Below are 1,046,413 nucleotides of genomic sequence, written 5' to 3'. Positions count from 1 at the left end.
TCCACAAACAATTAGGATGTTACCTTCTACGAGAAAAAGAAACTTAAGACGCAACGAAAAGCCGCAACTACTACACGGGCCAGGTGCCGACGCTTCACAGCGCTCCCCGTCTCCCTCACGGAGCGCTCCCGGCGGCACGCGGGGCCGCGGCACCACAACCGCCTCAGCGCGCCCGCCGCGGGGCAGGGCAGGGCAGGGGAGACCCCTCGCCGCCCGGCACCACACGCATGCGCGGGCCGCCGCCCGCCCCGGCGGGGGGGCGGGCGGCCCCGCGCCGCAGCCAATCGCGCGCGCTGCTGGAGGGCGAGGCACCGCCCCCGGTTGCCACGGCGGCGCTCGGGCTTCGCCGCAAGGAGCCGCTCCTCGCGCCGCCGCCGCTGCCATGAGCTCGGTGCTGGACGCGCTCTGGGAGGACAGAGATGTCCGCTTCGACATCTCCCCGCAGTGAGTGGCGTTGCAGCCCTGCCCCTGCCTTCCCGCTGCGGCCGGGCTCTCCGGGGCGGGGCGTCGTTACCGCGGTGTCGGGGGAGGGCGGGCGCTGCCGCGATTAGCGGCGGGGTGCGTGCGGGCAGCGCGCCCCGCTGTGGCGGCGGAAGCTGTCACGTGACGGCGCGCGGGGCCGGGGCCGGGGCCGGGGCCGGGGCCGGGGCCGGGGCGGGGCGAGGGGAGGTGGCGGTTTTCCTGGCGGGGCGGGGCGGGGACAGGCGGCCGTTGGGGACAGTTGTGGTGCGCGGGGTCCTGTCACCGTTTAGAAATTAGGAGAAAAAAAAAAAAAACCCAAACCCACTCGTTGACCCTCAGACACGCTAGTTGCGGTAAATCTGGAAACGTGAGCTCGTATCTTGGATAGTTAAGCAGTTCTGTCTAATTTCCTTACAGAATTGTAACGTAGGTAGAGCTTACTTTGATATATTTTTGGTTTAATTCTAAAGGTCACATTCTTGCTACCTCCCATCTAATGTCTTTTTCTGGTGCTGTTATAGTGATGCATTATCGAGTCTATTCTTAGTGGCTTCGTAGTGCTTTCCAGTAGTATTGTCCCCTTCCTGATAATGCATCTTGTTGGTCATGCCTACGCACCCTGAAGTGTGGTGGTCGCTCTACAGGATACAATTAAAATATAACAAAACTTGACACTAGGGCTGTTACCATGTAGTTGAGTGGTGAGATCAGTTAAATTGAGAAAAACATGAAAGACTGGAAAATTTATCAGAGCATTTCATATGTGAATATACATCTGATAGCTCCTTTGCTCACATCTATTCTTTCTTAAGCCTGGCTCCGTTCCTTAATCAAAAGTATGGCAAGAGGGAAGGGACTTGCTCTGTTAAAGACTATGTGACTGCAACTTTTTTGCTTTTCCCTCTTTCACATGCTTTCTTCCTATTTTGGAGTATAGTTTGCTGATCACACTTACTGCATAATTATTTATGTACTGTTATATTTTAAAAATTAAGAGTATTAACATTTTTCATACACTAGATTTAGTAGATTGCAGTTTCATGTATATAATGTTGCTTTTTATGTGTTTGCATGTGTGGATTTTCTGTATTATGATGCACTAAGCAAGGAAAGGAGAAAGCAAAGGAAGTGGGGAAATGTAAATGACTTTCCTTTTGGAAAACAAAAGTGATCCATCTTTCACTGTGTCCTTTTTTTTCTTTCTTTCTTTTAGGCAAATGAAAATGAGAGCTGGAGAGGTCCTTATAGACTGCTTAGATTCTGTTGAAGATACCAAAGGAAACAATGGAGACAGAGGTAACCGTTTACTCAAGGAACTTGTAACCTTCCTAGTATTTAGCTTGTTTGCGAAGGCCCAGTCTGTTTTCCATTGAACCCAGCATCAATGGTTCACTGGAGAACATGGACTGTGCCTATTTCACAGATCTTTCTCCTCTGGGAATATTTTCAGGTAGTATAGCTTGTTGAAACTTTTAACGAGGTGATAGTTTTGGCTCAGAATTTGTTTAGAATGAAAACTCTTGTAAGAGAAATCCACTTATAAACATCATGATGCTCCTTTGTTGTAAGCCTGTTTAATGCTTATATAGACCTTTCACCATATAGAAGTTTGCAAGTTTGCTTGCAAGGAGTTATTTCCATTTTAAAACATGAAAGGATTTCTCTTTACAAGCTTTATGATGTTCTTCAGTTGTTTGAGCCTTTACTTTAAAATGAAGCAATAACTGTATGCATACTCTGTAAGTGCATGAACTTGCCAGCTTGCTGAGATGACACCTCCTTGTGTTGGCTCTGCTGCTGCGCTGGGTATAGAACAGAAGAGATTTGCACTTGACATATAGAGGTGAGGATATTCATGAGGACAGCTATGCTAGTTAACTCACTGCGTTCCCCTTCTCGTCCCCCAGAGCTATGCTGCACTGACTCTGTCTCTGCATTTTTACCATAGGTGGGTGGATGTGAAATCAATAACTGTTTTTGATTCGTTTTGGAGGAACGCTGATATATACCAGAGGCTGTTCCGTTTGTTTCTTCTGACTGGACTTGCTCACCTAGGTTAAAAAGGGAAAAAAAAAAAGTATGTAGTGATTGTTCTGCCAGGGTGTCCTGTGTTTTTCTTCCCAGCAAGGGGAAGAAGTATTCTGGAGTTTCAAAACTGGAGTTAAATGTGCATGTTATTTACATATTTACATTACATACATCATATTAAGTGGTCCGTTTAATTTGATGGCAGTTACTCAGATTACAATTATTTGTACCCTTTATTTCTAGGTAGACTCCTTGTGACAAATTTGCGCATTATTTGGCACTCATTGTCATTGCCTAGAGTCAATCTCTGTAAGTATTGTCTCCTCTTAAGTGGACTTTAAATTTTGTTTCCTTTGTGGTGGCATGCTGTACTTTCACAATAGTACAGATTATAGTACAGATTACTGAAGTATAGATCTGCTGCTTCTGAAATGAACTGTTACTAATCAATTTATCGGTAATATAGGAACTGTTTTAATAATTCATAGAAAACTATTAGTGTTTAATGTTGATTTTCCAAAAGAGAAGTTGAAGAGTACTTCACACATGTTTTTTTATTTAGTCTATGTGGAATTCATTCTTTTTTCTAGAAGGAACCAAAAGTTTGAGTTTTTTCAGTCCTTGGCATACTTGTCTCTTGTTCCACCTGTTTATTCATGTTCTGTACTGTTCTACAGTTTTTATTCCCCATGAGTACCTGCCCTTCCAAATTTACTATTGTGAGCTCTGAATAAGCTTCTAATTTTAAACTATATGAGTAGCCAGCCTGTTTGCTCATATTTAATTTAATTTGCTGAAGCAGGGCCAAGATGCACTTATTCAGCAACAAAATTATTTCCAATGCTCAGTTCCCAATGGCCAGTCAACACTGGCAATCTATATACTGTTCATAACCTATGTAAACTTACACAACCTGACTGTGTGCTCTTTTGCATTTGTTCTCTATCTCATGCACACACACACAAGCGTGCCCGCACATCTCCTACTTTTATATATGTATTTATAAAATAAAAAAGTTGATTGTTTTTGTACATAACATTTAAGAACAGACCTTTCTAGAACAGTTCACAAAGAAACTTATAAAGTTGTTCAGCCCTACAGAAGACCTAGGGGAATTTAACGTATAGCTTTTAGAGTTTTAAAGTACTGGGCTTTCTCTAGCTTTCAAGGCAATGTATTATTTCTTACACTCAGGAAATAAATAGAAAAATAAGCATTTTATTGGATGCTGGTTTTGGCTATTGCCATTTCTGTTAGTTCTAGATAATGCCTCATAAGCAACCTATAAAGTAAGTCTTTTTTTCTGGTATTTTGTATGTATTAATGGAAATCTGTAAAGACTGTAATGTAATCCGTGAAGACTGAATATTCTTATCCGTGTAACTACTACCAGATCTGAGCTTTTGGACATGCAAAATCTCCCCAAAGCAGATTCTCATTCTTAATTGATATTTTGGAACCTGGCTAGCTACTGTTGGTATCAGTAACAGAATTGTCATGGATGTTCACATGGAGCCCAGCACCATTTTAGTGGGCTGGTTTGTCTTATGAAGAATGGCTGGGATTGGTTCCCTGTTTTTATTTTGTATTAGAGCACTGCTGTGGAAGAAGCAAAATGAAATTTATAACTCTCTTTTTTTTTCTCCTTTTTGTTTCTTCTTCACTTATACTTTCCATTTTGCTGCTTTTTGTCTTTGTCATTTCCTTAGCTATTTTTCTCCTATAAAGCATTATTATCAGTGTAGAAAAATTTATTTCTAAGGGTAAAATTTAAGGGCAAGATCCTGATGAAATAGACCTTCTTGGAGATGAATGGTGATAGGTTGGAAGGCAACAGTCAAAGGTTGCAACGAGGGAAATCCTGATTAGATGTTAAGAGAAAAAAGTTCACAAGGAGGGCAGTCAAACAGTGGAACAGGCTGCCCAGAGAGGCTGTAGAATCTGCTCCCTTGAAATATTCAAAACTTGACTGGATACCACCCTGAGCAGCCTGGCTGAATTAGCCCTGCTTTGAGCAGGGCATTGGACCAGAGGACCTCCAGAGGTCCCTACAGCTTAAATTTGTCTCATTTTATGACAAGGGCTCAGACCACTAACTGTAACGAGGAATTCTCACAAAGAATTTTTGAAGAGCTCTTTCACAGGAGCTTTGGTGTACTCCAGAATAGCATGCTGTGCTCTGAAAGTCTGAGTATCTTTTTTTTTTTCTTGCTATCAAAACTGTTCTTTTTTTTTCTCCCCTAACTTTTAGCTGTTGGTTACAACTGCATTATAAATATAACTACAAGAACTGCCAACTCAGTAAGTTTCAAAAATACTTTTTAAAATAGTGAATTAAGCTGTAATTTATTATTTACACTTATTGTACCGTATAAATAATCTCAAAGTTTACTTCCAAGAACAGTAATAGAGTAATTTTAGTTTATTTTTAAAAGTTGGGAGAGTTTTAAATTTCTAAAGAAGTGGGGGTTTAGCCAGTTTCCTAGGGCAGTGAGACTCATATAGTCCCGCTGTCTGTTTGGTGAGCCTTTTCTCCTCTAGGTAACTCATGTGTGTCTGTCTCATTGCATCTAAATGTAACAAAGGGCTAGAGAGACACTGAGTTTGTGCGAGAAAGCTGCCAAATACATAGCCTGAGTTACGTGGAGCGGTGAAAATATTTGATTGGCTAGATAGCGGCAAAGAGGTAGCATGGTTGTGGAGGTTCCCTGGGCAGCCATGTGGTGGCACGTGTACTGCCTGGCTGCTCAGCACGCTTACCATCCTAGTCTAGCACAGCACAGGGTCTCTTGTTCCCCTGGCACATCAAATGGAGGTAGGTAAGGGGCATGATGTAGAGCCAGGGTATTTGGGGAGATGGAGTAGAAGGATAACGCCGCTGGACGGCAAGAGGCAAAGCCAAAAATACTGTATTTCAGTCATGACATGCAAATGTGTAAGAGCCAGGCTTCAGTAGTTCTACTACTGATGAAACTGCTCGTTCCTCCTAAAAAAAAAAAAAAAAAAAAAAACAGAGTGAAATTCTTTTTCAGGTGAAGGCAGCAGTAGATCAGTAGTAGAATCAAGAGTACCTCTTCAGTTATTATACTTGGAACAAGATTTTGAATAATAATGTCAAGATTACTATTCCCTGTACAGTCAAGCTACTGTCTTGTCAAAATGTAACATTTGAATTTTTCCTTACAGAAATTACGAGGACAGACAGAAGCTCTGTATATATTGACTAAGTGTAACAATACACGGTTTGAGTTCATATTTACCAATGTTGTTCCTGGGAGTCCCAGGCTCTTCACTTCAGTTATTGCTGTGCACAGGTACCAGACTTAAAATAGTGTTTCACTGAATTTTGTAAATGAACAATCAAATATATAAGCAGAATGTGGAATTAATACAACTGATGGACCCAGTATATAACTGCCCATATTTAACATCCACAAAAGCTTCTCAGTAGAGAAGAAGACAATCTCTAGAAAGAGGAGAGAAAATGCTAACAAATTTTATTACATAACTATATGCAATAAAAAATCATGTAGGTTAACACTGGTCTTGGATTAAATCGTTCACTGTGTGTGAATAAACTGCGTGACTAAATCAAAGTACTAAAGAATTAATTTCAGTGTGTATTTTCTGTATATCTGTAATTTCTGTCTGTAATCATTTTCTGTAGTTGTGGAGCATGTGATAGAAATATGAAGGGTTAAATTGTGGTCAAAACTCCCATTGACTTCAAAACAGTGGACATTTCACATCTAAAGATGTGTGAAGTCTGTGTCATCTGGATGAATGTGTGCATAATACATTTATGTTTCAATTCAAGAACTCTGGAATACTGACCTACATGTATTAGGTGTTTGTGACTTAAGCTGCAGTGAAAAATAAATAATTCTTGATGTCCATGCTGTGTGTAACATGGGACCTAGAAGATTTATGCTTTGCAATAGAGGCTGGGAGATGACAAATTTTAAGGAAAAGAAAGAAATAGCATACATGTGAACAGTACAGAAGATAAAACTGATGTCAGAAAACATTTTTACAAGTAATGTGAGTAAAGAAAACTGAAATGCAATGGTTTGCATTGATGAAATTTTAATAGTGCTCTCGTATTTTTGTAGAACATGGTAAAAAGAAAAGTTGGAAATACACATTTCGTATTGGTGCTAAAACATAAACGCTAAAAAAGAGAAAACACTGAAATGGTAACTTATATTTTCATTTTTTATAGAGCTTATGAAACTTCTAAAATGTATCGTGATCTGAAGCTTAGAAGTGCATTGATTCAAAACAAGCAACTGAGATTATTACCACAAGAACAAATATATGATAAAATCAATGGAGTTTGGAATTTATCAAGTGACCAGGTATAGTGAAAAATGAGACTACGTTCACTTCGGCAAAGCTAAAGTGTTTCAGCTTTCGTGTTTCCTAGCAACTATGCTATTACAGTTCTGTAACCTCAGAGGAATTATCCTTGATTCAGTTCATCAGCTGGTTGCATGTATGTGCAAATTTCTGTATGTGCTACTCAGTACAAGGTTGTCTTCTTGGCATCCTGGAGTCTACATGACTCAGCTTACGTACTAGATATTCAGCTCCTGTTAAGAAGATATATTTATGAGTCTAAATCTGTGTCATCCTGAAAGTGATTCATACTGTTCCAAAGTGCTCTGCTGAATACTTGTATGTTTACTTGCAGCTTTGACTGTAAGGCTATATTGTCTTTGATTACTGGAAACTGAAAATATTGGAATAGGAATTTATGTGTTGGAAAAAGTGGGAAAAGGGGTCAAGGAGCAAATAGAAATTATTTTAGTTATTCGTATTTCCCAGAGCCGTGAAACAAAATAGGAACTGTTATTTCTGTCCGGGCAATTTTAGTCCAGAATGGAAACAGGATCCAAGCTAAAAAGTTCTTTCCTTTACATTCCCTTGGCACACATCTCCACAATTACCCAAGTTTAACCCGCATGCCATTATGCTTACACTATATACTAATTCTAGATCTGTACAGTTAAGAGCACTCTCAGAAGTTTCGTATACTCCCATTAGGTTTGCTGTGCTGTGGTTTGATCCTGCTTTACTGCAGTAATAGGAACTCCCAAGTGTTTTCACCACTCAGGTGCCGTATCCTTTAAAGATGTGATCCTGCTTCCTTGAAATGGGTAGTAACATTTCCACTGGTTTCTGTGGGAAAGAATCAGGCCTTTATTGGATTAAATATGAAGCTATATCATGTTGGTGTTCAAATGAATATGAATAGTCATTGTGTTTGGAAAGAGGGCTGTATAATTCAATGCAGTTCTAACATAGTTTTTCTTTAATAGGGAAATTTGGGGACATTTTTTATTACTAATGTGAGGATAGTGTGGCATGCAAATATGAACGATAGCTTCAATGTCAGCATACCATATCTACAAATAGTAAGTATCTCAAAACATGCCTTTTCAAAATGAAATATTCTGTAACATGGGGTGAGTTCTCGTCTTCAGCTGATGCTCCCAACTCACACCAAAATTAATATTTTCGTGTCCTGAATTCCTGGAAGAATTTGGTCTTACAGCATCAAGCACGGCATGGTTTTTTTTCTGTCTGGATTAATTGGATGCTGTAATTTTTATGTCCAGATTAATTCATTGGCAGGTCCACGTGTTGAAGAATGGGCTGTATTTCTAAATTCCACAATATTTTCCATGATGCTGCATGCCAGCTGCATACCCTGAGTTTTATGCTCTGTGATCAAGATGTTCAGAAACGAATTGTTATCAATTCTGATGAAACACTTTCCCTGAGGTTTCAGGGATTCAGATTTGTAATGGTAAATGGCAGGGAATGCTGGAGTCCAAGCATCCAGAGCGAGAAATGATAATTAGTGCTGTGTACCAAAAAAAAAAAAAAGTATATCAAGCAATTCCAAGACAGTTTTTAATAACACTTTTTACCTCTTTACCATTAGCGGTCAATAAAAATACGAGACTCAAAGTTTGGCTTGGCAATGGTGATAGAGAGTTCTCAGCAGGTAAGATGCTTTAATAGCCTTTTTTAGTTGGTTTCATTTTATATATATAGTTTTATAATTCTGAAATGTTAGGGTGCTACTTCTAAACTACCTACAGTGTTCCTTTTCAGTGGTCTTTTGAACATAACTTAAAAAAAATCCTCGGCACTGCTTAAAATATCAGTATGTTAAGGTCAATATGGCTATCACGAGTTACAGTTTCTCTGAGCAGAGCAGCAATAGGCCTGCACCACTTAAAAGAAAGCAAATTAACTGTTAAAAACAGTATCTTCTAATAGATTATCTTTGGGATCTAGTTACTTCTGTATTTATGGAAAACACTTTCAAAAATCTTTTGCATTTGTATATCTGTTTTTCTGTAAGAGACAAAATATTTTTCCTCAGAAAATAATCAGAATAATAAATATAATCAGAAGCACTTTTAATGGTAATTTTTTTAATAGTTAACTTTATTTCCTGTAAAATGGGATACCAGTTCAAAGCTTATTTAACTTACGGAGAAACATTGCCACTGTTTTTATTTCACCTATGGTTTAAATGTCAGACTGAAAATACAGAAAGATATAAAAAAAAATACAACTAATATTTTATATCAGCAAACTGAAATTTGCTATCATTAAACTGCAAATCCCCATCAAAGAGAATAAGTTGTTTATAAATATTCCCATCGAAGAGAATAAGTTGTTTATAAATATTTGTCTTTTTTCTTTTATTATATAGAGTGGGGGATATGTACTTGGTTTTAAAATAGACCCCGTGGAGAAACTACAGGAGGCAGTGAAAGAAATTAATTCACTTCACAGAGTTTATTCAGCTAACCCTATTTTTGGAGTGGATTATGAAATGGAAGAAAAGGTAGTCCATTCATTTATCTGACATTATATATAATATTGCACTACCGCCACTTGTAAAAATACATTAAACATGTATTAAGTATATACATTTATTTAATTCAGTGTTTTAATTTGCAGCCTCAACCTCTTGAAGACCTAACAGTGGAACAGGTTGAAGATGATGTGGAAATAGAAGCTGATGAACAGACAGATGCTTTTGTGGTAAGCTTCTCCACAGAAAAAAAGTAATAATTCTTACTTAGTTATTCAAATGTAAAAAACTTACAGATCTAAGTCTACTAAAGATAAGCAACAACAGAACTGTTTGTGTTTGAAGTGCAGCTGCATGTCATTTAATCAATATCCTTGACTACTACAGGAATTTATTCTGTTTATGGGATTTTCATTACCCTCTTTAGAACAAATTTTTATTCTAAATAATTAGTAGTATCTATATATGATAGTAGTTGTATGTAGGTCCTCAACTCATTAAGATCAGGAATAGTTTGAAAACAAGCAGTATAATTTAATGAAATACGTTACATTTAAAAACAAGTCTTCCTCCTTTTGGAGCAGACTAATAAGTGGTGGTGTCTGCAGGCTCGACAGTCATCTCAGACATAACCTTGAAAGATTTTTAGAATGGCAGCAATAATTTTAAGTCTCTCCTGACAACCTGTGCACTACTGCCAATACTAGTATAGTTTAGAAAACTGTATTAGTTCTCATCTCTCAGTATTTCAGGAAAATATACTTTTAAATGCAGTAGACTCCCTATGAGCTTGATCAGCTACGTTCTAAGAATTTCCAAAGCTTCTGCACAATCCAGTAAGACCTGATCAATCGCGTGATGTGCAGGGACTGCACAAATAGAAGGTTTTCATATGCTAGTCTGACAATTCCCAACTGATGTGATTTCATAACTCGTCTCTGGAGTTAGCACCAATATTATTTCCACCCTCTTTTATTTTGCTATCATCTGTCCATTTAGATAAGCATTTATCTCTCCTTCCTCTCTTCCCTCTTCTTTCTTTCTTTTTTTTTTCCTCTGAGTTTTATTTCTCTCTTCAGCATAGTTGAAAATCTTTTCCTTAAAGGTAGATTTTGTTTGTGTTCTCGATGCGTGTATCACCTGGATTAAATAACTGCTCTGCATACTCTAAAATAAAAACTGGAAGCTGTAATTGATTAGAAGGGGGTTGCCACAGGAAACATATCATGCAAGACCTAATGACTGGCTCGACTTCAATATTCCGTGATAGTTTGAAGACTGTGATGCTGTTCTGTGAAGTCATACATAGCTTGAGATCCAGCTGCCCAGGGAAATGCTTACTTCTCTGCCCTTCGCCAGGCCACAGGGGCAGTTGAAACAAGATCAGGCTTTTTCTGGTAAATATGATGATCTAGAACTGGTGCTGGCTCAGAGACTTCCAGAACTGCAGATATTTTCAGAGATCTTGCTTCCCAAAGAGTCTGAGTTCATTTACCCCCAGAACGAGGATGGAAAAGATTGTATTGCTTTTGTACATCACTGCCTGAGAGTAGAAAAACTGAAAATTGTTCAGTTAGTCCATGATCGTTTCTTAGACTGGTTATAATGTTAATTGAATTTTGAGATTGCTTACATCTTAATGAGTGCTTCCAAAGTCACACTTTTTGAAACTGAGTAATAAGTGCTGCTCCACATGAGGTAGAAAATACTAGGATGCTACCAGCTTACCTTCATGTCAACGTTGTATTCCGTATAAAGTATATCTCAGTGTAACAAATGTAATATAAACATTTTAACATTTTAAAAGCTTTATTTAATATGATGGAAAATCCAGGGATTTAGTATTACTTAGTGAAGAATAATTTAATCACCAGATCCTTTTTGTATATTATTTCAACCTGGAAATTACTTTGATCTTGTTTATCAATGAAAAATTAAAGCAAATGAACTGGTTTGTTAAAGAAAACTTACCAGATACAATTTTTACCCCAATAAGTTATTAGCAGATTTGTTTTTAAATGATGATTTTTTTTCTCAAGATTGTGAGGTTTTTTTGTTTTTTCAGGCTTACTTTGCTGATGGTAACAAGGTAAGAACAACTTTTTTTGTGTTGTCAAATTTATGTTGTTAAAAAATGGATAATTAAATTAATACAAAACCTTTTCTGTTTTATTTTCTCTCTTATATCATGTGCATTCAAAAAAAGCAACATGATCGAGAGCCTGTGTTTTCAGAAGAACTAGGATTAGCAATAGAGAAACTAAAAGATGGATTCACACTCCAGGGACTCTGGGAAGTAATCAGCTGATTTAGATTTTTATGTTACTTGTTGCCTAACCAATGAAAGACTCACCGTTCTTACTGATTTTGTCAGCTCTCTAGAAGATAATTGGAAAAAATACAAGGGTAACAGAGAAAGAACACACCAAAGTTAAAGAATAGGCAAATATTATACAATGTATAGTCAGGATATGTCATAAAAGAAATATTACTGAAAATTTCTATATGTGTAAAAGGTTTTTGTTTATTATAGTTTCTGTTAAAGTATTCATTTATTTTCATTTACTTATATAAAGCAGTGTACTCTCCTATAATGATTATATCTAAATAACTATTTCCATAATTTGTTTCATATTGTGCAACAGATCGATATAACACAGAGAAGACTTTGTATCTAGGCATCCTAGTTGTATCACTGTAGCAGTACTGTAGTACTTAAAACTTTTTGACAAAATGCTGTACTGTTCCAAATATTAGTTTGCATATCTCATGACTTTATGAAGTGTTTATCACATAACATTCTAGGTACTTAATTTTAATCTAGACATCCCTGTGCAGTTTTTTCTTTTCTATTTTTTTGGGAAGAGCACTTTTTTCTAATCCTCCCTTTAAAAAAAAAACACACACACAAATAGCTTTTACGTCTGACTCATTAGACCTTTATGAAGTTATGTGTTAGAGAGAAATGAGTCATTTATTGTTTAAAGGAAGATGCAGCTGTTACGTTTTCTAGTGGGATAAGACCTCTGCACTATTTTCTATAAGTGGAAAAAGTCAAATGAGCTGTCCTTTCAGCTGTTGTTTTAGCAGCTGACTGTTCTAGTAAAGTAATTGTGGTGTGGATATCACTATTTGTAGGAAAACTTTTCAAAGTATATGTTTTAATGAAATCTACCTATATTGAAAAGGTTTCAACAAACTTTCAGGAAAACTTTAGTAATGTTATACCTCGTTGGAGATGCTGCTTTCAAAGAGTTGGGTTTTGATTTTGCTTGATTTTGATTTTGCAAAGGAACGTTTTACCATATGGATCAAGAGCATTTTCTGCATGGGCAAAATACAGTCCTTCATCAAGGCACTTTAAACAGCTTCAAATTTATTTTGTTTCCATATTACCATTTTTAATGAAAATTTAAATGTTGCCAGTCTAAATTGTGAAACCTTCAACATGTGCATAATTTTTTCTAAATCCATGTACTTTTTAAACTACGTACTGTTAGATTTTTAGAGGCTTTTTTTAGTTTAAATTCAGATGTCTTTAGTTTTGTTAAATAAAGTGTTCATTAAATAATGATCATATGGTAGTTTATGTCTTTTGTTCTCTATCTCTTTCATTTACTGTTTTCACTTTAGTTTAACAGCAGTTAACACCACCTCTAATACCGTGGAATTAAAAAGGATTGATAATATCTACAGATTATCTGAAATGAAGAATAATTGTTTTTAATGGAGGAAAATGAGGACTTTATTTAAATTATTTTTGAAAGGAGAACTTTATCGGAACAATTTATATTTTATATTTAAACAGTGGATTTTTAGTTTCCGAATAAATATAACAGATTGTATATTAAGAAGAAGAGATCACAATGAAATTCAAAGTCTTACCAGTATCTGAAGAAATCACTGATGTGATATGGGTATGTTTAAGAAAAAAATCTTATTGCGCAGATAATTGATGCGATGTTTTGGATTTTTCCTAATATCTCTGTGACTGATACCTTATTAAAATCTGTAACTATGAGAAATATTGGCAACTTCTGTGAAACAGCGAACAGTCATTGCAACTGACAATTCGTAATATTTCTACTTCAGAATATTCTGGAACGTGTATTTCCAATCTTGTTTATAGCTATCTCACTGAGGATCAGATTCTGCTGTCCTCACTCATGTGAAGTAATTTCTTACCCTGCGAGTAAGCTCATTGATTCAGCATGGACAATGATGGCAAAACCAGGCCATAGTGACTAAAAGCAACAGTTGCTTCTTTCAGTCTTTGACAGCTGCGAGAGCAACTCTTTTTTCCACACCATCCACCCTAAATTCCGACCTGTAAGAGTAGGTACCTATATTTAGCTAGCAAGATTAAATTGCAAAGGCTTCAGGCTGGGCGAAGCACATTGATCTGCCTTTTTTACAGACAGACCTTTGTGCAGACAACAGCTAAAGCTTTCCACTTCCTCGCACTTTCCAAGATATTAGCAAAATGGATTCGCAGAGGGAACTCACTGAAGAACTCAGACTTTACCAATCCACCCTTCTTCAGGATGGCCTCAAGGAACTCCTGGAAGAGAAAAAGTTTATAGATTGCTCCCTGAAAGCTGGTGACAGAAGCCTGCCTTGCCACAGATTGATTCTGTCAGCCTGTAGCCCTTATTTTCGTGAGTATTTCTTAACTGAGCAAAATGAAGAGAAAAAGAAGGAAGTAGTTCTAGATAACGTTGACCCGGATGTCCTGGATATGATAGTCAAATACCTTTATTCTGCAAGTATAGATCTTAACGATTCTAACGTGCAAGATATTTTTGCTTTGGCCAGTCGCTTTCAGATCCCTTCTGTATTCACTGTATGTGTCTCCTATCTTCAGAAGAGGCTAGCTGTTGGAAACTGTCTGGCCATCCTTCGATTAGGTCTCCTGCTTGATTGTCCAAGACTTGCATTTTCTGCCCGTGATTTTGTCTCAGATCATTTTGTGCAGATTTGCAAAGAAGAGGACTTCATGCAGCTTGCCCCCCATGAACTTATCTCAGTTATTACACCTGACAGCTTAAATGTAGAGAAGGAAGAACTGGTATTTGAAGCAGTAATGAGATGGGTCCGGACAGACAAAGAGAATAGAGTAAAGAGCCTGGGAGAAGTTTTTGACTGCATTCGTTTTCGTCTTATGCCAGAAAAATATTTCAAAGATCATGTTGAGAAGGATGATATAATTAAAAGCAACTCAGATCTTCAGAAAAAAATAAAGATCATTAAGGATGCTTTTGCTGGAAAACTGCCTGACTCTAGCAAAAGCACAGAAAAGTCAAACAAAGGAGAAGTAAATGGTGATGTAGGAGATGAAGATTTACTCCCTGGGTACCTAAATGACCTTCCCAGGCATGGCATGTTTGTCAAAGACCTAATTCTTCTTGTTAATGACACTGCTGCAGTAGCTTATGATCCTCTTGAAAATGAATGCTACCTAGCAGCCCTGGCAGAACAGATTCCCAGAAATCATTCCAGCATAGTCACCAAACAAAATCAAGTCTACATTGTTGGAGGACTGTATGTGGAAGAGGAGAACAAGGATCAGCCTTTCCAGTCGTACTTCTTCCAGGTATAAGCTTTGTCGTTATTTGTGCAATAGTAGGTGCTATAAAAGTTACTGAAAAGTATTTTCAGTCTATGCCAAACACAGTTCAGTGCAAACTAATTGTTTTCAGTCGCATGACTTTTCTTTAAACGTGCAGTCCTCTCAATTTTCACCTATGCCAGTGTAGTCCATGCAATAGGATTTCTCTCACATTAATTTTTAGTACCTAATTAAGGTGTACTGTAGGAAGTGAATTATCTAGTCTCTGTCTACAGTCTATGGAAAGAAGTACCTCTAGAGAGTTATTCCTGTCTCAGAAAGATAAATTGAAACCAGGGTACTTGCCTCTTCTCTTTCAAGATCCAAGCCGAGGGTGAGATCTTAGAAAAGATTGATTAGAGTATTTTATCAAGGCACTGGCTTTCAGAGTTTGAGGCCCAGATTTTTATTGGTAAAGATGTGCAAGTGTAAGCCTAGTAAGATTTTTGTAATCTATTTCATGAATTTCCCTTAAGATCAGTGAAAGTTGACTGCTTAACTGCTTTACATACCTAACAGGTTTTGAATCTGAAGTATTTTCATGACAATAGTAATGTCTATTTTTTAAATGTCATTTTTTTCACTAAAATTCCCTAAGTCCTTCTGTTATATTTACATTTGAAAACCTAACGATGCTCTAAAACATATTTTTTATATATATGGATATAGATACACACGCACACATATAGAAGGCTGTTTTCTTGGCAAACTCAATGTCAATAGACTAAATAAGATGTTTCAACTGAGTGTAATTGTATATCTTTATAAATCTGTATACATATAAACCTTATTAATACAACTGTAACTTCCACAACACATTTGAGAAAATTAGCAAAAATACAATTTGGTGAAATTACTACCATAATATAATTATGTTGTGGTGTTTTTAGTAGCTGGCTACATGCTGTATTCTTGGGTACTATCTCATGATGAATTCTTGCAACATGCCCCTGGCTAAGTCCTATCTTTAGGCACATTGGCCTAAAAAGAGTAAAAGTACGTCCTTTGTGAAGTAAAACAGAGTGATAAGCTGATACAGAGTTTTAAAGCCTTCAGATATTTAAAACTGCAAATATTAAGTATTTATAGAGCTATGGCTCAGTGTTATAGAGCTATGTTCAGATGCAATAAAAGAGTTGGTTTGAGAAATTTGGTATATGTATGAGAGGGAAGTATCAGTTTGCTAGAGAGGGACTAGCATTGTTTCATTTCCTTAGTTAGGTGTAAAACACGAATCACGGAAGTGCAAAAGTTGTTACAGAAATATTCTTCCAGTGGAAATGCAGAACTGAATAATCCAAATCCTAGGCCTTCTAGAATTCTAAATTCTAGAAGGGGGCCTCTGAAAAAATAAACCTCAAGATTGATACTAGACATACTATGATACTATTGATACTCTGACATTTTCATAATCCTGCTTTATATGTCTAAGCCCATTTCCCAAAATCTTGCTCTCCAGCTTGTCCCTTCTCAAATCTTGCTCACTGCTGCTACTGCACATAGTAAAACACTTAGTTTCTGCGTTACCTGTGTCGCTAATGTTTCTGCTGAAATATGAATGTGGTGCCATGCAGATTTTCACTTATTTAATCTCCCTTTCTGTACCTTTGCTGCACCTGTTTACCATTTTATTTGGTAGCTAGCAACCCAGGACAAAACACGGCTACCACTGACTCAGAAACGTGTGACTAATTGTTTATTGCCCTATCAGAAGTAGAGATGTATCAGGCCATCTCCAAGACTGATTCGCAAAATGTGCTGTGATCTGTGTACATCTGTGTCCTTGTAACCCCACCTAGATTTAGTTACCGAAACAATCTGTGTCCAAGAACTAAATTCCATTGTTGCAATGAAAGTTGTTATGCAGTAGGAGCGGTCTATGAAATCTGGGAGATGTATTTTACCATAGAGACGTTGACTGTGAAACATACTTCTGGAAAAAGGTCATCACTGAGCTAAACTCAGATCTGATTACTTTGACTGAACTTTCACTTTCACACGCTTACATCCATGCAAACTCACATCTCCTCCTCACTTCCTATGTGTTGTCAAGCAAATCTATATGAAATAAAAGAGGGAAAAAGTTCTTTTTAAATGTTAGGGAGCATTTAGGTTCAATTGTAAGTTCTCAGATCAAAGCAAAACCTATGTTCTATGGATTTTTTTTTGTTGTTCTGCTGCTTTTTCTTAGGAGTTTTCAGCATACTGAGTCTGAATTGAGAATCTTGGGACGTCATCATTAGGGAAGACATCAGTATTATGGTCAATGGAAATGTACTGGCTGCCTTGTTTGTTTAGGAATGAAGTCTTTACTCAGTGTACCTCCAGAGATCTCAGGAGCTTTTGAAGGTCTCTTGACACGTCTCTTTTGCTCTAGATGTTGTGGAAGAAATATCTGTGGCATTTGTGCTTCTTGATCATTAAGAGGAAAGGTCTGAGGATGTCTAGCATCTCTCATGATACCAGATAGCATAACTTGCTGAATTTATAGGTGTGGAATGGCAGAGGCTTCTGCTCCCTTCAGGAAGGATAAGAACTAATCTTTACAACACATGATGGAAAACAGCAAGAGTCGGAGAGTGTTAAACAAGGGAAAAGAGTTTAAAAAGGAGATCAAAGAAGCAGACTCTATGAAGGGGAACAAATGCAGAGAGATGCATGGCATCAACTCTGTTGGGTCTCAGCACCACGAAGCATGGATGGAGAGAAGTTGTCAGTCCCTACCTGCACTAATGGAGGAGTAGGTAGTTCAGGCAAGCAGATGAGGAGCTGTTGAGACCCTGAGTGCATCTAGACTTATTTTGTGGAGCAGTTTTCATTGTGCGGGTTTTTACTATTTGCCTTTCCTAATACTTTCTGTTCTGATGCCTTTCAGCTGGATAACATTGCTGGTGAGTGGGTTGCCCTTCCTCCACTGCCGTCAGCCAGGTGTCTCTTTGGGCTAGGAGAATCAGACAACAAAATCTATGTGATCGCAGGCAAGGACCTTCGCACTGAGGAGTCTCTAGATTCAGTACTGTGCTATGATCCTGTGTATGTTTAAAATTTAATTATGTCCACCAACGACATGTAAAAAAATCCATTGTTAGTTGAAAGAGCTAACATTGTGGTCTTCCTCTTCCAGGGCAATAAAATGGGGTGAGATCAAAAAGCTACCCATCAAAATATATGGCCATGCTACTATCTCAAATAATGGATTGATATATTGTCTTGGAGGAAAAACTGACGACAAGTGAGTCTCTCAAGTCTTTTCATGACAATTTACAACATTGGTTGGTTGGTCCTTTACAGATTATGTGGCCTCACACTCAGAATTCAGCGTTTCTCTTTTTTACATCTGTGGGTTAAGGTTGCCAGAGATTTGGCAAAGGGCAACACGTTATGATAAATAGGACATCTTTTTTATGACATGGTAAAATTTGCATATACATTGTAATCTCAACCAGTTAGTTTAATTACCTAATTTATTTCCAAGGCAAATTGTTACTTACATTGCACGCACGCACACGCACGCACGCACACAGAGTTAGCTATGAGGGTCTTCATTAAAAGTATTATCTCCTACCAGATAGAAATGCTTAAGTGCCATGGAATTACTGTGTCAGTTCTTTCATTTTTGTGACCTGTGATATCCATTATACCTTAATGGGTATAACATTAAGAAAAATTAAAGTTTTCACTAATTGATTATGGTGGTAATTTTTCTAGCAAGTGAATGCTTTAAGTCAAGAGTTGTGACAAAGGATTCCAGTGGTTATAAATCTGCAGGAGTGCAGATGAGCTTTGTACAAGTTCTTTGCTTTCATTAGAATGAGTTCAAGGAGACTAAGAGTCAATGTAGAGCAGTATTATTTTGAAAAATGATATGAAGCATCCTCTGAGTATTACCTACCATACAGTTAGATAAGCTAGAGTTTGAAGGAGTTTCCATGTTTCGACTTCTAGTATGCCTTCAACTTCACTCTGGTACTGTTCTGCAATGCAAGTGACACTTCTAGGCCAAGCTCTTCATTTACAGTATATATACAGTATATATATCCCTACAGTATATATGTATCCAGGGTCTAAAAAATCCTAAGTCTGTCTTCCTACACTCATGTCGAACTAGGCTAAAGATACAAAAACTTATATCTTGGTGTTTGGAGGAGTTACTATTCAACATATATTTTTTTTTCTTCTGGAAGAACATTGCTCCCCCTTACATTCCTCTGAAAAGTTCCCTAGAAATGATCACAGGTTTTCTTTTTCCTCCCCAGGAAATGTACTAATAGAGTATTTGTGTACAATTCCAAGAAAGGAGACTGGAGAGATCTGGCTCCAATGAAAGTGGCTCGCTCAATGTTTGGAACAGCTATCCATAAGGGCAAGATTGTGATTGCAGGTGGCGTCACTGAAGAGGGCCTCACTGCATCTGTTGAAGCTTTTGATCTGACCACTAATAAGTAAGTGCAATGTTCAAGCTGTTTTTAAGCAAGTATTTTACCATCTAGACTTTTAGGATCACTGAGATAGAGTCACAAAGGTGTTTAGGTGCCTATGCTCTCATTAAGAATGTTGGTCTACATACACCTCTTTAGGAACAGCAGCAGTTTAAAGAACCCCTGTCTCCAGAGATTTTTCCTGCCCCAACACTCCTTTTTTTATGCTAGCATAGCTCTTTCTAGAGTTCATTTAACTAAAATAACACACTTTGGTCTTTTTCCTCCCCCCCCCCCCTCATTTGTTTGTTGGTTTTCAGTCTGATTAGTTTTCCAATTTATTTGGCCACACAGCCACATAAATGAGTGTGCTGGCATAACGGGGGAGAAGTGGGAGAAACGGGCAAGGGCTGCTTAATCTAGTTTAAACAGTGCTGGCACTAAAAGCAAAACCACAGCATAAGAAATTAGGTGCCTGGATGGGACTAGCTGAATATGCTTTGGGTACCTGGCTTCATAGTGTCTTGCTGCTCACTCATTTACTTCTTCGTGGCAAGTACGATTTACCACTAGTTAGTGAAAGGCAGATAATTCTGCTTATGAACATGAAAGCTTCAGGAAGACTTTGTTTTAAGTACCTGCTCTGAACTACTGTTCAGAAGTAATGACGACAGACAAAAGCTGGAACCAGTTCACTTACTTGGTCCAAATACTTTCTAATGTTCCTCATGGCTAGAGCCTTTTGCAGCCAGCATCCCCTAAATGACTTGATTTTCTCACAGGGTATACCATCAGTATCTTTATGTCTCACTTCTTACTCCAGTTTTCCTTTCTGCTGCTTATCTTTCCTCCCAACTTATTTGCAAACTCCTCATGGTATAAATCCGTCACATGAAGACTTGTATTCACACACCAAGTCCCTGTGGGGACAGAGAAACAGAAAGTCACTGCTGATAAATCTCAGGATTTTTTTTCCTTCTACTAAACTGTTTCACTCAAATGGTCCTTGGCACCTGCATTTATGTCAACCAGAGCTGTATTTTAGTGCATTCAGTTTCAAGTATTTCTCATGTGTTTGACCAAGTTGTTTTTTTAAAACTTCAGGTGGGAGATTATGCCTGAATTTCCCCAAGAGAGAAGTTCCATCAGTTTAGTCACCTTAGGTGGATCTTTATATGCTATTGGAGGCTTTGCAATGATTCAGCTTGAATCTAAAGAATTTGCACCCAGTGAAGTCACCGACATATGGAAGTAAGTTTAACTTTGATTATACTTTCTTAGTGGAAAGCAATTAGAGCGTTAGGTTTTTAAATGTGGGACAGTAAAATCCATATTATGTTTAATTTTCAAAATGAACCGTAGCACAGGTTGTAAAGCACTCGTTGATAAACAGAAATGTCAGAAAGTAACAAATAAACATGAGATTTGGACCTAATGAACATTTCCCCCTACTAGTAGATTGAACAGCATGAGTCATGATCTTCTCATTTTTTACTATATAGCAAGGGTATATCCTAAGAGAGTAAGATGCCATAATTACTGGCAGGTTTAGCCTTGTGAAGTGTACCATACACCCATTTTCTGTTTTGTGATCTTCTAATGTAGGAAAGGCTATATACACAGACAGGTTTGCACACATTCATGTGTATTAATAGCCAAAAACTGTCCTGAGCGAATCAGATACCCATATATCAGATTTCTATCTAACTCATGATAGCAGTGCTGAAACATCGTGCCTATATTGTGATTCTTCACTGGCTGAGGAAAATTTAGATTTAACTGGCAGAAAGATAGAAAGGATTCCCAAAAGCACATTGTATTTAAGAACTTTCAGGAATTCAGAAGGGATACTGAAGGAGGAGGACACTGTTCTAGGAACAGTAGAAGCATGATGCAGGCCAGTAATGAGCTATATAGGGACAAAGCAACAGACAACTCACAGGAGCAAGAACATCTTCCTGTTCTGCTCTGGAGGACAATAACGTTCTTCTGTGGCACCACTCTGCTCGTGGTTGCTACAGGCCTTTGCAACGTGTGGATTATCCTCCTTTTCATATTTGTGTGAGGGAAGTGTCAAACTCAAATTTTAAGAAGCGGTGTTCTGACCTTATCTTGTTAAATGCAGGTATGATGATGAGAAGAAGGAATGGAGCGGCATACTGAAAGAGATCCGATATGCTACTGGAGCCTCCTGCCTAGCTACACGATTAAACCTATTCAAGCTCTCAAAATTGTAAATAAAATGCTGGAAAATATGATATGGTGAGGGAGTTTTGATAGACACTTCTGGTTTCGTTGCATGAAAATGTTCCCAAATTGTACAGAGTTTTGTAGCAGTACGCTAGTTAAGTTGTCACTCTATCCAAGTCTTAAGATATTTACTAACTAATCAACAACAATTGAATTTTTGCTGAAGTTTAAAAACCTGAAGAATTCTGATCAACATTGTTAAGAATAAACAAAGATTTCAGAGAGAACTTGTTTTTCACTCTGGGGAATTACCAATGAAATTGGAGTTCCTTACACCCAGGCGATCCAGGATAGTGGTGGCTTAGTCCCCAAACAATTTAAGATGCTCAAGACTTAATCAATCGTGAACTACCTACTAATTGTATTTACCTTAACTTTGTTCTAACTGGCTGTTTGTACAGCCTGATTCCCCCCTTCAGCAATGTATGTAAATCCTGCATTCTTCAGCCATATCTTGAAAATGTTTTCATTAGAGCCTTATAAAAATAATGAATTTGACATTGAATTGCATATTGAAAACAGAGGTATATTTGAACCTCATGGCTGAACTCATGGCTCAGCCTTGAGTGAAGAGAGAGAAATATACAAGGCTAGTAGCTCTGGAGATTCACCTGCTGTGTTTCGGCTTCTGGTAACAAGGGTTTTCCTTTTTTTATGCTTTTGCATTTATTTCTAAAGCAAATTACTGAACAGAAATTTTTCTCGGAGCCCTGAGGCCATTAACAAAGCATTCATGAAAAGCCTTAGCATAACGGATCATCAGCAAATACCCGTGGCAAAGAGGACTTTTCCACCTAATAAAAAACTGATGCATTTTGATGTTAAAGCTTTTAAATAGTAACAATTAAACATTGTTTTTAAAACTATAAGAATATCACTTGATGGTGTCATTTTTAGTGATCAGCAGCTTGTTGTCGCTATCATAGTGCCAGGATACAGACTTCTTAGTAGAGCCTTTGCCAAAAATGTAACAGAGCCTTCAATTTTTTTAAAGTACAGCACATCCACCATTTTTATAGAGTACCTCTTTAAAGGATTTCTCCATTGAATAAAGAGGAGGACATCATAAGTCTAAGGCAATATAATTACACCTGACACATAAGGAAAACCAGAAAAGAAACCACTGCTGGCTGAACAGCAACTGCAGCTATAGACAGACCACCTGCATTGCCTTCCCAGGAGAGAGAGGTAAGCCTATGCCAAAGGCACAGCCATCATAGCTCATTTCAGTATGTTACTGTATGCGGGTACTTACTCTCTGGGGCTTCTTTACTATTTCCCCCCTTCATATACACACCACCAACTCCTCATCTGCTCTTAGCATCTTTTCATTGGCTCCAGTTAAATTACTGGTGCAGATTACTGGCGATCTGCACGAATACTTACTGATTTAATTTAGCAAGAAAATGACTGCAAAGTAATAAAAGTAGCACATTTTATTAAAATGCTTTTACATATTGCTTTTTCAAGATAGATGCACTTTCTGAATCCACGCAGCACGTTTTAATCATCTTTCCAGTTGTGAATATTCAAAACTTCATCCATACATATTTTAGACATATCTGGCTCGGCACAAAGTGATTGCTTGACCCCTGAAAAGCAGCTCAATCACACAACCATCCATCACTGATCACTTCAACTGCAGCCACTGCTACCTTCCTTATGCTCCACAGTTGCTACTTCAAGCCCATCTGTACAGAAGCAGGATCATGCAAGAGACAATTCTGACCTCTAGACCATGTTCTGAGATCCTACGTGCACGATTGTCTTCTTCATTTTACCCAAAATATAATGAGCTTTTTATGTGCTGTGCCTCCACTGCCATCTCCTCAAAGCACTCTTCTACAACTGACAACCCTCTTGCAGCCCATGTCAATTTGATCAGAAGCATCATCACCATAAGATGATAACCATCTGCCACAGCTTCTTCATAGTCATCCAACAAATGTGAGGACTGCCTTGGTAGGAAAATACCCTGCAACTTCTGTTAGTTCTGTCGGTTTTTTTCTGGCTTCTCACCAGTGAGTTGATTCAGATTCAGTCAATAGAAAATATTTTCTATTACTGGCTAGCTAAAAAAAAAAAATCAATCAAAACAAGCGACAGCCAAGTGCATGATGATCAATTCAGAGATATAGTCACTTACCTCTGCCAAGTTTCAAGGCAGATGGCATTTCAAGGAATGCTTACTGCTTCTATTAAAATGGCAAAAAAAACCATATAGGCATTATGCGTGTGAAAGAGATAGGCACAGCTAGTGGTCATCATGAGGTAATAGAAACTGTAGTCACAACATGACTGCTTCTGAAAATGAGCCAATTTACCACAGTATACTCTATAATGAACATTCTCCTGGCTGTTCCACTTCTTCCTTCTACATCCCTTTATCTTAAGCTTCCTGATACAAACCTTGGCTCAGTGTCATCACAGGAAGCCCTGCAACTGGGAGACAGTTTTGAGATATGAGGAAAAAAACCTGCTATGTTTCACCCCCAGTAACCAAGGTAGTATTTATCACTCTCAGACTTGTCTTGATTCTTGGTTTCAATTTTCAGCCTAATTTTGCTCTTCAGTACACCGTCCTATTTATAGAACAGGCATGTCAGATCTTTTACTTCTATTAACAACAGGCTAGTCCAACGCATACTGCTGCACTAGCAAGTTTCATGAAGTATCAGCCCCTAGTGAGCACATATGTCTGACATCAGGATTATTTCTTCCTTGTCTTATTTAATACCCTTCAATTATATCAATCTTTCCCTAGTTGTGTTCTTTTCAAGTTGCATTTAACGGGAGTACAGGGTGTTTCAAGAGTCAGGGTGGCTGCCAGACCTCTGGGACTAATCTACCTTTTGGGTATGCAGAGATGTTCCTGAAAGCTCCAGCTGTTTTCTTTTGCATATGCCACATCACAGGGTAGGGAAAGCAAGCAGCTGGAGGCTCCTTACCACCCCCCCCATTATAATCACCCACACTATATTGGTTGTGGAAGATGGCAACAGAATGGCTGCAGTAACAGTTCTATTCTTAGTAAACCTCCATTTCAGTTTCTTGGTTTCACAGTACAGAGATGATGTGCTTTGCCCCTATTGCTCGTTTTGTCACGTGCTGAAGGGCAGATAATTTCCAGTATATCTGCTGCCTTCTCTCCCATAGTTATAGTATTTCAAACTTTTTGTTTGGATAGGTGTATATCTGGTCAAGTCTCCATGTTGTTTATTTAAGAGATAATAATGTCATTTTATGGAAGCATTGTCACAGACTCACGTACTTAAACTACAGCTTCCAGATAACGAGAGATTTTAAGCATCCTTATTACATTTTTATGGCGCGTTGTGACCTGCCCTTTGCAATCCCTAACAAACTTAGGATTATATATCTTAATATCTGCTGTCCCTTGGCAAGCCTTGGTCCAGCTGACTCACAAATAAAGAGATTTTGGAAAATATGTATTTCAGGGTTACAAGAAGTTTAACTGATTACATGTCTTCAGCATCACTGTGTTTCATATAGATGCTTTTTCAGATATTCCAGCTGTGCATCTTTTGTTGATAAAACCATAGAATTCCATTCAAAATGAGGAATCTGCAAGACAAAGTCATACAAACTTAATGTTATTGTTGTCTGATATAAGGCCCACAACATTTTACAGCTGAGAAAGGGCTCTCTGATACCTATCATTCTCCACTTTTAAGATATTTTATCATCTGTGTCCCTTCTAAAAGCTAGACTTACTCTAATACTGAAAAGATTAGCTTCTCTCCCTGATCATTTTTTTCATTTAAATATGGTCAGTTGGCTTCCAAAAAGCTGTAATAGTTGCAGAGATGCAAAGCAGATACCCATGCAACACAAGCTGTGACAACCCCATTACACCCTCTCCACCTGAGGTACTTTGAAACCCAAATTGAGAGAAAAATCCCAGGTCACTATAGCCTTGTCATGTTAATCAGGGTACCAAAGTGGAAATCGTGTATCAGTAGCATACCATTTCCTGTCAGGGGATATGAGGAAGGATGTTTATCCTGTTGAAAAAACAAACTTAGGCCTACAGAAGAATTCTAATTAAAACTACAGTAGGTGACACAGTAACTACATATATAGGAGATTACTACTTTATTGTGCCTCCATTACCTGGCATATCTACACTGGAGGGTGGGAAATAACTCTGGCCATTACGTGTCTTCCCTGTCACAGTAGTATCACTTTAGCAGACAGACAGCATCCATCTCGCAGCTGCCATAAATGGCTCTGTAGCAGTCAATGTAAATGTATATGTACCATTTTTTCCAGCGTAGAAACCGTTCAGTGAATTGAACTGAAATTCCTGCTTCTCCGTTTCTCCTTTACTCAGGCTATGTGGAGGTTGCTAGTATGCTACAATAAGGTAAGTCTAAGATATCTGACTTCAATTTTGCTGTAGCTGCCTTTAGTGAAGGTGCAAGTGAAGGTACAAAAATTGCTCTTGCCCAGTAGTTGCTTTTAACTACTAGAAGAAAACTATCTTTAAGAAGCTGTTGCAAGTGTATAAATTTGCACTGTCTACACAAGTCCCTAAGGACACAATACATTGGTGACTCCTCACCTGAATTACCCGGTACCCCAACATTTCCAGGTGTCGTTTTTTCACTGCAGATTCTCCTTTCATGTGACATGAATCCTTGCTAAAAGCTTTTGGATCAAGAAATTCCAAGGCAATTCTGCAAACAACAAAACTCTGTTTTACTTTCAGGTTTTCCCTGAACATCAAAAAATGGTATTTCTATCTCAGTATTGGTAGTTGCAGTCAGACTATTAGTAGATAAACCTCACAATTCACAGAAAAAGAAAAATTAAACCACCCACTGAAACTAGATAAGGTATTTCCCCCTCACAATTATCTAGAGATGCTTGAACTTCACATGGTTTAGAAAACCACTTCCTTCTTGTTTTTGTGTATGGTTCAAACAGCAAAACCAGCCTAACTGGCATTTTCAAGGCATACATTTGAAAAGGTGGGAGGAAAATGGTATTCCCGTCTCATGAAACAGAGATTTCAAGAAGGCCTGTCTGCACTAGGGAGGCTAAACCTCATAAAGGCTTTGGAAAAAGAAACAGAAAAATAAGTAGCCTACAGGTTGCAACAATGACTTAGGATACAAGCATCGACAACCTGGTCTATATTGGAAAGAGCTAACATATACTAACCTCTGCGCGCCTGGTGGTAGAGACTTTCTTCCTGCATCCTTGAAGTCATGTCTCAAATGTACTCCCTCCAAATCACCCAGAGGTATATTCTCAGCCGTATAGGAAAGAGGCCTTTTATTTTTATCCAGAATGCATTCAAGATCTGTGAGAAAACATAACACTCCAGTATGCTGATAAAAAAGAAAATGAATATGATCTGTATAGTATTTAATTTTATAAAAAAAAAAAGTAATAATGAAATTAGAGATACCCAACATTTTTTGTTGTATTATGCAGAACTTTAAAATACTGTATTTTATACAAATTGCCAAAATTTCTTATTTGTGATACCCTGTGGCATTGTAATCTGCATCCTCAGAGGCATTCTAACCTTAGCGGTAATGGTACCAGAAGTATCTGTAACAATCCTTAGAAGGTTAACTGCTCACCTATTTCATAGTAGTATGGTGTGAGAACAGACATTCTTGCGTAATGGCTTCCTCCTAAGATCTCTGCCAGCATTCTGTGAACATGCTGTCGCAGTGAATTTATTCTTCTACTGCCTACAGAGAGTAAATAAAGAGTTCATATATCAACACTTCCACAGCTGAAGTTCTGAAATAGAAATTTGTGACATTTTTGACAGCCAGCCTACTAGATTAAAGCTTTTCCACAGATAGCGATGTTATTCGATCACAAATCGAGAGACCATGCGATCATCTTTGGGATGGAAAGTGGCAGATGCCCACTAAGCACAAATTGCGAGGTATTTAAGGTGTTAGGAAAGGACAGAAGAGGAAAGGAGAGCAAATTTTGCTCAGCTACACTCACATAAATCCCGACTTTCCATCCCAGGATTTTTTCCCATTCACATATCACAAAAAACACTATTTTCAGGTTTCACCTGTTGGATTTTGTTTGCTTGTAAACATGCTTAGATTGTTAAATGCGTATTTAGTTATTGTGCATTAGTTATTACAGGCATACCACAATATCTGCCACTTCTTTATCTGCTGCAGACTGTTTCATACATTGCTCTGCAAACCATCTTCAGTCTCATAGATCAAGTGGCTGAGTCTGATGGAGAGCAAAGCAGTTCTCCCCCGTAAGAATTAACGGAGGAGATGCTGGGCTCACGGCAGCCGGATTTTCTGAATAGGTCACTGTTCTGAAAGATCTCTGCTACTTCACCCGTGAGGCTGAACACTTGACCATTAGCCTATTTCTCTGTCCGTCAGCCTTTGATGGATCTTGATTCTTCTGAGGAAGATGACAACGAGTTCAAAAGAACACAACAAGAATGTTCACACTGAGAGATTTAAGTCAAGCATTCAGTCTCATAAATGAAGTAGGGATCAAAGTGACCTATTCTGAAAACACCGCACCTCATCCAGTTGACAGTTCTGATAATCCTGTTCCTGCCTCTCCATTCTCCATGCCATACATACTGTCCTTGTGTATTTAAATTGCGAGTATTTCTTATGTAGAAATATCCTGCCCTTAACATTAATTCTCATGGGAAAAATTGCTTTACTCTCTGTCATATTACAGTGTAGAGTTGCACTTTTCAGGAACACATCCTTGATGGATAGTGGCATATGTCCTCCTGAGCTGCTACTGTGCACTAGTCTGAGTATTACAGCCTGAGCACAAATGAAGTGCCTAGCAGACTGCTGTAACAAGACTACTACTGGTAATGAGGGCAGCTTTTCCTCTCCTGAGTTACTTACCTTTGAACAAGACATGCTGGCAATAGCGTTCATGAAACCAAGGGATGTGAAACTCTGGGCATTCCAGACAGACTGCTCTGTTCAATTTCATGAGGCACGAGCGGACCTTCTGTTTTGAGGTATCAGACAGGACTGAGTTAAACAAAATAAGAAGGTGTGAGCTGAAATGTGGAAAACCCAATACACTGGACAACATTGCTACCTCTGAATTCTTTACTAGACTAGACTAGAATTCTTTTATAGCCATCTCTATACTATGGTATTTATAAAGTTTATGCTGCAGAATCTTAAAAAGAATCTCAAAATCCCTTAGGGAAAAGAGAGAAATGCCAGTTTTGCTCAATGTTAAGAACCAACAGAAAGACAGAAGAAAGCAGCAATTTAAACTGTCTTCTATCATTTATCTGGCAACAGTGCGTTGATAGCAAACAACATACAGGTGGAGAGGAAGGCAACCAAAATTTGAAAGGAACACTCAGTCGCCTGCTTATAGAGAAAGGAGACTGGTGGGACTCATCTGTTGCAGACAAGAATCCCCCATTATTTCTTGAGCTTTGGTCTGTGACTTTTTCTGGTAATATTACTACAGCCAGGTAATTTTATTTCCAATAATAACTGAAGAGTTTTTAAATAGAATGCAGTAAATTGACTATAATATTAATTTTGAATGGGCTTCTCTCATCTGAAAACAACATCTGTAACATATGTTAGTATTTTTAAAACAAAGCATAAGTTTTTGTCTATTGCTTCTCTTTTAGCACTCAAATAATGACCAGATTATACAGAGGGGTCTTCCCAGGAGATTATTTATTTAAAGAGTAATTCTACTTCTCAAGTCACATATATGTCCACAACTTCATTTTTATGCTAAGTACTACATAATTAAATCCATCAGAGAGCTAGATACCTACCTTGAAGCTGAGCATCCAGTTTACTTAGGAAAGATACATTAAATATCATCTTTATCAGAAATGAAGGAAAATAACCAGCCACTGCCAAAGCATGACCAAGCAGCACCAAGTGGTGAGTTTCAAAACAACCTTAAAAAACCAAACACAAGTACATATTAACAAATGATGTGAACTTGAAAGGACTTGCAATGCTCCCCCCATTCCCCACAACTCATCCAAGTTTCTTTCTTAATATACTAAATGAACATAGAGAACTTTGGTTTATAGTGTAAAACTACAGCCAGATGGAGGAGCACCTTTGCACAACTGCACCAAGGTGTAAGGTAACCCTTCCCAGTTCTTGCAGGAGGAAATGAGTTAGTCTTTTAAAAAAAAAAAAAAAAAAAAGACAACCCCACAATATTTCAGTAGCAAGTAAATTTTCACACAGTTCTCTGAGGCTGTATCGTCAGCCAAAACAATTTTGAATCTCTGTACATTTTCCTCCACTACCTCAACATTTCTTTGTGATCGACCATAAAACGCTGTTCCCAAATGATAATTCCCTGGGGAACACTGCAACAATTATTTCCAATGACAGCATATCAATTAATCCGAATTTTCACTTTCTTTATATTACAGTTCAAGATACCTTGCTAGTCCCCTATCAACAGCAATTTTAGAGGATGAAATGAAGTTTGAAAACCCAAGAGAAACACACTGAATCTTGCAGAACAGTAGTGGTAACATACAAATGCATTTTTTTCCTTGGCTTAAAAAAAGTGCCATTCTACTCCCATTTTTGTCAGTACAAATGATATCTTTCAGTGTTTATTTGGTGTCACCGTACCACTGGCTAATGCACTTACTCAAGTTAGAGCTAAGAGGCTGGATGCAATTCTCAAAGAACTCTTCATTGGCAGGAGGGTCATAGTTCAGAATAGAGAAAAGGTAGAGAATAAAATATATTTCAAAGGGATGGATCTGCAAAAAGAGACACCCTAAATTAAGCCACTGCAAAATATTCTAATATTACTTTACAATAGAAAGGGTGTTATAAGTCACTCAAAACTGGGAGACTTAAGACTAGATGAGCTAATTTTAATATTCGTTTTATTTCTCAGCTTTTCCTGGACAAAAATATTTTTAAAGAATGCACAAATCATTAAAACTGCAGACACTGCCAAAAATTAAAATGCTTGATGCAGAAGATCCAAGTGTTACTGTATACTTAGATTTTAACAAGCTCTTAACAAGCTTTCCCATCAAGGGCTCTCAAGGAAACTAAATTGTCATAGGCTACAATAGAAGGTCTTCTATATAAATAGCAGATTAAAATGAAGGAAAAAGTATAAAGAAAATACAGTAATTTTGACCACAGAGACAAACTGGTGGGAGATCCCCATAAGAACAGGTGCTGTAAAAACATATACCATGTGATGTGACTTTTGTAAAAAAAACAAAAAATGATTTAAGCATGGCCAAATATAAAGCTGAATGCCAAGGATTATGGTCGACCTTCTAACACTGAGTGACTGAATAATAAAATAAGAAAGGAAAATTAAAAAGAAGAAAGTCAGTAAGTGCAAAATAACGTATACGGAAGAAAAACTGCCTTGAGTGTACCCAGACAGTGATGAACTCCAAATTAGCTACACTGAAGAAAACTTTTAGAAACACTGTGAATTGTTCTCTGAAATAGATTAATTTAAAGCTCAGAAGAAATCCCTAGCATTTAGTGTGTGTTTTTCTTTATTAGGAAAGCAACAGAGAATAGAAAAAGAACTATCCTCGTACCATGCTGTCTTTCCCTTAAACACATATAGCTGTGGAGAGGGCAAACACATCTCTTCATATAAACTGATACCCAGTGAAATTTTCAGACCACAGATTAAGGAACAGAACAAAACCCTTTAAACAAACCATTATTACTTTGTAAAAAAATCACTGCCACTGCATTCTGTTTTGTAAAGGCTTAAAAAAATCAATCTCAAAAAAAAAAAAACCACAGAGGACAGATCCATTAGCAGCTATACTATTAAACAGGATTATCCAGAGGCAACATTTAGTCCAGAAAATCTCAGCACTACTGGGAAGCTGTTCCAAGGAAAGGATCTCAATACCTGTACTTCATTTGTCCTTGCTACCAACTTGTTCTTACCTTTGTCAAAGCCAGGATTCTGAACTGGAATGACTTTTGCTCCAATATAGGAGGACCACTATAAGCTGCGTCCTTCATGGAAAAGTAGGAGGCAGCTACAATGATTTAGACGTTATTCTACTTCTAAAACTGCAGCCAAACCCAAATCTATATTTTAAACAATACTTTCATTCTATTAATACAAAACTGCTACACATAAAACTATTACAAGTGAGCTGAAAAGGTGACTTATGTATACTATCTACAAAAATAACGTTCTACATTTCAGCAAAATCCTCTCTCTCACTTAAAACGGTGGGTTCAAGACAATAAAACCCTCTACTTAAAAGCATTAAAGTCAATGGACTTCTGGGGCTTGAATGCTATTCCATTTGCTACCAACCTGGCCTTTTATTGAATAACTTATACAGTAGATCGAAAGAAAAACTGTAATACCTTGTCTATATTTTGAACAGTCACAGAAGCTATTCTGTCAAGTAACGAAGCAGAGCAGCAGTTTGTTTTTATGAGAAAAAAGGAAAACTGTAACACATTTGCCCATGTTATTTGGTCTATCAAGCGCTGACATGTAGCCATAGTTTCCTCACTGAGGACTTCTTCAAACCATTCTCCATTCACATATGTAAGTTCTTCCAACAGAAGATCTAAGTTGTCAGCTTTCTGAAGCCTCTGAAATCCATAGTCATTTACTTTCTGTAGAAGCTTAGCACATAGCTCTGAAGTGTTTTTTTGCCAGTGTAACTGGTCATAATGATTCCATTTGACAAGAGCTGTAGCAATGCAATTCAAATGAGGGAGCCTGCACTGAGGCAGAACTGCAGTTGCTTTGTTTATAATGATTTCCTCCTCTTGAAAGGAAGGAAGCATGGCCAGAACACGAATTATTGCAGCAATGTCAGCAGGTATGACACTAGATTTTAAAAAACTGGAAGAGACAGAAATAAAAGCAGAACATCAGTACTGACCAAGTGCAAACGTTCACAAAAAGCATATAAATGATGCACATGAAAATTCTATTTGAAAAGTTAAAGCTGCACATCATCCCAAACATGTAAGATGTAGAAAATTAATGACATAGTAGAAGTTCACACAGATGCTGTCTACCAGCTTTTGTTATTCTGAGATTATTTTTTTTCCTTCTAATCAATTCAAATTTGAAAAGGTAAGATGACAGGCAGCATCTTAGTCAGCTGGTGAGGCTTCAAGTGCTACTGATGAAACACAGAAGTCCTTAATGAGGGCAGATACTGAATCTTTGGGTTTCTAGGACCCGGATAATTTCAGCGATTAGCAAATGAACTTTTTCTCTGCAGGAGACCTGGATGCTGCCTCAGGAACACAAAGGCATCGTCAACAAAAAAAGATGTCCAGCCAGAGGACTGCACTCCTACAGAGCGGTGGAGCGGTGGAAGCAGTCGTGGCAGATCTCTTCTCCTGTGACTCCTGAGATGGCTTCCTCTCTATGTGGCAACTGTGCAACCGGAGGCCTAACCTGAAAGTTCTTCAGTCAAAAGGAGAGTACTTCTGCTCTGTACTTTCAGTTGTTCTGACCTCAGCATCCTTACTGCACATTTATCATCACTTGTTCCTTCAAACATCAAAGTCGTTAACACCTATCCTCCCTATAAAGTAACGATCAAAATTACCTGTTGAATGTCATTATATTGCAATGGGAAATGAATCTATTTGAAAAGATACCACATTTATTAGCTGATACTACTAGGTCTACAGCCAAGACCACAACCATGTCCTATTCTCTGGTTTATGTTTAATAGAATCAAACTGTTTTAACAGTTTGTTACTTCTTCGTATTTTATGAAAGCAAAACAATACAATTTAACACCTCTGCTTGTTATTTAAAATATTAAGCAGAAAAGCGTTTAAAACTTACACTAAACGGGCAATTACTTTTCCAAGAAGACATGCTTACCCAAGTAGCAACTTTTTTAGCTTGTCAAACAGCTCCAGATCGTGGCAATGCAGCAATACCAAGTACTGTGTTAACTTTACCAACTGTAATATGCTACAGTTATCCAAATGTTTGTGCAGAATAGAAGCCATTCTGAATACAAACAGAGAAAGATGATGCTATTATACTAATGTGGAAGACATTACAAAGCGCAATACCTCACAGGAAGAAGAGGTATGCCACAGTGCATGGTACCTAAGTGGAGGGCTGCATACACCCTGGGCCCCTCTCCATCCCAGTCATTTTGATGGTATTCTGCGTAGACACAGCAGCCTCTCTCTGCTTTGTGAATTGCAGGATTAAAGCCTTCATCACAGCAAAACAGCTGCTCCACTCTAATAATTTCTGATGCAGATTTTACAATTTGTTAAATTTAGATCATCAGAATGACTGAAGCAAGACCTGCAATGCAATACACTAGAACAGTATCACCACCTTCAGCACAACTGCACTCACTTATAAGGTAACAGTAGTGCTGCTATGGCTATGTTGGTCTAAAGCTGCAAGTCAGGGCTAGATTTATAGGAAGAGGTAATATTTTCTCTTAGACCTTCTTCAACCAGTGAGGTTCAAGGAGAAAAAGCATGAATTCACGCGATCTTCCCATGAACACTACACTGCTCCTTTTTTTCCAAGGATCTGTTTGGCTCATACAACTACATTCAATCTGGAGTAGTTGCTCACAAACTGCAGTTAATCCTACTGCAGCTGTGACATATCTGATGACAGTCTTCCAGGCCCAAAACCTCAACTGCTTTTCCCTTCATTGCGTCAAAGATATTACCTCTCCCTATAAACCGTGCTCAGTTAACAATTGCAGGAAATCTGGCCCCAATTCTTACTTAAAGGTGCAATTCTTAATAGTTTAAAATAGGGCATGATAGCTTCGGAAGAAACAATTCACAATAATAATAGGATCTGCTAGATAGGACACATTCTCTGCAACTTACTACATTCTCATTTGTCTCATTAGTTAACAACGATTTCAGTGAAATGTTAGAGGCTGTGTTTACTCAAATAGGATCACATATTTGTAAATAAGCTAAGAACTATACTATACTATCCTGGCGAGATAGAATTGCCTTTCTGTGACAATTCCTGAATTGCCCCAAATACTTTTGGTCAGATGTGATAGTCTAAAGTCTGTAATAGCTAATTATATATAAAGCGTCTGCATTTGTCTATGAGAAACAGAACTACCTACCCCTCCACCACCAATTTATTGGATATTATATAGTTTTCCATAGTAAATGGAAGTAGTTTTCCTAGAGAATACAATTTTCTACTAGTATCAAAAAAATTACTTTCGGAGTAGATGAGAATTTCTACATTTCATTTTCTGCATCGTCTTTAGTATTACCAATACTTGATGACTGCTAAATCCTTCTGCCATGGCCACTGCAGTAACTAGCAACCTAAAGAGGAAAAGAAAAGATACGTTTTCGAAAGAAAAACTGTCAAAAATTTGCAGCAAACATTGTAGCAATTATATTTGTCTAGAAAAGGAGGAAAAGTACCAACATAACTACTTAAGGAAATTTGGGAAAACGGAGTCCCCCAAACTAGAGACCTTTGTTCTGTGTACCCTTCTTCTGAACAACAATTTGTATGGGACAGATAAGAAGATGAAAATGCGTAAGATCAGTACACGTTGCTCTGATGCTAAAAAACAGTGAATCAAACACTTCTGCAGGTAGACAAAAGCAGGGAAGATACTCTTAAGACACTGAACAATTCACCATCAATCAACAGGCTACATGTAACAGAATCACAGATGAGCTGAACTGGTTCTGGGAAAAATAAGGCTAATGACTTCTGCCTCACATTTACTTTTACTAAAAAAAAAAAAAAAAAAAAAAAAAAAGGAAAAGCTTATGGAACTATTTAAGGCAAAACCAATACAGGCTTGCATAACTGAATGTGCCAGTATATTCACATCTCTAACAGGGAGCTAATGCTTATGCAGAAAAGTCTGAAAATATGACTAATCATAACTACTACAGTCAATTCAGCCTAAAACTGCAGACTGCCCCCCAAAATAGTTTTGAAAGGCCCATGACTGATACCATCCCAGAAGAGTATTTTCTATATGGTACAAGGAAAAACATGCGGAGTTAGAGCTGCAGCTCAGTACTATCTATGCTCTAGTTGCTTACTGAATGCTGAAGGGTTCTCTGTAAGAGCAGGTATAAATCATAAATAAAATAAAAATGTTACTAAATTTACCTTTCTCTTACCTTGGGTCCTGCCATAGGCCCAAGGGTAAAAAACAATTTTGTAAAAGTTTCGGGATCGTTATAATCATCTATAGATTCAGACAGCAGCTGTTTAGCAACCAAGCGGAATTCAGCACTGTCAAAACCAAGCTGCTCATACAGTCCAAAAATAAGATTAATATTGTGTATATCAAGACGGCAGGCACTTTTAAGGAAAATCTTGTTGCATTTTTCCAGCAATGGATGATATGCCAGTTTAACGTTTTGAAGAAACAGTGTTATTCTTTTGGCATAGTTGAAGTAGACTTCATCCTCTTCCTCCAAGAGCTGTTCAGCCTTCTGTAGTAATCGATCTCGAAAACTCTGTGAGATAACATCAGATATGCTGATCATCAAAACTGACAAGATCCTAAAAAAAGAGAAGGTTTCACACTTACACATTGAACATTTTAAGCATTAGGTTTTAGATTTCTTAAATAAACTAGCCAAAGCAGGAATATTAGTCAGGGTGTTGCCGACTTCCGTCTTAAGAGGAATTTTAAGCCCGATGTAGAAAATACAGCTGAACAAAAAGCATTTGTCCTGCTGAAGCCAAAAGTCTGCTTTCAGTGAACTTCTAAAGCAATAAGGATTTTGCTACTATTACTTACAAAGTTTTATGTGATGAAAGTGGTTGCCTGAGGCAAGTCCCTGATTCAAATTTGTGAAAAGGTCTTTCATGTGCAGTGGAAACTAAAACTAAAGAAAACTTGGAACAATTCTCAAGAGACCAAAAGGAGAGACGAATCACCATCATTCTTGAAGAAAACTTCCTTTCCTAAGGGGCCAATGGGGAATAACTGAGGACCAGAAGGGCAGTCAGTTCTGCAAAGAAATGCAGTCCCATTTAACGACTATTTCATAAGCAGGTTCCTCAGACATACAGAAAAGATTGTTGGGACTGACGGTGCCGTTTAAAGCAGAAAAGGACAGCAGCCTATGCTATAATGGCCCAGGGAGAATAGAGGCAAGAAAAAAAAAAGCTTGGAACTTTTGCACTGGGGCCTGGTTTTAAGTAATTTTGTATGAGGGCAACACATTAAACATTAGCAAGAGCACTGATAAATTCAATTTGATAAAAGAAATGCTTTGAAGATAAATAAAAATAACATTTCTTTGAGATTGTTTACTGCTATTCACAGTAGTAAACTAAATCCAGCTCAGGGCAGGGAAACTATCAATCTCATGGAAGAAAGACAACTGGTAGATCAGTAGCACCTAAATTCTCAGAAAAGCCCATGTAAAATTTAGAATCAGGACAAAGTAGTATCTGATGTTTTTCCCACTGTAAGTATAACATTACCTTTAAATACGTTCTTAAATTGATTATACAGAAGTTCTTCCCAAAATAAGTGGGAAAACGCATTCACCTGAGCGAACTTGTCCTTGAAAATCAGTACCCTTATACAAATCACCTCTCTCCCACAAACCCCAAACTGAAGAGCAGCAACCTTCAGTTGAGAAAAGGCAAAATGTTTAGTGAGCACAGCCCAGTAATTATGACACGTTGCTTCTCCACTTACCTTATATCCTGTATAGAATCCAGTTTCATGTCCACAATATGAGCTATTCTGCCAATTAGGGGACTAAAATTCATGTGCTGCTTGTATAAACACAGTGCAAATTTAGACAGAGCTGGCAGACTAAGTCTGTTAAGGTATCAAATAAAGACAGATAGAATGTTTACCTTTTAATTTTAGTGAACAACTAAAGGTAAAAATCTAATACAACAAATATATAACAGATAAGATTATATTCGAATTACAAAAAACAGAAACAAAGTATCAAAGCATTTCCTATTTGGTCACACGTCAGTGATACTTTATGGACTTTGCCAAAATAAACTGTAATCTACAAAGCCATACTTAAAACACCTAGGAATTTTATACCAAAGCATATTGTGTGTACAGAACTTTCCAAAAAGCAGAAGTTCTTTGGTTTAGCCAGATCACTGTAAGGATGTCTATAATGATCGTCTTCTCGAGTAGTAAATTGTGAAATAGCTAAAAAGAATGTGAGCATTTTATTATGTGAATGTAATTTTGTGTTCAGACTAGATTGAATTTATTTACTTGTCAAGATGCCTCAGCTGTTAAGCTGGGAAAGGCAATTCTGCGATACTGGTGACAAAACTGATACTAGCACCTGATGTCAAGCAGAGATTACAGAGATTACAATATCAAAAGCAAAAAAAGTGTACAACGGGAAAAGGCTGAGGTTTTAATATATATATTTTTTTACTAAAATTAACATGAGTCAGGGGTTCTAATTACCATTTAGGAGTAGGACGCCAAGCACTACCAAGCACTAAGATAAAATCGTAAATGTTAGAACTTCCAACTTATTTTAAACACATACATCTATACAGATAATGTATTTCAAATCCTTAAAGCGTCAGTCCTCCATTGTTGCACTATCCAAACATCTTCTTGAATATCTGTGCCCTAAATGCCATGAATACTCAAAGCATTTATCTTAAAAAAAAAAAAAAAACCTTCTAAAACCCTTCAGAAATACAACTGACATTTAAAATACTAACGAAATTTTTAAAACCTCTGGTAAATGCTCTTTGAGAACACTTGTGCAGCCTCATGTAAAGCAAACTAAACTTGCAATTTATACCTTTCAAAAAAGGATAGCAGCACAGTACTTGCCTTTCTAATCTTTTCCACGCTTCTGTCACCAGCACTTCTGCTAGAGAATCATGGTCTTCAACATCCAGCCTTCAGAACAGTCAAAGACATAACAGTTTAAAAGTTTGCCTCTGAAGTTATAAAGAAATCGTGTAAGAGATAAATGTTCTCCTATTATATATCATACTGTTCTACATTTCTATTGCTCCCTCCGTCCAAACACATGTACCTAAGAACAGATTATAATCTGTTCTTGTATTAATAATCTAATCCCCACTGAGACTGCAAAACATTAATTCTGTTTTGTGTTTTGTATCTGGAAAACCGAGGCACAGGAAGTTAGGCAAGTTGTCTGTGTCACAGTCAGAGTACTGAAGCTCAGAGAGGACAATCTGCTTATGGTCTGAATTTTGACTACAAAATGATCCTCTGGTTTTTATCAGATACAAAACGTATAGTTATAAGAGGACAGCATGTTAGCAGGGGAGTTAGGCCTGTAACATTTTCAGTGAAAAGTTTTCCAATCTTAGAAATGCATCAGCAGTAAAGTTGTTAGCAGAAAACATATTTATGAAATATTGTACTGAATAAGAGGTTTTAAATGGTGTATTTTTGAAGTATTTTGTTGGATCGACTTTCGATACATGACATGGAATTCAACATAATCCTGCTTACCTCAGAACACTGTATAGGGTGTTCACCACGACCTCATTTTCCATACGTTCTACCTTGTTTTCTGCCAAAATGCGAAGAGTAAGAAACTGCGAGTGATTTCTTATATAGTTGCTTGTCCTTAAAGGAAGGGGCCTCTTCTTTTGTAATTGCCACAGCACGTTCAGTGCACTTCCCACATGTTTTTCAGAAAGTCTGGCCTTGTTCCTTCCAATGAGACTGAACACTTCGTCTTCATGGGTGCAGCTATTTATCTGGCTCAGAAGCAGGTCATTGCTCAGAGTTCGAGCTTGGCAATGTCTTAGCGTAAATAAGCAAACCTGCCTCAAACAAAGCATTTTGTTATGCCTACCAGCTGTCTTTAAGGTGTCCAGACAGATTCTTCTCTCACTTTTCACAGTAAACTATGTTGTTACAAACAATAAAGTCGGGCATCTGAAAAACAGAAGCTCTTTTTTCTTGCATCCTGTATAGTCACGGTATTAAGAAGAATTTGGTTCTAATGTACCTGTAATGAGATTGAATGAAGGCAGTTTAATACAGTCATAACTATTAGCTAAAAATCAGTGTCTCTACTTTTTAATCCTCTGAGTCAGCGTAAGCTTGAAAAGAACCTAAAACTTTAATTCTTCTTAGAGATGCTCCTAACAATGAAAACTTAAATGCTCAGGTGCACTGAGAAAACTTAGTCCGTTCAGCGAGTTTTCAAATTTAGAAATCTTCCTTTAAAAGGAGTATGTGCTGTCAAGCTAATACTCAGAAGACAAAGCTGAGGCAGGCAGTTCATGACTAAATCGGGCAAGGCGCTCTCTTTTTCACAACCTGGGCTCTGGCAACTGCCAGGAAATACAACTGCTGGCTGTAAAAGGAAGTGATCCAGCAAGAGCTCCTGAGCTGACATCCCTGGGCTACTGTGGCCTTACGTGGGGGGTACAGTCCATAACGATGGCAACTGTTCCCCGTCTATAAGCCTCTTCTAGAACTTCCTTTCCTCTCTGTTTTTGTTAGTACGTGGTCTATGTCCTGTAAACACATGAATATTTCAGTACATGCCTTCTAGTCAGGAAGGCTGGCCATCTCTGTAGTATCGGTTGTCGATCAGTCACAACACCTCAGCCGAAATCACCCACAGTGCAAAAGAAAAGCAATCTCATTCCCCAAATGGTAGCGGAAGTCTTATCTATTGAAATTAGGTAAGCACTAATTTGTTTCCTTAATATATCCTCCGGTGTGCGTACAATGCTAACAACTATGGATTCTACAACTTACAGAATGGGTTCCAAGCTGCAGCAAACAAAACCGCTAGTGGTAAATGTCATGGTACACCAAAAAAATCCCACCAAATTCCCTCATCTTAGAGGTCATGAAAAAAGTTAGAACTTTTGCTTTAGGGGATATAATCACTAAAAACAAAAATGATCAATATACCTTATTCCCATCAGCAGACTTGAATGTTCTTCAACTGTACGCGTGATTCCATCTCCATAACATACGAAGACGAGGCCAGCAGCATACAGCAGGTCTACTAAGAAAAAGCCTTCTCAGCTGAGCAGTTTACGTAACGCATTAAACTCATTCCACAAGACTGGATTCAAATGCATTTGTTTTTAATTACCTAGTTTAAAGAGATAAAAGATTACATTTTCCCTCTAATGCCATGATAGTGAAGGACAGCTTGAAAAACAGCACAACTTTTTTTAACTTACTGCATGACCATTTCTGGAGTCTGAGTTGCAAATGAACAGATTTTTTTCTTATCCTGTTTTAGAGAACAACTAAGGAAGCATCAGATAAATACCTTTAAAAGAATTCTGACACATGTAAACCTGCTTTTAAGATTTCATGTGCTGTAATATAGAACATTAAAGCAAAGGCTTTTTATCACAGTATTTTTGCGCTGTTGAATGTTCCTCTATTTTTATATGTCCATTTGATGGTAGGAAAACTACAATATTCATTGATGTTTACTCCCCACAGCAAGCTAGGCTGCTAAAAGTCAGGATGAAGGTAGATACTGGAAGAGAATATAAAAATTCACACTCTCACACCTTCCTGTAAGCTGAGGTAACATGTCCATTGCCTTTTTCATGCTGCATAGTCCTCATATCCCTCTTCCTCATGACTGGGAACTGGGATGTCTATGTAAAATGACCTGTAGGATGTTTCCAAATGTTTCTCTTTCTGGAAGGTATTTAGAAGATCCAAATCATTTATCACAAACTTTTACGAGATTGTAAGCTGTAATTAATTCTAATACTATCACTTAAAAAGCAAGACAATAGGAAATAGCATTTGTTTTTAAACTTAGAAATACACAGATTAAGAAGAGTAAATCTATGCATCTATTCAGAGAACTACGTCTAAAGTGTTCTATAGCCCATGCAAAACACATACCAAAAGGACAAGAAACTTTTAAAAATTATTTCATAACAGATGAAGCGTCAGAAGCATTTTCTGGGTCGTCTTACAAACGGCAGCGAGCCAGCAAATCCTCCACGAAGGAGCAAGTCCGTGAGGCGCACTGGGGCGGCGCTCCTGGGGACTGTGCCCCAGCTGCGGGGTCCTCCTTGGTCCTGCGGAGGCGGCAGGAGACTGCCGAGGGGGCCCGCGCCTGGGACTGGCAGGGAAAGGCTGCCTCGGCTTTCTGAGCAGCCTGTGCACCCCATGAACTGCTATGAGAGAGCAAGAGGCCTTCTCTTAAACCCCTCTAAGTGAATGTTACTGAAACAGCAAAGTCCACTATTTTTATATAACATATAGAGAGAGAGAGAGAGAGAGAGAGAGAGAGATTCTAAGGAAACAAAGGAATCAATGTTGTTTGTGCAACTTTTAAGAATTCCCTACACCCTCGCAATATAATTTGAGAAGTCCCTAACTTACATTTCCACAAGACCCCTGCTTCATTCACGCCACAGATGGATACTGCTCGCTTGAAAGAACAGCGTCATTTAATGTCCATATTTGACGTCTCTGCGCTGCTATATACTGCATGTATACCCCTAGACAGAGCACTTCCCATGAGCTGTCAGGGAATGTAAGGAGAAAGGAAAAGTCCAGCAAGTTAGACCTTCCAAAGGAAATAAAGACAAATGATAACAGCTTACATGGTCATACTAATTAAAATTAACAAAGAAAACCACATTTTACATATTCTGAGGCAAGAAAAGTCATCTTTCTAGAAAAAACACAAAGGGACTTAAGTTCAAGAACAGTGAAGTTCAAGAGTTTGACTTCACCGTACTGGAATATTTATTTTATTTGTACACTTTTCTATGCTTTGCCAAAAAAAATGTTAAAAATGTGTAAGCTCTGGAACACAAATCTAACATGTTATAACATGTATATACTGTATACATAATAGCTCCAGAACATCTTTCTGGACCTTTTCTCACCACCATTAATAACAACTAAGAATGTTTAACAACCGTGATGCAGTCATTCCATTACCAACTGATATAATACAGTCACAATGTCATATTCATCATGCTTATTTATTCCTCCAGCTTTCTGTAACGTTTTCTCCGACTGTTATCACTCTATCTGAAATCACAACCAACATTATTACCACGACCAACTTTTTATTGGATTGACTAGCTATTTTGCAGTTGTCTATCCAAAGTTTAGTTTTGGCATTTTATCTGGTTTTGATCATCGGTACATCTCACTCATCTATTGTACACTTAAGAAAACTAAAAAATAGCTCCTTTTTTACTTATTATAGAGGTGTAGCGTTTTAGAAAACCTGTACGCAAAATCTGTCACTAGAACAGCTTCTGTATGCTTCTGCTGGTAAATCCAGACTGCCTTAGTTACAAAGTCTATACAGGCATGGGAGTAACTGGGAAAGACCTAAACCCTGACAGATGAGCAAAGTGGTGGCACTTACCTTTTTTAAAGAATCTCAGGCCTTGTTCCAACTCACATAAGACCTCAAGGAATGTGACTTCCCACTTTTAGAGGAAAACTATGCTACATTTGTTTGAAGGAGACTTCTGTAAGTAGTGTGGATCTTTCACTTACCACAAGATGATCGAGTTTTTCCTGTTGTCTTGTCAAACACATTTGGGAGAAATCTGGAATTCAATTAATAATGCCTAAAACAAATAAAAATGTTAGTTAAAACTACCTCAAATAAGTCCGATCTACAGGGGAAGAAAACAAGATTTATCTAAGCATTTTGTGATGAAGCACGTGTGATTTATTAAATAAAACTCTGGCCACCAACAGCGTCTGGGTTTCAGAACTCCCAGCGGCCAGTCCCTCAGCACTTTGTTTTTATGCAGAGATTTGCAAGGAGCAAACCTGCCTGCCTGCTTCCTCGAAGGTTATTTGGCTTGTCAGCAGCTGGGCTCCCCCAGTCTCCTGTTATGCAGGGCTGCTCACCCCCGGTACGCACTGCTCTGAATTTAAAACTTTAAGAGTAGGCATGGACTCCCAGGTAAGTCTGACTTAATTTTTCAGGTGTTCACACCTTAATGCCATATCAGAAACTTTAAGGTCCCTATTTCTGAAATGAATTCAAATTACCTTCGCACGGTAATACACGCTCACAGGATAAAATTGTCAGGAACCTTCTCGTATCCCCCTTGCTCTAAATTCCCCTTGCAGCTCTAGGCTGCCCCTCGCTGGGTGTCTCTCGCAGTAACCCCTCCGCTCCCAGGCCTTCCCCGTTCAGACCGCTCGCTGAGCCGTACGGCGGCCCAGAACCACTCGCAAACGCACCTGGCAGGAAAATACTCGCTTACCTAGAGAGGGGCGGCGGGGCCGGGCGCCCGCTGCAGCCCCTTCCTCCGGCGGCGGCCGGCAGCCCCCGGGGCGGCGGGACGGGACGGGACGGGACGGCCGGTGCGGCGGCGGCGGCGGCGGCGGCGGCGGCGGGCGGCTCCAGCAGGCCGCGCGGGAGGGGGTGGAGCGGCGCTGACGAGCCGGGGGAGGCGGGCGGCCCCCTCCCCCAACCGCTTCGGCTCCCTCCGAGCGGCCTCCGCCGCCTCCGCGCCGCCGGCCCGGGCAGGGCTCAACTGCGGCCGGCCATCCCTCTCCCTCCCTTCCTTCCTCCCGGGTCCCCCGGGCCGGGGCCCCGCTCGCCGCCGCCCCCGCTGGCGGCCCGCCGCGCCGCCCCCAGGGTCGCCCCCTCCCGCCCTTTCCTTCCACTGACGCAGTCTGTGCCGCACCACCTAACATGGCGGCGAGGCGCTGAGGAGCGCGGGGAGACGCGGGCCGCGAGCGGGGTGAGTGCGGCGCCGCGGGCCGGAGCCGCCATGTGGCCGAGCGCGGGCCGCGGCCCAGGCGGCGGCGCGGCCGCCGGGGGCTCGGCGTGGCGTTGGGAGTCGCGGCGCCGCGGGGCCCGAGCCTCGCCGCCGAGGGGGGTGGGCGGCGCGGCGCGGCGCGGCCGGCCGGCCGCGGGCCCTGGCCCTGGCCCTGGCCCGGCCGCGGCCCGCGCTGCCCGCCCGCGCACACGCCCCCTCGCAGGCCCCGGCCGGGAGGGGGCCGCGGCGCCCGAGGGGTGAGGGCGGCCCGCGGGAGGAGAAGCAGCGGGCGGGGGCGGGAGCCGGGCGGCGGGGTCGGCGAGGCCGGGGCCTGGGCGCCGCGCGGTACCGAGCGCCCCGCCGGCGGCCCGGCCGCTGCCCGGCCCGGCGCGGCGCCGCTCGGTGTCTGCTCGGGAGTTTGAATGGAGCCTCTCCGCTCCGCCAGCAGGCGAGGCGGCCGGGCTGCCTGCTGGCCACATGTTCTCCTCCCCGCTGCAGGCCTCTCGCAGGGAAGTGGCGCTTAGAGGAGCAATCATGGCTGGCAGCAGGGTCCCCTGCGGCTCTGCCGAGGGTTTCCGAAGGCCCTTCGGGGGTTTTTACGAGTAAGGAGTTTCAGGCTCGTTTTGTTTGCAGCCGCGACCACGCTAAAAGCGCTGAGTGTTTCCGGTTATACTTTGAGTTGTTGGGACACCTTGAAGCAAGGAACCTTAGGAAGAAAAGAAATAAGGTTTGTTGAAACAGCATGGCTAAAATTTCTGTTGGAGCACTAAATGGAGCGCTAAGCGTTGCCTTACAGCTCGTTCAGATTGAGAAAGATGTCCTCCAGAAATGGTTGGAAAGAACAGGAGTTTAAACAACTCAGCCGCTCTTGTTAAAATTTGCCTAGGTTTTGGCTAGTTAAGTTCATTATATTCTAATTATCCTCTGATACCTGTTTTAAGACAAACTTGAGACCTTTTCTTTTGCTTTTGGTGTCTTTTGTTAAGTTGTATTTGAACTTCTGAGAAATAATATTTATTTTTCAGATATTTCTTCCACACTACCTGCAGAAGAACACTACTACCTGTTCTTTGTTCAGGGATAAGTTTTTTTTTTTTTTCGCTTTACCTTTTAATTCGTTTTGTTTCACTATTCCCATTTGTTCATGCGCTGGGGTCCTGCATCATGACTCAAGTTTGTGGGTGCTACCACAATAAAAACATTAGGAAAATGTGAAAACTGCACATACCTTATGAAGCATTAGCTTGTCTTAGTCTGAAGAGTGTGTAACTAGCTTCACTTATCCGGGGTTTTTATTTTTTAAGATTTGAAAAATGTCTAGTAGTTTCCCCTACATGAAGTGGAGATGAAGGAGGACATAGGAAAGAATAGTAACGTCAGTAATCCTCTGAGAACAGCCTTTGGGACAATATTGCTTAGTAAGGCTTCCCATTTTTCCAGTCCTCTTTTATGGAACTGAAAAATTGTTTTGAAGTTAGCTAGATAACATCAAGCTGTTGTCAAAGAAGATTTTTCCCCTAACGATCTCAGAAAATATTCTGCAGATTATGAAGGCAATCAGAGTGAAGAGGATGGAGGATGTTCATCTGCTGCTGTGTGATGTCTCTATCACCAGATCACTCCTCCATGCCACCTGCACTTAGGACCAGTCTTCCACTTGGGAGCACAGAGTTAGTGCCAGGGAACAAAACTGGCCATCTTTTAAAATGGAGTGAGGGTTAGATAGGAAACTAGATTGATCCTAGGAAGGGATCGAGAGATAAAGTAATAGTCAAAGGAGGAGCACACAAGAATAACAGATGATAGAACAAGCTTTTTTGGTTATGGCTTGCAAATAGGGGTTAGCGTTGAAAACAGTATTTCCTACTGTTAAGTGGTCTTGCCTCATTCTAAACTTTAAGCAAGGCATTCCTCTTCTGGAGTTTATTTTGAGGATCCTGTAACAGTAGAAAAATTTACTTTCTGCATTAGTTAGACATCTGAAAATTCATAGCTCAACAAAGCTTTTCACTTGCTATTGACAAGAACTGTTTAGGTATTTTGTCATCTTTCTCATTCAAGGCCTCTGTACGAGGAAAATAAAACAAGGAACATGGTCTGGTGGGCAGACTGCCTTCTCAGCTGAATATTCTTGTTCTCCCAGCTGAGATATTATAACAGCGTGTTTCCAATTTTTGTATACCTTGGTACAAGAAGACTCAGTTCATGTTAATCATTGTGAAAATTCACACTGGAAGTGATGTAAATGAACTTTGCAGTGCAGTGGTATAGGAATACCTGCTGCATATTTAGTTAGGACCTAGCTGACAGTGGTATTTTTTTAAATCTCTCTAAAAGAATAGCAGACTCTTTGCTTACATGCATGGAAGACAATGGTTGATGTTGTCAGGTGTCTCTTCACTTGACTGGGGGAAAGTGGAGGGAATGCTATGTCAGCAGACCAAAAAGACTTTTAGAAGACCTTCAGCATTATTTTGGAGAAGAAGGTCTGGTGGAAAGTGGTGTTAATCACTTTGTTTTTTCTGCAAAAATGTTGAAAGTTGTTGGGTTTCTTTTAATCTCATTGGAGGGGACAGCCAAGTTTGAAAACCTATAAAATTCCCTTGGTGATGATGAGTAGAAAGTCTTATTGCATAAGTACGATAGACCTGTGTAGAACGTAAATGTTTTTTTTAGGGGGGAAAAAAAAAGTTTAAGTCCACATGATTGCAAAGAAAGCATCCTAAACCTGAAATGTGTTCATATGTATTACCATACTCCTAAACCAGCTGACATCAAAATCCTATGCCGATAATTCAATAAAATCAAAACGAACTAACTTTCTTGGTTGTCATTGCCACTATTTCAAGTTCTTTGATAGTGAAACCGGGGGGAAGAGATGCTGGTATTTAGGAAAATGATGGAGCTTGAGGATAGGCTGGTTGGATTACTGTTGTTCACATCTTTGGTGTCATCCTATCATTTAGCAACCATAAATTCATTTCCAGTGGAGTGAGCGTTTAGCATTCTTGGTCTACGGTTCCGCTGTCGCTTTAACCCGATATGTGCTGCTGCCAAAATATTTTCTTGCAGGGGAGGTGGAGAGGGTAGTTTTCATGCAGATCAATGATCTGTATGGGTTTTAACATGTGGACGTATGAGCACTCTCTTCAGGTAGCAGCCCACGTTTATTTTGGCTTCAAGTGATTGTGGAGCCACAGCCTTAGTCAGCTTGGTGGGTGTTGATGACTATCAGCTCATCTCCAATGTGTGACACGTGCTGGTATTGCAGTTAATCTGTATCTGAGCGCCTCCTAATTCATGTCAGTCAAAAGCAGCTAGGTTATGTTAAGCAGTTTTAACATTAGATGCTTGGTAGCACAGGTAATTTTAATGGGAAGAAGTCCTCTAGGCATACTTTTAAGCATATCAACAAATAATGAGCGATAACCTCTGGCAGAGAGATGCTTGTAAGCAGCTTGTGACAGTTATCTTTTTTCATCGGCACAGTTCAGTTTGAAAGGCGACAGCTGTCTGCAGCCTGGCCAGGAGCTGGCCAACTTTATCCTACAAATAACTGAACAAAATAATGATGCTGGCACAGGTGTGAAGAGATGTGAACCCTGACTGACACAGCTGGTGATGCATTGGTTATAGATGCAGCTGTTCTGGCAGAGCTATATATTTTTAGTGTCTGTTTTATTTATGAAAGTGGAATTGTATTGTAGACGCAAAGTTCAGTGTAGTGTGGATTTTGGTTTGTTGACAAACAAGCCTTTTCTTTTAGGTATACTAAAGTAGTTTTGTTGCATTGTTTCTACTTAGACTTAGTCAGGGGCTCCTCTAGGGGATGGATGAGAATGATGAATGGCTTGAACGTTTCATGATACTACTTGGGTTGCAATATCATCCTTTCTCTCAGGGTTTTGGAAGGAAGAAGTGAGTTAACTCCCCACTGTTGCCTTTCTGGATAGCGCATTTGTGTGTGCCTGTATTGTGGGAATCTTTTGGGTTGACGTTTGGCTGGTAAGTTAACGATATGAACATTAGTTTAGTAACCTGATGTGTGTGCAGTTTTTTTGTTTTGTTTTTTAATAATCGCTGTTTGTATGGGATTAAGCAAGGTAATAGTTGAAAAGGTATATGGGTAGGGAGAAATAGTTGGAGTAAGTTAGACAGGACTCATTGACAGGGTTTGTTTTTGGAGAATGGGACAGGAAAAATACAGGAGAAGACGAAAATGTAGTGTAGGACAACTTAAAAAACAAAATGTAGCTGACTTTGAAATCAAAGATGCACAATGAACTACGAAAGGGAAAAAAGTACTGACTGCAAAAAGTACTTAAGTGTATTGAAGGAGAAATGCTCACTAACTTACAGATCGTTAGGATAAATGTCATTGATGTTTTAGCCTGGTTTACTAAGGAATTAATAAAGCTTATCCACTCTCTTTATTCTGTCAGCGCTCTCCTGCAAGAACACCTAGCTTTGTCTCTCCACCTCTTTCCAGTAAGTTTTGATTCTGTCTTCCAAAAGGTTTCAAGGTTGAGATGTTCCTAGATTATTTAGAAAAGTCAGTATCTGCATAGAGAAGGGACAGCTATTAGTGTTCTCCCTGAAGGAGGTATTTGCGACATCTGCTCAAGAGTTACGTATGTTATTTGGCCCGATGATTGTCCAGTCAGGATTTTCATACTGAACAATTGACACAGGTGTCATTTAGAACCAAATGCAGCCAGTATTTAGGGAATATTATTGGAGGATTTAGGGAAGGTGCAGGGGACACTGGAGGAAATGGAGGAGGTCATATTGGTACATAGATCTGAATTTATTACGTGAGTGGAATAAGGACTCGGAGCATGTGCTAGGCTTCATTTGTTCTACTCTTTGTGAGACACGTTGATAAACTTACCGAAATGAGCAAAAGTTGGTGAGAATGAGAGTCCAGGTAGAATTCTCTCTCTCTTCCTTCCCTCTTCCACCCTTTTCTTTACAAAACCAAGTCAAAATTGACTGAGGTAGGTATATTGACATTTATTTCATGACTTAGCTTTAATCATTATCGATATTTGCAATTAAAATTGTATCACATGTTAAGATAGCATGTATTTATTTTGGCTAAAATCACGTATATATATATGTTCATGCCTTCCTCTTCTGTCTTTCAAGTGAATTGCCCATAAAGCAGAAATTGAATATTCCTCACTTAAGTACATCAGCCAAACGTCTAAAGTTCAGATACAACTGAAGAGTCATCTACTATAGGTCCTTGGATGCCTTAGTTCAGCTAAATTGACTTGCAATTTTATCATCAAAGCAATATTTATTTTTTTTTTTATCACCAAACAATATTTATTGTAGCATTTGTTCTAAGAGGTTTTCCAGAAAAATAAACTTTCTGGTTTTTTTCTCTCTCTCCATGTGACTGTATTCTGCTATGGATGGTGCATGAGTTAGGTGGGTGTCCTTCAGGCTGGTTTCAGTTCTGAAAGAAGTCTGTCCACTCCCACCTATCCCATCTCCTTCTTGCCTCACCTGTGCTGCCTCCTTCCTTGTGCTGGGCCAAGAGTTTGTGCGGTGGTGTCATGAACTGGTTAGTGTTCTGCTAACCTGAGAACAGCAAAATTTTCAGCTACGTGAGTTTTCCCTGCTTGTTTCCCTCTGGGGCTACAGAACTTGTTGCCTCTGATGGGACAGAGAAGGGAGTTCAGAGACAGGAGCAAGCAGGCCAAGGTAGGGCTGCTGTTTTTGACGAAGGCTCCGGCTTGTGTGAATTAAGGTATTCATAACATGGCTAAGAGGATATCTACTGAGGTTCTGGATGTTTGCAAAGTCTAGTCAGGCTGAATTGCATGAATGATAAAACTACTGACTGATGTTTCATTTAAATCAGTCCTGCATTGTTCTTGCAATTTTCACTGTACAGTCTTGGCAAAATGTTCAGAGTGACACTGTGCACAGGGAGGAAAGAGAATATAGACTAACATGATTACGTTACAGTCTTTTGATTTCTTATAACCTCTACAGTCTTTATTTGTCATAACCTTCTTATAAGAGACAGATGGCAACAATAGGGTTTTTCTAGGCTGTTCTGTGGCACAGCTACTAGTTCAGTTCTGGAAAAGATTATGTATGCAGTGTGTCTAAAATAGAGATTTTAATAGCGTTTTCTGGCAACAAAATATAATTAGAACTGAAAATTTGTAGGTTACATCCCAAATGCTGGAAAAAGTGCTCCAGTCTTAAAGATCCTTCTGCCATCATCATGTTTTTTTCCTCTCTGAAGTAATTCAGAGAGGTTGGGGCATCAGAAGAGGAAAAGAACGTCGTAGCTGTGCATGATGTTGGAAGGCTGGAGTCGCAAATGACATGAAGGGAAGTTACTACCTACTAAAAATAAGGGGTTTCATACACTGAAAGATCTGGCAAAGGTTACATTAGGGTTCTCAACTAATCAATGGCATGAAAGGAAAAGAAACAACACAAAGCTGAAACCATGTCACTTAGCAATAACGGTGGAAGAGCTACATCTTTATTTTTTAACGTGGAATGGTCTGGATCCTAATTAGAGCAGCTCCTCATACTACAGTGACAGGAATCCTGGAGACACGTTGCTAAGAAATGGAATGCTTAGGCCTGGATATCAAGTTGTATCCACAATCAGTTATTTTCGCTCTTTGACCATTCCTTTTTAATCTCTATGGCAAAAATTGTGATATTCCTGAAAGTACCCCTACTTGACTTACATAATTATTGCAAATAACTTGATGAAAAGTTGTTAATGTTTTATTGCTTATTTCTTTACATTCAGGTTTCAGACTATAGTTTACAAAATCAGGAGTAGCCTGCCGCTTACATGGTTCGGAAGTCTATCCCATAACCTCAGTTCTGTACTTACTACCGGGGAATTTTGGTGTTCCCCATCTGAGTGATTGGTGATACTGGACTGCAGACAGCCCTGGTCAGAGCTGCCTTGTTGTGTGTGCTGTGGCAGTTGCTTATATGAACAGCTTGAGTTTAGCAGGGAAGAAAACCTCCTGTTTAAGTAGCGAAGGACACACATTTATCATATACAGAATTTTCCTTTGGTTTGCATCTAGTGTTCTTAATATGTCTGTCGGCTTTTCAGAGCTGTCTAATACTCGCAATTTGTGCCCAGTCATGCTTTGTATGACTTCAACAGATTATTCCTTGCACTGAGTTCTTATTTCCCAATGAGAGCTGCTTTTTATGTTTAAGAATTGTCTGTCAGTGTGGGTGCTCTTAATTTGCAGCCCCAGCTAGGCGTAGGGTACAGTTGCGTGACCGTCAGGTCTGGCCCACACCAGTGCTGCTGTCAGCCTCCTTGCTCCAGCCCTACCTGCGTGGTTTTGCTTCCACCCCCAGTGCCCCACTGCCTGTTGCTCATCTGACTGTGTGGTGAGCTGCTGCAGATAGCTAAGGGAACGACAGGCTGTTGGGATGTTTTTGTGAGCCTGCCTGCAGTGATAGCAGGTGAATGCGTGTGTCAGCAAGGGTGGGGAGTGCAGGGCAAGTCCAAGTCTGCAGCAAGGCTGCCACAGAACTGACAAACTCATCTCCCGCAGCTGGAGAAGGTACTGTCCCAGGCTGTTCGTTTTTTGTACTTCTAGATATTAGAAGCAGTGTGTCCGCTCTTGAGCAGGTGTAGTTCATGGACCGGCTTTATTAATGGAAATTAAGTCTAGCAAAAGCTGACTTTGGTTGTGCACTGCAGCAGCTGACGTACTCCTGGGGAGAACAGGCCAGCTCTGAGGCTGGTAAACTTGACCAGAGAGATGAGGTGGCATGTGGAGGCTACAAGCTCCTCAGCTGCTGACACTGAACTTAAGAGATCTCAAATTAGTCTGTTTAAATAGTTCAAAGGCAGTTGTAATAAGGTGTTTGAAAGCACTCTCTGGTCCCAAAGCTGATTCTTGTTTCTGTGATTCTTATTTTGTCTTGAAGAAACAAGAATTCTAGGAACAAATGACTTAAAGTGGTTATCTATACCATCTGGATAGCCGAAAGGCCTATTCCCTATACCTTGCAGTATCTTTTCTTTTCGTATTTCTTCATTTGAAGTATAACACTGAAGCTTGAAGTTAAAACTTTTGCGGCAAGCAGTAAAAATAAAATCACTCCTTTGGGTCCACAGAACATGAAATTGACTTAAAATACTTCGGGCTTTCAGTCTTTCAAAAATATATATATATTTTTTGCTGTCTGTTTTCTTACCTACCTTTTCTGCAGTTTTTTTTGTCTTTATAAAATCTTCCTGTTTGACTTGAGCACAGTTTCACTACACAAAAGGAAGAACTCAGTCTTCTTTTTATTATTTACAGTATTTAAACTTTGGAAGCCATGGGAGTAAAGGTCCAGAGGCCTCGTTGCTTTTTTGACATAGCCATCAACAATGTACCTGGTAAGAAAATTAAAATATGTACTCAGTAACGTGGTACTCATATGAAATATATAAGAATAATGCAAATACCAGTCAACTTCATAGCAAATGTGGCTTTTCTTCTAGCTGGAAGAGTGGTCTTTGAGTTGTTTTCGGATGTGTGTCCAAAGACATGTGAGAATTTTCGCTGCCTTTGCACAGGTTTGTAGTTTTTTTTAATTTTATTTATAGTTTTTAGTATAATACCATGTTAGCTAGTTCGACAGCTATGTTATTTTTCCTGACGTTTTCTGACATATAAAAACAAGCACGTGAAGCCTTGGTTCTTGGCGTCTGTAGAGATTTGGCAGATTTCTCATATGCATCTGATGCAGAATCAAAGCAATTGTAGCTTTGGCTTAAGCTGTTGCGGGGAGCGTATACTAATCAACTTCAAATACTGACACAATAAGCTGATTTTCTGTTACTAGAAATTACTACTTACATTATGTAACATCATCCAATCCTGAAATAAGAGATCAAGCACGCAAACTTCCATTTTAGTCTTACGATATTTTGAGGTATTTCAAAGGTATTGCTAGTATGCATGAGTATCTTTGCTTTCTACCTAACTATCATTTTAATTTTTCTTTGTAGATGGAGACTGGTGACTTCCACCTCTAGTGAAATTCAAATTAATTCTTGAACAAAATATTTAAAAGTTTCTATCCCAGAAATATTTCCAAATAGTAATGTCTTCCTCTGGACTTCCTGCTCTTATTGAAAATGCTGATAACTTACCAAAAATGAATTAATAAAAGTATTATCACAATAATAATTTTGTGTAAGCATAAGCCCCTATTTTCTGTCTTAAGCATTTCCTTCTTCCTTTCCCGTCAGTTCTGTTCCCTTTCAGGTCCAGGCCTCATAGCTGCTAATATTGAATTGCTCGGCAGTACTAATCTGATCTGGATCAGGTGTGACTGCATGATTACAGTTATGTCAAGTTAGCCAGAACACTGTGTGGCATTCATGCTGCCTACAGGAAAGGAAGAGTTATTGGATTTGGAATTGGTTTCCTTGCACAAAATCGGTGTGCCAAAACTTGTTGACAAATTTGAACCCTAAAGTGATTCTCTTTTTTCTTTCTTTTTTCTGTTTTTTAATGGGTTTTAGTTTGGAATGATGCAAGCATGGTGTTCTTCACCTGTCAAATGCCCAAAAGTCAGATTTGTTGTATAAAGGTCTTATTTCCCTGCTACTGCAGGGAATTTTGTACTTGAAGTCTTTGGATAGCATTTCAAGTCAGAAGTAAGTGTAACTAAGTCCGTAGTTTGTTGTTCACATTTAAAATCAAGTTCAGATTAACTATTTCACTGTTTCAATGCATTTAAGAATAATGAGGAAACTATGTGGTTAAAGTGTTTATGACAGCAAATTAATTCAAAATTTGATTTTATTTCTGTATTTTCATACTCATTTTTTGTCAGTTCTGAAAAGGATATACAGTTGTCTTAAAACATGAGTCACCACCTCTTTTTTCCCCTGCTATATGTGTGTTAGGCATACACCAACCTAGTGGAACAGACGTAGCTACATATTTATCAAAGGTTCTGTCAGAAGCGTTTTTATAGCTAGTCAGATGCTTTTGGAAGCACCAATCTGCTATAGATAATTTCAGAGGCAACTGCCCTTGACAGAAGCTGTCAGTTTTGCAGCTCAGAATGAGACTGTGGGAAGTCACAGCTGAACCGTGTGCCAGCACTGAGAGGAAAAGCTCCTTCTCCTTCCAACAGAGTCTCACTGCTTACCTTACTGTCACCTTGCAGTTGGCTCTGCTGTTTGCAGCGTCCCACCTCGAGTCACTTCTCTTGCGAACTCAGTAGAGAGCAGGAGCTCCAGAACTGGTGCAAGGCAGAAGAGTGGCGGGAACAGTCAGGGAAAGGCAGGGGAGCAAGATTCCTTCTTTGTACTCTTCTCTTAGTTACAGCCTTTTATACTACCTTCACCATGAGATGTTGTAACTGAAGATCCGACTGTTCTTCACCTGCTTCAGGGCAAAGCCAGTTATCTTAAACCTACACTGACTTTAATTTAGGTGAATCTACCCAGAAGAGGCCTGGAAGGATTCTGTGAAAGCACTTTGAGTTACGTGATTAGTAATGTCCTCCCAGCAGTAATAGTAAGATATTGCACCCTTAGCTGTTTAAGCCTCTTCAGATAGGTGTCATTCTATCTATTTGAGTTCTTAATTTATCTCTTCTTGAATGAATTGTAGCTATGCTGGGGGGGGGGGGGGGAAGATGATTCCCATGTTGTATGCTTATGTCAGTAAGGAGTTCCTCTGATATAACTGCAGAGGTAGAAGCTGGTTTCTGCTCTGTTTCCTTAAAAGTAATACAAACAAGAAACTGACAGCTGTGTGCCTACCTTTCAAGTTGATTTTTTTGGAACTCGGTAGGTAATTTTGATCAAACCCTTAGGCAGTATTTTTTAATAGTGGAGATTCTACAGGTCTAGAGAGTCACTTCTTTTTTGTTTTCCTTCCTCTCCTTTAGGTGAAAAGGGTACAGGAAAATCCACCCAAAAGCCATTGCATTACAAAAGTTGTCTGTTTCACAGGGTAGTGAAAGATTTCATGATCCAAGGAGGCGACTTCAGTGAAGGTACGATGTGAATCTTTAAAGAAAAATAATGCTTACATGATAGAACATTGCAGAAGTCCTGCTTAGCATCCTTTACTTGCATGAATTATTCCGTAACTTAACTTTTTCTTTCTTTTTCTGAGTAAGAACCTTAGATGAAAACACTTAAAATGTATACATATATATGTACATATGTGCATATATTTCTGCTCTGTTACCTTAGTGGTCAGAATATATTTCTATTGAAAGTTTTATATGTGGTGGTAAAATATTATGTCTACTGCTGGGAAATAAAGAGAAGTTGTAACTGCCGCTTTTCCCCTTTCAAGGAAATGGCAGGGGAGGAGAATCCATTTATGGAGGCTTTTTTGAAGGTAAGAGCTTTACGAGTCCACTCTTTCAGTGTTACTATACGCAATCACATTTACATTATGTAGTCTCAGTTCTGTAAATATCAACTCCATTGTCTTTGTTAGGATTTTGTTTGGTCTTAGAATCTTCTGTTGCTTTTCACATGAGGCTGTTTTAATGTGGGGGAGGTTGATTTTTTTTTTGTCTTTTTAAGATGTGAACCTTTTTAATTAATAAAAAATTAAACAAAAATCAAACTCATTCATGTTTAGGAGCTTTACCAGACTTACATTTTTATAACTGTTTCTAAACATGGTATCTGATTCTGAATGGACCGTTTTGGCTTGAGCAGATAGCCAAAAGGTGGGGCTTGCCTTTTCTTTCAGTCAGGAGGAGAAAGTCATGATGGTGTCTGATTTTCTTGCAAGTTGTCTTTATTTGCTTTATTCTCTTTCCTGAACTCAAGAGGACTTAAGTATTAAGAGGCCATCTGTTTTGTCACAGTCCTGGTTTTCTTTTAGTTCTCTTTAAGTTCTTCTTTCTTCAGCCTGTTTCCCAGCCTGTATTTGTCCAGAATGTACTGGAGCATCTCTCTGTTTCAGGGAACAGTTTCATATCGCACCTAACCCCATCTGATGGCTAGCTGCCACCTAAGGGTTGGTTGTAATCCTCCTCCCTGCTTGCCGTTTTTCTTTTGACATTGGTGCTTGTCTGAGCTTGCAGCAAGTAATCAAAAGAATTACTAACTATTTCGGTCAGGTTAGGCTGCAGTTTTATATCAGACCTTGAGTTGAATCAACACTTTGCAACTGCCAAAAGATGGAGGTCTTACCTTGCACTGACTGTGCAAGCTGCAAGCTGATTCATCATGCTAAAATGCCAGACAACTTGTACAGCAAAAACGTATTTATTTCCATGTCAGTGAGTCGCTCCGATGCAACACGTAGTGAGACGAGTATCAGAACCAATGCAAGTGGAGCTGGGGGAGATGGAAGAAGTAGCAAAACTTTTACCTTCTGGCAGTTGTAAGCTGTTTATTCAACACAGCCGTAGCATAAGACAGAATCCATAGGGGTTTTTTTGCTGATGAGACTCCCTTAACCAGCTCATCACAGAGTTAGATGACACCTAATGCCATGCAAGAGAGCAAGTGTACAGGTGACGGTGGAGAGCGAGCGGTACTGTCCCTTTCACTGCCAGAGACACAGTGTGATATGAGACCACAGCCTTACAGACAGTGTACTTTTCCTGTGTTGATTGTTTCTCCTGCCACATATCTAGGTGATAATGAGTAAACTTTCTCCACCTGGACAGTTTAGATGGCCCAACAGTCTTTTATGCTGTAAATGGGAAGAAGGGGCATAGGATGCTGTTACCTGCTGTAACAGGCATAGGATGCTGTTAAGTGAAGAATGATGGTTACTTTTCACAGTTTCATTGGGATTTAACCTGAACTATTGCAATGATGTGGTCATCAAAAATAAGATTCGTTCAAGTTAAACTTATTTTCTTAATGGCTACCTTAATTAAACTCACCTGTGTAGCTGATAGACAAACAGAAGTTGTATGGGATTGCCATCAAACTGGATCTCCATGTTTATGAAAGAATAACAGAATAGCCTCAAAATGAGGGGGATTCCTTAATGCTTAATGCACAATAATAAACTTTTTCTGCTTTTAAGAGACAATGATCTGCATGTGCAGAATAAAAATAGCAACAACTTAAAATTATCAGATCTCTTAACACTGGTAGGAAAGAAATCTCTTGAGCAAGAAGTTTCCATTTTTAGTTTTTCTCAGGCTATAAATCATTAACTCATATTTTGCCTTCTTAAATTGCACTATTTATAATAAAAGGTGTAACGTATTTTAAAAATTAAATTAAAATTATTAAATTAAAAACTGTTATTTTGAATCTAATTTTAATGCTCTTTTTACTGAAGTGACTAGGATGAGTTTACTTAATTATAGCATTCAGCTAAGCATATATGGTGTTTTTAAAGTAATTGAAAACACTTTTTTTAGATGAAAGCTTTGCTGTAAAGCACAACAAAGAATTTCTCCTTTCAATGGCCAACCGAGGGAAAGATACAAATGGTTCACAGTTCTTTATGTAAGTATTGGACTGTTAAGAAATGTATGTGTGGCTTGCAGTTTGTAAACTGTAAAGGTGGCCCTTTTAAATATTGAAGAGTGACTCCTAAGCAAACCCAAAGCTGAGGGTTTTTTCACAAAGTACCAGGGAAGTAGCCGTTTTCCCAATGAATGTTTTTATCATGTTTTTGTTTCGTGCTTATTGTCTGCACAAAAGAGCTTTTGTTAGTTTTTGGTAGCTGTGTTCTAACTTGGGGCGATAATGCAAATCTGTTAGATCCCTGCAGAACTTGAACACATTCTTTTAATGTGTGTTGTCTAAAGGGAGGGAAACAGCCCTGGGGTTTCTCTAGCTCAAAGTAGTAGAGAAATTTTCTGTCGCAAAATAACTTTCAAAAGCAGTATGGTTAATAGTTATATGTAAAGTCTAAATTCTTAAAATATTTCTGCACTAGACCCCTGTCAAATGTAATCTATCTACAGGAAATGTTCTTGAAATTCACCAGTCTTACATGTTTCATGACCTTAATTACCATGATCAGTTGTATATGTTGCTTACCATTAGACCATTATTTTGGGATTTCTGACAGATAATTAGTGTATTTATCTCAGCTTTTGACTTCTGTTGTGGCTGACATCTGTGCGCCCCAGTAATCCTAGTGCAGCGGGAGCTGTGAACTGTTTGATTGTCTATAGATACAAAGTCATTTACTCTTGATGACAGATATTTTGTACATGGGTATTTTTTCCTTCTTTACTTTCTGAAAATTTTCTAGCGTGTAGAAGGTTGTTTGCAGTTTCCTTCCTCTGAGACAGTTGCCTTAATTTTTATATCTGTTCCTGGAAGTGTTTCTGTAATTTAGTAAATAGAGTACTTATATCCTGTATCGAAATGCTGTCTGAAAATTTATTAATGCATCTGTACTTTTGTTCAATTTATGTAAAGTATGTTAGTCACAGTAAGAAACTGAATAAGTAGTTCAATGTATAAAGCATTAAATAACTGCATGCAAACTTAAAATAGTGTAAAGATACGGCTTTTGTCTGGTTTTATTAGTTCACTCAGTTTTCACCTTTATACATCTATATGGCAAACTTCAAATGCTGACTGTTTTCCACTAAAACTGACTTTGTTTTCCTCTTTCAATTACTTCGTTTGGCAACAAAAGAACAACTAAACCTACACCTCACTTAGATGGGTAAATATCTTTATCTTCTTCATATATATTTGTTTGGGAACTGCTTTGAAAAAAAATTAGTACTAAGAATTCTTACTTCTGTTTAAATTCTTCAGACATCATGTCGTTTTTGGACAAGTCATCTCAGGTCAAGAAGTTGTGAGAGAAATAGAAAACCAGAAAACAGATGCATCTAGTAAACCATATGCTGAAGTACGCATACTGAGTTGTGGAGAGTTAGTTCCAAAATCCAAAGGTAAAGTTGAACTGTACATTTAAATAAATACAAACTGTGAAGTAACTTTGCTCATTTGCTTCTGTGTTGGTTACCTGTAAAAATAAATAGAAATATACTTGTGATGGATGGACAGTCAGTGAAGAAGTGAGCAACATTGCAGTACAGTTTAATTTCTAAAAAACTTAAAAGGTGCTGATGGGAGAGACGAGACTTATGAAAGAAACATCACGTACTTTCTTCAGAGCTTCTCCTGGCTTGTTTTTTCTTACCCTAGCTCAGCTTACTGTAGTATGAAGCTGACAAGTACTTTTTCCATAGAAAATAGTGCTGTGTTAAGTATACTGATGTCAGTCTGACTTCCTTTGATAACTGCTGCTTTTGTTGTAGGTTTTGAACTTACCTCAAGTTTGTTTCAGGTAAATCTTCAGAACAGGCAGAGTAGAAAGCTTGGAACTGCCATTTAGCAGATAACCTTTTTAAGTTACCATAAACTGTGTTCATAAACAGGGATATGACAGAAACTGCCTTTGTTTTTAGAAAGGATGCCCTACTCTGTTCTTTCAGAGCTGAACATGGTATTGGAGAGTGGATCCTGCTGCTCTTAGAAAATAAAGCTCACCGCTAAGATGCTGCTGTGTCGCTCTGGAGAATATCTCAGTTGAGGAGATCCAGGGTGCATGTTTGGTAGGAACTCTTGACAGGGAGCATTGTGCTTTTTCATTCTTAGCACCTTCTCACGATATGGACTGTTAAGGGTTGCTCTAGGGGTGCTGAAGCACAAAGCAAGAATAATTTTGTTTCTTTGGCTTAAGGAAAATATAAGCATTCCAACTTGAACTTCTTGGGTTTTTGCTTTCCTTTTCAATGCGGTTCGTTCTTCATCTGTTGTGATGTCTAGGAGAATGGCTTTGAAGTCTGAAGTGATCTTTTCCATCCCTAAACATTTGGAACAGAGTTATCTTATGAATGATGGCTTCAGAAAAGCTCTACAACTTCCTGGATTAACTCATAAGTCATTCTACATGTTAGGATGTAACTTTAACTGTTCAAGACTTAGGAAGTGTGTCTGTTAGAAAATGTATGATGTGATAGATAAGAAAATAGATACGAAAATAAACTAAAACAATATACATATGATATGGGTGAAACTAATAGGTTAAACATCCACTCTGTTTATGTGTCTTTCTTGGTTTGCCCTGCTCCCTGTTCTAGAAGGCTGGAAATTGACTAAGTTAAGGTTTTAGTCGGAATTGAACTGTCTGGTGGCTTAAAGCCCTTAGGCAGGGCTTTAAAGTAGTCATCATTAAAAGAGTGAAAAAAAAATAGATACAAATGTCATTTTCCTTTAACTTTTCCTGAAAGAGGACAGACTTCTGGAGAGATCTGACTGTCTGGTCCTACCCGTTTGTCTGTGTCCTTGTACCTCTTTGCCTCAGTACTGCTAGGAGCCTGGAGACTGCTTCCTGGCTGCGGAGGGAGATTGCTGCCAGGGCGATGGGGAAGGCCATTCCCCAAAAAGAGTATGCCTTTACTTCAAGGCACTACCAGTATTTTCCTTAATGTTTTTTTCCAGTGCTTAATCACCTTGCTATTCAAAGTGCTGGATCTTTTTTTTTCCTATTTCTTGTGTGTTATGCTTCAGCTATTTGCCATGGGTTCTTACAATGCCTTTCGTTGTTTAAGGACCTACTGCTTCTTACAGTGAAAATTACACATAGTGATCAGGTCCTCATAGATAGATATCAATTTAGGAACACTGTCAAAATTAACTCTTGTTGACAGGACGAAGTTGTTAGGATGAGGAGGGCTGTATCACAAGTGCCTCTGGAAACAGCTGTCTCTGCAGACAAGTGACTTGCATGCAGCTACAAACAGCAGAGGGAAAGAGCTCTCTCTGGCTTTACTTTGTACAGTTTGGCTGAAGCCAAAACACACAGTTTCTACCTAATGGCTGGTTTGCTAAAACTTGGCATTTGTGGAACAGAGAAGTCTGAAATGACTGTTCAGAGCAATGAGTTGGTGTAAAGGGGGGCTGATAACGATGTATAACAATGGTCAGGAAAAAATGAACACTCTAGGGGCTGAATGAGCAAGAAAAGAGGAAAGGAAGGAGACAAATTAAAAGTGCAGACAAGACGTGACTTATCAGAATAACTGCTTTCTAGGACTGACTTTATTCTGTGGGTATTTTATGCCTTCTAGTTATGTAACTTTGTACTCTTGTGTCCGCACACTTCATTCTTTGTACTGATTTATATATATTTTAAAAATAGAAATCATATTGGTAGGATGACCCAATTTACAAAATTGTTCTTTAACGAATTATGGAGGCAGCTATAATCTGTTTAATTTGCTGAAAGCAAATGCTTGTACCAGCAGGGATTCCATAGGGACATCTGCAACATCAATGAAAATCATGAATCGAGCCTAGCAATGCTCTCTGCAGAATCCCCTAGAAATATCCTTTTCACGAGAAATCTTCATTAAAGACTATTGTTAAGAACTGGTAGACAGAAAAAATTTCTTTTCTCCCTGTTATCAGTATGAAATTTTTAATCAACGTCTTACATTCTTAAAAACATCTCACGTAAACCTTTGATTAACCAAAGTCACGATCTCAAAAAATGAAACGTGATTAGTCTGACTAGACCCCTTCTGCAAAACTTTGTCAATTCCTATCAAATAAACTCCCATTTGTCATTATGAAAATGAATATTGTTAGTTGCTCCATAGTTTGTCCTGAGAATATTAGCTTGATTGTTCCATAATGATCTTTCTAAATACTGACATTAGCTTTTTTTTTTTATACAGCTTTCTGATATTTCTCTAGAATTTTAAGATTTTCTAAAAATAACACCCCTTGGCCACAGAGAAGGATATTTCTCCTTTATAATTTAAGCTTCCTTCAGTTTTCATTAACTCATTTTCCCACTTTAAAGAATAATAAAAATAAATAAATGAAGGAAAGAAGAAACAAAGGGAGGAAAAAAAAGACAAACATCCTACTTTCCTAGGAAAACATCCTGTCGAATACACGAGTTAGTCCAACACGAGTTATTGGATTTGCTGCAAGGTAACTGAGAGTGTCCTTGCTGTGACTTGCAGGATGAGATCATCTCTTTGGCTGTTGTGCCTCAGCTAGGCCCAACTGCTTTCTGGCCAGGTGCTTTCTTCACTTCAAGTCCAGTAGTCTGATATCGCAGGACCAACGTAAGCGTTGCTGTGTTCCATAACAAGCTGAGATGTGGAGAGTGTTTGGCTGTGTCATGCAGCGTGGTCAGGTAATTTATGAAGTCTGGCAAATACTATAGGTCACAGTGAGTGGAGTGGGAAGCAGGGCCTTTATTTCAGATATGTTCATAGGTTGAAACCCGATACTGAAGATAACAAAGTGGAACAGTTTGACTGCAAATAGAAGTCTCTCTCCTTCTCACCGACCTTCATACTACAGGATCGGTTTTGTTTGTTGATGTCATCTGTAATTGGCTGGAACCAGATTGGTTTTGTATTTAAAATAGCATTTGTTTCTGGACAGAGACAGTTAGAGGTTGCCAGAGAGTATATCTGAAACCTTTTGCAAAATACTGTTTGCTGTGTGAACAATTCAGATACTTTTTTGGTCATACCTCCCCACTGCCCCACCATGCGTGTGTGCGTACATGAGCGTGCACATGCACACTTCACTTCCCAAATACATCTGCCACTGAGGTTGCTGTCCATATGTTACGAATTGCGTCCTATCTGTTCAGGTAGTTACTTACTAACTTACCTTCACTTCTGTTTATTACTACTTCATTATGAAATAGTGACTATAATATACTTAAGTATTTAACAGCTTTAAAGCTGTTAAAATGATGGGATAAAACTGTGTTGCAGGTAGCCTTTGATATGCTTAAAACAGATGCAGAAGGGAAAAATTAATGAAATAACTGCGTTTGCCTTATTCGGACATTTCTGAAATTGAACTTGGGGCCATCTTCCTTTGGTTAAAGGCGTATGGGAAGCAATATAATATGCATTTTTGAATGGGTCAAAACCAAAAGTGGATAAGTAGTTGAACAGATAAACATATGAAAGTGTCTTGGAACTTGGATATTAGTTCACTTGTTTACTACTTTTTGTGGTGGTGGTATTTAGAGCTCAGGTATGATTCTTCTTTTTGTTTACTACCAGCCCTTTATGGCACTGGGTTCCTTTGATTGAAATTCCCGTGGGAACTGTTTGGTGTTCTGTTCTAAATGCGTACTTGTTACATTCAAACAATGTGTATACATTTAAACAATGTAAAACTGATAAAAATTTAATATTTTATTTACTAAATAAGGATGTTGAGCAACAGCTTGAGAAAACAGAGCAAGTATCCTGGTCTGGACCAACAGGGGAAGTAAACAGTATTGTAAAAGAGTCCGGTTTTCTGAAAATATTTTGCAAGAATCTCTTTTTTTTAAAAAAAAAAAAAAATCTGATAAGAACTTCAGCTGATTTCAATTAGTAGTCTAGTATAAAACAAATTAGCTGTCATAAATGGCTAAGACAACTTCCTAGTTTATATCGCAACCAGAAATTACCAGGAGACTAATCTGTGAAGTACAGAGATCGTGCTTCAGTTGTTTTAAGGCTTTCATTAATGCGCATCAGATGAGGCTTGTGAATAAATACATAGAAGACATTACCAAAAAAAGTCAGTGTAGAAGTCATGGAGGTATAACTTGTGTCTGTGGTGCTAATCTGAACAGTTGCTGCAGTTTAGTGCAATGTGCTTAAATTCCAGCCACTGTACCAATGTGGTAATTCAGGAACATTAGAAGGAGAAAAAACTACGAACAGCACAGCCACCAAAAAGGAGGCCAAGATGCCAGACTTGCTGGTTGCGGGAGAGATTTTTCTGCATCTTATATCTAATCGAGGATTGCCTGGATTAAGCCTCAGCCAGCTTGCTGTCGTCCAAATCTTGTATCTTAGCCAAGTCTTAGCAAGTGCTCTGCATCAGTGAAGAAGAAATCTGTCTTTTGCCACGAGATATCACTGCTCCAGAAGCTTGACGTGCGTTTTGAATGGGAGACCTGACAGAATAGAAGGGTATTGGACTGCCACAAAAGAGATGTTGGTTTAGTTAGATAGTCTAATGCTACCACCTAATATTTTGCTGAGGATAACAGTACAGCTTCAGCTGTTACATGGATATTGTCATGAAAACGTTGGAAGCAACAGTGCTGAAGGCTGCTGTTGGATCTAGAAAAATCAACATGAACACATTGCAGTCCACAGCTAGAAGACACTCTGGGTGAGGTGTGCATCTTATTCTGAACACTGCTCAGAAGTAATTTAGATGAGAAGATGGACTGATAGGAGTAAAATTTGACAACTTTATTTGAGAGGCCTCACTGCTGTATATTCAATACCCTTATGCAGAAAAAGAGTAAGCTAATATTAAGAGATGGTGCTATGAATGAGAGCTTAACTATTGCTTATCTGAGAAGAGCTGACTTTCTCTTCTCCATTAGGAATGCCTAAATGTCTCTATCTGCAGCTGGTATGAAATACTTTTATACTTGACTATGCTGCCCAAGAGCACGCCCAGTTACGTCCAATTTACAAGAGACACTCTGAAGTTCCCACAACACATCTATCATCTAGCATACAGAAGCTGACTGAAACTCAACCAGCAGTATGTTGCGATTTGCCAGCTATGGATCTGTCCTCACCAATTTTATCATTCTAGTCCAAATGAGAATTTCTTTCTTGTGATAAGTTAAAAGTTAGCAGGAATTACTAGCCCATTGTTACAAATAATGCATCCCTAAGTGAGAATGTAGATTTATTTTCCTCTCTGACCAGCTTAGTAATGCGTTTTATGCAAGTTTTATTGCTTTTGATCGTCCTTGGAAAACTGCTACCTCCCATCCATGCAGTTTTGCAAAAATGAAATCAAGTTGGGGTTGAATTTGGGAATTTCCATATTGAGCTGTTCAGATGATTAGTTATAGTTATCTACTGCTGACTCTGCCCAAAATCTGTCAGCTTTCTCATGTCTGCTAGGCATTCGGAGAACCTAACATTGATAATTCCAGAAATTTGATACGCTATTCCATGAAATAGCAGCTTATGTTTTCATAATGGCACTTTCCAGATCTTGTCATTATAGAAATGTTCCCTCTGCCTCAAGCTCTCTAAATGAATTTCACACTTTTTTTTTTTCCTTCAGAGCTCTATAGTCTGTTTGTATAGAATTAAGAGGCTCCGTTTTCCAAATAACTGCATACTAAGAGTTGAATAGTGGTTAATTTAGATTCTTCTTGATATTTGGTACTGTTGCCACTTCAAAGACTTTTTTTTTTTTTTCCTGGATACCTGTAAGTATGGCGTATATAATCAGACACAGCTAGCAGGAAATTTGGAAGTGGAATTTTTCTTCACTTTCATGTGTACAAAATTGAGGCTCTTCATAAGTAAAAAGCTGGTTAATAACCTGTAATTCTTTCAAATTTTTGAAGTCTTTTTCTTCTGACACTTGAGTTCTTGTAACACCCAAGAAGACATACTTTCCTTCTCTCGAACAAGGACAATTAAACATGATCTAATGGTAAAAATACATTAAGATAACTTTTCTTTTTTAAAAAGTTGTTGTAATTACTTGGCTTAATAATTATTTTATAACAACCTCTGATACACAATAGCTAGTACAAATTACGTCATCTTTTTGGAGACAGGTCTATGGTGGCCAACAAAGGAAGTGCTTGGCTGGAATAAACAGTTGAATTTCTCTGATCAGTAATTCAAAAGGAAAAAACTTCAGCCATTTGGGGAGAAAACTTCTTTATTTTCTGCTATGTGAAAACATCATGTCTGATGCATCTAAATAGTTTTCAGATGCAGATAGGTTGCCCTGTGTTGATGCAAGTTATGATCCTATATTTCTCTTCTTATTCTTATCTGTTTTGTGCAGATGAGTGGGGTTTTTTTGTTGTTGGTTTTTTCCCTCCCAACCCTCAAATTGATGGTATGTTGATGTAGGTCAGACAAAATCTATGTAAAGCATGAATTCTGATAGCCCAAGCTACTGAAAGCTATGTAAAACAGGCTAATATTTTCAGCCTGTTTTCATATGTGAATTCTTCTGCAAAGATTCATTTGCAGTTTTAAAATTCATTTTTGTCTCTGAACTGAAGCATGTTCCAAGGTCTCAACAGATATTCTTCTAAAATGTGGATTTTCTGTGGCAAGAAAACGAGCTGTTTTGACACCATTTATTTTTGTATATTTTTCTTCTGTTTAGTGGTCAAGGTTCAGTTTCTTGTTTCTGCAACTGTATTATGTTGTGCAGTGAATGATGGAGTGTCTTTGCAATTTGCAGTGAGGAAAGTAAAACGATATTTGATGTTAATTAAAAAAGGTGATTTTGATAAGACTAAGTCTGAAAACAACTGATGCTGCTGACCTCTTCCTTTTGGATTTCTGGAAAGAGATTATAATTTTCTGGACAACAGTATGAATAGTATGACTATCTTAATGCATTTGGAAATACTTACACTATTCAACCAATTTACCTGAAGTGCCTAACTCAAAGGCTAGGCTCCCTTTAATCAAATTCTAGTGCATTTTTTATAGTATCCTGTTTTTCAGATAAGTTTGACTCTGGACTAGTACTTGCATCATTTGTTAGTATTTTAAGTAGGTCTCAGATCAGTTAAGGGGACGGGAAGGAAAGGTAAGTGTACTTGCTGCTGTGCTACTGTCAGATTGCCAGTAAATTGCTGATTTGAAGCTCCAACAGACACACAAGAAATGATAAAATATTTGGTTATGGAATAGCCTGCTCTTTGGCGGGGTTCCTTTTTAATACCAGATGGTTAGTAAGTGGTTTGTATCTTTTTTTTTTTTTTTTTTTTTTTGGTAGAAAAACATGATGAGCTGGAGGATTAGGGCTGTTCTCTGAGCATGGTTTCACTAAGCAGGATGTTTGGTTATCTGTGAATCTTCCCTTACCTCTTGTGCTAACTTAAACGGGTAATCCAGTTAGCCTGTGTCAGGCATTTTTCTCTTTCAAGAAAAACTTTCTCCTTTGGAGTTTGAATAGATTTTATATGGTGTCAGATTAAAGCTGGAGCTAAAGAATTTTTCTTTATAAACAATACATTTTAAATATATTTTAAATATTCTATATATATGCTTTATGTTATATAAAGCATCATCTGAAAACATACACAGTTGTATGAGTTCTAGCCAGTACAGATTTGGTGCTCAAGATCATATTTGTAAATATGATATGTTTGAAATCTCTTTATTTATTCTTTATTTTATTTGGGAGAAATGTTTTCCCCCAGATTTCAGTTTTTTTCATAAATAAGCTCAGGAAGATACTAGATAAGTTGTTTGTTCTGAGATTTATTAGAGCTGTTTGTTACCAAAACATGTGTGTCTGTTATTCTGATTTAAAGCTAAGAAAGAAGAAAGGAAAAGACATAAGTCGTCGTCTTCATCCAGTGATTCGGAAAGTTCAAGCGATTCAGAATCTTCTTCTGATTCATCATCGGATTCTGAGAGTGCTTCTGAAGAGAAATCTAAGAAAAGAAAAAAGAAACACAAGAAAAATTCCAAAAAACATAAGAAAGAAAAGAAAAAGAGAAAGAAAAGCAAGAAAAGGTCAATCTTGAGAATTTTCTTTTTATTTTAAAAGGGACTTGGGAAACATTCTTTGTTTTTGTTGCCTGCGCGCCATAATGGTATCACTTTTTTGTCCTGTATCTAACTTGTGAAGTGGGTATTTCAAAGTTTGGGAGACGGCCAGTTTCCATGTAGTAGCTTGAAATCTTTCGGTTTGATGGTAAATTACAGTATACTTATACTGTATGCATAGCTGCTGCCACTTGTGAAGAAATGGACTGAGACTTTCATGTATTGGACTTGAAAAGTTGCAGGAGGACTTAGTTTGGCATGGCTGTTGACTGGTTGTTTCATGCAATTCACTTCCGTATTCAATCCAAATTCAAATCATGTGCAGTGGGACTCCCGAGAATGTAGCATGCAGGAGTAAAACATAAATTATGTACAAATAAACATACTTAAGACGAGTAAAGTTCTGTCTGATATGCCGAAAGTCTTGCAGCTTCACTGGAAGATAATAAAATTTGTAAGGCACTCTTGCTTCTGAAAATGTTATTTTCAGTCTTAACAGTTTTCTTCACATTCAGTGTGAGACAAAGCTGTGGAAGTGCAAGTCGTATATTTCCAAGCCAGCACTGCGATGTAAAAAAAAATACTCATTTAGGGCAATGCTGTTGACCAAATCTACATCCTAAGCATTATTTCTGTGGGACCAAGCCCCCTTCACACAAGATTATTGTTTATACCAGCTATTTGGAATTATAATAGTTTGTAGACAGTTATATATGCAAATGTTCAACCTGAGCTTGACTTTCCTGATACCTTTTTTAAGCTGTATCTGAATTTAGAGTAAATGCATGTTTGGAATTCATAGATTGAAAATATTGGTCAGAAATGTACTGCACTTACGTGATTTTTGGGGCAAGGATAACATAGGGAAAAAAGTAGCATCTGAAACAGTTCTGTCTCTTCTCTAGTTTTCTTGTTTCTTTATTATTGTTACAAAAGAAAAATACTAGTATTACCTGTAGATTTCATCCTTCTGAATATGTACACTTTCAGTATAATTTCTTTTTTTGACCGTTGTATATTGAGTCAACGTAATTTCTGATTGAAAAATCTTTCTTCACCCAGATAACTGATTTTAAATGTGAATATTTCTTTTGTACAAAAATAAAGCTCATCCAGTGAAAGTGAAGATGAAAACCCTGAAGCACAGCCATTATCTACTGTCCGTCCTGAAGAAATTCCTCCTGTACCTGAAAACCGGTTCCTGATGCGGAAGAGTCCTCCTAAAGTAGATGAGAAAGAAAAAGAAAGGAAAAGCAGAGAGAAGGAAAGAGAAAGGTAACGTATACATATTTGAATCTAACTACATGCTGGTGTTGGTATGGTCACATTTTTTTTTTTTTTTTTTTTTAAATATAAGAGAATAGAGTGCACCAATAGTTCTTTCCCTATTGAATACTGGCACATTGTGAGCACTGCTGGAAGAAAACTGGATTTTTCAGTTTAAATCATAACTGTGTTCTTTGTTCTAGAACAAAGGCTTAATGTTTGGAAGTTGTTTTAGTGAATGAAAAATAACTGATTCGGAAAAGAAATGTGAATAAAATACATTGATATTTAATTTAGAATTTATTAGAGCTGTCCTATCTGAATCTGCAACTTTTTTCAAAATGAAAAAATCTGAAAATCTTATGAAATATTTTCTTTTCACAAAATATGAAGTTGTCATTAGAAATGTTGGAGGAAGGGGAAAATTCTAATTGAGATTTATCAGATTTCATCACATGTGCATGTCTAACAGATTTAACCTAAATGTAGGTAAGAACAAGTTTGCCTAGTGTGCATATTACGAAGATTTCATTTGAATTAAACTTTAAAGGGAAAGAATGGTAAGAAGAAAATTGGGGAGCTAATTTATAGATGCAGTTTTCATTGGCAGTTACTGGAGAGATGGTTGCTTCTGGAAGCTACTTAAAAGGATATCGATAGTCCTATGTCAGTTCATTACCGTAGGTGAAAGTTTTAAGTGGAAAGCTAGCCTTGTCTAGTAATTACTGATGTGCCCATATGAAATGTCATGGGTGCCATGACATTCACTTTCTGCTGTCCTGTATACCTGTAGTTAATCTATTCTAGCTGTTGGTTTAAAAAAAAAAAAAAAAAAAAAAAAAGAACTCAGATGGAACAATTGTAACATTTCTTTGTAACATTTCTGCCATGTAGGATTTCATGGTTGTTCATTACTGTAGCTGATTCTGCCTGTACTAGAAGAGTTGAAATGTGGTTAAATTACTATTGCACTTCACCTCTTGGCTTTCTACTATCTTATAGTAACAGTATCTTAATCTGACCGTGCAGGTAAACCTGAGCTGCTCTCATGAGACGAGTTGAAGTGAACTGATAGTCGGTCGGGGTGGCTTTGTATTGTCACTGCCTGTGCACTACAGTGCTTCTCCCAGCTGTGAGGGGGTATTCACTTTTCATGCCTGTGAATGAAACCTCACACAGGCCATGAATCCATTGGAAGATAATTTCTCCCATACCTCTGTAGAAGTTCTTCAGTCATTTTTTTTTAAAGCATAGAAGTTAACCGCTTTCTTGAAGAACTGAATTGTAGTCCATGTAAGTTTATGATGTGTTATTTTGTCCTGGCACGTGTGGTTATCAGGTTCCAAAATGTAAAGTTGCTACCAAAAAATTTGAAGAAAGACGACGCTCTTTTTTTTGGTCTCAAAGAAACTTTTCACAGTTCTATCAAGGCCACATACAAAAGCAAAAAGTGTAATTGTTGCCGTCTGCACTTGTAATAACGAAAGCAAATCTCTATTTTCATTCATTTTTATTTAACTTATGAAGAATATTTAAAATTAAATGAGTTTTTATCTTCTTTTTCCTTCCTTGCAGTTTTTAAGATAATATTATAAGCAATATCACTTTATTCTTTTGTTTTTCAGTAATCTATCAAATTCCCAGTCAACGTACCAGAGAAGACTGTTAGTGACCAGATCTGGAAGGAAAATAAAAGGAAGAGGACCAAGGGTAAATGTTCACAGTCTCTTCCCCAAGCAAAACAATCAAACCCACATGGTGGCACACTTTTACTACGTTTTCATTAAGATGGTCAATTCAAAAAAAAAAAAAAAAGCCAAAAGAGAGCAGGATTTATTATGCATCATAATTGATTTGAGGGCTGAAGCTCCAAGGAAGACAACAGGGAAAATTTTTTTCTCCTGTTTTCCAGAGTTACTGTGACCAAAGCATAATATCCAATTATGTTCAAGCTTTTAAAAGAAAGTCATGTAAGTTTTGCATACTGAGTTTATTTGAAGATTCAAAAGCACGAGAACAGAACGGAATATTTTATTAAATTGTAAATGTTACTGGAAAAATCATGGAAAAGTAACGCTTAGACATCAGAAAGAGTATAAGGATGTGAGAAAACTTCTTCAATATCGATTAGATAAATAATTCTAGTCTTATTTTTAGGACAGTAGTTGTAAAGAATTCCCTTCTTGGAACCTTATGTCTGCATGCCCTTGTACTTTTCTTTGAATGAGTCAGTCTGTATATACAAATACAAAATTCCATACTGGAAGCAGCAAATGGTGGTTTGTGTGTGTGTATGAGTATTCAGGGAAAAAAAAAAATTTATTCTTCAGGAGAACCAGTTTGTAGAAGAGTTCCGGTCTATTAGAAGAGAAAAACAAAAAGGAGTCGCTTTTGAGAGTCGCAGTTTTAAAAATTACAAATAGCCTAAGCAAAAAGAATTCTTAAAACAGCTGTTTGGTATTTTAGGCTGTATAAATTTTGACATAACAGATGTCAGCAGTCAGAAACTCGGAGTAGGAATCGCTTACAGCATCATTCGAAAGAACAGAATTAAAGGGCAGTTATTAAATTAATCATGAGAAAGTAGAGGTGGTGATTAATTTCCTTAACAGTTTAAATCACGATGGAAACTTGCTCTGTTTGTGAATCTGCGGCCAAGAGCAGGGAGGCTTGAAACATCAGTTCTCAAGAATCCTCAATTCGGGTTAGGGAGATTGAGTAAAGCCATTTTACAGATATTTCAGAGCACTAAAATGACTGTAAAAACAGACCACCAAAACTTTGTGAGAGCATTATGTTGCCTAGAATCAGTGTAAATGCAGATCGGCCAATTTATGTTATTTTTATTTGTTACTTAAGTAGAAATACGTACCCATCACCAGTTTGTTCAGAATAATACTTAAGATGAAATGAGTTACTAAGTATAGTCTTCGTATTTTGTTGGTTCTGAAGCTTTGGGATATGTGCTGCAATGTTGAGTATGAAGGTAGCTAAGAAGCGTTTTCGTCCTTGTGTGGTTTAAAGTTCTGAATTTTAGTCCAGGCTGTCTTGCTTCCTGTTGAAAAGAACAAGAGACAACCTTCGTAGAATTGTGTGTGGCTGTTGTGTTCATATAATGATAAACTTGTTACTGCTATATTGTGTAGTTCATATTTGCAATACAGTTATTTTTTGGTTGTGGCTGAATTGTCCAAGCTGAGGGTTAGGGGCACAGCAATCCCTGCGTACCTTGGGCTGCAACGTAGTGCTGCAGTTTTCTCCCTCACAGGAGACAAAACACTTCGCCTCCCACCAGGCTTTGTTCCTGCATACTTAAAATTGCCTCAGCTCTGACTAGAAACCTATTATGAAGTCCTTCAAAAGTAAACTTACTAATTACATTGTTATTGTCTAACTTTCCTATATTCTGCGTTAGTGTAACAGCTTCCAGGAATTTATCGTGCAGCTACAAGAATGATTCTTGTTTATTGTGAGAACACGGTCCAGCTACCACCCGTTCCTGGTGGCAGCCTTTCACTTACCTGTGCAACTGAAGTGGGAGCACGCTCCTTTACTTCTGGAGAACGTGTTGAGGAGGAGGTGACCTAGGGCACTTGCTGACCTGTTCCTGGTGTCCTTACTGGGTAAATTAAGCACACCCCTAGATGAGGAATACCTTGCTTTCTAGTTATCTTGAAATTACTTCTAACTGAAGTTTACCCAGTTGACATAAAATGCAAATGAAAATGTACAAAGCAAACGTGCAATGACAAATCTTTGTGAAAGACATAGGTGGTGAAGAAATGAAAGAAAAATTATATGCTTCCTCTAATTTGCACTAAGATTAACTTGAAAATGTTCCTATTCCTTTTTTTTTCCAGCTTACTTGCTGAAGTCTTTGTTGTCAGTGGCTGTTAGAGATTCCCATTTTTCAGTAAATCTACCCTTCATACTTTATGATAAAGGTTCTCTCTAACGGATAAAAGCCTTTTGCTTCTGTTGCCAAATTCTCTTCTGAAGTCTAGAAGGTCCAGACAGATTTAACATACTTTAAAATTACTTGTATTTCGTCCTTATTCAGAGATCACCTGACCTAATCCTGTAATTAATATAGACTTTTTTTTCCACTTCCTTCAGCATTCAAAGATCTCTTTGTTGAATTAGGTATATGTCTTGTATTTAACTGTCTGTTACATTGTATCAGATGGGAAACAGCTTTCCTCCTTCCCCTGCCTAATAACTGCCTTGCAGCCCTGCAAGCAGCTGAGCCCGTCTTGCGCTTCACTGCTGCCCTGGTCTAGCTTCTTCTGGTGATGCGTTCTCGGGCAAAAAAAAAAAGGGGGGGGGGTCTAGTGAGCACCTGAATCAATGTAGTGTCAGCAGCAGGAATGTGTGGAAGTCCTCTTTTTGACAGGGATGAGCTGTTAGATTTGTTCTTCTGATCTTGTGAAGTTACGTGCTATGCGTTTTTTGTATCAAGTGGTTTTAGTAGCAGAAGCATCATCTCTAGCCTTTGAATTTTTAATAATAACCTTTAAAGAAAAATGTGAAGTATTGTTTTGGTGTTGCTTGTCAAAACTAAGAATTTTCATTGCCAGAAAAGTGAGTTGCATTTGCCCCAATTACAAATGACAGGAGAAGACTTACTAGCTCTGAGTACAGCAATTCTGAAATAAAGTCACTTTAAAAATCAGTTACTTGATCAGACATTTGGTATCCCTTCTTTAACTAAATGTCAAATATAGTTTAACTCAGTAAATTAATAAATTGTCGATGTAAACTTGGTGTATAAATCTCAAGTGTCATGGTAGGTGCAGTGCAGAATCAACCACCAGGGATAAAAATCTTGCTTAGCTTTCATAGCATGTGAAATTCAAAGTTACGGCCAATCTTTTCTTTTCCTTTCAAGCGTTACCGGACACCTTCCAGATCCAGGTCAAGAGATCGATTCAGACGCAGTGAAACTCCTCCACATTGGAGGCAAGAAATGCAGAGAGCTCAAAGAATGAGAGTATCCAGTGGAGAAAGATGGATAAAAGGGGACAAGTAAGATTGTTTCTTTTCAGAATATATGCATTGAAATTTTTGGATGTTAAAGTAACACCCATTGTCTCAGATATTCTATTGTAGTAGTTCTCAAGAAAATGTGACTGACTTGAGTACCCCGTTGCCTTATAACTGTTTCAGTTTTTAATTATGCTCATTTGTGGTTACCATAGATTTAAAGTTATTAATGTTAGAGATCTTAATGTGACTGAAGTTTCAGTTGTGAAGCTCTTTCACTTCTGACTTCCTTTTGCAGAGTGGAAGGATTCAAAATATTTAAAAACTATACTTTTCTCTCTCCAAGGAGTGAAATAAATGAAAACAAGAAAGATAATCAAAAAAGCCCAGGAAGAGGAAAGGAGAGAAAAGTATCAGACCACAGACAAGTTTCTGAAAGCCCAAGCAGAAGAGGGGAAAAGGAGAAGAAAAAAGATCACAAATCAAGCAGTAAAGACAGGGAGACAAGAAGGAATTCAGAAAAAGACGACAAGCATAACAAAAGCAAGGCCAAGAAAAGAGCTAAATCCAGAAGCCGTAGCAAAAGCCGAGAGAAATCAAAAAGTAAAGAAAGAGACTCTAGGCACAGTAGACATGATGAAAAGAGAGCAAGATCAAGAAGCAAAGAGAGGAACCACGAGAAAGGCAGAGAAAAAGAAAGGCGTTATGATTCTAGAGGGAGAGATAAAGAAAGAAGTAGGAGCAAGGAAAGAAGTAGAAGAGCAGGTTCAAGAAGTAATGAAAAAGATCGTAGTAAGAGCAGAGACAGGGAGAAACATAAGTCAAGAAGCAAAGAGCGTGAGCATGTTCGAGGAAAGCATAGTTCCAGCAGTAGAACAAGGGAACGAAGCAAAAGCAGGGACAGGGGTAGGAGAGGAAGATCTAGAAGTAGAGATAGAGATCGCAGTAGAAGTAAAGAACATTCAAGGAACAGAGATAGAGACAGAGAAAGAAGAAAAGGAAGATCAAGAAGCAGAGAAAGGAGAGGTACACCGGACAGATACAGAGGAAGAGAAAGCAGGAGGAGGAGAGAATCGAGGAGTTCAGAGAGAGAGGAAAGTCAAAGCAGAAACAGGGAGAGGTATTCAAACAGAGAAAGCAGAAGCTCGTATAAGAGGAACGATACTGAAAGCCAAAGGAAGAGGCGTTCAAAGAGCCGTGAAAGTAGCAGTCCTGAATCCAGTAAAGATAAGAAGTCTAGCAGAGATCAGGATAGAAGTCCAGACTCAAAAAAGAGACCAAGTAGCAAAGAGAGAGAATCAAAAAAATCATATTCCCGCAGGAGCAAAGAAAAGGAGAAGTCCAGGTCCTCAGCAGAAAAAGAAATAAACCAAAAATCAAAGAGTCAGGAAAGAGATCAAGTCCATAGTAAGGATAAAAAGTCTGATCATGAAACAAGTCCTGGAACAGATGACGACAGACATGGATGAGTTTGTGGACTTAATGTTTCCATTGTCTCAAAGTTTTAGAGACATTTTGGGGAACGCTTTTTTTAAGATGTGGACTTCAGTTTGGTCTTTTGATAATCTAAAACCTGGATCATTTGTACTGCTAAAGTTTTAATAAACTTGAAATGAAAAACAAATTCTGTGTGTAATACAGTGTGCTATATTTTAAATATTTCATTGTTTTATGTATCCTTCTGGTGTGTTGGAAGGTAGGAAGGTAACTTCTACGCTGCATTTATTTTCTACCTGATGAACTTAGAATTTTGTGCAAACAATGGCTGCCTGCAGAGAGGCTTGTTTCATGTGTGAGGGAGAAAGCCGCAAATATGCTACATGTCTCTCTCAAGCTAGTAGAATTCTACAAGGTGTCTTATCACTACCATGTTGCTATATTCATATTCTAGTATGTAGAAAGCCTAAGGAAATGAATGATTTTTGGAGGAAGATTGAATTGTTTTGGAATCCAAGGGAGTTAATTTAAGTAAATCTTCACTGTTTGCACTTTTGTCACTGTCAACAGTAGAATCCATTCATGCACTAAGGCAGTTGTCTATGTTTGGCAATTATTTCTTTGTCCTAAATAGTTTTGTAGAAAGCAGCTTTTATGAAGTGCTCATCTTGTGGTGTAAATTTTTCTGTAACCTCCTTTTTTCTGCTCCCTGCTCTCATATTTGTCTATTGTGGAAAATTCAGCTTGGATGCTTCAGACTACGTTGCCTCACTGCCATTGCTAGTTAATGGATGGACAGGGATGAGACATTACCAGAATTCACAGTTAGGTGTCTGCACCCCTTTCTGAGAGACAGCGCGCACTGAACAGCGTAAGGAACAGGAAATCTCTTCTATTTTTGCTGCTGCTTAGCTGTCTTGGAGAGAACTGTTGCTGCTTTCCAGTACTGGGTATTTTGGGTATTTGAAGCAGGATGTCAAGTAATGTTTTGAGACAGGGCCTTAAATTACTTATTATTGCTAAAAGTTAGCTTTCCTTCCAGAGTCGCCTTAATCTCAAGACTGTCCCATGAGTTCCTGCTCATCCTCTGCTGCATGCGTCTTCCTCAAACAAATTCCCTCCTTTTTTTTATCCTTTCATCTCACACCTCTGGGACACAAATCTGTGTTTCTTAGCACCACACTTGTGTATAAAACAGGAGGAAGTTGGCTTGTGTTGCTCTGGTAGTGCCTGCGTATATGCTGTTTCCAGCGAGCAGCTAGTCGGTGGTAACATACCTAGTGGGCTGAGAGAAGAAGGATAGATTGGCGTGAGCCTTGACACTTCATTCAGTATTTGGAATTCAGTATCCCTTAATAAAAGTAGGTTGACAGCTGACAAATCTTGAAATTCGTAAAGAAAAGTGGCAGGCATTAATGTAAAGCTGTGGCAAAGCATAAGAGTGTTTTAGTAGATCTTTTTGGTTTTGTTTGTAAATCTCTATTAGTTTTATGACATAATTTGTTCTTATGGCCTTGGTCGACTTTTGTGCTATATAATCACTTTTATTAGCGCTTATCTACAGAACAGTAGCAGTGTTGAAACTTGATATTGGGATCCTGACAGCTGTTATTCTAAAGAAAAATATGTAGGATTGTGAGCAAGAGGAGCAACCCTTTTAAGGGAAGAATACTAAAAGCACAAAGTTATTTTTTTAGCAGAATAGTTTGTAGAACTGCTTTGGCTATTCGTTTCCCGTCCCCCCCCCCCCAGTGTTTTAGTATGTGTTTTGCATTACAGTGGCCGTTTTATGCAGAATGTGTAAGACGTTTCACAAGCCCCCATGGATGGGTGACACAGCTGTTACTTAAGAGGAGTTAGAGGAGTAGATGAAAGAACTCTAGTGGATCTATTCTGCGTGAAGCCACTCTGAACTCAGTATGACTTTGGAGAAGGTCTAGTCGTATTTTGGGAGTCTGTAATAAGAAAAAGCTTAAGAGGTTAGGCAGAAAGAATTGTATGACTGCTTGGACAAAGGCTTCCTTTAGTGCGTGTATAATTTAGTGCTTCGGAGTCTCCTTTAAAAACTGCCCATTTGCATTATTCTTTCATTTTTTTTAATAGAGCAGCCACAAAAAACCCGAACTGTGTTCATTGCTTAAGTGTGTTTGCATGACTGGGAATATTCTTGCTAACACCACTGAAATTTGTATAAGCACAGAAAAACCTCAACAAAGTAATAATTATCTTGACTCCTGCAGTAGAATTCAGAGGGGAGAAAATGCAAGCGTTCAGCAATAAGACAATCCATAGGAAATAACTTACAGAATTTAAAAAGGTTTCGATCAAAGACTTGAGCGTATTTATTAACAATCTCAAAATGGAGATTGTATCCAATTGTAGTTGGCATACAGCTGTGGGAAAGACTTGAATTCAAAAGATGCATTTTTTTTATACCTTCCCTATGGATTGTCTTCCTTGTTACAGTGAAAAAAATTATTTGTACACATTAAATGAGCTCTACTTCTTTCATAGCAGTTTAAAATTCATTTGATTAAATGGCACAAAACTCAATCTTTTGTTGTATTTCATGTATTTTGTAAGAAGTTGGTCCCTTCAGTCGCACTAATCTGATGAGTGTATGCTTGCCTGTTCTGTATTTGATGGGGAAATGGCTTTAGTGCTGATCACTTTTCTTTGTTTAAATTGAAACACAGCAGCTGTAATCTTTTAAGAGGGAGGATGTGCCAGATTCTCTTTTTGTGTTAACAAATTGGAAATTGAGAATGCCAATGGGAATTCAGCAGGACTTGAAGCTCAGTCCCTCAAATGGCAAGATGTCCCTGAGCACCAGCATCCTCTTGCCGCTGCGCGAGGCGGTGACAGTCGCTCTTGCTAGGTTTGGGGCAGCTTCTTCCCTCCCTCCCTCCCTCGCTGCGCAGCTGAGCTGTCCCAGCGCTGGCCTCGCGCGGACCACCTTGGGTTGTGGGCAGAGCGCACCTGAGCACCATCCTCGGCAGCTGTCGCAGAGGCTATTGGCCTTGGTGTAGAGAGTTGAACTGTAAGTGCGTTTGAAAGCAGTACTTAAGTGTACCGGGGTGATGAAAACAACACTCAGCCTTTCCGTGTGACTGGGGAAAGCAGTTGTACATTGAATGGACAGCTTTTTCTGTCAGTACCCATGGCTGTACACTAGAGTTCTGTGAACCTGAAGACTCGAGATAAATGAGGGCAGGGACTACTGCACAGGTACTTTTTAAGAATACCTTTAAGTGCATGTTCATACATAAAATAATTTCCAAAGGTTAGCCATGCTTTCTTTGTCATTATATTCACAGTAGCAATTAACACTACTTGCACCATGCAGCCTATACGCATGTAGAATGCTGAAGAATTTAATATTGGTAGTAGCTTTTGCAAACTGTAGCAGAAAAAGACCGTGTTTGATGTTGAATTTTCTGGGTACTGCCATCACCTGAGAAACACAGATTCTCTGTGAGGGCAGGTGCATATATATATATATTATATATACATATATATGTGCATATATACACACACACACACACATACACATATATATATATAAGGTTGTGCAAAAACTATTGCCTGTAAAAGATGTGTTGCTATCTGCTAATTCATTGGCTGACACAGCCATACAATGTTTCATTTGAGAAGGGGGTGGGGGGGAGGCTATGGCTAAACTTTACCCCTTTGTTCTCTCCAGTTGTCAAAATCCTGAAATTTCTCACTTGCTATTGAAATCTGACACCATAGACTTCTTTTGGGGCGATCTTTGTCAGATGCCTTCAAAAATTTGCAGTTATCCCCTGAACAATGTATAATTTGTAATAGTACCACTCTGGCAAAGATTTTAGCTTAATATAAACTAAAGGAAGCAGTCCATTAGGCTTCTGTTCTGGAGTTTGCTAATTTATTGATGATTTATTGAAGGGAATACAGTATTTTTGGACACACTTTCTGGGGCAAAGTAGTGCTTGTTGCTTGTCTGATTGGCAAAAATGTGTATTCCTGCTTTCTGAGACTTTCCTTACTTTAGAAAACCCCAGCATAAACATGCTATGCTTTATCACAGACTCATCCCTGTTTTCTCTCTGTCTAATACTTGAAGAATGGCTTTATTTAAAAAGACACTAGTTATTTTTCTTCATCAGCCATGAATTAATGCTTACTGTCAACTCACCCAGAGGGATACTAGTGCCAAAAGTTAATCTTCGTGTTTCTAGAGTCACTGGGATACAAGCTTAAAGCGGTTACATACACTCGCTCTTTTGCTGAAAAGAGTAATTTTCATAATGCAGTATTCCACTAAATTACTCAAGAAAATGCATATCACAAAGTCTGCAGCTCTGCATTCTGCAGAATTTTAATTCAGTACAATTCTGCAATTTCCTGGCAAGGAAACTCAAGCTTTTCATTTTGTTGCATATGTACTTTTAGTGTAATTCCTATTTCTTACCCTTGAACAAGTCACATCATTAAGAACAGTGTACTAACAAAACTTGTGTTCCATAATAAAAGCATAAAGTACTACACATATTTTTTTAAAAAGCTATGACACCAAAAAAGTTTTCTGATCTTAGTATGAAATTTCATAGAAGGAATAGCTGTGACAAAATATAATTAAGTGCTGAGTTTGGATAGTGAAACTACATAGAGGTAAAGCGAGGTTTGGTTGAAAGAGCTACCCTGCAGTATTCTTTATCATAATGTCATTGCTCATATGAAACTAGCAAGACTGTTAACGTCGGCAAGTTCAGAAGGCAGATCTTAAACTGCTAACTATGCTTGACTGTAGCTCATTGGTTTTAAGTGTTTTTACTCCTTAAAGCACTAACGCTAACACACTGAACACAAGCTAAATAAACTGTGAACTAATGCAATAGCATCACTGTCTTTGAATTGAAATTTTGCAACAAGCAGAGCACGTTTATAAGGAAACTTGCTATTTTGGCAGGCAGTTAACCATTTCTACATACCCTGTACATAGCCCTATAAATGTATATGGGAAATACTCAGTGTGTTGATTTAGCCATAACTGTTAACTCTTATTTTTGGTACTGTAAATGAGTGGTTGGAAGGATTAGAAAAAATTTAGGCCTCATTAATTTATTGATCAGTTGTAAGAGGAACTAGCTGATAACTGGTTTCCTTCAATAGCTAAGAAAATTGTGGTTAATTATAAAAGTAGTGCTGTTTGTATTAAGAAAGTAGAATTTAGTGAAGCATTTGGAAAAATCTCAGTCTTCTGGACAGTTTGTAACCTGTAGTTCTCAACTGGGAGAGTTTAAGTTCTTAATATGAAATGTGCAATTTATGTATTAAAATACTTTTCAGAAATAAATGTTTTTTTCATATTTGTTAGTGTATTCCATACGTCTGCTATGTGTGCTTCCTGCAGTATTACTTAGCATTTTCTGTATGTAATTAAGAGTAATGTTCACTTCTGCTAGCTCATATGGTGCAAGTGCAAATGTGCTGCTGATTCAAATCTTCAGCCTCTTAAAGTGCTAGTAACAAGCTTGTACAGATTTCTAAAATGTGATGATTTGATGTCAGGGCATCACCTCTAATTAAACCAAGATTTATAAATTTTTATTGAAGTCATGGATAAAGTCAGATTTTTATTTCCATGCTACATTGGATGGCAGGGTTGAATTGTAGAAGGAATTACAGCTTTCTACACTAGGTACAGATTGACAGACAAGTGACAGGAGCTCTTCATTCAGTGCAGTGTATATAGAAATGCAGCTCTAATGAAGCTGTTAAACAGTGCTAAAGGACACTTTTAAAACTTATTTTATTAGTTTCCAACTTTGATCTTGTACTTGCACACACAAATACAACAGCCTGCTGTTTTTGCCCAAAGCCAAAATAGTTTTCACCAGCTACTTACAGAATTGTTCCCTACTTGATGACAAAAGTAATGGTAGGACAGTTTACAGTCAATTTGGAACTGAATACAAGGGCAAGTTTTGACCAAGGTCACCTAGACCAGCATCCTAGCTTGGCTGGACTGCAGCAGGATGTGGGGGAGAAAGCAGGAAAGTGCCAAGGCACTGCTCCTTTCTTGCAAACTCTCCTACCACTTGGCCTAGAAAGTTTGAGTGCTAGGTAGGTACAGGCTTGCTGCACACTATAAACGGCTAGCTCCTAAAGCCCGTGTTGCAACTTTCTCGAGGTTGTAGTACTGTCTTCCATAGCATTCTCCATTGCAGAAGTTTAAAAAAAAAAAAAAAAAAAAAAGGAAGAAAAACTGTCAAGAATAAGCAGCACAATTAGCATTCATGATCTTACTGTTGTGGACAGCTGTTTTTAACGAGCTTATTCAATTTTATTTGCTTAGTAATGTATTTTGAAGCCAGATCAAGTTTTAATCAAGCATTCAGACCCAGAGATACTGAATATTAAGGACTATAGTACAGATGACAGCATACATGTTTTCAGTTTACCTTTGGTTGTCACCTCCTGGCTTCCTAGAAAGTGAGTTTACTGCTTTGTTCCATAATAAAGCTAGAGTAATTAGAGGTGCAAGTGCTTATTGCAAAGCAGTTGCAAGCTATGGCTATAGTTAACAGCCTTTGCTTCCTGAGCTGAAATGGAGCACAGGCATGTTCTAGTGAACATTGCACCTTATGCATTCCAGAGTTGGCTTCAGCTATTAAGCCCTGAGGTATTGCAAGCTCCTACAGGTTGTAAGGTGACAGATGATGCTTCTGGTCATGTCAGTTGTATTTCTGAAGAAGAAAGAAGCAGAGCTTAAGTCTTACTGTATGATCTGTATGATTAATAATGACTACAATGAATAGTACACACTGATGGGTTGCAACTGAAATCGGTGCAAAGACCCATCCTACAACAGTAATAGGGCATTAAGCTTTACCAATGTCTAATTTTTCCCTTCTTCACCATGTCACTAGTTGTCAGACTTATATTTTCTAGGTGTTGGAAGCCTCAAATCTTTGATCCGTCTCTGGTCTGCTCTGTAACTACAGTCCACTTCTTCTAGGGCATGTTGTTGCTGCTGCACCACTTCCCCGGTGAAACAGGTTTTCCTGATATTCAGCCTGACTCTCTCAAGTCAGTTTGTTGTCCTTGCTGTATCACCTAACAGTGCTGAGAAGAGGGTGACTCTACTGTGTTTGTAACTATCCTTAAAGTAGCTGTAGGCTGTTATTAGATCACCCCTTAGCCTCCTCTTTGCCAGACTGAACAAGCCCAGCTTTCTCAACTTCATTTCTGAGCCTGTTCAATAGCTTTCACCTGCTTCTGCTTGTACTAAGAGCTGCCCTCTTGGTCTCTTCTGTTGTCTTATTCTTCCTTCATCAATATATGATAAACATAAAACTGATTCTAGTCTTCTGTATTCTTATTCTTGCATGAAGTTTTCCATTCTTGCCTTTCGTGTAGAACAACTGTAAAGAACAATGAAATGTTACTGAAATACCTGGTCACTGGAAGTTCCAGAACCTCTAGTATTTCTTCATGTTCTAAAAAACTGTTTGTTTTCTCCTTATCTAGTTTTATTAGGGATCACTAGCTAGGGTTAGTCACTTAAAGCAAACACACAAAGCACGTGCATCTTTGGATTCAGTAGCCTAAACTTTTAAAACAGCATGAAACACTACGGGTCACTTCTTTATTCCACTGACTGCTGAATTTAGCCAGTGTGTTTACAAATTACACAGGATTCCTACTTCACTCTAGGTATACTGTAAGGAAGAACTGTTTCTGGCACAGGTTTGATATTTTTGTAGATGTTGAAGTTTAAAAGGGTATAACCCCATGGAAGCTGGCTGTAGAATCCAAATGCAGGCATATGTAATCTAGAAAATAGGCTGGTTTTGAAGCTGAGTAGAAAAAGAAACTGCACACCACCTTGCTTCTTGCTGCTGTGGAAGTAGACTGAAATCCATTTAACTCACCAATTGCATGAGAGTGAACATGTGTAAAAATGCACTAGGGGATGCATCTGGAGCATTATCAAGCATTATCCATTATTTCAGCATGACTCTTGCCTTAGTCAATGCTTCTTCACAAAGCTCCAGCTTCTGCTATCAAAAGCCTTTACTAAAAGTTTCCATTCTTTCTGCTTGCTGAAAGAAAGCTTAAAGTAGCAAAAGGAGTACTGGCCCAGAGAGAAGGCAAATACTTTTTTTTTTTTTTTAAAGTAGAGGAATGGCAATTAAATAACTTAAAGAATTGTCTCCAAATAAATTTTTCATTAGTGAACAAAAAAAACCCACACATTTCCAAACAAGTCAATTACTCCACAATAATTACAGAGATCTCCATGGCTTTTAGCTGATAATGCAGTGGTGTTAAATTCACTTTGGATCCAAACTGGAATATTTTGAAACAATTCCCTCATTCTCACTTACTGTGCTTCGGTTCACATTGCAAATTGGTGTCTCAATGCACAAACGAGACCGTCTCAGATGAAACTTAAACAGGGGAATGTGCTCCAGCCATTCGGCAGGAAGAACATGAACACTGTTACATTGCCCATCTTTTCTTCCGCGCTCTAATTTTTGTATTTGTGTGAATACCCCCTGTTCATGCAGTTGTCTGTTGAGCCTAAACTAACTTTTCACAAATAACCAGCTTGTATTTCATGAAACATATAGTCAATTCCCTGGCATCTTTCTCAAGTGGGCTTCAAGTTACTTTTACAAGATATATTCAACATAGGTCTCTTCATATTGACTCTTCCCATAATATTAAAAAGGTGGAGGTTTTTTGGTGGGGTATTCTTTTTTTGTTATAAGACACATGCAAACTATTTCTGGCTTTCTTTTTTGAATAGTCTCAGTGTTATTTCCTCATTTTGTTTTTCAAGCAGTAGTACAGCTACAACAAGGTATCTGATGCTTGGCAATTTTCTACACTGAATTAGAGAGGTAAAGGAGGAATAAAACTCAGACAGGAAGCCCACATCCACATCCTGATCCTTCCTTGGATATTTGGGCAGGAGAAAAAAAGTTACAGGCAGCTCTTGTCAAAGACTCAGTTACTTACTGTCCTTATCTTTCAAATTCTTGTTCCTTACAATAAGGCAGCTTCTTTCTGAGCATCATAGTCCAAGTCTGCTTGTTTCTCCCGCTGTTTTCTTGCCTGCTTTTCAGCCTGGTGAAGAAAAGGGAATAGCTAAGGTTGATATTTCTTTCACAGCATAGCTATCCATTAAAACAAGAGAGAGGATAAGCTTACAGGAGCTCTGGGGTGACGTTAATCAGTTTATACTTGGCAAAACCTTTCTTCTTTTCAAAATTAATTGAATACTTTAGTGGACCTCAGTGTTAGCTGCTGCTGCTCCTCTCTGGGGAAGGGGATACAAGAGGGCAGCAGTAATTCACACTGACACAGGACAGGGTGTGGTTTGTCATTGCAAGCCAGCCTGGACCTGCACACCACTGCTCAAGAGGAAAGGCTTTGGATTAGCGGCTCCCCAACAGGGATCACAGAATCACAGAACGCCAGAGGTTGGAAGGGACCGCCGGAGATCATCTAGTGCAACCCCCAACACATTTCAGTAGTGGGGTCACGAGCACAAAGGAAGCTCAAGTGCACAAAGGGGATGTGAATCCCAGAGTGCAGTCTCTTGAAGTCACGCGTGGAAAGTACTGATCTCTCCCCTGTCAGCCCTTTCAGGTAATCCTCCGCGACCGACACGGTCTCCAAGAGACTTCTGTTCCACTGCTCTGAGAGGAGGCTGGTCCCCCACCATCTCAGCATCTGAGGTGCACGCAGGTCAAACAAACAGACGAGCAAAAAGCAACAACAAAAAGCTCCCCCCTCTCTCTTTCTCTCGGCCAGGATCTCGTCCCGTTGCTTTAGATGCGTATTTCTTTCTACGGGGGCTGACACGACACAGCACAGCACTTCTATTTACCATTTGCTGGACCTGAATTTTCTGGACTTCCATATTTTCATCACGACGTCTTTGTTTCTTGGCTTTTTCCTTTTCCAGGTAGACGCGATCTGCTTCCATTAACTCGTGAAGGTCTTTCTTACCCTCTGCTTTTTCCTCCTTCTCCCTTTCCGCTTTCATCTTCATCTGTATTTTACAAAATTCACAAAGTTAACCAAGTAGCTAGCCAGCCAAGTTGGAAGTCATGTCTTTCAGCAAAAGCACCCCCGCTTCAGAGCGGTGATGAGCACGGTCAGTGTGGCTGGCCAGTGTCCAAGCCCAGGGTTTTCAGCAGAGCTGCCAGATATGTGCCCAACATGCGGCGGAAGAGGGACAGAGGACCCCCAGGAAAGATGGCAGATGACCTGATGAAGCATGCTGATGGATGACACCAGACCCACCACCTGTGATCTGGGCCAGGCTCCCTGTTTGGAATAGGCAGTGCTAAGTATGCAAAAACGTTCACACGGATTACCAATGATTATAGAGCCTTCCGCCTCTAATCTCTGGAGAGAGTATCATCACATGTACTACTTGTACATTGCTGAAGCAATTAATCCTAAACCTATATATGGTAAATATGAGAGGTGGCTGCTTAGTGAGAACTTGCATGCGTATCTCACTAAAGATTTATATGCTGAAATAACATAGTGTTTCTCAAAAAGATATTCAGAAGAACAAGTATACAACAGAAGAAGGAATAAGAACAGGCTAGGTTTCTTACCACAGAGGCTCTGTATTCAGAAACAGATTCAATGTTAGCCCTAGTTTTTGCTTCAGTTTCTTTGTTTTTCTTTTGGTATTCTTCTTCTATATCTGCAGCTCCTTTAGCAATACGATCGCTTTCCATCTCAAACGCCTCCTCCATCTGCGTGGTTAGTTGTTTAACAGCTTTGTCCTGATGTTCCTGCATTAGTCTGCAGGAGAACATGAGCTATTATAACATACCAGGATATCCACCTACCTCTGGCATTGCTACTACCAAACCCAACAGTCCTATTTTCACTTTTCTCTTGCCACACAGGCCCACCTATGCATCCAATTCCTTGACCTCCTTTTGTTCCTCTTGCTGGAGAACAGTTTTGTTTTGTTTTGTTGGGCGGGGGGGGGGGGGTGCGGGTGGGGGAGGTTATCTAATTTGGTTGCTAACGTGGCAAATGAGTGCTCACTATCTTTTGTCCAGCCAGCCCTCTGTTGCAATAATGAGCTGGATCACTCAGGTAGGAGTCCACCTAGCATCTTGCCATCAGGAAGAAAGTGTTCAGAATACTTGGCCAGAAATAGGTAGAGAAAGGAGCTGTTGGATTGGCTCAGCAATACCATATGTTAAATAAGTCCATCACATTTCCTTACTAAGGTAAGGAAATTAATATAGGTGCCTAGTTATAAAATCAGGTATGTACTTTTTCTTGCTGTCTTAGGGAATCAAAGGCCAGACAAACACTGATGAAGAAATTTACATTTCTGCAGATTTAGGCAGCCTGAAGAGTAGAGAGATTGCCTCCCTGCAAAGCACCAAGTACTACTGAAGCTGAGAAAAAATTCCGTATAGGCATTTCTTCTGAACTTTACCTTTTTTTCCAAAGTTTTAATTACAGAAAGACTCAGTTGTATCACAGAGTTTTGATTTTGCTGATGTAAGAATTCTGAGCAACACATTTGTCACAGCACTTAGTTATAACATTTGCATCTGAGATTTAAAACTCAAGCACTGGACTCACCTACAAGTCTCTGCATCTTTTTCTCTTCTTAGATCAGCCATCATTTCTTTTCCTTTAATGTAAGCTCTAATCTGATCATCTTCGTCCTCTTCCTTTTGTTCCTCTTCAGCTTTAATTATTTTCTGTTCAGCAACATGCTCCTGTTTAAACATAAAGATACTTTTACTTTTATACAGGATGAGATTTTGGAAATCCGAAATGCAAAATAAAAATCTAGCAGAGACCTCAGGCCTTGTCTGTTATAATCAGTTCTTTGGTTGTACCAGTGGATGAGGAGGTGCAGAAGACAAGCCTGGATGAGAGTTCTCATGATGAAATTGCCACAAACTACTGTAAGCATAAAATTAATATACACTTGCAGCCATGTTGTTGTAGCCCGAGGGCTCCAAAGGACACAAAAAATTAGACTCTGTAGAACCACAAAAGTATAAGCCACAAGTGTTTTGGAATCACCTAACAAGGCAGGTATGAGTATATATTGCTTTTATCACAGATAGAAGGCTGAAGGCAAATGGAGTAAAATGTATATAATTACAGCCAGAAGATATACAGGGAAGAGGAAAATTGAGCAGGGTATCACTGGAAATTTTCTCCTCTTATTCTTTCACATTCCTTCACTTCATTCAGAGGCCCTTCACTTTGGCCTCCCTGTTCAAGCACTCATTAAGGGGAAACAGTAGCTGTGGTAAGTACGTCTCCCAGACGTCACTGATCCTAAAGGGAAGACATATTAAAAAGACACGGCAGCCAAAAGCAAAACCAGCATTGAACTCCCTGCTTTCCTGTTACTTACATGATGCAGCCTCCGACGTTCAAGTTTTTCCACCTGTTCCTTCTCCTTTCCTCTCTGAATTTCCAGTTGGTACAACCGGGTCAATCTCTGAATTTCTTCTCCTTCTCTTTTGTCTTCTAGCTTGGCTAGTTCTGCCTGATGCTTGTGCTCCTTTATTCTGAAACAGAGAAAGGAGTTGAAGAAATGGGCTAGGGACCCCGTAAAGTAGTGAAAGGGCAAGGATTCTGCATGTCTAAAGGTACCCTAGCACCAACAAATGGGTACTTTGAAGAGGAGGTGGGTAGACTGTGGGTAGCGGTCCAAAATAGCATCCTGGTTTTTAAAGGTAGTCCCACATCCTCTGGCCAAAGTTCAACTCTAGCACAAAGGAGAAGTACTTAGGATTCTGCTGGCTAAGTCTATACTAGCAAAAGCAAACAAGACCAGCAAATGAACTTGAACTCTATGTCGCACTTGATTAGCCTATTTAGTTGTTAGCCCGCTCCCTGCACCACTTTGGCCTTTGCCAGCTAGCACTCTCCCAAACAGTGCCAAGGCACCAGGTAGGACATGAAAAGGGCCGTCAGCCCACGCTAGCTGGCTGCGCGAACGATGCTGGGATGGGCAGCGGGAAGAGGAAAGAGTTTTGCCTTACAGACACAAGCCACTCGCTCTCAAGGCCAGAACACAGATCCTCGTGTTTAAGGCGCTAGCCCAGACGCAGCCACTGAAAGCACGAGGCTTCTCCGACGCTGCAGCAGAGCCTTCCTGAGGGGCCGGGGTGGGAGCAGAGGTTAGCGGTTTCAAGCCTCATCGCAGAGAGGAGAGGATCAAAACCAGTCTTAAGGCGGCAGTAACTCCTGCAGGCGGGCACCGTCCCCTCCCGTCTCCCACGGGGAGGTCGCGGTTCGGTTTTCCGGCTCCCCCCCGGAGCAGGCTGCCCCCGACCCAGCCCTCGCAGGCCCCGGCCGAGACCTGCTCTCTCCGGCATGCGGCCAATTACGTCACCCCGTAATCCGGGCGGAAACAACGGCTCGTCGGGGCGGTGCGCCCCGAACCCGCGAGGCCGCCCCCCGGCGCTGCGAGGGAGTACTAAGAGCAGTTTGGGGGGGTGGGGGGGTGGCAGGTTGGCGAGCGGCTCGCTGCGTTACTCACTGCGCCAGCTGCGCCTGGGCAACGGCCCGGCGGGCCGCGTCGCGGCCACGCTCCCGCTCCCGCTCCCCCTCCTCGTCGTCGCCGCCCCCGCGGCGGCGGGCGCTGTCTCGGCGCTCGCGGTCCATCCTCCGCCTCCCGCCGCCGGGGAGCGGGATTACTACCGGGAGAGAGGCGGAAGCGTCTCCTGCGCCTTAGCGGCGGCCCGGCGGCGCCGGCTGACCCGCCCTCGCCTACCACGCCCGGTGCCGGTGTCGCGGCAGCTCTCGGCTCCTGCTGGGCGTTTCCAAAGGCGGAGCGAAAGCAGCAGCGGGCCCGGCCACCAGAGCCCCCGGCCACCAGGCACCGCCCCAGCTCCTCCCGCCAAACAGCGGGCGGGCAGGAAGGGGGGGGGGGGGGGCGGCCCGGCCGTTACAGGCGGCCACGGCGCCCCGCCCCGCCCCGCCCTACCCGTGTGGAGAGCCGCCGCCGCCAGCAGCAGCGGGCTGTCCTGCCCCTGGAGCGCGCGCGTTTCCTTACAACAAGTCCGTACCTGGCGAGAGGCCGTAGCTCTTCCCCTGCCTCGTTCCTCCGTCTCTGCTCCTCTTTCTGCTCCGACCTCAGCTGTAAGTTTTTCTTCGCCGTGGTTTGCGTCTGCGGCGCTCAAGCAGCTGGTGTCGCGCTCCGGCTTCGCCCGGCTCTGCGGGGGACTGTGTCCCTCGCACGAACCTAGGCCTGCCTGCTGCCGGGATTGTTGGAAGCCCTTTTGCCTTTGATGGATTGCCTGACCTCGAAAGAGAGCCCCTTCGGGCTGTTTTCCCAGAGGAAGGCCCTTGGCTTTGATGGGAGCTGAATGACTAGGTTAGTTCTTCTCTTTGCCCGGTCCAAAAGAGCGTCCTAGAGGAGTTGATTATTGCGCTTGGGAAAGGAGTAAATCTATCTCACAGCTGGCTGTTTAAAACTATAGGGAAACGGAACGAAGCCTGCTTAGTTCACAGGCTGCAGGAGGCTGCAACCATGCAAATAGGGATGCACTTGCAGCGACCTCGCCTCTGTTGTTGGCACGACTTTGCCCAAGGGACTGTGCTTCTGTCCAAGCCTGCTGCTGTCAGAAGCCAGGCTCAGGCTGCCTGAAGCATGGGCTCAGAAACTTGAAGGCACAGAAGAGACCTATTTTCCAAACTAAAGTATCATCAAACATCTTTTTATGAAACCCTTCTCATTTTTTAGAACTTGTATCATTTTCCGGTTTGGCCCAGAAAGACAGACAGCTCTGGCAGCCGGAACAGAAGGCGGGGTGCAATAAAGCTCAGCTTTAAGTTTTTTGGACTTTGCTTCCAGTAGACCCCAGAATACAGGGGTATCCTTTTTAGACCCCAGGATATTTGCTGAATAAATCAATATATGAATCAGTATACGAAATTCTAACTCTGTCCAAGGCAGGAACGTGATGGGGAAATTTCAGCAAAGAAACTAAGCTTAAGGAGTGAGATGCGTGTGTGCTTTTGGTGTTGGAGAGTAAGCCCAGAAGGAGTTCCATGCTGGCTGCAGAATCTGAGAAACAGATTCTGATCTGGATCTATTTGCCACAGACTGAACAGTTGCTAATCTTTCAGAAAGAATAGTCCAACTATACTGTCTCTTGTTGCCATGCTATTTTTGTAGTAGTTAATCGCAGCTATATTTGGGCCTATTTTTCTAGTAGGTGACACCTTTTATTGGTTGTGATCAAATTACATTTATCTTTGCATGTAATACCATTTGATTATACAGTATGTGATGTTTGTTTTACAGAGGTAGTTGCAAAACTCTATAAGAAAGAACTTCAGGACCATAACTAGTCTAACTTTTGCAGGTATTCAGCTGGGCTTTCTTCTGTAGATTCTGTAAAGTTTCTTCACTGGGAATACCTAATTGGAAATAGGCTAGTGAAAGAAATGACTGACATACGTAGAAAATAATGGACATTCTCTCCTGATAACAAAATAGCATTCTACAGGCTTAAGGATATAGGGGAAAGGTAAGACCAAAAGGGTTTTGAAGTGGACTAGCATTATTTGGGTGCAGCTAGTGTAGAAAAGAATTCCATGCTGATCCTTCACTGGGAATTTGGGTCATGTTCATATGTTGTAGACTTGAAAAGTCTAGGGCACCTTTTCAGTGAATTTTGGGAATAATAAATAATAAAAACTTAAGAGCAACAGTGAAAAGTTGGATGGAATATGTTACACAGAGGTCAATTACATATCCTGCAGTTCTGTCTCCAGTTTAACAAACTAACTATCAAAAAATACAGATTGGTGATTTTTGAGACTGTAGTCAGCTCTCTGGCATTTTTTTCAAATAGGCTTCCAGTTTCATAGTGTATGTTCAATTTGGATCCCTTACAGTTTTAACTCTTCCCATAAGATTCAAAAAGATATTGAATCTATTGTTTTTGCCACATGAAAACTACTTTGGGCTTTGCTTGTTGGATAGTCTCAATGTTATTTCATGTTTTTACTTCCTGAGTTGTAGTACAGATACAACAAGGTAACTGAGTCCCAGCAATATCTTGTGCTTGATAACTAGGTCCTCTTCCTCTGGGAAGTGACCCATGCACAAGTCCTGTTCCTTCTTTGGATGCTTTGAGAAGAGGATAAAGATTATGTGTAGTCTTGGACTCTGATTCAATTACTTGCTTTGCATAGTTCTGAAATTCTTGCTCCTTAAAAAGTGCAATAACTTCTCTCTGAGCATCATAGTCCAAGTCTGCTTGTTTCTCCCGCTGTTTTCTTGCCTGCTTTTCAGCCTGGTGAAGAAAAGGGAATAGCTAAGGTTGATATTTCTTTCACAGCATAGCTATCCATTAAAACAGGGAGAGGATAAGCTTACAGGAGCTCTGGGGTGACGTTAATCAGTTTATACTTGGCAAAACCTTTCTTCTTTTCAAAATTAATTGAATACTTTAGTGGACCTCAGTGTTAGCTGCTGCTGCTGCTGCTCCTCTCTGGGGAAGGGGATACAAGAGGGCAGCAGTAATTCACACTGACACAGGACAGGGTGTGGTTTGTCATTGCAAGCCAGCCTGGACCTGCACACCACTGCTCAAGAGGAAAGGCTTTGGATTAGCGGCTCCCCAACAGGGATCACAGAATCACAGAACGCCAGAGGTTGGAAGGGACCGCCGGAGATCATCTAGTGCAACCCCCAACACATTTCAGTAGTGGGGTCACGAGCACAAAGGAAGCTCAAGTGCACAAAGGGGATGTGAATCCCAGAGTGCAGTCTCTTGAAGTCACGCGTGGAAAGTACTGATCTCTCCCCTGTCAGCCCTTTCAGGTAATCCTCCGCGACCGACACGGTCTCCAAGAGACTTCTGTTCCACTGCTCTGAGAGGAGGCTGGTCCCCCACCATCTCAGCATCTGAGGTGCACGCAGGTCAAACAAACAGACGAGCAAAAAGCAACAACAAAAAGCTCCCCCCTCTCTCTTTCTCTTGGCCAGGATCTCGTCCCGTTGCTTTAGATGCGTATTTCTTTCTACGGGGGCTGACACGACACAGCACAGCGCTTCTATTTACCATTTGCTGGACCTGAATTTTCTGGACTTCCATATTTTCATCACGACGTCTTTGTTTCTTGGCTTTTTCCTTTTCCAGGTAGACGCGATCTGCTTCCATTAACTCGTGAAGGTCTTTCTTACCCTCTGCTTTTTCCTCCTTCTCCCTTTCCGCTTTCATCTTCATCTGTATTTTACAAAATTCACAAAGTTAACCAAGTAGCTAGCCAGCCAAGTTGGAAGTCATGTCTTTCAGCAAAAGCACCCCCGCTTCAGAGCGGTGATGAGCACGGTCAGTGTGGCTGGCCAGTGTCCAAGCCCAGGGTTTTCAGCAGAGCTGCCAGATATGTGCCCAACATGCGGCGGAAGAGGGACAGAGGACCCCCAGGAAAGATGGCAGATGACCTGATGAAGCATGCTGATGGATGACACCAGACCCACCACCTGTGATCTGGGCCAGGCTCCCTGTTTGGAATAGGCAGTGCTAAGTATGCAAAAACGTTCACACGGATTACCAATGATTATAGAGCCTTCCGCCTCTAATCTCCGGAGAGAGTATCATCACATGTACTACTTGTACATTGCTGAAGCAATTAATCCTAAACCTATATACGGTAAATATGAGAGGTGGCTGCTTAGTGAGAACACGTGTCCCTCTCCATGAAAACTAAAAAGAAGATACTAAAAACTGTTATGTCTCTTAAAGATATTCAGAAGTAGTTTGACTATATCATAATATATTCTTGCCCTCCTTCTACAAGTTTCTTACCACAGTGGCTCTATGTTCAGCAATAGATTCAATGTCAGCCTTTTTTTTTTCTTCTTTGTCTTTGCGTTCTTTTTCTTGTTTAGCTTCTTGTTTTACAATGTCTTTAGCAATACGATCATCTTCCATCTTAAATGCCTCACTCATCTGTGCAGCAAGTCGGTTAACAATGATATCCTGATGTTCCTGCATTAGCCTACAGGAGAACATTAACTGTCATAACACACCAGGGTACCCACCCGGCCTACCTGAGGTTTTTCTGCTACGAAAACAAGTAATGCTTCTTCCACTCTTCTCTCCTCTCGTTGCAGAAGGCCACCCACCCAACTCCTTGACCTCCTTGCATTCCTCCTGTTCTATTCTTTAAAAATATCTGATTTGGTAAATAATTGTTATCTATTTTTTGTGAAGCTAGCTTTCTGTTGCAATAATAAGCTGGATCACTCAGGGAGGAGTCCACTTAGCATCTTGCCATCAGGAGGCACTGTTGGGAGTACTTGATGAGAAGAGGTAAGAGAAAGAAGCTGTTATATTAGCTCAGTGGTATCTTTATGCTGTACTCTCCCTGTTAAATAAATAGTCCATATTTCCTTACTAATACCCTAATGTAATTAATAAAGGTGCATAATTAAGAAGTCACATACATTCTTTTTCTTGATCTGCCTCAGGGAAATATAGCTCATGCTCCAAAACTGCTTTCCAGCTGGACTTTAATTGTCTTCAGTTGCTGAGGGGGTGGAGCTTTTGCAGGCCCTATGGAAAATCACTACTCACAACACACTGGTGTACAGCTTTGCACTTCTGCAATTCTTTGTACTTTGAAGAATGGAGAGCTTCCCCCCTTCCCCCAGTTGTTATTATTGAAGCTAAGAAAGAAATGTCTTTTCTCCTGAATTCCCTGCCTTGTCTATCAGCAGAATTTATTTGCAGGATAACTGTGGTGTGTGTTGCATCATCAGTCTGAAAGAACTGAATATGACTACAGTATAATTTTAAATTATGATCTAGCTTTGTACCTACCTTTGCATTTCAGTTTCTTTTTCATTTCTCAGCTTGGCTATAATTTGCTTTGCTTTAAAATGAGCTCTAATCCGATCATCTTCTTCCTCTTGTTTTTGCTCCTCTACTGCTTTGATTATTTTCTGGTCAGCTACATGTTCCTGCATAGGCAAAATGGTCCTGATATATTTATAACGGATGAAGTTTAGTACATCTGGGCCTTGGGTATCACCTTAAAGGAATCACTCCCTATTCTATCTCTTCATCTTTCTTTCAAAGAAAGAAGATAAGGGATTCTCAGTCCCTCCCCTTACTTCTGCTTCCCTATTCAAGCATCCACGAAGGGGATATAGTAGGTCTGAGAAAAGAGAAGGGGAACTGAGCAGTGAACACAGGCACTTCCTCAACATGTTAAACTCATTGATAGGCAGAGGGATAAATGAAGTATGAGCACTGAGGAACAATCCCTGTTCAAACATGAGAGGAATGGTAGATTCAGAGTGAGGACACCAAGGATTCCTCTTTCATCCTTTGTACACACTGGGTAGGAATGAATGGAAATGGAGAGGAGGGTCAGCGAGATATATATCCTTCCCCGTAGTGCAGGGAAGCAGAAAATGGGGTATAGTGCTGCAATGCTTACACAGTGCAGTGGGGATTATTCCTCACTTCCATTCACTCACAAGCAGGAGAGGGGGAGTTGAGAGGAATGGGAGTATGCAGTCCCCACCAACACACACAGCTGTGTTGTTCCTGGCCCACCTCATCCAAACCTTTCCCAGTCTAAGAGCTCAGCCCAAATACTAGCTGAAGAGGGCTGTTCTAGAGTTTTATGTGAAAGATACCATCTTTCACGTTCTGGTCAAAACCGTTGTGAGGCATTGCTGCTTCAGCTTTAGCAAGGTGCCTTTGGAGGTGAAGAGAGAGAGGGCAGCAGGTCTTGATTTATCAAGACCTGCTAACATCTTGATCAATGAAGACCCTAAACATTGCTGAACATAAAGGGAAGACAAGTTAAAAAGACACCATCATGTTCAACACAGGTTATTCCTTCTTCCAAACAAAAGAAAATGGGCTCAAAATAGAGCCTAAATCCAGTTGTCAAGTCACGGAGGATACTCCTTGATGTCTACAGCAGACTTTTCCATCATAGGCCAGTCAAAGGTCAGGCATCAGTACATTACCACTTCAGACAAGAGAAGGGGCCTCACTCCAGGAGGCCTTCCTCAGAAGCAGGGAGGAAAGAGATGGCCTGCAACTGCCAAGGTACAGATATGAGCTCATGTTAGAGAGGCAGTCAGCAAGCCTCCCTTTGCCCTTAGGCCCATTTATTTAGGTGTATCAAGGCAACTTTCACTCCCCGCAGCCAAAGCAAAACCAGCATTGAACTCTTTGCTTTCCTGTTACTTACATGATGCAGCCTCCGTCGTTCAAGTTTTTCCGCCTGTTCCTTCTCCTTTCCTCTCTGAATTTCCAGTTGGTACAACCGGGTCAATCTCTGAATTTCTTCTCCTTCTCTTTTGTCTTCTAGCTTGGCTAGTTCTGCCTGATGCTTGTGCTCCTTTATTCTGAAACAGAGAAAGGAGTTGAAGAAATGGGCTAGGGACCCCGTAAAGTAGTGAAAGGGCAAGGATTCTGCATGTCTAAAGGTACCCTAGCACCAACAAATGGGTACTTTGAAGAGGAGGTGGGTAGACTGTGGGTAGCGGTCCAAAATAGCATCCTGGTTTTTAAAGGTAGTCCCACATCCTCTGGCCAGAACCCACCTACACAGTATGCAGTCAGATTGCAGTCTACTGGCAACGTGTTACTTTTTATCTGGATGACCCATTATCACCACTCCATTCATGACATTCTGACTTATCTCTGCAGCAATGTAAGCAACTAAGATTTCCACGGGTAAGTCCCACGGATGCCTATGTTTTTCCTCCTGCACATGCAGGCCAGAGCTTAAACTGGTAGTGTTCTGTACTAAGTTCTACAGGGATTTATACATTGGACCTGGAATACGTGAGACCAAACTCCAAGCCCTTCCTCTGCATCAAGGAATTTGACTTCATCTATCAAAACTCCTGGGCCAGTCCTGTGAACACCCTCTATGAGGTTTCTGGAAAAGCTGAGAGAAAGAGGTGGCAGAAATGCATTCTCTTGGCATGTGGTTATGGCCAAATGGAAAATCTGGTTTAACCTCTTCCTATTCTGGAAAAAAAAAGGAGTTAAAATGAATTTTCAGTAACTATTTCTGAATAGTGAGTTGACTAAAAATTAATATTGCCTGCTGGAGGCCATTTTACGTACAGCCTGTTGGCAACTACAAGGCACTGCATATCACAGCTTTTCTCTTTTGTGCAAGATCTTTTTTAGAACTCTAGATCTTTCTTCTAAAACATTGCATTTGTGGACTAAACAATTAATAGGTTCATCTAAAAGCTTTACAGAATATATTTACGAGAAGAGAGTATAAATAAAGAATAAAATAAGATTGGTATTGATTAATTTTTTCTTACTGCTCCAGCTGATCTCTGCAAAGTGCCTTTCGTTTCATATAACGTTCGTTATATGAACGTTCGTCCTTTTCCTGCTCTCTGAGAATAGCTTTTTTACATTCATGTTCCATTTCTTCTTCCTTCTTTTTATTAACATCTCGCTTTAACTTTTTAAATTCAACTTGAGCATCTCTTTCTTTTAGGACCTTAGTAAGTAGAAGCGCACTCTACAAGAGAACATTTCAAGTAATTTGCGTGTTCAGAAGTGTTTAAAGAAATTCAGTAAAATTTAAAATTAAGAACAGTAAGTTGTCAACAAACATGTAACCCTTTCACTCTTTCATTCTTATAGTATTGGTAGGTTCTTGCTTGATCGATAGCCTCTTTCCGTTTTGCTGCTTGGAACTGTGCTTCTTCCAAATCAGTTAACCTTCTCTCTTCCTCTTCCCTTTCTGCACATAGCTTTTTGGCTTTAAGTTTCCTTTGTGCCAGGCCCTACAACGCAGATATTTGAGTTTTTTGAATATCATGCTTAAAAAACTTAGATTTAAAATGTATGAACTATTCTGAAAATGATATACTCAATGATTTTTTTTTTTAATTTGAATTTTAGGTTTAGTTAAACAAACTATTTAAAAGGTGTTTAGTTAAAGTACTTACTAAGCACCAAAATTTAAACAAAGGATGTACTGCTAGAAGTATTGCCATGCGTGTTTTTGCATGTATGAAAATGACTGCCCTAGTTCACAAATGTATCTTGTACTTACCATAATGGTATTGGGCCAGTCTTTTATGGCTGCCTTGGAGCGTAAGTGCATTTCTTTCCGTTCTTTTCTCTCAGCAAGGATACGTGCTGCTTCTCTAGTTGTGCTGCCAAGATTGTCTTGAATCCTTTCCCATTCCGCTTTTGGCAATACAATAACCTGATGAAGATCTACGTCACTTGGAAGAAAATATCCATCTAGAACATTATTTTCTGCCAAACCATTTAATGCTATGCATAAGGAAGAAAAGATATTGAGGTTACTTGATGTCAGAGAATCCTAAGTTTAAACCTGTATGAAGATGTTCCTGTATAGCAATGATACTAAGTTATAACAGTTACTTCCCCCATCCCAGTACCCTACAGCCAAGACAGAGTATCTACATCTGCACACCAAACACGGTCCAGAGTATGTACTTGGGCTGTGCCACAGCATTACCTGGGTGATTTAAATGTTTGCACGTCCCCTTAACTGTTTGTATGTAGTAGGTAGGTTGTGATAGCTAACACTTTTGAGACAGTGTTTGGCATGATTCTGAGGAGCATTCCCAAAAGGGAAAAGGGAATATTGGTGAAGCCATTCTGCTGGGGGCGGAGGGGGCAGCTGTGTCTTACCAGCCTTGGCTTGTGCTCCTCATATTTACTAGAATATATGATTATGATTGTGTGTGTGTGCACGCACACGTGTGTGCATGGAGTGCAAGTTTTCTAGGTGATTAAGTTTTGTGAAATATCCTTCAAATTGATCATCAGTGCTTTCAAAAGAAATGGAATTTTGAACAAAAGGCATTATCTTTGAAATTCTCCTTGTTCAACTGATTTGCAGCAGACTAACACATCTAAAACATAAGGAGGCTTTGACTTACAGTGATACTTATGCTAATATCAAAATCTTTTTAAGATGCAGTTATTAATCAATTTGTCTTATTTGGACTGGGCCTGATCTTCTGCCTCTTTGCAAGATAAAGGTAGCCTTGCCAAAAGTAAACGTGCGTGGCAGCAACCCGTATATTGTTACAGTTGTGTTCCTTGTAGATGCCGAACGATCAGACACCTCCCTCTTTTCTAACTTCTAGGTGTTTCATGGTAGTGTAACTCCACTGATTTCAGGTTAGCTCTTTCTAGTTAAATTTCAAGGAGAAACAGGCATTGCAATTCTTGTCTACAAATGGGTGATCAGGAGGGAGATTTGAGAGGGAGCGCCTTTCCAGGTTTTACTCCCCATTCAGCTGCCCGGTTTTTGTTCAGTGGGTTTACACTTGCTGCCGCTTTTCCAGGGGAGCCCCCTGGACACGGGGAAAGGGGACGCCCTCAAAGCGCCCGGGCACGTTGCGTCCCCGCTCTGAAGCCGGGAGCCCGAGGCCAGCCGCCGCGGCCCCGCGCAGGCCGCCCCCCGCCCGCCCCGGGGAGGCCGGTGCTCCACGGGCCTCAGCCACGCCGCCCCCCGCCCGCCCGCCCGGGGAGCCCCACTCACGGGCGAGCTCCCGCCGCCGCCCGGGCTTCGCCGCCGCCATGGCCCCGAGCCGCCGCGCCGTGTGTACGCGCCGTTGCCGGGCAACGGGACGGGGTGGGGCGGGGTCACGTGACGCCCCGGCCAAGAGGCAGCGGCGGGCAGCGCCTGCGCGGAGGGAAGCCGGAAGCGAAGGGCCGTTGAGGTGGGTTGGGCCGCAGGCCGGCGCGGCCGTTGGGCGGTAGCGGCCGGTGCGCTCTGCCCGTCGGCAGCGCTCCCCTTCCGCCGGCCTTTCGGTCCGCAGCGGTCCTAGTCGTCCCCGCCTGCCCCTCGGTCGTCCCCGCCGTCGCCGGCGGCCGCCGCGGGGGGCCGTTTTGCTGTCCCCTCCAGGTTGGGACGTTGGGCTCGCGGCGGGCGCGTTGCTGCCCGGTGCCTGGGGGGCAGTGGGGGGGGGCCCGGGCGGAGGGAGGGCCGTGCTCGAGGCGGTGGCAGCACGCGTGCTTGAGGAGAACGGCGTTAAACACCGGAGGGGGTGTCTCCTGCCCCGAAGGGTTTCCCTAGCCCGGAAATGGGTTGTAGGTGCCGCGCTTGCAGAAGCGCAGGAGACCAGCCGATTTTTTTCCAGATCCAACAATGGCAGTTTGTTGTTGACTTTTCCTTTGATTCGATGCGTCCCTTGTTTAAAAAAAAAAAAAAAGCCTTCTGCTATTCAGAAGTATTTGCTTCTCCATGTATCCCTGAAGGTTTTCTGCATCCAAATAGCTCTTAAGTTGTTTGACAGGCTTGATTCTCAGGCCAGCTGGGAATCCTAGTTCTGTTGCACTGGGCAAGTGATGATGGAGAAATTGAGAATCGTTGGCCAAACTGATAGTGGATGGGGAAGGAAAGACTGATTCTGTGTCAGTAAATATTAATAACTATGCAGTGTGTATCTAGATACATCTAGACTGTCTATTTTAAACAGAGCTAGAGTTAGAACTTTGACCTTTACAGAAAGGTTTTTTTTTAGCTTCAGCACAACTTTCCCACAGCTGTAGTAGCCATAAATAGTTTCCTGTGTTTAGATTTTGTCCTAACTCCTTATTTTCTTGCAGAGCTTTTCTCTTCTGAGCACAAAGATCAGGATAGGAATTCAGTACTTTTGCTTACATAAATATTTCTCCTTTTTGTTTGTGTTTTGAAAACTCTTCTGACAGCCATGAAATTTCTGTTGGTTTTTGATTTTGACCATACGATCATAGATGAAAACAGTGATACCTGGATTGTGAAATGTGCTCCTGAGAAAAAGCTTCCTAATGAATTAAGAAACTGCTACCGACCAGGACACTGGACAGAATATATGGGCAAAGTCTTTGCCTACTTGGGAGACAATGGCGTCAAAGAAGATGAGATGAAAAGAACTATGACAACAATTCCATTCACTGTGGGAATGGTAGATCTTCTAGGCTTTATTGGCAAGAACAAAGAGTTCTTTGACTGCATAATTATTTCAGATTCTAATACAGTATTTATTGACTGGATTTTAAAAGCTGCTGACTTTCATAAGGTATTTGATGAAGTGTTTACAAACCCTGCAGCATTCACCAGTACTGGCTATCTTACTGTACAGAATTTTCACACTCACCGTTGTGCAAAGTGCCCTAAAAACCTTTGTAAAAGGAAAGCCTTAAAAGAATTTCTAGATAAACAATTGGAGCAAGGAATAAGTTATACACAAATTGTGTATATAGGTGATGGTGGGAATGATCTATGTCCAGTAACTTTTTTGAAGAAGGATGATACTGCTATGCCCAGGCAGGGATATACTTTAGAGAAAAAGATTTCTCAACTCTCCCAAGATCTCAGTCCTATAGAGTGCTCTGTTCTGGTTTGGTCGTCTGGTGTAGAGATAATGTCTTACTTGAAACTGCTTTTAAAGGGATAATTCAAATGATGAAACAAACATCATTACATAATGCAGAACATAACTGCATGCACATAAAAATATTGTAAAGTTGGGATGTTATTATCTGGACCAGTGGATTTTTTCAATGCAGTATAAAAGTGTTTATGTTCAATTTTGACAATAGAGGGAAAATGATGTTGAAATGGCTTTCTAACATGGTACACGTTCCAATATAGATGGAGAAGGGTGGTTGCAAAGGGAATTGACCATAATTCATAATATTTTTTATTATTATTTTCCAAGCCTTTATCAACTGCATAGCTGACTTCTGTTCACATGCTTACAGGAAGAGTTAGGAGTAGCGCACAAAAGAATGAAATTCTTTCCTTGTAAAACGTTAGGTGCCAGGAACAAGGTTCTGGAACTGTCAACTTTGTATACCTCTTTAATCAGGATGAATGTTTAATGTGTGCTTGTAATCTTTTTTGATCTGAAGATGTGTTTATATTTTAATATACTAAGTATTTTCCCAAACAGAATTAATTTTTAATAGTTTATATTAAAGTCAATGAAAGCTAGTGCAACAGACTAAAGCAAAATGGATGATTTGTGTAATGTATTCTGCTGACCTGTGTGTCTTCAGGTCCCTGTGCTTGTGAGGACTTGGAGACAGTGAACATAAATGTAGGTGTCAGCCTCAGAAATCCTTGGATAACGCCTTCACTTACGTTGTCAGTCTGACCTCTTCTACTCTTGAGGACAGTAAGAACTTTGCTCTTCTGTCTGAAGAAAAGGCACTCTCTCATTCTCCTGACTTTCACTGTAACAGTGTGCTCTTGCCATTCCGTGTAGAGCTAGAACTGGTTAGATCTTCCCTGTAAATATCTGGGAGTCAGCCAGTTTCTTCCTGCTGAGCTTGTGCTGTAGCACAGGCCAACAGAATGGGGGATTTGCATGCCTTTTTACATTACTTTCACCTTTTCGTTGTTACCAGTATGAGAGTATAGTCTTCCCTCACAGGCTAGGAGGGAACATCTCTGTCCGTTTGAAGTTTTTAACAGATTTTTCTTCTGTCTTTAAAGGAATTTGATGTGAATGTGGACTCTTTGCTTTACCACTTGCAGTGAGATAAGCCCCAAGATTTGGGTAGTGCATACAGAGTTACTAAAAATGTCTCATTAAAGTTAAATAATATATTTTCATCCCAAATTGTTGCCTTCTTATAGTCCCAGGAAAGATCCAAAATGATGATGTAGTCTTCTATTGATTTGATGTGTTGTGGGTTTACTGCCTTAATAGCTGAGAAATTAGTCCAACTTTTGCAGCACTTATGGTTACAGAAGCCTTGAGATGGAGCTGCCTGTGACTGCTGTAGCTGTCTTCCTGTGCATCTTCTGTGCAGTGATGTTCTGCTTTTCATCATAGGCATTTGATGTTGTCGCTACCTTCTTTGACTCAGCTGAATATTTTTAGGGGTGATCTCCCCTATTTTGAGGCTGATGCTATATGAATGAAGATTTCTTTTAAATACTTCCATGTGAATGGTTCAGTTTTCAGCCCTGTTCTTAACTTATTGTAGAAGATCGCTTGGGTAGCCTATTATTTAAGATATCCAAACTAATATAGTTGACTTTTTGGGTACATTGCTTTAATGATGGATATTTGATAGTGGTCTGAGGTCTTTATATTAGCACTCCTACCCTATTGTCTTCTGCAAGTGCCCAAAGATAGCATCTGAAGAATGGATTGGATCTCTAGTTGTGACAGTTTAAAGTTATTTTATTTGCAGGTAATACAAAAAGTGGTAGTGGCAGTCGCGTAGTATGCCATTTTGTGTAGTTGTATGTGTGTGCATGGTTTTTGTTTTGTTTTGTCTTTTAATCTCCTCCATTCCAGATGTGCTGCTTAATGTTCCAGATACTGTGCCGGGGTCTTCTATCCTTTTCAGAACTTAATTTTGGGGCAGCTTGCTTTCGATTCGTCCACAGATCTCAGCTACTGCTTACTTGAAAACAAGCAAACAGAAAAAAGCTACTATATCAATAATTATTCAGCATTTTATTCCACTTAGATTAGGTTCACTAATGCTGTTTTACCCTTAAAAACCCTACCCTGTAGTTTGGTGAATTACTGAATCATTGAGTAAGAAATTATCTTCACTCTGTTCACTCTCAAAGAGGGCAAGTTCTTGTGTTTTGAACGAACTACTGAAGCAGGAGTTGAGACTAGATTAAGCAAAGTAAACTATTTGAAAGCGGTTATGGTCCAATCACTTTAAGCAGAGGGTGGAGCTGATGCTATTTGATGGGGGCAATGTGCATGTTGGAGACCAGAGAAATTTGTTTCATTCCAGTAAGTAAGCCGTTATGTAGCTGATACGAGGTTTGGGGGTTTTATTGTCTCCAAATAAAAGTAAGATTACTTCTCTAGGGGTTTTCATTACCACCCCACTTACCAAGCTTTTCACATTTGGGTGTGAGGAAAGGGAGAGGAGTATCTCCAACTTGCAGTGTTAAAAAGGTAAGGCAGCCAAAAGAGAAAGGAGGAAGATGGAGCAGATCCTTGAAGGGGTGCGTGTTCTGCACATTGCTTATTTCCAAGCTTGCTAGGGGTTTGAAATAACGCGCTCTGTGGGAGAGTGATGGTCAAAGGACTGAGGAGGTATGATGACTTAGGTAACGATATTATGGAAATAAATTAATCATGGGAGGAAGTGCATATGTGAAATTTTCCATACGGTAACAGAGCAAAGTGTCTATCGCATGCCAGCTATGACAGAGAGTACTTAGTCTTAATACTGTACCCTGACCTTACATGCTAGTAGGACAGTGAAGAGCTGGGAGAAACTTCTGCCTGACCATAGGAAGCTGATGAAATGGAAAGTGGAAAACATCAGCAGCAAAACAAGGTTGTTGGCATGGGGATGTATAAACAGATTTGGGGCCATATAAGGGAATGCTGCGGAGTAATGTAGCTGTGGGACAGCCCCTGGTCAGAGACAGCAGGCTGGGCTACTGCTAATTCCTGGACTGCACCACAAGACTGATTTTCTTGGCTAATAGCACAACACACTGAGAGTGGTTGAAAAACGTAAGGCAAAGGTGTGTGAAGGATTTGTTGTCTTTGATTGAAGCAGTCTGTTGAGGTCTCATGCTACCACATATAAAGGGCAAAGGAAAGCTTGAGTCCTGTTGCACAGTCTGCATGTGAGGAAGGATGACAGAGGGATATGTCCATAAACACCTTCTTCTGGTTCAGATTCCCACCTTAATTCATGCTTTTTGTGGAGGAAGTACCACTAGTAATTAAAAAATATGTATATATTATATATATATATTAATGTTGATGTGTGTAGAGCTCATAATTCTTTCTTTTGGATTTTGCTGTCACTTAGCTAATAGTAACAGGTAACCACCTTGTTTTGTTAAGTGAAACTATTCCCAGGCCTTTCAGCCCCTGGAGAACTCTGTCAGGGCAGGCAAAGTGGATGAGATGGGGCTGATGTGAAGGATCCAAAACCTGCTGCTGATGACAGAGGGAGCCAAGGCCCTTCAGAAGAGAGCATAGCCACTGTAGCCTCAGAGTACACTATATTTCGAATACATTTAGAGATCTCCATAACAGAAAACGTTTGGCCAGCAAAGAAGAATAAGACTTGTGAACCAGCAAATCTCATTTTCAGCAGGAGTAACTGTTGTATGCATTTCCTTGTGAATAATGTGCTTATGTTTGCAGTCTGTTTGTCAGTAGGGTTTGTGACAATCATTTGAGCCTTGGCAGGCTCAGATGATTGAGGAAGCTGTGGCCGTCCCCTCCCAAAGCCTGTCGTTGGGTAGAGGGGAGGGGGTCCCTTCAGCGAAACCCTGGACCTCGCTGCCCTTTCCGGCGTTGCGCTTCGCGGCGCCCGGGAGAGCGGGCGGCCGCGGGCCCCCTCCCGGGACACGAGGCTGCTTCAGGTCGCCGCTGGCGGCTGTGGAAGGCGCTCTTGCTTTGTTGCGCGGCCGAGTGCCGCCGAGCTGGTGACGCTCCCCGAGCATCTGCTCCCGTCCCTAGTGCGGCCGGCAGCAGAGGGGCCGTCTGCCGCCACCGCAGTAAGCCCTTTCCCCGGGGGCTGGGGAGCAGCAGCGACTGAGGCGAGAGGCTCCCTGCGCCGGGGCGAGCCGCGCCGCCGGGGCTCGGTGACCTTGAGGAGGGGGCGCGGGCTGGAGGCGGCCGGCCCCGGGGAGGGGCTGCCCCGCCATCCGCCCGCGGCAGCGGCTCTTCCAAAGATGGTCAAGGGGCCGCCGGCGCCCCCCCACCGCCGCAGCCGCGGGCCGGGCAGCGCCTGCCGCCGCGCTGCGCCGGAGCGGCGAGCACCGCGCGGGGCCGGGGGGCTGCGCGGCCGCGGCTGCGGCGGGGGAGGGGGCTCGGGCCGCCGCCTGCAGCTGCTCCGCTCCCCGGGGACGGGCGTGGGGGCGGACAAAGCCGCTAACGGAGCCTTGCTGAAAAGCGCACGCGGTTGTGCTTAGCGAGCAGGAAATCCCTCGGCCGGCGGCGTGGAGCCGAGAGCCTCGGCGGGGTTTCGCTGGCGGCTGGAGCCTTGGGCAGAGAGCGAGCGTTTTGTGCGGGCGCGGACCGCCTGCTTTTGTTTGGCGCTCGCAGTGATGGCACTGACCGGGCAGGAGGACTACGTCTACATTTACAATGATTTTTCTCACCCGGGGGATTTGCTGGAGGCGTTCCGCACGTTTTACCTGGACGGCTTATTTACGGACATCACTCTTCAGTGCGCTTCTGGGGTCATCTTCCATTGTCACCGAGCTGTGTTAGCAGCTTGCAGCAATTATTTTAAAGCGATGTTCACAGCCGACATGAAAGAGAAATCTAAAAAGCAGATCAGACTCCCCGGGCTCAGCCACATCATACTGGAAGCCCTGGTGAATTATGCATACACAGCACAGATCCAAATAACAAAGAGAAACGTTCAGAGCCTGCTCCAGGCTGCAGACCTCCTCCAGTTCGTGTCGGTGAAGAAAGCCTGCGAGCAGTTTCTGGTTAGGCACCTAGACACGGACAACTGCATAGGGATGCACTCCTTCGCCGAGTACCACAGTTGCTCGGAGCTGGAAAAGGAGTCGCGGCGGATATTGTTGTGGCAGTTCGAGGACGTGTGGAAGCAGGAAGAATTTCTGGACATCGGCAAGGAGAAGCTCTTCTTTATTCTCTCTAGGGAGAACCTCAACGTTTGGCAAGAGAAGACAGCCATCGAAGCTGTCGTTAAGTGGGTTGCACACAACGTGGAAGAAAGAATTGAATGCATCTATGAGCTGCTGAGCTGCGTCAAAATAGACTTAGATAGCATGTATTTAAGGTCAGCTTTAAGCCTACAAAAAAAATGCCGACTAAATGATAATAAGATCAGGTCACTCGTATACAATGCACTAAACCCCAGCCCCAAAGGCGTTTCCAAAAGACCCACAGCAGTCATGTATGTGATTGGAGGATATTACTGGCATCCCTTATCAGAAGTGCACGTGTGGGATCCTTTAACCAACGCTTGGGTGCAGGGAACAGACATGCCAGATCACACCAGAGAGAGCTACGGGGTCACTAACTTGGGCCCCAACGTTTATGTGACGGGAGGTTATAGAACTGAGAGCATCGAAGCCCTCGACACCGTGTGGATTTATAACAGCGAACGAGATGAGTGGACAGAAGGCTGCCCCATGCTTGATGCAAGATACTATCACTGCGCAGTTTCTTTGGGTGGCTGCGTCTACGCGTTGGGTGGCTACAGAAAGGGAGCTCCGGTACAAGAAGCCGAGTTCTATGATCCTTTAAAAAAGAAATGGGTTCCTATTGCAAACATGATCAAAGGTACGTAAGCTTTTATATAGCTGCTGCCCCCACGTCTGTGCTCTTGCTGATGCCACTTACAAATGCCACAGATGCGTTTCAGGTATGATCCAAGTTCTACTGAACTCAATGGGAATCTTCCCATTAATTTTGGTGGGCTTTGGGTCACCAAAGCCAAGCTACTCAAACCTCCTCACTAGCCAAACTACTGCAAACATCCAGACCCTGCACCGGGGGCTGAGCGCTGTGTCACAGATGCTGGTGGTCACGTGCAAGTAGTGGTCTCAGTTTAATTTTGTCCCCTTCTAGGAGCAAAATTTCGGTGTGAATTAGAAAGAAAATAGAAAAATCTCTGGGACTGGTGTCCATCCAGTAGACCTTCAAAGACCAAGCTCCAGTAAAAGGATTGTGTCATTTTAATATCGTATATAGTCTAATGATTTAAGTTCCTAATGGAGGGTAAAATTCTTTGCTTGAAGCAGGAATATCTGACAGAAACTTCAGATTATTGAGGTTTTCAGTGCAGTTATTTACAAACGTGCCTTCTTCACTTAAAGCTTTTTGCAAGTAATAGTCTCATATGTCATTGTATCACCTGTTCAGGATCCTAAGTTTTATCTTTAGTGTGAAGGTAATGGAAAGTACCCATACCTGGTTTTTAGCAGCCAAATTAGTGATTTACTACAAATGTACAAATTTGGATCACCGCCCTATTGAAGTGTATTGTTTCATTATAAAATTTATAAACAAGTATACATTTTATCATATAACTTGTATAACTTATATTATTATTGATAATTAGTTATACAATATTTTATAAAACTATACTGCAAGTTGATACTTTCACACGTGAATGAGAGATTCTGAGGTGTCTGTAATAGGAAAACATTTTTATCATACTCATACATCGGTTTCTTCAATATTCATATGTTTTCCACAAACTTTACTATTATTCTAATTTAAAAACTAGAAATGCTACACTAATACTCTGAGCAGGGTTATGCATTCTGTGCAGGTGTTATGCTGCATTTTGTATGTGAAGCTTTTTCTCAGAAGCTTAAAAAATACAGTATTTTCTTCCTGATTTTTGTCCATTTTATTTTGCAAACCCCTTGTTTAGTTTTCTTTCATTTTCTTGGAGATAAAGTTAACATGGCTCCATTCTGTTTGTTTCCTTGCTTGTAAAATACCATCATTAATTATATCACGAGCAAGACTAAAACTATCACAAAAGATAGTCTGAGACACTGAATAATCTCACCTCCCATTGACTTTTCCCTTGCTAAATAAGTGATGAATTTAAAAGATTTATTTAATTTAGTAAAATACTGAAAGTAATTCCCTATTCCAAAACCTATGTGACTAACATTGCCTGAAATTTTGTGTGGCCATCTTATATGCACTACAGTGTGCCAGCTAATACATTTTTATTTAATTTCTTTTAACTTATACTGATAAGGTATCCTGACAAGGTATCCTGACAGTTTGTTTAATTGCATATTCATTTACATGCTTGAACACATCTTTTCATCCTCAAATACTGACTAGCAAGTAATTTGAAATGGGATTCTTGGTGGAAGTGGCAGGGAGTATTTTGTGGAGCCTGAAGGTGTGTTGTGACTTTAATACTGTATACAGGAGTCGGAAATGCCACCGCCTGTGTCCTGCATGAAATCATCTATGTAACTGGAGGTCACTACGGGTACAGGGGAAGCTGCACCTATGATAAAATCCAGAGATACCATTCAGGTAGCAATGAATGGAGTATAGTCGCCACAAGTCCGCACCCAGGTAAACAATGATTTCTCTCGTGAGTGTAGAGCTTGACTGGTTTGCTTCTAGCCTGGAATCTTTAAGCCCTCTTACCGTGTTTCTGGCATTTTTCTATTAAAAGGAGCAATGCCTGTAGGGGCACAAGAGGTCCAGAATTGATGTTTGACCCTGTGGGATCATCCCCATTTCCAGGCTTTGAGAGGGGAAGGGAAGAGCTCTCCTCAAACATCTGTTCTATAGAAACCACTATATAAACGTTGTCGTAAGGAAGGGCTGCTTTCTATTAAGTAACATACTAAACTAATTTTTCATAAAATCTGTCTATTCATAGGCATTTGGCAAAGATCGTTATATGGATTTTCATGGAGTTTTCTCTACTTTCTGCCTTTTGTAACAATAAGTTTTTAAGGGGATTCTCACTAAATAGTGGTGATCATGTTTGTCTTCTATAATGCCTCGGTCTCGCGTAGACCAAGTGTAGCAGAAGTTCCTGAGGCCTTTCCTAAACTCGGTGCAGAAGCCCAGTTGACCTCAGTGGGCACTTAAACCAAGACCCCAGTGTTTGTCATGTAGCTGCAGTTCTACACAGTGTTTCTTGTTTAAGTTAACATTCTCATTCTAAGCTGAACTATATTCCTTTCTTCCTGAAGAATATGGATTGTGTTCAATTACATTACAAAACAAGATCTATTTTGTGGGTGGACAGACCACGATCACGGACTGCTATGACCCAGAGCAAAATGAATGGAAGCAGATGGCTCACATGATGGAGAGAAGGATGGAGTGTGGCGCGGTGGTTTTGAATGGATGCATCTATGTAACGGGAGGATATTCCTATTCAAAAGGAACATACCTACAGAGTATTGAGAAATACAACCCTGAACTTAATAAATGGGAAGCAGTAGGTAATCTCCCCAGTCCTATGCGTTCACATGGCTGTGTCTGTGTGTACAATGTCTAAACAAATTTAGTTTTCATATTGCTGTTACAGAAAACAGCAGATGCAGTATTCCCAGTAGTACTGCTTACCTCATCAATGAGATGTCTACCATAATCCCTTAGGTCATATTCATTGAAAACTATGTATAACCTATCTTTATTTTAAATGATTCATAGATGATTCACAGGTCCATATTCATATTGATTTAATGATTAATGGATTCATAGATTCCTAGATTCAAAGATAAATGCAGTAACAATGTTTCCGTATATTTTCAGTCCAAACATTCTCTGTCGTAAAAATTTTCAAATGATTCTCTTATAGTGTTTTTTGTAGCCATAGAGGAATGACTGTGAAAAACATAATTTATTTTCATTAATACCTGAGTGGAACTATAGTCTGGTGCTAAGGTGAGTAAAACCAAACAAAATACACTGTATTTCTGTGGACGACTGGGTTTAAGGTGAAATCTCTGATGCTCTGAAGATAGCTATAGAAATTGTTCATTGTCACAGGATAAGCGTGTGGTACATACACAGCAGTATCACTTTGAGGACTGGATTACCACATCCAGAAGCATTGGGCAATTATCCTCTAAATCTAATTATTCCTCTAATATGCCTTAAGATGCGGAAATGAGAGGAGTACATGGGGGAAGAAATGACACATGGTAGCCCAGCAGCACAAAGAGAAAGTATGCGTTAGTTTTCCAGAAGCCGAGCAATGCTCTGCAGTAAAGAACCATTAGAGAACATGTCATTTTCACACCGAAAGGGCCTTTGGGAGATGAAAAAAGAAGTCTCTGCATTGCTTTGTAATGGGCTCTTGGCTGATTCGTAGGTACCGTTGACCCTTTTCTGAGAAAAGCCTTACTATGCTAGCTATTTTTGCAGTCATATTTAAGATGTGTGTCTTCATGGAATGGAAGGAGTGAAGGAGAGAGATTGGAATATTCCTAAAATATTCCCCAATGTACAAACGTCTCTGTTTATTTTATTTAATATCATTCTCTCTTTTCCAAAAGTGCTAAATTGTGACTTGGAACAAAGGCAGCAACAAAAAACTTGTCAGAACATTATGCATGTAGCAATTTAATGCTAATTGGTCCACTGGATTTATTTATTATTTCTTTAAAAATGTGGTATGAGATCTTCAAATTCTATCTAGCGAACAGCTTGATGTGGGCAGAAGGATCATCATTTTGTCAGCTCTTTACTGCAGGCAGACTCCCAGTGTAGCATGCCGGTGTCAGCCCTGGCAGAAAGCAGAATCCATATGTCATGTTTAAATACAGGGTATTTTGCATCTGCCGTCACCAGCCTTCTTACCAGCCTATTTTGTATCCTGCAACGTGTCAGGTAGTAACACCTGTGCATTTGGTTGACTGTGAATCATTATTTCTTAGGATTTGTTGTGTCCTCATACCTTGTATAGCTGCTGTAACGTGTGGCTTGTTATTGGCCTGGTTCCCTAAGGGAGTAAGACACAACTGTGTTGTCTTTCTGTGCATGCGTCAGCTCCCCTCCAAGTTTTGAATCTCATTTGTTTTCAGCTGTGTTTCACGAGGCGGGGTAGGTCTTAAAGATAAGAATTTTTTCAGGTTTTATGGAAACTGGTAGCAGGACAGAGGGGGGAGAGAGAGACTGAAATTAGTGTCCTCTGAACATCGAGCAGAGGCTGGGATTGCTGCAGCGTTGCAGGGAGGAAAGAATGATAAGGTAGAAAATGTATCTGTAGGCTGCTGGAACAACTGCTGAGATGTCTTGGGGATGGCCTTATACAGCCGTTTGTATAAAGACACTGTTGTGTCACACAGTTAACTGCAATATGAAGAAACAGTTTCACTTTGTAAAAACAAAGAAACTTCATTCCTTAGTGAAAGAACATTCCTCCCTGCTCCTTTAGATCTAGTGTCATACAATGGGAAGCACCTGCTAATTGATTTCCTGCGGAGCTGTCAGAGACCTACCGCTGTAGTTCAGAGAAATACTCACCTAAACAGGCAAACGGGTTGCATGGAATGTAAAAAATAGCAAAATCTTCCTGGTTATTTAGGAGGTAGCTTTGGGGAGCATTCGTGCCGGTGCCTTTGCTGGGTTAGGTGCCTGCTGCCCCCTTCCCTTGCTCCTGCTCCTGTGCTGGGGCAGTACGGCTGTTCCGTAGGCCACGCTCAGAACAGCATCACAGAAGTCATCCAAATAAAGAAATAAGATGTGGGAGCAGAGAGGTTGTTTTAACCCCGACCAGTTCCTCAATCCAGCTTATAAAATGACACCAGAAACAACTGTCAGACGTTCGTGTGAGAGGGAGAGACAACCCAGGGCTGGGATAGGGCACTGTGGGAACTTTTTACACCAGCACTGCCACCAAAAAGGAATGTTTTGACTGTATTGGGTTTGTCAGATGTGTTTTAGGAGCTTTCCAACCTGGTAAGCCCTGAGTTTATAATATTTCTTTCTCTTAATTGTAAGCATTTTGAATATCTTCTTTGTTCTTTCACATTTTTATACTATTTCTCATTTGCATTTGACTACTGGTAGCAGGTTGCGCTCAACTCTGAGCTTTGCTGTGAAATTCTACAGTGTATATATAGTTCTTGTTTTCATGTTTTTGTGTATCACCTTTATGTGTCAGAAGCTCACGTGTGCATGGGTTCAGAGTTTTGCGTAGTAAACAGGCCCACTGAAAGCTATTTAAGGATCAGAGGGGATTTGTTTAAAGACTGTAAAATGTAAAGAGGTTGGAAGAGCTGAACCGTGAAGTTGTGAAGTTGTTTGAAATGTGTGGGCCAGGCAGGTTAGCAAAAAAAAAAAAAAAAAAAAAAAGTGAATTTGTTTCTCTTGGAACTCTCCACAGCAGAGAATTTTTAAAGTCAGATGGAGATGATAAGGGCTACATCACAATATTATGAAGGTGATCTATGCATTGAACAGATTCACAGGGAACTCAAAGCATGTACTTAATTCCTCAGTGCAAAATGTGTAGCAATACAGCTTCATATTTAAAGAAAAACACATGATCATAGAAGCAGCTGTTTGTGGCTAGACCTAAGGTTTGTTTAGCCCAATATCCTGTCACTGACAGTAGTAGGTAGGTGGAAGAATGTAAGCACAAGGCAAGCACTAACATAACCTCCCAGTTTCCGCTCATCTGCTGTTCAGAGACTTTCTAAACTAGATACATATCTTTGAGTAAAGACGGCAGCGTTTCAGGCTCAGAGCACAGGCCTGGGAGAGCAGAGTTCGGTTTCTTGCTCTGGTCACTGTGTAGGCAAGTGTTTAGCTTTCCTCAGCATCAGCCTACCTGTGAAGTGAACAAAAGCCTTTAGTTCTCAGATGCTGGGAGAATACGCGCTAACCTTGCATATACTGACATCAATCAGAATTCTGCCTGCAGCTTCAGTGGAAATCAAATTTTTTTAGGTATTTTTAAAATGCTTTGGAATAAATGGGATGTAAAAGCTCAAAGAGTTCCTGTTACATTTTAACTGGTGCTATTTTTTACAATAACATATAATGCCCTTATGAATTACTTCACGTTTTTAACACATCACGAGCAAGTTTGTAGCAATCGGACTGTTGAGCACAGCCAATAATATGAATTCAGTGAGATGAATGAGTATTTTGGCTCCCATTAAATAATTTGTGCATCCTACTTCAGGTAAAGTGTTCAGGATATTTTTTAGCCATTTTTGTGGTACATTTTCAATATTAACAGTTGAATGTGAATACTAAATGATGTGGCAATTGTGTGCTGTTGTATCTGTTTTATGGTAGAAGTTGTTTTACTGTTTCATTTGTGAACTAGAAAGAGAATGAGATAATATAGAAGTTGAATCAATTGTTAAGGCAGTACTACTATTTATTAATTTATTAAAATTAAATTATAATTTTATTCCTCATATCCACGTTTGTAGCACTATGGATGTCTAAAACACTTTAGTAAATATAAATGTATTTAAGTAAATGTTTACACTGTTTAATAAATGTAAATATGACCTAAACTAGCATCAATGTACAAATATTAACTTTTAAATGACCTTTTTTTTCTGTTGAGCTGAAAGAATAGTGCAAAAACCTACACAGCCAAAAGAGGCGTTTTGGGAGAGACGTCATTTCCTCCCTCCGCAGGAGCGAGTAAGGCGCACCGACACAACGGCTCCTCCCGGCGCTGGTTTTGGCGTCTCAGACGCCCTGCTGCACAGGATAAAGGCTAAAGCGTTTCTCCAGCTCCCATTTTTGGTACCCAAATCTCTCTCTGAAATGACTGCAGACGGAGAAGTTCCCACTGCCAGTGCTGGAGAGCTCCTCTGTTCGCAGGGCCGCCCAAAGCTGGACACCGGAGGGGGCAGCGGCGTCGCGCCGGCCCGGCCGCCGCGGCCCTGGGACAGCCGCGCAACGGCCGCCGCGCAACGGCCGCCGCGCCGGGGGCGGGGCGGGGCCTGGGGCCGCCCCTGCCCCCGCCCCGGACGGCGGCGCCCACGTGAGGGGCGGGCGGCGGCCGCGGGGGCTGCTGGGCGGCGCGGCGCCCACTGCGGCCTTTAAAGCGGAGGGGCCGGAGCGCCGCGCCGGAGCCGGAGCGCGCGCGGGTGCTTGTGCCGGGGCCGCCGCAGGTTCGTGCTCGGCGCGGGGACCCTGTCCTTCCCCTGCCCTCGCTCGGCCCGCGGCGGGGCCCTGCCGGCTTCCGCCGGGCCGGGCCGAGGGGGCCCGCGCCGCCGCACGTGGGGCGGCGCTCGGCGGGGCCGCCGGGCCTCCGCGGGCCGCGGCGTGCCCGGGGTGGGCGGCCGCGGGCGGCGGGCCCCGGGGAGCCGGCCCGGCCCGGCGCGGGGGGCGGCAGCGGGCGCCTCCCGCCGGCCTCCTGCGCCATGCCGGAGCCGGCGCCGTGGAGCGGCGCAGGCCGCGTGGGTGCCGGGGAGCGGGTGCCGGGCGCCGGCGCGGTGCGCTCGGCCGTTCGGCGCTCGGGAGACCGGTGGTGCTGCCGCTGTAGCAGAGGCCGGAGCGGCAGCCCTGGCGCGTTGCCCGGCCTCGCCGCCCCGCGGAGCGGCAGGCCCGGCCCGGCCCGGCCCGGCCCAGCGGCCTCGTGTCGCTCCCCGCTGCTGCACCGCGACTGAAACCTGTTGCCCCGGTAGCCGCATCCAGAAGACTAGCTTGTGCCACATGACTAAGGCAAAGAGTGTGAAGTGGGCATGTGCAGCAAGAGTAGAGTTCCTCCTAAGTTGGAAGGGTTTCTGTAACTGGACAGATTAGCGGTTGATCGGTGCCTGCGCTGCAGTCCACGTGGGGAAGCTTGAGCCTGCCTTGGTCGCAGGACAGCTTGCCTGCAGTATGTTTTGTTACTTGCATTTAACAGGGTGCTTTTAGAGAGACTTTTCCAAGCATAAGGCTTAATCTGAAGGGCTTGTCCTAGTGAGTCTTGTCTTCCTTTAAATACCTGCTCGGTCTTCCTTTCCCCCCGCCCCTGAAAATACTGCCGAAGAAATGGGCTTCGGTTCCCATTTCAACAGGGGAGTTAGAGAGTCACATGGAAAGATTGGGAGCCTGGGGCACTGTGAGGGCTGGGGAAGTGCAAGAAAGGTTATGAAAAGCTGGAGGACTTTGGATGGCAGAAGCTGGGTGAAGACTATACTGAAAAGTGTGTGCTCTTCCAGTTTTCTTCATGGTGCTATTATCTTAGCACTTCTTGATGGCCCCTCAAGTATTCAGGGGTAAAAAGAAGTGAAGCGTCCTTGTCCTGCATGTATCAGACCAGTGTGTTTTTTGGGGAGGTAAAGGAGACCCAGGTTACCCTACACAGGTTAAGGGAGGGTTCCTTCTAAATGCAAAAAACCAAAGCAAAACAAACAGCTTTACTAATTGATTCTCTTGCAACTATATTGATTACCTCAGAAATTTTGCCTCTGCGTAATCTTTACCTCATTAACTGCAGTAGAACTGTTGGTGATTTTGCAGCATGCAGCTGAAAGGTCCCACATTTAATTTAATAAGAACTTGCATTAAGGGACAACAAGGTCTCCAGTAAGTCCACGCACTGTTCTGGAACAGTGAACGCATACAGCCCAGTTCTCAGAGGCTTAACTTCACTGTCTTTCGCACTGCAGAAGGGTACAAAGCTGCTGCCTCCACTCAAGTCTCAAGTGTGCTCGAGACCGTTGGCTGACCGAGCGGAAGCTGGTAAGGGAAGAATCTCGTGTTTGGCTCAAGCTGTGTTTCGGCATGCGCCAGCAGACTGTCTCTGTGCTAAGGTTCTAGAACATACTGTTAATGCATTTTTCTTAAAACAAGATAAATTCCTAAAGTACAAATGATTTTTTTAATCAAAATAGGCAAGAGATGGCACAAGTTTTCATAACTCTTAGTAACTTTAAAATGATAATTTAGCTAGGTAATGAAAAGCACCTGTGAGAAAATGGTTTCCTTAGAGCATGTTGCCTAGTACTTAAAAAAATCTAACACATCTGGAGAAGAGATTTTTGCAATGTGAGTTCAGTCACCAAATTAAGGTTCAAGAATACAAAGATTCATATGGCTGCCATTCTGTACTCTTTTTTTTTTTTCCCCCCTCCTGAGGATATGGTTTAATGTTAAATCTAACTCAGCATAATTGCTTGCTGTCACAGAAGAGTATTCCTGTTTTTGTTCTCTTTTCCTCTCTGCCCTCACAACCCCATCACGTGCATTTCTGCAAGCTAAATGAAGGTAGTGGTAAACTTATCTAATGGAACTTTTCTCCACTTTCTTCAGTGGGTTAGCTTTCTGTTGGATCAGGTGTTATGGTAGCACACAATTAATGCTCAATTAGAGACAAATTAGTTAATCCAATGGAAAAAGCTGAGACTATTCCTTAGACTGCCACTGATTTACACCAGATTAAAAATAATGTAAAATTGAATGCTAGTTTCTCAGGAAGTCAGGTTTTGGGGACAGTGTCACAGGGGAGTGCTAAGATAGTGCTAGCACCTGAATGTGGCGGTGAACTAATTAAGTCTTCCTTAGTCAGAGTAATTAGTGTGAGGCATCTCTAAAGTAACTGCAACTGTTAGTCTGCATATCAAGGTCTGAATTTTTGTAAAGCACTTTATACACTCTGATCACAGGTGTCAACTAACATTTGCTAAAATCATGCTTTTGAGGGTGTTGCAGTGTTTATGTACAGGGAGAAGTCAATAGTGGAGAACAGGATGCCACCTTTTTTTTTTTTCTTAAGGTTGTAAGTGCCCAGATACAAAAATTACAAGCAAGTGAAGGGATAGAGCAGCCTTTGAGATCAGGAAGAAGGGAAAACTGGAATATTCCAGGACTGCAGCAAGCTGAGCAAACAATGATTGGTGGATTAAACTACTGAAATAAGGAGATAAAGTAAGATGACTGTCAAGCAAGTGTTCTGATGGAGAACATGATTTCCTGGGACAAGGGAATCTTAGGGGAGCGTTCCCTATGTCTGTTTTGTCATCTTTGTCTTCTGAAAGATGTTGCTGCCCTATGGGTGGCAGAACAGAATATGCATGGCTAAGATCTCCCAATCAGGCATGAGTGCAAACCCATCTTCACCAGTAGCCTTAATGTTTGCTCATCTGTGAAACTGGCTCAACTGATGGCCATGAATCTACTTAATTTTCTGCAGCTGTAGTTACCAAATGCAATAGTGTCGAAAGAGAGAAAGTGGAAATCTGTGCTTTATAGTTCAATGCTGAATTCAAACTGATTTATGTCAGCTTTATAAAGCTGTATTTTTCTCAAGGACTACACTACTCTATCCTTATCTTAAGAGCAACGAGATGGGCGTTTTTTTTTGGTCCCCATTAACTTATTGGCAAGTAGCTGCTTTCTTACCAACTTTCTAGTGTATGGACTAACTGTATCTGGTGTACTGCGGCTATAAGCTGAATGCCAGCCTAAGGGAAGTTACTTTCAAATTTAAGGCATCTTACCTCCTTCTCCATACATGCTTAAGTCAGTATTCCTCTCGAACTGCACCAAAGACAAGTTTGTAAACGGGAGAACTGGAAGTCTTGAGGATTTACTCATAAATGCCGATATTTTTATTTCTTCTTTTAAGTAAGTTCTCTAAACTTTCAGACCAGGATTAGTCAAGAGGTAGAAACTTCAGGAAGGTTTCTAATCATGTTTATTAGGTGTATAACACAATTTTTGATATTTGTGTTCTGCCTAGTGATGAGAAATTGGATATATGGTAAAGAATAAAGAATAAGTGTTGCTGGCTGTTGTTGGCTCTTGATTTGTTGCTAGTAAGTACCTATTGAGGATCTGTGCCTAGATGGTTAAATAACAAATGATGCTGTAAAGGATGGATTTGTCTACCTATCTTGAATGTAGAATGCCAAATGCTGGCATACCAACTCACATCTTGGGTGTTTTGCTTGTCTCTTAGTTGTTCCACAGCTTCCATTTAAAGTTCTGAAGTCATGTTTAAAATTGACTCAGAAACACATAACATGTGGCTATAGAACTTGCTGGTTATCTTGCTTAGCTGAGGCTGCAGTAAAATTGCAATACTGTATGAATGCAAGTCTGAAGAAGTTAGAGCAAATGCGCCAAGTACTGAATACTAAATTCTCTTTAGCACAGCTGGTGAAAATGGCTGAAAATGGAGATGGTGAAAACATGTCTATCTTGGAAAGCAAAATCTGTCAGCAAATTGAGGTATGTTCATTTTATTGTTTGGCATCTGGACTTGGATATAGTTTTGGAGAAATTAATTGGTAGGGACTTAGCTAACTTGAAGGTAACTTTATAGTGAGTTAAATCTTCAGTTCTTCTAAAATTGCCTATCACAGGTCTATGACAGGTATTTAATACATTAAGATATTTCGTAATTATAGTGTGAGTTGGAAAGCTGCTCTTGTCTAGAGTTGCCTGTAAGACTACTACTTAAAAACAAAAAAAGTTTAACTTGCTAACGTTTTAGGTATTAGTTACTTGATAGGCTGGCAAGTGAATGCATCATTAAACAATGTATAGCCATATTCACTGGGGTTGTTCCATGTATGCAAACAGGAAGATTCATTGTAGTATTTTTGTGTCTTAAATTTGGAAAAATGCTGCTCCGGAATCTGTGCTGTTCAAAGTATTAGCACATTGCAGAACTTGCTCTTACGATTTACCGCTTTGTAATTTATTGCTACAAAATGCAACTGAACTTCTGTGCCTACTTTAAATCGACTATCTCTCACTCAAGAGGCTTGGAGGGTTACCCTATGGTGGAAAAACTGAACATGCCACTTAACATCTAGAATAAAGTCTCCTTAACGAAGGACAAAAATACAACTTTACCCGATATCACCAGTGTATGGGGCTATAGTCATTATTTATGAAATAACAACAGAGATTGGAGGAAAAACGGTTGAGAAGACTAGCTTTGTGCTAATGTGAGCCTCAGGTAAACTACAGGGAGAAGTACTGCTGTAAAACTTGCACTGACTCTTTATAAAGCACAATGCTATTGGTGGAAAGACTTCAACTTACCCTGTGGATTAAAGGATTTGACCCTAGTTAGATTACTGCTAATAAACAAAAGAATAGTCTGATGAACTTGTCTCTTGCATGAAATGAAATAACTTGTCGTCTGCGTGACGTTCTGTTCTTCCCGTGCTGGACATAATCAAAATGAGAACACAATGAATAAAAACTGTTTTTTACCTCAAAGTAGGTTTTTGGGTGAGACCTAGAATTCTAGCCTAAATAGATGGCTTTTCAGGGTGCCAAATACTGTGTTCTTGCCTATACGTTCCTTAAATAAGGACCACAATCTGAATCTGTTAGTGATGAATTTGATTTGTGTGACTCTGTGGAGCTCAATCCAGTTGATGAATAATTACGTTAGCAGAGTAAGTGTCATGCCTCTTCTAGACAAAGTTGCAATCTAGCTTTACCTTATTACAGCCCCCCTCTCTCAACAGCTTATTTGTTGCAGCTAACTTCTGGAAAAGTGTCAAAATAAGGCAGGAAGTAATAATTTCAGAATTTCCAGTTGTTATCAGCATCATGAATTTTGATGTCTGCATCTACTGCAGTAAACCGTCAAATGAAAAAGCTTTTAAGACTGAACTCTCCAAGATGAGATGTTTTTCTTTTTTTTCTTTTTATTTTTTTCTCTGCAGTACTATTTTGGTGATCACAATCTCCCAAGAGACAAGTTCCTAAAAGAACAGATCAAACTGGATGATGGCTGGGTGCCTTTAGAAATTATGATCAAGTTCAACAGGTAAAACAAAATACAGCTAAGCTGGATGGAAGGTAACATCCAGCTACTTACTGCTGTTCTGGGCCAAACATCCCAGGTCTGCATGTACAACTCCTACTGCTGTCTTAACATGTGACTTGGGCTTTGCCCGTGTGGTTGACATAACCTGTATCTGCTTACTCAATAGGTTAAGTCGCCTTTCAAAAGATTTTGATGTTATAGTAGAAGCATTAAAAAAATCAAAGACTGGCCTAATGGAAATAAATGAAGACAAAACTAAAATCAGAAGATCTCCAAACAAACCCCTTCCTGAATTAAACGACCAGTATAAAACTGCAATTAAAAACAGATCTGTATATGTTGTAAGTAAACTTCTTCCTTTGCTTTGTGCTGTTCTGCAAGACTCAAAATTTGAAAGCCACCTAGCAAAAGCTTGAATTAACTTATACTAGATAGTCAGGTTTTTAAGTTGTACTTGTCAGTCGCTGTATTACATTAGCAATAAGTACTCCTGTTGAAGTCTCAGTTTGTTGCATGTAATTGAAGTTTATTGTTGCCTTGCAGAAAGGCTTTCCAGTAGATGCAACTCTTGATGATATCAAAGAATGGCTTGAGGATAAAGGTCCAGTTGAAAACATTCAAATGAGGAGAACTCTGCAGAAAACATTTAAGGTAGTTTTTGTGGTGAACAGTTGGAAGTGGGGCAGGGGTACCTTCTAGAGAACGTTCCGTATTTGTAACTTCAATACTTAATGTCTCTGATCATTTAACAGGGATCAATATTTGCAGTTTTTGATAGTGTTGAATCTGCTAAGAAGTTCACAGAGATCCCAAACCAAAAGTACAAGGACACAGAGCTGATAGTGCTTTTCAAGTAAGTTCCCTTAACTGATGTGTGAACTAATAATGCTCAAGTGTGGATTTAGACCTGAGAAGTACAAGTTTCTACACTGTTGTACAGGTATCTACAGCTGTAGCTTGAGACTGGCATCTCAACTTCTAAAGTGACTCTCAACTGTTTATTGACTGCAGCAGTCTTCTAAAGTAATTATAATGGAATACGGTAGTAGCTAGCGTTAACCTATTTTGTTCTGTTGAAGGGAGGAGTATTGTACAAAGAAGAATGAAGAAAGGAAACAAAACAAAGTAGAGGCTAAAGCAAGAGCTAAACAGTAAGCTATTATCAATGGAAGTGTGTGGATTTATCACCTGACTACACCTGAACCAACTCTGAACTCATCTTACGTTTTTTACAGGGAAAAAGAAGAAAAACAGAAACAAGCAGCAGATGCTGAAATGGTATGGATTTTTTTTTTAATATCTCTACACCTGAAAACTATCCAGTTAATCTTTCATAGGTTTTCAGTCCCCAAGTAATTAATGGAAACATACTGCTGCAGCTACATTTGTAGACCTAAGACTTGTGGGATATTCAGAGCTTCAAATTCTAGTTTAGAGCACTTTCTACTAAGGAACTTCCATTACAACTGAACTGTGGTGTAGGACTTCATTTGTCGTGGTTATATTTTATTTGCAAGAGGCTCCTTTTGTTGAAAGGATTATATCTGGAATTTATTAGGTATATTACCTATTCAGAAGTGATCCTAAATGCATCAAAGGGATGATCACTCTTCTGTGGTATTTCCAGGGTTCACAAAGGATTAGTTGTACTATATAGGTTTTTAGCCTGAGGTGTCAGCCTTCAAAAAGCTGTTTGGTAAAACTGCAAGAGTGTAACTATCTTATGGGAAAGGAGTGCTAAGTTCCACATAAATGTACTGCAATAAAAATTTAAAAAAGGAGGAAAGCATGCAAAACTCGAACATGAGCATAAATAAGGTATGTAGTAAGAATACTTGACTTACTGACAGTGCTAGGGGGATCCATTTCAGTTACTTATTTATCTCTAGAATGTTTTTGGTTTGAGGGAAAATTTGAATAGTCAAGCGTGACTTTCTTTTAGCAAACATTTTTTTGTTTTAATCTTATTTAGAAGTCTCTGGAAGAAAAGACAGGATGTCTTTTGAAGTTTTTTGGTGATCTTGATGATCAGACGTGCAGAGAAGATCTCCATGCAGTATTTTCTGATCATGGAGAAATCAAATGGATACACTTTGTCAGAGGTGCAAAGGAGGTCAGTAGATTCTTGGACAAACAGTTTCAAATTGTAATAACATTTTAACTCTGATTAATGTAAGGAATTCATTCTTTGACTTGTGGAATTGCTCAATATTTAGGGAATGAATTTATTCACTTAAATTCTTTCAGAAGCACAGTTCCAATCTTCTCAGTTGATAAGATCAAAACAGAGACACTTTGTTAGGACTGTCTGAGGCTTTTGTTCCGGCCTTGACAGAGTAATGAACTGCTTGTCAGAGTAATGAACGTGCTGAGGTACCCAACAGGATATGTTGTCCATCATTCTAGCTGAATGTTCTTGCAATAAGACTCAAATGTGAATGACTCTCTTCTTTTTAAGGGTATTATCCTATTTAAGGATATTGCAAAAGAAGCTCTGGAAAAAGCCAAAGAAGCACATAATGGAAACTTGCAACTTCGGAACAAGGATGTTACATGGGAAGTGCTAGAAGGAGATGCAGAGAAAGAAGCTCTAAAAAAAATATTGGAAGATCAGCAAGAATTGCTAAAACAGAAAACAAAAGGTCCTTTTATTAGTTTAAACATTTAGGAGCCTACTAGTAGCACCATGTGAAAATAATTATCTTAAATAGTGAATGCATAATGATGACTGACTGCAAAGCTTTCTCTTAAGCTTGCCACGTAAGAAGTGAATGACAAAGTTCCTGACATCTTATGTCTCAACAGGACGCAAACTTAAAGGGAAAGGAAGAGGCGGGAAGATACCTCAAGGTGCACACAAAGGGAAAGTACAGTTTCAGGGCAAGAAAACAAAATTTGAGAATGATGAAGGTGGTGAAGATGATACTAAAACAGGTAAGTCATTTTGTGCACTGGATGCATAATTTTTATGTGGGGCTACTATGCTGGCCTGTCTCAGCTGTTTCTTTCAGGTGTTTCAAGGTTGGCCATGTAGTATTTCTGTACTCTTGTCAGTAAGGGAACTTTAAGGATTTTCTGCTTTGATTCCTTCTAGAAGCTGAAACTCCCCCAAAAAGCATGTTAATTACTAGATAATTGTGGCAGTACTACAGGACTGTTCAAAGTATTTTGTGTTGAAGACTGTAGTTAGTTGTTGGCAACACTACACAGCTGTGCAAACCTGGTATCTCTTGAATAGTGCTGCTTTTTGTTGTTTTGATAATATGAGAAGACTGATAGTTCTGGATACGGGTACTTGGCTTGGAAGATGCAAAAACTAAGCTTCTGTTCATTAGATACAGCATCTGCTTAAACAGAACCCAGTCCTACTCGAACCTACTGCTGTTAGATGGTATTCTTTTTATCTTCCCTTATTATCTCTTTCTTCCCTGTATAACCTCACAGGAAGAATACTCTTCAGAGCTGGTATTTTGGACCATTTAGAAGCTTTAAGTAATCATCTATCATAGCAGTAGCTGTGGATAAACTAGAACGCATCCTTGGGCTACACTTTAAAAACAGTGTCAGTATTTCAGTAGGCTTATTACTCTATGGAAGACTCCAGGTAATACTGAAAGGCTTCCCTTTGCTATAAATAACTCCATCTTCAATCTTGCAGAACCAGCAAGTCCCAAGAAGAGACCCCTAGAGGAAACTGAAAAAGAAGAACCTGCACCAAAACAGCTGAAAACAGAAAACGGAGACGGAGAGCAGTAATACTAAAATAAAAATCATTGTTTTTATTAGTCCATTTTAAATAGGTTTTAAAGCCATGCCTCAGTTCAAGAGCTTCTCAACAGAAAATCTAATGAAATCCACTTCAATGTCAACCTACAATGAGAGGAAAGCTTTATTTTGTTGGATTACAGCTTTTTTGGTTAAGAAGCATGCTTACTCTAACATGCCACTCTGAACATTTTTTTTATTTATAGTTTTGTTTATACTGTCAGTCCTCAATTTCTCTGGCACCTCATTCTACTGTAAAAGGTTCCATCCTTGAATTGCCTTTGTAATCTCAAAGTTGTATTCACTAGCAGCTGTCAATAAATTGAGAACTTAAACTGTTCACATAGTATAAAGTTGTAACTGTTAAGTGGCAAAGCTTGAATGACAGACTTCCATCACTAAGTGTAAGTCACAAAAGGAGTACAGCTGAACAATGAACTCCTGGCCTACGCTATTTTAACATAACAAATTGAACTTTCAACTCTTGATCAGCCTGCCCCAGGATTCTCAGTATGTATTTCATGGTAACAAGGTAAAGTGTTTGGGTCTTCTAGAATTATTTTCAGCACCTAAACCCAAGCTCTAAAGTTTTTATACTCTTGCACCTTGGCCTCCCTCCTATAGGGAGACAGAAGCGTACAGCTTCCTCCTGCCCTCTTTAGGAGGGCCTCTCTGAATTTTACCAGCTTTTGCTATCTGCAGTATGCTGAACAGAATGTTGAAGTTGTCCTACTGCTGTAACATCCTAGCTCCTCTGAACTCCTGGTGTGCTTATCCCTTTACTCGAAGTTTCAGTTGCAGACAGGATTAAGGAGATAACTATTAAAGGGCGAGTCAGAGCTACTTTTAGCTTTCTTTACACCTGGTGCAGTGCTGGCTTTCATCTTGTTTGGCACACAGCTTTGGCTTGCGTTAAAATCGGTCATCTTCCCCACCCTCCTGCCCCACCACTAAATGCAGTAACGATAATGAAACTGAATGCCTTCATAGTGATGCCTCTCAACTGCTGTCAGTATTCACTGCCCAGTACCCTTGACCCTACAACTTAAGCATTATTCAGTAGAACTCACTTACCTGTCTAATACAGGATGGAGCTTTTTCTCAGTCTGATTAGGTGTTACACTTACCGATCTCTTCTTGTGAAACTTGTACGATGCTGGTAGGTCATATCTAAGTTCTGTGAACAGTACAAAGAATATCTGTTATGTTATAATGATTAATAGGCAACTAAGTTGCACCTTGCACCCATGTTCTTCTATGCTTTCTATCCCCAGCCTCAAAGAGCCCTGGCTGGATAACTGTTTTGACCTCTGGACTAGGTTGACTGGACACTTCATCTCAGCCATCCGCTTACTGTCTGTGCTTAGTTTAAGAAATACACTAGCATCTCAGTCACTTACGCAGCTTTCATGTCTTAAGTGTATGACTGTATAAAGCACCCAACTGGTGATATTTAAAGATCAGGCAGAATCGTTGGTTATCAAATCCAATTACTCTTATTCCCCTGAGCTTTGTTTTAACAGTGCTTCCTGTAATTATTATTTTTTGTTTTTTAAACCTTGCTACCTGCTAGGACAAAGACACCCACCTACTTCATTTTCTGTTTTAACCCACAATTAAGTTTACCTCTGGATGTCTAGCTAGTAGTGTGTTCCAGAGATTAGCAACTAAAAAAAATTTTTAATTACAAGTTGATCTTACCTGCTATAACTTCCATCTTCACTTTCCATTCATCTGCTTTCTTTTGAATGTGCTAGGGTATTAAACAGATGCAGTTATGCTTCAAAGCTGGTTTCTACACTGTCTTATAAACATCTGTACCCCTTACTAGTTTAAGACTCCTACACTTGGAAAACAAAGTTAAAACATTGTATTGCATTCCTGTGGTCTCATGTGCATCACAGTAAACGTTCTTTGACATTGGTATTTAGCCAAAGCAAGTTTCATACCCAGTAAAGACATGCACAAACCAGTGACGCTATGGGCTACCTGATTCAAAACCAGCTATGTAATTGGTTAGCACCCCCACTCTGCTAAAATTAAGGACTTACTTGCCGTGTTGATGTTTTGTGAAGGGAATATACAGCTGTTTTTGCCATGTGCAAAGCCGTTTTCAGAAAAACCATATCCATCCCTAAAAGAGCATTCAAATTATTGCAGTTGTTAAATGGTAACTTTAAATAGCCACTGGTTAAAGATATACTTTATGCTACAGTGTCCTTGCCTTTTGTAAAATGGACAAAAAAATTTGTTTCGAGCAACTGGCTATCATTGAGCTTCTTATCCTAGACCTCTGAGAAATAGCACTGAATACATGAAGGTATGGAAAGTAATTCTGTGACTTCCATAATTGCTTTAGTAAAAGAGCAAATGAATGATAAGGAAATGGAATAGCTAGTATGGTTTACTTGAAACCACTTATTAGCTACAATGCTGAAGCGATTAATCTCTGCTTATGAAATTGATTCCAGATCAGCAAAACTCTTGTGGGTCCCATACTGTAATAGAGAAGGGAGATGTTTCATTAAATGTTTTTCCTTTCATATTTCACTCTTAGTCATTTCTAACTAATTTTTACAATTACCAACCTTTATTGTGCTTGGTACCAAAAGGAGGGTTCATAATAACTGTGTCAAAAGTATCCGACGTGGCATCAGACAAAGAGCAAACATTGCACTGAACCGCGTTGATGTTTGGGAGCTCAAATTCTTCAACGTTTCTATTAAATATTTTCAGGGCATCTGCATCTATGTCAAACCCCACACACAATCTGTAAAACAAACCCAAAAGCTACACATTAGTGTTTTTTTTTCTTTTTTGCATAAGAGTATGTTTATTTTCAAAATATGATTTAAATGCAGCCTCTTTTAAATTCTGCAGTAAAGTCCTGAGAGGGATCTGTGTGCACAACTTGTTTGCGCACTAGGAAATACAACAGGCATGCACTATAGAAATTCAGTGCTGATAAAATAAAAGTGTGAGCAGCTCTGATGCCTTTTTCAAATATCTGTTTAAAATTTTATGAAAGAAACTTCAGGTGTTAATTTAGTGCTTCAGGGAAAACCAAACATTTTGACATCCAAATTCAGTACAATTATCTATCTCTTCCACTATTTGACTGGTTATTGACTGTCTAAATGTTAACTAAACAACCGGGTTGTGTACCAAATTAGATACCCAAAATTAGTTTAGTTCAGCATTGCTATGTTCTAATCTTATTTTCCATTCTCCTCTATACTAGAAGTGATTAGAGTCTAGTATAAAATACTTACCCTGCTCCTAACATTGCGCTTCCAATGCTAAGCATGCCACAACCACATCCTAAGTCTGCAACTATTTTGTTTTCAATATCATCAAAAGTATTGTGAATTGTATAAAGCATACATGCTGGAAAAAAAAACAGATCAGTAATATCAAATATACATCTGGTTATGTGATAAAAGTTACTTTCTTCTGCATTCAGAAAACTCTGAACTTTAGGTTTTTTGTCATGCAAAATTAAAATGATTTCTCACTGCCTGTGCTCATCCTTTTCACTTATACATTAAAACAAGTCAAAATATTTTTGAAAAGCAGTAAGACTCTAGGTCTTTTTGGGGGGGAGATTTTACATAGAGCTGTGAATATTGACTTTATGGAAAAATATGCCTCAAATTCTGGTTGATAAAAACAACAGACATGCCATCAGAAATACAGACTTAAGAAATTGGAAAAATCAGAATTAAGGTACAGAAGAGTGTCTGTATATACACACTACTTATGTTCTTATTTCATGCCACATAAAAAACAGTTCAGCTTCCTCATTTACAGATCAACAAGTGTTTCTATCACAGAGTAACTCCGAATTCAACTTACTCGGTTTTGGATTGCGTATCAACAGTACGCTTTTAATGAAAAAAGTTAATACATCATTAACAACGGAACACATTCCCGCTGGATACAATTTCTGAACGACTGTTAGTGTAACAGCTTCAAATGAGATAACACAGTAGAAAAAAAAATATGTAAGTGCATTTTTTTAAAAAGCGCTTATGCAGAACTAGTAAAAGACAAATTACGTCAGTGCTATAGTTAACCTCTACCTGCAATATGAGGTCTTGTCGGATACTGCTCCAGGAGTAATTTTGGACTTTCAAAAGTATCAACTTGTTGAAGACAGCTTTCCAGTTCTTTAAGCTTTAATTTCTTCATGTTTATTTATAGATCAGCTGAGAAAAATAACTCGCGGTCAGCTGTTATGCTCTAACACACCTGAAACGTTATCTTGAGCAACTGATTTATACTTAAAATCCCGTTTCGTTTCTCGGCAGCTCCCCGGGTGTTTCCACGCGGGGCCTGCAGGAGGCAGCGGACGGCGGGGGGCCGGGCTGCGGCGGCACCGCGGGCGCTGCCCGCCCCTCACGCACCGCCCCCGCCGCCGGCCCCGGCCCCGGCCCCGGCCCCGTCCGGCTGCCCCTGCCGCCGAGAGATGGGGCCTGGCGGGAGGCCTGCGGCGGGCCCAGCCCCGGCCGCTCGCCCGCCGGGCCCTCCCCGCGGCCGTGGCCGCCGCCGCGCTCAGCGGCCCATGGCCCCGCACCGCTCCCCGCTTCGGGCCGCCGCCACTCACCGCGGCCCAGCCTGACGCCGCCGCGCACTTCCGCCCCGCCCCGCGCGGCGGCTGCGCTGCCGGCCCGGCCCGGCCCGCCTGACGCGACGCCTCGGCGCAGGCCGCGCAGCCGCAGCTCGGCCCCGACCCGGCCCTCGGCCGGCGGCTGCGCACCTGCCGGGGTTAAACACAACTAATCCCCTGCCCCCTTTTTTAATCCCCTTTTAAGAAACGTTCGCTTTGGCTGTCGTATGCTACGAAAAGGATAAAGCTTCTTGCAAGGGTTAAGAGCTAGCGCTTGGGACAGCGCGCGCTTCGCGAAGCTCCTGCTTCCCAGCTTTGTCTCCCAGCTTAGTGTCAAATTGTTTGACGGTCCCGCTAGGAAGAGGAAAAAAATCAAACTGATTTCCACCTGGACAGTCATTTGAAGAAAAGTAACAGATTAACTGACTTTTCTCATTTTTATCCCCAGAATTGTGGCGGGAGAGGCACTGAGCTCCCTGCCCCGCCCTCTGCGCCCTCAGGGCACCGGGCGCCGCGGCGCGTCGTTGATTTGTCAGGCCAAAAATCGGTCTATGAACATGAATTAGGGCTTCTGCAATTAAATAGCGCTTTGCTGTTGGCTGCAACGGGCAGCCTGGGCGGCCGCCTTGTCCCCAGCCCCGCCGCGAACAGCTTTGGAGAGAGAGGGGTGTCTTGTTTTCAATTACCGCGGCTCCCGTGCTGTCAGTTTAATATTTTTAAATCTCTGTAGGTAGATTTTCCGCAGTGTAATAGAAAACTTTATGTTCTGCAGGCTGTTAAGGGGCGCCCCCACGGGAGCGGACACCCGTGTCCCGCTTCCCCCGGCGGCGGCCGTTACCGCAGAAGATGGCGCCGCCAGCCCGCGTTACCGGCCTCGCGGCAACCGCCCGGGCTGAGCGCGCTGCCCCACGGCCACGCGCGGGGCTGCGCTCCGAGGCAGGGCGCACCCCACGGCTCCTTGCCGCCCGCCCCTCCGCCCACGTTTCAGCTCTGTGCCCGGCTGGGCCGCCCCAGCTGCGGCGCCGGCGGGGGCAGGCGGCGACATTTTGTGGGGCGGCGGCGCGGGGGCAGCGCACCTGCGCGCTGGCAGGGCGGGCAGAGGAAGAGGAGGGGTAATGCCAGGGGAGGGGAGAGGCAGAGGCAGTGTCAGGAGGAGGAGGAGGGAGCGGGCGGCTGGCGGCGGGCAGGGTGCCGGTTCCCCGGCTATCGCGAGAGGGAGGCGCCGCGGGGGGAGCCCCAGAGCCGGGAGTCCGGCCCAGCCGTAGCGGCTCCTCAGTTTCCCATCATGGCGGGGGCCGGCGCCAGCGGCCGGGACAAGCGGGCGACGGCGGCGCGGCTGAAGGCGGCGCTGGGCAGCGAGAGCGGCGCGGCGGCGGCGGCGGGCGAGCTGCGGGCGCTGCTGGAGCGGGTGCTGGCGCCGGCGGCGGGCCCGGGCGGCGGCGGCGGCGAGGCGGCGGCCGAGGCGCTGGAGTGGTGCCGCTGCCTGCTGTCGGGCGGCGAGCCGTGGGACAGCTTCGTGCAAGCCGTGCGGGCCTACGACCCGGCCACGCTGTGCGGCCTGGTGTGGACGGCCAACTTCGTGGCCTACCGGTGCCGGACGTGCGGCATCTCGCCCTGCATGAGCCTGTGCGCCGAGTGCTTCCACCAGGGCGAGCACGCCGGGCACGACTACAACATGTTCCGGAGCCAGGCGGGGGGCGCCTGCGACTGCGGCGACAGCAACGTCATGCGGGAGGCCGGGTGAGCGCCGCGCCGCGCCGGGCCGGGCCGGGCGGCCTGTGTGGGGCGGGCGGGGCGGGCACCTGCCGCCCCCGGGGGCAGCGGCCCCGCCGCTGGCGGCGTGTGCAGGGCGCCGCGTCCGCCCGCTGCCTTCCGCGGAGCCGGGGGGAAGGCGGAGGGCAGCAGGCGGCACCTGCTTCCGCCGAGGCGGCCTGGCCGGCCGGCGGGGCTGCGGGCAGGCGCCGCCCTTCACCTTGGCCCGAGCTGGGGTCAGCCTTTCCTCCGGAGCCGCCAGCCCTGCCGGGGGGCTCCTGCAAAGTGGCTTTCGCCTTTGTTGGTGCTGCATGTGCTTTTTTTAGGACGCTTACGCAGCTCTCGTTGCCCTTGCCGGTCTTGCTCAGAGTGCCAGCGCGCAGGGAAGTTGGTACCGGGGCGTGCTCGGGAGGCAGCGCGTCCTCTGCGTTGGCCCCGCGCGGCTAACCGAGGAGCGTGTCAAAATAGTTCTCAACTTCGTGTGAGCAAACGCGCTGAAGTGAACAGATGGAGTGGGAGGGAGCTATTTTTGTGGTTTCCCCCCCTCTGCAATTCATCATGCCTTCTGTTTGCAGCTTTAAATCAAGGAATTCCATGACTCTTGGGCAGCTGACCCGAGGCCGGGTTTCAGGAAAGTCAGAGGGCCTTCGTACTCTGTAAGCCTGCAGGTCTACTGGAGACAAGTCTTAAATATGTGGTTAGAGGAACGTGGTGCTTTATTATACCCTTGGGTTCCCTTGTGAAAGCAAGGATCTGTCAACTCATTGTTGGGTAGAGGTGAAACCTAGCCGGTCAACTTTGAATTCCAGAGCTCGATGTCTTTGTGGAGTTCACCATGCTGCTGTTCGTTCAGCAGAGAGCTAAAGACTTCTCCAGGTGATGATTTGATGCGTTTGAGTCAAGCTTCTCTTCTGACTTGCTTTCCAGAATGTTCTCTACCCTCATCCCCTCCAGCTCGGTACGGCGGTGGTGCGTGTCTCCAAAGAGTCATCTCATCTTTTCCCTGAAAATACTTAGCTGGGTCAGCTAGCAAAAAATTTGAGGACTATATGGAAATGCTAAAATGTTCTCCTTGGTGCTTTTCATATTTTTAACACTTCTAATCTTCAGTTCTGCTTTACTCGCTCTGCATCTTAGATTTCTTCTGTTTTTGCATTTCTACTTAGAGATTTCACTAATTCTGCTTTTTCCTGTTGCTGTTTAGAGGTTATCTTCTTGACTCTGAGTCTTTGTGTCTGTAATCTCCGTTCTCCTGCTCTAAGCCTTGACCTGGCTTTGTTCTTTGTTTCTTGTTATATTTCCCCTCCCCCCTTTGTTTCTCTTGCTACCTGCCTGCCATTTCTTCCTTCTTCCTTCTTGGTGGAATCTTGTTTGTAGGCTCCCTCCAACGGAAGAAATTATTTTTCTTCCTTTCTCTTTCGTTGGTCTTCAGTGGTTTTAGGTCTTCTACTCCCGAAGAAGTCAACGATTCCATCTTCGTCAGTCCTTGTTCAACGCTTGGTGTTTCTGCTTTCCTCAGCGTTATTGCAGTAACGGTTCCCCTTGATCTTGAGACCTAACAAAAAAATCTTAATGTCACTTCTTCCTGTGCTCTATGTGGGATAGATTTAGGGCTCCTCTTAGTGGTAGGATTTTAATAGAGCACATACAGATTGAACTACTTCAAATAAATGTTTTTTTAAATGACTTCTGATACTGCTCTCATCCCAGAGTTTGTAGCGTTCATAAGCTTTAAATAGGAAATCACAACTTTTTTTTTTCTTTTTGAGGAAGCTGGTTTAATAAGAAATTAAGTTGCTGTTAAATTCACAGTGTAAACAGATAGAAACCCTGAGGGGATCTCCCTCATTTCTCTGTTATATTTACCCTAATTATTACTTTTAATAGCGTAAGTGAAGAGTGAACTGTCTGTGAGTGTGAGTTAGGTCCCTTCAGAAGGTTTAAACGTTCCAGATGAAGAATTCCATAGTATCAGTTCAGCAACGACGCTCTTAAGGTAAACAGTTGATTTTTCTAGTTTTCCTGGAGGTACAGGAAGACAATACATGGCAGCAATATTGGAAGCCTACTCTTTACATAAGGTTGCTCTACTCTTTACATAAGGTTGCTCCTGCTTAAATAAAGAATAGGTGTTAAACCAGTGCAATTAAGTGAGCTAGAACTTTTGTTTGTCGTTTAAGACCAACTGCGTTAAGTTTAAACCAGTGTAAAAACACTAACGCACACGGTTTTGCCTGTTGACTTGAATTACTTCAATGCAGCATGCTTAGATAAACTGATTTAACTTTATGTACACAAATCAATTACACAGTTACAAAGGTAATACTTTACATGTTAAAGTTGAGAGGTCTTTATGTAGATTCAGGAAACAGCAGTGTGTCTAGCCTGATATAACCCTGGCCACCACAGCCTAGGCTTCTATAAATAGCAGAGGAATCAAATGTGGAACCTACTTACGAACTTTTATCTACCATCTGCCTCCTCAGATACAATTTTGAATAGATACTGTATATGAAGGTTATAATAAGAACAGTTTGTTTCTCTTGGTTCCTGTTATGTGATCTCTGTGTTCTGAATTTTTTCATTTGGTGCACCTTGAAAAATAGGTCTAGTGAAGTCTTAGCTACCTGATCTACTGTAAAGAAAATCTGTCCAGCTTGCCATACAGAATATCTTTTCATTTTCTTTAGGATGCCTAATGTAAACCTAAATATGGTTTGGTATAAGAGGGGCGGGTGTTAATCTTTCAGTAATAGTTACAAAAAAAGCAGCTTATAGTTTTATCTGATACCTTTATCTAAGGAAGCCAGAATATAGCATAATAGATGCATGCTCATTTGTTTTAGGTACCTTGCATAATTCTCAGTTGTTTTAGAAAACGTTGGATCCTTACACCTCTTAAACCTTTTGATTCTCGTGCAAGTTTCAGTGTTTTTGGTGCTTACCTTAATAAGCAGTAGGTGAGTTGGTCTGACTTACTAGAATGTAATTTTGATTGAGAAAATACCTAAGTTTGTAATTTTTAATCATGTAGATGCTTGATAAAGGATTAAAAGCTACTAGTTATGGCAAGGTTTCTTAGTCTTTAAGATCCAGTGGCAAGTCTCCAGGTGAAAATAGTTTGTAGTTTTTTCCCCTTATGGCGTCTAACCATGGGCAAATAAAATTTTGCAGCTCCGTCAGAGATAATTGACAATGTTTTGAAGAAGACAGAATCTTCAGTTCTAAAGCATTTATAATAGACATACGCTCATAGTTCAGCAGATGAGCTCAGCTGTTGAAATAAGTTGCAGTTGAACAGGGGAAATTGAAGCTGGAATAATTTTTGGAAGGTTTTTTTTAATGAAACTTTGTGGTTTATGAAATCACCCTGAAGAAAGTAGTATGTCATGTCGTTATAATAAGAGAATAACTATCTAGTAATCTGTTACTGATGAGTCCGGTCTTGCTTCTGTGACTGTCTTGTTCTGATTCCCCTTTAAGTCTGTAGACAGTAGCCTGGTATACCAGATACCCTGTACGCTTTGGCTGTTTCATTCCCTCCGTGTCCTGTTTCTAAGTCAACACACAGCCAGGCATACTTATATTTGTTAAATTAATCATGTGGGAAGCAGATGTTTTAGTGCTGCATTACAATAAAAAGAGAGTAATATCTCCATCAGGAGTTACATATCCTGAAAGACAAAAAGTCAGGTTAAGAATTTCATTAAACAGGCTTTTGCACTGATGTTTGCTGTGTATTTGATGGTTGTTATGGCAGCCATTGACCTAGAGCATTGCCTTCTGTTATGACTTGTGTAAAAGGTTCTAAGAAATTATCTGTTTCTAGTTGCAGCAGTGGGCCGTTTCTTCGTCAGTAAGCATGTGTGAAGCCAAAAAACCTGTGGTCATGAAAAAGGTGACTGTAACAGATTGACGTTGTAGGCTATGTGTTCAAAAGCACCTTCAGGTACCTACCTACCTCTAGGTTTTCTGCAGTCCTGTCTCTAATGATCCATACTTGCTTTTCCATTCAGCTCTGCTGTGTTAGAGTGTACAACAGTAAGTTTTGTGGAGGTCCTGTGTGATCTGCACATTAGATCAGACTTCCCTCTCTTTTTTTGTTATGTCTCTTTTGGGGCTTACGTATCTTTTGGGTCTACTGTGATCCCCTGTGAAAAGGGTGGAGTGGCCATAGTATTTTCTTTGCTTCCTTTTGAGACTGTAGAGCATGAGAAGTGTATTCGTCAGTTTCTAGCCTGCTAATTTTCTTCTAGTTTAGTTTACTTAGAATTGCTTTTGCGTTTTCTGTGCATTAAAATGTTTGCACCTAGGTGGTGTTACTGAATAGTTAGTTTTCTGTAAATTTAATCATAGCCTTGGACAGTAGGTAGTTCGTATTGATGACTATTGCTACTTTGTGCCCATATTCTTCTTCTGACTTTGATTCCTTATTTTATCGCTCTGTAGAGACACTTCCTAATAGAAGCCCATTTCAAAATAAATGACCTTGCTGTGTTATTTGTAAGCTATGGAAGAATATTTGTTACCTTCTTTTCCTGAATAAGAGTAAAGGACCTTTTTCCTATTCCAGATTTGAGAGAACTTTCAAAAACAGACAATGAAAAGAAGCAAGCTTTCTGACTTGCTCTTGAGAAAGCTATAATGGTGATATGAGATATATTTTGACCCGGTTCAACAGGCAGGATCTCTTATATCATCCTATGCTGCAGCAGTTGTGATCCACTTGAGATCAGAGAAGGTAGAACTGTCTGAGGCTGAGTACTGGGACCTACAGATAATCGCTCTTTTACTGGCATTAACTATATTACGTGTTTTATGGACTGGAAATCACCAGTGAATCAGCCATTTAATGTCCATTACATGACGCTGCTTCAAGATTGTCTCTTTCGATGCGACTCCATCCCTTTGATTCTTCTTTAACAGTAGGCAACGTTTCAGTTCTGCAGGAGCTACAGTTTCGGCTTGATGATGCAGCCTCACAGGGCAAAAAAGTGCTCTTTTGGACCTTTCTCCAAAAAGGTGCTGATCATGGATGCTTCAGGAACACCCTGGGACCCTATGCATTGCAAGGAACTAAGCCTCTGAGCTTTGTGAAACTACAAAAAAAGGTCCTTACGTTCAGGATTGTTAGCATTCTTTAGGAGCTGTATTAACTCTGTACAGCTTCTCTGGTTTTGAAGTTCTTCAGGCTACCGAAGACTTCTGGGTGAGGGAGAAGTCTGTGAGGAGAAGTCTGAGCTACACTGCCTGTTAAGCTGGCCTGGGAGTCTGAAGAAACCTCTGGTTCTGTCCTTCTGTGGTGGGTGCTAAACAAATAAACTCCACTGCGTAATCTTCCACTTACGAGGTTCAGGAATTCGTGTTGGGATTCACACTAACTGCAACGTTTCCAAGAACTACAGTTACCATGCAGTAAATAAGTGGTTCCCTCTGCCTTCCTTCCCCACCGCCCCCAGGTGTGAAGGTCAGTGTTGGGTCTTACTGCTTAGGATTCTACAGTAGCGTTCAGTAGTTTTTGCAGAGCTTCCTTGGAAAGTGAGAAAGCTTTGAGATTACTGTGGTGATTACCTCCACCTTGACATACAGCCGGCTCACAAACCTGCCAGTTCTGGGTTTCCTTAAGAATGGCTCTAATTGGGACTACCTCAGCCTCTAAATTGGTTGCTGCGGTGTTTTCAAAGTGGTTTACAGCCAAGTGATAATTTTGGATTATTGCTTTTATAGCTGTGGCTTGACTGGCAGCTGTGTTCTTTATACATGCTTCAGTAATAGCATGCAGTGGTTTCAAAGGTGTCGATAAGGGTCTGAAGTGGCGATCACGTTTTTGGCCTCAAGTGTATCAATATACTTAACTTTAAATGTTTATAAGCTTGAACTCTTGCTGTGTTAGCCATTATACAGATTTAGAATGATAATTCCCTTCTCAAAGCCTTTGCTGATAGGGACAGTCTGGTTTGAAGAACAGAACAGTAATCTAAAGATTGAGCTCACAAGATGTTACTGTTTTGTACCTTACCTTTTCTGAAACTGATTTATTTCTTGTGTGACTTATATATATCCTTGGTAATATACCTTGATATATATTCAGTTTTAAGAAGCACTGGTGTTCTGGAAGTCTAGGAAAACAGTCTTGTTTAGATTTGAGCTAACCAGTATTGATTTTCATACAGCATTTAATCTCTCTGGCATGAAACTCATGGATACTTACTTTTCCAAGAATACTGCCAATTATATATATATGTATATATTATATGCTCTGTTTGGTGGAGGCCTGGCCAAAGCATAATCTTCAGTTCAAGTTGACAGTTTTTGTTATAATCCAGTCAGCTTATTAAAATCCTCAAAATAAAGTTTGTTTTCACATTGGTCTCGCACTACCCAGTTGCTTAGAACTTTGTCAGACTGTAAGTGTTCAGGCAGAAGTGTTACATGCTGAAGGTTTGACTTGCTTAAATTTTCTTGGGATACTTTAGGTGTTCCCTTAGCCAGAAAAATAATTTTTAAATCTATTCGGGAAACTCTTCTTTTTCTTCTTCTGAATAAGAGATGTAGTGCCCTTTTGCTTTAAGGTAGGTAGTTGGGTAGATGGGATTCTGAAAACGACTGGGCAAGGAGACTTGCATCTGAACTCATTGTTTGGGAAGGAAGTGAGGGGCCAAGCACAGATGGATCTGATGAGGGATTGGGACCATGTGGCCCATTTGCTGATCAGCTCATCTCTCAGACCTGCTTTTGAAGGCAGCTGGGAATTTTGCTTTGAGAGTGCTACAGAAAGGGAGGAACTCTTGAAACTCTGAGGTGAACGCTAACTGCTCTGAGGTTCTAAAAATTATGAAACTTAGCATCCAAAACTAGAATATGTGTTGTATCTTAATCTCTAACCTCAGTTCCATATCTGAAAAAAATACAGATATCTGTAGTCTCAAAAGCATGTCTTGAAAAATTTTCGAACTCTTAATAATTTTCTCATGATGTTTTTTTAAGTGACCTTCATGAAATTTGTTTTCAAGGGTTGAATTTGAAGATTATTCTCTTTGCTGCCTTCTTTATCACAATGAAGTGCTGAATTTAACTGCTTGTTTAATGAGCACAGTTAATTTTTTCAATTGAAAAAGCCACAGTTCCTGTTGAAAATATGGTTCAAGACAGTATTCATACTTGCAAATGCATGAATTATGATTATGTCTGTAATGTTAATGTTGCCATTAACAAAGTAACAGACAGCCAGGGCTTTGCTTTGCAATCATTGTGATATTCTCTTTGGTGTCACTTTTTCAAACGAATATTAGACTTGTAAGTTTGCTAGCTGTGTTTCTGTTATTATATAATTGCATTTAAAATAGTATGTTAGTTGAGACTTGCATCAAACTACATAGATGTAAGCTGCACTTAATTACGACCCTGCAACTGCACTTATATCCTAGAGCATCCACCCTTTTTAGAGAATACGTTGCTGCAGAAAGACCTACTGATTTGAGTTACTTGACTTTCTGTCAAAATGCTCAAATTCAGCTACTTCTGCGGGGCGGGTGACTTGAATGTTAAAGGATAAAGGAGGTATTTAACATAGGCTTGGCAAAGTCCTTTTCTGCTCATTCTCAGAGTATTTCTAAGGTCTTACCTCTTCTTCTCAGTCGAGCAACTCAGATTTGTTACACAGACCAGCTCCAGCTTCTTTAACTGATAGTCCTGTCCCATCTTTTCTACTTTCTTCCTGTCCTGAGATACTGACTGACCTCCCCAGTGTCTCGTACGTGTTCAGTGTTTGATTAAGAACTGTGATTTTTTTATTCAGCTTGGATTCAACCTCTGATGTGGCTTGTCCAATAAGAATGAAGTTGTACGTTGCGTTTTGCTCAGAGTTTGTACTAGATTGCAAAACAGGGTTTTTTCAGAGCCTGAGCTTTTATCATCACAAAGTGCAAGAAGTTGCATTGATAATTTGCAAAAGATAAATGTGAAGTTTCAAATGATAATTGCGTGTATATCGTTACTCTAAGATATCCATAAAATAATTTGAGAAGTATTTCAAGTGTTTTCTCCATGATATTTTTTTCCACTGTATGAAACTGTGAGGGAGCACATACCTCTCTTTTTAGCTATTGTTGCCGTAGCACCATCCAGAAACATTGCACCGTACTGCCCTTGTTGAAGAGGAATCAAAAACAATTCTTCACTTACTTTTGACATATTTTGTATAAAAGCGTTCCTTTTGTATATGCTTTATGGGAAAAAAGGAAGTCTTATTCTTTATGGCTGCATAAAATGATGGAAGCTGTACTAGCTGGTTGTCTCAAGTTGAATAACTTGTAGAGAATTTTCATGCATTTTGAGAAGCAGTTTCTCTATTTTTAATCTATCTTTAAACAACATATTTGTAAAAGAAAAAAAAGATTTTTCACTTTGCTAGGTTTTTTGGGCCTTGTAACTGTTGAAATGGTGATTAAAAAGGGATGGGCGAGATATTTTGCAAGGATATACGTGTACATGCACTGTTGTACAGTTCATAGCAGTATCAAATGAAACCTCTGATGAATATGTACTAATATTTTCACTTTAAACAAGTGGACCATGTTGATCACACTTACTTTTTGAGAGCTTTGATTTTTTTTTTTTTTTAAGTCCTTCCATCTCTCTCTTCCCCTTGCCTCCCCCCTCCCGCCCCCAAAGGTATTATAATTCTATTTTTCAGTGGCAAGGGATTTATTTCGGATTATCACAAAGACTGTGAATTCTTTATTCTCCTAGCAGTCAACAATTTTAGACATACGACCCTTTGTGGTTTTGAATTAGCCAGTATAAAATAAGATTTATTTGTGCTTTTTTTTTTTCTTTCACTTTGAACCATTAATGGAAAAGCTAGCTGCTATCCCTTTCCTTTATTAGAAATCTGACTTTCTGAATCCTTGTTTTCCTTTGGTCTTTTTGGATATGTGCAATCTAGTTATGCAATGCTGGGCAGTGCTTTGTTATCCTACAATTAAAACTGCCAAATTTACTGTTTCTTACTGATTGTGCCTACTTATAAACTAATGAAACTCATTGCAAGTTTGTGTGATTTACCAGGTGTTTAATTGGTTTCTATCTGAGAACTAATGGACATAACAGAAACACTCTTGTGCAGAGCTTCCTTGCTGTTTGTCTCACTGGAGAGCGTGCTGCACTGTTTAGAGAGCTTCTGGTGACTTGCATGCCTCTCCTGCTCCTATTCTGCAAGAATCAGAGTAGCCTTTAGGAATCTAACCTGTGATTTCTAGCCTCCTAACCTGGCTAAAAAGCTTTGTCATGAAGGCTTAATGTATGGAACGGTGTCCTTTAAAGTTATGCTTGGGTTTTCTTTTTTGGGAAGCCGTCAACTCTTCTCCCACGTTTTATTGTCCTTCTCTGCTATGTCTCTGCTTTGGAGCTTCCTTGATTAGAAGGGTGAGCCTGACATCTCTCCAGTCAGTTCTGCTTCTTGTCAATATCCCTAATAGCAGAAATGCAAATACTTGGTTTTGTCACTGATCTGCTCTGTTACTCACAGCTTTCTTGAAGAGCAGTAGCAGCAGAGCAGTCGTTCCTCAGACCTTGAAGTCAGTAACGTATTGATCCGTTGTTGGACGTCTATTTTGCAGGCGAAATGAAGGAATGTAACTATTGACATTTAATTATTGGGAGGGGGAAAAACCCAAAGCCGTAGTTTTCAGGCAAATAGTTGGTTTATTTCTCTGCATTTCTTCAGTGTTAACATCATGCTTGTTGTTGGTTAATGAAAGTGGATTTACAAGGTTACAATGTATCAAAGTCCTTTTGCTTCAAGATAAGCTGTTAATCCTGATATCAAAGGTGTATTTTGCTCTGAATTGAGAGTTGTTTTAATAAGTGACCTGCAAAAGTGGGAAAACCCCTTTAAACACTCTATCAGCATATAAAGGATAAAAACTGAGTTCGCAAGGACTGTGAGAGACAGTTGTAGCACTCAAAAATATTTTGCGTTTCTCAATCTATTTTATAGAAACTGTACATAACCATTTTATTTGCTCTTTAGTTTTGCAGTAGGGACAAAATCCGTAGTCTTTTGACTATGGATTCCTAGTCTTGTGTGTGGATTCTTAGTCTCTTAGCAGTTGTTTGACTGCTTTATGAAACATTACATGACGTTGTCAGTCATGCAATAAACAATATGAAATTTAAATGCACGCAACATCTTCAATTAAAAAAAAGTCAATTTCAGTATGACTTATTAGGAATTGAAAAATCAGATAAACATTTGCTTTCTTTCTTTAGGATTTGAGTTTCAGTAGCTTTCATCTGGGTCCTTTCCCTTAGAAGAGTAATTATTGCCTACGTTTTTGTCCCCAGAAGTTTGTATCAAGAGTCAGGTGCTCATCCTGCAAAATATTGTACCACATGGGTAAAAACAGAGTGCCTTCTTTTGACAGCTTGATAATCTAATTTAAAACAAAGGACTCTTTAAACATGGGAAGGAGGGAGTGAAATAGTGAGGGAAAAGTAAGGCTAAAAATAGCCCCTGTGTGTATACGTATGAACTTATGTCAAGTTTCTGGAATGCGACTGAAACTTGAGACATTGTGGGATGTAGCGTAAGGAGGGCTGCACGACTGTTCAGAAGCTATAAAGGTGTGGCCTGGCTGGTGAAGGGCTGAAGGCACTCATCCGCTGCTGTAATAACTAGGGAAGTTTAAAAATTCATCTTTGAAGTGGAGAAGTTGGCTTCACAATGAGCACTGCATCTACCTGATCTGCTGGATGCAGGAAAATAGACTGTGTCCTTCTGCATCTTTGGGACTTTGTTCTGTGTGTTTTGCTCCCCATCAGACGAACAGGGAAAGGGCCGATGACAAGATGATTCAGGGATTTCAGTGTGATTTCCAAGGAGGCAGGTCAGCCACAGTGTGAGTAGATTTAAGTTGGCCCTGTGAAATTCCGTTCTATTTTTTTGAAGAGTAAATAGCTTTCTGCTAGCTTAGCTTCTTGAGCTGGTTTAACATAGGATGAGTTGGGTGCCAGCGCTGGAACGCAGAAGACGACAGAAGACCGGATTGTGGCAGGACTGACCTAGATCAGCTTAAGCATTTGTGGAACTGTTGTCTAAAACCACACTAATTAGCAGGACAAGTCAGGGGGGTATTTTACCTGAAGCCAGTTTTAAATACGTTTTGGAAATTCACAGTGGAACTATTAAAGCCTGAAATAGTAGGGTAGTATGGAGTGAATCCGGAAAGTCTAAAGTGGAGGTTTCTCATAAAAGATAATGCACTTGTATTGATAATATATGGCGTTCCTTACTCTTCTGTAACTGTCAGTGTTCAAGACATCTTAAATGTAAGATATCAATGCAACATAAGAAATTTCAGGAATCATAGTAGAAGTCACGTGGATAAGGTTGCTTGTGAAACCCTTATTTTTATTTAATTGCAAGTTACTGTTGTTCTCTCCTTTTGCTGAAATTAGCTGTATATTTTTGTGAAAAAGCAATTCCAAAGGTAGGAAACTGCATAGGAAACGTAAACCGTAGTATATGTTTGAGTTGGAGATAGGCATAAGGAAAAAAGGTGATGCGTTTGTAGACCTGTATTTCGGAACTCCCAGGTTAGCCCTTCAGTAAGATAGGGCTAGCATATCTCTAGTTAATGTATTGGCATCCTCTCTGAAATACTCCTCTTATACTTCATTAAGCTTTAAGAATAGTAAAAATATTGTACAGTTTCATGTGTAAGCACAAGAAATATGAAACAATAAACATTGTAGGTAAACAGGCTTGTTCGAAAAAGCCTTTTTGCGATATTGAAAAGTATGTAATAGAACTAGAGAAGGAGATGACGTATTAGTTAACCAGTCGGTCTTCCTCTCCATAGTTTAACTTCTGTATATATTTTTTATTTTTCTATTTCTTTAGATGTAGATTATAAAGGAGGAATGTTTTTCATCCTATCTAATTTATAACTGCCTTTCATAATCCCCTATTAGACACTTTTTACTTTTGCCTGCTCTAAGTGCTGGAGTTCCCAGGCTGAATTATTAGAATAGATGTGGAAATTTCCCTCTCTTATGGTCTGTGAAAACCCTATTTTGATCATCTTTGGAGCATTTTGAAATGTATGTATATTTGTTCGGATGGACACTTGTGTAACTAAGGTAAGAAAGTTCTTTTAGAAATACGAGGAACTGATTATGGGGAAGCCTTGTCTGCTGTTTGTCCAGTGGCTGTATAAGCCATTGGTGAAATCTGTTACAGGTGTCTCCTTCTGCCAGAATAAGTAGTTTCAACTCTTTTCTGCCTTGTCACAGCTTGGGGTTTTGGCTCTTCTTTACTTTAAACAGCTGTTTTTAATTCTGAAGGTCCTCCAATTCATTATCTAGTAGTTTGATCAGTATCTGTAGAAGAATTGTGTAGCACTGTGAAAAGGCGGTAGAGCTGTGCGTAGAACAGAGAATCCGTTATTTCAGGGTTGTGCAGGGAACGTAAAGTGGCAAGATTGGTTTTCTAGAATTTAGGATAAAAGACAGTCTCATAAGTCAGTATTATAAAGCTGAGTTGAGTAAGGTTTCTTCAGCCTGTTTGCTAAATAATAACATTCTGAGCAGTGGCTTCCTGGAACATTTTGAATTAGGTTAATTCTTGCCCTTGAAATTCAAGATGACCAATTGCTTCTCCAGTAGCAGGTCATGCCAGTAGGGGCTTATTCTGGGATCCTCACCGTGTGCAGGTTTCCAGCTGTTAGTTAAGCTATGGATCTTGTATTGATTTTAGGACAGTACTTTTTTATACCACCACCTTTGAACTATAAATATGGAATAAAAAAATATGCGATGTGGCTCATCTTGTAAAACGTTTAACCAATCTGATAGCATTCCACGATGGGGTGACTGGCTGGGTGAGGCAGTGGGTGTTGTCTACCTCGACTTCAGTAAGGCTTTTGACCCTGTCTCCCATAACATCCTCATAGGCAAGCTCAGGAGGTGCCAGCTAGATGAGTGGACAGTGAGGTGGACTGAGAACTGGCTGGATGGCAGAGCTCCGAGGGTTGTGATCAATGGCATAAACTCTAGTTGGAGTCTGTAGCTAGTGGTGTCCCCCAGGGGTCAATACAGGGTCCAGTATTGTTCGACTTACTCATCAGTGACCTGGAGGAAGGGACAGAGTGCCCCCTCAGCAAGTCTGCTGATGATACGAAACTGGGAGGAGTGGCTGATACCCCAGAGGGCCGTGCTGCCATTCAGAGGGACCTGGACAGGCTGGAGAGCTGGGCGGAGAGGAACCTCCTGAGTTCAACAAAGGCAAGGGCAGGGTCCTGCACCTGGGGAAGAATAACCCCATGCACCAGGACGGGCTGGGGGCTGACCTGCTGGAAAGCAGCTCTGCAGAAAAGGACCTGGAAGTCCTGGTGGACAAGTAGTTGACCATGAGATAGCAGTGTGCGCTTGTGGCCAAGAAGGCCAATGGTATCCTGGGCTTCATTAGGAAGAGCATTGCCAGGAGGTCGAGGGAGGCGATCCTTCCCCCCTACACATCCCTGGTGAGGCCTCACCTGGAGTATTGTGCCCAGTGCTGGGCTCTCCAATACGAGAGAGAGAGAGAGAGAGTTACTGCAGCAAGTCCAGCGGAGGGCCACTAAGATGATGAAGGGACTGGAGCATCTCTCCTCTGAAGAAAGGGTGAGGGAGCTGGGCCTGTTTCGCCTGGAGAAGAGAAGACCTTGGCAGGGGGGAGGGTCTGATGAATGTGCATAAGTATCTGAAAGGAGGGTGTCATAGAGGATGGGGCCAGACTCTTCTCCGTGGTGCCTGCGATAAAACGAGAGGCAACGGGTACAAACGGAAACACAGGCAGTTCTGTCTGAACGTGAGGAAAAACTTCTTTGCTGTGAGGGTGACTGAGCACTGGAACAGGTTGCCCAGAGAGGTTGTGGAGTCTCCTTCCCTGGAGATATTCAAAAGCTGGCAGGACACAGTCCTGTGCAATGTGGTCTAGGTGACCGGTTGGATTGGATGATCTCCAGAGGTCCCTTCCAACCTCGGCCGTTCTGTGATTCTGTGATGATAATATTCCATTTTGTAAGTCAATGGTGCTTTCTTGGGAATCTCCTGAGAAGACCTGATTCGTATCCCTCAGCTACAGGGTATAATAGATTTGTAATAACTAATCCATAGACTAATTCACAAGTGGTTCCCTGGAATAGGCTTCTCGGGGAACAGAACTTTTTATTTTCTGTGCAAACCTTATACTTAGAAGAAGTTGGGATTCAAAACTGCTTTACAAGTGAGGTTAATATATTTTCTTGTGTTACAGGGGTCCCTTTAGCTTGAGATAGTAACCAGTGAAAATGAGCCTTTTGGCTGAATGCAAAATATTGAGAGGAGACCAGTAAAATATTTTAAAACCCCCTGTATAGTAATTCTTTCCTAATGTATCTTTAAGTCTTTCTTCTTGTTACTTTTGATCTCATGTTATAAAGGCAGTGGTGGAAGGGAAACTAAATACTTTAAAATAGTAGAAGAGGTACTATATTGCAGCACAGGAAAGCCAGATGTGTGATTTATGGCAGTTTGGGTTTCTGTATGCAGATGAGTCAAAAGTGAATGCTTTTTTTTAATTCCCTTTTGTGCGTTAAATAACAGGAAGTTGACAAACTTCACTGAATTCTTTTCTCTCAGGCACTTTTTTCCCCCAGAGGTGGATAGGCTGTATACACAAACTGCGCATCATCGGGCCAGTACCAGCCTTGTCTACCTTTTCTTCATAAAAAGTGTCTTCTGTATGTATTAACGGAGAAGTTCTTAGTCTTTAATCTTGTGAAGATGCTACCTGTGTTTTGAAAACAATGGACTGGTGGAGATGCTGTTTTAATCACTGAACTTTCATACTCTTAGGGGTTTTTTGATCCTAAATTCTTGCTTTGTGAGCTGTATTTTTCTTTTATTTCCTTCTTCTGTTGAAGGTGATACTTTAATGATCCTCAAGGAAGAAAGGCTTACACTGTAGAAAATAATAGGTTTCTTCTGGAAGATGTGGTATAGCAAATACAGTGATGGCATGAATAAATTTAGCAGATAGTTTTCATACTCAACAAAGGCATCTGTCAGAGATATTGAATCCACTTCTGAATCTTTATGTTGAAAAATTAATAGTTAATGGTAAAATATAGTGACTCTTCTCAGAAAAATATAGTGACTCTTTCTTTATTCCTTGTTAGCTTCTTTTTTTGACAAGGCTAAATAAGTCTTTGATGTTAATAAATGCCCTTTCTAAAAATAAGTTGGGAGCAGGAAAGAATTCAGTGGCTCTTGAGTCAGGCTCATGTTAAGTCAGTAGGAAATCCTTCTGTCTGCTCCAGTGAGGTTTGGCTCAGGCTCATGCCATTGTGTACTAGCCAAGCCTTAACTACTGTCATACATGAGTTCTCTGGAGAATAAATATTTTCTTTTATTTTTAAGCGAAATCCTTCACACCATTTTTGCAGGATGTTTCTATTATCCTTTTATAAGTGAATTTTGGTTGCTATATGTTTGAAATAGATACTGATCCTGCAAACTCACGCTTGTGGAAGTTGTTTTCGCTAGTGTCAGAAGACTTAATTTTCTGAATAAGGGCTTGACGAATCAGGCCCACCTCTTGACTATTTCGCAGAAGAGAAAAAAAAACTGTTTTAGGTGGATATTTCCAATTGAATTTTTTAGAAATTGGGAGGTACATCTTACGGAAGAGAAATACTGTGTTCTTCTCATTGTTTTCTGGAAGATGCTTCTCACCTGTATGGAAAGAAATTGTGACGTTAGGCTTAAGGTTGGGAAGGGAAAACATTGTCAAGTTTATAATTTACTGGACTGAGAAGCAAGATGGATTTGAACATAGTAATTGAAATTTCAGAATACCATCAGCACGCTACCTTTAATGTAAAAGTATATATTCTATATTCTTTTAAAAATGAAAAAGGTAATATTTTTCTTAGTATATGTTAGCTCTGTTGAACTGTGCTTGGCTAATGTTTTTTTGTCTGTTTTGTAGGTTTTGTAAAAGACACCGGATTAAGTCAAATTCAAATGTTCCATGTGTCCCGAAAGACTTGTTGATGATGTCGGAATTAGTTCTTCCACAGTTCATCTTTAGTCTTATTCAGCACTTAAGAGAGGGATATAATGAGCCTGGTATGTTTAAAATTTGCATGTCTCTAACATATCTTACCACGCTGCTATCATTTGCTATCCAGTCTCTGAAGACACTGTACGTGAATATAGACGTGCTATCTGTAGTTTGAATGTATATAGTATGAACCTTGTGCATCTTTTCCTAACCAAGTTACTGTCTGACTGGAATATTTGATAACGTTCTCTGCCAAAATGCTTCTTAAGGTGAAGTGTGTTTTAAGGTTATCTAATACAGTGTTGAGCTCTTCCAGAAAATGAAATGAGAATTAATTGAAAACTTGTCCATGTAAATTTTAGAGCTTTTGTAAATTAATTTCTGCCTTGTGAAGCTCTTGGCCAAAGTATATTACATTTACACTGAAACTTCTTGTTATGTGTCTTTCAGCTCTTGATCTGCCGTCAGAGAAGGACCTTCATAAAATCCTCCAGGTTTTGGAGCCTCATGTTTCCTTTCTAGAAGACTTGACCAAAATGGGAGGAGCAATGCGATCAGTTCTTACCCAGGTTTTGACTAGCCAACAGTTCTACAAAGATCTTAGCTCTGGTATGTTTGTGTTATTTCTAGTAATTAAATGTTGACATTATGAAGACTTTAAGGGCAATGTTTATTAGTTCAGTAACTCAAAACCTAGAAAAATACATGTTTTTAAGGATACTTTTTGTTGTTGATTGACAGGGGGGAATTGGCCTTCAAGAGCTGCTAGGAAAATTCCTTACTAAGACCTATGGAACAGAGATCTTCTGTCTTGCGTCCCAGATAACTTTATAAAGATACATCATTTCAATAAGAAGTTTTACAATAGATCCATTCTCTTTAAAGTTAAGTGAACATGGCAGCCTAGTGCTGAAATAAGATGTATTAAGCTTATTCAAAGGGAACCTGTCTAATTCATTTTAGGATCTGGTCTCACACAGGTTGCTGGAGGATTCCTTCTGAATGGCAAAACTCTGTAGTCTGTTCTGCATGCACTTTTGTGCAAAGCTTTTTTTTTTTTTTTTTTTTTTTGGGGTAAAAGCAAACAAAAAGCCCCTCTGAAGCAGGTATTTGTTCCATTCTCTACCAAGTCGCAATGAATCGAAAAGTGTTGGGTAGTCACAATTACAAAAAACTGATATAAATTAACTCTGTCTTGTTTTCTTGTGATTATAAGCCATCGTTGTTGAGTCTCTTGCATACTTCCTGTGCATAGGTGTGGAACAAATAGTTCTGTCTCGGCACCAGTTAGTTGAAGAGGCAATCTCTAAGACAGCGATATTTATTTGAAAGGAGAAATGCTTAGGAATGCTGCTGCAGGGGACGGTTGTCTTTACCCTGTTTCCGTCCTGTTTGTCTTCCCTGAAAGTTTTCAGATCCATGTTTAGTAACAGTTGAATGGGAGAAGTTTGGCTTCTCTTTTCCTGTGCATGATGAATTTCCTAAGATAAAAGAGTGGGGATGGAATGGAAAAGAAGGCATCTTTATTTGAATTTTTGGAATGCAGAGTATGCTTCTCTGAGTAGGTATGGTTTCTGGGTAGCAAAAGCAAAAAAGGGCATTCTAGAGCAAAAGTTTCACTTCTAACTTTGTGAAAGGTGCACAGCTGAAAGAATGATGTCGTCATCTTCCCATTTTCTTTTGTCTTCCTTAAATACCTGCAACAATCTTCTAAACAATCTTCTAAAGTTTATCTTTTCCTTATGGGAGATTTTTTTTTCCACAGTCCATTTCTTTGAAAATTTTATTTCCAAAGTATGCAGTGTGACTTTCAGTCAGCAGACAGTTGAAGTGAAGAGATCTTTAGAGATAGTCTTGGCTAATTGCAGCTACCAAACCTTGATCTTTAAAAGGGAACATTGCAAAAAAAAAAAAAAAAAAAAGATTTCCTTTTTTTTTTCTTCCTTGGAAATTTACATTTCTGTTGCTTAAAATTTAAGCTTTTTGAGTTTAACCTATTTATTGATTAATTTAATTACAGATTTTTTTTCCCCCACTGTTTTGAAGTTTCAAAACAACTCCCATTTTGCTGTAGTATGGTAGCAGTGCTGGTAAAATAGAAATGAGGTGCATCACATAGAAATGAAGAAAAACATATGTTGATTCAGAGGGAAAAAATTAAAAAGGTTTCTGGTCTTTTGGATTTCAGTTCTTCAGCTGAACAATTTTTTAGCTTGTACTTATAACTGTATAGCTTATCAAAACATTGTGGACCATTTTTAGATTGCTTAATCCTATACAATAAATTTTGAAAGAGTCTTAATACATAGAGCCTTTTGTGTAGAATGTTAAGTACACGAACCAGGTAGCTGTTGTTATACTTTAATGCTGTTTTAAATATGTATTCAAGGTGTTGGAGAGAATGCTTGTGCAAAGAAAAGTCATGAAAAGTACCTCATAGCTTTGAAAGGCTCCGGACTGGCATTTCCTGAGGATAAACTTGCATGTGGTATGCAGGAACAAGGAGCTGGAACTAGCACATTAGCAGTTCAAGGTTTGTGTAGAAAAATATTTTAAGAAAAGACTTGATTATTTCTATTTTTTTAGATAAATGCATCTCCCTTTATTTATTTATTTTAGTCTAACCACAGTGAATTTTGTTGAATTACTTCTTATTTAGTCCACCACCAAATTACAGGATTTATTTTAATTCTATCAGCAAAGTTAACCATACTCTCTTTTTGTTGCTAAAATACTGTGTATTGTTATCCAGTCATAGGCTTAGTGGAATTTGAGTAGGCAAGATGTAATTGCTCGTAGTGGAATTTTGTCACTGCAACTTAGTTAAGCCACCTGTTACTACAATAGTGCTGTGGATTTTTTTGATCTCCGAAGGCTGTCACAGTTTTTTGCTATCTCTGAAAGGCTGTGTCTCCATTAACTCAGTACTGTAAAGTTCTACAGTGGAACGTACTTCTAAATCTCAAATTTTATATTCTTGGAAATCTTATTCCAACTTCTCAGTCCAGTGCTGTGTATCTTTTTCTTTAAGAAAGTTAATGCAGTATTTCGTTTCATACTGGTTCATTAAATCTCATAAAATATTCTCTTTTCAGTATAAGTCTTATGAAAGGAATCTCTAAATTTTTTTATTTCAAAAGGTTTAGCAGGTGCTACAGCAACATCAGGACAAGGGAATTCTTCAGATGAGGTGAGACTGTTTTTAAAGAATGTAATGAACTGCAACAGAATATTAAATGGAGAGAATGCTTGCAGCCAAATACTGAAAACCTTTGCTCTTCTGTTTACCAAATATTCTCTTCATTTTGATAATTAAAAATAATGGAGTTTTAAAGGAACAGATCTCGTGCCTTTGATTTCCTAAGGACCTCTTGAAAAATCCTTATTTTTGCTAATGCTTTTTCAGTTCAGCTTATATAACCAGTGCGGAAGAAACTTGTGTAGGTAGTTCAAAAGTCACTATCAAGTAAGTTGGTCTTGATTACAGCAAGCTTAAAGCATGTGATGCCTGAGAATGGTGTTAGCCGTTTTGGGCACTTGAGAATCCAGTTGAACTGGTGATAGCAGCAGTGAGAATTTCTCTGTAGATAATTTCCCATGTGTAGACTTGACCTTATTTACCAAGCATATTGAGTGGGAGTAAAAAGGAGAGAATCTACTTCTAGAATAAGCTATAATAAACAAATGGAATTTAATGAGGAAAGTTAAATGCTGGTAGAGTTACTTTTATCAATTTATTCTCATTTCATTGCAATATTATTTAACAACTTAATTTAAACTAGTAAGCCTTAGTAGCCATTCAAATTGACTCTTAGATGTATGGTAGGGTAGTATAACCAACTTTAAATAACAGAAAATGTAATCTTGCATAGGACTTTTGTATTGAATTCTATGTGAACAAGTATTGAAATAAAAACAGTTATTGTTTGTGTATGTGTAGAACAAGTTGTATCACGTGTTTGCCTCTGTCACCAGCACAACAGCATCTGTTATGCTCTCAGCAGTGCTATTTATAATTTGGCATTTTTCAAAGTATTGCTTGGTTTTTTTTCACCATCACTTGACAAAAAAAACCCCAAAACATAAAAACCCATAAAAAATTGCTAGCAGTGTTACTGTTAAGGCCCATAAATGGAGAAAGGAATTTAAATTCATCTTAATAACCTTAAGTATTATTTTAATTAAACTTAAAATGACTCAGAGTGCTTATTTGTGATTTGCCCCTAGAAGAGATGGGGAAAGGGGAGTAAACTGAAGCTGTTAAGAGTTTGAAGAGAGATCAGATAGGGGTGACGTTTCTTTTGGTAAAGATGTCCGAGGTGGAGTTAGAGGTAGAGATGTACTTCAGGGAGATTTTTTTTTCCTTTTTTTAACCAAGATAAGTTTCATGGACAAGGTATTCTTAAGAGTGACTTAGGAGGCAGCACTTGTCCTGTAGCTTATCAGTTAGGGATCTCTGTTTCTAGAGAGATTTTTCTTTCTGATCTCCAGGATATAATCATAAATAGCCATAGAGTACATGTAGGTATTTTATTCTAAATTGAAATTCTGCATATGCTCATATACTTGGGATCAATTTTAAGGTATTAGTTACATTATTCAGATACGTTGTAACAAAAAAAGAGACCCATCCTGTTTTGAAATCCTTTTTCAGAAAACTTTTAAAGAATAAGGAGGTAACATGGCAGATAAAGCAATAAGTACTTAAAACCTAGATGCTTTTTAGTATGTAGTTGCATATCCAAATTTTCCTTTCATGTCTTTGATCAAATCAGATTGATACAATATGGGATGCAGTTAAAAATAATGTCAACAGTTTCTTAATCTTCTTTAGGAAATCGAAAAAGCAAAGAATAGCAGTGTCTTTTGTAAATGTGGCACTGGAATTCCACATTGGTATATCTCAGTTATCAGTGACTCAAAAGATTTTTTTTCTATTGTTTTTTAATCTTAGTCTGCTTGGCTAATGTGAGTTGCTGAAAAGAAAGTGCAGTCTCTTCATTGAAAAGCCAAAAAAACCTGGGCAAGTGGAAGGCTGAAATGCTGTTAGAGAAATGAGGAGAAGTCCCACTGTTTTTTGACTTCTCCCCCACCCCTTTCCCACTAAGCAACAGAGTACTTTTATAGCCTTTGTTATGCCTTATTATGCTCTCTTATAGGGAGAGTAAAACTTGTAAGTAATATGGCTAGAGTACACTCTTAACAGGATTTTCTTCCTCTGGTGTTTAGGATGAATCTAGGAAGGCTAGTGTTCTTTTTTAATAGGTGATTCTTAAAAGTAGCTTTAAAGGTAAAGGTTGTTTTCACAGATGAAAGCGCTTTACCTAGGCTGGAAGTTAAATGCTACTTCTGGAGGGAACTGAAAAGCTTGTCTGGCATAGTTCGATATTTAGCTTCACTTCTACAGTATTAGATGGTTCTAAGCAAAAAAAAAAAAAAAAAAAAAAAAAAAAGAATCTGAGGAGTGGATATATCCTGAGATGCATTTTTTCCCCCTGAAACAGTATGAACTCATTTATTCTTTACTTCTCAAAAGTTTCATCTTCCATCCTGTAACATTTTAGAGAGAACTAACTATTAGTTTCCTGTATGAGTTCTTTCCCCTCATGTCTTCCTTTGAGCAAGAGGCAAAAAAGGGCAGCTCTAAGTCTGTCCTATTTAAGAAATTACTGTGTTCCAGGGAACCAAATAAAACCCAGTCCACGAGTACTTTGACCACATCGAAAGATAGTTTTTTGTACTGGATGTCTCAATTTGACAGTCCTTGTAGTTTAATGAGCACTCAAATGCCTTATTACTTAGTTATATAAAGTTTTTGACTCTGGTTGCTCTTTAATGTAATAGTACAAAAATCAGACCACTCTATCTGTAGAATAGTATTGAATTTTTTATAAAATTTGATATCTGAGTTTAGGACAAAAGTGGCTCACCTTAGTCACATTAAATATTCTGTTATGTAAGGTAAATGAGGTGGCTCTCTGCTGTTATTTAGGTGTATTTACAGAGCGTTATCAAATGGGTAAAAACAAGATATTCCACATTTGCTTAGTCATACCTTTATTCTTAATCCCTTGGCTTGGGGGATGCAGTATGACCTATCACTTGCTATCTCATGGCTGTTAAAACTTCTGCGCTTGACGTTAAGGTTCAATCCTAACTTACTGCAGCGCTAGAAACCCAATATCTAACACCACTGAGTAAAAACATCTTTCGAGAAAGCTTTTCTTGTCTAGTCGTTCATAGCTTTCCTTCCTTTTAGTGAAATCACTTCAAAGGTTGCAATTAAGACTGCTATATGGTTAAAATTTTCTCCTGTTGTAGAAGGGGACATGAATGTTGTTTGTCAGAGCAAACACATTCCTCGTAGTTTGTAGCTTTCTAGTTAAGTGCCACTCTGGCAACTCTTTGGCTTCACGGAGGTCACTGAATAGGTCTTGAGACCTCTAGCTGCCACCTCTCTAGCAACAGGAGTTTAGATTCTTTTTCTTCAGGAGACCTAGGCTGCAGACTCCTGCAGTTCATCCTGCTCTCTCAGGAGATCTGATTTTTTTGTTCTGGAGTATTCTGTCTGCTGGAGGGGGGGTGAGCAATGATGACGTCCTGAGAACTGACTGGATCCTGGTTAAAGTACAGGAGCAGCATGTGTTCGCAAAGACCGCAGGAGACCTAGCAGTTCATGTGCAGGTCCATCTCAAAAGTGAGTGACAAAATTTACATGTCAAGACACTGGTAAGATGAAGGAAGTTTTGACCTTTCATTAACATAATACTTTTGGTCAGTCCTTAGATAAAATAGGAATAATCTTTCTCCCTAAGGAAGGACAGTCATTTTTTGAGTTTCAGATCCTTAATCATTCCTCTTGAAGTTTGGAACTAAAGTACAGGAGAAGGATATTGATTACTTCCTTATTTTTAACTGTAGGTATCTACATTATCTCTCGCTTTATTAGGTCCTGTAGGAGTTGTTCTTTATTTCACCCTTTCATTACGAGTGACATTGTTAGTAAAGATACATGCAACATTTAATACAGTCCTAATGTCACTTTCTTTTCTAATACCCAGTTTTGGCTTTTGTGAAGTGTTGGTGATGACATTTTTAACTTGCAATGCGTTTTAGAAGCTTTACTTTCTTGTTTGTAGAGTTCCTTGAGAGCTTCAGATGACAATTGCCTGTATAAAGTGTTTACGTTATTTTTAAAGGGAACTTTTTGTTAGAACTGGCCTCTTAAAGCTGTGAAAATATTACTTTATTCTTGAATTGAAACTTTTCTGCTACACTGATTAGAAAATGTTTAGCCAAGTGTCTGTGTTGCCCCCTTGATTGTTAGGCAATGAATTGGCAGACTTAAATATTTCTTTTTTTAGGACACAAAAAATCCCACAGATAAATACAGTGAAACCTTGGATGTGCAACATCTAGAAATTTTGTAGTGATAAACATTTTTCTAGAAATCAGTTTGGGAAATCAGAGCCGCTAACTGACAAAATTAATTAAATAGATGAAGATATCTGAATTTGCAGATGATAATGGTGCCTGTAGGGAAAAGGTAGCACTTTCAAAACCGTGTTTTTATAATGAATTGCACCAAGTCCGTGGTTCCTGTAAACAGCTTAAGTATTTTCTGGTAAGAGAGCATATTCAGAGACCTTATATTTTAGCTTGATAGTTGAACCAGAATTTTGAGCGCATACAATCTCTTAGCAATAAAATTCTAAATATACGATTATCAATTTTTTAAACTCTTCCCCTACCCCAGGAGGACCAGGATGGTAGCCAAGGTGTGGGCAAGCGCAAGAGGGTGAAACTAAGCAGCACCACCAAAGGTATTTATAAAGCACTGATCTCAGTTTATCCTATTTGCTTTATGTCTATCTTAAGAAGTATCTAGGAATATTCCTTAATTTCCCAAGCACTGTGGTGCTGCATGTGACACAGGTATTAAACATAGCAAAGTCTATGAAAAATAGCAAGTGAAATTGCGCTAACTGGCAGCTCTCATTTCACATGGGAGTTAGTACCACTGCCTGGTTCTTTCTTTGATTGGTAATTTTGTCACCTTCGTGTTGCAAGTCAGCCTCTAGCAAATCTTGCCGTTTTCACTGTGGCAGGCAAGGTGGCAGTAAAGCTTGGCAACCAGCTTTTTGACCTATTTGTTCCTGATAATTTTTTTTCATTGTGTCATTGTATAATGTGGTTATGTTCTCAGCCAGGCAAGAATGCATCTCTCGGATTCTGGCTGGTCTTTTCCACACTGTTCTTCTAGTGACCATTTATAAAAAAGATACTTGGATGAAGTCTCCTTTGAAACCACTCCATTATTTTCCTAGATTAAAACTAATCTTCTCTGCAATTTCTAGGCCAACACAATCAGCTCTCACACTGAGGTTAATGCAAGTTTTAATTGAGGAGTGACCATAGGCTAATGATGTGGTAGCCTGATCCTGTGCTTTTCCTTGATGTGCTTCTGTGCTAGAAAGGTGTTTAGTATTATTTAAGCTTCTGCTATTAAATAAAAAAAAACGTTAAAAATAAAGTCAGTATGAGGAGACTGACTTAGGAAGCACAAAGAAACTGCAAGCTTTGAGAAAGGAACGTTTGGGTATAAAACAGTGGTGAAAGCTGGAATAACACTTCTGGAAAGGCTTTGAAGTGAAGGTTTGGGACTTCAATTTGAATGCAGAAGCACATGAAGTCAGTAAAAAGGTATGAAGGTGTTGTGAGGAGTATGGGAAAGGAGGATTGATTATTTTGCATATGTCAGTTGGAAGGAGAGAGAGACTGAGAAGTTGGAAAAGTAGAGAACTAATGTTTTGGCAACCCTGTTGTTCAGAGGTGATCTTACAAACGGTGTACAAAAGTCGGTGAAGGGCCTGAAGATAGCGGTACTTTGGCTTCTTACATCCAAAAACAAGTATCTGTGTAGCGAGGGAAACTCGGAATGAACCAGAGTTGTAATAGAGAATAGTAACGCTGTGGAAGAGATGAAAGAGAAATGGAGACTTATTTTCATCTAAAGAAAGCTCTCTTTCTTCAATTTTAGAGAGCGTCAGCATGCTCAAAAGATAAGTTAGAGAGAGCTAATGCAAGAAAAAAATGCAGTTTTTCTGATGCACGATTACAGATTATGCAAAGTGTGGAGGGAGGAAGCACAGGATTAGAAGCTGCCAGGTCTGAAAACCCATATCAGCAATGGCGTTTCAGGAAAAATGATTCTTGAATTCAACCTTTCATTTCCCCCCAGGACTGTAGTCTTCCCCCTCTGAGGCATCCCAACATGGACTGTGCTCATGATGTTGATAGCTCCTAATAGCTCCTGGTTTCAGCCCCAGAGGAGGGAGTCTGCCAGTGGGGGAAGGGTAAGTATCTGTTTTTATTAAATATTGAATAGTTTTCTGAAGTTTTCAGTATTCATATTTTATGTCCAATAGGGTATAAAATAAGAGTATGAAAAGAAAATTTTAGAAAACTGAGTATTGAATAAAAACAGATTTACCTTTTCCGTATAAGCAGACTCCCTGTCCCATCCTAGGTGTTAAGTGGTACTATGCTCACAGGGGGCTACTTACACGCTGGGGATATTTTGGAATGCTAGGACTAGTAGTCCAGGAAGATGTTTAAAACAGGCTATGGGATCTTTTGTAGTGATGGGAAGAAAATACAAGATTTCTTTAAAGAACTGGCAGTTTTTATGCTGAGGCATTGTTGATATGGATATGGGACTGAGTATTGAGAGATTTTTTTTATTGTTACTCTGTTTTAAAACCTGCATCCTGCATGCATCTAGAATACCTGAAGTCTAAGGCAATTTCGAACCCACAGGCACTATATTATTTGTTAACAGAAATTTAAAATGGCACGATACTTTTCACAAGAGTGGGAGCAATTAGCCCTAGTGTATTTGACAAATTTTCCAAGTTGGGTAAGAGCATTCTGCCTACTTAAATTCTCTAGCAGGTGTAACTGGATCTGTATTCTTCTGTCCCTGCTTGAAACTGCTATATAAAGAAGTTATTACACACTGTTCAACTGTGATAATCCATGTCAGAGAAAGCTGCACTCCAGTGACAGATAAGGTGTGCGTTACTTGTCTTCATGCCTGGTATTCACACTAAGGGGCCTTTGGAATGTCCCTAAACCTGTGCTGTCTGTTCTGTGGACAGAGGACTTCAGTCTGCATGGCTACCAAGCTCTCGTGGGCAGTATATTCGCAAACGTAATCTCTTAGCAGGAGTCGAGGAAGAGACAAAAGATCATCGTGTTTGCTGTAGTAGATGCTGTATAACTTATTACAAAATATTTTAGAATTAGAACATCTTTCATGATTTGGTGAAGATAATCTTTTTATTTCAACACTTGTAGAATATATTGAATAAAATACATTTTTTTTCTTTGTTGGGTTGCTAGAGCCTCTTCTTGAGATCCTTAAAATCTAAATTATTCTCTTTCTTATGATATTTAGCAATTCCTGAGATATTTTGGAATAATTGGTCACTTGACAGTGGAACCGTGGCCCCTGGTAATGGTGGAAAATGAAGGTGATTCCTGCTTCACCAGGAGACACAAAGCCATCCAGTGCAGTCCCTAAAGCTATCATACCTCAGCAAAGAAGAGTCTTCAGGGCCGGGTGTCCAGATTCAGCATTCCTGAATCTGTGCCAATGGGAGCACTTCATACCTTAGCACTGTGCCTTCCCTTCACCATTCCTTAATATATTGTTTTGAGCGTTGGGGTGTATCCTCAGGTCTAGCTGGTTTCTACAGGTGAAGGAGCGTTATTATTTTCCATAGTCCTTATATATTGTAGGAGTGAACGAGGCCTGCTGTAGTTTTCAATCAAAAGTCATAAACCTTTTGAAGGACAATGATAAAGAGGCTATGCTTTTTTTTATAGCTTTTAAGTGGAGCTAACGTAATTTATGCTCCAGCAAGTCATAACTTCATGAACAGTTTAATCTAGCATAAGTCAGTGTTTGTGCAGCTTTGCAGTGACCTGGGTTAGTGTGCTGATCTGGTTGAAAACTTGGCTGACAAGATGGAAAGGAGGCTCCGTTCCTGACTAGATTCCCCACATGGAGGTACAAATGGTTCTGCCAGCATGAATGAACGGGCAGAGTGAGTGACCAAGGGAAGGATGGGACTATCTCTTCTGATACCAGCAGGAAATAGCCTGATATCTGATCATGAGATTATGATGATTTTTACATTTAAAAAAAAAAAAAATTGTAGGCACAGGAAGGAGATGTTTTTATCAGTCATTGACCTGAGATCTGTATATACCTTGAAAAATTAGTGCATCTGTTGCTTTAAAAGTAAAAACAGCTCTCACATAATTTTTTCTATTCAGCTTGTTTAGAGTTTTGCGACCAGAACGTAAATACTGTTAGGTGATAAAACTCATCGCTTACCATAAATTGTACTTTGCTGTTTTGCTATTTGCACTTTTTGCTAAATAATGGTGTACATTATTAATAGTTTCCCTCGGTTAAATGACTGTGTATATATTGTGTAAATTGTGTTTTATTAAAATCAAGGGAGATATTACAGTAAGGTGATGTGGTTCAATGCTAGTGATGAAGATGGGGTTCTGTGTGGTAGAATTGTACAGAAAATTCCTGTTGACTTGTTTGGGGCATCCTTTTTTATTAACAACCCTGACACTGTGCGGTGTTGTCCATGCTAAGTTTTCTCTGTGTGTTTGAAAAAATACTGTTATTTGTAGAATGCACTGAGGTGTTCCTAAATTTTTGCTACTGAGTTTTATATAAAATATTGCACTATGTTATCATTAATGTTATTATTTAAAGTAATTATGACATTCCACGTCCCCTCCTCCAACTTTTTATACAGATCAATCTATCATGGATGTTTTGAAGCATAAATGTTTTCTAGAAGAATTATTATTTTGGACAATAAAATATGAATTTCCACAAAAGATGGTGACTTTCTTACTCAACATGCTGCCAGATCAAGATTATAAGGTACTTGGCTTACTTCATTGAAACTTCAAAATCTTTCTTTATTCACATATTTAGTGTATATTATGCCTTATGTGAGGCCACATATGTTTATATCTGAATAATCAGTAAAATAATCCAGATCTCTTGCTCTTGTTTTGAGTGTTTCTTTAGAAAGCCTTGAAGTGTACAAAAGATTACAAGTGAGATGCAGAAAAAACAAGATTGATGTTTCGGGGGCAGCAGTATTACTTTTTGAATGTTTTATTTTCTTCCCTTTTGGCTCTTGGTGCATATTTGGGTGTGTTGGATTTTTTTGCTTTGTTTTCCTTTGTAAATTTGATTTTTATCAGTTAAAACATGTGCATCAACACTAAGTAATTCCATAGTGTGATTTGACTGGTAAATTATTGCGATGACTTCATTCCTGCTGCAGCTGTTCCTAGCATGCAATGGTTTCACCATGTAGGCCATTACACTGTGCATTTTCTGGCTACAGCTATGGCCTAGATGATTTTGGCAGCCTTCCAGCTGCCTACTTACAGAGTTTTGCGCTTGTCCGTACTAAATGTCTATTGGCCTCGAGTCATGGAGACTGGATGTCATCTTCCTGTTTTAAATCTTGGTGTGCAGCCAGGTTTGGTTGTTTGCTCCACATGTTCTGGGACCTTGCATACATAGCAATCAGGCTTAACGTTTTGCTCTGATCACATGTCATTCCTTTGAGCTGTGCTAATGTCTTGGACCTTCTCATTCCCTGCTGGGAGGCAAAGATCAAGAAACCTGGAAGTCCAGACATGGAGATTTCTTCAAAATTTTGTGTTTATAATGAGGCAGCCCTGGATTTGTGCTAACTTAACGGTGCAGTGTCAAAGCAAAGGATATGAAGATGTCTTGCAAGAAAATGAATAATAAAATATGGGTCTTCAGCAATACTCTGTCCATGTCAAGGCAAGTTGGACAACAGCGTTTTGGTTTGAGATACCGGAATAGATTCATCTTGGTCTCAGGCTAATACATGAGGAAACATGAAGATGTCTTCACTGATGATCCCTTGCTACGAAGCTAGAATTCTTTTCAGTATTTGAGATCCACATGGACGTCCAGTTCTCTGGCTCCGTTGTCAGTTAAACTCCTGCTTCTGAAGTACTAGCAGCACGGCAGAGGAATCCGGTAAGCGTTGCTGTATTTGCCTTTATACTATAGCACGTAATAGCAACAACTTGTAATGATCTTGGGATCTTTTTCCTTTAGCTACAAGTCACAGTCTCAGGTGGCTTCCTTCACTGTGTTCACAGTCTTCCTTCAGCGTGTGCTCAGAATGGAGACCATGGTGTACTTGGTTTCTGTGCTGGCAGCCTTCTTTACCTGGAAGCAGTCATCTTTTACCCACTGTACTGTATGTTCAAACTGAAACGAATGATTATTTAAACGTTCCTTTGGTTTGTTAGCAAGTCCTATTATGGTTGATTAAACAGTCAATTCAAGTCCTGCTATAAACTTTGTTAGCACAAATCCTAGGCATCTGTAATCTTTTAAAAACTGGTTTTAGTTTTAATCGCTGTGATCTTCCAAAAGGTGCTTTGCGGCAGGAAGCAAGCCCAGGGTAAGAAATGTATCACGCAGCAATACTAGGAAGGCAGCAACATTTTCTTCGCACTTATGTTTTATTGCAACACTGCACAAACGATGCATTTTAAACGTGTCTACAAGGAACGTGGCGAACTTACAAGGAGTGCCTCTGCCTTTTGCAAGTGCAGAGAGAGGAGGTACAGTTTGGGATAAATAGGAGAAATGTTTTATTGTTCAAGCTGCCACTGAGCCTTTATGAAGCCTTTATGCTGTTTAGTCACACTGATCAGTAGGAATGCCTGTAGAGATGTGTATTCCATGTGATCTTTCTGCTGCTTTATCCCACCCTATTGACACTGCACATACTATCTTTTCACTTTTTCCTTCCACTGCTGGTGTGCCAGCTTGTCTGATTCTTGATGAGCTGATTGTACTCACTAAACTGGCAGAATCTCTTTGCTAGGTTAGTTTTCTGATGAGGTGAGTGACCTAACCAGACAGTTGGGCACAGAGCTGGCTGACTGTGCAGTGCTTTGAGATTGCTGAAATCTCTGGCCTCTAGCATAAACATAGTGCAGCAGACCCTCAATCTACCGTGCCCTGGTGGATGGAGTCAGTGAGCCACCAGCACTCTGTTGCACAGATTTCTGTGAAAATGGGAAAAAAACTCTCCTGGCATTGGGAAGAGACATTAAGAAAGCTGGGCAAAACCACTGAAAGAGTTAGCTCAGCGCCCCCCTCCATCTCTGCATGTGAAAGAGACGTGACAACAAACAGTACTGTCTTTGCCTTCCAGGGTCTGTGCCTGAGGCAGCCCTTCAAGCACTCTGTCATACCAAAAGCTTCGAAGACATACAAGTGAAGACAAAGAAAGCAGAGAAACTTACTGGAGCCTCCAAGAAATTAGATATTTTGTTGCGGACGAGTTTCCTGCAAGAAAAAGAACAAAAGACTGGAGAAGTAGAGCTTCCATGTGACCAAGGAGAAGGCGAAGAAGGGAGATTGGCTGTAACTAGAAAACTGGTGGAAAGATATAAATCATTCAAGAGCAGAGACATGCTATGATCTGGAAAAATGGAACTTAACAGAGAAATGCAAAAGCATCTCATAGAGATAATGAATCAACAAACATAATTATCAGAAGTGCTGTGTATCTTCAGTGACCTCCCGTAGTGAAGGCTGAGACAATGATTAGAGCAATAGGACTTCACTAACCCCTGGATATGCTGTTCTACTACAAATTCTGTAGAACAGTTTTTCTTTTGGATACTTTATTTTAGTACAACTTTCACCTGATACTCTTGTCCCAAAAGAAGGGCTCTTTTTAACCTGGTGTGCAGTGAGCTAAAAAACATAAAGTGGAGATACTTGCTTAATTCGCATCTGCGCAGAAATGGGTGCTCTACGGACAAGGGGCTTTGGTGGGTAGGGGGCTTTCCTGCTCGTGGGTGGGTTTTTTACTGTGCTAATTAGGATAGTTTACCTGTAGTTCAAGTAGTTCTCTTTGGTTGATCAACCAGTTTTTGTTCTCCTCTTTGGGCTTATTTTGGTACTCCCTTATCTGGCTGACTTTTGGTGTCATCTTGTTCTTTCCTCCAGGGCTATATTTTGTTAACTATCTGTGAAGGACTGAGTAATGCCCTATTCTCCTTTTTTGCATACTTCCAACAATGCAACTATCTTTTTCCTTGCACTGAAAACACAAACACGAGAGAGGCAAATTCCTCTCTAACTCAAACATGGAGTTGGTGTCAGGCTCCTGCAGGTTCTGAGATTGTTAAGTGGCCACCGAGAGGAAAGGCCAGATGAAAGAAGTGACTTTGTTTTGTAGTAGGATAGAAATTTAGCAATCACACAGGATCTTAGACAATAAGTCCGTGAAGGTCATGGAAATGGAAAAGATCTTTGGAAAAGGTCATGGAAAAGATCTTTCTGGAAGCCACTTTTTGTAAATGACTGGAGGCTGAGCAAGTATTTGGAAAGACATGTTGTATCGTATCTGTATTCTTGCTCCATTCAATATTTTCTTATATATTAGCTGTAGTTTAGCACAGTATTTCAGCACTTACATTTCTGGAATTGAGTTTCATTTCCTCTTTTTCTGGAATTGAGTTTCATTTCCTCTCCTCAAAATTGGAGAGGGTTGTATTTACCTTATGAATGAATGTTTCTGAATGGGTAAACCTGTATGCCTTTTCTTTGTTTAATTATATTTACAGAACCTCTGTCACTGCTGTATGTTGACAGTAAATCTATGTTACTTTCAGAAATTCATTGTGATACATGAGTGAGACACAAAAAGATTTGATTTGTGCAGATTTAAGGGAAAAAATTTCAGAAATTGTCTTTGGGGAGAGACCATGTTTTCACAATCAACTTTGATCAGAGTGCTTTGTAAAATAAATAAAACAGTACCTAAATTGTAGAAGCTAACAATGTTGTTTAAACGTAATATGATGTGAAGAGATAATGTTCTGGAAGATGAAAACTGAGAAATTATTTTGTCAAACTGCATGCTGTATTTTAGTGTTACTGGAGTGTAGTACTGGCATATGTTTTAAAATAATACTAGTAGCATTAATGTACTAATTTCTTAAAATATCAAATACATCATTTGTTTCTGAAGCTTAACACTAATAGTGTAAATGTTTTGGTGTTTATTCTACATGTCATTGCCGATGATTGCTGTTGTATCAAGGTTTAATTAAGATGAAATTATATGATAGGCTGTTCTGGCTTGAAATGCCAGAATAATATTATAATAACTCAAAGTTAAGCAGTATATTGTGCATACAGTCTTACCAAAGAGGCCATAGCTGAAAATAGTTACCGTTATGCTAGGTGCTGTACACAGAAGATTTTTTTTAATTATCATACAGGTTTCTATCATCTTGGATTAGCCATAGCAGGGTAACTTAAACAATATTGTACTGTTTCCTACAGTGACCCTTCTTCACCGCTTCCCCTCCCCTCCCCGATCTATTTTTGCACATGGACAACTTGCTTAATATTTTTGAGGATATTTGCTGGAACAAGTCATATTTGTGCCCAACCACAGCATTATGGCATCATGATACTTTAGGGAATATTTTCTAAATAAAAACAACATAGTAGTGCCATAATAAAAATATGGGAATGCAGAGTCTGAGGTGTTTGGTAAAATGAAGTAGTGATTTGTATACAGCCCAGTGAAAACATGTATGCCTTTAAAGGTAGTTTTAAAATTTCTATTTTTGTACTTGAAGTCTGATACTTGCCGAAGGACTAGAGAGTGGATTTTGGACATTGAGCTGAAAATTCTTTCATCACTACAACAGCTTGTATTATCTGTTCTTATTAAGCCAAGCAAGTCCAGATGGTGATAATTCAGAACTTAAAGTACTAAATGGGAAAGAAATTGAAAGCTGACGTATATGCACGCGTGTTTATACGCAGTGCAGAAGGTTGGCTTACATTGCAATTTAAGGCTAAAATGGTGCGGCCCAAGAAATTGTACCAAGACTGATATGCTTTGATATATTTAATTACTGATCTGGTTTAAAAACAAAACAATACCAAAAAAACACAGTTGCATGATGGAAAAACAAAGTTCAGATTTATTTAGGAGAAAGCACTAAAATACTCTGAGGAAAGCCCCTGTTAAACGGGAATGGGTTGCTATGATAGCAGATGAAATTCAGTGTTGACATGTCATCCTAGCCAGCTGAATAAAAAACTGACTCAGTGGGTGGATGATTGCAAGTGATGAAGTTACATCAGCTTTATCAGCCGCCAGTGATAGTGTGTTGTTTTGGGACATTGTATTGTTTTAGGATTCAGTATATTTAGGATAAAGTAGTACTAGAACTTTGCTACATTCACAAGTATGCTGTGACGTTATGTTCTTTGTTTTAATGTTTCTGGTTGTTCTACTGGGAAATGTTTAGAATGAGAAGACTGGATTTTGAGATAAGGAAATAAAATTTGAGGAATGAGTTAATTCCCTCTATAGAAGGGTCGTTGGATATGGACTGCTTCTAGAAACTGGACATGGGGTAGTTAGACTATCAATTTTGATTTGTCCTGGCAACTGATATTTCTAGGATATACTGATTGTACTTTTGTAAAGGAATACTTAATCATGAAAGAAAACTACAATTTTTTGTGGCGCTTGTTTTAATATTAAAATTTCTTTTTAATTTGCAGATTGCTTTTACCAAAACTTTTGTTCAGCATTATGCTTTTATTATGAAAACACTGAAGAAAAGCCATGAATCAGATACTATGTCTAATAGAATTGTGCATATCAGTGTTCAGTTGTTCAGCAACGAAGAGCTTGCACGCCAAGTAACAGAAGAATGTCAGCTGCTGGATATTATGGTCACTGTTCTATTATATATGATGGAAAGTTGCCTTATTAAAAGCGAATTGCAAGGTAAGTTGATTTTTTTTTTTTTTTTTTCTTTGTTTGTTTCTGAGGTTAATACATAAACGGTTAATCTCTCTTTGTTAAATTTAGTCTTTTTTTTCCCAGAAGTGCACAGGTTATAGCAATATATGGTAGAGGCTGAGGCTCATCATTTTCTGGAAATGTAAAAGATAATTCTCAAGAGTCAGACTGATGTTTTCTCCTGTGGTTTATAGGGTTTTTTCTTTTGTAGTAATATTTTATATAGTTAAGAGTACTTAGTATTGTTGCGCAGACGCTCTCTTTGTTGGGTAAAGTGTGTATATGCTATTTGTGAAGCTCATCTGAATAAGAACTTATATATGTAAATTGAGATTTGTATTAATTCAAACAATATTTTCAAAGTATTTCGTCATTATTTTAATTTGTCTCACTTGTAATTGCTTTAATAAAACTTAATTTAATTAAGGAAGACTGATTTATTCCTTTGTAAATGTAATCATTTGGTCAAGCTCTTGGATGACAGAGTGGTGATTTGAATTTAAAGTAGTTTACACTGTGTAACTCCTAGTGAAGTGGGCAGTCTTGTTTCTGCCCTCCTTGTTTTACCTGTGCTTACTGAAGTTGGTGGCACAACAGATTTTGCTGACTTTTGTTTTTGATGCTTTCATATTCTTAAACTGCAGACCTCTCAGCCCTCTTTATCCTAGTTTGAGTTTGAAGATGCTCTTTCTGGATAGCTTGACAGCTGCTAAATAAGTACTGTCAACTTCTTCATGGAACTGAAATTTTTCTGCTCTGAAGTATGCTTCTTCTATGACCCCACTGTATCTATAGCCTAATATAGAGTAACTGTAGTGAAATGGAAGATGCTCAGCCCCCTAGCTACAAAGTATGTGCTCGTTCCGCCACGCTTCAACATGAAGAAATTTTTTGTTGTGCTGCATAGATTGCTTTAAAGGAGTCAAAGAAAAATGTTGTGTTCTGGCTTGATCCAGTGCACTGTTGCATCTTTTTTCCTTAATAGTTTGTATGTTAAGTTACTTTTGCTAAACTAACGCCATATGGGTGGAATTTCATTTAAAATTATTTTAAAGCATCTACAGAACTTTACTAGCTGGTAAAGAGAGGATGGTGCTAACATGATGGTAAGACTCTGTAATGGACCAGAATTTGCAGCCAAATAGAAAAAGGCTATGACTAGGCATTCTCTGAAGAAACTTTATGGTAATTTAATTTTTAAGCTGGAAGTAGTAAGTTAAATAGCTTCAACAGATCTGTGATAGGTTTGCAAGAGACCGTTTATCCCTAGAGCAGCGATACCATGGCATGAAGTTACCTGTTTCCTTTCCCTAGCACTAGTGATATGTCTTGTCCTGGAATCTATGTGGTGCTTCTTAGCATTTTTCACATTTCTTCCTTGTTGCTTTGTATATATGGGTTTAGGCATAATGTAAATTGACATAGAAAAATTTCAATAAAATCCTTTTTTTCTCGTTGCCTTCTTCTGCCATTCTGCAGATTTGCCTCTTGTGTTTTCTTTAGTTCAAGGCACCTCTTACGGTACTGGAAGTAGTAGTGAGAACTCACGTCTGTTAGAAGTTTATGCCGGTGAGATAAATTTTGAAAAAGAATTCTGTTTGTGCTGCTAGTGCAAACAGGTAGCTCATTTAGTAGCTGAAGGAGACAAAATTTGTTAATCCAGCCAGTGGATGGCTGGATAAAATGTGCTGGAGAGAAGCAACCAGAACGTGTAGCAGGAATTACATCTACTAAGACGCACCTGGTTTGCGTTGCTAACAAATGTTAATTGTCTTTTGGACAGCTGATATCTGTTAAAAGTATACAGTTCATGAAGGGTATATGTGGAAGCTAAATGAATATGGACAAATTCTGTTTCTGTAACAAAGAGTTGACCTAGGAACTGTGTTGACATCAACTCAAAAGTGTTACTAGTTCACCTTATCTTTCTCTCACGTGTAGTGTGAAAGGATGAGGAGAAATATGGGTGCAGATAATAAAAATGGATCCCTAGAAAGATTTATGTCCCCCTGGATCTTAGGGATTTTTTTCTTCTCTATCAGCACTTTCCTCCTGCTGAACTTCTCATGAGAGAAGTATTTGTACCCCCAGGAGAAATGTTTTGATGATGGCTCATTCTTTTTAAAAAAAAAAAAAAAAAAGCAAAAACAAAAAAACCCAACACTTTCTTCCTTTGACTGACCTTACATAACCCTCACTTGTAGAGATCTCTGAAGATGAGTTGCCACTGCCAAGTTTAAAAAAAAAAAAAAATGCCGGATGTTTATGATCTGTACTGGGGCAGGGAATCAGCGACATGTAGTTGTTGGTTCTTTGCTAAATACTTTCATGGGTTCAGGCAGAGCCAGTGGAGGTTTTATCCAGTTCTTGCATAGGCTGTGTGAGCACGTGGGAACCAGGCAACACCAGCCCTAGTTTTCTTTCTTCCCAGAGGCACCAGATACCAGGTGAGTGGTTTAAGAGTATTAGATCAGTTGCAGCAGAGATGCTGGAGAGGCTGTGCAGAGCGCTCTCGGCTTCCTGCGGCTTCTAGCGCTCCAGTCGAATAGATAGGAGTCGGCTGAAGAGTTTGAGTTCTGTATTACCTTATTGTAACAAGAAAGTTTCTATTTACAGTTGTGTGAGACTCAGGCAGCATGTTTTCAGGATGAGGTCTGATTCAGTTTTCTGAGTGTGCCTTGTTCTTGAGAAGTAAAACTTGTCCAGATCAAAATGTTATGCAACTTCACATTCAAAAAGCTCTGTTGAAATAACAGACAAGACAGTACTTTTTCTTTGTACCAATCAACCAACACAAATAAACTCGAAGGAAAAAGAAAAAAGTATTTTCTTAAGCAGTTAAAGGGGAGAAAAAAAGCTGCTTGCTTACATACCCAGGTAGATGCACTCCAGGTACGCTTGTGCCACAGTTTGGAATCTCTTAATACCAGTGTCTTTTTGCTCTGGCCATGCAATGCTGTTTGTTTTTTGTCATGATGCTTTCACCTGCAAAAAGGGTAACTGCAAGGCTCCTTTGTGCATTTAAACTGGAAAAGAGCCATCCCCAAGGCTGATCATCAGATCCATAGTTTTATTTCTTCCTGTTGATTTGAGTCAGAACAGCAGCTGAGAGATGGGTGCTGGAAGTTATTTCCCACAGATACCAATCCAGGACCAGTCCTGTTTCCCTGCCCTTTTTCCTAGGGGTCGTTCACATAAAAATCAAATTAAGACCTTTTTTTAACAGGTATCGAGGATGTCCTTTTGTGAATCAGGGGGAGAGGCCTTTTCCCCCCCACTACGATTTCTTCCCTTCTCCATTTGGGAAGCTTCTCCTGTCCTAGGCTCCGGAAGACGGAGTGAACCCTCTGCGTCCCTCTGTTGGAACTTTGGGGGGGTAGCCGCAGCTCAAAGGGCGCTGCTCTTCCCAGACTGTGATCTTGTTCAAAGTGTGCGTGTCTTCTGCTAGAGCGGGATCTGCCTTGGTGACTACAACATGAGGAAACAAACCAGGGTGCCACCAAGTAAATAACCTTTCCCGCAGTTTCTTGTGTCTGTTGTCACAAGGTTATGATGCACCCTAATTCTTTGTTTTTGCATGATCTTAGAACTTTATTTAACAATTAGAACAAGGGAAAAATTGCATTACTTTCTTTTTCTTCAATCCAGATGAAGAAAATAGTTTACATGTTGTGGTGAATTGTGGGGAAGCACTACTGAAGAATAATACTTACTGGCCCCTGGTTAGTGATTTTATAAATATACTCTCACACCAAAGCGTGGCAAAGAAATTTTTGGAAGATCATGGTCTTTTGGTAACATGGATGAATTTTGTATCGTTCTTTCAAGGTATGTGACTTTTATAGTTAGTACTAATACAAGGATCTTGAGACAGCTTAATGTTCACAGTAGCGAAAGTGTTTCACCACTGTATACAATATTTATTTCATTAGTATTCTCATAAGCACAGATTCCCGGAAGGGACCGGTATATTCTAGAAAACAAATTTGAAAATGATCTAATGGATCTTTGTCTTGTGTAGACCAGGTGAAGAGCAATTGCATAATAGTTGCATGAGATTTCATGGTGCCAAAATTCTCAAGTTATACTGATAACACAGATCATAACTTGTGCTAGAGCTGTTTTATTGGCAAAGCTCTAAATTCAATCTAAATTTAAATTAATGTGATGAATTTATTCTAAGTGTTGCTGTGAGGAAACTTTTTTTTTTTAAAAAAACTTACTACGAACTTCTCAATACTGGAAAATGTCTGCCTAGCAAGAGAAAACACCTAGTAAGATGTTTTCTGTCCAAAAGTTCTCACTAACTGAGGTTCAAAGTAAAAGGGCTGTAGTCCGTGTTAACGTCACCTGAAAAAAGTGGATTGCGATTACTAGCCGAATTATCATTCTTTTCTGATCTGTTCAAATTCTGATGCTTGTCCCTGTATTTCATCTGCTATGCTGCAGCTGGATAAGATGCATTTAATCACACCCTCTGTGTTTTTGGGTTTTTTGGATAGATCTATGTGTATACATATATATATATACATATATATATATATACACTACATTTCAGGTAGCCTTAGTATAAATATTTGGTTGTATAACTCTGCTTAAATCTTTGAAGGTATGAATTTAAATAAACGAGAATTAAATGAGCATGTGGAGTTTGAATCGCAGACATACTATGCTGCCTTTGCTGCTGAGCTGGAAGCCTGTGCCCAGCCAATGTGGGGTCTTCTGTCACACTGCAAAGTTAGGGTAAGTAATATTTATCTGTCATTTTTCATGTTTTCAAGAACAAGCAAGAAGAAATCCTTTAATGTTCACTTGTGTAGGCACAAGAATGTTCAAAAATGGTTCAAATTATGGATTAGTTTTTTCTTATGTTTTTTTTTCTCTGACTGTTTTAGGTAAGGTATACTGTATAAGCATTATTTTATTTTATTGAAAATAAAATTATTTGAATGGTGATGCATTTCTTAAAGGTTATTCTTAAAGGATATTTATAAAGGTGTAGGGTACTGGTTAGTAGTTTAACTTCAGATTTGCGCTCAGGAAGATTTAAATCAAGCTGAGAAGAGTTTCTGAAGAGTTGACTTTTGCCAAGTTGGTCAGTGGAAGCCTACAGATGTATGGTAACTTACTCAGAGTTCTTAAATCTGAAAGGTCAGGCTGTTTTGTCTTGAGACCTGTTTCTTGCTGTCTTTGCCTACCAAATATATGATATTATGATCAGTTACTGTTCTGAGGATGATGAATATAGAGTTTATGCTCCTACTTAATTATCCTCTCTGGAATCGAGACTAGAAGGTTGGGATGTGCACAGACTGTGTATACAGATACAGTTCTCATCTGATGAGAAAGTACTTGATCAACGTGTGTGAGCTGTTCTGCCTTTGTTCTGTGAGAAAGGAGAAAAATAAGTCCTTCCTGACGTGGTTATAGTATTGATTGTGCAAATACTGATTGATTGCAAATAGACAGTTCATTATAAAGGGGAATGTAGTAATTGCACGTTTGTTCTGGTTTACTAACAGCACGAGGTGAAATGTCATAGCGTGGGTTATGACCTCTGTCTCTCTCCTAACTCCAGCAAAAAGTTGTTACTGTTTACTAGACAGTAAACTATAATAAATTACAGTAAAATTGGACTCTTCCAGCTTATAGGAATACTTAACACATGAGAAAAACTTTTATTATGAGTTTATAGTAATTTGTTACGAAAATAAGCGGATGTGAAGAGGTTCCAGCTCCTGTCCCAAATTAGAAGGAAAGCCGGCAGAGTTTGGCCAGCGCAGGTTGCGATGGTGGAGCAGCCGGATGGGAACGCGGCTGTTGGATATCCAATGAGAAAAGGTGCCTGACCGAGCCAGTCAGCACTTGCACAGCTTCTGGCTAGCTCAACTGCTGGCTAGTTGTCTTTCGCGTGAGAAGTGTGCCATAGACATCCTACGAGTTTGAGAGAGGTCTGGAGCTGTTGTGTTTAGGGGGGAGGGAAGATTCAAGGGCAAGTCCCTAAGAAACCCAACTTGGTAAGTGCCGCTGATCCCAGAGCAGTTTGGTCTCTCCCACCTCCCACTTTCCATTTGTGTGCGCTACTGCTGCGCTCCTGGAGGGGGACAAACATCCCTAGCCTTGAAATACATGAAATATATTTTAGTATTAAGAAATTATTATACCTAGCATAATTATGATAAGGGTTGTTAAGATTTATTTACTACTGTGTTACCATTGTATTTCACGTGCATTGAGTTAAACTCTAAAGTAACCTTTCAGTAGATAAAAACTTAATAGGGTATAAGCCACTCCTTTTCAGTTGCTTGGAAGGACATCTTTTCTGCTTTGATTTCTAATTTTCTGGTTAAAATAAATGGATTAATTAAAGTAAATGCTAAAATGGAACTGAGGGGGCTTTATTCTCACCATTGAAATGATCAGCTTTTAGGGTAACGATGGAACCATACTAATACCTATTCGTTTCCATATTATGAAGGCATAAAATACACAGTACTGTAGAAATAACCATATTTATTCATAACAGAGCAACAATGGCACTTACTTAAAACTGTTTTGGCCTGTGTAATACAGCTGGGTTTGTTTTGGTTTTGTTTTGGTTTTTAACTGCAGGAGACACAAGAATACACACGAAATGTTGTCAGATACTGCCTTGAAGCGCTTCAGGACTGGTTTGATGCTATCAACTTTGTAGATGAGGTATGTATCCTTAATGAATTTAAGTAAAGCGTTGTGAAAGTCTGGTTAAAATTCAAAGGTGATATACTGTTTTTTTTCCTCACTAAATTAAAATATCATACTGTGTACTGATTTAAAAAGAAAGGATTGCTTTGCTGACATTACAAAGTTTGTAACTAATATTCACAATGTTATTTCCTACAATCCTATATCTCTGTAGTCCAACAGTTTAGATTTGCTGTGAGAGTCTTAAAAGCAGTGCCATTGCCGTACTTTCATCTAGCTGAGTGAAAAGCGGAAGCAATGACAAGGCAGAATAGTAGTGATATAGTAGTGGGGAGGCAGCTTTGGTGCCTTAGCAAAGGATACTGTCTGGATCCAGTTTGAGTGTCATTAACTACTAGGCGCTCAGTAAGAGATTAACTGTAGCAGTCTGAATGAGGGAAGTTTATGAAGCATTGGTGGGGAGGAATTAAGCAATATTAGGTTAGTGGAAAGTAAGTCCATCAAATGAGGATGTGCAAGCTACTGCTCTTGGTGACAAAGGCATTCATAGGTTTGGTTTTTTATATGTGTTATTAAAATATCTACATTTTACTTTCAGCCAGCTCCGAACCAAGTTACTTTTCATTTGCCACTGCATCGTTACTTTGCTATGTTTTTAAGTAAGGTAAGGAGACGCTTATAGTTGCGCAGAAGATAGAAATTGCCTGTTGAGTGTGATTGTTCAATAAAACTTATGTTTCCTTTTTCTTTTTTTTTTTTTTTTTCTTCCTTAGGCTGTCAAATGCCAAGAACTAGATCTGGATACTATCTTGCCAGATCAGGAGATGCTGATGAAACTAATGATCCACCCACTTCAAATTCAGGTATGGGCAAGCTTCTTTGACGCAGATACACAGATGTACAACAAAAAATATTACTGTCTCATGCTCTTCTCTTTATCAGCAGTCATTTAAATATATTTCAGAGTAGGTCACCATGGGGGATATGTTTTTAATTGTAGAATATAAAAATAAGCAATATATTATAATAAATAGAATAAACTTAATTTTTTCTTATTCTCAGAATTAAATATGTGACATTAGTTAAGAATGTAACTCTGAGAAGTATAATAATATTCATCATAGCACTTTCAAACAGGATAGCTAAATTTGAATACAGGGGTTTCGTTCAGGGAATTGCTATTATTGGAGTGCAAACAGAGACTAAATATCAATCTGAAAACTTGAAATCTTAAATTGAGAATGATTTCAAGAGTGGATGCACCCTGCAGTGTTTTTTATTTTTAAGTTTGTACTTATTTGCATATAAATGACAGTGAATGGTATTTATAATCATTGCTTTAATACCTGACTTATTTCTAAGCTGAAAAAAGGTCAAAAGAAGCCATTATTTTAGCCACTGATGACTTCATGTTTGGAATACTTTTCAAGATTTAAAAAAAAAAAAAAAAAAAAAAAGGTGGAGCACTTCATTGGCTTTGATCGCTTTCGTTGTCTGAAAGACTTTCTCAAAAAAAAGTCACAAAGTTTTGTTATTAGATCATTCGGCATCATCTTTTTTATATTATGTCTTATATGCAGATACATTTCTGCCTCAAGAAATGCCACTTATTGGTACCAGGTGATTTTTTTTGAAGTATCTGGTTGTATTTTGAGAATTGGCTTGCATCCTGCACTCCTATTTTAGAGACTGAGGAGAATATATGTGTATGTCTGTATATATGTGTATACATATACATAAAGAGTGATACAGAGTGATATACTGATGATCTGTTAACACTGACCTGAACAGCTTAATGTCTCTGATAAGTCTGCAAACTTTTTTTTTTTTTTAAACTGGACAGGCAAGCCTTTCTGAAATTCACAGCAACATGTGGGTGAGGAATGGCCTACAAATTAAAGGACAGGCAATGACTTACGTGCAGTCTCATTTTTGTAATTCCATGATTGATCCTGACATTTACCTGCTACAAGTAAGTTATGTTTTCTGAGAACCCAAGCCAAAGTTTATTTAAAAAAAAGAAATCCTAGTGAATAAAATGAATTTATTCTCTTTCCACAGGTCTGTGCCTCTAGGCTTGACCCAGATTATTTTATTTCATCAGTTTTTGAAAGGTAAGATTAAAAGATGAATGCTCTTGTTCAATATTTTGCCAGCCATTGACTAACTTACACTATGGGAGAGACAAGGTGCTTATAAGATAGACATTTTCAGTGCTACAATTCTGCCTAGCTAAAGCTAATACTTAGCTTGGCTGTAGAGCCCTGGGGTATCTCACATTTGTCATTTCATTCAGGATTAGCTTTTGATTTAGTTAATACTTCAGATGTCTGTTTTCTGAGCATTTTCAGCTTTTAAAGTAGTGTACATTCTCATATGCAAGAATTCAGGCTATGTGAGCATGAAGAAGTGGACAAACAGAGCTGCAGTAGTGAGAATCACAAAAGGAATGCTTGCTTTCCCAGATGGAATGAATCTGTCCCGGTATATATCAGGGTATGAAAGTAGGTTAATTGGTATTAGTTTTTATATGTTCAGAAATGCCAGGTGTTTACAGGTGGAGTAAATATGACTACGGCACATTCCACAGGTAGTGGAAATAATAAAAACAAAAATACAGCTTTAAAAATAAAAGAATTTTCTATATATGTTTGCATATTACTGCATTATATGCACTTTATTTTGTATAACGTTAGGGCTGATCTGCATGGTATCCTGAGTTTATCAGTGCATTTACCATTACTGTTATAAGAAGAATGGTGTTTCTGACTTTCCTCTCTGTTACGCAGATTTAAGGTGGTAGATCTATTAACAATGGCATCACAGCATCAGAATACAGTTCTTGATTCAGAGCATGAAAGATCCATGTTGGAAGGAGCCTTAACGTTTTTAGTCCTTTTGTTAAGTCTTCGCTTGCATTTAGGTAAGAATCACAGCTTTAGGGATATTTGTATCTAAGTAATATGGCTTTTAATTTATTTTCACGTTTCCAAATTTTTAGTAGCTATCATAAAGCTGAATAGGTAAAATTAGTAACTTAAAGCATCTAACGCTTGGTTTCATCTTCACTGAATTTTTAATCCCTTATGAATTTGAAATGGATAGAATACATACAAATGGAGAAAAATGGCTTTAATGGAAGTAAGTGACTGAACTGTGTATGTGATCACCAAATGCCACATTAGGATTCAGTATCCTTTTTCAGGAAGACAAGCAGTTTTTAGTTTATGCATCTCTTTATGACTGAGCTTGTCTTTCATAACTTTTGCCCTTTTTATTGCTGTGCTTTTTATGGCCTAATATAATTAAATTTAATGCAGACACTAGTATTAACTTGCTTTAAGGGCAAATTGTATGATGAGTGTGGATTTTTTTTTTTTAATCGTGTTATTTTATTTTTATTGTTCTAGGAATGACAGACGACGAGATCCTCAGAGCAGAGATGGTAGCCCAACTCTGTATGAATGATAGGACTCACAGTTCATTGTTGGATCTCATATCCTTGGAATATATTAACTAGCGTACATGAACGAAAACGACAGGTACCTGGATAGTGGTGGGTTTTTGGAGCTTAGACATCATGTTGGTATATACTGATAATCGGCAAAAGCATTTCTCCTACTTAGTTCTTCCTTACAAAATGTGCAGTGCTTTGTAATATTTTTTTTTTATCGATACAGAAGAAAGAACTTTTTTTAAATTTTTATTCTTTTTTAAATACTGCAAAATGCACTTCAGGTCTGAGGTGGAAAGTCTGTTTTGCAGTAGGATTGTAGAAAATCTAGCCAAGTGCCACCTTTATCTGGGTTTGAGCCTTTGGTTATTGTTTATTTTATGTCAGTATAAAAAGAAGCCACTTCTGCTATATTGGCTTTTGCTTTTGGTATCAAAAGCTGAAAATGCAAATAATAGCAATGCTGAAAGCAGTTTTGAAATGAGAGTGAAATGTATCCATTTTAGTCGAAAAGTATCTTACCGGAAGAGTAGCAAACTTTAGGAAATCTTTCTGTACAGTGCTATGATTCATGTCCCTAAACCGTTCCATACAAATACCCAAGTTTTACTGGTATCAAAGTACTAGGCTCTGTAGGCAAATTAAACAGCTTGTGGTGATTGTCTGAAAGAGTTTCCAATCTAGTGACAGGCATTTGGGAAAAATACTAGCAATTTATAAAGGTTTAAAAGGAGGAGAAGACAGTTACCCATATGCAATAAAAATTATTAGTATGAGACACAGTATGAGACACTCATTTGTTTAGGATGTTGTTTATGAGGTTTATCTTTTGTCTTTGCTTGTTTATATTTTCAAAACTTGTTTCCATTTACGTTCTTTTCACCTGTCCTGTTTGCTGTATTCTCAGTATTTTAAATTCATATTCTTGAATTGTTCTTGTGCTATTAGACCCAATTTTCCCCGAGCTTTTTCTCAGTATAAGGTTTTAGGGCTTGTAGCTCAGAACAGATGGTTTTCTTCATGTTTTATTGAATGCTTAAAACAAAGACTACCTGTCTGTCTGAATTCACCTGTTTTTCTGCTTTGTAGGATTTGATGACCTATTTCTCTTCCTTTATTTCATTCCTGTACCCTTTAACCCTTTAAGAGCCTTGTGATTTGTGAGGAAGTTTGAGAGGTTTTTTTTTCCCCCTCTGCTACTAATTTACTATTTAAAACAAAATAAAGTTATATGCCTAATGCTTGGAAGTCAAAATAAGTGATTGCTTGTCACTTTATATAAGACGACCTCTTTTACCACTTGTAAGAAAACCTCTGCTGTATGGTAAGTGATTGCTTAATTGTCAGTGGGCTGATTAAGTATCAGTCTCAAAAAATGAGAAATAGTCAGTCCAAGACTGAGAATTATTTAGTACATGTATGGATCCTCAGCCATCTACTTACTTTTTCTGCACTTAACCATAAATGCAAAATATTTTTGTTGTTATTTAAAAAGCTGACGTGATAGTAAATGGAGGCAAACACAAATATATACGCCACAGGTAGTGGTTTTGATTTCTCATTTAATACTTACCTCTTGAGGAAGCATGTAGTAATTGGCTTGTTTTTAGAGTTTAATGTCCTGTCTAGGAGGCTTTGGTTCACTTCAGTAGTAGTTGATGCTCCAGTGCAGCTGGGGGATGCAGACCTCTTGTGGTTAAAACAGAGCATTGCCGAAATGTCGTTTCTGAAATACATAAGTGAAAATGTCAGACAGAAGTGAAATGCTGTGTTCTGCAGTTAACTTCATTTTCCTTAACACAAACATTACATTCCAGAAAACCCAAATCCTAAAAGTGGTATTATTCCAGGAAGCTTAAGCTTTGAATCAGTGTTGTCAGCAGTTGCTGATTTTAAAGCTCCTGTTTTTGAACCTGGAGGTTCCATGCAGCAAGGAATGTATACACCGAAAGGTATGGTACTCCGTGTCTTGTTAGAAACTTGCTTAACCAGTTAGAAAAAAAAAATCCTGTGTTTGACTTTTTTGTTATTGTCTATTGCTTATGTTTCTTAAGAGCATTGCTAAAGACTCTTCATGGTTTTATGTAAATAAATTTTGATCTAGAATTAAAATGAGCCTCCACTATTAATCAGGCCTGTTTAGAAGGCAAGGGGAAGATGGAGAACTGAAGGATCCTGTTATTTGCATTTTACCGTTCTTCATACTTCATCATGCCTATTAAAAAAAAAAAAAAAAAACTGGTTTACGTTCAATAGAGTTTAAAACTGTCTATACCAGTGAGGTGTCAGTTACAAAGATTTATTTTCTTTGAATTTGTTCGCTTTTTGGTTACTACACATATCATGATACATAACTCTTCCTTTCGTATTGCTTAAATTTGTTAATGATCTGTAACCGCTTTCCCAGTCAATAGTGAGGGTCCAGACCTAAGCTGTGTGGTTATGGAATATTATTCTATAATTAAATACAATGTATAGAGTGTAAAAATGACAAATTTCTTCCCCGACCAGCTTGCTGTCTAAATTAAACTCAACACAGTGTTGGTCTGTCAAAGGAGAGGAGGAGTTCAGCAGCCAGTGCTCCACTGCTGCTTTCCTGTCGCTGAGCCGAGATAAGTCTCGGAGCAACCTGAAATGCTCCACGTGCCTGGCTGTGCTTCAGCTCATAGCAAAGCTGAGGATAGATGATAACTCTTTCCTACCTCTGAGATGACTTGTAAACTGGCAGCCTTGGGGTCTGACAGTTTTTAAACCATTTGACTTGTAGGCGATGCTCTTCTGTGTTGTGATGGGAGATCGATGAGTGAGTAAAACTCTCACTCTGATACAAATTCACAACCAGTGAAGTAATTTTGTGAAATCGGTGTTTAGGGAACTGAAAACGTTCTGGTTTCTTGATGTGTAATTTGGCAGTTAACACCTATGTATTTAAAACAGTGTTCTTCTAGTGTTCTGTAAATCGTGTTTCCTTACGTCTGGTTTCTGGAGCTTGTAACATGCTGGTCCCTTTCAGAACACAATGTAAGAAAACAAGGGAAAATACAAGATGGATTATGATATTTTTAATTACCATAGCACTTGTATTTGGGAACACCAATGGTGGGTTGTAGTATTTACAGTATTTTAAAAGATAGATTATGTTAGCTGTAGAATATGTCATTCACCTTAAAAAAAGATTTTTAAAGTATCACATCTCCTATAGCAATGAATACTGAAGTTATTGATAAGACTTATGTGAAATCCCCTCTTTAAGTAATACAAAATTGAAAGAGCTCCTGCAAGAGTAAAAGGCAGCATAGCTGGCTTTTGTGTACTCTAGCTTTTTAAAAGCTTATAATCTTTATAAGGCTATGTAGGTCCTCAGAAAGAATGATGGTACTCTGGCTGCTTTTTAGAGTTCCAGTCTATGGCCTGTCACAGTTTTTAAGCAAGCCATGTTGAAATCCGTTCCACTTAATCCCTCCCTTCCCTTCAGTTACAGAGAAAAATCTAGTTTATGATATGCAGAAGTGCCACATTTGGCTTCCGTTAACCACTGTTTAAAAAAACAAACAAAAAAAAACCCAAAAAGATATAGTTCAATTCCTAGTATTTACTCTACGGCTCCCTCGTTTAGTCCTTTTTCCTCATTATGTACTATTAGCCAAACCGAGATTGGTCTCTACTGGAGGCTGCACAAGTAAACTCTCTGTTGTCCAGAAAAAGTAGGATTTTTGGAAGCAGGCTGCGCTTCTAAGCGCTAAAAGGCAGTGAGCCCTAACAGCTTGTGAGGACGTCTGCAGAACTGTTAACGTTACTAGAAGGAAACAGGAGTATAGACCACTTTTGCCTGTGGGAAATTAGTCTCAGTGGTGTGATGAAGCCTCCTACTGTGGCCTGTGAAAACTTTGAAGAATATTTTAAACATTCTAAAATTATTATTATTTTTTTCTTGTTATTTTAATGTCATCACTGAATCTTACGTTCATACTACTTTGTTACTGGAGCTAAATACTTCAACTTACTAAGTGAAAAACTTTATTTGCCTTTAGGTTGGAAACTTTTAGTTTTGTTTTTTTAGTGCTGCATAAGCAGAACAAAAACCATGTGGTATTTAAAGGGATATGTTAGTTAATATTCTGTTTAAACTTTTCTATTCGTGGTTGCTCTTTAAAGCTGCTATAGACATTACGTTAAAGCTACTAAATTAAACAGAGACAACTAAGATTTTAATGCGGAAATAATGTGCAAATATTAGGTATAAAACAAAGGCACGTTTGCAAATGACTGATCACAAATGTTGTTCGATAAGAAACAGGTATTTTTTAGACCAAACCAAAAATTGCGTTTTTATCATCTGATTGACTGAACTTAAACATCACCTGTTTCCTCACCAATCTGCAGTCTTTACTTCCTATTTTCAAGAGTGCCTGTGCTTTCCAAGTGAAAAATAATTACCACGTTTCCTTAAAGATACTTAAAAGTTTAAAAAGAGCAAAATAAGAGGAATATGGAAAAGGTGGCTTGGGGGCTATTTGCATATACTTGAAATGGGAGAAATGTATTTACTTAGATTTTTAAAATAGTGTGGAACTCTTCTTTTAAAACTTTTTTCTCTCTTTGCATGTGTTTCAGTTGTCTCTTTATCAGGAATATGCGTTATTTCACATTGTAAACTATTATCTAACACGAAAGAAAACTGTAAGACACTAAAAGCTGCTTAGTGAAAGAGATTTATTGCCTTTAATAGATCAATATTAATAAAACAAAGTATTATTATTAAAAAGTAGTAAAAGTTATTGTACTTTGCTGCAAAATATAATTATCTAGTAGCAAATTGCATAATTAAAGCTAATTAAGAAGAGAATCTGAAATAAATTGTAAAGTCTATGTGACTTCTTTTAAATAACAGCTGAAGTTTGGGATAAGGAATTTGACCCCGTCATGGTAATACTTCGAACAGTTTACCGCAGAGACGTGCAGTCTGCGATGGACAGATACACTGCCTTGTAAGTTGGATCCTTTTCAGAAATATAACAGCATACTGTTGCTTGTTGCCCAACAGATTATTTTGTATATATGTTTTCACTGGCTGAGAATGTTAATCATGTTATTGATGTTTTCAGGCCCCAAATTTGTCCTTTAATAAATAGCAGAGAAAGTTACTGACATTGTCAGGATTCTGGTGAACTTGGTCTGTTTCTCTTCCACAAATATTTAAAAATATGTCCAGAGGGTCACAGACAAAGCAGTGAATGTCACCATGGATCAGATAGTTAACTGAAGGTTTGAGTTTAAAAGTCATTTACATATTGCTTAGCAAAAATAGCCTTGTCTTTTTTTTCTTTTTTTTTATATTTATATAAATGAAGCACAGTATTACAATATTCTGTGCACTGAAATTTTATTGAAGACAGTGCAGAAGTGATTTAAAAACTCTGATTTTAAATACAGGAAGAAAACATGTGGCACACTTTTTAAAGTTCCAAGAAGCAAGAGGGTTTGATCTTAATTCTTTCTCTTCTTACCCTTAAAAACCCTTGTCCTTATTTCAACTCATTTTATTTAGTCCTCTTTACTTACTTAATACTCTGGGAATAAAAAGTAAATTACAAAAAAATAAAATAAACTTAGCGAAATAATCCTCTGCCCCTTGCCCCTTTGCTTGTTCTGTTAAGCCTGAGAGTCATCATAAACAGATGCTGTGACTTTGAGCCAGGTAGCATGCTGTTAAATATTTGCACTGTCTAATGCTCTGGATTCCAGCTGATTATTAGAAATATGGGTCTACAGTGAAATTAATTTTTAGCTTCATAGATATGGTGGTGCTAGTAGTTGCAACTATAGCTAATGATGTCTGGGGTTCCCAGTGTTGGATCTTTTTCGCTGCCTATAATCCAGGCCTCCAGCTGTGAATTTTCTCTGGTGGATGTCTGACTAACCTGGAGATTTTGGTGAAGTGAGAAGTTCTCAGTGCACTTTATGTGCCTCTTAAAGTGAAAAAGGAATTCTTAAATTCATTGCAGTAATCAACAATTTAGTAGGTATCTAGGATATTTAAATCAGTGGTGGCTGCAGAAAAAAATGACTGGATATGGTTTGTATATACATTCCAGTTTTTGAAATGTTGTTTAATATAAATTAAGTGGCTTAGAAATGGTCATCAATTGTAAATTTTGTCTGAAGAAAAAGAATGCAGGATAGTTACCTATAACAGTGACAATTATCCACATTGTTGTGATATTTAGCGTCTGATTTGTTTTAACAGTTTAAAGCAAAGTGGTAAATTCCCTGGGAACCCATGGCCTCCTTACAAGAAGAGAACACCACTACATCCAAGTTATAAAGGTCTCATAAAGCTTTTACACTGCAAAACCTTGCACATTGTGCTGTTCACACTTCTTTACAAGGTACAGTCATAATTCTCATTAATAAGGCCAATACTTTACTTCCGCTTAATCATGACTCTTTTTACAGATTTGCAGTATACCTGTTCAAGTTTATGTAATATTCTTGTTTTTGTTCTTATGGTGAATTACTTTGGGTTAGATTTTCTTTTTTGCTAGTTAAACTGAAGACAACTTAACAACATCAAAAAAATTTGAGGGGGTAAATTTTCCTGTTTTTATTATTTCACGTTCTTTTCATAAATTGATTTTATGAATTCAGAGATATGTAGAATTTCATGTTTATTTTATAAGCCTCTGATGATATTTTCCTATGATTATGTAATTTGTACACATGCCAAGTCAGGTCCCCCAGCAAGTGAGCAGTCCTACTGTGCTTTGAGGAGCACCATGGGAATCATCAGGACTGCTACCCGAGTTGTTGTTCCCTGACGTTGCGGGGAGCGTGGAGTTGTTCCCTGACGTTGCGGGGAGCGTGCTAACGTGGGCGATGTTCCTTTGGCTCCCACGGCAGATTTGTAAAGCATCAGCAGCAGTTTGAAATGTATGCAGCCCTGGGGGCTTTAGCTCTTAAATGGCAAACATGTGCAATTGGTTCTAATGTCACTTCTGGGATATGTTCTGGCTTTTGATAATGTTGTAGCACTTGTTTTTCGGCACTAATTGATGCCTTTAAATCATTTGTGGTTTTGTCTTTGATAGTTGGCTGCCCCCTTTTAGAGAGAAATGCATCCCTTTTGCTGAGTATATTCATCAGAAAATGGGACTCTCAGTTGGTCTTTGTGCTTGGAAAGTGCTTTTGTTCAAAGCAAGAGGCTGCAAAGGCAGTTGAGGGACTATAAAACATGGTTTGGTTGAGGCACATTAGCGCCTTTTGCTGGGCAGATGTTCCTTTTATGCTCCTTCCAGCGCTCTCTGCTCCCCCATAGCTCTCCAGCTTTTGTTGAATAGAAAGTCTCTCTCGTTAAAGAGAGTAATAACTACGTGGCTTTTACAGAGGACCGTGCTTATTCCTATGGAGTTGTTTTAACTGATTATTTTTTTTCTCTAAGTATCATATAAATAACTTGTCAGTATATCATTAGAATGGATGCAGACTTAAGATTTTTTCTGAATTCATTCAATAGATTTTACCTTTATGACAGATTTTTTTTCTCAAAAGCTTTCTATTGCTTACAAATGTACAACTTCAATAAGCAATAGGTTTTGCTGTGTAATAAGTGCAATTTCAGAAGTGTACTTTACAAGTGTAAATTAGAAATACTTGACAAAGTATTTTTTTTGCTACTATTTTTCCTTATCCATAATGGAATGGACCATGTTATGGAGATTTGATGTGCAGAGACTGTTGAACGAAGCCATACCATTTGGGAGCTTGGTGTCAGATATCTCTTAGTTGCTTATCTTGCCTAAATCTAACCAGTAGCTGATGATTTTCATGCTGGGTGAGTGTTCTGGCATGTTTTTCCAAGAATGAAGCAAGAACAAAATCCATTCCTTTTCCTCGTGCTTTAAAACGTTCTTTTATCAAGATTCTGAATCTACGTTTAGCCAAACTGCAGACGCCGCACTCTGGATGTGCTCAGTGGGTTATTATTTCATTCTGTTAAGGAATGAAGTGTCAAGACCCTCAGCCCCAGAGGGCGCGTGCCCCTCTCCAGAGCTGCCTCTCACTTGGCCTGGAGTGGCAGTACCTCGCTGCCCTCAGAGCCGCCCAGGGATCTCCGTCGTCGTCGTGGTGGGTGCTGCGCACTCAGCCGCGCGCTGCCCCGGGCCCCCGGCTGAGCCGCCTGCCTGCCGCCGGGTGGGCGGGAAGGAGCCTGAGCGCTGGTAGCGGGTAGCAGCGGCGGGGGACAGCGTTCCTGGGGAAAGCCCTCGGCAGGCGCCTCTTGGGAGGGCTGCCCGGGGCTGCCTGCTGAGGAAAAGCAGCGCAGTGGTTTGGGATGATTCAGGTGATGAAGTAGGATTTTAACATGGAACAAAAATGGAGAATGTAGAGAAGGAATGCATCAACTTTTACCATCGTGCTCATATTTTTTATTTTTCTTATTCCACTAAGGAGCTTCATGAACCTAAATCTTGAGAATCCTAAAATTTTCCAGGACACTGTTTTAGCTGGACTGTTCAATACATTTCTGCCAGGTTTATGGAAGGTAGAAATTATGTAGTGATTGATTCCGTGCATTGGTTTAAATGATCCGCTTTGTGTATTTGTGAAATTTTGCCAATTTACAACAGCCTTTGTGTCTCTTGACCTTTGGGGCTGCATAAAGAAGAGCAATAAAATACATCTGAATATTTTTAACGATGTTACCCAATATGACTTTTGTTTCTAACTGGTCAACTGCACATCATTTTCACACTAGTATAATACTGAGTGTCCTTTCCTTTTTCTTTCTTTCTTTTTCTTTTTTTTTTTAATGAACTCTAATCTGAGATTTGGTTTAGTCTGATTAGATCAGCTGTTCAAACATAATTTAGAAAAGTTGTTGTAAAATGGTATTTGTTTGAAGAACTCTCTCTCTCCGATGTTTCTGATGGGTGTACCTACTTACTAAATTTGGCCCATTCAGAACCAACCTTTATTTAAAACTTTGCTATGATACGTTCTGAATTTCTTTAGTAGCCTGTTGGTAATGAAATTTTAAATGTATTTTCTTGTCTGCTTTTGTTGGAATTTGCAAGTTCTCATGATTTTCTTCCCTTTGAATCGGAACATCCTCAAGAGGAAAGCTGTCCCGTTTCTTTCGTTTCGGCAGCGCCGCTTCTCCTTCTTGGAGTGTTAAAGTTGTATTAAAAGCAAGATGCGGGCATGCGTGTGCGCATAGATAGGCAAACACATACACACTGGATTCAAAAGAATTTTTGGCCTCTTTCTATTTGAGAAGCTTTTTGTTTGGATACTCTTATGTGTAATTTTTGAAGCCTTTTGAATGTCTTTTTAAGTGAGGCTTGTCTTCCTTGGACGTATGACTAAGATCCTCTTCACATTGGTATTGACTGGATTTACCAATCCCTCTTACCAATCTCCTGCAGGCACGAGGAATTTCTGAAGCATTTATTTATTGCTTATAATTTCAAAAACAATATTATATGAAGGTGATTATGAATTGATTTCACGTTAACCCTTCCGGTGTTCCCAGGGGTGGCCCGGGGACTCGATGGGCTCTGTATGGCGACTGATCACATGAAACAGGAGGGGAGGCTAGTTGCAGTTCTTTACTTGTAGCTGGTGGTAGCGGTAACTGAGCAGGTTTACCTGGCACTTTGATGTTAAAATAAACCATAGCTTGAATTAGTGATAATTTTAAGATACAAGTTTGTTTGGCTGGAAAGAGACAGTAAAATTAAATCTTGCTTTTGCCACGATGCTCACAGATTAGTTTTTATAAACCTCAAAATTATTTTCTTTAAAAAAAAAAAAACAAATGAAGTGAGGAGTCTGAAGGGTAACATCAAGAGCAGGGCGCTGTTTTTATGTATTATGTATATTGAAGTCTTAATGGTCTGAGTGGAGTAATGATTTCCTGTCATTTAAATGCAGTGCTCCTATTGATACAGCACATCCAAAATGACTTGTCCTATTTTGCAGTAGTATTCTATTACTGTTATGTTTGTGTTACTACTCTTACTTTTCTTGACTTCCTTGCAACTTTCTTTTTAAATCCTATAACATAATACCCAATCAGGTATTCTGCTTGGTTGATCCTTTAAGCCATAACACAAGAGTGATGTTAAAAATACCTGTGTGATTTTTTCAGGGTAAATGTTACAGCAAGTTGAATAGGCAGTTCACCACTCTTTAAAACCATTTTCTATCTGTCTCTTCACAAATGTGGTAAGACTTTGAAGGCTTTACTGTACAACAAAAAGAAAACTTTATTTTAAGTTCTGAAATTGGAGCTCAGCATCGCTAGAAAATACTAGGGCAGCAAGTGTTGGTATGGTGTTCTGCCTGCTCAGTCTCTTCTGTATACCGGTACTCGTGATACATCTCATGGGATGGCTCTTGAGAAAATATTTTCCTAATATTAAAAAAATTGAAGGCAGAAATTGCATATGTAGGTTGAGAATGCATACCTCTCCTGAAGTGGCTAACCTGAAAAGTCATACTCAGAGACAAAAATATTTCTACTACTTTCTTTCACTTTCAGTTTAGGTTAGAGATGTCCTCCAGGTTTTTGGCACTTTTTTTTTTCATTAGGGATTGCAAGAGTATCAAAGATAAAAGACTTTCTAAGCTGTGAATGTCCATTCCTCTGCCTAGATATTAATGGATCATCAGAATTTGTCAGAACATGTCCTTTGCATGGTTTTGTATTTGATTGAGCTGGGGCTGGAAAATTCTCCAGAACAGGAGTCAGATGAAGAGGTAAGACTAAATACCATTTTTTCATTAAAATATGGGAGTATTGTTTAATGGTGCAACATTCTCTTAAAGTAAAAAATAGTTGTTTATTAAAACAACAATTTTTACCATAGGAATTGGAACAAAACACCTTTTTTATTTGTTTAAGCAGGGATCAGCTGAGCAATAAATATTAGAAAGCTGCATACAGTTGTGAAAAAGAATTTGACATCTTACCATGTTTGCAACGGTGTCTTTTAGAATTGAGGTTTCAGTATCTTTGAGCTGACAATATAGATCATGCTGTTCTGTAAGTTAGTGCTTGAAAGTGGTTGTTGCCAAGAAATGAACTGAATCTAAAACTTGCTTAAGTTACTAGATTTTCAGCTGAAATCATTATCACAAAACATTTTACTGCTAAAATTCTGTGTTTTCTAAAACATGAGATGTGAATTAGCCAAAATTTTAACTGTCCTTTCAATGAGAATTTGAATATAAAGAACCCTTAGTTTCCTTATTCCGGTTTCCTTTATGGTATATACCTTTCATAATAGTTCCTGATGTTTAACGTTCCTTATATGTCTAAGGATCTGCTGTGTTTTTTTTCCAGGGATGATTTTGTGTGTATTCTGGCTGTTCTGTTGTATTAAGCTTAGTTTGTACGTCTTTGTATTACCCTGAGTAATTTCTTTTGCTCTTGTTAGATAGCGCTGATTGGGTGTATTTGTTTGCTTATATTCAATCTGAATGTGTATTGTTATTTGTTTGTTTGCATTGTAGTCCTCAAGACAGATATCAGTCATTATCATAACTTTTAAGAGCTATATCATCTTCAGTGAGGTGCACACTTTTCAGCAGGTTGTTCGTGTATCATGAAGAGGGAATGGTCTCTCTACAATTATAAAAGCAACATAAATTGTTGTAACATATAAAGGGCTATATACTAATTTGTTTATTCTAGGAATCTGCAGGTGGACAAGAGCGTTGCCATGACAGTTGGTTTCCAGGTAGTAACTTGGTTTCTAACATGCGTCACTTTATTAACTATGTCCGAGTAAGAGTACCGGAGACTGCTCCGGAAGTGAAGAGAGAGCCGCCTGCAAGTACCAGTTCGGATGGTTTAACTTCTTCACAAGTAAGCGTATACACATACCAGTCTTCTCCCTAGAGTGAAGTTATTGCTTTATTGCTTATTTTGTTTTTGTTTGGGAGGTTTTTTTACTGTTTTTTTATGATTTTTTTAAATGGATTTCTTAAAATAACTTTTCTTTAGTTAATCTTTCCAAAGAATATAGATAGCAGGAATAGAAGTTATTTCAAATCATAGCACCTTCCAAATGACATATTTAATGCATTCTTTTTTTGTCCTCAATCTACCAGAATTCAAGGCGGAAGAGCCTTCAGAGAGAGGTAGATTTGTGTGCAGTTTGTTTTCCTAAGCAATTAACTTGCAACATGGCTTTAATTGTTCTCACCTTAACATTCAGTGAAATCGCCTAATTTTTCTGAGTTTCTTTCTACCTTATTTTGCAAGGGCTTATGCTTTTTTCCTTTTCTTGATTTTAATCTTAGCTGATAGATTTTGAAGCAATGAAATACCTTTACATGTTTAATATGTACAGTTTTAAATAAATGCTATTTATCAAATATAAAATATCTTTGTTAGCTTACTGCTTGAGCTCTGTATTGAGGCCTGCTCTGTCTTGCCAAGGTATTACTAACATTTAACAATGTAGAGTAGTCTAGCTTTCTCAAATCTAGGTAAGTTTAACCTTATGTTGCAAGTGCATTTGAAATGATTAATGGCAAAGTAGATCTGTTTTTGTGAAAACAAAATTAATTTGTACACGGTGGGATCCTGAAAGATTTATAGCCATTAGAAAAGATACTTTGTCAAGATTGCTTTTGTATACAGCGCTTCAGATTATTTTATACTAGGATGTAGATGTAAAGAAAGCTGCTGTAGTGAAGTACAGTGGATATTTCTTTTGCATGTTAACACTAGAAAAATAGATTAAAACATAAAGTAGGTAGGTGAGATGTCAGAATCCTGTTTTATATTTAATCTCTCAAGTATTTGGCACCTCTTGGCTGCCCAGCCTCCTCAAAAGTAGGAATTGAGATGTTAACAAGTTCTGAATTTCATGTTCAAGATGTTCAGGAACCATCTCTGCTGTGGGTTCAGGATATGCCTGTTCCGATGTATGCTTAGTCTGGGACTGAAAACAAGGAGAGTGCAGTACAGAAGCATCCAAGTGGGCTCTATAATCGGTGTAACTGCCCTCGTGTGGCCATGTGCCCCGAACAGTAAGCTCTGCTTGCGAACATGGCTATGTGGCTTCTGGATCTCAGCTGATAAATCCACGCAGGATGGACAATGCCCATGGAGACATGTGGGCTCACCTGTACGGTGGCTCATGAGTTAATGTTGTGCAGCAGTGCTTGGGAGTGTCTTATTAAAGACATTTAAAATGGCCTGGAGATGCTAAAATTATGAATATTGCAGAAAAAAATGACAAAATATTGCTTGGAGAACAGGATCATAAGTTTAGAGCAAAACTAGGTATTTGTTGTTATTTTGGTATAACACTATTTTAATTTTGTGCTATTTATGTAGCTGTGTTTAACAAATCTATATACAAGTATGGTATGCAGGGTTAGTGTTTGGGTACACCAAATTTCCTTACATTTTTGGAAAGGAAAAGGAAATCTTATTGTTTCAGCTTTTTCCTCCTAGTTTAAAAATATTGTCTATATTTTTGTGCACTTTGTTTATGCTTGTATTTTTGTTAATTAAAATGTATTTATTATAAATGTAACCGTTGTATTTTTTTTCCCAAGAACTCGGGGACAGCTCAAGTGTTCAGTTTGGTTGCAGAACGTAGGAAGAAATTTCAGGAGATCATCAATCGGAACAGCAGTGAAGCAAATCAGGTGGTTCGGCCCAAAACATCAATGAAATGGTCAGCGCCTGGTGCAACACCACAGCTAACTACAGCCATTCTAGAGGTCAAAGAAAGTATATTGTCCTTGCTAATTAAATTACATCACAAACTCTCAGGAAAACAAAACTCTTACTATCCGCCATGGTTAGATGATGTGGATGTTTTAATCCACCCGGAAATTCCAAGATACTCTCACGGTGATGGAATGACGGCAGTAGAAAGAATTTTATTGAAAGCTGCCATACAGAGCAGACTGAATAAACGTATAATTGAAGAGATATGCAGAAAGGTGACACCTCCTGTACCACCAAAAAAGATTAGTTCTGCAGAGAAGAAAACTTTGGATAAAGAAGAAAGGTAAGTTTAAAAAAAAAAAAAATCAGGGGGGTGGTACAAGGGGGTGTGTTTGCATCTACCAATTGATCCGTCTCTAGTCTTGGCACAAATTATTAAAAAAAAAAAAAAAAAAAACCTTTTAATTCTGTAATACTGGTCTTTACCCATTTTGTATACATATGATGTAAATGGGTGGTAAGGAAGTGTCTGCACCTTGCTATTATAAATCTTTAAATTAGGAAATTTAAAGAAATTAGGAAATCCACCCACAGTGAGGTGGATTGAGAACTGGCTGGATGGCCGAGCTCAGAGGGTTGTGGTGAATGGCGCAGAGTCAAGTTGGAGGCCTGTGGCTAGTGGTGTCCCCCAGGGGTCAGTCCTGGGCCCAGTCTTGTTCAATGTATTCATTGATGACCTGGAGGAAGGGACAGAGTGCACCCTCAGCAAGTTGGCTGATGATACTAAACTGGGGGGAGAGGCTAACACACCAGAAGACTGTGCTGCCATTCAGAGGGACCTGGACAGGCTGGAGAGCTGGGCCGAGAGGAACCTCATGAAGTTCAACAAAGGCAAGTGCAAGGTCCTGCACCTAGGCAGGAATAATCCCATGCACCAGTACAGGCTGGGGGTTGACCTGTTGGAAAGTAGCTCTGCCGAGAAGGACCTGGGAGTGCTGGTGGACAACAAGTTAAACATGAGCCAGCAGTGTGCCCTTGTGGCCAAGAAGGCCAATGGTCTCCTGGGGTGCATTAGGCAGAGTGTTGCCAGCAGGTCGAGGGAGGTGATCCTGCCCTTCTACTCAGCCCTGGTGAGGCCTCACCTGGAGTACTGTGTCCAGTGCTGGGCTCCCCAGTCCAAGAGAGACATGGCACTCCTGGAGAGAGTCCAGCGGAGGGCTACCAAGATGATTAGAGGGCTGGAGCATCTCTCCTAGGAAGAAAGACTGCAAGAGCTGGGCCTGTTCAGCCTGGAGAAGAGAAGATTGAGAGGGGATCTCATCAACGTGTACAAGTATCTGAAGGGGGAGTGTCAAGAGGATGAGGCCAGCCTCTTCTCCGTGGTGCCCAGCAACAGGACAAGAGGCAATGGGCAGAAACTGAACCACAGGCAGTTCCATCTGAACCTGAGAAAAAACTTCTTCACTGTGAGGGTGACAGAGCATTGGAACAGGTTGCCCAGAGAGGTGGTGGAGTCTCCTTCGCTGGAGATATTCAAAACCCGTCTGGATGGGATCCTGGGCAATATGCTCTAGGTGACCCTGCTTGAACAGGGAGGTTGGACTAGATGATCTCCAGAGGTCCCTTCCAACCTAAACGATTCTGTGATTCTGTGAAATTTTGAAATTATTTTATGTTATATACATGATCATCCTTAATGTTGCCACATATCCCTTTCTAATTTCTTGGCCTTTTTTATACCTGTATTTGATTTATCTTAGGACAGTAATTCTCAGGTTGTGCAAGCCCATGGACTTGCAGGTTGTATACATTCAGGGCTGCAAGGTAAAGAACTTTTAAAACAGAGACTTCTTAAATACCTAGAACAAGCGATGCAATTTTATTTCCCTCTTTTTTTCCCCTCAACCTAGAAGCCCTTGTACTTCTGTATGGGAGGAGTAAGAAGAGAAATTGTGCGTTTGGTAAACAAAACTTTGAAGCTGCTCAGTATTCGATCTGTATTGAGTTTGCTTTTCAGCATTTTTTTTTTCATATCACTTCACATTGGAATTTTTGTTTAGAACATACTGGCACATAACAGAACTTGTTTCCCCTTTTCTGTTCTGATGGGAAGAATTACTAGGCCATAGCAAAGGTAAAACTAGATATTAAGAATGTTACATGGAAAAACACTGAACTATTGTCACAGTTACAATTCGTATATACAAAGGTGCAGAATTAAGATTAATTCTTAAGACAACTTTTGGGGCTTAACTGTGCAACCTGAAAGTAAGTTAGAATTTTTTTTTTGAATTTGTATAGTGTATATATTCATATATATATACACTGTGGGTTTTTTTAGGTTTATTATATGTGAGTTGGTAACGCTGTCGTTTTCGCTTGTCCAACACATTCCATTTTAAAAGCTTGTTTCCAATTCCTTATAATTTTGTTTGTTTTTTAATTATTATTGTTACTTTCTTATAGCGTAGCCTGAAAACTTGCATGCCAGATGTCTGTCTTGTGCTGAAATTTTGGGGGAAAAAATCTCAGTTTTGAGATGGGAAATAGTGCAGCCTGCGAGCTGTCGGAGTGCTAGCACTAGTCAAACCGAAAGCTGAGAGGCGGCTTCTACTGTGCGCTCAGCAAGCGCGGTGGTGGCATGCGAGCAGCAGTCTGAATCAGACACCTAGATGATGGCTACGAGAGCTGAGAAGTAGAGGTGAAAACTAGGACTATTAGGGGCGAAGAACTGAAGACTGGGACTGGGAGGAGAAACGGTGGGAGAGAGGTACTAGTGGGCGAAGGGAGGGTACCAGCTCTGAATAGCTGAGGTGGGAAAACCAAAGCTGGCGAGTCGGGGATGGTAGAGACAACTGTGAGGTCGTCAGGCAGCCATATTAGGAGATGGGTGGGAGATGGAGGAAGCAATTTTCCATGGAAATCTCAGTGGGGGAGGTGGTGTGAGAGGTGATAGGAGTGGGAAGGTGTGGAGCAGGATTGCAAATACCTGAGGGCATGGAGAGAGGCAGGAGCTTGGGGCAGGGGGATGCAGCAGAACCAGGCTGGAGTGGGGCACTCGCGTGAGGCTGGTAACTTGGCTAGCGCGTAAGTCTGGAAGTGAGGGGATTAGGAATTGCAGTGCCGGGAGACGGTGCCTAGGGTTTGCAGGCCGGGGCGTGGAGACTGGGGTGGCCAGACAAGAGACAGTGAAAAGGCTGAAGAGGTGTCGGTAGGGTAGGACGCGTGCTGGGATGCGCAAGCATGCGCTGGTGGGCTCGCTTGTCTGTGCGGTAGTTTAGGGTATTTGTTGTTTATATAACTAGACTATTTTTATGGTTCTAGAAATTCTGGGAAAAACATATTGCAATATGATTCAGTTGATTTATGGGTTACTTTTATTTATACATGTTTGTATATTTGTATTTGAATTTTAAAAATCCTTGAAGGATTTAAATACAGTAGTGGGCCTTAACTTTAATATCTGCAAATTCTAGAGAGTTAAGGAACTTGGAAAGACTATTTTAATATGACTGAAACTCTTCGAAGCTGGACTGGTTCATAGAAATCGGTCTCTGAGAAAAGTAGCGTCTGCTCAAGTGAAGAAGGGGGACGATTTGTCACATTGTCAGATTTTTCATTAAATTCTCTCTGCTGCGTCCAAAAGCTACAGTAGATTAAAGCAAAAATGAAAGCTTTAATGCCGAATATGTATTTCTTTTACAATAATGTAAACCAAACTAGATATAATGTTTTTATAATTAGCTACTTTAAAAACTGCAGTTAATTCTTCCTTGCAGTGTTCTGTTAATGGTTTTATTTTTAACATCTCTTGTAACAGTTCAGTAAATGGGGCAAAGTAATCAAGGTTTAGTATGTAAAATTCCCGTTCAGAAAATGCTGATTTGAACCGCTGCTTCTGAAAAAACATAACCACGCGTTGAAGATGCGCTCTTTAGCGTGCAGCTCGGTAGTGCTAGGAGACTTATTTCCAGGAGAAGCAAGGGAATCAGTGAATCGTGTAACGTTTCATGTAGAAAAGGGAAAGGTCATTCCCTTCCCCCAAACGAATCTGACGTTTGAGTGGGTCTGTTCTGGGCGCTTCTCTTCTCGACTGAGTTCGGTGGCTAGCATAAGGATGAAAGTGAAATGTTTCCAGTTCTTTGTTGTTGCAAGGGACTATTTCCTTCTCCTCAAATGCAGAAGGACATTGGGGACCCAATGCGTTTAGCAATAGACAGTGGGATAACTGAAGCGACCAGTCTCGTAACTGACGTTGTTCTTGTAGTCAGGCTGTCCTTATTTTTTTCATTTTTGATTTTTTCAAGCGCAGTTTTGTGTTAACGCCGATGGAGCAGGCTGTGAGCCTTCGTGCTGAGCTGCTTGGTTACTCGGCCGTCTAGTGACAAACTTGGCGTGACGGCCGCGATGGGCTGTCACCGTAGAAACCAAGGCCCAGAAGCAGTGGTGAGCCAGAGCTGCCTGCAGTGTCCGAGTCCTGAGGGCTAGCATGGAAAATTACTGAGCTGTACTGAATCTGTCAGAGTTTGTTTATGTCCTCTTATTAGAGGCCTCTATTTACAGTCACTGTGCTTTTAGCAAAGGCAGATATTGAGAAACTCCCCGGGAGGAGTAAATAAAAACAGATCTAATGAAAGCCCTGATATGGTTCCTAAAATAGTGAGTCTTAGGATTGTGGTACGCAGAAGTTATTTTGAGAAACGATGGCTGTACAGTGTGACAGATAAGTGGGCACTGATCTGTGGGTTTCTAAGGTGCCTTTAAGAAAGCCAGTCTGAAGCTTTGCGGTAGGAACAGGCCTGAGCTGGGCCGCTGCGCCCTGGGACGGGGTATCCAGGCAGTGCTGCAGGCTGGGGGGGTCTCCCCCCTGCAGCGTAAGCAGGTGCCAAGTGATGTTTTTAAATCCCTTGTCAGTTATCTTAATCACCTCTAACTGGGTAGGAAAAAGAAAGAAATAACTGGTTGTTAATGGTGATGAGCAGAGTTTGTAGCAGCTTCCCCAGCTGGCCTGGGAAGTGCTCTGTGGCCTCCTGACGCTCACTGCTACGCGTCCCATGTGCTCCACAGCTGCGGTGTCCGTTTTGGGCTTGTTTTTCCCACTCCTCATGGCCTCTCCCATCTCCTCCATCTGTAAACTCATGTCGCAGTAAAGATCCCTTCCTGGTTTTGGTGCTCAGGAAGAGGAAAATTTGGTAACAAACGTGCTGCAGGCGATAGAAGAATATTGATGGCTGTAAAAAATGCAAATATGGAGGAGAGGAATAAGGATTATACTGAAATAACTGTACGTAAATGATGCATCAAACCTTATTCTGAGAAAGAGATAAATGTTTTCATAAGAACGGTAAGCAACCTAAATGAAAGAACATGAAAGGTTGAAGTAGGATATGAAGTTGGAAATTAGAAGGTAACAGAAATATGGTTTAATGGTCATCTTAACTAGGGCACAGCTTTGAACACTTAATGCCACAATCAGGAAAAACAAAAAAGGAAAAATGTTGGGATATCACTTTTTTAATACGACAGACTGCAAAGACATTAGAGCAAATAATATAGCTAAAAGAACTTGTATGAGTTAAAGTACCTTTGAGGAGGATGGCCAAAGAGCTTCGGTGCAGGTGGAAGTGGGAGCTGGATACGTGTCTTTGCAGACTTGGGTAGAAAGCTGGGTGATGTTGGTCTTAGAGTTGAATGTATGGGGAGTTGTGTCGTCATGGAGAAGAACAATTCCTCAGGTGGAGGTGGGAGGGAAAATAGTGGAAGAGCTTAGGTATTTTTTTGATGTGCTAGCTGTTTGTTTCCTCCACTGCTTTTTCACTGAGCCATCAACAGATGTTGCTACTTTGAAATTCACATTTGCAAGTAATAATTGTAGAAATGTAGCTGATCATATAACCTTGGACAGCTCACTAATACAGTTTCAATGGCAGGATGACCAAAAATGGGTCTGCAGCTCATGTTCTTGATTTACAAATGAGAGGTTATGTTAAACAAAGAGGAAAAAGTCAACTCGGTTGGAGGGAGCCTAGGGACTTCAGTATGGAAGCAATCTGAAACGTCTTTAAGTCTGTTAAAACTGTTGGTGGCCGGTATCTGAGGTGGAGGTAGGGGAAAAGAAACTGGCATGAAGAGCCTTAGCTGGAAAACGAAGTATTCATAATTATGTTTCCTTTAGCATCAGGCTTGATAGTAAAAGTGTGAAGTAGGCCTTTTTTTATTATTATGGACTTGTAAATGTTGATTGTTCGCATGAATGTTGCTTGTTCACAAGAGTAGTTGTTTTTATATAAAGATGGGCATTTCATTCTGCTTTTCTTCCTTTATGAAGTAGAAAGACAACTTGAAAGAACAAAGTCTTGGTTTTATTTATGATGTTAGGTAGTAATCTGCTAAGGATCCTTTGGATTTTTGGACAGGATTTTGTTCCTTCCTTTCAGACTTAAAACAACAAAAAAAACCCTCTGCTCAGTAAATATTACTTCTAGAGTAGTAGCTTCCTTTTTTAGTCTTGGAAAGGAATGATTTATTTAGAGAAAGCTTGAATTTTGAATGAGATTGTTTAAAATGATGACTGTAATCCTCCATTATAGTAGTCTCCTCTCTTTTTTTTTTCTCCCTCCCTCTTATTTCACACAGACGACAGAAGGCTAGAGAAAGGCAACAGAAATTGCTAGCTGAATTTGCTTCAAGGCAAAAAAGTTTCATGGAAACCGCCATGGATGTTGGTAAGTTGCTTGTTCGTTGTTTTTTTTGGTTTTAGTATCTCGTTAGTATTTTTTTAAATCAAATAGTTAAACAAATGAAATTATTACTACCATATCCACTTGTGCACTTGATGCTGCATAAGAGGCTTAAAATTGTGTTTTCTAGGACAGATTAATACTGGATAGGTAAGGGTTAAGGAAGAGGTTGAACAATCTTGAAAATACGTGAAAGGGAACACATCTGAAGCACATAAGTCTACTCTTATTTTTTCTTAATAGCAAGTGAAGAAAGTGGTTACATTTGTGTGATATGCTAAAATATTTTCCCTTTAATATAATAATTTCCAAAGTTAGTCTGATTTTTTAAAGATTAAATTTTCTTAAACTGTGTTAGTAAATCTTAACACTATTCCTTTGTAGAGAAAATCTCAAATTTTAATACGGTAAAGGTTTTTCCTTTTAAAATTATGTATAGAATTGAGGAAAGCATAATTTTTAGATCACCTCAGTCACTACAAGTGATAATGCTATATTCTATGTCAATTATCTATTTTAAATACATTCTTTACAGCAGAATCAGTTCTCATATTTATGTTTTTCTTAAGGATAAGTTCTTTCAGGTTTTGTTGTGTAGAAACCCCTAATCTTGATTAGCTTGTTTAAATAAGAGGCAGAAACTTATTTTCTTTTTCTGGATTGTTTAATTGAACACTAGCACTTCTGAAAGCAGGAACTTTTTTTTTTTTCCTCTCAATCAATCAAATAGTCTGACTTGTGGTTTTAATCTGATTTTAAGCAGGGCGCGAGTTAGAAATACTTTGACTCTTCTTGTTACTGAAGAAAGCCTGTTTGTCGAAGTTGTATTCATTTCATTTCCGTGAATGGGGTGCTGAGAAGATTTAGTCACTAGTATTTATGAAGGTCTTGGATATGGCAAACAGAAAAAGTGCTTTAACAAGTAACGACTGTGTATATGGTGTTGTGTTTGGAGGATGTGCAGGACATAACACAAAGATCACATGTTAAGATGAGTTTGAGTAATGCTTATTAAATGGATAGCTATTTCTTTTTAATCTGTTTGCTGGAGTAAGGAAGAGGGAGAAAAAGACATGCAGTCATGTTATTAAAATGAAGTCACATTGCACAGAATCATGGCTAAAGTTGATTGGGAAACTTGATTCTGCAGTTACCTATATTTTGAATGCTTGATATTGCAACTTTTGAAGTTGATGTGTTTGTATATAAATGTGGCTCTACGCATGTATGTATAAACACACAGATGTTAGATTTTCATAAGCTATGTTTAAGATAATTACTTTTCTGGATGGAGGGCCGTGGTGAAATCAATACACTGCAGAGCATTTCTTTGTGTGGAGGATTGGGAACACTTAGCTTTTGTTTTAACTACATATGTCAACTATTAAAAATAACCTTTAATTTCTGTACAGTCAAAACCTGGGCCTTTGTGCTTATGCTTGTGCATAAGTCAATATGCTGGGCACACAATGCTTAAAAATACTTGTCTGTTTCTTTTTTTGTATTTAAGCAGTGAATAACTTTAAGTGTTTCTCTTAATAAAATGTAGGGGTGGTTGTTAATTACACCACATCAGGCAGAGCAGTAGATAGAATCAGTTTAAGAGACTACATTTTAACATAGTTGCATGAAGACGTTTCTTGGCAGCCACTTAATAGAGTTAGGTATTTTGCATTCTTTTTATAGTTTTGTTGTCTCTGAAGTACTCAATTTGATTTTTTTTGGAAATGCCTCTTGATAACTATGAAATAAATTTCTTGCATTTCTTTCCTATGGTGTGATTCTCAGCAGAACCTCATTTTGTCCTTGAAGCAAATGCTCCTTAGCTAGGTTAAAAAAAGTGCACAATTTGAAAGCAAGGTGACATACATTTCCTAACACTCAATCTTCTGCAACCAGACAGAAAAATAAATTAGGTACTGATCTCTTGAGAATATATCTGCTGGTTCAGGGCAAAAGATATTAGTATGCTAATAGTTGCTTTGATGCTGGGGGACCACTGTGACACATAATGAGTATGGCAGAAAGAACGTTGACGACGGTCAGAGATTGTAAACTGTGCTTATTGTGTTTGGACGCTTTTACGCAGCCCTTTGGGTTTGGGATTTTTGCCAGGTGGGGAAGAAGGGGAGCAAATCATGCCCTTAAACTCTGGAGAATTCAAATTGAAATAAAATTCAGGCAGCAAGGCATTCTGTAGTAACACAATGTGTTAGATGATGGCACATTGATCAGTATTTGCTAGGAGGATGCAAAGGCAGATTTTGTAACTTTGGGTCTCTCATCTATATTGTTGCAAAACCAAACCAAGAGATAAATAATTAACTTTAAAATATATATGTATATATATATAAAAAATAGTGTTTGGTACTACCCTGAATACCTGTTTAAATGTTTTCACGTTCCTTCAGTGATTTTTAACTGTGTTCTAATTAATGAGGTTCATATTATCCATACTTCTGAAATAATCTGCAAAGAGAACGTGCTGTAGGTAGCTAGAAAATCAGAGGGATTACAGTATCAGACAAATCTTATAAGAGAAATTTGGTGAATTGATATCAATACCATTTATCATTGTCTTGTATTTCCCATTTGCTTCTTGACGTCATTAGGACAAGTTTCTGTGGAATCAGTTAGGTTAAACCTTTGGAGAATCAGGGCCCAGGACAGTTTGGCTGGATCATGTCGCTAGGGAGAGAGAGTCTGTTGCTCCACAGAGGCAAAACTGAGGAAGGACAAGAAGAAGGGCAAGAATAACAAAAATGAGAAGGTCACAATTTGCATAGCTTTCTCTAATCTCCCTTTTCCACACTGCTGCTGATATATTTTTACCCCGTTCTGCTGCCAAAATCTACCCTTTCAAACTAACCGTAGCCCGAGTCTCATCTTCCAAAAAACTAAAAATCTTTTAGTTCTATTAACTTCTAAATGCACCTCCTCTACTGATCTTTTTTTTTTCCTCCTGAAGTCCAACAAGATATGCTTTTTCTTTATGTAATATTTAGTTTAATTAGTGTCCCAGTTTGTTTACAAAACTGTTTTGTTAATATTACTGCAAAGTGAAGACAGAATGATGCACTTGGGCAGCAAAAAAGGAGAGGAGGAGAGGGACAAGGAAAATGTACCTTTGAGGTAAAACTGTGTAATTCGGTTTAATTCTGAGAGAGTTGAGGCCAGTAATCAAGGTTTGTCACAGTCCATCTAAAAAGAAGTGGTGGTTTTGTTGTTGTTGTTGTTCATTTCAGGGAGGTTTTCGTCTGTTTACTTCTTCGCAGCTTTAAATCCTTGCCTGTTTCTCTTGCCCATACAATTTGTATAAGTTGACTTTGTTTTCTTTAACTACTTCCTGGGAAAATTGTTTGATTAGAGAGTGGTCTTTGGTGCTAGAGATTTAGTTCCCTTGAAAGTTTATTATTTGACAAAGTAGCCTAGCACCAAATCTAAACATTTGTGAAGGAAGCATGCGTTTGGCCCATGGGGTTTGAAATTAAATCAGCCTGATCTTTATGTGCCTGTTTCATATAGGAGATTGAAGTATAGATAGGACATACTGGATTGGATTGAAATACCTTTTAAATATTAAGATCTATGTTTTTTTTTCCCCTGAGGTTTAAAATAAACCATAAAGAGATAGTGTGCTTGAAGAGAGACACATGTATTAGAAGTAAAATGCCATATGCTTACAAATGTTGAATGTGGAGGCTTCCCCCTTGGAAAACTATAAGACAGTTGAACATGAAAATACACTGGAAAAAATGCAGCGAAGGAAGAAAGTAATTTTCCCGGGAATACAAAGCACATGCACTGATCTGTTTGGTGTATGCATGTCCTAATCTAACTGAGCAAAGAGGAGCCTAAGTAAATCAAATCCATATATTTTTTTTCTTCAGCAATTTTAATTTGCAAATGTTAACACATTCTGTTAAGAAGGATATTTCCCTTTTCTAATCATAAAGTTTTGTATAGAAGAGAGTAAGAGCGATGAGTGGATGTTATTTCATAAATAAAACGTTAACTGATATTGAGGACTTCTGTTACACTGTTCAAAACCAGGCTGCCATACTACGTTGTCTTACTTCGTCTCTTAGAAAAAGCGTTGAATGGGTGCATGTTTCATGTTTTACTGAGAATATTTTAGAAAAAGATAAATAAGACCGGAATAGTCATTCTAGTCATAGTCATTCTCATGTCGTGTACTTCTGATGCACAGATGCCTGTGAGTATAAATTATTGACATGACAATGAGATGGTGTCAAAGATGTTTAATGTGAAAAACAACGGTTGTGTTTACTACCTCTCTCCTGCTTTACAATTGTTGCTAGCTTTTCTGGCTGTTTGGAGTTTTACAATAAAAATGTTCGCCGTTGATGCGTTTTGCTTTTTCATTCACTGTTCATCTGACTGCCACTAGATGGTGATAAATGTGTGTACAATATTAGCAACTGTAGGTCAGTGAAGATTGTAGTTCATTTTCATATGACCCTCAATAAATGACTGAGAAATCAATACTTACTAAAACAGTATAGTTTTGATTTTGCCCTATGAGTGAGAGCATTGTATTGAGTTTTCATAGCAAAGAAAGATGCTGCTTTGCATTCGACATGCCTGTCCTTTAATGAGCTTGCAATGGACTCTCAGAAGAGAGCACTCCTGAAAGCAGTCCTGTGTCATGCCCTGTGCCTTGGCCTATTTAGTCAAAGAGATAAAGGCCATGGTTGAAACTGGGGAGGACGTATTTTCCTTCAGAAAACTCATCTTCTAGGAAAGAATTGAAACAAAACACCCTTATTGCAGATCGAAAGGTTAATTATTTGTGTTTGTAAGGAGTTAGGAGAGGATCATAAGGTGGTAAGGTGCTTTTCTTTCAAGCCAATAAAGAATTCTTAAGTTTATTCTAGATGTCTTCTCTTTAGCGGAGCTGAGAGCCTCTCAAGTAGGTTTTAACACAGCCTATATGATGTTTCATGTAGTCATCTTTAATAGTCGTAGAAACAGATTGCAGAAGTGATTCTAAACATGCACTGTGCTTTTCTCTCTCTCTGCATGAAACTTCACTTGAATTCAGCTTCATAAATTGGTAACATCTCATAAAATTACTAAGAAAAAAGATTTCGTTGTTATCGTCAAATAAAATCTACAGGGAAGTATTCTTTTAGAAGTTAATTCATGTAAAATTTATTAAGAACTTGACATATTGTTTGGAAACCAAAATAATTTCTTTGACTTCTAGGAGAAACTGATCAACTCCATACCCTTCGAAAATCCCTGTGTCTCACAAACGTTGAGCCTACAACCAGTAGGGAACTTCAGTAGATAACTTAAGAGCCTAAATACATGGAAGCTCATCCCTAACCTTGAGTGTATCTATCTGTGCACCTGAAAACAATAACAGGGAACATTGGAAAAACCCAATCTCTGATGTTTCTTTTATTCAGTAAAATTTAAATTATACAGTAAATTTTAAATAGCGTAGCAGCAGGTTACTTTTTTTAATACACCGTAAAACTTTAAAGATTTTCCAGGTTTCATTTAAAGAATATTTTGTTTTTACTTGTACGTTTCCTTAAACTGCATTTGTCTTGGAAAATGGCTGCATTACATATTACTTGTTGATAAGACATAACTCACTGTTTTGTTAAAACTGTACATATTTGAATGTAGTGGAGGGGCATATGTGTGATACAGAAGGGCAAGAGAGAGAACTGTCAAACCTATTTTAAAAAGCAAGTTATATACTTCTAGGTTAATATAACTGTACAACTAGCCCTGTTATATAACTGTTATATAATATAACTGTTGGGAAAATATACTGTTCATTCTTATGCAACTTACAGAAATGTCACGTAAAGGCATCTCCATTATTGAGATGGTTCATTTTCTTGGAGCTCACTTGACATATTTACACTTTACTTGCCTAATTTGGTAATTAAACTGATGTCCAGCTCCACTGATCGGTCTTGATAACACCACTTAGCTCATTCTCCTTGACTCAGTATTTGTAAAGTTCTTTTCTGGGGTCTCCAGATTTACTCTGACAATAACTGGGGAGAAAACGTTAGTTATGGGTAGCTCTGGTTTTAGAGATTCATCTCTATGAATTCAGTGTTTCAATACAGAATCTCATAAAGCAGAAGTTAGACCTCAGTTTTATAGACGCCTTATACAGATTGTTTAATACAAAAAACCTCACATTTCATTCTATGTAATTATTTAATTGATTTTAAGTGATAGTCTTAAATATGGGAAAACTTGTACTTCATTGTGTTGGCGTCTTTCTGTTTGAAACAGCAGGGTTAGCTTCAAATAACTTTCTATGTTTTAATCTTAGATTAATTGATTAGAAAAACGAATTTGGAGGTTTTTCCTTCACTACCTCGATGCAGAAGTAATTGGATTTCTTTTCTTCTGTTTAATATCAGTTTTCCTATCCTTTTTCAGAATCACCAGATGCTGATATTGCCATGGAGATAGCTACATCAGAACAGCATGTTTCTGAGGCAATATACGATTGTGTTATTTGTGGACAGAGTGGTCCTTCTACTGAAGACAGACCTACAGGGCTAGTTGTACTGTTACAAGCGTCCTCAGGTACGAACGCGTGACTTGCTGGACAAGCAGCGTTTGCAGCTTCCAGCAGACCTGCATAACTATTATTTTGTCTTGTGGAGCCTGGAAAAACAATGAGAGTCCTGTTTCTTTGTGGATGGTCTTCCATGAGGGTACTGAGACGTTATAAGGGGTTGGGAAAAGGATGATCAGGGTTTGTCTTATTTCCTCCTCTCTCCTGTTTGCTTTTGTAAACCCAGCAGAATATCAGAGACCTGCAGGAAGATAGTTTTGAAAGCAAAGGAGTCTGTAAAATAGCCATGAGTATGTGGATGTGTGTCTACATGCTTTATGTACTCCCAGTACAAAAACACTGCTTTCGGTATTTAGGTTCTTTATTAATTTTTTCTACTTTTTAATATCAATGAAAACACACTAGTTAAACCAGGACGTCAAGATTTTTATGTCCTAGTTCTTCAGCATATTGTTATTCATTTCATTCCTTCATGCTTCTTTTCTATATGCAGTCTTGGGACAATGCCGCAATAGCACTGAGCCAAAGAAACTGCCAACCACTGAAGAGGAGCAAATATACCCTTGGGATACCTGTGCAGCACTGCATGATGTGAGGCTTACAACTTTACAGCGATACTTTAAAGATGTACGTATTTGATCTGAACAGAACTGCCCCTTATGAAATGAGTTGTATGGAAAGATAAATGGGATTACAATTTAGTGAATTTACTCTGCATAGAAGAGGCTTCCTAGTTTCATTTCTACATTTAGTGAAACAATTTGTCATGTTGCAATAGTTATGGATATGAAGCGTTTACATCTGATAAGCTTCTTATTTTTAAATAGTGTCTAGCTTTCCCTTGCGTATGATTTTGGCATAGGCAACTAGCATATCCACAGGCATTAATATTCATTAAATATTCATACACATTTTCTCTACAAGAGGGATTTCACAAGTCAGTGTGACCATGTGAATGAGATGTGATTCTGCTGTCTTAAGTACCACTTTCAAAACAAAAGCTTTCTTGTGGTTCGTTCCATGAACCAGATCAAGGACTTACTCTGGGTTAAATTATTTTGGCAGGAAGGGTAAGAGGAAAGAGTAGTTTTAACCCTTTTTTGAGGGTTTTCTGAGCCTGTACAAAGAAGGGTGAGTAGAGAGGAGGGGAGGGGCCAGGAGAAAACTTCACTCTCTTTCTTCTGCTGCAGCCTGAATTCTGCACAAAATTGCTAAAGTTGAATTTCACATTCATGGGAATGTTATTGTCTATTTTGGAGTTCTGTTAGCTGTTCCAAGCAGGGTTTTGCATTGCTTAATAAAACCAAAAGAAACGTGTTATAACTACTTATGTTTCATTTTGAGAGCCAATTGTTGATGCTTAACAGAACTTGGTTAGTGATTAACCTTTATTGGAAATACTATCTGTGATTATCAGTGCTGTTGTATAAAACAGTAGTGTAAGATAACACAAATCTGTTTTGAGATATCATTCTGAGAGAGTAGGTTATGTACCTCATCACCCTAAGTTTGCCCCTACAGACTGCTCTCAGCAGACATACCAGATGTTAGGCAGATCTAACCAAATATGCAGCCTTTAGAAGCTTAAATTTTGGCTTTAAAGAGAAAAATTGCTGCCATTTGTACTATGATATGGTTAGTAACTTTCTCATAATCTGTTATCCACACTAGAAAATCGAAACCTGCCGACTGTAACCAAGCGTGCTTGACTTATGTACAGTAGATTAATTTAGAGAAAATTTCATAATTGTTTGATATAGTTTTAAAAATTTGGCAATGTTTTCAGAAAAGCAACTTCCCCCTGAGGCAAATATCATCAATGTCCATGCTAAAAAGTAAAACTTTAAAAGATTTAAGCAGAAAATGATTTCTGGACAAACAGATATTTTCACTTCAAAAAGAATCTGTTGAGAAGTCTTCCTTCATTTGGCATTGATGCTGTTATACAGTGCTTCCATGAATCTGTCCTTCAATTAACTTAGGATGCTTCTGTTGTTTAATAAGGATATTTGGAAAAAAAGAAAAAAAAAGAAAAGAAAGAAGAAAAGAGCACACCCCCACCTCCACTTTGTACCTGGGGTGGTTGTAATTAATAACATATCAGTTTCTCAAGCTCAGAAGAAGTGTCAGGCTTGTGTGCCTCAGCAATATATACCTGTATTTATTTGCTAATGTTTCGCATTGTAAATGAACATTATTCCCTACTGAAGTGATTAAAAATGTTTAAATAATATGGTAGCTTTATTTTTACTTGCTTACATGCTACAAATGAAAGGAGTGCTAATGAAAAATAGGTGTTATTCAAAAAGTTGATCTTACTGGAGTGCATTTTTTCCTTTCTATGCAATAAAACTAATGACAAGCTAGTCTAAAATATACTATAATGCAGTGACCAAATGCATCCTGCTTTGAAAAATTCCCATCCTGATTTGAATACTAGTCGAATTAGCTATTTCTGCTTTCAAGTTTCCAGGTCACGATTGTGCTAAAAAAAAGTCTCTGCATGAAAGAAGTAATCCTTAAATTTCTTTTGGCATAGAAATGGAGACATCTGTTAGTGTCTTGAGTGGCTTGTTCAGCTGAGCTAAGCAATGAGAAGTCCCTTTATTTATCAGCTGTGTCCTTCACAGTGAGTGTCCTTCCTGTAACAAGAAGTACAGATTTCAGGAGGCAAGAGAATAACTTAACTTAGTTGTAAAAATTTTAAATTATCAAATGTGATCTCGCTTCTTCTACTTGAAGAAGAATAAACAACATTTCAAAAACTAAAAGCTGTATACAGGCTGGGCAAAGTGGGCCGGTTTTTTCCATAGAGAAGCCTGTCGCCCTTTCTTAGCTGAAATTTGATACGTTTGCTGTAAAGCAGAGAACAGCGTTTTTACCTATTAAAAGAAAAATCGTTGAAAGCTATTATTTTTCAGACGGGGAAGTTTGACTAAGGATTAGGAGATAAAACTCCATATACTTAGATGGATTGGACCGTTTTCAGGATCACATAGTACTCTGTAACCCATAACTTAAGACAGGCATCCTCCCTCCCAGGCCTGTAACTGGCATGTGGCTTGCTTCTGAGCCTCTTTTATTTCTCACTTCAGTAGTGATAAGGAAACTCTTTCTGCAAAGACCTTTCTGCAGAGGTACACATCCATTTATTAACGTTCCCGATGCCACCCATAGAGCCGGGCTCAGCTGCTTAAACTCCTTGCGTTGCATTCCCCAGCACAGTGGCTGGAGCCTGAACAAGTCAGTGCAGCACCAAATGTAAGATGGGCTTGTTCTTAACATTACTCTGAGTGTTACCCTAAGAAAGGGGAGAGCAGCTGGAAAAGCAAAGATTTTGGAACAGCTTGTAAAAAGCATAAATTATTGCTATCTGGGAAGGAGAAGAAATGAAGGGAGCAATCCTGTTGTCCTTTTCCTCAGGTTAATTAATCAGTAGGACATAGACGAACCTACTCGGAGAGACAGCCGTGAACTTCTTTCCCCCCTTCTGTATCTCCAGTTGCAGAGGAGAGATAAAGCATTTTTTTAGTATGGATTCTCATATTTTTATTCTTTTTCCCTTCTGTTCTGTTGATGTCTCCAGCCTTTTCTTCCTGACCCGTATCCTAGTCTCTCTCTCCACCTTTCTAAGTAAAGAATACTCACTATACAGTTATTTCGCTAAAGGTCAGGCGATCCAAGTTTCACCCGCATTCATGAGTCTGTTGTTTCCTGTTAGGTCTGCATCTCAGAAGATGCAATAGAATTTCAGTTGTCAAAATGTGACCTTAAATAAACAAATAGCCTCATTAAATACATGCAATAGTGCTTTTCTTGAATTAAGCAATTATTTTGCAGGGCTTATTCAGGTACCTTGCATAACCATGCCTTATTAACAGTGCAGTCCACTCAGTAAATTATGCAGGAACCAGCAAAAAGAAAAAAAAAACTTTTCATGTCACTAAGATCATTAATTTGAACCTGAAAGAGCGTAGACCATTACGAACGTTGAGTTGAGGTAAGGTAAATAGGAGCATGTCTTGTAGCGTACCTGGAATTTGTAATATCAGTTCATATGCCGGAAAAGACAAGCTGCTAGGGCATCCTCAGAAAAGATAACCATCAGAGTTGGTTACTCATGTTACTCTATTTTTGCATCATACATTAAGCCCACTTTAGGGCAAGCCTATGCTAATAATTGTTTTCCATTTTCAGTTGCCATATATCTTTTTCTGTACATTAAAATGTACAGTTTAATCTGTGTATGAAATTGTTTTTTGAGAAATTAAGATGTAGTAGTTAGACTGACTATAGCTAGATATTCTGCTTGCGTATTTACTAGGATTCCTTATCATAAATTTGTCACATGTAACTATTTTTTCGGTTAATTTTTTCCTGAGGAATACTAGTTGAGTAAATACTTAGTTTTGATATGTGGCCAGTAAATCCTGTCATGACACTAGCTCGATGTTTGAACAAGCCAATGTTTTCAAAACTTCCCTAGTATAAAACTTAATCCCCTAAACAATTATTTGTTTTATTTTTCCTTTATGATGTATTCCTAACGATATTGTTGAACAACTCAAAAAAACCCCAAAAAACTGTTTACATTGAATTTTAATAACAGACTAGAGTTTAATTATATTACTCTAATCTCCTTATTAAATTAACTTATTCTGGACAAAACTGAATGGAATGTATTGGAGCAGCATATTGCCATTGTACATGGGAAAGGTAAGCTTGTGTTACTGGAAAAGATGGTGCAGGTACAGCCTCCTTCATTCTGTAATACAAGAAGTTCTTTACAGAAGTATTTGCTGTAGTACTGATGTAAAATGTTACTTCAGGTGGTGGAATGTGTTAGACTGTACAGAAGCTGAATTGGAAGAAATGTCTTGTGACGCTTGCAAATGTCAAAACAAAATGAGCATTTACAGAATATGCATTTTATTGCTTCCCAATTTTATCATTATCTTAAGTGGCAAAAACTGTAGAAGTGTGACTGAAGTGATTGGCTGTTGGGTGGAAAGAATAGTATAATGGCATGCATGTAAGTCAGTATAAATATATACCTTATAAAAATAAAATCTTGCTTTATTGCCACAAAATATATATTTTTGTATTAGCTAGCAGCAAATAAAAATCTATTTTTTAATGTCAAAATGAATTGTGGTAAATATCTTAATCTTAAATAAATATACATATATAGTTTTTCTTTCTTCTTACGTTTTTTCTTTGGGGGGTGGGGGGCTGTTTGTTTTTAGAGTTCCTGTCTGCAAGCAGTGTCAATAGGCTGGGAAGGAGGTGTTTATGTACAAACATGCGGCCATACTTTACACATAGATTGTCATAAATCTTACATGGAATCTTTACGGGTAAGTAAAACTAAAGGTTTTGGTGTTTTGGAGCTGAACTGTTCTCAGTAAAATCAACGGATTTGTGCTGTTTGATTCAGTAGAAGAAAGATTGGGTGCTTCCTGTGTTTTACATGAATATACAAGATGTTTTTATTTTCCTTCCAGTACTGCAGATATTAAATCTCCCTTATTACATCTTGACCTTATTAACAGCAATACTTTGTTTTCAGTTATTCTGATATATTGGAAAAAATTTTGACTAAATTAATCCCATTCTTTAAAAATGAAATAATGCATTATTTTTCTCTGGTAAGCACATTCAGGTAAAACACGTCTTGCGCATCGCACTGGTTTCACAGATTCCTGTTTTGGTGTTCAATGTGCATTAGAAAGGACCGAGGAATTTAAGAAAAAATGATGGAGGAATTTTACTAATATAAATTTATGTGCTTGGTTATGTTGTAATATGAAAATTCAGTCATGAAAAATTAGATTATTATCTCTAGTTACCTATGATATATGTTGTTTTTATACATGAAGTTTAGAGAAATGAGTTCAGATAATCTAGCTTGTGAATCACACGTTTTTTCTCCATGGAAAATACCGTTGGGAAACTATCTATGATTTTAAAATAAAGTTCATTAATCAAGCGTCAGAAGTTGTGGGCTGGAAAGGACATCCTTATTTTCACGTTTCAGGATTACTTTATGTGGTATTTCTTTAGTTTTATTTTGTCGTAAGTTTTGTTTTGTTGCCATTGGGACAAAAACGGTGAGCAAGGCTTTGTAGTTTTAATACCAGCTTTGTGTATACCGTGGAATTTACCCCTGGAGAAACATGAAACTGTGCCGCCTTTACTGGCTCCCTTGCTGAATTGTTCTTTTGCATTTGATTGGAAAGAAACTTTTAGGGATAATTGTGTCATCTAGATAATTAAGTAAAATCTGGGCTTTCGTGGAAGACTCTTACTTTAGAGACTTTTGGAGGAGTAACGTTTTGCATCGTACAGGCCCTGAGTTCCCTTTCGTGGCGGATTCTCACTTGAGCTCCCCGTGAACCATCTTGTTGTGTTCTTGAGGGCTTGTGCGCTATTTAACTGAACTTCTAATTTGTGTTATTGGTGCCTGAAATTTAGTGCATAATAATTGCCTGTTTCCAGCGTTCTTAATAACAGAATGATTTTGTGTAGACTCATGTTTATCTTGATAAAAGCTATTTTTGTAAGGCAATCAGAGATCAACATCCAGAAGAGCACGTAAACGGTTTACCAGAGCGCCGCAGCGTCGGGGCGGGTTGCTTGAAGTTTAAGTTAGAGTCGGCGCTAACTTAGCAGTTCTCCCCTCCCCGCCGTGGGCAATGCTGAGGCAGCGCGTGAAGCTGAAGCGAGGTTGCTTGCCGGTGACAGGTCCCCCTGCTTCCCGGATAGATACTTCTGTATCCATATTTCCATCCTTCATGATAATGAAGAAATTAGCAGGGTGTTTTTGGCACGCTGCCCTCCAGTGGCTAGCTGATCAGGTTTTCCACCTGTGCCTCTTCTCATACTTCTCACGGCTGGAAAAAAATGCCTTTTGGCAAACGAGAAGACATTTTTAAGGGAGTCTTAAACTTTATAGGAATTGATAGACAGTGCAAGTGAAGTATTCAAAATATCTCATTCAGATATTTTCTAGTTTATTATCAGATAGCTATCGACAGTGAAGAATACTTGAAAAGTAGATGGCTTGTACCGTTTTTACTAAACTCTTTTACTAAAAAAGAGTGCTAAACTAAACAGGGGAGTCATTCCTGTTGTTATTTCTTTACAAGTGTTGGTTTTTAGAGATGTTTTTTCTCTATAAATCTTTAGGCCTGAAGTAATCAAAGAACAAGTTTTCATCTTCAGCAAATTTAATTTACATCTTTTTTTCCCCCCTGCCCCCCTCTCTTTTAGAATGACCAGGTCCTCCAGGGTTTTTCAGTGGACAAAGGAGAATTTACCTGTCCCCTCTGCAGGCAGTTTGCTAACAGTGTTCTTCCTTGTTATCCGGGAAACAATGTCGAAAGAAGCCTTTGGCAAAGTCATAGTAACAAGTGTATGCGAGATCTTGTACAAGAGGTGGAAGATCTTCAAGAACAGCTGGGAACTTTCCCAGTAAGCATCAGTGTAAGGCAGAAAGATCCTTGTTAATTTGCCTCTACCTTTCAGTTTTACGTTATGTTGTATTTTATGACCTTTTAGAAACGCCACAGTCTGGGAAACTTCATTTTCTCCTCTTTCTATTTGGAAGATAGCATACTATTTTTAAATTTAATCAAAATATTTGGAATGTTTACAGCTTTTATTACATTACCTATTAAAAATAAATCGAAGACAGCTATGACAAAAGTGTAATTCATCTAAATTTGTGAAGTACGTTTTCAGTTCGCTCCATAGTACTTTGCATTGAATTGAGTCACATAACATAAAACCAGTTTGTCATTTCTTTACAATGAAAAACACCAATATCCTCCTAACTAGAAGCTATTTAAAGACTGTCTGTTAAGAATACTTTAAGGTATGGATTAATTGTTTTACAGAGAGAGCTGTTTGCATCCACTCACGTGTTAAAAAGCTTTGTGAGGCGTTTCAGAATGATACAATTAATTCTCTTAAATTCTGCTAGCCTTCCAGTCTCAGTGGAGACTTTTATTCTAGAAATATTTCAAAGTAATAATACTTCTTTTTATTAGAGAATGATACTTTGTTTATTTTCATGTATTTGCGCAACGCAAATATATGCTAACATAAAGCAAGCTGAGGATTCTTGAGCTTAAGAGATGGACAAAACAGTGGAGCTTTATTATTCAGAACAGACCAGAATAACGTTTAGAATACTATAACATTTCTGTGGGGCAGAGACTATTGGCTTCTAATACACCTTTTTTCATAATCTGCAAATGTATTTTTTATAAATTTGAAAGTATTACGCTTTGTGATCAGCTGTTGCGTTTCTTCAGGTAAAATTAACTAATCTTTTTCATGTCTTTGTTCATAGTCTGAAACCAATCTCAGTAAAGAAATGGAATCTGTAATGAAAGATATAAAAAGTACTACACAGAAGAAGTATACAGATTATAGCAAGACTTCTGGATCACCTGACAATGATTTTCTATTTATGTATTCTGTAGCCAGGTGAGTATATTTTTTCTTTTTATAGTGTTTATTTTGAGTTTATCACTAACAGTATTGCTCACCAGTCTCCCATCCTCTTCAAAAAAAACCTTTTGGGCCACTTAGTTTATCAAGGTTACGTTTTCTGATTTTCATGTACATGAAAGAGAATGATTTCTCAGACATTTTTAGCATATGCAAGTGGCACAGAATCTGGAGAACATCTGGTCTACTGCTTATTTGATTTTCTTCCTTATTCAACATTCAGCAGAATGAGATCACTTCCATATTGCTGCCATATCAGTGGATTTTGAATCACAGAGCATTTTTAATCTCTCCATCAGGCATTAATTTTATTTACTTATTTGGTGATCACAGAATGACCCTATTCCGCATCAACAACCAAGGATCTCTCCTCAGATGAATAAGGCGACTTCTAAGAGCACCAAAGCTACCAGCATCTTCATTGTGATATTTGATTCCAGTTGTATTATTGTCAGTGTCGCAGACACGGTCTCCAAGGAAGGCAAATGCTCCCTCCCTCAATCTATACCACGGATTTCAAGATGCACTGAATGGTTAATCTGTTCAGGTTTCTTGTAATGCAGGGGTTTTCCCATAAGGGGAAGCTGGTCTACTCATAAGCAAATAATCTTCCAAACCCTTCACTATTAAGGCTCTCAGGGAAGGAGCTGATTGCAGAGAAGGTACAGGAGTGCAAGCAATGTCATCCAATGGTGGTTTTGACAACAGTTTCATAAACTCTAGTTGCTGAGTGTCTGTAGTTTATTTAGCCATTATATTACTTGTAGAATTCAGGTATTTAAAATAGTAAATTTGTTTAGTATATTTATTTTGAGTATATTTTATAACTTTATGATACTCTCTACATCTTATTGTGATGTCAGGTATAACTAAAATGCCATTTAAATATGGCAGGCATAACTGACAAAATAATTTTGACTGTTTTATGAATAATCTCACAGTAGAAGTGTAAGCACAGTTCTTTTTAATTACATGTAATCTTCTTCATAGGTATTTATGTATAAGATATTTTACTGCAAATCAATGAGAGTATACATTTGGCTTTAAGCTGAAGTCCTTTCTTGTAATGATATCTTCATCATATACCTTATTCTCTGTACCAGATAATTATCATTGGCTAGTTGAATCCAGACAAATGCTTGTGCCCACATAAAATGTATCTTCAATATCTGAACACATTTATGTAACAATTATACAGCAGAGAGACCAGTACTAAATATTTTAAAATAATGTTTTAGATATGTCATTGTTCCTCTAAAGTGGTATGTAGAAAATGAAATCAAGATCATAGCAAAAACAAGGCAATCCCTGAGAGGCAAGGCTAGATGTTGTGATAAAACGTGCATTTCTTCCTATCTGATACAGACAATGCTTGAAGTCTTGTGTTGTTAGGGTATAATTTTTGGGACCAGATTCTTGTCCTAGCCCAGTGTCTTTCTAATAGAGCTCTTGAAGATGCTTTTCTTTTTGTCCGTGCATGAAGGATTTCAGATTTTGGATTCAACCTTCCATATTGTTACCGTAAATCACAAGATCACTTAAGAGGGTGCTTGGTAGATCTTCTACAAAACAGTTAATTCCCGTTTTTCTTTAATTCAGCAACCTAGATTTGCAGACTTCTGCTACTTGATAATTGAGTAAGAACTACAAGTTTAAAAATCTTAAACTCTTTTTTTAAGTCATTTTGATGAACCTTAACAATTTGCATTTGTGAGCGAGCTGTTAATCTCCTGGACTGAAACATTTTTTACGTGTTTTTAGTATGTTTTGTTTAATTTTAAGTGTCCAAACAGTAGGCTACCTACGACAGCACTTTTAAATTACTTTTGAGTTACAAATTTAAATTTGCTTTCTGGAAGTTGTTCCTGTGATTTAGCCTGATGTTTTTTCCTTATTTCTATCGCCGTTCTTACTGTGGTAATGACATCTTCCTGTTCCTTACCAACCAATTACCTTTGAACATTTGTAGTCTCTTGTATTCTGACACATTTCTGTATTTTTGGTCAGACCATCCATTTACTCATTTTTTCTGGTATTTAATCTAATGTATAGATAAAGTGGTCAAGATGATAAGTAGCCCCTGTACAAATGAGCATTTCAAGGTAACCTAATGATATTTCTAATTCACTTGATAATATCAGGGGTCAATTAGTGTTAAATACCATTAATCATCTTATATTAACAAATTGTGTTCCATTTTCAATCAGAAAATGACATCCTCTGCAGTCTTCTCGAAAGATGCTAGTTTACAGCGGGTGGCAAGTTTTGAAGTGGGATTTTGCATGTTGAAATGGGAGCACTGTCGGTTAACCAGTAAGCGGTCACTTGCAGCGGCTTATCCTTTCTGGGAATGGGATATAGGAGCTTGCTCTTACTTCACTTTTGCTGCCCAGACATGTCATTGGTAGCAGAGGAAAGAAATTACAAGGAAGTTCTCCACCACCCAATGGGAGAGGTAGCCCCTGTCCCTTTTCCTAGCAGAAGAGGCATCCAGGGTCCTTGCATCCTCATTTGCGTGCACAGCTGCAACAGCAGCTTCTTAGTTACCTCCCCCTTTTCCTAGTCTCTTACCTTGTTAAATTTATACCTTTTTCCTGTGCATTCCTCCTTGTCTTTGCTGACGCAGGATTAGCACAGTGTCATTCACAAATCGTGTGTGCCTAGCTTTAATTTTAATAGCTCCACATGTAGAGTATTGACGACTGTCATTTGTGGCAGTGTCTCTTGGAGGACCGTGTCTACACTGTATAGCACTAGATCTCTTGCTTTCGTTGCCTGTGTGAACGAAGCCTTTGTTTTTGCTGTCAGCTAGGTATAGACAGATATAAAAACATTGTGTTTTTCCCTGCCAGTCTGCGTCTCAGTATCTGTTTTTTCCATGTATACGCTGTTCTTGTAAAGTGAAGTGAAAAAGATATGGTACTTAACTTTTATTCTCCTGTCGCCCCAGAACAAGGAGGTGCCTCCAAATATGTTGCCCTCCTGGAGAGGGCATTGCTGTTTTGCTTACTCCCATGCGGTTCTGGTATGAATTCTGATAAACATGCAAAACCTTTTCTTTTCAGATATGTTCATTCTTTAATGAAAGCCAATGGAAGTAGGGTGAAACAGGTCTGGTTTTGGATCGGGAATCTGTACAGCTGAGCAAAATCCATCCTTTCTCCTCATTCTTTTTTTTTTTTTGTGGGTGAGGAAGATAAAGCCAGGTGACACTTTATGTCACAAATTTTTTTGCTCCAGTGAGTAGTGCAAAGAAGAGGTATAGACTGAGGAAACAGTGGCTCCTAAATTGATTTTCTTTCTCCTCCTTCCTCCCTTTTCAGGGAGTTGAGATGGTGAAGGATACTTTGAGACCACTCTGCGTTTCACTTCTCTGTGGGATGCCCCTGTTTTTCCTTTAGCAAGGAGAGGACAAGCACTCTGCTTTTCTTCCCTTCGGCGGGGCCGGGTGGTACTGGAGGTTTTAATCAGAGCCTCCAGGCCGAAGGGAGCTTGAGTGGGGAGGTGATATGCTAGTGTCTTTCAAAAATGATTTAGAGCAGTATCCGAACATGCTCATTTTAAAGGAGAAGTGTTCCAGTTTCCAGGAGATACTTCCCACTGTTTAAGTATGTTCTGAACATGCCGTAGAGGAAAAGGCTCATGTTTATGTTTTCAAGAAAACTGAGCTATAAGCTTCTGTCTTTGAGGAGCTTGGGGCAATAAAGAAGTGGGTGAGTATGCAATGTGTGATGGAATGTGTGACCAGAAATCGCTCTCCTTACATTCCCTATAGTGAAGAGTGATACTGTGCACCAAGATGTCCTGTGCACCAAGAAGGATTTTGTCAAGCTGTCCTTGAGTTTTGTTTTGCAAAGTTGTATGTATGTCTTGGGGAAAGGGAAATTGAAAATGCTAGGTCTAAAATTGCTCATAGAAATTCAGGTAGTGTTTTTGATTAAATCTTAATTCTCTTGGTTTTAATAGAAGGTTGCCATTAACTTTGTTCAACAAATTAGTTATCGGAAGCTTTGTAGAAATAAAACACACTCGTTTCATTTATATTCCCAAGATGAACTAGCACATGCTGATCTCTACAGTTGCTGTTTTGTCCACTAATATGAAATCCCTGTCCCTGTTTCCTTGCTGGTAGATTTTTAGGAGTTCAGTGAGCACTGCAAATTGCCTGAAGAGTGGAAAATTCCCCTGTCACACAGATGCCCTTATCAGCAGCAACCAGATGGAGCTCAGAGCAGGCACATTATCAATGTTAAATTGCCTTTTTCTCTGAGTAGAGAGGATTAAAGCATTCCTTCAGAAATGGGTGGCATAAGCTGCAAACTTAGGGATAGTAATATTTTGAAATGTTACTATTTTAGAAGTATCTCAACAAACACTGCATATCAAAAACAGAGTATTCTCTCAACCCAATGGAGCTGAAATCTTTTAAAAATAATTTATTTTTAATAAAATAGTCATCCCGTAGTTTCATCTTTAATAAATATGGATGGGTGTGTACTTATCTTAGATGTAATATATGCCTAAACCTCCAGAGTAGATTTTAGTAAGCATTCAGTCTAGCACTGGTTGGTTTTTAAATAAAGAATAAAGTATGTACAAGGCCGAGCTTTGCGGTTTGGGTGAAATTAACAAAATAACATTTCAGAATCACAGATTTTTATTCCTTCCTCTTAATTAAAGGAATGTTTGTTGACTCGTTAAAACAAACTCTCAGAGAACATAATATAGAGTGTGTTTTCCAAGTCTTAGGGGTAAATGACAATACAGGACTGAAACATGCAATTCTGAAATCAAACAAAGCTATTGAGTTTGGCCTAAACAATTGGTATCTAAGGATCAGCTTACAATAATGCTAAGAAATAAAGCATCGATGGAGCATGCAGAGGTTTAGAGAAACAGCTCATGTCTCATACTAATGAGCTGCAGTAAACACCAGTGTTCGTTCAGAATTTACCTCCAAGGCTTTTATTAACTATCCTATCAATAGAGGTCAGTTCTTCCAGAATAATTTAAAATATTTTCATATTTAGTTAGTTGATGGCCTATCCGTTTGTTTAAAGCAAAACAAAATCCCTGTTATTAAAGAGCACACTTCAAAAATAGATCCGATTGATTAAAATTTAGCCGAGTTGTATGTTGTCTTTTCAGGTTTGTACATAAACTCCCTTGTTATCAAGGAGCTGTGTGTGCATACAGAAAAAGCCTCAGATTAACATTTATTTATACTTCAGTCACAACTGTAGCAGCTCTCATACAGTGCTTACTAAACGAATCATTTTAAATCACAAGTGGTAATATCATTGTAACGTGTATTTTATCCTGAGTCATATTTTGGTAGTGTCTAACACTAACGATTAGTTGACAGCATTCTTTCCTGTAGTATATGCTGAGAGTTGGTGGTGAATCTAGAAGCTTGAGTAATGCCATTCCATTCAACACTATTATATTTTTCTTGCAGAACAAACCTGGAGCTTGAGCTGGTCCATCGAGGAGGCAATTTATGTTCAGGAGGTGCAAGCACAGCTGGGAAAAGATCGTGTTTAAGTAAGTGTTGTTTTATTAAGTGCAGTAAATAATTATTAGATGATTGAGTGAAAATGCCTATTTCTTCCTAACATCTAACATTTTCTAAATAATCTCGACTTTTTTCTTTTAAGGACCTTTCCTTTGTCATAGTGCATCTTTATTTTCATTATAATTTGAGTGATCTGACATTGCTTTGTGCAAATTATTCAATAGAACTGCTCATGTACTGTGATTATAATCTGTTTAGAAAGCAAGCGTCATACTCTTTGTGTAATATTTTTAATAACATTTTTCTGAGCAAAACTATAAGTATTTTAAGGGTAAAGCAGAATTTTTATGCAAAGCTGGACTTTGTTACACCCTGGTTATTGCTAGTAATAGTAAAGAAATTTGTTTCTCAGGGTGGTAATGAAGCTCATGCTAGCTGCATATTTTTAAGCATGGGACCTCTTGATGATGCGTATCTTTAATTTGCCTAGATTTTTCTCTGGCTGGAAGGTTTTGCGACATTTGTCAGGAGAGGTTCTCAGATCTTCGTTGTTCACTACAAACCTTGAATATTTGGCAAATAAAGCACTTCTGGTTGACGGAAGGGCTATTTGTTAACATAAAATCTTTTAGTCTTTTATTGGAAAAGATGGGACTTTATTTTCCCATCTCACAGGAATTTTAGAATTTCTAAAGTGGTATAAAATATTTGGAGGAGACTATGATGAGCAACGTAGGGCAGAGATTTCATCTTAAAGTTGGAAAGCATTTCAAAATTTTGAAGTGAAAACAATTTATAATGACGTTTATTTGGAAATAAGTTACCCTTGTCTTCACATGGTTTAAATAGCCATACAAGATCTGTACAAGTTTTGATATTTTGAAGTTTCAGCTGGGGGAAGGGGGAGTGGAGGTAACCTTTAATCTGTAAGGTAGTGTTTGTATCTCATCTCTCATCTTTGAAAACCTGTAGATAAATTCCAGCTTCTCTGTACGAAATCTTTAATGATATAAGTGAAATGAAATAAATTACATCTTAGAACCCTGTGAAATGTTTGATATTATAGCAGTACCAAATTTGTTGCATCTATCTATTTAAAAGCTTCATGTGTATATGATAACTGTTTTTCTCTCAATGCTTTACCACAACTAATATCTGTAAGTGCAGGGAGATTAGACTGTCCAAAGAACGGTTGCACCACCAGATTGCTGGGCAGCTTGCTCAGGGTATAGCTGTATGGCTCCTTCGTTTCCATTTGAGCTGTATCAGTTGAAACCAAGGGGAGAACCATTTTTAAAGCTTAAAAAAAAAAGAAAAAAACCTCCACCAAGCTGATGCCTTGGTAGCTGCCTCTGTAGTTAGTGAAAAGATCAGTCAGGGTGTTTAATTGACTTCCCTCAAGTCTTGTAATGAATGGAGAATATGTTAATCATTGGAGAAACTTCTCCTTGGAGAAGTACCACACCTGAAAAGATATATGGGGAATGTATCGCCACTGGAGAATTGCATTATGCTGGATCATGACTTAAAAATGACAAGACAAGCCTACTAAGTTCTGTTTGAATTCATATATCATACTTACCTCTTTTTCCAGTACCTTTACTAGTTTACCAATAACTGTATATCTCACAGAAAGTGCACCAATGTATCTGTTCATCAGAATAAGTTACTGGAACAAGGTGAACTTATAGAAAGTTAGATATTTTTCACACTTGAGAATTATGGAAATTACCTTCTTAAAAGAAGATTTTATTGCTTTTTAAAGTAGGTGTTTACAAAATTGAAAATATTTATGAAATATATGATTCTTCAATGGTGTATGGAAGAATTTATACAAATTTTACATAGGTGCTCTCTCTCTTTTGCAAAATGAGCTTAAAGGAATTTTACTGGTTACTTAACGATTAAATGCTAGCCTCTTCAAACCTGACTGGACACAAGTTTAAATACTTTGTGTTGTGATAATGTGGGTCATCTTTTGTGATTTGTGCATTTTTGCATACTCGTGTGTGAGGACTTAGTTTGCAATTGTAAGAGTATTTCAGTATAACTCAAAATTGCGTCAATATTTTTGAAAATGTGATAACAATCCTTAATTATATTTTCACCTATAATATACTGAGTTCTGCTGGTTTACTATAGCATTCTTCTATTCCTTTCTTAGACTGTTGTGTAACTTTGTTTATTGAATGTGCTGTTTACGGAGCTGGCGCTTTTTCCTGTTGCAGTTGCATTGTTTCCGGGATTCTGCTGACCGTTTCTGATGAAAGGGTGAGGACAGCATTTCAAAGTCACGTACATGCTGTTTCACACGCTTTGGAGTAGAGTGATAGATTTCCTAATTTTGATCTGAATCAGTCATGTGGGTATTTTTAGTATCTAACTTGCACTTCAGAAAAATTTAAGAAGGCCTTGAAAGCTTTCAGACATAAGGCACTGTGTATTTGAATGTGTTGCTGCTTTAAACTGTCTGGAGACATAAACGTCATCTGTTCATTACTAGAACATTCACATGCTGTGAAAACCATATGAGCATTTTTTTTGTTTTAAGGTGAAATAACAATCCAACTAGTCATATTTAATGTTGCCATAAGATAGGCACATTTTTAATGTAAGGTAACTTAGAGGTCCTTCTAGAACAGAGCTGACAGACTCTACTTCCATTTAGTGGTAGTGTATTTAGTTTTGGACAGTAAGCTGATTATGACTAATGGCAGCAGAATTACTTTTCCTTATATAGCAGGTTTATTTTAACTAATTGATTATAGAATTAAATGAGGTGATTCTTTCATTGCCCCTTCCGTATACATTTAGATGCATTTATAGGAAAAAAAAAAAAAAAGTTGCAGTTCTTTAGGTATTTCTTCTATAATGGATTTTACCTTTCGATACTTGTGTCTTTCTTCAAGAGATTTTCTTGGTTTTGCAGTTTTGCTTAAAATATACTGACAGCCTTTTTGTTACCTTAAGCAGTAGGGACTGAATGATTTAAAAAGTCACCCATTCTCTAGAGCATGGACGCTATTTTACTGATGTCTTATTTGTACAGCTTTAAACTGTTTTTATTTTTTAAACATAGTTCTTTTCAGGTACAGCAGCATTAATCTAAACCACAAGCTCTCTTTGGTTTTTCTTATGTCTGAGAAAAAGAGGTGTCTCCCTTGTGATTAAGCACACCACTCTGTAGTAGTCTTGCAACAGCTGTAAAGTTTGGTGGTTGGATATTGCAGAAAACGGACTGTGTTGTCCCAGGTGAGCTGCTACAGCAGCAAGCGCCAGTGAAGATGGTGGGAACAAAGAGGTCAAGAGCTGTGCGAGTGGATTGCACCAGGAGGGCAGCTGCTCTGGGGAAGTCAAATTAAGAATGATTAATGTAGCTGTTAGTGTCAGCGACTGAGTCTGTGCGACAAGAATGAAGAAGAAAATTTGGCTGTAAATTTGCCATTTTAAGGTTTAAAGTTGTGTATGCTTATACAAGTAAGTGTTACTGTACAGTATGCAACGAAAAAGTGCAAATAGAGCCCTATTACCTATTTACTTAAAAACATTGAGTCCTATTTTAAGGATGACACTGAAGTTTTAGAGTCTAAGGCCTTGAAAGTCTCATGTTTCCTGATAAAAGTTATGACATTTAACAATTGTTCAGGTTTTATTTTTCTGTTCTATAAATTTTAAGAGATCTGATGTTTTACTTCGTTTTTTGTTGCTCAGTGTTTATGGAGATGCTTCAGAAGACAATATTCAGGTGGAACAACTAGTACTTCTCTGTACCATTTATGCATATTTCTCTCTTCAATATTTGTATGCATGCTTTTCTATGTGATTGTTACTCTAGTAACCTCACGATAGTGGATTAACAATTCCATAAAATTTAAACAGATTTTTATAAATGAATTTAAAACGTAGTTCCCCCCCCCCTTTAACTTTTAATGAGTGTTTCTTTCTTTTTTGGTTGCTTTCTTTTCTTTTTTTCCCCTTTTCCTCTTGTCATAAGTATAGGTATAGATTTTTTTCAGGAAGGGTTACATAGTCTGCCACCTTGTCCTCTTACTTCAGCTTCCCTGCGTAGAAGCTCCGTATCCTTGCACTCTTCTGAATTAGTGGCATCTGGCCTTTCGGCATCAGTTGCATTAGTGGGAAAAGACAGTCATTTACAAGTGGACATCAAAAAGTACTTGAGACTCATGTAAGCTGGCCTTAAATAAAGTGTCCAGCACCTTCATAACCTTCTGTGGCAGTACAAACCACCACTGTATCATCACACTGTTTTTTGTCCTCTTGTTCATTTGAAAGCTCTCTATTTTGCCTTTGTAGGTGGCTTGGTGATGTCATTCATCGTGAATATGTTTTTAGTATCACTTTAAGCAGTACTTTTACTGTTCTCTTGAGCACAGAAAATCTTACTGACGTGAAGTATTTCCTAAGCCCTTCATGCTATTATCTTTGCACATATATACTCCTTCTGTATCAGTTTTTCCAACCACGTTGGTTGGTAATGGACATCTCCGTTTTATCCTTATAGCTGATGATATTTGCAGCTAGCAAGTATGGTTGGTTCCTATGGGAAGAGAAAGCTAATTCTTTCAGGAATTGCTCAATGCAACCATGTCCTTCCTGTAATCTACTGTGACAAGTATGGTTGCAAAGATTCCTAACTAGCTTTCTGCAGTCGCTGAAGGAAACTAGAATGATAGAATGAAACTGTTTTTCAGTAATGCTTTTTCCTTTCATACAGTGGGTTTTGTCAAGGTATGTGCAGACATTTGCGTTGTCATTGATCATTCTTAGTCTATGGGGGTGTCTTTGCCTCTCCTGCTCCTTTTTAGTTAGGGGCTGGCAATCTGCAGATCTTTGGAGGCATCCGTTCATCCTAACTTTGAAAAAAGCAGCCTTTCTCAACAACAAAGGATCCCAACAGTTTCCTAAGAAGCTTGACATACCATTCATACCAGAGAATTAAAAAAAAAAAAAGAGAGAGAGAGAGAGGTTAGATACAGTCCTTAAAGGGAGAATTTCATTGCTGAAGATGATCTCTTACGCTGGCAAGTTTGGTGCAGAGGATAATTAGCTGCTGTATCAGCAATTAAGACTGAAGATTTTGTAAAGATTATTCATCTCTTAATGCCTTAAAAGCTTTTCCTAACCTTCAAAAAAAGTATTTTTTTTTTTAACTGATTCCAATCTACTGGATCAGTGATGAATGGAAAGGTGCTGTCAGCAGGTCTTTGCAGCTACTGTTGCTAAGTAGACTATAAAAGCCCTGTAAGGACAAAAACTTCCTGAATTTCCCTATTTAAGAACCAGTTCCCATCTGCTTGTATCAAGTGGTTCTTGTTATGATCTACATTCTTCTTGATAGTTCCAGCAGACTTTGAGGAAAGAAGGGTGTAATGTCTCTTGTGTGGTAAGATCTTCACACAGCAGTTGAGACAAGGATGCTTTCTATTCCGCTTGCAGTGAACTGCTGTATCACTATGCTTTGTGATCCTTTTGACACTGTAACTATGGAACGCTAATTTCTAGAATGAGAGAAGAATGGATCAAAATAGCTAAAATGAGGACTAGTCAAAATAGACTAGACCACAAGATTTTCATGACAGTGATTATGTGCTATTTACATATTCCTAAAATATAAATACAAGAAAGACTGGGAAAAAAGTCATCTGGGCTTTTGCAAGCAAAATGAGAGAGTCAGCTAACCCATTAATGTTCTTTGTCATTATTATTACTGCACATTGTAATACACTGTGTAAATGGAATTAGTTTAAAAAAAAAAAAAAATCCTGTGAAATCAACTTTGGCAATTTGGAATTTTTTTTTTTTTTATGGTCAAGAGACCATAAAGCAAATACCTTGTGGAAATGCAAGATAGCTTTGGAGAAGAGCAGATCAAGTTTACAAGTGAGATCAGCTGCATATAACTACTTGAATTGCTCATTTTCTAAGTTCAGCACAGTGTTTGATTAAATTTTGCCATTCACCTATCAAATCCTTGTCTGGTCATCTCTGAATTAGTTTTCTTTTGTCCTGTGCAAACTGTGATAGACGTGAAAGAGCTATTAAATCACCTGTAATCCTCCTGCTTTATGCACATTGGGATAGCAGAATGTTAAGTGCTTCATTGACATCTCTACAGTTTTGCAGTGGAGCAGTGCGCTACTACATTCTACAGCAATGCGCTACAGCGCAGCAGTGTGGATATATAGGCAAAATACCAATTATTCTTGTTTGTCGAGAGGAGAAGCACTGGAAGACTTCCTCTTGCAGCTTCAGTCCCAGCCCAAAGGCAGTGTCTTCTCCTTTCAGCTGCTCTTTTGAAAGTACTGATTCCAGTTCAGTTCGTTGCTCCTCTTTCACACCGGGTAACCCTGAAAGTAGAGCTCCTGTAGGAACGCTGGGAAAGAACGTACCAAGAGCCAGTAGCGCTGCATGGAATAATAGATTTATTTTGGTGATTTTTAGAAATGGAATTAGAGAAACCTACTATGAATCGAAGTTAAAACTAATGCCAAACTGGTGAATCTTGATGATGCTATTAAGCATTTTTTTTTTTTTTTAGAATATAAGCTTTATGTGTGTGCTGTGAAAGCAAAGGCCATCCGAGTTGCAGAGTTGGGACTTAGCTGCTTCAGTGTAGGTAATATTTGAGTCATATGAACATATGTTAAAAAACAAAAATGGTATTGCCCACTGCAGTGTCTAAAGTTTGGAATCCTGCCAAACCTCTGGTGGCTTGCAGGACTAAGTTGTATTCGAATTTGAGCTTTTGTTTTTACTCAATTTAACTGGATGCAGCCTGTCTCTAATAATATGAAGCTATTAGCAGAAATTGGAAGACCCAGTTAAAATTCTTTTCACCATTTATTTATCACGATTAGTTATCAATGAATCTGTAATTTTGATGTTGCTGTGTTTTTTTTTTTTTAATGAATAGGCTGCTACCGAGCTTCGGTTAACAATATTATTTTGGAGACTCTAAGCTACACCCACGTCCTGCCTTTCTTATGTATGAGGGTGTTATGCGTGAGGGAATTGCCCGTAAGATGCACTGTGAGCTGTGGAGGAGTTTGGAAAGCCTAACGGGTTACTGCCTTCCTTTTTTTCCTGCCCAAGACTAGGCTGAGCTATGGTCTGTGGTCCATTGTCATGTTCCTGTATTGCTGCTACTTGTTAAAAGCTGAATGTGTATTTTGAAGCTTCTAAATAGTGTATCAGATAAGGGGAGGAGATTCTGTTATTTTGTGTTTAGGCTCTAGAGTGCTGCATGCTCGTGGGATGCACCGTGTTTGCACTAGGGGAAAAAAATGACTAAGATCTTACAGGGGGCACTTACCGTGGAATAAACCATGAGATGAACTCAACACGCAGACTTCTTTGTGAAGACTTACTGGATGGGTCCTCACACCGTTACTGAGGTGTAAAACAAAACTGTTTGTGAAGAAGTAATCCAGTGTATATCTTCCTCTAGTCTAGTCCTTATTTTTTCCAAAACAATTAGCAATTCTGTCAAAAACGAGAGTACCAGAGTAATAGAAAAATCGCAACTTAATTTTACTAACTTTGAAGGTTACAGCTCTCAGGCAGCTTTTTGTTACTGTGTTCCCGTTAGGGGGCAATGTTATTCCTTCCTTACTCAGGGTCTAGAAACAAGCGCATGACTGTGCTGCATTGACTTAGAGAATATCTTAGTATTTTAAAATCAAATTATAAAAAGTGCTTAATGAAAGGTCAGTGTAACCACATCTTATTACCTACTTCCAAGCTTTACATTTAAGTGCTATCAACGCATTTTGTTGTAAAGCACTGAGATTGCGGTCTTCATAACACACAGAAAAGATGACTGTCTTACAAGACTGCTAAACTAAATTTTTCTGCTCAAATTCAAACAATGTTAGAATGTGTCTTGAGTCCGCAAATGTTATATAGCTGGAGATTACAAATAAATTGTCTAGTGATAGATGCTTGCCTGCTTAATTTTGTAATAAATAAAAGCACAGGAAAATAGTTATTACAGGAACAGAGGGTTAATTAATTATGCTAAGTGGTTTTTTTGCATAGTTGCCCATTTTTGTTTGATGCAACGAGCAGTTTGGAAAAGGCTGACAGTCCTTTCGGGAGCAGAGAGACAAGAGGGAAGGAATGGATAATTTCATGGCTTTCATTTAAATAAAGAAAAAATCAGTATGTTTTCAGGGTTTTGAAGTCCATCAGCAAAGCAATGTTTTGTTAGGATTCCTCCTCTTGCCAGAAGAAAAGATGACTTATTTTGTCCTCATTGACTGTTTTTGTTCAGAAAGCAGGTGACAGCAATCAATTCCAATGCCATCTACATCTCCAATTATTTTACAAACCCCAGGAGCTAATTACAGCCCTCAGGCTCTGCCAGTCAGCTGACTTCATCATGCGACTTTTTTGGCCACTGCATACCTCTGAGTAATTGTCTATTTATGGAAAATAAATTAATAGCTGCTATTTCTGCTTAAAAAAAGAGGACCTGTAAGTGAGAGCGTAGGCTGAGTGAGTAGGCTGTAGAGAGAAAGGAGAGAGACTGAGAGTGTGAAGCAAAGGGATCAATTGAGAGGAAAAAAGAGTGAAAAGAGGAGATGGCAAAATACGAAGGGGGAATGTTAAAATAGAAAGTGGGGAAAAAAGGAAAGAGTCTCTCAGAAGAATTGAACAGGGGAAGCAAATGTGACAGCAAAAAGCAAGACAGTATGATGGGAGGAAAAAAGTGAGCAAAATCATGGACAACAATATTTTAAAATATGATTTTGCTATAAATATAAGAAGGTAAAAATACATATTTTTGCCTAGACTGTAACTGTACCATAAGCACAAAAAAAATGAAGTTTGAGATTCTTATCGTACGTCCATCTCTGAAGATGCTGTGAAAATAGATTGTGCCTGCCTTCTTGGCTTGCTCAAGAGAGGAGAGAAAGACTAGATGTTATCTGTATTTGTGTTGATTGTATGATTCACTGAAAAATGAAAATGGTGCATCTTAGTATATGATACTGTAATAATTTGCATGAATAGGAAACTTAGCATCCTTGGTTCAAAAGTTCTGAAAGTATTTTGCAAATTAAATCTCTTTGACCCAAAGGACGTACAGATGATTTTGGATTGATGAGTTTCAGCAAACTTTGCCGATAGGTTATACAGATGAACTATGCCATTACGAAGACTATTGCTGCTTTAGTGTCATTGTGATGTAGTCAGAAGATCTTTTTTTCTCTCTACCAAAAGTTACCTGCAAAATAGCCTTAGAAGGGCAAAAGGAAAAACCTTTCAAGGATGAGGGGCTGAAGTGGTCCTGCTGTAGACCAGAACTTCTAGCAACTTTAGGTTAACTTTAGGTACGCTGAGCACAGATCTTCATCTACGTGAAAGAGGAGTAAAAGTTATATTTTACAAGCATATCAGTCTCCTTTTAGAACAAATGTGTAGCAAAACATGGCTTCTTGTACAGACTAGAAAGGGAAAAGGAAGTTGGCTTGGACCCTTAGCAGTATAACAGCATATGAAACAGTGTGGTTAAAAAGACCTGTAATAAATATGTGGATATGGTATTTAACCAGCATTAAAATAACTGAGATCTGTGTGTAGCTTTCTAAACAGTCTTTCTCTCTTCCAGAATTTCAGTAGAGGAAAAAAAGGTGTCATTCTTCTTGTATGCCCATATCTTCGCCCTCTTCTGTAGAAAACTTATTTCTCTTCAAAACCTTTAAAAAAAAAACGTTATTAGGTACCAGTACATTTGGAACTAGAAGACTTTGCAGAATCTTACAGCATAAATGATGGTGAGCTAATGGAAAATATACTCTATTGTATATAATAATTACCAATTTTCTTCTCCACCTTTCAGATCAGCTGTTCCACGTGTTGGCCATGCACATGCGCCTCTACAGTATTGACTCGGCGTACAATCCCTGGAGAAAACTAACCCAGCTGATGCAGGATAAAAATTCAGAGCAAGTATTTTAATTTACCAAATACCTGTTTTACCTTGTGAATGAAACATCTTTACAGAGGGATTTTGAGTAACTTTCTACCTTAATTTAAATTCTCTGTGAGGTAGCCTGCAAAACTTAACCTCTGAAAATTACATATCTATATATATTTTTAAAAAATTTCAATTAACTTTCACATAAACTATTCTTGTTTTGATCTAAAGCTTAAATACACCGCCTCGAAACTTCAGTACACGCAGATATCATAGTATTAGATAAGTGGTTTGGTGCAGATGTTCTTGGTATGGATGCTAGCAAAACTTACATCAAGATTAAATCCATAAATAATTTATTGAACACTGGTAAAAGAAGAATAGCTGTTACAGAAATGATATAAGTAGGCCTAATACATGTGAGAAATAATTCCAATTTATGCTAGAATATTTCATTGTCCTTGTATTTTTAAACATGCTATTTTCCTGAATTTGCTTTTGTAGCATTAACAGTGTACAGCTGTACAAGGATTAGCAAGGAAATGACTCATGTATCTCCGTTTTGCAAGGTCTCATCTTCCTACTTTTCTCAAGACCCTTCATTTTTCAGATTCTACCTTGACAGGGGTCATATCACTACCTTCTCTCTTGCCTAAAACCAGATGATTATTTTTTGAATTTTTTCCCCTAGTGGGTAGCTAACAGTGTAGGAAGAAAACAGTCTTTTTTTTTTTTCCTCTTGGTACCTTGAGCACATGCTTCATAGCTAAGCTCTCCTCTTTGTAGCTGGAAATCCTGTTGAAGATTCCGTCGTTCAAGTGCCAATCCAGCTACATAATCATCAGTGTGTTTCTAGGAGCCTAAGGATGAAAGGATTGAAATCTAGAATTATTTGATCTACCATGATCATAATCTGCAAATTAGGAAAAATTAGTGAAATCTTTGTGCTTGCTTCAAGTTTGAGATTTTGCCAGGTCTTTGCCATCAACACGAGATTGGAGCCAGATCTTTGCCATCAACGCGAGATTATTGCAATAATTAGATTAGATTAACAGATTAGTTTATAAATTATTAGCAGAACAAAATGTCAAGAATTTTGTAACCTGAAAACCTTCTTTATTTATCATGTGTTCAGACCTCTTCAGGAGGACATGAGCAATGCAGCTTTCAAATGCTGGTTGATGCTGTATCTTTATGTGATTCTGCCCTGACCTAGAACAAGCCAAATAACAAGCCAGTAGAACAAGCCAAATAAATTTCAAGTGTAATTGACTGAGAGTTATACTAAGCGAAATTAAGATCACATTGATGGGTTGTTGACAGTTAGAAATGGTTGTGGGACTGATGTTGCACTTCTCATTTTGGATATTTGTAAAGATCTTACTGGGTTTGGAAGCGGCTGTTAAAAAAGGTGCTCCTTTTTCTGCACGTCTTGCTAGGCGCAGCAACTTTTTCTTGCCATTGCAGACTTGATGGAATTAACCATGCATTTGTCACATTGATGTTTGATTGTTGCAAGTGAGATTTGATTAGGCTATGTTTTGGACCACTTGGAGACTAACGGAACTGCAGAATGTAACAGCCTGCTTTGCAAGAGGCATTGCATGCTGGGAATGCGTTTGAGCAGTCCTGTTTTCTACACTGGTTTTCAGCAGATTTCTTGGTAGAGCTGTAGCTGTTGATTTTGCACTATAAAAAGTCCTAAATGGTTTGGGAAGCTATACGTGAGGTACCATTTGTCATGCCATGAGATATTGTTACTGTTGAGATGGAGAGATGCAATCAAGCTGGAATTTTTTCCTTAGTAGTAAGAGGACCGAATTGCTCGTGTCTTGGGATGCTTTTCTTGCCTTAATCTGCAAGACCCCAAATTCATTAACCTTCTGACTCTGTTCTGCATCTGTTTTTTCAATTCTCTAAATTTTCAGATAGAAAACTTGCAGAGAAGGAGGAATATTCATGGACAGTTGGGGCCATAATGTTTTTTAATGTGTACAAATGGCATAAGATGGATTTCCTATAATTATATATTAGAAATTTGAAGAAATAGTTTCACTTGAAGATTGCTTTCACATGATTGGTGCGATAATTGTACACTTTTTAGAGTCAAAGAGCCTTTTGAGGAATCCAGAATAGTATATTTTTCCAGGTACAGGAGAGAACGCTCAGAGTAATGAAAAGGTGATACAGTGCTGTAAACTGAAGAAGATTAAGAGGTTGGAGGAGAAATACCACTGGAGGTTTAGGATGTGAATTGCACTCTGACATTCTGAGACTAGCCAAACAGTGTAAATCATCATCCCGAACCGTATATGAGACTCTCATTAAAGGCGGTAGAAATGAATGTCGGTGGGAGAAAAAGATCTGTATGACCTGGCTGTATTATTGTGACTCCAGACAGTGCAACACCAGCAAAGTCACAGTAGCTAAATATCTTTAAACCGAACATTGTTAATTTACTTACTTGTTGCTTGTAAACTTCACATAAAACCTCCGTTGTCAAGGAGAAGAGTATTCTTTATCCAAGATCTTTGACTTCCTTTAAAAATAAGGAAGAAACTTCTCACCAACATGCTCAATTTTTCTGTTTTGTTTTTACTTAGTATTGCAGTTGAAAGCAGTTTTCTAAAGAGATTATTGCATCATTATTTATTTTTCTTTTTTAAGCTTTGAACATTATCTACGTAACACTTGTGTCCACACGTTAGGTTTTTATCCTTATTTAATTGTCGTCACTTTATTTAAATACATTCATATTTAGAATTAAAATTACCCTGATACAGAGCTCACAATTTCTAGCTTGGTTTTCCTCAATCCATCTCTCACTATTCCACAGAATTACTCTGGTGAACCTCCCAAAGTCCCTATTCTGTCCAGCATCTTCCTCCATAACTGTACCTAGATCATTCTGCAGTTGAAAATAACTGCTAAAGATAGGAGTCGTGCAATGACTCCCAGGTAAAGTAGAAATAAGGAAATTTTGAGCAAGAAGATACCCTATCAAAAAAGACTTAAATAATGTGAATTATTTGAAGGAAGAAAAGAAAAAGGTAGAGCTAAATATGATGAACTGTGGAACTCTTGAGAATAAATAAAGTTAGTACTGGGTGTTTTACACCAGGATATAGTGGATTCTTTCTTGTATGCAAGTTTTTTTTTTTTTAGTCAAATTTAATATACACTTGGTTCCACAGGCTGTGGTTAAGCAAATTGTTCTGCTAGGGACAAATCTGGTCTCAGTGGTGGTCAAATAAACAATTATTGTAGTGTAAGTGGGGAATCATCACTTCTGGCAGGGGACAGAAAAGGAGCAGCTGGAGGCAATAGTTACTAGACCCAGATGTGACTGGAATGGAATAGAAGACACCTCTTGTTCCAAATTAAAACAGAACTTGCCATCCGTCTGCATCCTTTGCCAAAGAAGTAATTCCCAGGTAACCTCTCAGGAGGAGGATGCTGAATGCAGAGGCAGAGTTGCTAAGCTGTCATATCATCTGATAGACAGCTCTGGTATTGGCACAGAAAGCAGTGCAGCCCAGTTACCTTGGAGTGGAGGAGAGGTCAGTCCCACAGAGAAAATTAAGCATTGCATTTTTATTTTGGCATGTGTTTATATTGCATTGTATGTACTCTAGCCCCCTCCCCCCTTTTTTTTTAAATGGAAATATAAATAAAATACATTTGATTCCTTTTATATTCCTTCAGTCCCATCTGAAATTGTACTAGCTTTCTTTTTATTTGCTGCTTATGTGGCACAATCTTTTGGAAAGTCAGATTTATCAAGCTTTCACATATGCACTGGGGATTACAGGGTGGGTAATTTCCATACCCTAAACACACTTTATAAATTCAGTTTCAGTATCATAATGAAGAAGTTGCTTAGGCTCTTAACAAATGACAGAGGAGTTTTTAAGTGCTTAATGTGCTACAGTACTTGATGTAAACTGAAGCAGCTTATCTAAAACCTTGACATTTCATATAGCTTTACTTCTCCAATTCATATGGAATGAATAAATTAGACAAATAGTTCACCTGCTCCTGCATTTGAAAAATGAGCACATTTATTTGTGATGTTGCCAGTCAATCATTGTGTATGTAAGAACATTTGCTAATTTTGTCAGAATTGATATTTGACCTAACTGTTAAATCACTGTTAAATGTTATTAATTAGTGTTGATACCCTTTTGAGAAAGCTGTTCAAGTAAATGCAAACGAAAGGAGTTAATATGCATTTTTATCCTAACTTTCTTCCAAGTTAATTTTTTCCCCAAATTTGTATATGAATAAAAAAAAAAATTAAGGTGAGAAGTAATTTGAGAGGTTTGTCCATGGCTTTAAAGTCATTATATAATGAGGGTTATTTGATGTCACTATAAAAATCTGTGTCATAGATCGTGAAATAAAACTAGCCATAAATAAAAGTAGAATTAGAGAAACTTGGTGATAATAACAACCTCATTGCCTGTATCATTTTGAAAATGAGTTTTGGGAGTGGGTTAGAAATTTTTACCCCCTCCTTGTCATTTTTAGAATTTAATATACTGATTTTTAGAATACTTGTTGGCTTGCTTGCTTGTTTGTTTTTAGGAAGCGCATATATGCTTGTGTGCATGTGTGTATGTCAGTGTTTTAGAACAGTCATTTTATGGTGTGACCAATGGTAGCAGTAGGCATTATGGGAAGCATTTCTTCCGTAGCTGTTTGAGATTTGTTAACTCAAAAAGACCAAATGACTCCCAGCAGTGCCTTTTTGTAGAGATGAATCTGAGTTTTCATGAAATCAGTAACTATTTAGGAGCTGCCCTCCAAAAGTAGCATCCTATTTATGTGCCCCAGAAGACTGGATCCTCCGGAGCTATTAGAAGGCACTAAGGATCCCCTCGAGGCATCCACGGTGCACCTCACGTGGATTACCTTTTCTCGTTGCGCGGTATACAGGAAGGAGCTCAGTGTGCCTGCTGAATGTGATAGATGGCACCAAGGAGAGTTGGTGCCTTCTTACACAGGCATCAGCTAAGGTGATGAAGTAGCCAGTGCCAGCCGAGGTGGAGCAGAGGAAGAGATTGGTGCTTGTGGAAGAGAGACAGTAATTGGATCCAGCAGGAGTTCGGCAGTCCTGCTCTGAAAGGGTAGAGGTGAGGCAGAGAAGTGCTGCGATTTCTTGTCCTTCTGTTGCTTTCCTGGATCTGATTCTACTTGTACAGAAACTGGGGCATTTGCTCCAGGGCTTAAAAAACCCTCTTCATTGGGACTTGCTAGGGTCTGTGGTGTCTCGCAGTGCAGCCAAAAGGAAGAGGGTGAGACTGTTCTTTTGGGGGTTGATCTTAATAAAGATTTTTATTTTAATACAGGTATCTAACATCCTCATCAGTTATGGTTTACTTGCAAGACAGTTAAGATTGCTGGAAAAAAGCATGAAACTAACCTTGAAAATGTAGCAGGGGGATATATTTTGATTTCTCAGATGTTTCTTACAGAGAAAGGCCCAGTGAAGTGAAAAGTGGTAGAGGCCTATAGCTGTCCTGAGCAAGGGAAGTTCCCACCACAAGAGGGAATGCTATTTTCGAAGCAGTTTCTGACAGTGGAGGAAAAAAATGAAAAAGGATAAGGAACAATAGGAGAAACTTTCAGGAGAAAATTCCTTTCCAGAAGGAAAAAAAGCAATTCAAGCACATGAGAATTGGAAGGAGCTCAGAAGTGGGTGATAGATATTTTCTTTTCGACATTTGCATCTGTTTGTTACTACTCTGAGAAGCTGTTGAGGACTCTGTTTTCCATGGGAGATTCAGTTATGCTAGGGCATCACAATGTGGCTTTTGCAGTAGTAGTAATAGAGAGTATATAGAGAGTAATAGAGAGTAATATGCTAAAAACAAAAGCCTCCTTCCCTGTTACTCCCATGGCGTTCAAGAGCCAACCAACTAGCGCCTCCCCTGTGATGGCAGAAGAGATGGATGTAAGATGGGCTCAGTTTCTGAATGTCAGGTTCAGAAGTGATGTCTTTGCAGCCTGTTCCCATACTATGGGGAGTGGGAATAAGAATCCAAACAGCACTTTCTTCTGTGCATGTCCCAGAAGGGGAGAGGTGACCATGGAGGATGCATAGGGCACTGTACCACCCGCTTCTGCTTGAGGTCCCCTTCGCGCTTCCGCATCAGTTAGAGGGGAGAGCTCGTCTTGCAATTTTGTTTTTTGCAATTTTAACTCAGCTGTTGAAACTTGTAAAGTGCGTCCTACAGGATATTGTTGATATTACACCAAGCTGGAGAAATACTACCTCCTATCTGCTAACATACTCTTCTTTTAAGTGTACAACTGTGAGGTAAAGTTTTGTCATCGAATAAATCTGAATAATTTAAAAGTTTGCAGCATCTCTTCATGTGCATGTTCTCTGTCCTTCTAGCCATGTGTCTATTTGTTTTGTTTTTTGTTTTTAAAGAAATTGTGTAAGATTGCATATTCCCACCTATGATGACTGTTTGAGTCTTCCTTCCCTTACCCGAAGGAAGGAAATTCCTTTCTGAAGATCTCAGTGTTTTTCAGTAGGAGTAATCCCTCTAATATTATTGTAATTTGAGGATTCATTGCTGTAATAGCATGGTGTACTTGTGAAATGCCACACTTGGAGAAGCTAATTAAATTTCTGTGTTACTATGCAGTATATTTTGTTATTTTAGAACACAATACTGAATGTTAATTGAGTCTGTAAGTAGAAATAAGTAGTTCAGGCAGTTCTGGAAAGTTTTAAATTTTAGTAATTAGAATCGGGTACCCAAATGGTAACTTCTTCATGAGTTATTACAATCCATTAGTAACATTAAGTGATTTTAAAAACAAGACCCATGAGAGATTTGTCGAGTATTTGGCTTCTGGAAGGCTGATATCAAATGTAATACTGTTTAAAATACAATGCAAAATAAAATACGAAAATGGAAAATGGGTTTTAGTGTCAAAAGTGATTTTCTTTGGGCTTTTTTTCCAGGCTGATAAGTGAAGAATTGCCAGAAGTTCCTGTACTTTACAGAGATGTCTCATCCCTTTTGCTTATCCAGATTTTAACCATGCCTCAACCATTGCACAAGGGTATGTTACAAAAATATATATCCTTAGATGATTATTCATATGAACATGCGTTCATGATGGTTTCCAGAACAACAAATCCTAGCTTATCTACTGTGGAGTCTCAAATAATGTTTCTGCCTTATCTACAGAAAGTGGCACTGAACAGAAATTTTTGTTGCGGTTTGACAGGTTTATCTGTGTCCCCTGTCTTCTCACCTCATCGGTCAGCCTCTTCAGTGAAGATACTAGAGCAGAGCAAAAACTATTATGTCCTTTTACTGAAGGAGAAGTGCCCTTTGTTTGACCTTCATCTCTTAGCTCAGAGGGGCAGCTCAATACTTCAAGTTGAACTGAGTGCCTAAGGGTGAAAGATTGTAATTTAGTTTGAATTTAAGAGTTTAAATTGTAGTAGTCTTGTATAGTAGGAGGTAACATATAAAGACAATAACTGCTGTAATGCAGCAGCTGCAACAGAGATAGCATATAGTGAAATTTGGAATAAATATTTAATAGACATTTATGAACTATATTTTTCATTACTAAAGTCAGAAATATTTTAAAACAGATGTTATGTTATGTGATCTGGTGTGATTATCTCTAGCTACACCTTCATTTAAAAAAAAAAGGGGGGGGAAGCAAACAAACAATCTTTACAATTTCACTAACAAAGAACAGAGTATCTGCAGTGGGGTCTGTGTGGCAATTTTGATATCTATTGAGTTTTGTTAATTTTTAGATAGGTAAGTAGGGGGACCGTTATGCTTTTGGTGCATATGCCTGACTTGTAGTAAGTGTAGTAGAAACTTTTTTCCAATGAAGAGGTGTTCAGTCCTAACTACTGAATGCTCAAATACAGTTCAAGTCAGTTTGTAAGCATGTTTACTTTGTGGGTTAGATTTTTTGATTCAACGTACATGTTTATGTATTAAATATACCCAGTAAATTATTAAAACATGAAAACAGTGAGAGAATAGCCTATTTTTGGAATAGGAAAGAAACATATGTTTTTTACTGCAATGTTATAATAATTTAACTTTTATCGGGTAATCTTACTAAGAGGAGGGTAATTTAATGAGGCTAGCTTCTTCTGAAATACGTGGATAGGAGTGGTGAAGCCAAAGTGTAAACAAATCGTCTTTTTATAAGTAAGCATTTAAAAATACTGTTTATGAAAGTATACCTTTATACTAGGAAAAACAATATTCAATTAATAGTAACGTTAGAGAGAATTCTGTAAAATACTGCATGTCAGCTGCATGTTTTACTTAGTAAAAGTCTTAATTCTTTTACTTTCATTTAGTATATGTTGGAACTGAAAGGGAAAAGGCAAGTGGCAGGAAGACGACAACTGTAACTACTTCAAACCTATGAAGCATTAAATTGGAAATAAATTGCCATTCATCTTTCTACTTTTTGCTTCATCAAATTGGTTAGGCAGAATAAAAAAAGGTTTTCATAATTCTCTGTCCTGAAGTGTAGAAGTTCAGAAAAGCAGGCGATAACAAGTTTGTTGAGAACCTTGTAGTGGCTGGGGAGGAGACAAACCGGAGTGTCACCAGCCCTAATCTTGGTGCCGAGCTGAGGCATAAAACGGTAAACTGGCTTGTCTAGGGTCACGTGGCAGGTCGGTGATAGGGGTGAACAAAATCCACGTCAGACCCTGCTGCTTCCTGAACTTTCTCTGTCACTTTGGAGTGATTGCAGTTGTGGACTGGTTGGATGCTGGTATTCAGGCACAAGGGCTGATGCCTGCACGCTCTGACAGTTGATTTCTGACAGTACATTCCTTTAACATTAGACTTAATTACCCTGCAGAAGAAGTGGTGTTGCAGTATGGTGCAGAATCCCCTGGTAGTGGTATTAGAACAGTAATAATGAACAGAGGATCTGATTTCTGTGCTATTTTAGGATGGACACCATGCTCTCATGGTGCTGGTCTTGCAATGTCATTTACTGGGTGTGCTGACATTATTTAGAGGTACCAGATTTGTATAATTATAGCAAACTAAGACTGTTCAAGTATTAAATCTCCTTTTTGTTTGTACTCGAAATCCTTTCTGTTTACACAATGTTTCTTTTTAAAAAACATGAGCCCTCTGTAAGGAGGACCCAAATTTCCTCTCTTGTCCTTCAGCTGTAGCACTGGGAATTGCATTAACTACCCTATTAACTGTTGATGGGTGTTGGTATTTTTTTTTTTTTTTCAATCCAACATCAATTAAGGCAATATGAGTGCCATTAGATTCTTCAGCCTCTTCGTTTGAAGAAGAAAATTGATCTGAACCCATCACAAAGAAAGAGCGCTACAAATTAAATGTTTTATTAGAGGAAAAACTTTTGTGGTAGAGGTCAGAGCGTTTGCAAACATTAGTCGCATCAATTTATAAAAGAAGGGAATGAAGACGATAGGGTGTATCTCCTGTGTAACGTGACCAGCAAAATAATCACTGTTTTCAAGATACTAAATCAATTTGTGAATTTTTAAAATGTTTGATCGACATGAGAACATGGGCGCAGAGCTTTTGTAGGCCTCACGTGCTCAGCGTTTTGAATTTACGAAAGATTACATATAATCTGTGGAGGCATTTATGGTTTAAATCTGTGTCAGTTGTGATGCGCAGGATGGACAGTTCATGGTGATGTGAATTGGGACTGTAATAAATGAGGACTTAATTTGTAGGACCTCTGTCTCCTTTATTACAGAAGTAAGAACTAGCGTTGTGTATGAAGCAAGGCAGTGGAGAGACAGAGACGATGGCTATGCTGTTAACACAGCTTGTTCTGTCCCTGTGAAATGGTTTCTCCCTCCTCCCCGCCCTTCTGCAGCACAGTTCCTATAGGCCGAACAAGTTGTTTAATTCAAATCAGCCATTCTTTATTGTTGCCGTTCTTTGCAAGTGTTTAATTTTCTCAGTGCCTGACCTGGGACCCCTGTGGTCAGATTTGCAGAAGCAGAGAGTCCTCGTAGCAGCCAGTGATTCCACGCTTTGAGCAGAAACAATAGCGTACTGTTGCAAAGTATTTTAAAAACCGGAGTGAACCGGGGTGACCCTGTGTCTGGTAGAGGCATGGACCTAGTAGTCAGCTGGGCAGCAGTGACGGGAGAGGGTGCGCGGTGGCGCGGGCGCGAGGAGCGCCGCCCAGGAGCGGGCGTTCGCAGGGCGCCTGCACAGCGGCCCCGCGTTGCGCCAACTTGCGCTCTTATGCTGCTTTCGCGAGGCGGTGGTTCGTGAGCGGCGGGCTTGCTCCAGCACAAAAGCTGCTTTTGAGAGTTTAGCTCAGTTTCTGCGTACTGTGGGAAAATGTTTCTTCTTTGGTGCATGATACTGAAATCCAGCCCCTTTTTGCGACTCCGTTAAGGCCCAGACGCTGAAGAGTCTGACCTGGATGTTCTGATGCAACTTCTTACGGAGGTTCAATGATACGCAACAAAAATGTAGCAGGCAGCACTGAGGCAAACACTAACATTTTTCTTTCATGATTGGGTAAGGATCTTGACTAAATACAGAATGAATGTAATCAATTTAGATATATCCAGTTTCAGTGTGGAAGCTGAAATATTTATCTGTGTCCTGAGACGTCTGTATACCTTGCATGGATTATCTGAAGTTCAGGGCTGACTCGCTTTGTTCTGAAGTTTGTTTACAAGTAGCTGAGATTTAGATCAAGGAAAATATCTTTAAAGGTTATTTATACAAAGATGCCCTTTCCAATCTACTGAAAAAGGCTTGTCACTTTGCGTTTGTTTGATTTGTGAATTTTTCCTGCAGTTGTTGCCTGCCAGCGTATACCATCTCATTTAGTATTTAAATTAAAAGATATATGTTGTTAGTAATACACTTATTCTCCTTTGTATTTCTTGCCCTAATTTTAAAATAAGGCTCCAGCGGCATTTTCTGTATAAAAAATTAAGGGGGTTTAATCGTATAATAGGATGTTGTCAAGTAATTTGGGTTGTTGTTTTGTTTAAAAAAAAAAATAAAAATAAAAATAAGAATAGGACCATAAAAGCATTTCTTGATATTGTTCAAAAATAAGTATAAAAAACACTGCTTTAACCTCTATCTTGATTATAATGACCTGGTCATAATAATATAACTTTTAGACTGTCGGAATAATATCAGATTTGTCTATTTGGGTACAAACACTTAAGTCCTAGTAAAACTGCATTTAGTGCAGAATGCCATCTGCAGCAGCAGGGACAGACATCCTTGAAAACATCTCACTGGTTTGCTCCACAGCATACGACTGTGCTAGTAATATCCAGAGTCATTAAATGAGAAAGGAGGCCGCTATGAAACACACGCCGTCCGCCTCTCCGCCCTCATGCTCAGTGGAAAAAGGCGAATAAAATAGCTCTTTGCAGTAGGCAAGAATATAACTGCTTTAACATGGTGAATACCTGAAGTTGCCATTTGTTTTGCATTTTACAAATTGGAGATACCACATAATAATCAAATAATAATTGAGTCCTCTGACTAGTGGTTTTTAGTCTGTCTCTCGAGGGATGTTTTGAGATTGTGAGATGCTTGTTTTCAAAGCCTGGGCTCTCATTACACAAAACGCTGCCTCTGAGCGGCTGCTTTGATATTTTCCTAAAAAACTAGATGAAGTTTGCTTGTGCGAAAGTCGGGCTGCTTAGGGGTGGCCCAGATAGAAGACATCTCTCCTGGGTTAGCTGTGGGAGGGTGCATTTTTTGCCAATTCTGTATTCTTCAAAAACAGTGTGTAATTCAGTGTCATTTGTGGGTTGTGTACACATAAGTAAATGTAACAATTTATTTTTTAAAACGTAAGATACACTAGACAAAGTTTTTGCTGAATTAATGAGTAGTAATAAGGTGGGGATAGAGATGAGGAATTAAATTTAACAAAAATCAAATTTCTTAAAATGTAATAATTTTAGAGTGTGCCAAGATGCACCGTGTTGAGTGCTGTATAACAACCTCGGCATAATGAAATGAGAATGAGAAGATGAAATGGACTATGGTGAACTGGTGAATGTTGACCACTAATTAATTTTGCTGCTTAAGTGCAAAAAAAAAAAAAAAAAAAAGTCGTAAATTCTAAAAAGCAAATTTGATTTTTAAAAAGCATTCTGTTCCTACTGATATGAATACTTTTGATATAACCTCTGTCTTTGTAATATCACTTTAGAGAAAAATATCTTAGTCTCCACTAAGATCTACTTCTCCACACTTCCAGTTGTTAGATGAAGGCTCTTCCCTCACCCTGTCGTAATCACACGCTGTATTCCAGGACAGTTGGCAAACATAGCTTTCCTGGGGGGGCTTTTAAACGCAGGAAGGCCTAGAATTATCAAGGGAAAAATTAGAGGAGGAGGAGGGCAGCATTTGACATACACATGTCACTCTTCCCTCTTTCCAGGTCCTCCTTGACGACTTTGCTGGTCTTTTTAGGGTCTGCCTCAGAGACTCATGGCTGGAGTACTGCGAGCATGCCTCCATGCTGCCAGCCTGCAGTCCTTGGTTTAGTCCTTGGTTACGTACAGTTTGGAGCATTTTTGTTGTGCGTCTAAATCTTTAAAAACAAAACATAAAAGACACAAATGAATGTTTTAAATTATATTAATGAAGATGTTATACATGCCTATGGCATTCTGATTTTTAACTTGTATACCAGAAATGTCTAGTCAGTACAATCTTCATAGCTGTTTGTGTATACAAATATATATAGTTGGAAAGGAACAAAAGTACATGTAAAGATGAGTATTTCATCTCTAATGACCATTAATAAAGTATTTTGTGGGAAATTTGGGTGAATTGTTTTCTACAAAAGTGCCCTTCTTCAAACAATCTCATTTATATAGCTAATGTTTAGTAAGTAAAACAACAAAATATAAACTTTAAATTTCAGCAATTTACAGTATCTGAAGAGGTAAAGCCAAAAGTGTGAGGCTGTTGCAACTGATCCGTTTGGGCAACTTTGCCAGTTGTTTGTTGACAGTTTGCTGCACCAAAGTTCTTGGAGCCCTGCACGAGCTCAGGGCCCGTATAAAACAGACACTCTCCAAAAGAAGTTGCGGTTAGGTGGGAGGTTGGGGAGACAAGTGACATTCGTAGTAGACGTGTGTGCGGTCTCTCTTGTCAGCGTGCTCTTTGACTCCGTGCGATGTTTTCTGAAAAGGGGGAGCGGAGCGGAGCGGCTGCAAGCGCCCACAGAATTCTGCAGAAGCCACGGCTGCCTTCTGCGTGGAGCTTGTCCCGTGAGAGCGTGGGACTGTTAAAATTGTTGTTTCTCACTTTTTACCTGAGTCACTACTTATGCCTGCAGAAAAAATGATGGAGTTGACTGTTTTTCATTCGTGCTTTCCCAGTGTAAAACTGATCTTAGTGCTCGTACCTGCTACTGATGGAGACAGAGCTCGGTACTTGAGTTCATTTCTAGCTAGGATTGCAGATTGTAGCTTAGGCTGAAGAGGCAATTTGTACAACTCGGTGAGTGGCTGTAGTTGCATCTGTGGATCCCAGTCCCTGAGCGTTTTACAGAAAGCTTGTCCCCTGTTATTCCCCAGGAGAACTCCGAGTTGCTAAGGAAATAGAGGTTCTAGCAGAGGAAGAAGGTAGGGCCTAGAGATCTGACGGGATCAGATTTTCCTTCTGGAGAAATGTGGTGAAGAAAATTGTAACTACCTGCTGTAGTCTGGGGTGGGTGAAGTATAGCAGTGTTCATTGTCACGTTTAACGTTAGCTGCTTACAAAGGCAGTACAGAAATGTACGTTTTTAATTACATAGTTACAAGTGATCATTTAGATGTTTATTGTATGCAGTGACAGTAAAAAGTGTCAAAATCTTGTGTTTCTGTCTGCATTGATCTGTAAACGTTTGTTAAGTAAAAAAGCACTTTTTAGCTCACAAATTTAATTTCTGTAGCGGGCTATGTTGGTTTAGAGCCCTGTGGTGGTCTTTGATACTGAGTATAGGAAAGGAGAAGCAAGGAGGTCTTTTTCTCTTACCTCCTTTTCATTTCCATGTACAAAGCTCATTCAAATCCTCTAGAAGGAAAGGAGGAGTTTAACCAATTTTTATGAGGTGTTTATGTAAACTAAAATTGTTTTGTTTGACTTCCAAATTTGAACAGACCTTTTAAAAGCCTCATTTTTCTATCGATTATTTTAGGTATGTGTTATAGTCAGAACTGTGCTTGAGGAATGGTGGAGGTGGTGATGGAAATTTCTTTGATATACATAGATTTTTAAAAACAGGATTATTTGGGATGGAAAATACCCTCTAATGTAATAGGACAAAGAGGGACTTCAAAGAATCACCACATTCACCTTTTTTCCAATTTTAGGAAGTCTTATTTTGCCTCTGTTGCTAGCTTGCACCAAGAGATTTCAGAGCCTTTCTCATGCAACCTGTATGCAGGAAATAACAATCCTTTAAATATTATGGAAAATTCTTTTAAAAAAAAAAAAAGAAAGAAAGAAAAAAGAGAGAGATCTTTTAAAAGAGTATATGTTCTTAAATGACATTCTAACTCCTACACCCTAGGCCTGTATCAAATGAGGGTCAGTGATGAGGTACTCACTAAAGAATGATTTGCAGCAAGTCCTATATGACTGCATCCGTATCTGGAAGTGGAGGGATAGAAACTGAAGCATGCTATATGTCCTTCTTGCTGTGATTTCTTTGGGAGCTCAACAACTTTTCCAGGATTTGTATGAACCTGGCTTAACCCAGATGGTTTAATCATGACCAGAAGACGTGGTGGGATGGGCCTTTGCTCGCATCTGCAGCGCTCAGTTGTAGCTATCAGTAGTCAGTAGCTTAAATTGATCTAACCTTTGGAAAAAACAGAATTTTGTAATGTCACTAAGTCCATAGGAGGAAGTCCCTGCGGATCACGGTTAACATGAGCATGTGGAGCAGTAGAAGAATCGTTGTCCTGTACTTGTTCAGTTCTCTGGCTGCTGTATCGTTTCTTTTTGAAAGCCAGTAAATATATTTGAGTTGTTTTGCATGTTTTGAATTTTCATACTTCTTGCATAGAATTTGCTTTTCATTTGAGAAACATTGTTTTTTATAACTAGAGACTCTGTAATTAGTATATTTGCTAAAAATATTAAGTGTTTAAAAAATGACTTTATTTTGCAGAACACTTTACCTGCATTATAAAGGTGCTGTTCACTTTATTGTATACTCAAGCCTTGGCAGCACTTTCTGTTAAATGCAGTGCTGAAGACAGAATGACATGGAAAGAATCAGGAGCTCTGAAAAAGGTAGGTTAATTTATTAAAACATTTTGTGAAATTACGGTTATACGTTTCTAGAAGGAATGTAACATGTACTTCTGCTTTACATATAATTATATGCCTCTGCTTCACAAAAATCCTGGGTTTTTTTCTGCGTGTGCAGCTTGTTTGCAGATTTTCATACAGAACGGAGACGATGTCTCTCTAGTTTCAGTCTGAGTTAGTTGCAGTAGTATAGAGAAAATGCAGCATTCCTTGCTGTCTTATTGAAGCCCTCCATGGGCTGGTCTGATGCCATCCCTTCAGGAAAGGCAGGCAAGCTCCCTGGTGGAAGAGTACTTACTCTTTTTCTTATTTGTACGTGCTGTTCATGGCTGGCTGTACACGTTCCTCTCAAACTGTAGTCTAGAGCACTCGGGATGAAGAGGCAGAGAAGGAATTTAGGAAATTTGTAGAGTAGGCAGGTAAGTATTTCCCTATCATTTCCTTTCCTTTTGATAGCATTCACAAGTAAAGTGAAGGCGTGTTTTGCTGTGTCAGCTCAGCTGATTGAACGCCAATTCCTACTGAAAGAGGCAGTTCCCTTAGCCAGGCCACACATTCCCACCTGCTTTCCTGCACTTGGCACTGCCACTCATTTGATCCTTCAGGTAGTTTTCTGCTCCATGAATTGATTCTCCGGCAGGTCAGATTAGTGCCAGTGCAAGATTGGAAAGGATGGAAGTGTTTGGGCCAGGAAAGGAAATGAGACCAGGAATACCCATTAGCCAACAGCTGAGCATTACGTTATATTGGCTGTAATATGAAACGCATGCTGAGAAACGTGACCTGCTTTTCACATATAAATCAGATACGGCACACTGCTCTGTCACTACTCCAAGGTATTAAGGATAAATTATCTGCTGGCCTAACTGCTCCTGCCCAAGAGTTTTTTTTTTTGTTGTTATTATTATGTTTACTGGACTTGCATTAAGTGTTTGAAATCAAAGGGCAGTAGGATGAATGCTGCATTTTGTTAGTTCCCTCCCTTTCCCTCAGTATATTGTCATATTATTAAAATTTCGAGGCCGTGTACTTGAGACTGCTGTTGGCAAGGTTTTCTTTTCCATTTATCTGTCTACTTAAGTGGGTCACAACCCCACCACAAGCACAGAGAGGCTTTGTGAGAGTCCTGGGCTTGAGTTTGCCCTTGCCCAGATGTCTTGCTGGTTCCTCTCCATCCTCCTCCTCTTCCTCCTTCTGCATAATGTTCCTGCCCGGAACAGAGCTGTGTGCGAGATCTGTGAGCACCAAAAGCTGGCCAGCAGTAATCACACAACTCCCTGCTCCTCTCTCCCAGCTCCTTCTCCTCCCCTATCAGCTGCCACTTCCCCACCGCTGTCTAGAAGCAGACATGAGCTTAGAAATAGTCCTCAGATGAGTTCTTTTGCTTTGCGTGTCATAAGAGAAGCTGTTTTAAGTTTACAAATCGAATATTTTTCTTTAAAGTTTCTTGAGGCCCACATGGTTTTAAATGTATGGCTTCAGCCTGGCTTTCTCTTCTGTGCTGATAACATTGACACCTTGATCCTGGAATCGCTACACAGATCACACCTGGTTAAACTTCTCTCCCTGGATAACGCCGAGTGAATCTCCTTCAGTTTGATATTCAGACACTAACCTTGAGCCAAGAGTCTTCCCTCTGTTGATGTCAAAATATCGAGCAACGTTAAGAGTTTAATATCTCAGCAGGGCTAAGAAGTGGCTATTCTACTTCTGATTCCCAGCTTCACTCTGTTATCTCTGCAAGGTGCCTTATGGTGTCATAAGCAGCACGTTTTAAGTGCCTGTGGAGTAAACTTCCAGGAATAATGTTGACAAAAGTTTATCCTAACTGCCGATTTAGAGAGGTGTTGCCTTCTGGTCCTGCAGACTATGAGCATAAATAGCAAGTCTGCCTTCCCGGGGCTGAAAGGTGAGGATTCCGTTCAAGATAAACGATTATAATTGGTGTCAAAATACACTAAAGAAACGAATTTTTGAATTATACACATTGTTCTATACTGAAATGTTTATATATTTTATCTTACGTAGTTGCTTTGGAATTTTTTTTTTGAAGAATCCTGATGATACTGTTTTCTCTCACTGTTTATTATGTTGATATTATACTAACAGAGCTCAAAACTTGTATCCAGTAATGTTTTCCCTGAGTTTATGACTCTAAAAAATATTTATGAAAATACTGCTTTTTTATTTGTGATGGCTTTCTATAATTGTTGCCTTTAAACATAAATGCTATGGCACAGAGCTGCGTGGTTAATTATTCTTTCCACTATAGAATTTTTTCCCATCTGTAGTAAATATTGTCCTTTCCAAATACAGCTTTCCATTTTCTGATAGACTCATTTTAACTTAACAATAGATTGGCAAGTCTTTTGTAACTCATTCTGGTCGGTACATTTTAGAAAATTACTTTTTTTTAATTAGTTATATTAGAATTCACATTTTATTGGAACACAATAAAGTGATTATTCCTAACTTTAAGCGTTTTTATACTCCCACAAAAAACATCGGAAATGCAACATTATAAAAACATCTTTTAATAACAATTTAAAACATATGTAGTTGAAGATAAGTGACAATTCACGTTTCACTGCATGAGCTAAAAGCATTATTTTTCTGTAGAATTACTATTATTATTTTTATTATTTTTTACATCATCTGTCTCTAAAAGTCAAAGTTTGTGATTGTTTAAAAGGAAATGTACTTCATCATTGTTATTTTTACATAAACTTTTTCTCCTTTTTGTGACTAGTGCATTTAGAATTTCTTTCTGTCTTATTTGCAGAATACATCCAGTGGAGAAAAATCTTGGGAAGTGTTGCTGGGCCATGTAGTTAGTGAGCTGTCTAAGGGGAAGATATACGAAGAAGGAGAGACTGAAGAATTAACAGTGGTACTAGCAAATCTCTTGAGAATTTATCCAACATGTCCCCTTTCTGTCTCTCATGTATGTTTTTCAGCCTAGATTTTGTAAGGGATTTTCTCTGATCTTGCTAAAGACTGCAGTACAAGTCTGTTTTCTAGATCAAAGCACAACCCTTTGGGACAGTTTGCCTGTGCAAATCTTTCTCTTACCAGTATCATATATGGACAGTTCTGTGTTGAGAAAGTTATTTACAGAAATTTTTTATAGTTGTATTTTTTTTAATCATATGTATAAAAGAACTGTCAGAAATTTAAAAATCTGAATATTTAAGTAGAGAAGACATCTGTTTGCAAAGCAAACAGAGTTCTTTCAGATTATTACTGCAATGTACCTTTGGAATATACAGTGTTTGATGCACTGTGTTTTATAATACATTAAATAACATTTTGGTTAATGTTGGAATTTCTTACATAGGAGACAATTTATCCAGGATAGAATTTAGTAAGTGCTTTTTTCCTGTTGCAGGTGAATCCTGATTCTGTAGAGTGTTATCTGCAGCAGTTCTGCTTACCTTTCCTCAGGATCACCAGCCTTCTTCAACACCATCTTTTTGGAGGAGATTTACCCAGTTGCCAGGTACAGACTGGGAGGGGCACACTCCAATCATTCCATTTAAAAACTTGAGATCAAAAACTGGAAGGGGAGTTAAGTGTGTGGGGTTGTTTTTTTGTTTTTTTTTTTTCATGGCACGTATTTTCTCTCCTAAGGCTATCCTTAGCTGTGTTTTACAGCATTCCTCTACTCAATTGTGTCTCTTCAGTTAATTTGTTTTCAGGGCAGTTTCCCTGAAAAATGGTACCACACACTTTGAATTCAGCAAATACATGCTTGCTTTATCAGGTCATAGCTAGTTGTCTGCCTGTCTCACAAAATGCCAACGTAGGTTTTAAAACTTACCCTGCGTTTGCAGAGATGACATAATTTCCACACAGATTGGACTTCAGTCCTGAGTTTGCTTAGTGTCTATTAATATTTGGGCTTTATTCTCAGAGACACTGCATCAGCAGACAATTATGCCTAAGTTCCATGACATTTTAAGCTGATTTAAGTTGATGCTGCTGCAGTCCAGCTCACCTACCTCCTTGCATCAAAATTGGCGCGTCTGTACCATAGCTATGAGTCAGTTTGCGCAACTCAGCAGGAAGCTAAGAAGGATTTGTTTTTTTTATCTACTTATTTATTTATTTATTCAGTGCGGTTTTCTGCTATTTTGAGAGTCCAGCTTGAGATGCTTTGGAAAAACAGAAGCTTTTCTGTGTCCGCGAACGTGCTTTAACATCATTTTGCTAGGACATCTGTGGTGGTGTTATCAGAATAGATACATTTTTTAAATAAAAGATATTAAGAATTCCAAGCATAGGAATTAATCTAAAACTCTCTGGTTTCATATCTAAAAGGAAGATGAAGAATTTACAGTTCTTGCAAGCTGCCTGGGTCTCCTGCCATCTTTTCAGTCATCCCATCAGTTCACCAGTGCCTCTTGCCTCGATTGGCCAGTGCCAGCGTTTGACATGATATCACAGTGGTGCTCAGAATTGGCTTCCTTTGCAGATAGACATCCAGATCAAGTAAAGGTACGTAACAAAGTTGCTCCCTCCAAAACAGTACTAATATGGAAGCACCTATTTATTGCTTGTTTCACTGTGCACATACACTGTTGTTTAACATGAGGATCTGAAAACCTGACTTGTAAATTAAAAACAATCAGAAACGTTAGGGCATGTGGATTGGACTGCTTAAAACAGGAACAAGAACGCATAGTTTTCAATATGGTGGCTGAGGAGAGAAAATCACAATGCTATCCTTAAACAGTGGTAAGTGTATCCATATCTTCGGCACCTGAAGCCTGCTTAAGGGCACATAATAAAAAGTTAATCTTTCAAGAAAATATTTCTCATAAGTTTGCCCTGATTATTAGATGTTATTGATATTTTTGAGTATATTCAGTTGCAATACTAAATAAGATCAATAGGATAAAAGCCGTTTAATATTTCACTTATAACAGATGTTCCATCTTCTCTGAAGGTTAAAGAAAACATACACTACCACCAAGACTTGAATCAGTGCCATTCAAATTGAACTCAATTTCAGTAATCAATTAATCAATTTGAGTAAACAGTTTGAGTATCAATTGTGTAATGGAAAGATCAAGACTACTGCATTGTTTTTATGAAGATGCATTTCAATAATTGAAGTCCTCCTATCTCCTAAGTTCATTGAGTCAAAAAGGCAGGCTAGATGCATTCCTGCATCTGCAGCATAATTTGCATCTGCCTTTGCATGTTTTGCAGGTGTATATTAGGCTATTGCACATGAAAATTTGAATATTCAGGTTAATCTCAAAATACTGTTGCTGAAAATGCTAGCAACTGCATAGGCATTTGAGAGAGATGGCAGTGAAACCGATTGTGGTGTTTTCCTGATGGAAAAGGAACAGGCACAATAGCATAACTGAAAAGGAAAGCTGCCCAACTGCAGCTTTATTTTGTTTCCAAGTTAGGTTTTAAGATCTTACACCCTTAAAATATTCTAAAATTTTATGCATGGTGAGAAAGATCCCGTTTGACTCCTGTGCACACTGATTATAAAACGTCCCTGTGAAAAAAGCTAGTACTCATTTTGCATCCTTTCCAAAAGATGCGGTGTGACCCTGTCGGCAGCCTTAGGGGAAGACTCTTCCTGAGAAACAGTCAGGGTGAGGTCCTACTGCAGAGCAACTGGCTTCGCAAGCAGCCCAATCTGTGTTGTTCAGCCAGGTGCAGAGTCTGAATTTATGAAATACAGAAGAACTGAGGGATTTTAAAGTGCATGTTTTCTTTCTTATTTTCTTTTCCTAGTTCTGACTAAGTGGATGTGCAAAACTGATGTATTTTTGTTATCTTCTTTGTAGGCTTTGCTTATCCAGGAGCCTAAGTGGGACTTGCCACGCCTCCTTCAGTTGCCTGAGAATTATAATACTATTTTTCAGTATTATCACAGAAAGACTTGCACTGTTTGTACCAAGGTCCCTAAAGATCCTGCTGTTTGTCTAGTTTGTGGTACTTTTGTATGCTTGAAAGGACTATGCTGCAAACAACAGAGTTACTGTGAATGTGTACTGGTAAGAGAGAGTGAATTCCAATTCTGTAATAATCAGTTCTCAAACTGGTGGACAGTTTTTTTAACTCCATTGTTCGATTTTGATGATTTTCTTTCTAAAACATGCTTATATAATATTTAGTGCTCATTTCTGACACATGGGCCTAGCCTGGATCCCTGAGAGCAGTTTTACTAATCTTTTTTTAGCCCATGGCCTACTTTATTTGTTTGAAAAACTCCAGAAACCATTGTGAGTAATGTTGGCACGTGACTTTCATTTATAACCAAAGAAAGTTTCTCTATGTTCTAAATGTTTCTATATTAATTTTCTTCTGATTTGTTTCCTTGCTTTCTGCATACATAAGAATATGATTTTTTTTTTTCTTTTATGGATTACTTTCTGATACCCAGGGATCTACCAGTGGTCTATGGAACATACTTAGAGAAGCATCATTTTAAAGCTTTTGGCTTTAATTCAGCAGCAAATTTTTCTAATCAGCATGTGTTCAGATGCTTTCAGGAGTAATCTTTTTCGCTCCTCAGTTGGACAGCATCTAGTATAATTTTCCTGACTCTGATGAAGGTTTTCTTTAAGAGCTGTTCTCTTTCCCACCAAATATATTGAACAGTTTGTAGAAGGCTAGTTGTTGTCTACATTGCAAGTGCACAACTTTTGTAACATGCTAGAACTATGTGGGCTTCAGTACATTGTGAGGGGATTTTGTTGAGGGAGATACTTACCATGGGGACACAAAAACCAAAACCAAAGAAATTTCAGGGGGCTCTTGGACCTTTCTGAAATTGTCTGAACTCACATTTCTGTCTCTCAATGCTAATATAGTGGGGGAGACAAGGGGGGGCAAAATTTAAAATAGAATTAACAGTTAACATTTAAGGTGTTAGCTTCATGAAAACATGAAGTTACAAGAAAAGAAGAACTAAAGTCATAGTGTATTACATTTGATTTTAATCTGTGGGGTTATAGCCTCCTATTGTAATAAATCTGTATATAAAGAGCACAGTTTTAATTGCCAAAATGAGTCGATGAGTTAATACAGATCACGTCATTCATAATGAATTCATAATAATGAATGACATATTGTTTTAAGCAGGATACTAGATTTGTAAAACCGTAGACTAGATCTGTGAACATGGATAGAGAAAGCAAATGTTTAGCAATACAGTCCATTGTAGATGAGGAAATGAGAAGTTTTCTGAATACGGAGAAGTATTCTTACCATTGATGGAGAAAATTTGCTCACACCATACAGCTTGCTATCAATAACAAATAAAAAAATATTGTAGGGAATACTTTTGCTCATTTTTCTCAAGTAACTCTTTTTACTGGCTAATGGATATCTTCCCTTTTTTTTGAGCATGGAATCACTTTTGTATGCAAAAGTTAGGGCAGCACAAGACATGGGTCTCTTGTGTGTTTGGGGAATTTTGGGGCAGGTTATACTTTGTCAAACTGTTCCTTAGTAAATAACATGAGTTTGTTATTTCAAGCAAAACTAATTACAATTTTAAAAATCCCTTTTTTATAAAGTTGACGGACACTAATGGGATCTTTGTACTCTTCCATTCCTTCATCCTGTAATATTACAGCATTCTCAAAACTGTGGAGCTGGGACAGGAATATTTCTTTTGATTAATGCATCTGTAATCATCATCATACGAGGCCATCGTTTCTGCCTTTGGGGCTCTGTTTATCTGGATGCACATGGTGAAGAAGACCGAGATCTTAGGTAATGTTTTAGTTACAAGCATGTTTCAGTGTTGGTGCCCTGTGTAGATCTACTTTGTATAATACAATACACGCGGTAACAAGATAGCAAACTCTACCTTCCTCCAAGCGAAAAATCTTCATGTCGTGCAGGTTAGACTGATTTGGAGGAAATTTTTTCCTAGGCCCAAAGATGGTGCAATCAGGAACATGGAGTAAGACGTACTAGGCACCCAACAAAGTTCCCAGTATTGCCATTCCCAGTGGTGATCATTCTGAATGTTGCAGAGCCTGACATCTCCCAGATGTTGTTATTTGGCCCTTAATGGTAATGCAGTTGGTTTCCGGTGTGGGGAAGGAGAATAGCTCCCAAGCTACATGGGCCTGAATGAACAACAGATGCTTTCTGGATTCTGCTGCCCATGAGGGAGGAGGGGAAGCCCACAGTAGTTATCTTATTTAAAAACAAAACCCCCCAAACCTTCCCCAACAGTAAAAATGCACACTTCCCCTGGAAAAAAAATATATGAATATCAAGTATTATTGATACTGAAGCAGTTTTTCATTTATTTGGCATATTAACCAGTAGGTGGTTTTGTTTTTGTTTTTTGTCCTGCAGGCGTGGTAAACCTCTCTACATATGCAAGGAAAGATACAAAGTGCTTGAGCAGCAGTGGGTGTCTCATACTTTTGATCATATCAATAAAAGATGGGGGCCTCATTATAATGGCTTGTAAATCATCATCATCTTCACACGATATCATCACTGTTACCATGAATGAATGCATCTTGACTGACAATAGCTTTAAATGAATGGGAGTTTAGCTCTTCTGCTCGGGGTGGAGTGGGGTGCGGGCATAAAAGGGAAATGGAACTCTGTCAACATGTGACATTTTTGTGTAATTAGCTGCTGTTGCTACTAAAATAATGATAAAATAATTTGAAATTAAAACAAATCCTCTAAATGGTGTGAGCAATCTGATTGCACTCAGTAGTCCATTTTTCTTTTGTTTTTTAAAGCCCATTACTGTTAAGAAGCACAAGTTTTACTTACAGTTGTTTAGAGGCTCCAGGGTTAGCTGTCAAGTTTTTATTTTTCTCTGCGTGGAGTTGAGTTTTTAGCAGTTTTTGCTGAAACATTGTATATGTGTACTTCATCTACTAAATATATTGGATAAATATTCTTTGCCTTTTTTGTGTGTTGGTTTGAGATTTTTGCTTGATATGCGTTTGTAATTATACAGGAATTGTAAAGCGGTTGAGAGACTGCATGGTAGCGTTTGGTCTGAAAGTTGAATTTTAAAGAAAATTTCACTTATCATGAGAGGTCTATTGAAATATTTCAAGTGTTACTGAAAACGTATGCATTCTCAGGAATTTCATATTTTTTTTCTCCATAAATAAGTGAAATAGCTGTAAATTAGGTAGCTTATTGCTCTTAATGTTATCCCAAACACACATTCTTTTTTTTTTCTCTTCCAAAATGAGATTTTTCCATATCAATTAAACAAACTGTTAGTGATAACACATACAGAAATTGCTGTATATACAGAATTTGTATGGCACCCAATGTAGCAGATCCCAATTATAAGCATAATAAGCATAAGCCTGCCTGTCATTACAGACCAGATGTATGTTTCAGAATGACTGGATTGGAAATAGGCAGGCTATTCTACAAATGAAATGCAATTTTGTGTCTTTCAGGCGGTTCCTCTATATTATATTTGTTCAGAGTAATCACTGTTCTTTCTGCTTGGTTTCCTAAAAAGAAAAAAGAAAAAAAAAAAGCTCAATAGAGATAGCCTGGGTGAACAACCAATGCATGCGCATCCTCTCTGCAAGAATGCCAAATCAGTTTGTTTAGAGGGCTTAAAAATTCATGAGAGCAGACATGACTGGGCTAAGCCCCACACTGTGTAAGAAGGTAGGAAAGATACAGATAAAATACTGGTATGTAATATATTGCTACTAATGTTTTTCACAGGTGTTGGACATTGGCTATTTCATACAGTACTACCAAGCAGTTCCTGGTAGTTTTGATTTTCATAGCTTGTGTGTAAAATAAAATTTATATGTGTAAAATAAAAACATCTACTGATAAAACCATATAGACAATGAAAACAGGTCCCCAGTGCAAGTCATTATCTAATGAAAAGTGTATAGGGGAAATAAAATGACTGTATAGCAGTCAAGGAGGATGGACAGAAGGAAAAGTAAATCAATATGATGAGTTTTTCTGGATACACAATTCAAAAAAAATTCCACAATAATGGATGCTGGTTTTTATACGTACATATAAATATATATATATATTTCAAAGTATTACAGTACTTCCTGTAAGATTAGAATTACTCTGTTTCACCAACTAAATAGCTTTGTCTTTTCCAAAATATTACTTTTTTGATACTGTATTATAAGTTCTGCCTGTAATATTTTTGCATTGCTCATTATGAATATCAGGCCATTTTGTAAGTGTGGTTGAAGAGCAAAAAGATTCTTTACATCTCCAGCATAACATTGTTACAGGGCTCATGAACTTGAGTAATCTGTAGTTTGAAACTCCAGTGCTATATTTACAAGAGATAATGTATCCAGAGTTTGATTACTGTGTTTTATTTAAAATAGAATGTTCTCTGGTTGTGCATATGGATGTGAAGTAAAACTATTAGCCTTAACTTTAACATTTGGGTATCTCATAGTGTTTATTTTAGTGCTGGTGAATTAGTCACCAGTCCATTTGAAAACAAAAGAAAGCACTCGGTTGAAGACTGTACTTGAATATCCTTGCATGCTGCTAGACAAGAATTTTGATTTCCCCCTAACTTTTTAAATCCTACTTCATGAAGCTTACCCTGAAAAATAACAGGTCCAAACTAGAGTGGTGTGTGTGTGTATTACTCAGATGTTCTGGTGTGATATCCTGTATGAATGATCATTTAAGTACAGTACATTACTGTAGAATCTAAATCCATCTTTATAACACGCCAGAAGAGTACAAAGCTAGGAATACAGTAATCGACATTGTAAGATATGTTAATAAAAGTCTACTGTCAATCTGTGTGTCAGTGAACTTTTTTTCTGTCCACACTAATTATCCAAAATATTATTGAATTCCATCCAAATAGCCAGGGAGTTATTGATATGTTAAAAGTTAATGCATGCAAGTACTTTGCACAGAGAGCAAGTCTGATATGTTTTTTTCCTTTTGTTACTTACAAACTGTGGTGTATCTTTAATAATTTGGATTATTTTATTTTACTCAGAACTATACCATTAAAATTGTGCTTTATTTTATGCCCGCTATTACAGTGTTGCTACTCCAAACTGCTAAGATTAAAATGCTGAGTTAAGAACATGTACGTCTGGGAAAAGTATGCTTGATCTTTTCTTCTGTGAAATCTGTTTCTGGAAAAACTACCACTTTGATTTATTGAATGTATATATTTATGCATTAAATTCTGCCTTTTCATTTGGCCTTTGAGAAATTTTGTGAAACAAACTTGATCGTTACTACTTTTGTATGGTAGCTTTTTTTTTTTTTTAAGGAGTGGCCTCAAATTTGCAGTGAATGCTTTCATCACCTCTGCAATAGGAATCTTACATCAACTCACAGGATGTCACAGGACTTCCTGAGCAAATTACTACTTTCCTTTTAAAAAGAGCTTCTTTTGCTCTAACGTCAAAGAAATGTTTATTCTTTACTTCAGAATCCCATGAGATTTTGCAGAATTTGATCTTCTCATTCTCAGTTTATGCTGTATGTATAGCTGCCAGAGGAGACAGTGAGTTAGTGTGGAGATCTCAATATGATTTAGATCTCATTTCCATCTAACCCAGATTCTGCAGTCTTGCTTTTCACTTCCTTTTCTCAAAGGTGGGGGGTAATGATGAATGGAGCCTATGTGAGTGGTTAGCCTAGATAAGAATGAAATGGTGCTGTTTGCTAAGTAAGAAAACCTTAGGAATGGGCTGACCCAGTGTATGGAGGTTCACAGCTCTCAGTTATCAGCTGCTGGCTATGATGAAATGCATGTAATCTAAGGAAGTTGGCTGTGTGTGACAATTTCTCTGTTACATGGATTACTGTTGTGAGAGCCATACTTGCTTTACAGCAGTGTGCCCTTTCGGTAGGGCGCAGTACCCTGAGCACCTGCAGGGTGGTTGTTTGCCTTCAAGTGTCCATGCAACGAGAAGAGCCCCAGCTGCTATAGGTCCGGCCTTCTGAGTTACTTGGCTCTTCTGCTGTTACAATGTCCTGTCATTGCCGTTGTAATCTTGCTAGGTTGTGTACTAGCTATTAATTCCTGGAAATGAACGTGCTAAAGTAGGAAAAGCATATTCTCAATGAAGTCAAAATGCTTCATGAATTCTTACCTAGGATAAATGGCCAGTGCGTTTTAGTGATTTAAAAATCCTTTTTAATTGGCATTTCTGCTTTTAGATTTTTTATTCACTATTTGTACTTTCTCATCACTAACACTATTCAAGAGATCTAATGCTGCATGCTTCAAAGCAAAATTAGATGTTAAATAAATGATAGTTTCAAAAAGCTAATCTTATTCCCCCAAAACATGACTTCTGTGATGTTTGCTTTTGCATGGTACAGGAAAAGGCGAAAACAAATCTGTTTTGAGAAGCATTTTAAGTTTAGCTCTGAGTCCCAGTTAAAACATTTCAGAATGAGCCTTCATAAAAGTATTACTATTTGAAAAACCATTTCCTGAAATTCTGTCGCTTGATGTAGAGCAGGCTGGTCTTTCACCTTGTGAAAACTGAAGCTGATTCTATGGAAACCTCCCAGATCACTGAATGACTTACTACCCCATAAACAGCTTACTGTTCCTTTTGTATTTCATCCCTTGTATGTAACAAATGGATAGTAAACCTTTCCTACCGACTGGGTATGAAAACAAACGTTTTGAGAACTGGGGCTAAAATATTTTTTTTTCTTTGGTTATCCACCCTTATGGAGCAGGGATTCTCCGGGAGAAAACTGTTTCCCTGTAAAACTGGACTCGCTCAGGGAATTCTTTATGCTGTCCATAACGTGTGTGTATTTTAGCTAGTGGAATTGCTTGTAGCTCTTATTATCTAATACATTTCCCATTGTAGGACTGCTTTCAAACCTTATGACTGCTGAACTTTTACTCATTTTGACTGAAAATAATTACACTGAGCTTATTTGTCATGGTTGGATTTTTTTTTTTTATTTTTTTCAAGCTTTCATCAAAAAGAGCAAAATGTCTTCAGGGAATAAAACTGAAGAAACAAATCTAGCCTTCATTTTTAAAATAATTTTTCCCAATGTTGAACATCTTTAATGTCTCGATGCTTTGGCCTTAACATGTGGTAGCTGAATGTGAAAGGATTCCGTATGACAGTAGAATGGGATCGTGTACTGAAGCACTCACCGTCAAATCAGAACAGCCTGTTCTCTGGGATCCCATGCACTTACTGAGAAATACCTAAAGCAGATAACTGGCCTCTCTCTGTTTTTGAGATGTCAAGGAATAATATCCTTTGCACCCGGATCTTGAAGCTGCTAATAAAGTTTGCTGCAAAAAGTGTCATCTTCCTTCTGATTGGTTGAAAAGGTGGGGGGACTCTCAATGTAATGCAGATGCTTTTTCATGCCTTTGTTACCTTTGTACTGTATATGCAAGTATCTTATTTGTGTGGTATTCTACAACAAAAGAACCCTAAGACAAAGTTCCAGGGGCCACAGCAATTATCTAACAGTATTTGGCGAATAAGCTTGCATTCTCTCAGAATGCTTTATGCAGGGATAGCCAGGAAGACAGCTGGAAAACTAGTTGGTAGAGGCTGTGGCTGCTTGCTTGCTTGCTCTATGGTGCTAAGTTGTTTTAGGTATATTGTATATCAGAACTGCATTTTTTCGTGCTATTCCTGCAGTCCCTGAAAGTACTGTGTTCTAGGACAACCTCCCACTGCTCTCAAGGGAGTTTAGTACAAAGCTGCTGTTTTCGTCTGAGAACTCTGTAACAAGGTAATTAGAATTAGTGAAAACCACTGGGGTAATGTTATGCATAATACAAATACAGACTTGCAGGGTTTGTTTAAACTAAGGGAAATTTTGAGGGCAGGTGAAGAGACTGTTAAGTCTTGTTTCCACTTAGTCTTTTAGCTGTTTGTTTTAGCCTGTTGTTTTTGTTTCACAGTTAGGTTGCGAGCTCCTTTAGGACAAGGGACTATCTCTCATTCTGTATTGTACAGTAAGTAAATCAAAGGAGTACTGATCTCTGATGGCAGAGCAACTAGTGTCACAGCAATCCAGATGGTAAGATCTGCCATCATCTAAGGAATATAAATGTATGTATAGGACTTGAATGAGATATAGCCCTTTCATGTTTCACTTTACTTTTACGCTTTTTGCATGTTTTCCTGTTTACTGCCTCCAACCTCAAATGTCGTGCCTTCCCAGGCAGGTATTTTGGCAGTAATCAAAATCACCAGGAAGTAACATTGGTTTGCTTCCAATAACCAACTATGACTCTGGCCTTTATGATACACCTTAGATGCTTCTACATCACCTTTTTTCGTGCCAGAAGTTGCTATCACAATAAACAGATGTTCTGAGAGTCAAAGACACTTACTGCCTTTCATGAGCTGGTGCTGTGTTTGTACTGTTGATGCTTTCCAGCAGGTGCCTGTCATTCGAATAACTGTCAGAAACCTGGCTACTCTAAAATGGCTCACACTTCTACTTATCCCTGCTTGGGTTACTTGTTAGTCACATACCTGACAACAGCAAGATTTCATATTGAAAACAGCCCCTTTAATTTATACAAGGAGAAGAACATTCTGAAACAACAAAAATAGTAGTAAGAGAAATTAAATGGGCATTATTTTAGAAGCACCTATTTAACTGAATGGGACTCTAAATTCTGTGTGTAAATTGTGGACAGAAACTGAGAATCTTACTCAAATGATATATGTATAAAATTTTGATCAGTCTAAAGAAACAAAAAATCCAAAACAATCTTGAGCCAAGGTAATTTGACTCTTTTCCTCTGCATGAATATATTTCTAGGGATGATGCAATATATTTTTTCATTCAGTGCTGCACATGTGTGTTGCATCTGGTCCTCAGAAATACATGTCAAAAGACACGTTACACTGGTGAATAACAACAAGGTGGTTCCCCCGGCAACAATAACTAGAAGAAAGCTCAGCCCATTCAAGTGATTTACCATGGTAAGTGTGCGGCAGAAAAGATGGATTTGAACACTAAGGAACCAGGCAGAAAGATACTGTTTTGTCAGAAGAAATGAGGCAAATAGAGGACCGTGCATTTCTGTTACCCGGCGTTGTTGGTTAGTTGAATCATACAGAGAATGTTTATGTAGAATTTGTGTAGGGCATAAGAGAAAAATTACTGTCCTGCTATAATTTTTTACTAGTTAACATAAAATACCATTATCTAATTTTATTTTTCAATTGTGCTGCTTTTAATTTTTTGAACTAGGCATAAAATACATATGCTGTATGTGGGAAGAGGAAAGCAGAAAGAACTCTGAAAAAGGAAACAATTATTTGGATAATTGCATCTTCCAAAGCTATTAATAACATCCCGCATACTTACTTCAGCCTAGCATTTGAGGGACATAGACCATGGAGTGTGACTCAGCCATTCATCCACTACAGGTAAATTCAGAGATTTAAACATACTGATTGTATCAAGTAAGCACAAGAGGTTGAAATGGCACTCCCAATCACATTACTGCTTTGAGTGTGAACAAAGCTATGTAAAAGTTTGTTCTTAAGGATTAGTCTTGGGGGCGTCACTCTCAAACTCCACTGAAGCAACACAGGATAAGGTTATAGAATTTGAGTAACCTGACTTCTCTTGTGCAAGGGCTGTTCAGGTACTAATTGTGGTACAAATCATTTTGTAGAATCTGAGTAGATTCTTCTCTTGGCACTTGGGATCCAGAATTTATAGTGTGCAGGATCTCCTGTAAGTATTGTTCGTTGTTGGCTTTAAGTCCTCTGAGTCACCTTTCCTCTGGAGTTTAGAGCTGGGAATTAATCCAATATAATTCTAACTAACTATAATTCAGCAGTGCTATTTACATTTCAGTGGTGTCTTAACATCAGGCTTTCTGTCGCCTCATTTCTGTTTCCAGGCTTCCGTCTTAAAACTGCAATTTGTGGTTATGATTTGTAAGGGCTGGACTATGGTTATGTACCTTGTACTTTAGTCTTGGCTAAAATTGTTAGTCCACTGAGCAGCTTCTCCTGCTGTTTCCCAATACAAGTGCAATTACTCTTTAATGCTGTGCTGCTACCTACATAGTTTTGTTGCACTTGTATGGTCCTTATCTGACCCAGATACTACTCTGCAGCTGCTGGCTTCTAGTTTAAATCATCTTCGAAGATAGGCATAAAGCTCCAATACTGTTCTCACTAGAATTGATGTGAAATTTTCCATTAATTCCAGGGGCAGTAGAATCCAGTCTTAGGCTGATACTGCTAGTATTTCACTTCCTTCATTGCTGAAGAACGTTCTAAGGAAGGTTCTCTTTTCCAGTCCCCTCTGCTGTTTCTTTGCTTCCAATCTATGTCGTAAAACTGTTCAGTTCCTTTGCCCTTGCTGTCCTCTGTACTTAGGTAATGTGATAATTCTGTATTCAGGATTTTTCTTCTACCAGTGCAAAGGAGATCAAAGTTAGATGCCTCTGCTAGAGCATCCATCCTTGCATGCAAGTATGCACAGACACATTAAAGCTACGAGCTGTCGTTTCAGATATAAGCTTAAATGAAAGCCTGTAGCTGCAAAAAGAACTTGGGGTACTAGACCCCTTGGATACAGCTCCCTGTTATCTAGTCCTGGACATGTCCTGCTTTTCCTTTCAAGAGGTGAGGGAGACAGGAGGACGCTCTGGGATGGGAAGGGCTCTGGGATGAAACTATGATTTAGAAATGGGAATTCCAGACTGAAACATTTTGAATGCTCCAGGACAGAGAGCGGACTAAGAGAATCTGGGCTTGGCTCAGTAGGTTGAGCTGGGAGCTTTGTTTCCCTCGGGGACCCTGACCCGTGTTCCTATGGCCAGAATGCTGATTTGGGATGAGGGATGGGCTCTGGGACTTCTACGAGGAGCTACTAGAAAAAACAGGAACACCATTGTATCTGCACGCCTTATTTTTCCCTGCATCTTATCCTTTTGCTCTTAGAAATCTGGCAATCCTACTCTCGCGTAGAGACCCATATGAGGAAAGCAGCAGGATGGGATGTTTCCGTGTGAACCAAATAAGACATGATCTGCAGGAGAAGGCAAGCACTGACTGAGGGAAGTCTTAGTCTGAGTTCTCCTTATCATCAAAGCAGAAGACTGGTGAACTCCTGAGGTAAGCAAGGGACCATGTGAAGAACTAGTTAAGCCACAGAAAATTTTTTATAATTGTTTTCTCCAAGATGATGGCAATCTTTGAATGAGATGTGCTTGTGTTTATTTAAAAGCGAAGAAGGGAAAACCAAAATCGCACCCATGTGACTTGGAAGGACAAGATAGGCATGTGTATGAGCACCTTCCAAATTAACTCGGATACTTACAATTTGACAGAGCCAGAATTCCAAATTGCTTCAAGATTTTCATAGAAGTAGCACATTTCAGCAGTGTCCTTCAAGTTTTCAGAAATGTTTTTTCCTCTTCAAGCAAACCTGTTTTATGTTTTTACTTTAACTTTTGATTCACCAGTGTTTATGATGTGTGTAGGTTAATGCAACCGTGCATTCTGTTTATGATCACAAGTCCATCTCTGGGCGAAGAAAAATGCACACAGAGATGAGCAGCTATTTTAAAAAGTATGAAGTCCTCCTCACTTGAAAGGGCTTTCCTGTAGCGAATAATGTTTGTGCATATCCACTGAAATAAGGAGATTTTAAGATTATAGATCAGGGCAAGGCAGCACATGTCAACTTTTAGTTACTTAAGGAGTAAGCTTCTTTATGATGATATGTTTTATGATTAAAACATATTTGAGAATGTTGTTTTGTGGCCTATTTATAATTTGTTGGTCACGTGATTAAATTGACATATATTATTGACTAGTAGTCAAATATTAACAGATTCACATAAAAAAAAAAAATACTAACTACTGAGTAATGTGTACCAACTAAACACTTCAGCAGAATACATTCTGGAAAAGCTTATCAGTTAAGTATTGTACGCTACGTACGGTGTATGAAAAATTCCATACTTATTCAATTCTTGAGGCTATAGCATTTTAGAACATTTAATTTAATAATTGCTTTTCACCTTTTCATCTAACCATGGCCATGCAAGTGAGAAAATACTTAATGTTCAAATACACCCTAAAGAAAGGCTAGGAATGACTCCATCTCCCACTGAGCTTGCATCAGTGGAGCCATCGTATAATGGGTCAATCATCACTGCACATGTAATCCAGAAATATGACAACAATTATGGGTTGCTCTTTTCTACTGGAGATTTGCAAGCAAGAAAGAAAATAATTGCTGTAATTAAATGTGGCTTGTTTCAGTTTGGCTTCAGGATGAGCAATGTTCAATATGTAAATTTCCATTTAGGATAGACAACCCTTCCTATTAGGGCAAACAGTAACCTTGATATTCTGACTGCTAACAAAGGCAATAAAAAGTGAAGGTGCCAGTAAAGAACACGACTAAAAATAAACCTACTCCTTTAACGTATTAACATTACAAAAGATTATAGGGTTATGGGATCTGAAACTTATGCTTGTCAAAATGGCCAAGTTAGAATTAAAGTAACTTTTTGGGGGGGGGGGGGTAATTTTATATTTTTATTAACCTTTTCAAATTCCACATTGCGGTAATTCTGTGAATCATGGATGATTCTATTGTCAAGTTGTTATATTTACAAAGCCACTGTAATGAAAATTGCTGCATTGTGGAAAACCTTTGTCTGTTTGGAAATCCACCATGCGATATGAAGTCTGCAAGAATACAACTCATACAGCACTAGTGCAGTGCAGTTACCCATCGTGACCGTACCCTGACAGGAAACAGGTATGTTGAAAAGGTTGCAGTGTTTGGGAAAGTTACACTAGCCGACCTGCAGGGAGCTAGTGAAAAAGAGACTAGAAAACCAGCAGCAATTAGAAAAAAAGTAAGCCGGTACAGGGAAATATAAATTCACAGAGATTCAAATTAAAAGAAAAAAGGTGAAATTAAGACATTGGATGAGCTTTTGTAACAGGGATCAGGCAGGTGTAGCTTGTACCAGCAGAAGTGTGATACGCTGAGAAGGTTATGTGGTTCAAAAACCAAACTATGAGCTGTGTGAGAAATCTGGGAATTCCCAGAGCTCCTAAATTTCTTATCAAAGAATTCTTGAGAATGCTGAAGAAAAAGCTACAGCACTGTGCACATAGATGTTATTCTTGCCTGAATCTATGTATTTTTCATACAACGTGATAAAGAGCAATGATGTGAAAAGAATGTTTTTAAGTGTACTATAACTTCTGAAAACTGAGGACACGTAGGATTAAAGATGTGGATCCCTCCTGCACAAGCCTGCTGAATATTCAACAGGATAAGCTTGACCAGATGTATGATCTCTCTCTATTACTGTTTGTTATTATACTGTTTGTATAAACCAACAGGATTTTTCCAAACATAGCCAACCGGAGAAAATTATGGCTTGGGATGAAGGCTTTGTATAGTCTAAGCATATATAAATTAAGCGCAAAGCAGGAAATAGTATGAAATGGCATATTGCCCAGCAAAATTTCTGGAAACTCTCAGATCACCTCAGTTTCTAATATTGCCATGGGCTAAATTCAGAGAAAAAAGCTGAGGAACTACATTACCTACTGACTATCTGAATCAAGGTTTGGCTTCAATTACTTCTCACTAAAGATTTATCCTGAAGTAACTTACTGAATGTAGATGCTGGAAAATAATGTGTATATATAGGATTACAAAGCCCAGAATCCACTTATCAAGAGAAGAGTAAAAAAATTGCTGTACTCTTAGTCAGAATGATGGTGAGTCACTGTTTTTAAAATACTGCCTTTTAAAAATAAAAGCGCTACAGCAGTGGAGAGGGGTAGTACAGGAAGAAGTACGCGGAGAAATGTCATTGCTCCGTCTTTATAGTTTGCATCTGAAATAATTATGAGAAGATACATGGACATAAAACCCGCCTCGTAATTTAGTCTTTTTTATTATTATTTAGTTACAGACTATCTGTTAATACAGAGAAATAGAGATAAGAACTGATCTAGAGCTTTCAAATTTTATTTGAAGTGGTACTGGATGCTGTGGAGTGGGTCAAATCTTACTTAAGTTAATGAATAGTTGTTCTTTATTTGCAATAGATGCAGACCAATTAAATTTCTTCTCCTTTTGAATGACAGGAATTGTCGCCCAAAACACAGACTCTGGGGAAGACCGACCAGACCTGAATTATGTGTTTCACTGAAGTCTCACTGCCAAAATAAAGGTCTGCTCACCTCATAGATATGCTCGTGTACAAGGTAAATACAATAAAAAACTATGGAAAAAACAGAGGGCAGTCCTAATTAGCCAACAAAATGCTTATAGTGAGATTGTAATACAAAGCTGAGTGAGAAAGCACCTTTTGTGTGACGTACTGGCTTGAAAAAAAGCACTGGCATATGGAGCCAGGGAGCAGCCTCCTGTTTGTTTCTCTGAGCAGGTAAGAGTAAGGATTTCACTTTTTTTTTTTTTTTTCCTGTAAGCAAAGTTGTACCAAAGTAACATCTATTGGCATTCTTCCAAATCAGATAATCAGAAACACTCTAAAAATTGGTTAATGCCTGAAAAAAAAAAATTTGAATCCCAGAGATGGGGGCCTCCCCCCTTCCAAAGAGGGGGAATAATTTTCCATTTTATAGAATCATCTTCTTTACAAGGAAAGATTTTGCAAAATGTAGATAACGCTGCGATCTGAGTTCATGGTTCTGGACAATGCCGAATACGGAGGAATAATTAAAGCACGGAGTACGTCTCAGTGAAAGCAATTTCATACTAATTGCGCATTTATACTCTTCCCCCCCCCCCCCCCTTTGCTGAAACTATTCCTTTAAAACTCACTAAACGCTACTTTTCTTTTACGGCGTTTAACCGACCTCTTCTGAGGGACCCAGAACACTTTGTGCAGGGCATGACGCCGCGTTTCGCCATGAAGAGCAACGTTTTACCGACCTCCCCGCCTGAGGTAACGGCCCCGCCGCCGCCGCTGCTCGGCGCGGGGGGAGGGGCGGGTGGAGCCGCGCCGCAACCGCCAGGTGCCTGCAAATGGCGCCGGCTGCGGCGCTGCCCCGCCCAGCGCCGCCGGCGCTCGAAAGGCAGCGACAGAAGGCGCCGGCTGTTACCTCTGGGGAGTCTGCGCCGCCCTCCGCGCTGCCGCGGGTTGTCGCTGTCGCCGGGCGCTTGTCGTCTTGCCGCCTGCAGGCGGAGAGGTCTGCTCTCAGCCCCCGAGGAGGCGGGGGGGGCGGCGGCGCCGCGTGCCCTCGCGGCGCTGAGGGGGGCACCGCGGGCCGTGTGGGGCCTGTGCGTGTGACGCAGTACAAATTACTGCTGCCGAGGCTGTGCCGGTGCCCTGCCGTGCAGGTGCCGATTTGTTACAGGCAGCAGTTCCTGTTCTCCAAATACCATGTTTAAGCAATACCTTAAAAACAACAACAAAAAAGATTTAAAAGGGAGGAGGAGCTGCTACAAGGCAAGAAGTAAGTAGGTGTGACGCAGCTGATTCAGGCAGATCGGGACAAAGCCATTGAAGAATAACACTGTATTCACAAGTTGCCTAAATACTGGAATAAAGCTGGCTCTAGTACATCATCCTCCTGGGCAGGTACCTATGTGAATAGCTAATAAGCCATAATTTAGATAGCAAATATTATCTGGTAAATTCCTTTAAATGAATACGTGTGCCCTCTTCTCCCTCCCTGGAACATACAGATAACGCGATCACTTGTTAACAGAGAAGTTTTAGATAATTTAATCTGTAGATGGTACTGCTGAGAAATTAAGATGTTAACTCACAATATCTTAAATTAGCACTTTAAAGCAGTGCATTCACTTCTGTGTAAGTATGAAACGCGTTCTCATTTTCATATCACAAAGCTAATTTTCCACTTTATTTTCCCTCTGAAATTCAATCTGCTGTGTGAAATTCCAGTTTCACTACCTTATAAAAAACAAGGTCACTGTTTTATTGAGATGTATCTTGAAGTGATGGAGTAGGAGGCAAAGTTTGGTTCTTGTACAGAAGCTTTCATTAGCATGAGAATATCTAATAATATTGGTTCAGTGCTAATAAATCAAATGTAGTTAACTGAGGTTCTTCTGGCAAAAGCAGTGAGTGGGTTATGTCTTTATACAATATAGCCTACCTGCTGTAGCGTACCGTATGGACATGCCTTCTAGCAATACGTTGAATCCCTTTTCTTAGATCCTTTTTTTGTACACCAAAATTAAAGTCTGACTCAGTTCTTAATCTGTGATTTGCAGTTTTAAAAATAAATACTGAAATGCTGATTATCAGTAATGAATTTATTCTTCCAACATTGTTATCTTTTAATCCTCCAGTGTTTATACAAGTTGATGTACGTTACTGATGTTCTAGCACACAGCCTAAGATGAGAACAGTTCTCCCAATGTTTTTTCCAAAAATAAAAGGTGGGTTGAACTAACTGTCTTGCCTCCTCGGCTGAGTTTTTCATGTGATAGTCTAGAAGGCAAGGTGGATATAGACTGCTAAAAGCCAATGCAGTCTTTTCCGAAATTGAAGTGCAGTCAGTTGAAGTGCAGATAGGTAGGTTTGAAAACAGGAAAAAACGAACTCAGTTGCTCTCTTGTGCTGGTATTTGCAGCACACGCAGTGCTCCGTCATTAGGAACTTGTAGGAACACCAGCTGTAATAATACGATGGTGCACTTTGGAAAGCAAGGACAACTGTGTGATTCCTTCCTGAGTTATTTGCTGCTTTTTTGATGTGTGTACAGAGTGAGTGATTTAGCCAGTACCGTCCAAAGTCCTTGGTTAGAAAAAAACGTTATATCGGTATTACTGACTTTCTAACTACAGAGGAAAAGAGCTTTAGTGAGCAGCATGGTGACAGTTTGGTTGCATGAAGGGTTGCCAGGACCAATTTTGCAGTGTTTTTGCCAAATGCACTCAGTATAAAAAGTTCATTGGACAAAGACAATGATTTTTGCTGTGCTAATGCCTGGAGAGACTCACTAACAGGGGACTCTTGAGTGCAGGCTTGTCTGAGGAAGAAAAACATTCTGTATTGCAAAAACCAAAGTTACTGGCTTAACTAGCCTTCTGTCACTGAGGAAGCAGAGAAGACAATAACGAGCAAAGTGCTCACAGACTGTGCAGTACTATGAGGTTACTCAAAAATACATTGGTCTTCAGGAAAGAGTTTTGAAGTCCAGAAAATTCTGGTATAGGTTTTGCTTTTATTCTGCTTAAAAAATTGGCCAGTGATTTTTTTTTTTTTTCCTGGCCCTAATTTTAAACTACTGTCTGAACAGCATTTCCTGTGGTATATTGTGCCGCCATAGGATGTGTCTTTCGTTAGTTCATACAAATTTCCCTTTTCTTCATTCCTAGAGGTGAATTCTAATGAATTTATCTCTCTACAGGAGAGGAGAAAGTGCGATGAGAACGTATGGATCAGGAAGAGAAAAGGAGAAGGGGGAAAAAAGCATCATACAAACCCTGTGTATAACCAGCAGGTGAGCACTAAGCTTTTTACCAATCTATTCTAGAGCTGAACCTTAGTAATGTAGAAATAGAGAATGGAAAGGCACCTTTGGATTGATTGCTTCAGGGAAATTGGGAATACTCAGCACCTGCAGGAACAATCAGCACTTTTTTCAGTGGAAAGGAGCTTTCCTGGACCTTTTTTTTTTTTTTCCTTCCTGATTCCTTTTCATGAAATTCCACTGAGCTGTGCTGCATCTGGGCAGAATAAGCGAGCTGCGTTGTGCCTGGCAATCACCCAGGACAGAAGTTTAGAGTGGGCATTTTTCGTAAAGGCTCCTTCATTACAGTCTAGAATATGGAGCTGTGTTCCTCTTAGTGCTAAGAGAAGGAGTGAAACGTAATATGAACTTATTTGCCATGATGGATGGTCACCATGCAGTTTGATAAAGCCATGTAGCTCCTAAACTAGGGAAGGGAGATGAAAGAAGGGAGCTGCAGCAGGAGGATCTAAAGCACAGAAGGGTGCACAGTGATGGTGGTGGGTCACCCAAGGAGCTACGAAGAAGCAGAACTGTGCAGCTGAGGAAGGCACCTGTTCCAGTGTTTGGGGAAGGTGGAGGAATACTCTGCAGGTAGAAACGCAGAGACAGTAACCATCTAATGCACCAAGTTTGTCTCCTGATGGCTCACTTCTAGCTTATCCTGCCTTCCATGCTACTCCTTATTTCACTTCTTTGCATAGCTGTGTGCTTTCCCCTTGTTTAGGGGCTGGGCAAGGAGCGTGGGGGAAGGGCGGTTTGACCGGAGCAATGAGATGTGACCGGTGTGTATGGTACCTCAGCAAAAGGAGAACCCATAATGGCCTGTTGATGCATTGAAAAGCAGAGCCCTGGAACTGACTTGCCGCAGCAGAGAAGTGGCACATAACTTGAGAAATTACTGCTGTTTAATTCTGCAAAGTTTCTGTGAGGAATTTTATCTTCTCTGGGGAAGAGTAGTTTTGTGAATGATGCATTATGTAAGGCCATACATGCTTTCCCTTTGCCAAAGCTGGAAAGCAGGGCAGCTGCAGCTAGAAGGGCATTGCTCTGAGATAAACTTCTGACAGTGTAAGGCTGCACTTTCCCATCCGAATGCTTCACAGCAGGCAAGAGGCTGAATGTGATTCTGCTGAACACAGCTGACGCTGCCTGTGGTGATGCCCCATGAGAAAGGGGGAAGAAATCTGAGACTTTTCATTCCTTGCTGCTGCTGTATAGGGAGCAAGGCACGTAAGGGGCCTTTTGCTGGCTGGTCCTCCCTTCCTCCTCCTTTTCTCCAGCTCTCATTCAGTTGTTCCTTCCTCAAGCATTGGCAGTCCCGAGTTTGTGGGGAGGGGAGCACTGGTGATGCAAACAGCTCCTTGTCTCCTGTTTCCGCTGAGAGAACTGCACATTTGAAAACACTGGACTTTAGAATTAGCTGTAGAATTTTTCTTATGGAATAGGTGAACGTTAAGGAAACTGAACCCATCTCCTGACATAGCACGGTAGGAATTACTAAATGGAGTAGCTTTTAGCAGTAGGGTGCACATGCGATACAAATATCCTGGAATAAGGGAAGAGTTAAAGCTAGCCCATGTCCTTTTGCATCTTTCATTGCTCCTCTTGCCTACGTAGCAACTACTTTCTAGGTCGGAATAGCATGAGAAAAGTGTACAGCTGTGGAAAACAGATCTTTGTTTGCCTGCTTATCCTGATGGTGCTATGGATGCTGGCAATTAAAGTGACTGGAATCTATTCACAGTCAATTTTCTTTTCCTTTTTGCTGTGCTGATGGTATTGTATTGACTGCAGAGGGAGGTGTGATTGGCACACCAGTAAGTGTTCTCAGTTAGCCTAGGATAATGGCATAATTACTCGAATCACCCAGTTCAGGCAGCCGTTTGCCTAACTTTCTGCATATACACTGTATTTTGTTGGCTTAGCTTGGATCCTTCTCATTTTACACACACAGTTTCCATTATTCACAAGAAAATTCCCTCCACTTTAGTCTCCTGGTCACGTACTGTATACCAGTACTTCTGTAGAAAGTGTTGGGAATTGAATTCACCTACAATTCACAGAGCAACACTTGTGCTAACCCCCAGAGAAATACTTTAAAGGGATGTAATTTTCAGGGGATCTGTGCTCATGGCTGAAGTCATAAACAGCGTATTAAGCTGGGCATTTTGTTGAGAAAATTTCTGGTTATATTTAATCTGCATTGAATCCTTATCCCCACCTTGTGCGTAACGATTGAATATTTGATATTCAATGGCGAGGTCAAATCAGTAAAGCAAGTAGCACCTATATTAATAAATATAGTTTTCATGTCTTACGTTTAGCAGGGCTTTACTTGTAGAAGATAGGAACTCATTGTCCAGTTGTCCTTGTGTCTAAATGTGAGAGCCAGTCATCTGACTGCTGACTGCCTGGGATTCAAACCTGGCATTCGCTTTGTCTCCTGCCTGATCCCATTTCCCGCTCCTGCTGTTTTTTCCAGAATACTTCCTAGATCTGAATTTTGCTTGTTATACCTAGGACAGAATATTCAGTATTTACTTAATTTTTTGATTGTTGCGTTACAATTTGAGCTTCCCCTCTGAGCTTCTGAATGTGCTTTCCTCCTATTGCTAATATTGCATCTGCTTTATTTGTTGGTTTGATCATGTAATTCCACCTTAGATTCTGACACTATATATTATTCTCACTATATAAAGTGTCTCTTACTACTGTCTATCTATAATGCTACACATATTTCCACTCCTTCCTATTTTACTTTCTTTTGCTCAGTTTCATGCTTTTTCTCTCCAGTAGTTCCAATCTTGTTCACCCACAATTACTCTTTTCCTTTTTGTGTGAAGTGTTGTACAGACTCCCTAAACTCACCCAGAAGACATTATTCACCAATTCCTCTCAAATACAAACTTTGGCTGTCATACTCATCAAACGTGTGTTAGAAATGCACTTTGTCTTAAGCTGGCCTCTATTTTTGTCCTTACACTTTGAGTAGAATAGTTTTTCTGTAACACCTTACCAAGCATTAAAATAAGCCAGTTCAGGAGAGAGTTTAGGGCAAAGTATAAGAAAGAGAGGTGAGTTCCAAATGAGGGGAAGTACATACATGCAGTAAGCAAGCTGAGGTGAGGCTCTCAGTCCCCTTTTCACTGAGGAACTGCACTGTTTCCCTCGTGCAACTAATCAAACAAGACGTTCAGATATGTCCCTTTCCTTAGTGCTCCCCATCTCTTGGCTCCACATACTGCCCCTATTTTCTGGTTGTTTGAATTTCAGACTAAATGTCCAACCTCCACGTTAATGCTCACATTTGGATACTTAACATGAGTCCTGTCTCTCCCACCCCTACAATTAGGAACCTCGCATTTAGGTGGAGCAGTGTGAAGTGTCCAAATAGATAAGGTCATTTGCTAAATGCTGTCCTAATCATTAGCGTGTGCTGCATGGCACTACGTTCAGTAATAACAATGCTGCAGAACAGAATACAGAGGAATTAGAAAATTCTCTCTTGAGAGGAAAAAGTGATGTCAATTTTCCTTTCATCCTGGGAAGGTTTTTTATGTTGGTTGATACTTTCCAATTGCTGTCAGCAGTATCAAAAGACACAAAGTTATGTTAAAGAAGTTCTAGCCTTTGCCCAGAAATCTGTCGATTTCATTCCTGCTGTTCTGTGCTGTATTCCAAGTTAATTGGATGACCCAATTTCAAACCTGAAATGCTGTACAAACTTAGAAACTGTATCAGTGCAATTATGAGTCACTCGAAGGGCGCATCTACAGTCTTTGGTACAAAAAAGCTAGAGGCCAAAACACAACGTTGGAAGCGCATTAGTTGTTAATGACTGGAAGGAGGAGAGGTGACCAGCAGAATGGGAGCTTGTACAAAGGCCATATGATAAAAGCCAGGCATTTCCATTTTATTCAGATTCTACTTGTAAGAGGCTGGTATGAAGATGGTTTAAGAGACTGCTCTTCTTCCCCAGCATTGCAATAAAGCATCGTCCTGCTTCTTTCCATGTGTCATTGTCTGTCTGAAATAGATCGATTGAGCCAGAGTTCAGGGAATCTCTCTAAATTCCCTTTACAAACTAAATCAGACTCTGTACGTTTTGGGTTTCTGAATTTCATTCATCATGTGCCTGAGACCTCCTCATGTTCTTATTAATAATTGAGTCTTTACCTCTTCTAGATTTATTGCTCCAAGAGACGGTACCTTTTGCTGAGTCCAACATATGGCCAACAGGAGCTATGTCAGGTAAGGAATGCAACCTTTATTTTTTTTACCTTATTCTCTTTGCCTGCTCATCAGCTTTGGAGTGAAACTGTAATGCATACAGCCAGGTTCATGTATTTCAACAACTGTTAGCTTGGGTGGCTTGTTACTTTGAAACAGTTGGAGACATGCCAAAGATCTCAGGTGATCTGAAAGCTGTCAAGCTTTTGTTTTTTCATGTTTGTTGTTGCAGCAGCTGAGAACACAGCAAGTCCTGAAGCAAACTGGGTTAGGTAAGATTGAATTTTTAAACTTCACCTCCTATGGCACCGTAGAGAAGGCTGGAAGAAAATGCGTATGTTGTGTTGCTCTGTCTCTCTTCCTGCAGAATAGAAAAGTCCTTATTTTATTCTGCTTACCTGTCATAATTATCTCCCAGATAGGCAGCTGGTAGCTTTGAAGTGTTGCTTTGCTTACAGCTGTATTTCTTAACCTTTTTCTTTTTTTTTCTTTCTCAAGGAATGACATTAAAACTATCAGCCTAGGTGAGATAACTGGCTCCTGAGTTCATTATAAGCCCAAATACATAGTGAAAGAACCAGTGAGTTACTAATTGAGAACATGTATTTAAATATAACATTGCTACCGATCTTGCTATTGCTTTTAAGTGTACCCCTCATGCACTTGTAGCAGCACAAATGTATTTTGATGCAGGCTGGACTGTAAGCATTAATTCTATTCACTAGCATTCCCTAAGGATAGACCTACCCTTGCAGTTGTGTGCTTGTCCAGCCACTTCTCTTTCTATTTCCTGTTCAGAAACTATTTGTTAGAGAGAGAATTCCATACTTGATATGTATGATGCGTGTCATGAGGAAATACAGATCTCTGTGGCTGGTAAAATTCTTAGTTATATTTGTTAGGGAACTCTTCTCTTCAGCCTCATCTCTGAAAGAAAATACAGCATTTGATTTCTACAGGCCATACCTGTTAGCTTCCTTCAAAGGAATTACTGTCATAAATGGTACCTTAAAAGCTGCTGGTTTTGAGTTACGAGTTTATAATGTTGGTGGTTTTGCTGATGGGCAGTGCCTACAGTATTAGAAGAGAAATAAGGTTTTACAACCTTGATTCTATAAGGAAGAATGGATTTTAAAGAGTACAGCCTGCACTGCTTTCATTCTAACTGCTGTCTGAAGAATTGACTCGTGTACTTTTTCCTGCTTGGGTTCTTTCCCCCGACAAAATAAAATGGTAGCTCATTCTCCTGTCAGGATTTGTGGCTACATGAGTGTCAACCTATAGTGAAATAAAACCCAGGGATACGTGATGAAAAAAACTTTAAAAGAAAAATCACTTAACTGAGAATATTAATACTGTAGGCAACACAGGTTCCAGCTAAGGATTTGCATATGTAGGTGTTAGCTCCTTTCTTTTAAAAAGGAAGTGTTCTTGCATAGGGTCCATATGTGTATGTATGGTAAGAAGACTAGCTTTTTTTTGAGATACTGTAATAGTGGAGCTAATAACACAGTTGGCACTGTTGCGCTGTGGTCATCTTCACTCTTGCAAGACAAAACGTGGTTAGTTTTAACACATTTTTGCAGGGGTAGGCAGTCATCCATGTGTATGAAAGATTTAACTCCTGTTGGCCAGCAGATGCCTGTGTCCTTGACAAAGCTGTCTTTGCAAGATAGATATATCTATGGAATGCACAATGCCCTGTACTATATGCTGTGGTTTCCGCTCTGAAATGCTTTGACATGCAAATATATCAGTGTTTTGGGGCCTATGTGGAGGATCTTAAAGCGTCGCAATGATATCTGTACTGATCAGGCTGCCTGTATGTATCAAATTGCCCTAGTACTGAGTAAATCCTTTACTTTATCCTTGACGTACTTCCAGGTCTATCCTGGAGGCTCTGTTGAGCTTGCTGGTATGCAATTGAACCTTCTCTCTTCTGCCTTCCTGGCCTGTCCTCTTTCTTGTGTTTAGACCCAGTGTGCAGGCCTCAAATAACAATCCAGTAGCTGCAGTCCTACATATCCCTGTTCCAGATACCGTGTTTTCTGCTTCTGCCTATCAAGAGAGAGAAGTTGTTTGCAGAAAGATTCCTTAACAGGATTCAATGTCACTAATAAACAGAACACAGTAAATGCTTTAGTGAAGGCTTTATGGTGTCCTGCAGTAGGAGCGGTATGCTGCGAAGGGCAAGGGTGCCTGTTGCACTGTGGGCTGCTTGAGTCCAGCCACGAGGCTGAAACTAAATATCAATCTACACTTGAGATTCATATGGAAATGACATGTAAGATATGCAAAAACAGATGGAACTCTTAATTAAGTGTAACAAGGGAGAGGCATCTCCCTAGTGTGTAGCCTGGCTGTTTTTCATGGATAATAGAGGAAAATAAGCTGCTTTTTAGGGAAAATCTTACTGCTGTTGAAATCTGGAGCAGTAGAAAGTGTTATTTAAAGATGTCCGAAAGAATGCTGGCTCTGCTCTTTTCAATTTCCTAGGTAAGCCTAGAACTAGAAATGCAGTGCTGATTCCAAGCGCGATCTTGTCTTATGTTTGACTACTACTTGGAAAAAGAAAAATCTCATCCTAGCATCTCTTAAACATTCCCATGGGCAAGCAGTATTTTACTAAACTCTGCCAGGTGGAGAATTTCCTGATTCGGTGTTTTCTACTAGTTCTATCCTCAGCTTTAGGTACTGAGTAAATGTCAAGGGAAGAGAGTAGTTTATGGTAGTTCAATTGTGAGAATAATTTGTTCAGCTACTGTTTGGTGACCAAAACTCTTGCCAAATCTCATCTCTTCACTTCTCCTTTGCTCTGTTACTGAACACAGCATGAGCATGAAGGGTGGAAGGAGCCTGTAGTAAATGTGGGCCTGAAAGACAGACAGGACTAGAGGTTCCAGAAGCGCTAGCTTGTTCAGCATCTCTCCTGTCTTTTTTTTCTTGGATAACTATATCTGAATGTATCTAATTAGCAGTAAGTTTTAACACAAAGTAAGAATTACTATAAGCAGAGAGAATATGATAACGATGATGAACATATTTTCACTTCTCAATAACTAAAGCGTATAAAGCTTTCTCAGATGTGTTAAAGGAAGAAAACGAGCAAAGTTTTTGCTTACAGTAGTCCCTTCTCTGATTGCCTTTCAGCAAGTCTAGCAGGCAGAGATCAATCTCTAGCTGTGTTCATAGGTCTCTGTTAAGGACTGCCTCTCCACCTGCCCTAATCCGTTACTGATCCTTTTGCTTTCCAAGACAGTTTTGTTTTGTTACCTGCAGGTATGATAGTTCCTAGGTCCTGTTTTCTTCATAAGACTTTTCTGGGTCTGAACACTTCATAACTGTCCAGCCCAGTGCAACAGCATAATGTTTGTTTGTTTGTTTTTTGCAAGGGTTTTTTTGCTACTTAGATTTTCTCCCTTTCAGTGGAAACGTGAAGCCCTGATGCTTGACACCCTGTTCTCCTGCCTACTCGCACACCAAGTTTACTATGGAGTCCCCTCCCCTTACTCTTCAGAGTATCCTGACTATAACCCATGTCAGTGTGGGTTCAGTTTCAAAGGCAGAAACTTGCTTTATGCTGGCATAGTTACTCAGTGCAGGAAACAAACTGTTCTGGTAAGAAATAGCTTACTCTGGTGCGATGATTCCCAGGGAAAGGGTAGCACCTTAGTGGTAAGAGGGCCCAAGGGTCAGTCCACTGAACACCGAGACACTAGCTGGTAGAAGATAATTTGCTTTCAGATGCTCAGCAGCTTACACCGGTTTCTGCAGGATCTGCTGTCTCATCAATGCATTTGTTTTAAACCCATTTTTTTAACAGTTTCACTTTGACTAAAAAAGGAGAAATTACAGGAAAGTTCCCTGTGGCAATCATTGTGTACTTTGTAATACCTGAACTTAGAGAAGGTTAGCCCCAAAACTTGGAGGTGTAGGCTGAACAGAAGCTGTTCCCCTTCAGGTTTCTGATCTCTAGATATGTCAGCCAGGTATTGCCTATGTGACTGCTCTCCAGTTATTTCACCTCTGCCATGGGACAATCCTGTCATGTTTGTAGCACGTCCAAAACAACCTGTCACTGAGCTGTTTGTTACCAGGTTACATTTTTCCCTAAAGAAGGGGTATCAAACCTGTTCTAAAAAGGAAAAGAGAAAAAAATTTAAAAGCCCTGATTTCCAATATTGCAAGTATGTAAATATTTCTGTAACAAGCAGTTTTCCTGCAGGTGTGGGAAAGAGCTCAGAGTGTGCGCGCTAACCAGGAGGAGCAGTAACAAGTAAAGAGTTGAATAGCAGTTTTCTTATCTCCTTGTATATTTTTCACACTATATTTTAAACTTCCTGGAGGGGGCTGAGTGATAGATATGGTTAATTCCATCTCATTTGTAAGAAGACAGCAGGTTTGGTGCGCATCTTGTTGTCTACACTTGTTCTCTTGTTGTTTCTGTCAATAGTTACATGGATGATCTTTATACTTTATGTGCAGCCTGTGAAGTGGATATAAAGACCTGTCAGACTCCTTTTCTAATACGTTTTCTTGGGAGGAAACAAACGTAACATAAATGTCACCTGGAGCATGAGAAACAGTGGCAGATGGAGCATTGAATTAATGGCTCTGTTGAGAGGCAAGATGGGAAAAATCATGGAGTGAGATAAGTGTGCTAGATTTGGTAACTAATTCAAAACATTTTCTGTGATTATAAACAAGTTCAGGAAAGAGCAATATATACATGCAAGTATGGAATATTATCAGAAGCACCTATCTTTATAATGCAAAATTAGTTTGGCAAGATGCAGCCAGTGAGCCTTTCCTCTCCTTGCTTTTGTACTCTTGGAAATGAGGGAAATAAATTTTTTTAACTATTGAACGAACTTAATCAGTAAGATCTTGATAGAGAAAAGCGCACTCTGCAGTCATACTAACTTCAGAGCACCTTAAACATGTTAAAATCCTTTCAGATAGGGATGAGTTTAGTCACAGGCTGAAAATGAAATGAATCTTTAACAGCGTGAGTGTACAATAGAAAGTAACTTGACTTAGCTGAAACTCAGCCTCCGCCTTTAACAAATGGTGGGCTAAAAGCATGTATAAGTTCCTGCAGCTCAGCTGATTAGAGGAAATCTGCAGAGCTGACTTCCTTCAACTGTGAATATATTCAAAGTGTTATTTTGAAACAGAACTTAAGTGGCTCATTCATTTTCTTATGAGGAATGTCTTTGTGGTGACCTCTTCTTTGGATTTTTTTTTTTTTTTTACTCTTTCGTCATACTTAAAAAGTTTGGGCTCAATTTGTTCTCCTTTTGGAAAAGTATTTAAGAAATTATTTGCAATTACATTTATAGGGAAACCCCCCAATGATTTTAACTAAAAGATAGTTTTTCAGCTAAGTAGCTACCAGAATCTATTGCGTTCGTTCATGTAGACACAGTCTTCTAAGAAATGTAGCTCTTCCTTTTTTTGCAACAAATATTTTGAATATGCTGAAAGGCAGGGAATTTGCTTATAAAATTTATGTTGTAGGATGCTGTATGTTTTGTGGCAAGATTACTGTGACAGTGAAAAATGATTATATAATTAAACTTACTACTGTACTAAAGGTTGCACATATTGTCATCAAGCGTAGAGGAAGGACCAGTGCTAGTCAAAGAAAGAGACTTCGAGGTTAGCTACTGATTACTAAACAAGAAAGATCCCCTGCTGGTATTCTTTACCTCGGTCCAGGGAACTGAGGCAGTTTATGCTGGCAGAAGGTTTGGAGGGTTTGCAGACATCAGCTAATAATAAAACAGAGGAGACTCTCGATAGCTCATATAGGTGTGGTAAGTTTCAAACTTCTTTTCGCTAGTGGTAGTTAAGCCTCCAAGATAGTTTGGCCTCTTTACAGTTTCAGCAGTGAAGGACTATCATGGCTGACTGTAATGATGCATGTGTCATAATACACAGAATCTGTCTGGTTTAATGGCTTGACAGAAGGCATTTATGTGGCATAAGATTGCGCAATTGAGAGCTTCACTGGGTTCTGCAGCACTGCTGAGAGACAAGGTGCTTGGTTTCACACTCCTCATAGCAGCTAACTAGCTGCTGTGAAATGAACACCTTCTTTTGAGCAATCTGGAAAAGGCATTTGGAACAGAGAATTAATCTGCCTTCCTGGCTGGAAGGCGAGTGCTTTTTGTGGCAGCCTAGAAGACTGGTGACATAACATGCACAAGGATTGCCTAAGACACTGCAAATCAGAAAACTTGTTAAATCAGATGATCTCCTTTTGATTGTAAATAGTTGTAGTAAAGAACCCCCCTCCCCGTCCTTCTTCATGAATTAGGGTGAGCCCTCCCACGCGTAAAAGTCTGTATCCAGAGGCACATCTGCAAATTGATTACTCCAGCAACAGTCAAAGTGGAAAAACAGCATTGTAGCCTTCAAGGCTACAGTGTGGACAGGGGGGCTGCAATGCTACTGCTTTATCAGACCACTCTTCTGGGAACGGCTATCTTTAAGGCTTCATCTGATTTGCCTCCACATGCTGCAGTCATTGCTCCTGATTCCTGGCAAGATGTTTGGAAGCAGGAAGTCATAGGGTGTCTCTAGCTGCCAAATACTGGTGAGTGCTAATTTTCAGAGTTCCCTGGAGAATGTTGGTCAGAGTTTCTCTTTTGATTGGCAGTATCAGCTTGCTCTGTCATCTGATAGTCCTGTACTTGCTGCTGATAACATACGCGTACACAAAGTCAGGTATTGCAGCAGAGTTTCTGTTAACTCTGTTTGCATTCCACCTTGACTTGACTGAAAGAAAATAAAGAGAATATTAACCACTTGGGATGGACGAGAAGCAAATAGCTCCTCAGGGAGCAGTGACGGATGGAAGCTCTGATAACACGTGCAGGAAGCAGGAAACTGGTAGTATGATCTAAGGTACAGTGAGATTGGGAACCTTCTGGGAGTGAGAGCCAGCAATCAGCTCTGCACGGTAAAGCAGCAAGAGGGCTGCAAATGAGGTGTTTGAAACTGGCAGTAGAGTGAGACCTGCTGAAGCAGCTGGAAAGAGACCCAGCAATCAGTACTGTGTAAGAGAGCAGTGAGGGCTCAGTACATGATTTTTTTATGTGATGGGGCTCTTTTGCCTTAATTACGGTAGTCTCTCAGAGGTGCAGAGAGAAAGAATTTACTGCACATGGATGTGTTTCTAGATCTCTAAAGAGCTGTGCTATAGTTCCCTTTCTTCTGCTGAAACAGGTTCATTTCCATGTTTTTTTTTCCCCCAATAGCAAGCTCTTACAGTAACATACCGTGCCCGAGGCTTTCACCTTTCTCTTTCTTTTTGTCATCTAGTTGGTGCCTGTCTCCATGCTCATGGCCTTTCATAAAAGAGACCGTGCTATTTTTGTTTTGTTGTTTTTCCCCTAGATACCTACCTGTTCTTCATACTGTTGAAGGAAGTTGGGAAGCAAGTTGAATGAACTCAGAAGCAATATTTTTGCATGCCTGTGTTTTCATCACATTCCAGAGTGATTTTTCAACCTTACATTTTCCGCAGGTATTGAAAATCATCAGAGGAAAGATTTTCTGAAGAAAGAACTAAACATACAAATGTGTAATTTTTAGGCTATTTTCCTCATTTCCTGTGTTTAGGTTCATGTTTTTCAAATTGCTAGGACTGGTGGTATTACTGTATGTTGTCCTGGTGGGCAACAAGTTGACAATGGGCCAGCAATATGCTCTTGTGGCCCAGAAGGCCTATGGCATCCTGAGCTGCATCAGGAAGAGCACTGCCAGGAGGCTGAGGGAGGTGATCCTTCCCCTCTGCTCAGCCCTGGTGAGACCACACGTGGAGTGCTGTGTCCAGTGCTGGGCTCGCCAGTACAAGAGAGACATGGAGCTACTGGAGAGAGTCCAGTGAAGGGCCATGAAGATGATGAAGGGACTAGAGCACCTCTCATGAAGAGAGACTGAGAGAGCTGGGACTGTTCAGCCTGAAGAAGACTGAGAGGGAATCTGATCAGTGCACTGAAATATCTGAAGGAAGGGCATAAAGAGGACAGGGCCAGGCTCTTCCCAGAGGCGCCCAGTGATAGGACAAGAGGCAATGGGAGCAAACTGAAACACAGGAAGCTCTGTCTGTACATAAAGAAAAACTTCTTTACCGTGACTGGAACAGGTTGCCCAGAGAGGTTGTAGAGTCTCCATCTTTGGAGATACTCAGAAATCATTTGGACAGGGTCCTGTGCAACGTGGTCTAGGTGACCCTGCTTGAGCAGGGGAGTTGTATTAGATGATCTTTAAAGTTCTCTTCCATCCTCAACTGTTCTGTGATTCTGTGGCAGCTGCATTATCAAAGTTGGCCCTGAGTCCAGGGAACCAAACCTGTGGAAGAGGGGAAATGCGCTCAGGGCCCTGACGTTGCTAGCTTGCAAAATGATGTAATCCCTTACACTTGCGTCTTTTCTCATGTATTGGGTGTTACGCTGTGCTGTTTCTTACAGTTGATGCGCAGTTTTACATGCTGATCGTGCTTGAGTCTGAGCTTACATGCCTGTCTGCTGCAGGTCTCTCTTGTAATATTTTGGATTCCTGGACACCTTTATTGTGTCAGAGTGCAGCCCACTCAAGATAAGATTTGTTCTGGATTGGATATCTTCAGTTGCTGACAAAATCTAATTGTCCTGTCAAGGATTAATCCTGGATTTTGCAGTAGTTTCCTTTTGAATGATCATGATCTTTTATCAGGGACTTCCTTAACTCCCTAACTTGCATGATTGGCTGCTCATCTTTTGAAAATCACAATTTTTCACTATTTTTTTGTACACCCAGAGAAAAATCTGTAATCGGTTTCATTTTTACATGGAGTACAACATTCCTCCTATTTTTAGAACACTGCACTGTCCTTGCTTTCTACATCTGAATTAGCAGAAAACTGTAAACGATCAGCTGCCTCACAATCTGCTGTCATCTGATTTTCTTTCTTTTTCCTTGGCATGCAGTAGTAGAAGATAGAGAGTGAACTGTGGTTTACAGCTCCTTCTGTTTACACTCCTGTTATTTTTCCTCCTCCTTTTGTTCCTGGAGCCCAGGAGGCCAGTGAATCATTTCTGAAATTCCTTTAGGTTTGAGATCATTGAAAGAGAGAGTCATTGTTCAGAGAACAAGTTCAACAGAACGTTCCTTTCTGTAGCCTGTCCCTGTCGGAAAGCTTTTTTTTTTTCCCTAAAGCTAGGATAGACGAATTTGCGATTTTAGAAGAGCGAGTCTGTGTGCAGGCTTTTTTTCTGGCTGACCTTTCTCAGCGGTGAGAATTTTCCATGTTTTGGGAGAAGAACAGTGTTCATATTTTGTTAACATTATTTCTTAGTGTTCTTAGTTTTCCCTCTGCTTTCAGACTTATGAGAGCAGTATTTTCCCTGTGTTCTGGACTGAGCTTGACAAGGCGTCTGTAGTCTTACCTTGGAATTGCTTTGTTATAGCACTCTCAAAGATAGGATTGTATACTGAACTAGTAACTGTAACACCAGCAACATTTGTTATTATCATATGCAGCCTCCATTAAAAGGCTCAGTTAAATGAGGCACACACCTTGATCCCGTTTATGTGTCTGTATAAAGTATGGTTGTTAATTTACAAGAATATTTATAGAAAAATATAAATGTTAATCTATAGAGAGGCTTTGTCTCTGAGGTTTGACCATTTTCCAGGTAACGCCATGCTTCACAGTGAACTAACACCCTGTGAAGGGTTTAACCAAATGTGAATAATCACTAAAGTGTGTTAGTGGCAGGTGAGACTACTCATGTCAAGCCTAAGGCCGTCAGCCTCTCCAACAGGTGGTAAGCAGTAGTTTCATGGAAGGAACAGATTCTTCTTACTCTCTTTTTGGATCAAAAAGTAGTAGGTTTTGTTTTAGGGGAGAGGACAAAGAGGAAATATGCCAGTGATGTGGCTGGATTATGCCACATCCAGTAGGATTCCTTCTGTGGGGAGATATAGGCTGAAAAAGAGCTGTGAGTTTATTGGATGAGAAGAACCTTTAAAGCAGATGTAGTCTTGTTTCTTTTAACTTCTGTTTCTCTTGTGACTTTATAAACCTTGATAAACTGCATCATCTATTGTGGATGTAGTAAATAAATCCTTTGATTAGCAGTTTACTTTGACCTGGCTTGATTGAGGGATGACATCAGTATGGCTGGCGAGGTTTGAGGAATTTGTGCCCATAGGCTCTTGCAATCCGTAGGTGGTACTCAGCTAGTCTCATGCAGCCAACACCCCAAAATGTTTCTTAGAGCTTATAAAGGATAGTGAAGTTGCATAGACCAATGTAAGAGGTGATAATTCAGTATCTACGAGGAAGAGGAACTTCCACTCCTGAAGAGGAAATCTCTCTGGAAAGGTCCCGTGCAGCCCAAGGATTGCAAAGGAGTGCAAGGGTAGAGATTGCTATCCCTAATTTTACAAACTGGGAAATGAGGGGTAGTGAAAAGTGTGAGACATTTCTAGGATACTCTCAAAAATCTTCCGTCCTGATACCTGAACCTATTTCTAAACCCTACTCTCAAGATCAGGTTTCTTAAAGCTCTTGTTAGTTGCTTCCCATATGGTAACTTGCTTCAGTAACGTAAAGGTTGACCAGAGTGTTAGGTCAGCGCACCTCAGATAATATCCCATTTTTAGAATTAGTTCAGTTTTCATTAGTGAATTAACTGGTGGTATAAATATTTATGACTATCTCAGATGTCTGATTACAACAGGGAATAAATAATTCATTATTAGAAAATTACCTTTATGCAATTGATACGACAAGGACATAAATCAGATATGACAATTTCCAAAGAGCAACACAATACATTGTTTTTGCTGCAGCACCCTAAAGTGAGTATCTTCGCGGTGCAGCCCTTACTGTTCTAAGCTAGGTAACAAACCTTCCATTTTGTAAATAGTTGTGATAGGAGAAAGTTTGTTTACAGAAACATGCACATAGCACAAGTATTTTGGTAGTTGTGGCAATTTGGGGAAGCTGTATGCAATACATGATTTCTCTTTGATATTGGGAAGTCTCTCTAAGTCTGTTGGACTACCAACATTTTGCAACGGGGTATGTTTGCCTTGTCCGTTTCTTTCTGTAGTTTGTTTTGCACCTGCTGTAAGACTAACAAAAAAAAAGAAAAATTAAATTTTGATGATAGTATCTTTCAATGAGCAGCATTAAATAAAGATTTTACTACTCCGTGTGACAAACCAGTTATTAAACTTTAAACTTAAAATGCGAGGCTAGATGTCAGTGGGAGGCTTTGGGCGCCCATAATGAGGTTGAAGAACCACCCCATAACAAGGAAGACTGGAAGATTAAGGGGTGGGGATTCTTATCAGCCTCCCTTCCCACAAAAAGGGTACTTGCTACAGAGGTCAGAAGGAGGGACTAACAGAAGAAGAGCAACTGTGTTTCTCAGTAAATAGCACAAGCGTCAGGGCTGTTGCAGCAGATGTTACACTGTAATGTTCATAGAGATGCAGCTTGGGATGCCTCCGTAGGAGGCACCTTTCAGTACAGCTCTGGTCAGGCAGGTACTAGTTTGTCTGATTTGTACATGGAGAACCTGAAGCATGTAGGAATTAAGATTTCTGTGGTACGGGAAATGTTACAGTCAGTAACATCTCTGGGTTAAAAGTTTGATGCAAAGATAGTGCTGTAGATCCTGCTGCATGTTGTGTATTCAGTCTAATTTATTTAACTTTACAGTGAAAGCCATGACTGATTTCCTAGTTCACTGCCGCTCGTGGTGGCATAGGAGTATATTATCCATTCTCTATCTTCTTCAATTTGTTGAATGATATCTCACAATGTTTCAGTATTTCGCATTCTGAAAGCCTGCAGCATTGAACGCAGAGCTGTTGAACAAACTGAACAGTATGTAAAAGAAAATTTGATTGGCTGATAACGAACTACTAAAGGTTGGTTACTCTAGGTCACAGTTGTAGCCAGTTTATAGGCTGCTGTCCCTACCTGTCGTGTTTGCACTTTGTAAATTAAGTTCACGCATTCTCCTAACTTTCTTCAGGAGCACCTGCAGCAGCCCAACGGTTAAGCTGAGAAAAGAGGACAGTTTATTTTGTGCTAAGTTCTAGTGTGGAGCTTCATGGCAATTTTTTTTATTATTGTTACTAAGTTGTTCTCTCTTCGGGATGACAGCTCTTGGAGGTGTTAATCTTCCTCAGATCTCCTGAATCAGTAGGAATTGAAATGGATTAGTATTTCTCGGTGTGAAATACCTGGCAAGAGCAAAGTGGGAGAGTTTTTGCTTGTGTCCATATTGGCTTTGTATGTTGTTTCTCCTGAGTTGCTTGTACTTTTTCCGTCAGTGGGATAGCTGAGTACTTTGGTAATGTGTTTTTGTATTAGGGGAGATTAGGCCCATATGTGTATTGTGCAGATGTGCAGGTGTCTTCCCTTGCACTGTAAAGATAACGTGGATCTTTCTTATAGATAACCGTATATCAGAACTCATAACAAAGTGCATCCAGATCTACATTCCTCTTTGAAGTCACAAAGCCAGACTTCTTGTTGGACAAGTGAGTATGTGAGAGAATCACAGCACTGCAGCCATATAGTTTGCTATGCAAGTCAGGATATACAAATGCATAAGTCATGAAGATAAGAAAAAATCCATCAGTTAATATATTATACTGTGGAAAGCTATTTTCACTTTTTCTGAAGCTAGCTTCCCATCAGAATTTGCTAACACATTAATCTTTCTGCTTGCCTAAAATATTAACGTATAGTAATGTCTTATTTGGGTTCAGACCAGCAAAAAACAAAGGTTTTTTTGTTCCTCTCTGTAAATTAAAGCACTGTTAAATAATTTATACAGGTATAGCAGCTCTATGGAGTGGAGCCTATACGTATCACTATCTTTCTCTCTTTTTTATTTATTTTTACCCCAAGATCCTTAACTGTTTTCTAGTTCAGTAATTAATGGTGGACATCAGCATTGTCCTGCCACTTTTTGTCAGTCTCTTTTGTTTGGAAGACCTGGAGCAGGTTGCTTGTGGACTTGCCTTGGTCTTTGTTACTGAATTCAACTTAGTTATAGGCCCAGACGGGATAACCCGAATAATACATTTATAATTTATTAAATTTAATTCTTTAAATGTTCTTTTGATAACTGCTTCATAAAGATAACTGCTGAAGGAAGTTTAAAATTAATAGATTCTATCTCACATGCCTATTATTATTTTTGAGGCTTGTTAGAAAAGAGAAATTATGCAAATTGGTGTCACGCTAGGCTACTGCACACATGCTGGTAATGCATAACAACTAGCTTACTGATGAAAATACTTCATCTTAGGCAAGAGTCGTTGTCAGGACTAAGAGCTGTTCCTTGTATCATGGTTAAAACAGTTATTATTTTTCTTATAGATAAAAGATAGTGTCTGTTTTTATTAAAAATCCTCATTAGACTAAAACTGCTGTCAAAGTAATACTGGAGTACTCTTGTGATGAATTATGATTGATTACATTATACGATTAAGGTATATTGTGAAACAATAGGAAAATCCCTTCAGAAAATTAAACATTGTTGCTCACTCTCTGTGAATGACTAAGTGGCTTTAATTCTTCAGCTCCCGCATGTAAAAGACTTGATAAATAGATCAGGCTCAAGATCAATTAGTGTCACAGTGATCTTTAGTATTAACGAAGTGAAGCAGCTAGGCTTGAACCAGTTTATCTGTACCCGCCATGAACAGGCATCTTAAGCTAACACACACTGCATTGTCTAGTACGGGACATGGGAACCAGTATGCGGAACGCACTGTTCTGTGCGGCACTGGCAGATGCAACTGCTCCCTTTGAAGAAATTATCTTAATTCTGAAGAATTCCGATATCCTTAGCGAGAGAAAAATCCAGTATAAAATAAGGTGGTTTCAGAAAATAGGTCACTAATGTAAGTTTACAATTACTTTCTTTCCAGCTTTCTCTTAAAATTGTCTTAGATTTATTTTTCCTCAGCTGTATACAAAGCATCTCAAGCTTTTGTGATTAGACTGCAGTGAAGAGGCTGGTTTTGGTTTAAGGGTCATTTTTCTGTTCAGCCTCTGTTTTTCCACTAACACATGCATTTTGTTCACCCTATTAAATTGCTGCCAAAGGAGATGGAGAAAACCTTCTCAGGTATTGATTTTCACACATGGGGACTGTAGCTTGTAGTCACTTGATTTGCCACCTGCCGTTTAAAACTGAACGTGCTCACGGGATTATAAGCTTCGTTTTAGCACTAAATTCCTAGCCTCAGGTGAAGCTGATGTTTATTAGCTGTTAGTCATTTGTAACTGTTTTAATGTGTTTTGCTGATTGCAGATCTAGTTAGATGAGTAATAATATTTTTGCAATAGAAATGCCACTGATCAGAGCTTTCTGTTTGAGTTGTTGATTTTAACTGGTTTTCAGGTAATCTGGTCTTGGATAATCTTTTCTCCCTAATATTTTGTAGGTCTATCTGCTGCTCATATGTTTTTAATGCGGTATTAATTATATCACGGTAACTGACTAGGTACACCCTTTTATTCAACATTTGGTGATCAGAGTCGTAGAAACGGAACTGATTGATTTAACAGTGAAACAAAATGTATTGTAGTCCCTCATGAATGGTCAGAGGCTTTATTTTCAGTGGTACTGATCAACAGAAGTTCCTGTTGATTTCCATGTTTGTAGCAAGGTACTCCTTACCTCACAAGATAAGATAGCTCTGCAAACATACCTGGTTTACTATGCTCAGGAAGTGATCTTTTTGCAATAATTTGAGTCTTAGCAAAGCAATCACTCTTTCACCACTGAACACAATTTTGTGTTGGTCCCAGCTTACCTTATACGTTTTCCTAAATACACAGACCTTCCCAGAAACCTTGGCAGTGTCATTCTCCATTAGTAATATATTTTGCTAATTTTATAAAAACAAAAGAAAAAATCAGTTTTTTGCACATTTGTGAGAAGTGCAGATTTGCTTCTATTAGACATCTCTAAGAATTATGTGCTCTTTATATGCCTTGCCTTAACCGCTTGTTTTCAAATTTCTACTGCCAGCACCGATCTTGTGATATTTATGCTGAACCTTTGCGAAACAGTCTTTGAAGTTTTATGAGAAAATCCTTTCTCACAGAAGATTGTAGGAAATTTGTCAATTTGTCAAAATCTGCATCTGGCTAGAGAAGTGAAACACAAGCAGTGTGCCCTCTGAGGTGGACATGGACTGAATTTTGTCCTTTAGACATTCTGCTTGGTTGATCCCTCCGCATACTAACAGTTCCAGCTTAGCTACAGCAGATGTTGTCTTTTGGCAGGTATCAAAGGAAAGAATGATAATTGTTAATAACGGTGGAAAATTAAAAGGACGTAGATTTATAGAATTTCTTAGTTTCACTCTTCTCTTGTTTTGTAACTTTCTTAGCTTTCTAAATTATCTTTTCACTCCAGCTACATCTCAGCTTTTGTGCATATTCAATTGGAGAAGTTCAATTATGATAGACTGGAATATAGCATGTTAAATTTATGTAATCCTATGAAAATAAGTGGAACTGAATGATTTTAACAGAAAGAAATTTGTTTCATAGTGTAGTACCATTGACATCGATGAAGATTAGATTGAAGAATCAAAGCCTTGAGCAATTTTCCAAAGTGCTAATGATCATTTTTCTTAGAAAAATTGAGTTGGCTTGAGTTCATCCTGATCTTTCCAACCTTCCTACTCCACAAAATCCCAGTGATTACTTACTGTATTCTTGATTATGCAGTAGATTGGGAAGAAGCAAAGTTTAATTAAACATAAATTGCAAAGCTTCGTTCCGTGCATGTGAAGCAGCTCTCTTTAGGGCTATTGCTACATTATTTGCCAGTCCCATTCAAATAGAGACGGCTCGGAGTGAAGCAGACTGGTATGACTGTTACAGACAGCTGATCACATAAGGCTGTGGGTAAGAGAGGAAAAACCTTTGAGTGAATTTCTGGGAAGCAGCAGAAACCTGATTTTCTAGGGCGCTTACAGTATCAAAGGACCCAAGATGCCAGTAGTGTAACATGGAGTCCCTGAAGGATGAAAGTTTTATCAAGCACATTGTGGTGGTTGGGAGTAGCAAGGTAAGATGATAGGTAGTTCTGGAGCAAAACAAGTTCTTCGTGTCACTCTTAACAGTCAACAGTGCCTCCTGATCAGACACGACGCTCCAGAAAAGACTGAAAATATGCTTCCAGTAGGGAAAGCATGACATTTAGGGAGAAGCTGGTCAGGGGCATGAACAATACAGTAATGAGCGCAGTCACCGTAGGACAAAGATTAATGCTTTATTCATAGGTATGGTACAATAAGAATTGCTTCTTAAAATTGATAATGCAACAAATTAATGATGCAGTGAACGTAAGGAAAACATGCTACTGGGTTGTCTGGACAAGGCACGCACATCTTTCCTACCATGCACTTTACGGGATATTCATGGACAGTTTTCTGGTTTAGACTCATGCATTTGATCCAATAATTTGGATTAATACTATAATTTTATAAGTGCTTGTGTTTCAGAACTGATTTAGGAATGGAGGTGTAAAACAACCAACATCTGACTAAAAGTATTGAAAAATTTAAGAGCCACCATAATTGTGTTGCAAATTTCTTCTTTATTTTTGGATAAAGTCTGCAGGGAAAAGAATTGTTCAGAATATCAAAAAGAAATAATTTAAGGAACATCCTTGAACCAAAGTGAGTTTATCCAAAATGTCTTGTCTGTAGGAAAAGAGACTGAAATAAAGAGTCTTTAAATATAGCCATGCTATAAGGAGGGAAGAAGAAAGGTCTTTTCACTTGGAAAACCTAAGCAAACAGTAACAACCAATGCTTTATGAAATTATGTTTCACAAGTAGTAAAACCAGATACTCAAATACTAATGTGTAGACCTGAAAAGCATTTTTGGTAGTGCAGCGTTTCCAGACTCATAAATGCAGAGGGGAATATTTTTCTGTATTATTTGGGAATGACCTGCATTTCAGCAAGTGGGATTTTAAAATTTTTATTTCGTCTTTATTTGTCATGGAACAAGACACAATGGGTAGCTGTTACTATGCTATTGCAGATGCTCCTGAAATGTCAGCTTTCTTCTATTGATGTAGTGGGCTGCCACACATCTTCACAAGATGGATAGTAAATGCCCATTTACACATTCATGTTTGCATCATGAATTCAGGCTTTTTTTTAATGGCACAAAATATCCATCATGGAGGATTTGGGGGTATATTGTGTTACAAGGACCCTGAAATGAAAACAGCTAGCACAGCTAGGAATTAACCAAATTGCTTTCTCTCTTTATTTCTGGACCAGCATAACTGAATGAAGTAGGTGACATTTGGATTTCTTTGCCATGATGTCACTTGCTGTTTTGTGGACAGCTTTTTATTGTTAACCCCAGGATTGGGGTTAATGTTTCATGCTGCGTTGAGCTGGAAGCATAGAAACAAGCTCAACAAAGACGAGAGAAGAAAGCAAACGTTCATGACGTCTTCCTCTGAACTGCGGTCCAGAAACAATCTATTGCCACTGTTTATCACTCTCTAACCTGGCCCTGTGGCTGATTTTACAAGTCTAAATGGTTGGATTATCCAGTGCATACATAAAAATGATGCAGAGGGAGGGGAAGTGTCAAAGATATTCCTGAACTTAGAGGACTGTGTGTAGAGAGAGAAACTATGTGAAGGCAATTCGTAAGAAGTTTTAAAAGTTTATGGAGGAGTATGGGAAGGGAGAACATTTTTCCTAATTTCTTTTCCCCTCCTCCTCCCCCATATTGGACAACCCCAAAGTCTGTTTAATGGATTCTGTATTCAGGAGATACTTCTCCTGTGAACTGAATTTAGTCAGAATGTTTTCAGGGATCTGCCGTTCATCCATAGATAATAGGAACTGTGTTGCAGATTGTTCTGTTTTTTCCTTTTTGTTGGCCTAGTGAAACAATGCAATCAGTTAAAAGTATGGGGTTTTTTTTATTCACAAATTGTATAGCATCAATAACAGCTTTTGAGCATGCTTTTATCCCTCTCCTTCATCTCCTTCCCTGACTGACCTTCATCCCCCAGAGAACTGTACACATCACATTCTGCAGCCTCTTTTTCTGAGACCAAATGAGAGTGGTTTATAGGTTGATGTGCTGATATGTTCTTTTGTATGCTTTGCTTCAAGATACTGACATCCTCTTTGTTTAAACCTAGCCAGTGAGAAACAGCAGGAGGAGTCAGATTAACAGAGGAAGCTGTTCTGACTATTGATTTTCTCGTGCCTTTCAGTGGTTCATTAATTCCTCTAACAATTGCTTCTGAGGTAGCTGGCTGGTTGAGACCATCAGAAACCAGGAGAATAAAGGTGATCATGGCCGATAATGTCAACTTTGCCTTCTGAAGTCCTCTCTCTATGGGTCATTCATTTAGTATGGAAGCAATATTGAGCTCCTTACATATGTTGAATATGACATTCTAGTTCTTCTACAGTTTTATGTAGATACCAGAAGAGTATGAGCCAGCTGTTTCACAAGAGAGACAAGAGGTGGTAAGACAGACAGAGCACTGCAGAAATTAGCACTATGCAAAAATTGTTAATATGGAAACAATATGTTCAGTTTTGTTTCACTGCTGTAGACTGAAATTGCTATTATGCCCCTACCAGCTATAATTAGAATTCAGAAATGTCTAGTATTGTATACCATGGCTGTTACAAAGCAGCAGGCTGGAATGAGGCTCTTATTAATTTCAAAACATCTATAGATACCTCATTTTACAGTGAACTAGAAAAAGGATGTCTGTTAGAAGACAATAGGCAAGTCATTATTGTATAAAGGTTCAGTAGGGCAGTGCTGAAAATAGAACAGTAATTCTAAGGCTGTTTCTGGCACAGTTTTTCTTTCTAAGGGGTCCCTCTTTTCCCTGTCATTTCTTAGATAGCTGTGAAATAATGAACATGACAGAAAAAAATGTAGACTTTATTCCAAGAGTAGTGACACCATATAAAATTTGCATGCGGTTATTCTATGTAGTCTTTTTTTTTTTTTTTAATTTTTCAATGTACTATGAACTTTGTGAATATGAGTTCTACAGCAGAGAAGGATCACAGTAGATATTTCAGAATACCACATAATATTCCAGATAGCTGTTATGGCGGCTGTTTATAGCTATCGAATACAATTTGCAAGATTGTTACAAAGGGAATAATGACTTGTGGAGTATCCATAACCCATTTTTGGTTTACGTTATCTTTTTTTATCAGACAAACTTTGTAGTCTTTTTGTCTTATGGATGCTGTTAAGGGGTGATAATATGCAATTATTTATTCTCACAGAAATCTTATGGAGAAATATTTTCTTTAAATGCAGGTGAAAGTTATTTGCACGTATGCCTGAGTGTCATCTGAAATTTTAGTCTGTCATGCCTGGTCTGACTTAATTTATTCTGACTGTTAAAGGGTCTCAAAATAGGAAAATCAAGATGGTGTTACCAAGAAACCCATGAAATTTGTTTTCTTGATGGAGAATGTCTTTTTTGATGTCTGTGGGTAAAACAGAACTGTGTCAATGACTGAAGCCTGTTAATAATTTTTGGTCTTATTGTCTTTATTTTGGTTGGTTGACTTTTACAGGGTTTACTTTAAAGTTAGAATATTATCTCTCCTTTAAAAATAGTAAATTTACGCCCTTTAGCCTGAGAGCAGCTTGACCAGACCCCATCGAGTTGTCCTTACTTCTACTTTGCGTTTTGTCTCTTCTATAGTATGCAGAATAAAGTTCAATACAGTGCTAAGGGCTTGTGGATAGCATCTAGTCATTCCTCAAATAGCCTAAGTGCATGCAATCACAAATAGCTTTGTGTAAGATGTTCCTCATCCAGTGGAGTTAATTGCCAAAGTGTAATTTTTCAGCATCTGGTGTGGGCTCTTTTACTTGCTGGTTTGGAACAGACTTAACCACTGAGAAGTTTTCACCAGCTGGTGGCAGAACTCATGACGTTCTTGTAATCAGTAGGTCTCTAATAGGTTGAGGCTTCCTCTGGGGAGGGCAGTTGGAGTTCTGCAAAGTTTTTCACAGCTAGAAGCCACACTTTGTGTATCGTTCCAAAGCCCAGAGGAGACGAGGCATGACGTGGAGGGAGTGAAAGGAGAAAGTTCTTCCTAAAGAAATATTTCAACTTCAGCATTTTAGCGTTAGGGTATTCTGGGAACGAGGTTGTTGTAAAAATATTTGCATTCATATGTAACTTTTCACAGTATAAATAAATAGTAAATGGCAGTCCTTAGTTTAGGGCACTTTATTTTCTAAACCTCAGTACATCAGGGAATAGAAAAAGATAAGCACAAATTTTACACTTTACAATATTGATAATTTCTGATATTGCTCCTTTGCTTTTTTGTACCGTAAAACGTTCACATCTATCATAGGAACGCCATAATGGGTACTATATTGTGTGCAGCGGGCACCTATACTGATGGTGGATGAAGAACATTTAGATACGCATTGTTTTAGTCCAAGAAGAGATTATTTCAGTTTAAGCATAAGAGATTGGCAAATTCTGATTCCATGTAATGCGTAGACATGCCACCTCTAAATGCTAACTTGTTATCACAATGCATAAAAGTGATCATTAATTAAAATTTGTATTCACTATCCTCCTTCAGGACTCCATCTCTAACAATTTTGCTTTTGATTTTTTTTTTTTTTTGGTCAACATTATCTCCTGGTATAAGGACTTTCAATGTATTTAGAGAATTTGGAGATACCATTTTAATGATTGCTTATTAATCAGGAGAATCAGAAGCAGGAGATGGTACTGGATTTTTTGTTTTTAAGAAAAAATGTTTACCCAAAATGACTGTTCCAGAGGGACGCATCATAATAAATGTTACACTGGTGCCAAGAGTGCCATGCATCATTTTCTGGGCATTGTGTGCAGTAGGCTGATTGTTACAGTGACAGTGAAATATCAGCCCCTTTTTTGGTAAGGTTATATTGAAAGTTTGAGGTCTGGAGGGTTTTTTTCTTTCGGTACATGAACATCTATACCATTTCTGCTAAAGCTTTAAAATAGCACATCACACTATGTTCAAAATAGGTGTTTGGATTTTGTTTGCTTTTTTAACCTTAGATGCAACTGTTCCTACTAAAGTTCTCGCTCATATCTAGGCAAAAGAAAAGCAAACTCTGTTCTTAATGTTGGCTTATCAGGAACTACAACTCTGTGGCTGTTGTCTTGCATAGCTTGTGGTACAATCTGTTCACTCATTTCAGAGAGATGTTTTCACCTGAGCTACTTCTCTATCGAGGAGCTAACTATATGTGTTCAGAATTCTGTTCTGTATTCACAGCATGCTGTATTGGACAGTGCAAGTACTACAAGTAGCGAGAAACTGTCCTATTAACTTAAATTATTGACCCACAATGGATAAATGCCATTGACGCTAGCTTTTTCTCCTTCCTCCTTCCACCCCTTTCTTTTCTCTGCTTTCTTGAGCAACGCAAGAGACCCAAGCAATTTGATATATTATTTGACTCCATCTTTGGTGCAAATACAGTTTTAGCCATGGAAGGAAATAAGAGTTTTTTCTAAGTGCACCCTACGTGCCAACCATTGTTTTAGAAAGGTTATACTTCTGCTAACCTGACTTTGGCAACAAGCTATGTTTTGTGACCTCTGTTGTAACAACATGTAGACATTTTTCCATAGGATCTAAAAGAATTTTTAAAAATTCTCTCTTCTGGAAAATAACCTAACATGCAAATTAAGTTTATAAACATAATTTAATTCTGAATATTGCTGAATAGCTCTTCACTTTGTAGAAATTTAAAAGCAGGATATTTTCTTCTCTATCATGAACAGAAAATAAAGTTGTTTCTTTAGGTAGATTTAAGAGCTGCTTCTTCACTCCTTATTACTTGATCAGTTTCCCCAGTTAGGCCCACATTTGTTTTCAGCTCCAGTTCTCATGCCACATAGTTCTCATTGATGCTGGAAATGGTGTAGAGGTAAAAAAGACAGTAGCTTTTTAAAATTATTGTTGCTATTATTCCAAGCAGGTTTGCAGATGTCAGGCATACTTAGAAGGAAATGGCTGAAGCCTTGAAGCTCAGGTTTATGTTTGAAGTTGTTTGGAATAAGGCACTAGTTGACTCATCTCCAAAAACAGAGAGCCATGGTGCTCTCTTCAGTTAGTTTTGCAAGATCACTTTTTCATTCTTCTCCATCAGTTTGTTCATGAATCTCAGAATTCATGTCTTCTGTTTGAGCGTAAAGATAGCTGAAGTGGTCTACCTATGGGCAGCCACTGACTGGGCAAACAGGGTTCTTTCTTAGAGAAACCATAAACAAGTCAGCTTCCCTAATGAGGAGTTACTTAAGAAGGTTAAGTTAATCTCTTCTTAAATTTTGTTTTCCCTTTCTGTAATTCCAGTTTAGAGACAAGATCTAACTACTTGTAGGCATAGGATTTGTGATTCCACAGGACTATGAAATCCTTTTAAAAAAAAAAAAAAGTATTATCATGCTCATAATCACCAGAACTTGTGTAATTCCAAAGATGGCAAGGAGACCTCTTTGTAGGCTGCAGTGATCTATACACATCACGCTGGGGTGTTTGAGGAAACTACTCATTTAGCTGGGAGACCTCCTGAAGGTGGAGGTGCACTCAGCCAGTGTAGCTGACCGTACCACGCTGGCTTCAACTGAAATATGGAGATGGAGACTACTGGACTTGTTGAGCAACGTCTCCAGTGATTTATGCTACCCCAATGACATCTACTGCCTGCTATCAAGTCGTTCTGTGTATTATGATACCAGCCAGACCAGCCAAGTTGTACATAGCCCTGTTGTAGATATGTCATACAGGATGAGGAGCTATGTCTGCTGAATACCTGGCTGGCAGTTATCCGGGGGATGTTAGACAAAGTATCTTAGATGCATTTCATGCATCTTTTTAATGTATAAGAAAGAGGGACTAATTTTATGAGCTGTGTACAATAAATGTGCCTGTTGAAAGAGTGTGCTGTAGAGGGAGGGACAAGATTTTGTCACAACTTGTTGCAGTGGATTCAGAATGGTGCAGTATATGGGACAACATTTGAAGTGAATAGTTAATACATACAGCAAAGCAAATTAATAAAGAGAGGTGGTCCCCAGTGTTTTCTTCCACTCCTTCACTTAGTGATCTTATTTTTGTGTCTGGTTTTCATTTGTCATTCTGTCTGTATCTCTTCTCAAGTTGGAACAATACCTGATTTCTTTGTCGCAAAACTCCCTCTTTAGTAGAGAGTTACTTAGGGCTTCCCACTGCATGTGTGTTTGCTTTGTTTTCCAGGAAACCATTGTATGGATTATTTCAATATACTTCCAATATGATTGGACTAGAATCATTAGACGATCCCTCAGATACCTGGGAGATTATAGAGACTATCGGAAAAGGCACTTATGGTAAAGTCTATAAGGTTGCCAATAAGAAAGATAGCAGTCTGGCAGCAGTAAAGATTCTGGATCCTATCAGTGTAAGTAAAAGTATTTAACTTCATTGTTAATTTAAGAGTTCTGAAACAGATCTCAACTGCAGATCAAACAATTGATGGGACAGTTTCACAGAATGCATTGGTGGAAGTAAACACGATTTGATACTTTGTTTCTAGTATTGAATTTGGCAGTGGAAAGGTGCAACTGACAGTTTCATTGTCTTATATGTTATCTGAAGACAGCATTTGCCTATTTTCATTTGTAGTTCTGTATGGTTCTTCTGGCACAAATATTAGATATCTGTGCTTGGAACATGCATGTGATGAGATGGCACAGAGGCATTTCTCTGAGAGGCCTGCTATAGCAATGAAAATATTAGATGTTGTTAATCTTAAATGTTCTTATTTTAATGGAGGTACTCCATAAAAGAATGACTTTTCCTGTCACAGAAGTACTGTGAATTTTAGACTATTGTAGGATAACTTTTTAAAAGTGGATAGTACTGCTGAGCAATAGTTAAAGTAAAAATAGAAGAAGAGTACAGGCCGAAATTCTCTGAGGTAGTTGTGTGTCAGCTCCAGTTTTAGTGGAATTTAGATGTCTAACTTCCCTGAGAATCAAGGCTCTGGTTTTCAGTGAAAGATTTAATTGACAACTGAACAGATTGGATCAAGCTAGAGTTCGATCACAGTAGTTGGGCTAAAATATTACAAGTTCCTTTTCTGTCATCTACTACAGAAATTCATCTTGTTCTTCTGTTGTATAAATTCAAAGAAGGTACTAAATAATAAGATATCCTTTTTAGCAAAGTGCTATACATATCCTCATTTTTTGTAGGTACTTAAATTTTCTGATAATCTATACAGAAATAAGGGAAGATTCAGGGCTTAAGTACTTTGCTGCATTGTGGCCTCTGTTGATAATATTCATCAGTGTTCTGTAACTGACACAGGAGTACGCCGCTGCAAACTATTCAGTAGTGTTTGCTAATTTTATGGATTTTGGTGTGCCTCTATTTAATTGTTTCTGGAGTATGTTTTTCTTGCTGGGTTTACAAGACGTCGTCTTAAAGATGTTTTTGTTTTTACTTATGTCCCCTTTAAGGTTTTCTGAAATTGTTCTCCAATTAGTCCCACCTTATGACCTTAAAAGTAAGAATGAAACACAAGTTTGTATATTTACCGTTAGCTCACACATTAAAATATATGCATATTTTAAAAAAAGATGAGAAAATAATACATGTGTAAACTTCTTATTTAGACAGCTGAGCAAAATTAAGCATAACTTTTTCTAGTGGCGTATGTTATACATTAGAGGTTATACTTGAAGAACTGCTTGCTTTGCATACAGTTCCCCTTTCCTGTATGTAAAAAACCGAAAGTGGAGTGATTTGGCTTGGATTAAATCTATAATAACAAGTGAGTATTTTCAGCTGCATTAAAATAAAATAATTTAAAAGTATAAACAGTTCAAATATTGTTCTTGTTTTCTATGAGAGTTTGTTCTTGGTTTGTACAGACTTGCAGTGTTTATATATCCTGTATGTCTATGTTTTCTATTTAGGATATAGATGAAGAAATTGAAGCAGAATATAATATTTTGCAGTTTCTTCCCAATCATCCTAACGTTGTTAAATTTTATGGAATGTTTTACAAAGCAGATCAATATGTGGGAGGACAGCTCTGGCTAGTGCTCGAGGTAAAAGCATTTTGGTCATACTGCACCTTAACTGGGAAATGTAGGTGGGCCTCTGCTCTGTTTTGCCAAAACAGTCACAAATTTTCGTGATTCTCTAATTGAGGCCATTAATCAAAGGACTGATGATAGGTGATTTGTGGTCCACTACTGAAAATTACATATACGCTTAAAGCTTGTTTAACAGGAAACGCCCTTGCATTTTATTTCTATTCAGGTTACTGCTTTCTGCCTCCAAAAACGATGAACCCTTTTGATAAGAATGGCCTATCTGAAAGTAGCTTGATTTTTCATGTTAGAGAACATACAAATTAAAACGTTTCTCTAAAATTTTAGAGAAGTCAAGCACCCAATCTTTTGGGGATCCAAAAGATTATGAAGAGTAACATAGAGGACAGTTACCAAACATGCTGCCTGTTGCAAAAACAAACAAACAAAAACCCCAAAACCCAGAGTAAATGTATCAGGAAATTGTTTTATGGTAATTCAAAACTTGAAGCAGATTGCTATTGAAAACCTAGCAACAGAAGTGCCTTCTGTTAACTCTTCTTGTTTAATGGCATTCAAAATTCTTGCAGTGAAAAGTGTAATTTTGTTTGTCTTTTTGCCAGTTGAGTGACTTCCAGAGATTACTGCAAGATGAGGATTTCTTCTGGATGTTTTCTAGACTTAATTGATACAGAGCTCTGCAAAGAGTTATGGGCGGCAGCAGACCATTCAAACATTTCTCTCTGTTATAACTGCACCAGTAAAAGCTAGCATTCCCTTTTTAATTACTGATCATTTTAGAAATTTCACTCCCTGTTCTTGAATGGTGACTGGAATCAGAATAGGGGATCTCCATTTCCTTTTCCCTTTACGTCATGGAGTTCTGTCAGTGCATCTGACTTCTGTGCACTGCAGTGTTGCGTTGTTTGAATGAAAATATTTAGACATGTATCTTGTACTAAATTTCAATAATTATTTAAAAAGGAGCTTTAGCACCTTTTTGATTTTTTGTGTTTTTACTGCATGCCTGTTTTCTGACTTTGTATTGACTTTTGTGCTTGATTTCCCTTATCTTCTGTTTTTTATGGCAAATGTAACATGTTGGGCAGATAGATCACACCTGCTGTTCCGTACAACATTAATTCTGTACAGCAAAATTGCGCAGTATGCTGTGTACCAAAATTGATGAACGTACAATTTGAGAGAGTTAGATCTTTGTACAGACCTTATCAGTTAACCGAGTATGTTGATGTCAGGTGTTTTTTGGTGCGTTTTGAAGAAAGTTGAAATTAAAAATTTATGTTTTCCTTATAAGGATGAATTTACCAGGAAAAGCCAACTATTTCATGTCTTGGAATTTATGTGCAAATTTATGTGTATATAGCAGTTACTTTTTATATTATAAATTAATGACTTTTTTCAGTAAAAGGGAATATACAAAGCAGTCAGTCAGTTTGGTCCCTGAGCCTTTGATGAAATATATTCATTGGATAGGCAACTTCTAAAATCTCTAATTAAATATGTTTTTTTTTCCTTAAGGCACAATTCTGCCATGTTTACTCACTACCAACAGGACCTTACTTAGGTAACTGCTGAGATGAGGAAGGGTGGCAGAAGTAGACGCTTAAAATATTTTAATGCTGATGTGAGTTAACACATAGAGAATTTTAGAGATAAGCATTTGTATTTCTCGGACAGGTATAGCACAAACTACTCTAAAGCAGGCTTCACTACTTTTCCATCTAAACATGCACCCCTTTCTTAAGCGTTACCCCGAGACACAAAGTGGTAATGAAATTTGCGAGTTCGTTTTATCCCAAATCTTTGTTGACTGTCGACAACAGTGTCACTGCCAGCTGCAGTAGTGGTGTTTGCGGGATTTATTTATTATCAGATAAATCAGTAATTCATTTCACATATGCTACCAAACAACTGTCTATATCGTTTTCAGTCACAACCAGTTTTTTTTTTGAAGTGGTGGCCTGCTTTTTATAAATTTTATAGGGAGGGAAGTAATGGAAATAAGATTAGTACAACCTGTCTCGATAGAACTCAATTAGTGCAATGAAAGCAACAAACAAAAATCCTTGACTTAATGGTTCTTCAGCAGATGGCTAAAAGCGTGGAAAGAAAAACATGCACTTTCTCTCATCAGAAGATTAAGTTCTTCTATAAATATATTTGGTGCTCGATACTGGTCTGAAAGCTCGCACGCAGTTGAATTTTAAAAATGTCCCTACCAAAGAATTAAAAAGGAAAGTAAAATTCCTGCAGGAATCACCAGTGTTATCATTGATGAAATTTTGCTTCAGGAACTTATTTACATAAAAGATGTCTTGTGAATCATGTGATCTGGTCCTCTCCATGAACTACAACTTTTACTCTAGTAAAAGAATTTTGATGTAAGGATGTGTGGTAATGAATGAGAGGAAATATCCACATATCACAGAAGTTGCAGTGTTGGAACTGATAGGCAATTGGTAACATTTATCTATGAAGTGCAGAACTCAGAGGGTTTACAGAACTTTTAGTTTTATACCATTCTCCTGATTTATACTGTAGAATTTTATGCTTAATACTGGCAATGTAAAGGGAACTAATGTTGAAGTGCATGTCATTTCGGTGTGGCAGAAAAGTTGGTAAGGGAGCATGCTACAGAAACAGGTCTAGAAGAAAAAATTCAGTGCAAGAAAAGCAGTTAATTTTTCCATCATTTTCCTGTCAAACAATTGTAAATTTTGAAGTAAGAAGAGGACAGAGAGGGAAAGAGGGGAATTGCTGCTAGAATGGCATGGACAGTGAACTAAAGATGTGGGTGAAAACATATATGCAAAGATTTGAATTCTGCTTTTTCTCCTTCTCCTCCTTTGCGGTATGGCAGCCCATTAATGGAAAATGCTTGCAAGAAACTGCTTTTCTGGATCAGAATGTTTCCTCTCAGTTGCTGGCAGCTCATGCCATCAAGTCTGAGTATAAAGATATGACTTCTGTCTATTTTATATTGCCTGCCAGCAGGAGCACTGATGGAGTGAAAGTTTGAAATGACTGTAATTTATTGCCTCCCAGTTATCAAGCGCATCAGTCTTGTCTTTCTGGCGTTTCCTTTCCACAAAAGCAGTTTCTAAAAAAGACTGCACATATTATTGTGAAAATACTCAAATAAGTTAAATTGGAGTTACGAATCCTCCTTTAGCAACAAGATGCAGTTCTATTGTTATAATATTTTGATTTTTAGTTACCTTTTTTAAATTACATTGTATAATCTTCAGTTTCAGCTTTCCTTCCCACACTCAAACCACTGTGATTTATTATCAGCATTGCTAATCAAATGCATTCTGTGACAGGAAGGACAACATAAATAATTGCAGGTAAAAGTCTAGTTGTTCCTAGACCTGTGTTGTAGTCCTGCTTTGCACAGTAGGTGTTCACAGCTTAAACAAACATGTTCCATAACTGAGATCTTGTCTTGTTTCTTTCCCTCTCGTGCCCCCCTGCTTCACAGCTGTGCAATGGAGGTTCTGTCACAGAGCTTGTCAAAGGCCTGCTGAAGTGTGGCCAACGGTTGGATGAAGCTATAATCTCATACATCTTATGTGGTGCTCTCCTGGTAAGGATGTTCACTGGGCTTGTAACGACAGCAGAGGGTGCAATTTACTCATCTCATACATACATTTTTCCCTTTATAAAGTATGGTAATGTTCACAATATTATGTGGGCTGTTATAGCAGCAGGGGTTATATCAAGCATGTAATCCAGTGGACAGATGTTCCTATAGAGTATGTGCAGATTGTCTTCATTACATTTCCTAATAGTAGGGTAATTGTTTTTAAATAAGAGAGTAAACTTATTTTTTGTTACTGCTGGCATATAGGGCCTTCAGCATTTACACAATAACCGGATCATTCATCGGGATGTCAAAGGGAACAACATTCTCCTGACAACAGAAGGTGGAGTCAAGCTCGTTGACTTTGGTAATGATTATTTCCTGTTTGTTTTTCTGATATACGCAGTTTAGTGGAAGGCATCTGTTTACTTTCCACTGAGAGGGCAGAATGCCATAGTGAAGAGACTTTTCCAGGAGGCTACTCAGCATTAATTTAGGAGGAGAACGGGAAAAGCAACCTGATACAGCAAGAGTAAAAATTCTAACCAAAAGTCAGTTACAGACTTTTAACTTGAAAACTTAAATACAACACTTTAATAACCTAAAAATAGTTCCAGAGGTGCCATTTTGTTTACAAAGCTCTTTTGCATTTCACAAGGAATGTCAGTTTCAGGGCAGTTGTCCTTCTGATTTGAATTTAAATATTCCATCTTTTGCATATGAAAAGGAATCATTCTTGTCTCTCAAATGACTTTTACTAGCCTGGAGCACATTTATTCCCTCTGAGCAGAAGACAAAATAGCCCCCTGGGTCCAAAAACCAACATCCATTTAATTTGTGATTATTGCTGTTAGATATGGACATGGCCACTTTGGAAACATCATTAAGAAACGGGAGAGAGACAGACAGACAGACAGGCAGAAGGACTTGGCAATAGAATTGAATTCAGGTCAACTCTTTTTTCCTCTAAATATGTGCTTGGAGAAATAAGGAGATGCTGTAGTCCCTCAGATGAGTATGTAGTGGAATGAACAATTATATTAATGGTAACAGGAAAAAAGATTATTGGTAGTGTATGATTTATTAGTGAAACCATATAATGCATCAGGTAATCATTTTTGAAAATGATATTGTGTGAATAACAGTTGTTTGCTTAACAGTGCATGAAGGTAAACAAAAACATTCACAAAATGAGAGTAGCATAAAATGGCATGTCAGAAATCCTGCAGATAGTAATAGTACAAAAAGTTCCAAAAACATGAAATGTGTACAGTGCAAAACATATTTAATACTGATGATGTCACAGTAGTATAAATTTAACAAAAAAAATCTGCTGAAGATTATGAAGTAGGTTTGGAAGCAGGTGTCTCTAGTACCTTCTAGGGACAGAAATTCATTATGTTGAATGGTAGAGGAAACAATTAAAATAGTGCTGAGAGAAATGAGTGGCCTGAAGCAAAACTTGCAGTGAGTCTCTGGGCTAGTAGGACAAAAAAAATGACTTTTCATTTGAGGGAGTTTCACCAGTAGGATCTTTATTCATAACTACTCCCTTCTGGGAAGGGTTGATTTTTCTCTCCAAAGCAAAAAAAAAAAAAAAAAAAAAAAAAAAATCAGACATATGAAAGGCATTATCAGCAGCTGAAGCTCGGTTTTGGAGCTGTTGTTTTCAAGGGCAAACGTGTGTGCAGCAAATCCAGGTGCCACTTTCTCCAAATCTGAGAATTCCAACTTCTTGGTGCCCTGTGGAGGGATATCAGTGGAGGTGTCTTTTTCCATATTTAGGGTGGTTTTTTTCTGTTTTAAGCTAAAACAATAACAACTCTAGGAAATTATAACAAATATGACTACCTCCAGAAAAAAGACCTGAGCTAACTGCTTGACAGTCAGGAAATGTCAAGATGCCCACATATCTTTGTGCTACCCATCTGAAGAAGCATCATGCTGCATACTTTCATTAAGTTGCTATTTTTCCCTGCAGCCCACTGTCTTAGTCACAAAGAGGACTCTGGGAATCGGATTGAGTCACTGGGTCTGTTGTCTATAGAAACATGTGTTTCATTTGTTGCAGAAATTGGAGGATGTATAGTGAAAGATACAAGGAGTTCGGGAAGAAAAAGGTCTCAATTGCATGATACTAATTTGGAGTCTATTCTTGCTTCTGCCACGATGATGTTGGCAAGTCGCTTGTTATCAAACTTTTTAGAAGTAGCCACTGTGTACTCCTCATTTTCCTAGTATCTGGTCCGAAACATCTTGTCCTCCTTTGCAGAAGAGCAAATTGTTCTTGAACTGCAGCTGAGAACTATTATCGCTCTACTTGAAGTATGTGGAGTGCCTGAAGACTGAAAGATCTCAGATTGAGTACCCAAAAACAGTGAATGCATTTGATAATTTTAGATTAATATCTGGGGTTAATAATCCTCTCCCATTTCACAGGAATGTTAAGGAGTTTTATTGTTTGATAAGGAGGGAAGGAAACGTATCAAAAGGAAAGGAAAATAAGAATTCTAGATTTAGTATAAGATTCATTATAGTAAATAATGGCCTGGAACTCAAACTGATGGGGATAAAAAGAAATATTCCATAGCTATCCACTCATTGAGCACTATCCATTCTGTCCATGGAAAGAGGCAGAATCCTCTGGTTAAGAACAAAAAAAAAAATAGATTTCATAACTAAAGGCTGTACATATGGCTGTTGGGTCACAGGTAGCATTACACAGACATTGTTAATTGAGGTATTTCTTTACCTTTGTTGGATGACTTTGCAACTTGGCTTTTCAATGTAATACACGTTTTCCCCCTCAACTGCTCTCAGCAGCTTGGTATATTTGAATAAATGTTGGTCACGGTGTAAGTTGACCTGAAATGTCTGCAACTTATAATTCATTCATGCTCTCTTGTGCTCTCTCTCTTGCGCTCTCTCAGCTCTTTGGAATTCTGTATTGTTTTGAAGTGTCCATAGACAGCAGCGACAAATTAGGCTAGCTGAAGAGAAATCAGAGTTAAATGCACAGAGGCTTGCTGTAGGTTCCAGCCATTAACTGTTTCACAGTGGTAACCTGGAAGTGACTGAAGGGTTGCAATCACACTGAAATGAAAAATAAATACAATATTGAATCTTGGAGCAGGCAATTTGATTATTTAACTTAGAGATTATAACTGAGTCTCAATTTCTTATTTATTGGCAGCAAGCACAAATTCTGTTACATGTGTTTCTACCCATTCTTCTTTGTGGGTAATACCATAGGAGCAGACCACTGTGTGTGTGGGTTTTTTTTTTTACTTTTTTTTTTTTTTAAACAGTGTTCATGTGAAATATTTAAGTCAACATTGGTTTTGTGTCAGCTAGTTGGAATGCTCCTGAACTCTACAATTCAATTATACTTTGACCAGAAAACAGGAAAAGATGTATTGTGGAAGTTCATTTTGATTTGTTAATGTAGTTTGATTTCACTCCATTTTCTTCCTTCCTTTTTTCAGCTTAGCTTCAGTAGTCCAGCCCCAGGCAGCAAAGAACTGAAGCACAGGCTTTGTTTTAAGCATATGCTTAACTCAGTGTGAGTTTAAGCTTGTGCTTTTCTCGCTAGGGAAGGATTTAAGTGAGTGCATAAATGTTTTGTTGAAATGTAGCCTCTGCAAATACTCCAGTGATTAAGTTTGCTGCCAGCAATGTTCAGGGAGTGAATTTCATCTGGACTTCGGGCAATATTTCTGGAACAGAAGTTTTAAAGTCATATTGTCATTTGGACAGTTCCAGTTTATATTCAGGAAAACAACAGAAAGACACGTCTCTGATTTTAGGTTGCCAGTTAAGTATTTTGAATTTGAAAGACAGTCCTTCAGACTGAGAGTCATTCACAAAAAACAAGAATTCTGAAAGGAAACAGCAAGCTGTGATCTGCCTGTCACGAGCTATGATTAAAGTAAAAAATGAAATTAATCAGATAAAGAATTCAGTACAAATGATGCATCTGCTTTGGCCAGGTGTTCTGCTACTGTGCTCTCATGCTTGGGGTTTGTTTTCTAGACACTTGAAATAAACTGACTGAAATGACATAATGAATTTGAAGCCAGGTTTGGATCTGTTTTACTGTAGGTGTTTCAGCCCAGCTCACCAGCACGCGGCTGCGTAGAAACACCTCAGTGGGAACACCCTTTTGGATGGCACCTGAGGTAGGCAAACATTTTCTTAATCCTATCTGTGTTGTCTCTATGCATTGCAATGCACGCTTTGTTGCCGTTTCCACGTAGTCTGAAAAAATTATCTTTTCTTTCCCTGCTATGGCTGTATTTTTACTTCCCTCTACATCTGTGGCCCCTGCTCAGTAAGATAAACATACTGTTAGAATATACAAAATGGATTCCTTTAATAGTAGTTGTCAATATTATCTTCTCTGTAATGTTTCCACAGAAGTATAGATAATCTGTAAATAACTGAGGGTTTCCTTGAAGATTTTGTGACTTTTCCAATCAAACACTGTATTTTAGCTCTATGTAATTCTGTAGATCCATTTCTTAGGTGAAGAGTTCCAATATGGCATATTAAGGGAAGCCTTTTGCAAAATGGTCAGATATATAGTAGATCGGGGTCTACAGCTGAGACCCTGGGGTGGTGGTGGTGGAGTTCCTGAATCTGCAGTGCTGCAGCCTCCTGATATTCCACAGATACAGGGACTGATCCTCTGCCGGTCTTAAAGTTTCCGATGTTGTTCTGGTCCTGTATGATCTTACACAGCGTGAATGACACCAGAGGTTAGCATCTGTGTACATTTTATGATTTCCCTTACACATGAAAAGGTTTCTGGTCTGAGAAAATACATGCAGTTTTCCTACAGTTTGCTAATTGATATATTTTGTTGATCCATTCCTTCAGTGAGGATGGCTGTTGTGGCTTCACTGAGCATGAGAAAGGTACATTAAGGAAATGGTAGTTAATATGCTGCTTATGTGGGCTAGTAGGAGCTAAAACTTTTAACACTCTTCCTGATATACTGCTATATTGACTTAAACAACCTCCATGTTTAAAAGAAGGGTTACATTAATGAGGATATAATGTCCACCGAACTGAAATATGTGTAGAGAATAGCAATAGTAGGTATATTGCATGCAGAATGGCATCTGGTAGTAATTTTTGACTTGTCTATCTTTTGAAAATCTTAATGTATTTACAGACGTTTAGTTCTCCTTCTCCACCAGTGTTCTGTCAGACATTCAAAATGTTCTGCAGATTTTACTTCAGGGGCGTTATGTTTTGGTGTGTTTGTGGAAAAGACAAGCAGAGAAAAGACGAATTCCCATACTCTAGTTGTGCTAGACTAGAGGACTCTGCAAAACCCTGACTCAGCTATTTATTTAACGTTAATAATAGACTGTCTTGTGAACTATTTTGGCCAAAAGAAGTTGTAATAAATTAAGTTTTTCAAGGGCGCTGGGCCTCAACATTGCATAGTCCAGAGTAGTCATTTTCATGTTGATATCATGGAAGCAGTCATAGTATGAAGGTAAACATTGAAATGGAAGTAATTTTTTACTAAGAAAGAGCAATAGCTTTCAGGTTTAGTCAATCTGTTGCAATATATACTGCTCCTCCCAGATTTTTCAAAGGCCATAGGGAAAGAGCGGTAGCTAATGAAAAAAGATGAAAAAAAGAGCGAGAGAAAGCCTAACCTTTGTGGTTTAAAAAAAAATTCCCACCACTGAACGGTTGCAGGTGTCGATGTGGTAGTACACATGGCAAGGTGAAAAAGCAACTTGTGCATATTCTAGTAAAATTTCATCAGGAGTTTATTCTCAGAGAATTAAAAAGCAGTCAGTGCTGCACAATTAATTTTAATCCATGTTTTGATTATTGCTTTTTTGCTTTAGCAAGATTTATTTAAAAACAAAATGACACTGGTAACTGACTTTCTTGCTTCTGCTGTCTCATTGCTTGTTTCTGATTATTATTCTGTACTAACCAAAAGACTTGCATGTTAACATGCAATTGGTATTTGTTCTTGGTATGCGTAGTTTGATCTTGGTTTGTATTAGATAGAACTTTTGGTGTGTTTTAACCATTTTTCCTGTCCATGGTAGCCATCCACGTTTCCATGTGGCTCCAAGCTTATATTTTAGAAGTCTTTTTATTGAAAAATTAAATTATTTAGCCAGCTCCCTCCCTGTCTGTAGCCAGGCTGCTGACATCTGCTTAGCTATGGCATGCTGTCACCAATGGAAGCTCCCAGCTGGCATGCTGGGAGCATAAAAAAAATCACATGGGAGAGAAGACAGGAGAAAGAAGCTTTGTTGTAACAATTTGAGTACTGTGAAACTGTGAATTAGGTAGATGGGATGAATGCTGGGTGGTCATAGCAGGATAGAGCATGAGCCAGGACAGGCTAGAGTTATAGCTGGTTTGACTTTAGGCGGTGGTGCATGGCCTTTGTATGTTTCTAAGTAGCAAAACTTACAAGTAAGAATGTTTTCAGTGGCCGGGGACACGTGCACTAAGACTCTTGGACTAGTGTAGATTAAAAATGAAGAAAAATAATCTTCAGGGGACCTAGGAAAGTACCTTAGACCATATTTTTATATCTCCCTCTCCAGACTTAACCCTTTTCCTTCCATTTCATGAAACTTTCACAAGTTTGAGTGTACAGTTGAATAAAAGCCCTGTATGCACGGGTCCCTAAAGTTGGGGTGGAAGATGTTAGTCTTGACCCTTCCCCTTTAAGAAGCAACAGATATTTTCATAAGGTATGAATTTTAAAAATTAAAAAATAGTGAACGAAATGGGAGGGGTCTGTTTCTTTGTAAGTTGTTAAATCTAAATAGCAGTATTGCCCTCAACAGAATTGAGGCTATATTTACTTGAGTTTTCGGGAATTTGGGATAGATCTTAGAGTTTGCATCTGTTAAGCACGCACAAATCCTTCTGTATGGCAAACAATTTAAAGTATCATACAAGCATTTGTTTCTTTTAAAATATTTTATATTTCCATCTGCTCCTCTTTCTCTTCCTAAGGAAGGCTGGTTATAGCTGAGCAGAGAAATGAAACTGCTGTAACGGATCCAAAATTGATCTCATACAGTCTCACAAAGAACGGTTGATGTTTTACCATCTCCATAACAACCAGTTTACGTCACAAAGGAGACACGAGATACCTTAGTAACTACTGTGCAAGCATTATTTATGAAATCACCTTGGTTGGAGACATTCTGAAACCTTTATAAAAAGTATACTCACTTAGACAATAATGGGTATATTCTGAAATATTTTATATTTATAATTTATAAATAATTTATAAATTATAAAGCTAATATTTATATTAGCTCCATGCGCTTGCAGTTATGTTGATAACATAGATATAATCTTGTGGGGTTGCAGATGCTGCTGGATTTTTTTTCTAGCTGAAACAGCAGTTACGGAGGGCTTGTCAAACTTCTATATAGTGTGCTTAAGGAAAGAAAAAAAAAGCAGAGGAAAACATTGCAGTACCACTGTGCCTTGAGCCTAGGTCCCTGCATTAAGTGTGTTTACTTAAGAGGCTGTAATTGCCTCTGTGTTTTGAGTTCCTTCATGAAATAGGGTTTACAGATTGGGGGGGAAGGGGTGAAGTGTGTGTATTTACTGCTGAGTAATAAATCTGTGGGTCAGGAACGAAACACGTCAATTACATTAGCACTAGTAGTGTTGAAGCCATGGCAATCTCATGGAATAAAGCAAAATAGGTTTTTGTGCTTGAGAGCTCATATGTTTTCTTACTGTATCAGTTGGTTAAATAAGAGGTATGACATTTCCCTGCAAATGTTGTCTGTTGCCAGAGCAGTTTAATGGTCTCAGGGATATTTCACTTTGGTGAGTTTAAAAAGAAAAAAAAAACTGATCACTTGCAGCTGACAAAGCACAATTGCCTACTAAGTTTCGATGGATAAATGTTAATTGAGATAATTTATCATGAGAATTATTTAAAATATACGATACCTGTTACATTGGTAACATTTCTAACAATGTAATCATCCTCTGATACACTGTAGAAAGATTTTTTGAATAAAGGATGGTCATAAAAAAGGAACTGAAATCCAAATAAGAAAAATGGGAATATGGAGCCAACATTAGCCGCAAATTTGCTCTTGTGTGAATGTGTTTGAGGAGAGAGACAGAGATATGGATAGAGAGATTCTGTTTGGTCTGGATAATTCAGCATCCCCACTGCTGCTAAATGCTATGATGAAAGACTTTTTTTCTTTTTAGAGTGCATAGGACTTTTGAGAATGTTTAATTTTATTTTTGCCACCTAAATAAAATGAGTTGCATAATGTTCTGGTGGGGCACAGGAATTTGGTTGGTTTATTTCATTTGACTTTTGCACAGTTAGCAGTTTTGTTCTCCTTGCAGCAAGGGTAACAGTCTTGTGCCACATTCATTTTTCATACGCAGCGCTCTGCTTTCAGCATTGTGCTCATGCACCTCATAAGCTGCTTAGTTAGCTACGTCAGCTGAGTATACCACCGCCTTTTCTTCAAGAGCATCAACTCTTTTAACATCAAGCTCCTTCCTGCTGGTGGGTCACATGCTAATTGTGTAGCTAACTGTCTGCATCTACACTACTACAGTCTACTATATTCTATGTGCTTACAGCTATACTTTGTATGTAACTGTATGTATGTAACTGTATGTAACTGAGGCAAAATGAAAGGAAATTCACTTCTAATAATTCCAGGCAAACTTCAAAAGGTTTGATGTATTGTTTCAGCTGTATAGCTGCTGTATGTATAGCTACTCTCTGCCCAAAAAGTCCGTATGAGCACAGTACAGATGACAGCTAGTTCTCCATATTATCTGTTTTCCTTCTTTTTATATCCGCCTGTGATCTAGGTATGGGCTTGCTGAAGTTCAAAGAAAACTTTGCATTGGTTTCAAAACAAGTAGAATTATACTCTTGAATATACAACCTTCTTGTCAGGGAGTGAATCGTCTTGTATACATCTGAAGTGTTGTGTTTCTGTAAAAGTGATAAATTACCCAGAATGCCTGACCACCAATTTCTCTAAATTCCCTCCAGTTAGCGTGACTTATTTATTTCTGTGCTATCTTTGCCAAACCAATGAATCCCCCTACACTGTCCCACTGTGACCCTCAAAACAATCAATGAATGTTTTGCTGCCACTACCATCATGTTGTCTGTTTCTTTGTGTGATGTTTAAGTGTTTTCCATCATACCACAGTATGACTGGGCATGAAATCATGATGAAATTACAAGTAATACAAAAGGTGACAGCTAGTCTCCTTAGCAACCGGGGCTACTGTGTGCACATAACCAATCTGTGTAAACTACCGTGCCAAAGTGAAAGACTGTGCTTATGTGGCATTCACTGGCCAGTCTCAAGATTAGCTACATCATCACCTGAAGCTTTGGATGAACATGGTGTTTGGCAGCTCCAGCAAAGCAGGCTATGTCTTCTTTTTCCCTTGTACCAGTGTAGGAGGATTTTGTTGTGTATAAAATGGGTACAAATGTGATGACGTCTTTGCAGGAGGTAGAGAAAGGAAGTAGCATGTTCTCTGGTTTCAGATCATTTCCCCTGGGGTCTCTGCCTTCATGCCCCACTGGGCCGAACAGAAAGGCAGGAATCAGCAGTGCCTCAGAAAGTGAGATGCACTCTCAGCTCCAGGACTCTGAGAGACAAGGACAGATGTTTCCAAACAAATAAGCGTCTCTTGAGTTCCCTGTAGAGACAGGAAAATAGTGAAGATAAGTCAATGGGGTTTTCCCTTTTTCTACTTCTGTTTTAGAGGTTTTTGCTCTGCAAAGAGTTGCATTGATTTTTAAGGCAGAACTCAGGCATTCCCCAGGACTTAGCTTAAAGTGTGACTGAGAGAACTGTTTTTGCTTCTTTAGGTTTCAAGGTAGAGTGTGGTCTGCTAGCTAACATAAAAAGCAAATTGCCAGTGTGCGCCTTTCATCAAGGCAAAAGCTATAACATCAATTTCTTACTTTAAAAGTTAAAACTACCGCATTTGTGTTTCTTTAAGTAGCTAAATGGAACATTAAAATAGTAAAATTCTAATAAGTTCCACAGAAAGCTGAAAATTCTTTTCGAGCCAAAGTGATCATTAAATTCACCTACATACTGCATACTCACTGTCGGAATAGCCATTCATTTGTACATTTTCTGTGAGGCTGATCTCACTGTAGGCAAGTGAACTGTCTGAAACACACTTGGTTGAATGTTTCACTGGCTGAATTTCTGGAAACAAAAGTAATGCAGAGTAAGGGCCGCTTCAGGCTCTCGTGTTAGAATGATGGAGAATCTCATAGTGTTTAGTGCCCCTTGGTTAGAGTGCCTATATTTTTTGATAGTGTCATTTTACTAGCATATACCATTTTTACTGGAGGTATAACGGTTAGCTGTGAAGTGGGAGACATCTAAAGATAGTTTGTACCTTCCTTCTTCTTTGTTCTGTAGGTAATACACTATCTGTGAAGCTGAGAAAAGCTCAAAGACTCTTTTTAGTTGTTTTATTAGGCAACAGTGCCAGTATCCCTTCTCTTCACCATCCATCACAAATGCAAATCTCTGTGACGCCTATATTATTTTGGCATGACTTGCAAGTAAGCTCTCTAAGAATACTGAGATGTTTAGCAAGTTTTGCCATTGTATTATGGGCCTACAGTTAGAAGCAGCTGTGGTGTGCTTATAGAGGAAAAACTGGTGGTGTCTTTGAATGCAAGAGGCCACAGCTCTGTTCTGGCACTGCCACAGTTATCCAGTGTGACCTTGAGCAGGTGCTTATTTTTCTTCCCTTGAAAATGAAAATATGTTTCTCTGCCTCATAAAGTTTGAGGACAAATACCAAAGTATTTGTGAAGGACTCAGCACAATGATGAGAACCAATCAAGTTTTGAGATGATCGCTTTCAGGAGATGGGCTCTAGTCGTTTTTCAAACAAGCAGCTAAATATCTTTGATACGTTTAAAAAAAGGAAGGAGAATAATAACAGTGCATTTAATTAGTCACATATGGATAAGCTCCTTGCGACTTCTTCTGAGTCACGTCCTTGGAAGCTGACTTGCATATTTTTTAACTTTATTTATTTATTAAGAAATGTCCTTGAGGATACAGGTGATTTTGGGAGCTGTACAAATAAACAATCATCATCAAGAAACACAAACTTCCTTTTCCATCTCTGAGCAAAACTACAATAAAGGAATCATGAAGGGAACTTAAGTCAAAAACAAGTGTGGCCTCTTCAGAATGAAATATTTTAAGCATCTCTAATGGATCTGCACACTGACTTTCTTACAAGTTCTCACAGTAAATTTCAGTTCTGGTCCTTCTCTTTAAGGCATGATATAAGGAAATGAAATTATCATGTAGACCCCTGAAACAAGTGCAGTGGTTTAGAGCTCTCCGAGTTGCGTAGAATCTGACTACAGCGTAGTAAAACTGGTCTTTTCAAGAGATAGAGGGATCTCTGGGATGAGATCAAGAGTACAATAAACTTGGGAATTAAGAAATGTCTCAGAGCGTTCATTCAAGACATTCTGTTGAGGAGAAATGAGATGGGGAAATGATCCTTCTGTTAGCGATGCCTGTTCAAATCGAAGACCCCCTCCTTCCCCAAAACATCTTGTGCACTACTTGCTTTTATTTTTCCTCATTCTGTTTATTTGACGGTTGAGCACAGGGGAATTAATATGTTTTGTTTTTCTTGGATGGTTTGCAACCATGATGCTGACCACCTTCTTATGTCTTACAGCTCACTGGTGTTCCTCAGTTAATAATTGAGAAACACTGGTCCAGTTACTCTTTGAGAAGATTCTTTGACATTACAACAATAAAGGGGGAAATACCATCCTCAGTAGAGTATGAGGAGAAATCTCTTCGGCATACTAATGTGGAAATATTGAGGAGGAAGAGCTATCTCAACATTTGTTACCAACTCTGATAGAAAAATCAAGAAAGGTCTTAATTTTTCTGAACTAATTTGCTCTAGGAAAAAAACATTACTACATAGCAAAGGAATTGACTAAGAATCAACTACTACTGCAAAAAAAAAAAAAATTTAACTTACATTGCTCTGGTATCTTAACCAGCATGTTTATCACGCTTCATTTCTGTTAAAATAAATAATGAGTCCTGTGCAATGGGGCCATGACTCCTAAACTAAGAAATGGACAGGTCCTGTGGGCCCATTGGATAGAACCTCAGCCAGGGGCAGGAACACCTTTGTGAGGTGCAGCTCATGGAGAAAGTAGTAGAGAGGGTAACCTGGAATCAGGAGATTCTGCAGGAAGGGTTTTCTTACAGCAGGCTGTGAGTGGCTCTCTTTACCCCCGGCAGCTCTGCCAGCTGGGTGCTTGACTGCATGTTGGCTGGGGTGCTTGACTTGCATGTTGGCGTCTCTCCAAGGCACTGTCCCCAACTGAAGCCCTAAGATGAAACTCAATCCAATTAAAAAAGTCTCCCCTCTGGGATCAGAGATCTGGATACCCTGGCACGTGCTATCAGAAATTCTACTTGCCTTAAGTACAAATTAGTAACAATATTTAAAACAGTGAGAAAAATCATGGAGATAGATACAAGCAATGTGTATTGACCTGACAAATTTTCAGAGTATTTGTTACAATTGATGAGAATTGAGAAGAGGAGCTTGAGCTGGGATTCCAAATCATGATAGAATAAAAGACACTGACACTTAAGATTTTACTTTATCCCTTTGTGAAGACAAGGGCTAAATTTAAACTTGATTTTGAACCTCTTGTTCAGATGCAGCATTATTTCCAGCTTTTAACTAAGAGTGATTAGAATGCAAACAGTGATTTTAATTGACAGCGTGCATCAAATTTGTGGTGCCAAAGTCTTCGGACGCGCGAGGAAATACTCCCTTTAACTTTGGTTTTCTTTAGACAAGGCACAGACTGGTTTGCTTGGCTGTTTTTTGGATAAGTCTATCCTCATGAATAGTCATAGAAGTAAATAAGAACAACAACAATAAGATTCTTTGCTATTGTAGTAGGTTTCTCTAGGAGTTGCTTTCAAAAGCAGAATTTGGTAGAGTGCTGTTCTTGCTGTAGACATTTGAAACCTCCTGTGGAGCTTAGTATTTAAAAAAAAAAAAAAAAAAAGGAAGGATGGGGGGAGGTTAAAGAAAACAAGCGTTAAGAGAAGTTCTAATTTATTGTTATACTCTGTGGGATTTTTCCCAACTGAGAAGTACAGGCAATGATGAGAGTTTGAAAGCTGCTTAGGCTTTTAGTTGTGACTCACAGAAGTACTTTTGTGTCACAGTAGGATGACATGAATTGTTCATTGAGCTAATACGTTGTTTTCCCCTTTTTTATGATAGGTCATTGCTTGTGAACAGCAGTATGACTACTCTTATGATGCTCGATGTGACGTATGGTCCCTGGGAATAACAGCTATTGAACTGGGGGATGGAGACCCTCCTTTATTTGACATGCATCCTGTGAAAACCCTTTTTAAAATTCCAAGGTATGGCACTAGATGGCTCTCTTGATTCACTAGTTTGTTCGAAGGTAATCTAGCTAGAAGTAAAAGAAATATTTGGTAAACGTTTTTGCTTCAAATCCTGAGAATCTCTCTTTGGAAAATACATTAAAAAGGTGTAATGTTAAAAGGACTTTGTTCAGCCTGACTTCTGCGATAATTTGTGCTTAGGACCACTTGAAATGCTGAATAATAACGTATTTATTTTATTCTTATTTTAGAATATAAATCTCTATGTTATGTAGGTACCATCCTGCAAAAGTGCATATCTTAGCTACTATTGATACAAACGTTTGTTTCAAAAGAGGAAGAAGCCAATGTTTGAAATTGTAGAATAACATTTTTAAGAGTTATCCTCCTGGAGTCTGAAGCTTGTTTGACTGTGGAAGAAAAGCGCACAATTTTGATAGTGCTGTGCAGCAGTCTGCCAGTTTCAGTAATCTGTATTCATTATTTATTTTTTCACTAACCAAGGATGTTAAGATATGAAGATTTAGAGCTTCATACATAGAAATAAAAAAGGGGTTGAAATTCCCTCCATATATATTCATGTGGATTAACTGTGTTATTTCATGCGATCTGTTTTTGGTTTCGTTTTGTTTTCATTTCATTTTCATTGCTTATTCTCCTGAACAAGTTAAGATTAGATTGACAGGGTAAAATAGGGTTTAACAACAGAACAATTGCAATAATAAGAGAAATGTATCAGGAATTTGTCCAGCATTGATTACAGACTAGCGTATACTCGTCTCTTCCACGTTTTACTGGTAGAGAAAGAATTGCCACTGACAGATAACAGTTTAAAAGCTTCAGCAATGCAAGTATTTGACCTTTTGTTATCTGCACAGTTATCGCAGGCTTTTAAAATTTCTTCTGATTGCAATTTGCATTTCTGATTAGGTCTATTTATATGCAGATGCGATTGTGTTGGGTTCTGCGTCATAGTTATCTCCTTCTACCCAGCCTAGACGTGAACTGCCACCACTCTTTCCAAAATTATTCAGACTGAAGCAGCAGTTCATCTCGTTGCTTTTGCACAAGTGTAGAACAGGTCATGGCAATTAAGGCAGCAAGGGAGGTTTCAGATTTCTAAACCAATCCCTATAAATTTTATCAGAGCTTAAAACAGTTTGAAAAGACAGCAGTCGTGTCAATGGTACAAAATAACAGCAAGCAATAGAAAGATAAATAGAATAGGACATATGGAAGCTTTGAGTTGTGTATAGTTTATCTCCTCCTCTAATGACTGTTGCATCTCTGTATCAGGCTGTATCAAGGTGGAGTATCTATTTTGATTAAATAAATAATGGATGAGCTTACTAGATAGGATATAAAATGGTAGGAGTCTTTTAATAATTTTTAAGTTAAATGGTTTTCCTCTGCTTTGCATTTTATGACCTATAACTCTGCTGCTGCTAACTGTGCTTTCATAAATGGACTACGATGAGTGCTGGATGGCTTAAAGACCTGGGCAACGTGAGACAGATTTTCTTTCCTGTTAATGGTTTGAGATCAATCCAGAGGGAGGATAAATGTGACCAAAAGGTGCATTCCCCTCTTACAGTTGTTGGACAGTTTAGAAGTAATCTTAGTCCAGTTCCTGATGTCTGTGCTGCAATTCACGCCTTTTTAACAGTATTTTCAACAACAGCATTGAGACACTTCCCAGAGTGAAAGTGGTTCTTCCAGGCTGTGGCTGGAGTGCTCAAGCAGCCACATATAGAAGAGAAGCATTGCAGCTGACCAGTCACCGCTGTTGAATCCAATATCTTCTGAGTTTAAGGATCTCGCATCTTTATACTTTCTGTTTTTATGATAATATGCGTATCAGGCTGTAACACTCAAATACGAAGCCAGAGATGGTTTTAGGCAGTTGGTCTCCTTCAGTGGATTTCTTATCTCTGAATTTATCCTGTCCTCCACTGAGCTCATACAAATTCCAATTTTGTATAACGTCTTGTAGCAAAGAAGTCTGTTTAGCTGGATTTTATTGGCAGAACTCCCTCCTTTTACTTCTGCGTCACTCACTAGATTTATTTGATGCACCTTAGCTGCCCTATGAGAAGAGGAAGGGGACAGTCAATCCCAGTTTCCCCTTTCCACATGACATAATGTTGTTGTAAGATCCAATTAAAAAAAAAAAAAAGAAAAAGAAATGGGCCCCTGCAGCTTTTTATTTTTGCCAGCCACTGATTCTTGCTTCTCAGTTTCTTTTCCAGAACTTTCTCTGCATCGTGTATTTGATCCAAAGTTCAGCCCTGTTTTTTGACCTTGTGCGTATGGCCGCACTCTAGTTTCTGACGGAGACATACAACATGTGATTTCTTGACAACAGCTCCTCTTTCAGCTGTGGTTTCTTGTGGTTTGAGATGACACTGGTGAATCAGATTTCAGTTATTGGTAAATGTGCTAATGTACTCAATGTTCTGATACGAAGTGATACCAAAGTGTGTTGCACAATACAGTGTGACTGTGGTACCCTACAGTCAAGCTTCGTTTTACCTGGAAATGAAGAAAGCTGCTGAAAAGAATGAACAGTAAATATTGCTGAAATACTGCACATATCCAATTTCTGTGTGTTCTCCCTGGGGAATTTTTGTTGACTGGACTGATGAGACTTTAGTTTGGAGAAGAAAGGCTGACATTGCCGTTCACAGTGAATGACACTTGGACATCACTCAGGCACAGGCTTACCTGGAATTGTGTCTGTTTTCCCTTACGTGCTTGACTACTGTTGATCCATATCTTTCTATTTACACTGCTGTCTGTGTGCTAGACTGGTCTGTTCTGTGTGCTGCCTGTTTCTTTATGTTAGCAGAGAACTTTGCAGTAGTTTTCATGTTTTATTGTCAAGGAGTGAATAATCAGTTCTCATGAATGCACTGAAAATGTTGAATAGTGAAACTGTCTAAGCTAGATAGGTCTGTGCATGGGATTCTACAGAATTTTTCCTTTTGCCAGGAGGGAAATAAAGTAGTTAAATTTCTATGTCAGTTCAGTTATTTTCTTTTCTAGAGACAGCCAATAATTGTGCTATTAGCCTTTGCACTGAGTTTCAAACACTTGTTAGCAGCAAAGTGGAATGAGACTGTATATTTGTTTACTCCTAATGCTGTAGGATAGTTGTCTCCCTCTTTTGGGTAGAGTGACTGTTCTTTTGGCTCTGTTGCTGTAAGAAGTGATCCAAAGCCTATACAAGATAACAAATTAGGCCATAAAAGAGCAACAAAAATGATCATGGCGATGGAGAAACTGACTTCTGAAGAGAAAAAAAAATGGGCTAAATATGTATAGCTTAGCTATGCAGTGATTGTGGTAAAAATTATAGTAATACCAATATTTGAATAATGTAATACCAAAGAGGAGGTTAATATAATGTATTTATAGCTGGGATTATTGGAAGAAAATTTAAGAAGGGGAATAGAATGGGTTGAAAAACAGTTTATTGGAATTTTTAAAACCAGTCTGGACAAAACAGCAACATACCGATTTCTCTTGCACGGACGATAAAATGGTATGCATGTTAGGATGGATCCTTCCTGCCTGACTTTTTGACAAAATAATTCAACCTAGGATGCTAAGGCCTTAGTCTTAAATTAACTGCGTTGAGATCAGTGAATCTTCACTATGGCTTTATAGGGTTTGAGTCAACCACTGAATGAATGATTTGTGTGCTCTCAGCCACAACTTATATACCCCCAAGATCTTTGGAGGTACGTTCTGCTTAGATCTCAACTCATGTTAACGAGTGATATAAAATTAGGCATTTACTGCTTTCATGTGCAGCATTTCGTTTAAGCATGAAAAAGGGAAAAGATAACAGTAGCCAAACATCCTACACTTTTTGTGCTCTCTAAGCAAGAAGCAAATAAAGTATTAAATTCAGGTGGCACTGCTTTAGAAAATGAAATATTCAGGAAAGAACAGTTAAAATTTCAATCTTCAGGAAACTTTTTTAGTGCACTTAAATCTTTATTCCAATACTTAAGTAGGCTTCTGTTTAACTCCTCGCCTCCAAAAGCACAGACCTACATCTGAATTCTGTAACCTGAACCAGGGATGGACAAAGCCCCAGTTTGAATGGATCAGAGATCTGCAAATGTATGTGGCTGTGGATACATCATGAGACCCCAGAAATGTGTTGGTCAAGTGGCATTGCTTGGAGAGGAGACCCCTTATGCCCATCTAAATCCAAACCTACTTTGACATCTTTTCTACTTGAAATGTTCTCTAAGGAGGATGTTATTGGAAAACAGCATATCTCACATTAAAATGTTCCAGCTTCCTGTAAAATGTTCTTTCCCCCCCCATTCCAGAGATATATCTCATTGAAAGAATCTTAAAATTCATAATTTTTCCAATAATACTTCTCAGTGCAAGCTGGAATCTGCACAGAAATGACAGGAGCTTGTAGTGACAGCCCTGTGAGTTGTCAAATGAGATAAGAGGCTGATGTCTAAGGCAGCGGTTTGTATTATGGAAAATTCTGAACTGGAACTAAGATGTTTGATTTTTGCGTTCTCAGTTTTTTGCTCTGAGGTTCCTAGCTCTGTATTTTCATTACTCTTTTTCTTTGATAGTGCTCACATCTCTGTCCTTTAGCTTTGCTGTAGGAAGATTCAGATACTTCAGTCTCTGCTCAGTCCCGTCTGCTGAAAGTGTTTCATTTGATTGAGGATGTCCTTAGCAGGACATTGTAGATAACAAGGCCTCAGTCATTCTTCTCTCTCTCGCTCTCTCCCTGTCTACTCAACCTAAGCAGAAACTGTCTTGTCTGATTGCTTTGCCTTTCTAAGAAAAGAACGTGACTTGTGCTTTCTTATTTGTACAGTTCTTTTCCCCCCATCCTGTGCAGGGTAAGGATGTTATTGCAAGGATTCTAGCAAAAGGCCAGTAAATGCTTCTGCTAAAGGAACAGCATTACTTGAAAGACTGTAAACAGATGTATTATTCCCTGTCCTCCACTTTTAATGTGTCTTAAGCTGTAACTACTAGCTGTCTAGAGTACAAAAAGGGTGACCTATGTGCACTGATGAACTAACATTGTTGATCCTTGGCCAGAATCAGACACAAATACACTGTTTCTCATATCGAGATTTCGGTCTCGCTGCTACCAGATGGCTCTATATGAGCAGAACAATAAAAAGGTTTCCTTTCATTGAGTCCGACAATATAAAACGTGATTAGAGACTAAACTTCTCTCAGCAAGGTGCCCACATTTCAGAGGGTGGATGAGCATTCAGAATTTGCTGAGTGTCTCAAGCTGGGCATGAAAAATAGGGGACCCCACTGCACTCCTCTGAAAAGCTGACCAGGAATTTCACAGTAGGTGATGCTGGATGCTGAGCACTTCTGAAAATACTGCATTTTTTTTTAAGGTATCTAAGTATGAACTTCATATTTTTGATAATATGGTCTGAACTGTGGGTGATGCTTAAGCGCCTTCCAGCGGTTAATCGCTTCTCTTGCCCTACAGAGAATGTAGTGCCTGCAGCAAATATCTGATAGCCAAGATGGAGTGAAGAAGAAAATGGCAGCTGAATTTTAAGTTGGATGTTTCATTAGACACTAGCCTTCTAAGCTCTAATTTTTCGCTATATTACATAGGTTTGGAAGAGGAAAAGATACATGTTCATGGACTAATGCAAATTTTAAAAGACCTCTTTCATTCGTGAACATTTGTATGAATGTGCAGTGTCATGGAAACAATTTTAATACCACACGCATGAGTCTTAGTCTTAAAACATAAATGAAAAGGAAGCATTATTTTAGAGCAAATGTTAATGTTCTATTTTTCACATTCTACCTCATCAAAATGAATTCTTGGACCTAACTCATAAATCTCCAGAAAAGGGACCTCTAGTACCTACAGATAGAGATAAATCATACTGAGAAGACACTGAACCATGAAATGATTCTGTTATCATGTCATCTGTCTAGAATATATTTTCAAATCTCCAACAGAAGGGTCTAAATTATGAAGGGAAGGTGGCCTAGCAAAGTTGGTAATTTGGGAGTTGGTACTTTTAACCTCTTCCATCTGCTGCCACAACTTAGGTGTGTCTGTTTTGGCTAAATATTACAAAGTGAAATATTGTCAAATGCTGACTACCATAAGCTTTTTAAAATAAAATAAGCCCATAAATTCTTCAAACTATGTTATCTCGTGACAAGTGTTACATCATGTCAGCACTATTTCTTAAGTTAGCAGTGATTTGTAATTTTGAAATAAAAAGTGATGGCTGTGATAAGTAGTGTGGAAAAAGAGATGAATATTGTACTTTGTAGTCTGAAAAGTGGTGGTTTGTAAACCAGTGTAACACAGAGGATTCAGACCAAGTTGTGTACGTTCTGTGTTTCAGGATCTCTCTCTTCACTTTCTGTTCATAGGAAGGTGGTAAATGAAGAGCAGTTTTCTAGGTTACACTGATGGCTGACAGTAAAGGACCCTGAACCAAATTCCCCTCTCATAAACATATCAATCATGTTTTAGTCTTCTGAGGCTTCTTCTGAAGAAGGTATCTCTTTTAAAAATGATTGCTGATAAGAAATGGGTATTTAATTTTTTATCCACAAAAATAAAAAATAATTATGCTTCATTAATTCATATTAAATAGCCAGGAGTAGGATGAAGTTGAGCTGGTGAGTACCCATCGGATGGTGTAGTGCTTCATCTACATACTGTGTCGGGACCTGAAGTTCTTGGGAGTGTCTATTAGCTTGAGTTAAGTGATGGTGGACTGCTTCAGGAGCTGACTTGGCTCTAGCAGAACCAACTCTGGTATCTTCACTTCCTACCCCAACACCACTTCATCTTCCAGGTAATTCGCAGATAGGCAATCTAAATATCTTTATACTATCCATAGAAACGTTCACTTCGTCATTAATGTTGATAATGCTCTCTGAGGAGGTTCTGTAAGACTGCCCACTTGTCATTTTTAAGGTATGGCAATGTGAACAGACAGAATAGAGCTGTTTACTTTTAATAGAAAAGTGTGACTGTGGGTCTGCCATGTGAGTTGGAGGTGCCAAAGTATTTGTGCCTTTCCTTTGTCTTGTTGGATATGATGTGAAGCACCTGGTGTACTACAGGTAGTTTCTTCCATTTGAACAGGTGAAAGCAGTTTAGGGGACGCTAGTCTTTGGGGTTAATGTTATATTAACATTTTCTAGCATAGCCTTTCATATTGCAGGTGGCTCTACCAACCTTTTTTGTAATTTTGCCATCTGCATTAATACTGATATATCACGTAGTCTCACTTAGACTCCTGCTGCATGGAGCGGTAAAGAAATACTACAACTGTGAGTTATGGGACAATAAACCTTAGAGTTGATTGCTTTTGTAGCAATAGAATTGTAGTTATTTAAAATGAATTGTTTGAAATAATTAAAGAAACCTGCTTAATACTGCCTTATGATGGATAATTTGGCAGCAGGTGTAAAAGTTTCAGAGCACATTGTATGTATCCTAATAGGCATGTGAAATGCAGTTAAAGCAGTGTTACTAAATTACTTTAAAAGACCAGATTCTGCCTGTGGGTTTAGGTAGAGCATTGTAATTTCAATAAAAGCTGTGTATATGCGTCCGAGGAATAATTTTTTCCTTTATACATTATTTTGTTCTTTGATACATTGAATTTTCATTTGCTTGTTGTATTTTTGCAGCAAATCCCAAATTTTAAGAATGTGGGGTGATATGTCACTCCTAAGAGTACTGTAGAAATAGCTAATGAGTAGAAATACAACATCCTCATGGTCCTTCTTGATTGTTATATGAATAGCAAAGGGTTTCAAGAATAGAGGGTCTTGCTATAGGTATAAAAGAATACAGATCTGAGATGGAGGATTGGGGGAAACCCCTACAAGTTCTTCATTGGGTTACAGACTCCTTATATAACCTTGGACAAGTCAAACATGACTAGATTTTCAGAATTATTTAGATGTTTTGATGTGCTGCTAGGGAGCTAGTGGAATTTTCCAAGAACGCTTACTTACGTATTTCACTTCCTTTGAAACTCTTTTGATTGCTGCTCTGTGTTTGATTGTTCAGAAAAGTTCAGGATCAATGATTTCAAAGAAGGTGAGCCGCTGAGGTATTTCTGAAAATCTCAGTAAATGCTTGTGTTCAACTATATTTTCTTTACTGCATCATTTTATGGGTTCTTGGGAGAACTTTTCTAAAGCTTAAAAGCCCTTCCTTGGTACATCCTTGGTAGACAGAAGATCTGGTGTGAGGTTAAAACATTTTTAACTCTGTAGGCAACCCCAGTGACCTTCTATGTTCCATCACAAGGAGATAAGGAATGTGAAAATTTTGCTGCAAGGGGGTTCCTGGCTCTAGTGAATGGTGTGCTACCAGGTGTTTTCCACAGTGATGCAATTCTAAATTCCCATTTCGTTAATCTGTAAGACAAGGAGTGAAGTGGGTGAGTGTCCTGGCCTTTTGTGTAATCTGAAAAAGCATGTATTCAATGGAAGAATAATTTTGTGCTATGAGGACAAGATATTTTGATGTTGCTGTTCTCACATTGCATCACAGTTTACAGCATTCCCAAAACACGCCGTGTCAGGGACTCTGCCGTTACAAAGATATATAGGAAATTATTCCTTACCAAGCCATATCAAACAGCTGTATGAAATGGTAAAAGTCAAATACATCCTAGGGTTTAAATATCAGACTTAAATAGATGTACACCAGGGTTGAACTGGGTAATGAGTTGCTGGTGGTAGAGTTATCTTCGTTACACCATCTGTGTCTTAAAAGCGAAAAGAGCTGTTTGTGTCTCAGCCCATATCAAATATATTTATGGCTAATTGCTCTTTTAAGTCTGGCAGTGGATCTAAAAATGGAAGTGTATGCAGTTAGCAGCCATATCGTAGCAAAATAGTGTCTGTTTCCCATGCCTTATACCATTATACTTTATGTCATTTTAATATATTTGAAAAAGTGGTAAAATGGTATAAACACTTTTTGTATAGTACGTGAGGCAGTAGAGAATCAGCCCTAAAACTAAATCTTGCCGTTTCCCTCCTGTTTCCTTACTTCAGTTATCACATCAGCAGTTACACAGTTGTATGTAAGTTTTCTCATGGATTTTGTTTCTCTATTCCTTTTCCTAAATTACATACGAATAGATTTTGATTTTGCAGATGTATTCTTTGTTCAGCTGTATTCACAGCCTAATTTCAGCAAGTAATTCATGCTCCATGGCTTGCTCCTGAGTAGTCTGTTGTAAGCATTTAGTATTTCAGCTATTAGGATAGACTTTGGCTGCTTAGTATTTTGCTGCTTCTTGATTGTTTAAGATTCCCCCCTCCAAATGGGTTTCTAGCAAATACATGCAATTACAAAAACAAGAGTATTGTTTTATATACGTATTTTGCAATGTATATTTAAAACAGACTGTTTGAGCAGACATTCCTGACAGTATATTTGCTGCCAGAACATTCATAGGGATTACTTACAGAAGAGATAAACTGTATGCCGCTTAAATGAATTGACGGAGAAACTCAAATAAGTAATCATGAAAATAAGCATGCCCAGCTATCAGCCATTTTCTGGACAAACAGAAAAAAGAAATCACCTCCGGTATTCTGTTTTGTTCTCTGTGCTGCACTTTCACCTTCTCAGAACTCTAGGTAGAAGCTGAGATGCCTGACAGATGTTTTTAGTAACTCCATTTGCAGTTCATTTCATGCATTAAATGCACATAAACTATTGTAGTCAACCAATTTCTAAAGTAAATTATTACTTTTCAAAATCCATTGCATAAGTAACAGCAGACTGCTAAGACACAGTAAGTGCTATTTTCTTTTGCTCTAGTGGAAAATTTCACGCGGACAAGGTCAAGCCCTGCAGTCAGAGAGCAGTCAAGTGATGAAAGGCACATCCAGCACAAGGAGAAGTGGTGGATGGACATCTACTAACCGTTGTTTCCTTCAAGACAGATGAGGATTTGAGATGTGGCTTGGTTAGATTTATGGCATTGAGCTGAGAGCAAAATCTTGCTTTTATAAACTAAAAGTTATATTGCTTTTACTGTGTTTTCAGAACTGTCCACCTTTTCATGAGAATTCACGTGGAACTGCAGTAGTTAACAGCGTTGTCCATAGTTGTTCTCAGGCAGTAAAATACTCTGAGGGCAACAGAGTAGTCATTACCTATAGTAATTACTGATTTTAGATTCTTGCTGTGGTGCCTGGTAAACTAGAGGTTGTAAAGGAGAAGATGCAGCATGGCTGATTGTTGTTGTTGTTGTGCAGGGAAATACTTGTGCTCTGCATTTAAAATGAGTTTGAAGGCAGGGTGGGAAAATCAGTCAGTTACAAATAGTTAACAGCCAATTTTCCACGATTCGGCTCACAGAACAGCTTCCTTCCCGGTAGATAATTCACATGTAATATTGCTTTGCAGTAAGATATTTGCTGTTCAGATATTTTTATATGAATGATTAATATACTTTGTTATGGAAATAGATTCCTAGGATAAAAATAATTGAGATAATCTAGGAGTCAGATTGCTCAGTAAAGAACTAGGTAGCTACATTTTCAATGTATAAATCTACATCATTACCAGAGGTTGCTGAGAGACTGCTGATGCCTTATTGGATAAGGTTTAGATAGATTATTTGCAGCACTGAACAATTTACTGAGAACAGAAAATGGGCTTCCACTATGGTCTAGAAATGAAACATCACAATTATTTGAGATACTCTGTAGCCTTGGAAACAATTGGGAGCAGTGACATCAGCAACAATTATGTGTAATTTTTATCTTTAGTTTATCACCAAGGTAACCAGAGCAGGTTTCCCTGCTTGAAATTTTAAGAATGTCTTGGTTCAGTTTAAAGTGAGCATACATGAAGCAGACGTTTAGAGTCTGCTAAAATTGCACTCTGTTTCCCTTTTAAAATGCTCCATCAGGATTTAAATTGTGTAAACACATCCCTTTTTTTTTCTCCCTGAAACAGCTGCAAGCAAATGAAGCCCTAGTTATTGTGTTAAATTCTCTGAATGCTTGAAAGAAGGAAGACGTCGGATTCTGTTTGCCGGCCACAAATACCAAGTAGTGCCTTGACGTTTTTTTTCCATTGTTTAAAAAAACTAAACCCCAAGCAACTGTCCGTAGAGGCTGCAAATTGCACTACAGTGCTTTGTGGGGGACTCACCCACGGTTGAGGACAGATAGTGTTCCCACATGTAACTTCCTTTAGGGAAGCTTTGCGATAAAGTCTTAGTTGACAAGTGCCTTGCAGACAGCGTTGTCTGAGGAGTACATTGGATCAGTGATTCCCCTAGGCTCCCTGGCCACAAGACCTCCTTAGCCGTTCTACCTTGTGGCTGCGCCAGTCGAGAATGGCCTGGCATGATATCTGTTTTCATACCTGTTCCAGAGACTTTTTGCTACATTGGGGCCTTGAAGAAGGTAATGTTTGAATTGAGGCCTTGTTGCGTAGTACAAAAACCTGTCGTCCCCTTCGTCATCGCTACGTGACAGGAAAGAGATGTGGAGTTGGAGCCATAATGCTGAGAGGGGAAATGTTCAGACCGCAAGGTCTCTCATCTGTGCATGGCTCAATTTTAGGAGGAGGCATTTTAACAGTTAATAGTGATAATCCATATCTTTCATGCATGAAGGTGTAAAAGGGGATATGCAGAGGAGTTGCTTTTTTGTTTGACTTTGAAACAAAATGTCAGGTTAAAGCCACGTTACTTGGCAACTTAGGAAAGTATGTATGGATTTGGGTTCCTAAAACTTGCAGATTTTTACCTGTGATGTCTGCTTTGTCAAACACTGGTCACTTTTTTTGTATGCACATTTACCAATAAGTTGCTGCACGCACAAAGTGCACACCTGTGTTCTGGTGAGTTATTTTGCACTCAGCGTATGATTTTGCAGGGCAATAGATGTACAGGAAGCTTTCCACGCTTGTACCTTGCATACACCACTTAAAACTTGATGTTAAGGAACATGATACAATTCTGTTCTTGTATTGAATGCAGTCCTAAAGAAGTGAAACTGTATTTTAAACTATTAGACCTGTGGATTTCCAAAACATTCTTATGTTCTTCATAGTCTGTGGCTGATATTAGGGTTCGGTAGTCCACATCACTTGTAATGCATTGAGCCAAAAGATTTTTGCCTGAAAAAAGATAATCCCCTCAGATTGCAGAGGGAATAAGACACCTCACACATTTCACGCTACCAAAGCCTTTCATGGGATGTAGTCAAAAAACAAATGCCTTTCTAAGGAAATAGAATATTGATGTTCACATTTGTAAAGGAATTAATTCACTGACTGATAGAAGCAGGAGAAAACAAAAGCCACACTTTTTAGATGCTAGTCACATTCTGACAAGAATGTAATTGTCTTTAAGATTGTAACGAATGTGCACAGGTTATTTTATTTTCATAATAAACAGTCTCTAAATGCCTATGTGCTTTGACCTCTGAAGTAATTTTCAGAAATATGCAATAACAAGTAATCACCCCGTTTGCAAACATATTTAGTGGAAAGGAGCTGTGCCTTGAAAGGTATTGATTTGCTTGCTACAGTTATCAGTTTGATTAATGTCAAAATTCTATGTAGTATATTTAATCATTACGCATGATTAGTGTAGTAATAATGCACTGGGCATATCTCCACATTTACTGTTAACAATTAGTGTCTTATATTTCTTTCACAAGTTAGAACTCATAAAAATTTTAAAGAAAAATTTATTGATGTAGACATTAGTTATAAATCTTGATAACTGCAGTATTAAGGGAGTTAATAATGAGTTCAGTGGGTTTATTTTAGGATAATGAAAGCCCTAGCACGTTTAGATTACAGTTGTGTTGCACCTTCTCTCAAGAATCCTTTCAGGAGATGCAAGTTTTTGTCACTGTGGTAGGGTCAAGAATTCTTAGATAAGACATCAAATGCTGCATTGGGAGACCAATTTTACATACAAACAAACAGAAACGTGGTCAGTGTAAATGACTACTGGATGGTAGCTTGACAAAGGTTCAGTAGTGTTGTGTGAAGAAGCAGCAGGCGGGAAATGGAGAAAAGGAAAAAAGAGAAGAAAGGAGGGGATAAATGGCTTAATACAAAGTAGATCAAATTACAGATGGCAGTAGCAGTCCATTCTGGCCTTGGAACTAGGAGTCTTTGTAAATATAGTTGCTTAAAATATCATCAGAAGCGTAGATGTTGTATCTAGGAGAGGAGTGATAGCTTTTGTTTTTGCCTGACAGCCTAGCTCTAGCACCATCTGAAACATTTCTTGAAGTTAGGACACTGCTGTCTTTTGCAGTATGACTGGAGGAGAAGAAAGTCTAACTTCTTAACCTGTGGCTGCAAAATCCATATGGTAAAGTGGAGAAATAAGACATGTCTCTGGGAGCAGGGGGAGCCCGCATGAGAGCAACTTTTGTTATGCTTTTGGGAAGGAAGTGCTTATGTTTGTTTTTTTTTTTTTTTTCCCCCTGTACAAACCTCTGCAAATGGCCTGTGGTAGCAGGGAGGGGAGCAACAGGAACTTTTCTCCTCTTGAGAAGGTTGGTATCTGTGTTTTGGTATCCAGTAGTGCGGTCGCTTGGGAAGATTGGGACAAAAATTGTTGTAACAGCTTTCATCCTTCTACCAGTTCTCTAAAAAAGAGATTTGATGTTACACATTTTAGTTTGGTTAAATTAACCAAAATGCAAGTTCTGGGTTTCTTCATTTATGGTATAGGATTATACCAGATTCCCTCATATCAGACTACTTGCGTATTAGAAACAAGTGTTGAGTAGGGAGGTTCTGAATTACAGTAAGGTAGCTTTATTGGACAAATTGATAAACCATGATCTGTTGCCAGCGTGCAAACGCATTAGACTTTTACAGGCAGCACCTGCTTGAACTGTCTGGGGAAACTGGAAAAAGCAGAAAACACCCTACCCTGCAACCAAAAACAAAAACAGAGAAGTGACTTGATGAAAGTGTAATTTTCTTCTGCGTTTAGCTACGTGTTATTTAAAATTGAGTGTTCATGTCATGTCAACATATATCTAATCTCTTCTTAGTTCCTCTTAATTCATTACTGAGTGAAAATTTAGGAAGGAAGACAGGTTTGTGTTCCATATTGTTTACTATATTTTTATTGATATAAATATATTTTCCTTCTCAAATGGCTTATTTCAAAGGTTTTATTTTTTTAATTCTTTAATTTTCATATTGGATATTCAGCTCTTGCTGAGCCTGTTATGACTTTTAAGAAAACTCCACAGATGCAGGTAGTGCCCATTTAACTCAAACATATGGTAAATGCTCTTTGTGAGAGCTCCCTTTGAAGAAAATTGAACTTCTTGATCCGTTCACTTGGGAGAATCTCAACAGAGCTGTGTCAGAACTGTGTCCTCCAGAAAAAGCAAGGAAGACGTGACTATGAATAGTTTTGTTGTTATTAGACAATAGAAAATTTCAGGCTTTCCAAAAGAATGCAAACTCTTCCCCCCCCCCCCCCCCCCCGATTTGTTGAGGAAACAGAATGCATGATTGTAGCTAGCACCTGACCTTATTTGGAACATAAATAGCCAATTTTTTCCAATGTATTAAAGGTAAAAGTGCTACAATTCAGACTTTTTTTCAGGATGTTAATATTTACTATAGAAAAAGGCATCCACAAGGCACATGGGTATTCTCAGTGCTTACTGCTATTGTATTCTATTGTTTATGTTACGGTTTTGATGTCTGCAAAATGAAATCCTTTTCCAGTTGAAGTCAGTGGCAAAAATATATTGATTTTTAGGGCACTCAGATGTCACCTGAAGTTTTGCTTCTATGGTTTGAACAACATGCTTTTCCTATAGTTGCTTCTTTATTCTAATGTATCCCTCCTGTCCATTCTTGCACTTCTAGCTAACTTGCAGTTATGCATTCCTGGATACCACAGTCTCTCATCTGTTAAACTGTCTGTTAAGAAGGTAATGCACCTTCTTAACAATCTGTTTTGTCCTCTTTTCTGTTTCCTAGATTATATCCTTGGTTATTTTCTTGTTTCATCTCCCCGGGCCAAATGTCCATGCTCTCATACCCATACTGAATAACTTATGTCAGCTCTCTTCTGTATGCTAAACATGCTTCATCACTATGCTGCTTTAACTATTTTGATCATCTCCCTTCTAACCTAGGTTTCTCACTTCTGTCCTTTTCAGTCCCTCAGAGGGTTTAGTGAAGGTGCTTGTGGGTTTTGTTTTGAGGGAATATCTTATTTTTGCCTTTTTCGATTTAGTTTTACTTGCCTTCATTGTCCTTTTTGTCTCTCATCTACACCTTTTCCTCTTCTCACTTTGTCACTCCTTTGAGATTTTTCCCATACTTGGCATCGTCTTTTCTTGCTTTTTGCTAGGATGTTGCCGCTTAACATTCAGAACACTCTCTTTTCATATGTCCGTCGTTGACCATTGCTCCTTTCAACTCTTCTTTTTTTCTAGATGTGTTAACTACTCACAAGTTCCATGATGGGAATTTCATTTTTTATTATTTCAGCTGTGTAGTTTGTTTTTTTCTGTTATTGCAACACCAATCGCTTTCTTACATTTTTTCCTCCACCCTTAGCATTTTCTGCCTTAAATCTATTTTAGCTGCCTTCATCCCTTCCCAGACTCCCTAATTCATATGAGTCAATATTTTTCCCATATTATTTTCCACTGTCTGCCCAGGTGCTTCAAGTGAGTTTTAAATTAGCTTCTTACAGGCTTATTGGGATATTATTTTATAGCTCTTTAAGTTGTTTAGTTCTACCTAAAAGAGAAGATTTATTTGAATTGCTACCCTGGGACGTTCTTTATGAGGAATAAATTCTTCGTAAGTATTGCATTATATTTACTGCTTTTCACTCCAGTTGCAATCTGGAGGGATTCCGAAGTAATACCATTCAAAAAAAAAAGCAGACAAAAATTCAAATGTTTAAAAAAAGAAGTTTATTTGAAGCAATAGGAGAGAGAAAGATTAAATTCTATTCTACGTTCAGTCATCATGCTCAGAAGGCAGATTACCTTAAAAGATCATTCCTTTTTTAAAAAATGATGTTCTTACACATCCAGTACGATGCTTTATGCTTCAGCATTTAGTGCAGTATACCTTCAGCCTATTACTTTAGAATTTTTATTATGCTACTCCTAATGGTCCAATGGAAATATGCCATCATTAACTAATGTATTACTTTTTAAAGTATTTATTTCAGAACCAGACTGGTTTGGCTGTAAGAATAATATTTGTCACTTGTTGCCACTATTCTTACAATGCTGTGCACCTAACTACAGAGAGTAAGGAAAGTCTGAGTCATAGCAAAGCATGAATAAAGAGTAATAACTTATTTCCTGTTGAAAGTACAGAGTCTAGGCACTTGTTTCTGTCAACCATAATGATTGAATTTCATGTTTCGTACCGGTTATATCAAGCCCGTATTAATAAACTTATTTTATAGGATTACTGTTGTGTTTATTTGTATTTCTGAAGAGCCTCAACTAAGAAAAGACTCTACTGTGTGAAATGGTATGATAAAAAAGTGCCTTCCTTGTTAGAAATAAGAGCTAAATTGGCCAGACAAATAAATGGAGGTGAAGAAGCAGCACAAGCAGCAAAAAGACTTTGCCCAGTATTTCATAGCAGTTTACTACAGGGCTCGTCAGAACAGAAAATGTTGTCTTCTGACTCCTCATTTAGTACCCAGTTGAAGCTGCCAGGATGAAAATGGTGCTTTTGGGTTGTATTTTTGGTCCCTGGAATCAGAGAGGCAAATAATCCTGGGTCAGGCTGGTCTTACTTCCATTTTAGCATATCCTTAATTGTTCTCACCATTTCTTGCTTCCTTCCCTTGCATTTTCCCGTTAGCTGTACCTTATTATTCTTGTATTAACTACTTGTCTGAAATATCAAAGGCCTTTTACTTACGTTACTCCTAAGAGTCGTGTCAAATTCGGTCTGCTTGGACGCAAATATGTTGCTGGCAATTTACTATCAGCAGATTATGAGTCAGGGTACTGAGATTAATGTGGTATTTGTAAACTATTGCAAAATAGTCATCAGTTCTCAAAAACAAGATGAAGGATCTCAGATTTTTGGTGCTGCTTCTCCTCTCTTGCCAGTAGTTCTGGCTGGTGGTTTCTTAGAAGTCCATCAAGATACCTTTGAGGCCTGGTGAGCCTAAGATAAACACAAACCTTATCAGGTTCTCGAAAGCAACCCAGGGGATGACTTATGTTTCATTGTGTGGACAACTTGCCTCCTTTGATGCTGGCTAGTCTGATAGTTGGGACAGTCTGACAGAATTCTGACCTTCCAAGGGCATAAAATTCCTATTTTGTATAATCTTGGCTAAAGAACACAGGAAAGAGGAGGATTCTAGTCCTCTCCACCAACATTCAGTTCATCTTTTAGCTTTCTGCATAGTGACCAAACTGTCCAAAAGCTGATGACAGGCAGTGTAAAAGAACGTTACATTTTTCTGTATTTGCAAAGTCTCTTCTGAACACTTAAAAACCACAGCTTAGGAAAATGTTGAAACAGTTTACTAAATCCCCTGAGAAGCTAAAATGTCACGGTTTTGAAATAAAATACACAGGCAGGATAATTATAAAGGAAAACACTATCCCAATAATGCTGTGTACGGATCAGAGCAACAGGAATTGTTATCAGCAGCTTTACAAGAACCTTTACTTGGTCAAGAATTGGTTGTTTGCTTTGGTGCATTGAAACATGGGTTTAGTGTGATGTTTTTGGATGAAACTTTTTTTGAACTTCAACTTGGCAGTGTTGGCTAATCAGAAGTACTACTAAATGTATTAAATGATTCCACTGGAACTGAAATGCTTTGCATGAAAGGTTTCTCTGTGGAAGGAAGCTGGGTCCAAGCTTTGTCCCTCCTCTTTATTCTTTGCTTCTCTGAAGAAGCAGAAGTGTTTCTCTGGCAAAGCAGAAACAGCCCATTGGAAGATCACAGGGACCCTTTATTACCTTGTGTGTCCAGGACAGCGTAAAGCTTGTTGGCAGTCTGCCTGTGGTACTGATGGGGCCTTACCCTGTGTATAGGGGTGTCCCAGCTAAACACAGGTCTCAGCAGGAACACAGAATTATGAGACCTAGGCAGGTTATGTGCAAGGCTCCAAATTGTCTAGTTTTTCTATTGTTAATCCTAGCATCCCTGTTAGTTTTCCTCTCACTAAGTCAATTTTAGACAGCTTTCCAAGAGTATGTCTGCTCCATTGGGCAGGATCTTCAGCCAGGTGGCCTACTTCAGGCCTCTCGCTGGCTGATGGGCATTGGGAGCTTGTAACACATACAGTGCAGGAGGACTCGCCCTTAGGAATTTATCTGCGGGATTTTCACTTTTGCATCCTAACAGATATTTTAGTTTCCAATACAACTCTACAAATATGCAGTGTGATTGCAATATTTTAATATTCTAACTGCAGAAGTGCGGTGTCTAGACAACACCATACGTATTTCAGTCAGGCACAGAGGTATTACTGTCCCATTTTAATTTCTCTGGCAGTTGACGTTCTCCTGCTTTGCAAATTCACAGAGCCGTGATTTTAATAGAAAAGCAAAATACTATGTTGCAGTAAAGATGTGAGCTGATTATAAATAAAAATCTCTACTATTACTTCCTCTATTTCAATTACTGCTGTTAATTTCAGATGCCTCCTTAACTCTTTGAAATAAATGAATAAATTAAATGACAAAGCATAATTATAATTGGATTATGCTAAATATCTCTTTGGAGCTTGACCACTGGAAAGCAGAACTGTGTGTGTGTTCACCTGCATCCAAAGATATTTGTGAAATAAAATACTTCTTTCTGTCTCAGTGAAGCCAGAAACTGAAACTGGAAACTGAAGAGTAAATGACAGAAATAAATTATGCCTTTTCGGGTACTGAAAAAGGCTAATGAAACCTTGCAGCTGCCAAATCAGACTGAAACCAGTGGCCTGTGAATTGCAATGTTCAAGGGAAAAAGTCAAAGATAACCCAGATGTTCCCAAGCAGAACAGCTTGCAATACTTTGTCACCCATTTTCTTTCAGTCTGTGTGAACTAAAAAATATATATATATAATTGAGATTATTTTTAATTTATTTTCTGAAGGTTATTATTTGACTTTCAAAATAGTTTCATGTGTTAACACATTACTTATATCCATACTCATTGCTTTAAAGGTGATTTTTAATTTTTCACGTACATATCTTTTTGAAACACAGGATTGTTCATGTGAAGGAAGTTTCTTTTGACAGCCTCTTTATATTCTTCCTGAAGTGCTTTTCTTTTGGCCATGCATAACGTGAATCTGGAAAATCAAAAGGAGATTTGTGCATAACTCTGGAACGGACTATATTTTACCATTGATTTTTGCTCATTATTATGCTGGTTGATGAAATATTCTAGGCCGGAGACTTGTGAATAAATCTTGATTAAATGTGTTTTAAAGAAGCAGTTGATGTTTTGTGCTTTTGAGGGTTTTTATTTGTTTTACAGCCAGGCCAGAATCTTGTTTTAATCTGCTAATTTACCTATTTAGTGGCAATAAAATAAATAAATAGTCATGTAAGATCACAAGCAAAATGGGGCACGTGTGGCTTTTTGTAACAGAATTCTTATGAGTTAGAGCCATCGTTTCCTTCTGGGAAAGGATGAAAATGGATGTCTCATTTGTATTTTCTGGATCAGGACCCTGTATTACCAAAAAAAAAAAAAAAACCAACCCTAAGTTTTAAAAATGCATCTTTCTTCTAGATCCTTTCAAGCAATCTCTTGCCTTACAATCTCTTCATTATATTTATCTGTTTAATATTCAGCTCAATACAGATTTATCATACGCTGTTGGATTCAGTCCCAAGTTTTGCGCCGTGTACACACTATGGAAAATGCAGAGCATCCATTCCAGTGGTGTGGGAAATGCCTGATAACTTTGTCTCTGTAATAAAAAGATACTAAAGTACTTAATCAAGAAGAATATTTCTCTTTCAGCAGTGAGGCAGTAATGGCTGTGTCCTGCTTCCTTTTAACTGATTCCGTTCCCTCGCCAGGTTTTGATCTTAGTTTAAAGCAGCATATCTTTGTTAGAATTAAGGCAGTTTCACGTTATTTGAGTGGTTATGTCTTTGATGTTTGAGTGGATAAGAACTGGAGTTGTATGCAGACAGTTTTGAACTAGATATTTACAAGAGGGACAGTAGTCCCTTCAGAGAAAGGGGAGGAGGAGTGGAGAAGGATGAAGCGTTCAGAAGTGAATCAGTTGCCAGAGAGGAGGAGCATACTTTCCCTTCCCCTCCCAGTGTGGAGGGCTTGTGGTTGTGGTTCTGGTGCAACCCTAAGGCTCATGAGGGGTGAGTAAGTGAATTAGAATTTAGGTCTGTTAGTACTCATAGCTCCTAAGAGGTGTGCTCTGAGCTTAATTGCTCAGAATGGCTAAAATTCACATAGACAAATGCTAAGCTGTGAAGTAAAAATACATGAGCTAGCTTGACGACTACATTAAGCCAGAACAGCACAAACATGCAAATGTCATGGCTCTCTTACCTTATTTCTACTGTACGTCATGGGCATTTGGCTGCATAGGAACAAATAGCACTGTTGCCTTTCAGGAGTTGGGAACATTTGTAAAGTATCTCTGTATATCACACCAGCTGTGCTTTACTGCAAGTATATGAGCCACTCTTGTCATTGTAATCTTTTGCTGGCCAGTCTATAGTACAGAAATCAAAGCATGACTGTGGCATTTTTAGATATCGAGGATCTACAAGAGTGGAGTAAGAAGGCCTGCGATTTGAGGGCCTTAGAAGACTGCAGATTTGCCTACCCAAAGTCTCCACTCAATCCAGTGTCTATCTGAATGCATGAACGCTCTCAGGTGAAAACTGTAACAGGATGCAATGGGGCATACCGGCTCCTCACTTCTGGATGTCCTGCTGTTTAGCAGAATCCACATATTTGAGTGCGGTATCTTGGGCACAATGCCTAGATAAAGGTGTTTCGGTACAGGATCTGTAACAGCTAATATGCCTAGTGGGAAACATTTAAACTAGCTCGTAGGAATTGCTGAAGATGTTTGACATCAGTGTTGCTCCTTGCAGGGACATAAATGCCTCTGGGATTGACATGTTGAATCTTTTCCTGGGATATATAGTACCCTTCTTTCTCATAGAAAAAGGATAGATTAGCTTGGCCCCCCCTCCCACCCCCCACCCCTTAGCCCACATTTGGGTAGTTAGAGCACTAAGATTTGGGATTAGTCTGTTCCCTTGCCTGAGAGAGGTATATATGACTATGCTAGACCCTAAAAAGCAGGATAAAGAGGATGCGAGGAACCTTTTCCAGCTGTGTCTCACGTGTTGTGTTTTGGTACATGTGGTCTCTGAACACGCAGTTCATGCCTTGTTGTCTGGATAGGAGTAGGAATGCTTAGCTTATATATCTGGTTAAGATTTAGGTAAGACTGGTACCCAGTGTTGTCAAGACTCGTACAATTCTGGGCCTTTTAAGAAAAGGCTGTTCGGTTGCCTTTGGAGCCCCTCAGACCTACTCAGTGGGCAGATGTTGCTTTCGACCTGGGGCTGTTTTGCCCAGATCCCACGCTTATGACATTGCTTCCAATTTTGTCATAGGTCCCATTTTCTTTCTAATCTTCTGGCCTCTTGAGGAACAGAGGCAATGTGCTGCTGTGGTTCCCAACCATGGAGGCTTCATGCAGCAACATTCAGATTTTGATGGCAGCTTTCCACTCACCTAAATGGCAACTTCAAAGGCCTGTTTCCAAATACAGGGAGGATTCATGCTAATTGCTGCCGCAGACACAAATCTACAGTTTCTGTCCTAACCTGACAGAGCTGAAGCCAGTACCCTGCTTCTCAGGGAGCAAACTTTGGTGAAATAGGTTCGTGGACGTCAGTAAAACTTCAGTAACCTTGAGTAGGAGGCAGATGAATGGGAGGCTGTTTAGGACCTGAATTTTTCAGTCAAATCAGCGGAAAGCTCTGGTTGATTTGAGTGGGCTGCAAATGGAGAAACGCTTGTTAGGAAACCCTCTGAGCCCTGCTGAGAATCCTGCGGTTAGTTTCAGGGGATTACTCAAGCTGCTGATGCTTTGCAGGGGCAGGACTTGAAACTTGTGTGAGAATTTGTCAGATATAAATTAAAGTCAAGCGTTCACCAATTTTTATGTAAGCCATATGTTTTATCTAACCTTTTGTAATGGAATCTCATTGTTACACATGGTTAACTTTCAGCTTTTTCTATGGCTGTTTCACTTAGCTTTAGGAAATAGGCATTATTGTTTGATTTCACATAAAATCTGCCCCTGTGTAAACCTAGGCAAGTGTCGACATAACTATTGTGTCTGGTTGCCTTACTTCAAGCTGCTCAAAAAATTTTCACAACATGTATTTACCTGGCTGTGATTGCCAGGACCTGTTCATGGTGACAGATGTTGGATGTTCATCTGCTATTTCCTCCATTAGAAACAACGTGCTAGGCCGATGATACGGTCTGGTCATTGGAGGCCCTATCTTGATTTATGTTTGTAAAATATATGGCTAAATTTACTGGAATAGTGTAAAAAAGTAGTTAGTGTGTTTTCAAATTTTTTAGTTTGTCAGAGAAGTGTTTTAAGATGAAAGGATTTATTTTCCCTTTGCCTATAAAAATCTATTATCTACGATCTGTAATTAGGCTCACAGCATAATGTAAAGGACAAATGGTGCTCACTGAACTGCATCATTGGCCTTATTGTGGTAAAGTAACCCGTCTGATTTTGCCAGCTGTGACTTTGGGGGCAGGGTGAATGACAGAGAACATATAAAGCTCGACAGATTAAAATCTTTCCAGCACATAACTCTACATGTATTAATCAGAATTCAGCAGCAATTCTTCCTTGCTAATGTCTTCATGTCGAAGGAGCGCTGTGCTTTTGTATGGAGTCTCTTGCACAGGCTGAATCCTGCAGTCCTTCCTGATGTGAAACTCCCTGTGAAAAACAGCATCAGTGTGACCATGGAAGGCACAGAACACCAGGGCAGGTAAACTTCTCACAAGAGCAATGCATCTATCTAAGGAAATAGAACATGTAGTTCTATGATTAATTATGAATTATAGAAAGAACTAAAGGAAAAAAGACATGAGGTTGGGAAAATAAATGGCTGATTACTCATCTTGCATCAAAGGAGGACATTTTCAAAAGACAAGCCCGGTTAAACCTGCTTTTGCAATAATTTTCGTATCTGCTTCTTTCAGTTTCCATCACTTATACTAGAAAATAAGGGTACTTTGTCCTTCAGGTTCTCATATACATGGCAAAGATGATTGAAAGTTAACACGTAGAGCTTTCTAATTTTTCAAGAGGTAACAGGAGCGTAAGTTATGTCAGCAAGCTAATAAGAGGTAGCTTTTGAGTTTTTCTGTGAATGTGTTTTAAGTACTGCAGAAGCTGCTAGAGAGGTTCATTGATGTCAGCTGGTGCAAGGATACAAAAGCGATAGAACTCCCTGTGTGGGATGTAATATACTCTGGAGTCACAAATGGCCCTAGTTAGAACTTTGAGCCAAGAGGGTGAAGCGAGTGTTGTGTTCCTCTGTGGTTTAGCATCTGCTAATATATGTAACTCGTTTTACCTTTTCTCTTCATTTAGTAGGTGTTATGAATCACAGATGTTGTAATAGATTTTTAGTTTCAAACTGCAGCAGACAGACAAAAAAAAGTTTAAATTCTGAAATACTGAGTTACACTTGCATACTTGCCTACGTTTGTAGGCCTAAAACTTGAATTTAAGTCATAATGCAGGAGTTGGCCTGTGAAAGTGCCATGGAAGCAATAATATTTTTTGCCATTACCATGAAACACAATTTGTAGTGTCTTAGGCAGAGAGCAGGTAGAAAGCTTAACTGACCCTCCTATGCCCCTGTCTGGAAACTTTTTAAGGACAAGATGGAAGAGAAGGGTGAGCCTGTTACGGGCTACCTCCTATCTGAGTGCAGAATGTGAGCTATACAGATGTTCAGGCAACTAAAAGTGAACAGCCGGTGTTAGTGGCTGCTGCTGAGCTGAGACAGATGTCTGGCTATATGATTACCCGTCCTATTCTATTTTATTTCAGTACAGTGTCAAAGAGGTTAGCCTAAAAAGGTTATCCAAGATTTACCCTTGGAGGGATTATAATAAGCTTCCAGACAACCTGGCACTCTTAATCTCAGAAGCATAGGGCGTAGAATTTATTGGGAAAGAATATGGTAGTTGCTGCTCTGCAACTGATGTTGAAAGTGTGGTGACAGTAGCAGTGATTTACTTCTGTGACTGACTTCTTCACCTCTTCTGTGGATCAGAGGTGAAGTGCACGTGTTTATCTCAGTGTCAAGGCATCAGATACTCTCTACCCTATGTGCTTGGCATCCTCTGACTCCCACTTAACGCATGCGTCTAATTACATCCTAACTTGCAAACAAAAGCAGCAGATCTAAGACATGAAGTGCAGGCGTCTTAGGTTTTCTGCACCACAGCCCTTCTCCGAGTTACCTAATCCATTGAGCAAGATGTGTCCCTTGTAGTGCAACAAGTTACAGAGCTGTATGCACCATGTTTGCCTAAGGTGGTGGTTAGTTTTAGTTTTCACCTTGCTCCCTGCGCTACCCTAAACTCACTCACTTCTTTTTGAGCCAGGTAGAAGTTGTAGTCGTACTTAAGATTGCAGAGTAAAGATGTCCTGAAAGAAGCTAGATTAGAGAGAAACAAAGCAGCTTAGTACTGTGGCACTGAGGAATACCAAAAGGCCTGACATGCTGACTTACAGGAAGAACCACAGGGCATGAGGTAAGGATGCCTAGAGTTGAGATGCTAATTGCTAGGGGGGAAAATAGTGAAGAACAAAAATCAACTCTACTGTGATAATTTCCATGTGGAAAGGACTCATCATTAAGTTTTAGGATCCAGAAGCATTGAAGAGTTGCATCCACAAGATTTAACTGAAACGACTGTGGTTTTTTATTAGTTATCGTTGGATTTTCTTTGTTGTTCAAAATGACTCTCAGAGAACTATAGTAGATAGTCTGGCCTTTACTAGACTTTAATATCTTGTCATGTTTATTTTTGACTACATGAATGCTTCTTAGCTGATTCCAGGTGTTGGATTTTCCATAGTTCTAATAATGGGAGCATATGCACCTCTTGTCTTTGTGGTTGGCTGTGAGGGTATTACTATTTCCAGGCAATCACCTGGTACAAGCTAAATGGAAGCGCATAGTGCTAACTCGAAGCAAGAGAACTGACTTTCATTACAAAAGCAGGTGAATTTACTAGTTTTTGCAGTAGTGAATGTGAAGAATGTGTGGTCCCAAACTTGACTGTATGCTTCCTCAATATTGTGATTTTTAAATCAGACCTTAGGAATTGTTTATTATCATTTCACTCCGTATCATCCTGATATGTATACTGTGCAGTGGGTCGAGTGTTAATGTTTCATCTTCTAGGGAAAATAAAGAATAAAACCATATACATGGAATAATAATACTTTGTATGTAGGTAACATCTTTCATCAAAGGACCCCAGTTTGCTTTACAGGTACTAGTGAAATAAAGGTTTGGCCAGGTTTATCAGTCTGATTTTATAGAAGAGGTTCTTGAAGCATCAATTTAGTGACTTGTCAAGTACAAAGGACTACCAAGTCTATGATTTTACCTCAAAAACACCGTACTAACACAAATTAGAAGGTACTAGGAGTAAGATAACATCTTCCATCAAAAAATATGAAAGTATCAAACTCAAGAAAACGTCTACAGAGTTGCAAGTTTCTTGGCTCGTGTGTGTACGCGCGTGCGCATGCGTCCATAATTTGTGATTTGGTACATAGCATACTCAGACAGCTCTGGAAGAATTACCCGTAGCAGTCAGTGAGAGCTTAGTAGTTTAGTAATTTATTGGGAATAATATGTTTCATGTGATTAAAAAGATGCCTTACTCCATCAGTCATTAGCTCACAAATGACTAAATATATTTTCTGAATGACATCTGCTCTGCTCTTCTGTTCTTCTGTGATGAAATCCCACCTGTTTCATAACATAACATCTGTGTGCAATATAGATATCTATCCTTATTTCTTTTTCCAGTAAGTTCTCTATGAGATTAATGTTAATAGTGCCTCCAAACAGTATGTTTTTTTTAAGCACCATTGTTACCACCATGGAAGGATTTTGAGAACGTTGCAAATAGGAAAAACAAAACTACTTATTTCATGAATAGCAACTGAGCTTTGGAAAAAGCAAATTGGTTTGTAGTGAAATTCAGAAATTCACTGGAGGTGTTTGGTAGACAGCGCTGGTATCATTCTGAAAAGAAATACACTGTACTTCGAGGCAGCACAATAAAAGCTGCTATTATCAGGACCCAGATTATCAGATGGGATGATGAGTACCATTCCTGCAAAATAAAGATACTATCCCCAGTCAGCAGTCTCTCAAAGCTGTTTGCAAAGTTCATGAATATGAGGGGTGTAGACTGATAACCATTTTCATTATAGAGAAAGAAGTTTTTAAAGTTTACCTTTCTTTGATACAGAGCTTTTTCTTGGAGGATCTCTTGAAATACTCTGCTATATTTTGTGTTCTTATGTGCAGCCACAGATTCTGTGATGCGCATGAAGACACGAACCTGGTAAATGGAAGACGGGACTGAAACATTACTGTTGCTGAAAATAACCCATAGTATTTTCTCCTAATGATAACTTTGACAAATGGTGCACATCTCAAACATTCTAGATTTCTTCACTTCATGAAGAGAATTGCACTCCTTGAATATTCTGTAACAAAAGAGAAAAGTAATAACATATTTATTTCAGAAAACACGACAACCTACGGTGAAATTAGATGACTCTGTTTGTTTTGTGTAGATACAGATGAACAAAAATGGTCTCTCTATTACAAAGACACTTTTTTTTTTTTTTTTTACTATTTTGTTTTGTTTTTTTAAGGGTGATGATTGTTTAAATGGGACTACTCTTTGAATGAATATGCATGGAAAAATTCAAGACTACTAAGCAGATCAGCATAATTTACATTGCGTTCATGCTGTTTGCCTTTTTGTTTTGTGAGATGTTTCTAAGCGGTGTCTTGCTGTGGAATGTGGCCCTGATTTAACTGAGAGTGATTCATGATACAGTGCAGACTATTAGTGAGGATTTCTGTTCTAGAATAAGTCATATGTGAATTTTTTTGCCAGTTCAGTAACCTGTAATCCTTCTCATAAAGCCCTCAAACGCAGCAAAATACAAAGCATTAAGGTTTCAAAAAAGAAAAAAAGATGTTTAATCTTAAGAAGTTAATCTATGTTTATCAAAGTTTAAGTTGAAGAAGAAACTACTGGAAGATAACAACACAATATGCAGTTCAGCAACATTTCTTGCTATATATATAGATCCACTTCAATTTGAGCCAGTTAAATTTGGCCCATTTAATATGACCTACATGCCTTGCTCTGCATGTTCCTGTGATTTAAGTGCAACAGTCAGAATGGAAAGTAATTATATGCCAGCTAACATGTAACTTCTTAGAGTTTAAAAGACAACCCTTATGGAAGACCTTCTTATTTTGTGATGTAAAAAATACTGTTTGTTAAATGTCACTTTTAAAATAACATCTAATTTTAATAGTTTACATAGCTATCAGTTTGTGATGTAGAAACTTTATCCCCTAGGTCATCCAGGCTGAAAACAGACTGAAATCCTGACTGAAAAGCCCACAGATTGTTGACAGCATGGTAGTTCTTATGAAGATATCCATACTTAACGAGAGTCACGGTCAGAGTCAATGGTCCAGGGTCAGGGGCTAAAGGAGTATAATGACTAGGTTAGTCTTCTAGTCTCAGCTGATCCTTCCTAAGTCAGGCTGAGTCGAAAGGGAAATGTTGGGAAATGCTGTGTGTGCTATACTGACCGCCAACTTCAAAGCCACTGAAATAAAAGGAGGAGGACATGAAAAGACTAGAATTGTCAGCTAAAAATTAACAGCAGCAAGAAAAACCCAACAGGCCTCTGAAGGACATAGACTGTTTGGACATTGCTTTCTGCATCGTTATTTTCTCCTCTGTGGAACCAATATCACGTTTGTTGACTATCTGCAAGAAAATTCCAGTAAATGTTAACATTTAAACCCCCCAAACTTTCTATTTTTTTAGAAATCCTCCTCCTACTTTGCTACATCCTGAAAAATGGTGCAGAGGATTCAACCATTTCATTTCACAGTGAGTTTTTTTTTGGCCTTTAAAAACAGCTTATTCAGTAAGTACCGTGTGTGACTGAAAGCCGAATTTGTTTTATGGAGTTGTTGTTTTTACAGGAGGTTTTAATTTCAGTTTTCTTTTCATAGACTCTAGACCATTCTTCATTTCTGAGACCTATACAGCACAATTTGATCTTTTAATGTAATTTGCTTCATAGCTCCTCTGAGTACCTTAGTTGATTAGCTTCTTGACTTTTGATGGAGCCAGGGCAGGTTTATTAATATACCTGATTTGCTTGATGGCTTTGCAGTGAAGTTTTGTGTCACAGGAAAAAAGTGTTAGTGGAAGTGACTGCTTGACAATTTAAAACAAGAGTTTAAAAGAAAAGAAAAAAATGTAGTTGTATTTTCCACTTTGCTAATATCTATTATGTAATATGTCCAACCAACCTATTAGTTGAGTACTGGTTGTACCAAGAGTGCAACAGATTGTCTAGATGCTATAGTCTTGCTGGATGTGGCTGTCATTGAGTTAAAGTATGTCTTTGGGTTTTTTTTTTCTTTTTCTTTTTTTACAATAATAGTCAGAGATTATAATTTAGTGGTTAGTAGCATTATATCCAAAAATCTTAAAAAAAAAAAAATTTATGAGCGATTTTTAGGGCTCATTAGGATTTCCTTGTGACCTAATATGGCCTAAACTGTGTAATACAGGAGATAATGTTGTGAAACCCCTGTGAACTTTACGCTGTTTAAATCACTAAATGCTTCGAACACCGTTCCTCAATATTGTCTTTTGAACATACGTTTGAAACCCTGAAAAAGCGCTTTTTGAATCTATCTGTTCCGTAACATAGGTACAGTTACTTGTGCAGGAGTACAATACCCCTACTTGAATCTGACTCCTTTTTAGTAGGTTGTGTATCATCTTCCTGTTTCACAAGAAGTTAAAAATAAAAAGGTTAACGCAAATTCTATCAATAGTCCAAGAAAAAGATTCTTATTTACTACCGTGGTCTTTAATCAGGCAGGAAGGTTAAGACTGTATTGGCTGTCCTACAGATGAAGACCATTAACTGTCATTACTGAAACATAGCTCAGAACCTCTTTCAGTGTAGGTAGTAGGAATAGATCCTTTTTTTAGGGAAGATGAACCCAAGAACTATTTCTCCATAATGCATTTCCTTGTTTACCCAGCAGTGTACATTATAATCTATATCAGAATCAATGGTTAATTACAGAAGTCAGTGAGTGGTGGATGAATTCCATTCTATTATATAGAAAGGTTATTCTTATGGTATTTATGCACAGTAGCCAACATTTTGGGGAATGCTATCACTGGTGGGTTATGCTCCACTCATGCTTTAGAGAGTCAGGACATCTGATAAATGTGAAGATCACATTCCTTTCTCAGAAACATTGTGCTTCTGCCTTATCATTCAGCTCTTTCTTTCTTGGTATCTTTATTTTTAGAAGCACCTGCTGAGCTTGAGAACAGTACAAAAAATTAATAATTTTCTAACATTTGTTCAGTCCTTTAATTCAGCATGCATAAAAGTCAGACTTCAGTGTTTTGTAGCTATACTTGGTTTTAATCTTGTCCTTTGGGTTTTTGATATCTTCAAATTACATATTTTTAGTCAGATTGATTTTTAATTACTTTTACTTAACTACTTCCTTTCGCCAGCAACATCTGCGGGTTCTCAAATCTTGTTTTTCGTTTATACGGCAACATATGCGAAGAAGTAAGGCGTATACTTATAGGCAGTCTCTTAACACAAAGAAATGCAACAATTGTAATAAATCTGCCAGTTTTGTAGCTACCTGTAAGAGAACACTGGAATAGAATGCTATGTGACATTGCTCTGTTCTTGTGCATGTGTTAGTAAAGTTATGGTGCTAAGGTTATGAAATATTTATATGGAGGTTTGAATTAACATTAGTGAGTTTTCCAGAGAAAAAAGTAAATAATGAAACGTTGGATCATACAACTGCAAACCTTTTAGCCGTTACTGATAATTGGCTCATTTATATGCATTAATTATGCATTTGTTGATGTCTGCCTTGTGACAGCTTAGTTATGATAAATTAAAAGCAGTAATTGTATAAATTCCATACTACCTTTTATCCATATGTTAGGACCCTGCCTGATGTTTGTCACCCGTGTGATGAGAGGTTAGCCTTAGAGTAATTTCATTATCTACCTCCTTCCTGATGGCTAACAGCATTTGCATAACAAGCTTATCTGGTTCAAGTTGTGGGCCAGAGCTGTGTATTGACAAAATACGAGCATGCAGCTTGCGCTAAGCGTACCATTGACTTGGGTTCTGTTGACACAGTAATTTAATTTGTGCCAGGATTGCCAAAGCTGGTCACTGTAGCTTTTCTTCCCTGTTTTTTTCATGCCTTGAAATGTCAGAATGCTTTTTACTGTCTTAATAGGCATTTTTATTAAAACTGTTCACTCATATATTATAGTGATTTGCAATATCTGAGCTAGAAATAACAATGCAACTTCTTACATAACTCTTTAAACTGTTAAAACAACAGTTTCAACAGTAAAGTCCATATTTTTACTATGATTTCATTGCCCCCAAAGGTATGGTTTTGCAGCAGCATGATTTAAGTCAGATGCATATTCACAAAATCCAAATGGAGAGAGGACCAAGATAGTTCTTAGCTTAGTGAATTTATCTTTCTATTCCCAGTGCTATTAGCCTTGACTTGAGATGAAGACTGCAATGTGTTGTCCTCAGAAAGATTTTCTAGAATGAGATAGGTGATCTGCGTTAGGTATTTTGCTGTAAAAATACGGAGGAAACGCAACTTCAGCCACGCTGTCTCTGGCAGAAGCCTACTTTTGTATTAGGTAGGTACTGAGATATACATGGCATATACATACTTTCAATTAGGTCAATAAAATTCCATGTATGTCTGTTTAGTACTATAAATGTCCATGAAGAACCTGGCTGCTATGCTAATAATGAGAGTGAGAATTTTCTGTTTGTTTAACTACATATTGATAGTATGCACTATTCCTCCTATAAGGCTATGTAACCGACGGCATCAGTTGCTGGAGGAGTGGCTCCTAAAAATGGTACTTTTTCCTGTGTTCATTTCTGTGTTCAAATAAAACATCAGGTTGGAAGAGATCACTCTCTTCTTTGACTGCAGATGCTTATGAAGTTAAACTTTTTTTTGATAGCTACAGCATAGATGTCATTGTCCACTCTCCTAAGATAAAAATTTGTGTCCACTACTATTTTACATATAGAGTGTTTCAGAATTCCTTCATAAAATAATAATGCGGATTATACATTAAAATGAATAAAAAACCTAGTTCACTAAAATTAGCTCATACGCCGCAAATAATTTCCTTGGCAATGTAAACCTTGATTTATCTCTAGAGGTGGTTAGAAAAGTTAATATGCTGTTGGAGCAGAAGGATACGATAACCTTTATTTACATTACATCACAAGATGGTAATTTTAATTAAAATGAGCAATGATCTCTCCAGGGACAGACATTTTCCTTTTAAATTTATTTAACCAATAATTAGTTATTATGGTTCTTTGAATTAATTAGTCTTTTTCGATATGAAAGGAATTAAAGAATTAAGAAATTCAGGAAGTAGTAAAGTCAACATTTGAAGTTACAGGATTTGTGGTCATAAACATTTATCATCATAATGTAACTTTTGTTTTAGCAATGGCAGATTGTAAATACAATGCAAATTTAATTTTCAGACTTGGTAAACTTAAATTTTTGTACTCATTTTTCAGCACAACCTTGCAAGCTGAATTTCACATTAGTGAGACTTTGCATCAGAGTGATTTAATTAATAGATCACATAGATGATATATTTTGAGTGCTTTATTTAGATTTTCTTTTTCTGAATGCAGATCAGTTTTTCACAGTCTAAACAGTTGTTCAGTGACATTCTATTCATATTACATAAAAACTGTTTTACTATTTCTGCTGCTGAGAATGTGATATGTAGTTGACAACTCATTAATTTCTCAGTGTCTGGGAAGACAAAGAGGTTTGCCAAAGTCAGAAGATACAGATTGTGATGTTACAAGTTGCCATCAAATCTGTAAGTTTTCCTGTGTTATTCATTGCTGTAGACATTGAGACTCTGTCCACAGATGAACTAGAAATAGTAACTTCTAGTGCCTGAGATAGGATCTCCATCACTTTTGAGTGTTGCACATGCTTTTATACAAGTGAGTGGGCATAATGTAATGGATACAGTTATCTTCAGCTTCCTAATAAGCAGTTGTAATAAAAAATGGCAGCTATTACAGGGGCGAGAAATTCCCATGCAAGTTTGAAGACCTGAACCTTTAAAGATGCACGCTAGATTTTAAAGATCTCATAATATCAGGAGCATCTTTCACTCAATAACGTATGCAGTCAAGTTCCTTACCGTTAGTGATGGTAAGGAAGCAGTGACTCTTCCCTTGGTTTGTGGAGTTTATTGGCTTGCTATTCCCATCTGTCTCTAAAGACCAAGCAGTACTGTGGATAGTGTAGTAAGAAGGGCGGGTATCACTGCTGGAGGGACAAGAAGTCTGTCTGTCTGGGAAGCGTTAGCAATGTTAGCAATAACAGGCTGCACAGAAGATTGTAGTCAGAGTGTGAAAGAATCATTTGATGAGACAAAGTTTCTTTACTCCGTTCTTCAAGCTCTTATTGCTATCAAGTGCCAATATTTCAGTTTCTCAGTTAGTCTCTGGATATTGCTCTCTCCCTGGGGTACTTTTTAAACAACTCAAAGCTTAGATGTTTCTGGTGCTCTTAAGAAAAGCCTTTTATAGTAGCCAGTGTTTGCCATCTCTGTGCTTTATTTGAAAGGGAATGTAAAGGCAGGAAGCTACCACCTGTTATTTCATGGTTCTAACTTCCATAATATTTGATTAGGTAAAGTCTCAACGTGGCGAAAGACTGAGAAAGTAAAGCAGAAGTGGGTAAACACGAAGGGAACGCTAACATGCAGGGAGGGAGATGACAGGAACGTGTATTTCAGCAGATGCTCTTAGGAGTTTACTTCTGCTTCCAGGAAATCTTTATGATATTGTCTCTTTCTGAATTCTCTCTCCCCTAAAATGGGAATGAGACGTTACAGATAGTCTTCATGCATTTTTCTGGAGCTGTGGGTAGGCGTGTGTTCACTCTCTGTTCCCAAAACGTACGTTTTCATTCAGAAAACGCAGAGAACATTGCAAGGAGAATCCCACTTGTGCTTTGTAGCTTAGCAACATCTCAGGGAATCTGCGTGTAGTCTTTAATGCATCGGCCTTTTCTTTTGCAATTCTAGGACTGCGCTCCCATCCAATGCAGCCTTAGAAGCTGAGTTTCTAGCCACTCTTGCGCTGTCATTTGTCTATGATCCTAAAAAAGTCAGCAATGCCATTTCTTTTTGTTTCTGACTGATACTTTCTGCCATGCTCCTTTCTCAAGATACTTAAACTGTTAGCACATATTTAAACTTAAGCTACTTCAGTTTGTGCTTCTCCACAGATTCCAATGACAAGAAGTGGAGTATGTATATGCTAGTCTTGTAGAAGTTTGTTTTTAGGGGAGAATTTATTATTTCAAGTTGAATTATTCTGATTCTCAAAGAAAGGGTTTAACATCTGTCCCAAATGGTCCAGGTTTGTTTGGAATACGTTATTGGTGATAGGAAAAGCAGAAGGATAGAGATATGATATAAGTAGTGAAAGTTGGTGTTGCAAAAAAAAAAAAAAATTCAGCCTGATACAGTCTCTTTACATTGAACTGTTGAGTAGCACTATAGTTGCTAGTAATGCCTGATTCCTGCCAGTAGTTTTTAAAGTCAGACATACTCGTAGCATAGAGAAAACAGTTTAATTCTTGTTCTGTAACTGGGAAAACTGAGGAAAAGGGCATCTTGCTTAAAGTCACCCACAGGTCAGTCCGGGTTTGGACATAGTAATGGGAAGAATGTTGTTATTGCCTGTTGACTCCTAACTAGCAGAACGAACTTGACCTCATCTGTTGAAGTGTTTGTGGATTAGTACATATGGAGATGTCGTAGCACAGCTAGACATGGGGGATCACAGCAGTGGGCATCAGGCAGTCAGTTTAATGGTGTGCCATATTTTTTCCTAACTGCCCTATGATTATGGCATAGTAAGATTCCAGTGTATCTAAGATGACATTTTTAGTGGCTGTTTTCATTTACTGGAAGATGGGAAAGAACACACTAAACACCAAAGGAGAGAAAAAATGGCTCTGTTCATAGCCTTCTTTCGAGCTATGACATAAGATACAACAGAAATATATTGTCAGCATCAGAGCATGCTTTCCTTACTTCCTGCCTTCTGTATGCTCCAGCCACCTCAGATCAGCTGCATGCTGTAGTGACAAAAGGGGAAGAGTATCTCAGGGAGGAAATTTGATATAAATGCAGAAGATGACTTTTTATAATAGAAAGCCTCAATTGTAAAAGGTTCTGAAAGCTCAGTGTGCTCTTAAATCTGCAAGGACGTGCCAGTGAAATAGAGCAGATTCATTCCTGGTGAAAAGACAGACAAACCCTGACTTCATTGTACATGAAAAAAATATATTTGGTGATTTTGAGATGCTCCCTAGACTTTTTCTGACTGAATTTCTGTTGTCTATGGCAAAATTCTCATGGATTTCAACAGGAGCAAAGTCAGACCCATACCGAGAGCTGTGATAGGTGCCACTTTATACCGTTTCGGTTGTTTGTTCTCTAGACCATGTTTATGTGGTAAAACAAGTCAGCTGTGTGTGTTCAGCTGAAGTTAGATTGGGAAAGCTGTAGAAGAGTTAAAGCTATTTGCTACATCTAATTTTACAGTTTCAGTATGCGTGAACCTATCCTGGCTTTCAAATGTGTGCTGTAAATTACGCTATGTGATGCTTGATGTTAAAAATGCAGTTGAAAGAAGATTTATTAAGAAAACAGGTGCTGGTGACATTTCAGTATTAGAGTGTTTCTCTCATTGTTGAGGGACATTAGTAATTTATGGCATTTACTACCAAAAGGCAGATCAATACAGATACAAATGTGTTCTGAACATCAGATTTTATATTATGTACATGATAATTGACTACTCTGTCATATATTCAGTGCTTCATCCTGTTATCTGATTCTAGCAGAAGGAACAGTAAAATACATGTTATTTGGATGCTGGTTTGAGGCAAGAGATGTATTTAACTTTTACATGCCCTCAGTGCCAGCCTTTGCTTTTTCCAAAGAGGCAACTATACATAGTTCTGTAGATAAGGTTGCTTGTATCCTGTGTGTCCTTCTGAATTAGGACTGAAAATAGAAATGCTGTCGGCAAAGCTACCACCGTTTTTTTGTTTGTTTTTTGCAAACAGTAGTGACCTGCAGCAGTGGCACGCCTGGGAGTGGGAGGCAGGGAAGCTTCAGGGAAGCAGACACATCTCTGGGTCACTATTACAACTGTAATTCATGAAATGCCTTTTCCCCTCCACCCTTGTGCTGCATGTTACTGACTGGTGTCTGCCACAGCTCCATGTGATACAGAGGCAGGGAAGAACAGAGTGGTGGATATTGCATGTCAACAGGATGGAACAGAGCATTTTAACCAGTTAGAAACGATCTCAGAGTTTATTTTTCCTTCCTTGATCTTTTACCAATCTCTTAAATGTGATGGCATTTGTTCAGGGTATTACTGACTTGATCAGAAAATTTCTTAGGAGCACAGTGCAGGTAAAAAAGCTGCATTTTTTTTTCCAGAAAGGATTAAGCATCTCAGAAGACGCGGACTTCGGATATAATGCGTTATCTTAGCAATGAGCAAATGCTAAAATATTCCTAAACATTCATCTTTAAAGAAAGTAAATAACTTAAGGCTTTAAAATTCATGACAAACGCACAATTTGATAAACAGTGCTGAGGAACGGAGTCTGTTGTATATGCAGATAAGAACATGCTTCATCACAGCAATGTGCCATTGTTTAGTATCTGCATAACTAGGGGCAGAGGTCCCTGAGAGCTAGGCATCATTGTTTGAACACAAAATGATGAGCAGTTCATATCTGTGCATTTCCTCTAAGAGGAGGACCGTGGACAGCAGGTAGCAAAACCAAATATACTAGAAGAGCTTAAGGAAAAAACAGTAATGTGATACCAGTCAGCATGCAAGACAGTGGTAGCTCTCTGCTTAAATATTCAACAGTTATCAAGGAGATGCTAGCTCTGATGATAGTTTTGTCTTGTCTTACTCTGTCTACCAGGAACTGAACCAGATACTCTGTATAGTTCATTGAGGACTTCTTAAAAGCAATGATGTGGTCGTTTTCTCTGCTGACTTGGCTCTCATTTTATTGTGCTACCTTTGTCCTAGAGAAACGCTCACAAAACTATAACCACTTCTGTTAGAATTTTGTTTTCTAAAAATTGTTTTTGGTACAGTTCTACTGAACCTGTTTTATAACGAAATATCTTAGCAGTAGTTAGTAAGTTCTGTAGTGTGAGAGGAACAAATATGTGCCAGCATGTCAGTCTTGCATGCTCAGTGGAAGATACATTTACAGTCCTTTTTATAATGCAAAGGGAAAGAAATACATAGCTTGAACGTGGAGGGAAGAAGTGGGAAATAAAAAAGGCTCCTTTCTTTCCTGTTACTACTGGAAAAAACAGATTCTTCTGAATCACTATCCCACACACCCCAGTTCATGAAATGTGGCGTTGCAGTGAATGAACAGAGTGCCTTTAAATGGATAGAAACAAATTTGTACTTCACATTTTATGCATTGAGGATGGATCTACATGATGAGTGATTTCTTCAGAAAAAACTTTTGAGTTTGCTTTTTTTCTTAAACAACAGGCAGAAATTCATAAAGGAAGAAAATACATTGAGAAGAAAATGAGAAATTTCTATCTCAGTATCACTGAGATAAGTTGCTCAGTTCAGAACACCTTTGTACTGGTCAAATGATTGGAAGTGATTGACCCTGCTTGAACAGGAGGGTTGGACTAGATGATCTCCAGAGGGCCCTTCCAACCTCAACCATTCTGTGATTCTGTGAAAGTTTGAGACCTAATATACCTGGCTTACGTGATCTTGCTTGTCAGAGTATGCCCTTTCTGTTTTCTAAGCAGAAGGGCAACCCCGTTGGGGTAATGCTCTTGATTTCATTAATCTTCCGCTGTGTAACAGCCTTCTGATAGAAGTAGCAGGGAAGTTACGGGGAAGAAAAAAAATCTCAGAACCTAGAGACCATCATCTGCCCTGCCTCAGGTTAAAGAGAGGGTCGAGGAAAATATGACATCAATCCTTCTGCTTTTCCCTGTGGGAGATCTCTCTAGATATCTCATTGAGGAGCTGTCTCTACTTTCAGGGCAACCTGATAACTCATTGTTTTCTGGGTTCGGGAGGAGAGGAACTCAGCCCCTCAGGAAGACCTCAAGTCCTGTTCAAAATCCTGGAAAACTCTTCTTTTTAGTGAGAAGCATATAGATGGCAGGGCAGAGCTGCAGGAGGAAGGGATGATGGGGGAGAGCACCGTGGTGGGCCTTAGAGTGGCCGAGAGGGACCAGAGCAGCAGCAGTGAGCAGTTTATGTTACCATTTGTTGAACAGATTGGAGACTTTCTCTGTCGAGCCCAGATGCTGTGGATTCTCCTAGTCTAATAGAGAGTCCGATACACAGTCATTATTTCCTCCAATTAATAACCTATACACCTTCTGTGCGTGCCGATGATAAACAGTGACTAAAGGTCTGGTTGGATGTCTGATTTTTGAAACAAAAGAGGTTCCAACAATCCATTACCGGTAAATGAAAAATTGTCAGAAAATCTAGTATTCTTAAATAGTTGAAGAAAACAAAATGTGGGAGATAAATTATAACGTACCTAAGCTATAAGAGTTGGAGTGACTTGCTTTATTTATTTTTAAAGAAAGTATTTGTGGCCAAAAGGATCATAGTGGATATGATGAAAGATAATTTCTAAAAGAAATACTACTGCTGCTCTACTTAGGTTTGGCTGCAATAATGAATTACATTAGTAATTGTTTTCTGTTTCTGAACACACAGGAGATTTAGACCACCATTGCAGTTTTTATGAAATCTATTTCTTTCCATGTATTCATTAGTAAATATTAGCTCACGAATGCTGATAAATAGCTCCCCTTTCAGTCATCTGATTTGCCGCTTGCAAAATGGCAGTTTACATTGCTGAGACATAGCAATTCCGACAATGTTATCATCCAAGTGCAAGCAGCCGGTGAATTTTTAGAGGCTGTCGCAGACGGGCCTGTGTGTATGGGAGTCTGTTTTTATCCCCTGCTAATAAATGCTTCATCTTTGCCTGTAATTGTGGCAGAATGGAAATGGTGCTTAGGAGCCTAGCTGTGAGATTGCAGCAAATGGCTGCAACCTATGTTTAATGTAGTGACACTAATGAATTCTGAGAATTAATTTTCAGCTAAGAAAGCATGATGGAAGCTACTAGAATTTCAAATTAGGTATTGGATTGACTTTCATCAAGGCCAACATGTCGAATGTTTGTTTCTTTTTCATTCTCTACTTGCTTAGCCTTCACGTTATTTTAGATACAAAAAATAAAAGACCAAATATGACCATATTTTCATCATACCTCATGTGAAATCCATCTTGTAATAGATTTTTTAGTCAATTTGATGAGTGCAGGACAATCTCACCACTTGAGTTTCTTTTTATATATTTTCCGTGGGCCAAACAATTTGGCTTAATTTGCAGGTGCACTACATTTGTTATTTTTATATATAATTACCGCATGCTTGATGTTTGGCAGTGCCTAATCTAACTGTCCAGGTTGGTCTTAAATGAGTGTTCAGATGAGCATCTGAAGATATTTTTGTTTCCTCCTTTCCTCTGAAGTAAATCATTCAGTGATGTAACTTTTTAATATCTTTTCACTTGCACAGCGCACACTTTGATTTATGTTTGCCACACTGAATACTTTCTGGTAAGTGACATTACAAGCACTGTTTTGCTACTACACTCTTCTTTTAACTATAATAGCACTGGATTTCAAAGTCATATGTTACTGCTGCTTCTTGTTTTATTTTTTTTGTTTGTTTTTGTTTTTTCCCCCGGGGCTTTATCTGTAATATATCTCCTGATTGAATATGTTGATTAGCTATGGCAGCTTTGGGCTCAGATACCCTTACTATTTATTTTTTCACACATTATTTTCCTATTTCAGGGTGCAGTAGGAAAAACTATAACAGTGCCCATGTTCATGGAGGCTTTAGCACCAATAACAGGAAGTGAATCCCCACTGAAAATTAATGAAGTCAGCTTCTGATTGGGTGAGCACGCTCTCCTGCTGCTCTGGCTGGACTCAACATTGATACTCTATATGAAATTAACTTTTTCTGAGGAACAACATAGTGTTAACACTGCTTCCAGTGGAGAAGATGATACCTTACTAAATGTCTATGGTGATACTGGCAGCCTGATACTTTTTTCACTAGCGCATGGATAGTGGTCCAAGAATTGTTGTTTTACATGTAACATTAGCTAGGAACAGGAGCATGCGTTCAGTGTGGCATTAAGAGCAGCACAGTTCAGTTGAAGTGGCCGTGTATAGAAGCAGAGTATTCCTTGGAATACTTGTCTACATAGAGAAGAAATAGGACAAAGGAATATTTATCAAAAGGAGAAACATAAAGGCTATCTTTCCAGTATCGCGTGACAGAGCTTTCCGTCCTGCGCTTCGTCTCAGCAGACCTGCTGATACACCAAAGTGGTGTTGAATGTCTAAGTGTGCACTGAGCCGAGAGACAGTTAGTCAAGTATTGTGACTAAACGGGGAGCTGGTGACTGGCCTTGAGACATAATAAGGAATAATGTATATAATTGACTGTGTCAACGCTTCTGCTCTGTTTCAGGGCAAAAAGGAGAGTATGAATCTGTATACACTTTCCTTCCCTATGGCCTGCTTTATCTATCTGCTGCTGTCTTCCTAATGTGCTAGGAACTTGCCATTTAACTGGGAGGATTAAACTAACTTTAGTGGAGGTTTACATTCCTCTATCTGTCTCTTCCCTGAAATGGAGTAGAAGCACTCACACAAGAAGTTACAGACGTGAATTTAAGAACCTGTTCCTCACCCTTGCTTAGCTGTTAGTTGCTGGCTCTCTGCTGTGTTATGGCATCTGAGTAACCATCTGAAAGGGCTCAATTCTTCAGGTACAGACGCGAACTTGGCATGATAGCAGGTAGACTCTTGAGCTTGGAACTGAGAGTTTGATCGCAGAATTGCGTAGATGCCTTGTGTGTCATTAGCTTTGGTGTCTAATGAATTCACGAAGTTGCCCGAGAACGAAGGTCGCATATGGATGAAACGATATATAAGCTTCTTTGGGAGCTGCAAAGCTGAGTAGCATGCATGGGAAGCGAACAGACAGCAGGGGATTGACAAGAGTAAGCAACAGAAGGGAATCCTCAGGCAGTCTTCAATGCCTTCTCCCTGACAGAACTTACCTATGCCCATTAAATACATGCCAGTCCCAAACAGCTTGCATTTCAGTACATAATGGAGAAGCCAGAAGAATGTTTTCCCTAAAAAGTGATCCTTCCTTTTCGTCTTGTTAGAATTTCTCAATGAATTCGGTATCCTGGACATTTGTTTTGTTTGGATGGAACATCTCTGTATAAAGCCATATCTGCTGTAACTTTTGGATCTTGTCAGCAGAGTATCTTTGGAGGCCCACTGGTCCTCCAAATTTATTTTAATATCTGCATACCGTAGGGTAAAAGATTTTCATGTTCTTAGCACTTTAGGTAAACAGGGCTCTTATGTGTGGAACTGTGTAATTTCTCATACGCATTCCATTCAAAACCTAATGTTTTTATTATCTAAAAAGTAGCTGGCATGACGTATCTTCATTTGGATTCAGTTACGTTACTGTAATATTCCAGAAGTATTCAAAAGTAACAGGAATAGTTATATGTTAACAATATAGCATACATGATACAGATTTTTAATTACTGTTAGAATGGTAAAAATCACATGAGTTATGAGCTTTTCAGAATGAAATCCCCGTTTGAGACACTTGCCATCAATCCATGTTTTTGTATACTGCACGGTTTTTTATTTTTTTTCCTCTCCCTTTCAGATAAATGGTCTCTTTCCTTTCACATGCTTTTTCCTTTTTCTCAGGAAACTTATAAATTTAACCAAGATTGGCATGGACCATAGTGTCTGTGTGGGTGTATTGACTTTTAAAATACATGGGTAACAAAACAAAAAGGGGGGAGGCTCAGAATCTGCTAAAGGCTAATGATGGATTTCTTTTCATGGGAGGGCAGGAGTGGTATTTATAGCCTTGCACTCACAGGAATGGAGATAATGCAGGTTCTGTTAGTTTAATTTTTCTGTCAGGAGGCTCCAGTTCTAATTGATAGCAAAATTCACCATAACAGTTATAAAACCAACAGCACATTTTACAGACTGTCTTTTCTGGATGTGATGTAGCAAGAAGAGGCTGGGAAAATGGTTTTCAAGAACCTAAAGTATTAAAGTTATGTCCAGAGACATTGCAGGATCATTTTAAGACCAGACTTTAGCCTTCAGTAAAGTATTTGAGGTGAGGCTGCATTTTAATTGTTGCTAAGGTGTTTGATAATTTTTGAAATCAATGAATGTGTATGATATTTTAGATACAATTTAAAGTCTGCAAATTGCTATTGATACTGCCAGCATATCAATTTCTCTAAAAGGCATTAAAGTTTTGCTGAACCTTTGGGGGAAAAAGATAATCTTTGTGTGTGATGTGTGTTCCCATGTTAAGGAAGCCCTTTATGTGTATGCATACAATAACTGTGTCACTTAATACCAGCAAATATGAAATGTAATTGTGAGGTATGCTAATATGAATGTATGTCATCAGATAAACTCATCTTGGACTGTAAAATGAAGGGAGATGTATACTGAATTGCACCTTTTCTTTTTCATGTTTTCAAATAATGTCACTATTATTTGAGCAAGATAAACAAAATAATTTAATATGAAGAGGAATTAGCACGCTGAAGAATTCTGATCCCATTGAATCGCTTTTCTGTTTGGACTATATTATTTCAGCTTTATTGTACAGAAAATAATTATACTTTAATCATGGCTTCCTCAATTTTAAATCTTGATTATACAAATTAGCATGGCACTTTATTTTATGCTAATAAATAGGATGTATCTTTTTATTCATTACTAGATCACCTGTTCCTGTCACAGACAGAACTTTGTTACCCTGCCGAGCATTTAAATCTTACTCATTTATTTCTGTTCCAGCCTGAATTATGTGGGCTTGCAGAATTTTCTGTGATTCTCATACTACCACTTATCATCACAGTATATAAGATCTAGCTGAAACATTCATTTTAAAACAGAACAAAGCTCTGTTTCAAATTGTTCTGGCTAGCATGGCATCACAGATTTCACTTGTGTTTTTCATCAGGCTATATTCTACAGTTCTTGTTCAAAATGCTCATTGGAGAATTGCTAGAAAATTTAAGTGAATGAGGTAGTGCCTGTTGGTCTTAGGTTATGTTTAATGCATATTAAGAGTACAGCAGATAGACGATGCAATGCCATTCATAGTATATATAAATATATACTATATATTTATATATAGTAACTAGTAAACTAGTTCAAATGTTAAAAAAAAAATTGAAAAATGTTGACTGTCTCAAATTCGTAAACTTTATACTAGTGTAGTTGTAGAGTGAATTCACTTAGTTAAGTATCTTGTGCCAGATTTATTGCAGTGTAAAGGAAAAGTGAATGTAGTCTCTTTGTATACTCAGGAACTGAAATTTGTGGAAAAAAGAAACCAACTGTACAATAATAACCGCACAGTAAGCCAGGTCGAATCATGCTGTAATGAAAGAACATCATTGCTATGAGACCACTCTTTCTCTGTCGTAGGTGTCTCATTAAGGATTTTGAAGAGCGTCCTTCAGTCACCCACCTTTTGGAACATCCATTTATTAAACAAGTACATGGTAAGGATATGTCTCTCCAAAAACAACTGGCTGAGCTCATCCAAGAACAGCAGCACCTAGGCTCTGTAGCCAAAGCAAGGTACTGTGCAACATATACTCTGCAGTCTTCCCTTCCTGCAGTTATCCTGGAAGCTCAATTTGCAATTTGGAATGCATAGACACTATTGCAAATGATTATATTAATGATTGATTAGCAATGTTATTAGCAGTAAGTGCTGCATGCTGTGTTAGTGCAAGGAACATGCATGCTCATTCATGTATTTTAAAGCGAATTTAATCAGCCATAACATAACCTTCTCCTTCTTTCTCCCACCGATCTCGATTTCATAAGTATCACTTTTGGCTTAATCCCAAAGATGCTAATGATTCTAGAATGTTCTGCTCTGTGGAAGTACCTTTTTACACCTACTGGCAGGACGAGAAACTTTATCATGTTTTGGTAGCAGACATTAAAAATACAACTGTGAACACTGAAGTGACTATTAAGGTTAAGAACGGAACACTTTAAAGTTTGTTACTTGATTAGATACTGTTAGTGAAGAGGCTATTCAGTACTTCATTGTTTTGTCTGCAGTTTAATAACTGCCGTTTTTCTTGCAGCTAATAATTAATTTTAAAACTGCTTAAGTTGTTCATCAGCAGCAGAAAGTATTTTTCACTTTAGAGGCTGATTGTAAATATGTCTTAGTTTGATTGTTGTCCAGAGGGTGGCAGAATTTCACTGTTTTCAAAGAGAATTGAATGCAAATGAACACACCTTTCCAAGCTCAGCAATCATTCTGTAATATAAAATCTTTCTAGTGCAAGATAAGCTCTGGCTCATTATTATAAACAAACACCTATTAATGTTGATGAAGGAAATTAAATGTCATGATTCATAAGTCATAAACATGTATATACTTGTATGCCATGAGGCTCTGTAGCTTAAATGCTAAAAGTCCCCCGTGCAATGTACAAGTTAAATATAGGAATGACTGTAAGTACAGCTTCAAGGTGATTTCTCTGATTTCTCTGGTTTTTTTTTCTTTTTTTACTGGCAAAACATTAGCAGGAATGCTTACTGCGGGTGAAGGAGCTAAATATGTCTGGGTTACACTGGAAGATTTTGCTGTATCTTGTATTCAAAGCAGATCTCTCCCATATAACACCTCACAAATCAGGCTGCCTACAGCTGTGGGTTGGATGGGGAGAAAGGTATCTGAGTTTCCCAGCAGTTGACCATTTAGAAAATCTAGACAGAGTGAAATGATCTTTGTGCTGAGAGGAGCTCTGAAATGTATTCCTTGTGGTATTCCAACAAATTCTTCTAGTATCTGTCTCCATAGTGTGGAGTGAGCAGGTATCAAGACCAAGCCTGCATTTCTTTTCTCTTTCCCTTTCCATAAACTAGCTGGGAGTCCGGTGATGGGCAGGCTGCTGCACCTGTGCTTATGCATGACTGGAACAAGGGGAAGGATTTTGCCTTCCAACACCCCCAATATGAATCAGTGCTTACCTAAAGGAGGCTAAACCTCTGCCCATCCTGTCACCACTTAACCCATCTTTCCTAACTATTCTTCACCAAGGTTGATTATTTGCAGTGTGTGTACAATACCACCAGCAGCTTGCAGTTTTGAAGAAGACTCTATTGCAATGGATTTTATCCTAATCTTATCTTCTCCTTCTAGTCCAAGTTCTGTTATTGTCCGTGATTCCCCCCAGACTTGCTTGGCCACCTAGCCCCAGGTTCCTTATCCCAGCTCCTTATCTGACTTATCAGTCTCCATTCACTGCTCATTCTCTTTGTCTGTAAGGCCTTGTTCTCCTTCTAGACCCAGTTCATGCTTTCTTCTACCTGTGGCACTCCAATAGCTTCTGTTTCCAGTCTTCTGCAATCTTCTTGCAGAACATTCTTCCAATCTTCTTCAGCAAGTCTCAGTCCATGTTGTCCTCTTTTTCATGCTGTTTATCTGTTGCTGATGTTCCTCACTAGATAAATGGCTCTGAGACCACTTATTTTTTTATCACCACTGAGTTCACCTTTCTATTTCAGTTGGTATCTGAGTCATGGACTCACCAGTCAGCCAGGCTTTGTCTTCCTTCCCAGTCCTGGTCCATGTCCATGGAACCTTTCACTTCCAGTTCTGTTATACTTTCTCTTCTGCTCTTAAAGCCTTAGTCTCACTTTGTCCCAGGCTCATTCTTTCCTGGACTCTTTGTATTGCTCTTAGTCCTCCCTCTGACTTCTTCCTCTGCCAGTGAATGATAGCAGTGGAAGCACCATTAGGCTACAGAAGAAATGATCTTCTTTTACCCTCACTTTGAAGCCCTTGGCCTGATGGCCCGTAACATTGCTATTACAGAAGGTTTTTCTGATTGTGGTGGCCTTATACTGCAGTATCCTCACTTGTTCTTTGAAGCACCAGCCCAGTTTGATCAGAGCTAAGAGCATGCTCAGTGAGGGCAAAAAATTCACCGCTGAGATCTACAGCATAGTATTCAGCATGGTTAAGCTCTGATTTTCCAAAGATATGTAACTTGATAAAATTTGGACAGACTTTAATGAGATGGCAAAGGTATGTCCCCGCAAAATATCAAGTCTATGTGCCAAACAAAGGGAATTTAGGTGTGCTGTAGGAAGGATCTCAAAATATTTCCTAAGGTAAAAATCAAAATTTTTTTTCCTGTTTTCAGGAACAGCTGAAAGGATCCAAATATCCTTCATGGAAAATAAACAGACTAAATAACTACAATTTTGAAGAATAGAAGCATTTGAAAATAATGTCTTCTCTTAAGAAGTGTTGGACCTCCTTAGTGCTAGATGCTTGGTTGTTGACCACTTCTTTTGTAAAGCCCTACATACAGTTGCTTGTTGTGACTAGCCAGCACGAAAAATGGCAGTTTTATACTTCTGGAAGTAGGAAAATTCTAAGTTTTCAGTAGGTACCTGCTACCAGCCAGTTAATACTGGGCTATAAGCATAAGATTATTACAAGAGAACCAACCACCAGGAACATCTAATTATAATTTTCCCCAGAGGTGTAAGCATAGACTCATAATAGTAAAGAGCTTGGCTTCACAGTAGGGAGAAAGTAACCCTAGGAAAAGTGGTATCAATAAAAAACCCTTAAAAACTCTCTACTGCATTTATAAAATACTTTTCAATACAGAATCTGACATGCAGAAGAACCAGGTGGTACTGTAAAGTTTATTGGCATTCATTTGTAGTGATCTGTAGAAGTCATCTGAATGTATAGTCACCGCTTCCAAGTAAATTGGCCGTTTAAAACCCATGCTGAGTAAAACCTTTATACCATCTTTGGATATATGTCCATGCTTTTTTTCTGTTTATTGGTGTGCACATGACAGGTACAATAAAATGTGCATTAATTCCCTGATGTTCAGAGATACATATCTAAAAAAAAAAAAGCTGGCTTTTTTCGTAGTATAACAACACTATAGATCAGTCATTCAGAAGATAAGTAAAGGAATATTTTCTCCCAGAGAAACTCCGTAGAACTCCCAGAGGGCAAGCTGAAAATTTCTAGACACAAGACCCGGGTGTTAACAGCACTTGTACTGTGAAGAAAGCCGGGGGGGTCACGGGTGATAGCTGTTGATCAGAAAGGTCTGGGTTTTGTCTCCTTTGAAAGTCTTCCAGCATCAGAATGCTTTGCATTTGCATCTTTTGGTTCTTTACTGACTCAGCACTTTCCTGTTCTTTATAAGATTCTCTTTCCAGTGTGAACCATCCCACTTTTGTCTATTTTGGATAATCGGTTAAGATCATTGTGCTTGAGAGCAAGCCTGCAGGATAGAAATTCAGTACTGCTGACTTAAAGATGTTACAGGACCGTGCTTGCGTATGGTTCGTATTGTTATTCTGTAATCTACTAGACAGAAACTGGGGGCAGGCAGGTTGAAGGAAAAGAGGAAGATACCAATTGGTGCTAGATTATTGATACTGGTTGCATTATTTATCTGCTAGCATTGTGAGCCGGTTAGGCTCAAGAAGGGGAAGAACTGAACCTCTCAGTTAGATCAGTGTGATCCACCTTTTCTAACCATACCTGTACCTGAGAGAAAAGCTCTGAGTAGGTAGGATATACAGTCACTTTTTCCCCATTGAGTGACGCATATGTTGAGGCTGTTTAAATGGCAGTTATTTTTGTGGCCTGGCCACACTGTATGCAAAGGTGTGATTGCAGGTTGTGAAGGCATATAACTTAGTCTAAGCTAAGCAACCGGTCATTTATCCAGCTTTAACAGAATTACTCTTGCTTTACATCAGTGAAAGTATACTCAGACTCATTTAAATTTATTCACGGCTTAACTTTCTGTTATTGTTAAGATTGTGAGGGTGCTACAGGAGAAAAAATGGACTGTACAAGTCATTGTAAGTATCTTTGTTTTTTTCTTATGTTTAAGTAATATGTGCATAATGGGCTAAGCCAGCAGCTGAACACAAGTTCCTAGCTAGTGCAGTGATAGGAAGTTCAAAGGTATATCTAAGCCACTTTTCCAACTTCCAGGTTCCCAAGCAAGTCCGAGTCAGCTTCTGGTCAGATTTATTCCTACCAGTCCCACATCCACAGAGTACACTGGCAGTTAGATCACTGGAGTGACATTTCAGACATACCCATTTATCCTAGAAGCTCTGAGTGACCTATGCTTACTTCGCAGTTTTTGGCTGTATTAGCTGCGTCGTGGCTCTGTGTGGTCTCATTTGAGTCTCTCTTAGCACAGGCTTCCTCAATTTTGTTTAGAATATCACAGAATCACAGAATGGTTGAGGTTGGAAGGGACCTCTGAAGATCATCCAGTCCAGCCCTCCCTACTCATGCAGGGTCACCTAGACCACGTGGCACAGGACTGTGTCCTGCCAGCTTTTGAATATCTCCAGGGAAGGAGACTCCACAACCTCTCTGGGCAACCTGTTCCAGTGCTCAGTCACCCTCACAGCAAAGAAGTTTTTCCTCACGTTCAGACAGAACTGCCTGTGTTTCCGTTTGTACCCGTTGCCTCTCGTTTTATCGCAGGCACCACGGAGAAGAGTCTGGCCCCATCCTCTATGACACCCTCCTTTCAGATACTTATGCACATTCATCAGACCCTCCCCCCTGCCAAGGTCTTCTCTTCTCCAGGCGAAACAGGCCCAGCTCCCTCACCCTTTCTTCAGAGGAGAGATGCTCCAGTCCCTTCATCATCTTAGTGGCCCTCCGCTGGACTTGCTGCAGTAACTCTCTCTCTCTCTCTCTTGTATTGGAGAGCCCAGCACTGGGCACAATACTCCAGGTGAGGCCTCACCAGGGATGTGTAGGGGGGAAGGATCGCCTCCCTCGACCTCCTGGCAATGCTCTTCCTAATGAAGCCCAGGATACCATTGGCCTTCTTGGCCACAAGCGCACACTGCTATCTCATGGTCAACTACTTGTCCACCAGGACTTCCAGGTCCTTTTCTGCAGAGCTGCTTTCCAGCAGGTCAGCCCCCAGCCCGTCCTGGTGCATGGGGTTATTCTTCCCCAGGTGCAGGACCCTGCCCGTGCCTTTGTTGAACTCAGGAGGTTCCTCTCCGCCCAGGTCCCTCTGAATGGCAGCACGGCCCTCTGGGGTATCAGCCACTCCTCCCAGTTTTGTATCATCAGCAAACTTGCTGAGGCTGCATTCCTTTCAGAATATTATTTATGTCCTGCAGGCAATTCGACCTACTCTGGGGGCACCTACATCAACACTGTAGGTTTATTTCAGTTGTGTTGTGACACTGCAGGGCAAAGATCTGGCCTGAAATATGTTAGTGATTTTTACCTCAAAGTTTAACGGTGCAGTTCCAAAAGTGAGCTCAGCTCATTGTCAAGTCCCCCTTTCCCCACCCCACATCTTGCTGCACTGGCTCTGGGGCTTTTCTGACCTCCTAAGTTGCTGATTGAGTTCACTAAGCCAGCGGAAAGCCAACTTGGCAAAACCAAAGGAACAAGAGGACTGTTTTTCTTCTGATTTTTAAGCATAGCTGACTCACTGTGGGGTCACTCAAGTGGTAGAGCTCATTCAAGAGAGGAGGGAAAGCCACAGAGCTGGGAGAGGAGAGCAGGATCCCTTTCTTTGGCAATGAGAGCTACATCACAGCTCAACCTTCTTATTGAAGCATATCCTGAGAGTATAATGGAAGGATGTGGAGAGCTGATCTAGTATTTCGTTGCTGCTGGAAAGGAGAGATCTTGCTTCTTCCATTTTCCCACAGTTCCGAAGAACAGGCTCATGATGCTGTTTCCATTTCAGCTCCAGTGATTGTCAACACTTCTTGAACTAGAACTTCTAAAGTGGCAGAAAAAACTAAGCCTACAGAAAAGGACCTGGTTTTCTACTGTGCTCGTGGGTGCAGGGAGGGATGCCTCAACTAATACAGCTGGAGTAGAAGAGGGAGTACCTCACAGTACCTCAGGGGAAGGGAAGGTGAGGAAGAAGCAAGGTGTCCCCTTTTGGCAGGATCATCTGAGGTAACCTCAGAAGTCACAGCCTGAAACTTCTCCTCGATTTGATTTCTTTCATTCTTTGTTTATAAACTTATTTGTGTCTAGTATAGCTAAACTTAACTTCAGCACAGTTCTTTGTACTGCAGAAATTTAATGGGCACTTAGCTGACTTTGCTGAGCTAATAAGAGCCTACTAATACACATGTTTTTTAGTATCATCGGTTTGCCAATGAAAAACATACTGTTGTCCCTCTGTCAGGAGATTACTTCCTAGAGGGCTTTATGCTCTGTTATTTCCAATAGGTGAGAAATTAATAAAAATAAGGTTTATGCTAGTAAAAAGTATGACTTTTAAAATGAAAAAGGGCATTAACAATTCCTCCTGCTTATTTTACTGAAAAAGCTGCAGTTTGAAACTTTTCCACTGGTTTTAAATTATTTCCCCTAAATTATTTTTATCAGTAGGATGCAGATATATCCATATGCAAATAGGTGATTTCAGTTTCAGGAAACCCAGCTAAGACCCCTCTCTCTCCACACTTCTAATGAGGAAAAAGCTTTTTTTTTTTTTTTTTTTTTAAACCATCTGTTGGCATCCTTTAGGGTTAAAGCCTTGAGTTTTGCCACTGACTTAAGTGAAGTTGAAATCTCAACTTCAGCACTCCATTCCTCCTTTGCTAGTTCCTTGTGATCTTGTGGGAGAAACCCTTGCAACGGGGTGCCATGTCGCAGCTACATAAGGATGAGCTCTGGGTATTATCTTCATCTCTTCTCCTTCATGAGCTTTTCATGAGCTGTCCGTTACTATGTGTTTGTTTTGTCTGGTTTCTAACAATACCAGAGCATAAATGCTAATTAGTAACAGTATACTTTTCATTAGTAGCTTTACCATAGCAACAGTTACATAAAGTTTAATTTTAAGAAGTTCTGGTGTTAAACAGCCAATTAATTCTTACAGAAGTTCCTTCCTTAATTCCTGAAAGGTAAAGAGGTTTTAAAAGGAAGAGAGCAGCATAGAACTCTGCTTTTCATTGATATCCTCCAGCAAGACTGAATTTTACTTACCCATCTCCTCTGAAGTCAAATACATCACTGCTTTTTAACACATCTGTATGGATTTGCAGCTCATCTGTGGAACCAGAGTACTCTTATTCCCTTCAATATATAGGTGCCTCTGGGCAGGAAGCATTTTTTAAAGTCAGAGAGGATGGTGTTACAGGCTCTCTGAATTTCTTTCTCTCTCTTTTTTTATTATTATTTAATTTTATCAATCCTGGACTCATACAAGGACTATGAAATGCTTTCAGATTTATAGGTATATGTGTATTTATACAAAGAGTGGTCTCAGGCATAAAAATGTTGGGAGAATGAGAAATGTATTTTGTTCCTAAAAACTTATACCTCATGTAGCATTAAAATGAGGAACTGGAAGAAAATAGGAATCTAAGTTACAGTAAGATGTGGAGAACAGAATATGCAAATATTTTTCAGTGATAAGCAGAATTATAATAATATTTATCATATTTAATAATAAGTTAGTAAAGATTGTGGCTAATTCTGTGTTCTCTAGGTAAAGAAGGGTATACAGTTAAAGTGATTAGCAATCTTGCTATACTTCCGGGATAAATTCTTCAAGGTAGAGATTCATGCAGTTGCATGTCAGTAAAATACTAAGAACGTTTAGACACCATCTGAATAAACAATAATACAAAAATATGGTGGAGAATTGGAATAATTGTGTTTTACTCCTTGTTCTCTGTTTGAATTACTGTATAACCTCTGTTTATTCCTTACCCCCATATGCCTCTGTTCCTTCGCTTATGAAATGGCTTTAATGCCTTGTTTTGATGCATTATGCCTAAAAAATAGACAGCAGTTCTCGGAGACAAAACTTTGAGTTTGCTTATTCTGTAAAGCACGTGCTATGCTATACCTTTGGTCACTGTTAGGTCACAGCCTACTAATGAGGAGAAAAATGCGTAACACCTGAAGCTCTAGCCATTTTTACGTTATTCTTTTTGTCCTACAGTCTGGAAAGACCGAGTCAAGATGCGTTATAGTGATGGGTAGTGTTAATTCTCACTTAACATTAAACATTTACTTTATTTGTGCGGATAGTAGTTTTGTTAAACAGTATTTGAGTGTGTTGGATAATCCATTAAAGGAGATTATAAGAGAGAGCTATTCACTTTCCAAATATATCTTTCGATCTTTTGAACTCATTTTTGTGGTCAGTTGCTTTTTTGATTCATGGCACAAGAGATTCCAGTGTCCAGGCTGATTGCCAGCCTGCTGAAGAAAGAAGTCATATGGGGCTTAGTCTGTTTCCTAATATTCCTAAATGTTAAATGACTCTTTGTGCTGACTGCATTGGCAAAGTGTACTGCGAAAAGTGGCCATATTCTCTGGAGTTTATTTATAAACACAGTCAAATGTTATCCCCATCTTTTTGTGCTTGTCAGGACTTAATCCAAACCTGGCAAAGCTGGCAGCTGACTCAGTGTTCAAACAGTGGAAAAAACATATGTCTGAACTTCCGAAGTCCTTTAAGGTAGGCTGTGTATTGAGTTTCATAGGTAATGTTTAAAGATGTCACGGAGCTCATCATGGAAACGTTCAAAAGGGAAACTCAAATTTGGAACCCCAGCAATCTGGCTGTTCTTCTAGCCCTCCCTTGCTTAAATTATGGTGATAAAATCTTGCATCCTTCTGGAAGACTTACGCCAAAATGTAAACATTTTATTTTATTCCATCAAAACCAAACAAAACATATATAAAATACTTTCAGTGGTTTGCGAGTAGAATTAGTGGAAAAATATCAACAATCAGTAAAGGTGAATGAAATGTATGGAAATGTTCTGTAAATTTTTTCCTTGAACATGCAACAATTAAGAAATCATTAATTTATGAACAACATTAAAATAATAAATCCCTGTATCCAGTATTGCAATCAGGATAAAATCTAAAAAAACAAAGTCACAGCAGTATGTGAGATGGAGAAGTTCAAAAGCAGTAGCAGATCTGTTTCTACCTTTGGAGTGTGGAGGAGGAGCAGAACATCAAGAAGGAAATTACACTATTAAAAGCTAAGAATTTAGAAATGACGGAGAAAAGTCTTCACGGTATGCACTCTAAAAGCGTTACCTTGGTGACAGTCTTACAAGCACCATCTTTTGAACATTTTAGCTACTGTTGTGATTGAAAACTATTGCAATGGAGGTCCAAATATAAAGTATCTAAAGACAGCTTTAGAGTATCTTTTGTAGAGTTGTTCTGGTATTAGAAGATGAAAAAGTGTTGGATGTCATTTCTAGTATAGGTATGAATTATGTTTCATTTGTAGGTCTCTGTGTGGCATTCAGCTGTTTTAGGGGCGGCTAATGTGGGTGAGCTATGCCAAATGCAGTCTATAATAGTTGTAGTATAACCGAAAGGTGTTAATAATGATCAGTTGACATCTGCCTTTATTTTTTTATCCCTGTCTATCAAATATCACAGTAGCTGAAGTTGAGCAAAACTGTGGTCTTTCATATTTCCTCATAATGACTCCTGGCCTAAAATTCTTATAATTGAGTTGATGTTTGAAAGTTAACCATGATCAAGTATCAAATGGTTTTAGTTATATGGTTCAAAGTGGCAGTTTGCCAGTTATCAGCAGCTTTGAAAAGGCCAGCTCCAGACGGGGCTTATTCTTCTCTCAGAGGTTTTCCTACAGTCAGGGTAACTTATGCTCCTCTCTATAAATAGACTTCTGCTTAGGAATCAACCAGAAAAGCTCTTCTACTAACCTCTGATTTCAGTTTTTAAAAGGATGAGAGAACTTCCAGGGTTTGGGTAAACAAGTGTGTAAACAAGTTTACTATATGAAGTAAAAAGTTATGAGTTTACTGTTGTGGGCCATCCTGGGCCAATGTGCCACTGCTGGTCACCGTTTAGAAGTTTGTTTCTGTAATGGGGAACAGACCATGTAAGACTTTATATGTTCAGGCTACCTTGTCAGATACCAGGATGAGGCTGTGGTGACTTGGCAGCTTTCCTGTTCCTGTTAGCCAGCTGGATTACAACAGCAGTCCGTCCAAGGAAGTAATTCTTACAGCCAGATATCTAGCTTCTTTGCCAGCTCACATTTAGTTTTAAAGCAATTAACTGCAAGGAACTTGATTGCATCCAGTCAGTAATTTCCTTTGGACTCAGAGATAACAGAAACAGAACCAGAAATAGTCCTCTGATTATAAAATGCTGTACACCCAGTATTTAATGTGGGCTAAGTGCAGTTCTTCTAGCCATCATCTGTATGAATATCAGGGGACTGAGTTTAACATCTGAAAAAAGGGCTCAAAGCTACTGTGGTCCCCAAAACCGTTTCTTTATCTTATTACAGTGCACATGTTTTTACTGGAAATTACAGAGATTTTATTATGGTTGCAGCGTTTATATTGTTGCGCTTAAGGTTGTGTCAGTGTTTCTATTATGATCTTGCTTTAAAATTTTACTCCAGGCTGAAACATGATATACAGGAGCAAAATATTCACCATTTCCAATAGAGAGGAAACAGGCTGTGCTGCTTTTATGAGAGTCAGTAGCACATTCTCCACTAGTTCTTCTCATTGTGTTGAATATTTTCTTCTAAATCTCAATTTGGGCGCAATGCTGTCTTCATCTAAAAATTAGTAATAATGTAAAGAAGAATGAGTACAGAAACAGTTTTTACTGTGTGAATTCCAGAAAAAAACAGTAAACATCAAATACTTAATTGCACCAAGAGGCCAAAGTAAAGGCACCCTTGTTGAAGAAGGTTAGCGGTGGAGGGGGGAGAGCTCAGGGAGGAGACTTTCCAGTGAACATAAAATACTTGGTTTACATTGCTGTATTCCTCAGGCTAGGCCTGCCAGCAAGGTGAATTTTCAGTCTAGAAGTGCATGTGGTACATTTAGATTTTCTTTCTCCAGAAGTCCACTAATGCTTCCTAAGTACTACTGTTGCTACCATGTGGGTTCAGAGCACTTGGTTCTTTTTGCCATGTTACAGGCTGCCCCACTGCTGCCTGTCTGAAACAGAACAGATGACTGCCTAAACTCTGATTCAGGCAAATGCAAAGTGCAGCATCTTCAGCTTGATAGCAGGGTCACAGGAGGGGGTAAGGTGGCAAGCTGTGAAAATATGCAGGGAAAAAGTGGAAATGAGGAACGAAAAAAATGGAATGTGTATTTCAGCACTTTGTGCGTACAGCTGTTGACAATGCACCTCCATTACTACGACTGGTGTCCAGTACAAAAAGAGATTATTTTCTTTCAAACTGTCTCCTCCCCACAAAGAAAACAAATTAATGCTGCCCTCTTCATGGCGTTCTTGTCCTGAGGGAGAAATGCACCTCTCCTCTTGCTTCTCCTCCAAAATCCAAGAAAATTCCATCCCTGCTTGCTGTTCCTGCCAGGTAAAAAGGTGGAAGGGGAGGTGCTTGGGAGAGCAAAGTCTTTCTCAGCAGACAGTGCTCATCACCAGAGTTCTGTAGTAAATCTAATATTACTCTTTAGGTTTTAGAGCATTAGGTGCCTTAACTGACTGGCCCTTTAGGCCGCTTTTGTCAGTGGAGAGACTACATCCACCAGGGAATGATTCAGATCATTACTAGAAAGGCAAATAACCTAACATCTTCAGTTTTCCTTTTGCCTAGAGTATGGACATTTTTATATGTTATCACAAAGAGAAGGGTAATTGTTGAAGGCCGGTAATTCTTCTTGCTATGCAGAAAATATACTGACAGTTATTTCCCCAGATGAGAATGTTTGCTTCTGCTTTCTAAAAAATTATTTGTGTTGAAAATATTTTAAAAATAAGAGCATATTTATGATGTAAAACTGTGAAAATAATTAAGCATTACTATCTGTATTCTTACCCACTCTGTCAACATATCTGCAGGACATAGGGTCAGCAGAAACTGATCAGGCCAGCAGGAGATTTGAAGCTAATGTGATGTTATGCTCCTAATATCCCCTTCCTAATCATGTACTTAGGAAAATGAGTTAAGCGCAAGAAAATATATATACAGAGGTATCTATGCTTTACTTATATCTGAGAAAGACTAGTTTCCTTAATTATTTATTTACAGAGGGTAAAAAACCTTTGCAATAACAGAATTGATTCATTTATCACCTAAGGAGAACAAGCAGCAGGAGTTTAACACACAATCAGATAACAGATTAGTTTACAAAGCCATTCTGCAATTAGAGATGCTTAGGTTTGAATGTGTCCTCTTCCCCCTCCTACCAGCACCTCTGGTAGATACATCCGTACTTGCAGCTTGTGGCAGTTTAATATTGTGCTTGTGATGGTTTGGTCCGGGAAGAAATAGCTTCTGCAGGTGAGTATGTTAGTTATAACGTCTAGCCATTGCTGTATTAGTACATCTCCATGAAGTAAGGCAACTATTAAAATATTTACTTCCTTTGTGGACTGATGGATGTTCCCATCTACAACAAAATTCCCCTCTGCAATTAAGTAAGAGATTGAATTCTGGTTTAAACCAGAAACAACTATTAGAAGAACAGTAGTATGTTACTCCACTTACACAGTTTCCTACTACCTGAGGTTCTGGCTGGTCAGCAAAGAATGATGGTTTTGAGTACAGTTACTGGTTAAAAAAAAAAAAAGCCTAAACAGAAATCTGAAAATGGAAAATTTAATTGAGGAAACTTTGAATAAATTCACATTATCTCCATGCTCCCCACTGGAAATAATACCCTCTGTAATAATTTTTCTTCCATTGCTTCCTCTGTGTTCCATTGCTTCTTTGCCCTTCAGTTCTTTGTATGTACAACATCAAAGAAACAACCATTACTGTTTGGGAATGCAGGATGTAAAATATAATTAGGCCTGTCAACAAAACCTGCTATGTTATCCGTATTTTATTTCCTAGCTGACAAAACAGTTTGCAGTTCAATTACAATTCAAATAAGCCATTACAGAATAGTTTTCCAGGACTCGTACCGTAGCCACAAGTAAATAAGGAGATGAACAAAAATGGACATCAGGAATGAGGATCCTTAAATGTAATGTACAATTACCAGTGAAGGGGTAGTCATAGTTGACTGTCTTCTCTTTCCTCTTTATTAGAGGCTTTCTGAGCCATAATTGTTCTTTACATGATGACATAATTGCTGTTGGATAGGAAAATGTTCTCTTTACTGAATGAAATCTGACTGGTTTGAAGTGTAGAACTGCACGAAAAGGAGAAAAAAGGAAGAATTCCAGTGCATATTTTTGAAACGGGCTTCTGTGAGTATATGAAGCTGTGGTTAGAGTAAGGGAAAAAAAAAGACCTGCTACATCTTCGTATTAACCTTCTCATTATGGATTAACGGTATTTGCTACGTGTTCCAGGAACATTCTAATGTTGCTTGACATAATATTTGTCATTGGTTCTGGATGTATGGTCATGTGATTCCTACTTTCTACATGGCAACCAATGCAGAAACAATCTGTCAGGGACTGTCACTGAGGATCTATGCTAAATGTTACCCAGCAGGATGCAGGCTGTATCTCGGTGGGTGTCCTCCTGCTATGCTTTGATTATGTTTGTTGTAAAGAAAAGCGTGGTTGTGCTTACAGCCTTCATATTTCACCCCCTCTGTGGAAGACATATTATACCCTCTTGATTTGTCCCTGTTTCTTCCTAAACAAGATATGTTGTTTAAAAACATATACACAGCATTTTCAAAGATTCTTTCAGTATAATCTGATTATAAAGGGGTTATGTGACAGTTTGTCGCTGCTGCTTATTGTGTGGCTTAAATCTCTGAGGACAAGCTAACTGAACAGCCATACCATTTAGAGTCTGATGGCAGTTGTGGTTCAAAAATGTTGTTTTGGACCAGACCTAGGGTCATCTCAGGAGACACTTTGGCATACACCAAGGTAACAGGAGGATTTTATACTACTTATTAGTTGTTCTAACCTCAATAGATGACAATAGTACGGGGGAGGGGGATTTAATTACACAGAGTGATACTTTATTAACTTATATGGATAAGGGCAGGGGAAACAGGAAGATTTTTTTTAATATACTTTTCTGCATTAGTGGGGAATATCAAGCCTAGAGGTAAATGAGCCTTGTTGGATCAGGGTTGTATATTGTGAAAGAGAAAACAGGGATATTACACTAGACAACAAGCTCACATATTGATTTTATAAAAGGATATTTCAAGCAAAACTATATATTTCAGAGGGTGTGCCTGTGTTTTCTGCATGAAAAAACACCCACTGATGTCTTCTCATTGCCTCTTACTGTTTGCCTTCTTCGAGATTTTTTTAACACTAATAAGTCTATTAACAAACTTCCAGGCATGAACGAATACATACTAGAAGACTTTACCATGTGGATGGAGCTGACAAGTACTCGCTAGATGATGACCTGGTAAATCTAGAGGTTCTAGATGAGGTACTGTGCCATCTAAGCAACAGTTTCTGGCAGTTAATGCCTCACATTTTGCCTGTTTCTGCTTTTTAGGTTTCTTTTAACAGAGCAAGAATAATTTCTTCTTGCAAAGCTCATGTCTAAGCATGGAAAAGGAACTGTCACGTGACTGATCTGCTACCATCTCTTCAATAATATTCTATACAGTGACATAAAAACAGTAGCAAAAATTCCTAGTATGTGGAAGAATTTAATTATGAGTAATGTCAGTTTAAATTATTTTGTCTATTTCCTAAAATTTGAAGTTTAATCTTGAAGATTTAGATTTAAATAATTCATAGGGTGTGATGGCATCTACAACTTCTGAATAAAAACAGTGATAAAACAATAAATACCAGTTTCATATTTCAGTATATCACCTATGTGCAGAGTATCTAAATTTTTGCTCAGAGGATCCTTAAATTGCAATCCAGCAAGAAAAAGACATGATATAAAATAGTGTAAGCTTCCTGTTTAAAAGTCTCTTACTATTACTTTAAAATTAATCCTTGAAAAATTATGGTCCTTGTTTCATGAGTCAATAAAAAATTAAACTGAAATATACAATGAAGTGCAGCAGTAATCTATATGGACGTTTTCTCTTTGGGAAGCTTACTTCTCTGGCCAGTATAACAAAATATATACTAATGTGGAAATAGGGTGTAACATTTAACTTAGTTGTACAGCATTAACAAGAATTTTGAAAAGATTTGTTTTGTTTTTTATGTCCATATTTGACAAATAATTAGTAACACTTGAAACAATTACTTCTTAATGGATGTTCTGAACATACTGACAAAAAATTTCACAATCTGGAAAAATATTGCTTAACTATCAAACTTTTTTGTAATCTTCTTAGGATACAATTATCCGTCAACTGCAGAAACGCTATGCTGACTTACAAATTTATACTTATGTTGGAGACATCTTAATAGCCTTAAACCCTTTTCAGAATCTCAGCATTTATTCTCCACAGGTAAGAGAGACTCCAAGACATGGATGGTGCTTGCCTTACATTTTGTGTTAAGACCACTGGCTGAAATGCTTAAATGATGTTGGGAGCTGAGAGCAGGAACTAAAACCTAGCCTTTACTTCTTCCTCACAAGCCTGGCTACAAGTCATATTCCTTCTTCCTCCCCTCCCCGTTTGGTCTCATAGGCTCTCATTCCTTTCTGCTTGGTGGCACAAATTCCGCAGAAGGGGTGAAGACTGCCCCAGCCACAGCTGTGCCTCTTGTATGGCATCTAGGGCTTTCTTCTGGGAAACAGAAACTCGTGCTGAGTCTATTGCTTCCTGAAGAATTGCTCTGACTATTGGGTTATTATATGTCCTCTTGCCATCAGCTGCTGCTTAAAGAAGAAAGGATTGAAACAAATGCTTTATAGATAGAGGCAGTTTAATTCCCTAGGAATAAGAAGGGAGGTGGGGCCATAAATCTTAGTCTCCCGTGGGTGCCTAATTCAGTGTTGCAGGCAGAGGGACCAGATTTCAGATTCGCTGCTATCTTTGCAGTTTCCTTTTGTCTGGCTTGGGTGTTTCTCTGTTTGAACATTCTGTGTTTGAAATCCTACTCCTTGTGATACAGTTCTCCTCACAGTCTTGTGCCTGAATATTTGAGGGGTGTTTTAAGTTTCGTAATTTGTGTTCTGGAAGTCAGGCAGTGCCAAGAATTACCACTCTTCAGCCAGATGATTCAGTTGAAATTCTGTGGTAGCACAGGCAACTGTCGAAGTTATTTCCATTGTACTTTTCTCCTTCTCGGTTCTTAATTATACAAGTAAATTGGGTATTTTGACTTTTTTTTTTTGTTTTCACTTATTTAGTTCTCCAAGCTTTATCATGGTGTGAAGCGCTCATCCAACCCCCCCCACATATTTGCCTCTGCGGATGCTGCCTACCAAAGTATGGTTACATCCAGCAAAGATCAGGTAAGAATCTGTTCACTTCTCTTAGATTTCACGTTAATCATAATGCCACTGTGCTGTGTAGATGTGGGTAATGTTCAGTGTTGCATTGTACTTGGGGAAGTTTTTTCTCTAAGCCTTTTATTCCTATATCAGAAAGAAAAACAGGGTAAAAATCCAGTCAAGTTTGGGAATTTTGAAGAGGGTAGAGTGGCAAAAAAGAGATTACAAGGCCAAATGCTATGCTAGGTTTGCATGGCATAATTTCCTGGGTGCCCTTCAAGTGCTGGCGGTTAACGCCAGCTGCAGGTATTTGCTGTTCACCCTGATAACTAGCCTGTCCTGCCCTATGTATTGTAATCGTTTGCTCCTATGTGGAATAGTGGGGTCTCAATGCCATTGCAGATTAACAGAGTTTCAACCTCTCATCTTTTGCATAAAGATCTTATCAAGCAACGGATAATCAGTTCTTCTGACTACAAGTCACGGAAAACATGAACCATTAACTCTATGATCCCTCATTTTTGTGGTAAAATATATTAAGGATAGCTATAATATAAAGTAGTGAGGACATAAATCCAATTATATAGCAGTGGTTTTAATGCCCATGGAATATAGTGCTGTAGAAGCTGGATTTCTTTTTATCGTATTCTTAAGATTGTAATTTTACTCTCTTTCTAACATGATGTGCTATATGTATACGTGGATATTGGGGGCTAATAATTATTTTATTTGTAAAGCACTCCTGACATATTTCCCCCCACATCACACAATAATTCATAGAAAACGCTTTTTAAAATCACAAAAGCAGAATAAAATAGTACCAAAACCACAATGAGAAAACCCCAAACAAAGACAACAAATAAAATGAATGTTAAAGATGAAAAGCGAAAGGGGTTCTCCTGAGTTTGCGGAATTACATTGGTCTGAGGGATGACTAGTACCTACGTAATGACTTATAAGGTCTCTGATGGAGGCTTTAAGCAAAACAAATACTCATGTAGAATAAATAACATGATAACTTGTTATCTGAGGAAAAGATCAGTTTTGACATCAGCCCTTCAGGCTAATTTGGTAAATTTTTAATACCCTTCACACCTGTTTCGGAATTAATTTGCATTGAGATCTTTATGCAGAGGCAGCTAATTACTTGCAGGCATTCAGGTATGCCTGTCAGCCTATACAGTTTATTATTTTGTGTTTCTGAAAGATTGCAGTAGCATTTTTATCTTTGTTAACTGGGCAATTTTATGTTGGTTCTTCAGGTAAAGATGGTCTCAGTGCTCCCTGTAGCCAGATCAAGAATGTTTTTATTCTGCTTGCTTTATCCATTCAGCTTTCCTTATATTTTCCTGTGAAAACCTGAAATTGGATTCCAGGCCTAGCATTTTTGCTAGAGCTAAAGTTAGCTTCTGGACAGTATGAGTTCTACAAGAACTCACAGGCTTTTTAAATTTAAACTGCTGTGCCTGACTTCTTTACTGACACAAAGATGATTAAATTAGGTATCACAAACTTGCAAATTCATCACTAGGTATCTGCTTCCAAGAAGAACAAAAATACCTAACAAGAAGCAAATGAAGGAACTGCAAATGTCATATTGCACATGTCATGTTACAGTCAATTCCCACACCTGCCATCAGGCACCACAAGTTGCCTGATGCCCAAGAATGTTGCACAGCAATATTCATCTTGGAGCACAGAGTACAGTGGTATCTATCGTACCCAGTAATTATTCCTTATACTTTATGGTGTTTCTTATAACTTATCTCTGCACCGATATGCGTTGCTGTTCTTGAGAAAGTTGCTCTTGGGAAGAAACTTCACAGTGAGGAATGGTAAACAGAAAAGATGAAATGGCTAAACGTATTGCAGGCTGGGGAGGGAGGAATGGATAACATCTCTCTGGCCAAATAGGGGTGTCAGAAATATTGTCCAGAGAACTGCTACCTCTTTCAAATCTTTTGAAAAGCTCAGTTCTGTCACCTCACTTGGAAACAAATTTTCTATATATTTACTGATTAAGGGGTGTGATCTGCCTGTTGTGCAGAAAGCAGTACTTTTTATTGTTAACTCTTGTTTTTGTATGACAGTCCCCTCCTCCCCCTCCCCCCCCCGCCACTTGCATTTGTCTCTGTAACTTACATTAAGTGTCTTAGGACCTTGTCCCTCCTTCTGCTTGAAAAAACAGAAACTTATATGTTCACCGTGTCTAAATAACTCTCAGGTGTTGCACAGAAACACGCAAATCTCTGCAGCTGCTCAGCATTAACATGTTAATTAGATGTCAGTTCATACTGTACTTTAAATAGACTAGTATTTGTACAGGTGATCTGTAGAACACCTGAAACTCAAGAAAATAAAAAATAGTGTTAGAATTCTTACTTGCTATGACCTAAAGTGTTCACAAAGCAGATATACTGCTGGCCTTCTCCTTCCATCTCCTTCATAAAGTGCAAGAGCAGAGAGGAGGATGCCAAGTCATTTGGACACTTCCAGCTAATCTGAGTCTGAAAGCAGCTTGGAGAACCTGTAAAATACCATGTGATACAGACTGCCAACTCAGGAAGAATACAGATCTCTTTTCCCAGAATCATCTTATGAACAGATGCGTACTCTTCTGAAATGCTTAGTTGCCAGCTTGCTGTGTTAACTTGAATATTAGCATCACCTACAGGATGACCTCCCTACCCAGCAGCGAGCATTACAATTGTTTTTAAAGTCAGGCTTTTGGACAGTATTTTAAGTACAGCTGTACCCTGTGTTTCATGTTAATTCATATGAAGTCATTGCAACGAGCTCAGATACGCTGTTGAATTGCATTGCATCAACTGAGCTCTGGCAGTTCTCTGAGATTCAGGTATTTGCTGCAAGCTGCATACGTGCATGGCGAAAGTTAACTTTTAGACATGGTCACTCAATTATGTGTCTTAGCCCTTAGAATTTCAGTCACTCCTTCGCACATATGCACACTGCTATCAGGCATTGCGAGACACGTTTTAGTAATCTAGGGAATAAAAGAATGATTACACTGAGCCCCTGCTGATCTTTTCTTTCAAAAGGGATTTGAGGGAATTGACCCTGGAGGTATTTTGCAGTCTTGGTACTAAGCATTAAATAACAGGTAGGAACAGTAATATCTGAAAATGTATTTATCAGCCATGTAGTGATCTGTGTGCTTACTGCTTTGTTTTGTGTGTCAGTGCATTATCATCAGCGGGGAAAGTGGTGCTGGAAAGACAGAAAGTGCCCATCTGATTGTCCAGCATTTGACCTTCTTGGGAAAGGTATTTCTAGCCAACCATGTCAAGCTATGAACCAATCCTCCCCACCCCACCCCCAAATGTTTCCACTTTATCTCATCTTTAATGCTTAAAGCTATTCCTGTGAATTGCCCCACTTGAGTCAGGGACAGAGTAATGATATATTTTAATTACTGAATCAAACATTAGAGTATGATGCTCTCCATGTCACTCAATATTTTTCAAGGAAAAATGCTAAATCCTGAACATTCAGTGCATGTAGTTATCTACCCTGTTTATGACATACCCCGTTCTTCATTTGTACGATAAAGAATGACAGATCTTGCTACAGCTCTGATCTTAGAAACTTCTATCCACACATTTAAATAAGTTGAGCTACTAGTACAAAATGGTGGGAGAATCAAGTGTGTAAGGTTAACCTAATGTTAGTAGGATCATGATGTAGTACATATGTTAGTAGGATCATGATTTTAGCTAGCTTCTTGTTTAATTTTTGATATTTTTAGCATTTTAATTAAAATATATGAAGCCTGATAGGCAGAGCTGTTGCAGAGAAGAAAGAATCCAGATTTTCATACCTGTGAGAGATTTCCCCCTTCAGAATATGGCCCTGTTGTTGTATGAGTAGGAAGCTTAACTCCAGTTAAAAGGTGTCTAAATTCCAGTTAAAACGTGTTTAACACCACATGGACCTAGTAAGGGAGGCTATGCTTCTGATGCAGCAAGTGGATTGTGGGTAAGCAGTATATTCTTTTAATGGTCCTTCTGATCTGTATCTGTTCTGTCAAGGCCAATAACCGTGCTTTGCGTGAGAAAATTCTTCAGGTGAATCCTCTGGTTGAAGCATTTGGGAATGCCTGCACTGCCATCAATGACAACTCAAGTCGCTTTGGAAAATATCTGGAAATGATGTTTACGCCCACAGGAGCTGTAATGGGGGCAAAGATTTCTGAGTATCTACTTGAAAAATCAAGGGTCATAAAACAGGCTGTGTAGGTGTATTAATCATCTGTCCTTTCACATTTATATCATGTTGGGATTTTGTTTAATTATCCAGAGCGCTTTATTTTAAATGCTTTCAATAATGTCTTGTACTAAAGCAGTAATCCTTTGTACAGTGATATGACTACCAGAATAGTCAGTCAGTTCTTTTGGAGTGGAAGCCAGTGCTGCTCCATGCTTGGGGTGGGTGAAGAGGAGGGGAATTCCCTCTGGAAAATAAGCATCCCAGCATAGAACTGTGCGCAGCTTCCAGAATCCTAAAAAGGAGACCCGGATCTTGGATCCTTGCTGCTTGTGATTGGCTGGGGTTTTTGTGTGTCACAGATGCAACACTTGCCTTTGGGCTTTCTCCACTACTGGCCCTGAATCCTACACCATTAAAACCAGTGGGAGTTTTGTTACCTACTTCAGTGAGCTTACAATAAGGACTTCTAGTTTTACCTTTGTACACAGTACCACAAGAATAAGCGTGCTTTATAACGATCCTTTTTTTTTTTTTTTCCAGGGGGGAGAAAAATTTCCATATATTTTATTATATTTATGCTGGCCTTTATCATCAGAAGAAACTTTCTGAATATAGGCTTCCTGAAAAAAAGCCTCCTAGGTAACGGTCACTCATTTGTTTTAACCGCTTGTTGTAATTAGCTATTGATCAGCTCTTGCTTTCAGTATGATGCCTTAAAATCTCTCTTAATCCTTCTCCATCCCTTAAGGATCTTTTTAAATCCTTCCAAGCAGAGAAGAGGATGGACAATAAGGAATTACATTATTTGTATTTGTTTGAGAACTTGAACTATTTAAAGAGGAGGAGGAAAAAACAAGCTTCTTGCTACGTAGATAATCTATTGTACTTTCAGATCGTGGCAATTGCTAGAAGTGCCTAATTGTGCTTTCTTACTGTAATATTTCAGTAAGAACCTAGAACATGTTTTGGGCTTGTGTTTATTTTTTTGATTGATACTTGTCCTTTGGGAGCATCTGATCTGTATTGTGGGGGCAGGGCTGGGAGTGAAATGTTGGTAACACTATGAACAAATATTAACAAAGAAGCAGCAAAAGTTAACGCAACAGAAAAAAAGACTCCCTATGAACTAGCACCAGAGTATTTAATTAAAAGATATTTGAATGTGTTTTCTTTCCACTTACTGATATAGTTGTGTTAAATTCATTGGAGGTTGTACTAGCATATCTGCTAGTATGGCACTTTATTTCTCCTACTCTATTTAGATATATTGATAATGACACTGGAAGAGTAATGCAGGATATTATTGCTAAAGATTCCTATGGAAGACAATTTGAAGCCATTCAGCATTGCTTTAGAATTATAGGATTCACTGATGAGGTAAGAGATCCAGTTACTAATCCATTATTGACCTTTCTTCTAAAAACCACCTCCACTGCTGCCTGTGCACAGATTGCTATTTGGTTTTATGAATACACATCTATGCCACAGAGTCTCTCTTATGACATGAATGATCTGTGAAAACAAAACCACACACCTGGGAGCCAGGACCAATCTGAGGTTTCAGTCTTTACTCAGGCAAGTCCATTCACAGTTCTGTAGCACACTGTTTTTTCTCTGTTAGTAGGAGCTTACTTGAATTAGTAGAACTTGGTCTCAGAACAATCTACAAGCTTTGACGCCCATTCCAACACCCACCTTTTTCCTTCACAGACTAAATTTGATCAATATATCTAACTGGATTTCTTAAAAGTGCTTTTTGTCATCTTTTACAGGAAGTGTACTCAGTGTACAGAATTCTGAGTGGGATCTTAAATACTGGAAACATTGAGTTTGCTGCCATTTCTTCACAACATCAGACAGATAAAAGTGAGGTTCCCAACCCAGAAGCCTTAGATAATGGTAAATACATTTTAATGTTGTCAGTTCTATAAATGCAATTTGACTGCGTTTGTGAGGATCTCTAACTTGTGGTGACATTAAGCAATGCTAGCAATTTCTACTGCACAATCCCAGTCATGTATCTTTTCTCCATTGTCTTTCAGCTGCTGCACTGCTAAGCATTGGGTCAGAAGAGCTTCAAGAGGCCCTAACCTCCCACTGTGTTGTAACACGAGGGGAGACTATTATCCGAACAAACACTGTGGACAAAGCAGCTGATGTGCGAGATGCCATGTCTAAAGCGCTTTATGGCCGGCTCTTCAGCTGGATCGTAAATCGTATTAATACGCTGCTGCAGCCAGATAAAAATATATGGCAAGTTACACATCACTGAATCATGTGTGTTTACTGTGCATGTATCTTTGATAGCTCATCCATTTGTATATTTTTGATTGTGCGGGGGGTGGGGGAGGCTGTGTTTATTTTGGCTAAGGCTTCAAGATGGCTTTCATGCTGTGATACTGAATTCTGTTTCCAGAACATTAACCCCAACATTTTCAAAGAATGGAATTTAGCTACTGAAGTCAATGGAAATTGGGTGCTTAAAACCCTATACAATTCATTAAAGAGATGCTTCCAATGTAATAAACATAAAATCATACCAAAGCCTGGCAAATAATTGGAGTGCACTGAAAATCTTAGTATGTTTTCACAGTCCTTCCAGGACTTCAACAATATTTAGCTCATAATAAATATAGGTCTCAGGTTATTATTGTTCTGCTACTTGAGACATTTTTGACATTTCTGAATTACAGAAACATTTTTCATAGCACCTTTTTATATTTTCGTTGCCAGGTACTGATCTGGCTGCTTTGCTCTTTTCAGGCAACTGTAGAGATTTCTAGAAATAAGAAAACCTTTTAGGCAATAGGAAAGTGGCACAGTTGGCTACAAGACTCCTCCTTCCCTGCTGGAAGACTGGAGAGGGCATAGAGGCACCATAGTAGCATATAGAACATGTAGAATAATTATTGCCAGCATAGCTTAAAGATGACAGTTCTGAGTTATACCAGAACTGTTTCATTCGTTCTTTGATAGTGCCAGTATAGCAAAAGGTGTCTTGGAATTATCGTACCTCCAACTGACATTCACTGAATACAGAAGTTGATGTTTCTGAATATAATCTGGATTCGTTTCTTTTAGGCAAAAGCCAAGGTGAGTTTAGTGGACACCGTTCCTCCTTTTGGAGCATGTCTGCATGGCACACAACGTGTTATTGTGCTCAGACAGACGAGCTATGAATGAACTTAGTCAGGTGTTGGAAGCGGAGCAGGCATGTTAGTGTAATGCTGTGCGTAGGCCCCGTGTTAATATGCCATGTTATTTCTGATCTTGGAGGTAGTGTGGAGATCTCTAGTTGACACTTCACTGCATCATGTAGCATGTCCTCATCCACGTTTGCAGTCCCGGTGGTGACTGTAGTGTAAATATACTTGAGCTAGCACATAGGCTTTCAGTAGTCTAGCTGTAGCAGCAATAGGCTTGGCAATTAATTTGCTGTCTGAATGTAGCAAAAACATACTGTAAGAGCTTGGCACCATTTGTCCACCTAGAGGAACTGACCGTGTATTTGATTTGGGATCTGCTTGCTGAAACCACTCATTTTAGCGCAATTCCAGAGAATCTGTTACTGTGTATCCATGATTCTCTTGCCTTCTTCATGGCAAAATTTGGGTAATGAAAGTGGTGGGGGGGAGGGGGAAATGTTAATGATGCTGAAAAAATGCACAAGTTGTTACGAGTCTGCACAAGCTTTTTCTCCTGTCTTTTTGCAATGGATTGAATTGATTTTGAAATCTTACTTACCATGTGTATTTTGATTTTTTCCTTGGTGTTCCCCATGATGAATATTGTTTGTATTTTCCTTGCAGCAGTGTTGAAAATGGGATGAATGTTGGGATACTAGATATTTTTGGATTTGAGAACTTCACAAGAAATTCATTTGAACAGCTGTGCATAAATATTGCTAATGAACAGATCCAGTTTTACTTCAATCAGCATATCTTTGCACTTGAGCAGGTAAGTGTATCTCTGATGACTCTGTTTGAATCAACAGTCCTGACCTGTAGAACGTGTCCAGGAACATGTTATAAACGATAAAATGTTTATGTGATACTAATGTGAGATATGGACCACATCTTCCAGTGCAGCTGTTACAGTTTTGTAAGTAATGTGATTGGGGCAGACAGAGTATTGCTGAGTGTCATAACTGTCCTAATGATGATGTTGCTCTGACTGCTTCAGTGTTAAAACTGTGCTGGTGACTTTGTAGATGGAGTATCAGAATGAGGGAATTGATGCTACTACAGTGGAGTATGAGGACAACCGCCCACTTCTAGATATGTTCCTCCAGAAACCCGTGGGTCTCCTTTCTCTACTAGATGAAGAAAGTCGATTTCCTCAGGCAACAGACTTGACTTTAGTTGGTATGACGAAACAAAAATCCTTGGGAAGAACCAATGTATTTCGAGAAGGGGGAATGACATCTTTATTTTAGTTTTGCCGGCCAAGTTACCCCGTTGAGGTCTTGTCGTTTTGTTTGGCATATTAAGTATATTTTTCATTGTGCTGCATCATTCTTCTATGCCTTACTTGTTTTCTGTTTTTATATGGCAAAAGTTATTTTACATACCTGATGTCAAGGGTTTTATTGTTTCCTCAGCATTCTAAGGAAATAACCTGTGTGGTGCCCCTGTTTGCATGGTGCATCAAGTATTTTTAACCCCATTTACTAAAGAGAAGGCTGAGACCTTGAAAAATCTTGTGTGCAGGACCACCCGGTGAGTTAGCATCAGTTTTGAGAGTAAAATTTAGATCTCCCAGGCTCCTAGGCCCATGTTTATCCAGTTAGAAAATACCGCTTCACTCCAGATTATCTCATCAGAAATAGAAAGTGTGTATTATTTCTGGTGTGCCATCTGGTGGAACATTTCCCTTCCTTCATGCATATTTTATGTATAAAAAATCTTGGTGCCAACTTTAAAACGTGCAGCATGTACCATCCTTTAAACTATTGTCCTATTTTTATTTACTAGAGATACAGTTTTTCCCTGTGATATGCAGCAGACAGTTCCAGTTCCTTCAGTGGAATATGCAGCAGGGACTCACACTGTTAGAGAAAAAAATAGCTGCCTGTTAAATCATATGATTTATATATATATATATATATATATATATATATACACACACACACACACACACACACACATATATATATATATATACACACAAGATTTTTCACTTCTGCGGGGCTGAGTTGAAACTTGAATTTAGGTCAAAGATAAAATGAATGCTATGGTTTTCGTTCCAATCCTCATTTGTGTACTAAAGCTGTGTGCCTGCCTGTGGGTCCTATAAATCAGCTAATACTGAATATTGAACTTCTACTTTCACAGGGGCACTGTCCATGCTGCAGTGTTGATCAATCTTATTACTGATGTCTTGAGAACACCAGGACTCCTCAAGATGACAGCACACTGGGAAATTTTGCCTACTCCAGATGTGCCAGATAGTCATTCATTAAAAATAAAAAATCAAAACCTAGTTCTCTTTACTTTAAATACAAGGATAATAAAGTTTGATTAAACATTAATAGAAAGAAAATCCAAAGACAAAAAACTATTGGATTCTAACAGTAGAAAAGACCCTTCTGATAATCTCATCTGACCTCCTATACAACGTGACAGAGGTTTTTTTCAACTGATTTCTGCCTCAGGCCTCCAGTTGGTTGTTCAGATAAATAAATAAAACAGCAAGTTTCACAGTATCAGCCCTAATTTCATTACAAAATCTTACAGAGCATACAAAATATCACAGGGCGTAAAAGGCCTTTTTCTTAACAAGCAGTGTTTCTTTTTCTGTCAGCTCTCTAGAGGTATGTCACAGGAAACAGAAAGCCCTTTGGATAGAAGTGTTTTTTTGGTAGAAGTCCAAAGGCAAATTAGAGATGGTCCCAACCTGAAGATGTTAACATATACTTAAAACATGATGTGCAAGGCTAAATGAATGGGGAAAGAGGATGGGGAAAATAGAAATAACAACAATCGTTTAGACAGGCCAGATATGTGCACAGCTTTGAATATACAAGGTTGAAATCTATCTACCTATACAGATAAATAAATTAAATCAGATTCATAGGAAAGTAAAAGAAGTTCCCACGCCTTTTCATTGTCTCCTATTATTTGATAATTTTCCATGCATAAAACTCTGAAAAAAGTGGGATTTGGAAGACAAGTCTTTCTGCGCTCTTTTAGAATGGACTGTTCCGTTCTGAAAGGCAGCTTGGAAGAAAGCACAGGCAGAGAAACTGGCATAGAGCTATTACCGGGCAGTTTGATAGCGTCTGAACGTCTGAGTTTGCTATTCAAGAAGCCAGAATTGCTATACACTGTCTCTAATTAGGAGGTAGATTTTACTTAATCACTGTAATTCACTTTTGTCAATGTCAATTCTCAAATATCTAGATAAATTTGAAGATAATTTACGATGCAAATACTTTTGGAGACCAAAAGGAGTAGAATTGTCATTTGGTATTCAGCACTATGCCGGAAAGGTAAGGTCATGTGATTTTTATTTAATTCAGGCAGCATTGGTATGGTCATTATCATGGTCATTCTATTCACAGTCATTGCTTTAAGTTTTTTTCCACATTTTAATAGAAAAAATTATAAAGCTTATGGAAACCTGGAATCTGTGATAAAAGTATCTGTGCAAAGTAGTCCATTTTAGAACCGATCCTTACAGCTCTTCCAAAAATTGTGTAAAAATTAACCTCCTTTTATCCTGAAAGAAATTTGACACTAGAAACACCACTAATACCTTGTTTTTTTTAAAGGAGCAACTCACTGGAGCCAGAAGAGATTACAAAATTGTAACATAGTTGGCTGTTAACATCTCCTGAATGCCACAGTAGTTCTGTCTCTGTGTGTGCACACATGTCTGTGTAAAGGAAATCAGGTTACAGTGTAGAAATGCAATGTAAAATAGTGTCTCCAATAGTACTTAAGATCCTATGGATAGCATTGGAAAGACAGGAGCAGTTTTATGCTAGCACAGATGATTTCCCATACTCTGTAGCACCATAACGTCTTTCATTTTCAGCAGTTCACATATTATTTTATATGGGGAATTGAGGTCCAGTTGTTTCACATACCATGAGTTTTTCTTGTGATTTCAGGCCCAAATCTCTGTTTGTAAACAAAATTAAAATGAAGTAGCCATTTTATATATTTATCAATAAAGTTTCAGCTCTAGCTCATTTTAAGACTCCAGAATTTTAAGATATGTTCTAGTAAATTTAGTCCAGCTTTCTGGCTTGTTAAGAGTAACTGTAAAATTTCACACAGGTTTAGTAAATTCTTTGCTAGGTGAATGGCCAAGTCATAAAAACACTGCTGGCTGGTTCGCCATTGCGGGACCACATTCAGTTTCTGCGTAAAATCAGAGACTCTGGTGGAATTAGGCAAGAGAGGAACATTGATAGTGTTAATAAAACTTGTATAAAAATTACTATGTTAAAAAAAGAAAAAAAAAGAAAAAAAGATTAAGCAAAATTAACAGATTTGTGTATGACTACAAAGAACCAGACATTAATTTCTACTAAATATGATAATAATTTAAAAAGCTGTTTTGCCTCCCGAAACTTTAGAGAATACAGAATCAAAAGTGATAAGCCCATAACAGAGAGGAAGAGGGGATCCCTAGAGGAATGTTTTGTTTTCCTGCTATCATTTTGGAAGCAGTGAGAAGTCATTTTAATGTGCCTTGTTGTGTCCTAGATATAAAACTTGCTCCTGCTTCTCCAATAGGTTTAGCTACAGATCTCAAATTTGCTGCAGACAATGAATAGATGATGACTACCTGAGAGCCATTTTGTACTTATGTAAACTGTCAACTGAAGCTTTAGTGTGGTATCTCTATATTGCATCATGCACACCAAAGTTTGATGTGATGCAGCACAATACAACATGACTCAACATAAGCCATTTAAACCAATTTGATGTGCAAGTGACATGCTATTAATGTAGATGCTGTTTATAATAGCAATTTAGCATTCTGAAGACACTGCTGTACAATTTGAACTTCTGTGCGGATAATTCACTGGCTTGTCAGAGGTAAACCAACGGGTCTACTCAGACGTCTTGACTGTTCATGCTTTAAAGAAAATGGTGGGTTTTGGGTAGCCCTTTCTGACATCGTATTTGATTCTGTTTCCCACGCTAGGTATTATATGATGCCTGTGCGTTCCTTGAGAAGAACAGAGACACTCTTCCTGCTGACATAGTGGTGGTGTTGCGAACATCAGAGAACAAACTTCTTCAGCAGCTGTTCTCTAGCCCGTTAACCAAAACAGGTATTTTTTGCACAGCTTTGCTAATGCAGCAGCCTCTTCAGCTATCTCGTCCCTTAAAACTGTTAATTATTTCTGGGCAAAACTGCATTCTTTTTCAGCTTTACTGTTGAAAGTTTCCCAGGTATTTAAAATGTTAAGTAACGATCATATTTTAGGAAACATGGATATACATTCTTCCAGTAGATCCAGGAGGCAAGATTCCTTCCTCCACTCCAGAGAAAGGGAGGTTATCTAATATTCAAGGCCAGAGCTTGTCAGAGAGGGATGAAAATATCAGAGTTTCTTGTTCTTAGTCCTTTGTTGAGATGTATTCTCTGTTGATAGATTCTTGTGTCACGCATCTTAGAGTTCGTAAATCATGTTTATCTTACTTAGATAAAGTTAGTTTAAAGGTAATACCTATCTGTTCAGATGCATCAATGCAATACGTGAAAAAGTTTTTACAAATTATAAACACAACATAACCAATCTGCTTGAATTAATTACTTCAGTTGAGTTAAAGCTTGTTGATATCGACTTACGTGAAAGTGCGTGTATCCATGGTTAAAACAGTAAGATGAAGTTTGATTACTCCATGGATAGCTGCCAGAGTACCAATAACCTGTGCAAGTGATAGTTGCACAATATATATGCCAAGAAGCCAACGTATACACACATAGAAAATGTCTGTCAATATTTCATATGTTTTCAAAGATTTTTTTTTTTTGTAATGGATAAGAAAAAGATGTAATAAAAAGGAATAATCCAAATAGGATGGATTGTATAAGGTTGCAAAGTTTATTTTGGCCTGATATGACATTTCTGTGAGTGAAGAGACTTGCAGTAATTACGTTGTGGCTACGGAGTTATTAGGGGATGAAGTTTTGCAATGAAAAGATAGCACTATTGATTTAAAATAGAAAAAATGTAACGTGATTGCTGTTTAATGTCTCCGTCTTATATTAACCAGGAAATGCATATGCTAATCTATGTTATACTGACAAAAATGTTGAAATGGGTATGAAGGATATCTTTCAAATGATACAGTCAGGCATTCAAACTGTTACGCGTACCTTGGGCTGAATTGTGCTTGAGTAATCCTTGCTGCTAGTGGCTTTACGAAAGAGGTCATCGTGTCTCTATCCAAAATATCCTGGATAGAAATAAGTGTCCATGCATTGGGTAGTGCTGTGTAGACTTACTTTATATGGGCTGCAGATTTGATTTTGTGCCCGTGCAGTGGCTCTGTCTAGGATTTCTGGATGCTCAGTAGCCCAGTCACAGTCTCTGGTTTTACCCTCAACCCTTCCTATGTAGAAAAAGAACATCTGGAGAAACCCAGATGTTTGAGCCATCTTTACATATGTGTAACTGATAGCAAACTATGTCTATTTATGTTCTACATAGGGTAGATTCTTGTTACACTGTCTCTGTTCTTCTCCTGTAATTAAAAGACTCTGGATTGCCTTCTTCTAAATTATGTTTTGGGAGGGTCCCTGAGAGGTGAGGAGACAATGAGGAATCTGCCTCTCGTTTCAGCTATGACAAGCTTAGATGGAGAAAGGTATAGTTTAAGCCAGAGTAGGATTGTTTTATGCTAAGTAGGAGAACAAAAAATCTTTGCATCTACTTCTGTTACTTGAGTCCTTCTTAAACTGGTAAAAGGGATTCTTTAGTCATGCTGGATGGGTCAGGCGGAGGGAAAAAGAAAGCTTGCATCTGGTCAAATGTCCAAGGCTGTCTCCACACCCGCCTCTACCAGTGATTTTATACTTTGGAGCTGTGGTGCTCTGTCCCAGTTGCCAGTCCCAATTATCACAGAGATTATGCTTTTAATTTATTGCTGATTTTCAAATTCCTGGTGAGGAACAAGGCAACCAAACCATGTAAATTCATCTGCTTTTGAATTGTTAGAGTTATTTTTAATGGCAGCAGCAGTGAACTGAGTGTTTTGTCTGAGATGCATTAAAAATTCAGTAAGAAGATGCTTCTTGTTGCAGTATTGGTCTGTTTCCACTTTTTCCTTGGAACTTAAATTCCTGACTTGTTTCCTGTTTGTATGAATTGGGTGGGTTCTGCCTCCCATTATAAAACATTTACCCCTCCCTGAAATACCCGCAATAATATTTTCTGTCAGGTCAGTACAGGACATCCTGTTAAAAAGTGTTATGCAGATACTCCTGTGCATAATGCTGTAAGAAAGGCATAAACAAATATCTACTTTTTATTTTTTTTTAAGTCTTTATGATTTTACTCTATTTTTCCCAGCTGTCTAATATACTTGGCACCCACATCCTGTGTTGGGGCCTCTGTGTTCTAAAATCAGATTGTTGCCAGGTTTACTTTTGGCAGCTTGCAAGATAAATGAAAGATTTGGCTGAGAACAGAAGGTGTAGCTGGCAATGCTGCTTCATTTCGGCTTAGTGAAGAAAGGTTATGCTGTTCTCTTAACTTTGTAGAAAGGCACTTGTGTAAACAAAACAATAGTGATGTGTAAATGTCCCATCACACTCTGTCCTTGCCTCTTAAGAGCTTTTACCCTCACTCAACATGGGCTTCGTTCCTACTGCAAGCCAGAAAAAATGCAGGTTAAGATTCATAATCTTGTTACAGTTTTCTTCACCTTTTTGTGGATTACTGATGGATGCAAAAGTTAATAATTTACATGGAAGCCATATTGCATCTCTCCAGGTAATCCTGACTCTAAATGAGCCTTCTGCCAGTATCTCTGGTGTTTTGTTTGAAGATGAGTGACAGCACATTCTCACATCTGCTTACAACTAGCTCTGGAATTCGCAGTGAACATGTCTTTTGCCAAGCAGCTCTCGCCAATGCATGTAATAGTCACTAGGTGGTGCTATCCCAGAAGCCAGAGTGAATTTGAAGCTAGTAACAGGCGTTTGACAATTACTGAAAATGCATTTCTTAAATACCAGTAAGAACAAAAAGATGCCTTTCCCACCCTGAGAAGATCCTCTGTTTGAAGTATATTTATATAAGTGTCATAACGTAGTCTTCCACTGTCAAAAACTGAGCAGCAGCAAGAAAATAAATATTAAAAAGACTAAATTCTTTTACTAATTTAAGATCAAGTTAATCCCTGTAATTTATCAAATGTACTTATCCCCTCTTAACAGATACTTCCATTTCACAGTAGCAGACCATGTAGTTTAAAGGGCCAGAAATTATCAGCAGGACATTAAATGCACATTTATTTTAATAGTTTATGGTTAAAAGAGTGCGCAATTACTGATACGAGACACCAGAACTGGAACCAAACATTCTGGGACTAGTTTTGTAAGGTGTAAAGCATTGTGTGCCTTCTTTCAGTGGAAGCTTAGGCACATTCAGCACATTTCAGAATCTGTTTGCACTTTCTAGGGACCTTTAACCTCAAAGCTGAATGAACATACTTTGGTTTAACCTACTGATTCTCCCAATTGCTTCCATACTTGTCATTTGTTCTACAGGCATAGCTTTTCATGATGAGAATTCTGTATATTCTAAATTTAAAACAGAATTTGCTCCAAATAAAAGAGAGAAATAGGGAATATTAAAACAAACAAACAAACCCAAGCTGCCACTACTGCAGTTGAATACGCATGTTCCCATCAGATCTAATACGTTCCTGTTTGTTTCTGTAGTTTTGGTGTATCGCTGTCACAGCTAACGCATCAGAGACAAAGGGATCGTGTGATCTAGAAAATAGAGTACCCTTGTAAAAAAAAAAAAAAAAAAAAAAAAAAAGAAGTCTTAAAAGATTTTTATAAAGGAAAGCCTTGGTACATTCACTAGTGGTATCAGTGAGGAGCTAGACTGTTTGACTCACGGTCCTGATACTCAAGAATTTTTGTAGTATCACCGTTAAATAGTGGTATGATTAGACCTCTCAGGCAAGAAACAGTGGGGCTTTTGGGAGAGTGTATCTTTTTCTTCCTCTTTTCTTCTCTGGTACCTTATGCTCCCCTGCTGACTGCACCCTGCTGGGGAAAAAGGAGGGGTGTGCTAACGGGATTTCACCTTCTGGGAAGAGCTGCAGCACAACATGCTCCTCTACTCTAGCAACACAATCTCTGCAGACTCTTTCCCTTTTAAGACTCTCAGACCCTTAGAGCACATGTCACAGCCACTCTGCTCATCCCTAGATCCTCGCTGCAGAGAGGAGGGAGAGTTGCCGCCGGAGGGGCGAAAGGGAGACTCCTCCAGCCCCCACTGCCAGAGCGAGGAAAGCTGTGCAAACATTGCTGTCCTAACTCTGAGGGTCTGTGGGAGCTGGACTTGTGCTGGACTTGGCTGTATACCATAATGCAGAGCTGAGCAATGTCATGTCTAATAAATTCAGTATGAGTTGATATTGCTCACATATTCAGAACGACATGGTGTCAGTATATCACCCATTGCAGAATGATAGGGTATCCCATTGCTAATAAATACTCCTTCTGCATGTTGCCTTGATATTTGAAAATAATCTGCTAATGAGAACTGGGGTGAAAGTTTTTGCAGCCTTCATTGGACAATTGGGATGGTGATGTTTTAACAAGGGAATTTTGTCCAAAGTGTGAGGAAAATAGATATTTTTCAAAAGGAAATTAATTATAATCAGCCTGCCTAAAGACTGTTTCCCGTCCTCAGTACTGATTTTTATTCTGTTTTCTTTGTGCTAACCCAGTGTGTTTGGGTCCTCAGCCCTACCTACAGCCCTCAGACAAAAAAGATATTATGAACAATATACAGATACTACTGGGCATAGAGTGAATCGTGACCAGTTAAAATCTGTAGGTGCTTTGCCATTGTTTTCAGTGGAACCATTATTTTATCTGCCATATTAGTTACGGTGCGCTCCTACTGAGCACGAGCACTTTCTCTCATGATAAGTATTGGCAGAATAGGTCTCTTGGCTTGGTGTATGTCATACTTAGTCACTGAAATAAAGTGTGCTTCCATTTGAGCTTAACGGATTTTTTCTTTTAATTCCACAGTTCACAAGAGAACAGGAGGCTCAAATACACCTTAGATTTTACTAATTTATCCTACAATAAAATCATTGTATTATGGTGCTTTTGTTACCTGTTTTCACTTCTAAGAGATAACTGCACACACTCTAAATCAAATGAATCGAAAACAAGCCATTGTAATTGTAATCTCTCTACTTAGTAAAGATGAATCAGAAGTTACATTTTGTAAGAATTTCAGTCAAATTATGTAAGCTAAATATTTTCTCTTAGATCATAGAGGTTTTCCTACTTCTAACTGGTCCATATGTTAGAAGCATATAAAAATTAATTGTTTTTGCTTTGCTACCAGTGAGTTGTGTGCAAGGAGAGACTTTAAACCACAGCCGTGCAACGTAGCAATTGTGAACTTTACTGGGTTGCAGATGTGGGACATCAGTAAACTAAACTAAATGTAGTTTAACTGATTTTGAGTGGTAGGGTGTTTGATTACATGTTATTTAGTTTTTCAGTTTAGCATTTTACAGTTCAGCGTTTCTTGGTCTTCACATCCTACAGTTTTGTGTCATGGGGCTAATATAGTACACAGATGCTCACAAGATTTGCTAGTAGTAGGATTCAGAGCATGCCCTAGAACAGCCTTTAAAATGGAGCTCATCTAGAAACAGAATCATCTATCAAATCGAAGTTAAGACATAACAAGTATTTGCTGTTAAGATTAACTCCCTGTAAATAGTGCCAGTGAAGCTCTGGAATTGCACATGGTAGTAAGCACAAAAGCCACAACAGCTGAGAAGGGTCAAGTTAGAATTATCATGCTTATGTTCAGCAAAGGGCGTTGCCCAAGCAAAAGTTCATTGGTTTTGATATGCGTCTTTGCAGATTAAATTGTATTGAAAATGAGCAAACAGTGTAGATTTTGTCTCCAAGCGCTTGCAAATTGAACTCCAAAAAAAAGTACAAGTGGATACATTTAAGAGCAGATCTTGATGATTTTACTGATGTGATTCATAATAGGCCATTCCTAAGAACAAATTCTGAGAATAATTTGTCTTTACCTTCTTTTCAGAAGAGAGGAGATAGCTTTTCAGTTTTCATGCTTCTAACTTAACTTCTCAGTTCTTTAATGAACATTATCTCCCACTAGTAAACAATAATTAATCTTAACACTTCATTTTATACTAATACTTTTATAATATACTGTATACTTTTCTTCCCCAGCATCATCTTCCTTCTTACTATTTAACTCTGTGTTACAATTTAACTTATTCTGACCTGACTTAGCTTGACTTACGAGAGAGCTCGTAACTGTTAACTGCCGGAACAGTGGGTTACAACACGTGTCAAAGACAGAATATGCGTGTATGGGTATTTGTATGAATGGATATTTGTTTCATTAAGTGTAGGGATACACATATAAATCAGAGTAATGTTTTGAAGTATCACAAAAATGCCTGATTTTGTGCTATTTTTGTTAAGTTACTATATGGAAGTGCTAGGAACAAACGTTCGGTTGAGAAACCTTTAAGACTTGATTAAATAAGAATGAGTAGTCAACACCATTAATGCCTACATTTTAGAAGTGAGAGGTCTAGTGCTTTCATAAAGTTCTGTAGCCATGTTTCATCCTAAGTTAAGAGTTCTAAAAGACAGCTCTTCTGTTGAAATGTAAGAGCCTTTTTTGGACACTGTTTTTATTTTGTCTAGCTTGGAATCTTGCCACTATGAGAAGATGGATAGTCATACTGAAGTCAGAGAAAACTTTACTCCATTTTATTCCATGTGCATTCAATGACGTCTTTACACCTGCATTTTTACCACTGAATTCATGGGGAATCTTGGACTGACGTCAGTAGGGTCTAGATAAGGCTCTCTGTGGCCCCACAGAAAGTTTTATGCTAATTCTTCACCTGGAATCCAGTTGTAGCTCTATATACGCAGATTTTTCTACAACTGACTTTGGTCTGCCTGTATTCGCTTGTCCAGTATGTGTTCAAGTGCATGCCTAATTTTTTGAACATGTGAAGCCAAATGGAGTGTTGCTCCGCTTAAAGGCAGATGTCCTTATAATTCGTTTTTCATCAGTAAATTCAGGGTATTATGTACAGCATGCTATGAAAATTAGTTAACATGTATTGAACACTTTAATCCTCAGAACATTTTTAGAAGTTCCATCAAGTCAATCTGTCTATCAAAATATTTTCATGTGCAGCTGACAGTTTTTAACAAAGCTAGTTGGAAAATTTTTGACAAAAGTGTTTGTAGGACTATGCAGTATCATTTTAAACAATACATTTCATGGACACATTTTATTTTTTATTTTAGCTTTTACGTTAATTGGGATATTACATGTACTATCCGGAATTTTATATTGTATTCTAATTTTTTAGTGTTATCAAAATGAAACATTTTTCAAATTCTGAATTTAAATAATGATAATTCCTGTTATGTGGTTTCTGTTTCAAGATCCTTCATTAAGAGTTACATAGGCTCTGCAGTGATCAGGCCAGCACAAGAAGGCTGTTAGTGTTAGCTGCCTGGAAGACAGACTAGAACAATAAGGTCTTTAACCCTGTCGAAACTTCTTTCATGACCACTGCTGTCCAGTTGGGATTTTTTCAGTTTGGAGCCTTAAAAGGAAAGGTGAAGTGTAGATTCTAGTAATTTCTAAACAGATTTCCCCACCCAGGTGATCCATTATTTGGTAAAGTGCCTGAAGAAACTAGCATAAGGCAGAACTATACTCGGACTAGATGATTTACAGTGTTTCCATATATCCTTTAACAGTAGGAACAGATACCCACAGAGTTGAATACATCAGCACACTGAAAAGTATGATCCTTATAATTACCGTAGTATTGCACATCATGAGCAGAGGCGTAGTGTTTCAGTAACACTGATCTTAGATTTCTCACAGCTTTAAAGGGAGTTCCATGTATGGAGCAGCTTCAGCAGCAGATCCTAAATAATGCAATATATACCATAAAATGTGTTATAACATATATCGTATGAGGAGATAGCATGCTCTGGTAATACAAACAATGGGCTGGAAATAATAGTTCATGATTTCTGCTCCTGGGTTTCCTGTTTATTCACGGTTATTTTAGACAGTTATTTTGGCCTCAGTTTAACCTCTAGGTTAACCTGAAGGTTAAACTGACTACTGTCAAGGTTAATTAGTATTTGAGGACAGTTCTTCTGAGATCTTCAGAGACAAGGTGCTAGGAGGGTGAGCTACTAGAATTCTTGTTGGTTCATGTTGGTGAAGAAGCATAGATAAAAAGTAAACCATAAGGTACCGGCATATTCTTCATAATCATATTAAAATCATTACTTTTTAAGATAAAGAATATATGATTATGGAAAATATCATTTTTTTCCTCTCAAATACCGAATATATAAAATAATGAGGTAGACCAAAACTGAGTCACTGTGTGCTAGTAACTGTAAATTCAACATGTATATGTGTATATGCTCGTAGAAGTACTGAAAAGGGCACATGTCCATACATTTTTTAAGTATTTGATGTATAGAAAATTGCATCAAAGACAAACTTTGGCATGGAGTAGTGCAGCTCAGGAGAACCAGCTGCTCTAAACCAAGAGATTGGCAAGGTCCTTTCCCCTTTCACTGCCCACTGTTGCAAACTTTCATCCTCAACTTCTTTCTCCAGATGCCTCTGGAAGAAGAAATAACCTTGTTGCGTGTCCTGAGACATTTGAATAAGGGTTTTTTTCTGGCTAATGCTGAAAATTAACTGAGAATTCCTCAGCAGTGAGGTCTTCACAGAAAATGCATTTCCACAGTCTCCTCCTAATCTCAGTTATGGGATATGGTACAGAAACCAGCGGTCTCCTGTGGCAATGGTATGTCTCCTGTTGGTGGTGAGGTACTTTGCTGACCAAGTAGGCTGCTATGTTCTGTACTATCTGCTGTTCCCCAGAGATTCTGAGGTTTGGTGCCCTATGCAAACTACATACAACAGCATCAAATCTTACAGGGCCAAACATGTGGATGAAAGTTGTTATGGCCCATAGCTGGAAGAAATGGCCAATGGTTCCTGACAATGTATAAATGATAAAAAGCTGAGCTACTTTGTTCTATAATGCTTGAGCAGAGAGACTGAAGAGACCCATTGGCTGCAGACCTGCCTAAAGAAAATGCTGAGTGTTAGGCTGCAGAAGACTTCAGCGTTGTTTAGACTGTGTCTTCTAATTACTTTTTCCAGCTAACTTCCATTCTTTCAGTTTTATCTAGCTGCAACCTCAGATAGTAAGCTCTCGGGTGTAGTTGGTGTATTCAGTTGCTATCACTCCTATCGTTAATTTAGTGTTTGGGAAGAGGTGCCCAACCTATGCCCACCTAACCGTGACCAGATAAACAGTTTGTCCAGCATGCAATCCACCCCCTCTTTGCTACTGTCTTTTCCAGGACCATGTGGCCCCTTCCTTCTTTCTCCTGTGCCTGGAAGTGTGTTTACTACACTATCAGACTATTGCATACGTACTATGTTTGCTATGTGTAAATTTGGTCTTGCCATGGGACTATGATGTTCTGAGAATCACATAATAAGGTTTGCTTGCATGTCTTATGGTCGTCTATGTGCCTGTGATGTTCCAGGAGATGTCTGCATTTCAGTGAACACACTCCCAGTCAGATAGATGATTGCGCATCTGTGACTCAACTCAGCTAAGAAGTTGGGCGTGTTGCTTAAAGCAGCCATTAATACCCAAGGCTGTATTTTAAAAGTATCTCGGGCATTGCCAATTATTAATTATATGCAGTAATCTGTTTTTTTAGTGTTTGCTAGGTAAGTGTGAAAACAAAGACTTTTTAAATTGAGAACATATGTATGTATGTATGTATACATATCTTGGAATATAGTTGACTTTTTGACCTTCATTTCATCTCAGCTGCAGTCAGGAGTGTCTTTCACTTGCATTCTAGAAGGAGGCTGCTAACCTATGTTAAAGCAATATTTAAACATAGCAATGATAATGCTTACAAGCAAAGCGTATTTGTTGTTGTAAATATCATGCTGTGTATTTGCCGGTGTGTGCCTTGCTCGTGTGGGAAGTGACCAATGAAATGTCTGCTACATGTGCAATAGGAGCATGTGCAGCACTGAATTTACATTCAGGTTCTTCTCTCCCAGTCTAGCAGCTTTCCAGTAATGGTAGGTATAATCTGTGTCCACTGTATGTTACCAGTAAGACTAAAGAAGTGTTTGGTCTAATTGAGAATCAGGATCAGAAATTGTCAATTCAGTAAGGCGTGGACTTTTCATTTCAGATAATCTGGGTCAAAAAAGTGCATCTTTTTTGCTTCTGAGGTGATTACTCGTAATTAGGTTATTCTCAGTTGGGCCTCACTGTTACGAGGTTTCCCTGGTCATCAGATTTTGTTTTGTAATGTGGATCTGATCTTGGAAATATTATTTCTCATTTTTGATTTACTCATTCTGATTAGGAAGTAAAATTTTTCTTTTTTCGGAATAATGTTGGATGCAGCAGTCTAGTGTGTATGTATTGATGGCTATATTTTATACATAGTGTTCTATAAATACATTCTTGTGTAAAATGTGTAATATATGATAAAATTGGATTCTTAGCTTTTTATTGCACAAGATTAGCTGAAATAAATGTAGTGACTCAAAAGAGTTTTGATAGTCAGTGACCAGATTCAAATTAGTACCCAATAAAAAATTACATGTGTTCATTTATAGTCGAGCTAAGAAAAGCCTAGTCTTACAGTAACAGAAGATGAAAATGCATTATGTAGATAAGCAGTCAACTTCCTTAGGCTAGATAAAATGTACTGAAAGGAAAGTCAGAGAAGAATCTGTGTATGTAAAGACATTGTCTGACTCTACCTCTTCTGGAATGCAAGTGCTTAGCTGTGATTAGAAGTAGTGTCAATGAAATATGAATGTATTGTAACGTTCCTGACCATATTATACTATATCTACATGGTATTTCCAGTAACCCCTCCATATCTGAGTCTGAGAGAAATTATAACATATATGAGGATAAGGAAAGCGCTTGTACTGTGCCCTCTGTATAATAGTAATATCCCTGGTACAGCTTGTACAGTAAGGTGACATTGTCATTAGACTCTTTCTCTGTAAGTCAGTTGGCACTTCACAAACTAAACGTTGTATCAAAGCACAATGTAATTCTTACCTGGCATGTTCTTACTTTTGGAGGGAGGAGTAGTGATCTATTGCAGACACGATCAAAATGACTATAAATACAGTACTAATATCGCTAATGTTTGCTTGATAGTACAAGATAGTACAGAACCCATCACCTAAGAGTAATGAAGTACTGACAAAACTTAGTATCAGAACCTCCAGCCAGAGAGAGTGAACTTTCCATAATCGGTGTGGAAAGTCAACAGCCGGCCAGATTCTTAAATTCCACCACATCACACAATAAAAGAGTACCAGGGCTGTAAGTTAGAAGGCAAGAGTGCTGACTCCTTTCTGAGATCGAGAGGACGCTTCCAAAAGCCAACCTGAAAAAAGACAGCCCTGTTTCTTATTTCTGTGCTGTGTAAGTACTTGAAATACTTTCAAAACCTCTCCTGCTTGGTTTTGCGTGGTAGAAAAGGTACGGTACTTTGATAGTTCTCTCTCTCTTGCCTTTCTCACCTGAGAGTTTTCTCTTTTTCGCCTGGAATGAGGCATCAATGAAGAATATGTTTGCAGAGGTGTGAGATTTCCTATACAGCTTCAAGACAAAAGGAGTTTTGCTGTGCGTTGGCACAGTGAGCTGAGCCAGTGACTACATAGACTTTTGCAGTGCTACTTTTTCTGCTGGAAGCTCTCAGAGCATTTCACAAATACTAATGACTGAAACGTCTCAAAGCATTAGTGGCATTCCTAGCTTTGTTATATAGAGAGAAAAAAGAGATGCGGTGAGCGTGACTGACTCCTCCAATGACACAAATCAATCCCAAAGACCTTAGTTCCCAGTCCTGCAGACACATAGGTAGAAGCCTAATTTTTTCAGAGGAGCAGTCCCATCGAACTGAAAAGGTCATGCATGTGAGTAAAATTAAACATGTACATTTTTGAGAGACTAATCCTTATTTTAACCATTGGCTTCTGTTTGTTCCCTCATGAACTGCTTTACCAGAAAACTCAGAAATCTGTTTTAATGGCTTTAAAATCACTTAATTTGCCCAATTTACAGAGTTGAATTTAGTATAGGTTGTATTTCATTTAGCTCTGCCTTTGTGTCACCTGTGTTTTCTCTGAGGTGTTGACCATTTAATATGTGTGAAGCTGGAATTCTAAAAGGCACGGTGTGATCTTTTAACCTTTAACCAGCTTAGCCTTTCAAGGAACCCCTTGCAGTTTTAACTGACTATGATATTATCTAAAAACATTTGTTCTTCAAATACTGATGTTCTTCACAAAGTGGAATAATATTTAATTATTTTTAGTGTATAAAGTAATAAATGACCTTGTAAATGAAAATCGAATGCAGGGACGAGTACTCCAAATGTTTGCTGACTATAGAACGAAGGCCATGCTCTGGTGAAACGTTCCTTATTTATATGGACTGATTTTCAAAGCACGTTTGTTCTATTTGTTAGTCTTAACAGTAACATGTCCACGCATTAGGTAGTTATTTTTTCTGAAAAATGAGCTCCTTGAGATGACTAACGCACTAACTTTTGTTTAAGCATCGTTTTATGCTTGATCTGGAAAAGAAAACCCTAATAAAACTTTTCAATGACTTTTACCCAGAGCTACAATGCAGTAGCTAGCAATTGCAAAGGCGTTCGTTTAGTACATGAAATAAGAACTGATAAGAATCCATACCGAAAAAGTGGTCTTATTCTTAGCTTAATCTGTGTTTTTGCAAAAGTAAAATTAGTAGTGTAGAAGAGACAGCAAATCATTGTTCACGAATGTAATTTTGCTTTCCTTGGTAGTAAATTGCAGTCATGCTAGGAAACAGTTTCCTCCTTTGACCATACTATATTCAGATAGAACGATATATACTGGGTATAGTATGTGGTAAATTCATGAGGTACTAACCATCAGATAATACAGCACTGTGGAAAGGCGTATTCATGCCCAGGTTAAGGCAGGTAGTACGGGGAGACATAGCGAGAAGCTAGCGGTTCCAGACCTTTTTAAAAAGAATACAAACAAATCAGTGCATTCTTAGGGGGCGAATGAGCACTGGCTTTACTGTATTTATTCCAAAATAATCAGACATCTTTTGCGTGTAGAAGTACATGCTAGACAAGAGATTCAGTGTTTGCGTTAGACTTCACATACAAGCTTCACATTTTAGGCAGACTGTTGCTCTGAATTGACTTAACAGTCTAATGGGCAAATATCAAACTGAAGGATCCAATAAAAAGTATGTTCGCATCAGGACCCCAGGGGAAGGCTTCTAAATAACAGTAAGAAAAACAGGAACTCTGCATTCTGAAAAAACTTGCTTCTTCCTTGAAGCAAAAAACAAGAAAGGTGACCAGAGCTGTTCTCAGATGAGAAGTGCCATGTTACTAGAATTCCTTTTCATAGGAACTGACCACTTTTTGGTCTCCTTTGGTGTGTGAAGAAGTCCTGAAAGATTTTCGATTAATAAAAAGACGTATTTATTTGCTTATTTTGCTAGATCAGAAATGATTAGTTTTAGTTTTGCTTGAGGAACTTAGGAAGGCCTCAGGGATATTAATTATGTAAGCCTTGAAAGCTAGTGCAGATGTGTGTATGGTGAACCTTAACCAACTGTATTATCCTTCTACGTTTTATTTGGTTATTGGAGTTTTGTAATTTGTCATGAAAAGAAGCAAAATCCAAGTAAATTTAAACAGTGTGATTCAAATGTGTTTCTTCTCCCAAGTCCCCTGTTTAACCCTGTGTTGTGTCACCAGTTCTCCAATGCAAGGCTTTCAAGCCTGAAGAAGACTTGAATTGCTAATCTGAAGGCTAGCCAAAAACAAACTTTCCGGGTTTTCAGTGATCTTTTAGGTGAAAAAGGCACAAATGAGCAATTTCTAACCATACAAAAATATCAAAACTACTGCTAAGAGAAAAATTAATTCACCAGCTACTTGCTCATTAAAAGCCCCATTTTAACCTTAGAGACATACACTTGTATGCCATATAGATACACACACGTATATAAAAAAAATAAATATATAAAGAGTTACAAATAACTATTTGTATATAAAATCCTTATATTTTTATATACTAGATTTTCAGAACAAGAGTTGCAGTTCTCATTAACCTAAACACTGTATCCTAAAGCATTCTCCAAAAACATGGACATACCTTGTGTTCTGCGCTGTAATTTGGACTGTCAGGTAACATACCCTGGTTTGGAAATGACGTACCAGTTTTGCAGCATTCTGTCAATCCGAATGCCAGCAGCTTAAAAGAGAAATGCTCTGAAAATGAATACAGAATGTCTGAATTGCTCCAGAAACTATCATTGCCATATTTCTGAGTGCCAGCACCCTTGACTGTTTTCAGGAGATTGGTATTTTCCTTTGTTAGGAGGGAAATAAGAGCAAAAGTTCCTTTCAGTCTTACATGGACACAGTTTGCTCTACTCCCTCAGAGCGAAGTACCAGCGAATAGGAATTCTTGGTTTTTGTTTTTCCTGTCTTGCTTCCTTACCGATTATGTAATAATATAGTTTAGCAAAACTCTGAGGACTGTTTAGAGTTACTCGCTTTCTCTAAAGCAAATAGCTAAACACTGGAGTTGATGCAAGCAAGGCACTTAGCATCTGAAAGAAGTGTTAACACTTTATTTACATTTAAATTAAAATGGACACTTATTTATGTGTTCTGGTTCTGAAAGGTGTGTGGTACATCTGCAGAGGCCTATTGTTTATTCATGCTGTAAATCCTTTGAAATGTGTTAAAATGCTTCCCACTCATTATAAAAATCCTGCCACCCATGGATTAGGGCTTTGATGTCACCAATCCTGCTTCAAAGGGTTCTTTCAATGCTATTAATCACAGTTTAGCCTCTGAAGATATAGCCAGAGAAAACATTTGGACATCTTGTGCTAGACTTGCTAAAACTTTGAAATATACAGAGTGTCTTGCATATGCACAGTCCCATATCACTTCCTCTCTCTTCTGTGAGTCTTTATTTTGAAAAGCTATTTTATGACGACTTTGGTTTTTCTGGAAATAAAGCAGAAGTTTAGGACATGTCATACTGTACCTTAAAAAAGGCACTCATGTCTTTCAAAAGCATAATATGTTTTTGACTTGAGTAGTTGAGTCAGTCTGTAGAAACCCCAAGAGACAAGAAGATCTGGGATTAAGCAGGCCTGTGTGTCAGAAGGTCAAAAAAGATACTATCTTATCATTTTAGCATCTCTTTCATTAGTTTGTGAGCTTAAGATGCTATCTAAACCCTTCAGGATCCACACAATTTCATAGAAACAAAATTATTTCTGTTGCCTTTTTTTTCCTTTAAATCTGAGTGAGTCACAGAAAAATTGATTGCTAGTGATTGAGCTGTATGTCTTTGTGCTGTCGTCGTTTTCATCAGCTCAGTAGCTAAGGTCAGTGACATGCCACCTTATCACTGGCTTTTTCCTCCCTTTTAAATCAACACTGCACTCTGTCATGCCAGTGCTGAATGCTCTGCGAGGCACAATTGGTAATGAGCTGGGTGTGGAAGCATGGTGGTGGGTGAGCCTATTTTTACCAGTGTTGTGCAAGCTGATTTCCCACCATATGGATTTTTCCCTGCTAAGCTTTTTAAATGGTTTTTGCAGTATGTGTTTCTTTGTCTTTAAACAGGTAACTTGGCACAGGCAAGAGCCAGAGTGACAGCGGCATCTAGGTCTTTGCCTCCACAGCTTAGTGCTGGGCGTATCAAGGTTAGTAGTGTTCCCTTTGAAGACAGCACTTGTTCATAAAATGTTACAGGGAGACTGTGGACATGATGCTTAGCTGATATAGCTGCATAGCGAGCCTCTTACATGAAAGAAAGTCTGGCATCATGTCAGAAAATATGTACCTTGGTTGGGAGCACTGTTTCCAGTTTTGGTGAGCATCCTATTGTGGAATCTAGGGAAGAATCAATTTATTACTGATTAATCTTTCGGCTTTTGGAGTGAAACCTCGGGTCCATTGTTATCAGTAGCAATACTCCTCTTGATTTCAGTGGGGTCAAGAATTTTCTCTGACAATTTTGGCCTAGAAAGAGATTTAATTAGGTAAAATTTGATTAATGAAAAGCAAAATACATTAACGATCTATTCCTCTTTTACTCAACCTACCAGTCAGAAACCGGAGGACATTTGTGACTGGTGGATGACCAGTAGAGAACCGCTGGGCAAAACCACTATTCTCTATGGAGTACAAAGAACAGCTGTGGAATTTCTGTGGTGAAATCCAGCAGCATTTAAGTCTGTGACATAATTGTAAATGGATGGGATAGTTTTATGGCAGTTATAGGATGTGTTGCTAACTGAGTTCACTTAATCTGGGAGGAAAATTCCTGTATCTCAAGTTGACAGCATGTACCCACCCACCCCCCCTTCACAGGTAGCCCTGTTACAGTATGACTGTGCTTAGCTGGATTTTTTTTTTCCTTCAGAGCAAATAGAAATAGTTTTTAAAAGCAACAGTGGTAATAGCAACTGTTCAGAAGTCTGGGGTTTTTTATTCCACCTTTCCATTCCCTTCTATTATTGGGGAGCTCATGTTCAAATGTAGATACAGTAATTCATACATTGCCCAGATAGCTATATCCTTCAGTGTACCTGTAAATGCAGACTTGGCTTTAAGAGTTTTATTTCCTCTCCGGTGTAAACAATTTCAGTGCTGAAGGACAGATAATAGCCTGCCTGATTTTCTTGTGTTATGCACACATGGTCTTCCACATCTAGCTATACCCAGCATAAGCTTTCTAAGCATACTTTTTATTGATACAGCTGAATGGAACAGAGCAGTTCTCTTTTTAGATCTTTAATAAACACGGTCAGTTATACTAAATAGTGCTTAAATGGTTTTTATTCACCCTTTGAATTTTTAAAGAAGGAACTAAAAGGCATGCATAAGAAGTGCTGCTGGGCAGCACTGTTTAGAAAGTGTTAAATGAAATACTTTTTAGCTGGAAAAAGGCTTTATTTTAATTAGAAATTTTATGAAATTGTAACAACTTCAGGAAAAATATTTTAAATTACTATTTTACACTTTGAAAACAAAGAATCCACAAATGTCATCAAATGGTTTGGAAGTTTGGAATTTTTTATTTCCATTTTAACTTACGAGCTTTTTTGCTTAGTAGATGTGTTAGTTTTACAGTATTTTATACTCTACTGGCAGCAGGTTTGGTCAATATGTGAAAGTAATAATTTCCAGTGACCTCATAAGATGATGTGATGTCATACATCATTCTTTTAATATTATTTCAAAACTCTTATGAGCATTTTTTTTAGCGATGGAACATTTTTTCCTTTATAGGTCAAACTGTGTTTTCCTTTTTGGTTGTAATTATATAAATGTATATGATACATCACTGCTACTAACATGTAAAAATGTGACAAACGGTTGAAATGTTCTTCATTTCAGTTTAAAAAGAGTAGCTAGTGATTTAAAATGCAGGATTATATCATGACAGTCTTATTATGTTCTGTCACTTTCTGACAAGTCCATTGTGATAAAGCCTATGTATATGTGATTATTGTCCTACTGTAAAACTGCATAGCCCCATACACAACATTATATACACAACATTATAAATTAACTAGAGACAAAACTTTGGGAAATTTTACAGCAAAATCTCCCTAGCTTCAGTGTTTATCAGAACATTTCTATTGGAAATTTCAAATATTTCTATTCAAAAAGATTTTGAAATTCATCCTGGTCCATACAGCTCTTACAGTTGAATTCACAACTCCATCTATAGAAAGAGAACTCTCATGATGTTGTTTTTAGCCTGATTTTCTGAGAAAAAGTTTATTACCTCCTCCATTTATTACCTTATATGTCTTACCATCTGTCTTTCCCCCTCAAAAAACCTTTTGAACCCAGTAAGCTGTAGCAAACCATATTTGACAGAGTGGCAGTCTCAAAGATGGTAAGAGCCTACAAGTTTGGTGAAAATAAGCAGATGTGCAAAGGAGAGGCTTAGAGTACTGTATTACCCTAAGGCAGTACCATAAGCTCACCTTTTACTGGACGATGGTGATTCCAGATCTGCCTGAGAAGTCATCAGTACTGAAACTCAAGAAAAAATTCACTTGAAGCCTGTGCTTTCCTATACAGCCAAGAATCCAGGTTAGAAGCTCAAACTGGTTGAGCAGTTGGGCTTAGTATTGTGCTCTGTTTTGTTGTCAGTTTAGTGTTCTTTGTGTTCTTTCTGTCTCTTAACACTAAATGTTACCCTTTATTCTGAACTTACTGTTGACACTCTTATTTCAGAGAGGAAAGACTATTTTCTCAACTCTCTCCTTAAGAGAGATAAGATAAAACAGAAATGCCACTTTCATACTGGGATGGGATGTTTACACAGAGGTTTGCACTAAGATGTTTCAGTTCTTTAAACTCACACCTTAATATATTGAAAACGTCTGCCATATGACCTAGGTAGCTGGATATAACTGGAGGGGGGTCTTTTTTCCCTGGCTTCAGTCAGCCAATAACGTAGTTACTCCTGGGCTCTTTTCCAGCTAGAATGGTGGCTGTATAGCGTTCTGGGGGAGGCCATAGTAAACTTCAAAGTTGTCCCTTCCTTAGTCATTATGGGCATTAGATGTGATTCTCGTTTACAGGTACACTATAACATCCTCTTAAAAGCTCTCTTCTGGATCATGGTGTGTCTGTCCAACCACTGTGTTTATCTAATGATGTACATTAGCATCTTAGAGCCATCCGGAGCCTTGTTCTTGAATCTAATTTGTCTTGATCCCTACTGAAATGCAATGCATTCCCAGACTTCTATATGGGAAAACCAGTCATTAACAAAGTCTCCCTATCCTTTTTACAAACTGTCAGTATTCAGTAACGTGGTGCTGTTTTCTGCCTAACCTCTACTAGAGGCTTAGATGTCAGCGCTCAAAAAGTCTTGCCAAGATAGTTTTGAAACATTCCCTTATCCTTCCCCATGGCATCCCTGCTGTTCTGATTAGGCCATTGATGTTTACTTGATCATATGACCTCTCAAGATGTTTGATGTTATCTATGCTGATAAGGCATTTTTCCTGGGATATATTACAGAGTTTTCTGTATCTTTAAAACTGAACTCAAACTGCATCTTTTTTCCTCATGTATTTCCTCATGTATTGAGATGTATACTAATGCCTGTATACCACTTCAGGCAAGAATACAGATTACAAAACCATATCAAAATTTTTATGGTCACCCTTATTGAAATCTCTCTGCCTTTGCACCATCTGTATGCTGAATCTTTTCTTCACAAGTTTTTTCTTTTAACTTCTTTCCCAATACAAAATCCTTTTTCTTGATGTAATAGTACTTAGTGCTTCATTTCCTTTATATTTTCCATGCAGTCTCCTAAATATCTCCTGAAGGTAAGAGACACAGTTACTTTATTGAGAATGGTAATCTTTCAGCAGTTACACAAAGTGTTCAGAAGAGTGGTCTTAAGTCAGTGAGCTTTGGAAATGGTCATATGAAGCAAAGTCCAGGAAGTGTAGCGCAGGTGCTGACAACAGCATTATCTGGTTTATACAAATGCCACCTGGTCAGAGCAGATGGTAAACTGCCACAAAGCAAGTGAATGCTAAAATGTTGTTAATGCTCCATACAAACCGGATGCTGGTTGATTTTCTTTAATTTTGTTGAGCTGTGATACAGCAACACAATCTGCTTGTGATTGGTAACCATGGTTATACTCATTCATAAATAATGGTTTCATTTTGATAAGAACAGCTGTACTGACAATATAACAAAAATATACAAGGAGCAGTATGTTTGCTGGCCATGTACACCTCTAAAAATAACTCTGTGATCTATGAAAAAAATGCTGAGAAAGTGGTATCTGAAGCTATGGCAGCTCAGCAGAATGAGACTGCTGAAATTCTCAGCATCAAAATGGTGATTTAGAGTAATTAATAGTAACCACAACAGCAGATAGGAAAAGTCAGATGTTCTGAAAGTCGTGCATTACGTACTCTGTTTGTTGCTTGTTATCTGACAATGACATTTTTTTCCGTATGTTGCCAAAATGAGACAGCTTTTTGATAATTTACTACCTGGTCATTATAAAAATGGTAACTCTTCTTATACAGAAAATAAAACCTGGTGGAATTCATTGTAGTGGTGACAAGAGGAGCGCTTTTTAGAAGTCAGCTCATGAGGTATGACATCTTGACGGCTGCTTCATTGGCCTCGTGGTGTCTTATCATGACAAAAGTGTGAAAATACCCCCAAGCTGATCAGAAGAGCCTAGTAGCCTGGGAAGATTTACTAAATGAATTCATTAAGAGGGGTATAACATGTAGGAATGCAAGATGAAGTAATATTTCTTGTTTTGAGGAGTCCGGGAAACCAAGCTACTTAGACAAGTGCTATTTATTGCTACTTGGGTCAGAGAAATGTCAGCCCTACTTCAGAATGCCAGGTGAGACTCTAGAAATTGCCTATGTGTTTATATCCTGTATCACTAGCTGCCTTACGTAACAGTTGCACTTACAGGTATATCCCCATGAGTGGCTGGAGGAAACACAGTATTAAACAGAATAACAGCTTAACATTACTGTTTCCTTGATGAAATGTTAATTGAGGCATGTAAATTTACAGAGAAAAAAGGGCATGGCGTGCAATTTTTTATGCAGGGTTACTACCTGACTTGTCTCAAAGCACATTATGAAATGAAAAAGGGACACTGCTGACCGTGACAGCCATGATATGCTCTCTTATAGCTCACAAACTTTACCCTGGCGAGTAAGTGCTAATGAAAGAAATGCTGCTGACTGGGTGGCTCAGTTTGTACTGTACATTTCCCAATGGTGCTAGGAAATCTTCAGGTATGGAAAAGACATTTGACAGATTAGGGCCTAAAGAACTGTTTCCCATAGATGCCACACTAGGCTTCATTGTCCTTTTCATGAGTTGGGGCATAAAGTGAGGGAAATGCTTTCAGGTACAGTGTGGAACTAAGGAATGGATTTCATCGTTTTTTATTTTCTTCTTTCAAAACTTTTACCAGGAGGGTTCTTTGAGTGTGTATGTCTGTTCAATCCTTGTTTACAGACAGCAAAGAAGTAATTAACGGATACAGAAGACTTATACATTTTAAATAAATTAGTGAATGAATTTCTGTTATTGCACTTTTTCATTTTTACTTTCTCTGTTAACAATATGATAATAGGCCAGTTCACTTCTAAGTCAGAAAGCAGTGTTCACATGAGGGATGCTAGCAATGGTTAAAGAAGCAGCCAACATGCATTTCCCTTGCTCACTCTCTTGTCTAAAGGTACAGAAGACATAAGAGGCCGAGCTTAGTTTAGTAAATCCAATTTAAGAGAATCTGTGAATCTTGGCAGCGTTAACCTACTAACATTTGAGAGATTCAGATCAAAAGTCTTAACAGCTGGATCTCTAAATGCAGGCCAGGCTGGCATGATACAAAAACAAGCCCAACCCAGGGCTGATTCATATCCAGATCCCTCTGCATCAGAAGCATCAGTACTCAGAGGGGCAAAGTTAGTGATTTTGAAACTTTCCTGCCAATAAGACCACTACTGAAATTTTGTAGCTTTTGAAGCTTTTAGAGCACTTACACTGATTTCAGTAGGAGCTATATGTCCTGCACCTCTTAGAAAGCTGGCCTTCCTACCTGCAATAAAGTGCTGCTAAAGTACTTACACCTGAAGGAATGATCATAATGAAAATTGAATCGAACTTTCAGATCTGGGGGTGGGGATGGTCAGTAATTTTGGTAGAATAGCTCTAACATCTGAGTTTTGTCTTCCAGGTTGACACGATGGAGGTGATGCGACACCCTGAGGAAACAACTAACATGAAGCGACAAACTATGGCTTCCTATTTTAGGGTATAAAACTTAAATTGCAAGCAAACATTTGGGTGTTTAGAACACTAGATATATCTAAAATATTTGTGGGGTAGTGGGATCAAAGAAAATAATAAGAGAATATCTTCCTTCTGTTTTGAGACCGCTGTAGACCGTAAGTTTTTCTTTCTCACCTTTCGTTTGTGTGTGCTAATACTTTCTAGTGGCAAAAGTACACTGATAACAGGATCTACAGCATAGACTCTTTCCACCTAAAATGCTGGCGGTCTAGAAATAGACCTTTTATGAAAAGAGAACTGATTTTAGGCAAATAAAATACGGCACTTACTAAGGCCTTGATACTTTCTCACAAGGTCAAGCCTACCTACTTTAGAAGACTGAGATTCATTATTTGTGATAATAAGTAAAAACAATCCATCTTTGTAAGCACTGTTATAAATCGGAGACGTCATTCCATCAGTAGTAATTCTGTGCTACGGTAATGTATATAATACATATGTGTTTAAATCGAACAGCTATGAAAAAGGCATTGAGACCGTTGGAATTGGTAGGTTATAGTCAGGACACCCTCATGCCAATCCAAAGCTGCTGTTCATTGGTTTTTTTCTTCTGGTTTTTTTCTTCTTCTAGAACAGGAAAGTTTAAGGAAGTCAGTCCTCGACCTGCAACAGTACTGTGCAGAATGGAGTAGGTGCACAGTGCTGTGCTGGCCAGTAGGGATCAAAGCTTCATGTCACGTGGGAATGCCTACTTTCTTATGAACTAGTGTAAGGAAAGGCATAGAGGCAGCTGCTGTGACTGAGTGCTTGCAAAGAGTTACACAGATGTTACCTAGGTAGGAATTGTTTAAAAAAAAAAAATTAATGCAAGAGGGAGGTGAGTCTGAAAGTACGTCATATAGCCGCAGATTACAACCATGTGATCACACCCACATCCAGTCCGCTTGGAACTGTGTGTGATTTTGAGACTGAGTGTATTTGCAACAAATACTGATCATGCAGGAAGGGGTAGTGAGGTGAGGATGAAGCAGAAATATCAATATTTAGAGAAGTCACTGGAAAAGCAGGATATGTAAGACTTAATCATACTATTTTCATTTCAGTGCAAAATGGAAGGGGATAAATTATTTTCCAAGTCCAGGGATAGAAAGGGCAGGAAAGAATGGGCCTGCGTTTCGGCAGGAAGATGCAGTTTAGATGTTAAGAACATTATGAATAGCCATGACAATATGGCACTGTGGTAGGTTGCCTAGGGAGATTGTGCAGTCTATATCCTTGGTGATTCTGAGAAACAGAGTAGACAGAGACGGGCCTGAAAGGGGACAGATACATCCAGTGCTCTCTTTGGGGAGAGAACTGAACTGATGACTTCTTGCAGCTTCTTCCCTGTGATTTTCTGTGATTGTTTGATTAACTGTAAAGCTTGTTTTCCTGCTGGGGATATTGTTTGGCCAAATGTACCTAGAGTAGTTTTTCAATTAGGACGTTTGCAATTGAAATTTTTTTAATTTGGGCCCTTCTTTACAATGGAAAAATGATGTAAGGAGAGAGGAAGGAAGAGAGGGAAGAAGTAACAACTGGAAGCATAATTTTTTTTTGACTGTTGAAAATTTAATAGATTCTAGTTGTAGGCAAACGCTTAAAAAGCATAACGTCAGTGCAGATTAAAAATTACGCAATTAAAATGTTACAAAAAAGAAGAGTTTTAGAACTCCTTGTGATATATTCAAGCATTACATGCTATTTACAAATACGCCTTTCCTGCTTAAATAGTTGTATTACGATTATTGTGTCAAATCTGTGTATCTTTTTTTCCCTCACTAGTATTCCCTCATGGATCTTTTATCCAAAATGGTTGTTGGACAGCCCCACTTTATCCGCTGCATTAAACCTAATGATGATCGAGAAGCACTGGCGTTCTCTCATAAGAGAGTTCTAGTGCAGCTAAGATACACAGGGATTCTAGAAACTGTCAAAATACGTCAACAAGGGTATTCTCATCGCATCCTCTTTGAAGAGTTTGTGAAAAGGTAAGACTGTTCTCTTCTGAAACATGGCTATCATTTTAAAATTCCTTCAATAAAATAAATTGTATGCTTAGATGCAGAAAATTCTACAGACATTGGTTATTGTACATGTATGGCCTGGTCCTGCTAATGAGAGCAGTGACTATCAGAGGTAAATGCTGCAGGCATTATCAGAGCTCTCATGAAGAAAAGTCAGTGCGAGACCAGCAGTGAGCCCTTAGTATTCAGTAGCAAGCCTGTCCTCATAATGTATGTTGATAGAGGAAACATATGGAAATGTGCATCATGGTTAGATAATATAAAGACTTGAAAGGTCAGTGAAGAATATGCATGATTAAAAATGAACTAATGCAAAAGCTTTATAAAAAAATTTTTCGGAGGGTGTTAATCTCAAGCTAGAGAACTTTAATTAGATCAGTCAATAAAGCACCAATAGCTAAGAAGAAATTTCATCAATTTTGATTTCAGAGATAGCACGTTTTAAAAAAGGATTTTAGAATATGTTTGTGAATAGGGCATCAAATTTGATTTGTTACAGACTTCAGTGTGTAGAAAAGCCGAACTGGTGAAATATAAGGCATGAATTCAAAACTGTTGTTGTGCCAACGTGATTCCCTATGCAGAGACTGTTCACATAAAAATGTTAGCCTTCCCCCCGTTTTCGGGCCCCTTTTTTCCGCACCTTTACCCTCTCTTCTCCCCTCTTTCCCCTGTGTTTCCACCCCCTTTCCCCTCATTCTCTCCCATTCCCCGCTGTTCCCAGCTGACCAGCTGGAGAGCAGCTGGAAAGAGCAGAGAAGGACCTCGGGGTCCTTAGTGGACACCGAGTTGGCCATGGCCTATTAATGCAGCCTCATGGCAAAGGTGGCCAGTGGTATCCTGGGTTGCATCAGGAAGAGCATTGCCAGCAAGTCGAAGGAGGTGATCCTTCCCCTCTACTCAGCCCTGGTGAGGCCACACTTGGGGTGCTGTGTCCAGCATTGGGCTTCCCAGTACAAGAGAGGCATGGAGCTACTAGAGCGAGTCCAGTGAAGGGTCACTAAGATGATGAAGGGACTGGGGCATGTCTCCTATGAGGAAAGACTGAGAGGGCTTATCAGTGTTTATGAATATCTGATGGGAGGGTGTGAGGAAGACAGGGCCATGCTCTTCTCAGTGGTGCCCAGCATCGGGACAAGAGACAGTAGGCGCAAACTGAAATACAGTAAATTCCATCTGAACATACAAAGACGCTTTGCTGTGAGGTTACTGTGAGGGTGACTGAGCGCTGGAACAGGTTGCCAGGGAGGTTGTGGAGTCTCCTTCCTTGGAGGTATTCGGAACCCAGCAGGACACGGTCCTGGGCAGTCTGCTCTAGGTGACTCTGCTTGAGCAGGAGAGTTGGACTGGATCATCTCCAGAGGTCCCTTCCAACCTCAACCAGCCTGTGATTCTGTGATGTTATAAATTTGATTAAAGAAATGCTACAGTCCGTACGATGCCAGTTTGTTTAGATAATCGTTAGGGCGTCTTCTAGATTGAAGATTTATTTGTCAGTCAGATCAACTACTCAGCAGTAGTAGCGAGTATTGAATGGCTACATCAGGAACTTAGCGATACCTTCTGGATTGGAGGTTGCTCATCTAGACAATACAGAGTTAATGAATTCATGGTAAGTTAACCAATCCAAAAAAAATCATTCACGTGGTGTTAGGGGGAAGGAGCTGAGCATTTTTTTGAGAAGGAAATGACAAAAGCCTTTCTAAAAACTCAGAGATTGGCTAAATTTACTTGTGGGCAAGTAAGTCATTTTGACTTAGAAGTATATCTGTGATTGCTGTATTGAGAGATGGTGAACAATAAATCATAGTTTAATCAAGTAATTATGAAAAGTCATGATTTTTTTCTTGTAATATTTGTAATGTATTAATATGCCAAATGAATATGTAATAGGAAAACACAAGAGATGTATATTCCACGAAGGAAAAGCAACTTTTTCTTTTGTCCATCCAAGCAATTTAATTTTTGGACGTGATTTCCCTCCCAACCCTTCATTTGTGTGTAACATGACTAATTGTAGTAAGGTCATACTATTTTAAAGCAGATTTAACAAAGAGATTAATTTTTTGTGATCGCTAACAATCTTCCCAACATCCTGGAGAGGCTGGAGTCAGAATTGTTAACCTTAACTTTTATCCAGTTTACACATAGGTGAACTAAGATTATCTCAATTGAAATTAGTGTAAATTGAGAGCAGATTAGGCCTCCTCTTGTCAATAGATTCTTTTCATTTAAAAGTACACTGAATTAAAGAATAACCTTGAAGCAATGGTAATAAAAGCAGTGCTGACTGAGATTTCCATCCTTGCAGATAAAGGCAAGTTGTGTTTAACATCTTGTCAGATACTCCCCAAGTTTTTAGTCCAGCCTGATATACTTACTTTGGGAAAGAAAGTAAACATTGAAAGGGAAGTGGGGGGAGATTCAGCAATTTGCCCAGCAGCATAGAGACTTCCTGGCTGAGTTCAAAACATGAATGGGAAGGAGAGGGGACCTTGTTGCTCCTTTCCTCAGCTCATACTTTATTTTAAACAACTTCTCTTCTGTTCTGCTCTTGAAAAATCATGAACAGTGTTTAAAATAGTTATCAGTGGAACAGGAAACATTTACCTTCAGCTTACACCAATGACTAGTCAAGTGTTTTTAGGCACTAAGCAGTTGAATACATAAAAACGTTTGAGAAAACAGGTCAAATGCTAAACAGATTGGCACGTCTTTGTTCATAATCAAAAAGACATTAGGCAAGTATGAACAAGAGTTTCAAAATGTCAGTAAATCTGAGCATATCAAAGATTTTCTAAGCCAGCAAATTAATTGGTATTTTGATCCTTTTGAGTAACTTAACAACAAAATGGATGAGCCAGCACTTTTTCTCCCTTGATGTTATTAAACAAATAGGTGTGCTTCTTATCTGCCTGTTCAATAATGCTGTTTTGTAAACTCTTAGCAGGAAATATGAGGACAAAACAATCAAAGGCAGGGAGCAGAGCCATTCAGGGTTTATCACGTGGGAGGTAAACAAAAGATAAAGCTCTGAGTCTTCACTGTTACTCTTCACTGTCTTCTGTTTTCATGCAAAACAGATTATTTCACAGTGTTGCAAACCTAAAAGTTAGTAAAAAAAACCAGATGGTCAGGAGAGGACTTAATTGTAGCTCATTCACACACTGTTTCTTTAACCAAGGATAAAACCATCTGTTTTTTAATACATTTTTTATGAATTTTATTTTTTTTATATATACACACATACATACACATATAGGTATGTGTATATATGTATAAACCTTCTTAAGTAGGAAAAGGTAGTCCACAGCCCCTGTAAACGCTGTTAGCCCTATCAAGTCGCAGGCACTTTGTCTCGCGCTCCCTGCATACGGTGTGCATGTTTTACCATGTTTGCTGTGAAGCAGTGTGGCCCCTTTCCTCAGAGGCTGGAATCCCAGGTTTCAGATAGAGTTTATTAATCTGATCTGGCAACCAGGTGTGCTCAGCATGTGGGGCCATGTAGTGACCGCGCACTGTACAGCAGCTAAGGGAGGTGTGCTGGCGACCTACTCTAAAAGCTCCATTAGATGGGACACTCTACGCTGTATCCAAGTGCCCAGGCCCCAGGAACCTCGCATGGTATGGTGTGGTGCGTAGGTGTGCCCTCATCTGTGACCCCAGATGTAAACATTTTTCATGTAGTCTGGCATATACTGTGTCACATGTTGAAAGATAAGAGACTTGAGAGTCTGGTGGTACTAAATGCTATCAGGATTCAGGTACCTCATCAGCACGCAGGAATGTGTTGAGAAATTTTGTACAACAAGTTTCATAAAAGGATTGTCATTTTTTCACTTTCTTTTTACTTCTTCTCTGCCAGCCTGTGTTCTGCGTTACAGTTTCGTACTGCAACAGTGGTAGATTCCCTTTTCCTATGAACACTGTGTCCTCTGCAATAGCCTGGTGATGCTATTCTGATTGTACAGTGATGGCAAAACCAATGATATTATTGCAATGGTGATCGTAACTGAGGTAGGGTCTGCTTCTTTGATCTCACAGTGCAAGTTTGCATAAGGACCCTGTTGGACAACTGAAGTTTATTCTCTAAGCCCTCAGTGTTTTAGTTCTTCCTGGCCATCTAAGGCCTCATTGACTTAATGAGTCACGTTCTGTGTTGAGTGGATCTAGGATCAAACACTGGTGAGGTACTGCAAAATTCTGGGAAACATATTACCTCATACCGTGCTTTCTTCTGATCCCCCAAATTTAGTGGTGATAGACTTGTTTATTATTCAAAACCAAGGGGATACGAAATTAAATTAGAAGTCAACAAATTGATTACAGAGGAAAGGAAATGCTTACTCTTAAAATAAAGATTCTTAATGCGTGCTTACTTTTAACATTGCGCTATACTAACAGCCCCAAGTGATTTATGGGAACAACATTTTGACATTCCCCAATACTAAAATTGTAGTGTAACCCACAGAAGTGTTTGCTACTTGTTGCAGTGGGTTTAAGATTTCACCGGATCAGTGTAATGTTCCTGTAGACTTTAAATATGAGGAACTACTGTGTCTTCCACATCTACTGTTTAGACGCTTGTCATTCATATAACACTGGTAAACAGTTGCAAGATGGAGAAGATATGAAATCTCTAGGAGTTTAAAATCTGACAGTCACTTGTGAATTGTATACAGATTAAGCCTTTCTGGGAGTATTTTTGTGATTCTATGTTTGTCTGATGATTTAAAGCATAAGTATTAGGTGTTTTTTAGAGAATTCCAAGAGTGGAATATCTTAGATGTTTTTCCATTTACATTTTTCAACTATTCTCTTGTTATCAAGTCAAATTTCATTAGCTGTATGAATTCAGCTGTACAAGTTTCTGAAAGAGTTTAAAAAAAAAAAGCAGCCAGTACAAGTTAGGAATTTCTGGAAGTTATTTAATTGCTTTTCCCATGCACAGAAGTGGAATTTTTAACTTTTCAACACTAGGGCTGAGAAGAAACACATGTCCTATTGGACTTTTAAGAATCTCCCTTCTGTAGCTGGGGATCTTCTTAGAAAGGGGTTTTGCCCTGTCACACCACCTCAAGCTTTTCACATATCATTGTCTGTTCTCCACCTCAGGCCGATATATTGATATATTTTGTGACAAATACTCCTTTTAAGGAGAAAAACGATTAATCATTACTTTGAGTTAATTGTGTAGAATTGCTACTGCCTTTAAGTCTAGAATGCAAAGGGAACTTTTGTAATAGATTTTGTATAATAGTCAGAGGTGCTGGTTAAATGCTATTTATTGAACGATTCCACAGTTCACCCTCAAGGGTGGGAAGGGAGAGAAATTGAACTGTTTGTTTACAATCAATTTATTTAATCTCAACCCACCAGCTCTGAAATGCCTTGACCATAATCAGGTAGTTAATTCATGGCATCATTCTGAATTTTTCCGTGTCTTAGCACACTTGGTTGTCTTTAAAGTTTGACCTTAACACGCTGCATTTCCTAGCTTTGCAGTCACCGATGTGGCAATGAAATCAACTTTTTAAAAATGTTGTTTTATGCCTAATTACTGGTAAGTACAGTTAATCATATTTTAATGTATATTTTGCCTGGGAATACTATTAATGTCCATGCAGTATGGTTTCTAGAACAGTATAAGTACCGTTGATTAAAAATGCATAACTCCAGAGAGGGTTTCCTCAGCGCTGAGGAATCAGTTCTGAGGAAGAATTGCTTCTCTTTTACTTAGTCATACTGCTACTGAGAATGTGATTAGTCAAGTACTTTTAGGAAACGTATAGTTGAATGTGTGTCATGTGTAGGGAATTTTCAAACTGGATGGATGACACTTAAGAACATACAATATTTTGGCATAAATAAAGCACTTACATATTTAATGTTTTTACTGCAAAAAGAATAAAACCATATAGTACTTAAAGCAGTATTACCGGTTACATGGAGATACTACAGTTTATTTATTAAGTGTGGGAATGGTTTTGGCTCTGATTACTCAGATACTCAGTAATATTAGTAAGAGTAACCATATGCATCAAAAGGAGAAAACCCTACCAGCTTTATCCCCCATTTGCATTCTCAAGTATGTCTCAAATCTCATACAAGGTTGTTTGTAAGGTCTTTATGGTTATTGTTGTATTCAAATACAGCAAAGTCGTGGTAAGATCCCATCTAGGTGGTATCTTACTTTTTAAAAAGGCACAGCATTACTTTAACCTGCAGCCATTTGAGAAAGCTGCCCGGTAGTAAGACTATTGTTCTTTCTTATCTAGGCAGTCTTTCTTTAAGTCCTATTACATTTATTTCCAAAACATGTAGAAATATTTCTTCATCTCTACTTCCAAATACTTTAAGGTGAAGTATTTTGCAATATATGTCCTTCATGAATATTTGTGTGCATTAAAACAAAATAATATAATGAGTGTCTGATTTAAATCCAGAGTGAGTTATGGTGAAACTACCAGTGTTCTTTCAGTAGTTCTAAGTACTAGTAGTACTAAGCTCATTATTCTTGCATTAAGACTTTCCATGATTATGAAACAACACATGAAGAACTATAAACTTTATTTTTAAACATTGAAATAAACATTAATAAATAAATTAACCTAGAAGAGCCCTGGAGTGTTCAGGATCACTGCATTTTCTACTGGAATCGCAAATGCAAATATGGAAATAAGAAAAGTAGAGTTGGGAAATTTCGATCTCACCTGGAAGTGTGAATGTGATTTCTAGCCTTACTTTTCTAAAACCAAGGATTTTATTTCTTCTCTTGGTGAAATGATGTAAATACAGGTCACTTTGTAATTTCTGTACAGTAGGTTTAGATTTATAAGCCGATAAATCAAAATGAACATAATTCTACTTGCATATTCTCCAAAGTTTTGGGTACATACCCAGACATTTGCCGTACCGTATACACCATATACAAGATTTGCACTTTTTGATCAGATGCATTAAGGTGAAAGATTTTACCTGCTTATAAAATATTACATATACTCCATTGCCATATAAAGATTTTTCAGTTAAGTAAAGTAATTGGATGACCCTATGTGGCACATGTTGCGTTCCGGTCCAGTAGAGGTATCCTGAGCGCATCATGTCAAACTGCTTGTGCATCTGTAGTTATGCGATTGAGTCATGGAAACAGGAACCAGATGGAAAACAGAGCATTTGCTAAAAATAAATAAATAAATAAGAATTTGAACTTCAGGGTTCTAATCTAGAGACCCTTCACTGGGCACAGTGCAAACTCCAAAGCCAGTTCTGGGGGACAAGTAATCAAAAGGAAATTGCCAATCTCGTAGTCCTTATTTCTGCTAAGTAGAGTCCCTTTTGCCCTCATATCTGACAACATAACTGAAAAGGAGCAGGGACACTTGATGCTGAGATTCTGACACCCAAGCATATTTAACCAGTTACAGGAGTCTTCTGTGCAGTGATTGGATCAGTAAACTAAGTTAGGAAAAACACAATTCAGAGGAATTTTTAATGAAATTTTGGAAGACAACGTGGTTATGTACAGAAAATGAAGTTATTCCCATGGTTTGTAAAAGTCTCTGTCGTTCTAAGTAGATTTGGGGGGGGGGGGGGTTGTTGTTTTGTTTTTTTTACAAGACAAATCTGAATTTAGTCAAAACAAGATTTGGTAAAATAGGATTTGATGAGAGAAACTAGCATTATTTTATTTACAGTTTTTTTTTCTAAGTAGCAGAAACACATGCATTCTAGATAGTGAAAGAGAGGTAATGATGGAGGGGATACTAAATTTGAAAGTTATCAAAGTTTGTCATAAACGGAACTGTAGGGTCGAGTGTGTAAATTCATAGCTCAAAATACTTTGTAGTCAGTGTTTGTCACAAATAAGAAGTCAGTTTCTCAATAGTGCATGTCACTGATAAGTTATTAAGATTAAATAGTTGTGAGATCCTCTTTAGCTATTTTATTGCATCCGTGCTGTCTAAAAACTGTTACCCTTGTAAATATCCTAGCTACAGTGTGCATTAAAAGATTCATGAACAATCAGAAAACCAATATTAGCATTCACTTGAATCCTTCCTTCCTCCTAAGAAAGGAAACAAGCTACTTAGTCATGTCATTTGCACATGCATATAACCTATCTGAACTGACTTTTGAAACAGACACCAATTTACAATGGGTGCAACATCCCTGAAGCATCTGTCAAGTATGTGTTGAAATTGCACACTATCACTAATTGTTGGGTTATGTATATTTTAAATCTGAGTTTTATTAGAGCAAATCAGAATGCTTTTTGTCTTCTAAAAGCTGTCATCATTAAGGTTAGTGGTAAAGCGGAGAGAAATCCTTTTTTTTTCTTTTAAATATGCCATGTTTCTCCATACCTGCTAAATGCTGTGACTCTCACAGCATTTGTACTTTGAAAGACTTGGCTACAAAATTTGCACTCTCATGTTACTGAGAAAACCACTGTGTTAAAAACCTTAGCTCAATAATACATTATCTCCTATTTTTATTTGGAGTAGGCAGTGTCTTCAGCTGCTGAATGAATGTCTCTGGTCTAGGACTGATTCCAGTGCTTCTGCCTTCAGACATCATTTTGTTCCCCTTTGATCTTTATTGACTATTTTAGTGGTTCTTTTTTCTTTCTTGTGACAACTGGAGCTAATCTCTAGAGATTAACTGGAGCTAATATTTGAAAATCATATTCTAGTAGAAAAAAAAAAGTACTCCACTATTTCATTCTTTGTAATTGCTTTTCCGTATTTTCTTCAGTGCAGGGTAGGATTTTTTCTTGCCTTCATGTGGCTACAGAGGAATATATTTTTGAGGCTCACTGGTCACATTCCTCTGTGTATTTTAAGGAACATCTGATCATTCTTCCCCATGTTAATGATTAAAAGAGCAGTTTGTTGAACCTGCCAATTCCTCTCAAACACAATGTAAATAGAGTTGTTCCTTTAGAAGTATAACTTAATACAGAAGACAAACGGCTCATAAATTAGAGTTGAGGTGACAGTTGCTACCACCTAGCAGTATACCTGTGATAAAATAACCTTAAATTTGTAAACTAATTGGCATATGTTCTGCTGTTACTTATTTAATACAATAGCTTGTGCATAGAGTTACTTATATACTATAAAACCACCATCTGTGAACATGCAGTGGCTTTGCAGGCAGAAATTGGTGCATTCGTTCTGAATATCTATTCAGTTCAAACATGGTTTGCATCCCTTCTTCATTAACTACTTGGACAGTAATTTTGCTTTACATAATTGTTTGGGGCTATTCTTTGCATATAAACAAGGAAACTTGGACAAAACAAAAGTTACCATTGTTTACTATGGGCCTGATTCAAAAGCCATTAAATCAGTCATAATCTTCCCAAATACTTGTTTATCCCAATCAAACAGAAAAGAAAACCACCATGCCTAATGACTTAAATACCTTATCTCAACCACAGAAATCCTGGTGAATAAAGCAAATGGTTAAATTCATAAGAGGAGTAATTCACTTGTTTTTTTCTTTACAAGAGCTGTGAGCTCTGTTTAATCATACAGACTGATAACATCCTTACAGGTAAGATAGGCAATGCCAATTATTTCAATTATGTACATACATGACCTTTTCTGGAGGTATGAAACACAGGTGGGCATTCGTGCAATCTGAGTGTTCTGCTCTCTGTAAATTAGGATTGATATGACTGTATCATTTGCATTTTGACTGTAAACTAATCTTTATTCTTCACACACAGTGACATCTTTTCAGTTTCTATTATCGTTCAGTGTCATTAATACAGACGGTGAGCTGGAAACACTGTATTGCAAACCCTGCTAGCACTGGCCTTTATGTTCACTGATTGAATATCTGCAATCTTTTTATTAGACATACTGAAAGTGGAAAGATCCCCTGAATTCCACTGATGGGGGGGGGGGTGGTCTTGTTACAAGCTCAAGAGCCCTGGGAGTTCTTAGGTGGATTTACGTTTCCCAAAGAATGTCAAGACTGCTTATATATCTTTGCGAAAACGACCAAATACCAATGACTAACATGTTGAACGATTCTAGGGGTGAAGTAGCCTTTCCTGGCATTTCTGATACGAGAAATAGCCATCAGGTCATGATGCTTTCAGTATCTTTCTCCTTCCTTGGTAATAGGTTTGACTTTTCTTCCACTTCAGAACCTGTAAGTGTCCAATACTGGGCAGCACCTGCAGAACCTGCAGGTTCAACAGAACTTGCAGACTTTTGGTAATGTATAAGTGTGCAGAAGTATGTTATGCAGCTGTGTAGATGGCATACTTATTTTACACACATCATGCAAAAGGTTTATATTTTTGCCCTCTTCTCTATTATTCTGATGTGTATCACTTTTCCTTCTTCTTCCTGTCATTCATTCCCTTGTTTTCCTGAAAAATTCAGCGCGACCTTGGGTATCTTCTAAGTAGCATTGGTTTGCAAAAGAGTTTTATGAGTAATTACACTGACTGGAGATTGCTAGAATGCAGCAGATTCTCACAGGCACTACAGTACCACTTCTCCCCTATGTCAAGTGTATCCTCACATACCATCTCAGGACAGGTTTGTCTTTCTCATTTATGAAAAGAGGACTGAGTGCAAGTGAGGATTTGACCCATGAGTTTTAGAGATGCAACTGTGATATAGAGAATAGCAGTGGAAGTACATGTTTATTGACTGGTTAACTCTCTTTGTCATTCGACTTTGCAGGTATTACTACCTTGCTTTCAGGGCACATGAGACTCCGCTTGGTAGCAGAGAAAATTGTCTTGCCATTTTGGAGAAATCTAAACTAGACAACTGTATTCTTGGGAAAACCAAGGTAGAGCGTGCTGATATCTTCTCCAGGGTAGTGCCTGCTTTTAGCAAAACAAGTCTAATACTGGTTTCCAACGTATTATATACATGGACAAAGGAGCAAGAAACTTGCTCCAGTTAGCCTCCCAGGTTATGGAGGTGCCCTCCCAAGCCAGGTGAGTTTGTTCTGCAAGAGGAAGGGTGCCTTGAGTACTTCCCCAAAGTGCACTTCCCACATGGCTGCCTCAGTAAAGACAGTACACTTGTCATTGCCTGTTGTGGTAGTTCCCTCCTAAAGTTCCTCCTGCTATTAATCATGCCATGACGGAAACGTCACACTCTGGCCCATCGTGTGAACCTGATTAATATATTGTCTATCTGTGGAGTTTCAGATGAGATCCTTCTGGCTGTTTTATCAAGACATGGTTTGTTCATGGTTTAAAATGGGGGTGGCTGACTTTAGCAAAAAGAAGATTGTGCTATATCCTGAGGTATTCTACACAATGCTCCAAAGAAAAGCAAGGAGAGTTTTCCTGCATGAGACCCATATGAAGTGTGCGTAAGGACCCACATGATTTGCCTCCTGAAGTATAATGTGGTTAGACAATATTCTGTCTAACAACAAATTCACCTCAGGATTTATCCTCCCACTGTCAAGAAAGGCTGTATTATAAAATTATTGATTACCTGAAAACATCCCCCTGATTAATTTGCTTGGCATAGGGGTAAATGTGTGGCTTATTTTACAATGGGGTGATTATAATCAGTGGAAAAATGAAATTCCACAAGCGGACTGAAACCAAATATTTGATTGACAGAACTGCTAAAATATCAGCAACTTTATTTTAGCAGTTTGCCCTAACAACAATGCCATAAAACAGGTTGAACCGAGACTAACTAAGAAGCAATATACAAGAGCTTATGCTACTACCTGCATGTAATACTGAATTTATTGTTCCATTTCAGGTTTTTCTAAAGTATTACCATATAGAGCAGTTAAATTTGTTCCTGCGGGAAGTTATAGGCAGGGTTGTAGTCATGCAAGCCTATATCAAGGGATGGCTTGGAGCAAGGAGGTACAAGAAAGTCAAAGGGAAAAGAGAAAATAGTGCTGTTGCCATACAGTCAGGTAAATGTTCACATTCCATATTTCACTGGGTATCTTGGCATTTCAAGTTGTTAAAATGCATGTACGTTATTTATTCATTTGTAATAATTTATTATGAAATCAAAATAACCAGAGGTACTTTTATCTTCTGCTAATTGGTGCAAATATTGTTGATTAACTGCTGAGGTGTCAGCTTAGTAATTGGTAGTATCTGTATTTTAATATTTTAGATGTAATGCCTATGCACAAAATGGAATTGTTGGTAGGTGTTCCTACACTAGCATGCAGCACATAGAAGAAATGCGGTAGCTCGTCCCTCTCTCCTTCCTCCCCCTTTCCTCATGTATACCAGAATTCGAGATAACATAAATCATTGGGTGGGCCCAAGAGGCTGATTATCAGTAATTTAGTGGGCTTCCTTATATTGAATTTGGGGGAGGTGTGTGAGGAGGGTAGTTCTTGCACTGCTGGTTGGTGTCCAATGATTGCGCACCTTTGCCTTTTGGATTACGACATCAGTGAGCACATGGTGACAATTAAAATTTGGACAAGTGAAACAGTGTTTGAAGTTGTGGAGCTGTGAATACTGCAGTCGCGAACCGAGAGTTCAACATGTGGGTAGGGAAGAGGTACTGGGAGTGGGGGTGGAGTGGTTATGGCAGAAGGGATGAAAGTTCCAGCACATCTCTGACTCTGTAGCACTTCCTTAAATAAATGTTATTTTCAGCACATGGTTTTGTATTTTTAGCCTGGAGAGGATATGAAGCTCGCAGGAAATACAAGGAAATAAGGAACAGAAGAACTGATGCTGCTATACATATTCAAGCAGGTAATTAAAACATTATTTCAGTTGCCAATACCTATTTTGCTGTGAATAATTTCATGTGTCAGTGTTTATAGGCAAAAGAAATATATACAGTCCAAACAAAAGTGATCGTAAACATTGCTTCTGATCATTTGGACTTCAGTATCAAATGACATCCGTGACAGGTATCAGGCTTTGGGCTACTTGTAAGTACCTCTCTGAAGGCAAAACATACTCATTAAAAGCTAGTGAGCTAATTCTTTAAGATTCTTCTGAGCACAGAGTCAATGTGATTTAAGCATGTGTAGAGCTGGTGTGACACACTGGATTTGTTTGACTAAAAACATAGATGGAAGGCAGTGGACATACATTTCTCTGTTTTTGTGTCAAGCCGTGATCTTGGGAGGTTGCCAAGTTTTCCTTTCAACGGCTTGCTGAGTTTGCCAGCTTCGGCCATTCGTCTGACTCTCTTCCAGACTCCTATGCAGCCATATCAATATGAATTTGAATAAACTTTAAAGACGTTGTTGGAGAAACAGGCCTGTAGAGCTGTGTAAGTCTCTAGTAAAGAGCACAGTACCATATGGTACAGAAATCTAAGAACCAGTGCCATGAAGTCAATGCTGGTTTCACGTGCTGCCAGTATGAAGCAGCCTCCACATTATTCAGCCTACTACACCTTCCCTGTCTGACCCCAGGTGAAAGACTTAGGCAGCAGATCAAAAATGAGTTGTAGCAAATGTTTTTACAGATGAACCAAGGTACCACCATTATCCTACCAGCTGCCTATGCTGTAATTTCATGAGCTTTGTCACACTCTGTATCATATAATGTATAGTCAAACTGGAAAAGATCTGTTCTGAATATTCTTTCACTTTATACCATTCTCAAGCCATTTCCCATAAATCCAATGTTTTTTCCTCTTTGCTACTCTGAAACTGAGCATCACTGTGACTCTCATCAGAACGCAGAATACCACTAATCTGGTTACAGAGAGGAACAGAGTACCGTTCGGATAAAATAGCAATGTATAGCTCTGTTTGCATACGGTTCTGTATAACCTTAAACTGTAGCTCTAGGATCAAATGCAGAATAGTCTATTAAACGGAGAACAGTTGTGGATAAAAATACTTTTTTTAACCGTTAAAACAAGCACTAAAGACTGCATGAGCGTGCTCTCCTCCTCTGCCCCTCCCTTGTGGTGTCATCTTCTATTGTTTTCATGATAGCACAGACTGCAGATCTTCAGACGGGGCTCTGAAGATACCATGAGGTATCATGTAGGTACCATGTTCAGCTATTTTCTGCAGTATTTGTTACATTTACAATTGGCCGTACCTGGACTATAATTTCTGACTTTTACAGTACCTTTGCAGTAGAAAGGAAAGTGAAGCAGTTGACCCTTCACTTTCCCCTTATTATCAGTTGCTTAAGATGAGAGTTCTCTTGTAGATTCACTAGCAAGCTGTGTGCAGCAGTATCGCTCTGGGAGGCTGTGGGAGACATTCTGCCGTAGAGTTGTATCCAGCCAGCTTTCCTGGGCATGTAGGAGCTGCATACACATTACTAACTCTTTAGAGAAAGCAATTGATTTTTTCTGATGTTTGCACACATGGGAGAGATTCAGAGCTGTGCTCCTTCCTGTCATCTTTGAGATACTGTTTTGAACATGGCAGAGAAGAGGCAGTGGGAGTGTTATGTGCACCCTTCAGTGTGGACGCTTCTTTCGGGCCCTTTGGAGCTAATGCTGGAGGAATGCCGAGACACACCAACACGCACACTGTGCTCTTTTGTAACCTGCCACTTCACAGTTTCAGTGATCAGACTGGCTGAATGGGCATTAGGACTATAGAGTTAAGAGTGACACAGTGTACCTTGTTTATATTAATTAGGCTGGCTGCACCTCCTACTATTGGCACTGCATTAGATGAGGTATAATAATAAGAATCCTCATCACATGTTGTCCTCAGCCTTTGTAAACTTATATCTAGGACTTTTTAATTGAAAATTATTTTTGTGCCTGTTTCCTCTTTTCTACATGCTAATCATTCTGTGTTTCAAAAAAAAAAAAAAAAGTTCATGGTTTCAAATAGTGGCCATTTTCTGGGTTTTAAAATACTCTATCAGTCTTTCTGTTGTTTACAGAAACACTGCCCAAGCGTCTAGTGACAAGGAGACAAATGCAAGCCTAAACCTCTCTCCTCCCTGCACAGTGTGTAGTTAAAGGCAGCTTTTCAATAAGAAGGAGTATGATCACCTTTGTATTTTTTTAAAAAATGATCAATTGCAGGCAGTGAGATAAATTATTTGCATTTGTCACCCAGACATTAGCAAAACCATATAATTAAAATATATGTACTTCCCTCTACTTTCCCTCCTCCTCCCCTGCCATGAAAGCAGGCCTTGAAATTTAGGAAGCATTTGGCTTACATGTTTCTACAGAGCAGCGCATATTGAAATTTGTTTTCCTTTCATCTCTTTCCCAATAAAAGCAGCCGCTCGGCTTATCCCTTTAGCTTCCTCAGAACTTCCTTTCAGAATTCCCGATCTATTACAGCACATTCACATACCAGAAACAAGATGCCTTTTCATGCTGTCAACCTTTTTCATCTGAAATGTAAATTAATTCTTGCTGGTACGCTTTGACAGAGATCAAAGTAGGGGTATTAACCTTATTGGGCCTTCTCTTCATCAGAATCAGTTCCAAAGACTGCAAGGGTAGTGTTAGGAGGCCAGTCTTCACTGTTATCTATGGCCCTCCTCCAGGCAGTCCTCTGTCTACAAGTCAGCATTTCAAAGGCGCTGATTTCTTTTGTAAATGACCTTATCATTACTTTAAACTGTGTGAAAAATGATTTGCCTGAATAATTCTTGCAGGATTATCCTGCTCATTTTAATTGTGGGGGGACTTCATTCAGATTCCAGGATATTGTTTAAGTGGTTTTGACAGCAAGTGATCATAGCCTGATATAAAGGAGGAACACAGCTCCTGATTGGAAACCCCTTGACTTGTTCAGATTGTTCATTTCTTGCAAGTCAGCCTTTGAGGTAGCTGCATTTGCATTTTAAAAATAAACAGATGCCTTTCAAATACATGAGCTGGTGGTCTGGAGATCTCTATGGGCCCAGCAATTCACTCTCCATTGATGAAATGTTGGAAGAAAAAACAAACTTACAGGGGAAAAAAACCCTCACAGAATACATGAGGACACATTTCCTAAGTGTATAATATTAAATCAGAATAAGTCATTATTGTAGATGGGGGGGAAACACCCTTGCTGGGAAACAAAGTGTTTTTGAATTTAAATTAGGTGGGGAAAAAAAGCTACCCGACTTCAGCACATCAACATTACAGGTTCTCAGATACACAGATGTTGCTACACTCATGGCTAAAATCTTCAGGGTATACAAGATGTTGCCCACTTCTTCAAGACAGTTTCCCAAACTGTGAAAATTAGAGGTCGTAAATTTTTTACTTAGAGAGGAATTTTTTACTTTACTTACATTGTGAAGAATGATTTTGTGTAAAGTATTCAAGATAGTGATACTTTGCACTTCTCTGTAAGTATTTTCTTACAATTAGGGTTTGTATATTTTTTAAGTCTACATAAAAGGAAAAAGATTTTGTTAAAATAATTTTTCAAGTTATGTTGCCAGATTCACAGCTGGTTTAAATTAGGGTATATCCACTAACTGAATCATCTAACTGAACTGTTGCAACACTGATTTACCTCACATGCAAGTCTCATTTAATAGGATAATGCATTAATTAGAATTTTAAAAAAGAGAGAAAATACAGTTATAACAGTACATTTTCTTGTTAGGCTAGCATGTATTTCCATGTGGAGTGACTCTTTTCCCCAAAGACTTAAGGGAGGACTTTAATCTGTTTATTTCATTTGTGAGCTGACATTGCCAAAATGCCAAATGAGTGGTGCATGCGATTCACTTAGATCCGAGGTGACATCACTGAATTCATTTTAATTAGGCCCACTTTAGCCATCTGGAATATACTGTGCAACTCTGGTCAGGACTCAGTTTAACTGTGCTTCCAGAGGTGAAAGGCAAATGACTAATCCATTGAGCCACCATCTCCTCCTCCAACACGTGCTCACACACTCACCATATGTCACACTGTATTGGAAAATTCTTTATCAAGAACTCAGGATTTGGGCTCTCTTTTGTAACAAAAAGTGATGGATGTATAGGAAGAAACCAGAGGAGGCATCCCTTTGTAAAGTGCTGTAACTTCTGCCCATTCAGTGTTGCTTACTATTTACATATCTCTAACATATGGCAAAATTTACTTCATAAGAGTGAAAAAGGAGGGTTTCAGGAGAACAGCTATAGTACACTATTTTACATTTATAATAAATGTAAGCTTTTAATCTAAGTGTTACCTTTGGGATCTTCAACAGCAAATATTTAATGCTGACTTCAATGGCAGACAGGGAGATATTTCTTGAAAACCCTGTATTTATCTGTGTATTTATATCAGTATATATGTGTGTGTGCGTGCATGTATTCAGCTAATACAGTTATACAGTAATACAGTTCATAGATCTATGAATTACGTGGGTAAAATGTCCCGAAAACTTCTAAGCACTTTATATCCAAAAAAGAAAATCTTTTTATTTGAATTTTCCTGGAAGTAACAAACACTAAGTAGCAAGTCTAGTTTTACTTTTTTATATTGTTGATTTTATTCCTCTTAAACAACATTGTTAGTGTAGGAACCACTGAAGAGATGTATGTGTTTCTCTTAGTTATAGCTAAGCTGACTCATTGTATTATCTTGATTTCACATTCAGTCCAAACCAAACAGTTTTGGTTGACTTGCACCATTAAAAGCCTGCTGCTCATCTGCAGGGAAGATGTTAGGGAAAGTGAGAAGGTCTTACAGTTTCAAAGTACGAGGTCCTATATTCTGTCCCCAACTCTGAGCTAGGCTCCATCCATGCAAATACTCCTACATTTTCTTTTGCTTTCCTCTCCCATTTTTGAGGAGATGGAAAGGAGAACACGGTAAATCCGTGATGGAGACTATGCTTACTGGGTTTCGTGCCCTTGATAAAATCAGCAAGGGACAAGAAGCCTTGGAAAACTTAGTCCTTTCGCCTGCTGATACTGACACAGGCTCTCAGATTCATCTGCACGTTCTTTCTCTGTGACCAAATTCCAAGACCAGAACTTGTTACTGTAGTGTGCAGTAATTAAAACTCCACATGCAAGTGGTGATATGCATCAGTGACGCCAGTCCTGACGGCAGCCTTGGTGAATCTTCTCAATAGTCACTGCTTGGTGCTTGGATAGCTCTCAGTCGTGTGCGAGAACTTGTGACATGCTTTCTGTTAACGCTCCTGCCAGAGCAAGTGGGGCAAGATTTGCTTTTCCTGCTACTAAACACACATCTCCCAAAATCCACCCTGAGTGAAGGTGAAAGAGAGGAGACATTAATGGGACCCTACTAAAGGATGCGACTCTCCATCCCTTGTACCATTCATTAGAATTAGTTTGACATTGAGCAAAGGATCATGTTCATGGGCGCCGTATCCTCTCAGATGCTGGTAGTTAAGCTGCTGAATGCTCATTTAACTAGGCAAAGTAAACAATTCGTATGCTGTTTGTAGGTAACTAAGTTTGAAAATGCTCATGCTAATACAAACTGCCATGCTATTGTGACACCTTCTCTTCAGCAAAGTATGAACTTTCATTTCCAAATTGTTACACGTTATTTTAGGTGTTATTATAGTTTTAAAATGTTTGTCTGTTTAACATGATCTTTTATGACTGAGAATGAATCATTTGCTGTTTTTAAAATACTGTTTCATCTCCTTTCTAGGTACTTCTTATATAGATCTGTGATTGTTTAGCTTTGATCTTTCTACAGCGTGCTTCACAGTTCACTCTGTCGCTATATATTTCCTGTGGGAATCAGAGGGAAAATGCCTGGACTTCTGCTATCTGCAGTTGTACAACTTTGGGTGTAATATATGTTCCTTGGTACTTAGACCTTAGAATAAAGGTCTTTAACTGAGAAACACCGCACTTCAAAATCTTTGAGGTAGATATATTGTCAGTTTGCTACCTGCTGGAGCTGACTGAAAACTCATTTTGTCTGAGAATCAGTCAGTATAAGAAGTAAAAATTCATGTCCTGAATTGTGGCACATAAAATGTTTAGCACTGAGCAACTAAGAATAATAGATCCCCTGTTGCTTTGAGTTCAGATCCTGTCATCATTAGCTATGGAAAGATCAGGATTAAAGATACTGTTGCTGTAAAGTTTGAAATATAGAATGCATAAGGTGAAAATGAGGTGACAGCTGGTAATCATTCTTCTTCAATGATGCAGTGATTGTTCATGGAGCAGTAGCAACATGAGTCTGCTAATTTCACACTCTTTGAGCCAAGTGCTTAGTGTCAAAACCAGCAGCAGTCAGTAATGCAAATTGTGGTGATGGAGCAGCTTCCCGACCTCTCAGACTGCCCCAGTAGAATTCTCTGCATATGCATTTCTGTTGAAACATTCTAGATCCAGTTAATAAATGCTGAAAAGATGCAGTTCTGCTGCATGAAGCTTTTGAAAGACATGTTTGTTTATCCTCCAACTTCAGTTATCCCATAAGTCAAAGACAAGGTAGGAAAAATACAGCCATTACCTGTCAGGTTCAAGGAGTTCTAGAAGAATGTTAGAAACCAGCTTGTGCAAAGATTAAGTTGAAGGAGAGTTGATTTTGAAAATATTGATGAAAACAGCAGATAAGAGTGAAAACTGTGTATATGAAATCAGACATAGTGGGTTATATGTACTGAATGAGGGGAAGACCAAAATGGTTTTATTTCCGTTAATAGAGATTCTAGGGGAAAAAAAAAAAAAAAAGAATCATAGTACATGTCTCACACACACTTACTCACTCACTCAAAGACAAAACATTGCTGAATGGCAAGAAATTTTTAAGGAGAAAACTGAAGTTTATATTGTTCATTTATTTCAGTGCTTCTTTATCCTTACAGTAGTGCATAGACTGATACTCAGCATGTTTCAGCTGCAGAGAGATGGCTGCTGGCCAGCTGTCTTTGCTGCCAATATCAGAGTAGGCTTCTTGTCTGGTCAGTAGGGGATAGTTAAGGATTGGAAGCCTGATCACATGAGGCAAGTGAACGTTTGCCTCGTCTCTGCCAGATAGGCAGACTTTTCCAGTCTGATTATTAAGGGTGGAAAGTTCCTCAGCCTCATGATACCTGAGCCCTGTGTTCAGTACAACACCTCAGCAGGCCCAGCTTCTGTCATGCCTTCTGTAAAGTGAATGGCTAGTTATTTTAGTGGCCTCTCATTAAAAGGCAATTTTTGCTATTTCCTGCTCTAGAAACCTCAGTAGCACTGAAACGCTTAGATTGTTATGGTGCATTGCATGCCACTGCTTGAGCTGTTAAGATGGTTTTAATTTGTTTATATTGCACAGATAAATGCAAAACCACAGATTTTTACAGAGGTTGTGGCTGAAAAGAAGGCAGTTAACTGTAAGAGAATTAAAATAGACAAAAGGGATCAGTTACAGCCCTTTTCTAAGGGAAAGAGAAGAAGTGATCAGGGTAGCTTTATTTTGTTTCCTCCATCATCTTTTTATTATGCAGAAACATGAATGAGAAGCTAAATTTAAAAAGAGTAGTTAAATGGAGCAAAAAGAAAATTAATGAATTATCCCATAATTTGGTAATAGTTGAGAAAATGCGAATTGTTTAGGGACTTTATTCCCTCATCTGTTAGGTAATGCCTACCTCTATATGGAATTCCATTTAAACACTCTGTTTCCTAAAATCACAGGCATGGGATATGGGCAAAACTTAATCTTCTAATCAACTTCTCTGTTGCCCAGTTTATTCTACCTCCTGCTTTTCCTGTGCAATCTACAACATTATCTGGGCCCACATCCTACATGAGGTTGCCCTAAACCACACTCCCATGCCTGTCCTCCGTCCCATTGATGTCACTGTAATATTTAACCCTAGATTCTGAGAACTGCAATGACAGGGCTCTCTTCCTCTTCCTCTGCGTAAGTAGTCCCCAAACTTACTCTGTGCTTTTGTATGCATTTAGTGTGCTTAAAACCTTTTCCTAGACAGTGATTTTTTTCTTCAAAGTCGTAACATTTCCTGATGCTAGCTCCAGTTTTCTGTTATGTGTTGTCTCACTGTTTAAGTTGCAGTCCTGTTAACCTCCAAACAGCTCCTCTCCCTTATTGCCGTCAGCCTTCTTGTTCAGCGGCTTCTTGAACGTTTAAACTATGGTATTGATACCGTACTTAGCTTCTTTGCCATTCAACCCTTTCTGCCCTTTCATCAAGGTTTTACTTAGAATAATGTTTGATACAAACCATAAAAGAAATTATTTTTTAAAAGTTTGTTTTTATATGTACATTGCAATACTTACTAAAGTCTTTATTCTAAATGCAGCATATATCATTATCGGTGCTTTGTGCTGGAGTTTTATTACCAATTGCTCACAAGTGCCAGGGTTTCAAACAAATTCGCATCAGATAAAAGTCTAAAAGTACTTAGTTATTTAGGTACCCAAATCCAGAGATGTTATATGGAAATAAAGGATGTAGATATCTTCAAAATGTTATTCATTGCCTTTTTATTTATCATTTCATTTCACTGCACACTTACTGTTTCATTTAGTATTTGTACTGACTGCTTCATTCTGCTCTCTTTTTTATGAATGGTATAAATTCCAATCTGTGTAGTTTTTTTTCCTAAGTATGAGAGACATTTTAACTGTTCCATTATGGTTACAGTTAATTGAAAAATAGGAGAAGACATTATGCCTTTTTCCAGTTGTCACTGAATTTTCCTCCTCCTGGTTCCCCACCCCCACAAAAAAGCAGGTAAAACATCTCATTTTGTAAAATTCTGATTAACTCAAATCATGGGAGTTGTGGCTAAATAGTGTTTTGGGAACATTTTTCTACTATGTATTTTAATACATTCTAAGCTAAATTAGGTATGTTCTCATTTCAAGGTCTCTTTTCCCTGCCTTGGCTATGCCTAGTGGTCACTGTAAGAGTGAGAATAAGATCCTGTGTGATTTCCAACTATTGCAAGCATTGCAAACGTTAGACCTGTTCCCGTGAGGTGCTATGTGCTCTTTCTCGTCACTGATTCAGTGAGAGTCGAAGGTATTAATCTCTGGACTGCAGAGCCAATTGTCAGTCTGTGTTTCAGACTCTGCAAAGTTTTACTCTGATTTATAACTGTGTTTGTTTAGCTTTCAGGGGATATATTGTTCGTAAAAACTGCACAAGATTGAAAAACAGGATTGGTTGTGTAGCAGATCCTCAGCATATGAGCAGCTGCTTTACTTCTGATTTTGACTGTGAGGAGCGCTGGTGAGTTGAATCCTATGCTGTCCATTATCTATAAGAAGTCATTTTCCACGCAGTAAGATCTGAAATGAGTAGGCATTTCATCATGATTCAACCAGCTCTTTGAGCACCTGCCATTTTTTGAGGATGAGCCCTGTAACTGGGTCAGTCCCTGCACCAGGTTAGTCATCTGAGTGTTCTTCCAGTTGGCAGAGTTAGATCTGTTTGCTGTACTGTTTTTCCTGGGTTTCTCTCCTGTTCTGGGCACTCCTGAGAAGTATCCAAAATACCCCTGACTGCAGGCAGAATTGCAGGTGCTCTGTGTTTCAGAATTGACTGCAGTGCATTTTACTAAATTCTCAAGAACAGGAAGATAACCTTTTATGTCTGTAAAGCTGCATGCAGACCAGCAGTGAGCTAGAAAAAGCTGTAAAAAGCAGACGGACAAGTCACTGACAGAAAAGCTAGAAATGCTCTAAACCTTAATAGTGGTGCCCACCTCCTTGTAGAGGAAGGATATTTTAACCTTCCTTACCAAGGGAGTCGCTCCAGCCGAATGTCCCCCTGACCTTTCCTTTGGTAGGAGAAGCAAGAGGGAACTGCTACATCTTTAGCTGTTGTCAAAGTCTGTCTCTCTAACAGTGTTCCAGAAGAGGTGGTGGAATTTGTTGGATGATTCCCTTTAGTTAACAGGTGACTAAGAGTTATGAGATCTGTCCTTCTGTGGGACGGGCAAAACAGACTTCTCAATACCTCTGGAAGTCCTTATTTCTGTGATTTTAAATGCTTTCTGTATAGCACATTAACATAGATCCTATTACATCTCTGAGTTCTCTTAGAAAATCAGTGACTGGCTTGACTGTTAACTAGATGCAATTATTTAATTGAGAAAAAAATTTCTGGAATAACTCTTAACTTCTCCAAAATGGTATTTCTCCTTTCTCTGGTTAGCATTCAGGTATGTTAATTTCCATGCTAACTTTGCTTGGTTTGGATTGAATAATGCCTCCTAAATCCGCTGGTGCATTATTATAGGATTCTGTTCAGATGCAGCCAACTGCATCCTTCCAGGTGAATAATGCTCCAGAATCTCTCATGCAGCAATCTGATTTCAGCAAGAAAAGGGTTCAGACCAGTGGACAAGGACATAAAAAAAAAAAAAAAAAGAAGAAGAAAAAATGATAGAGGCTTTTTGTATTAATACTCAGAGAAAAGAATGAGCACACTGCAGTTCACCATCACAGCTGTCTTTGGGTTGCCTCACTGCTCATTGGGACAACGAGTTTTTTATTAATTTATCTTTCCCTCCAAGTTCATGCACCTTCCCCTGTTTCTTAAATACTCAAGGGGGGAGTAGGCTGCGATCATTTTCTCATTTTAGAGCTATCGATGATGGCATGGTGATCTGTTCCTCAGTGTGCACCAGGTGTTGAAAGCAAGAGCTAATAATCTGTCTATTATCTGCCCTGTTTGGCATCCCAAATTATAATTATTTACAATGTAAACAGGCATTTTGCCTTCTTTTTGCTGTTCTAGACCTTTCATTCAGACTTATTTGGAGGCACAGAGGCTCTTTAAACTTTTCTTTCGTCCAATTGATGTGTAGTCAGGAATGGTTTCCTTCCCTTTTTGCATTAGGCTGGTTTTGGACTCCCTCGTTGCTTTCCAAATAGATGTATTTTTCTAGATCAGGAACAGTTTGCGTAATTGTACATCCCATGAGGCTCATGAACATTTTATTGGATCAGTAGCTGTGGAAGCAAATTTGGGTTCTATGGAACACAAAGGTACAGATTTTTAAAGATATTCAGGCACCAAACTTCCTTTGAAATCAATGTCTAAATGCCTTTAAATATCTAGTCTGAAGGTGCTTGTGTAAAATACATTGGCTGTTCTGCTCTGGCACACAGTCCTGATTGCTATACGCGTTAAGATAGGTAATAAAATTCAGAACCTCTTTTGTCTGGAGTTGCTAAACAGTTATCTCTGATGGCCGTTCTCAAGTTTAACCTCCAAACATATTGCAGATTATTTGCTTAATCCTATAAATTTTTCAGCAATGGCCTCAGGTTCCAGTGATTTCAGTGAGGCTTGAAAATGTTCAGCGTTTCACAGCTGATGTTCAGCATCTTAGCACTGAATGCGATAACTTAACTTCCCATAAATCAAGCCTCACTTCTACGTGTAGCGTTACTGGGCTGTTGTGTTTTAAGCATATGGCTGTTCAGTCATACAGGAAACTTGTAGGAAACAGGAAGGCTGATGAATAATTGTGCAGATGTTTAACACAGTAGCTTGTAATATGTCCTTAGAGAATGAAGCCTCACTGTGAGTTCACATTGAATTAAAGTGTAGAATAATAAAATAGTCTCTTTTCTGTTCTGTTCTTTCTGGCCATCTGTGTAGGGAATAAGTATAAAAAGTGTTCTGGAGGAGTTCTCCTTGTGTCAGCTTTGCTTGGAGCAGCATTGTTGCTGTGCCTGAAAAATGAACGTCAGATGGGGGGGATGATTGTGTTGGGTTGATCAGCAATGGTTGCAGCATCGGAGGACAATGAAGGATATCGATCCGGGAACATCTGCAGGGTCTCCCAGCATGAGACCTTCCCTAGTTATGTGGCCAATGCTATCGAGAGCTTACCACCCTGAATGGCACCTCCTGATAGCTACCCAGTCTGATGTGAATAGGCTGATAATATAGACTGCTGCCATGGAGGCGTGAGCCCCTGTTTAGGAGGCGTAAGGTCTTAAAGTTCAGGAAACTGGCATTCAGGGGTCAGCAGGAGCTCAAGAAAAGAGAAGGTGCACAAGGGGAAATGGTGGAAATCATCCTGATAGGATGCAAGGCTATGTTCTGCGGCAGGTGGAGGACCATTGAAGTAGCACGCAATCTGGTTTCACTCACACTGACGCTTGTGGGTTGACACATTAACATAATATCCCGTATATCGTTGAGAGCAGAGAATATACATTTCAGTGGCTAGTCACATGAGCACAGATCAACTCAAAAGCTGGCTTAATGTGAATTAAACGGCTCCATGTAACAATTCTTATATTGTTTACTCTGCTTTCTTTGACCTGATCTGCAGCACACCTCTTGCTAAAGTGATGTTCCACTCAGATAATCAGTAACAAAATCTTCCTTGGATTATTTTATTTAAAAGCAAAAGAAAAAAGAAAAATCATCCCGTTAGTGTGCTTTCATTCTTTGTGGATAGCTACTTGAAAGAGTAGCATCTCCACATTTTAAACTTAATTTTTTTCAGAACCTTCAGATAAATACCATCAAGTCCTGCTGATTTACTGCTTAGGCCTTCTGCAGATTGCTCCATAGTTTCCTCCTTGGGTATTTTCGGTTACTGTCAAGACTGCACTGTGATTTCATGTAGAAGAAGTCTTTTGAATATGAATTTTCTTTCTACTGTAAAAGCTGGCATAAAAGTATTCTGCTTTCCTTTAGTTGCTTCACTTACCTATTTGTAATCATAGCAGAACATTAAGGTTATTGCTTGTGATGGAGATAAGAGGTCTACAATTTCTGTGACATGCAGTGAAACACATTGGGCCTGGTTCTGCTGTCATATCTGCTTCTAATTACTGTATGGTTCATATGTTCAAGTAGTTACTCGTAAATTATGAAAGTATAAATGGAAATAAAATTTAAGCAGAATTTTTCATTGTAATCTTTTTTTCTCCTCCCCTTCCATTTGGAATTTTTCATTTCCCCATGCTGGAAGGATTAAGAAGTTGATTCTGTTCAGGAAGGAATTATTTTTGCAAAATGAACTGTATTCTTCCTAGTGGAATGTCTAAGAGTGTTCCTAACATTTTCAAAAGCACTTAAATAACAAAAGTCAAAATTCCACCAACTTAGGATGAGACTTACACTCATAATGGCCAACATCACTCTGAAAACACAGCTACTTTTTTTCAGTGCAGATTAGTCTACGCTACTAGTTTTGTGCTGCTAGTGTGACTGCTTTTGGTGATGAGGCCAGCCTGGATTCTATACATTATATAGAACTGTAGGCAGACCATACAAGTCAATGTTTATCTTTTTCTTGCTAATTCAGTGACTTATAGACAGTCCACATATGAAGACTGAGTTATTATAGCTCAATAACTGAACATTCAGCAGCAAATTCCTACTTTGCCTGACTGAAACCAGGCACATGAACCTGGATCTCCTGCATCCTTCCCAAGGTGAGTGTGCTGACTGGATCTTGTCTTCCTGTCTCGGAGGCTGCTTTCCTGCCAATGTGGAAAAGAGCGATTTTTGGAAACCTTAAGAAAAACAGTTTCTTCAAAGATATCTGAAAATACCCTGTCCCTCAAAATCAGCCTCATTAACATCAGATGCCAAGTTTGAAAACGTTAGCCACCATCACTGCTTGGCTTATATGGACTACCTACTGCTGTGCTGCCTTGCTAACTATATTGTAGTTGCTACTGTCTAATTAAGTGTCTCGTTTTCTTAGGCCAGGCGCAATACCAGCCAGATTGTCAAAAGAGCTCAGAGCCTGATTTCAAGGTGATCAACATCTACAGTTGACGTCATGTTTTCAGAAGTGTTTGTTCCCAATTTGACATCTAAAATGAGGCCAGTCATTCCATAGAGCTCGGTTTCCAAAGCTCTGTGACTCTTCCAGCCAGATTTGCAAGCGGTCTCTTCTTTAGATGTATGTGTATGTGGGAGCCAAACTGTTTTGAAAAGATATGAAGCCAAGTAATTTCGTAGATTCTGTTCAAAATGTAGTAGTTGCATTTCAGTTCCTGGTGGAATTATAGTGGTGCTTGACGCTGAAAGTTTGCTTATGAATCCCATAATCTTTTCTTTTTTTGGTATCTAAGCTACTACACTTAAATAAAACTAACGCTTTAGCATCCTTAGCTTTAGCAGTGCTTTTAATAACTTCTAGGAAAACAGAGCAGTGCGCTACTGTGAATACAGATCATAGCTTGATGGTCCACCTTCATAAAGGTTTAGAGGCTGAAAACAGGAAAACTTTGCAACAATTCTGCTTGCAGCTTACCTTGGAAAGTAGTTTAGAGATCTACAAGCATGTTCAAACTTTCTAGCGTATTCTCAGAGCACATACAGCACTATCTGTTCTTTTGGATTTAGGATTTGGGGGGGAGGGGTATGGAAGGAGTTATTCTTGGTTTTTTTCTACGCCAGGTTCTTAATTCACCATTAGCGCAGAGCTGCTCAGGGAAAATCCTCAGGATTCTTCCTAGGCTTTTTTCGGCAGCTCAGACTCATTGCGGGTTTGAGGTGCAAGGGATAGGTAATATACTTTTTGCAAGGACAGTGTTATCCAGCAATTCTATACTGCAGAATATACCTCATGTTTTGTAACAGTCATATAGCTATTACTTAGTACGTATTTATGAAGACTCTGTTACCAAGGGATGTCACTTTACACTGTACAGACTTGAGGAAAAGAGTATATTCCCCCTGCCAGGGCCACAATGACAGTCTAAGAGAAAGGATAAAGTAGAAGGCTTAGGCTCTGTTCTTTTTTTGCTGGGGACAGTTCCCCGACGGCTCAGGTCCAGCACTTTCCCTGATCTGTTCGTGGCTCATGGTAATGAATTCCCAGTTGCTGTTCAAATGTTTTTGAAAAATTGGCAGGTTCTGTTAATTTGATTTCTTGCCCCTGGAAACAGTGGCTCCCATATCTCTTCGTTGTCTTCTGCCCAAATGAAAACAAAAACCTTCTATTGAGTGTATGCTATTTCCTATTTGTCATTATATTTATGGGCACAATGAACTCCTTTAGTATGTTCTGGAGCAAAAACTCCTGTTTCATTTCAGTTCAATTAATTTACTATATCATAAAAAGAACTTAAGACTTCAGAGGCCACATTTTTCCCTGTTTTCCCCAGTGTTCATGCAGCACTAGCCGGACCCAGTAAAAGTCTCGGAAAGTTTGTCAGCAGATAGAATTTACCATACATGCTGCTGCAATTGTCCATAGGTAAAGAAAGTGAGGATCACATAATGTGATATAGGAAATCACTGACCGTGGTTGCTGCTCTGCATAGCTGATGCATTCCTGGGCAGCCCTGAAGGTGCTGTATTCTGGAATCTGTCAGGCAGAAATACGGAAATTTCTGTCACGCGTTTTTGAATGAAAGCCAGTCATCGTAAAGTGCATACTTGTGTCAGGAACAGCACGTTCGGTTGGGGGATGGGGTGTCTCGTGCCAATTGCAGTCTCGCTTAAGGTTATTCTAGCCAACAACGCAGTATCTTGAGGGATCCTGGCAGAATCAAGATCTTAATTCCAGAGGCTAATTGATGTTAGCTTCAGGTGCAGAGAAGGCAAGCTGCTGAATGTTACCTTCATACTTTAAACATTTGGACAGTGTTCCAACCCTATTGAAGTGCTGGCAAAACCATACTGAATTTTAGATTCCTTAGAGTAGATAGAGATTAGTTCAAGCTGCAGATTTAGATGCACATCCAAACCACTCCAAATTCGGATCATTTAAATTTAGATTATGATTCAGTGCATTTTGTTACTGTAGGCCATTTGCAACATACCGATCCAACAGCAGATTTTGATTTTGACATCCCCCCTCCCAGCAAGGTTTGAGGATTATTTATATTTTCTAACTCAGATTAGGTCTGTTTTCTTCAATAAGAAGGGAGAGGGGAACAAATCATCTCAGCAAGTGCTTGAGTAATTTTGGGGAAAAGTGACAAGTTATACAGATAATCCCACTAAATAAATATTTATATAAATAAATATATATGTGAGAGAAATTGCCAAAAAAATCCTTACAGGCAATACGGTACATGCACAAATGCAACGTTGATTACAGCCCTAGGTGTATTTTATACTTTCCTATACAACAAGTGTCGCAGTACAAAATGAGAATGCTTTTTTTAAAATGGATCCCTGCATTTTCTTTAAGAAAAACACCTGTTTACATTTAAATTACGGCTTAGGCAGAATATTTTCTTTCTCTTTCTTAGGGCCAAAGAATAAAGGAAAAAATAAAAAATCCCCAAACTTGACTAGCAAATCCAAACTGGAGTCACAAAATTGGAGCATTTCAGAAAAACCGAATGTTTAACTTGTCATGAATGCATCATTTTGTTCCCACACCCTGAGAGAGCTTATTGGCAGCGATGGTACCATCATTATTGTGATTAGTTTGAAACAACTGAAGTCGGCTCCTTCAAATGGGGTAATGCATTCAGACAAACTTAATTAACATAGGAGCCTAAACCCCATTGCAATATAAGACTTGAAATGCTTTATCAGCCTCTGTGGATAGGATAGAGCAAATGTATTATCTAATACATATGCATGGTAATATACAACTATCAAATTCAAAAGATAATAGTTTAAAATGTTTCAAGCCCTTCAGTAGTGTTGCTTTAATCTGAAGTATTTTTTTAAAGGTAGATTTTAAAGGTGCATTTCAAAAGGTAAAATACACATGTAGCCAGACACTTTTTTAAAGTCCAGCATTTTGTTCTGTTGTTACATGAGTCATTTCTATTTAACGTAGCTGACTGGAGCATAGGAAGTGACTAGGAAATTTAGGGCGATGTATACTGTATTTTTTTGTTACTTGGTAAAGCAATTTTTGTTCTTTATGTTTCCACTTCCCACTGTGAATGAAAGGGCTGAAATGCATTCATTAGAATAACTGTATAAAATTGAAAAAGCTGCTTAATGCCTTAAAAAGCTGTTTGCCATTTATGAAAAAGCTGTGATGTATATTATAAACGGAAATCTATAACTAAAACTCAGATTTAAGATGTTTTCATCTATAGGTCGAAATGCAAGTGCCGTTAATTACATTTTCAGAAAGGCTGTGAGAGGCTTGGAAAGTTATGATGCAGTAAGCGAGGCATGTTCTGACAAACAGAAAATCTTGGATTTAATCCCGGTCCTAGGAGCATGGACATATCAGATAATCGTTATCAACCTCATTTTTTACCTGTCAAATGAAGTTTGTAGCATCTTTTTTGGTTTTGCATGGCTAGAGAGGCTGGAGGAAATTCTGTTTCTGTGGACTTTTTTGTTGAAGAGATCCATTGACTTCAAAGGCCTGCCAACGAGGATCAGGACCTGCAGACTAGGAGTCTAGGAGTTTGTACTTCCTTGCTCTATGCTTAACCCCACATGTCTTTGGGAGAACACAAAGCCATGCGTTTCACCTCTTCCTCCTCTGTCAAGTTTTCTAAGTGTTCAGGTTTGAATTTTTCTGTGAAAACGGCTTTTCACAGCCTCTGGAGGGAAGAACGTTTCATGTAAAATCTTGTCAAATTAATTTTAATAAATGACTTCAATTTCATAGAATTCTCATAAACTCATTTTACACATGTGCACTTATCCACAAATTTTTAACGACAAATTCATTGCTCGTAGCCAGTTACTGTGTTTAATAACATGCACTTCCTTGTAAGAGGAAATGGAGCTGGTCTGTGTTTTCTCTGCATTGATCGTATGTGCATAGTTAGAAATTGGGTGCGGGGGGAAGGGGGAATCAACAGAAAAAAAGGTGTATGCCAGTAAACCTTTTATAAGAATGAAGAAATTACAATATTTAAACTACATATTTTATTTTCCTTTGCTTTTAGGCAGCAAACCAGTAACCAGTGTTCTCCTGTGGTGCCTGGTTTTCTTGACAAACAAAGAAAAAAGGTACTACTAAGTTTAGAGTCTAAAATAACATTGTATTGTAACTTCAAATTCCTGAGTCCACAGTTTTGCAACGTGTTCATGGCTGCTTGGCGTAGCCATCTGAACATGAAACCGTTAGTGATGTTTTGAAGTCTTTGAGACAAAAGCCTGCTTGCTAAGAACTTTAGTTCTGTAGAAAGACAGGGAGGTACAGTGAATAAGAGAATCAAAAGGCTGGAAATTTGCTGCTGAGAATAAATGCTAGCTGCTCCCTGAGGTGATTTGTCTGTGCACTTCACTTTCTACAGATGTTAGAGCCTCTTTTTTAGTAAGGACCTGAGGTTCTTTGGTAGCACTTTGATATCCTGCTCGAATTCAATATGTGAAATGGAGGAGTCGCTCTGTGACTTGGAGCACAGCATAGTCTTTGAAGTCTGATCCAATTTTTGCTGCTTACCATTTGATGTTGAAAGGATGAAATGGAGAAAATGTACAGTTTTTGCCAGTAACTCTGCTGAGCATATGTAAGATTAAAAAAACAAAATCCCTTGGATGATGTACTTAGAAATGTTAAGCAGATTAATACCTTCCTATAGCTTTTTTTTCTAAAGATACAAATTAACTATGAGAGAAAATCAGCATACAGTGCATGCTATGATTAACTGCATGAGGAAAGGGGATAAATAAGTTAAACGGAAAAGGTAAATAAATGTTTGTGACACAGGCACTAAGTCGGTGTTGCTGAAAGCCACAAGAATCTTGTGTAACTTTAATCTAGCATTGGATATTTCGCAGAGTTGTAGAAAACGTGCAGTTGCTCTCTGTGCGATCACAACTAAACATTATTGTGGCAGAGTGTAATCAGTACACCAGTTAGGTTTCTAAAACAATATTCTTTATTCCAGAAGGATTTGGATGAGATTCCTGCTTCTCCGTTTATTCTAAAACATCCGTTTGAAATGAATGATGCACGGTCCATTAGCCAATCCCAGTCAGTTGCAGACCGTCAGTTACCAAGTCCCTTGAGACCCCATAAGAAAGAAGGTAAGAAATATATTAAAGTGACAGAGATCTTTCGTTTACTATTTATTAGCTACTTGTTGTCAGCATGTAACTTGCTTTATACACTGATGTGCTCTTTTAAAAATCCCTTGGAAGGCAGGAAACATGTGGGAACTTTATTCCACATATTTTCAACATGAAAATATAAAAAAGCCCCTGAGTACCTAAGTACAGAGGCAGAAGTACAGAGATGTTTAGAATAAATTTTCTATTAAAAACATGATTAATAATCTTGAAATATCTTTTTAATGAAATCAAATTGGCTTTCAAGAGCTTTAGCTTTCCTTTGCCTTCCAGCCTCAAAAGTGCAAGTCAGTCATGAAGCCCTCACATTTGGCAGAATAAAGGCAACTTGTTTGTTTACACTCACAGAGATTCAGGCTGCAACACAGGAAAGACTGCAGTAACATTAAAATCTATGCAATGTTTTTTATTCTGTTTGCTGATAAGCTGTTTTTGCCATGGTCAAGTATTAGCTTAAAACAAGCAAAGCATTATGAAATAAGTTTGTTTCTTTTGCATTTTATCTGATTTATCTTTCATTATTCCAGGAAATCATTACCTATCAAAATATTTTTCTCCTTTATTGTAATTATTCTGTGCTTGAAAATCCCTGAATATAAACTTCCATACTGAATTATAAAATACCTTCCACAGCTGAAGGTGAAGTAGGCTGATAATGTGATACCTATAATTAGAGCCAAAATATGAAAGGTAATACACTAATTTCCAGGTTATTCCTGAAAATGAGATGTTTATAACTTTGTGTCATACATTACCATTTCTACTTATATATTTAATGGGACACCTCTGGTCTTGTAAGACGACAATTCTTTATCTAAATACTTGAGCCCTAATCCTGCAATTTCCGTGCTTAAACTTCACAGAGAGTTCATTTAAACAATTTACGATGTAACATTAAGAAGACAGGTATATGTAGGAGCAGATCTTTCTGTTACGGGAAATAATGCAAATTCAATGTTTTCAAACTTTTATACAGGCATAACGTGTTTTCCAGGCTAAAGACAGAACCATATGTAAACACAACAGGTTGAGAAATCCATTGTACTCTCCATTATACTCTCTTGTACGCATGTACCTTACTCTTTTAAATTAATACTTGTTAAACAATAAACCTGTCAAATGAAAATATCTTCATTGCAGCAAACCCTCTTGAGGAAGGCAGTCGGCCCAAATCTGTCATCCTTACTCTTGCTGGATGTTGCATGTTACCCTGCAACTAGTTTTCTTGAAATCAGTGACATCAGATCTGGAGTAAAGTACTTAAGAGAGGGTGAAATTGGCAGAGTTGCACGCTTAGCAAGCATGTGATTCAGGACCATTAACCAGTAGTTCAAGGAGACTTCAAAACTGTGATGTGATAGAAGAATACCAATTAAAGAAGAGATGAATGCAACAGTGACCTGAGCTATTTTAAGAAACATATAGATGTTAAAAAATAAGGATGCACACACAAAACAGTAAGAAATTTCTCAGTAAAGCATGACGATACTCAGATAGGTGATCATAGAAAGCATGCTCCGATGAGCAACTGTTAAGGAAGTAAACCTGCTGAAGAATAACAGCTTCCTTGGGTGCTTTTAAAAGCACAGCTTGCACTAAGAAATTTAGATGCTTTCACGTCCTGCTGCATCTCTCTCCTTTCTTACTGTACAAGGTGTATTTTTAAGCACAGAATTTTGTTAGACCTATTATGAAAACCGAGTGAAATAGCAAGTATCAAACTTTACCTTTGGAATAAGAACAGTGTAAAAGACATGTTTTTTATAATGTAGGACTATACTATGTAAGCTGTTATTCACAAAAAAAGCTGCCCACTAGGTGGTCCAAAGAATACAGGGACTGTTATTTTTCATAATGAAACATTACTCTGCGATGTTGTGCATTGATTTTGAATTCTCTTTAAGGTGGACCTAGTCCATCAGCCTAGTGGTATTGCTGTGGACCTAGAATGCAGAGACCAGCAGGGAGAGGAGTGTGATAGGGTTCAGCACTGATCTGTGATCCAGTTTTGGAGCAACTGATGTTTGCTGAAGGAGGGACTCTTTGCCTCCCAAAGTGGAGGACAGGCTGCTCGTTTGCCTTGAGGTCCCGGTAGGGTGGGGCTTACAGTTCTAGCCCAGTTGAGGGGGAACAGAACACAAAAGGGAGAAAATGACTGATGCGATTTTGGACACTTTTGTGAACATGTATTGGTGTATTTATAATGCAGACTGGTCAGTCACATGTTATTATCCAGCAACTTAATAGTTCAGGCTGCCTGCTCACGCTACTAGAAAGGTAAAGGAAAAACGGAGCGGGAAATTTTGCACAAAGCTCCTGCAAAGTCTGTACTCAGGTGCAGAACCGAAAGGCTCCTGTTCACGTCAGCAGGTTTTAGACTGGTTCATAAAAAGACTGAGAAGTATGGCCAGACTGCATGCACTGCGCTTAAGTGCATACATGTGCTATGGTGGCATGAACTTTACGGGACTGGCTCTACACTGCCCAGGATTTCCCGTTGGCACTGCGAGAGTGCAAGGGAAGGGCTAGTAGGAAAGCCGGGGATCGCTTCCAGTGCTTCCTGTGTGACACGCTCTGCTTGATATTCTTTACTGTTAGGATGGAGAAGAGAGTCCAGTCAGTATTAAGCATTAAGCCAGAAGTGAATCATTTTAGTTGCAAGGTAAGACTGAAGGAACCAAAATAGCGTAAACATAATCCCCAGAGGCCAAACCGTGGTATTCCCTTAGGAGAAATAGTGAAAATGTTTGAAATGATTAATGAGTGTCTCCCAGGAATTATCTAATGTAACTTTGGCTCAAAGTATATATAACTGAAATGTTCCTAGACAGAAATATGTTTTAAAAAAGGAAAGCTGATAGTATCTGTGCCTTGGCCAGAGAATGACATAGCTCTTAATGCTAACACAAGACAATTCAAAAAAGCCAAATGTAAGAGAAGAGTCTCTGAACATGAATGTCCTCTTGTAGGAGAACATGTGTAATTTATGCCCTGCACCTCACATGATAATGAAACTTAGTGAGAGGCAGAGACATTTGTCGGGGTTCTGGGATATTCTGAATTATGAAATCTGCGATGTCTTAAGCCACATTTTGAAACTGAGGTAGTGAAACTTGCACTGTAGTTATAAAAGTCAAAATTTGCAATATGGCCTTTGATTTTAGATTCCTTAATCTTTCATATTCTTAAAACTAATGGAAATTAGGGCTGAGTGTGCTTCAAGTTGGACTCCCGCTAGTCAGTGGCCTATTCTGAATATTTTCCTCGTGGTATTTATTTTTATTGTCTTGTCACTCTTTGTTTCCCCCTATTTCTTTCTGGTAAACCGAACATCATATGTGATTTGGTTGAAAGTAGCTGAGTTGGGTTTGGAAAACATATGAAGGTAATCATTGTTTGTTGTACTGTTGGAGGACAAGTATATAATGAAAGGTGTTAAGTTATTGCTTGGCAGCGAAGAAGGCAGGTGCTGTCCATCTCAGGCAGTACTGTAGACAGTATGGTAAGGGGCATTGTGGGCGTGGGAGACATTGTTCCCAAAACATTGTACACAAAAAGTTATTTAGTAGCTGTCGTCATACCGATGATGCTTATAGGTTCATCACCCTAAATAGGAAACTTAATAAGAAGTTCATTAGTTGTTAGAACTTAACTCCAGTTTTAAAGATAGTGATACAACTTTCATTCTCTCATGAGCACAGTTTTGTTGAAGCTTCATCCGTGAAGCATTTTCAGAAAATACCCCCTGCTTCATCTTGTTTGCCTGAATTGTTTTCCTGTGTATTGTACCCGTAAAGAATATGAAGAGACAAATAAGTCTGGGGAGCTGGCAGGAGTCTTTGAAATAGATAAAGTTTTTTTCCTTTGAAAGTCCTTTGCTGCTTTCCTTAATTTAAAATGAGTTGTCGAAACTCAGAATGCCTGATTTTCTCTTGGTGTATAAACACAAATCTTGATTTATTCTGATAGCAGACAGACCCACTGGAGAGAAAATATAATCTTTACTTATTGGGCATGATCAGATTCCCAAAAGCAAATAGAATTATGTTACTAGATCCTGCAAATTCTTTTTTGAAAGCACACAATTTCTCCTAAGCAGAGTCCAAAAGACGGGAGCACAAAAAGTCCTGTCACCCTTCAGTTGTTGAAATGAAGGAGACCATCTGCAGCATTTTCTAGGACATTTTATGGGCATTATAAGCCAAAACAGGTTTGGATGAATTACAATGCTGTATGTAAACAAATACTGTTCAGTTTTGCCGCCTTTTATTCAAGTAACTTTAAAAAAAATGTGAGAAGTAAACTATCTCAAGGTATGTTCTTGAACCGTGTATTTAGGTGTATGCAGTGAGAACAGCGATGTAAGTGAGAGGTGCAGTTAAGAGTAATGGAAAGATGAAAGTATAGTTTGGGTCAAAAACAAACAAGCAGACCTTCTGTAGCGCTGCTACTCGTAGGTAAGGCCTCAATCCTAAAGTTTTCCCAGATAGTTTAAAAGTGAGAAATGACTTGGCTTTAGCTAACATATTGTTAACTGCTCTGAGTAGAAAAGAACTGTCCTTTCAGTTATGTTGGCTGTTTCTGATTAGCTAGTAGAGTCCATGGTGTGGTTAACTAAAGTAGTCCTTGTCTTGACTGTGTGCTATCGTGCGCTCCCTCATGCTTGCGTAACGCACTTTAAGATCATAATCTTAGTGTGAGCAGTTGCAATAGCTAGTTGCATTTTTGCAGTAGTTTGTAAGAGGCACTGATGCAATTGTTTCAAGAGCTCTACTTTGCTGACACAGACAGTACGTTTCATAGAATTTAGCTGCATGCTTAGGATAGGTAAATGCTTTGCTGAATCAGTGTCTATGAAATCTTAAATGTGAAGAAACTGATTAAATTGGTCTTTAAGCTTTTTGCAAAGACCTTACTCAACATTGCTTACCACACTGATTTCAGATATTGTCTTTCTGAGAGGAGTATGGTAATGTTAAATTCTGGATCTAAATCTAAGCAGATTCCGCAAAAGGTAAAGGAAAATATATTTTCATGGAAAGCACTTTGAACATATTTATACTTAGAAAAATGACTTATGCAGCCAATTACAATATATTTGCATATTTTAAAAGTTGTAGCTTTTGGAAATTGTATGCAATAATATTCATTAACTTATAAACACTGATTCAGGTATTCATTCTTCAGTCTTCACAATCACAGCAAAACAGTGTACTCAAGTTATATAGATTATAAGCGCATGCACATCTTACTTGTATAGCTATGCCAGTACAGTGCTCAGAATGAATTACAAAATCTCTTTCAAGCCACAGAGAATATGCTTGGGCAATTAATCTTTGCTTTAGAGTAAAATTTTATTAGAACCAGATATTATTATCGAAAATAGTCTTTCAACTGCCTCAATCTCAGCCCTAGAGTGCAGTCTTGAATTCATGTCTTTCACTTGCAAGTCAAGAATGCTTAAATATAGGGAGCTGTCCTACTCTGCAGGGTAGATTAATATTGTAGGATAATTTTAACTCTGATCTCATTTAATTTCTGTTTATGCATTGTTTTAAAAAAGAAAACAGGTAGAGCATTAGTAGCTTGGTAGTCATCAATAACTTGGTAAAGGCACTCTTCTATCCTTTGATTTGCAGAAAGTCAATATCTCAGCATGACTTTAATAGGAATTATGGTAAGGAATAGGCAGTATCTCACATAAGATGTAGTGTCAAGATCTGTATGTCTTGTAATCAAAGATGCCACTGCACTTTCTGCAAATGAGAGATCAATCCCAGGCCTTCAGCTGTTTCTCTGTGTAACCCAGCTTCTTGTATGATTCCACCATAGCAAACCTCCTTATTTAAATGAAAAATAAAATCGCTCTTATATAGTGTGTTATGAAATGTTGCCTGGAATTTTGGCTAGATGTCATTGGCAGATGAAATGATACTGACACATGGAGGCCATTAATTTTAGAAAGCTATCATTTAGGATTTTAAGTGAAAGAATTTATAGTCTATTTAGAATTATTTTTAGTTGTTTAATCAGGAGTTTCATTTCATTTTTAAGCCCCCCCATTGAGACTCATTTTATACTGAAGGAATGTAAATCATGAAAAGCTTGACTGTAGTCAGTAGAATCACTCTAGTGAGCAGAATTGGGTCTCTTCGTTATAATAAACTGACATGAAAAATTCCCTGCATATCTGGTGTTTGGTTTGGGTTTTTTCTTGTTTTTGGGGGTGGTTCTGAGTGTGTCACAATTGGGTAGGTCATTCTTTTGCTAATAAAATGCAAATAATAGCAAGATCATGGGACACTGAACATTACAGGCAACACTGGAAGGTCCAAGGTGTCATTATATAGCATGATCTGGTAGCACTGAGGATGCTGTAGCTATGTATCAGAAGAGGCCTGTAAGATCTCCACACCGTTCTGCTCTAGCGCTCTATGTAGAACGCTATTGGGGAGGAATTACTACTATTAGTCTTGTTCCAGTTGAAGCCTCAGGCAGCAGAGTTGTGGATGTGGTACGTTGTATAATGAATTTCCCTTGAAAGGATGCTGCCACAGTAGTGGTGTTCTGCTTTTGATCCAAAATCTGCCTGGGCATAAATAGGAGAAACAGTAACTTCTTTTTCTTTTTCCCTTAAAAGATTGAGTATTGCAGGATTACTGACCTCTTTAGTCCTTGGATAAATGCTGAGCTTTGGACATGGAAAACAGAAATGACACTTCCAAATCATTCATTTTGCCTCACAAATGAATGAGTAGAAACCAGAGGAAGGAGAAATGTACCCGGATGGTTTTTTAGGATATCCCTTGAGAAAATAAGCTGAAAACAGAACTATGTCTTAAAACAGTCATTATTGTTTCTATCACTATAAGAAATGGTAAATGCCCTTCCAGAGTTATGAGGCTGCATGTTTATGCAGATGAATTTTGTTGGTCCAAGTAAGCCATTATTGTGCAGTTCATTGCATGTGGTGAGACCTGCAGGAGGCCCCAGCAGGGACCATCACCTGCTCATCCCAGGAAAATCTTGAGTTTCATCTTTCTAAATTCCAGCTGGGCAGGAGCCTGTTGGGTTCACTGGCCACTGGGTTGAGAAACACAGCACCTCTGCTTCAGTATTTCAGTCCTTTAATGCGTAGTTCCAGTGTGGATGCAGAATATCTGTCTGCAAAACATAAATGAAGTCAGTTGAACTTCTCTTAGCCTTACGTAAAATTTTCAGCTGTGACTAGCACTGACGAGGTTTAAGTTCTGAACTGGTTCACTCATAAATGCTTTTTATTGAACTTTTTGCTTCTCTGTGATGGCATGATTTGCAGACTGCATTTTGCCAAAAGTAGCAGACTAACAAATCTGGAAAAGCAGGCAGGCTCTTCTTAAGTTTTTCTTTACCTCTCCGTTTCTTAATTTTTTTTTCCCCTCCAATAGACAAAGACACAAACAGTGACAAGTGATAAATACAGGCTTTGATTTGTTAAACACGTTAGCTCCATGTTTAGCCCTAGGCTGTGAATTTCATTATAGACTGGTTTACTTGTGGATTGGTTACTGTGATTATTTCCGATGCAAAAAGATTTTACCTGCCACCACAACTGCTTAGTGTCAAAGGTGTGAGAGAGAAAATAGGATGCAAGTAACCTGCACATACAAACTGCAAAAAGTTATCCAGAGACAGCTGCTCTTGTTGCTTGCTCTGTAATGTCGGAGTTCAGCTCATACTGGTTGTGTTGCATTAACAAGAGAATGCGTATGTCTCTCATTGAAATTTTGAAAGCTAATAGTAAGTAATATGAGAATCAAATTTAATAAAGTTGAATAACAAATATGTTACAGTGCTGTACCATAAAAAGGTAGGGGTTCAGTTTCTCCCCCTTACACATAATATCACCGTATTTCTGACCCAGGCTGCAGTTTACCTGCTTTTTCTGCCTTCAGTACGGCTTTGTCTAAGCGCTCTCTTTTTGCCATTTCTTTGTTGGTAGTTAAGCTTTTTATCATGCAGTACTTCCCTATTTTGTTATTAGTGCTTGAAATTTCTCTGAGTAGTCTCCAGCAGCTTTACTTATATTATTTAGCCACAGCTACTAGTGCTCTGAAACAGCAGCATGTCTCAGATGACTGTTCCAGTCAGGCAAATAGTGTACTTCCCTTTTTTTTTTTTGCGCTTCTATTTCTAAACGTTTTTCTAAAGCTTTGAATTAGTGTAAGAAGTATGAAGATTGTATTGTGTCTTTTCTCTGTTTAGTTACTTTATCTTTTAATCATCATTAGCATTATTTTCATATTATTTTATCCAGTTTGCAATTTGTATTGTGTTTTCTGATTGTTTTCATCAAGTCTACTAAATACAGAAATTCTGTATTTCTGCCACTAATTGACTTGAGCATACTTTTTCTTAAGTATTAGCGCAAAAGACTTAAGTGGCTGATTGATGCAAAAAATAACACTATCTTATCCAAATCAGATTTATTTGAGTAAGTACGGTAAATACAGAGCTTTGAGGATGCACACAAAGTTCTCTCTTAAGAGAGAGAGTAAGAATATTTTCATAAATTCTGTTTTGCAAAGAAAGAAACGTCAGACTTTTTAAACTCTTTCCCCGCCATCAGAAAACCAACGTCTTGATTTCAAATTGCTTTGTAAGAGAAGAAAGGTTAAGACAGTTCATCACTGGCTGATAGAGCTAAAATTTCATCTGATACCTGTTCATCTGTTACCAAATTATTTCTGGTTCTTCACTGATATTTAAAAACATGAATTCACTAGACCTGAACCCTCCACAATTAAACAGTAAAAGAGCAGTTTCAAATCTTTCTTTCTAGAATACACTGTGTGTTTTCCTGACTTGTTTACATTTTACAATTCTCCATGGATACTATTAAGAGAAAACAGAGTGGGAAAAGTAGTGATGTAATTAATGTGATGGTGACAGTGTGGAACATTAAATATAGGATAGCTCGGAAAATACTTCACTTTTTTTTTTCCCCGAATAATTTTTGTATTTCAAAATCTTCAATGCTTTGCATGTGTTCAGATTTTTTCTGCATTCTAGTCTGGGTAATTATTTGAGTGCATTGTGGTTAACTACTAAAAATCATATACAGCTGATTAGAAACACCAACCATAGTATATAATTTACACGGTCAGTCAGTATGAATGAATAAACTGCTGCTGACAAATAAAGGATAAATACTCAGGACAAAATATTTGCAGAAGCATGTGTGACTATCTAGAGACCGTAAGTTAGTACTTGATAGATAGGTATTCGATTCAGTAAATCATGAACTGACTGTGAAGTATTTGAGTGAAAGAAATTACCTTAGATGAGTTATTCATTCTGAATAAGTCACTCAACTGTGCTCATGACAATGACTGTGTTCCTTTACTGTCCATCATTACTTATCTTTGTGCCTCTAATCACTAAAAGCATTTTACATTTCAGTTCTCTCAGTTTACCCCAGTTGATTTTAATAGTTCTGCTGAATATAGTAATGGCAAATACTAGCTTGTAGCAGTGATTACTAGCTCGTAGAGCTCACTTCTGGCCCCAGGAAAGGATAATCTTTCTTGAGGATCTTCCTTGCATGTGGAGAGAATTGTTGGGTGCCAGTTGTGCTCATGTGTTGGCTGACATTGGCAGTACACCAGAAAAATAAGGCCACACTCTCACCTTTCCCCAAGGGGGAATAAGAGTATCAAAATCTCAAGAAGTATTGCTATTGCTGCCAGTATTGAAAGGAGAAGCTGCTTTCCTACGTGTGCTCAGTCAGGCAACAAGCATACCTTAGTCATAACACAATGTATATGAAAGAACAATTTTATGAATTCTAATATTTCTGTTTCTCTTCCTAAAAACCATTTTTGTACTAAAAATAGATCCTGCAAGTCGAATTCTTTGCCTTTAAGATCTATCCTGCTTGGTACACATCAGAGTATTTTGTGTAGAAGCGCAGGCAAGTGTGAGAGAGAAGGCAAGAAACACAATCTTGTAATTGTTGAGTAATGCCTCTCGCTTGCCCTGTTAGTCTGGCCTTGCCACCGGGCTACATCTGAAGGGCAGAGTGCAGAGTCGGCTAACTAGCCGAAAAGCGTCAAGAATAGCAAAGGAAGACTCAGACAAATATATATATGTCCTTCCCCATCTGACTCCCTTATGCTTTGTAAGGAAACTTACAGAATACGTGCGATTTCCTAGTGTTTGGGTTGGAGAGCCGTACCAGTGCTTTATCTTCAGTTGCAGTTAGCTGTTGTCTCTATAGACTAGGAAGTATGTCCCTTTAAGCACTGCGCTATCCATGTGGGGGGCACTTTGGTTCTCCGGCTGTGTCTTTGTGAATGCAACGCTATTCTGGGGACTCCCTCTCACCAGTCTACTTATGTTTGCCTCATGCGCGCGCCCAAAAGTCACGTTCAGAGTGACGAAAGAAATAGTGCGTTGTTCCAGCCTCTTTTTGTAGTACTGGAATTTGCAAACACCAAAAATACCTTCCAGCAAAGTAGCACAGTTGCTTTTTTTGCATTCTTTTAATGCTGTTCTTTGCTGCATATTCTTAGTTATGATAAAGAGTATAACTATCAAATGAATAGCAGTAAGCTATTAGGATTTGAAAGGCTTATTTGCCAAAAAAATGTTTGCTGCAGATCTGTGAAAAACTCTGTACTAATTTGAGTGGCAGCTCCCCTAATGTCCCGAAAGGACATAGATATAAGATTCCAGTTTGGGCTCATGCCTCATATTTTACTCAGCAGGCTTAGAGATAGGTGATATCAATGCCTTTCATTCATTGTTGTCCATGTGATTCCAATTAATTTTTAGTTCATAAGGTGTTACATTGGTAGTGATATTGCTCTTGAGGCAATCTCCGTATGAGGTTCTACCCCTTGCAATGGTATTCAAAACAGCTGGTAGGGAGAGTATATAGTATTGATTATCAGTTTTCCATCTACACTGTCAAGGCTCATGCTTTTTGCCTTTTGATCATTGATTTAGGGCCCAAGAAGAATGAATTCCTCACCTTCATATCCAAAGAAGCTTAACTTCTTTAGAAAAATCAAATCCTATGTGAGTAGACAGTGTATTTTTCCATTTGCGAACTGTAGTCTATTTTGAAACTTTCACAAGTAAGACATTCACCATCACAGACAGCCACTGGCAGAGATGTCTCAGGGCATGGCAAATGAAGCAGAATTTTCATTATAATATTTCACCCTCATAAGGAACTTGTGGCCTTCAAATTATACTCCAAAGAATACATACATGTTTGTACAATACAACACAAGATAATCATGCTGCATGATGAAGAAAATCAATCTTAGCTCACCAAACTCTCCCTCCTCTTCCCACTCACTCAATAAATGTGCAAAATCAGAAGAGCGGTAAGTATCAGTCACTTTGTAGCTTGAATTTTGCAGCTTGTTTGTAGAATTGTAGTGGTTTGTGGTGTGACTTGCAAGGGTGGCAAGTCACAAGACGTTGACTCCCTCAGCTTAATTCTAACTGCTTGTTTCCAAAGAAAAAACTTACCTAAGATTTATGTACCTATGAAAGTGTGGATAAAGAAGAAATAAGGTTATGCTGGAGATGTGTATCAGTAGGGCAAAGGACAACGCCTTTGAAAGGTAAAACCCTGCAGAAGTTCATGTATAGGGGAGAGGGGAGAGACAGATGGCCCTGAGAGAAAAACAAGCCAGAAGTGTATTAGGATCACCAAAGTGGAGAAACAAAAATACCATCCGTGCAGAGAAGCAGGACAAAGAAGGAAGAAAGAGGAACATGAGGCAAAAAGTGATGGGGGGGGGAAAAAAAGAGAGAATTTAGTCACTGGTTTCAATAATGGCAGAACAGTTGGTACATTAGCAGTGAAGTATATTACTGCTTTCTTGTAGCGCTGCCTTTGTCATATGCAGTTGCTGAAGTTTTCAGAGGAAGGTTTCCTTCTAGCTTTTGAGCATTTGAAAGGAGTTTATCACTGCATTGCTGTGGGAGAGGTATGCTTCATGCTCTGTTTTGAAACAGAAGAGTTTCTTGAAGGGTAATACTTACTAAATTATTTCCTTTGCAGTAGTGCCAATATCAATGCATCAGTATTTTGCAACATTTTACATCGTTATTTGCAACAGTTATTCACTGTGCTTAGGAAGTCTGTGTCTTTGAAAGGCTGGAGCGTTAATTGGTCCAAAATCTTTGAAGATAAAGAACAGACCAGATGAAATAAGACAGAGTTTCCCTTGTGGAAGACAACCTTTCCTTCAGTCACCCTTTTTTATTTCTTATTTATGAATTTTGGAGGCTATCCAACCCCCCCCCCTCGCCCCGAAAAGACAATGTATCCATACATAATGTCACGTCAACAGAAGAGAGAAGATAAAACACCAGACTCCAAACAGCACAGTCAGTTAAGCAGTTCACTGAGTTTTAGAACAACGTTCTGAAAGTTAACTGAGACGTGAGAAGTTAAGATTACCCCCACTGGACCTCTAGAACATGTATTCTTTTATACTGTCAATGTCTACAGTCCCATCCAGTACAGCCATACAAGTGTAATGCCGTCTACCTTTTGGAAGTTATAGTTCTTCAAAATGTTGATAATCTCAACAGCATTTAAATAAATCACTCTAAAGCTGCTAATGCAAGCTGGGTCAAATTCTGCCATAATTTTCTTCAGGAATTATATGAGATGTCATTGAGAAGTTAAACACAAAAGAGTCAAGCTTAGCTTTCAGGCAGTTTTAGTTTCTGAAAATTTCTTCAGTCCTTTTCTGCAGTTTTATTTTTTTTCCTCTGTTTTCATCCATCCTCTCTTTCAAGGTTGAACCTAAACAAGATCTTAACATTTTGTAATTTAGGGGTGTTCAGAGTCAGGCCTGGATTCATTAACCTGGGAGTGTTTCTAAGCCCCAGGTTTCCAACACATTTCAAAATGTATTGGATTTTAGTAAGAATTCCGAGTCAAGTTCACACTCTTCTAAAGCTTCTTGTTGCATCTAGTTCTCTCTTCACAAAATCCTAGGATTATGCGAGGTCATCAGTACCAGAACAAAATGTGGCTATGCTTTCTGGACATGAACCTTAAAAAAAAAAAAAAAGAAACTCTTTCTACCAGAATTGATAGTTGCTTTGAAGAACCAGGGCCAGATTTACTTTTCCAGTTGGCAGACAATTCAAGATCAGTACTTGAGGTCAATCAGTGGGTTATCAAGATCTGAGCTGTTGCAAGTACAGTGCTTTTATCCCTTGTTGATGAAAGAGAAAGTGTGTCCCAGATTTGTCTCTGGTTAGTGCCTGCAGCTAATGAAGAAATAACATGAGAAGCCTTTGGAAAGAGCCATACTTTTATGTTCTTTCCTATGCCCCTGTAAATTTATTTTTAAAAAGTGGCAGACAGCTAACATGCATATTCCCTCAATATTATCAAGTAAATCCTCCCTGGAAATCTTTGTCAGCAGTAGGAAGGTCATTAGCTGCCTTTGGATTTGCAGTTCCACTGAACTGTCGTCAGAAAAATTAGCCACTCCTTCCCACATCTGTTCCCTACAGCCCTCTGAAGGTGTGCAGAGTGCTCGTACGCTTTCTCTTTGAGAGAATGTCGAAACCCAGACCAGCACACATGATTAAAGAAGTGACAAGAAGGGTAAAATTGAACCAAGAAGGCTTGAAGCATGGAAATATGAAGCATGGAAATAGAAGCATGAAGGCTTCTAGCATGGAAATACTGAATGTATGCTGAAGAGTAAAGATATGTAAATTTGATTGGACTGGCAGTATCTTCCACTAGCAAAGTAATAAATAAACGTTGCAGGACACATTTTCAATAGCGCTCAGGGTCAGCTTATTAAAGAGTTTCCAAAAGTACTTTTTGGAAACAAAATAGAAGTACAGTTTCCCAAGCACTCAGTAACTTCCTAAATGATCATTAATCCCTGGTCAGTTTTTCAAAATTTGCTTTGGAAACTTGACTACTGAGTTGGATGCTTGAAAGGTTGCTGAGTTCTTCCAAAAATTGTCACTTATACATATCTACAGGAAAGCAGAATCTAACTGTAATAAAAGTTGTATCCACCTTTGTTTGCAAGCTGACTGGAAGATCCAGGCACCAGTCAAGTTCAGTTGGTACAGGACAAATGCCTCTTGCAATCTCTGAAAAGGAATAGCAGGGGAAGGTGTTCCCATATCTACAGAGTTTTCCTACATCAGTGACTGAATCTGGGAAAAAGGAGAGGATACTGAGGAAGAGATTTCTTTCTCTTGTACTGCAGCCTTTTATCCCTTTGGCTTTTGTTCAGGTTTGTACTACCCTGCCTTAGAATGTTTCCTATCCCAGGAGAAGTGGGAACAAAGACACAGAGCTGGCTCTGCGTGCACCAAAAAGGCCTTCCATGCTGGGGATGTTCTCTGAAGAGGCCTCAGGGCAACTGTAAATTAAGCCTGTTATGCTGAACTTCATCATCCATCCTCATCCTGCACCATGAATAAGCATGGCTGGTCTGTAAATCTAGCCCATTGTATCTGGATTACATTAGTTAGACTAATGCTTCGGTTTTTGTTTGGCTTTATTCATACCAACATGAGAACATTGAGTAAGAACAGCAAATCAGAAACAAAAAACACCATTTAAAAATACTGCTCCCACAGACTGGAGCCCCAAGTGTGTTTTCTATAAACAATTAGAATAAATGTAGCTGGATTTTTGACCAGATTCTTTCCCCTGAAGGACCTTTTGAAACAAAAACAAACTGAGCAATACAAGTTTTGGTGGGATGGACCTATGCCTATTTTCATGTAAACTGATGACAAAACTCAGAGCAGGAAGGCAGCAACATGCTGGAATCTGGGGTACATTGTGTTCTGTGTGTCCCAAGCAGACTTGCCAAAAGCGATCTAGAACTGAAGCAAGGCCCCCTTTTTACTAGGACACAGGAAAAGAAGTCATCGCTAATCTAAAGCAGTTCAGCCAATAGACTTGGTCAAATCATTATCCTGATTGTGGCTGATAACTCATGTCAATGTGCAGTCCATGTCGCTGAGTCAGGAGGGCAGGACGTTTTGAGAACTGTCCTTTCTTTTGTGTAGCCCATGGAAGTAGTCCATATTCTACAGTACCCTTTACCTCCTTCACTGTGGGTTTATAGCAGCACAGAAGAGATATGGAGGTGTTTAGCTTCAGCTCTCAACTACCAGGAGCACTGACCAGCTAAAGTAGTCTGGAATAAATTATATCTCACCCAAGTGTTCAGCACGCCTCCACCGTCACACAGAGCCTACAGAGCTTAGCTGCTGCTTGTGAAGGTGCTTGCAAAGCTTTTTTTTGAGTGGGAAGATCCAAAATTATTTTCATGTCAACGTGTCATGGGATTGCAGGGAGGGAGACTGGACTTTTCCAGATCCCACTGTTGAAAATGATTGAAGGTAAGGCAAAGTTTTGCTCACGATAGCTGCATGAATTTAATTTAATGGGGTCACTGTTGTGAAACACTGTGAGGCGGTTTCTGTAGGTGCTCTGTCATTCAGTAGAGTAAGTCACCTGAAGCACAACTGAAAGTGAACTTGAGTCCTGCTGTAGAGCATTATGCTTAAGCTTCAGGAAGGGAAACTGGGTAAAAGTGATGCAGATTGTTGAGAGTATTGCTTTTCAGGCTTTTTATTTAGCCTCGTATTTGAAAGCTATTCCTTTATTTCTAAACCTTCACATTTGCATCTCTTTGATATGAAGTACTTGTGAACTAACTAGAGAACAGAGCTGTGAGTTCAGAAGCCAGGAGATCCTTGATTTATTAACGCAGTTTCACAAGCTTATTTGCAACATCTCCTCCTACTGAATATAACAAATGCAGCAGTCAGAGGCAGAGGTTCATGATGAAGGGTCCAATCCTTCAAGCTGTACTAGTGATTTTTCACGCATCTTGTTAAAGTCTGTGGCACTCATTGCCTAAATAAGACTGTACAATGTAAAAGATGCAAATACTGATCCTAAGTGACTGCTTAAAATCAGAAGTTTAAGACACAAAAAATAAATTGGGTAGAACAGTATAGGCAAATGTATGGCTGTGAATAGACTTCCCTAAGAACTATTTGGCACATTTCGTGGTTAACACAAAGATAATATAATATCTGTATGGTGAAACAGTAATGAGCAATAATTGTGATGTAAGTACACAAAGCATTTAAGGTACAATAAGTAAGTGCTTATTTCTGCATTGTCCCGTATAGTGTCATTAAGACACTTAAAAGAGAAATTCGAATTACTTGTAAGACATTCTATCACCTAGTTATTCTAAACACAACTGTGGATGAACAATTAACTATTTAGATAAGTAATACTTTCCTAATGATGCCTTTGCAAATAGCTATTTATGGGTAAGCATTTTAATTTAATTGCAGAGGAATTTCAGAGTAATATTTGTAATGCTTATTAGAGTCCTGGAAGTCTAAGGGAACTCTCGAGTCTTCTTTTTGGTGTATGTAGCTGATTACAGCCTGCGGATTTCTGTGAAACAAATGTCTTTTTACTCTAGTGCTAGACAGGGGGCATCTGAAACAGAGCCTGCTTTAATTCAGCCGAGTTTGCAGTCTCCTCACTGGAGAAACTGCCATGCACAGAACCTGGCCAGTTAGGCTGTGTCTGCAGTTAGAAGGCTTTGAAAAATGTAACCGTACTGCAGATGTATGCCAGCAAACCTCCTTGCTGGAAAGGCATCCCATCACAATAAAGCAGTTTGCCAGATGGAATGAATTGTTCTGCTCAAAAGAATAGCAATACTTCTTCTAGCTGAGGGCTTATATCAACCCAGGTGATGGTAAGAAATAAATGCATTGATAGAATTTGCTGATGCAGACTAGGCCTTAAACAAAGTTATTGTTCAGAGTGAAGGCCAAATTTCCATTTCTTTTACTCATGAAACATTCACTGCCTTTTCTGGAAGCAAGCTATGGATCTTCTGCCTGATGTGCACCAGAGGAAGCCATCGTGTGTATAGCACCATTGTACCATAGGACTGATGAACTCAGGCTCAGGTTTGCATTTAGCATGAACCCTACCAAACGTGGCCTGCTGCAATCAAATTTAAGGAGGCATTTCCTTTTCTCTAGATGAGCATTTGGATAAAAACCAGTTTTCGCTCCTGTTGGTTCTTAAGATAAAAGCAAAGTAGAAAAACAGCAGGCTGCTAGCCTGTATTCGAAGCTTAGTCAAGACAATGGAGAAGGTTCCTGGGACTTCAGTGGATTTTAAATCAAATCGGAAAAGAATGAAAATAAAAAGAGAGACTAAATGGAGTCTGCAGTGCCCAGATTCCCTGAAAATGCCTTTCTGATAATGAAGAGAGAGATTTTTTTTTTTTTTTTACTGGAATATTAGTTTTACATGGCATTTCTCAGCATATTCAGATACCGTGAGCAGGCACAGTGCACATGCTCTGAGACGTGGGATATGGTTGCAGCTGCATACTCTCCTCCCTTCAGCTCCCAATTTGGCAGGAGCCAGCCCTGTTTTTCACAGTTGTATTTTCTTAATTTCTTCTGAAAACTCTCAGGCATGCACTTAAGCAGCATAATGTAGGTAGAGATTTAACAGGCCTAGCTACAAATGTGTTGTGTATTATAGGAAGATCAGACATAAAATGACTAGGACAGGCTTTTGTTTTCAGACTTGCACGTTCATGAACACTACCCAGCTGATGTGTTCATTCAATGCTAAATTCAAATCCTTCCCATCTCATTGGAGATTCCTTGCAGTGTGAACAAAGCTGTCCATCCTGTGCATCCTCTTTGCCTATTCTTTATATTGATGTGTCCCATAAGTTTCTCCTCTCCCTAAACTGAAATATATGCCCATGCAAATCTGTCACCTATCATCTGTCAAATCATGAGCAGGATATTATAGTGTTGGGAAAAAAACGACATGAATTAAGATAACGTTATCTTCTGTAAACATGAAAACAAATCACAGTTTTTTTGATGTCTGAGGTTAAAGGTAAATTTAGAAAAAGTATAGTATTCTACTAAGGTGTTGCATCTGGAATTAATTCAATCTGTGAAAACACTCTTCTTCCAGAAATGAACTGACTTGATCCTTTTTAAATGTTTGTTCCGTAGTGGTCTTTGGATACTTCTAAACCATTTTTAGGTGCATCGGAATCTAAAGGACTGGTTTTTTATTTGTTCACTGCTTCATTTGTCTAGATTGATCAGTTTAATATCTGATTTTTCAAGATTTCCTCACAATTCTGGAATTTCAGCAATGCAGATATTTTCCTATTGCCCAAGGCAATAATGGATGTGGTGTGCAAACACTGCTTTACAGAGGGTGTCTGTCTGCTGATTTACATATTTTAAAAGTATTAAGATCAAAAGTAATGAGAATTTAATCCATATGGCATGTAAAAGATAAATAGGAATATTAATACTGTATCAAATACTAATTAAAGGAAACACCAGTCCTATTTTTAAAATCTTGCATGCAGATGAAAAAGAAGTCATTGCAAAGTTAGGATCTGATTCTCAAAAGAAATTAAGAATTAACAATTTTCAACCACAGATTCTAAATATGAGCCTGTGAGTTCGTATCGTAGGCCAAATTCTGGTCTCGGTATTTTGCAATATCACTGCAATACCACTTTCTGTCGAAACATCTGAGATCACTCTAAAATTAAAAACTTCTTACTACTGGCTTTTAAGATGGAGATGCCCCTTTATTAGCTAAGAAATTGGATACAGATGGTTTGCAACTCCCCTAAGTTTATGTGCCTATAGCAGTGCGCAGCCCTGAAATATGCTCATTCATGGGAATCCTGATGGATTTTGATCAACCCATATTTTCAACAGTGGGTGAAAAATGTCACTTTCTGCTTCATGGAAAACTTCTTCCCTGGACAGGAGTAGTCATGATTTTGCCAAGACTCTGAGCTAGTCTAGATTTCTGTAATTCACTGTTCTGGAATCCAAAGGTGAAAGTACCTTGTGATGTGCGTTACCCGCAGCGTAGCAAATACTCTCCAACTGGCTCCAGACAAACTGGAACTAGAAGCTGTAGTGTGGTGCTAGCCAGTGCTAGCACACTTCCAGCAGGCAAATTAGCCTGACAAGACATATGAGATGCCTTTAGTGTATCATGATTGCTGAGGCTGTAGACCTTAGATTCTCCCCTGAGTCTTTATCATAAATATTAAAGGGTAGTGTATACTATTAGCAGAGGAGGAGTGAGCTTGCAGTGAAAAGTTACCTTTGAAAGAGGAAAAAAATAAACAGCTTAAAACAAGTTTTGCTAGCATTGCAGGGTCTTGCAAGTGAGAGAATAAGCTGTATGGTACACTGGAGCAGGCTGAAGAAAGACTTGAGAATATCAGAAGGAATTATTTTCCTTCATTTGTGCCTAAAAGGGTGCATATACACCAAAACTGCCTTGAGACACAGTGGAGCCTGCCAGAACAGGGAGGAAAGTCTAAAATGTTATTCTTTGCTCACAGTTTTGCAAACTACTCCAACTGTTATTCTTCATGTAGGTCTGCGGTTCTTACCTCTTTCTGTGGAAACTACAGCAAGTAGTCACCACCATACAGCAAGTCTTGTACTCTGCACATTTAGAAAATGGACTCTGATCTGTGCTCTACAGTGGACTCTCTTCCCGGTTAAGGTGGTAGTGCAATTCCATAAAATAATCTGAAGACTGAATAAGCCTCCGGGGTTGCTGCTATGTTCTTCTCTGCCAGATCAGAGTGGTCAGGACAAGGTTGTTCTGTTAGTGCATCAACAAATCACAGTTCTGCAGCCTTCCATCCATTTTTATAGTGCTACTCCATTCTAGGGCAAATGGTGCAGTGGTCCGTCAAACCAGTACCAGTCTTTCCGCACATACAAGTTATCCAGGTACTGCCCTTTTAATGCAAGAGGAAATTTGATATAAGAGGGAAAGGGCAATCACTTGAGAAAAAATGTGAATGAGATTTCTGTAAAAACTTTCCAGCTGCATGTAAAGACAATTTAGCTGATCAGCCGAATGATGAGTGGGGATCTCCATCTGCTTCTTGTCCTCTTCCAGGAAATACTAGGTACATGCAGTAACTGCAGACTGTGCCCCTTCTTTACGGTCAGTGTAAGGATGATTTCACACAAGGACCACCCCTAGTCCATCTAGAGGAAGTTGAGCTTTGTCCTGGGTGAGTTGATGCTTTTTTTCCAATCATCCTTTTAAATATCTGGCTAGTGTGCATTGGCTCTGCGCTTTTTGTTGGGAACTGCCTCCCTGAGAAGGAAGGATGTGGTTACAGTCACCAAAGTTGTTCCATGGACTGCTGAGTAGCTGCAGGGCCTTGTATGCCACGCATGTTTGTTACGACTCCCTTTCCTGCAGAACAGGCCAGGTAGTGTTTGATAGTTCTGTGTATTTTGTAAAAGACCCTTTAAATAATAAAAGAGAATTTCATTTTCCAGCTGGAAAATTAAAACGTAGCAGCATTTCATTAAATCCTTCATCTAGTCTTGAAGCAATTTTGAAACGTTAACTGAAAAAAATCTATCTGCCTTGAAGCATTTTCACATCAAACATTCCATGAAAATATTTTCCTCGAACTCTTAAGTATATCCAAATATTAAACAAGGAGAGACATGGCTTTTCCAAGTGTTGGTGATGGTCTAAAGCAGCTAATGTCAAGTTCAGATTTTTTTTAAAAAACAAAGAAGTGATGCAAGCATTAGAGCTGGGCAGAGACTGTGAGGCGTCACTCTTATCATCAGCATAGACTGACACACTGCTGATGGTGATTCATGTTCTGATAGAAGTGTCATAGGCACCAAACAAGCAGAGATGGTCCCCGTCCCTAAGTATTTTGACCTTTGGGGACAAGATGCAAAGAGACAGAGGTGGATTAACTAACAGAATGAGTAGTTTTGGAGATAAATGTACAGGAGTTAGCATTCCTTCCCTAGGCATACTGTTCCCTCTGCAGCCACATCTTGATTTAGCTTTTGAAATGATTTCTAATAGCCATGGAAGAGCCTTCGTTGCCCTTGTCAGAGGTGGGGAAGGGCAGAGTGGTGACTGATTGTATTTATTCGGAACAGGGGTAATCATCTCTCCCCTTCACGATAGGAGGATTTCACAAAGAGGGAGGTTTTTTCATTCCTGTAGTTTAGGGTGTATGGTACCTGTGTAGATGTGTTTAGGTTATAGTGTTGACTCTGTCTCAACTATTAGGACCCAGCTTGGGTTAGCACTAAGGTTAGCTTAGTGCCTTCCAGGAGCTTAAAGGGCAAAAGTTTATTCTGGACGTTTATTGTGATTCTGGGCCCAAATGCTTTCTTTGCAGCCAGTCTTTTGTAGTTTTTGTCTGGATAACTCTCGTCCCTGTGCCCCGGATGAAGAAGCTCATGCACATACTTCTTAATCTCTCTTATGGGCTTGAAAGATGTCTGCTGCTTTTATTGGAGGGATCAGAGATCTGAAGCCCCCATCCCCATCATATCCAACTCAAAGTTTATGACATTTGCACAAATGACTATCTTCCAGGAAAAAAAAAAGCTTTCTGGTGAGCTTCCCCTGCCCAAAGTTGAACCCAAATGAGTAGAGCTGGGTTGAGTAGATGCTCATTCTGGACCTACACACCGCAGTTGTGGTTGTCTTTCCTCAGAGTTTCCGGCTTAGACGTGAGATGAGACGTCTCTTTTCTGTCGGTCTCCCAACAACTCCTACTCCATCCAAAGAGGCATCTCTTTGTAGCAGAAATTCCTTCTGGAAGCCTGGGTTGGGCAGCACCTGAAGTTTAGAGGTCTGTATGCTAGGCTCCTGTATTTGCTGTATATCATCTTCCTTAGGTCAGCACCCAGGAGCTGGGTCAGCTGGGTGGCTAAGGTGGCGGAGCAGAATCTGAGAATCAACTCAGGTAATACCCAGGAACAAGAACTCATTCACTGAGCTACTAGATTTGGGACAAAGGATATTCTGCCTTTATTCCCGTTTCATAGCAGGATTTCTGCTGTATGAACTTTTTTAGGGAGTTGATTTTCTTATTCCCTGTCTGCTACATTATTGTATCTTTCTCTGATACCAGTCACGAACATACCTTTTGAATCCCCTCCCTGTTGGTGGAATTCAGCTGAGCTAAGAATCTAGACATCATCTGGCAGACCATTTTGCAATGAGGGTGTCAATTACTGCAGTTTTATTCCCTCAGTACTCACAGATAATTCCTATTATTATCAACAAATCTAGGTAAAACATAAAATCATCATTATTATTTTATTCTGGATTTTATTTCATCCAGTTCAGCTTCCTGACCTAGTTCAAACTGAAGGAGGAGAATTAGCGGCAGACAGCATGAACTGCTGAAGTTGGCTGAATGTGTAAAGGTGGTCTTAGTGGGCTGTAGCGATTTCTATTAACAAAATGCAAAGGTGGCTCTTCCTAACAGGCACGCTGGTGAGGGCATGGTATTTAACACAAATTTAAAAACATATAAATGTGCATTCAAATATATAACTTTCTAGTAACATATAATTTCAGAACTATTCATATACAAATAAATTAGACCAATGAATACAGTTAACTCCTGGCTCCTGAAGCAGACTAAACAAGATGGCAAGCAAGCAAATTCAAAGATAGCAGCTTAACCGACCTATAAAATGGCCACTGAGCTGCACTGTAATGACAAGGCAGAGCTGCAAACAGTAGTGATGTCTTCTTTGGAGTGCCTGAAATTTGGAGCATCCTGCCAATAAAGATTGTGAGAATAAAGATTGTGAGAGAAGCTTCCCTTTCATGTGTGAACAGATTTGTAGTGGAATGTTAGCTTCATAAGGGTTAGAGCTGAAAACTACCAGTGAAAATCTTAACTAACAGGACAAGGCAGCCTGGCTTTCCAGAGCTCTGGCGGAGTCAACAGGACTGTGACCATTTTGGTATCTCCAGCAATTTGTTAACTTAGGGAGATGGCCACTTAGCTTATGCCTTGAGCTGATTCTATGAGCAGTGCAGCCATCCAAAAGGTGACACGTTTGCAGTAGTAATTTAATAATACATCACAGCTGAGTTCAGAGCATTCAGAGATGAGGCACTTTCATTGCTGGATGGATGTTTGGTCACCTGTGCTCAGCACACTTATAAAATCTGCACTGTAGGAGCATAAAAGCTGCTGCTAGATTTTACAGGCCATTTCCTCTCCCAATCCCTCATCCAGGGATTGATGAACTCCACAAGAGCAGGAATTACGAGAATGGAAAACATGTATCTCACAAGCCTAAGGGCTGTAAAGGCATCACCTGAAGGTGCCGTAGAACATAACTGTCCTGGAGCCCAGGGCATGCCTTATAGGCACCACCTTGCAGCTTTCTATGTGCAAAACCTTTAAAGCAACTACAGCTATTCTATTGTCATACTGTGGTTTAGAAAGCCAAGCATGTGCCCTCTGCACCAGGGGCACCTTGCAGCGAAAACGCCCCCCCCGGCAGACAGGACCAGGGAGAAGAGGTGAGGATGAGCTATGAATCATCAGTTATAAATATCCACAAAAGGATGGAAAGAAACTACCCGTGCTGCTCCAATCAAGGGGTAATGGAAGCTGCAGAGAAGCTGCTTTACAGCCCTGTGGCCTGTCTGTGTATGGAGGGCAGGTTTTATTCTCTCCTTCAGTCCTCACAGGCAAAGCCCAGCTACTTGGAATTTGCTCAGGATAAGGGTGAATTTTACCCTGAAGGAGTTAGGAAGCAGTATAGATTCAGCATATGGGACCATATGTCATTGTATTGTTTACAAATGTTTCTTTTTGAGCTTTTTCCCTCCATTGCGGACAGCTTATTTCACCACACATTGTTTAGAGAAGAAGGGAGTTTTGTATTCCCATTCCTTTCATTAAGCCACTATTAAAGCTATATCAATTTCATAATATTCTTTGGCAACATTATTTCATCCTTTGTTTCAAACATGCACACCATAAGTGTGGTTTGAGGCAAGTGCTTTGAATGTATTGTTCAGGCACTGTCAAAGTCGATGGCAGAAATGGGAATACAAGCAGAGATGATCCTAATCCATCCCTAACCCAAAATACTCTGCTTAGTTATAAGACTGTTCACAACCAAACCAAGTATTTTGCTGAGCCTTGATAGAAAGAAGCCAGCACTGATGTTTGGATGCGAGTCTAATTATAAAATTGGGAACGAGTGGATTCCGTCCTCTCTGTTCTATTCAGATCAGTATCCTCATGTGAGGTGATTAGAGCTGTTCTGTATCTCCCTCTTCTGCTGTGATTTTCTACTCCAACCCTGGAGAAGTGCACTGGTGTCCAGTGACATCTGTTCTAAATCACGCTTTGGAAAAAATGTAAATACAGAAAACTTGAGGTCAGGCCCAGATGAAGCACTGGGCTAGCTCCCAAGGCCCCCCTCCATCTGGGATTGTTTGATGTAGGGGGGCCTTCTGCAATCAGAGCCATCAGTGAGGGTGGCAAAAAGACCCTTGAGTTGGGGCTTTCCACAGCTTCATTAAGAGGCATTGTAAGTATTAAAGTCTCCTGCTGAGCTCCCTGTCTGCAGAATCTGTGGCTGGGTCAGGCCAGCCATCTCTTTTCCTTATGGCTCCTCTGAAAACAGGGTGTGGTGCGCTGGGGAGTACAGAGGCTTCATGCTGCCCAAAAGGCAGTGGAGGTGAGTCCTCCATGACCTTTAGAGTTGTGCTGGGATAGATGACTCCAACCACTCTCACGCTCCTCAGGTTTTTTATAATTGATTTTTATTTGCGTCTAATTTCAGTGGTGTCAGAGTGTCTCTGCTCCAAGCGCAGGCCTGTGTGGTGGTTCTTCTGTATCTGAATCATCTGCCAGATTTGACTCAATCAAAATTTCACTGCGCAGTGATACAGTCATGTAGGACTAGTTGAAGGCTAAAACAACGCTGCAGGAACAAGTGCTAAAGGCCACGTTTGTGAAGGAGTTGAAGTGCCTCCACTGGTGTGTAGAAAGCATCTACTGGTGTGTTCAACAATTGGCTTCAACAGGCCTTAGATTCACAGGCACATTAGAAAATCCCCCTAGGTGTACAACAGATAGATCTTTAGTTTCTATAAGCTTGGTAAAGCTGGTGCTTTGTTTTCACACACTCTAGAGCCTAAGATCTTTTGGCGCTGTTCTGAGCATTATTGTTTCTCTAAGACCAATAACCATGAAAATGAAGCTCTCTTGGAAAAGCAACTGGGAAGCAGAGACATCTTAAGTAGAAACCAGTTTTAAAATGTAGAGTTGGCATACATTTTACATTCTTATCGAGTGTGTATTTATCAATTAGTCAGCAGCCTTAGCCAGTGGCTTTAATGATCTTCATGTGATTTATGCATAGCTTTTATTAATTGTGCCAATAGGGATAAACGCAGGATACAAATAGATGCAGATGTCTCACTTCTTTCTCCTTTAAATAATACCATTTTTTGTCATTAAGCTACGTTATTTTTAACCACTCTGCACATTGGGAAGTGGTGTTTTCTTACCTTCCATGCTACTGTCCTTTTGAAGGTAAGGCTCAAAATTTTCACCTACCCATATTTCCACTGGCCTGGGCTATGCCCAAGGCAGATACAGAAGTTAGGAGAAGCAAGCATTTTTTCCTTCTCCCCTTTCTCCCCTCAGCAGAATGTACATGAAATAGTAAGTAGGCCGCAGAAACAGAGAGCAAGTGATTGACTGGAGATCGTGGTAATTTGAGCAGTCAAAGGAAAAGGGGACCAGCACCTGGCTTTCAGTCTCTGTATCAATGAATATTTAACTACTTTATGCAAAGTGGGCCACTTTCAACAAATGAGGCTGAGAAACCTATCTAAGAATATTTTCTAGTCCAGCAGTTAAGTTACTCTCCTGAGAAGCATGATGTTTGAGTTCAAGTCCCTCTACCAAGGCAGTTAAAGGAGGTGTTTGAAGCTACATCTTTCACAACCTGAGAACATGGCCTAATCACTGAGTTTTTGGATATCAGCGGTGGCAGCACTACCTCCTCTGTTTTGGGAAAGGAGTCCCCTTGTGACAAAATCAAAATGTTTTGTTTTTGAGATGCCAAAACGAATTGTTTCAACATCTCTGAAGTTTTTTCATGTTATTTCAGCTGAAACTATGAGCTAATATGACCTGAATTCACAAAAAAGTTTCTGTTGCCCTAAAATTCCACTTTTAGTGAAGAAATAATTTACGAAAAAAGAAACCTGGCTAGCTTCTAACTCAGCTGCAGTTACAGTTGTCTAGCCTTGACACTTTCTGAAGAAGGCCCGTTAGTGCCTGTGCATTGTCGTTCTCATTGGCACACTTCTCTTCCATGTAGATAAAGTCCGACTAGAAATCGCTACCATTTAGAAATAAGGGGGGGTGCGATTTGACTACCCAGAGCTGAAAGCAGACTTGAATTTTACCAATGTGACATGCTAATGGCTAAGAAGTAGAAACACTTTTCAGATATCTTTAATCATTTTCATCCATTAAACTTCATTTAGACATTATGCAACTAAGCACTAGGCTGTTTTTAAAGACAAAACCCCTTATGCACATTGGCAAGGCCAGTGCGATCATTTTATTGACTTTGAGCTCTACTTTAATAGTTTCTCATGTTCAAATGCCAGTAGTCTAGAAGAGACTTTTTGATACCATCCAAAAAGCTGAGACACTTCATTGTGATGTCATTGACTGTGGGTTTTTTTCATTTAGTATTGACAAAATCACAATTTTCTGATGGATACTAAATTAAACTGTCATAGTCCTAGACTTTACTACATTTTAGAAATAATGCTGGATGCCAGCTTGGTTACTATTGGCAGCAGCAGAGCATTTCTTATCCACAGGTTGCCATGAGCTATGCACAGTGGGTAAGAGTTATTAAGCTGTCTGGAAGGTGAGAACCGCTGTCACTTGTTACCCGTTCCGTGGTGTAATGAAAGCTGAACATGTCATGCAGAGTTAGTATACAGGTCTCTGTTTAAATATTAGTAACTACAAAAATACCTAAAGTTCTTTAAAAGGATAAAAGTCCTCTTGCAGGCAGAATTACTAGTTTTGTTCCTTTGGTTCTTACGTAAAGTACAAGCTTTTGCCTCCTCTTCGGTGATGTGATACAAGAGAGGACCCAGACCTATACTTACTTCTGACTATTTTCATCATCCATAAATCAAATCAGAAAAGGTAATCAGTTGTGCTCTCTCAGCTCCTTGGTCCTCTTGGCTCCTTGGCCCTCTTGGCTCCTTGGCTTCTCTCCTACCATGATGTTTCATTACAGGGATGGACTCTGATGGACTCAGCCTCCTTTCTGTGGGCTCAGATTCATAGCTAGTGCTTGGGACTTAAGTCTTTCTTGAGCAGTGGCACAAAGCTACTACTCTTTCTTGTGTAAGAGGGCCAATAAATCACACAGCTCTTCCTGATATGATTGGCTGTCTCTCTCCGTATGTGCCTTGAGCTCCAATGAAATAAGTAATGATAGCGTTTAAAATATCATCATTCGACGTCTGAATTTAACAATTCAGCAGAGGTGACTGGGAAATTAATTCCTCTCAAGGCGCATGTTGCAACTTCTTTGTACGTTCAAACTGATACCGTAGTCCTGGCTGTCTGCAGCCATAAGGCAAAGAGAAAGGAGGATGGATGTGATGAGGCCATTAGTTCATTGCTGTCACCGTCCAGTGTTACAGAAACCTTCTCATCACGGGACACACAGTAGCTGCGCAGCCTAACACAGCTACTAGAGTCATCTTTCTCTCTCTAAAAAATAAATATGCAAAATACTAAGGCTTCACATTCCCAAACAGCTATCTAAGGCAAGGGTTAATGTTTTGTATCTCTGCGTGAACTTTTCAGATGAAGTGCTGTAGCAGAGATGTACATAGAATGCAAAGAAGTATTTGTAGTTAATCTCTAATATATACTTCAGTAGTAAAAATAAGTAATAATGATTCATTCTATGAAAGTAATGTTGCCCTTTTTATATCATGGTTTCTTTGCAACAAAACATTGTCAACGTAACGATGAAAGAACAGTAATTTGTTTCGAACAAATATGGGTAATTTGCTGATAGTAATAAAAAAGTAATAAATTATATCTTTAAATAATAAGTTTTATTTTAAAGAATATTAAATAAAGAATATTGGTCCAGTCCTACAAGCACGCACGTGGTCCATCGTTATACAGTAGCCTAATGCATTGACTTCACATAGATTGCTGGCGTGTGTAAGTGTTTGCAGTAAAAACTGCAAATCTTGTTTTGCAGTATGTGGTGGTGTAGGCAGTTTTTTTTTCTAGAAAATTGCATTTTAAGAGAAGAAAAAATACCTTTGGCACCTCATATTTTTGTGGCTGCTTTTTGAAGTTCCAAATAATGCAAAAACACCTAATCAAAACTGAAATGCGTGACGAGAGGGAGATAATTTCCTGCCACTCTACCCTGTGAAAGCAAACAATGAACTGTAATATGAGGTCCACAAGTCGTATTTCTTTGCTTTTTGCTGTATTACAATTTAAATATTTTTTTGAAAATGATCATTTTATGGGCCTCTTTGAAGTGATTTGTTTTGCACGTTACTTGAAAACATAAATTTTGCCTATTTTCTCCAGTTTACCTCTGTCCACCCACAAGCTTCATGTTCACTTAACTTAGATGATGCTGAGCAACTGCTTGCGGAATTGATACTTTTCATGAAAGCAAAAACTATTCATGTGATTGTTTTATTGAAGAATCTAACATCAGAATTTTTCATCAAGGATTAGCCTAAGTACGTCTACAGGTTGTTGTGTGGTTGCAGAAAGTGAATGGCTCTCTATTATCTCTGAATTAAAACTGCTTCATGAGTTCCTTCAAGTATGGTGTGGGCAGAAAGGGTTTTGGAGTTTTTTAGAGTCATTCTATTTTCTACAAATGAAGAGAAATACTTTCTTGTCTCTGCCCCTAGCCTTTTACTTTTTAGGGCCTTTTGTTAATTGAAATAATTAAGACAGTCCTCTCTAAATTGAGGAGTTTAAAATTCTATTATGCATTTCCATTTTAATCATATTTTTATAAACCTCATTAATATCAATGTAGTTTTTTCCCCGTATGTTTATATGCTTAGTGTTGTGGCTGGCTTCAGAAACTAATTCTAGTAGTGAAGTTATGCATCAATGTTAGCATTTTCAAGATATGAGCCTTACTGCTGAAGACAGGATATTGTCATTATTATTATGGCCTTATTTCAACAGCAGACTTTGGTGAATCTGTTCACAGTGGTAAAGCTGATTGTTAGTTTTTTTTCTCCGTGGGAAAGTTAATATAGAATAAGTTACGATAGAAATTTATGATATAGCTGCTCAGCTCATGCTAGTGCTTTGCAAAAGTGCTCAAGCTAGATGTGAATCAGACCCGGGAGGCAGTATAGCTCAATGAGTGCAGTGCTGTGCCTACGCTAATTAGTCCTAGGGAAAAGCAGAGCGGGTTATGGAGAAGAATTATATTAATACGGCCATACTGCTCCGGTAGTCAAGACAGATAAATCAGAAAGGGCTTGGGTATCTTTGCATGACATTGCATGGCAACAGGTACACTTGCGAAGCACTAGTTTATTCATGCTGTAACTCTGTGCGGTTCTTCGCAGCTCATTGACACAGGGAACTAGTGCATAGTAATTAATAAAGTGTTAATTCACAACTGTCCTTGCTCTGCTCTGCAACACCCACAGACCCAAGTATAGAATCATGGACACAAACAGAATTTGATGTGGTTGTATCACAAGCTAGTTCTGTAGGGGTATATTATTCTATTACCAGCTGAGAGTACAGTCCAGAGTGGTAAGAAAGGGACTGAAAAAAATCACAGAGCCACAGAAGTTAAGAGCAGGAAAACCTGCGCAAATCAACTCCCCAAACAAATTTCCTAAATCTCTCAGTCTGCATTTCCTGTAGTGGCAGGAAATTGAGTGTGCCTGCACTGACACACCAAGAAGGAACCTGATTTTCTAGAAAGGGTGAGCTGTAACCTTTCAAAAATCAGGCCCTCCTAGTGCCTCGTTTTGAACCCTAAAATTGCCACTCACTTTGGTAACGGAGGGTTCACTAAGCTCTGAGAAATAAAATGTCATCAAAGTCACCAGAATTAGTCATCTGTTTACAAGAAAAATGTAAACTCCAACTAATTCTGTAGCATTTAACGGTTTAAAATAAGTGGCACACAAGTACAAAGGCCACATTCAGAGTGGAATACAGTACACTGAGCTGACGTGCTAAGCCAAGCTATACCCTGTCAAGAAATTCAATTTCAGAAACAAAGTATTGTCACAAAAGCAAGTCAATGTAGTATCAGAAAGTAAACTTACTTTATTTGTACCTGCACATGTATGTGTATATATGTCCCTCTGCCCATGCGAGCTGAAGTTCTTTGCCTAGTTTCTCTTTAAATGCTTTTGGGAAGCGCTGGATTGGAGTGTGCAGATGTCCTTTGCACGCCCCAAATTCCTACTGCAGGTGATAGGAGCAGGTATCATGAAATACACGGCCTAAAATTGCTTTTTTAGGTTTGAGCATCCCAGTGTTGAAAATCTTTCCAGAACTCCCTCAGTGTTCTTTAAATATCTCTTCTGCATTTTCTAAATACACTTTCCTACCACTGGAAGCTCCCATCCACATTTACATCTTAACAGGACAAAAGTCAGTGATCTGACCTCACTGCTCCCAACTCCTGAAATAATGCCCTCTTATTCTTATACGTGTGTAGCACTCTGTCATGTGATTCAAAGCATAAGTTACTAACAAATGGTTTCTGGTTTAGATTTGGAAAGAGTAGTAGATCTAGGCGCGCTTTCACAGGACACATCCACCTTTAAAGTCTGAAGTTTTTTTCCAGTCCTACCTGTTTTTCTAACTCTGTGTCATTGGCTGAATAGTTTGCTTATGCTTCTTCAATTTTTCTTTCAAAATATTCCCTGGGAACTTACTGGCCAGAGTTTGATTTATAGTCAGTTGTGAACCGTCACTAATTGTAGGTCTAGTGTTAGGAGTCCCAGAGATGATTAACATCCCCTTAAAGGAGTGGATCGCTAGCACTTAACATGCGTAGGTCAGCAGCATTAGTCTCCTTTTTCTGGCCGAGATACCTTACTTCCAACGTTTACCAATGTCAGACCAAACCACTGCAGCAACATTGGGAAGCCCATGCTTAACTAGTGGCATTTTTGCTACTTTCAGTCAGGCTTTCTTGAATATTTATTTTAAAAGTTACTGCTGCCAGCTACCTTGAATTCAGAAATAAAAACCTTCTTTCTTAATGAAGAAATCTACTGAGAGTTTTTTCTTGGGCTTCTACCATTTATTCTTTGAAATATATGCTGAATCTGCTACACTCAAATTTGAGATACTAGTTGTATCAATATGGACCCATGGTTTCAAGCCTTTAGATATGCAAATTATGTTTCTGTAATGAACAAAACCTCAGAGACCATGCTGTTGTGGTTCCACAGAGCCTTTATTGCGCCTCATCATTATGCTAAATTAATACAAATTTCCTGTGTGTCCAGAATTCAAAGTCAATCAAGTGGCTTAATCTCTGAGGATGTGGGATAAAAACGCTATTATTACAGATTGGAAGAAGGTGAGGGATTACCTTTAAAAGAACCCAGGTGATATGCGAGGACAGCAGCTCTGAAACATGTACATTATGAGCCGCATCTTAACTGAGCGTGAACTTACCGAGCGCCTCCGTCCTACTTTTGATTGCACAGACCAACTCCCTCCATGTGTATGATGCATTTTTGGCAACTTCAGCAGTTGGCTTTGTAGAGAGGCAGTATTAGAAGGCTATTTGTGATTTGTTACTGGGCTCTGATGCAGGGAATGTTTTGACTTTTTATTTTTAAAAGTTAATCACAGTGTTTACTTTTTCTGTTTGTTTCATCTTTTTTCCCCATATGCTTTGCTTTTTTAGCTGGAATCCACAAAATGAGCGAAGCGTCCACTGAGTTTTCTGAGGCATATTAGCACGTGATATGCAGCTCTTGGGAAATCCACAGTCTGCAGTTTAAAAAAAACCTCTGTTTTAGCAGATCCAAAGATATCCTAAGTAATATCTCTGAAACTGATGGTATCTGTCATGATAGTTAAGATTCATATTTTAAATTTCTCAAAGCTGGTTAATCAATCAGATTATTTGACTAAATTATCAATCTAACTCTTTTTTGAAGGAATAGTTATCCTATTGCACAGAAATAATGAGTCATTCTACTGTTGATGTTTTATTTGTGAGGAATTTCTTTAATATCTTTTGTTTCTGAGCAATTTTTAAATCTCCCCATACCTCTAACATGAGATGCGGTTTTACTTTGGAAGAGAGGGAAGGACGGTTTAGTCAGCTGAGATCTTTTCTGATCATGTTCTCTTAACTTGGCTAAAGTAATAAACTGCACCAGCAACTCAAGTCCTAACCATGAGATAAAGGTGATGGGCCAAACTTGCATTGTGGTGAGGCACGGGGTGCACAAGGCCTGTGTAGGTGTCCCAGTGTTTTTGGCTCAAAACTACTATCTCAGAGTAATACCTACACAGAAGGGAAAATGAGGCCTGTCCAGAAAAATGAAGAATTCCTGGTTTATTGATGCATTCCTCTTTGCAAGGGATTTCCACTTCTGTCTTCCAGACGCTTGGGCTGATCTGGTGCAGCGCACCCAAAAGGCATGCACTGTGCAGCCGTTCTGCCACGAGTAGGCAAAGATGACCTTGAAATTATCTTTGCGTTCCAGGCTCTGACGTGGACCTTGTGAGGAGTCGCCTTATCCTCAAGTTCAGATATCTGTCCCTTGGGATTTAGACTGCTTGAATTTATTTTCAGTGGATTTCTTTCCTAGTCATTTGAATGTTTGTAACCTCACATAAAACAAAAAAAGTACATTTCCAGTCCATTCAAAGTCTGTCTAGCCAAATTTCCTCTCTGTGACAGTAACCAAGAGGAAAAGCCTAGCGTATAGTACAGAAGTAGGACAAGCAAGCAGAGATATTTGCCCAGAACGCTCTGCAGCCTGGCGTGGAGCATTTGTGGCTCAGGGATTTCCCGATCTGGAAGTGATCTCTTTGCATTTAATTGCTGTCAGTGAGTTTTTCCTCTGTGAATTTCTCCAGTCACTCATACTGGTTATACAGCGTTGCTCAAGCAGCAAAGACGACATCGCTTACCTCACATGATAATATAAGATAGCTATTTCTTATCACTCAGCAATTACCTTGTTAACAGTGGCTGCCCAGAGTGAGAACAGGGCTGCATCTGGTTGGATGGCTGTTGGGTCAGGCAGATCTCCTAGAACTTGAAAAAATGCTTCGAGATGTGCTAATTGCAGCATACCTAAATGGGCTGTTTTTCATCAGTAACCATCTCCTCTGCAAAGGTCTCAAGAATTAACAGAAAAGCAGTTTCAGCAGCAGCCTTGGGCCGAACGTAAGGATGGGAAGAAAAATGATCATCAGTTAAGTTTTCTTAATGGTCCAAAGGTAGTTTCTGCTATTCAGGGTGGTTTGACATGAAATTATTCTTAAAGTTGTAGCTTTGTAAACCTCTTTGACTAGTTAGCTGACGAGTTACCACACCTCTAGAATCCACTATGAACATTATTACATGCAGGGCACATGAGGGGGTGGCGTATATTCAATGCGTATAGGAAGATGTGTTCAGAACCGTGCTTGCAGGAGCATGCTGTTGGCTGACAGGTTTGAATCTTATCAGTGTTAGTCGCTGGCAGTTTAATTTTTTGGTATGCTTTGTTTAATCTCTGCCTTTCCCCTGTACAGTTAAATCATTCACAATAGAAACTGAAAGAACTGACAAATCCTGAAAGATCAGAATTGTACTGGAAGAGAAAAAAATAACAAAAGCCAAGATTCTAACTATTTATGGATCTTGTTTCCCAACAAAGTGTGTCTAAAAGCCATTGTCTCAGGGTTCAGAGACAGCTAAATGATTGATTTCACATAAAATATTTGTTGTTCTAATTACAGTATCATCTGGGTCTTTGGCAACAAACAGATGCAAAAACAGCCTTTACATACCATCTTGAAAAACTTATGATTTACTTAGTGTGCTTTATAATCTAAAGCATATGGCTTTGCCTAGAACTGCAGGATCCACAACGAAGCCATAAGTAACAAATCACTGGGTGGAAGAAAATGCATTGCTTCTGTTATGAGTCCTTTCAGTGTGTATATTCAAATGGTTCTGTTTAGGGTTATAAACAAAAGGCTGTGCTCACAGTTTCAGCAGTGTGTTACAGATTCTGGGATGCACATGACATCAAAGAGGCTACACTAATTTCCCTAGCAGTCGATGGCTCTTGGCACTATGAACACACTCCATCTGAATAAACAGAATTCTAGTTCACCACAATTGTGTGGGGAATCTGAGGTGATCACAAAGCTTGATTTTGTTTTATTTTAAATCTTTCCGTTGTAGGATTTTTTACCCCCTAAATGCTATGCGTTTTCAGTGAATCCAGTAACAACTTTTGGAGCTATAGGCTTAGACTGTAAAGCACTTGACACTGAAAATAATGAAATCTAACTTATTTTTCTCACCTACTGAATTCCAATAAAAGCTCTGAGTGCATGAGAATTGCAGGATTTGTTTAAGATTAAGCACTCTTCCTAAGCATTTTTTTCCCCAAAATTCGTTAGGATCTTTTCCTTTAGAAACATTTTTTGTGGAGCTCCAATAAGACATTTTGTGAAAGTAAGCAAGGGTTGAGGCCTTCCAGCTCCTCAAAGAACATCCCATTTATTGCTCTTTCCATGCTTGCTTGTCACTAGCGTCATGAGGAGCGCTGGCCCCTTTATTTTCCTGGACACTCTTCTGTAGAGAAAGGGAGTGAAGGAATTGAGTGGCAATTGACTGGTTCCCAGTCATAGTATATCTCATATCAACAGAGTGGACGGCCTTAATGAAGGTTTGCAGAGCTCTGAAGTTACTGCTATGTAAGCATGAAGTATCCTGGAGAGAATTATGATTGTTAATACTATTAAATATGCCAGTTTGCCTCCAGGCTCCTGATGTCAGTAGATAATCAAATCCTCTGACGCCAGAACTCAGTTAGGTTCTACTGCGGCACCGTTAGTGGTGGTTTATTCCCTTTTCTTCCATGTTTAGTTTCTCCGTATCTCACTTGATTGTTTCATTTTTCTCCTCTTTTTTTCCTTTCCATTTCTTCTTCCTGCAGTTTGCTCTTTCGCCTCCCATTAACTTCAAAAGGCAAAAGAAAAAAGGTATCAGAGACATGCCTGATTACTTAAGTCACCATTTAGTCTTGCTCTTTGCTTCTTGTTGCCCCATGTTGGTGTCTCTTGGTGTAGTTTTGCCCATATTGAGATTAAAATCTTTTGGAGACATGGTCTTTCCTTCCCTTTAGCCTGCTGCATTTTTGTGGAACTACTATAATACAGCTAGTATTTATAGTGTATAGGATAGATCTGGTAGCTTTCATTATTCCCAAATGAAGCTACCAGATTACTCTACAGTGCTTGTTCTGTGAAGTGTATTACAGCTGTTATCCTGTCCTTCCTTCTGATGCATTTATAGCTGGTAGCATTTAACAGGCAGTGATAAGGGCCTGGTGCCTCTTAATGAGTGCTCCTACTGCAGTCGTAGTGACCACGGTTTAGTGCAGAGATGTGCAAGATAGTTCTAAGCGTTCACTGGCTTGGCTGTGGCAGTCCAGCAGGTGCAGCAGGAGCTCAGCAGGGACTAACTGCCTGACTGTTCACTCTGCGTCTCAGGCAGGCTTTTCATTTTACTCCCGTTTTGCATTTATGGTGTGATGTAAATGCATGCGAATAGTGGAGAATCATAAGAATGAGAGAGGAAGGAAAACAAGTTTGTGTGAACGCTCATGGTCTGACAGCGCTATGTGCCCTTTGTAAATCTCTCTTTTTAAAATAAAATTGAAATAATTAAAATCATAAAGCTTGATTCATTTACAGCTTTTTTTTACCAGATAAATGAACTTCAGTCACTGCCGTTTAACACTGATATGAGTGGGATCAGGATCACTAGCCCCTCGAGTCCTCTGTTTGCGTAGACTTGTACTGCATGGAAGAAAATAGAACTGTTCCTTGAAGTCAACACGCTGCACATAATTACCTGTGTAGCATCCAGTCCAAGGAGGAAGATGTGCGTTATCATTGTCTGTGAGGTCATTTCTGCATTTGCCCAAAACTTCAAGAGGAAAAGTGAAGTTAACTTGCTGCCTTGAAAAATGATTCCAAATTGGAAAAGCTTGAAAACATCAGAATACATATAAATTATCAAAGGAGAACAAAGACAAGTTTTTCCACAAAAGTCTTCTCCCCAGGCTATAACAATGCTTTACACAGGCATGATCAATATATCCAGGCTTGAGAACCAAAGTCTTTTGGAATAAATTAGACTGGCAGGAAAAGAAACAAACAAAGAACAAATTAACATGATTTTAAACATTGCTTAAATTTTCATGAATGTAGACCTTGAGATGTTATGATGAGATCCCATGAGTCTGTGCTAATATTTGCTTATAATTAAGGGTTGTACTTTCATGTTTCATCTGATATTATAGATTGGAAATCAGCCACATGCTTACTATTTTTCTTGGTCATACCGATATATCTACTTTATTTGCTTACTCCATTAATAACAAATACAGTCCCCTAAATGGCCCCATTGCCTTTCCTTTGCCAGGCTGCCCCTTTCTCCTCGTACTGTAGATATGCCAAAGTCTACCTAATTAGACCAGGAGTATCCTTTCCTGTGATATTGTGTTTGTGTTCACCTATAACAGGAAAGAGATAAGATTAATCCCTTCCAAACCTGCTTTGTCCAAGTGACTTCAGAAAAAAAATGAGAGTCCCCAGCTCCACACTCTGATATGTGTTGTAGCAGAAGGGAGTCTCTTCAGCAAGGGAGTCAAAAACGGAGCCTATCTCTTGGTGCTGCCGTGTTGGCAAAGATGCCCTCTGTACGTTCCTGCTAAGAGTAAGATGTCATCCAGGGCCTAGTGGCACCTCTGCACTGCACTGGGCTTAAATCAAAGTGACTCAGTCAGTGGCAGCTACGAGTTACAAATGCAATTGTAGCTGCCTAATCACTGTTTTCTCTACGGAAGTCCCTGTGTAGAAAGAATTAGCAGTTTGGCAAAGTTATCAGCATCAAGGGGTTTCTAAAGCAAGGGCTTAGTCATAAACAGTTTATGAATATCTCAGTTTCATTTCAGAGAGCAAAATATGATGGTTCTCTGTCCCTCTTAGGAGAATTCCCCATGCCTATCCACAAGTTTTTAATACCATAATGAGCAGGGCAAACAGGACATCTAACATGAGATCGTCACTGAGTATCAGAGTGATGTCATCCCCCTCATGGGAAGTCATTAGAAATACACATTCTTGCAGGTGCTATTTTGAAAGTATTGGTCTGGGTCCAACTCCTAGGTGTCCTTATGTGAGTGGTAAAGAGCTTTTAAAGTCTTTTATTAAACCTTATTGCTCAAAAGCTTGTGGAGTTCTGAGAGAGTCCTTTGCAGTTTTTGGAAAGGATGGATTTTTAATAAGAAAAATCATCCAGATAAGATACAGCATATGAAATGTGCTAATCGTCTTCAAGCCAAGAGATGACATGAAAAGTGTCAGCATGATGGACGTGATGGCTAATCCAAGAAAAATGTTTCTGTCATCAGCCATAATAAGGCAGAGATGCATAGAAATTCAAAGGTGAAAGTGTATCCCAGAAATCAAAAGATCAATACAAAAGTCTTATGCAGATTGAGATTCTTGGTAAACATCACACTAGAGAAATGAATTAGTATTAAGTCAGAAGTGACCTATCTCGTATTTTAAATAAAAAGTCTTTGACTTTCACTTGAGTCCAAACAGACCTTTTCTGAGAGCTTCCAATCTTGCTTTGAGTTTCCCTCATATTGCTAAATCATTTTTCCTTCTAACTGATTGCTTTCATTATGTGCCATATTTCTGATCTGAGTTTTTCTCCCACTTCTAGCCATTAGACACTTCGGATCTTTGTTTTCTGAGCCCCCCACCGTCAGAAAACCTCCTTCTCTACAGGAATTTAGAATTGCTTTGCGTCATCTCTTACCTTTCTTTTGCATAAATTCATTAGATCAGTCTTCTTTAATTTCTCACTGTATGGCAGATTTGCCAGTTCTTGGATCATTTTTGTTCTCAAAACATTCTGACGGTGCCTCCGCACCCTCTTTAAAATAACTTTGCCCTCGACGATAACACCATTTTCCTATTTCTGTTGCGTATTCCTCTGCTTTGCCCCCAGTCTACTTCATATTCAGTGGAACAGCCATGATGATTTCCAAGTCTCTCTTGGAGACACTATTTTCCAATTACGTAATTTCCAGTTCTGAAAAATGTAACTCAGAGGTTGGACTTTGCATCTAGCTGAAAACACACGTTTTCGATTTGGTGGAGCATGGCAAGGTACTGGTTTATTGGCTTAGGCTCTTATGTACCGGAGGAATAAAAACGATGATCGGTACTGGTAACAGAGGAGTAACTGAAAACCCCATCGGTGTTTGTTTACTTACAGATACTTTATAGTCCATCACATCTACCCGTTTGCCAGTCTGTAACCCCCTTGACTGTGAGCAATATCAGTGTTGGGTTAGCTTCAGGGAAGCCTCCACGTCAGCTCACCTGTGAGTGTCAGCACTTGCTGTCGCCATCGTCCAGTTTGCCTCTCTGGGTTCGAGTGCAGAAGGGAGGAGGATGCCACAACCTCAGTTTAGCCTACGCTTGCCAGATCAGCTGGTCTCACGTGCTTGACGGAAAGAATCACGCCTGCTCTGTGTTATTTCTGCACCATAGCAAGGAATTTACCAATAAAAAATTGTAACCTAAGGAATTTCTGCTCTTGGTGTTACACAGGAAAAGCTCTTTTCCAGACAAAAGAGAGGCAAATATCTGGCATCAGATATGGTTGCTGAAGGACAGCCTGAAGGAAGTGCACGTGCTTACTCTCTCATCTGGTCTCTAAGTTTGTAGCAAATGCAGGAATTGGGGCATAGCAGAGGTGCCTGGCACAATTTGGGTGCGGTATAAACAATGCTCTATTCATGATATTGGTGCTGCTGCTATTGTTGCTAAAATAACACGTGATTTATTTTCCCCCCATTGGTAGCCTTAAGTTTGTCATCAAAGCAAAATATTTTAGAATGCCATTTAAAACTCCCATTCAACTGCTGAGTGTTGAGCACATGTTAATACAGTTTTCTCCAGATATGGTAGTTTATGATAAGTGTTACCAGATTTTATACTGTTCGTGTAGTATGCTGCTAAGCACTAAGACGAATGGGCCCACTGAAAGGGTATTTCCTTTGGAGGACACAAGCTGCAGACCACACATGGAATATGCAGAAATAATTAAGTGTCAGGATAAAAAACTAGAGCAAAATGTTAGTGTCTCAGAATTCTAATGAATAAAAGACATTTTGAAAACAAAGAATACTCATATAGATGTTCGGCAAAATAACATGGAGGCTGCAACAGCATTTTGGGGGAAAGGAAAAAAGAATTCTCCATCATCTTATAATACTTTAACTATTTGTGTGTTGTATATTTATTTTTGGCAAGCTGCAGAGAGGTGTGAGGAAGCGTGCAGATCTCTGAAGGCCTGATTCTTTATTCATGCCAGCCTCTTGCTAGAATAAAAAAGAAAATTATTTTGGGGGGAGTTACTCCACAGTTTCATTGCTGTAAAAAGGAACTCACTGGGCCTTGAGACTGAAATCATTGCTGGCAAAAATGACAGAGCCTGCTCTCCTGAGACAGAGAACTCTAGGACCTATTGGTATAATTTTCAGAGGAAGCATATAGAAAGTAGAAGGTAGGTATGGCAAGTCTTTGGCAAAACTTACAAACTTCAGAGGGAACAAAATTTCACCTATATCCTATCTAAATATTACGGAAAAAAATTTCCAAAGACACAGATATTACTTGAGCACCTAATTTCCCCAGACTCTCAAGAAGTATTTTCTGTAACATCTTCTGCTTTGCCTGGTTGTATGCTATACAGGTAAGTAGCAAAGGTTCAGGCTCAATTATCACAATCTGATAAGCAAAAAAAAAGGTTTACTGAACCTGAGAAGTAGAAAGAACTGAAACTTAGGAGATCGTAATTAGCAAACAATATGAGCATATGACTTAAAAGTTATTTTGTTTTACTGGAAAAATGTCACCTTTCTGTATAAAATCAGTTTTGAATTTTAGACTCGGTTTCCTGGTGGTCATTTAACCCATCGTCCCTCCCAGGTGGTGTGAGGGAGCATGACGGTCGGTGCGAGACAAGCGCTCCCCTCCCACGCAGGCACTGTGCTCCCATCCTGAGAGGAAACTAGGATCTTTCGAGTTTTGCTGCGGAGAGGAAGAAAAAAAACAGTGAAAGAGAGAAAATCTCCCAGACAGGCAGTCATTTGGCTGAAAAGGCCTAAGTTCAACCACCTCCTCTACCTCATTCAGTAATTGCAGAAAAATACAATAGTTGCAGCCTGTGAACCTGAGTGTGTAATAAGCCTCCTTTGGAGTATTACCTCCTCCTCAAGGCCAGATCTGAAAAATGGATTTGTAAGATGAGAGCACTGCTTCCGCACAAGCCATGTTGACTTCAGTTTTGAAGTGTTTAAAGGAACTCCTGTGCTACTTGAGCTTCGTGCTGCTCCTTTGTATCAGAGCAAGTTTCCCCTGCAGTATGGGATGCAAATATAATTTTACTTCAGTGCTACCAAAACCTCTTTTTTTCATACTGTCATTAAAATAATTTTTATTTTTAACATGAAGATAGCACAAAAGTCAAAGACATTGGGGGAATTATTACCCCCCCACTGTCATTTAGTCATGCAGTGTTTCTGATTTTCCCTGAAAATAGTCATTTCATTCTGGCAGTCTAAAGGATGTGCCACAGAAAATAGCTAGGGTACAGCGCAATGTAATGTCTTTTTTCCTTAATATGAAAAAAGGCAAATGAAAATAAAAAGGCTGTTAGTTCTTTTCAGAATCCACTCCTTCTGAAATTTTTCCCTCATCTTTAAACTCTGTTTTCCAGATGACTTTAAGCAACTGTTAGTCTACAGCACATCGCAACTTAATATTAAGAGGGCATAATTCCAGACAGGTCCGATCACTCTGATTAGACAGAGACCCATGTCAAGAAAGTAGCCTTTGTATATAATAGAAATGATGATAATAGACTAAGTCTCATCAGTCAAAGGGCTTTATTACTGTCTACTGTAGAAGAACGGTTTTGCTGCTCCTGGATGATATATCCCTAGCTAGTCACAATATACCTCATTTCCTGCCTAGATAACAGAAGGCACTAAGATAAAGAGTGAAAGGAATAAGGGGCTATGTGATACAGATATATGGAAGAATAAAAAATGTTATAAAAGTAAAAACGAAGTTCTCTTTAAAAACTCTTGTTGGAACCAAGTTTCAAAACAAAAAATAAAGATCCCCAAGTTTGTGTGTGCTTACTTTGGATGGGACAGATTTACTAATTAATCCAGGACCAACTAGGACAGAAGAAAGGACTCTTTACAGACAGAAATACGCTAAGACACTCACTGCACCTGGCACAGCTTAAAACTAAATTGTATTTTCTTACTGTAGGTTCAGAAAACTGTCTTGAACAGAAGCTGAGAACACCTCGTCGTCGATGTCAGCAGCCCAAAATGCTGAATAGCCCTGAGGACAACATGTACTATAACCAGTTAAATGTGAGTTCAAAGTGGCAATAAAGCTGTTTTACTGGCTTTGTTTCCAGATAATAATTCTGTTATTAATACCTGTTTCAGCCCCTCCAGCCCCACCCCCACGTTCTTCTGCTCTCGTCTTGAACATGTGCTTATGCTCTTTATCTGTTGCTTTCATGTCAGGATGTCTGCCTTCACGGTGAATAATTGATGTGGTTTATCAAAGACGAGCAAGATGCATGCTTCATCAGGCTCACTTGAGCCCTTTGATCAAAAAAATTATGCTGTGACTTCTGATATTATCAGCATCTGCTTGCATTCAACACAAAATCACTTTGAATTAAAAATTAACGACTTGCTGCTTTGCTTTGACTGTGTGTTCTTGGCCCTCTCCACAGGGAACTCTAGAATATCAAGGGAGCAAGAGGAAGCCAAGAAAACTTGGGTAAATATCTATCTTCTTAGTTCTAAGCAACTGTAAACAGAAGAAGTCCTTTGTGATATTACAGAATATGCAAAACTTTCTAGAGAGGTTTCTAAAAATAAACAATTAACATATCTCTGTGCATTGACATTGGACATTGGACATTTTCTGCAGAAGCAAATATAAAACTTGTGTGTACTGCTGTCTGTAGACACTAGAACTGATTCTTACAGAATATGCTCCCAAGCTCTCTCAAAGTACTACTCCAAAAACAAATAGCCTTCTTTATGTTTCTGAATGTATTTAGCACTAGTGATAGGTGACACATGAAGGGTTTTGAAACTGAAGTACTCTGACCTAGAACGTGGACAGAAGCCCTGCAAGCTCTCCAGCGCTGCGCTGGCAGTGTGCTTCAGTCCTCCCCTGGGAGCACGTTCTAGGAGCTGACAGAGGGGCTGCTCTGCCCAAGTGGGAGCTGCTGCTTCTCGACCTGGCTGAGGCCAGCAGTCACTTCCCATTTTCACGTAAGCGGTTATCACTTGGAAATAGGTAGAAATCGCTGAATACAATTTACGAACGCTAAACCGGCTACTATACAGTCACCAAAATATTTCACTGATTGATGACCTGGGCCAGGTCTCAGAGAGAACTGATGGATGCTGGGTCTCACAAAAGCATCTATTCCAGTTATATACAAGAATTTTCTATATTACTTTATCTGTTTTTCGTTCATCCTCTGAAGATTGAAGTAGTGAATAGCAGGTCTTTGGGTCAAAGCTCAAGCCCAGAATTTTGCTTGGCTATACAAAATTTGATTTATTTGATTTTCCTCCCCTAATATACAAAAATTTGTATTTCATGTAGGGAACAAAAACACTAGCATGGGACTGCAGTGCTCATCATGCATCACAGAAAAATGAAGGTCCCTTGTTGTCTATAAGGCTTTACCCAAAAACTGATGGTGTGATCTTTGGCTCATGTTCACAGCAAACCATCTATCGAAATCATACCCTACTTACGGAACATGCACAGATAAAAAAGCTAAATTGCTCAGATGAAATACCCATTTGATACAAATGGGTTTGGTCTCTCATTTGGTAGACCTAAAAAAGAAAGACCATATTTCCTTTCACAAATCCTCGGAACCATTCAGAGTATAGCAGTAAGAAAATAGAAGTAAAGAACATGTTTAAAAGCTACATCTTTCTGATCGCATCATCACATCTTTTTTTCCCCTTTCTTGTATTAGCACTTTTCATTCACAGAGAAGTTTCTATTTCTTAAGATGCTGACAGAATTCATTTTTAACTTAATAAATGTTCTTTGTTTTCTTTCAAGCCAAATCAAAGTGCTTGATGGAGAGGATGAGTACTACAAATCACTGTCAGCTGTGGAATCTATACCTGAAGATGACAGCTCCCTCAATTCCCCATCTCCTTCTCCTTCAAGAGGAGTGTCTTTTGCTCAGAGCTGAACTTCACTTATTCTGTTGTCTAATGCTGGTAAGAGTATTTTCATGCTGATAATCTCTTCCAATTAACTTTGTGCGTGTGTGTGTTTACATAATGTATTAAAAAAATAATTCCAGCCAGTAACTTCCTTTCAGTAATTTAGGCCTGGTTTTGCAGATGTAAGTTGCCCCATTCAGCTGTATTTCTGTAAGCAATTCCAGTTGAAGTGGAGCAGCACTATATATATGTCTTGATACTGGTCACAGACATCTCTTCAGCAGCAAGGTTAGCTCATACAGTTCCGCTCCTTGTCCCTACTCCCCCCAGCTGCTGTTCCCACCCTGTGCCATCCCTTCTGGTGTGCTGGCGTAACTGTTTGTAGAGCTGTGTGGAAAATACGATGAAGGAACTGATCTGGATTAAAAGAACTCTGCACCAAAAAGTATCATATGGGGTCACAGTGAAAGTGTTTTATATTTCATTAGACTGATTTTACACATTCTCTGTTATAACTGTCTGTGTTTTGTATGGCTTTTAATTACTACAAAAATTTAGAGAGGAAAATAATCTCGAATGATGAAAGCGTGACTCAGAATTTACCTCATAAATATTTTTTGTATAAAATATTAGTTTACCATAAGTTTATCTCAAAAAATTACTCCAAATGTGAGAAGCAAAATAGTTTTAAAGATAACATTAGATGTTTTCACCGACCACTTCATGGAGCCCTTGTGACTAAGCCATCATTATGCTTGGATATTCTTGTTCTCCATGCAAGTATTTCATTTCTTCCTTAACCTGTATCTCTGCACTTCAGTGATTCCTGCATTTCCACAGCCCTCTTGTATGTAACAAGAAAAAATTTCACCTGCAAATTTTTCTATTCACTTTTGCTATTTTCCAAATCCGTAATGAAACAATATGTAACTTTCTGTGAAATTCTGAGATGCTTTGCTGGTAGCCTTTTCCATGGCAAAAACTGGATATTTCGTCATATTCTTTACTTTCTGGTTCTGAGCCACAATTTTTATGTGTGACAATTCTTTGTTTCTTTTCCATACAAGCTCTTGTTCAACAGTTTTGGAAATAATTTTCATATATGTGCCACCTTATCAATTATCTCAAAATGATTTTTTTGAAGGAACCATGCTGATTAAATTTGACTGTGTATAATATAGAGCTAAGTGCTATGCTTGTTTTTGTCTCTCCTCAGGCGGGTTTGCCCAGATCTGTGCTAACAAACCTTCTTCCTTGTGGAGATGCAGTTCACACTTGTTCCTTGAGCTACAGCATTTCTTGCTATCAGAGTTCACTGGTAGTGTCTTTTTGATTACAGAACAAGGAAAAATGGCATGGGAGATGATAGGCAATTGTAGTCAGAGCATCTCTAAGTTAGAACAGAGTTTTGGAAGTAGAAGAGGGAAGGAAATGGATAGTCCAGCAAAAGCTGTCTTTCCCAATAAACACAGCAGTGAAGGCAGGCAGATGAGGACAAGAGGTGGATTCAGCTCTTCCAAAAAGAGCAATCCTTCACTCATTTTCCACCTAATATATGACAAGAGATGGAAACTAAACATTAAAATCCTGCAAGAGACAAAAGTCTTTCAGTCGTTCTCCACTGCTGCACATGTGAGCATGGGCTTTAGAGCCTTTACAATTTAAGGACTAAGGACACTTGGTGAGTAGCTGCAAATGAGGTAATGATATTAGAAAACACAGTACAAGTATGAGTGGTAACTGATGAGATGCATGCATGCAGATCAGTTTCTTTACATTTCATCAAAATGTAACAAGAATGAGTATTAATTACGCTACATCAATGAAACATAACGTACAACTTCTCTTTTTTTCTTGTAATCCATAAAGTCTCCTGGTCCGTTGATTTGCTATATATCTGAATGGAAAATACCGTTATCTTGAAAGGAGTCAGATGACTTTGTGTATTCTTTTACTGACATAGGTCACAAGGAACTCCAACAATGTGGATACTTTGTGGTTCCATTCCTCCTTTTCGAAAACTATTTGGGAAAATAAAGCTTTATTTTTAGTGTAATCAGTATTACATGCAGCTAGAGTTGATCAGTTTTGTCTGGTATATGGTAGTGAGACTTCCAGTCGGTTATTATGTCACCTGTCCAAAAACCAAAAGCATCAAAATGTGGTTTGAGTACCTTACACTTAGTAATACATTACTCTGAGTAGTTTTATTAATTTGATGTAGAAGTAATGTGACGTGAAAAAACATGTATAATTCAGTGATGCACTTAGGCCAAAGCTTAAGTCTCGCCGAAATCAATGGAATTTCAGCACATGATGAAGTGCTTTGCTGAAGGGGGACCCGAGTAAACAAGAGCAGCTTCAGAACATGAAATAGGAAAGCACGAGGAAAATGCGAACACTCCTTAGGTATCTTTTTTTCTTCATCCCAATTGTTGAGTTTGTATTAATCTCAATTATCAGAAATGGACTTTAAAGAGATTTTGTGTCATATTTTGAGCATTCTTTAATTGTATGGAAAGGGTAAAACACAATGTTTTCCTTGTTACATGCAGCACTGCTATCTACATCTGGTAACATTTTTCAAATGAGTTTCATGTCACTAATTTTTTTATACTACAGTTACTGTCTAAAAACTGCTGTTGAGTTGTGCGTTCTCATTCTTGCTACTTCTTGGCTAAGAACTGCAGACAAAGCCAGTCTGTGCATTGTATTATTTCATAACCTATCCCCCCTTCCTCATTTGTTTTTTGACCTCATTCAGTTGACCCTCACCACATAACCCCTCTGAGGTGGCATGTTCTCATCCTCATTTTGGAGCATGTATATGCCTTTATTTCAGAGCAGTCTTATTATTAAATGCCATATCATCAGCTTGCTGCAGATTAGTGCAGCCGCGCTAAAAGTGGCTGAAGAGATGAACTTTTGTTGCCACGTTGGTAGATACATTTGTTTGGGTTGATTGATTTGTACATGGATAGGGTGATGGCTCAAATGTTTTGAAATTTGAAGTGCTTCTTCAAAAATTCTGACATGCGTTACTACTGTGGTGCTCAAGAGATGCTTCCTCTAAGAAGTGGCCTAATCAGAGTCAAATCCAGTGGGAATGGGAGTCACAGCGCACTTGAAGTGTGGAGATGTGGTATCCTGTGTATTGAGACGCCATCGTTTCCTGCTGGCTGCATCTCTGAGTTCTTCCCTTGCTTAGTGCTGCAAGAAAGGATGTCGCTGTCTTCTTGGCTGAACCTGCTCTTACTGAGGAGCTGTACTGGAGGCAGCAGGAATGTTCAGCCATCAGCGCTGGATGATCTGTTATGGCAGTGATTGTATTTAGCTTAGCTGGGGACAGTATTTGTGCTGTAAAAGTAGGGCTGTTCAGTAAAGATAATATTTTGTGAGGCAGCCTGCTCAGCAGCCTCTGCAAGAACTCAGTGAGAGCAGAGAGGTGCTACTTAGCACAGAGGAAAGGTTCCTTGCTCCAGCAGTGAGAACTGGCTCCATTTGGGAATGCAGTGGGAGCTGGGAGCTTTACGGCGCTGCTGGCCGTGCATGAGCACGCGTCGGAGGTAGGGAGCCTTAGACTGAGAAGCAAAGGAAGAGCAGCAGTTTTTGTCTGCGTAGGGTGATAAAAAGCCTCTCACTGGCCCTGAGTAGAGAGCACTGTGCTGCTGATGGCTAGCTAGTTGGTGGAGTGGAGAACAGTTAAAGATGCAAAAATAAAATAGATTTTAAAAAGATGGTCTAAATATATGTGAGATCAGATCCAAGGATAGATGAGTAGCATGTCATAAGAAACAGGAAGGAGGAGGACAGGAGGCATGTCAGTTTGATTATCATGATCAGTAGGAGCATATCAATGTGAGTTGTTTAGATTTTCTCATTTGATTTTGATACTATTGCAATATTGTTCTGATTTATTTCTTTTCACTTATATTATACTGAAATATTGATGTCTTTAATGTATATAATAGTTTGTAACGTATCCTGTTCTTAATATTTTATAAAAGTGAAGCATGTAAGTTATGTTTTGAGCTAACTACACAGAAGAAAATTTGTTAGATAGTGTGTAATAAATTAAACACTTTTCAGCAAAGGGGAGAGAAAAGGACAAGGGGTTTCAGTAGATTTCTCCTACAGACCGTAATGGTACTAGGAACAGGTTCCCCCGCTGAGGACAATTTCTGCTTTTCAGTTACGGTAGCATAAAAACTCTTCTCTGTGCCAACATAAATCAGACAGGGAGCTTTTGGACATTCGTCCTTTTCATTTGGTAATTTTAAACTTGCTTCTAACTTAAACATTTACATCGCTCTCGTAACATAAAGGGACCTTAGAATGTGAGTCAATTTCAGCTATCTTGAATTTGCCCCCACTGCGACATCCCTCACCCATACACTTTCAGAGTGGTGGAACGGCTTTTGGGCACTGAAGGTCTTCTAAGTGTCCCCTGTCATGCCATCTGAGGAGTTGTTGCTACTTTGGAGCTTAAACAATTTGGCTATAAATCATGTGAAAATACAGTTTGCTAAGTGCAATCAAATCAAAGGTTAGTTTTCTTTCTGGCAACAGTGATCAGAACCAAATTTTTCACAGGCAGATACAAAAAGTAACCTACGCTGCATACTTCCATAATCATCTTCCTAGAAAGAAAATTTCATCCTAATACCAGGAAACTACTGGTTATCTTGTGTCATTTAGCATAGTTGCTCATATAAGCGTAATACTTATATACTTGCTTGCATGATATTGTAATATATTTTGTTTAACTGTGAATGTTTATGCTTCTAAGCAAATGTCTCATTGTGTTTTAATTCCACTAAGTTCCTAACTTTTCTGATATGTTGTGGTGGTAATGTCTAAACGCCTGCACATATATTCTTCTTTCTCATCCCTATTTTCTTTTCTCTAAATGGGAAGGAAATTCTGGGAGACAGCCATTCTCTGGCATTGTAAAATATCTTCTGGTTAACCAGATACGAAATAGTACACGTGGTTAAGAATAATGCCAAATGGCACAAAACTGTCATCCCGTAAGGAACAGTTAAGTAACTTTAGCACCACTATATACACAAGACATGGCATGGAATAAATATATCCATCCTACTTTTAACTCTGACAACAAAATATTAGAAATCACGTCAGATTTTATTGTTAGCGCTGGAAACATGTTTGTTCACGTGCCTTGTCTTTAAGACTGTTCATCTGGGGAGGAGCTGTAGCAGAATCTTCGCTTAAGAGAAAACGTCTCTGCCTAACAGCAAAGCAGGATTCCCAGGCTGACAGACGTAGCGCGGGAGGCTGGGCAAACCCCAGGCTCGGGAGCTGTCCTCCAGGCCAGGCCCAAAGGTGACGCAAGTCAGGGCTCTGTGTCTCCTGGGTGCTGGGCGCTGGAACTGGTAAGGGAGGAGGCTGAGAATTCATGGTAATAGTTCCCTGTGCCGTCAAACACCGGCTGGTGCTGTGACTCACCTTAATGTATTTCTTGAGAATTATTGGAAAATATTTTATTACATGTATCAGTCAGAACGATAAATACCTACATAGTGTGTGTTATTAGGGGCATGTTTATTGTAGCACTCATGCACGGTAGTGCTGAAGGCTGTAGGAGCAGATAAGTGGGCAAAACATCTTGGAGTTATGTTTCCAGAAACAAGATTACATATTATTGATCAAACCAGTAATAGATAAAATTCCTTTATTCTTCTGGACAGGCCTATTTTTTTAATTAAGTTGCAAAGAGAGATGATTGTTCCACAATTTAAATAGTATTTTGTAAGACAGTTAGCAAATGGAAATGGAAAGTAGGCAGGCCGACATGTTGGTATTTTCCTGCAAAAGACCCAAGTCTGCGTTTGTGACCCCTCAGCACTGAAAATTAAGCTTGAAAGTCTCATCTTGTTCTCTCAGCGGAGCTAATATGGCCACAGTGAGGAGTGGATGCAGTCCCCTGGGCTGGAGTACAGTGCCAGGAGGGAGGAGGGACCGCCTGGCCTCTGTCCCAGCATTACTGCATTCTTGATCCTAGCAAGCCTCCACGGTCTAAAATTGGAGTAGCACAAGTGGGGCCTGCTGCCGGTGGGCATGGGTGAGGCCAGGACGGGGGCGGCAGGGTGCTGTGATCCTCTGAAGGCTCGGTGCTGGATGCAGCGTTGCTGCGCGTCTGGGACGAGGCAGGATGCAAGTGCTGCGCTGCCGTCCCTCCGTAAGGGAAGAGGGATGTAGAAGTGGCACTTTCACAACGTTGTATAACATCCTTTATTCAGGGCCTTCTGTTGCTGCTGCTACTCCCTGTCATAAGCAACAACTGTGCACAATTAATGCACCTGGAGAGATCATATAGAGACTTCTGTGACAGCATCTCTCTTCCTGAGATCGCAAAACCTTTGAAACAGAAATTTTTAGTGTTATAATTTCTAGCACCCCAGGAATGAGCGCTGCTCGGTGCTGCTACAGGGCAAACAATACAAAATAATCTATTAATTTGAGAAAATTGCTGATAATCTAAGATCCCTAGCTCCTATACAAGTTTCTAAGACTGCTGAATGCTGTAGATGAAAGTAAGAGGCAGTTTAGTCTATCAAGTTGTACAGATGAAACTTGGGACAAGACAATATATAATTACACTGTTACTAGTTTGCCTTTATGCCTCAGGATAAAAATAAGCTGTAAAAGAAAAAAAGTATGAACGTAGCCACTGTTCTCTGTATTCTTGATATTTAGGATTAGTGTGATGGAAATGTACATCCGAGTCCAAACGCATGTGCCATACTAAATGCAGGCAGAGAATTAATTTATTATTTGATTAAGTTGATCTGTTTGTTAGAAATGAAGTTTTGAAAGAAAAACAAAATGAGAAATGTCATAAAACTCCTGTCTTTTGATAACTGATATTACACTCTGCGGCATTTTGAACTCAGTGCAGATTTACAGCTGAATTCCAATTGGCAATTGGTATTGATTGATCATGTTACTCGTTGTAACATTCCAGCATGCTGCAACAATAATGCAACAGACTGTAATAAAATGGGATGTGATCTAACAGGGCACGACCGATGGGACGAGAGCAAAATGCTGGGTCTGCTGGTAGTGCTGTGCAGTAGTTCAGACTGGCATCTTATGTGCCTTGATTGTTCATTTCATTTTACTGTCATCCCACTGAGTTGAACATTTTAAAAGACACAGCGTTTTTCCATCTGTAAGTCATGGAAAGACAGATGGATATGGAGCAACTGTACCTACCGAGCCTTGACTGAATGCCATTGCCCACTTAGTGGTAGAGAAATCCCTTCTGGAAAATTAAAATGTCCTTAAATATATTCTATTGTGAACAGCTTTTTAATATAGGAACTTACTGATCTCCTACAATTGAAATGTTTGTAATTCTTTTTTTAAGGAGGGCAAGTAAAACAAACTGTTTCTTATCAATAGAGCGGCTATATTACAAACACCACTTCTGCTACACTGAAGTTAATCCACAGTCCTGCTACAAGAAACTCATCCTTATTAAAGTAACATTAAGAGCTTCTTTTTATTGATCTGCTCCCTTCGCTTAATGATAGGAACTTACTGATGTTTTAATAATAACCTTGCGAGCTTTATCTCATTTTACTTCACTGTATGTTACAGAAAGATGCTGTGGAGACTAACTTAGCATAAACATTTTGCAGATGTCTTTAAAGGTTAGGGGGAAAAGATTTAGTTGCACTGCATGTTAGCAAAGATGGCTGAAAAACTACAAGATAAAAGAGAGCCTCGAGTATGAACATCAAAGAATTGTTAATGACAAGAAATACCATTAGGGTTAGCATCCCTTTTGTTTCAGCCCCCTCACACCTGCAGTGTGTTGCAGATTCTGTCTTTGTTGGCACATCTGAATTACTTCCATTAGCATTTATAGAAGAGTGGCTGCAAAACAACAGAAAAGTACCCCTGGTTTTCTCTGTTGCTTCAGAAAGTCAAGATATTAGGTTCTCTGTGGGTTTCCTTCAAGGTACAGTATCTTATTGTGAGGGAGACTGTAGAGCCAGGATTCCGTTGATTGCAAATGAGCTTGCTGAAAGGAGAGGGTGGCTTTTGTTACTGCAGCAGAAGTAATATAAGCAACTACGAGAAGCGCGCATAAGAAGCTCAGACGTTAGCAATAGCAAAATCAGAGCGTGAAATTCAGATTAGCCCTCCACAGGCTGTGAGAGGGAGGGGGTATTGGAAGACTTGGCATGGCTAAAGGTGTAACCTGTTTCATTTGGCCCCTGAAAATTTTTAACAGATGGCGGGACCAGCTGTCTTTTTCAGCCATTTAATAAACTCTTCGGTGGTAACAGTTTGGGAAGTGGGGGGTTTTGAGTTTTAGGCCAGAGGAAAAAATAAAGAAATCTGTCCCAATTGTCTTTGCCAAATAGTGAAGTCTGGAAACATTATGAAAAGTTAAAGTGAAAAATCTAATTGATGATACTGTCCTGATTATCCATTTCAACAAAAAAGAATTGTCTGTGCCCAAGTGGACCAGTGCATGAAAAATGCCTATTATGGTGTTATCTTTATCTGTCATTTTAATTTCAGCTCTTGCAAAGGAGGCACATAATGAGAAATTCTAAATGAGCTGCAGAATGAGAAATTGTCATAGTTTTTGAGACACAGTACTACGTCAACGTAACAGGCGAAAGGACCTCTTATTTTAAAAAACAACGCCAAAAATGTGTCTGGGATAAGGTAAAATTCACACGGTCTGCCCAGGTGAATACAGCGGTCAATGAACTTATGCTAACTTGCATGACACAGTGATCTAAAATGATGATAAACTGCCGTTTTAGGAACATAGGATGTTCAGGCTCTAATAAAAACCTCAGCGAAATGTAGGGTTTGGCTTATTATAATATGAGAGTTTACAAAAAAATACCCTACAACTCTACTTCTTCAGTTAAATTAATTTATTTTTAAATTAACATTTCCAGCACAACACTTAAATGGCAACTCTCAATTATATGAGATGTTTTATTTAAAAAGCATGTCTAGTGTCTTTGAACAGAACAGTTCTTTTTGCACATTTACATGCTACCCAGCTGAGCAGCCAACCCTTCCGTTTGACAAGGGCTTTGTTCTGCCTACAGGCCTATTATAAGCCCTAGATTGTTTGCCCTTAATAAATTGCAACAATAAGACAGAAACCTCTTTCAAGTTAAGAGAAATAAAACGCATTGCCTGCATAGCAAAGCATGTGAAGTTTAATAATGATAACAGAAACATATCTACTAAATCTCATTTGCTTTGCTCCCAGATCACTGCGGTTAAGATAGCCCAGAAAGGTTAGCATCTTGCCATACATCGAACAAAAGATTAGAGAGAACAACAGTGGGACAAAACTCTAGCTACAGATCTTTTTTTTTTTTTTTTTCTCAATATAAAATCATACTGGATGCTGGGTAAACAGCGTAGCTGGAGCTAAACCTGAAAGAAACATGAACATGATTAAATGTAGAGCAGAAAAAAATTGTTTTTTAATTTAAATGAAACATGATTTCATATTAGTGAAAGGAAGAAAAAAGAGTGGGAATTATTTAAATTAAAGAATTTACACTATGCTCCGGCGTGTTGCTGTGTGTCAGCTTGCGTGTGCCTTTCAGGCCCTCCGCTGAATCACAAAGACCTACCAATTTTGCTTTTATAGCAGCTAACGGACATTCTTCTGTGGCTCAAGTGTTGGGAACTTGTGATCTTAGACAAAATTGTTGAGCCCTGTTTATGAGGCCTTATTTGTAACGTTCAGCTGTCAGCTGTGCTGTTTGTGTTTGCTAGAGATTGTTAGAAATCGTTACCTTTGTTGAACTTCGATCTTCTGCATATTTTTCACTTAAGCTGGAAATTCCTAATGATTTTCAGAGTATATCTGCAATTTCAAAGAAAATAGAAAGTAAAGGGTAAAAGGGACAGACACTTTGGGCCCCCTTTGCAACAGTAAAGTTTAAGAGAGTGAGTGCACCCATCACTAAGCCACTAGGTATAAGCAACTTGAAAGAGCTGTCTCTATTAGAAACTTGTTAGTAGCTCAATACAGTGTTTTCAGAAGGAAGTTCCAGTTACTGATTCATTTATAGCTTATGTTCTGAAAATGATTATTTTTCATTTGCAGATGGAAGTCCTGAGGATGTAAGTATTTCTTTGCTTTGGTAATAAGAGAAATGCACTCAGTACTTGAAAATGTTGCTGACAAGCTAAAAGTGCAGTGATACAAACTTTTAAAGGAAATGCAGTGTTTATGACAGGGATTGATTCAACTGAGTTAAAGGCTACTTTTCCTTATTTTGAAGTATTTTTGAGCTATAGACTGACAGTCTGAGGACTATGAAGTATTCTGTTGGGAATATTCAGTGTTTCGAATACCCTCGTGCTTTTGTTCTGTGCTCTGTTTAGCCACAACGTGCTGGAAGAATCACTGTCGTCATGCTCTTGCTGGAAGGGGAAACCGGAGGTCGAGTTTGGGTTTTCTCTCGCCTGTCTTCTTTGATGTCACAAAGAATTAGAGGTAGATACTTCATTGTGTCTGCCACTGTGTAGTGAGAAGGTGCCAGCTTCACTGCTCCTTTAAACTTTAAACAGAACCAGCGAGAGATCAAGTAATTTGTTATTTCTGAGAGGGCAAACCCTCGTGTTTTACCCAGGGCTTCCTACAGTGCTAATCTCTGTTGTATCCAGTTTCTGAGGTGACACTTGGAGGAGGAATTTTGAAGGACAGACATGAACAGAAAAGTATTGATGATCTTGGATGAAGGGAGCAATTAATGGACTCGGGGACGATGGGGTATAAAACTATGCTCAGAGACAATAAAAAGAGAGGAGAGGAAACTGCTTGAGAGAATAAAAGAAGTAAACCATTAGGCTTCATGGAGGAGACAACCTTGAGTAAGTTTTGAAGATTATCCTCATCACGCGCTGTGAGAAAGCCTTAAATCATCTTGCATAGCCTCTGAGATACTAGAAAACCTCTCTGAGATGGTTGGTAAGCTTTTGGAAGAGGCAAATGGTACAGTTACCCTAAATCCAAATAGATGTTTTTAGAATGCAATTCCAAAAGCAAAGGCAATGGCATTTTTCAGATGCAAAACTCTTAGATACTGGCTTTTCTACAACAGAAAATTGCCGTGACGTTAAAATCTAATATCTTGGGATCTGACTCCCCTTTCAGAAATCATGGAAAATCTTCCTTTTTGATGGTTCAAAGTAAAATTTATTTTTTCTAGGCCTGCAGTACTACAAGGAATCAGACTCTAAAACCATTAAAATCATTACAGTTGTTATCTTTTTAAAATCTACTGTAATCGTAGGAAAGGATATTTCCTGTCAGGAGTCAGTTTGAGTTTGCGGAAAGTACCACCACTAGAAGAATAAGAAGAAACATTTCTGCGATTATTTAATTTTCAAAAATAGTAATTGTTCAATATGCTAGAAATTTAGTAGCTGGGACCCTGGAGAGATAGCCTACTGGGTAGGTGATAAAAATCATAGGTAGGTGAGAAATAGTGTATTTAATTAGCGAATCCTTTTCCAAACACAGATATTACCTCCATAGATATGCTATTAGATAGCTTACTGCAAATAGATTTATCCTTCATATTTGTGAGCATATTTGTGCAAAAATAGTTGCGAGCCTTCCTCTGAGGAAGATGTTTTCTTCTATATAAAAATTTATTTTCTAAAAACTGAAAACTTACTTTTTCCCCTTGTTTGTCTGGGGTTCGTTATGCTACAACAAATGGTTTGTTTTTTCCAACAAATTGCCCAGAGATGGATCTCTCTTCATACCTCTGACACATATTTATCTTTTCACCTTCAGATTATACTGATGAAGAGATATCAGATAGCAAGATATCAAAATATATCACTTTCAGTTTTCCAGTTCAATCCTGTAAAAGCTTCACTCAGCCCAAGCTTCACTCAAATATCTATATTTGAATACTATTATTTTCTCTATATGTGACGATCTCAGATGTTTACAGCCCATTTACAATTAAATAAATACTCTCCTCAGCCAGAGGAGAGTATCTCTCTCCTCAGCCAGACCAAATCTGGGTACTTCTGTTAAAATCAGTGTTTGCCTTTTTGATAAAACGATCAGTAACTGGAAAATTGGGCTTGACAATAGCTCACGTACACGCCGAGAGGTAGCACTGCAGGCTTGCTCTCAGTATTCTAGGAATCTTCATTTAGTCATTTGTATATCTATATATAATTGTAAATAACAACAACAAAAAAAAATGGATTGAAGCATGGGGCATGCAGGAAGGCAACTGAATAGGGGGTTAGATAGGAGTGATTTTCTGTGTCCTCTGAATTGATCTGAATGGCCAAGAATGAAATGCTGCTCAGCCTCTTACCACTCATTTGAACTCTTCACAGACATCCATGATGTGAGCATGTCAGTTATGCCATAAATAATGTCTGTAAGACTGTTTGAAGGAGCCGGCCAAACATGGATCGAACAGTAGCTGGTAAGAGAAAACAGAGAGTCCCAAAACTTGCCTGATACAGAATTAAGGTTGTCTGGTGATGTGCCACGCATTTGCAGAGTGTCACATTCCTGTCAGCCAGGAAACAGAGAGTGATGGTCACAAAGGCATTCATTTCTCAAACAAAAAACTAGAATCTGTGTTACACACAATGCTACTGTAGCTCTGCCATTCTGGAACCAGCAGTAGGCACTGGAATTTATGCACATACCCTACAGCTAGCTGCGTTCGCTGTGTTTAGTCATATATACGGCGGTAGAAGGCTTCACTGGAAAAGGTTGGTGGAGCTCTGATTAAGATGAAAAAAAAGCTTGAGGAGAGAGGAGGTCTACTTGGGGTGGAGGAAAATCAGCCCTTCTCACTGCCTCCATGTGTGGGTGATCAAATAAATATGCATGGTTTCGCTACTGAATTCCACAGGTTGTGTCAGCGGCAAAGCATACAGGTCTTTCTGCAGTGGTTGTCTCCTCTTAAGAGTGGTTCTGTTGATCATCGCCAGGTGAAAGTAGAGCCTTAGACTCCTGTAGTGGAGATGAGAAGTTTACCAGAGCAGAGAAAGGACAGGCGATAAAAGCTGGCAAGTATCTAGTTGTTTCTGCTCAGTAAGCTCAGTGTTTGAGCTAGGGAGGCGCATGTGGCTGTTCAGGACAGCTGACCTAATACATATTTTGCTTTTGTAAAGCAAAGGTATTAGACTCTTTTCCTCAGTTATCACAGTCTACCAGGCAGAGTAGAAATGTGCGTGTTGTGGACTTGTTGGTGTATTGCTCTGCTTGCATAGGGTACGTGATTTTCTGCTAACTGCCTCTGTATGGTCTCATTGCCACCTTTCTGTCTGCCCAGGTTTGTCTGGTCTTTATTCCTCAGTTGTCTTTTCCACAGAAGGATAGATGTCTGCTCATAATCCCGAGCTGATGAGAGAGAGTACAAGTGTCAGAAGAGACTGACATGAAGTGGGGGCAGAGGGGGGTTAGAAAGCAGTACTGATATATTGAGGGGAATGAGGTGGAACATCTTATGATATGGTCCCACAACCTGGGACTCTCTGCTCTTCGGTAGGGTTAATATGTGACATGGGGCAAGGTATCTGGTGGCACTGTATTCTCCTTGGTAAAAATAGAATATTTGCATACTACTTCTTCATAGAGGAGTTGTGAAGATAGATAAATGCTTTAAAGATGACGTGCTCAGCACTACAGTCATAGGGACTGCAGAGGTATTGACTAAAGCTCCTCCCAGTACCCCCCTTGCACAGTCTGACTTTCCTTCTACTCAAGGCTTTTCCAAGATTCTCCTCATATTTTCCCCTAGCTCCATTCCTGTTCCTTAAAAAAAAGTCCTGAATGAGGTCCGTTATTTTGACATCCCCTCATAGCCGCTACACTGAGGCACCTACACACCCAGATGCCTTTCTCCTTCCTTATATACACCCTGTCCTTGGTGAGCTCAGCAGGTTTAGGAAGAGAGGGAGAAGAAGGGTGTACTGTGAAAAATATTTGCGCTACTGGCTGGAGATGGGAAAGAACAGGAAATTGGAGATGTCAATTTTCCACCCCTTACCTATGTTGAATATATATAGCTACAGAGATATGTAGATATATATATATAGGGGTTGTGTGTCAGAACAGCCTGTATGTGCCCATGTAGGAGACTTCTGAGTGAGATACTATTCTAGATGAGTTAGAACACCCCACAGAGATGAAAACAGCTTCAATCAATCACTGAGAGCAGAGGAACTGCTCCATTCATCTTGGTACTCTCATTACCAGCAGCCGCAGCATCAGTGTATGTGAGTCCATGCTTCTCCTGCCTGTCTCAGCATTAGCAGGGTGCCTGCTCTAGGGTTACCTGTTGCTGGCTCACCACCTAAAGGGTTAGCCTTTTGCCTCTCACCCCTCCCAGGGTCCTGGCTTGCACAGGAAAAGGAGATCAAACTTACCTACCCTGTAACACACACAAGTAGGAGCTGAGATCTTGATTAACCAAGGGGCTGCAGGAATGTCGGCAGAGATAAAGTTCTGCTGTAATGTAACAAGAAAGTCCTAATCTCCAAGCTACTCCCTCCCACACGTTTGTCCAGTAATACTAATTCAGACTCTGTACAGCTGTGTATCCCATTTCTTACGTTCCCTCCTCCTCTTCTGCTTTCCAATTTTTTGATGCTTTACTCTGAGCATTGCAAATAGTGTATAAGTAATAGCGGGGTGTATATGAAGGGAAAGAACAAGGCTAACTAGGTTGTCATATTTCTAGGTATGTATGAGAAAATACTGATCAGCTAAAGCGTATCTGGTAGAGCAGCAGTAAATGGAGGAAGTGGTTAGTTTTGTAGACACTGTGATCAAAATCCTTGCAAGGGCTATAAAATACTGAGCAGAAACTGAATTGGGGACCAATGAGACATATGGTGTGTAAATTAACAGAGAGCATAGGATTTCCCAGGAGGAGGTCATTGGGGTATCAGAAAGCTGAGGCAAAACGTTCCTTTTGTCTTTCCCTACATTAAATTCCTGAGCTACGGTAATTCTATACTAATATGGAAAACTAGATAAAACTGGAAACGTAATGCTTTCTCTTGAGTCTTTGCTGCAGAGTTTAATGGATGAGGTTATGATTTTCCAGAATTTTTCTTTTCTCTGTTAAGGGAGGTTAAGAACTACCTCTAACCTCACTGTGTGCATTTTTAAATCTTGATTTAAGAGGGATTTTGATTACTCTGTTCTCTTATAAACACTGTTTTACTTCTAGAATGCAAATAATCTTACCCGTAATTTAGAGCTAAGTAAATGAGAGCAGGCAGGAGAAATTCATAAATCAGCTCATAACTATATCTCATTAAAGAGGATCATTGGCACTATAGAATAGCTTCTTTCTGAATCACTCAATGTGCCAAGTACACTTAGCATGTGTAGCAGTGGTAGTGAGAAAAGTAGCAAATCATGAGCCCTGTTCTGTTTTTACGGGCAGTTATTCCACTGACTTCAGTAAGAATTTGGACTGAAAAAAATCTTAGTTGTTCAGCTCTATACTCAAATGTGTTGATAAGGATCACAGAATTTTGTAAAGTTATTCTGATGAGAAGGAAAAAATTTCATGATTTTGTTCTTATTTTTTTCTCTAGACTTTCTTACTTTAAGATTAAAAAATGTGCAGAAAGGACTCCTTATGATTTACTGTGACCTCCTGAGAAGCAGTCAGTGCTTGTCAATCACCGATTTCTCCCTGTTCCCCTTACTCGGGTTTAAAAGTCGCTCACGCGATAGATAACGTACCGTTTGGGCGTTGGAGTCCTGGCACTGCAACATCGTAGTCTCTCTCTCATTTCCCAGAATAAGGAACAAGTAACTTAGACTGAGAATACATTTTCATTTTATTGCATTCTCTGTTCTTCTCCTTAGACACTTCTCTCCTTCATATTTAATATGTGATTCCCTCTGCTCAACGCTGGTAGTCTATGGGGGCTTCCTGCATATAGTAGGAAAAATAGGGATTTGAGATTTACCAAGGGAGAGAAGCCAAAGAGAGTACTACTTTGAAGGTCATTTCTTCTTGACCTCCATCTCAGAGATCCTAGAAGAGCGAGAAGAATCATGCTAGCCGTTCGACTGGAGCGGTAGCCATGGCCATGCCAACCCCCTTGTCTTTGTGAAGAACCTGTTTTTTCCTCCTCTTCTCCTGGGCTCTAACATCTGATCAGGCTGCTTGGCCCTGAGTGATTGAAGGGTGAAGCGTGATTTATTCCCAAATTAGAGTTGTCTGTTTTGATTTGGCCTGACCAGCCAGGGAGCAGGAGCTGCCCGCCTTGGCAATGCCAGCAATGCCTGCGCGTTGCTGCTTCACTTGGGAGCTCTGAGTTTTGAGCCGAGCTGGGGTAACTTTGGGAAGTAGTCTGTGAAGAGCAGCCTGGTAATCCGTGGGCAGGACGTTCTTCTTCCCAAGGCGGAAGCAGTTGTGTGTGTGGCTACAACGGTTCCCTCTGCAAAGCAGGGGAAGGAAGCTGCCCCTGCTGCATAAGAGGATGATGAGGATGACTTTGTATTTGTACAGCACTGGAAAGATGGAACGCATAATATAAGCACAGTATACAGTTGAAATTATTTTATTTATGGTGTATTTATTTTCAAAGTTATTCTTTTAGCAAATTTATATTTGAACAGTTCACATCATTTATGTATTTACCTAATGATGTATTATCCTGCAAGACTAAGGCATCAAGGTATGAAGTGACACAGAAAACGTACCATGCGCTGCATTTCTGAAAAGACTTTTCTGCCAGCCTGATAGGGCAGTTTTTAAATTCTTTTGTCCAGGTCAGGAGAGGAGACGAGTCATTTCAAAATTATAACTGAGACTTTCCCCAAACTTTCTTGGGAACTCTGGCCTATGATGACTGCCAAGAGGATGGTTGTTTTTTTAAAAATCCTTTCTTACTGGTCAGCTAAATGGTTGCCATTGCCTGTGCCTCAGTGCTGCAAGTCAGTCGGGCTAGCTACCTTCAGGTCCCTTGAGGGCTGCGATGCCGTGTCCTAGGCTTGGGCCGGCATTAGCTCCAGCGCAGGGCTGCATCTGGCCAGCCTCAGCTGGCCGCTGGCTAGCGGCCCTGCCGGCTGCGCTGGCACCTCAGCTCCGTTTGCTGTGCAGGGTCAGTGGGCGCTTTGATTTCATTCGTGCCTCTGGTTTCAACAGTGCTGGGAATGCTTTAGGAATTTGGCTTTTCTATGTTGCTTTCAAAAACTCTTCCAATGCTGGGAACACTTACCTAGTTGTCTTAGTTGTCTATTAGTATATCTAATATAATATGTTTGTGTATATATATATGTATGTATGTATGTATGTATGTATGTATGTATGTATGTATATGCAATACTGGAATAAGCTACCTTAAAAGCATTGTGTAGAGAGGGTCTATAGAGAGAGTCTTCAGATTCTTTTGCTTGGTGTGCAGAAAGTACCTCTTTCCCAAAACTCTTCCAGTCGCATAGGCATCTCCCATATCTCTGTCCCTATTTGGACCCTCACAATCCTGCTATTGGGATTTTTCTTCCAGTCTTTTTTCTTTCCCAGCTACAGTGGAGCTGTTGAAGATTTGTATAGAGCACTTGTACTTTGTAAGAAAGATTATGGATTTGTTTTATGCTCTTGTTCAGCAGTCCTTGAAGAACGGGTTATTTTAACAGTGGTTCTGTTGACAAATATTGCCATTAGAAAACTACTTTATCTTTTCTAAAATTACAAATTCTAAAAATCCTAAAATTACAGCAGAAGTTCATTAAATTACAGCAGAAGTTCATTAAGTACCAGGTGTATTTTTACAGCGTTGGATTAATGAGTTCAATCAAATCGATAACAATATGACAGCCATATAATCAGCCAATATTAAAGAGTAGGCAGAACAATGATCTTTTAGTCTAAACTTTGTGCTGTTTGCAGTTTTAACACAGTATAGACACAGACAGATGTTTACTTTGTCAATAAATGTACTAAATAACTAAAACGTATTACTATGAGACCCAGTTTTTAGATATTACACTCTCTCTAGTTAAGAAGGTGCAAATAACAATTTAATTACCTTTTTATTACATAGTGAATAATTACAAAGTAAGAAAATAGGACGTGTATGTGTATCTGTACTCAAAAAAATGATCCCCTTCAGTCTTCTCCAAACAAATGTATTTGACCAAAAACGTACAATCTTTTTTACCTAGTGCTTCCCAAAATGAGAGGACAAGCAGGGTGCACGCAGCAGATCCTTTTCAGCTGCTCTCCAGATCTTGGCTTGCTTTGTATTTTATAGAAGTCCATTTCTGGCTATTAGAGTTGTGAAGAAAATGCAGCAGCATATGCCAGAGGCAAAAAAAGAGTTTCCAGAGAGCTGGAAACAACCATTTTGAACTGCAAGGTGTCCCAGGCGTTCCAAGGGGTGCCAATAATAACACTTCCAGTACTGACATAGTTACGACTCCGACTGCTCTTTCAAGTATGGAAGCAAGGGGAGGAAATACATCCAAAAGTGTTCACCAGTGTTCCCTGAGGCGGGGGAGGAGTCACAAAGGGCCAGCCAAGGATGGAGCAAAGTTGAATGCGTTAAGATACTTGAACCTTTTAACAACAGGCAGTAAAACCATAGTGAGGCATAAAATTTGTTTTACTTTTCTTGAAGGGCAGCTCAGCTTTCAGAAGCCTGGGAAATCCTGTATTCATCTTCCTGAAATCCAAACCTAGGCTGGGAAATGTTGAGGCAAGCCTTTAAATCCTAAATATGCTTTTGCATGTGCCAATCTAGTCTACATTTTTGGTTTTCCTTTGCACGCACAAAAACAGGAGACTTCATAGAAAATTTTAATCTTTATTTCAGTTTCCTACTGAGGTTCAAATTAAACTCTGTTAAAACTTTGGAGGTATAATTGCGTCAAAGCGGTTGGTAGTCTGAAGCCCGTAAACAAACCATATACACTAGCATGTTAAAAATGTGAGCTGCTGGCTCCTCCTGTTGCATTTCTGTCAGTCGTGTTGCCTGGCATAAAAATGTGAATATGTTTAAATAAATAGTAATAATATTAATGGCACCACACTCGGAACTTGAGGCAATCTACCCACGCATGCCTGGAGCTGTAGCTAGGTTATTTACCTTGCTTCTAGCGAAACGTCATGGAGTTGCGGGTAGGCAGTTTCTTTTAGTAAGGCTTTAAACCAGACAGTCACAGTCTGAGTGAGGATGGTGTGGAGGCGCTCTGCCTTTTGGAGCAAGCTTGTTTAAAGCCTGTTCAGGTTTAAAGCCTGACACACTCTCACCGACAGCTTGACTAGGAGACTTGACTGAATGTGAATGCAGCTGTTCGCTTCAAAATGCTCATTTCCGGTTCTCAGTGGCAGTTGCTAAAGAAGAGTATTTTGTTTAAGGCAGTCCTGGGTCCCTGAGCGGGGACGGGCAGGTGGCCGAAGGCCACACATGCTCAGGCTCACGACCGGGCTCTCCCCTGGAGGAGCCGAGGAATGGGGTGTTCCTGGGAGGAACCGGGGGCTCGGGGGAGGAACTGGGGAGTTCATAGGTGGCTGTAGCCAATGGGCAGGAGAACGCTCCGGGATAGGGGCGCTCTGGACCCATGAGGCAGACATACGGCAAAGCCCATGAAGGGGACCATTGGCACCCAAACAGCTGTTATTCCCAAATATTTCTGTCTTGGCTACTTCATTCAAACTAGGGACCAAGGAGACCTGCATGGGCATACAGTCACTGCAGGATTTTGAAAACATCTGCCTGTGAAGAATCTTGGTCATGACCCATGTTTTATATCTACTATCTTTAAATCGCCCATTAACATCTAACCCAGCAGGGCCTGAACTCCTCCAGTCTCATGGCTGTGGGGCCACTTCAGGGACGGAGGCAGCGGTCCCCTGCCAGCCTTGACAGGCAGGGCCCCTACGCAAACGTGCAGCCCCAGCGCTGAGCCTGGCCGGGCACCGCGCTCCCGCCACGGTCTTCAGGCTCCAGCTTGTTTTGCAAGCAAGAAAATTATAATTAAAATAAAAATCACCAGTTGAAAAACCAAACAGAATTGCCCACGGCACCCGCAGGGCAGCACCCCGCATGGTGTCGCCCCCGGTGCCCGGCCCCGGCCGTGGGGCGCTGCACTGCCCCGGCCTCCCCGGTGGGTTCTGCCAGCCCGGTGCCTGCGGCTGGTGTGGAAACGTCCCCGTTCATCCCCGGGGCCAAGGCAGGGCGGCAAACGGAGCGGTCTCCGCTAGGGTCTCTGCTTAGCGCCGTCACCCCCAGAGCAACTGAGCTGAGCCGCCTCGCGCCTGCGCAGGGCTGCACGCCCGCGGAGCCGCGCTGAGCCCGGGCCCTGCCAGGGAGGGCTGCGTCCCGTGGTGGTCCGTCCTCACCTTTGAAGTCTCCTGACTTTACGCTAGGATGTCGGGGCAGCCCGTTTCCCGTGGAAGTAGTGCTTTGTGTAACTGAATTGACATTTGGCCTTGATACCTGTATCTCCTGATAACTGAAGCAAATTTCTAAGATAAATACTGTACTTTGATCTTCCAGCCCTGCATTTTTAATGACAGCTCTGAGCATCACTTCATTAAGAATAAATTTCAGGAGACAGAAATGCTCCGAGTTTGAGCACTAATTATTTGTACGGAAAATTATGACTGCAGCGTTTCATTATTCAGCCCATTGGTTTCTTCCAGAAATGAGAAATTATTCTCGATTTTTAAGTAATGTGCTTTCTCAGATGCAGATTTATGGCATCTGTACTGTTACATCTGTATAGAAACTTACCCAGCTTTCTGCTAACTTTATTGTAACATGACAAGTCAGTTTGGTTATTCGAGATATCTGGGGAAATAGTGAACATGTAAAGGCTGGGGAGACCCTCAGGATGATCAGTGTCGTCAGAACTACGTGTTGACTGTCATTTCGTTTGTAACTATCGCTCGGATCATCCTCCAGGCAATTATTTTATAAAACGAACTAACAAAAATCGAGGTAGGAATCAAATCGGGCTTCGTGTAGAAGCCCGAGACCGCCAGAAGTTTCGGGATGTAGAAGTTTAGGGATGACACAAGTTGTAAGTGTCACAGTATCACTGGGATGGTGGCTTATTATTTCCCCGGGGGACACGGGTGCGTGGGGGACCCAGCGCCGTGGTCTGCTCCCTCAGCTGCAGCTGCCCTGGCCGCAGCCGTGACGGGAGGGACACGCGGCTGCGCTGTGCCCCGTGCGGCTCCGGGAGCTGGGCCGGGGGGCGAGGGGTGAGGGGGGGGGTGAGCGGGGCTGCAGGGGACCTAGGGCCGCCTGCTCGGCGGTGTCGGGGACCGCTGCCCCTCGCCGCGCCAGCCCGGGGCGGGCGCTGCGCACCCCCTCGCCGGGCCACGGGGCAGAGGTCTTGGGCAGCCTCGCGCGTGCCGTGAGTGTCCCAGCGCTGAAAGCCGGGGCCACCCGCGGGGGCTCTGCCCCGCGCCCCGTCGCGCGTGGGGCCACGCGGCGGGTTCCCCACCGCGCCGCCGCCCAGGAGCTTTGCGCGTGGGCAGCGGCACGCCGCGATCCCTGGCGCAAGAGCTGGGCGCTTAGTCCGTGTTACCGGCCTGATTAAGCGGTTACCTGGCACAGGAGAAGAGCGTCAAGTGGCTCCTGCGTACGGGATCAGTGTTACACGGGGTCGAGCTGTTACTGCTCCCCAGGACTCAGTGTGGAGCCGTGGGAGAGGACTTGGCACTTTAATCCCTTCAAAGACACCGATCTAATTCAAGCCCTGCAACTCTTGGAAGTCTTTGAGAGGACAGTGATTGTTTCCACAGGAAAGCCAGATAAAGATCTCTGTGTGCTGGCGTTTAGAAAGACTTCAGTGGCGGTGTGAATACAATTGAACCCGACGACTGCTGGGAGGATCGAGTTACCTGGGCAAACAGCTCCGGAGAGCCAGAGCCAGCCCGTATCTGCCCGGAAGGGGATTTCCCCCCCCCCCCCCCGATATAACTGCGCGTCCGCATTTGGTACGTGTCCAGAGCAGCCGGCTGACATGTTTGGGGTGGCCTGGAAGCAGATGGGGCAGGGGCGCGGAGAGGCGCGCGTCTGCAGGGCGCCGCGGGCGGGTGCTGAGCGGAGCCGGGGGGGGGGCGCGGAGCCCGCCTGCCCGCGGTCCCCCCAGCTCTGCAAACACCGGCCGCAGCAGCAGGCGGTGGCGTTAAGCTGTGACCCAGATGCGCCTGGTGGTGGGTACGGGGGAGAAATATTCTTGCACGCGGTCGGAAGAAAAGCAGGTTAGATTATTTTATACATACATAGACACGTATATGTATTTATACCCCGAAAGGTGAGGGAGCAGAGCCCTCAGTGCTAAGTTTGGTTTCCTCACAGGAGGTCAGGGAGCGGGTGACGGCCGAGCCCCGAGTAATAGTTTCCAGGTTCCCGGGGAGACCCCCCTCCTCAACAAGTTTTGCCACCCTGGCGCAGTTCAAACAGGCTGACGAGAGCCGTGGAAAGGAGTCCGCCTGCTGCATAAATACATCCAGCCTCGAAAAACACTATCAAGAGAGACTCCTGTCCTCATTTAAAGAAATTACGGTTTGTAGCTCCGGCTCGCACTAGAGGGGAGGAAACTTTCCCGTGCCGTGCCTTGGGCGGCCGGCCGGCTGCTTTGGCGGAGCTGGCCACGCCGGTTGCACCGCGCCGTCTTTTCTCCGAGCGCCGCTTGGCGCTGCCGCCTTGGCCCCGCCGGCCAACGCCGGGTTAGCGCAGAGCGAGCAAAATGAAACCAAATCCAGCTACCGGGGGAAAAACGCGCGGTTGTTTGCGAAGTCACATCGAGGGCATTCTCCTCAGCCTCGGGGGAAGGGAGGAGGAGGGAGGCAGGGAGGGGGAGGGAGGAACCGCCAACTATTACTCTAGGGAAGTTTTACAACTGGGATCTACCAGCCCCGATCAGGTGAACTCGCTGTGTTCCTAATAGTGCTTTGAGTCATCAAACACGACCAGCGGAATCCGGAGGCAGATTTCTGGGGCGATAACAAAGACACATAGCCACTTCAGGGCTCTGCCACAAGTCCTTAATTGCAAAAAAAAAAAAAAAAAAAAAAAAAAAGGAAAGAAAGAAGGGGGGGGAGATCCAGTATCTTGCACATCCAATGCGAGGGTCTCCAGGCGGTAAGGGGTCCTTTGATCAAGAAAATCCAATTATTTGTGTATATACATTTCCCACATAGTGATTACTTCATTAATTGTCCCGCCTTTATCTCCTCCCTTCCCATCCCCCCTAATAATCAGTTCTTTTATCCAGACCAACAAACACACCATAGGAGCTTTGTGGATTCAAAGGATTTGCTTTCGCTTCTGAAAGAGCCGCTATTCTTTGATGATTGGGTAGCGGCAAACTTCAAAGCCATAAATCTTCCCTCTGACTGGCTGGCGGCCCAGCAAAGTCCTTATCAAATTCTTGGAGGTGATCCGGGTGCAGCCAGACAGTCCGCGGAGATCGCGCCGCGCGGGGGGTGCTGCAGGCAGCGATCAGAGGGACGGGGAGCGCGGGAGGCAGGAGGAGACCGGGCAGCTCCTCGCCTGCCCCTCGGCGCCTCCATGCCGCGGCGCTGCCCCGGCGCCGTCCCCTCGCCCCGGCAGCAGTAGCCATGGCCGCCGTGGCCGTGCTCCGCAACGACTCCCTGCAGGCTTTCCTCCAGGTCAGTACCGCGCCGGGGACACCCCTCCTTCCCGCCCCCGCCAAAAGGCGGGCTGCCCCCGGGGCGGGCGCTGGGGCCAGGCAGAGCTCGAGCAAGCTCCTGGGACCCGCAACTTCCCGCGGAGCGCCCGGCCGGGGGTGCACCCCGGGGCCGGGGGCGGGCAGCGGCGCCGGGCGGCCCGGGGCTGGCGGCTCCGGCGGCGGAAAGTTTTCGGGGGGCGGCGGGACCCCCGGGCAGGGCGCGGCGCGGCGGGAAGTTTCCGCGGCCGCCGGCGGGCGGGGTGAGTAACGCGCTGTCGGCGCTGCCTCCCGCGCAGGACCGCACCCCCAGCGCCTCGCCAGACTTGGCCAAGCACTCGCCCCTGGCTCTTCTGGCCGCCACCTGCAGTCGGATCGGACAGCCGGGCGCAGCCCCCGCGGATTTCCTGCAGGTCTCCTACGACCCGGCGCTGGGATCCCCCTCCAGGATTTTCCACCCGTGGAGCAGCGAGATGCCGGCGCACTCCCCGGGGGCGCTGCCGCCGCCGCACCCCAGCCTGGGGCTGACCCCGCAGAAGAGCCACCTGCAGCCCTCCTTCGGGGGGGCGCACGAGCTGCCGCTCACCCCCCCCGCCGACCCCTCCTACCCCTACGAGTTCTCGCCCGTCAAGGTGCTGCCCTCCTCCATGGCGGCGCTGCCGCCCAGCTGCCCCCCCGCCTACGTGCCCTACGCCGCCCAGGCCGCCCTGCCGCCCGGCTACTCCAACCTGCTGCCGCCGGCGCAGCCCTGCCGCCAGCTCTCGCCCAACCCGCCGCCCGACGACATCCCCTGGTGGAGCATCCAGCAGGCCGGCGGCCCCGGCGGCTGCGGACACCGCTTCCCGGCCGCCGCCGCCGCCCTGCAGCGCGGCCTGGTGCTGGGCCACTCGGACTTCGCCCAGTACCAGACGCAGATCGCCGCCCTGCTGCAGACCAAGTCTCCCCTGGCGGCCACGGCCAGGAGGTGCCGCCGCTGCCGCTGCCCCAACTGCCAGTCGGCGGCGGGCAGCGCCCCGGAGGCGGAGCCGGGCAAGAAGAAGCAGCACGTCTGCCACATCCCCGGCTGCGGCAAGGTGTACGGCAAGACGTCGCACCTGAAGGCGCACCTGCGCTGGCACACGGGCGAGCGGCCCTTCGTCTGCAACTGGCTCTTCTGCGGCAAGAGCTTCACCCGCTCCGACGAGCTGCAGCGGCACCTGCGGACTCACACGGGCGAGAAGCGCTTCGTGTGCCCCGAGTGCGGCAAGCGCTTCATGCGCAGCGACCACCTCGCCAAGCACGTCAAGACCCACCAGAACAAGAAGCTCAAGGCGGCGGCGGACGGCGTCAAGCGGGAGGACGGGCGCGACCCGTGACCGCCGCCCGCGGCGGCCCCGGCCCCGGCCGGCCCCGGCTCTGCCGCCGCCGCGCGGGGGGGCTCCGCCGCCGGGGGGAGGGGGGGCGGCGGCAGGTCGCGCCGGGGCCGGGGCCCCCTCAGGGCCGGCGGTCGGGGCGCGCGGGCGCCCTGGGCTGGGGCCGGCAGCGACGGTCGGGCCAGCCCGGGGACCTGGTCCTCGCTACTTTCAGGGGAAAAAGACTGAACTTTTGTGTACAGCTTATTTAATAGTTTTGTTTGAATACAAGTGGTTCCCCCCCTCCCGCCGCCCTTGGCTCCGTGCGGGGGCTCCAGCATGAGATGTTTCTGTAAAGCGACCCGCAACTGCAGCGTGAAAATAAATACGTTAACACGGGGGTCATGTTGGGAAGGCCCCACTGAGTCGGTTTCATTTGATCTTTTCTTCTTCCCGAAGGCTTTAACAAAACGGCCCCGGCAGCACAGCCGCTTTTCCCGCTTATCCAGCGCGCGGCGGGAGCGGCGCGCGCGGCGCCTTCCCGCCATTTCCCGCCCGCGGCCGTTGGGCGCTGAGGCGCAGCCGTTGGGCGCTGAGGCGCGGGGCGGGCTGGCCGCGGCCGTAGCCCGCGCCTAAGCGGGGCCCAGCGCCCGCTGACCCGGGGGAGCCGCGTGGGAGCTGCGCTTGGTAAACATCTTTAAAAATCGTTAGCTCTTTTGGACGGGTGTTGGCCTAGAATAATTTTATTCGTTTGCCTGTGCCGCACGTGAAGCCCTAAGCGTAGGAGAGGAACGCATGAGGCACATACCGGTAATGGTTTTAGAGCTGAAGCGCTACAAACTCGGCTCGAAATTGGAGTAAAGGTTGGCAGTAGTGGAAGTTGGGAGCCCTTCTGAAAAGAAATCCAAGGCAGCATGATACGGGGGCCTGCTACTGCTAGCCTCTTGCTGCCTGATGTTGTCTGTGGCATAGTTCAACCAAAACACACTTTATGTGTGTTGATTTTTTTTTTTCAGTAGCCCTCACAGAGTTTTAGAGATAAGATAAAAAGCTTGTTATCCTTCCCTTACAGCATGCAAAAATGGTGGGCGTTCTCCTGCATATATGAAGATATTTGGCACAAAACCGTTTAAAAACATTCAGTAGACTGTTAACAGCTTTTAGGGTCCTGATGGGACATCATGTAAGGATGAATTTAGTCATATATTACTTTTGGGAAACTTAATTGAAGATAATGGCTGTATTTACAATTCCCCCCCCCCCTTTTTTTAAACAGAAAAATGTGTAAGCCAAACATATGAGGAACGTGATTAATCATTTGCTGAATTTTACTTGTTAACAGAGAGAATATGTTATTGGTTCTTTATATTTTTATCAAGTCAGCTTTTTTCACTGGTTATATCATGAGACAATCAAACAAAAAATGCTGTCTGAAACTTTCACTCAAAGTGATTTGGAACCAGCCAGCCTCACGTGGGTTCCTCTGGTGGGGGTCGCCACACAAGCTTTGGCACAACCGTAGTTACAGAGCTACTCTTTGCCGTAACCTTCTGAATCTAGAAAAGTAGCAGCTGTATAAATGTTTATAATGATAGAATATGTAAAACTGATGTATTTGTGTGTGTGTGTTCCTGGAAGGAATATATTCTGTCTAGAAATAACGAGATGCAACAATGCCACCAGAACCTCAGCGTCTAAAATAATGAGCGGTTAATGTACAGTTAGCATGGTACAGCTATTGAACAATTTTAATGTTTATGATCCTGAATTAATTTCTGACACCATATTATTAGGTTCAGCTTATCAAATTAATAACCAAGCAGTTATCTCCTCTACTATTAAAGAATCTTCTATAACCTATTATATTACAGAATGCTTTATGAGAAATACCTTTGGTTTGATTGATTAGAACTCTTTCGCCAAAAACCAGAAGCGTGTTGTTGAAGAATATAAGTAGAAAATACCTTTAGCGTTACAGAATGAGTGGCGACAGTGGAGGAAATAACAGATGGACCCTATCCAGAAGTCCTCCCTCAAATGAGACGTGACCTTGTCTCAAGACGTCTTTGATACTGACATTTAAGTATATCAGTGGGAATAACATAATGTTTCTGGGTTTTAAAATGTTTTGTAGTACACAGTGGAACCTGCTTCCCCTTCCCTTCTTTGCAATTAAGTTAAATTAAGCATGTAACAAGATGAACGACTGGCCGACAATATGTAGAAAAGCGTCTTTGAATTCAAGACTGCTTTAAAAAATAATTTATTGCGCTAAATAGTCTTTCAGTTCTATGTACAGTTCAGACCTACTGTACTGGACAGTTATGGAAAGTGCTTTTGTTGATGGCAGTGGAGGTGAAATGACAGTATCCTATGATTCGAAAGATCCACTTAGAAGTTAGAATAATGGACTTCAATGTTGCCACAGGATAATGGCCTTTCACTGCTAACTAAGTGCCAAGATCAAGATGAAGTATTAACAGAAGGTGAAGCAATACGTTGGCTGTTTTTTGGCACGCATGTAGTCTGAGTAGGAACTGGAGAACAGACCTGTTCGTGACGCTTGTTAAAATGACTTTGTCCTGTTAGAGCAGCTAAAACTAGTGTAGAATAGCTTTATGATTGTAGACATAATGATTGCTAAGGCAGACCATTACAGAAGGCGGCTTCTTCAGTTAGATGACAAACTGAATTTACTCAGCCCTTTATATTGTCTCGTCTAGCCAGACTATTTTGTGTTCTTGTTCGTTCCTCACGACAGAACTTGTACTGAAATACTGGAAGTTTTACCGCTGACTTAATCACTTGCAGGATGACACTTCAGGATTTAAGCAGAAGAACGTAGCCCAGGCAGTGCCAGCACCATGTCAAAGGCAGGGGGTTCTGATTTAAAAAACAAAACAAAGCAAAGTACGCTGTAGCTGATACATCACGTATAATATCTACTTTTAAAGCATGCAAGTGCACAGGTTTAAAATATATACAATTTATATTGCATATAAAGAGAGAGGAGGGAAAGAGAGGCATTTAACTGAAAACCCATGATGATGTCAAGTGCTAATGGAAATCTTAAACTGTGAGAATAGCGTGCTCCCCAGCCAAAATCCCACAAAAAAAGAAAAAAGCAGAAAATTAGGAATACAAGGTTAGCAAAAGTAACAGTTTAGAATATATAGAAAAAGAAATATTACTGCTCTCTGAAGTTTTTAAATAGCTTGTTGGAAGAAGAGGGCATATCCATCATAGCTGTTTCAGATTCATCTCTAAATAGCTAAATCATATGATAGCTTTTCAGCTGAAAGCATGAAACTTTTATAGTAATATGGCATTTATATATACATGTGACCTTTCTGATGTATGGGTACAGCGTTACAAAAATATATTGCTTACATTTCAAGAATTTATTTCTAGTTGGCAAATTACACTCTAATAAAATTAACTCTTAATTTTGCATTCACAGAATACATTTTACACTTTTAGCTGTTTCCAATCAACTAGAACAGCTGTTCATTTTATAAAATTAAATGATTAATATTCTTTTTAATTATACATTTTGAGTACATATGCTGTTCAAGGTCAGCTCAGTTCTGAATTTTAAATCTTAAGTGTCATTGGTGTAATAGATAAATCATATAAGCTAATTCATCTCATAGTTAATTCTAATTAATTTTTACAAAACGGTCATGATATGGTTTAAAAGCCTGAGGTTTGGTGTATTTTCTGTGTTAAAAAGTGACTTTCAGACTTGAGCAAACTTGTAAGAGGAGAATATTTTAAAACAATCACACATGTTTTTCTTCAAATTACTTTTAAGGTCCAAATCACGTAACCCTAATTTGGGTCTTCATCATATCAAAGTGTTCATATTGGCTTGAGCAAGACTTTCATGAGAGAGGGTTGCAGGATTCAGCTTGTAGTCCTCACTGGCCAGATACTCAGTGCAGTAATCTAACTTAAGTATAAACTTGTATTTCATAACTGCTCAACTACTCTTACAGAAATGACTATGATAACAGAAATTTAGCTGCCGAAAGTTTCCTTTCTAGATGCGTCAGAAGATAAACTAAAGATGCCTCTTCCATAAGGTTCTGTTTAAAGAAAGGTCCTTTTTTTTTTAATCTAAATTTTTTGATAATGTCATAAAACTGCTGGCTCTAGCTGAAATAGTATATCTTGGTCTACTAGTTGCAATACTGAAAAATTCACTTTATTAAGAAATGGGAAATTTTGCATGGGCCTGTGTTCTAAACTATCTTAAACCATTTTTCCACATTGTTTTGGATGGATCCTGCTTTAGGAGCGCTCTTGTTTTGTTATCCACATGCCACTTTTTTTCAACTTCCTTTATTCCCTATTGTACATTACTGTTTGGTCAGTATTGCTATGAGGCCTTTGTGTATTTCAGCTGAACCAGATATACTGCGTGTCAGCGTGCATGTCATTTTAAGTGACATATCCATCCTAAAGCTGTTGCTGTGTGATTCTTCTTTCCATGAGATTGAATTAGAGCTGCTATTTGTTGAAAGAAATATTTAACCTAAAAGTATTTGCAGATTTTGAGAGGCTGCATTAAATTTTAAAGTCATTAGAACTTAACTATTTCAAATTGTAAATTCTCAGTTATATCGGAGGTTAGTCTGGAATACTGAAGAAAAGGGAATATAAAATACTGACGTCTTGATGCTATTTTATCAGATAAAAGATACATTTGCTATTATGCGGTGATATTTCAAGGTTTTTTTGCACACCACTCATTTCATAAAAGGGTAAAAGGATCGCTCTGTGCAAGTCGCTGCACAGTACCCAGACTGCTTTAAATGAGTCTTGTTATACTTCACAGGTCTTGTCATCTTATCCCTGTACTTCTGAGTGAATGGTGAGAAACAAAAGTAATAATACCGAGTTTATTGTCAAAAAATCTTACATTTCACTGTAGAACCTTGTTTGTTTGTTTGTTTGTACAACAATTTTATACTTTTTATGAAGTTCTTGTGAATTCTCTGGTAAAGATGTGGGGTCTGCTACTCTGGCACAAGATGAAGTCAACTCAAAGCATCTATTAGATTTTCCCGCCAAACTTTTAAAAAATATTTATCACGCAGGCTCCCTAAGACTTTGAGATAATGAACTTCAAAGCAAGACTTTCCTCTAAAAGGATATCCTAGCAGGTATCTTTAATAACTTTGCATTTAAGCAGCATCCAAGTCACCAAGGGCCCGGAAGTGTGCAGCGGCCAGTGAGGCTCACAGTTGTCAGGTGAGTGTTTTGTGCATCATAGAGGAGAAGGATCCAAGGCCAGGGCTGGTTGAATGAGTAATCTGGGTCATAGCAAATCAGCAGAAGTGCATATGATTTAAAGGTTCTTTTAGCCAAGTTTACTGATTTTATTCCTTGTTAATATTTACTCTGAACTGATTTGAAGCCATATAGGTATTTCATTGTGGATAATGAAAACCAAAGAAAACATGTATTTTGACCTGTGATTGAAAGTCAGTGGGAGTCTGTAGATAGTGAGATTTGGCCTTTACCCTGGAGACCACTGATCCTGTTTTTCTTCTCATGATCTCTTAATTTTTTGAGGGAGACATTTACTTGAGTACACAAAATCCCAGCACGTCCCTGACCCGGGTCTGGCGATTACATTGCCAGTTAGCCATGTTTGTAAGGGGAGCCCAACCTAAGGCTGCGTACAAATCCTGTCTGCTAGTTGAGACAGGTTACAGATAGCGCTGAAGGGCAGGTAGGTCCATCTCATCTGCAGGTGGGTGTGCAGCAAATCCCATGCTAAAATGCACTGAAATTAGTGGCCAGGTGCTCCGAACAGTTAAAGAGTTTGTACTTGGGTATGAACTCAGTATCCAGTGAACAATTTATGTGCACCTTTTTAATGGTGCAAAGGCCTTGTACAGAGTCTCTGTATAGGTTCAGGTTTCTTTGTTAGTGGCAGTAAGGCTAGAATTAACTTGTATCTTGCAACTTTTTTGTTTATCTAATTGAACTTCCAAAGGTATCATACTAATGCTGCTCACAGTATTGGCTTCCCTTTAGCTCTGTTTGCACAAGGAGGAGTTTACCAGCGTAAGAATATTGTACGCTAGAAGCCACTTTAGTGTGTGCATCACTGTAGTGACCCTTCCTCTCCCGCACCTTTTCTTCCCCTCCTCCAGAGTGAAAGAGAAGAAAAAGTGCTGTCTTGTTCATGTAGCTGCATCTCTAAGAGAGTCTTCTGGTGCAGACATCTCAGTTAAGGGTTGCATTTTTTTAACCCCCGTGATTGGCATGAGTGTGCCAGCAGCAGCATATGCTGGAAGCCTGCTCTGCTTCATCCTCAAAAGAACACAGACTTTTTATGATTTGGATTTAATTGTTCTCTCTAGCCTAACAGTGTAATATAACCTCTGCCTTAAGGTAGGAACCTTTGTGGCCTCCATCTAGTTCCTTATCTTAATCCCCCCGCTCCCTAGGGCGGCAGTCGCTCGCTTTTGCCAGCCATTCGTGCCGATACTGAGCAAGTAACTCACTGCAGGCCACACCATATTTTGCCCTGTCTGTCAACCAGTACTATAATAGAGGCAATCCTGTTTACATTTGTAATTTCCTGTTGCCAGCTAATCACAGACTTCTTCCATGATAGTGACTGAGATGTCCTGAACTGCGTATCACGCCACCGTAGAATTTAGTATGGGAGGAAAGATGTAATGCAAGAGAAAAAAACCTGTAGGAAATGATTTTTTGTGAGAAGGAAAACAGGGGAATGGGTAAGAAAAAATAATACTTAAATGTGATAAATTGTGATACTTTTAATAAGTTAAATATTTCTAATTACAAATATCCATGTCACCATCTCCATGCAGAAACAATAGTTTGTGCCTATAATATTTTTGTATTATTAAAAGGTAGGGTTACCTGTGAAAGCAATATATTCCTATCATCTGTAAGTCCTTGTTCTTTATTATATCAATACTGAGCTGCTTAAACAAAGTTCTAGTATTAACCTAAATACTACTCAAAAACATCTTTCATTTTCCTTTTTAACATGAACGAGCCATCACGAAGCACACTTTTAAAACAGGCTCTAATTACAAAGCAAGTTAAAAGAAATTTTATTAGACTAAAGCCTGTATCATATCCCACATGGATCCCATCAGGATCAGATGGTGTGCCTGTGATCTCCACATGCAGATCTCTCATCTGTAAGGAAAGGTGATGTCAGTCACACTGCTCCATTCCCCGTTATTTAGGCAGCTCTCCACAAGCCTAGGACGCACATGTGAAGAACAGAAAGGAAAGTGCACACTATTCACTCATTAAAGATTAGACAGGAAAGATAACACAGCCTGAGAATGTCAGGTGTTTTCAGCCACTGTATGTTCATCCTCAAGGAATATGGAAATGGCTTCATTTCTTCCATTCACATCTAAATAATTTGCTTTCTGGAATGACCAGGAATAGTGGTAGTGCTTTGCCTTTGCTGAGCCCTCCGAGGAGCAACCAAGCACTTGACATCTGCATATTTCACATGTTATAAAACATTGCATGTTCACCTCAGTAGCTAAATATAGAAGGTCCTTTCTTCTCAGCATTAGGTGATCCTTTAGCTGTGTGGCTTCACTGACTCTTACTCTTCATTTGCTCTGAAAGAACTCAAAGAAATAGTTTCAAACAAGCAAAGATTACACTTTGGTATTTTCCAAAATATTAACCAAATCTTCTTATGTCCCTACATGAGACCTTAGGCTATGTCTGAGCTTCTCAATAAAATGCGTGAATAAGTTGTATAATGATGCTGACAAGCTATTTGCAAAGCACTGTAATCAAGGGTATGTTCAGAACAGTGAGCAATCTTGTGAGGGGAAGTAGGTTCTCTGTTACACGATGTTAAACTGGCCAGAGCAACTCAGCTAATTCATGTAAACACTGAAACTGTAACTCTGCTACCCAGTGGGAGCTCAAATACAAAGAACGGCAGCACTGAACACGCTCCACGCATCCTGGCATTCCACAGGGATGTCGGTTCTTTTCTCATTGGAGGAAGAGCTTGTACAAGTCATAACCACAAAGGAGAAAAGGGGTTCATGGATGTGAATATCGTTAATCTTCCATTGATCAGGAGGGTGAAGCAACAGAAGACAAAACAGCTAGGGAACCTTTCTTTTAAATAGGCCACATTTTCTACCATTCACTGGGTCAGATGGGGCAAATAAGAAGAACCCTCTGCTCATGCTCACAAATATCAATGTGAAGGAAGACAACCAGTTATTTTCTTTATTCCCTCCTGAATGCAGAGGGGAGAAACACCTAAGAATTTTTAGAAATGTTTAGCTGATTTACTCCTCCCAGTTTTCCCACAGAGTCCGTGAGAGTTTGTTTTACAGCCCCAAACTTCTCTGTAATAGGGTGTTCCAGTATGCAGTTGTTACGTTGCCTTCGTGGTGTTTATGCCCTGCCCTTCCCCTCAAATAGAAATCATTGTGCAGTTACGCTATTTTGGAATGCCTAGGTACGTATGAAGAAAAAAGTTTCCTAAGCTAAATACAATGCTAGCAGAATACTGAAACCACTAAGACTTAAATGTTGGAATTACCATTTAGGTTTACCATTCAATTATTTTTCTCATTAGAACCACAGTTTTAATCAGATAAGAAATATTAAATGTTAAACAGTTGATAAGGCAGAATAGTATGTTACATTAAAATCATTCTTTATAAAGTACCTAAGTACATTAGAAGCTCATTTCTCTTTTTACTATATGCATTCATTCATTCTATACTTTAAAATAGGTGACAGGCATTAACTGTGCTACTCAGATCTGGATTCTCGGATCTAGATGTTAAAACCTCTGCCACTTTGTTCAAGAAAGAGGAAGGAGGAGGGCAAGTTTAGGCATATTTTTAATAAGCTACAGCAATTAGATATTTTGAATACTCAGAATGATGCATTAGAGTTATACAATTATTTGGTTTGTTCATTTGCTTTTAAATACACTTGAGAACCAGCTCCTAATTAAGCTACGCACATTATCAGAGATGCAAAACTTAGATGTTGGTAAAAACAATTAGAATGATGATACAGGCTTAGATTCCCTGTGGTTTTTGTACAGATCTGCAAGACAGATTGGGGTGTGGGCGCCTGGAATTCTTTGCTGCCCAAGGTCCAGAACAGCTGCTGTACTGGTGTGCCCTGCGGGGACATGATCCACCCCAGAGCAGGTAGGAGGCTCTGGGACATGGTTCTGTTTTCTCCAAAAAAATCCTTGAGCTGACTGCATACTCCAACAAAAGGAGCTTTAACCTTCGAGGGAATTACTCTGTATACACGTTGCCTCTGGGTAAGAAATTGTTCCTCTGAATGCACAGTTCCTTCTGGGGAGCAATAGTCGGGGGATGCTGCAGGCCTTATCTTTCTCCCATGGCCAGACTATTAAATCACATCAGAGCCTGTTTTAGTTTCTACCTATGGAGCCGGGGCCAATTACACCTTAATTATTTGTTCTTTCAATTTAAATAATGTTACTTCGTGTTTCAAAGGTACAAGAGGAAAGCAGAGCATACAGCAAAGCACATTCTATAAAACAGAATAAGTGAGCCGAACAACATTTCCCCCAATTATAGATATGCCTCACCCCTTTAAAACTAATAGACTATGTAATATACCATCCTTAATATGTCCTGAATGTATTGTTCTTGGTCTCAAAAACAGAGCAGCCTCTCTCTCATGAAATCTTGCTGTTGAAATGGCTGAGTTTGTACCATCTCAATGCCCCATGAAAAAGCTTAATCAAAGCAACTAAACCTCTTGACTTGCTGCTGATTCCACAGTACTTTTTATGAAGTGATACCACTTTTATCTGTCATCATTTATTCAAAAAGGTAAATCAAAAGCATAAAGTAGTCTCATCTTACTTTTTGCCTGCAGGAGATGTCCTTCTCATTGGTTAAGCCATAAAGTCTTGCATCAGTCAGAGACAAACTAGGTGGCCATCCTGAGTCTGTATTCTCCTTTGTCTATGTATGAAAGTTGCTTTTGCGCAGGTTACAATCCAGTATCAAAACCAGAATTTTGAAAAAGAAGAGATTTGTCTTTAACAACTCTTGAGACAAAGTAGCACACTCTCTTTTTAGAAAGGTGCAACATTTTTAATTGCTGATCAGAAAGCTAATCTATTAATAGTAACTATCTGTTAATACTATTAGGCTATTAATTTATCTGTTAATACTGTTAATCTATTCATACTAACCAAGTAATCTGAATATATCACTAATGCCTCTTGGTGTGGAATTTATCTAAAAGCTGCTAAGATGATTAATACCAAGGATTTTTAAAATTTGAACGCTATAAATACATTGTAATGTTTGTGTTTGTAAGGTCACAGTTTTCTCACAGTTTCCAAAATGTTTCTCTCTAATTGTGTCCCAGAGCATAAATATTATAACGAGATTTTATAAACCTTGAAGCTCAGATCAGAAGAGGAGAAAAGGGGAATTATTTGGGGACACGAGCAGTTAGAAAAACAACATACCTGTTTATAGTAATAATAAAAGGTCTTCAAATATTTACATATGTTAAATGTAATAAGCAGCAGCAGAATGTTAAGGGAGGGGGCTCTTATACTGAGAATATTTCTTTTATTAGGTGCCACTGCTAGTATACAGGCTATGCAAGCTCCAATGTATTCCCCTGTAACAAAGCAATATGATCAGAACATGATATGTTCATAAACACAGCGAGTGAAAATGATGCTTTATCTTCACAGTTTAACTCCCAGTGTCATTTCAAATCAGTGTAATTAAAACACTAAAATTCTCTGTGTGGCTGCTCTTCTTTTGACTTAAATCAAGCATATTTCAGTTTAAAATAAGTAATTAAGATATCAGTTCCAACTAGACTGCAATAAGCAACGCTTCAGCTTAAAAGGTTCACAAAAACATTGGGTCAACCCTAAAGAACTTCCCAGGAATAGGTGGCACATTGGCTAACACAGTTAAAGCCCGTAAGTTTTTGTTGCCTATGACAACAAAACGGCGTAGTTAGGATCACACTTTGCCACCGACAGCTCTCAGGCCTAAGTAATTAGGTTCTTATTTACAACTGTACCACCAGGATGCAGCTTTTGCTAAATTCATAGCAAGGCTCTGATTCATCCCTCTGGGGTCAGAGCCAGGTATTTTACCCGCTCCACTCTAATGCTCTCAGAAAAGGTTTAACGCCATCTCAACCACATCTGTGTAATTTTTTTTTTTTTTGGTTAAAATGATATGACTTTGGTGTGGGGGAAGGAAGGAAGTGGCAGAACTGCACATACCCCGGGAGCTAGCCAAATAATAATTGAAGAACCCCAAATTTCAGGAGTCCCTGCAGCTTCCTGTGAGGAACAGGGTCGGAGGAGCTTGAATTGCTTTTCTCAGAGGAAATGGTAAACATAACGGGGATGCAGAGCTAGCATGAGCCAGACCAAAGGTCTGTTTAACCTAGGAGCCTGTTTTCCAGTAACAGATGCTTAAGGAAAGTGGATTAAAAACAAGGCATATATGAAACAGATATTCCCCTTGGCATGGCCTCCCAGCTTCTGAGGAGCAGTGCTTCAGAAACTTCCTGAGCTGCAACTGCATTGAGTTTGTTGTGCTTAACAGTCAGAGATAGATCAATCCTTCATCAGTTTGTCTTGTCCGTTTATGAATGGATTTCTACGTTGCAGCTCCACAGCCTCTGATAGTTATTTGCACAGCTGAATGAAACACTGGGTGAAAAATAACGTTGGTTTCGTAGCTGTTTCAGTTTTCGCTGGATGCCCCTCAGCGCTGCGGAATTGTGAATAATGATGTCTTCTTGCATTCTCCAGGCCGGTCACGACGCGGTGGACCTCTGCCGTACCCCTCTGAGCGCGCCTGGGCAGGCGGCCGAGGCCTGCTCCGGTTCGCCTCGCGGCCCTCCGCGGCAGCCCCTCCGGGCTCACCGTATCCTTCCCGAGGGCGGGGGCGGCACTGGGGGGCCGGGCACCGGCTTTCCTCGGGGCGCCAAACGCTCATCTCAGGACCCCTTTTGGCACCTGCCTCTGTCCTGTACCTCTCTGTGACCCGCGCTGGGCCACCGGCTGCGCCTCCTGCCCGCCGGGGCCGGACCGGGCCGCCGCAGCAGCAGCCCCGCGCGCGGCGCCCTCGGGCAGGCGCCGCCGGTGCCCGCCGGGCCCCTTGGCGGCGCGCGGCGTTGGGAGCCGGCCCGCTTTCCCCGCCGGCCCGGCCCGGCCCGGCCCGGCCCGGCCCGGCGCCGCCGTTGCTATGGCGGCGGGGGGCGGCCCCGGCTGCCCGCTGCCTCGGGCCCTGCACCGCCGCCGGGGCCGCGCGGTCAGAGCCCCCCCCCCCCCCCCCCCGGCCCGGGGGTAGCAGCGTCCCGGGAGCTGCGGCTGGGCGTTGATGACGGGAACGGTCGCGTCGCGCCGAGCTGTTGGCTGTCGCATTGCCCCCGGCCCGCTGCAAGCGCGTTCGCTTCAGATCAGCCCTGCCGTCTTCGGCAGTGTCGTTCCGGCCTTGGGTAGGTGCGGGCTTTCAGGGTTTAGCAAAGGGAACCTGATGGAAACGTGGGGCATATGGCAGGTCTCTCTGCAGCAAATAGAAACTCATTCTGCTGAGCTGTGTATCCAAGCCCCTCAACTTTGTTTTTTCCCCTGTAAGTTTTTTCAGCGTTTCTTTTTTCTGATACCAAGTCACTTAGTGTCAAGATTCCTCACCCTAATTCTGTACTATGGCTCGTTTTCTTTCAAGGCCGTAGTGTAAGCTGTGGCGTTTGCTTAGTTCATTGCTATTGAAAATTAGGAACGTGTCAGCATTTCCATTCCAATCTGTTTTTCAGGACTTGTCAGTTGGTTGTAGAATGTCACCCTAGGCTGCAACATGGTGTACAAAGTCTAAAGAAACTTCTTCTTTTATTAGTGGGAGCTAAAAGAGTGAATAAAATATCTGGGTTTACTGATTTCAAAAGCGTTTTATATGCTTGTATAACATGAAAGCTGATTTAATTTAAAAGAATAAAATGTGATTTGACAAGCAAATAGTCCTGACTTTTATCTTGTCCCTTTATTGCATCATACAAAAGGATAAAAACGGTTAAGAACTTAACATTTGAAAAGTGATTCTGATACTTTATTCCTCTAAAAATAAATTTCGTAGCACATCTTTATGGTCCCACATATATATTTCTAAGACAAAGTAAAAGGTCTGGTGAGTTCCATGGTATGTTTCTTGTTTTAAAACACTTTAGATGATATGAGTTTTTGTCACAACGACAAGGTTCAGCTTTCAGAGTACATGCTACTTAAGCCAGTCTAGATTACTGCTCCTTTTTTGCCCTTCCGCCTTAGTTGGCCATGCTCTTGAGCCATCGCTTGCAATGTATTGTCTTTGAACTAGGACCAACTGCACTGATTCAGCTGGGAAGTAACCTGCGGGAGGGTAGACTGGGTTCTTGTTACAGCCATATCAGTTCCCGTAGTACAAGAAGCAGCAGAATAACACAAGGTGGGAACAAGCGAAGGGAAAGAGCAGCAACCTTTGGGTGCTGCTGCCAGCCCCCCTGGGCTGTGGACTCAGCTTCAGAAGCCATGTTCATCTCTACACTGCTGGGCTAAATGTGTGCAGATATTGCTGTAGTTACCTGTCACCAGCTTGAGGGACAGGTGGAAGGACTCATAAATATGGGCGTAGTTCTAAATACCCATACAGAAGTCTGCTAATAGCTTATGCTGTACTGCCATGATTCTTGTAGTGGCCTCTCCTGCACATTGTCAGAGGAGTACATAGTACCATGTCTAGGGTCAGTAAGATAGTCTGAATTTCTGTCACTTCCTCGGGTGGTAGCATGGACGCTCTTCTCCCCCTGCCTGGTTTTTGCCTGTCACTTTGCTCAATTGAAATATGCACATTATTGATGAAACTTGCTACTCAAAACCTCTTTCTGCTCCCAATTAAGTCAAAAGAAAAACTTTCTCAGACTTTTAAGGCAGCAGGGTCTGGCCCTTCAGTGGAATTCAAACATAAAATATCATGCTTCCCTGACAGCTGTGTGCCTTCTGTGAGGAAAGGCCAAAGCCCAGCAACCGAAATACAGCTTGCTTTGGCTGCTTCAAAGTGAGATAGTAGTATGGGGAAAACTTTTACAAATGCCAATGCTGGCAAGGAAAGCAGGGAGACATTGGTCTGTTGCTCTCAAGGACGCACAGCTACTGCACATTAAGGAATTCTGCTTTTTGTTATTGAGCTTCTCATCTATATGCTATAGGAAAATATATGTATCCTTAATACTGATCACAAAATAGATAGCTTTATTTTTGACCCAGAGGAGAAGTTGCAGATCTTTTTGCTGAGTGTTCTTAATTTTTTGGCATATGGAAACACGGAAACTGTGTCATAAACCCTTTCAGCCTAAGATTAAAGAAAAACCAAATGATTCCACTTATAGGAGCTGTCAGATAACTCTGTAGTAGATCTTAGACTGGATGTGGACACCAAGCTTGTTTAAAAAATGAGACGCTTAATTATTTGTTATTGTTTTTTTTTAATTTTTCAGGTTCTTGGAATGCCAGAAGTGATCATTCCAGAAGGTATTTTCTTATTAGCTATTTGTGACTATAGATAATGGGATTTTTTTGTCTTTTTTTTTTTTTTTATGTAAAGAGTTTATAGTATCCAAGCCTTTTAAAACAGTGGCAAATACATTTGTTATTAAGATTATTATGACAGCCTAAGTGTGCATGTTTTAGTATCTAATATTTCATTTTTTATCTTGAGATTTTGTTCAGCTTTTTAATAAATATTATTAGTATTTGTACCTTGTCTTTCATGTGGCCAGGCACACTCTGTTTCAAGGTAATAATGAAATTGTTATGTAAATCTGTCTCCATTTTACTGTGTAGATTGTGTAGCTGACACCTCTACTTTCTGAAAAATTGACTGACACTTGAAATATCTGTCAGGAGAACATGTGTGTGTTCCCTCTCATGTCCCAGATAAAAAATGAACTCTTTTCAACACCTCTTTCCAAAACCTCTTTCCCATGTTAAAAATATAAACAACAGTTTTAAGACTTTAGAAGTATTTTGCACAGTTTATTTCTTGTTAAACTCTGCAGCTATGAATAGTATATGCATATCTTAAACATTTATTACCTAACATAAAAAATCATATAAGGTTTTTTCCATTCACTAGTCTAAAGTTTTAAATAGCTTGTCTGTGTTTGTGTTTGTTTATAAAATTATCACTTTTTAAGTTAAGAAAACTAACCCTATACGACCTAAAGATGTTTTAGGAAAGAAAAATGTCTGCCTCCACAATTTGGCATGCATTAGATACTCAGTAGTACGCATACATTACCCTCTTACGTTGTCCTCTATAAGGTAGGCATGTACAGCAAGCCATTCATGATTAGTGATTCTAGTTAATATCCTTATGCAGATGTGTCTCAACAGTACTGCAGTATGTAGTTAGAATATCTAAACTACTTGTTTCTCCCTTGTTTTTTACAATTTGATTTACTTACACTCACATGTTAGTAAGCTGATAGTCCTAGGTCCTGGAAAAATGTAGACCTTACAGATTTTAGATTTTAGCAGACTAATAGAATTCCCGTTTCTCTATCCAGCTGTATATATGTATCTAGTGTACCTGAAAATTATTTCATAGACATCTGATTACACAGTACTTTGTTTAAAGCGGCTTAAGTTTTTATAGACATTCCAAGATTCCAAAATAGCTTCGTATTTTTTATTCATTCTTTACTTTATAACAAGGAAACGTTAGAACTAGTGACTTCTCTGCAAAGATTCTGCTTATCTTATTGTCCTAGTAAGAAAAAGAATTATTAACCAAGATGTGGGCCTTCTCTTTGGGCTTTGGAAGGGGACAAACAGTTCTTTAAATTTCCATCTGGAAAGCTGTGAGATATGGACTGCATGGCTCTTGGCTTAAATGTCTTGTTAATGGGAGTAATAACGTCACGCAGTATTTCATTGTACATTCCTCTATACTCCAGTGAGCATGAGCTCTGATTTCTGTAAGAAGCTTGGACTTAACATTCGCTCCAAAGATGAATGTTACTGAATGAACTGAATGGAATACTGTGGGATTTTTTGGAAGGAAGGAGAGTAGGCATGAAATACCATTTAAAGCTTTTAAATTACAATTTACGATAGCTATGTAAACCAATGTGAACATATAAAGACTATCAGAATTGCACACCAGCCTTGTAAGTTCCTATATGTTATGTTTACCAACCCTACTCTGTATAAATGTGTATATATGCTCACACAAACACATACGTAGATTATTCTAAAATTTTTAAACATGATTTTGTATTACAAGCAGCGACCTTTATTGAACATCTAACACTACTAAAAATAAAATCACGTGTTAACATTTCAAATGCATTTTAAAGGATGATGTCTTAGCATGTGACAATTGGGGTGGTGGTTCAGTTTTTGACTACCATTTGAGGTGTTTTTTTGTCTTACACGGTATTTTTATATGATCTTGAATTATCTTAAAGCCTAATCTGTTTCTCAATAGATGGAACTTTTAACAACCTATTACTAACCTTGTTGTGATAAACTACTTAAAAATGAAAAAATACAAGTTGCGAGAAAACACGATCTCTTATTTGTGGGTTGTGCTAAGTATACCATGTTTGCTGTTTATATGGACTTACTCCAGAGACCTCTGTAACAGTATCAGGGTAAGAAAATAAAGATACATCTTGATGCCAGAAGTTTCTAGAAGGTTTTTATACAATGAAACTGTAAGAAGTCAGTTATACTGATCTGGGGATGCCTGGTGGTGGATGAAGTTAAGGGTTATCTTCGTGGCCACTACATCCACCATTTACTGGTAACTTTTTTCCCCTGATTTTGTGTTAAGAAGTTATTATAATGAATTTTCATGTAATAATATGCAGCAATGTATTATCTCTGAGGTAAAAATGTTCCTGCTTTAGGTTTTGGTATTTCATGCCTAAAACCTAGAGCCTATGAAATGAATTGTTTTATTTGTTTACTGTGATTTGCAGGGATATTATTCAATGACAAGGTTACACTGACCTATCATTTCATGCATCAGTGGTTCTTCTATTGCACTGATTTGATCAAGCCTAGCGGATAAAAGAGGAGCAACCCACCCAATGGATCAAATTAGAATTATAATAAAAAGCGCACATCCTGAAGGGCAGAGTAGGTTAAGTATGGGATTTACTGTACTTGGCGTCATTTTTTGCAATCCAAATAAATTTTCTAGCAGCTTTCTTTGTAAATATTTGTTCAAACTTTATATTCAAACTTTGTATTTTGATTTTACATAGTTGTGTTAGTGATGCTGTAGCACAGTTGAGGAAAAAAGGTAGTATTTCAGCTAATGGAGGCTCTGTTAGGTTAGGTACTTATCAAAGTGCAATAGACCTTTTTGGCTTTGAATCCACAATAAGTTCCTGATGTCTCTCTCTTTGCTGTACAACTTCAGAGATTGCCGTTGCTCCTAACAGTGAAGAACTTGCTATTCTGCAGTCGTAAAACGTCACATAATTCACAGAATTACAAAATCACAGCATCTTTGCGGTTGGAAGGAACAGCTGGAGATCATCTGGTCCAACAGCCCTGCTCAAGTAGAATCACCTGGATCAGGTTGCCCAGGACTGTGTCCTGTTGGGTTTTGAGTATCTCCAAGGATGGAGACTCCACAACCTCTCTGGGCAATCTGTTCCAGCGCAATTCTTCATAGTTACCTTGTCTGGGATCTGTCAGACAGTGGAAAAGAGACTGCATGGCCTACAGCCTCCTTGTACTTCTAGAGCATTCTTGTTCCCAGTTCCTCTCCTTGAATGACGAAAGTAGTTCAGTGAACGAGGAGGAGCTGTATACTCTCTATTCTCTCCTGGATGAGTTGTACGCTGCTTTTATCCACGGTATGGGCCAAGTTACCTGCCTTATGTAAGGTTTGAAAAAACTATTGTAGACTCAAATGTGATTTTAATAAGATGCAGGAGATATCTGTAAGTGGCTCTAGAGTGGGATATGTGGAAGTTATAAAAGAGAAGCTTAATTTTCTGTTTCTCTAATGATGAAAAGAAGAGTATGTATTAGACACATTTTTAAGTCATTTTGTATTTGTTCTGAGTTGCTCTGTTGGGTTGATGCACTAGTACCACGTAATAAGCCTGCACTGATGAAGGTTTGCTGATACTGGAAAATGAAGGCTATTGGAAACAATAATTACAAATTCTAGCACCTCGTGAATACTACAGAGCATAACAGCAGCATTCGTGTGGCTTGCTTACTAAGGAATCCACTGAGAAATATGTTTATGCACATATTTAAGTTTCAGTGATCTGAATAGGACATAATATCATACTGCAGTTCTTTACATAGTAGAGTGGAAAGTAAGTAAGTAAGTAAGTATGTGCTGAAATGCTTTGCAGGACGTGAAGGCCCCAGGGAAGAAGTTCAACTTGAGAGCTTATGCAAACACTAGGATATTCCTGCTTCACTTCCTTTATTCTTTTGGGTTTTTTGAGTTAGCTGTTAAGTCTAAATTAATAAATTGCTTCAGTAACGGCAGGTCAGCAAAAACACAGGGTTAATTATTAAATTAAAAAATTAAGAGATTAACAAAAATTTACTTTGTTTTGAAGTTGTATGTGTACTTATACAAAATTATGGTAGTCTAGTGTTCAAAAAGTTATTTACAGGGCGGATTTTTTCTATTATCTATTAGGCACGCTTGTTTAAAAAGGACAGACACCAAGAAGGTAAGTGTCAGCTTACTCCAGGATTGAATATTCACCTCCTTTATGGGCAGTAGATTTGTTTAATTTCTTATTTAGCTATTGTACTGAATGATGTTTTAAGTTACATTGCTCTGAATATTCATACAGATGATGACATGAAGTTTCAGTTTGTATCTTTGTGTGAATTTCTGTTGAAAACTTTGAATTTACTGTTGAAAACTTTCACTGCCTTGGGAATTTTACTATTGATGAATAGTAAAAAAAGCTGAATAAAATGATGAATAGAAAATCAATGCTTTTTAAAGTTATTGTTTCTATTTTAGGAACAAAGAGACAAAATGGAAAATTACACATTTAGGGGGTCAGGAGGTAAATTATTTAACAATTTCTAACCTTTAAAACAACACTTGCTTTAAAATACTTAAAATAATCAGGAAAATCTAAGCACACATTTGAGCAATTTGATAATACTTATTTGAAAAGAAGCTTTTTATATTTGAAATAAAATGGAGGGAGGGGAACTCCCCTCAGCTCATGCTACATCAAGTGAAAGAAATCTTAAAATTGAGGAACAGAATTTACATCAGGTGAACCAAAACGTGAAACAGATGTTCTGTATCTGTTTTTCAGAAGAAGTGGTTATTGAACCAATCCAAGCAGTACCACGATAAGAGGGTGTCTTTGGTTTTGCAGCTGATCTATTACATGCCTTTTTAAGCAATTAGAGCTCAATAATGCAATCATTTGTCACCCAATTAATTTTGAAAGACTGGGAAATATATGGATTAACACTTTAACCTATGGTTCACTTGGCACCATTGTTATTTAGATCCAATAAAAAACACTGTTAACAATATTGTGCAAGCTACATTACAGAAACTTAAACGTCTGTGTTCTGTGATTTTGACTTGTTATTTGATTTTTTTTTTTTAATTACTACTACTGTGGATTAACTCATGTATTCTATACAAAACGAAAAAGATTACTTTTATTTATTCATAAGTACATTATAGTTAGAAACATTAATTGAGAAAATTATTGGTACAGTGTTTTTCCAGGGCTGATGGTGTGCCCCTGATGTCAACAGAAACTGTGTCATAGGCTTTAATATGTGTGAGTTACAGCCCTGTAATATCATCACGGCTTTGAAAACTTTGAGCACTGAAGCTAGAGTTCTTATAAGTTTAAGATAAAACTATGGATTTGCCAAAATAAACAAGTTGCTATACTTTTTATAGTGCTGATCTTGAAATCATTAAGTACCGTTCTGTCAGTGGCTCAGAATCGTGATTCATGAGAAGGTTCTAATCACTGGGAGAGGCAGCGTAAAGGCAATCTCAATACGGAAAGTGTACTGAGACTTCATTTTTAGAATTTCTAAGCTGAATTTTAAACATAGCGCGCACTAACTCGGATTTTGGATGCTTGAAAAACAGTGTATGAATCATAGAATAATGTATGTTATAAGGGACTTCTGGAGGTCATCTCGTCCAATGCCTTACTCAAAGCAGGACCAACATAGGTTTCTCAAGGTGTCACCCATTTAAATATTGAACATCTCCAAGGATGGAAATTTCGCAGCCTCATTGAGCAACCTGTTCCAATGCTTGGTTGCCCTCATGGTAAATTTTTTTCTCTAATGTCTAACCAAAATACCTAACCAGCTGAAATACGTTTTTTCTTGCTTGAGTTTGTCTGAAATGTTGGTCCTTTGTGCTTCTCCGTATCTCTCATAATATTATGTTTTGAATTTATGTGTTGTATTCATAAACTCAGCTTTAACTGCCGGACTGGAAACTCATTTGCACTAATGTAAACTTGAAATAAGGCTAAGTAAGGGCTTCAGCAGTGTACATCCAGCTTTATTCTAGTATAATGCTAATCACAAATGTGATTGTTCTGCCACCTCCTAAAGGGATGCCTTTTGTTTCGGTATGTTTGTGTATGGCTATGTATATGTGTATATATGTGTATAGTCACAGAATTCAGTGTATATACATGCATAATTGATTAAAAAGTAGGAATATTAGCTCTAGAAAAGCAGGCAGCATATAAAAAATATATTATTTATCAATCAGCTATGGTACAGGAAGATTACTTGATTGTAATGTTCACTAAGTTAACGCATATTCCAGTCTGAAGTGATTATTTCATTGCCTCTGTATTTGTTGAAGTTTAAACTTGCTTACTCAATCAAGGAACTTCTGTATCCCTTAAGACTACAGACCTAAGATATATGAACGTCATTCCTGCAATCCGGGTGCAATACTTTTAAGTACATTAAGCAATACTTCACTGTCAAAACAGAAGGATGCGCAGTGAATATGATATCATGCAACCCACTACTGTTGAGGATATGCATTAATCCTGCGTGGAGTAAAGAGCTGGCTATTATATTTGCATGGCTATTCAGACAGGTTTTCTTGAAAAGAAAGCTCACTCTAGAGAAGCATGTTCTGGACCAAAAAAACATAGTTTGCCTACAGCGTAATGCGAAACAATGCCAGTGCTTTACGAAAGTTGTGACATATGCTACCTTTCTATGCACAAGCCCTGCTACCTTGCACTGCTTGGGCACTGCTCAAGGGTTCCCAAACTTAAATTTGCTCAGCTGCTACATTAAAGAATGGCCTGAAGGACATTAAACATACAACAAGCAGCACAATAAATGTGTCCAGGAGAGAGCATACCTGCATTACCGCTTCTTTCCCTTACATGTAGCCAAAAGTAGTTGCAGTTTCTAGCTCTACTCTGGGCCACAAGTGGCACTGAAGGAGACATTTAACTATTCAGTCAGCACCTCTTCCAGAAATAAAATGATGATTCGAATGTTTTTGTGTGCTACTTGGAAATAGCATGCACTTGTCAGGTGGGCACCATTATGCAGGAACTCTGAGGTAGTTATTAAACTCTCATCTAAACGCATGTACTTCTGTCATCTCCCTAAACTATTATAACTGGACTTTTGATGCTGTTGTTTTGGATTCGAAAAATGAAAGAAAACCTTGTTGAGCACTTAGATAAAATGCTCTCTGAATGTTGTAGCTGTAGCAAGAACTTTCATATTTGAGTCTTCTATCTTTGGGTGTATTTCTTGAAGGTGCTATTTTCCCAATTAAATAAATAGCTGAGCACCCTTAAAACTGGCAGCATCACATATTGTGTGATTTGATCATGCTGATGATGATTTGGTGTTTGTGGAACCTACTGATGATACTGAACCATTTATAATACCTCCAATGACAAATGAGAGGATTTAAAGGTTCAGTGTACAGAAGAAATATTCCTTATGCTTTAACACAGTAACTGTATGTAGTCACTGTTTGGAAAGTAATTTCAATGACTTAAATATGTTTCGGTGTCATTCTCAACCATGAAAAAGGAAAGGCAAACATCTGTGAGTTGTAAACAAGAAAATTTAAGAAAGTTAATGAAACTGCTGAGAGCTAAATAATCAATAAGTGTGATTTTTTTCACTGTTGTCACCGATTAACATGTGTCAAAGAACAAGATGATGGTCTCAGCATCGGAGGGGTACTTACTGTGTGAGAGAGAAATTTGGCCTGGCTTTCTGTATCACAAATTATATTTAAGTGGAAAAAAAAAGGCAACATTGTCTTTGGTCTCATGCTCAGACCGCAACCTTTTTTTGCCGTGGGACAGAGTGGCGTCTCACTAACTTTGTTCAGTACAAGCTGAAATATATTATATTTTTATTGGAAGGTTATAATTACATTGGGAGAATGTATTTTCTCTCTGTGAAAAATCATTACTTTTAATGGAAGGTGTTTTGGGATTTGGAACAGAAATGGTAAGCAATGGCTGAAATATTCTTTGAAAAATAGATCTGATTTCATCCTCTGTGTACTTTTGATAAAAAGTGCTATGTAAATATTACCATTAAGCTTTTTAAATAGATCTTTATTCCTTCGAACAATTTTGGCAGTGGCCAGTTCCTTTTCCTGGTTGGTTAGTGGGAGGTCTGTCAACAGGAGATGGTTTTTGGCCATTGGGAAGGCACTGACTTCTGTGGCCCCCTTCAGTAGTTCACGACTACAGTCTTGAACTGCAAGTTACCAAGATGTGTGGGGGACTAAATATTTTCTATCCCAGCTTGACTTTCTGATACATGGTGGATGCCCCAAAAAGACTAGTAGCACAGGTCAGGCAGCTGCAGTCAGCGTGATCTGCCATTGCCTAGGGAGAACATAAACAGAACAGGGGGAAAAGAGAATCTTGGGCAGCCAGAGAAAACAAGTTTTGAGCTGCGTGATTTTGTCTCCTGGATGTGACTTCAAAAATAAATACGTTCTAAAATGTAGAGATACTGTAAAACCTTATTTTTTTCCTCAGTGAAGCCAAGTTTGATCTGGGTTGCCACTGAATTAATGGTGAAGAAAAGAAAAAAACATTTTTCATTATAGTCTTTGCAGAGCTTAGGTAATGGGAGAAGGCATGTTAAAATGTGAGATAAAGTTTCTTTTTCTGTGTAGAAGGCAGGAAAGGAGAGAGGTAGCTGGCTATATGACTGCTCCTTTCTGGTACTTTGTAATTCTGAGGTGTTTTCAGCCTCAACAGTGAGTTACTAATGCATCATATAATGTCTAGAACTACTGTTTTGTCCTTCAGTGTGTGTTTATTTTTCAAGCAACCCATTTTTCTGTGAATAATTTATATTTACTATAGGGTTATCACAAGTCAGTGTATTTCTTTGCTGTGGCTGTAAAGGCTCATTAGAGATTGATTCACTCTGGTGAAAATGCTATCATTTTTATAATTTCTGATATTTATATACTTATTTGGTTTTTCTGTTTTTTTTCCCCCCACTACTGGAAATATTTATGCAATATGTAGATGGGAAGTTTCATCTAAAATTGAGAAAAATAAGATTAATCTATCCAGCAGTCTTCCCCAAACTGCGCAAGAAAATACAGGTAAGATTTGTATTTACTTCAAGTTACCTATAGATTGTGGTGTGGCAGGCTGAATGAAATGGTTATGATTTGGTTGGTTTATAGGTGTTATAAGCAACTTGTTGCGCCGATCAGCTGTGCAAAATAAATTTTTTTCCTAAGGTCCAAATATGCTGACTTGGTACCTGTTTGTGTCTGGCTTTGTGGAGAAATCTTCATACTTGGGATCAGTGCCTGTCTTTGTAAAGCATCTGCCTGTGTGCATGCTTCAAACTATGGGAACCATGTTTTTCAGGTCTATTATCTCCTGAAAGCAGGTCTTTATAAAAATATGAGAAAATATTTTATATGCTAATGAGAAAAAAAAAGTTTTTTATCAGCGTATTATAGAGTCCCGTGAATATATGGTTGATGTGCTGTAGTCAGATTGAAATGGAACTAACAACCAAAGGCTGGAGTGCTGCAGAATAACTTCTGCCAAGATAAAGTTCGTACCTTTTTGAAGCTGGAAAGTCTGAAATTCTGGTTGCATCAATAACCTTGCATGGCAGACAAGAAAATTTGACAAGTGTAAAGAAATTCTGCAGAGGAATTCAATGAAAGCCTTATTTATATCTAAACAGGCTATAGAAATAGGTTACTTTTTTTTCCTTTGGAATGTACACATCTATGTATAGTACCAGACTGAGTTGTTTTGTGTCTTTCTGGTTTTATTTTTGACAGAAATATAAAGATCAGTTATTAAAACCATAGCTATATGACCTGTGTCAAGAAATGAAAAATCAGGGAACTTAGACATCAATGACTGTTTGAGGTGAAATATACTCTAAATTCTTGTTAATTCTCCATGCAAGTATCTTTTTTTAAGAGTTGGTTTTTCCATTTTTTTTTTCGAATTTTTCATTTTGACGTTAATTACAGATAAATGGCCACAATGGTAGTAGTGCGTAGGGAAAGTCAGATGCCTAAGGAGGGACCCCTGTAATTCAACATACTGAGCTGGGAAGCTCCCACATTGGAAATACGGATTTGGTGACCATAATTTAAGTATCCTCAGAAAAGCTGCCATTCTCAGCTTTTTCCAAAAGTGTTTTTTTTTTCCCAAAAGGCACCCATCTTTCTCCTGGCACAGAGGAAAAAATGGAATAACTTCCCTGAAACCCGAGTAGTTACACTGACTGAGGTTTTCAGTAACTCCAATTCAGTACCCTCTGCTTGTGAAGGTTTAAATCGCAATTTCCACTTCTCAGAAAAAAAAAACTCTGATCACCAAATTGTAGGCTGTTATAGATGGAGGCTCTGTTGGACGATTTTGCTGCATGTATTCTTTTTCCACGGTGTTATTAAATATTCATCGTGCCAACAATGAAAGAGCAAGTGTGAGAATGAACTCCTGTGATTACAAATACCAAAATGCTATGGCTGAAGGACGTACGTAAGGACTGATGACAGTGGCAATATCTTTTATTGGACCAACCCGTATAATTGATAAAAGTAGACAAGTACTACACACAGAAGCACTTCTTTAGGTCTAAAATAGAAACAGATGATTTCAAAGCTAAATATAACTTAAGAAGAACAACTCCTATGGTGGTCTGAGTTTAATTAGATATCTATTAGTTGGACTGTGAGGGAAAAGATAGTCGATACTTCTGAAATAGAGGGGATATCAGTAAGGAGTAGTAAAGTGATTATCTGCTAAGGACAAGACAGAGATAGATCATTTACAATTTGCTGAAGATGAAGAGCTTAGTGTGTACATGTGTATATGTCTGTTGGAAGAACATTATAATGCGTCTTTAGAGCACTTACCTGGAAGGAAGAGGGGAAAAAAGAGAATTAGATTTCTTTCTTTTCTTTTTTCCCATGGGCTATTTAAGTTGAAATACCTTACTTCCATTGGACCTGGCACGGCGTCTAGGATTTCCTCTCTCCCAGGTGAGTGACTCTTATCCTTTCCATACACTTGATGCACTAAGTAAATGTTATACTTTTTATTACAGGAATATAGATGTTATTTTGTTACATTAAATTAATTCTTCGTGGCCATAGGAGGCTTACAGAAGTACAAGAAGTCATTAGTGTGATGGTAAAATATCAGATGGTAAAATATTACAGAATTACAGAAGCAGAGAAGGGACCTCTGGAGACTGTGAGCTCCAAGGAGGGTCACCTAGAGCAGGTTGCCCAGGACCGTGTCCTGCTGGGTTCCGAATACCTCCAAGGAAGGAGACTCCACAACCTCCCTGGCAACCTGTTCCAGCGCTCAGTCACCCTCACAGTAAAGAAGAGTCTTTGTATGTTCAGATGGAATTTACTGTATTTCAGTTTGTGCCCACTGCCTCTTGTCAGATATTTATAAACATTGATGAGATGCCCCTGAGCCTTCTCTTCTTCAGGCTAAGCAGTACCAGCTCTCTCAGCCTCTCCTCATGTGAGAGGTGCTCTGGTCCCTTAATTATCATCGTGGCCCTTCGCTGGACTCGCTCTAGTAGCTCCATGCCTCTCTTGTACTGAGGAGCCCAATGCTGGACACAGCACTCCAGGTGTGGCCTCACCAGGGCTGAGTAGAGGGGAAGGATCACCTCCCTCGACCTGCTGGCAATGCTCTTCCTGATGCAGCCCAGGATACCACTGGCCACCTTTGCCATGAGGGCGCGTTGCTGGGCCACGGCCAACTTAGTGTCCACTAAGGACCTCCAGGTCCTTCTCCGCAGAGCTGCTCTCCAGCTGGGCAGCCCCAAGCCTGTACTGGTGCCTGGGGTTATTTCTCCCTGGCTAACCAGTTCCTCCCCAGCTCCCTCAATGCTAACCATAGCACTCAGCTGAAGATTTTAAATGTGTATTCCCTGAAGAGGAAACATGCTAAATAGGAAAGAAAATGAAATATGTAATGAAGCTAGTGAAAATACCATATACGTGCAATGTGGTGGGGGTTTTTTTGTTTTGGGTTTGGGTTTTGGGGAGGGGTAACTGAACCTTTCCTGTTTTCTGTTTTTTTTTCACATTTCATTTTCTAGAAGAAGTCCTCGCAATCATTAGGAAGTTTAGGACAGCTTTGTAATATGGTTAAAGATACATTTTTTCCGTCTATATAGCAATAAAAGTGGTGTATGCTCCTAAATTTGATAGAGAAACATACAGTAAAAATATTCTTCTAATGTTGGTAGTCCTTTAAAAATTAATTCAAAATGCAAACTGTCAGCATAGTAAAGATTCAGCTAATACCATAACATTTATCCATAGTTTTAACAGTCAGATTTTAAAATGGACAAACAACAACATTAATCCCAGAAAGCAGAATGCTGCTTTCAAAGTCTTACAATTGGTTTACACCCATGTGGAAACATAGGATGGAAAAATAAAAAAATGTAAATGGTTGCATTTATATTGTTTAAATGTTTTTCCTTCCTTCAAATGGATTAATCAATCCATATTGACAGGTATGCAGTTATCATTTAAATATATCTATAAATTTAATAGTTGTAGAAAACACTAAAGTAACAGTAAGTGAACTCTAGAAAAAAGAGAAAAGCTAAGCATAGAAATCCCTAGCTTAGAATGAGAAGTATTTTTTTATCTCTAACAGTAGCTTTTGATATGTAAGAAAATAGTAGATACCGTTCCATGTAGACAGTCATCTAAAAATAGGGTGGCATTTTACCAGAACAGTTCTGGTTTTTCAGAGACATACTGTTTAGGCTTTTCTTAAAACAAAAATCATCTAATTTTTAGAAGTTATTAAGAATAGAGGAGAAAATTAGTTTAAATGTAATAAATAAATAAACTGCCTGAAAAACTTTCATAGGTTTTATGTACAGGGTACGTAGGGACAATTCTTAATGTTTTGGGGTGGGTTTTTTTTTTTTTTTTTTTTTTTAATGGAAAGCCTGTGTGTCTTCTGTACTGAACTTGTCTCTTTCTCTTTTCCTGGACAGGTCTGTTGAGGGAGACAGTCTTTGTCTTCTAGATAGCTGTCATTACTTCCACCCCCTCAGGTGTCTCCGATCCCCCATATTTTACTCAGTAATGCCTTTGATGTTTAAGATGTTAGCCTGTTCATCAGTCACAGGCTCCTAAAGAAATGTGTTTACACAGATGTCCTTTGATGGCATGTAACACTTTCTTTCAGAATGTCCCCTATATGTTTAGACTTTCACCATTGTAGTAATTTCCCTGGGTAACTATTTTGCTCGTTTCACTTCTTTTTTGTAACTCTTCCTTTGAAAGTCCGTAAGGTTGTTGACTTTCAAGGTATGAAATAACTCTAAAGAAAGAGAATGCAAATCATTTAAAAGTCTGAAGGCCATGTGCTGAGTTAAAGTATGTGAAACCCCTCTGAGAAGGTAAAGCTAGAGGATGTCTGAGACCTGCGAAGGTGTCCTCTCCCTGCTTGTCGCGGCTGTTTAGGTGGAGGTTACTGCCCCAGCAGTCTTGCTGCAGAAGGGAGGGCTTTCCAAAGAAAGTCAATAGACAAGTTCAAGCTACCTTTGTGATTTTCCCTGAAGCCGTTTAGGGAACACTTGCATAACACATAACAAAGCCAGCAGTAACAGAAAGCGGAGGACATCCTCAACTAGGACAGCTTTCTAAGGGACAGTCTGTCAGTCGCTGCTCGCTGCCAGCTACCAGCATTTGTACTGTGCAATGAACAGATGTAATTTATGTACAGAGTAGCACCATTTTATTGCCCTTAAGGACAATCTTACTTTATAATAGACACTCTCTGTCACCATCTGGCCTTTATGAGCTTGCAGGGGACATCACAGGTCAGCGCTAGGAACTGCTGGAGCGGCTGGTACAAACGTAAGCGCTACCGGAATGGAGTTACTCCCTGCAGCGGGAGACACTGGAGTGCATGGTAAAATTAACTTTGTGGTCCAGTCTCAGAGGTTTTATTTGCTTTTCAGGCAGGACCTAAACTCGAGTTCGAGTCTCTTGTAAACTTAAATGGGCTTTCAGTCAAGCTCTGATTGTGTTCAGAAGCAATTTAATACTTGTATGGCACCGTGCAGTAACCCATATGGTTGTATTTGAGGTATTATTTGTTGAGGACTGTTTTGTTTCCAACATAAAAATTTAAACTTCCGGGATAGTTTACTCTACTGACAGTTTACTACAGTCCTGTTTGTAAGAGTAGATTTGGTATAATTTGAGATGAGATTCACCGCGCTAGATTTTTCCCTTTTCCTAGGTGTCACTAGAGAGCAGAGGCTGGCCTAGGCAATCTGTTATTTGCATGACTTGACCTGTATTTTTAACTTTGGGCCTTTTGTGTTTTGCACGTTTTAGTATGGGAGCAATTAGAACATGTCTTACTACTGGTATTTTACCCTAAATTGCTATTAAGTTTTTTTGAATTGTCATAACATATATCAAATCTGAGAGTTCCTGACATTGTATGTTTACTTAAGCAAGAATTTGAAAGGTAATTTTATGTTTTACTTCTAATTTTGAAGTTATGTAGTGTTAGCTTTTATATATAAACATATTTATCAGCTGCTGCAGTCACTTGCCTTGATATAAGATGGCTGCCTATTTTTATTTCTGGAGCTATACAATACAGCCTGAACATCCTGACTACTTAAGCTGGATTTACAGCAGCTGTGTGTTGCTGAAAGCCTATGGCATATACGCTTCACTTTTCTCTCACTTCCATTCTAGTTTCCAACCAATCTCTTGTACTTCCATATAGTCCTCTGAGCCTATGCACCCTCCCATGATTTTCTTCATTCTTCTGCACCTTCTCTTATTTGTATGTACCTCTACACACATGTGCAGGCTTGAACTAAATTACATATTCTAGTTTCTCCTTTCCTACTGCCTTCCTAGTTGGGTAGACTTAAAATTTGTAGCATTGGTTCATCTTTGTCTTATTTTTCTTATCTGAAACCTCATCTTGCATGAAGGATTTGTCCACAAAATCTTCAGTGACATATTTGAAAAATTGCTTTCTTTAAAAATTGTCAGCAGACGCTCACTATTGTTTCCAAGGAGGGAGAGGCCAAACTTTCTTGAAAACAAGGCCCTCGGGAAAATGGCAAAGTTTAGCCTGTGACTTCCCATTGAGAACAAGGCTAGAGAACAGCCAATTTCAAAGAAAGGAATTTGGCAGTGTGCTTTCTTTTGAAGACTAAACTCTTTATTATGAAAAATCACAAGGAAATTTGATCCTGAAAAAAAGAAAAGAAGGAAATACATACAAGCTTACCCACAAGATTGGGGTGAGTACAATCTATCCTGGAAGTTTGAAACAACTGCATTGTTATGGTAGGAACAAAGAAAGTTGTAAGTATATACAAAGTTGCTTATGACCATTTTCAATCTAGTATTAGCTTCTGAATTAACCAATATATATTAAAATGTTCTGAAAATGAATTAGAGATTTGAAAAAGAGTAATGTCATCTTTGAACAATACACTTTCTTCATCTAAAGGGAAGATGTCAAATCTCTCCTTTTCCTTAATCTACATAGCTCATCATTAACACTGGAACTGCAACTGCTGTTTCCATAAAGAGGTTCTGGTCTGCATAAATTGTGTCAATTCTTTTGACTTTATTTTATAATATAAAATTTTCTTCACTCTTTTTTCTTGCTACTATATTCTTTGACGCATGCTTTTACATAGATTTCTCTATAACCAAATCTCACTGAACAAAATTGTGTAATTAATATCACTGAAATTGAGACCAGTAATCTGATTCTGTTTTGTGGCCTAAGAGTTACTTTTCAAATCAAAAATGTAATCATTGATGAACCCGTTCCTTTCAGCATTTTGTCCTAAGTGCCAACAGGAGTACTGAGTTTAACTCGTTTGAGTTTAAATTTTCTACAGTTGCTTGTACAACATGGATAATCAAAAACTGTGTTTATCTGAATGCCCGGTAAAATATGAATTATATTTCTTCCTGTGAGTTAGATAGGTGTTTAGACGAGAGATGTTTAGATAGCTGGCATTTTGATTTCTTTCTAGTACAAAATACCATCTCAGGCAGTTAGCCCTATAATGGACTATCCCATTGCATTCTTGCAGGGAGAGAGATTTTTTCTTTAATTACAATAACAATATCTTTAAAGTTCAGGAAATCTAAGTAAATTTTAAAAAACAACTTTTTGGGGGGCAATTATTAAACAGGAAATATTTTAAACTATGTGCAAAAAGACCTTATCAGTGATCATCATAGGTGAATAAATGTATGGGAGTTACTCTGAACATAAAAAACACTCTGCAAGTGCTATAATTTGCCATGTTATCATTAAAACATTTTTTTTTTTAATTTAGATGAAAATGAAAAAGAATCCAGGAACATTAAGAAAGCACCTGAGAAGGAACTTTGTGCTCGAAAGTCACAATAATAATGAGCTGCTGACAGAAATATCATATGACAATAACGAAATTAGCAATGAACAAAGTGAAAATGAAGATGGAAAATTTAGCACACCAATAGAATTACTAGGAGAGGTAAATTTTCCTTTATTATATTTGTCTTAATATAAGTAAGCATTATGGACTCAGATAAACTGGAGTACCAATTCTGCAGTGAATATTTTATAATTCTTGTCAAGACTTGTCGGCAGTATTAATTACTGAGATATCCATGCAGAACCTTTTATTCCTCAACCTACATTTACATATGATTTTGGTCTCATTGATAAAAATGATACATCGTGTCAATTAGTCCTATGATTGTCTCAACAATAACTCTTTGATAACAGATATATTTATATATTTTGCTGTATTTGCCTAGTAGGACAGATTTGGAGACCTCACCAGTTACAAAGTTACCTGGGTTAGAAGTGTTACTCTCTTGCCTGCCTCCTGCCTGCCTGCCTGCCTGCTGTCAGTTAATTGAGTGGTTGGTTTAGGCCTCTATTGCTGTTTTCTCTCCAAGTGAGTCAAACTGGTTTATCCTACCTCCCTAATTACAAACGTGTAACCAGTGTATGCAGGTCTCAAACTCCTGCATACACTGTTCTTTAGGATGGGGAAGGGACTCTTCATTTCAGCTAATTTAATTCTTTTTTGTAGAAAAATGCAATAGAGGAGTTTATAAAAGTGGGTAGAAAAACAAAACACAAAATACTGGGCACTTTGCTATACCAGAATTCTGTATTAGCTTGCAAAAAAATAACAGTTACAGAGCCACACTCTGAGCCTTGAGGGATATGATTTGGGCAGTTTTCACCTCTCAGAATTATTTTTTCAGGAATAATACTTAGACTTCAGTATTTCTTAGCTTTTTTTTTTTTTGACATTTTTTTTCCTTGCTAAAAGTGTAGGCCCAGGAAAAAAAATAAATGCAGAAATCCAGAGCACAGTCCTGCAGCAAATTCTAAGCTGGAATTCTAAGGGCTGCACATAAGAATAATTCAATTACAATGATAGTAATTGGCGTGGTAAAAATTAGTCATCCGTACATTTACTAGGTAAGCAGAGTCCTTGCTCACATTTTCAAAAACAAAATTTCTGAAAAAGAACTTTAATAAAGCTTATGGGCTAAATATATAAAAACCACATCTGGCACAGAAAGCTCTTGTGCGGCAGACAACTGGTGGCCAGGAGAGTCCCTGAGAAAGCAGCCTTTGTACTTGCCCTGTTCTTATACTCTTCCCCAGGCATGTTTTTGGACTCTAAGGCAGATATTAAACTAAGCGAACAGTAGCCGGACCCAATACTGCCCTTTTTATATACTTATTTATATGTTTGTTATTGTTGTTTGAAGTGCAAAGGTATTTGTTTGCCTTGCATTGCAACTGCTGTTGTGGATACCTCGAATTGTAAGTATTAGAAGCATTCCTTCTGGAGTAGCTCTTGCTTTTATAGTCCACAGTATGTGTGCTTGTATCTGGAGAAGTATCGTTTTTACCTCCTTGTTAATAGTTTATAGTGGCAGAACTTTGAATGTTGAGCTATTTGGTGAGTAGTGCTCAATATGATAATTCAGTTAACTAGATGTATTCACTTCCTAATCAGCTCCTCTTCAGGCTTGAAATGAGAAGAGAGAACCATACTCCATTTAGACAGCTCATTGCTGTTCCACAAATCTTTGTTGCTAACTTCTGCTGTCTTTAATTTTAATGAAACTTTAACAAAGTCTTGAAGATTAGGGTGGGCTTTCACTGTGACTCTAATATGCTTGTAGACAAAACAGAAATGTAGCAAGAGCAATATGGATTCAGGCTTTTAATTTTTCCAGGCCAAGATGCATATATTCACTTCTATATTCACTTCTGAAAAAGTGAAATTATTTGTGCAAAACTTGACACAATCATATTGGTTTTACATAAAAAACAGGATGGATAGAGAGGGAAATAAGCGTGTTGTACAGAGATCCTGTACAACAAGAAAATGGAAGGAAAATTTAAAAGTATTGGGGGACTTTCTTTGTATTTTCTAAAAAAAAAAAAAAAAAAAAAAAAAAAAAAGGATTAATGGACTGCATATCCTAGAATCTACAAAGTAAAATATGTCTTTACACTAAGAAGGCAAAGGAGAGGCAGTGAAAGATGAAACCTTTTAACCAGATTTTCATATGGCAGGAGAACTATGTCTGCTGACAAACAGCGAGGTCTAGCCTTTGTCAGTTATGAACTGTTCAGAGTGTTGAAAAACATCTGCTAAGTTTAGCAGCTCTCAGACTTTCTATTTGACTTCAGATAAGAGTGAAATTTAAGCATCCACTATTAAAAACAACAACAACACCCCCCAGCTAATAGTTATCAGACGTTGCTTTGTGAGATTCTCAGTTCCTTTAACAGAAGGAAAATTGATAGCTCCATCCTAATATCTAAGATACTATTTTTGACACTTTAGTGATGGTCATGTTTTCTTCAGTAGTTTGTTTAACGTTCTTATTTTAACTGAATAAGTAGTTTCTAGAGGTGATTTTAACTTGTATCTCTCTAGTCTGATAATGTCCACCCAAACATCAATTAAGCAGGACTACTGTGGTTTTCCATTTGCTAGATTAATATTGTTAGTTTTTGCTTTTTGAAATGTTCGAGGATTTACATTTGTGGTTTTAGATTGATGAGGAAAGGACTAGCAAAAAAAGATGCATGGAAAAATTCTGGATCTCAGGTATTCTAATTGTAGAAGTACGCTGTCCCACACTAAACTCGCACAGCAAGCATTGTGGGATCTTAATCAACTCCTGATATTTACAGTGTGTCATAATGACAGCAGGGATCCTTATACCTGACTCTTGCCAGGTATATATTCCAAGGCTATTAATTGTATTTAGTTGCATAAGAACAGCAGAGGGCTAGGACAGTTAGGTTTTCCCATTTAAAAAAAATCGCCATTTGTACTAAGCCTAAGCTTCATTCCTGTAGACTTTTTGCCTGAGTCAACTCACTGGAGTAGTTCCACTGAAGCGAGTTAGACTTCATGTTTGTATGATTGTTCTCATTCCTAAGTGCTTCCATAATAGTTTGAATTTGTGCCATTGATACTTAGATGTCCAGGCTTTAAACTGCCATAGTTAAAGTGCAGATTAAGCAAGTTCTAGTAACACTGTCGGGCTTGTTTGGATCTGTCTAGTACAATGGCGCAACAGTGCAATTCTCTGCTCCATTACTTTGGGGAAAGCTGTTAGAAATCTCATCAAATGTATCTTTCATGTTTAAAAAAAAAAAAAAAAAAGGGCAAAACTTGGAATTAATTCTGAGTTTTAATATCAACACTTATTTATATTAACTTCATACAAGATTATGTTTTTGTGGAAATATATACAGGTATATACATACATACAGATTCATATATTCTATTTATTTATTTATTTTAGCTCCTGAAAGCAATTTTGAATGGAAACTACAGTCTCTCAAAAAACCTTTGTCAGATGAGTAAATATTACCTCGAGGGTGATTACATTACAGCTGAGGTAATCAGACTGACTTCTCTCCATAGACGTTACAATTTCAGACATAATAATGGCTATTTTCCATCACTCAGCATTTATTCTGAAGCATTCTAACCACAGTTAAAAGTATCACCTTCTTGTGGCAGAATTATTTATAATTTAGTTCCCCTGTTTGTAACACAGTGTTATAATACATTATCTGTAGGTTTACAAAAAGCTTTAATATTTTAGCTTATTTTATAGAGAGGAAAAATAATGTGTAATTTCGCTGTTATAAGCTTAACATATTATATAATATTTAGTGTAATCAAGTAATTTATTTCTTCTTGTTTGCCTCCTTAAATGAGTGAATTTTGCGTCCAGGAGAGAACATGAGAAGAGTACTAATAGATCGCTAATGTAAACAGAGAGATAGTGAATAAACCATGCCTTTTTTTTTTCTTTGAGATACTCTGCAATGATCAGTTGATTAGAATCTGAGAATTTTAGTGTTTTTTTTTTTTAATTCCAGAATAGCTCACTTGATTTTTATTTTTATTAGATTGTTTTTCTTCCATTTATGTTGTGTGTATACATGTGGTATGGAAAACAATATTAACAAAGCTTTTTCAGGCCCTACTATTTCTGGGGTTCATTCAGGTTTAACATGATATCTGAATTTTCTGCATATGTTATGTATGTTTCCAATATAATTAATATACTTGATAATGTTGTTATTATTTGTAAATAGCATACATCTTCTTTCCATCTTAATTCTAGAATTAAAGCTTTATCTGAAATTAATGACGTAGTAAAAAGAAAAGTGATTATTTGCATTTCTAATTGCTTATTCAAAATTATGACACTACCCAAGAGCATAGATTATAGCAATAGGCTTGAAATTCTCGGGTTATGCATATCCATTTTTGATATGTATGTGTGTATGAAATTTTTTATAGGTACAATTGCACTTTCATGGACCATAAATGTCAGCCTTATTCCAGATTTTGTGTTTATTTTGTCATTGTATACATATTAGTAATACGCTATGTTGTCAAATTGCAGTTCTGATCTATGAACGGGAAAATACCGAGGCCAAGCAATTTTTTCCACATCTTGAAGAAAAGTTGTTGATGGGTAAGTTTGAGAATTGTAACCACAATATTTTATTGCAGAAACATTCTTGCCTTTCATAGGTAAACACTGGAGTTATTGTACCAATAGGAGCCTGACTTTATGTTTAAAAAAAACACTGATTAAGAAAATATTTAAACTATTTCTGGGTTTTCTGCATCTTAAATAGGCTGCCTTGGGCTATAAAATGACAGAGTAAACATTTCCTAGTTGTTAACGTTCAATTGCAAGTACTCATTTTCAGTATATTAAGAGAAGAATGAGCGAGTCAGAAATCTTATTTAGGAACCATTACTTAAACTCAGAACGGGTAGAATGGACCAGGTGAGATCCCATCGTCTGTCTCAGTAAAATATCAACTAGCATGCTCCAAAGCATCAATAAGGACCTTAAACTAATCTGTCTATCTCTGCACTGAAGTGAAAGAGGAGCACTCAAGAAAACTCTTTTAGCGCTTGGGCAGGAAACTTCCAGAAGAGAGAACTAACAAGTTCTCTAACTAACAAGAACTTGTTTCTTAAACTACCCTAGACAGTTTTGCAGAAAGACATCTGATGATGACTGTGACCTAGGCAATTGAGTCATGCCAAAATGTTAGCCACGTTTGTCACACAGCGGATATTAGGCTGAAAGATATTAACCTGAAGAAAAAGTCTCTCTGCTGAATTCTGTGATATAGTACGATGAGAAGGAAAGAATGGCAAAGATTCAATAACTTTAATCCCTCTTTGGATACTCCCTGACCTAGTTTAAATGGGCATTATGTTTTCCCTACCATGTTAACTTTAGCTTACATCAGTTATTCACGGTCAAGAGTTCCTAGTTTGATATCTGTTAGGGCATAAAGACACCTGAGAAGGGGAAAAAAGTCTTTTCCTACTCTATAGCCACTATGTAACTAGAGGAAACTAGAACAACAAAGAAGCTTAAACAGTGGCTAAATTCATCTGAGCATTCCCCCGTAAATGAATGATTCTCTGGTTACCAGCTGTGCTTGTTTTAGAGCTATGTTGAGCCAATTCCAAGAACAAAGTGGTCACAGCACGTTTCAGGATATAAGCTAACATCAGAGTTTTAACTTTGTGTTCTGCCATACCATCTTTACAGGCCTTTCTTCCCTCACTAGAGAGGATTAATAAGTATTTCATGATTTAACTGAAAACAGGTAAAACTGATTACTTGCTTTTTTTTTTTTTTAATAAAAACTTCCTGTACTATAAAACAAATTCAGTCATGAATGATCTTTTATATTCCTGTGACAGAGAGAGCACAGCAACTTGCTGAAGGGGAGAGTGAAGATGATGAAGAAACCATTGATGGAAGCACCAAGGGGAGTACTAGCTGTTCAAAAAGCAGTATGAAGAAAGTGAAGAAAGTTCTGATTCTGATGATTCTGAGGAAAATTAGTTTGTAAATTCTTCTGCAATATTTCATTGATGATTTTGGTTCTCCAGCAGGCATTGTTAAACTGTACTACTTAATCATAATTTCTCTCCTGAACTTCAGTAGTCTTTTTTGTGTATGTATTATTTTCAAACTTATACCTGCAAAATTTACCTTGTTCTACAACTTGATGACACATGCAAACTTGATATGTGCGGAAGTAATTGGTAAAACATTTTCCCCTTGGAGCAGCAAGTCACATGGAAACTGTGGTGTAGGTTGTTAGTTGTGCAAAAGCATTGTATTTTAGGAGCATTATGCTTGCCACGTTCCTTTTCATCATTTGAACAGGGGAAAACTTATCTTCCCACGTGATTACATGTAACTCTATTTTGCAAAATGATTATGATGTCTTAAGTGACAGAAATGTCACCCTAAAATATAAACACAGCTTGCTGAAAAATGTTGTGCTTGTTATAGCTTAATGAACATTAATGAAAGAGCGCTTAAGAGTGTTTCAAGTAAAAATCTGTACTTGATGTCTTTGTAAAAATGTATAATTTCAGTGAATATCTCTTATCCAGATTTGGAGATAAGCCCTGTAACCCAGTTGAGTAAAGGCTGGTTGTAAAGTTGATCAGAAAATCTACATAACTGGTAAGATTGTGGGACATTTATCAGTTTAGTATTCAGTTATTGTTAACATTAATAAAATTTATCCACTGAAATGGCACGAACCACAGTAGGGGTGGTAGGTATCACTCACCATGGTGCAAAAAAAAAATTAATACTCACCTGAGGAAGTATGAATTCACACTCCCAGTGAGTGTGATCTACATAAAGGGATTATGGGATTGAGCCTCTTAGATAAATTGACCACAGAAATTTAACTGTTTCTCTGGCCACAACTAGTCTGCAGAATACCAAAAGTCTGGTTTGTAGGAGAAGTGGATAAGAGAGAGGTAAGCCAGCTGCTTTCCTGAAAGAAGATGAGCACCTCTCTGCTCGCTTAAATTGAAGGGAGTGGAAATGGTCAACCCCTTTGAGGTTCTAATTCCTGAATTATTAATTCTAGTTTTAGTGTCCACATCATTCAGCTCCTGTTGCTTGCTTTTTCATTTGGAGATTTTTTCCTAAGACAGAACCGTTTGGTCAGGTCCTAAATGAATTCATCTTAGTGCTTTTGAAAGAGATAGGGAAAAATCATAGACTGGGAATTGTTCCTCCTACCTTATAAGTATACTGATTTTTCTGGGCTGACATTAAAACTTTAAAATGATATAGATACGTTCTGAAGAGGCAAATTCTCTTTCTAGTAGTATATCTCAAGAATAGATCGGAAATATAAACTCAAGATGGTTTACATTTTGTGCTAATATCTTCTGCCATTTTTAATGCAGATGTGTATGTGGGATGTCTTCCATATGTATTACCTCAAACCAGTTGGTGTCCACATGATGAAGACTAAGTGAACCATGTTACAATACTGAAAGAAACAGATAATGAACTGAGTATTTTTAACACTTTAATTGTAGTGGCTGAGATTAATGTTCAAAAACTAATGTTCCAAACTATATAGTAGCAGTTTTGTACTATAATTTTAAGGGTGTTACTTCCTTTTACCTCAGTTTAAAAAAACTGTGTTTAGCAATGATATGTGTAAACATTATTGAATAAATGCTTTGCTTGTTCATTTTCATATGAAAAACAAATGCTCAAACAATAATGTAGCCATCTAAGTTTGTAAGTCTTAGAGAAATAATTGGTTAATTTATTCATGCTTAGATAGATGTACATTTGTAAAATAATTTCCCTTGATTTCTTAGATATGAGTGGGTTTGCACTACTGCCTTTAGCTTCTGTGTGTCGTGTTATTTTTCTTTCAGTACTTCCTGATGAGGATCTGTTTGGATAATTAAGACAGAGAAGATGGTTATCAAATGTTTGTGACCCTTATAGGGCTAAGTTTTCCAGTGTCTGTTTAACCCCAGCAGCATAAAGCACATGAAACCCCAGAATGAAATCTTTAGGAGAATTTATTTTCCTTGAAGAGATCTTCCTGTGCTGTAAAGGTGCCTTTGCAGTTCTCCAATATTTCATCTTGGTTCAAGGTACAAAGTGCAATGGAGAGGGTGTCTCTGTATGTTAGTGGCCCCTAAAGGTCATTTCTGGAGCCCCTCTCTTCCGTAGCATATTCATATTCTTTATGTTTCTTGTATAGAATTACTGTAAAGAAGAAGAGAAGAATAATTATACTTTTTTTTAATTGCTTTTAGAATATGTATATCATCTGCTTTTACAGTTCTATACTCATGAAAAAGTGAGATGCATATCAAAGTAGTCAGAAGGTGTTAGTTTGGTAATGGGGAATGCTTAAGTTGCTCTTGAAGTTGGAATCATTGCCACAGCTACTCTGTTACCTTCTTACAGGGTCCATAAATGAGACCAGGAAAAGTTCACCTACTCTTATTGAGGTCTTGGTCAGAAAAGGGGGAGCAAAGACAAAAGGACTGATGTGGCAGGTCTCTTAAAGGTTCAGAAGCTTTACTTAAACAAATTCTGTCTGATTAGTCAAAATTAGGGACCTGTAGGGAGAATTCACCTAGTGAATCAGAAAATGAGAGATTCAAGTAACTGAAACAGCACATAAATGAAAACCCTGGTAAAAGGATTTGTGTCCCTTGAACTGAAAGCCTCAGAGGCTTTTTATGATGCTTCTCAGGGCTGTTCATAGCTTCCCTAGTCTCAGAAGTCAGACTTTTTTTAACCAGGTTGTCTTTAACAACATTTTTAAGAGAATGAGGTGTTTAGATAAATATCTTTATTATATGTATATAATAAAGACAAGTTATTTTTAAAGCTTATATCTATACCTTTTATAAATTATGGCTATAACTGTAAAACACAAAGCTACTTTTCACTTAGATCTGTTTTCTGAATATGATTTTTTTTTTTTTTAAACCTTGTTAGTAAATACTTGCTTCTCAGTCTTTTGGGTGGCTGGCATTAGTCAAATAATTTCCAAAAGAGCTGTACATCTTCTGTGTTTTCTTTTTTTGACTAAAATTTGCCTTTTCAAACTGTGGCTTTTGTCTAAAATACATTTTAAAACAATAGATCAATCTACTGCTACTTGAACAAGAATTAGCTTAAAGCTGTTGATAGTTATCCTTCATTCGCCTAGACTCCGTGGTAAATACACCTTGAAGATCATATTCACTTATTGACAGATACAGTGCTTTTTAATGAGTTAAAAACCAGTAACCAGAGTTAAGTAGTACCAATCTTTTTTCCTACAGATTGCAAACTGCTGCAACGCTTTATATAGCCTCTCTTTGTCAAGCAGCGGGCATGTTAGTATTGGAAGGCACTGAGGGCAAATTTACACCAATACACACACCTAATTCCAGGTCTAACATTTCAGATATCAGAAGGGGAAATTCTGGACCCTTTTACATCCTAGAAAATCTACTTATTGGTCATCTTGCAGTCTTTAGATTGCTAGAGCCTTTATACAGAATTTCTGTAATGGAAGTGGTCGGTGAATCCACATCTCTAATTTCAAGCCTTTCTCTATGGCATGAATAGCAGAAACTCCACTCTCTCTCTCAGATGTTTCAGAATTTTTGCTAGCTCTCCTTACCTTCAGTTTAGTTTAGTTTCAGTTTAGACTTTTGTTTAAAGAGATTATTAATCCGTGAAGAGAAAAGATAATTTGTATTACTGATAGGAGAATGCTGAGGAATGAAGTCCCAGGTTGGTGTTCGGTCCTCGTAGTCAGGCAAGAGTGAAGCTAGCCGTGTTATCTGCCCTGCAGAGAACTCGGCTGTCAGAGTTATCAGAGCACTATCCATTGTACGCTCACAAATCCCTTCCCAGACGTTTCCTTTAAACCCTCGTAAGCATTAAGTCTCCCTTAAGATAGATTACCCTGAAGTGGGTATTGACTGTAACAAGGTAGGTTATGCTCGAATCATTGTTCAAAGCAGTGCTGCTCTTATCTGATGTGCATAAGCTTTAAAACTTTGTTCTGGCTCAATATGAACTGTTAAAGATAGCAAGGCTAAATTATCTCTCTTGTTCTAGTGCTGAGTAGCTAACATCCACCCAGATGACATGACTCTTCTCTTTCGTGTTCGTCTCCTTCCAGTGCAGCTACCAAAATGCAAATAAGAGGAATCAAGAGCTTTAGGTAAGTGAGGGTTTGCAGAGAAGTTTTGAAGGGCCAAAATAGGGGATGGGAATCTATTATATGAATAGATCTGAATATGTGTCAGTAACATGTGCAACACTGATAATCTGATTTTCTTTTTGGGACCCAATATCTTCGGTTTGAATCCCTTTGTTCTCTTGATTTGGGAGAAGTTCTTCTTCCATAAAATTACTCCTCAGTACTGTTGTGTGATCTTCCATACTAAATACTGAAAAGAGAAGCATGTGTAACAGCTGATAGCTTTACCTAAAGCCCACACTCTCTTCCTTCCTCAAAATAAGAATGATACTGTTACGGTAAGAATGCTAATAGGAGGATCCCTTCAGAATAGGGGATAATGAACTGTTCATTCAAGAGAAGGAAGTTTTTTCTTACCTGCCACATCTTTTTTCCCTTGATGGACAGATTTAGTATCTAACATGACTGCTCAGAGTGCAGGGTTCTGATTGCCTTTTTTTGTGCCTGCTCATATTGACCTGTTTCCAAAATGTGTTTCTATGCTATGTTTTCAGCCTTATTATAAATATTATTTAAGTATTGTGTTCTTGTGAAACCACTTTCATTTCAATCAGATGCATTTAACCTGCCTTTTGAAAGAATATTTTATTTGAATGTCTGTAATGTCGTAGCTAAAAAAATACCAGAAGGATCAAGCTTTTCAGGTATAATGTTGCAAAAGGCCTATTATTCCACTAGCTACTCGTTACTATATGGGCTAAACTGCCAAACCCCTCAAGCTAAAACCTGACTTGACCATCTCAGGGGGGAAAAAAGGCACAATTATAATGATCCTGAAAACTTTTGAGGTTAGTTTAGGAAAGTCCATACCAGATAAGAGTGCAGTTATGGTTTGAGAAGTGTTTTTTAAAGTAGCAGGAAGACGTGCGCCTGTCTCCTGAAGATTCTTTATGAAATACGCCCAGATTCCAGCTCTTCAAATTCATTCTGGGATTGAAAAGCTGAACTGCATTATCTATTGCAGCAACATCACTGAAATTACTGAATATTTTAAATATAAACTGATGCCCTCCTATGGGATAAAAAAAGATATAGTTCAGTGAAACATGTAACAATTATAACGATAGATCTCAAGGAAAAAATCCAGGCATTAGCCCTAATGGCTCTACAGAGTTAATGGGAGAGGCTGGGAATACCATTTATTTCGATGACAAGATAAGCAGTTACAGTTTCCTAAAACTGGTAGAGAGCAGACTTACTGAGTATGCTATCGTTTCTGTTATCATTTTTCACGCCACAATCAAAATTCCACTACTTAAATAATTCTATTTCATTTATTTGACCCATCTAGATAATTAAGATTTTCTGTTGGTTTTTAGTTTTTTCAAGTTTGGAAGTAGGATTTGGGGGGTTTTTTGCTTGCTTCCATGTTTGCTTGGTAGTGCTGACAGTGGGGATTTGCTGCTGCTATTGTTTGGGGATGTGGGTGGTTCTTTGGGTTGTTTTTTAGATGAAGCAGATCGGAATGGACAGTGACACATGCCAGCAGGAATAAGGAAGGGGGCATCCTGCAAGAAGAAGCCACAAAGTACATAAAACAACATGCATCAGATTAGACTTCTCTAAATGCCCTTCCTTACAGCAGTGCAGAACGTTCTAGCTGGCAGCTTATCTTTTTAAATTCAGGCGACAGGCATGACCTTAAATATGGGACACTTGGATAGATCGGTGACTGATCGGCCATAAACCCAAAGCAAACCTATCTCTTACCTTCAAAAAATTTTCGCCAAGTGACGTAAAAAGGATAGCACAAGTTATCTCTAGAATAGAGTATAAATCTGTAGTTTTCACCTGACTTCCACTTGCAGAATTTTTTGGACAGGGCCAAATAATTATAGCATTAGTCTGTTAATTTTTCTTGCTGTGATCCTTTTTTCCTTCCAATACAAATACAGTAACTTATATCTGTATTTTTTTAGCACTGCAAATGAGAGCCAGGCAAATTCTATATTACTTAGTTTTGAACTATTTTCTGATTTTTCTTCATGACAATTTAGGACAATTTCTCCTTTAAATCTTTTGAATTCTATCAAAGTTGTAGGTAAATGAGATGTTGGGTACTAAAAAAGGTGGAAAAAGAAAGCGATACTCAATTCGATGAATATAGTTTGTAATAACATCCAGCATAATGGGTTACAAACAATTATAACTATGTGATTTAAAAACAGAATCTCAGGCTGTGAAGATAAAAATACAAACACATCATTTCAGGAACATCAACACCTATTGATGTTCATGGTCCATCTTATTGTATATGATTTTAGGAAAAGAGAATGCCTGGTCCCTACCACCTAAAATATTCACAATCTTTAAAAGAAAAAAAAAAGTACATTTAAAGGTACATTTAAAAGGCAATGGAGAGAGAATATGCATCGAGAAAAGGAGAAAAACAATTATCATAAAAATCATCTGAAGGCTGATTTACTTCTCTCCTTGTAGATAAATGTGAATATAACATGACTATAGTTCAGAATATGAAGAAATAACAACAAAAAAAGCATTAAGGTCTTTCCCGAATGCTTTTAAATTAACATGTAGTTACATTTTGACCTCCTTAAAGTGTAGGCAAAAGGCCCTCCTATCTCTTAAAAATATTGTGTATGGCTCCTGGCAGGTTCAACCTGATAGGTTCAAACCCACAGGCTGCCATAGAAGCAAACAATATTCTTCTGCTCAGTGCTCATTTTTATATGCCCACAGTTATAACTATTTATAATAATTGACTGATCTTTGTTGCTAAAGATACTTATTGCATCCCTTTTATTTATTCCTGTGCCCTCCCAAGGTACTCAAGATCCATATTTTAGCATATCCAGTTAGTGGACAGAGGTGAACTGGAAGTGACCCAATGGTCTGGCTTTCGTAAGTAATTTCCAGCCTAGGCATTGGTTACAAGCCCCAGGTAAGGGAATATCTGCACCCTGCTGTCTTGCTGGTACTATGGGTTGGCATTTTTTCCTGTGTATATTTCACAAGCTCAGTAAATGTCAGTGGGTTAAAAGCAAAGACCAAGCCTTCTGGGGCTTTAGCCTGCAATGTGCACAACACAAAATGTTCTCCATAACCTGTGCTGATGGTGCACTCAGGCACCAGCAACAGAAAAGCTACTAACACATTGAAGAGGAAAACAGCAAAGAGGGGTTGAGCAAAAAAAATCGGGGAGCACAGCTTGAGGGGGAGACTGTGAACTCTCTCACTGAAACTAAAACCGTTCTTGAACGGCCCCTGTCTTCTAGGCATATTCATCTGCCGAGGGCGTGTTAAAGGCCTAACTGGGCATATAAACACCGGGCGAAGCCTCCTGCTTTGGAGCGGGTTGCGTTGCGAGGCTGGGTTTGAAGGGCCCCGTGCGAGCGGGAGGGCTCGAGCGTTTCCTTGCGCGGGTGCACGGGGGCTGCGGGCTGCGGGCTGAGCGGCAGGTTTGCCCCGGCTCCATCCTCCACCTCTCGTCTTCGCCAGGGCCAGGGAGGCGCGGTCGGGGCGGGCTTTCGGTGACGGCCGCCGCTCCAGGCTGATGTCGCTGAGGGCCTGGGCTGGAGGTACAGCACCACCTAGAGGGGACGCGGCGCGGAGCCCGGTTTGATTTGGTTGCATCGCCTGACGGCGGTCCTCCGTGGCCCGGCGGGTGTTGCAGGGCTGCTGGCCGTGCCGGGGGGCTGCCCGCGGCCCCGCGCCGCCGCAGCCGCCCCGGCCCCGCTGCTGCCCTTGGCGGCGCGGCGCGGCGCGGCGCGGCCCGCGGGGCGGGCGGAGGCGCTGTCCGCGGTGCTGAGCGGAGCGGAGCGCGGCGCCCGCGGCCCGGCCGAGCCCGCTCTGCTGCCCGGCGCGCCGCTGAGAGCGCGCGGCGTTCCCTTTGCTACCTCCTTCCCCCGGCGGGCCTGAGTTTCCCCGAGGGTGCGAATATTTATGCCAAAATACATATATTTGTTTCAGGACGCATTTTTTGGAAGGCCAGAAGGGAAAGAATGGGCGCACACGGCGGGTGCACGCCGGGCGGTCACACGCCAAGCCTTTTCGCGCCTTATAGTGGCTGCTGTCTCCCGCCCCAGGTTCATTTTTTGAGACTTTTTTGTACTGCAGTCCTGCCACGATTTCCCACAGTCAAATATGTTTATTTACAATTATAGAGACAATTAGTCATAATTATTATTTCTCATACTCTGCAGTGAACATTTTGCCCGATTGATTGAAACTGCCTTTAAAACTGTAGAGAATAGACTCTCTTTGGAGAGGAGACTGACAGGCTGACAGTATTAAGTAGCCAAGACGATTGTTCAGCCGTGCAGACCCGGCACTAATAGCTGGAGATATTAGTACCTTTAAAACTGTATTTAAAAGCTGTCTTTTGTGCTCTCAGTGTTGTCATTATGCCTCCAGTTGCTGGGCGGTAGGCCTGCACAGCAAGAAGATCGTCTTGGCTACTTAATGCTGTCAGTCGGTCAGTTTCCTCTCTTAAAAAGGGCTTTTAACTTTTTGTTCTTCCTCTCAAGTCCTTGAAGAAGGACATGTCCCTGCTGATCGTTACAGTGTCAGCAGTCCCGGTTGCGCAGCATCCACTGCACGGGGTGACATCCTCTGTCTCCATCAGCCTGTTTTCCCTCCTCCATTCGCGTTGTAGATTCCTCCCAGCCCTTTCTGTGTCATCCGGGCGAGCAGGGTTTGTTTTAGCCATCTATTTAGCTACCTCGACATGTTGAAATGTAACACCACGGTCAGTACTGCGAAGTGTTAGCAAATTATCTTTGGGGAGTGGGGTGGGGAAACACAGTGAGATTTTGGGGTTGTTGGGAGTGGGGAAAAAATGGTTGTCTTAATGTTTCCATTTTTAGTAAAAGGATGCCTGGTATAAAACCGTAACCTAACGAAAATATTGAAGGTAAGTCACAGAAATCCAGGTGTTCCTTGTCTCTGGGGGAGACGGAAAGGGTCTCCGGTCTTTGAGTCTCTGCCACCCTCTGGCGGAGAGTCACGCAGAGGGAGCTGCTCCCCAGTTGGGAGGTTTTTCAAAGGGGAATAAATGAATGGGGCACATAAAATTCTCATCATAGTGTGGGGGGGTGGGGCGGTGGGGTGTTGCTAAGCTACACTTAACACGGACCCCGCCTGACTAATTTCTCGGCCAGCACAGTGTGCAGAGGCGCGGAGTGCTGAAGCCGGAACAAAGGCGGCTGAAGAGATGCTCCAAGCTGAAGTTAAGATCAAATGGCTTTGGTGGCTTTAAGCAGATGTTTTAAGAAACCAAACGCCGGTTAGCAAACCCGGCTACTTCGAGTAAAAGTAAATGTTACCGAGGGGCAGCCTCCTGGCGTCGCTTGCAGTGCTCCGCAGGGCACTGCGGGATGTCAGCAGGGGACGGCAAGGGGGAGAGACCCCGAGTGGGGTGCCCTGCCCCGACCCCGGCCCCGCGCGGGCCGCTCCGCACCTGCTGCGCTGCCCCCGGCCCGCCCGGCCGGCGCCCCACGGCGGCGGGACCCCAGCGGCCAGCCCCGAGCGCCCCCCCGCGGGCCGGGGGCAGCGCGGGCGGCCGCCCCCCGCCCCCGAGCCGGCGGGCCCAGCCTGCGGGCGGCGCGGCGCGGCGCGGCACGGCACGGCACGGCACGGCGCGGCGCGGAGGGGGTGGCGGCAGCCCTGTGACTCATGCCTGCGTCGAAGCAGATCAACCGGCGATTCACGCTTTAAAAAAGCAAATCCGAGTACTTGTGGAAAAAAGGTCATCTGGCATTAAATTCCGCGGCGCGATTGGTATTCCGACGTCGTTTCTGGCGGAGTTTATAAGCGGCGAGTCGCTCCCCGGCTAGAGTCGCCTTGCCTGCCTGGACTCTGGGAGTAAGAGTGGTCCGCTCGTCCCCTTGGTAAGTGTCCTCTAAACCACATCCGATTTTTCAAGCTTTTGGGAACCTTTTTCGGGATCTGGATCTTTTTTCTTAAAATCAGTTGTGGTCCCTGCCATACCTACAGAGAAATAACGGGCATTTTGAGACAGCCAGCGCCTGTGCTAACCTGTTACTTCACTTCCAGGCATTGTCTAGCGAATCTCTCCTCCTTTAGGGTTGTTGTTTTTTCTTTCTGTCTTTCTTAAAAGAAGATACCTGTTTCCCATTTAAATTATTGATCCATTGTGTTTGCACGCGGGTGTAAATCCGCCCAGCAATGAACATGAATTAGTAGCTACCGATTTTTAAAAAGCAGCTAACAAAGAACATGTTCATTCATCACCGCGACCTTGACTTTCTTTACAAGGCGAATAAAACAAATCTCAGGTAGCCACAGGGACAAAGAAGCGAGCAGAGCATTGACTCGATGATTCTCGATCAGCGAGCAATTTTGGTTATCGGAGTGCCGTGTCCGCCAGGAAAGAACTGAACATCTGGCGAGGAGCAAGAGCTAGTCCAGCATCTTCCACCAGACATGCTTCTCCTGCCATTTGTGCCATTCAAGCTAACGCTTGCATAGGAGAGCTCTGGTTTGCTTTTGAACATTGACGGTTCCTGATTTGCTGCACACATGTGTGTGCAAATACATATATGCGTGACGCATGTCATTGGACTTGGGCAGAAACTCACCTTTGTTGTGGCGTGGGTTTATATATCGGTCTTTCCTCGATGTCGTTTAGCCTGGCGTGTATTTCAGGGATTGGATAATAATGCACAGAAATGGGCTCAGCTTGGGATTGTAGGTCGTTCGGGCAGGTAATTTCAAAGCTCGCTTTGTAAATTGGTTTCAATTTGACGCGAGGCGCATAATTGCCCTGCTCAGTGGCCATTGATATAATTGCGATAGACTTCACGGTCCGCTAGATCCACCGCTGCGCGCAGGAGATAGCGCCTCGGCATCGAGCGAGGGCACGTTTTGCTCTTCAGCCTGTCCCGGCATCTCCCTGCCGCCACCGCCTCTGCCGCCTCGCGGTGCCGGTGCCGGTCCGGCCCCCGGCGCGGCCGCCCGGGACTCCCCCGGCTGCAGCCCGGCGGGCCGCGCCCCGCCACCGCCACTTCGCCCGGACTTTAATTGCTTATTGTTGGCTGCAGCCTCCTGCCCTCTGGCATCTGAGCAGGACTCCGTGTGGTCCTCCAAGAGCCCAGACCACTAAAGCCACCTTGTCTTCCTTCCAGTGAATTCTTTCCTGCCCACCCCTCGGAGGAATATTGGAGGAAAACCCGGGCTCCGAGGACCGAGACGTTTCTGAACGGATGGCTTCCTCGGCTCCATCGTCCTCCAACGACGCTCCGGACCCCACCCCAACTAATTTGCGACCCACAAGTAGGTTTTATTCTTTTCCTCGTTTAAAACCTCTTGGCGGCTTTCTCCATCTAGGCTTGGAAAGACAGATTTCGGAATGGAACGATAAATCTGTGAAGCCCTGTTCCGTGCCGCTAAGCAAGGTGCGGAAAGTGCTCCACACAAAGGAACCATTTTCCTAGTGTTAGCAGGAGAGGTTGGTCCGTAGCATAGCAAAAATAAGACATAGGGAGAAAAAGCCCACCTCAGCAGCCAGCACTGGCTTTGTCTTACACCACGTCTGAGGGATTTAGACAATAAACCGGGGCCCCCAGATGGTCAAAAATCGGGATGTTGGGTGTGGAAAAAATGAATCGGTTAAAGGGCGAAGTTACACCAGTGGCTTAAAGTGGGTGTCGTTCCCCCCCCCCCGCCTCTTACATTTTTATAAATGCTAATGCTACTGCTTCCTTTCAGCTTTTGCCGAAGCCTATAATCAAGTGAAATTTGGATGCTAATTGTAGCTTTTTAAAGCCTTGTATTCCTAATTGCTCTGAATTTGCCTTGAGTTATTGAGGTGTGAGTGGGAAGCAGAGGCTGCTGCAGGTGGATAGAGAATCAGTTTATAGCCCTGGCTAGGCAATTCAGACAGTCGTCTACCAAAAATAAATAAATAAAGAGGCTCGAAGCTATAAAGCATTAGAGACAAAGAGGGGGCAACATTAAGAAATTAAAGGTTGTCAGGCACAGCAAAATGGGGAATAGCTTTTACCCTGAAAGCGCTGCCAGGGCTATGAGGCATGAACATCGGGGTCATTATTGTGATTATTCTGCAACTGGAAAAAATAGGGGGGAGGGGGGCAACAGGCAGCACCATATCGAAAAACGGCTCTTTTCTCAGATGAGGGTAATAGGCTGGTGCCTTTTGCTGAGACGCTAGACATAAAAATCGAATTGACGAGCAACGCAGTTAAAAATGAAACAACCTTCCCCAGCAGCGCAAGGCGGCCCCTTCCCCTTTGCCGGGGGCGCGGCGGCGGGCGGGTGTCCGTCCAGGTGCGGCTCGCCCAGCTCGGCGCTGCCGGCGGCCCCGGTCCCGCGGCCGGCGCTGCCCCCCGCCGGGGCGGCGCTGCCGGGCCCGGGGAGCGCCCTACCCGCTTGTCCTCCCCCCTCAGGGGCACGCAGCGCCCCGCCGCCCTCGCCGCGCCGGCCCCGGGCGCCCCCTCGGGTCGGGCGCGGCGCCGTGTCTGTGCCGGGCTCCTGCTCCCCGCGGCGTTGCGCGGAGCGGTCTCTGCTCGGGCTTGGCCCGCCCGCTTCGCCCCGGCGGGGGAGAGACCCCAAGTGCCGGGGAAGGAGCCGCCCCGGGCGGACGGGCCGAGGCCCCGCCGCGCCGCCGCCGAGCCTCGCACCCCTCAGTCCGGCTGCGGCTTAGTCATGCAGGTCCCATCATCTAGTCAAATACTATTTTTCACCCAATTAATTCCTGAACTCTTCCGCGACCCCATTTCATGCCGGTTTATTTTAAGCTGCCACTTCCCTGGATTCTCGCCAGTAAATTATTAGATGTTCAGGTCCCAGATGCCTTTCCCTTTCTTCTTGACGGGCCAATGTGTCACTTCAGTGTCACTTAAGAGACAAAGAGCCTCAGTTGCCCTGAGCGAGCCAAGCACTGACCCGGGACCCGGAGCCCTCTGGAAAGCGGTGATTTCTTCCGAAACTCCCTGAGGTCAGTGAGCGGCGGGGGGACCTAAGGACATATGGAGAAATATAGGGGAGACTGCACGTGTGTTGCTCTGGGGGTCTCATCTCTTGCACCCTCAGGGCAGCCGTCCCGCCGCAGCAGCAGTCCGTGTCCGGGTTTCCGCGCCAGGTGAATGTCTCTGCCCTCTCTTTCAGCTTACGACACGTGGTGCGGCGTGGCCCACGGGTGCACCCGGAAAATCGGCCTCAAGATATGCGGTAAGTCTGCAGCGCGCCCCGGCAGCGCCGCCCCCGCGCGGAGACGAGCCCCACGCCGGGCCCCGCGGCCCCGCGCCGCCCTCCCGCCCTCCCTCCCGCGGGGCTCGGGGCGGCGGCGGCCGCGGGCGCCCCCTGCCGCCCGCGCGGGCCCCGCCGCCGCCGCCGCTCCGGAGGTGTCTGCGCCTGACGGGGAGCCCCGACGACCCCGCAGGCCGGGCCCGGCCGCCCCCCGAGTTGGCGGCGAGCGGGGCCGGGGGAGGAGGGAGGGGGGAGGGCAGGCGGCGGCCAGAAACGAGCTGGGATTTTGGGCCACGGCTCGCTGTCTGAAATTTTTCAGCCTTATCGGGCTAGAAAATACGGATCTCCTGGGGGGGAAAGATTAACGAGAGCCTTATTAAAGAGCAATTCGTCAGCTAGTGCTGGGTTCGTGAGATAGCGCTGGCAGCCAGTCAGCGCGCAGGCACATGAAACGCGCGAGGGGAAACAAGTATAGAGTCAGATCGCGACGTTATAGCAAGAGATTCATTTGCAGATAACAAGCTGTCTTCCCTCTCTAGATTTCTCTGAAGCGCCTTCGCTTTTGGAGACAAACAGCCAAATCGTCATTTTCTGATGGAGGCAATCGTTCAGCTTAGCCGGCGCCCCGTATGAATAGAAATTAGTTCCCCCGCTAGCTCTTAGTGGTGGTGGTGGTGGGGATTATGTCTTGGGAGAGATAAGCATTTTATCAAAGCAAAGAGACGTTTAAAGCACTCGCCCTACTCCCTTAGTCGAAACTCATTCGTTGATTTTGTTACGTGGAAGTTTGGACTGAGAAAGAATCAGGTTGCAAAATATTTTAATCCTTGTCTATTAGAGACTTCATTGGTACCCGCAGGCGACATTAACGAGTAGTCGCTTAGTTCTATAAATAGCCCCCGATCTGGGTTTAATGGACCGTTTCCCTACCAGTCCCGTCAGTGGCTGGAGCGATGGGCTTTTTCATCATCATTTTAATTTAGCCCGGCAAGCAGAACTGATAAAGTAACGCACCGTTGGGCTTGCTCCGTGTTGCTAGACTACCGCGTTACAGGGGGACATTATAGCTTCCCTCAACTTAGGCGTTACATCAAATATACTGAAAATGAAACATCCCACCATTTTGGATTTGAGAAAGAAAAAAAAGAGGTTGTTTTAGGGGCATGGAGAAGGGAATTCAAAACAAGCAATGCTATTGCGTTGTTGGGTCGCTTTTTGTGTTCAGTTTTCCTTTATCCTCTTTTTTTGTTTTGCGTGAAAAATATACCTTTACTGTTAACGGTATTTCGGAATATTCGAATTCAGTCGCGAATACCGGTTTTGCTCAGCACTCGTGTGCAAGCCCTCCTGCTTGCATCTAACGCCTTCACAATAACAGGAAGGGGGAGTTACCTTTGGTAAATAAAGTGAAGTATTGAAGCTGCCAAGAATAATTTCCAATTACAGATGCTAAACAAGTCTACGTTTAACTATTGTAATCGATACCTCTCGTCCTTACGTTTCGTCTTGTCCTTATATTTCACAATACATTATTCCAGACCCTAAATATTCTGGAGTTACAAAGCTGTAGTAAACCAGACGCCTCAGAATAGTTCTTTCTGTGCGTGTCACACATAAATCGATTAATTTTGAATGCCAGCTTGAACTAAGGGTTCAACTCAGAGAAAAGGCAGATCTTGAAGAATAGGTGTGTTCTTCCGGCTGTTTGTGTATATTGTGTGTTTGATATGTTCAGTAATTACCTTTCCACAATTTATGTGTAATTTCTTCCCAAACAACTGGCCGATTTGAGGATTAGCTACTTTTTTTTCTGGCTGAAAGCTACCGCCTGAGAAGAGCACTGCCGCTGCCAAACCCGCGCACCCGCCGTGACTGCACACCCCTACTAACAAAAAGAGAACAGATTTTTAAAATGCTTTAATGAACTGTCACGATGTACAAAGTATGGGCAGATTTCCCTCTGTGGCTGGAGTTGCATGCTACATCTTTCACTCCGACCTCAGCAATTAATCGCTGCTGGGCCCGATTCTGCTAATCCAATGCACGGATGGCATCCGTGGGAACACTCGACGTAGCAAAACGGCTCAGGTGCATCTTCAGCCGTTCCTCCCCTCCCCCCCTCCCCCCCCCCCCCCAGCTAACGCTTCCCGGCCCAGCAAGCAGCCGGAGAGCAGGTTTTTCAAAAGCACCCGAGTAAGGCAGAAACTCAGCTCTACCCGAGGTCCGTGGGATTTCTGCAGCTAACTCACGTAGGCGCTGTCGAGCACCCCCTGCCCGCCGCCGGCGCTCCTGCAGCCGCACCGACGTGCATCGATCCGCGGGGAAAGCAGGGGGTCGGCCTCGGCGGCTCTACCCCTGCCCCCGAGGAAGATGAGCTGGAGTCCGGTAGGGCTGCGAAGTGGGAGATGGTTCACACGCCTTCCTCGTGTTAAGTCTTTCGTTTCCCTGATGTGCCAGTGCCGCCTCTGCTAATGCTGGATTGGTGGTCACGCTGGAGACAGAGACTCCCTCGCTCTTCCGGTGTCACTCCGCTTTTAAAAGCTCAATGTCTTTTAACGCAAATCGATGAAACTGCCTTGCAGTGGGACACCGGAGGGACGTCGCTGCTGCTGGGAAAGGCCGCACGCCCCTTCGCTGCGGGACTAGCAGCCTGGACCGTATTTGTGCTCTGCTATTTGCTGGATCTCTCCTACACCGTTCTTATTTTAACTATTTGCAGAGGATACAGCTAAAAGTTTTGATATAGTCATGCGCTTCCCCTCGGGCGTGGAAGGGGCCTTCGAGCAAAGCCTCCCACGCTTTCCCGCCGCCCGAGGGCCTCGTCGGGACGGGGAGCCACCGCCAGGGGAGGAAACCGCAGACCGAGGATGCGGCCGGACTCTGCCCCGTGAAGCCAGGCAGCCAGCCCCTGGAGGGGCTGCCGCCCCCTGCGGCCCCTCCTCGCCCGGCGCCCTCGGGCTGACGACCCCCGGTTTATTAGGCAGCGCCGCGGCCGCGGAGCCTTCACGAGCGACGCGATACTTGTAGCCGGACAAGCCAATTCCGGACAGGCAGCGAGATACTCGCCTTTTTTTTTTTTTCACTCCTCCTCTCAAACCAGCCCCTGTCCCCGCGGGCCGGGCGCGGCGTGGCAGCGCCCCGCCCGCCGCCCCCGCAGCGCCCACGCGTGCCCCCGCGCCGCGCGGTTCCAGCCCTAGCGGGAGCCCGGGCAGCCGCGCCGGGCCACGCTCCGGAGTCGGCGGGGGGGCCGTGCTGCACAGTGCGAGGTGCGGTGCGGAGCAGCTGCTCTGATCCCGAATGAGCGTCCTTGGCCTTCGCCCGCTGTCGGTTCAGGCTCGGGCAGCCAGTAACGAGCACCGCGGGCGCTTTCCGAGGCGAAGCGCTGCCGCTAATCCGTTTGGACAGGGGCTCGCGGTGGCCGCTGTCGCGGCCCGTCCCTCGCCCAGCGCCGCCTGAGCAGACCCGTCAGCAACATCCCGTCCTCCGTGCACCCCGCCGGAGCAGAGCTGGAGGAGCTGCCGCTCTTCCCGCTTATCCGAGCTCTGCCCCTCTCCTCCCCCGGAGCCCTTCAGGGATGTGTTTGCTCGCACGCCGGCAATGACGACAGCTGTGCAGCGGGGTCGCGGCTCCTGGAGCAAGTGTTGCCTCTTCTTACAGAATACATCTCTTTTACGTAACTTTTCCCACTGAATATCGCCCCCGAATGCCTAGAGGAAGGACAAGTAGGAAAAATAAAAAAAAAGAGAGAAGTGAAGCCAGAGGACCTGGGGAGCGAGGATCGCTGTGGGAGAGGTGCCTAGACCGCCCCCTCTCCGGTGGCAGCTGCTGCACCTAATGACGGCGCTTGCTGGTGCAGGAGCTAGTTATCTACTGCGAGAGCCATTACAAGCCATTACAACGAAACTAAAAAATTTCATCAAACCTGAATGGCTGCTCTTAATTTGTGCAAGGAGAGTGATTCTCTTAAATGAATTTTCTGGATTGGCAACTAATATTCCTAAAAGCATCACAGGGAAAATTATTTATTATTATTATTTAAGAAGGTTATTATTACGAAAAGGCAAAGTGAGAAAGGTGCACTGAAAAGCCCTGAGGAGCTTGACAAGCCTATCTGCTTCTTCCTGGAAACTCTCATGGGTCCGCAACTGATGTAGGAAAGGGGTTGCTGTCTGGGCGCTGCGTTTTCGGGAGCTCTTTGGAGATGCCTGCTGCATTTGACGCATGGTTTGAGGCTCTCCGGAGAGGGTCAGCTTGGCGGGAGCCGGGACCCGGTGCCCGTCCCGGCTCGGGGCTGCGGGCGGCCGCGGCAGCCGAAGCGCAGGGGCGCCTGGCCAGGGAGCGGCGTGCGGCGGCCACGCAAGAGAAGCGACGACAGGGAAAATGGATGCGCACAGTTACGGCGTTGGTTTCCCTCGCTCCACAGTCTTCCTCTCTAGAGGATATCCCCGGCCACAACGAGATTTGGTTTTATTTGTTACTAATACAAGTTTGATTAAACAATAGCAGCAGCAGCAGCAAAGAGGACGGTGGTGCCCCTCCCGAGAGAGGCGCTCTCAGTACGTGGCGGCGTTAGTCCGGGTTTGTCCCGGTCCCGGACCTGGTCCTGGTCCTGGTCCTGGGGGAGCGGGGGCCGCCCGGCCGCGCCGTGTCCGAGGCCCGTGGTCTGGGCAAGCCAAGGCCAATTCTGTCACGCTCCCTCGTCCAAACAGCAAAGCAAGCTCGGTGCAGCCTGGGACATCAACATCCATTACCTTCGTTAAAAACGAAAAGGCAGATACTCTCCGTGGTTTAGCGGGCATGGATTTACTTGTCGTTTTTGCCTTGTAAAAGTAGATGGCCCTTGTTTTTCACCAGGGGCCCCGCGTAGCGCCCACTGCCGTAATTCTTGGGGCAGGTGGATTTATTGTTGCTGTTATGCATAGCGCTATTAGATTGGGTCTTGTGTGCTAGAGCTGTGGCTCCGGGAAGAGCGGAATTCCTGGGGAGGCCAGGAGATGATTAATTAGCATCAGGGCGTCTTTTCAGGTGGAAAATCGGCAGCTCTTGAACGGGTGTTGGTACGTACATCGGTCCTCCGATAAGGGGAAGGTGGGTCTGATGAGTGCTACCGCTGTCTTTAGAGCACTGAAGAGGGATGCTCCAGAATGGCTGCTTATTCTCATACCTTTTGTGCGTGAGAGCACCAGAGAGAAGTGAAAGTGGCCCTGAATTTAATCATACATCATTGCCCCTGTCTGCTAGGTCCATAAACTTTGCCTGCAGGCTGAAATAGCATTGACTTATCCTGAACTCTCTTCCAGTGGCTGATTACTGAAGTGGAATCTGTCTGATCGACTTAATAAGAATTTACCACTGCACTAAATGACGAAAATTTGTTTTTTGCATGGCTGGGTTTTTGCAGCTGATGGTATTTTGAGCTCTCCCTCCTGGAGGCAAATAATCTCCATAAATACTCTTATTCCTGACCTCATTAGCTAGATCCAGAGCAAACACCACTTTGCACTGTTGTCTGGAGAGCTACAGTAGACATTTCAAAACATGTTGGGAAGTGAGAAAACTCTAACCTGTGCCCCTTGCAATAACAACGTAGGGTTCCTGCAGAGGACCAACAGCCTGGAAGACAAGGGTCGGATCGTGAGCTCTCTGAAGGAAAGGCAGTCCTCCAAGAGCCTGCTGGCCTGCGAGAACAGCGAGAGGGAAGCCAGGTTCCGGCGGACCGAGACGGACTTCTCCAATCTGTATGCCAGAGGTAAGCGCACTTTACAGCTACTGCTTGCTCCATCTCAGGCACCTCCCTTAATGTACTCTGCCTTCGCTTCCCTTGGAAATGCAGCCACGTTCAGACCTAGCTTTTACTTGGTTGCTTTTTAAGGAAACTATGTGTGCTTGTTTACCGAGATCCTCGCTGCGGATGCTGACAAGTTGCTTTAAATAAAATTTTATATTCTTTGTGCTGATCCTCTCCAGCTTAGCTCCAGCATTTCCTCTGGAGTCACTCCAGATCCAGCCCCTAGAAGCAGAATAATTTCATGTTTTATTTCCTTCTCGGTCAATTAGCTGTGAAACCGGATTGCTAGTACGGGGCCATTGACGAGGAGGGTGGGAAAGAGAAATCAGCCTTTCTCGGGGAGGAGGGGGAGTGTTGCAGAAGAAGGCTAGGTGCTGGGTTTAGTGCCTTTTGCTGTGGTTTCCCAAGACCTGTCCCCGCCGGGGCTGCCCCCTCCCCACCTCACGCTCCGAGCGGCCGAACCGACGGCTCGGTTTTGCCCGCAGATTTGCTGCCTTCCAAGAATGGCGAGGAGCAGACCATGCAGTTCCTGCTGGAGGTCGTCGACATCCTCCTCAACTACGTGAGGAAGACGTTTGACAGGTCCACCAAAGTGTTGGACTTCCACCACCCGCACCAGCTCCTGGAGGGCATGGAGGGCTTCAACCTGGAGCTGTCGGACAACCCCGAGTCTCTGGAGCAGATCCTGGTGGACTGCAGGGACACGCTCAAGTACGGCGTGAGGACAGGTAGGTCCGCACCCGCCGCTCCGGAGAGCTGCAGGGGGGAGGCCCGGCCCCTGCGGGGCTGTTTCCCAGCCCACGGCGAGGAGAGCGGGCTTGAGCCCCCAGCGGGTCCCGCAGCCTGGCCGCTGCCCCGGGGAGCTCCGCTCCGGGGCTGTTCCCGGCGCTGGAAGTGCCCCGCTGGGAAACTGCGCTCACTGATGCTCCCTCCGTCCCCGCAGGGGCAGGGCTCCGTGCTGCTGGCAGAGCCCAAGCACGAGTCTGCAAGACGTAATCTCCTTCACTTGATGAAATGCGAGCTGTCTGTATCTCCAGGGAGCAATATCATTAGGTAAATGAGGGCACAAATGACACAGAATTTGCAGTTTTTCTTCCTTATGTTCACCAGACGTTTAATGAAAAAGAGACTGAAATCCTAGGAATCATCAGTAAAGGAACCCCACGGATTTCAGCCCATCGCCCGGGAGGCCCGCCTACCCCGGTCCTTCTGAAACAGACAGAAATGCCCGTTCACCATAGCGTCTCCTTTTACGTGGCCACCTCTGATCCCGGGGTCTCTGTGGCCCGAAGTGTTTCCCACCTGTGCTAGCAGCAGGCTCGGCTGGCCGCAGAGGCGGGCTGTTGCGCGCCCCGGGCAGCTGGGGAAGCGGGGGGGCGGCCGAGCGGGGCCCGGCCCGGCCGTGTGCTGCGGCTGCCGGCGCGGCCCGCGAGCAGAGCCGCCCGGGCAGGGCGAGCGCTGCAGCCGTCGCGGCCGTGGCGTCGCCGGGGAGCTGATGGGGCTGCACAGGGCCAGCTCCGAGAGGGAGGCTGCTGTTTGCAAACTGCGCCTGAGCAGCTGGGAGCAGCGTCTCCTGAAGGACGGGCGTTGTTTTCCCCTCTGTTCAGCTGCGCAGTGTGAAGACCTTACCCACTACAATCAAGGAACAAAATCCCGACAACAAATGTACAGCGTTGGCTTCCCACCTTTTCCTATTTGCATAGTGGCTGGATTTATCCAGGAGGGCCAGAGGCATATTTTGATCGTGTTCCTTAACCAAAGGGGAGCATATTGCGCGCCCAGTCCCGGGGGGTGCTGAACAGGCGGCCAGCAAAACGAGTCGCCGTAGTTTGCACAGTTGCACCGTGAAGGTTCAGCAAGCTCGCCCCCCTCGCCCCTACTTCCTCCTGGGGCCCGCAGGTACACGGGTGCAAGCTCTCTCCCTGGTTAAGCCTGGAAAAGAGCTCCTGGGACCGTGCGGCGACCCAGAGGGCAGCGGGGGCATCGCGACGGCTGCCGCTGGCTTCCTCGGGCCGCGGGTCGCTGGCCAAGCTCCCGGTAAGGCCAGGCAGGACGAGCGCGCAGTCCGGCGCCAGGGAAGCGGCGTGCCCGCCGGCAGCGCCGGGAGATCAGCGAGGGGCCTGTTAAAACAAGCCCCCAAACCGCGTGTCACGGCAAGGGAGAGAAGCGCCGAGTTGCTGAGCTGCGCCGCGGCAACACTGCTGGCCCTTAGCCCTGCCCAGCCGCGCACTGCCAAAGTGCCGGAAAACAAACGCCGCAGGCCCCTCTGCGCGCCCTCCGCCGCACCCGGGCGCCTCGGGGCTGGCGAAGGGCGCTGCGCGCTCCGCGGCTGCTCCGCGGCTGCGCACCGCCCGGCGGCGCTGCGGCCGGCTGCGCGGGGGGCGCTCGTCGGGGCCCGGCCCGGCCCGGCCCGGCCCGGCCTGGCTCTCCTCTTCGCAGCAGCCTCCTCTGCGGGAGCTGCCGGCCCCGGCCCCGCTGGCCGCGCAGCTCAGTACGCGAGCGCGCTTGTCCGGACCCGCCCTCGCCCATACGGGCCAGTTGCAGGCGGATGAGCCTTCCTCGCTTTTCCCCATCAAATGTAAGCGTAGCCCAAACCTGTAGGTCTGGTTCCCGAGCACGGTGCCCTGTGAGTCCGGCGAGCCGCGGGGCCCCGCGGAGCCCGGCGCAGCGCAGCGCGGCCCCTCGTGCCGGCGCTGGAGGGGGCGAGGGCGCGGAGGCCTGCTGCGCCGAGCGCCTGGGCCCGACGGAGGCGCCCGCCGCGGCCCGGGGGCGCCGGCCGAGGCGGGCGTCCGTGGAGGCCCTCCGCGTGGGGAGGGACTGTGCTGCAAATACCGCTGAACGCGGGGTGCTGGGCGCAGCGCTTTGTGTCGGGGATGCTGGACGGCTTCAAACTGCAGCCTGAGCGTTAGCGGTGAAGTTGCTCTGAGCGGCTCTCGATCACCTTTCCAGGCCATCCCCGCTTCTTCAACCAGCTCTCCACGGGACTGGATATCATCGGCTTGGCTGGCGAGTGGCTGACATCGACTGCCAACACGAACATGTAAGCAGCGTCCCGGTGTCCGCTCCTGCGTTTAGTGTTTAGAGGGGTGGCACCTATCTTGGTAGACGTGTGTTGTGATAGACATTTATTATTTTCTTCTTTAATTTTTGGAAGTCTCTTCGATAAAAGTCTCATAATTTTTCTTACTTAATGTGACAGTGCAATAGTTATAAAAGCTGAACAGCTCTTAAAGGCTTTTTTACATCACTGATACATAAAAATGCAAATATCCTGGAGCACATGGTAAGTGAAACATGTTCATTCTAATATAATAATATGAAATGTTTTCTCTTCTCTTGGACAATACTCATCTTGTCCCTTTTCTTTTTTTAAAGTTTGTCTAAAGGCAAACTGAGTAATTCCTGAGTAATTCTGCAGTTATCCACTTATTAACACTAGCATACAAAATATTTAAAACTTCATGTTGTCTTTCCTCCAGTTGACTTCAGAGGTAAAGGGCTTGGGGCCCACTCTTCTCCTGTTCATCTCCTGGCAAAATTGTTGCTTCTGGGTGACTTCAAAGGGATTAGAAATGTGACATTGAAAATTAATTCGATGATAATGAAGGAATTACTCAACCTAAGATTTGTTAAATTTTTTTTTTACACAAAAAAGTACCAACAACATATCAAAGAGAAAACATTTCCTTATTTTTATTGACTTCAAAAATTAATTAAAATTACAATGAAGTGCAAATTTGAACTTTTACAACAAAGAATGTAATCGAGGGGAACTCCTCCCCCCAACTTTTAGGTAGTTTTTATTTGTATACTGATGTGTATATGCTCCAAAATGTGCTGGGAGTCCAAATACTTGGCAGTTAACAAAGACTGGCTTCTGTTTTGGCTCTGTGTCGGATGTTTTAACTCTATTCTTTTCATCTGAAGCTATCTATAGTTTCAGGATGTAGATTCAATGTTGCTAGTTGGCAGAACACAAGAAATGTATCTGCAAATTGAAAAAAGAACACAGTTTTTACTGGTCCTTCCGTGAGTAAATGGTTGATTAAATATAGCTGATTATTAGCAGCTCGATGTAGATTACAAGCTGTGCCTGTTTTGTGACATTAGCGATAAAGAAAACTACATAAGGTACTCCAGCTAAAAACAGCCTGCTCTTTGCAATAATAGTCGTCTTAATTAGTTCTCTGTTAAAAATCTATATGAGACATTCAGATGTAAAAATTGCTTGGAAAAAATCCAACAACGTACATTTTAATTTTAAAGCAAATGTTGCAAGGTACTTTATTTTTTTTTACATCACAATTACAGGTGAAAAGAAATCTGATTACATTTCTGAAGGAAAACTTTGCTTAAATATTGTTTCCATATGTGAGGAAAGCATATTCCATTGCTGTAGACATAGACTGCCACTTTTTGTCAGCCACATTTCTTTTGAGTAATATCTTAGCTATACTTTTGTGATCAGGGAAATTGCACAAATCTGATAAAGCAAAATAGGATTTGCCTCTGCGGGAGATTACGATAATCTTGGAAGTATTGCCATCATTATTAAGATCATGACACTCACTTATTCAATTCCAAAGGAGAAACTCTTTCTTTAGGAGGTGGCTTTACTTTTCTTTGATTGATTTTAAGAGTATATTGTTAAATAGCTAGTTCTGTAAAGTGTGTAGATCATTTATACTTTAAGCAAAAACATATGTTGAAAATAGTTTTCTGCAAGCATGGAATTTCAGTATCTTTTTTTTTTTAATATGGATTTTACCAAATGGCAAATAATGTTTCTCTCTCTCTCTCTCCTTTTATTTTTTTCTCCAGCAAACCAAGGTCAATAGGATACGTTTTAAATAACACAGTAATTACAAATACAGTTAAAGCAAGATGTTTATAAAATATAATTCAAAGAACTGACAGAGAAGGTTATTCTAAATAGCTAGATCAACTCTTTGTGCTCTGGGGAATATATTATTTGTTTTGAGCAGTGTTCCAGCTCAGAAGAGCAGGTCCTGACCTTTGTCTAGAAATTGTTCTAACCTGCTAGACAAGCATGTAATGTGACAGTAGTACTAGACTATGACAAGGAGTTTGTTTTCCATTTGCCATTTTTCATTTATGCATATAAACAATGCTTAAAATATTTGTGAACAATTAAAAAAACAAGTATTTTGTTTCCCAAATGAGTTTTGAGTAATCCAAACATTGAAGCCTCTTAATGTTTAAATTGTCATTATGAAGTGTCATTTAAATGGCACGTGAATATATCAAATTAAACACAGTAAGATTCCCCTATAGGCTTGGAAGTAGCAATGTGATATTCACAGCTCAATCGCTAAGCATGAGAGTTTCAGGGAAATTTTCGGGTGGAATGTTCAGAAGTTGCCGCTGTTCAGGCGGCTCCAGGGGGCTGTAGTGTGGGCTGCTCCCGCTGGCCAGGCGGCAGCTGGCTGAGGGCTAGCATGAGGGCTAGCATTATCCAGAAATTCCCTCTATGCTCCCTGTTAGCCCAGATGAGAAAATTATACTGACAGTATCAGTATTATGCATTTATGCTTATGCAAACATAACATGTACAAATTATGTAAAGTGCTTTGTGTTTGTTCCTTTTACATACTGGCAAACAGGAGAACAAGGAGATAAAATTATTTGTCCTGATAAAAATGCTACTGCCTTTAGGTGAGAGCAAAATTAAGCCAGCCCTGGGCACTACCAAAACACCCATTCATTTATTCTGTTAGTAAAGAGCTGAGACTTATGTCTGTTTGAATTAATTCTCAGAAGTACCTGTAAAGGTCATAACTGTATGCAAAACTTAATCAAGACTTTTCATCAGGAGACTGGGTCTGAAGTAGGAGGGTTTCTGCCATGCCAAATGCATTTTCTATGTTTTACTGACATTTTCAAAATCATTTAAGTTTACAACAAATAATTTGGAGTGTCCTTCACCACAGTCTTATTCTATTTGATTATCAGTCTTTGGAGACTCAGAAAATAATTACATAATAAAATAAATAAGCATTATTTTATTTGATTTTAAGTATATTCAACATTTCCTTGATATTTTATTTTAAATAATATACATAATTTTTAACTTGCCTAAAACTATATGCTCTTCATGCAAACTTCTAAATCTTCCAAGAAGTATATAGGCATTAGCATGTACGTTCTCAGGACAAAACTCAAAATGCATTTAAACTGATGTAAAAAAAAATCATATTAGCTTAAACATGTCTCCTATTAGGTTACAGTGGTGTATAAGGTGCTGTGTTCCTGTTGACTTCAGTTGGTCATTCTGTCTGAATAAAGGTTGGAAAATATCCTAGAGTTGCTATGTGGGGAAAAAAGAAAACAATCAACTATTATGATTTTGCTACTGAGAAGATTTGCTACTGAGAAACCAGATACCAACTGGTTTATTAATTTTGTCTTTCTGTAACTTTTGGCAACACACAAATTCCAGATCACTGTTCAGAAGGCTGTCTCTGGCAATTCTGATCATGATAAAAGCAAAATAAATAGTACTTTGGCCTTTCAAAACTAGAAATAGCAACAATTAGAAAAAAAATGCTATTTAATCTTAAATATTTTTAAAATAGTGTTATCGTATCTGTGATGGATTAAGGACATAGGCAAAGTGTGTAGGAGAAGATAATCATTTATTTTAGACTAACCAGTGTGGATATAAAGAGAAGACACTCTTTGAGCCACACATTATCTTCTTCAGATAACATATCTCCTTAAATTTTGCCATAGCTATTCTCCGAATGTCATTTTAGTATTAGTAGAGAGACAGCACATAGATTTTGGCCAGATTATTTAAATGAAAGACTTAAAGAATCAGTCAAATCCTGAGCATTTTGGTGTCATATTCTTGCCGATCTCTTCAGAAATCCTAGGTTGATTGTTTAGTTTCTTTCTGTTTTTGGTTTTGTTTTGGTTTTGTTTTGTTTTGCATACAGCAAGCAGAGCTTATTTACAGCAGTAGCAATTTATCCATGTACCTTGATCACCACAAGTGGTTGTATGGCTGTCACTTTCCATCCCTATATCTGACCATGGCATCATGGCATATGAGACCATGCAATGTGTTTGCCCTCATTAAGTGAATACAGCAGTTGACTGCTGTCTTGTTTTTTGTAATTGGTAATTAGAAAGTCATCATTTATAATTACTCTTGACAGTTATTGATCATATGGTATTGTAGAAATAAGTTGTCCTTGGAGATCATCAACATAATAAATCCACATAATTAATTGTATTTAGATTTTGAAGTCCTAGCTCAATATCTGTAATTATGCTCAAGGTTAGGTGGGTGAAGTTCACTGTTTTCATAAGGTTTTGGCAATATGTTATTCCAGAAGTGTGAAACTGGCACTCTGGGAAACAAACATGTTACAGTCCAATTTTGCATAACAATGACCAGCACTATGATGGTGAGCACAAGTCTCACGTTGGCTATGTAGAAAAGTTACTAGAGAGCTGATGTTGTGGTCTTTATTGACCAATATTGCCAATATTGTCTTCCTGGGGGTTTTTTGCTTGAGTAAAGATTGCAATATGAGACCCTAAATTTATGGGAAAATTTCTAGGACTCTTAAGTGTTTTCATCAAGAATCACAGACTGAGAATTCACTGTGTGTTTTGGATTCTGTATTTAATTTTTTGTTGTTGTTTTATCTGTGCAGGTTTACGTATGAAATTGCCCCTGTTTTTGTCCTCATGGAGCAAATAACGCTTCGAAAGATGAGAGAGATTATTGGATGGTCAAATAAAGATGGTGATGGAATATTCTCACCTGGTAGGTTTCACTTCACTCTTGGTGGTTTGACAGAAACTTCAAAAGTAAAAATATCTTCATGAAATAGTTGCAATGTAAAATGACATGTCAGAATTTTAGAAGTAGGAATTTGCCACCTGAAGTATTTACTTCGTTTAAACATAGCACAACAAGTTGAAGAAAATGATCTTTATCTTCAATATGGCTATGTATCGTGGCTATACAGAAACCTGTCCAACATTTTAAAACTTGATTATGTGTTCTGGTACCTTGTCAGGCATTTAAATAGCCTTATTCTTTTGCCTCATTCCTGGAAGCGCTGAGCAACCACAAGCCCTGCTGACCAACAGCTCCTGAGAATCACCTATTGACTTCTTTGATGGTTAATGAGAATTTGGGCACCCAGTCAGGAAGAGAGTGCGAGTGGATGTTGGTCACTTCCCGTGGCATCATTTTCCCAGAAATCTGACTGAGTTCCCAAAGTATGGTTTTTTGTTTTTTTTGAAGAGCAGGCCAAAGTGTCACCCCATGAAGGCAATATAACGGCAGTCAGCAGTGGCAGAAAAGACTGGGAAAACATGTGGAAGCCCTAGGGCCAGTGTGAGGACAACACAGGCACCTCACAGAGCTCCAGATTTCTGGGTTTGTGAGGGTGAAACATCCTGTTTCAGAGGATGAAGGACAAATTCCACATCCTTTTGGAATAATCAGCCTAAAATCCGTGAATGTACACTTACTTGATTGCTAGTCTGATCTGCGAGAAAAATACAGATCTTTCCCAGGGTTCTTGTTGGAGAAGAAATATTGGAGAAATAAGTTCTCCTAGACTTTATGGATGAGGCTAGTCTTACGAAATCTTGATGTCTGCATTGTACAACTGAGCTAGTTATCCTGGCATCTTTTTGTAAGTAAACCCAGAGAAATACATGCTTTCCCTCAATTAACCTTCTTCAAAAATAAGTATTAAAAATAGGCTTGCTGAATTATAGCCCAGAAAGTAGCTCTTTCTATTAACTGACTACAAAGGGAGCTTAGGATAACTAGCTCAGATGTAGAAATCGACCTTTTAGACATCCATCTCTACATCTATGATAAGAGGGGATAAATCCACCCAGTATGTGACGTTTCTTCAGTCCCAGTCAATTTGATAAGTTTCTGCTATTCTTACTAACAAGAAGCTATCATGCAAAGGCAGCATAATGAAAACTGATGCCTTTAGGAATGTGTTACAAAAATATTGACAGAAGACAGGAAATTCGGACTATCAGGATGACCTTCCGGAGGGTCTGTCCATTTCCTGTTTAGACAGGTAACCATGAATTTCAGAGGTTTATTCTTTCATAGTTCACCTCCACTTTCACTGCGTAACACAAATGAGACTTGCTTGTGTTTGGTCCAATATACCTTTTTTCTCATAGTCACTATTTCATTGTTCATTCATTTGCAGGAGGCGCTATCTCCAATATGTACAGCATAATGGCTGCACGCTACAAGTACTTCCCTGAAGTCAAAACCAAAGGCATGGCTGCAGTCCCTAAACTGATTCTCTTTACCTCGGAACATGTGAGCTTGATATGCTGCTATTTATAAATTTATTGATATATATTTTGAAGATGTTTCACCATTGACTGCTCCACTATTAAACGTACGTATGTTTTGCTGCAGAGTCACTACTCAATAAAGAAAGCTGGAGCTGCACTTGGATTTGGAACAGACAATGTAGTTTTGATAAAGTGCAATGAAAGGTAGGTTTTGATATATTAAATGTGTTCATCTGTTAAATTTGTTTTATTGTGCTTAAGGACTGGTTCAGTACAGTGTGTCAAGTTGCTAATGGCCTGTTGAGAAAATCCTATTAAATTATTTCAGCTGTAGCTATTTTCTCTGTGTGGAGTCTTTAACTTTCTTTGTCTTTCTGTTTCTGCAATAATTACAGAGGCAAAATAATACCAGCTGATTTGGAGGCCAAAATTTTGGAAGCAAAACAAAAGGTTTGTGTTTCTAAAACTTAGTGCTTTCATGCTTGTGTTAATAAAATGTGTTATCTGTCTTCAGGGTTGAAGGCTGAGGGTTAACATTAACCAAGAACATTATAATAATATTTTCAGTTTCTTAATTATGCAGTCATGTATTATTTAGGGAATCATCTCTGTCTATATATTTCAATTTACTCTTTAAACACCCTATATTTTTAAACCCTTGACCCACATCTATATTTTCTGATTTCTTTTTCTTTTCTAACTTTCCGATCAGGAATATCGGAAATATCTGTTGGATTGGAAATATCTGTTGGAAATATCTGAAGTATCTGGAAATTTCTATTTGGGAGTATTGGCAATAAACTTTCTGTTTGGGAAAAAGACTATTAAAATGTAAAACTAAAATGGATTTTAGTCAAACTTTAAGGGTTAGGCAAAACTATTGAAAATTCAAGTTGAGGTTAGTCCTAAAAATTCCCATAGAATTCATGTATGAGTCTGCAGGATCAGTAATTGCAGTCGGTAAGTTAATTTTTTTTTTATTTGAGGCATTCATTATAATTTTTGAATCAATGTAATGAAAAATCTCTTAATGTTGTATAGAGCTACCAAAGTTAGAGCAATTAAGATTTTTTTCTTTTAAACTTTTTATGTTTGGGCATTCCTTAAAGTTGCACTTGGCATCTTTATCATCTAATTCAAAGGTGACTTGCTTTGAACTGATAGTTCCACATTTATTGCTTTTGTTTTGGATTGTTTTGTTCTGCTTTGTTCTCTTTATAGTAAAGTCAAAAGGAACAACTTTAGATCTTTGAATCAAAACTTATAAATCATATTCAATTAATTTGCCTTTATACTGTTACAAGAGTCTCTTAGCTTTACTTGACTATTGCTAGTTTATTACTGGAACATTTGAATCTCCTAACTGAAAGAGATTAGACAAAATGCTACTCTATCTTCTGATTAGTTAATTTTGTGATGTTACAGGACGATAATCACTCCTAGTTTGTTCCTACCATGTATCCAGTTTGTTAGTTTCTACTGTTGCTTGTGTGCGTCTCTCACTGTGGGAAGAGAAACTCTTGGAAAAGCAGAACAGCAACATTTCTAAAATGATTTTCACATCTTTTTTCTGAACCTGGTTGGATTTTGTATTTAACTAATGTTTTAATTTATATTGTAGGGATATGTTCCTCTTTATGTAAATGCAACTGCAGGCACAACAGTATATGGAGCCTTTGATCCCATACAGGAGATTGCAGATATATGTGAAAAATATAACCTCTGGCTCCATGTAGATGTAAGTAGCTGAACAAAGTACTATTATTCAGGCGAAAGAAGATTCCTGTTTACACATTTCATGTTGAATTAAAACATTTGTTATTAGATCCAGAGTAAATTAAAATATGTTAGGCTTTTCCAACCAAAACAGTGAGTATTTGCATTTTTCTCTCTCTTCTAGGCTGCTTGGGGAGGTGGACTCTTAATGTCCCGAAAGCATCGCCATAAACTGAATGGAATAGAAAGGTACTGCATACTGCTTATTAGTATTATTGTTATTTAAGCAGTTTTAAAGGGGTACATGACACTTCATAAATGTAAGAAAAGATGACTTTGCTGCAGTAAGGAGCTTAAACAGCAAATTAAACAAAAGCAAAACAGACAGGAGAGGAAGATTAAAACAATTTTGCAGAAGAAAACAGCTGAGAAGATGTACAGCTGAGTGAAAGGTAAGTTTTCAGTAGATTTGAAAGGGAAGAGGATGTTAGTTGGCAAAAGGAAGGAAGATTGTTCTAGGCATAGCTTGGAATGGGTCCCCAGTCTGGGAATGGGTCAAGATGGATTTGAGAAAACCAAGATGCAAGGTCTAGAAAAACCATGAAATGTGAGGCTTTGAAGATAGCAGTGAGGAAGGAGGAATACAAAAAAGGTGTCTGAGCACAGAGGCCTACAGAAGTGAAGCCGTGACATTGTGGGAATTTGTAGAGATTCTCTCCTGAAGCAGATTTGCAGTCATTTTCAGAAAATAAATAAGCCTAAGTTCTGTCTGAAAATGAATATTCTGTAATGAAAGCCAACATATGGACACAATAAAGAGAGGAACACATTATAGAGACTGAACTAGCAGCAATTGTTAGGGACAGATTTTAGCCTCTGTAGGGCTGAAAAGGACTCTGATAGCAACAGAGCTGATACAGTTGTACTGTGCCAGGCAGAAGGCTGAGGAAGCTGAGAAACGGAGCCCAGAAACCAGGTCACAGATGCTCACTGCATCTCAGTGTAAAACGGCCTGTGAGTTGGTGCCACATGGGGATTGTATGAAACAAGTAGGAAGCCCTTGTAGAGGCCAGAGTGCAGTTTGCAGAAAAGAGTGCATTTAGGTGCCCCGAAACACATAACCCAGGTTACCAAGCTGCCCACTGAGACCAGAAGTCAGCCTTTATCAAGCAATTAATTGAATCAAATGTAAAAAGGTAAAAGTATTTGTGCTGGAAGTGAGAACAGAGTGAGAGCATGGCCCTCACCTTAGCCCTTACAATTCAAACTTCAGAAGGGGTCCCATGTGTTATGAGTAGCCTTCTACACACATGTTCTCGTATCTAATGATGACAAGGCCTTAGTCTGTAGAAGATGCTATGTCTATAATCCCATGGGTGTGTTGATCTCTAGATTTCCCCAAAGGCTGCCCATCTGAATAAAAATCAGAAAAGCAATGAAGAACCAGAAACTTGGGACCTTTACCATCACTGCAGATATCTCAGCTTCCAGGAGAAGCAAAAAAAAGATTTGGAAAAAAAACCTCTACCCATGTACTCTCAAATTAGCACCCACACCGAATGTGGGCATAGTGTAAAGGTATGAAATGAGAACAGTGAGCAAAGCTCCTTAAGGAACGCTAACCTTCTCCATTGTCGGCATCTCATACAGTAAGTGAAGAAAAAGTATAGGATAAAGAATGGTATGGGTTAGGGAGTACAGAAGGACTGAACCAAACACCAAGGAAGAAGAAAACCACATAGACCCTTCTGGTGCAGGGAAAGCAGTCTGTGGCGCCGTGGTAGCTCTGAAGTAGCAGAACCACATAAACCTCTGGCCAGTCCAACCTGCCAGTCACTCATTTGATGGCCACATATCTAATATGGAGTCAATAGTATGGGAGATTTTCCTTAACCTATGCAGGTTTAGTCAAAATGGTTTGGCACACCTCTCCTGACCTGAGGTCAGCCCAAAGGTGCTAATGAAGACCATAATCTCAAGCAATGACTGGAAACGCAGGCCACAGAGCATGGTATTATGTCTTTTCTAGTCAGCTATAGTAATCGCCGAACGCTGGATGAGGTCCACACGTGCTGCACAGTTGTTTGTCACAGGCCCCAGCTGGGATCTATTGCCAACACAGGCTGGACTTGGCCTGCCCAGAAACACGAACGTATAGGGCCTGACATGCTGTCATGGGTACAGAGATGTACTAGAGTAGCCTCTGGCTGGCTGGCTGTGCAGGACAGAGGACGATGTCTTCGTGTTAAAATAAACCAAATGTTTCCTGGGAAAACTACTTGAGTTTGCCTTGAAATTAAATAAAGGGGCTAAACTGAGACTGTAGCTCTCACTTAAAAGAAAATGAGCTGTTACATAAATTCCTGTTTCTTGACTGCTCCCTGTGAACTACCATTTAAGTTGTTGAAAAAGAAAATGACTTCTTAAGCCTATTTCTAAACAGACACCAACTGAGCTATGTACCTGCTCATCTGTACTGCCCACGCAGGTTTTGGGGGGATGCTGAGCTCCTGAGGTGCGGCACTGGCTGCTCCGTTCTCTTGGCTGAGGCGTGCTGCTGTTGAACCTCGTGCAGGCAGAGGCTGGAATCGCATCCGAACCCTTTGTGGGATTAGTGGTCCTCAGACTCTGGGCGAAGGAGTTGCTGTGTTGCCCTGGATAGAGGAACTGTGGCTGTGCCCATGCCCCTGAGAGCAGGGTGTAGGAGAGGAGGAAATCTCTCTGAATTTTGCTTGAAACGCGTTGTATGAACACATGCAAAGTCTGTGAAATTTATAACTATGGGCTTCCCTTCTCTAGAAAGCAGAGTGACTTGAGGGGACATTTGGTGATTACTGACCTAGAATGAAGAGGTCAGTAGACGTGTAAAGTTGGGACATTTATTTTAGCATCACCATTAAAGTGTCTAGGATAGTGTGTTAAAATTACAGAACATTTCATTTGTTTGGCCAGTAAATTAAGTGATCTTGGGCATCCATTTATGCTTACTTACAAAAAGTTTTAAACTTTATATACAGAAGAGTAGGCATGTGCTATAAAGTTTTATAATCTCTTAACAATCTGGGTTTGACAAGATAAAACAGAAAAGGCCTCGTATGGCTCTAACTGGAAAAGTGGATAAGCATTAGGAGTGTCTTATCCTTTCCCTTGTACTCTTCCAGCAGCTATTCGATGAGGAACTGTATTTTCCTGATGCTTTGGATTTTTTTCCTTAATTCTCTGCCCCTTCCAGTCAGTACCTTGAACTGATATAACTAGTCAAACTGTTTTTATTAGTTTTGTTAATGCTATTTCTAGAAGTGGAATCTTCTGGGGATGAATTTACAATATTAGCTAATCAGCAGAGTCTGACACTAATTAGCTGGTATTAGTAATACTATAAACTAATCAGAAGTCTGACATTGCAATATTAATCCAGGAAAATTCCTTTCCTGGACAGTGCAACTGGGAAAGAAGACGTCTGAGACAGTAATAACCTCCGTAGTGAAAACAGCTGGTCAAAACTCCATACGCTTTCAGCTGAAAGCAGAAATGGAAGGTGACTACTCCAGGTTAAGTTTTTGTTTTCCAGACCTATCTGAACGTGTCATTCTTTTGCAGAGCCAACTCGGTAACTTGGAATCCACACAAGATGATGGGAGTGTTGTTACAATGTTCTGCCATTCTTATCCGGGAAAAGGTCTGCTTTATATTTAGTAGTTAAGCTGTTAAAAAGGAAATTGTAAATATCAAGCCCTACTTTTTAAGGGGGTAGTGTAAAATCTATTTCATTTCATAAACTTATTTTGGAAGGAATAATTGTGTGGATTTTATATTGTGTTTAGTTAGGGAAGAAGGAAGTTGTTTTACTTTTCTGGTTTTGGTCAAAGACTCCGTGGACCAGATCTTTAGCTGGTGTATCTTTGCATATTCTAATAACAACACTAGAGTTATGCTAATATTCGTCATCTGAGCATCTGCCCCTTTGTTCCTATGACCTACCCTGGGTCATGGTAATTGTACACTGTTTAGACTACTGAAATAAGTGGCAACTATTTTACTTTACGCAGTGTTTTAAAAGTTTTTTCAGTTCAGTTGAAAAGAAACTATGTTGCTTTTATCAGGAGACCATATATATTTTTAGGCCTTTGTTCTAGATTGTCCAGTGCCATCAATGAAAGCACGACTGATGTCTTAATTCTTTTAAGATCTATTTATTTTCCTTAGATAATCAAAAAAATCATGTCATTTATATATAGAACTGTTTCTGTGGTCTCTTAATTGCTGGCATGTCATTTGCTACTCATGGAGGTTAGTTGAGGAGGAAATGGTGCCCGTGTGTAGAGCTGGGATGCAGGAGCTGGGGGCTCCAGCCCTGGGTCTGCCATTGGCCTTCCAGGCAACCCATCTCTAAACTGAGGACCGTGATATTTATTCTCCTTTGTAAAACACTGAGATCTATTGGTGGGAAGCACTAGCCATTTTTCAGTGGCATGCATGCTACCATGCTAACTATTGCAGATTTGTTGCAAAATCATTCTGTGTTTGAGAATTTTTGTTGTTTTTTGTATTTATCAGATAACAGTGGTCTTTCAGCTTCTGCAATGTGCCGCTAAGATATTCCAGAGGAGGTGCAATCCCCTTTAGAAATGTTATACATATAAGATTTTTAAGTAGTATATAGGAATTTACTTTTCTGACTTTCCCTCATAGACTCCTTAGAAGTAATGCACAAGTTTTCATTGGTCTGTGGACCATCATTTAAAAGTAGCTATTGTGAAGCAACCCCCAAAGGGCTTATTTTGTAATATTTTTAATATTTATTTTTAAGCAAAAAAAAGTCCAATTTAGCTCATTTGTGGCTATTTGTGCCTTCCCTGGCACTAATGTAAAGTGACAAAAAGCTGGCCACTATATGAAGTTGAAGCCTTCAACTTTTTTTTTTTTTTTCATCTTCTGTAGCTATATACTAAATTGAGAGACAACAAGTTTATTCTAGTGTATAGCTTAAAACATCAAAAATGTAAGCCTTTAAAATATAGTCTTTAGTCCCAACAGCCTTACAAAGTAAAGTAGACAAAGTTAGTTTGCAAAACTCAGAATTCAAATTCATTTGAGGATGTTTTACTACTCAGGGTCTTCTAAGTGAACCACTTGAGGTTATGAAATTGTGTCTGTGGATCAGGTTCTCAAAACTAGGTCAGTATTTCATAACCTGTCCCTTTAAAGAACAATTCTGTATATATTTGACATGCAATCCTTTTATGTTTTTAATGCATATAGTTTTAGATGAACATGTGCCATATAAGTTTCATATACATTAAAATATATGTTTTTCATAATAGGGTATACTTCAAGGTTGCAATCAAATGTGTGCAGGATATCTTTTCCAGCAAGATAAACAGTATGATATATCCTATGACACTGGAGATAAGGCAATACAGTGTGGGCGACACGTGGACATTTTCAAATTCTGGTTGATGTGGAAGGCAAAGGTAAATAATAGAAGTGCAGTTCGAACGTCAGAAATGTATTTATTTCATCTGGAAGTCTCATGTAATAGAATACTTTGTTAACATAGTGTTTGTTTGATTACTACCTCTAAACAGAGAGGCAGCTAAGTAGCAAGTCAGGAAAGAGCTGTTTAAGCTGTAGAACAATGTTAGCTATCAATTAATTCAGCTGGAAATTAGAAGAAAGCATTAAATCACTAGATGAGTGTAGTTCAAGGACAGTCCTGCAGTAAAAGCAGTGAGGGCAGGACACCAAATAGTCTTTTATTGTGATTCTATGCACTTACACCGGTATTCCACGCCAGGTTACTTGCAGCAGCAGCAGAGTAGACTTGGTGACTTAAGAGGGTCCTTCCAGCCCTGAGTTTCTGTGTATGGATTTTATTGGCAACTTTGGAAAGAAAGCCTGCTTCTTAGGGAGCTTTGTCTAACTAGTGATTTAACAGTTGATTCCCTGGCACTACCGTGGTATGCTTGGGTGGCTGAAGTTAAGCACAGGCATACATATTTACAAGATGATGGCTCACATGTTCGAGAAAACACATCTAATTTTTACTTCTTTACCTGCAGTCGTCTTATCACTATTATTCTTGCTCTTCTGACAAAATGGGAATCTAGCTGGGTAACCTGACAACAGGTTAAACTTTTTTTTTTCTTTCTTTTTTTTTTTAATAAAACTGACATTAAATCCAATGACAAAATGTAGAGTCATAAGACTGTTTTGACTTTGAGAATTATATAGCAGTAGTAAATAACCTATGATGATAAAAGATATCTTCATGTAGATGTCCTCATTATTGAATAGAATATAGAGCCTAGGCCCAAAAGTCATCTTACAACTTTACCTTTAGACGTTTCATTTCAGTACAAAGACCTTACCCCAAGTATGCAATAATTTAATATTTATACCTGTCTTTTTTTACTGCTTCATTCACATATACGAAAGCATTTCTTTTTAAAAAGCTTTGTTTTTCTAATTTTATTATTATTATTATTTTTTACAATGGAAACTTCAGCATTCATCTAATTCTGGGGTTATGATCTTGCAAAAAATCAGATGTTACAAAAGATCAAGTAGGTGGGCAAATGACTTTAACAAACCTATTGCAGGCTTTTATTTGCTTACTTTTTAATGTAAAATTCTTGCAAACTGTTCAGTGAAAGTAAGGTATTTCCCTACTCTGACCCATTCAAGTGAGCTTCCATTCCATGTTCACAGCCTTTCAGCAAAACCTGTGAAGCCAACGCTTAATATTCTTGATATTTTTGGAAGCAGGAAAAAACAGAGCTAAAAATAATCTATTAGAAATTTTAAAAGCCCTTTTAATTATCATAATAAACTCTCTTAAAAACAGAGCAAAACCAAAATAATGATTATAGTTAGGACAGATTTACGTGCTTATGTAGTGAATGTTTCACTTTATTTTTAAATTGGAAAATAATAATAATCTTGCTAAATGTTTCACTTAATGGCTGAACCTGTTTACATATGAAACTTATTTGAAAAGATGATTGCATCAGAAGAGGAAAAATAACCGTATAGTTAATACTTGCCTTCTTTTTAAAATAGGGTACAGTAGGATTTGAAAATCAGATCAACAAATGCCTGGAGCTGGCAGAATATCTGTATACTAAAATCAAAAACAGAGAAGAATTTGAGATGGTTTTTGAAGGAGAGGTAAGTTTTCTTTAATTTAACCTGCGAGTAGGAGCCTAGTCTGTGGAATTCTGAAAACAGTCTGGGCGCCTCTCGGAGTTCTTCACCCCACCTGCGTTGGGTTGCTGCTCTTACCTTCTAAACAACAACATGACTATTGACCTGTGGGCAGTCTTTTGGCCAGACGCGTGTGGTTTTATATTGTAAGTACTAGACTATCTCCTCTCCCTGTCTTCTCAGTTTAGGCATGAAAACTGCTTTAATACAACCTACTCATGCCGGGATGCCAGATGCTGCCGTATACATAACTGTAAACCTGCTATTTCTGCTATCTATATCCTTGGTTGCTAGTGCCACTGCATAAACTCTTGGCTGACAGAATAATATATTCTACCTCTTTATTTATAAGAAAAAAAAATTGTGTTTCCCTTCCTGGGATCCTGGAAAACGGTTCCTCTTAAAACTGTCTCAAAGTGAAAAGCATTTGTGCTTCATTAGCACCCTAAAACATTGTAAATGGGACACCTAATATGGTATTTTAGGTGTCCCTAAAATAGCAGTTTTGTAACACATTTATTTTGTTCTAACATACAGAGCTAGCAACATTAATACTATATTTGGAGTCCCATGTCTGTGCTAAAATCTGTTACTGACTAGCGTTTAGGTGTGAGTCACCTGTATTACTGTTTATTAATGTATGTGTCTGGTTATTCTTTTTGCAGCCTGAGCACACAAATGTTTGCTTTTGGTATATTCCACCGAGTCTCAGGGGTATGCCAGACTGCGATGAGAGAAGAGAAAAGTTACACAGGGTATGAGGCTTATATTAAATGCAAAAATACAATCTATTATTTCAACATCAAATATTCCATTTATGAGAAATAATTTATCGATGTGTGTGACACATGTTGCAAGTTCTGGGACATCAATTCAATTACTGATTATGACCTTGACACTTGTTCCCCTTTTTCTCCTGTTTATAGTGTGGTGGAAGTAATGTTTCCCCTCTAGAACCAGATATAGAACATACTTAATAATTGTTTGTTACGCATTACTTGTATGATTCCAGAAGTGTACATGAGTTTAAAAAGTAGCTAGGGACAAGTGGTCTTTGTCCAGGACAGTGTATCAGCAAGGGAAAGGGAAGAGGAGTTACTAGAAAATACTAGAACAGATGAAGCACATGGAAACCTATACATTCTTAAATCTTTATTTTTATTTTAAATGTGCTGGTTAGTCATGAGTGATTTCACAATACTTGATTAATGAATGCATTTCAGAGAAAATCAATATCCTTTGGAGGACTTCGGGACAAATCTATTTTAAGGAATGATGGAGTGAGCAGAGTCGGGACACGGTAGAAGCAAAGCCAGGAGAAGTTTTTTCTATTTAGGATCTGAGGGAAGTGAAACACATTAATTCTGTAGTAGCAGTTTAGACAGAAGTGAAGTGAAGTAAATTCAGGAGACGAAAGAATGAAATTATAGTCGTCAAAATGAGTTGCAATTTTTGTGTGTGTGGGAAGGAAGAAGAATAGGCAAACTTGGGAGGTTTTGTAGAGGATTTTTGTGGCTGCATCAGGCTGGGGAAAGGCAAGAGAAGACAACTGCAGTTGCTGGGAGAAGCCAGTGACGTGTTAGAGAAATAAATTGCCAAAAGTGAGAGAGAAAAGAGGAAGATGGATGAGACTGGGAAAACGGATGAAATGTTTGACTTGACTGTCTTAAATGTTAGAGGATATTATAAAGCATCCTACAAAACAGTAAAAGAGCCAGAGATATGACCTTGGCTGGCAGAGAATAAAGCAGGACAAAGAAGTCCTGGATGGCAGAACTGAGCTCAGTCGACACCAAATATTAAGACTGTTGGAACATTATTCCTTATAAATTGAAGTAATAAAGTGAAATTGAGGTAAAGGGAATGCAGAACTACTGGAAGGTTTCCACAGCTTATGCTAACAGAAAATATTATTTATGAAACAGGTCTTATTAAAAATTTTCCATCTTTTTTTCCCCAGCAAATTGGTTTTGAAAATACATAATATTCTCATGGAAAGCATCTGTGGTCCTCGAAAAATTGATTTTGGAATAGATCTTCAAAAAAAGAGAGAAAATCTTTCTTTATTTGAAAATCTTCCGTATCTCTTCTCTCCCCCCCACAGTCTAGCAGAACTGTGCAGCACTGAATGTTGAAAGTGAGGCTGTAAATAAGAAATGTCATTCATTTTCATTGTTCAAGCTGTAAAAATGAAGATTAATCAGCACATAGAAATAATACGTACATTTGTTATCTAAAATTATTGCAAACCTAATATTCTAGGATGTTATTAGTCTCTTAATGAAAACAAGATTTCTTAAAAGATGGATTTCATTGTTGTAAATTTTCCTTTAAATATCCAATCCTAGAAACATGCTTAGCTTTTCAGGCTTTTTCTTTTACAGATATTTTTTATATTAACTTGTGCCTTTCTGATTTGTCTGTTTCTTTTTGTTTTCCAAATTCAGAAATGCTTTGATATAAAAAGAGAGGGGAAAGTTTCTGAATTACTTTCTCTTTTTTTAAATCATAAAGGTGGCACCGAAAATCAAAGCACTGATGATGGAGTCAGGTACTACCATGGTTGGATATCAGCCTCAGGGGAATAAAGTCAACTTCTTCCGAATGGTCATCTCAAACCCAGCAGCAACTAAGTCTGACATTGACTTCCTCATTGGGGAAATAGAGAGACTGGGGCAGGAGCTGTAGTACAGTGGTCAAATTATCTATTTCTCTAATACATTGTTTTCCAGCACTGGCTATTTTTTTTATCCAGTTCTGCAGAACATGTTTTAAGGAAATTCTCTTTCTGTAAGCTCCAATCTCCTGAGACATCTCTAAACAAAAATCTATAGGCTACTGAAACGTATATATATTGGTAGATAATTTTACTGAGGGAAAATGTGTTATCTTGAAGTTGAAGTACTATTGACTCTTACATTGTTCTTGCTTATTATACTCAGCAAGAAATGAATAAGTACTAAAATAATAAATTTAGAACTCTATACAGTATATATGTACAGTATAAATAAATATAAATAAATATATATACAAACATATATATATACATATATATATGTAAGTGGTTATGAACTTAGATCCAAGCCACAGCATGTTTTCCACTTTAAGAGAAATAACTTTTCCTTCAACAACTAATGATGTGGATAATGTGCTACAGATTATTCTGCCAGGTAAAAATAGGCGTATAGAAATGTTTCTAAAACGTAGATTCTAGGAGCTAAGGAAAATGTTTAGCAGTATTAAATATTATTGTTGGTGCTCTTCTCACATACGAAACAGCAATCTCTTACAGCACCTTTGAGTAAAAAAGTTGTACTTCCCCTTTAGTGTCACATCAGGGGATAATAGTAGCAAAGTCATTGTAACAGGTATATTATTGATGTATTTTTAGAGGTTAATTTGTGTAGATTGTGTATATTATTGTTAAATGACTTTGTGTAAAAGGATTTAAATGTAATAGTTTTCCAGCAAGATAACTGTTCAATTGTAGGTATATGAAATATTTGGTTATTTATATGCAGAGATTTACCACGCTAAAGAGTTGTCTTGTATTTTCTTCCATTTGTAATGTATCCTATTTATATATTACTGAAGTTCTAAATAATGTTAATGGTATTTTAGTGTATTTGTGAGCCAAAGAAAAAATACAAAAATATTAGTTGACACTTTCATTTAAATATTAATGCCCTTAAAATAGTAACTTACAGATAATTTTACTGATTATAAGGAATTGAGACATTGTATATAGAATATCAAATAATGAAATCCCTTTAATTTAATAGAATTTTTAGTTTTATTAGCTGTAATGTCAGACTGTCTGTTCAGTGTTCTGAATGCTTTTCTAGTGAATACTGGTTGCTAACCAAGGCCCCTGTTGTTGTGTTGTATTTCAGGACTAATCTCTATGACCAGTTTAACTAAATTCTATGGCAAGATTCCTGAAGGTCTGTAGCGTTTCTGTGGGAGTCTTAACCAGCATCATTGTTTCAGTGACATGGAATTGACTATACATTTTGGAGTTTATAGAATAAATAAAACCAAATGTCATCTCAGAATCTTTAATACAGCTGGCTTGTCACAACAATTTAAACAGGCCACGCTTTTCAATATACAGACACCAGAGCCATCTGCAGCTTGTTCAGTCTTAATGATTAGATGATCAATACTCCCAAGTGGAAAACTCCATACTGGAGGCAGAGCAGTGGAACAAAATGAAGATTCAATAATCCTCTGTCTACAGATTGACTATCATGGCAATAAACGGGACATGCTAATTTCAAATCTTTTCATACATGGTTCTGTGGCTATTGTCCGTGGAAGTCAGTAATTAGTTGATTTTTTTTTCCCCAGATCAACAATAAAATGAATTTTAGAAACGTTCAGTGAAAGAACAGTAGAGAGTCACAGTTTGATTTTAGGACTGTAGTGATAGCCTGTTCACCACCTTTGAGGCTTTCCTATACATGCCAAGAGAGCGGTGCGTCCCCCGCCAGCCCTGTCGCCCCTGGGGAAGGGCAGCAACAGCCAGGAGGATTTCCCTTCTGGTCCCACCGGTTGCTTCTGAGGATGCTGGCTCACAGCTCTGGCTCGTTGGAAGAGAGAGAAGGAAGAAACTATCATGGTAATTGCACCATCATATGTGGCACAGTCTTCCCAGCTTTTCCTAGGGCTCCTGTTCACCCCTCTTCCATACACCTCTGTAAAGCTTTTTCTTGAAACCATTTGAGTTAAGTCTAAAAATGATTCTAAATTTGTCCTCTCTTTCATCTTTCTGATAATGACTTTCAGCGGATTATCTATTGTTATTTTTATGCCATGAAATCCCTGGTAATCTCAGCAGTACAATGTTCCTTTTATTAGATTATTTTTCTCAAGACAGTGCTGTTCATGTCTTGCTTTCTTAGTCTTAAACCTTACTCTTCCTTAATTATAAGCCTGATATCTTACCATGTCTTCAGTACTTAACATTTTTCATGTAAAATCCATGCAGTGAGACCCAAGGCCTGCAATATAGAAGCCGTCAGCATGAATGTTGGCTACAGTAGCAGCTTCCATGCTGTTAAAGGCCGTTCTTTATAGATACAGGCTACTCATCAAAACTGGAGGGCTTCTCTAGGAGCTGTTTTCAGGAGCAGGACAGGAATTTGTTTTGAAGAGGAAACGTATGGCACATTTTGAATCACAGGCTTCTGCTTGAAGTCTGTTCTCTGTCACAATTTTACTTTATTCAAAGACCAGCTACAAAAGATTGAAGGAATTTCACTCAGTCTTTGTTTATATGAAACAATATGAATGAGGATAACAAAGGCAAAGACAATTAACTACTGAGTTAGATTCAGTGGAGGATTTTGCTTCTTCCACACAAGCAGCACTATGGTCCTTGCGATTTCCTCAACTGGTTCTTAGGTGAACATTTCTGACTTCCTCCACCTCCTTAGTCAAGGTATTTCAGCAACATTATTACTAAAGTTCTAAGGTCTCAACTTACCCGTAGTCCTTTAACCTTCTTATCTTAACTGCATGGCTCTTGTATCCAGAACATCTCAATATTATAATAATAATATATAGTATGTGAAACTTCATACCCCTAGAAGCGTATAAACCAGGTAAAGAGACGTCGTCTCATGTAACTGACTGGTAACTATGGGAAAAAGAGTAGTATGGTTTATCTAAGGTCACACAGCAAGCCTTGGACAGTCCTGTGATGGAACTGGAGGCAGAACCTAGTTCTCTTTTGCACATGTAAAATTTTAGTGAGAAAAACACTTTTGCTTCTTCATTTAGTGGAGTATCTTGCTTTTAGGAGGTCAGAAGCATCAGGGGTTGTAGCTGTTGCCACTGGTGGTGTGCAGCTAGACAGGAACAGCAGAGATCTTCCTGCCTGCGTCAGAAGTGAGACAGACAGTGCCGAGGTGCTGTCTCTAAAGACAGAAGCTTTAAATTTATCTTCCTACACACTGCATTTTCTCTTACATTTCTGCATCTTGAAGGCAGATGAGGCATTTTGAGGCACAATTATTTTTTTGTTGTGAAGCTTTTAATTCTTATATCAGCCTCTGGATTTCCCCATTATGTCTACCTGCTTCCTTCCACAGGCACAGGGCTCATGTCAACTTTCAGCTTGGACAGATAGTTTTAAAAGAACAGTAAGGTTCATTAGTGAGAAAACTCATCTGTATTTTCTTCTCAGTAGGTAATTTTCAGCTGAGTAATATGTAACAGCTTCTCAAACAAAAGCTTACCTGGAATTTTCCTGTGCTCTTATCCATACGCTACTGAGTGTGAAAGATCAGAAAGTCTGGATATGTGGAGGTGGTGACTAATTCAAAGCATTGCAATTGCAGGTGAGTAGCTTTGTTTTTCTGAGGTTTAAAATGTACTCTAAGGTAGTGACTTCTGTCTTTAAAATCACACTGACAATCACTGTAATTTTGGGTGGGTGAATTCAGATCAAATAAACAATAAGCAAGACGTTAGCTGAAGGTGTAACTGCGGTGCTTATGAGGAGATGTAATTTATTTGGAAAAGATAGATCATTGCATAAAAATCAACAGCAGCTGCTGAATTTTGAATGAGAAAAATTCTGATTGTGTTATTAAAGGTCCTTTTCTGGAGAACATAGTTGGATTCTACCATTTATGGCAGACAGACAGAACCAGGGGCCTTGAGAATAGCCCAGGGTTTTAAAATCATCATTTTTTCAGTTCATAATCTGTTTTTTGAATGGTGGCAAATATGAAGAGATTTTTTAAACAGAATCTCTGTTTTGTGGTTAAAGAATTGTCAAAATTATACAGAAGATACGCAATGCAGTTTTACTTTTTCAATAAAAGTTGATCTTAAAACTGTCTCATTTGTCTCATATAATTTGTGAGTTCTTCTGTTTCCTTAAGAACATGAGACAAAAGCCATGCAACATTATCCCTCACATTAAAAACAGTAAGGCAAATCCTAAGGCCACTGTTTAGTTTTAGCTGTAAATTGAATGAGAGCTTACACCAACACAGGCTGAGGAAGAACCTCAAGCTCTGAACCTCAACCAGTTTGAGTAGTGTTATCAAGACATTTGTACTGTGTAGAAATGCTAAAAAGTAGAGAACCTAAAAACATTTCTGTATGGTTTCTGAAATCCTCATCCAATTTACTCATTCAGAGGACCGAAGAAAGCAAACAGGAACACTGGAATGGGCAAAAGGAACAAGATCAAGCCCTTCTGGTAAAAAAGATGATATTTAATGCATCATTAAATGCAAATTTAATTTAATGGATATATTTATAAAACTAATGCTCTTGTAATGCAAATACATTGACTGGAAAAATACTTTTCTGTATATGAGAAATACAGGACAAGACTAGGCTTAAAGGTATGTTATGTTTCAGCTCTTCTATCCTTGTCTGGCAAGAAATGGTGCAGAGATGGCAGGATGAGCCCGCACAATCATCTGACACAGTACAGATCCTGCACACCTGGCTGAAAAAGCATTTAAAGTCTGTGTAGCAGGAAATCTGTGAGTGTGCTTGTTGGAGTAGAACACTACTATTAGAGCTGGGGTTTTTTCTGAATGAGGGTTCAGCTGCCTTCCTAGTAAGTATTATAATGCACAGTCATTTACAGCAAAAATGTTTCCTTGAAACACAAATAAATAAGACTGGCAACTTTATTTTGTGCTTGAAATAAACATTTTTGATAAGATTCACTTTGTAAAGGTGTACGAGGATGGCCTAATCCTTCCACCACAAAAGTCAACAGGAGTCTTGTTACGGATTGCATTAATTAATCTTTCCCATTCTTGCCTCATACAGAGGCATAGATAAGTTAAAATACATCAGAAATTGAACTTGAACATAAAATAGTTGAAACGCAAAGTTTACAAGAATGCCATAACTTTGGGGAAATACATTTTTTCCTAATCTAACTTGAATTAAGCATAATAAATTCAAAATACAAGTCTTTCGCTCTGTAAAAACTGTATGAATGTAAAACTCTTGCGGTAAAGCTTTTGGCTTTTTATATACATACATTACACACACACACACACACATATATATAAAAATGTATAACATGAAGAAATGATTCAGAAGTTTGGGTTCTAGGCCATATTCTGGAGTAACCTGCTATTGTTATGGGAGTCAATTTAATTATTTTCTCGTACACCAAATATACTAGAAAATAATAATGTATTTTGAATTTCACACAGGAATAAAAATAGTTTTCTCATGATATAGACAAATTCTGATTAATAATTGCATTATGCCCTATCTGTAGAGCTGTCATTAATTTTGATAATGTGAAACACAGATTTGATTTTGATTGCTTTAGGGTAGAATGAGCATCGTTCAGGTAGGATGGGGTTTCTAAAGAGCCATTCACTTTCCAAGTTACAGAATTTTATACAGCAAACTATGCATGAGAAAAATCAATGCTGCAAAGAAACTTATTAAGTCCAGCCTCTTGGTGGAGTATGTAAACAATGTAATGTAAAGCACCAAAATAAAATTGTTGAAGAATATTGTATCATATGTGTGGATATTAGGTTTGTTTGGCTCATGCAAAGCTTGTTTAATCAATAAAATGTTAAGACCACAGTAAGACTGTAGTTTGGTACAGCTCCGATACTATAATTGTATCTGCCTGAATATTTTCTTTAATGTTTTGCAATCTGCAATTGCAACACTTGTGTTTAGAGTGCTTTTACATGACGCTGGGGTAGTACTCATTCAAGAACTGCAAGTAAGCTGGTGAAGATGAAATGAAAAGACACATTACCAACAGAAGACAAAGGTTAAAAGAATGGCTGCACAACACGGAGCAATTTGGGCTTCATTGAGCGTCTGGGAGAATCAGACCTCTGAAAAGCAAAAGCTAACATTACAATTAGAGGAAAGGACAAGATATAAGCCAAAGTTTTATGTCGAACTGGTAAAGAATGAAAAACTTTCTGGTTCTCTGTTTTAGCAGATCTATCTACTGAAGAAAGGTTAGGTATGTTGTTTCATAATGACAGTCATAGAAAAGATTGAACATAAAACATTATGTATCTGGATTTATTTCTGCTATTTATTAGGTAATCTGAATCGAATTCTTTCAAACTGATGAAGTACACTGTGAATTTTTATGTGTATTTGTTAGTCTTTTCATGTTTTTGGTATAAAATACAAGGACTTGTTCACGTGCATACTTTGTGTGTATCAGAAAAAAATTAGTTGTATTGCATGATATTGACCACCTTGTGTAGGACTTTTCAGAGCAATCTGCAAAGATTCTTCAAGTCTAACATTAAACAAGTATATCGTGAAGGAAGAAGTAACTTATCTTTTCTTACCTGTGGAAGTATGTGGGTGTGTTGTATGTGTATATGAATGGTTATATCTCTACTATGTGAAATTTTTAAATTAAGAATATATACCTTTTTACAGGATACCATTCCCGTTCATTTGAGAACAGTCGGTTTGAGGCAGAAATTACTGTGTGAAAATTTTCAGCCCTGTTTTCTATGGAAAGCACTTGCCCCACAACAGTGTGAGAGACATACAGTATCATTACAGGTGATATGAAACGGAGAAAAATTAAATTTAATGTTTCAGAAAGTCCAGAAAAGTGATACTACAAGCAAAACCAACAAACGTAAGTGCAATTACCTAACCTTAGATTGACAGAAGCCTATCATCTGTGACCACAATGTCAGCTGATTCAAAGCTCTATTCATTTTTAGTGTGAAAACTGCAAAAAACTTTGATAATGCTGGAATATAAAGCAAGCATAAAGGCCTTTAAAAAAGAAAAACTGGAATGTTATCTTTAAAGTGGACAGGTGAAAGTTGCATTAAAAGCAGAATGAGAAAGGCACAAGACATTTCTCACTCAGGGTAATGCTGGTCAGTGATTTGTATGTCTTCGTAAGATTGCACTTATAAATTATGTTCACTGTTCAGCATATTGCCTTATTAATTAGGATTTTCCTGGGCCCCAGCGATATAGGGCATTAATCTTAATTAAGCTTCTTCCTTTACTGTCAGGAAGGTTGCCCTCAGGGTAAGACTGACGTTTGCGCTCATGGATGTATGGCCAGTTTGATCACTAGGTTTTATGTGATGAGCTGTGTATTTCCATTATTTTGGGGTTTTTTATGTTTCCCTGTTGCAATATCTGTCTATGACCGTCCTTTGAAGAAAAGGCCCTTACAGACTGCATCTGCCTAATTCAACTAAGTCACTTTTCTGGTACACATGTGCCACCCTGGCAGTCACTAAATGCACTAGCACGGTTCTTGATTGTCCCAAGGAATAGAGAGCTTCACCGGGTAATGGGCTGAGAGCTCAGAGTGCCAGCTTTGACAGTGCTGAGTACCATGAACCAAAGAACCAGATTTGTTTGGCTTTCAGCAGGATTTCCTATTTGTAGCTGGTATAAATGTGGTTTTATGTGGAAGTGGCGTATTTTTGAAAAAGAGGCGCTCCACGGCAGCAGCAAGCTTTGTTGTCACTGGGACACTTACATATAAGAATGGATCCAAAATACAAGGATGAGGGTGGCATGAGATCTTGAGACTCCGTGAAGCTGAATCTTCCAATTTATGGAACGGTGATAAAACTCAACAGCCCTTTGTGCACTGTTAGCATTTCATTCTGTAATGTGCATGGTTTTTCCCTGCTCATGCAATGACCTTTTAGGTTCTAAAGTGTGGAAGGCTCTTAGATGATAAAAAGCTGGAGAGGAAACACCTCCGAAGCATAGATTCTCCCTCAGAGGTTACCTGCCTTTGGGGTAGAAACTTTGAGACAAATAAGAATCCTAGATGTAGGAGCAGAAAAGTCACTGAAAAATGTATCCCCCTGAAGACTTTAGTTTCTGACTACTGAATGTTGTAGCTGCTTCCAGTCTAAAATCCTTGATTTCTACCCTCTGATCCATGTGAGTGCGACCTCTAGATCTAGGAGAAACAGGCTTTATTGCTGCACAACCCTAGATCTGCTCAGCTCTTGGTTTCACTGTGTTGAGGAACTGACATCTCCAGAATATTGACTGACTACTAATAATTGTTGAATTTTACTTTGGAAAATTTACACCTTTGAAAGTGGTGTTATTTTTTCTTAATCATCGTAGCTAGCACAATCCCTTGCTATTTTAGACCTATTCGTCTTAGTTTTTGCTATAACTTCTAAAAAAGTATTGTTTTAATTTGCTGGTAGGTAAGCTGCTCCAGTAATTGGTGCATTCATTTATGTTGGTTGCATTTTTTTCCAAGTATATCACTTATGTTTTGTTATCTTATGTTTCAGGGCCATTATATTTCTTTGTACTCTTTTGCATCATTATGGTTCTTCAATTATTCTACATATTTTTCAAGAGAGAGATATTATTCACTTAAAAAGAACCAGATTTATTTTCCTTGCTGTAAACACTGAAAATAAAAATCCCAGTGAGTTTTTTTATTGTTTTTAGTCAGTTCTAGTGAAATGTAATTATTTTATATATTTAAATATATTACTGACCTTGTCATTTTACAGTATAATGCAATGCATATTCTCTTGTCTTCCAAAGGACATCATGGCTGTCTTTTTGCAAGATGTAATCAGAAGTCAGATTGCTAATTTGTGATTGACCTGGCTCCCTAGCAGTAAGACCTGTAATTGCCATCAGCTAGCTCCCTCTGTTTTATTGAGTACACACCAGATACTGATTGCAGCATTAGAGCCAGTGCTGCAGTTGTGTCCCATGCTGAGAATAAACTCCCAATAAAATTCTTCCTTTTGAATTCGTCAGCATCACTTTAAAAAGAGCTACCTGACTAGTAATTGGTACAATTTACCTTCCCCAAAAGTTTAATTTTAGGTTGTCTTTTTCTCCCAGAAAGTTTCTAACAGTAATGTCAGCAATTATGCTTAGCTATTGTTGAATGACTTAGAGCTCATGTTGACTGTCAATATATAACGCTGCTACAATTGCACAATTCCTGGTGTACAGGAAGCACCTCAGCGGTGGAATGGATGGTGTCTGCAGGATTTGGAGACTCTTTCATTTACTCTGCAGCTTGATCCAGAGCTGTTTCCAGTAAGCTGGAAAAGTGATCGAAAGAAGGAACTGAAATGAGTGAGTATGCCGTAGAGACCTGGCTGGACACTCAGAAAAATGTACATGACTTGAACTTACAGAAGGAGTGCCTCTTCCCCTCTCATCTTTTAGTAATAGCTCTAATAAACAAGTGATCCCTATGTGGGAACACATCCTCTATTTGGGGTTTATAGAGTGAACTACTAATTCATCTATCTACCTAGCTAGATATTTTCTGTGTGGGCATAGTTCATGTACATATCTACATCTGTAGGGTAGCAGCATCAAATTACTCTTCACTTACAGGACATCCACAAAATTTGTCAGGTAAATTATGCTTTATATATCTGTCTTCCCAGCACTGTATATTCCTGGCACTTTCATTGAAAGGAAAAACAGACCCGCTCAAGTGTGTGTGTGTGTGTGTGTGTGTGTGCACACTTGCACATGTGTGTAGGGGTGTGTGTGAGAGAGAGAGAGAGGAGAGAAATGTTTCTCTGTGAGGCTACAAGACCAGTCTTTTACCTCTGTGTTTGAATGGGAGATTAGACTGGGAGGGACTCCTACTGAAAAAAGTAAAACTAATGAAGACACCCTTACACTGGTGGGCACCTCAGATACAAATGAAAGGGGAAAAAGATAAAATGGTTGGTGGTGTGCCAAGGAAAAGTCACACATGGACAATTCAAAATCAGTAAAATTGCCCAGCCAGCAAAAAGCAGACAAAAAGTACGCTTCCAAGTGAGCAATTTACTAAGTAGTAAAGAATCGAAAGAAACCAAGAAATTACTTGATAGCAGAATTTAAGTGACATTCGCTATACATCATCTGAACCAGGTACCAGCTTACAATATGCTGTTTTGCAGCAATACGTTTATTGTGGAAGTATATTTAAATATTTACCTATCCATAACTGTTTATTTCTATAGTTTTAAATGCATAGGACTTTTCTAGTAGTAATGTTTACATTACATCCATAGGTACTATAAATACTTTTTTGATTATATGTATACTAGCATATATTGCCTTCCTAAAAAGTGACTTGTGCAAATATTATTACTATCTACGTTGCTCAGTGAAAAATGTAGAGAGGAATTGTTTGGAGAAGTTAAGCTTAGTTTTGCCCATTTTATTCCTTTATTTTTAGCTATCTTACATAAGGATCATTTTCTAATAGTGTGGACAATTTATAAATGTTATAAAATGTTAAAACAATATATACAATGTTAAAGCAATATATAAAATGTTATTAAATGTTAGTTTTGTTTTCTTTTGCTGTACGCTACATGGTGCAAAAAATTTTTCAGCTACCTTATAAATTGAAGACATTTGTCATGTGATTCACAGTTATCCATGCACTGTAAGCCACATTGTAATTGCGGCCAGTATTATGAGGTCTGTATTATTTGTAGTTCTCTGGACAATGGTTGAATTGATTTTAGCTGGTTCAGTAATGGTTGCTGCTACTTTGCAGTTGACTAGTTCCTGGGATTTAGTGGGATTGCCCTTAAAAAAAGGAACAACAACAAAACAACAAGCCATTAACAGGTCACAACATTACTAATTTATGCAGTTAGGTTGTAATCTGATGATGGCTTCTCTAACAGACTGTGACCTAACAGCATAAATAAGAAGCTAATTTGGAATCTAACTTAAAAACAAAAGGGTGAGTTCACTCCCGTGTAGTTCTATGGATATTTACACAAAGGAAAACGAGGGCCAGATGTAATGCACTAGAATGAGGTGAACTCCTCCGCTTCTCTAAGGAACGTGGCCACAACAAAAGCAATAGAGTGGTTTGGCTTAGGATTAGCCAGAGGCAGCGTGAGGGACAACGGGGCTGGGGTGATCCCAAAGATCCTCTGCACCCCTTGCTCAGCCCATACCTGGATGTCCAGCATCAGGGGTCATATGATGTCAGGGTCATATTTTGTGGCTGAATATCTGACAACTTTTAAGTTGCCACACTTTGCCGCTGTGATGCGGCTGCCCACAATGGTATGCAAACGGTGGGCGCAGCGTTACCTTGTGGAGAGGATGAACCCGATGTCTGGTGCCTTCTCTTTTCCTTTTATGTGTGAGGGAGAAACCTTAGCACCTACTGGAAGTGGGAACAGCTTATTCCACGTGGGGTGGGGGCGAAGACCTGGCCGATAAAGTCTAAACAGAAGTATACAAAAAGCAGAAGCACAGTAGACAGGGATGAGCCAAAATGAGACATATTTCCATCCCCTTCCAAAACATTAGACGAGTCAATAAAATGGGATCACAAATATTTAGCACTATTAATGATTTGTATTTATTTGGCCTGAACAGATATAATATTAGACATGCTGCAAATATTTAGTTGGTGGCAAAGAACTGTATTGTGTTTTTATAATGGAGAAATAAGGTATTGCCCCCCGTCATCTTAATGTTCTTCTGGGTGTTAATCATTGGAGAAGTCTTATATTGAGTCAGAGAAACTATGAAAAAGGTAGGGAGATGAGGTCCTTAATGGCTGATGTGCTTGGGCAACCTGATGAACGACTGGTATTGATTAAGGCTTTTAAAATTGTGTTGCCATTTTAAAGGTTTAATTTATTTGTTTGTTTGCTTGTTTCTATAGCTTTGCTGGCATTCTAAACACTTTGCAAATCCTAACTTCTGGAGGGAACTGGAAACTAACTTTTGTTTTAAGCCGAGCAGGATTTTCTAAACTGTTATCCGTACTACAGTAATTATTATAAAAGCTCTCTGATAGCTACTCTGTTTCTGATTATGGCAGAGTTAGGCCAATAAGTTCTGTAAAAGAGATGAAACAACGCTTGGTTTTGCAGTTCTACCTGAAAACTACTCAGTAACCACTCAGAGCCACTTTCTGATCTCCGAGGTGTCTGCGCAGTTGTTCGCATTCGGACTGCAATGTGCACTGCTCCAGTTTTGAGACTGTCACTTTCCAGATCTCATTCTCCCTCTGCATGAGAGACATTTTGAAGGAAAGCCTGAGCAAAAGCTAGTAGCCAGTTTTACTAGGGAGGATGCAAGCGGGGAAAAAATCTTAAGCGTGGTAAAGCAGAAATGAACTAGAAAAAACACACACATCTTACAATATATTTTCAACAGACAAAATCAGCCTATACAAAACTGAGATTTGTATTGGAAATAGTCTACCTGCCTTTGATATTTTAGCATGAAAAAATACAAATCCTTAAAGTCTGCATGTAGTCCCCAGGCCCCAGATGCTGTGTTTCACACTTGACTTTCGGTAGGCATTGAGGAGAGGCACTGACCGCAGGGAAGGCCAAGGGGAGGGAAGCAGAGCGCGCGCGGGTGTCTAGGTGAGGACAGCGCTGACCTCCAGACCTGCGTCCGACGGCTGCTCCCAGCCGCCCAGGGCAGGCGTGCGCCTGTGCCTGCGCCTCCTGCGCCCCTGCTGGGCCAGGCCCCAGCCGGCAGGTTCTGACTCTTTCTTTCTAGGCAGTGCTGCGGCTTCCCTTTAAAGCAGCGGGTAAACTGCCTTTCACCAGCTAGTTTCCTGGCCACAGTAATTTCTTCTGCACTATTCTCTGTCTGTGGTGACAGCCTTTTCCCCTTCATGCTGACTTAAGTAGGAAAAATCCTAAATAATTATCTGATTTTTTTTCTGTTTTCTTCAGTTATTTAGCTCTTCCTGTCCTTGATGTTGCTTTGTGACATCTTCCTGAGCAGCTTAGCTCAGATCCCTGTCCCAGCAGTACTTGAGGTTAGGACAACATCCTTGTTTGTGACGAGTTGTAAAAGCCATGTAAAACATCCCTCAGGTGACTGGGTCTGAGACCCTGACAAGACAAGACTATCAGAGAAGTACACTTGGTAGGTGGTGTCTGTCTCCTTGAAAACACTACTAAGACCCTCCAGAAACATCTTTGAAAGTCCTAGTAAATGCTTTGCTCATCAGTTCTCCTTAACACGTGACAAAATGCTACTCCTGCAAGTAGGAAGGAAGAAGCCCTCTAACGGCTCAGGTTCAATCATTATTATCATGAGTAACAACACACGCTTTGCAGTGAGCTCTAACCTAAAAGCTGGTCGCTGCACGCAGAGAGTTACTCCCATCCTTGCAGAAGTCGAGCCCTTGTGCTCTGGTGATGACCTGGCTAAACCGGCCGGAGGACAGCAAGTGACAGCAGGCATGAAGGGGAAGCTTCAGAAACTGGCTGGGTCTTCCCAGTTAGTACATTAAGTCACCAGATCTGATGATCACATCAAAACCTACAAATCTCATCTCAGAATAAATAAAACATATTCCAGCACATCCCAGTGGGACCCAGCTGGGCTTGCCAGCTCATCTCGCCTAAAGTTTGTGCTTGCTGAGGAAAGCACTTCAGCAGGTTGCATTAGTGAGGACCACTGAATCATCCTTGTCAGCAGCACGGAAAAGCATTACTGTTCTGTGTCATTGGGCTTTCCCTGCAGGCATTTCAGATGACAAACTGCTCATTTGATTCTTAAGCTCAACACATGGGTGACACCCTTCGCTGCTGTCTTCAGTATACAGCAGGAAGTAGAGAGCATTTCATCTGCCTGCAGTGAAAAGGAAAACCAGCTGAAATAAATGCCTATACAGGGATGCTGCACCTTGCGGTGAATTATATGTTAATGCAGTTTAACATATCTGCATAGCTGTGGAAGTAAGTTCTGGCATGTTTTCTGTTCCTAAAACCCATTAGTTTTGCTAACTCTCTCAGGAAATGCTGTAGCATTTCCTCACTGTGAATGGTGCCAAGAGCACTCAGATACCCAGTGAAGGAAGGATTAACCCCAGCTCCAGCCTCTAGCCCCTCCGATTAGTACCTGAGAGGGGTCGCTCAGCCAGCTTGCGGAGGAAAAAGCGCACTGCCTTGGGATGACACTGCTTTATGGCCAGGCTCATAGGAGTGGGTTAAATCCCAAGCTTTCTCTCTCTCCTTAACAAATTTATTTATTTCCTCCGGTAACTACTCTATAAGAGAAAAGCCCTCTGACTTTGGTGAACTCTATCTGCAGAGTAATTCTATCAAACGGCACTCCTGTTAGGATTTTATGGGGGTTGTTTGAGGAGTGTTAGAACAGGAGATTGCCACTCCCAGTGCATACATTATGTTATGTTGCCACTTTGTTTGATTGCATTCACATCTCTGAATCTAATCACAGAATAAATAAAAGTGTGTTCACAAGGTCCCAGCAGGGCCTTCATCCTGTCCCAGTGATGTGACAAATAACAGTGAAAACTAAGATCATCCTGCTTTTGCTTAAAAAAAATATACTTCCTTGTTGTGGAAGATAAAAGAATCCTTCTTCTTGAGGCCTGAAGGAAAAGAAGTTATCAGCCACTGAGGCAGAAGAGAATAAATCATGAAAGACTTCTCAGGGCAAAAAAAGATAAAGGAGAGGGAGTTAAGAGATTTTTTTTTTTTTCCCCTGAAGGGAGATTAGAAATAGCTTAAGAAATACACAGCGTGGAAGCTTTCACAGCACATGTCAGGGATGAAAATAACTCAAAATATAACAAAGACTAAAAAGATCCTTTCCTGAGGCTAAACCAGATTGCCTTCTCTGAGCTAGCAATGTATTGTTTCAAGCATGGCTAGAAAGAGGCTAATGGTGTTTAGTTTGTAGCTGTCCAGAAGATGAAGGGATGTGCCCTTCTGTGACTAATGAGTGCCCATCGACAGGCTGTCAGAGCGCTGCAGCTCCACGAGCAGGGAAGAGGAGTTTTGTGAGCAATACGTGTAGCCTACGGGTTCACATCATCCCTTGGTCAGAGTCCGAGTGTGGTATTTATCGTGTATATCTCAAGTTCTCCATGATCATGTTTGTTTTATTCCTTCTCTCTGTAAAGAAGGACCTTCTATGAGCTTTTTCTTTCCTCTTCTCTCACCCCATTCATCTGTCCCAGGCAAGACAAGACAGCAGAAGCCCAGTGCTAGCACAACCGCAGCATATCAGAGCGTTTATATAGCGGCTGTTGTGGACAATGGCAGTTTCGGAGGGTCACTGTCCTGTATCCAGGGAAACAGAAGATGATACCAGGGTTTCCAGAGGAGGCAACTTCCTATTAACTATGATGTGATACATATGCAGAGCCTATTTTTAAGGGTTTTAGGGCTGCCCCTGTGCACTCGGAGGGCACTGAAGCCAACTCCAGGAAAGGAAATATCAGGGATATCATCACCGGAGTGTCTTCTGCCTCTGACACTCAAGAGCTTCAGTTTGTCAGTTCTGTCTAGTCAAGCCTGTAAAGCCAAATGCAGTTTCTCTTCTTAACATTTAGTGTATCTGCAATAACTCTGAAAGGCCAGAAAAGAGCTGGACTTCCTGCCAAGAAGAGTCAAACGTCTGGCCTGTGTGGCAGGTACAATAAATGGGGCACCGTTCAGGCTGGAAAACTAAAGAATGTAATAATATAAGACCCATTTCTAAATTCAGCTTTCTTTAGCAAGAGCCTTGCTCCAGCACTGTTTTCTTCCAAGAAAGTCTTCATAAATAGCCGGTCTACATTTCTCTCAGCAGAACCTAGCAATTTAATAATTCAGTCAAGGTGTACGTTTGCTTTTCTGCCCTACTGCTGTTTTATCTTGGAGCATAAATGCTGAGTTGGGAAATTCAGAGGTAGACCTTTTTGTTTGTTTGTTTTGTTTATGCATATTGAAGCCTGGAGTTTTTGTTTCAGACTCACCTCTAGATAAGCACTGTCATAAGCAAACTGCAGCTGACTTCTTCATCTAAGAGAAAAGAATGTAAAGCCCTTTATAGGCCCATAACAAAAGTAATACATATCACTGTACAAAGTATTGGACGCTCAAGGCACACTACAGAAGGGATCCTACGAGCAGAAACACTTTTCTTGTTTGATTTATTATGTTCAGGAAAATAGGATTTAACATGTCCTTTTTTTAAACAAAAAGGACTGTAGTAACTACCCCCTGACTATTACCCTAGTCTCTTACTGCAAGCCATTTCTAAAACCTCAAATTTTTGGCTAACCACTTGGGTCAAAAATGACTGTCAACATATATAAGTGTCTTGTAATGAAGTGGTTGAAAATTACTTAATTTATCCTCCATTATAAACCCTTCTCCTGGAACATCGCTAGCTACAACACTTTCAAAGCCAGCTGCTATCTCAGCTGACTAGTAGTGGGGCTGTTAAGCCTCTTAAGTAGTTGCATTGTAATTCCTAAATGGGGCGGCCAGACCTTGCTCTGCGCAAGTGCTTTTATAATTAAGATTCTATCGATGTTTCCATTATGAACTTTATTTTTCAGCCCAGTGTAATTTAAGGAGATTGCTTTTTAACAGTGAAGCAAACCTTTTGTCTGTGCTTTTGTGTACATTGTGTTATTTCCTAGATAAAAATCAGGGAAATCTTTGAAACATTCTGACATTTGTCATTAACTCTGTGCCCTCTCTTAACCATTCATCAAGGCATCTTTTACCGTGAGTATGTGAATTTATTCTCCTCCCTTATGCTTGCTCCTCATCATACATTCAGCAAAAATGCTTAACACTGTCCTTCAGGCCAGAAATCAGGGTCTAATGGCTAGAGGAAATGGGACAATGGGGTTGCAAGTCGAGAGTCATAACTTCTGGAGGCAGAGCCCATTCAGAAATTCAGGCCCACATTTGCAAAGCTTTGTCGGAGCAGAAGATGTCTATTTTGGAGTTTCATCTATGGTCTTTTGTCTCAGGTAAAACCATTGTGGCCTCAAGAAGCAATTAAAGATTGTCAGAGTGTAAAAAGGTATTCTATCAGGAACCTACCACTAAATAATTTGTCAAACCTGTGCCCCTTACAGATTTATTTGAAAACTACTAGTCAGTGCCTAACTCTAAGAAAACTACTTGGCCTTCAGCATCCTTGGGAAAGCAGGCAGAGTTCACCCATGTTACAGCCAAGTCGGTTACTTCTACGAGTTAAAGTAAAGCCAAACATTTATGAAACCTTTAGTTAATTGCCTATGTATTCCACTAATAGCACCTCCACAAATTAGTTTTGCTGCCCTCCCAGTTTTTGAGATAAAAGCCCTGATTCTGATCTCAACCCACTTGGGGAAGAGGGCTGTACATTACCTTTATAGTCCCGCACCCTCTGACCTGTTGGTGGCACCTGCAGTCCTCCGTGCAAATGAGAGCAGCCAGAGGAACTGAGGAGCTGTTCCTAATAACAACCAGAGCATGAAAACCCTGACTACATCTCTACTGTGTCCTCTGTGCTGAGAGCTGGGAGAAAAGCCTAGAGCAATTCGGACAGCTAGCTGTCACCTGTGCACCCCCCTCGTCAGCAACCCTGCTGACGTTGCGGCCCTTCCCTCGCACTGCTGTAAGGAGCTGCTGCGTGCCGCAGTCCTGCCAACTTAAGGATTTTACTTGAGGCCAACTGGTTCTCTGCTGGATATTTCTAACTATCTCACAGGACTTGCTTCCCCTCTCTTGTACACTGGTGTAACTCAGTGATAACGCAATGGAAATTGATGGCATTTTATAGCAGTAAAAAAATGTTAATAGTTCAAGACTAGGCTTTCTGTGTTTGAGTGGTCTCCTGGTGCCCTGCTGAGCGCAAGGGGAGAGCCGGCCCTGCAGCAGTCTCACTGCAAAGTCTATGCCTGAGAGCAAGCTGTCCAACTAGTGCCTTCCTCACTTGCATTTTATTCCCTTTTCAGCTGCATAGCAACTAATGACCATAAAAACAGCTTTAAGAAGCCCCACATTATTCCTGTATTTAATTAACTTTTAAAGCATCAGACCACAGTATTTTATCACAGCCTGCCTAGTTTCAGGGGACTATTTGGTCTGAGATTCACTAATGCTTGGCTTCTATTCAAAGTGATTCATGGTTACTTCTCTTTACATTTCACGTATGATCTGAGACCCAAAAAAGCACAGCCTTTTTACAGCTTTCACCAGCAGCAGACCAAGAATAGGTTTGTCAGCCTAACACCTCTCACACGCATGCTGACTGTCTGTAGCTTATTAGACAACCTCAGCCGCGAAAGAGCTAGTATTCCTAAACTAAGACTGGGGTGAGTATATGACAGTACTGCTACTGGATGGGTGTAAGATTTCTATGTGTCAGCAGGCTTTTACCCACCATTTGTGCAAGCTAGAGCTACTTCTTGGGTAGAGCAGGAGGTTCTGTGCTTTATGTCCTCTGCTAGTGTGAAATTTGAAGTATTTAGGGTGCGCAGCCAGCTGGATGCCTTCCAAGTAGCCATAGTTTGCTCCCTGTGTGCTTGCAAGGCAGATTAAATCCCTTTGGACACCACTTATAGATGAGCTGTTCTTAGACATACATCAGACTGTTTATGGCTCCTTCCACCCTCAGTCCTGCTGTGCTGAGACAAAACACAACAAGGAGAGCTTCCAACCTGCAATTCCTCATGCCGGTCAATACATTACAGCAGGAATGAATGAGGTCATACATTGTTTAAGGGATAAAAGAAGTTAAGACCAAGAGCTATCTTGTGACCCATCCTCTTCTCAGTCACTAGACGCTGCTGCTCTATTTCTGCCTAAAACTATCACCTTAGTGCTCGCTCACTGGGACAATTCCTTTTAGCCCCTTACCCAGCAGGGACACAGGTCTTCACATACCGATAGCAGTACAAATTTAATTTAATTTTAAAGACACCCATTAATCAAAATGGGTCTATTTACTGATTCTTAATAATCTCTCAAAAGGTTTCGTTCTGGCATGTTTGTCTGTGTCTGACTCTAAGGCATTTCTGTAATAAATTGTCAGTTTCTGCCTGTCTTAGCTTCTAAATGCTTTGGGTCAAACAGGTTGGTTTGTACACCACGTTTCGATAACTCCCTTCCTGCTACCCATGATTTGGTTTCTCCATCCATCTTTATTCCTATTTGTCCAGCACCAATAATATAGAAGAGATTAAGGAGGGACAGGGAGCTGTTTTCTTCAAGCACTGTATGTTCTGCTCTGCGGAGGGATGCAGGCCAGCGCTGAAAGCGTCCGCAGCATATTCTGTTCAAAGGTCAGAAGTGGCTGTTTCAGCTGCTGTGATTTGGATTTTAGCCAAGACCCTTTGCTGACAATTTCAAGAAGGCCGCTTCCACATCCATCATACTCAGACAATTGCATGCAATCTCCAAACTAATAATTCATCATTTGCACATATGTGTGGCTTCTACTCCATTATTTTATTAACATATTAGAAGGGCCCTGATTTATTTAGGAAATTCATTATTACTCTTATCAAATGATGACATGTTGTTATCCAGGAAGATGCACTTGCTATTTCACAACTAATTAGGCCAATTAAGTTTTCATGATTCTACCACAAAGCACAGCTCATTAAGTTTAATTACTTTTGAAATGCAGCTGCTGAGATACACACAGAAAGGAATAGGTAGGTTATATTTGTTAGTTAATTTCTGCAAATGCAGTTTGTTGTCATCAGGTCTTAAGCGATACATCCAGGCAATTTTGTTCCATATTTCCCATGTAAGTTTTGTGTATTTTTCACTTAAGAGGGTTTTAAATATTTCTCTTTCTTTATAGACTAGCCTTCACCTGTAGAACTTTGGACCAAGTTCAAAGATATTTCTTCAGATTAATCTGGTGTTTTAGTTCTGCCCTTAATGGGAATCGATGGACATCTACAGCAAGCATCCTTCATCACCTAAGTGGAACTAGCCCAGAAGGAGTTCATGTGCAGACTGCATTTTGACTGGAAGCTAAGATGCTGTGGTAAGGCTAATTTTCCTGAGAAAAAGCATCTCAGGGCTGTAATGCATGCAGTTTATGACTTCAGAGGGGTGCCTGGTTAATATTTCTGTGGAAGGATCGTCTTGAATGATTAAGAGCAAAATATGGCTGACCATTTCTAGGTTCACCACATGCAGGCAAGGAACAGCAGGCGTGAAACTCTTTTACTGGTCTCCTGAGGAACAGAGAAATAGAATTTATTTGGCTCTGGGAGAGCAGGACAAACTGACAACAAAAGAACAGGACTGACGGCTCTCAGAGGAGGTAGTGTCTGAGCTGACTCAGGGAATCGAAAAATCTGTTACCATGTTTCCTCACTAGCATCTTTAGGAAATGTGAAGAGCGTTCCTCCTTTGAAAACACATCATTCTTGAAACAACCGTCAGAACACATATAATCCGTACTCCCTTTCAGAAACAGCTGGATGCCATAGTTGCTTCAAAGTGCCACAATGCTTCTCCTTCCACCTCCTCAGCCTCTCCTCGCCCAGCTCTCGGTGGTCACAGGGCCACAATTCAGCCATAGCAGTGCCACTACCATTGAAACTGGCTTTCTTCACCTTCTACTTTGTACATGGCAGTTTTGGCTTTGCCACCTACTGGGAACTAGATACTTTGGTTATCCTCATAGAAATAGCATTGAGCAATTTGGCCAGTGCCAGCTTTAAAGCTGTTTACATGCTTGGAGGTTAGGTGGAAGTGTGTGAAAGACTAGTATTGATACTGGGAATTTTCATGCATATGTTTATCAGAATGGCAACTTTTCAAGGGCAAAACAGTTATTCTTTTTGGTTCTGGTGGTGGTGAACAAAAGTATCAAGCCTGGGATAATAGATACTCTCATCTATAATCACAACAAAAGCCAAGAAGTTCAGATCTTTTCTTTAACATCTTTAATGACATGGTGAAGGGCGTCTGAGAGGTATTTTACGATGTGTTGCACTGTAATGTAGCGCTAAAGTTATAGTGACCTCTGCTGAAGGATAGCTTTTTAGGGATGAGCTATACAACACTCTGAAGTGAGTATTTAATGTCTTCAATAAAGCACATGAACAATTATTACTTCTGACTCCGCATAAACTCCAAGAAGGAAATGCCTGCCATTAATGAAATGTTTAGCAGCTCTAGAGCCATGTACCTCTTCATAATTTCTGGGTCAAACAGAATAGTCACTGCAATTCACTGTATCATCTAAAAATGCTCTGGAATTCATGGGGCGTTGGCTGAGGAAAGAGGCATCCTACCACAATGTTTGCTTGGGAATTTTTTAACACAGTAACTGCAGCAACAGTAATTCCAGTGTCTTCAACTCCAAAGGCAAAGTAATGAAACTGAATATACCCCAGCAAAGCCTTCAACAAAAGATGGTTTTAACTCATAGGTTCTTTTTTTGGGGGGCTGATATCAAGTTAAGCAATCAAATTAAGTCTACAACTCCCAGGCATGGATTTTCAGTGCAAAAAAATGAAAGGCCATAAATAGAGGTGTAGCTAAGATTAAACTTGGTATTAGTGAACTGAGGTGGAGAATGAGCATGCTTTCATATACAGCTAAAACAGACAGTGATCTCTTGCCTAAAGTAGACATGGCGCGCCTTCTTCTCTTTGCCCCAGCCCTGACCCTACAATATCCTGGTTGGGGGCAGTAAGCCAGTTATAGGGTTACTTTTTCATCAGTTTTGCACACTGGATCAGGTCTTTATGAGCTCACATGGACTCCAGCAGAAAGGAAACAGCAGGTGTGCGCAGCCACCAGTGGAAGAAGAGGATGGCAGGTAGCGCTGAGGTGGCTTCAGACGGGATGTGAAACCACAGGCTGAGGGGATGAGTACCTTCATGCACAGTGAGCACCAAAAAGAAGACGGATGTGCCTAAAGTTAACGCACAGGTCTGAGCAGAGAGTCTTGTGGGGAGAGTATCTTCCTATCCGCTCCTGCTGCCTAGACAGAAGCGGGAGCAGAGCAGAGCTGGGAGTGGCAAAGTGACAAATTCATCCTAGGCCGGGAAGCAGCAGCAGGAGGCAGTAATAGAGGCGAAGAGGACGCTGGTTTGCATGGGCATAGTGTGCAAAAGCTAAACCAGGGGCCTCACATATAAAAGGGGCACTCTCAGAGAGAATGAGATCGTCTAGACTGATGATACACGCTGAAAAAGCACGCACCCCCCCCCCCACCTCCTGCAGCTACACTGCGAAGGTAGTTCCGGGCAGGACTGCAAGGGCAGCAGTGGGGCGCGCTCCAGCCGGCAGCCCTGCACAGACAAGCCGGGAGCGGCTTCCTCTGCCTTGTGTGTCATGACACGCCGCGCGGCCGAAATTCGGATCTCTCCTGTTATCTTGTTTACGTCCACAAGGTGACGCTTGCCTTGAAACGGGTTAACGCAAAATGCCACTCGTGGCCGGCATTTCTCATCCAAGTTGTTCTGTACCAGCAAATTAATCCTTTCCCTTCAGCTCTTGCCACCAGACAGCGGGGCACCCGTCAGGCGACCGCCACGCTTCCTGACTCGCTTCAAAACCCGCGGCCAGCCCTGCTCCAGGGAGGTGAATGCTCAGACTTCACCAGTTCTTGCTTCTCCCTCGACCTCCACGGACCGCTGGAGGACTGGAGAAGACACCAGAGGGTAGGACCCCTCCCGGTTTCCCCACTCGATATCCCGTGCGCCCCTGCAGCGCACCAGCACCCCGCCAGCCGCGGGGCCGCCCGCAGCCCTCCTCGCCGCTTCCCGCCCAGCGGCCGCGCCCGCTTCCCCCTCCACCGCACGTTTCCAAACCTGCGGAGCGAAACCTTGGCCTGGGCGGCGCCGACGGCCGCACCGCCGCTGCCTGCCGCCCTGAGCGCGGCCGGGCCGGGCCGGGAGCGGCGGCGGCGGGCGGCGGCAGGGGGCGCTGCGCGGGCGGCGGCGGCCCGGCGCGCCTTCCCAGCGTGCCGCGCGCGCGGCCCCCGCCCCTGCCGAGGCGGGCGGGCGGGCGGCAGTGCCACGTCCGAGGGGTGTGGGGCTTTGTGCGGAGCCGCGCCGCCGCCATGGGCGCCTCGCAGAGCGTCGAGATCCCCGGCGGGGGCACCGAGGGCTACCACGTCTTGCGGGTGAGGGCGGCCGGCAGGGGCGCGCGTGGGTGGGCGGCCGGGCCGTTGGGCCGCGGCGGCCGTTGGGCCCGGCGGCCGTTGGGCCCGGCTCCCCCCCCCCCCCCCACCTCCGGCCGGGCGGGCGGGCGGGGCCGGGGTCCCGGGCCGTCGCCCGAGGCGCGCAGGGCTGCCGGGGCCTGCGCCGAGTCCCGCGGCCGGCTGCAGCCCGGAGCCGCAGCTGCCGCCCGGGCGGGGGTGTCCAGGCCTCCGCCGCCCGGCGGGGGGAGGGAGCCGTGGTGGCCCTGGCTGCAGCTCCGCGCTGCGCCCTGTGCGCCCGCCGCGGGCCGGGAGTAGGCCGCGGGGGACGGAGCATGGGAGGCGCTGCTGCCTTTCGAGCTGCCTTTGGGGCAGAGGCGGTTTCTCCTCCAGAAGAGTGCTTCTCGCGGACTGGCTTGCACGTGTGCAAACTGCAGTTTAAGAACTGTGCCGCTTTGGGTGACGAAGTCAGAGTGCATGTTCCCCTGTCGAGCTTTATCTTGATCATTGCATCGTGATCTGAGCTGTTATTACTTCGTCTCGATGGTCGTTCCAGGGGTGCTGGATTGCGCTGTGTAAGTGGCAGACCTTGTATCTGCCTGAGCCGCTGGCCAGCGTTTGTTAGGTGTGAAGGTAGCGCTGCTATTTTTAATAGCTGCTTACCTTTTGTTCAGGCTGGGGCCGGTCAGCACAGCTTGTACTTGTGCTCTTGTAAATATCGTTGAAGGCTGAACTACGCCAAAGATAGGAAATCTTTTCAAAGGGTCTATTAAGGAAGATCAAGCATCAAAGTGTGTTGTATTATTTCCTGACAACTTATGACCTCCCAATCTGGTAATTTTAAGATATGGGAGATACCTTTTATGCACCTCCAGAAATTAATTTGTGATGGGTAGCTGTCCCTTGATTAGAACTAATCTCTTTTTTCAAAAGAAGAGGTGATGTTTAGTTTCTGCAGGGAATAAGTGGTAAACAAATGTATTTTGGACACCATAATGCTTCATATAGCATAAATGTAAAAGATTGGTATAGAGATATGCTTTATCTGTAAAGCATTTAAAGGACTTGGTGAATGGAGAGAAAAAATTAGTTGGGTAAAGCAAGAGGGAGAATTTTTGACAGAGTGCAAAACTAAATAGTTGAATCCCACAGTATTCAAAATACTGAAATATTTGACTTCTTCTAGACAAGCTACACGCTCCAGGAAGTTCTTCTGATGTATTAGGCTTCACCAGCATAGTTTATGTTGAACTGGTGTGGAAGAGAGATGCCAGCTAGTCTTATGAGACGCTATGTTGAGTATTTTTCTGTATATAAAGGAGTAAAAGTAAGGGCTGAGATGGGAGCTTAAGTATTCTTAGGGCTTATGCAGCCTGACTAGAATGAGAGATGGGCCTTGAATAAGTACCACTGAAGTTAGGAGCAAGACCACTTGCAATAAGGCCACATGAGGATGGTATAGGTTGTCTTGACAATCAATAGAAAAAATGTGAGTAATACTGTATAAGAGTTATTTGTATTTTTTCCTCAAAGACTGTAATTTCTCTTCAAGAAATAGCCATTAATGGTGAGAGTAGATACTTTCCATTCCTAAGAAGATGTTTAAATAAAAACGTGGTTTTTTTCTGTACTTAGATTGTATGCTGCCAGCTAGTTAAGGTAGTGGTGATACTGTGATTCATGGGTTTATAAATTATTTACCTGAAGAATGTATCTTCAAAAATAGTATTTAAAAAATAGTATTTAAAAATAGTATTCAAAAATAGTATTGCCTTCTTGTTACCGTTTCAGAAGATCAACTGAAATTAATGGACTTGAGACATGTTGCGTTAGGAATCCTGAAGCAATACAGGAGTTGCATGATTTGCAGTTTCTGGGTGGTTAGAAAGATTCTTAAGGATGCACTGTACTTAGGATGGCAGACAAGATGAGATAGCTGATGCTGTTGCGATATTCTGACCATCTGTCTGGCCTTTCAAACAGAAACTTTAGTTTGCAGAGGTCCTTCTGAACCACTGCAGTTTTGAACCCAGCGTATTAGAATATGCTCGCTCTGATTTTTGTTTGGTTTGTTTTACTGCATCATGTTCAAAACTAGAGATTCTTTCTAATCTTGTTCTTGAAGGACTGTTTAACAGTCTTCAGGAGAAGAGCTCTGTAAAGTTATTTACAATGCAATACCTTTGTTTGGCAAATAGTGTACAAGAAACTTTGGTAGGCTAAGTTAAAGGTCTTCTGAGCTGCCTTTTGGAAGTCCCTTCTCTAGCGTGTGTTCCACGTGCAGCGAGCAGAATGGTACCTGAGTGTTTTCCTTGAATCCAATGCACAGGGCAGCACAGTAGCTTTGCTAGGGTTAGTTTGGCCTTGTCCCCATCACAGCATTTATGCCATTGTAGCCAGAGCATGAATACCTTTACTGTAGACATGGCACCAGGGGAATTATTTGTTGGCATCTGGCCTTCTCTGATTAGCTGTCTGACTAGCGTTAGTTAACCTCACCTATTAGAAGTATGCAAGAGCTCTAAAACACTGTTAATTCACTCTTGTGAATTAACACTTCCTTACTTGATCTAGCTTACTGGCAGCGCGCTACAAATGTATGTAGACCAACACGATGAAAGGGCATTTTTCGGGTGTTAGTTGTACCATGATGCTTTTGATAAGGAAACATTGATGTTCGGACCAAACCCAAACATGCAAATGTAATTGACAGGTGCACATTAAAGAAGTTGATTTCTGAGGAGACAGCTGTATTTACATTAAATACGATAAAACAGACTGATGTCTCTATTTTTCACTACCTTATCTTCATGATGTCTTCAGATGGCGCAACAAAGAGCAACTATTTTTTTTTTTCCTGTGGATAGGCACCTTAAATTACATCATGAGTATCGGTCTAATATGAACTTGCTCAGTGCTTTTTATATAGCTTGGAGTGTGCATTCACAATTATAATTTTGAATGTTTATGCAGAAAAATATATGATATACAAATGAGTAGAATTTTCTTCTTTAATTTTTTCTGAAATTAATTTTACAGTCTGCATTCTGCAGTGAGTTTGTTAGAGACAAGCACGTTCAGCTCACACTGTTAGAGGAGCTCTGCACAAATGCTCTGTCTGGACCAACTTTTTGTAGAACTTGGTCCAGGAGTACTGTCCTTTTCTTTAAATTTATACTCAGGTAGACTTCTTTCTGAGCTCAGTATTTCAATCAGAATAAATGAGAATGGTGAAAGGAGAAGCTGCAGTAGTCTGTGTTAGAAATCTGATTCAGATAAAGTCAGATTTCCTTGATAAAACCAAACTTCTGTAAAGTGTATGTTGTGGATAGTTCTTTAAGGTTTCATTAGTTGTTTGGAAAAACTAGAGCAAACTCAGAAAATCTTTTAAGTTATTGGAAGAATGTATTTGTTAAGTTAAAATGAGCAAATGTTTGAGTAGGGAGATAAATGGAAAACGGGTGTTAAAAGGCCACAAAATAAATGAAGTATCTTGTTTAGAATGACCCTAGGAGCCAAGCAGTAGTCGTCAGAGAGGATGAGTGAACTGAGACTGTTACAAGTAACAGCTTTCTCCAAGTGAGACTTGCAGATTGTACAAACTGTTTCCCCACCAGACAGGGTTTTTTTGTTTTGTTTTGGGGTGGGTTGTTTGGGTTTTTTGTTGTTGTTTTTTTAGATGGAGATAATTCTAACAGGTAATAAGAATACATACCAATTGACACTGAAGCAGAGTTGCAGACTGTTTTGTTGCTCTGGTCTCTTGGAAGGAATACATTTTTATTTATCATACATGCTTTTGCTGTTAGACTTTCATTTACTGATTCATTTTGTATGCTGATAAATCTTTTTTTTTAGCTGGTACCTCTCAGGCTGTGTTTTGTGTGGCTGATTAGGCAATTGTTTGCCTCTACATAGTGCTCAAAATCTATTTGTTTCTGCTCTTCAAAACAGAATGAGGTGAACTTTTAAATAACTTTCTTGTTTAGCAATGCAAAACTACTGAAGTTTGCACAGGCTGTTGTAATGACTTGAAGATAAAAATTCTTAAGTCATTTGTTGTTTGGAGAAATTGTCAAGAAATGTGTTTGTCCTTGTGTTATGTGCTCTTCTGCCTAAAAAGGCACCTTAACAGTGATGCCCAAGATTTAAATTTCTAACTTTTACTGGAGTGCTTGTTTGTTGCAGTAGATATGCAAGCCTGTGGCCGTAAAGAGGTTTGTTCTTTTATAAAGGAAAGCTCCCTTTTGAAAAAAACTCAGTGTGAGTGCTTTGTGCTAAAATGAAATTTGATGCTGTGTGTATGGGGTGTGTTTCCTTACAGAAAGCTTTTAAAGCTTTTTCTCTGGAAAACAGGGTGTTTCATAAATGCAGTACAGCCATGCAGTGTGATATATTTAAATAGTTGACAAATAAAATTGATTCTATTGGACCTAATAGACAAATTGCTTAGAGATAAGGCAGAATGAAATTTTATCACCATTACAAAGTATGTACAAGACCTATAAAATTTTTTTCAACATTTCGTTGCTAATGAAGTTGCTATTTAAGAAGGATTTCTTATTTAGACAAAAAAATAATACTTCAGAGCTGCTGGTCCCAGGAAGTGGTGTATTCAGTACAGCAACAGGATCTTCATTTGGATACAAATTTTCAAATTTGCATGCTTGAAGTTAAGCTCCTAAAAGTCTAAGTGGATGCTTCTGTAAGATATCTGACTTTCAAAGGTGGTGAGAGCCTTCATCTGCCATAGATGTCAGTGATACTGATGGCAGTTTAGAGCCTCTGAAAATTAGGGTTTGCATGTCTAGTTCCATGTGCCATAACACTGCTCTTAGTCAGGAGTTAAAACTGTGACCATTATGTTGCTGAGCAGCCTTATTAGTGTGTGTAACAGGTAACCCTAGAAGGATTGTGTGGGAAAGGTGCTCAGCCATGAGAAACTATGATTTTATTTTATTTTATTTTATTTATTTATTTACCAAAATTAAGTCTTTTTAGTAATACAGATGAAAATTAAAGTGTCTTGACCTTGAAACTTTTTCCCTGTTGAATTCTTAAAAGTGAATTAAAACTGAAACTGAGTGATGAGTAAGCTGTGTGCTCAGCAATCTTGCTGTGTGTCCCAGTGTTCTCGTCTTAGTGAGAAACTGAATACAGAATTATATAAGGCTGAGAGGGTCATACAGCCCTCTTCTCCCTGCTGAAATTCTGGATCAGTTGTACATAAACCATTCTTCACAGAGTGTGGATTTTGGGGTTGTTTTTGTTTGCTCTTTAAAGCCTCTAGTGGTGGCAGTTCCACAGCTGCTCTTTCACTGGTTTTCTTTACCATTAGAAAGTCATGGCATTTACCCACCGGTGTCTGTAACTTGTATGTCTGCAATAACAGCTGGCTTTGAGAGAGTGAGGCTTCCCAAGCTGCCATTAATGATACCTCCTTGCCTGCACTAGCATCTGTTGTAAATTGGACTACTTGATTATTTCTCAGTCCTTACTCAGTTACAAAGGCAGGCTACAGAACGCTTTTTTGGGAGATATAGAAAAGCTGCATAAAGCCAGATCGCTCAGGAGACGTAGAATTTATATATTAGTAAATGGAATCTTTATTTCCGTCATTAGTAACAAGGTTTTTGTGCCCTTGGGTTTCCAAAGACCCCCAGTTACCCTTCATTGCTGTAGTTCTTGGGAGAGCTGTGTTGTGTGTTTGGCACTGCCTGATGGTAGAGAACTGTGCAGTTAGCTGGCTGAAAATATGATGGTATAACATAAAAGCTGCCTGGTGTTGGTGTCATTATTGTGCAGGTTTGAGCATGTCACTTCTTTAAGGAGGAGATTTTTCATGTGGAATGAACTCAGCACTTCTGGTTTTTATTTCTGGGACTGACAAACATAAAATTTTTTTTATCAGTGAAGCTGGGCCTAGAAAAGCTACGGAAATATGAAATTTGTTGTGATTGAAGCTGTGCATCACAGGATGAGGAACTGTGATAACAAAGCATGCAGCTCCACACTTTTGAGGTGCATGTATTAATTTGTGTGATTTACGCAACTGCAAGAGCTTCATTATTTTCAGGTGTAGCTTCCTGGCAGTCCTTACACGCTCACTTACAAATAGCCCAAGGAAAGGTGTACAGGATTGTGATGGCTTTGGGGGAAGATATTCTACATCCGAAGAAACTGTCTTCAAACTAATTTAGAATTTGGAAACTCTTACAGTCACTTCCTCGGTTTTGGACAGATTCTAAACACAGTTTTTACAATACCGGGTCTGTACGTTGCGGGAATCAGTGGGCATGACACTGACGGATGCTGAGCATTTATACTTCTTGCTTATCGTAGGTGCTCCTTTTAATTTTACAAGGTTACCTTATTGAACGCTGATCGCTGTTGGCTTACAATGTTCAGGATGTGATCTCTCATGTGTGAGTTGGTGGCGAGGGATATTGTGGCAGGCGGGTCTGGGGTTCTTCTGGTGGTTGTGCATTTAGATCTGGAAGAAAATCTCTGAATGCTCACTAGTCCATGTCAGGACTGCTTTTGCAGCTGAAGTCTGGCTTTTCATAATTTCAAGGCCATGAGGTGTATCCATGTTTAACAATCTGATATGCTGTCTGAATAAATGTATCAATTTATTGGTTCTGCTCCTCCTTAATGAAATAAGGTTTACCAGGACATGTTTTGTCTTTACAATTCTTGTTCTTTCAATAACTTCTAAAACTGTTTGCCAGTTTCATTTAAGTGTAAAGTCTTTATGTCACATTCATTAAAAACACAAAAATTCCTATAAGTCACCTGAAGTGGCTGGTGTAATGAGAGACAGAGAGAGAGACTACTACGTATTTTTTCATCACCTCTCTGAACTGAGGGGAAGGCAACAAACAGCACAAGCTCACCCTTTATTAGGTCCTAGAGAAGGTACCTCAGAGGAACTATCTGAATCACTTGATTGCAAGAGAAGCTTCAACCCTGAAAAAGCAGTTATGGAACATATCCATAGGAAAATGGAGTTCCTTAACTCTGCTGTTGTGAAACTATTTATTTAATGGTTTTGGCAGGAAAGCCTTTAATACCCAACTTAAATAGCAAGTAAGTGCTGTCTACATTTGAGTAAAATTACATATACAGTGTCTTTTAGCCTCTTTGTGACTTGTCATAAGCTAAAGTTTCTGCTTGCAGAGACTGCTCTGAGGGTAGCTCTATATTATTGAATGTTTTAATATGTGATTTTTAAGTAGCTCTAGGTGCAGTCCACTAAAGTAAAAGCAACGTCCATAGCGTGCCCCGAATTCCCACGCAACTAATATCAGAGGGGCTGCTACACGGAGCTTAGCTCGAACTTTTACCCTGTTACCTGGTATACAGCTTGCTATTTTATCTCTAGTTATTCTTGGCTAGAGGTATCTTGTACCAGCAGGTTGAATTAGTGACATGGAGGCAATGCTTTGGATTTAGTTAGCTGGACTGCAAGCTACTTTGGGTGATTGAGAGCAGTTAATTCTTGTTACCTGCAGAGAGTATTTGCATCCCCAAGTACAGAAAACTATTTCCAAGGAGCATGCAGGTGTCTTTGAAGACTCACTTCTGTAGATACACTTCAGGTTCCAGTTAGAAGTGCTAAAAGGGGGGTTTTGTGATGTTATGGCTGCCTACCTTGTTTTTTATTGCTTAGATGATATTGACTGGGCTAATGTTAATTTTATACTTTTTTGCTGCGTAACAAAACTTTGACAACTGTCAATGCATGTGACTCTGGAACTACTGATTCCAGATTATCCTTTAATAAATGTTTACATTATGTGCCACTAATATTCAAGGCTTCTGGCATCCGTTATAGAAAACTACCCTCAAGTCATCTGGAGGTTTTTTTAGGCTCTAATTTCGTGAATATGTTAGGCAGAGATAAATGGACTCTTAAGAGGAAGGCTTTGTAGTTGTCAAGCCTACAAGTCGTATTAAGAAAAGTTAATTTCTGCAGAATCAGACTGGCATTGAGCAAACTACCTGTTTTGTACTGGTTCTATCTGACTAGAATAATACATAACGTAAGAAACCCCGCTGTAAAGGATTCAGCTGTAGATCTTTTGGAACGTGAATATAGCATGAAAAGGAAAAAGCCAATGAGTAAAAGGAATCATCTGACAAGTAAAGGAAGATATTCTTTGCTCCAGCGGCTATAGGGAAAGATTGATTGAACTTGTATTGGAGCTACTGTTGGCAATGCATATAATAGTGAAAAAACAACGCTGGCAAAATACCCCTCTGAATTACTCTATTTGGAATTACAAGCAGACGTGTAGCTTCTGGGAGCAATGTATGTCCGCTGCTTAGGTTCTGTCCTCGTGGAGTGGTTGTATTATTTGAATTGCCGTGGCTGCAGAATTGCCGGTGCCTGTTTCCTTGCTGCTTGCTGGTGTGTTAATGAATCATAGCTTGTACAATGCCCTCTGTTTCTCAAGAATGTCCACAGGTGATGTTTGTTCATGAGATGACAACCAGTGCTTACACAGATGTGACTCTGCTTGTCCTCTAATAAGAATAAGGTAAAAAATAAGGTCCAATGTTGGAATCTTTGTGGAAATATTTTGCTTTTTGACCAGCTTTTTCAGAATTCATTAAGCTTGCAGTTTGACTGTAATGTCCTTAATTGAAACAAGTATCTACAATTTATCTGTTGCCAGTGTTTGTCCCAGTGAGTAGCAACTGTTGTTTCATTACTCAATAAATTAATGGTCTTAAAAAAAAAAAAAAAGAACTTTTTTTTCTTCTCACAGTCTATTTTAACGGAGAGGTTTTTAGTGCAAAATATCATATTGAGCATGAGAAATCATATGTACAAACAACAGTAGCTTCTAGAACTACGGTTTGTACAAGTAGAAATGTAGTTCTAATCTAGAAATCAGCATTGGTACGCTCTTGCTAAATCCTTGTTTAACTTTCTGATAGGTACAAGAAAACTCACCAGGGCATAGAGCTGGATTGGAGCCCTTCTTTGATTTTATCGTATCTATAAATGGTTCAAGATTGGTAAGTGTGGAGTTCTTTTATAATGGCATAATGCTGACTGAATACAAGCTACGTGTTGAGAATCTATTTTTAAAGATAAACTAATGCATTTTTGTTATTTAAATGTATATAAAATATTTGTCCTTAGTCTAAAATGCGAAAGCCTAACTGCATTAGAAACCATTTTCCTTCACCCTATATTCATATTTCTATCAAAAATTAAGGTGGAGAATAAGGATGCAGACAGACATGTTCTCTGCACACATCCGCGCCGGTACCTGCTGACCCACCTCTAGCTGCTTGTGTTAGTTCCCCTCTAGTTCTGTCTGTAAAACTGTTTTGTGTGAGCACTTCTGAACTCATTTCAGTCGAAACAGGTTGGTTGAAAGACGTGTTGCCAAAGCTGTTAGTTGGGGAGGAATCACGTGAGAAAGTTTTTTGAGCTGAATTTTAGCAAGACAGCAAACTGCCAGAGCAGCGGCAAAGAACAGCTGTGGGTAGGCTCTTCTACCAGTAGAGCTGGACTCAGGAAAGCCTCTACAAAGCTTCGAGGCAGGTCTAAGAGTGTGGACAGAGCTCAGAATGTGATGACTTATCCTCATCTCTGCTAAGGAAATACTCTCCTTGAAAAGATTTGGGGTTTGGGAGGCATATGAAGCAGGCCCTGTAGTTACTTCAAAAGACCTTTTAACACTGGAGTTGGTCAAGGTGGAAGAATAAGGCCTAGTTGTACTCACCTGAGCTTTGATCATAGTTTCTTCTGCCCTGCCAAAGAAAGAGATAGTATAGGAAGTAGAAATGTTTTGTTTATCTGGTACAATTCTCACGTATCTGAAATTTGGACTCAGCACCTCTCTAGCAAAAACAGAGTATTTACCGCAAGGGACAAAGCAGAGTTTGTCTCTGAAGAAGTCAGATTAACTCGGAAATTCCTTGATTCTTTTTTTTTCCTATTTTTTCCCCCTTTGCTGTTTATGGTCTGCTGTTATTACTACAGGACATGAGCCTTCTAAAAGGAAGGTTTTATTAACAGCATTTATCTTGTTGCCCAGTGTTTGTAACACATGATGGTGAGATAGTATTTATACAGGCTTTCAACCCAGAGTTTCAAGCATGGGAGAATGTGTGAGCACTTAGGCTTATTGTGGTAGTCCTTTTGGGGGGGGGGGGGGGGGGGGGGGCGTCCAGTTAAGGAAAAAGACTTGAAGTCATTAGTATCAGGAGCTTATTTCAAGAGATATGTTTTAAAAGTAATTGTCAATGTTTTAGAGCCTGCAAAAATGTGTCATAGTCTAGTTCATCTTTCAGTACTCTGGAGCGGAAAATGCTAGAGTTTGACTGAAGTCCTACTTCCGAGACTCTGTTGCTATACATGAAATAAATTTTTTAAAGCTGATGTTTCAGATCAATTTTCTAGCATTTTAATAATAAAGAATTACTTAAAAAAATAAGGATTTGGATTGCACTTAAATGTCCTATATGGTTTTTGAATGAACAGGTCTGTGTCTAAATGGTACAAGGCACCACTGCATTAGAATTGTTAAGCTAAATCAGAGCAACATGTTATATCCGTGTGCAAAAAGTGATACTGTAGTAAAGGATAACCTGGAGCCTGAAAGTGGTGTAACTGAGCCTGTAACCAAGGTATCTCTGGGCAGTGCAGCTTAGCTTTGGCCCCATGTGGGGCTGGTGCGCTGCTTTTAGTTGTAGAGCTAGCTCATAGGGAGAGCTCAATCCCTATCCTCTGCTCCCCTTTGCAGTACAGGCCTCCCCAGTATCTACTGGCAAACACCGTTTCAGATGGTATGATTGGCTGGTCTTGTTGTCACCTTTTTCTGGTAGTTCCAAAAGGTGCTGTTGCTCTACATTTTGAGTAACAAAAAAGCAAGTTACTGTGGTTAGTTAATGTGTCAGTACATTAATCCTGTCATGATTACTTGGATGTAAGGAATGTTTATTGCTTTGGATATGAACTTTTTTATAGGTACTGTGTTTATGAATGGCAAACTAAGAATATCTCCATATTTAAATGTCAGATTCCCGCACGTCGTGTCACAGGTTTAATTAAATGTGTTTTTATATTTGGAAAGCAAGACTCGTTACTGTGAAATTCAAGACTCTTTCTGAAGTGGTATTCTAGAATTGCTAAGGGACTGAAAGCTTGCTATGAAATAGCTGTAGGGATATATTCTGATAGTGAGTAATGTTTATAGGATCTTTGAAATACAAAAGTGGTGCTATAAAACTGGACCCTTACTGCGTTTAAACACTCTAAACCAAGTTTTTGTTCGAACATTTGCAGAATAAAGACAATGACACTCTCAAGGACCTGTTGAAAGCGAATGTTGAAAAACCTGTAAAAATGCTAGTGTACAGTAGCAAAACACTGGAACTAAGAGAAACATCGGTGACCCCCAGCAACATGTGGGGTGGGCAGGGCCTGCTGGGAGTGAGCATTCGTTTCTGCAGCTTTGATGGGGCCAACGAAAATGTATGGCATGTATTGGTGCGTACGAACTTTCAGATAATTTTCTTGCTTCAAAATGTGTTGCTTGCTGTTGAAGTCTTTAGTCTTTTTACTGAAAAGTAACTTGCATGGGAGTACATAAGCTTTGACCTCAAATTGGTCTGTTTTCTGACTTTGTTTTCAGAAAGACTTTTAAAATATAACTGTATACCTGTGAGTATATTATCAAATCTTGCATTGAAATCAGTGATGTTATACAATATTCAGAATTCCTGTAACAGTAGCTAAAGAGACTGTCATTTAGCCACCATTTTACGAGTTCAGTGACTGTCCTACGAATTGCATTAAAAACCTGACCGGTTTGTATGTGTGAATCAGAACCTCTATGAAGTGCGCACGTAACCGCTTTGCTATACCCTGACAGTTGTCTAATGTTTTGTAACTTTCCGTCTTAAAACTAGGAAGTGGAACCAAATTCTCCTGCTGCATTAGCTGGACTTAGACCTCATAGTGACTATATCATTGGAGCAGATACTGTCATGAATGAGGTAGGTATATAGAAATAAGGTTTTTAAATTTTTAAACTAAAAAACAGTACCAGGGCAGTTTGAAACATCCCAAATTCTGCTTCTGTTCAGTGCTAATGGAAGTCACTTCATGCAGAAGGGAAGGAGTTTTGACGTAGTGCTTCTTCATTGTGCTTAAATGCAATTCTGGAAATAAAAGCTCTGAAATTTCTTTATGTAGTCAGATATGAACTTTTATTTTTGTACTTAACATTAAAATTTCAAGTAAGAGATTCAAAATCTGGCTGGTGCCATGTGTCTTCTGAGTTGTTAGCACAGCACAGTGTTCAAGTTGTCCTTATGATAATGTGGCAGCACTGCAACAAACGCTTAGCAGCTACCAGGCTCTGTTACAGAAGGCTGGGACTAGGAAGATGATCATTCACGTATCAAATGCAAAAATTACGAGGAAAAAAAAAACCGCTTAGGCATTGTTATTCTTTTACAGTCTGAGGATCTCTTCTCCCTTATTGAAACACATGAAGCGAAGCCATTAAAACTTTACGTGTACAACACAGACACAGATAACTGTCGGGAAGTGGTGATTACTCCAAATTCTGCCTGGGGTGGAGAAGGCAGGTAAGGAAACAATATATTATCTGGGAGGAAAAAAGGCTGTTACTTACAGTCCTAGCCTGAAAGCTGCTAGAATAAGTTCTCTACAAAGACGGAAGATGACAGTTGTATGGCAGATAATATATTTGAAAATAAGATTTAGTCACTAATGGGGTGGAGGTGTGGGGGAGTATTTACTCAGTAAATTAGCTAGTTCAGAAATACACAAAGTGCACTAATTGCTTTCTGCATTAGACTTCAGGTAGCTGTTAAACTGTAGGATATCCTTAAAGGATTGTGCAGTAGCGAGAACAGAAGACTGCAAATTATAGGCCTGAGTTGAATTCTAAGCTGTATAGATGCTTGGTCCAAATAACAATAAAGCTTATTTTTGCTACATAGTTATTGCTAACAGCTACAGAATTTCCCTTCAGTTATCTACTACTGATTATTTCTTTATAGAAAATGAGGCAATATTTATCTTTTTTTTTTCCCCTGTACAATACAGTTGTACAGAACTTAACTGAAACATGTTGGCATCTCGAGCCATTCATGCATTGCTTGTTGTAGGGTCTACACTACTTAAGTAGTTTCACTGACTTTTAAATGTTCATATTTTAAAAGCCTAGGATGTGGCATTGGCTATGGGTATTTACATAGGATACCTACACGCCCATTCGAAGAGGGAAAGAAAATTTCTCTCCCAGGACAGTTGCCTAGTGCATCACTCAGTCCCCTCAAAGATGGCTTTACAGAGGTACGTTGTAATCTGTTCTTTGGCTTGGTAAAATGGATTGTTATGCTGTTGTTCTGCTTTTATTGGTTCTTGTGGAAACAAAACCCCTAATGATGTAACTTTTTTTCCTTTCACTAAGGTTCAGCTGTCGTCAGTTAATTCCTCACCCGCATTACCCCCTGGTTCAGCAGGACTTGAACAGAGTCTTTCAGGACTTTCTATTAGCTCATCCTCAACTACTGTCAGTAATGTTCTCAGTACAGGTTAGTGTAGAAGTAACTCACTTCTGACATGCATGGGCATTTTAACTTTTTCCAATTCACAAATGTTCCTGTCAGTTTAACAGAAGATGGTGTTTGTGCAATAAACTCTCTTCCCCCAACTTCTCCCAGCAACTAAGGTCTAGAGTATGGTAGCATGCCCTGTTTGCTCACAAAAGAATTCCAAGCAACTTATATCAGAAACGTGATATATGTTTTTTGGAATACTGTTTTTCTTCATCAACATTTTATGATTGTTTAAGGCAAATAACTAATTCTCCTGTAAGCTAGTATTTAGTTATTTTCACTCCCTTGAGGAAGGGAACTGAAATGTTATTTCCTTGAAATAATGAATGGTGGTTGTTTTCCTGTATATTCCACCAGGTGTTCCAACAGTTCCATTATTACCACCACAAGTAAGTCAATCCCTTGCTTCTGTGCCACCAGTTAACCCAGCAACTACATTACCAGGTGAGTAGGTAAAATTTCTTAAAACACTTGTAAAACAAACAAACAAACAAAAAAATCAGGGCAAAATGGAAGAGGCCCGTCTTTTCTACTGCTTCTTTTTTTTTTTTTTTTTTGCATAACTTCATTACATCTTACGCACTTCATGTTAATGATCTTTATACAACCTTTACAACTTTAAGGATTTTTCAGTTTTTCTACAGTATGAGCACAGCCTGCCTATCACACAGATAACTGAGCTGGCATCAGAGTTCATAATCAGTTACCTTTTATGTCCCCTGCACAATAGATGGGGTGTTTGGGATTTCTCTGGAAAGTACTAGCTGCATTTGCAACATTTCTTGTTGCTGATATATCATGTTTGTTGCCACATTTCATAACTTTTATGCTGTAAAATATACAAATAGCTTTACAGTTCCTGGTTCGTCCTTGGCAATCAGACATCACGACAGAAGAAAGATCTGAGAAGGCGTGCCTTTGACTATTTCTGCCTGCTTTCCACCCATAAAAACTCCATTTTAGGAGATTCCTTTTTAATACCCAGCTTGATCATTGTGTTAAGAGAGGGCTAAAAACATAAAGCCCTGTGTTGTAGTTGCTTGTTTTTGTTTTTGAATTGCATTTAAAGTTATTAATGAGTCTATTTAGGCAAACCGTTAAAATGTCATACAGCTTTCAGCATTCTGCCATAACGTTTTAGTGTGAGTTCCACTATCACTAAACTATTCAGTAACTTGAAGTGTCTTAACAAAAGTGAGAGTCTGTCTGCAAAGTAGTGTGCATTATTTCCTGATAATAACACTTCAGCCACTAGTACTCCAGAATTATTTGCAGTAGGTAAGATGAGGTTTGTGTGGGATTTTGCCATGTAATTGGTGCACTGGTGCAGGACTCAATTTTGCGTTCAAAATACTAAAGGAATTGTGTTTTATGTTTTGTCTGCTAATGAGACAAGTAGATACAGATATGTCTAAAATTTTCAAATCATGCCTGTAGGTATGCTCACAGAAAGAATCCATAGTAGAGCTAAGTGTATGAGTACAAGGGCAAAAAAACTTTATTCTTGTTTGCTTAGGTAAAATGGCAAACCACTAAGAAGTTCAGTTTTTGTTAGTGTTCTCTCCCCCTACCCTACCAAAAAACCCCAAACTGACAAATACTTATTTTCCTTCCATCTTGTTCTCTGAATAGTATGACTGCCATTTTGAAAGCTGTTGGGTTATTGCTTACAATGTGCATGTCCATTCTAGTGAAATTGTAAATCCTAAATATGCAGCCTATTTAGTAATTGAGTGCATTTGTGTGCAGTGCAGTTCAGATTTTTTTCAGTTTTAAAAAGTATATTCAAAGTCAGCTAGTAGCTGAGCTGAAAGCTCTTTGAGTCAGATGAAGGTCTGTCTTTGTGGCTAATACATTCACAGGTAGGTAAAAGACTGCTTTTTTTTTTTTTAATCAAAATCTTTGTACAGTGGCCTTGCTTAAGACTTTCCCTTTCTTCCTCTTATTACTGTAGTACCAAGAGTTTATTTCAGAATTAGTTTTCCCTGAACTAAATACAAAGTAGGAAGAAAGACACTGTCCCAGAAGTGCAGCTCTTCTAAGACAGGAAAGCTGGGGGCGGAAAGATGTTCTACAGCAAACACGTTGATGGAAGGAGTGTGTTACGCTCATCCTGTGTTTCTGTTGTATTTTCAGTCCTTCCTGGCTTTCAGAGTTACTTTGTCTTGCCTTTTTCATATATTTTTGTATCTAACTTATTTATAGACTTAGTAGAAAAGACTAATACTAGTATTTCTGATCTTTAGTATGTCTTTCTTTCTACCTATTTCATCCTAGTATGCTCTGCTCCCATTCCAATTAGGTAGGAATAGAGGGCTTCTGGTACAGCGCTACCATGAAATTACGACAATTGTTAAAAGCTGAGCTTTGAATTCAAAACTTTGTTCCTTGAAGAACAGTTTTACTTTCCTCAGAGAAAAATATAAAAGGTTGGGATTAGGTATTTTCTAATCCTGACTTCCAGCAATAGGTAACTGTTTTCACTGGGAGACTTGAAGGTTCAAATTCAGGTTAATTTCTATTTTTGCCTGTAAATATGCTAATGAAAATATAATGCGATATAAAATAACTTTCAATGGTCAATAAGATCTCAGAAACAGTTGAAAAAGCAAGTCTGACAAGTTTCCAACCATAACTTTTCTACTCTTCTTTTAGGTCTGATGCCATTGCCAGCAGGGCTTCCCAACCTGACTGATCTGTCCAAACTTAATTTACCTGCACCGCACATCGTTCCTGGGGCAGAATTACCAGAAATCATTCAGCCTGGTATGGGCTCCTACAAATTGAAACATTGCAATTCTCCTTGATGATCTCTGACACGCTATCTTAGAGCCAGCTCTGATCTTTGTTATCTGATGGACTCCTGAAGGAGATAAATTGAATGTTTGCCTCGGATGAAAGTTGGCAGTAGTGCCCAGATTGGGTAGACAAGGAATATTTTTCAGGATAATCTAATTTTAAGCCTATGCCCGTATTTAGCTGTTTCATCTTATGTTACCTGATTTATGATCCAAAAAGAGATGGCCAGTGCTAAAAATGAAAGTGTATAGTTTTATGAAGAGAAGAAAATATGAGATGTTTCCTTGTATGGTAGCCAAGGAGATCGAAGCACCCTGATTGAATTCCAGAAAGTACCAACTGATATTAGATTTATGGTATTGAACAAAACAGAACTGCTGAAGATGTATATGGAGCAAGCAAAAAAGAAAATTGGAAGCTTACGTGGAATAAAATTCTTGTTAACTTCTTGTCTCTGGCAGTTTCAATGAATGCCAGAAAAATCTAGTCATCAGGATTAACATGTTAAAGACATAGTCATCTGAGGAGAGGGAAAATCAGTATGTACAAGGAAGCGAACTTGAGTTTATTCAGATTCTTCAGTTCTGCAATCCAAAAAGTATCAGGCTTTGAAACTAGCCTGCTGAATTAGCAGATCTCTTATACTCACATTAAGTTTAAAAGGCTGTCTCCTCTCCAAGAATAAATGGAAGATTAGAGAAGGAAAAAAATTAAACACAGAATCTATCCGTACCTATTGGTGGTATGCAGTGGCTCACTGCTTTTTTTTTTTTTTCCTTTCATTTTATTTTTTTCTTCTTTTTTAGGTTTGCCTTCCCTTCCTTCCTTGCCACCTCTGAATCTGATGGGAATAACACCTCTATCAATACCACCCAAATGTGTTCCTCTGCTTCCTTTGGTCACAGAAGTATCTACAGTGCCTACAGATTTGCTTCCCTCCATCAGTCAAGCTGGAAGCTTTTCCATTGACCCTGGCACTGCTGTAAATGTAGAACAGACCTCTGCGCTCACCTTGGATAGTGCTACCCCAACTTCTAAGGCAACTATTGTTGACAGATCAAGTGAATCCTCTACAGTTAATGAGAAAACATCTGGGGTCACAGATACACAAGCTTCTGAATCATAACTCCAGATGGCTCTATTGGATTGGCTTGGTATTTATTTAGCCATGGGATACGTATTTGAAGAGCAAGCTATCATTAATTTCATACTAGTTTGTACTTAATCTTTAGGAGTCCTGTAAATAATATGGAGGTATAATAAAAATAAAGGGGATTTATAAAATGTGCTTGGTGGGTGGGGAGGAAGAGTACTTGTACTTAACCAAAAAAAAAGTTAAGGTGGTAAATAGAATTCCACTGCCAAACTTGGAGGTATATGTTTTTAATATAGGCTGACAGCTTTAGTCTGCTAGGCCTCTCCTTGCTTATAATTACCAACTTCTGCTTCTGACAGAAACGAAGCAGTTCTTGGGTGTGACATTTACATACCATAGTTCTTGTTCTTTGCAAGTATCTTGTTACTACAGTGGGGATGAAAACGTTCAGTCTGAGTTGTAAATTTTAACGTTGCAAAACTTCCACCTAAAGATATTAAAGTAAGTTGCTGAGTGACCTGTTAACTGACATCTCTTTATTCAGCTTGTATACAAATCTTTATTTTTAAGCTCATGAGAGATGCTCAAGCTATGTTTTGTGACTGCTGCTGCGTTGCTTCACACACCCACTGTATACTGGCATATGGAAGAGAATATAGGAAATGTTAAATGTAGCACACAATTTGGCACTTCATGACTACTGTAAGATAAATTAATGGATAAAGCATACATGCAGCAATAAATTCCTGGAATTTTACCCTTTGTGTGACAAAATAGCCCATTTCTTTAACACATAAACTCTCATATAACTATTTTTAATTCAACTCTTCCCTGGCACAGTGCTGTGAAAGGGCTTCCCTCCAGGTGAATGGATCGAAGGCTGGAATGGCAGACTTTGTATTGGTAGGCAGGGTCAGCACTACTAGTGAGGCCCAGTGTAGCAATGGGTTGTGAAATATGTCTGCACGTGATGCGTGCTTGGCATTGTAAATTGATGTTTGGGAATAAAAACTGTAGCGTAAAGTTGCTTTTCCTATTGCTGAAGCCCAGCTCTCCCCATTGCTGAAGTCCAGCTCTCCCCTTCATACAGCAGAGCTACCCTTGTATAAAGTGGTGTGTGCGCAGTACACCAGGTGAATAGCCTTAGGGCCTGGTATCAGGTACAGCTTGCTTATTTTGCAGTTTATGGGGAAGACTTCCATAGCAGTCCAGTCCCTCTACGCTACTGGGATTTCATTTACATGTGTTTGCTGCAGGTACGTGCAAACTGTTACCAGATCATCAGCAAGCTGGAGGCACAGTCTGTCTCAACAGCTACATGATTTCTTTTGGTAATGCAGTGTGCCTGATTAGCGTTTGGAATAGTAGTTGCATCTCATTGCTGATTGTAACACCTCAAATACTTGGTACAAGTGGAAACCTTATCTAATACCTGTTGTCCTGTCTCATCTCTATTACGTAAGTATTTGTCGTTCCTCTGGCCCATTAACACACGTTTCCTCATCACCTGTTAGGTCTTTAAATGCCTATGTCAAAGACAGACCCAGAACATTTTTCTGTTTCACATTGTGTACAGTTTCTTTTCTCAACTGCTTGGAGCGTGCAGTCCCTCTGCCCATGGTGAGTAAGGAGTGGGCTGTTCTCAGAATGCATTTTTGAGACACTGCTGTAGTGCCAGTGTCACACACTTCAGAATTAAACCTGGGAATGAGAATAAGGATGTTTCCTCTTTTCTTTGCTGTGTACAAAGACAGACTGTTAGTATTGCGCTCCATAAATTCTCACATGTAACTTCTTTACACCTGTCCCTGACTAGAGCCTTCATCCTCATTTTGTTCCTTCTCTAACCCAAGAGCGGGAGCAGTAGAAGTCCTGTCACACACCAATTTAGAGTAATTCTTACCGGGATGCTGAGTGCAGCAGGGTGCCTTGAAAAAGAGTCCTTGGGTAGCTCTTTTGTTGTTACAGGAAGGCAAGATGTCCCTTGATGTAATGTCTGAAGCCAACGGGTAGCTGTCTATGCTTTCCAGTAAAAAGGCTGCAGGCTGTTGCAGCTGTTGTGCAATTGTTTCTAGTAGCAGAAGAAAAACCAGTTAAAAAGTCCTGCAAGATAGTAGTCCAGATCATGACACAGCTTTGCATATCCATCTAGCCTTTTGGGGGGGGGGGGGTAGGAAAGTAGTGAAACCAAGGCAGTTGTTTTTAAATGTAGCCATCAGTGGACTTGCAAAGATACAGCCCTTCAAGCTTGGAGCCTGGTCGCCTGTGTGGAACTTGCGCAGTAATCGCCTAGCTAAAGCATTGTAAGAATTGAAGGTCAAAAAAAAAAACCCACCACAACAAAAAACAAAACCAAACTTTCCTACCCACCAAAAGACGCAAGGTCCTTCATGCTCATGTGTGGCTTCTCTTGCATGCCCTTTGTTTCTCTTTTTCTCTTGCTCACCTAATTGCTCTACTATCTTTAATGAACTCAGACTCATGCCGTAAGAGTACCTTAATGCCCCCTGCCCCCGGCAAGCAAGGAGGGCTGGGGACGTCAGCTAGATACACCAAGGGGCTGAGTGCCAGGCTAACCTTGTTTCCATGAATGCATGGGTTCTGCTTTTAATGTGCACTTATGACTAGGCATGTTTACTTTATTTTGAACATTAGCACATGGGGGTTCTGTAATGAGTGAGTGTTGCTGGGTGACAGTAAGATAGGCACCCTCACCCCAGCCCTGCATGCAAGTAAGACTGATTAATGTCTATATGAAAAGCTAGTGCTTAAGGCTTACAGCATGCGCTAAACTGAGCAGGTTGGATTCCTGTTCAGCAAGAGGCAGCTCAGGGTCTGCCTCCATTAGCAGGAAGGGGGCTGAGCGGAGCCCACCAGTTTCCCCAGGGGTGCTGGCTGGACCACGGCCTGTTTCTGTGAGCGCGGTGGGGGTCTCTGCAGCGCTGCTCGAGGCCATGGCGCCTGCTGCAGCATGAGGCTCGAGAAACAGCTGCGCGGGCTGCACTGTCGGGGCACGAGTGCCGGCACCGCAGCCCTGCGGCAGGCGCCCTAGCTTTCGCAGGGTCATATGCCAGGCTGGCTCTTTTTAAGCCTGTGATAGCCTTCCCCCCCCCCCCCCCCCCCCCATTAATCCTTGTCAAACATCATTAAACCTGGCAGTTGCACGGGAAGGGCGGCCTGTGCCCAGCCAATACCCGGACGGTGCCACAAGATGGCGCGCGGGAACTGCTTTTTGCTGCAGCGGCAAGGTTGAGCCCAGTGACAACAGTGTTTGCCAGCCGCCCCCCCCCCCCAACCCTCCTCAAATGGCAGCCAGCTCGATGCTGTAGTAGTTTAAGGTGTCACAGATATCTGTAAGACTAAATGATTTGCAGGCAGGAATAGGCTGAGGCTTAAGCTATTTCTAAATTCCAGACATTTGCTGACTTAAGCTAAGCTATCTGTAGGCAGGGTCAAAGTTTGTCTTGAAGACAGCAAATCCTGACAGGCAGCGACTTGTATGAGGCTTATATAACTCAGACTGAGAGGCCTGGCTACTCTTTCTAACCGCTCCCTGATGTAAGCGATGTTTATGCAATTAAGTAAGTTGATGGGGGCAGGATAAGGATCAGTAATGTTTGCGTGTGATATGTTTTGTCTTCCCCAGTTATGCACTAGGCTATGTCTGTACTAGTCAAATAAATGTGTTCAGCATCACTCCCTACCACGGAGGTCCCACTGGCATCAAACATCCATGCTCGTACTATGAAGTTATTTATTAAAAAAAAAAAAAAGTTGGCTGCAGCCAAACTGTCCCTGGGCTGGTTTGCCCCTGCCCTGCGCGTGCTGGTTGAGTGAGGCCAGAGCCATGCCAGGGACTGGTCTAGTTAATAGTTTAGAAGCAAAGTGCCCGTGCACTGTTTAGCCATGTTTCGAATTGCAAATTAATTGCTTAGCCGCCCCCCCCCCCACTATAGCAAGTTGGGGATGGGGAGGAGGGTGTGAATTTAATTACTGACCTGCTTGTTCAGGTCCAGCTTCCTCACTGAAGTCTCTATTCCCCACACCTTCCCGCTGTACGGTTGCAACCACCAACTCAACAGGGGACTCTGTAGAGAGAGCAAGAGAGGATAACAGCAGGCAAGGCGAACAGAACTGGTGTCCACTTGTCACCTGCTAACCAGGGAGGGAAATAGCCCCCAGGATGTGGGAAACCAGGTTTAGCCACAAGATTGACGCCTCCCCCACAAGGCTTTCTAACTCAGCATATTCTTTGGCTCATCATTTGGAATTAGGCACCTAGAATCTGCCTAATTTTACATTTTTCAAATGCTGTAGTGGACCTAGGCAAAAAAAAAAAAAAGCAGCATGCAAAAGTGGCGGTTTCTTCATGTGTGAATATTTATAGTTAGTAACTCATGCTTTTTAATCCTGCTCTATATGTTCTTCAGGGCAGTGGCAATGACTTAATACAGATTTCTACAGCCCAGCATATTAGGGCCTTGCACTACACTGGGCTTTTGGTAGTAGCCTTAGCCCAGAAAGCAAAATCTTTTTCAAAAACTGATTTGCCTACCACAAAGTTTGTGGTAAAATTTTTTTTTTTTTTTTGGCTGTGGGGTTAGTGGAAGTCTAACACCTAACATCATAGCACAAATTAAAAAGAAAAAAAGAAATAAATATTTAAGGTGAAAGAACTAATGTCAAAAAAAACAATCCCCAAAGTCAAACAAACAGAAAACTTCATTTAGCTCAACTGATTCTCCAACAGTGGTGGTTCTCCCCCCATCCCCATACCTTACAGAACTGTAAAAGTTAAAGCATCGTAATTTGATGTCTTACTATATAAATAAGAGATCAGCAGGGAGCTAGTAAACTTAGCAAGGAACAAATGCATCCCTTTGCCAGAATCCTCCATTCATGTTTATCCTTTGGCCTTGTGAATAAGTTACATTCCAGAGTGCAGCCAGCAAATCCGAATTGCCCTTTGGGGGATGATGGCTGTTTCTCAGGAACAGCCTTTCAGCTTTTGCTCATTATTTCATTTGCAAGTTAGTACCAGAGTTCTGGTTTTGTGATATGCTGTACTTGGCATGAGAAACTGCATCAAGGCTCAGACCTAGATTTCAAAGGCCGCAGAACAGACCAGCTCAGGACTGGCATGTCAAGTTCTGCTCGGGCTGAGAAGGTTAAGTGAGGTTCTTGGTTTTGTTACCACATTCAGTTTCAGCAGGAAGCTGAGGTCACTTACCTGTTCATTGGCCACACACCTGCCTCTCCGTTGGCCGTTCTTGCATCTGTGAAGGCAGAATTTTGCCCTAAGAGTGGGCTTGCAAACATGATTACAGACAAGCCGAGTACAGCTCTACCAAATAATCACATTCTCAACCTTGGAACTTTTATCCTATAGGCTTAGAAGCTGTGTTTCTTCCTTAGTTGCGCAATGTAATATTCTTACTTTCTCAGAAGAATTTCCTGTGCTGGCTAGTTTCACAGTTAATCCTTCTTAAAAGCTGCATGCCAACATTGCTCAGCTCACCCACAGGAGAGAGCTTCAGAGAGACCACAGAGGTCAGACTCACCTTGGGCAACCCGTGGAAACAGTGAAAGCCACTTCTGCCAATAAAGCAAACCATTTTAATATCAGGTCTCTTATCAGAGGCCTGCTTACTCTTTGCAAGCAAGTGCAAGTACTTTGCTCATGGAACTTGCAGCTTAGCTATTCAACCCCAAGAGAAGCTACAAAACCCAAGTGGTGAACTCAGGCTGCAAAGGCTACAGTTGATACAGGTTCACTAGTTATGTAAGCAAATCCTACAGTGAAACATAAATCGGCATTTCACTCAAAGGGCCCATCCCCCAGTAGTATCATTAGCAACAGCAATGCAGACCTTAAGAGCTTTACGTTTATCCAGCAGTGGTGAATGTAGCAGAGTCACTGAGGGCCGACTCGTCTGGACTCCCAGATGTGCGGAAAAGTCGCCGCAGCACAGCCCAGGTCCTGCTCCCTGAAGACGTCTCCTCCTAGTCCTTTTATCCACCAGCCTTCTCTGCTGACACCTTTCATGAAACAAATGGCTCATTTCAGTGTTCTTGCTCCTAAGTTAACATTTAGCCACAAATAATTGAACGTCTTAAACCACCACTTCATTTAGCCACAAATAATTGAGCGTCTTAAACCACCACTTACATTCTCACCTGGTATTAGAAAGGTATCTTCCATTTGCTCCACACCAGTGTGAGCGTACAGACAGTTCAGTAGCTGAGATTTGACAGTCTCTTGCTACCATCTCTCCCTTAGTCTTCAAGCTGATTTCATAAGCATGATCCTAAAAATACAGAGATGGTTCAGACGAAGAGCCAGATCACATTTCTTTTGAATGCCATGAGAAGAGTCTGCCCTGCGAATCACACGATTCCTTGAAATGGAATTTCCACAGAAATTCCATTTTTAACATTTGCAAAATAGTCTTCTTTAAAAACAAACTAAACCTCCCATCCAAGAATTTCTCAGCAGCCGCTGTATGGGCTTTGAGATGTGCAACAACATGGATTGGTACACAGCATCAGGCAATGCTTACGTAGTTTAAAGGAAGGATCTGGGAAACGAGATGAACTTAGAGGAATAGGACATTTAAGAAAAGTTAGAACTCAGAAACAAAAGGTTGACATTTTTATAAACAGCAGTTCAGTTTTAACAGTTACTGGGCACCAGTCAAGTTTAATTAACTATGATGCTATAAGCTAGAATTGTATGAAAAGATATGAGAAGTTATTTCGCAACACTCTTTATATCCTCAGGTGGGTTTGTGTTCAAATGAAACAGGGAACAGAACAAACGGTGGTCTCAGGCAGTGACATTGCTTTATAGGGCTCAGAAGTCTGACATTAAAAAGATGTTTTTGTACGTAAAAACAGTACTTGAATAAAATCTTTTTAGAGAGCAACTGCAACTGCTAAGAAAATAGAAACCAACTGGAAGCCTGTGTATTGCCAAATGACATGGTGGGCACTGGAAATGGCTGAATTTATCAAACAATTACCTTTTGTTTAAAGGTTATATTTTTATTTGAAACAGATTTCTTATCCATCTTACCAGTAACACCTATTCAGAGGGAGGAAAAAAACTACACACTCTTTGGGCACTAATTTTTTAATAATGAAAAGGAACTTACTGTTCCTAAAGTGTTCCTTGTCCGTTTTCATTCCTAGCTACAAACAAGTAGCAAAAATACATTCTTCTGGATTACACTGCGCTTCTATAAATTCTGAAGTTTTTGGCCTAAAATTACATGCCATAAAGAAGTAGGAAGATTTTAAGGAATTTTGGTGATGTATCTATAACTCTGAAGAATTGAACCACATATAGTTTTTAAATGCTCCTTGCACACTTCCATACATCACTCACCTGGAGGTGTGGGAATGTATCCTTACCTGGCAGAATCACAGTGCTCGAGTTCAGTGCAAGTGTAGTTTCCTCCAGAGCCTCTTGCCTTCAAGCAGAAGTCCTTGCTTCAGCCTACAAACACCCTTAAATTATTTTCACCTTTTTTTTCCCCCTACCCCCTTTCTTCACTCTGTCCAGGGCATTTTTTCCTGGAAAAAAAGACTTTGGAAAGTAAAAATACCCTCCCTCCCAAATAATGCTCCAGGTTCAATCCATGCAGGCCACATTCTCCCTTAAAGCCCCAAGACTTGCGACTGTCTGCTCACATAATTCCCTCTGCTCATGTAGAAATGCAGCCCCTCCACGCCAAAGAAAGCAGGCACCTCCCTCAAGGGGACTTCCCTGTCACCTCTGAGGTGCTCCAGTAGCTCTGCCCGGGAGCACCCCTGCTCTGCCCCTGCTGTTTCCCAGGGTGAGGGTGCTGCCAGCCACGGAGCACCCAGCCCCACGGGTCCCCTCCAAGAGCAGCACTGAGCATGAGCTGCTCCCTGTCATATTGGAGAGGAAGACTTTTGGGCTTTAGTGAGAAGTAGGTGCCTGCCTCTGGGGGTGTTTTAAGCCTAAAGTTGACTGTCAAGATTCACTTGGCAGTTCTGTGCTCATCCTCATACAATGAGGAATAAAATATTCTCCTAACCTGTAATTTCAGGGTTTTTTTTAAGGGATTAGGTCCTCTTTTGGGAGCACTTAAACCTACCTCACACTTGAAGCCTGCCCTTGCAACACTTAACATGTCAAGCCTACAAGTTTCTGTCCCAGACCAGTGGCTGCCACTGTGTCCTGCGCTACAGAGGTAATATTTTAGCATAAGGCCTGAGAGCATCTCAAATTCTTGTACAGTACAGCATCTCCCACCCCATTTTCTCCCTTCTCCTCACTCACCCAGAGGAAGCCCGTGTCATCACAGTATTATTTAGAAAGGCTGGCACAGGCTCGCCAGAAGACCAGAATGACTTTTTCTGTGGTGTATGGGAAGAGAGAAGCAGGAAGGGACCTGCTGGAGAGCACGGTAGCCAGGTGGCCTCTCTTTATCAATCACGGCACTTGGTGCTGCGTTCAGGCACTTGGCAGAGCAGCGTGGTCCCTTCCACAGCCACCTCTCGCTGAGGGTTGACTCCTCTGCACCATGAAATGCCACTGCTTTCTCGATTACCTTTTCTGGGACCAAGCAGGCACCTTCCAAGAGAGGAACAGAAGCTGTTGCCCATGTCCCTGCCAACCGCCCTCTGCACACCCTGGTCCCGCCCCGCATCCGTGCCGTTCGCTACACCCCAGCGCTCTGCAGGCTTCAGCGGGGGGAAGAGGGTGGCCTGATCACAGCTCCCTGTGCTGAAGCCAGCTGTGAGAGAGAGCTACCATGGACATTGCTCTGCGCCCAATGCTCAGGACACCAAATGCCAGTGCTGCAAAGGTGCAGAGCAGCTGAGGAGAGGATGGGCAGCAACAAGCAGCCCGGTCCTGCATACCTGCTGCCTCCGGGGGGAGAGGTGCCACGCTCTGCTCCGAGAGAAGGCTCCAAGGGGCTTAAGAGTAATAGACAGCCGCGATCATCTCACACAGGGCTAAATTTCAGCAGTGTCAACAACTGGTTGTGATGCTGAGAGCAGCTCACGAGCGTAGTGCTGTTGCAAGAGGGTCTTTGCTCCTGGCCCCACATCCTGAGCAATGGGGATGTCCGCTTTTCAAATAGCAGGTGCGCTTCACTAGGGAAGGGCATTTCAAGAGCCCTGTACATACTGCTTTATAAACACTAGGCATGTGCTTTCTGAAAGAGAATATTTAGATTGATTAGGCAAATAATAAATAACGTCCTTAGCCTCCCTTCTGCAGCAGTCTCAAAGCACTGTGCACGGGGCGTCTTTCCAGGCTACATGGCTGCCAGCGAGGCAGAGCTGGTGATTATTTACCTACCTTCGGCAGGAAATAAAAGAGGAAGTTACATGGGCAGATATGCCATTCTGCGGCACTTAAAAATAGATGAAGATGTTTCTTTTGGGGAGAAACAGCTTCTAAAAAGATCAGCTCCCCTAGAAAGTTACATCCTGTATTACTGACTAAGAATGAGCAGCCAGTGGGCTCAGCTAGACAGCAACAAAGGGGAAGGACATCTGCAAGTCTCATCTCCTAGAGCAGCAACAGAGCCCCAAGTAGTCAAAGGAAACAGCCTTAAAAAGAAGTAGGGGCATTTCCTGTGGGTGACATGGCCAGAGTGGCCCAGTGAACCAGGAAAATTTAGACCAAGTGCTTGGAAATATTTCCTATATCTCAGACTAATCTGCAAAACAGTCTTCGCAGGAAAGCGTTCAAAACCCCTTTCAGTAAGGACAGAACAAAGTCTTGGGTTCAGTAACCAAGAGAATAAATCTGTGCTGAATTACTGGAGCAAAATGAAAAACATTTGCTGTTTTCTGGGATTCACGTCACTCTACCCTCTTCATATCCAACAGAGCAGCTCACAGCCTCTACAGTGCTCCTCTTTGAACTGGCTTGGCTCATTTGGTGGATGGGCATTTAGTTAGCGGTGGTCATTTAGGAGGGAGGAGGGTTTGGAGAACCTGTATTCCACAAGCAGTTAGACAGTTCCACAAGCAGACAATAGATCCCAGCTGGCTGTAGCGCTCCCGCTAGGATGGGAAGCATTGCAGAGCGTTAAATGAATGATGTTTCTGAGCACCCTTGTCAGCAGGTAAGCACAAGCACCCTGGCATGCATGGTGGTACCAAAATACACAAAGACATAGTCATTATTGTGCCATCTCATAGGAAAGAGTTGATTTTATTGTAGTTGGAAGCAACAGATGTGGACTCAGCCTTCCGAAAATTTGTATCCATTTGAGGTCGTAGAACACCATAGAAAGGAGCCTAAAGCCAAGCAAAGACACAACTGAAAAGCAAAGTTGGACTTTAATAAACTAAACTTTGCCTATTGCATCACTTCTCTGCTGGGTTTGGCTAGGCCAAAAAACATGTCTGATCCCTGCTGCCAAAGGGAGCTGTTGTCCTTTGATCAGCAATAAAATCGGTTACTGGAGTGGAGCTGTAACAGAGGCTGCTGCTCTGGTCATAGCCTGAGAGGAACCAAGGCCAGGAGAGATTGGTACAATCTCCCGCTCCGACCTGCTGCACTGTGCCAGCCACCGACCGTCACCAAGAGTTCCTGTGCAAGGGTCATGCTTCTGGGGGAGCTGGAGCATATTTTGAGAAGGGATTCAAATCTCAATTGAGAGTGGTAGATTATATACCCACCACTATTAAAACTCATCCAGTGATCTTTTCCTCCCCATTATTGTCCTTGTAACACTGCGTAAACTGGCCTTTTTTCAGGGGTACGCTACTTGCTTGACTGTTGGCTACACATTTGCCAGTGGTTTTGCTGTCAGCTATCCATGCTATCAAGAAAGCTGCATCCCTTAAAAGGCTTCCAGCTGAATTTCAGCTCCAGGCCAGGTACTTTCTCTCTGCAGGGTAACTTTTATCATCAGATCTCACTGGAACAAGAAGGCTTTAAAACTAGGAAAAAATGAATGAAGAAATCACTGATACCAATTACACGCCAAATGAAGATAAGCCCCTCTGTCTCATTAGCACTGTTTAATTATGCTTGGATTTAGATTCTAAATATAGTTCATAAGAATTCACAAGGGCAAGTGTTTGCTTCCACTGTTGTAATCCTCTCCATACCTAATACTTCTCTCTCCTATAAGGTCAACAGTTTTAAGGAGCTGTCTGCTTGAATCATAAATAAATAAATAAGACGCTGACACTCCACTCCCTGCTTAGAAGCTTGATATTTGCATTGCAATGAGAGTCCAGAGGCCTCAGCTGAACTCTCAGCTTTCTGTGCTGGGTCGGTATGAGTATGTGGAGAGGAGTCCCTGCCCCAGAGTCCTGTACCCCTAACAAGGCAAAGGCAGTATATTTTCAACATGCATGCATGTGTGCTTGTATATGTGCATATACTCATATGTATGTGTGAGTATACCTTGTATACAAGGTATACTCACACACCTTATAGTTTTAAATACAAAGCACCAAGATGCAGTGACATTTGCCTCAGCTTTTGCAGGAATTTGAGTCATATCTCCCCCCTCTTAGTCCAGCACTTGATCCAATCCATCCCTCTTTGGGATTAACTTTAACCTCTTTACCAGTTTATCCGTACAAGGCTGGCAACAAATATTATTTCTAACTATTTGCCTCAGTGCAGTTACTAGTAGATCGCTGCAGGATTCTAAAAAGCCACAGTAAGTCTGGATCTTCCACCAAAGGGGTTCAGCTGAGAAAGCGAGGAAACCCAGTCCTTTATTGCCTGGAACAAATAACCCCAGAGCCAGTTCTCTGCTCTCCTTGAGGAAGCTTACTCTTAGATCAGGTATGTTGTACCTGTGCAAGACATCAATGAAGCAACTCCAGTTTGAGGAAAGGGGGTTTAAACAAGCATTTTCGAGCAGCCAATGCTAAAAGGAGAGAACGTGGCAGGACAGGGAGGAGGGGAGAAGCAAACACCCTTTTTCCCCTCCAAGCCTGCTTAGAATTGCACAGCTCTAAGAAGCCCCATCTGAAGAGACAAAGCATTTCTAGCAAACATGCTGGCCCTAGCATGGCATCGGTCTTTGCTAATCCTTTATCAGTGGTTTCACGTGACTCAGAAATACTATTAATTAGTGTAACCACATATAAAGACTATCGATTGAGTGAGAATTTTACTGCCCTCAAAACTGCAAGTTTATTGCACTTACGAAAACATTTTACATTTGCATCCTGAATTGGTACGTATCTGCCAAGAGCAGCCAGAGTTGCTTAGTCACAGTGCGCAAAGGCATTTGATGCTCAGTATAGGCTCAGCTTTGAATATCCAAAGGAGAGTGAATATAGATGCATAATTAGAGATGAGCTTTGGATGTTTGAATTCTTGCAGGAGCTGCAGGAATAATCACTCTCTTGTCCATAGGACATGGGTTAATGAGAACACTAGCGTCTTGCTACATTCATTTAGTTAGGGAGCATTTAAAAAAAAAGAGGGTGGGTTTTTGCAACTCCTGCTCTCTAGAGATAACTGTCACAAATAGCTCTCAACACTTAAATGCTTGTAATGCCCAAATCACTGTGGTGGCTGTTGTGATCTTTGCTGCTTCTTGGAAATTTTGGTTCTTTGTAATTCTTCAGCATACAGCACAGACAGCATGGGCTGTGCTCTGGTTCTCTCTCATACGCTAAAAAGGATTGGCTTGGTCAAGTATTTGTGTGGCAGCACAAAGGAAACACTAAAATAACCAACCACGTAGGGCATCTGCAGGAAACGGTTGGACTCACGGGGGGCTCTTTCTCCTGCCTCTCCTACAAGCGGCTTCTCCTGCTATTTCAGAACATCTCTGCTCTTTGCTATCTGTCAGGTGGGAGATAATCTCTCCCCACCCCCTAGCACTCCTCTTAACACAACTGAGTTTGGTCAATGAATGACGCTACTTCGCTTCCGGCAAGCGTAGGATTAGTAGCTGTCGTGCGGAGGAAGTCTCTTTGTTCCAAGCCCTGGCTGAAGAGTTTCCCTCCGTCAAACAGAGCAGAGACCTGCAGACAACACTAACAGCAGACTCTAATCTCTGGCAGTTTAGAGGGATGCAACGCAAACATGAAAGAACGTAACTGCTGGATACAACTTGTTTCTTTAATGAGAACATGCCCTTGGGGTTTAGGACAAACAAATTCCAGTTGCTTTAATGCATTGTCTCTGAAATTCCCCCTGTAGTTCCAGCTGGATACAACCCGCTGTTGGATCATGACTGGAGAGGGAAGTTACTTGTGCAACTGCGGATGAAGGGGAAGGGGCCACAGGAGAAGATGTCTGCCAGGATGTCCACACAATGAAAACATTTGAGAATACCGGCCTTGCGGCCGGGCGCAGAGAAGAGATGTCTTCCCGGATGGCAAGACCCCAGCCTACACCCCGGTTAGAGACTGCCGAGGGTGTTTAGGTTCACACTCACCCCTGGCCACACACCCAAGCTGCCATCCAACGTGGCTCAGGTGAGACCCTGGGGACGGCCCAGGGGGGCTTGTCTGGCCACGGTGCTCCGCACCACCCAAAACAACCCTCCAATGCACACCGCTGCAACAAATAGGGCAACAGACTGCACGGATGCGAGCAAAGCTTTTACCACCCGGTGAGGCACTGACACCCCTTTGGACTCCTGCCTCAGCCAGGTGACCGCCCCAGTTTGAAGCCGGGCTGTGAGAGGCACTTCTGTGGGGGGTTGCGGGGGGGGGGGGGTTGGTCAGAGCCCCAAAGCCCCCAGCTCTCAGCCCACACCAGCCCTGGCAAAGCCCCTCGTCCTCAGGGGCTCTAGCGGGAGCCCAGCCGGCTGGCGGCGGGACAGCCCGAGCGGAAAGCAAAGCTCTGCCCTGCGCTGAGCTGCTGCCAGAAGGGTCGGTCCCTGCCCTGCCCGTGTCCCCCGGGGCTCGCGCCTGCTCCTGGGCTGGCACCCGCAGCCAGGCTGTTGGAGCAACCCCCACGCCGGGCCGAGGAGTAAGCTGCCGAAGAGCGCTGTACTCGCAGCCTGACCTAGCACGCAGCTGAGGTCTGGGCACGACCGGGCCCTGGGCGCGCACAGGGCTCGCGGCGAGCCTGAGGCTGCCTTACGCTGACTGCAAACCTCACATCTCCAGCTGGGAACCTGGAGCATGAAAACTGAGCAGTCTTCAGTCCTGGACAAAGGCACAAGAGCCTCAGAGCGCTCACACTTCAGTCCGGTAGCTGTAACGGAGTATTTTACCTTCTACTGCACAGATAACTGCAAAACAATATTTTAACTACTGAGACAGGAAATACAGTCACAAAGTAACAGAATTAGCTTATGTCAAGCACTCGGATAATTTTCACGTTCAGTATTTGCCTTGGGTCAAAAATACAACAAAATCTTTAACAGTAAAAAGATATTTAACTGCCTTAAAATGCAACAGCCATGCTATTAAGATTACTAATTACTACATTGCAATTTTTTTAAGACAAAAATTCCCTTGCATATCATATACTGTAGTTGCTCTCACAATTTCTTTCACCATATTACAAATTAATTTACAACTATCTCCTACCATCAATTCACTTTTATCACTACAATGTCCTATGAATAGTGTGCCAGAAATTGTAAGCAGCGACCATCACAAGGAAATGAGTGACTTGAAAATGATAAATATGATACTTGAAAAGGCTTCTGAGTTACAATAGCGTCACTGCAAATGACAAGATGGCAGCAGTAAGAATAAAGCCCAGAGTAGAAAACAGTCGAATTACAATTTTTCTAGCCTTTCTCAGTTACAAATATATTCTGCGAGTCTTGCTTCAAACTATTAAGTATCAGTGAATGCATTTTATAGAACCGTCGCTCTGGTGCCCGAGCACCTAAAAGTCCAAAGTTTTTCAATAACAGGCTAAGGCATAACACAAAAACTGGGAAGACAAAAACTCAGAATTCAGTTCTTTTAAAGATTTTTTTACTAAACACTGCAATTCCATACTACTCTGAACATCAAGCAGAAGCTAAATTTCAAGAGTGAAGCTTTAATTCTAATTTCAGATTCTTGCTCCAAGTCAGAGGATTATATAAGCTAAGTTTTTCCTCACCTTTTGGTATACGCTTTTCCTGCATGCTTTACATAAGCTATAAAAGAAATAGTTTTCTGTTAGTACTTGTTGAATCGCTAGGTAGCCAAGCACAGCGGAATACTGGAAGATACCGATACCCCATGCCATCTTGTAGGAAAATTAGTGTGTCAGTATTTCAATCCTCTGCCCGCAGGAGCTGAGGAAGCCGTACTCCAATAGCCCAAAGGAAGGAGCAGTCCTGACTGCTCAGCCACAAAACCTCTGCTTTGCTATGCCCAAGTCCAGACTCTCCTGTGCCATGCCTGATAATCCTAAAAGTGTGGCGTGCAGGCAGGTAAACTAACAGCAGCCTGAACATCACAACTTGCTTTGCCATCTAGCGGACGCTGGGAAAACGCATGCTTCCTCCTCCACCTGGGCTCATGTCAAGCACATTTGATGCAGATCTCCAGCAGAGACTGAACCGAGTTTGATGTTCCTGCTAGTCTGCCCAGATTTAGGGCCAAGGTTTGGAATGGCTGATGCTGATTTTATGAGCGGCAAAGCGTTCCTCGAAGTTGTGATGGCTCAGGCACCACTGCTTTTCCCCTTGTGCCCTGAGCTTGCTTTGTGTATATCTGATTATGAAACACAATGTAAAACTTTACTGTTAGCTCTCATAGCGATTCACCTGCTATTCACCCAGTGCACAGCGGCCAAGTTTGAAAGCGTCCTGGACGTTCAGGCGAACACAGCTGAAGTGTTGTTTCAGTTACCGCATCCGCCTGGAGCCTTGCCTAGCTGACTCCTGGTTGCTTTTCTCCAACTTCAAAAAGAAATGGCTCGTATTGGCTTTTCTCCATGATCTCTGTGCCCATTCTGTATTGCTCCCTAGCACAAAACTAGCAAAATCCCTTGCAATCTGAGTAATCATTTGCAAAACCCAAAAGGGAAAAGAACATTATGACCTGACTCACTGAATAAAAAACCAGAAGCCTTCACATTGCTGCCTGATGTTAACAGGCACATCAAAGCACACCCCAAAATAGAAAAGCTGTAGCAACATAATTGAGCTGAATTCCTCACAGTGGTCTCTGAGATAAAGGGGAAAAAAAAACCCCAATCTTTATACTTGTCATCATTAGGAACACACAGGTTTTGTATAATGAGCTATTTATATATTAAAGTTTTAGGAATTGCTTGACTATAAGCAGAAAAGGATGAGCTTCATAAAAATCTTAGAAATTTTGATAGATAGTAAAAGATGTGAGGGGAATAATTCTTCTATTTAATCTCTTTGGGCTTTGTTAATTGGGTGATAGGGCAATAACCTTTATGATATGTTAATGTGTCAGACTGGGATGTGGTTAGGCTCAGTAATAAAACTGTCCTGACATCTGACAGCTCTAAGACGACAATTCATAAGATCAGACTCAGCATCTGATATATCCTCATGTCACTCTATAAACAACGTGAGGATTTAATACTGCTGTGATGTAGATGTACGTGAACCAACATTTATCAAATGGAATAAGATGCTCTGAATTCACTGTGGCCAAGCGCTCACATGTAGTTTGCTGATAGATATGTTACTTAGCTAGTTTTTGATAAAAGGGCACGCAGGGGAGGTTCTTCAGCGCTTGAATTGGCGGCGAGAGCTCTGACACTTGCCACTGAGCCACACTTGCAGGCCAGAGAAGGATCATTTGTGCACTTGTCTGTTAGGGTGACTGGTTTAGTCACGAAGAAAGCCTTCCATTGTGCAAATGTTGGCTGTTGAGAAGGACAAACCTGATCGGTAAACGAGCATGAAAGCAGCTGCACCTGCTCTCTAAGTCAGCCCCATGTATGTGACTATTCTGCCGGTCCAGTTCCTCTGGATCCAAGGGCAGAAGCGGTCGATTTGGGAGCACGGGGGAACGTGTGTCAGCTGTGTTGAGAACAGAACGCTGTTTCTCTAAATCCTTTAAGTCCTTGCTAGTCCCATTCTGCCATTCTACCAACGACAGCAAGCAAAGATCAACAGGGTCTGCTCACACACGCACGGAGCAGGGCAGTTCTCAGTGCTGTGTCCTGCACAGCTCTCATTACTGCTAATAGGGAGTCTGTCCCTTTTTCCAGATTTCCTTCCAGGCTTCAAAGTCAAGTGGACATCCCAACAAGTTAATACACCAGAGGTCATCTCTCCTGTCTTTGCCCCGCATTCATGCCACTGAGAACTCTTTTCTGGAAACACTACTGGGATATGAACAGAAAAGATCTCCTGTTGCAAAATAGATCCCTGTGTACTCAAACAGTATTTCTCAAGGCCCTCTACTACATTGATTCTTATGGGAAAAAAATTGCTTTGCTATCTATCCAGTTGCTAATCATTGTACGTTTCAGGAATGAATGCATCCTTAATAGATAGCAGAACATAGCTGTACAGCGATGTGGTGGAGCACTCCTAGACACAGCGCTACACCAGCCATCCTAGAAGCCACCAGACTGAGGCTTGAGAGTTGAAAGGGGCACTTGGACCTCTTGATATGCCAGAGACCTTACGTGCTGGGCATGACCTACACTGTCTCTTACTTGAGTTCAGATTAGGGGTAGGGGCCCAACTGTAGCACAGCCGTCAACTGTGGAAAAGGAGATACTTGCCTTCTGTGCACAGAGAGGCAAAAGGCCCACGCGCTGCCCAGAGGGAGGGAAGAGGGCACAAGGCTGGCTATTGGCACCATCCAAAGGGTGGGTCAGAGACAGCAGCCTGCCCAGCCACGTAGGGAAGGAAAGCCATGAGGAGGGTGTAGATACAAGTTTAGTGTACAGGCTCCATAACTAAGGAAACAAGACCCTCTGCTCCCAAGGTTACACCTACGTACAGTAGCAGAGGACATGAGATGTTTCGGCTTCCTTTGAGCCGAGGACTTCCAACATGCTCGTTATTTAAACTGGATGAACAATGAAGGATGATACAGTTTAGGGAGGCTGGGGAAAGGCTGCAGTGCATTGAAAAAGAAGAAAGGTAGCCCAGTCTTCACTCGTACACAGAAAAAAACATTACTGTAACCACTGTGTGATAATGCAGCTGAGATTCTGGAATACGGACCTGAGGAAAAGTTACAGATGTGTTTGGTTAGCAGCCACGCACCTGTAAAAACATGACCACAGGACGCTTGAGAAACCGGCGGAGGCACTTAGCTCTGCTTAACCAAGTAGCAACTCCAATGAATACCAACATGGTAACAGCTGCTGCCCACATAATTGCTCAGAAAACCTTGCAAAGATGCCTAGTCAAAGGTCTGTCCAACAGCCCACACATAGGACATACTGCTTCCTCTGTGCTGGCACACGCGGGAGTGCTGCCTCCCCACCCAGCCCAGGTCCTACAACAGCCACCCCACTGGAGCCCACTGGGGAAGCACTGGGCACCCATCTGACAAGAGGCAGGCGCGCACATCCCCAAGGCTGCAGCGAGACCTGCTCGAGCTCCCACAGCTCGCATGAGCAGGATGGCCCAGGCAACCCAGCTTGTCACATTGCTCCACTTCTGCTGCGGTCAGTATTGCCACACTGCCGACCCCCCAGCCCCAACCGTTACAGCTTCACTTCCCTGCATGCTGAGGAGCTTGCAGAAGTGCTGCCCCTGCCCACGCGCCGCTGCGTGAGCGGGGATGTTTAGCCACCGCTGCCTTTTAGCTGCCCGGTGCACCACTCCATGAGCCCCAGCCGCACACCAGAATCGTATCACAGGCTGATGCACGGGGCAGCTGAACATCAGCTCACACCACCCACTAATCATCAGGCTGCACCTGCAGCGAGGAAACCCAAAGCATGACTTGGGACATCTGCAATGTGACAAGAAGACTGGGGTAGGGGAAAAAGGTTGCAGCAACGCACAAAAATTACCAGAGGATATCAAAGACTAGGGTGTCCGAAACTACTCCAGATGAAGGACCTATTGTATGAGGAAAGAAAAAAAAATCATGTGAATCATCCTCCAGAAGAAACTTTCCTCAAGTTTCTGTTTTTCATATCTTGGCTTTATTTTTTTTTAATCCATAAACTCAAATTGCACATTTAAGGCAAAAATGCATAAGAGACTCTCCTCCTCTACAAGCCATGGCTCCAGTTATTCCCTTGCAGTGAAAGGTGTGCAGACAGTACACAAATTCAGGCAAAAAGGCATTTGGGCAACAGGAGACACACACTACCAGATCTTCCCTAAGAGTACTACAATCTGAAATACTGTCGTTCCATTATTATATACAAACCACAGGCTTGTATAACGTTCTCAGCACTTTTATTCCCTTCACCTAGAACCATCAAAAAAAAAAAAGAAAAAAGAAAAAAAATATATGCTCGTACATAAAGCAGATGCATTAAATATAATATACTGCATTTCAAAGAGCCCCTTACAATTTGTAAAAAAACTATCATAGTTTTCTCTTAGGGAACATTATTTAAATAAGGAAGAGTCTAGTTTGAGAACATATAAAGAATCTTTTCCTTCTATCCTGAACTATAAATTTTTCAGAATTTCAATATCAAAAAAAAGACCGGGACATTGATTCAGCAAGGTACTGACAGGCACTTCTGAGCGCCGTAGCGCTGGAATGTGCTGGCGCCTGTTTGAGCTATAGACGCTCGCAGATCTTACCGCAGTTAAGGATGCTGCTAAGGACCTCACTTTCAGTGCCAGTGAAAGGAGCAATTACGTAACCCCTTTGTCTATCAGTCCGAAAAATAGCAGGAAGCCACAACCCTAGGCCATGCGCAAAGCTGATCAGAATCCAAAGCGTATAAGCAGAAGGGTTTCCCATGATGAACAACAAACCCAAGGGTGATGCCCAGGGACCGCTTACGTGTTTTACATTGAAAGCACGTCTGCCAAAACACAAAAAGAGCACTGGGAAGGGGCGGAGAACGTGGGATCCTGTTCCCAGGAAACGTGCGCTTCACCAGGCTGCGGAGCGGCGCTCTGCTGAATGCCGCGGCACAGCTTCAACACAAGGGCGAGAAAGCACTTCACTTTTCTAGCTGACCTGCTTGTCTGAAGGCAGCACGTCCTCTGAGGAAATAGCAAACGTAGTTTTGATCTCCATCGCTTTTTAAAACAGAAAATGTTGTGTGTGTTTTCCTGGTGAACACAAGAGGATACCCACAAATTTCCATGAGTGGATTCTGAAATTTAAACATCACATAATTTCTTAATGATACCTGATTAGCTCTAGGGACACTAGACACAAAATGAGGTTTCTAGGGAAGACGTTTTCCCTTGATCTATCCTCAGAATTTTACTGGTTCAGGAAGCGTAGCACAGTAAAAGGCTCACAGGATGACTCGCTTCACTACTTACAAGTAGAGCACGATAGAGGAAATTAATTTCTTCAGCAGCAAGAGTTTTTCTGACAGTCTTTTGGGAGCTGAGTGTCTGAAATAAATACTGCAAGAACCCCACTTGTTCAGAAGATAACAATCTTAACTCCAAAGGACACTCAAGAAATCTTCATTAAGTTAAACTGAAACACGGAGGCGACACAGAAAATACGGTTCATGTTCTACACAGACTCCAGGTCTTTTTAACGCTGCAGAAAAGCAGAACAAGCTGATTTACTCCGGCAGATAGAACAGACTTGTGCAGACAGAAAAACTGCACCTTCAGAAGTCACTCCAAACACCCCACTTATTAAAACTGTGGAAGTTTTAAGCCACTCTTCGGTAAGCAAGATTGACTCCAAAACTAACACTCAATTACAACTTTCACGATTCCCCCCAAACAAAAGGTTCATTTGGGGTCATTTCTCTCACTTAGCCACAGCCAGCGAAGCAAAGCAACCTGCTTCGGAACCAGAATACCTTTGAGCTGGAAATAACAGCTGAAAAGCCAGCTCCATGGTGCATCTCCCTCCCGATGCCCGACGGCCACTTCACTGACAGCACCGGACAAACACCAGGCAGTGAATTTGCTTGATGCTTAAACTTTTTTTTATAGGCTGAAACCAGTCATGGAGTAATTCTGTTTTCAGACCCTCAGAGGTCATTTAGAGGCACATATTACAACAAACACCCGATTTCAGATAACAGGGGTTCTTTCAAATCCTCTCCCTTTCTGTCCCTATTACTAAAACGTTAATTCTATTAAGCAGCAGGAAACAATTTACATGCTGCTTCTAATGGCACCTTATGGTCACACGGCGGTACCGACCGAAACTTATCCTTTCACGCAGGCACGCTGTTACCTGACTTTTGGCACTGAGTTCTGACATGCTAACTACAACACAGCAAAACTAAGAAAGAAAACTGCCGCTCTGCTTACACGCTGACAGTTCGGCAGGGAACTGCTCCCCACGCCATAGCGCTCAGGGCAGGAAATAATAGTCTGAACGAGTAGCACAAAAGATCTAGGGTGTACGTTGGGAAAAACTGGAATATACCGCCCGGGGAAAATACGCAACCACCACTGCTGGAGGTCTTCAAGAATAGCGGACAAATATGCCAGGACACATACAAACTTGAGCCAGCCCTAGGCACTGGAAGAGATCAGAGAGTTTTTCAGGGACTTTTGCTGCGTAAAGGTTGAGGAAACGTCGAACCCGCTTGGGTTTTGGTCTGGGAAGAGCACCGGAAACAGCCGCAGGCGCGCAGAGGCTGGGCCCCCGGGTGCGATGGCCCGGGGCGGGGGACGGGGGACCTCCGTCCGTCTTACCCGACTTCTTGCAGCTACCAGCGGCCACGGAGACACAAAACTGCCGTGTTATCCAGCATCTCTCCGCGAACGCCGGCCACGTCTTACCTTTCCGAGGAGCGGGGCGGCCCCAGCCGCGGCGCGGGCAGCACCGACTGGGAGAGGCTGGGTTCCTGCCGCTGACAGAAGCTGATTTGTAGAAAGAGATTTAAAACAAAAACAAACCAAACAAAAAAAAAAACCACAAAAAGACGGACCTGCCCTCCGCAGAAGTGAGGGCAGAGCGTTTGGGGCGCTGAGGCGGTGGGTGGGGAGCCTCGCTTGTCGGCGCGCCTCGAAAGCTCGTGCCAGCTCGTCTCCGCGCGTCCCGCCCGAGCTGCCCCTGCCGGGCACCCTGCCCAACCAAGCGCCCCACGTTTGGGACGGACCAGCACGTCCCAGAGACCCTCCGAAGAGGGACGAAAGCCCCAGGGACACCAGCTGGCGCTCCCCGCCGACAGCAACCGCAGCGTCTGTGGGGGGCGGCGCGGCCCCTCGCAGCAGCCTTCGAGCGCCCCCGCGGCCCCCCACAGCGACGGGCGCCTCAGCACGGTGAGGACCTCGGCCCCGGGGCCCCACCGGGTCCTCGCCGCCCCAAAATTTCCCTCGCGGCCCTCACAAGCTCTCTCGGGTGAGGCAGGCCAAGGAAAGGGAGAGACGGACAAGCACAGTGCTGCCAGGGCTTCGGCACAAAACGAGTGGTGGAGACACCTGCCCCTGAGGGACCAGTAACGGCTCCCACCTGCCGCAGCTGCCGGCAGCTCTCCGTCCCACACGCGCGGCTTCGCCTCCCGCCTGGCCCGCGAGGCCGTGCGGGCCGCAGCCCGGGCAGGGGCTCACGCGCCGCCGCCGCCGCCGCAGCTCCCGCCCGACCCGGTCCGACTGGGAGCGGAAAGCGTCCACATAGTCTAAACTGTACTTCCCCCGCTTGCCTTAGAGGAGACGAAGCCGCCTGGCTCCTCGCGCCCCTTTTTTTATTTTTAGGGGATGAGGACGTTAGCCTGCCTCCCTGAAAACTGCGTCTTATCAACCCGCGCAGACCACGCCAAGGGCGAATAACGTCCCGCGCTGAAATCTGAACTCCTCCAGTAACAAACCTGTAAAACAAAATAAACGCCCCAATGAAAATACAAGGTGCCAAAACACGGCTGGTTCTCAGAAACAAGCCAACCGTTGTTAACTGTGCCTGAAATAACCTGTAGCACTGCGACCGCTTCTGTTACAGTCGCTGCCGTTCCATACGCAGGTTTACATGACAATGTAGTATTGCAGCATCTTACAGCAAATGCAGAAATTTTAAAGTATTTGATAAAGGCTTACTTTGATAAATTTTATCTCCAAGGTATATTAAAAAACACTCTGATAAAAGTTCAACTTCCTTCCTTACGTCTACCTGCTGCTAAATCGGAGGAAATTAGCTTTAGAAAATTTAGCGATGGATGATGCGTGATGAAATTAATGAAACGTGCATGAAACAGTCACACACCAAAAAAACATTACCTAGGTTTGGAGCCGCGTTCCTCGACACGCTGCAGTAATCCAGGCTTCTTGAGCCAGGCACGAGGGCACTTCCACCCCAAGCACAGATCGCGGAGCGCCAGGCACCACCGACGCCAGCTCAGACACTGTCTTCGCGCGACCACAGAAAGACTCCGTATGGGGAGACGAAGCTGTTGTTAACAGGGCTATAAGAGTCTAACTCACACACAGTTGTGTGCTGGAGGTGAAGATCCTGTAACTGATTCACGGCATGAGACCGAGTCTCCTTTCCTTGCATGTATTCTAGGAGGCCCGTCCAGCACTTCTGCCTTTTGATCTATACGGAAATTTGTTAAAAATGAGTGTTTAAGATTTCAGAAATACATATTTTCAAAGTTGGAACAAGCGCCACGTATTCAGCTACAACAACCTATATTCCAAGAAGCCAACAACAGGAAAAAACAAGCCTGTACCTAATTAGTACAATGCCTAAAACCTCTCATTTTAAGGTAGCTGTAACTATAAATTTGTATGTTAGTCAGGAATTTTCTAATGTATCAAATGTCAATGCAGTAGTGGGGCACAGTAAAACAATCCTCTTTTCCTTAGGCAAAATCTTCTTCGATTTAACTCATGATATTGACACAGGCAGAGTAAAGAAAAGCAACACCACCTAACGTGAATATACAGGTGTGGCATCTTCTCCTTGAACTCTGCACTTTAGCAAGGCAACAGAAGCCTGCTCTGTTTCACACTGCACTTGGAGCAGTGAAAAGGATGCAAACCCAGTACTCGGAGGCACATGTAAGGCAGACAGACTCACTGTTTGATTCTAACTTTAATTTTATGAACTAATTTAATTCTATGGTTAAAAAGTTTTAGAAAGATCCTTTGAAATAATTAAAATTCTTTTGCGAGTTCTGCTCGCCACAGATAAGTTTTATGGAACTCCATCCTTTACCCCCAACGCTACTTCTATTAATTCTATTACGGGCCTTCTGTTTGTAACTGAAGACAGTTTGTTTTAAATAGCTAAAGGTAACTCAGTGATATGGCCACGCTGATTTCACCTTTGCTTAAAGGCAGAAACTTAATTCAAACTTTGAAATTTCAACTGTCATTGTTTATTACTGTTTTGGCTACATTCTCTACAATTTCAGCAGCATCTTAAAGAGACAGTTATGTTTCTTTATATACAATGAAAACAAAATGGCTTGCAACATCAGAAACAAGAGCAACAGTTTAACTGTACAATACTAAATGAAAACCTGTGGTAATACAGCCTCCTTTTTCTGCAACATGGACAAAATTACATATAGGTATTCAGCATCATAAAAGGGACAGTAAAAAGAATAATGAATGGGAGAGAGATACACCGTTCTGAAAAATAAGTTTCTACCATACAAGGCAGTTAGAAAATGTTTCACATTTTAAAATATCTGTACAAGCCACAAGAAACATCTCCTTGCTGATAGGAACTTCCAGAAATAGAGAATAGCCATGAGCAACTTCTACATCTAGTATCAATGTGCTCTACAGGTTGAGAGCACAATAAACTGACTTAAAGAACTGTACTGTATATTGCCAACATAGATCTGTTTTACATGCCTTGATTGTTAATGAATTACCTACTCTTAATCTCTCTATAACGTACAGTTGACTTGCACCTTAAGGAGGTCATTTGATTCTTTTGCAAAAGTAAAAGCAACATCATTTAGCAGCAATTAAAAGCGCCTTGAGGGAGACTTAAAAAAAATACAATATCCAATTAGAAAAAGCCATACTTTAAACATTTGTACAGGAATAAGTTGCTGAAATTTAACTGAAAATATGACATCTGTACAACAATTTACAATAGAGCTAGAAGGGAATTTATCATTATTCCTGCATAGAACATTATACATGACCTGTTTGCATTTGGTTTCATACTGTTGCTTGCTTTTATCAGAAGCCTGGAAAGTTTCACAAGTTTCACAAGTTTCAACACCACAGCAAGTATATTATTTTTAGAAAACTGAGTCGATTTCAAAATTTGCAATCTATTTGAGAAGTCTAAGTACCAGGAATTCCATATTACCCTTCCAATTTAAAGTGAAAGAGTTTCACTGAAAGAACAGCACATTTTTGGAGGTACAAGCTTGAATCACCACATACAACACTATGATTTCATCTGAGAAATCTGATACAGAACTCACATTTCTTACTTTGTTTTGAAAAGATCAACCTCTTGGAAAGATGGCAGTTTATTTAGTTTGTTACCAGGCACTGAATTTTTCCTGTGTTTTCAAATTTGCTCACTACCACTCTTATATAAATAATGAAAAACTACCCTTCATGTTAGAACTTTCCAGTATCAACCAAATGTAAAGTATTAAAAAGATTATTTACAATGTTCCCCAGAAAAAACTAAAAACCTTTTCTTCAGTCCTAAACACAGTATACCTGTTAGAGCGCAACAGGCAGGGACATCCTTCAGTATTTAAAGGTTATTCTCAGAAGGGTACATTTATTCACAGTCCATGATCCATTCCAATCATACAAATGACACTATGTAGGAGGACTTCAGTCTGAAAACACAGTTATCAAACTTGTCCTGCGTAAAAACACTCAAATGCTTTCAAACCAAAGTCTGCATCTGGAAACTACACAAAGGTATCATGCCATTCCTCAGTCAGAGAAATTTCAGTATGAAATAATGCTTGAAGTAGGTGGTGTAGGGGATGCTGCTAGCCCAGTCATGTGCAAGTTTCCTGAAGAATTTGATCTTCTCATATGAGGGAGAAGATAAGGATCGTTAGCCAGCTGGTGGACATCAAATCTGTCCTCTTTTCGGTATGCTAAACAGCGTCTGATAAAGGCCTAGGAAAAAAAAGAAAAAAAGTTACAACAGCCTTTCAAATAATAAGTCTGCTTACAGGCAAATAAACACTTCCTCCCAGATAAAACAGTTCCTAAACACGTTCTTATTCTTCTGTAATTCAATTCAAAGGTGGTGTATTTTTTTTTTTTTACTAGAGTCCAGTGAAAGATGCAACATGATTTTTTTTCTACTACGACACATCTTGTAACAGCAAACCTTGTGGCTTAAAATGACCATACTTTGAAACGTATATCTATGTACAGACAACAAAGTAGGAACCACATTTACAAACAGAAACATTAGCATCTCATACAATCAGAACTCTGCGCGTGTTACCCCTGATCAGCTTAGTAAGAACTAGAAGCAAACGTCAGAGGAGGGGGACTCCAAGGGGCTTGTAAAAGCCTTCAGTTGTGAAGGCGACGAAGAGGAAATGGAAAATCCAGGGACAGAACTTCGGCATCTTAGCTGGCCTTTGAAAACGGGTATTACCATGTGTGTCATGACAGAATATAGTTCAGAGTGAATTCTGACAATGCTGGTTGCCATGTTCAATAGGCATTAAATAACTAACAGGCTATTTAAAAAAAAAATCCTACCAGGAATGCCTTTCCCAGAAAAAAAACAATCCCATCTGTTTAAAAATATCTGATCAATTGAAAACAAATCTCTGTCTAGCTTCAGGACTGTTAAACCTTGAGACACTATGCTGTCATACACTGAGGTCCATATGATGTGTGTCCATCATTTCACGCCGTAAGTTTCTGCCAAGTCTTACGTCTAGCGCGCACAGAACACTCGGTCTCCCGGGAGCTTGGGCTTCAGCATTTAATGACAGAAAATACTTATTACTGCTACAGAACTGATTAGCACATCATTACTTAACAATTTATAATTTAAAAGAATTACATATCTTTTCTTTGATAAATTTGTTGTTTGTTCTTTGCTCCAATTAAAAACTGGAGGTTAAAGGAAAAATGGGATACAAGTTCCAAAGACCCTTGCTACAATTTACTTCAATCACTAACATATTCAGCATGAATAAAGTACAAAATAAAAATCATGCGCATCTGTTAATATCTATTCACATGTTCTTGGACATTCTGGATTTTAATCAAATTCTTCATACTAAATCCTTCAAACAAATAAGCTGTTAAGAGTTTTTTTTTTTTTTGAAAGTTCCTTAGAATAATCATTTGTTTCGGAAGTCTTTGTAAAATACTTCATGCTTCTCCAGCATTGTAGATACATTACTATAATGCAAAGCGGAACATTGCACAAAACAGAAAAAAGTGACAAAGATCAAAGTACAGTTACATTCTGAAAACTAACAATGTCATTTCAGGTTCCATATTTATTTCATTTCCATGTTTTCCAAATCAAAATTTCAGCTTACAAGCTGTTTTTTCCAACTGCCAAGTCTATAAATCTGAAAGACAATTTGGCTTCTACATAGTCGTCATAAACAGTCTGAATTTACGAGTTAGTTTGCAATTGTTTTATGGTGTTTCCACCACAGAGTAATTTCTCTCTCACAGCTATCGTGACAACGCTAATACGAGTAGAGAATAATAAGTTTTATTTCAGTCTTTCAAACAAACAGAATGTGGAATATAGAGGGAACATAAAACTACTGTTAAATAAGTTGCCAATTCTACATCAGAACTAGGTCGAATCATCTATTGTCTCGTCATATCCTCTACATAAACACTGCTAATCACCAAGAGAAAGGTGAAGTTAAACGATAAGGGTGTAAACCACAAAAACGTGATGTTATCAGTTACGTGATGTATATTTACCAACTACATTCTAGGGACACGATTTTTCCAAATTGGGGTAAAAATACAGGACAAACTAATTCTTGAATCAGCTACCAAATTTTCACAACCACGACTGCAACTCATTCAGTAAAACTACTTCTAGAAAATGTAACTAACAGAAGCATATCACAAATTGTAACAACAGGTTTATGTACCAAAAAGATACCTATTTTCCTGGGAAGCTACAACCTCTAAAATTACGTTTCCTTTCCTTTTAATCTTCAGGAGTTGGATCTTCTCGTCTTAACATCCTCTAATTTTTTGCAGTTTGTGTCCCAAAACTAAATATTTTTACTTAGTCGTTGAAACTAAAAGCAGCATTCTGCTATTTTGGCATTGCTTTCGACAAGGACTCCTCTATTGCATCTGGCCATGAAAATCTATTTCAGGTATCATGACAGTTTTACAAACAAGTAAACAAACAACCTATATACAATGTTTTCCTCCTTTTCCACAGAATTGGAATAAATGTTATACATGCTCATAGCAGCAATCAGGTTTGGAAACCACCTTAATCTGTTCTCTGAACAGCTGGTCTGTGCAGATGAGTTTGATACCACTGTTTAAAAATAAGAAGAGTTTCAAATACAGGAAACATTGCCATGCACACCTTCATGGCAGCTCAACTGTTTTGTCAGTCTTGTTTCCTGAACCAGCATCAGCATATTTTAATCTTGATTTTAAGAATATGCATTTTTAAACTTGGCTTTGAGTTAATGCACACATAATAAGACCTTTCAAGAGAACAGCGGTAACAGACACATTTTCCAGGTATTCTGTAGTCAAACAGTTCTTTAAGCCAATAAGGCTGGACAGAATAAATGTTCACTGTTTTCAAAAGAGCTTGTTACTGTTTGCAGAAATATTTTGTAAGAACATGTAGCGAGACAGCCTAGGGGAGATAGCTAAGATCTTTTTGGAAAAAGCAAAGCAGACAATTTTTAGGAAGGCCTACTTTGAAATCACTTGCAAATTTTTGGAAGATACAGTCTTGATTTCAAGTATGTGATTTTGAGAAGTCCCAAAATAAATTTGCTGTAGAAATAAAAACATCAAAATATTAGTCCTCCATTATGTTTTCCTACATATGTTTGGTTACTACATCCCACAGCATCACTAAGTTAATGGTAATTTTATAGCAGAATACTTAAAAAAAAAAAAAAAAAATAAACGATGTAAGTTTTAACTGGTACTCAGATCATATGAAAAGTTACCTTGGCTTCATTGCTTACAACAGGTTTAACAGGGAACTGAACTTCTGTGGCTTTTAATATTGTATTTTCTTGTAAGATATCTTGCTGTGATTGATTGTGACCAAAGGGCTAAAAAATAAGCACACAATTTTATTGAGAGTTTTCCAACTATTCTGATTTCATACATATACCATACTGTAATTCATGCTCCAGTCAGTTGTTTCAGTGCTAACACCAAATTTCTAACCATTCCTTTAAGACAAAAGTTTTAGTCAATTTTCTACATTGAGTAAAAGTGAGTAACGTAGCAATTTTCTACATTGCTTGCAAAATCAATGCACGCGCGCACGCGCACACACACACAAAACCAAGTTACTTTCCACACAGATTCACATCTTTACAACTACAGTTCAATGTCTACTGCAAAATAGGCGTTTACATGAAAGCTCTAAGATTTCCAAACAAAATTTTCTGTACCTTTCTACCATAAAGACACTGGAAAAAGATGACTCCAACTGACCATACATCAACCTTATTAGAAATCTTTGGTGGTTCTTTGCCAACTACAAAACACTCTGGAGGCAAATACCTGGAAAACAAGATATGCATCTCAGTCTCTGCAAGTAGATATATGGAATCACTAGAACTTGCTCAATAACAAATTATTCAAACACTTCATATACAGATCTCTGACAACTCTGACTTCTGACAACTGGTCAGTTACATTATGATCCTCATTCCAGTACCTTGCACACCCACCAAAACTGACATTACAATTCTATGAATAATCAGACACTCAAATAGAGGATATATTTCATACAAGCCCAAATACCAAAATTCTTTACCAAAAATCACGAATTATCATTAATTTTTCAAGTACTGGGATCCTAGGTTAAATATGCAGCTTCTCCCTCTAACAGAACAAGACAAGATAAAAGCCATGCAGGGTATTTTACAGCAACGCTTGGTCAGTGATCAAGGATAATGCAGATATGGCTTAAAGACCCTTTACCTAATTTTTCAATGTGAATGTTGACATTAAACAGAGAGGTAGACGGTAGAGAAAGGTGACGGCTATTGACATTCCCATAACCTGCATGGAAGCCACACTTATAAAGCTGAAAGTTGAGGAACTGCTTATACCACCACCAAATTATAAAAGAACTGATGAAATGGAATCTCCTTTAAAAAAACAAAACAAAACAAATCTATAACATGGGGCGGCTAAGTATTGTCGACTGCAGTACCTACAATTAAAAAGGGGCTAAAAATAATCAGAGCAGCTACAGACCAGATATTCTTTCATCAACAGTATATAAGGCTTTAGAAAAAACAAATTGGAAGAAATGCTTATGGAAATGGAAGTCAGCACAAAATGAGATAAGAACACAATACGAGTATGAGTTTCACACAGCATCATGCAATCTTTTCTGGAACACCGGTGTACATTTCTGATTACCACTTGCAAGGAAGATGAGCATAAACTGATGCAAGTGTAAAGAAAAGCTATTAAGATGGTCAGAAGAATGGAGAGCCTACAATTCAGAAAAAAAAAAAATATGAAGGCTATAAACACACAAGGGAGCAGGCACCAGAAAGGGAAACAACCTATTTCAGAGGAGAACAGTGCTGGCACAGGAACAAGCAAGTATAAACTGGCCACAAATAAACACAGTCTGTAAATTAGAAGATTAGGTTTCTAATGATCAGAGAAGTGAGGTTATGGAACAGGCTTCCAATCAGATTACTGGGGCCCAAATACTAACTAAATTTAATACAAATGAAAGTAAGTTTACAAAAAGAGATTATAGCACCTAACTGCCTGGAAAAGCAGGCAATCGGGCCCAATGACTGAGGAAATCCCTTCCAGTACTATCTTCCTGGGAGTCTGTGTCATTTGCCCTACGCAGACCCACCCCCACCTCAAAATCATTCAAAATATTTCCTTTCCCTAACGAAGATTTTAATGTCAGAAAAACTGTTAATTAGAAACACAGAGCTTCAACGTGAATTTAAGACAGTCATAGACCTTTTTCAATCTTCGTTCAACACCACTAGTGCATATGGCACTTTAGAGGAAATTCGAAGGTCAAAAATTTTTGCTGTTTGTTATTATGACCACATATTTAAATTCATGTTTAAATACACAGAGCACTAACAAGAGCAGCAGAAGCCCAACACTTCTAAAATGCTTCAACTTGGATAATAGTCTTCCCAAAGCATGCACCCTTTGGTGTTTGTGCAGGAGTACATGTACTTTCTTTCCTAAAAATTCTCAAGGAAAAGGCAAAATTATATTATGTTCAACTTTTGAATATGGGAAAAAGTTGAAGAATAATCGGGAATCACACTGGCCTCTCTGTTTAGAGTTTCGTTTGAGCTCCTGGCTTTGATCTTGCTAGAGGCAGGACCAGAGAAGGAGAAAAAGAACAAATGACAAATAATAACTGGCCAATATAGGCTTTCTACTACTCTATCCACCCGGACACAGGCTTAGACAGCTACTATGCCAAGGATAAGTTTCATCACTAGAGAGCAAATCCTAGAAACACCATTTCTGTAAGTAATGAAAAGCTTCTTGCCACTTTGTCATGTAGGCAACCCTAAAATTTCAGGTTTTTGGACAAGCATGCAAGTGCAGGCAGAAAATAAATCACAGCTGCTGAGCTGTCATTAACCTTTAGGATGGAGGAGTAAATACTCTTCTGTCCTAAGGACATTACCTTCTGGTAATCCCTGCTCTAGGATTTCCAAGGACTAAGCACCCACACTTAATCATCACAGCTCTGCCAAATGTCTTCAACCACCTGCAGCCAAAGATTAAACACCTGCTTCTTCTGGAAATCATGTTTCTAAATTGTGAAACACAGCATAATGATCATCTCCAGAGTATATATACTCTTATCTTGCTTCAGTTATGTGACCATTCTGTAATGTTTGGCAATATTAAGATCCAGAGCGACGCATAAAAATCTTGGTCATCCTTTTCAATATTTTTAATCCTAGCTATCTTTCCCAAACTGATTTTACAAGAGCGTTTTTGAAATCCAAACAAAGATCCAGAGCTTAAGCAACAAATTCAAACCAGGCATTACCAGTAAGTTCCTGCTCCCTGTGAAGTTAGGTCCATTCCATCCACACCATAGCTATCATCATCCATTATTTTGGACAGGCCAAAATCAGTAATTTTTATTTCTCCACATGCTGTTCCATCTACAAGAAGTATATTACCTAATCGGGGGGGGGGGGAGGGGGGAGGGAGGGGAGAAGAAAAAGAAGATTTTTGTACCTCACAAAAGCTAACAGAACACTTAAATGTTCAAAACCAGCTTCAATGTTCAGGAACATATAACTTAAGGAAGGATCGGTGACAACTTTACATCACCTTTATATCCTCAGCTCTAGAGCGATTTGACTGTGACAAATTTTAGTGCAGTCTCATCTGAAATGATTCCCTCAGGAGCTGCCGGACGGCAAGGAAACACCAAAATACAGCCATACTCCATTCACAGCGACATTTCATACTTTCCGCCCAGAACAAACCCTATGCTACAGGCTTTAGGGTTTGCATATGCCACCAAATAGTGCCAAGAGATGGCTGTAACATGAAGCATCTAACTTAACGTATTACAGTTATACAATTTTTTTTAATATAAAAATTATTTGATTAAGTTCCTTTAAAAAATGAACAGTAAGACAATAAGAATACATTCTGGACAATTCCATAACATGAGAAAAATCCGTATGAGCAATTTACTATACAGGAGCAAGTAAACAACCTAGCACTAAGAGTTACATCAAAAACTCCACCATATATACTTTGAAGTATTACAGATTAAAGTACATGAAGAATACCAATATCGTATATACAAGGCAGTAATGAAGGCTATAGATTCAAAACAGAATAAATAACTTATGACAATGCTCATTATTTTTATTACTGGAAACCTTGATCAAGATTTAGGGAGAGATCTGAATAAGGACAGTATTTACTTTAGTTTCCTGAGAGAAGCAAAACTGTTCCAGATAAAGAGGAGGCACAAAAAGATGATGATCACAAAAAGATGCATCTGGAATTAGTTAGTAAAAAGATTTACAATATAGAAAAGTTCTGTAAAGTCCTAGTTTGAAACTGCTGAACTGGGATGCAAGCAGTGAGAGACTACCTTTTTCAATCCTTTACCAGCTACGAAATATAAAAGGGGAAAAAAAAACCACATCAGCCTTCCACAATGGTCTGACAGGAGTGAGCCAACTAATGATCTTATCTATTTACATTGTTAAGTACTAATATATGCATCTGCAACGTGCTCTAGAAATTTTTCCTACCAACTAAAATCAAAATAATTTGCAGCAGAAAAGTTACAATAGACATTTCCAAAGACAGACAAATGATTTTGGCAATAAAACCAGAAAGAAAAGTATGCATTTTTTCCAGATGTTTAAAGTAAACCTGACATACAGAAGATAATTTTGGTATTTTCAGGCATGAATTACAAATGAAATAAAGGAGAAAAAGGAATAACGCCATTTTCAATTGTAACATTCCTCATTTACCTGGTTTAAGATCATAGTGTATAATAGGGGGCTTGATCTCATTGAGATACCGTAGTGCATTTACTATTTGCATTACAATGGACCTAGCTTCCTTCTCTGACATTAATTTATGTTGCTTGAGATAGAAATCCAAGTCATTGCCTTCACAGTATTCTAACACCGTGCAAAACCTAGGGCAGAATTCAGAGATACAACATTAAATAACATAGCAAACTGCACAATCACAAAGGGAGATATGACAAGCTAGTTTGATACCAACACGTTTAACAACAGCTGCCTGAATATTGAACTGTATGCACTAGATTGTTAATAAAACACATAACAATTAGCTTACAGGAACTTGACATTAATTGGAACATTCATATTTACCAAAAAAAACAAAAAACCCAGCATATCTATTGAAGTGAGATTAAGTATTTAAAACAAAAAACAAAAAGACCCCTTATTTATGAAAGCAAGTTTCTTGGTGGGAAAATACATTTGCTACCCCTTAGAGATGTGACACAATTTCACATTAAAAGGTGCAGCCCAGCAACCATGGGATACTCTTAGGCTAGAGAGGCAGTTGACATCATTTAGACTTGGAACAGGCTGCTGCAGCACAGACAAATTTCAAGCTGCCCTACAGCAGCCCTTGCTGCCCAACACCATTCCAGCAGTGCGTGCCCGTTTTGCCCTCAGGATACCTCTTAGGACTTGGTAGTCAGTTGTTGCAGATCAGTGTTTTCAATCGCTTTATGTAACGCTGCAATATTTATCTGAGACATAACTCTGCAACTACAAGTTTTTTAGACTCCCCTTAAGGAAACACTAAACCTTTTGGCTGAAGGTAAGAACATATTCTTTATGTTCAAATATTCTTTAAGTTTTTTTTTTTTTTAATCTAATTTACGACACCAAAATCACTGGCAAGTTGTAGAACATGTATAATTTTATGTACTTACGTATCTGTATCCAGGGAGAAGTAGTCATATAGTTTAACTATCCTGGGGTGATCCAGTTCTTTGTGTATTCTATACTCTCTGCAGGCATGTCTAAAAGAAGATGTATACGTTAACTTTCTATAATCAATAAAATACTACTCAATCTAACATATGAAGTTCAAGTCATTAATATTTACTTGTGGTAGTTTTCTTTCTTTTCATCTCTCCAGCTTTTGTTAAGCTGGTGAATCTTCACAGCAGCATATCTTTGTTCATAAAGATCAAAAGCCTAAAAACAAAACAAAACCCCCCCCACAAATATGGGAAAGTTATAACCACAGATGATAAAAATAACACCCAATAAAGAGAAAAAAATGGCATGTAATTCACAAGTCTATTGATTATTAATATTTTTAATTGTTTAAAAAAAAAAACCTATATAATAGGTATTCGAAGTTCCATTTGTGTTACATTTTCTGTAAAAACACGCCTCACAGACATGAACAGCAAGTTAATTTGAAATACGCTAAATTTATTTTCTATTTTACAAATATCTCTGCTTTTTCTATCCAGAAGACTTCTGCTAATTTGGAAAAGCCCCCAAACATAAAACTAAGTAGTCAGAAATTTGTTAGTACAACTAGCTTCTTGAGATACATAAGGGGTCAAGTTATCTGAGGTCCTAAAAGCAAGTGCTCTTTTCTACAGCTGCAGATACATGTCTCAGAAGAACTAAGTTTGTTGTTGTTTTCTTTCTTTTTTTTTCTTTTAATAGTTTTCTACAGCGAAGTCTAGTTTCTAATGGTTGTCATTCTTCTCGTAATACATATAAGCAAGCATGAAGCCACAGCCTGGCTTCCTCCCTGTCAATAATACAGCTTTTGGTTATATAAGTTTGAAGCCTTGTAATGCTACCTCCCTCCATGAGTTAATCAAGGAGTTCGCTTAGCCAGCGTTTAAAGAGTACACCACATTAAAATCCACCTGCCCTCATACCCCTGAAAATTAAACATACAAATATACATGGCTCTGAAACATTAGATTTAACAGACCTAACACACGCTACCTTGTATACTTCACTGAAGCCACCTCGGCCAAGTAAATGGAGTAACAAATACCGTTCATTCAACGTGGGGTGATCTTTAAACCTTGAAAGAAAAGACAATTTCAGCTCATTCGGTTCAAGGCACGCAAGTAAAACCTAATATTTAGGCCTCTTAACGTTATTTCTCAAATATAACTTTTTACTGGTGATACCCAATATGCCAAACAGTATTTCACCACGTGCGACTTTATGGCAAAAGTATACAACATGCCTGATTTCAGTCCCTTAACTATTTAGCGTACAACTGCTGTCACCTCCTCATCATCAAATCACTCAATTTGCTAACTTTTGGTCATGTTTCTCTACGTTGTGAGGTTGAGAAAAGCACCCTTGAGACTTAACACGACCCCTTGCCAATTCACTATAAACACTACGCTCTTGGTGACTCATCCGGGAAAATGCTATTCTGTTTTGTCCTAATTTTTTTTATTTTGAAACAAAAGCACTGATCGTCAACAGCAGTAATTGCTGGTAACAGCAACAGTAGCAGCAGCAGCGTCCTCTTACATTCGGTAACGTGAGCGTGGCTTCCAGGCTGTTTGAAAGGCCGGGAGCGAACACAGCACGTCAGAACGCTGTCACCCCTCCTCGCTGCTCACCTAGCCTTTATTAACAAGGCAGCTCGAAACCATCCAACAGCGAGACTCCAAACAGAGGCGACTATTCCTTCGCAACCTCTATCACCGGCGGGCTGCTGTTCTCTTCCCCACCAGCATACAGCCGGTACCCGGCTGAAATCACCAAACCCTTCCTTCACATACAGGTTAAGGAGATGGGGTAAGAGGGCCCGGCTCTCCTCCCTGTGCCAAACTTTAGCAAAATCCCTACTTCTTCAGCTTTCTGGGACAGACTAGGAAGAGAGACTTCCAACTTCACACAAAACGCTACCAAACTGGTAACACACACCTGCCTCTTTTTAAGAAAATGGATCTTCGATAACACTAACAAGTTTACAAAAAACAAACAGCAATGAAGGGAAACCATGTGAGAGGACTGAGTATCTGCTTGCACTCTAATTTGAAAACAAGACAGAAACACTTTTTCCAAACACAAACTGCTGCTACAGTGTAGAGAAAAGCACCGAGCTCTCTCCTGAAACGTGCCTAAGACAAAACGCCTCCTGCCAGCCGGCCAGCCGCAGAGCCTGGCGGCCCCGTCTTTCAGGGGAGCCAGGGGAAGAGGAGAACGGGAAGGATTCAGAGAGAGCAGATAAAACTCCTGGCCCTCTTTTTTAGAGGGGGTGGGTTGTCTTTCCTTTCAGACAAAAATAAATTTCTTGTCACCCTCCAAGCTCCTGGCAAGTTCAGCTAGTCTGATTTGTCGTCTTTCTGCCAACAAACGGGATTTCTCAGTTTACACCCTTGAACTATACATTTTTAATACAGTTCTTCAGAGACAGAGAAATTAGGTAGTATTTTAAGAACCCTGACAGCAAATGACACTTGAACAAAACCTATAAAGCTGGAAATGTCTGTTCCTCATAATGACAGGTGACTGCATTGGGTGTTCCTGTATCAGTTTACAATCACCAAGGAAAAAGTATTTCTAGAATCTGTACTACAGAGAAAACCAGCTCATTTGTTCATGACTTCACAGTGCCAAATGCCCTTACAAGCAGGAAGTTCTCCTTGTACTTCACTTTTGCAATTAAAAGGGAACACACTATTAGGTATTCTGAAGCTGTGTCGAAAAGGCCATGATCAGAAATACACCAGATGTATTCTATACAAGAACTACACTATTTATTATGTTTGTCCGCACCTGTCACGGGGCGGGGGAAGGTGAATGAATCCTCATCGCATTTCTACCACAATGAGGAGACACCAACGCTCACCAATCTAGGGCCCGCTGCCAGTTACACTCCATAGAAAACTTTAAGGAAGGGTTTTATGCTACAGTCCGCCAACAGGTCATCCCATCCCTCCTTATGCTCTTTGTTGCTATAAAGCATGATTTTGGAGGCATGGTCACAGATAGTCAAGCATTTGAGGGAAGATGCATATTCTTACTTACTGTGGCCTATTTTTAAAGATAACGTTCATTTTCTCCACTATAAAACACGTATTTGAATGTTCAAGAAAAAAATTATCATAAATAGTAAATAATGTACTTAGTGCAGAAAAAAATAAAGATTATTTAGAGACAGCACCCTTAGGAGATTGACATTATGTGATCAGTAGCCCAATTCTTGAATACTACAATTCAAAATTTTAGAATCATATTTTCTTGGTCCTACTACTGTATCTATGCCCCTAGTGGGGCTCAACCTTGTGAACGCTACCACCTTCCCTCTCCGCTGCTACTTTTGCTACTCCGTGCAGCTCTCTGTCCCTCAGGATCTGCACTTTGCAGATAACTCCAGCATCACGTGGGCTCTAAATCCAGACAAGGAAGGCCGAACCCACCCCCTCAAGTTGTCCTGTTATACCAGTGCAGTTATAAACCACCAGTGCAGACATACAAGTTCTCCCAGCTCTACTCTAGACAATACAAAATTCCCTATTTCTTATTGCTAAGCATAGAACAGCAAACATGTGAGTTTGTAGTCTATTTTAATACTGTATCACTGCTTTATGCATTCTGGGAGCAGGGGAAAGGAGTGCGCAAGTAGGACAACGTGGAGGGGAATGTTGCTAGAACAAGAGGGCTCGGCACTCCGCCAGAGCTAGAAGTTGAAAACTCAACCGTATTCACATGTCAGGACCCAACAGTCACTTTGCGTCAGAATGAGACCTCTCCCTAATCAAACGACTGAGTCACCAAGACACGTTAGAAAAGACCGTGGGGGCCACAGAACTAAACCGCTGCTCAATCGCTTGTGGGTTCTGTATTACCTCTGTAAGCTGCAGCGTGGCCGCTGGGTAAATACCTCAGTCTAGACCCTCACAAGACCATGAACATGCAAGACAAAGCTTTTCATTTTCTACCATAAAATGTGTCAGCATGTACTGCAGAAAATGAGCAGTGAAGCTGCAGAATTCTGCTTATCCACGTAATGTAACTCTGTTTTCAACAGGGACTGCAATTTGGATATTCTTTGCCCCATATGCACACTATTTTCACAGTCAAAGCCTGTCGTTTTTTAACGTGGCATTTATTACTTCTTGTTGAAAAATCCCATTTGTTTTTTCTTAATGCAAACAATTAAAATAAAAAAAAGTTATCATTTAACCTGTAAAGAACTGCTTATTTGTTGTAGCACATTTATCTGCCTAAAAGAAAATATCCTACCACTGAATTGTAAGCATCAGCACCCATTTTTCATAGCCAAAACAATGTCACAGTATCAATTCAGCACTATAGCCACAAGGCAGCCAAAGATTTCTGTACTCCTCTAGAGCATGGCAACCACTAAAACAAGTTATATATGATTTCATTTCTTGTGGTTTTAATGTTTAAAAATCTTAGTGCATATATAGTTCTATTGTGTCCAAAGAGTAAAAATAAAAATAAATCCTAAGATCCTAAGGCTACTGTTTCATAAACGTTTATTAGTGCCGAAAGAAACAAGGCCAGTCTCCCCACCTCCCTCCGCCAGGCTGCTCCTTCCACCCTTGCCCTCTTTCCTCAGGGCAGCACAAGCCTTTTTGCAGTTGGGGCAAAGAACTAGACCAGGAAATTTATCTGGGGTTAAAATTAATCCAGGAGGAAAAACAACAACAACAACAATAAAATGGGAGTTGAACTGGCGAAATTTAACCTGGATTGATTTCCAGCGTCTGCTCACTAGAGAAATGCCACGGCGGGCATGCGCGAGGAAACAGGGCAGGGGCATGTAATCAAGCAGCCAGGGAGAGGCACAACCTGTTTCTTCCAAGTAACACGGCCAACTTAAGGTGCTGGTGAAGCTGTGGCATTAGAGCCCATATTCCCCATCACAGAAAACAAACTCATTTTATTAGTTATGTAATTATTACTTTGGAATCTATAGAATTACAGCTAATTTTAAATGCCAATTTAACATTATGATATATTACCGTGGAAGTTCAGGTAGAGAATAAGATTTAACATAATACAAAAGACTTAGCATTTGCATTTTTCCTGTTAGGTACCTGTGGTAAATGTAAATTACAGTGCAATAAAACTGAAACTAATTTTACAGCACCATGAAACTGCTGCTGCTGCATCAAACCTCCCCACCATTTTCTTGTATTACGGTCAAATAAGTGCACTGTGTTAGGTTCCCTTACAAGTATTTTTTAACCTAGTAACACAGTCCAGCAAGTTTCAGCTCTCCTGCATTATCACTGTGTGTGCGTGTGCACGCATGTGCATGCGTGTGTGTATCTATATATCGAACTTTCTGGCCTACTCAATAAAAACACCATTAAGTTTACTAAATTAAAAGTCATTCTTTTAAGTTTAAACAAGTTTGTACTTAAAATAGGACAAAAGTTTAAAATATATATATATAAGCAAAAAGAATCAAAGAAAAATTTACCAACAGCCTCTTGTAGGTAAAATGTGATTTTAAAGCATTGTTTTAAACACAGACGTGCAAAATTAAGACAGTAAGTCTCTTACTGCGAATTGTCTTCATTATTTATTCTTTTCAGTTCTCTTATGTGAAGATTCCTAACTCTTTCCAAACGTTCAAGTTCTGCTTGTATTTCAGCTTCTTCCTGCAAATGAAAAGAGCGAACTATAAAAGCTCATTTACTCCCCGTTTGAAAAGGATATTTTTACGCCTGCATCAATACTAGTGGTGATGGAGGAACATGACATTACAAAACCCTACCGAACTAGAGAAAAGCAGTGCTTTTCTCTTAAAGCCTGAAAAACTCAGAGAGAGAGGGCAAAAGCCTGTTTCAAGAAACCTTTCCGTCCAGGAACCTACAGGTAACGGGACGCTCACAGTTTTGTTCTGCACTGTAGGGATGCTATTTGAAATGAGAAGCAGCTGGGTTTTGTACCTCAGCCAAGGAGAGAGATTATCTGGGAAGCGGTCTGAAATTGATGTTCAACGAAGAAAAGACTCACATATGTGCAGCTATAGATTTTGTACAAAACCAACAAATTAAAGATAGATGCTTAAAATATTTTGAGGCTGTCTTCCTAAGAAATAGGAAACCAAAAAAACAATAAATCATTGTAACAGAAGTGTTCTTAAGGTGTTGGTATAAAATGATATAAAACACCACCAACAAGCTAACTTCAAAAGATTTTTCCATTTATATCTTACCAAAATTATAAATGCAGAACGTGTGTTACCTAAGATTTCAAGTGCAATTTCAAACGCAGCACGTCAGGTACGAATGCACTCCCTAACTAATCTAAGCACTTAAAATTATCTCATCTTCATGCTACATATTAGAGAACACTGAAATCATTTCAGATCAGTTCTCTGATGCAATTTATACTGTGACTGCACAATCCGGTGGTGCCAGTAAAACGGAGAGAGCAACAAGTCATGGCACAGGGGGACGAAGGCAGAAGTCAGAAGATGAGAGGGAAAAAAAAAAAAAGCAAGCCTCAAGCTGGTACTTCCAAATATTGTGTATCATAAAACCACATCCTGAAACAAAATGTATTTATATCATGTAGACCACACATTGAATGTGCACATTTTCAACAAGCTTAAGGATTCAAATCAAAGGATTTCAGTGGATATTCTGAATCCCTTCCTATGACAAGCTGGCGGGGAGGGGGGAACCAAGTCCAACAACAACGGAAACCCCCAAGTGATCAAGTGATTTGATGAACCTTCATTCAGAGAAAGAAAATGGAATCCCTAATAATTTAAAAGCTAGACTAGTTAACACTAAGCTGCTAGCAAATCTAGGTGGACCATTTGCTCTTCCTAATATATCACGTCATTTTTGTTCTGTGTACGCAATGTTAAGCTCTTTTTTCATCTTTAGATTCATCCTTGCAGTTCTCAGTTAAATACACTGAAATGATATGTGGTTCCTCATAACCCATTAGTTCTCTGTAAAGAATTCTAGCCCTTCTCCCCCACGCAAAAAAGGCCACACACTTATACACACACAATTGTCTATGTTCTTCCCAAAGGCTAACAAAAAAAAAAATCCATCAGCTATGCTTCTTTTGGGCTTTTTTGTTCATATATTATGCAATTCAGTGGTTCTCCAAATGTGGTTCATAGGCCAATGTTAGTCCAAAGAGAACTGGCTGGTTGCATTGTTTCCAGCTGTTATTTAGGACACTCAGGCTGTGAATACCTTTAAGCAAGAATGAACCAGCTTAGCTGCCTCAGGTCACTGCTATATAAAAGGAAGTGAGAAAACAAGAGCCTCTCTCCAGGACCAAAGCTGCTAGCTGGAAAAGAATTTCCTGGGGAGCAGAAGGAAAAGAAAACTGGTGGTGGCAGTACGTACAGGGCACCAAAAATAAGAGAGCACCAGGAAAGTATTTGGAGAGTGAAAAGGAAGGGAAGCAGACAGCAAAACAGCATATACAGAAGGAAAGAGAAATAAACATATCCAGTAGAGAAGCATTAGCGGAGGAATACAGAAATGTAAAAAGAAGACAACAAAATTACTTTTCCTAGTAAAGGACAAAATCTGTACCACATGTAAGAATTAAAATGTAAGTATATATTTTTATTGCTACTTCTCAATATATTCAGATATGATTTGCTAAGAAATAACGTCTGGCTCCCCTCTAGCATTTAGTCAAATAAGTTCCTCCTTAAGCAGAGTACCATCGCACTGACACTCAAGGTGAAAACCAAACTGGAGTATTAAATAGCTTTGTAAGAGCTTCCTTCAGATGTCACTTGAAATTTCCATTAGTCACTTCAAACAAGTTAAAGCATGGAAAAAAAACCCTACAAAATCTTGTAACAGAATTCCCTACGAAGCTGGTGCTATTTCTAAAGCACTAACAATGGAGACCTATTCCTACACAGCCTACCTCACCAGTGCCAGCAAGTTTATACATCCCTATCACGGATTCAAGTAATTCCTTGTTGCATTCTTTAAAAACAGCACCAGGCTTCTCAAGGGGTCCAGTTCCGGATTTGCAATAGGTGACTTGTATATTTGAGGCGAACCGGCTGGAAACTGACTCTCACAACATTTGAAGCGGAAGAACACAACGACTTGCTTTGAAGACTATCCCAAGAACTACTTACTGTTCAGAAGATAAACTATCTGTCTACTAAATATGTTGCACTGCTAGAGAGTTTCACTTAGATTCACAATTTAGTGTTACTTTCTTTCACACTTATTGAGGTATTTCTGCCTGCTTCAACTGTCATTCCCTTTTCACAAGGGACTCCTCAAACACTTTGCTTGAGCATGCAATAGTTAAGATATAGCCAAACTATTTTATTACAAAGATTTATTAGAATGATTGGCCATAAGGAAAAAATACTGCTGGATTTTTTCAAACGTCAAAGACTAGAGTAAAATATCTGAGAGCAAAAATAATTTAAAAGATAGAAGGATTTCCATAAAACCAGGAAAATGTTTATACCAAATATTTCTCCCTTGCTAAATGCAGATACATGCAACCGATAACAACTGAAATGGATACTGTAGGTGACCAAAACATGGTATTCATTCAAAAAAGCAATGTTCTGTAAATTAGACCACCCCCCCCCCTTTTTTTTTTTTTTTTTTTTTTTTTTTTTTTTAAGTCCAAAGCTAATAAAAAAAGCACATATCAAGTTTGGCTGCCTTCGCCTCCTCAGCTCTGAAACAAGAGCAGCAGTGGTAGCACTTGGGACTTTTATAGGCCTAGTATACATTGGTGATAATACTATTTTTTCCTACCTTCCACGTAACTGTTGTTATTGATGAAAAAAATAGCTGAAGATAAAGAACAGTGTTTTCAAATTAAGCGCAGTCTAGTTTTTGTTTGAAACAGCAGTTAAAGTGTTGAAGCTAAATGAAAGCAAAGGAAGAACGACAATTATGAATTGACTGTTTTCAATTCATAGTGTTTGTAACTCCCCAAACTAATGCATTCTTAGATATTTATCCAAACAGGAAGAAACCCATTAAGATTCATAAAAAAGAGTTGAGGTTAGCCTCAGTCCTTTAGATATTTCCTACTTTAATGAGAAATATAACCAGAATATGTAACTTTCTATGCTGAGTACTTCAGAGAAGTTGAACAATAAGAATATTCAGAAGGTATTCAGTTTTCAGACACTGATTCAATTTTTACTTTTGCTTTACAACCTATTGTTATTTCATAAAAAGTTAAATACTCTCTGCGAGATAGGATCAACAAGTGCAAGTTTTCTGCACTCTGACCAAGGAATTGCCAGCACAGTGCATTAACCTCATTGCACCGTTTCTTCTGCATAGATACAAAATTGTGCAAAAACATCTATTATGTTTAAAGTTCCCCATGTTCTTCTGTCAAAACACTCCAAGTATCCAAATCATAATGTGTGCTGACACACATCAGTGATAACAAGAATGTGTCATCTCCTTGAAATATGCCAGTTCAAGAAACAGACATAGGCAGGAAGAGAGAAAGAACAAATGTTATTTTGCTTGCATAAAATAAAACAATCCTGGTTACTTAAAGACATTGTATTTTTGTCCATATTTACTACTGGTGCTGTAAGTGTGTAAAACTTCTGTCCAAATTAAGAAGTATAAAATTTCTTATTTCTAAGCAAGTCAATTCAATAGGAAGGACAAAGGTGAGAATGTCAGGTGAGGCCATATCACAGAAAGCAATGAGCATTTTGCAGAACGTGACCTCCTCACGTTCCAGTGGCCTCATCTGAGGAGATTTTGGAAGTGCGGCAACGCACATTTTGACTAATAACATAAAATAATAGCATATAGCAGAGTATTAACGACAACGCAACACTGAGAAGACCACTACCTTTAAAGTCTATACAGTCAATCTTTAGTTGATAACCTAAGGGCAACATCACTGTTACAAGGATTCAAGGAACTGTTACGGAGTTGCACTGGATGGATTCGCTACTACATTCCTGTACTCCCAATGTTTATGGTAAGTTGCATCAAAAGAAAGGAAAGTCATTATTAGGTACAAAACTGTATACCCCTTTTGGTATTATGTTTTTGTAATCGGATAGTTCTAAACAAGCTCTCTCCTTATTTTGGTAATATTAGTTTTCACAGTTTGGGGCATGAACAGGGGAAAAAAGGCTTTAAAAAAAGGGGATTTAGAAAAGAAGACCACGTACATACCTTTTTGAGATGTCCTAATCGAAGTTTGAATATTTCTTCCTGTTCATGATATTCTGCTAGAGTCAAACTGCAAAAAAACCCCACAGACATAATTATAGTTTTTGTATGATGGTAAACAAAAGCATTCGTATTTAAATACTACAGTAAATACTGCATCTTATGTTTATGATTTACAACTACAAAACCAGCATTATATTTCTGAGCCATCTGAACACCTTGGTTTGTAATTTCAGGGTCAAAACGGATTTACAGAAGGCCTCTGTCTGGTATTCTGGAACATTAACTGCCTCTCCCACTGGACTGTGTCTGTTCTCTCCAATAGCCTGTTAGATTATCTGGTTGCCTCCTAAATCACCTCACCATCCCAGTATTTTAGCTGATGATGCTCCACTATTTTGTTCTCAACCATAACATTTAGTGCACCAAGAGATGGAGACCAAGAGATTAACTGGACAGGACCAACAACATCAAATTCTTGATCTCCAATTTAAGGAAAATAGTGCAAACTTATACATTTGGAGTTCATTAACATACTATATTTTGCATGAGACCGCAAATTCAGTTTTGAATGGACACACAACTATTTGGCTTGTTCTCTTTTTATCTTCCTTTGAAATAAGACTCCCAGTTATAACTATTTCCATGGTCCCTCACTACCTGGAAAACTCCCAGGACAGAAAGTCAGTTATCACCCTGAGGATCCAGACTGTTCACAGGGACTAGTAACTAAGAAATGCACAAACTGACTGGGGACAATAAGCATCTGACAAACAAACAGAAAATACAGAAGAGAACCTCTTACAAACCACCAAAGAAAAGACACCAAACAGACTTCATGCTCCAGAGAAGCCATACACATGTGATTAGGGAGGGACAAGGGGTTACAGGGGTAGGAAGGAAGGAAGGAAGGAAGGAAGGAAGGAAGGGTTACGGTCTTCTTGAAAGCACTCACACAAATCCCTAAAAACACACACTTAAATGGTGAAAAAACTAAGGCTGGATGGTATACGTGTTTTACTATTTTGCCTAGCTCTATTATTTCTTGTGTGATGCAAAGCTAAAATTAATAGCATAACATGTTTTTACAGAGTCCATATTTTACTGGCTTCAATTCTCAACTGTCCGGGGAAGGTGATTTATATAAAGCACTTAGAAGGCAATTCATGCCCTTTATTGCAAGTCTAAGGAGCTAGAGTGTCTTGAGAATCATCAGCAGCTTCCCCAAAGATGAGGGGCACCAGTTCAGATGTCTCTTACACCAGATGCCAACTTTCATAGCGTTTGCAGAAATTGAGTCATCTGCAAGACTTCTACCTCTCTTAAATTTGGATGAACAACGTCCTAGTTTTCAGAATTCTAAACCCTGTGTGCGCTTACTGGCTCTCAGGGTTGCTAATAAGAGTGCATCTTTTCAGGATAAAACTTGGTGATTCTGAAGCTTTCACAGGCCCCTTTCCTACTCCCAATAGCAGAAATAGTGAATTTCACTGCCTTTCTTCTGACTTGGCCAGAAGATTGAGTCAACCAGATACTTTCCATGAATATTAATGAAATTGCTGGATTCTTCTTTGACCACAGCATCTAAATTCCTAAGAACCTGTTACAGCTTCACAAGGCAGTTGTTATTTCATCATCTTTCCTGTCTATCACATAGGGAAAACACTCAAAAATCAGGTGACAAAACACACCCATGACCACATCCTTGTCAGAATTTGAGAAGGAAGCAATCCTTTCTTTTAGGAGCATCATGCAAAATTGCCTTGCATCTTTTTCTGTACTGGAATGAAAAGCAGTCCTGTATTCCAATCACAAAATCCACAAGTACTCTAAAAGCAACAGAGGGAGGACATAAAAAAACTTCAGTAGAGGCAAGAAGCTCCTTAGGATGAGATCTTGGGACTGAACATCTGCATCGTTCTCCTGAGAGAACCTCCTCCGGGTATAGACAATTTATGCCACATCTTAGAAAAAGTTAAAACAAATGTGAAATGGGGTGTCTTGCTCCAAAGCATCTGCTAGACCAATCAAAGAGCACCCAGACCAAGCCAGACAATTCACAGCAGCCTCCCTGACATTTTTTCAGTAATTCTACTCAAAGAAGAAACTACTCCAACACGGATTAAATTCTCAATTAAAAAGGTAAAGAATCCATGCCAATGTGGGTGAGGTTGAATATTATTTTTCCAAGATTCTTGTTTGCAGTATAAATTATAAGTTTGTGCATCTATTTCCAGAAACACAGATAGTAAACTTGGCCTTTCTCAGCCTGCCAGAGAGAAGAATCTCTAGAGGGCTTAGCAAAGCTGAACCACAAGTAAAACGCACTGAAAATACAAACTTTATAACATCAGACCTTCCAGCATTTTCACTGAACACAGAGCCCTAAAACCATAGAGCTCCTGGAAAACTAATATAATACAGGAAACTTGTTGTTGTTGTTGTTGTTTTTCAAATAACCTCAGCTCTCTATGCACAGAATTATGACCAAGTGCCTAGATGACTAACAAGCACTGCCTTCCAAAAGGCTCTTCAACAGCCCTGTTGAGCACAGAGAACAAGAACAGTTAAACGTCATATTGAAAACATTAAGATTTGAAGTCACTCTTTCCATGTTTCCATGCTATATCCCAATAAATGACTGTTTTCCTTTATTCTGTTTCCTTACAACTCTAACCCTATTAGAGGCACACCATGATTCACAGCAGCTTGAAGCTGTCGTTAGTGACCGTCTGATTTTGAAGGCAGGCGCACACAGCGCTGAACAGTACACACACACAGCTACTACAATTTTCTTACTTACGAAAAACAAAACTTCATTCCCTCCTATTTGGAAACATTTACTTCCTTAAAAAGCAGGGGTTTATTACTTTTCCGCTATAAATATACTGCGATTTACATTTATGTTGCTGAAATAGCATACAACAAACAACAGTACACAATAAGACGACGACAACGTGCTTGTTGCCAGTGTTCTGGCTGTAGGCCACCCCCCCTCTGCACTGCACGGGCTGAGAACACTCGGCAGCGCGCTGCTGCTCGTCTGCCCCTCTGCTGCCTGTTGCAGGTAGCCCGCTGCTGGCCTCATCTGTGAGCAGGAATCACCTGTAAGGCACCGTATTTCCAGTGGATGGAGTCGCTCCTCCGTCACCTGAGAGACACGAGCCTCCTCACAAGAGGAGGGAGAAAGGCTGAGGAGTACACCTGGAGGGACGTCAGCCAGAAATGGGCTGCCACCAGCCGCTAAATGAATTTAAGTCGGACAGTCAGGCATGAGGCTAATCTGACAAGTGTCTGAGAAAGAGGGTAGCTGGGAGCAGGTTGCACGCGTTACTCTGACAGAAGTGGTCTGATCCTGACCATGATCTTTGCCACTCATAATTACGGTGCAATAAATAGCGTTTAACTGTCTGCAGCCAAATGAACCATCATACACATGCAATAAATTCCAGAAACTGCAAAAAAAGAGCACTGGAGGCACTCTGTGCATGCAGCGTAACTTCTGTGGAGCGCAGGGCCACGGTGTGCCCCCTTTGCTTGTCGCTGGAAGAAACTAGACACCCTGCCCAGTCAGGAAGGATGGGTATTCCCGATTTAAACCCTTCTTTTACTAGCAAAATGAGCCCACCAGTATTTTAATAACGTTTTCATAACCAAATTTCAAAGGCTTTGACACAGCAGGCATGGACAGACCTAACAGACCTTCTTTTCACTTCTCATTCAAGCTCAGAAAAAGCCTTCTTTTTTTTTTTTTTTTGTAGTAATCAAAGCATACTTACTAGTGGGTACAGAGCTGACAACAAACAACAAAAAACCCCCAAAAAACAAAACAGCAATGCATTTCTCAGTTGTCCCGATCATTAGGCCTGCTATATTTACAACAATCTTTACTCCCACCTTTTCGCAACTGAAAAATCATGGCTACATATGCACAACAGAATGCTGCCGTGCCCAAGGACAACTAATACACATGTGCAAGGCTTTATGTGGCCTTATTTTACAGAAATTAAACAAGTTCGTTGGTTACGATTTTTGATGTGCTCCTTTCTTGGTCCACATTTATTCTCATTCAACTCCTAGAATTTCTGCAAAGTGGGGCAAACACTGACCAGCCATGAATGGTCTGATTCAAGTTTTCCATGAGATCTTTCGCCATGTCTCGCTGCCATTGTTTCCAAGTTTGCCTTAGAAAGAGAACGCCTCGGGAAAGGAGCTGTCTTTACTTGTCCTGTAAAGCCCAGACACATTGTTGGCACTTAAATCTGAAAAAAAGTTTCTCAAAATATTTTTATTTGTTCCATACAGAACGGAATGCTCCCTCTAAATGATGCATTTGTTCTGCTACAGTAGCAAACTCTGCCAGCTCTCTCTACCCTCCTACTTCAAATTACATTCAGGGACAAGGATGCATGCAGACTCTCATGGAGTAACTGGGGAAGCACAGGAAGAAATCATTGGGAAGTAAATACAACCAAAAGAGCTGAAGTCGGAGAGGAAACGCTGCGCTACCTAAACTTAATGAAATACTGTTTCTAGAAATAATTATCATTGTCTAATGAAATAAAAGCTGCTTCGAAAGAGCGGGGCCTACGATTGCACACACAAGCTCTCAAGTCACCAAAGAATCTGGAACCGCTTTTGAAATATTTTTCTGCAGCTAGGAAGTCTACCTCTATTTCAGGTATATGTTTTTTCTTCAAATACATTTCAATTTATTCCTTTCAAGTAAGACTAATAAAACAACTTTGTTCAGCAGAAAAGTGATCTCTTGAAATTGTCCATGCCAAGACAGTGTTTAGATTCATCTAATACGTGTTATTTAGACACCAGCACCACTGCTCACTCACAGAACATTGACTGACGCTCGCTTCTGTACTGATAACTTTAGTAAAAAAAAATTTTGCTTTTAAATTCATATCTGAGGACATAGTACATATAGTCAACTATACTGAAACATCACTCATTAAGAATGCCTCAGGCAACACCTTCAACTGGTTTCAAAACAGTTGAACGCTATTTTCAGAACTGCCTTCCATGATACTGCTTGTTACAAAGCTATAGATTACTTTGTCTCATCAATACGTGCAGTTAGAGCCAGTTTTCTAAAACCAGACAATGCAGCGGTAGAGGCACTTGTCGCTAACAACTGTTGGCAAGTTGTTTGTTTTTTTCATTTTTTTTTTTTTTTAAGAAAGGTCGACCCAATCACTTACACGCATGTTGCACTGATTTACTGCTGGTCTAGCTCATTAATTTAAGCAGCTCTGCATCCCCCTCTAGCCACGTAGAAACAGACCCTCTTCTCTTTGGCTATACTAATTAAGACTGTAACTCTCAAAGTAACAGAGGAACAGCAATAAGCCCAATGTAACAGCAGAAAATCACATACAACAGATCACGAATGAACTCTTCAATGAAAAAACACAATTAACAGTTGCTTTAACAAGATATACAAAAACTTATATTTAGTTCTGTACTGGGAAGAAGAGAGGAGAAAATAAATACACCACACAGATGAAATTATAACAAATCATAAATACAGTGCTTTTAAAAATCCTTTCAATTAAAGGCATAGGGCATAATGGGGCTTAAAGATTTTGTGATCCCAGGACACGTACCAGACCTTCTCAAAGGTCAAACAAAATTTATTAGCTTATAGTATATGCAAGCAATCTTGTACCCAGGTTATATTACAATCAGGTTAGGATATGCAAAGGCAAATCAGTTTTGATTCGATAACAGTTTATGCATATGCTACTGTTAAATACAGAAGTGCAATTGTGACTGCTCTCCGGCAATTATGTAACCAGTAAGCACTTTCATGTGCCATTTAATATGTAACTGCTTAAGCCAAATTAAATGTGAATTTGATTTTTTTTTTTTTTTAAATCATATGAACCTAACGCTTGAAACTTAAAAACTCCATCAGGAATTCATCTTGTCCTACCTACTAAATTAGACCATATCTTCTGTATTGTTTTCCAAATGTATGCTTTATTGCTACTTCAAGAGGGGATAAGATTATGGAAATTTAACGTGAACAGAGACATGGCCAAATGCACCACTCAGGTATACTAATAAATGATATTAAATAGGAATAATTGTTGAGTTTTCAAAATTATTTTCTAAAAACAATTTGTATGCTGATGATGAGTAGTAAAAGCAATACAGAAAGTTCCTTTGGACAAGTAAAAGAAATGAGAATTCTGAACTTCCTACAACCATCACTTCAATATTTATGTTTATTCCTATTTCACAGTGAATATAAAGTTATGAATTATTAAATCACAGAAAAAAAAAAAAAAACAACCCATCACCAACTATCACCTAGGGAACGCATTCACTAAAAGAACTATTCCGGTCTGCGTATTTCAAAGAGATTTTAAAAATAAACTCAGTTCCTGAGAAGCAACACTACATAAACTCTCACTATTAAGGTGGAAGCTTAATGGTAGTCTCTAAAGCAGAAAACATGCCCCATGTACAATCTGGAGCATTCACCCCAGCTCAGTGTAACCATAAAAATACTAGTATCTCATTGATGTGGTAAATGTTCAAGGTGCAGATTTTTTTCTCCTGACTCTTTGCAAGCTAAGAATTGGCTAGAGCCATGTTAATTAACTCAAGCATTATGCAAATATTGCTTGGATCTCCCTCTTTGTTACTATGGAATAGATAAGACTCACATAAAAAGCACAGATTGTGTAAGAAAAGTGATTTATGCATATGCAAAAATAACATGCTATCGAAATGAGAAGAAACTAAAAGTTCTACACTTTTCCAAGTCTTTCCATTACTTATTTTTAATAGCATGAAGTTTGAATAACATTCAAACAAAAAGGTATTTTTAACATGATGGTGTCCTTTACCCTGCTATTCAAAAGTATTAATTACGTTTTAAGAGGATAAAACATAGGCACTAAATATTACGAAAAATCAGCGATGACTATTCAGCTCTCGACCAAAGCACACCTGTAACACTATTCAAGACTTGCTTACCATGGCAGTCTTACTACTATATTTTCCTATTTTTGTTCCAGCCAAACAAATTCACAGTGTGAACTTTAAGAATGATGCTTTATGAAAATGCATGCAGCTGTCTTCAAACTGATGTTATAAATAGATGTATTTTGTAGATCAAACCAGAGTAATTTATGAAGTGACCCCCACACGTACCCAGCTATAAATTACGACATACACAAGGGAAAAGCAATAGTTGACCATGTGGAACATACTTGGCCTACTTCTGCAAACAGAACAAATTAATTTGTTAGTCTTTTGAAACCTACCTGTTTACTTTTTATTTAAACTGACTAGGAACAGATACACCATCAGCTGCAGCCTCTTAGCATCAAGGGCAGTAACTGCGAGTAGCAGTTTCTTATATTACTCAAATTCAACTACCAAGAACACATCTGTCTGTGCCCTGAATGGTACCATTTCTGTCTGCAAGAAAAAATGTCACTTGGAAAATGGAAAATTCTTTGATGGCTCTCAATTATTATGTTTATATGACAGCAGATTTCTACATTCTCATCATGTGAAATGGGATCAGCAGCTCCTAACAGTTGCTCTGAGGATCTGCATGCAGAAGGAAAAAAGATTTTTTTTTCCTCTTGTGTTTTTAGATAAATGTCTTCAAATTCTAAAGGGTGGAAAAAAATTATTTTCATATCAGCTAAAGACCATTATATGAAAAATGAAGTGATTTCTATCTAAAGAAGAGGTTCCTAAACCAATACACATCAAGAATAGTCAAACAGATATCAGTGACATTACAAGAGTAAGAAACTTCTCTAGATTAGGAGGACAGAAGGAACACTGCATAAACACAGAACTAGCCTTTTTCTGGTGACTTTACCAAAAATAAATTGGGCAATTGTACGGCATCTTCACAGGCAGTGGTGCAAATTTCCCTAACATCAGCAAGTCCTCAGTGAGAAGATAGTTGTTGAATATACTGAGTGTCTTTTTATGCTGTTATTTGAATAGAACTCACACAGACAATATCTGAGAATTTATGTAAAAGACTGATTGAAATGTTAAACTTACAGCTGTGGTAAATTGGGTCTAACAAAGGGATCATTTTCTGCCCCATTCACAGCTTTATTTTTCCTCTGCTTGGGTTCAGAATTGGCAGATGGTGCCTGAGAATTATTTGTAGTTGGAGGCTTTCGCTTGGCCAGGAGCTTTCTTTGCCTTTCAATGTCTTCCCTTTGTTGATTCACCCATTCCTGCTGCCTGTAAATCCAAAAAAGCTTTATTAAAGTTTCACCATTTTGTATTTTTTAAAAGGAGTATTTTTCAAACTGATAAAGCATTAAATTTATTTTTTTTAAACTTCCTGTTCATGTGAAAATGTTTCCTAGAAAAAAGAATACCAATATTCTTCCTGAGTTTTGGCACGATTTACTTTTCAAATGTATTTTTTTGAAAGTGTTGCACAGTATTCCTACACTGGAAAAAATGCAGTTCTGAGCTGGTGGATACCTTGGTTTACATCATCAAAAGGAAAACAACAGAGCCAATAGGGAATACTTGATTGCTTATAAGCCAAATACTGAATTTGAGCTGACCACTCCCAAATAAACCATCAGTTTGGTTGTATGGCAAACAGTTACAGCTTCTGCGCAAACCACATATACAGCAATGGTTATAAAAAACAAAATCATGAGGTATTAACCATGCAAGGGATTATCAAACTTGTAATGTGGACCTATTTTTTTAAGGTAGTCTTCAAAAAAACCAGTGGCCCAGGCAATCACATAATGCTAAGAGCATATATTCCCCTCCAGAAACTAAAATGCTGGTGAACTACATGCATATGTATACCCAAAGACTGAATCAGATTTTTTTTTTTTTTTTTTATAAATCAAAGAGCATCTCTCAGAACACTGCAGAATTTCTTTTACCACCATCACTGACTGTCTCCCAGGCCCCGACTCTGCTAAGCTACCTGTCGAAACAGCTCTTTTCCTGCTGGCTGCTTTCCCCTATCTACTTGCACTAGACCCTAGCCAAGGGTTTGTCCTTCTTCCGCACTCCTCCTTCACTGCAATGAAGTGCTATGTGTCTGTAGAAGCTGCTACAATGAAGGATGCATGGGGAGCACCTATGTGACCAACAAGAACTCCATAGTCCTCATTTGCCCCAACGCGTGGTTAGCTATTTGACCAAAAAAAAAAAAACACCACTGATCTATTTTATTGTTCTTTCTACCAGCTGAGCTGCATAATCATATGCTGTTCATTTAGTACATTCACACTTTTTCTAAGGATAGCTGAAATTAAGTGAAACCTAATCATCTTCCAAAGATATCCAGCCTTAGGATTCTTTCAGTTGATTAAGGGAGTTCTCTACTGTACTCTCAGACTTCAAAAAGCAAAGCAAAATACAGCATATGAAAAGCAACTCCAATCCTAAAATCTCTAATAATAATAAAAAAAATCCACTAGAGGGAACTAACAATTACTGAGAATTTTAAGAACATAACATTGACTAACTTCACAAGATTTTGAAATGCAAAGCCATCTGTCCACTGTTCAGTAAATGAAGCACCATGACGAACTGTTGTAAAATGCCCCAGGCGTAATCTGTCTTGCATGCTCTTCTCTCTGCTTGCCAGTTTTTCTTGTGTGCTCTAAGAAAACCAAAAATATTTGCATTCAGTAACACTAAAGCATTCAAAAAGTCAGTAAAATACTCAGGCTCCTTGCTCCAACAACTTTCTATGGAAAGGATAAAAAGAGAGTTGATGAAAATACCTTTTTATTACTTTTATTCTCATTTCTGCAGAGCTCAAACATCTGCAGTTGTCAGAACTGATACTGATGATGATTCATGCACCAGAATATCTGAGATTGACTCAGTTCCCATATATAGAGTTCACTGGTCATCATAGCTAACAAAAACATTTTACTGGTAAATACAGCGAATCTGATAGGGCACCAACATCATACAAACACAAAATTAAGATTATGTCTATACGTGTCAGTTATACATGAGGCATATAGTACTAAATAAGTAATTATTAGCTACTAAAACGAGCGTATCTAGTCTACCTCGCCTGGAAACGCACTTGCCAAAACTAAATTACTACTTCTACCAAACTGATTGAATTCAGGAATCTCTACAAGGGAATGCAGTGCACCAGGTAGACACAAATGCAATCAGGTATTTATTTGCAGTAACATAAGCAGCTGCTTGTCTCAGAATTGTTCACTACTACCACAAGTATCCCTGGGGTGCGATAAATGACTGAGTCCACCTAATCTGCTTCAGCAGAAAAAGAGAGCGCACTGCGAACGTTGCTGACGGACAGAAGCTTCTTAAAAAATTTTCTTCTTAAGAAATTCTTATGACTGCAACTACAAAAAATGAGGGAGATGCTGATGGAATTAGACATCTACGTGCTACCAGACTTCTAGACTGAACAGGAGACCTACACGGCCTTTGAAGGAAAAACTACCTGCGGGATTATCATGCAGCCAAAAGCTGTCTATCTAGCATCACGCTGAACAGACTGGATGCATCTTTTCTCAGTATTCCCACCATGCTGGAACTTACAGAGCAGTGCAGTTAACTTACTTACAACAAGCTAGTGAGGAAACGCTAATCAGTTCAAGATCCTGTATTTGACAGCAGCTAGTGTTAGAAAACCAATTTGGTTGTTTACTTTACACTTTTTTTGTAGTGCAATTTGTAATAAACTGATTTTCTATTCACTTTTTTTTTTTTTTTTTAATAAAAATATTTGAAAGAGGAAGGGAGACAAACAAGATATCCTCACCTTTTAAGGAAAAGTGCTGCTAGTTTAAATATAATTGTCATTAAATCTGAAACATATCTCTTCTAAAGGAATAGGAAAGCAAGCAGTTCAATTTCTGCCCTTAACTCTATTAATTCTGAGCTATCATAGCATTTTTTCATTTTACATCAAAAATTGTCCCTATCACTTAGGTGTCTTACAAAGAACTATCTCCTTCCCAAGGTGGATTACGTTGAAAAGTTTTTTCATCCACCTGTAATCTTGTTTTTAAAGTTGGTCCAGAAGATTAGATGCACTCTAAATTCCTATCTTTTATGCTCTGCTATATCTGAATTACCTAGGAAAAAAGATAGGAAAAAAAAAAAAATAAGAAAAAAAAAAAGAAAAAGAAAATCCTTACATTCAAAAAGGCACGTTTTCCACAATCTGGAAAAGGCCTAACATTTTGTTTTGCCTACTCAAGCTTAAAGAACAAAATAAAACAAAAAGACAAACAAACAAACAAAAAAAACAACCTCATCTTACTTCCAGATAGAGATCATGCATAGGAAATTTCAGTCTCAAAGACAAATTTTAAAAAGTTATGCAAAACTGAAACTGGCAGAATCATAATGGAGTTTTTTAGTGACTTCTCATAGTTTTTAGCCAGAAACACTTCAAAACTTACCTTTTCAATCAGAAGTTTCTTGCTCATTGAAATACATTTGTTTAACCTTTCTTTATATTTTTCAAGTAGCTTTTGTTGTTCATCTATTTGTCTTCTAAGATCACAGTTAGCCTTATTAATACAAAGAAGGAAAAGTTTACTGAAAGTTACTGAATTGCTATTTTTTATCAGCTACCACAGAAAACAAAGGTATCTAATTTCAATGTGTATCTTCTCGCACATGACTAAAATAAAGAATATGCATATGCATAGCAGGTATATGTGTGTGTGTGTGTGTGTGTGTATATATATACACACACACACACTTGTTTGCTTATACACACACAAACACATGCATACAAACACATGCATAGCTATATATACAGGCAAACAAATCTAATTTCACAGATCTAACTCAACCTGTAAAAGGATGCCTTTATTCTTTTTTTTTTTTTTAATAAAAGGAATGAACAAGCTTGAATGAAACCGCAATCAAGACCGTTATTTCCTTTACACTGAGCCGCATTTCATACAACAAGCCACTCAGCCCAAAACATAGAAGTGTTGTATTAGTCACTCTGAGTCTTCCAGTGTTTAGTTGAAAGCTACATTTTAGCTACAGATCCTTTACTTCTGATGGCTTAAGTCATGTAAAATTCAATCATTTGTCATATAAAGAGAAAGTAAAAATTCAGAAAGGTAAGTTTCAATTACCTGAGTAAAAAAAAAAAAAAAAAGAAGAAGAATGAATTCCTTATGTTTGATTTATATTTGTCTTACTATCTTAGAAAAACAGAGCTATATTGTCTTGGGAATTTAAAAAAGTTTAGCTTTGTCTATCCCATATTGTTGAACATATGCTAAAACAGACATCCAAGAAGCATATACATACCATTTTATATGGTATGGTTGCACGGGTAAATATGCACTTGTCCACATATAAACACTAAATTAAACAAACTTTGTGACTTGGAATAGTGTTTTTTGTTTCATTAGTGTGTAGCTTACATTTTTCATATTTCTATGCAACACCACTCTAATCCTACTTTCAGGAGCACAAACATAAAACTCTTATCTGAAGACAGGTCTTAGCATATCGTATCATACAGGTTTCTTATTAAAGGGAGTTGTTTATTGCTCAAGACAATTTCTGTCACAATCACTTCTATTCTGAAACTGCCAACAGTTGTTGCACTGATGACTGCTATTTACAATTAAAACCAAAAAATCTATTATATGAAATTATAATGAGAACTACAGGAATTAATCAACTGCCTGCAAAACAATAGCCACTTTCTTTGTACCCTCAGAAAGTCTATAAACATATTTAATCATTAATAAGTCATAGCACAGAAACAGAGAACAAAACAGAGAAAAAAAACTCTTACAGATTTAATTTTGCAGACTTCTTACTTTCTCAGGAAAAAGTAATTACAAAAATTAGAAAATATTTTCATCTGTTTATGTAGATAACTCCAGGCTAATTTTTTAAAACAAAGATTATTCAGTTTTTTAAAAACACAGATTCACTGCCTGGTGTTCGGAAAAAATTATCTTTATCCCATGCCTAACACTTACCCTGAGTAAGTCATCTATACGGCCTTCTTTCTTTTCCAAGTCTTGATTTTTATTACTTTCTAGTGCAGCTAGTTTCAGCATTGTGAGATCAGTCTGAAAAGAATATTTTAGAACATTTAATCCCGTTCTTTATCAATTACGGCATTATTTTTCTCACCTCTGTTACATAGAGAAATGAACTATTTTAAAGCATTAAAAAAGACCAGCACATCTCATTTTTGTGTGTTTTGAAAGGGATGTGGAAGGTTCTTATTCAAACCTGCTTTCTCTCTTCAGAGAGAACGAGCACAGTTGGGATGAACCACTAATAGTGTTAAAAGATTTCACCACTAATTCAGCATTAACTGTTCACAAATAAGCATACACAGCAGCACAAGAACGTAAATGTCAACTGATTACTTGATATCCTCTGCCTTTGTTCAACAGATAAAGTAGCCGTGCTCTCACTAATTGTGAAAGACAGAAGAAGAGATCACATTAAAAGTTGCAGAGAGGATACAAGAATTGCTTTTGGCTTTCAAAAGTCATGAGAGAGCTAACCACATCATATTTTGATTACCATCTGATTTTTCTTCTTCAAGGTTATATTTGAACTGTAATATGACAGCACTAGCTGTCACCTCAAATACTGCCCGAAAGAGAAGCCTCCTCTCCTCAGGTCACATGACAGCTAAAACCTTGAGCAAAAGCATACTGCATCCATCATAAGCTAACGACTCACGAGGTGCAACACTGGAAGCAGAGCAAGTGCAGAATGCAAAACTAATCAGAAGGATTTAAATTATGAGTTGTTGAACTTCAAAATATTTTGGCAAATTGTAAAAAGCAAAACCTTCAAAAGCCTTTAAGAGTTCGAAGCAGCTGAAAGACAATCACATCTATCAGTTTTTCTCGTAGTCTGAAATTATATGGCATAGCTCTACTCCAAAGTGCTTACCTGAGTAATTTTAAAAGATAACTGCTTTGGTTGTGTGATAGGGTGGTCCCCAAAAGCTAACGAAGTAGGAGAAGGACTATTCTGTCGAACCTAGAATGCACGAAACCAAAGGATTTCAGATACGACTGTCATACTCAGTTATGAACACAACCTTGTTTACAAGTCTTGGCAGAAAAATAATATAGCATGGAGAAATGAGATTACTTCTTATAGAAGATAATAAAATACTCCATTTGGAGCATCAACAGCTATCACTATGCTGTTAAATATCACTTGTATTCTAGAAATGATGCAACACAATCTGGCAACACAGTCTGAGAAAACTAGAACCCGTCACTTTCCAGAAGCAGAATGAAAGATTTAAGACAACGCAAGACTGACATAAGGCAACTCCGGTCTTACAGACACTTATTTTTCTAATTCTAAGCTTTCACAACTCAAAAATAAGCTAGGGTGAGTTATTTTTGAAGAGTTTCTTCCTGATGGGAGAACCAGAAAGGGGAAGCTAGTGCAGGTCAGAACGCAAACCCCTTTACTGAAACTTCGCCCAAACCACTAGTCTGCGTGAATGAGACAGTTTTCAAGCAAACTTTCTTACCCTCTGTGCTCTTAGTAAGAAAGTTGAAAGCACATGGAATAAAGCTGAAGTCTACCAGGGGAGGAAACAAATCCTTTCAAAAGGATTGGCAGAATCTGACTTGTCATTTAAAAATCTCACATGGGTACGCCTAACGCTGGAATTGTGCATACAAAGGGGGGAAAAAAAGTAAATGATGGCTAATGAAGAAAATTTTAAAAGGATATAGACAAGTTAGGCATCAATTACTATAAAGTTTCTGGTTTATCAAAATCTTAGCTCTTTATGTCCTGAGCTAGGGGTTCACTTTCCTCATAAGAAACAAAAATAGGAGCAAACCGTCATGTTTTTTGTTTAAGCTTGTGAATAGATGTCATTAGTCTTTTAATATTGATATAACAGTTTACATTCAAACTAACTTTCAGCTTTCCTTCATACTTAAACATTATTTTTTAGGCGAAAGTCCCAGTGCTAAAAATTACTTCTAGAAAATTTTAGTTTTAATATGTAAGTTGATGCCTTTCTGCTGCTGAAAAAACGATTCCTTCCCAGGATTGCTTCCTTTGACTATCTTTCCCCTGTAAAGAGATTCTTTTCAATTCCCTTTGAGAGGACAAAAATCTCGCCAGCAGTCGCGCAGCTCAGTGACTTACAGAAGAAGGGGCGGAATGTGAATTCTGAGGAGATCGGATGGCAGGAGGTACGCCTCGCACGGGGCTAGAGCCGTTTCCACCTTGGTACTGAAGGGGAGATGTGGGCCTCAGATTAGTCAACCTTCTTATCAAAACACATTATACATTGGTTGAATGACACAGCTCCCCTATACATAGCGTTTTAGTTCAGATTTTGTTGTTCGCATTACTGCAGCTGTTGGCTAGCTAAACAAAAGGGGGAAAGAAATAGTTCTTCATATTTTAGCTCAGGCTGCACCAACAGATCACCACATCGTTAGCTTAAGATTTAACAGTTAAAAACTTTTATTAAACAAAAGTACCCTCTCAGGACCTGTCCATTACAAGTAACAATTTTGTAACATCCAACAAAAATGGATAGACCATAATATATAGTATTTTCATATGAGACTTGAAGTAGGGCAGGTTACTACGTTCAAAGAAACTCTGTACTGTCACTGCAGTTTGGTACCCCTAGAAAGTTCACAAGTACCTTCTACAATTGTTTTCAAAATTAAAAAAAAGGTAGTAATAAATTTTTAAACAACAAAAAAATTACCTCAAAATAGTCACTAATCTTGTGACCACGTCCCCCAATATTCTTTCCTGAAACAAATATATTTATACATTAGAATTGGTAAAATAGGTTGTTTATAGATGTGTATTTCACTTTTATCAATATAGTAATTATAGCAAAGTCTTATCACTTGCTAATTGATTTTTTTCTGATGTGCTATGTCATCTCCCTATGCAGATAATTAAGGGATCATATCCCCACCACTGCAGCCGCAAAGAGGTTTGCATATTCCACTCATTGAGGAATTAAACTAAACAGATTTCAGTTCCACAATCCCACAGATTTCATACAGATTGGGCAACAAGTCTATACCTCTTCGAGATAACAGGAAACTCATCTCTCACCTGACAGATCAAACATCTAGCACTAAGCCTCTCCCCTTGTCAAGCACTGTCACAAAGGTCACGCGCTATCAAAGTATCAAATTAACCAAGTCTATTAGCATTATATGCTCTAGGAGAGTTACTTTGCCCAATCGTTCAGCCCAAACTTTTCCCAAAGTGCCAGTAACAGCGTGGGCATGGAGAATGACTAGTATTTCCATTCTTCCCAGCCTGATTACTAATTGGCAAACTCACAGCGTTAACCAGGGAGATAAACAGAGCAGAATGAGAGAACTGCCCTTCTCTCCTCTTAGTTGGTGTTAGGACTTCAGGAGGACCCGTCTGAATTGATCTTTCTTCAGCATGAGTGACCAGAAACCATACGCAGCCCTGCAGCGGAGACCTCCCCAATGCCTTGTCCAACAGCATTAATGCTCCCTTCTCTTCTGCTGTAAAGTGGCTGATAAATCTTTTTAAGACTGTATCTGTCTTTTGCATAGGTCGTACTAACTGTTCAGAGGCTTCTCAAAAACAGACCACTGTTTAAAACTTTGTTCTTTATAGACAGGAATTTTTGCAATACATGAGAAGATCATTAGCCATAGTCCAGAGGTATATCTTTGTGCTTTTTACCAAAGACTTTCATACTTTTCTATTGCTTCAACCCTCAAGAATTCTTTCCAGCCCAGTATCCCTCTGTACTGGCACTGCCGCATAACTCTGTCACTCACAAACACCATAAAGAAATATGTGACAAACCTTTGTGTGTCAAAGACTTTTAACAGAAATTTTTAGATAGAATAATTCAAAGACCTGGAATAATACCACTAACCTCTCCAAGAGACAGTCATCCATTTTGCGTACATACCACTGCTACTGCCCTCTAGCCAGGTTTCTTACACATCACGTAACTGAGCTAACTATTTCTGTCTTCGTGCTTAATTCTCATACATCACTTAGCAAACGCTTTTCTTTCATCCAGAGAAATTACACAGACTCTTTTTGGTCTAGAGAATCTATGCTATGTCATGTTACTTAATTCTGTATGAAAGGAATACATCAAATTAGCTGCATGCAGTCAATCATGAATACATTTACACTGATTTTATCCCCCTTTCCAACCACATCCATCTTCTAAACAATACTTTCCTGCAAAATGTATTGATTGCTTCGCATATTATGGAAATCGAAATCCTAGGAATGCAGCATACAGGAGTTGGATCTCCTGTTCCCCCTTCTCCACTGTAATAGCGGTATTTGCTGTGCTCATACCACACGGTTACCACCCCGATACGTTGCAGTTTCCTTCGCCAGTCCCGTAAGAACGTTGCGGTGCAAAATATTTGGTTGCGCTACTGCTGACGGTGAAACACTAAGTATGAGACATCAGAATCGCGTTATCTATGCCAAAAAATTCCTAATACTTCTGTCACCTCTGATTTCAACTCCTATTGGTAGCAGGAAGGATGGCCACTAAAACAATGGAAAAAAGCATTTTTTTCCAAGTTCCTGAACTAACCAGGCAGGTCTCTGTGAAACAACTTACAAAAGAAATGAATTTTAGTCAAACTAAGTAATTCTTCAATAGCACGTTGCATCATCAAGCTTTCTGGATATGCAGCCTAGATACATACATCTGAAGAGGCATTTCCTAGCTCAGTTAGGAAACAAAAAAGCTAATACAGATCTTATCAAAACTATTTTCTCCCCTTTTGATGAATATTCCCCTAGAGATTTAATTTCCACCATTTCTCCCAAAGAAGATTAAGAGAGGAACAACAAAAACTACTTTTTGCAAATGATGAATTGGAATTAACTATCTCATCCTGATTCCCCCCAACCTTCTAGTCCTCAGTCCATAGAGAAGGAAGAAGAAAATTCAGTTACTTTTAAATGTACATGAAGAACAAGCAATTACACATGACAATCAGTAATCCCCTTTTGCCCTTGCCTACTGAAAAGAAATACAGGGCACAGAGGTATTTTGGATGAGAAAAGCTGCTGTAATTCTTAACAGGTTCACCGAATGTTATCACAACTGCAAGCTATATGTGCAGCAGCACACAATTCTTACAGGCAATTACCAGCCAAATTCAGGTTTTACTTGACGGTCCTTTCCAGTGGTTGATAAGGTTAGGGGGGAAAGATATTTAACTTATTATCCCAAAAGCATAATTTGTCTTACCAAGCAGAAGCATAGAATTTTTAAGACTAACAGTCAAAACTTGGTGCATTTATCGTTTGATTAAATGCATGCAATAATGATCTAATTTATGTATGTTTTAGTTTACCTTGGCTGCTTTCACTCTGGGTGTCCGCTTTTCTTTTTCGTCCTCTGGAAGGTTCTGACTGTTTCTTCTCTGGAGTCTACAAACAAACAAAAGAACATGATCCAACCAGCAGCTCTATTTATTTATATCATTGTTATATTATTGTGAAATGAGCTGAACTTCTCATTCATAAAACATGATTTCACAATTTAGCAGGGAGGTCATTTCAGATCTTAGCTGAATTAGATAATATGATCCGTGGTCAATCAAATACACATAAACGAAGAAAAGATGCTTAAGAAAGTGAAAAATAGTTCTTAAGCAATTCTCTCAAGGGTAATTCCACATATTAATTGTAAAGTCATTATATCTTTTCATCCATTCTGGGGTTTATGAACACAAAATTTTATTTAAATTATTGCTACATTTCACCAAGATCTTGTGGTTATACTTGTGGGCATTTGAAAGCTCTTTATTACATGTAGTGAAATAAAAAAAGTGATTCCTGATGGCTCTTTCTACACATTTCCACAGTACAAACACTGAATTCTGGTGCCTCAATAGGAAGCCAATAACATTATTCATTTTCATAGCTGCAGAAGTCATCCCTGAACTAATGTAAGCTGTAGATTTTCGGAACTTGCTTATGATTTAAAAAAATAAAAATAAAAATAAAAAGGTCTATTTTACAGTCAGGAAATCAGTGGTCCCAAATACCTCAGAGTAAATTTGAGGTAAGTAATAAGATGCGTCATTATTTTATGATTCCATCATTTTATGCTTTCAGTATTTTTGTCACTTTGGGTTCAAATTATTCTCTTTGAGCACAGCAAACACGACTGTGTTTCAACCCACCAATAAAAACATTTCAAGGATGTTTCAGTTCCAAAATCGTCACGTGAATACCTTCAAGTATAAATTTACAACAAAAATCTTAAGATATTTATATTGGCAAAGGACCACTTAAAGTTAACCGATTTCTGTAGAAAATTATCAGCCTATAAAAGAAAGAAGGACAAGATAGGTCTTAGTTCCTTATCTATACCATATCGTTTATATGAGCTAACTCTGTTGATAGCTACACAAATACACCTTCAGAAGTTTTACAATGATAACTGTTGTATCAGGCTGCAAATGGAGTATAAATTAAATATACATATTAAATTTTATTTTAAATTGGTTTGCAAACTCTTCCAAACAAAAATCTGTATCTTTTACAGTGCTATTATACATTATCCAATTGAACGACGTACAATTCTGAAAATGAAGCTATACGACTCTAAAAACAGAAAACATCACTTCCAAACATTATTTTAATTATTTGCAATAACTGTAAGAGTAAAGAGCTGAACTACCTTTTCACAAAACTAAATTGAAAGTATTTAACCAAGCATTTTCATCTTATTCTTTATTATTTTCCAGCTTCTAATATTGTAAGTTATCATCCCAGTATAGCTATAGTTTTACCTACCATACCAAGGCAGCAAAAAGTTGTATTTACAAACTAATTAACATGTAAACATTTAAAACTTCCCCCAAAATTAGTTTCCAACAAAAGAGTGACTAGTTTCCCATTTAAAAAACAAGCTTTTAAAGAAGTTCATATTTTTAAAACTCAAACAATATCTGTAATAATATCTATTTCCTTAAGCTCTTCTCATTTCTTTTACTGTTCAATTTAACCTTCCATTAGTAAAAGGTATTAGCACACTAATGAGGTTTCTAAGATTACCTACCAAGGTCATTTTCACTTTTTATAGTATTCACATGGCAATGTACGTGCGCATCAATCACTACAAAACGTTCTCTAAAATCCCTTCTAACGAACGGAGCCACGAGACCGAGGAGAAACGGACGCCTAACGGGGCTCGAGAGCGTCCCAGCCCCCGGTAAGCGAAGAGTCAAGCTGCTTCCAGAGATTCACTTCAGAAGATTTACAGATAGCCAGCATTTCGATTAAAATCCTACTACTTTGTGAGCAAAACAAAATGTGTTTGAAGTTATGCAAACTTTTAAAGCTATTTTAAAGTTACCTACAGCTTGGCATGTTAGCAGAGCCTTATACGTCATGCTCTGGTTTCTGGTTTACCCCTATACACTTAATGTGGTTCCCCTAGGCCGTCTCTTCATATTTGTAGTTTTTCATCTTGGCTTTTAACATTCCCTTTTATAAAGCAAACATTCGTTAAGTGTCAACTCTCAACTAATTCACCGCCTTTTCAAAAATATTTAGATCAGTATTTCTATATATATAGCATGTACAGTTAAATATTTATTCACATTATAGTAGTATCGCTAATGGCATAACTCAAGTTATTTTTGCAGGAAAAAACTCGTGTGTGATAAAATCACAATTTTTATTTTTTTGTCTCTCAGCACTTGAACCTGCAGAATCCTTAATGGTTATGATTTTTTTCAATTGTTAATATTTTTCATATGCATAATGAATGCATTGATAGTCTTCTGTAAGTATTTTCTTCTAAATCCTGCCCTCCCCCAACAAAGCTTTACAGCTACTGCAAACTGAAATACATCAGCGCTGTTTTCCTCAGCGTCACATTATAAATTCCAATTAGATTAAACCTTCAGTTACTTTTGAAATTACATTTATAATGAGGGTCTGTATTATTGGGAACTGCAGCGACTAAACAGCGACAAGCAAGCAGAGCAGAACGTTTAAATAACCAATCAAACCGGACCAAGCGAGCCACACTCTAGGCGCTCCCCTACTTCTCCTTCTTTATCTATGGAGGATAGAAAATAGTAGCTATAATTAAGAGAATGTATTTGTAATCAAAAGAAAAAGGATTAATCTGTGCTGATGGGGAATAGTCGAGAAGGCCAAAACACTGGAAGGCTACCAGAAACATCTCGTTCACAATTTGAGGTACTCAGTTGAGGATTTATCTTAACTACAAATAACCAATAAACACTCAAATCAAGAGCTATGTACTACAACTACAAAGCATTTATTAAAAAAAAAAAAGTACAAATTTAAAAAGAAACTGAAATATAGGTCTGGATATTAAGATCAAACATTCAATAAATGTTCATCGCTCATGATGCTGAACTGAATCCACAGTAAAACTTGGTTTCAAGCTATTTTGCAGATCAAAGTTTACCTTGTAAAGCATCTCAATTAAAACTACTATTCAAATAAAATGCCCCTCTCGATGCAACCATTAGACACAAGAAAACACTAATTCTAATAGTTGTATCTTCTTCAGTACCGTGTGCAAAAAATAGCAAAGATGAAGAATTACACACCAGGAAAACAAAAAGGTGTGTGCACAGGGGAAGATTGTCTTGTTTTGAAAAATAAGTGTCAAAGGCTTTTTTTTTTTTTAATGTTCACTTAATGATTAAAGCACAGAGTGATTACATGAATGCACCATCACAATTTGATGAGAAACTGACATTCTTGCTACATAAATTAATTTCAATACAACTGAAATTTGCATTTCTACTACCTTTTTCTCCCCAAATCTATTGTAATACAGCAGTTCTTTCTCAACATCAAATGATAGCACTGCTTCCCATATGAATAAGTCTTTGTATTTCTACACTACCTTCTACACAAGCAATTCTCTATTATTATCAAACCTTCACTGTCACATCATTAAAAAACCTTGTTTGTAATATTTAGAATTAAGCGTACTTTTTATAGGATTACAGAATATAAGAAACTAGATGTTATTTTAAGAATAACTTATTAAAAAATTAACAACATATTTGGTATTACAGTTATAATTTCATTGAACTGAATACAACTGACAGCTTCTGAAAATGGGTCAAGAAAGCATATTTCCTTATTCAATGTCTTCAAGATTCTTCTTTCAGAAAACATATAAGGAACTCAGAGCAATGAATGGCTCTGTCCAGGGACTTTTTAAAAAGAACCCAAATATTAGTATATTAAACAAAAAAATATCCCTGCCCAAACATATGGCTCGAGGTTAAAGCACTCTACAGAGCCGGAAGATGTGGGCTGACCCTTCAGTCTTACATGCCTTGGGAAAACCATTTAGCCTTCACAATAATGCAGTGCTGCATTATTGCAGTTCTTGAATTCAGAACACTCGATATTCCTGTAAAAACTTTTGGGTGTAGAAAAATTTCATTTTACAATTGGGCAAATGAAATGTGGAGGCTAAATGGCGCCTGAACCTTCAGAGGCTACTGCAGCACTTTTCCATTCCCAGAGCAACTCCAGAACTTTACCACTGCAACACTGTCCAACATATTTCTAGGAACATACACTCATTTCTTGAGCCATTAGCAGTTCCTTGAGCAATATTATTTAATAAGTTTGTTAGATATATACAGAAAATCCAGAAAGGAATTTAGCATGATAATTTATAAGTAGTAATTTAGGCAATTCTTACGCAATAGTTACTGAAAGCGTATTGGCGAGTCCTATTTGAAAAAGAGGTAGAATAACCATATAGACCATGCCTTTGCATTTCATGTAAAATTACCTTCAAACCCCACTTACAGTGAGGGAAACTGCTTAAAACAGCTTTCCAGTGAGCCAATATACTACTTGTACATCACTTATTCACTTGTTCCCTTCACATTTTTACTACTTTTTATTCCTTATAGCTATAGGAAGATAGATTGAATCCTTTTAACTCAGGAGTAAATCAACAGAACTTTTAATTAAGTTTCAATTTGGTATGACGGTTGGACCTTAAATGAAGTCAGCAACTATTCAATTACAAATAGCATCCAAAAGGTTCTTCAGCTACAACACGTATGTCAGAAAAGACAGGCGGACAGTCACATCTTCAGTTGAACGCACTACTATGAAAGGAAAGATCTCTATTTGCAGGCTGAACAAATGTCATCTCGAGGGACAGATGCTTGAGACTTATCCTAAGGACTTACCCTAGTTTATCTACACCTTGTTATTGAAAAAAAAACTTTTCAGACTGCCTCAATTTAGATTACCCAAATGAGTAGAATAAATTTTTGCTCACTAGAGCTCTATAAATAAAGAGATTGGATTGTCCACAGTGACACACTAACTCTATCTAACCTCATTCCCTGAAAACACTTTTTTTTTTCTTTTCTCTTTTGCCAAAAATCATGGAAAACATCTTGGACAATTAAGGACTTTCAATTAAATTGATTTCCTTTGTATACTGAGCATGAAAACGGTTCCACCGTTATAGAAAGCCATGAAGAAAACTGATGGCAGTCACATTCAAGATCAAGACAGTCTACACATAACTGAAAAGAAAACCCAATCAAGGAAAGCAAGGGGGAAAAAAACACGCCAGTGTCTTTTTTTAAACAAGAAAACAGGAAATCAAACACATAGAACTTTACTTTTTAGATATATCAGACTTGGGGACCAAATACTTTGACTTGCTGCTCACCACAGTATAAAAATAAACATCAAATTGTTATGTTCACTACAAGATACTATCAAGTCCAAAAATAAGACTTCAACATGTGAAAATAATGTTAAACGCACATTCCAGCAAACTATCCTTCCAGCACAAAATATATTCAAACACAAGTCTAGCCTGAGCTAGAAATTTGCTCTTGCGTCCCGTGATTATAACCATATTGATGCAAACCGTGATGTACGCAGGCAAAACCGTTAGAGCTTTACCCTTCTTCAAACAGGTAAGCGCTTACCTAAAAGTCACATTAATGCAAAAATGTCAGTGTTGGCAACTAATACTAAATTCTTCTAGTCTAGGGAAGCCTGCACACATACTGAAACCTAATAAAGGCATAAACCCTTTTTTGGATTATAAAGTGGCAAGAAAGTAAACAGTAAGAATTGCAGCTTTCACAAACGTAGATGACAGCTATTGTCTGACTTTGGAGTAAATCCATATATTTAAAGAAAATATAGCAAATGCAATTAGTTTCTGGAGCATGTTTACAGATGCAGCTAAACACTAGTCAAAGTTTATCTGTGCTGATGAAAGCTTTATTACTTATAAGAAAAAAGTTAGCAAACTATTCACCCATTTTTACCTTCAAAAGATAAATTTATCATCACAGCATAACTATATATACAATAAAGATCTAGAATAAATTAGTAAATGAGTTTTTATTTCATGACCAAAAACCCAAAGAAACTTTTATGAAGTCATGTCTCTACTGAAAGATACCATCTCTTGAAGGTAATGCATTTTTCGATCTTGCTGTGTAGAAAGGAACTTTCCTATTCTATTTCAAAAGCTTCTATATGAAATAAAACAAAGTAGACTAAAAAATTATGACGTGTTTGTATGAGGTAATGATGAATTTGCTCAGCATACATACCTCTGATTCTTTATCACTTAAAGATCCCAAGCTTCCAAAACTGTGATTCGAACTTTCATTATTCGTTGAGGCCTACAAAGACAAATAAAATACTAAATATTACCTACAGATTTATAAAACAGCTAATCCATTATCATTCACAGTTATAGCAAATAACACTAATCAAATGTCATGCTTTATGAAAAACTGACCACCTATAGAGATCCGCTGATTCGCGAAGGGGAACTGAGTTTAATAGGTATATACATGGATATGGCACAGATAAATTTTGTTTTAATTGGTTTTAAGCTACACACATGTTTTAAGACTTGAAAAAGTATCACATTAATATCCTACCAGAAAAATATATGCAGCACATACAGGGCTCAAAAAGCTGCGTAACTGATTAAGAAATAAGGAGCACAAAACATTTAGGAGCACTGATTTAAGTTTTCCTTTCAAGGAACAATTATAAAAGCAACAGTAAAACTGTAGAATATCCAAAAATGTTTCAGTCTTATTTGAGAATAGCAAAACATTCAACGAAAAAAACCTTACAGAATGATTGCACAGAATGGGCTTACACAGTCAACATTCCTGAAAGAAGTCGAGACTACTAGCAGATTTCATTTTTAAAAGAAATGAGTTCTTAATTTTCCCCAAGACAAATACGAGGCTACTGCAGAATTTTTTTTTTTTTTACCCACTCAATCACAGAAAATCACAACTTATTGACAATATTATTCTGCATTCTGAGAACAGAAACTATTTCCCCCAATATAACAAGTTTAGTTTGGTTAGAAAAAAAAATAGGAAAACCTGTGAAATAGTCTCAAGTTACAATATCTTTTTAGAAATTTTCTAAGGCTGATTTATTCAGAGAACTTTTTGACAGAATGGCAACACAGGCATTTTACTGAAAGTCTGTTGCACGTTCAGACAACAAACTGCTTAAACTGGTTGAGCTTCTTTTTAAGAAAGGCAAAAAGTCTTATATTGCTGGATAACTCTCTCCTTCCATATAGGAAGGCAGAAAAATATTTTGAAGTAAAACAACAACTATTTCCAAGGCAAATACCCAGCTTACTTCACAGCATTAAATTCCAGCACCACATGAGTTAGCAGGGCAATACTGATCTGTGATATCTTCTGCATAACCAGAGCATCTCTGCATTAAAATTTCTACAGAAATTTAACAAAACACACATAATTTCTAGCTTTTTCTGCTAGCAATCTGTTACAATAAGGCCTATATGTAGTTCTTTCATGTGACAACATAAAGTATTTTGATCTACTGATCTTTCAGTATCTGATCATGGGAGTCAGTAAGACAATAATTTCAGTAACTTATATTGAAATTTCTACTATTATTTATAGAAAAAAAAATATTAAAATGCTGGGCTTTTTTCAATAGGTCTAGAACTCTTCAACAAAAAGTAGATAGGGGTAGCCTTTCAAAAATAATAATCCCAATAATTAAGAGACCCCCATCAATTCAGTTACTGAAAGAATAAAGTCCTAGAACATTTCAGAAAATAACAAATACGTATGGCTACAACTTTTATATTGTTTTGCTTGGTTAGGAAAGTGTGAATTTGGCATATGTGGATTTTGGTACGTCTATGAAGAGGAGGTTTTCTCATCTCATTTTTGTCTTCAAAGCAAAACCAGATCAGTGGAGATCATACTTATACATCCCCTTTTTCCTGTTACCTCTGCACATCAGACCAAAAAACGTTTCATCGCTTGTATAAAAATCACGCAATTCTCTCTCAATGCCTCCCACCAAAACTAGAGAATACAGTAATAAAAAAAATTATATTCTAAACACAGCCCACATTTCGTTCATCTGCCTGGCTGCACCAAACAGTAAGATATCAGGAGTGCAAGAAATAAAAGAGATACAAACAAAAGTGACATAATTGCCATTTTACTGACAGTAGGATAAATCACAGGATTAGATATTGGTATTCCCCATCCACCCCCACTCCCAAAAGTAAGCAAGCAGGAAAAAGAAGAGCTATTGCACTGTACACTGAAGCTCATTTGTGGAATGTTTATCCCTAAAGATAAAGAAAAGAACAAAACAGTGTCTTACGTGAGGGTCTGTATCTATCAGAAGATAGCAGTAGCGGTATCTTTTGCAAGCAATTACCAAAGCATTTGGCAGTATTAGAAAACTTTACCCAGCTATCCATTTGGAAACCAACTGGATGAGACACAATTATCTGTTCAAACAGATCTTGGAACGTGTCAGGGACAAGAAGTTTATGTTTTACACGGTGGCATTAAAAGAAGAAGTTAGCTTTTTTAAAAATAATTTTTTCTGGCTAATTTGGATGAACAAACTCAGAACTTGAAAGTGGAATCGAATTTGGGTAAAAGTGAAATCAGCTGAACGACAGACAACAAAAAGGACTTGAACAGATTCATGAAACTGGTAAGCAGTGACTCACAGGGGAGCAAAGTTTAAAGAAAAAGAACCCCAAGAATCTTTTAACTAGTTTTAAAGAAAACGCAGTAAATGCACAGCAGTAGATAACCGTGAGGAGGAAAGACTGGCAATACAGCCAGAGACCAACACAGCTGTTTCAAAAGTTAATACAAGTTTTTATCAATACAGAAGAAGTCAAAAGATGGTAGAAATCTAGTTGTTAAAGAAGGACAAATAGTCATTTGAATAATGAACAACTACTCAAGCAATTATCATGAGCTAACAAATTAGCTGAGTAAGTAGCACTAGGGAACCCAAGGTAAAAAGATGGGCCAGAAGGCTTGCCTCAGTGTAATTTTTAATCACAAGATAATGGCAAAGAATACATTCTTTGAAGTCATACTTTGAAGACAATTAAATACAAAGAGAAAAAAAAAAACAGTGCATCAGCCAGATTGTGTCAAGCCAAGCTAATTCCTTCCTTTGACCATTTAGCTCACTTGTTGGGTAAGATGGTAGCAACAAAAGTGGTACGTCACCTTTTTAAAAACTTTTTGCCACTGACCTTCATGTCACATGCAAAAACAAATGAAGATAAGATGTGAGATCACTATGCATCAATTTCACTCTGCTATAGTCCATTAATAAAAAATTACTCAGTCATTGACACATTGCAGGTTTACAGAAATTTCATCAAGATCTGCTTTGATGGACTATTTTGTTCTGTCATCTAGACTGTTAATGAAAACGTCGAATAGAAAGTGGAAATTACTAACAAAGCTTGCATTAAGTCCTTACAAATATGAAGGTGCTGCAAACAATTTAGAAGCAGATTTCAAAGCGACTTTGGTCATCAGGGAAAACGTTCCAAAAAATTAATACAGTGAAGTTAAAAATACATAATATGAAGTATCATACTTGGAGAAGTAAATTGAAATGCACACATACAAAATGGGATACCTCTGGCTAGACAACACTATCGCAAAAAATAGTCTTAGAAGTTGGAGAAAATTTGAACACGATTTGTAATAAGTGCAAATTTAACTGAAGGGTAATATACAACATATAGAAGGTAATTAATCCACACTATTCAATGTTCATAAGGGTTTTCCTGAAATGTTTGTTAATCTAGATGTGTTAGTCTTCAAACAAGCTTAATCATAAAAACAGAGGTGACTCCAGACTCCGTGTGTCTATTTCAAGTGGAAGACTAAGGAGCTGGCTATGTGCAAAAGAGATGATTCCTCTTAAACATCAGGAAAATTTTCCACGCACACTAAAGTAACACCACAAGAGAACGTGTGTAAGCTCATTCTTCAGCGTTGTTGTTTTTTTTTCTTAAAGAACAATTCAATGTCCACATGACATAGATCAGTTAGGTATAAACAATTCCATCTCAGAGCAAAATAATGGAGTAACAATGATTTTCCTGACAGCTGCTTCTAGCCCAGTACTGGTACAAGTAAGTAGTATGGGCAATATACAGGTGAGAGAGAGTAAGATAAATTAATATTTCAAAGATAACAGATGTAGAAGACCACGCTTAGAACTTACTTTAGCTCCAACACTGCAACTTCCAGTACTCCCAGTGCTGCCACTTACTACTCCTGTAAATCTTGCCTCTAACAATTCTTGTCTTCTTGGGTCCAGGCTATGAAGCTCATCCATTGCTCCTAAAAAAAAAAAAAAAAAAAAAAGAATTCATTATATTCCCTAAAAAGCTTGCTTGCAGTGGAATATTTTATAAACAATCTAAACAAACCACTGGCCTAAGCAAATAAAGGATTTACACTCAACTCGACTACATTTCACCATCTGTTAGTCAATAATGAGTGAATTCAATGAATTCCAGAAATTTTCAGAAGAGTTCTGAGTATCAGAAAAGCCTTTTAGTTTTGGTGAAAACTGCAACCTGTCAACTGGGTTTAAGAGACCTGGAACCTGTAGTGGGTGATGCGGCAACAAGATAATTTTTTTTATAAATAAAAAATGGGCCAATGGCAGCAAAATACTTTTCGGCATAGTATCTCCTATTTCAGCAATCCCCTTGCTCTCAGTATCATTTACACTATTCAGCCTATCAACATATTCATCTCAGACAAACAAATGAGTTGTAGCAAAAAGCGGAAACAAGGACATATGCCATAGTCCCCAACACATCCAACAGGGATGCCGAACTGCTGGGAGGTTTGCAGGGCAGAAGAGCAAGAACTGGCCTCACCGGTACGAGAGGAGCAGAGTAATGGAGATACTGGTCAGATATGGGGCCTGCCACAGACCCCGGCTACAAGGCAAGGAGCAGTGTCCTTGGCATCAGGAGAGAAAGTCAGGTAGCTCAGGGAGAAACGGAGGAACAAAAGGAGTTTCTGCTGAGCTCAAATAAACTCAGCCTACATAAGTAGGCTACAACATGATGTGCAGCTTTCTCATTTGTATTTAAATCACTTACAGCTGTTTAATCAGCCTGAAAGATGATCTAGACAGAGAGTCTTCTGTATTTATACAAATCCTGTTCACCCTGTTATTTTTCATCTTTTCCAACTACTTTACACTCAGTTTATCTTCAAATTGGAAACATTTCAGTTATTTTAAATACACTATTTAATGCCAAAGACTTTATGCAGCATTTTTAATAACATATCCCTCAAATACTATATCAAGTGCTATGGCCTCATTTTTTAAACTAAGATGCAACTTACCAAGTTTGTGTTTTTTAATCCAAGAGGACAACATAGTACTTCAGAAAGAACTAACAGTAATAACTATCTATATTTAAGTGATGTTATTAAAAAAAGTTTTGGAATTGCCTTTTCATGGAAACTAGAGCTTCAAAAGTTTAAGTGCTCCTAGTAACTTTTACCTGTCAGGTAAGTATGCTGACAATCAAGGCATCAGCATGGCTTTCTTCCCCATTAGTATAGCACAAAGAGACCTTCTTATGTTACTCTCAAATATCACACAAACCTTTAGCACTCAAGAACTAAACAGACATTTCTGTACTGCACATTTTGGCCACTCGGGACGCGTCACAGTGCAAAGTCACAGCTGACTTTCCTGGCAGGGAAAGCACTGGCTCAGTTATTTTGCTAATTCAAGTCGCCTTAATCTCTTCCTCGGTCTTTTCCCCTTTCTTCCAAGGGAAGGCGGGTAGCGAATGGGGTGTTGGTGCTCCTTTACTGTGGATTCCAACACCAAAAACCTTCTCTGATGGAAGAAAAAAACCACACCAAGAGAAAAACAGTTGAGAAGGAGACATTCGAGAAATGTGTTGTTGGCAGAGCCTTCTAAAATACAGTAGCGTTTTGAAAAATCAAACCACAAGTGGCTGGTTGATAATTTCTGTCTTTTGAGGCAGAGGAGCATATCCAAACGCACAGTCACATACGGAGCTGGAGCTCTCGTTTCCAGGGATAGCGGGAAATTACCCAGTCCAAAACTGCAGCTGGCTGATTAGCAGTCACGGTGCTGCTTCTAGAACTTGGCTATTAAACCTTCCTCCACTTTCTACGTATTTCAGCTGGTGAGCTCTCCAGGGTTAAGCCTGTTTTACTATGCGCACAGCAGACCTGGTAACACTCGAGAACTCTCTTTACGTTCTTTCCGCCTGAAATACTCTCTTTCCTAGAGTTTCAAAAACAAATTGTAGACTTTTCATGTGCACAAAAATAATTTTAAATTTACACATTAAGTGATTTTTTTTTTAAGCAGATGTATACAACACACTTTTGCTAGCACGTGAGTAATCTACACCTCAATGGGAAAGTAGTCATCTAAAAGAGCAAAGTAAAGAAATAGAACGTACCAAATTTGTCAGGTAAGTTTAAATGATTGCTGTTTTTCTTCACCACAGTAAAAATGTTTTAAGTGTATGCCACTCTGAAGTAACCAATTTCAGTTTTGCAAAGTAACCTATTTAATGAAGCAGGACTAGCAATATTTTGATTCGCAAGCCTACCTGACAGTCACAGCCCATAGAGGTTCAGCACTTACTTAACAACATAAAGGCAATTCTAGCTACTACCGACCACTGTATATATTACAGAAACAGATACTGTGATACTCTATATTGTTTACTTTATTAAATAAGGGAAGCAATGCAGACAACTGAAGCTCACTAGATGTGGTGCAAGGTAAAACTGCTACTACAGGTCTCATACTAGTTTACGTAATAGGTATTTAAATAACGTACTAAAGAGATGAGCACCCCGGGTTACCTTCCCGGTCAGAAAGGTAACTTAGCAGGTGGACGGGTGCTCCACAGCACAGGCGAAGTACGAGCTACCACTTTTCCTTCTCAGGTTTTAGAGCCTGCACATGTTAGTTAATAAATGCACAGTATTCTCTCTTCATCATTCAAAAGAATTCAAAATTTCCCCTGCAAATGTGTTTAGCTACAGGTTATGTAGAAAGTCAAAGTTATAAATTCAGAGAAACAATTTAGAACCTTTGCCATTGTTTCCATTTTTCAATATAATCAGATCAAACCATATTTCTACCCAAGACAAATAAAGATATAAGAAATCAGGGAATTCTCCATAGTAGTCTGAATTTTTCAGACTAGGTGACCAGAAAGTAGTAAAGCGTGACTGCATCTCTACTCCAAGCCCCAACACCTCCAAATACAGGAATATTTGCAAAAGATTCAATTATTTCACCAAGTATTTGGTCATAACTCGGTAAAATCGACATTTTAAGAGGAAAAGTCTAGCAAAAAGTTGCAAATATATGTCTTCACCTCCTAAAAATGGATGTTTTGAGATATTCACATGCTATGATTTCTGTCTTGAGCAATGCTAAACCATAGAGCAGTGCTGCAGACCCAAATACAAAGGTTTGACAAATCCGACTCCCCCCCCCACCCCAACTAAGTATGGAACCAAGTCCCAAGACTCAATTTTCATCTTCATATCTCTTATTACCTTGAATGGACTCTTATCATCAGGCAATCATTTACAGCTTATTAAAGATGAAGAAAGATCAACTGCCTCACACATTGTCAGCTTCCTACAACGAAGACGAAGACTATTATGTGAAAGGAAGAGCCTTCCTAGAACAACCCTCAAGGCCAGATTGAGTCCCCTCCACACTGAGTTCAAGGCCAGCACAAACCACCTTTCCGTCAAAGTGAAAGGCATACTGGGTTTGTCTGGTTTCTTTAACCGACCTACGTGCTTTTAACTTCTAATGCCAAAATGAAATATCTCAACATGGAGACTTTCCTATGGAAGAGAAGATAACAGTTCAACATTAGCTCAAATGTACATCAATTTTTCTAAATAGCTCCTAGTAGGCACTCAGATATTATGGTAACGCACATGGTATAAGAATTATGCACAACATAACTTATTGGAGTGCTGATGCTAACATTGATTACATTACCACCACGTACTCTCTCCACTGACAGTAGTATCCTTTAGGTCAATAAATCTAATTTTCAGATTAAAAAAAAAAAAAGAAAAGGTACACATCTTGAATGGCAAGAAAAGTAGGCTAGAAAGCAGTCTCCTTTTTTTTAGTTTTGAAATCAAAACTCCTTTAAAGGTATCAAACAATCTTTGAAATTAATGAACACTAGCCTTTTCAGCATGATAACCATCCTAGGTATAGAAACCACTGATTAATAGCATTGCAGTACAATCCTTAAAGCCTTTAAGTAACTGTTTACTTCAATTTGTAATATTCTAAAAATACACTTAGCCATGTGGATGTTCTGATAATTTAACTTCATAACAATTGAATATGACAGCTCTTGTCATTCTAGAATACACATGTACCAGCAGGTAAAATGAAATTCTTAAAATTTTATCAAAAGGAAAGCAGATTACAGAAAATTAATAAAAATACAGATTTTAAAGTCTTAAGCAGTCTCCTAAAACACCTCAAAACCCTACAAAAGTACTTTGCTTGAACATCTCACCAACACAAAGCTGCATCTCATCTCTGCATCTTCATGTATTTCCTTTTAAGAGTGAGCTTCACTTTTGTCTCATTAAAAAAAAAAAAAAACCCACCCCACACCACACATTATGCACACAGCCTCCTCCTTCTCTCTCATCCTTCTGAAACTCTGCACTTCCCTTATTGCAGAAGTAACCAAAAAGGACTTTTTCACTCTCCAGGAACATAAGGTAGCGAAGCCAACGTTTCTGCATCCGAGAGGACAAACTATCTGGTACCATGGTTAAGTAAATGCTACCAAGTAGCGAGACATGTTTCTCAAGCATACTTCCTATCAATAGTAAAAGTTACTATCTGTTACAGCCTGCACTTTATATATGCTTCAGTACTTTATTAAACCAATGGGGAATGAGGCAACCTAGAACTAACAGTCAGTAAAGGAACACACAGAGCTTTAAAATAGAAGTCTAAGCAAGTGAAGAAGCAAGACAAAACAAAATAGCACAACATCAAACCATATGGAGTGAACGTGTATTTTTCTTAACTTTTAAATTGAAAAAAAAATGATACCTGTTCCATTTAAGACAGAACATTTGGGCAGTAGGATTGAGAATTGAATTAAAACACCACCAAGTTGACCTGTGCTCCTAAACCATGCCCTGAATAGCTTTTCTTCTATGGCATGTTTTGGAGAAGCACAGAAAGCAGAACTGGAAATAGCCTTGAAAACTCCTCATGTGCTAAGAAAACAAGTGGCGATGTTAGCTGGATGGCATTAAGCCAAGCGGTAGTAATCTGAAGAGGAAGAATCCAATTCCAAGATAAGAGCACCAAGGCAGCCCTTCCTTAGCAGAAGGCTCCCAAGCGCACCACAGTCCCAAGGCCACAGCCATTCAGTACTGGGGCCTCAGGTGTCAAAAAGATCCCACTTGACCTAAATTACCAGTCAATGGGGCAGATAGCAAGATACAATCTCTAGATTTGAAAGAGAAAGGACAAAAATCACCCCCCAAGCCCCCCCAATACTACCTACACCTCCTACCAGTAGCGAGGTGACCAAAAGCACTTGCCAAAGCCCTAGGGTTCCAGCTCTTCCAAATACTTAACAGAGCAAGAACAAATGGCTACTGCTTGTCCATGACTAAGTTTAGCCTGGAAATTTTAAAACGCTTATAATCACTGGTTTTCCAAACAAAAGGGGAAAAACCTGCTTTTATGCAGGACTACATAGCTACTACAACCTCCAAACAGCAGGTGACATGAAAAAGTACAAAACAGTATTACATTTGAGTTAAAAGCCTTCACAGTAGTTGAAATCAAACAAATCAATGCAGAAGAAAAGGGAAAAAATATATCCTGATGTCGCAGCGAAACTAGCTCTTTGAAAAGATAAGGGGGAAAAAGCGATAAGAAGTTCCTAAGAAAGTACAGACTATATCTCCTTAGTATGTATTTCATTAATCAAGAGTCATTTTAAATGCACAGTGAAAACACGTTTCTCAGTCCCTGAGCTTGTTACATCAAAGTAAACAAAAGAGGAAAAAAACCTGCAAAAATAGTACTTCTTACTCAGGTCAGCTACTCTATTTAGGTACTTCTGTTTATTAACAAACACACTTCCTACCACTACTAGGATGCTGAGGTGAACTTAAAGTGCTTTTCTTAATAGTCCAAGGAGATTTTTATTCCGCAAAGTGGTCCTCTTCGAAAGAGAGAGACTCTGCTTTGTAAAGAGTAACCAAAGTACTGTGTAAGGTATGACTTCAGTAAGAGACCTTCTGCTTGTCTCACACCTCAAGTTATTTCATATCATTCGTCTCTGGAACCCAAAAGGAAAAAATCATCCAAGAATAACAGCCTGAACTGGAAGATCATCTTACTTTGAAGCAAAGCAAAAGCAAACAACTCCTCCAGAACCATTCAGCCTAACCTTCAGGCAGCCCCCCAGCCTTGCTAAACTCAGAATTAGAAGCAAATTCCCCGAGGGTACAAAGGGCACCAGCCCGAGCAATAAACCATCAGCACCTTGTCCTGCCCATCTCCTCATCCACTACCACTACTACAACAAAACATCAGTATAGGCAGAAGACATCCTCAGTGTCAGCTTCAGCAACAAGTAATTGAAGACTCAAGGATGCAAACTCTTGTGGTAAAAAAAGCTACCCGCTTCTGCCTTCTTAAAGGGGATAACAGTCAATAAGAATCATAAGCTGTTTTGCAAACTGCTGCATGAGCAGTGCTATTTAAGTACAATTTTGTGCATGAAATCTCACTGAATAAACAAAAAAAAATTCTTAAGCTTCTGAAATTTCTGTGCAGGAAAACAGCAGACAGCAGATGCTTCATTATAAAGGTCATTTAAGACTGAATCAGTGAGGAAATAATTTTGTTTAAAAAGTTAAAGACATGAAAATTGCATAACGTTATCTCTATAACATTTAACATACTACTGACTAGTACTTAATTTATTAGACTAGCTTTGATCATTCTGCATTCCTTGTTTAGAACTAATGGCATAAAGCCACAATTCTGCCTGAAAAATATTTACATATTGTTTTCACAGTATTCTTAGAAGCACTGCTTGTAAATGGAACTGAAATTTAAATTAAGCAGCATTTTTCTGTTTCCTTTATGCATTTACAGTAAACTCAACACACATTTCATAGCTTTTCTTTTATTGCCTACTTCTTCACCTAGCCAGAAGGTTTTAAAACTACCCTTGTGTTCTAAAACTGGAGAAGTGTCCAAAAGAAGAGGCAATGGTGCACAAGCAAATGAAAGGTGACTACCGCTTATGGAAGGCTGGGGGGTGGGGGGGGGGAAGGAAAGGAAAGGAGGGGGAAGGTGTTCCCGAATTCAAAGGACACGAGAACTGAACTCGTAAGCAAAAAAAAAAATGGAAAAAGCTCAAACCAGACGTAAATTCCTCAAATTTGACAATCAACCAAAATAACTGGACAAAGAGGGAAAATAACAATCACCAACCAATGACCAACCCCTGCCTATCCACTATAATCAATTCCAGTGTAGCAGAAACAAACAGAGCATCTCACAAAGTGAGATTACAATAAAGCAGTGGTTTGAACACTGCAGGTAAAGTCCACTACTGGTTAGAATAACAGCCTCAAAAAATTATTCCTTGCAATAAAATCAGATTGAAAACAGGACAGGGCATAGATGGCATTTTGCTAGATTCTCTTTAATCTAAAGACAAAACCAGTAAGATGGAGAAGCTTTAAACCATTCCTTATTTCTGTATTTGTGCAAGAACACAACTTCTTTCTGAAAGCTAGACATTTAGGTACTGAAAAGTCTACCTACCCTTTCAAAGCACCACTAAAAGCCCATGAAAACAAAAGAATGCAGTTTCAAGAACTACCCTTACTGAAGAGAAAGGATTCTTGCCTTGAAAAACAAAATGAAAGACATCTGAATTTTTACCCTAGACTTCTATGTAACGTGCAACTCCAACATGGGCGTCCAGAGACATTCATGCACGCTGCAGTTTCAAGATCTCTTTCCAAGGAAACCTATTCCAATTGACGCATTCTGCACAAAAAGGCTCAACCTCCTCCTGAATTATCTCTATTGTCCTTTACATTTCTAAACATTTTAGAAATTCAGAGAAAGAGTTGGATAATTAACAGGCAGACAGATCAGGCCGTTAGTCTACATAAAACTCGTGGGAAAGGAGAAATACAACTGGCTAACTTTGGCCTCAAAAAGTATACCTATCATAAAATCAATAAATCACAGGAAAAAGAATCTTCTCTGGAAACATCAGAGGACAGCAGTTTTCTTTGACAAATGTGATTTGAAAATCCACTTCCAAAGTGCTTTTATAAAATTTTTGTCTGCTGACTACAGCTGTATGATTGTGTATTTTAACAAGTCTGCATCCAAAAGTAAAGAAAACGCTTTTTTGAAGAGGAGAAAAAACCCCCATGACTTCTGAATGATTTACCATGAAGTATAGAGTGCAGCGTTCAACAGCATCTTGGTTAGCTTGTTGGGTTACCTACATTCTACAATAGTCAACATTAATTCTCTGCCTGCTGAAAGAATAGAAGATTACTGAGTCCTTCTGCTCCTCCCTCCAAGATGCACTCCATTTTCTTTTTGGAAGTCTTTTTCTAAAGTTTGTTCAAGAAACTAAAGACTGAGTTTTCAAATGCAGTTCGGAGGTTGTTTATTTCACTTTCTCAATAGTTTAATGAGTCCAGAAGTTTAATCTAAACCAAAGACAACTTTAGATGCTGGGGAGATAAGTCATTTTTTGCAAATGTCCTACAACGGAAATTAAATCTTTAATGCTAAAAAATTCTAATGAACTTTAGACTTCAGCTCTATGCTGCTAGTTTTTGGATTTCAATTGTCTGGCCAACCAGCCAGAAAGGAAAAATGAATTGGACAGAAATATGTTTGTGAGGGATCCTCCACTAACATCTTGAAGAAAGAATTATGAATAAAAAGCAAATGACCCAATTCCAGATCAGTCAGGAGACAGTTCTGGGTAACAGTTTAACATTTAATTCTTCCCTCCTTTCAGCCAGGTACCCTGTTCTAAGGGTCCCTTGGCTATTATATGACTCATCACACGGCTGTAGACAGCAGAGGCAGAGATGAATTCACAAGCTGCCTACCAGTGCCTTCGTTTTGCTACAAACCAGTGACATATACACATACGAATACGCCACGAGGGATAATCTCAGAATGGTTCATACAAAGCTTAGGGACTGATTCCTACCACAAAGAGGACAATAGCTCTCCAGGGGTCTGTTCTGTTATAAATGGTGCTGAAGTGGCCATGCCACTACAGTCAAGGCAAGTCAGTGATGCCTCAGGTCTGAGGAGGCCCTCTACTAATCCTTGGAAGCGCAACTTGAATTGCCTGTAAGCCACACATGGCTCAGGAGCAATGTACCAGCCTCCTAGAGCAAGTAAAAGCTCTTATGTCTGAGTGACAACATTTTCCTAACACATTGCATAAAAATAATCACCCTTTCCTTTATTGCTACAGGCAACAAAGCTATTGCACAGGTTTAAGCACAACCTGTTTGAGGTGCAGCACAGTACCTATGAAAGATAAGCACTAACGTAGGCAATAGAAGCACTTGAAAAGGAAAAAGAAAAACCCATTGAGCACCTTTAAAATTACATTCAGTCCTGTAGAGTGATAACGTGTATGTCTATGACAGCTTTCAAGACTGAAGCCTGACTAACGATTAATGGTGCGGATGGGTCGGAAAGCTACTGAACTCTTTTTGCAATATTTACTGAAACAATAGCATGTCGTGTCTCACTCCAATGTTTTTATTATGTAGAAAACAAGAGTCAATATTTAGTTTTATTTGGCACATGTCCTTATAATAGGCCAGTTTTTAGCCAGACTTTTCGTTATACTAACTTTTCCTGCAGGAATTCTTCACAGAACAATTTTTTCCTATCTTGCCTCAGAAATTACCATGCCAACTCCTTTGCGATGGTCTTTCCAATCTTGATAATAGGAGCTGACAGGTATAAAATAATAAGGGGAAGATAAGATGTAGCACAGAACATTCATCATTGGAGCTACCTGTCCATTTCCCAAACTTGTAACTCCACTGGCACCATGTACAGGAAGCGTTAGCATAGCAAATAATGCTATGAGCAACAGAACCACGACAAGGTCCTTCCTGAGTCTGTTGAATAAGTTTAGCTTGACGAATGAAGGGAAAAAAGACAACGGAAAGAACAGAATAGTATGCTACTCATTTCTTGCAAGTTTTTATCTTGGAATTGTCACCCCTCAATACCACTGAGGAGGCTACACTTTGATGATCGGTATCTGTGTATTTGCTGCTCTCCTCCACACTCCTTAACTAGACTAAAACGGAACTCAACAGATCAGTTCATGGGCACAGCAACAGAAACATCTGCAGCTCCCAAACAGCAGAATAGTCCTCTAGGAAGAATAATTCCCCACGTTCCAGATCTCTCTCTGCATCCAATAACCCCTTCTAGGCTCTTAAAAATCAATATTGAGTTAAGTAAGATCCAAGTGTACTTCCTATGTTCAAGTCCCAAGCTGTAAGATCTTTCCTTATCGTGAGAGCCCTCCTACACCAATCAAATACCAAAGCCACTATAAAAGATATCCCACAATAAAGTAATATCAGCGAGTAATCTCCCTTCTGAAAACATCCTACTTGCACAGACTTACAGTGAACTCATACAGCTAAGAGCTTAAATAGTAAAACATTTGCTAAAAACATATTTCCTGAATTTGGGGCTAAAATACTGTGGAAACTCTGACCAAGAAGTCAATGCTCTGAGCGTTTACAAGCTAGATGAACGGTATCCTGAACATATTCTTTACAAGCAACGGTATCTGTTCTTCTTTTGAAGCTTGTCATTAACTAATCATGGGTGCCATATTTTCCTATTTCTTTTAATCTAGATTACTCACTTGCAATGGTTCTTTGGATTATTTTTAACTGTCAAGAGCGAGCATAGCCAGGCGATCAAACAGCAAGTTCAGATTTAATAGAAGGATTTTAGTGAGTTTTTAACACCACCATCTTTTACCACTTAATAACGAACTAGCAGAGCCAGGGCGTATTACCAGAAACAAACAGGCTTTGTTTTTACAGTGTCAGATATCATTATTAACACAGTCTTCCTTGACCATTTCCACTTTCCACAGCTAAAGACAGTGATATCCGAAAACAAGTTAACCGGCTGATGAACTCACTATCTAACACACTAAAAGTTGTCCATTCACAATAAATGTATTCAGATGCTGCAAAACAGATGCATCTTCAATAAAATTCCTCTTTTTTAATGACAGCACCTGATTTCAACACCTGCCACAAGGACAGACTATCCAGAGGTACAGAGCGCTCATTCAAAGTGTTTTCAATCAAGTTTTGTTCAAAACAACTGTCAGTTCTGGGAGCAACTCAGTAGCCAGCTAATACATCCTCCTGACACCTCCGGTCATCTCTGACCACCGCAACCCGTGCCTGCGTCACTGCGCTCCGAGGTCTCCTTTAAAGCCTTAAACGATCAGATCTGGGTTCCATGCCACTTTCTCCTGCGGAAAGGAAATTCATTACACAATTTTAGGGTCAAAAGCAATTAACTTCCCTTTCTTCGGAGTTAACAACAACATTTTGGTTAGGGAAAAAAAAAAAAAAATCAAATAAATCATTTCTGATCTTAGTGTATCAAGTTAGAGGATGGATTAGAAAAAGGTGTGACAGCACACCTTTGGGGGTGTTTTTAAGCCTCCTGGGAATCCTCAGTGAATCAAAAAGTCAAGATAACCCTGCTAGTGTCTCACAGGATACTAAAGCAGAATTGCTGTATCACGCTGTGCTATGTAAGTACATAAATGAACAAACATACAATACGCAGATGAGAAGTTTATGTTTACAACCTCCCTGTAAGGTAGGAAAAGCATATCCGCATTTTACAGAAGGTGACTAACGTCTCGGCCAAGGTTACACAAGAGGTCTGTGGCAGAAACACTAAAAAGACGCTGTCTTCTCAAGCAGCACGCATCCGCCTTGATCACAACATTATGTCAAGAGAGATAAAAGCCGATACAGCTGAGGCCACACACATGACGCGCCGCCTGCCTATCTCTCTACATGCTCTCTTTTCATCTCTACGTAGAGGAATCTACAGCAATTACTGGTGCTTCCAGACAGCTCTATAAAAGGTATCCAAACAGAAAGAGAGAAGCAGAATTGGCCTGTCTGAGCTTCATCTGCTGCAAAAACAGAAGCTTCCCTATCCCCTTTGGGGAACAGGCAGAAAGCTGGTGCACACACACTGCGAGTTTATAGGTCGCTAGTTGACAACACTCACGGGCCACAGGAGAACACAAGTTTTGTGATAAGCTAGAAAAAACGCAGCACCACATCCTCAACAAAACTCACTGCTTCCATCCTTCTATTTCTATGCTGAAAACCATTAAAAGCCTCAAGCAATCCTGATGGCACAAGAAACACGTACCTAGAGGAATACTAGAAAGTACAGCAAATTTCATTTGCTGCATAAGGAGACAAACCAGGAGCTCTCACTGCTCAAGTGCATGAAATGGCTGTTCTGCAAGAATTTAAAATGGCACAGGCCTTTTGTACGTATCAAAAATAAACAGCAGTTTCTGCTATCTAAGGAAGGAGTGAAAAGGAAGTTAAAAGCAGAGGTCACCTACCAAGCAGGAAAAGTCTAATGCCTTTCCCCCTCCCCACCACTTCATTTTTCTGTTTCTCTCATTCACTCCTCAGAAAAAGTAAACCGTGAAGGAACAAATATAAATTGTACCTCTTTTCCCCTCCAAAATATGTATGGAAGTTATTTACAGGGTAGAACGGCAGCCAAAAAAACAAATTTCAAAGAATAAACGCATCTTATTTTTCTGAGTAATAATACTAGTCATTTAGTATTTAAAGGCTAAATTTGTGATAATAGGAGTGTGTTTCCATTATTAATTCCCTGGACTTCCTAATCTCCTTACTTCTGTAGTCCCTACTGCCATTTCTGATCTTCAAATCTCTCTCCGGCGCAGACAACCCACTTACCTTTGAGGCCGAGGTAAGCACCCTGCTCCCTGCAGTGACGCGCTACATAGCGTCACTCTGGATCACACTCCCTACTTCTAACCTATGCTCTTCTCGCCACTACAGGATGAGAAACATGCCACAGACAAGCAATTGAACAAAAAATCCAAAGTCTTTCCAAATATATTAATCTATTTCTTCTGTTACATCATAATCGACTCTAACTTCACTCCCCATATACTTTTTAAGGGGCTACAGTTCAACATCAAATACACACACACACAAAACTTATTATACCTCTAAGATTAACTGGGACAGTAAATTTAACCCTAACTGTAATCACAAGACTAACGAACTGTTTTCATTTTTGAACTACACCGTTTTAAGAAATAAAGGTATTAACCTCAAATCAGCAGTGTCATTTTTTTCTTTTCAAAATAGCCACACAGTGCACACAGCATATGAAATACTAAAAGCTGAAGCAAAAAAACCCTTATGTTAAAAGAGTTTTAGACTGCAGAATCACCAGCTCAGTGAGAAAATACCATGAAGAAGGCAGCCCATGCTACTTTAATTTTGTCCCCTTGTGCTGAGTGATCGAATTGCATGACTGCTCACTGTTTTTCTCTTGCAGGTACCCTGCCTCATTTATTCTACAGGCTAGGAGGTGCTCAAAGAAACAGGCACCTAAATGCAGAAAGAAAAAAAAAAACCTGCAGTAAGTTTTTTTTTTTTTTTTGAACTTTCCTATTCATCAGCCGTATCTTAACTGACAACACAATCCAAGCTTCACTGAGTATGGGAAGAAACCCATTTCCTCACAACCCCCTGTAAGGAGTGCTTCAGAAGGCAGCTCTAAATAGAAAAATTACACGCACACACACAGGTGAAATATCAATGACTACACCTACAGGATCTTGCAGCATTGCTCCTATTCTACACACAGAGTACAAAATTAGACTTAAATGAATTCACATATGACTCGGTGAAAAAATTCAAGTACAGAGCCGAGGGAAAAATTATTTTAAACTCTGCACTCATTCTTCTAGCTTACATCATAGCTAACAACCAGTTGACACCAAGAATATGCATTAAATTCAATTGCGACTTTGAGCATTCAACATTTCTAAAAAGGCCACGCACATCCAGTTCACAGACAAAGAAACATCATACGTAACCGTCTGTCAGAATTTTGGTTCTGACAGCAGCATCAGCAGCAGCATCAAAGGAATCTGCATCACGGCTCTTTCTCCTATCCAGTACTCATATCCTACTTTTAAACCAATTTTCTTTGCTGTTATCCTGTCATCTTCCTTTCATTCATTCAAATTTCAGAGCAAAGAAAGGATCCTCTCTCAACAGCTAACACAGTGCTTTGCTGAGGCCTGTCCCTCTTGCCCGCTCTGCGAAGGAGAGACCTCACGGATCAAAGTCTGAGATCACGCGGCTGCAGTGAACGCAGTTACGTACGCAGTTATGGCATGTGAACGCAGTTACGTTCCTGAGAGCAACCAGAAATTTGGAAGGGGCACGTTTATAAGTATTTGATATTGCAAATGAAAACATCCAGACTCCTTCAGACTAGCGTATTTGGATCCACTGGTTTCAGAGGCTACTTTAGAGACGAAAAAAGCTTAAGACAACTGAAATTTAAGAACCAGTAAGAAGAACTAAATAAAACAGCAGGAAAAGAGAAAGTCTCACCGGGCGTCGTTTCCAGGGAACGAGAAGGGCAGTCAGAGGGACCCCCTCGTCATTCTACCCTAAGCCAACCACAGTCCCCTCGGTTTTCCAAGCCCCTCACTATCTTGCACGTTACTGCATCCATGACGAGTACAAACAGGTAGTGAATTGAAACAGAAAAAAATACAGAGGAGATTTCAGTATTTATTTACCTCCGTCCTCTGCACATGAAGTCTTGGTAACAAGAATAACTGAAAGCCCTATTAGGTTTCCTCCTTAATGAATCACTTGGTTACTACTACGTTTTGTCACAGCAAGGACATTACCACGGCAAGGGCTAAACATATACCACATGCCCCCTTGGAAACAGGAACTATTGCTGTTGCAGATGGTCCTTCACCAAAATTAATATGCACACATGGCAAAAATCTATACGCAGAACATTTTCTAAGTATGAAGCGGCACACACTAACACAAATGACTGAGTACACTATAAAGTTTTTGGTATAATTTTTTTTTAAAATCAGTTTAGTCTCTAAAGAAACTAATTTAAATCCTGAATAGGTATTCACTCTACATGTTTTGCTAGTTACTTGAATTGTGAATTCACTGTTTTCATTTACAGCTTTCATATAATCAAATATTTTCTGAAAGTACTATGGGCTAACATGATTATTTATCTAACTAGAGAACTCATACTAAAAATGTTTTGTTTTATCAGAAATAATCTCTTCCATTCAATATCTTTGGATCATTTATACAAAGTCAATAGATTCAATAACTCGATGGATGTAACAAAAAGCCATTGTAACGGCCTGTCTTAACTTAAAGTCTAAAGAAAAAGTAAGGAATTTCCATTATTAAAAAGACTAACACTAAAAAAATCCGTTATTTCCAAAAAGTCCTTATTTGGACCTTTACCCACTATGATCTTAAAACTGGAGTTTATCTTTTCTCAAGCAGTAACTGGTGATAAAGCAAAATTTTTTGACATACAAGACAAAATAACATCCCTCTTCAGTCTTTCTAGACACAAACATCTGTGGCTGCAAGCTACTAATTACACAAATTACTCACTATTGCTACTACTACGGGGTGAGAGAGCTTTCCCTTGTTGACAAGCCACGGGACTTTAAAGGAAAGACTCCCAGAAACACCCTTCCAAAAGCTTGCCAGGGAGCTGACCGCCAGCAGAGCTCTGCTGCTTTATGCCCGAGCATCTAAAGAGGTTCGTGCCTCTACTGTATCTACCTTTTCCCCTTAACAACGATAACCACCTCTCCCGCAACATCAATAGGAGAGGCAGAGGCTGCTCCTCAGTCATTACATTTTTTGTGCCAAAATTAAAGCTGAGTATAGGGACCTCAAATTGAGGCAGCAAATGGATGCTTACAGAAGCACTGGGGAAGCAGAGGAGCGCCGTGGTACCAGAGGTCACACTTGTGGCCAAGCACCACTAAGAAAGGGAGATTGATGGTGGGAAGACAAAAGGCTTAGGGATATAGTCTAGGAAAGGGAGCACGCATCCTGCCAGAAAGCTCGAGTTCAATACTGCTGGTGATACTCAGCTAAATTTTGCAAATCTCTGACAAAGAATCATTGGTATTGTTGTCTCCCATCTTGCTTCGATAGAGAGGATGCCAAAGATGCAGCAGCAACAACAACAACTTGCTGGTTCTCCCTCTCTCCCCTCCTCCCCCTTTTTTTAATCTAAATAGATTTGAAGAAAAAGAAAGATTTAAGGAAAGCACCAGGAAAGTGGTATCAGTCACTGCCAGAAACTTGCGGCTGTTGTCCGCGCTTTCTTAGAAGAAAAAAAACAAGAGAAAGGCCCAGAGAGAAAACCGTGTTGCGATTCAGCCAGGAGAACAAATCAGGTCAACTTTCAATCACACACGACACAAGGAAAAAGAAAAATCACTCTTAAGGTCATTTTACTGGATGGAAACTATTTTGTCACCTTAGCATCAATGTTTTATTTCCAAATTAAGATACATGTTGAAAGCGTAACGCATGTGGAGAAAAAGCCAAGAAATATAATTCTAATGTAATACAAAACCAGATGATGCTGTTTTGTGACCTAGAGATGTTTCTAGTCCTCAGTTTAAAAGTAAACAGTAATAGAAAAAGCTAAAACTCAAGATATGACTGATGTACCTCAAAACTGGCATTATTAATCTAGCAGCCAAATTTTGTATCATCTGTAATACTCATCAGCAGGTTTATGACAAAAATGACATATCCGAAAAAAATGAAAGTGAACTTTTTTTTTTTTTTTTTTTTTTAAAGGCGGCTGCAGTAAGAAACAGTGTGTGGTATGAATGTTTTCATTCAAAAGTGACTGAAGGTTTTGCATAAGCTTAGCATGCATACGAGATTCTACACTGTTCGGGGGGTAGCTTCACATACAAGTTTTATTTTATGTATATATCATATAGAAAAATAAAAATGTATATGTTTATATTAATCATATGAATTATATATTTTATAACACATATGCAAGTATATGATATAAATATAGATATGTTTACATATATAAATATGTGCATGCACTGTACAGAAGTTTTTCTTTCCCCTTAACATTAGCCTTTTAGATGCTCTGGGTGTGACTGCATAAATCAAACAAGGGACTGAAATAACTATAGATTCAGATTATGCGGTATCAGCTGAAAGGCTAGCAAAGACAATGATACCTGCCTTTCACAGTTTGATTACTGGTGTTACACCTCTCAGGCATTATTAATATTACAAGTATTCAATAATACAATTTAATTAGAAAAAAGTTGCCTCACTAAGAGCATTAATATAATATGTAATGTCATTAGATAAGCAGAGGTAAATTAAATAGACAACAAACTTCACAAAAAGCAATCACATTTTAAGGAAACAACATCCATAGGAAAAAGGGCTTTTTTTGTAGCTCATTTAAAAACTCTAAAGCTGCATCATCAGGAATTGTTTTCATTTGTACCCTATTTTAACCTTAAAATATGAAAAATCCACTCCTCATAACAGCCCTTCATAACACCACATACAACTGGAACTATAATAAGAATTACTCTACTTTATTCAAAGTTAAATATTGTAGCAAACTTGTAAGACAGTCACAATACCCTGAACCCTAATAAAAAACTAAAACTACTGAAACTAAAATGAAACACTAACAACCAACAAGTTTTTAAAATATATAACAAAGACAATAACCACTCTAAACAACACTCAGCTCAATGAATAACTGACTTAAAGAAACACACAAAAACACAGCCTAGTAACTAGCACGGATAAATCTATTCTTCATAAATGAATCCACAAACACCACAAGCAAAACTAAACCCAAAAAACTGCTTAATGAAGAGAACTGCACTGCCTAGACTTATACTGTCCTTCTTACAATATGATAAGCTCTCGCTTCACCTAATAGACTAGGAGGAAAATGGCTTGGAAAGGGAGGTAGGACACTTTACCTTTAAAAATACTAAAGCACGAAGAAGAAGGGATTCTGACCTGAAAAAATAATTAGATAAAATCTTGATGACAACAAAGACTCATTTTATAGCATATTGTTTTTTCTCTCCCATATATTATAAGTTTCTAATATCTGCTAAAGATCTACCACAACTCAGAACAATACTGAACAACTATTCTTGTGTTGAATTCGACTGAACACACAAACACACTTAATCCATACTCCTTGTTTTGGGCCTTCCAGAATGGCAAACTTCAGTTTAAGAGGCATTGTTCTGATTTTCTAAAAATGCCTTTTTTTTTTTTATTACACACACGAAGAAAGCTGAGCTGATACTTTATGATGTTAAAACTCTTCCACTCCTCCACCCTATATACCTTTTAGGAAAGGCTAAGGTTTGAAGTTTGTTCTTAATTTTCAATAATAATACAAAAAATAAAAATCAACACGTACAAAAGTGAGCAAGATTTAGGACAGAGGAATTAAGTTGTTTTCTTTTTCTAGACCAAACTGGTTAAAAACAAAAACAAAATAAAACACTAGTATATGACTAGAAGATCAACGTATATTGGTTAGAAAGGTAATTTAAAGAACGCTCTAGTAACGACATCATGTTATGCCACAAATGCACTAACATATTTCCAACTGATTTCAGCACATTTTACACCAATTCATTTCCAATAAATTTATTTTCTCCCTAGAAGTTGTATCTCACAGTTCTTGCAAGCCCCGTAGATTAACTGGAATTCTGTATGTCTTCTTACTCAACTCATTCTCAGTAACCAATGCACAGAAGGTATCAGATGGTCAGAAGACCTAAGTCAAGATTTATGGTCTTAAGGAACGATCATAAACAGACACATCCACCACAGAAAACAAAGTACTATAAATAAGTTATAAAGAGCCTTAATATATGTGCTATTTTGATATGACATTTTCCAATAAATAGTTCCCCTGAAGAACGGACATCGTATCGTGACGTCATACTGTAACATGCACAACGCTGAAAGTAAAGAAGGAGGGGAGCTTGAAACACGTATTTCTTCTTTGGAGTACATATAATATTCAATGTCTTATCTTCTAAACACCGTATTTGAACTAAAACTATGATCATTTTCTACAGGCTATAAATTCTAGTTCAAAGGACAAAAAATGAAAGCTTCGTTCTCATCAAATATTTCTGCAATTCTTTTTCCGGTAAGAACAGTTATTTTAAAAGGAAGGCAAAAGAGAGAAAGAGGAACATGAAGAAAAATAACATTAAGGACTTCTTACTTTGAAATTTTTCAAAACTTCCAGTACATCAACTGTTAAAAATCTTTGGTAGAATAAAAGTTTTACCTTTCTAATAAAACTTCTAATAGAACTGTCAAAAACAGATCACTACCCATCAAGACTAAAGGATTCTACTTAGAAAGAAAGACTTCCAGCGTAATACCCACAAAATGTTTTCCTACTCAAAAAGCCATAACATTTGCAAAAGACAAAACCCTGAAGCTGCTCCATAGTTACTGTATTTTTCACCTCTAACCATATAGCAGATTTATTACGAGAACTGGTTTCATTACAATCTTTTATGTGCAAATATGGCCTTCACAATGATATCACTTTAAAAGATAAAACTTTAGACTCTAAGTTACCAGTGTCAACCAAAATATTCATTCTCCAGTCTAAATAAATAAAGATCCTTTCAGTTATAATTCTCTAAATATCAAGGTAAAAAAAAAAATAAAAGCACTAGTATTAAAGAGAGCACTAATAATGTGGGGATTTTATTTTCATTTGCTTTATAATGAAAATACCAATTTATCACAGGACATCTTCTCTCCCACCACTTTTATTAGGAATGAGGTGAAGAAATAAAAAGACAGCAATCTCCCTGAGGGCCCAAATAGCCAGAAAGAGGGTATTAGGGCGCAAGAAACCACTGAGAATTGGCTGAAGTATAGCTGCAAAAGTTAGGTCAAAGCTGTGGAACCACGGAGAAACCAGAATTAAGCAGAAAAAACAACACTTCGCAAACACAGCTAAGCAGCGTACGGGCCTGATTAGCGTAAGCCACAGGAGTGAACGCAACAAGCGTCAGAAATCCTGCTTGCAGCATCCCCTGCATCTGCCTCCCCAGAACCAAGAGCTTTTTGTGAGTTCTGTGGTAAGGACAAATGGGAAAGATGTCTGTTGTTAAAACCAGGTGATCCTAAGGGCATCAAAAATTCAACAAGGTGAATTCCAAGACCAAGATCTAAAGTAAGCTTTTTCAGATGTACACGGCCTATGAAAAGCAACCAAAATATTCACTTGTATGCTTAGCAATTTTCCACTAGGTTGCCCTTGCATATATAGTTCAGAACGTCTCTTTTAATAACTTATTTCAAGGCATGTATTAAGTATGCATATACTTTCTAGCCAAGACCAATAAATAATTCTCTATTACTTACAAAACAAAAAAATAACAAACCACCAGGAGCTACAGTTGCTGGACACAGTGCTTGAAGCACTGATATGCTTTGAGCTCAAAGTACAGTCAGAAAATTAGTAAATATCTAAAAGGTTAGCTGTATGTGACAGCACACAATGGAGGGCTCTTAAAGCACTAAGATTTCCTGTTATGCTTCAGAGAAGGAGAACAAATTTTTATTCTCCTACAGGTATAGCTGTAGAAGTCTAACGAAAAGAGAATCCAGCACTTGCAAATCTCCCAGTGACCCTGATCAGGCTTCATTTCCTCTAAAAGGCATTCTAGCATTTTGTTACCCTCATACTGATCTCTAAAGCACTAAAGGAGCGAGTGCTCTGTTCATAACGTCTTCATTAAGAAAGTATAATGCCCTTAAGTTTCCACCTAGCTAAAACTGTGCAGATATCATGATGAGACAAAATATATTCCTTACTGCTTCTGCTGCTACCTCCCAGCAAGTGGAGACAGTACCAAGGAATGTTCATCTTCTCCCATGACCTTCCTTTTGTCTCACACTGAAGCTCCAAAGGATGAAAATCCCTATTCTACCTCTACCAGATTCCCTTTGCAGTTTTGTAATCAACTAGCAGCCTCTAACTTTCACTCTCTGATTTTTTTGAGGACATCTGTGAGCCTCCAATGCTCATCAAACTCCTAAGCTAAAAAGATCTTTAATAGGGCAGATCATTTCTCTTGTTTGTGTTACCCTTCAGTGTTAAATGTTTAAGTTAAATTTCAAAGGATGACAATCTACAGTGAGATTTAAAGTTTATCTATTAAATTCATATGAGTGAAAAATACATTTGACCAATGTAAGTTTTAACGCCCTAATGACAGCGAAACTATCAAACAGACGGAAGTCCTGAGTAAGCAGCTGGAACCAGAGCTCTGAAGCACTAAACCAACTTTTGACAACATTTTTTTTTATTTTAGTTTGTTGCTCCACTAGTTCAAGTCAATAATGCATTCAGTTCAATTCAGTTCACTCAATGCTGACAGAATAACTGACAATTTAGAAAGCAGGAAAGTCTGATCTTCTTTTCCAAATGATGAACACGAAGGACTGGAGATTGGATTTATCTATTAATTCCAAGTCTTGAAAGGCACAGTGACCAGAAATAACTGACTCAGTTCACAAACTGCAGACAATTCTACTTCCGTAATCTGTTCTAAATGCAAAACATATTTGGATATATTTATTTCTTCTTATATATCTAGCACAATTAGGATTCATATTATTTAGCCAATAAAGTCAGCTAAAAGCTATCTATAAGATGGGGAATTATGTTTCTTAAACATTAAGAATCTAAGCTACATAGCTACTTAAATAAATGCATATAGATGCGTACCCTCCTGCCTCGCAAGAAATATGATCAAATTAGACCAATTAGAATCAACTTTTCTTTAGGAAAAATAATTAACCACAAATGCAAAATAAAATTAAAAACAATTATTTAATCAGGATTTCCTGCTCGCTGATTTAAGTCATGATTAAAATTAGCAATATAATCACTCTGATTTCAGTCAATTTTTCCAGCATAGACCCACCCACAAAGGCTCATAACAGCAGCCTTCCCCCCTTCACCAGTCTTCGGCATGTCCACCATCACTTAAACCGTTCAGCTCCTGCGTTGTGGGACCGTGTTTGAGTAAGCCCTGCTAAAGCTTGCAGGCACCCGTGGTCCCACCACCGACTGCATCCTCCCCAGGGACAGGCTGGGTGCCAGGATTTTTCTCCAGCCCATACCAGAGCTCTGCTCAGGAGCAAGTCCCCAGGACAGGCAGTGTCCGAGTGAGAAGCTGAGCCTTAGTTTCTCTCCTAAGCAGAGCATCTCAACAAGGGTTTGGCTCTGGGTAAGGGATACAGGATCCCGAAAACCCTTCATCCAGCTCACCACCCCTCCTCTGTTGTTAAATACTGAACGTGGAGTACCTGTCCCTTGCGATCTTTAATGACGCATTACAGGTTTTTGACTCACAAGCCCACCCTGGGAACTGGACTGTGTTTTGGAGGTCAGCTTCTGCAAGGAGCTTTTCTGGGTTTTGTTTAACTGTTATCCAGCAACTATAACACTACGCTCCATGGAACTATCCTTCAACGCTGCTCTTCTAAATAGAAAAGTTAATTACTTTTCTTCTCCTCCTCAACTTTTTTTTTCTTTCCACTTAGAGCAGTCCAGCAAACCAAATTTCCTTTTTCCTTTTTCACAGCTAAAACACACCAAACCAAACAAAAGAGAAGCTCATAAAGTGAGGCCAAAACTTTCTTTTTCCCTTTATATGCTTTTGTGTTGCAAGGGAGTTACAGTTCAAGAAATATTCCACTTCATAAACACACCTAGCTTACTAAATTTAAATTCGTTTACTTCTGCCAAAATTTCAGTGTGGAGGTAAGAAATCTAATATGGGGGTAATCTAGATTGGGAACAAATACTACTTCAAAACACTAAATTATATCAAGACGACAAAAAGTATAAAGGATTATTTAAACTTGAGTTATTTTCCATAATCTCTCATCCTTTCTTTAGGTAGCAAAATTCTACAGATCTAACTTTGACCATGACACACACACACACAAAATAGACTTTCCTAGGAGTGTTCAGAACAGTATTTTGCATGCAGTTAGAATTACTGAGCTCTAAGAAAATCCAAAGTAATGTCAACACTAACTGCAGAACTGTTATTACACTGAAACATGTTTACTTCAACTCAATGTTGAGAGGAAAAAAAAAAAAATCAAACAAGAAAAAAATTATAGAAAAAAGAGAAATAATATACCTGTTATTTGAATGGAGATAATAATAAATAAATGTAGACTGTCCTAAGAGATATTGATTCTCTTTCCATTTAAAATGGAATAAGTTAATGGGAAACCCCATTCTAGGCAGATTAAACCAGAATTAAAACAAAACAGTAATCCAAGTTTCATTTACTCAATTCTCTGCAGCGCTTGTCTTCTGGAAAACTAGATTCCAATAAGGATGGGCCTACACTTAAAAAAAAAAAAAAAAAGTCTTCTTTTCCCTTTTCTCATTTGGTCATACTATAACATCTCATACGAATTTGTCAAAAGCATCAGCTCACTCTAAGAAACACATGTGCAACAAAAACAGCAATATTACAAGCTGGAATCTGTGCATACCAGTGGAACAACAGTAAGCCTTACACAAAACCTGCTCACACTATAGTTGGCCTAAATAATCTTTTATGATTGCTATGTTCACTCTAAGTAAAAATACACTCTCATCTTTAACTGTGAACTGCTCCTATACTACTTTGCTCCCACGTAAACCATCCAAATCCAAAAAAATCCTCAGAGCTCTACATCTACAGTTAAATGATAAGAAACAACAATAAACAAAGTTGCTGGTTAAGAAAATAAGAGAGTTGAGTTTTTTGCCACAAGCAAACAACAGAGAAAAAAACAGAAGTTTTAATAAAATCAAGTAGCTTTCATGTTCATATACTACTATACTGCATGTAGCATGCATGACACAAATCTGCATGTAGAAGTATCTTCTAGATGGGAAACTTAAGGAAGAACCTGCACCTATAGGCTCAGATGGACAACTACCATTACATTTTAGGTAATAATAAATGAAAATGATAAATACATTTATCAAACTAGAAAAAAGATTCACCATCAAAATTTGCTACATCTGTAACATTAGTTCTTTAAACAGTGTTAAGTAACTGTCATGGGTTCATTTACCATGTTGTCATCATACATTAATTTGAGCTCTAATTCTAAATCTGAAATTCACATTCCTATCATAGTAGTTCAGAGCTGTATTTGGCACTTTGTTTTGCTTTTAGTAAAATGTTTAAAACCAACAGCATGCACACATAACAGCCTGCTAAGTATTACGCTTGACTATCGGACACCGTGGCACTGCTACCCTCCCCCCCCAGCCTCCAAAAAGAAGCAGTTCCAAGATATTCATACATGTATGCCCCAAAATCTCTTCTCTGTGCTTTGTCTAATAATAACCTGAACATCCCCAGGTTACAAAACAGCACCTTCTAACTATGTCCTTTGGTTATATTAGTTACACACATAAATCTGTCAAAAGCTAACAAACTTTGAACATGAAGTTGCAGGACGGCCTTCGATGAGCTACAGCACAAGGTTTATCTACCCACTCACATACTGCATCTAATGCTACATAACAGCTCTTCCCATATTCTTGATTGCACATTTTGTAGGGCTCTTGAGTAAATGACCAAGTATACCACACAAGTTATTTTCATATAAAATAACTGACACAACTACAGTATGTTATGCAAGAATATCTGAGGAGCTAGAAAAGTTGTAAGAGACCATATAAAATTCAAAACCAGTATGTGGTAACTTAGAAACGATACTGAAATGCAAACAAGAGATAGCTCGGGTGTAATAAAACTGTTCAGATACAATTGTACTTAAGTCCACTCCAATCTTTTTATTTTAAAACCCTAAAACAAAATTCCAGATCCATAGAGTTAAGCCACGGTACCCCAGAAGTATAGCTGTTAAGAATATAATTAAAAAAGTTAGTGCAATCTGTAGTGCATTTCAAAAAAGATGAATTCTTTTCTTCAATTTCACCCTGTATTGTCCAAATAGTTCCTTTTCAATACTGTCACGGAATTTTTTTTTTTTTTTAAAACAATTCTGGGTGACAGCTATAAACCAAAGCTTTTCTTTTTGCTTTCGCCAAATTAAGGCTTCAGAGAATATTTTTAGGACTTCCTAAATCAGGGTGCTGGGGGTTTATGTTCTTAATAACTGGAATCTTTAAAAGCTAGTGTGAGAAATGCGGCACATGCTAAACTTTCAAGATGAATCACGTGTAAGGCCGGCTAGACCACAGCACACATGACGCGCTCTGAAGGCCTGCGCGTTTGAAGGCAACACAGGCATAACTGCCACAGAAGTCAATGAACGGGATTTGAATCAACAAATCCAGTGGCAAAACTAGGCCACAAGCTCGACTCAGTGTCGAACGCATCGTATCTGGAAATACTACCTGCTCAAAAATGGTATAGGCATATAGACGTTAACGCAAACGCAGAAAACGCACAGAGTGTTTCTCTGATCTAACGTAGGCCTACATCCTTACGCACCACTTCAAACAAGCTAATAACCTCTGCTATCGTTACAAGGTCTTACAAGTTAAGAATCAGCGGGAGCGCAAACTCCTACAAACGCACTGCATTTCAAATATTTCAAACTTACTAGTTTAGCAGGGATCCGACATAATTCTTACACATATATAAGCCAATGTCTATGGACGTATTAACAGCATGTTTTTATTCTATGCTCTACTGCACAGATACTTTATCACAAAATATACCTACATAAGGGTGTGCTACTAACACTCCATAAGTATAAACGCAAAATATGAATACAAGCCTTGCTGAGAGCTTACACTGATTTTCAAACAGAACTGCCTCGTGAGATCATATAATTACCACAACACAAAAACACTACGCAAATACAGTAAATTACAATACCAAGCACATATCAGGGTTTTGTGATTGCTCTCTAACCTCTGAATCTATATGAACAATGTAAATTACAGTACGCAGAAAAATCAAACAGCTTAAGTCATAAGAAGGAAAAAAAATGTAAAAAACATCACCACCACTTTAAAAATTAATTTTACAAAAATGTTTTTCCATGCCTAAACAGACATACTCAAAGAGCACTGTTTAAAATAAAGAGATATGGAAGTTGTGCTGCAATAATCGTTTCATGCTTGTATGCCAGGTATTCAAAATGCATCCAAAAATACCTTTCATATTCCCTCTATATGAATATTATATTCACCCATATTCATAACAAACGTGGCAGTGAAGAAACCTACGCTCAATAAACTTAAACTATATATTTAGCTGGGGTTTTTTATTGGTGGTGGTGGGTTTTTTTGTTTGTTTGTTTTTTGTTTTTTAAGAGCTTCAGTTTTCAAGAGAACACGAGCACAAAATGCCTGCCACTTTACTCAGCATCTTTAACATACACCGTGATTTCTTTCCAGGTATTTTCTAGAGCATTTCATGCCAATCTACCCAGAGGAGCGTGTGCAAAAGTGACAAAGAGTGATACAACTCTGACAGCTACCGGCATGGAAAAATCAGAGGAACTGGTACTTCCTTACACATTTGCTGGATACTGAATCCTTGTTATCAAGTCCTTGTACTGCTTACCAACTGAAAAAGCTGCAAGACTGTAAATACAAAGACTCCCCAATCCCACTACTATTCCTATTTTAAGGTAGAAAGTTTCCTGCTTGGCCAACAATGTTTTGTACTTTAGCAGAAAAACTATATGGCATTCGTTAAACCGGGGCACACCAAGTAACACGATACGACTGTTCAGTATGCATGTATCTGTGCATAAAAGTTCTCCTCCACCACTGACTGACATTCAGCAAGTAGTTATTTCAGCTAACAGCACCGAGCAACCCACTAGCTGTATAACTGCTACATCTTGTGGCAATGCATTTCAATGCAAGGAGGAAAAACAGACAATAACTGAAACGGAATAATAAAAAAAAAAGGACTTGTTTGCTCATAACCTTCATACAGATATTCCCTGCAAACACCCACAACACCCTGCTCTCGCTGTCGGTGTAACACAAGAGGGGAGGAGCAGGGGAGGGAGGAGGAAAATATTATCATCTCAGACGTGATGGAGGAAAGGAGAAAGTTGCAGTCATTCCGCGGTGGCTGCACGGTGCCCTGTCACTCGCGGCTACGCGACCCACCGCTCTCCGGGGCGCCTTCCCGACAGCAACCAACGCCGCGGCGTCGCCCTCCTCCCCTGCCCTCCTCCATGATGCCAAAAGCACCCGACTCCTTCCAGCCGGCGGCGGCGCGGCGCCCGGCGCAGCCCGCGGGTCACCCGCGCCCGGCGGCCGCGGCGGGGCGCGAAACGCGCGAGCCGCCCGCCCGCCCGCCCGGCCCCGCCGCGCCGCGCCGCCCTCCGCCGCCCAACAACGAGCCGCTCCCGCTCCCGCTCCTCCCGCGCCGGGCCGGGCCGGGCCGGGCCGGGGTGCCGCCGCCGCCGCCGCCCGCCCCCGGCGCGGCTCGGCCGGGCCCGCGGGCTGACCCCGCGCCTCCCCCGCCGCCGCTGCCGCCGCCCGCCAGCCCGGGACCGGCCTCCGGCGGCGGCCGCCGGGCCCCTCCCCGAGGGCCGGGCCCCCCGCGCAGCCCCGCGGCGCGGCCGTTACCTTCCTTGGGCGGCTTGCCGGGCGGCGCGCCGGGGAGCTGGGAGGCCGCCGCCGCCGCCGAGGCCGCCGCCGAGCAGCCCTGCAGGCTCGGTGGGGACGTGGAGAGCCGGGACCAAGATGGCGGCCCCTCCAAACTTCCACTGCTACTTTGGACACTCATCAAGCTACTTTCCTGGAGCCCGGCAGCCGCCGGGGGCGGCGGGGGAGGCGGCGCGGCGGGGGGACACCCAGCGCCGCGCTCATGGCCGGGGGGCCGGCCCGACGGCGGCGAGAGGAGGCCGCCGGCGGCGAAAGGGCTCCGGAGGCAGGCGGGGCGCGGGAGAGACGGGGCGCGGGGCCGGCGCAACCTGCCCGCACCTCTGCACTGCGTCGCCGCCGAGCAGCCGCCTGTGTGCGAGGCGAGGCGAGGCTAACCTTCCCTTCCCTTCCCTTCCCTTCCCCGCCGCCGCCGCCGCTGCCGCCGGGGAGGGGAGGGGCGGGGCGGGGCGGGGAGGGCGCAGGCGGGGCGGGGAGGGGTCATGCGCAAACACGATCGCGAGCCGAGCCAGCGCCGCGCTCCGCCGGCGCCCGGCCCGGCCCGGCCCGCACCTGCCCCGGCCCCGGCCCCGGCCCCGGCCCCGGCCCCGGCCCCGGCCCCGGCCCCGGCCCCGGCCCCGGCCCCGGCCCCCGTGGCTGCTCCCCTCCTGCGGACCGCGGCCGGGCCGGGCCGGGCCGGGCCGGGCCGGGGCGGCGGAGCAGGCGGCCCCGAGGCCGCGGCGGTTTCCTGCTGCCGCGGCCCCGAGGCAGCCCGGGGCGCCGGGGCCGGCGCCGGGGCCGGGAGGGCGGCGGCGGCGGCCCCTCGCAGGCCGCGGGTGCGGGGTCACCCTTACGTGGGACCCCGCAGAACAACCCCCAGGTCAGGCTGCTGCTGTGAGCGCCTGGCAGCGGCGGCAGAGCTGAGCGTGTCAGTTCTCTGCACGCTTTAAATAAACGTTATTTTTACAGCTTTTCCCCTAGTGAGACTTATCTGGTGCCAGCTGCTGACGGGGGTCTGCTAGACTTCAAGTGTGTGTTTTTCTTTTCCGAACAGGACCGCGTGCCAGCAGAGGCCGGGGTCGGAGGGAAGCCGCGGTCTGCAGGGACGAGGCGTTACTTGGAGGCCGTAACCTGCCTTTGCACCACGCGTCCACTCTCACCGGAGGAGCTGAAACTCGGGGCAGGAGCCAGGCGCCGAGAACCACCACCTCTCGCAGATGTTTCTCTCTCAAAAGGGTCCCAGCGGTGCACCAGCCCCGGCCCTGCGTGTCATACAAAATGCACCCCTGTGCCTTAGAGATTGCTGATTTCATTTTGAAATCCGTTGAGTTAGACTAAAATGCAAGTAGAGCTGCATTTAAACCCAGTCTTCACTTGTTCATTCCCTAAAACTACCATAATCTTTTCTGGGAACACGAGATGCGTGGTAAAGTCAGTTCTAGAACAAAGCCTTTTAATTTATAAATGCAAGTTAAGGACCGCAATAGCTTTGATTATTTAGAAGAATCATGGCTTGCAGGTTTATGGTATTCTGCATACACAGATAACTATCTTCATCACCTAGGCATGGAAGTCATTTTGTAGTTGCTGTGTGGAGACATCCTGGCCATCTACCAACCCATTTTTCTTCTGAATTTTGAGAATGGCAGGAATAGACTACTGATGTTGGGTTGCAGAGCTGTACACAACATGGATATTACCCGTTCTTTCTCTTCCTTTCTAAGTGACATCTGTCAAATTATCTAAGATCTTCACCTCCCACAAGTATACAGCATAGCTGCAAGTTTCTTAGCAATTAGGTATTAACCTGAAGTAAAAATTAATATGTTTACTTGCTAACTAGATCTGTTACAGGACATATATTTAGTAACAGATAAACTTTTTTTTTTTTGGCAGAGAGACGTATTGTGATGTTTTGACCAAGACGTGTTTGTTTTTTAAGGGCTTGATCATAGAGAAGATTTTTCAGGCTTTACCTAAGCAAATTACACCAAGAAATTACTAGTAGTCAGACATGAAGTAAAGCAGTTACTAGTTCACTCTGTGAATATTAATGTGCAATATTCATATTTAGCAGCTGGTATCGAAACTTCTTGCGAGGTTAAAAATAAAACATACAATCCCACAATCCATACCCTAGCATAAGTGAACATGTTCCTCCTTTCCTGATGAGTATATCCTCCTGCAGCATACTGTTCTTAAAATATGCCAAGAAAGAAGCAATACGTTAAAGAAATTCAATGTCTCTGTTTATGCTCATTTGCATTCAGTTAAGACAAACCTCTGCTACCCTCACAAGAACATACATAAACAAGCTTTGTTTGTGCCACTTTGGCTTATACGTATGATACTGTTGTCTACAAGGTATTCCACTGAAATTGCTGGGACTCCTTGTTTAATAAAGTAACACTCACCATGACTAGGGGGGATAACACATGAAGAGAAAGATCATTTTCATTACTTCTTCTATCAGACATGCAGTTTCAATATTCTGAAAATTCTGAGATTTCTTGCAAACTGCCCTAAATTAACACTAAGAAAAATAATCAGATCTTGAAAACATCTCACATGGTGTATCAGAAGACTTATCACTGAGGGAACAGGAAGTGAACTTACCTGCACTGCAGGATTCCCCACTAGAGGGCTCATTAAACACTACAACTGCTAGTTGGCAGAAATGTGTATTTTTTGCAAAATCCAGTTTAGGGTCTAGGGGATCCTGGAGTTTCTCAGTCTACTTTTCATAATATAGCAGCAGAACCATATCTCTTGTTTCTGTGAGCTGTTGATGTAGTCTGAAGCAGAGTGTGAATTATATCCTGACTCCAGATGAGACAGTCTATTTAGCTTTTAGAATATGTGGAGCTGGTATGTTTCTCCTTCGTATTTCATAGAAAACCTACTTTTTAAATGTTTTAGAGCTGACACTGATTTACAGTATCCCTTCCTTTGTAGAGCTACATTGCTTCAGTATTATCAGTTTAATGGTATCACGGTGGGAGAGAAGAACAACTTCATTGATACCTTTTAGAAATTTTCACACGCATTCTAAAAGACTTACCTTATTATAGGACTTCATAAATGTGAATAATGCTTTTCAGAGGACTGACAATGTCCTGCCCTCATTTTGCACTAAAACTTTATGGTCCAGTAGCCAGATGGATAACCTCTTACTCACAGTGGTGGGCAATCAGCTCAGTGCTACCCCCACAAAATGTTAAAAACTAAATCCAATTCTCAAATAGTTCTGAAGAAGTATTTCTCACTCTTTTATCGTTTCTTTTAAATAGTAAATATTACATTTTTTTCTTTTGGCCTTCTAGTTTCCAGGAGCAGAACAGTCTGCTACCAAGATTTCCTGTGTAATCACCACATATCATCATCAGCCATAACTTGAGGTAATAGATACAGGGAAATCCCATTTCAGTGGAGTGGCACTGGATAATGAAGAAGGTGCCACATACAAGGGAAAACTTAATTCCAAGCTAAGTCTGAGAAAGCTCATTTAGTTTTGCTAACTGCTAAGGAAGAGGATCTCAAAATGCAAATCAGAACAGGAAGGAATAAAATGCCTATGTTCTATTTCTCACATTAGGGTATGTCAAATGCAAGTTATCAAAGGCTGATCACTGCACCAACCCTCAAATCAAGGATGCTTGAAGAACAGAAAAGGATTATGAAATTTCATTATTCTAAAGACAAAAAAAGCCAAATAACAAAAATTCTGAAATAAAATTGCGCAAGCTGTCAACTTTGCCAATGGAATTACTGTCTGAGTAACTCTTATCACAGTAAGTTCACAATCTACCCATAAATCTTTCAAAAAGTAAGAGAAATTAACTAGGAGATAGTGAAGGTAAGGGGTTTAAGGAAGGGACTGACAGGCTGCATAGGGAAAGTAAGTAAGACTACTGCAGGAGTTTTAGTCTCTAGAGACATTCACCTTGCATCTATAGAGGAAACAGTGCAGTCAAGTCAAATGTCATTTTCAAAACTTCTACATACATTCTTTACAGAACAAAGAGACATAATTTCAAACACTAAATATGATACAATCCAAAGTTTATCCTACATGTTCTTGAGGAAGAATATTCTATGTTCTTGGGACCAATTACAGAGGAATGTTTTTCCCTGTTCCTAGACCTTCACCTTCACTGCTCTCAAGTACTAAATAGAATTTGGTTTCCTCATGAGAAATAGTACTATTTTAACACCAGTCATACACATTCTTAATAGCTGGCTATGTCATATCTATCCTTTTCCCACCAAAATCAATTTGATCTTAGCTGGATTAAATTTTAGGCCAGCAGCAAATTCAGACACCAGAATATCTGAGGGTGGTGCCTGATCAGGTCATGTAGCAGATTATACGAGTAATGTCTGTTTACATATAGTTTCTAAATTAGAACATCTTTTACTTATACCAGTAATTAGAAGGGAGACCTCAAGTTCATAGGACAAACAGGAGAAGTAGGGATGGAAGAGGAACTTGACTGAGCAGGCTTGTACTTTTTCTAGGAATGCAAGTCAGGATTTCCAGAGTTATGATTAATGATAACATCACTGGAAAAGCTATATGCTTCAGAACTTAATTCAGTCTCTTGACTCAGCTAGAGTTCAGGGAAATGTCAGGGATCAGAGATCATTAGGGTCCTTCCTTTGGATGTTTTTGTGAGTTAGTTCTTTCACCTGCTTCTTTTGATTAAGAGTTGTATAATAAATCTGCCAATGGCATTGCATCTCTTCTTTATACCCTCTTATATCTTTACCCAGAAATATTCAATACGTAGCTTTCTTTCCTCTTCCTGGACTTGGAGCAAATTATCTTCTTTGACAGACAGCAGAGCACCCTGGCCTTGTTTCTGTCATATCTTTCTCAAACAAGCAATTATCTTCTGTAACCAATATTCAAGTTTTTTGATTTATCCCATCAATTATTTGTGGTGCCAGTGAAACAGGTTTCGTTTGTTAAGAAGACTTCAAATTCTTTCTGTTAATTCCCTGTCATCCCGGCACGTCTGGGTAACAGAGACGTCAGATGTGTGAGCGGGTTGCCTCATTTGTTTCTCTTTACTTCTCTGCAACCCTTTTGCAATTTTTCTGAGTACAGCCCTTTATGCTGTTACAAAGGTGCTTTATATCTACAGAGGTATTTCTTTAAGGGACAAACATACGCTATTCCAGTATGCTATGCTGATGTACCAGTATATCTGCCAGTGTAGACCAATTTTATATGTATGTATATGTATAAATGCATGTATACCCACACATATACACATGCACTCACATACCTCATATACAGAAGGACGTACACACACCCTATTACTATGCCCACACCAGCAGCCAAACTGTTCTAATTTCATGGGGGAAAAAATATTCTCCTGACTAAAACAGACAGAGTGGTACAGCAACTTGTATAGAAAATGCCTAAATCGTTTCATCATTAAAATGAAGTATTTTTGACAGTTCTAGCTTAGATTGAAAGTGGAGTTCTGGAAAAGTATAATTTAGGAAAAGAAAATACTGTTTCCTGTCCTGGGGAATGCTGGAAGTCTGTAGCTCCAACACTGTGTCCTTCCCATTCCTGATATAGCTGAGTGCCCGTGAGGACCCTCCCCTTATCACACCGGCACGCTCCTGTGCAGTCATGGCTAAACCACAGCTAGAATGTTCCAGGCTGTGCTCTGATGTTCAGAAGATGAAAAATGCAGATTTGGCATGAGTACAAAGTAAAACACCAAGTGACTTGTGACAGCAAACGCACTACTGTGATAGAACATTGTCCCAGATTGTTAATACCTTTTGCACCTGATTCTTACATTGGATTTCTGTTTATGAGCAAATAGGAATATTGTGCTAACCTTAATTTTTATGTTTAGTTAAAATTTTCTAAATCAGATTGAAAACAGTGATATTTTAATAGGGAAAAGTTATTCAGATCTTGATTAAATCAATTTTGAGGCACAATGAATTAGAGCTGTCTCCCTGAACCACATACTAAACTACATGCTTTATGGTTTTTTTTAATATAGGCAACTCTGAGTTAAAAGGTAAAAAAAAAAATATACATAAGTAATATACCAGCAGAAATATCTTCTCTACGTATACCAGCATATCAAGCTGAAGAGAAGCCAGAATGAAAAAATGGTATCACATTAAGCCTACTTTCAAGAAATAGACACAAGCAGCATGTAAGCAAAGACCTATTTTTATCATCTGTGTAATTGTCATAAACTGTATTTATCATCTACTTCTCATATCATCACCAGCAGTCAGATCCAGTGATCCACCTCTGCTATGATTACTTCTAGACCAAATCTCTAAGAAGCCTGCAGATGGCTTCCCTTCAAACCAAACACAACACAAAAATTAAACTCTTCTCTTCTTACCATAGAAATGTTCCTCTTAACTCCAGTCTCCCTGCTCTAACTACTATTAGCTATATTCCAGCCAGAAAAAGGACACTTTTACAATCCTTTCTTGTGTGTCATTTTAATAAAAAATAATTTGGTTTGGTTTTGTTTTTTCTAACTGATGAATACAGACTTCAAATTTTGGCCAAATAACATCAATGATAAGCCTGACAGATAATGAAATATTAGAGATTAAAATGACAGTACTATAATTTACAGATTCAGCTCCTCTGTCTCCTTCCGGATCTAGCTGAGCTGGTCTGCCACTTCTTTCAGGATGCCCCCTGTGCCAGGAGTAGGGGAACTCCTGTGCTCAGTCTGATCTGACAGCCACCTAGTCCAGTGTCCTGTCGCTGGTTCTGTCCAGAGATGTCATAACCCTCCAAGAAAAAGATAACAACCCCATAGTCAGCAGATTTGGGACAAGCTTTCTCCTACCCCCACCCCCACCCCCACCCCCACCCCACAAGGTCCTGGAAAACAATAGGGCAGGAGACAAGCTGCCCTGAAGATACCTGAAGGTACTGAAAACAACTTCTTATTTCAGATAGTTGAGGAGGTGATATGGGAAAATGCTATTCTACATATTATCTAGCTTAATCAGAAAGTACTAACTGATAAAATGAAGGAGGAAAGGAGGAATGTTTTATGTTTAACTGATCACAAAACAGTAAAAGTAATGATGCTAAAGAAGACAAGGAATAGCACAAAGAGATGGGACTTCAAAAAGCAGATTTTAGTTGGCTTGGGGAATGAATGGGTGGGTAGATCTTTTGGAAGAAATTCAGAAGGAAAAAGGAGCATAGGAGAGCTGACAGTTACTAAAAGAGGCATATTAAAGGCACAACAGCAGACTATCCTGATGCAAAGGAAACACGGAGAGAGAGCAATATGGCTTAATCAGGAGCTCTTTAACTACCTAAAAAACAAGGATGAATCACACCAAACAAGAACAGATGACTAAGGGCAAGTTTAAAGGAATAGTCACATGGGGATCAAATCAGGAAGGCTAAGAGACTAAATGAGCTAAACTAGGAAAAGACCTAAAAGCCAATAAAAGTTTATATTCATACAGACACACCAACCCACCCACCCACCCACACACAGAGCAGACCTAAGAGGGAGACAATGGAAGGCTCACATCCATTATCTAGCAGGAAAGATAGCAAGTAACAGATGTCACAGAGAAGACTAAAATATTCAATGCTCTTTTCTGCTTAATGTCTCTGCAAAAAAATCTTAAGATCAGATACGCAAAGCAATTACTTTTAACAAAGGTCAAGAAGCACAGGCCAGAAAAGGCAGGGAATGGGTTAAGTGATATTAAGACACGACGGACGGTTTCAGATCCTGTTGACTAGAACGTGTAGCTGAGATAAAGTATAGCAGTGGATAAAGCCTGCTCCCTTGCAGCCTTGCGTAGCCTCCTGCTCAGATTAGCCCAGAGTGAAAGCTCTGACTGAAATTTATATGGAATATTCATAACAAGGTTCTTCTGCATCAATTTTCCAGTGTCTAATATCATGGTTTCATTCAGACTGATTTCTTTCCTGCCATGGAAGACTGTCTATATACATGCTCATTTTCACAAAAACTGTAGAAATGTGATACCTTTGAGATCCCTACTATCCAGTCCAATGTGGCTGGAAAGTGACTAATAAGTTCAAAAGTTATTGTGCAGCCTGACAAGCAAGTATACAGTGTGATCACATAAATTGTATTTCCATCGGAAAACAGGCTAAAAATTACCCTGGAGCATTTAAAAAGAAAAAATAATCTCTGCATGATGATTCATGCTTTTTGAGAATTCACAGAGTACAAGGGAGATCCTAGAGGACTGGAAAGGGTGAAAATACTGCCTCTCTTTGGAGTTAGAGTTCAATTGACCTAACTTTCATATATACTTCATCCATCTCTGAAAGATACTATCATAGGTTATGAGGCAGTTAGTGTATAGGCATGATGAAGATAAAAATATGATAGAAAACAATCAAGCAATAAGACATTAAGATGTAATCTTAGGATCATTATTGCATCAAACCAACCTAATTTCCTTCTTAGACAGGGAAACAGGCTATTGAATAAGAAGGAAGCAGTTAATACAATATCTGTGCTTTAGCAGAGCTTTTGGTTTGGTCCCCTGTAATTTTGCCTGCAATAAAATATGAAAAATGACGTAGATGAAATCAAGTAACAGTTGACACACAAACAGTTAAATATTTCTCCCAAGACATATTTATCAATGGTGTCCTGACAAATCGGGATGGCACTGCAGTAACATCCTTCAGGGGTTTCTCATGGGTCCTCGTCTATTCAATGTTTCATTTAACAGCTGGTTAATAGAACAGGGAGTGAACTTGCAGAAAATTTGCAGAAAATCTGGAAGGGGCTGCAAACACATTGGAAAACAGATCAGAATTCAAAATATCTAGACAACTTCAAAAACAGTCTAACTTTAACATACTCAAATTACAGATAATGAGTACTACCCATGACAAAAATAAATATATCAATAGGGTGACAGTTTAACAGCGCTGGAGGATTGCAGAAAAGGATATGAAGGTTAGAGTGGGTATCAAACTAAATATGAGTCAACAACATGATGATGTTGCAAAAAGCCATTTCTCATTCCAAGATGTATTAAGAAGCGTGCAGCATGTGAGATACAGGAGCTAATTATTTTGCAATCTTCAGTGCCGCTGAGGCCTCAGCTGGAGCATTCTGAGCAACTTTGGGCAATGCACTCCAAGAAAAATTTAAACAATTTTGATGGAGTTGAAATGAAATCAACAAGAATGGTAAGTTATTTTGAAAATGCAATTTACAAGGAAAGGTTGAAGGAATGGGGCTTGGTTAGTTCAGAAAAAAAAGGACTGAGGAGAGAAAACGGATTTAAAAAAGCATCACACAGAAGGCAATGATCAACAGTTCTTTGTACCTACCTGAAATATAACAAGTAGTTGGCTTAATTTGCAGAAAAGAAGAGTACGCTAGATGGAAAAAAAATAAAAGAACAAAAAAACCCTGTCAACTTAAAGTCTAGATTAGATGGAATGGGTTTGTGGAAGTTGTGGAATCCCCTTCATTTGCGGTTTTTAACAGCAGCCTACACAAACATCAGTCAGGGATGACCTAGTTACCCATTTCCTGCCTCAGAACAGGGATGGACTAGATGATCATTTAAGGTCTTTTTCTATCCCCCTACTTTTTTTTCCTGTAACAATTTCAGTACTAGAGGACCTGTTTCCTTTAAGTTGGCTGCTATAGATAAAGCAGTACAACTGCTGCGTGCAGCCAAGGCCTTAGTAAAACAAACCAAGCCTCCATTTAAAATAAGAAATAATTAGGAAAAGGAACAAAAAAAAAACCCCACTCAGTTTAGTAACTTTAAAACATAAACATGACAGAAAACAAATAGAAACACATAAATAAACCAGATTTTTTAATGACAAGTGCTATTAACATTTTTTAGCCAGCTTTGCAAATCCTTCGTCCCATACTCACTGTATTCTGTTAATAGCGATGACAGAGTTGACTGTCATGTTGACTAGTGCAAACAATAACATGGCAGAAATCATGGTCCTGTGTTAAATTCAACTAAATAAAACTTTGTTCTTGATTAATTATTTATTTCTTAAAATACAGATCTATTGGCCAAAACATTCATTCAATATTCATGACATTGACAAATGAGATTTTTAGTTCTTTTAAAATGACTAAGGTAGTAACAGATATTTTGCTTTTAATACTTAAATTTAATCTGGATTTACTGAAACAGAAAAATTGTTTCCGTTTTTTAACAACAAACAGAAATGATATATGAAATACAGAAAAACAACTCACAGGAAAACTGTGAATGAAGCTCTGTCAGCACCTCAGGGTTGTGATGATAGCATAAACCACACGAGAGCTTTTCTCCTGTGCTTAAGATGCTGTCATCAGAAACCTTCAATGTTTATCCACGGTAGCCTCAGGTATCGCTGTTACCAGTACTTAGATAATATCAAGCTATGCACATGCACAGAAGTACAAAGTGTCAAGCTATAGTTGCAGTTGAGCTGATGACACTTCCATCCTGAGAGCTAACGCAAACTCTTTTAAAGAAACAAAAATATCATTCATGCCTACTGTTAAACTACTAGATGGTTTCTAAGAATTATTAAATAAAAAAATATTTTTATTTCTTTTTCCATTTTTCATAAATGCCAAGAGGGCGTCTTCTAATTATCTAACCATGAAAGAAAGATTCTGCTCCAGTAATATTTTAAACTATTTATTTAAAATGACTTTCCTAGAACTCTAAAATGGTTATGTTTTGTGACCAAACTTGTAGTTCCGAAATATACCATAACATAATAGTTTTGATATGTTCCAATCAATGAAAAAAAAGAAAAGAATCAAATTCCTACTACTTGGGCTTTATCCTATACTTACCTAAATCTGGATAAAAGGAAATAAATTAGTAAAACACAGACATCTCGTTCAAAATATGTGATGTGTGGCCACAGGCTATACATAACGTCCCATATTTCCAAGAGACCCACCAAAAACTCTGATCAACCACTTGAAAATACTGTGAATTATTAGAACCAAAGGAAATGGTAATTTATCCAAGTTCAATGTAGTTCTTATGTTTGGCTCTCCCATTTCTGTAGACAGCCATTTTAATTCTGTATATCTTTTCTGAAAGCTGCTAGCTGCGGACACCCTGAGAAGGAACTTAGTAAAGTAGCAAGACAAGAAAGCAATGTGCCCACTGCTTCAGTTGGGGTGTGATATTTGTAATGCAACTGAGAAAGAGATTAGCTTTATTTTCCAGTCTTAACACACAATTGCAGGCAGGATTTTTACAATGCAGAACTGTGGGTATTGCAGGAGCACTGACATGTATCAACTCACTCCTTTTCATTTTCTGTATTGGATTTGTGATTGTCCTGCATGCCAAAATGTATGCTTTTTTTTTTTTTCTCCCAACCTTGTTTAAAACACACGGAAGAGTTATAAACTACCTAATATATAAATTAGTGTAACTGTTTGGGAAATACTGAGAAGAAAGCGCAATGGTCGCTCCTGTAAAAATAAGTTTATGTACACGCAAAAAACAAACATACAACAAACTGTTCAGCTTGTACCTACAAAATGAAAGTGTGCTTTTGTAGGTATGGTGCATGTAGAATTGCTTCTTTTAAAACCAGCTCAAATTGAAATTGAATTTTAGGCCTTCCCATCTTTCCACCCCTCTGGGATAATATTGCATAGAGAATGAATGGCATCATAAGGGAATTTGTTTGTATCTCATCTCTTTTTTCACCAAATTGTATTCCCAGACTGTTCCCAGCAGCTGTTCATCTAATTCATCAGCAAGAACCATAGAATATATTCAACAAGATTATACTGCTTTCATTCTGCCCCTTCAGAGAAGCAGAGGAAAAGTAGAGAAGTAGGAGATGTAAGAATGCAAAACGTGAGTGTATAGGAAAATGCAAAATTCCCACAGTCCTGCAACGCAGCTAAACCTTAGTTATAGGCAAAGCCCCACAAACTGCCCTTTGATGTGTTAATTGAAATCTAGCTTTCCACATGGTTCCATTTTCTTCTCAACACAAGGGACACTCGCTGCTCTTGAGAAAGAAAAAAATTAAATGCTTGTCATATAGTTTTTCCTTGCTTACTTCAAGAACAAAGGGTCAAGACAGGCATGGAGAAAGCATCCAAGAGCATATATAAAACCTAAAGATTAGATAAACAAATACAAATGCTCATGTATCCGCATATGATAGTAAGACAATTCCTCGACATCTTTCCCTCTCCTGTGCTCCAACACGGACAAAAGATGGTGTCAAGCCTGCTAGGCCTCCTCCCTGTCTTTTCTACTGCAGCCTTCAGTGAGCATAAAGCTTGTTACTATCACAACAAACAGGGATTTTGCAGTTCAAGTGAATCCACTCTTCTGGGGTACAATCAAAGGCTAACTCAAAATAAGGTCATAAGTTAAAGACTCAAACTGCAAACCAACCCAGACAGTAACAGCAGATACTAAAACATGCTACAGTATGCAGAAATGACATTGAGTCTTGCCAGCGCTTTATGAAAAAGGCACAAAGATCAAATCGGATCCATTCACCTCTTGCTTGTAATCTGCTCGATGGCTGTCCAGCAGTGTTTCGCAGAAGAATTACAAATCATAAAAACTAGAGACGGAAAAGGATTCTGTGCATTCTTCAGTCCGTGCAGGATTTTTTGTTATATATTTTCCACTTCTTGGGTCAGTATTGAGCCTTGGTGTTTTTCAGTAGGTGAATCTGCAGCCCAGTAGCTCTCAGCATTCTTCTTCATGGTCTGGCAGTGTTAGCTTTCGTCTATTTTTCTAGAGGGCAAAAGCATTTTTTTCCCCACGCTCTCTCATTAGCTTCCTAGTTCTCCAATTACTGTCCACTAATAATAAATATTTGTATTTGCAGAATCGTTTTCTTGTCCCTACTAACGTCTGTAGGGTAAGTATCCACCGACTTGGCCTACCCTTAAAGCCAGTCTACAGTTTTTAATTTTATTCCATAATTCTTAGTAGAATTCTAAAGTTCTCCAGATTTACTCCATTTATGTAACCAAAGAAAGTTATGTTACATCTTGACCCATAGCTGTTCTTTTCACAAACAATTCACATTTGTTGCATATTTGTAAAAGTCACTCTCAGTATGCAGATACTATGGCAATATGTTGAGTACGCCCAGTTGCTGTCTGGGTAGACGTGCAATTTAAGTCCTTCATTATGACCTTATTTTGAGATATTCTCTCATTCCCATCTATGTTATATTTCAATTCCCCTTTTTTAGATTGTCTCTAATCTGTTGGCCTCATTCTGGTAATGAAGTGTCTATAACTGAATGTTTTCAGACTGGTCTGACAGACGTATGTCAGGATGAATCTGGTATCATAGTTCATATTTTAGAGAAAAAGATTGAAACTTGCATCCTCAGCAAGACTGATTAAGGGACAGCTTGAATCCATAAGGCATTTCACAGCCTATTTCTAAAGAAACCTCCTGTAAGAATAGGAAAATTGAATCTATTGCACATGTTATAAGAAGCCAAATACTGGAGATATTTGGCAAACTAACTTGAAAAGTACTAGAATGAAATGAGGCAATGAAGTGGTCAATGTACCAAGCTGAATACCTATGGATGGTGACCTCTAATATCTCAATGAAGAACTTTGCCCAGTCTTGAGTAAAACTTCCACTTTGCTTTCAGACTCCTAAAGGACTCTATCACCCCACAGTACTGTCCTGCTTCTTTCTGTTTTGATATACATCCATTTTTTTTTTCATTTTATTTTGGAAAGTTATTCAATAAACACCTCTGTCTTCCTTTCTTAAATTCTTTCCGCCTTGTGTGCACATGCCTTCAAGAGTTTTCCTATTTGCACTCAAGGAAGCTCAAGTTTCTCAGGGTGGATCATTATAAAGAAATTCCAAGTCCAGTTTTAGTATGAGCCTTAGTTTACCATTTACAGTGAGAAGATTTCGCTAAAGTAGACAACAGCCACTGCTGAGTTTAATACTACTAGATCTGAGAGGCAGCTGATTTTAAGCATGCAATCAAATACAGGCCAGGAAAAAACTCAGACTGATATGTCAGACCTGCCTTTGAAAGAAAAGATTACACGGTGCACTGAAGCTTCCATTATAGCTGCTATTGCCACGTGTATGTTCAAGTTCAGCAGAAGGTGAGGAGGGACCCAGACACTATTCAGAAAAAGAGCGAGTGCTTCCATGTCATTAATCCAGCTGAATCCAACAGAGAGAAGCAATCAGAAGTATAAAGTAGAGATCCAATTTCATAGGGAGAGGCTGAATTAAATTTTGGACTGCTTTAACAAGTATCTGGGGAGTTGCAGGAAATTACTATGCAGTACAATTTTATCTACAGAATACCTTCTCATGCAAACATGTCAAGAAGTTATTTTCTTAGCTAACGTTAAGCAGCCCTATCAAAAAGAGAGTATGTTAGTCTCTCCTGGAAGAGACTGAGCAGCAGTCTTCAATCCATGACCTGTAGGCAACACGCTTCCCAAAGACCCTCTACGATGTTGTTTGTGTCCACAGCACACAACCTACTGACGGGGGTCAGCGAAAGCTGGGATCCCAGTCATGAGTCTCTTCTTTATTTCATGAGGTGGAAGATACCTCACAGATATGTGTGCACAACAGTATCTGCTTTACAAAAGGCTAGACCTGGGGATAGGAAGCTAATACATAGCTAGACAGAACCAAGCAATGAGAGCTGAAAAATCAGATAGCGCCTTGAAGGGCTTTTAAAAGTTACTTAGCTATAAATGGTGTGATTTATTAATAAAAATCAAATAACATATATCACATCAGACATTCTTTGCTGAGTTTCAAATAAAGTGCAAAAAAAAAGCACTAACCACAGTTCTATAAAGAACTCCAACTCATCCCAAGTCTGTCTATCTCATCTACTTGTGAAGAAAATAATATTATACAAACCCAGAAAGCCAGTGACTAACATTAATACACTGCTCTACAGGATGCTTGAAGCAGCTATTATTGGCTATGGATGTCATTCAATGTTATCCTCTTTCTATGCTATTGCATTGATGATGTGCTAGCAGAGGCTGTATTTTATACAGTAGCTTTCCCAGGAAAGCACAACTGCACCTTAGGGGTAAAATTCTGATCCTACTGAAGTCAGTGGCAAAGCTCTCTTTGTTATAAATAGTGCTAGAATTTCACATTAGGAGTTACTGTACGGAGAGATGTACTAATCCTTTCTTCCTCATCGGTCTCCCCAGGGAAAACTTATTCTCACTTTTGCAAAATCTTGTATAAGACTCAATGCAGACCCACAAGAGAGCATATCTATCACACCTGACCACTAAAAGACAATGCATCTCATTTTCTGCCTTCCAAAGACAGGTTCACTGTTCATATTCAACTGTCACAGAAACAACAGTCAAAGCAATGCCTATCTTAAGTGATGGAATTCAGTTAAGGTTTAAGCAACCTAGGGAAGCCAAGAGAACATAGCATGCAATCAGATATATCAAGTGTATGGTGGTATTTGTTATTCATGCATTTACTAAAGCTCATAGGCCATACGAGCAGCCAAATTATTTGTTTCATTGCAATTTAAAATTAACCTTAAGCCTCAAAAATCAGCCATACGATCCACATAGACAACTTCGTATACAATTTCAATTTTTTCATTAAAAATCCCACCCAAGTTTCCTACCAGATAGTTCCGCTTCTAGTAGTAAGGGTAAGTGCCTAACAGCAGACAGGGTTCCTTTGGCTGCTAGCATTCTAAAAACTAATGTCACATGCCTAACTTTTTAGTTTAAAGGAGACTACCTGCTTCCCATAACAATGGTCCTTCACGAGATGATATCTCTCATCATGATTTGTGTGATACCTACCTACGATAACTTCCCTATGGGAGTTGTGCTCTGGATAATACATGCAACTTATTTGTTCCATACAGATTTGTGCCAGTTCTATCGCTTTTTCCCTTTTTCTAGTCGCTAGTGTGATCTTTTTGATGACAGTGCCATAGTATGCTCATAAATTCATATGCCAAGCTATTAAAAAGTAAAAAAAAAAAAAAATCCTAAAGAAGTTGTAAAATCCTCTGCATACCTTGTTCCAAAACACGTTTTTAGATCCTCAGTGGTAAAGGACAATGTATGGTCACATACATATTCACATATTCATTTATTTATAACATTATCTATAGAAAAACAAAATAGCGGCCAGACATTAAAGAAATATGCCTTTTCTGTAGCTTCTAAGACAGAGACAAACCATTCCTAAAGAAAACTCTGCTCTCACACAGTCCGTCTTTCTTTTACTGTGGAAGGATCCATTGTTCTAGATGATACATGCTTTACTTCTAAGCTTCGGCAGATCTCTTAGATACCCCAAGTCTCAGTCTTGGGGCACCTTCAGAAAATAGACTAAGATACTAATGCTGATTATTAGTCTCTGAAAAGGCACAACAAGGAACAGAAGACAAATTGGTAGTATCCTCTGTCTCTGAGAATATGCAGCATTGCTCTACATTAGCTATGAGTCTTAAGTACCAGAGTTATTGCTATGCAAGTTATTATAGTGCCCTAACCCAGCCATGGCCTTAAAAAAATGTGATTGAGATGAGATTATTATTCACCAGGATGGGACAACTTCTTAGTCAGACTCGCATCCAATTACAATTAAGTGGCTGTACTGAACTCCAGGATTACAGAGATGCCCTTTCGCTGATGTGACAGGTACAAAACGTCCAGGTTGTTTGAGAATCGTCTGTTTATGCATAGCTTTAGAGGTCCTTTATGATGGTAGTTATCCATGGCTGTCGGTCCTGATGTTCAGGAATGATGTTTGCCGGATAGCTTCTTGGGATGGGATTCATCAAGTTGAAAGCAAAGTGTACATGGGTTTGGGGGGAAAAGTTACGTTTTCTCTTTTATAGTAGCCCTCACTTTTCAGTACTGTCATTTTGAACTTCAGCCCTTTTCTGTTTACCTGGTAAAGGGTGAGAAGAACCCCTTCAGCAAGGAGATCTGCATGGTCATGGAAGAAAGAGTCTATTTGGGGACCAGGAAGCTAGTGACTGAGGCTAGCATATGTTCAGAATAACTCAGGAAATGCCAGACTCCGGCTCAAAAGACCAATTGCATTAATATTGCTAAGTTCTCATAAAGAGAGAGCGAGTGCAGAGTTCACAAAAGCATTAGCTTTTTACTGCTTCTCAGGATCACAGCTTAACTCTCATCTTCCCTTAATACAAGCAAGTAGTTATTGCTATGAATAAACTCAGAAACGCTACTTACAATCGAGTGTCTAATGCTGGATATATTTAGTAGAATATAAAAGCCCTAATTGCTGTTAGTGATTATGGGTATTTTCCCACAAAGCACTTCCCAAATATAAACCACAAGCTAGATTCGTGTCTGATTTCAGTATGATCTTGCTTTTGTACAAAAATCACAAATAAATCCTAAAACATTACAAGTCTCAAGCACCTTGTTAGATACTATCTTATCCATAAAGTCTTTGCATATAATATACCTGAGATAGCTACACAGAAACGCTGACACTGAAAGGGACTGAAATAGGCATATTACATATAGGTCCCACATTCATAGACAGCTAGATTTTTCTTACACTTCCGACAGATACATAGTTTTCTGTGCGATCTGCAGGGCAAAATTCCTTATGACCACTATTTACAAGAAGAATATACTGTACAGCAGAGGGAAAAAATGAGCAACCACATTCACACTAACCCTCTTGGCTCTTCAACACACTCATTTTCAAAATATTTTTGTTCAGTAACATGAGCTTTGTTTCAAGTTTGTTTATGACAGGTCAGTAGAATCGAAATGAGGGGAGGCTTGCTAACTACTCCACGCACTTGCCTTCTTTTTAATCCTCAAGGGAATGAAAAGTGTATTGGTGTATTGAGTTTTTCCTCCTTTGGCATCATGCTCTGCTCTCATAGAAGATTACTGAAACATGAATTTGTGAGGGCTGTTTCAAGCAGAAGCATGTTCCTATGTATAGGAACAACGTTAATTCCTGCCACTCCTAACATCCAAGTGGAATTGTTGTTAAGGCTGCTTCTAAAGGACCAGGGAATTTGTGCCATTTCGTTCAAAGACTTTCATCACCTCTATTAGACTAAACATAAATGTAATATACCCAAGCCACATTCCAAAGGTTAGTCTTTCATTTAGGCAAAGTACTGGAGATGCAAAAGCTGTACAGCATTTACAGGAATCTAACACAGATTCAATAAACCAATTGAATGGGAAAGGAACATCCTTTCTAAATGCAAATTATTCAGGTGCGATTTGAGTTCCTTAAAGGTTACTCTTCAGTTCCCTTTCTGTCTAATAAATGAGAACACAGAACAGCTTAGCTTCCTTTTTCAGAATTCTTTGTATTAAGTCATCCTGCTGCTTCTATTATAGACCTTTTCTATAAGGAGCAGATACAAGCTCTGGACTGCTTCTGTCCTGTGACTGCTGAACACCAACATTAATCTTCTACTAAAGCACCTCTGAGAAGAACTGAAAGACTAATTTTAAAAAGTGTGTCTGACGATGCACAGACATACTCAACCTGCATGATTTTCTCTTTCTTTTTCATTTAGCCAAAATAGTCCACTTTTTCCTATCTGAAAGAGTAAAATCACAAATATCAAGAAGGTCCAGAAAATGTGTCCCAATAATATGCTGTATTAAGCTGGCTGAAGTGTCAACAGATCTACCTGAACAAGTGTATACAACAGCTGCAGACCTGATTATTAAATTTATTTATGAAGAAATCTTGCCTCGAGTGAAGTTGACGGCAGAACTTTCACTGGGTTCATTCAGGCCAGAGTAGTATTTGTTATATCTTGAGCTAGGGTATTTAGGAATCAAGGGAAAGAAAGCTATATTTAACATGTTTAACATATTCAACATGTAGATACTCTATAAGAGGGACTACATTTGTGCATAATTTAAATGCTCCATAATAGCGGCCACTGACTAGGAAGCTGTTGTCCTTTTTGCCTTTTTTTTTGCGTAATTTGGTGTAATGCCCTTTTTGGGTATTGGCACATTCACTAGAGAAATCTACAAGTATATTTCATACAAATAGTTTGCATGTGCCATGTAAATCTAGTTTCACCACAGCTCATAAAGCAGCATCTTCGGAATTAACAGAGATGACTGAGACTTTGGAGCTTTCAAACTAAAAAAAGATCAAAATAAAATGCAAATAAATTCCACAAGAAAACAAAAATCAAATGATATTACTGGGAATCCTTACTGTTACCTGCTTGGGGATCTCTTACTGCTAAAGACAAGACAGAGAAACCACTTCCACTGCAGAAAAGAAGCATTAGCGTTTAATGGATATAGAAAATATTTTGCATTTTCCATGTTTATTTTCTTCCAAGGATGAAACATAGTAACTAATCACATAACATCAGATTTTAGGCCTGAGTCATGGATACATTTTAGACAGTCACTAAGTCAGATCCCATATCTACATTTCATCTCAGCTGCGTTCTCTTTTTTAAGTTGTACAAAGGTCTCATCCATAATATATTCATGGTAGCACACATGAAATAGCTAGTGTTTTAAAAGTTGTGGGTGTAAAATAGACAAATAACAGCATGAAGTTCAATTAAAAAAGAAAAAAAACCCGACACATTGTTTTTGATCTTGTGCAAAGCCAGCATCTGAAATAAGGAGAATTAGAATAAAGATTGAGAGTGGTAATAAGGTCCCAAATCAATACCTTCGGCATATCATGCATAACTGAAAGTAGGATGCAGTCCTTTCCGAAGAACATGTTAGAAAGCCCTACTTACTACAAAGGGCTGGATAACATAATATTTACCAAGTTTTCTCCTAGTGGAAGGAATCAAGACTACCACTGCTTTCTGAGATAGCCCTGTACATCTATCACAGGCAGCAGAAATTCACTTGTAGGTCAAGTATTAGGCATTTGTCTTTCGGAGCCCAGGGATCTTGACTCAATCTGCATGCTGCTGAGATGCTCTGAGAGTTTAGCAGGTGCTACAGAAGTGAATAGACTAGAACTCTATGGCTAGGGGCAAACTACATACGTTTTAAGACAAGTGTCGGTGCAATCATCTGCCTTAGTTTAATCAGAGAGAGAATCTTGTTATCACCCTGCTATAATATTGACAAGAAATCCCCCTTTATTTTAAAACTATCTTTCTTAAGTCTTACACCAGGTGAAAGGAAACTGATTAGATTGCTTTTGAGTTAGAAGCAAATAAAAATATGCATTTCAAATTTTAACATAAGTTTCTAACTCATTGTGGTTTTGTAACTCACACATGGCTGACTAACTTTTAAAACCACAAACTTTGCATGTTGTAAGTTCTCATGGAAAATGAGGGCACAGTCTCATTTTGAAGCTCACATCTCATAATAAGAGAAATGACTTCTTTTTTGGCTAACCAATCAGCTGCAGGTTAACTGCCACAATACAGAAACACTGTATGGGGTGATGCAATGGCTAGTCCTTCAAAGCTTAACATATAGGCTTAACATATAGGCTTTTTGCACCCCATTAAAACTTCTGTCTCCAGTTACTTTCCTTACAAAAACTAGCTCTTGGAACACAATGTGGATAGTCAGGATTGAAGTTTGATAGCATGTTTTTAGAAAAAACTATCTTCCCTCAAAACAGCCTTTCTCCCTGCTGCTATTCATTTGCTGGATAGCCTTCCCTTAATGCAAAACCACCTTGAGTTTTGCTTACCTGGACTGTAATCAACCTAAACAATGAAGCATTTGCCTAGCTTAGGCGAGCCCCTGGGCCGTCCGCGGCCTGCCAGCACAACCCACCAGACCTCACAGCTTGTTCAAGGCCTCACTTTCCTGGATGGCCTTGATACCTGGGTGGGCAGCAGGCACCTGCGATGCCCACGCTCTGTGGCTGATGCACACAGCAGGCATCACAGCCCTGCGCACGTGCAGCTCAGTGGCACAGCGCACGCGCAGTGGTTGAGAGGCCTGCCCCGGCACAGAAGTGAGTTCCCACTCACTGTAACGTATGCATTCAGTCACACTGCCTTAACTAATAACCACACAGGATCTTTCCCTTCTCTCCTTCCACCCTCTTTTCACAGGGGGAAATACTTAGAAAACATTCCTGGATCTAGGATTCATACAGAAGGCACAGACTGTTGCAATAATAAAGTACTGAAGCACCAATGTAAAACTTCATTTTTTATGAAGAAACTGCTACTGGATTATACAAATTTATCTATAGTGAAAGCAAAAGAAAGGCAGAATTTCCTTTTTTGTAATTTTGATTTTCTGTCACAACATTTTAAGTGGTAAATAAGGTCCTATTTTAGCACAGTTCCCAACTGTGTGCAGAAGTTTATCAGAAATAAAAAAAAAAAAAAAACACCAAACCACTGTACTGGGTTTTGCTACAATTTATCAACTGCAAAGATAAAGTTAATACAAGCTTTCTCTGATAACATTTATTCAGAGAACTGATAATCTCCAGGCAGATTGCCACAAACTGAGTATTTTCATCCCCTGAAGACAATAGCTATAACCCAATCAAATAGTTAAAGTTCACCTCTTCTAAGGCTTAACATTTTCAGGAAATAAACCTAAGCCTTCTTCCTTAACTTAGATATTCTTCTGTTCTCTCCCTCAAGGTCTAGTTGTTCCATCTCTTCTGCGTAGAGTGAGAGCACATGAGCGATCCTGCAAGAGTTTTCATGCTTGCTAAGACATTGAAAGCTGCCACTTTCCTACATTTTTTCCTTCATTTTTATTATACCTAAATAATATTTGTTTGTCATAAAAGCTATGATTTTCAAGAGCACATATGATACAGGCACAGGTAAGGTTATGACAGAGCAGTGCCAAGAGTGAAATCATTCAGGTCACCAAAGTTACGCATGAGCGTCTACTGTTTCCAGATTAGGATTTTAAATGTTCACCTCTACATTTAAAAACCTAAAACCAAATGACCAACTTTCCTGATGACTCAGCACCCATACTGACTGCTGAAGAATCTGGATCCTCAGCAGGCCCCTTATGTAAAAGGGCTTAGAAAGTCCAAATAGGAAAGTTATGGCTTATATTCTTTTCCAGACCAAAATCTGAAAGCCCATTAATAACCTTTCTTTTACTTCTCATGCCATAGCATTATTGGCTTTAGGAAGAACTTGTAGGCATACAACCTTTCTCTTTTAACTTCTGTTAAATGCTTCTTTACAGAATTTCTCTTCTCTCATGCCTGGACTTTTCTTTAATTGGATGCCTGCCAATTTTCACGTCTCTACCTCCCAGACTGCTGATGTTCCCTATGTTCTCATATATATATATATATTTATCTAAGCCCTTTGGGCTTCTCTTTGGCAAGAACTGGGTTTTTTCACAAAAATTCAGGGGGCACTGAAATATTTGGCAGCACTCTCACACAGATTAAAAAGGTCGCTCTAGGCTCCTCTGGGGAGAACTTGCAAGAGATCATTGCTGATCTCGCCTAGTAAGCTGTGGATGAAAAGCAAGAAGCCTGAAGCTGTCACTGTTCATGTAGTTACATGTGGAGATTTATGTTAAACTTTGTATTTTTTCACTTTATGAAAACAAATAGAAATACTTAGCACATTCCACTTGAGAATCTCCAAAAGCTTTATTAATACAACCCCAAAAGTAAGGGTAGATGGAAACAAGAATGTGAAAACGATACAAAGTATCACAAACATACATAGACTATGCCTCTACTAAAAAAAACGTTGGTAACACAGTAGATAAACTGTACCATTCTTGATCTCACAGATGAAAGGAAAATCCACTGGAAACAACACCCAGTTAATATTTGCCTGTATTACCACGTAAAACCTATGGCTTTCAAATAATGTTATTGTTTTTATTTTCTTTTTTAAATCTAATAGACTGATTAAGGAAAAGGAGACTACACAATTGTGAAAAAAATGGGAGCCCAAAGTATAATGTAAATTTAAATCCGACTGCTTTACTGGTATTTCCTTGGAAACACATACCAATATGCAAAGTCTCCTGGTAATGGAACAACATAGATTTCTATGAAATCTGAAAACACAGGGAAAAATAAATACGCATTTTTCAGTTCCTGACAATATATTTAAAAAGCCATTTTTTCCCTCATTGTTGATTCTCATTTGATCTTCTCAGATTTTTTCTTCTGGTCCTCAAAAAACTGTTAAGCTTAGAAATAGGCACATTTTCTCACAGGTGCTTTCTCAAGCATTTGAGTGAGAGATACATAGCAAAAATGAACACCTTAAACAATTTGATTTTAAAATACTTATCTTAACCAATCGCATTTATTTGGTTGACTGTCAGGTTTCATAATGCTACCCATTAGAGAATGTTGTAAGCTAAAAAAAGTCTGATTATCCTACACTAAAATACAAACACAAAAACATGAGCATCTTAAACCCAAAATGAATTTCAGTCCTTAAAGCAAAATAAAAGGAGTAGTGAACAAAAGCTACTGTCTCTGTGCAGGTGACTGAATTTTTTAGTGAGATTCATGTAGATGGTCTTCCCGATAGACTATTTTTTTATCCATTATATCTGCATTTTTCTTGTTATAAAGAATATTGGGTACCTGTTAATCTGGATTCTAATTGCAAGCAACTAGTCTACATCTTGAAGCAACTCCACAGGCTTTAAGAGTCTTCTGGACTTTGACATAAATGATGTAAGAATCTGGGTCAAAGGATTCAAAGATTTTTCGTTCAGATTTAACCTTGAGGCACTTTACTAAACATTAATTGCTTCAAAGCAAAATAAATATTTACTATTTCTGATACCTTGCCTCAAGCCAATTGATGTAAGAAGAAAAGAGCACAGTCTAGTAGTTTGTTAAATATCTTAAAAGATGTAATAATACTTACATGCTTTGCAGACTGTCTGCCATGTAGTTTCCTTTTTCATCTGCTCTCATTTGTTATTAAAATAAGTACATGCAAAATGAAAAGAAACTAAAAACAAGGTTCTTGCTGAATATATCAATTGATTCTGTGTAAACGTCAGTAAAATAAAATATAGACTTATTGCCAGTATGATTTTGTTTCCCTCTCTTTGTATAAGCAAACTTAGGCTGTTTCCAAATTAAAAATAGACCTTATTTCACCGTTTGGGAACTATCACTGAGTATTTATTCAACTCACTAATATTTGCTCTTGAATAAAAAGATGAAGCATTTGATTTATTTAGAATAAGATCATTAGTGTGTTTGTCATAATTTTTATTTCAAAACAAATCATGTTCAGTGACAATCACAGCTTTGGCACACCACCTTTTATCAACACAAACTTCTTTGGTTGTTAGATCACAAAATTTTAGAAAGGATTAAATGATCGATTTTGAACTGCATCGTGTATCACCTTTGGGCTTAGCTCAGCCCCTGTGTAAACAGGCTTTGCATTGGTATCTTTGAGAATCACACCCGTTTAGGCCAGGGATTAATATGCCAGGGTCTCTCTCTGTGAAATCACAGTTAAAGATGGAGTCTAGCTACTGTTATTTTCTCTTCATGTTAAGTAAATACTTGCTTAACTAAAGGCTGCATCGGCAGTTTGTAGGGATGGGGATTAAACCTGAAGTGAAGGTAGAAGATTTAGCCCAGCTCCACTTTAGAGTAAAAATTGTTTCGCGGAGGGATCGTCACCCACATGCAAGTGCTGGAACGCAAACCTCCTCCTGGAAATGCCTCACACTGTATTTTCACTTCTCCACCCACCATTCTTTCTCATCCTCTCACTGGCGAGTGTAATCAATGTCACTGGAAACTAAGCTGCCCGATTCCTCAGAATGACATCTGACTACTGTGCTTAATAGAGTATGTAGCAAACAGAGTCATTAAAAGTGACTACGCTTTTCCTAGTGTTGCATAAAAGACTAGTAGTAGGTTCAGATTCCCTAAGTCCATCTGCTAAATCCTGCACTGCACAACCACCCTTTTATTCAAGTTCAAAGATGCAGCTCCTCCATTTAAAGAGCACTTGTTATTTGGGAGGAAATGGAGGCCAGAGCGTGCCTGACACTAAAGAAAGAGAAAATGAATGTTGGCTCTGCAACAGAGCCCTCCAATACAGCCAGCCTGACCTAAGCATAATTCATCAATTGTGTGTTCTTTTAGCAAATCAATTCTTTTTATTCCTTAGCTTTTAGCTAGTCCAAATGCCTATTTACAGTGATATTGTGATAAGTGACAGGGAAGTGTGCTAAGACTGATGTCTTTCCCTCTCTGTCAGGCATTGCACTGAATTTGTCATTCTCTATGAAATACTAACTTCTGTATGATTGTTACAGATTGTTACATGTTGTCACACTAATTAGTACGCTCCTTCTTTAATTTTTTTTCTCCTATTTCTACCTTAATTCAGTAAAATTTGCCCGCCCGACCAATTTGGTATTCAGCTTTATTCTCCATCTCTGCTACCGAGCAATGTTAGAACCTCAGAAAAACTGGAGAAAGGTTGCAGTCCTTTTGTTTATTGGAGAAAGGCGTTTTAAAGTCTTACACAGTAAATATGCAGATTTCCCTCTCACACATACACATATAAAAATGTCAAACCTCACATAACCCCTTTTTAATAACTCATCAATCTTTTAGCCTCATGAATATTGTGATTCCTTGGATTATTTATAGTGTATACATTAAATATTACTTTTATCAATGTAAATTTGTTGCCTGCCAACTATTGCATAAAGGGATAAAGTGGACCTTCTAAATACTAATACATACTGCTATATGCCATTATCACATTGTCTATCATTCATTTTCCTAACCTGCCTTCATACAAAGTTTTTTTCCTTGTTTCTAGGAACTTTCACCATGTATTTCTACTACATCTTTATCTAGATGAATGGGACCCACTATAGAGATTATACACTGGATTTATGCAGTAGCTATATAGGATTCTCATTTTTTAAACTTTGTATTTATACCTTTTAACATTGAGGTTGTTTTTATAACTGGCAGCATACACCAATTTTGTGTTTTTATTTAAGTCAAAAATTGATTTAGTGTCAATACGTATGAATACTCATATTTTCTTTGAATATTTATTAACTTGTGTATGTGAGCAGTTGGTTGTAGCGGCTATTAAACTAATTCACTTGCTTTTGTGGATCTTTCAGATTCCCTTCAAATTTGTAATAACCTGCTTAATATGACATCATCTGAAAGTGCGTCCATCTTGTTGCTCACTGCTTCTTCACAGTGGCAACAGGCAAGGTTCTTTTGGCTAACGTGGTGTACAAAGCTTTGTCATAGAAATACTAGGTTTAATGTTGTTGATGTAATATATTATACCTTGAAGAACCACCTAAATTTTCAGGCCTTTGGATGAGTGCTCCTCTGTAACTCTGAGATTTTGAGGTTGTCTGTTGTTTTAAAATAATAAAAGTATTAAAGAGATACCTGCTTTAAGTTGTCTAGTCCCAGATAAAGCCTAAAGACTACTGATCAGCTGTGTTTTCCTTGTAAGCTGTATTTCTAGTTTATACAAATTCATTTAAATTCTGTAGAACAGATGCAAGCATAACAAACTGAGACTGGAAGGCGCTTCAAGGTGATAATCTGCAGATATGGTCTGGATTTAAATGGGACATCAGAACATACGGAGTAAATTTAATTGTCCTACCTTGCCTGCATACAACCAGAGAGCAGAGATGACTTCTTTTTTTTTTTTTTTCCTCTCTATTTGCTTCCCAAGAAGTTAGGATTGTAGCTGCTGTCACTTTAGAGTTCTGCTTGAAAGCAGGTAAAAACATTTTTCCCTAAGGAAAAAGCAAAAGCAGGTGTATCATAAACCTACCTGCACTGTTGCAAACACACGTGCATAGCACACATAAACTACAACAAATGAAACATTCCATCTTGGTAATAAATTGAAATACACTGTGCACATATCAATGAAAGTAAAACCTGTAATATTCCACTAAGATATGAAGTCCAGTAACATTTGGGAGAAACAGCCCTTGAAAATGGGTCTTTCCATCTCAAATCCTTACCTCAATTTGTTTGGCCCAGGTTTCACCCTATTTTTCTGACAGATCAGTCCCCCTTTTCCTCTCACCGCCTTCGTTCCATTTCACTGGTTCCTAGGCCCAGCGTCCTCACCGTCACACTGTCCCCCTTTACACACCTCCTCCCTATGTTGCCCATAGCGTCGTGTTCCTAATTTCCCTGTTCAGTTCTGTATCCCATTCTCTTTGCTCTGCCAGTCTGTCCAAACAATCAAATATCTAATCTTTGTTCCAAATAGAGAAATGTTATTTAAAACCAGTGACCTGACTAACAATTAAAATATCTAATATTTATATAATGTGCATATATGGTTTCTTTCCAAGGCTGTTTAACCACCCATTATGAAGGTGTCTTAAAAAAAAAGAACGGCTGATATAGGAAATGTCTATTATTATCACAGCTTTTACACATACCATACTTTAATGTATATTGGGTTTAAAATAATAAAAAATGGCCAATATCACTATATTGATTGAGCATCTATACAATTCATTGCATTCACACAGAAAGAAAAAGCAATCTGTTCTATACTGAAGAAATAAAACTGCCTTGCTTCCATCCTACAAATAACCTACCTAACCAGCAATCTTTACTGCAAATGTTTGTGTATACAGTGGAAACTGCTTAATTGTCCATTGTGCATAGGAACAGAGGGAAATAAGAGATATCTGAGCATATCACAGAGTGAACCACAGCAGTGAATAAAGATCACAACACAAATCAAAATAAAGCCGTAAAACCTATGTTGAGTGATTTCTATTTGTGCTTAACACAAATTTCAGGATGTTTTCTTCCATGTTTTATTTCTTATTAAATAGGAGAATCTGCTGATTAGCCAAGTCAGATTCAAAAGACAAAATACAAATGCAGCAGTTCCTAAGACAACAGAAAACTTTTCCGTTGTGTCACTTGAGTTCCTGCTTTCTACCCGTTTGCCCCACATTTTGTTTGTCCTCTTGAGAGTCAACAGATTTGCAGGTATTTCACAAGCACTTGGCGTGGTTTTGCTAGAAAAAACATTTTTATATGAGTTATTATTGACTAGATACTTCAGAATTAATATAAGAAAGAAGGTTGGTCACTTTGTTAACTGTGTACAAAAGACAGTTTTACAGTAAATATCTCCATGAGACAGATGAATCCTTGGTCTGAACCAGTAAGACCATTCTCAGGTACCCCTATACATGAATGTAATGCAACATGTGTGGACATGGGCAAGAAGTAAACACTATTGATAAAAACAAGCCAAAGTCAATGAAGACAAAGCTCAGTTCTAACATTATTACTCTTCTGCAGATGGTATTTTTAATCGCAAGTCTGCTTTACTAGCACAGGAAGTCATGCTGAAAAAAAAAACCTGTTTGCTTCCATTCAAGAGCCCAGGCACACATATCCAATACAAAAGTAATTTCAGATTTTAAATGTAAAACTTGAATCCTTTTTCTAAACTAAGCACATTTTGTTTGTAACACTATTTCTTTTCACATAAATAAATAATCAATAAGCCATTTTAAAAACTTCATTCCCAATATAACTGTCTGAAGTGCGTTTCCTTCTCTTATTTCGATAATTCTGCTGGCCTTTCTTTTGGCAATATTATAGCATTGGTTTTCCCAAGTAGCATACATTATTTAAAAATATTTTTTAAAAAACATACCCTTGAGTAAGCTTTTTGAAAAATGAAGTTTCACAAAGCTAAAAAGACAAAGTCCTGTCCAGTTTCAAGTTCTTACTGGGAAAAAAAATGCGTCTTCTTCTGTTTCCCCTTTTATCAACATTACAACGGTTCAGACTAGTTACAATTCACCTTACAGTGGATATTCTACAGCCCTACAAATAGTAGCTGATCTTACTACTTTTAAAACAGGCACTATTCAGGCAATACATAGGCTATAAGGTGTGGAACAGAGAGAGCCAATTTTGCTCAAGGCCATAAGAGAAGTCAGGGTTTGGTTTCTTCTGAGGTCACATTTCTGTTTAATTAACATAGCATATTAAAATCCCGCCAGAACCAACATATCAGTGTGCGAGTCCAAGTAAATAGAATTTTATTTTATTATGGAAAATCTACATCACACACATGAGTAAGATTTTACGATACTCCAGAGCTTATCACCACTATCAACCCCTGGCAAAATTACACAACTGAAAATGCTTTGTATTAGACTCAGGGCTATGCATACCAAAAAGCACACTTAATAGCATAGGGTAACAACTTCCTTAAAATATAAGCATATATTTATTTATATTTCCCATGCAGACTCTGCAGTATCCTAAAACTTTGAGTCTGAAGAAACGCCGTGATGTTTTTCAGCTTTAATCTGATTTATACCTCAAAGCTTCCTAAGCCATTTAAACAAAACAGCATCTTACTCTAGTGGAAGCTTAGAATATACAAGAAACACAGGATCAGATCCTACCTTCAAAGACCCCTTATTGCACCTGAACTCTTGAAAGGGTATTTGATTTTATGGAAAATAAGCATACTGTCAAATATGATGAAGATACTTAGGCAGTCAAATATAGATTTTTTTCTTTCTAGAAGACAACCCGTTAGCTTAGCAGCTAACAACTGGCAAAAAAATGGGTTGTGAGTTGTGATGTGCTTACCCTTCAGATTAAAAAGGAAAGAGATGTTGATAGCATCACTATATTAATGACACTCAAAACTGCATGTTCTCAATTGTATGTATTCTATACCCTTGTTAAAGTAATGCAGACTCCTGATTCTTGTCCTCTCTTCCTTGTGGTTAAGTGATTGTAAAAACTACATTTAAATAAGCAGATATGGCATGTTTTAATACCAGTTCAAATGTCTCAGCATCATGGTCTACCTCTGAAAACAGTGTTTGCATTTTGGTTTTCTCCTTAAAAGCATCTGAAATATTAGTGTATTTTTGCCTTTTTATCGTCTCTCCATAGCATCAACAGAAGATCATGGTGTCTTGTTTCTAAAACTCAAGCCCTAAGAAACTCACCTCTCTCTGTAAACACCAAAAATATCTCAGCTCTCATGTATACAGCCATTTTAGCGTTGATTGCACTATCCCATAACAATACTAATAAGTACACTGGATTACCCTTTTTGATCTTCCCTCTAGTGTCTCTGATATGTATTATAAAAATAGTATTTCTACTTATCCAGGCAAATGGTGAATATTTGGTTTAGGCACTGTTTTGGCATTTTGGTAATCCTTTCCTAGATGATGTCCAGCTGGCAGCATCTTAGGGCACTTCAAACGTGATGTATGTGTTAGCTGTTACACACAGCTGAGTTTAGGATGTTTGTTATGAGCATGTAGATGGAAAGTGAAGACTTCAGAGAAATAAGCCAGACACACTGGAGGATGGCAATCACTGACTAACCTGACACCTATGAACCACATATATACCGCACGCAGTTAGTATGAAATAACAACTTCAACGTAAATCAGAAAGAGATGTTGTCAGAACCTTCCTTCTGAAGAAGGCTCAGGGTAACGATTCATTGTTTGTGCACCAAGAAATTTCCTCCAAAAGAGGAAACATAGTTGCAAGACACAGTGGTTAAAGGAGACATTACTCAGAAATTAAGACAGCAGGCCTTGTAGTGACAGTGAGAACAAATATTCTGATTCTCTAAACCTCTGAAACAATTCTGCTTCAGTCTAATACTTTTTAACATACCGTGAATTTCAACAGGAATTGGATACAAGTTGGTATTTATTGACTATTCCCATACAAGGAAGTAAAATAATTCAAGGTCAGTTATGAATAGATATCCCTTTACTATATATAAAGCAGAAGTGAGAGATGCATTTTTTTCCAGATCATTTACAAATATGTACATTTACAAAACATCAAGGAAGAGTCTCAGTTCAATATTTTTCTCCTTTTCAGTGGCTAATACAAGATTTATAGGGAATATACGTACTCAAATTTCCTTCAGTTTCTGGAGTTTATGGCTTATTTAGCCATAAGGGTGCCTTTTGGTAGTTTCTTCGGGATTACTCAGAGATAGCAGCAACGGTTTTTGGAACTTGCTCTGTATCCAGACTCGCTGCATTTTGACTTTTTTCTTCCTGTTGACTTGCAATCGCCGATCAACTAAATTCTGTACTTCAGTTAATCCAGCCAAGGTGAACACGTGCCATACCTCATCTGTTTTCTCAAATGAAGAATTAATATAATTAAAAAAATACATTTGTAGAATGTAGTAATTTAAAAATTGCAGTTCATTCAAAGATGGAACTAATTCTGTTTTGTTATTTGAAAGATCAAGGAAACTGCCTGTAAGAAGTCTTCTGTTAAGAAATCCATTTTCATAGTTTTCAATTTATATTACAGAAGAAATGTCATGCTGAGACCCAAAGCACATAGGTTACTATTTATGGCATTCACAGATCCCCTTTCTTAGAGGAATCAGATATGCTAGAGCTGAGGAAAACAAATATGCACTACTTGGTCACTGTTTCCATAATATTGATTTAAAGCTATTTCATCTGCCAATCCACACATCCATGACAATCATTATCTCCTTGACAGTCACAACTGAATAACTTTTTTTAAGCTTCTTTTTCATGAGTCAGCACAAAATAAAATTTCAAAAACTGAGAAGGCTCTTGGAATTCAAGCGATTTCCCAAATATATCCTAGATCGTCTTTCTCACCTCAAAAATTACCCCAGCTAGGAGAAATCCTGATCCACCTCTATTGTTTACAGTCTAGGCTGTGGAGAAGAAAAGTAGTGTAACGCTCACTTTTACAATTTTCAGCTGTTGGGCCGTAGTGTGTCAGACTAAGTTGACTGCCCACAGAACCAGGAAGAGAAAAGGGCAATAGTCATCCATAGTCAAGAATTTCAGTTTAGCTCCTGGAGAAAGAACAGCCATATAGCCAGGACTCACTAAAACGGCAGAACAAAATATCAGAGCCTGCATGGCTGCCCATTATCTTTCCAGGCACGTTTATCTGAAATTTAAGAATACATCAGGTATATCTTTAAATTATAGTATTTGAGAATCTCACTAGATACAGGATGCATAAAAAAAGAGAAATTCCAGTGCTGCAAGCAATCTCGTAGATCTCTGGATCAAATAAGAAGAGGCAAAGCTTTTCCTGGAGTGTGTCATTAACAACAGCTAAGAGAAAGTTATTAACAAGAAGCTTTTTATAGGTTCAATTTGGATCTCATGGCCATCTTAATCAGGAGATGGCAACATGCAAGACAACCGCACCTGGTGAACCTGAGGATAACCAAAATCCAGTCCAAATTATTTAAAACTAATTCAGATTTGGTGTTGCTTACTGCAGGGGGTGGGAGGTGGGGTGGGGAATCACATACAGATTGCAAAAAATGATTTATTCATTTTTTCATTCATTCAAATGATTCTCTCTATCTGAGAATTTAGAAGGAGAAGTCAACCACCACACTACACATATTTTACTGGTCAGATTTTGTGCCCTCTTTGTGGCTCTGCTACTGTAATTTTCTAAGCTCACAGATCTGATGCAATGACTTTGCTATAAAGAAAATGTGTCTTGCCAGAGAAAGAGACAGAAAGCAGCTAAATAAAAATAATTTATTTATAAGCTCCAGCTTCTGTAACAACATAGTCAGGTCAAAAAAATCTGTTGTCTGAGAAGGGAACTATTTTTTCACAAAAGCTAGCTTTGGGCTTTTTAAAAGCAGAGAATGAAAAAAAAAAAAAGACTTTAAAATTCTGCTTGAAGATGAGCTTTTGTTGAGACACTCACCACTTCCTATAAAACTAAACCATTCCATACCTTTGGTAAAGAAATAAACTCTGGTTCCATCTCCTCGTACATAAAAGTTTTCGGACAAACAATGACCTAGGAAATTAAAACAGTAAAAAATCATGTCATTGTTTTCAAAGAGAGTTTAAAATAAACAGTAAAATACAAAAATACTCAGTAGCTACCTTTTTTAAAACGAAGTTGAGCTGTATCATATCTTCCATAGTCTCGAAATAACAACATTCCTCCAGGTTTCAGTAGTTTAGCCAATCTATTTACAACCTTTTGCATCCTTAGAAAATAGATGGAATACTGGTGAAATTTCCAAATAAAACGGTTTGGGTTTTTTTTTTTTCTCTAGATGCTTGGAATATATATAGATTTCTGAAACTAAAGTGAGAAGATGTGTCTATATTTACTATGGAAAGGCCATACACTAGCAAACAGGAAGAACTCTTTACAAATAAAGCCTACGGCAAAAATTTGTAAGGAACTGTATTACAGACTATAAACTGGAAAGAAAAAAGGAGGAGTCCTTTTCCTTCCTTTAAACAGAATCTCAAGGATGGATTAAAACATAGTTTTTGAGTATATGGGTCATATGAGCCAGGCAGATATATGACAAACAATGAATGAAACGTTAGCTATGTTCACTGGTGAGCTAGGTTGAGCCCTCTCTCTGTACACAGCAAAATCAAGGGCTTGGAAGGCAGATAAATCTAAGTTCTTTACGGAGGTAATTATCACACACAGAGTCAGCACCTGAATACCTAACTGTGGAGAATGGAAAGAGGAGTCCTGAAGAAGGGAATCTGGTAAAATTTCATCTGGAGATATTAGCAGTTAGGGGAGGAAAGTCTACAACCTCCAAAATGCTGAAACTTTCATGCATCTTGGCCATATGTAACATCATCTCTTCCTTATCAAGACCACACCAGCCAGCCGTATGTATTCTAGGAATAAGTATCATACTCCGTACTCTTTCCCCTTCTCTAGATCAGAGTATCTTCCTTCTCTTCCTTCTATTTAGCTTGCCTTGGAGCTTCTCACAAATACATTTGCATTATTCTGCAAAGCACCTTACTAATCAATAATGCTCGACTCTTTCAAAAAAACATACAGGACTCAGGTTCTGCACGTTCACAAAAGACCACAAAAGGCCACATGCACCTGGCAGGCAGCAAAGTAGAAGAGCTCCCAAGCCTAATTCAACCCTTCCTCCCTCAGAGAAGTAGATTGGCAGTGAGGGAGATATGGAACCAGAGGAAGGGTAATTTAATGGATAGGAAAGGCACGGTGCTGTATCTGAAAAGAACTAGAGAAAACAAAATCCTCCTCAAATGTGCAAGCCCAGCATACCATTACTGCGTAACAAGAGAACATCCTTACACTGCTCCTGCACATTGGTCCGCTTTCTCCCTTTCCAGAAACATTTCAGAGCTCAAACACTAACACAATTTGGTCTTCATGTAACAGCAGTGTAGACATCCTATCTTGACTTTTAGGGGGCTGAATTAGAGGATAATTCAGCAGAAAATAATAACATATCTAAAAAAAAAAAAAAGAGCATACACCTTTTGAGCATGGGATTTCCTCAGAAGAAACCAAGTGTCTTAAAAGTTCTCATTTTTCATGCACGACATTGGCAACGAAATAGAAAAAGGTAGCCCACATAAGAATAAGGGACTGCTCAAGAAAGGTAGTTACGTTCAGAACTACACACTTTGCCTACATAAACCTAAGTTTTGTGCACAGAAAAATGTACCTGCCTAAAAAGTGAGAGTGCTGTGAGAAATCTCATCTTTTAGGACTAGACCACATTAATCATATAGCATGAGGAAAGCTTAATATCTTTCAAATTTTGAGACCAGCTTTAAGAGGGGACTGCTAGCAGAAGACAAGTGTGTTACTTTTTAGATACAAGAGTAGTAACTGTCAAAAATAGAGCCCAAAGAGAAATCACTAGGTAACAGTAGTGCTGAATAGAACTGTGCACCTCTCACACATGTTTTTCAGGTCTCCTAAGTACATATATTTGAAGTTCTGCACCACCACTCTCTTGGTTTTCTTTTCCAATCTTCCTCATTTCAAAATTTTAATATTTGTATACTGAGCAACAAGGGGCTGGATTATATTTGTCTTTTATAGAGTCGTTTTAATTCTAGAAGATGAGTGCAATGACTCACAAACCTTTAGAAACTGCAGTTTATCACGCAGATAGTTATACGGGTATCTTTACATACATACATGCATGCATACTTGCAAAAAATATCCATGTCAGCCTCTGGCTGCTAACATAGGGAGAAAGACAGACAAATACATTTATTCTCAAATGATTAACAGAAAAAGAGCCACAGAAGTTCTGACAGAACATCTGATTACTGCTTCTACAGGCAAAGTGATTGAATGAATGGGTCTCTATTGTCCAATTTTCTCCTGGCTGCATCACTGCAGTTACAAAGATCTGAAATCTACTGCTTGAATTGTTTTTGAAATCTGGACCCAGGCATTGCATGACTCATATGCTCATCTCTGAACAAACAGGAAGGAGCAATATCCTATATGGGAAAGATTTTTCTGTAAAGCTAATCATTAATAACTTAGGCAGGCAGGCAGGGAGGGAAACAGGCCTCCGATTTAGGCAAATATTGTTCTGTTTGCCAAGCCCATTTTAATGACATTCTTAAAGCAATAAATGCCCTATCACACACAGGGCGTGCACTTCCCTTTGTATGGTCTAGCTAAAGGAAAAGTCAAGTAGTTTAACTTGCATGCACTCTTTTGCACTTTTCCCATTAGAAAGTGTATTTTCAAAATTAGCCAGTTTTAACAGCCATGAAGTTTGGTTCATTAGACATTGAGAGGCATTCGTAATAAGGCTAATAGCTCTCAACAAAATACCACGCATGAAAATTATATTTAGTTCTCCTAACCCAAACAAGCTACACCATTCTGAATGTGTTTTGGTTTAAGAGGCCAGCCTGTACGCATTTGTGTGTGGCTGAATCAGAAACCTAAATCTTTCATCAATATATTGTAAGATGTTAAATCAAGAATGTTTGCTTTTGATCATGAAGAATAATTTCCTTTTGAAAGACTAGCAGACTGTTTCTGAATTTGTAATTTTCTTGAAGCACTGTCAGTTTTAATAGAGACGTATTTTGTTAGAACATACTCATTTTATTTTGATGGACACTAATGAAGTAGTCTGACCAGTTTCTCTCTCTCAGCCTAAAACTGTGAAACAGCATTTAAAATACCTTGTTTTATATATATCATAGCTTACTAAATAATAAATTAAAGATTCATCATCTTCCTTTGATATTCTTGAAAACCCCTAGTGATAAAAGAGATTTAACCCATTTGCTTTGCCCTTTAGTCTTCATTTACCTGTCAGGATGAATAGCAGAGAGCACAAAGACAAGGAGAATGACATCCAGGATCTCATCAGGAAAAGGATAGGGTAAAGCATCATCACACACATCGTGAACAAAGGCAAAACACCAGGCTGAATTGTAGGACGAATGTGACTGTCAGGAAAAAGATGAAAAGAGGCACAGAGAGAATAGTAGTAGTTAATACGTTTACTATGACTCAAGAAACTTTTTTTCTTCAATTATTCAGTATTGTAAAACATTTCATATAAAAGCCTATTCTGTCTGGTCTCTTGCTCAAGCTGAGAAGCAAGCTCACTGATGGTATTCATTCCTCTCTTGTACAGAGTAAGACTTTGTTCTTTGGAATATTGAAAACTTCAGTTAAAAGCTGTCAAAGCCATTCGTGTTCTTTTTCATGAAGATGGCTTCCTGGCAGCCTCCTGAATTACAGGCTTATAAGGTACTCTGAAGTAAGCATATGAATTACCTTTACCAGCTCCACCGCTCCTGAAGCAAAATCACAACAGTATAGAAAGGTACCAGGTGTATTGCTAGGAAAACAAAACCAACATCATTTAAAGAATTATTATTGCAAAAGATGAAAGTCTACATCACTGGTCTTGGAACCACACACGGCCCTTTGGGGTTCTCTGCAGGTTTGATCAAGCATGCCTTATTGATGTCTAGCACATGGAAAGCCACATAGGTTGTAATGAACCAATAGGGCAGACAGATTCACAAGAATACCAACAGGCAGTTAGTATAAAAAGAAGAATTATAGCCTTGTCAGGGAGGAAGTGGAAAGGAAAAGAAAGACGGTCACAGAGGGCTGTCAGGATTGATGGCAACGTCCTAGTGCTGTATTACATAAATACACATAAATAGGTCACATTTTCTTACAGAAGCATTGCACTAAGTCTCTATCACTAGCCCATGTAAGCAGGCTAATTAGCAATACTTTTTTTTTTTTTTTCCAGGGCCGCAAAAGTCATGCACGGTTCTGAAGAGGTTTGGGTTCCCAAGTGCCACCTACTGTGCTTTCGATTAGATTAGGCAGTATTGGTTGTTTCCCTCCACTATCCTCTCTGTTTTATAACCAAGATGAATAGAAGTTTCCTGTAGCACTGTCTTCTCTTCCTCCCATTCATGACTAAGCCAGCTGCAAATTTCCTTGCGCTGCGCATCAGACACTAATAACCCTGTGGAGAAGTCTTTCTCACCTCCTGAAAACCCATCTAAAAGAAAGTGAGCAAAGCCCTCAACACCCAACTGAGGGACAATCTCATGATCAACTCCTGATCAGTTACTCTCCTCTAAAATATTGGAGATTTTGGATACAGGGTTCCTTTAGAAAGGAAACTGGAGAAATACAGCAATGCCTGTAAGATCTCACAGTATACACAGGTGAGTAAGTGACCTGTCTCTGAGGGTTCATCAGGTTGTGGACCAAAATATATTCCCATCCTTAGGGCTGAACAAAAATTTAATTAGGTCTGTGACCGCCATGAGGGTCTGTGAGCTTAGATCTTTGTCATGGATGAGGACAAGCAGCTAGGCTTTGGAGCCAGTCTGTTGCTTGGGAAAGGTCAAGCTACTAACCCTAGCTGACTTGCTAGGGTGTAGGTTCTTTTTTTCTTTTCTTTTTTTTTTGTTTAAAGCAGAATAAAAGCTCTGTGGAAGGCCAATTTAAAATAAAGACATAGCTTGATCCGGATGGTTATTTCATGATGCTTTGTGTTAAAAAGCAGTGACTTAATTTTTATGGGGGGTAGGGGGGTGGAAGGAGGCAGTTTTAAAGTTATGTTACAAACCTAGGCAGAATTTCTTTGTAGCCACAATGTAACCATACTTGACTCCAGCTTCTTGTGTGCATACTAAAGGCAACTTTTATGTTATTAAATACAGAGTAGAAACAATGGTGCTATAAAGCCATTTAAGAGGTAAGAGATGCTTCCATCAGCTCATACATAAGACAAATGTGCGAGCTCTTCAATGCACTGATCTATCATCTGAAAGATTTGCATAAGAATACAGATCTCAAGGAAAAATATCAAACGAATGGATTCCTAATCATAAAAAATGCTAACCTATGACTAATGCCTCCCATGACGAAAACACAAAAGTCTGTCTCATCTTTTTCAACAGAGATACTTAAGATCTTTCCCCTATGTAGTGTCACTTCTCAAACTCGTCATGTGACACAGGGCTCCCCTTCCCTTATATGTGTCTGAAGCAAAGCATCTGTTTTGGGATAAAGATGCATTACTAACACTGTAACAGGTTTCACGTCTGACCCTGGCACACCGCTTGAATCCTCCTGGTCTCTGCTTCCGTATCCACAAAATGGAGTACTTTCACATAGTGGCGATGCTAGCAATCAGAATTAGTTTACAGAATAGCGAGAACTGCGCGTACACAATCTCTTGGAGGCATGTACATACAGAAATCTAGTCCAACCTCCCTTGACACATACATAACCTTTCCAATAAAACCTTCCTGCCTACCAGGGAGGATACGCTGTCATAACACCTTTTTCTAAAAACAGAAGCTAAGTGGATTAGGTGTCTCAAGGAATTAAGTAATGCAATACAGGACTTGTGCTTTCCTTGGCACTAAAACCTGAAGCAATAGGACAAAGTGTAGTAGCCAAATTTGGAATACAACTTCTTGCCAGTAGATCACATGCCATTATTTGCTGCCTTTGATTTTGGTTCTTTGAAGAGATAACATCTGGTAGCTGCATGGAGACATATGAGACAAGGGACAAGGATATTCAACCTGCCTGAAACTAACTACAAAAAGTTAGTCTGAATGCATCTGAAAACAAACCTACCTCCTTGTCAGCACATAGGGTCCCCTCAAGACCAGGGCTGAAGAGCGTAAGGCATATACTGTAACGGCACTACCCACGTTTTTTGCGGTATGGAAGCAATCAGAAATTCAGGGCTCTAAACAAGTCCAGTCAACACTTCTTGCAGCACTGGTCTAGCACCAACATTTGAAGAAAACACAGAAGACGAGAATACAACTTTTGTATTTGAAAATCTGGCACTACATACCATAGAACTTTCAAAATAGGAAAGACACTATTTCCAGCACCACAACCAACCTAGAATCAAGATAGAAGCAAAAAGTTAAAATAAATAAGCAAATAAAACCTCATACCTTAGGATTTTTGTCTTAAATTAGTTAGTAGGCAGGACCCATAAGACTTGAAGATATGTTGGACAGAAAATGAATTAATTGCTTACACAAAAGCTCTCATATCACTTCTCCTATGACCAGGTTTCTCCTCAATATCTTCTCAATGCTAAGAAAGAACACAACCCTCAAACAACTGCATAGGAAGAAGCAAGACTCTCGTGCAATTTCACCATTTGGCAAGAATGTGTTGACTATGGAGAACAAACCATTTTAAGAGAGAATTTTATTGAGGAAATTGGAAACCAATTTCGAGTGACTGTCAATGGAATTTGGCCATCTAGCCCCAGATTCTAATTTGGGAGAAACTTTCAAGAGGAAACAAAGCCCAGATCCTAGCTTCTTCTGAAAGGTATTGCCATAAGTGAATGCAGTACTTTAAGTTCTGAATGTTTACTTTCTTGACAGCTATTAAGCATCTTTATCCATACTTTTGAGCAATTACATGGAGTTGTAAGTCATAGGTGGAATGCTTGCAGTGCATTACCTCTAATATCCTGTAAGTAGCACCACCACCAGGGAAGGATTCTAGATTGCTCAGTTGTTCTCTACAGTTTTTACCATGAGGATTGTCAGTAAGAGATCTTGCTTGGTTTTTGTTGTATGTATGTCCTTGTACAGAAGTAGAGTCTTCCCCATAATTTTTCTCCCAGTATTCTTTTCCTTCCTCAAACATTCCAGGAAAATCCTGGCGAGGAAAACTGCTGGTACTATTTATTTTTGTGGGTTCTGAAGATTTTTCCTCTGCTTTCAACTCTTCTCTCTTTTTTTCTGGAAGAATTTCTGGGAACTCCAGAAACAGCCAATTGCGATCCTTGAAAAAGTTATTTTTATGAGTCTTATAAAATTCATTCCAATATTTACTGGCTTCTCTCTCATATTTATCTGAAATTAAAAAAAAAACAAAACAAAAACTGGGTGAATATGAGCTTAACTGCATAATAATGTAAAATAACACAGAACTAGGACCCTAAATCTACAGTTTAAGAAATGCGCTACCCATATTGTGCATCTTTAAATAAAAATACACAGATTCTGGTTCTCATCTTAATCCGTGTTCCAAGACTTTAGTTAGATTTTATCTCACTTAGGATGGGACAGAGAGACTCTCTGCATCACCAATTTTATTTTTATACAGTGACATAATAGGGCAGCATCACTAAAATATGCAATCATGAGCTTCATGGACAATTTTTCACATCCTAAATTACAAAACCAATGCATCTTTTCAATTAAATATTTTCCATGTTTTTTCCTATTTAAGAAATACTGAATCGAAATTAACGCCACGATTTAGGAAACTCTGAACAACTGAAAATTTATTGGCAACGACAGTCACCTCTCCAGAAAACATCAATTAGAAACCCAGTTCTGTGAACTGATCAATGCTATTGCATAACCAACAGAAAAAAATTCATTCATACCCACTCAATAATGCAGTTTTGAAAGAAAACAACTACACAATCAGGAGTAACAGAATGGCTTTCTTCCTTTGAAAACACTTCAAAAAGTTTTATGATCGACCTTTGTGTAACTTTTAATTCATAAAACATATTGCTATGGAATCAAAGAACAGCACTGGGAAGGACTTGATCAACTCAGGCAATTCACATTCCTTTCGCAAAGAAGTTTGTTCAACCTGCTCTTAAACACCTCCAATGATGGAGACTGGACAACTTCCTTCAGTAATGTACTCCAGTCCTTCAACATCTATACAGTTAGACACTTTTTCCACTACCCAACCTGAAACTTTTTTATTGCTATTCAATTCCAGTAATTCTTGTCCCATTAACAAAGCGGAGAACAGATTAATCCCTTTTCTTTGCAACAGCTATTTGAAGTCTTTTACTATGTCTCCCCCAAACAATCTCTTTTCTAGATTTTCTAAACCTTTTTTTCCACAGAAGTCATAATTTCTAGACCTCTGATTATTTTCATTTTTTCTTTTCCAAACTCTCTCTAACTGATCGACTTCTCCTTGGCGCTGTACTCCATGAAAAGGCATTACCAATACAGAGCAAAAGGAACATTTTACGAGTCTTACAGGCTGTAATCCTGTTTATGCATCTCGGCTTGACATTTTGCAACAGCATGACACTGCTGATTCAGCTGGTGATTCACCACAACCCTCAGATCTTCTGCAAAATCACTACCTAACAAATTGTTCCAGAATCTAGTATTTTTTCAGATTATTCTTAAGTATTTTCCACTTATCTTCAGCAAATTTAACTCCATTTCTTTCAGAACATTACTCCAATTTGTCAAGATCTTTCTCAATTCTAATCTTCTTTCACTGTACTTGAAACACCTCCTCACTTGTTATCATCTTCAAGTTTCCCATTCTTGAAATCACTAATGAAAATACCAAGCAGTACTGGATGCAGAACAAAATGGTGCTCTGCCTAGTACAACCTTCCATTCTGAAAGGAAATCTCTAAGCATTCATTCACCTAGAAGTAGTTTTGTTAGATCCTTCTTGTCTAACTTGCTTATGAGATGTCACGTAAAACAGAGTTGAAAGCCTAATTACGGACATCTGTTTTTTCCTTATTTCCAGGGCTCACAACCTTCTCCAAGAAAGAAATTAGCCTGATTTTATAGCACCTATTCTTGAAAAATATTTGTTGCCCAGTATCCGTCTCCTTTGTTCTTCTAAACCCAGTGTCTGCAAGCACTTGATTATCTCTTCCAGTCCTTTTCCAGGAATTAAAACTGTAAATTCTCGACTCTTCTCTGTCCGCTCCCTTTTTTAAAAAAAAAGGTGAGTAGTCTGTTTCTTGCTTTTCTGGTCATCCATATACTCTGTGGATGTACTTTGTAACCTGTTCCTTCTCAGTACTAGAACAAGTAGTCTTCTTACTAGTACTAATTGTGCTAGCCACTAGACTGCAGCTAATCCTTTCAAAGGAAGCCTGATAAAAAGATAAGAAATTCAGCTTTTTCAGCATCTTTTGTTGATGATTTTCCCTTCTCCATCTCTCCTGCTAAGTACCGAACCAAATCTTTTTCTTGTTCTTCCCTCATTCCCAAAGCAATTACGTAATTGTTTCTTGTTACCCTTGACATCTCTTGCTAACTGTATATCATACAACGTATTATCTTTCTGATTCTGTCCCTACCCACTCACATTACCTGTTTATTCACTTTTGTAAATATAGTACAGAGTATATATATGGTGCATTTCACCTACCATGCTCATTTACATCTTAACATACTATTTCCTAAATTTTTACATCTTTTTAAAGATAAACAAGGCTGGGAATAATATTAGAGACACAGACAAGCAGTGGGAAGTGGCAAGGAGATGGCAGAATGCCTTGTCCTAAAAATCTGCATAATTTTTTAAAATTAACACTTAATAGATCCAATTGTATTATTAAAGGACAAGATCTAGCCATGTTGAATAACTGTATAGAGCTGTTTTACAACGCAAGTGCAGAGTTAATTCAGATTATATATACCAGATTTCAATAGTTTTAAGTTGCACAGTCATAGATGTTGCTCAGCTCAAAGATAAAAACAAACTTTCCACTCAGAAGATTCATAAATCATCACCACCGCTTGTTATAATCATTATTTTTCTACAGGTTTGCTCAGAACCCTTATATTTAAATTCCCAGCAAGTTTTCTAGATTTCAGAATGTATTTAATAAAGGAAAGCAATGACTGAAGTTAGCTTAGTTAGTTAGTTAGCTAGTTAGTTGTATCAGTATGGTATTAAATTGGTTCAAGTGAAAGGACACTGTACTTTCCACTCTTTTACTGGCTGCTCCTGCTCCACTGCGTAATAGCCACTCATGCAGTATTCCTATAAATTCTTTTTCCCCACAGACGTTGCAGAAACCATAATTATTGCATCGATTCTGCTAACAGTTATTTTCTGAATTCATTAGAAGATAACATTAAATATTACTTGCCAAATTCAACAACTCTGTATTCTTAACTTTATTTTTTTAATCTCTGAAAGTTTCCTAAATCAGAGTGAGCAGTCATCCTCTTGGCTCATGGGGTTTGCTGGGAAAGAGAGGCGTTTTTCTCATTTTATTTTAAATAGCTGTCTGACTCCTGAATTTTTTAAAGCATGTAAAAATCACAGAACTAATGAAAGTGTAAGCTTCTGAAGCAAAAACAATCTTTTACTTGGTCCATTTGTTTTTTCTTCTTAATAGAATCTGTTATGACATGTATTTGAGACTACAGCCTGTGGCCATGTCTGAGAAGGAACTGGACACATTAATAAGTATAGCAAATACTTAAAACTAGTGTCGGAAATTCATTTAGTTGTACTTCTCCTGTTTTACTGAGGCTCACCAGAACTACTCTGTTTTAGTGATATCACAGTATTATGGAAATCTGCCTTTTCTTTTCCCCCTTTTAGTAATTTCCAAGACCCCAAAATAACCTGCTCATTAGCTTAAGTTTAGTTCACTGTTGACACAAATAGACCAAAATTTTCTTCCACTTGCAGAATGAAGCTGAAGCTTTGTGAAGGAACCGTATCAGCAAGGTATCACCTTTTCAAGTACCACCGGATCACCTTTTCAAGTTTTAAACAGAGAGGCATTCATGGGAAATGTCTTTGGATTCTTGTATTTCTTGGCAATAGACAAGCACCTGATTATTTCATTTTTAACAAGCACAAACTACGTTTCAATTGATTGCTGATGAAGAGTAAAAGGCTCCATGAGCCACATGGTTAAACAGTGTACTTTTCAACCATGAGCTCATTTTCAGCTGCTTCATACAAAAACAATGAAAATATTAGAGGTCAATTTTGAAAAACAAATATTGTCCTCCTGGATTTAGGTAAAGGATGAGAGAGGCAAGAACAGAAAAGGGCAGGATGACAGGAAGGTCCAGAATAGGGTCAGTTTCAGCTTAGTATGCAAAGACTCATTCCCATCAACTATCATCAAAAATGACTGCCTATTCTCTGTACTAAAACACAAAAAGTAAGCGTTGGGAAAAAAAGAGGCCTCAGTTCCAGAGCATTCAAAGTGATGAAGGGCGCACAATCAAAGATACATTCACAGGTAATTCAGATACAGTTCAGCACGTGCCCTAGTTTTATCAATTAAACTGAGGATAGGGTTGTAAAGACACTATCTAATTTGATAGCTTCAAGACACACTTAGTAAACTGACGCCCAGGGCGCACACAACAATTATTTTCAGAATATCCATCTAACAACAGAACAAAATAAAAATCCAGTTTGCTATGTTACAATCAACTTAGTACTCCTGCTTTGGCATACAAAACTATTAAAAAAATTTGGTCTGCAGTTTAATTTACCAGTTTGAACCTAACGCTATCATTCTTCAGAAATGTAGAATACATTAAGCTTTCCCTCTAAAGACAGGCATGACATTCCTTAATCATTTATAGGGTAGACTCTGCAGGATGCATGGGAACACCTTCCACTTGAAGTGAGCACACTGCTTCCTGAAGCCCAAGGCACCCAGCTGGGACCAGTAACGTAACTTTTATGGTACTTAACTGAAATATGGTGCTATGTAGAAACACTAGCCTTCTAAACAGTCCACAAATCATTACAAAGGATTTGAATATTGTACATGAGAACTTTAGACATCAGCACCCCAGCTGGCTGAGAATTCACTCCTTTTTGTGAAGGTAACAGCCTGTGTGGTGGAAGTTTTATTTTGCACACTGCAAAAGGAGTGACAGAACCGGCAGTTGCAACATGCTGACTTCACTGTTTTACATAAAACCTATTGCCCCAGAAAAAGGCAAAATTGCTCCAATAAGTAAGTGAATTGCGAGCAAAACGCACTTTGAGACAATCCTTTGAGACAACAAATGAAAGCAAACAAAAGACAGATTTAGTACAGAAAATGTAAAAATGAAAGGAACGTTCTTGAATTTTTAAAGCGTCTTTACATGTTTTAATACGTGGTATTAAAATAGTAATTTTTAAGCCATTATGCAATTTGTTACCTTGGTCTTCCAACCGGACTTTCACAAGCGAGTTCTCTGCTGTTTTGTCCTTGGCATGCTCTTCTTCTTCTTGTGACCACTCCATGTGGTCCCTGCAAAACAGTAGTTGAAGAGCCTGTCTTTAAATAGGATTTTGCATAATACTGGGGGGGGGGAGGGGGGGGGGGAGACAGTCACAAATTAGCTACATTGTTCCTTCTAATATTACAGAAATACATTCTGATGCAAGATGCTCATTCAGTTGAGCCCAAAGAAATATGGAACTCCAGCAGCTCTGGAGGGTTTTTTTTTGCTTTCCTCTAAGCTCCAATAGCCACTATCCTGACAGATAGTACAAAGCTCTCTCCTAGTCAATGATCTTAGTAGCTGATCATTTTCATTAACTCTGTTGCACACTGGCTTTTTGTTATTTCTGTGAGATATTCTCTAGACTTCCCGTTGCTCAATAATTTGTCACATTAAAAGTGATAAGAGCTGTAGCGTTGCTTCCTTGTGTTATGCTAGCCTTCATTCACCTAAGCTACCCCATATGAAACAAATTCATTTTGTTCAAGTAACATACTACATATTACATTCCAGCAAAAACAGTGCATCACCTAAGCTTTTCCACTATGGGCTGACAGTTACAGCATTTGGCACCTGATACCTTTAAATGTGTCAAACAGAACCATGCTTCCTAGGAACCCACTCAACAGTTTCATGCTAAGAAACCCCAGCAGGGGTTTCGGGAGATGTTTTGCAGTTTCTATGCTTGTTTTTATTATATTTCAGTGGAATCAGCATCATGGAACACAGTGCTATAGTGTAAACAGGGTAAACTTGATAAAATATTTAGCTCTCTATGATCTGCAAACAACCACTGTGGAGCTAATAAACAAAGGAGTCAAGATTTCAAAAATCATTATTCCTAGGTTTCAAATATTTTTATTTGAAATGACCACAAGGAGACTGACAGAGTTAAAGACTGAGTTCCAGTGTGTGATACATAAAAATTAACTACAAGATCAAGTGAAATAATTCAGAAAAACCTTCCAGCCGTAAACGGCCTGAAGCACTAGCCACTTTTTTCTTAAGAATGGAATTTATATATGGGATACAGGGTTTATAGGAGTGTATTTTAAGTGTCCCATTAGACTTGTATTTGACTTGGATATAGACCTATCAGCAAAGACCCTGATGCGAGAAACCTCCCATATTTCTAACGTTTATGATGGGAAGAACAAAGGTCATTTAGCTAAGTAATCAGCTGTTCATGAAACAGGGAATATACTCCACCTATTCAAGCAGAATAAGTGGAATTGCTGGAACATGATTTTACCTATTCAGCGAACAGAGATCGAAAACATTTAGAAAAGGGAGAATAAGACATCTATAAGAAAAGACAAGCAGTGCTGTGGTGATTCTAGAGCTTATGCTACGTATATTTGTGTGAAGTGGTTAACCTAACATTATGTTAATCCATTAAATGTACGCAGAACCAAGCCAAGACCTGACCCCGATGACTCAGGTCCGCATTCCCTGCAGATTCTGTGTTTGGATCAGGCCACAATGGGGAGCGCCCAAAAATCTGCTGGCAGCTTTTCAGGATGAAGCAGCTGTTCCCCCAAATGTTTCAGTCTAAAGATAGTTTTGGAAGTGCAATTAAACTAGATAGCAGAATTCAAGTAATCTGTTAGACCCAAAACCTACTGAAATCAGTTATCTGAAAGCCTATGACTAAAATTCCATTGGTTACCGTGGGAGAAGGAACAATGCAACAACTTGAAAGGGGCTGATTGTCTCTACATTCTATCTAGCATCCTCCTGTTCTATGCTTGGTGACATACAGGTAGTTCAGGCCTTAAGTGTTCCTCTTTGTTAACTGTGGGAGAAAAATTGGCATGTATTTGTGTGCTTGCCTCAGACTTCCTCATGTTTGCCTCAGGCTTCCTCATGTCTCCTGAAATATTTCTTATTGTTATCCCCTACAGGTTGCCTCTCCCCTTTCTGTTTGTTCACATACAAAATACTCTTGTGTAGTGTCAAGGCTCTAGAAGATGCACCGTAGTAGAACAAAACTGAACCACTGAAGCATTACCAGTCAGCCATACTCTTGGAAAGACTTGCTTCCCTCATTGCCGTTTTTGACCTTGCCTATTCTAGCAAGCTGAAACCCAGGACTATTCAGATGGCAACTGGAACTGTCAGAAAGGCTAACTGTATGACTTGCTTGTGTGCCTGATCAATTTTAACACACCGACATGTGTCTGTCAGAGCCCTTATGTACTCCACATACAGTACTGTAAGTGTCTGAGGTTCTCCATCTTAATCGACAATTCTGTTTTTCTCTTGTCTCTCCTTGGCTTTTCCTAAAGTTGAAGTAGCTGCTCTTGGCTCTTTCCTAGAAGCATCTGTATGAAAGACATCATACACAATGGGACAGCAGCAGCAACACTTCTTGACCAAAATCTGTGAGAGAGTGGAAATAGCATAGCTCCTAGGCAAACTATTTAAGCAGCTTCAATGCTTAAAATGAAACAACTCCTTCAGCGTTGTAAGCTAGCGTAAACACAGAAGAGAAAAATTTTAAGCACAGAAGTGCTTAAATTCAGAAGTGTTTTAAGCTGAACTTTGATAACGCCAAAGCAAGCTCTCCATTTGCACCTCATCAGAAACTGTCAACATGAGCAGACCTGACATAAGATCAGGCAAGGCTACCTTCAGTTCAGCTTGCTCAACTTATCCCTTTTCCATTAACTTGTTTGCCAACATAGAGCCTAATTATCTCCGAACCTCTAACACATGAAAACTCAGCCAGTTACTAACCTGAATGGAAGCAGACACTTTTTGCTCCAATGTTCAGCGTTATTCTCTCTGAATGAGAGAAAAGCAGTATAGCAAATATCTAAAGCATTAGTGCCCAAATTTAATTTGCTTAGTATTCCTAGCAGCAAGGGTGGCAGCTCTTGGCTCCCTGTCAATTCATATAAACAGGAAAAATAATGGGTGCCACTTTATAAACTACCTAATAAGATGAATGGAAAACAAGAAGAGGACATATGGATCCTCATACCTAATACTAGGGAAGATCTTTCCCTTATACCCACCCTACATGATCTGTCCAGCTCAACCACTGCTCATCCTGATTCCCCCTTATCTCCCTAAGGAGAACCCTGTTGATTCAGTCAGCTTCAGATCCAAGTAGCACCCCCTGATTTCACAGGTTCTTGATCTGTCAGACTTTCGTGGGATCCATGCAGCCTCTATTCCAACTCCTTCTGTTTCATCTGTTCTCCCTTGGGAGCTATATGGATTCATCTGCAGATCCACTGCCTGAACGATCTTGCTCCCAACAGATCTTTGCACCCCTCATCCTCATACACATATTTACAATCCATCCCAATCACATGTATCCTAGTTTGAGAACTCTGTATTAGACGGTTACTGAATGCAAGAAAAACTGAAGCTATACGTGATCAGTTATTTGCAAGGAAATTAAAAAATGAAACAAAACTGAGTTTTGCCTGGGCACAACGTTATAGAAAAAGGATGGCCTTTTTCTTAAAATCTGTTCCTACCTAGATAAACTATATAGCCTGCATTTGAATTAGCTTTCACGCAAATAAAGGATTTTTCCATCTAACAGGAGGTACTGTGTCCGTAAGATGCTTAGAAACTATACTATATATAGATTTACAGAACAAAGATAGAGCCTTTATACTCAAAACATAATTAACAGCCAGCTTCCAGCTTCCTTGAGCAAGGAACTTACAGAAGTATAGACAACTCCAGATTTGGCCTTCCGGTGGTATAGGTACCATGGCTTGGAGACCTCTAGTTTAGAAAAGAATACTCACGCACAGGAATGTTTGAGGTTGGAAGGGACCTCTGGAGATCATCTAGTCCAACCTCCCTGCTCAAGCAGGGTCCTCTAGAGCACCTTGCCCAGGATTGTGTCCAGATAGCTTTTGAATATCAGCAAGGAAGGAGACTCCATAACTTCTCTGGGCAACCTGTTCCAGTGCTCTGTCACCCTCACAGCAAAGAAGTTTTTTCTCAGGTTCAGATGGAACTTCCTGTGGTTCAGTTTGTGCCCACTGCCTCCTGGCCTGTCACTGGGCATCACGGAGAAGAGTCTGGTCCCATCCTCTCGACACCCCCCTTCAGATACTTACACACATGCTTCTCTTCTCCAGGCTGAACAGGCCCAGTTCTTCAGCCTTTCCTCATAGGAGAGATGCTCTAGTCCCTTCATCATCGTAGCAGCCCTCTGCTGCACTTGCTCCAGGAGTGCCATGTCTCTTTTGTATTGGAGAGCCCTGGAGTACTGGACACAGTACTCCAGGTGAGGGCCTCGCCAGGGCTGAGGAGAGGGGCAGGATCACCTCCCTCCACCTGCTGGCAATGCTCTCCCGAATGCACCCCAGGATACCACCAGCCTTCTTGGCCACAAGGGCACATCGCTGGCTCATGCTTAACTTGTTGTCCACCAGCACTCCCAGGGCCTTCTCTGCAGAGCTGCTTTCCAGCAGGTAAAACCCCAGCCTGTCCTGGTGCATGGAGTTAAGCCTCCTCAGGTGCAGGACCCTGCACTTGCCTTGGTTGAACTTCAGGAGGTTCCTCTCCGCCCAGCTCTCCAGCCTGTCCAGGTCCCTCTGAATGGCAGCACAGCCCTCTGGGGTATCAGCCACTCCCCCCAGTTTTGTAGCATCAGCAGACTTGCTGAGGGTGCGCTCTGTCCCTTCATCCAGGTCACTGATGAGCAAGTTGAACAACACTGGACCCAGTATCGACCCCTGGGGACACCGCTAGCTACAGGCCTCCAACTAGACTTTGCGCCCCGATCACAACCCTCTGAGCTCTGCCATCCAGCCAGTTCTCAATCCACCTCACTGGCCACTCAGTGAGAGAAATTGCGAGAACGAAAATTCCTGGTGTTCCTAATCTGTACCACTTACTGTTGTGTATACTTTTATCTTAATCATCTCCACTCCAAGAAGGTCAAAAATCCTAGTCTTTTCAATTTCACTCTATAAGACAGTTTTCCCATTGCACTGAACAGCGTTCTCTCTCTTCTCTGAGTTCCCGTTAATCATAAAATACCTTTTAGAGAAGTAGAACCACTGCTGCAAATTGGGGCACTATCTTAACTGACTAACATTTACATGTTAATGTTTTCTCTGCTACTACATCCCTTACACATGTTAAGATTCAATTTACCTTTCTGACTACAATTGTCTGTTGTATGGCAATCTCTACTGAACTATCTGTAAAATCTTCAGCACACCTTCACAAGTTAAAATAATTAACCTTAGGAGAACACAAGTAATTTATATGATACTTTTGATATTGCATCAATTCTACAATACAGCACTAACCTAGTATGCAACATTACGGCACCTAAGGAGTTACTTTCTGCCATGACAAAATGGACTACTTTTCCCTATTCTTTCTGTCTCCTAACTCATTACTGACCTGTAACGATATTTTGTCTTTCATTTCATGACTAACTACTTGCTCAGGAGTTTTTTATGCAAGCTGCTGAGAGCTCCATAACTGTCAGGTTACTTCCAACAGTCTAAAGTTCTCTCTAGCACTACCTTTTGACATCTGTTCTATCAGTCCGTCATTACGTATGCAGAGACACCATGATTCATCATAGTAAAAAAATATATATGTGAAAGTAAACCCTGAAGAGACATCTCACCACATGTTATGCTCAAAAACCTTAGAAGGATCAGTCAAAATCCGTGATCCAAGTGGAACAGCTGGTCGTCTACTACTCCAGTACCTCGGCTGCATCTCGCTTTTCCTCAGACATAAAGCAGAAAACCTTGTAATGAAATTCATTTTGTTCAGAGACCTACAAAACACAATTAACTCAAATTACAGTTTTGCTGTAACTTAATTGTTTATGTCACTTAGATGAGAAACTGGTCAAATAGTCAAGCACCAATATCAACTTTAATAATAATCTTTAACTATAATATCAATTTAAATGCTTTTTTTAAAATAGCAACGTCCCTTGAGCATGCTGAAAGCGCAAATAAGCCAAAAGTAGGCTACCACAATAAAAACGACTGAAAGATAAATCATTTTGTGCAGTTTCAAAGTCCTATCAGGCAGTGAAAAAAAATACACAATAAAACAATAAAACAAGTTTGACATTGTACCTTTAAAAAGACAAGCAAAAAGCGATCAGCAAAGAAATCACTTGTTCTAGTGGGAACATACTGTCATTGGGCTTGGCATTTTTCACCCCACTCACTAGGTTACAGTCTTCAAAAGATTTAATTCTAGAGCTGTGACTGTGGTTTTATGCTTTCACGAAATGAAAGATCAAAAAAAGCATTTGTAAACATTATGCATGAGAAACCATTCCAAAATTTCTACCAAGTGTTGTTGCAATCCCTGTTCAATGCCTCCTTTGAAATGGAATGTTTTAAAATGTTAAATTCATGTTCACAAGAATTACAAAGTGCTTGAGATTTTTCTATTACATGTATAATTCCTTCTTATATTGCTGTATTTTATTTTACTTGGAGTTTCTTCATACAGTATTAATAATGAACGATAACAAGTGTGTGCATCTAGTACTAGCATTTCGTCTTCTAGGTTTCTGGTATATTCTTGCTAATGTAGGCTTTCTAGGAGATGAGTAAAATAAAATACTCCACCTACTACTTTTACCCTGATGGGCCTTTGTTCTTTTTTCCGTAAAGAGCTCTGCATAAGACTTAAAAAAAAAAAAAAAAAAAAGGGGGGGGGAAAAAAAAAGAGCACTAAGAATCATTTTTAGAGTGCTTCTTCTGTATAATCATGCCTATAAATATAATGTACCGGAAATACAAAATATAGTTACAAAGGAATAGTATAGTTTAAATACAGACATTATTAAAAAAACATTCTGTGCAAACTGGCTACAAAATGAAGATTTTTATCCTGAGGAAAATAGTACTATTTGATCACAAGCCTTGCACTGTGAATAAAAAAAGATTAATCTGTACGCATCAATACAAAACCTAGCAAAGGAATCACTTCAATTAACTGAACAATTCCTCATTTAAGGTGTACTTTTGAATGAGTCACATTGTTAAAAATGCCATTGTTTATTCATTTTAAGCTCACAAAAAAAGAGAAAGGGATTAAAAAAAAAACCAACTCTTCTCTCTTATTTGTCGAAGATTAAATAAAATGTTTTTTGCCTTTTGGCTGTCAATGCCAAATATAAACCCTGTTACATTTCAGCTGCTAGGACTGCATCATATTACCAGGGCATGGGGCCTCACATTATAGTGAAAACGTAGCATATAGTCCGATTAAAAAAAATTAAAACCACTTCTAATTTTAAAGAGTTTATTATGGCTCTTTTTTTATGTAGTTGAGCAACGAAAATAACGATTCCAGTTTACACATAAACTACCCACATTATTACAAATCATCCATACTCTCTTCCTGAAAATGTGCATGCATTATTATTCATAAAATAATGCATAATTATTAATGTATATGGAACACTATAAAGTAATAGCTATGAGACATAAACATTAATACACCTAGGCAATTTCTGCAAAATATATGATTTATATAAAGGCAAAATGAACACTCTTAAACACAAAAATAAATAAAAAAAAAAACAGAAAACACTAAAACCATAATCAAAAATTATTATTAAATTACAGAAATGCCTGGATTAAAAAAATCCATGATTACATTGCAAATTGTTTACAAATCCACTTCCTCCTTTAGTTACTCAAAAAGATCTGAGATAAGTTCCTGCATTTTCTGTGCCAGCATTGATATTCAACATAAAATACAATGACTCAGCTGCTAGGCTAGTCACATAATTTTGCTTGGCTTTCTAAATATCTCAGTAAGAACATGAAAAGAGGCACAGATGGGAAATACAGTCAGATGACTAAAATGATCTGGCATCAGTAAGAATCCAAAGATGGAGCTCTTCTTCTGACAATTTGACCCCTTCAATAATTGCACAAGTTTTGCTGATAAATCCTGACTCATCAAGATAACGCAAGGATAGCGGGGGGTGGGGGTTGGGGGAGTTAAGTTTACTCTTGCATCTAGTGTTTACTGTGAGGGACCTCCTTGGAGACCTGCACGCATCCCTGAGAGCCAGAGATCCACAGATCATGAGATTAACAGGCAATCTGGCTCCTAAAAGTTCCAAAAGCACCTAAGTGACTTGGAAGCCTAAATCACATTTTCCTATGAGTCATTGCTCACTAATTGATTTTGTTAATGAAACAAGTAACCACCTTTTCTTTGTCAGATTAGACTATCATACCTTGAAGCAATGACAGCAAGGAATATTGTTGCCTGAAAGAATTAGAATTATTTCCTTCTTTGGAGTCATAGTCAGGAAAGCAAGGTGACTTTAAGTTTGATTATTAATTATAACAATTCAACCTTCACCTTTAAAGACGTTATCATGAAACTGAATTACACTAAAAATGCCTTTAGTTTGAAGAAGCATAACTATTTTTCAGAAGCCATGCTCAAAAGCAAAATGGAAGATTTTATTCCCTGCGGAGCACTGCATTTCAGCCTTCCGAATTTTGTCATTTTTACAAACACCGATCACATCCTCACTTTAGTTGAGAATCTGACAGAAAACAGTCTTACAAAAAAATCTCCCCTTACAATCAAACATAGCACCATTAGTACAGTTTTGTGAAGGAGGTCATGCAAAGGAAGGTATACATGTTAACTGCCTGCTAGACCAGAAATAATACATTTTTAACTGATGACAGCATTGAAACCTTTGGGGGATCATCTCCTTAGAGGAAAAACTAGATGCAGGAGAAAAGAACTGTTCTAATCTTGTTTTTAAACAGTAAATTATGCACCAAAACATACTGTAAACCACTTCACTGCTGAGTAAAAATGCTTTAGAAGTATCAGTTCTAAAACAGATGCCAGAAAAAAAACTTTCATTTTTGTTTGAGAAACTAGTTCCAGGAAACTTACTAGGTGAAAACATTTTGACAATTGATGGATCTCTGACTACAAAGGTAACAACTCCTTCCATCTGCAGCCATTGAGCCTAACTCTAAGAATCTGTTACAAAAAGGAAAATTAGACTATATTAGGAATAAGATGTGCTGTTTATGTTACATTTCTAGACAGAAAAATATGCTGAAAATAAATAACTTCATGCAATTAATTCCTCTATTTGGCACTTAGCTTATCTACATGGCATTTCCCAGCTAATATCGCCAATGTTCTCGTATAAAGCATATATTGACTGAGTTCATTACCATCGAATACTACCAAAGCTCAGAATGCCTTAGTTATAAAAAACAGATGCAAGTGGTAAAAGAGCAATCGCGAACACAACATGAAAAATACCTTAAGAAAATGATAACACAGAAGAGATGATTACGAATTACCAGTGTATATTTTTAAAATATACATATACTAATATTTGAGATCTGGACGCAATCCAAGAACAGACCAAATCAAGTAAAAGATGAGATAGTAGACTTACTGTCAAATAGACTCATTTATATAGGCTCGTGAAGTACAAAGAGAAGAATATAAGCCCTTTCTGGGCTTCTTCCATAGAACAGACAACTGAAAGAAGTCTTTAAATACTTTAGAAAATAAAGATGAAAACTTCTCCACAGAACTGATGCATTATACAGCTGGAAAATAGTAAAGAAAATCAAGTAAAGAAACTAGAAAACAGAACAAATGATCGGGAACGAAATCAAGGGCTTTGCATCTTGTGCAATAAAGTATCATAAGAACCTGGAAGAAGGAAGTGGAAATGGTGGAAAAATCACATGAGAGGAAGCACACGAGCTCTGGGAAAGTTTAGCGTAAGATGGAAGCAGACTAAAAGGAGCTTCAGAGGAAAGTCCTCTCAAAGAAGATCTAACATAACGTTTACCAATACAAGTATTTTTCTGGTATACCTGGGAAAGGCCATAGGGGGAAAAAAAAGGCATTATTACAAAAAGACAAACTGGAAGCTTAAAATGCTATTATACTTTACAAAGTGACTAAAGAAACCCTCTTGCGGCTTCATGATTAGTCTTTCAATTATACTCTTTCAAATGGGCACAATTTTTTTGTAGTATAAGTTATTTCACAACTTTTCAGACCCAGAAAATCTAAAACCCAAAACTGTTTTTTCTTCTCATGCATCACTGGGAATGATGTAGCACTTCTTGAGGGCACACAGTGACCTTAGTAAAACTTAACTCCACAGCTCTGACTACCAAGGAAGAAAGAAAAACAAAACCAAAATATACATACTTGATGAATAAGGGTAAACAGAGTATTTTATTATTCTGTCTCCTGTAGAGGGAATACAGTTAACCAGTTAAAAAGCAACATGTTTTTTTAATACAAAAGCAGCAGATATGATTCTAAACTCATACAGAAACACTGAGTAAGAATGTTCTTTTCTTATACCACTTTTTAGGTAGCCCATTAAAAAAGTCCCAGGAGAGAGGAAATATTTTATACAAGGGGAGAAGATTTTGTATTCTCTTGACCATACCTTTCAAGCCAAGAAGTACTGGAAGGAATGAAATGAATCCTATAAAACAGCCCATTTACTGAAAACATCTACTGGAACTACACATGCAGAAGATCGGTAGCTGGACTTGAAGAAATATTATTTGGGACAAAATAATGTGCGTAGATACTATATAATCACTTCTAAAAGTAAGAAAGCAAACAGCATGCTACTATGGACAATAATTACTATTTATTTTCCTACTTTTGTATTCACGGAGAATTGTTTCTCTCAATATTCCTGTTATTCGCCTATATAAATCATTTTTGCAGTATCTTATAAAACCACAGGTATTAAAAGACTCAAGTGGATTTTTATTATTTTATTTTTAAGAAGTAATCACTACACCATTCCTACAAGAAGAGGAAAATGTGCTTCCATGACACTATGAAATGCAATATTAATTCACATTGGCATATGTATCTATTTATCTGGGAAGACAGTAGGAGCAAGAAAGCTTTCTGCCCAGTACTGAGGGAATGAACTATACTAGTTAATATCTTTTTAAGCCAATGTAAAAATAAAAAAAAAGCAACTAAAGATAAAATAATGACAGCTGCAAGATCAAAAAGATATGAATGCCTAAAATGGAAGGAAAGAACAGGTACCTTAGAAATAAAGATATATTTTATATACTGAATCTTTAATCAATTAATACAAATGCTGTAATCATGAAGTAACTAAAAAAACCTTTCATTTAAATCAATGCTACGGATAAAATTGTGCAGTTCAGTTGCTATAAGTGACTAATATAATTTGTTCCATCCTCAACTACTCTGAGCTCCTATTTCCTTTTTCCCTTACAAAAAAAGCTGACAAAAATTCTGACAGAAGCTTGTCAGAAAATGCTGATTCAATAAAATCAAAGCGTTTTTCAGAAATGCACTGATTTTATTGACGCTTGATTATAATGTAACTTTTTTATTTCTTTGAATGTTTCAAGATTTTGTTTTGACTAGGTCAAATGTTTTGCTGAAACTGTATCACTTCAATTTATAGAGATGTTTTGATCTTACTATCAAAGAGTATTTTGATTTTATATTGAAGTTTCAGTAGAGTACTTTAACCAAATTCAAAACACTTCAACTTGTGAAAAATACTATGATTTCAATTAACTTTCATTCCAACTGAAGTTACAACCTATTTTGATAGCCTAGAATCTTTCTTGGAATGGAATTTCCACTTTTGTACTGAATGTCTTTGCAATAGCATTTTCAGTGTTAATTGTCCTACTATTTTTTGTTTGTATCACCTAGTCATGGCACATTCAGAAACTGTGCAATTATAAGTATTACGACTAAAAGAATCTGAAAATAGAAATTAGGAAGGTACTGGTCACTTTGTACAAATTCTTAAATATCACACATTAATGTGAAGAGGGGGATTCACAGATAAAGCTCTGGGTCACAATCCTGCAAACACCTATGCATTTGTTTAACTCTACAGACAAGTTGTCTCCTTACACAGCAATGAGCATTTGTCAGATGTGAAATTTATTCCTTTAAATATTCTGCCCAACCTGCCCAAAGTAAAAGGAATTTCTAACTTCTTCCCCTCCATTTTTCTCCTTTTTTCAATGAGGCAGTTCACTTCCCTTTCAGTTATTTATTTATACAGCAGAACGTCAACAGCAGAACGTAACACAAAACTGACTCAACAAACTAACCCGTTTTCCAGGATAAGGTCAAGAGGAAGCCATCAATGACAAACATAGCTCAGGAATGAGGTTTCCCAGTTAACCTGTGCACCCTCTGCTGGCTGGTGTTTCAGCAAAAAAAAAAAAAAATCTGTTGAATTTATGTATATACACTGTGAAGATAAGTTTAAATCTCCAAATAGATCTTTCAATCACTTAAATTGCCTTTCAACAGTAGTTTCTACAAAGTACTGAACGTATAACTGTATCAATTAACAAAAGATGATTTGTCTTAAAACATATTCTTCTATTGTTAAAAGATGCTTAGAACAGAGATACCAACATGAATTTTACAATGACCATAATTTACAGTGAAGAAGCTCAGTCATTTACATCTCTGCAAGCCTCTGGAATTCCAGTCTAAATGGACTTTGCTTAGGTACAACCTGTCTCAGCTCCAGGTCACTCCCAATGTTGTAGATCCACCATGGAGCATACCATCAGCAATCTGCTGTTCAACAAAATAATTGCAACCACCATCTTTGCGTTTAGCTCATTTAATTAAAATGACTGCACAGCATCAGGACATCATAATTTAGGAATCTTTGTTCTGTTATAGTATCAGCTAAGACCAAAGGTTCCACTCAGGAATCTGCAAGAACAGTCACGGAAACACGTATATCAGCAGCTGCCACATTACCCTACTTGAGAGCCTTGTCATTGGCAGGGAAGGGGGATCAGTTTTTCTCATTCAGGGTTCAGTTTCTCAGCTGGCAAGTGCTGTCAATGACGGTGACAACTTTTGTGATGTAGCTCTAAAAACACAAAAACAAAGTATCATGCATCTCAAGAAACTGCTGTTGAGCCCTTGAACCTGAAGAGACCTAAATAATTTTAAATAAATTATTTAAAATCCCACGCACAAGTCTGTATACATTCAGCCGAATCCAACAGGATCCAGAATCACGACTGGTTGATGCCACAATCGTACGGCTGAACCTCATTTGTTACTTAAAATTCAGGTTTTTACACAAAAGAATCATCCCTGGAGAAATAAAACAACTTTCTGACACACAGTACTATCCCCACCCTCCCCAACAACCCACGGAGAAACGACCACAGTCTCTAACCGACTCTCCGGGCAGGCCCCGGCGGCCCCAACGGCCGCGCCCCAACGGCCGCGCGCGCGGCGCCGCCCGCCCCGCCCCGCCCCGCCCCGCCGCCAAGGCTTCACGTCCCCTCGCGCGGCGCGGAGGCGCTTTACTTTTCAGCAAGAAAAAAATGAAAACAAACGAGGAATTAAATTCCACCCCCCCTTTTTTTTAAGTAAACTATCTCTAACAACTAGTAGTTGATAGCTTTCCTCCTTTTACAAAATCAGCCCAAGGTAAAATACCTACATTTTTAAGTTTCATACGCCAACGCGCGCTGCGTTTCTTTTTTGGCTCCTTCAGCGCGGGGGAGCCCGCCGTAGCGGGGAGCCCGCGGCCCGGGCGGCGCCGCGCCCGCGCTGAGGGGCAGCCCCGCGGGGCGCTCTCCCAAACCTCCACGCAGCGGAGCCCTCCTCTCGCCCCGCCGTCCTTGTTACGTCGTTTCACTACCAACAAAGCCGTAAGAAAACCGCACGCGGCCGAGCAACCCTGCCCCCAGCGCCGCGGGCTCGCAAGCACCCACGCGGGCCGGCAGCCCGCGCCCGCCCCGCTAAGGGGCCGCCGCTGCCGCGGGGCGGGACGGGAGATGTAGTCTGGGCGCGCCGGGAAAACTACTGTACCCGGCGGGCCGCGGGCGCGGCGGCGGGCCGGGCCTCGGCGGGGGGAGCCGGCCGCAGCGGGTGTGGGCTGCGCGCTCGCTCGCTCGCTCGCTCGCTGTGGCGCGTGCGGTAAATCGCGGCCGTTGGAGGCGGAGGGAGGTGCGGGGCGGCGGGGCGTCCTGCTCGGCCCTTCCCGAGAGGCGCGGCGGGACGGGGCGCCCCGGCCCGGGCGGGAGCTGCCGGTGTCTGCGCCCGGCGGGCCCGGGCCTCGCCCCGGGCGCGGGCGGCCGCGGCCGGGCAGCCTCAGGCGCGTCGGCTCCGGGTGAGGGCGGGAGGGGGCACTCACGCCGTTGCCTGGCTTGGTTCGCGCCTGGCAGGGCGTAGGCGTGAGAGGGACCGGCAGTAGGCGGTGGCCCTGGCCCTGTAACGACGCGTCTCTTTGTGCGGAGCAGCTCGAGGTTTCTGGCGAGCCAGAAATGAGCCAGGAAACGAGCCCGGAAACCGAGCGCTTCTGCGGAGCCAGGCATGTGCCCCGCCGCCGCCGGGAGGGCGCCGGAGGCCCGCAACGTCTGCCGCCTCCTCAGCAGGAGGGCTCACGGATTTTATACCAAAGATGCTGGTGTTGCCCACAGAAAAAACATGGCACTCCTCAGAAAGATAATATGTCAGGTAATAGCGGCTCATGTTCTCCAGCGCTGACTGTACCGTCAGTCCGGGCACGCAGACCTGCCGCCCGGCGGTGCGGGCGCTGCCTGAAGGGAGTCTTGGGAGCAAAAAGCGAGAATTCTGCTGAAGAGCGTTAGAAGTGGTTAAATTTATTTTATGAAACTCAGGCCCACAAATGTAGAGTACTACACAGGAGAAACACCAGAAGCATTTATAGGTGTAACACTCAAGTTAGAAATAGTCATAAATTTATGAGATTTTACATCACTTTACTTCTTCCCCTAAGCTGGCTTAATATTTAATATTAAATCCGTATTTCTGGGGGGGAGCATCCACGTTAAACTTGGGTGAAGTTCAGTGCACTTCTCACAACAAACATAACTAGCATCTTAAGATAAACATATCCCTAACACGACAGTGAAATTTATATTAATTATAAATTGAAACTAAAGCAACTATAACCTTAAGTGAACTGTATTTTGCATCTAAAGGATTACTGCTCCCAAGCAGTAATCGATAGAAGCACAGTGAAAGTGAAGATGCAGAAGTGAGTTGAAGGTAGCAATTGCATTATATCTGGAAACACATTTATTACAAGTCAGCTAAAGTGTGAGGTCCACTTACACAACTAGATCTGCATGCATGCACAGGCTTACTGAAGTAAAACTCCATCTGATTCTGACTTGCACAAACACTTTTTGCCTAGGGTTGGAACCTTTGTTGTTGGTACAGAGGTTTTGATTTCTCTAATGAACACAAGTAACTTTGTCTGTGTGAGTGGTTTATCCCATTAACGTTTCAGGACCTTCTTGCAAATAACTGTGTAAGCACCCTATTTTAGCTTTCACACAAAACACCCACAGCAGAATGGGGCCAGGTGTTCAGTAAAGTCACTAAGTTATGCCCACATTTACATGAAGGGGAATTTTATCCTTAATTTTAAAAGTTGCCATTAAAGTTCAGTTGCCAACTTTAATTTTATTGCAGGTAAGTTAATGGCAAGATGCTCTTTTATTTTGGTTTTTAAAAAATCCTTTTCGTATTCAACAGCGTAAGTTCAAGTAAAATAAGCTATTAAGTTGTAAGAGCCAAGTGAAATATTTTCTAGAAGCATGGTTTGTTACAAAGCCATCACTGTTACAGTAACTATCTGTTTCAGGAAAGTACTAAATTCAAGAAAGTTTGGACAACTCATTCTGCATCTCCCATTGCCTATGAAAGAGGAAGAATTTACTTTGACAATTACCAGTGCTGTATTAGCAGGTAATAAACTTTAAAGTTACCTTGGCTTATAGTTTAACACTGAGATTCTGATTTAGACATGTAGCTAGCTTGACTCGTCCAAATAGCCCCTATGAAGTGAGCTGAATTTACTTATGTGCACCAGAAAATAACCAGATGCATAATTCTATATTAAATCACACTCATATGCTTTTGTTCTTTAATGTGAAAACTGTTTTGTGACAACAGAAGTTCCAGAGTGTTTTTTTTTGGTGAAGAAAAGCCTAATCTTATTCGTGCTGCATAATATCAGCTTTCAGAACGCTTTAATAGGGTTTTCAGATGATCAGCATTTTAGAATTTTGCACTAAAAGGCAGATCAAACAGTGGTTCCCTTCTTTGTGGTCCGGTAACTAGCCATGTACTAAAGAACGTGTCACAAAATCGGCCTATGCAGCAAGCTTGGTACAATGTCTATGAATCCTTCATTAAAGAAGTAAATTATTGTTCACTTAAAGGTAGAGTGTGCTGAGTACTTGCAGATCTTTGTTAATGTGTCTCATTTGCAGGTCAGTTCTCTGATCTCTTGTATTCTCTTGCTCCACAAACAGCTGCAGAGGCATAGGCTGGGGGGCAGCACAGGGCAGGGTAATGGATGGGAAGTCCTGCTCAAACCAGCTCACTTCCTGGCCTCTGGTGAGGCAAGAAGCGGGAACTGAGAGAACTGTGTTGCCGAATGAAGTTGTGGTCAGAACTGCATTGGGACAATATAATACAAAATGCAAAAGACAAAATACTCCCATCAGTGTAAACCACTGAGAGATAAATTAAGTTAATTTAGATTTATGCAAGTGTTATCAAGAAGGATCAAGCCCAAAAGAAATGCTACAAAGCCAATAGTTTCTTATCACTTACAGCAAAGCTCTAAATCTATGTAACTAACGCTTACCCATGCTTCATTCCTGTGCTGTCTGAATGGTTTCTAGTACTGGATTAACTTGTATAATATCTTATAAGTTTATCTTTGTCTCATTTTCTCCCTCAGGGGGAGAAAATGCACACCATGCACACTATGAAGCTCTTATTCTGCTAGTAATTTTTTTAAAAATACCTGTAAATGATACTATATTTTTATATTATGAAAAGCAACGTTGGAAGAACTTGAGGGGAAGGTTCCAGAATGATCCTGAAGTTCTGGAATATTATTATTTTTTTAGATACATATCACTAAAGTAAGACTATTACTCTGAAGTGTTTTATTAAAAAAAAACATAGAAAAGTTTAGCTTTTAAATATTACTTTATATTAACGATTATTTATTATGCCATATTTTGAGAGCTATTTTGGGTGATACTTAAAAAAAAAAAAAAACTAGAAATGAGCTGTTCAGAGTTGTGATAGGCCTGAAGAGAATACCAGATTTATAAAAATGTATGAAATGACTTGTTGACAGAAAGTAGTTTATTATAAAGTATACTAATGATTAGCAATCATTTTCCTCCAGTATTGCACAAGAGCCAAGAATACTTTACCAAAAGCCAAAGTCTCCTAAATCAGAAAAAATAGAAGATGCTTTACTATTGGAATGCCCACTGGTAAGATTACTTTTTACTAGAGAATTGTTCTGCAAATGCAAATTAATATATTTCAGTAAAATAAATTTAGAATAGAGCATTATCTCCCTGGGAATTATTTTTTCAACAATTTAGTGGACTTTAGGTCATTTAGGGTTTGCAATATGTGCTTATTTATTTTGATTGACTACTTAGAGGTATACTCACCTGCTGGTAAGTTTCACCTCTCTCTTAACAGCATATTTGAACGCTTTTTCATGATGTTTTGTGGAAGATTTTTTAAACTGTGCCTTATGCTCGTGCAGTGCAATTCTAATTCCTTACAATGTAAATTCTATTTTGTTCTTTTATTTATTTTTGAATTAGCAAGAGCTGTAGATGAACGTTTTAGTTTTTACCAGACCTGTTGATATAGAAAAAGCAGATAAACTTTTATGAAGACCCACTGAAGCACCTCTATGCAAAAGCTGTTCCGCTGCTTCTAGCTAACAGATTACAGGAGAAGAAAGGAGGGAAATTATATATTCATAGGCAGCCATGGCTACAACACTGTCACTACAGTTTTTAGGTAGAGACTTCCTCTGCCTTTTCTCAAGCAAAGGTGAATTTTAGGAAAAGTTTGACAGAATCAATTCACCCATTTTCAGCTAAGTGGGGTAGAGAAAATAAGGCAAATTATTTTCTCGTTCATGGGATGTTTGTTTGTTTGTTTTAATTCACCTAGTGAAATTCTAAACTGTAGTATTTTGCACTTGATAATGCCCTGCTGGATTGTAGTCTGGAATATCTGAAGAAAGAGAAATAAAAAAAGCAAACAGGAAATCTACAGTATTTCTGTGTTGTTCTGCATAGTGCCTATGATGCAGTAATATTGTGCAATTTCAGTATTACTTCAGTATGACTCAGAATAGGAGTCTAATCCGCCTTCTTGAGGAGTTTTCCTCACATGCACTATCAGCAGAGCCTAGGAATATTAGTCCCAGTGTTTATGTGCCTAAAAATAAGCAATAGGAATATCATCCTCTGCAACTGTTCTAGAATTCAGTCAATATCATTCCAGAACAAACTGCCCAGGCAGGGCAGTTACTGTTCAGTGATTTATTCTGAGATACTTAAAAAGACAATCTTCTCATGAAGACTGATAAGCAGTTATACTGCTAATTATTCATGCAAAGGAAGGAAATTTTAAAAGGTAACCGCCTTGCAAAAAGTGTGATGACAGATGTTTTATGTGGTAGTCAGCTGATTATTTAGCATGGACATGAACTTAGAGATCCTGATGTGATTAGCAGGCTACTTTCCTCTTTTAGTTTTTGAGAAATTTGTATTCACTTTTGTTTTCTCGTTATTGTGTCAAAATGTTATGTATGGTCCTGGTACAAACTTTTTTCTGATAAACTTTTGTTATGTAGGGGGAGATGCTACCAAGTCCATCAGACTATAAATCTTCCCTGGTAGTCTTGACAGCTCAAAACTGGCTTCTACGTCTCTCTGCTGATAGCGGAGTAATATTGGAAAAAATATACCTTGCTGGTTCCTGTTGCAAATTCAGGTATTAAATACTGACTGGGCTTTATATAACTAACAATGATTAGTATCCTGCTATAGGATACTGGAGAAGGGAAATCATGTTTATTGGAATATATTAAGCTATTAAATTTCTGTGTATTCAGAAAGTTTTATGTTTTTGATAATATATTGCTTTGGAAGGGCAACATCTATATTGTCTGGCCAACGGACTAGAAAAATAAGTTTTTATTGGTTGAAATTTGCTTCAAGTACAGGGCAGGGTGAAACCCCAAACTCCTCAGCAAGCTTCACCCTTTTTCCCAGATTCTTCAGAGTAACCGGTGACGGAATACTATGGAAATACGTTACCTTCAGAACGCTCCCTCCAGATTAGAGGAAGCTTAGTTTTTGGAGCAATTAAAGAAAGCTCTTAACGCCTTAGGTACCCAGTCAGTACATATACTATGGCTGACTGCAGGTCTGTCAGCCTAGCACCTTCCCAGAGTACTGTTGCTGCACACTGTTTTCTTTAGAAAAATTTCAGCAGCTTAAGTACTAGGGTCTCATATTTGCCATGAAGTTCCAGTAACCGTCTGGAAAGCCACAAAAACTAGGCTACTCTTGGCTTTCCTCTGACAGTTTTACAACCTTTAATATTGCAGTAATAACAAACCAGGAGAGGACCTTTTAGAGCTGCAAAGCAAACTTCATAAAACATAAGAAAAATATTGTTAACAGCTTAGAAGTAAGCAGTTTTTTACTTAGGAGCAGTCTTCTCCATAGAGTATCCATTTTGCTCTTTAAAAGCAGAGCAGTTACTGCTTCTGGTAAACTGCATAGGTTTTTTTCAGTTCTCTGAAGAAATGACTTCTTAGGCTGAAGGATAAAAAAAAAAAAACGCACTAATTTATGAAAGCAAGGAGAAAAATTACAACAGCTAATATATTCAGAAGTTTTCTCGCAATCGTGTAGGGAATAAGACATTCCTGGTATGTAGTACCATTACTGTTGCATAATTGCAAACACTAAACATCTCAGGCACTTCTCCCAAATCAGACACTGAATAGAGTTTGCCTGGACACTGGGATCTGCCTATTTATAACAGATTATATTTTATGGGAAATACTGTGTTACTAGATCATTTTACAATGACTAAGATTTGGGCTTCCCTCCTATCACAAATAGGTATCTGAGTTGGGATACTCCTCAAGAGATAATGGTTATAAAGTCAGCTCAGAATAAGCTCCCTGCAGCAGCACGGCAGGTAGGTTTGTTGAAAAAGACTGTCGCTGTTAAATAATTACAAAATTAATCAAAAAATTTACAGGTATGGAGATACTATGCTTTGTTATTATGCTAGAAGATGAAGATAGTCTACCGTTAATAAATGCCTGAAGTATAATAACTGTATTCAGTGTTGTTCCTTCCCAGGCAGGCATCCAACAGTCTGTATTGTTCTATCTTGCTGTATTCCAAGTTTTACCTCTTTCATTTATTGGAATGCTAGAAATAAACAAAAAGGTAAGTTAATTCCTCTGTTAATCATGGTCTTCACTGTAGTTGTATGATAGGTATAGCTCAGGCAAGTGTCCCAGAATTGCAGAGGTCATTCATACAACTTCAAAAAGGCATAGCGTCCTGAAATGTTAATGCGCAGTATGTTATTTTTGAGTCTGATGGGGGGGGGGAGGGGGGGGAAGATTCTTAATTCAGATAGCCAAAACAGAAATTATATATGCGTTCTCTTATTGGGTTGCTCCTTGACAAGCAGAAGGACTTTAACTAGCCTTTACTTATAGGAATCATAAGAATTAGGGAACCATAAAGTTTGCAGACTTTTTTTTTTTTTTCCCTCCTAAAGAAAGGAAGAAAGATATGCTTCTGTATCTACTCCTAGTAATTGTCTATGAATTCTCTATATACTGACAAACAATTGGTATGGAAAAGCAAAATAAAAGGTAAATATGCATCTTGCTTTATCAATCGAGGGGAAGCCTGACCTCTCTAAGGTTGGTTTGTGACCTGTAAATAAGAGTATGTGCATTAGGAGACCTCAAGCCAGATGGCTTGAAATGAGGCTACCAGACGTAAGTATTGGACTTGGGCTACATTAGTTCTTAGGAATACTTTTGTTTTTCCCATAGTTATTATGAAGCTCTGATTTGTGTTAGCTCTGTGGTTAGGGTTGGAGTTCAGAATTGGAAAATGAAAACATACAGAGTCTTCATTTTGGCTTGATAAGGCTGTCAGACCAAGGATTGGGAAGCAATCAGGTAAGGACTCAAGGTTACGTTTAAGTTTTGGTCCTACACAGGTCTATTCTGTCATGGGGGTGTAGGGCATATGTTTAGAACTGGATGAGTTCAGCCGCTGAGCTTACAAATTTCTTGAGAAGAGGCTTAACGTATGGGTTATACCAGCTAGATCTTCAATAGACATTTATATTTTGGGCCCACAATTACTGTACTGTGAACAAGGTTATAGTTGGGGCTTACACTTGAAAATGTCTTGCTGAAACAGGACTGCTAGTTTAAGAAAAAACCTGGCCACAGCTAAGGTCTCAAGTGTACGTTTACATTTTTGTCCTTAACCATTACTGGGATGTAACTGTTGATGTTCGAGTTAGGATTAGGTTTACCATTCAGGATTGCAGAATGCACTTGTGCAACAGTTTTGTTGAGAAGATGTACAGTAAATACTAAACTGGGACTATCTCAAGGATAGTGTTGGAGATTAGAAGCTTTGGAGTTTGGAAGATAGCAGCACCTAAGCCAACAAATGTATTGAGAAAGAGTCACAAGACTAAATGAAAGGTTAGGGTTTCAGGAGTATATTTTTTATCTTTCAAGACCAAACTGATCACAAGATTGTTGATAGTGTTAGGATTTAGGAGTATTTCAGCTTTTTGTTTGTTTTGTATCCTTTAACCCTGTTTTAATTACGTTTCTGCATAATAATCCTGATTAAGAAATGAAAACTGTGCTCTTCCAAACATCTTTATAGAAAGAACTCTACCATCTTCATGTGTTATTCATTAAATATTAAGATTTCTTTGTTGGTTTTTTCAGTGGAGATGTGCTAGGCACTAGTGAAAATGAATACTGCATAATCATTAAAAGGATTCAGCTTCTCATGCTTGTGTCTAATTTGGATTCAGCAGAGGATCCTCTATTCTGACAGCTGGATAATGTAATTTTATTACAGCTGTGCACAGTCATAGAGCCATGATTAGACTAGTATTTTCCCCTGGTGATGAAGAAAGAACAGAAGATGTGAAATCAGTATTTTTAGATTGAACTGTTAGCTTTGCTATTGACTTCCTGTGGGATGCTGGGTAATATCATCTATTCATGTATTGTAATAACTGAGTAACATGATTTGGAGACATACTGAGAATTAATTAGAGAATGAATGTGCTTACAGGGTATGATTAATCTAACCTTAGGTGTTACTGCAGTGCAAAGAATTACAGAAACTCAGCAGAACATAGATGAGCTATAAAAACCTTCCTCCACTAAAACACTGGTCGTCAGTTTTGGTCATAGTCAAAAAAATGAAAGCGATTGCAAAATTAAGAAAGTAATCTCAGTATTTTGCATTACCTCTCAATTATTTCTTCCACAGTAGAATATTTTTCTTTTCCTTTCTCCAGATATTTGGTAATAGTGTGACAGATGTTGCTGTTTCTAATGGAATCCTGATTGTAATGTATAGCATGGGTCTGGTCAGGCTGTATAATTTCCAGGCCATCTCTGAACAGGTAATGAAACATGAAATTTTTCATACAGTCTACACTATTTTGGGGTTGTTGATATTCATATAATTCCACGTAGGTACATGGGGAATGTGTCAAAGGATAGAATTCTTGCCTAAATATACTTACAGTCCGAAGATGGAAAAGGATGCATTATCAGAAGGTTCTACCTACACCAGTCACAGGTGGCAAAACATAAGAGGAACAGGGTTGGAGGGGCACTTAAATACCTGGACAGAGTACCCATGTAAATACCAAAGCAGGATGTGCTGGTCGTCACTCACCTAGTCTATAGTTACAGGAGAAAGTGTTAAGGTTAGAAACTGAAGGGCTTGGAAGATTCTTTGAATTGAAACAGAATTGCAGTGAGACTATTGAGTTTATATTCTTCCAATAAAAAGCTGGTATTAATCAAAAAAATAAGACTTCAAGCAGAAAACAATGAGATAAAGAATGCAGTAACAATGGAGCAGTAAAACTAAACAGTAACTAAATGTGCTTCAATAAAACTAAATTGTTCTGCATCATTGTAGTTCATGGAACAGCCGTTTGATTTGGGATATGAATTCAACTGGAATGGTCAAGTGGGAATTGTAGGAGAGTATCCGTTTGGTCTTCCGTGTAACATTAAAATAACAGGTATTTATGATCTTTGTGTTATCCTGGCTGGTAGCTTATACAGTTTATCTCTGACTATTTCACAGCAAGAAGGAGCGTTAAAATTATTGTACTCTTAATTACATTGTTCTGTGACTCTACTTCTGGTTTTGCATTATTATAAATGTGCTTTGCTCTACTTCTCATAACAATTAATTAAATGGGACTTGCCTAGAAAATTGGAACGGAAACTAAGCTATTTGAAAAACTTTGTAAGCAATGCACGAAGCAGAATCCCCTTGCTTGTTCCTGAGACGCAGTTGCTCTGGGAGGAGAGGACTAGGACAGCTGTTATGGAATACCCAGAAACACTATGCAGTACGTAAGCACAAGACACGAGAAGGACAGTTTTATCTAATCTAACCTGCAGAAGGAATTCAAGGAGACAGAATGTAATTTACCCGAGTTGCATTTTGATCATTCTAGTTGTTGGAAATATGCCAGGTTCAGTAAATTTAATTCTTGAAAAGAGATGATCCCTGAAAAGAATTCTTATGCTTCAAATCAACTTGTGAATGTTCTCCTTTATGTAATGACTTTAATTTTTCTGAAACCAAACACTCATTTTGTTGGTGCATTTGAGATTTAGAATTTGGTGCTAAGAATATTAATGACTGACGAAAGACTGAGACTCTCTGTAAAACTTTTTTCCTTTAAAAATACATTCTTGCAAGTTCACACTTGCATGCTTTGATAAATGGTAGGTTTCACCAATATCAAATATGCATGCATTTTTTTTTTTATTTTAATCCTTGGATGTTTCTGTATTAAATGTTTTTTTTACAAGCGAAATGTCCACGTAAAAAAAATGATTTTGATCTTTGTGCTCAGAGGGTCAGATAATAGCAGACAAACTAAAGCAGATCTGCATTGAGCTGAGGGTACACAAAACATAAAATACAGACTTAGACAGTTAAGACTTTCAGTTATTGTGCAATGCTTTATCGAAACAAAGTGAGAGGCTGCTATGATCAGTGTCTCAGGTTCTGCAAGGGGAAATTTCTGTTCCTTTTCCTCTCTGTCTCAGTCTGCTAAACCACAATTTAGTGTTAGGGGCCTTGAGGAAAAAATGTTGTGGCAGCTTTAAAAGGTGACCAATACCAGATATTTTGTCATGTCTTCTGGATCATTGTAGTTTTTTAGACTTGAGATTTAAAATCAAAGTATTGGAAAAATTGTTTTTGATCTTGAATCATATTCAAGAATTTGTAGTTAGGAAATTTTGAACTTAGTGACAAACATTTTCCTTAGCTGCTGTTTGCTGATAGTTGCATTCCTGTGGTTTTTGAGCTGTTTTCTTTTAAGAATGAGATGGCTGACTGAATGTTCAATGTAATGTAATGCTTCAGTGAGGGAGATTTTAACAGTTGCAGAGTTTAAGCTTGCACTTACTGTAGTTTAACTGTTTGTAATTTTTCTGCTCGTTTAGTCCTAGCCTCTCTACAGAAATTGTCAGAAAGGGTGCCGGTTATTATGGTACTGTTTTTATGGTGTGATAGGTAACCAAGAGGAAATGTATAGAGATCAAAACATGTAGGTTCCCAAGCAGCGGTTGACTGGTAGGGAATTTCAGGTATTGCTGACTTTGATTTTGATCACAGTTGAAAGAATGAAAAAGGTACCTATAAATCTTCATTATGTCACTTTCAGAAAGGTCAGTAACTTAAAACTGTCGTTTGAATTATTATTGAAAGATTCAGTGGTTTCATAAAAAATGAGGAGGAAAATTATTTTGCTCATTTTTTCCACATTTAGAACAAATACAAGTTAGTACTGCCAGGAGCAACTTGGCTTTATGTTTAGATGAGACTGGGGAGTTTTAAGGAAGTGAACAGAGAGGCTCAATTGCAGACTGAAAATTGGCATTGCTAGGGACTTAGGAACAACGATAGTATTAAATGGCTTGTTGAGCAACAGGAGCAAGTGACACATAACGGGAAAGAGGGAATTTTGGCAGCAGAGCTATGGCTATCACAGTGGTTTAGGTGGCTATGATCTTGCAAATCTTTGTCAGATTAGTATAAAAAGAAAGGCATATCTTTTGATTAGCCTGTACTGTGTTATGATTGATGTACCACTGAAATGGATTTAAAATCTATCATTTATAAATATGCTCTAAATATGCTCTAGGTGACCCTGCTGGAGCAGGGAGGTTGGACTAGATGATCTCCAGAGGTCCCTTCCAACCTAAACGATTCTGTGATTCTGTGATTTAGTCCATCCACCAGAATTTTGGAGGGTCCTTACTACATATTCTTTATTTAGAAAGAAAAAGTCCACAGGCTGAAACGTTAACAAAATTGCCTGACTCATTTTTCATTTTCTGACCAATTTTAACAACTGAGATCCTTTGGTAACGCTTCCATCCTCAGGGTTCTTCAAATTTTAGGCAGATACTTTGGTATTCATCAACCGTACTTTGTTACATCTTGCATAGTCTTTCATTTCCTATGTGTGTGTTAGTCCAGAAGAGAACTAGAAGACAGACACATTTCAGGTCAGAAAAGACTTTCCCATAGCCAAACTGATTCCTTTCACTCTAACTGGCTAAAATCTTAGAAATAAGAATGAAGGTAAAAGAGAGAAGCCACCATGTAAACATAAGTTCTGATGTCATGTGGCATCTTAACACCATCAGCTAGGATCTAGTTAATTATATAGAATAAGCAGGACAAGAACAAGTCAAAACTGGATGAGACCTTCAGGAAAGTTCAGGATACTTCAGAGTGATACAGGCTGTTCCATAAGTAATATTCAGTCAACCTAGGAAAAGTATTACGGTAAGTTTAATCTTTAGAAGACATAAAATTAAAGTCACACTTAACTCTAGCAATTACAGACACAAAAGACCAGATGAGAACCTTGTCCTCCGTACAGTACTTCAGCTTGGGTATTTATATTCTGCCTGTTTAAATGTCGCTTGTAATTGCAGATTTTCTCCACGTTTTGTCTTTCCTTTTTTCCTAGCACTTCTCTGCACTGTTAGAAAGAGCTGATTTTCAGTCTAAAATTGACTCAGTTATAGCAGCTGTAGAAATTATTTTTATTTAGCTAGTTGGTAAAAGTTGTAAAGCTCTGTGGAGTTGATTTTGTTCAAAGACGCATCTCTCTTAGTACACAGAAGATTTGTAGGAATGGCACATTACCTCCGTATTTCCCATTTGAACTGAAAGGAGAACTAGATTCCTTTTGCCATTCATTACAAAAATTCCTTAATTTTCATTTATTTTTATGAACTTCACTATAGATGTCATTGATTATGGTCCATGAGGTTTGTTAAATTAGACAAAAAGGGAAGGAGTACTCAGATTCAGACATCTTTCTGCATTTAATTCTGTTAATTTCTTTGAATATATTTTCTATACATGTGTGAATTCGCATGTGAGTAATGACATGTAATCTTTTTCACTTGCAGCCAAGCCAGCTTTTGAAGAGATTGCCACTGTTAGCCTGTTTCCAGCTATTTATCGCTTCTTTTCCCAAGAGCATAATGATCCTTTAGATATGTTGTTTGATCTGCTCATGTGAATGTCCCTTCTCCTGTTTCATTCAAATGAGCTGGATTAGTTTTAATCGTGTTTACTAAGTCTTTGCTTAGACAGCTCATTTGCAATGTTATAAGTCAAAGACCTCAGAAGAGAAGTTCAGCATGAAGATCTGAGAAGGCAGTAACCTTCCTCAGGGAAGTGTAAACATACCCATGGATGCTAGGTGAGCGTGGTATAGCTGGTGCTAGAAAAATGATTGCTACCTATGTGTTTCGATCAGTCTTCAAAAGTTCTGAAGAATTAGTTGTTATATTGGAATTGAGAATTGTAAGGATCAATGAAATGATGAATGTTCTGCTACTAATGCTCTTAACATTACCCAATATTTGCAGATACCCCACCTTTGCTCTTTGAAGTATCTTCTCTGGAGAATGCATTTCAAATTGGAGGTTACCCTTGGCATTATATCATCACACCTAACAAGAAAAAACATAAAGGAGTCTTCCATATTTGTTCTCTGAAAGACAAGGCTTTGGTAATATATTCAGTTAGCCGCTTCTCTGAAATGAATTTGTATCTTGTTTGTCCTCATCTCTCCTTCTGAATAGTGCTTGAAGTATCAGTGTCCTCCTTTTCCAGTGTGGGGCTCTCATAGGGATCATACTGCAGTGTTGTATCTGCTTTCCAGTGGAGACGTGTGAAATATTTTCTTCTGAGTTAGTATTACTTCTGTTACTTCATTCCAGTATAGTCATAGCATTGCTACATAGCACAGTACTCTCAAAAGTAAAGGTTTAAGCAGATTCTTACACGTGATTCCTTGCATGGTAACATCTTAATACACTTCTGACTGGTCAGTCTACCAAATGACATGACTGAGGAAACATTTCAAGTTTAAAGAAACTGCAGAGTAAGTTTCCTTAATGGGTGTGGTTTTTCCTTGATTTGGCTCTTCTTTCCTGAAAGATTTTACTACTCACTTTAATCCAATATCCTTATTTTTTTAAATTATTATTCATCATATATTATTCTGTGTCAGCTTTTCATTTCAGCTTTTATTTTGGGTCATCATTTGACCTGAAGACACTTCTGTAATGAAGGTGGCTCCTAGGCCTTGTCAGTTCAGGATTCTTCACTACAAACTTGCAATTTGTGAATGTCCTCATCTCTTATTAGCCTAATCAAATCAGTGATTTCCCTCCTATCTCTTTTATCTTAAAACAGATTTTTCACAACCATAGCTGGAGTTTGATTCCAAGGGACGTGTGCAATCCTTTCTCACCTAACTTTTTCTGTGCATTTGAAAATTTGAATGATCGGGGTCAGATTAATTCAACCAAAAAAATTAATTGCCAAAATCCCAAGGTTTTGACCACTTAGCAGCTGAAATCACAAACTATCACAGGCTTGCACATTGCGCAAATACTTACACAAAAGAGGCTGAGCCTGAGGTTTGAAGCACAAGTAAAAATTTGTAAAAATGTTTTTCTTGTGGCTTGACACAACTCAAATTGCTAGAATTGTTGAAGTGTTTGCAGAGCATAAGCTGAATCTTCATTGTGCCATCATTTTAGGAGAGGTAAGAGGAGAGGTGTAATCGTGGTATAAAGTCATTGTTTATTATGTAATAAAAAACGTTGAAACTTTGTTCCATGGAATATCCTTGAGAATTGGAATTATCCAAGCCTTTGTTTTTCTCATTATTGTTCCACTGCCATCCTCTCTGGTCAAGTTTGTCAGTAATCTTTAAAACGCTTCAGATAAGGTGGAGAAGGGTTGAGCACTTCCTCTTTAATTTACATCTGTGAGACTTTCAGAATATTAATATTCTAAGCTTTCCCTTCCTTCTTCAGGCAAAAAATGGCATACAGGACATGAAATGCTGTTCACTGGAACCTGATTGGATATATTTCCATCCAGATATGTCAGGTAGAATAATCCACGTTGGACCAAATTTGATAAAGTATGAGCTTTTTTTTTTTTTTTTTTTCAAATCTTATTTTGGTTAGAGAGAAAGTTGGATCACTTGTAATTAGCATTTTTATTTTAAAATATTACATAAGAGTTAGGGATAACTAACAAAGGTCATGGTAGTACTGCCATTGTTGATGTGTGCTGAGTCAGGGAAATGTCTTTAAGAAAAAATTGTATACAGTTTCATATAGAATCTGTTCTTCTGTCACACAATTCTATGAACTTGCACAGCTGGTAAATAATTATGTACATGCCCAAGCATAGATTTATAGAAGAGTGAGCTGGACAATGGATGATACAAAAGTCAGAGCAAGTTCCAACTTACTGTCCCACAAGTGCATGCAAATGCATGTGTGTGAGAAAGTAAGTTATTAACTGTGCAAGTTTTATATTGATTAGCCTAATGGAAGAATTTTAGAGAAGTAAAAAGGCTGAGCTACCAGAAAGACTGAAGTGTCTAAATTTGGAGTTCCTATGAGATAGGGTTGTGTAAATGGACCATTACTGTGAGTCAGCTGGTAGGTAACTCAAGATTGTTAACTCATAATTCAGAAGATGATCACAAGACTGACCCCTCTAACGTGAGAGCAGGGTATTTTCTGCAACAGTCACTGTGATCTCCAGTGTATTTGTGTAAAAATGGCCCTGTCTCTCCACTTGTAAATTATAATAGCATATTTCATTGACTACTTTTAGCAATGGAGAGTAATTACAATTATGGAAGAACAGGCTATATCTGTTACATCTGTTGCATCACTCAGCTTGCTACATTCCATTTGCAGAGTTTTTACTACTTGTAATGATGATTTGTGGAATTAGAGTTTAAATTTGAAACTCCTTGTTCAGGCTGGAACATTTTTACAGGGCTGTCTGTTGTAAGAAAAACATATTGAATAATGCTTTTTTAATAAAGAGTGGCATCTAGGCAATGATTTTTACTTCTGAAAATCTCATGTGCAAAAGCTTCATTGAAAATATATGTCTTATTGCTTATATACTTTTTTTTTTTTTTTAAGAATTCCAGCTTTCTTTATCAAAAGTTCATTCAAACCCACTTTTGAAAACTTGCCTTTTCTAAAAGTCTGGACTTTGAACTAGTGTTGTAAATTTTCTTATTCTTTCACAGATTTAGTCTGGTGAATTGTGAAGTCATGTTGCGTAATATTAATCATTAATTTTTCCTATGGTCCTAGACAGCCATTACTTCTCAGTGACATACTCAACTGTCCACTACCAATTTATTATGTTTCAGGCTCTGTATCATCTGTGTTTTAGCACTAAAATATAGCTTGTAGAATAAACAGAAAATTACCACCAAGAGGGAGCTGGGTAAGAATTCAGACCAGTTTTTTTTTTTTTTCCCTCCCATTAGCAACAGAAAGAAGCAAAATTACCTGGCTTTTGTCTTTCTGTGTTCAGACAACATAGAAGGAAACCAAGCACACTTGTCTGGTCTTGGCTTTTATGTTGCTTTTCTTGTTGCTTTGAAGACATCTTTGACAGTACAAAATGAAGAAAAATTATGGCTTGAATTGAATTCTTCATTTAAATGTACAGCCTGCCAGTGACAAACAAATGTGTTGTTAGTTCTACACATGAAATACATCTGGCTTTTTCCCCTTAGTAATGACAATGTAGAATATCTGAATATGCGTGTGCCATGGGTCATCAGTAGAATGGGAAACCTTAATTCCATAAAGACAGAAGATCTTACAGTTTGAGGTCCCAAGCTGAGATTTGTAAGATATGTCACGGAGAAGTGGGGATGGAAAGAGGACTGTAGTTTTCTGTTAACGACAACTACTGTTACATAACCACAGCTGTGACAGCCATCTTATTCCATCTGTATTTTTTAAATACTATTTTCAAACAATAGAGATACTGACATCAGTTAAATGCTCAACTTCAGCTGCTAATTTTGTAGCAGAAGAACTTTACGCAACAAAGCCTAAGAGGTTTTTTTTTATTTCTTTCCTGCAGTGGATAAAGGTTAAATATATTTTAATTCTTCTCCTACCTTTTTTTTCCCCATTTTGTTATACTTGAAAATAATTCATTCTAAGACTAAAGTTTGGCATATGTATTCAAAAGCCTATTTTTTAAAAACTAGTATGGCTTACATATATTTGACGTCAGTGAGTGTGTAGGGGCTGCGAATTATGCTTGTCTGACATTGGATACATGACACCAAAGAGTAACTCTCTTCCAAAGGACTACTTTGTCCAAAGCCTAAGTTGTAATATATTTTTTTTATCAAAGACTTTTCAGTTGGGCCAGAGCTCAATAAAGGAAGAATATATCTGGAAGACACCCAAACCAAAGTTTCCTGTAAGAAATCAAATCTAAATTCCAACACTGTAAAGGTGAATGTGGAGCAGTTATTTACTGTCTTTCACAAGGCAATAGTTTGGAAGCAAGGAATGAAATTTTCAGTCAGCAAATTTAAAAACAAAGAGACCTTTCTCATGCAACACATCGTAAGTTGTGAATTCATTGTTCAGAAGATGGCTTAGAGGCAAAAATGGTAAATAAGTTTAAAAATGGTTTGAGCAAGTATCAATGGATGTAAAAGTTTGGAGAACAGATCTTCTGGTGGATGGCTACTAAACAAGGTGTCTAGATGTAATCTCTGGCTTAAGAGATCATTAAACCACAGACTGTAAGAAACTGGAAATAGGGGCAGTTTGTTCAGCATATGTATCATTCTATACTCTTTCACTAAACATCTGTACAAAACTCTGTCAGAAACAGGTTTTTGGACCCAGTATTATGTTCTTATGTTCCACTGATACGTTCTTACTGAAAATTTTGCATATTATGCAGTATCAGTACGTATCCATCATTGAATAATGAAACTTGGGAAAGATAGTTCCTGGACAGAACTGCATAAATTAAGCAGTTTGAAGATCTGCAGGCCAAAGCTCTGTCATCAGTCCCTGGAGACTGGAAAATTTCTGCGTTTGGCAGAACTGGGATTTCTGGTAGGAACACCTGCAGATTTCTCCATGGTTAATGTAGATACTGACAGGCAACACTAGATCTTTTTGATAGGAAAAATATTCTAGGCCTGCTGTGCTAAAATGTCATAGATAAATGTAAATTACGAAAACAATTTATTTCAATCTGCTTATTTCTGATATTTTAATATATTTAATTTTTTAAATCAAATATAGAAATATTGTAGCAGGTGGATTGGAATACATGACTCATTTTGTATCTTGTTTCTCTCGCAGAGTCTTGAAGATAAAGGAGGTTGAAAATAATATAACTCAAATGGAAATTGCAGAAGATTTTATGATTGTGGCCAACAGAGAAAACAGTGTGAGTGTATAACAGAAATTTCTAATATCCAAGATCGCAATGTATGATTTTTGAGCAGTACCCAGGGGGTTTGTTTACATGAGTAATCACTGTGTTTTATAGACCTAATCCAAAGGTTATTGAAAGACATTCATTGTCTTCATTGGACTTTCATCAAGTGGATATGAAAGAATTTTTGAAAATGAACTACGTTTTCCGGTTAGCTTTCTGAAGCCTTCTGTCTTAGTAAATTACTAATTTATTCTTTTATTAAATCATGGTGTACAGTATAAGAGGGTGTTCACTGATGTTTTCAAAATACACTCAGAAGATGGTGACAGACTTCCTTCAACAGAAGGTGCCACCAAGAGATAATTGTGTGCATCTCTGGTACTTTGAAGTCATTAAATTGATCATACAAATGGCTGAAATGTTTCAAGTCTTTCATAACTTAGGGGTAAGTGTTTGTACGACAACAAAGACGGCACATCATTGCTGCTGAAAGTATGATTCTTCTGACCATGCACACTTGTCACTCCCCTGTGACAGGATTGGCACTCATCTAATCCTTGGTGAGCCAATTTAGTGCACTAATGTAGAAGAATAATCCAGCAAAAAACGTGAGTACTAAGCTGCTGTCTTGGTGAGCTGAATTAGAGCTGAAACAGACCAGAACTGAATCATCCGTGGGTCAAAAGAGTGCAGAAGGGTAGGATCAAGTGGCAAGGGGATGATCTGAACTTTTTGGTAGAAATGAGCTGTTAAATCACCTCATTTGTGTCATGAAATCTTTTCTGATAGAAAATCTCACAAATGATTAAATGACAGAAAAGGTCAAACAGAAGACTTGCAAAGAAAAATTTTTTGACTGTGTCTAGAACTGTTGCTTTGTTTCAGCATACAAAGTCATATTTCACACAAAAGCAACTGCTTTATAGTTCGAGTACTAGCTCAGTGATACTAATTTTGAAACCACCTTAGAAGAAAAGTTTGTGTATTAAAAATCTATACTAACTTAGGAATAAAACTCCCATTGAGCTTAGAAAGAATAAGCTTTGTCACCTAATGACTTATGTCGTGTTTTTGTTATGATTTGTTTAGGAAAAAATAATTTTCTACTGGAAAAATTGCTAAGAAATACAAGTTCTAATTGGGTCTGTGCTGTAGTTTTTCCTTGTGACCTTTCTTAAGACACTGATACCCCAGTTTTGAATGTCTGCAGTGTTAGTGATGCCCCGTGAAAATAACTGTGGTTGTTTAAGATACTACTTTCCCCATCTTCTGAAAGAGTTTAAGAAGCAAACTGGTGATGTCACAGCTGTCTTAATTCCCATTCCAGCATACTGGCTTCAGCCACTTTTGTTTTTCTAAAAATTAGAGTAGCTGAGAAGCTAGCACCTTTAACACCTCTATAGGGCTGAGAATCTCTGAGTAAAAGTAGAGTAGACAGTGGTAATATCTCACGTAAAGCCACCAAGTTCATGGGCCCTCATAAGGAGGAGATGGCAGCAAGAGAGCCATGCATAGCCGTGCATGAGTAAAACAAGATCAGGGAGATTAAAACAAGGTCAGAAGGCAAAAGACATGACATTTTCATGAAACAGATGCACTGTCAAATAGGTATGAACAATCTGTAATACTCTGTGGTCTAGAGTCACTCTTTTCTTTTTCTCCAAAGGTGAACAGCTCTGTTACTGTAACAGCTTCTGGTCGAGTGGTGAAAAAACGTTTTAACTTGCTGGATGATGACCCAGAGCAAGAGGTAACTGTTATGTAGTGAGTAAAAGTGGATCATGAATTATTTAAGAAGTTTAGCTAGCCAGAAGTCATTCTTGCTTCAGGTGCAATGGCTGAAACCATTAGCTATGTTAATCTTTGAATTCTTTATCCTGCTTCTTTGGTTGTCTTTGTTGTCTTAACTTCTACTACTTCCTTTCTTTCTCCTTACTCTCCTCTTTTCTCCTTGGCTGGCATTTGCAGTTGGGATAGTGTCTTTCTTGTAAGAACTGAGCTTCTGCCCCGTGAAATCAGTGACAGCTCCATACAACTTCAGTGGCACAGAATTTAAATGTTAGTGTGACAGACTCTTACTCCTCACTCCATTCAAACATCTCATTTAAACATTTCTTCCAAAGCATTTCATGAACTATTGAAATCAACATTTTTTTCTCTGCTTGATCTAGTGTTTGAAATAGTGTCTCTAAACTGTTTTCTCTCTCAATTACTCTGATTAGATTACAGGAGAGGGTAATTAACATTTTTCCTTGAAATAACTGTTTCTTGAGAGTGAAAACATATAAGCACTACAGATATAATTTGTCAGTTTCTAGCAGTCATTTATATTCTTGTTTCTGTGGAAATATATTTAACTATGGTAAAAATACAGTGAAGTCCAATGTAATCCTTAAGGTCTGTAGTTCACGTCTATTTGCTCTTTTTCAACATAATAAAAATTACAGACTATGTCTGCAGACTTTATTTGTGATCCTATTAGATTTTTCTTCCATAATGGAAAAAATGAGTTGCTTGAATTTAAAGGGGAGAAAACCAATATACTGTTTAGTCAGCAGAATGAGTATGTTACAAGGTTCATGACAATGAGATGCAGGCAATTAAGGCAGTTGTTATTCATTTTTTGGTCTCAACTCTTCTCTCTCATGTACTCTGAGTGCTCTGCACAGTTCTGAACAGTCCATATTACTCTGGAACTGCTGTTTGTATATTTGTTTAGAGAGCCAGAGAGAGAGAGAGAGAGAGAGAGAGAGAGAAAGACAGCTCTGACTAGAGGATATAGGTGTATGAGTTATCCTAATATGCCCATCCTCACAAAACTATTTGGTAATAGTTTTAAACCATATTCTAACATGTTTGCTTCACCAGAGAGCATGGAGTTTAAATGATACATTTCTTCTGTCAGTTTCAAAATACTTCCAATGTGATTTTTCTTCTATTTCCTGTATCTTATATATAAAATACCTCTATTTGCACATTAGTACTGCTCAGAACATCATTTTCTTCTCTTCCTATCTTAAGGAATTTTGCTGAAATACATTGAACAGTTTGTGTTTGAAAAGATACCTACTGCGTATATCAGGTTGGCAAAGTTTATGATGCCAAAAGACTTGAGAACTATATTTTCTTTCCATTTTCTAATTCTTCTTTCACTTGAAAGAAAAAGAGCTATACAGTTTAGGGAGAGGGGATAATACAGTTGTGTTTGATATCTACAGTTGAGGTTTTGTTTTTCCTAAGACATTTAAAATTGTGGACTATGAAGATGAACTGGATTTGTTATCCATTGTGGCAGTTACTCAAATAGGAGCTGATGGAAGAGCTCACCTCGATTTTCACTGCAATGAAAATGGGATTCTACTTAAGAGTATTCCACTACTGGAGTCCTGGGATGTGGTGAGTAGAATTTGTGTACTTTATTTATGCTAATGTATTGCCATATCTATCTACATCTCGCTTCACATTCATTTCTTGTCCAAATTTGAAGCAGATGTATAAATTGTGTTGCCAAGTGTTATGGATAAGATTTGTACAATATAGTAAACATGACTTAAATTTCTAAGTAGTCCATTTATCTGAAAATCTCCATGATTTGAAATCAAAATGTTCTTTGATCTTTAGTATTTCTGATAAATATATGAATACTCACCCTCTGGCTAGTTACTTCAGCTTAACTTTAAAACTGGTAACTGCTCATGCATAGAATTAAGCATGGCCCTCTCTGCATGTATGTTTGGAGAGATGAGATGGGGTGTTCCATATAGTCCAACTTTAGGTATCTCGCTACGATCATCTGAATTGTTCCCTTTGGCACCTCTTTTATCAATGATTGTACAGGCAACTTAGGATCTTAACTTAACTCAGATGCTCTGAATTGCACTTAAATTAGATTCCTAAAATAGACAAGTGTGAAACCTCTGAAATTCAAAATTATGTCCTTTATGTGGAACACCAGCCGTCTACCTAAAATTGCAGTCTGATCAGGGAGGTAACCAATGTTACAATTTTTTTCCCCAAGGAAAGTTTTATGGGTATGGTACTCTTAACAAGTTGTGGAAATGGAGACTCCACTCAGAATTATTTTTCTCCTTTCAGACTTACAGTCATGAAGTTTACTTCGACAGAGACATTGTATTACATATAGAACAGAAGCCTAACAGGAGGTTTAGCTGTTATGTTTACCAAATGGTCTGCAGTACTCCAAAAGAAGAGGAATGTTCAAGTCAGGAAAAAACAGAAAGAGTTTCTTGTAAAAAAGGAGGAAGAATTTTTGAATATACTTAAGACATAAACAGCACTCAGGGAGACTTCAACGTGGATGTTATTTAAGGACCTCATATATGAATTAGTCAACTCCTGTCTTTCAGCCAGTGGTTTGATCTTAGCATTTTATGCTACTACAAGAGGTTTTATTTCTTTTTTCTAACATTGTATACTTATCTATAGTCCATAATTGCCTTTTCATGTATTCACCAGTTCATCATTACTGCTGTGAGTATAGCATTTATCGGCCCTGTTCAGCAACTGGACTGAACTACTGGATAGCAAGAAGAAAGATGTGGACCTGTTGATAACTTACCTGTTGTTTTGTGTCTTAAGTAATTTTACACATGCAACTTCAGTGCAGACTGTTAATTAAACAAAGTAAGTAAAACTGTATACATAAAATTTATGGTAAAATATGAAAATGGTAGAATTACCATTAAACCACCTAGACAAAAATGGAATGGATTTTTTTATGTGTGACGCACAAAACCACTCAGGTTTTTTGGTTGTGTTTGTTTCATTTTTAAGAGAAGTATTAATAATTTATGTGTATTTACTGCCTTTTTGGTTATATATTTTGTAAAACAAGCAGTTCTCTGATTCTTCTCATGTCATTTCAGGAATTGTTCAATTTGAGCCAAAGCTACCAGACACTCAGCCCCATCACTGAGTGCAGCCTGTATAATGCACAGGAGTCTCATGTGGTATATTCAGATTCTGCAGAATGCAAGCCTTCATTTAAAAAAAAACACAGGGTCTGGACCTCATGGTCCCAAAGAATATTTTGAAATGCAAGCCACAAGTGGCCTTAGTTGAGTAGCTCTTGGAGGGAGGACCAATGCCCGCCCTCCCTCCCTTTCTCCCTCCCTTTCTCTGTCCCCTTCCTCGTTCCCTCCCCCCCATCTCCCCTCTTTTCTCTCTCGTGCGCGTGTGCGCTTGCTCGCTTGCTCTCTCTCGCGCGCGCTCTCTCTCTCTCTCTCTCTCTCTCTCTCTCTCTCTCTCTCTCTCTCTCTCTCTCACACACACACACACACACACACGCACACACACACACACACACTTCTGTTCATCTCACAAACATGGTAATTCTAAACCTAAATACCTACCTTTTCACTGTAAGCTTTACTAATAGATTGATCATTCTAGAGGATGGAACTGTGAAAGGCTCTAGAAAAAATTACATATAAATATGTATTACAGGTTTTTATAAGAAGTGTAATGTAAAAGAACTTAAAAAGTGAAATCAAAGAGTAAAAAGAAAGAGCAGCAACAACACTCACACCCTAATTTCAGGAAATTTTCTACTAGTGAGCAGTACAGAGCACCAGCCTTGCTGAGTGCATTTCCAGTATCTGCTACTTTGTAAGTAATTGGGAGATAGGAGGATAAAAACTAATGTGAATCAATAGGATATAATACTTGCGCAGAAATTTCTATTCTGAGCGCGCATTGGTTAGTTATTTGTAGCTAGCTTCCTTTCACTAAGAAGCTGTCACCTCTGTCAATGATGACAAATCTAAACTACTTTACTGTGAAAAAGAAAAAATTACAGCCTAACTGAATAGTAAGGTTGCAAAGGGGAAGACTGCTTTTCTTGGACAGTCAGAAGACTGACAATAAAGAAAAGTAGAAGTGCATCAGTACTTAAAACAGAGAAAAGAATTCCCTCTCCTTTTTTTTTCCCTGCCTATTTGTTGGCATAGCACGGGTCTCTGCTTCTATATCCTCTATTCTCCTCTGTCCTTTCCCTGTCCTCTTTCAAACAACTTATGTCCAGAAGCTGAGTGCTTTACGGAAAAATGCTACAGTTGATTTTCATAATACTCCTTATCTCTTCTCTCCATTATTTTTGATATATACAGGTTATTTTATATAGCTATTAACACAGCAATTTAAAGTCAGATATCAGAATCTTCATAAGAGCCATTAAATGAAAATAGGCCAATGAGACTAAAAGGATACTTTGTAAGGAAAAGTCCAATTTCCATGATGATCATGGATCTTCCATTTTTGGCCAGAGTAGCAAGAGGGAAATAGACATACTGAGGCTACTGAATAGTTGTTTGTTTGTTTTTTTTTTCAAAAAGGTACAATAACCATTTTGCTACTCTTCAGAAGTACTGTCCAATCCTGAAAAACGTCTCAGAAGTGGTAACACCAAAAGCAAACACATTTGGATAAAGCTGGGAATTTTATGGGTCTTTGCAGTTAATGGTGTCTATAAAAAGCCCCTCCACACACTGGATGTTTTTGACATATTTACTTTTTTATATTGATATTTTGTGCTGATTTATCTTTGAGTGATTAAAGCAGTTCTTCCCCAAGCAAGAAATTGAACTCTCCAATTGTAAAAACTTCATTAGAACATTATTTGTTATATAGCATACGTATAGTTTATGAAGATCAGCTGATGCTTTCATGAGTTTGCTTCACTATTGCAGTGATTGTTATTTTTGAGCCATTGCAGACTTGTGATAGCGTACACTAAATCAACAATTGTACATTAGTATCCCTTGGCTGAAAAACGCAGCAGCTTACAGTGACCAGAAGGCAACCCAGCCTTTGAAGAAGATGAAGATTCTTTCTGGAAGAAAATATACTGCTCTAAATTCAAAGTGTGTTGCTAAACTACAGATAATGGCAGCTGTTCCATCCTGGAAGGTCACACACAGACATTTTCATTCAGAAATAGGAGAGATGTGATTCTGTTTAATTCAAAACACCTTGAAAGCTATTTAAGAATAATGAATCCAGAATGACTAGCCCTGAATACCTCTCTAGATATACTCATAAGCCTACTTAAAAAAAAAAAAAAAAAAAAAGGTAAAAAGGTTGGGACACGCTAGCGAATCAGCATCAGTAAATGTTTATGGGTTGTGCTTTTCAAGCTGTGAACAACTGTGTTGACTTCTGTACCTATGTAGAGCCCCATAAAATTTCAAAAATATATTTTTATTTAAAAGGGAGGAAAATCCTGACCACAGCTTGTAGTATTTATATTTCAAAAAATAACCTTATACTTTAACCAAACACAAATTTCTGCATGCTTGGATGCAGGCCACCTGAGTCAACAACTTTTATTTCAAGTTAAATTTTGAAATGCAAAACTCAACCACCAGAAAAAGGTAGTAGTTTACTTTGCCAGGAGATTTCATCTGTAAGGCACCTAAGCAATTTATGATTGCTGATGCTGGCAGAGCTGTACTAATGTGCAATATCCAATTGATATGAAATCTGAATAAATGCATTAAATCTGACCTAGGTTGATGTCCATATGTGATGATTCCAGGGCACTTATCTTTCTCTTTTTCATAATGTAAATTAGATACTTGGAAATCTCTTACACAATCTGAATAACTCAGTATGCTAAAGAGTATTCATAAAATAGAGAAATTCTGAGAATGCTCATATGGTCCCCATTAAGGAGGAAAACAAATATTCTTGTGCACATGACCAGCATAATCATCTCTATAAGCATCAAAGTGTGACATTGACACAAGGAAAGAAAAACAAAATCACTTTGAAAAAATGTGAGATTAACTTATTCAAACGTATTTTACTTCCAATTTATGAATTTGGAAAGTAAGATGAACAAAATAAGAAAAAAAATATTTTTCATTCTTCTCAGGCAGTAACTAAGTGTTTTATGATCAGCAAATCCATTCACTGATAGTTTCCAGTTTTATAGAAAATTGGACTAAAGAACTATTACTGTGAAGTTCTGAGTTACATTGCTTCCTATGAATTTCAGTGGGTGCTTACCTGTTTTCCAGAGTCTGTAGATAAAGCCTCAAGTAATTAGGCTTTCAGTGCACACTTTAGAAGACAGAAGCTTAAAAGCCCATACTTCCATTGGACACTAGCTTTTGCCCAAGCAAAAAAATACTTAAGTGTATATAAAATATAAATATATGTGTATGACCGATTAACGTGAGTATACTTTCAAGTGTATATGACAAACAAAATTGAAGGGATCTTAGCTATTCTTGCCAACATTCCCAGTTAGGTGACATCACCCAAACTTTCTACATTGTTTCTTTATTCTTTTATCTGGATATTTACTGTTACTGTTTACAGCAGCTTCTTGATCATTTTACTCTCATTTTGTCTGTTGTTTTCTTATTATTATTAAGAAAAATACCATTTATTTTACTTAACGGTAACTGAAAACTGCCCCAAAAGTCACCAGCAACTACCAAAAAAAAAAAACTTCTTCCTTATGGAACTGGGCCAGATATCCCACGTGATGGAACAGCTAATGAACAAATTAATTTGCTTTCCAGTTACGATACAAGTTGTTATTAGGAGTACCTGGTAAAAAAGACACCCTCATAGGGTGGCAACTAGAGGGACTGTGTGTTTTCTTTAAAGAACAGTTGTGAGGAGCTGATGTTAGTTGCTTAAAGCAAAGTCTCTGCACACCCTACCTGCAAAAGGGAAAACGTTGGTCCAATAACTAAAAAGGTCGTGGACTAGTGAGTTCAGACTGGGTTCCACTTAAGGTTCTGTGATTCAAACTTTCTGCTGCTGCCAATATGTATGAAACTGAAACAATACAAGCAAAAATAGGGGAAGAAGTAGTCAAAGCACTGTTTCCTAAGGTTGAACCACTAAAGAATGTATAGGACACGGACTGAGTTGTTTCACAACTGCTGAGTATTGCCATAGTCACAAGTACAATATCTTTAAAGAGCTTTTTTTTTTTTCTGGAAGAAGTGTATATTGATCTCATATGGATACATCAGTATCTGATCTGTGTTTTCTGAATCTTTTCCATATCTCCATGATCTGGAGAAATTTAATTAGTCCCTGTTAAAGGGAAGAATTTGGACTTCCTGAAAAAATTGTACTTTTGTAGAAAGTATGAATAGTGTAGTAATTGTCAAATAGCCCTATTCATGCCTTCATTCATCTAAGAAAGTTTATGTGTATCAACCTGAATTGTAGGTGTCTCCTGATGCGCAGACTGTACAGGTTATGAGTACTCAAAGAACGAAACATGCATTCCAGCATTTAAAATCAGTATTAGAGATATTTGAAGGGAACATCTTTGTTTTGCAATTATTTCACAATCTTAAATTTTCAGAGAGGGCTACTTGAAGTTCTCTTGTTGCTAGATTTGGCATTTATGCAGTTATAACTCTAGCACTTATTTCTGCTTTATTGAAATTACAAAATGGTGACTTAAATAACCTTCAGGAGCACCAAAAGACTTTTCTGTCAACTCATTCTGATCCTTATAGAGAAATACATTCAAAGTAGTCCAACTGTTTGTTGTAAATAGTTGTTTTGTGGACTACAGCAGCATGCTTCCAGCATTTGTACTTCAGCAAAACACTAATTTTTTTTTTCCACTTCACCATGACCTCTTGATGATCAGCAATCTGGACAGAGAAGCAAGATCCACATCCCAGAACTGCTGCCTCTGTCTTTATTCATGTTTTTATTAGTGCAGAAGGAATTTTCCAGTCAATGCTTAGGGACTGAAAAGTTAGGAAGGACTGGCTTTTCTTGGTAAGATTTGCTTTAATTTAGAGCAAAAAGCATATAAGGAGTGCACATCTCATCTTTCTCTAGTACATCCTCACTGACAAGGCTGCTGAGCAGTAAGGAAGAAGATAAGAAAGCACAAGCCAAATAAAAAGCAGTAAAATTTTGTAATCGTGCTTTAGTAGTTCCAACTAGTGCCCATTGTCCCACAATTTTCAACAATTTTTACAAAAGACTTTAAAAGTATTAGAACAATATTTTACAACTTTGAGAAGGAAAACGTCTATGAATTAAAGCACAATAAAGAGCTTCACTGTAGAGGTCATAATGATTGGCCTATAAACCAATGCAGAATTTTGGACAAAAGCCTGCACTATATCTGCCTTATTCTATCTCAGCGAAAGTTCTCCCAAGGGTGGAGAATAAGTAAAGATTATTTTTAGGAAGGGTCCCATTCACTAGCCACAATTCATGCAAAGCTAAATTAGCAAGGCCCTCAAAAGCAAAAGTGACGTGGTTATTCAGTGCAAAAAATAGTAAAAAGAGTGTTCTGGCTTGTTAGTGCCATTCAAATACAAATTAATTAAACTCACTTGTCAGTATTACTCCTGGTAAGATACTCCTGAGAAGGGATATTTCTAAAGTTTTCACAACAGATCGCTGTTAAGACAAACCTGGCTGGACTATCTCAGCAGTTTTGTTTGTTTATATGATGAATAGCTATCAGGCTTCTGAAAAGCTTCTCCAAATGTTTTGAAGGAGACTGTAACTAGTTTGGAATGTCCTGTTCTAAGTTTTGGACAATGACTTGTCCAGCACGGAAAAACAGAGATAAAGTTGTAGCTGGTAAAAGAGACTCTAACCTCGTTCCAACTATAGCTCTGACAAGTCAGCTGCTGATCACTGGAAATTAGAAACGTTTCCTATTTTTAAAATGTAACATCAAAAGCACAAAATAATTAGCTATGATGATACGCTGTGTTTGCTTAGATAAACGTCCATGTACTATCTCTAGGCTGCTGCCCTAAAAATATGTGAATGATGTAGCAACAGTGATAGAAGTTGCAGAAGCTACGTACTAGAGGAATAATATGGGAAGGAGTCCATTTCTGCCTCTTCAAAGTCAGTCATGAATAACTCTTTTGTGTATGCGTTTTACAGGCGTTTCCAAGTCTGAAGTCACAGTCATCCTAGTGCTATACCTGACAGTTCAGTGACAGAAAGAAAGAAGCGCATATTGGATGATGTTCTGAAAGAACTGCTAAGAGAGAGCATCAAAGTGACGGATTTGGTGCTATACTGGAAAAGTATGAATATGCTCTAGGAGAGGGAGGCTCTGTAAAAGAAGAGAGATCATGAACTGCTGTGGCACCTACCCATGGTAATGCAAAAGGAAGTGTTCACTAATCCAAGAGTCTTGAAATCCTCCCAAACGAGCCAGTCTCATTTTTATGCCAATAGGGGTTAATGTCCCAAACAGATTACTAAATTCATAATTCAGGCCTCCATAGTCATCTGCACAGTGCAGAGTTCCCACCCCCAAGTACACATGCAATCCCCTCTGACTTATTTATTATCTGTTCTATGTCTGTATCAAATGGGCAAAAAGAGGTGGAAGAAAAAGAAACGAGAAATGCAGGTGGGGTTTACTAATTGTGCTCCCTGAAATCTTTGTCTATATTACAGATTTCCATAAAGTACACTTTATTTTGCTCGATCTAGTTTGCTTATTTAACACTTTGTAAGCTTTTAAATTTCTTCAGTTCTACTTTAAAAATAAATAATTTGTTCATGGTTAGCTCATAAAATGTACTCTTGCTGTTCATATTTCAGTTCAATGAAATTTTGTGCTTGTTATTGTTATTGAATGTTCTAAGTATTTTGCAATTTGCAGGATTAGGTTTAGATAAGTAAAGATAGGTTAAAAGAAATATTTATTTTATGTGAGTTTGTAGGTTATAGGGAGACGAAATGCGTTTTATTAGACCAGCTCATACAACTGGAAAGAATGGACAAGTTTGGGGGCCTAAAAATCCTTTCTGTGGAATTATATGTAACATTTTTGTGATTCCATGCATGAAACTAACAAGCACTATGAAACTGATACTTTGGAATCTGTAACATTTCAACATAAATCTGGAAACTTCATAGATATTCTTTAACTAAACACCAGTTTTTGAAAATACAACAAGAGATATTTGATTGTTTAAAAGACAATGAGTAAAGGATTGAGAGCTATAGATAAAATGATTTTTTACAAGCATGTAAAAATGCCCCAAGATGTATAAATACTGTACTGTGCCATATAACCTTTTTTTGTGCATAAGGGGCAGATTTATGATTTTATTATGTGTTGGCTTGAAATAAAGAATATATAGATTAATTTCATTTAAACAAGCCACAGAAAACTTTGTAAACTTTTAACAAATATAAATTTGAGATGACCTACTTCTCTCATGAGTTAATGATAATCTGGCATCCTTGGAAGCTCATGCATGAGTGCATTCATCAGAAAGAAAATGGAGTGTTTAGATCGTCACCCTCTCTTACATGCTTTGACTTGCAAAACTTAAAAAACATTGATGTTTCAGTTAGCATTGTCACTAGAATGAGCAACCACTTAAATCCTGAGAGCAGGTCACATTAAATCCCTCAAATTAAAGCAAACCATCATTGTAGAAATGATGTTCAAGTCAAGTTTTTTCTCTAAATTACCAGAGTGCAGTGTCTGTTTTTAGAATAAGCAGAGACTAGGAAGAATAATGAAGAAATACATCTGCATCCCACTCCACTTGGCTTGGCTTTCCAGTCTCTACATAGATGTTTCTAACACTTTAGTAAGTAGTAGGTTTGAAATGTCAGATACTTTACTGAAACTATTTTCAGTTCCATAAAACTGTTTTCTTTATTTTTCAAGTCTCATTTGGAACATGAGACATCCATCAGCTCAAAGACTAAGACTTGCTAGAGCGAACTGCATTTTTCCTCTGAAACAGTTAATGAATTTATAAGACCACATATATTTTAAAAGTAAACTAATCAAATACCAAAAAAGTAGAGTGTTGAATATCTGTTTGGACATAGCCTACTACATTTGACAAGCCTCAGAGCCAGCTGAATAATCTACAGAAAAGGAAAAAGCTACTGAATAATGATTTGACAGAATTAGTCTAATCTATCAAGTTATGTATCTGGCTAGCCTGCCCTGTTGTCTCTCTGGCAATTCTGTTTTGTTTTGTTTTGTTTTTTCCACTTCCCTCTCTTACTTTCCTGCAATAGACTCTTCTATGCCTCTTTTTGGAATTGTCTTAAGGTTTGTGTGCTCCCTTTCTCTGCTAGCGGGCATTTGAGATATTTAATGCTATTGCAAGCTCCTGGAATTGTCAACCCCAAGCATTTAGCAGTCATAATGAATCAAAACCAAAATAGTCAGGAGATTTGCTACAAGATAGTATTTAAAAAGAAAAATGGATTCCTGGTCTTTTTATTTGCCTTACATTTTCTCATTTAAGTGTATTTACCTTCATGTTTTTGTCATGGAAGAGGGGAGGGCGGGAGAGGAGAGGAGCTTACTTATATAATTTCTCGATTGGTAGCTGGGATTCCAAGAAAGATATTAAATACCATGGGAATGCCTAGCAGAAACGATTTTGATCAACTAATCAGATCTCAGGTATAACACAAACACATCAGTCATGAAATTTCTTTGAACTGATACCTGCTTGCATAGGAGAAAATTTTTTGAAAAGTGGGTATGAAAAACTGCACTAAGGAAGAATCTACTACAATCTCATTCAATTTATTAATTAAAATGTGTGCCTTCATTGTTAATTGCTCTATTTGCAATATGCTGCCACTGCATTTTTGGTTTTGTTTTCTTTGCTAGGCTGAAGGACTCCTTATTATCAAATTTCTCTCCTCCCTCTAGCTATTTCTACAATGTAAGAAAGTCATTCCTTCAGACAAAACAACAAACCTAAATCTGTCCTTGTAGTAAGTATAGCAATGCATTTTTGTAGTTCCAGCTCTTACCTCATTCATCAAGATGACTAAATATACTGGAAAAGCAGAAAATGGTTTTTAGTAATTTCTGTAACAGCAACATAAAAAAGCAGTGTAAAAACAACTTGACAGGAACTGGATGTCCAGATACTTCTGGCTGAATCAGATTAGTAGTTGGAGAGTAAATGCGAATATCAAAATCACAGCACAAATTTAATCAACAGTTGCTATGATAACAAACTATAAGCACTGAGTATAAGAGTGATGTGATACAGCATGGGGAAAACCTTCTGCTGGCATGAGTTTACTATAATCCCATTGCTATGAGGGGAAAAGTTATAAATGTCATGCTAAATGAGTTGCACAAAACTTTCATATTACAGTACACTATCCAGTCATACATTTTAACGTAAAAACAATGTGTTTTTTTTTAAATCTTAGGTTACTTTCAGAAAATATTCAAGTATCACCTCATAGGCATCTAGAAATTTCAGTGAAATAAGTTGCTGAATGAAGATTGTTTACCATCCTATTCTTACAGCAATAACAATTTCAAACAATCTCAAACATTATCACCTAGCTCCATAGAGCACTACAAGAATTGCTGATTATAATCTAATTAATTGGAAAGCAAGGGAGCAAGCACTGATTTGCTGACCCCAGAACAGCAAAAATATACCGCAAATGCCCATTCTTCTCAGTAAAATGATGACACCATGGGAAAAAATGTGAGTTCTATGGTGTCCTTAAGAGGACACTAAATTCCATGATGGGATGACTGTCGGGAGTGAGGCAGTTCATACCTGTTAAAGCTATTATCTCAGATTTTCTGTAGATTCAAGAATGTGATATGCCAATTTATACTCAACCTTAAATATTTGTTTGCAACTCTAAGAAGAGAAAGAAGTTGTAAACAAATACTCAAGCCTGATCTATCCACAAGGTATATATCAATTTAACTGTTCATAAGCTTTCAGCTAAATCACTGTACTATCAGTACAGTTAGACTGATTTAAGAATGTCTTACACTGGGGATATCAACAGATGAGCCCTACTAATTCATGCTGTAACTTTTAAGATGGCTTCAGGTGCTGTTATTCTCTCAGACCCTCTGTCACAGGCTAGTATCTCCTTAAGATAGACAGCAGAATGGAAATACACTTGTGCTTCCGCTGCTTTAAGGAAAATAATACTGATGCTTACAGTTTTGACAAGTCCTTGTGACTCTTGCTGCAGTTGTTAAGAAATTAACATTCCAGTCCTTTGGCAGAAGTTATTGTCCAACAGCAAAATTGGCAGAAGGAAACAAGGGCCAGGACTCAGTTACTCCAGTGTGAAACTCAGTATCTGAACTAAAACTATCAGAGACAGGGAGTTGGAGTTCAGGTCCTGCACTCACAAAATCTGTCAGACAGAGCCTATCACTGCCCTTAAATTGTGAATGGACCACAGTATTCCTGAAAACAGTTCATGCCTCATAAGATTGCTGGGCTATAGTCACATTTTTATCCAAATGTGGTGCACAAGCTGGTCCTATATTCACATGTTATACGACATCTCAAGCAACCTCAGTTAACGTGTTAATAAGTACCTGATTCTACTTACATAACGTCCTCCAGCACTGTTTTTTGGAAAACAATAACAATATAAATGAAATGCTACCCCACAACCCTGCCCTAACATATGGAATTGTTTGTGTCATTCCTTAAATGGCACACTGTACACTGTAACACAGCTACAAAGATTAGTAACTGAGTTTAGTATCTTCACTAAGAAACAATATTGTTGTATCTGCCAATTCCTGATTGTGCAGATATCATCAGACATACTAACTTGGGTGATCAATCTCATGGCTTCAGTAACAGGTTTTTTTGCACCACGTAAATCTATGCATACGACTGTTTTCAGAATAATCAGCCTTTAATACATTATTTGGATGAATGAAGAGAGTACCGTCTCTTTTTATAAATACAAGCTGATTCTTACAGATATGCAAAGATATGCGTTACTCTGCCCAGCTGCCCAGAACTGAAAGGCCTAAAGTAAGATTTTTACTGTGTGTTTTGCTGGTGTAAGTATATTTGCCAAGGGTCCAGAGAAATGTAATCTCTGCCCGACATGATTTCCTGTGAGAGGATGTTATTACTTTGGTAATGATACTAGTTATGAAGAAGAACACAGGGAATGAAATGAGGGCATTGTCTTGACATAAGCTATGTCCAAGCTTTGCTGGTAATACAGTGGTGTAACAAAATATTTTAAAATTATTATAGTATCATATATATGGTAATATATTACCACATAAACACTTTCTCAGATGCCTTTTACTAAATGTGTAGTTTAGCTATATTGGTAAACCCTCCCTACATCATACAACAAAAATATAGCAGGTTAATGACATGGACAATACCATTTGAATCTTGCAGAATACTGACACTAAATAAATAAATCATAACAAGTATTGTAATCTTACCAATCCTGTGAGTACTAGATCAGCATAGTTTCTTCAGAAGCCGGGATTGAGGGTCGTTCTGCTGTTACCAACCCCTGCTCTGCCCTCAGGTTGGACAGGTAGATGTGTGTAGGGAGAAATACCTGGTCACGGAGAAACAGCCCATGACAGAGGCTTCTGTGCAAAGGAGCAGTAGGAGTCTTGGACCTCTCCTCTTCCCTGTCTCAGCTGAAGGTGCAAAACATCCACCCCAGAACAACACTTTCTTCACCTGTCCTCTCCAGGGATCCATGGACCTCTGCTTTAGTTTTAGAGCTGTAGTGCATTGCTGGGGAAAGGAAGAGCCTCGTCTGCCTCCAGTCACTTTGCTTTCCTCCTGGCAGTGCGGAGAGATTGTGCAGACAGCCTTAGCGCTGCAGAAGGGGAAAACTAGGCAAGACAAGCACAGATGGGGCACAGTGGGACTTGCCTGGGATATCCTAAATTGTGCTATGTTATATTGCACAAGGCAGCCACGACACTGTTAACATCTGATGTTTTGGTGTTATTGGCGTCACGTAGATTTAAATCACAACAGTCCCAGGACAGACGATCCCTGATGTGAATACACACAGTAAGCCACGCAAGCCGTGACAGGCTCCTTCCTCAGAACGCAGGCTACCATGGTCGCACCTCACTACTACGCCGATCCCACGCAAAGCAAAAACAGCTGCAGAGAGTTTCCCTCATTTCCTTTCTGTTCCTCTGGTTCTGATGTGTGGTTTGGGGAGTCAAGGGTGCATCCTTCCCACTTCCGCCCACACACAGCATTGCCTTTGGCGTCTCTTTTCACTCTGGCGGCCAGCTTCCTGTTTCTGCTCTCTCATGTAACTAAATTGCCTAAGTTTGGTATGTCTTGTGACACTGAGCAGAATAAGACCCAAATACTTTTATGTAAGGGGGCCAGAGTCCATGTAGGAAACGTAATATCTGTTTTACATTTGCAATGCTCAGTGAATCCAAAGGGAGCTAAAGAGGATCGTCACCTCAAAAAGTGTGCCCCAAGTGCATTGGTGAGCATCTCCAAGTCAGGCGCTTCTCTTTAAGCCTGCATTTTCTGCATGTTATCTCTGTCATGCTAGCGTTCCTTTATCTCTCGCAGCTTGTGACTGCTTGGGTTTATCTTTATAGCAGGTCCATAAACTCCTTGCCTGTTAGTACCCGCGGTCACCACATCCACCAAGCCCCACTAGCACCGAACGTCCAAAACCTTCAACCGTTCACTGCCTCCCAAACGTCCAAAACCGTCAAATGGTGAACTGCCTTGCTCCAGCAGGGAGCCAGGGGCAGCGGCCTGGGCCGGGCTGGCACAGAGAGGCCACTTGTAATTCAGCGTTCAGAACGTGAAGGAAAGAACAACTTGTCAAGTTTGTAAAAACTACGTTAGGAAAAAAAAAAAAAACCCAGAACTCGTCGTTAAACAGCAGCGCCGAGAAGCCACGCTGAGGGCAAGGGGCAGCAGCTGCCCTCAGGGGCAACAGCCCCCCCAGATGCGGGTGCGTTGCGGCGCGTTTGGAAAGCTGCCGGCCGCCGTAGGGGCCGCCCGGCGCCCGTTGGGCTCGCGGCCGCAGCAACGGCCGCCGCCGCCAGGGCAGGGCGTGGCCGGCTGCCCGCGGCCGCCCCGCCCCGCCCCGCCCCGCCCCCGCTCGGCCCGGCCCGGCCCGGCCCGGCGGCCGCGGGGCGGGGGCAGGCGGTCAGCGCGGGCGCCCGCCCCGCCCCGCCCCCCGGCCCCGCCCCCGGCCCCGCCCTGCCCTGGCGGCGGCGGCGGCGGCGGCGGCGGCGGCGGCCGTGCCGCGCAGGGGGCCCCGAAGATGGAGGACTACGGGCGGTTCTTGGTGCTGCTGGTCTCGGCGCTGCTGGTCGGCTTCGTGTCCGTCATCTTCTCCCTCGTCTGGGTCTTCCACTACCGCGAGGGGCTCAGCTGGGACGGGGGCGCGGGGGAGTTCAACTGGCACCCGGTCCTCATCGTCACCGGCTTCGTCTTCATCCAGGGCATCGGTGGGCGCGGGGCCGGGGGCGCGGGGCGGGGCGCGGAGCGGGGGCCGCCGGGGCTGGGGGCGCGCGGGGAGCTGCGGGGCCGCCCCGCGCCGTCCGGCGGCTCTTGGCACCGCTGCGCACCGCGGCCGCGGGGCAGCGGCGGTGCAGTTTAGGGAGACCAGCGCCCCTCCCGAGAGGAGAAGGCACAAAGGGTCTTTTGTAATAAGCCGAAGCTGCTGTGTATGTTTTTCTCTGCGACCACTTGTTTACCCTGGCCTGGGGTTTCCTTGCGCTTGGAGCAATGCTTGCGAGGCGTGTTTTCCTAGTTAGCCTGAATTTATGCAAGTTGAGAACCGAAATGGCAGAAATGCTGCCTTAGGAAAGTTTCTCCCTTCTTCTTCTCTCCGGCTCGCCCTCCCAAGTCCCGGGAGGAGAAAGGAAAGTTCAGCACCGCTGAAGCTAGGTCCAGGAAAGGGTTTCGTGCTAGGTTAGCGTGTTATGTCTTAAGTGCAAGGGTTGCTGCTGGGGCCTGATAGGATTGTTGGATTTTGAACTATTTTTCTTCTGTCAGTGTTATTCCCAGCAAACAGAAGAAAGTTCAGGTGATATAGTTCATAAATTATTTCAGTTTAGGAAAGAAGAAAAATCCACTACTCTTTAGTAAAGTTTAAAACCAGAGAATGAGAGAAGCCCACAGAGGTGCTAACCTAGCTATGCCTGTGAATAGATTTAAACTAAAGCTAAACATTGGAAAAATAAAGGCACTGGACTGTACCTTAAAAATCTTGAAATTTAGGGGTGAAAATAAATGCATTAAAACAAATGGGGCAAACTGAGAGAGATAGCAACTCTAGCAATAATTTCCCATAAAGCCAGTGACAAAATTCTTGTTAGTTTCAACAGGAAGAGAATTAAGTGAAACATTACTAATGTCTCCAAGCAGGGCAAATAAATATTGCCAAGAAGAACAGTGGAAATCCTCCATGTTTTTACCACTGATTTTTCTGCAGAAAGGTGAGGGGACGATTTCACTATTCTTAAGTAATGAAGAGTGCCCGGAGACTTAGAGTATAAATGTAAACAGGAGAACTTTTTCTTTGTAATAGGAGGAGTTAACTTACAATTTCATTTTTAATAACCTTATTTACATTTGCTTCACTGGTGAATGACACACTGCATTCATCCAGCCAGGAAACTTGTCCAGCACATCTGGACATTCATTCCAGTGGAACATGTTGTTTGGAACACATGTGCGCTCGCTCCCTGGCAGCAGCCCCACCACTTCGAGGCTGGAACATGCACACGGAGTGGAGACCATCTAGTTTTGCCTTATGTAGGGACTTTTGTGATTTGAACGTACATTACATATTTCATTTTTTCAGTGGGAGTGGGGTTCGGAGCTCTGTGGCTTAAAGTTATGTGTTATTTGTGAGCAATGAACAATATTTTTATGTTGCTTTATATAATATTGCCCAATAGGTCATGTGAAATGTAATTTTAGGTTATAAATAAGTAAAGCAATAAAAAAACACCTATTGACTTCACCAGGATATGAAATTACAGATTTTTTTTTCTTTTTTTTTTACAAACACAGACTTTTGCAGAAAATAGAGGGAGATTTTCTGCAGAAGGTCTTCCTGCACCTTTTCTTTTTTTTCCTCTGGAAACTTAGTTTTCCCCCCACATCTCAGTAAGGATATTGCTTCAAGCCATATGTATGTAAGGATATTTGCAAGGTAAAGAAAAGTTCACCATAGCTGGAGAAAAGGATCATATACAAAAAATTAATTGATAATAGAGCATTATTTGGAGTAGGAATTCCTATCATATAACAAGAAAAGCAAAGGTAGAGACAGAAGGAAGATCATACTAAATGAGATGAAATATCAACAGATAAGATTCCACTGTGGATGTGACATTGGATTAGCTGACAGAAGTCTGCCATCGAATTCAAAGTAATCTGGATGAGTCTGTGTGATAGCATACCTCTTTGCAGACATATCATAAAATGAAGTAAAATCTTTAACTAGTTAAAAATAGTAAGGAATAACTGAATAAATATCTTGGTAAAATGATAAACAGAATTTGAAGTAATAATCAAATAATCATTTGTTTTTTGGGTACAGTAACGTTCACACAAATAGGAATAGAAATGTATTGTTGGTCTATATAAGGCAGAGAGGATGACTATAGTAATGTGGATATGGGGAAGTAGATGTGCCCTAACAAAAGCATTACAAGCCTCATGTTAATCAGAGGAAAAGCTGCAAGCATGGTAATATTAATATTTACTATTGTGGATCAGTGCATAGGTAAATGATATGTGGCAAAGCAATGTCTGTGCATGGTAATTGTCCAGAAGATTTCTAAACTGAAAGTGGGAAAAACACAGGTAATAAAAGTCCTAGTATATGTTAGTACAGCAACATTTTTGGGGAAAAAAAAAAAAAAGGAAAAAAATATGAGGAAAATATGTGTTTTAAGAATAGCTTGAAGGAATAGTAGTGCGATAGAATAGGTTAAATGAGTAAATAAATGTCTTATTTTATATGTGGAAATGTTGGACAATGACTTTAGGCACCAGGGCATGCTCCAAAGCAGAATTAGTGTGCCATTTCATGTTTGCCATGCAAATCATAATGTTTAGCACCCTCCCAAAGGACTAAATATGGGAGTCATCAAGACATAATTGGGGATAAATAATTTTTGAGGATTTCTTATCTCTTTGCTCACCTAACAAAGCAAGGTTTTTTCTACAAAGATATGACAGTCTCTGCTGGAGACTGAGGAGCAGCATGGTTGTTTTGGGGGTTGCAGAAAACTGAACAGAGTCAGAACAAGGAGGGACGGGGCAGTCTTTGTCTCCCATCTTCAGATCAGTCCTTCTGTGCTGATTAGTCATAAATAAACTCTATATAACAAAGTCAGCAAAGCTGACATTATAAATCTTGGAAGATATTTGCACAATTAATATTTCTCGTCATATATCATTTATAAATATCATATAACTTATATTTTAAACAGGCTGTAAACAAGAGGATGTAGCCTAAGGCCAGGAATATATTAATAAAGGAATACAACAGGGGTGTTACTTAAGAGATCTTAAAGAAAAGGAGAAAGAAAAGGTCCTAGTCTACCATATTACCATGTAATGTTCTAGAGTCATTTAAATTTCTTCCGCATGGATGAAATTACATAGGTGTATGAAACAATCTAACAGCTCACTCCAACTGAAAAAGTCCTACTTTTTTCCTCTATTCCTTTTAGCTTTCTCCTTGGCTCTGGCTTCATCTTCCTGCCACTTTTTCTTTGTGCCAATTCTCGTGCTTGTCAGACCCAAAAAATGAATTACCTCACCCAGCAGAAAAACAAAACACCCTTCAAAAAGTTCAGGTTCTGCTGGATTAACAAATTGAACTGATTTCACAAAGGGTCTCTCAGAAGTGCCATAGATAGGGGAAGGGAGAAGGTGGACAATGCACAAAAGCAAGAAGGGGAAAATATTGGAGGGAAGTTACCCCCTTTTGCAGCAGTAAGCGACTGGATTGGCTCAACTGATTATTTGACTGCATTTTAAAGAGCAAATGAGTAACACTGGGTCCTTCCATCCTTGGCTAGAGAAGGTGCAAAATGCCCAGACTAACTGCTCTGAGTGACTAAGGCAACCATCTAACAATAGCTGCAAAAAGGATGATGCTCTAAGATTTACCCAAGAAGTGTCATCCCTTGGAATAGGTTATAATGTCTGACTAGCTAGCTTCACAAGTTACCTGAGATGGTGGAGCAGTTCAAGAAGATCAGAAGATCTTCGGTGTTAAATATAATTTTCATAAGGTGTTTTCTTATATCATCTTATTGCAATTCTTTTCCCGTAATGCAAATCTCTTAGAAGTAAACATTCTTTCATCTTTAAATCACATCTAAGGATAATGCTTGCTCTGAGTTACCTGACAAACATCTTTATTACCTCTTTTTTGAACATAACACAACGTCTGTTCAAAGGAAAAATAGCAAACTCCTGGAGTTTCTAGCAGCTGATGGGCTGTAGAATTCTCGAGACTCTGAAGGGCGAGCAACTGCTGAGCTGCCAGGGTCTCATCACAGGCAAGCTGTGAAAGGGCAGCTTTTGTGACAAGCTTAGTTTGAGCCCCACTGAAATCATAAATGGGCACTTTTCTGTTGGGTTCATTTTGTCCATTTTAGTGTTAAAGTGGTTCTCAAAAGAAGCCAGCAGGCGTCCAGAACTGGCAGAAAGTAAGCAACAGGGTCATCCATGAAGGAGCAGGAGAGGAAATGGGAGGAGTAAAAAGTAACATTCCCCTTCTGGCAGCTGTGAGCTGTTGTGGCAGTGCATGCAGACTCACAGAGCCAGGCTGCGTGACTTTGGTGGGGTGGAAGGGTTCTCATGAGCAGTCCTTTACACCTCCCCACAGCACATGGCAGCCAGAAGTCCTGGAAAGCTAACTTCAGATTTTCCTGTGTATGTTTGGTGAGGAACAGATGTTTCACACCAAATACAAGATGTTGCAAAATCATATTGTCCTACGTGACATCCTTTAAAATCGGAGCTCATAACAGGAGTGACATCAGAGTAAAGAGTCTGTGTCTAAGGATGCCTGGTCTTAAATAATCTCAGATCTTCTAAGAGTAGAGAGGCTGTACTAAAGAGAGTTCTTCACAGGACTACTTTAGCCTGTCACCTGAACAAATATAAATGCTTTAACTATGTATATGCTTTTACCTCTTGCTGAGCCAGTCTTTAAGAGATCGCACCACTGAAAGTGGAAGGTCCCTCTTCCTGTCAGTTCCTCCTCCTCTTCCCTCTGTGCCCTAGTGTCTGGCTCCCTCCTGCTGGTCAGACACACAACGGTTGTGACAAAGTTGAGGAGAGCACAGTCAGATAGGGGGCAAAGGTGGTAGTAGGGAAATGGGACTATCTCTTCTGACAGTGGTAGACCATCAGATTTGTCAAGTCGCAGTGTATAACTTCATACATAGCCCTCAGTGAAAGAAGATTAAACCAAAGCATACTATTACGCGTTTGGCCTGGGCTACGGTATATAACATGCTAACTCATGGTTTTATTAACAAGCATCCAAGTCCTCAGTCTGTATTCATTGCTTTTCTATCATACAGTTTCAAATCCCTTCATGCGATATTGAGGCTTGATTGGTGTCTTGTGGCATACATGCTGTACAAAACTAGTAATCATAATTATTTGTATTAAATTAATTTATAATAGTGGTCTGATGCAGGCAGTTATTTCAATATTAATAAGATATGAGGTTATCTTTTATAACTTTTGGAGAACTGTTGGAGGTAATCATAAGTATGATGTGTTGAATCACAGAAATAAATACATATCTTATAGTTTGACTACTCTCAAACTGTCTTGACATAGGCTTCCATCTTCCTAATTCTGATTTACTAGTACCACTTTTTAAAAATAGAAAGCTGAGAACTATCTAAGTGTTCTATATATTTAAATATTCTAGGGGTCGCTTCCATTCCAGTACTATATATACACACAGTGTGTAAAAGTATATATTGATTTAAAATCTGCTTGTAGTCTGGAAATTCCACTTGCAAACAGAGTTTTCTTTGTGAATTGTTTAGTAGGGTATTACACTTTCTGGCATGCATCCAAGTAAAAAAATGTATGTATAAATAGAATTTTAAAATTAATTTGTCATTTGTTAGTATTCAGCACAACATACAGAATAAGTAATATTTTAAAAAAGCTAAGGTTATGGAGAAGTAATGAGGAAAGCATGAGAACCACTTACGTAAATTCTTCATCTTTGTATTTTCTTATCTGGTGCACATAGTAATGTGTTTCTGAATGTTTGGAACAGAAACATTTTAAAACCTGAATACGTTCTATTCTCTGGTTTTAGTATAGCTAATTATGTAGGGGGATTTGAATGTAATTTCATAACCAGAAACCTTAAATGAGGATTTGATGAACCAGATGAATAAAGCTCAGTCTTTCTGCTCTAGAAAGACTAGAAAGACTGATGGGTGTGTGGGCACTGGTCTTTTTTTGTCAAGTGACCGAGCACGTAAATATTTGTCCCCTATTACCTGAATATACTTATATGTTGTTGCACATCTGGAAGTACTACTGGTTTGTAGTAAGATGTACCTGGGGCTTCAGTCGCGTGGTCTGATCCACGTATCCCCCTGTGGAAAGCACCTGAGGCAGAGGGATGTGAGGGCCAGTTGTGGAAGGGACAGGGCTTGGCAAGAAGCAGCTCTGCACTAAGTTGTCCTCCTGGGCCATGTGGAGTTAGTTCACTGTTTAGAAACTGTTGTTTTGTTCAGACTGGACAAAACACAGCCTGCTAGTATTATATATGATCATATAGGCAAAAAACTTACATTCATCTAAGATTAAGTTTGAAGTGTTTTATTTGCCAAATCCTTTGTTTTTAAGAGTGAGATTATGATTCCCTTAAACTCAGTGACTAGCATGTTCTCCTTTAAAATAGTCCTATTAATATTTATGTAGTAGATAAGTCATATAAATATCTATGCACTTACTTGATAGCAGCATTCAAGACTGGCAAAAAGAATGAATATAAAAACATGCTTGCAGCCTTCCCCAGTAAGTGATTTTCTGGGTAAAAGAATTGGGCCTTATTCTTCCAACTGGACTAGTAGAAAAATCAAACTCCTACACATAATCCCAGTTCAATCAATTTAAGGAATGGGGCCTTAATTGGAAATAGACAATGCTGTTGTTTAGTTTTGTTTTTTTAAATACATCTAAAATGTTCTAAACTTAGGAAGAAATCTCCCTAAAAACTGTATTTAAGCCTCACTTGTATATTTGGAATATGTTATACGTTAGGTTGTGTAGGAGAAAAACCTTTTTAACCGACTTTTTTAGAGGTCTAAAGGGTTGGTTGATTTTCCTGTAATTTATATTGGAATGATTTGCATGATGCATGATTATTAAAATCTTAGAGAAGTTATCCTATAAGGCATGAAATCTTGTTTTTGTTCTTTCCTCAGCCATTATTGTGTACAGATTGCCCTGGACCTGGAAATGCAGCAAACTCCTGATGAAGTTCATCCATGCTGGGTTAAATACCATAGCTATGATTCTTGCAATTGTTTCTATGGTAGCCGTGTTTGAATACCACAATGCCAGGAACATTCCTAACATGTACAGTCTGCACAGCTGGATTGGGCTGACTGCTGTTATATTTTATTCTCTTCAGGTCAGAATTTTACTTTACTTATAAGCAGGTTGTAAAGTTTAAGAATGTGTTAAATAATTCAGGTACAGCAGGCCCTCACAAATATGCTCTAGCTATTGGGTTACCCATTTTACATTCTGTGATTTGGCAAATTAGCATATAAATGTGCAAACACTGGATCCTTGACTTCAAAGAAAAATGTACTTTAAAGCATATTTTATTTATTTGTTGGGATAATTGCAGTTTATTTACTCTTCGGGTTCACAGTAGTGTGTTTTTAAGCTCTATAAACTGCTGAAGTTAAAGCAAAACTGCCACATATCTCTTATTTTGGTGATAACCAGATGAGAACTATTGAATCTGTGGACTGGTATCATGGTTCTAATGGATTCTTAGATTGTTTTGAAAAAACACTATGGAAGAATGTTTTCATTTACAAAACCACAATCTATCTTTTTTTTTTTTTAATGAGAAATAAGTGATTTGGTTTGTCAACAGCTTATTTAAATATATTTAGAGCTTTTACTAAGAAGTTCTCAGCTGAATTACTGTTGTGCCTTTTTTTTTCAATTAGTATAGTTTTAGGTTGTCACTTCTTGGCACCAAGACAGAACAAGTGCAACATGGGGCAGTGCAGATCTAAAGGCTTAGACATGTGAACAAGTTACTGCTGGGTCTGCTGATCTTCAATCTGCTTCTCGTTTTGCTACTATGAACATGATCAATGTCACTTAACTCAATGCCTTGTCCATAGAACTGTGGTATTACTTCTTCCAAACTGGGATGTAAGTCTACAGTCAGAGACTTTACAGGATTTTGTAAAGTGATTGAAAATTATTACTAGAAAGGACTAATAAAGTAGTATTTCTGTTAATAGACAAGACGCTTTGCATTTGCCAGAAGTGGTATGTTGATCTAAAAATTGATGTGTAAACATGACAAGAGTAAAAACAGTAAATTTCACTGTAAATATTTTCCCTCCAAAAGTCAGAATATAAAAGTAATAGTTCTTAGTGGTATTCTTGAGAAGATGCTCATATAATATTATATCTGCAAGAACAGAAATGTAAATATATTGTACTGAAGCCAGATGTATGTTAATAAAGCACAGCACACATTTATACATTTAAGAATAGGGCAGAAACGTAAAATGGAGACTGTCTTTGAAAAGCAATGTCTCTGAAAAGAGGTATTCAAAGTGGACTTGAATCTCAAAATGAGTTTCCATGATGCTGTGACAACAGGAAAAATAAATCTGTTTATAAGAGACTATTTTTACCTCTATATGTTGCATTAGTGAGACCAATATGAAATACTGTAGAATATGGAATACATTTTTTTCAATTTTTTAACATTTACAAAAGTACAAAGAAAAGCTGGAAAAGTAATATGAGAGCTAGAAAAACTGTCTTCCAGTGAAAGACTTAAAATGCCCCAACTGTTAGATCTAAAAGAAGATTAAGAGATGACTTGATTACAGTGTATTAAAAAGCTTCCTAGGGAGAAAATACAAGGCTCTTTAATCCAGCACGGAAAAACAGAACAAGGAGTAAGGCTGGAAGTTAAAGCAAGATTAATTTAAAAATTCATGCACTATTTCTAATTTAGCAGCAGGAGTAAGTAATGATGGGACAAACTGAAGATGGGATGCAGCCTCAATGTGACTGGGCAAGTCTGTAACTGAAACCACGTGACGTGATGGGTTATCCACCACACAGTGAGGGCTAATGGGAGGACTTCTGGCTCCTGAACAACTTCCCTCCACCCCCACACACCTTCGCTCTGTAAACATCACCTCATTTATATATTCAGGTATAGACCAATGCCATTCTAAAGGCATGTACCAATATAACCAAAGCTGTAACAAGGTGAAATTCTATAGTCCACAGAAGACAGAAGGTGAAACTGCCTTCTGATGTTCCTTTCTGTGTAAACCTATAACAAAAGGGGAGAAGAGAAATTGAAATTAAAGAGAAATTGAAGGGATAGTTAAAATGTAGCTAGTCACACCTTTGACGTATTACTAAATTAGTGTCACTGAAACTTTGTTTTTCCAATACTCAGTTTGGTTTTGGTTTTATCCTTACTACTCAGTTTGGATACTGGTATTAGGTCAGATTATTTACAAAATATTTCATGTCTGTTTCCCAGGTGCTAAGCTAGAATTATTGTTTTGGTCTTAGTATTTAAGGGTAACACATTCAAAAATGAAAATGTCAATTCATACTATATTTGTACCTGAAGACATCTCAAAATGGAATTTTTCTGATGTTTTTTAATCTGCTTGAGAAGTGCAGCATGTTTAATTGTAATTAATTTAAATTTTTTGATTTAAATTAATTAATTATTTTTTATCTCTGCATCTTTTTCGTGTTTAGCTTCTCCTGGGTTTTGCTGTCTTTCTACTCCCTTTTGCTCCAGTTCCGCTTCGAGCTGCTCTCATGCCAATACATACTTATTCGGGCCTCCTCATCTTTGCAACAGTGATTGCATCGGCTCTCATGGGAATCACAGAAAAGCTTATATTTTCACTGTAAGTGTTTTTTTTTTTCATGTGTTCATTAAATTTATTCATTGCAAACTAAACTCCCTTTTGCACAGAATAGTAACAGTCTAGTTTTGAGTCATTGTTTTGTTTTGTTTTAAAAAGACATCTTGCCTAGCAAAGGACTGCTGTTTTTAGATCAGAATTGTCATTTAAAAATTGTCTTTTTTTCCCCTTCCAAAGGAAAAATCCTGCATATAGTACATCCCCACCGGAAGCAATTTTTGTCAACTGTCTTGGTCTTTTGATTGTAATATTTGGTGCGCTTGTTCTGTGGATGGCAAGCAGGCCCCATTGGAAACGCCCACCAGAAGAGCTTCCTGAAGTTTCACGGCGCAATGGAGGGACCCCCGAAGGCACAGAAGCAGAGTCCACAATGACAGATTGTAGTAATGCAGATAGATCTGACGTGGGCTTCAATAGTGAAGCAGCCAGAAAACGAAACCTCAAACTTGATGAAGCAGGCCAACGATCAACTATGTAAAGCAAATATACAGTATAACTGTATTACTATGTTGCCAAAAAATAGTCCTTCTCATGCAGTTTTATTGATATAGAAATAGGTTGGGGTTTCATTTTCAGTCAGGCTTGCTCAAAGGTATTCAAGTTTTCTGCATATGAATTTAAATTCCAGTAAGTCTCAAATACATTATATTGGTTCATGTTTAATCCTCATTAAATAAATGAGAGCTGAAATGAAGAACATGCCAAATTTAATGCTTTTAAAAATAGATCTAATAGGAAAATGTTTTCCACATCACTTCTAAATTTAATGCTTGTATCTCCTTCATAGTTATGAAAAGTTATTGAGACTAATTTTTTTTTCTGAACTATCTTACAGGTATGAGCAAGAGTTGTAAAGGTATATCAGAGAACAGAATTTAACTGTTAGCACATAATTTTTCTGATAATGTTCACTTTCTAAAAGGCTTGATCTCTCAAGCTGATGAATCCTCTCACCAGCTGCTAAAATCTGTGGGATCTGAGGTCACTCAGCACTTTGCAGAGTTGCACTGTAAATATTTCTGGCCTCAGATATTGAATTCAGATAAAGAAATGAAATAGTTTGCCTGAAGTTTTCATGAACTATCATGTTGCTTTTAAAAAACATTTAAGTCTTTTAATCAGATTTTAAATGTTAATTTCTTTTTAAACAACTCTACCAAGTACATTGTATAGAAACAGCATTTAGCTTTGGATATGGGTGATTGTTACTGAGATCTAAGGAAATGGTAAGATAGTGAAGGCAGAATTTGTCTTATTTGGACAGCTATAGATACACACTGAAAAATATAAACATCACTTAAATCAAGTCTTTCTTTGATCCCAGAAGGCAGTATTTACTATCTGGATTTGGTGGTACAGTTTCTCTTGATTCATGACACTAGACTAGAAATTAGGAAATTGGAAACCAGAGTAGACTGGTAAGCAGTCTCACAGAAGAGTGGAGCTTGAAGTGAGAAATGTTTTCTCCCAAGAAGAGTGGCACTTTGCTGATGTGATGAAAATGTTACCAGCTAACTGAAAGCCAGTTTTGGTATCTTTGCACTGGCATCAATCATTTTTGTTACAGGGGTGAAGACAAACTTAACTCTATAATCAAACCATATAAACTTTTCTTATTTAAAAATTAAGATGTTAAATAATGCTACTTGAGTCGGTTGTGGCACTTTACTTTTATAGCTTGTTTTAATAATCAGAGTATTAATGTATTACTCTTACTCTTTTTTTTTTCCACAAATATAAGCAATACTTTTATTTTTTACTACCATTGAAGAATAATTATAACAGACTGTTTTGATTGCACATGTTCAAAGTGATGAGCCTTTCTATTATGATCTCTTACAAAAGCTGCAGAGCCTACTAAAGTCATCTTGATAACTGCAATAGCTGTTCCAAATTTACCACTAATCATGTTGCAAAGAACTCTGCATAATATTTCAGATAGCGTACCATTTCCTACTTTTTTAAAGACTACATTAATTTTCATTTACTTCCGCTTTTTAAAACATTCAAACACATTAAACTTTGGCAAATACGTAATTTTTCTACTTCAAAATGTTGCATTAGTATAAACAATTTTGGTTATGCATTATTTTGGATCTCCTTTGACAAAGCACATCTCAGGTCCTGTTATTTGCTTTGTAATAACATTTAATTATTTGGTAGGTACAGTGTAGGAAGCTAGCATAGTAAATTATTAGAAATTTTTTTCTGCTGTACCACTTGGTACTCAAGGGCTACATCCTCTAGTGCTACGTCATCACTTACATATGTGTGTGGATGACTGGGAGCCATCTAGCATTTGTATAAAGTTTGAGAAAATATCTGCTATTAAATGCTTTCATGTAGAATGTAGATATGAGAGAAGGAAATACTATCCTATTGTGTACAATGGACTGAACTGCTTTTTCCCTGTTTTTCAAGGATATTTTTTTCAAGTTCCACAAAATTATGCCTTCCCTAAAAGTGTTCTGAGCAGCTTCTGCATAAAATCCAAATAGCAATGACAATGACTTTTTGAGAGAAAATTGGGAGTGCTCTTTTGACATGACATTAGTGTGCAACTGACAGGACATTATTATGTTACGCATCCAACTATAAATTTATATATTGTCTATTAAGCAGGAAGAGGAAGACTAGAGCTTCTAGAGAATGCTCAACTGCTATTTTGTTTTCCTGTGCTCTTTTATATTCTGCTCAGACAAGTCTATGTTTTTTTAGTGGAATCCAGTTGGTGGATGCACACTTAGTGTTCACGAGAGGTGCTCTGTTAACACTTCTGCAGTATGAGTTCATTTATTCAGTTCACAACAGGTGCAATACAGGCAACAACATTTTAAATTGGCATGTATTACCCTGTTATGGTGTTTCATCCACTTACGAAATGAGTTCATTCAATCCTTGCATGGTACTAACTCATCTAATAAAAGCATGTGTTTGTGTGCAAGGTAGCCACATGTACAGGGATTGTTCTGGAAGACACTCTAACCGTACAATATACTGGAAAAAAACCCAAAATTCTGTGATTTCCTTGATTCATCAGTGACTTGTATGTATTGAAATCAACAACTTTTAGGTGAATAGTTCTATATGCTGTTAAAGTTAAGCTATAGTAATAATTATGCTGTTCTCACTACCCAAGAGTAATGATACTTCAAGAAAGAATGGTGCCATTTCTTCTCTTCTCTATTCTGATGATACAAAACTCATTGTAAACCAAGGATTGGCAGCCTTTCAAGGGTAATCTGCCAGGCTGTACTTTTCTTTTTCAAATTTGAGGTTAAACATGCTGGTGGAAACTCACAGGGAGGTGGGAAGTTCCATTCTGGGAAATTACGGTATCACACGGATAATCAGTGATATCTGATGTGCATGATGCAGGGGCTTCTGGCTCCTTTGGACTTTGGAAGGTCTCCCCAAGATGCAGTAGCTCTGAGCTCCTAAAACTTTCTTGACCTTGGTGTGTACAATTTAAAATAGGCTTGCATGCTATAGGCTTTTGGTTTCTGTTCCAAACCAATTAAAAAAAATCTTTGCAAGTATCCTTACAAAGTATGAGGTTAGTTCAAATGCTAAATAAAATATGAAGGACTTTGGAGAGTTATCTTTTTAGAAAAAAAACAGATAATCCTAAATCTGTTTCTCAAAGTGGCCTTCTGTCGGCTTTTCTTCCATAGAACTTGCAGTTACATGCAGGAGTAGCAACATGGAAACTAAAAAAGTATATTTTCAAATATATAAGTGGAAGTTAGAACTCTAGCTTTTTTATCAGCATTTTTATGGATGTTTTGGAATCTTCTAAATTGTTATGTTTTTACAGGAACATGATTGTACAGCTTACATTCCAAGTTTGTGTTTCTATAAAAACATAGGAAGTTACAAAACCTAATATAAAATTACTATTTTTTATAAGATGTCTGAAAAAAGAATTATTTTTAATGTATTTACATGCTGTCTTGCAGTACTGGGCACAGAAGCAGAACTGTTTTGTTCCAACATTAATGAAACTGAGAAATTATGGTATGAACTAGATTTTAAAATTGAATGTACAGTTTCATGTACACTTTTTACTTCATGTAATCAAGAAGATTGCATATGATACTGTAAATACAGATTACTTGTGTACATGGAAATTTTATTGAGACTAAAAGATATTGCCAAATATTTTCTATTTCAGAAGACAGTTTTGTTTCCATTTTATAAAATTCTTTCCTCTGTTTCTGCCTGTTCACAAAGACTTAAAGAATTATTTTATTGTTTTGTCACTTGCAATACATATTTGTAGATTAAAACAAATGTTCAGTTACAATGTCTATTTCCTTATTCTTTTTTGTATGTTAATAAAAATGATTTTTCAAGCTTATGATACCATGGAGTACAGAATTATATTATGTCACTAAGTCACAACTTTTTTAATTTGGTAAAAGATCAAATTATTATCTTGATTACTTTTTTTTGAAAACAGGTAAGAATATTTCTTAAAATATTTCTTTAAATATTCTAAGTATTCCATATACTATTCATAATGAAGCTCAATTATAAACATACTTGGAAGTAGGGACTCAAAATTTTGGTAGAAGGACTGCATTTGTGTTGAGAAATGTTTTTTGCTAATTCTTGATGGAAGCCTTGTAACTTCTGAACTGCTTTCTGCATTGTATGACAGTATGATGAACGCTTTTGATCTCTGTAAATCTAGTGGGCAATAATGAAGGGAAAATTACTGTACAGGAAGGACTGGAGTCTAAGTCAACCAACTAGTCAACCATTGCAAGTAATGCAAATAATAGAAGAGAGGAGGTAAAATGAGTAAATTCAACTATTACTGTACAGATATCAGAACTTTTAAAACAACAACGCCAACAAGGCTACAGCTAGCTCTGACAGAAGAAGTAGAAACAATTGGCATAAATTTCAATGAGCTCACTTACCTTTGGCAAATGTGATCATCACAGACTACACCAACGTATGTCAGCTTGGGGCTTGAGCGTACAGTCATGTCCAAACTGCCTAGTCATGTGTACTGACTACTCATTGGCTCTCACCCTGTCTCTGTCAGGAGTGAACTAACTGGCTATTTAGGCATAGAAATGTTTGCAATTTTCCTTTCAATTTTCACTAGTATTTCATTCCAACAAAAAAATTTCCATCTAACAGTATTCAAAGTTTGCCAGATATTATTAAATAATGTGATTAATCAGATTTTCAAATGTTTTGTAAGAGGCTGGTCCTTTTAATTATATATGTATTCAAGTAGTGATCCGCTAGGTGGCAAGCGCTACCAAAACTGCCTCTGTCAGATGCTAGTCTATCGTTGCTTTAAATCATACAGTATGATTTGGCTTATGTGCCTTTAAATAAAATAAAAATGTTAGTAGACATAAAACGCAATCATGTCAGAAGGTATATATTTAGTTTTATTTTCTTTTAAAAGAGACACTTAAAATATACTTCATCTCTCTGGCTGTGGAAATTGTTCATTACTGTGCTCTACTTCAGACTTCTTAAACTGCTGTTTTGTAACTTCTGTGTGAGTATAAGCTTAGTTAAAAGAAGGAATAAAGAGAACATGAGAGCATGAAAGTTTAGGGACAAGCTCATATATAAGAGAAAAGTAGCAAGAATTATAAAAAAATAGGGACTTCTAATGCTTTTGCCATTTGATCTTGCAGTCTTACATAAAATTTGTCTCTTTAAAATTTTCACTTTGAAAAAATGAACATTTGTGCCAATTTCAAATAATACAAAATAAAGTTTTCCCCTCTGACCTATGCTAACAGTTTCTGTTCCTACTTTATTCTGTTTGTGAAAACTGATGATGTAAGCATGTTTGCTGACATATGCTTGTTCAAACCACTGAAAGTTATTCTGTACATGGTATGGTGCTACTTCCTGATCTGACTTGCTTGCTTGTCCTCTGAGGCTATGTTTATACTGAAAGATATTTTTTCTCCTACAGCTAACCAATGACACTGATTTTATGGTGACAGTGGGAATGCTAATGTAGTCAGAGCATTGTGGTTTTTTCCACAGAATTAATGATTCATGTTTAGGTCAATAAAGTGGTAAAATTCAGTGGAATTCTGATTTTCCTGTACCTTACTCCACCACTACTGCATCTGGTAGAAATACTATGTTAAAAGACTCCCAATATAGATATAATCCATCCTAACAGCTTGAGCACTGATCTGTTTGTTAAAAACATCGATTGCTGTTGCAGTAAAAGGCTAATTCGTGAATCACTGTGGCAATGGAAGCACTAATGCTGACCGGCTACTGTTTCTGAGCAGATGTAAAGGACAGGAGTAAAAATATAAGACAATCTACATGAATGTTCACTGCTGTTATTACTGCATCTGTTACGAGGAACTTCCAACAAAAATTAAATTAGACATAGCCCCTGAGATCATTTTACCTTGTCCCAAATGCATGTCTTCTAATGAATAGTTACAATTGTCAGGGCCCTCAATGCACTAAAAGGCCTTAATGGCTCTGACCAGTCTTACCTGGGTCCCCCACCCCCACCCTTGCCCATGGGCCCTGGAGCCCAATTTCAGCTCAGCCAGGGGCCTTCGTACCCTCCCTGAGTTACACTGTAAGAGCACGGGTCTCCAGTTCAGACACAGCTGTCTCCCTCCCTGGCCATGGGCCCTGCTGACTGGACCTTGTCACTCAACCTGCCTGGCATTCATTGCACTGTGTGCACCCCACTTACCCTCACCAGATTTGACCCTGACCTGTGGATTGATGTTCTGGCCTAACCTTGGAGCTACCTTGTCACTATGAAATTTGTCTGATGATCTGGACTCTTGGTGGAACCTGGCTGGCATCTCTGGACCTGCCCTGCTCCCTTGCTTGGGTACTGTGGGATGTGGCCCTGGCTAGTGAACCTAAACACTACTATCCTATCTTCAAATAAATGAGGGAAAGCTCATAGGCAATACAGGCAGACAGCTCTTCCCAAACTATATCAGGCATTCAGAGCCCTCACATTGGTGTTACTTGACTTTGAATATAACCATAGGTAAGAGTTGCTTCCAGAGTTGTTAAGGGACTTTAGAGATAGTAAAGTGTTATTTGAATCTCTGACTTTTGTTTGTTCCTAATTTTCCTGTAAAGTAAAATATCCTGGCACAGAATTAAATGTCGTGCTCATTTTGCTTTTGATTTCTTCTTTCATAAGCCCTCGCTGGTCATCGGGGAGTACTGGGCACTACTTTGGCCTCTTCAGAATTTTAAGTTGTTACCAACTTAGAAATGGATATAGGAACCTCTATCGGGGATCTGACTACACTTCCATTTGCTTTGAGCTGTTCACAGCAATGCCCAGGTCTCCTTCCTAAGTTAACCATTACAATCCTGTGAGGAGCGCAGACATTTCAAGTTTTACCTACAAATTACATTATTCTGCACTTACTGATATTAAACTTTCCAAGCACTGAATGTGCTCCATTTGCCAAATTATATTTCTTATTCCGAGCTTCCCTCCTCAGCTCTTCTATGGAGTTTTTATTCCTAACTCTGTATTTCCTGAACCTCTCCTCTGTATCATTGCAAATGAAATCTTTATATTTCTGAATACACTTTCTTTGTTTTATAACCCTGGTAATCATTCTCTCATTCTAGAGAGGGCAAGCCAGTTTAGTACGAATAAGATAGTTCCTAATGCCTTAAAGGACTTACTCACTCTGAAGTAAGCGCTTATGAAATGTAATAACTGGAGAGAAAAGCATTTTGCACATCAGTCCAACAGGTAAAAATTCAGATTATATTAAAAACCACACTTCCAGTTTTTCTATATGTTGTAAATATGTTTATATGATATTTCAGTTATTTGTATCATATTTATTCTTCCTTTCCATACCTTTAAACATTAAAAATACCCATAATCATTTTATTAATACAATTTTTGAATATGTAGGACTCCCATAATAAGGAATACCTTGGCTGTTTGATCTAACCTATTGAATTTTGAATTAAAAATATTTCTGAGGCTTTAGAGTCTATCATTATGCAAAATATGTAATATACATCCCAACAGCCTATATCCAACAATGTTTAGTTACTTTAGGTCTATAACTTGAGGTCTGACCCATTTTGAGAGAATACAGCTTGTGTAGCCTATATGCAAAACACTAGGAAAAGCAGAAACTTCAGTTTGTCCTCTTTACGGATTTGTTTATTCAGAAAGAGGCCTTGAAATGAAAGGATGGCAAGCTTACTGAACAATGAGTTGTTACTCTTTGAAGGCATATTTTCTTAAAAATCCCAAGAATATCTGAGAGTTTTTATCTTTGAGAGAAAATATGTGGAAGAGTCAGAAAGGATTTTTTTTTCCTGCTACAGCTGCCTGTTGCTCTCATGTGGAAGTTTCCTGCTGATTTGACTTTTTATTCTGCTGTGAGACTTATGCCAAGATTTACACGATTGCTATGGAGAGCAACTGGATTTAGCATGAGGAGAAATTATGGCTTTCCCCTAGGGAGAGACAGAAAAAGGAAAGACAGAGTGGGGCACACAGACAATATTTGCAGCTATATTCCTAGTCAATTATTTTATTCGGCCTCTATTTTTGATTCTGCTGCAACTAAAAAAAGGCAGGAAAGCTACTGGCCTCAAGTCAGGAACTCAGATTATTAAAGAAACTATTTGTGTTTTAATGCAAATGCCTACCTATAATAGAAGCAATATATTGTTTTTATATAGAGCTGACTATGGTGCACTGTGTAACATACATGTAAATAAGAAAAACTGTCTTTAGAATTTGCCAGATGGAGTTTTGCCTTATATGCAGGGTTCTTCCACATAGAGGAGAGAGTCACTGTAGAACTGTGCATCATTACAGTCATTTTAGCAATTCATTGTCTATACAGTCTTTTGTGTATTCTTCCATTTTGGATTACATGCCCTGAATGTTAAAACAGGGAATAAAATTTTTGCTTATAAGGCAGACCTGTGCAACATCAAATCATAAACAGCCAGCTTTCAGGCTGCTATCTTTTGTTAACCTTAAAGAACCTATGGAAAGTACAATGTTTTGCAATACTGAAATATATTTGTATCACAATGAAAGGTACTTCATGAGCAAAGCAAGACTCCAGAGTAAGAAGACAATAGATACTGAGAGCAGAAGGCAGTCTGGGAGAGTTTAGCACTGAGAGGGTATAGATTTCCAAATGTAATTATTGACAGATAATTTCACAAGGTTATTAGTAACTTTGCTAATTAAATTAAATAAAATTAAATCACATAATTAAGCAATAAGTTAAAACAGAAACAAATATTATCTACGTAGTCTCAGAGTTTACATCCAGTAGTTATGAGAGGCAGAAGACAGTCTCATATTCATTTAGTAAATATTTTGGAGTTCCCAAACTAGGCATATATCATAGAAAAACAGGTAAAAAATGTCCAGTATTCCCTTCTTCTTCATTTAATTGCATGTACAACAGTTCATCCTAACATAAAAATTAAATCATCTAACTAGAATGACTGACTTCATTTGTTTCCTCCTGTTGATTTCCAAGTTATGATTACCTCATGACATTTAGTTACTAAGAGGGAGTGACTCAATTTTGTGTTTGTTGTAACAGTAGTTTTGCTGTTGGACAATAGCAGCATTTTTGAGATACTCAAGGATCACCTGAAAATTTTTTAAAAGATATTAAAACAAAAAACTATCATCTCAGGGTCACTGATATTAACTGCTTGATATTTTTGCATATGCTAAAGATGATTGATTATTTTTAAAATCAGTGTTTCATGAACAGAAATTTTAGCACAGCCTTGAATTTGGGGAACATAGACAAGATTCTTGGAGTTTAGATGTTTATCTGAGCAGCTGCAACTACTCAAACATTCAGTGATGCCTTTATTCTACTGTGACTCCCCTGAACAAAGAATTACTTTGAAGGGAACCCTAATAACCTAATACATCATTACAGAATAACCATGAGGATTATGGCACTGATTTATCTTCGGGTACCATTGCTTTTCTTTTTCAAGTGTAGTAAATTGAGACTTGGTTTGGGGTTGTTAAAAACTGTTCCCCTTTTAGAATAAATTGAAGGCTTTGGAGCTTCTCTGTTTCAAAGTCTCTTTTTTATTTTTACTACCTCTTGCTCTGTTATGTTTGACTTTAATTTCTCTTTGGTGGGGAGGATGGGACTATGGGGAATAACAGTTGCTCTTATTTCTCCTCTATTTTCCACGGTTGGCTAATCAGATTTCCAATGACAAAATTCAGGACAAGAGGTCTTAGCAGAAAGGATTAGGAGAGTCTGAAGTCCAACCCTTGTAAACAACTCTGACCTTCTACAAATCAAAGATAGTAGGCATTTAACCAATAACTCCTGAATCAATTCATAAATTGTGTCTCAGGTACGCTATATGTTTTTCAAAAGAAATTTCAGCTAAAGAATTTAGATGAGAGTACTCCTTCTAGCATAGATACATTGTTCCAAATTGTAATGAATACTTTTTTTTAAGTACTTAATTTATAGTCTGAATTTATCTAGTTTCAAATTCGGATCACTAGATCTTATGCTTTTATCTGGTAACTAAAGAATCCTCTACTATCAGCTGATTTCCTTCTATGGAGATATTTATATTTATGACCAAGTCAACTTACTATCTTTTCTATGAAGCTCAATGGAGAGACTGTATATCAAAAAGGTAGATTGTGAGGAAAAATCAAAGTTCATTCTTCTGTCCAGAATGAAAGTCCCCATCTGATAAAATTGACTACACAGAGCAGGGTCACTTTACACCCTTGCACAGTGCTATAACCAAGCTAAAACCGTTAGTAGCTCAAGGCTGCACTTCTCATTGCTAGCTCAGATTGTTACTGTATATTAACAAGAGATTCCAGCAGGCTCTGTACAGATACAAAGCAAGCTCACATTTTTCCTGCAAAATACAGCATTAAAGTAGCCTATATATAATAAATGTGGCTGTAGGACTTCTCTGAGATATATGTGCTCACATAGACTGAAATTTTCACAATTTCATCTGAAAAATAAAGCCTTTTCTAGTTTTATAAAGATTTACTGACTTGTGTAACAGGGTAACAAGTCGCTCCCTTTCCAGTAGTTCTTTTGGCCATTTTCATTCATTCACATGAATCACTGCAGGACTGGGACTAAACTGTCAGCAGCTGACAGCTCTTCTTTGCTTCAATTCTTTTTTACATTTGCAGCAAAAGTCAGGGAGGTGACATTATGAAGACGAAAGTCATCAAATCCCATTTCCACCCCACACGGAAACCTGAACAAATGATATTTTTTGAAAGCAACCAACCAGCCCTGATCAGAGTTAGCGACGTAACCAAGAGAGCCTTTACGAAAGGAAAATTTCCAATAGAAAGGGAACAGTATATGTAACTGTATATGTATATATACAGTTGTATATATGCATATATACCACATCAGTGGAAATTAGCTAGAGATACAGTGAGGTGCTTTCCCATAAATGAGATACAAAAAATTTCAAAACTCTTAAATACGTGTGCAAACTGGATTTCAAGTGGAAAAACCAAAGTCTTACTGGCAGTTTCCCAGCCTCCTGGACTGCCAATGCATTAATTAACTGAGTCCTACTGGGCTACATTTGCAAAAGGAACAGCATATTGCTCCTGTGCTTCATAAGAAAACATAAACAAATATATACTGCAAGGATATATTCAAGAATATTATTGTGTATTATTGCATAAAAGGTAAAAAATACCTAGAAGGTAAACATGAGTTTCTTACAGTATATAATGTCTTCTTGCATTGTCACTGTCACCTACATCAATCTATCTGACTGCAAATCTAGAGAAGTCAAATGGTACTAGATCAATTAATTATTTAAATATCACTGGTTAACCAGATCATGCTACATTAGTTTAAGGGCACTCAGTTTTGCTTTGTATGGCTTACATAGCTTAACTCTGGCAAAGAGGCGTTTTGTTTCAATGACTCATTAGGTGGATCTTGATTATCAGACTCTGATCATCCTCCTCTTTCTCTGCCTGGCTTTTTTTTTTCCTCTGAGAAAAGTGCACTGCTAGCAGCTCACGGTTTTTCTACTCCCAGCTTAGACGGGGTGTTCAGACCTGGACTGAGGAGCTAGTCCAATTTATGGTAGACACTCAAAATGGGTAATGAGATAAACCCCTATAGTCTGTGGTCCCTCCACGTATGTTCCCTAACATATTTAATTGGAGTGCTTTCTGCTGTATTTGAAACATAAAAAATTCTATACCACAAAATAAATAATGATGTGTTAGATAGTCTTGGAGTATGTTATTAATTTTTCATGCTCCTTTGTTCAAAGATAAGCACGGATATTCTCACAGAACAAGCTTATCTGTTCACTGTGATGTCTTAGTAGATTTTTATCAAAAAGTTTTGCAGTGAAAAAGACTCGTAGCTGAGGTACCTGCACAAGATATAACCCTATTTGTCTAGGCAGGTGGTCTCTAGATAATTCAGAATGACATGAAGGACGCTGAAGCGAAGAATAGTAAACAGTTAAGCCAGTTCCACAGTTGTTCTCTGTTTCCCAGACTGCTACTCTCTGGGATAAATACTATGCAATGCCATGATCACTTAATAATCCCAAAGCAAACTGATGATTGATAGTTGTAAGAAAGTCTTACAGAGTAAGTAGATGCACCACAGAAAATTTGAAGAAACATGCAGAGAACACGGCAGGTACTACTTTTTAGACTGACATTTGACAAGTATTAAGGTTCTTCTTCAAGTGGAGTTTTAATGACAGTCAGTTATATTTATTTACAGAAATTCCAATCCCAAAAACTCTATCAACATACTACAATTACCTCATCCTCTAATGTAAAATTGAGACCCTAAAAAGACAGAAGTGTTCTTGAACATGCCTTGAGGTGATAATTTCTGAAAGCTGATTAACCTGCTACATAGTGGGGTATTGCTAGTAAACTTAGTAAAACAAGTCCCAGTCACATCACCTCTAAATTCTCTACACGCCCATTGCCATTGTTCTGTTTGCACTGATGGAAATGGCTTTTCATTCTTCTAAATGGAAGGCGGTTGCTGCCCTAGAAGTATAACAAAACCCAGCTAATGCTCCTGTAAGGATTTGGGGAAATTTCACGTGGGAAATTACTGCATAATGAGATATGGTAGGAGTCAAATACACACATGCTACTCTGCACAACCACCCTCTGGGAGTTCTTAGCATGCAGTTAAGTGTGAGTTAGCTTCTGCTAGTTTGAGAGCAGTCATCCTTGTATTCTACTTGCAATAAAAGCAAAAAGAAGGTGACATTATGAAGATGAAAGTCATCAAATCCCAGAACATACATATACATTTATCGCTACCTTAGTGTTGCTCACCAATAGACTTATCATGACACAATAAACAGTTGTCTAAGCTATTATGATCCAGTTTTGCCAGCTCTCTGGAGTTCCTCCATTAAAACCCTCCTGTTCTGTAAGGCTTACCAAAATACCAGTCACTGATATACCAATATACTGAAATCACTATCTATTATATTGGGCAATATTCTCACTGTTTTCTCACATTCACCTGTCTACCTCTATCCAAGCAGTTTGATACTTGAATTACGAGAATATTGAGGGAAGAACCATCTTTTTGCTTTGTATTTGTACGGCAGCTGGCACAGCAAATACCTTGTTCCTGATTAGGGCTCCTATTTATGTCAATAATATGAATAAAAATAATAAGAAAAATGCTTTTGACTGAGTAAAGCAGATAAGGTCCAACGTACTAACTTCAAATGAGTTCTGTGACTGAAGGTCTATGGGGATTAGGTCTACATATCTGCAGTAAAAAGTGTCAGTGCATTACTCCAAAGATGAAATTATAAATAATTCTGCTTTGCTTGAAATAAAGACACTTTCTGATGATATTTTTCATTAACATTCTACAAATCAATGTTGTTTATTACAACATTATCACACACATGCAGCCATTTGTTATAGAATAGAAAAAAAGGAAAAACCTTTTATATTTCATGGGATCAGAAAGCACTGGCAAAGACGTGCTGCAGTTCACTGCCATTCGACTGGAAATGCAGGGATCATAAACATGCAGCTTTCTTTCTGGATATATAAGCAAATCACATAGGGTTGGATTTCAGAAGGCTTAGCTAATTAGTTTTCATCAACTTGAACATACGTTTACATTTCTTAGCTGTTGTTGTAATTTTTGTAAGTTTTTCATTAAAAGCTAGCAAAAATATTTAACCGTACCTTCACTGGACTTTCTTCCACCGTTCTGGTTCCTGGAATAGTCCACCAAAAAGTCTATTTCTTCAAGAATGTTAGCATAGTTTTGTTTATGATAAGCCCTAATCCACTATATGGGGCTGGACACAGGATTAAAAAGAATCAAGTTATGAAGGCTTACAGAATTAACTGAATGGTCCTAACTGTCTGTATGCATGTTCTCGAAGTGTTCTCTCAATGAAATCTCAGTGAAAGTGGATGAAACTAACATACCCTTACAGTAACTATAAGCTAAGAATAAGCTTATGGACATGGACAGAAGACTCTCCACAACCTCTTGCCTCTTGCTTCTGACTCTTCTCTTCCTCTTCCATCATGCTAATGAATTGTCAGTGGGCTTATATGTATCAAAAGACTCATCCAATTCTTCACCTGACCCTTGCTGCTTGATCACAGTTTTCAAAGGGGCTATTGAGTTTGGATGTTGCCACTTTTGAATGCCTAATTGAGACATGCTAGGACCTCTTTTCAGAGCTGCTGAATATCCACAATTGACTACTGAAGTCATTATATCTCCGGGTGCTCATTTCACCTACAAAACCAAGCCCCAAATAATTCCGTTTGGTCACCCGAAATCAGCATCACATTTAGAGAAATATTAATTTCATGGTTTTATCCTCACTTACATCCTACCTTTTTGACCACTTTTAAAATATATATTTTTAAAATTATTAGTATTATTAGGTTGAGGGCTTCACGTACAAAAGGTTTCTTGTGGCAGGCATTACATATGTGATTAACAGATTGCCTCTGACTCAGACAGTTAACAATCTTGGTAAGAGTACATTACCTTATAAGAGTTCGTTATCTTGTTCAGCAGTTCTTTTTATTTTCTGTACCATATTCATGAAGATGCACAAAAATCTTTTCTCTCTTCCACTCATTATGCATGGATATAATTCCTTTGTTTTGGAGTGTTCTAGAATGGTGTTCTGGAATTTGTTTGAGACATATACAGTATATTTAGGATGTTCCTGTATCAACATATTCCAGCATTGTCATTTTGGCAGGCCCTTCAATACAAAATCAGTCCTAATTTATAACTAATACCTTTATTCTGAGGCCTCAGAATTTTCTTCCTCCATAATTTCCCAGTCTCCTCACACCTGGTTTCATAGATCTTGTCGTCCTTCTGTTATTTGCTTTTCATAGCCTCCCACCAGTTCAAGCATAAGCATATAATAATAAAGTATTTCCCTTTAAAACATACAATAATAAAGTAGTTCTCCTTAAATGCTTTCCCTTTTCATGTTGATACTGTTACTATTTCAAGCTGCAAATTCAGTAACATTGTTGAACCTTGTATTTTCCTTCCAAGCCATTTCAGAATATCACAGTATTTTTCTTCTTTTATAACATTTAGAAAATCACACCTTTTTTTAATGCAAAGCAACAGCTTATAGAACCTAGTCATTATACTCTTTAAAACACAGAACATCAAGATCTATTTAGTATTTTGAAAGAAGTTCATTGAGTAAAGGGGAAATTTGGGGAATGTGTGCTTTGGTGCACTACAGTACGGTGCAGAGATCTTTAGCCTGCTGTTGACGGAACCTGCAGATTCCCTTTTAGCTCTCTAGGGAGTCCTACTGATTTCAGATGCAGAAGTCCATGGTTCAATTTCCTGCTGGAATGGATTCTTCACAAGCAGGGATAAGCTTTCATTTGATGTTTACTCACTTGGATACATTTTTGTATTCTGTTCTGCCCATATCAGGCTTTGCAATTCTTATTTATTTTTGCCAGAATGACCTTCTGTGTTAGTTGATTGTATCACAGTTCTGTGGTTGAAATGGCACTTTTATTCTATGACCTTGTTTTCAGTAGCTTAAAATAACTTTCCAAAACAATTACCTCTAGGCCAATATTTCTCATGCTTGTTCTCAGACTAGAGGTCAAAAAATTTTTTTTGTTTGAAGACAATGCATTCAGTAGTTTTTGAGGATCAGGCCACAGAATACATACTAATATATGTGATTTAACAAGTATTTACTGATATATAATATTTCCTTATTTCCTTTTGAATTTGTTATTTTTTCCTGTTTTTTTCCTCATAATTACAAATAAGTAATACAGAATAACTCCTCATACAACACTTTAGAAGAATTTTTTGTTTGGAAATTCCTCATGAAGCTTGTTTGTTCTTTGGTTCCATTAAAATGATAAGGCATTGGGAGCATGTTGTAACTTGATTCACAATCTGAATTTATTAAATAAAATAAATACTAACTTTAATATCTTAATTATATAAATAATTAATTATGCTTAAATTTATATACGTGTTACATACATGTACTGCTATATTGCTATATCTACATTATCTAATCATATTTTATATAACCATATAATCTTGTGTACATATTTTATTATATCTCAAATATGTAAATATATCCTAATTATATAAAGCAGATGTTAAAGTTGTAATTTTAAATCTGTAGAAACCGTATAACTAGCTAAGATTTCAAAAGCAGATGCTGTTCTCTTTGTAAATATGGCACAGTGTAGCATAACACATAACACAACATTATATGATGTCATATGATGTCAAATATAACTTTTAACAATAATGCAATTTACCGGCTCAGATTATTGAGCCTGGAATGCAGTAGGTCAAGATTGGAGAAATGGAAAAGTAAGCTTTATGCAAACCTTATGCCACAGGACCTGCCAGCTTGTGTCATGTTCTCTTTAGCCGTCGCTGAATCACCTGTGAACAACAGAAGTTTCAAAATAAATCCAAATCAGAATGAGCCACACTTTTTACAGTACAAAGTACTTAGTCTTACTTTATGATTACATTTTAGGTATTCCACAATTACTGAATTGACAAATTGAGTATCGGTCATGAAACATCTAAAAGCATTTCCAACACTTTCTTAACAGACACCAAATCAGAATTTTCAGTCGCTACAGTGCCATAGAAAAAGTCTATTTCAAAAGTATTTCAGGCCAGTGCCTAACATAGCAATTTCTCATCTCCCAGCTTCCTTGCACTAGTACTATTCTTCACAGTGCAGAAACAATTAAAATATAGGAAGAGCCACATCAACATTCTGTGGCATCTTAGATACTTCAGCAAATAAAACAAGGATATTTGGCAATTCTAGATTTGACTTAGCCTTTTTAAGTAAATAAAAACTCAGTAAATTAAAGATATTTCCTTTCATTTTACATAATATTGTGCAATTTATTTTAATAAGATGAACTCCAATATCAAACTGATTGGTTTCCAGCAGCGATTTATGGAGAGGTTTTCAAAGGCATGAAAGACTATTAGGAACACACTTCTAATTGACTTGATGGAAATTTGACTGCAGTCAGCAGTAAAATTTCCATTGGTTTAAATAGGAACAGGATCAAATCTGCACAGGTGCTATTTATGCCTTTCACATTATCCCTTCTCTAGCCAGATGTCTCATCCCTTTTCTTTTTTTTCTTTTTTCTTTTCTTTTTTTTTTTTTTTTGCACAAATATACACTTGTTTTGCATGTTTTCATGTCAGAAGAAAAGAGGAACAAATATTGCTTTTGTATACATGCTCGGTATAATTTACCTTACGGTATCAAAAAGAAGCCACATTTGCAAGGAAATGTAATGCCAGCCTTAACACTGAAGATGAGTTAGTACGTTGCAACTGCCATTCAGCTTTATTGTGCCTCTCTTAACTGAAGTCAATGGCATTATTTTTAAGCAAAATAACCAAAATGTTGAATATATATTTTAGAGTTAATTTCTAGGTATTTAGAATTAAATAAGTTTACCCAAACAAGTTGGAGCAAATATTCATATAAGCTTTGCTTTACTGCTGCAAAAATTAGGAAAATGGTATAAAATGATCAAATATATCATAAATATATCAAGTGCTATAATCTTATTCTGTTTAATTTAGTTAAGAAATGCAAGTGAATACTTAAAATATATTACTATCTAAGAAATAACTGGCTTTTAAGAGAACTATCACATTGATGTATTGGTTGCCATTTTATAGGTATATCCACAGATCAAAAAGTGATGGTAGTGTTAGCATTCAAAATTCATCTAGATGAAACAACAACATAATTATGTGTAAAAATTCACAGTCTAATGTTCAACACAGCAAAGGATTGATTTCATCTAAAGGCAAGTGGAGTGTACACCATATCATCTGAGCTAAAGTAGTGACCTTCTTGATTCAAATGCAAAATGCCTATTCCTATTGCAGATGAAATTCACCAGGACAAAATGTTCAATAGAAAGATTACTTTTCCAGTGGGGCAGAAAGATACCTGTCACTGTCTCATTACAGCTTTGATACAAACAACTTGGATTTCAATTAGCCTTGTGATAGAATGGCAATAATCCAGAAGTGAGACTACAGCCAAAGTATTTGTTTCTTGCAGTATTATACAAGATTTTTTTTTCATTTCCATAAAATCTGATAAGATTTTCAAAAGAAAAGAAATAGAAGGAAATAACATTCAAATCATTTTAATGTCTGATATATGATGCACTTAGTGTTGTCTGATAACTTTGCACCAGCAGGTGAGGGTGATACCATTTACATTTTTCCAGCAGAAATGAAAACTGCAGAATTCCTTGAACCGTAAGTGTCCCATCAATTCCTGTACCTCAGGGTCCCACCTCCTATCATTAACATGGCATACCCACTCTGATGCATTTGATCCCTTTCTATGAAAAGGAATTTGCTTTCTCAATGGAAATATATGAAATTTGCTTTAGCAGATTTCGCAAGTTCAAACAATGGCCCATAGAAATTTTCAACCTGAAAGAGGTCATCTTTTAACTATAACATTTTAGACTTTTTAAGTCATTTAAAATGTTTACTTCTAACAATTATTTGATACGTAATAAAATTAGTATGTTCTTTTGAGTTGATCATAGAACTAAGAATTGGAAGGTCATTTTTAACTGCCAAATGAATGCCTCTATCACTCTGATTTGGAGTTAACTCCTGTAAAAATCTGGATAATATTTGTCATTTATACTTGTTATGAGGCTAACTCACTCAGCTTATGAAAGGCTGCAGGAGGAAAAGCTCAGAAATCATTCACATATGACTTAGAAGTTGATTTCTTGGTTAGGAACAACGTTACAATCTATGCCATGCAGATACAATTTTAATAACAATTACATATGGTGCCTTCCACTCAAAAAGCTCCCAAACCCAAATGGATCTGCATTTGTTACTTCTTCCTCTCGAACTTTAAATGGCTGTTGCAAATACATCACAATACTTGGCCAGTACCTGTCTCTGGGCAGGTTAGACTCTAGCCTGTATAGATAACGCAGAATAAAAACTTCCATATTAGACATGTAGATTTTTTTCAAAATACTTTGTTTGAAAGAATATCTGAACATATTCCACTTCCTGAAAATTAACGGACTTCCCACAGCTACAAATATATATTTTCCCACTTATTCTCTAAATTGAAATAAACTCATACATATTCCCCCTTAGGCAACTGAACCCAGGACAGTTGTTAACTTGCTTTTTACCAGAAGAAGGCTCCTTATCTGTACCACTCACTCAAGCAGCCCATGAAAAATACTGAAATAAGTGTATAAATAATGTCTCTTTTTAAAAGTCTGACAATCGTTATCATGCTGAATTCTTAGATTGCATCCAAGGGATAGACATTATACTAAAATATGCATTTTTTCTGACTAGTAGAGATTTATGTAAAAATATCCTTCCATTTCTGCAAATGTATTGTTTGCAACAAAAGCAACTGAAGTTCAATAAACTGCAACAATATATAAGAAATATATGATGCAGTAACATAACTATTTTAAAATATTTAAAACAAAGCAGATATGTAAAAAATGAAAAGCTGCAGAACAGTATGTTATAATCGGTATAGGTCAGGATTTTTTTGCTTCATTCCTTGAAATGTGATACAGATCTTTATCCATACTTACATTATTTTTAACTCCAATTTATTAAAAAGGTAGTCTGAAAGAGTGAAATTGTCAATGAATAACAAGGAGTCAAATTCCTCATTACAGCTGTATAAAGTAAATTACTAAATTTTCACTAAATTATTTATCCAATATTTACTTGCAATTTTTGGTAGCCTTTTGAGAAAACAAATGGCTGTTCAACCCATTTTTTTCAGCACACAATATATATTTATAACTGTTATTTCAGGCCTCCCCTTAAACCAAAATAGTGATCTGAGATTCAATATTCTGAAACTTAGCTCCAGATTCTATATGCATATTAACTGTAGTGAGAAGTTGTGACTTTGCTCATAGTAAGGATTTTATGTCACAGTGTATTAGGGCAAGGCTATGAGGTGGAGGATGTGGCTGCACGGGCACAGGCATGTCTGGTTCACTGTGCACTTGGATCTATGCCTGAGTTCAAGATCTCTCCTCTGTCTCATCGCTCTTCCTGAAATACATGAAAGACCTATCCAGAAAGCACAGATCAACTCCTGAAATACCCAGTTTCCCTCTTTGGCGTGTTTCACCTCCTCAGGATCTTGAAGGGTTCTGGTCCAGTAAACGCTGCAAAACAGGAAGAATAGCAAGATGCAGGGCTAGCAGTGTCGTCCTTCACATTTTGAAGAGAATCTGGGAAGATATATTTTTCTCTGTCCTAGAAGTATCAGTTGACACTTCAGTCAAAGGTGTAACTGGTAGCAGGGCTGTAAGAAAGAGAGCTGCTACAAAGAGGAAAGATGATGGATCTACAGATGGTATGAGAGCTCATCTACAGAGGGTTTGAGAGCTCAGGACTGCTTCTACCAATTCCTGTAGACTTGCCAGCTTGAGAGTGAGTCTCGACCTTCCTCATCAGGCAGGAGGAGGAGGTTAAAGAAAACACATAGGGTTGCGTAATCAAGTCCCTCATCTTTCATAATAATTTGTCCTATCCCCAAAAGAATTCATATAAAGGAGCTGAATTTTTCAATACTGCTTATCAGATTTGGACCAATTTTCCACATACATTATATAGTATTTTCTGGTATGCAATAAAATATTCTACATGGTTTTTACACAGTTTTAAGTGAATTATATAGGATATATATTCTGTATATATGCATTAATTCACTTAGTAGCAATAGTTTTATTTAGCATTTTTATTAAAATTAAATGAAATTTAAATTTTATAATAATTTTTTTGCAAGTATAATGTAGTTGAAGAGTAGCATTTTGGAAAAAAAAAAGTTTATTTTTTGTGAAGAAGTAGAGTTTGAATTGTAAAATACTAAAGCTGCACAACATCCCAGATTGCTGTTTCATGAGAAGGTACAGCATAAGAAGAATTGCAACATGAGGGTTTTTCCCTCCTGTACTGACAGCACCCTGGGAATACAGACTTGAAATGACATCCAGTCCTACTTGCTTTAGTAGACTCCGATACACATAAATTTATAAAGTCCGTCTAGCTTCCTGTTAAAAATCTGTAAATAGAGGGATTCCACTAGTTGTTATCAGAAAACAAAAGCACAAATTGCTTTCTCTGAGACAAACGGGCTTGTATCTTATAACATGTGTCCTGACAAAAAGGACAGATTTGACTCCACAGGAAATTGAACCCTGAGAGCCATCGAAACCTGTGGAGGTGACACACATGCTTAAAAGCATTTATTGGACAAAAATTTGCCAGTTGTAGAATATCCACTTTTACACATACATAGCAGCGAAATACACCTTATTTGCAGGAAACCGGATACTTCTCCCAGCCTTTAAAAAACTAAAAACAGTATTTGTTTAAATTTCTAACATTATATGATCTGTGCTTGTCATTGTCTTATGGTTTTCTTAAGTCTTAAAATCATGTGTCATGGGACTGATGTAAACTTATCTAAGTCTATATACAAGCTCACATATATATTTCATTCCAAAGCATTATAGAAGGCCTTTTACAATATTCTGTTTCCATCTTTTCTGTCCAAAAACAGATGCTCTAATGTAATCAAGGGCACTTCACTATGTACCATCCAAATCTATCCAGATGGCTTTTGTTCAAAAAGTTTTTTTAACAATAAACTTGTACAGACCACAGTATTTCACAAGAAAAGGTAACCCAAAACACTTGTTAAATAGATTAAATTAAAGGAAAGGATATTACCATGGTCAATTCTTGTTCAAGCAAAGTAGAAAGATAATATTTATACTGATTTTTTTAAAGAAATAAAGACAATATGATGTGTTTGTCTAGGAAACAGTCTATAAATGAAACAAAGGAAATCCTGTTTGCTTGGAATATACAAAACTAAACTAACATTAGCCCTGAACTAGCAAGCAGATGGATTAGCTATCCAAACCATGCTTCCCATCTGTAGCATGAAAGATTTTTCCTCCAGAATGATACATTATAACTGGTTTGAATGTTCTTTTTCATAGCAACGCACACTGATTTTTCAGCTTGTCAGTGACTGCTCTTAACATTTTTGAAATGCAACAAAAAATCAGAATCAAATTCAAATGTAGATTACCTGCAAGATTCTTCATTGACAGCCAATCGGATTTTCAAAATGTAAGTTTTACTGCATAAGAAAACTTTCAAGAGCTTCAGGAAATCCCCTTACAGGCTTTCTAAATGATGTAAGGCCTAAAGGCCACCATTAATGCGCCTGTCTCTGTGAAGAAGAAAGATTAAGTCCTATCAAACTGTAGTAAACAATCAGTCAGAGACTATTAAGAATATTCAGCCAGAGAATATTAAGGGCTGCCTGCCGCTCGGGCCAAGGCTCTATACATTTGTCTGGGACATGGAATATATCCTTGATATTTTATCCCTTCTCACCGTATCTAATCTGCCACTTGTGATATGTTCCAGCAAGCTGGTTATTGAAAATCAGATGGTTGCACTAATTGCTATGGGAGATTTACTATGCCATCTCCTTTCTGCTTTGATGTTTTATAAATAAGGCCTAAGTGCTTGGGTTCTGCTATTAATAGATATATTTCCAACTATCTACTGCCTTGCAACTTACATTAAAAGCAAAGATTTGTTGAAGGGAAAAAGTAGAAGACATTCTGAGTAATATTTTACATTGAAAACTGCTGTTTATAAATTTGGTCTACCGTTTAGTTCCATGTAATTGTTCTGACCTTCGTCCATCACGTTAGCAAGTTTCTTCTTAAAGACTCAAAAAAGGACCAAATTCTATCTTTATGCATATTGTTGTTAGCGGTAAAATGACTCTATACCAGTCTATCTTGAACAGAATTTAATGATGCTGTGAATCAGTGACTCAACTAATTCCCAAAAACTATGTGAAATGACGGCAAGTTAACTGGAAATCACCTTTTCTTCCATCCCGAAAGCAGAGAAGTAAGTATTTCTTTGTGGTAAGAACAGAAGACTGGAAGCCAGGAATCCTGGATTCTAATCCCTGTGGTCCTGTTACTCAGTCTTTTTAGCTCTTTTCTTTCATTTGTAAATAATTATGAACTTCAGGAGGGTAACTATTTAACATTTCTAGAGTGAGATAGTTTGACGTTACTACATGAAAAATGGCATTCATTTGTAGTAAATCTCAGTATTTTAGCGTGCTTTTATTCACGTTCATTCTAGTCTAAAACATACTTTAAGATTATAAAATACTCCTTTTGCTTACATGCAGAAAACCATTTGAATTCCTAAGTTAAAAAAGAACTCTGAAAAAGTGAACACTTTATTATTATATTACACCTTATTTATCCTATCAGCTTTTTGGTTAATAACACACTACATACAAAAGCAACTCTTTTAGAATCTTAACAAATATTCAGATATATTCTCCCTTTGATGAATGCACACAACTTCCATAAAGGTTAATGGGAGTCAGGTGCATAAATTGAGGGTAGGATATAACCTAGCACAAATATATCTGAAAATAGTTCCTTTTGGCTGATCCCCTGCCGATGTTTTCATTCTCTCTCTTACAGCCATTAGAACTAGTACATGTTTTGGTGCATTACAGGATTCCTTAAGAAGCTCTCATTATCTGCTCTCTTCTTAACCACATAATAGAAAAAAATGAGAGTACTGTACACACACCAGACTGAGGAAAGAGAACTTGCCCTGAAATTTTTTAACTGGTAAACCTATTTTCTACAATGCTTCATAGTGAATCACTCTTAAGTGCTGGACCATTCACTAGTGTATGTATTCTGTGCCAAAGGTCACCAGATTGCAAAAGTGTTCTCATTTCAGAAAGGACCCATCATTCACCATCACCTTATTTTGACACAACAGGAAAAAAATATGTACATCAAGCAGGAATAGTAAAGCGGGGAGGAGGACAGAGAGGCACCTGTATTAACAATGTAGCAAATTTCCTGAAGGGAAAACCACAGACTATTATAAGGATAATAGAAAAGTAATATTTTTATGTTATGGGACGAGACTTTCCAAACAATTTTGACTGTACTAAGTCTGCAAAATGGACTCTTAATTTTCTCGAAATATGAGTAAAAAAGAAAATTAAAATGGTGCCTGGCTTACTTAATGGAGAAAAGTAGGCCAGCTGCCTTTTCAGAGTCTCTCAGACTGCTAGAGAGGACATCACAGTGGCGGCTGTTACTGCAGTAGGGAGTTGCCCTCTATGTTAGAGCTCTTGGGCTCACGCTGCAGAACAAATCACAGTTGTCTTCTCTTCTCCGGCAGCCTAACAAGGAGACTAAGCAAGGCAAGAGCCCACTTGCCTTTGCTATCTATCCATCTGCCAATTCAGGCAACACAGAAGTCTGAGGGTCTCCAAGAGACAAAAGCAGATGCTCTTCTGAACCGACTGATGTCTTCTTGTTTTTAGTTTAGATTCCTGCCTATCTGCAGGAGAAACCACACTTGTCTTTATTAATCCTTTATATGGATCAAAATGACGTCTTAAAAAATACACTAATTCTGTCTACTTCAGGTCTTAACCCAGCTGTGCTCATCCAGTGCATAGGATGGGTGAATAAAAACCACTACACGCTCCCAGCCCTAGAGATAGAAAGAGGTCCCCTCAGGGTACACTTTTCCATATTCTTAGAGATCACTACAAAACTGGGCTTCACTGTACCGAAATATATTCTCACCACGAAGCAGAGGCTAGGAGACAACACTCACTTGTCAACATCCACAACCAGTATGCTTTCTCAAACCTGCTCTCCCACCATACATCTCCTGAGCCTCCCAGCTAAAGGAAAAATTATCAGTTTATTTAATTTTAATGTTATTATTCATGAAATTTAGAGTTAGCCTTCTGCCAAGATCTGTGTCACTGCCAAAGTGACCCAGATAGAGCTATTTGAAAACTACTGTGAGCGTTTACAAATGTCAACACTGCAGAAATTAGCTATTGTACATACTGTATTTTCTAAAACGTAAAACTAAATAGCATGACCTTCAACAGATACAACTAACTTGCATATGTAGGTTCAGGACCAAGAAATATGCTTCAGTGCTGAAGATCAATTATCAAAATTCACTCGGCTAAACTCATCAAGACATGAAATACATGATTTCTACATTCACAATTTTAAACACAAATTTGAAAAATAGTACTTCAAATACAAAATTAGTATTATATGGCCAAACAAGAAGCATAGATAGAACACAGAAATAAATGCACATTCCTGTTCTCAGGGGCAACATACTGGCAAGTAAATTCAAAGACAGAGGTGTTTGTTGAAGTTCCTTACTACCATCTTCATAATTCCATCCCTGAGGAAAGATGTAAACCCTTTTCTTGCACATCATACAATTTTCCTTGACAGTTTCACTGACAAGCATTTACAGATTCCCTGAATGGTAACACCCATACTCTTATGAAATGTACTGAGGGGTTATTTAATGATCAGAAGCTGTTTAGACTACAGACATTTTTTTCTAATTTTCGTTAGGGTATAGTATGAGCCCTGACTCAGATGGAAAACTACTGAGTAATGAATAATCAAACACTGATTCCTGCTGATTTCTCCTCGGAATTATCCCAGCAAAGTACCAACCTGTTTATGACACGTAACAGATCTCTTCTTGACACAGCCTGAATGCAAGCTCAGTCCTTTTCCAGTGTTTCCTGAGAACACAAGCAAGTCAGCAGGAGTTCAGAACATATCCTCACCAGACATAAATGATCACAGATCCACTGATTTTAAACAAATTATTCCAACTTTTAATAGCAGAAAATTTAGCCTTCTCTAGAGCGCATACAGCTATTGCCTCTACAAACGTCATTTCACTAAGCGTTGTGAACACACGCTCCATTTGAACCACATGAGTTCTCCATATTAATTCTGCTTTGATAAGCACAGTTTTGGGGGATGAGCAGTCTGAGAAATCAAGCACTTCACTGAGTCTTGGTTGTCAGTATCACTGGCTTAGAGGTTAGGAAAATAACAAAGGAAATTTTGATAAATGCTTTCATGGGGACAAGTGGTAACACTCTTCTTTTGATAATTCCCCATTGGGGAATAGCAATGTCACTTACTATCCATTGGTACTGGAATCAAAGTGAACTGTGTAACCTCATTCCTGCCTGATGGTCGCACTGATGCAGTTTGGTTTTGGCATAACCTTAATACAGTCCACACTCACTGTGAAGGAGTTTGCTTGTGTATAATGCCATATTAGTTTAGCACTGCCATCAACTTGGCATGAACCCTAACTCCTAACTTGTTGACATCTCCAGCAAAGCAGATTTAGTGTGGGCAATTTTGTCTCCAGGCAGCAAAACAGGTATTCACGTGTGAGGTCACCAGGCCACCAAAGTGATTATGGCTACCTGCCTGTCTGGCCTATGATTAAAATCACACAGTTCAACCAATGCTCACATCAGACTGACTCGTTTCATCACTTGGTTGCTGGCCCTGCAGTGGCTAGCACGGATCCTCATCCTCTGAGAAGTCCTGTGCCCAAAGCATCTCGTCAGCCCCGCGCTGTTGCGGAAGCCAAACCGAAGGACGAAGCGATGCCCGGCACAAAGCGCTGGACGTCCCGCCTCGGCCCGCTCCCCTCGAGGCCATCCGTCGGCAGAGGTATGCGGGCACAGCCGGGCCCCTCGTGAGGCGAGGCCGCGAGGCGCCCTAACGGTCGCTGCCCTCGCGCCCCCAGCGCCGCGCGAGCCGCTTAACCGCCGCTATGAGCAAGGCGGCGCGCGCACACGCACTGGCCCTCGCTCCGCAGACCCCGCGCTTGCCGGTCGCCGCCGATGCCGTCCTTAAGACTACAGCTCCCAGCATGCCGCGCGCGGCCGCGGCGCGCACACGCCGCAGGGCCCTGCGGGTGAGGCCCGCCCAGTGGGGCGCGGGGCATGCCGGTCGTCGTTGTTCTCGTGTTCGTATCACTCGCGCTGGAGAGGAGCTCGGTGTTAGCCCCTAGGAGGCCACCTCTGTGGCTTCACGCTCTTTCCCCGTGTGAATTCCTTTTAGGGGGCTCCCTCCGGCGGGGCAAACGGGCGAGGCGTTGGAGGTTGAGCGCCTCACGGCTTCGCCACCGACAAGCCGCCGTGTCCTTCCGCGCTTCCTGTAAGTTCCTGCGCATCCGCGCTACGCGTTTTCGGGGCTGGTTTGACTCTCGACGGCCGCCGTAGGCTGCTGCCTGTCAGCTGCCACCGCCTTTGTGGAGCGGCGGAAGTGGCGAGCGGGGCGGTTGGGGCGCAGCGAGGCGCCGCTCCCAGGTGCGAGCGGGTCCCGCGGCTGCAGCGCAGCGCGGCACGGCGCGGGGGGGGGGAGGGCGCACGGCGCGGGGGGAGGGGGGAGACCCCGCTTCGTCTCGGCCTCGCCCGGGCGAGCGAGGGGCGCGGCAGCGGGGGGGCCGCGGCTCCGTCCGGCGGGCGTGGCGTGGGGCGGGTGGGGGCGGCAGCAGCCGGCGCTGCCCTCGCCGCGGGCTGGGGGCGTCCCGGGGCGGGCAGCGGCCCCCGGCTCCACCCGCCGCCTCCCTCGCAGCCCGCGGCAGCGCCCGCCGAGCGGCACCGACCGGGCTGGGCCGTTGGCCCTGTCCGCACCTCCTGCTGCCGCGGGCGGCGCCCGGCGGGCTCGTCCCGGAGCGGCTCGTTGGTGCCGCGTTGTTTCCCGATCGCGGTGTTAGAGAGACAGGTAGCGGCTGCCGGGGGAGAAACTCCGTTTTGCGTTGGTAGCCGGCGTTCCTAGTTTTGTTTTGAAGCTGAGCAGAAATGCTGCTTTAAAATGCCAAGAGTAGATTTTTTTTTTTAAGTAGTAGTACCTAAATGAGTGAAAAACTTGCCTATATATATATATATATATATAGGGGTGAATGTTTGAGGCTTGCTTCACTTTGGTTTTGCTTCATTTTCTGTGCTAGGCAAACATTTGCAGATATTCCTAATTTTAATTTAGCGAATAGCGTACTGCTGATGCTTAATTTGATGTCATTGTTTGCAAGCTTAGTGTAAAAGCACCTGTAGATCCCTCAGCCATTGCAGGACCCCTCCTGTGTTTTCTGTTCTGGATATACTTGCATTTGCTTAACAGCAGTAAAATTAACTTTTTATTCACTCAGCCCATTCACAGTCTTTCATACCTGTCTTCTAAATCTCTGTGAAATTATGAAATGGTGGGTTTTGGTTTTGTTTATTGATGGGTTTCGTATCTGTACTTAGTGGGGTTAATTGTGTAGCAAAACATTTCTGTGGATTTTCTTGCTATGAAAAATCCACCTATATCTTAGCTGACAGCATACAAAAAGCTCTTTAAAATCTTTAAAATCACCTATTTCATACACTTTTTTTTTGCCATCATATTTGAACCTGATTTGCTTTGCAGTTTGTATGAATTCTACTAAATCTTTTATTAAATCTGTATTTTGACTCCCACAACCATTTGTGGCAGGATATGTAGCGTACATACTGCTAACGTATAGCATGCCAATATTTAACCTCCTAGACAGATACTGCAAAGCTACTCTCTGTGCAGGTTTTGCTTATCAGTCTCGTAGTTGGCCCTGTACCTGTACAGGGTCGTGTGGCAAGATCGGGAAGTACCATCTTCGGTGCTTAGCATGTTTCTTTCAAAACAGTTTTTTCAAACAGCTTCGGAAGTGCATTAGGAATGGAGGCTATCACTATACCATAGTTCTCTTCGTTTTAAAACAATCTTTAAATAGTTAGATTGCGTTAAGTGAGGAAAATGTGGAAATAGGGATTTTAATTTTGATTTTAAGACTCTTCACTGTTCCAGGTTTTGTAAGCTGGTATAGTTACATTAATGGCTGCTTACCTGAAGAAAGGCTGCTATCTTTAAAAATATACAAATAACCCTGGTATGATTTCTGTGTTGATCAGTGTTTCAGCCATGTCTGACAAAAGTGAACTGAAGGCAGAGTTGGAGCGCAAGAAGCAACGATTGGCTCAAATCAGGGAGGAGAAAAAAAGGAAGGAGGAAGAAAGAAAGAAAAAAGAAGTAAGAAATAATTTTCTTCTTGACATTTGACTGTTTCCATGTGTAACTTATCTAAAATTTAAGGGTGGGTTTACTTAAAGTTACTTGCTACATGTTATTGAGGGAGAGTCTATTTAATGGTCTGTTGCTGGTGCAAAAGTAGCAGTTTCCTTTCCCGTGAAGAACAAATTCTCTTTTTTTTTCTTTAGAATTATTGATACAATAAGTTATATTAAAGAAAATCTTACGCTTGTGTTTGCAGAAATCCAAACTTTGTATTTGTGTGCATGGGACATCATTAATCAAATCACTGTAAGAAGCAACCAGAGCGTTTCATGAAAGTTCTGCTTAATAATTTGTTGTGGTATTATTTAGAGAACACGTTTCTGAAATGCAGTTCCTGAAATGCCCTTGTGAACTGTCTTAAGTGCTAGTGTTGTTACTGTACTAACAACATGCTATATTTTTCTGCTCTTTAGCCTGAATTTCAAAATCAGAGCAGCGCTCGAGACTTACGCTACTTATGCGTTAGATTCAGTTTGTTAACGGTCTTCTATTTTTTTTCCTTGCTAACGTACATCAGTGATGTATCACTACTTTTCTACTGAAAGCAGATTATATATCATAAATAAAACTTGCCTAATGTTTTGGTCTGTTGGGGCAATTTTTTCTTGACATTTCTATATTTTGATTATGATCTTATAGGAGTCCTGAATTAGCATATGACTGAAGACTGGGCAACTGCCAGCAACATGATACAGATAGAAGGGTGAAGGAAATAACTCGGAATATGTTCTGATGATCTTGTGAACGACATATTGTCTGTATTTGAGGTTCCACATGTGATACAATGGCTCATCAGTTGCGAATTTGCACTAAAGCTTTTTTCCTTTTTTAAAGGAATTGTACAATAGATTAGGAGCATAACATGCAGCCAGGTGAAGAGTAGTTGGTCTTTAATCATGACACTGTGATAGAATAGGTTGGTCTAGATTTTGCTGCTTCTTTTAAAAACTTGTATTTATATAATTAATTTACGTTTACAAAAATGTTCACTTGCCAGTGACTGAGTTGGGAATACCTTAAACTATTAATCGTTTTTCTGGAATTGATATTTTTTCATGGAAAAAATATGGAGAAGTGCTCAGCATCTTTCAAAGAGAATGGGATAGTGATTTTATTCTTTTATGTGAAATTTAGCAGAAGGTGAAACAACTTAAAAATATTTAAATGCATTGCAAACTTTTGGACGTTAAGTAGTTACTGTGAAATTTTTTAAGGTTTTGTATTTGTTTGTTGAACCTCGGAGGTTTCACAAAGAAAGCTTTTTCACTGAGCAGCCTTTTGTTTTTGTTTAAAAGCAAAAAATAGCTAAAATACATACAGAGGCGATCATCACCCTTATATATTTTTATTCTTAATTGCTACACAGTTTAGCATGCACTGTATCCAGCCTAGCATGCTAATAATTTTACAGTGATTAGCATTACTGTAAGAAAAAGCAAGTATTCTTGATTTTTATGAAGTGTCAGTCGTTTTGACAAATGGAAAGACACTGTTGCACCTTATATAATGGCACATACATTGAAGACAGTACCAAGGCTTCCAAATTTTGTGATTCCTGGGTGTTGTTTACTTCATACAGAAAGGATCATCAGAATTACTAGAGTCAGTTATCTAACCTGTATGATGATAGGTTTCAGTAGCATAGAAAATCTAATGAGATCTCACAAATGGAATTAAACAGTTCTTAATATCACTTAAATGCCGTAACTTAATATTTAATTATTTTTAGACTGATCAGAAGAAAGAAGTTCTTCCTGTGCAAGAAGAATCTGATCTTGAAAAGAAGAGAAGAGAAGCTGAAGCATTACTTCAGAGCATGGGGTTAACACCTGACTCTCCTGTTGGTAAGAATATTAATATTAGTTTGAGATAAACATTTTGCCCTTCATATTTTGTTGTTAGGGTTGTGATATTTATATAACTACCTTGAAAATTCCATGGCTACTGTTATTTGGGTATGCTTGTCTGGTTTTGGTACTACTTTGTCCTGCATGGTTATCATTTATTGTAATGTCCAGTGATGTGTCTCAGTACTCATTACTAGTAATATTTTGCAAAAGAAGTGTTTTGTACTTGATAAATTTTTTAGCATCTTTCAGTTGAAATATATAAACATGATATTTTCATTCTTTTTTCCTATCTTTACTGCACATTGTTCTTCTATATTTCTTCTCTCCCTGTTTCATAATGTCAAATCTAAATTCTGATATTTTCATGCAGAGTTGGCTTGTTTTCTTTCTGTATATTTACTCCCTAATTCTCCTCGTCTCAAATACCTGACAGACTTTGATGAAGTAATAGCAAGGCTAAGTTTAAAACTAACTCTCTGGGAAGATAATTCATGTTTGTACCATTCTTGGTTGGGTGTATTGGTATAGTATATTGTTTTGTTGCTCTCTGCATTTACCTAGCCGCGTTTCTCTGGAAAATGAAGGCAAAGAGGGTGATACTTGAACTCCACTGCTTTTCTTACAGGTTTGAAATTCAGGAAGTGTTAAAACTTATTGTTCAGATTTGGTTTAATGATGATGAGAGTTTATTTCAACTGGGTTGGCAAACATAAATCGTTTGTGTAAGTCATGGTCTGTGTGTGTGACTACATCTTCTTAATCGCTTTTGGCCAATTCTGTAGCGTTTGAAAATGAGCATGGAATACCGTTAAAGACGTTCCCGTTACAGAAGTTGCAGCAGAAATTTTTTAGTAGCTTGGACTGTTTTTTCTGACAGATCTGGAGATTGTGTTTGGGCTGTGTTAGCACTAGAGAATATTATAAGTAGTCAATTCTTATCTATTGGAGACTTTATTTGGCAGACTTGTAGTTGAACACTTTCTTGTATGAAGTCTTACTAAGGCAGTTGACTTGAGACGCTTACAGAAATACATATATATTTTAATCTGTGTGAGCAAATCTGGAAACCACACGATAGCCAGTCCTCAAAGGAAATCATCACATGGACTTAGAGTAGGAGCTGTATGGTTAAACAAACAAACAAGCAAAACCAAACCAAACCAAAAAAAAAAACCGCTCTGAATTGCTGGCAAGTGAGAAGAGGGCACACCTCCGTCAGTACTGTGTTTAATTCCGTTGAGCCCTTCCTTAACTGCACCCATCCGTGTACACCGATTCTCAGATTCCTTCTGTTCCCCTGCACGATACCCAGACCAGCTCCAGATCCCAAACTAAGCTAAAATGCCCTACCCCCTACCTCACGATAGTGTGCCTGAGGGGCGAGCTCAGTCTGCTGACTGGATACTGACAAAATATATACTAGTAAAGTACCAAAGAGAGGCGGCTCTCTTACAAAAGACGGCAGCACGAAGTATAGTATGAAAAGTGTATACTCTTGATACTCTTTGTATAAGAAGGCACAAGTTACTGAAACAAAACAGCTTTCGAGAAGTCACTGTAGTTTCATCCACCGTTGGGGTAGGTCGAATTATACTTGGTCTTAAGACTTATGCATTACATAGGTATCACCTAACTAATGGGAAGAATTCCTTGAAAATAGCTTGCTCCACGAGAGGGCGATGTAGCATCAAATACTAAGCTACTTAACCCTGACATAAATTGTAGTTCAGCTCTTGAAGCAGTGTATTTCTTGGTGTCCGCAGTCTGCTCTCAGTTATTAACTATGATCTTACTATTTTTTATTAGGTTAACTTATTAACTTTCTAACTGGAGAGTGTGCAAATAGATAAAACAACTACATCTGAAGTATTTTGAATACTTTGAATAGAATATTGTAGAAATTTGAGGAGAAACCGTAGTTGCATTTAATTGTCTTGGTGAATTTTTAGGTGATGGTAAACCTTGTTCTGCTTGTATCTATGCATGTTTTGTTTTATTTTCATTCTCTTTCCCTTCATGTTCTTTGTATTACAGTTTTTTTCTTTTATGGAGAGCTTGATGGAGTTTGAACAGCAGGTTTTTTTCTATGAGGAAAACGACAGATTTGTGTTCTGTGGGAAGAAATTTGAGAATTAGGATTTTTTTTTTCTCTTTGCTCATACGGAAATCTGAAAAGATTGAATTCATTTGTGTGGGCCTCTTCCATTTAAAAATTGCTGTAGTTCTTATGTGCGTTACAGGAATGTCTTAAATAATTGTATAATGTCGTTCATTTTTGGTGTTATACAAAATTAAATTGGCCTTGGTTTCATTTATTACTCACTCTTGTAATGATGATGCAATAGTTTTGTAGTCAAGTTTGTTTTGATTGCCATGCTTATGTTTTAGACTGTTTCACAGGGTCACAAAAGAGAGAGGGCAGCTACTTTAGAGGCCTTAAAGACCCTGGAAGGCTGTTACTTGCTTTCATCTCTTGCTAAGTGATTAGAATGGGTGGGATGAAAGAGTAGTTTGGCTGTAGAGGGAAAATTACACAATTTGAAGCATAACAAATATGTTTAGATCTGGCTTTTTGATCTCGGGTGTCCTAATTCGTTATTTATGTCTTCACCATGTATACTGTTATCAGTTTATTTCTAGTTTGAATTTTTTGGCCATACTTATTTCTAGATAGAGCTAAGTGACTCTTTTTTAATGGCAACACAATGAACAGTATGAGATTGGAAATTTAATTAAGGAGTGAATGGGTTGACTGAATGCTTTACATGTTACTGAAAAGTGAAGTGTATAAGGAACTTTGAAACACTTCCTGATTCTTAAGCATAAATTTAAGTTATCATTTTTAAAAAGAAAAGTTGTAAGAAATATTGGAATAGTTTTGTGTTGTTCAAATTGCATGATATCATTCATTGTTACTTATCAGTTCCAAAAGCCATGTTGCTTTTTAAACTGTATTTGCGGTCTTAATCTAAATGCTGGAAATAAACTGACTTTTAAGAAAGTTTCAATGTAACAGTACTAGACAGTTTGTCTAATAAAAAGAAAAAAACCAAAAACAAAACCAAAAACCCAACACCAGACACTACAGTGTGTTTGGAGTGGATGACACAAGATTTATGTTTGACTCCAACTAATGCAAAAATAACGTTATACTCTGTGACAAAACCACTATTTTGGTCCACACTTCTGCAATTATGTATTTTGAGACAAAATCACCAGTTAAATATTTGTTAATGTAGCTGGACGTCAGTTTTCTTAACAAATATGTTCCTTTTACTTTTAAGCAACATGATTTAGTCGAAATTATCTTTTGAAAGTTGGTGCCACGATTTAGTAGAAGTTGAGTTTTAAAGATATAATTTCAAGTCATTTTCTCTAACGTCTTTCCCTCCATGTCTTTTTGTATGCCCCAGGTGCATAAATGCCAAACAATTGCATGAACGTCCAGCATGAAATGTTAACATTGTCTTTTCCCCTCTCTTTCTGCTGTTCATTTTCATCCATTTATTTTTTGTTTACCATCACTTTCTTTTCTTAATACTTCATGTTAAATTAATTTGGAAACATCCTAAGCTGTGCAACCTCTCCGAGTAGTAACAGCGGATACCTGTCTGTTTCACTATCTAGTCCCTCCTCCTACCTCTCCGTCTTCCAAATCTGTGAGTACGCCAAGTGAGACTGGAAGCCAGGACTCCGGTGATGGCGCTGTTGGATCTAGGTACGTCACTTTCTTTGATGTGTTCGTTTATTTAATGCTTGTTATTTTGAATAGTAGAAACTTTGTAAGAAATTAAGGTTAATGACTTGAATATAAGGTTACAATGGTATTGAATCTGTAAACAGTGCCTGTTTTACCCAAGTTTTTTGCTTTAAAATTTGAAATACAGCTATATTTACTGATTTGAAATTGTTGACATTAACTCCAAGTTGTTTAAACTTGCAAGTTTGAAGTAAAATGAGTCTGAATGCCTTGTGGTAATATTCTTGTAAACGTGAATGTATAAGGACGGTAGAACAACTGGAAAAGTCAAACTTTTGGGCTCTTTCCAGCTTTTTAAAGAGTGTTATCATAAGCTATTTTCTTTTTCCAGCTGTTCTAGTAAAAGATGTTGTCTACAAACCTTGTCTTGCTTCTGAATTTTTTCATATTCAAAACAATATTGCTTGAGTTGTTTTACCTTGTAGCTATTTTATCCTCTGACACAAAACTGTGCCATTCACAATTTCCCTCTTTTGGCCAAAGCATAGCACCATGTTAGTACAGCTGCATTTTTTTTCAGCTCCAGTACTTGCTACGTTCTTTTGAGTTGGTTTTTTTTTTTTTTATTGGCATGACAGTTTGAGAAATACAGCTTTAAAGACAATCAAATATTTCTGTTAAACGAGGAATTCAAAGTGGGGACTTATGGGTAATGAGATGAGAAACAGTACCTCCAAAGGGAGTTTCCACTGTTTGTCATATCCCGTCCCCAGTCTGTAAACAAGAACAATATTTGCCTGTTAATATTGATAAATTATGTTTTCACAGCAAATAATTGCTCACATACTTTAAATTTACTGTGTATATTTCATGAATGAAGTCTAGTTAAAGCACAGATGTCCTCAGTTACTTTTGTGCCTATGAGTCTTTGTTTTGGAGAAAGAGTGAATACTTATACTACTTTCACACATCTTTAAAAAAGACTATAGTAATATCTTGTATGCATATGCATGCATAACCACACAATCTTAATCTAAAATTATTCAAAATTTTAATGATTTAAACAAAAGTTATTAGTTGTTTATTTCCAAGTAGCAACTGCTAAGTTAAAACAAGGGTAAGAACAGGCAACAGATACGCACACAAACTTTTTGGTAGCGCATATGTGCTATCTGGAGGATGTGGTTTGTTCACTGTGCAACTGAAATTCACTTGTCATGTAACCAAAGAACCAATATCATTGCTCTTTAATCTAGTAAAAGCAAATTTTAAGTAGTAATCTCAAATGTCAATTAATTTATTGAACTGTCATTTTATATTTAAATTCGCTGCCTAGAAGAAAAAGAATTGTTTGATAAATAAATTCTTCTTTTCATGCATAACATAAATTCAATATGGTAAACAATATGTGTCGGTCACATACCTATGTAGTCGGACTCCACATTCATGTTGTATACTGAATTTATCTCCACCTCATGAGCGTTCTGTGTTCTCTGATTTTATGTTCCACGTATGTAGTAACGTAACGCTGTTTTGTGCCTACTTTTTTATGACAACTTGAGAAAGCTTATATTCTAAACCTGTGTAGCTTCAGCCATTTGCAAAACTTAAAACTAAATGTAGGTCTTAAACACTTCTGTGTCTTGGAAATTGTAAAAAAAAAAAAAAAAGCTGCTGCCCTGGAAATATGGAGCAGAGGTATAACTGTATAGCTAGATTTAAGGCAATATATTGTTGCTGTTAGAGAGACTCCCCTTTTTCTTTTTTTTTTCCTCTAACCACTGGATAATGTTGTTCCCCTCTGCTGGTAAATGGATGTGTATATCCTACTATATTAGTAAAAATGTATACAGCATGCTTAACGTACACATCCATTTGAACCTGAAAAGCCATAGGAAAAGTTGGACTGTATGATAATTCCCGAACATTATACCTGGAGTTCACAGATGACTTCTGTGTCAGTATGAGATATGTTAGCAAGTTCAAGTTGTTCCAATATTCTTGAAAGGCTTAACACGAGCCTTTTTATATCAGTGTATTATTTCAGTTCTTTGATGTGTTGTCACTCCACGGTTCTCTGTTCAGGCTGGAACTGTGCTTTACAAAGATGACCTCCTTTGTTACTTTAGTCTTTTTTGCTCTATGGTGCTGAATCTTCCTAGTAACTTTACTTACTTAGTGATTAGTAAAACATTGTTCAGACTTTGTTCCTGCTGCTACTTACATCTCTCTTGTTTTATTTTCATCAGTAAACAGTTTTGTCTTCCAGTTTGTTACTGTTCCTTTGCATTCTTTCTGTTCCTTCTCTCTTTTCCTCAGTTAAGACTAAGAGTTCAAGACTGAAGATTAACATAGTTGGTTTATGTTTACGTTAGGTGGATTCTTCAAAGATTTAATTCAAATGCATGAAGTAGTACTTAGAGATATGTGAAGCATTAGGAGTAAGCCTGGATGCGTAGAAGTTCAGACATACATGGAAGAATCCGTTCTATTCTATTCACTGAAGCTTATAGCTAAATCAGTACAACTTAAGGCATAATAAATTTCTGGAAAACAAAAGAGTAGTATTTCATGTCATTGTGGTACAAATAAAAGATGAATTTCATTTCAGAATGTTGCCTTTATTTTAAAGGAAAATTTGGGAGAAAGATTAACAGTAACTCCTATACTGTACATTGACTTTAACTATTTTAAAAGGCAGACTGTCCCTAGTACCATTGAAGAAAATGCTGAAAGTTAAAAGAATGCTTTGAAAGCAGGAGAGCAACCTCAGGATGATCTAGGTCTTATACTAGGCACAAAAGTAGGAGTCTTTAATTTATAGCCCTCCCAAGTGTGTTTGAAAACACTGGCAAAGTGTTTGACAAGTGTTGTGGTAATGTAACATGGGACTAGCTGAAGATGAGAAATCTTCCTCTGCAGAAGCAGTCTGAAGGTTTTTGTTAGAGGGGTTGTTTTTGGTTTTTGTTCTCTTTTTTTATATATAACAGTACTGAATCTCAGTACAAGCAATATCCAACCTGAAGTCTCAGGCACCAGTTTAAACTCCAAACTTAGGTTTACTTGTCTGAGAAAAATAGCAGAAACCTAAAAAATAAGTTTGCTCAAAATAATTAAGTTTATGATAAGCCGGTCTATTTCCTAGCAGATAAAAGGTATGGCGAGTTTGGGGATTTGGGTGTTAAATTGTTGCTGAGGATGCAGTGGTTCTGTAATTCTTAATTAAGCTATAATCAATTACTCTCTGACACACTCTCTACAAGAACAAGATAATGCATGATACACCAGTACCTGTGAGTTTTTATGGCATTGCCTCTAAACTTTTGAGATCAGCCTTACCTTTAGGAATTCTGCACTTGCTTTAAAAGAATATTACCATTCTTAAAATGGTAGAGGGAATATATGTCTTTTATTGACTTACAGTACAATATTACATTTTCTTTATTTTTCAATTTGTTAAAGAACACGATTTAAAAAATACAGTAGCATGTAGAAACATAAGAAAAAAATATATGTTTGCTTGTTGATGTTTCCTATATGCCTGTTTTAAGCATAAAAAACTGTTTTAAAACTCTGCCTAAGTGTCATAGTAGGCAGTAGCACTAAAGGAAGCTTTGTGGCGAAGGCTAAGAATGAAGAGAGAGAGATGAAATTTAGGCCCCACTTCATATTTCTTTTGATATAAAAGTGACTTGCAGGGGGTGCATTCTGTTTGTTATTCCAATGAGATATCCAGAGTACTTTGAAATGTGCTATTAATATAAAGCCCACTATATCTAGGAGATTTAAATACCTTAAACAGAGTTGTCGCTAAATCAGATGACACTTACAAGCCCAAGGCAGTGCTTAACCCGTAATTACTGAAATGTCACATCTTGGAAACTCTAGCAGTTCCCTATCCCAATGGAAATGCATTTTTGCCTCTCTACCAAAAGGTTTATGTGTTGACTCATTTCCTTTACCAATATGACAATTTCCTCCACATATTTAATGCTCTGGGCAAAACTGCATTATGTTAACAAATCTGTCTTCATGTGACATGACCAAATCTGTACTGACTTAAAAGAGAGTTTGAAGTCTGTAATAGTTCCTGTCAGTAATGACAATATTTTTATTTGCCTCTCATAAAGGGTACATTTGTTTGCGGATCTTTAACTTTCAGTCTTTAAAATAATTTAATTCTCTTCTAATAGCTTGGAACTCTGTATTTGCTTTTTAACTTTTGTATTTACTGCATGTATTATTGCACTGAAGTTTTGGTGAATTTCACTTAACTTAAGTTACGTTGCTTCTTTTCTTGTGAAGAATAAAATAACTGTAAGCTTACTATAACTCTAGCATTTCATAGTGTATATTTGCTTCACTAATCTCTGGCCTTTTTTGCTAATGCTGCATGGTTGTTCAACTTGTGGTATCAGGACGCTGCATTGGGATACTGATCCATCAGTTCTTCAGCTTCACTCTGATTCCGATCTGGGGTATTGCATAGATTTATTATATTCCCTCTTTAATGTATTTATGAATAATGAGTATTAGAGCTTTTTTTTTTTTTTTTAAAGACTTCAAGTAATTGTTAAGAGAATATTCTGTGAATAATGAAAGTTCAGTGTCCCAAGACTTAGTGTTGTTGGTTCATAATAGGAAATTTTGATCTTGTGACATGTATGTAAAGGTGCCTATTTCTAATAACAAAATTCATTGGTTAATATTTTTCTTTGAATCTTTCTTTGGCAAGATAAACTTTAAAAATCACTTCTTTAAAATAAAAAGCTTAGAATAACTCTATTCAAACCAGACAGAATGACTCCCATCTTTTCATATAACATCTGCATTAATATGTCAAGTATGCTTATAAAAACTGTAGCTCTTTATAAGTGCTTGCTAAAACTGATAACGTGCTATGAGAGTTATGATTCAGCCCACCAAAAACTTTAGAAAAGAGTTTTTCCTTTTTCTTTCCTTTTATATTAGGAGAGGAGTGGATAATGAGAAACTAAATTTTATGCAGATAAATTGTTTTTAATTGTTGGATCATTGTAATATTGACTACAATACCTACTGAAATTGCCTTTTATAGGAAGTCACAGTGACTGAGGTGGGTCTGATTAGTATGATGTGCCGTTAGGTGATACGGGCTGCATCTGCATTTATAAGATCATATCTCATAAGCTAAAGGGAGAACGAAAGCGTTGAGGTTTTCAGTATCATATATTCTGGAGTAGTGTGTTATGGATAACTGACTTGTCAATGTGTGGACTTCAGATCAGATTTGCAGTAGTGCGTTCTAAATAGCATCTTAGAGGTAGATGAAAAGATGGGCAGCACAGTTAAATGGAGTAGGAAATGCTTTCTCGTTCAGGATAATTAAGCCTTTTTTCAAATTTGAAATCCTAGAACCGTAACCTTGCAAACATGACTTGGGGGGGCAGGTCTCTTCCACTGAAAATAGGGTATTTCATATACGCAGTAGTACCCTGGTCAACAGCAAAAGAGCAAAACTTTAAAATGCTAACTTATATTCCAGATATCTGTATATGTTTGCACGTCTTTCTTCTTGTCTTAAATGTATAAATAGCTACTGACCTTGAATAGTAATAGTAATAAAATAAGTCTTGTGACTTCTTTAGGGGTTAGTTTCTATTAGATTTAAGTTTGACTAGGCTATGTTGTTTGACATGATGGCTATGAATTATTTCATATTCTGCCTAGAACAATATCCAGAAGTTAAATATTTTTTCTGACGTTTGTATTCATTTTATTTAGACGTGGGCCTGTTAAACTTGGAATGGCCAAAATTACCCAAGTTGACTTTCCTCCTCGAGAAATTGTTACGTATACAAAGGAGACGCAAACACCTGTTATGACTCAACCAAAGGAAGGTGAATGATTAATTTACTATTGAAGTTCTTTTTTTCCGATTATAATAATGACTGCATGAGTTGGAACCAACACTTCATGGTTTTGAAATTTAATAAGATAGAATGAAGGTTGATTTGTGAGATAATTGATATAAATTCTATTATTAAGTTCATATATGTTTTGCTTAAGAATGTTATTGTCATTCTGCGTTTTGTTTAACGTTGCTCTTAGTAATACTTGTATTTTCTCACCCCTAGTAAACATGCAGGTTAGACACATTGAGTCGCTTAAGGAGCTGAAAGCTCACAAATAAGTGGGATATATTTTGCCTTTACAGTACTTAAGAAAACCCATACAACTTGCTTGAAGGTTGTGTATCCATAGGCAGTTGTGGCAGTAAACAACAAAGTTGGCTAATGAAAAAATGCCACTTTTTAATGACTTCTATTTTTATGCATTGAGTTTTAAAAGTAAGAAGATGTTCCCTCGCTGGACCGTGGCCTTTCTGTTCTCGGCAATTGAGCATATGCATTGTTTCAGGCATGACTTGGTGGCTTTTGAAGAAAGGTATCTTTCCAAAGAAAATGCAGTTGGTTAGTAAATTTGCTTTTCAATACTGAAGGACTTGAATTTGATTGCAAATGTTAATCCTGGCCTCGTTTGCATATAGTTAAACAACAGAATCTCTTAGTTGGTTATTATGACTGCCTTTGAGCATGTGTGTCTTTGCTAGCAATTTTAGGACACGGTTCTAACCATAAGTTTGCACTTTTTTTTTTCTTTTCCATGTGTGAATTCCTTGGAGCTTATTCAAGGAGATAAAAACACATCTTAAGACGCGACAGGAATACGTTGAACTTAAATATTGGGATGATATTTCCACAAACTTAGGTTTTTCAGGATTTACCTGAAAATGGTTGATGTTGAGTTGTTGTTTTAATTTGCATCAGTGTGTTGCTTTTGTTGAATGGCTAGAGTGTGTGTTGAAGCCACTTTGGCAAGTTTTTAACTAGATGCGGATGAAACTGTGAATAGGTTTAGGTGGAGGTAAAAGACGAGGCAAAACTAAGGAAATTTATAGCAGCAGTTACTGCCAGGTTGATAAGTTTGTTTTTTTTTTTTCTCTCTCTCTTTTTATCTCTGGATATCCGGTGTAAGGAGTTAGCGTGTGTTCAGAATAGAAACCACGTGATCTTTCAAACTTTCCTTACTCAGCAAGCCAGAGGATATGCCTTTTCTCTTTTTATTGTTTTTACGCAATTACATACTGCGTTTCAGGTTAGATGCTCTTTTTTACTTTTTACGAGCTGGAATGCATGTTACTATATTTTATTGCATGAATTATACACTTGACCTACGTGCAAGCTTTCTTTTTTCCTCCCTTCAATGGTTTATATTTGCAGTTCTTTAGCAGTTTAGCTTTGTTCTTGTGTGTTGACTGCAATTTGAAGCATCAGCCAGTGAGCTGTCATTTTGCTGGTTTGTCAAGCACCTCTGCCAATGTAAGTCACCTCAGTCAGCAGTCATGTACATTTTCCTTCAAAAACTTGACATTTCTGGGGAAGAATACGTTTTATTATCTGGGGAATCTTGACAGTGCTTTTTTTCTGAAGCAACAATGAAGTAACAAGTGTTGCTGTTAGATGTGGTATAGCCTGGGCTGCCAGTAACTTGCTCTTTCTTTCACTGATCCTGATAGGAGTTCTGTGTAGCTAAGTGGTTGTTTTTTGTTTTCTTAAAATGTTTTGGCAAGAGAACAGCTTTTACTTAAAAAAACAAACTTACTGTAGTAGTTGCCAAAAGCAGAGTTTATGGGGTGTTTTTTGAGGCATGCAGAGGCTGTTTAGCGAGGTATTTCTCTCTAATGAAGTGTTGTTGCAAACTTGGAATAGGGTGAATAGGAGTAAGTAGAAAGTAATAAAATTACCTTACTGTGTCATTACTTATTCTATATAAATGTTATTGTAAATAGTTCTAGATATAGTCTAAATAGTTATATCTGTCACAGCTTGTGTTTTAGGTTTAGGTTGAATCAGTTCCACTTTTTTGAAATTAGTTGAAGTTAATCTCTTAAGTTTTTAGGGCAGATAATGTGGTTGAAATCTAGCTATTTAAAGTTGAATTTAAAACAGTTTCAGAGGCCATAGCTATTCCTAAATTTCCCTGACTCTTTTACAGGTTTTCCTGTCTTCTTTTCCACATGATTTTTCTCTTCCTTATTGTTTCCATATTTTAAAAAACAAAACAAAACCTTTTTACTGCTTACTTTGTATGTCATTTCTTAAATTATTTTGTCATATTAATCTTTATATTATATCAAAATAAACAAGTAAATGCGGACATGAAAGCATTTTAGCTAACAGTATCCTTCTAAAGTATACTGAGAAAGGAAATAACTTGTAAAATGACGTGTCCCGTGGGACTTACTGCGAATGAATCTTAACTAGTGGCAAATACTATTTCTTGATGAGTGGGCATCCTACAATCAGGCACAGGGATTTTTAGCTGCTTAATTTCATTTTTTTTTTTTTTTAAATACTTGGCCTTCATTTAGCAGGAAGGAGAAAACAAACGTATTGGTCATAAACATATTGGGGAATAAAATGACCCTTTAGTTCTACCATAATAAATTTAGTAGCTTACCTCTGAGCTAACCGTACTAACACACAATTCAAAATCCAAATAGGCCACTAAAACTGTTTTTCTTTTTCCATTCTTTATTTTCTTTGCGTCCCTTCATACATAGGTGTTTTGGGGTTTTCTGCTTTATTCTCCCTTGCTTTCCCCTTTCCTTTCTGTAATCCCTCAGGGGTTTTTCTTCCCTCTTGCAGCTTCATCATGGAATCTGGAAACTTAGTACATAATTTCTGTGCTTGGAGAGTTTTGCTTATCCTGCCTGCTGCGAGTGGAAATTGTCTGGGATTGATGGTCGTAGTTTTACGCTCTGTGGATAGGCTATAGTTGAGACTTAACTGTAGTGGAGCTGAAAAAATGGATTGTCCACGTTTCTGAGAAGGTGCTCTCAATGCAGATGTCATCTCCTGATCCATTCCACCTGAAAATAATGTTCTTTTCTCTCTGCTTGAGAGCCATCAACATTAATATTATGTATATGTTTCACAAAAGTGATTTAGAATTGATACTTTTTCATAATTTCAGTGTCAAGTTTTTTTTAAGGTCCATCTTAGGACTGCCTAAATACATTCATATGTTTGCAGTTTAATATGTGATCTGAAATAGGATACAGGTTAAAAAAAAAAAAAATCATGCTGCCCCAAAAGTTTGCGTCACCAGATGAGAAGTTTTGATTACGAGAAGAAAAATTTGAAGTTTTTAAAAATATTAGCCAAAAGTGATTTTTCTAAGTTGTCAGAATGCAATTATATATGTTGTAAAATAAAATTAGAGGTGCTTCAAAATACCTCGTTGATTCCTGTTTGTTCTCGCAATCTGAGTATTAATTGTTTCCGTTTTAGTTAACTTCCCTGTAAAGTCAAGGTAATCCTACAAAGTACGCTTGAAACTTGAGCTTGCAACCTGAATTTACACAAAAAAGGCTTATTTTTCAGTAGCTTATATACCAGCAATTTGTAGCTTGGCTAGGTTAGCTCCACTGTTCACACCTTTTTTTTTTCTTTTTTTTTTTTTTTTAATAAAGTGGACTGGACAAAGCCTTTCTTAATTATGCTACCTTGCGATGTTAAAATGCTGTTGGAGCTATGCTTTTGAACAAAGGAAAATTGAGACAGTTTTATTAGGCTGCACAGTTTCACAGGTGCTTGGCGTTGGCAGAATGTTATCAAACCTGTGCAAGTCCAAATGCGGCACACTCGCTCTGCAGCTTTAGGTCTGCTTGTTCTGTAAGCCAAATTGTGCTAACCCTGATGCTGAAAAAAACCCAGTTGTCTTTATTCTGCCTCTGTGTGATACAAGTGCTTATGTAGTTATATTGTGACATGAACTGGGAAACAAATTCAAGATAAAACTAATCTTTTTGGGAGTAGAGCTAGGAGGCAGGGGAAGTTCAGTTTGAAACGAAAATAGTTTCCTAATTGCTGTAGAAATCTTTATGGTAATATAAATGAGGTGACAGTTATGTGGTGGAGATTCACATCCTAAACTTAAAGTTAGCTTTTCAAAATGCCCCTTTTGGAGTAACTATAACAAGCAGTTAAATTTAAATACTGAGTGCCTTTTACCTGAAGAGTTCTGATTTTAAGATGTGAAGGTTGCTCATCTCAGGAGTTAACAAAAGGGCTGCGTTTGGTTGTGTAGAATCTAGACCAGGAAAATTCTATTCGCTTCTAGTGAGAGAAGGTAGGTGGATTAAGTTCAGACGGTCAAGTGTGTTGCACTAGCGTAGACAATACCAAATATGAAGCAGCTCCCCCATTTCAGTGAAGACAAGAGGCTCCTCAGGTGCAACGGCTTTGAGCTAGTGATCATCTCCATTCGACGTGAAAGAATGACCAGTTTGCTTGCAGACCTAAATGCTGGAGTTAAGAGTACTTCAGTGTTGTTGGCACCATCAGCTGCCTCCTGCTAAGACCAAAAAGCACTATCGCGAGTATTACAACTTTTTCCACAGTTCTTCCTTTTTTTCCCCTTGAAAGACTTGTATCCGTAATACCAGATGGCCTTATCTTTCTCTTATGCAATGCCCAGCTCCTGACTTTGAAAAGTGACACCACCATGTAGCTGTAGGCATTTAGCGTGCTAACAGTTCTCACAACTTCCATTATTTTGTTTAAGTGCTAATATGTTGCTTTATTATGACCTCAAAGTGTTTTAAAAAATGTTTGTCTTGCTGAGACTGAGTCTTTTATAACGTCGTAGAAGAATAAAATCGAGATCTCTCCTAGAAATCAATTTCATTTTGTGATTAGAGATTGAGTCCTCTTTAGAGCAATAAATATTTTGTCACAGGAAGTCATTCAGTGTATTCTTAATAGTACAGAAGACTAAATTTCCCCAAACCGAAGTTAAGAAACGTATTTCATGGTTCTTGTAGGAGGATGTTCAAATCTAAAGTAGACTTAGAGAGCAGATCCATAACCCTTGTTTTACAGACTTTTCATATGATAGTTGCAACCCAAGGCTGCCCTTTCCTCGGGGTCCTGGGTATACAGGTAAGTGACTGAGGCTATAGATGAAGAGAGATGCAGTAAGAAGTGACTTCAGTGGTGGAGGTCTTGCTGCTCTGAAAACGCCTTAACTTTGATGGAAATGCACACATGCATCTTACTGCATTATTTCATTTTTTTCCACATTTTTAGTTGTTTTCTCTATCTTTTCTATAACTTCAGTCTCTAAATCCTACTGTTTCTGTAGCAGCTGTATTTATTATATAAAAGAAACTAAATGAAATCATGAAATGCTTCATTATTCTGAGGAATGTAGCAGAGACAATACGCTCATTTTTCTCCTCCTCCTGTCATGTCCTGTTTTGTTTGTTATTCTGTGATACAGCAATGATGGCCAGCTTTTTGGGTTGGGGACCAAATGCATTTATTTTGGCTTGATAAAAGTCTTGTGGCATAGTCAGTGCCATTTTTCCCTTTTTCATAACTAGTAAGGCTAAAGAGCCCAGAGGTCTACACAATCATTACCACTTCAATAGTTTTTGCCACCGTCATGACATGAACATCCTATGTTTAGCCCATTCTGTTTCCCAGCATTTTCATTCTGTCATCCCCTTTTCTATTATCTAAATCCATTTCCCACCTCCCACGATGCCGTGTGTAACACTGCTGCCTGCTTCGTTCGTTGTCCAACTTTGGACATGCTTTTTGATATGGTCCACTAGTTATTAGGGTTGTTGTTTAGCTTCTCTTTCTGCATGCTCTACCAGACATCAGACTTTCAGAACTACTCTCTGAAAATATATTTGAAATTATATTCCCTTCATACTCTCATTTCTCTCTAGTAGACAGCAGTAGTGGCAGTTTCAGCAGCAGAGAGATGTAATTCGTGTGTGAATGCTGGAGCTTGTCTTGATGTTCTGCGTGGTCCACTCTGCAGCCACTGCAGAGTACTGTAATACTGGTGCTAAATTTTTCTTTTTATCTGCAATTCTTGCTATACTGCTTTCCGCTACGCTACCTGATCTTTTCCTTTGTGATTTGCTAACATATTTTTGAAATTTGCATAGGAAGAAATTACAGTCCTCAGTGCACCCAGAAAAGATGTGTTGTGGGTCTTTAATGTGGTTAATCCAAAGATAGACATATAGGTGGACACAGTTTTGCTTGAAGACTGTCACAGTTGAGGATTTTCCTGGGCTAACGGAATACCTGTAGCTAGTGCTGCTGTACGATACAGTGCATGTGCAATCACAACTAACCGCAGGCAGCACTGCTGCATTAGCTCCACTCTTCTGAGGATGTATCTAGTAAAGTCTCCAAGACAGAGAATGAAAATACTAAACCTGTTTTGTCTTTTTAACTCTGACTTGTAGAGTATAGGACTGGACCTCTGGATGCTTCTAGAATGAATGTATTATTTTTATATTACTTCTTTTAAAAATATTATAATGGAGCCTTATATTAGTGTATTTTCCTGTGCATACTTTAAATGTACAATGAAATAGAGATGGGACAGCTTGATATGAAGACACATTCAAGTTAACAAAAGCCACCCATTTCACAGATGATTTAACTTTGATTAACCTACTCTGCAGCAACAGATTATAGAGTGAAGTTCCAGTTGTCTGAGTAGTGTTATTGCTAGGTGCAGTCTAATTTACAGCACTGCTTTTCTTTCCATCTTGCCGAAATACATCACAATTTTGATGTTAACGCAAAGTAACAATTCAATGGTTCATTAAACCTGTTTTTAGCCTTCATTGACAAGAAGTTTGTCACTTCTAAAGTAACTGCTACTTTTATGCAATCTTTACTGCTCAGTTTATTACCTTAGATTCCCTGTTCCCCTGTCAGAAAAAACATGGAGGTAACCGCTTAGCATATTGTAATAGCTGTTCATCCATATGTTGATGCGACGTAGTCCTGTTTCCCATCTTCATGGCCCTATGGCTTTTCTAACTCTTAGCAGCCTTTCTTTTAAATAAGCAATTGTGTTTTGTATACTGACAGGTGAAGCGGCATAAACAGAGTAGATGGTCACTAATGAATAAGGAGGAGGATGAAGTGAGACTGTGCTTTTGAGATTTCCAAATTCGTATAGCTGACTTTAAAAGTGCAGCACACCTCTACATCATGTGGATTTTTGACTTTAGGTGTGAAACTTTTTCAGAAATAAAATGTCTGATCTTCTGGTGTTTGGTTGCTAGTGTATTATTGCCAGCTCCCTGCAAATACCACCACCTGAACTGTTATTTAATAAAGTCGAGATAAATGAGAAGAAGGAGAAGTAATTAAAATAAACATTTCTGACCTCTATGCTGGCCCTTGGCTTCTTGCTGTCTTTTTAGATTGTAAAGTTCTCTGAGAAAGCTTCCTACTTATGGATAATGAAATCAAGAATTTGTGTACGTGCCTGACTTTTTTTTTTTTGTTTTTCCTTCAGGTTCCTTAATGAGAAAGTTAATTTTGCTTATGACTTTTCTTACTTTAGAGAGAAGATTTTAGATTTACATAGGTACAGATAAATCGCAGCGAGATGACATGTTCAATTTCACGTCTGATACTTTGAGAATATTAAAATAAGTGCTGTATCCTGCATTTAAATGCAGTTATATCAGCTGGCTGTATGCAGTGGAAGTACTATGAAGGAATTTAGATCTCTGTATAATATATGCCATTTATGTTTCACACATTAAAAAGCAGGAGCAATCAACTAGATGATCTTTTGAATAAAATATGTAGATTAGAAGGTCACTTAGCACTAAAGGGTTGACCGTCTGCGTTTGACAAGAATTTGACTCCTGTCACTGAAAATGGTACTTAGAATCAGTGTAGTACAGCTAACTTAGGGGGCTGGGCTGAAATTTCTAGTTTGGTACGTTCAAAGCTAGAACAATATATCTGGGGTGACCCAAAACCAAACTTTTGTATTTGGGGCATCGTTTAGGCGTGCACGGTTGATTGGGTGGGCAAGAGACAGAACAAGAGGGGGATTTTTATCCAAGCGGCTGTAGTGTGAACATGTTGTCCTGTAACTTGTTGTTCTCAAAATCATGTTTGTTAACTCGTATTACATTTATTTATAATTAACCAGTGTTCACACCTGTAGCAATTTGACATTAGGACTTCAGTTGCTTTAGAATGGCTACAAGTTGCACAGTTTTGAGATTACTGGTCCGCTGTACATGTGAATCCATCTAGAAAGGAGCAGTGTCTTTCTGTTTCTCTGTGTGATTATTTTGCCCAAAAAAGCTTTCATTTTTTTTTAAGCAGCACAAAAGCTGTAATTGGCATGCTTTGTAAGGAAGTGTCAATGTGCAAGAGAGTGGAGATCACTAAGAATTCTTTTACGCGTTCTTTCCCCTTTGCACCACCGCCTCCTCAGCAGGGTCACTGAGATCACTAGCTTTTCTTGAAATGGCCATTTTCACTGGCAGGTGCATTATACCCTGTATTTTCAGATTGTTTTTCCATTCTGAATGTTTGGCAGGTTGATTGCTCTGGCTGCATTGACAGAGAAAGGGCTGACAAATGCGGTTGGGCTGGCTGAAAAGACAGTGATTACTGTTTTCCTTTGTGGCTGATTGAGGCCCTTGAAAGGAAAGATTTTAACCTTCACCATTTGGTTCAAAAGTATGAGCATATATTGAAATCATTCATGCCATTTATCCTAGTTCTGTAAACTTGTCAGAACGTAAAAATCGCTCAATTTCAAGTAATGTAGGATTGGCATACGTCATTATCATTTTGATTAAGTTGGAGTTTGTATTATTGTGTGCATTATACAGTGTCATTTAAAGCTTTCTTTCCTGCAGGTACAGTTATATTTTTATTGCCTATACTATGGAGTTAGAAAGATTTTCAGACCTCTTTAAACCCTATCACTATGTGTGTGGTTTGGCAGCTGGTATGGCCTACAAGCTGTATTTTGTTTGCAGGGTAAAGGCTTGTCTGTAGACCTCCTGGAGTGCTGGTAATTGCACAGGCTTGCCATTGGGGAAAGACATGATTGGAAGCAGTCAGGCAGAAAAATGTTGTGCCATCCCATTGCCACCTCGTAGCAGAGAGACAATCCTAACAGTACCATCTGGTTGTTGCTATCTCGTCAGCTGGCCTGGCTGCTGGGACCACGGCTTGGCAGCTGGTTCCCATCCCCTGACCACCCTCTTTTTGTGTGTGTGTGTGTGCATGCGTGTGGATTTTTTTTTGTTGTTCTTGTTAGATAACTTTGAACGTGGGTCAGGGAGATGGCTGCAGCAAATAAGCCTAGTCCCTGCTGAATACTGTCTCATTACTTGTGATGAGGCATGTAGCAGACTCCTGCTGCCATTCCCTTATAGACAGAAGACATAGCTGTTTAACCAGTAAAAATAGTCTTTTCAGAACTTTCTTCTAGAAAGTGGATGAGGAAAAGCCAGGAAACGCATATTCCACAACACTAACTTAAAGTTATTTTCTGGTTTACAGTATTCGAAGAATAAAATGTAGAAATGCAGAAAGTGCTGTAAACCTTGTCAATATTCCCAAACATTAACATTTGATGTTATTCATTGCAATTAGGGAAAATACATTTTGCTGTAAAGTTCTCATTGCCGAACATGATACAGATAATGAGACTTGCATTTAGAATGACAGAAAAAATGTAATCTCCCTGCTATTATCTTTAGCAAAATTTGCCTCTCAGAATAGCAACCTGAAAGCTAATGTAAGCCATCTTCATGCCATGCGAAGACCCATTAGACTCTGATGGTTTCAGATCACAAGTAAGCAGCTGCTCTGTAGGCTATTTTAGACATTTGATTTTCTTTATTCTACAGCATTAATGTGTCAGTATGTTACATAGAACATGCATCCACTGCATGATTTTTTTTATGGAATCATTAATGCTTCTAAGACAGATATCTACTTTGATTTCTTTAGTTTCTTATATGCCTTATTTCAGTTTATACAGCCACATCATTTAGTGCAACTAAGTACTAAATCTGGGTGTAGATAGTGTTCTGAAGATCTTTTGGTTCGAGATAATGTTATTCTTTCTGGGGACTACGTTTTACAAATACAATCATTTTAAGTTAACTGATACCATTTTATATCAACTTATTTGAGATTCCTGTGGTATGTTACTGTTCCTCTTTAAAAACATTGACAGTCTGATTGTACTGTTTCTCCTTAGATGAGGAAGATGAAGATGATGTGGTTGTACCAAAGCCATCAGTTGAACCTGAGGAAGAAAAAACATTAAAAAAAGAGGAGGAGGAGGAAGGTACAGTTCACTTCAGGACACTTTGAGTGTGCTGTAAAGAAAGACATCTAGCAATTTTTAACTTCTTTTCTTTCCATTAAATTGACATTAATTTGACTTACTTTTAATACTCAGTAAGCAAAATATATAGAGTATAGAAATGTATGGATGTTACAAAACAAATCTTGCAATGTAGTGATGAATACTCTTTTTCTTTCTCAAAAACAATTTGTGAAAATCTGTATTCCAGAGAATCTATATGTGATTCTTTTCCAGCTGCCCCTCATGAACTTACGGAAGAGGAAAAACAGCAAATTTTGCATTCTGAAGAATTTTTAAGTTTCTTCGACCACTCCACAAGGATTGTCGAAAGAGCACTTTCTGAGCAGATTAACATTTTTTTTGACTATAGTGGAAGAGACTTGGAAGACAAAGAAGGGTAACATGGGAGCATTGAATGCTTTACTGTGAACGTGCAAAATTTGTGACTGAAAAATGATCTAAGATTAGTATTTTCTAATTACTTTTACAGAGAGATTCAAGCAGGTGCCAAACTATCCTTAAATAGGCAGTTTTTTGATGAACGTTGGTCAAAGCATCGCGTTGTCAGCTGTTTGGACTGGTCATCTCAGGTAAAACAAGGCTTACGTTACGTTAAGCTGGCATGTTTGTAAATTCTTCTTGTTCTGTGCAGGTGACTCTTCCATAGCTACTATTGATTGCCAAATGTGTTACTTAGAACAGTTCTTACATGCTCCATAGTTTGTAAACAGAACTGTTAATCTTTTGAGAAAGGTAGCAAATCTCTGTAATACTCAAAGTCTTTGGCATATTTATTTCTGTTGATGGGTTACATTGTAGAGGTATTAGCTTTAGAATACAAAGCTCATGTAAATGTGGTGGTGTTTACATTTAAAAACAAGTTATAATGACAAGCAGAACAAGACCTTGATGTGTAAGTTAATGGTGCTTTACAAGCTAAGCTTTGTAACAATGACTCTCTTACCTGACATCATTTAGTTTCTCATTTGTAAGGATGATGCCAGATTTCTTTTAAACCTATTTTGGCAACCTAAAACAAAGATTCTAGGATTGTCTGGACCATTAGCTGGTTATCTTACTTATTTTGAATCTTTTTCACTTATTTTACAGTACCCAGAATTACTTGTAGCCTCTTATAACAACAATGAAGATGCGCCTCATGAGCCTGATGGGGTGGCCCTTGTATGGAATATGAAGTACAAGAAAACTACCCCAGAGTACGTCTTTCACTGCCAGGTATGATAAATTTTTCTGTCTCTGCAGGCTAAAGATTTTACATTGATGAACTTGGACAAGTGCCAACATAATGATTTCTCTGGGCTGGCATTCACTTTAACCACATATATTTGCAAACAGATGTTGATAGCTGGAGACTTCAGTTTAGAAACATGCCTCTTTTCCTGAGTTTCTGACATCATTCAGTATTCATTATTGTTTGAAAAGGCATTTTCTTATTTTAAATTATTTTAAAAACCGGAAACCCTCCTGTGTAGGAGTTGAACCACAAAAGAGAATTTCTGTGTTAGGGGACTGAGGGGAGTAGTATACTACTAGAAGTCAGTTTACAGGGTAAAATGAAGATGGCCTGAGGACATGAAAGCTAGGAACATATATGCTTCAAGTGGAAAAAGATGGATGGAGGTTTCTTAATAGTTTTCTGAAGGATAGAAACATGCAAATATCTTCCATTACAGCAAGCCTGAGATAGAATTATGGCAATAATTATTATTAAAGTTATGTCTGAGAAACTGCATAGTTGAATTAAAATTAAGTTAATCTGGTGTTGTCAGATTACTGTCAAAGCATAAATTGCAAAGGTAACTTTATTATGACAAAACAGATTCCTACGTTCTCTAAGTAAATGACCAGAGAATGTAGCAAAACATTATTAAAAGCTTGAGTATCTTGAGTATTACTGGACCTTCCTGTGCTAATGCACTATGCTAGGAGGAATAAGTGTGTGTGTGTGTGTATATATGTGTGTGTGTGTATATGTGTGTAAATATATATGGAGGAAAAAAGGAAAACTTAATTTTATGAATATAAGTTAGAATTAAGATTGCTGGAGTTTCACATCAAGGGTTTGTGAATCCTTGTGTCACTGGACAGTGAAATACCACATGGAATGAATCTAGACAGAAGACTTATAACTGATCAGGTTTTCTTTAGTTTTAAACATAGCATTGCTGAACGAGGTGTGTGTGTGTGTTTGTTTTGTTCTGTCTTTTCCCTTTCAGTCAGCAGTGATGTCAGCTACATTTGCAAAATTTCATCCCAATCTGGTGGTTGGTGGCACGTACTCAGGCCAAATTGTGCTATGGGATAATCGCAGCAATAAGAGAACCCCAGTGCAGAGAACTCCCCTTTCAGCTGCTGCTCACACGGTAGGGGGTGAAATATCTACAAGAACTGTTTTCCCTGTTGAGATGTATTTAACCTCTAGGAAACCCTGTCCAGCGCACTTGATGGATGATGCTTAAATGTTTATGTCCGTGTTTTTCCAACGCTGTCACTGAGGAACCAGTTTTTGAATGAGACAAACATCAGTTTTGTAGGGGAGTGTTTTTCTTACTGTACTGTGATCAATCTTATATGTCTTATGAAATGGTGAAGTTGTGTATTTTATAGCATATTAACTACTAGAATTGGTTACTTGGAAACACCTTTTTCTGAAAATATTTTATATTCCTTAGCACCCTGTGTACTGCGTAAATGTCGTTGGGACCCAGAATGCTCATAATCTGATTAGTATCTCAACTGATGGGAAAATATGCTCTTGGAGTCTGGACATGCTTTCCCAACCACAGGTATAGCTTTGGATATATGTAGTATCTGTTCCAGATAAACATATTGTAAAACTTAATGAATCTCAAAAGCACTAATAAACATTTTCACAATACACAGAAGTATGCTTACAGTTGCTTTACAAGCATCTAATAAAATATTTTTTCCTCCTGTAGAATCAAATATTCCCTGTAGATCCTTTTATATATTTTTTTGTTAATTTTGTTTAAAACTGTATTCACGGCTAAAGGAAGAAAAATTTCTTATTCCTGCCCAGTTCTATATAATCAAAACACGAAAAATACCTACTGTGAAGAAATCTAAATGACTTTGTGTAAATGTTAATATCAGCAACTTTTTTAAAATTTGGACTGTTATCACGACAGGATAGTATGGAGCTTGTTCACAAACAGTCCAAGGCTGTGGCGGTTACATGCATGTCCTTCCCTGTTGGAGATGTCAACAACTTCGTTGTTGGAAGCGAGGAAGGCTCAGTGTATACTGCGTGTCGCCATGGCAGGTGAATAAAACCCCTAATTTTTCTAAGGGAATAAAAATAGTGAAAGTACAAGTCCCTGTATGCTTTACACTGCTGAATACATTTATAGTGCATGTTTAGTCCTTGGTCTTGAAGTAGTTGAAAATAGCTGTGTATGAATTCCAGTGCACACTTTTTCCCGAGTGAGAGCTTCATGTAAACCAGAGAGAGTTAGAATATTGAATTGCTACTGCGCTGTCTTCATTGGCTAGGGATTGTTTGCAGTGATGAGGGCAGCCTTAGGTCGCTTTGGTTTTGTTCATTTGAATTGTAGCAGAACATTCCAAACTTTGTATCGGTTCTGTAGATAATTTTTCAGTAACATCACGCACAAATCTTAAATTGGCTAGCTTTTCTCCTGCTGTTCAATCTATTTTGAAATTGTCTGACTGTATCTTATCAATTGCTTTCTTAAATATAATTGAGAGTCCAGGTTTCATCTCAAATACGCATCAAGCTTGCTGCACAGCTCTTTGGTACCAAAATAGCCAAAATTGTATCGCTTTTGTGCAACATCATTCTCATCTTTCCCCCCCACCTCTTCCCCTTCCTTTTCATCATTCCTGATAGGAGATTACTGGGGATATATTGTTACTGGTTTGTGTCTGAACTTTGTCTCAACAAGGTATATGTAACTTCTTTTTTAAATTGAGGGAGTTTCCTGTCCGTTTCTGAGGACTGGATTTTATTCTTTGTATGAATCAAAGTTTTAGCTATTGCTTGAAGAACTGGAGTTAAGTCTGTGCAGACTGGTACCTGCTAAATGAGACTCAGCTTCCTATGGTATATTTTGGCACTTAAGTATAACGGAAAAGAGATGTTGCAGCTAAGGTCCACATTCAAACCTTGTCTTCCACGTTCCTGTTGTGATGAAGCCTTTTGCAATGGGGTAACATCTGTACAAAGCAGCAAAATCTTCTTGTGATTATATTTAAATAAACCAGTATGGCTTTCAGAGAAATTAACCTTAATTGTATATTCTAAAACAGCAAAGCTGGAATCAGTGAGATGTTTGAAGGACACCAGGGACCAATCACAGGTATCCACTGCCATGCAGCAGTTGGACCTGTAGACTTCTCACATCTTTTTGTCACCTCTTCTTTTGACTGGACAGTAAAGCTTTGGACAACTAAGGTAACTACAATAGTTCAGTGGTTTTCTGCATAGTGCTTGACACAAGGTGGTGCTATAATGTAACTTCAGTAAACTGAAGTGAAGTTGCCGTTCTCTAGGTCCCCTAGCACCAGCCTAATTGATCCATACTGTTTGTTTTAGTCTCCTACAAAGAGGAGACAGATGATGAACAAAACTGTAGCTAACAACATGAAGATGACTTTGCTTTCAGATTGCCCATCACTTGTGTATTTCGGATTCATTCTGTTCATCCTTTTACCCTTTGTGTTCAACTATTACAGAGTAAACAAGTTTAAATCATGTTGTAAAATTAATCAGATATCTTTCAGAGGTAATGAGCAATGCCAGTTACCTCATAATATGCATAAGGCAAATGTTTTGCTACAATTTTGTGGAGGACTAGGAGACAGCCACCAGAACTCATGTCAATTAAACTCCATGTAGGGGCCTGCTATTCAAATATGTTTCATTCCCATTGCCAGTGTTGCTGCTTTCTCTGTCACTTTTGCTGTCCTGAGGAATGCAAAGCAGAGGAAGCAGAGTTAGAATCTCTCAGTAATAGTGTGAAGCACTGTTAGAGAACTCCAGCCAATGCTGGCTTTCAGAGACTTTTAATGCGTTAAGTTTATAGTATCCTAATGATATTGGCTTCTTAATGATTGTTTTATAGTAGCAGGCAACAAAAAAGGCTGTATGCTTAGGAAAGCATGTCTGATAATTACAGTTATTTTTGGCTGCTTTTTGCAGAGGCATTTTTTTAAAAGTAAGTTAAAACGTGGATCACTTTTAGCTATTGCAGCTAACACAGTTGAGAAGTTCTGTTTTTCGCCTTGCTTGCTAGCTTTAGAGTTTGAAGTGCAGAGTGCTGTGTCCACTTTTTTTCAGAATAATAAGCCTCTCTACTCATTTGAAGACAACTCAGACTATGTTTATGATGTTATGTGGTCTCCAACTCACCCTGCCTTGTTCGCCTGTGTGGATGGGATGGGCAGACTTGACCTGTGGAATCTCAACAATGATACTGAGGTAAGGCAGTCGGGTTAACAGTGAAATGTGGTTGGAACAGTGTTTGCAGAATTTCAAGAAGGTGTTGACGTTTTACCAGAGCGTTTTAGTGGAAGTTTTTTTTGGAAGGGGGGGTTGTTTCTTTGTACGTTTTGGTTGTTTTATTCTGTAGCTCCAATAGGTTCTATTCCAATAGAATAATAGACATTATTCTTGGGTTAGTAATTCAAATTGCTTCTCATAATAAATAACAGCGGTAATGAAATTGTAATCTTACCTGTAACAGCAGCACAAAACCTCTTGTCAGTGTAACACTGATCCACATTGTGAAAGTGTTTGTAGATCTCTGGTAGTATGGTGTTGGTAGCCTACAGTTTAACGTTATGAACTAACCTGTTTCCCATGCACCACTGTTGTTCTTACTTGCCATAGTAATACTGTAGCAAAATTGTAATTTATTTTTAAACTTAAAAGGTTTCAGGTTTGAGTTTTCTGGTGTGGGTATAAATTTACCTATAGTATAAAACTTTTTCCAAGTTGAAACTGGTAGGTGAGAGGAGTTTCCAATCTCTACTACTATAAAAATAATAATAAAAAAATCATTTGGACTGGATTTGACCCACCAACACAGCTGATTTCATTCCTGCCCTTGGTCATCATCTTTCATGATGACCCCCGAGGCTCCCTCTCCGTCTTGATTGAATGCATGTCTATCACGTGGTCAAAGGCATGTGCCTTCTGTCTCATGACAGGAGCTTTTTGATAGATGTCTGTACTTGGCTGAGGGACAGAGGATGTATTGCTTTGGCCATATCACTGGTGGTGGCTTTTGGCCATTGAGAGCCTTTGTATGATCTGCTTATCCTGCCTGAATTGAAATGTTGGGCACTTCTTTCTGATATAACGCTGAGGGACTAGGTACGTTTATGCAATCTATAACCATGAAATCCTCATGCAGTTTTAACAATGTGCTTTAAATGGAAACGTGTTTTAAATGGATACAGGTGCCAACTGCAAGCATTACCGTGGAGGGCAATCCTGCTTTGAACCGTGTGAGATGGACACATTCTGGGAGAGAGATTGCTGTAGGTGATTCAGAGGGACAAATAGTTATATATGACGTTGGAGAGGTATGTATACAATATATTGTGCAAGGTACATTACGGAACACCTGAGTTTATTTGCCTTTTTACTGAAAAACTGTTTTTTTCCTAGTAGGAATAAAGCTGTAGTTTTCTTTAAAGATTAATTTTAATTTCAAATTAATCTTTCCTTTTTGTTTCAATTTCAAGTATTTTAGCCTAACTTTTTGGCATTTGGTATGGCCAAAAAAAAAAAAAAACCTGTAAGGCTGGTGAAATAAAGATGAAACAGTCGAGGATTTTGTTTGTAGAGATTTTGTCAGCGTTGCAACTGTGGCACGCATGAATTGTGACCATATTAGGAGAAGTGTTGAACAAAAAATTTTGAAATGAAGCAGTTGTGGCTTAGTTCCTGCAGGGAAGCTGTTGCTATTGTTAAAACAATAGTACATGAAGGATTGGTTGGATGGGGACATCTCATTGCTAGTCTCCTTTGGAGAGAGATTAGAAGTGTATCAGTGAGCTTGTGATACTCTCATTTCCATGCTTTAAATACAGGACTCTCTAATTCTCTTTATTAGTTAGAGCTTTTGACCTTTAGACTATTTTAAAAGGTATATTAAATAAAGCTAAGCTATTTTATGAGAGCCTCTTCTGAGCATTACTTAGGAATTTTGCTGTTCATAATGAGTTCAGTTTTTATTTATCAGCAGGCGTAAATAACATTATCTTTGTCAACAGCAAATTGCCGTTCCTCGCAGCGATGAGTGGACTCGATTTGGTCGAACACTGGCAGAAATAAATGCCAACAGAGCTGATGCTGAAGAGGAAGCTGCAACCCGCATACCGGCGTAGATCTTTATTTAAAAAAAAAAAAAAAAAAGTAGCAGTAGATTTGATGCAAGTCTTCAAAGTGTGAACATGTGTCAGTTTAAATAATAGCTTGAGGGAAGAATATATGGATTAAACTATGGACTTTAATAAGGTATTAAGATCACTGAAAATCAAATCTTGCATTGTCACTTTTTATATGTAAATTACAAGCACATTCTTGGATTTGTGTAACTTTTAATACAGTTGACTGACTTTGCAAGGAATTTATTTTGCTGAAACACTAACTTGGTGTAAATTTGCTGTTAGGCTTCTGAAATTTCCACTTTATAACAGTATATCTATTTCTGAAGAGTAGACATTGTTTCTAAACCAACCTTTCTCTATTACACTGACTAACCTTCATTAGGTAATCTCTGAAGGGTCCTATAAATTGAACTATTCAAACTGCCCATGGAAATGCATGCGTACGTTCCCAGTAAGTTTCACTGTTTATCTATAGATAAGCCTCAGACTCTGGTAGTGGGTAATATTTGTGAATAAACACTTCGTCTGTAGTTACAAACTTGTTTGATAATTGGACCTGAATTAATGAAATACATATTTAATACTAAGTCTCTTTTTTTTTTTTCGAATCGGTGCATTAAAAGGTGAGACTGATTTCTAAATAAATATTATATGAGCACGTGTCAGCTGCCCTGACCCCTGATCTGTCTCCTTTCAGTAGTTTCAGAATAGAAAGTTGCTGGGGGCTGCTGCTTTCATTTTACAAAACAAATCACAGGGTTGATTTCCATCCCCAACCTCCACTTCCTACCGTAGCAATCAGTCAAAAGGAAAAAGGCTGCTGTTGTCAGACTTTTCTTTTCCAGAGCATAAAAGCTAGATTTTGACTTAATTGCTATAGTGTGATTATTTGCATTTTTGTAACTACAGACTTGCTACTAGTTTTTTAACTTTCTTATTGAAACAAAATCTTTCAGCAGTTTGAAACAGAAGGGCTGAAATTTCTGGTAGTGGTTGAATTTTTTTGAGTAAGTTTCTTACGACATCAGTAACTTTGCATCAAACTCGAAGTAAAAAACCTTAAAGTCAGGTTCAACTAAAAAGCCTTTTGCTTACAATTTTAAATACATATTCTGATTTGTACCAATTACATAGTAAACCAGTACTGAAGACTTTAACAGCTTAGGACTCTAGGCGAAAGTACTCAAGTTTAGTTTCTCTTATTGTTATCTGCTACGTTTTGCCAAGAGACGTTTTATATGCTTAAAAGTAAGAAACAGGTATATGTTGCTGCTTAATCTGTACCGTGACCAGAAGTGTTTTTTTCCTGGTTCCTTATTGTGTGTTTTTGTTTTTTCCCTTTTTTGTCTACTTCTATTACAAGTAATTCATATAGACATTAGCTGCAGTAATAGCAGTTGTGTCTTGAGGAGGTTCTCTTTTCAGTGAGTTTGAAAGAGAAATGTCTTCAGGTTTCCATCGGTGTTGCCTTGTCAAAAGCACCCCCTCTATTTTTCAATCCAAAGTCATGCTGCTCAGTTTGACATTTGACTTGTACAATTTCCTCGACCTTACGACAGCAGCTATCTGTTCAGTTGAGAAACATGTGAACTATATAAAGAACAGGCACATCATGTGATGATTTCTACCCTTTAGGCACAGGAATCCTTAATGAACAGAATGTTCTGTTATCTTGCTGGCATTTTTTGAGACTTTCCCATTTCGTAATACTTCCTTCAGACATACATTTTCAGAAATCAGTAGAAAAGACTTTCTCTTGATGGAAATAAACACATAGGTCATATGTAAGATTGAAACTAAAGTCTTACTTTAGCCTTTTTGTGACTTTCATGAAAAGTATGTATTTTGTATTGATTCTCCCTTGTCCTCTTCCCTCACAAAGTAGGTAGGCACAGATTTAAAAAAAAGTTGTAAAACTCATATCTGCAAGACTAAGGAAGAGACCAGTAGTGATGCTGAATGCTGTAACTAAGGAAGAGACCAGTAGTGATGCTGAATGCTGTAAATGACCATCCCAGGAGCCGCACTGTCCAATCGCTGCTTCGGAGCTGTAAGAAATATAAATGTTATCTCCCATTGTAAAGTCTCCTAAGGCCTTGATCAAGTCAGTCAACAAGCTGTGACAAAGATTAAATGCCAGTGGGTACCTAACATTTCTATATTTCTTTAGAAAATACGCAAAAATGGGAGTGAGAGTTCCTGGGAAGGCTGTATCTAGGCAAACTGCATAAAAACAGGTAATTCTTTTATCAGAAAAGAAGAATAAGGACAAGAAGCCTTTTAATGGAGTTATATGCAGTACTGTAATCTCTAGATTGTTAAATAACTGTACAGCAGCAGAAGATTCTTCATCTTGCCTGGAGGCTAGAGCTGAAGGAGGTCTTGGTTGTGTTTGTATTGTTCAGTTTTTTGGCAACCTGCTTTTTCATGGGCTGCCTAAAACTCTTTGTGTTGACCTGCTGTCCTGAGCAAAAAAAAAAAAAAAAAAAAAACCTGCAAACCAGTTTACATTGCTGAGGTACACTGAGCTCCAGGATGTTTGATGCTGAGAGAAATGTGTTAAACTAAAGACTGGAGATTATCAGTAAGCAAGGCTGGAAACCCAGCCATCCCCTTTCTGGCTGTACAGGTAGTATGAGTTTCTCTTGCTATAGGACTGTAGAAATCTAGGTGTCTGTTACCTCTGACATATTGGATTTTAAAACTACATCCAATAAGTTTTGACAAACATTCTCTCTCTTTAACATAAGCCAGTTCACTCTGTTTCCTTATAATATTCACTAATACTCTTGATTTTGAATGTGGTAGTATCAAATCTGTTGCACTTTAGGGCAATTTGCTACTCCACCATGCATACTCTGAATAAATAAATCCTGAAAAAAAATTCCGAAGTCCATTAATAACTGGCACATATCTCATTGTATTTTTTAATATGCTACCATAGAGGTAAAATCTATTAAACATTATAGCATTATCATGCACTGTAGGGGAATTCCTTGTTACAAAGTGGTGCTACGAAATAAAATGCCACATGTGCTCATCTTGTTATTGTGTTCTTTTGCACCTTCAAGTCAGCACATTGCATTTTAATACCTTTGCTGTGAAGAGCTAGGAGTGGAATGCATTCCTTCATAGGCTACATCCTGTACCATACAGTCATTAGGTGGTTGCATCTAATCCTAACCTTTAATCTATGATCCTTAATCTAGGAGGAAAAAAAAACACATACTGAACAACTTTTCTATAAATAGAAGGAAGTAATTCATTTAAGTGTTTTTAAATATTTTATTGTCACATGATTCTTAACAAAACACCTTCAAAACATCTGTACATTTCAAACTCTTTAGAACTGCACTACCCATTATATAAATGTATATATAGAGATGCCATGATGTCTCTGTACAGAGATGTACAATATGTACAGTTACATTAAAAGCAGGCTGTGCAAGGCAAAGTCCAGGCTACAGATTCATGCCACTGGTTAAAAACAAGGCATAGAACCAAAGCATCAATTAGTTTCTTGTGTGCAAATGACTAGTTTATAAACAAATAAATGAATGTGTGTGTGTCTATATATATATATATATAAAATACATATACACACACACACACAAATACTAGAAAGGAGTAATTTGATTTGCAAGCTCAGTTCCGCTAGATCAACATGCAGCTGACTGGACAAATACAGTCCTACTCTTGCAAATTTTTTTCCACTGCATCACTTTGTAAGACTGAAACATCTCTTCAGGATTCAGCTGCTACTTTTTGCTTGAACTGACGGAATACCAGGAGACCGAAATTTTGGAAGATATAAACCAAATTTATTTTCTATACCAGCAAACGTAGCCGTAGCAAGTCTGTATCCACCTATGTGCTCAGGGTTAACAGGAGGAAGATCTGAAATTCGAGTTTTTGGTGTAGGTTCTGATCCAGAAGGTTTGCTGTTTGAAGAAAGAAGAGGAAAAAAAAATCTTTGCTTTATTTAAAGTGTTTTCTTAAGCCTAAGAAACACTACAGAAATCTTGAGTAAGCCATTTAAAGCTTTTGTCTGAGTATGCAAGATCATTAAAGTTGACTTTACATCATTCACTTCTGTAGGCAAGTTAAGGTTGGTTCAGAGCGCTTCTTAACAGCAAATTGAGGCCTAAACTGAAATTATGCTTTTACTGATAGCTTTGTAAATTATTCTAAAGTACCCAGAACTAGTTTTTTTTTCCTAAATGCCAGTAACCTAGATGAGAGGGACAATATACCTGCAACACTGGAAACACAAATTTTATGTAGCGTATTAAAATATGAACATGACTCTTAGTTCCTTATTTGTATAGAGGTTGCATCCAATTAAGTTTCCTTTTATTAATGAATGAAGATGGTGGGAGTTGTTTTTTTTGTATGGTATAATATAGTACCATTACTCAAAGCCACCATGTTTAAATGGTCCCATACATGGAAAAAACAAGATTTTTGTACTTGAAAGATTTTGAATGCCAGTTAGTTAGTTAAAAAGCAAATATGAGACTTACAGTCCTCCAAAATCAACATAAAACCATCTCTGCAGAAGTTCATAGGTGACCAAAGTAACACCAAACTGGGGTGAAGATCTGAACACGCGAGCTGTTAAACATTACAAATCATGTCAAACACAGAAGAGTTTCTTAGGAAAAGCTAAACGTTTATAACAAAATATTAAGTTTAGTTTTCAGAATCAGACCTTTTCAATATTGGTCTAATTTGAGTCCTTAGCAAAGCAAGCATTAATTCATAGATTTGAGGTCAATTGCAATATTTAGAGTGCGCTTCTCACCTCCAGCTCCCTTCCAAAAAGCAGAAGGGCCTTCTTCCCTAAGAATCTTTCCAAAACAGTCAATAACTCCGCTGTATGTTGTTTGACCAGCGCGAGCTGCCACTTGCAGTCTTGTCTTGATGACATCAGCAGGGGTTACCAAAGAAGCAGCAGGCACACCTTTTAGAAGAAAACCACATTTAATTTGCACAAAGAATCTCATAAAAGATGAAACACTCCTAATACTGAAAAACACAACTGCAAACTTCAGTCTCTTCTTTTATAGGAATTAGCGATTACTAAAAAACAAGTTCTTACATTTGACGCTAACATAAACTGTTCTTGGTATAATCCTGTTGAGTTTCTTCTAAATTTAAAGGCTATCGCTGATAGTAAAGAAAATAATAAAAATATCAACAGAATCTTCCTTTCAACATCTCCTACTGGTGCATCATTAACAATAATTTCAACTATGTAAAAGAGGCTTTTTTAAACCTGCACATAAGCTATATATGTAATACGAATGATATCCATGATAGAAGTCAGTTACGCAACTTTATTGTATTTTTTTAATATACTACAACATATTTACAAAATTATACAGATAGATAATTCATTTTGGAACCTGAGTACTACACAACCATTTATTAAAGGTGTTAGTAAGAACATTACTACTTAGAATACCTATTCTACAGAAATGTTTCTGTACTACTGTTTGGACTGTTCTGTAGGAGAACAGATGCTGCTTACTTCAAAAGGCAAGACATAAAAAAGACTGAGAACACTGAAGCTTCTTTACAAGTCTGCTTAGTACCAACAGCATGATATTAGACAACTATGATGAAAGAACAAATCTCCACTTCCAGGGCACCACTCTCAGCTTTCTATTCAAAGGACTGGGGAAAGTTTTCAGAAATGTCCTCTACCTTATATAACTGTGGGTGTCATCTGAGGTATTTCTGAATACTTAAGAGGGCTCAGCTATAAAAATGTCAACCTCTTAAATTAAAAGAGAAACCATCTTCTGACTTAGAATTTCAAAATTAATTTAGAATTTTGTTGAACTTTGGATTAATGTTGACTGACAATACGTGTGTACTGTATTCTTCCCTGCTGTGCATGCATAACAGGAATAGACTGAGCAATTAGGAATTTGAAATTTGCAGTTTAGAAAGACAAATTCCTGTACAAGATATAAAACTGGGCCTACAAGATTTACAGACATGTTTAATAGGGTTCCTCACATGTAGTATCTGAGTGACCCAGAAACGCTAATCAAACAAATTAGAAGAAGCTGTGAAGTTTGCAGACCAAACAAATAAAACCAGTGACTCTTTACTATGAGACCCAAGTCAAACAACAGTATTTATTATATACTTCTATGAGTACAGTGAGCTAAATTCTTTCCCATTTCTGTCAGATTTGCGTTACTTAAGCCTGAGCAGGGCTACAAATCTGTTACTAGTTTCCTAGTTGGTTTCTCCCTTTCCCTCCGACACAAGGGAGGTATCCAACTGGCAAAGAGGAGGAGCAAACAAGCTCTGTCTCAGGCTTTTTACATACGGAGTGCTCATGATCCACAGACATATCATGGTTCCTTGCAGCTGTAACTGGTAGCAAAAGGTCTGTTTAGCCCAGTGGTCTATCATCTAAACTACGCGGAAGCCAGCACTGAATGGTTCAGGAGTGAGAGGTTTCAGCTAACTTGTTTTTTATCCTAGTGAACTTACTTATGCTCAGCAGCATAGTCCGGTTACCTGCATCCACATGTTAAGACATCCATCACTACAATTCCTACCACTCAGTAGAAACAACTTTTTATCACAGCTATAATATTCTGTTTATGCTAAGCATTTTTGAGAAATCTTTAAAATATTTTAAATTTCACAGTATGATATTTTAACCTAAGCTTCTTTACAAATTAATGCTCTATTTTTGGCAATTACCTTTGAACTAAGTTTCTTCCTAAGTTATTCAGGAACCCTAAACTAGATAAGTCATTTTCTTCTTAGCTCTTATCATACCTCGTTTTATGTTCATCAAAGATTCAAATTAGCCTTCAAGTCAGAGAGCACAGTAACAAGTAAAACCCCATTGAGACAGACAGATCAAATTTGACTACAAGTTGCTGAGCTGCATTACGCTGTTTATCCACATTATGCAAATGTAATTAGCTCTCATCAAAATTACATCGCCTCCCACTAAGGATAACAGTGATCAAATTTAGATTAAATCAGATACAATGGTACAGTACCCTTCCTATATATGAGGCTACCAAATGAATATTAAATATTACTTACTAAAAGAAAAAAATTACTTCTAGAAAACATTCTGCAAAATTACCTGCAATGGCACCAGCTGCAAGGAGATTAAGCCCTCCCACATGGCCATTTTCATCAGCAAGCATCAGTTTACTATGAGCATAAACAGGAAAGTAGATGGCAGAAAAGGGAATGTCTCTGAGGAAACATGCTTTGGCACCCTGTCACACAGAAAAGAGACATAATACAAATAAATGTTGTAAATAAGGTTAAAATTGATATCCAGCAAGCAGCCTAAGCCCACCAAGTACCAACTCTCTTGATCTCCTGGGTAAATAACAGAAAATAAAATGTCTTAGGAAACAGAAGATGTGGAGTTGAACCTTGAAAAAATAAAGCACATCTAATATAACAGTTTCTAGAATGAGGAAGATTCAAGGTTCACTTCTAAGTTTGGTAAGGAACACCTGACATCAATTCTGACAGCAGTACATAGGATACTTTTTACATATGGCATGTCCAAATGTGACTTGCAGAAAACAGCAAAGGTCTGTCCTTAGGTCTTGCTGACAACAACCCACAGCCACAGAAGCAGCAAGACAGCAAGTCCTTGCACGTCATTTTTTCCATGAAGCCCAAAAGCATTTAGGAGATACCAGTTAGCCTCTTAAGACCTCATTCTGATCTCCATTGATCTTCATCTGGTTGACTGAAGAAGCTGTACTGAAAGGCTAACAACAAGAGGGAAACAGCTGCAAAATGGGGGTCTCTAAACAACGGAAAGAAGCACAGAGACAAAACTAGAGGCCTATGATAAAACTGTAAGAAGTAGATCCTGCCCAGAACCTGGCATTAAAGAGTTCCTCAACAGAACTTCACATGCTGCAAAATAAGCAGAAGGAAGTACTCTAAATAAAACATATCTAACATTCTTTTAGTAACTCCAGTCATGAATCTGTTACAAACTGAAGTAAGTCCTTCTGTACAAAGCTCATATAAGTGATTATGTATAAAAAAAAAAAAAATCTCATCTGCATTCCCTGGGGGCATACATGTTACCAAAAAAAAGCACTCTTTGCCCGAATTCCCAACTGCCATACTCCAGGACAGTAGCCTCCGCACAATGGACCCACCTGAAGCCCATCACCCTTTGGAGTTATATTAAGAGGATCAGATAGCACACATTATGAAACCTGTGTGGGGCTAAAGAAGGCGGCCAGTAAAAGGGGCAGAAGGCCTGATATAAAAACTCCTTCCTTTGATGATTTACACTCAGTTATTTTATGCTGTAAAATGAGTTAGTACAGTTATTCACAAATACTAATGCAATTTTAGAAGATCAGCAGAATTCTTAGTAAGATCAGTTGTTTAATTACTGCACACAGAAATGATGTTTTTGTCCCATGTACTAAAACACCTTTGTTCTTTAGCAAATTTAATAGTTATGAATCTGATCTACTCAATTCAAAACAAAAGCTACAGCTCTAGAGATAAATTTGCACGTTTATAATATTATTGCAGACCTATGGACAAATCAGGTAAAATAATGCTTTGTAATTGCACAGCTGATCTAACTGCTGAGTTTAACATATTACCCCTTGCACTGGCAAAAGCTACAGTAAGAAATACTTTTCCTTGTTTAAGGAAGCTAATAGTTTCTGCTCCATTACATCTGATCTGTAATGATGGTAGTAAGTATACCTGCAGGGAAGGAATCTGTTGACTGGCATTCTGCTAAAGTACAGTACTGTGTGGGCTTTTTTTAGTGGAATTTGTTATTGACAAATCCCAGCACTTAACTTCTTAAAGATCTGAATCCTACTAAACTCTACTAGTGTTTCACTGCCGTCAAATTATTAAGACAAAGACAATATCCTGCTGCAAAGATAACAATAGAGATAACAGAGATTCAAAATAAATGCAAGAAAAACACACAGGGAAAGCTAAAGAAACTTTTCACAAAACCCCACCAAATGAAATGATCTGTGCCAGAAGCCAGCAGGTCTGCAATACAGGGCTCCCTGTAGCTTGGTATAAAAGCTCAAAGGATAGAATGGGTGAATATTTTTATGTATCCCACTGCCATTAATATAAAAGTGGGTTTTCTTCAGTTTTCTACTGAGGGGTTGCCCTGCAGGAAGAAATTGTTTTCAAATTCAAAAGGTTTCTTTGTTTTTAAAGCAGTTTGTGTTTCAACAATTTCAAGTTTAGCATAAAACAGGTTAACAAACAGAACTGTGATGAAGCCACTCAAAGCAGGAATACATACCTTATAAAGACCAAGAAGGCCTAAATCTTTCATAACAGAGAGGGCACTGACTCTGGGCCCTGTAGTAATTTCTCCTGCTACTTGCAACCGAATCTTTACAATCTCCAGTGGATTAGTGAAGATGACCTGGGAAGCTCCTGCCTGCAAACCCAAAGAAAAAGAAAGTAAATTGTGTTACTGGAGCACATGGTGACAGGTTGGCTCTTGCAAAGTGCCGAGTGACTTCATTTCTCACTGCATTGGCTGATATTCACATATAAAAAATACATGAGAGAGATTTAATAAAGCACTTGTCCCAAAACATGGAAGTTTAAAAGCCCAAAATCAGAATTCATGGTTTTATATGAAATTCTGATTTGCATAAATTTTTACATGTATAAGTTTATATTCCACAGAGATGGATTAATTCAGTTTGTCTCTGACTTTCTCCTAGGCATCACTTTCTAGATGTCATAAGGCTGTGTAAAAATCTATCAGATATTATACTAAATATTAAACTAAAATAATTGTTAGACTTATGTTACTAGAACATCAAATGCATATAAAAGAGACCTTATGTTTATTCAATAATAATTCATCACCAATGTGTAGACATGTTATTTGCATTTAGTGGTGATGTTGTTTGAAAGATAAATTTGCATTTAATGGTGTAATTTTAAATTATTAAAAAGGTGTTTGGAGATTTGGATAGCAGCCTTTAATTGTCCTAATTGGAAATAAAATGTAAGATCTAAACAGGTAGAGTAACATTTCAAAATATGATACTAGATACAAACAGGAGTCATATGCCTCCGTGCAAAGCATGCTTTTCCCTAGCAATAGTGTTGCAGAGCTGCTTCAGATTCTGTACTTTGACCAAAGACTTCCAAAGAACTACATTTCAGATTTGAGAGAGATTCAGCCTGACAGTTTAGTTTCAGAAGCATGTAAGCTATTTCAAATGACATGTTTAGGTTTCTCTTTGGTATGCTGTAGGTACCACCATTCACTTCTGGAAGAATGTGTGGCTCATCACAAAATAGCTAAATTTTACTTCACTCCCAAACTTCCCTTTTCCCCTCTTCCTAAACCATCTGTGTTCATTTAAAAATTAAAAATAAAATTTAAAACCATTTACTTAAAACCTGTGGCATATAGCCACTTGAATATAGCTAACTTTTTAACTTAAAGTATTTCACGTTCTAAAAGCTCTGGATCTCTTCCTCTCAAACCTGATCTATTCTTTCAACCCATCAAATTTTAGTGAAGGACAAAGACACAGAACATCAGCAATTAAAGCTTTCTTCCACTTCTAAATTGCTCAGGAAATAAACTCTCTTTGTGATGGTGGGTGGGTGGGAGTCCTCTGTACCACCTCCTGGCCAGCATACATGGTGTTCTCTGCCAATTGACTTAGAACTAATGAACACTAATCTTTTCTGTCATGTCTGCCAAGAGCACAGTCTTTATCTCTCCAAAAGCAGGCAGAACAAACTGGGATTAGCCCTGAAGCATGCCTTGGAAGTTGGTAACTTGAATTATTTTAGACTTTAGACAGAAGAGCATTGCAAAGCTCTTGCAGAGAATGACGGAGCGCTCAGGTAGTGTCTACTGGATGGTGGGATGTGAAGCATGAAATCTTCCCTGACCAAGCAACAGATACTTCACTGAACCTTCACTAAACATACTGCCATCCTCTTATTGCAAACCCTGTTTATTATTTCACTTACACTCAATACTGAAATTTAAAATCACCGTTGTTATGATTTTAATATTAAAGCACCTTGACCCAAAAGGTGGCAGATCAGCCCCTGCTCTCTGTTAATTCTCTCTACTGTAGTAGCTCCTTCTCTAAGGCTTTTCACTCAAATAATCAGTCTAGATAGTTAATCTGCCCTATATTCCTTCACTTCTTTGCTCCTCTGAAAAAATCAAAGCCTAGATTTTTTAGATACGTATCACAACCATCAGGAAGATCTCTGGAAACCACAGACCAACCCTCTGACCCCACCTGCTCTGCTCCTGGCACTTATAGCACTGCGTTTGCTCAGTCCCCTGACACCACCTGTGTCCAAAGGCATTCTTCAGACTCTGTTTGCTGTTCATCTCATCCATTCCTCTCCACACCCATGCAAGATGAAAAGACTGTCCTGCCAGGCAAAGTTTCAATCTAAATAAAACTTGTGTACACAATTCTCATCTGGTAAGTTCTGTTAAGCAGTAATAGATTTTTGTTCACATTGCATTAAACACAAAAACAATTTCAAATGTTTATCATCTCCCTATGTTAATTTTTTAAATAATTGTGGTAGAAGTAATATTAAGCAGAATGCTATTGCTATATAATATAATGATGTGCCATAAAAAATAACCCTCAAATAACTTCAAATTTAGACACTAAAATAGAAATTCACTCCTCTAGACAACTATTATGCCATTAAATATGCATTTTTTGTCTACATATATATGTGAAATTGAATTTTTTATTTTTAATCTGATGTAAATTAGCATGTCCTGCAGAGCAGCCAAAATAAGTCTTCGTATTTGCCTAACACCCACCATAGAAACACAAATAGGCCAATTCGTAAACATTTTCATTTTCTACTGCAAACTCAATCTTTCTACAATTAATGCTCCCCTTTCCTAGGCACATAACTGCCTACCTTTCTGTTAAAACCAGCAACATCCCTTTTCTGAAGCAGAAATGAACAGATAAGACTTTAAACACAACAAATTTTAATAATATAATAGTAATATTAATACATTCTAATATATTTATACACATAATAGTATGTGTTGTATATTATTAATCTAGAATTATATACTACTACAATATTAATGTTTAAATATGACTTGATAAACAGGTTACTGAATAAAATAAACTATCAGGAAAGCCCTAACATATGTTTATAGTATCAGTAGAAAACCATTTTAAAAGCTCTTTAATTATATTGATGCTTTGAACATTGAATAATCACCGTGCTGACAAACTTCTTAACATGTAGCTTTCTTTAAAAGGAGCTATAACTGTCAAGGTACCCCATTAAATACTGCATATTAGCAATATATGTTCCTATCCAAATCTTGACCTTTATATAGCAATGCCTGGAGTTCTGCAAACTTTTCTGCACAAGAGTAACATAGCTATAGTTTGAATCACATGAAGAGCTGTGCTGCATTCAGGGGAATTGCATGAACATAAGTGAGCTCCTTAGATATATCACAAGCACAGATAAGAGGAAGAACGAAAGACCAAGTGGTGACTTTTACACAGGACACATAACACAAGAAAATTCACTTTTTTATTGAGTACTTTTTTTTAAATTAATGAGTGTTTGTTTGTTTTTTTTAAGAAAATGGTCATCTATCTGATGAAGAATGTTTGAGATGGAGGAGGAGGTGCTGCTGGGCTCCCTGGCAGCACAGGAGGTGCCCCAGAAGGGGGTGCAGGGAAGAGTGACACAAAGCAACTCCAAGGGAAAATGAACCGGTAGTGTGCAGGGTTGCAATGCAAAGCTCCATGCTTCTGTGCAAATCATTTGTAATCATCATCATTCTTTTTCAAAATAACTTACCTTAGCTGTCAAATCTGTATTTTAAATACACAGGCACATGTATGCAAACACACACATATACTGCAGTCCTGGAATTTCTTTTGGAGAAAGTATACTAAATCTACATTTCCCCCCCCACATAAACCTCCCTTCACACATAAATTACAAGGGACACTTTAAAAAAGGTTGACAAATTTTTTTCTGAATGGAGGTTATTCATACACATCCAAAATACCAGTAATAAAAGCTTCTACTTAACCTTAATGTCATGTAAAATAACTCTACAAGGAGCAAATAAAGGAACTAAATCTGACAGCAAAGGTTATAAGAGAAAAGATGTAGTTTTGAGATCCCACAGCAAATGCCTCATGACATGCCAAAGGCTGAAGGAAATACACAAATGACCCTGCAACATGAGACCTCTTGCCCTTTCCAATTCCACCCAAGAGGCATATGCTACCACGGGGGAGAGGCCTGTTTCAAGCCCTTCCTTCCTTCCTTTTTGAAACCACCACATCCTGGACCAAAACTGTGTCCCATACAAGCAACTAAAAGAAGATGTTACTTAAAACAGCCCTTAAATACATCAAAGAACTTGTACATCTTTTTCAAGGCAAAGCTTTTGTTGTTCATGCTCCTATCGTAAGCCTACTATCTATTACTAAACAATAACTTTGTCCCTAACTTTAAATATTTCTGTAACAGAAGCTAAGATAAAGCAGTTGAAAGTTTAATTCTGCTTCTAATTTCATCTGTTTAAAGCATATGGAAAGAAGTAGAGTATGTTCGAGATTTTGAAATAAAAGTAGTCTGTAGCTATAATTCTGTATTTTTGTTTGTCAAATAAAAAAAACTTATTTAGCTCTTTTTCAAAAATAAATATTTAATATGTTTATATTTACCTGATAAGCTCTAATGAAATCTCATATACATGTGCATGTATATACATGTACATATAAATACACACACACTATGTAGAAATGTATATGAAAATTATTTTTACAAATACCATAATATTTAGACTAGATGTTAGATTTAATGTTTAAATATATAAAAGTTTTTAATATTCAGCAGTAAACTTGGACCTCTATGTGTATGTATATGTAAACACACACATAGATACAGACACATACCCTGCCTATAATCATCAACGGATGCACTGCCTACACCTCCAAGTTTTCTTAGACCCAGTCTTTCTCACATCCTCTTCCTCCATGCAGTAGGAATCAGAAATATCTTTCAGAGGAAACAGGATTTGTCTACTCAAAATGCGAAGCATCATATACATTTTCTTGGTAGGAGCAATCCATCTTTTCCTATATAACTCACAGGAATTACAGCTTAAAATCACAGCATCTTTCTGCCTGCTGTAAAGGTACTTGTGAATCATTTATATACTGTTAGATGTGTATACTTCAATACCTCTTCCCAAATGAGGAAGAACAGCTACCCTATAACACGTTGCTCTTCATGATGTAGTCACATGCCTCATGCATTTAAGTTTCTCCAAGCAGCATGGTCCGTATCAGGTACGTTCTCTGCCTCGCCAGCTGCTGTGAGGTTACAGGAAAGCATTGCCAAAACCTTGCTCAGGCTCCCTGCAACAGTAGTTGAGAACTCCAAAGGCAGGAATGCAGGCTAATCACTGAATTACAGTGAATTGTAATTCAATTAATTACAATAATAGTAGGGAAAGAAACTGTTTTCTCTGAACATGTGTAAGGTGAATAATGCTGTTTGCTGATCACTAACAAACCAAGCTACTCTCAGGAGGGTAGGAAGATGGGGATATCAGTTTCATCCATCAGGGACAAAAGCCCTTTAATTGACAGGTATGACCTGACAGATGCAATTGAACTGCCCCACATAGCACTCTAGCGGATCTCAAACACAGCAACAAGTTGGGAGCAGCTGGGAATATTTGGGCTTTGACAGAGTGGACGTTTACATTGCCCAGCGGGTAGCAGGTAGGTTTCAAGGAACCCAGGGCACAGGCTGACTGTGGGAGGTCCCTGCCCTGCAGTGAGGAAGGAAGGAAAACAGATAGGCAACTGGCCATGTAAATGGGCCACTGCTTGGGTGCAGGTCTTCGTTCACAGCTATAAGAATACGAGACGTTGCTTTTAACTGGGAATGCAATCAGTATGCCCTATCAGTAGTATATTCTACAATCTTATAGGAGTTGAGGCAGAAATAATACCTTCTAGAAGTTCACTGAGAAGAATGGAAGACAGTCTGAGAAACAAGATTTTGGCCAAAGAGATCCAGTCTCTGAGTTCTTGTTTCTGGGAGCGGCACATGGTCTTTCTGTGGGCAGCCCCTCTGCTGGATGGTATAACACTTCTTGCAAACACTGCAGAGCTCATGACTTTGAATAGCTCATGCAGGTTCTCTTGAATCACTACTGTCTGAATTCAAAAGTTTTACCTGTCCTCAAGCGTGGGTCTTAGAAGACTGTAACACCATACATACCCTTTGATGTGGCAGTGCCATCCTAAGAGCAGGAAGATTTGTTAGGTCTGTTGGAATATTTACCAAGCTGCCTCCACTTCCTCACAAGATTTTTTCAGTTCTAGGTTGAGGACAGTTGCATGCATACTGCACTTTGTTACTGCTTGCGAGAGGGTCAGCCTTAAAAGGTCAGTAAGGCCTCTGCTGTAAACTGTACAAAACTGCCAAGAATATGGCTAGCTCATCCACCACAGTTCCATACCAGAAATGATGAAAAAGAGCATTATTCCTATTAACCAGGAGAAGGTTCAATGCTAAACACAGGCAAGTGAGAGTCAGAGACAGTAAGTACACCTCTGAGAACTGCATATGGGTGTAATGCTGTTTCTTCTGGTGCTACGACAAGATGAAAAGAATGTTTTTAAATTAGTCTATTTATAGTGTACTATTAGCAAAACATTTACATGTCAAACAGAGAAAAAAGCCATAAAACCAAGCTACCCAAATCCAGAGGCTGAAATTAATTTTGGCTTAGATAAAAGAGAAACGGTCCCACAGTAACCCCTCATTTTGTACTAACTGAGAGAGAAGAGGAATGGAATCAAGGGGAGATGAAGAAGGAAGGTAGCATCCTCCAAACAGAAAATCTTGCATGCATGTAGAGACAGACTAAGCCTGCTTGTGACAATTCTCTGGCTATAACTGGTTATGTTTCATAATATTTTGTGGAAAAAGAGTCTATAACGAACACCAGAAATGAGAAGATCGAGACAATTTCCAAGTAAGTTAGTATAGACAAGAGCTGTCAGAAAATAAGCCTCACAGTGACAACAATACAGAAAGGGATTTATGAAAGGTCATCAACAGTGTTCCAAAAACAGCCCTGCAAGTCCAGTAGGGTCACTGCAGCTGCTATCCTGTTTTACTCTGAATAGAATCTACGCAGGGAAAGGACAGAGCATGAGAAGAGATACTAACAATAAATATTAACTGGCCACTGCTTTAGTCAATTGATCTTTTCAGGTTTTTTAAAATAAACTTTATAGAATTGCTAATAAAGATTCTGGTATTTAGGAAGAAGTGAAACAGTGCACACAGAAAAGTCATCAGTTGGTAAGATATTAGATATTAGATGATCGATAGATGGCTACAAAGCAAAGAAGAACATCCCTAAAGTTGCTAAATTGTGGCCAATTCCTCTCCTACAAATGCCAATGTCCTCTAGAATTCCCCCAGATGGAAGGAAACAAGTACTACTTTGAAACATGAGATGAGAATATGAGCTAAGACAGTCATCTGTTTGGACGGATTATAAATCTGCTCAGCTTCACAGATGCATCCAAATTTCTGAAAGCTTATCTGAAACTCAAATTTCCCCCGAGTTATCATGTTTACTATAGTAGAAAAATAAGAAGTTGTTTTGAAAAAGGGCTGCCTACCAAGAAGTGGAAAAGCCATTAGTAAAGATCTTATTGAATATTATACATTTTTGTACAAAAGAATATAAAATAATAAAACTAATGATCAGATTTTTACTTAAATTTTAAAATTAATGACAGCACAGAGAAAAACACTAATGAATTATATTCAATTCTGTTACAAACGATCCATATGTGCTTTCTGTGTTACTGAGCTTTCCAGAAAAAGGTTAGTCTTTTGCTAGCATCACAGCTGCTTTCTCACATTTCTCAGAAAATAAACTTTGTACACTGACAGGTGAAGACTCAAGCATGTACCAGGCTGCCAAATTCAATCAGGCAGAACTATAAGCAGCCTCCCTCCAGGGCTGCTTCTTTGAATTAAAAGTCTGCAGAGGTCAACAACCTTTTTGCCCCAGGTTTTGTTGTAAGCTGAGGAGGCTTTATACCAGCCTGTCAGCCTACTCAACTGGAAGTTATTAGTGTTCTCTGCTACAAAAGAAACCTAACTCAAGTCTTAGACACTTTATAGGGTTAACAACTGTTGGGGAATCCCAGAAATGAAATTAGCCAATGTACAAACACACAAAAAAATTCTATCAATATCAATTCAAACCACTTACAGATAGCTTAGAGATCTACTGAATTATAGCCCTCATTCTCAATGAACACTCAATTTTTTGTAACATATTTACCTGAAGGATGTAGTTAGCATCTGGAGCAAAGTAGCTACATTTTATATGAAGTAATTAAAAAAAAATTCACTTATACTTGTTAGCAGAAAGATAAGGCTACATTATATAGTTTTTCCACATTTTCCTGAATAGGTAATTTTTATATATAACAAGTTAAAGGGCATATTTCTTTCTTTTTTAAAATCTTCAGCAAGGAATAGTTTTTAAAAATCATTCCAGCTTCGGTGGGGGCACGGGGAGGGAACTCAAACATAATTTCTATATGTCAAGGACTATCTATATCTTTCTATACTAACCATTAACACCACTCAAGCATAAACGTGGAAAGGGAGAAGAGGCACCCTCTCTTTAGTCATGCCGAAGCCCCTTTTGTGAACACAACCACTGCTGATACTACAGGTTAGAAACTGGGCCAAAAAAAGTTGTTCAAGCATGTGATTCCAAGGGAACTCAATTCAGATGTATGCAAAGTTTTCTAAACAGAGAAATTAATTTGAGGAAAAGAACAGCTCTCTTCAAATCCACAGAGCACACACACTAACTGTCATTCCAACTGTACTGCACATGACTGAGAATCAGTTTTTCCTAGGAACAAAGTAGAGGACTGATACTTACACAACCTCCAGCAAGGATCTCTGCGAGCAGTGGAATGGAACCATCTTTCTTAGTAAATTTGTCTCTGACAAAATCGTTAACCTAATAAAGATACAATACGTTACACAGTTTTTCAGTATTTTTCCTCCGTATTATCATATATGAAGTATATTTGTAATCATATTTATTAGAGTACTTGTAAGTGGTCATCTTTCACACATTTTAGGAAATAAATCCTGTGTACGTTAATAAACAAAAGGATGCCAGAAAACAAAAAAAAAGATACGTACAGTTAGCTTAATAGCCTTTTCTGGAGCAACACCTATCAGCTGTGGTAACAAGCCTATAGAAACAAAGACATCATAAGGCAACATTATCTTCCTAATAGAGAAACTGGTATTTTATTAGAGCTCTACAGAAATGCCTTTCTGCACATGGGATATCCTTTGAAGTGGATTGCAATTACCCTTTCAGGTGGATTGCAGTTATGCATGTGAGGCTGCTAGAGCACTGCATGTTAAATGCATACCTGGCGTACCTATACACTTTTAGATTTCTGTTGAAATAGCAATGAAAAGCCTGACCAGAGCTGCCAAGCCTGATACTGTTGCTCTACAGAAAAAAATAAGGGTAAGAAGGACTCACTACACACCTTGGATATGTCCATTCAGATAAGGGGTAACTTGAGTGGAGTTTTTCAGCCTCTTAATATAATTTTCCCATAATTTCTTGAAATAAGTTTTTTAATAGGAGGGTAATTCTGAGATATACAAAAATATCAACAAATCTTATCATTGCAGCCCATTAAAAATAGTGACTTTTTCTTTTCAAGAGCGCATTTTATACATTGCCAAAGAATAATCTCTAAATGGTTTGATTGCTTCCCATTAAACACATAACTGAGTTATTTTACCACTCAGCTGAGTTTGAAAATAGACTTAATTTCAAAAAAGATTTGAATTAAAATACTCTGTCAAATATTTAAGCAAAACTACATTTACACAAGCAAGTGCTGTTCTTTCCAGTCCTACTTAATAAAATAAAACAGCTATATTCTGTTTAACTCACATGCTAATATTATTTCACTAAATAATAGCCTAGTCTAACATGTTCATGTATATGTTTTTACGTAAGTGATTAACATGGAGATACAGGAATCTAGAACTAGGGGAAAAAGTTGGATTGAAGAAACATTCAGTATAAATCCAGTTGTTCTGTAAGTATAGCACAGCACTTGCATTACTTCAACCACACAGATGTTATCCTGTGTTTATAAGACTGGTTTGGGACATGCAGAAAGTGACTATGATAAATTATCAAATAACTTCTACTTGACTCACTAACCTGAATTTTCTGGAGGTTACAGTCAACTAAGGACATCGCAGATTTTCACTTGTTCAGTCCAACACGGTAACATGAACTTCTTTAAACTCTATTGCTACTAAATAATTTTTATCCCGCAAAAAGGAAGCATTAGTGGACAGAATGATTTTGGAAAGGCTTCTGCCTCTGGAAAATAGGCTACTATCAGAATGAACTGCCATTTGACAAAAGCACATAAGCCTTTCTAGGACCTAATAGGTTTAAGAGAAAAATCAGTAGATGGCAGTCTTAACTTCCTAACATACAAGATTATAGCCACGTCTGTTAGTTTAAAATCTATTTTCTCCACGGTCACTTTGGCACATGCATAGATTGTAAAACTTAAACGCTTAATTTTCATAGAAGTGTTAATTTCTTAACGTTATTCCATGGTTAAGGAATATTAGTTTGTCAAAGTGTTTGTCAATTAACTATCCAAAAATTCCATGCTAATTATATCCAATAATGTCAATAAAACTGTAATAATGCAGCTTTCCACTACACTTTAAGTGAAAAGAATAATAGCTAAAAATTCATAAAGGATGTTCAGAATTTCCCAAGCTACTCAGCCTGTATAATTTTTATATTACTTCCTTAAAAGGAAGCTTGCAGCAAATGTACCTAAATAGAAGGAGCAGTGGCTAATATATGCAGTGTAGTGTTTTCTTCCAACACAGTACTTTCTCTGCGATTTACAGACTTACTATGCTGAGGAAAGGTAGTTATTAAATACAAAGAAAGGTTGACAATAAGAAAAGGAAAGGCTGCCCTCCCAGCCTGAATCTGTGATCTAGCATGAAAAGAAAATCAAGCTCTGAGGCGTCTACACTCTAAAAAACCAAAACTACTAGACAAAACACCACAAGACAATCCTCCCCCACCTCTGCCTTTTACGCACTGCTAAACATGCTGCATACACACGTTGTGCAATCCAGAGAACCTGGGATTCCACATGTTCTAGTGAGGAAGCTTAGAAAATGCTTCATAATTAATTCAGGAGTTGGATGCCAGGGTCTGAGAGTGTCATGATTTTCTTGACCAAAAAATAAAAGTTTTCCTTACAAAAACTGAAGCACTTTTTCCAGTATGTATGCAAATCTGCTTTCATAACTTGTGATAAACAACTATATTGTACTATTATATTAGCATACAATTTAGAGAATCCAACTATAGCATGTAAGAACCTAGGTACAGACCCACAGCCAGCTCTTTCCTTACAATGGAAATGTTTCTATACTTCCAGGTTAATTTGCTTCTGGAGACTATCTAACTCTATGAGTCCAAGTCCTTAGTAACACGGTGACCATTAAGCGTAACATTTTCAAAAAAGCCACACAAAACTATTACTCTAAACAGTCTTAAAAATAATTATTAAAAAAATAAAAGTTTAACAAGCTGACATTCTTTAAAATACATACCTTTTTTTTCCTCAAATACAAAGCATTGTTTTTAACTCATCAGTGGAACCATCTTTGCTTTCACAATATTAGAAAAGAAAATTTAGAAAACAAAAATAAAAATCACAGATGATCAGTTCCAGAAGCTGCTATGCAAAACCATGTGGTTGGGGGGAAAAAGGAGAAAAAAAAGAAAGAATACTCTTCGTGATTAAGGTGTGATTAGAAATTATGAATTTTGAAATGGAATCATAAATGTAACTCAAGGAGTATCAGCTTTTTGAAAGCAATAGCAACAAAAAAGGAATCTGATTTATCAATAAGACATAACTCACTTGAGCTGCACCTGTCTCACCAGCCTTTTTACTAACATATTCCTCTTCCCTTTATTCACTTGTATTGCAAACTCTTGTGAGATTTCTAAAAACTCTTAGTCAGAATCCACAGAACTTTAAATGCAAAAAATTATCAGATATTATCCTTAATGTAAATTGATGCTGACCAACGTCTTCACGAACAGAACAGAGAAAAAACAGGCTGTGTCCATCACAGAAGTGAATGATTTTGCTCCAATAAGAAAAACCAAAGTGTGCAGGTTAACAAACACCTTTACTGTTTCTTATGAAAATTGTGTTTCATTAAGTTATGTTAAATGACAATGAAAAATAGAGAATTCAATTAAATATAATGTTCAGAGGTCTGACTAGCATGTACCTATTATGTATGTCACCTTACTGGTGTGAAGAAAATCCTTTCAGAACATGCTTCTAAGCTGAAACAAGAGCTAACTGATAGAACTGATAAAAAGCTGCTTCAACTTTTTAACCTTTAGTTTAGAGGACTTCTTTTCTTTTTTTAAATTACTACTTTCATAAGTTCCATTTTGTATATTTTAAAGTAAAATAGAACAACATAATACAATAATAGGCTGCAATTGCTTGTTCACAGAATAAACTCATAAAGCAAGTCCCACTGCTTGCAGAAGCACAAGGCATAAACTTTGGCATCCAGTTTAACAGTCACATTTCAAAATGACTGCTCCAAACTTTTATCCTCTCTTCAATATAATTTTTTGCATTAAGATGGATCTTTATTCCTTAGAGGCTAATCTGCTCCTGATGTTTGCCTCCAGTCTAAACTGACAATCCTTGATTTGTGAGATAACAACCATGCCCACAACACTCACATCACAGAATTTAGGACTTTAAACAACGTAAGAAGCCAGGAACAAATCAGTAACAAAGCAAAAAAAAGGCCCAGTTTGTCCTAGCCATTTCCTACAATGAACAGTGCTCAAGGGAAAATAATTATTCAGCTATGTGAAACAGAAGCAAAATTGTACATGGCATCAAGTTTCCTAGTTTTCCCATAAGAGAATAGCTTTTGAAGTATTTATTAAAAAAGAAAAGAAAAGAAAAGAAAAGAAAATCACTGTCTTATGTGTTTTATTCACTTACCTCTGTAAAGACCAAAAAAGCCTTCAAAACGTAAAACCTTTTTAAAGCAGTCAAAGCTGTTTTTATACATCAGCTCTCCTACAACTGCACCAGAGGAGCGTTGATTCTGCATACGAGTCTTCACCAGGTCTATGGGGTATACTGCAGTAGCACCAACAGCTATAAGAAAGCACTTGGAGTATTAGTTCTGCAACATCTTTACTGGTGTAGTATATAATTATTATTACTATTTTCTACAACATTTACTTAAACACTGCTTAGAATATATAGGATGATAAAATCCTTCATGGGCTGGAAGTAAGAAAGAACAATCCTGAAAGTCTAGAAAAAAGCTCAAGGAGAACAGATTAGTCTACTCCATAAAATATGGTAGGCAGATCAAAGAAAAACAGTCAGAAAAACAAGCAATCAATTACCAGTAAGGACATTTGTCAATGCAGTGAGCAGAGTTTCAGAGGAAGGGGGAGGGATGCTAGAACAGAAGGGGTAAAGGAAGAGGGGATGGAACCACCCAAAGCAGTACGACCCTTCTTCACACGTCTAAGTACGAAATGCACCTTGGAAAATTTCAAGTAGTTGAGCAAGGTATTGTTACGCTAACCCAGGCTTGAAAATAAAACCCAGATATGTCACTCACCTCCAGCAATTGAGCCCAAAGTGAACCTGTAAGCTGACTCAGCTACCTGGAGCCAGATAGGCCTGCCTACCTCTCCAAAAGATTGCTGTGTGGGGAAAAGGAAAAAAAGTAAATGCTTGGAAAACTGCATGGAAAAAAAGAAGATGCCTATGAATTGCCTTTTTTTACGTTACAGAAAGAATCTGATAAAAATGGGTAGCTTTATGTTAAGGAGGAAAGAAATTGAAAAGACTGTGTAACTTCCATTTTGACTAATGGATGAATTAGCATATTTTTCAAATACACTTCTCATAAAATATCCTTCCTTCCATATTCCTTGTTTAACCAAAACACTTATCTTTAAGATAAAGAACACACCAAAAAACCCAAATCAACTTTGCTGCTCTCCATTTTGTTGCCTTTTCACTTGTAAGGCATGGAACCCCTTTTGGCTCCAACGAAATTTTACATCTCAAGTGAAATTCAGAACCTCACTGGTAGCATCTATCAACACACTGTATATTTTAAGATCACATACACATTAATATATAGCATAAACACTACATTTAATACCTTCAAAACAAGGAAAAAAGTCAATTACTCCTCAAACTATTCTCCACAAGGCCGTCGCAGAAGGTTGATAATTTACAGACCCAGTGATGACCTCACTCACTTCCATCACATACACTAGTAGTATTAGAGTTTTAAATAACTACAAGCCTGCATGGAAAATATCTGCAGAGACTCATAATCATATTATTGGATGAGGTTATTAGATACAAGGTGAGGTTATTAGAGACAATGCGAGTATTCACAAACTTGCACTGAAAAGTATGCAAAATGGGCCACATTCTCTTCCAAACATCAATAAGGGGACTAGAGAAGAACTTATACTGTACACAATAGCTTGTCTGTGGTTACACAAGTGGCCAAAGTGTTAACTGCTAAAGTGCATACTGAAGTAGATACTAAAGCAGATCTCCCAACCGTGAACACCATTTTTCTTAAAAGCAACCTGTATCACTAGCAGATGCAATCCTAACAGCACAGCTGGAATTTATATAGACCTCAGAATGTTACAAAAAAGCTCTGCTCTGATGCATATTACAAATATTCCACAAGGATTATTACAGTATAACTTAAGGCCACCTAAGTTATGTTCAGTCTATTGAAGTTCTCAAAAGTGAAATATTCATAGTAAGACAGCACATACTTCAGCATAAGCTGCTCTACTTGTACAGATACTATACTGGATATGCACAAACTGGCTACTACTGTCACACTATATGCACACAATGCAAGACAAAAGCCTAAGAGATTAAGATGAGATCGCTACTTATAAAAACACAAATTATATTTTTACAGTTTTTCCACAGCATGAAAGGATTAGGACACAACTACCATCCTTTCCTTCCATCTTCCTTCCCCAGCAATACAGCTTACCAGAGAAGAGTAGAAAAATTCTCAGTAGAACCAAAATCATAAACTGTACATGTGCAACCGTTTCTTTAAAAAAGCATAGGTCAAATGTATTACCTTTATAAGCAAAGAGAAACATATAATCGAAGAGTTTCCTCACTATTCTCAAAACACTAGACTTGCCAGATTAAAAAAAAAAGACAATAAAAACAAAAGATCCACAAAAATAAATTCCAAAATGCAAAGACATATCTTCTGATTCATATAAATAAAAGATATATGTAATAATAATGCCTCAAAAGACTTAGAAACAGGATGAGGTCTTCACAAAAAATTCCTCCTGTTTTAGCACACCTGCTTTCTTTTAGCTTTTTAAGCTATTCATTTTCTTCGAAGCTCCACAGAATTCTCATCAAAATCAAAGCATTACATTCAGACATAAATCCTAATGAATATGTCACCGGATGTTAGAACTCAAATTCTTTGTGAAGGAAATGTCACTTTTATATTATTAAATAAATGTTCACAAAGTTTGCAGTTTACTTATGTGTTCAGATGGATATGTAGATGAATATAATTAATGCTATAGTTTTCAAATCATGAATATTTATAAATAGAAAATTACTGTAGCTGTCATCCTCATGGTATATTCAGCTGCTAGGCTTCAGGAAAATCTTACACAATGAAAAAATTGACAATGAAGTAAACATGGTTGAAAGCAGACTAATTTCCATTCTACCAAATCCACAAAGACAGTCTGAGTTTATGTTAAAACTTAGATTTTCCTTTAAGGAGGGATTTTAACACCATATAAAAGTGATTACAGAATTGATTTCATTTTCCAGGAACAGCTGGACCTTACAGGAATGATATTCTCTCTTTCACAACAGCATATCTTTCGTTGCATCAACACAGTTAAATAACATAACGCAAGTGTCAGTTAGGATAAGGCCCAGCACAGGACTGTTTCTTACAAACCAAAGAAAATGAAATGACTTTACTTTCTGGTGTGCATTTTTAGAACATAGAATAGGTTGTTCAGAACATAGAATAGGTTGAGAGCACAAAGCATTACTCCAAGAGTGTGAAGAGTGTATGTTCTATTCTAACGACGAATGAAACTTTCTTTTCAATGAGCTCATTTATAACAGTGTCAAGCTACAAAGGTAACTCAAAACTCAAAGGTAACTCAAGTGTAAAACAAAACAAATTAGCATTTTGTTTCCTAACAGTCTACTCAGAAAGGTGAGTGAGAGCCGCAAAGACATTAAGTAAAACTGAAGCTGGCACTCAGGAATACAATTAAGAAGCATTGTCAGAAATATCTCTCATTAATCTGAATAAACGCTGTATCCACATTTCTGCATTAATCCATGCCATCCTTCTTGTCTTCTGGAATCCACAGAACGACTGTTACCACAAAGTAGGTTTTGGACATGTATTTCAATAGCTCAGATGTATCTAATCCCCTAAGGACAACAGAGCGGTAACATTGAAAACAGGCTGGACACTGTTTCAGAGCAATTTGTTTGAAAAACAACTGAATGACCAAATCCGTATGTCATAAAGAGTAATCAAAATACATACAAAATCCTACATAGCTTGTAAGACCATAATGAAATTAAGCATTCCACTGAAGACTTGCAATATTCTGTATAGGACAATTATTCAACCATTGCAGCTGAACTAATTCAAGATTTCCCTGTCACTCATACATTTCTTGCATTTTTTTAGTGGATATAACTGCTTAAAGGAATCTCTTTGTAATACACATACAAAGTGAGCTGAGAAATAGAGAATTTTATACACACAAACTTTCATTTCCAGATAGACTCCTGGACCCCTCATCCATTGGCAAATACAGGCCATTCACATGGCAAGCAAAGCACAGGTGCTTTTATCACTGTGCTGCCTCCTTCACCTCTGAACATCTGACAGCAGCACTATCTGTCACTGCCATTACCAGAGCAGAAAATCTGAATTTCACCTTTCCCAGATGAAGCCTTTGGACTTTGCCTAGGGAAGGGAGACAGTGTAGCTTGCAATGACTGACCAAGTTATCACTGCCAGCTGCCTGTCCCGCACCAGCAAGCCGGTTTGGCTGAGCCACTTGGGAATCAGTTGCTGAACAACTGCCATATGCTAGCAGTATTTTAATGCAACTCATCAACAACTTCAGTTTGCCATAAATGCTGAACTCAGATATGGCAGTTCAGCAGTTGATTCATAAGAAGCTCAGCTGTCTTTGTACCAAGGGAGATGTAGGCAGCAGTAGCCAGCCTAAACCAGCTATGCCCACTTGGGAATCAGAGCCCTTGGATGTCTTGATAGACACTCCATAAGTTCCTAAAAGAGATGGAGAGAGAGAGAGAGAGAATTGGAGCAATTCAGATATTGCAAGAAAATGTGAACCTTCAGAAATACACACAAATATACTTCTCTACTGAGTACATAGAAATATAGAACTGTTGATCACGGATGGGAAAAGCTCATGCAAGGCCTTAAGAATTAGGCACCCTATTTCTTCTCTTTATATATTACAGGGAGAAAGGAGATATGGAGACATCCTTGAGCCAAAAGCCCTGATTCAGATTAACATTAGTTTTACTGTATTTTCTTGTAAAGTTTACTTGAGAATGTACAGCTCTACACGGAACTGTACCTTTCTTATAAAGTTGTAACAGAGTAAAAATAAATAAAAGATTGTACAACAGTAACATTTAAGATCACAGCCCACATTTTTTCTTTGTTTTTCATAATATATACCAATGTGCAACTGACCTATGTATATTATGATTATGCAGACGTGTAATTCACCATGTACCTATGCCTTCCTTTCTGAATCTGCTACATAATTGTTTCAAGGATTGTCTTGTCTGCATTATTAGCTTTACGTTATTAGCACTCTACTTAATCCCTCTTTAGTTACTCTAGCAACAACCATCTACAGAATGCTCCAAAAAGACAGAATTATTTCTATTAGCAGCCTAGCATAAGAGATTTCCCAATATGTTGCTGCTTTCAATATCAGCAGTACTTGAGGTTCAACTTTACATCAAGTTGAAGGTTAAAATTTAAATTACAACTTAACTAGCATTAGACAGATCTGCTCGCAAAAGGAAACCTCTCAAATTGTATGTTGAACTAAAAATACAGTGGACATAAACTCCCCCAAATTAGATTTATTTTTAATACAAACTTACGAGCTATACTTCTGAGAAGTGGGCAGTACAGTGCCCAGTAACTGTGCTGGAAACTCTAAACATAAGCTGAACACTTGCCTAAAGTTTGGTCCTAAATCTTTAGTTCTGACAGTTGTAAAAAAAAAACAAAACAAAGCGTGAAAAAAATGTACAAAAAGCCTACTGGACAGCCTGGGGCTCTTAGCTGTACTATACATCCATACATTTAATAAGGAAATTGTGATAAACGCAAAGCTAGCAAACCTGAATATAAAGGTCTGGTGAATCAGAGGGTTACACTGTACTTTTCCGTTTTCCATTTGCTAATTCTATTTTTTCATTAATTGCAACAAAATTGGATTCTCCTGCTACTGTGGAGGTCACATAGCCAAAAAGTACAGTAAAATTCAATGATCGTTTTAGATAAATGGTTAAGCCAATCATTTCATCCCATTTTTCAAGAAATAACACATTTATAAGCCTTGCATTTAATGTTCATATTTTTTACTACCTAAAATTAATTTTATTATTATGGGATTGGATTATTTAGTGAAGTGAAAGGCTTTTCAGGAACGAACAAAGGTATTGACAGTAGGAGAACCAAGTACCTCTACATTCTCTTATGTGAGCAGGCCATCCTTTAGTATGGCACCTAATATCCTAGTTAGGAATGTACGCAGTACTTTGCTCTAATTCCCTCCTTATAGCAACGCATATAGCATATTTAGGAGTTTGTTAGGATTCACATGTTACGAATCTGTTTAAAGTCTACTCTTTTTACTTTTTATACGTAAATACACATAAGCATTCACTTAACTTCAGCAGTTTTACTGTGTATATCATTCCTACCTACCTGCCTCTGGAGTTCTGCCAAGTTGTAAGGTAATGCACCTTCAGCCAGTGGTGCTATTCTTTCAATATCTGCCAAAGTTAAGCGCCTTCACACAAGGCCGAGGAAAACAAATTACTGTTAGATAAAATATCAAACATATTCAGTAAAGCATTCCTGGCCACACTCAACAGAATACATCCTACGCTTGAAAACATCTGTCATATTTAAATATATTTCCTGTCATATTTAAATACATTTCTAAGAATTCTGCTGTACCGCAATAAAGAATCCTTAGCATTAGAAGCGTGTTCTCTTCTTGTTCTCAAATGGAGGTGAAGGGAACTTGGATTAGTCAGAAGCAAGTTCTTGTTTACCAGTAATAACGGACATAATTCACAAATGAAATAATTACTGGATATCTTCCCTCCACCCCAGCATTTCACATGCAAACATCTACTCGGAACCTCACCAATACTTCAAGCTAATAATACCAGTGTATTATAGCCTTTTGGGACTACTGTAATGTATATTGCTATTTTATATGCTATACATATTACAGTTAATAACTGTGCTTGATGTACAACATTCACTCACAAAATACATGCATATACCAAACTCAGTTTACATTGAATAAATTACTGCAATAAAATAAAACAGAATGCAAACCTTTAAAAAAAAAGACAAAAATTAATGGTTTTCACACTGAAAATAGCAATATAATGAATACAAAAAAACAGAATTAATGTTTATAAATTACCCAGTAACACTGTATAAGTCTGCAAATTGGTAGAGAATATCTATTTCCAGTGGTGTAACTTGTCCAAATCGAATTGCAGAATGGGTAAATTCCTCTGGATTTAAAAGGAAAAGAGAAATAAAGCAATTGGGTTACTTATCAAATTTCCTTTTTAAATGCTCACAATTAGCTTTAATATCATAAAAATGAAATCTATCACTAAGACGCAAAATCCAGAATGTAAAGGAAAAAGATACACTTAGGAGAAAATCCTTCTTGGAATCAGCCTTTGAAGCTTGAGCAATTTTGATTCCAGCACTCTCAATTATGGTAAGAAGTCATCATCAAAGACAACAAAAATCCTCATACTAGCAAGATCAATAAAATCACACCCACAATTTGTGATTCTTGTTTCTGAAGTTCTGCAGAACAAATGGATCATTGCTTAGAGCTGTAAGGGCAACTGACTAATCTATCGCCACCATATCAGTGTTTTCTTCTCAGTGAACCAAAGCTTAGCTGTTCATCTAGCCAAACTACCGCCACGTTCCTGACATAAATAGCAAGCTACAGTAAACAAGTTTGAGTAGTAAATATGTAGTAGCTTTTTCATAACACAAATCCAAGCAAGATCTATTTATGCATCTTTCCCCCCCCCCAAAAAAAAAAAAAAAAAGTTAGGCAATATGTTAGCACAATTTGGAGGATCAGGACAGGCATTTTATGCTTTCCTTTAGGGTTCCTTTAGAGACAAAAGATATACAGAGCATATAAACATAAGCCAAAGAAAAAAAAGAAATTTGGCATGCTTTTTACCCACACTTGACTTTGGCTGGTCCCATGCATACAGGTAATAAAATCTGTCAAAAAATGGCTACAAAAGCAATCTGCTCATGCCTGAGGCAAGACTGAACTATGGCCATCTTTCATATGTACAGGAATTAACTATGTCCTATATACAGATATAAATTGTATGTAGAACCTGTCAGGCCAATAAACTAAAAAAAGTTATAAATTATTACCTTTTTTTGAAAAAGATTTAATCATGGATAAAAGTAGCTAGATCTAAAACACCATGGAGATTACTGATGATCGATTTTCAAACTTAACTCATTCTATCACATTCCCTAGGACTTCTTCTCTCTAAGCAACCATGAATCCCCTTCAAGGAGCACTAAAATCCTGAATGATACACTGTTCAGCAGATATCCATTCAAACGAATAAAGACAACAAGGCTCCTGCCAGAATCCCAATTCTTCTCTTTAATAAGCTAGCTGAAAATCATTACTAACCTGTGAGGATGGAAATCACCCTCTAAACACTTTCATAATAGTGCTATCCTTGCATACCATTGCAGCCCCTGATTTGCCTTAACCCATATGCAACATCAGATTACAAACTGGACAGAACTAAAAAAAAAAAAATCAGTAAAATGCAGGAAATATGCTTTACCTTTTGTAACTTCAACATCTTTCCTTGAACCTGCTATATTACTGTATATCTTCCTAACAAGATCCATGTTATTCAACAGGGCATTAAATGCATTGAAATAGGAGAAGCTGACCTGATGTGAAACAGTTCCACCAGCCACCTTAAAAAAATTAAATGAATGCCATTAAATGACTTAAGCCCTTTGACAACAGCTTATTACAAATTATAGGAACATCCATTTAGGTAAATAATGAAAGAATTAAATATATATTTTTAGTCTAGTAATTTTAAGCTATTTTTAATAGAAGCATGAAGGAAGGATTATTAGAAAGGATACTGCTTTCTTGGGGGCAAAAATTCAACATTAGGAAACAATAAGGAAATCATCTAATTAGGTTATTTTTCAATTTATCTGATACATCCTAAATGAGCCACTGAGTTTTTTTTTATAAAAGAGAAGTGCATGTAAAGATTACTTTAGGTAAAGACACTGACTTACTCCATTGCATATAACAAGAAATGTTTATTTCAAAGTCTAAAGTTAATAGAAATCTTAGGCAAGATACCATATTATTAGGTAGGTTAGGCAAGGCAAGATCTGTAGATAAAGTAGTAACATAAAAGTTACAAAGTAAAAGTATACAGTATAAAATAGTACATAAAAAGTAAAAGTTTATAAAAAGTGTAAAGTAATAATTTTTATGTTATTACCTTACCTACAAATCTTGTCAGATTATCACGGCTGTAACTATAATACCTCTAGAACCTACATTCTGATTTTCCAAACTCTCATTCCAAACAGAAAAGAATGTAAGTGCATATGCAAGAACAAAACTGTAAATAGTCTCCTCCTTCTGAGATTTGTCACATATCAAAATCTAAAAATTAGATACTTTTGGCCAAAAATAAGTATTCTTTCTGTGCAAAGCACAGTTTATCCTGCTTTAATGCCCAGAACAGCAGATAAACTCAGACTGCTTCCAATGGCACTTTAAGCATGTAAAAAAGGCTGCCAAACTTTTCCACTATTGCACCTAAGGAGTGTTGCCATGTTTCATCCTGCCCACTCTATTATGAAGGTCATAACCTCTAGCACAAAGGCAGTAACAAATAGATAGGAGAAGATGAAGCAGGAGAGAAGCAGTAACTTAAAAAAAATACAGCTATTAAACAAATTTATTTTTAAGTCCTTAACTTAAGGCACTTTTCTTCACACTTACTGAAACTAAATTTTCTTCCACAAATGGAGTTAGCATATGTGAGCGAAGGGTAACCATGATGTCACTGAAGTCCAGCCCAGTAATCATACCACTCTTATTTTTGTCCTTCACTGCAAAGGCTTGTCTTGCATGTTCTAACTGCAGCTCCTGGAGGGAAATATTCAGAAACAGCAGATTAGAGCCAAATTCCCTAACCTACAGTTCACAAAACTCCTACTGATTTCATATGCCTACAGCATGCCTGAGTATGTCCGTGTGTGAACACCACAACTGTAGTTTAAACTTAAAGGCTAGCCCAATTAAGACAAGAAACTTGCATACTAATTCTATCCACAGCTTCATTCCTGTGTCAAAGAAAAGCCCCTGTTCACCTGTAAGGAAATAATTATCTTTCACAAATGGATTTGAGAAATAAACTTCACATATCAGGATCCTATGTCCTGCCTGCAATAATTTACTACTTAAATATTTAACTGCTAGGGAAATTTCTGATATTGATCCTAAAGACTCAAAATGAGCTAATCCCTTACACATCCAAGATAAGATATGATTGGGATATTATAAATTAACTCATTAAAAAGTATACTTGAAAATAAACAGGAAGATAGTGAAAATTATATAATACTGATGTAGACTGCCCCTAACAGATACCTCCTATAATAACAGAAATGGTCACTCATTTCATGCAATTTAAAACTCCTACGCAATCTCTAAGAAAATCTCTAAGAAAAACATTATATAAAGCCTCTGCAGTAACCTAACCTCAAGACAATAATGATGCAACCATCATTAAATTCTATGTCCAGAAAAGGTTGTTTCCTTCTGCTCAAGCAAACAATATAGCACATTCATCTGTCATCCAGACTTCTTGAAGTAGCTAAAATAATAACCATGTTATTAGCTTATATCACCTCTACACTAATTTCTCAAGTCTTGCAACCTCAGTGTTTTCTAGATCAAGTTGCAATAAGCCTGCTCTGATCCAAGCCCCAAACTCCACAGGACAGGGTAGACCAAATAAACAACACAAACCGATCTAAAAGTAGGGACAACAACATCCATCTCATGTACATATTGAAAATACCACAGTCCATACTACCTTTCCATACTAAGGGTCTTGTTTATTATATGATGAGCATAAGACTTTACTGTATCCTACGTAATAGCATCCTTGGAGCAGTAAACACAAAACCAAAACAGATATTTATCACTTTGCTCTGAGTTAAAAGATGCTTCTCACTAGATAACTGTTTTTTTCTGCACTGGAGTCCCCAGTTTGTGCCTGGGATGGCTTACAACAAGTAGTATCAAAGGCAAGACACAGTTCTTCCTTAAGGTAACATTAAGGTATACTGCAGCCTTAAAAGACTATATCACACTCTAGTATCTCAATTTAGAATATAGACTTCAGACCCTATCTAATTAGACCTTTTTTTCTAGAATCACTCTATATCTACTTTTATCCTGGACAACAAATGCAGATGATATCAAAGCATATTTACCACTCCTTACTCTTAAATAGTATGTCCAAAATTATTTTGTATCTAAGGTCACCTTTAGAAGTACATCATCTATTTTTCTTCAGGCCTACTAGGCAGAAAACTAAAAGAAAAGTAACATCATGAGGTGACCTCTGCACATTTAATTTACTGAATTTAGTGCAATTACCTATACAAGTTTGCAAATTCCTTTCTCCTGAATTATAATGTGTATTTCTCCTACTTTCTTCTTCCTCCATCCTTTATAACTGCTGTCTTCCTTTACTTCCTTTTAGTGCAACGATCAATTGCATAGTATGTTTCAATTGTAGCTTTTTGGCTTAGCACAAAGTCCAGTTCTAGGAGTGAGTTCCTTTAAAGCCTGATCCCTAGGGGGTGCTTCAGCAACATCCCAGAAAAGCAGATTCGTCTCCTGCAAAGTTGGCTACATTTAAGACCAAACTCCCAACACAAATGTAGTAGCATGCATGACAACTAGGGAGGAGGGGAAAAAAAAGGCAAGTATTAAGATAACCTTTACAGAATTAAAAGATATGTTAAACAATTTAATACATTTCCATGGGAGGCCATATGATAAAAAACCAATTGGTTATATTAAGGATGCAATCCTTCTCTGATTGAGGTTAGTTCTGTTATTAAATTCCTACGAGAGAAGAAGCAGACTCTCAATCCAGTTTAACAACAATCAGTAAAAGGGTTAATTTCATAAACAGTATATTTAATCCTATCCTTTTACAGGATTCAAGTTAAAGTAAAATTAATATATGCTGCTTAGAGAACCGGCATGGAGAAATAACAATTCATCATAACTTTCAGGATTAGTAGACAATCAGTATCAGATAATGATTATCATTACCAGAAAAAGCTCAAAATTTATAATAGCATTAGTGTATTGTTAGAGATAAAATTGAATTTCAATTGTACTTTGAAAGGTTAGTAACTGACCTGAAGAAACTGAGTGAACTCTGAATAGTTAAGATGCTTCTTCCTGTTATGTCCAAAATGCAGTCGAATAAATTCACAGTCCCAGTTGAAGGGGATTTGAAGATGAATAATAGTTTGTTCAAATATTTCTTTGACATTTGCTGTGGGGAAGGGAAAAAACAAGAAGTGAGCTTTGCTGTACAGTAATTCTACAAACGTTCCAGGCAGGATGCAGACAAATGAAGTTTTAAGCAGCTGTTTAAGAAGTGTTTTAGTTTGTTAAAAATAATTGCCAACTGAATCTCTGTAGGCCTGTATAAGAACACGTTTGCTACAGTACACGATACTTGCTGTATTACCACATAAATCCTTGGAGTGTTTTATTTAGTTTGAATTAAGAAGCGATTTCCCTTGTGCATGACAAATAAGAGCTACTTTGCATTCTGATATAAAAACCAATAGTGGTTCTCTGTCTCTGCCAGGAGTCAAATTAAGCCCTTTATCAAGAGCACGAATACCTGCATTACAATCTCATGCAATATTTGTCATACTAAGTATGGTTTGATTGAAACTTGATTATTACAATCACACTGTCTGAATATGTCTATTGAAGATAGGTATAAGAAATTCCATCTAAAACATATCATTAACTCAGCAGAAAGCACCTTATTAAAAGCTTTTGATAAGGCCCTAGCACAAAAATCAAATCCTATAAAGAATAATTGGTAGTCTCAGTTATTAAAATGTTTTAAGATAAGTAAAGATAAAGATGTCCTCTTTCAAATAAAGAAAAAATCTGTTATTTCAGAATATAGAATTCTCTGTATGTATACTGTACAACGGAAATCTCAATGCCTAAAGTATTATCTCAAGTCAGTCAAAAGCCTCGTCTGAAAAAAAAAGCATGCTTTATTCAGATACAACATTGCCTCTCAGTAAAACAAGCCCATTTTTTTGTGCAGATTAGCTGACCAAATAAATAATATAAACTGGACATCTATCCATACCACGTGAACGCTTTTCAAAATCTACCTCAAAGTACCAGAACTGATTTTAATTTTTAATCAACTAATCTAGAATCTGCTAACAACCAAAATAAAGTATGGCATATAGAGAAGAACTTTACTATCTTCGACTGTTTACTTGGAGTAAAGGTGTTGCTTTCTCTGTGCTAAAGGACTACTTGACTCATTCATCCTTTCAAATCTATAGCTATTCTAGTAGCGATTAAGTTACTGTGTGGTCTCATAAGTTTCAATGAGGAAAAGATGGCAGATCTTTAGAACAAAGCAGTCCCAGATTGGGAATATACAAAGTGTGATTCCTTGGCTAGATCACTTGTTTCGCAGAGGATTTGAGATTACATATTTAAAGGGCAGACTATGCTGGTAAGTGATTTAACTGTAATTTAGCCCTTAAAGGTCAAACACAAACAATAGTGAAACAACTGCAATTTACACCAGTTTCCACTGCAAGGGAGGCTAAAGGAGGTGTTTACCTAAGTGGGAAGTGTACAAAAAACCCTAACATGACTACTTCTAATTGTTCACTCTTATCTATTTATTGGCATCAATATAGGTGTCAATGTTCTGAGTGTTAAGAAAAAGACAAATCACCAAATACATAGTGCTAAACTATCTTATTTTGCCATACTTTCTTCGGAAGTTTTGTCTGCAGTACATTTATTCATCTTTGCTAGAGACCAGGGAACCAGGAGAGGTAAACTTAAACCCCTGAAGTACCATGGATTCACTGCAATTTCTGACCAAGCTATCTGAGTCTTTATATACTACAAATACAAACAGATCAAAGCAGCCTACTGCTGAGCTCCCCAAATGGCACTAAATTGTATATGCAACAGAAGACAGGGCTGCTATTGGCTTGGCTACTAACGTATTAACAGGGTGGAAACTAGTGACTACTTTCACAGCTGTAAAACTGACTTCTGTAAAGCACTGAATTCTTCTAATGAAAACTTAGGCAAGAATACGCTGAAGCAGCCAAGAAATCACAATTGTTTTCAACTGTTTCTAATGCTTGCTTCAGAATGTTAAAGAAAGGTTAAAAAAAAGTCTCACTTTTTTCTTACATGAAATTCTGTTTTCCAAATTAAGGTCTGCTCCAAAAGTGCTCAAATAGCCCAGTCTTCCAATGATTTTTAATGAGACTTAAGTCACTAGTCTTTTCATAACTCTCATTCAAGCATTTCATTGTATACTATTTACAACTGAGAATTAGTTTCCCACACTATTGATTTTCCTTCTTAAAGACATTTACAACTAGTCATCAACATATCCCAAATCAAGATATTTCAATACATAAAAATAATACTGGCACATGAATTAATGAATTTATATTCAATATATATGGGTATTTGAAGAGCACAGTATGTGGCTGAATAGGTTTAAATATGCTATCCAAATTAGCCTGTTGCTTCTCTGAAATTTCAGACACCTTAAACATTTTTCTTCTCTAAGATAATTAGGTAATCACTGACAAAGGATTCTCAAACATCCCTACATAAGCACTAGAAATTACTACTTCTACCCCAGAGGAGCAATACTTTCTTCACAATATATCAAGAATACCATTTTTAATCCAATTTTGTTGGCTCTTCCCTTATATCAAAGGAAATAGCCATCACCACAACCAACAACTCAATGATGAGAAAAGCTGCAAAGGGACAATCACATTTCAGAGATTATACATAATGTGCTCATCACCTGCACTTTCACCACACTGAATTATGAGCAAATGTCTTATTTTTAATTTATTTTTTCCACAGCACAAGCAAAGAACTGACAACAAAGAAAATAGGGAACATTAAGGTACAGATGCTCCTTCCTTTTTTTTTTTTAATCTGAGTCAAAAATGAGTAACAGTTATAAATTAAGATAAACTACAAGTAGATCAAATTTCCAACAGAGTTATTCTGCAGGTGGCAAACAGTAAATTATTTTTAAACCCTTTCATTTCAGTATGACTTTTTACAGAATGCATTCATTGTCCCTGTCGATATACATTACTCATTTACTCATTAATGTCCTTTCCTACTCTTTGCTTACCTTTCTGCAGTGGAATTTTTTCCTACTGAGCTGGTACTTTCTCTCCAGGCTTATAGCAATTCATTTTCTTCTCTGATAGGCATACAGGCCAGCAGCCTGACGACGTACTCAACTCACCGCCAGCCCCAGCAACAATAAGCTACTACTGTAGTGCACTAGCACAGTACCTCCAAGGTGACACACACTCTCTCCAGTTAGCTTCAGAATTTCTCCATCCAGTCATTTTAAACAAATTACAGCTACCTGGAGCAGCTACCCGCAGACAGCATACACACTACTCTGGCTCAGCCTCCATCAAACACCTTTACCTATCAAGCTCAGAAAAAATGATGCAAGAAAAACGAAGCTTTTAGGCAACACTGAATTTCAGAGCAGGAGGAAGAATATTGATGCTCACAAACTGTATTTTTAAAATAATATGCTTTATTTTGAAAAATTGTTGCCAAATTAAAGTTGTTCCTGTAGTTCTAAGCAGCTGCAGCAATGCCTGTCTACCAACATGTGCTTTTCAGTAGTCATGAGTGCCAATCAGGCTGAAAGACAAGATTTGAGACAGAACAGAAATGAGCACAGTGCTTGTCGTGTTCTAGTTAAAACTAGTATCGCTCCATCATCCTAACATGGAAAATTTCATGCTAGAGCATAGATTTTCATTTAGCCTGCAGATTTTAGGCATTGTTTGAACTTTTAGGAGCAACATACCCAAGAATTACACTATTCTATTGCACGCACATAGTGAAAAAAGAAAAATATCTATTGTGAAACATCGTTCTCCTATTTAACTTGCAAACCATATTTTGAATTAATTATATTTAACTAAAAATCATAATGAGTTATTTTTCCAATGAACTTTTTCCAATACATCAGTTAATGGCTCAACAAAGAGCCAAAACAATTTAACTGATCCTGGCATGAATTTCAGTATCTGAAATGTTAAAATTCTTGAGCTTTGACAGTTTAAGCTTTTAATTGAATCCACAGTGAACACTGCTAGAGCTTACACTCTTTGAAAAACAAAGAGTGTGGTTTTGGTCCATAGTGGGGATGCGCTCAGTACCTCAGGTAAGCTTTGAGATAGTAACTATTATTTATTTTGACTTATAATCTCATGAAGAAACAGAGTTGAAACCCCACACAACTCTTGTGCCATTAGTATCTTAACAGAGTTTGCCATTTCCTCTCCCCAGGGATGGAACATCAGTCCTGCTTGTTAAGACAAAAAAAAAAAAAGTGATAGTTTTAAGTACTAGCAAAAGTATGCTAGAGGTCTGCTGTTTAAGAACATGTTTTTTTTATCTGTCTACTCGGTCATCTGTAGTCCCACCTGCACATATTTCAGCCTTAATCTACCTAATGCATTTTAATTTATTCTATACTATGTATTTTTCACTACATTTGCTAGCAGTAGATTTCATATATTTTCACTTGCAAAATAATAAAAAAAAAACGTTAAAACCAAAAAGACCACTTCTGCTTTTTCTTTTTTTTAAACATCTGTTGCAACAGAAGTATATTAACAGTCATGCAGAGGTAAATATTGCAATGATTACTTCAAGGTGAGAGCAAAAAGTAAGTTGCAGGAAAAGTGAGAAAGTCAGACTATAAATAGTTGCACTGTATTTCTATTCTTATTTTAAAAGATTAAGGTCATTATTAGTGACAGCCATAATGATGAACTGTCAATACATATAATTTTGAGTTCTGTTTCACCTGTTCTTTTCCCTTCCCTATTGCTGAACTTAGTTTTGAACTTAATACTATAGAAAACGGTCAACATCTTGTGGTCTTAAGCTGTTTATTATTACAACAGATAAGTAGGGGCTCCCAGCCTGTACTGTTCATCAGCCTTTAGAACTGTGGCTTAAAACAGGAAAGAATCATACAACAGAAAAACAAAACAAAAACAAACAATATGAGGACAAAAAAGGTCATAACATACCCTTTTGTTTCCTACATTATCTGCATGTGTTAAAGACATCTTGAAAACAGGCAGCTAATAAATGGTTTTCAAGAAGCCAAGAAAACTAGTCATTCCAGTTTACTGCACATTTGATAGAGCATTGTACTTTTCTTATATCCTCAGTTCCACGGCCACATGATTTTTCTGTTTATATTTTTAAGTGTTTACAGCCTTTATGGTCACAAATAATATTTTATAAACCAAAAAATTTAAGATTAAAACCAAATACTAAAATTTTCAACCCAATTGTTCTTTTGGAAATGGTGAAGGAGCGAGCGAGTAGGAGTGATCTGTGCTTCCTGAACAATAATACTCAACAGTAAAGAATTATAACAACATATATTCAACTCTTTTCTCTTATTCTTCTCACTTGCCTTCTTCTAGTGTTCTCAAACGCTGCTATGTTCTACTAAAGAGAAATGTGAACCTCCTCTCCCACAGTGAAAGTTGTTGGGAGTTAATTCTTTTGTTTAAGAAAATAATAGATGGATAAGATTTCAGTATCACTGTACACTCAACTTCTGTAAATATTTTATTATATTGATGTTTATTATTTTGATTCACCACTATCATTGTAATTTTGGTGTGGATGCATTATTTAATAGCAGTCCAATCACCATCACCCCCATCCAGTGCCTTTAAAGAAGAGGCCATTATACTTTTCCAAATGCTTTTAATGAGATATTGAGCTGCAGCATTTAAAAGCCTTATTTTCAGTTCCGGAAATATTTTTCACTTAGCTCCAAAAAAATTTTTAAACTCCAAATATAGAAGAATCATGAACATGAAGGCAGTAAAATTGTTTCAAATTTTCATTATTTTAGCTGTGTCTTTCCATCCATATCATCACAAGTATTTAACTAAAAATCAGTCTCTGAAATTCTCCAGTGTATCAGAGAGTGGCTTTCTTTGTGATATCTCTACAAGAACAGCTGGAAAAAGCCTTGAAATTGTACATTCCAATTAAAACTGACATAGTCTAGATCACTGTATGGTTTGTCCAAGGGATCAAATATAAAGGATTCTTTCATTTCCCGTTAGATACCTACTTCTTGACCGAAGTGTCAGGAATAGTCACAGGTTTCACCTTTTCTCCATAGCAAGGATTCTCTGCTTCAGCATTGAAACAGGGCAAGTAACTTGAGCAGATTTAACATTCAGGTTTGCTTTAACCTGAATTCAGATCAAAAGACCTTTAAAGAGCAGCAATTTTAAGTTTCTTTAGTGTAACAGCCTTCATTTTATGACCTGTTTCTACATATTCCATTCATGTTAAGGAGGCTGATCAGTTGCACTCCGTGATCAAAAGAGCTGAGCAGTTGCCAGTCTTCTCTGGCTACAGATAGCAACCTACAATTAGAAAGATAATGCAGGCAAAAAAGAAAACATTTTTCTTTATCAGCCCGAGTTGTATCTTTTTAATATCTTATGGTTAAAGCCATATTGTAAGGGCTCATCAGCAACATATTTCCCATAAAACATTCACCTAGCATTTACGAAAACATTTGATCTGGAAAAGAAATAAGTAATTTAAACTACACTGTTATTTGTATCAATGTGTTAATAAGACAGTCATGCTCTTGCTTTCTATTCCGCAAGCTGACAATAAGTGCAGTGCAGCTGAAACACGTAGAGCTTACTGAACAAATTGTGCAACTGCTCATGCACAGTAGGTCCAACTCAATTGTATAGCAGTGGACATACTATACACATATTGCAGCATACTATCTGCACATTTGCAGCAGTCATTCATTCAGGATTTCTGGATATCCAAAACTCCCGAAAAGCATCCCAAAGCAATAAGAAAGTAGATGACACATTAAAGTGTCAAAGAACAGCACAGAGAAGGCTTCCTATTTCAACAATTCTAATTAATATATTACACAGGCAAAAACACTGATTAGTATGGCAAAGCACACACGTATTTCTACTAAACAGTTTCTTAAAGAATCATAAACACTTCACCCTTTTCCATTTCTCAGCTTGTAGGATAGAGACTTTTCTGCTACAAAATTTAATCAACACTTTCCTCACTGGAGACCAGGAGGCTAAAGTTTTAAAGAGATGAGTGGCAGACTGAGGGTAAAAAGGACTGCAAGAAGGTAGAGTTATCAAGTATGGTCTGGGTCCATGTCAGTAAATAAATAAAAAAAAAGAGAGAAGGTGTGAACTTGAGTGAAGCAATTTGCATTCAAACACACAGCTGGTCTTAAAAAAAAAAAAAAAAAAAGGAACTCCCCCCCCCCCCACACCAAACAAGTATACTTAACTCACTCTCTGGGTAAGTGAAAAATCTGAGATCAGGATGCTTTTGAAAATGCCATAGAGTCATACCCAAATGGTTTGGGGATATGGCCAGCTTGCATATGCAGGATCATGCAGGATGGGAACAGAGCCAGCAGAGCTTTCTTCTAGCGTTTTGGTTTGAGCTCAGCTTACAATAACAGCAAGGTAAGCACTGGGTTCAAGTTATTGCCCTAGCACACACAACTTGGTTCTGCGCTCCACTCTTCAGCACCCCCAGTTCCAGATGCACAGCACAGGAAAACCTAAACAAATCCATCTCAATTCTGTCAGGACTTACTGGCTTGAGTTAGCTTTGGAATCAATAGAATCACATTAATATAGCATTGCATCTGAGCTAGAAAATCTTCAGAGGCTCATGTTTGCTTCCGAAACCAACAGAGTTTATCTGCAAATTGGATACATTACCCTCTGATGAAGCAGAGCTGACTTGTTTAATAGCAATTTTCACATTGCTTGGCTAAACTTATTCTATTTCAGTATATTTCTATAATTTATTAAGACTGTAACTTGTAATATGTATAACTAATTCACATAAATGTGTAAAGTATATATGTTACATTTCATAATATAGCACCATTAAATTTCTCTATTTTAGTTCAAGAAGCAAATTAGCTTTTCTTATTCATACTCCTGCTTGGAGTGCAGACACTACTAACTAAAGAGACCTAGCCTTTCCTTTCTTACGAATAGCCATTCATAAAGATTCTTTAAAGAAAATCAGCAGTGAAAGCATCGTGTTTCACCAAGATGATCAGCGTCCTCTAAATGCTTTGGACTCTCCTAACTTCTTTATATATTCTCCTGTTTTCACAAGAAACTAAACTCTGTTCCTTTCTGTTTATGTGTTGTGAAAACAAAAGAGTGCATGGCTCATTTATAAAACAGCCTCTATAGCCCACAGGATTGACATGGAAATTGAATGCAGAGTTATCAAGTTCTGAACATATCATATATCATCACTCAATTTTTTTTCCCCACAAGGTACGAGCATTAATTTGTATAATATCCCCATGAACTAAAAATAAGCAACCTATTTTACAAATAAACAAAAAGAAAGCAAAAAAGCAGCAATAAAAATGAGAGCAACTGTACCACAAAATATTTATCCATTTTGACACATTGCAACAAACTATTAAATATAGTAGTAATTGTAATATAATTTAATTGTAAAAACAAGAAACTAACAGCAAATTTGAAATTGCCAAAACAGTTTCCTACTCAAGATTTATCAGCTTTACAAAAAATTAGTTTTTGTTATTAACAATTTTTCACAGAAAGATATGGTGAAATAATACAAATTTGTGTAATTTTGTGTTTTACAGTTTCTCTTGTTGTCTTCTTCTTTTAGCCTTTGAAAACAATGATCTTATAAAAATAATCCTCTGACTGAGAAATCTGTGTACAACCTGAAACTACTTTTTGTTTATTTACAGAACAAGCTATTTCAAGTTGTGTTCATACAAGCTACTAAGTGCATAACCCCATTTTTTGTGAGTTCATTAAATACAGCATCATTAACACAGTCAGACTGATTGTAATAGTTTGTCTACTTCCTAATGACTGCATTTACTGACTTCATCTCTACAAAAGTTCTAAGAGATTTTCTTTACAAAACGTTGTGTATCCAAATTGCTTAATATGTGACTCTTCAGCTAATCATGTAATTTAACAGACATCATAATTCAGGCAGTTCTGTTTATATAAAAAGACCCTTGCAGGTTTTGTTTAAACTTTCTTTTCAAAAACAGTTGCAAAAAATGTAAGAAAAATCAAGTAGTACAAAGAGCAAGTGGTTACAAATCCAAGCATAGTTTGCATTTTCTTTATTGAGACCTTTATTCTTTTGGATAGAAATAACATTTAATTCTCATTCCATTTATTAAAATTCTTAGCATTGATTTATCTAATTTTCATTAACATACAAAGTTTTAAAAGTAAAAGCTAATCCTCTTTAAATTGCATTGTTAATAGTTATTTAGCAACATCATAAAGCAACATAGTTAGCCTAGAGAATTTTGTCCAGTTACCAATTTATGTGATTAGGGGAAAAAAAAAAAAAAAAGAAAGAAACTTAAAGGCCACAATGTCTTCCTAATTTTCCAAATACAAGATCTAGTTGGAAGTTACATTCATAACATTAAAGTAAGTCTTGCTCCTCAAGAATAGGAACATTAAACTATGAATTCTAAAGATTAGACATTCTTCATTTCTATTTCCAGCTCTTACTAAATCTAATGACAATTCTCCAAAGACATATGTGGAGATTCAGAATGTATTTTAAAAGTCCCTCAACAATGAAGGAGCTCAAAGTCCATAACAAAGAATTTTGCTTGGGATGACACTGAACAAAGTAGTATTGTATCAACTACTGCAGGAACGTGAAAAATCTTGATTCTGGAAGACAGTAAAATATTTTTCGTTTTCAGTGTATTTCTTAAGCTTGTATGTTAGCTATCACTTGGAATTAAAAATATGCTTTACTCATGCAAGCTCTTTCAGGAAATCAGTACTGTACTGCACAGTAAGCATTTCTAGTTGTGATGAACCATTCTTATAGTCTATACTGCTACTTTCTTAAAGTGGTTTTCTTTAGATATTCTTACCAAATGTTACTTCTCCATTGCCACTCTTGTCAAACAACTGAAAAGCAACAATGAATATTGCATCTGGCGTACATAAAACTGATTCAAATGCCAAAAATTCTTGATAGGAAATCAACCTACAAAGGAAAAATAAAGAAGTTATAAGGATTTCTAAAATTATTTACAATATCAATGATGTTTTGTGTTTGATGCTCTACAAAACTTGATGATCCCACTATTAAACAAAATTTCAATATAAAAGAATTAGACTCTATACTAGAAATTTAAAGAGAGGTGTTTACATTTGAGAAGTTACTTAACCTTTGTATGACTCAGTTTCCTTATCTATAGGAGGACTAAATGTAACCATTTTTCACATCCTTCAACAATAAAATACAATCAATTCTCAGTGAATATCATCTATTTATTGCCTGGTAATTACATTTAAGCTGACAGCATTTAAAAGTTAAAAGATATATATATTAAAAAAAATAATCTACCGGCATGAAATTTAGAGGCCTGTCAGTATAATATTACTAATTTATATACAAATCTCTACTGAAAAAAGGACATTTTAATGTAAGTATAAGAACATACATAAAAATATATTTTTTTCTTAAAATAACGTTCAATATTTGCAAAAAAAAATACACACACATACACACACACACACACACACATATTATACTTCAAATATAATATGAACTGCAAAGTCATGTATTTGAAAACTTAAATAAATAAATAAAGTAAAATAATGTTTGGACATTTAGACAGGACCACGGAAGGTAAGGATTTGAGTGTTAACGGTTGATCACTATGAGCTGTGCAGGTGAGAGTCACAATATAGACAAAAGCAGCTCAGGATGCATTAGGAGAGCTGTTTCCAGGAGAGATGAAGAAGCAGGAATATCACCAGATAGGGCCCTAATGACATTTCTAGAATGCCGCATACAAATCAAGGTCCTTGTGTTCAAAAAGATAAACTCAAATTGGATTGGATACAGAGGCGGTTTACTAGGATCATAAAGGACTTTTCTAGAGGAACTGAGCTTATTCAGACTAGCAGAAAAAACATTAAGGGATCCTAATCTATATATAAGAAAAGTCGCAGAAAGATAAACCTCAGGCCGGAAGAAGATACAAAGGATAATGCCGGCCCAAGAACAAAATAGTATATGGTGGCTGTAGAGATATTTAGAGCAGTCGTGTTCCATGGCCTCTCCAGAACACTGCAAGCAAAAGCCTAATGTTCTAACAGCAAAGCTTAAGTGGATTATTAAAGCCCCTGTGTGATTTGATCCTTATAAAAATAAGGGACTTAACTTGATGACTTAGAAAATTCCATTCAGAACCAAGTTCTTTGGCCCAGTTTATAGAAATGAGTGACGGGGTATCTATTTTAACATCAAGAAAATTATTAATGGGAATAAGAATTTTAATTAGATTTCTAAAATTAAGAGTAAACTAAGAAAATTACTATTTCAATAGATGCTGTTAACACACAGAGTATCTCTGAAGATGATAATTTTCTCAGAAAGTGTATATATTGATCTGAGTTTATAAAATTCAGTTGTTTAGTACGTTTCATAGGAGAGCACTAGCTCATAATGGTTTTTTCACATATATATTGCTTACTGCTAAGGACCTATGTAAAAAATTATTTATCTATAGGGAAAAAAAAAAATCAAACCACACTATTCACTAGTTCATCTAGTCCTTTTCTGTTAAAGTATACGCAAAGCAGAATCAGGATACTTAATACAAGGTCCCATATTTTAACATTCTTGCTGAAGCTGAATCATAAGATATGATATATGCTTTATAAAAAAAAGTAATGATTTTGCAGAAGTTAAGATATGGTAGAAATGAAATTAAGATATTAATTTGTCACATTTTAGTCATAAAATCAAAGATGTGAGAATGGTTATTCAGAATCCAAACTAATTTCATCCGAAGGATGATCTTGACAAATAAGGTTTTAGCATCAGAGCAACAGAACATCCTTTAAAATAATTGTAAATACTTTAATTTCAAAATATACCTCACATACAAGTGTAAAGCTGATATACAAAATAATTCCTAATCAGGAAGCTTTATAACTGACAATCAGGAGACAATCCCTGCAGAATGCATACACAGAAGCCTGAACCTGAAAGAAGCCGTCTTCACAGGTCCCCTATTAACAGGGCCTACAGCAAAAGGAGACAAACAGGTTCAATTTCCTTTCCATATGCTCAACTTGCAGATTCCTAAGAGCAGGGGTATCCCCTGTGATCCTCCATTACCAGGGCGGAGATATCAAGACCTGGATTAAATGAGATAATGGAGGGTCCCATCCAATCGAACCTCCTGCATTATAGAGTCTACAACAATATCAAATCACTCACCTTTCATTTTACCTCTAACACTCCAATACTTTTTAAAATTTTCTTTTCTCTTATTTCTTCTCTACTCTTATAGCTTATTTTGTGTGATTTTGAAGAGTATGTTTATAATTCTTCTCTTTCTTTTTTTCCCCCCACTACAGCTCTTTGCTGTTTTTTTCCACAACACTGCCTTAAGAAACAACGTACAGCACTGTTGTGACACTGTTCTGTGAAACATCAGGTCTTTCTTCAGGATCTAGCTTAAAGAACACACCTCAAAATACTAGAAACTATCCTGTGATGAGCATAATAGCCAGAAACAAGCAATTTAAATGAAAAATTTAGAATGACCACTGTTAAGTTGGGAAGTTTGAAGGGAGGAGAAAGTCTTTGATTTTAAAACTGCAGTACCTACTAATCTCAAATTAAGTTTGTGTAATTGGTTAGCTGGTTTTGGCACACATGTATAAGTACCTTATTCAGAGAGGATATGTACCCTAATCAAATTTTGAAAATAGTGCCTCAAGTCTGATGACATAGGAATGCTTTGAGTGTTTACTTACAGGATCAGTCAAATTCCATTGTATTAAATAGATATCAGATAAAGCAGTTTAGGCCAAATTCTAATTTAGACCTCATCACATTAACTTCTGAGAACATTTGCATTTATAAATAGCGAGGAAGTAACACTATGAAAGTGAAGAATCATCTGTTATAAGAACCACCTTACAGAATTCCATTAAAGCAACTTAGTCGTGTACTACAGTAATAGGAGAACAAAATAGTACTCTGGAGAAGTTACATACCCATCCAAGTACGGACAGAAAAAGTAATTAAGAAAAAACGCCTACAGAGATCCAGTTCCCAAATATATTTTTTTTCCTAAAGGTGCTAAACTTTAATCTAAATGACGTCAACAAGAATTAACAAAGAAAAGTTGCCAAGAATACTTTAAGTATCTATTTGAGTGGCAAGTGAGCCTAACAGAAAACGGTAGAAGATACAAGAATGAAATTTCTTAACAGAACCCGGAGCTTCTCAATGACTCGCCGTGGACTTTGGGCTATCACTTAATTTACAAACAACCATATCCAAATGGAATAATGATGCCTCCTTGAGCTTTATAAAATAACTAAGTCCTTGGAAAGATGTAATGTATTACTAAAATTTGATTGAAGATTACAGTAATTATTCATGCTATAGATTAAACTCTCTATATAAATAATATAGTTTTCAGAGTCTCGATTTTGATCTATTGCAGCTCGCTATAAAGTCTAGGAAGAATAAGCTTCTACATATAAATAAATAAACCAAAGATGATTACTGGGGCATAATAAATTGTTCATAGGAAATACTGATCAGTGATAAATACAGAATGAAACACTTAGGAAAACACATTTCAAGCAAGTATCAACAGGTATTCAGACAAACATTTTGTACTGCAGATCATATGGTAATAGTTGCCCATTATTTCATTGTTCCCAAACAGTAATAGATAAAGTGCACTTACCCATAATTGATTACCTCGCTTTGAACAACATTAACCAGATTAAAAAACAAAACAAAATAAAATCAACTTATATTCACAGAGAAAACAAAAAAGTGATGCCTCAGTGTCAACTTCTGTTGAAAGCAATAAAACAAGTTATTGATTTCTTATTAAGAAAGGTCCTTTTATAAAACATTTTCTGAATAAATGTATACTTGAAAACATAACCAACAGCTTTCAGAGACACAAAATATTCAACATGTTGGTTTACTAGTCATCAGTTAGACTGTTATTTCAGCAGAGACATACAGAATAGCATTTTCAATCATTAACAACATAGCAAACTACAGCCATGTGTCACAAACAGCAAGATAGTTTATTTGGAATTATCAAATGTATGTATACATCACGCGTATTATCAAACTGCTGTAACTGTGTTTTTTAGAGAGCCATCATGTAACATTACAATAAACAGGAGATGCTATATTTGTTTTTTAATATAAAATGTATACAACATATGTAATTTTATTTGCAAAGTGCAGATAGTGTGCAAACTGCTCAGGATATTATGTAATCTAATAAAATATTCTAATACAGAACAATAGAGGAAAACAAAAACATGCATGTGATGTCAAACGTCAGATTCTGACTCACAAAACCAAGGAAGTTAAGAGGCTTCCAATTTAAAATAAATTACACTTGTCTATTAAAAAATGTATTCTAATTCAATAGCACCCTTCTATCTCATCTCTACAAAATATTCACTACTCTCTGCATTCTTGACCTCTGCTCTTGTACATCTTAACTTTTCCACTTTACTTCAACAACATCCATGCTTCCTGCTATATAATTCAAGGCTAAAGCTGGAAGACTGCATACAACAAAGAGACAAGAAGAGTAGGGAAAGCTCCTTTGAAGAGGAGTTGGTTAAAGGGAATGTATAATCTCAGTAGAGTGGACATTTTGTAAATTTGTTTCAGATAGCTGTTTAAAACCAAATAATATTGTCCATAATCAGTGCTGGAAAAGCATTATGTGGTGCGACCTTATCTTGATTAGACAAACGCTCTCCTCCTCTGTATCATCGTTAGTATCTCTCTTTCCTAATAGCCAGCACTTTTAAAAAGTCCTCAGTTGTTTGACTTGTATCGCATATTACAGGAATAAGGCAGCTTTTCCATATTTCCGTGTTCAATTACAGGTACTAAAGACTCTACACAGTCTATAATCATGTTTCTAAGTATACAGAAAATAACTTTTGCAGGGCAAACATAATATACTAAAATTACTTGCAGTTTAATTTTCTTTGCATTTATAGTAATTATCAAAACTCCTTTAAAACAAATGTTAATTTAAAAAGTACTTTAAACTCTTCACTGTTACATATTTTCCCAGCTTCCAAAAGTATAGTTTATTGTACTTGAGAAAAACTTCATTACCCAAATAAGCTTAAAGCATAATCAAATCAGCAGTGTATTTTAGCAAATGAAATTATCAGAGAAACTCACTCATTTACCGATATATTACAGGCTTCTAATGGAAAGCAAAATTCTCACCCATCCTTTGTTTGATCTGCCACTCCAGCCAACAGCTGTACTGTTTTAGGGTTATAACGTGGATCTGTATACAGCCCTAGGTATTTTTGCACAAAATCTTCCGGGGTCATGTAACGCTCACCATCTTTCTCAACGCTGGCATACTAGAGTAAAACAAACAAACAAACAAGCAAGCAAGCAAAAAGCCATTTAGAGACTAATTATCAGCGACTACCAAATAGCATCTTTACTGAGGATCACTTGAAATTGTGGACAACTATCTGCAAGTAACTGCTCTGAAATTAAAGGATTTGGTTAAACTAATAGTGCTACTATACTAGTTGCTTACCATCAGCAATCAGGTTATCTCTGTAGAATAGATGTGTTCATAATAGTGACCAATATCGTCTAATAAAAAGATAATCATGTATTTTCAGCAATTGTCAGTTATTTGCATAAATTTATAAAAATTGCAGCCATGCTGTAGCTTTCCTTTTATAGCTACATTGTAAAAACCATGGCACATAAATAGTATTTTCCAAACTGTAATTACAAGAGTGAGCAGGAACAATTATTCAAAAGATGTCTGCTACTAGAAACTGTGAGAAAGTATTTGTTTTCTCTTTTTGTGAGAAATCATCTTTCAGATTTATTTTTTTTCCCCAAACTAATGGTTTTGGCATTTCTCATGTAAGTAATTTAAGTAAAAAAAATTCACACATACAAAAGGATTTGGGTCAATTGAAATGTTTTGATTTGAGTTTGAGTTTTGCTTTCATTTTGTTTTATTAACAAGAAAATAAATGTTCACATCTAAGTCATAAGCAAATTTTAGAAATACTAAGTAATTTAGATAATACAACTCATTAAAAATAAAGCAACATCTTACATCTTTATACTTGTACACCAATAAAAATGCCAAATGTCTATGCAAGTACTCTGAATAATTACCTTTCTGTTTCAAAACACTAAGCACTGGCTCTTAAAAAAAACCTGTCTTTGGAGGAGCAACTTTAAATAGAAAGTGAACATTTTAGTATAAACTCCATACTCCCAACTAAGAGGCAGGAGTAGAAAGCATCACTGGTTCCTTTTACAAATAATGACAGTTGAGGGCCTACCAAAGGCAGTCAGAATCTACATGTCATTGTCTTATTGTCTTTATTACAAATAGTGAATTGTTTTACAAGAACAACAAAAATTAACAAATCTCCTCCTCTGAATTTTAAGACAAGAATAATTAACTGACAGATACATTTAGCTCCATATGAGAAGGTCACGATATTTTGAAAGAGCTTGGCAATGTGCCAATAAATTATGGACTGACAAAGCAGCTAGGCTATTCCCTCACAAAATCTGTCCACAAATGACCTTTTCACCATGCAATATAAATCAATAATCTTTTAGTACAAAACAGGCAATTGTTAATTATACTTTAATTTACATATAAAATATAACATATCTATTACATTTGCATTTTCTCAATCTCAAATAATGTTAGTTTATAAAACAAAATTCTTATTACATATGCACAGATTGTCTCAGATAAGCACTTGATGAATTTGCATACAACTTTTTTTTTTTTTAAAGCTCATCCCATAACATGAATGCACAATATTATACTCTATTTGCACCATACAGGGTTAGGTATCATCATGCTTCCAAAAAGTGATGCTTTCTTTGAAATTTTTGTTAGTTTTCAGCTTAAAGGTGTTTTCTATTCCAATGATTTTATCTTGGCAGAGGAGAAAAGTTCCAGAACAAAAAAAAAGCCTAATGGAATTCTTAATTTTTTTTCTTTATTTGTCTTACTAAGTTATGAGCAAGAGATTCAGGACATTAAGTGAAAATTTGAAGTCTCCTTTATTAAAATTGTTAAAATATTTGTGTGTTTCTTTTTCCACCTTACTGAATCAGGTTTCATTTGCATTCAGCAGACAGGGAATAATTTTATAATTTATAAAAAATGTTATAATTTATGAAAGTTATACTTCCCCAGGGTTTATTGTATCTTGCCTAAGAAAATGAATGGGGGCTCACTATGAAATCTGATAATTGCTCTGTGAAAGTATTTATCCTTCAGTGAGTTTCTATTTTGTTCCTTTATGGTCATCACTGAAGTCAGTGGTTAGCAAACTCTTGCTGTGACCGCAATAAGTTTATAATGCCTGCAGTTCTGATGATTACAAGTGAAAGAACACCTGAGAAGTGACTTATTTGATGGTGTGCACACATAAAATCTCCGTGCTTGCATTTCATAGTGCTGGGTTACATAAAAATAATAGCATAACATCTTTTCATGCTAGTCAAACAAGATTTTTAATGGATTAAAATAAAAAAGAATTATAGGAAACTTCAGAAATTCTAAGAGAAGGGTAAATGTTAAGCATTCATTGAGATGCAAATTAAACTGGATGGACGGAGGAGTTGACATGTCATATTAGGGAGTACATATGAGTAGAATGAAATTTAAATACTCTGTATGTGTGAGGTGGATGATGAAGAGGCCTAGAGCTCATGTCTTGCCTTCCGTCTACTTCCAAGAGAAGCCAAATTTAGGAAGGAATGCACGCCCTTTAGCTGAAGCACACATAACAGGCCTGCACCCTCAGCAAAGCACGCAACATATCTGACCCATGATGTGTGCAACACTAACAATATTTCGTAACAAGACTCTCTGCAACTTAGTCTCGGAAAGAGTGGGTTCTCTTTTGATGTTTGTAACTAAATTTATCTGCTACCTGTCAAAGCAAGAACATGATTTCAAACCTCACAAAATTCCAATATAATTCAAAACAAATATAAAGTCTTTTTCTATGCCAGAGGTGTTTGTGCTGTTTGTGGGTTTTTTTTTTATTGCAAATCTCAGATTTGCAAGGGGAGATGGGAGAGCTTTTGTTATTTTTGATTTTTCAGAGCATAAAACAATCCACAACATTTTGCATATTTGAAAATAGTAAGATGGACAGGAGGGAAATCAAAAGCCTTTTTTAAAATAGTAAACTGTTTGCTTTTTAGGTCAATATGTATGTTGTCACATAGAAAATTTAAAGATTCAGCTGCACAGCGTTCCTCCTCTCCACTTTTTCCTGCATGACCAAGATCAAGGGTTTCAGATAATTTACTTATTTTCAGAAGCAAACACTTCTACTGCAATATATGCCCAAAGTCAAGAATCATACAAACTCCACATTTCCAAGCTGAGTAGAATATTTTGACACTTCATTTCACTTTTTGCCATCAAACAGGCAGAAGTGCAAGTGTCTTACAAATGAGTTTGGAAAAGTGCTGTGTGATGTTCCAGAATCACATTCATAGTAAATGCTTTTCATATTTTAATGTTGCTTATTTGATTAACAAACTCCATTGTATTCTTCATATAAATGCTAAATCCAACATCAACAATAAATCAATCTGTGAAGGAAAGAATTTTATTAGAAATTGAAAGCTAGACTTTCATGGTTTGATTCCAACATTCTAAGTTTCAGCACTCCAGCAATGTTACCAGAGTAATCCATTGTGCGAAAAAGAAGGAAAAGGACTGAGATTTAACTTCTCTCTCTCTCAGGTAAAAAGGTTTCTTCGTCTACTTATCACATGTGCAAGCTGTTAAATAATAAGTTAGGACCAAAAGTTACTTTTCAAAGATGGTACAAGAGATTTTATCATGTACAATATTAGCCCTAAATCTTAATTTTAGTTTCTTCCCTTTTCCGCAGAGTAAAGCTGCTTGAATACACTGTGTAGTACGCAACTTAAAGGGAAAGAAAAATGTTATTTTAGAGCGTTTGAAAATATCAGTGGTCCAATTATGGACCTAAAAATATAGTTTTACTTCTTATTCCATCAGCATGTTAAAAATCTTATCAAATTTTGAGTATATATTGGGTTTTCCTCTTAGAAAGTGCTTCACTATAGCTAAGGAGAGTAAAGAAACCTTCATGCTGTTTATATATGCTAATTCTAACACTCTGTCAGAGATAATATTTGTATTACTCTGCTTATATTTTGAAACTCATCAACCTTAGTAAATTAATTGTAAATTCTAAAAACATTGCTCGTAGTCCATCCATTTATAAGAGGATCACATACAAATCCCGAAGAGAGACTATACAGCCATGTAAGAATTTTCAGAAACTTGTAAAAGGGTATTTTAAAAATAACACTACTATCTATGTTTATAACTACTTGCTTCGTAGGAAATTAGAAAACATTTCAGAAATTTATTTCAGACTATAATTTGGAAATGTTTAGTGACAATTTGTGTCAGGAACAGTTTCTTCTCAGTGCCAGAAGGCCCTCTCAACATCCCACTTATGTGAAACGAGTTTTTAACCGTGCCACAAGCACAACACACGTATGATGCTGCGACACACTGCTGAAAAGGCAAAGAAAAAAGTGTCAATCAAACAGTGTAAGACAGAGCTGTTTACCTGCAAAAAAATATTTCGCAGTTCAGCAGGATCTGCTCTCTTAGTTGATTGCACCTGTAAATAAAAGTAAGTTAATGCTTCACTAGCTGAGCTACTGACAGAGTTTAGAAAAAACCTGCAATCTGTGCTGATAAGGGCAACAAATACCAGTTCTCTTATCTAACCGATAAGGAGAATCTCAGACATCAAACCCTTCCTTTTTATTGCTCGACTCCAAAACGAGTCGAGCACCGCTGACAGCTGTCAAACCGGCGGGGCACCGCCCGCCGCCGAGGCCCGCGCCCGCCGCCCCGCAGCGACCGTTACCGCCCGCGCGCCCCGGGCAACGGCCGCCCCGGGCCCGCGCCCCCGCTTCGCCTCAGAGGGCGGAGGCAGGCCAGGCTGCGCGGCCCCTGCCGGCCGGCGCCCCGCCATCACCGCCCCCGCCGGGGCTGCCCGCGGGGCTCCCTCCCGCCGCCCGGCCGCCCCTCGGCCAGCCGCCCGGGCCGGCGGAGCGGCCGCCCGCCTCCTTCGGCGATAAGCGACGGAGGGCGAGAGTCACCTTGACCGCCATGCTGCGCCCGGCGAGGAGGAGCAGGAGGAGGAGGAGCCGCCCGGCGCTACCCACCCGCCGCGCCGCCGCACCAGCCGCCGCCTCGGCGCCGCGCTAATGAGCGCCCTGCCCTGTCCTGCCCCGCCCGGCCCGGCCCGCTCCCCGCGCAGGGCTCCCCTCGGCGGCCGCGGCCCGCCGGCCCCGCCGCTCCAGCCGGCAGCAGGCTGCCTGAGGCCGCCCAGGCGGCGTGTGGCGCCCCTTCCTCCCTCCAAACAGGGGCAACAGGAGCGCAGCCGCCGGCCCCTCTGTGGGGCTGCTGGCTCTGGAGCCGCTCCACTGGGGTGCGCGTGCAGCCGCAACCGTAATCGTGCAAAACAGGAATTTCTAAAACGCTGCTGACAGGCCTTTCTGGCTCGAGGGAAGCAGCCGTTCCCTTGAAGGTCAGGAAAGCGATACCTGTTGATTGCAAGCGATGTCACTTTCTGCAAAAGCGCTCTAGCAGTGAAGAGCTGGTAGCCTCATATTTAAACAAAGAAACAGAAGTATAACGTAGTCAGTTCTGGACAGCTTCTGACAAACTCTCCTACCTTAAACAGGAGGACACACTGACTGACGCACGTTGTACCTCAAAACGAAAAAACAGGCAAGCCACATCCTCAAGAAAGGAGGCATTTATACTTTCTTTGGACAGTTCAACCACAATAAATGCTTGCAAAACCTGAATTTAAAAAGAATGCACGTTTTGTCATGCTATACCGTAATTCTCAGAGCCCAGCAAGATCTCTTCTGTTAGATATCACTGGAAAGCATAAAAATGACTACTTTTGTACTCCAGATAACAGAGTGGGATATAAAACTACAATAAATAGTACTAATGGTAAAGCTACTAATGGTAAAACTGAATATTTGTCCTTAGTTTAGTTAAAATGTAACAGTGGCATCGAGCCCATATAGCCTGTATATGAAGACAAAAATGGAAGTAGAAGAGATTTGTTTACTACTTCCAAAACTGCAATGGAAGATTCTATATATTTTAAAGTCTTATTCACAGAGGATTAATTTTAACATTGTATTTAGTAAACTGGTGAGAGGGGAGATCTAAATCCACCCTTTCCTAAAGCACGGAGGACATTCAGTTGTCAAACGCAATGACACTTCTACATCAGAAACCAATGTGACTGCTTGCCAGTTGTGCAGCAGTTGAGGGTTAAGTTACTTATTTGGTGTTCCAGGCCAAGCAGAGAACAGAGGGCATAATCTCCACATGGCTTAAATTAGAATTGGATAAACTGGGTGCTTTATCTGGACTGGCCCTCGACCGTGCTGCGGACAGATATACCGCATAACCTCACACTTGTTCTCTGTCATAGTTCTGGGCCGCTGCTCAAATACTAACCTTCAGATAAAGCCTGTTTGACTCATACTAAAATGGACTCCTGATAGATTAAAATACCGGTAAGCTTTGAAAAGCGGCAGGGCAGCCAGCAGCAAGGTGTCTCCTCATAGGCCAGAGGTGCAGCTGCCTGAGGGGTTTCGCGGCTGTCGCCTCACAGGCCGGGCTGGGACCTTCCGTCAGGCGGCGCCAGGGCCGTGGGGACGCGGGAGAGCGGGACGCCGCCGCCGGCCGGCCCTGCGGGAGCCCAGCCGGCCGCGGCCGCGCCAACCGCCGGACGGGGCCACAAGCGCTGCAGGGCGGCGCGGGCAACGCAGGTGCGAGGCCGAGGCCGAGGCCGAGGCACTGCGCATGTGCGCCGGCCCGGCAGGGGAGGGTCGGCTGCTCGGGGGGCGGGGACATGCAAATAAGCTCTTTAACGGGTCCCGCGAGGAGGGCGTAGCGCGCAGGGCGGTGCCGAGCATGCGCGCTCGCGTGCTAGGCGGCGGTGGCGGCTGCTGCAGCAGCAGCGGTGCCGTCCGCTCCCCGGCCGTATTTCGGCGGGCGGAAGCGGAAGTGTTTGTGTGTGCTCTCATTTCCGGTGAGTGGGCGCGCGGGTTGATTCGTTCTGCCTGGGTGACTTGGCCGCCGCCGCTCGGAAATGGCGGGTAAGTCCGCGCCGCCGCCCTGCCCTGCCCTACCCGGCCCTGAGCGGCCCCGCCGGTCTGGGCCGGGCTCCGGGGGCTCGGCTGGGCCTGCCCGGCCCTGCCCTGCCCTGCCCTGCCCGCGGAGGGGCGGTGGCTCGGCCGGGCCCCGGGGCTGCGGGAGTTGGGGGGGAGGGAGGGGCGCAGCCGCCCTGCTGCCGCCCTGCTGCCGCCCCGCCGGCGGCCGGGCCGGTGCCGCCCGCAGCAAGCGGGGCGGGGCGGGGGTCAGCGGGGGCCCCCCGAGGGCGCCGGGGGGGGAGGGCAGCGCCCTCGAGCTCGTGATCCCCGCACCTAGTGCGGAGCCGCAGCGCCGCTCCCTTTCTGCTGTCTTCCTGAGGGAATCCTTGGTTTTATTTAAAGTTTGCTATGAATAATCTGAAACTAGAGGGGAAAAACTTTCTGAGGAGGCTTCTGGAATGAACCTTGGATAGCCATGGGGAGGAAAGCCTTAAAACACTTGAAAAATACCTTACTAGGTGACAAATGTTTTGTATGCTGGAATGTACTTTGGAAAGCAGAGCAGATTTAACTTGTTACTCATTTCTGTTCTGCTTCAAAAAAAAAAAAGTGGTAATTAGGTAATTATTGGTGGTATGTATGCTACAGTTGAGAACCCCTGTCTGTGAAAATGATTGCAGTAAGGTGCCTAGTATTAGCTACAGAGACATACTTTTTCAGGAGTTCTTTGCTTTAGTCTGCTTGGTGCTGTTGGGGGGGTGGGGGGGGGCTTTCCTGAATTGTTGTAAATCTATGAAGAGGAAGTAGCTAGTGCCCTTTTATTTAGGGTCTTGAAACAAACAACTTTATTTTCAAATGCCTTTTTTGTTTAACGCTTTGAGATTAGGGCTTTGCCTTTCCTGAGGAGCTGTGCAAAAGATGGGAAAACAAATAGCAATGCAATACAACAAATACTTTGGAATAGTATGAGATATACTAATGTATGCATGCTCTGTTAAGAAAACATGAGGAAAAGAGAAAGTTATTTTAGTCCTGTGCTTATTGACCAGTGATCTGCCACCAGGCTTCTCCCTCAGTCTGCTTACTTTTTCACATACCTATCTGCCTGTTTTTGCAAAACACTTTATTGTCAAACACTTTATTGTCACAGAACAGATTTGCCTTTGTCTTATTAAGACAAAGCAATGCAGCCTTAAAGAGTAGGAAGGATGAAAAGCTAGAAGTTACAAGAGAGGCAGTGGATTCTGATATAAAGTCTTGATGTTACAAAAACATGCTCTCTATGTGCCTGGTGTTTGCTTTTAGTTTTACTTTTTAATTCTGAGATTGTATTCCCCCACCCCCTACCCCCAATTACTTTTTCAGGCAGAGGTATTCCTTCCATGTTTGGTGGGGGTTTTTGGGAGGGGGTTGTTTTTTCTTCAAATCATTGAGTCCTTGGTCTTAAAAGAATTTCAGCTTCCTGTACTGATGTAGGTGCAGAGGCAGCCCAGTAAAGTAAGACCTATGTACGTGTCTGAGCATTTCTTAATTATATTATTTATATGTTCAATTTATGTTTCGGGGAAAATATAAAGGATAGTCTTCTCATAATTGCTTTTTATTTGATATTCTGCTGGATGAGACACAGAAATCTTTGTACAGTGCCATTGAAGTTTTCAGTAAATGGGTTGCTGCAAAGAAGCTTGCAGCCAACTGAGCTTGTGTCTCTGTTTAGGAAAAGTGCTCTTTGAGGTTGTCACACAGAAGTTATAATCTCTCATTTCCCGTTTGTAAAATAAGCATGTTTCTTGAAGTTGTAATGAAGAAACTGGCAGGTGGGGTATAAGCAGTACTGAGAATTTCTTGCTTCTGTTCTAGTGGCTGAGCCAAGTATGTGTGCTGTTTCTTGTTTGCTGCCTTGTATGAGTATTCCAATTTAGTTTGGTTCTGTTGCTGGGGAGAGGGAAGGAAAACTTGTAACAATCAAGCATATACTGTGCTTACTTGTTACCTTCATTTTGTAGAAGTTTTTTGAATAGTTATGCTTCTATAAGCTTAAAGTCATGCTTACAGAAGATGACATGCAATTTGTGTAGAACGGTATGGTTATTATGAAAACAGGTTTGTCTTGTGCCTCATAAAAGTAGAAATACCCACAAGAAGTAGGGATTCTTCCATGCAGATACACTTGTAGGCTCCCTGAGAAAGCATGACGTTTGACCATGGTTTCATGTAGATCAAAGTGTCACAAAGACATGATTCTTTAACTTTTGCAAGGATGTAATGGCAGGCATAACAGTGCTTGTCCAATAAGGCCCTGATCCTCTCTGAGGCTTCTGGGCACTTTTGCTGTCCAAAGAAGTAATAAGAAATTATAATTAGGATGAGCTGGATGGTTTTTACATTCTGAAGTTAAAATGCATGTGCTAGTTTCTAGAAACATCTGTTAGACTGAATTCTTAGTTTTTTGTTCCAGCTTTGAAAGATGTTTTTATTGGTAATAACGTCATTTTAAATCTTTTGACTATAACTCCGTTCTGAGAAACTAGAAAGGGAGATAACTGTGGTCTGTTTCCTAGTTCTTGTTTCTAGGTCCAGAAAAGTTTGTGAGGTAATCCAAATATTCCTTTTAAATTTTGAGTACATATTGAACAGATAGGTTTAAAAAAAAAAAAAAAAGCCATAGTATTTGTGGTGGTGTCCTTCTGTTTTTGAAAATCTTCTTCTAAATATGTTCCTTGAATAACAGTGATACAAGTTTGTGTGCGTCATTAAAACTTTCTTAAAACCTTTCTCTTCAGGGCTTACTGCTATGGAGAAGAAGCTAGCTGAATACAAGTGTAACACAAATGAAGCAATTCAACTAAAATTAGGTAATATCACTTTAAATACTGCACATTTGATACTGGACTATATTAACACCTGCTTAAGCTTCTTATATTTCAAATCCACTCAGGTTTTAACATGTACTTATTAATGTAAACATTCAAATACCAGAATAGGATAACAGTCTAATTTTTCTGAGATTATTGCAGTTAAAGTCCTGCTACAGAAACTTAATCCTGTATCTGCATAATAATGTCATTAGCATGTTACCAGAATGCGTTGGAATTGTATCTTACCCTACTTTTTTTGAATTATTCAGTATGTTCTCCCATCCCCCCCAAATCCTTATAGTATAGTATAAATCTAAAGTATGTGTTGTCTTCTTCATAATGACCTTAGTGACAGAACTCATAGGTGAGGAAAAAATATAAACAGTAAGGAAAACTCTAGGCTTTAGAGAACAGGCAGGAAAAAAGCCTTAATTATTCTGGTAATGTTAGTACAAACGCCAGTGTAATATTGGTGCAACTACTTTGTGTGCATCTGCTCTGATTCTCTAAAACTTTAACATGAACATAAGTGCACATTCTTCCGTTCAGTCAACACATTCTTCCATTCATTACTCTGAAACCCACGTACAGTGAAGTGTTCTCTCTTCACCTGCATGTAAGAGAAGAATGACAGAATGAGAAGGCAGCACTGTTCACATGATTGGTCTGGCTTACGGTAGGAGTATCCAGCTGGGCAGCAACCACAGTGTTCAAGAGGGAGTAAAAGTCAGTAACGTTCAGCTGTATATACATAAAGCTGTATATATCTGCATTGATTTCTCCATTTTGTGTGCTGTGTCCATTATGCTTAGCGATTTGAGGAAATAATATGCATCCAATTTTCACAAGATGTCTTTATTTCTGTTGTATGTCAGCCTAACATGCACTGATTCATAATTGAAGTTGTTAGGTTCTGTTGTAGAAGAAAGCATGAACATCTAGCATGGTATCCCTGGTTTACACAAACCTAAGCTGACATTTTGTTTGTTCATGGTCACTTTTCAGTTCGCTTTCCTGAGGATTTGGAGGATGATAACACAACATTTAATCCAGAGTATAGCCACCAAGTGTTTGGAGATGAGTAAGTTATGCTATGAGTACCCGGAGCTATTAGGAAGCAACCTCCCTTTCCAGATCTGTCAAAAATCAGGAAACACTGCTTTACCAAGCTAACTTAAAAATGACCCAGCAATACTTCAATTTCATGACTGTAGAAGTTAGACAGTTGCCTTGGTGCCTAGCTTGTAGAATTTAGGCCTTTAATCATTCTGCACTACTTTTAAGAGATTAGCAGAGAACAACGTCTCGTTTTTGCAGTCAAAATCGCTTGTTTAAGCGGTTGTTGTGTTCATGACGTAATTCTAAGATTAAGAAAGAATCATTAATTCTTGCTAGAGAGTTTCACAGTAATGTGTGCCAGAAAAAAACAGTATTTAGCAACTGGGTATCCTTTTTTGTACTACAATACAACATGGAATTTTTAGCGAATAGAACATACAAGTGGAGCAGTAACTTAAATTCAGGTTCGAGCTGAATTCTGTTCTAGCTGATTGAATGTTATACTAAATTACAAGGTTTTTTTTTTTCTTCAAATACGTTCACTTGTAACCAGGTACATATGGAAGGGGATACAGAAACTGTAGAAGAATATTGTTTCAGCTTTTTTCGAGTATACTGACTATCCTCAGTAGGTCAGTGTTCAACAATCTGACCACAGTTCGTTTAAAGCATGTGCATGCACACATAGCTTCTTAATTTCAGATTTCTTTAAAAAGCATTCCAAGTACTCCAAGTTGGATGAGCTATGTATATTAATTGTCATAAAAATAGTTACACCGGTAAACATTTGTTACTGCAGCTATCATTAAGCATACTTACACTTTTAGTAATGAGAAAATTCTCCAATCGAGCATAACTAATAGGCAAATTCTTGCTCTGACTGTTATATGTCTAAGTTTTAAATCAGAAATACATTACCATAAAAGAAAAAGCTCAGTAAAAAAAATTTTAAACAATACCTTAAAATAACATGAAAATCCTGTTTCTCTGTAAACAACCATTTTCTGCAGTTCACTTTTCTTTGGAACAAATTCCTTAAATTTCACAATAGTACAGTGGTTATATTCAGGCATATCATACTTACGTGTAAAAAGGCTTCTTTATTTGTGGCTCTTTTTTGTGTTTACTTGGTTCTGGTTAAGTCAGATAACTATATAGGAACTTTTCACCAAAACACACTTGTTATTAACAATGACTGGTTTTCTACCTGTGTTTTATATGGTATCACTTGCAGCTGTGTAATCCAAAATACAGACTACTAAACTGCAAAGTAAGCTTTAATAGAAGTAACTTCTTAATTTTAATGTTTATGAGCTTAAGATACTGAGAAACGTAAATGAAATACTAGCTATTCCAGTTCTTTGTCTTTTATGGGTTGTCATAGTACATGTACAGATGCTACCTTCTTGTTCAGAGACTTGCTCTATTTTTCCACTAGAGGAGGAAAATGACCAGTAGAAAAAGTGTAAGGCGTTATCTGTCTAGATAGTACGCATCCAGTTTGATTCCCTTTTCCTATTAGAAGGCTTTAGTATGCTTCATGGGGAAAGAGGATGTGAACTTTAAAGCTTATTATATGAAAGTTTTGTGATGTGAATGTTTTCCTGTTAAACTATAGCTCTGATCACTCTTTTTTTTTTCTTTCTCAGTGAAGTTGCCTTTGGTTACAAGGGTCTGAAGATCCTCTTGTACTATATCGCTGGTAACCTGTCAACGCTTTTCCGCATTGAGTATACGTCTAAAGTTAATGAAAAGTTTGACTGTGTAGAGGTAAAGAGAGAGCCAGACCTGTGCTTGAAATATTATTGGGAAGATTTGTAAAGGGATATAGACAAGAATTCGATATTTAATAATGTAATTCATGTCTGGGTAGGCAGTTAAAACAAATGGCCAACCTTCTTTCATTAAGTAGAAAAAGAGCTTGGAACTCATTCCTCATTGTTCCTTCTTTGACTGGAGTACAGTCAACACTGTCAATCAAACATGAGGTGTTAATATCAAGGCTGGTTCCACAAAAAAGATCCATCTAGCAAGTCCGTATTTTCATGTTAACTCAATCCAGGAGGAAGACTAGCAGTAGTGTTTTTCCATGTTGAAGAAAATCCAGTTAGAAAAGTGTGTGTGGGCAAGGTTTTTTGGAGGGTGGGGACAGTGTCCACCACCACCACCACCACATGATGTAGGATACTTTACTGTGTCTCTTTAAATGGCAAATGTGGAGAGCAAGATTACGCAGAAGCAAGATTGGAAACTTCCCATAGTTTCTGGTTAGGTATCATGTGTGTGTTCCATCTCACTTACAGGAACCCAATTACATGCAAGATGTCATCTTTGTTTTTTGTGAGCAGCTTTTCCAAGGTTACAGAGCGCTTGTAGAAAAACTTACCTCTCCAGCCCACTCTTCTGCCTTATATGCTCTTGGAATACTTTTGTGAGGTAGCTCCACAAAAGATAAGTCAATCGGTCTTTCATCTAGCTGAAGAAAGATATTTGGAACTTATACACTTGCATAAAATATTAACAGTTTTGTAAACATGGTTAAGAATGTATTAATACTTGTACAAGTACCAGTGCAGTTATTAAGGAAAAACTGAATTTTTTGAAGTGGTCTCTGATGCATTAAAAAAAACTGCCATCAGAGTTTTACTTAGATACAAGAAAAAAAAAAAGGCTGAATTGATTTCCTCTCCCTTCCCCCCCCCCCCCCCCCAGCCCCCGACCTATTGATTTGGTTATTGATGAATCTTTATAATGTTCTGTAGTGTAAAAATGGCTATACACTTGCATTAGCTTTAGATTACTCTGCCTGGAAAAAAGCTGTTCATTAGTTCAAAAAAGTAAACATCTTTGATTTCAAGCTGTATTTAAAGATCCCTATGTCAAACTCATCAGAGCTTATGTAAATATTCTCAAGGAAAGACTGATTTAATTCTTAAAAAAAAAAAAAAAATTGGAATGACTTTTAGATGCATTTGGTAGATCTGCCCTTCCTTGTTCTCAAGTTGTTTTAGAATATGGTTAGTTCAACAGGCTAAGTGCCTGGACATGTCTGACATACTTTTGAGACTAGGGCAACATATCTCACAAGTGAAAGGTCGTGCTCTTCAGTCTTCCTAAGGTTTTTAGAAGTAAGGAGAAAAGGCATGCCTTTTCTCAAGTAGTAACCATATTTTAAAAAGCAAACAGAAAACCACCTCCCAGTCCAGGCTTTTACCAATATAACTTAAAAATGGTATCACGAAAGGAATCCATGCCACAACACATTTTTATTAGCCTTCTATCTATGCTCCGTAATAACAACAAAGCCAGTTCCCTTCTCTGGAAGTACAAGGAAGGCAAACAAGGCCCGTTTTGTCCTAAGCACACTCGGTAACTTTTCTGATCACTCAAAATCCTTGCTTCTGCCAAGCCCTGTGTTGCATCTACTGTATTATTCCTCTGATTGCTTAAGGGATTGTGACAGGGACAAATAAAGAGTATCTGTTTCAGCTAGCCTTTTGTATGGTCTTCCCTGAAATCTTGACAGGCTTTAGCTGAACTGGAAAAATGTGATAGCTTACCCTGTGCTTCCGTCAGTATGATTATAAAAGACTGACCATCCAAATATGTTGCTTGTTTGGATATATCTAAACCTTAGTAGGAAAAAATATGGTAGTCATCAGTTTAGTTCTGCATTTGTATTTGCCATTAATTTAACCACCTTAAAAAAATGAACACTTCAGTTATCTGTTTGAATTTGCAGGGATTGAAACATTAGCTGTCATCACAGCAGGGTGGTAATTCAAATGCATATTGACATTTATGTTTCTACGTTAACTGCTTAGCTGCTGATCTCAGCTCATTCAGGATAATAAGACATGAACTATCCACGATGCATGACAGGTAATCTTTGTGCTGTGAATAGAGGGTGTTTTGGAGAGGACAGCAATCTGTGCCTTTAAGTTAACTGGCTGCAAGTGAGAAGTCAGTTTTAATACTCTGCAAAGCTCTTCACGCTTTAGGAATTTGTGTCTGTATCCCCACACAAGCTCATTCCACAGCAGGTGGTTTTGTTCTCCAGTAGTAAGTTTGGTTCCATTTTTGCCAAAGCAGCTGCTACAGTCTCTGCTAGAGACTGACAGAAATATTTGCCCAAATCCCATTAGTTTTTCTCCAAGATATCAAAGATATGGTAAAAGATGAGATCCTATATGTCAGGTGCCAGAACTCCATCCCTGAGGATGGACCTAAACCACATAAGCGGGGAAGACTCAGCAAAGCATGAGTGACCAGGTCCTGAACAGAAGTGGACTCTTGGCTGGCACCTCATTCACTGAACAAGAATGGACAGAATTTATCCCTTGGGAGGAGCTGATCATTTCAAATATCTGAAGAGAACTGCTTTCTTCTCGTATAAATACGAATTACGTTGACTAGAATTGTCACTGATTGCGGATTTGCAGCTGTTTAAGTACCCTCCTCTTCATCTGGTTTTCATGGAAGAGGAGGGGGAAAAAAGTATTTCACTAGCCTCTGAAATAGTCTTTACCATAAATGTATCATCTTGCTTTGCAACTGGTTTAATCTTTCTGCTTCGGTACAGAAGTTAATGAAATGAAGGCATAACTTCTATATTGGACATACTCTCATTAAGCAGGATGACTTCAGATTATTCCACTTCTCCCAACTGAAACTAATACAAATAATAGTTATAGAGAAATTCTTTGAAAGCAGAATTTCTCTGTAATTATTTTAAAAGCAGCCACTTTGTATACCACTTGCATACTGCTTCAAGTATTTTAACTGCCTGCTAGTACAAGAATCATCTGTGTTTGCTGCTGGATAATTTTAATATAATGTACAAATGGACAATACCCATTTAAGTAGTCCTATTACAAGCCAAGTTTGGTTTACAAGTCTGTACCATATTTCCCATCACCTCACATGCTTCTGTTTACAAAGGTAATACATTGCAGGCAATACTTTTATAAACCATAAACTTAACAACTTTGTCATAACATGCTTTGCCTATGTTGACTGTTAGTCAAATGCATTTTTTTCTGAACAGAGTGCATTAGCACAGCCAAATACAGCTATGTATAAAAATACCTGTGCTGCTTTGACTACTAGAAACAATAGCTATTTCTATCGCGTTACATGGGGGATAACTTATTTTCAGGGTAGTGGACATGTGCAGTGAATAAATGGTTTGGGGATGGAGGATAACAAACAGTATCTGCTGGAAAGAAAAAAAATCAGAATTTCTGGAAATTTCAGGTGTGTGTATTCCCTGGCTGCTTCATGCAAATACCCAGTAAAGGCTTTTCCATTAAATTTAAATTTTATATGTTGCTTGGTCCAAAGCATAGGAATAAAGATGGCCAAAGCCACGCCAAGTGCTAAGACGAGTGCCTTGCTTTTGTGAAAGAAACAAACCTCTCACTAATTTCAAAGAAATACATAAGGGAAAAGCAGTAAACATATTTCAATAACTCCTTAAACTGCTAGCACTTCAGAAAGAAGTGTATGGGAAGTGCTTAGTATGTAATGGATGTTTCCATAAAAGAGTACAAATACTAATAAAACAAACTATTTGTATGCTAGTGATGTTTCCAGATTTCAGTACTCCATGACTCACTAACTTAACATTGGATCACTTAAATTTAAGCCACTGCTCAAACTGAGGATTCTGGGACTTCCTCTGTAAGAAATTGAGATCTTGATAACCCATAAAAATAATGGAAGAATACAATTTCTTTCATTGCTTAAGTTCTGCTAGGCTCCATCTCAAGGGAAGGTTCTCAGGCAGGTAGCAGGAAAGAAGACATTGCAGTCATAGTACTAAGAATTATCTGTTGTTTTATCTGCTAAGTCTCTGATCTCATGATTTAATTCTGTTTTATGGAAAGCAAGATTTTTTTCCTGTGGTGGCAGTCAGTGAGGGCTGCATCTCACGTGCTTTCAACACATGAAAGTTTGTCTTCCTTATCGCTGGTAGATGAAGAAACTTGCAAATGTGAGGGGAGCGAAGTTTTAGGTGTATATCACATATAATATTCCATACTGCATATTTAATCTTTTTAGATGTTTTCCACATAGTCTGAGTTATTGCAAAGATTAGCTGAATGGATCCTTGCAAGTTGTTCTAATTCTAGATTATTTTTGTATACAGTTTTCAGATGTTTAAAATGAAAATCACTATGGATTCTTAGTTGCGATTTCCTACAACTTTTATCAGCAGGGCAGACTTAAGATCTGTGTAAATAATGCACTTATATAGTTGAAAAAAGCAAAATAAACTTTCTGAAATGTTGTTGCATGTATTCTTTCCTTATTACTTAACATAATTAATTCATTGATTCTGCAAAAATATTGCTATTTTTGCATCACCCAACAAAACCGGCAAATGTGAAGAAAAACTATTTAACCAATATTGCTTCAGAAAGAACAGAAAAGGTTCCAATAAATCCATCTTCTTTGTTTTTAGGATGAAATAGATGTAAAGATTGTATGCGTTCAATTGGTTTCTTGCACCAAGTATTGTACAGCTATATTTTAACTGCTTAATAGCTCTCTCTACAGATATAAATATAAATGTTGGTAGTACCAAACCATTAAGAATAAAACTTGTTTGTGCTGAACTACATCCATCTTTCTCTATACTAAAAATGTAACTGAATGATAAAGTGCTATTCATTTGCAGGTGCATTGCTTCTACTTAAAGGACTATGGTTGAAAGGACAGGAATTAGTAGCATGTTGTATTAGCCTTTTGTAGTGTATTTTGTTCTAAGCATCTTAATTTCCCTGTTTTGAATGCTAAGTAGCAAGGGTCTTGGTTTAGAACTAATACCCATCATGCATGTAAACGGTGTGAAAGAGCTGCTTAGTAAGTTAACACAAAGTGTTCTTGTGTCAGTCCTTGTGGAAATAGATACAATACAAACATTACAGCTGAACTCACGGCAAACTCCATTAAGTAAAAACCTGGGTTCATTGTCTGGAGGAAAGTTTGAATTGAATGTAAGCTCATTTTGTTGAATGTAATGTCAGGCTTTTAGGAGTTGTATGGAGGAGTATGGTTTTGTTAAGTTGAGACCAATTCATTAAGTTTTATTGCCTGGTGAGAAGCAGTAATACGTTATTGTGAAACTTCATCAAATATTCATGGTTAAAAAGAAGTAGTAAATGTATTCAATCAAGTGGTCTTTTTGGGGTCTGAAAAGGATTATGAAGTCTGCTCAGCAGATAGTCTCTAACTTTCACTTTGGTTATTAAAAAACGGTAATTTTAATCTCTGAATTTAATTTTACTGTCAGAATATTTCTTCCCTCCCCAGTATGGTAGGTTACAGATCAAATTTGCTGACAGTATCCCTAAATCATATTTTTATTAATTTATGTTGAACTTGTTCTCAAAGTGTTCTTTGATTAGGATGCCAGATGTTGTCTTCTGAGTTTGTAATGTATTTTATGGCTGATCCTATAGGCAGGCATTTTAAGCAGAGAGATATAAAGATGCAAGCGTGTGCTAGCTGTCACTCTCCTGTTTGAGGACTACCATTTTTAGTTTTTGTCCTGTTTCCTCCACCCCAATCCTGCATCACCTACTATCTCTTGTTAGCTGCTTGTTTGGGAGCTGCTTGTGTTCCACGAGGCTATGTAGCATAGTTCTGGAGAATTTGCTGGCTGAAAAGTCTTAGTTTCTGGTTCTAGTGCACTTTCAGAAATAAATGCATTGCATCCAATAAACTGGCAGCATTTCTTCTGTGTAACTGAATTCAGTTTCCTTCCTCATCTTGCCATTTTTGGTTTTCCTCCACGTAATATTTTTATTAGACTAGTAATCAGCACTTTTGATTTTTTTTTTTTTTTTTGATTGGACAAATGCTACAATCTCAAAGGACAAATGTTCAGGGCTCCTCTCCATCATTACCACTAAACTTATGCTGTAACTACCAGCTTTCTGACGCCATTGGAGCGGGATTGTGACCTTTTTGGATCCCTTCAGTGCAGCTCCTTTATCTGCTGGAAGGGTCGCTATTGAGCAACAGGAATACTCACCACTTTTTTTTTCTTTAAAATTACTGATAGGCCATACCACCTGCTTTTGTATTTGTCTCTAATGGAATAACAGTGACTTTGCTTCTGTCTTTTTTTTAATCTTCCACTGATCCTTCTCCCTCTTATATTCTCCAGGCAGATGATGTTGAAAGTAAAATTAGAGAAATCATTCCTCCTGGATTTTGCACCAACACAGATGACTTTGTGTCCCTGCTGGAGAAGGAGGTCAATTTCAAGCCCTTTGGAATGCTGCTACACACATACTCTGTCCATAATGAGGAAGCTGGTGAAGATATAACATATCAGATATACAAAGTATGAAAAACAGGTGAAATTGCTCCTTTTGAGCAGCCACATTTGTTTGTTTTGCAGCGATGCACTTTCAGTAATGTTTCAACTATAGCATATAAATATTTTACCAGTTTTCTTAATAATTATAAACATACTTGTAAAAAATTGTATATAGAATTTAATTAGGTTCTGCAGATTCTCCTCTCTTAATGTCTATGATAGGTTTCACCTGACTTCTCCTGGCTTTTTCCCTAGGCTGACATGACATGTCCAGGCTTTCAAGAATATCATGAAAGGCTTCAGACATTCTTGATGTGGTTTATTGAAACTGCTAGCTTTATTGATATAGATGATGAAAGATGGAACTACTTTCTAGTGTAAGTACAGTTCTAAAGCAACAGTGGACCTTATTACCTCCACAAAGCCTGCATTTTAATTGTGGCTGGCCAATTATTGGAGCAGTATAATGATATTTTTCCCAGGAAAGAAAAACCATTGTTTATGAGGCTTGAGTTTTCCCCCATTATGCTTTGGGAAGCCTTGAGAATAGAGCTGAATTAAATGCTGTTGTCCGTTAGAGCCCTGAATGTAGGCTTAAACAGTAAAATGAGCTTTGCCTGTGTTTTCTTTTACTTGCCACCTATTCATCTTTATAATAGGCAAGTGCACTGAAGTGCTGTAAAGAGGCCTGATTTATCCAAGTTGCTGCACACCAATTAAGTGAATTGTACATTCAGAACATAGCAGGTGTACCCATTGGGCCCTCACAGAGTAGCTTGCTGACACTGAAAATTCAGTTGGAGAATGGAAAAGAAAATGGACACTGCATGGGAGCGCGACTGTAATTGACCTGCTTGGCTTTCTGTTTTATCTGCAGATTTGAGAAGTATAATAAGGATGGAGCTACGCTCTTTGCGACCGTAGGCTACATGACAGTCTATAATTACTATGTGTACCCAGACAAAACCCGGCCACGTGTAAGGTAATTGGCGGCGTAACTCGTGCCTTGCCTTTTATTTCAGAAGAGGGAACTGCTGAAGTTCCCAATACTTGTTTATAATGGTGTTGATTTGTTTAAAAAAATCCCCATTATTAGCTGGCTATGCACTGATGTATTTCATTGTTCCCTTTCTGAAGCAGGGGGAATCTCAGACAAGTTTTGAATATTTAGCAATTTTAAGACTCTGTAAAATTTGTTAAATTTTAACATGAAGATTGCTAAATGTACTTTAATCCAAAATTAAGCATCACTTGATTTTTAACCCTTTATATTATAACCCTTTATATTATAATGTTTGCACATGTATGCGTTTTAACTGGAATATCAATACATATTCCTTTGTAGCCAGATGCTGATTTTGCCACCGTTCCAAGGAGAAGGCCATGGTGCTCAGCTTCTTGAAACAGTTCATAGATACTATATGTCTTCTCCTACAGTACTTGATATAACAGGTTTGTGTCAAATTCTTAGCTCAGTCTGCCTGTTTAATGAACAACTTGTAGCATTCACAGACTGTTAGCCTGCAAACTAACTTTTTGCATTCATTCGTCAGAATTAAATGGTCTTTTGAAGATTTAGTTTCGGCTCAGTTCAGGATTAATAGTACCCTGTTTTACAGAAGAACTGTATATAATGTAGTGCCTTAAATCCTTTACTTAGAACAGCACACCAGGAAAATTCAATCCCTAGCATGAACGGATTACCAGCTAATTAGCCATTTTATCGTGAGATGCACAGCTGAGTTAGCCAGGAGATCAAGCTTTCACAAACTCCTTGTTCAGCTTACTGCTGTTAACCAAAACTTAAAATTGAAAAATAATTTAAAATAACATAATATTAGTGTGCAAGCCGAAATTTTACGGCTAATTTAAAAAAAAAAAAAAAACTATACACGATTTGTGCTCCCAGAGCACGTATTGCTGACTCAAGATCCCTGTGATGTTATTATAGATGTGTACGTGAATACCTGACAATAAAAATGCAGTGGAAGAAATGGCAGATGGAGCAGAGGAAAACAGAGTGTGTATGCCTAAAATACAGGACACAAAAATGGCTACAAGCATGACATCTCTTCTAAGTCCACCATAGGAAGAAATGCAATACAAACACATGAATTGATTATTCAATTCTAGGTGCTACCTCAGCACTTCATCTTAGTTAAAAACAAAAAAGCCCCCAAAATCTAATTGAAACACAATAGAACATTTGCTTTCATGATACATCACCTCAGGGTAACCCTAACATAGGGTAACAGCCTCCTAAACTCATTCAAAGGAACCTAGGGAAGTATAACTTCCTTTATGTAATAGGAAATCTTGCTCAAAGTGTGATTTCCCCTCCCCCTCCCCCAAAAAGCTCAATTAATATTACAAAGCTTTACATGGTTCTTATAACAATAACTGAAGATAAACAAAATTGTTCATGGCTCAGTGCATAAAAGGCAGGGTTGTAGTGAACAACAGCAAATTTGCCCTCAAATAGGTTTTAAGTTCTTTATGAGAAAGGCTGCTATCTTTTTGCATGGCATTCAAAAATTAAAGAAATTTAGGGTTTTTTAAATATTATTTATTGCCCTTTTTAGAGGAAAATCAGGCTGAACCTTAATATGAGCAGGATATTTAGTTATATAGCATCTAAAATTATGAAGTAAAAAAGTCTTTAAATCTCTCTTCCTCTTTTCAGAAAGTTTATTTAACTGCTTAGAACTAACATTAAGAAAAAATAAAAAGCAAGTTACTTCTGAGTTTCACACTTATAACGAATATTTTGTTCATATGTTTCTTTTCAAACTCAAGATCCTGGTTATAGCTTGTCATCTTAGCTGACACAAGTGAAATGTTGATAGCGCTTATTGTGGCGAAACTGCCCCCATCTTTCTTTTAACTAATTTGCGTGAAAAGGAATGGAATAAATTACTTTTAGTACAGCTTCTCCAGTCTTTTTCACAGACTGAGTGCTGTAAGACTTGTCACACAAGATTAGGCCACTCATCCACAAAGCGTTTTAACTGCTAATGATCATAAGCAATCTCCAAAACAGAAAATAAATAGCCAGTTGTACAGTGCTACATATATGCAGCAAAAACTTCCATCCCAGCCCTTCCTCTTGGTAACTTAGTAGCTTTTGAACATCCTTAAACTGTGAATGTCAACTATTTGCTATAATCCTTTAAAAAAAAAATAAACAAAAACACAGCTAGGATATAAGCTGTTTAGCCATGAATTCCACAGTGCTAGTCCACAGGAAAAAAACTGGGGTGGGTGGGGTTTTTTGTAATAAACCTGTCTAAACGATTAAGAAAGTACCTTCAGAACATTGTAAGCACTTCCTTCTGTATGGTTCATAGCTGAGTACAAAGTTGCATATGTGACTATGTTGATATTCACTGAAGCTAATTCTTAATTTTTCCCCCCTATATCCGTTGACTTTCTAAAGCAATAGTTCTGATAGTTATGGTACCCTTAAGCAAGTTGCAGGTAACTGATGAAGTCTAGATTAGCTATTGCTTGGGTCCTTTTGACCTTTTTAACTAAAGACAATTTTGAATAAGCTTGCCCTTCAGGTACTTGAACCTTTCCTTACCTTCCTTGCTTTCAAAGACTACAGCTAGTGGTCAGTAAATGGCTTTGGCTAGCTTATTTGTATACCGTAGGATAGTTTCATCAGTTGCTTTCTACATAATTAGTTTCTCTTCTAATAGTTCTACTGCTTGGTATAATATTTAGTTGCACTGAAACTTCCTGAAAACCAAGAAACAGAGATATTAAATACTTAGTCTTCTCTGTCTCTTATCTTCTGCATTAAGTAGAGGACTTGCTTCTCTTTCTTAGTCTTAATTTTCAGTGTATTTATATATTTAAAAAAATCTTTTATTTTGCATTTGCTCCTTGTAGTGACAAGCAAAGTGAATCATAACATGAAGAATCACAGGCGTTTAGGCCAGGATGTGGCCAGGGTAAACTCCAGCCAGCTCCCCACTCCTGGTGATCAGGAGAACAGGATCCTGAAGCATACAATGGCATGTACTTGCCACTCAGTCTAGATGCAGTCTTGTTGCATTCTGATCTTTCATTTGCAAAAATGTGACTTATTACTGAGGTAACAGGCTCTTGTCTGTAAAAACTGAGCTGTTCCCTGTAGTTACTCTAATGTTTTTATTTGTCCAAAGGTAACATTAGACTTAACTGGCGCATTAACATTTTTCTATTAATAGTGAAGGATTAAAGGACATGTAGCTATAGTTACTGTGTTTCAAGAGTAGGCTCTCAAGATCAGGACTGAGGGATACTAGTAGAGTATTATACTGAGAAGTTAACAATGTTTCTGTCGTTCGGTGCTTTTTCAGCTGATAGATTAGCTTTGCTAGGTACTCTTCTGGAAATGTTGAGTATATGAAAGGTATCTGGTTTAGAAAAGAGACCTCTACAGCTGACTCTTTTTTTTTAATACAATTATCAAGTTTTTCTCCTGTTGTCTCAGGAAGGCTGTAGTTTGCATCCTGCATCCAATACTTTGCTTGATATTTGATAGGCACAGTCTACAAAATGTGAACAATTGTGCATCTCTGTACTGTACTTCATTACAAAAGTGCAGGGTGTAAAATAGCTGCATGTATGTGTATATCTGTGTGGACCTGCTGGCTGACCTCTGCAAGCAGTTAAAGATGTAGGCAATTAGTGCCTCTTAGTATTAGAAGGATAGTTACAGAACTAAACATTCAAGATTGCATAGGCCAATACAAAATTGCTCATGTTCTTAAACATCAGCTGTAGGCTTACCTGTCCTCAAATTGTTAAGATTCTGCTGAATTACAATATAGTCTTACCAGTATAGAAACTAATAACAATATAAAAACGCAACTAGTTGTTCCTTTTCAAAAGTAAATATTTTACTTATCTGTCCAACATTTTAATTCGTGTGAAAGCCATCCTTTCATACTTTGTATTGCAACAGCAAAGACTACTACTAAACATTGGAAGTGAGAATCTGGATTTAAAGCAGGTAAGTTAGGTAGTGGTTGATTAAGATCAAATTTGATTAACTGAACTTGGTATACTTGGTATATAAATTCTATCTGTGAAACCATAAAATCTGGCTGGCTGAGCCTCTGGGTTGCGTCTAACACCCAAGGGTAGACAGAATACACAAGAGAAAGGGTTTATGCATGAAATAATACTATGGTCTTTTCCCTAGAAGTTAAACTGGATCAGTTGAACATGTATACTGTTGATCTCTTAGAAATATGATATAATGCTATATACAGTACTGCATACGTAAAATATTAGAAGTTATTTTTCTGCAATCTTTCAGCTTCTACTATCATACATCAAAAAAACTGGCTAGCACTGCTCATAAGTAAGCACAGTTGCTGCCATACTAAGGAATATTGTATCTACTTTTGTTTCCTGTTTGTTGTAACTGTATGAGAGAAGAGGAAAGACAGAATGCTGATAGTAACTACATGCTTTTGTATTTTTTCTCTAGCTGAAGATCCATCTGACAATTATGTAAAGCTAAGAGACTTTGTTCTTGTAAAGCTCTGCCAAGATCTGTTCTGCTTTTCCCCAGAAAAGTTAATGCAAGGTTTCAGCCAAGAAATGGTGATGGAAGCCCAACAAAAGCTGAAAATAAATAAGGTATTTAATCTGAACAGTTTTAGTTGAACCTATTCTTATCAAGCTAGTATAAAAGTAATTTAGACATACAGGTGAAGACTTGTAATTTACTTACTCTGGCTTATTTCAGCATCAACAGATCTTTAGGACGTAGCTGGAAGTGAAATACCTAGCTCATGGTTTTAGATAAATGCCTTTTCTTTCCTGCATCCTTTCCTGTTGATATATTCTAATACATTTGACCTTGATGATCCTGAAAAAAATTGAAACTATACAAAGTGAGTGATGTTTGGAAATACAGAACACTAAAATAGCAGACAGCTGCTACTAAGGCAACTCTAAACACCTGGAGAACTAAACAGTTGAATTAAACAATTAACCTCACTGGTAACCTCCTCACTGAGTGATTAAACTTGCTAGTGAATATGGTGGTTGAAATGCAGAGGTGCTTAACTCAAATATATTTGAATGTAGTTTTGTGAAAACTTTGAATGAGACTTGGGGGGGGGGGGGGGGAAGGCCAGGGAGAGAAGTCATAGTCAAAGATATTTATGATAATGTTATAGCTTGTATAGGAAAAGTATGCCTGCAGCTTTTTTCCATGTCTGAGAGCTTATACTTGAATGGATACATATGTTGTTGTTTTTTAATATTATCTAAACATGTATTAGTAAGCATAGCAAATGAACCATCCCATTTTTCATTCTTTTGATGAAGCAAAAGAATTTCTGGTCTTAAACTGTTCTAATACAGATGCAATAGTACTATAGCAGCAACATGATTCCGCCCCTCCCCCCCCCCCAACATGTGATACTAGCAGATTGTGGTTCCAAAATCATGTCAATTTTCTTCTTACCAATTCTTTCATTCATGAACTTAAACACTGCTGTTGCATTTTCATATTTACAGCTTCTAGGGAGCCTTGTGAAGAGAGCAGTAGGTATGTAGAGGGTATTACAACACAGTACCTCCTTCACTAGTTTGGATGGATTGTCTAATGACAGTCTAGTTCCAACCCTCTGTCAGCTCTTTGAAGAGCTCCGGCTTCTGGACTTTCTGCTGCTCCCTTAAAACAGGTTTTGCTGTCCATAAAGCAGCCCTTCAGCTGGTACAACAGATGGTGACTGCATGAAATTGTCTACTCATCTAACCAATTGGCTAGGAGCATCCTCTTCGGTGCTTCTGACAGGCTTCTGACAAACTGAGCAACTATTTTAATGTTTCTCCTCTTTCTAAACTGCTACAGACTGACTTCTTAATATTCAGGCATGTTCTTTATTCTCCTTTCTATTCATTAGCAACACACAAGACGAGTTTATGAGATTCTCCGATTGCGTGCAACAGATATGGGTGATGCAGAGCAGTCCAGAAGCTATCGGTTGGACGTTAAAAGAAGATTGATTGGCCCCTATAAGGTGTATATGACTTAAGTATACTTATTTCAAGACTAATTATACTTGATTTTACTTTCATTTCCATAAATGTAGTTGATGCCAATTATGTTGCCAATCAACTGCTATTAGTTATGCAGTGTTTAAGTGACATGTACACAGATGCAGGGAACATTCATACATAGCTGTGTTGAAGATTGTGTTTGGCTCCTGAATGTTACCTGCCCAGTTCCAGTAGGAAGTTATTACTGAGCTTACAGTATCTAGGTACAGATCACATTATGTCCAGATGAGCTTAAGAAAAAGTCAATTCCTTAAAAAGTTTAAAATGTCTAAAATAAAACAAGAAAAGGTTGGAGAAGAGAGGTAAATGTTACAGTATGCTTACACTACAGTTTAGATTGCTATTCTAGTTGTTAACTAGTTCTTAAGACAACTTGCTAGAAGTAATCTACTACTCATGGCAGCACGGAACTCAGTGCTGTTGGAATATAAAGTAATTCCAGCAATAAAGTTCAAGCAAGCTTTAATTAACTTGGAAGGAACTGAGGAAGTTGCCTTTCACAAAGTATGCTCCTCAAGATCCTCAATTCGGCACGTTTGGTTTATCTTGCGTAGACCTGAGATACTGGTAAAACAGATTATCCTCCAGTTGTTAAGGGCATCAGTCTCTGTATTAAGAGTTGAAGGATTGCAAATTTGACCTAGGTTTATTACAGCAACTAGCATGTTAGCTATTCTGTGCTGTTCAGTATTCGCTGAGCAAACCTAAGCCTTGTTGTGAAGGTTTCACGAAGTGCAAGAAAATGCCTTGATTAGATTGCAAGTCCTCCTAAAGCAGTTCTCATCCTGTTAGACCGAAATGCCAAAGTTTGCTTTCCAGAGGCCCCCTGATTTTCATTTGTAGATGTGAGACTACGCTGTCAATAAAGCAAAACTTTGAATGTACTAAAGTTGGACGTCAGGGGGCCATTAGCAGAAATGATAAAACAGTACTGCATTAAATACTTGGCTGATCTGGCGATAACACCGTGTTCTGCTGAGCGTCAGGACCTTAATCAAAAGACCTTCTGTTCCCTTCCATGAGTGTCTCGTCTCCTTTGCTAGATTTCACTCAGTATCCACTATAAATAAGGCCATGATTCTTCAGCTAGGGGATTTATGACATGATTCTGATTCATTTGTTCTGCACTGAAGTCATATTGGGAGGTATTCAGTTTCATAAGCAACTTCAATTCTAGTGCTGCTAACAAGTGTTTCCATTTTAGTCTATGTTCTTAATAAATTAATGCAGATGTGTTGTTAGATAAGCAAGAGAGCTACTTTGCTGTAATATTGCTAATTTTAAATTTCAGAATATTGCAAGTTTAACTTCTCAATTATAAAGTTGTTTTCAAAAGAATCCTCAAAGCAGCCAACACCTCTCCCTTGATTCAGGTTAAGTTTCATGTTGTGAAATATGGCTAGCTTGATTATGGCAGTTTTCTCTAGTGAGCAGCTTATAGGCTTATTTTAAACAATGTTTCCAATAAATTCTAGTCATGCTGCTGTTTTACAAAACCCGATTCAGAACTGCAATTAAACTTACTCTTAAGACGTGGTAATCTGGAGAGGGGAAAGAAAGCAACTTTGATAAAGAATGAGAAATAATGCAACATTCTTAATTCTGGTATCATCTAAATGCTACATTTTTTTCATAAAGCACTTGATATCTTCATTTGAATAGCGCTGTACAGATACAGAATAATTCTAAATTGCCCTTAACTCTCAAGTTAGTAAGTCATATTTCCTCTTACAGCTTTTTCCTAGATAGCGATAGCACAAACAACTTGAGTGCAGAAACACAAAACCAAAAATCTTGTCATACTTCTCTTCCCCTTGAAGTGTCCAAGTTAACAAGGAGACTGTCATTAAAAATACTGAGCTTCTTGTTTCTACTGCATCACTAGACTGGAGTGGCTGATAGAGCCAACTCACTCTCTTTGTATCAGTACTACTACCTCCTTCACTCTAACAATTTTGTTCTAGGAAATAAAAGATTTGGTATCCTAGTGAACAGGACATCACACTAAGGTAGTTCAGAAGGTGAACAGCTTGTGAAATTTTTACAGACTCTTTGATTATAGCATCAAAATAGGAAAGACTATCTACAGGCTAAATATCTTTAAAAAGCTTTGATTGTTGAAGCATAGAGAACTTCTATAGAACAAACAGGGAACTCTGGAGAGAAGAATGCTTTATGCCATAATGTAAAAACTACTTAGTGGAGAGTATCTGTATTCAAAACAAACTCTGCTTTGCTGAGAATTCTTTACTACTTTGTCTTACAAGGCCAATGCACAGCATTCAGTATATCAGCTGAATAAAAATACATTTGGAGTAAGAAACACCTCAAAATGCTCTTGTAATTAAGTAAGAAACAGGTAAACTGCATGTATGTGGCAAACAGCAAGAGGCACCCTCTGCTGTTTGTGTATACTAGTATGTTTATGCTTGTAAGTAATTTTATTAGTGTATTTCAGTGCTGTTATTGCTTAGTCCTGGTAACTTTTGAATCATTTGTAACAATTCTTGAAATGTTTTCTATATACTGGAGGCTTAAAATTAATTTTTGGTCAATTACAGGAAAATAGTTGACTAAAGAGACCTAATGAATACAAGCTTGATTAATATCAATATAGAGCTAATACATTCTGGTCAATTTTCTGTAATCTAGTTTTTCATGCCATTTTTCTTGGTAATAGGAGTACCATTAGGCCTAATCTGTTTGCTTAAGAAAAAGAAACTTAAAATTTTCACTTTATTTTTTATTTCTGCTCAGTAATACAGAAACTCTGAGGCTTTAACAGAAAAGATTTTCTAATCTACCACTATTACCGTTTTTTTTAGGATTAGTAACATCTTAAAGAACTCGATACTGAGATCGAATAAATTTAATGAAATACTATACTATTGATGATACTGGTTGTGTTCAAACTGCTGTTTGTTTAATTGCTTAGAAAAAGCAGAGAGAACTTGCCAAGATGAGAAGGTGTCTAAGACCAGAGGAGCTGACGAATCAGTTGAACCAAATAGACCTAAACATGCAGCATGAACAGTTAGAAGAGAGCTTCCAACAACTTGTTTCAGATTACCGAAGAGTGTTAGAACGACTTGCGCAAGCATGAAGATCCTACCTTTTCTTTACAGAAAACTTGCAAATTTCTATAGTGTTGTGAAGCACATCCTTAATTGCTACTTAATTGCAAAATCTCATGTGACGTTTTAATCACATTCAGGTGACTTGTGTTTCTGTGCATTTTGAATATTTTCTATTTTTGTGTTGTAGATTTTAAAATGTACTCTAGGTTTGAGGGCACTTATTGCTGAAATAAACAATGTAGATTCTCAGACACAGTTAACACTGCTATTGTTTGAATTTTTTACCCTTCTGTTTTACCTTAGGACTTAACAGATATCTGAATGGCAGGTTAGCACACAAATCTAAGTGATAGTTGTATTACAGCTCTGTTAAATCTCCCTTTAACATGATCCTCCTCAGGCTGCTGAACTGGATTCTGTTGTGTGCCTGTAGGCCAGTTTTAATGTGGTATGAAGAGGCTAAAACACTACCTACCCTTTTTTAAATCTGTCTGGCATGCTTTGAGTACAGGCTCTTTACCCTTACTTAGAAGTGGATCCTGCTGCATTTAGCTGTCAGGACCCCTTCTACTCCAGCTTCTAAAGGGCTTTGAGTATATTCTTTTTCAGATCCCAAAGTCTGTAGGCTGATCACTTCAGGCAAATATCTCACAGTTGAGGAAACAGCCAAGACTTTGCAAGGACTCCAAAAGTACTCTCTCTTTTAGTTAGCATAGAAAACATACAAATCTGTAAGGAGGCAAGTACCTACATCTAGTTCCTTGACTCTATTTTGCTGTTATATCTTGGGCTTCGGGTTAGTTGTCTTAAGAATCCTGATTCTTTCTCCCTCAGAGTGATCCATTGCATGCTATCTTTTCTTGAGGTTCAGGCTTTAAAACTTATTGCCTTGCCCTATAGCCAAGAGGACTTTATTTGAATGAAGATCACTGAAAATGATTAACCATGTTTCATAGGCCCAATGGTTTCAGGTTCAGCTTTCATAACTGACATTTGTAGATTTGACAGTTCTCTATAAACATCTGATTATGATGTGAAGAAAAACTGTAATGTTTTCTTACTGTTAATTTTTTTGTATTTATTACTAAGTCTTTTTTAGCAACTCTCACTGTTCTGGCTGGGACATCTTATCTGTGTGATACCATAGGTCTCACCTATTCATAGTATCCAAATCTATGACATTCATTAATAAAATTAAAAAAAAAAAAACTATCCTGACTGCATTAGTAAACCTTAAGGTAATACTTTTTTGTTAAACATGTTCCAAGTGCTGGTGATAACTCAGACGAGGGAAAGCTGAGTTGAAGAACTATGTTTTAATTTGGTTTTTGCCCAGAGAGCTGGGATACTTCTTGTGTCTCTAGGGAGGTCTGCTGAAAATGTTAAATGCTAACGCTGCCTGATCTTTTGCCTTACTGAGGCTGGAGCCGCTCATGAGATGCAAGAAGCTTGAACCTTTTAAACTGTTGGGCTAACAAGAAAAAAACAGCTTTGATTAGCTGTTTGTTCATTAATAATGCTTGACAGTACTTTCTAAGTTATTTTTCTCACAGGAGGGAATGGAAAGCTGGAAGAGTCTGGCAATTCTGCTTCTTTCTTCTTTCTAGTACCAGATGTGGAAAGGGAAGGGAGACGTGGCTGTTATCTCCAGGTTACACGGATGTTCCAAAAGGGATGAGAAATAACATGAGACCTAGAACTTGATGTCAAAGGTAGTAAAGATTGCCATATTTAATTGATGGTGGGGAACAGATATGAAAGAAGCTACTGAGCCAAAAGGACAAAATCACTTTTCTTAGACAAATAGTGTAACTTCTCTTGCACGTTGGTTAGGGCAGATTAATCCTTTCATAACCTGCTAGGGTTTTTTTCTCCTTGTATGTTGACAATATGTTGAAGGAGTTGCATGAACTGCTGAATCCAGTTTCCTAGTGATTAAGGTACTGCCTTAGTTTCAGCATGGTTTCTCATTTCAGGATAGTCTGGGTACATCTGGAACAGTCTAAAGTCTGTTGGGATGTATCAGTATGCAACAAAATTTATGACGTGGTTTACAGGAACTGTCTTGCTACTAATTATGGGCACCAAGTCTGTGAATAAACAGCCTCTTAGAGTAGAAACTGAATTCTGCTATCCTGCAGCAGATTACAGCTTCTACAGTACTGCTGCCAGGAAAGACTATGTGAGTACTCCCTACTCCATTACAGTTAATTAACCAATTATCTGAAACTGCTGTCATCAGTAAATTAAACTAGCCCTTCTGACTTTGCCTGAAGTGGTCTAAGAAGCGTCTGGACTATCCCTTGGCAGAGCAAAAGAAACAATAATTTGCATAAAGGTGAGGTTTAACAGCTGGAGAACAGTGATAGTTTAGCTGACACTATTACTTGGATGGCATGTCTAGCAGTTTACTTCTGCAGAATTTTGGGGCATGTTTGCTAGAACTAACATTTTAGAGATTAAGCATTAATGGTAAAGTTGACTAAGCACTTGGATTTCAGTGGATGTTACTAGATACGCTCTTACCTTTCTGACTTGCCAGTCTAGATATGTTTCCACAGTTTCCAGTGGTTTCTATATATTTTACTATATTTAAATACTTCTCAGTGTACTATAGGATATAGCATAATTATCACTGATACTGTTTGACTTACATGCTGAAAAAGGACCTATGAACTAATGCCAACTGTCTACATAGATTTACAGTTAGATAACTTTAGGGGGGATAGCCAATTTGTAGATTTGTTAGCAGACACAGGAACACCTAAGCTTAGTAGCTGTTTTTCAATTCTGTAGATTTTAGCAAATAGGAGTGTAGGAATTAGACAGTTGAAGCTGAACACTATTACAGTCCTCTCCTACTCTGGGCACAATATGCCAGTAAAAATAATGCTGTTTAAAAATGAGTTTTGTTCAAGTACATCGTCTGTTATCCAAGGCTTCTTCTCTTAGGCTGCTATTGTGCTTCTTTTGAGTTATTACATGTTAACAGGAACTTAAATCAAATACTAATGTTATTTAATTTCCTGTGTGACTTTTTTCCCCCATTTGGACTAAATCCAGATTCCTTAGTCACTTCACTCAAAGATCAAGTGAAACTTTGCACCACATATTGGTACAGAATTTTAAAAGTTTGGTGCATTTGAAATACTCATGAATTTTCAGCATACATGTTAAGATCTGAAAGTATATTTAAAGTTTTTCATTGCAGATGCTTCAGGCTGCTGCTCTTATCTTTCCATCACTTAAAAAATACAGTCACAGCAACAGTGAAGGCACTTTAGCAAAAATTAGTGAAGTATCTTCAAAATTGTGAATCTAGTTCCATTGGTAGAAAGAAATTTTGTTTCTGTGCAAAGCTATTGTCAATAGCACCATTCCAAGAATAACGGTTTTTCACAGCGTGGCTTTTTTTCTAATGATGATGCCTCAGAACATAGCTTGACTGTGACATACCAGGTAGTAGGCAAAGCTATGAGTTAGAAAAACAGTTTTTCTTTTTGAACCAACAAATATATTAAACCCCAAATCTCAGTGTTTTATTTCGTAGTGATTTTTTAATAAAAACGTTGAAAGAGGTGAGACTATATATAACAGCAAGCTTAGTAAAAAGAATTAAATATTTTTTGAATAATCCGATTCCTCTGCTTACCTGAGAGGTTCTAAGTTTATAGTTCCATGTTTCCTTTGCAACGGTGGAGGACTTTGTAAGTGTCTAAAACAGATCAGGAAATGAATACGTCTTAAAAACATTATAATTCAAATATTTAGAAGGAGGGGATGTGAGAGAAGTTCATTCTAACTGTATTGCCTGATAATCCAACAATGCTCCATCTTAGCAAAGTCAGGAGCCAAATCTTATCCCTCACAGCCAACTAAATGGCCTCTGAGAAAGACATTTAACAACTGCCCTGCCTTTATGGGGCAATTATGTGGAATTTTACACACCAATTATAAAATTAGATCAATTTGTTTCTTTGCAAAATATATTGGTTTTGAAACTCTTTAAAACATTTTTTAAAACATACTTTTGTATATTTGATTACAAAATATTCCTAGAAGGAAAAACGATTCTTCTGCCTTTCTGCCACCCCACATACACAGGGCCTTAAGAGGGACTAACCAAAGCACAATGAGAAGGCATTGCATTCTATTCTCCCATGCTTCAGGTAGTAAGAGATGTTTTGAAGTGAACGTAAAACCAGAAAGAAACTATGCTGAAAACCGACTACTCAACCTTTGCAGCACTTAATGCCCCCAGCTCCCCAGCTTGCAATAATTTCAGTATTTGCCACATTCCATGAGGAATCGCTACAGAACCCTGTCACTTCCAGAACGTGGTACTCCCAAAATGTTATTTGTCTTTTTAACCTCTCTCACTTTTGATTTTACCTGGGCCAGCGAACTAAATTCCCCTGATGAATTTTATATTCCTATGTTTCTATACAGGCAGACAACTTGCCTCTCCTCTGTATCTTTCTCTTAGCGGTCCTCAAAGGATGCTTGATTCAACTGAGACTCTGTAGCCTTATTGGATATGTAACCACAACTAGGAAGTTATTCAGAACTCCGCTTCTCCCAGTCCCCGTATACCTACTACCCAACCAAATTCATTCTTTTTAATAGAAAAAGCTGCACTGCACATAGGCATAAAACATCCAAACATTCAAAGAGCAGAGATACAGAATGACTGTGAGCAAATCTAGCCTGCGTGATCATCATCGGTGCATGGAAATATCCTAAGAGGTAAATCAAGTTCTGAAAAATGCTTATATTTAGAAACTAAGATCAAACTGTTTCCTCTCATGTATTTTGAAACATAAATGTTACCTACTTCAGAAACCAGGAAACAATTAGCTCAACAATAAATAATGTGCAATCCAACAAAATACCTATGGTTTCAAAACTGAGAAAGTAAGCTACCTGAAGTTACGGGATTTGAAGGATGCTTAAAGCACTGTAATAGGAGGAACAAAGGTCTATATAGTTGAAGCAGTATCTTGGGCAGCAAATGTTCATGCCTCCTATGAAGAAACACACAAAGCTGCTATGTGGCAGTTCAGGCAATTCAAGACTGACCTATTGTCTCTCTCTGCAATGTCAGCAGGGGGGTAAGCAGCCTACAATGTCTATACGAAGGATTTGCGTCTGCTTATATAGATCATTTTTTCAATTCCTTTTTGTCTCTCACTGAGACTTTGTTGCTCTTTATGCTTATCCTTTATCATACTGTATGACTGTCAGACACTAGAAGGCTTGAAAATCTTACATTGTATATTTTACCATTTTACATTTTCTCCCAGTGTCAGTTCTGACCTGATTTCATCAGTATCAAACTGTTAGAGCTAGAAATACGTGTTATATTTGTACGCCTATCACCCAGAAAGGTTGGAATTGAGGCTTTCAAATTGCAAAATATTATTCTCTAACACTACTGCTTTGTGAAACATTGCTTGTGAAACATTGGACTTGAAGTTGACAAAAAACATCATGGAAAAATATTAACATTTAGTATCTCATAAGCAAGTATGTGTTGCAGCTATTTCAGTTGTCTCAAATAATACAGCTAAAAATCATGGGAACAAGGGTTTTTTTTCCCCATGACATCAATATTTCCAGTAATTTTACACTGCTAGTTCTTTTCCAATGATAGGAAAGATTTCAATCAAACCGTGAGTTCTATCTAGTAAAATATTTCATTTACAAAAGGGTATTAGCCACACAGGTCGCAGTAATTGGAATTGTGACGCTAAAATTTTATGCAACCAGTAAAAATGGAAGACGACTACACAAAGCAAGACAAGTAAATAGATGCAAGTCCTGCTCAGGGCACACCATTTACCATCATTCTGGTTCATCTCTACGGAGTGAAAATTGTAGGAATGGACTTTCCTCCCTATCACTCAAATCTTTTACAATGTAAAAAGTAAAATAATACAAATAAGAGTTTCTACTCAAAACTACTCATTTAAATAAGTATTCACTATGCTCTTTGTACCTCAGGCTGAAGCCTTTGGTAATATCCATTGCAAGAAATGAGACTACAGACTCCCTATCTGAACTTCTTTTTAGAGCAGTAATGGAACAAGCAAGTGTATCATTGATCTAACAATTCCCATATTTCCATGTTCAAAATATTTTTAATTCTCCAGTTTAGAGAAGCAAATAGAAAAGGGGAAGAAAAAAATTCTCCCTGCAGTTCTTCAAAGATCATTTTGGATAGAAGACTCACACAAATTGAAAGAATCTAAGGTAGTGACATCATAAAGACAAGTCCTTGGGAATATGTATTTCAGAATTCCCTCTTTGCCATTGGAAAAAATCTAGATACAGCAGGAGCAGAACTGTGTGCTATTTTTTTCTACAGTAGTACTAACTTCTTTCTTTAGAAAATAATAAAATATATAATGCTGTAGATATTCCTCAATAAAAGGTTATGTGCTCTTTTTACAGTTGCTGCACAGTTTGAATGGAAGAGATTGAACATAAATGAAATCTAGTTCAACTAGCTTGACATCCACTTTTTTGTTTCTAAATGGTATGATAATAAGGGAGGTGTTTCATGTTCAATATCTGCTATTTTTTAGATGCTTATCTTTCTTCCAGTTGAGCCTCAAAACTATATGTCTATAATCATGCTTTTTAGACTCTCACAGTTTCACAGAAAAGATAAAATCTTTGCCTGGAATGAGTTTAACATGATAACAACTGTGAATATGTCTTTTCACTTTCATTACAGCTGGGATGTATCAATTTAGTATAAGCTTTGTCTATTTTTATACATTCTGTATCACTGATTTAGGAGCAGCTCCAAATGCTTGCTGCTTACTTTGAAATTATAAATAATCAAATGCTTATCTATATAGAGATCTGAGAACTTCAGGTGCCATTAGAAGACATAATTGTACAGACTTGAGACCTAAGCTTGCCTCACTGTGGTTACATACTCTCCCGTTTCCGCGCATCTTCTCTGAGGATGCATTTCAGCAAGACTAGCTGAGCCAATCTACCTACTTGCTGCTGTTGAAAGCAGTCCCCACTCCTAGCTACACGCTCCTCCACGTCTCTTGTATTTCACTATTCAGTGAGCCAATTCAGCTCATTAAACTGGCAAAAAACTAATCTGGAAAAAAAAAAGCAAACCCAACAACAGCAAGACAAGACAGACAGATAAAAGTATGCCAAGGATTGACTTTAGCCAGCTTATCATGCTGGACTGGTTTACTGAGACATCGGAGGAGTTCCAGGACCAGCATAAGGGAATGCATAAGACCATGAAGGCAGGAGCAGAAAAGGGGAAGATATGAATCACTGAATTTGCTTTATTAGTAGGTAGGCAGTAGCAAGTCATGATTAAGAATGCACTTTCACAGCACTTAAAGCCAATCTAAATCAAAGGGGCCACATTCCAGGCCACATATTAGTGCACTTTCCTGGGCACCAGCACTGGCATTCATTTGGTCTCACTGTGAAATGGCTTAGGAGAAAAACTGAACTAGGAGAAAATAAATTACTTTTTTTCCTGTAGAGCTAGTTTTCTGCGAGTTTTGGACTTGAAACTATCTCACCACAGACCACATGAACACCAGCACTGGCATAAGGACACCTATTTGTGATTAGAACAGGACTGAAGGAGCGCCAGTTTGATCAGCATAAACTGCTGTGGATCCAAATTACCTTTTGAGACAATCTTAGATAAGAAAGTCTAAGCAACCTCAGAAGTATCCAATTGCTATACTTACACTAGAAGCATGTTTACATATTGTTCTACATAAGATTTATGTATTTATAAAGCATATCTCTGTTGTGTTATACACTGTTACAAACAGTTTTCAACCTTACATTTAAAAGCCTAGTTTTATGTCCCTCTTTCTTAGCACATCTTTTGCTCATTTCAGTAACAGCCTGCCCAACATCGTGGGGGAAATAAAATCGAGATGCTTCCTCACAGTACAGAGCAAATCTAAGCAAGATAGAATGTGCAAGACTCTCCTTGAAGAATATAATACAAAGATGTGTTCCAAGGACCCTGGGTTTCAAAGTACTTTCTCCAAAACTGCCTCTCAACCTGAAGCTCAGGACAACCTGAGACATCACTGGCCATCTCAAACATTTTGAAGGATTTGCCAGATGTGAACAAAAGATAATTATATGTATGAGGGAAAAAACTGACACATGTTCTTTTGGTAACAGAACTGGAACACAGCAGAGTATGATTCTTCAGGTTTACCGTGTTCAGATATGGTGGGTCTCTCCTTTCTCAAGTAAGATTTGTTCTCATTATATTGGTATAAAGTTCCTAACAAATCTGGTATTTTTATTTCTTAGTACAAGGGAAAATCCTCAGCTAAGCACTAATTAAAGACCACTGAATCACAACTTTGTTGTTATGCTTTCTTTAAGATTCATTCAGAGATTGCAAGAATTGCAGAGCTGTTGTTCTCTTGGCACATAAAACTGTAGAGAAGTCCTTTGATCCCCTCTTGGCTTCTGACATGCAAAAGGAATCAGTCCAGTCTAACTACTGACACATATCTACATGTATCTGTGAAATAATCTGACATTTAAGGGCAAGGTAACTACAAAGGTGGTAGCAAAGTAGTCCTGGTATTGTCTCTGGTTCTTGCATTTTCTAATGCTATTAACTGGTACATTGACTGTCAGGGGTTTTTTTCTTTTTTCTTTTTGGCTTAGTGATAATATGTAATTCTGGTCCTATAGCAACAGACAAAAGCCAAATGATCACTTACTTTCTCTGACAGTAGCCTCTGATTTCACTGACTAGGAAATATTTGTTGACCTATACATAAAGTTCCCTTAGAGCACTTAATGTTTCTCTCCTGTGGTGACAGGAAAAGATGATGGTGAATTAATCATCATCCATAGCTACTTTTATGCAAAGTTTGCTGTTCTTGTTAGGTATGCATGGGCAGACCCACTCCAACATATATGTAGTTGTGCCAAACAGCAACAATGTGCGATTGCTTTATACCGTGCAGCTTTTTGGGTGTGCAGCAATGGTTGGGTGTCTATATTCCTAAAGCCCTGCAAAGATAAAAAATAAGATGAAATCAAGCTTGATGAAATTCAAACTTCTGAAAGACCATACTACGCTTTAGAATTAGGAACAAGGTGAAGACATACATTAATTTCTGCCCTGCATCTCAAATGTGTACATACCTCTCACCAGTGGGTAGTGATGCTCACAGAGTGTCACTAGGCAGCTTAGGAATGCCATTTCTTCCTTTATTTTCAGCTCTATTTTTCTTCTGTTAGGATCTTGTCATTCCTCCCCCTGCTGAATAACTATGATGAAACATGTCAGTTGGCGCAGAAGGTGGCCGTAAGGAGTAGATTAAGAGGCAGTACAAGATACTGTACTGATCTTCACACTACTATCTGGTCTGGATATAAGCTATAGGAGAGGCTGTCTTCTGAGCTCTGGCAGCTGATTAAATGATGCATTTTTCCTAGCAATGTCTATGCAGGACCACGGACAGGATGGTAGCACAATTTTCTGAGCACAGTACTCCTGGAATCTGCTCCTTAAAGACAGAAATACACAGTGCAACTTTTAAGTACATACATTTTTCAGTCTTTTTCCAGAGTAGGTGGGAGTAAATAGCATCAGAATTCCTACCTGCCTTGGAGTTCGAGCCTATTCTTGTTAGCTAAATTATAAAATTTGTAGATGTGTAGTTAAAAACTAATAATGGCTATGCCAGGAGATAAATAAATCTGGACATAAGCAGTCATCGTCCATTTTCCTTTGAGAATTTGCTTAATTATCTCACGGGTCACAACTCTTCCGAGACCACAAGTCCCACTTCAGGAAGTGCTGTCTCACCGCCCTCTCTCGCTGGAAAGACGGTAACAACCTGTCATTTATACCTCAACGGCCCAACGCTACAACGCGAACCTACGGAAGCGAAGGCCACCACCTGCAAGAGCACAGTCCCCGAGCACGCTAAGCCGCTGAGCGGGCTGGGCAGGGTGGCGACGACTGCGGAGCATTTCAGCAGTCCTTCACGGGAGCCCACCGCCCCTCCGCGCCGCACGTTACCGCCTGACGGGGCCGCACGGGGCCGCCAAGGCTGCGGTCTGCGGGTCGGCTCCCGCGGGGCCGGGGCCGGGGCCGAGGATGAGGCCGAGGCCGGCCTGCGCCACGCCGCTCCCCCACCGGCTCGGAGCGCGGCGGGGCGGGAAGGGGGCGCTGCCGCCTCGCCGCCACAGCCCGGGCGCGGCCGGGCGGGCGGCGCGCTGCGCAGGTGGCAGGGGCCGGCCCCCGCCGCCATCCCCCATCCCCTGACGGGCACCTGCCGCCCACGCGCGGGCTCGGCCGCGCTCCCCACTGCCCCGAGGGCCCCGTGTGGCACCTGCCGCACCTCACGGCACCCCACTTACCTGCCGGCCCCCGCCTCTGCCCGAGGCGGCGCGCGCGCAACGGCAACGGCAACGGCAACGGCAACGGCAACCGCCGCATCGCCAACCGCCCAACCACCCGCGCGGCCGCCGCGCGCACAGTTCCCCCTCCCTCCCCCCCCGCCACGTGATCCCGTCCCACATGACCAAGATGGCGGCGCCCAGAGCTGTCAACGTGCTGCGGGGCAGAGGTGAGTGCGCGCCGCGCTCCGCCGGCCTGCGCGGGGCCCCCGCCCTTCCCCTCGCCCTCGGGGAAGGACGCGGCACCTCGGCCCCCGCTGGCCCTGGGAGCGTCGCAGCGCTGTCGCGTTTGGGCGTGCTTTTTGAATTTAGGCGCCAGCCGCCCCCCGCAGTCCGGCACTGGGCCGCTCCCCGGGCGGAGCAGCCCTCATGCGCCCGCGGTGATACAGAGTCTCAGAAAACTAGTTCTTAGGAGAACTAGTGGGAACGAGTTTCCGCGCCCTCAAACGCGCGGGGAGCAAGTCTGAGGGGGCACGGGTGAAAAAAGCCGCGGCCGTGGCTGGCCCTGGCCCGGCCCAGCCCTGCCTTGTCCCTGTCCCTGTCCCTGTCCGTGCCCTCCTCCAGCGCGGGCGGAGCTGGCGGCGTTGCCAGGAACTTCTCTTGGCTCTTCAAAACAGATAAGGCTGCAGGAAAGGGTCTGCACGCAAAAGTAAAGCTTCCAAGTGTGTGCTTCAGAAAAGCGTAAAACAAAAGGATATATTCTTATTCTCCAGCGATCTTGATGAAAGACTTGTAAGCTGGGTTGTTGGATTTTGGGTTGGGGGGGGTTGAAAGCCTATTAAATACTTACCACAATAATGGAGCATAGACTGAACCCAGAATGACTTTAAATGAAATATTAAACTGAATGCTTTATGCTTTTAGCTAAAGCATAATGTTGCAATGCTACACAGCTGACATATAACAGAAGTTCTGTCCCTTTTGTCATGTTAGCAGTCACATCTTCTGCTGTACTTCTATGTTTCATTCTATCCAACAGTCTTGAAAAAAGTTTGAAAATATAAAGGCCTCTTCTGTATAGTTAACCCTGAATTTTGCAGGGCAGAAGAGCCACATCATTTTTTTTTTTTTCCAGCAAATGAATGCTCCTATCCATAAAGACGTTCCAGTTTGACTGGACTTTTGGAATCTGAACTTTTGCTGAACTCTGGGAAGAGCTACAATATTCAGCATTCAGAACCAGAGTCTCCTATTTGTTTTATTTCTGACAGCTGTCAAAACCTTCCCTCTTTCACACGTGCCAGTAGAAACTGAATCACATTTTTAGTATGTAGTAAAATACAAGCAATCATTTTCTGTTTTGAATCTCAAATGAATTGAAAGTTACTGTGCAGCTTCATACTGTTCTTGATTGTTTGCTTCAGCAGTTTTGCTTCCGCAACCATTTGGTTCTGGATATTGTTTTGGTCCCGTGTCCATGCCCACGCCACCACCTCCAGCTCCCTCCCCACCTAGCAACCTTGAGTTTATTTTCCAGTTAAATGGCCCAAGCTCTTTAAAACTGTTAAGCCTTCATACCTTCCCTTTAGACATCAGACCTTATCCAGTTCCCCTAGTGGACATGCTTTTCCAGAACTTGAAAAAGCACAATTGTCATAGTTCAGACAAGGCTGATTAAACTAAATCCAATTTTCCCTGAAATCCACAGTTCAGTGTAATTTAATTTACAAATAGTAAAAAACAGAAGTAATTTAAATTAGATTTCTGTTCACCTGAGGGAATCTATTCTACCTAAATTGAATGAAAATTACTTTTTGATAGCCACTTTTGTGATATCTTTTCATGTTTGTGATGTGTTTTTTTTTTTAGTGAATGATGAAAACAAAATGTTCATTATTAAAGAGCTGTTTCTAGATAAAAGTATTTGAAAAGCTGAAATTGTGGAAGTTTGTATACTGGTGTAAATACTTCCTACACATATCAGAAGGGCTTGGGCTATCATAAATAGTCTTTGTTATGACTGAAAAAGGAAAGAAGTTGAATGTTTGTGTTTGCCAAAAAGATAAAAAGGCAGTTTGTGCATTTTTAGTAGGCATGTCAAGGAGCTGATTTGAATAGTCTCTGCTTTGCTAGTTGCAGAATTACATTTTAAAACACTGTCAAACCAAGGAGAAGGTAAACAACTTTGTAAGAACATGAGTGGTTGCAGAGGCCTCGTGAAATTTTGTACACTCAGAAACTGTATTTCAGAGTGGTCTTGCGGTGGGTTGACCTCCACAGAGCTGCCACCCTTGCTTGAACAGTATTTAAGTAGATTTTTGCAGGTAATGCATAGGAGACCTGATTGCATTTACCATTTTGTGAAAGAAAACTAAGAAACAGCCACAAGACAGACACATCAGATGGCATGCTGACCTTTCACGGTTTGTATTTATAATTAACATGGATTATACGGTGTTTCATACTGTGACAGTTTTCAGGTATTAAAATAATTGCATCTGTGATATTTCATTAGTAGTAACAAAATAAAATAGAAGGCATCAAAGAACTGCATATCTTCGAGTACAGCTTAGATGGTTTAAGGCACAGTGATCTTCTTTTGCAGATGGATTTACTCATTTCAGACATATACATTGCCGTAGAGTAGAAGCCCCCTGACTTGTTGCAATGAAGTTTCAAGACTTTGAGCCACAGAAAATAATTGATGAGACGATATCCCTCGTAAAATGAGTCCCTTGACTGGGATAAAAAAATATATATATAACTGATATCCTGTCTTGCTTCTCTCACAATGAATCAGCACTCTGTAATAATCTGTGCTGCAAATTATTGACTGGACTTTTCAGTTAAGTTACTGTAGACTGAAGGTGGATGACACATTTCTTCAGCATGCAGCCTGTGGGCACAGGCCATACCTCTGCTTGGGCGCTGCCTTCCTACGGCCCTTCCTGGACTGGATGGTCGCGCGCAGGCGTCCTGAACGGCTGCCGATGGATCCTGAAACTCTGCTCTCGGGTAGAAGCTGTGGCTGTCTCCGTCGGGCTTTTTGTAACGTCCAGCACCAGAGGATGTGAGATACTGTGAGATATTTTTGTTCTGCAGGTGCCGACCCTTTCAGAAATGTTTGTTTGCAACATTTCTCTGAGATTTCTACTCTTTTCCCCTCTCTTAATAACATGGAGAGAAGAAATATAAACAATATATAGATGTTGTTAACTGTTCTTCTCCCCTCGTCCCTGTCCCTGTCCCCCCCAAAAAGAAAAGAGCATAGCCAGAGTTTGATTTTCTCGCATTATGGCTTCAAAGGCTTTACTTTATGAACAAAAACCAGAACTCAGGGGGCCTGCTGGTCTGGATGGAAGTAGGGGATCCCAATGTGAAAAATAAGGCACGGAACTGTATTGTAGGGACCTGCAATTTAGCTTATCAGGTGTTTTTCTCTGACATACCCATTTCTTTAAAGTTTTAATACAGTGTTTAACATGGTGTTTATTAACTCTAATACATTACAGTAGACTTTTATGTTTTAAAGCAATGCGAACTCTATATAAACATTTGAAATTAGACTTAATTTAAAGCTGATCCTTAACATTATCAATTTTTAGCTAGTTTGTGCAATCTGTCCAAATGGGAATCTCTTCACTGTTGAATTGTATTTGGAATTTGCATAAAACATTCCACTAAACTTAACAAATGAGGAAGCTGGATTAAAAGATGGAACATTAATGACTATCTGATACAAGACTCCTGGCTCTTGAGTTATCTATATAAATTTTACTAAATCTTTTACTAAGCAATATTTCTGATATACACGTGTTTTGTCAAGCTCAGCCCCTTCAAAATGCTAATGATCTCATGAAAAGCAAACTTTTCAATATTTTTCAGAGAAAGTGGAAGAGACTTGGAGTAAGTTAATTTGTGTGCTGAAATAAAAATGTGACTGTCAGATAGTTGAGCTGCCGCATACCGCTGAACCAGTCGCTCTCCATTTTTCTGCTTTCTGCTGATGTGTTTTGAAATTGGAGTTACATTTATGCAAAAAAAAATTGTTATAGCTTGCCTTTCAGTTAACGTATTTTACCATAAATTTGAGCATATGCAAGATTTTTCTAATATTAAGGCTGAATCATGATTTTTAGCACTATTAATGTCCAAATGATAAAAGTATCTCTTCATCCATATCTTCATCACTGTTTAAAAAAACCAGAGATTTGCAACTCAGAAAATTGCAAAAATGTAGTCATAATCTATGATAACTTTTAATTCTTCAAAAATAGCTAATGCCTTTTTTTTTTTTTTAATGTAGCGTGTACAAATAATAGTCTTTGAGGGACCTGACTCAAAAGTTTCTGGTATTCCAGACTGATAATGAAATATGTCCTGTAATTGCAAAATATTTTTTGGTAGATGAGAAGAAGTGATTGAAAACTTTTGTTACAGAGTTTTCAAGATCGAATGATGCTTTGCTGTGCCGTGCAGTATATGAGCTGGGCAATTAGCTGGAAGCAAATATTAATTCATATTTTCCATTAATCTGTAGACAGACTCATGTCTCCAGAATTTGGCATTAGCATTATCAGCTGCAAATCATGCACTGCTGAAGTTCAAACCATTTCATCATAGGACACTTTTAACATTTGCAAACTAAGGTAGTTTCATCCCTGTCTTGAAAATAGTCAGGCAGACAAGGAATAATTCCCATTTCAACAGCGCAGCAATGAGTGACTGCGGGTGGGGGGAGAGACGTATTTTCATGGTCTGAGGCATGAGAGAAGAAATATTCCCTTTTCAATAAAGTGTTTAATTGTTCTCTTTTTTCAGCGGCAAGGTAATGCACTGCTGGCAGCACACAGAGCTTTTGTTCTGGCGAGATGGCGCGCTGCTGGCGGTGGGTGAATTTGTGGGGTGCGGTTTCGCTTGCTCAGGCAGCGTTTGCACAGGTTGCGCCTGAGAGAAGGGAAGCCCTTAGCAAAGGGCCAGCCGGGGGGAGAGTGGGAGCTGCGTGGTGGCGGGGGTGAGAGCTAGCGCAGGGCTGCAGAGGTTGGGGCGCTGCACCCCGGGCTGCCCGGCCGCTGGCGCTAGCACCGCTGGGCAGGCGCCACAGAGGTGGGATTGTCTATCGCCTCCGACTGCGCTTTGCAGCTGGGTTGGCACAAGTGCCACCTGACAGAGCAGCAGCCTCTAACCGGCGGTTGCAATTAAGTCATCTGCATAAGTGACTTTGGACATGGCCTCAGTACTCTTAATTGGTGGCTTGCTGCAGCAACTTGGCATTTTCTGCCATAGTGACAGCTTTGCTGGTCCGTGCCTCCTCGTTTATCCTTTTGTACCCGACCATACAAATCTTTTCTTCTTTGTAGAAAGGTGCCGTTGACTTGTTGAGGAAGTGTTGCCATTGCAGCTACAGCTAAAATCTGTGTAGAGACAAAATTCATGACCATGAATTTTCATGAAGAATAGTTGGTTTCAGCCTTTTTATGAACGCTTTGTCTGTTGCGCGAGCCTTGTGTCTTGGGCGAGCAGGTCTCCAGCAGTGCCCTCTCAGACAGTATTTAGCCTATGATAAACATATTAGACAGATTAATTTTTAGATATTAGAAGGAAAATACCCAAAAGTTCTGGGAAAGCCTCTCCTAACGAACCGAGATGCCCCATCAGAGGGACCTGGCTTGTCACAGTGTTGCCAACAGAGCGCTCTCCCAGTCTTCAGCCTTGGACGTGGGGATGCCCCCAAGTGAGGAGCATTCCCTGTTTGCATGCCTGGCGTTTACCTAGCCTGCGGAGGTGGTCTTCCTGGTGTGGCATTCCCTTACCTGGCTTCAGGTATGTAAGCAGAAGCTCAGAATAATATCATGTAATAAGACACAAAGTCTCAAATAGAAAGTCATGTCTGTGATTTGTATTTCAGGTGTGCAGGTCAGCGTAGCCTTTGGGCAGCACAAAAGGCAAACTTGTTCTGAACTTCTTGCTTGGTCTCTTATTAAAGGGCTAGATCTCTGCAGGCTGAAATCTGTACTCGGAACAAATGTAATGTTAATCAACACACAAGTCCTAAGTGTTGTTCTGCAAAAAATGGAATGACTTCTCTATGGTCATGTAGCAAATAAATGAAGTAAAGGATGCTGCTTCACAGTCTCTAGGGATTAAATTCAATTAGAAGATACAGGCTCTTAAAATCTACATCAGAAGAGCACCCCGCCAACTCTATTTGCAGGATCAAACAAACTGCAAGTGAAGCCTCTGGCTTCTTAGTTCTTGCATGTTCTTTTACTTAAAACATTGATATCGGTACTTAAAATATTACTAAAGTATGACCGAGGTCCCTGGTGATCTCTAAGCTTGTTTGCTGTAAGATATAACATTTGAAGAGACAGGATGAAGGATTGAATCATCAGTAAGGAAATTCTGGATCTCAAATTGTGAATTGTGTTGTGTCTCAAATTGTGAATTGTGTTGTGTTTTGGAGCACATAGCTTCAAATCACAGGACTGGATGCCATATGAGCACATAATAAAACAGTTCCTGTCTCGGAGGGCTGGCAGTTTGGAAAGCCAGGGCAAACAAAAGCAAAAGAAGGTGTTATCTCTAGTTCATAGATGGAGGAACTGAGGGAATAATCTGTGGAGGGTCTCATGGAAGCGTAACATTGGCAGAACTGAATGTGGCCTGAAGCCTGAGCTAATGCCTTTTCTTTCTAAGCTACCAGAGCCGCGTGCTGTTTAAAAACATGTGGACATAAATGAAATAAATAGTTTTCTAGTTTTAGATAACATACTCCTTTTACTCAAGCTTTTGCACTCAATTTCCCTAAATATTCTAGAAACTGGATTAAAGCATATGCAAAAAATGATATAACACCTATCTCTAAAGTTCTAAAATTCTATATTATGCATATTCTCTTGTTCTATGGGGAAAATTGAACTATTCCATTCACATTCCCTGTGATTCTGACACATTTCCAGTTATTTCTCATGCAGTTCTGTACATATGGGCAAAGTTTGTAGTTTAAGATTGAAGCTACCAAGAAAAAAAGATTTCTGTTCCAGTGGTGGAATTGCCATAACATAGCGGCATGATATTTTCATTTCTCACTCTGACGAGAACTGGGTTTCTACTGGAGTCAAATCAAAGGTGGACTTCTGGTTTCCAGTCTGTTCTGGTGCTAAAGCTGTCAGGGAGCTCGAGGTCAAGAACTCCAAGCTGATTTTCTGTTCCAGGATATTCAGAAGTGCTAGATGTGGTGTTCTGCTTCTGATGGTTGTGAATCGTGAGCAATGTGAAGTGACCATTGTGCCATTGCACTGCAAAGTGTGGTTTCAAAGTGGGGATTGTTCTCAAAAGTGGTGGGTAAAAGGCCTTTCCTGTGCTAAAAACATCTGTAGCACCCGTAGCTACAGTGGTCTTCTCAATTGGCACTTAGGATTGCATAGATTTTCTTCCTTTTTTGTCTTTTCTTCTTCCCTCTCCCCCAGTCCCAAACAAGCACGTTCCCGTAGCACTTAGGAATTCAGATCTGGCAAAGAGACTTGCTACCTCTTCTTCTCTACGACAGTTTGGACGTGGCAATGTGCCAGTGCTGGACACAGCAAGCGCTGCAGAGCTTCTGAACATCATGCTGCAGTGCTGTCAATGTGGCAGTTTTTATTAGCATTAAATTTTATTTTGAAAATATTTTGACGTAGTGAAGTGGGAGGGGGAGTAGTACACTTGCAGTGCAATTGCTTGGCATTGGTTGGTTGCTTTTGACATGGTGTCTGTCCAAGCTGTGTGCATTTGTAGCAGTGGTTTCTTTCCTAAGCATCTCTGTTTTAAAACAGCAGTGTTTGCTAAAATCAACTTGTTTACTTGATCTAACCTTTATATTACATACATGAAAAAGCAAGAGAAAGTAGACAAGGAGCTGTCTGTGCTTTGTGCAGTCTCTGGCTTACAGCTACTGCACCCTGTAGAAAGAGGCTGTTTGGCTAAAGCCGTGTTTTAATTTCATTTTTTAGTTTTTAGTTACACATTTCTGGAGTCTCCCTGTTACCTGATGGCGCCTATATTTCATCAAGTTTAGACAAGCAGTCTACCTGGATTTAGGCCCAGAGGAGCTGTTGTAACTGATGAACATGATCCCCCTGCTCAGGAATCCACGACCTGCAGGACCCGAGGGATTCCCGAGGGAATGGAAAGAAAACTGTATTCAAGCATTGGCTCCTGCTTTTATTATTTTCTTGTTGTTCCTACATAGTATCACCTTATACTCAGGGGTAATGTACCTCACTACTAGTAAAATCTGGGTTTCGTTTGTTGATAATTAAAAGAAAAGATTTTTTTAAAATAGAATGAAAACAGAAGCCGTTAAGGATACAGGCAGCAAAAGAAGTTACTTTGACATCTCTTGATTACTGCTTACAAATGAAGTGACACATTATGAAACAAAAATTGTTGTAGCACTGGTGTTAGCCTGCTGATCTTTTTTACTACATTATCATTTTTATCCTTCCAGAGCTTAATAGATACAATTGCATATTTTAATTTTGTTCTTACATGTTTATTTCTTTAATCTGTTTCATTCTGTTAGAAGAGCTGTACTATGTAAGCGTTGTATATTATTTTAGCTGCAAAATATTATCATGATGGATTTTTTATTTAGAAAGTGTTTTTAGAATTGTTTTTTATGATTGCAGAGTGAGGGTTAGTGTTCAATCTAATTAAATGTAGTTGCATTTCCTATATGAATTATTTTTAGTTTGCTTTTTCATGCCTTTATTTTCATCAGGAGCTGTAAATCTATCGCATTTTTAGAGGAAAAACATGGGCTTGGCAGTCAGATACAACCTCGCATCTCTCCCTCTTAAAACCAATCCAATTATTGTCTTAAAATTCTCTTAAACAAGGGGAGTATGTAATTTCTGCTTAAAGATCAAGAACTGTTTCTTCATGTTGTTTTGAATTGTGTCCTTGCTAGCTTTTTCCTTTGTAAATTGATGAAATTAAAATGGGGAAAATGTAATTCAAAGCTGCTGCTTTCTTCCTGTTCTAGCTTTTACGTCCCATGTCGACTGGATGGGCAGTCAGAACATACTCATTAGTCTTCTAGCTACATAGGTTTTGGCCATTGTTCGTTTAGCTTTTCCTGCTTATATTTATCTCATTAACATGTTATGCCTTTGCTTTCAGAGAGGGTTTTTTCTCCTGTCTTGAGAATCTATGTGGTAAAATTGGCCTCCAACTATGTTTGCTTTTCTGTTACAGTAACAGTTTGTCTAATTTATTTATTTTTCTTAAAGTGAGCTGTTTACTCTGGGATGCACTACAGTGACTTGAGAACTTGTAAAAACTTGGCATGATGAATGTGAAAACTGGGCGGATAAAGGATAAACTCAGATTTACTTATTTAAATCAAATAATTAACAAACATCTGGAATAAGGAAGTCTTTGCTAAAAATTTAATGGTTCTGTTCCTTTGGGTAAGAGAATAGAAGGTCTGCTGTACAGCGGTGCTCGTATTGTATTACCATTCAAATCTTCCAGGCTTCTTGTCTGCTCCAGGTTTGATGTTCTTGGTATTTTGAGGTTTAAAAAGAAAAAAAAAAACATATCGGGTGTTTTTATACCTGAAAGAATTAACAGTACAATCGTGTGATATAATCCTATTAACAACATTTTTCCAGTCACCAATAAGGGAGAGAGTTACTGTTTTTACTCAACAAAGTTCATTCAAAATTTTTGATTAGAGAATGCTTGAATAATTAAATAGCAGTTGTTTTCTTATATTTTGGAAGTCCTCAGAGGCCACCGAGGTTAGGATTCGGTTGTCTGAATTGTCCAATTCTGGCACCGTGGAGTATGTGCTGTTTGGGAAAGTGGGGAGAGAAGCAGGGGCAAAGCAGCTATCCACTTGCGGTTTGGTGGCAATCATGATTGCCGAATCTCTGTCTTGAGTCTCATTTTGGTGTCTGGTGGACTTGTACCTTCTGAGGTCTTTATGCTGACGGTCCTGGTGGAGGCTAAAGTTCTCAGGCAACTTGCATGCACCAGAAACGGTACCTACCTTGCTAATCTGCTGGCGGCGTCTGCTCAGGAAGACAAGTTCTCCCATCAGTGCGTGGGCGGACGGAGGGTCTGATCTGAACGTGCAGGACTGTGTTCAGACACTTAGACTTAAACACAGGACTAGGAGCCGGGAGGTAGGGGTTTTGAGGCTGGTGGTGCACGGCCTTGGATAAGCCATTGAACTTTCTGTCTTTTTCTCCACCTACAATACAGATATTTATCTACCTTGCAGGTGCATTGGTTGAGATTAATGAGTTGTTTGTAAAGCACTTTGAAGATGAAAAGCACTATAAAAATGCTAAGTATTATTATGTATGAGCTCTTGAGTGCATAATGGCTGTTTGCCTGCCAGTATTTAAAGCAATTTGTAACACACTAAGTATGAAAGGCACTATATGAAATCAAGCTCTGGTTTCCATTTAAGAAAAGTCACTCATATTTTGTGTTCAGCAGTTCAAGTCGTACTGTTTTTGTCTTGTGTGTTATATATAGCAAAAACATAGACTTTAAAAGGTTTTAAAAATGGAAGAGTTTCAAAACCCTTAAAAGTAGGTTATTATATAATACAGATGTCTTCTCATTTAATTCTCCCTCTTACCCTCTCTGTATGGTCTTGGTTTTTGTTTGCCAGATACTCAGGTCTTCTCTCTCTTTTCACATTTTGCCAAAACCTTCTTCAGTGCCTTGGTAAGCTTCTATCTTGACTGCTGTAACTTTTCTCTCCCTGACCTGCCGGTGGGTCTTGGCAGTTATCACCGATGCTCCTGTCCTTTGCATCGCCTCTGCTCAGTGGCACATGTCACCCTACAGAGTCACCCTCTGTGTTTGAGACTGGACTTTCCCGTGCAAGGACCTTAAAGCTTTTTGAGCCTGGATATTACTAAACATTGTCCAGCGGTGATGAGGCCTTCTGTGTAGGGAACGGAAACATGTTGATAATAGGCTTACTTTTTTGAAAGAAATCTTTCATAAATTCTTTAGATATGGCCTACAAATTCCAGGATTTCCTCGGATCACAAGTCAAAATTGTTTTTACGTTGCCTTGTTTATTATATGTTGACATGATATAGCCTGTGCAGCTTGGATAATAAAATACCCTTCTTGGCTTCCTCTTGCCTTGCCACATCAGCTTAGAGATGTGCAAGAAGCAAATGCCTTAAAAAGACTCGCAGTCGTGCATAAAGACATGAGTGCAGTCCCCTTCACTTTACAAGATGTCTCATGTTACCAGACTAGTGCATGTCGTTAAGTACTTGCAGGTCTAAAATGTGAGAGAGAAAGCATGACAATTAGTATTCTACAGAGTGCAGTCTTACTGCTTTTTGGGTGTAATTCAAGCAGGAAAATACAGTATGTAGCTAGGCTTATTATGAGGAGAAGTGTCAGAATGGTTTATTTTGGTCTAGTTGTTGCCTTGGCTCAATATGTTCTAAAAGGATGTAAGAGAAAACATTTAAGGTAACATGCACAAACTTAACTCTTCCTTAGCAAAGGGTTTTATCCACATGATAGCTACTTCCAAGAAACGGTCAGTTACTACAGACATTCCTAGACAGTATAAGTTTTAAATTTGTTTTCAAATTCCTTTAAGATAGTTCATATTAAAAACATGTTATCTGAATGGAAGACAATGTGGAAGTCTTTTATGCCGTAGAGACAACGTATGGGAAGCTCATTTGCTTATTTTGTCGAATGACCGATTCCCCAAGGAGCTCTCCATTTAGAGCCATTAAGAGTCTTTTTCCAGATCGGTAGTTGTCTTTCCCATTGCTTTTTGATTTCTGAAAGAAGAGGAAAATGTTGGAAACTGAGTGTTCAATACACTGCTATGCTACGTGGAAATTTTAGAAAAGGGTGATAAAGGGCTCTTCAGAGCCCATCGGAGGTCTTCTGGCAGATTTGGTCTATAGCATACTGCCTGGGAAAACTTTCAGGAGTGTTTTTGAAAGTGGTACTGTGCTCTTTCTGCTTTAGACGATAAATAACCAGCCGCTTTAACCAGCTGAGTAAAGTCTCCAACTTTCATATTTTAAAGATGTTTCCTTTCTTGTGTTTATACTTAAAACACCCATTCAAAGTGATGTTTAGATTTAGACCAAGTTCAGTTTGAACCACGAAGGACTATTGCTGCAATGAACATGATCTAAATTTATATATAAATGCTTTTGGCATATCAGATGTTCTCTAAAGGAATGTGTTAACACTTTTCAGATTATCTATTTCAGTTCTGCATCATATACTTTTTAGAATTTTGATATAGACAGCATACGTGGCATAACGGTGAAAGAAAATAGCAAATAAATTGTTGGATTCCCACATAAATCCAGCTGTTCAGGCCCACATTTTTTGATAGACACGGCTGAAATTAGGGATGGAAAAAAGCAACAGTAAGCTCCTAAACTCCTTCCACATGAGTCATGAGAATGAGGTGCTTTTTGTAGTAAATGATGCAGCTTCTACTAGGTAAAGTGGAAGGTCATCTTGCAAAGACCTCCTGTCTTGACTCCAAGGGAAGGTGTTGCCTGCATTGATTTGTGCAGGTCTGAGAATGCAGTCATACTCCTGCAGCATGGATGAAATGGTAGGTGGTGACAAGGTTTAAATTTGTCGTCATCATCATGTGTTTTCTGAGTTGACACCTGTGAGGTGACTGGGCAGGTCTCATCTGTCAGAGCTGTTTCTGGTTATTCTGCACTGATTAACACTCTTCTCATGGCTTATGACAGAGACTTAAAGGAAACAGGTGTTCTGTAAAAAAATGGTAGTGGGATTTGTTTAGGTTTATAAAGCTTTGTTAATGCTTGGGCAGCCCATGCCAGTTCAGAAGAAGCTCAAGTCCTGAGAAGAGTTTTTTTCTGAAAAAGCTTTAATCACTTCCTCGAAAAGATCAAGTTGTTCCACCAAGAGTTCTTTTGCTGGTATAATTTTGTCCCAGCTGCTTTCTTAATGGTACAGTTACACTGCCTGGAAGTTTGGGGTTGTAAGGGACTCTCTTTAACTAATATGTATTTTCTGGCAAAACTTTAATTACAGAGCAACCCAAACCCAACTGCAGGAGCAGTTGAATATGAGTATACAGTGGCTACTTCTAAAACGTGCCTGATAAAGACAATCCAGTCTTACTTGCTTTTGTTCATTTGGGGTTGTGTTTTTCCAAAAATCTCCTTCGTGAGAGCTATATCAGAAAGTCAGCCTTGATCCTTCAATAGAACATATAAAGGCATATCTGAGCCTTCCTGAAGAGAATATTAAAGTCACTAAAAGGTGGGATTCATCTTACGTAACATTATGCATCTAAGTTGACAATACTGGTTCCTTCTGTAATCACCTGAAGTAAATAGGCTGAAATAAATTTTGATCGCTTTTCATCTTAATCTCATTGACTAGTTGAAATCATTTTTCTTTTTCCGTTATGTGACGCAGGTATAGACTAAAGCAGCTGTAGGCAACCTCTGGTGGCACTTGCTGCAACAGCTCTCAGCCCAGCTCGCAGGCCCAGCTCCTTGTTGGTGGCTGCAAGCTAGACGCTAGAGGTTGGGAGCTGGAAGCTCAGCTAGCTGAAAAAAGGCTTGCTGAGGCAGTTGAGATGATGACGGGCTACTAAATACGCTACACCGTGAGTAGGCATAGCTGAGACAGGCACGCATCACTTCTGCGAAGTAGTGCCTCTGCAGCGGGAGCAAACAGCTCCGCACCAACGTTGCTGTGGCTGTTTGCCCAGGCAATGCGAAGCAGGACTCCTGGTGTTGAGACAGGTATGGTCCAGATCATAAAGTTAGAATTCACAATCACAGCACTTGGCAATAGGCCATACAGATGGATGGAAATGGACTTCACTTATTCCGTGATTAAAATATACAACAGAACTCTTAGCATATTTGATAATTTACCCAGGGTTTAGGCCAAAGTCTTTCAAGAGGTCGACAAAAGACTGATCAAATATGGCAGATGTGTAATTCTGTGTTTGGGCCTCTGTGGAAAGTTGTGAGAACAGTAGCACTCACTCCAGAGATGAAGCTTACACTTTCTCTGCTCAGTTTTATTTTATACTCCTCAGAATAATTTGTAGTGCATCACAAACCACGTCTGGATAGATGTTTCATGAACAACTTCACTGAACAGATTTTTCAGTTAGAGAAATACTGCTATTGCAGCTGAGGTCACTGTTAAAACCGAGACACCAACATTTCTACATGCAGAGCTGCAGTTTTTATAAAGTGCTTTTAAGATGTGCCAGCAGCAGCACTGGATTTACTAGGAGGCTATCAGGATCACTGACCTTTCCAGATAACACCAGTACGTACCTCCTGCCACATGTGTGGCTTTACCAGTACCTTGTATTTTATTTATTTCCTCAGTCCCTCTCCTGAGCACCACACAATGCCATATGTGCTTGTGTCTTGCATGATACAGGGATGGCTATACAGTCTTCTCTTCCAGTCGTGTTAAGGTTATGTGTGCCACTGCATTTTTACTTGGAGAGAAAAATGCTTTGTTATGTATCAAATTGAATGGGAAGTATTTGCAAAATTGTTCGCTTTGTGCAATTAATATGTTATAGATCTTGTCTGTTCTGTCATTTCTGCCTCCGGAGCTCCTTCTACCTAACCATAGCTTCTTTCTGCTCCAGATAAAGAAATAAATTAGCAAGTGTCTTTGTTTAGCTGAATTTTTTCGTCAACTGCAAACAGCTGAATCCTGGCAGTTAGAGCAACTGTTCTCCAGCTGTGGGCCCAGATTGCTGCCCACTTCCGTCTGTCTCTCCAGTGGGCAATGTTGTTGTAAATCTGCGTATTTAAATGACAAATCTGTACCAAAAGGAAAGAAAAAGGTGGATGTTTGACAAATCATACTGGAAAATCTAAAAGTCCTAAGCTGAATTTGCAAAGTCATAGCTGGGATATCCCCACTGAGAATTTCCTAGGAATTGCTGCCCAGCCTTGCAGACAAGGTAGCGCAGCCTGCCCTGAAGGAATACTTACCATATTCGTTAGCTGCCAAGTTAGATTGTTTTCATCTTGTACACAGCAAAACATCTGTTGCTTCTCATAGATCTGCTCTCTCTGCTGGAAGCAGCAGCACGAATCCTTTTCAGTTTAGAAAAAAGATTTGGAGACCTAATCTCTTGAGAAGACCCTTTGCTTACTTGATCTATTTTAGAAAATCAGATGGTGGAGTAGTCCAATAAAATGCAGAAAATGACTTTCAATAGACTGAGGAACATAGTTTAGAACGGAAGTACTCTCTTTTTTTTTTTAATGTGTTTTTATGTAGCTGTCAAGGGCCTTGCCCATAAAGATCTGTATCCATCCTTAAAGCATCTTATGCAGTCTGAAAGTTTTGTGTGGATGACTGATATCTGTAAAGTGTTCATCAGGAGAAGTGACTGGGAGGTCAAGATTTTGCAGGTAAAAGGCACTGACTAAAGCGCAATTGGACTGCAGAATCTGCTTTAAAGGGACTAACCAGATGCTGTTGCTTGTGATTTATTGTCTTGATTTCAGCAAGGCAGATCCTGCATGCAGTTACTCCAGGAAATCTTTCATAGCCATCACTGTGGTGATGATCATGGTCTTGCATAGTGGAGAAGCCCCAAAGTCTTTATCACTGAGGCCTCCCAGCTAGTTCTTGGCGTCAGAATTTGAAATTTGTTCAATAGATAGCTATAGTGCTGTAGCTGATCCCAAAGATGTGCCTAGGGAATTCACAAACGTTGTATGTCAGGAGTCTTAACCCATCCTGCTGTGCATCGCATAAGCCAGGACCCAGGGAAGCAAGTGTGTCAGATACCAACATGCATGTGGTGATTGCTGTTTGATTTACTGGAAATCGGCCACCAAGTCAGTGTCTGGGTGCCTTAGCGGTCTTTGCGGAGTAGTGAGTGCTTTCAATTAACATGCCTGCTGCTCGCATCTCTTGAAGATACTAGTGAAACACTTGCCCAGGGACAGGAGTGTTGCAAATGAAGTGCAGCCTCGTGAGATCTGAATAGTTGGAAACATTATCTTTTGCCATATATAGATTAGTTTACTTTAAAAGTTAAAATCCAGTTCCTACTCATGTGCCTCCGTTAACTGGAAGGGAAAACACAGTGAAGGCTGTCCGCGTGGCCAGGGCCCAAGCCCTATTGGTTCGCTTATCTCAAAGTCAGAAATATGGGATTGCGTTATCAAGTGAGCGGCCAATATAGATAGCTTCTGAAGAGGAGATGTTATGCGTGCTGTTATGGGTGTTCATCACGTAGCAAATAGGTACTTTCAATATTAGGCAAAGCCTCTAGTTTCAAGGTTTGAAATTTGTTAGTAGAAAGTAAATTAAAATATCAACAGCTGTTTTCAGGTACCGTCGCGGTAATCTGGCTGGACCACGTGAGTGTTTATGGCAGTGTTGATACCGGTGTGCCTAGACAAGGATGAGATGCGGAAAGCAGTTGCTAGTGAAGGCACTTGCATCTGCAGCGGCAGGAAGCAATAGGGCACATCAGCGGTGTGCCGACAGCGGGGCAGCCCCGTTTCCAGCCGTCCCCCCTCGGTGCCTCGTGCTGTGCAGACCCGGGGAAGCTGCAGACAGCTTCTCCGAGCCGCCCCCGCGCCGTCAGCGCCGGCGAGCTGCTGGGGAAGAGCTAAAGCGGTCGGGGCTCCTGTCTCGGCAGCGAGGGGGGCACCACAGGAAGTTCATGACTGTCCTGTCTGTGCTAGCAGAGGTGACTGGTGGATCTAGAAAAGGTTATTCATGGACACCTGTGCTTCTAGGCTGCTGGTAGGGAAGGAAGAGATGGTACAGTGCGGTGTCCTATCTGGAGCCAGAAAACGCTCTTCAAAACCACTGCATGGAAAATAAAAAACACCATATCACACACCTTGCCGGCCGAGCGTCGCTGGCTCCGTCGGCCCGCGGCTCCCGCTGCGCTGGCCGAGGCCGGTGCCGCTCGTGGCAGCGGGACGGGGGCCTCCGGGGCCGTCCCTCGCCCCAGTGCGGTCGCCCGCAGCCCGCGCGCGCCTGCTGCTCTTGCACGGGCCGGTGGGAAGAGTCAGCGACCCAAGGCGATTTCCTCCGTACGTTTCCAAGGCTGCTTCTTCCGCGCCTGTGGCCGTCTGGGTGATTAATGTGAATAGGAAAACACTGCTGAGCCGTTCAAATCACGTTAGCCGCCGTCCGTCCGCTGCTCCTGCGCCTCGCGAGGTACCAGCGAGCGCTGCGCCCTCAGGATAAGAGCCGGGGAACCGCAGAAATCATCTTTGGATCATATTTGGATGGGACTAATCACGGCATTAAATGTTAAGCCGTGCAAATTGTAACTGTCGGCGAAAAAGAACTATAAGTTGAAAGGGCCGTTAGTGATTCGGCTATAATAATTAATTAATTAGAGTAATCTTTTTTTTTTTTTTTTTTTTTGCTAGTGTATAGCTTATACAAGTCTATGTGCAAAGCATGTAATAATAAGGGACTGAGTTCGGGAGTGTTTGTTTTGTGTCATTATTTAATTTCAGTCATTAAAGAAATGTTAGAAATATTAATTTAAATGCACTGACATTTTATACTACCAGGAGTAAATTGTAATCTTTACTTGAGTAAAATCAAATCTAAAAGGCAAATTATTAGTAATTGAGAAATTAAATCATTTTAAGCATTTCTTTGAGTATCAAAGTAAAAACTGAAGCCTTTAAAGATACGAATTTTGTCGAATAGAAGCATCACTTTCAGCATGTTGAACTAAGTACAAATTTTAAAACACTGAATTTTGGCTGTCAGGTTTCTATGGTTACCTCCCTTCCCAGCAGTTTTGCGAGGTGTGCAAATAGGCCTGTGAGTCACTTGTAATTATTTGTTTTTTGTTTGTTATAGTTGTAATTCTGTGTTCAGTTTGAGTCTAATATAGTTCACACCACATGCTTTGCTTTAGGTATATCGGAGGGCGTATGATTGACAGTGATTGAGCATTTCTTATGGAGTGCTTGTTTTTTTTTGTCGTACGTGATGTATGTTGGTACTCCTGAAAATGCAAACAAGTTCTTCCTGTATCTCTGTTTGATAAACAGGGACTTTTATGATAAGAAAGAGATCTTTGTAAACGTTAAGCAAGAAGATAAGTGAAAGATACTTAAAAAACAAAAAATTTGAAACAACCTCCCAAGCATTATACCATACTCCTCCAAATTGGATCTGTAATCCTGTGATTATAATTCATTCAGTGACCCAAACGTCACCTATTTATGAATAAGCATCCACGTTATGCATTAATAACACATTCTAATGACTGACAGGTATAAAAATAAATGTTTTGGTAGGGGTACTGCAAGTTATCTGCAGCAAGCGCTTGATTGGAACAACTTCCTTGTGCAGAGCAACTTCTCGAAAAAAGTAAGAGCTTGTTTCCACCACCACCACCACCATGGGGTAGTAGAAACATCTATGAACTCTTACATCAGTCTACTCATGTATTTTGAAGTCCAGTTGATATGAGGATTGCCCCACCTTACACTCTTCACTCTGGCAAGGGCAGTTACCTGGTTTCTCAGTGGAAGACTCATCATCCTACTGTGTAACTTGCGTTTTCACGCGCTTACAGCCACTGCTTATAAAACAGGATATTACAAGTAATTAACAACATTTGAGACAAGGCAAGAAACTCTGCTGCTAGCTACCCAGTGAGTAGCAATGTAAGTATTGTATTAAAACGTTCATCCCAAAATTGCTAACAATGTATACTTTTCTTATGTGGAGATAAGTCTGGTGCATGATTCAGAAATCTTCTTGTATCCTTAAAGATTTGGCTGCAGGTGTATGGAAACGAATTATTGCAGTGGGTCATGTGTTTTGTGTGGGGAAAAGACTGCTGGCTATCAATTCCCTTCCTGTATCTCAAGTGAAAGAGAAAATACTGATACAATGTTCAGAAGCATTCCTAAATTTTCTTTGCAAAGCTTACTCTTATTTTAGCAACCTTGCTCATAGCTTTATCTTCTGAAAGGGGTTCTGTGTAAAACATTTTTGAGGTGGTTAAAGTAGGATTTATTTTTAACACGCTGCCAGTAATGTTTAATACTGTAGCAGGCATGTGTACAGGAGGTAAACATGCCAGCTGAAAACCGGTTGTTTCATAGGGCACCTGAAAGGATTTTATCCCAGTAGGATTCAATGAATGTTAAAGCTGTGGGTGGGCGCATATGAACAACAAGATTTCGGGGGGGGCGGGGGGGGCGGCGTGTGTAAAGACTATTTGAAATGCTTATTCTTTTAATCTGAAACAACTGCTTTTTTTTTAAATGAGTAACTTGTTCCAACAGTAGTTACTTCCCTACAACATCAAAATAATGAATATAATGACTAATCTTTCAAGCTGAAGTAATTACTCTGATGTTTTTAAAAACTTTCAGATAGATGCAACATGTTTGAAAGGTATTTTTAAATGTGCAAAGCTGAACAAATACGTGTTTCTCCTAATTTATTCTCCTTAAAATGAATTAATTTACTCACTAGATGAATGTAGTAACATAAGAGGAATGGGTTTTTTGCCAGTCACAGAAGTTGAAATTGGCCAGATGCTGTGATTGGGAGCCTAAATTCCCCTGACAGTAACTGTATGTGAAATTCTTAATATTGCTTTGCTCAGGTCTTGTATCTGACTTGTTTCCTTTTGCTATGATACTGCTTTAGTCAACACTTTCCTTTTATTTTGTATTTGCATTACTCTTATTGGAGAGAGGAAATTTAGTAGCAATAACCCTGGAGTTGAAGACTACATTATTTTCTTGGAGCATAATCAGAATGCATCACCTTACATCTTCCAGTCGTCTCAAAAAGCGAAGAGCAAGTATTTTGTCAAAGTGCCTCATGAGTATGTTGTAGAAATGGAAAATGCCCTGTTTTCAAAGTTAAGTATGTACAGCCTAGTCACATTTTATGTAGCAGACAATTAATTTCCTTTGGTATATACATTAATGTCATTTAGATAGAGTTAGATTGTACTCTGTAATGTTTAAATCCTGCAGTATAGTGGCGAAGTGCTGCTTAATAGTACCAAAATTGTGCTCAGTCTGTAAATTTATTTCTTACACTGGCATGGCGGGATTTTCTGTACGTGCGTATGTATATGCACACAACTGCTCAGGGAATCAGCTGAAGGGTTTTTTAAGGATATAAAATTAATTTTTCTTTTCCTCTTTGTTTGTTAAGTTACACTGTCAAATGCTTCTGATAAAAGGTGGCACCAAGCCAGCTTCCTGCAGGAGCTATGGGGAGGGTCACGGCTTGTCGTGACCTGGGCACTGTTACTTGAATGTTGTTATTATTGGGATGAAGTACCCTTAGGCTGTCATCCTTCCTGTGCAAAGGAGAGCTTCTGATTCTCTGTGGTTTCCCAGTTTACCAACTTGCAGAACAGCTATTTTGTCGGCCATAAGTTTGATTGAATGATGAATTAGAAGACCTGCATTATTTCAGAAAGCAATGATCATCGTTTTAGTGTGCAGGTCTAAAGTAACTAATAATAAGCACAGCCAATCACGAATGTGTTTCCAAATAGTTTACAAATTTGCACCCCATTAAAATACTTACTTGCATTAGCATGCAGCAAACAAATTGCTCGCTTTTGCTCTCCATAAAGTAAGTGCAAAATTTTAATAAGCAGGGAACGTGGCTGGTCCTGACGGCCAAATTCGACTTTCTTTAAGGCACTGAAGAATCCCAGAGGTGTCAGCAGAGGGGCTGATTCGGCTCTGCTAGAGTCGGTGGCATTTGGCTGTTGACTTTCGTGGTTATCGGACTTAAGTTTGTTGGTTCTTTTCGTGAGAGTAAAGAGAACAGGAATTCCTATTAATTCCTTTATTAAACAAACAGCTTCTGTCATTATTTTCTATTCAATTTCAGTAATTAAATAAAATAATGCCAATTGGAATATAATGTTTGTAATATACTGGTCCTTTATTAGGGTTTATCAAGGTACAATCATAAGCACATTGTTGTAGTGATTTTCACCAATGTTTTGCTGTTGTAGCTGAAGTCACATCTATACTGATTAATATTTCATTTCCCCAGTCATGCTATTAGAAACAGAGCGTTTTTACCCTTTCATTTCTGTTTTCTCCTTTCCAGTACCATCATGACAGCCGTGGCTGCGTCCTGTTTACAAATTGCTGCTAGTCACATTTTCAGTAGTCCTTGTGGGTTTTGCTTTTCCCTAATATGGGCAATTAGGAGGAAATATTTCTCACGAGCATGGGTTTGCTCTTCTCCGTGTAATGACATGGTCCTGTAATGCAGGAAACAGTGCTGCATGGTGTCCATGTCCCTGGTTTCCTGATGTGGGAAAAAAGTGTGGAAAGCATCTGGAGAGGAGGAGAGCCCCTTTACCAGCTTGTTTCCTGTAAGCGAAATTGGAAGACCTTGTCTGTGCAAATAGATTTCAAAATAGAGTCTGCCCTTTGACTGTCTCCATAATTACACAGCTCTCTCTGTATTTTATTTGGCTGCCAGAGCAGTTAACCCCTGGAAGTAAGGGGCTGATGATGGCGTGACCAGCACGGGTATGCAGACATGACCATGTGAATACACTCTTGTTTAGAGAAGCCTGTCGTTAAGACCTCCTTACAATATACTTTTGCCAAATTTAGAAATTATTACATGGTGGGTTATGTTGATTAAGATATGTTATATCCTTAATGTGCAGAAAATGCAGAGGTATTAGTTGCAAAAAACAAAAAAAAGAAAGAAAAGAAAAAAGTTTTTCGTGGCTTTGATGTAATCAACATCTGTCAACAGAATGAATTTGCTTTTGTTTAATTTCAAGGGCTCTTGTCCTGCCACTTTGCCCAATCAGTTTCAACTTCTGCCTGAGGCATTTCCCTATGTTGTTCTTTTTTTCAGCAAATGCACAGGTTATTGCTTGTGAAATGTGAGCTGCTCTTCTGTTACACAGGTTACTCAGAGTTGGAAAGAAGCTTTCATGGTCCCCATTCTATTTTTGAAGCTCATACGCACCTTTGCGACACAGGCAGGCATTACAAAGTTGGTGCTTTATTAAACAGTTAGTATTGGAATCCATATGTTATTACCCATGGTGGGTTTTGATACCTCACTTTAAAATTTATTCCTCTGAAGTTTCAAAAAATGAAAGTTTGCACAAGAAGCAAAATTATTAAATAACTGTAAATGACCTCACAAGCCAAATTAAAGATCTCAAGTGTTCTACCCATCAAATGTGTATATACTAAAAAACACCCTCCAATATCAGTTTTTTGTTCAGTTAAAAAGACATTTAAATCACGCATTTAACAATGGGCTATCTGAACACTGCTTTAGAGGTGGTTAATTGTTCATATATATTAAGATTTATCAAAAGCAAGTTGATTCTACTTCTAAATCAGTTGGACGTTAATTCTGGTAATCCTAACTAATTTCATTACTGTGCTTCTGTAGATACTATGACTGACTGAATTATTTTAAAATACGTTCATTTCGTTTCTTGGCTCTTTTAACATGTACCCTTGTATTTATTGTAGGTTAGAACTATCATGAAGTTTACCCTTTGGTAATAGTTTGCTAATTGATTGGTAATCTGAAGCCTTTCATAAATAAATACCAGAAGTCGGATTGCTAACAGTCACATTTGATGGATCATGTGCATGAACAGTTTTTTTTTTTGCATTGCTACTCCACACCTCATTGAAAAAAGTAGCTGATAAATTTCTGTAACTGTTAAATAAGAAGCATTAGGGAAGCGCTCGTGTGAGAGTTCAATTCCAACATCTCCCTTTAAAAATACTTCTTGACCAGAGGAAAATCACATTTAAATGACTAAAATCAACTTAATTAAGGGTCATTAATAGAGATACACATAAAAAAACTCCCTACTCAGTAAGTGAAATGGGAGCTTTTCATTATATAGTGTAGCATGCATGAACAGATAACAATTAAAATAGACCTAGAGTAAAAGGCTAATAAATATAGGGCACACTGTGCTGCAAAATCAGTCACTTAAAGTGCTCCCACCATCATACTTGAATTCTGTATTCAACCCCTTTGGCTGATTCGATTAAAAGAAAAGAAAATGTAATGTCCGTAAAAGATAAATTCATCTGGTAATTCACAAAAGCTCACAAGGCATATTTCTGTTATTAACATAAGTTAAAGTATAGAAGGTATGCTGAGGAATCCAGCCGCTGCAGCAGCACATGCACGCACCGATCGCGCGCGGTGGTTCGCTCTGGAGTCAGGGAAGCAGTTGTCTGCAATTTTCTGTGCTCAGTGCGTAGTAGGTGCTGATGTGATTTCTGAAACACTGGTAGTAATTCTTGTTGTTGCAGCTGGTCATAAATATTCTGTTATTGACGGGAAATGACACAGCTTTACTGTCAGGGAAGAAAAGAAACCTGTAAATGGTCAACTTTGCGTCCTCACCGTGATGCTCTGGGTGTTACAGCGCTGCCGGTTTCAGGCTCTGAGCTCTCTCTGAGGGATGTAATAGCCGCTGGAGGTGACACAGACCCTGCCTTTATGAAATATTTTACAGTAACTAATGTACATGTTTAGGGGCCAGGAAGCTTAAGGGAAAGGATGTGCTTGAGCTCCAGCACTGTAGAAGTACACAGGACTCTGACAAAAACTTGGCTAGGTGTAAGGGACGGGGAGGAGGGAGTATCTGGCCAAGGCTTGCAGCATGCAGCCGGTTGTTCCTGTCTCTGGTGATTGATGATGTTGCTATATCAAATTAGCTGTGAATATGAGAGCTTAAAAATAAAAGAAGATACGGAGACATTAAGAAGGCTTTCTTAAGGAAGGAAGTGTGTGCATGGAGTCCAGATTTCCATTATAAAGCAGTAACTTCATTATATTTTAATGCTATTTTATTTTTACTTTGAGGGAGGATGTTTTCTCTTGTGATTTTTTTATATCTCAGATGAAGGCTTAGTTATCCTATGTTTATAATTCTCATGATTTATTTCAGCAGTCGTATTACAGTATGGTGATACTTACTTGGTTGTCGCATTCCACCTGTTCAAGCAGTAGGTATTTTGTGAGCGTCTGGTCCATAGCGAGCAGTTAGTAGAACAGCAACAGACTACAGTACCTTGTTACCACATTATCTTGTGGCAACGCTTACAGTGTATCTTTTTGGGAAAGAGAGGTAAAAATGTTTGTTTCAGATAAGGCGGTGCCCCTCCTCAGCCGGGGATGGTTGGTAGACGTGCCCCCCGCAATACGACCTGGTTTGGCGTACGTGAGAGCGTCTGTGGTGGAGTCACTGGCGCCCGCGCTTGCACCTTTTTTTCCCCCAATTAAACTTTCCTGCGGCAGGACAGGTGCCCTGGCAGCAGGCCAGGCGGCCCGGATGGCGTCGGCCTGGCCCCTAGCTAACCCCACGCGTGACTGGGGGTTTTAAGGGCGCCTAGATACCTGCTTGAGGCTGCGTGCAGACACCTGCTGCTGTGGTAGGAGCCAGGCGGACTGCTTGCTGCTACTTCTCACGGCCAAGAAGTTGCCGCCTCCCAAAAGGCGTGCGACCGGCCGTGAGCACCCGCCTTTTTTTTTTTGTTCGTTTGACTTGCACAAGCAGCTTTTCACGTGAAGGAGACCCAAGGAACGTAGTTGAGGATTAGGAGACAGTTGAAGCCCGAGCGCAGCGGCCCTCGCCGCGTGGGGCGGCCTGCGGCGCAGCACCTGGGTCGTGCGGAGAGCCTGAGCCAAGCCTCGCGCCCCAGGAAAGGAAGATGCAATAAAATAAAGATGTGGAGGAAATGATTTTCCTAAAAAAAAAAAAAATCATTTTTATATGGATTTTTATTTGTGTCAGTTAAAAACATGCAGTAGACAAATTTCTTATTTTCTATCATTTAAAAATGTTTATTTAGCTCTATTTAAATCAAAACACTTTCTTTCAACTAAAGAGTAATTATTTCTACTGGTTACTTGCCGCAAAAGATTACTCTTGTGTTTGACTACCTATGACATTTTTCGAAAGCAGCATAACTATTATGTGAAATTTATTCCATGGTGTTTCCAAAGTAAACCTCTGTTTAGATTATAGAATTTTTGAGTAGTGGAAATGTTCACTGTTTAATTATCGTTTAACTGGGCAGTGTAAATAATCCTTATGAATAGAGTATGTTTCTCTGTTTTGGTGCTAGCATCATCTCTTGTGATGCATTATTTTGTTTCTGTTGTTTTTTTGACATACATGTCTGAATGCCCATATTTTACTGCAAAATGTACCACTGCACAGCAACTGTGTTTGGGTAATAAATACTCTCATAAACTGCGTCATCCCAAATTTCCATGTGAATTAAATGGAAATCTGATCTAAATATTCCACATCTATTACAAATTGTAATCCCTTCACTTGCCTTTGGGCAAGATTTAAAATGTTTCTTGAGGTTTGTTGTGTTCCCCGGAGAGGCAGGAGGTCATAATGAGTTTAACCCCGTTCTTTGTGTCTTACTGCAGGAGACCAAAGCAACGTTAGCTGGGCTCTGCTCAAATGTGTGACCAACTCAGCAGACACACAGATGAAAATATTGTCCAAAATATCAATGCTACATCATTTTTTCCTTTCATAATATCCAGCTATTGTCCCTTATTTATTGTTTCCCCAGGCCTTGAACCCTGCGGCTTCTAGCCGAATTGCTACAAGCAGGGCCCAGGTAGAGTGTCTGCTCTTGTTGTAAGGTTTAGGGAATTTACCCACACAACTTTGTAACACATTGAACCTAAATATAGGTCTAAATAGGTCTGTAAAGCTTTGATGTATTGTTTTGGGAGTTTTTTATTCTCATTGCTTCTCAGTGTTAATACTCGCTTTAATGGTGCAAGATTGATACAATTTCTTGAGCTTCCCTTGGCGAGTGCCTGGCGTTCTGCAGTTTGCTTTACACGCTGCTTTTCTTTCTCCATACTTTCTAGTTTGCAATGTGCTAGTAAAAATCCTTTAACAATTTTTAACCTGTCTCTTAACAGGTTCTGTGAGTGGCTGCCACCGGGTTTGTCCTTCACCACGCAAACTTACCTACTTGCACGGGCAGGCAAGCAACCAACAAAGAGGACGCTTCTTCTCTCAGGGACAAGGAAAAGCTGCTTATAGTATCGTTTGGCCAGCTACAGTTTCTCCAGCTCACCCAGTTCCTAAGGTACCGCAGTTTCTATTATCTGATCTGTTTTCCAGTCAATATAGAGGTTGACTGCAGGAGTGATCCCTGTCCGACAGCTGGGAGTTCGGCTCGCAGTCCTGTGGTGGGTTTGGTATTTGAACCTTGCTTGGTTTGGTGTTTGAACTAGGAGCGCTGGCGAGAGAAGTTTGCAGCTCCCTACCGTGTTAAACAGAGTGATGTCTCCAGTTATGGGGGAGTTTAAACCTGGAGCTTGTTAAGTTACAGAACTATAAATGTGGAATATTATCATCATCTGTCAGCACTTCACATTTTGGGTCCAGATTCTCCTTTCGAACAAGTGTAGGCAGCTCTAGCAGAAGTTAACAGGAGTCGTTCATGATCATCTGAGTCCTTTTCTATATACACCTTTAGCAAGTTAATTCTAAAATGTTTATACCTTGCCAAAAGTTTTGTTAATTAGTTATGTGAGATTTAGGTTGAGAACGTATAATACCTGCTGGCAGCTACCCTGAACCCTTACCACACATCCTAAACCAACCTTTACTGGCCCCAAGTTACCTTTTTTTTCCTGGTAATATATATTTTTATTTACTTTTGAGCCAAATAAGTCCTTTTCCAGGTAATTTTAACAAGTGTTCCACCTCTGTTTTCCATTTTTTGCTTTAATTACAGCATACAGCTTAACTGTTTAGTATCTTTCCTTTAGCCAAAAAAAAAAAATACATTTTTTAAATAGTACTTTTCAGGATATATATTAGTACTTTTTTTTTCTTTTCATTGTATTATAGATTTCTTACGCAAAATATAGAGTATTTTCATAGGCTAGAAATACTAAAAAGTTATTATATAGGAAAGCAGAGAAGGATGCTGGATATAGGGCTCTTCCACCTAAGAAACTGGAAGCACTATGCACAGGGCAAACATAAGATGAAGTCCTCTCATAAGATGAAATTGAGGTACTGAAATGACATGAATTTTTTTCAAGATTTTAGTGTGAAATTGTACACAGAGACATTTGTATGTCCGCTGCTTTGCACTTCTGCCTTAGCAGCTCTTAAAGTCAGCAAGGTCAGACCTCAGCAGTTGCTAGATAAGTACCCTCCAAGGAAAAGTGAGGGGGCTGCAGTTTATGGAGTTGGTAACCCAGTAAATGTGATTTTTTTTTCTTCTAAACTAAGTCCCAAAGTATTGCAACAGGATGCTGTTTGGGTTGATGTACCACTATTTTGAATGAAATGTAAATCTGAAATTCTGGTGATGTGAGTTCACCAAAGATCCAGTTACACTTTTTTATGAGAGCCGAAGTGATGAAATAGCAGTCGGAGTAACAATAGTCTTCCTATTTAGCGTCCCTCCAGAGTTAATTGGTTACACCACTGCTCTTCACTCCTACACTGCGCTGTTGTATGGGCTTGTTGTGTCCAGCCTAAGTGGCCACTTTGTTCTGCCCGGCCAGCTCGGTTCTGTCGCTTGTGAAGTCGGTGGCAAAAGTCTCCCAGTGGTCGATGGGGCTACTGGGATGGCTGGAGCGACTGCTGGTAAAACAGCCCAGAATCCTTTGAAAGTGCATTTCTGTCTTTGTGCAAGATGTTGCTGTTATTATTAGTTTGCTGTTATACAGTTGTCATGAAATTATTGTGGATTTAACAAAAAGAATCAGAGATGGATGAAGGCTGAGAACTTTTTGTGGGGAAAAAAAAAAGTTTGTTCCACTTTCCTTGACACAGTAAATTGAGAAACTCTTGCATGATATTGTAAATGGGCAGATATAGTTGTAGTATATGAACTAGGTGAGTAAGAAAAAATCCTAAGTTAAAATAAGTTAAATCCTAAGGTTCTTAGTCAAAAAAGAATCTCATAGAAATTAATAGGAGTTTTGTCTGATCAAGAAACTTTTTCAACAGTTTTATTTTTGAGCCTAATTCTATACGTTTGTCCATTCAGTTAAAGTGTTTAGACGACGTTTGTATAAATTTGCCACTCTTTGTGGAAGAAAATGAGGAATTTTTAAGTTTTGCTCTGAGAATTTTAAAACTTAAAACTATTTGTGCTGAAAGTCTGCTGCAGTATCTGGGGTTTCAGTCCTGGAAGGTTAACAGACTCTGTAAGTCAGTAGTAACAGGCAATGTTAAGTTCAAAAGGGCAGTGGAAGAAATACTGAGGCAGCCTTGAGGGTTTGCCCTGATGGCTTAGGAAGGTCGATAGCAGGACAGAAAGGGCAAGCTGCCATGAAGCAGGAGGCAGTATCTGAGAAAATGATCCCATTGTCATGCTCAGTTTTCTGATCTTCATTTTCAATCCTTTTTCTCCAAGCACATAAAGAAGCCAGACTATGTGACGACAGGCATTGTACCAGACTGGGGAGACGACATAGAAATTAAGAATGAAGATCAGATTCAAGGGCTTCGTCAAGCTTGTCAATTGGCCCGTCGTATCCTACTTCTGGCTGGAAAGGGCTTAAAGGTAACAATTACATAAGTCCCATAGCAGCTTGGATGTCTTTTAGGCTTTCAGTAGTTTGTTGAGGGAGGGGGGGATCTTACTAGTTTTTAAATTTCCTTTAATGTGCATCCAACTTTCTTTTAAGTCAAATATGAAAACAGAGGGATTTAATAACTTTTGATTCGGTCCATAACATGCTTATTTAATTATTTCTGTATTTTAGACGTATGTAATACTTAAATGCAGTCACTCGCTGGTTCAGGTATGATTTCTCTCTGTCTGTAGACTCTCTCTCTGTTTGGATGCTGCCACATCCCCTGAGTTTCTCATAAGGCCCGTGATACATGTTTTCATGGCAGGTCTTCCTCATGCTTTCTGCTTTTCTGCTCTGTGTGTCGGTAAATCCAAAGGGCTGGGCTGCTTCCTCCCTACCCGTCCATCCTCCTGCTCCTCTCGGGGTCTCATGTGGTCTAGTGCACCACAAGGCTGAGAATCGCTGTTGAAAAAAAACGCTGCCAAATTCCATGCAATTTTGCAGAGTGCATTGATAATAAAGCCTTGTGGTTTCCAGTAGTGCTTCTACAGTATGCTTTTTGGGGTACCTCCCAAGTGAAGAGGTACTAGGAGGAGCGTACTATGCATTTTTGCAGATGAAGGAGTGCTTTTCTAGCCTTGCCTCGATATTTCATGTAATAGCATACTGAATAGGGTAAAATGCGTTGAATCGCTATGAGATGCAGAGGTAGATAGGAACTGTAGGTTGGTGCCATTGACTTAAAAGGGGAAAAAATTATCGGCTTGCTGTGCCTTATTCCTTCAGTTACCATCTCCTAGAGGTTCAATTCTGGAATTGGAGTGGCTGATGGCAAAACTGCCTGAGGCTTTAGTGGTACAAATGCTCATGAATGTGTAGCTTTTTCACATGTAATTAATTCCCAGTACAGTAAAACCTACTTACTCGTGTAAAGCTAAGGACGCATTCGTGTAGGGTCGGGGACATTGAAGGAGCAGGGCCTTAACCCAGAGTGCATGTGGATCATGAATGAGAGCAGTTTTTCCGTACCGCTCTTTGTCGTCATCATGCGTGCGTGTGCCGTGCAGGATAGAGCACGGTGTTCGCAGCGTGCGCTGAATAAAGCTGCGGAGGTGCTACGTGCAAGTAACTAGCGCTTTAGAGAAGGAGCTTGCATTGCGTAGGAAGTACACGAGCAGGAACACGAGACTGCCGGAAGGGGAGGGAGCCAGCACTTGCGGTTGCCTTGTTGAGTCCACTGCCCACTGTCCATTTGCAGAAGCATGGTGAGCTCCCTTTTACACTCGTGAATATTTGGCCAACGTGGCTCTGGAAGGCTGTTCCAAAGCCTTCTCTCATCAGCAAGGAGCATCTTCTAATTTCCAACCTAAAACTGCACATGGCCGGTTTATACCCATTTGTTCTTGTGCCAGCTCTGCTCTTTAATTTATAAACAGCTTCCTGCCTTTCCTTGAATCTGTCCCCTCCACACCGTAACAGAGCTATTATAGCCTTCACTGTGCCAGGCTAAGCAGACCAAGCTCTTTCAGTCTATTCTCCTTGGGTCAACTCTGCATCCTCATTTTATCCGAAGAGCCCCATCCCTCCACCAGTCCCTGTTGTCCGCCTGAACCGGGCGTGTATGCAGTACTGCAAAGGAGCGCATGCCTACGCTTTACATAATGGCAATAATAACCGCCAGTATAACAATGATGGTACTTTAATGCATGGATGCAGAGGGACAGTGTTTGGGGAGCGTGTGTTTCTGATACTACCGTTTTGCTGCCTGTTGGACTTGAAAATACGGTATGGTATTATATATGATAGCATTTCCTAGGTTTGGGGAGGAGAAGGGTTGGCAATAAAACAGCACATTGCACAACATATGGAAATACTTTGTTAGACACCAACAGATTGCCCCATCCCAGATGAGGGGCAGGTGCGCAGTAGGTGCTCCCCCAACATTGTCCAGCCAGCAAAAGCTCCATTAGAAGTAAAACAGATACCACTAAAAGCAGAACTTTCCATAGCATGCAAGACTGCCATAGAGATGGTTCAGGTCTATCTGCTGAGCATCCAAACCTGTGCTTCCCCAGCCCGACGGCTGCCGTGACGTGTACGTGTGCGAAGTATGAATTGCAAAGGCTCAAAACTCATTCAAATCAAAACCAATTTGCATAGGAACCCTCAAAGGCACTTCTTCTCAATGAGGGAGGTTTCTCTACCAAATTTCAAAATTCAGCTCTCGCCATTGCAGAGACAGAGTCGATCCAAAAGAAAAGCTAGAAGAAGGTTATTTTAAGCATGTGCATTTTCCACTCCACTGATAATCAAAACATGGCTGAATGATTTATGAGAGGTTTTTCTTTGCATAAAATCAGGAGAAAAAGACAAATCTAGAAAAAGGCAAGCATAAAAATTAACATTTCTAAAAATTATAGATAAGAGCATGTAGATTCACTGTGACGGTCCAGGCTATGACAATTTTAAGTAAAATATCTTCAAGATAGGAACCCAAATATTTAAACCCTTTATAAAATACTTTTAAAAATCCTTGGAGAACAATTTCATAAAATGCACAAGTACATCGTGCTGTGTGTACTGGGCAGTTATAAGAATTAAGATCCTTTCTTTTACAAATAAAAAAGAAAAGTAATGTTGTGTTTTAAAAGACTGGAAGCATTAAAAACAGATATTTCTATAGCAGCTAGTGAAACAAGATGCCGTAGAAAATTGGTGTCTTTGAGAAAGCAAATGTGGAAAAAAGAAGGGGAAGGAAGTAGACAGTATTTTAGGTTTTCTAGGAACCTTTGAGTGCTCCTTTTTACAGCATGCTTCATTTAAACCTTTTTCTCTTTAAACAAATAGTCCAATGTATCGATAAAGTGTATCAGACAGTGTTTTGTATCAGAGCTATATATTTGAAACATGCAAGATTTCGTTGAAATACTTGGCTGCAATCACACTCAGTAAATATGAGAAACTATTGTGGCTTTTTTAACAGAATTTTATGTTTGATATTTTAGGTTGGCATGACAACTGAAGAAATAGATTCCATTGTTCATCATGAGATAATCAGACAGAATGCCTATCCTTCCCCCCTGGGCTACGGAGGTTTTCCAAAATCTGTCTGTACTTCTGTAAACAACGTGGTATGTCATGGTATTCCTGACAGGTATTTGCCTAATAATATACATTTTACTGCCAGAAACTAAAATGTTAAGCTGAAATTAATAAATTGCTATTTAATATTGAGCGTATTTCGGCTTACCTACATGTCATAGGTAAACCTATTGCAGAGGCATGTCATCTTACAATACAGTGCTAATAGATGTTATACGAATGTATGTAAATTAGAAAGACAAAAATATTACCCTGTTCATCCAGATACTTTAAAAACATAGCATAATGCCTTCAGAGTTTAGTGTCTGAAAAAAAAGCAGCACAGAGAATGATTCTGATTTTTTTTCCCCAGCAAAATAAGTATGGGCTAAGGAATAAATATATTTGAATTTATGTGGTTTTTTTATTATTTGCAATACATTCAGCTATTCAGAAAGTAAAACATGAACCCTAGTGAGAGAAAAAGAATAAATATAATGGTAGATTTTCAGGTGTTGGTATGTTTTTCTGCAAGTTGTTTCTCATTATGTTATATTCAGCTACACTTGTTCTCTAAGTAGTGAGAGCTGAACATTAAAAATGGTTATTCTGTTTGCCTCTGCCTTCTTCCATCACAAAACACCTACCCCCTGATTTTTTATGTATGTGTCATTAGGTGTTTATTCTTATATTCCCTTTGTTGGGAACTGTCTGTCACCAATTCTTTTTTTCTGTTTATGTTTCAGTCGACCTCTTCAGGATGGAGATATTATCAACATTGATGTCACGGTGAGTAATTCATATAAAAAATAGTCTTTGATCAACTTTAGAATCACTAGTAGCAACAGGAAGAATAGTAGATTGGAAATGTGGAGCGCACAGATGGATGTGCTGTTTACTTCTAAGCCAAGGCACAAGCAGCTGGTTTCCTTTTTTGTTTCTAACTATGTGTTTGTTCCAGCTAGACCCAGGCCTGACTTGAATTTAGGACTGGAATCAGATGCACTGAGATCAATGTTGGCCTAAGTGAAATGTCAACCCAATCCTGCTATGTGTCATGTTTTTGAGAAGGTGTAATTGTTATTGATCCACTGTGTAGTTAATGCAGAGCACCACGGTACTGGGCAGCAGCTGAAGATAGATATGTATGAGATGAGCTAACATGAAGAAAGCCAGCATTTTTCCTTCACTCTGCCAAGATTGATCTTCCTCTTCCTGCTGATTTTGAGTGGGGCCTGTCATTATCTTACTCTGTCATTAGAGGCTACATTGGCCTGTGTGTGTCAGTCTATTTGGACAGCAACTCTTTTGCTAGCAGTGTTCCCTACATTTATTAAAATCCCTGAAGGTAGTGTTGTGTTCCATTTCTGCTATAAAAGCCTTGAACCCTTTACGCAGAAACAGAAATAGTGTGATATAACAGTGACTTAATATTTCCACAGAATGGTCAATTATAGTTATTGCAATAAAGCCTGGCTGGATTTTCTTCAGGACAAGAAAATATGGAAACTGGAAGACTAATTCTAATTACATTCAGAAAACAAAAATTAATCATGCCTTGCAGCGGCTTTTTCCTTTTACAGTAAGCGTGTTTATTTTCCCAAAGCGCTAGCCATTTATTTCTAACACGAACAGAGATATCTCTTGAATTCTACCGTTAGTTTGCAATAATAGGTGACATGCAGGAGAGTAGCGTTTCGTAAGAGCAAGCTTTTTTAATCATTAAAGAACCTCTTGATAACTGGATGCTGTTTTCCATGGACCAAATTTCATGCTGACAGCAGTGAAGAAATCTCCAATGGACCTTACCTCTGGCCATGGAAGTCGAGCTTTTTTAGATACTTTTTTGCATTAAAATCAGGGTCGGTGACCTTTTCCCCATGGTACATTCGTGTGTGATCCGGCACTGTTGTTTTAACTTGTCTTACTAAATTTTTCCCCATCTCCATACCTTTTAATTGTACAAATCTGTCCTATCAGGTTTCCACAGTGTGATCCAGCATTTTTTAAGTATGTTTTGGGCAAATTTTTTACTTTGGTGCCCTGGTATATGCATATCTTATCCACTGTGCTTTACAAATAATATCTGCATAGCTCTTAGTGGTCTTTTTGAAAATACATTCTGAGTTGTTTTCTGGTTAACCTCATAAGATAAAATAAATCTTGAATGTCCCTGAACTTGAAGATCCCTGTGAGAGTAGGAATTGCTGATTACCTTTGGTAAGAGTTTTTAGCATCGAAAGGTAAACTGAGTTGTGTTTTGTAATTGTTCCATTCCAAAATATCTGCGGAAAAAATATTTCTTTTCAGTGTTGCTAATTGATCTCGTAGTTTATTTTTAATTAGAAAAACTGGGACATTTCACAGACGGATAGAATGAAAATCGAAGGAAATATTTGGCGACAAATTGTTTATAGTTTTGTACAGATTCTATAAAATGATTGAATAATAGTCTAGTTATAAAGTGTAAACACTTCATAGTACAAATTATTTGAAGAAAAAATCTATTTTTGCACAATTAAGTGGGTAGAACTTCATAGATGAGATAGATATTTTATTGACTTGAATCATGTAACCTTTAAAATGTACTTAAGCATAGAAACAAAAGCATTATGCATCACTGAATCTGCAGCATAGTACAGTTTTCAGCCAGGCATTACCAGGTAACATTTCATACAAGTTGAATTTTTCATTGACTTTTAAAGAATTAGTGTGTTATAGTTGCTGTGACAGTAATAAACTATAGCTATAGTTGTAGTTTATTTTTATAGTTGTAGTTTAAACTATAATTATAGTTTGTTAATGTCAAAAATATGTGATTGTAGTAGGTAAGCTGCAGTAAATCTAATTATTTTTTAGTTCTTCTACATTTTAAATCTGTATTCATTTTTCCAGGATGATTATGGCTTCTTTTTTTTTTTTTTTTTTTTTTTTGCAGTTTTGCATTTGTTAGATCTAAAAATGAACTAGTTCAGTTCATATATGAACTAGCTGGAGTAAAACCTGCCCAACAGGCGTTAAATTATGACAAGTTTTAGTAAAGCTCCTAGCTGGCAGAGCAAGGTGTAGAACGGGGGGAGCGCGACCGCTCGCTGCCTGAGCCAGCGACAACTAAGTTGGGCCTTTATTGACATCCAGCTTTCATTAAAACACTGCTCACTTGTAACCACCTGCATTTTCTTTAAATCTCTATCTGGGCACAGACCTGCTGTTGGAATAAACTGCCTGCAGCCAATTTTTTTAGTTTGGAATTGAGCAAAAAGATGTGAGTGTTTCTTTCCCAAAGCTCACAAGTGGCGAAAGTTCAGTGCTTCCAGCTTCGTGAGTTACTAGTCGTAGGGGGATAGTTGCCCACTATTTGGGAAAACAATTGCAGAAGATCAAAACTGTGCACCGTGATAATTTGTCTTTCCCTAGGGGAATTTGACTGAGTCTTACAAGTACGTGACTGCCCGCGGTACTGCAGAGCTGCAAAACCCATTTTAATGCGGCGTTGCAGAACTCCATCGTGCAGAGCGAGGGCTTTCTGCTCCCGAGAAAGGATTTCGGGAGAGCTGGAGTTTAAAACCTGTGAAACTGCCACCAAAAAAAAACCAGTGCCTAATTAATTCAACAAGGTGCTATATTTTCAGTGCGTGAAGCCTCACGGTGCCAGAGCAATGTTTTATTCTCTTATTTTTGCAAATCAAACGTAAAATCCATTGTTAATGCCACTTTATTGTTTAAAAAGAAAGCGGAGGTGGAAGACGCGCGGCGGCGGGTGGTGAATTTGGCCCGCGACGTTTTTTGCGGCGCTGGCTCGCGTGTTCGATCCGGCTGCTCGGCGGGTGCCCCGACGCCGGCCGGGGGGTATTCGCGGCCGAGGGCCGCGCGCCCGGCGCCAGGCTCCGCACCCCGGAGCCCACCCGGCCCTGGCCCGTTAGCCTCCTTCCTTGCGCGTCATTCGCAGCCCCGCGCACCTTGCCGTCCTCTCGCACCCTTTTTTTTTTCTTTTTAATAGTTGGTACCGCAAAGGGCATTTCCTATCTGCTCCCTAATCTTTTGCTTTCCCCATCCGTTTCTAGCAGGTACGGCTTCCCGGCAATCTATCCGTTACAATGTATAGCTCACTGCTAGCAATAGTGGGTTTAATTAAGGAGAAGCTCCGTTTCTGAACGTGCACCAAGAAAATGTCTTTACATTTCTGCATACGTTTAGGTGTATTACAATGGCTACCATGGTGACACTTCGGAAACCTTTTTGGTGGGCAATGTGGATAAATCTGGGCAAAAGTTAGTGGCGGTTGCCAGGAAATGTAGAGATGAAGCAATTGCAGCTTGCGGACCGGGGGCTGCCTTCGCGGTGATCGGGAACACAATCAGGTAAGCCCGACAGTGACAAGTAAAGGGAGGGCTGGCAAGTGGCACAAAGGTTATTGGTGGTTTGGTATAAAGCTGATGACATGTTTTATGATTCAAAACCATCATTTCAGTCTGATATCATCAGTATGTGAACTGCCAAGCTATAATGTTGTTCCTTGCGTAAGAGAGATTTTTTTTTTTTAAGTGAATTACGCTAGGGTCAGGAAAGATAACTGTAGAAGGAGGCAAAGATATTCATAAGGGAGGTTTAAATTAACAGACGTAATTTGCGGTGGTCTTTTGTTTCTTTTTTACTTTTGCGTGAAGCTATACCACGTCTGTCTAACGATGTAAGAAGACTTGAGACGGTTGTTTTCATTGTTTAGCAATAACTAATGTTACAAAGGAATTAGCCTCTTTGTTAAAAAAAGTACAAAAATATTTAACTCTAGAGCTTTGTATCTGACAAAGAGCAGCGCATACTGATGTCATGGGGAAAAAGGAGCTCACATTAAGACATATTTTGCATTTGTTCTAGCCTTTGTATAAATGCAGTCATGACTCTTCTTGTGATTTTGAATAAAAATGGGGCTTAATTTCTTGAAGGTGCCTATAGATTATTTTTAAATGTTCGTTAAAAAAAACGTATCATATACATTTCATTAAGCAAGACTTCACTGGACTATTAATGGGCCGAGCATACTGTTGAATACGTTCTGATTACTTAAAAGCTGCAAGGCTTAGTCACCTTGAAAGGATGCTGCCTTTTTTTTCTTTGTAAATCTTCAAATACTTTGAGGAGAAAAGAGAACGGCAAAATATCAGTTAGATGTATTTATAGCTTTAAAAATATTGTAACAGAGTCTGAATCAAACTTTAGTAAAACCTCTTTGGGTTATATCTGAGAAGCTTTTATTGAAGACTTTGTATAAAATTGTGTTTTTGACAGTTTTAAATTATAGGCTAACTAGCCTGGAGAAAAAGGATAGTGTCTTTCTGTTCTTTCATAGGAAATGTTGAATCAGACCCCTACTGGGAAAAGAAATTTAATGCATATCTCACTATCTTACTGTCCATGAATATAATAGAAGCGAATTCAAAATGTAGTTTTATTTTTGCAAATGGGATGAGTCGATAGATGCACCTCATATTTTTGAACACCTAGGGTTCAACAAATTTACTGGTGGTGCTCTTGCATTTTAACAAAATTTATTCTTGAGTAGAAGGGGGCACAGAACACTGGATTCTTATTCAAGCATTCGAGCGAGCTCTGCATTCATGGCTGTGTCTAAAGGGCATGTCAGCCTTTGATTCTCTCTGAGAGGTAATTATCCTTTTCCTGTCACGGAACAACAAATGATAGCTAACTACAGAGGCACATTTGCAGTAGTCACATTCATCAACTGCAGGAAAAAAAATTCAATTTAATTGTGCAACACAGCTGCACATAGGCTTTTTGAGCATTTCTGTTGTTCTCCCTGTCTTGCTATTCCTCCCTCCAGATCTATTTTTTAAACTTTTTTTCTGGTTATTTTTTTTCCCCTTTTTTGTCTCTTCTTCCATTTTTACTCTCTGTACTTTCTTGTTAAAGTAATTTTCCTTTGTGGCTCTCATTCTTTTTTCCCCATTGAAGGCTATGAATGTAGAAAATTATCACAATTACTCATATAATTGAGCCTCTTTGTAGCAAGTGCAACTCCAGTAGCCTTTCTCCATCATGAAAATGGTTTCATTATAGGGTTTTTCATATTCTCTGACACCATCTACACAGAGGAACAGGCGTGCAGATGAGATGTACTAGGAACAGGGTAGATCAGTAAGGTCACAGTAGGAATAATTAGCTCTGCTATGGAAAGAGCATCTAGGCCTTTTACTGCTACATAAATGTACTGTCCATGGCTTTTAGTCACAAAAAAACTTACTAACAAATGGAGCTCCCGCCTACTACTTTGAAAAAAAGATTTGTATCAACACTACAATTTTCCATCATTAAGACTAATAACACAGAGCCTAGTATACATCAAGGGGAATAAAAAGAAAAATCTCACATTCAAGTGGCGGCTGGGTGCTGACCTTTGTTCCCTTTTTTTGTGTTCAACTTAACTCTTTACAAAAAAGAGCCACACGCCACACCAACATGCAGGTGAACTCCAGCTAGTGCTAGCAAAGCATGGCATTCAGTCGGAAAATCTGATAAATCTCCATGCAGGATAATGCATTTCATTACAGATTCACTACATTAATTCTAGCTGTATTAAAAAAAAAAAAAAAAAAAAAAACAAGAAGAAGATAATTCAAAGTGACATTGGATTTTTGCTATGTTGTTATGGAGGTCGGTTTACTTGCAAAGTGTAAATATATATTCAGCGCCCCCTTTGAAAAGCGGTTTAATCAGAACTAGTGGCTGCTCAAAACTGCACATGAAAGACCAGGTCATTAACTTTATTCTCGCAGATTTTATCGTGCAGACTATTTAAATGTGCTGATTTGTTTGGAACTACTTTACGGCTGCCTCTGCTGCAAGATTGTCTTGGTTTGTTGAAGCACAGGGCTTCTGGTTAGTCGTCATTCTGCATTTGCATACATATATACCTACATGCATACATGCATACGTACATCAAAATTTTAAGTTTCAGGAGAGTTAAAGAGCATAAATACCTGAGGAAAAGTACCTGTAAGCCGGAAACGTTTAGGCCCATCAGAACGGAAATGTGCCTAGATGTCTTTCATCGGTGTTTTCTATGAAGATACTCAAGTGATTTACACAACCTATCTGAGATATCACAGCCTGTTTGCTTTTCTAGAGTAGGTTTGGCTGTAATTATATCAGAGAGGTAAGTTTGCATTCAGTGTTCTGACGTGTTCTTTGTTACGGAAGCTTGGTACCTGCAACGCAGTGTTCGATGGACGGCAGCAACTTGCTACCTGCAGCTAAAAGCTGCAAATAAAAAATTGCGTGGATTTATGAATTACTTTGCCGAGAAATTTTTGAATCTTTCTTACTGAAGATGATGGCAAAACTGTCGGTCAGCTCTGGCGGGAACAGAATTGGGCGCCGTGGTCTGTTTTCTCCTGCCATTTAAGACATTCCTCCTTCAAATAGAAACAAATCTGGTTTGAAATCTACTTTTTAGACAGCCAGTTTAGATACGTGAAAGTGTTGTGAGTATATAGAGCTACAAAACATAAATGTGATGTTGTTAAATAAATCAATTTCTAACTCCTGGGAAAAAAAATTGTAGTGATGAAAGTATTAATAAATGGTTTAAAATGTTTAACTCATAAGTATATGTTTTGATATTAATTTAGAACAATATAAAGCAGATTTTAAAAACTCTGTTTCTATCAGATTATGCACATTTAAACAATAAGTGGCTCAGGCAAAATAAGTCATTTTAATGTCATCTGTGATAGATTTTCCTTGACAGCTACTGTAAATTACAATTACACTGCTTCTCTCTGCACTTGAAAGTAAGCATTGCAATAAATTATCTTTTATTTCAATCCATCATGTCTGCTTTCAAAAACAGAGAACCTCAAATAAAAGTTCAGCACTATTATAAGAAAAATACAGTAATTTGTGTTCCAGTTTGAAACTAAAATGTACCTTTCTTTCAAAAAACAATTGTTGGCTTTCTAAAATATTACTAATTATACCTCAACATTTATTGTCATTACAGGGAATCCCAGAACTTGTGCATTCCCTCAGTCTAAGATTGCTATTTAAGAGAAAAATACTTTTAAGAGTTTCCCAGTAGAATTTTGTAATTTCTCAAATCAGATATGGTAGTACTCAGAATAAATATTTGTATTGTGAGCATATCTACTCCAGGCTCATGCTGTTTTCAAGAACTGAAGAAAAGCAAAGTGGCATTCAGTGGTCATTTTGCTAACAATATTTCTAAGAAAAACGTGATCACTTTTCAATAAAAAGATGGTGCATTCATACAGATCCCGAAGTAAGAGCCACCCTCGTAGATCCGTTGTCTCCTTCTGTGCTTCCCAAGCATGTCCTCTGCCTACTGGCGTGAGTCAGGCTTGTGTAGCAACTTCAGCCGTTTAGATCACGCTGCTCTTCAAGACGGTTGGTGATAAAGTTTTCATCTGTAGGGAGAGAACGTACAATTGAGGGCGAAGAAGGGCCATGACTAGGAGTCGGTTCGCCAGCCTGTTCAGCCTGGGCTACGACACCGTCTGTCCCGTCTCGTCTGCTCAGCTGAGCCCTTGCACTGTGTCGCCAAAGAGCGCGGAGCAGGAGCTGCCGTCACTGCTCAACATGGGGCTTGTTTCACTTTGTTTCTTGGGTGAGGGCTGAGAATACTGGACCGGACCGGCCTTGAGGAGAAAGCAATGGAATTTGGGTCCAAAAAAAAAAAAAGATATAGTTTTTTTCCCAAATGTTTAGTCAAGAGTTGGGCAGCTGCAGCCCTATGACTGAGTGAATGGTGTTTGCTGGGGGCCTGGGTGCTCGCAGGGGCCATGGGCAAGAGGCGCAGGGCCAGAGGGCCAGCCCCTCGGAGAAGTCTTTCCACCTGCTTTTCAGCTTCTTGGCAGGAGGGATTTGTCCCATTTGTCTGCAGACTCCTTTCGGGGCAGGCTCCGGCGTAGCGGGGGAGCCTTGCAGCCAGCGCGGCCCGCCTGTTGCGGCTGTCCCAACCTCCCCGGTGGGCTGCCGGCGGGACGGCAACGCCTGTCTCCGCGCACAGCCCTCCTCCCTGGGAGCTGCAAGGCAGGATGCTACGCACAGGGCTGACAGCAGCCTTCCCCATCCCGGTTCCCTCGCAGCAGCCCGGTGCCGCCACGCACGCGGGAGGCTCAGCGCCAGGGCTGGAGCTGGCCCTCGGGCACGCTTCTTTACCAGCCCGCCCGTCCTGGCAGCGGGCGCTTAGCCTCGCCTTGCCGCCTGCAGCAGAGGTGGCACTCTCGACTCTGCCGCCACGGGGCTGTAACACGTTGCAGCAAAACATAAACTCAAGTACCAGTCTCATCAGACGATTAGGCTTTTAATCCCGCCCAATTCACCTCTGCCCAAGCATGCGACATGGCTCAAAGAATGAAACGTGCAATGGTAAATGCTGCCAATGGATATTGTTAACGATGATCATTTCGAATAGTCGTCTTTTTCCCCTTTACCCTGTCAGCGAAACGTGGCTCTGCGGCCCCCGCCCTTCTGTAAGTGATTAGGCTGGGACGTGCCCCACGGCAGAGGCGAGCTGGCAGCCTGGCTGCCCCGCGCGGGAACCCAGCGCGTTTCCCACGGCGAGTGCCAGGCGGCCGGCTCGGCCGCGCGGGCTCCCGCCTCCCTCGCTCAGGGCTTTCCCGCTTGCAGTCGGGACGCCTCCAGCTCCCCGCTCCTGTCCCCCGGATCAGTGCGCCGGGCGGGAGCTGTAATCCTATAAGGTTGCCTTCCAGGGAAAGCTGGGAAGAGGGGCCACTGCTGACAGATCCTGAGCTGGGCAATGAGACCGTGAGACCAAATGTTGAGCTGGTGTCAGCAGCAAATGGTACGCTTCATACAAGATGTGCTCTGCTCCGTGACATCCAGATTTTTTTTCCAAATTCCACAGCCTGGGAATCCTGGAGGCCAGAGAGCCTGGCCAGGACCAGCAGTTCAATCCGCTCTCCTCAGAAGAGTGTTTCAAACTTCCCTGCAAGCGTCACCCTATTCATTTGCCGTTACAGAGTTACCTTTGCAAGTAGTAGTTGGCATTAGTAGTGCACTTTTTTAAGGAAAGCTGGGAATTTTATTATAACTTGGCATGGATGAAAGAGAGCTCACTAGGGTTTTTTGAATGCTCTACAGCTAATAGTTGTGTTTTGAAATTCACCGTAAGGTGCTTCTGAAGCATGTGCAAATATTAAAACTAGATTGAATGTGGCTGGGTTTCATACCTGCAGCTTATTCTCTCCACAGATTTTGTGTGTGTCATTTCAGGTTCATTGGTCACGTTACATTTTATGTAAAGAATACCCAAGCTCTGCAGGCAGGCGCTGGTGAGCGGGAAGGGGGGAGCAATGGAGCCTGTCAGTGCAGATGTCAAAGCCATGTCAGCTCCAAGCTCCCCTATTTTGATCGCAGACAGTAACCACTGAAGTACTGATGCCACCAGAGTTGTTTTCAAGCTGTTCAGCAAGAAAGTGGCAAATTCAGCACTGAACGGCACAAGAGCCACTTCTTTGACTGGATGAGACAGGAATATTGTCTTAATGTTGTCTTACGCTCCCGCGCTCTTGCCTCTGGTGCCCAGAGAGCAGCTGCTGCTGCCGCCGCTCTCCTGTTCGCTAGCGGAGCGGCGAACGCCGGAGCCTCCCGGGCCCAGGGGAGAGCGGCTGGCGCTGGTGCTCGGCAGAGTAGCTCCACGGGAGAAAGCCGTCCGTCTTGCCCCAGTGGAGGAATTTGGGGGAAAAAAAATCCTATGATAAAATAGCGCACCTCAGAATAAAATGACTGCTCTCTCAGTGGTCTGGGGTACTGTATAAGGGCATGAGCAAAGCTGAATACTCCGTGGGCTTATTTATCCTTTTGCAAAAAGGCTTTTAGAATAAGAAAACAACAACTTAGCACATGTTGCATGTATGACTTCTCCCATCTCTCTTGAGAGAAGCAGTTCACCTGTCTGGGAAGTGTTATTTGCGTCGTTCTAGGTTTGGTCACCAGAGATGTCCCATTTGTTTTGTGTACGTTTCTGAGTAATCTGACTTTCTAGCTCCTCTCTGTTTCCAGTGCTTCTTCCTTGGTCTGCAGCGTCCTAACAGCCAGCGAGCTGGCTCTTTGACCAAGAAAGGGATGACATGCTATGGAAAGGCTTTTGCATCTCCCGTAGGACTCTCCAGTGCATAAACTTGCATGATACTTTTCCACATAACTGGTGTAGAAGATAAAACTTTGTACCATGAAAACAACCAGATGAAGCCCAATTTCTAGCCTCATTAGTAACCCTCTTTGCCAATAATTAGGAGTTTGGGGACAGCTAACATTGAAATTTCCGTTCTTCTCCAGAGTTAATGAAAGAAGTATGATGGGTCTTTGCAGTAGGGCGATGGTTGGTAAAAGCTAATATACAAATCCTGTTAAAACGGGCTCTTAAGGTCTGAACGCTGCAGCATTATTAACCATTGACCTGACTCGGCTCTCCGGTTCCCGGTTCCCAGTGGCGGCGCACCATGTACTTCAATTGCAGTGGCATTAAATTCTTGAGTTGTGACACATGGGTACTGGAGCGAGCACTGCAGGGTCTGTAAAGCCTTGTGCGCAAAGGGATTACTATGTACAGCAACCTAAGGGCACTTGGGGCCGGAATAAGAGCCTCCCCATGGGGTTTAATGTGCTTTAATTTCTGAGAGAGGAGTTTACACCTTTATTTGAGTTTCTTAACTTTCCCGCTCATCTTCCTGAGGCCAGACTCAGCAAACACATTTTTTAAGGCATAAATATACCCAAACCTGAAGCGTTGCAGCGCCTACCTTGCATTAAGACAAACAATTCAAGCTTTTAGTCCCGTGAATGAAAGCTTCCCAGGCCAAGCGCCTTCCCGTTCTTGGCTGTGCTCCTGTTTGCTTCTAGTAATCGTGTGGGGTGGCGGGCGGGGGGCCACCTCCACTCCGGCCCCAGGCCCCCCCGGATCTCCTCAGGGCTCCGGCTCCGGGCTGGCCGCCCCCCGGGCAGCGCCCCCGGCAGCCGAGCAGCGGCAGCGCGGTGCAGCGCGGGGGCCGGCCGGGCTGAGCGGGGCCCCCGTGAGACAGGGCGCTGGAGAGCAGCTGGCACCGGGCTGGGGAAGCCCTCATTGTGGTCCTGCGGGGGTGGCTGCGTTGGCAATGCGTTGTTAGTTAGCCCGGACAGCTTATCTGCGGTTGCAGTACATTTCGGTATTGAATGTTTTCAGTATGTCGGAAGGGAACTGATAGGGCTTTTAGCGCTCTCCTGCCTCAGTGGGAGCCCTCCGCCTGCGCCCGCCTGCGCGCAGCTTCAGCGCGGCTCCGCGCTTTGCAGCGAGCTGGCTGACCTGCGTTAAAACGAGGTCCTGAGGCGCTCATGCCCGAGGGTTACCCTGCAAAGGGGAGAGGGACGAGCCGCTGCCGTCTTGCTCAGCCGGCAGGGCTCACCTAGAAGCTGCCGGCTTGTGCGGGCCGGCGTGTTAACTCTGAAACCTAACAACGGCGCCCCGGTGCCAGCCCTGACGGCCGCTTCCTTTCGGAGCGGAGACACGGCAGCGGGGCGGGGGCGGAGCTCGCGGGGGCCAGGGGCCGCCGGTGCCCGGTGCCCGTGCGGCAGGGGCCGGGGGCGGCTCGCGGGGACGGCGGTCGGGGGGGGCTCCCTCACGGTGTCCTCTTTGCCCCCGCAGCTCCGTAGCGCGGCAGGGCGGCTTTCACGTCTGCCCCGGCTTTGTTGGCCACGGCATAGGATCGTACTTCCACGGGCACCCCGAGGTGTGGCACCACGGTAAGCACGGCCCCGCGCAAAGCCCGCGCAGGCGGCGCGGAAATGAATCCCGGGGCGGGGCGGGAGTTAGCGGAGCTCCTGCACGCACGGGCACACGGACACGGACGCCCACACACACGCGTGGCGGCTCGGCGCCCGGCGCGCAGCGGGGCGCGGGGCCGGGCCGCCCGCAGCCCTCCCGCGGTGGCGGCCCCGACGGCGCGGCTGGCCCGGGCCGGCTCCCCGCGCCGGGCAGCGCCGGGCCCGCGGCAGCGGGGCTGCGCTGGGGCGGCCCCCCGCGCAGGGAGCCCAATGCTGGTTTTCTGAGTGCTTTGCCGATGTGTTTCAAGACAAATCACCGGTTTCAGGAAGCCCTCGGGGCAGGTGGCGGGCGGGCGGCAGCCCCCGGCCCGCTGGGCGCCGGGCCGGCCGCGGGCAGCTCCCGCGCTGCGGCCCCGGCTGCTGCCCGCCGCTGGCCAAGTTTATTGTAGGGCCGAGAAAAATCACTGTCGTCATCAAACGTTAAACTCCTGTGAATTGGCTTGGGAGTGAGCTGGCCGGCAGAGCTGCTGCCCCGGCAAGTGACGCTGTGATCGGGTTTGTTTCGCTTTGGTATGGGTGGGATTACTTTACATGGCTTTTTTTTTCCGTGTTTTTTCACGGGGATTGCCATGCATAGTACCTGCGGGCCAAAAGGGGGTTTTAGAACCAAGTGCTGGTTATATTTACACACACACAAAAGTCTCAACAGCCGTAAAAGCGTTTTTATTTTCTTTTGTAGCCAATGACAGTGATTTGTTAATGGAAGAGGGAATGGCGTTCACAATAGGTCAGTAACTGTCTTGTACGTTTTTCTTTAAGAAAACACGCAGAGCAACCCAGATCCATACAATTTCTTTATTTGAATATAGAAATTTCCATTCAGATATGAGGATGTCGGCTACACGAGCCCTTTAGGAAGCAGATTAAAACATTATGTTAAATTGCGATAAGGAAATAATTGGGTAAGATAGCTGCCAAGTGATAAGATTTCTAAAAGGAAATATCTTCAATACATCTTATTAAATAACATACCCGACGCGTGTTTTGGTAAGGCAGCGCCTTCGCCAGCACGGCTTGGACTGGCTGTGCAGAAACAGAAGAAGCTAATTCCGTCCCCAAAGCAATGTTTTAGCACCAAGCTATCTGGTGGCTATTATGTCATTTACTTCCTGACAGAGCTGCTGTTGGTTTTGGTGGATTACATCCGAGGTAACCAGTCAGAGTCTCTCCCTTGGAAGACTGAACGTGCTAAATACCAATCATGGAGAGCTTATGGGGGGGAAAAGCCCTCTTTCTCACTGTGTGTCTAAATGGCGCGGCAATTAGAAGGAAATAAGAAAATTGTTGTTTTGCTGATTTAATGAACATTTTAAGCCTGTTTAAAATTTTCAAATATTTTAAACTATCTGCTGCTTAGAAGTGTGGTTGGTGCTTTGGTTATTATCCACGGGGTCTTAATTAAAGCTTGATTAAAAGTCCCGGCTTTTACAAAAAAGAAATGGGCAACTTCCTACCTTAATATTTCATTTTCCTTTCTAGTTCACGTTTAGAGGTTGCAAGACAGTTGCCCAGGGAGGAGGGGGGCTGTGCAGAAGGGGAGCTACCTGCTGGGCCTCCCCTTCTTCTTGTTCTTGCTTCCCAGTTCGGACAGGAGCGCGACTAAGTTTAGAAAACATTATTTTTTTTCTTGTTACAGAGCCAATAATAATGGAAGGATCCCCCGAATTTAAAATTCTGGAGGATAAATGGACTGCGATTTCTGTAGACAGTAAAAGGTGCCTGATTTTACTTTTTAAATTTTTTATAACCCACGGGACTGATCCCTGACAGCCGGAAAAATGGGTGAGTTTTGCGGGCGTTGCTGGCCGCCTTTGCCCCCCTCATAATTGCTAAATGTGTATTTCAGATCAGCGCAGTTTGAGCATACCATTGTAATTACCTCCGAGGGAGCAGAAATCCTCTCTAAAGTGGAGGAAGAAGCCTGAGGACGGAGCAAGGAGTGGAGGGACTCGCTGTGCTGCTGGGGCTTCCAGTGTCTCCCGGGACACAGAAGAGATTTCCGTAATTTCTCTGGGGAACGGGGGCTGCCTGAGTCGCTGCAGATAGAGCAGCTTGTGGGCTCGGCTCTGAAGGACATAGTCCTCTCTGTGTGTTACCCGGTGAGTATTTAATAAAAGTCTGTTGGCTTATTTGTGACCCTGGAAGCTGCAACGCACAGCCTGCAAGTGCACGGACTTTGGGCTGCTTGGGGTGAGGGGCAGAGGGACGGCCCCCTCTCCGCAAAGTCCTGTGCAGGACAAACACATATCGGGTGACGCCGTCTCAATGCAGCTCAGGGGACAAGGCAACATATAGTATTTTGCTTTAATAGCTGAGCTATGGAGTCGATTTTTCTTCACTGTGACTAGCACGGTGCCGTTTCCCAGGCTGTAACTTCTACTAGGGTGTAAACAAGAAAATAAAACAAAATGAAGAAGTTTCCCAAGCGTGGCGCCCGGGGCACTTCCCCTCGCAGCCCTTCCCAGCGGCTCTCCCCTCCCTGCCTCCCTTCCTTTCTCTTGGCACAGCAGAGAAAGTGATGAAGCCGGAGGTGCGAAGCGCGCTCCTCCGCAGCTCCCTGCTTGCCGGGGGCAGCGCCGCCGTGCAGGCGCTTCGCGGGGACGGGGCGGCGGCGGTGGCGACCCGCGGGCTGAGCGCGGGCTCCTTCCCGGCTTCGTCCCTGTTTGGGGAGCTCGTCACGAGAGCCGCGAGTCGTGACACGGGTGCGCCGCTGCCCAGAGCCCGGGCGGGGGAGGGCAGGGGCCTGCCGCCCCGGCCGAGGGCGCCCCGGGCAGCGAGCCGCTGGCCGGGCAGCGCGGGACCCCGGCCCTGCGCCGCGGGGCAGCCTCGGAGACAAGCGAGGGGCAGCGCCGAGTGCCACCGGGCCGCGGCGGCAGCGGCTGGCCGGTTGCGCGCCTCGCAAGCCGCGGGCTGCGGAGCCCGGGCTGAGCCCGTGGCTCGGCCTCGGCAAACGAAACCGGTTTCCCGCAGCTTCGCTCTGCTGCTGTTTGTTTTCACTCGCGTACAGCGAGCTGTCAGCTCTAATAGTTTCTAACATCGCCTTTGGAAAAAGCGGGAGCCCCCCTAGAACATTTCTAATATTGCCGGGCAGCCTTTCAGCTCATTCCTCGCTGAGATTAGTTTGGAAGGCCTTAAAACCTGTAAAAATAAACGATGCATCAAACAAGTTTACAAATACACGGAGGTTAAATAGCGTGTTATTGGCCTTAGGAAGAGTAGGACACCTATCACTGGCTTGGGGAAATAGATTCTGTTTCCTTAACTCGACGGCTGGCTGTGTAGTGCCCAGTGTGCGGGGACGGAGGGGCCGCGCTGCCCCTCCGCGGGTGCGCACCGGCCGCGCTGGAGCAGTTTTGCGCACTGTATTTCGTGGGGGCCCAACGCGGAGCCCCGGGGTGGCGTCCCAGGGGGACAGCGAGAGAGGTGGAAATGCGAAACGCCCCAGCACCTCCTGCCTCGCCCCTCACCCCGCATCCTGCCCGCCCCCTCGGCTCGCCCCTTACGAGAGGGCCGGTGCAAACGGGAACCCCGGGGGCTGCCGGGCCCGGACGGGGACCGCGGCCGAGCGTTGCCGGCTCCGCTTTAGGGAGTGCTGAAGAGAGGAAGCGAGCAGGGCCCCCCCAGCCCCACGGGTAAGGGGGCTGCTAGCGACAGGCCGAGCATCTCTTGTTACCTTCTGTTTACGCTGAGGTTCCCGCAAGAGTACTTTTGTTAGGACTGGAGGATTTTACCAACTGCTGTGGTAACAAGCTGTTTGTGGAGCAATTATGGTGCGGTGGTGGCATTTCTGGCACACGTTTGTCATCCTAATTATAAAGTAAACTGAAAAATGCTGTCCCTGCGCGGGGACAGCCAAGGCGCTTCTGAAGCGCCGTACACAGGATGTGTTTCCGGACCAGCGTGAAGACAGCCAAGAAAGCCCCGACAGCCTGTTCTCCCCCGCGCACCCCCGCCGCGGATGTCCCGGGGCGGCGGCGCCCGACGCCGTGGTGGGGCTCGGAGCTCGCCCCGGGCTGCCTCCTCCGTCCCCCCGCCCGGCGGCGGCGGCGCAGCCGGCTGGCCCGGAGCAGCCTCCCCTGGCCGCCGTCGGGGCGGCGGCGCGGGGGCCCCGGCCGCGGCGGGCGGCGGAGCTCGCTGCCCGGCGCCCGGCGGGGCTGCCCGTCCCCGCGCCGTCCCAGCGCGCAAACCCGCCGCGGCTGCTCACTTACATCGCCCGGGGCAGAGCTGCTTGCCAGAGGGGTCCGTGCGGGGATGCGCCACTGCTGCCCCTTCCCGCACCAGTCCGCGGCTATCGTATGAAAATGAACTTTAGGCATTGCGCGCAAAAAAGCAAAACAAAGCAAAACAACAACAACAAAAAAAAACAAAAGTAAAAGAGACGTTAAGAAATGGGCAATTAAAACCGACAGTGCCAAGAAGGAAACAGGAATAAATAGATAAATAAATAAAGGAGTAGAGGGGCTCAATCTTGTCAGCTTTGCACACAGCCATTAGCTGGTTGCTTCAAGGGCCGTCACTGCCCGAAAAAGTTTAAATATCTTTTAAAGGCTGTCAGCGGGATCCGCGTGCGCTGGGGCAGCGAGTGCCAGCCCCGCCGCCTGCACAGTGCTGCCTCCGCCAGACACGCTGCGCGGCGGCGCGGGCACCGCGGCTGGGGGAAGAGAAGTCTGCGCTAATACCTCTAACGACATCAGCAATGCGATTTGTTTTGAATGTTCATTTTTATTGGTGTTCTCCCTTTGCCAAAATGTGCTTGATTACATAGATTTGGTACCGTGATAACTGCGCACCCTACACAGTCTAGGTGTAGCCGGGAAAGTTCAGCCCAGGCCAGATCAAATCCCAGGCTGTTTAATGCTGAAAGGCTGCATGTTGCTATTAGTGTTAAATATATGGCTAATTATGCGTATGAAAATTAAACATCAGTGTTATGCTAATGGGGCCGCCTTCAGCTGTGGATCAGAGCACTTGAGACTAGCATTTAATCAAATGAATCAGTAACTAATACATCTGCACGTGTGAACTTTCACAAGATCATTTTCCTGTTACAGTCACACCGCTGAATTATGAAAGAAATAATTATTAACACTTTCTAATTATCTAACAAAGTAATTTGGGATTCATCGTAGGCTTCTGGGGAGGACCTCCCGAGTCCCACCTCATTTACCGCTCACGCACGCGGAAGTTTTCATTTTCAGCTCAGATGCGCCATTTGGCCCGTTCAGGGCGATTTTTGTTTTGTTAGCTTGTTGTTGTTGTTGTTGTTGTGTAGAACAATAATAACAACAACCGAGCGGGCGCGCGTCGGAGGCGAGGGGGCATTGGGAGCTGCGCTGGGAGAGGCGGCGGGTGCGCGGGCCGGAGCGGACAGCCCGTGCGCGCCCGCGGAGGGTGCGCGCCCGCGCAGGCAGGGGGGCCGCGGCGGCGGGGAGCTGCCACTTGGCTCGCTCCGCGCCTTGTGCGCGGCTCCGCTGTCTGTGCGCTGAAGCGGGGCAGGGAGCGGGGCGCGGATCGCCCTGGGCGAGCCGGAGCGGCAGAGCCCGGCTGCGCCCCCCGCCCGCGCCGCCTGCCTCGGGGGGCGGAGGCGGAGGGGAAGGGAGGAGGGAGGCGCGATGCCTCCTGCCGCCTCGCCGTGCTCCAGCTCGTCGCCCTCCGTCCCTGGCAGCGGGAGAGAGGAAAGGCGCGGCGGGAGAGGGCGGCCTGGGCTGGCAGCGGGGTGCGCGGGGGGCCCGCCGGCCGCGACAGACGGCTGCTCGCCGAGGCCGGTCGCCGAGCGGTGCCGCCGGGAGCCGTCGGGACAGGCGGCCGTCGGGGCGGGCGGCCTCCGGGAGCCGCCGGGGCGAGCGGGCGCCGGGGCGGGCGGCCGTTGGGTGCCGCCGGGAGGCGCCGGGAGCCGCCGGGGCGGGCGGCCGCCGGGAGCCGTCGGGTGCCGCCGGGGCGGGCGGCGGCGGCGGCGGCGGCGGGCACGGGGACGCGCGGAGCTCCGAGTCCAGCTCTCCGCGCTCACCGGGGTCCAGGCGAGCCCCGAGCGCCTTGGACCAATCCAAAGCGATTATGCAAGACGGCGGACCAATCAGCTCCGCCAGCTCATGAATATTCATAGCCTTGGCTGAGTCAAAGCTTTTAGGCGAGTTTGTGTAGATCTACAGCATCATGCTTAGACTTTTCAAAGAGACAAACTCCATTTTCTTATGAATGGAAAGTGAAAAACCCTGTTCCGCTTAAATTGGGTTCTTTCCTGTCCTGAGAAACACAACAGACCCCAAAAAGGCAAGCTGAAGAGAGAACACACACACAGACCAAGCGACAAGAAATGACCATGACTACCATGCCAGAGAGTCTAAATAGCCCCGTCTCAGGGAAGGCTGTCTTTATGGAGTTTGGGCCACCCAGCCAGCAAATGTCTCCTTCTCCCATGTCCCACGGACACTATTCCATGCACTGTTTACACTCAGCGGGCCACTCTCAGCCTGACAGCTCGTACAGCACAGCTTCGTCCTTCTCCCGACCGCTGGGCTACCCCTATGTGAACTCGGTCAGCAGCCACTCGACTAACCCCTACATCAGTTCAGTGCAGTCCTATCCCAACAGCTCCAGCCTGGCTCAGACCCGGTTAGAGGAGACAGGTAGGTGCACTCGGCTTTGGGGAGGGGTGGGGGAGGGGAGGGAAGGGAAGGCAAGGAGGGAGGGAGGGTGCTTGTATCAAAAAAAAAAAAAAAAAAATCTGTCTGGGGGGCAAAAATTAAATTAAATTGCAAAAATATTAGTCAGGAGAGGCTGAAGATCACAGGGGATCAGCACACAGAGCACACAATGGCCGGCTGGAAGAGAAATCAACCCAGATGTGCACGTATTAGTCTTCGTAATTATTTATTGCGTAGTGCTATAAACAATGTATGCAATTAAGGGTAATTAAACCTAAACTGCAGCCTGTAAAAATAGCAAACTTTCTCTGGGAAGAAGCCTGGGCTGCCATAATCGCCCGGAGCCTTTGTTAGCGTTACTCGAGCTTCACTTTTCTTCCTTCTCATTATTGTTATTGTTGATGTTGCTGCTGTTATTATTACTGTTGCTGCTACTATTACTGTTGCTGCTATTATTACTACTGCTGCTATTATTATTATTTATTGTGCATCGTTTGTGGTTGTAGGGGCCGAATCGGAGAAAAGCACTGTGGTAGAAGGAGGGGAAGTTCGCTTTAATGGGAAAGGGAAAAAAATCCGCAAACCCAGGACTATTTATTCCAGTTTGCAGCTGCAGGCTTTGAACAGGAGGTTCCAGCAAACTCAGTACCTGGCTCTCCCAGAAAGAGCCGAGCTCGCAGCCTCTCTGGGACTCACCCAGACCCAGGTACGGCTCCGACTGCGCCGGCCCCTCGCCTTTCCCCCGTCCTCTGCCTTCCCTCTCCCTCTGCGCACCGCGTTTCCCCGCGGCGAGCCCTGCGGACCGCTGCCGCGGGAGGAGCCGCCGCCGCGGGGCCACGCGTGTCCGCGCCCGGCCGGCGGGCAGCGGGCCCGGCCGCGCCGTCCAGGGGCAGGGCCCTGCGGCCCGCCGGGCAGCACCGAGCGGCGGCGGCCCCGTGGCCGGGCAGCGGGGCCGAGGGGAAGGCCGCGGGGAGGAGGAGGAGGAGAAGCGGCCGGGGCAGCGGGCGGGGGGGGGGGCGCGGGCTCGGCGCGGCCGCGCCGCCGGGACGGGCGCGGGGGGGCGGCGGCGGCGGCGGCGCTGAGCGGGGCCGGCTCCCCTTGTTGCAGGTGAAGATCTGGTTCCAGAACAAGCGCTCCAAATTCAAGAAGCTGATGAAGCAGGGAGGGGCGGCCCTGGAGAGCAGCGCCCTGAGCAACGGCAGGGCGCTCTCGGGCAGCTCGCCGCCGGTGCCCCCGGTGTGGAACACCTCCTCCGCCTCCGGTAAGGCCTCCTCGGGCACCCCGGGCACCTACATCCCCAGCTACACGTCGTGGTACCCTTCGGCCCACCAAGAAGCTATGCAGCAGCCTCAACTGATGTGAATAGAAACCGGTTTTCCCCTACTGCAAGCACTACAGGTCGCGAAAAGAATTAAAATTATTAAAAATATAAAATTAAATAACAGGAAAGAAAGAAAAAAAAACAAGAAAGAAAGAACAAAAGAGAGAGGGGGAAAGAGAGAGTTAAAAAAAAAAAACCACCCAAGCAAACGAACAGGAGGTCTCTTGCCCATAGAGCCGTTCAGACGCCGCACTGCCGCTTGGTGCGGGGGAGCACAGATGTGACGCGGGCCGGTTCCCACCGCCGACAGCTGACGGGGCGGCCCGGGGCCGCGCAACAGCCTGCGAGCAGGGCGAGCCCCCGACCTCGGCTTTGTGGGACAATCAGAAAAATATGTTTGTGGAGGGGGGGGAACCCTCTCCTCTGTCCTGTCTGTCTGTCTGCGTCTGTTGAAATGTAGGTCATTTATTTACTCCCCCAACCTGACGGTCTTTTCAGTGGCAAGGGGGAAGCAGTCTGTACAATTTCCAGAGATTTTTTTCCTCTACGTTTTCTGTAACTTTCACTATTCATCTGTATATTTTTTTGTTGTTGTTAGAAGGGGAAGAAAGGGATTTTATTTATTGACTTAAATTACCACTAGTAATGAGTGCTAGAAAGAAACGGACAATCTGATCTGCTAAGTGCACTGCTCGGGCGCACGGTTTCCTTTGAACAAAAACACACACAACCACCTACCCCCTCCCGGCCCCCAAAAAATCACCACGAAAGAAGGATGCGATTTTTAACTTTTACAATAACTTTTATACTTCGCTGGTGTGGAAAGGTTTGGTCCGAATGATTTGCATTTTTCACGTATTTAACAAAGGAAATAAATGCACATTGTTTGATACTGAAGTGGAATCGCAGCAGCTGTCGAGCGCTTTGCGGAGGTGAAGCGAGGCAGGAGGAAGAGAATCGCCCCCTCGGGCCCGCGGCGGTGCGCGGCCGGCCCCGGCTTGCGCGGCGCCCTGCGCAGCCCGGCGAGGCTTCCCGCGCAAAGGCAGCCTGAAGTCGAAATGCACAAACCGACGTGCAGGAGCTACTCGCTGTACATATTTTATTCTTAATTATTATTATTATTATTATTATTATTATTATTATTATTGTTCTGTAAACATGTTGCACAAATTTAGCTTTTCTTTTTTTTTTCCCGTTCTGTTTCGTGTGGCTGTAAAACATGATGCTTTGTGTACTGAGATCTTGACATTTTACTTGTGAAACTCGGAAGATGTGATAACCTGAGCTCAGCTGTGTTTAGTGTTCTATATGTCAAAGTTTAGTTTTATATTGAGAATGTTAACTTATTGCTTTGTATCTGGGGAAGGAAAGGAAAAAAAACCCACACAAATCTTTGTACATAAGTTATAAAGTTTCTTTGAGACAGTAAAATTATGGTTTGGAAAAAGAGACACGCGTGCTTTCTGTCTCGCAGCGCGGACGGGCGCAAGGGCCCGAGGCCGGCGCGGCGGAGCCGCGCTCACAGCCGGGCTGCGCGGCAGCGCCTCGCTCCGCGGCGGGCGGGCGGCGGGCGCAAGCGGGAGGCGAGGCAGGAGGGGGGCGGGAAAGCGGGGCTCGGCGAAAGCCCGCTTGCTGGCCGGCTGGGCGCGCAGGAGCGGGTTGGGGGCGCAGCGGGGCGGGCGGCGCCTGCCCCGGGGGGAGCGGGGGCGGGCGGGGCCCCCCGGGCCGGCGGGCGGGAGCCGAGCCGAGCCCGGGCCGTCGGTGCTGCGCGGGGCCGGGACCGCTCCCGGGCCGCGGGGGGGGACGGGGGCGCCGAGCAAGGCCAGCGCGGCCGCCGGGGCAGAGCCGCGGAGCGCTCCGCGGGCGGGACAGCCCGGCCCGGCCGGCCCCCGGCAGCCGGGCCGACCCCCGGGCGAAGCCGCCCCTCGGGACCGAGCCGCTCGGGGCGTCGAGGCTTCACAGCCGGGAGGGCGCTGCGGCTCCGCGGCTGCGCGCCGGGAGCCCGCTCCGCGGGGGCTTCGCTCCGCTCGCCGTGCGCGGGTCTGCGCGTAGCCCGCCGCCGGGACGCTGCGCGCCGGCACCCACGGACGCTGACCCCCGCAGCCGCGGCCGCGCAGGCGGTGCGCTGCGGCGTAGCCCGCTCCGCGATGCCCGCAGGGCAGCGCCAGGGCGCTCATAGCCCACTGGTCGCGGACACACTGCGCGGCGCCTATTTCCCGCGTATCCCGGAGCCCGGGAGCTGCGGGAGGCTCCGCCGCTCCGCAGCGCCCAGGAGGCGCGCACCTCCCGCACCCGCGGGCTCTGACCGGCCAGCAACGGTGTGGTCAAGCAGATCGGAGCGCTCTAAGATATATTCGCTGCTGCTAATTCAATAATGTCTTGCTAACAGTTCAAATAGAGAAATTATTAGTTTTCTCCCAACGAGGCGGTCTTGAGTTAGAGTCTATTATAATTGTACAGTCGAAAATGTTAATCTCAATACAGGCCTAATTAATTCTGCCTTGTTGCTGACAAGTAGTTCATCAAATATCTGATTCGAAGATTTTCATAATGAGGATATTAATTAAACTATGAATAATCCAAAGGTGCTTATATTGAAACAATACCTCATTAAAATGATTAAGTCCTGATTTCGAATATTATACCTTTAACAATTGTCACCCCGCAAACACAACCTTATGGATGAGTCTGTAAATGGCAAAACGTAATTTTGGGATATATTTTTTTTCCTTGTTGGGAAAAAAAAGAGTGCCCCTCATTTTCAAACACTTCTGAAATAGGTTACACACAGCTTAATGATGATCAAAATGACTCTTTTCTGCAAAAAAAGACCCCAAAGTGCGCGTACAGCTGCAAACCCAAGAGGGTCAGCATCATTTCACTGTATTCTCTTCTTGATTACAAGCCGAGCCCATCAAACACAACATAATTACAGTAATTTCAGGTTTATTTATTCTAATGCAGTTTCCCCATCTCTCTGGTAATTATGAGCAATTTTTTCGCCCAGGGAATCTTTTTGCATTAACAAAAGAGATAACGCACTGAAAGCCAAATTTGCTGTGCATTGAGAAAAGCGAAGAAAAAAAAAATAAAATAGGTGCGAGCTGCCATCTCTGCAATTCTCCTATATTGGAGCTCTGCAAATTGCTTGCAGGTGTATGGAGCAGAGCTGTCAATAGGAAGGGGCTTCCAAATTAGCAAATGCACAATGTTGAAGTAATGAAGACAGACTTAGCAAAATTGCCAAACAACAGATACCTCTTTAATATCTTCCACCCAAAAGGAAAAAAAAAATCCCTTTGGAGTGTCCCTGCGAACCCCCTTGAATGGCTGGGGATGTTGTACATGTGTCAATCTAATTGCAGAGCACAGAGCAGCCCCTGAAACTAGAAAAAAAAAAATCAAATATCAGAGTCCAAGCCGGTTTGCATTCGATATTCGCTCCCTTCGTCAGACAGAGGGAAAAAAGAAATCCCCGTTGCGGTCCAGCTCGGCTCTCCCTGCCGCCTTCCGCCAGCCCTGCTCCTGCCGCCGGCGCAACTTTCACGTCAGAGAAAAAGTTTAATTTTTTCCCTCTGCCTAGGTCCCCTCCTCTCCCGCCTCCTCAGCTGCCCGCTCAGGAATCCGGGAACAATATTCACGTTCGCAATAAACCGACAAACAAACACTCCGAAAACAGCACCGCAAATGCCTGCCCCGAAAGAGCACGGCGACGGTCACGGGCGCGACAGCGGCGCCGGCAGCCCCCGGCCCCGCCACCGGCCCCGCCGCCGCCGCCGCCGCCCGCACCTGCCCCGCGCTCCCGGCGCCGGCCGCGCCCGACGGGGCAGCCCGGCTCTGCCCGGCTCAGCCCGGCGCTGCCCGGCGCTGCCCGGCGCTGCCCGGCTCGGCTCGGCTCGGCTCGGCGGCGCCCGCAGCCCCCGGCCCGCGCCTCCGCGCCCGTCCCGCTCCCGCCGCCCCTGACGAGAAGTTTTGGGGGGAGCCGCCGCCGCTCCTCCGCCAGCCCGCGCCCGAGCGGGGGCATCCGTCGGCATCGCGCATCCACCTACCCCTCAGAAAAAGGAAACTGTGTCGCCACCCTTACCTTCCGCCTCAATCTCTGTTAATCTGGACACAATTCTTTGCTTTACAACAAAACCAAAGGACCAAATGCGGCTTTTGCTAGGAAAGTTACAGGAGCGAGAGAAGTGTGAGAGACAGAAAGAGGATTGGGGAGGGAAAAAAAAAAAGCCAAGCACAATAATAATATCCTGAGAGTGCATATGTGGATTGAGATCCCCCAGAGATGTACATGCCTCTGAGCGCAGGAGCCTTTTTGCAGCTCTGCTCTTGCAGAATATGACTGAAATTTTCTGCTATATAGCCTCTGTCTTTATAGCTGATGAAAAAAATTGCAGATTATTAGCATAAATGTTTACTCTTCATTACGCTGATGACATTGTGCACTCGAGATCTTGGTAATCTTTGGGAAAATTATGAGTAATTTTTAAAAATTTTAAAGCAGCAGCAGTTACCATGCAATTCAGGCTAATTCTGCGTAGGCTCCGAACGGATATAATTATCGAGGAGTCAAGATGTTATGCTAAAAACTATGCATTGATATTCCCATTTATTATGTACATACAACTTTGACAATGTTGATGCTTGAAATAGCAGGAAATTGTCTTGCGCAAAAATTACAGTCCATATTAGGACATGTGAAATTGCGAAGAATTATATAGTAATTGCAGGCTTTCAGATGGGAGAGCCAGAATGCTCAAACTAGTGCAAATGTGGATAAAATTACAGATCAGAGCAAAAATTAGGGAAAAAAGGGGTCTGGGATTTTTCAAGTTGGCTATAGGATTCCGGAAGTGTCTAATGCCACATGATTGCTACAGCTTTAGGGGAGACATTCATGCCTCAAATAACTCCTTTTGCCAGAGCCGCTTTAATTGAATTTCTCGTGCTTTTTCTTTTCACCGGGGCAAATGAGTAAATTGCCTACCCACGGCCCAAGCCTGGCCAGCCCCGCCCGTGCGCCGGGGGGACGGACGGTGCCCCGCGCCCGGGCTGCTGCCGGCCGGGCCCCCCCGCGATCCGGCCGGGGGCCAAACGGGGACGCCGATTGCCCCGGGCGCCCCCCGGGCCGGCCGCCCCCCAGGCCCGGCCGCCGCAGAGCCGCCCCGACGGGGCGGCCGCGGCCGAATCGGCCCGGACCCCCCAGCGCGGCGCGCTGCGCGCTGCGGCGGGGGCAGGGGCGCCGCTTCCCCCGCGGTGCCCGGCGCAGCGGGGGCGCCCCGGGCCCTCTCCTGCCGCGGGGCCGATGCTCGGCGGGCTGCTGAGCCCCGGGAGCCGCCGCCGTGGCCCGGCGCGCCCAGAGCTGTCGGGTCGGGGGCGTTTGTTCCACCCCGGGGCTGCCCCGGCCGCCTGGAAGAGAGAAAAATGCGAACAGACCGCTCTCCCACATATGTATGGATACAGATACATGGGTGGCTGCACGTATGTGCGGCGCGTGTGGACGTGGAGCGCGCCCGACGGTGTGCGCTGCCCCTGGAGCCGGCGGGAGCGCCGGGCAGGACGAGCCGCCGCAGCCCGCCGCGCTGGAGGGGCTCTGCGGCTCGGGAGGGGGTTTGCAGCCATAAAACGCTGTGCCCCCCCCGCTCCCCCCCCCCCAGGTGCGGGCAGCCGCGGAGCTAGCAAAGCAGTAGGAGAAGGAAAGCGGGAGGGGGCAGAGGGAGGTCCGTGTGCTCCTGTCGGGGCGGGAGCTCCGCGCGGCTCGGCGAGCTCTCGCCCCGACGGCGGGCACGGCCGCACCGCCGCCGCGCCAGGGCTGCAGCCGCGCTCCTGGGAGAGGAGAAACGCGGGGCGCCGGGACAGGGGCTGGGACGGGCTCGGGTTAACGACGAGGAGAGCCTGGAAGAGCGGCGGGGGGGCGGCCCCAAGCCCAGACCCAGCTCGGGTCCGCTTGCAGCTCGGCCGAGAGGTTTAGCACAACTTTTCCCCTGCCACCTCCCCCCACCCGGGGGCCAGCGGAGACGCTGCGCGCTGCGGAAGCAGCGCTCCGCGCAAGCCGGCCGCGGGCGGGAACACCGCCGCGGCCCGTGACACGCGTGTCCCGCCGCCACGCGAGGCCGCCGCGGCGTCCGCAAGCTGAGGAGCTCTGCGGCGCCGGGTCGGGCCGGCTCTGGGCCGGGCCCCTCGGCTGCCGGCGGCGGGGGGAGCAGGGAGGCGGCGCGACCGGGCCGCTGCGCGCCCCCCGGCAGCCCGGGCTCTCTCCGCGCCCGCGCCCCGTGGAGCGGCCGCCGCGGGGGGCGAGGGCGCTGCGGCCCCCTTTGTCTGCCCCGCTGCCTCCCCGCTCCTCCTTTGCAGCCGTCTCTCTCTCTCTCTCTCGTCCTGGTTTTCTTTCTTTCTTTCTTGCCTGTTCCTCACTCCTCCTCCGCCTCTTCTGCCCCCTCCCCTTCTCCCCCAAGGGTTTTCCGAGGCTCCCAGGAGCAATCTGCCCCTTCCAGGCGCTGCGACTGCGGCGTGTCTGCGGGGCCAGCCCACCCCTGCGCCTTCCCTGGCCCCGCCCGGGCTCCCTCAGGCCGCGGCCTGTTGGCAGAGCCCCGCGGGGCTGCACAGCCCCTGCCCCCGGCGAGCAGCCTTGCGCCTCTTCGGGCATCGTGTCTGGAGCGGGCTCCGCCGCGCCAGCCGGGCTGCTCCTCTCCGCCGGCCCCCGGGCTGGCGGGAGCCTCGGCGCGGCCAGGGGCCGCCTTTCACCCCCCTTTCCTTCTTCCGGCCTTCAGGACCTGCAGGGATTCAGCCTGGAAGGGGGCTCACCGCGGAGGGTCCATCCCGGAGGGGTTCACCCTTGAACGACACATGCCAGGGAGGTGCAGCCCCGCTTCATAGTGGAGAGACATGGTACCGCCAAGGCTGGAGGGGTCCCGCAGGGCGGCCTGGGGACAGGGACAGCCACCGGCTCCGGGCCGAGCCAAGGGGAAGCTCCCCCGCCCCCCCGGGCCGTCTGCTTTCCCTGAAACCCCGCGTTTTGCGTGCAGCCGGCGGTGGTTGAAACTGCGCCGGGCCCAGCCCTGTCCTAAAGCCCTGGCGCACGTCTGGGCTCTCGCTTTGGCACCGGGGTGGGGGGGGGGTGTGTGTGCGCGCCGGGGTGGGCTAGCAGCGCCGCGCCGCCGGGGCCGGGAGCGGGAGCGGCGCTGAGCCGGCAGGAGACAGTCCCGGGCTAAATGTCGCTGGCGCCAGCAGCGGGGGGGCGGCTCGGCGCTGCCGGAGGCTGCGCTCAGTGATTCATGGCCTCGCCGAGACTGGCAGGGGCGAGATTTTATTGCAGACGGGAAAGGAGCGGGGGGAGGAGGGGGAGGTCGCCGGCTTGCCGCAGCGGTAGCTATGGATGGGAAGGGGAGAAGAGGCAGCCCCCCCCCCCCGGTGAGCTTGACGCACCAAGCCCCCTCTCCCCAAAGAAACTCAGCGCGGGCAGCATGGAAACAATAATTTATTTAAATAATCTCTGCTTATTGTAAAAGAAACATTAAAGAGTGTTTAAGTCTTCCATAATAAATAACCAAAAATACCCTTTTTTTGTTTTGTTTTGTTTCACGGCTCTAAACATCAAAGTGTGCAGGGGCAGGATCAGGAGCTCTGTTTTGCTGCCGGCGGCGGGGGGGGGGCGGAGGGGGGCGCGCCGCAACTCTGCGCCCGCCCCGGGGAGGCCCCGGCGGGCCGCGAAACACCCCCGGGAGCAACCGGCGGCCGGAGCCTTCCCCAGGGAGCCAGCGGCCTCCGTCCGCGACCGCTCCCTCTCGCAGGACGCTTTCGTACCCGGCTAAAAAAGATAACTTAAACACGGGAGGCTCTTATGTTTAATCTACATATAAAAATTATTTATCTTTTTTATCATTTTATTATTTTTAATCCCCAACATCAAAATGAGGTCATCCGCAAAGGCACCTATCAACTTTAAAAAAATAAAAAATAAAATTAACCAAAGTTCTGCACCGGTGATTTGATGAGAAAGACGGGGCGGGGGGGGGGGGAGGAGGGAGGGGAGGCGTTTGCCTGGCAGCGCGACTACCCCGGCTGCGGGGGGGCGCACCTCTCCCGGCCGCGGGCGCCCGGGGGCCGCGGAGCCGCGGCGGCGCGGCGGGACGGGACGGGACAGGGCGCGGAGCGGTGCTCGGCGCCGGGAGCGAGGCTTCACCAAAACACCAGTGCTGCACCTCGGTGCCCCGGCGCTGCCGGGCGCGCTGCCCGCGGGCTCAAGTCTCTGCGGCGCCTAGAAGAGGGGGGCGCCGGTGCCGCCGTGGTGGTGCGGGGGCTGCGGCGGCTGCGGGAGCGGGGCCGCCGTCGGCGGGTACCACGAGTAGTTACCGAGGAAGGCGGCGGCGGCGGCGGGGCTGGGGCTGGCGGTGCCCGCGCCGCCCGCCGTGCGCGGGTGCGGAGCGAAGTCCCAGGCGGGGGGCGAGGCGGGGGGCGGCGAGGCGCTGCGGCGCGGCGGCGGCGGCGGCTCCGAGGGGATCTCGCCGCTCTTCCACATCTTCTTGAACTTGGAGCGGCGGTTCTGGAACCAGATCTTCACCTGCCGCGGACACCGCCGTCAGGCCACCAAGCCCCGTCGGGGCCACAGCGACTCGCGACCACCCGCCCCCCGGGGGACGTCGGAGCCGGGAGCCGCTGGCCCGGCCCCCTCCCCCGCCCGCCTCCCGCAGGCGCCCCGCCGGGGCGGGCCGTGGCCGGGGCCCGGCGCCGGGAGCCCTACCTGGGTCTGGGTGAGGCCGAGGGACGCCGCCAGCTCCGCTCTCTCGGGCAGGGCGAGGTACTGGGTTTTCTGGAAGCGCCTCTGCAGCGCGGCCAGCTGGAAGCTGGAGTAGATGGTCCGGGGCTTCCGCACTTTCTTCGGCTTCCCGTTCACTATGCGGATCTCCGGCTCGCAGTCTTCCTTCTCTGCTACGGCAGAAACCGCCGCCCCGGTGAGGTGAGGCGCCCGCCGGCGGAGCAGCACCGCCCGCCCCGTCGGGGCTGCCGGCCGGGCACCACCGCCCGCCCCGCCCGGCTCCCCCGCGCCGCCCCCGGCGCTGCGACGTACCGGAGTCGTTGTTGGCCGGGGAGGCCCTGGAGCCGTAGGGCCCGTAGGAGCCGTACGCGCCCGCGTAGCCCAGGTCGTAGCCAGCCTTGGCGGAGTAGGGGGCGGTGCCGCCGCCGCCGCCCGCGCCCGCGTAGGGGTAGGAGCCCACGGAGCCGTAGGGCGGCGCGCCCGCCGCGCCGTGCTGCTGGTTGGTGTAGTAGCTGCTGTCGGTGGCGGTGGACACGGGCAGCGTGGGGGACTCCTGCGGCTTGTGCAGGCCGCCGTGCGGCTGGTAGCTGCCGGCGGAGATGTGCGCGGCGTGCATGTCCGGCGCCAGGCTCTCAAACACCCCGGTCATCCCGCCGGCGCAGCCCCGCGGCCGCCCCGGCGGGGGAGGGGAGGGGATGGGAGGGGAGGGGAGAGGGCAGCGCCGCGCCGGGCCGCGCCGCTCCGCTCAGCGCCGAGCCCGCGCCTCCATGCTCGCTCCGCGCCCGCGCAGCCGGGCAGGGCAGCAGCGCTCCCGCCGCCGCCAGCGGCACGGGCTCTGCGCCGCCGCGCGCGCCCCGCGCGCCTTTAACACCGGTCACGTGGGCGCGCCGCACGTCACCTAGCAACAGCCAATCGGGCGCCCGGGCGCGCTGCCTGCCCCGCGGGGCGCCCGCGACGGGGCGACGGGCGACGGGCGGCGGGCGGCGGCGGTGGCGCCCGCCCCGTCGCACCGCGCCCCCGGCGCCGCTCCCCGGCCCGGCCCGGCCCCGGTGCCGCCGCCTGCCCCGCTCGCGCCGCACCCCTCCGCGCCGCCGCCCCTGTGCGTAGCGGCCGGCGCGGTCCGACGGGGCGGACAGGTCTCAGCCCCGCCGCAGCCGGTGCCGCCGGGAGGGCGCGGCGCTCCGGCTCGGCTGGCGGGGCCGTGCTTCGGCGTCCCTCCCGGCTGGCCTGGACCCTGGGGCGGGGGGGGACCCGTCGGGGGCACGCTGCACCCGCCCGCCGCGCCCGGGCGGCACCGCGGGGTGGGGGTGTCCGCTCTCGGGCAAAACCCCGCAAGGTTGCATGGGGGGACGTGCCGGCAGCCTCCTGCGCGCACACGCGCGCACATGACTGCCTTTTACAAGCAGCTACGGAAGGCATCTAGGGGCCGTCCCAGGTGCCCGGCAGCGCCACGTCCTGGCCCGCCGCCCCCGCCGCCCGCCAGCCCCTCTCTTCCCGGAGGGCCGCTCGCGATCCCCCTGCCCCGGGCTGCTCCGGAGCCACAGCGGGGCGGCCTCGCCGTCGGGCCGGCGCCGCGCTGCCCTCGGCCGCCCCCTGGCGGCGCAGCGCGGCGGCGCCCACGGGCGAGGGCGGGCGTGGGCGCAGCCCCGCGGCAGCTGGGGACGTCGGCCGGGAGCAAGAGCTGGGAAGCGCAGAGCAGCGGTTCCCCAGGCTCTTCTGCCGGGTAGTTTGGGTGTACTCTTCCCGCGGGACTTCCGGCGGGGCGCGGAGCAGCGCAAAGCCGCTTGCCAGAAAGCCTTGTTTTTTCCCTTAGGGGGCACTGCCTAATGCAAACGGGTGCCTGCCTCGGCCCGGCCCGGGCCGCGCGGAGCGGCCGCGCACCCCCGCGGCGGGCGGGAGCGGCCACGGGGAAAAACCGCTCGGCAGCGGCGCTGTTTGCGGCGCGCGCGCCCCCGCGCGGCCCCTGCCGCGCCGCCCGCCTGCCCGCGGGTGCGGAGCGCGGCGCAGCGGCGTGCGGAGGGGCCGCGCGAGGTGGCGGCCGGCGGGCCTCGGCGTGCCCGCTTGCGCAGACGTGCTGGCGCTCTCCTGCGGAGACGGTGCTTTATCCGACCCGCCGTCTAAGATTACCGCTCTCCCGGGCTGCGGCCTTGTAAGACTCTTTCTGTCCGTCGTTGGATGGGGGCCGGCGGTCGCAAGCAGCCGGGCTGGGCCGGGAGAGGGAGGCAGCATGCAGTGGCCATCCGCAGGGATGAGGGCAGTCAGCCGCTCCCCGTTAGTCCCGTTCTGAAGCTTGCAAGAGAGTTAAAAAAAAAAAAAAAAGCTACAAAGGTGAAAGCAAGTGTCATGTTATATTGCCCCTTTCTGGGGGGTTAATGCCACGGACTTTCTCGGAATTTCTTTGTCTTGTTACGTGGCAAAACGCCCCTTTTTAGGAATCAAAACATGAAATACTTTAGTTACAAGTACGTATCTAGTCGCATGCGTGTGCATGGTGCTTTGCAGAAGAGGGGAAGGGCCCAGCTGCGTGCACGTTGGCTTGTATGAGCAGCCTCCTGCTGCAAGCTGCTCCTCACGAACTGGCGCCGGGCGCCCCTCGGGAGCCTCTCGGGGTGGTGCCTGCTGCTTGTCGCCTGTGCGGAGGGGGGACCCCGCTCCCGCGGTCACCACTGGAGGCCGGTGGCTGGTCCTGCAGGTCTGATTTTATGATTTCTCATTTAGCTCCACTTTGCTCGCTCTCACGGGCCTTTAGAGAAGGGCTTGTGTAGAGAAGGGGCTTGGCTCCCGGAGGCCCCGAGGGTGAGGGGGGACGCGGTGCAGGGAGGCAGGCAGCAGGAAGGAAGGAGGGAGGGTTATACTGAGTAAGAGACCACTTGCTAGCAGGGATGTTAAAAAACCACACTCCTCTGAACTGGCCTTGCTATTAGCAATGAGTTTAAATAATAGTGGCGTTAGGTGGCCCATATTTATGCGCTTTCCTGTTCTCGTGTGGAGTTCGTCATTTTAATTCTACTTTTTTGCTGCTGCTTTGGGAATTGCGAATGTTGCTGGGATGGGTAACTAGGCCCCAGGAGGACAGGGGGTTGAGGTAAAACTCGGAGGAGAGAAGGAGCGTCCTCTGTACCTGCCGTAGCTGCCCAGCACACACACAAGGGCTGGCTGGTTTGGGCCTCACGGCTCACGTGCTGTTATGTGTGTCCTGTGAGAAGGAGTGCTTGGATGATCCAAAATATGCATCTTGCAGAGGTTAGTCGTTCAGTTGCACGTGGGATAAAGACGTTTGCCTTTTCGTTGCAGAGAAGCTCGGTGTTCAGAAGTCTGGGTTGTGAGATTTGTGAAAATAGTGCAGCATTCGTTGCCAGAGGCTGCAAAACAATTGGGCTGGTTTTGTAGTTGTTGACTTTTCTGGCTTAGAAGCGTCCACATGCTGTTAAAACTGTGGGCATGTTCTGTTTATCAAATATGCTAAGCTCACTGTGTGCCAGCGCAAGAAAGTACCATTGATCTTTAAAATCAGCATCTCTCCAGCTGATCAGTTTGCAGTCATTAAAAACCACTTTTTTTTTTTTTACAGGCCAGCTGTAGATGACTCATAGAAATGGCTACAGTACCTCCTGCCTGGTATGTTTTGTTTTATTTTATTTTTATTATTTCTGTGGTTCTCTTCCAGACATCATGTGAGAAAAATGTTTGTGAAGGGTAGCACTTCAAGGCTGATGTCCTCAGTCGTTATATATGGAAGAGATTTAGCCGAGGGATCAACAGAACAAGTTGTCCCTTGATGTCTTATCTCAAGTCTGACTTGAGGCGGACCACGCTCAGCATTAAGAAAGAGGTTCATTTTTAATTCTCTGTAGTTGTGATCATTATTTTATCCCTTATGATCCAACACCTCACTGAACCATTTCACTTACTTCCATGGGAATGGGCTGTTTATTTCCCACAATGTTGCAAACAAGTAACTGGACTGTACTTTCCGCTGTGGTGACACGTTAACCAGTTCGCGTTTATTTTCATGACTGCGGGAAGTGTTTTCCAATGGATCTGTAGTGATACGAGGCATGGTATGGTCCGGAGCATCGATCTTCAAAACAGAAGGGATGTTTAAATCACGTGCTGCATGAAGCCGTGAGGAGGGTTTGTGCTCGCATTGTGCCTATGAGATCTAGTATTGCACGCTGGAGTAATGGTACCAGTTAAATCTTCCTTCTCTGAGGGATTAAGCATATCAGCTTTAACAACTTGCATGAGTCTTTTCAACGCCCATCCAGAAGCTTCCTACCTGCTGTGCTTAGTTTCAGAATCCAGCGTTATCATTTCCTCTCTAAAAACTGTTTATTGTCTCATCCATCTGCGTGTCAGAGCACTTCGTTCAAACATCACAAAACTCTTGTGGGCAGACTTTGCCCCTTTGCCTGGCTCCCCTAGGTTTCCATTCTTAGCCCCGTGCTGTAAATAGCTCATACAAGCGTTTTAGGAGACATGGGCTCTGTAAAATCCTTCCAGAGTTGTTTGTTAAGCTGTTTTGGCCTCAGATTATCTTTCTCATTGAAAATTCCCTGGCAGCTCAGCCCCCTCTTTTCAGCAGAAACCTTTGCAGACTGCAGAACAATCTATGAATTTTAATAGTGGATTTGTCCCGTGGTGTTTAGCACAGGTGTTTGTCATTTGCTTCCTCGTACTATGTTGAGGAAATTCATACAGAGCAATGCCCCTTGAAGCTGCACAGCCTGACGCCCTGGGGTGAGAGTGTAATATCAGCACACTCTTGGGTCTAATTATTGATACCGATGGGGGAAAAAAAAGAAGCTCCTCTGCGTGCAGAATGGGAGGCCGCAGAGCGGCAGTGCTCCGCGCGGGGCCCCTGCGTTTCTGAGGATGAAGCAGCGTGCATCTGTGCACTCCCTCTCGCCTCTTTTGTGGCTGGGAAATCCCACATAACGCTGAAGTAGGGCTCTTCTGGCTGCTCCAACCACCTCTCGCATTTCTAGATTATTTTCTTTTCTTTTTTTTAACCAGCTGGATCATAAGTAATAGCACTGACCAAGGCTTTTTTCTATATACGGCAGGGATTTTGTTGCTCTGCCTTGAGAAGTTGTCTCCAGCCTCCGTGGGAGACTCAGGCAGCCAGAACAGCCTGCGCCTCGGGGAAGGCCGCCGCCGCGCTGGGGAGCTGTATGCAGCCCGACACGTGGGAGGCCCTTTCGAGTTCGCTCCCTGCGTGTTGAGTTTTCCCGGTCTCACACGCGTCAGTCAGACGGAGCTGTGCGGAGCGCCGCAGGCAGGGAGCTGGTAGGGGTCTGCACCAGGGATGCACAGACCGGCTGATCGCTCCGGCACGTCGGAGCTGAACGGGGCAGGAGCTGGTAGAAGAGCTAGAGGATAATCCTTTGAAGTACAGCGTCATATGGGAATATTATCGACCCCAGGCTCTGCAAGCAGGGCCGTGGGCACGTGTGGCGGATGGATCTGAGTCCACCTTACAGTGGATTTGAGCAAACTCAGGTTCAACCCACAGGTAAAACTTTGTCTGAATGTTGTGTGTGTA

The 1,046,413-nt window shown here is 39.5% G+C and overlaps 25 protein-coding genes and 5 long non-coding RNA genes across 107 annotated transcripts; 17 read left to right on the top strand and 13 right to left on the bottom strand.

The window, feature by feature from the left end:
• Positions 1 to 229: 229 nt before the first annotated feature.
• BBS5 (Bardet-Biedl syndrome 5) lies at positions 230 to 13,108 on the top strand. 2 transcript variants are annotated; one of them, XM_068948673.1, is made up of 12 exons: positions 230 to 444; positions 1,676 to 1,758; positions 2,734 to 2,799; positions 4,742 to 4,791; positions 5,677 to 5,804; positions 6,713 to 6,848; positions 7,812 to 7,907; positions 8,441 to 8,503; positions 9,224 to 9,358; positions 9,475 to 9,558; positions 11,394 to 11,417; positions 11,535 to 12,902. In XM_068948673.1, the coding sequence occupies exons 1-12, from the start codon at positions 383 to 385 to the stop codon at positions 11,634 to 11,636; spliced, it is 1,029 nt and encodes a 342-aa protein (XP_068804774.1). In that variant the 5' UTR covers positions 230 to 382; the 3' UTR covers positions 11,637 to 12,902. The 2 variants fall into 2 exon arrangements, with proteins under 2 accessions (XP_068804774.1, XP_068804775.1); XM_068948674.1 differs by lacking the exon at positions 11,535 to 12,902 and adding an exon at positions 12,962 to 13,108 and having other exon boundaries at positions 301 to 444.
• Positions 13,109 to 13,162: 54 nt separating this feature from the next.
• Positions 13,163 to 22,404, top strand: KLHL41 (kelch like family member 41). 2 transcript variants are annotated; one of them, XM_068948672.1, is made up of 7 exons: positions 13,163 to 13,245; positions 13,746 to 14,921; positions 17,812 to 17,969; positions 18,061 to 18,168; positions 19,193 to 19,378; positions 20,459 to 20,605; positions 21,480 to 22,404. In XM_068948672.1, exons 2-7 carry the CDS (start codon positions 13,812 to 13,814, stop codon positions 21,589 to 21,591), a joined length of 1,821 nt encoding a protein of 606 aa, XP_068804773.1. In that variant the 5' UTR covers positions 13,163 to 13,245; positions 13,746 to 13,811; the 3' UTR covers positions 21,592 to 22,404. The 2 variants fall into 2 exon arrangements, with proteins under 2 accessions (XP_068804773.1, XP_068804772.1); XM_068948671.1 differs by having other exon boundaries at positions 13,172 to 13,663.
• Positions 22,405 to 23,022: 618 nt separating this feature from the next.
• FASTKD1 (FAST kinase domains 1) lies at positions 23,023 to 43,948 on the bottom strand. Of its 4 annotated transcripts, none has more exons than XR_011141926.1 (19): positions 43,826 to 43,948; positions 43,101 to 43,174; positions 41,961 to 42,102; positions 41,129 to 41,261; positions 40,509 to 40,695; positions 39,084 to 39,588; positions 38,430 to 38,498; positions 37,299 to 37,424; positions 35,747 to 36,145; positions 34,825 to 34,935; positions 33,482 to 33,613; positions 31,987 to 32,476; positions 30,260 to 30,374; positions 29,412 to 29,540; positions 28,501 to 28,632; positions 27,220 to 27,333; positions 26,792 to 26,961; positions 26,190 to 26,304; positions 23,023 to 25,189 (listed from the first exon to the last, which is right to left on the bottom strand). XR_011141926.1 is itself a non-coding variant. In XM_009665865.2 (19 exons), the coding sequence occupies exons 6-19, from the start codon at positions 39,416 to 39,418 to the stop codon at positions 25,100 to 25,102; spliced, it is 2,499 nt and encodes an 832-aa protein (XP_009664160.2). In that variant the 5' UTR covers positions 39,419 to 39,588; positions 40,509 to 40,695; positions 41,129 to 41,261; positions 41,961 to 42,102; positions 43,101 to 43,174; positions 43,826 to 43,948; the 3' UTR covers positions 23,023 to 25,099. The 4 variants fall into 4 exon arrangements, 3 of the variants coding, with proteins under 3 accessions (XP_009664160.2, XP_009664177.2, XP_009664170.2); XM_009665865.2 differs by having other exon boundaries at positions 26,792 to 26,933; XM_009665882.2 differs by having other exon boundaries at positions 26,792 to 26,933; positions 40,509 to 40,605.
• A 48-nt stretch (positions 43,949 to 43,996) lies between these two features.
• On the top strand, positions 43,997 to 75,740 carry PPIG (peptidylprolyl isomerase G). 4 transcript variants are annotated; one of them, XM_068948655.1, is made up of 14 exons: positions 44,022 to 44,308; positions 44,960 to 45,053; positions 52,648 to 52,727; positions 52,833 to 52,907; positions 55,244 to 55,351; positions 55,660 to 55,704; positions 57,707 to 57,794; positions 58,945 to 58,974; positions 59,070 to 59,209; positions 67,630 to 67,834; positions 68,975 to 69,142; positions 70,759 to 70,843; positions 74,022 to 74,158; positions 74,463 to 75,740. In XM_068948655.1, the coding sequence occupies exons 3-14, from the start codon at positions 52,667 to 52,669 to the stop codon at positions 75,583 to 75,585; spliced, it is 2,265 nt and encodes a 754-aa protein (XP_068804756.1). In that variant the 5' UTR covers positions 44,022 to 44,308; positions 44,960 to 45,053; positions 52,648 to 52,666; the 3' UTR covers positions 75,586 to 75,740. The 4 variants fall into 4 exon arrangements, with proteins under 4 accessions (XP_068804755.1, XP_068804753.1, XP_068804756.1 ...); XM_068948653.1 differs by having other exon boundaries at positions 74,415 to 75,740; XM_068948654.1 differs by lacking the exon at positions 44,960 to 45,053 and having other exon boundaries at positions 43,997 to 44,308.
• A 5,593-nt stretch (positions 75,741 to 81,333) lies between these two features.
• LOC104138571 (cilia- and flagella- associated protein 210-like) lies at positions 81,334 to 89,447 on the bottom strand. The gene is made up of 7 exons (XM_068948664.1): positions 89,109 to 89,447; positions 87,975 to 88,131; positions 87,182 to 87,321; positions 86,185 to 86,377; positions 85,443 to 85,607; positions 84,569 to 84,676; positions 81,334 to 82,965 (listed from the first exon to the last, which is right to left on the bottom strand). The coding sequence occupies exons 1-6, from the start codon at positions 89,231 to 89,233 to the stop codon at positions 84,596 to 84,598; spliced, it is 861 nt and encodes a 286-aa protein (XP_068804765.1). The 5' UTR covers positions 89,234 to 89,447; the 3' UTR covers positions 81,334 to 82,965; positions 84,569 to 84,595.
• A 1,328-nt stretch (positions 89,448 to 90,775) lies between these two features.
• LOC104138563 (cilia- and flagella- associated protein 210) lies at positions 90,776 to 99,233 on the bottom strand. Of its 2 annotated transcripts, XM_068948656.1 has the most exons (9): positions 99,113 to 99,233; positions 97,643 to 97,869; positions 97,197 to 97,370; positions 96,897 to 97,102; positions 95,801 to 95,957; positions 94,411 to 94,550; positions 93,394 to 93,586; positions 92,647 to 92,811; positions 90,776 to 91,875 (listed from the first exon to the last, which is right to left on the bottom strand). In XM_068948656.1, exons 1-9 carry the CDS (start codon positions 99,150 to 99,152, stop codon positions 91,576 to 91,578), a joined length of 1,602 nt encoding a protein of 533 aa, XP_068804757.1. In that variant the 5' UTR covers positions 99,153 to 99,233; the 3' UTR covers positions 90,776 to 91,575. The 2 variants fall into 2 exon arrangements, with proteins under 2 accessions (XP_068804757.1, XP_068804758.1); XM_068948657.1 differs by lacking the exon at positions 90,776 to 91,875 and having other exon boundaries at positions 92,647 to 93,089.
• On the top strand, positions 99,232 to 101,220 carry PHOSPHO2 (phosphatase, orphan 2). Of its 4 annotated transcripts, none has more exons than XM_068948666.1 (2): positions 99,232 to 99,293; positions 100,285 to 101,220. In XM_068948666.1, the coding sequence occupies exon 2, from the start codon at positions 100,287 to 100,289 to the stop codon at positions 101,010 to 101,012; it is 726 nt and encodes a 241-aa protein (XP_068804767.1). In that variant the 5' UTR covers positions 99,232 to 99,293; positions 100,285 to 100,286; the 3' UTR covers positions 101,013 to 101,220. The 4 variants fall into 4 exon arrangements, 3 of the variants coding, with proteins under 3 accessions (XP_068804767.1, XP_068804768.1, XP_068804766.1); XR_011141925.1 differs by having other exon boundaries at positions 99,244 to 99,293; positions 100,183 to 101,220; XM_068948667.1 differs by lacking the exon at positions 99,232 to 99,293 and adding an exon at positions 99,338 to 99,478.
• Positions 101,221 to 105,474: 4,254 nt separating this feature from the next.
• KLHL23 (kelch like family member 23) lies at positions 105,475 to 112,322 on the top strand. Its single transcript, XM_009665822.2, has 3 exons — positions 105,475 to 106,829; positions 108,447 to 108,599; positions 109,232 to 112,322. The coding sequence occupies exons 1-3, from the start codon at positions 105,617 to 105,619 to the stop codon at positions 109,540 to 109,542; spliced, it is 1,677 nt and encodes a 558-aa protein (XP_009664117.2). The 5' UTR covers positions 105,475 to 105,616; the 3' UTR covers positions 109,543 to 112,322.
• Positions 112,323 to 113,982: 1,660 nt separating this feature from the next.
• Positions 113,983 to 123,847, top strand: SSB (small RNA binding exonuclease protection factor La). 6 transcript variants are annotated; one of them, XM_068948658.1, is made up of 13 exons: positions 113,983 to 114,133; positions 115,619 to 115,691; positions 118,102 to 118,181; positions 119,639 to 119,742; positions 119,909 to 120,083; positions 120,286 to 120,393; positions 120,495 to 120,595; positions 120,822 to 120,893; positions 120,978 to 121,020; positions 121,715 to 121,855; positions 122,201 to 122,384; positions 122,548 to 122,676; positions 123,401 to 123,847. In XM_068948658.1, exons 3-13 carry the CDS (start codon positions 118,116 to 118,118, stop codon positions 123,496 to 123,498), a joined length of 1,221 nt encoding a protein of 406 aa, XP_068804759.1. In that variant the 5' UTR covers positions 113,983 to 114,133; positions 115,619 to 115,691; positions 118,102 to 118,115; the 3' UTR covers positions 123,499 to 123,847. The 6 variants fall into 6 exon arrangements, with proteins under 6 accessions (XP_068804759.1, XP_068804761.1, XP_068804760.1 ...); XM_068948660.1 differs by having other exon boundaries at positions 113,989 to 114,133; positions 115,470 to 115,691; XM_068948659.1 differs by having other exon boundaries at positions 113,995 to 114,133; positions 118,107 to 118,181.
• Positions 123,499 to 129,201, bottom strand: METTL5 (methyltransferase 5, N6-adenosine). Of its 3 annotated transcripts, none has more exons than XM_068948670.1 (8): positions 128,803 to 129,201; positions 127,590 to 127,715; positions 126,780 to 126,894; positions 126,096 to 126,277; positions 125,559 to 125,641; positions 125,209 to 125,260; positions 124,635 to 124,684; positions 123,499 to 123,612 (listed from the first exon to the last, which is right to left on the bottom strand). In XM_068948670.1, exons 2-8 carry the CDS (start codon positions 127,696 to 127,698, stop codon positions 123,559 to 123,561), a joined length of 645 nt encoding a protein of 214 aa, XP_068804771.1. In that variant the 5' UTR covers positions 127,699 to 127,715; positions 128,803 to 129,201; the 3' UTR covers positions 123,499 to 123,558. The 3 variants fall into 3 exon arrangements, with proteins under 3 accessions (XP_068804771.1, XP_068804770.1, XP_068804769.1); XM_068948669.1 differs by lacking the exon at positions 128,803 to 129,201 and adding an exon at positions 128,114 to 128,218; XM_068948668.1 differs by lacking the exon at positions 128,803 to 129,201 and adding an exon at positions 128,114 to 128,201 and having other exon boundaries at positions 124,582 to 124,684.
• Positions 129,202 to 129,280: 79 nt separating this feature from the next.
• Positions 129,281 to 249,271, top strand: UBR3 (ubiquitin protein ligase E3 component n-recognin 3). Of its 8 annotated transcripts, none has more exons than XM_068948643.1 (40): positions 129,281 to 129,856; positions 145,884 to 146,023; positions 146,409 to 146,567; positions 148,348 to 148,491; positions 149,099 to 149,148; positions 153,715 to 153,781; positions 157,805 to 157,935; positions 163,669 to 163,897; positions 167,561 to 167,740; positions 168,522 to 168,655; positions 170,525 to 170,611; positions 171,195 to 171,260; positions 171,370 to 171,459; positions 172,440 to 172,568; positions 172,658 to 172,710; positions 173,386 to 173,519; positions 174,007 to 174,092; positions 175,861 to 176,002; positions 178,942 to 179,038; positions 180,298 to 180,439; positions 184,704 to 184,808; positions 185,746 to 185,919; positions 186,165 to 186,194; positions 187,626 to 188,086; positions 194,380 to 194,468; positions 200,922 to 201,071; positions 201,557 to 201,690; positions 206,310 to 206,420; positions 208,336 to 208,548; positions 209,420 to 209,556; positions 215,039 to 215,124; positions 224,961 to 225,066; positions 232,021 to 232,121; positions 240,219 to 240,343; positions 243,144 to 243,251; positions 243,750 to 243,860; positions 244,682 to 244,858; positions 246,175 to 246,384; positions 247,971 to 248,110; positions 248,708 to 249,271. In XM_068948643.1, exons 1-40 carry the CDS (start codon positions 129,402 to 129,404, stop codon positions 248,823 to 248,825), a joined length of 5,601 nt encoding a protein of 1,866 aa, XP_068804744.1. In that variant the 5' UTR covers positions 129,281 to 129,401; the 3' UTR covers positions 248,826 to 249,271. The 8 variants fall into 8 exon arrangements, with proteins under 8 accessions (XP_068804744.1, XP_068804747.1, XP_068804746.1 ...); XM_068948646.1 differs by having other exon boundaries at positions 174,007 to 174,094; positions 175,863 to 176,002; positions 208,336 to 208,536; XM_068948645.1 differs by having other exon boundaries at positions 174,007 to 174,094; positions 175,863 to 176,002; positions 243,144 to 243,248.
• Positions 249,272 to 263,165: 13,894 nt separating this feature from the next.
• MYO3B (myosin IIIB) lies at positions 263,166 to 482,455 on the top strand. The gene is made up of 39 exons (XM_068948639.1): positions 263,166 to 263,532; positions 263,734 to 263,826; positions 268,024 to 268,089; positions 268,301 to 268,340; positions 291,419 to 291,602; positions 293,125 to 293,259; positions 296,747 to 296,851; positions 297,116 to 297,215; positions 300,950 to 301,026; positions 310,187 to 310,332; positions 338,524 to 338,589; positions 353,505 to 353,660; positions 368,371 to 368,467; positions 369,342 to 369,458; positions 370,307 to 370,411; positions 373,591 to 373,674; positions 374,440 to 374,642; positions 375,158 to 375,256; positions 375,880 to 375,994; positions 376,390 to 376,516; positions 376,660 to 376,870; positions 378,427 to 378,574; positions 378,828 to 378,981; positions 381,019 to 381,107; positions 382,778 to 382,907; positions 398,633 to 398,712; positions 402,352 to 402,372; positions 404,781 to 404,858; positions 406,661 to 406,866; positions 417,612 to 417,723; positions 418,665 to 418,827; positions 419,555 to 419,635; positions 428,882 to 429,002; positions 437,582 to 437,645; positions 438,530 to 438,668; positions 480,308 to 480,414; positions 480,789 to 480,835; positions 482,153 to 482,316; positions 482,443 to 482,455. The coding sequence occupies exons 3-38, from the start codon at positions 268,083 to 268,085 to the stop codon at positions 482,286 to 482,288; spliced, it is 4,050 nt and encodes a 1,349-aa protein (XP_068804740.1). The 5' UTR covers positions 263,166 to 263,532; positions 263,734 to 263,826; positions 268,024 to 268,082; the 3' UTR covers positions 482,289 to 482,316; positions 482,443 to 482,455.
• A 21,977-nt stretch (positions 482,456 to 504,432) lies between these two features.
• On the top strand, positions 504,433 to 512,212 carry SP5 (Sp5 transcription factor). Of its 2 annotated transcripts, none has more exons than XM_068948641.1 (3): positions 504,433 to 505,934; positions 506,251 to 507,302; positions 507,402 to 512,212. In XM_068948641.1, the coding sequence occupies exons 1-3, from the start codon at positions 505,884 to 505,886 to the stop codon at positions 507,529 to 507,531; spliced, it is 1,233 nt and encodes a 410-aa protein (XP_068804742.1). In that variant the 5' UTR covers positions 504,433 to 505,883; the 3' UTR covers positions 507,532 to 512,212. The 2 variants fall into 2 exon arrangements, with proteins under 2 accessions (XP_068804742.1, XP_068804743.1); XM_068948642.1 differs by having other exon boundaries at positions 506,251 to 507,318; positions 507,429 to 507,765.
• Positions 512,213 to 554,196: 41,984 nt separating this feature from the next.
• GAD1 (glutamate decarboxylase 1) lies at positions 554,197 to 584,766 on the top strand. Its single transcript, XM_009681718.2, has 17 exons — positions 554,197 to 554,393; positions 555,651 to 555,798; positions 557,653 to 557,715; positions 563,324 to 563,482; positions 564,007 to 564,249; positions 566,471 to 566,561; positions 571,207 to 571,319; positions 572,746 to 572,861; positions 572,964 to 573,043; positions 573,235 to 573,289; positions 574,461 to 574,577; positions 574,740 to 574,804; positions 578,156 to 578,234; positions 579,880 to 580,029; positions 581,618 to 581,725; positions 582,427 to 582,516; positions 584,276 to 584,766. The coding sequence occupies exons 2-17, from the start codon at positions 555,729 to 555,731 to the stop codon at positions 584,447 to 584,449; spliced, it is 1,773 nt and encodes a 590-aa protein (XP_009680013.1). The 5' UTR covers positions 554,197 to 554,393; positions 555,651 to 555,728; the 3' UTR covers positions 584,450 to 584,766.
• Positions 584,767 to 606,907: 22,141 nt separating this feature from the next.
• GORASP2 (golgi reassembly stacking protein 2) lies at positions 606,908 to 625,905 on the top strand. Of its 3 annotated transcripts, none has more exons than XM_068948638.1 (10): positions 606,908 to 607,157; positions 616,583 to 616,663; positions 618,945 to 619,148; positions 619,571 to 619,657; positions 620,124 to 620,254; positions 620,855 to 620,987; positions 621,106 to 621,229; positions 621,611 to 621,697; positions 623,909 to 624,019; positions 624,859 to 625,905. In XM_068948638.1, exons 3-10 carry the CDS (start codon positions 619,005 to 619,007, stop codon positions 625,176 to 625,178), a joined length of 1,137 nt encoding a protein of 378 aa, XP_068804739.1. In that variant the 5' UTR covers positions 606,908 to 607,157; positions 616,583 to 616,663; positions 618,945 to 619,004; the 3' UTR covers positions 625,179 to 625,905. The 3 variants fall into 3 exon arrangements, with proteins under 3 accessions (XP_068804739.1, XP_068804737.1, XP_068804738.1); XM_068948636.1 differs by lacking the exon at positions 606,908 to 607,157 and adding an exon at positions 607,439 to 607,621; XM_068948637.1 differs by lacking the exon at positions 606,908 to 607,157 and adding an exon at positions 616,101 to 616,179.
• Positions 625,906 to 627,098: 1,193 nt separating this feature from the next.
• LOC104148508 (uncharacterized) lies at positions 627,099 to 631,147 on the bottom strand. Its single transcript, XR_695128.2, has 4 exons — positions 631,019 to 631,147; positions 630,379 to 630,424; positions 629,147 to 629,236; positions 627,099 to 627,219 (listed from the first exon to the last, which is right to left on the bottom strand). It is a non-coding gene; the product is annotated as an uncharacterized lncRNA (long non-coding RNA).
• A 175-nt stretch (positions 631,148 to 631,322) lies between these two features.
• Positions 631,323 to 633,538, bottom strand: LOC138067646 (uncharacterized). The gene is made up of 3 exons (XR_011141924.1): positions 633,457 to 633,538; positions 632,562 to 632,646; positions 631,323 to 631,456 (listed from the first exon to the last, which is right to left on the bottom strand). It is a non-coding gene; the product is annotated as an uncharacterized lncRNA (long non-coding RNA).
• A 15,903-nt stretch (positions 633,539 to 649,441) lies between these two features.
• Positions 649,442 to 726,723, bottom strand: TLK1 (tousled like kinase 1). Of its 2 annotated transcripts, none has more exons than XM_068948634.1 (21): positions 726,252 to 726,723; positions 698,538 to 698,656; positions 694,571 to 694,642; positions 688,307 to 688,382; positions 685,675 to 685,721; positions 685,098 to 685,184; positions 683,868 to 683,957; positions 682,931 to 683,023; positions 681,374 to 681,484; positions 679,442 to 679,578; positions 677,991 to 678,179; positions 669,942 to 670,008; positions 665,323 to 665,420; positions 660,760 to 660,841; positions 659,891 to 659,982; positions 659,715 to 659,804; positions 658,771 to 658,940; positions 657,309 to 657,444; positions 654,691 to 654,802; positions 654,235 to 654,342; positions 649,442 to 651,199 (listed from the first exon to the last, which is right to left on the bottom strand). In XM_068948634.1, exons 1-21 carry the CDS (start codon positions 726,409 to 726,411, stop codon positions 651,023 to 651,025), a joined length of 2,313 nt encoding a protein of 770 aa, XP_068804735.1. In that variant the 5' UTR covers positions 726,412 to 726,723; the 3' UTR covers positions 649,442 to 651,022. The 2 variants fall into 2 exon arrangements, with proteins under 2 accessions (XP_068804735.1, XP_068804736.1); XM_068948635.1 differs by having other exon boundaries at positions 726,609 to 726,711.
• Positions 726,724 to 734,686: 7,963 nt separating this feature from the next.
• Positions 734,687 to 785,437, bottom strand: METTL8 (methyltransferase 8, tRNA N3-cytidine). Of its 25 annotated transcripts, none has more exons than XR_011141919.1 (15): positions 785,106 to 785,427; positions 784,406 to 784,520; positions 783,736 to 783,827; positions 777,231 to 777,386; positions 771,545 to 771,636; positions 766,077 to 766,474; positions 765,448 to 765,497; positions 762,876 to 762,939; positions 762,402 to 762,541; positions 759,197 to 759,303; positions 759,042 to 759,107; positions 757,189 to 757,415; positions 752,890 to 753,025; positions 735,622 to 735,669; positions 734,687 to 735,068 (listed from the first exon to the last, which is right to left on the bottom strand). XR_011141919.1 is itself a non-coding variant. In XM_068948625.1 (13 exons), the coding sequence occupies exons 4-12, from the start codon at positions 777,371 to 777,373 to the stop codon at positions 757,225 to 757,227; spliced, it is 1,251 nt and encodes a 416-aa protein (XP_068804726.1). In that variant the 5' UTR covers positions 777,374 to 777,386; positions 783,736 to 783,827; positions 784,411 to 784,520; positions 785,106 to 785,427; the 3' UTR covers positions 750,453 to 753,025; positions 757,189 to 757,224. The 25 variants fall into 25 exon arrangements, 20 of the variants coding, with proteins under 20 accessions (XP_068804726.1, XP_068804730.1, XP_068804727.1 ...); XR_011141922.1 differs by having other exon boundaries at positions 784,411 to 784,520; XR_011141920.1 differs by lacking the exon at positions 783,736 to 783,827 and having other exon boundaries at positions 785,106 to 785,437.
• Positions 785,438 to 785,482: 45 nt separating this feature from the next.
• DCAF17 (DDB1 and CUL4 associated factor 17) lies at positions 785,483 to 809,980 on the top strand. Of its 3 annotated transcripts, XM_068948601.1 has the most exons (15): positions 785,483 to 785,584; positions 785,908 to 786,124; positions 787,281 to 787,384; positions 788,847 to 788,937; positions 790,329 to 790,468; positions 791,611 to 791,689; positions 791,857 to 791,946; positions 794,078 to 794,185; positions 794,713 to 794,818; positions 798,717 to 798,859; positions 800,178 to 800,287; positions 803,532 to 803,619; positions 805,277 to 805,360; positions 806,851 to 807,006; positions 807,706 to 809,980. In XM_068948601.1, exons 2-15 carry the CDS (start codon positions 785,981 to 785,983, stop codon positions 807,892 to 807,894), a joined length of 1,632 nt encoding a protein of 543 aa, XP_068804702.1. In that variant the 5' UTR covers positions 785,483 to 785,584; positions 785,908 to 785,980; the 3' UTR covers positions 807,895 to 809,980. The 3 variants fall into 3 exon arrangements, with proteins under 3 accessions (XP_068804702.1, XP_068804703.1, XP_009680023.1); XM_068948602.1 differs by lacking the exon at positions 791,857 to 791,946; XM_009681728.2 differs by lacking the exon at positions 785,483 to 785,584 and having other exon boundaries at positions 785,779 to 786,124.
• On the bottom strand, positions 790,466 to 858,718 carry LOC138067645 (uncharacterized). Of its 2 annotated transcripts, XR_011141917.1 has the most exons (7): positions 858,618 to 858,718; positions 857,793 to 857,863; positions 848,511 to 848,568; positions 846,652 to 846,793; positions 801,693 to 801,856; positions 791,804 to 791,928; positions 790,466 to 791,301 (listed from the first exon to the last, which is right to left on the bottom strand). It is a non-coding gene; the product is annotated as an uncharacterized lncRNA (long non-coding RNA). The 2 variants fall into 2 exon arrangements; XR_011141916.1 differs by lacking the exons at positions 790,466 to 791,301; positions 846,652 to 846,793; positions 848,511 to 848,568; positions 857,793 to 857,863; positions 858,618 to 858,718 and adding an exon at positions 808,983 to 809,051 and having other exon boundaries at positions 791,817 to 791,928.
• CYBRD1 (cytochrome b reductase 1) lies at positions 821,608 to 837,361 on the top strand. The gene is made up of 4 exons (XM_068948613.1): positions 821,608 to 821,857; positions 828,854 to 829,062; positions 831,420 to 831,574; positions 831,770 to 837,361. Exons 1-4 carry the CDS (start codon positions 821,671 to 821,673, stop codon positions 832,068 to 832,070), a joined length of 852 nt encoding a protein of 283 aa, XP_068804714.1. The 5' UTR covers positions 821,608 to 821,670; the 3' UTR covers positions 832,071 to 837,361.
• DYNC1I2 (dynein cytoplasmic 1 intermediate chain 2) lies at positions 857,947 to 893,466 on the top strand. Of its 7 annotated transcripts, none has more exons than XM_068948596.1 (17): positions 857,947 to 859,310; positions 861,086 to 861,203; positions 862,978 to 863,092; positions 866,726 to 866,816; positions 871,217 to 871,276; positions 872,562 to 872,677; positions 882,915 to 883,004; positions 883,260 to 883,422; positions 883,516 to 883,615; positions 884,136 to 884,261; positions 885,263 to 885,409; positions 885,719 to 885,832; positions 886,196 to 886,329; positions 887,337 to 887,481; positions 888,367 to 888,507; positions 889,491 to 889,616; positions 890,310 to 893,466. In XM_068948596.1, the coding sequence occupies exons 2-17, from the start codon at positions 861,096 to 861,098 to the stop codon at positions 890,421 to 890,423; spliced, it is 1,890 nt and encodes a 629-aa protein (XP_068804697.1). In that variant the 5' UTR covers positions 857,947 to 859,310; positions 861,086 to 861,095; the 3' UTR covers positions 890,424 to 893,466. The 7 variants fall into 7 exon arrangements, with proteins under 7 accessions (XP_068804697.1, XP_068804695.1, XP_068804701.1 ...); XM_068948594.1 differs by having other exon boundaries at positions 866,672 to 866,816; XM_068948595.1 differs by lacking the exon at positions 857,947 to 859,310 and adding an exon at positions 859,330 to 859,462.
• Positions 890,427 to 946,384, bottom strand: SLC25A12 (solute carrier family 25 member 12). 6 transcript variants are annotated; one of them, XR_011141912.1, is made up of 19 exons: positions 944,785 to 944,907; positions 944,244 to 944,297; positions 939,832 to 939,974; positions 934,442 to 934,557; positions 924,528 to 924,667; positions 922,084 to 922,230; positions 920,885 to 921,023; positions 919,453 to 919,546; positions 918,717 to 918,801; positions 913,284 to 913,368; positions 912,647 to 912,805; positions 908,721 to 908,773; positions 908,452 to 908,532; positions 899,740 to 899,880; positions 897,553 to 897,691; positions 895,231 to 895,389; positions 894,950 to 895,040; positions 894,039 to 894,367; positions 890,427 to 893,995 (listed from the first exon to the last, which is right to left on the bottom strand). XR_011141912.1 is itself a non-coding variant. In XM_068948588.1 (18 exons), exons 1-18 carry the CDS (start codon positions 946,277 to 946,279, stop codon positions 894,178 to 894,180), a joined length of 2,067 nt encoding a protein of 688 aa, XP_068804689.1. In that variant the 5' UTR covers positions 946,280 to 946,384; the 3' UTR covers positions 890,427 to 894,177. The 6 variants fall into 6 exon arrangements, 5 of the variants coding, with proteins under 5 accessions (XP_068804689.1, XP_068804692.1, XP_068804693.1 ...); XM_068948588.1 differs by lacking the exon at positions 944,785 to 944,907 and adding an exon at positions 946,229 to 946,384 and having other exon boundaries at positions 890,427 to 894,367; XM_068948591.1 differs by lacking the exon at positions 944,785 to 944,907 and adding an exon at positions 946,172 to 946,207 and having other exon boundaries at positions 890,427 to 894,367.
• A 210-nt stretch (positions 946,385 to 946,594) lies between these two features.
• Positions 946,595 to 969,466, top strand: HAT1 (histone acetyltransferase 1). 4 transcript variants are annotated; one of them, XM_068948603.1, is made up of 11 exons: positions 946,595 to 946,748; positions 949,593 to 949,664; positions 950,673 to 950,748; positions 952,376 to 952,496; positions 958,903 to 959,082; positions 959,314 to 959,435; positions 959,936 to 960,040; positions 960,404 to 960,510; positions 964,544 to 964,695; positions 965,973 to 966,089; positions 969,065 to 969,466. In XM_068948603.1, the coding sequence occupies exons 1-11, from the start codon at positions 946,631 to 946,633 to the stop codon at positions 969,230 to 969,232; spliced, it is 1,338 nt and encodes a 445-aa protein (XP_068804704.1). In that variant the 5' UTR covers positions 946,595 to 946,630; the 3' UTR covers positions 969,233 to 969,466. The 4 variants fall into 4 exon arrangements, with proteins under 4 accessions (XP_068804704.1, XP_068804705.1, XP_068804707.1 ...); XM_068948604.1 differs by having other exon boundaries at positions 946,598 to 946,815; XM_068948606.1 differs by having other exon boundaries at positions 946,607 to 946,815; positions 968,955 to 969,466.
• Positions 949,664 to 979,728, bottom strand: LOC104148518 (uncharacterized). Of its 4 annotated transcripts, XR_011141915.1 has the most exons (6): positions 979,611 to 979,728; positions 978,387 to 978,751; positions 972,859 to 972,921; positions 964,790 to 964,927; positions 953,113 to 953,202; positions 949,671 to 950,277 (listed from the first exon to the last, which is right to left on the bottom strand). It is a non-coding gene; the product is annotated as an uncharacterized lncRNA (long non-coding RNA). The 4 variants fall into 4 exon arrangements; XR_011141914.1 differs by lacking the exon at positions 964,790 to 964,927 and having other exon boundaries at positions 949,664 to 950,277; XR_011141913.1 differs by lacking the exon at positions 949,671 to 950,277 and having other exon boundaries at positions 952,496 to 953,202.
• METAP1D (methionyl aminopeptidase type 1D, mitochondrial) lies at positions 979,663 to 1,026,771 on the top strand. 3 transcript variants are annotated; one of them, XM_068948609.1, is made up of 10 exons: positions 979,663 to 979,819; positions 1,005,582 to 1,005,751; positions 1,008,047 to 1,008,196; positions 1,011,215 to 1,011,363; positions 1,012,037 to 1,012,079; positions 1,015,488 to 1,015,651; positions 1,023,973 to 1,024,070; positions 1,024,831 to 1,024,878; positions 1,025,788 to 1,025,866; positions 1,025,998 to 1,026,768. In XM_068948609.1, exons 1-10 carry the CDS (start codon positions 979,771 to 979,773, stop codon positions 1,026,074 to 1,026,076), a joined length of 1,029 nt encoding a protein of 342 aa, XP_068804710.1. In that variant the 5' UTR covers positions 979,663 to 979,770; the 3' UTR covers positions 1,026,077 to 1,026,768. The 3 variants fall into 3 exon arrangements, with proteins under 3 accessions (XP_068804710.1, XP_068804708.1, XP_068804711.1); XM_068948607.1 differs by lacking the exon at positions 979,663 to 979,819 and adding an exon at positions 1,000,501 to 1,000,995 and having other exon boundaries at positions 1,025,998 to 1,026,771; XM_068948610.1 differs by lacking the exons at positions 979,663 to 979,819; positions 1,023,973 to 1,024,070; positions 1,024,831 to 1,024,878; positions 1,025,788 to 1,025,866; positions 1,025,998 to 1,026,768 and adding exons at positions 1,000,502 to 1,000,995; positions 1,018,509 to 1,018,908.
• On the bottom strand, positions 1,016,500 to 1,036,436 carry LOC104148520 (uncharacterized). Its single transcript, XR_011141918.1, has 2 exons — positions 1,036,201 to 1,036,436; positions 1,016,500 to 1,019,734 (listed from the first exon to the last, which is right to left on the bottom strand). It is a non-coding gene; the product is annotated as an uncharacterized lncRNA (long non-coding RNA).
• On the top strand, positions 1,030,212 to 1,033,554 carry DLX1 (distal-less homeobox 1). The gene is made up of 3 exons (XM_068949595.1): positions 1,030,212 to 1,030,777; positions 1,031,302 to 1,031,501; positions 1,031,903 to 1,033,554. The coding sequence occupies exons 1-3, from the start codon at positions 1,030,465 to 1,030,467 to the stop codon at positions 1,032,155 to 1,032,157; spliced, it is 768 nt and encodes a 255-aa protein (XP_068805696.1). The 5' UTR covers positions 1,030,212 to 1,030,464; the 3' UTR covers positions 1,032,158 to 1,033,554.
• Positions 1,036,437 to 1,039,609: 3,173 nt separating the features above from the next.
• Positions 1,039,610 to 1,041,592, bottom strand: DLX2 (distal-less homeobox 2). Of its 2 annotated transcripts, none has more exons than XM_068948611.1 (3): positions 1,041,181 to 1,041,592; positions 1,040,854 to 1,041,041; positions 1,039,610 to 1,040,673 (listed from the first exon to the last, which is right to left on the bottom strand). In XM_068948611.1, the coding sequence occupies exons 1-3, from the start codon at positions 1,041,515 to 1,041,517 to the stop codon at positions 1,040,371 to 1,040,373; spliced, it is 828 nt and encodes a 275-aa protein (XP_068804712.1). In that variant the 5' UTR covers positions 1,041,518 to 1,041,592; the 3' UTR covers positions 1,039,610 to 1,040,370. The 2 variants fall into 2 exon arrangements, with proteins under 2 accessions (XP_068804712.1, XP_068804713.1); XM_068948612.1 differs by having other exon boundaries at positions 1,040,854 to 1,041,038.
• Between the last annotated feature and the right edge of the window lie 4,821 nt (positions 1,041,593 to 1,046,413).

This window comes from Struthio camelus, chromosome 6, assembly GCF_040807025.1.
Source record: "Struthio camelus isolate bStrCam1 chromosome 6, bStrCam1.hap1, whole genome shotgun sequence".
Lineage (NCBI taxonomy): Eukaryota > Metazoa > Chordata > Aves > Struthioniformes > Struthionidae > Struthio > Struthio camelus.
The sequence above is the reverse complement of the archived record's forward strand: the minus strand, read 5'-3'. Positions and strand labels throughout refer to the sequence as shown.

Coding starts and splice junctions, on each gene's coding strand:
- GORASP2 (XM_068948636.1), top strand. CDS start 607,559: ATGGGCGCCTCGCAGAGCGTCGAGATCCCCGGCGGGGGCACCGAGGGC. Junction 616,664..618,944: donor CTATAAATGGTTCAAGATTG/GTAAGTGTGGAG, acceptor GAACATTTGCAG/AATAAAGACAATGACACTCT. Junction 621,230..621,610: donor CAGTAATGTTCTCAGTACAG/GTTAGTGTAGAA, acceptor ATATTCCACCAG/GTGTTCCAACAGTTCCATTA.
- PPIG (XM_068948652.1), top strand. CDS start 52,667: ATGGGAGTAAAGGTCCAGAGGCCTCGTTGCTTTTTTGACATAGCCATC. Junction 67,835..68,974: donor AGAAAGAAAAGCAAGAAAAG/GTCAATCTTGAG, acceptor ACAAAAATAAAG/CTCATCCAGTGAAAGTGAAG. Junction 74,159..74,414: donor AGATGGATAAAAGGGGACAA/GTAAGATTGTTT, acceptor TTCCTTTTGCAG/AGTGGAAGGATTCAAAATAT.
- METTL8 (XM_068948626.1), bottom strand. CDS start 777,373: ATGAATTTCATTACAAGGTTTTCTGCTTTATGTCTGAGGAAAAGCGAG. Junction 766,475..771,544: donor AGTCCGGTTGGAAGACCAAG/GTAACAAATTGC, acceptor TTTTAATTTCAG/ATAAATATGAGAGAGAAGCC. Junction 765,498..766,076: donor CTACTTACAGGATATTAGAG/GTAATGCACTGC, acceptor TCTTGATTCTAG/GTTGGTTGTGGTGCTGGAAA.
- UBR3 (XM_068948643.1), top strand. CDS start 129,402: ATGGCGGGGGCCGGCGCCAGCGGCCGGGACAAGCGGGCGACGGCGGCG. Junction 172,569..172,657: donor CTGACATTTACCTGCTACAA/GTAAGTTATGTT, acceptor CTCTTTCCACAG/GTCTGTGCCTCTAGGCTTGA. Junction 243,252..243,749: donor AGACTGAAGAATTAACAGTG/GTACTAGCAAAT, acceptor TTCCTGTTGCAG/GTGAATCCTGATTCTGTAGA.
- HAT1 (XM_068948603.1), top strand. CDS start 946,631: ATGCGCGCTCGCGTGCTAGGCGGCGGTGGCGGCTGCTGCAGCAGCAGC. Junction 949,665..950,672: donor AGCAATTCAACTAAAATTAG/GTAATATCACTT, acceptor GTCACTTTTCAG/TTCGCTTTCCTGAGGATTTG. Junction 960,511..964,543: donor TACAGTACTTGATATAACAG/GTTTGTGTCAAA, acceptor TTTTTTCTCTAG/CTGAAGATCCATCTGACAAT.
- FASTKD1 (XM_009665865.2), bottom strand. CDS start 39,418: ATGCTTTGTTTGAGGCAGGTTTGCTTATTTACGCTAAGACATTGCCAA. Junction 34,936..35,746: donor GGACCCAAGGTAAGAGAAAG/GTAAATTTAGTA, acceptor TTTCCTCTTTAG/GTTGCTAGTTACTGCAGTGG. Junction 25,190..26,189: donor TGGGGTACCGGGTAATTCAG/GTGAGGAGTCAC, acceptor TTTGTCTTGCAG/ATTCCTCATTTTGAATGGAA.
- GAD1 (XM_009681718.2), top strand. CDS start 555,729: ATGGCTTCCTCGGCTCCATCGTCCTCCAACGACGCTCCGGACCCCACC. Junction 555,799..557,652: donor AACTAATTTGCGACCCACAA/GTAGGTTTTATT, acceptor CCTCTCTTTCAG/CTTACGACACGTGGTGCGGC. Junction 580,030..581,617: donor GGTTGATGTGGAAGGCAAAG/GTAAATAATAGA, acceptor TTTTTAAAATAG/GGTACAGTAGGATTTGAAAA.
- MYO3B (XM_068948639.1), top strand. Junction 301,027..310,186: donor CCTTTTGGATGGCACCTGAG/GTAGGCAAACAT, acceptor TTTTTATGATAG/GTCATTGCTTGTGAACAGCA. Junction 378,575..378,827: donor ATATCTTTGCACTTGAGCAG/GTAAGTGTATCT, acceptor GTGACTTTGTAG/ATGGAGTATCAGAATGAGGG.
- KLHL23 (XM_009665822.2), top strand. CDS start 105,617: ATGGCACTGACCGGGCAGGAGGACTACGTCTACATTTACAATGATTTT. Junction 106,830..108,446: donor TATTGCAAACATGATCAAAG/GTACGTAAGCTT, acceptor TACTGTATACAG/GAGTCGGAAATGCCACCGCC. Junction 108,600..109,231: donor CGCCACAAGTCCGCACCCAG/GTAAACAATGAT, acceptor TTCTTCCTGAAG/AATATGGATTGTGTTCAATT.
- SSB (XM_068948658.1), top strand. CDS start 118,116: ATGGCTGAAAATGGAGATGGTGAAAACATGTCTATCTTGGAAAGCAAA. Junction 118,182..119,638: donor AAATCTGTCAGCAAATTGAG/GTATGTTCATTT, acceptor TTTTCTCTGCAG/TACTATTTTGGTGATCACAA. Junction 120,084..120,285: donor AAAACAGATCTGTATATGTT/GTAAGTAAACTT, acceptor GTTGCCTTGCAG/AAAGGCTTTCCAGTAGATGC.
- DYNC1I2 (XM_068948594.1), top strand. CDS start 861,096: ATGTCTGACAAAAGTGAACTGAAGGCAGAGTTGGAGCGCAAGAAGCAA. Junction 861,204..862,977: donor AAGAAAGAAAGAAAAAAGAA/GTAAGAAATAAT, acceptor AATTATTTTTAG/ACTGATCAGAAGAAAGAAGT. Junction 888,508..889,490: donor ATCTCAACAATGATACTGAG/GTAAGGCAGTCG, acceptor AAATGGATACAG/GTGCCAACTGCAAGCATTAC.
- METAP1D (XM_068948607.1), top strand. CDS start 1,000,887: ATGCAGGAAACAGTGCTGCATGGTGTCCATGTCCCTGGTTTCCTGATG. Junction 1,015,652..1,023,972: donor GTGATCGGGAACACAATCAG/GTAAGCCCGACA, acceptor TTGCCCCCGCAG/CTCCGTAGCGCGGCAGGGCG. Junction 1,025,867..1,025,997: donor ATTTCTGTAGACAGTAAAAG/GTGCCTGATTTT, acceptor TGTGTATTTCAG/ATCAGCGCAGTTTGAGCATA.
- KLHL41 (XM_068948672.1), top strand. CDS start 13,812: ATGGATTCGCAGAGGGAACTCACTGAAGAACTCAGACTTTACCAATCC. Junction 18,169..19,192: donor GGAGGAAAAACTGACGACAA/GTGAGTCTCTCA, acceptor TTTCCTCCCCAG/GAAATGTACTAATAGAGTAT. Junction 19,379..20,458: donor TTTGATCTGACCACTAATAA/GTAAGTGCAATG, acceptor TTAAAACTTCAG/GTGGGAGATTATGCCTGAAT.
- DLX2 (XM_068948611.1), bottom strand. CDS start 1,041,517: ATGACCGGGGTGTTTGAGAGCCTGGCGCCGGACATGCACGCCGCGCAC. Junction 1,041,042..1,041,180: donor CCCGGCCAACAACGACTCCG/GTACGTCGCAGC, acceptor TTTCTGCCGTAG/CAGAGAAGGAAGACTGCGAG. Junction 1,040,674..1,040,853: donor TCGGCCTCACCCAGACCCAG/GTAGGGCTCCCG, acceptor TGTCCGCGGCAG/GTGAAGATCTGGTTCCAGAA.
- LOC104138571 (XM_068948664.1), bottom strand. CDS start 89,233: ATGGACCGCGAGCGCCGAGACAGCGCCCGCCGCCGCGGGGGCGGCGAC. Junction 88,132..89,108: donor GCCCAGGCGCAGCTGGCGCA/GTGAGTAACGCA, acceptor TCTCTGTTTCAG/AATAAAGGAGCACAAGCATC. Junction 86,378..87,181: donor AAAGATGCAGAGACTTGTAG/GTGAGTCCAGTG, acceptor GTTCTCCTGCAG/ACTAATGCAGGAACATCAGG.
- CYBRD1 (XM_068948613.1), top strand. CDS start 821,671: ATGGAGGACTACGGGCGGTTCTTGGTGCTGCTGGTCTCGGCGCTGCTG. Junction 821,858..828,853: donor CGTCTTCATCCAGGGCATCG/GTGGGCGCGGGG, acceptor TTCTTTCCTCAG/CCATTATTGTGTACAGATTG. Junction 831,575..831,769: donor GAAAAGCTTATATTTTCACT/GTAAGTGTTTTT, acceptor CCCCTTCCAAAG/GAAAAATCCTGCATATAGTA.
- PHOSPHO2 (XM_068948666.1), top strand. CDS start 100,287: ATGAAATTTCTGTTGGTTTTTGATTTTGACCATACGATCATAGATGAA.
- SP5 (XM_068948641.1), top strand. CDS start 505,884: ATGGCCGCCGTGGCCGTGCTCCGCAACGACTCCCTGCAGGCTTTCCTC. Junction 505,935..506,250: donor CCCTGCAGGCTTTCCTCCAG/GTCAGTACCGCG, acceptor CCTCCCGCGCAG/GACCGCACCCCCAGCGCCTC. Junction 507,303..507,401: donor CGGGAGGACGGGCGCGACCC/GTGACCGCCGCC, acceptor GGGCGGCGGCAG/GTCGCGCCGGGGCCGGGGCC.
- LOC104138563 (XM_068948656.1), bottom strand. CDS start 99,152: ATGGCGGCGGCGAAGCCCGGGCGGCGGCGGGAGCTCGCCC. Junction 97,870..99,112: donor GCGGCGGCGGGAGCTCGCCC/GTGAGTGGGGCT, acceptor CCTTATGCATAG/CATTAAATGGTTTGGCAGAA. Junction 97,371..97,642: donor ACTGGCCCAATACCATTATG/GTAAGTACAAGA, acceptor TCTGCGTTGTAG/GGCCTGGCACAAAGGAAACT.
- BBS5 (XM_068948673.1), top strand. CDS start 383: ATGAGCTCGGTGCTGGACGCGCTCTGGGAGGACAGAGATGTCCGCTTC. Junction 9,359..9,474: donor ATTATGAAATGGAAGAAAAG/GTAGTCCATTCA, acceptor TTTAATTTGCAG/CCTCAACCTCTTGAAGACCT. Junction 9,559..11,393: donor AACAGACAGATGCTTTTGTG/GTAAGCTTCTCC, acceptor TTGTTTTTTCAG/GCTTACTTTGCTGATGGTAA.
- TLK1 (XM_068948634.1), bottom strand. CDS start 726,411: ATGAGTGTCCAAAGTAGCAGTGGAAGTTTGGAGGGGCCGCCATCTTGG. Junction 685,722..688,306: donor CCAGAGTGAAAGCAGCCAAG/GTAAACTAAAAC, acceptor TATTTGTTTCAG/GAAAGAATATTGGGGGACGT. Junction 683,024..683,867: donor TATCTTTTAAAATTACTCAG/GTAAGCACTTTG, acceptor TATTCTTTTCAG/ACTGATCTCACAATGCTGAA.
- METTL5 (XM_068948668.1), bottom strand. CDS start 127,698: ATGAAGAAATTAAAGCTTAAAGAACTGGAAAGCTGTCTTCAACAAGTT. Junction 126,895..127,589: donor GACAAGACCTCATATTGCAG/GTAGAGGTTAAC, acceptor TTTTTTTTCCAG/CATGTATGCTTTATACAATT. Junction 123,613..124,581: donor CTCCATCCTGTATTAGACAG/GTAAGTGAGTTC, acceptor CTCTCATTGTAG/GTTGACATTGAAGTGGATTT.
- SLC25A12 (XM_068948588.1), bottom strand. CDS start 946,279: ATGAGGAGACACCTTGCTGCTGGCTGCCCTGCCGCTTTTCAAAGCTTA. Junction 908,533..908,720: donor AAAAGGCTATTAAGCTAACT/GTACGTATCTTT, acceptor TATCTTTATTAG/GTTAACGATTTTGTCAGAGA. Junction 895,041..895,230: donor TTTTTGGAAGGGAGCTGGAG/GTGAGAAGCGCA, acceptor AATGTTTAACAG/CTCGCGTGTTCAGATCTTCA.
- DCAF17 (XM_068948601.1), top strand. CDS start 785,981: ATGTGCCCCGCCGCCGCCGGGAGGGCGCCGGAGGCCCGCAACGTCTGC. Junction 786,125..787,280: donor TCAGAAAGATAATATGTCAG/GTAATAGCGGCT, acceptor TATCTGTTTCAG/GAAAGTACTAAATTCAAGAA. Junction 787,385..788,846: donor TACCAGTGCTGTATTAGCAG/GTAATAAACTTT, acceptor ATTTTCCTCCAG/TATTGCACAAGAGCCAAGAA.
- DLX1 (XM_068949595.1), top strand. CDS start 1,030,465: ATGACCATGACTACCATGCCAGAGAGTCTAAATAGCCCCGTCTCAGGG. Junction 1,030,778..1,031,301: donor GACCCGGTTAGAGGAGACAG/GTAGGTGCACTC, acceptor TTGTGGTTGTAG/GGGCCGAATCGGAGAAAAGC. Junction 1,031,502..1,031,902: donor TGGGACTCACCCAGACCCAG/GTACGGCTCCGA, acceptor CCCTTGTTGCAG/GTGAAGATCTGGTTCCAGAA.